The sequence below is a fragment of the Bacillus rossius genome, chromosome 5 (assembly GCF_032445375.1).
Source record: "Bacillus rossius redtenbacheri isolate Brsri chromosome 5, Brsri_v3, whole genome shotgun sequence".
Classification (NCBI taxonomy): Eukaryota; Metazoa; Arthropoda; class Insecta; order Phasmatodea; family Bacillidae; genus Bacillus; species Bacillus rossius.
The window spans coordinates 23,017,392-24,170,824 of record NC_086333.1 but is presented as its reverse complement, the minus strand read 5'-3'; the positions used below and the strand labels follow the sequence as shown (position 1 = coordinate 24,170,824).

Sequence of the window (1,153,433 nt, the reverse complement as noted above, 5' to 3'; positions counted from 1 at the left end):
ATTTAAATTGCTTTCATTTTAATCAATATTTTTAAAATTAATTTTATTAGTAATATTTATAACCAACATATAAAAAAATATATTTTCTAATGAAAATATTTTTTTAGAGATATAATATATTTCTGATACCTTTAAATTCCTAGTTTACCACACATTTTCAACACTCACAGTCATTATCAGTTACTGTATGTTTAAAAACAACTTGAACAGTAATATCAAACTGTTACCGATATCATGACAAACGGTAACTTTTGTTGTTTAATTATAAGCAAAACGTGTTTTCTATATCAAATACTGGAAGTGACTAGTGTCCCGAGAACGAGGACCCGTGACCCGTGACCTAGTTGGTCAGGGCGAGAGCCCAGTCAAATTTAGTGGAGACAAAGTTCACTGATGCGTGACCCGTGACTCGTGAACCGGATCATCCCAACCACGTGACTCCCGTCTACGCCAAGGCACACGCCGGAACGTGGTCCCAGGATACAAATCAATTGACCCGTGACCCGGTTCACAGAGAATCGTTGCTGAGACCATCAGCGAAACTCCAAGAGAACCGGATCACTGAACAGTGATCCATAAGTACGAACCTAATCCATGGGTTGTCGTTTTTAGGGATATAAGTGGGCCGTCAGTGCCATAGATCACAGTCTACAGTCTACACCTTCACTTCGCTCCAAGACTACTTGGGAACGTTACTGAATTGAGCGGCCGTCACCGCCCAGCCAACACCGACTTGATTACAAGGCCTGAGCGCTGATGAAAGTTGAATGTGTGACGTCACGCACAGTAGTCCGACCCAACACCCCTGGCCGGACCCTTAGCCCTGCTACCTGAACGAGCGAGGCAGTCATCTTGTACTTGCCTTGACGCGTTGTTGTGTGGTGATTTCTGTGGCAGTCGGCAGTTTGCGTATAGTGTTTGATCTCAAGTACACGTTGTAATGACATAGTATTTTATAATGGTGTGCAAGTGATGTGTTCCAAATTGCAGAGGAAATTATACCAACGGGCCAACAGTGCACGTTTTTAAAGTTCCTCAAGATGAAGACACTAAAAAGTAATGGCTTTTAGCTATTTAAAGGAAAAATTTGGAACAAGTCTACGGTCACGAGTAAGAATTTATCTTTATTTTCGAAAGTAAGCACTACTTTTATGTTAAATTCAGTTTTTATTTTGGAAGATAATTGGTTCTTCTGTAGATACGTAGTTCCTTTAACTTTTAAGCTCGTGCAAAATAAAATATATAACAATTTAATTCTCCCCCTTCCTTTTCAATTTTAGCTCTAACTATAAAAATAACGCATAATATTCCAATGTTTGTTTCGGTAACTCTCATTCATAGTATTACTTTACAGTGTAATCAAACGTTAACATTGGAGTATATTAAAGAAACACAAGGCGTATAATTCACATAAATAACATTCCGAAACATAAACATTAGTTTTTTAATTATTTAAGCTCACACATGTTTTTAAGTTTTAAAATGTAGATATTTCCTGGTAAACCTGTGATCCAAAATTTTACATTCCGCTAAAATATAATATTTGCTGCTTAATGTTGTGGTTAGGCACTACAATTTATAATAATAACAGTATTGTTAAAAATTACTAGCACTATTACACTTCGTACATGGTACTAAGAATTGTTTTTCAATGGTGAAAACGCACTGCGGTTAATACATATATAGTCAGTCAGCATTTATTAATACGTACATTTAGATAAAATTTATTAAAAGTAAAATTAATTTATTCAAGTCTCTGCTTCTCCAATTAGATGCTTTTATGTTTAAAACTAAATTGATGTTATAAATTTTTTTGCTATGAAATGCATAACATGATATTAACTGTTCATGGTTAAAATCTGATGATTAAATTTACATTTTCATACGAATAATAAAAATGTTGAGAAAGATATTTGCAATAGTCTGAAATATTTTAATTTACAACCATTGTAAGAACGTTACTTATTATCAATAATTCAATTGATATAATCATTCGAATACAGAAATATAAGTTTGAAATGTGTTTACAGTCATTTAGGGAAATATCAAATTAAGTTTTTTGAAGAAAAAAAGTATTTTAGCCTACGGTTAGTTCCATAATATTTGCGAACTGTCATTTAATGCGGAATTAAGTTGCTGTGTTTGTAAACAACAATTAAAGATACAATATTTTTTTGCATTAACCTATACCTTCTTGAAGACGGACACATTTTGTGCGTAAATGCTTACCTCGTTTAAAACTTATTAAATATTAATTTGACTATTAAAACTTTTCAGAAAATATAAAATAACCCCAATTATACATATACCTATCTTAAATATGAAATGTCATCCAAATTATTTGGTAAAAATAAAATTTATTGGGCACAGGTACATGAACTGGCTTAATTTTGGTCAGGAGATACGATAATTTAAAATTTGTGTTTGCATTATGTTTTCCTAGTGTTATGAATACATAAAAAATAACCATGACACTTGTTGGACTTTCATGTTAAATCATCATTGATATCGTTGATCGAATAAACACACTTGATATTCAGTTGATATATTAGTGTATGCATTTTTTTCTACTAGTTCAATGGAAGCCATTAAAATTATACTTAGATATTACAGGGATTTGGACCCAAGATTTTATATCTTTATTATTTTATTAAATTCTAAGGACTCAAAGTAAAGTATTTTTTTTAAGTTAGCAATTGCATTCGTTCTTTGAATTATTCTTGCAGTGGGGAATATTGATTAAAAACGTTTTAATGGACATACGCCAAGCCAGCAATGGCGTAATCCTTTAAACATGTTATAAGTACGATTGCATTGTTGTATACATTTACAGTATCTTCACACCATTCTACGTATTTGGAAAAGTATTTTTTATTGTCGCTAACAACCCTTTTTTTACCACATTAGCACTGCCAGGTGATTATGTTGCAACTGTCAAAGTTCAATGTTACATTATTTTTAAAGACATGGTGTCTTACCTCATCTACCATATACTTAAAGCATTGTGGTCAAAAAGTATTCTGATTTTAATTTAAAATATGGCTTTTGTTGTGTTTATGAAGTAATTTTGATGTTGTGAATAATGGTAGAAAAAGTGTTAATGTGTAATATTGAAATGAATTAAAAATTTTAAATTAAATACTGGCGAGCTTTCAGCGCGGTGGGCAGGGGAAAGAGAGGATGCAGGACAACAGGAGAATTAGGGTTTGAAGAGGAAGGTAGTGTAATGCATGTGGGGATTTCGTCTCCCTTCAGGCTTTACTAACCGTTTGAAGTATATTAGCAGGAGTGTGTGACGAGTAAAAGAGCCGAATATAAAGCGTAGGAAAAGTAATAAACTGATTCACAGTAAAGAGAGAGAAATAATTAGTAAAGTAATATCAATCTGTGTTCAAGAAGCTCGTGAAAAATGCCTTTCAATCCCTATTCACAAAGCAGCAGAATGTGCTGCAAATCATACAGATGTAAGAAAAGCAACAGTGATGTGTATTCGGAAGAAACAAATTGTGATGCCAAATGAACCGCATACAACAATAGGAAAAATGAAGTAAGCCATACATTTAATACATATGTAATGTGTAAATGTGATGTTAAAAAAACTAATTATCATTGGTTATGTTAGTGTACGAAATATAATATACCTGCATATTTTTATTTTTTTAATATTAAAATCGCTTCAGCTTAATTTTTTTATGTGCAGACAACGAAAAAAAATACGCATGTTTGAGATTGACAGCTTCGATAAACGTGTTGTAAGAGACACAATTCAGGAATTCTATGCTGTTAAAAAAGTTGTTCCTACAATACGCAAACTGATTCCCGTATTAAATGAAAAGATAGGTTGGCAGTGAAGTCCTTCGTCGCTCAAGAGATTACTGCGAAGTATGGGCTTCGTCTGGAAACGTTGCGAAGTCAGGCAGCGTTTGTTAATCGAAAGAGCAAATATAGTGGCATGGTGCTCCAAGTACCTCACACAAATAAGACAGTGTAGGTCTGAAGGTTTACCTTGATTAGTCGTGGGTGGATACTGATCTCACATTCCAGAAATGCTGGCAACGCAAAAATGACGTAACGGGAGTAACTAAAGGAAATGCAACCAAGAGGCTAATAAAGGTTCCAGATGTGGATTTCTCCCTGGGGAATTATTGATTTACAAGTCAGTTACGATATTCGGGGATTATTACGAGTAAATGAATTCTACTGATTTCGAAAAATGGCTGACCGAAAGTGTTCTACCAAACTTGCCGCCATCTTCTGTTGTAGTAATGGAGAATGTGCCATATCACTCCAAACTAGGCGATAAGCCTACTTCGAAATACAATCCAAAAATGATTAAATCGCTTAAATGCAGAAGTGTAGAGTCTGATGAAAAAAAAATTTAGAAATGTATGTTTATGAAACTAGTAGAAAAAACACAAAACAAGGAGAAAATCTTTCCTGTTGATTAACTTTTAAAAATTCAGGACATTATAGCATTCGACTCCCACCATACAACGCTACTGAATTAGTGTAAGCAATGATAAAGAAGTGCATTCGGTAATGTAATAACGTGGGAGAGTTTTCCGCGCAAGCACTTCAGACGCACACACTGGATGATGTTAACTCCGTAAAAAAGGATGACTGGGTAGGCTACTTAAATTATGAAGAAAAATTAGAAGATGAATACTGGAAGAGGGATTGCATAATAGTCATGGCAATGGAACAATTCTTAATAAATTAACATGACAGTGACGATGACGAATTCCTTTAATCAACAAGTTACAGAGTAACGGACAACAGTGATGAAAATAGTGATACTGACAGTGCTAGCTACATTGTGTTTCGCTCAACCTTTGTAAGAACTGGTATTTTTTCTTTGACTTACCGAGATTTGGTAATATTTTGTGTTTCCATATCGCCTCGTTTCGTATGACTGAGAGGTGCCATGTGTTCAGTGTAACAACATGCCTTTATTCCTATTTTTATGTTTTCACAATTACACAATTAAATGTTGCGTTTTCATTACTGCGCTGTATATTTTTAGAACGCATAATATTTTTCTTGAGAAAGAATGGTAGACAACACGAGAAGAATTAATTACTGTGTTAAAAATTCAATACGCAATATGCTAAGATGTGTTCGTTGTAGCAAGTCGTTTACGTGAAGAGAGAGCTTATAAAGACATGATAAAACTTGTAACGCTAAGCCTGCTTACAAGCTGAAGGACAATGATGGATCTACTAATCTAAATAAGAGTGTTCTGCATTACATCAATAATTTTTCTTGTCTTGAACGAGATTATGTTCATGGCTCTTCCGATCTCGACAAAGAACTTAAATTGAAGGGTATGGATGATTTATGGAATAATGATGTCAACGGAAGAATCCTTAACATGAAAAGTGAGGATACATTCAAGCCGAATTCAAGTAGAACCTCCATACTTTGTAAAAATGGTGGACTCTTAAAAAAGGAACCGTGACAACGTTAAAGAAGCTTTGACATCTAGGTTTTCGAATTCTTACAGTAATCTGAAAGATGATGACTTCTATGATGATGGCGATAGTGACTCTGACATAAGCAAGGACTCTGTAATGAAGCACCTGAAGCTGGCAAAGATCGAAAGCTGTGGTGAAACCCTGAAAACAAAACTTTTGAAACATCGTACTAAAATAAATCATTCTGATCAGGCTTAAGATGAACAATAGGATGAAAGTGATATTAGGAATTTTAATAACATTCATTACAGGAAGATCACGATAGCAGAAGAAATTTATTATATGTCATGGGAAGATCCTAACATATTAGTTGGTCGCCTGAGACTGTTGGTGGCAACGGTTCGTAGAGGAAACTATTCGCATATCGACGAAGTAGCGTCCATACTTAAAAAACCTGTGGGAGGCTACCCACACACAGTAATAATTTTTTTTACCTTGACGTGTATAATTTTGAGAAATAAAATATATAATTTTTAGTTCCACATATGATGTTATATTTTTGTATTCTGATTTCTACCTAAGAATTGGTTATCTTAATACAGCTTCCTTTTATTCATTATGCTTCCAAATGTGTTCCCTTTCCGATGATTGCGCTTTCGTTTGTGCTTCGGTTTAGTTGATTGTGCTTCTAAATGTGCTTTCTTTTCTTTCATTGGGCTTCCAAATGTGCTTCCTTTTTGTTAATTGTACTTCCAAATGTGCTTATTTTTCTTTAATCATACATTTAATTGTGCTTCCTTTTTAGATTGTTAATCGTTAAGTCTGTACTCTGGACATGATTGACTTCATGGTTCAGAGGCGACTGGTATATTGTCGTGAAATTGAACATGGCCTGTTTGAAAGGATGGTCGTATATGGGTGAATGAAACCTCTTGGTTCAAAGACACTTGGCCTATGCATATGATTTTTTTTTACTTAAACTGTTATAATTGTGCCGTTTCAGTGCCACTTTCAGGCAAAAATGTACCATTTTAAATATAATTTGTACCTTTTAAAGAAGGAAACCAAATAATAAATTTGTATTTTTTAATTTAATTTAATTTTGTTTACATAACTGTACACTCCGAGGTAATCTTGTGCAACCCAGTGCACCTGCGCTTGTTCGCAAGCTTCAATTAGATACTGTTTGCTGACGATTTGTGATCGCAGCATCTCGGCCGCGGTTCGCGTCATGTTTTCTCCATGTAACAGAATGACTTTCGTGTTAGCGAACGATACCCCAAGCCCACTGCTAGCAACTTTCATTTCTCGGAGACAAGCATATACGTAAGGGCTTTGCCAGCACGTACTGGACTAAGTTACAGCCAGCGGCGAAGCCTCGGGACGGTCCACATGACGCCTTTCCCAGGCGATTTAGCAAATTTAAACCCCCCTCCCCTCATCGCCTCATCAAACACCTGTGGCTTCACGGGAACTCCAACCCGGAGCATCGACCCCCAGTGAACCCAGGCGGGGACATTGTCTCTTTAAGGACTTTCGCCCTTGTCAAACAGAGCCCTCAGCGAAGTCTAGCGGCGGGAAAAATCCCTAACCTTGCTCTGAGTGCTGGTCGCGAGCGCGCCCACTGCACTCTATCGGACGTTTCTGTGACCCTCCAGGCAGGTTCTCGTCTTGCCCGCCAGAGTGCACTACTCATCCCTCCCATAAGAGACAGCTTGTCACAATCGACCTTGGCAGCAGTTGTAGTGCGATTGCGATCTTAGTTCGCCGGTGACTCGCGTGAGAGCACGGCGAACATTTTGCAGTCTGCTTCGCCCCTTCGGGCGTTCCCGGACACCTTCGGGCAATCATCTTTGGCTGGAGGCAGTTGCTTCCTTTAGTTAGGTGCCCCGACGCCTTTTTTTGGTGATTCGGCGGGCAGCATCTGGTCTGTGCGGACCACGCGTCGCGATTCGCGAGAGTTAATCTCCGTTGTTCGTCCCAGAATCGACACTACGTCATGTAATCACCAACGTCATGGCATAGAGGCCTCAATTTTCTTATTTTTAAATTTTGCTGCCCGCAATAGTTTTTTGCTAATCTAAATTATTTCATTATCTCTCAACATGACTACCGCGACCTTCCGTGCCGCGAGCTGCCTTCTCTGCTCCTGCAGCCAGCCTACATGACTTCACCCCGCTGTTTTGGGTAAGTGGTCGCCATCCCTCCCCCCCCCCCTTTTTTTTGCCATTCCCTGGGCATAGTCTTGCCCAGGCTTAGCCGCCTGTTAACCAGTCTAAGTTATTTGGGACTTTGGTTGCAGGCGGGGTCCAAAATCAGCCTTGAAGTTTATCTCCAAAATCAGCCTCGAGGTTTAGCTTCAAGTTAACTACAAAATTAGCTCCAAAATTAGCTCCAAGTTCAGCTTTGAAGTTTATCTCCAAAATTAGCTGCAAGTTTATCTCCAAGTTTATCTCCAAGTTTACACAAAATTATTCCTTCTGGACTTTAATCGACCTAAACCTCCGGTGGCAGGACACAGGATATAATTAAATTTCAATGTAATTGTTTCTTTCTTTTGAGCCTGCGAGCTCACTTAAAACCAGTATTAAGTTCAAGATGTATTATGGTGTTACTTTTATATGTATTTTGTTGCCCCGGGGCATTTTGTAATCAATATGTTTTAATACCAGTGTACTTAAAATATAAAAAAGGAAATTATTTAAGTAAAAAGGCACTTATATTAATCAAACCACCAGTCTTGTTATTTCATTATTATTCATCCCCGATCCACATATCCTACTAGAGTTGCTAGGAGGTTATAAATATAATTCTTTTGTACGACGTCTGGGCACCTCTGTGATTATTGTTGTTATTTGTTTGTTTTCTGGGCTCATGCTTCCAAGGCCTTAATTTAATTATTCATTTTTGTGTGTAGACCTGCAGCCCAGCGTTCGTTATATAATCTTTCGTCGAGTATCGTCGAAAAAATTACCACTTGACTGGTGATTGCATGTGTTTGACCACCTACTGGATGCACTTGACTACCAACTAGTTATGACTTACCACATAATGATATTTGGTACCTGAACGCTGAATAGACATTCCTGGCTACCGACTGGACGCATATTGTCACCTACTGGACGTGCCTGAATGTGCTTAACCAACGGCTGGATGTGCCTAGCTGATTACTGGTCATAATGGCACGTGGCCTTCGAATACATGCCTGGCTATTGAATAAATATGCCTGGTTAATCAACTGTCATACATAACTGATTCTAAAACATATGTCAGGGCATGTGAAGGACTTGCTTGACCTTCTAAGAAAACTTAGTAGGGGAGACCGGGGATGGTTGTAACACGAGGTAGGTTGTAACAGACGACATAGTTCGTTCAGGTCTCAACAGAGCGCAGCTGTCTCTACATCAACCGACGTGCCTGTTCGTGAGTCAGTTTATACGTGACTGTCAACGCCCTACGCCGGAGAATACGTTCGCCACATCAAATTATTTGATTTTCTTAAAGGTAAGTGAATTACATCCTTCATCGAACTTACGTTCCTGTCTCTTGTGTAATGCAGCAATGATGATGTTTAAAATACGTTGTCGGATAACGTAATTGTGCTTTACAAATACCTGGCTCTATCTTCCTAATGTTTTGAAAAGTTCTGTTCACACAGGGTTTTTTCGGTAATGCTGTCGTGTGGGGCAGGTTGTAACAATGAATTATCTTTGTTACAACGCAACACACATGATGTTGTTTTTTCGTTGTTTAAAGTTAATTTTAATTTATTTTAGTGAATATTTTTTTCAAACAGCATATTGGAAATAAATGTGTGGGAATAAATCAGTTAGAATGTTTAAAATGTGTGAATTATTTTTTTTTTCTATTTGTAGATGAGAAATCCCAAGAGGAAAACTGATCGCGGCAAGGCCACGATTGAAACACACAGGCTGCCCAAGCTAATGTGTCTTTGTTGCCTAATCCAGAGATGAACACTTCAGTTGACGGGTATTCTAGGCCAATGGCCACTTCACCTAGGTCTACTTCAGTTATTGTGTCTTCTTTGCCGTCAACACCAGTAAATCAGTCTACATCATCTGGTTCTGAAGTGATAAATCAAAACGTAAATTTTCTCCTGAAATAGTGCTACCATTTCCTAAATCGGGAACAAGGAAAACAACAAGGAAGAGGATTGAGCGTAAGAGTGCTGTGTTAACAGATACTCCTGAGAAGCAAGCTATCGAAAATTAATACAAGAAAAGAAAAATTTCCAAGAACGAACACATAGAAAAGAAAAAGTAATTTACTGCAAGAGCACACTTGAAAAAAATAATAACGAAGGATATTCATATAACTTCATCTGAAGAGGAAGAATATGACGAAGCTTGTTTGTGTTTAGTCTGCATAGAACAATTTTCAAAAAGCAAACCTAGGGAGGAGTGGGTACAATGTTTGGACTGCAAGCAATGGGCTCATTTTCAATGTGCGAAGAAGTCCAAGCGGTATATATGTCTCAACTGCATGTCAGATGGAATATCCGAGTAAGAAGTGCCTAGTAAAATTTTTGCAGAAGCATTATTATTTAATTTATTTCTTTGTTTTCAATGTAATATTTTATTTAGCTATATTTGTATTTTCTTTCATTTATTTAAAGTGAATACCATGAGTTCATAATTGAAATATACTTTGCGTATTATTAATATATATGCATCAGACAGAGAAAGTGTTTCTCTGACGAATTATGTAAATATTAAAATTCTGTTTTATAGGGTAGGCCTAAATTTGAAATGTTTTTGTTAAATACGGATTTTTTAAATGTATTTTAAGCAAATATTTCCTTGATGTGTATTTTGAACATTATCCTTTTGTTTAGATACTATCCATGTTACTTTTAATGTAGTCTACAGCCTTTATTGATTAAAATTCATTGTCTTAATGTGCTGTTACAACCAACCCCAAGTACTGTTACAATCAACCCCGCCATGGGGATGGTTGTAACATTCTGCATCCACATAGTTTTCACAAATTTTTGTAAGTTGTATCACTTAAGATACTTTTTTATCTGCTATCAATCGTATATAACATTACCTGCTTTCTATTTCCATGACATGTTTGACTAAAACTCAAAAAACTTTGTAGTTATTTGTCATCAAAGTTGAAATGTTACAACCATCCCCGGTCTCCCCTAATCGAGAAACGCTAATAGTTGACAGGTTTTTATTTGTATAATTTATGTCATGTATTGTTAATTTGAATTTTTTGTTGCATTATTTCTCGAACCTGTTACATTTATGATAATTTTAATGAAATTAGTATGCTTTTAAATACAATTTATATTTTATATAGTTTAAGGATCTAACCAAGGACAAGAATCAATAAAATCAATTTATATATTAATAAGTGATTGTTTTGATGAATTTTGGAATTTTTCCCGGTTTCCTAGCTGTATAATTAAAGATTTCCAAGATGGTGAACGAAAATACTTAATGAAGGCTGGTTTATGTGGAAATAAGGCTACTGATATGATTTTCAACATTATTTACTAAATAAGTATTTTTGCATCAAATTAAAATATTTTCATCGGTCAATGATCATACTAAGAACAGGAACTAATCGAGTAAATCGGTATATAATTGCAAATTTATTTAATGAATTTCGGAATCCTTCCAGAATTTCTAGCTAAATAATTACAAATTCCCAAGATGGCACCCAAATTTCAAGATGGTGGGTGCCAAAAAATTATTAAAGAATACTGTACTCTAGTGGACAAAAATAAAATTAACATGTTAGTATAACACACTAGCAGACAAAAATAAGATGGTGGACATGTCATACCGGTATATTTACCTTGGCATTAGTGGTGGGAGGTCAGTCGGTCAGTGCTTCTGTGGAGGAAGGATCTAACGTCATTTAATTTATTTCTGATCTCACCGGGTTCGAACCAAGGATGAAAATGCAAATATAATTTTATTAAAATTTGATTAACTTTTTTTAATTTAAAATATTGTTTTAAATTTATAGCTTATGAATTACGGATTTTCAAGTTAGTGTGCGTAACGAAAAATGCAATAATCTAGAATCCAAGATGGTGTTCAACGAAATGCGCCACGATTATGCCATACATGTACAAGATGGCGGACATAACAAACTGTGCAACATTTATAGAATCCAAGATGTTGACCGTAACGAAATCTGCAATTGTGTTTCTAAATATTTTTATTAAAACTTGTTAATTATTTTTTTTATAAATTTAGTAATTTTTCCGATTAAAATCCAATAATAATTGCGGATTTTCAATATGGCAGTCGTATCGAAAATTTCAACGGTGACGTCATAATACATGATTTCTTCAGAGGCTTAGGGAGGCTTGTAGATGCGTAATTTAAGCTTTATTACGGACTTTTCAAGCCGTAGACATTTTTAAGGACAAAAACGGGAAATGTTATTTCATAACGGTTTTTTTCCTCGAGAACGGAAATTTTTAGGAATTTTGAGTTTTTTGAGTAATTTTGAGTCATTTTTGAGTCCATAATGGCCGCCGTGACGTCAGATGGCGGTCAGCACCAAGCACCACACCCGGAACCCAGTGCCCGGACCGGCTATCCTACACTACTATTACAAAAAAATACTAAAGAAAACTAGCACTGGAGACACAAATTCCCTGATACGACCTTTTACATACGTAGATATTATCAGCAACCATCACAAACAAGAAACAGATGTTACTTTAAAACAAAATTTAAAAAAAATGATGATGCGCTAAATGATTTGCTTTTGTGAAGGATGGTATCCAGCACTGTTAGCACAACTAATGAACCTAGAATAAAAACTCAAGACCATGCCAGGTCGCTGTTACCGCTGCACCATGTTACGTCGGAATTAACATTACATCACAAGTTAGCAACTCAGTGGAAGCTGAAGATTCCACAAGTCCTAACGATCGAATAAGGAAAAAAGACTAAATAGGTCATTCCACGCGGGTCACTGACACATATAGCATAGCCATTTCACAACTGCGCAAGAGCACAGAGGGGGAGTAAAAGTAGGAAAGCACATTACTAAAAGATGGGGGTGTAAGAAAAAGAGAGGGGGACCAAGAGAGTGAAGGGTGGTCGGCGAACGCGTGGAGTTTGAACGGTGGCAGCAACCACTGCAGCAGCTATTGGCTTTGCTCCAGGGGGATGGCTGCATTACTGCGTCGTAAGTAAAATTTTTGCTTAATCACTTGAAGATCATAAGAGTTATAACTGTAATAAATAAAATAAAGAAATTTTACTTTTGAAAATAGTATATTTTACTGCAAATCGCATTACTTAAATTAATTAATGAAATATTAAACGTATTTGTATATAAAGCTACAGTTTAGACGTAGTGACAGGGATATTTTACGGATATTTCACACATATTAGTTGCGACATGTTTACACAATGCGTAAACTTACCGCGGAATTTTAATTTGTACTATTTATTACCAAATAATAGATTCTTAATGGTGAAATAACTATTAAAATGTTTCTGTTCAACAAGTTAACTTAAATTTATATTCAAAAGATAAAATGCACACATTAGTAGCTTTTACAAGATTATAGTTTTATGAGGTCCTGCACTATAAGATGGTGAAGAGCTATTAAATATTATTTTGTAATCGGTACGCCTTATTATTCTTCTGTTTTTTTAATTATCTTTCTAAATAAAAAACACAGTTTAATTGGTGTCTGATATTTGTATTAAAATGTAGCATTGATTATTTTATGTTATCAACCAGAAAACATTTGTTTCGGTAATTAGTTTAGTTAAAAAACATCTTTATTTTTAATCCTGATCCATTTTAAGGTTCAAGTAGAACCTCTTCATATAATGCTCAAGGCCAGTTCAAGTACATACAGGGGGGTTGTAAGTGGTCTCTCTCATCTCTGGAAAAAAAATGCTAACAATTATTTACCAGTACTTACAAGAAAAAATTGTTAAAAATAATAATTTTAGAAATAAGTAGTTATAAAATACACATGACAGTTTAAATGACGTGGTTTGCGCATGCAAATTTTGAAAAACACTTATAAATATTTATTTTATTCTACTGAAAATCTTTATTAAATATATAAATGGTTAACACCGCTAATTTTTCAAAAGCATCAAAATTTTTTAATCCAATAATTAGACATCGTTAAAAGTAAAGTTGAATTGGAATTCTCTTAAAATTAAACAAACAATACTTGTAAGAAATTCGTATCTGTTAAAAGTGGTCTTGAGTGTATTATAATGGAAATAACCGTTTTTTTAGCTAGATGTAATATTATGAGATTTAAGTGCAAAACAAAATAAAAATATCACAATATGTGATATAATACAAGAGAAAATTTAATGTCCCTAAATTTTATTCCAGTACATTATATTATCACGTAATTTTTTAAATGCGAAAGACAAAATATAATCCCACTAATATTATAAATGTGAAAGTTTGGATGGATGGATGGATGGACGGATGGATGTTTGTTACTCAATCACGCCAGAACGGCTGAACGGATATGGATGAAATTTCGCCTACAGCGAGCTCATAACCTGGATTAACACATAGACCACTTATTAATATTAAATTCCATCCCTAAGGGAGCGAAAAAGTGATAATTTCATTTTACAACAGAAAAAATCATAGGTCATAGACATAAAAGTAGTGATTGAGTGTCATTCCTCTTTGTTTGCCACAAAATCATACACATAGTAAGGTCTGGCAAATTCATTTTTTTCTCCTTGGTGAGACCAGCCCGCTTGGTGGAGCTCACAGCGGCTAGCAAAATAAAGACGCTAATAACAGTTTTGTTCTTAACTTCGTCAATACATAGAGTTGCCTTGAATTTTAAACGCACCATCGTTTGATGCATTTGTCAAGTCTTTAATTTTCGTTTGTTTGTGCCGTATGCGTTCCTATACCATTCATCCGATTGCCATGAAATTTTTTTGAGTTGTTATGCGCAAGACCGTGAAGGTTTCTGAGATGGTATAACTATTTTGCAATATTTGGAGCACGAATCGTTTCAAAAAAAGTGTTTATTTCATATTATATAGAGGCACTTCGTCTTTTTTTGTCGTATAAGTGCGCACGCATGACACAATTTATTTCAATATAAAAGAGAGACAGAGTTAGTGAGATAGAGAGAAACAGAGAGATAAGTTGAGATAGAGCGAGGTATAGATAATGTAATGGGTTAGATAAAGAGATATACCTATAGATGTACAGAGCTATATAGAGATTTATATATAGAAGAGATAGAGATAGTGGGAGGTATATATATATAAAGAGATAAATAGATATATATATATATATATATATATATATATATATATGTAGATAGAGATAAATTTATAATTATAGAAATGGATAGAAGATTTGTATATGTGTAACTACTTCAAATATATTACCAAACAAAACTGAATAAGGCATTGCAATGCATGCCGAGTATTAGCTAGATAATGAAATCTTTTCAATATTAGTAATCTATTATTTTTCAGCTTTTTTCTATAGTGATTTATAGAGTCTATATTTCATAAAGACCACCAATTTTTTTAGATATATACAGATAAATAACTATACACTGGCAGAACAACGTCTGTCGGGATCTGAAAGTGATAAGTATAAATTATTTTACACGCTTGACGTTCAAATTAAGAAGACAATTACTAATTACATCTGATTTCGAAAAAAGTGTCTTTCACCCTGTGTTCAGCCCAGGCAACGCCGGGTACTGCATCTAGTCTGGATATGTGTATCACGCCAATAGGGCTGAGCGAAGTTAAGTAAAATTTTGCACAATTCATGCAACAATTTAGTCCCTCAACCATAAAAACATACCAAATCAATTACTCACGAAGAATTTGGACGGAGGAATAAATCTTAAGACATTAATGTATTTAACATACGTAAATTTTTGATCAATTTCCGAAAAAAATATAAACTAATAACTTAAATTTTTTAAAGGTTTCAACTTAATTCCTTTTACAACCAGTTTGCTTTCTGTAAGAAACGCGACTTATTTTATGGTAAATTGGAGAAAATTACACATACAAAGTTATGTTTGCGAACAAAGCACATTTTTCTTTGTTTTGGTTCTAAAGCGATCCCTCTCCCCTTTTTTTCCAAAGCTCACGCCAAGAAGGTGTGGGTGCAGGCGGATCTACAGTCCGGCATGGCCCAAGCCATCCAGTGAATGCATTGGCACTTTTCTATTTATTGATGTGAGCAGGTTCTCTTCAGTCTTTTAGGTATATTTCGAAGTGATACTACCTATTGCAGCCATTACCATGGTGTGACTTCCGGAAAATTCTTATATAGTTGTTCGTTTCATGGCCCATGACCCCGAAACCATCGTCAACTTAAAAGTTGATACTTACGTATGAAAGTTTCATGGTATTTTTAAAAAAAATCACTCCCAAACTGATACATATAATATAAACATGGGAAATCTCATTCGAGTTCGTTAATGGGCAATATCCCACCAAAGTGGTAGAAATGGGGAAGGATTTTTGAAAAACATTAAAATCGCTAAAACTCCCGTGATATTAAAATCACATCCGTTTGAAAGTATTATAACTCGTAAGAGTAATTCCAATATTTTTTGTTTAAAATCATTTTTGATACAACCAACCATAACAGCAAGGGGTGGATAAACAAGAGTTGAAAGAAAAAAATTTAACTCTGTTCGTAGGCACGCCATAAAATCTGTTCAATGGGTTTGTAAATATAACAATTTTTATCTAAAGCATTTGTCTAAAACAATTATTTATAAGATTAGTATGTAAATGTAATTCCGGAAGAAAGTGTAGGAGTCTGGTGCTGAGAGCCGACCGCCATATTAGTTTGTGACACCACAGGGACCATCGTCGATGACATTGTCGACCTTTGAACATGACCTCGGTGGTCATTTTGGATCCGCAACGTTGTATCCGCCATTTAGGATTCCGCCATTTGGAATTATGATGTCGCATCCTTTATTTTGTTTTCTAGAACATTCCGACATTTTGAATTATGAAGTCATCGTTGCAATTTTCGTTGATAATATGTAATTATAATGCTGTAAAAATAGAATTTTTTAATTTATCAAAAATTTATTATTAAACTTTAAAGAAATATTACCCACCATCTTGGATTATAACATTAAAGACGCCATATTAAAAATCCGAAATTACTACAAGAAAATTCTGAAAAAAAAAATTACCTACATAAAAGAATTATTTTAAAATAAATTTTAAATGGCACTGATATCATTGAGTCTTTGGAGAGGACAAAATAAAAAATGGCGATGGATCGTTCCTCTAAAGAAGCCAATGACTGATTGACCTCCCACCACCAATGCCAAGGTAGATATATCGCCCTTTAGAATGATGTCACGTCCGAAATCTTGTTTTCATCTGCTGGAGACCTCCTACTTGGATCCGACATATTGTATTCGTCCGCTAGAGTGCACTACTGTCATGTTATTTTAAATAATATCTGCTAGAGTACAGTTATTATTAATTGCCTGGACAACCACCATCTTGTCGGCTGTTTTGGCTGCAAACTTCGATATCTGCATTTATTCAGCTGGAAGTTCGGAAATGAATCCAAAATTCATTAAAAAATATCAATTTACTTTTTATTTATTAATTATATCAATTGCAGTGCTTGTTTCGATAATTGCTCGATTAAAAAAGTAGTTTAAGGTAAAAAAATATTCAATCAATATGGTGCAAATACCTAAATAAGGCTTAAATTACTGCGCTAAATTCGCTCTACCCGCTGGCTCTATCCAGCCGTCCCGGTGCGTCATACTGTAGCCGCATGGGACAACAACGGCTTAAGTGATTACATGCAAATACGAACAAATACATTATATTTCTGAAGTTTTTTCCCAACTTTAACCGTTGGTAACAACAGGGATGGTACATATAAACCTTCCTACAAGAATCTGCTAGCAATTAAAAATATTGGAAGGTCAACTCCCGTATTGGTTGCACAAGGGCCTCTGAGGACCTCCAATGTGTGGTATTCAAGGTATCTATCTCAAAAATTAATTGTTTTGAAAAAACTTTGGCCGTTTCTAACGATAGAGCTGATACACAAGGGCATTACTACAAGTATCTTCTAGCAATAAAAAATTAAATTGGAAGGGAAACTCCCGTATGGGTTGCACAAGGGCCTCTGAGGCCCTACAAAGTGTGGTATTCAAGGTATCTAACTCAAACATTAATTAGATACCTTGAATACCACACATTGGAAGCCCTCAGAGGCCCTTATGCAACCCATACGGGAATTGCCCTTCCAATTTTATTTTTCATTTTTAGCAGATACTTGTAGAAAGGTCCCTGTGTATCAGCTTATATGTTACAAACGGCCAAAGTGATTCAAAAAAATTAATGTTTGAGATAGATAACTTGAATACCACACATTAGAGGCCCTCAGAGGCCCTTGTGCAACCTATACGGGAGTTTCCCTTCCACTTTCATTTTATATTGCTAGAAAAAACTTGTATAAAGGTCCCATTGGATCAGCTCTGTCGTTACAAATGGCCAAAGTGGTTCAAAAAATAAATGTTTGAGATATATACCTTGAATACCACAATTTGGAGGCCCTCAGAGGCCCTTGTGCAACCCATACGGATGTTGCCCTTTAATTTCATTTTTGATTGCTTGAAGATGCTTGTAGAAAGGTCTCTGTGTATCAGCTGTATCGATACGAACAGCCGAAGTGGTTCAATAAAATTAATGTTTGAGATAGATACCTTTAATACCACACATTAGTGGCCCTCAGAGGCCCTTGTGCAACCCATACGGGAGTTGCCCTTCAAAATTCATTTTTATTGCTAGCAGATACTTTTAGAAACATCCCTGTGAATCAGCTCTATAGTTACAATGGCCAAAGTGGTTCAAAAAATTAATGTTGAGATAAATACCTTGAATACCTCTCATTGGAGGCCCTCAGAGTCAATTGTGCAAACCATACGAGAGTTGCCATTCCAATTTAATTTATTATTGCTTGCAGATACTGGTAGAAAGGTCCCTGTGTATCAGCTGTATCGTTACAAACGGCCAAAGTTTTTTCAAAAAATTTAATGCTTGAGATAGATACCTTGAATACCACTCATTGGAGGCCCTCAGAGTCACTTGTGCAAACCATACGGGAGTTGCCATTCCAATTTAATTTTTTATTGCTAGAAGAAACTTGTTGAAAGGTCCCTGTGTATCAGCTCTATCGTTACAAAAGGCCAAAGTGGTTCAAAAAATTAATGTTTGAGATATTTACCTTGAATACCACACTTTGGAAGCCCTCAGAGGCCCTTATGCAACCCATACGGGAGTTGCCCTTCCAATATTATTTTTTATTGGTAGCAGATACTTGTAGGAAGGCCCCTGTGTATCAGCTCTATCGTTACAATCCGCCAAAGTTGTTAAAAAAAAATAATGTTTGAGATAGATACCTTGAATACCACACAATGGAGGCCTTTGTGCAACCCATACGGGAGTTGCCCTTCCAAATTAATTTTTTATTGCCAGCAGATACTTGTTTGAAGGTCCCTGTGTATCAGTTGTATCGTTACGAAGTGCCGAAGTTGTTCAATAAAATTAATGTTTTAGATAGATACTTTGAATACCACACTTTAGAGGCCTTCAGATACCCCTGTGCAACCCATACGGGAGTTGCCCTTCCAATATTATTTGTTATTGCTAGCAGATACTTGTAGGAAGGTTTATATGTACCATCCCAGTTGTTACCAACGGCTTAAGTGGGGATAAATCTTCAGAAATATAATGTAGTTGTTCGTATTTGCGTGTAACGACTTAGGCCGTTGTTGTCCCAAACGCTCTGCAGTATTACGCACCCGGACGGCTGGATAGAGCCAGCGGATAGAGCGAACTTCAGCGCAGTCTTAAATTCCTCTATCACCAGCCTCTAGTAAGCCGATGATGACATATGAGCAACAATCTTGGAAATTCATCATTATTAACTTATAAATAAAATACAAATGTTTTTAAGAAAATATTTTTTATACGAGCTACCATGACGGCAAGGTTTGGAATAAAAATGGTTTGAATGACAAACATTTTTATAACTCCCTTTGTAGGCACACTATCAATTCCATTCATATTGATTGTTAATCTTGCGATTTTTATCTAAAAACCTTTTCTCAAACCATTCTTGATAAAACAAATTATTATTTCAAGGGGTTGAAAAAAACTGGGATTGGAATAATAAAATAAATTTAAAAAAACTGCCATGTACACTATCGAATACATTAAATTTTTTTTTAAACTTTGTTTGTAAAACTATTGTTAAGTAAAATAATTTTTTATCTAACCAACCATTTGCTGCAAGGGGTTGAAGTAACAAGGTTTGAAGGTAAAAATAATAAAAATAATTTAGTAGATTTAATATCAGATCCATTATAACTTTGGTTTGAATACTTAATATCTAAAACTTTGAGTGGAACAATTTTTCATAAAATGACTTATCACCGTAAAACAGATGTTAAAATAAAAAATATATAATTTTCTTAGTATAAGATTCGTTCGAATTTATTTTAAACCATCTTAATATTATCTCAAAGATTTGTGCAAAGTAAATTTTTTTACGGCCAAGTTATTAGTGCAAGAGATGAAAAAAAAAGTGTTCAAATGTCAAATAATGTAAATAGTTATCTGAGTTGTCATATACCTAATATGAAATTCGTTCTAATCTATTAAATGCTGGATACTTTTTGTTAAAAGTACTCGTAATATTTTCGCTGCAAGGAAAATGAGCAAATACTTAATCAATCATTTTGTAATATTGGATTGCATAAATATGCTATGTACAGTAAGTTCTTAAAATGTTCCACAAGTTTATAGAAGTTCCTACTTCAAAATCTACATACGCTTGTTGGCTATGCCCAAAGGGATTTTGTAGTTTAGTTATATATTCGTTTTTCCTATTCTTAGATATATCACACAAAGTTTATCTGAAAAGGGGATCGAAAAAAATAGGAGCAAACAAAATTTTTTATTTTTTTAATATTATGCACTAGTAATCTGTAAAATCTATGAGATATGGGTTTCCTCTTTGATTAATTAATTTTCTGTATAAATATATTTCTCTCTTTGCTTCGCGTACCACTTTCGTTTATCTTTAAGCAGTCGTGATTATACTTTATTATTCATGTTGCTCAACAATGAATGTATTTGACTATATTGTATGACTACGATTTTAAAAAGTTCGACTTATGTGAGTTATTGCATGATATCGCTTAGTGACCTTATGTTCAAAAAGACGGAGTGCAACGGCCACCTTTAACAGTTCAGTTGTAAATAAATTTAGAAATACGATAAAAAAACTGAATTTTAAATTTTCTGTGCATAGCAAAATGAAATATAGTCGCCCGCTTCAAATATGTTTATGTTAAGGTTATAAGGGTTGTATATTTGTGTAGAAGGTTTCAGCATAGTGGCCTCCAAGAATGCCCCTTTGATGGTTTGCTTGCTATGTTAAAGCACGCTCTGTGCTAGCGCGCAAACCCGCCAGGAGGTGTGTTGCTGTTATCTAAAAGCGAAGCAAAGAGGACGGGAATAGAGTTCCCGGGTTGGCGGACCGGCTACCTGGCCGCGGTGCTCCTGCAGGTATGCCTCGCTGTGGGCTCTCCTATTTCTGCACCGTCTATTGTTGGTCGGTGCTCTTTGGACACTCTTCCCACTGTACACTTAGGTTTGGCTTCTTCTCGCCGCAGACCATTACAGTCGATAGAATAACCAAATATGTGTACCTGCTGAAACATATATATGGCGACTCTAGAAGATTTACATTTGTGAAGTATTTAAAGTTTTTTTACAGTTGATATTAAGTGACCAGTTTTATGAAAAAATGTATTCAAAAAATATAATTGTAATATTTTTATTTTGTGTCTTATAAATTTATAATCTGCTTATTATATTATCAAAAGTTTTTGATGTGAACATAGAGATAACTTATTTTAAAAGCATTTCGATACTATTTTGAAAATAGGACTGAATGTTATTTCAAGTATATTAATAGAAAAATTAGCTTTCTATAATTCATCATATTTTAGCTGGTAGCCCATAATTAATCACAACAATTTTTTTTTATTTCCGCTTAAAAATGTAATATTAACAAGTATATTTGAGATTGTTATGAAAAATTTATTCATTACTTACGAGACCATTATTACCTATGTTTATGTTAATTATAGAATATTTTAATTAAAATATTTAGACCATGTGTTTGGCATAGTCTGCATTTATTTATATTTTTAAAATAGTTTATAAACTATAGAACAAATCAAAATTAGTGATTCTAAAATGGCTGCGATTTAATTAATATTGTGAATGTCTTTTTAGTTTCTCTACTGGCTCAAAGTCTCCAAAAAAACTGTATATTCCTTAAAATACATTCTAATATCTACCCAAAGCTTAAAGAATATTACTTTCTTTAACTTCTTTTAGATATTACTTAAAAATTTAAAATATTCAGCAATATTTCACGAAATGTTTACATTAGATATTTATTTGTGTGTAGTTGTTTGATTCAAATTCAATGCTCAATTAATAACTAAAATTTCTTGGAATTTTGAGATATTTCCTACCTAAATTATACCTAAACAGTTTGGCATCACTAATAATTCTGAAGGGCGTTTTTCGGGACAAGCACGGCTCAAAAGATACCATCACCAAATTTTTGTCTACAGAAAAGTAAGTTTTTTGACTATCTTAACGACATTTACAAACAATTTTACTCGATAAACACTATTTTATTATAACTTCTCGATAAATTCTTATAGTAAGTTCTTTGTTCTTAATCTATCAATAAAATTAAGACTAAACAAAATACTTTTTAATTGTGTGAACGGTTGGTAAGGCTATGTAAAATTTACGTTAAAATATTCTATAATTAACAATTAATTTGGTTAGGTTAGGTTATTAACATTTAAATTTCAATAAATTTAGGTGTTTGGTAAGTATGGTTAGTGTAGCAAAATTAAAATTATAGCGTTGAAAGTATATTCCGTGTATGAAAAACAAATTGTTCTTATATTTGTGTACGCGCGTTAGATTTCATTTTATTAAATATTTTATACTATTTTGAAACTAAAATTTACTACATGTTATTTCAATTTAGGTCAAAAACATTTTGACCGAAAATATTTTACAGTAAAAAGGATACAGAGTTGTTTATAGTTATGTATACATATATTCTGGAGTGCCCGGTTTTGCACGGCCTGAACGCATCCTGTCACCTCAGGAACTAGGCTGGTCACCCGAGTACCTCCATCTTCTTAGCATGCAAACACTTTGGGAGCAGCACCGTGACGTCAGCGTTTATCGTATCAGGACATTTAGATACTAAAATTAAGGTAAATTTTACTACTTACATGAAACTTTTTTTTGCTAAGGCAATTAAACAATTTTATTCAATAACAGAAGAAAGTAAGGAACTTTTATTATGAAAAATGCATAAAAGATAGAGCAACGTTTGTAGTGTTAAAGAGAACCCAAACATATCAATACTTCACATTATGTATTCCAAGATAGTCTCACTATCATAACGTTTATTCGGTACACCAATACACTTAGTACTTAGTAGTGTGTTCACGAACGCCAACATGTGTGGCCACACGTGGGCCCACCATCTTGACGACTTCATCTCGTTTGTATAGCAGAAACGCGATGGCACGTTAGACTTTTCAAAATCATAAAATTAAACCATTCCGTTCCATACCATTATTTAACCCTCAGTGCGCCTGAAGAAGTATTACTTCAAAAATTACTATGTAATGTTTCATTTTCCCTTTATGTTGTTTCCTTGGTCAAAATACTTTCAAAAATTGCAAAATTAAAAAATAAAACCCTGGAAGGCATTTATAAATTTTTTACCATTTAATTTTGCATACTAATATTTCACACATGCTTTAATTCTGTTCTACTGTGACACTAGAATATAGATATTAACTGATAAAAATTTTAATTGTATTTATTTATTTGTATAGGTTTTGGGTGATCTAAATGTTTGTAGGTGTAAACATACCTTATAGCTTATAGCTTGCATCTGTAAATAACTATAAAGCTTTAATGAATGTTAATAAATATATTTGGTTTTTAAGCAATAGAGAGTTTTTATATTATTAATTTAAAAACACTTATTTATTCAATTTCAATAGTATCAGGAGGACACACAGAAAATGGTTTCCTTTAAAAATTCACTTAGTAAAGCATATTCCATTTCTAGGTTTAGAAGATAAAAGTTAAATTCATTATAGTTAGCTGAGTAAAAAAATAATTTTAAACATCTTATTTAAACAATGGGAGTATAAGTGTCACAATAATAAAATCGTTTTGATTGTGAGCATTCTTTTTAAGTAATGATTTTTCTGACCTTTCGAAATTACTTTCTTGAAACTGTTTTAAAGAAAACTAGTGTTGGGTTGATTCAAATTTTTCTTAAATACGAATCTTTTTTCTATTCTCATAAGAATGCTTCAAATAAGAAAAAAAAGTCAAAGAGTTTGGACTAAAATAATCTATGATCATAAATATTTAAAAAAACACAAATAACATTTAGTTGAATCTTTTTAATTGAAAAAATTATTTTAAGAAAAAAATGAGTTTATGTTACAAATGTTCCCTTAAGTGCCAAGAAAACATTTTGAGGGCACTTTATTGGTGGCAAATCTTACATTTATTTGATAGTTTCTGTAGAGTAAACTAATTTATTACTTTTAAAAAAACATAGTTGCTAGATTAAATTCATCAGATTTTTTCTCCAAATACTTTTCCTTGAATCTGTTTCCTCAAAAATATTACTTTTTGCTAAATATTTCACGGTATTTAGTTTTGATTGATTGACTAGTGAGTTCCCATATACTTTAGAATTATTTTTTTTATTACCCTCCTTTAGTGTTACTTGTTACTATGTCTCACTATATCGCCAATTATTCTATTTCCTAAAAATTACTGTGTAACTTCTTTTTCAGTCTTTACCCCTTCGCAAAAAAAGAAGTATTAAAAACAAACTTTTCTTTTTCTACTAAAACCAATGTAACAAATATTTCTGAATAACATAATTCCTTTACATCCATAAAAATATAACATTATTTCAAATATGTCATAACTCTCCTTATCTGTGCGTCTATTAAATCGTTTTATGAAAAACTCACTATATATTCTTTTGGGTACCCAGAAATCTTGCTAGCTCTTACACTGTATCATTGCTCTACAATGTTAAAATTCGAGGAATTTGCTGTTTAAAATTTTCTCCCAAACAAACATTATTTCCATTCCCTGGTGATTTTACAATGTCTGTAGAATACGTTTCTTTTTTTTAATAATTTATATCTCTTAATTGGTTTATTAAAATTTTTAATTAATTACATTAATACCTATTTTAAAATCTTGAAATCTTAAACTGTGCAAAATTCCTTAGCATAAAGCAATTTAAAATTTTCTTACACAATATTTCACTATTCCAACATTCAGGTAGATGAATGACTTCGTATTAAAGTCATTTTAATGGTCTGACTGCCGTAAAATGTCATCCTAATTTTTTGTTTCATCGTCATTTAAAATATTATGTTTGTATACATATAATTGTAACTTGATAATAAAGTAATGTTATTGAAATAACTTCAAGATTTAAACATAAATAAAATAAAATAAATTCCGTCAATATCTTTCAGTGGGTAGAATCGGAATGGGAAAGTATAAATGAGGAAAGTTAATTAAAAAACAAAAAGTTATGTTATTTTTCCATTTTAGAAGTGTTCCAAAACTTTTCTTTAAAATGTTTTTTAAACAATTTCTTATAGCTAAAGTAGTGGTAAAAGAAGGGTTTAATGGATTAAACTATAAATTTATTAGAATTTACAGTGTCAATCCGTTCAAACGTATTGTAAACATTCATAACCTTATATAAAAACGATATTTGAAACCACTTTTATTTGACCAACCCATACAGAATTGGGTAGCGAAAATAAGGTCTCAGCATTAGTAAATACTATGAAGCTTATTTAAAACCTTGATCTTCTATATTTTACCGAAGTGTTTTTTTTTCTGAAACACAATCCATAATTTATGCCAGTAAAAGGGTGCATTATTTTCATAAGAGTTTTCACAAGAAGCACAGCACAGAACCTACCTACCAATTACCTACCTGACTGTACCGGTTCAAAGTAAACATGCACGTGTAATTCTAATCATAGATTTAAAACATTTGAAAAAATTTCTGGGTGATAAAAATAAAAAAGAAGAATTTTTTGGTTGCAATGAATTTTGCAAAAATTTGGATAAATCGTGGGATGCTGTTACCTACTGAGGTTATTACAATTTCTTCTGCCTTTTAATACTCTCCCCTGAGACGTACACTATAATGCAAAGGAGATTTTTCAACCTCTACCTGAGACTGGCCAGCAAACTATTACCTGCAATTTGGGATACACTGGAAAGAATCACAGCACAACGAGCCTTCAAAACCTTATGCCATTCCACAGATGACACTGCAAAAAGGTCTCGGAGCTTCACAAAAAGGAAAACACACTTTTCTTTTGGACAAAATCCGAGTTGTTGTCAACCTCTCAAACAAACATATAGATGCAGCATGTATTTCAATTTTAGCTAAAAGCATGTAATTCGCAATTACACCAAAGAAAATACCCACAGAAGATATTGTCTTTAGAAGAAGATGCCAACAGTCGCTTACATCCAACCACAGGAAACGAAATACGCTCGGAGACGAGAGATCTTCGCAAGGCCAAGCTTCCCCAACACATCAGCAGGGAAGAAATAAGGGCGCCGAAAGAACTCCGCAGTGACAGAGATGTTGTGATTCTCATTGCAGACAAAGGAAATGCGACAGTAGTCATGAATAACTTTGAATATGAAACAAAGATCTACAACCTTCTCGCTGTGATACGCCCCTCGTGCCCTAAAATTATATTATTTTTAGTTTAGTAAAAAAAGACCTAGGAAACAGCTGGGCAAAATTATAAAGAAAAAAATACAAGTAGGCCTATTACCAGAGGGGGCACGAGGTGGTGAACAAGAAAAATTCATACTCCCTGCACACAGGCAACTTGGGAGCTAGTGGATCGTTGAAATAGAATAAGGTTTATGATAAATTAATAAACACTACATAAGTAGATTGGTCTATAGGTTCCCTGTTTTATTTTTAAAAAAATAAATTAAATAATTCTGTTTTCCTTTTGTTTTGGTTTCACAATAACATGCTATTAATAAGTTGCAAAAAGGAGGGCCGGCCCGATATGATTAAAACAAGTCATACTATACTTGTAACGACTGAATAATCACAGAAACAGAAATTTGAAGTATCTCTCCTGACATATTATAATTATTATAACTTTACATATTCTTATTGGTTAAGTTCTTTATGTCACTGCTCGCTGGTCTTCGTTTAAATAATATGTTTCGTTGGCGGTAGGGAGAAGTTATATTTTACGATATCACCCGAAGCTTCAAGTTGGACATCTGGCCGGGAGGAAGCTCTTCTTAGAGGGAAATGCAGCTGGAGGTCCTGGACAACATGATGGGTGCAATTTCGGTGCACAAATGTTGGACCCTGTCTGAAACACAATCCAAATTACAAAAGAATTAGACCTGCTTCCAGACAGTCAATCACAGTCGGTGCGAAAAGGCCAACAAACGGGAATTCGGGGAGGAAAAATAGACCGAAGAAACTCACCAAACAGGGTGTAGCTCCAGGGCTTAGGAGATGTCTCGCGCCGTCATCAGAAAGGCGCGGACCGAGAATTACGCGGATGACGCAGCAGAAATAAACATTTAGTAAAATAAAAAAAAATTAATAAAATTTAAACTAAGACATGACTTGTGTTCTAATTGTTATTACTGACTGGCTACTACAGAAATTTTAAGCTGGGATCACATCCCTTAAGACAGCTGACTACATTCCTGATTCGAACGAGTTCATCGTTGCCGCGAAAAGCCTCTTAACACAGAGGACGCCGAGTAAGTAGCCAAAGTCAGAGTGATAAGTGCCGCGATGGCGGACAAAGCTCCTAATTAAAATGGGCGGTCGGCCCTAGGGAAAAAGAGGGGGAAGGTTCGACTCTGGGCCGGAAATTTCCGGAGATAACAGAATGATCGTAGCCACGACTTCAGTGGTTTGCGCCGAAGGGCGACTGCTGTGGTCTCTACCGGTAGGCATAGAAAGCAACATACAATCGACTATTACAGGCCGCAAGGAGGAAGCATAGGGCCTTATAGCCAGCCGGTGCTACACTCTGCTGTCCTAAAGGGAAAGAAAGAGGGGGGGAGGGTTAGCAAGTTCGCCAACATGTGTTGCGGGCGTCAGCTCCACAAGCTGGCGACAAGAGAAGTTCTTGTTTCTGCCGCTAGATGTCGTGGGTGGTCCATCCTTGCACATATTTTTTCTTATGGCAAATTGACCTTGAATTCGGCCAACGTTTGGCGGGGTTCACGTCCGGTCAATGGTCCTGGGCTAAATTCTTAGAATCAAGGGGGGGTGGAGTTGGACTAAGGGGGGGCAGAAAACGAAACCAGGCTGGGAACGAGCCTCCTAACATGACTATCGAGGAGAGAACCTAAGACGTATGCGTGACGGTAAAAGCTATGGTAAGCTCGTCTCTGAGAAATAGAACTTGCAGGCCAAGAGCTGCTCTATGTGATTTTAGTCATGCAAAGAAATAATGTTACAGGCCGGGGATGTGACTGTAAGCGGGAGAAATGTCAAACGGGCTGATAACATCTACATTAGACTTGCAAAATATCAGATAGGTCCCTGAGAAAAGGTGCTTCGATCCACTGGCACAAATTTTAACTAGGTTCAGTACACCAGCCTAACAAAGTGTAAATCACCCTTTTGTGACTAAATTATATAGAAAATAAAATTTCCAAAAATAATTTAAAATTATAATAAAAATTTAAAATTAAAACCTGCCGAAATACCTAATTTCCGGCACAGCTGAACCTACATATGCGTCAGTAAGGAAAAATCCAATAAAATGAACAGGAACAGCCACAAATAAATTGGTTGCTGAGTCAGCCCTATATGGAGACACTAAAAACATCTAATCGTCAAAGATGCTCGAACCCTTCATTTCTATGGACTGCCAAGTATACATAAAAAAGACATTGCTCTTCATCTCATTGCTAGTGCAATTGGCTCTCCTACCCATGCACTAGCCAGATACTTAAATAGAATTATCCTACCTTTAGTTTCCACTCCAGCCTATCATGTCATAAATTCTGCACATTTCATTTCGATTTTCAAGCAACTATCTCTTCAACTAACAGATCTCCTGGTCAGCTTTTATTTTGTATCGCTCTTCACCAAAGTGCCTGTCTCAGAAGCCCTTCAAATTTTCTTAACACACCAGGGAGAAGACAAATTGAGTACAGACATACTGAAGCTCACAGAACATTGTGTTTCTTCCACCTTATTCTCATTCAAGAGACAGATATACAAGCAACACGAAGGCACCTCCATGGGCTCACCACTCTCTTCACTCTTAGCCAAAATTTCCAATGAAGAATTTGAATAGAAGACAATGAAGTGCTGGTACAGGTATGCAGATGACACCTTTATGATATGGAGCCATGGCATACAGAAGCTGCAAGACTGCTAACACCTGAACAGCATCCATACGAACATACAATTCACCATGGAGGTGGAAGCAGAAGGAAAATTGCCTTTTCTGGATGCTTTGGTCATAATAGGTGAGGATAAACACATTGGCCACAGAGTTCAAAGAAAACAAACCCACACAGACCGGTACCCACAGGTGAGTTTACACCACCCACTATCTCAGAAGAGAAATGTTATTTCCACCTTCGCCAACAGATCAAGAGCCATTTACGAAGAAGACAATTTTTAGGAAGAGCCTAAACATATAACAACTGCTCTTTAAGAAAATGGCTACTCAAAATCATATATTAAGAAAACAATAAGCCACCTCAAGAGAAAAACAATGAGCATCTTCCTAACAAAGATTTATTCCTTACATCAAAGAAATTTCAAACCAAGTGGCCAGGATTCTCAGAAAGCACGAAATACACACAGTTCTCAAATCTATAAACAAGATTGTGGGATCCCTGACATCAGTGAAAGATTTCAATCAAACTGATAATCTAGCCAGTGTGTACAAGATTCCATGTTCATACGGAAACGTATATACATGACTAACTGGCAGGCGAATAATCAAAAGGGTTTACAGAAGAATTTAAACATGAAAACCTACGATCAGCTATAGAGGAAACTCTTAGGAAATCAGGCACAGCATTGAATTCGACAAGTTCCACACTATAGCCAACATCCCACAATAATAAGAAAAGATACATTCGAGAATTAATTTAAATATTAAACACCCATCGAACATAAATAGAGAGGATGGATACAAATTAAGCGAGAAAAATTTCCCATTTTCAAATAAATTTTTTTCGTTTCAGCCCTTGAAAATGTCAATGGCTTCAAAATTTCTAAATGTGGCTTATGAGTCCCAAAAGCAAGCCGCCATAAGCCTCTGAGGTCATTACCTTGACAATTAGGATGATTTGGCAGCCTTTTTAAATAGATACCTATCCATTGCAATTTTCGTTATGACCGCCATCTTGAAAATCTGTTTTCTATGCCAGAAAATCAGGAAAAATTTGGAAATTCATAACGATTTCATAATAAAATTTTAATAAAAAATACCAGCATTTTGAATTAAGATATCACCATTGCAAATTTCGTTATGCTCACCATCTTAAATTCTAGAAATATTGCATTTTCGTTACACCTGCAATCTTGGTTGTGTTTGACATAATCGATTCAAGTTTCGTTACGGCCGCCATCTTGGATTATAACATCACTGCTCCATCTTGAAAGTTTCTATTTTTTATGTTAGAAATTAGAAGAAAGAATTAGAAAATTTATACAAAAAATAACTAAAACAGATTTTAATAAAAACTTTCCACTATCTTAAATTACGATTTCACGACTGCCGTATTGAAAATCCGTAATTAATATTAGATATTAAAAGGAACAGATTTAAAACTTATAAAAAATTAAATAATAAAATTTTAGTATAATTTTAATTAAAACCATAATTACATCATGGAGTTTGAGTCATCAGTTCGAACCCGGCGAGGGCAAAATAAACATGTCATCAGATACTTCCTCCACAGAAGTCACCGAATACTGACCTCCCACCACTAATACCAATGCACATATATCGCCAGCTAGTTTTTCATCATGTCCGCCATCTTGATTTCGTTTGCTGGATGCCGCCATCTTGTTTTTGTCTGCTAGAGGCCGCCATATTTTTTAAGTTTGCTGGAGGCAATCATTTTGTTTTCTTCAGCTAGAGTGGGCTAACACCATGTTAGTTTATTTTTTACCCACTAGATAGCAGTAATAATTTATTGCTGTATTGCCATTCATTTTGTAAAATAATTGCATATCCTTTAATGAATTATGAGATTTTTTAAGAATTTATAGTTAAGTACTTACGAATTTCCAAAATGGCACAAAAATGTCAAGATGGCACCCAAATATCAAAGTGGGTTTTTTTATTGTTCAATTATAATGTCTTATAAAATAACAGTTATTGTAATGTTTCTGTAAATATTTAATGGTATGAAAATAAAGGAAAATACTATTTTCAAGATGTTCATATTTGAATTTTGTGATCTTCTTTAAATGTTCAGATTCCCAAATGTTTATTATATTAAAACCTGAAATAAGAACTTTATGGCGCAATTTGTTGTATTTCCAGTCCATGCTGGACCCTCACTGCACGGAAGTGCATCTGCAACAGCCCGGCGCGGTGCTCCGATGGCGAGATCACTGCTTGTGGGCTGGGGAGGCGCCAAACGCCTGTCAGCCGCTCGCGTCGCCAGAGCGAGGTTAATCCTCTCACAAATCAGCTTGACTTGTGATTGCACGCTCCTGCCCAACAAATTACATTGCGCAAGGAAACTTTACGCACCATTGTTTTATACAAACACTTGCGTGAACGGCATATGACATTCAAAAATGCTTCAGTTTACATTTTTTTTTGAGGAGGAAAAACAAACTTCAACTATTTCCCTAGCAAGGAACCAAAATGCAGATTGTATAATAATTTATATGCTTTAATAAACAAGTTAATAATTTTTCATACAGTAAATCATAGAATGGATTAATGTTTTAATATTTTATTATATATATATTATATTTACTTTTATGAAATTAAAATAACCCCGTGTGGTTTTAACTACACTTAAAAGTCTAACTGCTTAAAACATTAAAAAAAAATATATATATTAACTTCTACGATAAACAATTTCACACAAAAATTTTGTCACTTTTTCAATTTTTTTCTTAAGCCCATTTAACTCACTGCGAACAAACAGTTAAATTTATCTTTTGTAACAGAACTATTTGATGAAATATTTAGCTTATAACTTAGGTCTCCTTCATCCATATAATCATCTATATGAAAAAGTTTTCTGCAAATTTTTACTGTATTCTGATTGAAAAGAAAATAAATGAGGTAATATGACGAAACAGCAATGTACACAATCACTCACACACATACGTACACACACACATGGTGTGTAGATTGCTTTTTATTAAATCCTAAAGATAATTCATTTTTAATTAAAATATATTGTTAATCTTTAAATTTTCAATATATTTTGAAATTTTGAAATTTTTTTATTACATTTTGTATAATAATTTTAACCTAATTTAAAAATTAATATCTTGAAATTAATTAATATACCCCAAAATGTCCGCAAATAATTTACATAAAAGAGAGTGAACTCGAATTCAATAAGGTGAAAGAAAATTCTGGAATGAAAAAATAACTTCAATGTTTGTTTGATGTCAAATATGATAAAAGCATACAAACAAAACTATGAACACTCTGAAAGTCAGCCAAAACGTATTTACTATAATGTGATGGGGCCTTCAGAATTCTCTCTCTCTTTCTCTCTCTCTGTGTGGTAAGGATAGGTACATAAATGTGGCTGTTTTTCATTAAAACTGTAAACGATTTATCGCTGTGACTGCTTTCAGGGATATGTAATGCTACTTACCTAATTCATATCAAAATATAGGAATATAAATTAATGGCAAAGGCATTTATATTTCATTTTAGCATGTCAAAAACTAAGGTTTTCCTGCAATTGAAATTCCTTTTAACTTTCTTTTCTATTATTTAAAACCTTTTTAAAATTCCCTTAAACCTTTATGACTAGCCGCATTTTGTTTGTTATGTAAAATACTTTCCGACCTCGTATAGTTCTTTCGACCATTTTTTAACAAGTTGATGTGGAAAAAATACATTTTTTATTTTCCTAGACTTGTTGTATTTAGTAAATATTTTTTTTCAATAACGTATTTGCATCAATCATAACATTATTTAAGTGTAATAAAATTTGGAATATATTTTATGTAATAGCTACGCATAATTTTAACAGAATTGTAGCTAAGGTTTTAGTTTTCTAAACTGGTTTCCGTTTCAAAGAAATCGGCTTAAGAAAATGGCTTTAGTTCGATGATTTGGTGTCGTAACTGTGAACAATAGTTGAGCAGTTGGCCTGATGGTTGCGAAGCTATCACTCTGTTCTCCCGTCATGCCAGTCAACCTTTCTTCGCTACCGCGAACTGCTACCGCAAAACCCTCACACTCTGTCAAGTATTTGTCTCCAACCATGTTTGACAGCATATTTGGAGGGGCAATATTGGATAAAAATGGCTTCCAGTTTTCTTCATCAAATACATTTGAATAAATAACCACAAACATGTTTTAAATTATGTCAAAGTTTATTTTGGCCTGTGCTATCAAAACATTTGTAATTTGAATCTTATTTGGAATTCTTGAAGTTATTATGCTACTAGTGGATTTTTAAATTTTTTGTGCAAATATAAATTTAACTAACAATATTATTCGTCACAAGTAGTATATATTGGTTCCTTCTGGCTGTCGAGCTGGAGCGTGGTGCCGATGTTCACCATAAAGGATTGGGACTACACGAGGGTCATATTGGATGACCTTGACCTTAAACATTCAAACTTTAATTTTCGAACAAAAAATTCCCAAAAATTAAAAAAAAGCTGATTTCTAATTTTTTGCCGTTGTCATCTTCGATTCTAGAACGTTACATTTTTCGTTACGCCCGCCATCTTGGATTCTAGAACGTTGCAATTTACTATACGCCTGGAATCTTGGATGTGTATAACATCATGGTTGTAAATTTCGTTACGGCCGCCATCATATAAAACCGGATTATTATGCAAATTTAAAGGGAAAATTTTGTAATTTATAAAAATAATAAGTTAATTTTCAAATCACGCCATTTGTAAAATCGTCATCATGAAAATCCGTGATTGTCGACAGATTTTAAAGGGAAAAAATTAAAAAAATAATAAAAATAAACATTTGACTAAATTTTAATAAAAATTTACTTACCCTAATGAAGTCCTTGGTTCTAACTCCGTGAGTGCAAAATTAAAATGGAGACATCCTTCCTCAACGGAAGCCACTGACAGACTGACATCCCGAAAATAATGCCAAGTAAGATATTACGCCAACCAGTATCACGTCCTGGCAGTCATCCTGGGTCCGCCATTTTGTTGTAGTCTGGTGGAGGTCGCCATTTCATTTTCGTCTGCCAGAGGATGCTGTCACCATCTTTATATATATATTTCTTGTGTGCGTGTGTATGTCACTGAACTCCTCCTAGACGGCTGGACCGATTTTGATGAAATTTTGTGTGTGAGTTCACGGGGATTCGAGGATGGTTTAGATTCACAATTGGATATTTTATCTCGATTCTGAGTTAAGAAAAACTAAAAAAACACGCTTTGAAAGCAAAAATTGCAACGCATTATTAGAAGCCATTAAGTTTTGCTATTGTAAGGAACTAAGTAGAGAGTAAGAAAAAAATAAAGATCCTGACAGTTTATAGTGTCGCCATATTTGTTTCAATTTTCATTACCCTTTTTGTATATTACAATTTAAATTGCAGAAAAAAATCATGTTTCATAGCCACACAAATAGTGAGGATGGTTTGGATTCACTATTGGATATTTTATCTCGATTCTGAGTTAAGAAAAACTAAAAAAACACGCTTTAAAAGCAAAAATTGCAACGCATTATTAGAAGCCATTAAGTTTTGCTATTGTAAGGAACTAAGTAGAGAGTAAGAAAAAAATAAAGATCCTGACAGTTTATAGTGTCGCCATATTTGTTTCAATTTTCAATACCCTTTTTGTATATTACATTTTAAATTGCAGAAAAAAATCATGTTTCATAGCCACACAAATAGAGAGTGTGTGTCATTTCTCTATGTCCACGAGGTCTCGCCGCGTCAATTTTCTCCTTGGAGCGAACCCGTCCGCTTAATTAAATAAACAGCTTTTATCGTTGAATGATTTAATGATTTATTTAATGAAAATATGCTCTCATAAAAAAAATTAGTTAGATAGACATTCAATAGGTGTCTTTCTCTCACTCTCTCTCTCTCTGAAATGTATGTAGCTTGCTCGCGGGTCAGTAATGCAGACAATCTTTACATTCTAGCTCAAAACGGAAAAAACAGTAAATGTGGTTTACAAAGACATTTTATGAAGTGTCTTCCCGTCATTACATTTGAAAGTAGAAACATATTTACTCAAAATTTAGGTAGTAACATATTTTTATTGCAAAGACTAAAATAGAGGTGAGAAAAATTATCATTTTTGAACATAAGAAAACTACTACAACTGTATCAACTGTTATGTTATAATGTTTAAATTTCTAAATGGTGCAAGATAATACAAAATTCCATGCGGAAAAAGTCGTGGGTAGCAGAAACATATAGTTATAGGTGTGGGGCTATGCATGCTGATTTTTCATATACTGCATGGATGCGAACATGTAAGAATAATCTATCTATCTTACTATAATAAAACAGTACTTTTACTGTCTGTCTGTTTGTACGCGATTTTGATGAAATTTTGTGTGTGAGTTCACGGGGATTCGAGGATGGTTTAGATTCACAATTGGATATTTTATCTCGATTCTGAGTTAAGAAAAACTAATAAAACACGCATTAAAAGCAAAAAAACTAAGCATTGTTGATAATTAGCCTCCATGGCAACGGGATTTTGCATTGTTGTTGCCTTCTGCGTAACCATGGGAAAGGTTTTTGGTAACGGCAGTGGCGTGCCCAAGAGGAGGGCATAATGAGAAGATACAAAATGTCCAGCGTAGAAATACTTACCGCCATATCCATATCTCAGAAAAAGTACATTTGGGCAGGACAATGTCTGTCGGGTCCGCTAGAAAGATATATAGAGAGATAGAGATATAAATAGAAAGATAGAGAGAGTTATAGAGATATAAATAGAGAGATAGAGAATTAGAGAGATAAAGAGAGATGCTTAGTATACGTTTAAAAAATTACAGAAAAAATTGATTGAGGCATTGCAACGCATGCCGGGCATTATCTAGTAGTAGTATAAATTTTGCTCCATAGAGTGCAGTAGTATTTATTATCGTGGCATGCGCTATCTAATCAGCCGTCTTGGCCGACATCTTGAAATTCTGTAAATTTTACACTGGAATTAAGAGAAAAAAATTAAAAAAAATTCCTTTTTAAAATAATGATTGATTGGATCCATATGCGTCCTTTGTTTGATCCTTGCTTAAAGCAATATAACAAAATTTAATTAAGGTACCAAAAAGACTGGTTTGAGAACAAAACAACAAACATACAAATATAACATTTATTAGAGAAATGATAAAAGTATACAAAAAAAGGTTCTCGATGTCTACAATTTTCTTAGAAAGCAAAGCGAAAGCTTTGCATGCTTTTACATGTCGTTTCAGGAAAACTCCACATGATAGTCGATTAACCAGCCACGTCCAGTCGGTGGCCAGGTACTCCAGTGGTTGGTCAGGCTATCATGTCAAGTTGTTGGCAAGGTACACCCAGTCAGTACCCAGGCGCGTCTATTCAGTGGTCAGGAACGTATGTCCAGTAGGTGGCCTAGCCACATCCAGTTGGTAGCCAGACGTTAGACAAAAAGTATTTTTCGTCGATACTCGGAAAATATTTTAAACTGTTCATATTAAAAATCATGCGCATAGGCCAAGAGTCTCCGAAACAATATGCCAGGTCATGTACAACGTTAGGTGTGGAGGTAAAACGTCTTCTACGTTATTCGTCAATACGCAACCAACATTTTAATCAGGTTATGTTAAATGTCAGGTGTATTGACCAGTCGTCACTGAACCTCAATGCTAATAATATCCCGAGTAAAGTTTTATTGATGCACTTTTAAAAAAAAACTTATCACATTCAGAAAAAGAAAGTACATTCATCAGATGGAAGCACATTTATAAGAACATTCGACAAAAATGAAGCACATTTAACGAAAAGGATGCTATTTGGACGAAAATTCATCTCAGTCGTACATGATCTTACCACAGGGATAAGATCTCATCGCAGAGATAAGATCTATTCGACGGAAAACGGCACAGGGATACTTTCTGGTCACTGAGATACGACCTCATCACAGGGATACGGCACAGAGGTACGATCTGACCACAGAGTTACGATCTGTTAAGAAGGAAACAATCTCGTCACAGGGTTACAGAAATCACCTCCTCCAATGTATGACTGCTGACAGTCACTATATTCCTGATGTGATCTTCAGAAATGGATAGTAAATATAGTTTAAAAAACTAAAGAAACATGCTTTTAAAGATTATCAAACTAAAAAGTAAAAAAATAATTTTAAAATTTAATTTATGACAATAGTATATAAGCAATACTAGTATAAATGAGAAAAAAGCTTGATGCGCTTTGTGCCATATTTTTTGTATATTAAGCGCCCCATGCTTTTTTCTCATTTATACTAGTATTGCTTATATACTATTGTCATAAATTAAATTTTAAAATTATTTTTTACTTTTTAGTTTGATAATCTTTAAAAGCATGTTTCTTTAGTTTTTTAAACTATATTTATTTTTAACTTTTTAGTTTGATATTCTTTAAAAGCATGTTTTTTTTAGTTTTTTAAACTATATTTATTTTTTACTTTTTAGTTTGATATTCTTTAAAAGCATGTTTTTTTAGTTTTTTAAACTATATTTATGTATAATTATCATAGGGAAATGAGTTACCGACACTACCTATTACCATCTGAGATAACTATTTGGAGTTGCAACGTCACAAAGAAATGGTAAAGTCTCTCCGAATCATTTACAGTTAAATGTATGGATATAATCTTAGAATTTACCGGAAAAAAAAACACCCTTGTTTTTTTTCGGCGTGGCCGGGAGTAGAACCAACGATCGCTGAATCCGAAAGCTCACGTCACAGAAGTCGCGCGCCTTAGACCGCTCGGCTAACGAACGTAATGAAATTAGTGAACATTTTACAGTGATCACTCACTCTTAGTCGAAAGAGTTACAGACGGACAGACAAACATACAGGTGAAGCTAATATAAAGCATGTAAAAATTGGGGATGTATATTAATTCCTATAAAATAAACCTCATTTCTGTAAGTTGCTCCGTTTTTTTTTAATAGCCTTTCAAAACGATGCACACATTTTTCCCATTCTGTTTATCCATAATGGGGGAACAGAGCGACAAACCTGTGAGTGTGACGCACCCCACACATTCGAATCCAGCGGTGAATGTTAAGATATACAATTGACAATACAACTACGACTGCACGGATGAACACACACTGTGACAAAAGAAACTACCGTGTTCATCTGTGCTATCGTCATTGTACTGCCATATTATATTTAAAGTTTCGTCAGTAGTTTGGTCTTTGCGTTAAAGTTCTGTCGTTTCCCCCAGATTTTCAGTTTGTTTTTATTGTAAATTATTTCATCTAGCTCCTATTTTGTATGTGGTTGGCCTGCAATAATAAAATGTTTATAAAACAGCGTATTGTTGTCAACAGCAGTTAACAAATTTACACTGCCGTGCATCGCTGTGATGTCCGTGGTTGTTCTTCTGTTTTTACTGTTCTTTTTGTGACGGCATCTTTGCTGTCAGCCAACCATGTTTGTGTGTGATTTAAATTCTATGAATAAATTCCTACCATGAAATTATCTGTGCTGTATAAACATGTAATATTTGACGTAGGCTGATATTGGCTTTTGATCCTTGTGTTCGTGTATTTTTCTCTGTTGTTAATTATTGAGTTTTTACTATGATAATCACTGAAAACCATTATGCACATGTTAAAACATTTTTTTCAAATCTAACTTTCTCATTGCAGCAATCATTTTTAAAGAACGTATAAATATGTTGTGTTGGCTAATACAGCTGTAAAATGTAAATTTGTAGCACCGGGTGCTGTGCGGCCTCACATGGACTTCAGCTCGCGGCGGTGTGGCACTAAGAAGTGCTGTGTGTCTCCCACAGGAGCCCTGGGCGGCCTTGAGCAAGAGCGACGAGGGCGGGCGGCTGGCACTGCGCTGCGAGACTTCGAACTGCTTGTTGGAGCGCTGCCGACGGGAGAGGAATCCCACCACCCGGCGATACAACAATAGATGGCCCGGGCGCCCAGCCCTGGTCCGAGCTACCTAGCCGCCACTCGTGGCTCCTTGGCGCTGGTCGGCGGGACGGCGGCTGTAAGCGGCGCAGGTCTGGAGGTGTAGCTGGAGAAGGGGAGGGTGACAGACACGGGTCTGGAGGTCTAGCTGGAGTAGGGGAGCTAGTAAGACAGAGAGAGAGGTCTGGAGGTGTAGCTGGGGAAAGGGGAGGGTGACAGACAGAGGTCTGGAGGTGTAGCTGGAGAAGGGGAGGGTGACAGACACAGGTCTGGAGTTCTAGCTGGAGTAGGGGAGGTAGTAAGACAGAGAGAGGTCTGGAGGTGTAGCTGGGGAAAGGGGAGGGTGACAGACAGAGGTCTGGAGGTGTAGCTGGAGTAGGGGAGGGCGACAGAGGTGTGGAGGTGTAGCTTAAGGGGAGGACGACAGAACAGTGTCGCGAGGGGGTGAACACGGAACGGCAGCGCGCGTGGCTGCTGGCAGCCGGGGATGACCGGTGGGGCGGTGTAGTTCCGCACGGAGGCAGGAAGTGCTGTTGCGCGCCAAGGAGGGGCAGGTGTGTCGGCTGCAGCCATGGACCCCGAGGAGGAGGAACGCAAGAAGAAGGAACTGCAGAAGGAACTGTTGTTCGAGCGCCGAGTGTTGTTCGCGTGCACGTGCATGGTGGGTCTGGCCGCAGTGCTGTGGGTGGCAGCGATCAGCACCAACTACTGGTTCGTCGTGGACGGCGGTGCCAAAGGTATCTACGTGAATGCCACGCGCCGCTTCTTCCTCATGAGCCACTCGGGCTTGTGGAGGATCTGCCGCAAGTCCATGTTCCTGGGAGTGCCGGCGCCCGGCAGGCAGCCTGTCGACTCCAGCACCGTCACCGTCATTGGAAATGTCACTTTGCACAGTGAGTTACAATACGTAGTAAAATATTGACTTAAAAAACTTACTGGTTCAGTAACAATCCATTAATTTTTACCATTAAGCACTAATAAATTATAAAATTCTCAAGAACTATCTAAAGTAAAGCTCTAACCTACGTATCTTATGAAACTTTAATACATTTTAAAGTCAAAATTAAATTATATATATATTACAAAGTAATATAAAGTTATCATAACTATTTTAAGCTTTTTTTAATAGCGTTATTAAAAGACAAAAAATTTACACAGTTCTCTCAGGTATTAAATTAATTGTCCGAACAGGTTTAGAACAATTCTGAGCATTTCTTACTCTTGACATATACTTAATGGCTACCAAAGATTTAAAAAAAATGTTAAGTTTTTTTACTTGTTACCTAAAAAATTTTAAGCTTTTGAATTAATGTCTTAAAATATTTTTAGTTAATTAGTTTTGTAGCTGTTTTATTTTATATTGAAAATATTTACAAATTAGGTTGTTATGGGTTTAATTTTTTGATATATTAATATTCGTAACACTTACAATAACACAATATTTATTTACTTTGCTGAATAAATGTTTATAAAAAAATCATTTTAGCAAAGTGTTAAAATTATTTTATAAATGTTTCTTATATGGTTATAATTTTAGACTTTGTTTACAGTTATTTTTTAAATGTTTAGGAAAAATTACCTGACAATCTTAAAATTCGTTTCTTATTTAAGCCATGAATCAGTCGCATTAAAAATTTTTTTTTACCTTATTTATGTACTAATTTTGGTTTTTAAGAGTACTAACATTATCTTTATTGAAGATTACTTTTAAAAAATAATAAAACATTTTAGAACATTCCACATCATTTTAATAATTTAATTCTAATGTAATTTAAATAAATAATAATGCTGGTATAAATTATTAATAAACATAAATACATTATTCATGGTACCTAAAATCTAAATCCCTTTGAATTTTAATTACTTAAATGTATGCGTTTTCATTAATATAGCAGCAAAATAATATCTAAGTGTTGACCTGGTAAGTTGCCTTTCCCAATATATTCTTCTTAAGTTATTTCAGTCTATTTATATTCGATGTCATATTTTATCACTTTATAAAAATAATAATAACATTTTCCAAAGTTTTATTTTTCCTAAGAATCTTTCTAGCATTGCTTTATTTTAACTATTTTCAAAAAAATGAAGTAAGTATAAATATATTAAAGATTTTTTTGAAATTTATTTATGAATGAATGTTTCTTGATTATGCAGGATGTCGCAAAAAAAAATTCTAATTCTAAATCCAATAAATTTTGATAATGTAGTTTAATACTTATTTTTTAGTTATTGTTAATTTAGGAATTATTTATATGGTTTACTGTTAAGAATATAGACATTTAAAATTGAAAACAATGCTAAGTAAATATTTTATATATTTATAATGTATTGATTAGAATAGTTTTAATTATTAAATTAGTTAAATGTTACAGCTGTTGAAATAATATTTATATTGTGTTTTTTAAACATAACAAGGACATATTTATATAATTTTGTAAAGAAGATTATACTGAGATCAAATGCAGTCATGAATTAAGTGCCTGAAATAATAATTTTATTTATTTTTTTACCTAATTTTCACCGAAATGCATTTTGGTTCATAAAATATTTTTAAATATTAAACAATTAATTGTTTCTGATATTTTGGTAAATAGTTTTCCAAATACATATGAAACATTTAGGTTCAAATATTAAAAATTAACTTTTACACACATGTAGAAAAAAGTGGATGTTTTATTATTTGATTTGAATTTTATGCGATTTTTTTAATTTTTTTCTACATCTTCGAATAAATTGATTATACCTTGTTGAGTTAGTAAGTTGTTAGCGTGGTTTAACAAATTTTACAAAAATAATTAAGTACAAAAGCTTATCAAAATATATTATATTTTAAAATCAGGGCTCGATTTTAGCGCCTGTCCGCCTGCCCGGGACAGGCAAAATCTCGTCCGGGCAGGCAAAATAAAAAAGGCAACTGTCCGGTGGACAGGTGCAACTTGTGACGCCGAGGTTATTCGCATGCACTAATTCAGCAGAGGTGATAAATAACATTTATGCGACCACGGCCGCAAATAAAACGTCTTTGACAATATCTATAAATAAACAATAATGGCTGCTCTTTTGTGACGGACGACTCTGGTTATTGTATACCACGGGATAAAAAAGTAGGTTATGTACAAACCGTGCTGAAATCTTCTGAATCATAATTCTTAAAATCTTACGTTCACGTCATGATTCACGTAACATAGTCGTATTCGTATGCTAGAGATGCAAAATGTCTCACACCGATGATGTTTGTTTTTGTTGCCATGTATTAATATTAATTTCGTTGCAGTGCAGCCAACAATTACGTAATTTACCGTTGTATACTTTCAAAATATAATTTTTTTTAAATATTGTCTTTATAAATCGTGACTTTACTAATTCCTTGCTCTACTTTAACATAGTTTGTTAACAGAAAAGCGTTTTCGCGTGGTTAACATTTCACGGCGTACTCCAGATACAGCTGACAGTGGCCGCAGTGACTGCGACTGCTTTAAAATTCGCCTGTCAACTGTTGCATCAAAAAATAAACATTACTTGTTTACAGAGGACACGGTAATCTTTTACAGTTTATCTTGTCACGGCGATTGTTTAAGTATTTAATTAACTGCGTTACACAATGTGTAAATTCATTACTGGTGCTTCAAAACCACCAGAAAAGAAAAGAAAAACGGACGAGGACAAGTCAGAATATAATGTTAGATATGACAAAATCGCCAGGTCCCGTACCTTTTTAACGTCTTGGTGTTCCGAGTTTCTTTGGCTTCGTTACGACACAGAAACAAAACAAATGTTTTGCAAAGTCTGCGAAACGCATTCAAAATCATCTGGATCAGTTTTTGTTACGGGCTGCTCAAGTATGTGAAGACTGAAGTCTATAAAGACAGACTGGCGAAACTGTCTAAATGATGATACACTGTCTGCCCTCATGCGTGTTCAAATACAGTCACCTTCTGAAAGTGAGTTTGATCCAGCACCAGCAATAAATCTCTGGTATCATAATGTTCAGAGAAAACTTCGACCCTTTCAGCCTCCTTATCGAAGATGTTAAAGAGAGAATCAGCAAAGTAATTCGTGCAGTGACTCAGACAGAGACTCGTCTGAAAATGATGATTAAATAAGGATGTTAAGTGTGTGATAAAAATAGGTGCAAAATATAGCAAAAATCCTTTTTTCTCACTTTTTCAGCGACTTTGAATTTTTTTTTATTTGGGTAAAACAGCGGACAGGCAAATTGGATGGCGGACAGGCAAATTTTCGATTACACCTGTCCGTTGGGCAGGTTAAAATATTCCTTAAAATCTAGCCCTGTTTAAAATTAATTATAATGAATGAATACATATTTAATTTCTACATAAATAATATTTACACAACGTGAAACAGAGTGCGGCTGTTAAACGTCAGTAGTAGGTTAATAACGTTAAAATAAGTTTAAAAGAATTGTATGACTTATGGTCTCAAGGGCTTTCCATGACTGGTATACGCCTTCGAAGTTGCAGTTGAAATAGGCGTGCATTGAATATAATAAAATAGGTTATTTTCATGGGATACCAAGCATCAAGATAGTGTATAATTTAAATAAAATCCTACAAACACTGCAAATCTTGTCACCGAAGTAAAGTTATTTAATTGAAATAATTTAATATTAAGACATATTTCCATGAATTGTTTTGACGAGAAGAATTAATGTTGTTATTGAAGATTGATAAATAATCTACATGTTAATAGTAACAAAAAATCTTATTGTTGTATTACTATTTACGTCACCATTTTAGAAAAAAACAAACAAGAATCACATTTAGATAGAAATATTTTGACGCCTGGAAGTTACGCAACTCATACAGCACTCAAATTTAAACCGCTGCCTAAAATTTGGGGTACCAATTGGTTAGTGAGCTAAACGCCAATAAAGCTCTTTCGAATAAAATATTCAAATGATAATTAACTTACAGAACTGTAAGTGTATCTTTAAGCAAACAATTGTGAATGCTGAACAAATTGTACAAAGTATGCACACTATACGTTTTATCAAACATCCCAGGAGAAAAGAGTTTTGGCGCTTTAATTGTGAGAAATTATATTCTCATAAAATATGCATTTATAATAAAATGAAGCTTTACGTTACGCACAGCAGTGAGGCGGAAGCAGGGTCGTTGGACATTATGATATGAACGTCACGGCTATCCTCTTAGAGCTTGTCCGCCGAAGAGATGATTCCCCTTATTTTCCCCCTCCGCGAGTGCTTCTTCTTTGCTAGAGCTGCGTAGCGAGCATTGGCCATTTGTCGTTGTCAGTACTTCATGGGGGCAACATGTTCCAAGTTCTATTGTAGTTAAGTTTAAGTTCAAATTATTCCCTTTAACTGAAATGTCTGGTTTGGGAATTTTGGCACCGCTCTTACAAATTTGCCTTCAGGTAAAATTTGTTGTTGAGAAATTGTATTTCAGTTAGTGTTCTGATGTGTTATTACTACGTGGTACACGTCCGGGGGTACCTCTGATTTGTGTTGCGTATTGCGTTACGGGAATGCACGTAAGATATAAATCGTTGATATCGTTACATGTAATTCAACGGGTTTTCTGTATCCGGACTGTAAGCCCTAATAAGGCTTGATATGCGAGTAGGCTGATGCCCGTTAACTGACGCTATTAGGTTTCATGTCTAAGAGAGCAAAGGTGAACGAGGTTACAATCACTGGCCACATGAATGAACTAGTCAAACCGCAGGCACTTTCATTAATGGGCAGAGCCTTGCAACTGGGAGCTTGTAAAATGACACTCTGGTTGTAAAGAGCGCCCGTGGCTTGTGGGTAGTGTTAGATAATACCACGACACGGCAGGCAGGCGGGAAACCCGACAACACTCACACCTACCGCCTACTCACAATGTGCCTTTCAGAATCACACCCCAGGACGCTCCATGCGAGAGACGACTCTTCCCCGTGGGATATTGGAACCTGGATGATTAAGAAAAAGAAATAGTAAGCTTGGTAAAAGTTTAACATTTTATAGACATTTATAAAATAAATTGCCGACCTAATTTGTTCCCTGATCCGTTTCCGTTTTTAAAACACAGAATAAAAAAATGATTCGAAAATAAAATTAAAAATAATCTAGAAATAATTATAATTTTTCATTTGATAGGCGTGTGTGTGAATATTATAGTTACTGGACTGATGCCAATGATGAAATGATGCACACATGATTGAAAAAAATAATACAAAAAATGGGGGTTATTATTTATTTCCATTTTAAACGCAAATCAACCGAAAATTCTTCCTTGGCGAAATGGAGGAGTAAAAAGTAACAGGAAGCACGATGCGTTGCTGGAGAGAAGCAGTAGTGTCTGTGGAGCACGGAAACCTGTGCTGGGCCGGCAGAAGCGAGCAGTAGGCGTGACGACACACCCCCGGCCGGCGGTACATGCGCTCAGAGTGAGTCTCGGCTGTGCTGGCGGCCTCTCATGTACACTCCGAACTCTGCCATCTAGTCAGAGGCGAATAAGTTAAGTAAGGAACAGGTTGTTTTAAGGAATACTTTTTTGTATTAATAATAATTTTGTTTTGTTTTAAACTGTTTGCTAAAGTGATAAATAAGTGCTTGTACTTATAACTGTTTTATCGATCAATTTTTAAACTGGTTTAAAACGTTTTATCTTTTTTTTAATATCGGAACAAACATTTTCTATGAGACAGTTGTTTGAACGTATAGCTACCGAAATTTAGCACTGCATTTTAGCATTCCATTCATACTTCATTGCTCTTAAGTAAATTTAATAATTTTCAAGAGCTAAACAGGCGGAAATCGAATGTTCCGTACATTATAATTGGAGATTCGTCCACGGATCAAGAGCATCGTGTGAACACAGAACTCTGCTCTTGCCAAGAAGTGATCTATGCTCCGAGCTTCTGTAAACTTCCCGCAGTTTACGTGGCCCACCACCTCCCGTCTAAACACACTTTCACAGCTAATAGAAACTCAAACAACGTGTCATGTGGTTTCTAAGTTTTCTTCACCTCGCTGTTTATCGACACTTTAGCTTTAAAGAACGTGATCAGACTTTACAAATAGAACCTACGTTGTATAATGTTCGGGAACATTTTTTTTTGTTTCAATAACCAAATAGGCGTTCTTAATTAATTTTACTATTATTTTTTAGAAAGCTAATTATGTCGTGGTTTTGAATTGTCATAATTTTTACTCAGAGAAAAAGCCATAAATTACAAGGTAAAATTTCTTATTATTTTTTTAATATGCGTTAATTCTTTTTCTGTCTTAAGCAATTAAATTTTTACTTAATTTAAAATTGTAATTGAAGTAGTATATGAATGATCGTCCAGCTAATAGTTCCGGTGCGAGGATCAGGAGCTGACGTAAGCCATCATCAATTCTGACGTAATGGAGGAAATATTGTATGACCTTTACCTTGACTCCAGCCACCAGATTTTTTTAGCCATTTTGAATTATGACGTCACAACAGCCATTTTGTTTTTACGCCAGCTTGGGTTCTATAAACGTTGCAATTTTCGTTACGGCAATTATCTTGGATTTGATAACGTTGAAATTTTCGTTACGGTCGCGATATTGGGTTCTAGAAACTTTGCACTTACCGTTACGGCCACCACTTTGGATTCTAGAAACGTTGAAATTTTCGTTACTGCTGCAATCACGAAAAGCCGTAATTTTTAATCTAGAAAATTAGAAATAAAAAATAAAAAAAAATAATATTCTGTTAAAAAACAATTATATCTTAGATTAATTGGTTCAAACCGGGCTAAGGCATTCGATTAAAAATGGCGACAGATCATTTCTTAATGGAAGCCACCGACAAATTGAACCCCCACCACAAATTTCAAGGAATAAATTGCGTTAGCCAGTTTGACGTCACTGCGTCATCTTGTTTTCGTCTGCTAGAGCGCGTTATCACCATGCTAGTTTAATTTTAACTTGCTAGAGTGCAGTATTATTTATTAACCCAGGCCACTGTCACGATATCCGCCATTCTGTTGGCCATTTTGACAGCCATCTTGGAAATCTGTAATTTTTTAACTAGAAATTCGGGAAGAATTCCAAACATAATACAAAAAATTAATCATTAAAATAATTAACATGTCCAGGGTGAGTGAGGCTGGGGATGCTGTTATATGTTAACACGCAAAATACGATTGTTAACAGTTGGGTTCGAACCACATATTGTGGACTGTTGTGTCCAAACAAGATAAATACAAATGTTTACGTGTAGCAAAATTAAACCACGGGCAAGCTTAAAGCAGGTATGTTAGCAGTTACACGAAAATAAATAACGCGATATAATTGATAGAACATTGCATAACTACCAAAGGAAAAAAAGGTAATATTGCAGTTCAACTTACGATATTGTTATAACACACACAATCAAACTCAAGAGAAGTTCGCTCACAACAACGGTACTAGTTCCAACTGGCATTCCAATACCACGCCATACCTCCACCCCTCCCTCAACCAGACGAACCGGTCAGTGATATGAATCTCCTTTTATTATGTATTATATTTATATCGCGGGTTGTCCTTCGACCACTTACAGTCATGCGATGCCAGGCAGGTAATGACTTTCACTTTCTTGAGAGAACATAATACATTCAATGTCAGATAGGCACATACCTGAACTCTGTGGTTGCTAATTTTAAATATGAAATCATTATTGCAAGATTGAACTATAATTTTTTTTTCAAATGTTATTCAATCGAAAATCACTCATATGTCTGCGAGGCCACATACCCAAAACTCGGATGTGTACTTTCTTAAACAAAATAGATAATCATTACACAAATATACCACTGAAAATATTTCTTAGTTACAAAACCTGGTACAATAATAAAAATGGAATAACGATTAACCACACACACGCACGCGTGTGTGTTGCATGTGCACAGCAAATTAATTAAAAAATTTGAATAAAAATTTGTTTGACAAAATCTTATGTCAAAGATTTTTCAGTTCTCTGTTAGATTCCTAATGAATAAAACACATCCTTACTCAATGATGCCCAGAAGCAGACTTACCTATACCACAAATGTTTACCAGAAATGTTTGCTGTGCGCTGAACCTTCTGCACACTTGCCCTATATTTGCTGGAGCTGCGATAGTGGTCGGATCACTCGTCTCCCCCAAGGCGGTGGGGTTAGGGTTCAGGTGAGGTAATATCGTTATATTTTTACAAAATCTTTATTACATATTTATGAAGATAAATTAGTTTTTCTTTAATGAATGAGAACAATATTTGATCCTTTTGGAAAGTCTACAGAAAATAATATTACTATGGTGACTGGATTAATATTGAAATATAATTTATATCATTACAACATAGACAGGTAACTAATTCGGTGAAACTGTAGTTACTAATGTTATAATATGTATTTAATATCCTGACAAAAACAATCCCAAGATTTCGCAGACTTATCACTTTCACTAAATGATTCCTATTCAGAACAATTATCACACATGTATACATGGTCATCAGTTGAACATTGTATGGGTGACACAAAAAGAACACTGAATTCAAGCAGCACCTGTAAATTGGTTTACATCTGCAGAGTACTTTCCATGGCCATGTCCACACACCCAGTCTTTACTATAATTGTCCTTATTTGTGGTTTAGAGCCCAGCTACTGGCTCTTCAGATGGTGCAAGACATTTTGCTGAAGAATCGCCTTTCCTCACCTTCCGTGCTGGGCTTGTCTGAGCTACCGGGGTCTTCAGAAGGCTCTTTCCTCACTGAGACATCTCTGACGGTGGAGAGTTTATTTAAGAAGACGTCATAACTACTTGAGATGAAGATTCTGGGACCTCAAGTCTTGTGTCTGTTAATTTATAAGGCGCATAAGCTTCTTTTGAAACAGTCTCATAGTTAAGGGGACGTGCTCTCGTTTTTTTTTCAGTGCTTCTTAAATTGAGACCACCAACATTTTCCAGCAACTCCTTTTTCAAAATTGAAGTTTTTTTCTCGTCCAGTGGCTTTGGCTAAGCCATATGCAAATTTTCTTACTTGCGAAACTGTAAGACCAAACCATTATTCTTGCATCTCAGTTCCATAACAGTAAACATGTTGCTCTATTTTAGCAGTCAGGGCAAAAGTGCGCCTCAGTTTAGGTGTATTAGAATACTGCAGATTACCATTTTAGGGCATAAAAGTGTTCTGAGTTGACCAAGGAAACTCAAATTCTTTGGAAGCTTTATATAAAGTAGTAATTTGCTCCCTTAACTTAGTGCAGCAGCAAACAAATTTAATAGTAATTTATTTTCTTTTTCCCCTTTTCAATGGGTCTCTTGCCTTTGATACTAAGTTGTTTCTTTTCAAAATCCTTTCTTCTCATCTATGGGGTAGCCACACTTCAAAATAAAACTGAAAAAAAAAAAACATAATATGTTTGAATATAACTCATGTTTGCAGCTAAATATATTTTTTAAAGCTATGAATAGGTAATATTGAGATTTAAAAAAATATTTAATAGGTAATATCGTGATAACTTAAATTAAGTTTTGAAATAGTATAGTTGTGTACAAAGTAAACATTATAACTATACTGCTTCTAAACTACTATAGTTTTAATGATATTTCTAAATATAAGACATGAAATAGCTTTTGCTGATTCAACTTGAAAGCTCTCTGTACAATATTGAAATTCATATTTTTTTCTCTCTCGAATTTGCTAGTGTTCTACCATGCAACCATTAAATGGAAAAACATTATTTGAAAAAGTAAAATTGTTTACAACTTTAAGTAATTAAATATATTATAATAACATCTTAACATTATACCTACATACGTTGTGCAAGCTGTAGAAATGCCGCATGAAATCATATTGATTACAAATTGTTGTTTCAAAACTTTCCACAGCGTTCCTTTGTTGCAGTTTATATTTCAGTTGTAGAGACGGATTCTTGTGCTATATATACACTTATAAACCCCACTATGTTTGGTGGGAAATCAAATGCACTGTGGTTGCCTGAGTATTTATCACGATAATAACTAAATAACGATAATACCCTACTTTACCTAATGGGAAATCCCGGTCCCGAAAGTACTGAGAATTCCCAGTACTTTTGATATAGTATAGGAACCGGGAATTTAAATTCCATTCCCGGTTTTTTCTGTAATTTCGGGAATAAACATCGACAGCATAACATTTCGTTTTAATTGCACGCTAAGGTTACTTGCATTCGATGCTCTCCTCTAGTGAGGCGATCAATGCAAGCTTGGTGAGGGGAGTGAGTGCTGCGGCGGGCGCTCCTCAATCGGCAGTCGGTGGTCGACTGTGTGTGGCTGTGGTTGTCAAGCCAATTCTCTTTAAACAACGATAGTTTTTCTTTGGATTTTGTTACGGTAAGAATAAACTTTATTTTAAGATAATAATTATTCGATTTTGCATGCATTAAAATGATTTATTGTTTAAATGCTTTCTTTCCAAAGTTAAAGATTCATAATTAAGATTGAGAATTAAGTGGTTTGGTCACGTAAGTAAATACTTTTTGCAATAAAAATTTGTAACACAAGTGTTTATTTTTAATATTTTTCTCTAGAAGTTATTTAATCGTTCAAAAACTATTAATTTCTTTTTCAATTACTGAAAGTTGCAACATTAATAAAAATAAAACTACCTAGTACTGAAAGTACCGGGAATTTTCATTTTCGTAGAAGATAAGAACCGAAATTCCCGGTTCTGAAAATTGATTGAGGTTCCGGATACCCTAGTCTGGGTTGAATTGCCGGAAGGGTTAAACCCGTACTTTTCGCCGTTGTGAGACTCTGTGGTTTTCTCGGCACACTCCCATTCGCCCCAATCATCCAACATGCTCTTGTCACCTGGACGGTTTCTAATGGCGCCGATGTTGCAGTGTCGGAGTCCACCGGGTGTGAGCGCCGCGACGCTGGGCTGGCGCGAGCCCAGCGGTCCTGGCCGGGCGCCAGGCGCCGGCGGCCGCCGTAACTGCCGCGTCCTGACGCCTGTCGCAGGGTCGCCCTTCTCTACTCCATGACTGTCGGCCGAGCTCGCGACTATCTGCCACAGTGCAGTCCTGTCCCGGCGTCAGCAGTGGCACACTTCATTCCTTAATGGGTCTGCGCCCGGCGACCATAAACAAGCACCAGTTACTAACAAGTAACACATCAACAGAGGAAGGATTGCCCTTAGTTTATTTCTGCGCTTAGAGAAATCGAAAGGCAACTTCACTAAAACTCCGTTTACCCTTAATGTGTTTTTCCGAAAATTCGTTTGATTAAACTTTGTTTGCTTGAACTTCGTTTGCTTCAACAGTTTGCCCAAAGTCGTTTGTCCTAAAGGCATTCCGTATTTTTTAGTATATATTTTATTTGAAGTTTATTATTAGTTCGACTATCTTTTTGAAATGCTAACCAAGTAATTTTCTTATTAAATTTTTTTTGAAAAAAAAAATAATCAAACACCAATTATTATTTGGTAATATGTTAAAATTTAATTTTAAATTTTTATAGTGTAATAAATTAACAATAAGTAATATTTAATGTTTTTAACCTATCATTAAATAATATTTTTAAATTATATTAACATTTCCGTCATATTTGTCTAGAAACATTGTAATTTTCGTTACGACCGCCATATTAAAATTTCATATATTTAATGTTAGAAAATCTGGATTACTTTAAATTGTAAAAAATGTATTATATTAAATTGTAATAGAAACGCATTTATATTATGGAGCTCGGAGTCTTCGGTTTAAACCCAGCGGGGGGAAAATAAAAATTAAGATGAATCCTTACTCCATGGAAGCCACTAGCAGACTGACCACCCACCATTAATAACAAGGCAGATATTACGTCATGGCGGCCATTTGGTTTTAGGTCTACTGGAGGCAGCCATCTAGATCCGACATATTGTTTTCGTCTGCCGTCATATTTATATAATTTTTACTCTCCAGAGTACAGTATTCATTTATTACCGTGGTGTCCACCATGTTTAAAATCTGTAATTATTAAGCTAGAAATTCGGGAAAAGTCAAAAAATCATTAAAAAAAGCTTTTTAAAATAATATTTTATTCGATCACCTTAGTTCGGTCCTTAGATAAAGCAAAAATATATAATTTAATTAAAATCAAAAAAGTAACATGCTTGAGAATTAAAACAACTAATGTACACTTAAAAATTTATAACTTTATTTATACAAGTAAAATAAAAGAACAAATTAATAACCTTTCTAGATTCATGCGTCTTGCTACCCACGATTTAAATCGAGGTAGGACGCCCCACCACTTGACGTATGATCATATATTTCTTCGTTTGAGAGCCTTCTCTACCAAGTACGTATCAGGATAGGATACATCGTGGTCTGAATCTCTTCGGCATAAAGAGAGGCCACCACGAATCGGCTTGAGTTTCAAATTTTTGAGGTAGTAAGTCCTAGGCTCCGACGCCTCAACGTAGGTCACATGGTTAAGTTCGGGACACCAATTCGCAGTGAAACCATTATCGAAGTCACCTTTCTGCTTGGAAATACACACAATGTTACCGACGTTAGATTTAGGCTTTCGTGGCTCTTTATTCTTCGTGTTGGAAAACACTGTTCAAAGCAAGTGATCGTACTTTTCCCTACGGTTAAATTTCATGGTAGAATGCACCGTACAATTGTATTCGCTTATTAGATTCTGCATGATATCCAGTCACTTGTGAATTCTGTTAGCCGTGAACAAACGCCACATCTCGGTGCGCAAAGTTTTGAAATACCGTTCGACCACAGAGGCTTTGGCATTACTAAATCTAGGGTAGTGTTTGATGCCATACTTCATCAAGGCCTTGAAGATTGCATTGCAGAATTCTTTGCCGAGATCTGTGTGCAAGTGCAATTAAATGTCTATTACGCAAAATGTCTCTGAAAGCCTTGGCTACATCAGTTTCAGTCTTTAATCTCACAATTATGGGCCTAGCATACTTGCTACACACAAAGTGGCTGTCAACATGTACTTGAAACCTTTATTCAATCGGATATATGGTATCATCTCAACAAGGTCCACCTGGAATAAATCATTAAGACCACGCTCTATGACTTTGCTCTGAAGGTATTTCCATCTTGCAGGAGTGTAAAATTCGCGAGCGATTCTTGTTCGACTCATTGCATGTAGCGGCTTCCCTCAGTTCTTCGTGAATTGAGACTATTTAATTGATTTGCGAATAGTTTCCTGCACTAAATGACCTGTCGACTAATTCATTTTGGTCGTCCCAATGCATATAGTCAAAGTTCTGACCACTTAATAGCTTATTTAAACCCTCACCATGAAGTTATAGTTCACTGAAGAGATTGGTGGAAATGTTGATTTTATTATGGTCTTCGTATTTATAGGTATTTAAAACTTTCTGTATTGTTAACGCGTGAATGTGTATGAGTTAGTTGTAGAAGGTTTTTTTACTCTTGAAAATCTTCATGGGAATAGCATTTAGGTTCCCCACTAAACAACAATTCGTACAGACCTGGAGTTCCATGTGTTTTATATTCTTCTACACAAATGATATTTCCTGTTGAAAAGGTATATTTCTTAAGCACCGAATAACCACCTATTATGTTTTCTCTACACTCCGTAGGCAGTGTCATAATTCTGACTCGTGAAAGATTTAAAGTATGGCCGGACCATTGGTTTAACTTGGTGTCCACATTTCCGTAATTTTTTTTCTTATGCATAGACTCTGTACTTCTAAAGTCCTCTTCTTTTAAAGACGGTTCTTATTTTCTCTTCTTTGCAGTAGGTATCTAAATATTAACTTCTGTCTTCAAATTGATGGTTGGTTCTTCCTTAATTTAAGTTCGTCGAGAAAACTAGTGATTGGTTTTAATATGTCTTTATTTTAAACTGCATGTGAAAGTATGTCTCTTCTAGCAAATATATAATTTTACGAACCGACACAGGCCAGATACGACATTGTACTGGCTGAAAAATATTGCAAGACTTCCTTTTATTCTTTTTATTCGTTCACAGAAAGGCCTGCATTGTGGTTAGCCAGTTCTGTTTATGTTGACGAGTGAGTTAGTGCTGCATACAGATTTGAAAAGCCCTCATATATAGCCATGACTTTGCGCATTCGATACTTCGTTCATGTCGCGAATTCAAGAATCCGTGGCCTTTTTCGTAATTTATAATTATTGAGCCAGTAGAGAAATGTAATTCCGGATATCGGCATCGCGAGCCTCGAGAAAGAATGCAATTTGGTAGTGCGACTGCAAAGACAGAATTTTTAAATGCTGATTATTTCTGAAAAATCATTCTCTTGATGAAAAACTTTTTACTGAATGAGATATGCAAATTTTATTCAGAGTTACATTTAATTAATTAATTTCTGTTACTAAATACGCGATTACAATATTTATGTAGAATTCAAACAAAAATTCATTACACAGTAAAATTATATGGCTTAAGACGACTGAGGATCACTACCATGCTAGACGAACTTCCATCTCCTTGGAGTCCAGCAAAACTCTTCTCTTGTGATCTTGAGTGAGCATCCCGCATCCCACATGAAAGATCGATTGTCTGCACAAAATATCAAACGAAGAGATAAACATGCAAGAACATTAACATTCGAGTCCAATTTCCTTCTCCTTGATGTCTAAAAAAAACCTACTTTTATTGCTATTGTGGCCATTTGGCCATTTTGGCGCTATTTATTTTTGGCTGATAACTTCATACAAGTTTACGACACGGGAAAACGAAACTGTCTGCGACACATAACGGACGCAAGGTGTGGGCCGGCGGCTTGTGAGGATGGCAACTTTGCGGGTGGTGCACTGTACAGCACCGTGGAACCCCGGCTACGTGAAACAAGGTAAAGAGAAATTTTTAAATGTTTTGGCCAGTAAGACCCAATACTGAATTGGACATTTCCCAGCTAATGCAGTGCGGGTGAATTAACTTTGCTATCGCTATGTGTGGTATTGAAAAAGACAATTTTGTTTCCTCACCTGCTGTCAAACATACAGCCGAATTCCGAAACATTTGCTTCGAGACAACGCGAACATAGTAGTACGGGACTTGATAGTCATTCCAACCGACTGATCTTGCGAGTCTGACCAATCGACTGAAATGCCTGGTCACCAACTTGATTTAAATATCATACATCAAGATGCGGCTGGTCGCAGACGGGATGTACCTGACCACCTAGTAGACGTGCCTGGTTAGTCGACTGTCGTGTGTAGATAGCCTGAAAACACACATGCGAAGAAATCGCTTCGCCTTCTAAGAAGACTGTAGTATTTGAGAAATGGTTGATTTTCTTGGTTTATTTTTGTTCTCGTTGAATTTACGCATTAAACGTTTTTATTTTTAATTTTGTTGTTTATGTTTGAACCTGAATTTTTTATCATAATTTTTTTGCATCGATAAAAGATCGAGCAATGAATGGATATAGATCAAATCAGTCGGTACATTGAAAGTGATTATTTTATATGAATTTTGTAATTTGGCCAGAATTACTAGCGAAATTATATTGATTTTGCAAGATGACGGCCAAGATGTCTGACAAGATGGCGGGTTTCCTGGCAACAATTGAGTCCTGCATTATAAAGGGTAAAAATTTAAACTAACATGGTGGCAATGCCAATTCATTTTAGCAGACGAAAACAATATGTCTAATCCAAGATGGTGGCCTCCAGCTGGCGAAACATTATGGCTGTCATGACGTAATACTGTTTGGGTAATATCAACCTTGGCATTAGTAGTGGGAAGTCATTCTGCCGGGTGGCTTCTGTGGAGGATGGATCCGTTGCCATTTTTATTTTGCCCTCGCCGTGTTCACACCAAGAATTCCATGTCTTAGGTGCTTTTTTTAATAAAAATTGTGCCAAAATTTTTTTTTATGGCTTTAAATATTTTCCCCTGATTTTCTAGCGTTATAATTACGGATTTTCAAGTTGGTGGGTTTGATGTAAACGATTTTTTACTAAACTTTATTTAAATTGTAATTAAGAATATTTCTGAATTTTTGTACTAAAATATAATTTTTACTCTCGCCAGGAATTTAACTAAGGACATATATTAATTTAAGCTTCAATTAAAAAATAATGATTTTTTTATAAATTTGAGATTTTCTCCGAATTTCTAGCTAAATAATTACAGAGTTTCAAAAATTGGAGATTCCAAGGTGGCGGATTTGGAGTCATCTAAAATGGCCACTAAGGTATTTATCATAGTCAATCAGCGGCGGACACGCCCGAACATTTCCGATTTCTCACGAATGGTAAGCCACAACCGAGAGGTCACCAAGCCACAGGCCCATAAGAATAACATTGCGCCAGACTCGGCCATTACATATTTACTACTATAGTTACTCTTGTATGACACTTAAAATGCATTCGTCCCACATGCATTGCCAATATGTTGAATAACAGGAAACTTCATAACCGTCCACAGTATTGCAATAGCTGATGAAGTCCCCGCACATGCCCGGCGACCGTTACTCAGTTCGCCCGCGATACTTCCTCGCGCGCGCAGGCCTAGCCGCCCGCACGCTCACAGCTGCCCGCCCGAATCCAGCACCCCGGGGCACTGAACGGACACCTTGTCCGCGCCCGATGCCAATTGTTTTTTTTTTTATTATTAGGCCTCACGATCACCATCTGTCGGGTCACGGCTGAATTACTTGACCACAGTCCGACACTAGCGTTTCACTAACAGCACTGTAAACTGATACTAATTAGTTTCCCTTGCGCAAGTAACAAACCACAAGGAAGTTATAAACTAAATAATTAAATGCTTTCAAACTTATGAGTCTGCCGCGTACACAAAATAGTTAACCTGCCTTTTTGAGCTGCTGTAAATAAATAATAATACTAAATATAAAACTAACTACAGACTAAAATACATTGAGTAATATAAACTAAAATAGGATTAGCACCTGCACCGAGTGTTGAAGTCGTACGTGATGGCAGGCGGAGAAAATCAAAAAAGCTGCTACCGGCTGTGTATCGCAGTGGACCGACTGCCTTATGCTTAAAAAATAATGGCCTCAATAGATTAAAAACAATAAAATTATATGTGAGCCCCTGAACCGTGATCAAAAGTACAAATAAAAACATGATATTTTGCAGAAAAAATCACTAAACTAACCGTATTGGTTACATACGTAAAAAAAATTGAAACAAATTCCTTATTTAAAACTTTAGATAATTTGCGTTTGGTAATGAAAATAAGGTGAAAATTTGTTAGCCAAATATTTGCAGTAGGCCACTTTCCTCAAAGCTGAGCGCGCACGGACTGCTGGATCTCTGACCACAAGGCGCCCACCCCTTCGATGCACAGTCGGAGAGGGGTGTGCGTTATTTAGGACTCGAGGATTCTCGCACGGTCAGTCACCGAACTCTACACGTATCATGCTATCAAGTAAAATATGAGCTCCTAACTACTCTGCTACAGTGATAACTATTGGGCTAACATACTGTTCCGGTTTACTTTACCATACAATCATCTTCAAAAGTGGGTACCAGTACCATTTTATAGTACAATTTTTCAGATATCTTAGTCCACACGCAGTATCTACTCTTATAGTTATCATTATGTTATTTGCAAAATATGAAAATATTTTTCTATCCAAAAAATATATTAATTATCACATGTGCACGGGCTGTTACTATATAAGATGATGTAAAAATGGTCTGTATCAAACCTTATCTACTCAGAAGTTATTAGGCCTAAGTACATTGGACAGCTAGCCCACTGCAACCAATCTTCCCATTGGCCACATGTTAATCCTTGAACTCGTTCCTTGCTTCCAGATTTGCCCGAAAAGCAAGATTAGAGTATCAGTAAAATCATAGAATTTTTGGTTTCCAAAAAATTATTAATTTAACACTTGATTTACATTTGAACTATTGTCATTATTCAACTAAGACCAGTGTTATTTTTGTCTTCAGTTTATGAATTGTTTCCAGTTTGCGATTAAAATCTGGAATAATTTACTATTTTTCAGAGATTTGGATGTGAGCTGTTCTCACAACAAAATTTTATTACCTATATGTTTCACACACAGAAATATGTTAACCGACTATACTTTATATTTTTGCTTATACTTCAAACACAGAATAGCTTACGTGTTTTTTTGTGTGTGTTACAGTAACTAGTGATGGTCTTAGTACGCCAATATTGAGATACGTTCCCTAATTTTTATTTGTGTTTCAGTTGAAAATTTTATTTTGGGTTTTTAATTTAGCTATTTATTTTATTTTAATTTCCACATCTCCATTTATTATAATATGAATAACGAAACTTTTCAATAAAAATAATTTTTCAAACTGAAGGCATAAAAATATTATCAATACATCCTTTTTTTTTAGTTACACTAAATATTTTTTTTACAAAAGTACTAAATAATCTTTTAAATATCTGTCAAAGAACCAATTTTTTCATGAGATTTTTTTTACATTCATAAGTTTTTAGTAAGCTCTATATGTATTGAAAAATGTTATTGCTCTTTGAGTTTCAAGGTTATCTGAATTCTACAAAATTAAACATTCTTCTTCATTTAGAACATTAAAAAAATACATATAAATATATTTTTTTAAATTATTTTATTTTATTGCCAGGTTTACAACCATGCTATGAGATATAAGGTACAAAAGCATTTTTTTCCTGATTTTGTTGTGATAATTTTTTTGTAACCAGCCATTTGATTACATATAGTACATAAGTACTAAACAAAACATCAAGACTAGGAAGTATTTGTGGCAGTCATTAGAGATTACCAAAAATGCGATATGCTTAAAATTGAGGAAATTTTTAACTCAAATAAGGAATGTTAAATAAGTATCCAAGTTCTATTTAACACATGTCTAATGTTTTTACATAGTGAAACTATATAATTTTTATCTTTTTGTTTGAGTGAAACATTTTTATTTGCTCGGCTCACTTTTCTTGTTTTATTTTTTTGTTTCCAGCAAACTGCAAGAATCACGAAATGTTTCCTACGGACCAGAAACTGAAGATGGATCCGTCACTTGACAAAACAATTCTCAGTGAGTATAAATTACCTGTTATTTACAATAACTTACAAACTGCTTTATATGAAATTATGTTTCATGTACTCCTCTAATAAAAATGTATAGGATGTTAGGAGAATTGTGAATGGTGATGAACTATCAAACATTTAGGCGTAATTTAGTTTGTGCTCCAGTTTCTTTTTCCGACTGTAACCCGGCTCTCTTAAGGTTTTTGTGGCAACGCTGATAGTTCAGTGCATCTTGGTCAGACATGAATGCCTTGAGGTATCATGAGATCTAATTATCGGCAGTGAATAAGTTACTATTTAAGCGATATTTTGATTCCATCCAAGTTTTTTTTTTTTCTGCTGGAAAACTTAAATTGTTTTCACTAACAAATAAAACAAAAAAAACCAATTCAATATAATAATTACGAATAACTATTAGTTTTTCCTGGTCACGTTAAGTATACCACAACAACGAAAAAAGTTTAGCTGCACAGAATTTAAAAAAAAAATGTAAATATATATAAAATTAATTTTTGAACAGTAAGAAAAGTGACAATATTTATTAAAAGCTAATAAAGTTAATTGAAAATAAAATTACAGCTTCTAAATATATATAACAAGCAATAATAAAACAAAATAATGTTAAATATAAATACATTAAAATTTATTTTTCTAAACTTATTTAATTGATTATTTCACATTTTAATACAATAAAAAAGTCCATAATATTCTTACTTGCATCTTTATTTTTAATATAGGTTACATATATAAATTAGTTATTTCTTATATCGCTTATTAGTTTATTAACAGACTTGTTTAGACTTAATAAAATCAAACTTCTGAAGTCTTCAAATTTTCCCAAGGGTGAAATATATTAAATTTTGTAAAATCTCATATATTTCCTCTATTGTGGTTTCAGCAATAACCTTTATCTTACTATCACTGAAATAATCCCCTTCTCACATTTTATATAAAATTTAAAAGCTTTTATAATAAATGTTTACCTTCTGTTTTTTTGTGGCTAAAGATATGTGTCTACAATATGTGACACCAAAAAACACTCTTTGTAACCACCCTTTATGGTGAAAAACAAAAGTATTTTTATAAGGGAATAATTGCGGCACCCACCAAGGATTAAAATAAAAGGTTCATAAATTGTCAAGTATACAAATAAATACGCGACAGAAATATTTACTATTCTCCCTACCAGAGTACCGCCTAAACAATGAAAATTAACAGCAAAGAGAAAAAAACTGTAGACGAAGTACAGTGTTTCTATAACCTAAAATTTCTATAAGCCAACTTTTTACAAACATAAATCGAAATAACTTGGATATAATGTTTAAATAAAATATTGTTCTCAACCAAACATTTACACGAGCCCAAATTTTTAAACCACTTATACGAACACCGTGCTTTTAGACGATCAGCTAGAACGATGATAAACCTATAAGTGCTTAAAACAATAAACAAATTTTATTTACAAAAAAATTGTTACGTAGGTTTTTATAAACAACTAGCTGAAGTGCCCGGCGTTGCCCGGGCTGAACAATGGAGGAAACAAATTTTTTTTCTCGAAATCAGATGTTGAAAGTAACTATTTACTTAATTTGGACCTCAAGTGTGTAAAATTTTAACAACTGCCCAAAATTCTGATTTAAAAGTTAGAAAAGGGTGACGAAGAACGGAGGGGAGCGTAGGGAGTGTGTTGACCCCGGGTAGGGGAAACAAGGGAGTTAGTTAGAGCGACACAAGAAAACTGTGTTGTGAGAGTAGCAAATTTTACTAACATGAAATAACGCAAGAGAACAATAAACATGTTAATACGATACACTGAAGTTGTCTTCTAATATTATTGTTCTTTATTTGACTTATACCGCTTGAATATACCTTCAAGCTGTGAACACAAAAATAAAACAAATCTCAACAAATGGTATTACGCATAACATGACGGCATACTTATTTGTTACAAAATAATAGAAAATCTCTCTTAAGTTATTAAGTTCGCTTTCCTCTAAGAAAACAATAGCGAGTCACAAAGTACATTATATATATATATATATATATATATATATATATATATATATATATATACATAGAAGAAAAATAACAAATTTGTTTCCCAAAATATTATTTTGTTAAAAGTCTTAAGTTCAAAGCCACCTTATGGCTTGCATTAAAATGTAGGTACATGTAATAGAACCCTCGTGCTACCGGGTCCAATACGGCCGGACACTCTCCTCAACACTCGTTGGGTCGTCCAGTCCCGGGCGTCGCTCGGTGAGTCGCCACTGTAGGTAGCACCGGCCATCCAGCACCCTGCTTCCCTTACGCCATGGATGGACTTCGTTGGTGAACTGCTGTCCCGGAACCTGAAGTTCTCCTGACGACAGCGTAGAGTGTTTCGAAGGACAGGCCACGAATCCCCTTGGCTGGGTTGTCTCGATTTCCGCACCTCACACAATCACTCTAGTGTCTCGTAACTTCCAAATGCACACTCCTACATGGTGTGCGTGTCAATACTGGTTTACTAGAGTCTAAATCAGTGTTTTCACACGCTGCCCTTGGTTTACCTGCCTCTGTCTGAACACACTATCACTTACATGCACTTGCCCGTATCGTTGCCCACTGTTATTGTTCGAATCTGTCTCAGGAAACACGCGGATCCAAAGTGCCCTCCTCAACAAGTTTCCCAAGTATCTTGGTCGTCTCACACAGTCGACACTTTACTCGTTGTTGAATACCTTGGCACTTAGTCGCAGAGTATCTCGTTGCGCTCCGGCGTTTCTCTTTACGAATTGGGCTAAGTCCGACTGACGGCGAAAAATAACTAAGTCCAGCTTACCCTTCACAGAGGATAAGTCCCATACCGGAGTTAAGTGTTCGTTCGGGCAGAGTGGCGGTCTTCTTGGTGGCTTAGGCAGGACGGCGGCAGGTCTTGTTAAGGCGGTGCAGCACTTCCGCTGTTCGCCGATGTTCTGCTGATGGTCTGCTCGAGGTCGGGGGTTTATATATACCTCGGGTCGCCTTCCCTTATGTTCACCGACCACCCAGAACCTCGTGGTTACTCCTACTTCGCTCTGGACAGACGGAGGGGAGGGAGGTTATGTGATCGGTCACGTGACCGCTCCTGTCACATGGTTACCCCCTCCACTACGCGGCTCTGGTTGGGGCGCGAGCGCGCTTATATGAAAATCATGTAGACACCACATTTTCTCCTCTTTTGAACGTTAACTGTGAAATATGTTATTTAGTTGTACCAGTACTATACTTTAATTAGTAGATAAGATAAATGGGAGTGTTTTTTAGAATTCCAAAAAAATAGTTTCATTGGGGTGAATTTTAATTAAATGTAGACAGTTAATTTATCTTCACTTGAACGTTGAAGTTGCAATATTTTATCAAGCAGTACTATAATAATAAGGTGCGAATGGATTGGTTTTTTAGAAATCTCATGTAGACAGGAGGATAAAAGATATTTTTTTAAATCAGACATAGTTATTTTCCTCCTAATGTTTATCGCCAAATATAAAAATTTCATAAATTAATTCCAATATCCTTGGGAAATGGGGTATTGGTGTTTTATGAAACCTCATGTGGACAGAAAGATAGGGTTGGTTATTTTTAAATCAGATGAAGCAGTAAATTACCTGTTTATGTTAAAAATTAAAAATGCTAAACTTATTTATACGTAATAACATAATCCTTACTAATATTATAAATGCGAAAGGAACTCTGTCTGTCTGTCTGTCTGTCTGTTTGTTACCTTTTCCCGGCTGAACGGCTGAACGGATCGTAATGAAATTTGGCAAGGAGATAGATTATATCCTGGGGATGGACATAGGCTATCTTTTGTCTAAAAAAAAAAAATAAATTTTAAACGGGTTAAAAAAATATAACTTAATTTTATGTAACGTGTGTCATAGATATACAAACTGTTAAGTGTCATTCCTCTATGTCTGCCGAGCAATAGATTCAAGCCATTACGTTACGTTTTGCTATTGTAAGGAACTAAGTAGAGAGTAAGAAAAAAATAAAGATCTTGACAGTTTGTAGTGTCGCCATATTTGTTTCATTTTTCAATACCGTTTTTGTATATTACAATTTAAATTATTTTTTTTACAGTACCTACTTATAACTTATTTGCAAGGAGTTTAGTTTAGTGTTTATAATTAATTTGCTGAGCGTCAAGAGTCTTAGGGCTACTGAGACCGAAGACCAGAAATATTTATCAATTATGTAATATATTGTTGAAAAATTTGAATTTTACTATTTCAGGTAGGTCGATTTTATTCATTAATTAGAATAGTTACGTGTAATAGCCATCTTCCTTTATTTCATATTAAACATTATGTTTGGTTGAGTGTGAGATAATTTTATTTATGTATGTTTTAATTTCATTTATTTTCTTATATATATATATATATATATATATATATATATATATATATATTCTTATCTACCTACTTCTATTAAATTTCAGGTGGATGTTAACATTGTCATTCCAGTTGAATAAATTTTTTTGACTAATTAGTTGTTATTTATACTTTTTGTTTCATTTTGGACTATGTTTTTTTTTTACTTAATTAAAAGATTTGTGGTGTGCACAGGGAGTGATATCTCTATTAATTTCTATACTCCTTTGGATAAGCGGAATATGGCCACCACAGTTTTACATATCAACAAATCCTACAAATGTTTTAAACATTATGACAAATAAAAAATAGTTTCACAAACATCCTTAGTTTTTTTTTGGTGTGTATAGTTTGAAGTTTAATATTATGTATGTACGTAAATTTTTAAACATAGAGTTATTTATTAATTTATTTAGAAAATTATTCATAGGTAGGTAACAAGTTTTCCTTTATATCTCTTTCGATTTGGAGTGTTTCCGAGCCATTCGGGGTCCTCAACATCACCCCCCCCCCCCCCCCCCCTGGTGAATAAAGCCCCAAAATTTCGAAAGTTTAAAATTTTTATAAATTTTTCTCTTTCGATTTTAAGCGTTTTCGAGCCATTCTGGGTTCTAGAACCCCCCGCCCCTCTCTGGGAAAAAGCCCCAAAATTTCGATAATTTTAGGAATTTCAAATATCTATTCTTTCGAGATGGAGTGTTCCGAAACATTCGAGGTCCTGAACCTCCACCCCCCCCCCCCCTCCCTTTTCTCAAAAGTGAAAGCCACAAAATTTCGAAAAATTGGAGAAAATTGTATTAAAATTAAAATAAGGGAGGGGGAGTGCAAAACTCCAAAATTACGAAATATTTCAAAAAATTCTTAAATTTAAGTATACTTATTTACTATTTGGAGTGTTTCCGAGCCATTCGGGGTCTTCAACATCACCACCTCAGGGGTCAAAGCCCCAAAATTTAAAAAATTTCAAGATCATTCTCTTTCGATTTTTAGTGTTTCCCTGCCATTCAGGGTCCTCAAATAACCCCTCCCCCTCTGGGGACAAAGCCCCAAAATCTCGAAAATTTCAGGATTTTCAAATATTTTTTTCTTTCGAGATGGAGTGTTCCGAACCATTCGAGGTCCTGAACGTCCGCCCCCCCCCCTCCCTTTTCACAAAAGGGAAAGCCACAAAATTTCGAAAAATTGGAGGAAATTGTATTAAAATTAAGTCATTACTAACTAAAGTGTCCGGGGGATGGCGGAACGTTTACCCAAAGACGTGTTCTCCAACAAATTTATGGTAAGGGGATTGGGGGAATGCAAAACCCCAAAATTTCGAAACATTTCTTAAATTTAAGAATACTTTTTTTACTATTTGTAGTGTTTCCGAGCCATTCGGGGTCCTCAAACTACCCTCCCCCCACAAGGAATCAAAGACCAAATAATTAAAAAAAATCCCCAAAATTTCCAAAAACCTATTCTTTTTCGATTTGGAGTGTTTACGAGTCATTCGGGGTCCTCAACATCACCCCCCCCCCCCCCCTAAGGGGTCAAAACCCCAAAATTTAAAAAATTTCAAATATCATTCTCTTTCGATTTTTATTGTTTCCCAGCCATTCAAGGTCCTCAAAATCAACCCTTCCCCTCTGGGGACAAAGCCCCAAAATTTCGACGATTTCAGGAATTTCAAATATCATTTCTTTCGAGATGAAATGTTCCAAACCATTCGAGGTCCTGAACATCCACTTTTCGCAAAAGTGAAAGCCCCAAAATTTCGAAATATAAGAATATATATAATTGGATTTTGGTATGTATGACGTCGATAAACTCTTACACCGTTTGACCGATCGCCATGAAAGTTGGCACATCGAAATTTTTTTATCATGAAGAAGGTTTTTATGCTATCCATTTATTTTGTAACTCGCCGCTAGATGGCGCTGTAGCGCATCAACTTCTAAACCTTTCAACCGATCGCCCTGGGTAAACAGAAAATCATAGGTCACAGATACACAAACAGTAATTATGTGTCATTTCTTAATGTCCAACACACTGGACATATCGCTATCCATTTTGCTGTAACTCGCGGACAATATATCACCCGGTGTTCAGCCCGGGCAAAGCCGGGTACTGCAGCTAGTTCTTTATATTTGATAAAGACGGGTTGAATGATTTTTGAAAGTCTCATATAGGTAGTGACATAACACTTAATCATAAATTATGTGTTGAACAGTAGTTTTCGTCTTATTTCAAACGTTATTTGTGCAAATTTCCATCACGTACCAAATTTCTGTCATAAAGTGTGGAAAAGAGGATGGGGTGGTTTTTCGAAATTCTTATTTTTTTTTTCAATGTCATTTACAGAGAGTTATATCCCTCTTTATTCAAACGGAAAAGTGTGCTAAATTTAATAAAAAAGTACAAATTTCCTGTTTTAGGTGGTGGGAAAAGGGGATACTTTTTATTTAATGTAGACAGTTCCTCGGCTCTTTTTTTTAAATCAACGATATACAGAAATTTTACCCTCATTTTGAATTCAAAGTGAACAAAATTTCAGTATGTTATGTTGAAGTTCTGGCTTAATGGGTGAGAACGGAGGATGAGCGTAGTTTTTCGACAACTCTTGTAGACAGTGACCTTCCTCGTATTTCGAAGGTCAAGTGCGCAAAGTTTCAACTCTGTCGGTCAATGGTTTAGGGACGCGTACGGGACAAATGATCCTTAAGGCTAAGATCCTTAGTTTTGCAGCCTCCAAGAAAATTATTTCTCCCATGAATATCGTAGTAGATAAAAAATACATACTAGACAGAATTGTAAATAAAACTTTGAATTTTGTAAATATGACGATAAAATTTTTTTCAAAAAATGCTTTCTTATTTAATTTTAATTTTAAAATTTTCAAAACTAAATATTAGGTATATATTTTAACGGTACACGGCTGTTACTTTGCACACATCTTAAAGGAGGTACAATAAACAATTCTGTCTAGTAATTTTTTTAATACAACGTAGAGAATTTAAATAATCTGAGTATTAAATACTGTGATTTAACTGTCACTTGCCGCTGATGAAAGGAACGAGTTCAACAGTTTGCCGCTAGAGCTCCGATTAGTTCCGAGTTTACTCACTAGATGGCTCTAATATCGCAGGAGTTCAGGCGGGAATATTATCGCTTCGAAACGGTCAAAACACAACACTAGTATCAGCAATAGTAATCAATGAATTGAAAACCGTCTCACGTTGTCGACAATTTCTATAGATATATTTGTCAGCTTTTCAGTGATGTAAATTATTATTAATATGCTTCACTTGTCGAGACAAATTTATTCATAGAATATTTTTTATTTAAAATCATCTAACTACAATTACTGAATTGTTTTAGTAGATAGAGATTTATTATAATAGTTGGGCGTCTTAAAAAAAAACTTATTTTGGAAATACTAAAGTGCTAAATATGATTATAATATCTAACCTGTTCGTTTACGGGCATCTACGTGAACGTCGCACATTACATTTTATTACAACATTATTTCACATATTATCTTAGTGACTTCATTATGTATTTTGATATGACTCTTTACCTTAACACATGAATGAATCCTGCAATCACGGTGTATTAAAATAATAGCAAAATGGTTTCATTTAATAATATAACTTCCAAAATCAATTTAAATTATTAAATTATTATTTATACTTCTATTCAAGAATCGTACATTCAATACAAATAAATAATGTTTAAGATTTTATTAGAATATTTCAATTATTGTTAAAAAAAATTATTTGCAAAATGAGAATGATTTTCTATAAATTTATTTAATTATATTTCTTTAGTTATATTTATTTAATTGTGTTTCTTTAATTATATTTGTACCTCGACTTAAGCTCTGGTAGAATGGGCTATACCTCTGGGTGTAATGTTACATAAATGAGTTATGATCAAAATATTAATAGTTACTATTGCAACTCTATAGAGATGTTTAAAAAAAAAATAGTAACTGAAGGACCAGCCGCCTATGGCAACTTCCTCCCGTAATGATTTAGTTATGTATATAACGATACAAAAATAAGGGCCAATCTCTCGATGCTTTCGTTGAACAATGGTTAACTAAAAGTCGTTTAAAATTACCTTTGGTTTTTAACAATAGATTTTTCACTACCCAAGCATTTATTGTATCACTAACCTTGAGCAGTTAAACATTTTCGTTAGTTACACAAGTTCGTTAGAAACACAATTACATAAAGCAGTGGCGATTCTTTTTTTTTAATTTTTCTTCTGGGGTCATGTAAAATTATGTTTGTAAACAAATATTGGCCAGAAAGAATTATATATTTTTCAATTTAACTTCCGCTACATTATTTGCAACTATAAATGATCAAAGAAACATAAGTTCCAAGTGCGCGCATACACGCACGCATATGTATACATGTAAATACTTTTGAACAAGTGAAATGAGGAGTTTTAGCAAATAAACATTCAGGTAATTTTCCAAAATACAATTTTAAAGACCTTTATATTGTGTTCTTACATTTTCAGTTAGATTTATTTAAATTATTTGGCAAATATTACAATCTAAAAACTTTTGTAAGTATGTCCAATAATTTTTTTAGGTAATTTTATTTGTGTTACAAGAAACCGAAGACCTTGCTGAAGTAAAATTATTATGTATATAAAATGTGTTTAAATGAGTGTGTTATACTTAGATGAAATTGATCTAGAATTATATGAAATAAAATTATATTGTTTTACCAGCCTTTGAGCTTTCTAGCTTACGTGAAATTGTTATAATTAAACTTTATTGCCTAAGATTTGAATTGCTCGAATATGCAAAAAGTAATTCACTCGCTCACACACTGGCCTATAAAAATTCCAACCCACTACAGAGAACCACCAAATATATTGCGTAAGTGTTTCTGAAATGGAGTTAAACTTTAAAATTGCCTTTATTATTTCAAAAAAATAATTGAAAACTCCAAGCAAATGTAAGAACACGTCTTCTAGATATAATGGAAGATTATAATGCCGTGTCAGAATTCGCCTGAAGAATATACTTGTAGATACTTTGGAAGTGACTTCGCAAGGCTGTCAGAAATGGACGTGAAGTATGCAATACGCAAGTAAATGAATCTGTGTAATTCTCGCGTACTTCCAGTTGAAAATACGTCTTCATTTGAAAAAAATTTGGTCATATTTTATATATCATTTAAATAATTTAAGAGGTCGTAAAATAAATATCATTTATTTTGTATTTTACTGGTATCAATAAATAAATTGACAAAATTAATTTATGGATGTTTAAAACGAAGTTTCAACAAACACATGTATATATTTAGCCTACCGATCGTTACTACAAAACAAAAGTACAATAATAATGTAAGATGCCTTAAATTCACGTGACAGCGATGAAGTGTTAAAAGAAAGGACTAATTTCACATGTGTTTAAAAATAAAATCCAAACATCCTTTTCGGCTGGCTAAACATTGAAAATATCCGGATTCGTCAAAGGCAAGTGAAGTACGCAAGGTTGTAAACATGTAACTGCATTACTTTCTGATTAATTTTAATAAAATTATGCATACCTACCTCCAAAAAATGTTCAGTTAAAATTAGTATTGTATTGGTGTTTGTATTAAAATATAATGTATACCGGGTATATTTTTATTGTGTTTTAAGGTTTGTTGACTTTTGTACCTCATGTACTTTTGGTGAAAAGTGAAAATGTAATTATGTAGGTATTATTTATTATCAGGGCCCAAAGCATAACTTTATGTTCGTTGGCCGAAAATGAATTGAAGTTATACTTGTATATCTAAGAAAAATATTTGTATTTTGTATTAATGTAAGTATTTTATTATGTAAATTTTTATTACTTACAAATATTTTGTACTCATAATATCTATTTACTATTTGTCTTAAGACATAATCAAATTATACACTCAGCAAAAAATATTTATTGGTTCGCAATTTTTTATTGTTACAATATTTTAAAATGTAAATTTGCTATTCAGCAATATCAAATTCTAAAACGTGAGTAAAAATTATCATTAAATTATATCAATGGCATATTTATTGGATTAGTATTCCTTGCTCCTAATCACTTACTCTGGTTGATTACCTTCTGTATAACCTCAGTCAGTGATCGTAATTTATGTACACCTTTTCCCCACTAAGACGATTCAGGTGCAGATTCTGGAGCAGTGTTTTTTTATGTACGGATGTGTCAATAAATCCGTCAGTTTGTGGGTGGTGTTGGGGGGGGGGGGGGAATTACTACTCTTAAAATATCACTTTATCTGTATGCACAATAAAATATCCTTTGGTTAGCTCCCTCCGAAATATTCTTATACAACCTATGACGTGTAGCCTACTCCTTAGATATTTTACTTCCAACACGTTTGATTGCGTAGAGAAGGCGATTCTTCGTGTATGTGGCCCTTTCAGAATTAAATTATTATTATTAGTTACAACTGATGTTTATTTCGAGCCTCCTTGACTTCCAGTTCATACATAAAAGACGAACTACCAGTGATGCTTGACGTCACCAGTAGGGATAGCGTGAAGGAGCTCCTCATTTCGCCAGATGCGACTGGCATACACACGTATTTATATTGCAATAATAAATTACTAAATGATAGCTTATTTTTCGAAAATATGATTATGTTTTTTTTACAATAAGTACGAATGCCAGGACATTTACAAATAACATCGTTTTTAAACATCACATATAAAAAAAGGAAGTGTAATCAAAAGCCATAAGCTGCAGGTCAGCTAAAAACGGAAACAAAACATTTTTCTAGCTCTAGCCTCATGTATACATGCTTAAAAACATAATACATTTAAAACACTAAAATTAATGCAATAACCTGCAATATTTTGAAGACAGATATTCAGCTACAAAATATTCTCCGATAGTATAAAAAGTTCACCTGTATATATAGTTGCAAAGAAAAATACAGTCCTAATGAGATATCAAATATAGCAAATAATACCGCTTTGCAACATAACGTCATGCTATTAGATGGTCAACGTTCAACTGTTTGTGTAATACACATACGCACACACCTGTGACAAAATGTGTAAAGAAATAAAATTTGTAGGAGCGCAAAACCTTTGTAGTACACAGTTAAAAATTATTATTATATTTTTTACGGGGGCAGGAAAACTACATTACTGGCCAACTTATTTGAATGTAGCGGTTAGTTGTGAACGAGCGTTCTTGGAAAAGAGACCAAATCTTGATAGTTTTGGCCACATAATCACCGCAGTAAAACATACAATTTGTATATCGTATATGTGTAGTGCACCAAATTAATATTTATTATAATTACCTTGGGTTGCACTCGGTTACGTACGGGTTTCTAACTGAAATGTACCAAAAATAGTAATATTTATTCTCTTGCGCTTTGTTGAGGATCGAGTAGTCTTGGATGGGTGTATGGGAAAGGGACAGATAGGCAAAGGGATTGGAAATCTAATGCTAGCCGAGGAAGAGTACACCCTTCCCCACCCCCCCTCTCCCAAACCTGTCATAAACATGACACCCCGCTGGGCGATAAGAATTCTGAGAACAGCGTCCTCTTGCCCACCCCCCTCCTTTTTCCGCTCGTCGCTACATCGTTCAACAGTACTGCTAATGCGCTCTGTTGAGGACAAAGATAACTACGCGTGTCTTTGCCCGCTCGCGAGAAACTCAGGATCTTAGCCTTAACGTATGTATTTCTATATATATATATATATACCTTGTTGCAATAAGTCACAAAACATTTAAGAATTAGTTACAAAAATTGCAAAGTAACATTGTTTCCACAAAAATTTAAATCGTAGATTTTGCTTGAGATTCATAAAACTTTATCTAAAAGCTTTTACCTTTATAAGTGTAAGTAATCAGGACGGTCCTCATATTATCTTGCTTACGGCCAACAGTTATTTTAAAAGTTTAATCGCCTCTATAAACACCTATGCAAAATTATTTCTGCATGTGTAAACATTTTCGTGAATAAAAATATGCTAAAAATGTTGAGTACTAGGCGTTGAAACGTAATAAGTAGTGTTTATTGGTTTAAATAATTATTCAGCCTCGCTTACTTTAAAGTGTTAGAGTAAGAAAGTAATTGATAATGGTAGCTCTCAGATCGCCAATTATCACAACGAACATGCAGTGTACAAAGTTTGTGTTAGCCAGTACACTTAACAAAGAGTTTTAATGGTCTTGAAAACAACTGCCACCGTTCTTGTTTAAAAGAGCCGAGAGATGGTACACTAAACGAATGCTTAACAGAATTTCGTCAAACATGACGCCTGCAGAACTCGCAGAAAATTTTTATTGAATTTAAATTCACACTGAATTCTTTGTACGTTCAGCAAATACGAAAATTTTAACTCTTTGAGTCAAATGTATGATTCCAAAGGCCTTAACAAATATGCATATTACAAAGTTAAAGTTAGGGTAAGAAGAAGCACACTAAATTTTCTTCAAAATGTCGGGTACAAAAAATACTACGGTATAAATGGTTTTATCTTTTTCGTCATTGCGCCGATGCTATTTAAGCGTAGTTGAAGCTTACAGCTCACTTGTATTGAAGAATGAGCCTAAAGTATCTAAGTTATAATTTTTTTATTTAAACAATTCATTCTTAATTTCTTCTTTAGAGAAATATAACTATTTTAATAACATAAATATAAGTTTGCGGTTTTTGTAAGTATATTATTATTCAAGACCAAAATTTTAAAATCAACTGTATTATTTTCTAAGTTATTTTATTGTATAAAACCTAACTACCTATACACCCTTCCTTTGAAATAATATTTACAAAATTATTACTTAGAATTAATAATACAATTCGTTATTCTTCATATTGTTTTATGTCCAGTTATAAAAATCTCATTGATTATTCACAGGATTCATATGTAACAATAAAACAAAGTCACATGTTTTTCACATACTTATTGTTATGAAAGTTTTGAATTTTAATTAAACTGTAATAATTTACATTTTTGGGTATTATTTTTGCTAAAAAACATATTCTATTTTATATTCCAAAAAATGTTTATTGGATATTCGAAAAATGATCACACTAATAAACTCTTGATCTACGTTATTAGTGTTCAGTATCCTAAAGCCGTTCAAGTAAATGAAAAGTTAAAACGTTTTCTTAGTAAAAATCTACCTAACCCTACTAAGGGTTGCAATTTCAGTAAACCGTAAAAAGATTGAATGATATTATTACAAAACAAACAAAATATCTTAACTTTCACGTGAATAAAATCCCAGATATGAACATTTATTCGCAAAAAATTACCTTCTTAGATTCTTACGGGTGAAATAGCCTAGATATCCTTTTACCAAAATGAGATTCAGCGATTAACGTTTTGAAATTTTAAGGTGAAGCGGTAAGGAACAAACAAACAATAGTTCAAAAATAATATTTTCATTTCTCTATAAGTGAAAATTTTCCTTTATTACTATCTCTAGCCCATTTGCCAAACGAAAAGAAGTTTTTCTTTTCATTCCGTGTATCTTTGTATGTATGCATGTGTGTTGATGTGTTTGTGAATGTGAATAATTGTGTTAATTTTTCTTCCTCTCACCTGATTTAAAAATAAAAAAACTTGTTCAGCAGCTCATTTTACTTAGGACTATCTCATATAATATTATTGCAAAATATTAGGAATTAGCTGAAACCCAAATAGCTCTACAACATAATAAAAAACTAAATATGCATCGCAACAAAAAAGTCTAACGTCAATCGTGTTTCTTGTTTGAATGCTATTTCAAGATAATAATTTATATTCAGCGATAATATAAACTTTTTTCTCCTTCGCGATAGCAAATAGCAACTTCGCACGCACAAATTTCAGGAGAGTGCTGATATTGTACCCACATTGTAAGAACCGTATATGATCAATTACAAAGGTCATTTACTAAAGCGAAAGACACAATAAAATATCTTGATCAATAATAAATAATTTCATAAGATCACCATTCTGATTTAGGATTTCCAAAGTTTAATGCTAATGCCTGTCCATATTTTATAATTTTTACTTGTGCTGATTTTATGCATCACTAAAATAAGCATATAAGATCATAAATTTAAAACAGATGAATCACTTTTACAACTAAACATTTTAGTGTACAGTAATTATTTTATTGCAAACTTTGCCAGCGTTCTCATATTAACTTTCATTAAAATAATATATGTATGATGGCCAAGCAGTTCATTGGAATTATTTTATTTATTATTGTTTAACTATTTGAGGTTAATAGTTAAACCAAAATATTACAACTTTGAAACTTTAAAAGTTACAACTTTTACTTATGTATCACTTTTATTCAGTAGTGGCACTGGACTTTGCGGGGCGCTGGGTGATAAACTATTATGAAGACCTTCCCCCGAAAAATTTTAAAACTGTAGTTATTCAGACAACATTATTAAACCAACCTGGAACTTAATTTTGACGTTGGTTTTGCTTATTTATTATAAAATATTTTGATATTATATACTAATAAATTATCCCCAGATCAGATTTATAAATGCTTAAGTTCAAATCCGATACAATCGCGTCATTATACGTGCCATACAATCTTTGAATTTTTTTTAATACGAAATAATGAATTGAAAAAGTTTTTGACCAGCCCATTAAGTTACAAGATAATAAAAAAAATATTTTCCTATTCCTATGAAGGTTCTTATTTGTATTCGAACACTAGACGATCTAAAAAATGTTAAGAAGTTTTTTCTTTTATCATCTACCCTATCCTTCCTGTAATTTTTTTGAGTTCATTTTAACCTTCTCTACCTAATCAGAAACTATTAATTTTAGCTGAGCCCACCCCCGTCACAATATAATAGGATATTGTTACAATATCATTTGTTTGTCCGGACAATGTAATCGTTTACCAAGCTATTAAGGGACTGACAGATGGGAATTTGCGAGCCATCATAATGCTGCTTTACAAGTGTTTTACGGATGGATGCGTTGGGCTATTGTAGTTCTTTCATCTTCCACTTTAATCAAAAAACTGGTTCTACCTGCCTACTTTGTACAAATCTGTACCTGCATCGTCAATGTAGAAAGTGGCCACCAGACTGGAAATAGAAGGCGTGGGCCTCGAAGGAACTAAAGAGGGTACACAAAAGTTCATATGTATCATTCTATAGATTACCCAACTGATCCAAAATTGTGTTTTAAAATTTTAAGAAGTCCTAAACTTTATGTAATTTTATGAGAGTCTGCCTTTTTGACTCATTCCGGGCATAACACTGTGCGACGCAAACAGAACATTCATACTTATTAAAACTCATTTATGTATAAAACCGCTCTATTTATAGGAGTAAAGCACAATTATCGATGTGATAATTTTTTTTTGTAATCTTGAAATAATTGTGTTTGTATTAAGTAGGAACTTGATAGTTACATACGTGAATGCCTCACACCTACAATCCTCCAGCAGAAGCAGGTGACTGATGTGTGTGTCACGGTGTTGTGGATAGCAGGATGCGAGTGTTTTGGCTGCGGAGGACGCGTCTGAGCGATGAACGGCCGTGGCCTGTTGCCAGACGTCCTGCGACAGCCGCGCCCCACTGCCATCAGTCCTCGCCCTCGCGGTCAAGGTCAGGAGGCCCGCGCGTCTGCGGCCCGGTTTACAACCTCCCACTTAAATTAAAAACTACCACGGTGTTTACACACCTCGCCAAACACATGCTACGTAAACCGTTTGAGATGATAAATTTTCGCCTTCACTTATTTACGTAGTAACAGGTTTATTAACACAAACGTTTAATCTGTATTGCTCTTTTATTTCACTTGCAAGCTAATAACTTCAGAATATGGCTTATATCTTACCATTGTAAGAAAAGAATACCTTACATTCTAAACATTTTAACAAATCTTTTCCTTCACTTTGTTTGCTGAAAGATATGCACAGAAAAATTAAAATCAAACTCAACCTGTTTCACCTACATAATTTTAAAATATTTGAAAAAAAAATGTTTTTGTGTATAGAATACTGGCATAAAATTTCTTAAGTTAGTGCATTAGTACACCTAGTAACTCTTAGAGTAACCGAAAAAAAACACCAAACATTTTCACACCTATCCTCTTTCCCCACAGGGATGCCTATGTGAAAAATTTGAAATATATACATAGATAGTACATACAGAGATGTTCGTTAACAAAATAGAACCAAACTTGTTAATTTATTAGTTTACTACTTCATGCGTAAAACCCCCATATATATGTGTAGGCTATGTGTGTAAAGTATATGAAAGGGGTTCCGAACTCAGATTCCAGTATGATGAGCTTGGTGCCGACTGCCATTTTTGTTTCTGACGTCACGGCGGCCATATTTGATGACCTTAACTTTTGACTTTGCTCTTGACCTTGATCTTTGACCTAAGTCACCTTCTGGAATTCAACCATCTTGAAATCGAGCGTCCCAAACACCGAATGTTCCAATTTTCATTACGGTCACCATCTTGAATCTGACATCACTGTCACTTTTTCGTTTCTTACAGCAATTCCGCAATCTAGTTGTCGTCTACTGGAGGTTGCCTTCTTAGATGATGTCACAATCGCCATCTTGGTTTTTGTTCTGCTGGAGACCACCATCTTGGATAGCGCCATTTTTGTTCTTGCTGTTTCTTCCTAGAGAGCACCAGCAAGGCTCTTTTGCATGTACGTAAAGTTGATGTTCCGTTAACTACCAATGTAATTGAGGTCCTTATAAACGAATTAAATTTAATATTTTAAACAATATACATTAGAACAGAAGTGATTCAACCCATTAGAGCTCGGACCTGTGGGTTGGAAAACATACACCTTTGACCGCATTGCCTTCGAGACATTTATCAGACTGAGAATTAAATAAGGTATATAAAAATTATACACATATTCGGATTTGTAAATAAATTCTTTAATTTGAAGGAGTAATATAATTACCTGCTAGAGGGCTCTGCCACGATCTTGTATACGACAGATGTTTTTCGTCTTCGAGAGGGTTATGTCGCCAAATTAATTAAATGTTTCCCCGTTAGAGTGCAGTATTTTTTATTACCTTGACATCCTCAATCTTGTTAACCGTCTTGGCCGTCATCGAGATAATTAATTATTAACCTAGAAATATTCAATAATTAATTAAATTCGTTCATTAAAATAATAATTTATTTGATCGATTCCTGTCTTCGGTTCGATCCATGGACGAAGTTAAAAGATTATTTTAGGTGAAAAACCATTATTTAATACAATTTGGTCGATATATTAAAAGGGAATTTCATTTCTCATACACTAGCCTCCACTAAGATAGCATTGACATAATAGCCACCATCTTAGAAGTTTGTAATTATTAACCTATAAATTCACAAAAAAATTCAAAATTCACCAAAAAAGCTTATTAAAATAATTATTGAGTTCTACCCACCGTTTGATACGCGGCATTACAGGGTTTATTAAATTGATTAATTATATATTTAACAGTCCAAGGTCAGGGATACATCAAATAAAAAACATCAGTTTCACATGAAAAAGGCAGCACAGAGGATAAATAAGCTATCACACACCAAGTGCTGGTCACTCATGTGGTAAGAGCCACGTGTGCGAAACCCACCTCAGGCAAAGAACCAATTTTTTTTTTGCATATGTAGAAAATTTTTTCTAATACATGTGAAGTTAAAAGTATTCACCTATGACTAGCCAAAAAAAACCTTAATTTAAGCTCACTACCCAGTAAGATTCAAAACATTCTCAAGGAGGAGGCAGAGGATAACGACCAAGACTTGTCTGCCGGCTCGTGCAGAAAGACATTGACCCCTGCGCGTGGGGCGAGATTTGTAAGTTTGCAGAAACGTCGGGGAAGCTAGCTGGATTCAAGACACGTAACGCGCCGCTCCCAGGCTGTCTCGCTAACAGTAATATTTTCGTTTGAATCATAACCCACTACATAAAACATACTTATTGGAATTGCTTTAAAGAATGAAAAACGGAACGAGAGTAGAAAACAAGCCTAACAAAGTAATGTTTGGGCCCCGAAAAAATTGTAGTGCATTTGATCTTACTCATTGTCGAACCCATGTCATATGCCACAAAAAAGACATCACCATGAATAGTTAGAAACTAAATATCGTCATACATTCCAAGCATATTTGAACCAAGAGGTATTTTTTTCCGATATTCCGCGAACATTTTACATAGGTCATGTTCAGCGTTCTTGAACAACGAGGCCAAACATGACCTGACTATAGTCTTGACAAAGTACATTTGATGAAACTGCAAACATTCAACAAAACAAAATGTCACGCAATGCACATGCAATAGTCATGCAATAGACAAATAATGTACATTCAGTGGTCATGCAATATATACAAACTGGCACCCTAGACACATAATATTCACAATGGACACATAATAGAGACGTAAAGACAGATAATGCAAACAATAGACACGAAATGCACAATCTGGACATTCAAAGGTCACTTAACGCACCCATTGAACACTAATTTGACAGAAATGCTCACACTGGACACGCAATGCATGCATTGGACATCAATGCACACATTAGACACGAAATAGACACGCAATGGAAATTAAATGCAGACACTACACATACAATGCACATGCAATGCAGACACTGGACATAAAATGCACACATTGAACATGCAATGGTAATGCACTGGACACATATTGCACACACTTGACAATTAATGGACATGAATTTGACAAATAGGAGACATCGGTGACACACAGTCAAGAGAACTCAGTCTTAGATGTTAATCAGATTTCAAGAAAAAAATATTTTTTTGGAATCCAAAATATATTTATTTTTTAATCTTATATAAATGCAGGTAAACAGGTTATTAAATAATGTAGCCTGATATTCTTAGTTAATGGATTATGGTGGCTACTTCGTTGAGATGCGAATATTTGGCTCCACTAATCGATGCCAGTAGCACTCTTAACTTATCGCCTTATATGTCAGGATCCTGCCATGATATATAATTAATGTCTTCTGCACCATCATCTTCTTGTTATGTTATTAATATATCGAAGATCACTATCGTCCCTGTGATCATCGTAAGCTTGATCAGAATAATATATTTCACTACGTCATTTCCATCATTTTGGTCACAGAGCTTCATCACAATCTTCGATCTAATCAGCTTTAGGTACTTCAACACAGTCTTTGGTATTGTCACCAACTTCAGAGTAACTGTCGCCATCATCGTAGAAGTAAGTATCTTCACATGGATTACTGTAAGAATACGAAATCGTTGACGTCGAAGTTTCTTCATCGTATTCGAGCTTTTTTTTTTAAGAGTCCATCATTTGTCCGAAGCACAATGAATATATTTGAATTCTGCTTAAATATATTGTCACTTTTCATGGTAATAATACTTCAGTTGGTTTAACTCTTCCTTAAACCATCAGCAACCTAAAATTAGGTTCTTTGTCGAGATCAGGAAATCTATGTACATAATCACATTGAAGACAATGGAGATTATTTACATCATGCAGCACACTTTTCTTTAGAATAGTAGTTATATTGTTGTCATGTTTCTTGTAAGTAAGCTTAGCTTCACAAGTTCTGCTATGTCTTTTTAATGTATCAATTTGTGGAAAAAATAAAATTCTACACCGATTACAACTTAACTTTTGCTGACTGTGTTTTAACCCCATCAATCTTCTCGTGACAGTAGTGTATATTTGCTAGTTTTGGCCCTGGAATTAGAGTGGGGATTGAGGATTTATGTTCAAAGACCGACACCATGAGTCATGGCAGCCATCTTGGTGTCAAATTTCCTCAAAATTCCAAAAAGGGACTCTAAATTTCCTGAATACCCTCAAAATTTCCCTATTTCTAAAGGAAAATTTCCTGTTATTATGGAACTTTTCCTGGTTTATTCCTCAAAAATTAAAAAATTCGAAATTCAAAATGCTTTAAAATATAAATTTAAAAAAAAAAGAAAATTCCCAAAAAGATCTTAAGACTCATAAAAGCTAGCCGCCAAAAACCAAAGACAGTTGGAGCCAAAATCTTATTGAGCCAAAGATATTTTGAGCAAAAGATTTTTGGAGTCAAAGACCGTTGGAGCAAAAGACTCTTGGGGTTAAAGACTGTTTATTCCGATTGTATCATACTGATGGATCGTATTCTACTGATTCAAGTGTATGTGCAAATGTACGTTCTGTTTGTTAAATATACTTAATTATTATAATTGTTTCCAAATGTTATTCCTTCTTTAAATATGCTTTCAAATGTGCTCCCTTTTTGTCAAATGTACTTCCTTTTTTTAAAATTTGCAGACAGTAACTTACTCATTCCGTGGCAACTCAGAAACATAAAATCTAATTAAGAAAAACCTTAGAATTAATAAGAGAAATTTTATTCTTTCCGGGGAATACAGATACTTAATTTATATTAAGGCTTTGACAACTTTTCTTTCCTTTAATTAATGTACTATATTTCATATCCTCCTAGTAAAAGATTCATATGAATCTTAACATATATTTTCTTTCTTTCCTTATGTTAATTTTTTTCAATGGGTATTCCTTGATTTAAACGTGAAAATTTAGTTAAGCCTTAAAACGTTCACTGATTTATATATATTCAAAATAATACAGCGCACGGAGAAAGTAAAATAAAGTTACTTTTTTACATGTAAAATAACATTAAAATTTGTCAAACATTTACGAAATTTAAATAAACAAATGTCTTCAAACAATTTTATTATTTTTAATAAATTTGTACGTTTATCTTTATTAAAATGAATCCAAAAAACAAATTGGTTGACAAAAGTTTTCTACCAAAAGAATGAATAAAACAAGATTTAATCACATGAAGGAAGTGAAAGCGTTGGAGTAAATTAGGCTTATTAATAATTAAAGCAAATACTTGTTTTTATTGTAACCCCATAAAGTTACTAACCTACAATCATACCGAAAGTATTAAATTAATATATTTTCTATAAATAAATGATAAATAACGTAATTTTTTCATACTAAACCATGTTATCCACATACACGATGCCTGATCGTTAGGAGAAGCCATTACGTGGAGGATATAAAACTACATTCAAACCTAGAATTTGGATTTCTTGGTTACTGTACAAAATAGTCATGAAAATGTTAGGAAATTTACGTATTATTAAAAACTTTGTTTTTAATTTATGTATTTATTTTTTAAGAATATTTACAAATTTCTAAAGATCGTAATTATATCACCTTTATATCGCCTTCATTTAATTAAATTTACTAAGGTTTACATGTTGCAGTTGTAATTTTTTCGCTGTGACAATGTGCTGTGCAGATTACAGCCGAACTGAAGTGTCTTTCGCCATCATTAGTCTGCTGCTAATGTTTATGGGGCTTATCTTCTCGGTGTACACCTTCAGGAACCCTCGCTACATGTTCAAGAGACTAGCAGGAGGAATACATTTCCTAGCATGTGAGTATTGCAGTTATATCTACTAACTACAAACCAATATGCATGAATGTAGTATAATATTAAACATCTATTTGAGTAGTTAAATTTTTGCTAATTTTTTGCTTTACTTTTAGTTTTCTTTACGTGTATTACCTACCAACGAAATTAAAAAATAATTTTCACGTTCAATTTTTTTTCTTTGAGCTACAATAAAAAGTTGTTAAGATATAATATTGGGTCATAAAAAAGAAGAATCTTTTACAAGAGGACATTTCGGTCACTGAACTTGAACTCGAACTATTAATTACAAACTGAGCTGCTATAAAATAAGACAGGAATCATTCCAGGCTGGTGCCGGCACAGCCCTTGAAAACACGACGGAATAGTGTCTTATCTTGCTTAGATACCAAGGACACATCAGTACAAATAAGTTGGTTCATCAAGTACTATGATATTTACAATATGAAATAAACACGGATATTCTTGGGTTTCTCTGCATCTCCACAGTCTTTCTCCGCAGCTCATCACATTGCAACCTGACAGCGGCAATGCCAGACTCAAATAAAGCATAGGCAAGCCACACTCGGTGAAGCGATGTCACAACACAATGTCAAAAACACTGTTTGAGCCCATTATGTTAATACTTAATCCTGTACTTAAAAAGTAAAAACATAATAATTTATATTGAATGGACATGGGTAAGAATATCTGAAAATATCTTGACTTTAGTTTGTATGGTTTCATAAAATTATTTCAGAAACAATCTTATTTGCTTTTTACGCCATAACTTAACTTTGAAAATTCATTTACTTATTTTTTATTACATTCGATGATCATGAATGATCTATAATAACCTTGTAGTCAACAAAAACTTATAATAATATATGTAAAAAAATCTTTATTCTTACATTTACTAATATACTTACTAAGTTATTTGCCTGGCACTACGTGTAAAAATAAAGGTACTGTAAATCCTTTCAATTTCATTCTTTATCATTTATCTAATTCTAATTTTGATTCCATACTTAAAACATGGGAAGCAGTTAGAAATTAAATCGTATTTTTAGTATAACGTAATTGAATTTTTATTACTTTTTCTTTAATGTTAAATACGTAGCTTCTTTTCACAAGAGATTTATTTATATATTTAGTTTGTTTTCAATAATATTAAGTAGAGTGAATTTATAGTCTATTAACAATCCCCTGTTATTTAAAACGTGAATATACCTCATGAATAAAATCCAACAAAACTCAAACCGGTTAATTTCAAACCTAAAGGTCTACGTTGTCAAATTATTCATAAATCACATTTAATTATAAAGATCAACCGACTTCTCTTACTCGAAGTCACTTACACACGGAATTAACAATTCTTAAGGTAAATTATTAACATCATTTTTCTAAATTAACTTTCCTGTAAAATTAACATGATAGTAAACACATTTTACAATTTGATATGAGCCTTCGACGATTATAGGGTCAGAACTTAGTGACATAATGCTCTAAAACAATAATAATGGTGTACTCTTCCCGCTTATAGCCTACGTGTTGGTACTCCTTTACATCACTAATAGGCCCTACAGTATTTTCCATGATTTTTAATTGATATTTAACTAAAACATTGTTTGTTATAATTTTAATCTTTAAAATAACATTAAGGACTTAGTTGGGTTCATAAGTATATGTACACATATTACAAGAGTTTAGAAACGTAACGACCTTTGCTACTCTTAGGTATGTACCTAAGAAAATGTGTAAGAAATTTCAAATTTACACAATTAACACGATAATGAGTATTTTATTAGCTACGAAGCTGCTAGTGATCTGAATGCTCCCTGGTGGCTTCGGGAGTTGAGAAACCATTACACATGAGGCAATGATCCTGGGTTTATGTCCCGCTTCCCATCATTACAATACTTAATAAACAGTGAAGCAGTGAACCAGTACACACAGCCCACTATTTCATGGAATTTAGTCATCTTGTCACATCTTGTGATACATATGTACCTATTAATTATTAAATTGCTGAAATTTTTTCTGGCCTAGCTTTTGACCTTGTTAAAGTTATTACTGGTGGCTCTTTTGTCAACTTCAGTCATTCACGTTTAATTTTTACTTTTCTTCCGCCTACTGTCACATGTTAAATCCTGTTCATAATTTCATAACTATAACAATAAAATCTAGCTAAAAACACATTTGTGATGCAAATTAATGCTAATATTCAAAACAAATATTACAAAATTAAAGTTCGTATGAAAGTGGAAAGCAAAGACGGAAAAATTATGAGTTGAAATGCCCTGAGACTGGTAGACATATTTAGCCATCACCATGGGGAGGTGGCATTTATGTGACTGAGGCCTGCTAGGTTTTGCGGCCTACTAGATACTGCGGCCTACTAGGTACTGAGGCCTGCTAGGTACTGCGGTCTGCTAGGTACTGTGGGTTACCAGGTACTAAGGTTCTTTGCCATTGCCATCCGCAGTACGGTGGTAAAGGAGCCACACAAAACCCGCTCGTGAACCCAGGTCCCAGGGAGTATTATTTCGAATCTAATAATTCTTCAACACGGCCGGAACTCGAATAAAAGACCAAATTCAAACTGCGAGTAGGTGGTAGGCGTGAGTGTTGTCGTTTTTCCCATCTGTGGGGCGTGTCATGGCATTCTTAAATACTAACAAGTCACGGGCGCTCTCTACAACCTATGTGTCATTTTACAATCTTCCAGTTTCGAGGTTATTCCCATTAATGACATTGTCTGAGGTTTGACTAGTTCATTCATGTGGCCAGTGATTGTAGTCTCGTGCACAGGAACTTGGGAATTGACAAACTGTTGTAATGAGCGACGAGCTGCGGTCGAACACCCGCCTGTGGCTTGTCAGTATTTGAGAACACCACAAAGAGGCCCACAGACGGGAAAACCTGTCATCGCTATTGCCGAACCGAAGTCAACATGGCGGAACCACGTGTTGCAGCACAAACCTATATATATTCCAATTCGTGAACATTGGTGGACAAACCATTTGGATTGGTGTGCTAAATGATAATTCGTATTAGCAAAACAGTTCTCGAATACATGTGGGAATTTAAATAGCTATAGCAATAATTAATCACAATTTTTGAAATACACTAGAAAACGTTCATTATTATACAGATTAAAGAAAATCTGTTTAACATTTTTTACGTGCTTCTAAGGTGCAGTGACAGAGCGTGCGCTTTCAAATTCTATGCAGTTCTTTTATGGTTCAAGTCCGGTACTGGAAAAAAAAATTAAATAAATTTATATTGTAGTATAAAAATTTTACTTCAAGCAAAAACCATTTTTTGTGTATCTAATTGCTTTAAATCTTTAAATACATAGTCAGTCAGTTGATTTAATACCTATTACTACGTTGTCTTAATTTATTACTTATAGTAAAAATTAACAATATAAGTACAATTGCCTTTGAACAAAAAAGTCTATTACAAGCCTACGTTTGTAAGTCAAAATGTTTCCGTATATTAGTCATGGAAAAGCAAATAATTTAAATGAACTGCACTCTTGTTAACTAAAAAAATTAACTTGTTTCGTTTCACAAAACATTTTTTTTAATGATGGAGATTACTATATTTTTAAAATATGCTTATTGCTTTGTCTAAATTTATAAAATAATTTTAACCATTTTTCAAAATCAGTTAAGACGTAAGTTATTTACCAAAAATAAAAATAAATAAATAAACTCGGTTGCATTTTGAACTCTTGACGTTAAATGGGCACTATTATTACTATGAATTATCGCTATAATATGGATAATTGCATGTAATTGTATGGTTATAACATAAAAACATACATTAAATCAAACCCCAATTCCCTTTTATCCTAAATTTCCGCTTAAATTTTCAGAAAAATTTATTTTCATTAAGTCACAAACCGCACAGAGTATGTTTATATTATTAAGACAAGTTTGTTGTATTTTTTACAAGTGAAGTATAGAAAATATAATAACATTTTTTTTTTAAATATAAAAACAAGCTTCCTATGATGTGTGAACTAAAAATTAAAAAAAAAACTTTAAATTTATGAAATTTTTTCAAAAGCGAAAGAATTAATTACAACTCTATATAAAGTAATTTTTAATAAGCTTAATATAAGAATCAGTATTAAAACACAATTAACAAATTAAAAAAGCATGGGTGCTCTCTTCCATCATTTTCATAGTGACTCTGTCCTAAATAATAGCCATTTTTGATAGAAAATGGAAGACACCTCATATGAATCGTGCGTTGCTCTCTTCTTTCATTTTCTTTATGATTATATCCTTACAAATATACATTAATATTAGATATCAGCACCCCACGCCTTTTTTTAAATATGTTTTATTGTTTATTGCTTGAGTCTTATTGTAAGCTTATTAAAAAAAATTGTAGTTAATTCTTTCGATTATGAACAAATTTTTTTAAATTTAAATATTAACTTTTAATTTTAGTTCACACAATATTAAAAGCGTATTTTATAGTATTTGAAAACACATTTTATTTTTCACTTCTTAGTTCATATTTAATTAATTTTTTTATAAATTCCTCGATATGCGACACTGGATCAATTCATATCAGCAGAAGCATGGATATAAGTTTAAATTACCAAGAGCATGCTAATTATCATACATTAATCATTCTTTTATGAAAAACTATATTATTTTATTATAAAACTGAAAGTAAATATTATATAAATTTTGTGATGATATATGGGCATCACAGAAGATATAGCGGAAATCAAAAATCGTGTAAGGCGGGCTTAGTAAAACCTAATTTTTTAATGCTGCTTGTTAAGTCACAAAATTTATTTAATTACAAATATTATTTTGAAAACTCTATTTATCAAATATGGTCGGTATTTATTTTTATTAGACTAAATTTACTTCGTGTAGCTTATTTTTTTATACCTGGCATTAGCACGGAATAAATAAATTACATAATTATGAATCTATTAAAATTAATTTTTTTTTATTTCGTAGAGTTTATTTTATCTCTAATGATCTTAAAATCATGAAGGCATCGATGCTAAAGTGTCCACGACAACATTCATCGGTTTTGTATCAGGTATAGAGCTTCATAAAAATAAAGCTTTTTAACACCTGTTTTATATAAAACATTATTAATACACAACAATAATTATTTTACTTTCACAAGCAAATAATATGAAACCATATCCAAAGCAAGCAAATTTATATTGAAGTTTGTATAAATTTTTATTTTTTCCTTGTTAAATTGGTGGTTTGTATAACAGCTGGGTAAATATAAACACGTTGCTGTCAATTTCACCAAATACTGAAAATATATAAAATGTGTCAAACTGTTATTCTTAAATAATTTCACCTACAAAATTTAATTAATTTTTTTTCTTAATTTCTCTAACAAAAAAATATGCAACTGAAGTGCCGTCCATTAAAAAAAAAAAAACATTCTGTCCAACTCTCGACTGAATGAGATGAAGTTTCATGTGTTGATTTAGAAATGCTGTGAAACAATATTATTTTATGACTTATGTAAGAGAATTTACGTTTCATTTACCATGGGATACTTTTAATGTATATCTTATCGTAAAATATCTTACATTTAATTCATCGAGATAGTCCCGTCCACAGTAATAAATTTGATCATATTAATTATTCCAAAATCCAATGTGTCATATATTGATACTAAACAAATGTTTTTAAGGTCATGGCAAGAAAAAAACATGGTTTATAAGTAAATTCCCCATCTTAAATTAAAATCCTTTAAGTAAGAAAACCACACCCCTTTTTGTTTAACAGGTTTGAAGTTTCTTTTAATTGATCTTTTAAATACTAATAACTGTAGCCAAGAATTTATGAAGCTATAAAAAAGCTAATTTTGTCATAAGAAATAGTCAATTTCATATTTATCGTCATTAAAAATTAAAACACATGTAATAATAAGTACATTATAATCAGAGTTACATTGATAATCTTCTTCAACAAATTTAAAGACATTTAAAATTTTTACATATTATTATGCTGATGACAGTTAGTTAATAAAACTGCAAATAAAATTATAAATTATCCAGAACATTTAGTCTGCTATGTAAAAAGCCGACAAATCTGTATATTTTTCATTTCATTTGATTTATCGCTGTGGGCATTTAACCAAGTCTGTATGGTATCAGCTAGAGATTAATTTTATTTAAATTGAAATTACTATACACGGAAACTATTTTTTTATTAATTCATTACATTTCAGCTATTTCAATAAAAGCCGAACTGAATATTTGTGGAATGAATTCCATATTTTAATAACCAAAATGAGATAATTGAAGTGAATTTTGCTGCATGTATATGAATTTTAAATTAATATGTATATATTGTTTATTTAAAATAAAATTTAAAAACAATATCGGTAGTCCATCTAGTATCAAAGAACCGAAAAAACGGGCACAAATATTAATTAAATGTTATTACAGCAATTATAAAAATAAAAACAATCAATAAAAATGTTTTGCATTAGGTACAGTATATAGGTACAGCCTGCACTTTACCATTGTGTTACACTCACAACCCCAATCTTTAAAACGTTACCTCATACATGTATTATTTCTATTTCAATCACAAATTAATAAATTTGTAAATATTTTCTTTTTAAAAATTATTTATGTTTTTAAAAATACATTCTAGGGTAGTTTCAGAATGAAAAATTTTCATTTGAAACACCAATATTTTTGGTACACTTCCCGACGTTCACAAAAGCAATATATATGGGTGCGTGCTTCAGCTCGTGGGCAAGGCAAATAAAAATGCTATTTCCCAGCATCAAACAGTTGTCATATCTCTTAAAACAGCAGTGTTCAGAGACTACATTATGTACGCGGGGGACTTTATGTCGCCTACCAGTACTTTTGCAATTAGATATTACATACTGATATAAGAGAATACTGATATAAAGGAATACTGATGTTAAAGAATACTGATAATATGAAATTTTTTATATAAGGGAATAGAGATATCATGGGATGGCATATATAAGAGAATACTGACATTAAGAAAATACTGATAATAGAGAATACTGTAAATAGGAAATAATGATGTTAGAGTAAACTAATATTAGGGAATACTGATATTATGAAATACTGTTATTATAAAATACTGATATTAGGGAAAACTGTTATCAGAAAATACCGATTCTAGAGAATATTGATAGTAAAGAATATTGATATAATAGAATAGGTACTGATATTAGAAAATACTGATATAAGAGAATACTGATATTTGGATTAAAAATATAAGGGAATACTGATATTCGTGAAAACTTACATTAGCGTATAAATCTTATTAAAGAAAACTGATATTACATAATACTGATATGAAAAAATACTGATATTAGGGACAGGCGTGTAGTCGTGAGCGGCTGTCACGACAAGACAAGACTAGTGCATTTCAGACTCGAGCCCCTGGAGACATGACTACAGAGGCACTGGCACTGGCGTGTTGCAGGCGCCTCCGTGCTCGCCGTCATAGAGGTGCTCATCAACTCCGTAGACTACGAGCGCAAGAACCTGCCGTTCGTGTTCCCGGCAGGCGCCACGCATCGCTGGGGCTACTCCATCGTGCTGGCCTGGCTCGTGTTCATCCTGCTGCTGGTGGCCGGGGCCGCCTTCATGCTCTTCTCGCGCAAGCGCAAGGGCTCGCGCGCACCCACCGAGGAGATCGCCATGGCCGACGAGCCCACCATCATCGGCCGGTGAGGCCCGGCCTGGGCCCGCCCGTGTGTCTGTTACAGCCTGACACTTGGACTACATTCACGGGACTATCCTCTCTTAACATCAGCTGATGAGGCCTGTCCTGGGCCCCGCCATTGGGAAAAGTGTCTGTTACCGCCCGACACTTGGACTACATTCACGGGACTATCCTCTCTTAACATCAGCTGATGAGGCCTGTCCTGGGCCCCGCCATTGGGAAAAGTGTCTGTTACCGCCCGACACTTGGACTACAGTCACGGGACTATCCCCTCTTAACATCATCAGTTGATGAGGCCTGTCCTGGGCCCCGCCATTGGGAAAAGTGTCTGTTACCGCCCGACACTTGGACTACAGTCACGGGACTATCCCCTCTTAACATCATCAGTTGATGAGGCCTGTCCTGGGCCCCGCCATTGGGAACAGTGTCTGTTACCGCCCGACACTTGGACTACATTCACGGGACTATCCTCTCTTAACATCAGCTGATGAGGCCTGTCCTGGGCCCCGCCATTGGGAAAAGTGTCTGTTACCGCCCGACACTTGGACTACAGTCACGGGACTATCCCCTCTTAACATCATCAGTTGATGAGGCCTGTCCTGGGCCCCGCCATTGGGAACAGTGTCTGTTACTGCCCGACACTTGGACTACAGTCACGGGACTATCCCCTCTTAACATCACCAGCTGATGAGGCCCGACCTGAACCCGCCCGTGTGGAACAGCGTCTGTTACAGCCTGACACTTGGACTACAGTCACGGGACCATCCCCGCTCAACATCACCAGCTGATGAGGCCCGACCTGAACCCGCCCGTGTGGAACAGCGTCTGTTACAGCCTGACACTTGGACTACAGTCACGGGACCATCCCCGCTCAACATCACCAGCTTATGAGGCCCGGCCTGGGCCCGCCTGTGGGAACAGTGCCTGTTACCGCCCGACACTTGGACCACAGTCGCATGACAATCCCCGCTCAACATCACCAGCTTATGAGGCCCGGCCTGGGCCCGCCTGTGGGAACAGTGCCTGTTACCGCCCGACACTTGGACCACAGTCGCGGGACCATCCCCGCTCAGCATCACCAGCTGATGAGGCCCCGGCCTGGGCTCGTCCGTGTGACACAATATTTTCTGCCGCCCTACACTCGGACCACATTCGCTGGTCCGTCCCCGCCAACGTACTTCGCCGTGTGGGCACGTCACTAACTAACTTATTTAGTCAAGCAGGAAATGGTTGTAGGTTGGCGAAATTGTGATTTCCACCGACAGTGCGGGTTTTTATCCAAATGTTTGTATTATTGGAATAATTAAATATCTTTTTAAGTGTATAATGAAAGGATCCCTGAGAGAAAGATCTTTTTTGTAAACATTTTTAGGTATCAAGATATTTTTTTTTTTGCTATAACAAGATATATATTTAGACCAAAAAATATGTATTTGTTTTTTAATTATGATTATTCTTTTTCTTAGTTAAATATTAATTTTAATTTACTTAATCATTTATTTCAAGAATATTGTTTCCTACTATAAAATGTTTTGTAAAGACTTAAAATCACTCTCTTAGTCAGTTTATTAAAATTGTTTGTAAGAAGCTGGCAAAATAGAGAATTCAGTCACAATTTTATACTTTTTCCATATCCAAGCAACCTTTGTAATAGTGGCCTTTGTCAAGTCCACTGGTCTGCCAGTGTGTGATTTTTCTTGTGATTTTAATATTCATACTCGCATTGTTTTGATAATTTAAAATTTAATGCACGAGTAAAACTATTTTTGGGAAATGTATGTTATCTTGGGTTGGAAAAACAGCGCATTTTTTACTTTGAGAATGCACTTAGATTATACATAAAATAAAGGTTTCTCAGATATAATTTGAGTAAATACTTTCAGTGTTTTAATTCTAGTAAAAGAGAATTTTAGTGTTCATAAATATAAAAAGTCATAATTTTTTTCAATACAGTAATCATTCTAACTAAATGCTAATCGGAAAATTATCAAAACATTTACTGTGGTTGTATAGTCATAGATGTTAAGAAAGTTATTTATCTCTCATTTGAAAGTATTAGAGTTTTATACGGAATCTGTTTGATTATTTATAAATTTACAACATTTTCAGAAAACGTCAAGGGAAAAATACATATTTTTTTTATTAAGTCAATATATTTGATTCCTGTTTTTTGTAAACAATTAGAAAACAATATACCTTATACCGTAATACCGCACGACTTTTGTAAATGTAATATTTCTCTTAATAAATTAAAAACCTTTGAAATTAATGCATAGTGTCAACCTCGTATAGGTATAGATATCGTATTCATTTAATTACTTAATACTTCAAATGTTTGGTAGCATAGGTATGTGTCTTTACTGCAGAAGTCTGAACCCAATGTAAGGTTGTAGGCAATCAAATTAAAATATATTGTTTAAATAATATACAAAATTTTGTATATAATATCGCTTTTCCTTACAAATTTTCAATCAAACATTAAAGTTGTTTTTTTACATTCTGTAATTTCAAAAGTCTAAATTTATTTTGGTATATTTTAATGATCTGGCCATTTAGTATTCCGTTTTTGAAATCTCCAGTAGACGGGAGATGGAGAATTTTTTTTAAAGTCAGACATAGATAATTTTCTTCCTCTTAAATACATAGAACGCCAAGTGTGCAAAATACAATATCCTGTTTAAAGTAAATGAAAGAGAGACAGGGTGGTTTCTGATACATTATGTGGACAGGTAACTGAGGTTGGCTATTTTTAAATCAGATAAAGCAATTCAAATAGTATAGATTGGTTAATCCTACACTAGGTTTCAGGGTGAGGTGCCAGGTACAACTCTGCCATATTGCATTGTGTTTTCATGGCGGTCATCTTGAATAACCTTAATTTTGACTTTTGAAGATGACCTAGACCTTCTAAGTTTTGCAAACATTTGCAAAAAATTCCTTAATATTTGTCAAAATCTTCCCAAAATCCATAAAAATGTCATGTATTTTTTGGAGAAAAAAATCTACCATATCAATTCAAAAAACTGAAATATAAAAAATTTATCTATTTCAAGGAAAAATTCCCAGTTTTGAGTGAAAGTTTCCTGTTATGTATCACAAAAGCCAATTGTTTGAAAATTTCGAAAAATGGTTAAATTCTCCGGCGACAAGCCGCTCAAAGCCGTCGAGGTCATGACCTTGGCCACTAGAAAATCATGGCCACCATCTTGAATTATGACGTAACCGTTTCCATTTTCGTTAAGTCAACAATCTTGAAAATCTATATTTTTTAAACTGCAAAATCGGGAAATTATTCAAAAATTAAAAAAACAAATTAACTAAGAAAGATCAAAATTAAAACCTCTGCGTCATCTTGTGTTATATCATAGCTTCCGTCATATTTAAAATACGTAATATTATCATATTTTAATGGGAAATATTTAAAATTTGTAAAAAAATATTATTTTTTAATTTTAATAAAAACGCAATTAAATGATGGCGTATTCAATTCGAACTCAGTGAAGGCAAAATAAAAAATAAAAAAATAAAAACCTATTATTCCTTCACGGAACCGACCGAAAGACTGACCTCCTTCAACTAATGCCAAGGTAGATATATCGTCAGCTAGTATGACACCGTGCCCGCCATCTTGTTTTCGTCTGCTGAATGCCGAAATCTTGTATTCGGCTCCCGGAGGCCGCCAACTTTTTTTTGTCTGCTGAAAGCCGCCACCAATTATTTTCCTGGAGGCTGCCATCTTGTTTTCGTCTGCTATGGGGTTCTACCACTTAGTTTATTTTTTTACCTGCTAGAGTTTAGTAATTATTTATTTCCAGAGCATTCACAATCTTTAAATTTGCCCGCCATCTTGAATATATGTACCTAATTGTTTAGCTATAAATTTGGCAAAAAAATTAATTTAAAAAATCTGGAATTAATATATTGATTGATCCGATCGATATCTGTTCTTGGTTATATTCTTGATCGATGCAAAAAAAAAGATAATTTTATGAAAACAATAAAAATTTCAAAAAGAAAGGTGAAAATTACTAAATGAAGCTTAAATTCCACTACAACAAGCCTCTAGCAAATTGAACATAGCATATTAAGTACCATTTTGAAATTTTGTAAAAAGTAACCTAGACATTCAGGAAAATTTTCAAAATTATCAAAAAAATTATCATTAATTTACTAATTGAATCCACCGATTCCTCTACACGATTCAATTCTTGATCGGTGCAAAAATTTATTAAAATAAAAACAAGAAATAAATACATTTCTAAGGAAAAAAAGATAAAATAAACGAAAAATATATAATATAAATCCTACACTACAACAGGATAACTTGTTAAAGTTAGCAATCTAGTAATCTTTTAGTTCTGCAATAGCTTGAACTGACTTACTCCCAGTAACAAACGGTTTACCGAAGAAAGAGACCAGCCATATATATTTCCTACATAGTCCTCTTCTCCCTGACTGAGTTTCTAGATACTGTGTTTAACAGACTTATTTACATTGTCGGAATTGTAAATGGGATTATTCACTGTCTTGAATGCACACGTCTTCAAATTTTCCTCAAACTGACATGGTAAAAAAATACACAGTCAAACCACAACATATGTTTTAAAGGCCCGTACGTTAATACTTCATCAGTAAGCTGATTTATAATGTTTGCTTGATATTGTCAAGAAAAGTACACATTTTTTGGCCTCCAACTGTCCTTATATGAAACAGTTAAAACCCGCCTTCCGGTCAAATTGGAAGGGGGGTCCCGTCCCCGACTCACCCTGGGTAACTATCAATACAAAAAACAGGGAAAACCAAAAAAAGGTAAATCGCTCCAAAAGTTGCAGCCGGGCGGTCGAGCTATGAAAGGCAGAATAATTACGAACGTATACAGCAAGACTGGCTCATTTCAAAAATCAAACAGATTAAGGCTACTCAAAATTTTATTATTATATCATTTTCAAAAGATTCATAGACAAAAAAATTAAATTTTTATAAATAGCAATTACCTGAACCAAAATACTTATATAATCAGAAAATACAAATACTATAAAAATACTATATAATAAAAACAATTAATTATAAATGTTCCAAAAAGAGTCTTACTGGGAGCCGGATTTATACACGTGCACGACCATGAATATTTGCACGTCTTGCTTCCAAGAATCAAACAGCTGATAACCGTGACCTTCACAAAATGCGTTAATATAGTTCAGTCAAATGTGCCATGGAAAATATCACTCAATCAGAACGGGGCGGCTGCACTAAAAATGTTTTAGTTCTGAGGGCAAATCTCGCAGGTAAACACAATTTAAATAATAAATCTCTTCAGGGCATAACGGCAATTTCTACACTCCACATTTATCAAAGTCCAGCAAAGTAGCATTCACCCATTTTAATAACGGGAGGGTCTAATCAATAAGCTTGGACAATTATACGCAGTTCATATAAAAGTTCGCCTCGCAAAACTATGCTTCTTTTTAATAATATATCTTCATCCACAACCCGCTACTGCCAAAGCTATGTGTCGCCGCTTTACCTTAGCGTAAATTTCGAATATCTTACCGCTCTAGACGCCTCCGGGTAAGGCAAGGCCCCATCTCAGCAGGCCCCGGCGAGGACTGGCCGGTGCTGAGTCGAAAAGCCGTGTTCCCTGCCTCGCGACACACGTCCGGTCGCGGCGACTCCCAAAACCAACAGACCGCGGCCCACAGTTCACTCCGGCCCCGCCGGCACTCGGGTGCTCATGACGTCATCGGTGAATCGAACCCGTGCTCCCAGTAGCCGGCCATGAAAACACAATCGATATATATATTGAATAACAATAAAACTAGAACGAAACCAAATTAGAATATAACTATAAAAGGAAATAATCACAATAATTAAATAATTAACCAAAAAAACATTAAATAAGATTTTACAAAAAGGAAATCATTTAAAATGGAAATAATTCGTAAAATCAATAACAACTAAAATAAATAAATAATATAAACGAGGCCTGGGGGCCACACAGTTTTAGCTACAACTGCCTTCGGCATCATCAGTCTTTAGCTCCAACTGTCTTTGGCTCCAACAGTCTTTAGCTCTAAATGTATTTGGCTTTAAAAGTATTAAGCTCCAACTGAAATTTGCACCAACAGTGATTAGCGCCAAAACGCAATGCTCTAACAAAACAACTGCTCAAAGAGCTGCAAGTGCTCCAAAGCTCCAACTATCCCAAGACCTCCAATCCTTCAAATGTTCCAATTGGTCTATATCTTCAAGTGCTCAAAATCTCTAATTGCTCCAAAAGCTCCAACTATTAAAATTACTCCAAGGGCTCCAAATGCTCTAAGTGTTACAACAGCTCCAAGTTCTCCAGAGCTTCAAGTGCTCTTATGCTCCAATTGCTCAAAATGCTCTAATATTTCGATTGCTCTAATTGGCCAACAGCTCCAAGTGCTCCAAAGCTCCAATTGCTCCAACAGCTCCAACTGCTTCAATTGCTCCAAGGGCTCCAATTGATCTAAGCGCTCCTACAACTCCAAGATTTCGAAGCTCCAAGTGCTTAATTGCTCCAATTACTCCGAATACTCCTACAGTTCCAACTGCTCCTATTATTTCAAGTACTCCGATATACTGTCAACAGTTTACTAGATGCTGGTAGTAGAGGAATTTAAGCCGCGTATTAGACTTTTCGCCATATTTATTGAAATTAATATTTTTTTAAATTCCTTTTTGCATCGATTAAGTTTCGAATTGCTGTTATCAATTTAAACAATCGATTTATTATTCGGAATTTTTTTTCATGATATCTAGAATTTTTTCCGAATTTATAGCTAAACAATTATTACGAATTCATAAGATGTCGGACAAATTTCAAAATGGTGGACACCCTGGAAATAAATTATAACTATATTCTAGTAGGTAAAAAAAAACTAACATGTTGGTAGTGCACTTAAACAGTCAAAAACAAGATGGCAGCCTTCTTGACGGAAACAAGATGGCAGTACAAGCGTCATAATAGCTGGCGACATATCTTTCTTGTCATCAGTGGTGGGTCAGTCCTTCGGTGGCTTTTGTAGAGGAAGGATATGTCATCTTTTTTTTCATTTTTCCCAAATACTCCACGACAAGTGTGCGTTTTAATTCAAAATTTAATTAATTAATTTTTTTATTTAAATGTTTTCCCATTTAAATGTATTATAATTACGGATTTTCAATATGTTGGTCGTGACGATATAATACAATATAGCCTAGGGTTTTTATCTAAAATTATTTTTAAAAAAAAATTTGTATCAATTGTAAAATTTTTCCCGATGTTCTTGCACAAACTAAACAGATTTTCAATATGGTGGCAGTAAAGATAATAGAAACAGTCATAATTCAAGATGGCAGCTGTGACTTCCTTATTTTAAAGGTCATGACCTCGATGGCTTAAAACATCTATTTGCTGGGGAATTTAATCCTTCCGAGGGAATTTCGCTTCTTTCTAAAACAAAAGTCTTTTGGTGATTTTCAAAGTACGAATTTTTTAATTTTTGGGGACTAAATCGGCAAGGTTCTCGTCTAAATAGAAGAAAAAAAACTTATTTTGGAAAATTTTGGACAGTTTTTTTTGTAAATTTTGAATCAAGGCCGCCATGGCCTCACAATTCAAGATGACGAACCGGCACCTGGCACCTTAGACTGAAGCTTGGCGCAGGAGGAATTTAACTATACTACTCATGAAATTTCCTCTTGCTTTTAACATTTATTGCGCTTACTTTCATTTATTTTTAACAACATAATGCTTTAAGGTAAGAAATACGTTATGAGGTGGTTTTTCAAAATCTTATTTGTGCAGTGACCTCTTTCAAAGATCAAGGGTGCAAAATTTTAACTCAATCGGATGAAATATGAGCGAACGCTAAGAAGACAAACACAATAGAAGACAATAGCACAAACATTTAATTATATATATATAATTAAATGTTTGTGCTACTTATATATATAAGTAGTTATAATAGAGTCTCCGAGCCCAGGCGTTAAGGCTTTGAGCCGAATAGCTGACCGACATCTTGGATTGTGACGTCAGGATGGATGGCCATCTTGTACTCAAATATTACTCAAAATGAATCAATATTTAAAAAAAAAAGGATCTATTTCGAGGGAAAAATTCCAGTTTTGATAGAACATTTCCCGTTTTATTCCTCAAAAATTCAAAAATTCGGAAATTGATAAAACTAAAATGGCATTTGCCTTAGAAAGAACACAAATTCCTTAAATTGCCTTCAGACTCTTAAAATCAAGCCACCAAGAGCCGCTGATTTCAGGACTTTGACCTTGACATTGACCATAAAATTAAAATTCCTTAAATTTAACCTATAAATTTAAAAAATTAAAATTAAAATTTTGAAAAAATTGCTAACCTCAAATGTTTAGTTACTTAATCGATTTATGTCCTCGGTTCGATTCAAGGCGGGAGTAAACGAATAATTTATTAATAATATATTAAAAAATTCTTAGTAAAAAAATGTATTAAAATTTCTTACGTCACACCCACCATATTGAAATAAGAAGTAATCAATGTTATTTTCGTTATGACCGCCATCTTGAAAATTTGTAATTTCTATGCTAGAATTTGGTAAAAAGGTCTAAAAATTATAAAAAAATTAATTCATCAAATTTTAATCTTTTTTTATTCAAAAAACACACTTACGTCCTCGGTTAGAACACAGTGAGGGCAAAATAAAAACCTGATGATAGATCCTTCCTCCATAGGAGCCAATGACGGACTGACCGTCCAACACTTATGCCAAGTTATATATCAACAGCTTGTATTACATCATGTCCGGCATATTGTTTTCGTCTGCTAGAGATAGCCATCTTATATTCATCTTATAAGTGCATTACCACAACAATAGTTTCATTTTTACCCACTTAAGTGTGGTTATCATTTATTATTACTGACGCGCCCACTTTCTTTAAATTTGGACGCTATCTTGGAAATTCGTAATTATTTAGCAATAAATTCGGGAGAAAATTCTAAAATTAGTTAAAAAAATATTTCAACTAATGTACTGGATTCGATTAGTTCCTGTCCTTGGTTCGAGCCCTAGGCGATGCAAAAGATTTAATTTTATGTAAAAAAATAATTTTAATCAATAAATCATGTTCAAAGTCCTAAAAAAACTTAAGTTCATTATATAACAGCCTCCTATACAAGCCGTTGTAACCACCATCTTGGAAATTTGTATTTATAGGCCTATACTTAGAAATTCGGAAAGAATATTGCCAAAAATCATCAAAAAAACACTTAATAAAATAATAATCGACACGATAAATTTACGTCAATGGTTTGATTCTCGTACAGTGATAAGGATAAACAATGTTAAAAATAAATTCTTAATTCTGTTACCTGTGGAGTTTTTTAATCATTCACTGTACGAAAAAAAACACTTAACAAGATACTTGCCTGAAGAAATAAATACGTTGTCGCGCTACCTAACATGGAAGTCTAATTTATCGATGCTTACAATAGCTTTGAAACTGTTCATGTACAGTGCTATTTGTACAGACCAAACGTCTTCCGACCATGAGATCATTTCATGAACATTGTCAGATATATAGACCAGATGTCTGCGAACCACAATATCGTTGTCGCTAGCTAATATAAGATATTTCAAGCAGTCAAGATAAAGTCTTCGAACTGTCAGAACTAAAGTATCGTTAAAATCAATTACAAGCATTAAACCAATGGAACATGTTTTCACAGTATACACACTAGACGCACAGTACACACAGTACACAATGAACACACAATTAAAACACAGGAACACACGTTTAACGAAAAGGACGCACGTTTGGAAGCACAATCAACGGAAAGAAAGCAAATAAAAAAAATAAGCACATTTGGAAGCACAATAAAAAAAGGAAGCCATATTACAAGGACTAAGTCTTTCTTAGAAATCAGATTTCAAGAAACAAAACATTAAATTATTTTAATTAAATTAATATATTTATTTGTCAGTATTATACAAATGCAAGTTAAACAAGTGATTATTGTATGTATGTAGCCAGCCTCCCTCAGTTCTTTAAGTAATGAGGCTACTTTGTCGATGTTCGAGTAGTTTTCTCTACGAACCGATACCACCAACAGTCACATGCGACCATCCAATAAGTAAGGATCTTCCCATGACATAGAATCAATTTCTTTTGCTGTCGTCACTTCTTGGAATATATGTTATTAATTTTTTTAAGATCACTATCGTCCCAGTGTTCATCATAAGCTTGGTCAGAATTATTTATTTTCACTCGCTGTTTCCATCGTTTCGGTCTGTCAACTTCATCACAGCTTTTGATCTTCCCAGCTTTAGGTGCTTCATCATAGTCTTTGCTTTTGTCACAAGCCACAGAGTCACTGTCACCTCACCATCATCGTATAAATCATCGTCTTCACCTAGATTACTGCAAGAATTAGAAATTATTTACGTCGAAGCTCCTTCCTCTTCTTCAAGCTTCCTTTTAAATAGTCCATCATTTTTACAAAATAAGGAGTATCTACGTGTATTCAGCTCAAATGTATTCTCACTTTTCCTGTTAAGGATTCTTCCATTGATTTCATTCTTAAATAAATCAACGTCCTTCAATTTATGTACTTTGTCAAGATCGGAAGAGCTCTGAACAGAATCTCGTTCAAGACAAGGAAAATTATTGACATAATGAAGAAAACTCTTCTTTAGATTAATAGATCCATCGTTATCCGCTAGCTTGTAAGCAGGCTTGGCGTTGACAAGTTCTGTCGTGTCTTTTTAAGCTCTCTCTTCGCGTAAACGAGTAATGTACGATAGTATTTCTTGGCCCCGGGTACAGGATGTGTTCCAGGTGACGGGATCCGCCATCTAGGATTTTGACGTCAAGGCGGCCATTTTGGACTCAAAAAGGACTCAAGAATAACTCAAAATTTCCCAAACAATTCCCAATTTAGAAGGGAAAATTCCCGTTTTGGGGGAATATTTCCCGTTTTATTTTTCGAGAGTTACAAATTTCGGAATTCGAAAAAACTCAAATGACTTTTGCCATAGAAAGAACACATTTTCCTAAAAATTACTTAAGTCTCCAAAAAGCAAGCCGCCATAAGCCGCTGATATCAGGACCTTGATCTTGAACTTGAACGTAAAATTCAAATTCTTTAATATTTGAGCAAATAATTAAGGACAAATTCTTAAAGAATTTTTAAAAAATTCTTTAGTTCAAATGCTTAGGTACACAATAGATATCGGTCCTTCGTGCGATTCACGGTGAGAGTAAACATGTAATTTATTAATTAATTTTAAAAAAATTTAAGAAAATACGAAAAATAATGAAAACCTCTTAAGCCACACCCACCAATTTTAATTATGACTTCGCCATTGAATATTTCATTACGACCACCATTTGAAAAATAGTAATTTTTGTGCTAGAATTTATTAAAAACATTAAAACTTAATAACAATTATTAAATAATCAAAATTTAATACAAAATTATTTTAAAAAAACTGTTGCGCATATCGTTACGGTTGCCATCTTGGATTCTAGAAACGTTGCATGTTTCGTTAAGCCTGTCATCTTGGATTTTTATTATTTAATTGAAGCACTTTTATTTACACCAGCCATCTGGATTAGGAACGTTTCAATTATTGCTTGTGTCACCATCTTGAAAAACCATTATTTATGCTATAAAATCGGGAAAAATTATAGATCCCAAAAAAAATTAATTAATAAAAATTTCATAAAATAATATTTAACACACAATTACCTTCTTGATCCGAACCTGGTGAGGGCAAGAAAAAAAATCGATAGATCCTTACTCCACAGAAGGCACTGATATACTGACCTCCCACCAGTAATGACAGGGTACATAGTATCAAAAGCAGATATAAAGTCTAGTCAACCATCTTGTTTTCATCTGCTGGAGGCCAAAATACTTTTTTTTCATGTGCTAGAGTGCAATACCTTCATGTTAGCATAAATTTTTATGCGCTAGAGTAATCATTAATTTTACCGTGGCGCCTAATATCTTAAAATTTGGACGCCATATTGTAATTTCGTATTTATCAAGATGTTCGGGGAAAATTCCAATATTTATCAAAAAAATTACACATTAATTTAATGATTGAATCGATACTTGAGTAGTAGCTATAGAAAAGGGGCTCCGGGCACAGGGTTCGGGGTGAGGAGTGAGTGTACGGTGGCCATCTTGGGTTTGTGACGTCACGGCGGCCATATTAGATGACCTTGACCTTGAACTTTGACCTTCACCTTTAACCTTCAAAATAGGCCTAAATTTGCCAAAATTTGCCCAATATTCATCAAAATTACCCAAATTTTCCATTTTATTGAAAAAAAAAAATTCCTCCAAAAAACTTAAAAAAACCAACAATTCGAATAATAAGATTTCGAAAACCTCAAAATACTTTTTGCCTTAGAAAGAACACAATGTCCTAAAAATGGCTTAATAATCCATGTCTAAAGCCTCCGATTAGCTGTTTCTAGGTTTTAGAAAGCCATGACCGACATCTTGGATTATGTCGTAAACGTTGCATTTTACGTTACGGCTGGCATCTTGAAAATCCATAAATTTTAGGTTATAAAATCGGGAAAATTTTTTAAATTCATAAAAAATTAATAATACAAATTTAATAATACAAATTTAATAAAAAAATTAAAAATTATATGTAACTTACACTTATGCCATTGAGTTCGGAGTCCTCGGTTCACACCCAACGAGGTCAAAAATTAAAAAAATCAGGTCAGATCCTTCCTCCACGGAAGCCACCGACAGACTGACCTCCCACCACTTATGTCAAGATATATATCGTCATCTAGTATGACGTCATGTTAGCCATCTTGAAAATCCCTAATTCTTATGCTAGAAAACCAGGAAAATTTTTAAAAGTTATAAAAATATGTATTAATTAAAATTTAATAAAATATTACTTAATCATTACAGTTGCATGTTTCGTTGCGACCCCCATCTTGGTTGAGTACGATGTCATCGTTACACTTTTCGTTACGACCGCCATATTGGATTCTATTAATGTTGCATGTTTCGTTACGGCCGCAATTATGAAAATCCACAATTTTAATGCTAGAAAAAAAAATTAAAAATTGCCTATATCAAATGTTTAGTTACTTAAACGATTTGCTCCTCGGTTAGATTCCCGGCGAGAGTAAACCAGTTATTTATTAATATATTTAAAAAATTCTCAATAAAATGTAATAAAAATGTCTTACGACACCCGACATATTTAATTATGACACCACTTGTATCAATTATAGTTAAAGGCGAAATTTTGAAAATATTTATTTATCATACGATTTTAATAAAAAATGTTTATATTCACCAAAAAAATTACTTATTAATTTACTGATTGATTAGGCTGATTCCCGTCCTTGGTTCGAAACCGGTAAGAGCAAAAAATAAAAATAACGACGGATCCTTCCTCCACAGAAGCCACCTACAGACTGACCTACCACCACCAAAACAAGGTATATATCGTCAGCTGGTATGATGTCATGTCCGCCATCTTGTCTTCGTTCGCTGGAGGCCTCCATCTTGTTTTCATCTGCTAGAGTGTGCTGATGCCATGTTAGTATAATTTTCTGTTCACCATACATTTGACCTCGACTGTTGGCATTGAACTGTGACCTTGAACTTAAACTTTGACCTTGAACATTTATTTTGAACTTTCACCTTGAACTTTGACCTTGACCTTGAACTTTGACCTTTGCATTGAGTACATAACCCAGCAATGACCAGACAGTCGCACTTGGCACATCATTCGTAAAACAAGTCCTTAATTATCAACACACAAAAATATAAACAAAGATGAACTACGCATATGAAGCCTAAATCAATTGTTATTATTCTGATTACTGTTGGTTTATCAGTTTTTTCATTCGTAAAGAACTGCGATAACGTTAGTCGATTCTTAAAGTAAACAACTTTTGAAAAATAATATAACAAGATCTTATATAAAGAAAATACACTTTATTTCGATGTTTTGCAGAAAAACTACAAAATTCAGTGCATACAGCTCTAATTCCAAAAAAAAAATTTTAGTATTTCATTGTCATGCGATTCTCTGCTCGTGCAACTGTGCGCCACATAAGAAATTGGCCTTTTCTTATAGTTTTCCCCATAATTAAAAACTTAAAAACTTTATCTATTCATTTATTCCGTCAAATTTCTTCAATTCGCCTTTTTAGTAGTGTTATCTGTTCGAGGCTGCCTCTTTTATGCTTGCAAGGGTTGCTATTAAACATTGTGAAGGGTACTTGTTGCAGATCAGCAAATAACCTCCAATCCACGCATGGATAAACTATAAAAACTACCCTCACAAAATAAGTACCTAAAAATAAATGAAAAAGTCCTAAGCTGGATTAGGAATGGCTACTAGAGGTGTGTTATTGTTGGTACAAGCAAAGTTAAATTTTATCTTTACGTCTCCTTTAATTTCTATCCTTTCAACTGTAAATAGGTACATTATAAATAGATACAAATAGTTTCTTTTACAAAATACATAGTTGAATAATTCGCATATAATACTGATAATACTGTATAATACTGATCCCTGTAACTGTAAAATTCATTATTTGTACAAAATTATAAGCATAACATTATCAAGTCCCACAATCGGACTCTCGCAAAGCAAAGCTAGCCAGCTGTGAATGTCAAATAGAGAAAGAGTCAAATAGATACAGCACATCATGCCACAAACGGCTTAACTTGTTAACGTAGACCAGACAACGATACAGAACTGGCAAAGCAAGGTACAGTTACAAGCAACAAAAAAAAGAGAAAAGAATTTAAAAATTAATTAACCACAAAACCGTTCCTAGCACGAGACAACTTGACATGGTAACCCTATTGCAAACTTCCAAACGTAATTTACATGTGGCAAGCCGAAAAACATTATTTAGAAGAAATTTCATAAAGCTATATAACGATCACATGACGTTAAGAACAGGGCCACAACCTGTTTGTGCCCATGTACACAAACCCAAGTTCCGCGAAGAAGCTTACAATGTCGAGAGGTCGCCAGCACCGTACCCCTAACTGACTTAAAGAGTTACAAAAGGAACTACATGCTGCTCAAATGAAAAGTGACCCGACACTGTCGGTAGCTACAGCTAAACAGCCCTCGAGACCAACGAGCATTACTCCTACGGAAAGAGTGGTAACTTCCATGTTAAATGCGTGTCACAATAAGCAGACTGCTATGGAGCGACCGCAGCGATACCATGTGTGTCGTGGCAAAACCTGAACTAACAAGCGTGCGGCGCATGCTCATTAGGAGCCTTTTTTTAGCTGCCACGTGCTTGCTTTTCCCGCCATACAGAAAATTAACGATTTGTTTGTAAACAAAGATGCAGAGAAGCAAAACATTCTTCACAAAGGATGTTACTTTATATTATTTTCTAAACTAAATTGGTCAATTACTTTGATATTGCCTTATAAAACACTTGTAATGAATTTTCTCGGCAATCATTATGTACTAAATCGAAACAGGCGTAACTCGGACCTATTGCATCTCTGCATGTTTATTTCTAAAAGTTACACTCGTTAAATACTTAACCTTCTTTAAGTTTTAAATTGCAAAGAAAGGCTAATAGTCTTGTTAAGGTGCCTGATATTATCTAGTTTGTACCATATGAAACCCCGGCATCTGTCATGTTAACCATAATAAATATATTGCCAGAATGGAATCACTTTCGTGAGCATTTTGTTTGGTTTAAGTTACCATGCGCATGTATAAAACGTACCTATATTTTAAAAACATACAGGCTTCTAACCCAGGTGTGAATACATTTAATTACACTTTTTAACACATAGGTCAGGAATGTTCTGTTATGAAATGAATCTAGTTATCATGTTCGTTACTAAAGTTTTTTTTCTCCTGTAGGCCTGACTAAATCCTACTTTGTTACCATTAAAACCAATTTTACCCCAACTGGTTTTACAGTTTCAACCCCCCCCCCCCCCCTTCAGTGGTTTTATACACAGTTAAACATTAATAACATATTACCTCAAAATGCTGAATTACATGGTACACAAATAGGCCAAAATTGCATTTTGTAATAGATTCTCACTTATAGAATGGGCCTTAAATGTTGGCCAGCGCATACAGCTCGCTTCACAAGTAGGTGGGAGGGAGAGTTTCACCACAAACTATGTGGCATTCCTACAGACCATGACATCTTTCTGCACACTGCAAGCCCAACCAAACCCCTGCTTGGCAGGTCCTCACAAGGCAGCAGTAGCTAGGTAGGTAAACTATCTTTCAGGCGGAGCAGCAGTATAGCCATACAGACTATACATTAACATATTGAGAAGCGAGAACATGTTTATACTTTACTAACTACTCAGTGAAATTGCGCTGTTGCACTGCACTGCCAGTCGCCACTTCTCAGAATATTTTTTTGCAGAATAAGAAGCATGTTGAAGGTTGGGATATAATGTAGGCTAACTTTGACCCATAATCAACACTGTTAATATTTGTTGAACTATTCAGGTTTTTAATCAGAATATATAAAACTAAAGCAGAATAATTAAATATAGCAGTTTTTGCCTAAGTCATGAGCATACATTTATCCAGACGGATCAATAATGCTGTGTACTCTGTTTTGCAAAAATCTGGCTTCTGGGAGCCCTAGTAGATCAAGCTGTCAAAACAACTGTCCAAAAGTTGGCAAAAACAGTTAACCATGATCACTCTGATGTTTGATATGAAACCTATTTCAATGAATGAATTAATGAATGTCTTATTTATGTGCCATACTTTCTGAAAAAAGGAAAGAGGAAATTGAATTTGCTGTAAATAAAAAAATGTACCTTCAGACATGTTATACCAATATATTTAAATTTCATTCAAGATAACAAATTAAAAGGTTCACTGTGCACAAGACACAAAACCTAAACCCATGTTTACTGGTGCCAATAAAATTTGTAAATATAGTTGTCTTGTTTTCCTATATTTACAAAATTAATGTTAAAATTATATTTCAACAATCAAAAACAACACTGTTACAACAAATTAATGCTGTATAATAGTGTAAATATGTACCAAGGTAATTTTTCCAGTTGTTAGGGTTTCACCCACTCACTTTTGTGGTGCTGTAGTGCCATAACTGTCACAGGGTATACTGAAAGCTCCAAAGTCAGGGTATGACCTACTTGGGCCAGATTATTTTGAAATGCAGAATATATTTCATGCAAAGGTAACCTGAATAGGCTATTTATATGTATTACTAGTTTACCTTAGTCAAACAACATAATTTACTCTACTAATTAGTTTATTACATCCGCCAGATCATTTCAGAGTACAATTTTATACAAATATATTGGACAAGTGAATTTTATACATTAAATATCATGATGAGCAAAAAATCAACCAATATATGAAGAAATGTTTACACTCTTCAGCAGCGAGAAGAAAAAAAGTTATTATTTTATTTATTTATTTTTTAAAATGTCCAAGTCGACTACAAAAATATACAATTATATTGTACATGTAGTATAGGACTCGTCAAGAATATTAAACATTATGAATACACATTTAAGTACAATCATATACACATAAACGTAAATAATTAAATAGTAAAAAACAAATAATGTACATTATATAATAATAATAATACATTTTTTGCATAGTTTTGCTTCCATAATATAATTAATAGAATAAAATCTGAACTCCAACAGCAAATCTTTCAGTATTTTTTTTTTTTAATACACAAAGTTGGTTTTCTGATTAAAAATGTGGTGGAAGTTTATTATAAAAACATATAGCAGAGTATCTCGGACTATTTGCAAAACATTTTGTACGATGTTGTAATATATGAAAATTATTTTTTGATCTAGTCGAATAATTATGTAAATTGAAATTCTGCAGTTCATTCAATTGTGAATTAGCAAATATATGTAATTCATAAATGTATAAAAATGGTAATGTTAAGACACCTAAGCTTTTGAAAAGTTGTCTGCATGAGGTACGATTATTTACATGCATTATTATACGTACAAATATTTTATGTATTTGAACAATTTTAGATGAGTCCGTGGAATTACCCAAAAATATTATTCCATATCGTGAGGTTCAACATAACCAAAGTAAATAATTTTTAAAGCATTTAGATTAGTCCATTTTGAAAATGTTCTCATAGCAAATAATATTGAGCTCATTTTTTTAGTTAAATGAGCAATATGAGATTTCCAATTAGGGTTCTTCTCAATATATTTACCTAGTATTTTGGTTGAATTTGATTGAGATATATTATAACCATTAATCGATACAGTTGGGTCTTGCAAATTGTAAAAGTTATTAAGTTTAAAATGCAGCCACGTTTTTGTGTTATTAAGAATTAATTCATTAGCCTTAAACCAATCTATGATGTCCCTAGTTAAAATTTTAATATTTGCAATTAAACTTAAAGGGTTATCTCCATGTATAGATATATTAGTGTCGTCAGCATATAATACAACATTTTTAGGCAAATCGTTAACGTATATAAGAAAAAGCAAAGGTCCTAGTACAGAACCCTGAGGAACACCAACAGATATTTTTTGCCTATCTGAATGAACATTATATTTTATGTTGGTTAAGGGATCTATATGTTGTACTACGACTACTAGTGAACGCTGAGACAAGTAAGATGTTAACCAATTAAGCACTGTATCTCTTACACCATATGTGCTTAACTTTTTAATTAATATTTTATGGTTAACACTATCACAAGCCTTACTTAGGTCACAAAATAGCCCAACAGGATGATTCCTTCTGTGTAGGTCCATAGTTATAATGCTGATAAATTCATAAAGTGCAGTTATCGTCGATTTACAACGCCTGAATCCATGTTGACTGCCCTCTAAAATTATATTTTTCTCAAAAAATGACATTAATCTATTAAACATTAAAATTCTAATATCTTTGAGAATGAGGACAGAAGAGATATTGGACTGTAATTCTGACAGGTGTCACAAAGACCTTTTTTATGCAAGGGAATAACTTTTGAACACTTCCATAAGGTAGAAAAATAACCTTGCATAAAAGATTCATTATAAAGATATAACAATGGGTCAACTATATAATCAATACCAGTCTTTAATAATAAAATCAGGTACAGAATCTAAACCTGATGAACGTTAACCTTTTGATTTATGAACTACTGACAATAACTCAATTTTAGTTACAGGAAATATGAAAATAGAAGACGATGTATAGGTTGTGCCAGAAATGGAGGCTGTATTGTACACATTATTATTAATAATCTGATGAACACGGAGTTGGTTATGCACTATTTTATAAAAATATTCACTAAACTCATTAGAAACAAATCTTTGCTCTTCTGGTTTTGAACAACAGTATCTTACTGCACATTTTCGCTCATAGGCATATCGTCCAGACATTTTTATCTTTTCACGTTTTCTTGCTAACCAAATATTTTAAAATGATTTCTAATTTACCAGATGCAAGTTGTTGTTTACCACTAAACACAACATGGCGCCAGCAAGTCAACCCTTGCGAGTCAAATAAATATCCTACTTATTTTAGCGGAGTATTTTCAAAGCAAATTATTTTTATTATAATACTGAATAATTTTAAAAATTGATGTAGAAACTTCGTTACAACTACAAGTAGCTATGCTATACTTGTTGAAGTCTTTAGTGTGATTGTGTGATATTGCATTTAGCGCGGTCACCTGTATCATGGCGAATGACGAACTAACAAAAAAAAGGGTCCATCATAAAAAAAAAGCCTGTGCAACGATTTCCTATTCCAGTTTCCTCCCCATGCTCGAGACCCAGCGCCGAAAATCCTCGAAACCAGCGCCCCAGAAGGGGAACAGCGCAAGCGCCGAAAACCTGAAGGGTGGGGGTTCAATTACCAATTGGAAGGAGAAGGAATCGTGACGTATCTAAAGGGGAAATGAGGGGGAATGGTTAGGAGGGGTGACAAATACGCCACGAAGAACTCAAAGTACATGACGTTGTCATTACAATTGTTTTGCCTACAAAACTGTCAAACATCGTCATCAACGTGGCTGGCGGGGATGGTTAAATTTGTATCAAAGATGGCTTCCCACTAGCTTTCTAAATATCCCTATGTCGTTGATTTACACAGAATGTAATTGTATTTGCTGAAGTTAACGCGAGCGACGATGATGTAGTCCCAGCATGTGTTGACATAACGTTGAGAGGAATTAGCTTATATCATTGGATCGTCGATCGAGTGACTTAAAGTTGGAACTAGCCATTAGTGCAACTTGAAACTGTAACTTATTTTTTTCATCTGCAATCTTCCAGACGATTATCTGCTAAAGAATTTTATTTTATTTCAGACGTTAATAGCGATCAATATTTTGGAAATTAATAGTTTATGCTTTGTCATGTCCATACAACTATATATATATATATATATATATATATATGTGTGTGTGTGTGTGTGTGTGTGTATATATATACTATATATATATATATATATATATATATATATATATCTGTGTGTGTGTAACTACATAAAAAATGTACACAAAAATTCAACTGCTGTTTCCGTTTCTAGTCCATTGAGTGCGGGACAGAATGCGCTAGTGCGCTTCGAAAATTGGCGAAGACTGTGGGCTATCGATTTAGTATTTACGTTCCTGCGCGCACTCTGTGAAATACCTACTACCTCAACCTGAAGATGCCAGCTAGCGCTGTGAACACAATACATGATTTTAATACGAACATTTAATAATTGTAAACAATAATATATATAAGAATAATTAATTTTTTAAGGTAGTATTTTTAATCGTAATAATAAATGAAACATATGATTACCTAGAAATAAAGTATTTGTTAAAAATAATGTCAAGATTATGTCCGTCCCAGCAGAAAATAAAAATGGTGTGTGTACTTATTAACACGTGTTTGAAATTATTCTTCTTTTTAATTTAAGACAATGAACTATTTTGAAATTTACTGTAACAAAATTTTATTTATAATACTGAGTTTTTACTAAAAATTTAATTTGTACATTAAATTATTTATTAAACTATTGAAAATAAATTATATTTAATAATAAAAATAAATCAAAATAATAATTCTTATTTTTATTATTTATAAAATAATACATAACTTAATAATTTGTAATGGAAATAAGTTATACATACTGTACAGGGTTGTTAGACGTACCATTTTCATGGTACTTGTACCATAATTGGACCTAGTGTACCATGTACCATGGCGAGGTCGTCATGGTACGCAAATGTACCATAATCTTACTATCCATCAGGTTTCTGGCGATTTTTGTTGTATATTACATTCGCCATATAGGCTTCCTTGTAGATAAAATGTGCCCAGTGTATATTCTAATTTCGTAGTGTCGCCTGTTCACACGCCTGCTTACTTATCTGTAATATAATAGGTACTCCAACTGGGCTGCCGGGACTGTCAGATCATATGACGGCAGTTCCCGCGTTGCTCAAATCTTAAAGCATTGAATATATATAATGTATAGAAGTCGCGAGCCCAGGTTAAATTTTCTGTCCGGTTTCTCAGAAGAATTGTTGTAGTTCCAAGCTCCGCCGCTGCGATCGCTTTCATCGCTGGGTATCGGCCGTATACGCCCCTGGTGGTATTTGGCAGAACTAGGTTAACCAGCCCAGTCGTGACATCATCCTTCACCCCCCCCCCCCCCCCCCACAGTCCTCCTTCGAAAATCCAAGACCAACGATTCAAATTACCCGGCAGGTCTTATCAGCATCTTAGGCGACCTTGAAGAGGAGCTTCCTTTACCGTCGTTTGAGAATGATGAAATACCAAAAGAAGCTAGCCACGGGAATCACTGAATTATGGGATTCTGTACCCGAGTGAAGTGAAAATTAGCTATTAAAACTTTGTATTGGGTCAATAGTCAGTGTTCCGTTCAAAATATGGTTTTATTTTAAAAGTAAAATACTTATTTAAACTATATTTCGCGTTTGTACAAATTTACTTTTAGATATTGGCAAGGAAAATCAACATACCTTAAACAACCTTCTCTTATTCAACGTTATCTATTAAGTAGTAAAAGGGGTAGATATTATTTTAAAAAATTAAAATAAAAATGGAACCCACTAAATCAGTATTGGCAAGATATATATACATTCAATAATAAAATACGCATATTAAAATTTTTTGTATTTAACTTTTTGCGGTAATAAAAATTCAGGATGATTTTAGTTTAATTGGTTTACGTATATTGCTATATTTTCTAAATCACATAGAAAAGGGAAAAGAGTACATCAGTGAAAATTCAAAAATTTAGTTTAAGTAATACTAGCCATACCAAAAAATCAATATGAGAGATAAGAAATTTGGTAACTGCTCTACATTTCAAATAAAAATGCATTGGTTTCATGAATACTGAAATGTATGCGTAATAAGGCGTATTATGTTATTATCCTAAGCATGACTATAACTAAAAAAATTACAGTAATTTAAAACGATGGCAGTCTTAACATACAATAAGTGCGCGAGTCTTAGTTTACATTTTAATTGGCTTCTTCGTCAGATGGAAAAGAGTTAAGATTTCATCAAGGAAAAATATATCCTCAAAGTCACTAAACCGGGAGATAGAAAATAAGGTAGGTACTTAATTTTAAATAAAAGTTAAAATAGGCTTCCGCTAAACCAATTAAAAATAAGTCGTAAAAATATTTTTATTTATTAAATATGTTCTATACTTGACAGTTCTTTGTGTATAATTCTTCAAAAATCTTTGGAATTTAATACATACTTTTCTTAAAATGGTAGAATATCAGCAATACCCGGAAATTACGTGAGCAAAGCCACGGGTTATTAGATATACTTTTACTATAAAATAAAAACTATACATTTGTAGTTCACGAATGTGATATTTTGTTTATTGCTTCACAACATTCATTTGCCAATCACAAATTTCATCGTACAACTTGTCAGAAATGTCACCAAAAATGAGAGATAAATTTTTTTTGACGAATTTCAATTACGAGGAAACCTTTCGCAAGATTTTTTCCTTCGCAGTAGTCACTGGGACACCATTAATTTAAATTCACTAAGATAATAAAATTGTATGTATAATGATTTGTTTTTGTATATTTATATAACTTCCCAACCAATTTTTAATGATTTTCATGTGAATAAAAACTTGTAAAGCAATTTAATTAACTGTGTCATAATTCTTCTGATTAGATGGAAATACAAACTTTTCATCCGTAATATACGATGATAAAATATATTTATTATTGCAAAATAATATTCACTGTTCATAATAATTTTTAGTATACAATCCTTTTTTCTCTTGTGTTAAAATGGGTTGATAAAATGAGGAATTATAAATATATCACTTACTAAGTCCGTGCACAGATTTACACAAAACAGCAATGTAGATAATCTTTTTTGGTAGTTTCTAATTTTATGCCCTGAATAACATGAATGTGGTTGAATTCATACCAAAGTGAATTTTTTGAACAACTTAAATTGATGTCATAAATAAATATTTATTTTATATTAAAAATCCACAAACTGTTTTTAAAATATAATATTTATCACGCCAGATGGAATAATAAACAAAAAATAGCTCTTATATGTTGTCTGTGTTTAAATAATTGTATTATATTTCATGGAAATATTATTTACCTTTCGGTTATTAAAAGAAAATATATTTGTATTCAAAATACTTGCGCATCGTTTTTACGAGCATAACTTGTGTATCTAACCTCAAAGCAAGGAATGTAAAGAGTGGCAACTCAATGCTATAACAAAAACTCTTATTTTCTTTGGAGATCCGGGAAATGTGCGTTATTTATAAGCAACTTAACATAGTAAATCGTTAACTTTTCAGATCTATGTTGCCAAAATTGATTTTTTTAGTGGTCATTCGTTACTGGGAATATTCACCATATAACGTTTAAGATTATTTATTTTGAATTACGAAACAACCAAAACATTATGTAAAAATGCTTCATCTTATGTTAAAAAAAATTATAAACTGCATAGCCACAAAGTATGACATCATACCATTAGTTTCAGTTACTAATAACATTACGTGCACGCGTTTGAACAGTCATCGCAGACATAGTTGTTTCATAGCTACCAAAATCATTCAACGTTGTCAAGAATTATTCCAAATTATGTTTTGCCATTTTACTCAATGAGCCACTCCGTTAACACAACATTTTATAAATTCTGAACTACGAATGTCAGTATTTTTTTTTAAGTTATTACGTTTAAGAAATTTCTGTAGTTTTCTTATAATTAAAACTTAAATTATGATGTTGGCATCTTTTAACCGCACTTTTTTTTTTCGGTGGCCGTACTCCTCCAATTCAGTTGCGCCCGCCCGTATCTAAGCGCTCGGATTTCAACAAAAGACACCGCCTCTCGATAGAGTGAGACAGAGAATTACGCGCATGACCTTGAAAAAAGCGACGCTACAGCGCTCTGGCGTGGAAGCTGGTAACTACGAGCACCCTCTTGTGGAAAGAAGAGCTGTCTAGCGGCGGAGCTAACAACTACCACAGTTTTGGATCCGAAAATTGGAATAATAAATCCTATCCCCTCGCGACTTCTATAAGTTATATATATTCAATGCTTAAAGAGAAGGGGGAAGGAAACGCGGGAAAGCTTATCACACTGAACATGAAACGAATTACAATACATTGTTGATTTTTTTCAGTAGTTAGTTACCTCGCCTCACCGGTGGAGTGATATCTGTTCCGTAATAATATTTTATAAAGTCGGAATCATCGGAATTATACATCAAAAGTTTATATTGCTAGCTGCCTTTTTAGTGTTGTTTTTAGAGATTAGAGATAGTGTGTGCTAACATAATGAGTTCATGCGGAGAAGATAGTGATGATCCTGGGGTACATTCTCCTGTTAAGAAAAAATGTGCTCTCAAAAGTGATAAAAAAAAAAGTTTTCAGAAATATCGTCGGGAATGGGAAAAATTGGATGATATGAAATTATGTGTGAGTGCAGTCCTGGGAGAATGTTTTAAAGCAAAATGTAAAATTTGTAATGTTGTAATGAAAGCTGACATATCTGTTTTAAAACTGCATGGAAACTCGGGCAAACATTCAATATCTATGAAGGATGCGAACATGAAATCAGTAAACTGTATGAGTTTTTTCTTAAACCAGAGTAAATCTGTTACACCTCATCAAAACCAGGTAAAAAAAGCAGAAATAAGGATTGCAGCATATTTTGCTGCTCACAATATTCCTTTTTCTGCAATGGATCATTTAGTAGAAGTTATGAAACTGAATTTCCCTGACTCTAAAATAGTCCAAGGCATGGTCATGAAAAGAAATAAAGCTACTGCTGTCGTGAAAAATGTTATTGGTGCTACACATAAACACGAACTTTCAGAAAAGTTAAAGCTGGTAAAGTTTTCTATTTTGACAGACGAATCAACTGATATAGGTAGGTGCTACAAAAACTTCATGTGTTGTGGTGCGTTTTTATGATTCGTTTATTGGGCGAGTGGTAAGCCAGTTTTGGGATCTCGCAGAAGTGTTTCCATTTTGTGATGCAGCCTCTGCTGAGCAAGGAGCAACAGGAGCACATCTGTACGAGATCATAATGAAATCGTTTTCTGAGTATTGCATTCCAAATGAAAATATAATCGGTTTTGGATCAGATTCTGCTTCAACAATGGTTGGCGAACATAATTCGGTGGCATGTCGTTTGAAAAAATCTTGTCCAGGGATCATTGTAATGAAATGTGTTTGCCACTTTCTTCATCGGTGTGCAAGTGAAGCATGTGAATGTCTGCCACGTAGATGTGAAGATCACGCAAGGAATATATACAACTACATGAAATGCAGTGCAAAACGGCAATCTCAACTTTCAGAGTTCCAAAAATTTATGGAAATCAAGGTGCACAAGTTATTAGACCCTGCACAAACTGGATGGCTGTCTTTGTTTGTTGTAGTGGAGAGGGTAATAGAACAATGGGAGGCATTGCTTTTATTTTTCTCAGATATGTGGCAAGAAGACCGTACCATTGCTGCCGAAGAAATATTCAATTCTCTCCGGGACCCATTCATGAAATTGTTTTATCTTTTTCTAAAGTGGGTACTTCCAAAGTTTGTTTCAGTGAATAAGTACTTCCAGTCTGAAAAAGTACTACTTACTGTTCTAAAAGAGAAAATGGCAAGTTCCTACCGGGAATTAATTTGTGCATATATGGAACAAGACTATGGGCACACACACCTCTGTGGTCTATCTGTCCGGAGTCTGAACAGCATTTTTTGCAACTTAAAAACATATATCTTGGTGTAGGTGTGATGACAGTAATAAATAAGCAAAGTGTTCAAGATAGGCCCGATCTGATCGAAAACTTACGGACGAAATGTCGAGACTTCCTCATAAAAGGGTGTCAAGGAATAAAACGACGATTTGATTTTGCAGATCCCATGCATGATTCTATTTCTGTATTGCATCCAAAGAAAGCTTTGTCGCAGAAGGAACGCATTACAACTCCATCTCTTCTGGATCTTGCAAACCAAATAAAGAGAGCAAAGCCTGTGGAGATGTGCGAAATGCAACAAATTGATGATGAATGGAGGCGCCTACCATTCGAAACTTTAGCAGATGATATCGCTAAAGAGGAAGAACCTGACAAGTTCTGGGATAAGTTGCTGAAATTCAAGAATGAAGATGAGAATGTTTTGTATACAGCATTGCTTAATTTTTCTCTCACAGTATTATCTCTTCCCACTCTAATGCTGATTGAGAGCGCATATTTAGTAAGATAAATCTCATCAATACCAAGACCAGGAATCGACTTGTAACAGAGACTGTTAATGGAATTGTGCTAGCATCACGGTGTGTGAAAGAAAAAACTGGTGCTTGCTGCAGTATTTTCCAGCCATCTGACGAGATGTTGAAGAGGATGACAGCAACACACCTGTATCCCGAATCTGATTCCAAGGAACATCCTACATACGATAACAAACCAACTGTCACAGACATATTTTCCTTTAATTCTGATAGTGAATAATCATTGTGCCAGTCAAGTGTTTCAGTGCCAAACGTTCGTAATTTTGTGATTTTAAAAGCATGAGCTAATATATATATTTATACCATTTATATGTTTTTTATATCATTAGTGCAAAATTCAATGATGTGTTGAGCAATGAAAACTCAACATTTTGATTTTAGACATTTTTTTATGTACCATATTTTTTACCAATGTACTTTAATTTTGAATGCGCAGTACCATTACAGAAGCACTGTATATCTAATATCACAGATACTGGAACATAACATAAATAATATAAATACACTTAGAAAAATATATAGGTAAACACAAATTCTATTACTACCATCCAAAATAAATCAAGGTTTTTAATTATAGGTACGCACCAGTATTTAAAATAAATTACTAAATTTCTGAACGCGACTCACATGTAGTTCCGCACCCGCCGATATAATTTGCTACATCGACTATTGAATTTGCTACATCGAATATTGAATTTGCTACATCGACTATTAAATCCTTCGATTTGCAAAGCTAAAAGGTAAACTATAAGTATGATTAAATTTTTCCGATAAAAACATAAAAGACTTGAAAAAAATACTAACCCCGGCTGTTACCTAATTATTGACAAGTATTTTTATTATAATACTGCCCACGTTTTAAATCTATTCAAATGATAATACTACATATTTATTTTTCGCACATGTTAGCTGACTTTTAAATTCTTAAGTAGGTATTAAATGATATTTGTATTATTATAAAGTTTATTTTTTATTACTAACATTAATTTATGGAATTTCGTTTCCTAACAAATATAAATGATTTAATATTACTTTAAGTAAAAATATATAATTTATGTCTACCTTGTATGAAATAATCAATCCAATGGACTGACTGTGTAATTAATAATATAATAGCAAAACGATAATCAGAAAATTTGTATTTGTGTAAATTTGCTTACAGAAAAATTTATACCATCCTGTAATCCGTAATTTAGAAAAGTAAAAAAAAATTCCTGCAGTTCAGTTTTCAACCTTTTTCGTTTATGCCATTAACCCATCACTATAATCTGTGCGCTACGAAGTCTACGAAAAGGTAATATAGTATAAATTTATAATCACGTATTCTTACGTTTTTTTTAACTTTAAATATATCTTTAATATAAAAATTTATTTTACCATATACATTACATGGTAGTTTCACTACCATAAAGCTTTATTTGGCACGCCAACCCGTTTGGTATGTCCCCTATTTTTTATGAAAGTGACTATATATGCGTTAAGTAGTATACGAATTTATTTCCGAGATCAGGCCTCAGGCGGTGGTGCGTGGTGCCGAGCCACATCTCTGACGTCACGTCCATCTCTGACGTCACGGCGGCCATCTTGGATGGTTGTGACCTTGAAATTTGACCTTGAACTTAAATTTGACCTTGACCTTGAAATTTGACCTTGAAATTTGACCTTGACCTTGAAATTTGACCTTGACCTTGAAATTTGACCCTGACCTTGAAATTTGACCTTGACCTTGAAATTAGACTTTGTCCTTGAAATTTGACTTTGTCCTTGTCGACCATCATGGATCCGAAATTTTATGTTCAGTACAGGCTACCAGGAGCTACCACCTGCTGGAGTACGCCATCTTGTGTGTGTGTACTTGTATTATAGAGTACATTTCCATCTGGATACTTTTATTCTAACCCGCTACAGTGCAGTAATCATTTATTACGGAGGTGCCCCCCCGCCATCTTGAAATTCGGCCGCCATCTTGAAATCATGTAATAATGTAGCTAGAAAAGCGGGAAAAATTCCAAAATTCATTAAATAAATCACTCATTAACTTACATATCGATTCGATCCGCTCCAGTCCTTGGTTCGATCCTCGATCGATGCAATAATGTTTAATTTTATGAAAAAATAATAATTCCAATAAACCATGTTCAACATTCTTAAAGAGACTTTAAATCATCTACTACCATCATCCTATCAGACATCAAGACCGCCATATTGGAAATTCGTAATTGTAATGCTAGAGATTCGGGAAAAAGTTAAAAATTCATTAATAAAATTTGTAATCCATATAATGATTGATTGGATCGACTAACGTCCTTGGTTCGATCCCTGGCCGATACAAAACAACTTTAATATTTTAAAAAAAGTACCACTAAAGTGGCAGGTTTGAGAAAATAAAATACACCACAAGTTCCTTTAAAAAAACTTTTATTACATACATACAACACTACTACAAGAACAAAAAAATACACAGACAAATTACTAAAGCCTTTTGGATTCCTCGATTCAAACAGTCTTCTTATTGTACGGACTAAGCCTTTTACATGACTTTAAATGTCTATCCGATCCGGTCATCACCGCAGACAGAGACGGACTGAAGTTCATATCACTTATATAGTCTCATTAGCCGGCACAACACATAAGTCAAATCAATAACCATGTTCATTATAGGTCTCGGAGCATTTTTTATAATGGCGATGTAAGCTATCGAGACGTGAAATTAGTTTATTGCACTTATTGCACTGAAATTGTATTCTTTGAACATTATTAGAACAACCGCTTCTTTCATGTCTGCGAGCATTTGAGGTGATAGTAAATGATGCACCACAGTATTTGCACTGATGCGAAGTACGCTCTTCATTAATTGAAGTATTCAATGCTGATGAAACTTCAGCTGATGGTGGAACAGCACATATCGAAGTCTCCTTTAGTGTTGTCAGAGGCGTTGCCAACGGGATCTGCTCCAACATCGTCGGCGCTGACGTCATGGTTCCCGTAGTCGATTCTACATCCTCCATCGAGTTCGACGTTAAAGTCGGTAAAGATGCCATCGCAGTCTCAAGAACAGGCAATTACACGACTTATGCACCAGAAGAAACAAACTAGGTGATCCGTACACCGTCGACGGCAGTAACAAACTGAGCGTCCTGCTGTCTAGGACTCGTTTATATACATTAACCGGTTTGAATAATACGCTAGTCAAATCAAGAACAATTTACTAAAATACTAGAGTCAAAACAACATTAAAAAAATAGAAGCACCATCAAAAAAGGAAGCACATTTGGAAGCATCATCAAAAAAGAAAAAACAATAGGAAGCACCGCCAACGAAAAGGCAGCACATTTGGAAGCACCGTCATCGAAAAGGCAGCACATTTGGAAGCACCAACTACGAAAAGCAGCACATTTGGAAGCACCGACAACGAAAAGGCAGCACATTTGGAAGCACCGACAACGAAAAGGCAGCACATTTGGAAGCACCGACAACGAAAAGGCAGCACATTTGGAAGCACCGACTACGAAAAGGCAGCACATTTGGCAGCACCGACAACGAAAAGGCAGCACAATTGGAAGCACCGACTACGAAAAGGCAGCACATTTGGAAGCACCGACAACGAAAAGGCAGCACATTTGGAAGCACCGACAACGAAAAGGCAGCACATTTGGAAGCACCATCATCGAAAAGGCAGCACATTTGGAAGCTCCATCAACAAAAAAAGGCTAAAAGGAAGCACAAGTTACGAGATCTAAGTCTTAGTTAGAAATCAGAATACAAAAATAAAAACATTAAATTCTTATAATTTAAATTATTTATTTTATTGCTTTACATTATACAAATGCAAGTAAAAAAAGCCATTATTGTATGTAGCCAGCATTCCTCAGTTCCTTGAGTATGAAGGATATTTCTTTGATGCACGAATAGTTTCCTGCACAAAGCGAACCATGTAGAAGTCTTAGCCGGTCAACCAATATGTTTGGATCTTTCCATGAAGTGTAATCATTCTCTTCTACCACCATCTTCCTTGCACCTTTATAATAAATATTATGATCTCTGGTGTCTTCCGTTTTACCACCAACCTCAGGGTAACTTTCATGTTTGAGATGGTGATCATCACAAGCTTGATCAGATTTATTTAATATATCACGTCGTTTCCATCGTTTCGGTCTCAGGACACCGCCACATTCTTCGATCTTGGCAGCTTTAGGTGCTTCATCATAGTCTATGTCTTTGTCAACAGCCTCAGAGTCACTGTAACAATCACCGTAGAAGGAATCGTCTTCACCCAATTTACCGTAATAATTCGATGTTGATGATGTTGAAGTGTCTTCATCGTCTTCATGCTTCCTTTTTAGGAGTCCATCATTTTTACAAAGTAGGAAAGATCTACTTGAATTCGGCTGGAATATATTCTCACTTTTCACGTTAAGGATTCTTCCATTGTCTTCATTCTTCCGTAAATCATCAACCTTCTTCAATTTAAGTTCTTTGTCGAGATCGGAAGAGCCAAGAAAATTATTGTCGTAATGCAGATCACTCTTCCTTAGGCTAGTAGATTCATCGTTGTCCTCTAGCTTGTACGCAGGCTTGGCGCTACAAGTTCTGCCATGTCTTTTTAGGCTCTCTCTCCGCGTAAACGACTTGCTACATCGAACACAACTTATCATATTGCGCAGTGGATTTTTAACACAGTCATTCTTCTCGTGTTGTCTTTTATTCTTTCTCAAGATAAACTCTTTACTGCAAAACTTACACCTATGTTCTTTCGATACTTCGTCAGATCCCAAATCGGAATTCATATTAGTTACTGAGACTAATGCCAGATACCAATTGAGTGTTTTAAATTAGATTCCATACTTAAATAGAAATTTTTTCATATTTCATCAGCGAGAATTAATATATCTCATGCAAAAGTACTTTATGCATGTAGTTCTGCTTTTCAACAACAGATGTCGCCATATGTTGCTTGCAGGTAAATAATATTTAGTTCTTTTATGCGGGATGCGGGATGCTCACTAACGATCGCAAAAGAAGGATGGCTTCGCTAGACTCCAAGGAAAAGGAAGTTCGTCTTGCATGTTGGTGCTCCACAGATGTCTCATGGCGTAATATTAATTTGACTGAGTAATGATATTTGTTAATTCCACCTGATAAAAATATTGCAAGTTTTGATTTAGTAGCAGAAATTATCGAATAAAATGTAACTCCAAATAAAATTACATGTCTCATTAGACCAAAAAAAATCCATGCAGAGAGCGGTTTCTCAGAATAGTCAGAAACACTTGAAGAAACCACAGGAATGATTGCAAGATCACGGGAAAAACCATCAAAATATTGTCAAGAATAATCAGGAGCACACTGAGAAAACCACCATAATATTAACAATAATAATCGGAAGCACACGGAGAAAACCATCATAATATTGACCAGATTAATCGGAAGCACACAGAGAAAACCACCACATGTTTTCTTTGATATCATAAAATTACAAGAAAAAATATTTAAAAGTAAAAATAAATTAATAAAAAAATTAAAAAATAAAAAAAAATGCATAAATTTCTGGCTTGTGAGCATCCCGCATCCCGCATAAAAGAACTAAATATTATTTACCTGCAAGCAACATGTGGCGACATCTGTTGTTGAAAAGCAGAACTACATGCATAAAGTACTTTTGCATGAGATATATTAATTCTCGCTGATGAAATATGAAAAAATTTATATTTAAGTATTGAATATAATTTAAAACACTCAATTGGTATCTGGCATTAGTCTCAGTAACTAATATGAATTCCGATTTGGGATCTGACGCTGTATCATAAGAAAATAGGTGTAAGTTTTGCAGTAAAGAGTTTATCTTGAGAAAGAATAAAAGACAACACGAGAAGAATGACTGTGTTAAAAATCCACTGCGCAATATGATAAGTTGTGTTCGATGTAGCAAGTCGTTTACGCGGAGAGAGAGCCTAAAAAGACATGGCAGAACTTGTAGCGCCAAGCCTGCGTACAAGCTAGAGGACAACGATGAATCTACTAGCCTAAGGAAGAGTGATCTGCATTACGACAATAATTTTCTTGGCTCTTCCGATCTCGACAAAGAACTTAAATTGAAGAAGGTTGATGATTTACGGAAGAATGAAGACAATGGAAGAATCCTTAACGTGAAAAGTGAGAATATATTCCAGCCGAATTCAAGTAGATCTTTCCTAATTTGTAAAAATGATGGACTCCTAAAAAGGAAGCATGAAGACGATGAAGACACTTCAACATCATCAACATCGAATTATTACGGTAAATTGGGTGAAGACGATTCCTTCTACGGTGATTGTTACAGTGACTCTGAGGCTGTTGACAAAGACATAGACTATGATGAAACACCTAAAGCTGCCAAGATCGAAGAATGTGGCGGTGTCCTGAGACCGAAACGATGGAAACGACGTGATATATTAAATAAATCTGATCAAGCTTGTGATGATCACCATCTCAAACATGAAAGTTACCCTGAGGTTGGTGGTAAAACGGAAGACACCAGAGATCATAATATTTATTATAAAGGTGCAAGGAAGATGGTGGTAGAAGAGAATGATTACACTTCATGGAAAGATCCAAACATATTGGTTGACCGGCTAAGACTTCTACATGGTTCGCTTTGTGCAGGAAACTATTCGTGCATCAAAGAAATATCCTTCATACTCAAGGAACTGAGGAATGCTGGCTACATACAATAATGGCTTTTTTTACTTGCATTTGTATAATGTAAAGCAATAAAATAAATAATTTAAATTATAAGAATTTAATGTTTTTATTTTTGTATTCTGATTTCTAACTAAGACTTAGATCTCGTAACTTGTGCTTCCTTTTAGCCTTTTTTTGTTGATGGAGCTTCCAAATGTGCTGCCTTTTCGATGATGGTGCTTCCAAATGTGCTGCCTTTTCGTTGTCGGTGCTTCCAAATGTGCTGCCTTTTCGTTGTCGGTGCTTCCAAATGTGCTGCCTTTTCGTAGTCGGTGCTTCCAAATGTGCTGCCTTTTCGTTGTCGGTGCTGCCAAATGTGCTGCCTTTTCGTAGTCGGTTCTTCCAAATGTGCTGCCTTTTCGTTGTCGGTGCTTCCAAATGTGCTGCCTTTTCGTTGTCGGTGCTTCCAAATGTGCTGCCTTTTCGTTGTCGGTGCTTCCAAATGTGCTGCTTTTCGTAGTTGGTGCTTCCAAATGTGCTGCCTTTTCGATGACGGTGCTTCCAAATGTGCTGCCTTTTCGTTGGTGGTGCTTCCTATTGTTTTTCCTTTTTTGATGATGCTTCCAAATGTGCTTCCTTTTTTGATGGTGCTTCTATTTTTTTAATGTTGTTTTGACTCTAGTATTTTAGTAAATTGTTCTTGATTTGACTAGCGTATTATTCAAACCGGTTAATGTATATAAACGAGTCCTAGACAGCAGGACGCTCAGTTTGTTACTGCCGTCGACGGTGTACGGATCACCTAGTTTGTTTCTTCTGGTGCATAAGTCGTGTAATTGCCTGTTCTTGAGACTTCGATGGCATCTTTACCGACTTTAACGTCGAACACGATGGAGGATGTAGAATCGACTACGGGAACCATGACGTCAGCGCCGACGATGTTGGAGCAGATCCCGTTGGCAACGCCTCTGACAACACTAAAGGAGACTTCGATATGTGCTGTTCCACCATCAGCTGAAGTTTCATCAGCATTGAATACTTCAATTAATGAAGAGCGTACTTCGCATCAGTGCAAATACTGTGGTGCATCATTTACTATCACCTCAAATGCTCGCAGACATGAAAGAAGCGGTTGTTCTAATAATGTTCAAAGAATACAATTTCAGTGCAATAAGTGCAATAAACTAATTTCACGTCTCGATAGCTTACATCGCCATTATAAAAAATGCTCCGAGACCTATAATGAACATGGTTATTGATTTGACTCATGTGTTGTACCGGCTAATGAGACTATATAAGTGATATGAACTTCAGTCCGTCTCTGTCTGCGGTGATGACCGGATCGGATAGACATTTAAAGTCATGTAAAAGGCTTAGTCCGTACAATAAGAAGACTGTTTAAATCGAGGAATCCAAAAGGCTTTAGTAATTTGTCTGTGTATTTTTTTGTTCTTGTAGTAGTGTTGTATGTATGTAATAAAAGTTTTTTTAAAGGAACTTGTGGTGTATTTTATTTTCTCAAACCTGCCACTTTAGTGGTACTTTTTTTAAAATATTAAAGTTGTTTTGTATCGGCCAGGGATCTAACCAAGGACGTTAGTCGATCCAATCATTAATTATATGGATTACAAATTTTATTAATGAATTTTTAACTTTTTCCCGAATCTCTAGCATTACAATTACGAATTTCCAATATGGCGGTCTTGATGTCTGATAGGATGATGGTAGTAGATGATTTAAAGTCTCTTTAAGAATGTTGAACATGGTTTATTGGAATTATTATTTTTTCATAAAATTAAACATTATTGCATCGATCGAGGATCGAACCAAGGACTGGAGCGGATCGAATCGATATGTAAGTTAATGAGTGATTTATTTAATGAATTTTGGAATTTTTCCCGCTTTTCTAGCTACATTATTACATGATTTCAAGATGGCGGCCGAATTTCAAGATGGCGGGGGGGCACCTCTGTAATAAATGATTACTGCACTGTAGCGGGTTAGAATAAAAGTATCCAGATGGAAATGTACTCTATAATACAAGTACACACACACAAGATGGCGTACTCCAGCAGGTGGTAGCTCCTGGTAGCCTGTACTGAACATAAAATTTCGGATCCATGATGGTCAACAAGGACAAAGTCAAATTTCAAGGACAAAGTCTAATTTCAAGGTCAAGGTCAAATTTCAAGGTCAGGGTCAAATTTCAAGGTCAAGGTCAAATTTCAAGGTCAAATTTCAAGGTCAAGGTCAAATTTAAGGTCAAGGTCAAATTTAAGGTCAAGGTCAAATTTCAAGGTCAAGGTCTCAATTTCAAGGTCAAGGTCAAATTTCAAGGTCAAGGTCAAAGTTCTAGGTCAAGGTCAAAGTTCAAGGTCAAGGTCAATGTTCAATGTCAAGGTGTAAGGTGTGGTGACCAGATAATTATACTTACATGGTATCAGCACACTCTAGCAGACGAAAATAAGATGGTGATCTCCAGCGGACTAAGAAAAGATGGCGGACATGTCGTCATACTAGGTGATGATATATATGCTTTGAAAAAAAAGTGGTAGGAGTCAGTCTGCCTGCATCCACCATTGAGGAAGGAGCCTGTCGCCATTTTTAGTTTTTTTTGCACTCACCGGGTTCGAACCGAGGACGATGATCGATATAATCAATCAGAATTCGAATAAGTTAATTTTTTGATGAATTTTGGAATTTTTTTCATTAAAATCGGATAATAATTAAAGATTTTCAAGATGGCGTCCAAATTTCAAGATGGCGACTGTAACAAAAATTGCAGCATTAATAGGATCCAATATGTCGGAAAACACAACGTCGGAATGTTCGAGAACACACACAATGAAGTCATCCAAAATGGCAGATCCAAGATGGCGGATCCAAAATGGCCGCCGTGATCTACTTGCCCCGTTACGTTATGTCGCGTTACGCTGTGTCCCGTTACGCTTATCCAAGATGACCGTCGTGACGTCACAATCCAAGATGGCCGCCGTGACGTCCGAATCCAAGATGGCGGATAACACAATGCTGGAATGTTCGAGAAAACGAAATGTTGTCATCCAAAATGGTGGATCCAAGATGGCCGTCGGGGTCAAGGTCAAAGGTCAAGGTCACATCCTGATAGAGGCTTAACTGAGGCTTGAGTTAAGGATGCTTAAGCCTCTATCAGGACATTTCTAGCCACTGGGATTTTTAAGGACTAAAACGAGAAATTTTCCCTCGAAACGGGAATTTTTCCCTCGAAAACGGGAAATTTTTTCTTAAAACGGGAAATTTTGAGTCATTTTGAGGCATTTTTGAGGAATTTTGAGGAATTTTTGCCGCTGTGACGTCACAAATCCAAGATGGCGGAGCCGGCTCTCGGCTCCACGCGCCAGCGCCAGATCTAGTTCCGGCTATTATATACTACTGCGTTATGTTCATACACATACCATCATCCTCTTTAAATTTCGTTGCATGGTGCGCGCCTCGTAAAAATTCACTCGCATTAAATCTTACATAAAATATCTTACCTGAGTCATTTTTAAGCAGCCCTTTTAATAATTTTTGTCATTTTTCTAGCTGCTTTTGTTAAATGTTTTCATACAAACTATGAGCAAAACTGCATAAAAGTAATATTTTCAATGCTGAGCAATGATGTAAGTAGTTTGGCTTTCCCTGTTTTCGTATGGGCTTTAATTTTATAGTAGTAGAATTTTTTGTGATATATTATCTTTGTAATACCCACTAATTATGCCCTCTTTAATAATTTGCAGAATTTTTCATCACTATCCGAGGATCAAACTTTTAGCAGAGCCTCTGGTTTATTTTTATGTTTTAACAAAAAGTTTCTTGTTACGGTCGCTTTATAGACACAGCTCTGTCGCTGAAAGGGGTTTCAGATGAAACTGCGTCAGTGAATGTGGCTTACCAGGCCACGCTAGCAGCCTTACTGATGTGTTGGTGTTACGAGGGATAAAATTTTTATTGTCAGTTTTAGTTTACTACATATCTACTTCACATAATAACATAATCGCCAATCAGTTCCAAGCACTTTTCGTAACGTTGCACCAGTTTGGTTAAACCCTCCGCATAGAAGTACGTCGCCCAGGTACTAAACCATTTGAAAATAATATTTTTGTATTTTTGCTGTTATTTTTGTCTCAGTTTTATTAAGTCACCCAAAATGACGCTCTTTGCGTTCCAAACAACCGATTGCCATAATTTTTCGACTCATGTTTCCTATGTTACGCTACAATAAATGTTCTTTATTGTCTACTGGACCCACTCTATTTTTATTTACCCTGCACGCTTCGCCACATATAAAACGTATTGGCGTGCCAGATAAAACTTTATGATAAGAATGTATTTGGTAAACAAAATTAGTCATAGTAAAAGTAATCTGAAGTTTTAAAATACCCTAGAAACCTGGCATTGAAATAAATATAATACGTTCTCTCCTTGTCACATGACGACTGTCTCGGTAGCACAGTGGCTTTTGGTAGATTAAGTATATAATAATGTTCAATAAGCTCACTAAGTTTATGGTTTGTTTGAAGGAATCATTTAAAGACTGATTCAGAAGTTCTGTGCTCACGATCGACTGAAACAGTTCTCTGCCCTGCTCCCGATCAACATTTTAACCAATTCTCAGTTATTTGACAACTATCAGAAAATAGCAGTTATTCATTATTTTCTAATTAACATTATTTCCTATTTCAACATATTAACAGTTTAAGGTTTTTTAAGGTTTGAGTCAATACCTAGTCTAAAATCTCTACACGTCCAAATTAAGTGGAATATGAGCTTAATTTTATAAAATGTGGTATTCATTCAGTCAGTATAAAATCCTTCGTTATAATGCAAATAATTTAGGTTCTTGGATTAAATAATAAATATTTACACATGCAACTGCGGGAAAATATTCTTTAATTATTTTTAAAAAAAAGGAACAATTACGCCATAATTTAATGTCTGTAATGATTTTTTAATCGCTTTTTGCAATTGGAATAGTAAATGGTTGCAAAGAGACCTTCATGCCCAATAAATGATAACCTTAACCATATTAATAACCAGATATTCATTCTGAACCATAACTGCCATAACTAGAATTGGAAAATTACCACTTCGCTCAACCCTAGGTACTATCTTTGAATATATATACCGTATAGAAGTCGCGAGTGGATAGGATTTACTCTACGTTTTTCAGAAGCGTATGATGAGCAGCTTGGGAACTTCACCGCTGCAGTGCGCTGCCGTAACGCCCTGTATCGTCTTAAGGCTCGTACACACTGCGCTGACGTTTCGTGTTAACACGTGTTTACACGTGTCATCACATCATGTCAGATTGCGACATAACACGACATAACACGGCAAAGTGTGCTCATTGTTCTGATACTGTCAGATGACGTGTTGATACGGAACAGGGTGCACGGTTATGTGAAAGGTACCTAATTGAAATGGCTGAAATCACTATACTTATGGATTAACTTGAAGAAGAAGATTGTGCAGTAGCAGTATGCATCATGTTAACTCAAAAAAAGGAAAGATAGTGGGTGCATCCTATAAACGCAGACAGGCCAATTGTTGGCGAATTTCATCATTTGATGCCTCAACTACTGGACGATGAGGAGAGGTTCTTAATGTACTACCGCATGACGAAAAATGGGTTTTATAAGCTACTAAATTAATGAAAACGTACAACCACTCGTACGTACGCACAAGTTCTATCAGTTGCTCCTCCATACTCGCGTCTGACGCATAACACGTCTGACGAAAATCTGGGAGCCTAGATATTGTTGTGACGCGTGTAATGTCGTGTTATGACGCGCTCCGCGTCAGCTTACGCAATAACACATCATAACACGTCACATCACAACAATGTGCGCACTCCCATATAAAAGTCATGACGACTTTTTTCTGCAACACGTGTTAACATGTGTTTACTCGTGTTAATGCGTGTTAACACGAAACGTCAGCGCAGTGTGTACGAGCCTTTAGTTGTTATTTACACGTTAGAGCGCAGCACTGTCACCCGCTGTAATTCCCCGCACCACCCACCTATCATTCACTGCAGCTCAAGGTCGTTCAGCGGGGAGGGGGGGGGGAAGGAGTGTTTGAAGAGTTCGACACTTCTCCACTAGGGACCACCACAAGTCGATGCCCTAGAGATGGTGGCGATTGCGGCGGTGAATTAACCAACTACCTCAAAACCGTATTATAAATTTTAACCTGGGCTGGCAACTTCTATACAGTATATATATATTCAAAGGTACTATCTGCGTTGAATGGTGACAAGCAACGATTACTATTCAGGCAGTGTGTGTGTGAGATTCGCACCCACAAATATTGGTACCGTCAACCGGGGATAGTTTGGTACATGTGGGGTTTCTTTGATCCAGCACGAAAAATAAGTTATTAGTTTTTCTCCTGATTAAAAAGTACTAGGTAAATTAGAGTTTTTGGGCTTGAAAAATATTTTTTATCATGTTTGAGGGTAATTCCACGTATTTTAACATCCTTGTTGTTGGCAACACTGGAGTTTTTGTAAATATTTTTTTGAATGTGAATAATTTTATCTTCCAAACTTTTTCCTGTGAGGCAATTTTAAAGAGTTAAAAACAAAGTTATTTTCAAAATATTACCTTAAGTAACTTGTTAAAAATGCTTGATCACCATTTTTATGATTTTTTTGTTTTAAAAGTAAATTTTAGTTTTCATAAACATAACATTAAAACTAAGTTTTCGTACTTTGTTCCAGACCTAGATTGGATAAAAGTAGCACCAACTACTTATATATACCATTTTAACTAAAAAAAAAAACATGTTTTATTAACTTTTTTCAAATGTTACTGTTGTCATAGAACCAAAAGTGTTTGGTTTGATAAGAGGCTATTTGATGATTTGTTTATCTTAACCCTGCTTCCTCGGTTGAAAAAGATCCCCAGAGACAAGGTTGTGGTAGGAGATTATTTAATCTCCATATCAATGTAGAAGTTGAAAAAGAATATGAGGAACAATAAAATATTTATGTGCCTACCACCAAATTATACTCACCTAACACAGCCATTGGATGTTACTTACTATGTTCCTATTAACAGAGAGTGGCATAAAAAATTGACTTTGTGGAAAGAAAAAAATACAAGCCAATGACAAACTTGCACTAGGTTCAGTTTCCGAAACTCAAAAAACAGCTCGTTGATTATAAGTATGAAGAGAAGAATAAAAACATAATTTCTGGATTCAAACAAACATATATACCTCTTGACAAAACACAAAGTTCTTGAGCATTTGCCTCAAAATGACATAATTATTCCTGTAAAAAAGACTGGTTGGAGACTCTTTCTACCAAAACCTTGCACAAAAAAGGCAGGAAGCCCTTTACTATACTACTCCTATTTTGTCTAACTAATATTTTTAAAGGAGTTTATAAACTAACTATTAATAGTATTTTTTTAGCAACTCTTTTCCCATTTTACATTTTTATATAATGACCTAAATCTCACACGAAACTTGTTAGACCCAGAACATACACAATCGCCAACAAATAAGAGTGAAATACAATATGTTGATTTTATTAGCATGTTATCTCAAAAAATGTTTTATAAAATATGTGTATTGTAAATCTTAATGAAAAACTGATTTAGTGAAGACGTTTTTGAAAAATTATCTTTAGTCAAGCTTTCTAACATCATTCCTCACTGTATTCCAAGGCATTAAAATTATTGAGCATATCGTAAAAGATTTAATAGACTTATTCGAGTTTTAATTTCTTGCCTTTAGTACCCTCCTATAACAGAATTTTAGTATGTTTTGTATCGAATTCCCTAACATAGAAAACAACTTTTTTTTTTGGAAGAAAGAAGACCATATTTTTCTTATTCAAATAGCAATGATTATTTTAATGTCGTCTGCAATTGTCTCGTTGTTAAAGATATGTATAGAACCATATTTAACTGACCGATAGCTCTAATTATTGAACCAATGAGGAGCTACAGTCTTCACAATGTAGTTTACAAGTGTTTGTTTAGGAAATTAACCAGTTTGCACATGTCGGATGGCAGTACTAACTGAGAAATTCCGTGTCTTTTACAGCCAGATCTGGAACACATTTTCATGTCTGAATTTCTGAATATGATGTTTATTTTTGCAAGGGTCGGTAAGATCTACATTGATTTCATTTAATTTAATTGTTCGAAAATTAAAAACAAAAAAAAATTATGTCATTTCTCATAATCAGGTAATTCTTGCCGATTTCCGTGGAGGATATCGCGAATTAAAGCTATTTTAAGTTAAGTAAGTAAATGAACCTTGGCGTGAGTTCTGAATTTTAACCTGTACGTAGTACGTAAATCTATTTTACAACCTGTGTTTGTTAATGTGCCATCACAACCAATTGTTTGTAGTTCATTAATTTCATCATTCTTATGATCCAGACTCTATCGTAATTTCTGTAAAATAAAACTTTCCTGAGCCGAAGTTTTTAAATCAAACATCCCATACCCAAACAGTTAAATTTACGTCTAACTTATCACACAGTCGGCAGAAAAAGTGCGCGAACATGAAACTGAAACGGCTACAGGCTACATTGTTATTAAGATTCCAAATGCCTATATTTGATTCAAATAAACGAATATCAGACAAGGTTCTTGATTAAATCAATATTATTTATCACCCGTAACTGGAAAAATTGTTGGATATGGCGTGGGTGGAACGCGAATCCTAGCCACGTTATTGTGGTGAGCTCTAATACATTTGATTACAAATTGTGAAACGGACAAAGAGTTTCAAAACGATATATAGCCATCAAAATTGATTTTTTATAATCACTCAGCATTACCAATATATAAAATTTTTTTTTATAAATTATAACTGTCAACGATAGGTATCACAGCTATTGCTCTATACAGTGTTAGATCTGGAGTTATTCAAGTATAAGTATAAGAACCAATGAGTCAGTTTGTATAATGGTAAAAACCTTGATTTATTTTTCACCAAAATTATCAAACGTTTGTCTCTAATGCGTAAACTGAAAATGAAACGCATTGTTTATTTAAATATTTTTTCTTTCGTTAGGCAAATAAAATTAAGTAGTTTTTATATTATTAAAAGCTAAAACATAAGATGTATATTATATGATTAAATTTTATTTCGTGTTAACGTTTTTCCAAGCTTCTGGCCATTTGCGTGAACTGGTGATAGTTTGTATTATTCTGAATGATTTGTTGATCAGCAAAGAAAAAAAGGGAACTTTTAGACCTCTTAGAAATCAATATTCGAAAAATTAATTGATTTTTTCTATGCAACCTAAAACACTTAGGATGCGATATAGTACTATTTGTAATCAATGCGGAAAAAACCACCTATTTAACTGATTTCTTGGCTTATGCTATACTGAACTTTCATTAAAAATGTGAAATTATTGATGTTTAAATTATTGTTACTAAATCACATCAGTAGTATATATAAGGCCGGTCCGGGGACACAGAGTCGGGATGTGGGGGTTGTGCTGATGTACGCTATCATGGATTGTGACGTCACGACAGCCATCTTGGACACAAAATTCCTAAAATTTCCTTCAAAAAAGACTAAAAAATCTGAAATTACCAAGATATTTCCCGGTTTGGAGATAAATATTTCCGTTTTTAGGGAAAATTTTCCCGTTTGATTCCTCAAAAACTCAAAATTACGAAAAAGAACCAACATTTCCCATAAAGGCTGGAATTCCCCATGAGCAAGTCTCCAATTAACCTCTGATGAGTACCTTTGACTTTGACCTTGACCTTGACCGTAAACATGGAATTTTTAATTCTGAACTAAAAAATTGTAAAAGAAACATCTTTTCTGACTTTCTTATACGCACGCACGCACGCTTGCACGTATGGATGGACGCACGCACTCACGGACGCTTGCACGTATGGATGGACGCACGCACTCACGCACGCACGCACATACGCACGCACGCTGCAGCTCATGAACTTCTTAACCCTTCAACCGATCACCATGGAAATTGGTTTACATAAATATTTGAACATGGAGAATATTTTTGCGATTAATATTTTGTTATAAATCTTCACTAGATGATGCCCCAGCGCATCAACTTCTAAACCGTTCAAATGATCGCCATAATAAACAGAAAATCATTGGTCATGGACATACAAACAGTAATTGTGCTTCGCTATACATCAAGAAGAAGGACGTTTGTCTTGCATGATAGTGTTTCTCAGTTGTTTTAAGACAAAGCAATCATCTGGTAATGGATGTTTTTTGCTCTAATTCCACAAAATATAAAATGTTTAATGTAAGTGCTGATTTGGTAACCGGAATTAACTAAGTAAACAGAACTCTGAATAAAATTGCTTATTTCAAAAGCAAAAAAAAAAAATTACATGGAGTATTTGTTTTCTCAGGAATAACCAGAAACACTAGGAGAATATTAGCTGAAGTCTCGCCATGACTAATCAGGAGCACACGGGAACACCAACGACAATATTGTCAGAATTATCCTTGAGCAGACGGAGTAAACCAAAAAATGTACTGACAGGAATATTTAGGAGCCCAAGGAGAAAACTAGCACACATTTTCCTAAATCAAGATCAACTTAAAAAAAATATTTTAAAAAATACTTAAATTTAAAAATAAAAAATTACAGAAAAAACGAAACAAATAAAAAAAAGTACAGCTTTCATAAGCTTGGGAACTTCTCCTTTTGTTCAGGAAGGATATAGTTCTTCCACAAGCCAAGCTGTTGGAGCAATTGCAGCTTTCGAGCTCTTAGAGCAATTGGAGCAATTGGAGTACTTAGAGCTTTAAAGCACTTGAAGCTGTTGGAGAACTTGGAGCACTGGAGCATTGACTTTTGGATCTGTTTGATTAATCGGACCATTTGGAGCTTTGGAGCACTTGGAACTGATAGCCAATTGGAGTAATTAGAGGGTTGGAGCTCTTGGAGCACACAGACAATTTGGAGCACTTGGAGCTAAGGTCTGTTGGAGCCAATTACTTTTGTAACCAATGACATTTGATGCCAAAGACCATTGGAGACAATGACTTTTCGAGCTAAAAAAGTTGGTGTAAAGACTGTTGGAGCCAAAGTGATTTAAGGGAAGAGAAAATGGCGACTGTTAGAGCCAAAGACAGTTTAAGGGAAAAAAAGACTTTTGGTGTCATTGTATCATTCTGCATCTTGCGACCAATTGTATCCTACTGTTGATTCTGGATCGGTTTGTCCGTAGTCAGGTCAATTGGCCTTTTGGTTCAGAGACATCTGGTCTATAACCTGATATTGTACATGGCATGGCCTTTTGGTCCGAAGACACTTGGTCTATACGTCGAACATTGTACAAAACGTGGTTTGAAGGTAGTCCAATTATCGAAAAAATAGACTTCCATGCAAGGAATAGCACCAAAATATTTATTTCCTTAGACAAGTATCTTGTTAAGAGTAGTTTTCCATAGAGAGAATGATTACTAAATTTCATAAAAGGTTATGGAAAACAGAATTTTTAACTTATTATAGTTTTAGTTATTTTTATATCTAACTTTCAATCGAACTAAATAAGTACGGGAATAGATTGAATTAATTATTATTTCAATGAATAATTGTTCAAAAGTAGTATAGGAATGGGGCGCCGAGGACTGGGTTCTGGGTGTGGTGCCGGTGCCGGTGTCCGCCATCTTGGATTTGTGACGTCACGGCGGCAAAAATTCCTCAAAATTCCTCAAAAATGACTCAAAATGACTCAAAAATTCCCGTTTTAAGAAAAAATTTCCCGTTTTCGAGGGAAAAATTCCCATTTCGAGGGAAAATTTCCCGTTTTATTCCTCAAAAATCCCAACGGCTAGAAATGTCCTGATAGAGGCTTAAGCATCCTTAACTCAAGCCTCAGTTAAGCCTCTATCAGGATGTGACCTTGACCTTTGACCTTGACCCCGACGGCCATCTTGGATCCACCATCTTGGATGACATCATTTCGTTTTCTCGAACATTCCGGCATTGTGTTATCCGCCATTTTGAATTATGACGTCACCGTTGCAATTTCCGTTACGGCCGCCATCTTTAACTTTTTTATTCATTATCCGATTTTAACGAAATTTTTTTTTAAAATTATAAAAAAATTTAAATAATAAAATTTTAATAAAATTTTTTTAAAAATCATACATTAACGACACGGAGTTTGGAGTCCTCGGTTCGAACCCGGTGAGGGCAAAGAAAAATTAAAAATGGCGACCGATCCTTCCCCTACGGTGGACGCAGGCATACTGACTCCCTCCACTTTTTTTTTCAAAGCATAAATATATCGTCAGGTAGTATGACGTCATGTCCGCCATCTTGTCCTCGTCTGCTGGAAGCCATCATCAGTGTATCGTCGGCGAGAGTGCGCTGACGCCATGTTAGTTTAATTCTTATCCGCTAGAGTGCAGTAATCATTTATTATTGCTGTGACACCCGACATCTTGTCATTTGGCTGCCATCTTGAAAATCCATAATTATTTAGCTAGAAATTCGGGAAAAATTCCAAAATGCATTAAATAAATTTGTAATCTATATACTGATCGATTAGGTCGACTAAGGTCCTTGGTACGATCTAGGACGATACAAAAAAAATAAATATAACATCAATTTAACATAATAGTAACAGGTTCGAGGAATTAAACACCACAAGTTCTTTTACAAACATAATATTTATTACATAATGTCTATTCTACTACAGGATCATTTGCGAAAGCCAGCAATCTTATAATCATTTAGTTCCGCAGCGGTGTGAAATGACTAATTCTTAGCTCCAATCGGTTTATACTAGACAGAGTCCAGCCAGAACCTTTACAGACATAGTCCACCTCTTCTTGACAGAGTTTCTGGATACCGTTTTTAACAGTTTGCTTCACATCGTTAGAACTGTAAATTACTGCAGCCGATGTCTTGAATGCACACTTCTTCACTTTGTCATCGAACGGATATGGCTTTCCATATATACAGTCCAACCACAAGTTATATTTCAAAGGTCCGTTTGTTGCTACATCATCAGTAAGCTGATTGATTATCTTCTGTCTGATATCGTCAAGAAAATTACAAATGTCTTTCGACTCACCTAACGTATTTAAATAATAGTAGTCCTTCAATATTCCACGAAATGCAGACTGCGCCAAGTAGAAACCATTATCGTTCACTTGTAATGTGCCGAACACAGTCTTAGGTTTATTTTCCTGTTCAGACGTCATACCAATCGGTTGCTGCACATCGGTTTTCTTGCTTGTACGCTCACGAGCCTTCAACCTAAACCGAGGAGTCGAAATTTCTGCAGGTAGTTCAGCAGTAGGCACACGGACTTCACCTTTACAGTTTTTCGCATGTCGACGCAAATTATCAATTCTAGTAAACCATTCATGACACTCATCACATCGAAACTTCATGCTAGATGGATTCTTCGTGCATTTGCTCCGCTCATGTCTTCGTGCATCATGGGAAAATGCGAACGACGTATCACAGTAGCTGCAAGGATACCGTGGTGATGAAGACGATCCTTTCAGACCCGATCCAGATACAGACGTTGCAACAGTAGTACCATTTCCAGGCATCCTCTTATGCACATCGATGCATCGTTGTTGCGACGAAACCTTTACTTTCTGCCGCACAGCAGGACCTTTGCATGCCTTCATGTGCGTTTTCATATTATCTTTTCTGGCAAACTGCTTATGACATTTCTCACAAACAAACATTTTACGATATAGGTTCTTGGCACATTCGCTCCTCTCGTGTCATCGAGCATTGCTGCTGTTTGAGAAAATCTTGTCACAGTAACAACACCGATGTTCGTTAGTTGTTGTCGATTCGGCATCCATTGAAGCCTCCATCGAGGGCGAAACGAAGTTCGTCGAGTTTTCCTGCACAGCCAGCACTACCGGCATTAAAGTCTCTTCTGCTGGTGGTATCGCGTCTGATGAAGTCTCCTCCAGTGTTGTCGCCGTGGTTGTCAACGGAATCTGCTCCTTCTCCGTCGTAGATGTCGTCAAGGTTCCCGTAGTCGACGGTACAACCTCCATCGAGTTCGACGTTAAAGACGGTAAAGACGCCATCGAGGTCTCAAGAACAGATAATTGACACGACTTATGCACCAGAAGAAACAAACTAGACGATCCTTACACCGCCGACGTCAGTAACAAACTGAGCGATCTACTGTCTAGGACTCGCTTATATACATGCACCGTATGGAATAATACGCTAGTCAAATCAAGAACCATGTACAATAATACTAGAGTCAAATCTACAAAATTAAAAAAGAGGATCATTTGATCGAAAAAAAATTCGATCTCTCCAATATACGCCAGGCTCCAAGAGCTACAATTCACGTCATCAGATCCATCTACATTTTGCTCCTATGCTTCAATTGACCATTAGCTGCAAGTTCTCCAACAGCTCCATCAGCTCCAACACGTAATGTACGTAATGTACGCGCAATACATGCAATTTACGTACAATAAATGTAATGATTACACAGTACACACAGGAAACGGAACGTACACACAGTACACACAGGAAACGGAAACGTACACACAGTACACACACAGGAAACTGAACGTACACACAGTACACACAGGAAACAGAACGTACACACAGTACACACAGGAAACGGAATGTACACACAGTACACACAGGAAACGGAACGTACACGCAATTTACGCAAAGTACACACAATGTACCCAATGTACGCAATGTACACAATATATATGCAATGTACACACAATGACTACGCTTCGTTCGCGCAGGACAAGCATTTAATGAAAACGAAGCACGTTTGGACGGAAATTCTATAAAACGAAAGCTCATTTAACGAAAAGGAGGCACATTCTCTCGTTCATTCAACTTGGTAGGATACGATCGTAAATGATAAGTTAGGATAGAATCTCTCCAACAGTCTATGAATCCAACAGTTTATATTTCCATTAGCCATCGACTCCAACAGTCATTGACTCCAACAGTCATTGGCTCCAACAATCATTGCCTCCAACAGTCATTGGCTCCAACGGCCTTTTGGTTCATCAGCTCCAATGATATTTGGTTAGAATGCTACGACTCTAAGAGACTATGAGACTACAATTCTACGAGTGTACAAGACTCCTCCAACTACCTTCAAGTGTACAAAGCTCCAACTACTTCAGCAGCATTATGTTATAAGATTACATGACTGCTTGTTTACATAGCTACAAGTCAACGAGGTTACTTGGCTACGTAGCTACAAGTATACGAGGCTCCAAGTTATCATGACTACGCGACTACGAGCCATGAGGTAACGAGACTACGTGACTACGGGTATTCAAGCTTACGAGACTGCGAGGCTACAGAGATACGAAGCTTCTAGAACATACGTTTACGAGACTGCGAGAATACAGGACTACAAGTGTACACGAGTACTTGACTACTTCTTAGCTTCATCAGCTCCAAATGGCTCCAACAGGTCCAACAGCCTCCAAATGGCTCCAACAGCTCCAACAGCCTCCAAATGCTTAACACAGCTCCAAATGGCTCCAAATGCTCCAAACGACCTCCAAATGCTTGACAGCTCCAAATGTCTCCAAATGCTTAACACAGCTCCAAATGGCTCCAAATGCTCCAAACGGCCTCCAAATGGCTCCAACAGCTCCAACAGCCTCCAAATGCTTAACACAGCTCCAAATGGCTCCAAATGCTCCAAACGGCCTCCAAATGCTTGACAGCTCCAACAGCCTCCAAATGCTTAACACAGCTCCAAATGGCTCCAAATGCTCCAAACGGCCTCCAAATGCTTGACAGCTCCAAAAGGCTCCAAATGCTTCAAAAGGCTCCAATTATCGCATCTGTCTTCGTCGGCATTTTCTCTTTTGCTCACACTGCTCCAACAGCATTATGTTATATGATTCCATGGATACTTTGTTACGTAGCTACAGGTCTACGAGGTTCCAATGCATCATGTTTACGAAGCTTCCAGAACACAGGGTTACGAGACTGCGAGGCTACAGGACTACGAAGCTTCCAGGACACGAGGCTACATGGCTACGAGACTACATGACTCTAACTGATTACAATAGCACCACTCAGTGGTGAGAGTTAGGTTATCTAATGCAAAGCAAATTGATGGAAGTAGTTCTGGCTGTCATCAACAGATGTAGCCACGTGTTGCTTGCAGGTGAATATTAATTAGTTATTTTATGTGGGATGCGGGATGCTCACTAACGATCGCAAAAGAAGGAAGGCTTCGCTAGACACCAAGGAGAAGGAAGTTCGTCCATCCTGTTAGTGCTTCTTAGATTTCTCAGAGATTATTTGAATGAATAATTATATATTTTTTTTAAATTTCCACCTGATAAAAATTTACAAGTGCTGATTTATTGGCAGAATTTCAATAATTAAATGCAACCTTGAATAAAAAATGACATGACTCATTAAGTAAAAAATTCTTCATGCAGAGATCAATTCCTCATCAGTAACCAGAAGCACTCGGAGAAAACCATCAGATGTCTAGTCAGGAATAATCAGGAGGACACGGAGAAAACCATCATAAAATTAGCAAGAATAATCAGCAGCACACGGAGAAAACCAACAAAATATTGACAAGAATAATCAGGAGCACACGGAGAAAACCACCAAAATATTGACAAGAATAATCAGGAGCACACGGAGAAAACCGCCGCAAGTTTTCTTTGATATCATAAAATTTCAGGAAAAAATAGTAATAAAAAATTAAAAAAAATAAAATAAAAAAAATACATAAAATTCTGGCTTGTACTAGAACTCTATCTTTGTTCAACAATGAGAAGTTCACAAGCTAGCAGAATCTGTTTATGTATTTTTTTTATTTTATTTTTTTTTAATTTTTTATTACTATTTTTTCCTGAAATTTTATGATATCAAAGAAAACTTGCGGCGGTTTTCTCCGTGTGCTCCTGATTATTCTTGTCAATATTTTGGTGGTTTTCTCCGTGTGCTCCTGATTATTCTTGTCAATATTTTGTTGGTTTTCTCCGTGTGCTGCTGATTATTCTTGCTAATTTTATGATGGTTTTCTCCGTGTCCTCCTGATTATTCCTGACTAGACATCTGATGGTTTTCTCCGAGTGCTTCTGGTTACTGATGAGGAATTGATCTCTGCATGAAGAATTTTTTACTTAATGAGTCATGTCATTTTTTATTCAAGGTTGCATTTAATTATTGAAATTCTGCCAATAAATCAGCACTTGTAAATTTTTATCAGGTGGAAATTTAAAAAAAATATATAATTATTCATTCAAATAATCTCTGAGAAATCTAAGAAGCACTAACAGGATGGACGAACTTCCTTCTCCTTGGTGTCTAGCGAAGCCTTCCTTCTTTTGCGATCGTTAGTGAGCATCCCGCATCCCACATAAAATAACTAATTAATATTCACCTGCAAGCAACACGTGGCTACATCTGTTGATGACAGCCAGAACTACTTGCATCAATTTGCTTTGCATTAGATAACATAACTCTCACCACTGAGTGGTGCTATTGTAATCAGTTAGAGTCATGTAGTCTCGTAGCCATGTAGCCTCGTGTCCTGGAAGCTTCGTAGTCCTGTAGCCTCGCAGTCTCGTAACCCTGTGTTCTGGAAGCTTCGTAAACATGATGCATTGGAACCTCGTAGACCTGTAGCTACGTAACAAAGTATCCATGGAATCATATAACATAATGCTGTTGGAGCAGTGTGAGCAAAAGAGAAAATGCCGACGAAGACAGATGCGATAATTGGAGCCTTTTGAAGCATTTGGAGCCTTTTGGAGCTGTCAAGCATTTGGAGGCCGTTTGGAGCATTTGGAGCCATTTGGAGCTGTGTTAAGCATTTGGAGGCTGTTGGAGCTGTCAAGCATTTGGAGGCCGTTTGGAGCATTTGGAGCCATTTGGAGCTGTGTTAAGTATTTGGAGGCTGTTGGAGCTGTTGGAGCCATTTGGAGGCCGTTTGGAGCATTTGGAGCCATTTGGAGCTGTGTTAAGCATTTGGAGACATTTGGAGCTGTCAAGCATTTGGAGGTCGTTTGGAGCATTTGGAGCCATTTGGAGCTGTGTTAAGCATTTGGAGGCTGTTGGAGCTGTTGGAGCCATTTGGAGGCTGTTGGACCTGTTGGAGCCATTTGGAGCTGATGAAGCTAAGAAGTAGTCAAGTACTCGTGTACACTTGTAGTCCTGTATTCTCGCAGTCTCGTAAACGTATGTTCTAGAAGCTTCGTATCTCTGTAGCCTCGCAGTCTCGTAAGCTTGAATACCCGTAGTCACGTAGTCTCGTTACCTCATGGCTCGTAGTCGCGTAGTCATGATAACTTGGAGCCTCGTATACTTGTAGCTACGTAGCCAAGTAACCTCGTTGACTTGTAGCTATGTAAACAAGCAGTCATGTAATCTTATAACATAATGCTGCTGAAGTAGTTGGAGCTTTGTACACTTGAAGGTAGTTGGAGGAGTCTTGTACACTCGTAGAATTGTAGTCTCATAGTCTCTTAGAGTCGTAGCATTCTAACCAAATATCATTGGAGCTGATGAACCAAAAGGCCGTTGGAGCCAATGACTGTTGGAGGCAATGATTGTTGGAGCCAATGACTGTTGGAGTCAATGACTGTTGGAGTCGATGGCTAATGGAAATATAAACTGTTGGATTCATAGACTGTTGGAGAGATTATATCCTAACTTATCATTGACGATCGTATCCTACCAAGTTGAATGAACGAGAGAATGTGCCTCCTTTTCGTTAAATGAGCTTTCGTTTTATAGAATTTCCGTCCAAACGTGCTTCGTTTTCATTAAATGCTTGTCCTGCGCGAACGAAGCGTAGTCATTGTGTGTACATTGCATATATATTGTGTACATTGCGTACATTGGGTACATTGCGTGTACTTTGCGTAAATTGCGTGTACGTTCCGTTTCCTGTGTGTACTGTGTGTACATTCCGTTTCCTGTGTGTACTGTGTGTACGTTCTGTTTCCTGTGTGTACTGTGTGTACGTTTAGTTTCCTGTGTGTGTACTGTGTGTACGTTTCCGTTTCCTGTGTGTACTGTGTGTACGTTCCGTTTCCTGTGTGTACTGTGTAATCATTACATTTATTGTACGTAAATTGCATGTATTGCGCGTACATTACGTACATTACGTGTTGGAGCTGATGGAGCTGTTGGAGAACTTGCAGCTAATGGTCAATTGAAGCATAGGAGCAAAATGTAGATGGATCTGATGACGTGAATTGTAGGCTTTGGAGCCTGGCGTATATTGGAGAGATCGAATTTTTTTTCGATCAAATGATCCTCTTTTTTAATTTTGTAGATTTGACTCTAGTATTATTGTACATGGTTCTTGATTTGACTAGCGTATTATTCCATACGGTGCATGTATATAAGCGAGTCCTAGACAGTAGATCGCTCAGTTTGTTACTGACGTCGGCGGTGTAAGGATCGTCTAGTTTGTTTCTTCTGGTGCATAAGTCGTGTCAATTATCTGTTCTTGAGACCTCGATGGCGTCTTTACCGTCTTTAACGTCGAACTCGATGGAGGTTGTACCGTCGACTACGGGAACCTTGACGACATCTACGACGGAGAAGGAGCAGATTCCGTTGACAACCACGGCGACAACACTGGAGGAGACTTCATCAGACGCGATACCACCAGCAGAAGAGACTTTAATGCCGGTAGTGCTGGCTGTGCAGGAAAACTCGACGAACTTCGTTTCGCCCTCGATGGAGGCTTCAATGGATGCCGAATCGACAACAACTAACGAACATCGGTGTTGTTACTGTGACAAGATTTTCTCAAACAGCAGCAATGCTCGACGACACGAGAGGAGCGAATGTGCCAAGAACCTATATCGTAAAATGTTTGTTTGTGAGAAATGTCATAAGCAGTTTGCCAGAAAAGATAATATGAAAACGCACATGAAGGCATGCAAAGGTCCTGCTGTGCGGCAGAAAGTAAAGGTTTCGTCGCAACAACGATGCATCGATGTGCATAAGAGGATGCCTGGAAATGGTACTACTGTTGCAACGTCTGTATCTGGATCGGGTCTGAAAGGATCGTCTTCATCACCACGGTATCCTTGCAGCTACTGTGATACGTCGTTCGCATTTTCCCATGATGCACGAAGACATGAGCGGAGCAAATGCACGAAGAATCCATCTCGCATGAAGTTTCGATGTGATGAGTGTCATGAATGGTTTACTAGAATTGATAATTTGCGTCGACATGCGAAAAACTGTAAAGGTGAAGTCCGTGTGCCTACTGCTGAACTACCTGCAGATATTTCGACTCCTCGGTTTAGGTTGAAGGCTCGTGAGCGTACAAGCAAGAAAACCGATGTGCAGCAACCGATTGGTATGACGTCTGAACAGGAAAATAAACCTAAGACTGTGTTCGGCGCATTACAAGTGAACGATAATGGTTTCTACTTGGCGCAGTCTGCATTTCGTGGAACATTGAAGGACTACTATTATTTAAATACGTTAGGTGAGTCGAAAGACATTTGTAATTTTCTTGACGATATCAGACAGAAGATAATCAATCAGCTTACTGATGATGTAGCAACAAACGGACCTTTGAAATATAACTTGTGGTTGGACTGTATATATGGAAAGCCATATCCGTTCGATGACAAAGTGAAGAAGTGTGCATTCAAGACATCGGCTGCAGTAATTTACAGTTCTAACGATGTGAAGCAAACTGTTAAAAACGGTATCCAGAAACTCTGTCAAGAAGAGGTGGACTATGTCTGTAAAGGTTCTGGCTGGACTCTGTCTAGTATAAACCGATTGGAGCTAAGAATTAGTCATTTCACACCGCTGCGGAACTAAATGATTATAAGATTGCTGGCTTTCGCAAATGATCCTGTAGTAGAATAGACATTATGTAATAAATATTATGTTTGTAAAAGAACTTGTGGTGTTTAATTCCTCGAACCTGTTACTATTATGTTAAATTGATGTTATATTTATTTTTTTTGCATCTTCCTAGATCGTACCAAGGACCTTAGTCGACCTAATCGATCAGTATATAGATTACAAATTTATTTAATGCATTTTGGAATTTTTCCCGAATTTCTAGCTAAATAATTATGGATTTTCAAGATGGCAGCCAAATGACAAGATGTCGGGTGTCACTGCAATAATAAATGATTACTGCACTCTAGCGGATAAGAATTAAACTAACATGGCGTCAGCGCACTCTCGCCGACGATACACTGATGATGGCTTCCAGCAGACGAGGACAAGATGGCGGACATGACGTCATACTACCTGACGATATATTTATGCTTTGAAAAAAAAAGTGGAGGGAGTCAGTATGCCTGCGTCCACCGTAGGGGAAGGATCGGTCGCCATTTTTAATTTTTCTTTGCCCTCACCGGGTTCGAACCGAGGACTCCAAACTCCGTGTCGTTTATGTATGATTTTTAAAAAAAATTTATTAAAATTTTATTATTTAAATTTTTTTATAATTTTAAAAAAAAATTTCGTTAAAATCGGATAATGAATAAAAAAGTTAAAGATGGCGGCCGTAACGGAAATTGCAACGGTGACGTCATAATTCAAAATGGCGGATAACACAATGCCGGAATGTTCGAGAAAACGAAATGATGTCATCCAAGATGGTGGATCCAAGATGGCCGTCGGGGTCAAGGTCAAAGGTCAAGGTCACATCCTGATAGAGGCTTAACTGAGGCTTGAGTTAAGGATGCTTAAGCCTCTATCAGGACATTTCTAGCCGTTGGGATTTTTGAGGAATAAAACGGGAAATTTTCCCTCGAAATGGGAATTTTTCCCTCGAAAACGGGAAATTTTTTCTTAAAACGGGAATTTTTGAGTCATTTTGAGTCATTTTTGAGGAATTTTGAGGAATTTTTGCCGCCGTGACGTCACAAATCCAAGATGGCGGACACCGGCACCGGCACCGGCACCACACCCAGAACCCAGTCCTCGGCGCCCCATTCCTATACTACTTTCAAATAATTTTGAAATATTTCCTGAATTTCTTGCTGAATTATTTCATAATTTATATATGACAGTCAATATGCCGTAATTGGATTACTGTAGACTGGTAGAAAATGAATTTAATTTTCTTGAACGTCCTTCTACCAAATTTATTTAATTATTATATTTTTTTCCATAAAATTAAAATTTTGTATCTGTCACGTATCGAATCAAGGACAAGAATCGATCGGATCAATCAATATATTAATAAGGATTTTTTTATACATTTTGAAATCGTTTCCGTTTATAGCTAAATAATTACGACTATCCAAGATGACGCCCAAATGTCATTATGGCAGGCATCACAGTATGCATTACTGCACTCAAGAGGGTAAAAATTAAACTAATATGGCGGCAGTGCACTCTAGCAGACGAAAACAAGATGGTGGCCTAGAGCAGACGAATAACATTATGGTGGCATCCAGAAGACGAAAACAAGATGGTGGCCTCCAGAAAACGAAAACAAGATGGCGGATGTGAGGACATACTAGCATTTTACCTTGGCATTAGTGGTGGGAGTTCAGTCTGCCGGTGGCTTCCATGGAAGAAGGATCTGCCAGTATTTTTAATCATCTGACTTCGTCGGATTCTAACCGGTCTCCATTATGATTTTTTGATTAATTACTATTAATTAATTTATATTATAAATTTTTATATTTTCCTCATTAAAATCGTAAATTACTTAGGGATTTTTAATATAGTAGAAAATATTCAAAACGGTGTAGGTTTTTATATAAAAATTTAATTAATTGATTTTCATAATTTTTTTCAAATTATTCCTGATTTAATGACATAAAAATTACGGATTTTACAAAATAGTGCCCGTAACGAAAATGTCAATGTTCACGAATGGTTTCTGCAAGTATTAATAAGAAAATTAACCTGGACGTAATGAAATGGGATTAGTGCAGATATTTATATTGTTGTAGAAACAAGGAGTCTTTGAAAATTGATAAAATATTTAGCTTTAAAAAATTGTAAAAATGTTTTGTTTTTTGTGCATGATGCTTTTTGGAAATAATTGTTTCACATTAAGTTTAGAGGAGAAAAACATAATTGGATTAATTTGTTATTGGGAAACTTGCATTATGAGGTTAGGCAGGGATATAGATTTATTTATAAGCCAGAAAATTTGAATGATGTTAACGAGTAGGCAAATCAGTTGGACAATATTTTTCTTGCTGATTCTCAGTGTGAATAAGAATATGGACCAAAGGATATACTAGTTCTAATTAAGCAAAATTAATTAAAAGGACTAGAACTGATTCTGAATGGTTTTGGAGGAAAAAATATTTGTAAGGAAGAGTAAGCAGCATATGGAACAGACGATGCGTTTGATAAATGGTTGAAAACTGTGTCCAAAAGGTAATTGGGAAAGCAGCAAGACTTTAATACATGTTGAATGTATTATTACATTGTGGTAAACTGTCCATGTGAAGCGAAGAAGAAAAATTAAAAAAATAATGAAAGTATCTTGTGTGTTTTCTATGGCAAAAAGTGTCACTTGTCTGGCAGATATCAGTTGCATTTAAATAACAAACATTGCTTAGTGGAAATAAAATAATAGGTACTTTTTGTGTAGGGGTCAAACAGCATAACTTGTATATTATTAGATATCTTGGTGAACACTGGAGCAAGTAAAAGTTCATGAAAGTTTCTTAAGTGATTTAGTGCAGCAATGGTTGGACCTCAATAGTTGATTTAGCACAAATACTGGTTTTAGAATATATATTAAAATTGGAAATTATTCATGGACTAGATAATTCTGCATGATCACAAACATAATGTTTAAATGATTTTACTTTGAATTTTTTAGGTACTCGCGTGTGATTGTGTAAAGCAATAATGGTCAAATTGTATTTGCACTTGAATAAAAAAGTAAAATCGATTTGCGGAAAACCGAAAGGTAAAGAAAAAGTACACTGCGGAGGTTTGGAGGGTTTAGAGGGTCACTTTTCACCTAACCAAAGGGAGGATATCTTGTATATTAGTTCTTGGTTTGATGATGCTTCATGTCGAATGTGGGTTACGTACAGGATGATACATTATAAAATTGAAGTTGTGGAAAATCATCCAATTCAGTGTTTTGCCTATCAATGTGAACCCCTTAAACAATAAAATATTTTGGCATATCATTGACGACCTAAAAACAAGACATCATAGAGGTATAGAATTCTGCTACAACCTCTCCTGCATTACTAGTATGTATGAAAATCCCAGGAAAGCATAGATTGGATCTGGGTTATAGAATGTTTAATCAACACATTAAATTGTATGCCCTACCATTACCAAAGATTGAGATGATTATGCAAAATTTTTTAAGAATCCCAGTGTTTTAATATATTAGATCTTAATGTGGCCTTTCACCGGTGTGTCTTGGACGCATATATTAAAAAGTACACTGTTAGAGTGACTCCTTGGGGGCACTACAAGTAGAAATGTGTCCATTTTTGTGTTGATTTCAGCTTGCTGTGTTTGTCCGGAATTTTAAGTCATATCAAACTGATTTTCATTTTAAATGTGTCATTTGTTTCTTTGATGACATATGAATGTAGTCCAAGTCTTTTGAGGAACATCTTGAACATATAGAAAATGTCTTCAAAAAAGCTTTGTGCTGCAGGATTAATTATTGACCAGAGAAGGTTTTGTTGTGCACACAAGAAAAAAAATTAGGACATTTCACAGGCAAAATATAACTGGTAATTTATTAGAATACAGTTTGAACCATTTTCAACTTTACTCGACCCAGAAATATAAAAAAAATAATATGGTTTTTAGTAAATAACAGTTATTTCAGTTGGTTTATTGAAAATTATGCTACAATAGGTGCGCACACTGAATTACTTTAAAAAAGAGGTGAATATTCGTTGAGGAAGCAATAAGAGGACTTTTTCAAAAGCTAAAATTCATTGTAAACCCTCTCGTCTAAACTGTTGCAGATTTACTGTGATGCTTTGTTATGCAAGTTAATATATCAAATGTGTTCCTGGGAGTGGTGCTCTTACAGGAATTGGGAAGGGGAATACAACCCATCATGTATGCGGGAAGTGAACTCTCAATAGACAGGAGCAAAATGAAAGTACTTACAAAAATGATTTCCTCACATGCATTAAAGCCACGGAATGTTTCGAAAACAAATTGAAGCATGCATTATTTGACTTATACACTGATAATCAAGCACTAACTTGGTTAGTCTCTTATCCCTGACAATTAGGAGAAATTGGTAGGTGGGTGATGAGGTTAGCCCCTTATAAATTAAAGATTATTCATGTTTAGCGAATGGATAAATTTGTATCTGATACTCTAAAAGGATGTTTAAAGAAGTATATATGGGAGAAGCTAACGGAGTAGTGAATGAAGGTGGAAATTGTGGATTGCTATGCCTACAGCCTGAATTATTCAATAAAATTAAAAAATGCATGGAAGTGGAAAAAAGTGTTCTGTTGCTCATACACGAAGTGCAACAAGGAAAAAATAATACTTTTGAATTAATAATTGAAATATATATTATGTTCTGCGAGGTAAAGATAAGGGTGATTTGTACCAGGAACAATATGTCCTATGCTCTTGAAATAGTACTACGACAGCATCTTTGGAGAACATGGTAGATCTGATTAAACCTTCAGAAATTAATGTTCCACCATGTATTAGGAAGACATTAAAAATAAGATAAGAGTATTTAAAATCCTGTGTGGAATGGCAATAACTAAGCAGGCTCAAAATCATTTTTGTGCAGTTATAGATGTGTTTGGATTTTTACCACAGGTGTGCAATAGAAATATATGTCTACTTATAATTGTGGATGGAGTAAGTAAATTTAATTGTTTAATCCTCTCGATATATTTCAAGGCAAGAAGAGTTCCAGAAGCCTTATCACGAACATTTTTGCATGATTCTGGAGACCGCGAAGCCATAGTTTTCGATAAAGTTTTGTATTTTAATAGTTATCTTTTTAGAGACATGTGTTTCAAATGGGGATGCAACACATTAACACTTGCTCTTATTAACTGGCACCTAATTAAGTAGAATGTGTTTGTAATAATATAAAGACTGTGTTAATAATACCATCAAAATGACCATTGATGGGTTAATGAAAAAATTTATCGTTACTTAATTGGGGTTCAAAATGACACAAAATGTGGCCATAAATTTCATGCCGTAATGCGGTTTCTGAAGCGTTTAATGCTGCATCATCTCCTAATCGCTTGGGGAATTGATTGAGATTTACTTGAGAGTAGTTGTATATGAATTAAAAAAAATAGGAAGAAGCAATACAGAATCTCTAGAAAATTAAAGTATGGTTTCCAAGCATTTCAATAAAAGGCGATTGGATGACTTGTTCTCTGTGAGCGAATAAGTCCTTTGAAAATATTTCTGCTTAGTTTTAAGGTTCTATATAAAATAGAAAAATTTTAGTATTAAGAACATTTTTGCATTTAAAAATGATTAGGGGAAGTTAATGCACTTCTACAAAGAGCAGAGAAAGATATGTTGATGCGCAAATCCCACATCAGCCACCTAAAAATATTACTGATCTACAATTTGATTGAGCCATAGTTGTGTCTAAGTTAGGCCTAACACCTAGGAGAGTATATATTTTATATCCACTTAACAGAAAGGTGGGAATGGTTTACTTAATGTTGAGATAGCTTATTTGTTTATATGCTCCTGTTTATACACTCGTTTTATATTGCATCTTTTTTCTGCTGTGTGCCTTTTTTCTTCTTTGCTTCTGGTGAGTCTTGGTTGTGAAGATTTTGTAACTTTTCCCAGGTTCTTCCCTACATTAATACTCTGTAGAAATTTTATTAATAAATTTTAGGGATGTACTTAAATTTTTAAAATCTTTTTTAATATAAATATATAGGCATGACTTTATCTTAATATTTTCTTTTTTAAATGAAATAAAAAAATTTTCTTTATTATCTTTCACTATTGTACTTTAAATATTTTTCTCTCCATTTTTATGCTACTGCTTATTCAAGTTACGATTTTCTTAATAGTAGCGTTTGTTAGTTAATTCCCCTCTGTACCGGAATTATCTGACCTCTTTAATTTGTTCTCTGGGCGCTGTGCGGCGCACCGTCGCGCTGGTGTCTGCCTGGTGGCGAGAGACTCTGGGTGACTCTGGGCCTGGCAAACTACAGTGCTGGTCACACCTGAGCAAGGCTTACCTTACGACCATTTTATCTCTCGACCTACATGAATCAACTTCACTAGAAACACTTTACGCTTTGCAGTTGTCTTCGTATAGCTTTAATTAGAGCAATGACAACTGATATTTTTTAAGAACAAGAGAAAAATGTATAACTTGCTATGGTTGTCGGAAATAGGTAAGGTTTATTTGAAACACAAACACAGGATAGTTATGCAGCTGCAGTTTACTGTCTCAGGCGGTACAGCAGAGCACGCCGGCTGGTCTAGGACCGGCAGTGGCACACGCCGTCCCGGCAGCGGCCGCCTCGGTAGCCGCGGCGCATGGCGAGGCAGTGCGCGGCGCAGGCCGCGTGGTTCAGCGAGCCGATGGGCGTGCTTATGCTCAGCAGGTCGCAGGTCGCGCGCCGCAGTCGCACTCCGGCTGCGCACACAACACCCTCCTGCCATTAGCGTTTCATTTACAAGCATTTACCATTTAAAATATCGTGTGCACGTATTATCAGTTATTGGTTTTCTGGTGTTTAAAAATCTTAGCTCTCGGTATAGTATGGCATCTGGTAAGAGGAATTCATATAAAATATAGAACTGAACTCTATGAGCGAAAATGTGACCAAAGATGGCGCATATATGTGTAGCAGCATAAACAAATTTATAGTCACTTTCATATATATATTAGGGTACATATCAAAATAGTTGGTGTGCCAAATGAAACTTTATGATAGTGAAACTTCTCTGGATGGTATTTGGTGAAAATTAATAGTCGTAGTAATTGTTGAGAAATGATTTCAAATACGTAAAAAAAAAAAAAAAACTTGCATTAGAATGTTGCGAATACAAAGACTCCTCTCAAACCTCAGAGCTGTGATGTGAATTGCGGTTGATTAAACGTAAGGTAGGTATATAATTAGCCTACCTGGTTCAAATTACATTCCTGTAAATAATATTTTTGAATTTTTTAATAACCTACTACTGTATTATACAAATTGTGCTTGAAGCAAACATAAATGATTTAAATTGATTTAGAAATATTATTGCGAAAACATTATTAAATACATAGCTCTGTGTAATGGAATAATTTTACATAACAAGCAGGCCTATTTCCTATAGTTTAAATAAAATATAAAAATTTTAAGCGTATATTAGGAACTTAATGTTCACGAATCCTAATACTTATTAAATATTAAAGAATAGAAATAGTGTGAATCAACATTCTCTTTTATCTTTTATTTAATTAATTTGTTTAAATTTTGGTCCTTATTTTACACTATTGTCCTTTGAACCTGTTGGTTGCCATCATTATTGTATCGCTCCCTTAAGGTTTGATTGTTGTTATTGCAGTTTTTGTAGTTAATTCGCCCGTGTACCGGAATCATCGCGCCTCCCTGAGTGGTTCCCAGGGCGCTGTGTGGCGCCACCATCGCGCCTGGCAGGCTGCCGCTCTGGTCGCACCTAGCAAGGCCTCCTCGCGACCGTCTCAGCTCTCTAACTACGTCGAACGTCCTGGTAGGACACCTCCCACGGCAGCAGTCATCGTATTATCAAGAAAGATGTCAGCGCAAAAACACCGGCTATGAATATGGCCGGTAATTTAAGGAACCAATTTCTTGGGTTGGCGCTATAAGCCTGATTCGATAAGTCATTGGTCATTACCGTGCATTTTGAATGTGAAGTGTTACATTAACACAAGGAAGGAACTTTTTGATAAAGATATTTCTATTTAATTTAGTGAATGCAATTAGGTTTATGCGCTTGATTACTGGGTTAAGTATTTTTGAACTGAAGTTTTGTTACAAACATAGTGGGTAGTGCACTTTTTAGATTGCTGTGATTATTCGTTCTGCATGTGCGTCACATATCTCTCGGTTGCGTGTGGCAGTTGCAACGAACAAACTGTAGCTTGAACCAATTATTTTTTCCCTAGTCTGCAAGTAAGACTGTTTATTGGACATTTAAAATGCAGTGTTAGTAAAATAAACATTATCTTTACCACAATATTTTGCTTAAAACATTGCATACGGATATTGGGGGATTTGTATGACCTTTAGCATCATAAGTGTGCGAGAAAACGCAATGTAAAGAGGTCACAGATTATACGTACCTTTTTCACTACTTTTTTGGATGTGTTCAACAGAGGTGTCCACACATGGCATTCGTAATTTGTGCTGATTGTTTTGAGACAAGCAAACTGTCACTTTATGTGCCAGATGATAGCCAATTTTACTGGCTCTTCTTATGTAATTTAAACATTTTTATATTATGCATGTTATTTTAGCGTTGTTACACTAAGAGTGGTACGCCATTCATTTTACATGAACTTCGTCTGTACAAAGCCATATACGCGCCCCTGTTACTTTTGTGGGGAAATTCAGTAAATTTCACATCTTGCTTAGGACTTAGTATTTTCTTTGCTTTACCTCTTTGGTTGTCTTGGAGGTGCCTGCGCCTTAATTTTTAATTTTAGGTAATTGACTCTGGGCTTTTTAATTATGACATGCGACGTTCTATATTTTGTTATATTCATCTATCAAGTGCGGAAACTTTAAAGTAATAAATTTTTTTTTTAACTAGATTATGAATATCAGGTCCAAAGGCAGGGATTTTTCAATTGTTTTTCGCTGTTATCATCGCAGTTTTTAATAATGTTTTCAGTTTTCCTTATGTTTTGTGCTCTTTCGTGCGGCAATCTTCTCGTGATGTTGGGAATCGACATTTACGACTTAGTCATAGTAGTTTAGCAAATATTTATCACGCCTGGCTTTGGAAAGCGCGACTCCATGATATATGTGTTTTATAAGGCCAAGGCCAGGTTTATAAACTATGAAAGAAACGCGATTACGCAAGATAAGCATATTATAATTTTATTTTCAACATAATAATACATTAATTTGCTTGTTACTGAGTTTAGGTACTTACACATAACAGGCAAGTACTGAAAGCCTCGCTAAATGTTTGGTTTTTAAAAACAGATAAAAGTCATTGCCGCGTTAAAAATGTTTTAAAAGATCAATATAATGTTAAATATCTTGGACGCCATTTTTGAAAAGATACAATTTTCTTAGCTAGTAAATTGTAGATGTTTTTGAAGAGTCGATTATGTCTTGAGTTAACTAATCAAAATTGCAGAGTGTATTCCAGGATGATATTAATATCATAAATCTTTTTTTTTTTGCACGCCAGTACGTTTATTAAGGGTTAATGTTGTCAAAAAACCAGGACGAAGGTTTTTAGCTCGTGGATATAGCATTGAACTGTCAACTTGTTTAATTTCCGTTGTGTAATTCGCGTATCATTGCATTTCTGTTGTATACATAAGTTTCATCCTCAAGTGCCTAAACGAGTACATGCCAATCATTTACAAACATTCTTAGCAAGCATTAATAAGGAAACTTTTTAATTTTGTTTGATAGGTCTGCATAAAGAGAAAACCAAAATTTTTTTTTTCAGTTTTTATGATTCATGTATAATAATAATACAATTGTCTATATCGTTTTGAGTATGCCAGATCTATCTCATTGTACTCCATACCTTTGTAACATGAATTTTTCCCACTTCAGTCTAATAAATATGCATTTTTAAACAGTTATTTCTAGTTTTTACATAACCTTAGAAAAAGAATATAGGGGAAGGCGGGGCAAGATGGGGATATGGGGTAAGACGGGGTAGTGGCACTTCCAAACCTGCCAGCTGTTGCAATCTAGCGGTGACAGTTGGAACTAAATCAAAGTAATCGTAGAGAGCAATACCAGCGTTGGAGCCATTTTCTCTTCAGTTGTTCATGACACACATACAAGTTTGCATTATTCGCCGACGTTGATGTAATTTTCAGCATTTTACTATCATCCAACGGTAAGTTGCTTTAATATATCTAAATAAAATTTATCATACCATCAATAGTGCTCCTTTTATGGATTTAAATGCAGTATTTACTATAATTTTATCGTTCGTTGGTACTAATCTAAGTCGGTATAACCTATAAGGCGTGGTTTGGGGCAAGACGGGGACGAATGCCCGGGGTAAGATGGGGAGGTACCCCGTCTTACCCCAGTATTGACCTACATAAATAAAAAATTAATCCTGAAGGTAAATTTTGTTTGTGAACATTGCGCGTGACACTAAATGGATCACTCTTGTAAATGAAACTTTATTAATATGAAAATGAGGGTTTTTATTACAAACTGTTGTTCTTTTATAATGTTTAGGTATATTTGAAATTTTAATTGTTCATTGGTTTCTAAATTTATAATTTTAAAATCCATGCAAGCATTTTTTTTATGTTTTTAGTCTTCCGACAATTTATGTAATTACATATCGTAACTGATTATTGTGTTTTAAATTTAATTATTACATGTAAATCATCCAAAATTCAAAAGTAGATTAATAAGATATGTATCTCTTTAAATGTTCATAGTTCTGTTTATAAACTCGGATTTTTCCAGTGAATTGAATGTATTTATTTTTATTTTCCAGAAATGGTTCGCTGTTATAAACGGACCAGTAACAGAGGAGCTTGGTCAGATGATTCTATGATGAAAGCAGTGAATGAAGTTCTGAGCGGAAGAATGGGTTACTACAAGGCTGCTTCAATATTCGATGTTCCACAAACCACACTGGAACGTAAGGTACGAAAACATCGAACAGAAAATGAGCAGAATGAGATGACAGATGTGGAAAGCGTGAGAGAAAAGTTAGGTCCCATGACCACCGTATTTACCATGGACGAAGAAAAGGAGCTGGCAGCTTATGTAAAGCACATGGAAAGTCGGCTATTTGGTCTCAGAACAAATGATTTGAAAAAATTGGCTTTTCAGCTAGCTGAAAAAAATAATAAGAAACATAATTTTAATAAAGAAAAGCAGGAAGCAGGTGCAGATTGGCTGGCCGGTTTTTTGAGAAGGAATCCTGATCTGTCGATTCGGAAGCCCGAGCCTACATCGATAGCTCGTGCTACAGCATTCAACAAAGAAAATATTTCGCAGTTTTATAAGTTGCTGGGAGAACTTTATGACAGCTACAGCTTTACACCAGACCGAATTTACAATTGTGACGAGACTGGAATTTCAGCTGTTCCCAAATCGACATCTAAAATTATTGCTACTAGAGGAAAAACGCAGGTTGGAGCATTGACTTCAGCTGACAGAGGGAAAACAGTTTCTGTTGAATTATGCATGAATGCTGCCGGCACATTTATGCCACCCATGCTGGTGTACCCAAGGCAAAGGATGAAGTCCGAACTGCTAAACGGTTGCTCTCCTGGAATGTGGGCGCAGTGCCACATTTCTGGCTGGATGCAGAAAGATATTTTTGAAAGTTGGTTTGAGAGTTTTGTGCAGTTTTCAGGTGCATCAAAGGAACGTCCAGTTCTCCTCCTGCTGGATGGGCATTCAACTCATGTTCAAAACTTAAACATTCTCGATAAAGCCAGAGAATGTGGGGTGGTTATAATGTGTTTTCCACCTCACTGCACCCACAGACTACAACCCCTTGATGTTGGAGTTATGAAACCTCTTAGCACATATTATGACCAAGAGACAACAAACTGGTTAAGATCGCACCCAGGAAAGGCGGTCACTATGTTTCAGATTGCTGAGATTCAAGGAAAAGCCTTCATTAGAGCTGCAACAATGAGCAATGCCATAAACAGCTTCAAGGCGACAGGAATTTATCCTTTTGATTCAGATATTTTTCCTGACTCAGCTTTTCATGCATCAAACCCTACTGACCACACCTATCCTACTGTCAGTAATGAATGTGCACTCAGCGAGGCAACAACAGCTGACCCTGGTACGTCTCAAGTCAACAACGAACCTGGATGTTCACATCATCTTGTGCCTTCGAGCCACCAAGACGACTCCATCCTCAGTGACTCAGGGAAGATGAGTGTTTTCACCACTTCTCCAGATCGAATATTGCCCATTCCTCATGTAGGAAAAAGAAACGTTAGGAAGGTAGCATGTCGAAAAGGCAAAACAGCGATAATTACAAGTTCTCCTTATAAAAGAGAACTCGAAGACAAACTTTCAGGGAAGGGCAAACTGCAAAATGAGACAGTACAGAAGAAAACACTATCTGACAAAAAACTGAAGAAAAATTTGCCAAAAAAGTGTAAGGGGATTAAGGCCAAGAGAAGAGCAGGAAAAATAAAATCTAAAAATGTTTCATCAGAAAAGGATGTGGATAGCTCAGACAGTGAAGGAAATTGTGATACAGAATGTTTGTACTGCGGCTACTTTTATACTCAGTCTAATGAAGGATGGGTGTCATGTAGACACTGCTACAGATGGGCACACTGCTCATGTGCCGGAGAGGAAGATGAAGATGATGAAGTCAGTTTTGTCTGTGAACATTGTAAGCAAAACTAAATGGTTCACTTTAGTAAAATCTAAACTTTATTAGCAAGAAAATGAAAATCTTTCTTATAAGCGTGTGTTTAATGGCAATGGTTTGTTTCAAAACTTTATTGCTTTAAGGTTTCAAACTTAATAGGTACTTTTAAAGTTCTTGTGAGCGATAATACCTAATGTTTTTATGTAATTATGTATAATAACTCATTATTATGTTGAAACTTTAATTATTACATGTAAACCTTTCACATTTAAAACTTTTTACTCATACCCCATCTTACCCCAACAACCACCCCATCTTACCCCGGGGGTCGGGGTAAGATGGGGCATTTGCCACTCTCTGAGAAAACGAAATTTTTTCGTTAATGTAAAAAGTTATAAGCATTTTGACCAATGTGTTTGAAAGAAAACAAGACAATGTTAACATGTATACATAATAAAACATATTCTGCTAAATAATTTATTAAATATATTACGAAATCCCTTAACCACCCCATCTTGCCCCGCCTTCCCCTAAGTAAGTCTATTTAGAAGCAAACAAAAAAATATAAAAAGGTTTTTAATTTAGTGCATAGGCCCTATGAGCTTTAAGCACTTGTAATTATAATATATTTTATTATTTACTGCAAAGTTTTATTATTTTTAACTGCAAACAATGCACTATTCGAGTGAAACTAATTTTTATTACGATATTCTTATTGCAATGAACTTGTAACTTAAAATTTATGCTTTTAATTATATTTCAGGCAATAGATTTGTGAGTAATACGAATAATGTGCAGGACTACTATATTAAGTAAAGGCCGTCCAGATAGTGAACGTACAATTCAAATAAAAAAATCACTACAGTGTGTATAAAATTAAGTGTGTTTTTACAAAAAAACTAAGATATAATTTTTTTACAAAAAATAACGTTACATTTGATTAGACTGAAAACACAGTTTCGTGATATTGCATCTCAAATATTAAGTTTGATTATCATCTATCAGTTACGAGCGTACTGGACACAACTTGTTTCTCAATTTCACACCAAAATTATTCCACAATAATAACTAGGATAAAATTATTTCGTGGCGCTAAGTTAACCAATAACAAGAAAGAACAAGCTCAAATTTAGTAAAGTCTTTTAAATGCTGTTCAAAAATTAATGCACATTGTCACAAACAAAGCGTAACAACAAACACACACACACATATATATAATGTTACAGAGTACGTAATACATCAAGATTGAATTTTTCACGACAGCAGGTTTAACCAGTTTACAGGTCTAAATTACTATGTATCCAAATGACCTCCATTTCAATTATCAATAAAGAATAAAAATAGTAGTTTTAACGTGAATGTTTTAACTGCATCAACTAAGGTATTCAAAGTCAATACTAAAACAGATACTGTAACCACAACGATTTCCAAGTTTTTAAACTGTACCTAAACTAAGAATAATCGTTTCAGAACATAACTTACAGTTTGGATACATGTAATGAAACTATCAGGCACAAGGTACGTCTCGCAAAGCCACTAATTTATTTAAAGCATTTGTTAATACGTTTTCTTAACAAGTATACACATATATTAGATTGTATAAACATTAACATTGATTTTATAGTGTCGGCGGTCGAAAACACATTTTAACAAGACGTAATTTCGAAAGACGGTCATGGTAAATAAAGGCTACTGCAGTGGCAGAGGTGTAAGAGTGTCAACACTGCCCCCTCCTTTCTACATTAGTAAATGTTCTGGGTTCAAGTTACGTGCAAGCCATTGATGCTTGCGTCGTTCTGAGACTGCATTAATAGATGTTATCAAGTCGATCATGAACCCTCGCCATTAGATAATCGAGATCAGTGGGGATGTTAGTAAACATAACTAGATAAACAGTTGGTAATATTGATGTGAACTTGTTCACAGCCGGTAGTGTAAGTTGAGAGATGACGTCATCATAGAGTAACGGAAGAAAGTACAGCGTAGGCCCGTTCTGTAATGGCACGGAATCGAAAACGAATCACGTAAACGGAGACGGATTTTCCCAAACCACGAAATACAAATTCATTAAAAAATATATATTATGCTTCAAGACCATAGCCCGGGCAGAATTTTTCATACATAATACAAATAGTCCGCAATGTCAAAATAGAATACTATACAATTTGCAACGAATTTAGCACATTAAGATACAGGGATATCACCGCAGCCACATACTTGGCTTATATTGTTCACACGGAGCAAAGTTAACGGAAGATCTCAGCATCGCTGATTTAATCCGTACGGGTCCGTCTCTGTCTGCGTGCTATTGTATAAATTCTGTTCCGTGAGATATGTCGTTTCCGTGTCATTGTAGACGGGCGATATATGGAGGAAATGAAGGTAATATTTAAGGTCATGAAATTATCCTAAAATACATTTTGTAAACTTGAACTTTCAAAACAATATAAGTAGTAGGTAAAGGTTCCTACGAGGACACAGAGTCGGAGTGAGGTTTAAGGATTGGGTCCGCAATCTTGGGTTGTAAAGGCACATTGGCTATCTTTCATGGCCTTGACCTTTGACCTTGATCTTCAAAATTTGTCAAATATTGCAAAAAATTAATCAAAATTGGTCAAAAAATTGGCAAAATTAGTTTAAACAAATCCAGTTTTTTTAGAAAGAAATATTCCGCAAAAAATCTAAAAAAAAAAATTATTTTTCGAGGGAGAAATTCCCGTTTTGAGAGAAAATTTTCCGTTTTAGTCCTCAAAATTGCCAGTGCTTGAAAAGTCCGCAAAGCAGCTTAAAGTCCGCATCTACAAGCCGCTATAAGACGCTAAGGTCATGCATGACCTTGACCATTAATATGGCATGATCACAATTTTGAATTCATACGTAACCATTGAAATTTTCTTTAAGGCCGCCATCTTAAAATTCCGTAATTTTTATCTGAATTAAATGGGAAATTTTTTTAAATTTAAATAATTATGAATGAAAAACATTCCGGCACATTGGATTATGATGTCACTTCTGCCATATTTAAATTATATAATTATTTAGCTAGAAAATCTGGAAAAGATTGAAAATTTATAAAAAATTTCATAATCAAATTTTAATAACATTTTAATTAATTAAAAACGCACTAACATCATGGTGCCCACGGTTCGAACCCGGTAAGGGAAAAAATAAAAATGGTGACGGATTCTTGCCCAGCAGACTGACCTCCCACCACTAATGCCAAGATTGATTCCAGCTAGTATGACGTCACATCCGCCATCTTGTTTTCGTCTGCTGGAGGCTGTCATCTAGGATCCAACATATAGTTTCCGTTCCACTCACATAATCGCCTATCTACCAAATACCGTACACATTAAACATGTTACAGTGCGAGAACGCTACCTTCTGGCTGTTGCGGTCCCGTGGGTGAAGCCGTGCAAGCAGCCAGCAAGACCACTGCCAGTAGAGCCAGCGAGAGCTTCATAGCGTGGAGTCCGGAGAGCAGAGTGCAGAGTGCTGAGTGCTGAGTGCTGAGCGCAGTGTACAGTGTCCACCCCCTTCTCGATGGGCTGGGTTTTATAGCCCTCGCGGCTCTCTCGAGGTCACGTCGACGCGCGACGGCGGCGGTTAATCCCCGGCTGCACCGAGACCTCGCTGGCAGCCGTCGCTCCGGGAGTTCCCTGTCCGACCGGCATCACTCGCGTCCCCAGATGCGCGTGAGGTCACTGTTTCAACCACTCCAGCAGCCATCTCGCCATGGTTTCGTTTCCGATGGAGCGAATAAATGTTTATTCTTTACGTGATCCACTCTCACATAACTTTTACATAAATCATACATATTTTATAAAACAGTTATTATTTATTAATAATATAGTAAATTGTAATAATTAAAAATATAAGTTATGTATGATAAATATTTAATTACAATTTTTTAAATAAAAAGACACGTCATATACCTTGGAGTACTGGGTTCCATTTATTTTTTAGGTCATTCGATTCTATTTATATTAAAATGGATGAATTTGTAATCATCGGGCTAATTGCTTTAGGATCATATTTAGTTGAAAAAACCCACAAAATATATCATACAAAATTATAAAAAAAATATACAACCCTTTAGTCTTTACAAGCATCTCTGTCATTCCTACAAATAAAGGGTTTTATTTCTGTTTGAGTTTTAACTTGTTTCAGTGCACTATGGGCTATATCTCAGTATATAAGTACAAAAATAAATTGTTTTCATGTATGGGTGTTTGGTAGCGCTACCATTATCACCACCACACCAGTAAGTTTACAGTCTACTTCAATGTCCGCTGGCATTTCTTGGTAACAATTTTAAAGGTTTTGTTGGTAATCTGGTTTTATGATTCTGGTTTTACTGACCGAGAATCAAACAAAAGACGGAAATCCATTTTGTCAATTATAATTTTAATTTTAGATTTTTTTGATTAATTTTGGAATTTTTTACGAATTTCTAGGTCAATAATTACGAATTTAAAAGATGGTACCCAAATTTCAAGACGGCGGTTGCCACAGTAATAATAAAAGATTACTGCACTCCAGTGGCTAATAATTAACTAATATGACCGCTACATACTCTAGCAAATGACATGTTTAGTACGTGACACTAGCTCTCCTAGTAACAAGTATTGAATACAACGAACGTAGCGAATAATGTAATTTATCTTTCTTATTATACATTATTGTAAATGTGTGACGTGAACTTACGACGGGACATGGTACAAGTTTGTTATATCATAGGGCTGTGGCCTATTTATTTCAAAAATCTTGCGTCTGGCCAGCCGTCATTTAGCTTCCTTTAGTATTATTGTTAAATGGTTACTTTTGGGCCCTTTCGAAACATATTGCGTCGTGAGATTTCACGGTCGCTAGTGTTTGCGGTGATCCGTTATTATTTAAAGAATTTTCTGAGAAATTTAAATTACAATGAATCGTTTTGATTGTTCTTTTCCGTTAGGTACTAAATCGTTACACTGAGTGTGTATCTGAGTTCACTTTCAGATTTGTTTCCGCTGCGTTAAATTTCGCGTTGCAATAATTTTCTATAAACACGAAGTCGACCTGTATTTGTATTGGCCTTGCATTGTTCTGGCATGGGATCTTTTATACGCTTAAACTGTAGTCAACTGCGTTGTGGTTAGAAGGCACCCCTTTTGCTTCTTCATGTACTTAGGAATGCTTGAATTGTGTAGGAAATGTTTATAGGGCATGTTTCTCTGAAAGAAATACTTAATTAGAATTACAGGTCAGGACACCATTATATTGTACAGTCTTTTCAATACTTTTGTTCCGTCACGCAAATAATTATAAAGCATGAAGGCCATCCGCCTTTGTGTGTGTATTATATCATATTAACGTATTATATTGATGTTAAAATATATAGGTGTGATCTATAAAGTATTTAATCATTAAGTTTCTTCAGTCTGAAAACGTGTTGGACACATATATCGTACCTGAGCCACGTATAAGAATTATTGTTCATTGTTTTTTTATTTGTTAATTTCATGTTTTCTTTGAAATCAGTTTAAAATAAATAACCAATGATTTATTATGATTCTGAATCAAGCGTTAATGATTATTTTTGTGTAACATGGTTAAACGTGAGTCATAGTGGGGTGTGTAAATATTGATAAATATTCTTTTTTTTTTTAGCAGTCCTGGTGTTTATGTGAGACATCCCGGCCATGGGTCATTAATTTACACTTTTATGGAATAATGACTGAGTCTTTAACCTTCTCGAACAGCTTCGGAGTGCCACAAATAAGTAAGGTAAGTTTCCAGGTAAGTTCTCCAATCATTTTATTTCTTCCTTCTTACCATGCAGCAAGTTTTGCATTAGTTTTACTTCTTTGGTACTCCACCCGGCCATCTCATCACCGGTATGCAAATCAAAATAGTAAATATAAATGATAATGAAGCTTGATTAAAAACAAGTAAAAAATATTGGTGTATTACATGATCTCATAAGTAAATTATGTAACTACTGTGTAAATACTATAAAAATGATTATTTTTTAAGTTATTTAATTGCATATTCTAATTAATTTCGTGGGCCCCCGAAAAGGTTAATAAATTGTGTTAAAGTTACAGTGCAACAAAAAAATGTTCAGAAATGAATTAACGTTTTTTGTGATATCCTGTTCTAAGAAATAAATATAAGTTTGACCTACGAATTTGGTTTGTGTAAATTGCTTTCAATTTTTTAGACCTAAATGTTCTTTTTAAGTGTTTCCCCTATTGTATTAGGTTTTTTTGCACCTACTCAATTGGCAACATGGTGAGCCAGTCGGTGCAGTTTACCTTTTCACTGATATATCCTCTTCACTTCAAGTTTGTAGTGTCATCGAGCCTAAGATTCGTGGATCTTTCAATTTCAAACGATTCCTTTCTGGCCAAACTAACCTAGGAGGGATATTTGGCAGAATTTGTAAGGAAAGAAGACTTAAAGTTTTAAAATAAAACTTGGTATAAAACCAAACCTTTCAATTTATTTGTATAAATATCTTTCAATCTAATACGATGTATTTTTTTTCAAATCGAACACTAAAGACGTGTTTCGCCCAGTCCATACACAGGGGCCTCCGAGATAGGTTACAGAAGATGCTGGTCCTTGTCCTCAGGCGCTCGCTTCCACAGCTGGCTGGCATAAGGAGTGGGAAGATGCGTTTGTTTGGGGTGGGGGAAAACTGCAATATAAGGTGTCACAGCTAATCTCCCGTCCTAGCCGAGATCTTTAGCGCCATAGGGGCCTCATAGCAGACAAGCAGTGCTATGAGTTTTACAGTAATAACAATTATTTTAAATTGCACCTAAAATTTTATTTACATATTATTACACAAATTTAATGTTTCAAAATATCTATTTCTTCAGTCTACGAATCTAATTTAGGCCCATGGAAGAGCCAACGACTTAAAGCTTTTCCTTTCTTGCGTTTCAACACTTTTTTCGCGAGAAAAATGTCTGGAAATTTAGTTTTCTTCTATTCTTCTTAGTAAAATACGCCTGAGATTATTTTTCCGTTTAAATTTTACAGAAAAAATGTTCGGGGTACTATTTTTCATTCGATAAGCACGAAATAATTCACCAATCAAATTTAATTTATAATGCCTATGAAATAATCCTCAATTTTTTTTGAGATTCGTACAATGTCACCATCGTTGGCCTTGTTTTCTCTCGGATACAGTTTCATGGTAATACAGTACACTGTTTGTAGCAGACGATTGTCCTTTACGTCCTTTGGCTTAATTTTTGTGTTAGAATGCATTGTATTAATGTACTCAATAATTTCGACTAGCTATCTAACCAATTATAGTTTCCGTTCACTGTAAAATGTCTGAAGAGTTTATTTTTATTAGTGTGAATCGCACGATCGTTTATCGATACCTTTACGCTGCTAAACGCAGAGAAGTGACTGATGCAGTTTTTCATCAATGCCTTGAATGATGCATTAAAATATTCTTTCCTGTCATCCATCTGCAATAATAACGACCTATGTTTTTGCAGAAATATAGCAGCCATCACATTCCTAACCTTAGCGGCAGTCCTTTGTTTCAAGGGCCAAATCAAAATAAATTTGGAATAAGTGTCAATTACAAGAAGAATTTACCTGTAGCCTTTGTTTACACTCACATATCCGAGCATTTCAATCAAAACAGACTGCCAATTGTCGTACAGACCTCTTTTTATTATTTTTCGGCATTGATAATTACGTCTTTGGGTTTTTGCAACTCGCCTGCTATGGCATACTTTGTCATGATTATTATTCGATGTAGCTTACTTCCCGTAATTCTTCGACAATGGACACAATTTCTTTCGTGTGAAATAGTTCCCCACGCTTTGTGAAGCCATCAGAAGTCTAAGTCTTGAAACTAAGTCATTTGGGTCTTCCTAGAAATTAAAGTTTTTTGTAGTCCAGCGCCACGACTTCCTAAAAAAAGATTGGCTATAATTGGATATTTTTCAAGATCATAGTCCTTAAATCTTCGTGACCTCGTGTCGTTGTTTGCGTAAACTGCATGTGTCGCTCAAAGTAGTTTATGATATTTTCGTAAGTCCTCCTCCAAATGCCTTCGTTTTTTTTGTTTCGAAACAACAATTCGCACAGGCCGCGATTTAGTTTAATAATATCTTTGCCACAATGTATGTTATCGGTAGGCAGTAAATTTACATCCTTGGAATCAAGCAGTTATTTATTCCTGCGTTAATGCACACCATAAGTCCTGTAGCTGGTTACAGACGCATAAGAGGCGAAGTATTTATTCACAAGCGGTCCGAGTTCAGGCCTCTCGTCACGATCTTTATTCTTGAGGAATCTGCCATGTTTTGTTTCGTCCCCGCTAGAAGCCGTGCTGGTATCTTCCTTTTTTTCGAGACTTCGCTTATATTTCGCCGCGGGCATAATCTGTGACTATTCCTCTTTGATTTTGATTTTAACAGGTCTTCCTGCTTGTCATCGTCCCTCCTGGCTCTAAAACTATCCTGTCGTGCACTGAAGGGTTTCGATTCCTCTTCCCTAAGAACCTCATCGGCTAAACCATGCTGTTTGGCGAGCAAGTACTTTGCACGAATGGCCTAAATCACCTCGTGCATCTGTTTAGATAAATCAGTTTTTTTTTACCCATTTACTGAGATACTCTTTTTTTCACCAGATGCGAAATAAGTTTGGTAAAAAACCAATTTAGGTCATCGAAATCTTTGAGCATTTATTACTTCGATTTGTACTGAATTCGAGAATCCGAGGCTTCCATGCGCTGGTCTATGGCTAGCAGGTACTCTAGTGATCAGTTTTTCGACTTTCAACCTTTTAACTTTATGAGCCAGTGGTGAAAAGTATTTCCGGATATCGGCGTCGTGAACCTCGAGAACACTACGTATCTCATATTTGCTACAGCCTCATTCCGAAATGCTATGCCTACTGTTTGATAATAAACTGATCGAAACCATGTATGTACGTGTCCTTATAAAGAGGCTAGTACTTAACTATAACTAGGAACCCGTGCTCGTTATCAAGCACAAGCAACACATGTCGCTTAATTGCTGGAAAGTCATGTCGGTGTTTACGTGATCGTCATAAGCTTGATATAAATTAAATTAATCCATGATAAAAAGTACTATTATGTTCGCTTTGTCATTTAGGAGATGTTTTGGTATACGGCAGTACGTCTGACATAGGTAAATACAGTCTAATTTGGCTTGTCTACCCTTGGAAAGGTACTCTTGTATTATGCCTTGCTTCTCGCACACGACATCGTCAAAAATTATTATGGAATTGGCTTTTTTTTCACTATGAGGGAGCAAATACGTATTATCGGTAAAAGGAAAATACTCCAGATCATCCACCGATCGTAGAATCGTAGCTATGCACTGGTATTTTGGCTGTTGTAGGAACTTGTACTAAAGGTACACATTTTCAAACCTAAGGCAGTTTGGTTCCACCAACAAACTTAGTAGAACGCACGTTTTGACGCAGTTGGACGGGCAAGCCATAATGCAGCTTATGGTAGAAAGCAACAGTATGGTATGTCACAATTCGCGCACATTGGCTTAATCGTCTTGCGTGATGAAGACGAGCAAACACACTTCTTGCTTGACGACTTGCATTGTACTGACGAAATTGTATAAAATTAATGCATTTTTTTAGCTATTATTTGCGAGAAAGACCCGAGATGGGCTCGTAAACTCACTGATAAATAGTATGCATTTTGAGCTACACATTTCCGGCTACAGGTTCTGTGGTCCAGGCATGAAACTGACAAAAAAACTGGCTTGAGGAGATAAGCGCAACAATTCTCTCAATGAAAAGTGCAAGCAGCACAATATTGCCTTTTCCTTCAGTAAGGATCTGGAATCAAGGCTTAGGAAAGACAATATATTGGCACCGGGGGTCGAAGAAATCATGACATTATAGTGACATTAAGGTGTCAAAAAAATGTTTGACATCTTTCCTGTAGTTTTATCCTAGGTGCTTAAATATATATTCTGTTACTTCAGCCATGCATTTATATATGTGTTGACAATTTTTAATATTACATTTTTTATAAAACTACCTTCCAGCCCAGATTTTTGTTTTGTTTTTATTATGTAATGTTTTGATAAAAAACATTCATTGCATAAGTAATGGTAAAAAAGTTCCATAATTTAAATAAATTAAAAAAAATCCTTAAATAAATATAAACTTACACACATCACTTTACAACATATTTGGCAAAAAAAAATACAAATCTGAGGAGAATTTTTAAATTATTAATATATATTTTTGGACAGTCAGTTTTGTTCAAACTAAGTATTTCCTTTAGTTGTTATCAGTTTTAACTGAATGAAAAAATCCTACGAACATGAAACATTATTAATTAATGTATGCTTAAATTTGCCTTGATAAGAATAAATTATGATTATTTTAGCATATTTGCAGTGTCTAAATACTTTGATTTAGTTTTCTAGTAATTGCTGTGACATAATGATAATGTTTTGGACTCGTATCTTTGTTGTTATAAGACTGGGTAAAATCATGTTTTTTCTATAAATAAGCAAAAAAAATAAACAATTCGGTTTTATTAATGAGACTTAACGCTTAGTACGATCGAAGAAAATTTAATCATTCCATATAAAATTTTACATAAAATGTCTAGGAGTTCAAAGATTTATTAAATCAGATATTTTCTGTAAACCAGTGATAAATTTCCTGGAAACTTAAAAATAATTTACGTACTAATGAGTTTTAAGTATGAGGATTTGTTTATAAGTATTTAATTTACGATTAAAATAATTGCATGGTGTTAAGTCAGCAGCTTGCGGTTGACTTCAACAACAACACGCGGAGAATGAATGAGGAGAAATATTGTCCGTGAAGCATGAAGTCGCAGCAAGCACAGCGCCGCCGCAGTAGCCACAGCCACGTGACCCCGCGCTGCACGGGTTTCTCCTTGGCGCGGGGGAGCCCGGAAGATAAGCAGGTCGCTGTGTCAGAGTTTACTGCCGCGGGCGGCGGGTAAAACCCTATCTACTCTCTCAGTGTGCCAGTGCCTGCGCACGAGTTAACACACGCCCTGTGTCAACACCCGTCCTGCTAGTTTATCGAAAACGTGTCCATCACAGACACGGCGCAGACAGGGATATATTGTGGTCACAAACAATCTCAGCACTGTCCTGAAAACCATAATTTTCTTCACCAAACTCGGGTTTGAACTCGGGCTGTCAAAAATGAGAGCTCAGTGTCTTTATATTGCGCACCGGCTGGTTCTATAACAGCATTGAATATATACATTATATATATTCAATGATAACAGTCACTGTAGTGTACATCATGACTAGCATTTTTACTGTAATGCCATTAAGCTATCAACGAAGCTCTTGATAAAAAAAAGCACAATGTTTTTAAAGCTAAGTTATATATAATTGGATTTCTGAAGAAGTCATAAATTGATTAAGGTTCATACCAGAGGCGCAACAACTACATTTCCAAAGGGGGGCAATATACCTTTTTATAAATAATCGTCGATCCCCTCTATTGAAGCGGGGGGTGGGGGTTCCTCCCCCGGGAAAAATTTGTATTTCCAGGTGGAAAATGGTGCTATTTAAGCAGTTTTATCATCTAAAAATTGATTACACGGCACTTTCTTTGCCCCCGTTTGCCCCCAATTCAAGGTTTCAGAGGGGGGGCAAAATACCCTTGCCCCCCCCCCCTGTTGTTGCGCCCCTGGCTCATACACACTTTTGTTCGATAATATACGTACCTTTGCATAGAGTGAGGCAGGAACTTGCATATACAGGCAACGCTAGGAAGTGGCATGCAACAGTGTATTATTACTGAGAGAAACACTTAAACGGATAGTTAATAAAAATTATAATAATTATAAGATGCCAAAAACGATATTTTTTTTTATCCTAAATTGCTAACACATTTATTAAGTAAAGAGGCATAATTGTTATTTAAGCAGGGTTTGGTCCGTCACGGTGGAAAGTTTACTAACATACTTTATGTGTCATGCATAGTTACAACCAGAATAAAACTATATTTAGGAAATATATATATTTTTGTGTTTTACTAATTTTAAATTTAATATTTTGATGGAAAAATTAACGAATCGTTTATTTTATTCTTTTCTAAATAACTTGGACACGTATATATATATATATATATGTATCAATTTAAGTAGGTCGTCAGGAAAACAGACAAATAGAGCTCAATTTATAATCAACATACAACATAATAAAAGAAAAGTGAACGGTGAAACAACGAAATAATAACTACATATGCATTTGTGTGGAAATTCTCCAAAAACAAAAAACCGTATTGTTACCTTTTTCCACGAGAGAATAGTAGAAAACGTACTGTTTGACAACCTGGAAGAATGAAAGAAGACCAAATATCTTGATGCGATCAAGTGATTGGACCACTCAACCATTCTGGCCAAAAGGATACAGTTATTTTTATTTTATTTTATACTAAAGCTCGTTCTTTTAGTCGATAATTTGCTATACTTAATGCATTAAGGTGTTTTTAGTTGAGCCTTTAATTACTCCGTATAAGCCAAAAATTTTGTGTTAAGTATTTTTGATGCATAAATACTTCAGCACACCGTTATTTATTTAAGCTTTTGGTTTAAACAATTCATAAAAGAAGAAATGTTTCACAATATTGGGACTTTGTCTTGTCTGCTTGAAATATGTCACATTTTTTTGAAAGCAATATCTGGTATCGTCCAATAAGGCCTCTCGGTTCGGATACTCTTGGTCTATATGCCTAAAAATTTACATGGTCTTACCTCGTGGTTCAGACACAATCTACCTGCCCTGGCTTCGTGGTTTGGGAACATTTATACTATATGCTTGTTGTTGGAATTATAGTTCTTTTAAAACGTGCACCAAATACAGCTTTTATTGTATGCTAGTGATATCGAGTAACGTATTTATTTACCCGTTAGGGGTCCTTGTTTGCAGTGAGAATTATTAACTAAATAAATATTTACGTCCATTCATTATTTTTGGTACTGATCAATAAATAATTGGCGTATTAACGCATTGGTATAAGTGTGGGGATGTCAGTCTCTCGATGGCTAGTATGGAGGAAGGAACCATCGCCAATTTTTCTCTCACCGGGATCGAACCGCAGACTCCATGAAGTATGTGCTTCTTTATTTAAATTTTAATAAGCAAATGTATTGCCTTTAGGCAGCCGACATATCCCATGCTCCATGGCACTCAGCGCACATCGGAGTGTTCGGCCCCCTGGCCAGGTTCGGTAAGGGTAACATCTGTTTGCTAATCGTCATAGACATATTCACCAAGTTCGTGTTCCTGTAGCCATGAGAAATATAAAAGCTCTGGCGATGTCGGTGTGGAAGTTGTTTGGTGCCCTGCCGTTGAGTCCGACCATACTTTTGATCAACGGCGTTACGAAATATGTGTTTTGAGTGGGCAATGAGACCCATTTACAGTTTCCCCTATTTTCCTAAGGGAAACATGTTGGATAGGTTCAACAGAATTTTGAAGTCGTTCCTAACCATTTTCATCTATCACAGAGACCACACGAGATTGGATGAGGACTTGGACCATATAAATATAGGCTTTAATCTCGCTGAGCACGAGGCCACTGGGTTTCCTCCCTCTGTGCTCTTCCTGGGTCGACACTTCACTCATTTTCTGTTGAATGAATCCGCTCACCAATCAACCCGCGAGGCGCGGTACGAGACAGTGGTGGGTAATGTGAGAGAGGCTCAGAAGGTTGTAGCCAAGCGACACGATTGTTCGCGCACGGAACACAGATTTCGTACGGGTGACATAGTGCTACGTAAAAATATGTCACTACGCTCAACCGCTGTCAATGTGGGCAGTAAATTCTTAGCGCGGTTTGTGGGTTCCTTTTGTGATAATAAAAATGTCAGGACTCAACACTTTTCTTTTAGTTGACTCGCAGCATGGTAACTATTTTCGTAAGTCTAGCGTGAGCCAGGTCAAACCTTTTTGTACAGTAATGGCCTCATACAAGTTGACATGTGCATGTGTGTACTTATAATTTTGCACATGGCTCTGTTTATTGATTCCTTTCAGTGTGCCTTATCTTCTGGATAGCAGAATATAATAACTTTCCTTGTTTCCTGGAATTTTGTTTATGCTTAATGTTGATGCCTTGTCACTTGTGGCGTCTGATGCGTCGCGGGCGGGCATGGCAGCTTAGGCAGAAAAGGAAGATCCTCGAGACATCTAAACACTGACAGCCTTAAGTTCCGACTACGAAATGTAAATCTGCGGTCCCTTCGGCGGGTTCCCCAAGTTTTCGACTCAAGAGGACGTACTCGTATGCGTCTGAGGCCAGCGAACAACATCGCGCGGGCCCTGCGTGCCTGCAGAGCGAGCGCCTGGACGACCCTCTCCCGCATGACACCGCGTGTGGCGGGTGGTCTACACCCGCGGCGCTCTGTGTCACGCTAGGCTCCTGGTGATGCGAGACTGCTTCTTCGGAGCTGAGCCTACTTCTCTTCCTTATCTGTTCGCTCTCTGCCGAGCACTAGCGCCTCTTCTCCACTGCTTCGCTCATTTAATCTGATCGTCGAGAAACATGGACTGAATGCAACGACAGGGATTGAGGTGAAGTCCAAGGTGCGAAAAGAATACGTCCTTATTCGTTCACTCTGACACTGAACATGGTTGCTTGGAGGAGGGGTTAATCGGCGTTAGAGTCGCCGGTGACGGACATTTGAACTTCGCGCCTTTACTTACTATTAGGATTCGTGGACATTCAGTTTTGACAGGCGGGGTCGAAAGGAAATTTAGGAAATTAAAAATTACTACAAAGTTCTGAGACGACTTACATCTGGCACGCCACCCTCTAGCGAAGACACAGCAAAAATAAATTATCTTAACAGATGTACATTTTGCCAGCTCGGAGGCAAGACAGTGAACAAGGCTCGATACTCGCCAATGCCATAAGTTTGCCCAAAAGCGACTACTGCGCAGGCTCAGGGAAAAGCAAAGGATGGGAAAAGGGATGGGTAGAGGGTAAAATGAGTGTTCTAGCCTTTTTTCTAAGTGTTGAATGCATGAACTGTAGTTACTATGATTTTTTTATAGTTTTAGAGACGTGGGACCATTGATCAAACATAACAAATCAGAATTATAAAAAACACAGACTCTTTAATGTTTTGACAGGCGGGGTCGAAAGGAAATTTAGGAAATCAAAAATTACTACAAAGTTCTGAGACGACTTACATCTGGCACGCCACCTTCTAGCGAAGACACAGCAAAAATAAATTATCTTAACAGATGTACATTTTGCCAGCTCGGAGGCAAGACAGCGAACAAGGCTCGATACTCGCCAATGCCATAAGTTTGCCCAAAAGCGACTACTGCGCAGGCTCAGGGAAAAGCAAAGGATGGGAAAAGGGATGGGTAGAGGGTAAAATGAGTGTTCTAGCCTTTTTTCTAAGTGTTGAATGCATGAACTGTAGTTACTAGAATTTTTTTTATAGTTTTAGAGACGTGGGACCATTGATCAAACATAACAAATCAGAATTATAAAAAACACAGACTCTTTAATGTTTTTTTGACGTGATAAAGTCTTATAAATCGATGAACGCCGGCTGCACGCACGAAAAAGCATGACTCATTGTCACGTTCCACCTGAGCCGAGCATGCAAGCGAGAGCACGGAACAAGCGATAGAGAGGCACGATTGGCCTAAGCGTTCGGCTTGTGACGCATCTATCTCTCTTCCACTCCATCGGCCGATGCGTCCGAGTAGAAGAGAGACAGCGGCAGCACACAACCTACACGTGAACTGTTTTGTCAACTGTTTATAAAGTGAAGTGAAAAGTTAATGTGGTTTCCTTTGTTTACTACAACAACAATTGCGGCATAAAAGGTAATTAATTCTTGCATTTTAAGAATTTTATTAGCGATATAATCTCATATATTTGATATGTGATTATTAAAAAAAAAAGTAGCATCGGTCAGTGAGTGCAGTAATAATAGGTTATGTTACAATTTTGACTAAAAAAATTATTTCATATAAACGATCGTATAAAAAGTCAACTGCTTTTATTTAGTATTCAATGAAAAATTGATCGTGCGTAGCTATTAATGTAAGATTAAAAATTAATGTTTCTCCTCACACATGTCATAACAATGTGTCTAAAATGACATGTTGAACCGGAAACCACCGTGCGAGAAACTCTTATATAATATCAAACAGGTTAAGGCGGGCTTTTCAAAAGCAGTAACTTAAAAATTTGATTTATTTGTCAAATTTCGTCATTTATAATTAACAATTTATTGAAATTGATTTGATTTCAGTTTATTTCTATAACTAATTGCTCGTGATTATATTTAAACAAATTATATAAATTAAATTTGCAATAACTGTAATTAATATTTGAAACTTAAAAAGTATGCAATTTTTCATCAATGTTTTCTTATGACATTATCAAGTAAAATTATCGTCCGTAAACTGACTTTACAGACAACCCCCTTTTTTAAGAAAAGCAACGCAAATCTCTTGCACATGAAATGTTGTATGTAGACCCGCAGGCAGAACAGTTTTTAAAATATTTTACTATTTTAGGACTGGTGAAAATTCTGTTCTCATCTATCAAGAACTTATTTAAAAATTAATAAATGGTCTGAATATGAGAATAACATAGGACAATATTAAATTCGATGGCAAATATTTTACTAAATCAACTTACAATATTGAATTAATATTCGCACAAAACAGGTTATAGTAAAAGTGCTTCTTCAATAATTAAAATAACTTGTACCTTCTTAACGACTCAAAACAACATGATTATTAGTTGAAAAACTTTAAAGAAAAACTAGACAATGCATAACGTGCCAAAGTTACAGTTGTACATGTTAACATACTTTACAATTTACATTGTTACATAAGCTACTTATAAACGGAGCGCCTTCGAGTTAAAATAATACCATAACTAGATAAGTTTGTCACGAGTTGGTGCGTCAGGCTACACTCAGCAGTGGATAGAGCTTCAGGTTGACCAAGGTCGGTTAGAGAAATTATCCAGTCCTTTATCGCAAGGCCCTAGTCTCAACTTTTACGTATTCTTCGGCTACGGTAATGTGTGTGTGTACTGTGGGATTCGAGGTATGGGAGGAAAGGGGCCGTTGGTGCGAGAGAAAATTTTAAATTATATTTATTAAAAAGATAACTTAAGTTACATGAACTGCTAACATACATGTCTGTAGTGCGCTGGTATTTTGTAGTACAATTGTAAAACAATTGATTGTTCACTGCCCTTTCCTCTGATAAAGCATATTTCAAATTTATTTCCGCCAGTCCGTAACAATTTGTTTGCGAACTGGCATAGCCTCCACACGTGTGCACACGCCCGGGGCCGTCGGGCGACTGAGCTCCGCTCTGCGAGCGCAACGAGTTTTGTTAAAGTGTGGTCGCGAGCAGCGCACTGTGATTGGCCGGCAGACTGCTCAGCCAATCACGCGACACTATGGCGGACGATGTGCCAGAAGGGATTTCGGGCGTTTGTACCACTGTTCCACGTCTGGGTTGTAAATCCTGAGAGAGGAAACAGGAGGGTATAAGCTATTTGCGCATTTATCATAGAAAATGTGTGTAGTCCTGACGCAGAAGTCTTGCAATGTTTCAGAATTAGTTTTTCAATGCAATGCTTCTGTTGGGCAGTATACTGGGGCGTCTGTAGTGATCTGAATGCATTTATTTTTTATTCGCTGCAGCTTTATTAAGAGTGCATTGGTTGAAGTGGTCCAGTCAGGGGCTGCATACGTAATGATTGGGCGTATGGGGGCTTTGTAGAGCAGTAAGACAGTTTTAACCCTGCTGCCACATCGCCTACCTATAACTGAAACGGAAGTACAACAAATATAGTTTATCAACAAGCATTACAACGAAGGAATTAAAAACACCAACAAATGATTATCAAAACAATGAATTCCAATTTTTTTTTATCAATTCGTTAAATTCATTTATTTAGTTTTTATTTCAAAACATTTTGAGATAAGATTTGGCTAGTTCAAACACTTGTAGATGAACTGGCTGAATATACCTATAGGATAAAAGAGGTATTGCAACGCATGTCAGGCATGAGCTTATATATATATATATATTTTAAATCTAATTTTTTTTCTGTCACAAACTTTTTTTTTTCATTTTTTGTATCTTATTGAAGTGTGATAACACTACGGTATCTTTGTAACTACACTTCCACTTTAGGGTATTTATAATTTTGTGAGTTCAACTTTATTTTAAGTGTTTTTATCACAATCTCAATATTAATATGGACAACGAACTGTTAAAATTCAAAATTGCAATGAAAACTTGAGGATAATTAATTTAAGTTATGTTATTTTCGAAATGTTATCATAGCTCTTAGGGCAGAATTAAATTTATTTTGTAAATACTCTCTTCCAGATCGATTACACAGGCCAACAAGAAAAAAAGATTTGGTGCCTGGGATATTGGAACTGATTTTAGCTATTTTTGGGGCGCTGAATCTAAATATGAAATTAGATTTTTTCTGTCAGCTCTACTTTGTGATAAAGGTGTGAAATAATAAGTAAATCGCCTGCTTGACTCAAGCCACTTCATATGGCACCATAGCTTTGGTCTTGGGGAAGGTAAGGTAATGTGAACATCAATGGGTGATTTGCGTGGACTTAAAAATGGTAAACTTTCTCCTCGGTCAGCAAAGTGGCAACATTAAATATCCTGGTTTCTTGTGCCTCTAGGAAAGCAGAATCATAACACGTTACGACTGCGTTAGACAAGAGTGGCCTAAGAGAGAAGACATAGTCGTTGGAAGAAAAGGTTATTAACGAACCCTTAGTTGAACGAGAGAAAATCATCTTTCCTCCACTGAATATCAGTCTGGGCTTTATGAAGCAGTTTTTAAAGGCTCTTGACAATGACGGATCATACTTTGAACTTGAGCAAGTAAAAAATTTAAGCAGGAATATTTAACGGCCCAGAAATAAGAAAATTCATTAAGAACCAAGCCTTCGTAAATTCCGTGAATGAGGCTGAGTGAAAATCAGGCACTTCATTTGTTGCAGTTTCGGAAATTTTCTGGGACAACTAAAAGCAGAAAACTATTTTGAACTGTTAAACGATATGCTTAAACACTTCAAATCCCTTGGATGCAACATGAGTATAAAAGTTCACTATTTACACAGCCACCTGAACCATCTTCCTAAAAATTTAGGAGACAGCAGTAAGGAGCAAAGTGAATGATTTCATCAAGATATTAAAATTATGGAGGACCACTATCAAGGAAAATGGGATATGCAGATGATGAAAGATTATTGCTGGAGTTTAAAAATGGTCTGTTCCAAGATATATTCAAGAAGTTCACGAAAAATGAGATCCCGAAATTTTGAGTGACTAGCTGGTTCCATCGATGACTTGGTACTATCTTTGTGTATGTATGAATATTAGTACCTATACACAAACAATATTTGTAAAATATAATGATATTTGTATAAGAACGTGATAGTTAAATAATAATATTTTGTAATTTAACAATCATTTCATATTTAATTTGTAGATTTGATTCATGGATTTAAACTAAAATAACATAAAACGTACATTTAACTGAAATGTTGTATCTTAGAAATTTGACCTCATTGGCCAAAACTAATGATGTATTTAAATTTAGGGCACCAAATTTATACGAAAGCAAGTCTTAATACCCCGGCACCAAAAATATTGTTGACCTGTGTTATCTTTATCCTTCTTTGTTCACTGCCAGTTCAGAACGGTTGCATTTTTCTGTTACCACTCCATGATGTGAATTCGATAAATTTTTTTCGTAAATTTTAGCATAAACAACCTTTATGCAGTGTTTTAAGGCAACAAGTGGTAAGTTATTATTGTATATTCATCGAGGAATATCTGATAAAATTTGTAACCCCAGAAATATCATCTTAATGTTTAATGTTTACTTCTCAGCGATTGTGCGATACGAGCCGCGCGGTTCACTAACTTTGTCTGGAATATAAGGAGTCTCCTCATTTTCCTAATAGCCATGGAGTGATCGGAACGATTTTGGCATGATAAAATTGATCTTTGTTCCTGAAAACAAAAATATTTATCACGTGGTCTATTCTGGACAGTATTCTTCCAAAAAATGACCTAAACTATATATTCTACGCTGGCAAAGTTATTTTGCCGCTGAACTGGCTGCGTCTTGACAGCAGATGTAGGCTACGGAGATCGTACTGTTATTTGTAAGCTGGGCGGGTCGCGGGTTTGAACCTGACATCCAAGGAATTCTTCTTCGTATGATTTGGTTGCGATTTTTTCCTAGTGGAATGAGGTGGTGGTGAGAAATGCTAATTTAACTCGGTCATGGGAATGAGACAAAACGACACAAGCTACCATCAATCACCAACTTGTCTGAGAGCGCGCAATTTCCTCTTCATTTCCTGCGGGAGGCTCGGGGAAATGACGAGGCCCCTCCGTCGCTTCCGGCGCTAGCGGTCTGCGCCTGGTCGCAGGCAACGAGACGGTTGCCAGCGGGAATCACACTCGCATTCCGCAGCTCGCTCTCCAAGCACGCGGCCTGCTCCTGGTAGAAGGTTGCGAGACATATGGCAGCGGGAGTTACCCTCGCAACCTCCCGCGTGATCTCGCCCTTCGCAGTATCCTCCTGGTCGCAGGCCGCGAGACACGTGGCAGCAGGAGCTACCCTCGCGTTCTGCTCCTGCTAGCACATTGCGAAACACATAGCAGTGGGTGTTACCCTGATGTGCTGCAGAGCGCACTAGTTGCTTGCAGTCTGGTCCTGGGCGCCACCATCCCATATGTGCCGCTGTTCCAACTGGTTGCTTGTATCCGAGGTATGAGTATTGCTTATGTTTCCTTGAGGATTCAGAGATATCTGATGATAACCAACATGTATATATTTCTTCACTATATTTGCTTTTGTAAATTCAATTAAAAATTGGATTTCGAAATAAACGGCCTCATTAGTAAATTTAAGGAAAGTATTTAACTGGATAATTTTTAAGGATTGTTTTTGTAAAAGATTTTGAAAACGAAATATTGTATAAATGTTTTAATATTACATTCAATTTGAGTATTTTGTTATCACAAATTTTGTGTTAATATATGTTTTAGAGTAAGATGGAGTTTTTTTTTAACAAGTCCTAATTATTTTTTGTCAAGATTTGTAAATAAATGTTGTGACTATTTACTGTAATTACTTTCCTTTCATATCAGCACTTTATTCAGAATTACAATTTTTTTTTAATGAATAATTTTTTTATATTTTATCTTAATGCTGTTACGGTTTATAATGTGGGGAGAACTGGGTTCGTATGGGATATCGGATTAAAGTTTTTTCACAATTTTATTGATTACTAATATTTACATCAATAATAAACCATTGTTCTTAAATATGTCTGTCTCAAATCACGGGCAGTTAAAAATGTTTATCCTCAAGTCACTCAATGTATGTAAAGTTCCGCAGTTCGCATTCCTGTCCACACAATCAGTCTCGCACCAACCAGTTACCACAATTTTACGGTCTAGTCAAACTACGAGTCACGCCATTCTTTTGGAGAGAGGGCGGTGGTCTCTCACCCTCTTCGCCGATGTTGCACTTCCGTTTGCTCGAAACCCGTTTGGAATTGCCGAAGAGTCCGGCTTCGCTCCGTAAGTAGTGTTTGGCGCAATTTTAGGAACGAATTCTCTGTGCGGTGGAAAACGTTTCATGTGGCATTGGCCAATCGATATTAGTGAGTGTCAGCCTCTAAGGCAATGGTTGCACCGACGTGTCTAACAACGCATTGTTCTGAGAGTTTGACACCAGTAACACTAATTTTTGTCGAACGTTAACTAAAACATGTTTATAATCTTCGAAAAATCCCATGAGATGACTCAAAGGCACGCATATTTCAAACTCACCGTTTGCATTAATGGGTGCACTGTAGTCGTCAGACAAGCCCCATACCGTCTGTTTGGTAACGGCATTTCGTTTGGGGTGAGCGAAAGATAGTTTTTCACAGTGCTCACTAATCCAACATCACGACATTCATCTATCTGTAAGTTATTGACCTCGTATGCTATTCTGTTAAACATATGCAAAATTCTATTTCTAATAATATTTGCGTACGTTGCATCCTGCCCGTCTGGCTTAACGAATTGACCGTGAATTCGCCGTAAAATTTTGCAGGGAAAACAGTAAATTTCGGAATTTTGGATTGCTATACACCTATCCCTCACTTAGCATGACTAATTCGTTCATAAAAATGCTCGTGTTATTCGTAAACGCGTATTCTGAAGCATTAGTTTCCATATATAGCAAGGCTAATTTATTTAATGTGTTCAAAAATTGTGTAGGAAAATATGCTTTACGTAATATAAATGCGTTGAATAACACTCAACTATAAATATGTCACACTATTTATCTTTATATGCCGCCCATCACATTTGTATGACAAATACGACACCGCGTAACGGGAGATATGTGGTTATGTACTTTATCATCAGTCGGGTGGCTGACTTGCCCGCCCGGGCGTGAACTTCAACACACATCGCGTACCTTTCCAAGCCATCCTTTACTGACAGTCAAACCGATATTACTGTCCGGATAGTTACATTTTAATTTTTCAAAAATTAAAGTGCTTATTCACGTACCATCCCCAGGTTCACACCAATCCTGTCAGGCCAATGATTACTTTTTTCATTCCAACCTTCATTTAACAACCTTTCCGCGTGAATAATCTGTTCATTTCTGTTCCGGAATCTAATGCCAATTATATTCCCGCTAGTACATATAACTGTATCATATTTATATAAACTTTTGGTAAGAGTCCTTATTTCGTATGATTGTGCGCATAGTTGACTTGCGTAAAACTAAAGTGCGACCAAGCGATGCCTTCATGACAATCGGCGCACCGTAATACTTATAGTTTTGTCTCAAATACTTGAACACGCTGCACTATGAGTGATCAAGCACGTAAAGTTACCGGCAGCTGAATGGGCAGACGTTGCTTTTGTTTGAGTTAATTCCCTGCCACTGGCTGTGGCTAGACTGATTTCATGGCCCGGTTTGTGGCCAGGTGACAACGGTACGGCACGGCGGCATACGCGCGGACGTAAAAACATTTGGTCCTTTACACAACCATAGCCGCAATTTAACTTGCCATAGCTGATGTTTGTACAACAGCCGATAGCGTAGACAGACCTGCGCGCGTATCTCTTCCCCCCTTGTTCGGCTAACTGTATCCCACGGTACATCTGTTGTTTACAGAAGTTGAAACTGACTTCGTGGCGTCGTGCTCGATTTTTTTTTGCCTGCCGAGATTTCGTGCTAACTGAAATTTATAGAAATGATTTTCAAGACTGGGGCAGTAAAATTAACATCGCGCTGAATGAATTAACGCAATCTGAAGACGTGCTAAGTGAGGGATAGGTGTACGTATTTCAGAGCTTAAATCATATGGTCCAGAGATAAAAGGTCTATAACTGCGAACTTCCGTTTTCGTTATATCATTTTCAAACTGCACCGGCTGATAGACTTGAAGAATGCTCGAATCTATTTTGATACACCTTGAAACCTAGCTTCTTGATAAAACGTATATTTTCATGTGTTAACCGCTTGGGGTCTCGCTGGAAACTGGGTCTAGCTTCGAACCCGCCTGAACCTTTATGGCTGCCAAAGTATTTCACTCCCATATTTTTTTAATGCAAACGTAAGTCATCTCTTCGATCCTAAAGTTAATCAAGTCCCCGTTTTGATCAACGATCCTCACCAACAACCCATGTTTATGGTTCACGATGACTGGAACATATATGACCGATTTCGGTATATCTATCACTTTAAAACATGGGGGAACGAACGCTCGGGTAAAATTTGGAATTGTTGCGCTTGGTTTTTCATTTAAATAGATGGAACCTACTACATTTGTATCTACCCTTGCGACGGACACAGGAAATATATTTACTGCTTGTGCTGACTTGTGAATACGATCTGCCTCGTATATCTTGGCTTCAAATACGAGAATTTTTCCCAGAGTATCGTTTTCTCTAAAATAAATGTCATAATTAGTATGAAAAACATACGGTAGAGTATTCGGATTTCCTCTCAAATTGAAGGTTGCATACACCGGTAATTTCTGTCTGATGTTACTTTCCAGATCCGAGATTTCGTAACTTCCGATCGGAAGAATTATTTGAGTCCTCGGTGCATCTTTTCTACCAAAACGAAACTTACGGTTTTTTCCGTCAACGTTAGGTTGCACACTAATGTAGAATAAGCAGTTCAGGGTAGCTTGCAAACTAGTATTGAATGAACTTGCCAATGGTTAATGTAGCTGTGAAGCATAATAAAATAATTTTTGCTCTTTATATACAGAAACTAGAAAGTTTAAACACAGGTGACCACAGTTTGACGAATTTATTGATTTTTGCCTGTCATAATTTTAACTTAACACTGTACCTTTAAGATATTTGCTTACATCTGGAGGCGGTTTAAGATTTCCGAAAGTGCCGCAGTACAGGGCTGAAAGACCTACCTTTTTATACGCTACCTAGTGGGTGTCTTCTCCGGAAAATAAGTCTAAATTAATAATTATACACTCATAAGGTTTTCGTTTTAAAGGCAAGTTATCTCTCATGAAGACACATCGGAAATTTTTCATTTTCAATTTGACTGCAGCTTTTTCTAAATCTGTTGTCGTGAGCAGTCTATGTGGCAGGGCTACAATCAAACCTCCCTCCTACCACAATGAAAAATTTATTATCTGCTAGATATTATGTGATGACTGATGAGTTGAATGAAAAAATTATAGAAGTAAAGGATATCGTCACCACATCACGTGACATGCAAAGAGGTTTTGTCAGTTACCTACGACAAGCTCATAACGACACGCGTAAATCTTTCGCCAAGATTCTAGAGTCGTTGGCGTCTCAGTCTACTGATGGAAGCACTTAATGAAAGTAAAGGATATTTTTATGTCCAAACTTAGTGATGTTTTGCACTCGCAAAGGCGTGACTGATGCACTGAAAAATGCTTTCATCACTGCACGTGATGATAATGCTAAATTTATCAAGGACTCTATGGCCAATATAGAAACTAGGGTGGAGTCTCTCGTCAGTGTCTGTAATTCATATTCCCAGCTCCCGCATGCAATTAATCGCACCTTAAACGCCGTGAAGGCTTGTTTAGAACTACTAACTGTATAGTCTTGTGGGAAGGAAACCGACAGCCATAGCTGTGGACCCGCTGGCGAACACAGCATCAGTAACACTTCCAGGTATAAGAAAGTCTTCGGAGCAGCTGCCCAGCATAAGGACACTCGTACCACTCCCAACTTTAACAGGATCGTCGGTGACTCTTCCTACTAAAACGAGTTCCACTTCAGTTAGTTCACGTTCCTGTAATGTATAAAAAGCATCTGATTACATTTTCAAGATTCAGACATGATCCTAGAAGCGAGTGAGCTTAATCGTGTTATAAAAATGTGCGTGGAAAGTATTTTCTGTCGAAACGCACGCGCCTAGCGCGGGATGCAGTTAATGGACAAATTTTCAAACCTATTACTTCGCGTCTAGATACTAGTGATCGCCATGTGGACACTTCCTCAGCTGATGTGAAAAACGAACCCGGGATATCAACTTTGAAACGTAAAATTAAAGAAACATCGAGTGAAAGCAGCGATGATGGATCTCTCCCACTAACGCTCCGTTCTAGTAAACGAGTCGCTGCATCACTTGAGCCGTTGAGTGAAGAGGTGCAGTCCTACTTAGCCGGGTTCAACTCCAGGGAAAATGATACGATCTATGGAATTAACAAACGCAATCACCGATGGTATCTGGGAAATAAGGAGGGTTTTTTCTTTATAATAATATTATCCGCATAGATGATGAAATAATCCATCCTGTTCCTGGCTTGTACGAACTATTGTTTTTGAAAAAACCTAAGTTGTATTCAGAAGCTGCATTGCATCAATACAAATGCTTGCTGGAGTCTACGATTGCATGATTTAAAAGGAACGATCCTGCCTTCAATCATTATAAAACCATTTACCATGCAATGTTAGGCATCATTAAAAATCTTTGTCTGGACATTGGTATACAGCGAGGCAGTGGCATGCTTAAATAATTAGATTGATATCGAGAGAGAATTTATTTTTTTGGAATTCAGTTAATTTATTGACATCACATTAGAGATTATTGTTGGCGTCGTAAGAAGCCAGGAATACATCTGACACAAATTAAGTATTGTCCATTATTGAAGAATTGACTGAATCGGGGTATATAATAAAAGTAGTAAAATAAATGACCAGATGACGTAGGATTTTACTTGAACTTCACAAAGGCGCATGAAGAGTATTTCCTCGTAGAAGGGTAATCACTCGTAGCCTTGGCGATGATTTACAAATAGATCTAGTTGAAACGCAACCTTATTATCGCGTGAATAAAGGTTTCAGATATATTTTGACTTCTATAGATGTATACTCGAAGCATGCTTATGGTATCCCAGCGAAGAAGAGTCTCGTAACTCAAGAAATGAAACGTATTTTGAAGGCTTCAGGCGCGTTCAGACACGTACAGTCAGAAAAAGGTACTGAATTTTACAACAAGCCATCTCAGAGCATTAAAACAAAACAAGAAATAAATTTTTTTTGGCCAACAGCGAACTTAAAGCATCGATTGTCGAACATTTCATAAGAAGTTTTAAATCTCTCTTGTTTACAGAGATTTCAGCTCAGGGAAATTACAAGTTACTAGGCCTAATGCTTTTGCCTAAAGCTATTAAAATATATAATAGTCGATTACATAGAACCATTGGCATAAGCCCTGACCAGATCAAGGGCAATTATCTTCTTACAACCGTTTACAGTGATGTGAAAAAAGTTGTTCCCAGGTGGCTGAAAGCTGAGGTAGGCCATCATATACGGATCTCAAGTAATAATAATTTATTTTCAAAAGGTTATTCCATAAATTGGTCCCACGTGATTTTTAAAGTCATGAAAATACGCAACATTTATCCTAGAACCTACTTCTTGTCTGACCCGGATAATAATGAAGTTTAAAGCGGTTTTTATTCTGAAGAAATTCAAGTGACGAAGTATCCAGACACCTATTTAATTAATAAACCCCCAAAGCGACTTCCTACACGCCTTCTAGTCAGTTGGATTGGCTTCCCAGATTAAAAAAAAAAAAACATGGATATCCAGAACCGCTGTCAAAGACTAATAGAATGGTTTTGACGTGAATTAGCCTTAGCTAACACTAACCGCGGCTGTCTGGAGACCCTTGGAATGGGGTGTGACAAGTGGTGGGTGGTAGACCCCTAGATGTTTTTGTGAGAGGGGAGGGGGGTGCAACACGGGTCACCCAGCCACTCTAAGGGTTGTTTTAAGAGATGTTGTGGTGAGAGCAGACTTGCGGCAGGCTAGTGTCGCGTGTAGTGCGAGGCTTGGTTAAAAGTTTTAAAACACTTTGACTGTTATAACACGTAGGAGTGTTACAACTGAATAATAATGCTAGTAGGGACTGTTATTAACACATATAACATTATATATTATAACAGAAGTAGAGCGAAACTTATTTCAAAAATATTTTTTATCAACTAACACCGAATTACTGAATATATCTACCACTATATCAATACAAAACAAATATTAAAAACTATCTACCACTATAAAAAACCTATTAATTTAAAAATGTAATTTTTTATAAGGAAATAATGGTATGTTATACTCATTCTTTTAAATGTGACGCTAATACTACAAAACATTTTGGCCGACAGCGAAAAGCTGGGTGGCACTCTATGGTATTTTTAATTTAATGGTCTTTGGACGTAATGTCATCGTCTAGTTCTATAAAAACAAGACGGTGGTCTGTCTCTCTTTGAACTTAACTGACCTAGTACTATAAATTATTATTTAAATCTGCCAAACTTTTACTATATAAAAATATGGTCTCTCCTTGAACTTAATTGTAACCTAGTACTATAAAAAAGATGGCAGTCTATTCATTTACACAAGTACTATATAATGATGTTCTTTGTGTGACCTACTACTGTAGCGGTCCTACATATGATTTTTTTAATACATAAAACATTTTATTTAAATACATTTTTACTATATGAATGTATATACCATTATGGTATTTTAAGTGACATCATTAAAATAACACTCTCTGAACTAGTACTATAAATTGGCATGGGGGAATTATTGGAGCGCACTGTGCATGGAGTCCCAGCAGACAACTGGATGATGATTCACTATGGCGCACTTTCTTTGGCGCGATCTCTGTGGACAGAGTTGATATTAAAGATGGCGGGCGCTCTCTCTGGCACACTCTGGTGGCGAGAGATAGTATTAACTATGGCGGCTTATATCATAGCTAGTACTTGGAGGTGGCGCCCTCTGTGAGTGTATGACAGCTTATATTATACCTAGTACTGTAGCTTATGTTCGTTATTTCTTTCTTTACTCTACAACTAACCTCCTAGTGTGGTGGCTAAGGTCTCAACTCTCTTACCTCGACGTGCTCTTATCCCCCGGATGAAATCCCAGCCTCCGCCTCAACATTTTTATTATTAGTAAAAATAACTTCAGCGCTACACAGCAACGCCTCCTAGCTCCTAAAGAATGAACCACAGCAGACGCTGCCCAACAGACGATGCTCCTCGCCAAAGATAACTCCACGCGGCGACACACCCACCTGCCATGCCCACCCCAAGCAACAACCTGTTGCTAAGAAACAAAATGGCCGCCTCTATTCCGAGAAGAACAAGGCCTCTTACCCCCTCCACCCTCTTGGGGGTTGGGGGCCTTCCCTGGGATAGGAATAGCATAGCCTCTTCCTCTACCCCCCTATAAGAGGCCTATATTTAATACAGTGATCTTATCGGGGCGGTAACCCCCCCCCCCCCCCCGTAGATGCCACTGTCATGGGAGATTTTAGGTCCCACTACTATAGCCAATTCTTCTAAAAGATTTATTATATTATATTTTCTTAGCGAATTTCCGTAAATATATAAAAATCTGGTACCTAATATACACAAAATTATTATTTTTGCTCTTTAATAATGCGGTTTACTGATGTATAATTTGGTAATTGTTTCCATTTTTAATAGAAATATTAGGATGAAGACAACCATATAAAAAGTAGTAGCACCTACCGTACTGACTAAACTTTGATTTGGCACATGCCGTAACTTAAATTATAAATATGAAATCAGTAACTAGCACGTAACTCCAACGAAACTGAATTGCAATGGAAACGAGTTCGGCTGAGTCAAGTATCCGCCATAAACATGCACCATTTTCCCACACGCCACTACGGGCCAAACCAATGTCGCCGTGGTGAGAGCTAAGAATGGTCACAGCAGGGCTAACACTTGATAATGCTGAAAATTTCTTTCTTTTTAAGCACAATGCTGTTATTGCCCTATGGTTAGAAACCATGTTGCATCTTAGATTGTCTTTGCGAGGTGATTCTGCTGTGGTCTTCTTGTGGCTTCCTGTGGCGTTGCGGTAACGGAAAGTATGAAACCCAGTTTCTAACTTTGACAAAGAATTTTTTTAGACCGAAAACACGACCCTTGACTTTCGGCCTTTCAGTTTGATTCAATGCCATTGAAAAATTGGCTGGATTATATATTACTATCGTCACTTATCTAATCCTGCATCTCGCAGGCACTTAAACTAAGGAAAACTTTCAAAATAATACTTTCAAAGGCAAGAGCTTGCTTTAGCAATCCCGCGAGTGGTAAGGTCTAGAAGCGTAGAAGCTCTAAGTGCGACATTGGCTTGGTTCACGCTAAGCATAATGTTAAATAGCATATAACTTTATGTTGACTAAACACATAGTAGACGGAATTTTAAACGGTGTCCCTATAGTTTTTATACATACTAAGGAACGCTGCAATCTCTGGGGCTTCCACGATCTTAAACTGCAAAGTTCTTACTTCAAAATGGTAACAACAGTTCATGTATTTTTTTATTCCAAAAAAAATTTACATAAAATTCTCCTGTATAATGCGAAAACAAAACTTAACCAACAACATCAGATATTTCATGGAGGCATTTCGTGATGACGCACCACTCGGAGATCTCGGGCGGCTTCAGACAGTCGGCAGGCAGAGCAGTGCTGAGCCGACACAGCAAGTGACTGCAGGGGGTGTCACTGATTGAACCCACCTGCTCCGAAGTCCCTGTGCGCCAACTCAGTGCCCATAGATGCGAGTCACATTGCAGTGTTGTTCCGAACCCCTGATTCTCGCCCCACAAGCGTCACGCCTTAGCGATCACGGTCTCCGAGGATCCTAGCGACGCTACAGTGGCTTGTTGAAGGGGGGGGGGGGCAATGGGGAGGTGTCCCGCTCCTGAGGAGACAGAAATAAGTTTAAGCCATATTTATTTTTAATCTTTACAAGTGTACTTAGACATAATTGGAGTTTAGATCTTGAGGTACATCCAGTACACAAAATTAACACTCCGCCGATCGGCCATATGCAAAAATTTGTATAGTACAATTAATACAGTTACTTTCTTTCAATAAACATGATTATATATTTGCATAACTGTTCATAAAAGTTCAATAGTGAAATAACTTTTATATATTTCACTTATAACGGGGCTTTAATAAATATAATCTGAAAGAAAAATATAGCTTTCATATTGTTACCCTACACTGTAAATGGATAACCTCTTTAGAAAAAGACTAGTACTTAAGAGAGTTATAAAGTGTTCAAAGTCAATGTTATCTGAGCGCAGTACTCAGCAATTAATGTAATAACTGAGCAAAATCTCATTTGAAAAATACATGTATTTTTAACTAAAAATTAATTCTTGACATCAAACTCATTTTGCATTGATTTGTTAAAAACAAGTATAGCAAGGTTAGGATAATAGTTTTGGGAGACCGTGGCTAATTAACGATGTTAACAGTTGAAAAATTTTCCATAAATTCATTTTCTAAGTAATTAATTTTCTTGGCGTACATAAATAGAATTGTATTTTATTGTATTGTAACAGGATGGACCATTTTTGTATGAATATAAAAATTATTATTCCCTCAATTTTTATAATGCAGGAACTAAGACGGAAAGATTACTTTGTGTCTACGGGGCAAGATGAAAATCTTCATTAAATTTGAATTTTTAAATTCTACACAAAATAATATTTATAAAATGAATAATATATTGTTTTATAATTATAGTGTTAACAATCTTATTTAATAATAAATGAATACATCTGAGTGTTGTGAGAGTTGCACATCTACCAGCTGTCGAAGCATTTCGTTCTTAATTTAATAAGAGATTATTAAAAAAAAAACAATGTGTCAGTGGCAGTACAGCAAGAAAACCTTTCGATGTGTAAAATTTGAGCTCTGAGTTTACGGAATTTTTGAGAGTTTTTAAGTGAATGTGACGGAAGTGTGTAACAGGAAGTAAGATGAAGCACGCACCATTCAAAGTTTTGGTGCGGCCTACAGTTGGCACTTGTGCTGCAGCGTATCAGCGAGCGCAAATTTCCATTGAAAAGAGAGAGAGAAAGAAGACACAGCTGTTCACCATTCATTCCACTATTAGTAATAGCTTTGCCATACGGCTTTTCTAATACGTTGTGAAATAATGATATATAACTTAAATTCTTTACTTTTAAATTGTTTTATCAAAATATGTTTTGTGTTAATACATAGTTTGTAGTACAAATTAATTTTTGGAAGTTAGGTGTATGAAATGAATACTAACAAATAAGTTCTGTAATTGACATTGTTAAAGAGATAAAACTGGTGAAAACCAACTTAATTTTACGTTTTCGCAATTTTCTCTCTTGCAAGACTACCTTTTATACTGGTTTTAGTTGTTATAATTAATTTACATTAGTATCTAAATGATGTGCCACAATCGTCTATATAAACAAAGTATTAAAGAAGTTAAGAGCAATTTAGCATCCAAAAACGCTTTTCAGGCCAGGAGTGTCTTACTGCCTCTTAAAAAAACTCAAAATTGAATTTTATAAAAACTTTATGTGATACAAGAAAAAAAATCATATTAGACTTCAGCATACAAAATACTTCTAAAATCACCTTACATTCTCAAAACATCGTTCCAAAGTTTCAAAACGTCTTAAAGTGTTATTTCTGTCATTGTTTTAAATGTAATTCAGAAGAAACTCAATTTATAAAAATGCTTTAGTTCTGGCGATTCGAGATGGACTGTTGAGAATTGACAGGAAATATGACAGAAAAATGTTAGCTATCCATTTTAGTAAGTTCCAACTAAAAACCATTCATATTCTGCTAACTTGTGTGCGTTATATTTCCATTATTTTTATTGCGGCAAAACAGCAACTTCGAACCTGTTTACTTGTTTCAGTCAGTAGCTGTTGGAAGATTCAAATCTTGTTTGTTTGAGTTACATACATTAATTAAAATGTTTCTTAGCGAAAACGAGTTAAATAATAAACCACAGAAGAAAACGTTTGAGTAGTATCTTATGACTTTGAGTACAAAACATAAAAAATATAATCATTATGTTATCAAGCATAGAGAATGACAAACTGCATATTGTACTTGAATATAATTGCACCAAGTTGTTTGATACTGTAAGCAACTGACTGTGCTGTTGTTAGCCGCAGACAGCACAGTAACGCTGATATACGTCGCTAATAGATATGGAGTCTGACTATTTTACAACATAAAATAAACAAGCACACATTCTCAACAAGGTGCGCGTATTAATTTTATAAATCAAAAGCGAAGTACCTATATCAACAGTTCCTCAATGTACAAAAAGTAACTATTATTGTTTTTATAAATTGAAGTTTATTCGTGTTAAAGTAATTACAATTTGATGCTATCAATCTAAAACAATATTACTTCAAAGGTCAGTAAATTTTTACTGCAGTTTTAAAATAAGAAGTGATATCTTTTATTAACTTAAAAAGTTTGAGAAAATATCACTGTTCCAGCTTTATGTAAAATATTGCATAGGGTTCGCGTCTAAATATTGAAACAAAAAAAAAGTTTAAAAGTCAAACATTTTTAATTGAAATTTATTTTTTCATACCATATTAATAATAAGCCTAAAAAAAGCAGACGCAAATTTATGTTTAAAATACACATGTCGTACTTAGCAAAATACGTAGGGGAAAGTCTTGGAAGTCCGGACAGCACCTAGCGTTGGACATCCATACTATATCGCCAAGTCACAACGCATTCGATTCAAAAACGTTTGAAAGAGGCGTGGGGGAAAGTAGTGATAAAGGGTCGGGGGACTGCGGTTTGCCAGTGACGCAAAAGGCCACGGCAGGAGCTGTCTTTTGCTGTTTTTGGCAGGAAAATCTTCGTCTCATAGATCCAGGAGAATGTTAACTGATAAGATTTTGTTGTTAAGTGTTTATATTAATTGTTAGTAAAGGTAATGTATCATTATTATTCGTAGACTGTGAAGGTTTTTGATGATTTCCAAAAACGTTTTGGTATAGAACACCTAATTTTGACGATTCCCTTTCCATTAGTTCCGGACACAAATTTTTCCTTTACACCGGACAGTGAACCATTGGTTTATTCTCGTAAGTATTAATACTTATTATAAAAATAATAGTGGGGTTTGAGAAAAGAAGAAAGGAGAGAGATCGAAATGAAAGAAACGAAATGGAAAGGAAGAAGAGGGCATGTTTCCGTGTGTTCCACTGATTTGGTCTTTGCTGGTAGCTCATCTACGACCTACGATGCAGAACTGTCAAATAATTTGGACTCAGAAGAATCCACGGACCAACATTGAGCAGTCTCAAGCTGTCGACGAGCTTTGATCCAGATGTTGTCCAGATCGTCCATAACTTATCGTCAATGCCAGATACTGTCAAAAAATGATCAGCAGCTCGGAAAAGAAAAAGTAAAATTGAAATTTTAACATCACCACCATACTAAATTTGCTGTTGAAGAAAAAGAGAATGAAAACGTCGTTAAGAAGAAAAAGAAAATAATGAGATATACGGTCAAAGCAGCAATAGAAGAGAAGGGAGAAAAAACCCAAAGGGGTGAAGGCCAAAGGAAAATTGGAGATAAAGCTAAGAAAATAGAACAATTAATTTAAATATCTGACAGGAAGAACTACTTGCGTAGTGTGCTCAGAGGACCACTAGGGAGACTGGACACAGTGCTCCAGCTGCCATGGATGGGCTCATAAAGCCTGTGCAAACATTCCTGTATCTGCAGATGCCTACATGTGTGATGCAGGATGTTTTGAAAAGGTTCGGAGCTTGGGGTTGATAGCTCTGTCCATGCGGTACTAGGTGTCAATTGCAGTGATTGCATTTTTTTAATCAAAATTTAATTAACTTTTTTGCAGAAGTTGCATTTTGTGCATTTATTTTGGGTTTAATTTTTTTTTAACAAAACTAATTTATAATTATTGTAAAATTTGTCAATGTATTTTTTTTTTTTCTGAAAACATTCGGGGTCCACCCCTAGGGAACTTCCCCTTACTTTTTTTCTACAGTAGGCTTACTGATACTAACCCGAAGCTTAATCCCTGCGTTTCTCTTAAAAAACATTCGTAGTTGATGACGTCACTTTTTATTGCGCATGTGTAGATACACTAAAATAGTCAAAAAGTATACTAAGAAATAATTCATTACATTATAACGTATGAAAGTTGCAACAAATAGACAGGAAGTAACTATTTCCATGGTAATTGGAAAATTATAATAACGATTGATGTGGGAAATCACATGGGAAAATGCAGTTCATATACATATAATCTACAAAACCTGTGTGTTATTTACACTATCACATGTTTGTACCTTCCGCTACTTAAATTGTATAGTAACTTTTCTATCAGGAACAATGAACCAAATAGGGTTTGATTTACAGAAAACTTTTATGTTTTATTCATTTGTATTTTTAGGACACGAAAGAAGTGTTCTCACATACAAGTAACGTTTTTTTTTTCGTTTAAAACAATAATAAGACCAAATTGGAGTAAAACAATTTTAAAATTTAAAATTTTCGTCTCTTTAGTGCGGTTTACACTTTTATTTATATTTTTGCCCACTCACTGATATATTACGGTACTATTTAATAAACACATTGATTAAATTATTTCAGCTGTGCGATTAAAAACATCACATCAAGTTATTTTCAAAATAGGAAATATATATTGTAAAATGTAAATATATCAAGGAATGTCAAAATCTGCTATTCAAATAAGTTCACTATCTCAAAAAAATTATAGCATCAATTTCATATTTAAATTTGAGTATTCAAATGTTAGTTTTACTTCACACACATATTCCATGAAATAATGAAATTATAAAGAAAATCAGAAACAAAAATGTTTTATTCTGTTATAATCTGAAACATTTTAAAGATACAATGTTTTGCCATTAACATTTTTCTACGTATAAATTTACTAACTTGTGAAAGTGATTGACACGGGTATTACTACCCATTCAAACCGGTTAAATTTAAATACGCATTTCGATTTTATTTGCTCTGTAAAAAACATGATTTACAAATAGTCACTTGCATTCAACTGTTTTCACAGAATTTTTATTTTATCAACTTTTTTATTCATTCATTTAAACTTTATTAAAAATATTCTTGTCATTAAATCAAACAATTTTAGAAGTGTTTATTATTTTAGGAACATTTTCAAAATAATAAAAAAAATTAGCTAATCTATTGCAAGGATTTTGGCACGAAAAAACATCAAGGTATGTCAAAATGTAACATATACATGTTTTAATACTACCAAAACATGTTTTGGTTCATATTATTATCATTGAAAATGTAAGCGGATTGTCAGTCAACATATTTTAAATCACATTTCTATTATGGAACAGGACTTCTTATACACAAACACGAACAAAGTCTTCCACAACAGCATAGTAAGAACGTTCTTGTACAATCAGAACACGTGTTTTCTTTGTAATTAAAATTCCATTTTTTTTCCACCACAATAATAACGTAGTGTTCGAAACAGGAGTCAAAAGTTAAATTTGGCCACATAATTAAACACGGTAGATTACCACCAGCGTAGTTGTATAATACATAACAAGTGTTTCACTACATCGTTTGAGGAAGAGGGGCACGTAAGACTATGGCACTCAAATATTCTCTTTAGCAACAACATAGAGTACATATTTCTCAATTAAACTGGACCATACGTAATAAATTAAAGTATTTTAAAGACATAATATATTTCGCTCATTAAATTTAATAAAATATTTTTTAAAAGTGTTTTCAGAAATAACAGTTATTGGAAAACGGAAAGTTTTAACAGAAACATTTATATGGAAAGAAAATAAATGAAGTATAATGTTGTTAATTTCTGTCAGCGTTAACTAAACATATTAGGTTTTGCAATTACGGTAAAAAATCTTTTAAGCCAATATCGCTTTAAAAAATGTAATATTTGTTCACAAATAATAACATATCAATATTATGTTTAATTTACATCAATTCGATCTAAATATAACTACCTTGAATTAAGTAAATGAAATAAAGATGTATGTAACTTTTGTGTTCAGGTTCTTATTTATAAAAAAAAACTAATAAATATAAGTAGTATAGTAAAGTATGTTCTGCTACTATTACCGGTGCGAGAATTAAGGATGGAATCCGCCGTCTAGGATTCGGACGTCATAATGGCCATATTTGATGAACTTGACCTTCAAAATTCCTCAAAAATAACTAAAAATGACTTTAAAATACAAACAAATTCCCTATTTAATAGAAATATTCCATTATTTAAAGAAAATTTCCCTTTTAACTACTCAAATATTCAAAAATTCAATGCTCGAAATGCCACAAATTACATTTATCTTTGAAAGAACCAAAATTCCTAAAAACGCCTTAAGATTCCTAAAAACTAGACACACTAATGGGCCGAAAACTTGACCTTGACGGCCGTAGACTTGAAATTCTTAATATTTTGACCAAAAAATTCCGAAAAAATTTCAAAAATATATAAAAAAATGGTTTACACTAAATGTTTAGTTACTTAATCGACTTTAGTTCTTGTTTCGATTCCCGGTGAGAGTAAAAATTTAATTTATGAATAAAAAATTTAAAAAATCCCAAATTACAATTTTATTTAAATAAGAAAAAAAATCCTTCCTTACGTCAAACCCGACAGTGTATTCTAGAACGTTGCACGTTGTCATCTTGAAAATCGTTAAATATTAACCAAAATGTAATGGCAATATTTTAACACTTATAAAAGAATTTAATAAATAATTTTAATAATAAAATTTATAAAAACATACTGTATTTCAACCAGTTGAGGATTATTCAATTAAAAATAACGATACATAATACATCCACGGAAACCACTGGCAGACTGACCTACCACCACTACTAATGCCACGGAATAATTACATCAGCCAGTATGACCCAATGACAGCCATATTTATTTCGTCTGCTGGAGAACGCTATTTCATCCGACATATTGTTTTGTCAGCTGGAGGGCACTGCCACCATTTTAGTTTAATTTTAACCCGCTAGAGTAGAGGAATTATTTATTACTGATGCGTCCGCGATATTTAAATCTGACAGGACACACAGTACACAAATAATGAACAAACAGTACACACACACCTACACATGCAATGAACAAAATGTATACACACTGGAGATACAATACACACACGGGACTCACAATGGACACACAGCACACACACTGGACTCACAGCACACACACTGGGCACGCAATGAACAAACCGTACACACGAAATAAATACACAGTACACACTGACATGCAATGCACACACAGGACACATATTGGACACACAGCACACTCACTGGACATGCAATAAACACACAGTCCACATGCAATGAACACACAGTACACACACTGGACACACACTAAGCACACAGGACACATAGTACTCAAGTAATCAACACACACGCAGGACACGCAGTATATTTAAAGAAGAACAATCAAAAACCCAATCAAAATTAAGCACATTAGTAAGCACAATCAAAAAAAGGAAGCACGTTTGGAAGCACAACCAAAAAAAGGAAACAATAGGACGAAAATTCAATTTGGAATGATATGATATCATCAAAGGAATACGAACTCATCATAGGGATACGATCTCATCAGAGTGATAAGATATCATCACAGGCATACGCTCTTGTCAGACGGATACGATACTCTCATTAGGATACGAATCCATCAGTAGGATATCATACTACAGACTTCAAGGAAGTAAATTTATACGAAAATTAAACTAATTATTTTATCTACACGTCAGTAGGATACGATAGGTCTCAGGATGCGATAGGAAACAGCTCCAACAGCTCAAGCGTCATTTGGTTACAAGGTCATGAGACTACAGGGCTACAAGTTACAAATCTACGAGTTTACGAGGCTACAATGTTACGAGTATATGAGTCTAAAAGATTGCAACTGGTTACAATAGCTTCATTCAGTAGCAAGAGTTTATTTTTCTAATGCAAATAACTTGAAGCAAGAAGTCCCGATTCTTGCAACAGTTGGCGCTACATACTGTGTTGTACAGGCAGTCGCTCTTTCATGTGTGATGCAGGATGCTTACGATCGCAAGAGAAAGAAGGCTTCGCTAGTCACCACGGAGTAGGAAATTCGTCTTGCATGATAATGATTCTTAGCCGTCTTAAGACATTTTAGTTTACGGATTAATGTTTTTTGTTTGAAATCCAATTTATAAAATTATTGCAAGTACTAATTTAGTAACAGAAATTCAGTAATTATATGTAGCTCTGAATAAAATTGCATGTATCATTAGGCAAATAACGTTTCAGGCAGAGATTATATCCTCAAAAATTACCAGATTCACTCAAGAACATCAGCAGAAGTCCATTTAGGAATGACCAGGAGCACACGGCGAAAATGATCAAAATATTTATTGGCAGGAATAATAAGGAGCACACGGAGAAAACAAACAGAGAAAATAATCAAATATTGGCAGAAAAAAAGGAGCACACGGATAAAACGAACGCACGTTTTTCTAAATCAAAATCACTGAATCACTAAAAAAATAAAATAAGAAAAGAAAAAAAGAAATACAACTACGAAGAATTTTGGCTTTTGCTTCAACTCTATCCTTGCTCAAGAAAGGAGAAGTTCCCATGCTGGCAAAACCTTTTGTATGTAATTTTTTTTTGTAAAAAATATATATTATTGAAATTTTTAATTTTTTAACACTGATCTTGAATTAGGGAAAATACATTTAATGAGTAAAAAGACATTGTAACTTTCCTGGACTATATCAAGCACAAAATTATAAATCAGCTTACAGATGAAGTAGCAAAATAGTGACTTTTAGAATATAACTTATGGCTAAACTGCATACATGGTAAACCGTATCTGTTAGAGGATGAAGAGAAGAAGTGTGCTTTTAAGTCATCGGTCACTACCATTTACACTTCTGACGATGTGAAGCATTCTGTTAAACATGTTATTGTGAAATACTGTCGAAAAAAAAGACTACTTTGGAAAATTATCTGACTGGTCTCTGTCTTTAGTAAACCGTTTAGAGCTGAAAATTATTTGAATCTAGCGAATGCATAACAAAATGTTTATTAGATTGGTTTTTTTTTAGATTGCTAAATTTTGCAAGTGTTCATGTAGTAGTGTTGAATTTATGTAATACATTTTTTTTAAAAAATTCAAGTGGATGTTTTATTTTTAAACGTGTAACTTTTTGCTTATTTTAACTAAATTATAATATTTACCTAAAAGTAACGTTTTTGCAATGATTAAGGATCGAACTGAGGTGATCGAACTGAAGTGCTCGAACTGAGGATATCGAATTAATCATTATTTCAATGAGAATATTTTTTATGATTTTTGAATTTTTACTGAATATTTAGCGTGAAAATTCGGATTTTCAAGATAATGGCCTTATTTAAAGATGGTGGACGTCTTAATAATAAATATTTACTGCACCCTCGTGGGATAAAATTAAACTAAAAGGGTGGCAGTCCCATTTAGCAGACGAATACAAAATGTCGGATAAAATATGGCGGCCTCCAGCGGACGAAAACAATATGGCTGCAATGACGTCATGTTGGCTGATGTAATATATTCCTTGGCATTATTGGTGGTAGGTCAGTCTGCAAGGTGTTTTCCGCGGGTGAACGATCCATCGTTATTTTTAATTGATTGACTTCACCGGGTTCTAACCCAGTACATTTTTATAAATGTTATTATTATAATGTTTTATTGAAATTTTTATAAATTATAACATTTATCCATTAAATTCGGTTAGTAAATACTGATTTTAAATGGCAACCATAAATAAAAGTACAACCTTCTAGAATACACGATGTCGGTTTTGACGTAAGCAAGGATTTTTTAAATAATTTTAATAAAATTATTATTAAGGATTTTTCAATTTTTTTAATAAATTAAAATGTTTACTCTTGCTGTGAATCGAACCTAGAAGCAAAATCGATTAAGTAACAAAAGAGTAAAAGTGAGCAATTTTTATATATATATATATTTTAATTTGTCGGAATTTTCTTGTCAAAATTACAGCATTTCAAGTTTACTATCTATGTTAAGTTCATGACCTCGGCAACTGTGGCTAACTTTTAGGAGTCTTAAGCTGTTTTTATAAATTTGGGTTCTTTAAAATACAAATGTATATTGAGTCATTTCGAACTTTGAATTTTTGAATTTTTGAGGAATAAAACGTGAAAATATCAAAATGTTTCCCTCGAAATAGAGAATGTTTTTGTAATTTTGAGTGATTTTTGAGGAATTTTGAAGGTCAATGTTATCCAAGATGGCCGCTGTGACGTTTTTATCCAAGATGTCGGACCCCGTCCTTAATTGTCGCACCGGCACCAGCAGAAGAACATACATTCCTATCTACTGATATACAAAAATCAACATCATAACTATCACATAAATCTCTATCTAACATATCTCGCCAACAACAACAAAATTGCTATAATACTTTATACAAGCAACTGGGGAACATGCAAAATATTTCATCTTAGCTCATAACATACAATGGTCATTTATAAACTACACCTACGATATCACTAAAAAGTAAGAGTGAATTTAGGACAGTTTAAATGTTTATATAACTGTGGTACAATATAAATAAACTCGCAGCTGTTGGATGTTTTTCTCCCAAATTGGTTATTTCCCCTTATTGAGGCAAATATTTGTGCAGGGCCTCAATATTTTAAACTCTACCTTCTTTGTAATATATAACAGTTAAACTTTTCAACATGGTGTGGTTAGCCAAGTGGTTTGATACCAAATTTCTTCAGTTCTTGTGACTACTCCTCTTTTGATACTAATATTTTGTGTTTAGTTGTATGAGCCAAGCTATAACTATTAGCAGTTTAAATACTATCTCAGCTCTATAACCTATATTTCTGTACCTCTAATTTTCAGTTACCTTGATAGATGTTTCAATATAACAAGTAGAAAGCATAAGTTCATGAAGAAACTTCCCCGCTTTAATTTTTTCGTGTATTCTGTAAGTGTGAAGTTTTGATGATTCTGTGGTGTTTTTAATGCCAAAAACTTATTTTCAAACAATTGAATGAACTAATTATTTTGTTAAAATCAATTTACGAAACTGTACTTTTATAAATCAACTGTTTCCACTTTTAACTTGTTTGTGGGAATACATATATAAAATTTTAAGAAAAAAATGATAACAATTAAAGTTTGAATGCACTTTACAATATGAAAAAACCGGGAATTTTCTCCTTACTGTCAAAATCATTAGCGATAATCTATATATATATATATATGTGTGTGTGTGTGTGTATGTGTGTTTATGTATGTATGTTTCCTGTGGACTACAAAATGGCTAGACAGATTTTGGTGAAATTTTCAATCAATCTTAAGATTAGCCCACCGGGTGATCCTTTGAAGTTTGGTAGAGATCGTATGAACAGATTTTATTTTAATATATTTTGTGTCATATTTTCAATACAAATAATTACAAAATTATATTTTTCTATCTTTTTGTTAAATATTTGAACATTTACAGTTAAAAGCGATATTAGGGTTCGATGATTTCGTTTTATTTAATAAAAATTTAATGAAGGTATTTCCAGAAGAATATGTAATGTGATAGGTATGAAACATAGCTTACAAGCGACATCGTGGTAAAAACAGCAATAATTGCAAGATTTTATTGGCAATTGTACTAGTATCTAGCTCATACGACTCACGTTCCACCTTAAAATCTTCTTTAAGGGTGTGTATTATCGTAATCTCTCTTAGATAACGACCTTTCTCGTGTTTCGAAGGTCAAGTGTGCGAAATTTTATCCAGATCAAATCATTAGTTTAGGAGTGCATAAAGAACAAAGGTACTAACTTTAGGAATGTATAGAAATAAATATACATTAATTTTATTTGTATAGATAGATGCATGCATTTGTCCGCTATATAGTTTTGATTTGTCAATGTACGTTAGTTTTTTCATTCGATTGTCAGTGTTTTATTCGCGCGCAAATAACATTAAAACCGGTAAATCGGCGAACTACAAGGCTGATTTGTTATCATTTGTGCGTGTAAATTCGCATTTTCATTTTTCATCATTGTTTCTTTGCACGGTACCGTTTATAAAAATGCCACCAAAAAAGGCAGCCATTGGGAAAAAAAAACACACCAAATCGAAGATGAAGGAAGGAAGAGCATCTGAAATAGATGACGGACACAAATAACGTCTTCGGGAAAATCGCGGCACGGCATCTATGTCAAAAGTAGCAGAAACGGAAGGATAACGCGAATTGCGGCTTCAGCAAATGCGTGACTGTGCATCTTCATCAAGAGCTGCAGAGACAAACCAAGAGCAAATTGAAAGACTTGATGCCAATCGTTCACAAATGGCTCGATCAAGAGAAAGAACCAATTTAAAGTTGGTGGAATTTTATTACAATAAGGATGATGGCTACCGGAATCACGAAGACGTAGTGATTGGCACAATGGATAAGGTTTGCATACATTGTCGTGTTTTGAAGTTCGCTAAGGAATCCCATAGAATGTGCTGTTTGAACGATAAAGTTCTTTTCCACTACTGATTGAGCCGTCTGAGACGCTACTTAGTTAAATTTCTGGCGCCATTCCGATTTCCAAGCACTTCCTTCAAACATACGAAAGTACATCTCATGCTTTCAAATGACGTCCTTCGGAGCAACTAACGTCGTAAACGACGCCAGTTACATTCCCCCCTTCAAAGCCCAAGACCAAATCTACCACAGAATTGGATCGTTGCTCCTGGTACCCGATGAAGATGCCAAGTTCGTCTAAAATTATTTCACTGGCAATGAAGCAACAGAAGTCAAGCAGGATTGCGCAATCAGTACTGAAGTAAGGCGGGAAAATCGTTTCGAGTCTTCAAGCTATGCTACACGAACACAACAGCTCATCCGTCTATTCAACACAGCCCTAGACCAGATGCCGTCAGATGATTATACGGTTGTGATAAGAGCCGATAAGACATGGCTGGGCAGCACGAGCGGCACTTCAATGCAAGGGTGATAGGCGACGTCGCAGTTGTTATGGTCTTCACAGTTTTTGAGCTTCACGATATCATCATCCACCACCAAAATGATAGTGTTTAATGCGTTGTGGAATCTCATCGAACGTATGCTGCACTATAATATCCATTGCGGTTTCTGCGTGGCGAGAATAGGTATCATTTCAAAGAAATGCAAATGAACCCCAACACAAATGAAGAGTCGACAAAAAAGGTTTCCTGCATTCACTATCATGCCTATTGTCTTATGACCTGGCCAAATGTATCAAATTATTTGTTGAAATGCCACGAATTTTAAAATCAATTCATTGTCGACATGTACGGGAAAATTGAAAGTGAATGTGAGTCTTCATTCGGTTCAATAAACAAAAGCTGCGAGTCGAGGAATATGTCCACTTGCGTTATGCAGTCGCCAATTAATGGAAACGCTGCGAATATCGCCCAAATGGTGATCTTTCCAGTGACATACACCGGTAGTCCATGACACATGTATGAGTACGCTCAAGATGCTATGACATACGTGCGCAAGTATGGAAGACCAGACCTCTTCATTACTTTTACTTGCAATCGAGCATGGAAAGACATCACCGACCTGTTATTCACCAGCCAAAGTTCAACACATAGAAACGATCTCCTCGTACGAGTATTCAAACAAAACTTGACGAGGCTGATGAAATTCATCACAAAAAACTACATATTTGGCGAAACTCAATGCTGGATGTGCTCAGTTTAATGGCAAAAGCGAGGCCTGCCACATGCTCATATTTTATTTGGCTAAAACAAAAAGTCATGCCAACGCAAATCGATGAACGTTGGTTTCCGCAAACTCACCAATCCCACAGGAAATCCGGTTCTAGTTGAATCAATCCGAAAATATATGATCCACGGTCCTTGCTGTGAACTGAACACAAATTCACCATGCATGAAAAAAGGCAAGTGTATAAAGTCCTATTAACGTGAGCTGATCCAAGAAACTCAAACAGGAGGCGATGTATATCCTCTGTATAGGCGAAGAAAGGCGGATGATGGTGGATACACAACTACAATAAAAATCCGCAATGTAGATGTTGAAGTCAACATTAGATGGATTGTGCCCTACTCACCGCTGCTTCTAAATTGTTTGATGCCCACATCAATGTTGAGTACTGCAATTCGGTGAAGTCGATCAAATAGATTTACAAATAAGTCAACAAAGGCAGTGACTTCGTAGTATTCGGACTGGTCAATCTAACTGACGAAATTACGCAAATACATATGGAACACTACATTTGCAGCAATGAAGCGGTTTGGCGCATATTTTCATTAAACATCCACGAGCGATATCCAACAGTTCAACATCTTGCTGTTCACTTGGAAAATTGCAAGCGTGTTTACTTCACCGAAAAAAGTGCATGAAATAGAGCCGAGCAGCTGCCACACACCACTCTCACAGAATAATGCTAAATGTTATTTTTTGCGATTATTATTGAATATGAACATAGGTCCAACATCAATCGCGGCATTGAAAACCATCGATAGAGATGAATGCCAGACTTATCGAGAAGCTTGTTTCAGATTGGGGATGCTTAAAAGTGTTCAGCATAGGAACACTAACAAAGGCATCCCTCACGTGTCACCCAAAACAAATACGCACTTTGTTGCAACAATTTTAACAACATGCGCACCATAGTATCCACGAGAGCTGTGGAAAACGCATCGTGAAAGCCTCAGAGAAGACATTATCAGGCAATCACGCGCAGCTGATCCTAACCAGAAGTATTCGGACGAGATTTTCAACCAAGCTCTACTGCTGTTTGAGGATATGTGCATATCCACCAACAACAAAGTCCTTATTCAACTTGGAATGCCGGCTTCGATACAGGATGGAAACAGTGTCCAAGAAAGAGACCTGGTGTGAGAACATCAATTCGATGTGAACCAGCAACAATAATATGTGGAAACTCACCCAAGACGGTTGCTGATAAAATAAATGCTTACGACAAAGTCATGCAATGTGTAACAAACGAAAATGGTGGACATTTTTCTTCAATACACCATGAGGAACAGGCAAAACATTCCTCATAAATTTGATATTGTCATCGGTCCGAATGCAGAATTGGATTGCACTCGTAGTGGCATCATCAGGAATTGCTTCAATGCTGTTGGACGGCGGACTCACTGCGCAGATGAGCTTAAAGCTTACTTGAAATCATCATATCTTTGGAACCGAGTCGATAAAATCACGCTTTCGATGAAATGTGCGTGCATTTTCTGCAAGACCCGTCTGCCCGAACATTCTCAAAACAACTTTTGGACATCGATAAATGGCAAAATTCCAATTTATCGCACCACGAATAAGATTTCGTTCCCGCCGAATTTCTGTCAAATGCAACTGAATATTCAAGCCGTTGTTAACAAGGTATTGTCAAGACTAACAACCAACTACAAAAATCCGGATTGGCTGTGCGAACGTGCAATTTTGGCACCAAAACATTATGTCAACAAGCTCAATGAACAAATTCAATTGAAACTACCAAACGAAACAGTCAGATACAAATCGATAGACTCAGTAATGGACGAAAAACAAGCCATCAATTATCCAACTGAATTTTCGAAATTTATTTTAACCACCCGGAATGCCACTGCAATTATTAACATTGAAGTTTGGATCACCGGTGATGCTTATTCGCCACTTAAACGTACCAATGTTGAGCAAAGTAACCAGCTTTACCATCAAAAATTTGTCACCAAATTTAATCGAGACAGCAATCATCAGTGCCAAATTCAAAACCGAAGACATACTGATTCCACGCATACCTATCATTTCCCACTATTTAAAATTCGAACTCAAGTGGCTAGTATTGAAAATATTTAAAAGTATTTAAGTATAATCATAAGTATTTAAAAACAAAAAGTTTCATAAAATTTATCCAGTAGTTTTTTGTGTGATGCTCGAAGAAACAACGATGTGCCGGACGCACCATTAGATAGCTTGTATCAAAATCAAGGCAACGCCATCTATTGAGAAAATTTATATTAAAAAAGCTGTTATTAGCGCCGTTAGTTGGCTAGCCACCACAAGCTTCACTAAGCGGACCGGTCTTGCCATGATGTATAAAAGAATTTTGGTTTTATTGTTGTATCTCCGGCTCCTGTCATTATAGATAAATAAAATGTGTATCTGTTATTAAGTCTAATTGTAAGCTTTAAAACACAAAGATATTCATAAAAATAGGCCCAGTGGTATATGCGTGATGATCGAACAACAAACAGACAAAGTTTTACAATGGTATAGAAGTGTAAATAATTAAACCATATTTAATTTCAGCTGAATTCACAACACATACAATATACTATCTAGACACATAAGAAATTTAATATTGATGAAATCATTCTATATCTGCTACATTTTTTTCGGTTTTTATTGGGGATAAAATTTATATGCCAAAATATAAAATTAAATTTTAATACCTATTTAAATTTATCACAGTGATGCATATTCCCCAGTGCATTCAATTTGTAAATTAAATACATACGAAAATATATTTACATAAAGAGTATGACTAAATTAAACCTTATTGTATTATTAATGTGATATGGTTGGTTGACCGTTTCTGTAATTTTAAGGAAAAAAAATTGTTGTAAATATTTTTTGTAATTCTTGCGTTGGATGTTACCACGAACAGTCCTTTACAATGTTATCCATGAAGTTAGAATTTATGTTATTATTTCAGCCTTATAGCAATTTCATGATTATGCACTAAGAAAGGCTTGATGAGTGTCCAAGAACAAGCACTATGTCGGCATCATATGCTAGTAGGCGTCCAGTCCGAACTCCTTGCGGCGGAGCGCGTCCTCGACCAGAGGCCTCGCCGGCAGCGGCGCCTTAACCACGCAGTCCTACACGGGGAGCGCCTCGAACGCTCGGTGGCACTCGGGGACTAGACCGGCATGGTGCGGCGCAGGGCGTCCAGTCCGATCTCCTTGAGGCGGAGCGCGTCCTCGACCAGAGGCCTGGCCAGCAGCGGTGCCTTAACCACGCAGTCCTACACGGGGAGCGCCTCGAACGCTCGGTGGTACTCGGGGACTAGACCGGCGTGGTGCGGCGCAGGGCGTCCAGGCCGAACTCCTTGCGGCGGAGCGCGTCCTCGACCAGAGGCCTCGCCGGCAGCGGCGCCTTAACCACGCAGTCCTACACGGGGAGCGCCTCGAACGCTCGGTGGCACTCGGGGACTAGACCGGCGTAGTGCGGCGCAGGGCGTCCAGGCCGAACTCCTTGCGGCGGAGCGCGTCCTCGACCAGAGGCCTGGCCGGCAGCGGTGCCTTAACCACGCAGTCCTACACGGGGAGCGCCTCGAACGCTCGGTGGTACTCGGGGACTAGACCGGCGTGGTGCGGCGCAGGGCGTCCAGGCCGAACTCCTTGCGGCGGAGCGTGTCCTCGACCAGGGGCCTGGCCGGCAGCGGCGCCTTAACCACGCAGTCCTACACGGGGAGCGCCTCGAACGCTCGGTGGCACTCGGGGACTAGACCGGCGTGGTGCGGCGCAGGGCGTCCAGTCCGATCTCCTTGAGGCGGAGCGCGTCCTCGACCAGAGGCCTGGCCGGCAGCGGTGCCTTAACCACGCAGTCCTACACGGGGAGCGCCTCGAACGCTCGGTGGTACTCGGGGACTAGACCGGCGTGGTGCGGCGCAGGGCGTCCAGGCCGAACTCCTTGCGGCGGAGCGCGTCCTCGACCAGGGGCCTGGCCGGCAGCGGTGGCACCGCCGGCTGGTCGTCCATGTCGAACGTCACGAACTCGTTCTCGTGCTGCAGCGACGGCGAGTACTCGCCGTCCTCGTCGTCGAGCGCGCCCTCGCCGCCGCAGGAGTTAATGTCGGCCGTGGTGGACACGGTGTTGGTGGTGGCGTCGCGCGGGAACGACACCGCGGAGCCGTGGCGGCACGGGGGGCGCGCCGGCGACCCCAGGGCTGGGGGCAGCCCGCACAGCTCCTCTGCCGCGAGGCGCGGGTAGTAGTGCGGGCAGGCGGCGCCGGCGGGCGGCAAGTGGTACAGGGACGACGACAGGCTGATGTCGCACAGCGAGCCGGCCACCGCGGCGATGGGCAGGTGCGAGCGAGCTGGACAAGGCGAGCTGTCTACGCTCACGGCGTCGCCCGCGCGCTCGAGGTAGTACCTGCGCACCAACACATTGTTACACCCACACCTCACTTCGATACACACTTCATCAATACATGTTTTAACATACACAGCATAGCTTTGAATGTAGGCCAGTTCATGTACAGTGTTAGGCGTATAGCCCAAGCTTCTCGGAACCAAGAGGTATTATACGTCAATTCGCGACAAAAAAATATATAAGTCATGTTCAGTGTCATGCGTATAGAACTGTCGTCCCCGAACCACGAGGCCAATCATGTCCTAAGTAAAGACTTACCAATATACATTAAAAATGGAAAACATTAAAAGAAAGGATATTTTTTAAAAAGGAAGCACATTGACACGCACTTTGGATAAAAAGGAAGCACATTGCACGAAAAGGAAGCAGTTTGAGACAAAAATTAAACTCAGTAGGATACGATCTCGTCGCAGGGATAAGGTACAGATATACGATCTCGTAACAAAGATACGATCTGGTCACAATGAATCGATTTCGTAGCAGCAATACGATCTTATCAATAGGATACGATAATACAGTCTTGTATATGAACATTTAACGAAAAGGATGTACATTTCTACAAAAATTCAACTCAGTAGGATTCGATCATCAATTTTGGAACGTTACAATTTTTCCAGCTGTCTTTCAATCCAACTGTATTTTATTCCAAAAGTCATCGGCTGCAACAGTCATCGGGTCCGAAAGTCATCAGCTCCACGTTTTTCGCATCAACATTATTATTCTCCAAATGTCACTGTCTCCAAAAGTCTTTGGCTAATACTATCCTTGACTCCAAATATCATTGCCTACAATTTTTTTTTGGCAGCACCATTGTTTCGCTCCAAAAATCATTGGCTCCAAATGTCACTGTCTACAAAATTCTTGGGCTCAAACTGTATTGACTCCAAATTTTAGTGTCTTCAAATTTCAATGTCTCTAAAGATTTTTCTCTCCAAAAGTCATTGGCTCCAACAGTAATAGGCCTTACTGCTTTAGAAACATTTAGCTACAATGAACTTGGCCACGAAGCTACAAGACTACAGGATAACAAGACTACAAAACTAAAATACTACAGGACTACATTACTATGAGGTAACAGGATTATAATACTAAAAGTATACGAGGCTCCAAATAGTTACGAGACTATGAGGCTTCGAAGCTACGAGACTAAAAGACAACGAAACTACGAGAATACGAGGCTACATGGCAACAGGCTATGAGGCTAAATGACAACAAAAGCTACGAGACTACGAGGTTACAGGACTACAAGACTATGGGGCAACAGATCTATGAGACTTCAAGTCTACGATGCTCCAATTAGGTACACTATTAGGCTACAAAGCAACGAGACTAAGAGGCTACAGGATTACAAAATTAAAAGGTCACGAGGCTACAAGGTTAAGAGACTACAAGGTAGAGGTGGGTTGCAGAGTATCAATCGGCTACTTTGTAACTGATACACGCCTGTATCAAGTACTGCAAACGAGTACAATTTTCAAGTATCAAAAACTTTAGTATCAGTTAAGAATTCACCTGGAACAACACCATGGCCAATATGCGCAGAACCCGATCGCAGATGACGGTCAATTGGGCGAAGCTTGTGAAAGGGGAGGGAGCGGCACGACGAATAAGGGATAAAGAAGGGAAAGAATGTAGAGGAGGGGGAAGCCTAAGTTATGCATCAAGTTCTGTCCTTGCCCGAACACGCCCGAATTTTCACATTCGACCAACCTCGGGTTTATTTATAAATATTTATATTTCTCTCTTTATTTTAATGTAGCTATACTAACCTAACTAACTGTCCATAGTGTTCTGAAGTGTTTTAATGTTGCTAACCTAACCGACAACTTTTAATATTTGAATTCATTTTTCCTGCGAAAAAATAAAACAAATCCCGAGGTTGGCCGAAGGTGAATATTCGGGCGTGTTCGGGCAGGGACAGAGCTTGATGTACATCTTAGGCTTCTCATCTAAGTACGCTCAGTGCGCAGTACGTACTCCTTGCAAAGATTGAAGACTCCGATTACGAAAGGTGCGGTAAGAGAACACCGATACCTTTTTTCGACTGCGAAGAATGTAGAATTAGAAAACTGATACCTTTTTACGACTACGAAGAATGTAGAATGAGAAAACTGATACCTTTTTACGAATAACGTGGAAAGAGAAAACTGATACCTTTTTACGGTGGTGATGACGGCACGGAGGATGTGTAACCTGTAACGAGAATGCTGATACCTTGTTGCTTCCAGGGACCGCTACTGCTGTAGCTGATACAGAAGTATCAGCTACTTGTAACCAGTACATTACTGTATCAGTAATTGGTTAGAACAGACACCGAAAATTGCTGTAACAACCAACCTCTACTACAAGGTACCAAATGGCTACGAGGTTACAAAGTTACGAGGCTAAAAGACTACAGTACTACGAAGCTACGAGACTCCAGCTTGCTATGGGGCTACATGACTATGAGGATACAAGGCTACAAGGTTGAGAGGCTTCTAGGCTACGAGTATACAAGGCTTCAACTTGCTACAATAGCTCAAATCAGGAGCGAGAGTTAATTTATCTCATGAAAATAACTTGTTGCATGTAGTCCCAATTCTTGAAAACGTTTGCACCTCATACTGTGTTGTATAGGCAGTCGCTCTTTCATATGAGATTCGGGATGCTCACTAACGCAAGCAAAAGAAGGAGGGCTTCACTAGATTTCAAGGGGAAGGGAATTCTTTTGAGATGTCAATGTTTCTCAGCTGTCTAAAGTCATAGTAATGGTCTAATTAATGAATCTCTACGTTTGTCGTGTTGTACTGGCAGTCGCTCTTTCATGTGAGATGCGGGATGCTTACTCACGAACGGAGAGAGGAGGGCTTCGCTAGACATCAAGAAGAAGGAAATTCGTCTCAGATTTTAATATTTCTCAGCTTTCTCAAATCATAGTAATCATCTAATTGTGCTAAAACTCTACCCTTGCTGAACAAAGAAGTTTTCAAGCTGGTAGAAACTGGTTTTTTATTTTATATTTTTATATTTTTCCTTTATATTTTTTAGAGATTCACTGATCTTGATTTAGGAAAACTTGTATTTCTTTTTTTCGTGTGCTCCTGATTATTATTGCTAATATTAATATAAATTACTCCGTGTGATCCTCATTATTCATTTAAATAAATTGATGGTTTTTCACATGTGCTCCTGAATATTCCTGTCAATATTTGTTGGATTCGCCAAGTTCCTTTGGTCATTCATGGCGATGGTTCTAATGGTTTTCTCCATGTGGTGTTGGATATTCCTAGCGAGACCTGCTGATGTTTTCCAAGCGCTTCTGGATATTTCTAAGAAATCCATCTCTGCATGGAAAAACATTTTACGTAATGAGGCATGCAACTTTTTTCACGTTAATATTTAATTAGTGAATTTCTGTTGCTCAATCAACACAATAAAACTAACAAAGATAGAATTCAAATAAAAAAAATCATTTTTTAGTCAAATATTGTGCGTTAAGACAGCGAGATTATCATGCAAAACGAACTTTCTTCTTCTTGATGTATAGTGAGCCCTCCTCTCTCCCTTCGTGAGTGAGCATCCCGCATCCCACATTAAAGAGCGACTGCCTGTACAACACAGCAAGTGGTGCCAACTGTTTAAAGAATCGGGACTACATGTAAAAAGTTTGTTTTAATGAGATAAATTAACTCACGCTTCTGATTTGAGCAATTGTAGCAAGTTGAAACCTTGCATACTCGTAGCTTAGAAACCTCTTAACCTTGTAGCCATGTATCCTCATAGTCATGTAGCCCCATAGCTAGTTGTAGCCTTGTAGACTCATAGTACTGTCGCTCCATAACCATGTAGCCTTTTAGCCTCGTAACTTCGTAACCTCGTAGTCATTTGGTAACTTGTATTCTCTTAGCCTTGTAGCCTCGAAGCCTTTTAGTCTTATAGTCATGTAGCCTTTTAGTCTCGTAGCTTTGTAGCCTAATAGTATAGCTAGTTGGAGCCTCGTAGACTTAAAGTCTCATAGGCCTGTAGCCCAATAGTCTTGCAGTCCTGTAGCCTCGTACTCTCGTAGTATCGTATCCTTGTATTCTCATATCTACGTAGCATTGTTATCTTGTAGCTTCGTAGTTTTTCTGGTACGTAGCTACTTGGAGCTCCGTTACTCGTCTCATAGTCAGGTTACCTTGTGGTTTTGTAGTCCTGTAGCATCGTAGTCTCGTAGTCTCGTAGTGCCGTAGTCTTGTAACTTAGTAGCCAAGTCGCTTTGTAACGAAAGGTTCCTGGAGAAGTTGGACTAAGGCTGTTGGAGCCAATGTATTTGGAGCCAAAGACTCTTGGAGCCAAAGACTTTTGGAGCCGATACATTTTTGAGTTGATGACATTTGGAACCATTAACTTTCGGAGCCGATGACTTTTGGATTCAATGGCATTTGGGGCCAATAATTTTTGGAGCTAAAGACTGTTGGAACCAAAAATTTGGGAGTCAATGACATTTGAAGGTAAAGACTGCTGGAGCCAAAGACTTTTGGAGTCGATGACTTTGGAGCCAACGACTTTTGGAGTCAATGACTTTTAGAGCCAAAGACAGGCATTTGGAAGCATTTTTGCTTCCCGTAAATTGGCGATGGCATCCTACTGAGTTGAATGTTAGTGCAAAAGTAAATCCTTTACTTTTAATGTACGCAGTTAAGCCTGTTATATCGTCTCCTACTAATGAGATCGTATCCCTGTAACGAGATCGTATCCCTGTGACAAAGTCATATAGCTGTGACCAGATCGTGTACCTGTACCGTATCACACCGATGATATCGTATACCTACGATGAGATCGTATTTAACTGAGTTGAATTTTCACCCAATGATGCGTCTTTTTCGTTAAATGTTCTTACTTTTTGTCGACTGTGCTTTCTTTTGTAAAATGTGCTTCCTTTTTGAATGTGTTTTATTTTATGTTCTTCGATAAGTATTAATTCAGGACATCATTGACGTCACCGTTCGAAGACGACTGATCTATACGCCTGACATTGAACTAGAACTGGTTGGAAAGTGTTCCATTTATGAAAAAATTGTACTTCCATAGTAAGCACAGAGACAACGACAATTTATTTCATTTGTCGGACATTTTTCTTGCTCGAGTCTTTTACATAGTATATTTAATAAACTCCAAATAATATAATAGGACACATAATTTTATTTAAATTTAATCTTAATTTACTCATATCACTGGCCGAGTAGTTAACCAAGTGCAGTATCTATCGAATCAATAATTATTTTAACAAGATTTTGTTTTTGAATTTTGGATATATTTACGATTTTCTAGGTCAATAAATACGAACTTCATAGATAGTGGCCGTTTCGGCTTACTGGAGGCTGGTAAATAAGTAACTTAAGTCCCGTTTTAGGATTTGAACATGATTTAATAAATGAGTGGTTTTTTCCTATAATGAGCATTTTTGCATCAGTCAGGGATCGAAGCAAGTTCTGTAATTGATCGAGTCAATCAGTAAATTAATAAATTTTTTAAATTGTTTTTAGAATTTTACCCGAAAATCTAGGTTAATAATTAGAATTTCCAATATGGCGGCCAAGATGGAATTGGCAGGTTACTAGCGGCTAGTGTATAAAGAATTTAAGTTGCTTTTAGGTTTATTTACGACCCTTTTGTTTAAATAAGTGTGTATTTTTACGTAAATTTACATTTTTGTACTAAGCAAGGATCGAACCTAGGACAAGAATCGATCAACTAGAGGATGTAGATGAAGAATTTATACCGCTTTAAGGATTTCCGCCATATTTATTAAGTATTGTTTTTGCATTGAGCCAGGATCGAACCAAGGACAGAAATAAATCGAATAAATATTTTTTTGAATAAGACAATTTTTTTGATGATTTGTGAATTTTTTTCCAGAATTCTCGCAAAATAACTACAGATTGTCAAAAATTGTGGATTACAAGATGGCAGATGTGGCGTCGTAAAAAAATGGTTAACGAGGTCCTGATCAGAGGCAACGAGCGGCGTACACTCCCAAACATTGCCGTATCTTTCCGATTGGCAAGCCACAACTTAGTAAGCCACCAAGCCATAGTCCCATAAGAACAACATTGTGCCGGATGCCCATTTATATGCTACTCATACTTATTCCATGAGTACCACTCATTCCGACCGATACAGCATTCGAGTTCAAATGGCTTCAATTTACAATACGCCTTGCGTTCGCTATGACTATCAATAAATACAAAGGGCAACATTTGCAAGTTTGCTAATTAAATTAAAAAAAAAGAATGCTTCTCTCATGGGAAATAATACGTCGCGTGCTCAAGAGTCGGTATACAATATTATCACTATGTTTATACCATAAAAAGGACAAACAAAAAGTGTATTCCTCTACTTTAAAAATTATAAATGAATTGATGTAAAAATAAATTCTTCCTTTCCTTTTTTTCACAGAATCATCACAGCTACGCAAAGCATTATATTAAATTTAAATATGTGTTAACTCGGGGAATATTTATGTTCGGTAGAAAACTTTGATTGACTTTCTTATACATTTCATTTCACACTGAGCCACAGTGAAGCGAGGCGAGAGCTGTGTTTATATAGTGTTTATATAAAAATAAACACATATTCTTACTTGTATTTTATTTTTTTAGAAGCAACTGTAAGAGAACGAACCACTATCTTTGTTTTCAGTAGTTGTTACTATAAGTGCTAGTTTCACTAATTGTATACATCGTCTGCTAAAGTGCGCTGCCACCATGTTGGATAAATTTATACCGACTAGAATGCAGTAATGTTATGATAGTCTTGTAACCACCATAATTTCGTGTGTCTTGGCTGCCATATGATCATAATTAATCCAAAAATTCATTAAAAAAATTACTTATTAATATCTTAATATATGCGATAAATTTGTATCCTTAGTTTGATTCTTTGCATTTGCAAAATGGTAACTAAGGAGAAAAAATTATAATTTAATCAAATATTACATAGTTAAATATTACACTTAAAGTGAATGTTCAAGGTTCAAGAAAAAAATTATAATTTAACAAACATTATTTATTAAATAGATTTCACTTTTTGAGGCCGGTCCCTGCTGGTCCCAAACACTCACTGTAAGCACAAACTCTTACCAAGTAACAAGGTAAACACTTGCTTGTCCAGATGGGGCCTAAACTCCATATTAAATGAAAAACATAGAAGGAAATAAACTAAATGATGAACACTTTAGAAGGTAGCAGAACATTAATAAAACAATACAAATAAATTATATTAAAAGTATTCAATTGCGGAGTGCTAAATTATTTCCAATTCTATGAAACAAATATGGACATCAGTAAACAGCACAGAAGGTGCAGAAAGTGAAAACAAGTGCAGCGAGAAAACAGACTATTATTAAAAAAACTAAAAATTAACATTTACCTAAACTTTACCAGGTGCATCATACACAAAACTGTCCAAGGAAAACAGTTTCAGAAACATGAGTTAAAAATACAAGTATCATTGTACAGCTGTAGATATTCTGGCATAGATAAATTACTGGCCATTAAAGAAAATAAACACAAGACTTATACATAGCTCTCTAATAACCTCCACACTCTCGTGCCCATCTCTCTATCTCTCTCTGTCTCTTTCTCTGATTTCATCGATTCAATGGTAGCATCGTCCTTGCTGCTCCATCCTAAACTACCGAAACCCCGACTATTTATACCCCAAATCCTCCCCCCATACCTACTATAGCATCCTTACTTCTCTGGGATTAGTAGAAATTCTGGGACGGTTACAGAAAGTTCTAGAAAGTTCTTCACTGTAGCCCAAACAATCTATACATATGCGAGTCTTTCTGTTGTATTCTCCTTCTTGCTAAGCTCTCGGTGGGTACCCCTAGGTTTAAAGTTGTTTTGGAAGGATCCCTGATTGTTTTGCTTAAAGGGTACAGTCTTTAACAGCACACAGTAGAAGCCTATATATGACTTGTAAAGTCACAAGATGATGATTCCACGTGGTAAACTGGTAATGTTATGTTTTTAATGTATAATATTGAAACGAAACATTTCGTGACCAAACACACAGTCACATCTTCTATGTGTACAAAAATGCATCTACATTATTGTCTTCGGTTCTACATGATTGTATATCTAGTTTTCGAAGAGATAAGAGTTATTTCGGCAGTAGTATTCTGGATGCTTACAATTAATGCAATGTGTTACAGTCTTATTGCAGTATATGCTACGATTGCCAATCGTAGATTATGATTGCATAACAGTTTTGTAACGCCCCTCGTTCCCAAACACTATATTATTTTTAATTAATTAAAAACACCTTGGAAACAGCTGGGCAAAATATTAAGAAAAATTAAAGTTAATTACCAGAGGGGACACGAGGCAGTGAACAAGACCAAATTTACACTCCCTGCACACTGGTAACTTGGGAGTTCGTGGATCGTTATGTAGAAGAAGGTATATGATAAATAAAAATGCTATATAAATAGCTTAGTCTATAGGTTTTCCTGGTTTATTATTAAGGAATTTTGTTTTAGCATAATTTCGACATGATAATAAATATCTTAGTAATTAACAAAGTTAAGGGGGCGCCCCTACATAATTTAAAACAATACACATTACACCTTAACAAACAAATGATTACATTAACAAATTTTCAAGTATAGCACCAAAATTTGATTCCCCCAACGATTACATATATATGAGTTTCCTTGATTTTACATGTTCTTGAGGATTACGTTCTTAAAACACTGCTCGCTGGTATCTTATTAATGAATTTAGTTCCTTCTATGCAAGTGGAGTATATATATAGCTCATATAACCCGAGTCTTCCCAGGATGACGTCGGACCGAGAGGAAAACTCTTCTAAAGGGGAAATCAGCTGGAGGTCCCGAAGATCATGCGGCGAGCGATTTCTCTCCCCGGAAACTTTGACCCTGTCTGAAACACAAGCCAAATTAAAAACGAATTAGACCTGCGTCCAGACAGTCATACACAGTCGGCGCGAAAGGCCAACAAACAGGAATTTGTGGAGAAAAAAAACAGATTATTCACCAAACAGGGTGTGGAAACAGGGCTCGCGGGGTGTCTCGCGCCGACATCACCATGGCGCGTACCGAGAATTCGCGGATGTGCGGAAGAAACTAAATTTTTAATAAAGTAAAAAAAAAATAAAAATTTAACTACACATGATTTTTTCTAAAAACTACATCTGCCTGGCTACTGTACAAATGGGATCACATCCCTTAAGCAACTGACTACATATTTTATGCAACCGAAAATCGCCGTTCCCGCGAAAAGCCTCTTAGCACAGAGGACGCCGAGGAGACGTGGTCAGCAGCCGAGGTCAGAGTACTGAGACCGTGATAGCGGACACAGCTTCTAATTAACACGGGCGCTAAAGCCCTAGGGAGGTGGGGGAAGGTTCGGTTCTAAGCTGAAAACATGCGGAGGTGCCCGAGGCGGGCGTGACAAGAACATGACATGCGCGCTCTCTACCGGCCAGAACAGAAGGCAACAAACAATCGACTTCTACAGGCCGCGAGAAGAAAGCATAGTGCCTTATGGCGCCACGGCGCTGCTTTCTAGCGGCGTAAGGGAGAACTAACTGAGGCGGTGTGCTTACTTGCCACCAAGTGTCACGAGGGTGTGCTCTGCATGCTGGCGACCAGGCCCGCGGTTACTTTTTTCGCTGCTAGATGTCGTGAACGTCTCTGTCGGACCAGGGAGAAGGTCCTTGAATTAGGCCATCGTCTTGGCTAAGTTCACGTCAGGTCACTGCTCCCGACTTGATTTCTCAGAACTAAGGTGAGGTGGAGAGAGAGAGAGAGAGAGAAATGGGGGACATAAATAGCCACTAAGGTGGGAACGCAGGTCCACTGGAGACCCATTCGTGACGAAACTTGCTATTCTCGGCAAGCCTGTAAGAAGTAGCAGCTTGCAGCCCACAAGCTGCTCTATGCAATTTTGGTCATGAAGAAAAATAATATTACAAACTAATTTCCGGCACAGTTTGGTAGTTATGGAATAAGTAGACGTTTATATCGTTACTGGAACTCCTGCTGAAGAAACTGTGTATGTTTATTTTTCCTGTAAAGTTGGATGAAGAGTAATGTTGTAACTCCTATAGTACATACAAGATGATTCCATCACTCTAGCTGCCATCAAAATCCTTGTTGATGATGGCGGTGACATTATATTTGTTGTTGTAGGTGATAGGTGAGGCTGAACCGAATAACCTTCATTTTATGATGGTAAATATTTCATCGAGATCTTCGTCGTTTATTCTTCTACAGCCATTGACGATGATAATATTTATAAAGGATTGGTACCTTAAAAGAACTGTCAGAGCCTGTCTTCGATCTTTCGCAGTCAAAAGAAAAACTGCCAGTCATACCCAAAGAAATCCAGTTATATATCCATGCCCGAAAATAACGTGTAATTGTGAAGAATATATAATTTCGTTTCACAACTTTACAGTTTTAGGAATGGACAGGCGATTAGTCATGATATCGATGTATAAAGTCACACCATTCGCATTGTGACGAAAATTGTTTGTTCATTAGACAGATCCATTTTAAAAGGTGTCTAGCATAGTATACTAGTATAAAGGTACAACCAAAAAGTTTTACTAACACGTTCTTGCTTGAACTAAGTTGCATCTGCAGATTTTATCATGTTGCTTTGAAATCATGGCTTTAAAATTTTTAACATTTTTTTTTGCTTTGATACTGTCTTACTTGTACTCAATTCAGACACCCACATCTATAATTTTAACGAGCATTTGAAGTTTTGGTGAAATCTCTATCACAGTTTTGGCACAGTTAACCAGGATATTTCGAGGACAAGGTAGTTTGAGTAGGCACTGTCAACCACTCCCGAAGACACTGCACACGTTTAAGTCACGTGAGCTGACGAAACATAATTTATCGATGTTTCGTCTACTGACGAATCCGCGTCCAGTGAAGTCAGCATAATTATTGATGGTGATTCAGTGCCAAGGATATCCGTTGTCATTGACAGCACTGCCAACAGTATCCTCAACGACGATTGTAAACTTTACACTCATTTCTCTGAATTTGTCGGCATCATCACCATCTATATTTTCACTGGTGATAATGCACCATCAATCGAACTCGACATTGGAAATAACAAAACCTACTAAATCTTAGTATATGTACTGAAGAGAGCTGATCCGTACTCCACCACATCTAAAGTTAGGTCAATGGTCCCAATGTCTGGGTCTCACTTATGTACCCACAGTCCCTGGTATATTATGTGAGTAAAAACATTAAACATTAAATTATAATAAATGGTTTGAATTTATTTGCATGTATCTTAAAACTCAAGAAATAAAACACGCAATATTAAAACAACCACATTTATTTTAAAAAAAATCGCACACAAATCACACAAACAGTTTAGTTTTTAGTTTAAGGCATTAAGTATTTCAGTAAGCTAAGTCTTTAAGAGCACTGACTGCCTCGTCGACTCAAGTGTCTCCAGTTTCAACTGGTTTGCTAGGCTCAGTCACAGTAACAGAGGTATCTGACTGTTTATCCTTAGTATTGTTCACTGCGATGACTACCTCAGTTAGATAAGTCAATGACGTCTGCGACCAGGGCTGCGATTGTGCTTTCCCTCTGTGCTTTTTGGGTTACTGCTGATCTGATGTGTATCTTCTTCAGATGCACGGAAACTGTCAGAGCTACGATGTTATGTGAATGTTCTCTGTCATTTTTACATCCGTGTAGATGCATCACAGCTCACGACAGGTTGCAAAAAGTCTAGACTTTGTTTCACATGCAGACGAAGCGACTACTTATTCGATGATGGTTGGATGTATCGTATGCTTCTTCATATGATAGACGGCACAGTTTCGAGGATCGCATCAATCTAGCAGCTAAGACTGAGGAAAGAGTGAAAACTGCCAGTGATGAGTGCCTCCATCGCAGGTCTCTGTATATGTGTGTAAATATCCAGCATTCCAGTAGCTGTACTCGACACTGCTGAAGCTATTTCTTACGCTCACATACACATTGACAGGATGGTACGAAAACATCGTCCTATAGGTTGGACGACAACTGAAAGTACTTTATATATGCAGGCACAAACAAGTCTACTCACACTTGGAGAAACATTTCCGCATTAACTATGAATTGCGCCTGGCACAGGTTCATTCATGTTTGATCTTGTCCCAAGACAGAAGCTGCATGCCATTTATTGCACTAAGCTTGCGCACAGAATGACAACTTTAGTCGGTCATCACAGAGACGATTTCAGCATCCCGTTGCACTACTTGCTCGGCCTGATTTTTTTCTCTTTGGGCCAAGCAACATTAATTAAATATGCGGTTTCAGAACTAGTAAATCGTCAAGAGAGATTTTCATTTGGTGTTACGGAATTTTTATTTTGTCTAATTTAAGACGAGGCTAATATTTGAGTAACCATTATTTAAACTCAAGCCTTTTTCGTCCAAATGTTTACAAGGATATGTAGGCTGGAAGTTGCGGGATTGAGTCCTGTGATGGCCATTTTGTTGTGCCAAAATCCGTAACGGAATTTTCATAATATTTTTTTTCCATAATTCTAGTATGCAAGTCGATCGTGACATTTCTTACATACAACACAATTGTTTGGTAAAGTATTTCCACTACTTTTTATCTTGTTTCTGTAGTCCACGATGTATGAATTTGTTCGATTGTATTGTCTGTAAATGTAAAAATAACAGTACAGGAGCTTTGTTCTTTAAACTGTCGCGACTCAGTATTGGCCACTGTTCGCGATAATAATATGCTTGTAGGAAATTAGCATAAATTTTATATGCCAGAAGAAAATTTAATTTTCTAAATCCATGTTAATCTCCAGGTAAGGGCAGCTTACGCGAATTAAACCAAATATTTTTAAGTTATATATTTGGCAGTTATCGAATACTGAAGAGCTCCCTTCTACATTGAGCTGTGTTTATGTCTGGAGACTGATGATGATGTATCTTTGGTTTTTCCGTAGTAAAGCTGAACATTATTATTCACTTGATAGATTATTTTAAGAGAAACTAAGAGATGTTTCCAAGCTTCAGGATGAGAATTGTACATAAAAATTCTTGCTTTTTTCTATGTTATTCAACATCTAAATGTTAGACTATGCTCACTGTACATGAGGCAGCATCTACTTGATTGACTATAGTGTTAGCATAACATTCTGTGTATTATCTACATCAGTACGAGATCTTGTTTCGAGTTAATGTTTATATGCATGTAGTGTTCTGCGATTCCAAGAAGCATGGAGAGAGGAACACAAACTTCAAACTTCTTTTTGTCCTCTTGGGCCCAACCTCCCATATTTTTAGAAGACAATTCATTTGGCGTGAGCGAAAGGTAATTTTGATAGTGAATTTTATGCCCTCATATCTCGTCTGGTCTGTATCGACATCATTATGATGATTACTTCGTGTGTGCTCATCAGGACGACTGGAATGTAAATATGTCATACGGCACTTCCAACATTTTAAACTGATGGAACCATGAGCTATAACATGTAAAGTATGTTGTTTTTTCTTTCCCTGAGATATTTTAAACCTGTAAAATTTTGTTTAGTTCATTTCAAATTTGCGGGGAAAATGTTTACTATTCGCGTAGATTCCTACACTTATACAGAAGCATTAATCTTCATTTTAAATACTAGTATCGTACCTATGGAAAATAGTTTCAAAAATATGACAGTTTTACTGCATGTTAGAATGCTTTTGGCGTTTTTTTGGATTTCCCCTCAGTTGAAAGTCTACACTCGGGAAAATTTTTCCATTATGTATGTAATTTGCAATGTCATCGATTTCGTAAAAATGAACATGTTACTAAATGTCTTGAGCGGTCCCATTACTTTTCTGGAAGACGATCAGTTATATTCATCAATATCATTTATAGCAATATATGTTTGAAATGTTCTAGTTCAATACACCATTGTCCTTCCCATTCTAGACGTGGAACATAAACCACCCGCAGCCCTGAACTATGATGACGTGTCGTGTTTAGTTTTATAGACATAGATTAATTATCATAACTGAACATTCATAAATACAAAAAAAAATATTGTATTATCCGATTTTAGTGATTTTTTTTTTTGTTAAAAATCCACGGAAAAGTGACCAAACTTTTGTTGATCATGTGAATGTTTAGTTTCGTAACTGTAATACTGCATAGTCGTGTGTAGTTCTGGAGGTGGTCTAAAAATACCTACCTTCTTCGTAGTTCTTGGCCTTAGAGGAACTGCAAGACTACAAAAATCTCTTCAAAATTACTCATGCAAATTTCCACGATAACAATCCATTATGTGTTATATGTATAGTGAAAGATAAAAATTATAACTTCTCGCTAATCTCTTCAGTAATATTCCAGAACATGGAAAATGTTAAAAAATATAGAAAGACATCAGAGCTTGGACTATGTGTATTGGTATAATACAATCGAAATGTTTGATCATCTGAGATTTCTAGTGCCTTCACTTAGTGCAGGAAACTATTCGCACACCACCGAAATAGTCTCCATACTCGGAGAACAAAAGAAAGAAAGCTACATACTATGAGTTGAAACATAATCGTTTCTGAACTTATTGCTCCTGCACACGGAAATAACTGTTGCGAAGTTGTAGTGCTTAATCCTTTTGATTTATTCCAGGCGGACATTTTTTAGACTATACCATATAACTGAGTGATCAAGGGCTATGGCAAGGCCATGGAAGATATTTTGCGCGATGGACATGTCTATTCCAACCTGCAGACAGATCTCGGCCAAAATTCTACAATACGATCTTCAAGGTTTTGATGAAAGTTGTATAGTTTGGTTCCTCTGGGTACAGGCGCCAGGCGCGTGGTAGTGGTGGGGTCAATGGCCGACCGACCTCTGACGTCACGGCAAACATCTTGGACTCAAAAATTCCTCAAAATTCCTCAAAAATGACTCAAATTGACAAAAAAATTTCCGTTTTGAGGAAACATTTCTCGTTTTTCTTCCACGAAAATTCAAAAATTAGGATTTCAAAAAACTTCAATAGTCTTTTGCCTTTGAAAGAACTCGTAATCCTAAAAGCGGCTTAAAAGTCCTAAGAGCTAGCCGCTCTTAGCCACTGACGTCATCTAGGAGTATGATGTAAACGTTGCAATTTTCGTTACGGCCGCCATCTTCAATTTTTTTATCCGATATTAATGAAAAAAACTTCAAAATTAAAAAACTAATTAATTAAAGAAATTAAAAAATAATAATAAACATACACCTACGACATGGAGCTCAGAGTCCTCGGTTCGAACCCAACGAGCACAAAATAAAAATGGCACTCGATCCTTCCTACACGGAAGACCCTGGCAGATTGACCTCCCACCACTTATGGCAAGGTATATATATCATCAGTTAGTATGACATCATGTACGCGATTTAAAAATCTGTAATTTTAATGTTAGACAATCGGGAAAATTTTTAAAAAATTTAAAAAAAAATTAATAATTATATTTTAATAAAAATTCTTTTAAAACTCCGTTGCACTTTTCGTTACGGCCGCCATCTTGGAAAACCGTAATTTTTATTGTAGAAATTTGAAAAAATTGAAAAATATGATAAAATTTTAATAATGACATTTTAATAAAATACTATTTAAACACGCACATACAACTTAAAATCCTTTGTTCGAACCTGCTAAGTGCAAAAATAAAAAAAAATCCTGATATGTAATTTTTTTTAAATTTGAAGTAATAAAAGCTTCAACTGATCGAGACAGAACCGTCATCTTGTATTAAGCCGTAACTGTTGTAATTATAGTTACGGGCGCCATCTTGAAAATCTTAATTTATTATCCGATTTTAATGAAAAAAATTCAAAATTCATTTAAAATATAACTTATTAATATACTGATTGATTAGATCGATTCCCGCCCATTTTCGAAACCGATAAGAGCAAAAAATAAAAAAAAACTACAGATACTTCCTCCACAGAATCCATTTACAGACAGACCTCCCACCCCCAATACCAAGGTATATATCATCAGCTGGTAAGACGTCATTTCCTCCAACTTGTCTTCTTAACTAGAATGTCAAGTGTGCAAAATAATTTATATCCCTTTCAGATCCCGGCGTTGTTCAGCCAGTGTATAGTTATTTACCTGTATATACTTACAAAGTTGGTGGTCTGTATGTAATCTAGACTCTAAAAAGCACCATAGAAAAAAGCTAAAAAATAAGAGTTATTAATATTGAAAAGATTCCATTATCTAGCTAATGCTCGGCATGCATTGAAATGCCTCATTCAGTTTTGTTTTGTAATATTTATGATATAGTTACTCATATACAAATCATTTATTCATCTCTCTAAATATATATATTTATCACTATCTACATCTATATATATGTCTCTATCTCTATTTATCTTTTTATATATACATATATACATATATACATATATACCTACCACTATCTCTATATCTTCTATATATAAATCTCGATATAGCTCTATAAATCTATATATCTCTTTTCATCTAACCCATTTCATTCTCTATAACTTCTCTAGCTCAACTTATCTCTCTGTCTCTCTCTATCTCACTCTATATGTATATATCACTCTATCTCTGTATTTCTTTTACATTTAAATAAATTGTCTCATGCGTGCGCACTTAAACCACAAAAACAGAGGAAGTACCGCTATATAATATGAAATAAACACATTTTTTTAACGATTCGTACTCCAACTATTGCAAAATAGTTATACCGTCTCAAAAACCTTTACGGGCATGCGCATAACAAATCAACAAAATTTCATCGGAATCGGTTGAATAAAATAGGAACGCATACGGCACAAACAAACGAAAATTAAAAAGACATGACAAACGCATCAAACGATGGTGCGTTTAAAATTCAAGGCAACTTTATCTATTGACGAAGTTAAGAAAAAAAACTGTTATAAGGGCCTTTATTTTGCTAGCCGCTGCGAGCTCCACTAAGCGGGCAGGTCACACCAAGAAGAAAAATATGAATTCGCCAAACCTTACTATGTGTATGATCCTGTGGCAGATATAGAGAAATGACACTCACTCACTATTTGCATGTCTATGACCTATGATTTTTTCTGTTACAAAATGAAATTATCTCTTTTTCACTCCCTTACAGATGGAATTTAATATTAATATGTGGTATATGTGTTAATCCAGGTTATGAGCTCGCTGTAGGCTAAATTTCATCCAGATCCGTTCAGCCGTTCTGGCGCGATTGAGTTACAAACATCCATCCGTTCATCCATCCAAATTTCACATATATAATATTAGTGGTATTTATGTTATTAAATAACTTAAGTATTTTTATATGTGTTTAAGACTAAATTACTCTTTTTGATTGATCAAGGATCGTGAACAAGAGTTCGGATGCTAAGATAGTTGAGTGTCTGGTAAATGATGTTATTGTGCTTCAGCGGATAATTAAAAATCCAATTGGTGACAAACAAACCTAGCAAACATAAACAACGTGACGTATCTAAGATGGCTGTCATGGCAATTTAATTTCGCAATAGTATAAACCTTAGTACTAGTGGTATGGTTCAGTTTGTTTTTATTATCCATGGAGGAAGGGCTTGAAGTAATTTTAAATCTATTGACCTAGCCAGGATTTGAAGGAAGGAGTCAGATTTTGATGATCTAAGTACCTTTATTACAATAAAATAAAAGTACTTATAATGATATTTCTTCATAGATATATTTTTAAAATTTTAAATAATATTATAGATTTTCAAAACTGGGGACATGATGTCATATTTTAGAATAGCGGAAAAATGTAGAAAAAAAGCGGAATCCACAATGCCGGAAAGTTCAAGAATTTAATATGGCATAAATTTTCAAGTAAAGATGGTGGAATCTTAGCTGAAAGAATCCAAGACCAAAAAGGCGGTTAAAGTCAAAGTAAAATGTCATGGTAAAGGTCATTATAAATGACCACTGTGATGTTACAACCCCAGATGGCGGCTGGATGTATGGATGTACAAAACTTTATCCTGTGCCCAGACCTCCAAAACAAACAATTTATAATCAAATTAAGCCTTGTTTATTTTCACTTGATGACATTATTACATGCATAACAAATGAGATATCCATAAATGAAGCCGTAGATTGCTAAAACTTGGTACAATGTTTGCCTAATCAAGACACAATTGCAAGTACAACGACAAAAAATAAGGAAAAAATGTTATTAGATACTTATCTCACTAAACTTTATACTTGAAAAACCCTTAATGTCAGCATTTTGGACAAATTACTCTGACCAACAAAGAAAATCTTTGGGAATAATGGCAATTCTAAAGATAAAACGTCTCAAAACCACATGTTCTTCTGTAGAATAAAAAAAAACCTTTTACGGACTAAATATATTCGTATTATTATACTATAATACAGTGATTTTACTGAGTGCACTTAAAACCCAATATTGTACCAACACAGAGAAAAAATATGTGTTTTTCGACACATACGGCCTTCTTGAAGACTACACGTGGTACTTTATGTCAAAATACAGAATTAGTCCGAATAAAGCCAAAAACTTCGGCTGCAGGTTGATCACTAACGCGCTCTACATTCTGTGCAAGGAGGGCGAGGTGTGCGCGAAGGCCTGGATAACTAAGCAATGTTTGAAACTGGTTGGTTGGCAACACCTGACAGTACCTCCTGTGCAGGGAGGGCGAGGTGTGCGCGAAGGCCTAGATGACTAAACAATGTCTGGAACTGGTTGGTTGGCAACACCTGACAGTACCTCCTGTGCAGGGAGGGCGAGGTGTGCGCGAAGGCCTGGATGACTAAACAATGTCTGGAACTGGTTGGTTGGCAACACCTGACAGTACCGCCTGTGCAGGGAGGGCGAGGTGTGCGCGAAGTCCTGGATGACTAAAGAATGTCCGATACTGGTTGTTTGGCAACACCTGTCAGTATCTCCTGTGCAGGGAGGGCGAGGTGTGCGCGAAGGCCTGGATGACTAAACAATGTCTGAAACTGGTTGGTTGGTAACACCGGTCAGTTTTTTTTTGTGCAGGGAGGGCGAGGTGAGCGCGAAGGCCTGGATGACTAAACAATGTCTGAAACTGGTTGGTTGGTAACACCGGTCAGTTTTTTTTTGTGCAGGGAGGGCGAGGTGAGCGCGAAGGCCTGGATGACTAAACAATGTCTGAAACTGGTTGGTTGGTAACACCGGTCAGTATTTCCTGTGCAGGGAGGGCGAGGTGTGCGCGAAGGCCTGGATGACTAATCAATATCTGGAACTGGTTGGTTGGCAACACCTGACAGTACCTCCTGTGCAGGGAGGGCGAGGCATGCATGCATGGCCTGAAGGTTGGCGCTGGGGGCGGCGGGTGGCGGCGGCAGGCCGGAGGGTAGGAGGCGTGCTGGTCCAGCAGCACACACGAGGCAGGTATCTTGTGGCGACCCTGGCGGCCCCACTCCAGCTGGTGCCAGTAGATGTAGAGGAAGATGGCGCACGTGCCAGCCACCTCGGTGGACATGAAGCCGGACACCACCAGCAGGAAGCTGAAGCCATAGCGGTACGTGAATAGCGGCGGCTGCAACTGGGAGCGCGGCCTCAGCTTGCTGCCGATCTCTGCCTTGAAGATGGAGATGTACATCACGAGGCCGATCAGCATCAATAGGCCTGTGCAAACCCCATTCACTTTCAGCATGATGGTGTGACAGAAATATTTTAAGTTGTTTCTCTTGTAGTGCTATTTTTACTGTTAAATGATTATATTGATTAATTGTAATAAATACTTTCTTACTCATTTATTATAATATATATAATATTTGTAATATTAAATTACGTGTATATTAAAAAGCAAAACTTTATTTAAATTTGAAAATTTTTCTCGAAAATTCCATGATTATTTATGTTTTTTTATTAAACTTATGTTATATAATTAGTCGATTAAGATAATTTTTACAAATACTGTTATAATTTTTTCAGATAAAAAAAATTAATTACAAAAATATAATTGTAAACACGTAATACAGTAAGTAATAATAAGCATCAGCAAATTTAAACAATTTTAATAATAATGTAATCATATTTTAATAACTGGTACTTAAATACCAATTTAAGAATGGTGCACGAAAATACACTTTACAGATTTATCCATTAAAGTTGTTGTAGTGTCAACGTTCCACACTGCTGAAATCAGTTACAGACACACATGTTTGCACGAAGCGCTGACCCTGTCGTGCCCCATCCCTATGAGGTTAGGTAGCCCGTACAAGACACAGCCGCATCCCTGACAGGTCAGCAATCCGCCGGAGAAGGTCCACATTGCGTTTTTTATTGCAACATTCTAATTGGCCTGGTATCACATTGTCATAACCGCCTGCTCCAGCAAGGCATAAATTGGCCGACAGCTGTCAGCAGCCAGTAGTCCGCAGTAGCAAAGACCGAGTGACGCGCGTCATTCACAAGTGTGCGCTCCGCCGCCTAGTGGCTGCCCGCCAACGTCATGGTGTCCAGCCCTGAGATGATTGTAATAGGTATCAAGTTAAGCATACCTAGAAGCTAAAGAATTGTAAGTTATGGTAAGTCAATAACAGGCTACGTAAGTCAGTAAGGGACTAGTCGTGAGGCAGTGAGTGTACATTGGACGACAAGATACCAGTCATAAGAGGGACATAGGACTTAAAAAAGTGTGGCAGCCAACGGGTGGTGTATTAGCGGGACTTATGATGACATTGAAACATACCAGACTAGACCCAACGCCGTGCTAACGGGAAGACAACAGAGGAGTCTATGTGTAACGCGTCACATATTTGTAGCCGGAGTCGATGATAGCGGCGTGAAACATTAAAGTCCTGCAATCCCTGAGCAGCAGCTGTCCCTGAAGTGCCAGCTCGTTCCGGGGTCAGGAGCTGGAGGACGTGTGGCCAGGGTCTTCTACTGAAGCAGCATTGCCAGCTTCGGGGACAACGCGCCGGGATTCATTAGTCAACTTGTACAACAGAATGACCGAAGGCGGGTCCAAAAGCATCCACGAGAGGCCGTCACTTTGCACCCTCCATCACATCACTTCAGGAAGGGTCCCGGAGGTGACAACTCGTGCGGGATATCTCCAGCCAAGGCCTTCTCACTAGGACTACTGACAACTCCAGCCAAGGCCTCCTCACTAGGACTACTGACAACTCCAGCCAAGGCCTCCTTAAGATGACTACTGACAAATCCAGCCAAGGTCTCCTCACTAGGACTACTGACAACTCCAGCTAAGGCCTCCTCACTAGGACTACTGACAACTCCAGCCAAGGCCTTCTCACTAGGACTTCTGACAACTCCAGCTAAGGCCTCCTTAAGATGACTACTGACAACTTCAGCCAAGGCCTCCTCACTAGGACTACTGACAACTTCAGCCAAGGCCTCCTCACTAGGACTACTGACAACTCCAGCCAAGCCCTCCTCACTAGGACTACTGACAACTCCAGCCAAGGCCTCCTCACTAGGACTACTGACAACTCCAGCCAAGGCCTCCTCACTAGGACTACTGACAACTCCAGCCAAGGCCTCCTCACTAGGACTACTGACAACTCCAGCCGAGGCCTCATCACTAGGACTACTGACAACTCCAGCACTCCAGCTGAGGCCTCCTACTAGGACTACTGACAACTCTATCTGAGGCCTCCTTACTAGCACTACTTACAACTCTAGCCGAGGCCTCCTCACTAGGACTACTGACAACTTCAGCCGAAGCCTCCTCATTTGGACTACTGACAACTCCAGGCGAGGAAACCTCACAAGGACTTCTAAAAACTCCAGGCGGGGCCTCCTCACTAGGAATACTGACAACTCTAGCTTAGTCCTCCTCGCTAGGACGATTACTGGAATCTGAGGCAAATAACGTCATGATTATAGGCACAATTATCGGCGATGTTACTCCCAGGCATGGCCAAATATTGATTATGGATTTTTAGGGACAGGAGCTTAGCTTTTCTAGTCAGTTAAATAACTACCGTAAAACTGATATATGTAACTTCGTTGGTGTGACCAAAGAGCATAGTCTTAATAAAATTCCCTTGTAAGCATTGTAAAAAGGATATTTTATGTAAATATATGTCAAGTAAAACATGTAAATATTGTTTTAAAAATGTTTAAAATAATTTTTGTAATGGACTTGCTCGTTTTACGTTGTGTAATTACAAATATAATAATTTTATTCCAGTCAGTAAAGTCCTACAATATTTGTAAAACTTTTATTTTTAATATATTAAATAAGTATAATGTGTCCATTTGCAAATTATGGCGAGAAAGCCGCAATATGTTCGAACACAAAATTTGTTTTATGTTTACAGAGAAAGGTAACTTAGGTCAGAACCTAGAAGACTTTACTTGTGAGAGAGTTGCGTTACTATTTTTTCTTAGGCTTTTACGCCTGGGTATTTTATGTACAACAATTTACTTTGCAACATTTAGAAAGCTTCATCATTCTGTCTTCCTTTCAAGAAGCACATGTGAAAGATGCTCCACACTCTCTTGCCAGGTAGTCATGCAGCTTAGGACGTTGTGGTTTGCTGGTTCATAGAGCAAATGTTTTAAGAAGGGTTTATATATTATTGTAACCCAATTTGGAGATCGTGTATCTTGTCAATACGTCTTGACGTCCTGCAATGCTAATCTTGTCGTTTAAAATATTGTAGCCAGTGAAATAATAAAACATAATTTTATGTTTAATATCTTAAAATAAAACAAATCTCTTTTTTATACGAACCCAAAACTTCCTAGCATTGCGGCCACCTTGATGTTACTATAAATATGTTACTTGATATAACAATGACTACCATGGAGGCCGTAATTGGCGCACCTCTTTATTACTGAAGTACCAACTGCAAACATAAAGAACATGGGTCACCTATCCATGAGATCTTTGTAATTACTAAGTATTCAATATATCAAAGTAAATACACATAAAAAGGATACAGAACAAGGTCAGAACGAGGTCGTTTTTTTGATCCTTGAAATAACTTTCAACCAGGTCATGTTTCGTTTAAGGTGTATTGACCAAGTGTCTCCGATCCATGGGGCCGTCATATTAAATACATTTATACCTTTCAAACAATTATGATATGTTTAAAGCAGTGAAAAAAGTCTCCGAACTTTCAAACCTACAGTATGGATATAATAACTACAAGAAAAGAGACCAACTAAATAAGCATGTTTTACACTTAAATAGGACAAAGAATCCCTGAAAAATGGTTTTTGCTTACTACTAGACCAAGATATTATTAACCGTAAAGTATTCAGTTATGACTACAGACTTGACTACATACATTTAACGAAAAGGATGCATATTTCAAAGAACATTCAACTCGTTAGGATACGATCCCTAGAATATTTCGCTAGAATACTAATGTATACGATAGAATCCGACTCTATTTAACAAAAATGGCTCCAGCTGCATCTGGCTACATTGGATTCATATGCATTTGCCTCCACCCAGCTACAATGACTCCATCTGCTCCAAAGGATTACATTTGCTCGAACTCAATTTAGCTCCGTCTGCTACAACAGGCTATATTTAGCTCCAACTGCTCCAATTTTTCCAACAGCATTTAACTCCAGGTGCTTCAATTGCTGCAATGACATTTGGCTCCAACTGCACCCATTTCTGCAACTACATTTGTTTCCTATTGCTCCAATTGCTCCTACTGCACTTGGCTCCAACTACTTTAATTTTTTCAAATGCATTTGGCTCCAAAGGTGTTAATTCAGCGGTCTTCTGCTGATAAATCATTGCTTTGGCCAAATTGAAGTGGAATTTTTTAATCATTTCACTTGGACAACTAAATCACCGACACCGAAAGTGAATAAGATTTTCGCATAGAAATATTGGAAACAAGATATCGTACTAACGATGTAAATGTTGACAATTTTCCTACGATGAGGCATGAGGAATTGACCTTCCTACAAAATTCACTAACGGATTTTATGTTATGCAATTTGAATTAATTAATATTATTACTGGAATCCATGACAATAACAGCTGTACAGAAAATAACAATGCAGAAAGATTTAAAGATATGAAAAAAAGTGGAAACGATGTAATAATGTAAATGTAAGACGTGGTGATGATGATGATACTGATAGCTACAATAATGACGATAGTGACTTTCAGGCTGGTGATAGAACATAGGACTGAAGAGATTTACTAAATATTGACAATAAATATGTATAGAAGAAGGAAGCAACAACATAAGAGATATAGTACACATCAAAAGTCCATACACATGGTATTCTTGAGAAATTTTGATTGCTCATCTATGAAGAGGAGACTATTCTTTTTAAGATATATATCATCTCTGCTTGAAGTACTCTAAGAAGCGGGATAAATATAATACAATCTTGAATTTATTTTGTCTGTTGAACATATTTGTATAAAACTTAATATTACATTATACGATATAATATTTATTACATTTTGATTGCATTATTACCTACATATCTACATTAAAGATTTTTATGCGTAAAACATGCATGGAGTATATGAAACAAAAGCATACCTGGTTATCCAAGTTAACATATATAATTTTAATTTAACCTCAAAGTTGCCAAAGTCAATTTTCTAAAAAAACAAAAAAAAACAAGTTGTAGCTAGATCATAAACTGTCAATTGTATCCAAACATATAGTGTCAATCTTATACTTTCGTATTCAGATATTCATATCCTACCTTATCCTTTCATATTATATCAATCATAATAAGTGTGTATATATATATATATATATATATATATATATATATATATATATATATTAGCGGAATCTGGGACAGGCTTAAGGCTAAGGTGCGAGATGCTGGTCAATGACCTCGACTACCATCTTAGATTGTGACATCACGGTTGATTGACATCATGGCGTCAACTTACCTAAAAATCATTAAAAAAAAGTCCCTCTGTCAAAGGATTTTTTTTTTTTTCATTTTCAGGGCAAATAACTCATTTTTCTCCTCAAATATCTGAAGCGACCGAAATTACTCGAAGAGGGACATTTTGTCCTCGAGCAGACACTATTACTCAGACAGGGGCATTGTCCTTAGAAGCCCCATCATAGGTCATGCTTGACCGCGGCCGCCATTTTGGATTCGGCCATCTCAGAGTCCGTAAGCTTAGATTCCGCCATTTTGAATTATTTCACGTATGCCATTTTGTTATCTGCCATTTTAGATTCTAGAACTTTTTGCCAGTTAACATTATGACATCATAGTTGTAGCTTAAATTATGGCTGACATCTTCAAAATCAGTAAATATTTTCATCAAAAATTTAAAAAAAAATTAAAACTTTATAAAATTATTATATAGTAGAATTTTGGTAAAATCTTTCTGCCTTTTTAAATTAAGACATCACCGTTGGAAATTTCTTAATGACTGCCATTTTAAAAATCAGTAATAATTTTCCTAGAAAATTGGAAAGAAATTTTAATTTGATAACAAATTATTTAAATACAATTTTAATAAAATTTAAATTATAAAACACACTTACTAATGGAGCTAGGCGTCATCCGTTCGAACCAGGTGAGAGCAAAATAAAATGGCCGTGGATCCTTCCTCTCAGAGGTCACCGGTAGATTGACCTCCGACCACTAATACCAGTTCATAATATACATCATCCTGTATGATGTCATGGCGTCTATCTTAGATCCGCGATGTTGTTTGTCGTTTGCCGGATTGCACTGCCACTATACTAGTTTAATATTAACCCGCTAGAGTGCTGTATTATTTATTACCTTGAATCCGCCATTTTGTCGACCATCTTGGCCGCCATCTTGGAAATTCCAAAAAATTAGCCTAGAAATACCCTAAAAGTACAAAAATTATATTAAAATATTTATTCGATTTAGTATTACATAAATTAAATATCTTACTGTAGTATTTATACCATGGTGGCATCCATCACAAACTTGTCGGCCATCTTGACCGACATATTGAAAATCTCCAATTATTAACCTAGAAATTCGGTAAAAAATTCCAAAAATCATCCAAAAATCGATTATTTAAAAATTGTCTGATGATTCGATCGATTAAGTGCTTAGTTCAATCCTTGGTCAATACAAAAATTTAATTTTATTAAATATCGTACCAACTTAACAAAAAGACAGGTTCAAGGAAAAAAACCAAAATACAAATAAACAAAATAATTATGTAAATTCAACAAGTACAAAAAATTATCAAATTAGAAAAGTTTCTCAATTCCTATAGTCATATTAGAAGACGAAGTGTGTCCTTTACAAGCCTTGACATGTGTTTTTAGGACACTCTACATTACAGTCGATTAACCAGGCACGTCCAGTTGTATAGTCGGGATAACACGTCTACGAAAGTACAAGACTACAATGCTACAAGACAACTAGGCTACGAGGCAACGAGGCTAAGGACTACGAAGCTACAATGATTAAAACACTACGAGGCTACGAGGCTACATGTTTCCAACTGGCTACAATAGCTCAATTAAGCTGCGAGTGTTAATATATCTCTTGCAAAAAAAAGTTGCAAGTAGTTCCTATTATTGTCAACAGTCGTCGACGCGTGCTGTGTTGTACGGGCAGTCACTGTTTTATGTGGGATGCGGGATGTTTACTCTCAATCGCAAGAAAAGGATGATTTCGCTAGAACTCAAGGTCGCATTTTAGTGTATCTCAGCTCTTTTAAGGCGTAGTAAACGACTGTGTAGTGAATATTCTTCCCTGTGTAGTCAAACATGTTACTGACATATATGTTTACAATTGTTTTTGTATGAAGAGTATGTAAATAAAACTATTTAAAAAAATGTTCAGAGACGCGTTTCCGCTCTGCAGCACTCAGGTTGTTGGCTCAAACCCACACGTTTCAAAATATTTTTTACTGGTATAAAACTTTTAAGGCATCATAATAACGACAAATATAAAGTAATTTTTACAATTGTAGTAGACAAAACCGAAATAAATACAAAATGTGGCGGCCAGCAATAGCAGTTCACCTCACAGGTGAAACAAGCACACTCTAGTTCGCAACCAGTAAAGCAGGGTGCAGGATTTCGGATACAGACGATGAACGTGACCTATCATGGTCTACATGCACCCGAGCGAAGAACACTCCCGAACATGGTCGAATCCTTACGTTTGGAAAGCTTCAAATGAGCGAGACAACAATTTGAATTCCCTTAAGAAATAAATCGTCCTCATATTGGCTTTTAATACACTTCTTGTAGTCTGCATTTACAATGCATGTTTAAATTTACCACTAAAGACAATTAATGTAACTTTAATATTAAATGTATGTAACTTTAATATGTAGTACATCGTAATGATAAAGAAGTAAATAGTTCTTTAGAAAAGTGCTTCTTTATAGCTACCCATAACCTAAGCTGTGAACCTAAATGCAATTTTGAATCTTTATTATGAAAAGAATACACATTATTTACTTTTAACTAGGCGAACAGGCAGGGTTCTAACTCGTAACCTTTTTATTGCTAATCTAACATATGGACGTCCCGACCACTGTATACACTGGAAGTAATAAACTTAAAAGAATTGCACGTGGATATCCAAACTGTCTTACATCAATAATAAGAATATTTTTATGAATAATAGTTTGTAATTATACTATTTAAATTGTATATTCGCAGTTATTTGTATGTTATGAATCTGATGTGAAGAAAATTAACACTTTTCAAATGACATATGTGTTTAAAAACACTAATAGTGTAGTATTTAAATATATTAATTAATTCAATTTTTTATATACATCCTGTGCTAGAAACCCCGATAAGCGTTACTTTTAATTATGAAATTTTTTAGCCTGTATGAGAATTCGGAATGTTTCTTTCGTGAAGTAGAGCACCACCTACTTGGATTCGCTCCTTCTGTAGAGCCGACCTTCCTCTGATCAGTTTTTAGTACAGTAGCGGCTAGAACTTCGTGTCTGTAAGATATTTCATTTAGATTCACGTGTTTAAGAGGCCATGTATAATTAATGATAGATAGTGTATTTGCTGCATGGATTGTTATTTCATTTCATTTATAAATGCAAAATTCTGTGCTTGTAATATGTATAACAAATCGTAAACATGTTGTTAGCTTTACAATTTATAACCCAATTCTAACATTTTATAACACAAAATATAAGACATGAAGCTATAAAAATATACATATTTAACCATATATTTCTAATGTTTTAAAGACTTCTATTTAAATTAATGACATTATGTAAATGATTCAAACAATAATGCATTTTCATTTAATTCAGTTTATGACGTGAAAACGTCTAATAAAACGATGAACGCCGGCTGCAAGCACAAAAAAGTGACCCGTTACGCACATTTTCCCGTTGCACTGTGCCCCATTACGTTCATTGTACGCTGGCGCCGCATCAATCTCTCTTCCACTCGATTGGAACAACCATCGATTTGACTTTTTCGAGGTACATTAAACTTGAAACACTCCCATTCGTTTCCTACTTTTCCTATCATCGTCCTATCCTTAACAGAATAACACAGATTGGAAGAAGTTAAATAGCATACATGTATAAAAGTTATAGTTAAAATAATCTCTTAGTTAAAGAAATAAACATATTTGAATTAATGAGTGCAAATAAAAGTAAATTTAACTATTAAATTGTACATTTTATTCACTCCTTTGTATCCATACAAAATAGTGATAGTTCAATAAAAATGATTCAATTTTATTCATAAAAGTATGCAATCCTTTCATGAATGTTTTGTTATGATGTTGTCACGTTAAACTATCGTCCGTAAACCGACTTTACAGACAACCTATTTTTTTGTATATACCCCATTTTCGGAATTTTTCCATGACAAAAAAGTGCAAAACTGCAATGTCCTATTTCTAAAAATGTGCATTAAATAAAAATTACTGTCTTGGTAAAGAACTATGTTAATTTTTTTTCAGTGCAGTAATCATCTTTGGCTTTGGTATGGTCTATATAAGAGCTACAAATAACCCTAAAGGAAGTTATATTTTTTAATGTTGAGTTTGTCAAGTCCGTGGCACAGCAACACACACTGAGGGCCAACTAAGGCCCAGCACGTGGTGATGATCCAAGCCACGCGCAGGGAGGGTGTCTCACCTGACACGATGCACAGCACGCCTGATATGAAAGTGAAGAGCCGCCTGTGGCGCGCCAAGTGGCCGAACAGGCAGCAGAACTCGGCCGCGAACAGTATCACCGTCGCCAGGAAGAAGAACACTGCCGACTTGGTGACGGCGTCTGCAACAGAACAGCAAGTCTCATCAGCTTGTTTTATGTTGGGGGGAGAGGCGAGGGTGGCACTCGAGGTGTAAATAAATAATGTATCTAATCTAATACTATTAAAAGAAAAATTCATTTATATATATATATTAGGATCTCAGAAATGGATTTAACGATTTGGATGAAATGTTGTAGTTTGGTTAAGTTTCGCTTTTTCAGTTTATGTTTGTAGCTGTTTTTCCTGTATAAATGCGATTTTACAAAAAATAATTTCTAAAATTTCCCCTTAGAACGGACCGAACGGACCGAACACGGCATCGAATGAATGTAAGTAGGCTAACAGTTTCCTGTCTCTCTACTGATTGACCATCGCTGCGCTATCTCTAATTTATTTTTAAATTATTTAACACTAGGACTCCCAGAGTTTGTTACACCCTAGAACTCCCACGAAGGGTCAATTTGACTGAATTTTAAAAATACTGTTTATGATATATATTTTTGGATTGATTTTAACACAGAATATAACATTTACTTTAAGATCATTTTATGAGAGATAAAATAAATAAAATTTTATTTATAAAAGATTTTATTTAGATAATATAGACATTCGTACACAATTTTTTAACATATATTTTGTAATATTGCAAAAATATTTTATTTCAAAATATTATTTAAAAATTGAATATAATTATCATATTTTTTAAAATTGAAAATGAATGTGACCCTTCCTTTTTTTGCATACTTCAAAACACATAAAATTGTACATTTGATATAATGTATACAATTCAACTTTCTATTTTTCATACATTTACTTTTACATTACATACTAAGCACACAGTTTTTTTGACGACTTTCCCTGTGCATTTGCCACAAACATATTTAGCACATACAGTACAAACTTCGATAGTCTTGTTTCCATTGCACTTGGAAATCTGGCATTGACGGCGCTTACGATTTTCATGTGGAACTGTGTCAAGATTGTTGTCCTCTAAGTTTTCCCTTTGATTTCTCACATGGCCCTCTCGAAGTTGCTCTGCTAGTTTCATGATGAAATATCTTCGGCTGATACTAGAACCTGTAGCTTCTTTGTACAGTACCCATGAATTAATTCCAGCAAAATCAAGTATGTTGTAAAATACTTGGAGTGGCCAGCGCCGGGATGCGGCTTTAGTTGAGTATTGTCGAGCCATTTGATCTGCTATATCGACCCCATATTTAGTAGCATTGTAATAACTGACAGTTTCTGGAAGTCTTTTCTTATCTACGCCAATAGAAACAGATGTATGCATGGTACTAAGTACAAGTACATTTTTGTTTACTTTTCCTTGGTACACAGTAAGAGTGCAGTCATTCTGCTTTAGTATGAATGAATCCTGCAATGGAAGATTTGCATTCTTGAGTTCTGCTCGAATGTCTCTTCTAGCCCTGTTCACTGTACCAACAACACTTGTACCCCTAGCCATCAATTTTTCTGCCAAAGCGACTGAAGTGAAGAAGTTGTCCATGGTAATATTACGGCCAGTGTCGAGATAAGGACTAACCAATCGAAGAACTACATTTTCAGAGAGAGACTGGTCAGCAGTCATTTGGAAGCACAATAAAAAAAAGCTGTATTATGAGAACTAAGTCTTATGAAGAAATCAAAGTACAAAAGAAACATAATTTTTTTTAAATTTAAATTACTTCTTTTATTTAAAAAAATACACGTTAAGTAAATCAAGTGATTATTGTATGTAGGCAGCCTCCCTCAGTTCTTTAAGTATGAAGGCTACTTTGTCGATGTGCGAGTAGTTTCCTTTACGAACCGATGCCACCAACAGTCTCAGGTGACCAACTAATATGTTAGTATCTTCTAGAGGTGGGTTGCAGAGTATTAATCTGCTACACGCCTGTATCAAGTACTGCAAACGAGTACACTATTCAAGTATCAAGTACTTTAGTATCAGTTTAGAATTCACCTAGAAAAACCCAACGGCCAATGTGCGCAGAACCCAATCGCAGATGACGGTCACTTGGGCGAAGATTGTGAAAGGGGAGGGAGCGGCACGACGAATAAGGGATAAAGAAGGGAAATAATGTAGGGGAGGGGGAAGCCTAAGATGTACATCAAGTTATTGCCTGCCCGAACACGCCCGAATATTCACCTTCGGCCAACCTTGAGTTTATTTATATATATTTATATTTCTCTGTTTATTTTAATTTAGCTATACTAACCTAACTAACCGTCCATAGTGTTATAAAGTGTTTTAATGTAGCTTACTTAACCGACCACTTTTAATATTTGAATTAATTTTTCCTGCGCAAAAATAAAACAAATCCCGAGGTTGGCCGAAGGTGAATATTCGGGAGTGTTCGAGCAGGGACAAAACTTGATGGACTCTCATCAAAGTATGCTCAGTGCGCAGTGCGTGCTCCTTGAAAAGATAGAAGACTCCGATTACGAAAGGCATGGAAAGAGAACACCAATACCTTTTTTTGACTACGAAGAATGTAGAATGAGAAAACGGATACCTTTTTACGACTACGAAGAATGTAGAATGAGAAAACTGATACCTTTTTACGATGAACGTGGAAAGAGAAAACTGATACCTTTTTACGCTGGTGATGACGGCATGGTTGATGTGTAACGTGTAACGAGAATTCTGATACGTTGTTGCTTCCTGGGACCGCTACGGCTGTAGCTGATACAGAAATATCAGCTACTTGTAACCAGTACATTACTGTATCAGTAACTGGATGGAACAGATACCGAAAATTGCTGTAACAACCCACCTCTAGTATCTTCCCATGACATATAATTAATTTCTTCTGCTATCGTTATCTTCCTGGATTGTATGTTATTAAAAATTTTAAGATCGCTTTCATCACAGTGTTCATCATAAGCCTGATCAAAATTATTTATTTTAACACGATGTTTCCATCGTTTCAGTTTCAGGGCTTCATCACAGGTTTCGATCTTGCCAGCTTTAGGTGCTTCATCACAGTCCTTGCTTTTGTCACCAGCCTCAGAGTCACTGTCGCCATCATCATAGAAAACATCTTCTTCCAAATTACTGTAAGAAATCGAAATCATTGATGTCGAAGCGTCTTCATCGTCGTCAAGCTTCCTTTTTAAGAGTCCGCCATTTTCACAAAGTACGGAGCATCTACTTGAATTTGGCTTGAATTGATTCACATTTTTCTTGTTGAGGATTCTTCCATTGTCATCATTATTCCATAAATCATAAACGTCCATCAATTTAAGTTCTTTGTCGAGATCGGAAAAGTCATAATCATAATCTCGTTCAAGACAAGGAAAGTTATTGATGTAATGCAGAACACTCTTCTTTAGATTAGTATATCCATCTTTGTCCTCTTACTTAAAATCTAGCATAGCGTTAAAGTTTTATCATGTCTTTTTAAGCTCTCTCTTCACGTAAACCACTTGTTGCAAAGAACACATCTTAATATATTGCGTAGTGAATGTCATTCTTCTCTTGTTATCTACCATTCTTTCTCAAGAAAAATTCCTTGCTAAAAAAGATAAACCTGTATTCTTTGGATACAGTGGCAGACACCGAACAAGGATCCATATTAGTTACTGAGACTAAGAGTTTTAAATTAGAACCATTACTTAAATAAAAATATTTAATCAGTGGCGGTTAATTTATTTCATGCAAAAGAACTAGTTGCAAGTAGTACCGATTCTTGCCAACAGATAAAGTCTCATGTTGTATTGAGGTAAATATATTTTTATCTTTATATGGAATGCGGGATGCTAACTAACGATAGTAGGAGAAGGATGAACCATGGAGAAGGAAGTTCGTCTTGTATGCTAGTACTTCTCTGCTGTCTCAAGCAAATTATTTGACTGAGGAATGGATGTTCCTTTTTTGAATTCCAACTGATAAAAAAATAGATATACAGGATGTATCAAAATTCATGTTACAATGCTTGAGGGTAGAAATCTCTTATTATTTGCAACAATTTTTGCCGATAAACATGTTGCCGGAAACGCGTAGTTAAGCCCCTGTAGCCCCAGAAAGAGTCAGCGTAGGCAACCCGTTGAGCTTTGTGCGAGACAGACGATGCTGTGGTGAATTACGTGTTTACGACGCCGGGCAGCGCTCGAGAGGACTGTACGATGTCGAATGCTGACCCCCGCCCCTTTTTACTTCCGTTGGTGGCGCCCTCACCTCTTTTCTTCCGTTCGTGCCATGCCATAGCACTGCGCAGCCTGACATCGCAGTGTCGCAGTGTGTTTTGATATCACTGGTGGTCTGTCGTTGACTGTTCTGTCGTACAAGCAAACTCGTGGTGTCATTTCTTTCGCTGTGGTTCTGAAAAGGGCGACGTTTTAGTGGAGCTCAATGGAGCACATGTTTAGTAAGTACACGGACATGCTGCTTGTTTACGGGGAAGCTAGACAAAATGGACGAGCCGCCCGTCGTCTGTACGAAGAACGATATCCGGGTCGTAGGATTCCAGCTCACACCATGTTTGCAAGACTTATTTAGCGAATGCGTGATACTGGTACATGTGCCGTCACAAGACCAAATGCTGGTGTTCCACACAGGGTTCGTACTCCCAGTTATGAAGAAGATGTACTTCTGAGATTTGAGGAGAGTTCGGATACAAGCACAAGGGCAGAAGGTTCCGATATGGACGCTGACAAAATGGCTATTTGGCAATTTCTTCATGAGCCACTCTTGTACCCGTACCACCTTCAAAAAGTGCAACACATTGGTCCGGCGGACTATCCTCTTCGCATGACCTTTTCTCGTTGGTAGCTACATTCGAAGAGTATTGAGGAACCCCGAGTTAGCGGTTTTATTCAGCAATGATGGCAAGTTCACTCAAGACGCTATTCTCAATTCGCACAACAGTCATGTTTGGAATGATGTCAATCCGCATGCCACGTGCGTTAAAGCTCGCCAGGAACATTTTTCAGTTAATGTGTGGGCCGGTATTTTTGACGGCGTACTCATCGGGCCTTTTTTTCTTCTGCTACGACTTACCGGCGCCCGATACCTCCACTTCCTTCAGAAAGAACTACCAGGTCTTCTTGAAGAGGTTCCATTGCATGTCCGACGTGTGATGTGGTACCAACATAACGGGGCACCACCTCATTTTTCCCTGCAAGTTCGAGAGTATTTAAACCAAACATTAACAAACCGATGGATTGGACGAGCGGGCCCTGTCGCATGGCGGCCAAGATCACCGGACCTAACCCCGTTAGATTTCTTTCTGTGGGGTTAGGTATAAGGGCTTATCTACGCTACGCCAGTAGAAACGGCAGAAGAGCTTACACAGCGAATCATTGAAGCGTTCGCAATCATTAGGTCGACTCCACACATGCTCCAGCGTATCCGTGAAAACATGATTCGCTGTTGCCACCTCTGTGTCGCTCAAGGTGGACGTGTTTTTGAGCCGTTGCTTTAGTCTGTCACGTTGTTAAAACGTATGCAACAACTTCAATGTTGTGAAACAAAGCCGAAGCTGTGATTGATTTCAGAATGAAATTAAAATTTGTGCCACGATTAAAAAGGTTATTTCTCTACTCGAACGCCCGCACATCCACAACATAACACTCTACAATGGGTTGCCTACGCTGACTTTCTGGTGCTACAGCGGCTTAACAATGCGTTTCCGGCAACATGTTTATTGGCAAAAATTGTTGCAAATAATAAGAAGTTTCTACCCTCAAGCGTTGTAACATGAATTTTGATACATCCTGTATAGTTAGGGAATTTGGTAGTAGAAATTCAAAATTTAAATGCTACATAAAAATTAAATTGCATGCCTTACTAAAAAAAAACATTTTACATGCAGAGATCGATTTCTCAGAAACCGCAGGAATAATCAGGAACTCACGGAGAAAATTAAGTAAGGTTTTTCTTAATATAAAAAATTTCAGAAAAAATTAGTAAAAAATAACGAAAGTAGTAAAAAATTAATTTAAAATCTAAAAAATGAATAATAAATTACAAAAACAGCTCTGCCAGCTTGTGAACTTCTCTTCTGTTGAGCAAGGATAGAGTTCTATAAATAACCAGATTGTTGTAATTTTTCATTGTTTGTTTTTATTTTTTATTTATATCTCAATTATCTTTATTAATTTTTATCATTATTGGAAAATTTTCAAGTTCGAGGTCGAGGTCAAGGTCAAAGTTCAAGGTGTAGGTCATACAAGATGGCCATCGTGACGTCACAATCCAATATGGCAGTCGGCTCCTTACCTTAATCATTGTATATTTCTGAGTACTATATATTCCAATATGATTCTTTAACGTTTATAGTAAGGTAAAAATTAATATTTTGTATCATTGGTATGACCTGTAAAACACCTTTTTCTGAAAACACTTAGGCCCAACCCGATACTATTAAAACCATGACAAATCTAAACTAATAAAATTGAGAATATTAGTATTATAAAATATCATTCTAAATAACAATCTTAAACAACGTTGATCGAACATAAGTTTTCATATTTAGGATTGTAATCAATATATTTTCAAAAGTAATGGTATCTAAGTTCTAATATTATAATTTGTTTATAGCGTATCAAATGTATTTGTCTTGGTAATGTTTATGTCATATCTTTGATAGTATATTTTATGATTTATATAAAAAATAAGAAAAATTTACGTTAACCTTTTGCCAATGATGAAATCTATATTCGTACACAGATAGTATTAATGTATTATTTGCCTTTGACGAGGTAGTAGCTACAATTTACGTATCAGAATACACGATAGAGTGTTTTATCAGCTACATAAAAGTATATTGTATTTTAAATAAAAAATTCGTGAAGGATATAAATACTCTTAGTAATTAATATAAAAACGATTTATCACCAACAAATTAATTTTTATGATACGAATTTAATTTTAATAAAATTTCTCCCTTATTTTGAACTGAAAACTTACGAATAACAATATGTTTTACTTTAGTTTATTCACATTTTCTACAGCAATAAATCACTTCTAAAGTAATTATGGGTTACTTAAAAATATATGAGATTATTTGAATATAATTAGCTGTGCTTTCTTTATCTTCCCCTGGGAAAAATTACTAATAAATAATAAATTATCAAATTAATCTAGAATAAAACCCATATTTATAATTTAATAAACATTATTTTAAATTGTGATAACAGAACTCAATTTTTTTGCGTTATTGACTTTACATAGTTTAGACATAAAGAAAGAAAATCACGTTACATTGTACTTGTAACATGAAGGTTGTATTCCCTTACAAATCCTACTAATATTATAAACGCGAAAGTTTGTAAGTATGGATGTTTGTTACTCTTTCACGTAAAAACTACTGAATGGATTTGAATGAAATTTAGCCTACAGCTAGCTTATAACCTGGATTAAAATATAGAACCCATATTAATATAAAATTCCATCACTAAGGAAGTGAAAAAGTGATAATTTCATTTTATAACAGAAAAAATCATAGGTCATAGACATACCAGGAGTGAGTAAGTGTCATTTCTCATACACATAGTAAGGTCTGGCAATTAATATTTTTCTCCTTGGTAAGACCAGTCCGCTTAGTGAAGCTCACAGCGGCTAGCAAAATAAAGGCACTAATAACAGTTTTGTTCTTAACTTCGTCAATTGATAGAGTTGCCTTGAATTTTAAAAGCACCATCGTTTGATGCGTTTGTCATGTCTTTAATTTTCTATTGTTTGTGGTGTATGCGTTCCTATACCATTCATCCGATTGCGATGAAATTTTGGTGATTTGTTATGCGCATGCCTATGAAGGTTACTGATATGGTAAACAATTTTTCAATATTTGGAGCACGAATCGTGTCAAAAAATGTGTTTATTTCATTTTATATAGCGGCACTTCGTCTGTTTTTGTTGTATAAGTGCGCAGGCATGACACAATTTATTTCAATATAAAAGAGAGACAGAGATAGAGATATATATATATATATAGAGTGAGATAGAGACGGAGGGATAAGTTTAGATAGAGCCAGGTATAGAGAATGAAATGGGTTAGATGAAGAGATATACCTATATATGTATAGATATATATAGAGACTTATATGTAGAAGATATAGAGATAGTGGGAAGTATATATGTAGATATAAAGAGATAAATAGAGATAGAGAGATACATAAATGTTTTTAGATGTAGATAGAGATAAATATAGAGAGATGGATAGATGATTGTGTATGTGGAACAACTTCAAACATATTACAAAACAAAACTGAATGAGGCATTGCAATGCAGGCCAAGCATTAGCTAGATAATGGAATCTTTTCAATATTAGTAAAATCTTATTTTTCAGCTTTTTTCTATATTGCTTTATAAAGTCTAAATTACATACAGACCGGGTAAATAACTATAACCTGGCAGAACAACGTCTGTCGGGATCTGAAAATGATATAAATTAATTTTCACACTTGGCATTCAAATTAAGAAGACAATTACTAACTACACCCTGTGTTCTGCCCGGGCAACGCCGGGTATTGCAGCTAGTCAATAATATTTTTACAAATAATTCTTAGTTGGCATGGAAATAAAACATAAACAGAAAAAAAATTAAGAGCTAAAAATATCGTGTTACTAGGCTAATTTTGTGTAGAATACATACAAATGCAAAGCATTTGTGGATTGGGAATATAAAAAAAATATACTCAACATCACGAGATGTGACTTTTGAGTCGAGATCGACTTGTCAATATTTTTATGTTGACGTGAAGTGGCAGCTCACTATAAGAAACGGAATGTCGTCACCGTGTACATATAGTTAGGTAGTCTAATTTAATCTTCCGTAGATGTCTATTACCTACTTATTGTTTTAGTGGAAATACGTCAACTTCATCACACTAGAAGGGATTGCGTGAACGATGTTGCGTCACCGGCCTTGGTGCTAAGGTGCCTTCATAATAGCAGGAGCACCAGCTGTAGAGTTGGCAACACCGCCCACAAGAGCTGACTGAGCACACGCGCGACCGGCTTAAAGTGCAGCCCGACATTCATGGAAGTGTACTCAGAGCTCTGTGGTGGGAGTGAGCAGACAGACCGCTCCACCTATAGTTTGTCCCACGCTTAGATTGCAGCAGAGCCAATGTCCCCTACTGGTTCCAGATCTATATTTCCCACATTCTTAATATTAAAGATTAAATTTTATATATCATGAATAATTTTAATTGGTTTTAATTTTTTTCAGTTTTATTAACTATCGGTTTTTTTACCATAAAGTATTACAAATGTATACATTCTAAAAGAAAAAAAAAATGGTTGTCTGTAAAGTCGGTTTACGGACGATAGTTTAACGAGACAACGTTATAACAAAATATTGATAAAATGATTGCATACTTTTATAAATAAAATTGAATCATTTTTATTTTAATTTGAAAATAATAAATACTTTAATTTATACTAGTAATCAGTTTTTTAAAATTCAAGAATAATTAACCTTTATTGCCGAAATTATTGTTGTAATAAGCAACGAAAACCACATTAACTTTTCACTTCACTTTATAAACAGTTCACGTGTAGATGACTTGTAATTAATTTTAAAAACTGGCATTTAGTTATAAACTTTAAATATAATAATAAACAAGAGTAGTACTTATGTTTTGGTTCCTCCTGCGCCAGGGTCCATGGTGTGGTGCCTGTGGTGCCGACCGCCATATTGGATTGTGACGTCACGGCGGCCATCTTGGATATTGTGACCTTGAATTTGACCTTGACCTTGACCTTTGACCCTCAAAAAATGCCAAAATTGGGCAAAATTTGCCCAAAATTCCTCAAAAATCGTCAAAATTTCAATTTTTTTGAAAATAAATTCCGCCAAAAATTCTCAAAAAATTCCACAATTCAAAAATTAGGATTTCGAAAATCCTCAAAAGTCATTTTACCTTAGAAACCGCTAAAATTCCTAAAAGCGGCTTAAAAGTCCTAAGAGCTAGCAGCTTTAAGCCGCCGATGTCATGACCTTGAAAATTAGAATGCCATGCCACCCATCTTGGATTATGACGTCATGGTTGCAAATTTTGCTACGGTCGCCATCTTTAAAATCTTTATTTATTATCCGATTTTATTGAAAAAAAATTTAACAATTATAAAACATTCAATCAATAAAATTTTAATAACAAAATATTTAGAAAACAAACATTTACGACACGGAGCTCGAAGTCCTCGGTTCTAACCCGATGAGTGCAAAAAATAAAAACGGCGATCGATCCATCCCCCGTGGTGGCTGCAGGCAGACTGAATCCCACCACTTTTTTCAAAGCATATATATCGTCACCTAGCATGACGTCATGTCCGCCATTTTGTCTTCGATGCTGGAAGCCACCATTGTATCGTCGGCGAGAGTGCGCTGACACAACGTTAGTTTAATTCTTACCCGCTAGAGTGCAGTAATCATTTATTATTGCTGTGAAACCCGCCATCTTGTCATTTGGGCGCCATCTTGAAATCATGTAATTATTTAGCTAGAAATGCAGGAAAAATTTCAAAATTCATTAAATAAATTGGCAATAAATATACTGATTGATTCGATCAAATCCCGTACTTGGTTCGATCCCTAGACGATGCAAACAATATAATTTAATGTAAAAAAAATAATAATTTTAATAAATAAAGACCAAAGTCCTAAAAGAAGCAATTTCTAAATCAACCATTATCCTATAAGCCAGTACGACCATCATCTTGGATATTTGTATTTATAATCCAATTATAATGAGAAAAAAAATTTAAAATTAATTAAATAATTCACTCATTAATTAACATATTGATTCGATCGATTCCTGTCCTTGGTTCGAACACTGGCCGATACAAAAAATAATATATTTAAAAATACATCAAAAATTACAGGTTCGATATAAAACACTGTAAGTTCTTTTACAAACATAATATTTATTACATAATTTCTGTTCTACTACAGGATCAGTTGTGAAAGGCAGCAATCTTATAATCATTAGTTCCGCATCGGTGTGAAATGACTAATTCTTAGCTCCAATCGGTTTATACTAGACAGAGACCAACCATAACCTTAACTGACATAGTCCTCCTCTTCTTGACAGAGTTTCTGGATACCGTGTTTAACAGTTTGCTTTACATCGTCAGAACTGTAAATTACTGCAGTCGAAGTCTTGAATGAACACTTCTTCTCTTTGTCATCTAACGGATATGGCTTTCCATATATACAGTCCAACCACAAGTTATATTTCAAAGATCCGTTTGTTGCTACGTCATCAGTAAGCTGATTGATTATGTTCTGTCTAATATCGTCAAGAAAATTACAAATGTCTTTTGACTCACTTAATGTATTTAGATAATAGTAGTCCTTCAATGTTCCACGAAATGCAGACTGCGCCAAGTAAAAGCCATTCTCATTTACCTTTAGAGCACCGAAAACTGTCTTAGGTTTAGTTCCATGTCCAGACGCCATACCAATCGGTTGCTGCTCGTCCGTTTTTTTGCCTGTACGTTCACGAGCCTTCAACCTAAACCGAGGAGTCGAAATTTCTGCAGGTAGTTCAGCAGTAGGCGCACGGACTTTACCGTTGCATTTTTTCGAATATCGTCGCAAACTATCAATTCGAGTAAACCATTCATGGCACTCATCGCAGCGAAACTTTATACGAGAAGGATTCTTCTTGCATTTGCTCCGCTCATGTCTTCGTGCATCATGGGAAAATGCGAACGACATATCACAGTAGCTGCAAGGATACCGTGGTGATGAAGACGAACCTTTTAGTCCCGAACCAGATGACGATGTTACTGCAATTCTACTATTTCCAGTCATACTCTTATGCACATCAATCATTCGTTGTTGCACCGAAACCTTTACTTTCTGCCGTACAGCTGGTCCTTTGCATGTCTTCATGTGCGTTTTCATATTATCTTTTCTGGCAAACTGCTTATGACATTTCTCACAAACAAACATTTTACGATATAGGTTCTTGGCACATTCGCTCTTCTCGTGTCGTCGAGAATTGCTGTTGTTTGAGAAAATTTTGTCGCAGTAACGACACCGATGTTCGTTAGTTGTTGACGATTCTCCGTCCATTGAAGTCTCCATCGAGGGCAAAACATCGTTCATCGAGGTTTCCTGCATAGCCAGCACTACCGGCATTAAAGTCTCTTCTGCTGGTGTTATCACGTCTGATGAATTTTCCTCCAGTGTTGTCGTCGTCGTTGCCAACGGAATCTGCTCCTTCTCCGTCGTAGCTGTCGTCAAGGTTCCCGTAGTCGATGGTACAACCTCCATGGAGTTTCACGTTAAAGTCGGTAAAGATGCCATCGAGTTCGCAAGAACAGGTAATTACTTGATTAATGCACCAGAAGAAACAATTTAGGTGAACCGTACACCGTCGTCGTCAGTTACAAACTGAGCGATCTGCTGTCTAGGACTCGCTTATATACATGCACCGGATGGAATAATACGCTAGTCACATCAAGAACAAATTATTATAACACTAGAGTCAAAACAACATTAAAAATAGAAGCACCATCAACAAAAAGGAAGCACATTCTGGAAGCACAATAAAAAGGTAGGACATTTGGAAGCACCGTCAACGAAAAGGAAGCACACTTTGGAAGCACCGACAACGAAAAGGCAGCTCATTTGGAAGCACCGACAACGAAAATACAGCACATTTGGAAGCACCGACAATGAAAAGGCAGAACATTTGGAAGCAAGGACAACGAAAAGGCAGCACCGTAAACGAAAAGGCAGCACATTTGGAAGCACCGCCAACGAAAATGCAACACCGTCAACGAAAAGGAAGCACATTTGGAAGCACCGACAACGAAAAGGCAGCACATTTGGAAGCACCGACAACGAAAAGGCAGTACATTTGGAAGCACCGACAAAGAAAAGGCAGCTCATTTGGAAGCACCGACAACGAAAAGGCAGCACATTTGGAAGCACCGCCAACGCAAAGGCCGCACATTTGGAAGTACCGCCAACGAAAAAGCTGCACATTTGAAAGCACCGACAACGAAAAGGCAGCACACATCATCGAAAAGGCCGCACATTTGTTATTGCCTCCATTATTCATTGGCTCAAATATTTATTGGCTCCAATATTCATTGGCTCCAATATTAATTGGCTCCAATATTTATGGGCTCCAATATTTATTGGCTCCAATATTCATTGGCTCCAGTATTCATTAGCTCCAATATTCATTGGCTCCATCAGTCTATTGATTCTATCAGTCTAGTGACTCCATCAGTAATTGGCTCCTACAGTCATTGGCTCCAACTGTCTTTTGTCTCATCAACTTTAAATATATTTGGCTAGAATTCTACGAGTCTAAGAGACTATGAGGCCACAAGGCTACGAGCCTTAAAGAATCAAGCTGGTTAGGAGTTATACATGGCTACGAGACTGCATTGCCAAAAGACCACGTGGCTACGAAACTACATGTCTTTGAAGCTACATGAATACAAGTTTTCTCGGCTCCAACTACTCCAGAAGCATTATGTTATTATATTGCATGACTCCTTGGTTACGTAGCTACAATTCCATGAGGTTCCAAGACATCATGACTACGCGACTACGAGCCATGATGTTACGAGACTACACGACTATGAATCTTCAAGTTTACGAGAATGCAAGGCTACAGAGCTACTTAGCTTCTAGAATACAAGTTTATGTGACTGCGAGGATAGAGGACTTCAAGTCTGCATGAGTTCTTGACTACGATGCTACTCGTCTACAAGGCTCCAATTACTGTATCTTTCTTCGACGGAATTTTCTCTTTTGCTCCAACTGCACCATCAGCATTATGTTATAAGATTACAAGGCTACTTGCTTACGTAGCTTCAAGTCTACGAGGCTCCAATGCATCATGACTGCAAGACTACGAGACTATACGATTTCAAATCTTCAAGGTTACGTGATCTCGAGGCTATAGGACTATGAAGCTTACAGAACGCATGGTTACGAGACTGCCTGACTAATTGGCCACGTGGCTACGAAACTTCATGTCTCTAACTGACTAAAATAGCACCATTCAGTGGTGAGAGTTAATTTATCTCATGCAAAGGTACTTGTTGCAAGTAGTTCCGCTTTTCAACAACAGATAACGCCACGTGTTGCTTGCAGGTAAATAATATTTATTTATTTTATGCAGGATGCTCACTAACGCCCGCAAAAGAAGCGTCGCTTCGCAAGACACCAAGGAAAAGGAAGTTCGTCTTGTACGTTAGTGCTTCACAGATGTCTCATGGTATATTACTAGACTGAGTAATAATATTTTTTTTTCCACCTCATAAAAATATTATAAGTGTCGATTTAGTAGCCGAAAATCACTAATTAAATGTAACTTTCAATAAAATGACGTGTCTCATTAAGAGTAAAACTCCTTCGTGGAGAGATCGGTTTCTCAGAAATAACCAGAAGCACTTGGTGAAACCACAGGAATGATCGTAAGCATACGGAAGACACCATCATAATATTGACAAGAATAATCAGGAGCACACGGAGAAAAACCATCATTATTTTGATAAGAATAAACAGGAGTACACGGAGAAAAATCATCATTATTTTGATAAGAATAAACAGGAGCACACGGAGAAAAACCATCATAATATTGACAAGTACAATCAGAAGCACCCGGAGAAAACCGACATAATATTGACAAGAATTATCGGGAGCACACGGAGAAAACCACCACACATTTTCTTTGATAAAATAACATTTAAAAAAATTTAAAATTTAAAAAAGAAAATTACAAAAATAATTCAAAAACTGATTTTGGCTTGATCTAGAACTCTCAACAAGGATATGTTCACAAGCTATCAGAATCAGCCTTGTAGACGAGTAGCTTCGTAGTCAAGAACTCATGCAGACTTGAAGTCCTGTAACCTCGCAGTCACATAAACTTGTGTTCTCGAAGCTTCGTAGCTCTGTAGCCTTGCAGTCTCGTAAACTTAAAGATTCGTAGTCGTGTAGTCTCGTAACTTCATGGCTCGTAGTCGCGTAGTCATGATGTCTTGGGACCTCATAGAATTGTAGCTACGTAACCAAGTAGTCATGCAATAAAATAACATAATGATTCTGGAGTAGTTGGAGCCGAGTAGACTTGTATTCATGTAGCTTCAAAGACATGTAGTTTCGTAGCCACGCGGTCTTTTAGCCATGCAGTCTCGTAGCCATGTATAACTCCTAACCAGCTAGATCCTTTAAGACTCGTAGCCTTGTGGCCTGATAGTCTTTTAGACTCGTAGAATTCTAGCCAAATATATTTGGAATTAATGAGACAAAAGACAGTTGGAGCCAATGACTGTAGGACCCAATGACTGTAGGAGCCAATGACTGATGGAGTCACTAGACTGATAGAATCAATAGACTGATGGAGTCAATGCATATTGGAGCCAATGAATACTGGAGCCAATGAAAATTGGAGCCAATGAATATTGGAGCCAATGAATATTGGAGCCAATGAATATTGGAGCCAATGAATATTGGAACCAATGAAGATTGGAGCCAATGAAGATTGGAGCCAATGAATATTGGAGCCAATGACAAATGTGCGGCCTTTTCGATGATGGTGCTGCCTTTTCGTTGTCGGTGCTTCCAAATGTGCTTCTTTTTCGTTGTCGGTGCTTCCAAATGTGCGGCCTTTTCGTTGGTGGTGCTTCCAAATGTGCTGCCTTTTCGTTGTCGGTGCTTCCAAATGTGCTGCCTTTTCGTTGTCGGTGCTTCCAAATGTGCTGCCTTTTCGTTGTCGGTGCTTCCAAATGTGCTTCCTTTTCGTTGACGGTGTTGCATTTTCGTTGGCGGTGCTTCCAAATGTGCTGCCTTTTCGTTTACGGTGCTGCCTTTTCGTTGACGGTGCTTCCAAATGTTCTGCCTTTTCGTTGTCGGTGCTTCCAAATGTGCTGTATTTTCGTTGTCGGTGCTTCCAAATGAGCTGCATTTTCGTTGTCGGTGCTTCCAAAGTGTGATTCCTTTTCGTTGACGGTGCTTACAATGTCCTGCTTTTTTATTGTGCATCCAGAATGTGCTTCCTTTTTGTTGATGGTGCTTCTATTTTTAATGTTGTTTTGACTCTAGTGTTATAATAATTTGTTCTTGATTTGACTAGCGTATTATTCCATCCGGTGCATGTATATAAGCGAGTCCTAGACAGCAGATCGCTCAGTTTGTAACTGACGACGACGGTGTACGGTTCACCTAGTTTGTTTCTTCTGGTGCATTAATAACGTATTTACCTGTTCTTGCGAACTCGATGGCATCTTTACCGACTTTAACGTGAAACTCCATGGAGGTTGTACTACGGGAACCTTGACGACAGCTACGACGGAGAAGGAGCAGATTCCGTTGGCAACGACGACGACAACACTGGATGAAAATTCATCAGACGTGATAACACCAGCAGAAGAGACTTTAATGCCGGTAGTGCTGGCTATGCAGGAAACCTCGATGAACGATGTTTTGCCCTCGATGGAGACTTCAATGGACGGAGAATCGTCAACAACTAACGAACATCGGTGTCGTTACTGCGACAAAATTTTCTCAAACTACAGCAATGCTCGACGACATGAGAAGAGCGAATGTGCCAAGAACCTATATCGTAAAATGTTTGTTTGTGAGAAATGTCATAAGCAGTTTGCCAGAAAAGATAATATGAAAACGCACATGAAGACATGCAAAGGACCAGCTGTGCGGCAGAAAGTAAAGGTTTCGGTGCAACAACGAATGATTGATGTGCATAAGAGTATGACTGGAAATAGTAGAATTGCAGTAACATCATCATCTGGTTCGGGTCTGGAAGGTTCGTCTTCATCACCACGGTATCCTTGCAGCTACTGTGATATGTCGTTCGCATTTTCCCATGATGCACGAAGACATGAGCGAAGCAAATGCAAGAAGAATCCTTCTCGTATAAAGTTTCGCTGCGATGAGTGTCATGAATGGTTTACTCGAATTGATAGTTTGCGACGATATTCGAAAAAAAATGCAATGGTAAAGTCCGTGCGCCTACTGCTGAACTACCTGCAGAAATTTCGACTCCTTGGTTTAGATTTTAGGCTCGTGAACGTACAGGCAAAAAAACGGACGAGCAGCAACCGATTGGTATGGCGTCTGGACATGGAACTAAACCTAAGACTGATATCGGTCTCTACAGGTCAATGATAATGGATTCTACTTGGCGCAGTCTACATTTAGTGGAACATTGAAGGACTACTATTATCTAAATACATTAAGTGAGTCGAAAGACATTTGTAATTTTCTTGACGATATTAGACAGAACATAATCAATCAGCTTACTTATGACGTAGCAACAAACGGACCTTTGAAATATAACTTGTGGTTGGACTGTATATATGGAAAGCCATATCCATTCTATGACAAAGTGAAGAAGTGTGAATTTAAGACATCGGCTGCAGTAATTTACAGTTCTGACGATGTAAAGCAAACTGTTAAACACGGTATCCAGAATCTCTGTCAAGAAGAGGAGGACTATGTCAGTAAAGGTTCTGGTTGGTCTCTGTCTAGTATAAACCGATTGGAGCTAAGAATTAGTCATTTCACACCAATGCGGAACTAATGATTATAAGATTGCTGATTCACAACTGATCCTGTAGTATAATAGAAATTATGTAATAAATATTATGTTTGTAAAAGAACTTAGAGTGTTTTATTTTCGAACCTTTAATTTTTGATGTATTTTTAAATATATTATTTTTTGTATCGGCCAGAGATCGAACCAAGGACAGGAATCGATCGAATCAATATGTTCATTAATGAGTGAATTATTTAATTAATTTTAAATTTTTTTTCTCATTAAAATTGGATTATAAATAGAAATATCCAAGATGACGGTCGTACTGGCTTATAGGATGATTATTGATTTGGAAACTTTGCTTCTTTTAGGACTTTAGTAATTATATATTAAAATTATTATTTTTTTTACATAAAATTAAATGTTTTGCTTCGTCTAGGGATCGAACCAAGGACGGGATTTGATTGAATCAATCAGTATATTTATTGCCAATTTGTTAATGAATTTTGAAATTTTTCCGCATTTCTAGCTAAATAATTACATGATTTCAAGATGGCGCCCAAATGACAATATGGCGGGTGTCACAGCAATAATAAATGATTACTGCACTCTAGCGGGTAAGAATTAAACTAACGTTGTGTCAGCGCACTCTCGCCGATGATACAATGATGATGGCTTCCAGCATCGAAGACAAGATGGCGGACATGACTTCATGCTAGGTGACGATATATATGCTTTGAAAAAAGTGGTGGGAGTCAGACTGCCTGCAGCCACCACGTGGGATGGATTGATGGCCATTTTTATTTTTTTTGCACTCGGCGGGTTCGAACCGAGGACTTCGAGCTCCGTGTCGTAAATGTTTGTTTTTTAAATAAATTTTTATTAAAATTTTATTGATTGAATTTTTTATTATTTTTAATTTTTTTTATTAAAATTGGATATTAAATAAAGATTTTAAAAATGGCGGCCGTAACAAAATTTGCAACGATGACGTCATAATCCAAGATGGGTGGCATGGCATCCAAATTTTCAAGGTCATGACATCGGCGGCTTAAAGCGGCTAGCTCTTAGGACTTTTAAGCCGCTTTTAGGAATTTTAGCGGTTTCTAAGGTAAAACGACTTTTGAGGATTTTCGAAATCCTGATTTTTGAATTGTGGAATTTTTTGAGAATTTTTTGCGGGATTTTTTTCCAAATAAATGGAAAATTTGACGATTTTTGAGGAATTTTGGGCAAATTTTGCCCAATTTTGGCAACTTTTGAGAGTAAAAGTTTAAGGTCAATGTCAAATTCAAGGTCACAACCATCCAAGATGGCCGCCGTGACGTCACAATCCAATATGGCGGTCGGCACCACAGGCACCACACCCTGGACCCTGGCGCAGGAGGAACCAAAACATACTACTAACAAGTTTTCATATAAATAAACTGTAATCAAATATCTTTCATCAATTATATAAATCACCATAATTTTTTAGTCAATTGTAACATAACCTATTATTACTTCACTCGCCGACAGCGTAACGGAACACAGCGTAACGTAACAATGAGCGTAATGGGACATAGCGTAACGGTACAATGAGCGTAACTGGTCACAGTGTAACGAAACAATGTGCGTAACGGGACTCTTTTTCGTGCGTGGAGCTGGCTTTCATCGATTTATTAGACGTTGTCACGTCAAAAATAAGAAATAATTTATAAAATCAAAATAAAATAATGAATTCAAAAATTAGCTGTTTGCTTCCAGTTTCGGCCATTCATCGCTTTACTCTGTGTGTGTCATTTGGTTATGAAAAACGACGCATGCAAAACCACACATGATCTTGCATAGTAACTGTGTGTCTTGATATTTGTTATAGAACTTGAATTTTGGTAATATTAGAGGAGAAGGTGGTAATATAGATCCCGCTGATTTTGTGGACCCCCTCAAACATAGTTTTGCTCCACTCTATCCATCATTGCATGAACTATCTATTTATGAAGCGCCAACAGCAGGTATATGTCGCAGCAGTCCAGTAGTGTCGCATTATATGAACAGCGAGGCAAGGAAAGTTTCGAACATTGTGAAAACATTTGCAAGGTATGTTGAAAATGATTCAAATTTAAGTATAATATGTATAACAAGAAATGTTGTTATTTAACCATATAGGGCAATATTGAGGCTGTAACAGTACATTATCTGATGTTCGATATATTCTGTTTTTGTAAATACTATTAAATTCCAAATCTAACATGGCACTGTCGGTATTATGGACCCCCTGTCTGTAATATGGACCCGCGGTCCTTATTACATGCATTTTAGCATGTCTGTTTCTTAAAAAAAAATTTAAAACTATAAACTTGTCTCATTGTATTTAATGTCCGCGAGTCCTGCATTATTTCTTAACTCCAGAAAATGAAATGTTACAAGTTATAGACCAAATACAAAATTCATAATGCCATTGTTTACGAAAGTAAGTTTTTATCTTATTCATAAAATATGTAGACAAGTAGATTATTGATTTTAACACACGTATAAATATAAATGGATATAGGATTATTAAAAGCTCTATTTTTTTCGTAGATTTTTAACAGAGTATTAGCTAGCTCTTTGAAGAAGAATTGATATTTTTTGTAAGAAGAATAAAAAAACTAAACTTGAATTAGTATGACTTTTCTTGATTTTAAAATGGTTGATTAAAATTCCCCCCCCCCCTTTTTGGATCGTTTTGTTTTCAGGGTTTGTTTAAGACCTCTAATGTAAGAAATCATATTAAAAATGCGTGTATTATTTCCTCCCATTTTGCCCATGTTGTATTTACAGAGCCCAGAAATTCATTGGACCATAAACCTAAGGCATGCCGAAAAACATGGAATAAGGAGACGATGGCAGCTGTTGTGAGAATTGTACGAGAAAAGAAGAAGGCAGTAAAAAAGCCATCGTAACATTATGGTGTCCAAAAACAACTTTGCAAAGGCTTTCTTCTGAAGTTATGAGTGATACCGTAATTTTCGCAATGAAAAAAGTGGGGAGTAAACCAGTGCTTTCTGAGAATATGGAAAAAGAGCGGTTAGAGTATGTACTGGATATGGAATCCATATTATTTGGTGTTACAAGACAGGATGTGAGAATAATGGCATTCCAATTGGCTTTACGCAACAATATACAACATTCCTTTCATGATGATCATGCAGGAAGAGCATGGCCTGATCATTTCCTTCATAGGTACAAGGAAATTTTGTCACTAAGGAAACTCATTAACACATCATATACTCGAGCAGAAGGTTTTACTCAAGAGCAAGTAAGTATCTTCATTCTTTGACTTGCTTGGACATGAGCAAACTACACAATTTGACTACTGAAAGAGTGTGGAATGTGGATGAGACTGGATTAAGTGTTGAGCTAAGCAAAACTCCTAAAGTCATTGAGTCGAAAGGAAACGTCAGGTTGGCGCACTCAGTACTGTTGAGCGTGGTTCACTTTTTACTGTGATATTCTCCATGATTGTGGATGGATAATTTGTTCCACCAATGCTCATTTTTCCTCGGAATAACATGAGCGATGTGCTGATGAGGGGTGCTCCACCTGGTGCCATAGGAAGAACTCACCCTTCAGGATGGGTTCAGGGAAATCTGTTTACTCAATTACTTCAACATTTCATTGACAAAACGAAACGCACAAAGGAAAACCCAGTTCTCCTAATCTTGGATGGGCATTACACACAAAAACCTGGACGTAATCAGTTTAGCACGGGACAATCATGATCGCATCCTATTTTTGCCAGCCTACACTACGCACAAACGCCAAACTCTAGGCAGGACAATAAAGTGAGTTCATACAAGAGCTATTCCATGGGGAGAAATGTATGGGACAATTTGACATTGCAGGTCTGTTCGGAAAGGTCTACTTAGAACGCACAAGGGGATCTATTGCAGTGAACATATTCCGAGTGACTGGTATCTGGCCATTTAACTCGCTGCACAACAAGCTGCTGAAATTCTTAATGCACATAGCCAAGCTTCCAGTACCTCCACAGTGTCCAACAATCCACCATCCTTAATCTCCATACCTATGCAGTCTTCACCGACTGCAATGACCACTGCCATTAGCCCTACTTCTCAAGTTGGCTACAAGCCTTCTCTTATTTCACCTAAGAATATTCAGCCTCTTCCTGGACCCAAACATAAATAAAAACGTATAAGGAAACCATCATCCGCAAAGGTTATTACTGTGTCCGCATACAAAACTGCTTCAAAAATGGAAATTCAAGAAAAAGAAGCAAAACAGTCGAGAACAGCACGAGGAAGATATGTATGTGTCACTCTACGTCAATATACAACACCTGGACTGACTTCCACTCAATCATCTACGTCTAGTCTTAGATTTCAGTACAGAAAACTGTAATGCATCAGAAGAAAAGGAGACTGGCATTTGAAGGATCAAGTTCTGATGGTGACTTATCCATCGTGTGCCTTAGATGATGCTATGCCAGAGTAAACCCTTGAACTCCCAGTGGGAGGAAAAGCTCCAGATACAGAAAATGCTTTCTGCATGTTTTGTGAAGGGGCATTCACTAATGACTGCAGGAGGGAATTGTGGGTAAGGTGCGAGATGTGCGACCAATGGGCACACAGTGAAAGTGCTGGGGCTGCAAAGGATAGTTCCTATATGTGTGACTTTTGTTGCTAAACATTTTATTTATGTTGAATTAAAATTTTTTATATAGGTATTTTGTTAATTATTAACCTTAACATGACTAATGTGCAAAATATTTGAACTTCCATGGTCTGTGTTGTATTAAAGCAATTAAAATCTTATGTAGATGGTAAGGCGTCCATATTACCAGCATATGTTATATGGGTGAGTAGGTATTTTCGGATTTTACGAAAGAACTCATGTCAGACCGTTTAGATGTCAAATTAAATTCAGTGAATGCAAGGAATGTGTGTTTGATAAGTTAGTGAAGTTATCCGCGCATCAAATAATAGATCGAAGCCATAAAGTGACAATTAAATTTAAAAAAACGAAATGGGCAGTGGCGTCTCGTCAGGGCAAGCAAGGCAAGCAGTGCTTGCCCAGGCAGTTTGCAGACAATGAATTTTTTAAATAAATATTTTATTCAGAATAGTATTTTACTTTGGCTCGTGCAGTTAGGTGTACGTATTTTTTACATTATCTTCTTGGGACCCAATACTGTGCGCTGTGCGCTATAAGAAAAGAACTCGTCGACACACAAAACATGCTGTTTTAGAAGCGTTGCTAGGTTTAGAAGCGCTGGTAGGACCGCTTTCAGCAGGAAGGCTGCCGCAGTAGTTTCCTTTCGGAAGGGGGGTGGCATGGTACAAAGGTTCGAGGAGGGGATTGGCTGTAAAAACACGTGGTAGAAGCTACGAAGGTAGCGCTTTCTTGCCGAACTCAAGCGAACATGGCCGAAGCAGACGGTGGAATTCTTCCGCCGACTGCTTCGGCTATGTCCGCTAAAGTTCGGCAGGGCAGGTGGCGAGGTCGCGTTTCAGTCGGCGGTCGTCTCTCAGGGCGCGCGCATCTCTCTCGCGGGCTGTTGGCTGGGAGTTCCCTGCGCCCTATTGGGTAACCAAAGGCTGGCAGTGCGTGGGGGATTTGTGGGCGTACGGGAGGCGGCCTAGCAGTGCCAACTGCTACCGACCGCGTCCCGCGGGTGGCGGATACGGGAGCCCAGCTCGAGAGTTGCAATCTCGCTGGAGTGACTGTGAATAACCACGTACCAGTTTACAGAGTTTATGATCACGTATGAAGATAGTTTATTTTGTGTTGGTACAAAAAATACCAACATTTAATTTTTACTATTCTAGTACATTTTTATGAGCTTCTTCTCTTTATTTTAAGTACTTACTTTGCCATGTGTTGTCTGTTTATATATTTTGTACCAGATATCGATGATACTACAATCCCACTTAGTATATAAATAATGTAGAGTAGGTATTTTATTATCAGAATAATGTATGCCAAACATTATTATTTTTCAAAAATAGTTTATAATTTTAAAAAAATGTCAATTTTTCTACCTATGGAATAGTCAATAGTTAAGAAAACTACTTAAATAGCACCCTTTTGTACCTTTAAATCCATATTTTCCCGGGGGAGGGCCCCCGGACCACTCCCCCCCCCCCTCCCGCCAACCGTGTTTTGGGGTGAACGGAGTTGTTGCTTTCCCTCATGTAAACCTCACGCCTCGCCACTGGAAATGGGGGTCCGTATAACCACCCTTTCCTCTACAAAAAGTAATGACTGCGACAATGGTATGAGTTAGCTTCACTTTCCTGGTGCATAACAATTGATCAGTTGCTCGACGTTACTGCCGTTCGCTGATATGTCGTCGTACAGATATATAGCAGTAGCCGTTAGCTGGTTCTTAGCGGCAGCCCAATATATCAGCTCATCTATGAATCTAGATATCGCTAGCAAACAGGCTGTTCAGAGGGGCGTAAATACTGTCATTTGCTTGCATAGCGGTACTTACCCCGAGCATCGATGCACACAGGTACGTCTGCGTATTCGTGTATGCATTCTTATGTCGCTGTGATACCATTTACTTAGTATAGAAGGTCTGATAATACCATAGATACAAAAAATACACGAATCAGCTTGTTACTAATTATAGTCAATGCTCTCATATTCCATTTAAATGAATAATCTTACATCATGAGGAAAAAAATAGAGTTAAACGCTAAAAAAATAAAAATAAAATTTCATACATATATCTACTGTCTAATCAAAAGCCGTCAAAATAACTAAAGAAGAACTGCATGATTGATGTTAAGAATAAACTAAATAATGGCAAATTTCTAAACTTATATCAAATATTCCGAATGCTTACCATGAAAAATTCAATTCGAATGAAACACTCGGAACACAATTATTTATAACCTTAAATTTATAATTCCTGTCTAGTGTATATATTATTATTTTTTTGTATTTTATGTATATGAAGAAACCATGCAAATTTTTTTACTATGAGAGTTATTTACATTTTTATACATTTTATCTTTACATTATTGGGAAAGAAATGTCAAATGGTTTTCCACAGAGACTAGTGAATTGTTTTTCAAGCAATATTTGTTTGGTAAATATTTAAAAAATTGCTGCCCAAATTTTTTTGACATTTTATGTTGTAAAAAAAAAGTGGTTTTAAAAACTTCTTGAGAGAAAAATAATTATGTCTCGAGCAAAACAATTGATCTAATAACTATAACTCTTAACAATAAAATATATTCAATTATCAAATTAAATAGAAATAATTACTTAAATAAAGGTTCTATTAAAATAAATAAGCTAACTTTTATCTTAAATCTTGCTTTTATAATTGAATACCTAGAGTACGTTAAAGGGTAACCTTTGGAGCTGTTAAGAGTGTTGATGTAGAGCAAATAGAGTTATGAAATTAAACATAACAAGAATAAATATTTAATAAAAATTAAAAACCTACAATTAACCATAAATTTAACAAAATATTGTAACACATATTATTTTTAACCTTTTTTATTTAAGTTGTAATTCTTATTTAAGGTTAGGTTATACTTAAATAACACGATTTTAGTTCCAAGTGTTTTGATTTTTCCTCAGTGTGCTGTTTCAGTAAAACTTCTAATCTTATAGGAAGTTGTTTCTGCACCCCTTGTTCGTGATATGAGATTTTCTTAGGTTTACTTCTTGTGGTCCTGCCAACCTGCGCGGTGCAGTTGGTAAAACTTCGGTGTGAATAGATATAGATCGACTCACGGGTAAGTCTTGAAGGAGTCTGGTATTTTAAAATAAAACTTTGGTCATGTTAGCTCCTAATAAATTTATTTAATATGAACCAGCTGAAATAAAAGCGTAGGCGTTAAAAACCCAAATCAATTTAAAATGAAACAAAACTTGTCCAAATGTCATTATGCAGTTTTCTTGGCCAACATTCTCTTGCAACTAGATTTTTTCAAAACAAAATCTAAATATTTTTTTTTCATAGTAAAATTTGTAAAACATTGCTTCCTGATGTAATCACTGGAATATGTTTCTGAGGTATGTTATAGGTTTGAGAACATTTGTTATTGAAAAGTAATTCTTACTTCCTAATTTTTATTGGGAGATGTGTACTGGGTCTTCCATGAATTAACTCATAAACAAATGTTTAAAACATTCCATATATATCGATTGTTTAATGCAATACTCTAAAAATCGTTGTTCTCTAAGTTAGGAATGAATAACGTTTTTTTACAATAATTATTCAGAATAAAAACAGATTTGACAATGATCTGAAATACTTATTTAATTTAGAAAATGAACCTAAAATAAACCTGACATTGTTAATGCAAAAACTGTTTATGAAATATTTAACAATTTGTATTATTTTATAAAATATAAAACCATAACATTACTTTTATTTTAACATTGTTTTATAAATATTTGTGTTGTTTATCACGGCAAAATTTTCAGAGATAAATTCACTAAACATAAACTTTCATAGACTTATGAAGGAAAAAGCCATGGCCTACAATAATGATGATTAAGTACCAGCATATTCCTAACAATAATTTTGAGATACTTAAAAATTTAATTGTCCATGATTTTAATATCTGTCCTTAAAATGTGATTTCAGTGTATTACCACTCTCTCCCCCCACTCTTTATAATGCAAAGAGATGGAACACAGTTAAAATAATACCACAATATACATAAATATATATATAATAACTAAATAAAACATAAGTGAATTACATCATGCACTAAGGTACCTGTAGGTATACAATCAATAAAACATGCATATATGTAGACAGAAAAAAGAAAAGTAGTTTAAAAGTTTAATGTCCGATTCCGTAGCAAAGGACTTGCTGACAAGTTAAAAATGATGACTAATTGTTACGGTTGTAAATGCTTTTATCCAATATGTAGTGATAAATTATCTACAAGCAGTTATTACCCAAATTACAATTACGTTGCCACCTTTTTAAAACAAATTTAATTTTTTATTTCCCAATACAACCACTAAACTTTTCTCAATTTTGGTTTTTTCTTAATATTTCTATATGTTGTGATTCATATGACGTTGAAAATATGTCGTGATTGATCAATCATCTCTTGGAAATTAAATCCCATAATGAAAAGTTTAATTTTCTGCAAACTTATCAAAAAAATTACGTTTATATTCATACTTTATATCACATGAAGTTATTAATTTTAATTTAACTTAATGTGAAGGAATGTAAAGTAAATTAATGGGTCATGCACGCAAAAATTAAATTTTTTGTATGTGCTATATTATATAGGGCCAGGTAATAACATAGTAAGTGATAAATTTAGCTTAAAAGTTAATATATTTAAAAAATTTAAAATTTTTATATAAAAATATGGTAACATAAAATATAAAATTGTAAATGTTCCACGTATATAAAAAACTAGTGATTGGTAAAACTTTTTCTTGCAACAAAAAAAAATATTCAATAATGCAAAATTGTATATAAACCTCTGCAAGAACTAACCACTGTGGCCAACTCCCCTTATACCGGGGTAGTTGCACACGTCCGCCCTCACCACGCCAGTCCCGCGTACGCGTCACCACTGACATACTGATAGTGAGAGTGTAAAGAAATTAAGTTTAACACGCGCGCATCGACTGGTCTAACATTTGGCAAGTGCGCAAAAAAAAATATTAGCATACTAAATTTACCGACGGACCTGGAAACACTATCGTGATAGGTATAATAATGAATTACCAACCCAAAGATGCTCAAACTTAAATAGCGTAAAAAGGCAAAGGGACTTAAAAGGTAAATTCTAGGTATCATTTAAATTGGTATAATCACATTCATAGTGTAACGACATTGTTTTACAGACCCTCTTGCAGTATAATTGATTCTAATCCAAAGTCCCAAAAAAGTTTATTACGGTGGAGGGGGGGGGGGAACAGAAATTATGACTTATTTAGTCTATATAATCCAACCACTAAATCCCGTCGCCGCACACTGTTTTCACTACACATCTTCTGTAAATCGAACCAGCCGGGAAAATAAAGTACTAAAATCCAGTTCTCACACTTACTTGGTACTGAAGCATACCTCTGAAGCCGGAGACTCCCGGGGTAGGGCGTAAACCCCACTCATTATTTGCACCTCTAGCAGCGCAATGCTTCTGTGGCCCGTGCACTAGCCCCACACCATCGCGCGCTCGTGTACCACCCCGTTTTTCGCTTCACCAAACGTGCCATGGCATTACCGTCATATTGCCGTTAATTCTTGTTCACGTAACGTAACACAACTTCCCCATGGCTGGGATGCGATTCCTACATTCACGAGCAGTTCCGCGGCCGGCGCTCAAAAACACACTCCTCGCCAAACAGCTGGCAGCCGCCTCCCACTCGTCACGTCAGCTAACGTCACCCCCCTCCTCTGCTACCACCCCTCACTCCGCTAGATCATTCTCGTTACTTCTCGTACGTCCCACTACAGAGTAAGATAACTTAACGTAAAATAAATCAAGTATACTATTATAAAGTTACAACAAATAAATATTAAAATACACCATTAAATAATATAAGGCCATAAATAGTGTTATAAAAAATTAAATCATTTTAGAATAAACTTTACGCAAAATAAAAATAAAAATAATATCCAAGACGACTGAGGCCGCCACAAGTGGCCTCAACCACCCCGACAAAAAAAAATATGTAACTTCCTTGAGCCCTTTAACTATCAGGTCCGCGACACGTAAAGCCACCCAAAGAAACACGTACAAGAGAAGAAAAAAACGCCAAAAGACTAAGAGAGAAAACTAAAAACAAACTCGTAAATAACAGTAAGTATACTCGAAAGCACAAAAAAGGGCAAAAGGCACGACCTATAGCCAAAGTCTCAAAAAAGTTTTACATCACCCAAAAAAAACTAAATTGAGTATGAAATTTAAACGAGAAAAATATTAAATCAACTGTTTATTACAGAATAATAACTTACAGTTTATAAAATCTGGAATTACATTAAATGCTTTAAAGCTACGATCCTAAAGGGTACTAACTTCTAAAAAATCCGTTCGGAAAACAAACCCTTTTAAACAAGTGCTGTAGCAATCCAAAAAATCTTATCCAAAATATACGTATATAAAATGGCTAATACAAATATAAATGCAAAAGGCAAAACGTATCCTAAAAATTACATACAAAAATCTAAAATTCTAAAACACCAAAAAAGGATAACAATAAGTTTATAACACACAGTTCCTTAACTTATCAGACCAAACATTACAATGTAGATCATTATTTAACAATTGAAGACACACCCAAACTCAATTAACCATCTAAAAGTAGTTAAGTGAGATTGTCAAGAAACGTGGTCAAAATTAAGCTGTTCAACACAAGTTCATCATAATTCCTCTGGTACGTTCCTTTTCCTATCCGCCTTTGCCTTATAGCAAAACTTTTCTACGTGGCCTTTTTTTTTCACAATAATTATACTTAAACATACTATTGCCGCTATTCGGACAATTTACCTTATAATGCCCTTCCAAGCCACATTTAAAACAAATCCTTTTATTACCCCCAGGGCCATTCGATTTACCCCACACCCTTTCTACAAGTTCCCTGAATCCCGCCGGGCTTGCCACACATTATCCACTTCTATAGCCCAGGTAAACAAATCCCCTACTTTTGTAGGCCTCTGTACAAATGAGCATTCCCTTTTTTTGCTGGCATACATATTTTCAAGAATTATTTCTATTAATTCTTTATCAGTAAGGCCGGTCCCAAATACTCTATTAATGGATAATATACTTTCAACAAATACCCCTGTGTTTTCTTCCCCTCCTTGAAAACGGTACACTTTCTCTTTAATCAGTTTTTCACCTAATCTACGAGGGGAAAGATTCTCCCACAAACTGGACTTAGTGTGCTCCCAATCCATACAATTTTCCAAACAACGAACCATTATCTGTCTAGCTACGCCTCCACAATTTCCTACTAAACACCTTAACAAGTCCTTATCATGGTCAAAAATACCCAATTACCTCAGTTTTTCAGTTTCTACACAAAACTCAATCAACTCCCCAACGTCTCCTCTTATAATTTTCGGGATATTGTTTACATGAGTAGTCCAGTTCCAAAACTCGCCTTGTCCTCTTTCACTGGAACAGAGCAAATCGAGAAAAACTGATATGCAAAGAGGTTGTGACATAGCCAACACACAGTAGGTATGAATCATTTCAAAAATTAAATTGAAATATGTTTCTTGAGGTCTTTGAAATGTAACAGTATACACAAATATTAAAACTGTTAAAATAAATTGGACAAGATGAGTTTTGGAACAATAATTTGGACAAGGTGAATTTTGGAACAGTATATAATACAAAATGAATTTTTTGTAAGGAAAACCAGTAACCAACTCTTTGATTACATCTCGTATTTTAATAATGATACAAAATACATTTTTTAACAAAAAATAATATATTTTTTAGTGCATATTAAGATCCTACACTGACTGAAGTTTCTCCTTATTTTCTCAATATTATCAACTAAAAAATATGTTGAACTATTTCAAAACATCATACTCTCAAATCTTCATCCACCATAGGTTCATCATCATCCTCTTCATGCACAGTTGTGTATTGTCTGGCAATAACATCTCTATAAAATGCCAAACTTGCATTCTCCTTCCATTCAGGCCCATAGTGCTTCGACAGTAGCTTATTCACATCATTGGCTTTGGCAGCATTTGGGTGGAGTCCTATTGGAACTATTACTGGGTTAATTTGTTGGAAACACTTGCCACGTCTGCAAATACCTTTACTTTCCATAAGGTCAGTTCGGTAATTGGGTTCCCCTCGAACAAGTACTTTACTTTCTTTTGATTTCTTCAAAATGAACCGCTTCGTGTTACAAAATTTGAAGTGCCATGAACTGGTAGGTCGCATAACTTCTGCAATAGCTGATTTACAATCGTAGAAAGCAAAACCAGCATTGCCAGGCTTTATTACAGTTCCGAACTCTCCAAATATATAAAAATATTATTGGGGTGACACTATCACTTCCTTTGCTTTAACCCGCTTTTCAATACGACCAAAAACACGGTCTGCTGGCAGGAATGAGTGTCCAGGTACGGGGAAAATGATATGTAGGTACTTCCTTGATGTGTTGTGGTGCTTCACACTTTAACCATTTTGATACCATACCTACCATCATACTATTTTTATTTTGGCCTCCGCAGCCGTCAGCAAAAAGCCTTATAGTTGTTATTGTGAAATCTATTCCAGTATTCTGCAAGCAGTGGTAAACACATGATGAAATTTCATTAGAGCCTTTGTGTGCATCAAGTTCTGTCCATGTGTAAATAAACGCGTTTGTTCTGTTTTAGACTATACTTGACAAACAGTAAAATTATACACATAGAATTGTCTGCTAAAATAGGCACTTTGATCTGGTACCTTTGGTAGTACCATATTTTTTTGGCAATCAAAAGAAAATGTGATGGTATTATCATGATTTTCTTTTAGCATATCATAGAAAGCTTTCGAACGGAGTTTGTGAACCCTAAATTCGACTCTCAACCATTGTTTCACATGCTCATTGTTTTCAGTTTTTATTTTACCTTCAAGTTCAATGCAACGAGAGCACTTATCTGTAGCTGGACTACGAAAGCTGACATTGTAATCATTGTCAAAAATTGTTTACAACAATTAATAAATACTTATATACAGTTATACCAAAATATGAATATGTTTATTTGATTATAAAAAAAACAGTTTTTACCTTCTAAAACAATGTTACATTAGACTTTATATTATGTGGACATAACCATTTTTGATTAATGCAGTTAGTTTGTCCATGGCTGCTTATAGGACAAGGCGACTTTTGAAACAATTTTTATATATATGGACAAGGAGAGTTTTGTAACACAAAACCTTGTGGACAAGAAGCGTTTTGGAACAGTGCCTGGTTTTAAAATTGTGTCTGTTATTAGGCATGGGGAGTTGGGGAACGTGTTATAATGCTATCTTTTGCGCACTTATAAAAGCTGCACAAAACTTTAAATAACTCAATTTTCCTTGGTGATGGACAAGGCGAGTTTTGGAACTGGACTACTCACATATTCTACCAGTTGATTTTTCTCAATTTGATTCACCCAACCAATTTTCTCACTGGTCGACCCACTAATCCCCATTACATCCTCCTCCCGACCTTTGGGAAGTTCCACGCGTAATTTGCTTTTCAAATGGGTTGAAAAAATTTTCCTGAGCCCGTCAATGTCCAGGTCCTCGGCCGCTACTAAACCTGCCGCTCGAATATTAGCCAACAACTCAGCTTTCCCTAAATTATATAACCAGCTTACGGCCATAGCTAGGCTGATCGTTTCAAGGATACTCAGAAGCACTATCACAGTAAAGCCCACCCCACACGATGCCCATTTTCTGCTATAACTTCTGTTATACCCATGGGTATAAAAATTTTCATAAAAATTTGTATAGCAGAACCGCAGAAAGATTTCTTAACTCCATACACACGATACCTAGAATGCTAACAGAAAACCAGCCAACGCAGTTGCCGACCAAAGCAAACATATCAGGGGAGGATAAACCTGTCGTAGTCAACTTATCAAAATACTGAAAAAAAAGTGAAAGTTACACCTGTTTGTGTTAAAAATTATGTAACTTGCGGAAATAGTATTTGATATTTTATCTTATATTTTTCATTTGCAAATAAATAACAAAATTGGTTTAGTATTTAAAACCAAATTAAGAGCAATTTTGGAATTACAAATATATTTTTAAGTTGTAGGTTAATTTCAAAATCTAAAAATATATAAATTTAAATGATACAAGGGACATTGGGTTTACTAAATGTAGTTTATGTACGGTTTAAATTCTAATATTAATTTAATTATACAGTTAATCAAGCTAATTTCATTGTAATAGTAAAAAAATGCTACCGATTCATATATGTTATATATAAGATTTATTGATTACTTATATATTTAACTACATAATTAGAGGAATTGTAACTAATATTTTTTGTAACCCAGTGGGACAAATAAACACGCACATATCGCGTAATAAATTTAAATCTTAGGTGAAGAAAAACATTTTGCATGTTTGTTTTTACCCTCACAGGTGTGTCGCTATGAAGTATCAGTTTATTCATTATTAATTTATGGACACTCGTTCCTTAATAAACGTTGGCGTTTAAATTATAAATTTAACTTTTGGTTTAAATTATTTGTGAACATGTGATTTTACTTTACTTTTTTAAAAGTAAAAATAAATCTAGGTACGTAGTACTATGAATAAAATCAATGGACTGAGACACCTAAATGTAGTTAATAATATTATATCATAAATTAATTCTAATAATTTATATTTGCAGAAAGCACAGTATGCACAATTTAATTATCTGTTATTTAAAAAAAAATTTAAAAAAAAAATTTAAAAAAAAATTTGAACTGATGAGGATTCGAACCACATTCAAAACCACCCTTCTACCGCTGCCATCGTGCCCTTCGCTACTACGCTACCGCAACTTCTACGAAAGTGATAGGAGATAATGGGTAATATAGTATGAAACGTATTTTCATAACGTATCTTAAAATTTCCGATTACTTCTTTCTGTGGCAATTTCAGCTTAACAAATATATTCCATAGTAGTTTTACTATTTTAAAGTTTCATTTGGCATACCATTACATTTGTTACGTCCCTTAATGTTGACAATACAGACTATATACGGGGTTATATTGCAACACGTGGGTCCGCCATCTTGACGGCTCCAGCTCGTGGGTATAGCAGAAAAATAGAACACGTTCTATTACGGTTTTGGCTAAGACTTCGGTTATGAAAACTTTTATACCCAGAGCCAGACCCCTTGGAAGGGTGCCGAAATGTTACCCACAAGGGAGCAGGCGCGCTAGCATAAAAATTACATGAAAACTGCTAAGGAAATGGGTGTCGTGTGGGGTAGGCTTAAGGACCAACAACAAGACTGCCGTAGCAGAGTGGCGCACTTGTGGCCAACTCCCCTTATACCGGGGTAGCTGCACACGTCCGCACTCACCACGCCAGTCCGGTGTACGCGTCACCACTGACATACTGATACTGAGAATGTAAAGAAATTAAGTTTAACAGACGCGCATCGACTGGTCTAACATTTGGCAAGTGCGCAAAAAAAAATATTAGCATACTAAATTTACCAATAGACCTGGAAACTCTATCGTGATAGGTATAATAATGAATTACCAACCCAAAGATGCTCAAACTTAAATAGCGTAAAAAGGCAAAGGGACTTAAAAGGTAAATTCTAGGTATCATTTAAATTGGTATAATCACATTCAAAGTGTAACGACATTGTTTTACAGACCCTCTTGCAGTATAATTAATTCTAATCCAAAGTCCCAAAAAAGTCTATTACGTGAAGGGGGGGGGGGGGACAGAAATTATGACGTTCTTTAGTCTATATAATCCAACCACTAAATCCCGTCGCCGCACTCTGTTTTCACTACACATCTTCTGTAAATCGAACCAGCCGGGAAAATAAAGTACTAAAATCCAGTTCTCACACTTACTTGGTACTGAAGCATACCTCTGAAGCCGGAGACTCCCGGGGTAGGGCGTAAACCCCACTCATTATTTGCGCCTCTAGCAGCGCAATGCTTCTGTGGTCCGTGCACTAGCCCCACACCATCGCGCGCTCGTGTACCACCCCGTTTTTCGCTTCACCAAACGTGCCATGGCATTACCGTCATATTGCCGTTAATTCTTGTTCACGTAACGTAACACAACTTCCCCATGGCTGGGATGCGATTCCTACATTCACGAGCAGTTCCGCGGCCGGCGCTCAAAAACACACTCCTCGCCAAACAGCTGGCAGCCGCCTCCCACTCGTCACGTCAGCTAACGTCACCCCCCTCCTCTGCTACCACCCCTCACTCCGCTAGATCATTCTCGTTACTTCTCGTACGTCCCACTACAGAGTAAGAGAACTTAACGTAAAATAAACCAAGTGTACTATTAAAAAGTTACAATAAATAAATCTTAAAATGCACCATTAAATAATACAAGGACATAAATAGTGTTATAAAATATTAAATCATCTTAGAATAAACTTTACGCAAAATAAAAATAATAAAAATATCCAAGACGACTGAGGCCGCCACAAGTGGCCTCACCACACATAAATTATTGAACATTAGATTGTGTTATTATTTCAGACTTAATTTAGCTTATATAGTGTGAGCCAAATACTATGTGAAAATTAGTAATTAAAATTATAAATAAACGATAAATATTTTTTTAAATATTTCCATAGGATATTCCATTAGAAAATTAAGAACTTTTCAATTTACTAACTTAACTTTACTAGATTAGTAAACAACAATCTTTTTAGCACACCATTGTTTCCAAGTGTTTTAAATGTTACTTAAAATCTAGAAGTTATCTAAATTTTCCAACTTTTTCCAGACTAAAAGAAACTATTCGACGAGACCTTTAGAAATATATTGGTCACGTGGTATTACGTGATAAGGTTTTTTTCTGATGACCAGATAAGTAGTACCTTTATAGTTTGGTCGGTCCGAATGCAGGATTCAGGCTAAGGGACCAAGGAGCCGTCCGCCATATTGGGTTATTACTTCACGGTAGATATTTTGGCATAAAAATTTCCCTTGAAGTCCTCAAAAACTACTGAAGATTCTTTAAAGTAACTAAAAAAATTTCCCTGATTCAAGGGTAAAAATCTTTTAAAATTTTCCAATTTTTTCCTTTAACGAAATCCAGAGGGGCCAATTATCCTCAAAAAGGGACAATAATATTCCTCAGCTAGGCTTAAATTTCCTCAGAGTGGGGGAATATTCCTCAAAATAGGGCCTGTATCTTTAAAAAAAAAACCTAAATAAAGTCATGAACTCGATCTTGTTCACTGGTAGCCACAAAAAAGCAGAACATTTGTTTTAATTCAATTATTTATTTAAATAAAAAATGAATGTATGCTATGAAACATCGGAAGTACTGAATTTGATTTCAGATGCATGCACTTGCAACAATTTGACGACACGTCCTTCGTCATTTATGTACTCAATGAGAATAACCCCCACTACTACTTCCAACACAAATATTACTTCTGTAAGTGTAACGTCACGACAGCCATCGTGTATCAGCCATGTTGTTTTCTTCTGATAGAGTATGCTACCACAATTTTGGAGTATGAATTGTCCGCTAGAGCACAGTAACGTCAAATGCCAGTCTGTCATATATCGTAGCGTCTGCTATCATCTTAGCCATTCGGCCGCCATCTTGAAAAATCGTAATAATTAATTAAAATACGGAAAAATCTCCAAAATTATTTAATTATGTACATTTTATGTATTAATTAGTTCGATCAATTTACGTCCCTGGTCGATGAAAAATGTAAGTTTAACCACAAAAATATTTATTTAATACAAAATAACTTCTATTTAATACTTTATCATAAAATTCTAACTTAAATTTATCAGAAAAAACCAACGCATTTTCACAAAAAAAAAATTAATATACATGTTTTACTCTACTAAAAGTATTACATAGAAAATTAAAAAGAGCCTTTGCTTTTCTTAATTTCCGCTTTGGCTATCCACGATTTGGAGCGAGGTGGGAAGCCCCATTACTTGACGAAGGATCGTCCGTTTCTTCGTTTGAGAATCTTCTCCACCAAATACGTATTGGGATCGATAGTATGATGGATCTCTTCGACTTAGAAACCACCGCGAATAAGTATTGTTCCAAATATTCCAAATATTAGGTCCTAGGTTCCGATTTGCAAACGTGTGTCACACAGAACATTTTTGGACTCCAATTCGCAGTGAAAACTTTCTCGAAGAAATATTTCTGCTTGGAGATCTGTACAATTTCCCCGACGTTAGCTTTACGCTTTCGTATATATATATTTCTTTAGTGTTGGGAAATACTGTTCAAAGAACGTGATTTTTTTTATTATGATTTTGGGATTTATATTTATGATTTAATAAATTGTGGGTTTCTATTCGCTTATAATGTTTAGCAAGATATCCAGCCACTATAAATTCCATTAGCTGTGAACTGACGCCACGTCTTGGTGCACAAATTTCTGTTAAACCTCTTGACTACGGATACTTAAAAGATGTATATAAATGTGTGTCTGGCGCCAGGACTCATCAGAAGGTGCCTGAAGTGCTGATTTACGTTTTTGATTTTGTCGTCAGAGTGGCCATATTGGATTACTTTGTCTGTGACATTTAACTTTGACCTTCAAATGTTTCTCAAATTACTCAAAATCCGCCAATAATTGACCAATAATAGCCAAAATACCATAAATTTACAGTTTTTAGAAAATATTTCTCTCAAAACATCTTAAAAAAAATTTATCAAAAAATCAAAGAGTTCCCTGTTTCGAGGGAAAAATTTCTGACTCGATGAAACATTTCCCTATTTGTTCTTAAAAGATTCTTGAGGTTATATTTTCCTCTCTAAAGCTAAATTTTCCACAGCGAGATTAAAATTTCTTAAAATATTGACCTTGACTGCAGTCGCCATCTTGTACTCAACCATTTTTAATATGACATTAAAACTGTCATTTTGTTTCTTCAAATTTCTGCCTTCTTGAAATATGCCATTTTTAATTATGACAACCCATCTGCTATCTTGTATTATAGAAATTGCTGCTTTTGTTATATTCCTTCATTTTTTTCTATAAACTTCGAAAAATGTTATTTTTAGAACATTCTGCCATATTGAATTATGACAGTACGACCAATATATTGAATATCCGTCACTTTCATACAAAAATTCGGAATAAATTAAAACTTTATAGAATAAATAATTAATTTACAAATTTAAAAAATATATTAATAAAAAACACACATCATGGACATTGGAGTTCTCGGTTCTAACAGGTTAAGGACAAAAATATTGAAAGGGTCCTTCCCGCAGAGAGGCTAACCGCTGACAAAATGTTCCCCCCCCCCCCCTTCCCAAAAAAAAATGAAAGCAATTTACATTACGCCAGCCAATATTATGTCATTACGGCCATCTGTGATCCATCATTTAGTTTTCGTTGTATAGAGCTCGTTACCTATATTGGTTAAATTTTCACCCACTTTAGTGCTGTAGTGTCAATCACCATTTGGTCAGCTGACTTAGCATCCGCCATATTGTTGGCTATTTTGGCCACCATATCAAAAATCTGAAATTATTAAAATCAAAATTTAAAAAATCTGGAAAGTAAAATATTTTTTTTTTACCTATTAATGGAAATATTGTTTCCATAGATTACTGTCTTTGTTAAGGCCCTTAGCTGATGCAAAAATATTAATTTTAGCATAAAAAATACTTGGTTACTGAAATAGTATGAAAACTTAAATTTCTCATCTACCAAACATCAGGAAGCCTCTGATGTCATATTGGCAGTCACATAGAAAATAAATTTATTAACCCAAAAATATGGATAAAAAATCTAAAATTAATAATTTTTTAACTATTTTTATATTTGTTCATTCTATTGATTTCCGTGTTTAGTTAGATAGTTTGCCAAAGCTAGGAGTAATTTGAGTTCAAAGTTATTATTTCAACAATTTTCTCCATTATGTTTCGTAAAGTTTATTTATCATCCTTCCTACGAAAAACGACCTTATGCAAGACAACTGTACAACTAAACCATTATGTAATGAAATATCGCTATGCTCACCATGGAGGCTGTATTTGATGCACCCGAAGATTACTAGAGTGCGAACCACAAGTCTTTAGGCATAGTGTCTTCAAACCACGAGGTCCTTTCTTTGAATACGTACTTAGTATGCATTACTATGCTTCTTCTAACCACGAGGCCTTCTATTTCGACACTTGGCATACCTTTCGGCAAGTTTATTTACAATGTCAGGCCTATAGGCCAAGTTTATCCGATCAACGATACCTTGTATTTCGATACTTGTCATTACTACCAAACAAGCAATGACCTGTTTCAAGTATACATGACAAGAATGTCTGAACTACCAGACCTACAGTATGTACAATACTTATTACAAGCATATTGACCAACTAACGATGAATGTTTTAGGTGTACTGTGGGACAAATCATTCCTGAATTGTTTTACTCTTCAAGATTGAGCAGTTCTCAAATATAAAATCTTCAGTTCTGACTACAGATTTGACGACGCTCATTTAAAGAAAGTGACCCATATTGGACACATATTCAAGAAAAAGGCCACATATTTGGATGAAAATTTAACTCGGTAGAATAAGATCGACAGAATACGATGGAACACTATCAGCAGAATACAATATGATACGATCTATGGATACGGAAGGATAATATAAGATCCGACTCCATCTGTCTACAATAGCTACAATTGCACCAATTTGGCTAAAATTGCAAAAACTAGCTAAAACTGATATAAATTGCTACAATTGCTTCAACTGGTTATAATTGCGCCAAATGGCTACGATTTCTCAAATGGCAGTTTCCTCCAGCTAGCTACAATGGCTCAAAATGCTCCAACTGTCTCAAATGCGCCCAATTGCTTCAGCTGGCTAAATAACTACATTGGCTCCAACTGCATTTGGTTCTATTTGCTAGAATTTCTGCAACTGCATTTGACTCCAACTGATCAAATTGCGCCACCTGCATTTGGCTCCAGTTATTCCAATTTCTCCAAATTCATTTGGCTCAACTGCTCCAATGGCCACAATCGGTCCAATTTCTCCACTCGCTCACACTAGCTCCAATTGCCTCAATGCCTCCAATTGTTCAACTGACTAAATTTGACATCATCTACTCCAACTGCCTACATTTGGCTCCATCTGCTCCAACTGTTCCAATTGCTCTAGCAGACTATATTTGGCTAAATGTGTTTCAACTTCTCCAATAGTTCCATTTTTTTCAATGCTCAAACTAGTTCCAATAGCTCCAATGGCTTTAACTATTAATTACATTTGGCAGCAATTTAAATTGTTAAATCTCTAAAGTCTTTTGTTTTAGTGCCAGCTTCATAGTCATAAAAATGATCATCATTCCAATTTTCAAGCCGTTTTCTTTTCATAGTTTATGTCTCAGAGCTTCGTTACAGTATTTGATATTGTCAGTTTCAGGTGACTATATTTTGTTTTCAATTTAACGGAGGCGACTAGAATTTAGTGAAAATGTTATTTAATTTCCTATAAAGGAGTTACTTTCTTCCGAGCTTTTTTTTCAAAATTACTAGCGATACCTGTGATAGTGATGTTAGCATCAGAATTTCACATTCTTCGAGATCATAATATCGTGAAATATGTTGCCTTCATTCCGTTCCCTTGGTGTCGTAGACACGTCCACATTATCATTAATTAGCAGGGCCACCGAGAGAATTTATGGGCAAAACACTACTGCCTATTCCATACATAAATATGTGAATAATGTTGAAACAAAGCTTCTTTCAATAGAAATGGCTAATAATTTAGTTATTACAAAAAAATAGAGCATTTGTAAGTATTATTTCAGTAAATGTTACACTGTTAATTCCATCACACTTCAAAGAAAAAAATAATTTTTATATATAATGCTATAATCACAAATATTCTTAAACGATAATATGAAATTATATCCCTTCATGAGTGCTTAAAAAATACATAAGTGTTCACTATAATTTAAACTTTACTAATTTTTTGGAATATTATTATTAAAATACTTTAAAGTAATATAAAATGTTATTACTTCGAAAACATCGAAAAACATAGAAACATATTCAATATCATCCAATAAATTGTAATAAATATTAATTATTTACACAAATTAATTTTCTATGTCTTATTTGATGAAAAATCATAATCGGCATGAATTTAAGAATAAGTATTTTTTTACTTTCTTCTAAAACACTTATTCGTATAACATCAATTTCAAAGGCCATAGACTATATACAAATGCCTTAATATAGAAGAACTTCAAATTGTTCCACAAAACTACATTAATTATCAAAACTAAATAACAACATTCAGAATAATCATACTCATTCACCTTATCATATATTTAAAACTTTTAATTAAAACTACATAAAAAGGATTATACTAAGCAATAACATTGTTTTACAAACTATTTAGTAGTTCAAAAGAAATCACTACAAATCTGTCTTCCGCGCCTATTTTTAAGCAAAATCGTTGATTACATCTTCGTAATTGAATGACCGAGCAAGATCAGACTCTCACTAATCATTTCATGAGACATTGTTTATCGGTGTACATTTTTTATTTCCTTCATTTTGCTGAAGGACCTTTCAGCTTCCGCAACTGTAACTGGAATTGTGTAGAACACTCGAACAGCGATACAAACGTTTGGAAATAAACTATCCAATATTAGTTCCAGCAGTTTGTTCCTAAACTGGAGTCGTTCAATTGGCTTGGACCTATATTCGAAACATGAATTGATGTTAGATGTTTCAATTCATCAGAAATCTTGATATTTATATCCTCAAAATATTTTTCACGCGGCATCATGCAGATATTATCAATGTCATTGTCATTCACATCCCGGTAGAGCCACAAACATTTAAACACACTGCTAACTTCCCTGGTGACAGTGAATCGTTCAATCAGTCCACAGAGATAAAAAGTTTGTAAAAAAATATTCACTCTGAATTCCCGTTCTTCAAGTGTCTGTCATTCATTAGAGACATTTACCCATCTTCTTTGTTTCATCATGGAAAAATTTTCTTTTCATCGTTCTTCTTCTTACCTTTGCTTTGGCTAGAAGACCCTTCCATTTATCACGAAGCTGCTTTATTTGTTCTGTCAAACTACTGATATTTGCGACATCTACATCGAGAATTGATCTCGAGCTTGTAGAACTCAATTGCTACGAGAATTTCCAACCAAATTGTAGCCATTAAAATACATCTGAAGGACTTGAGATATTGTGAAATTCACATAAGTTACGTTTTGCATTTTGATGATAAATGCATATCTTTGCATCTATATAGTCCACGCTCGATAAGGGGCAAATGTTTAGCAAATGTTTGAAACTCGAGCAGACCATATTGTGTTAGAAAGGCTGTGCAAGGAACAACCAACTTCTTTATGCAGTATTTCCATCGCTGTGGGCTGCGATAAAATAAATTATAAAGTTTTTGTACCATTCAAAAATTAATAACTTCTTTACAACACTCAGCAGCATTCATGCCACACAAATTTGGGGTTTGTGCCCCACAGTTTGAAAATATGGCAAACTTATTCAGTTCTAAAATGATAGCCTGTGCACCATTGTATATGTCAGACATGTTGGCCTGTTGTCGTATCCCTGTCTCCTGCAGTCAGCGAAACGAATTTATGTTTTCCAGCTCACCAATGATCAGATTTGCATGTCCCGTCCTGTTTTTTTATTTGAAAGACACAAAACTCAATATATCTCCACTTTCCTAACTAATGAACCACGATCTAACACATATCTTAATAAAGAAAGTTGTCTACTCAGTATGAGCTGCATCTTGCGTCGCATCTACTATTAGTAACGCAAAATATTGTCGCGGATCGAAAGTTTACAGGGTTTTTGAAATCAAATTTTGGGACTTTACTGACGGGTCTCTGGGCTGGCTGCTCTGTTCACTCGTCAGCGCAAGTGGCGTGACCATGTAATTGGGGCACGGGGCCGGCACGGCGCGCTGCGGGCTTGCAGATTTTTGTTTTTTGCTTGTTCGGCCGCCGGCGGGCGCAGCCACGGGCCGCAGTTACTGGGGCGCGCTGTCGTAACAAGCCGCGCGGTGTGGCCTGCACGTCGGTGTAGAGGGGGGTAGCCTTCCCAGATGTTCTAGTTAGTTGTTTAGTAAATTTGGCTTCAATAACGAGCGTTTGTTATGCTAGGCGCGGCGGTGCGCGTGAATTTAAGCGCAAGTGAGTGGTAGCTCTGGGCTCACTCTGGCGGAAGCTATGGCCATCGCCATAGGAAACGAGTCGTTTAGGTCGTAATGTAGTTTAAGTTAGTTATAATGTAACCGTCTTTAAGTTCACTCTGGCGGGAGCTAGGTCTCTCGTCAGAGGTCACGAGTTAGTCAGAGTTTTTAAGAATGTAATGTTCGTTCGGGTTTTAAGGGCAGGAGAGGCCCCTACGTTAGTTTTTTTTTTAAGTAATCGTTCAAGAAAGGCTTCTTGGAAAATGTGAGTATGGAATTATCTTTGTTTTAATTTTAAGTATAAATTATGATTTAATGTATTCGGAAGGATTAGGGAAGAGTTTAGTGAAGTTCTCTCTTTCTCTCTTGTAAGGTCGTTCAGTAGTTAAGGAAGTAATGAAGAGATTGTTGTTGTACATTTTAATCCCGCTTTGTAAATGTTCGTAAAAACTGATTTTGATTAGTTGACTTTAAGAATAAACTCATTTTAATTTAGTATTATGTTATTTTGCTAAATCTTCTTAGTTAAGCTCTCTCCCCAGACATCATGTACGGGATGACGAACCTATTAACTTCGATCCAAGGTGCATTAAAGTATTTTATGAAGTTAAGAGTAATTGTGATTTATGCCTTTTGCAAAGAATGAAGCCAGCAAGCGAGTGGTTTTATGTAAAGAGCTACGATTCTTCCCCCCCCCCCCCCCTGAAAGTGAGACGTGACAGACATGGTGTGGCACCGACAAGGTGCGCCGTGACAATATTTCAATTTATCTCTCTCTCTCTATCTCTCTCTCTGCAAGTATTGCTTGAAAACCCATTGCACTACAAGCCTCAATGAATTAATTCTGTGATTCAGGAGAAAAATAGTGAGTTTGTAGACTTTGGCCATCTCGTTGAGCTTTCTGTATTTTGGTTACATACTCTATTTGCAGTGGTTCGTACTAAGCTAACAATTCAGTAACTACTAAATGTTTCCATTTTTGGAATTCCAAATATTGCTATAAGTGCCCCTAAATGCAAGGACTCCATAACCAAGAAACAGAACTAAGGACAATACCCTGTGATACTAATAGATACCTCCAATGTTATACTTTCAAACCAATTTCAGTATCCAATTGAGCATGTATGTCAATTCCTTGGTTGAGTCGGTTTTCTATTTTCCTCCATTTAATATAGCATTGCTTATGGCAAGCACTTCATTACTACACAAAACAGATTACCGAGATTCAGGGACATCAGCTGCAACTAAATAATTTAAAAGGAAAACAAAATAGTGACTTGTTCATTTCACTCCACACAAGCAGATTTGGATCATTTTTTCCCCATTCTTATGATTATAAAATATTACGGTTCTAGGAAATTTTTTTTTAACAGTACTTGCATTTAATTAACGACTCTTTAATTTTCCAAGGTCGGAAGAAACTTACCAATCTGATATTGTCGACAATGTTTCAGGCAACTCAATATTATTTTCACATTCTGAAGAAGATGAATCAAATGACAATCTTACTTCTTTCAAAACATTACTCTCAGGAACAACAATATTCTTTTCACATTCTGTCTGCCTGCCTGCACTACCTACTTCTTCGGAAACAATTATTTCATGAACAAACTCTTCTTTTTCAGAAAAATCTGTGAATTCAATTCAGCACCAATATCAAACAAGGTTCTACTTCCCCTTTAACTAACCTCTAATTTCTTCCCTCTTTCCTTGCGCTTTTGAATCTCCCATTTGTGATTGTATTGTTCCATAGCAGAACCTCGCAAACACAACTAAGAAAGAAGGCCTTTCTCGTAACATCTAGTACTTGTTACGTTTTTACAGCCGACCGATGATGAAATAATAAGTGAAAAGTTAGATCTTCACACATTAAGAACATTTTTTTTCCACATAATATCTTCAAGTAGAGCATCGTAGAGAAAAATGTGTTGAACGAAAATTGTTTCAAATTTATTTAAAACATAAAAATCTGTCATTAAACCATTCTCACACTGCACTTTATGTACACTCAATGGTTTTACACGCTACACATTTTGCGTCTAAACTGCTGTGGTGTACTGCTTCCTGGACCTCGGAAAGGCGTGAAAAAAGAGGCGTGGAAAGAATATATATAAATTACATAAATATTTTAGGACAAAGGACATATAGCTGACAAGATGTCGAATGCTTATATTGCTGACAATTTGGCGATTGAACATACTGCACTCTAGCTGGCCAAAAAAAAAAAAAAAAAAAAAAAAAAAAAAAATAGGCAGAAGTGTACTCTAGCAGACGATATGTGCTCTTTGTGACACTAGTGATTCTAGTAGTAAGTTAAAAAAAAAAAGATGGTGGAAGAGCCCTCTAGCAACACAAGAGCTACTTGTTTCACTATCGAATACACGAACTGTGGCTTGGTCTCCAAAATGTGCTTCTATTCTTCTTTCTTAAAAAATTATAAGTCAGAATATGTGTTATTTTTGTATACACATTATCAAAGTCTCAGTCAGGTAAATTTCTCGATAGTGATGTGGTCAAATATATATCTATTTCATATCAGAGGTCCGAGGTGCAATATTTTCGAATCACCTAGCTTCCAATGTATTTTGTATAAAATATTTAATTTAATATGTCTATAATGGTCGTAATAACACTGGTAGACAATGGCAAAACGGACTTACGTTTATAAGACAGAGTGAAACTGACGCACACTAGGAACAAACTACAGGAAAAAAAACAATGGTAAGAATTGTCATCTAATATGGTGACTCCCAGCAGAAAAAACAAGATGGCAGGTCTGGTTTCATTATCCAAGATGGCAGATGTAAGATAGAAATCCAAGATGGTGGCTGTGACATAAGAATCTAAGATGTCAACCTCCAGCAGACTTAAACAATATGGTGCTTTTTACATCGGAAAAAAATGGCCAAATGGATGAAATGATTATAAAATGATGAAATCCTAAGTGGCATAAATTTATAAAAAAGAAAAAAGGTGGTATACAAGATGGCGGCTGAGGATGTCACCTAATACGGCCATCGGGGCCAAGTTCATGGTAATGGTCATCCAATATGGCCGCCATGACTTTACAATACCAATCCTAATTCCGAATACAGGGCTCGGATGGGCCAATACATACTACTACCCTTAATTTTTGCGCGATAATTATCTTGTTATGAAGAAAAGGTTTTCGCTTTTTACATGCTTTATATTAGCTTCACCTGTATGTTTGTCTGTCCGTATCACTGTAAAATGTCCCACAGATTTCATTACGTTCATTAGCCGGGCGGTCTAAGGCGCGCTACTTCTGTGACGTCAGGTTTCGGATTCAGCGGTCGTGGATTCTACTCCCGGCCACGCCGAATAAAATTTTTTTTCCGGTAAATTATAATATTATATCCATACATCTAACTGTAAATGATTCGGAGAGACTTTACCATTTCTTTGTGACGTTGCAACTCCAAATAGTTATCTCAGATGGTAATAGGTAGTGTCGGTAACTCATTTCCTTATGATAATTATACATAAATATAGTTTAAAAAACCAAAAAAAATATGCATTTAAAGAATATCAAACTAAAAAGTTAAAAATAAATATAGTTTAAAAAACTAAAAAAACATGCTTTTAAATAATATCAAACTAAAAAGTTAAAAATAAATATAGTTTAAAAAACTAAAGAAACATGCTTTTAAAGATTATCAAACTAAAAAGTAAAAAAATAATTTTAAAAGTTAATTTATGACAATAGTATATAAGCAATACTAGTATAAATGAGAAAAAAGCATGGGGCGCTTAATATAAAAAAAATATGGCACAAAGCGCCTCAAGCTTTTTTCTCATTTATACTAGTATTGCTTATATACTATTGTCATAAATTAAATTTTAAAATTATTTTTTTACTTTTTAGTTTGATAATCTTTAAAAGCATGTTTCTTTAGTTTTTTAAACTATATTTATTTTTAACTTTTTAGTTTGATATTCTTTAAATGCATATTTTTTTTAGTTTTTTAAACTATATTTATGTATAATTATTGATTATCGTTTGTGCTGCCGTGTCTAATCTGGTGTAGGTGTGTTTCCTTATTAACTAAAGGTAACCCACATCATATTTTAATACAATTATGTATTTTAAGGTTTTCCATTTTAAATATTCTTTGTAAATGTATAATGAAAATGGGTTTGCCAAAATTAGATAATAACTTAGGCAATAAACAACTGATTTCTCAAAAGTTTGGAAAAGTTACAGTGCTGACGTCACCCGTCAGTGCTCTTCTCGTCGCACAGGCCGTTATGCATCACCAACACCTGCCCAGAAGCGTGTGCGACGAACGCGCCCGTGCGGAGTGCGGAGTGCGGAGTGCCGATGTGAGCAGCGCGCGAACACTACGAAGATAGCGCCGCTACCGGCCACGTTGGAAATATCACTCCGCCGGGCGTGGCAAGGTGCTTCCTCCAAACTACGAAAAAGGGCTCATGTATTTATTTCCAGGGACAGACTTAAACTTGTAACTGATTTAAATTGCTTTTGCCATAAACATAGATTGTTCAACGTGAGACTATGTCGTAAAACTGGCCGCTTCTGTTTTCCCGCGCTCTGCGCTTTTTGGCGGGAGTTAGCGTCCCCTTCCAGACCGGTGCTGGGTAGGGAGTCTGTCGCCGCCGCGAGCTGACACGGGCCGGCAGATTCTCAACTACCCGGGAGCAGCTTCTTCGCCCGCGAACGAGCATGCCGACATAGTATTGCTCATCGTGCACACGGGCAGAAGGACGACTACGGTGTCATAAGTATATTGTCGGAGTGCGTCAGTGACTTCGTGCCATGCGGGAACGTCTGCCGCGTCACTCGTCGGTAAGGGACCTCCACGAGCAACGGAATCGGTGCCGCCACTGGAAGGGGCCGCGTTCGTGCGGATATGGAAATCCGAAAACGGAAACGGCCAGGAGTGCGACAGCACCGTGTACCTCGTGCCATTGAGAATAAACCTCTGTAAGTTGTCGTGTATTCATTTTTTTTAATTTAATACACTTTCCAGGGTAGCCCATTATGTAAAGAAGAGGAGGTGAAACCGTCCGGCCGCCCAAACTCGTCCTCCGCTGCGCACTACGTCACCTTGGTCGCACCGCCCGGTCTACACGCAGCGCGCTTACGGGAATACCACGCAGAAAGTTCATTTACAATCGTTTGAATAGTAAGAGTGACTACGAAGCGTAAATATATTTTGATATGTGCATTGTATAGCATGCATTTAGAACATACAGTTTAAATAAATGTATTAGCATCCAAACACGGGGTTTATATTAATAATAAAATCAACGAAGCAGTATTTTTCTGCTGTTTCATCACTTCAAAATGTTGATTGGGTCTTGTAAACACAGAATGTTACTGGGAATTGGAATGAATATACTTCGAAAATATTTATTATGAATATTAATAAAATAGATATAATAAACATTCAGGATGCAGGCGACAAATAATAATACAAACATATTACAAAAAAAAGCATCTGACACAAAGCAAAGTGTCTATAAATACGTATTTGTAATTTACATAAACATAAGCGCTTTTGATTTATTTACTAATTTAAATTTTATTTAGTTACAAACAATAAACAAAAGGGTAAATAATGATAGAAAGTATAGGTATTTAAAAAATATATTTAAAACATATTATTAAACCAAATAGCTCTACAATATTCAGCAAAAAACTGCTTGCAGGCATTACAAAATTTTTTTTCACGGCAAAGAAAACGAAAAGGTTGAATTTATTATATTGGAGAGGAAAAACCTAATAGTTTTCAAATCCCCCAAGCACATTGTGCGTTAAAACAGGGCACATAATTGTTGGTTGATTACTAAAAATAACTCCATTGCAAAAAAACTCGCCGTAAATATTTCACAAATCCCGTATGCCTTCTACACTACATTTTATTAAAGCCAAAATCTATTCATAATGGCTTGAATAGCTCCCGTCCCTCATAGGTATTGGAATGTAATTTTAACGCGTGTATCTTGGCTATAGGTGTTTCTTTCTCCATTTTTATAACGTTAACTTCTGAAAACTCAAAAATGGTGCTTTCTATAATTTTGATTACTGATAATTCCATGTTATAACAAAATAACTATTATTTTACCTCCTGTACATTGTGCATTTGCAGGCACTCGCATAATTTGATAAGACAATTGAAGAGAGTCACGGCCTTTCAATGGAAAAAAAATTACAAAATAAATATCTAAGTTCATCTAATTCCCCTTAAAATTTGCGTTTCAAAATTCCTCCTGGATTCTGTAATACTAAAATGATTTGAAGGCAATAAATTCAAGGAAAATGGTGTGATGAAACCATTAAAAACATAAAAATATTGAACTATAATAAAATCATTGTAATCGTTGAAACATTAAAATCGGAAATACCATTTTTCCCACTTATATCTTGTTTTACGGAAAAGCCGCTTCCCTCAATAATTACTATTCCAAGGCCGCGCTTCAAATGTCCACATGTACAATTTTCAATACATAGCTGTGTTTTTATATATCTCATGAGCTTTATAGTTATAGAATCTAGAAAAATGAATACCTACAAACATGCAAACTTATGTGCTACACTGTTTTTAATTATAGACTAGTTGTTTTAGTGTTAGGATTGTAGACACAGCAGGGGGCGGATCCAGGAAATGATTAGGGGGGGGGGGGGCGTGTGTCTGGGCCTAGTATGATACCTGTTTATTACTGCAAAAGTCATTACTAATCAATGTATAATTTACCCTTAGATGGGTGGAAGGGCACGTGCCCCTGTGCCCCCCCCCCCCCCCTCTGGATTCACCTATGGAGCACACACGCACGTGCGCTGAGAATGTACTGAGCTATGGTCCCTGCAAACCTTATTTTTAAGTATTTAAACCGTCAGTTTTTTTAGCGCATTAAATTCTATTTAAGGCGTAAACACAAACTCTTACATGGAGAGACGAAACAAAATAGTACCATTATCTAAACGCTTGAATAGAAAAATTGGCAAAGACAACATTAGATAAAAATGAATTCATTTACGTTAATTTTCATTATTGTGTGTAAACCAACAACATAACACAAGACGAGCAGATTGTAATGCTGAAATCTTAAGATACCTTTAAGTAACTTACATATTATTAAAATCAGTATCATCACATGTAACTAGAAAAGTAATTCATTTTTACGCACCGCATTTTGAGCGGTATTTTGCATTAACATTATTAATTATTTAAATACATATCGTAATTCAATAAAAATTAACTTCTTCCAAAGCCTAAACGAATTCATTTAAAACAAACATATTAGACCTCGAATTTCAAAAGTGGTTGTATGTAAGGCTGTTTCTTTTTTGTATATTTTATAATTCTTATCTCACGTTTTTGCGTGTATAATTAAATATACTTAAACGTAATGATATATTTCCTCCCCACTCCATTAAAGAAAACATTTTGAACAATAGAAAAAATGCGCATGTTACTTTTTGATGTATAGGGGGTTCACATTCCTACTTTCATTCGATTTGTTTACATGCATTGATGAAATATCCCCCCCCCCCTTTTATTAATACTACACAACCTAGTGTTTAGGTTAGTTCTATAACAAACAAGAAAAAAAGTTAAATTGAAATAAATTTTGTAGTTCTCGCTGATGCCGAACACACAAGCATTTTAAAAACAATTGATTAGAGTTTTTATTAATACGTTGAAATTTCATTTTTAATAAATTAATTCAATAAATAACCTTTTTTACAGTGAAAGACTTTATTATAATAGATAATAACTCAGTATTTTGCACGAAATATATTCCTTGACCTAATATTAACCTACAGTTAATCAAATAAAAAAATTAAAAATAAATACTCGTATTATAAAACAAGTGACATTTCTACTTAAAATCACGTTTGTTTAAACTTACCTCTGCTAACACAGAATGTGTCCTTCCTTTTCCATACGTTCACCCACTTATTGCAAAGATCTTCATTTTTTGGAAAAGAAAATTTTTTATGCCAGAATCTACAGTCTTTTTGAAATGATTGTGACATCCGAACACTGCACAATTTTACATTTCAACTACATAAAACTACGTTGGCACGAGACGCAGATGAAATGTATGGGAAGCGCCTGCAAGAGCGCTGGCTACAACCAAGGTGACGTAGCAAGGGAGCGCGTGGAGGGGGAAAACCCGCGCACGGTTTCACCTCCTCTTCTTTACATCATGGGGTAGCCCTAACAACCCAGGGAGAATTACAGTCGGCACGCCTCTGCCTCCGGTCACGTGGCCGAACCGATCCTTGAGACCGACATATTTTCTTAAGGACTTAATTACTACAGGGAGGCAGACGGAGCGGTGTCAGTGCAAAAAAGGAATCATTCAAAGTAAATAGAATTTTGTTTTGTATTCGAATCATATTTTAAATATTTTAGAAATTGAAAGTTTTGTTTTCCTTAGAAACAATTTTAAAATAAAAATATTATATTTGTCATTAAAAAATATATTTTGAATTAAAAAAAAAACATTTTGGTAGAAATTAGTTTCAAAACAAGTACTTTTAACTTATATGACAAGTAAATTATTTGGATGAAATAAACCACATCACCAAATCTAATGTGACCTAATGTAAAAACATTTTGTCATTTTTATCTCAACCTAAATTACTTAATAACTAATTTACTAATTTTTTTTCCTGTAAGACATGTGTCTTTAATATTAACAGTTTTTAATAAATAATTTTTATGTAATTAAATGTCTGTACTTTATTTTAAAAACTGTTATTATTAATCATGAAAAAAAAACATTATTTAAACAAATATACGATCAAAAATTTTAAGCATACCCTAATATTGAATATTAACTTTAATTAATCATCGAGATTGAAATATTTTATCGTATGTTGATAGCATTTAACTTAATTTCCGCAAATATATATTGACTACATGCAAAAGTATATTGACAAATTCTGAAATTAATTAACAAAAATATTGCTACAGCTATGAAAGCGATTAAAAAGAGTCCTGGTAGATATTTGCATTTTTAATTACGTTTTGGGTAAATTATATTGAAAGTATGCTTAACTTGATTTTTTTTGTAGAATGTTATGTATATTTTATTTAAGCAAAACTTGCATTATGTAACTAATTGAGGGCTCTTTCATTTTTGCAATACATCATAAGTTTCGGTTGTAAAATCTAACGTTATTTGGGTAGTACTTAGTTGATAAGTAATAAACCTTTATTAATATCAATTAAAGTATTATGGCAAATGATAAGTGTTGAGTCAACAGTGTGACTTAATTGTGTTACAATGTCATTGGTTTGTGGAGGTTTGTGGAGGTTTGTAAGCTAAGCCGGGATTTTTTCGGAGGTCTGTTGCCCTGAGAGCACGAGTAGTTTGCGGCGCTGACGCCAGAATGCAGCACTTATCAGAGTGGTCCGGGAGCGAGGCGCGCTCGCAGTTGTTTTTATCGCCGCTAGGGGCGTTAGCTGTCGAGCAGCGACCACTTCCATATCGATAAGTCTAGCAATTCACCTTTCTCCGTCGAGTGAAGCTCGCGGCGGCGTGCGAACTAGCAAAGTTAGTAGTAGTTGAACACGTATTTAAAATTGGATTAAATTAATTTTTCGTATAAAATAAGATATTATTTCTAATTCAATCACAACTTTTTTTAGTTTTTTCCTGTTTACTATTTTTTTTTATTCGTTTGGGTTCTTGATAAATATCTAATCTGTACCAATCCCAATGCCAATGCAGAGTATTTAAAATAGTGTAAAAAATATTTGAATTATTTTTTTAGGTAAGATTTTGTGGGCTTATCAAAGAATTATAGTTGTAAAATATAAAAAATTCAAATTTTTTCCATGTAATGGATTTCACTTTAGAATATTACTTTCATGCCAGAATACTCAAAACCTTTAAGAGCCCTAGCTACCCCTTGCGTTATTAAGGAATTGGTCCATTTAGACACTAGAATTGTAATTACAAACTTGTCAGTGTGTTTTTCAAATATGGAGACCAAAACAATTTACTCTTATTTAATTATCCTAGATATCCCTTATGTGGAAAAACAAAAATAACAAAAGGATGCCAATTTATAACATATTAGCTTTTATACAGCTACTTACCAGTTGACTTCAAGTCCAGAACAGACACCATTCCATGGATTAATAATTCTACGATTTTTCTGTAAATTGAAATGCCTTTGTAAATGACCCATTTTGGCATTAAATAACAATTAAAGTATAATATAAACCCAAAAATCTTATATAACAATATTGGTTATATCGCTACATGCATCTCATGCCTCCAGAACCGCTTGAGATCACTTTTCCTCGGATTTTCGACAACGTTCCTATACTAACCAATCACAACATTTTACCATAGGCTATCCTTGAATCACGATCTTATATATAGGTATGGAAACTTCCTCTCCTTTTCCTTGGCTTGACCCGTCCGCTTAGTGAAGTTCGTAGCGACTCGCGAACTAACGGCAAATGTTTTAGTAGGTTAAAATAGTAAAAGTACTGTACAAATGTATTTCCGGTGCCTGGTTTCTGGCTGTGGATGAGGATGGGGTCAATGACCGACCGACCTCTGACGTCACTCAAAATGACTAAAAATGTCTCAAAAATTACTAAAAATGACTTAACATTCCTAACAATTTCCCAATGTCGCGGGAAAAATTCCCGTTTTAATCCTGACAAATTCAAAAATTAGGAATTCGAAAAATCCCAAAAGACTTTTGCCTTAGAAAGAAAACATGTTCCTTATTGAGGCTTAAGCATCGATGTCATACAGCCTGCGATAAGCCTCTGACGTCATCTAGGATTATGAAGTAACCGTTGCACTTTTCGTTATGGGCGCCATCTTGAAAATCGTTATTTACTATCCGATTTAATTAAAAAAAAAAAAAATTCATAAAAAAATTAACAAATAATTTTTCTGAAAAAATATTACTTAAAAATACCGTTTCACAGATCGTTACGGCCACCATCTTGGATTCTATAAATGTTGCATGTTTCGTTATGCCCACCATCTTGGATGACTATGACATTATCGTTACACTTTACGTTATGTTCATCATATTGAATTCTAGATCATTGCATTTTTTGTTACGGATGTCATCTTGAAAATCTGTAATTCTTATGCTAGAAATTCGGGAAAAATAATAAAAATTATAAAAAAAAATGAATCAAATCTTAATAAAAAAAAAATTGAAAACACAATTACACATTGGAGTCCTCCGTTCGAACCTGGTAAGGTCCGAAAAAATTCCGACAGATCCTTCCTCCACAGAAGCTGTCTTTATACTGACCTCCCACCACTAATGCCAAGGTATATATCATCAGCAAGTACGACGTGACGTCTGCCATCTTGTTTTCGTCTGCTGGAAGCAGACATTTTGTTTACATCTCCTAGAGTACGTAGACGCCATGTTAGTTTAATTTTTTGTTCACTATACCTATGACCTCGACTGTTGGCATTGAACTTTGACATTGACCTTGACCTTTAACTTGACATTTGACCTTGAATTTTGACCTAGACCTTTGACCTTGAACTTTACCTTGTCCATGGTAATTATATTGTATCCTCCATCTTGATTTCAGTACTCGCTACCAGGAGCGATAGATAACATACATCGCCTGCTAGAGGACATTTCTACCATCTTGTTTTCAGTAATTGATACAAGAAGGACTAGTGTCACGTAGTACACATGCTATCTGCTGGAGTATGTTACCATCATGTTAGTTTAAGTTTTACCTGCTAGAGTGCAGTAATCATTTATTATTACTGTGGCACCCACCATCTTGACATTTTGATGCCATCTTGAAATTGTGTAATTATTTAGCTAGTAATTCGGGAAAAATTGAAAAATTCATCAAATAAATCTGCAATTAATAAGATAGCTGATTTGATGGTTTCCAGTCCTTGGTTTGATTATGGACCAGTGACAAGTGTAACTAAATGTTAAATTAATTTTATATTCAGTTGCCCATTATGTTTCGGGGAGTTTATTAATAATTAACTCTAAGAAAAACAACACTAGACATATACCTGTCCAACGAATTAAATATGTTGTCTCTTTACCTAACATGGAAGTCTTATTTTTCAATACACAGACTAACTTCTAAACAGTTCATGCACAATGCTATACATATAGACCAAGCATCTTCGGACCACGAGAAAGGGTCATGAAAAATACCAGATGTATAGACCAGACATTTCCGAACTTCATAATCTTCTTCGTCGTCAGCTAATATAACATATTTCGACCAGTCAAGACCAAGTATTCAAACTGTCAGACCTAATGTATCATAAAATTAATTACAATAAATTATACCAACATAACATATTTTATGCATACTAAAGGACTAAGAGACCTAGAAAAATACTTTATAAAGACCAAGAGGTTTTGAACTAGTAAATATCCAGAGTCACTACAGATAATAATACGCACAGTCATCGAAAAGGAAGCACAATCGGAAGCTCAATCAACAAAAAGGAAGCACAATCATCGAAAGGAAGCACAACCAACGTAAAGGAAGCACAATCAAAAGCTTATTCATCAAAAAGGAAGCACAATCGGAAGCACAATTGGAAGCACAATCGAAAGCTAAATCATCGAAATGAAGCACAATCGGAAGCACAACCAACGTAAGGAAGTTCCAACATCAAGTCTTCAAACTAAGTAAACCGTTTGATTACATATGCAAATTGTTATAATTACGTTTTATCTTAACTCCATCTCTTATAACTTAGATATACAACCCCCATGTGGGGGTTGTATATCTATTTTTAAACACTTGTATATCTATTTATATACACTTGGATTGTGTGTAATAATTTTTACCAAGCTGAGACATTGGGCTGAGTAAAACTTATGAGAGGGTTATCATGGTATTACCGGATATTTTATAAACAATTTTTTGCCTTATATTTTATCTGACACATTACCTAGACTATAAAAGATGTATGGTTGGTTATAGGAATAGTGCATGATATGTAATTTTTTAGAGGTTGAATCCAGTCCATGTGATATTAAATGAGGGTTTGAGTATGTAGGTCTGTTGAGGAATATAAAAGACCCCGAATAATTAGTTTAGGTAGTCATTGTGGCAAATGATTGGTTGAAATTCTAAAAATGTTTTATTAATTTATTATCTAGTACTCTTTGATAGTTGTGATATCTTTGTAATAAGCAAGTTGATGGTATACATATAAGTAAGTGTATAATTCAACATACTGTTACGATCGTGCTTGGCTGCAGTGCATGGCATCGCCGCGCTCGTTCGGCCGATCTGCGCCCCCTTCCACCCGCATCCTATCCCTGGTATCTCGTGTCATACTGTCTCGCAACATCCTGACCGTCGCAGCGCGCACCTTACTTAAAAGAGGCCGCACTGCGGAATAAAAGGACTCAGACATGTTTATCGGCGCGTTTTGTGGGAACCCGATGCTTGTTGCGTTTATCGGCGTTCTTTGAGCAGCCGCCGCTTCCTTCGACAGGACTCACGACGCGTTTCTGGACATTTCGACGGCGAAGGTCGCGCGATATCTCGGATACATGCCCGATTGTTCTGGACGGGAACCCAAGGGCTATATAAGGAGGTTGGGCCGACCTTCGAGTCAGTCTGAGTCGGAGACTGAGTGAGTTCTCCCGCGGCGGATATCCGGGCGATAGTGCCACGGGTGCGGCAGAGTGTCGAAGTCCTTGGACGAAGGTTCCAGGGCAGGGAGTGAAAGAGTTGTGGAGTCGGGAGTGTTCCCGCGGCGGAGTTTCTGGGCGATAGAGTCGCGGGCGCGGCGGAGCCCCGAACGAAGTTGCGAGCGAGGAGTCGAGTGGGATCTCGGTGAAGAGGAAGTAAGTCTTGGCGGCGGCGGAGTGTGGCGACGGAGTCCCGCGGCGGAGACCCACGAGGGGTGCTGCGGCGAGAGTTGCGCCAGAGGTGCGGCCCAGCGAGGTGTGTGGAACGAGTGACTGGGGAATAGACATTTCTTTAAGTGTAGTTAATTATTTGCCATCTTAGAAGATTAATTGTAAGTGACAAGTAGTGGTAATAAATAAAACTGTGTGTTTGATAAAAATCTTTAATTGGGCTATCCTTTACGAACCCATGGTAAATCGCAACCTTTTGGTGTCAGAAGTGGGATAGCCCTAATTAATAGATTTAGGATTCAGTTTTATTATAAGAATTGTTAAGAAATAGAATTTAGTTTACGAGAATATAGTTAGTGTTTAGAACTTTAGTTGATTTGAAATTTCTATAGTTAGTTTGAGTATACTGTAGTCAGTGTTAGTTTTGAATGTAATAGAGTTATTGTTAGTTTAATTAGAAGGTTCGGCTAGGTCATTTAAAATTAAGATCAGTATTAGAAAAAATTATTCAGGTTGTTTAATTAGTAAATCCTTTAGAGAGAGATGGCTGCTGAAGAGTTAAGTGTAGAAGATATCGGGAAGATAATGGTTGCCCTAGAAGAGATCAATAATTAAATGGAAGAAATGGAGGCCAGTGTGAAGAAATATAACAAAGAAATGTTAGCGAGTATGAAGAACTTTACAGAAGAAATGAAGAGTGAAGGGAAGGAAAGTAAGAACCACCACGAAGAAGAAAAGAAGAGTGAGTCAAATAATAGCCTAGAGGAAATGAAGAAGGTACAGTAGGAAATAAAGGGTCAGGATGAAATGAAGAATGGCCAGGAAGAAGTAAATAATGAAATGAAGACCGAAGTGAAAATAAGCCTAGAAGAGAAGAACAGCGAAGAGAAGAACAGCGAAGAGAAGAACAGCGAAGATAAGAACAGAGAAGAGAAGAACAGAGAAGAGACGACCAGCGAAGAGAAGACCAGCGAAGAGAAGACCAGCCAAGAGGAGATCAGCCAAGAGGAGACCAGCCAAGGGAAGACCACCCAAGAGGAGATCAGCCAAGGGAAGACCACCCAAGAGGAGACTAGCCAAGAGATGACTAGCCAAGAGGGGACTAGCCAAGAAGAGAACAGCGAAGAGAACAGCGAAGAGAACAGTGAAGAGAACAGCGAGGAAAACAACCAGGACATGAATATGAAAGAAGAGATGAAGAAAAGCACAGAAGTAGTGAAGATAGGTTACAAAATGTGGAATAATACACAAGAAGAAATTAAGATTAACCAAAGAGAGAGGGGAAAATGCCAAAAAGAACTGAAGAAGAGCCGAGAAGAGATGAACATGAGTAAAGAAGAAATAGAGAAACTCAAAGAAGAAACGAAGAAAGACCAAGAAGAGATGCAGCAAGACCAAGAAGAGGTGAAGAAAGACCAAGAAGAGGGGAAGAAATACAGAGAAGAAAAAATGAGAACACAAGGGGTCATAAAGAGGGTACAAGGAGAAACTAAGTGCAGTCCAGGCTAGACTCAGAAGAACCAAGAGAGCACGAGTAACCAAGAAGAGACGAAGAGGAGCCGGGATGAAATGCTGTGCGAACAAGTAGCTGCGAGAGAAGAAATGGAGAGAAAAAGGGAAGACACAGGGAAACCGTTGGAAGGCAGAAAGCAATGCACTCAAGAGTATCGGGTCTGTCCAAGGCAACGGTCAGCTTGTCTCGGGCAGCTAGCTGAACGACATGGGGCATCTGCGACGCAGAAGTGTCGCCGGGTGACAAGAGAAGCTACATCTAATGAGAGAGAGGGTTATCTGGTGAGACTGTACAGCCCGCGATGGAGGAAAGGCAGGAGGCCTAAACATCGAGTAGCATGGGGACCTCCAGGAGGAGATGCATAACCTGTTCGGGACGAACAGGTTTAAGGAGGGGGCAATGTTACGATCGCGCTTGGCTGCAGTGCATGGTATCGCCGCGCTCGTTTGGCCTGTCTGCGCCCCCTTCCACCCGCATCCTATCCCTGGTATCTCGTGTCATACTATCTCGCGACATCCTGACCGTCGCAGCGCACACCTTCCTCAGATCGAGTTACTTAAAAGAGGCCGCACTGCGGAATAAAAGGACTCAGATATGTTTATCGGCGCGTTTTGTGGGAACCCGATGCTTGTTGCGTTTATCGGCGTTCTTTGAGCAGCCGCCGCTTCCTTCGACAGGACTCACGACGCGTTTCTGGACATTTCGACGGCGAAGGTCGCGCGATATCTCGGATACATGCCCGATTGTTCTGGACGGGAACCCAAGGGCTATATAAGGAGGTTGGGCCGACCTTCGAGTCAGTCTGAGTCGGAGACTGAGTGAGTTCTCCCGCGGCGGATATCCGGGCGATAGTGCCGCGGGTGCGGCAGAGTGTCGAAGTCCTTGGACGAAGGTTCCAGAGCAGGGAGTGAGTGAGTTGTGGAGTCGGGAGTTTTCCCGCGGCGGAGTTTCTGGGCGATAGAGTCGCGGGCGCGGCGGAGCCCCGAACGAAGTTGCGAGCGAGGAGTCGAGTGGGATCTCGGTGAAGAGGAAGTAAGTCTCGGCGGCGGCGGAGTGTGGCGACGGAGTCCCGCGGCGGAGACCCACGAGGGGTGCTGCGGCGAGAGTTGCGCCAGAGGTGCGGCCCAGCGAGGTGTGTGGAACGAGTGACTGGGGAATATACATTTCTTTAAGTGTAGTTAATTATTTGCCATCTTAGAAGATTAATTGTAAGTGACAAGTAGTGGTAATAAATAAAACTGTGTGTTTGATAAAAATCTTTAATTGGGCTATCCTTTACGAACCCAAGGTAAATCGCAACAATACGTATATTTATACGTATACACAGCCTAGTTATGTATATTTTATTGGCGGAGATAAACTTCAGTGCTGGCAGGTCTGCCATTAAGCTAATTTGAAGGTGGAACGATATGAAGTGTGTTTTTGTTGGGGTTGGTACCTCATATACGTTTTTACGTTCCCAGTGCCAGTGGTGAGCCTGTACCCACTATGTACTACTTTGTGTGCTTACTGGGTTAGCATTCCGTGTAATTGAGTGGTTGGTGACACACAAACAATGTTACAATAAAAGAAAGCTTATATCATCCCTTGATTATGATTTCTCTGCAATCCTTTCTTTGAAAAACAGCTTACTTTCGTCACCTAGTCTTTAAAATTTACCTTATCTTTTATCTGCATGTGGGCTTTTCCATCTAAACTTTCTTCCCCAGGTAGATGATACAACAGTATAGTTATGTTATTTTATGTTAGGCCATTAATTTTGCCATAATATTACCGCAAATTAGAAAAAAAATTCATTATAATTATTACAAAAATTTAATAAATGTTCAGAGTTTTTTTTTTAGGTAAACCCAGAATTAAACCATTTTATTTATATGATTGTATTTGCTATAAATTTTTTTATATTTAGTGACCAGAGAAAACATTAAAAAATCTAAGTTCTCACTGCCTTTTCTGTAGCGACCAAATTTGCGCAAGGAGGTGTGGATGGATATAAGAAATAAAAATGTATCATGCTGCGCCTGATGAAGAGGCAAAAGTTGTTACAGCCAAGTATCGCACACGGCTGCCGTATCGCGAGTGACGGGAGGGGATACATGGCAGCAGTTGCTCGGATGTTGTGCTGCGTGCTCCCAGCAGTCACGAACAGGCTGGAGGTCGCTGGTTATCATTCTGGCCCACTGTATAGAATGCAGTAATAAACCTAGAAGCGCTATTCTGGTGCACTGTAGTGTACTGTGGTGCAAAGTAGTGAGCTATTGTGCCTTGTGATGTACTATGAAGCATTGTGGTGGATGATGGTAAGCTGAAGTGTACTGCAGTTTAATGTGGTTCACTTTGCTGCAATGTGGTTTATAGTATTTTGCTGCAGTGGTCTATGGTACACTACAGTGTACTGCAGTTGCACCATGGTAGATTGTGATTCCCTTTTGTGTATTGTCGTGTACTGTGGTGTTCTTTGATTCACTGTAGTAACCATTTTTAAATATTATTCATTGTGGTGTACTGTGGTGCACTTTGGTGTAATGTGGTGTATTGTAGTGTGATATAATACACCGTAAGTCACTTTGGTTCACTGAACTACACTTTGGTTTACTTAAGTATACTGTTGTTATCTATGGTGCACTGCTGCACTTTCTGGTGAAATGTGGGGTACTGTTGTGCATTGTGGCATACCTTTGTGTATTGTGGTGTCTTTAAGTGCACTTTAGTAAGGTGTGGTGAAATTACATGCAATGTGGCACACTGAAATTGATTGCGATTTACTTTAGTGAAATGTGGTAAACTCAAGTGCACTGTGGTAAAATATTATACACTGGGGTGAAATATTGTGCACTGTATGCATAAATGGGTCTGTGGTGTGCTGTTGTGCACCGTTATTTATTACGGTGAAATGTATATACTGTAGTGCAATTTGGACAGCTTTGATATAATTTGGTGCCATTTATTACTTATTGTTTTCTTAAGCGCAATACCTTGTTCCTTATTTAACTTCATTTTATTTCAGTTTACTGTAGTAAGCTAATGTGTACCATGATGCCAGAGGGTGCATTCTGGTAGTTCCGTTTTTGTGCAGTACACTAATGTTTACGTGGTTTCTGGAAACAATGCTTGTTTTTGGGCAAAAAAAATATTTTAGCATTTTTAAGAATATTCATTGTACTATGTGATATTTTTACATTATTCGGTGAAATTTAATACATAAATTCGTAATTGACAAAAATTAATTGTACCTGTGAACGTGAAAAACAAAAAAATATATATTAGGCACATTTATTTATAGCACTGCTGTCAGTTCTTGTTACTTTTTCTACAAATGGCAGTGTATAAAATGATAATTGTTTTACACTGTGTTAAATGACATACTTTTATCACGGTTTGTATATTCCTTACAGTCATTGTAAACTTCCGACTATCGTTAAAGTAACTCATCTCCTTCTATGTTCATTCCTCGGTGATATTGGAATGCAGTGCTGGAGTCGGGGAAAGCCGCAAGGGAGAAATACCTGCGTGGATAGTTGAGAGGCCTGGCGCACTCCCTCTTGCCGTCTTCCCAGCCCGCTGCGCGCAGTGTAAACATTCCAGCCACGCTCCCTCCCGCGGGAGATATTGTTTGAGCGCTCAAAGGCAGATCACACGGTGCAGACGTGCGTAACCTGCCCTCTGCGGTGCCGTCTGATTACCACGTGCCGCCCCCCCCCCTCAAGCAGTCCTTATCACCTTCTGCTCCCATCCTCCTTCTGTCTCTCCTCCCCCTCCCCCTATTGCTTCGCCTCATTCCTCTCCCCACCTCCTGTGTGACTCCTTCCCCTACTGATGTGCCACCTTCCTCTCCTGCTGTGCCACCTTCCTCTCCTGCTGTGCCACCTTCCTCTCCTGCTAAGCCACCTTCCCCTACTGATGTGCCACCTACCTCTTCTGCTGTGCCACCTTCCTCTTCTGCTGTGCCACCTTCCTCTCCTGCTGTGCCACCTTCCTCTCCTGCTGTGCCACCTTCCCCTACTGATGTGCCACCTTCCTCTTCTGCTGTGCTACCTTCCTCTTCTGCTGTGCCACCTTCCCCTACTGATGTGTCACCTTCCTCTTCTGCTGTGCCACCTTCCCCTACTGATGTGCCACCTTCCTCTCCTGCTGTGCCACCTTCCCCTACTGATGTGCCACCTTCCTCTCCTGCTTTGCCACCTTCCCCTACTGATGTGTCACCTTTCTCTCCTACTGTGCCACCTTCCTCTCCTGCTGTGCAACATTCCTCGTCTGCTGTGCCACCTTCCTCCCCTGCTGTGCCACCTCCCTCTCCTGCTGTACCACCTTCCTCTCCTGCTGTGCCACCTTCCCGTACTGATGTGCCACCTCCCTCTCCTACTGTGCCACCTTCCTATTTAGCTGTGACACCTCCCTCTCCTGCAGTGCCACCTTCCTCTCCTGCTGTGCCACCTTCCCTTACTGATGTGCCACCTTCCTCTCCTGCTGTGCCACCTTCCCTTACTGATGTGCCACCTTCCTCTCCTGCTGTGCCACCTTCCTCTCCGGCTGTGCCACCTTCCTCTCCTGCTTTGCTACCTCCCTCACCTGCTGTGCCACCTTCCTCTCCTGCTGTGCCACCTTCCTCTTCTGCTGTGCCACCTTCCTCTCCTGCTGTGCCACCTTCCTCTCCGGCTGTGCCACCTCCCTCTCCTGCTGTGCCACCTTCCTCTTCTGCTGTGCCGCCTTCCTCTTCTGCTGTGCCACCTCCCTCTCCTGCTGTGCCACCTTCCTCTCCTGCTGTGCCACCATCTTTCTCCTGCAGTGCCACCTTCCCCTACTGATGTGCCACCTCCTTCTCTTGCTGTGCCACCTTCCTCTTCAGCTGTGACACCTCCGTCTCCTGCAGTGCCACCTTCCTCTTCTGCTGTGCCACCTTCCCCTACTGATGTGCCACCTTCCTCTCCTGCTGTGTCACCTTCCTCTCCGGCTGTGCCACCTTCCCCTACTGATGTGCCACCTTCCTCTCCTGCTGTGCCACCTTCCCCTACTGATGTGCCACCTTGCTCTCCTGCTGTGCCACCTTCCTCTCCTGCTGTGCCACCTTCCTCTCCTGCAGTGCCACCTCCTTCTCTTGCTGTGCCACCTTCCTCTTCAGCTGTGACACCTCCGTCTCCTGCAGTGCCACCTTCCTCTTCTTCTGTGCCACCTTCCCCTACTGATGTGCCACCTTCCTCTCCTGCTGTGCCACCTTCCCCTACTGATGTGCCACCTTGCTCTCCTGCTGTGCCACCTTCCTCTCCGGCTGTGCCAACTTCCCCTACTGATGTGCCACCTTCCTCTCCTGCTGTGCCACCTTCCCCTACTGACGTGACACCTCCCTCTCCTGCAGTGCCACCTTCCTCTCCTGCTGTGCCACCTTCCCTTACTGATGTGCCACCTTCCTCTCCTGCTGTGCCACCTTCCCTTACTGATGTGCCACCTTCCTCTCCTGCTGTGCCACCTTCCTCTCCGGCTGTGCCACCTTCCTCTCCTGCTTTGCTACCTCCCTCACCTGCTGTGCCACCTTCCTCTCCTGCTGTGCCACCTTCCTCTTCTGCTGTGCCACCTTCCTCTCCTGCTGTGCCACCTTCCTCTCCTGCTGTGCCACCTTCCTCTCCGGCTGTGCCACCTCCCTCTCCTGCTGTGCCACCTTCCTCTTCTGCTGTGCCGCCTTCCTCTTCTGCTGTGCCACCTCCCTCTCCTGCTGTGCCACCTTCCTCTCCTGCTGTGCCACCTTCCTCTCCTGCAGTGCCACCTTCCCCTACTGATGTGCCACCTCCTTCTCTTGCTGTGCCACCTTCCTCTTCAGCTGTGACACCTCCGTCTCCTGCAGTGCCACCTTCCTCTGCTGCTGTGCCACCTTCCCCTACTGATGTGCCACCTTCCTCTCCTGCTGTGCCACCTTCCTCTCCTGCTGTGCCACCTACCTCTCCGGCTGTGCCACCTTCCCCTACTGATGTGCCACCTTCCTCTCCTGCTGTGCCACCTTCCCCTACTGATGTGCCACCTTGCTCTCCTGCTGTGCCACCTTCCTCTCCTGCTGTGCCACCTTCCCCTACTGATGTGCCACCTCCTTCTCTTGCTGTGCCACCTTCCTCTTCAGCTGTGACACCTCCGTCTCCTGCAGTGCCACCTTCCTCTTCTGCTGTGCCACCTTCCCCTACTGATGTGCCACCTTCCTCTCCTGCTGTGCCACCTTCCTCTCCGGCTGTGCCACCTTCCCCTACTGATGTGCCACCTTCCTCTCCTGCTGTGCCACCTTCCCCTACTGATGTGCCACCTTGCTCTCCTGCTGTGCCACCTTCCTCTCCACTGTGCCACCTTCCTCTCCTGCAGTGCCACCTTCCCCTACTGATGTGCCACCTCCCTCTCCTGCTGTGCCACCTTCCTCTTCAGCTGTGACACCTCCCTCTCCTGCAGTGCCACCTTTCTCTCCTGCTGTGCCACCTTCCTCTCCTGCTGTGCCACCTTCCCCTACTGATGTGCCACCTTCCTCTCCTGCTTTCTACCTTCCTCTCCGGCTGTGCCACCTTCCTCTCCGGCTGTGCTACTTCCCTCTCCTGCTGTGCCACCTTCCTCTCCTGCTGTGCCACCTTCCTCTCCTGCTGTGCCACCTTCCTCTCCGGCTGTGCCACCTTCCTCTTCTGCTGTGCCACCTTCCTCTTCTGCTGTGCCGCCTTCCTCTTCTGCTGTGCCACCTCCCTCTCCTGCTGTGCCACCTTCCTCTCCTGCTGTGCCACCTTCCTCTCCTGCAGTGCCACCTTCCCCTACTGATGTGCCACCTCCTCCTGCTGTGCCACCTTCCTCTTCAGCTGTGACACCTCCGTCTCCTGCAGTGCCACCTTCCTCTCCTGCTGTGCCACCTTCCCCTACTGATGTGCCACCTTCCTCTCCTGCTGTGCCACCTTCCTCTCCGGCTGTGCCACCTTCCCCTACTGATGTGCCACCTTCCTCTTCTGCTGTGCCACCTTCCTCTCCTGCTGTGCCACCTTTCTCTCCTGCTGTGCCACCTTCCTCTCCTGCTGTGCCACCTTCCTCTTCTGCTATGGCGCCTCCCTCTCCTGCTGTGCCACCTTCCTCTCCTGCTGTGCCACCTTCCTCTCCTGCTGTGCCACCTTCCTCTTCTGCTATGGCGCCTCCCTCTCCTGCTGTGCCACCTTCCTCTCCTGCTGTGCCACCTTCCTCTCCGGCTGTGCCACCTTCCCCTACTGATGTGCCACCTTCCCCTACTGATGTGCCACCTTCCTCTTCTGCTGTGCCACCTTCCTCTCCTGCTGTGCCACCTTTCTCTCCTGCTGTGCCACCTTCCTCTCCTGCTGTGCCACCTTCCTCTTCTGCTATGTCGCCTCCCTCTCCTGCTGAGCCACCTTCCTCTTCTGCTATGGCGCCTCCCTCTCCTGCTGTGCCACCTACCTCTCCTGCTGTGCCACCTTCCTCTCCTGCTGTGCCACCTTCCTCTCCTGCTGTGCCACCTTCCTCTCCTGCTGTGCCACCTTCCTCTCCTGCTGTGCCACCTTCCTCTTCTGCTATGGCGCCTCCCTCTCCTGCTGTGCCACCTTCCTCTCCTGCTGTGCCACATTCCTCTCCTGCTGTGCCACCTTCCTCTTCTGCTATGGCGCCTCCCTCTCCTGCTGTGCCACCTTCCTCTCCTGCTGTGCCACCTTCCTCTTCTGCTATGGCGCCTCCCTCTCCTGCTGTGCCACCTTCCTCTCCTGCTGTGCCACCTTCCTCTTCTGCTGTGCCGCCTTCCTCTTCTGCTATGGCGCCTCCCTCTCCTGCTGTGCCACCTTCCTCTCCTGCTGTGCCACCTTCCTCTCCTGCTGTGCCACCTTCCTCTCCTGCTGTGCCACCTTCCTCTCCTGCTGTGCCACCTTCCTCTCCTGCTGTGCCACCTTCCTCTTCTGCTATGGCGCCTCCCTCTCCTGCTGTGCCACCTTCCTCTCCTGCTGTGCCACCTTCCTCTCCTGCTGTGCCACCTTCCTCTTCTGCTATGGCGCCTCCCTCTCCTGCTGTGCCACCTTCCTCTCCTGCTGTGCCACCTTCCTCTCCTGCTGTGCCACCTTCCTCTTCTGCTATGGCGCCTCCCTCTCCTGCTGTGCCACCTTCCTCTCCTGCTGTGCCACCTTCCTCTCCTGCTGTGCCACCTTCCTCTTCTGCTATGGCGCCTCCCTCTCCTGCTGTGCCACCTTCCTCTCCTGCTGTGCCACCTTCCTCTTCTGCTGTGCCGCCTTCCTCTTCTGCTATGGCGCCTCCCTCTCCTGCTGTGCCACCTTCCTCTCCTGCTGTGCCACCTTCCTCTCCTGCTGTGCCACCTTCCTCTCCTGCTGTGCCACCTTCCTCTCCTGCTGTGCCACCTTCCTCTTCTGCTATGGCGCCTCCCTCTCCTGCTGTGCCACCTTCCTCTCCTGCTGTGCCACCTTCCTCTCTTGCTGTGCCACCTTCCTCTTCTGCTATGGCGCCTCCCTCTCCTGCTGTGCCACCTTCCTCTCCTGCTGTGCCACCTTCCTCTCCTGCTGTGCCACCTTCCTCTTCTGCTATGGCGCCTCCCTCTCCTGCTGTGCCACCTTCCTCTCCTGCTGTGCCACCTTCCTCTTCTGCTGTGCCGCCTTCCTCTTCTGCTATGGCGCCTCCCTCTCCTGCTGTGCCACCTTCCTCTCCTGCTGTGCCACCTTCCTCTCCTGCTGTGCCACCTTCCTCTTCTGCTATGGCGCCTCCCTCTCCTGCTGTGCCACCTTCCTCTCCTGCTGTGCCACCTTCCTCTCCTGCTGTGCCACCTTCCTCTCCTGCTGTGCCACCTTCCTCTCCTGCTGTGCCACCTTCCTATTCTGCTATGGCGCCTCCCTCTCCTGCTGAGCCACCTTCCTCCGGTTCGAGCCGCCAATCACAGGCCAAACAATAGCTACATCGCAAGTATTACCACATATCTCAGCCTAAGGTGAATTTTGAAGAAATCGATTCATTATGAATTGTTGTCATATGTTTAAAAAATATTAAAACAAAATTTAATTAATACTTTTAGATGACAGAACGTGTGAAGTTTAATTTGAACTTATATAAAATAATATTCGTCCAAATTTTCAAAATATATATTACTTTGAAAATCTATTTATTGCATGCATGGAAAACTTAATTAAATTCAGTTAGAAAAAAAAGTTTCGGTATTATATTTAAGTAATTTGCCTAAGTATTTAAATACTTTAGGGTTTTGACAATAGTTAATTATAATAGAAACATTTGAAATGTGTTCTAGTCGTTTATAAACTGACGTCGACACAAGTGCTCCTCCAGTCGCTTAGAACGTAGTTGCACATTGCCACCTGTTTGCCTCGATGGCACCACCAGTGCACATGTGGGGAAACTGTAGTCGCACGGGGAAAGTGGGGAGTGTGGGGAGGGCAGAACTAATCTTGCGGGCTGCCCAGTCGTGTTGTGGTAGTATCACGCGAGTCGCAGAAGCCTTCATGTCTCGAGGAGCTCGCAGCTGCCGGAGGAATGGAGTGGTAGGGTTGCTGTTGGCAGCGGAGACGTCGGACGCGCAGGAGGCGCGTGTTCGCGGACGGACGCCTTGGCCGACGCGGGACGCAACCACGGCGAGGAACCTTCTCAGGTTCGTCATCTCGTTCCACGACAAGAACCTCTGGTACTCTCCTGGACAGTTCCTGAGCGGGAGTGCGACACACCTGTGCTAGGCTAGATTCCCCAGGCCGCGAGGCTCGAACCCTCTCTATCACCTATCTGAAAAGCCGGGATTTTGACCACACCAAACGGGATCAGCCCCAGTGACATCAAAACAATGCTTTATATATATATTTATGCCGACCAATATATTAATTTATATAATGTATAGAAGTCGCGAGCCCAGGTTACATTTTTTGGCCAGTTTCACAGAATAATTGCCGTAGTAGCATGCTTCGTCCCAGCGATCGCTTCAGTCACTGGGTTTCGGTAGTGCACACCCCTGGCGGTCTTTGGCCGTACCTTTGAATATATATACTGTATAGAAGTCGCGAGTGGATAGGATTTACTCTACGTTTTTCAGAAGCGTATGATGAGCAGCTTGGGAACTTCACCGCTGCAGTGCGCTGCCGTAACGCCCTGTATCGTCTTAGTTGTTATTTACACGTTAGAGCGTAGCACTGTCACCCACTGTCCTTCCCCGCCCTCCCCCATCTATCATTCACTGCAGCTCAAGGTTGTTCAGCGGGAGGGGGGAGGGGTGTTTGAAGAGTTCGACACTTGTCCGCTAGGGACCACCACAAGTCGATGCCCTAGAGATGGTGGCGATTGCGGCGGTGAATTAACCAACTACCTCAAAACCGTATTAGAAATTTTAACCTGGGCTGGCGACTTCTATACAGTATGTATATTCAAAGGCCGTACTAGGTTAAACAGCCCAGTCATGCAACCACCCTCCTCCCCTCTCCCAAGTCTGCTGGATCTAATATCTCGGCAGTTGTTATGAGCACCGTAAGACGACCTTGAATAGAAGCTTTCCTTACCTCTGCCTTGAGAACGATGTAACCTCAAGAGAAGCCAGCCACTGAGATGTTGAGTGGAGGAATTTTTTTACCCGATTAACGTGAAAATTAGCTCCTACAAACTTTGTATCGAGCCTACAGTCAGTCTTGCTTTAAGTTATGGTTGTGAACATTTGTCTTGTACAAAAATAAAAAATTAAAACTTAGTGAAGCTACCACCTCAGTAAGTATTATTACTTTTTAATTAAAGTAGATTTAATATTTAAAAATACATTTAGTACTGGTTTTGTTTACCTGTATTCATAAACGATTTTTCTTTATGATAAAAAATATTCAACTTTGAATCTAAAACAAAATTAAAACGGAAGACTAAAACTTATATTGGGATTCTAAACAGTAGATTCTAAACACGAACTATTGTTAGTTTGAAAGCTTTCAACAAATGTTTCTGGTAAATTAATTTAGTCCTAACATTTGACGGTAGATAATGTCTTTACGTTTTACACGATCATATTTATACATATTTCACACATGCTAAAACAACACTTACATTTTTGAACGGGTCACTTGTTTGTAAACCTCTCTCTACATGTCAGTAAATCATGTGTATCTGTTGTTTGTTTAAGTTTGAAAATTGAATATTTCACAATAGTTAATGTTAAAAAAAGAGTACCTAATAAAAAGAATGATTTTACTTCACGTATAAAATACCTTAGTATAAACAAATATGTTTTCAATGCAATATTCTAAAATTTTTGGTAATTAAGTTTATATTTAATTTCGTTAACAAAACATTTTGCAAGGCAACACTGTCCTGTGTGTGTAAAAATTAAAATGAAAAGTTGTATTTGGCACAAGCAGATTACATTTTAAGAAAAATGTTTTCTCATTTTAGATGTCTCAAATTTATTTTGTGGAGTGGAAGCGACAAGCATTTGGAAATTTCAATTAGTTCATAAATACATTATGTAATATGTGCTGATCATTTTAAAACCAAAAATTTAAAATGTATTGAAGAACTGTTAGAAATATTTTGCAATTCCGAATATGCACAGTAGGTACTAGTACAAAGGAAAACTTTTAAAATCAAGAAAAAGCCAAGATTCCTGAATGTGACGACGCCACACACAAACTTAGCTCTTCTTAAGGTCATAAATCAGAAATGGTCGAATGATTCCGAAATAAGTTACACTTATCTCAGCAACAAGGAAGTATCAGCATCGCTTCGTAGTAATAGTAGGACTAATGAGCCTACCACATTGACAAATACTGATTATACTCTATGGAAAATATGACATATGTTTAACCATCGTAAGAAAGAATTGTTGCTTAAAAGTAATTTATAAATGTTCATCCGGAAATAGGTTCCAGGTTCTGGATGATGTGGCTGGGTTTAATGACCGACCGCCCAGATGTCATGGCGGTCATCTTGGATAATCTTTACCTTGACCTTAACCTTGGACCTTGACCCTGAATTCAGTCACCATCTTGAATTCTGCCATTTTTAAATCTAACGACCCATTCCCCAAACGTTGAAATTTTGGGTATAATTGCCATATTGACATCGAGAGCTCCAATCTCCTCAAGTTGCACTTTTCCCTACGGCCATACGCTAATATCATGCCCGCCATCTTGAATCTCACATCATAGCCACTTTTTTTTTCGATTCTGACGACACAGACGCCATCTTGTTGTCTGCTGGAGGCAGCCATCTTGGATGACATCACGACCGCCAAACTGTTTTTTTCTGTTCTGCTGGATACCAACATTTATTTTTTGTTGTTTGTTCCTAGAGAGCACCAGTATCGCACTGTGTCATGCAGGTAAGGTCGATGTTTCATTACGTGTTAATATAACTGTGGTATCGAAATATTAAAATTATTTTTTATACAATATACATTGGAACCGAGGTAATTCGGACAATGCCAGATCGAACCTCTGGGTTGGAAAACATACGCTTTTGACCACATGGCCATTGAGGCATTTACCAGACCGAGAATTAAAAAGGTATTAAAAAATAATACAAACATTCGGATTTGTAAATTTTTTTAGTTTGAAGGAATAATAGCATGACCTACAAGAGTGCGTTGCCATCATATTAGTTTCAGTTTTACCCTTTAGAGTGCAGTATGTTTTATTACATTAAAAAACACAATTTTGTCGACCGTTTTGGGCATCATATTTTCGACCGTCTTGGCCGCTATCTTGAAATTCTGTAATTATTAAACTATAAATACTGGAAAATGTCCAAAATTCATTAAAACACCACTTATTTTTTTACTGATTGATTTTAACGATAACAATGTTTGGTTCGATCCTTGATCAATATTAATAAAAATAACTTAACTAAAATTTCCATAAAAGTGACATGTACGAGGATAAACCAAAAAAAAAAATAGGAAATAATTTTTTTTATGTAATTTCTGGTCTACTACAAAAATAAAAACCAATTACTAGTGTTTCTCGATTTCTACATCTGCTACCCACAAATTAAAGCGAGGTGGTAAGCACCACCACTTGACGTACGGTAGTCCAATTGTTCGTTTGAGAATCTTCTCCCCCAAGTACATATCGGGATACATCATAGACAGAATTACTTCAGCATAAATGTTGCCACGAATAGGCTTGTGGTCCAAATCTTCAAGGTAGTAGGTCATATGCTCCGATTCACGAACGTGGGTCACACGGAAATATTCGGGACTCCAATTCGCAGTGAAACCTTTCTCGAAGACGCCTTTTTGCTTAAAAAATTGCACAATGTCACCGATGTTAGCTTTAGGCTTTCGTGGATCTTTTTTCTTTGTGTTGGGAAACACTGTTGGAAGCAAGTGATCATCTTTTAGGTCTTTACGCTTCATTTTCTTGATAGAATGCACCGTGGAATTGAATTCGCTTACTAGTTTTGGGAGGATATCCAACCACTTTTAATTTATGTGGAACACTGTAGAGATTCTGTAGCGTACTTTTTATCTAGGTAAACAACAAAAATGTACTTGAAAAATTCAGTTGCACAACTTGTGAAAGTGTGTTAACGGAATATAAGTACAAAGGTAAGTCTAAAGAGGAAAGCCTATTAAATATTATAAGAACTACATCTGCAAAGTAAAATGTCCACCACCGAACACCAAATCAATTCAATCAACTTGAATTTTTTTTTGTAAATTTTTAATAAAATGTGACCTTATTGATGAAGAATTTTATAAAAGAAGGCACCGTTACTATCGTCAAACGTGTTGTGACAAGTGTCGTAAATACAAAGAATTTTTTATTGCGGACCTTAGTGCAATGTCATTTATTAGAACGGAAAGTTTATATCCAGCCAAAAACCTGTCACCAAACGAAAAAGAAGAAGCACGAAAAAAAAAATTCAAACTAAAGAAGTTTTAATACCAAATATGATTTTAACTCTATCACGACAAGTTCAACCCTTTAGATCACAGTTGAATTCGATTTACCTCATCTCTAAGATTCTTGCAAACGTTCTTCAAATCAATAGTTTAAGGTGTAAAAACTATGCATCGTTCTTCAAAACATGATCACAATTGTTTTTTAAAGTAGTTTTTTTATTTCCTCAAAGTTTAATAAATAGGTTGACCTTACCACGAAATAAATTTAGTAATATTTTCTCGTAGTGTTATTATTTCTGCAAAAGAAAATTTTATTTGTATGTATTCAGAAAATTGTTTTACATTTCATTTGTTTTCTTCACACGTTTAAATTTTTAAATAGTTATCTGAGTTGTCTACTTGGTCCATTTTTTAATTTCGTTTTTACGAAGTGTCACTGACGTTCGTTATATCAATTTAACAGTACTGTATTGATCTATAAGCTCTTAAATCCCAATATGTTTAAACATATTCAATTGAGGGCGTGTTGAATACTTAAATCTTTTAAAGATTTGAACTTATTTAATTAATTAAGATATTCAATAAAATAGTTAACTTAAATGTCACTAGATTGCACCGTGCATGTTTTAAATCGGTAAGAATGTGCCAAGGCAGAGTCTTGTACGGAAGTAATAAGTTACCTACTTCTGTAAGTTATGAAAGATTTTACACACAAATATTTAGAATGAAATTATTCATTGAAATTTATTTTGTACTTTGTTTTCTCTAATTTTGAAAATTTGTGATTTGATTTTTTTAAAGTAAAGTGATATTGAAATTTATTTGTTTTTGTGCATATAATAAAATTTAAATACAGTTGTAATAAATAGAAAAAAAATCACACTGACAACATTCTGACATTAAATGTTTGCTCAAAATTACTGGGCCATATTTAACTCAGTTCACTTAAAGTGGCAATTATTTACAATTATAATATAAACAATATAAACGTTATTTAAGACTTTGAAAATTAAATTAATATATCTATATGTGATTAGCTAGTCTTGTACAACACAAATATGGTTTTTTATTTTTTTATTTTTTTTATTTTTTTTTTTTAGTTTATTGCTTGACAATTTCCACCTGCCAAAGACTCCAATTTCGATGAAACACCTGTCAAAAACGTTACCCAATATGATACGTTGATTATATGTTAATGACAATGAAATTTTTCGTACATGTAAATAAACTAATTAAACAGGTATATAATACAGACAAAACTTTTGCAAGGATTTTTATGTAACAACTTTACTCAAAATTCGAGGCACTCATTAATTGAAATTCGTAAAGTTATTAAAATAGTGGGTATAATGTTTAGTTTATAGTATTTTTAGATAACAACACACATTTTTAAAATGATTTTTATCTGACTGAAAACGTTTGATACAATTTAATGTATTGTATTGTATAATGTTCATGATGAGAAGAATTTACAAATATTACATCGGTAAAGTATAGCTGGTAAATATGTCTGAAATTTTATTTAAACGTTTTATGGATATAGCTGTGGTAGTAAAATATCAATCTATTATTGCAAAATAAATTTCACTGCTGCTATGCAAACTTAAATCATATGTACATAAATGTTTTCTGCCTTATTATTTGATTAACGCACAATTTTTTCCCTCAAATGAAAACAAGTGTTTTTTCTATTATAATAGTTTGCTAAAATTATTATGACTGTATCGCTTATCAAGTCTACGCACAGATGTACACAGAACAGCAATGTAACTATCTGTATTAAGTATTTTCTAGTTTATTGCTTTGAATAACTTAATATTTTTTTAAATTCACAAAAGATGATTCATTGGGTAACTTAAATTCATTTCATAAAGAATATATTTTAATTTTATAAAATGCAAGTAGTATACAAATGGGCATACTGGGACATGGCGCTGGCGCGTGGTGCCGGTGCCGGTGTCCGCCATATTGGATTGTGACGTCACGGCGGCCATCTTGGATGGTTGTGACCTTGACCTTTGACCTTTACCTTGAATTTGATCCTCAAAAATCGCCAAAATCCTCCAAAATTGGGCAAAATTTGCCCAAAATTCCTCAAAAATCGCCAAAATTTCCATTTATGTGGAAAAAAGTTCCGCCAAAAATTCGCAAAAAACTCCTCAATTCGAAAATCAGGATTTCGAAAATCCTCAAAAGTCGTTTTGCCCTAGAAAGAACCCTAATTCCTAAAACTGGCTTAAAACTCCTAAGAGATAACCGCTTATAAGCCATTTCTAGGAATAAGGATACCATGATCGCCATCTTGGATTATGTCGTCACCGATGCATTTTTCGTTACGGCCGCCATCTTTAACTTTTTTATTTATTATCCGATTTTAATAAAATATTTTTTAAAAATTATAAAAAAAATTAAATAATAAAATTTTAATAAAACATTTATAAAAAACAAACATTAACGACACGGAGTTCGGAGTCCTCGGTTCGAACCCGGTGAGGGCAAAAAAAATTAAAAATGGCGACAGGCTCCTTCCTTAATGGTGGCTGCAGGCAGACTGACTCCCACCACTTTTCTTAAAGCAGATATATCGTCACCTAGTATGACGTCATGTCCGCCATCTTGTCTTCGTTGCTGGAGACCACCATCTTGTTTTCGTCGGCGAGAGTGCGCTGACGCCATGTTAGTTTAGTTCTTATCCGCTAGAGTGCAGTAATCATTTATTATAGAGGTGCCCCCCGCCATTTTGAAATACGGCCGCCATCTTTAAATCATGTAATAATGTAGCTAGAAAAGCGGAAAAAAAATCCAAAATTCATTAAATAAATCACTCATTAACTTACATATTGATTCGATCGATTCCTGTCCTCGGTTCGATACCCGATCGATGCAATAATGTTTAATATTATGTGAAAAATAATAATTTCAATAAACCATGTTCAACATACGTAAAGAGACTCTAAATCCTCTACAACCATCATCCTATCAGACATCAAGACCAACATATTGGTAATTCATAATTTTAATGCTAGAAATTCGGGAAAAAATCCAAAATTCATTAAATAACTTTGAAATCCATATAATGATTGATTGGATCGACTAAGGTCCTTGGTTCGATCCCTAGCCGATACAAAACAACTTTAATTAAAAAAATACTAAAAAAGTGTTAGGTTTGAGAAAATAAAAACACCACAAGTTCTTTTAAAAAAATTTTATTACATAAATTCAATACACTACTACAAGTACAAAAAAACACTGACAAATTAGCAAAGCCTTTTGGATTCCTCGATTCAAACAGTCTTCTTATTGTACGGACTAAGCCTTTTACATGACTTTAAATGTCTATCCGATCCGGTCATCACCACAGCCACAGACGGACTGAAGTCCATATCACCAGGGTCTCACTTATATAGACTCATCAGCCGGTACAACACAAGAGTCAAAACAATAACCATGTTCATTATACGCGCACTTAAATTTCTCGGAGCATTTTTTATAATGAAGATGTAAGCTATCAAGACGTGAAATTAGTTTTTTGCACTTATTGCACTGAAATTGTATTCTTTTAACATTACTAGAAAAACTGCTTCTTTCATGTCTGCGAGCATTTGAGGTGATAGTAAATGATGCGTCACAGTATTTGCACTGACGCAATGTACGCTCTTCATTAGTTGAAGAATCCATTGCTGATGATGAAACTTCGGATGATGGTGGAACAGCACATATCGAAGTCTCCTCCAGTGTTGTCAGAGGCGTTGCCAACGGGATCTGCTCCAACATCGTCGGCGCTGGCGTCATGGTTCCCGTAGTCGATGGTACATCCTCCATCGAGTTCGACGTTAAAGTCGGTAAAGATGCCATCGAAGTCTCAAGAACAGGCAATTACACGACTTATGCACCAGAAGAAACAAACTAGGTGATCCGTACACCGTCGACGGCAGTAACAAACTGAGCGTCCTGCTGTCTAGGACTCGCTTATATACATGCACCGGATGGAATAATACGCTAGTCAAATCAAGAACAATTTATTATAATACTAGAGTCAAAACAACATTAAAAAAATAGAAGCACCATCAACAAAAAAAAGGCAGCACATTTGGAAGCACCGACAACGAAAAAGGCAGCACCATCATCGTAAAGGCCGCACATTTGTCATTGGCTCCAATATTCATTGGTTCCATCAGTCTATTGATTCTATCAGTCTAGTGACTCCAACAGTCATTGACACCAACAGCCTTTTTCCTCATCAGCTCCAATGATATTTGGCTAGAATGCTACGAGTCTAAGAGACTATGAGGCTACAATTCTACGAGTGTACAAGACTCCTCCAACTACCTTCAAGTGTATAAAGCTCCAAATGCTCCAACAGCTCCAACACGCAATGTACGCAATGTACGCGCAATGCACACAGTACACACACAGGAAACGGAACGTACACACAGTACACACAGGAAACGGAACGTACACACAGTACACACAGGAAACGGAACGTACACACAGTACACACAGGAAACGGAACGTACACACAGTACACACAGGAAACGAAATGTACACACAGTACACACAGGAAACAGAACGTACACACAGTACACACAGGAAACGGAACGTACACACAATGACTACACTTCGTTCGCGCAGTATAAGCATTTAATGAGAACGAAGCACGTTTGGACGGAAATTCTATAAAACGAAAGCTCATTTAACGAAAAGGAGGCGCATTCTCTCGTTCATTCAACTTGGTAGGATGCAATCGTCAATGATAAGTTAGGATATAATCTCTCCAACAGTCTATGAATCTAACAGTTTATATTTCCATTAGCCATCGACTCCAACAGTCATTGACTCCAACAGTCATTGGCTCCAACAGTCATTGCCTCCAACAGCTCCAAATGGCTCCAACAGCTCCAAATGGATCCAAATGCTCCAAACGACCTCCAAATGCTTGACAGCTCCAAATGGCTCCAAATGCTCCAAACGGCCTCCAAATGGCTCCAACAGCCTCCAAATGCTTAACACATCTCCAAATGGCTCCAAATGCTCCAAACGGCCTCCAAATGCTTGACAGCTCCAAATGTCTCCTGCAGCTCCAAATGCTCCAAATGGCTCCAACAGCTCCAACAGCTCCAAATGGCTCCAACAGCTCAAAATGCTCCAAACGGTCTCCAAATGGCTCCAACAGCTCCAACAGCCTCCAAATGCTTAACTCAGCTCCAAATGGCTCCAACAGCTCCAACAGCCTCCAAATGCTTAACTCAGCTCCAAATGGCTCCAAATGTTCCAAACGGCCTTCAAATGCTTGACAGCTCCAAATGCTCCAAATGGCTCCAACAGCTCCGAAAGGCTCCAAATGCTTCAAAAGACTCCAAATGCTCCAACAGCCTCCAAATGCTTAACACAGCGCCAGATGCTTCAAAAGGCTCCAATTATCGCATCTGTCTTCGTCGGCATTTTCTCTTTTGCTCCCACTGCTCCAACAGCATTTCGTTATATGATTCCATGGATACTTTGTTACGTAGCTACAGGTCTACGAGGTTCCAATGCATCATGTTTACGAAGCTTCCAGGACACGAGGCTACATGGCTACGAGACTACATGACTCTAACTGATTACATAAAATTCTGGCTTGTAAAAGAACTCTATCTTTGCTCATCAATGAGAAGTTCACAAGCTAGCAGAATCTTATGTATTTTTTGTTTTTATTTTAAATTTTTTATTAATTTATTTTTTCCTCTAATTTTATGATAACAAGAAAACGTGTGGTGGTTTTCTCCGTGTGCTCCCGATTATTCTTGTTATTATGTTTTCTCCGTGTGCTCCTGATTATTCTTGTCATTACGTTTTCTCCGTGTGCTCCTGATTATTCTTGTTAATAATTTGATGGTTTTCTCCAAGTGCTTCTGGTTATTCCTGGCTAGACATCTAATGATTTTCTCTGAGTGCTGCTGATTATTTGTGTGAAATCGATCTCTGCATGAAGGATATTTACCTAATGAGTCATGTCATTTTATTCAGAGCTACATTTAATTAGTGAATTTCTGCTAATAAATTGACACTTGCAATAATTTTACCAGGTGGAATTAAAGAAATAAACAACCATTACTCAGTCAAATAATATGCCATGAGACATCAGCGAAGCATTAACATGTAAGACGAACTTCCTTCTCCTTGGTGTCTAGCGAAGCCCTCCTTCTTTTGCGATCGTTAGTGAGCATCCCGCATCCCACATAAAATAACTAATTAATATTTACCTGCAAGCAACACGTGGCTACATCTGTTGATGACAGTCAGAACTACTTACATCAATTTGCTTTGCATTAGATAACCTAACTCTCACCACTGAGTGGAGCTATTGTAATCAGTTAGAGTCATGTAGTCTCGTAGCCATGTAGCCTCGTGTCCTGGAAGCTTCGTAAACATGATGCATTGGAACCTCGTAGACCTGTAGCTACGTAACAAAGTATCCATGGAATCATATAACGTAATGCTGTTGGAGCAGTGGGAGCAAAAGAGAAAATGCCGACGAAGACAGATGCGATAATTGGAGCCTTTTGAAGCATCTGGCGCTGTGTTAAGCATTTGGAGGCTGTTGGAGCATTTGGAGTCTTTTGAAGCATTTGGAGCCTTTCGGAGCTGTTGGAGCCATTTGGAGCATTTGGAGCTGTCAAGCATTTGAAGGCCGTTTGGAACATTTGGAGCCATTTGGAGCTGAGTTAAGCATTTGGAGGCTGTTGGAGCTGTTGGAGCCATTTGGAGACCGTTTGGAGCATTTTGAGCTGTTGGAGCCATTTGGAGCTGTTGGAGCTGTTGGAGCCATTTGGAGCATTTGGAGCTGCTGGAGACATTTGGAGATGTCAAGCATTTGGAGGCCGTTTGGAGCATTTGGAGCCATTTGGAGATGTGTTAAGCATTTGGAGGCTGTTGGAGCCATTTGGAGGCCGTTTGGAGCATTTGGAGCCATTTGGAGCTGTCAAGCATTTGGAGGTCGTTTGGAGCATTTGGATCCATTTGGAGCTGTTGGAGCCATTTGGAGCTGTTGGAGGCAATGACTGTTGGAGCCAATGACTGTTGGAGTCAATGACTGTTGGAGTCGATGGCTAATGGAAATATAAACTGTTGGATTCATAGACTGTTGGAGAGATTATATCCTAACTTATCATTGACGATTGCATCCTACCAAGTTGAATGAACGAGAGAATGCGCCTCCTTTTCGTTAAATGAGCTTTCGTTTTATAGAATTTCCGTCCAAACGTGCTTCGTTCTCATTAAATGCTTATACTGCGCGAACGAAGTGTAGTCATTGTGTGTACGTTCCGTTTCCTGTGTGTACTGTGTGTACGTTCTGTTTCCTGTGTGTACTGTGTGTACATTTCGTTTCCTGTGTGTACTGTGTGTACGTTCCGTTTCCTGTGTGTACTGTGTGTACGTTCCGTTTCCTGTGTGTACTGTGTGTACGTTCCGTTTCCTGTGTGTACTGTGTGTACGTTCCGTTTCCTGTGTGTACTGTGTGTACGTTCCGTTTCCTGTGTGTACTGTGTATACGTTCCGTTTCCTGTGTGTACTGTGTGTACGTTCCGTTTCCTGTGTGTGTACTGTGTGTATTGCGCGTACATTGCGTACATTGCGTGTTGGAGCTGTTGGAGCATTTGGAGCTTTATACACTTGAAGGTAGTTGGAGGAGTCTTGTACACTCGTAGAATTGTAGCCTCATAGTCTCTTAGACTCGTAGCATTCTAGCCAAATATCATTGGAGCTGATGAGGAAAAAGGCTGTTGGTGTCAATGACTGTTGGAGTCACTAGACTGATAGAATCAATAGACTGATGGAACCAATGAATATTGGAGCCAATGACAAATGTGCGGCCTTTACGATGATGGTGCTGCCTTTTTCGTTGTCGGTGCTTCCAAATGTGCTGCCTTTTTTTTGTTGATGGTGCTTCTATTTTTTTAATGTTGTTTTGACTCTAGTATTATAATAAATTGTTCTTGATTTGACTAGCGTATTATTCCATCCGGTGCATGTATATAAGCGAGTCCTAGACAGCAGGACGCTCAGTTTGTTACTGCCGTCGACGGTGTACGGATCACCTAGTTTGTTTCTTCTGGTGCATAAGTCGTGTAATTGCCTGTTCTTGAGACTTCGATGGCATCTTTACCGACTTTAACGTCGAACTCGATGGAGGATGTACCATCGACTACGGGAACCATGACGCCAGCGCCGACGATGTTGGAGCAGATCCCGTTGGCAACGCCTCTGACAACACTGGAGGAGACTTCGATATGTGCTGTTCCACCATCATCCGAAGTTTCATCATCAGCAATGGATTCTTCAACTAATGAAGAGCGTACATTGCGTCAGTGCAAATACTGTGACGCATCATTTACTATCACCTCAAATGCTCGCAGACATGAAAGAAGCAGTTTTTCTAGTAATGTTAAAAGAATACAATTTCAGTGCAATAAGTGCAAAAAACTAATTTCACGTCTTGATAGCTTACATCTTCATTATAAAAAATGCTCCGAGAAAATTAAGTGCGCGTATAATGAACATGGTTATTGTTTTGACTCTTGTGTTGTACCGGCTGATGAGTCTATATAAGTGAGACCCTGGTGATATGGACTTCAGTCCGTCTGTGGCTGTGGTGATGACCGGATCGGATAGACATTTAAAGTCATGTAAAAGGCTTAGTCCGTACAATAAGAAGACTGTTTGAATCGAGGAATCCAAAAGGCTTGCTAATTTGTCAGTGTTTTTTTGTACTTGTAGTAGTGTATTGAATTTATGTAATAAAATTTTTTTAAAAGAACTTGTGGTGTTTTTATTTTCTCAAACCTAACACTTTTTTAGTATTTTTTTAATTAAAGTTGTTTTGTATCGGCTAGGGATCGAACCAAGGACCTTAGTCGATCCAACCAATCATTATATGGATTTTAAAGTTATTTAATGAATTTTGGATTTTTTCCCGAATTTCTAGCATTAAAATTATGAATTACCAATATGTTGGTCTTGATGTCTGATAGGATGATGGTTGTAGAGGATTTAGAATCTCTTTACGTATGTTGAACATGGTTTATTGAAATTATTATTTTTTACATAATATTAAACATTATTGCATCGATCGGGTATCGAACCGAGGACAGGAATCGATCGAATCAATATGTAAGTTAATGAGTGATTTATTTAATGAATTTTAATTTTTTCCCGCTTTTCTAGCTACATTATTACATGATTTCAAGATGGCGGCCGTATTTCAAGATGGCGGGGGGCACCTCTATAATAAATGATTACTGCACTCTAGCGGATAAGAACTAAACTAACATGGCGTCAGCGCACTCTCGCCGACGAAAACAAGATGGTGGTCTCCAGCAACGAAGACAAGATGGCGGACATGACTTCATACTAGGTGACGATATATCTGCTTTAAGAAAAGTGGTGGGAGTCAGTCTGCCTGCAGCCACCATTAAGGAAGGAGCCTGTCGCCATTTTTAATTTTTTTTGCCCTCACCGGGTTCGAACCGAGGACTCCGAACTCCGTGTCGTTAATGTTTGTTTTTTATAAATGTTTTATTAAAATTTTATTATTTAATTTTTTTTATAATTTTTAAAAAATATTTTATTAAAATCGGATAATAAATAAAAAAGTTAAAGATGGCGGCCGTAACGAAAAATGCATCGGTGACGACATAATCCAATATGGCGGTCATGGTATCCTTATTCCTAGAAATGGCTTATAAGCGGTTATCTCTTAGGAGTTTTAAGCCAGTTTTAGGAATTAGGGTTCTTTCTAGGGCAAAACGACTTTTGAGGATTTTCTAAATCCTGATTTTCGAATTGAGGAATTTTTTGCGAATTTTTGGCGGAACTTTTTTCCACAGAAATGGAAATTTTGGCGATTTTTGAGGAATTTTGGGCAAATTTTGCCCAATTTTGGAGGATTTTGGCGATTTTTGAGGATCAAATTCAAGGTCAAGGTCAAAGGTCAAGGTCACAACCATCCAAGATGGCCGCCGTGACGTCACAATACAATATGGCGGACACCGGCACCGGCACCACGCGCCAGCGCCATGTCCTAGTATGCCCATTTGTATACTACTAATGCACCAATTTTTATTAAAATACGTAATATTATCACACCAGCTAGAATCATGTACCAATGAATAACTTGCATAGGTTGGATGTTTTTAAATAAGTGTGTGGCAATTTTTACCTTTCGGTTAATTAAAGACTATCTGTTTGTGTTTTGAAGGTTAGCGCATTAATTTGACTAAAATATCTTGTAAACTAGCCGCCCGCCTTTCATGGAACTGCCCCTTCACTCAGCAACGGAAACAAAATCCAAACGAATGAGAGAGAGAAAGAATACAATGTGTGACCTTGAGACAAGCGATACTATAGCACTTTCGCGTGGGAGTTTGGAACCACGAGTACCTTCTTTTTGAAAGAAGAGCCTTCTAGCGGGGGAGCCTGAAACTACTTCAGTTTTAGATCCGAAAATTGGCAGAATAAATCATATCCCCTCGCGACGTCTATCAATACTAATATTATAAATGCGAAAGTAACTGTCTGTCTGTCTGTATGTATGTCTGTTTGTTTGTTACCTTTTCCCGGCTGAACGAATCGTAATGAAATTTGGCAAGGAGATAGATTATATCCTGGGGATGGACATAGGCTATCGTTTGTCTAAAAAAAAAAATTTTAAACGGGTTAAAAAATATATCTTAATTTTATGTAATGTGTGTCATAGAGATATACAAACTGTTAGTGTCATTCCTCTATGTCTGCCGAGCAATAGCTTTCAAGCCATTACGTCTCGATTGCTATTCGCACATTCAGGCAAAGTGGCTGACATCTGGTGGTTTGATTTTGAATCACCGAAGACGGTATAAACAAAGGGAGCGTATGCTTGGTTTCAAGGAGCGTTAAAGGATGGCAAGATGTTTTGGATTCGTGGTTTGAGTAAATTTTTTTGAATTAAGCAGTGTATGAGATATGTTTTAAGTTCGGAAGATACAAGAAATTTGTGTAATGTATTGCTCATTTCCGGACTGTAGAGTTTATTCAGGAAAAAATGTTTCAATGCATCGTTTTCCTAAGGACGCGAAGTTGAGAAGACGATGGGCGCATGTTTTAAGAATAGGCAAACCAGTAACCAACTATATGTATGTATGTCAACATCATTTTACGAAAGAGGATATCTTTTATAGAGGTAGGTAATTGTTGTTTTTCTTCTTACTTACTAGGCTCTTATCAATAGTGGGTACTATAAACAGCAATTTCACCAAAATGGTAAGGAATTCCTTATCTCCGCCTTTTTCAATAAATTCAGAAAGGTTTATATTAATAACTAAAATTTTTACAGAATTTTTTACTTTTGTTTTAAAGAAGAGGGGCAAAACTAAATAATTACCATACTACAGCTCGTAACCTATAATTCATACTCAAATCATAAAAATGAGATATTTAACTTTAATATAGGTACATATATAAAATAGAAAGTAGTTTTTTAATGATAATATCATCTAATCCAGGCCACCATAAAATGGCTATACATTTAAAAACTGTAAGCATTCATGACATTTTAAATATATTTTTTTAAAGACTCGTATAAAAGCGAACTTAAAACACTTAAGAATAATCTATATAGGAAATTTAATACTAAAGATGTTTATTTATTTTTAATTATTTTAATTTTTTGTAGGAACATGTTTTATTCTCAAGTATCTTCTCATTTCTCACAGGATACTAATAATTCTGTATTTTGAACTCCTTTTGCACTACATTGTAACCTGTTTTCCCAGCAAATCATTTTTCACACCAACACCACCTTCTACTGCGCTCTATTAGCACTTATCATAAGTCTTAAGGAAAAATATAAAATATAACCATTTCTGTTAAATCTTAAGTCATCATGTGGTTTGCACACGACCCGTCAAAATTCCTACACAAAAATCATAAACCATTCCACTACCATGCATTGAGTCATATTAAGTACACAACTAATTACGATTCATAATTCATAATTCTTAATTTTCAATTATAAACCCAGCTTGAGTACATAGTTCATGATTTCTGCATTTCAACTACGGGTTCAAACATTTTATAATTATCACCTACAGACACACGATAACACAAATATCCATTACAAATCAACAATCTCAATGCCGTCTTTGCCCTCCATTTTGTTATATGCAGTGCTGCGCTCTAGAAGTGCTAAATCCGCGAATTGTAAGGAATTTAGTAGAGAGTAAGAAAAATTAAAGCTCTGCATCGTAGTACCTCAATACACCAGTAGATGTCACTGTTTTTTTTAAAATGGTTTTATAGTTTGCACATCCTAACTAATATTATAAAAGCGAGTGTTTGTTTGCTACGCCAAGAAATTTTGCATAGAGATAATTTATGGGCTGGAGAGTGACATAGGCTCATTTTTATGTACGGTTCCAGTGAAATTAGTAAATTCCTATAAAAATACGTATTTTTAAATTGTTACATTTTGTTTGGTTGATCGCAAGGTACATTTATTTGTAGCCTCTCGTGTTAAACACTCGAGGGGAACAAGGAGTAGGAATGGAACAGAGTGTGGCGAAAAGTCATCTAAAGCTATTACAACTGTATGGTAACAACACATTTATTATTGATTATACATGAAATTATTCATTACAACTTCATTAATGACAAAAACGTAAACAGTTGATATTTGCGGCGTGGCTCTGATTCAAAAGTCTGCGAACAGAAACGTTTAAGAATTATTGCAACATGAGACACGTGAATGCAGCTTAACAAATCCACTTCACAATTGCCCGTGCTCTCATACTTGGCACGCCGCTTGGCGCTGGGTACACCGTCAAAAGAAAGCTAAGTTACAAACAATTAACGTACATTAATTCCCAGAGTGCAAATGAAAATAACTAATAAAACCCCTCGACTTATGGAATATTATTGACCTCTGTCAATGAACAAGTTAGCAAACATAATTAACTAAAATACTACTATTTATACACAAGATGACTAATACATAAAGCATGTACGCAGACTTCTAATAATTAATATAACAGGTCGTCGCCTTCGATTACTCTTGTCGACACGTGTTTCTGCGGGCAAGTTCTTATTCCTCGATGCAGGGGTTACCATTGACTATCTCCCCAAACTATCATAGCGGGATCAATGCTCGTCGGTGTGGGCACTGGCATTATTCTTCAGGTGTCACTGCCGGGTTTCGCACCTAAGTGTTGTATGTCCAGTCAGTTGTCAAGTATTTCCTCGGCACTCATGAGCTCACACCGCCGTCTCCAAGCCTTGCCTCCGTCACCACTGCCCCTCTTCTCAGTCTAAGTTTTCTACCCACTCGGTCTATAAGTGTGTACGACGAAACAGTACATTACCAAGTGGTAGCTTCTTCCAACGGGCAGCGTGACGGCAGGCCGGCGAGACGTGTTGACGGTGTAGCTTCCTTCGGCAGGGAAGGCCAGAAGGTTTATTTATTTTTTTTTTTTTAAAGGTTTGACAAGTCAAGTATCACCTATTGAGCAAGGTACTCACTCGTGTAAATTACACGATCCCACCACCTACAGTTGGGTTCAAATGCTCCAGCTCTTGGAGCTCTTTCGTAAACACTGCTACGAGCGGGGGAAATAAAGCAAAGAATGAAAATGAGGTATTACCAGCAAAGGTATAAGATGCTGGGAAAAATTGGAAAACCCAGCCCGCAGCCATGGTGGAGGGGCAGCAAAAAGAAACAAAATGACATGTCGCCAACAAAAGAAAGAAAGTGGCACGGGGCAAAAGAAAAACCGATGCTGATGAACAGGTAGGGCGGTCAGCAAGAAGTCACGAGGAAAAGAATCTTCACGTTAGAAGGGAGCAGGCAAAGTCATGCCAATGTGAGGACAGGCCATGGTTCGTCACTAAGGTCAAGTGGGATCTTGCAGCAGAAAATCACGAATGCGGCGATGAGCATGTGGTGCCGCGACGTCATAATCGCCGATGGCCGCAATCACCGGGTTGGTATGCCGGCGGATCTTCCGGAAGAAAGAGGCAGCAATCATTCTAACCCGCTCCTGCGGGGAGGGCACATTCCCCAGTCGGTAGAGAAGGCGGATGGCAGTACGGAGCGGCCAGCCGAGGACGGTGCGGAGTCCGCGGTTGTAGCCGGAGTAAACGGGCCGCTTACAGTACTCCGGCACGTACGCCCAGACAACAGCGCCGTACATCAAGATGGGCAGGATGAGTGATGCCCACAGCCGGAGACTGGTATCTTGGTCCAGAGGGCAAGCGGGCACAAGGAGAGGGCACACCGAACGGAGAGCAGAACGGGCCTTGGCGGCCATGGTGGCAAGATGATGGGTCCACAACAGCGTGGAGTCCAAGTGGACTCCCAGGTACTTGATACGTGGCTGCCATGCCAGTGGGTGGCCGAGCAGAGTCGGCGGTGCAGGGGGACGCCGGCGACGTTTGGTCAGGAACATGACGGAGGTCTTCGCTGCGTTGGGCAATACGCCCCACCGCTGAAAGTATGTGCTCAGAGAACGAAGGCAGCACTGCGTACGGGCCTGAAGCTCCAGAGCATTCTCCCCGACCAGGTGGACAGCAGTGTCGTCAGCATACTGGTACACCGTGGCGCCCGGCAGACGTGGGAGATCGGCCACGTAGAGGGTAAACAGCAACGGGCTAAGGAGCGAGTCCTGTGGCACGCCAGCGGCAACAGGCTGCGGCCGGGAGAGGGCGTCGGCCACTCGAACCTGGAATCGGCGTCCGCGAAGGAAAATACATAGCAGTGACAAGAGGCGTTCGGGAAATTGGCGCAACTGAAGCTTGCAGAGAAGACCATCATGATGTACAGAATCGAATGCCCGGGACAAATCGAGTGAAATGAGTGAGGAGTGCTGGTGCAAGCAAAACCCCTCCGTCACTTTGTCAATAAGGGCCGCGACGGCATGCATGGCAGAGTGGCGACGGCGAAAACCGAACTGGTGGTCGGGCAGGAGTTCCAAGACATCAGCAGCAAGGACGAGGCGACCCAAGATGATACGTTCCGACACTTTGGCCAAGATGTTGATCAAGGAGATGGGCCGATAGGACGTCAACAGATGCGGCGGGCCGCCAGGCTTGGGCACTGGCACAACGATGGCCAATTTCCAGGCCGACGGGAAGTACGACTGGAGGAGCATGCCATTAATTAAGTTCGCCAGGAAAATCACAGCCTTGCGCGAAAAAGAGCGAATGAGGCATGCCGGAATCCGGTCCACACCAGGTGACTTGTGGATGGATAGCTTGTCAATCGCACGGGCCACTTCCCTGGGTGAAGTCAGATAGCTGTACGGTAGGTCCGAGTCAGCTGCTGGCGAAAAATGCGTGGAACCTAGCTCGGCCCCCACGGCACCAACAGGAGAAATGACAGAGTGGAACGTAGCTTCAAACCGTGCGGCGAGAGCTTCGGCCTTGTCTTGGGGATCCTCGAGGACCGCCGTGGCATCGTGCAGGGGGGGGACGCCCCGAGGGTGGGCTCGCATGCTGCGTACGTGGCGCCACACCGAGCCCGACGAGATGGACAGCGAGCAGAGGCGTGCAAGTTGGACAGCCGCCTGCCATTGAGAGACCGCCCAGTTGGTAGCACGGCGGGCCCTGCGGTAATCATCCAGTCCGGCCTCCGTGCGCAACAACTGCCAGCGGGAGCGAGCACGATCCCGGTGGCGAATCAGGTCTTTGATGGCGCGCGGGAAAGGCATCCCAGCGTTCCGCGGCCGGCATTAAGGAATAGCCAGGTCCGCAGCACGGAAGACGGCAGCTGAGAGCACCTGGACAGCGGCGTCGATAGCGGCCGGCGAGCGAGGCGAAGCGGCAGGATTGAGCTGCCTGTCCAAAGAACGCCTGTACGAAGGCCAGTCGGCACGGTGGAAGTCCCAATGGAGAGTGGCGTCCGAGAGGTCAAACGTAGCCTGGAGCTCGGCCACTACAGGCAGGTGGTCAGAGGCAAGGCCGAAATGAGTGCGAACGGCATATAGGGCAACACCAGGCGTGGTCAAAAACAAGTCCAGCGTGGAAGGTCGCTGGTCGCGACGCACGGGCACATAAGTGGCAGATGGCGGAGCGAGTATGCGGAGACCATCAGCCGTAGCGACACGGAGTAGGCCTCGCCCCCGATAGTCCGTGGCGGCACAGTACCAGCGGATATGTCGGCTGTTGAAATCACCAGCGATAATGACAGCTGCATCCAATTGAACCAGCAGCGAAATTCCCGCAGAAGGAAACGGCCCATGAGGCGGGAGGTAGGCCGCCACGTGAAAGGACGTGCCGTGAAAGGACGTGCCGTGCCAGTGATGCGAACAGCAACGGCCTCAAAAGGCAAGACTTGAGGCAGTACACGTCGATAATGGCGCACATCCCGGCGAACGAAAAGCGACCCCGCCGCGCATCGCATCCAAGCTGTCAGCACGGTGGATGACATAGCCAGCCGGGGAGAAAGAGATCCGGGGTGTGAACCAGGTCTCGGTGATGCCAGCGACCAGAGGGCGATAGGTGTCCAGCAAAAGCGAGAATTCTGCGCGGCGACAGGCCAGCGAACGGGCATTCCACAACAGGAGATTGTCAGGCATGGCGACTGGCAACATCATCGGACGATGGAGGAGCATCGCCGCACCCATCGAACAGCGAGGACAGGGCAATGAGGACCACGTCACATTTGTCCGCCAGAGAGCGTGCCGCTCGAAAAGAAGCCAGCAGATGTCGGAGACGACCGAGCCACGCACAAAGGTCCAGCTGACGGAAGAAGGCGAAGAGCTCCCGTAACGATTCCATAATCGGCACGTCTTCGGTCGAAGCAGATGCCGCAGGACCCCGGAGTCCGGAAGACCAGGGGAGACCAGCAGCGGCCGCAGCAAAGGAGCGTGTTGGGTCATGCCAAGCGGGAGCAGAAATCTGCGCAGGAGCTCGTACTGCCTGGGCCTGCTGACGGCGGGCCTTCCGCTGAGTCAATTCATGACGCTTGGGGCAGCCGGCATAATTGGCTGGGTGGTCACCACCGCAGAGACAACAGGTGGGCTTTCCAGTCAGAGGCCGAGGGCATTCCTTCGCCATGTGGCCTCCTGCACAACGCACACACTGAACAGGCTCGTTACAGTTGTGGGATGTATGTCCCAAGGACTGGCAACGGTAACATTGGACCAGCCGGCCACCACCCCGAAACAGCTCTATCTTCACCGCCACGTGGCCGAGGTGGGACAATTTCAGCACCTCCTGAAGTTGGTCGGTGCCTTCCAAGATGACCAGGAACAGAGGATATGGTTCGCGATACGACCCCAACTTCTCAAGGCGCAGAACGCGGGAGTGCCGAATGCCTGCCTCGCGGAGACTGTCCGAGATATCATCCGTCGGCGTCTCTATATGTAGCTTCCGAATGACCACACGTGCATTCCTATCTTCGGGGCAAGTCCACGTATGATAAGGAATGCCGCGCTGCCGAAGGAGGTCCGTCATCTTGACATGGTCGGCCTTGTTGGCCATCTGGAAGGTAGAGGAATCATTGTAGTGCGCAGCAACGAAATCGGCACCAAACTCGGCGCGCAAGGCAGACATTTCCTTTATGGCAGTAGGTGGTAAGCCACCACGACAGACAATAAGAGGTGGCCGGCGCGACCGCGCCAAGCGTTCGTCCGCGGGCGGTGCGCGTGGCTGTTGAGACGGAGCAACCCGACGGGAGGCAGAAGAGGACACACCGGATGCATGGACGGCGGGAGAACGTCCAGGAAGAGTACCAGAGGGAGAAGGGCACGAGCCAACAGGGGCAGAAGGATAGACAGCACGACCCCTTGCGTGCAGGTCGGGAGCATGGGCAGACGTGGAACGGGCCCCAGCAGGACTGGCCGAAGGTTGGCGAGAAGCAGGAGAATCGGAACGCGCCGGCGTGACATCACGGCTTCCGGCCCCAGGGGCCCCAGCAGACGAACGAGCAGATGCCCGAGCTGCTCAGGAAGACTTGGCACGTTGGTGCTTGGGTTGAGAGGCAGTCTAGTCGTCGGAGTCGTCACACCAAGCTGTCGGGCCTGGGCGTTTGCCAAGCCGCCCTTCGGCCACATCCATGTGGTCAGGATCAGGCAGCTGGACCAATGAGTTGGTGTAGCGGTAAGCAGGTGGCGCGGGTGGGCCCATAACAGCGTTAGCCTGTTGCGTAGGTGGCAGTGGCAATGGAGAGAGCGCCGCAGCAGAGGAGAGGTCAGGCAGCGAAGACATCGTAGTCGATGCTGCCTCAGGTCGGGGCAGTACAACACCAAGCGGCGCAGCAGCCGGAACAGCAAGACCAGCAGGCAAGGCAGAGACAAAATCCTCTAAAGGTGACGAGGGCAGAAGGAAAGGGGCGGCCGACTGGCATGGGTAAGAGAGACTCGGGTCAGGGAGGCCGTGCGACTCGGAAGAAGGGTGCGGAGCAGTCACCGAGAGCGACACAGACGTCTGCGACAGGAAAGGAGACTGATCGGAAACAGTAGAGGACCTTGTGGACGGCTGAGAGAGAGACGCAGCAGCAGACATGCGCGTGGAGCAGACAGTGGTCGTGTAAGTGCTCGTTGTCAGTGTAGTCGTGGGCGACGAGGCTGGCACTAGCAGGTCCCCCGCTGCAGATGATGGCAACACGGAGACGTGATGCGGGCCAGGGGCAGCACTCCTTGCCCCCTGGGAAAGGGCAGCACCATCCGATTCATCCAGGGACGACGAGGAAGCTGCACGGGAAAATTCGGGCGAGCTGCACGACGTGCGGCTGGAGTGAGACCGCGACGGCGGCTGCAGCGATACCGGGCGAGTGGGGACGCGGCCATAGCCAGCCGCATCGAACTGGTCGGAGGTGGAGGGCGCCTGAGGACGCCTGTGTCCTCTCCCACGGCGCGCAGCGGCGGACTTCGCAGACCCAGCATCGGAGCCTTGACTGGCAGCATCGTCAGCAAGCGCCGCAAATTGATTGCTTGTGGGCAGAAAAAAGGTCGGCGCAGAGTCCGGGATGGACTCGGCCGGATGAGCAGCATGCGGTTGCCTCCGAAATGGGCGATCAACCATAATGGAAGTACAAAACACAGCCGCAAATAGCGAACAGCAATAGGTGGCACAGACAGCAGGCGACAGAAAACGCAATCAGCAACAGACACAATAGAGCAAAAAACAACAGGAGACTACAACAGGATCCAGCGCAGAACAGACAGCAAAAACAAGAGCACGAAACAAAAGCAGCGAACAGCAGAACAGAAAAATTATACGAATTCGCAACATAAGCAAAGCACAGGCAGCACAATGCACAGCAAAAGAAAAGAAACCATACGGCGCTAAGCAACAAGGGACTGTACAAGTGAGGCGAAAGCAAGCAGCACTTGGATAGTAACATACATAACACACTAACTCGCATGTAGAAGTAGCAGCAGGAGGAGAATAACATCAGCGACGAATAATCGGAGTCAAAGCGGAAAACCAACAAAAACGAAAAGACGAAGCGCAAGTGACATCGCAAACAGCAAAAGGACTGACCCACCACACAGACAAACAGCGAAAACAGCGAGAAGCAGGGACGACCAGCAGAGGAACAGCAAAACAGCAGTCGTAGATCCCGGATGCCAGCGAGGGTGAAGCAGTTGAGCAGCAGCACGATAGGCGGCAGCACGGCGCGCGGCCGATGCTGCCACCCAGTGGAGACGACGTGAGCTCGACGGAGACGGCGATAGGAGTTTGCTTCCGGCGACACCCTACTACAGCTATATGCACAAGTTCCCTAATTACGCTACGACGTTCACGAATGCGGCGCTCGGTGTCGGAGCAGCGAGGCAGCCTGCTGGCTGGATATCCCTGGTGGTCGCGACGAGTCTCCTCCTTCAGCGCAAATTGGGCCCCCTTTTATACTCTGCGAACTGCTCGTATCAAACATGGCAGATTGTTCTCGGTCGGGGCAACCGGAACCACCCCCTTCGGCGATGTCCGGTTGGCAGCCCGCCAAAACGAGCCTCACGAGGGCTCCCGAGCGGCTCCGAACGTCATGCGCGCAGCGCGCGAACACTTGGCTTGTGCTGGTTGCATCGGCGCGCGGTTAGGCGCCGCGCGACATATCTTGATGTGCGTATGCGGAGCACACGCAACATATTTATGTATGATTTTTTTTTAATTTCTTCTATATATATTTTCTCCCTACCTAGGGCACTCATAATTCTTTAAATTTCACATGTATGTTTTCAATGTCATTCGAGTTGTACAATTTTTTTTGTCAAATTGGTGATTATTTATACTTTGTTTCATATTTATGTATGTTTTAATTTCATTTAATTTCTTATACATATATATATATTCTTATCTACCTACTTCTATTAAATTTCAGGAGGATGTTAACATTGTCATTCCAGTTGTATAATTTTTTTTGTCAAATTAGTTGTTATTTATACTTTTCTTTCTTTTTGGACTATGTTTTTTTTTTTTTTTTTTTACTTAATTCAACGATTTGTGGTGTGTACAGAAGTAATATCTCTTTTAATTTCTTTACTACTTTGGATAAGCGGAATATGGCCACCACAGTTTTACATATATAAACAAATCCTACAAATATTTTAAACATTGTGACTTAATAAAAAATTGTTTCACAAACATCCTTAGATTTTTTTTTTGGTGTGTATAGTTTGAAGTTTAATATGATGTATGTACGTAAATTCTTAAACATAGAATTATTTATTAATTTATTTAGAAAATTATTCATAGGTAGGTAATAAGATTTCTATTTGTCAATATTGTTATTATGGTAGATAGGAGTACAGTAAATGCCTACATTCTTATATTCCTTTAAATCTCTTTCGATTTGGAGTGTTTCCAAGCCATTCGGGGTCTCATCACCCCCCCCCCCTTCCGCCCACAGATGGTCAAAGCCCCAAAATTTCGAAAGTTTAAAATTTTTTAAAAATCTTTTTCTTTCAATTTTAAGTGTTTTCGAGCCATTCAGGGTCCTCGAAACCCCGCCCCCCTCTGGGAACAAAGCCCCAAAATTTCGACAATTTCAGGAATTTCAAATATCTATTCTTTCGAGATGGAGTGTTCCGAAACATTCCAGGTACTTAAAAACCAATTCCTCCCCCCCCCCCCTTTCTAAAAAGTGAAAGCCGCAAAAGTTCGAAAAATTCGATGAAATTTTAATAAAATTAAGTCATTACGAACTAAAGTGTCCGGGGCATGGTGGAACTATTACTCAAAATCGACTACCCCATCAAATCTTGTGGGAAGGGGGGGAAGGGAATGCAAAACCCCAAAATTTCGAAAAATTTAATATGTAAGTATACTTTTTTACTATTTGAAGTGTTTCCGAGCCATTCGGGGTCCTCGAACTACCCTCCCCCCACAAGGAGTCAAAGACCCAATAGTTAAAAAATTTCCCAATATTTCGAAAATCTATTTTATTTCGATTTTGGGTGTTTGCGAGCCATTCGGATTCCTCAACATCACCCCCACCCCCTTTCAGGGGTCAAGAACCCTAAATTTAGAAAATTTCAAAAATAATTCTCTTTTGATTTTTAGTGTTTCCCTGCCATTCGGGGTCCTCAAAATTAACCCTTCCCCATCTGGGGACATAGCCCCAAAATCTCGAAAATTTCAGGAATTTCAAATATAATTTCTTTCGAGATGGAGTGTTCCGAACCATTCGAGATCCTGAACCTTAACCACCCCCCCCCCCCCCCCCTTCCCTTTCAAAAAGTGAAAGCTGCAAAATTTCGAAAAATTGGAGGAAATTGTATTAAAATTAAGTCATTACGAACTAAAGTGTCCGGGGGATGGTGGAACTTTCAACCAAAGTCGACTTCCCACACAATTTTGAGGGAGGGGGGGAATGCAAAACCCCAAAATTACGAAAATTTCTTAAATTTAAGAATACTTTTTTACTATTTGCAGTGTTTCCGAGGCATTCGGGGTCCTCAAACTACCCTCCCCCCACAAGGAGTCAAAGACCCAATAATTAAAAAATCTCCCAAAATTTTAAAAATCTATTTTCTTTCGATTTGGAATGTTCACGAGCAATTCGGGGTCCTCATCATCAGCCCCCTCCCCCCACCTCTCAGGGGTCAAAACCCCAAAATTTTAAAAATTTAAAAATTCATTCTTTTTCGATTTTTAGTGTTTCCCTGCCATTCAGGCCCCAAAATTTCGAAAATTTCAGGAATTTCAAATATTTCTTTTAAGATGGAGTGTTCCAAACCATTCGAGGTCCTGAACCTCCATACCCGCCACCCCCTTCTTCCTCAAAAGTGAAAGCTCCAAAATTTCGAAATATAAGAATATATATAATTGGATATTGGCATGTATGACGTCTATAAACTCTTACACTGTTTGACCGATCGCCATGAAAGTTGGCACAGCGAAGTGTTTTTATCATGGAGAAGGTTTTTATGCTATACATTTTTTTTGTAACTCGCCGCTAGATGGCGCTGTAGCGCAACAACTTCTAAACCTTTCAACCGATTGCCATGGGTAAACAGAAAATCATAGGTTACAGATACACAAACAGAAATCGTGTGTCATTTCTTAATGTCCACCACACTGGACATATCGCTATCCATTTTGCTGTAGCTCGAGGAATATATATCACCTGGTGTTCAGCCCGGGCAAAGCCGGGTACTGCAGCTAGTATATCATATATATTCAATGCCGACAAAGACAAGTCGCGAGAGACCAGTAGTTCGGACGGCGGTACAGCGTAGACTCCCCCCTGTTGAGATGTATTCCACATAATTAAAGGGATTAAACGTTTTCTTTATGAAATAAAATTTTATTGTTCCTGACTATTTTATTATGTCCATTTATTAAAAATGTTTGCAATTAATCACACACCTATCTACTAGTTTAACGAAAATTATAGTTTCATAAAATAAAACACCACAATATATTTAAAAAAAATATCACTTAAATTGTGCTCCATTAGAATAACAATTGCAGAAGTTAGCAATCTAATACATATTAAATTCTGCATTGGCTTGATCTGACTAATTCTCAGCTCCAATCGGTTAACTGAAGCCATGGTCCAACCAGATCCTTTGCTGACATAGTCTTCCTCTTTCCGAAAGAGTTGTCGATGCTGTGTTAAGAGACTCTCCTAACAATGTTCATAGTCTTAAAAGCGAACTTCTTCACTTGGCCCTGGAGGTATATGATTTACAATATGCAGAGTCCAACCACACAATATATTTTAAAGGTCCGTGACTTGTTACTTAATAAGTAAAATAATTATAATATTTTCTGCTTGATATCGTCAAGAAAAGTACAATTATATTTTTACTCGTTATAGGTGTTTAGATGTAGTAGTCTTTTATCATTTCTAGAAATTTAGATTTAGCAAGAAATAATTTACGCTTACTTCAAGACCAAGGTTTTTTTATCCATTATATATGCAGTACCGACTACAGTTTTGATTAAGCGCATTCAACGAAAATAACTCACATCTGAACATACATTCGTCATCTAGGACACAAATTTGGACACAAATGGTTCATCTAGGTGACAAGTTAGCTACACAGTCAACCAAAATGACAAACATTTGACACACATTCAATTAGAAGGGCTCAAGGACAAATATTCATCTCAGTAGGATTTAATCACCAATATACCATAATATACGGAAACCTCAGGCTCCAACTGCTTCAATTGCTCCCACTGCACATGGATTTAACTACATTTGACTCCAACTGCTCCAATCGCTCTAACTTCATGTGGCTCCAAATGCACACGACTCTAACTGAGTTTGTTTCCAAATGCTCCAATTGCTTCAACTATACGTGTCTCCAACTGCTCCCGTAGCTTAAAATAAATTTTGCTCCAACTGCTCTAAATTTCTCAAACTGCACATAGATCTAACTGCTCTAGGCTCCAATTGAATTTGGTTCAATCTGCTCCCATTTCTACAATTGAATTGGGCTCCATTTGATCCTACTATACCTGACTCGAAATGAACGTGGCTCCAATTGCACATGGCTTCAATTAAATTTTGCATCAAATTCTCCAACTGCGTGAAGCTCCAACAGCTCATGTATCAATCTGCACGTGGCTCCAACTGCTCCAGTTGCTCCAAATGAATTTTCATCAATTTCACTAATCGCATGTGACTCTAACTGCTCCAATTGCTCCAACTGTATGTGGCTCCAACTGCTCCAATTGCTTTCGGATACAGCGGTATTCAGTTACATATAACTCCTAAAACATTTGACTACAACAGATTTGGTTACAACAGAATTTGGCTCTATCTGACTACAACGGTTTTTGGTTACATCTGGCTACAACGGCATTTGGTTACATCTGGCTACAACGGCATTTTGTAACATCTGGCTACAACGACATTTGGAAACATTGGGCTATAATTGCTACATCTGCAACTGCCACCAACTGGCAACAATAGATAATAATTTTTCATTTTGAAAAAAAAAATTCTTTTTTTTTTTACATAAGGATGTCGTATTATGTTAACACATGTAGAGGTTTCGTGCTTTTGAAAGAAAAGAAATATCTGAATCCACCTAAAATATTTGACTTTGATAATAATACAAGTATGAAACATTTATAATTCGTTATGTTGTAACATTAGTCATAGTTTTATGTGGGATGCAGGTATTCTCTCTCACAGTCGCAAAAGAAGGGTGGGTTTACTAAACTTAAAGGGGAAGAGAAATATTCGTGAAATAGGTATAGTGTTTCTGAACAGTTTTAAGGCATAGTAATCGGCTGAGAAAACACATCATTTTGTTTCAAATCCAGCTGATTAATAAATCCCTAGTTTTAAATTGGTAACAGGAACTCAACAAAAAGAAACTTAATTCTGAATACAATTGCATATCTTCAATCGAAAGAAAAATTTCATGTAGCTATGATTTTCTATGGAATAACCTGGAGCATATGGAAAACATCAACAAAATATTGAAGTTGCATCAAATTCCACCCAGCATCGATGTCGCCACTGTGGAAAGATGTTCTCGAACAACAGTACTACCTGTCGAGACGAGAAGAGAGAAAGTTCTAAGTATACTCCTTACAAAATTTTTAGCTGTGAGAAATACCATTAGCAGTTTCTCATTCTCGCTGAACTAACAATACATGGTGAAGGTTTAAAAAAAGCGAGAAAGTGGTCAAAACTTTGACTATGTGTTTTGGGACGATCCCAATGAATTAGTTGATCGCCTTAAACTTCTACACGCTTCGCTTGGTGCAGGAAACTATTCACACATCAACGAAATAGTCTCCATACTGGAAGAACTGAGGGATGCTGGATACGTACAATGAGTATAACCGGAATCGCTCACGAACTTCATGCTCCTGCTAGACGAAAATACCTTCGTCGCAAAGTCATAGTTCACGAAACTGATGATTTATTCCAGGTGGACCTTGTTGAGATGAAATCATATTCCCAATTGAATAAAGGTTTCAAACACATGTTCACACTCATCGATGTTTATAGCAAGTTCGCTTTGGCTTGACCTGTACAATGCAACCTTCTAGGCTTTGATGAAGAAATATGGAATCAAACACTACTTTACATTTAGTAATATCAAAGCCTTCGTTGTCGAAAGGTTTAACAGAACTTTACGTCCCAAGATGTGGCGACAGTTCATGGTGAGTATAATTCAACAGCTCATTCTACAACAAAAATGAAGCCAAAGGACGTAATGAACAGTCGTCTGCTTTGAACAGTATTTTCCAACACAAAGAAGAAAGATACACGAAAGCTTTAAGCTAACGTCGGTGACATTGTGCGAATCTCCAAGCAGAAAGGCATCTTCCAGAAAGGTTTCAATGCGAACTGGAGTCCTGGATTTTCCGTGTGACACATGTTCGTGAATCTGAGCCTAGGACCTACTACCTCGAAGATTTGGACCATAATCCTATTTGTGGCGGCTTCTATGCCGAAGAGATTTAGCCTACGCTGTATCCCGATACGTACTTGGTGGAGAAGATTATAAAACGAACATATGTTAGATCCTACGTCAAGTGGTGGGGCTTTCCACCATGCTTTAATTCGTGGGTAGCGGATGCAGAAATCGAGAAAACCTTAAGATTTTAGTAATTTGTCTGTTTTTTTATTTTTGTAGGTATTAGTATAGAATATATGTACCGTAATGAAATTTTTGTATTTTAAAAGAACTTGTGGTGTTTTCTTTCTTGAACCTGTCGCTTTTGTGGTATTTTAAATTAAAATACTTCATTTTGTGCATTGCCCAAACATCGATTCAATCTGTTATTTAATGAGTTTTTTTTCCGATGAATATTAGAATTCATTCAAAATTTATGGGTCAGAAATACAAATTTCCAAGATGGTGGTCCTAACAGCTTACTGAAGTCTGGTAGTAGAGGATTTTAAGTCTCTTTTAAGATTTTGAACATTATTTATTGAAATTATTATTTACATAAAACTAAACATTATTGCATCGATCAAGTATCGTACCAAGGACAGGAACTGATCGAATCATTTTGTAAATAGAATGTAATTTTTTTTTGGTGTTTTTTGGAATTTTTTCCGAATTTCTAGCTAAATAATTCCAAAATTCCAAAATGGTGTCCAAATGACAAGTTGGCGGGTGTCACATTAATAATAAATGATTACTGCACACTAGCGGGTAAGAATTAAACTTACATGGCTTCAGCGCACTCTAGTATACGAAAACAATATTGTGGCCTCCAGCGGACGAAGACAAGATGGCGGTTGTGACGTCATACCAGCTGACGATATATACCTTGGTATTAGTGGTGGGAGGTTAGTCTGCCGACGGCTACCGTCAAGAAAGGATCGGTCGATGATTTTTTTTATTTTTGACCTCGCCGTGTTTGAACCGAGGACTCCGAGCTCCATGGCGTAAGTGTTAATTTTTTTTAAATATTTTAAATTTAATTTTTATTATTAAGTTCGATTATTTAATTTTTTTATAAATTTAAATTTTTTCCCGATTTTATAACATAAAAATTACGGATTTTCAATATGGCGGCCGTAACGGAAATTGCAAAGTTGACGTCACCATTCAATATGGCAGTCATAATCCTAGATGACGTCAGAGGCTTATCATAGGCTATAGACATGGATGCTTAAGCCTCTTTTAGGAATTTGGGTTCTTTATAAGGCAAAAAGTAATTTGAGGTTTTCGAAATCCTAATTTTTGAAGTGTGGAATTTTTCGAGATTTTTTTTTTGGGGGGGGGGGGGGGAGGGGGGTACTTTTCCAAAAAATTGAAATTATGGCTATTTTTGGGAAATTTTGGGCAAATTTTGGCATATTTTTATGTTCAAGGTCAAATTTCAAGGTCAAGATCATCGAAGATGGCCTCCGTGACGTTATCGGAGATGTATATTCCAAGGCAGCAGAAGCCGCAATACACCACATCCAGAACCCAGTGCCACTTTGCCCTATTCTATACTTTAATGACAAATATTCCAATATTTTACTTCTTTACATTACAGTCCATACTAAAATATATTTCTTTCATAATTTTGTATAAATTTTATTACATATCACAAGTATTGGGGCTGGCGTATGTGTTCCAGAATGTTAAAGGGTTTTCAAGCATACAAACTTAATTACAGTAGAAGGTAAAGTGATTAGTTAATTTATAATTAAATAGCTTTTTACTGGCTCTTAAGTCATCCTCTTTGCGGTTGAAATACTCGGTGAAATGGTCTCCGATGGAAATTGTTTCTTCAGTTCCTCGGCTAAAGGCATAAAAAAATCTTCAAACGTATTAATGTTATGTTTTTATGAAAATTTTAAGCTTGATATTTTCCTAACATAATTGGTAAGTATGTCTACAATAAACCGTCAAATGAGTTCCTCTATCAAGGAAATGGTCACATCCATAGGCCAGTGCAAAAATTACCTACTAAATATACCAAAGTAGCATTCTATTAACCTGCGTTCGGTGCAATGTCGGAAGTTGTACTCTTTGAAGTGAAACTTCTTTGCTAAGGAGCTACAATTTTTTAGCGTAACGAAAATTCCGATCGCATTTGGGGAATAGTTAGGTACGTGGTGGGGGAACGGTAAAGGAGGAGGAGGAGAGTGCGTCAGCGGCAGTCCACTCCAATGCCTGCATTAGCGATCGTATCGTAAGATGACAAAAAAAGGGGAGGAAGGGAGATAAGTACGTAACGTAGCATGAAATATGCTAGTTGTAGCGGCAGGAAGAGCATTCGGCATGTGAGAGGTAGAAATGACGCCGAGCTGATGCTACGTATTTATCGTAAAGCTGCTTGTTTCGTAAGGGCTAACGATTTACACTACCATTATCCTTTTGTTTCATTAACCGTATCTATTATTTATTTATTTGGGTTGAAAAAGGTAATTTTTTTCGCAATCAACTTTATATGTATCATTCATTTTAATATGAATAGTGTGACTCAAAAAGTAAATAAGACGTGTAGACTATAAGAGGTTAGTTTTGTAAGTGTAATTTTTTTTTTTGTATGAGAACTCTGTGATTTAAAATTTCAAAAGGATAAATAGACATGTACGATTGACTTTTTTAAGTGTAATTTATATTTAAATGGAGTTTTTGTTTCTTAATTTTATTCAGTTGGAAATCGTTATTTAACATTATTCCTAAACATAGTAAAAAAAAGGCTGCAGCATATAAGAGATATTATCAAAGGCAACGTGGTAAAATCTACCAAAATTCAGTAATAGGATTGCGAGAGTTCAGGGTGTGGAATAAAGGCATTTTTTCACATTAAATCATACCCACATCCTTACTATTTTCAATTAGAAAATTTGTAAGGCACCTAAGGTTCCCGTTGAAAAATAATGAATACAACAAACATTTTAATCTGTTCTATAACCCGTAAATTTTAGCTGCGATAAATTAAGTGACCGCAGGAGAAAAATATAACATGAAAATTCAAAAGGACGTATCTACAAAAATAAAATTTGCCAAAATCAGCTATCGGGTATACAAAAACATATAGGTATACATAAAATACAGAAATATCAAAAAAAAAATTATAATAAAATTATAAACCAAAAAGATATAAACACATTAACAAATGAAAAAAAAAAAAGAATTTCTAAAGGGCATAAGAAAAAATTCAAAACTTCAATAAAATATTCCCAGTGACTCAAACTGAAATATTCTAATACGGGACAATTTTCTCCGTTTTTCATTTAGAGCTAAGTTTTCTGAGATGTAAACCTTTTTAGTAATTTTTAGCATAACTATTCGCCCATTGAAAAATGATGAATGTAAAACAATTCAATTTAATAACTAGGACGTGTTCCACTTATTTAACTGTGTTTAAAATGTTACTCTTATGTTACACTTCCATTTTCTATTTTATATACATCTCTGCAGAGTATGCCAATATTTGAACTTGATGATACAATTGTCTCTTTGGAGTTACAGAGTCAGTGAATCAGTGATGAGCTTAACTATATATAGAGTTAATATAAATCCGTGTATAAAATTAATTATTAAATGTAGTTAAATAATCGAGATAAATATTTATTATTAATGAAAATCAATAAGCACACTAAATTAAAATAATAATGCAATAATTTATCATTTCAAATGCAAAAAATATCCTTACGGGAACATGATCTCACATATATGAATACACTTAAAAATACACATGAAACAAAATTTAGAAAAACAATTTATTTTACTAATATTCACAATAAAATGTTTTAATTATATGGACCAGTATTCAATATCATTCACTAAATTAGGTATATGATTTAAAAGTGTGTTGAATTTTTTATGTGTATTTAGCCCCATTTCATCTTATCAACTATTCGTTGCATGCTGCGTGCGGATCGTATAAATTCACAGTCATTATTTTTTTCATAATCTGTGTTAATATATATTTCATAACCTTACTTTTGTATATTTTGTATATAGGCTGTTTTCATCCTGTCAAATTTTTTTTGCATGCTGCGCGCGCATCATAAAAATTCACTCTTCATTTTTCCATAACGTGTTTCAATAATTGTAACCTCAAAAAAATAAACATTTCATAGAATTTGAATTTAATATTTAATTCCTTACATTATTCAAAAAAATATGAATTTAACAAATAATTTAATTTAATATGCACAAAATATTTATTAAAATTATTTTTTTAATATATCGCAAGAGCATTAATTGTCTTTGATGATTCAATAATCTTCCATGTTGTTGATTCATTCAATATACACTTTAATTTCACTTGAAACATACAGTTGGTCGTGTGAAGATATAGTGAACAATAAAATACATAGTTCATATTTCATTAAATTTAAATGTGATACCAACAAAAAAAGGGAAGACCATTAATATACTTTATAACATTAATCAATAAAACACATAATTAAATAAGGGAAGATAATAAGCATAGATATGGAAAGTTAATGACCATGTACATGGGAAGATAATGGTCAATTCCATAATCATTCATACACAGAATTATACAAATCAACTATCACACGGAATCATACATTTAAGATAACTATCTCACCGATAATTTGCAGGAAAATGGCTTACCCAACACCAATATGTAGTCAAAATATTATCTTTGCGCCACGGACTCGCCAGCAATGCTAGGAAGTACTGATTAGCAAAGAGAAAAAAATTGTATAGCCAATAGCGTTACGCAATCATTAAGTGATTAGCGTAACTAGTGTAGCTATATTTAGGATTGTTATCTCTTTAATAAAAAGTACAAATAATTTATCTCTCTCTATAAATAATAATCCAGAAGTTTCACTTCTGTCGCGCGTGGACTCCATGCACACATTTTTGAAGTGAAACATCTTTTCTAAGGCGGTAACAATTTTCAACCATTACGGAAATTCCGATCGTTTGAGGGGAAATAGCTAGGTTTATGGTAGGGGCTACGGCAGAGGAGGAGAAAATTAGGTATGTGCTGGGGGAACCGGTTGAGGAGACGGCATAGCACACACTTTTAAACACAATTTAACACAGCATTTAACACTCACTTTTACACACACTTTTATACAGTTTTTAAAAAAACCTTAAAAACGCACTTTTCACAAACATTTTACAAAATTTACAATCACTTTTAAATATTTTACACGCTCTTGCACACTTTTGTATACTCTTGCACACTTAGGTACTCGCACACTTTCACGTATACTTTCTTGCCACCTTGCGCACTCGCGCACTCGACCATTCGCGCTCTCGCACACTCGCACACTCGTGCACTCGTATATGCGCGGTTGTTTCTTCCCCACTAGGGCTGTTGGTGCGGTCGGTGGTGTCTGGAGCAGTCTCGGGCGGGCCACACGTGGTGGCAATGCCTCAGGTTTAACCATGCAATGTTGTAGGCATAGGCGGGTCGCGGCGGTAGGGACCCACCTGCGCCTGACGCCACCCCAACTTACGGGAGTACTCTGGCAGAGGCCAACACAACAGGGTTTGAGCTCATTGTTGTGCACCAAGTCACTGTCTATCTTCGCAAAAAAAATTGTTCTTTCATGAAAGTATTATTATTTAAATTCCTTGTATAAATCAGTAATATTGAGCAGTATTAAGTGAGTATTTTTTTCATTATTTGATATTGTATCCGCATTGTAAATATTCTCAATGATTATTTTTTGCTTAAGAAAAATATATAAATAATAAATCTCTATTCATACCTAATAAGTAACAAGTTTCACTTCTGTCGCGTGTGTACTCTACGCACACATTTTTTTTTGTTTCATATTTTAAACTCTTCTTATAGAGAGAGGTGTCTCAAATGACCAAAAAGAGCAAAGGCCTCATGAGCTACTATTACGTAAACAGCTATGTAGAGTAAGTATCTTTATCATTATTTAGAGGTATGGCTTCTAGTAGCTTTATTAGGTTTCTGTAACTGATACATTTACAGCACAATGTGAACACACATAATTTAAAATTAATTCCGCAGTCATAAAGAGTTTTGATTTTCTACGTCTAAGTATGCGCATGCAAAATGGGATGCGTCAGCAGAAATGAAGAATATATCCTTGTTTATGTAAAAAGGTAGTCGTCAGAACCTCTTCAAATATCTTTAAATACTTCACAATACAATTAACCACGCTCTACTCTCGAAACTACCGGAATGAACTGTTCTCACATAATTATAAGTAATTTATTTTGATTTAAGCACGCCGTGGAGCCGCTGTGGGCAATGTAAAGGACGTGTCAGTCGAGTCATTAACAGAAAAATTTCCTGGTTCTGAGTGCCACTAGAGCATAAAATAATAAAAAAAATATATATATAATAATATGGTATAGTAAGATTATGGTTTTATAAAAGGTTACACATAATTTACTCATGTAAATTTCTGAAATAATGTATGCACTGTAAAATAGCAGTGAACACGATAATTAGGAAATAGGAACAAAAAGTTTAAAACTCAAGTTAACTCTACTCCGACTGTTGAGTCCTCAGATGGCAAGGATCGTTTGCGTGAGCCTGCCGCGGCCGCACTTAGGCCCGTTACGACGCCGTATCTTGCGCCCCGACACGTGGGTGTGATGCTCGCTCCCGGGCCGCGGAAGGGGTGTAGGCGCCTGTTCGGCCCGCCGCCACGCACAACTCCTGCTCTGGAGCACGTGTCTGGGCGCGCGAAGGAGGGCGCCGAAGAGGCCGTGAAATCGAACATGTAACGACGTGTGGAGCGGCGAGGCGGGTTGTTCGCTGTCTCCCGTCTGAGCCTGTTCCCTCGCCCCTGCAGCCGCGCGAGCTTACCGGCCTGACGTACAGCGAGGCCACGCGCCTTCCAGCTCAACACGTTCCTCCATGCAACAAACATTCGTATCAGTGAGGAACAAGGGTTTCGTCACGTAAACACTAAGTTGGCAATCTGGCAGGTTTTATTCAGTTAATTTCACATTTTGGGTAAACTGAATTCCACACATATAAAGTGCATGACTGGAACTCAAAACTCAGGGATAAAATTCTGCAATGAGAAAATTTTTTTTTAGTTTATGAAGATAAAATCTTATTTTAAAAGCCAGCATAAAGCATACACATTTCCTACCACATAATTTGATTTGATTTGATTATATACGAATTGCAAAATACAATCTAAATTACAAATAAATTAAGATAAATTTAAACAAGGTTAAAATAAACGAATGTAGCTATGTTCCGAAGAAGTTCCAAATATATTTTTAAAATTTTTCTATACATTTGGTTGCAAAACATATTTGTCATAATACCGAAAAGTTACTTTAATGCACCTGGTTTTTATTGAAAACCATTTAATACAAGCAAATTTAAAGTTACTTTAAGTTTCCTTAAAAATTTGATATAAAAAAATTTATTTTGATCTCCTAAGAAAACAGTGTCAATGTTTTTAAAATTCCAATATCGTGAATTCTAAGCAATTATTTGTGAGAAATAAAGTTTATGAATTAAATTAAATTAGACATTTAATAACGTTTTTCAATATTTAAAGAGGTTTTTTGAAAGTTTATGAAAACATCATATACTTTATTTTCCTCTCTGAGTAATATGTTATTATTAAATTAATTTAATCGATTAATACGGCATGTTATAGTTTATAATTTTAAAAAATATTTTATTTTTTTATTTTTAAAAATGGTTGCATCTGATAACAAAAAACAGGCGTATTTTAAAACTTTTTATGACATTTTATTATTTAACTAGCGATTAACCAGCGGCTGGACTCACAAAATTTCAAAGTCTTGCTTAAATCTTACTGACAAAAGAATAGTATGTATTTCTGAATATTTTTATTAAATAAATTGACTAAGTTTATCAAGTATTTATTTCATAAAATACTTTTAAGAATTATATTAAGTGTTATACTCAAGCCATTTTTTTTTAATTTTTACTAGGCTTACGGATTAAGTTTATGATTTTCCAAATTTCTTTGCATTTAATGAAACAACAATTATAAAATTGGTTAAATACGCAATTATTTAGCTTAAACTTAGTTTTTGCCATAGTTTGCTTTGTTCAAATCTTTGCGTAGAATGATATTAAATAATTTGACCTTATTACAAATACCTTCTATTTTTAAGGATATTTGATACATTTGTAAACTTATTTGAAATACATATATTAAATTTCTTATCAAACGTATTTATTAATTCATAGTTTTCTTTGTTATGCTTAAACCAAATCCCCAAAACATTTGCCCCTCTACTCTTTTCCCACACGGAAGCCAAGGTAAAAGTTCAAAACTAAGTAAATATGGCAATATCCGATAAATAAACAAAAACCAAACTCATCCTTTTTTCTTTTTTACTACAGATGCGAACTCTGAACTTATCATATATTTACATTCAGTTAAAAGGCTTTTGACAATGCAAGTGGTATGTAAATGTTCCTCTGGCGCCTAGTGCCGTTTGTGGTGGTGATGGTGTCGACCACCATCTTGGATTGTGTCATTACGGCGGCCAACTTTGATGACCTTGGCCTTCACCATAACTTGAACTTGATCTTCAAAATGTGCCAAAACTTCCTCCAAATTTTCCTAAAAATTCGCCAAAAAACGCCCAAAACTCCCACGTTTTAAAAAAAAAAAAAACATTTTACCAAATAAACCCCAAACTTTTGAAAAATAATAAATCTCCCAATCTCGAGATAAAAATTACCGTTTTGGGGGGAAATTACCCGTTTTAGTCCTCAAAAATGCTAACGACTTAAAAATTCCTCAATGTGGCTTACACTCCCCGGCGACAAGCCTCTCTTAAGCCGCCGATGTCATTACCTCGACCATTGTAATGTCACGGCTACCTTATTGAGTTATTATATAACTGTTGGAATATCGTTACAGCCGCCATCTTGGAAATCCGTAATTTTTTATGCTAGAAAATAGGGCAAAATGATAAAATCTATAAAATGAATCAATTCAATTTTAATAAAATTTTAATTAAAAAACCCACTTACGTCATGGCGTCTACAGTTCGAACCCAGTGAGGACAAAAAAAATTACGACACATCTTTCCTTCATGGAAGCCACCGACAGATTAACCTCCTACCACTAATTAAATATAAGGTTTATTTATACACCGGCTAGTAAGACGTCACGTACAACATATTGTTTTGTATTTAATGTATTTTGTTTCTGCTCATTTTCTTACATGAAACATAATTATCTTGATTTACTATTACCAAAATGAACTTACCCCGCTTTACCACCAATAGGCTCGAATTACTAACATCTGTAAAATTAGTCTATGTAACTTATATATGAATTATTTGTGCCTAGTTTCTTACTTATCGCTAGAATTTCTATGGATATAATTATTTTTAAGTTATTTAATTTTGCAGTCGAACCTTGCAAAGAAATTTTACATTTTTTAAGGTATTCGTAGCTGTGTGATATTCGTGTTCAGCTTATAATATTAAGATTGATTTGCTTTGGAGATAAGAATTTTTAAAATTGAAAAAAAAACTTACCCAATTTTCGTCTACTTAAAGGTTGAAAAAAATTAAAAAAAAAATCATAAATTTATATTTTTGTTTTTAAATTTAATTTTCTTTATCTCCAGATCTAATAGGTTCAGAAGTAGGTATGCATTATTTCATTAAATATAAACTTGGCTCTTGTATGATCCATGAAAGTGGAATCTCGCCGAGTAAAAAAAAGTTATTTGTAATTTATTAACTTAATTTCTCTTACCAAATATTACTTTATAAGTTTCAAATATTCGATTTTTAAACAAATTAAAAAATTACCCCGTTTCACTCCTTAAAGGACAAATCTCGCTAATTACGAGTAGATAGAAATAAAAGTATTTCTACATACATGTTGTTCTTACTTAGGTTTTTACCTCTGGTTAAAATATATTCGAAAAGTGTTCTTTTTTATTTTCAAAACCACACGTAATTAAACCTTTTTCATCCCTATGGGGTGAATTTCGATAAATGTTTAAATTGTAGTTACTAGCTTTGGTGTGTTTATAATTCATATACTATTTATATATTATATAGCATTAAAATATAATTAATCGCCATAAATTCATATTTACCCTTTTTCACTTATTTAGAAGTAGAGTTCATCAAAAGCCATCAATCGTTGTTTGATTAATGCCGGAACTAACAAACAAAAATTCAAATATATTTAAATATTCAATTCTTGTTACAAGGAAGGTAAATAGCGGTTTTCCTTATATATTTAATCACTAAATTTATTATGCTGACATGTACAGTAGTATAAAAATTATAAAAATGTATGTCCGAAACCTGAAGCCAGAGCGAAGAGCTGGAGCTGGTCCACCATTTTGGATTGTAACGTAACGACGGCCATATTGGTTTACCTTGACGACCTTAGAACTTCTTCTCCAAAATTGTCCGAATATTGCCAAAAATTGTCGAAATCAGCCAAAATATCCAGTTATTTTTGGAAGAAACCACCAAAAAATATAAAAAATTCTGAAAATGACAAAATTATATTTTTGAGAGAAAAAACCATAAAAAGTTAAAAACAATCGAAATTAAAATACCCTAAACTATTTTAACCTTTAAAAGAAAATAAATTCTCTAAAGTGGCTCAAATTCCCCAACGTCAAGCAGCCATTTAGATTCTGAGTTTATCAAGCCCAGCCGCAATCTTGTTTGATGTCACTTCCACCTTATTGGTATCCACAGACTTAACTTAAATCCCGCAATTTTAAACTATGTCACAGCCACCATTAATTCTAGAACATTCCGCAATCTTGGATTCCGCAATATTGAATTGTGACTTTACCTTTGGAATCATCGTTAAGGTCGTCTTATTGGAAATCCGTAATTATTAACATAGCATATTGCTCCAAAAATAAAAATCGTAAAAAAAATATTTAAATACATTTAAATACAATTTTAATACAAAATATCTTAGAGACCTCGGGTCTAACGTGGTGAGAGCAAAAAATTGATAACGCATCCTTCCTCCGCGGATTTGTTAGCATGCCCACCACCAAATTCAAGGAATATATTACAAAATCATGTCTGCCATCTTAAATAAACCATCTCGGATTCGTTATATAGAATCTGTCAGCTGGTTTTCGTCTGCTGGAGATCGCTATCTTTGATTATAAATTCACAGCTGCCATCTTGTTTATGACGTATGGTGGCCACAATCATTATTCTCAGTTATTTTACCTAGGAGGGCTAGTGTCATGTAGTGCACACATCGTCTGCTTGAGGGCGCTGTCACCGTTTTTTTTTTCAATAATCGTTACTAGTAGCACTAGTGTTACGTACTTCATGCATCATATTCTTGAGTCCGCCGCCGCCGTATAAGTATGCCTACTTTTAATCTGACAGATTTCCAATCACGAGACCATCTTAGCCACCATCTTGAAAATACATAATTATTAAGCTAAAGCATTAGACAACTTACCAAAAATCATTTTAAAAAATTCACTCGTTATTTTAATGATTGATTCGTTTTAAATGTCATAAATATTTTATTTAATTAATGCAAAAAAAAATTAAATGTCACATCAAATTAAAAAGAGTGCAGGTTCAATAAATAAAACACCAAAATAAATTTACAAATAAAAAGTTTTATTTCATAAATTCTACAGAACTACTAGATCACTTGCTAAAGTAAGCAATCTAATAAACATTTAATATTGCATTTTTATCTCCAAACAGTTTACTGAAGACAGAGATCAACCTGATCATTTTCCTACATAGTATTTTTCTTCCTGACAGAGTTTCTCGATTATAATGATTAACAGACTGATTCACGTCGTCAAAATTATAAAACGATGTATTCACGTTTTTAGATGCGCACTTCTTCACTTTGTCCTCGAACGGATATGGTTTGCCATATACACAGTCCAGCCACAAATTATATTTTAAAATTCAATGAGTAGCTGTCACCAATGAGCTGATAATGTTCCGCTTGATATCATGAAACAAGTACAAATGTCTTTTGGCTCACTAAATGTATTAAGATAATAGAAGTCTTTCAAATTCCACAAAATGCAGATTTAGCCAGTGGAATCCGTTATGAATTACCTGTAATGCACCAAGCACAGTCTTAAGTTCATGTCCACGTGTAATTCCAATCGGTTGCTGAACATCTGTTTTTGTGCTAGTATGCAAACGAGTCTCCATTTTAAACCGAGGAGTCGAAATATCTGTAGTAGTTCCACAATAATCAAACGTATTTTACGTTATGATTTTTTCGCATGTTTTAAACTGTCCATACAAGTCAACCAAACTTGGACTTTATCTATGCAGAACTACACATGAGAATTATTTTTTTTTTCATGTCTTGGTGCATGATTGGAAAATGCGAACGACATATCTCAGCTGCTTCAAGGATGCAAATTTCATGAAAACGAAACTTTCAGGATCGAAACAGATGCTGATGCAACTGCTGTAGTACTAATTCCTGGCGTACACTTCAGCGCATCAAAAATCGCTGTTGTGGCAAAAACTTTACTTTATATCGTGTAGCATAACCTTTGCATGTCTTCAAGTATATTTTCATCTAATCTTGGTGAAACAATTTATACTTAAAATTTGGCGAGCAAATATTTTAACAGAATGTCTCTTTTCATGTCGTTAAGCATTACTGTTCTACGAGAATATCTTGTCGCAGTGACATCATCGATGCTGATAGTTTTTGACGAATCACCTGTCATTGAAGTTTTTACATGGTTGGCATCACTGTCATTGATATCTACGTTAGTAGTGTGTAAATGGGGCTCCGAGCCCTGGGTTTCCGGAGAGAAGCTAAGGAGCTGATCTCCATCTTGGTTTGTGATGTCACGGCGGCCATCTTGAACTCAAAAATAACTCAAAAATGACTCAAAGTTACTCAAAATTACTAAAAAATTACCGATTTCACGGGAAAAATTCCCTGTTTGTCTTCCAAAATGACAATGGCTTGAAATTTCCATAAAGAGGCTTAAGAATCCTTATATACGACCTCCGATAAGCCTCTGATGACATCCATTCCAATTTCCGTTACGACTGCCATCTTGAAAATACGTAATTATCAGCTTTTAATGAAAAAAATTTAAATAAATGAAACAATTAATTAATCAACTTTAATGAAAAAAATGTTTTAAAAAACGCACTTACGTCATAGATCTAGGAGTCCTCGGTTAAAACACGGCAAGAGCAAAAAATAAATAAAAAATGACGTCACATATTTTCTCCACAGGAGCCGGCAGACTGACCTCCCACTATGAATTTCAAATGTGTGTGTATATATATATATATATATATATATATATATATATATATATATCGACAGCTAGTATGACGCCATGTCCGCCTTCTTAAAAATTGGTACTTATTATGCTATAAAATCGGGAAAAATTTTATTTTTAATAAAACAAAAATAATACAATTTCCACAAAAACACTCCGCAATCTTGGATTATGGCATCGCGGTCGCCAACTAGAAAATCGGTAATCATTTACAGAGTTTTTAATTGAAACAAATTTAAAATTTATAAAACAATAATTAATCTAATTTTAATAAAATTTAATTTAAAATGTGCACTTGTATCCTAGTTTAAATCCATTGTGGGCAAAAAAATGACGACAAATCCTTCTCCACGGAAGCCGCAGGCAGACTGACCTCCCATCATATATGTCAAGGTATATATATCGACAGCTAGTATGACGTAAAGTCCGCCATCTTGTTATAGTCAGCTCGAGGCCAACTTATTGTTTTAGTCTGCTAGAGTGCACTGCCAACATTTTAATTGTGATTACACTATTTGTTCTGGTCGCTGGAAATGTAGGTAATAACCCCATGGATTTCAATGTGTTCATACAGCTGATAATAATGAAGCTGGAAGCACAGGGCAAAGATATGAAAACATTGAGTACACAGAAGGAAGCGCAAAGGAGTGGTATACAGGTGCAGTTTAAACCATTAGATACTAGGTTAAATAATATGTTGGAGGAGAACGAAACTCGGATCACAACATTTATCAAACAGAATTTCGTGAGCAGGGTGAAGAGTTAACGAAAGTGCAGGATAAATGTAGTTCGCTAAATAACTGTCTGAACGAACACGACCTAAATACAGTCACACAATTGCGGGAGGTAACAAATGAGGTTCATGAAGTTGGTAAAGAATGTAATGAGAATAACAAAAAAAATTCTGGAAGATTTAAATAAAAATTTTGATGGGATAACTACACATATGAAAGCGATATCGACCAGCGTGAACGCAATTGAAGTTAGCCTAGTCCAAGTTCAATCAAACTGCAAGACCATGGCTAGTGAGGTTATCAATGAAAAGGTACGAGAAATTAGGGAACAGGTAGCTGAAAAGAGTGATACTAACACGGACAGATAAAGGTTTTTTAGGAACACGTCATGTCCGTTGACAGGAGGGTAGGCAAGCTGGAGAAGAAAATTCAGGCACTCAACTTACAAGATACATCATGAACGGATGGCGAGGATGTGACGAGTAATGTTTCCGCATGGAAGGTGACCACCAACCATAACATAACCTCAAATGTACCAGTTACCTCACACCTAAATTTCACAAATACTACTCCACAAGTTATTATAGTAATGGAACACTTCACATTGATTTACCACACAGCCAGATATTGGGCTGAGGCGATACCCATGTTTTCGGCATCTTCATACGAAAATCCAGTAAGATTCCTGAAGCAGTGCTATGAATATGTAAAAATGTTTAACCTCACTGAGCAAGACAAATTTATATATTTAATTTCTTGTTTAAAACACAGTGTATTTTATTGGTGGGAGGTAGTACAATCCACGATCACTGATTTTGCTTCATTCTGGTGTATTTTTTACAGCAATACTGGAACATGAAAACCCTGGGGAATTTGAGAGCACTTATTCATACCGAACAATACGAACTGCGAAAGAACTAAAAGCTCGATTCTCATTTGAGTACCATGTTCGAAAAGATTAGGTATTTAGATTGACCAGCGGGTGATGATGAATTTGAAGCCATAATTTTGTCGCAACTACCAATTCGTTATCAGGTGCTCATGTCGGGATGAAACTGCAATAGCACCACCGAATTGAGAGAAAAACTACTCTCCTTCAATCTTTTAGATCGTATAAGTAAGAAGACAACATTTCAGGAGCCTGTTGAACATACAAACCAGTTGAGGAATCAATCACTTTACAATAACCAACCTATAAATTAACAGTCTTACCAGACCTTACATTCGAGAATCAGTAGAAATATTAAAACACCCCGCAAACATTTATAGAGAAGATGGCTACAAATTAAGCTAAATATGGAACCCACTGTCTAGAAATCCTCAAAACATAGCTCCACATCCAACTTCAGACAGATCGCCCCTGATTCGCAAAACAGCCTAGCCAACAAGAAGAAAGGAAGGCTTTGATAAGCCCACAGCTGCAATTTAAATGCCTACAAAAGGAAATGGCAAGAAAAAGGGAGGTTCTATGGGAAAAAAACAGAAGACAAGACCAGCAGAATTATGGACAGCACCAAGAGCTCTTTAATAGCAGACAATATAGTAAATCAAAGGCATGGTGGGGTAAGAAGCGACTTGATGAGGATAGCAATTTGGACTAACATGGAAGAAGAAATTATGTATGACAAAGGCCACCCAGATCTTCGTCTTTCGAAAATCGTCAGCCACCCCAAATGAAAACCTCTAGTAAACATCAAGGTGCCTGCCCACCACACAACGCAACCTTTAATACTAACAACCTACCCACTTCACACTTTAATCAGCAATCATTATTCTCAGCATAAACAGAAGGGTACTTCACGCATCGGGAACCGTTAAACTCGATAGCACCCATTTATTCACCAAAAGAGAACCAAGGAACACTATGAGAAATTTGACATGGTAAAGACCCTTCTTTTTGAGTTAGTGTACAGGAACCCCAGGACAGTGACAGTGGAGAGTAAAATGAGGTGGAAAACGAAGTCGCTCCTCTCTGTCACCCATGCCGCGGGAGGTGTTTGCCCGCCCGCTACTCTTGTGAGGAGTTTGACCGCGCAGTCCACCATCCAGAAGTGAGTGATGACACACCTGACATGGGGACATTATCTTTTCATTCCCCGACAGGTAGCGAACTCCCAAGTAAATAACCTAGAAACAGGAGGGGACATGAACCCCGCGCCAGTGAGGCACGGCCATACAAATGCCTACCGAAGAGGCTAGAGGACTATTTTTGGGCCAAGTCGCGGCAGACATTTCCTGAAAATAGGGGAGTGGTGGAGCCATCGAAAGAGTAAGTTCCCTGCTCTCGGACTTGGGTGAGGGCCAGGAAACCATTACGAGCATGGCAGCAGGTCAGCACTTCGTCTACTGGCATGAGGGCTGGTGTGGTTTCCCATTTTGCATCCCAAAGCAACTACTGTAACAGGGTGGTCCGGACATTGGGACTCTCAGCAGCATGTGAGTGTGGTGAAATGCAGGACCTCAAGAACTGTCAACCAGTATGGTTTAGTTGACGATCTCTATGGTGGCCTTCGGAAGGGGGCATATGATGTGCAACGCCGTTGCTCTCCTGACATTTGATACATCCATGGAGCATCGCCACCCAATGTTTTATGTCTGTAGTAGGATAAAGGAACACAAACTATAGTATTTAAGTGTGTAACTGTATATGTGTAAGTTAATAAGGGCATTTGTATAGTTATAAATGTATTTGTATTATGAAGCACTGTATATAGAGAGAGCGATGCCCGAATTAGGCTTCGGGAAGATTCGCACGCTACCAGCGACGGCGTGGTGCAGGTGAGCAGAGAAGTAGCGGCTAGTCAGTAGGCAGCGAACCTCGGTGCCGTGGTGATGGAGCTCGGCACTGAAGTGGTGAGATTGCGAGATTAGGCTGGCCGGCAGCTCTACAGTGTAGCTAACCTGCTGTCACATGCTGACATTTGAACTCAAGTAGCATTATTGATAATGGGCAGTCACGCAGTGCTTTTAACAAGTATTCGTTGTAGTTTTGATAGTGGGGTCGTTAGTAATAAAGTGTTTAAGAGTCTCTGCGTGTGTGTTATTTGTAAGTGTGGCTTTCCGGTGGCCAGAACAGCCGGAGTTAACCCGTCGTGCATCGTACCTCAGAACACTCTAACTTGGCCTTTAGGTGTTGAACCCCTCACTCTAAGTTGTCTCGTGTCCCGACTGTGTGCTGGACCACAGTCAGTTGTATATTATTTTCCAGCTGTTTTGCCCTGTAAATGGTAACTTAGCTTTAGGAACTGTAAAAACTTTATGGGAGGTATCAACAAATTCTTAGAGAAATAGGTAATTTGTTTGTTTCTCTATGCCATTGATTAGTTTTATTTTTAAGTGTCTCAGAGTTATGATTGGTTGCTCTATGTCGGACATTCAGTTGGTTACTAGGGACAACAAATGGAAAGGAATCTACCTTTGGCTGTGCCATATAATATGCCATATTATGAAAAGTTAAAAGTTAAAAATTTGGTTTTATGACAAGTATATAGTCCTAGCAGTTTATATGCTATCTGAAAGCGGGAAAAGAGAATTATTGCTAGTGACACTAATTTTCAACTGACGGTAATATGAAGATTAGCGTGAAATATATAGGATAAGTGTTCAAAATGTATTGTAATATTGACCTACGACATTGTTTATGAAGAATCTTAGTCAAAATAATTATTGTTGTTTATACTGAGAATTAAATAGGTACCTTTAATGCATAATGATATGAGTGATGTATTCTTCCAAGGCACTTTTAATTGGAAATATCAATAAATAATTTGTGTTTATCAGAAATCTTCAAATAACTTTAGATGAACAGTGGTCCTAATAAATGGTTTCTGAAGACTGAGGTAGACTAGGGGCCAAAATCTATTCATGTGTATTATCGGTGTCGATATTTGAAATATTTTATACATCTTCAACGAAACTTTGTTAATACAAGTAACTAATAATTTGCTACAAGTATATGGCAACACTGTTGCGTGAAAACTACTAGTATTATTTCTGGTTACTAATTACTACACGAAGAATGCAATGCTATGGTTTCTCATCTTATTTACCTGATTTAAAGTTTCACTTTATCAAACGTACCTAATGTTTTTAAATTAACTTTAGAAACTAAGTATACATGTTTCCTATTTTTTCAAGCAAGCTATGTACTTTAAATTTTACAAAAGTGAAAAAGAAAATAATTGTTTCTTAATTTTTCATAATGTCAGCAATTTTATATTGATGTATGAGTTGATGTGTGAGTTGTACTTTATTATATACATATAAGAGATAGAAAAACAACTTAACAGCAAAAACTGCGTTGATGTCACAGTTAGTTTACTCGCACTGTCACAACCCCTGACACGGGCCGGTGGGGTACAGAGCGTTCTCTTGACAATGGTGCTTAGCTCAGCTGGGTTAAGGTATTTTCACTATAGAAATACAGCAATGGTAGTAGTATACAAATGTATTTCCTGAAACAGGGTCCAGGGTGTGGTGCCTGTGGTGCCGACCGAGCACTGACGTCACGCCCATCTCGGACGTCACGGCGGCCATCTTGGATGAGTGTAACGGTACACAACGTAACGGGACAAGTAGGACCTTGACCTTTGACCTTGACCCCGGCGGCCATCTTGCATCCGCCATTTTGGATGTCGTCATTTTGTTTTCTCGAACTTTCCAGCATTGTGTTTTCCGCCATTTTGAATTATGACGTCACCGTTGCAATTATCGTTACGATCGCTTACTTTAAAATCTTTATTTACTATCCAATTTTAATGGAAAAAATTTAAAATAATAAAATAAAACATTTAATAAGATTTTAATAAAATTTTTTTAAAAAATAAACTTTAACGACACAGAGCTCGGAGTCCTCGGTTCGACCCTGACGAGTGCTGAAAATAAATAAAAATGGCGACCGATCCTTCCCTCGTGGTGGGTGCTGGCAGACTGACTGCCACCACTTTTTTTATCAAAACATATATATCGCCAGTAAGCATGACGTCATGTCCACCATCTTGTCCTCGTCTGCTGGAGGACACCATCTTGTGTGTGTGTACACGTCTTACCATCATGCTATTTTTATTCTTATCCGCTAGAGTGCAGTAATCATTTATTATTATTGCTGTGACACCCGCCATCTTGTCATTTGATCGCCATCTTAAAAATCCGTAATTTTAATGGTTGAAAATTGGGAAAAAATCCAAAATTCATTAAATAAATCACTTATTAATTAACATATTGATTCGATTGATTCCTATGCTCGTTTCGATACCCGATCGATGCAATAATGTTTAATTTTATGTAAAAAATAATAATTTCAATAAAATGTTTAACATTCGTAAAGAGACTTTAAATCCTCTACTACCATCATCCTATCAGACATCAAGACCACAATATTGGAAATCCGTCATTTTAATGCTAGAGGTACGAGAAAAAGTTCAAAATTCAATAAATAAATTGGAAATAAATAAAATGATTGATTAGATCGACTAAGTTCCTTCGTTAGAAACAAGTTAGAGCAAAAAAAAAAAAAACAGATCCTCCACAGAAGCCACCTACAGACTGATCTACCAAGGTACATATATCGTCAGCTGGTATGACGACATGTCCACCACCTTGTCTTCATCCGCTGGAGACCACCATCTTGTTTGCGTCCACCAGAGTGTGCCGATACCATGTTAGCATAATTATGTGGTCACCATACCCTTGTCCTCAACTGCTGGCATTGAACTTTGACATTGACTTTTTACTTTGACCTTGACCTTAAACTTTGACCTTAACCTTGTACTTTGACCTTGACCTTGAAATTTGATCTTGACCTTAAAAATTTTACTTTGTCCTTGTCGACCATCATGGATCCAACATTTAATGTTCAGTACATGCTACCAGGCGCTACCACCTGCTGGAGCACACCATCTTGTGTGTACTCGTCTTAAAGAGTACATTTCCATCTGGATAATTTTATTCAACCCGCTACAGTGTAGTAATCATTTATTACCGAGGTGCCCCCGCCATCTTGAAATTTGGGCGCCATCAAGAAATCGTGTAATTATTTAACTAGAAACTCGGGAAAAAAACCAAAATTCATCAAAAAAATCACTCATTAATTTACATATTGAATCGCTGGATTACTGCCCTCGATGCGATACTTGAACAGTGACAAGTGTAACTAAATATTAAATAAATTTAATATTCTGTTTTTACATTACCTTTCGCGGAGTTTATAAATCATTCTCTCTTCAAAAATAAAAAACACAAGTCAATGTACGACAATGTTCGACGAATTAAATACGTTGATGATAAGCCTAACATGAAAGTCTAGTTTTTCGATAATCTGAATAACCTCTAAACCATTCATGTACAAAGCCATACATACATATAGACCAAGCGTCATCGGACCGAGAGACCGGGTCATAATCAATGTCAGACGTATAGACCAGTTATTTCCGAACCTCACGACCTTCCTCATCGTCAGCTAATTATATTCAATTGAACGAACGGACCATGTTTTTTACTCTTTCAAGAGGAGCAAGAATCCAATCAAAAAGGCAGCACCATTAACAAAAAGGAAGCACATTTGGAAGCACTATCAACAAAAAGGCAGCACATTTGGAAGCACCATCAAAAAAGGAAGCACAATTGGAAGCACCATCAACAAAAAGGCAGCACATTTGGAAGCACCATAATCAAAAAGGCAGCACAATTGGAAGCATCATAATCAAAAAGGCAGCGCATTTGGAGCACCATCAAAAAAGGAAGCACAATTGGAAGCACCATAATCAAAAAGGCAGCACATTTGGAAGCACTATCAAAAAAGGAAGCACAATTGGAAGCAACATCAACAAAAAGGCAAACTTATCATTGTTGAGCAAAGATAGAGTTCTTGTCCAAGCCAGAATCAGTTTTTGAATTTTTTGTAATTTTTTTATTAATTTTTTATTAAATTTTTTCTGCTATTTTATGAATACAAAGGAAACTTGTGGCGGTTTTCTCCGTGTGCTTCCGATTATTCTTGTTAATATTAAGGCGTTTTTCTCCGTGTACTCCTGATTATTCTTGTCAAATATTATGGTGGTTTTCTCCGTGTGCTCTCCATTATTCTTGACAATATTATGGTGGTTTTCTCCGTGTGCTCCTGAATATTCTTGTCAATATTTTGATGGTTTTCTACGTGTGCTCCTGATTATACTTGACAATATTTTGATGGTTTTCTGCAAGTGCTTCTGGTTACAGATGAGCAATTGTGCTCTGCATGAAGGATTTTTTTTATTTAATAAGTCATGTAAATTAATTTAAGGTTTCATTTAATTAGTGAATTTCTGCTACTTAATCTACACTTGTAATATTTTTAAAAGGTGTAAATTAAAAAAATATCATTTCTCAGTCAATAATAATCTCTGAGAAATCTAAGAAGCACTAACAGGAAGGACGGACTTCCTTCTCCTTGGAGTCTAGCGAAGCCATCCTTGTTTTGCGATCGTTAGTGAGCATCCCGAATCCCGCATAAAATAATTAAATATTATTTACCTGCAAGCATGATGTGGCGATATCTGTTGTTGAAAGCAGAACTACATGCATCAAGTACCTTTGCATGAGATATATTAATTCTCGCTGATGAAATATGAAAAAAATTATATTTAATTATATATCTAATTTAAATCACTCAATTGGTATCTGGCATTAGTCTCAGTAACTAATATGAATTCCGATTTGGGATCTGACGCTGTATCGAAAGAACATAAATGTAAGTTTTGCAGCAAAGAGTTTATCTTGAGAAAGAATAAAAGGCAACACGAGAAGAAAGACTGTGTTAAAAATCCACTACGCAATATGATAAGTTGTGTTCGATGTAGCAAGTCGTTTACGCGGAGAGAGGGCTTAAAAAGACATGGCAGTACTTGTAACGCCAAGCCTGCGTACAAGCTAGAGGACAACGACGATTCTACTAGACTAAGGAAGAGTGATCTGCATTACGACAATAATTTTCCTGGCTCTTCCGATCTCGACAAAGAACTTAAATTGAAGGAGGTTGATGATTTACGAAAGAATAAAGACAATGAAAGAATCCTTAACGTGAAAAGTGAGAATATATTCCAGCCGAATTCAAGAAGATATTCCATACTTTGTAAAAATAATGGACTCCTAAAGAGGAAGCATGAAAACGATGAAGTCACTTCGACATCATCAACATCAAATACTTACGGTAATCTATGTGAAGACGATGCCTTCTACGGTGATTGTTACAGTGACTCTGAGGCTGTTTACAAAGACATAGACTATGATGAAGCACTTAACGCTGACAAGATCGAAGAATGTGGTGGTGTCCTGAGACCGAAACGATGGAAACGACGTGATATATTAAATAAATCTGATCAAGCTTGTGATGATCACTGTCTCAAAAATTAGGGTTACCCTGAGGTTGGTGGTAAATTGGAAGACACCAGAGATCATAATATTTATTATAAACGTGCAACGAAGATGGCGGTAGAAGAGAATGATTACACATCATGGAAAGATCCAAACATATTGGTTGACTGGCTAAGACTTCTACATGGTTCGCTTTGTGCAGGAAACTATTCGTGCATCAAAGAAATATCCTTTTTACTCAAAGAACTGAGGGAAGATGGCTACATACAATAATGGCTTGTTTTACTTGCATTTGTATAATGTAAAGATATAAAATAAATAATTTAAATTATAAAAATTTAATGTTTTTAATTCTTGTATTCTGATTTCTAACTAAGACTTAGTTCTCGTAACTTGTACTTCATTTTTGCCTTTTCGTTGATGGTGCTTCCAAAATGTGCTTCCTATTTTATTATGGTGCTTCCAAATGTGCTGCCTTTTTGTTGATGGTGCTTCTAATTGTGCTTCCTTTTTTGATGGTGCTTCCAAATGTGCTGCCTTTTTGTTGATGGTGCTTCCAAATATGCTTCCTTTGTGTTAATGGTGCTGCCTTTTTGATTGGATTCTTGGTCTTCTTGGAAGCGTTAAAAAAAGGGTCCGTTGGTTCAATTGAATATAATTAGCTGACGATGAGGAAGGACGTGAGGTTCGGAAATAACTGGTCTATACGTCTGACATTGATTATGACCCGGTCTCTCGGTCCGATGACGCTTGGTCTATATGTATGTATGGCTTTGTACATGAATGGTTTAGAGGTTATTCAGATTATCGAAAAACTAGACTTTCATGTTAGGCTTATCATCAACGTATTTAATTCGTCGAACATTGTCGTACTTTGACTTGTGTTTTTATTTTTGAAGAGAGAATGATTAATTAACTCTGCGAAAGGTAATGGAAAAACAGAATATTAAATTTATTTAATATTTAGTTACACTTGTCACTGTTCAAGTATCGCATCGAGGGCAGGAATCCAGCGATTCAATATGTAAATTAATGAGTGTTTTTTTTTGATGAATTTTGGATTTTTTCCCGAATTTCTAGTTAAATAATTACACGATTTCAAGATGAAGCCCAAAATTCAAGATGGCGGGGGCACCTCGGTAATAAATGATTACTACACTGTAGCGGGTTGAATAAAATTATCCAGATGGAAATGTACTCTATAAGAAGAGTACACACAAAATGGTGTACTCCAGCAGGTGGTAGCTCCTGGTAGCATGTACTGAACATTAAATGTTGGATCCATGATGGTCGACAAGGATAAAGTCAAATTTCAAGGTCAAGGTTAAAATTTTAAGGTCAAGGTCAAAGTTGAAGGTCAAGGTCAAAGTTTAATTTCATGGTCATAGTTCAAGGTCAAGGTTAAATTTTAAGGTCAAGGTCAAAGTTCAAGGTCAAAGTTCAAGGTCAAGGTCAAAGTTCAAGGTCAATGTCAAAGTTCAATGCCAGGAGTTGAGGACAAGGGTATGGTGACCACATAATTATACTAACATGGTATCGGCACACTCTGGCGGACGCAAACAAGATGGTGGTCTCTAGCGGATGAAGACAAGATGGTGGACATGTCGTCAAACCAGCTGAAGATATATGTACCTTGGTAGATCAGTCTGTAGGTGGCTTCTGTGGAGGATCTGCTTTTTTTTATTTTTTGCTCTTACTGGTTTCGAACGAAGGAACTTAGTCGATCTAATCAATCATTTTATTTATTGCCAATTTATTTAATGAATTTTGAACTTTTTCTCGTACTTCTAGCATTAAAATGACGGATTTATAATATGGTGGTCTTGATGTCTGATAGGATGATGGTAGTAGAGGATTTAAAGTCTCTTTACGAGTGTTGAACATGGTTTATTGAAATTATTATTGTTTACATAAAATTAAACATTATTGCATCGATCGGGTATCGAACCGAGCATAGGAATCAATCGAATCAATATTTAAATTAATAAGTGATTTATTTAATGAATTTTGGATTTTTTCCCAATTTTCTACCATTAAAATTACGGATTTTCAAGAAGGCGACCAAATGACAAGATGGCGGGTGTCACAGCAATAATAATAAATGATTACTGCACTCTAGCGGATAAGAATAAAAATAGCATGATGGTAAGACGTGTACACACAACACAAGATGGTGTCCTCCAGCAGATGAGGACAAGATGGTGGACATGATGTCATGCTTACTGGCGATATATATGTTTTGATAAAAAAAGTGGTGGCAGTCAGTCTGCCAGCACCCACCACGGGGGAAGGATCGGTCGCCATTTTTATTTATTTTCAGCACTCGTCAGGGTCGAACTGAGGACTCCGAGCTCTGTGTCGTTAAAGTTTATTTTTTAAAAAATTTTTATTAAAATTTTATGACATGTTTTTTTTTATAAATTTTAAATTTTTTTCCATTAAAATCGGATAGTAAATAAAGATTTTAAAGTTGGCGATCGTAACGATAATTGCAACGGTGACGTCATAATTCAAAATGACGGAAAACACAATGCTGGAAAGTTCGAGAAAACAAAATGACGACATCCAAAATGGCGGATCCAAGATGGCCGCCAGGGTCAAGGTTAAAGGTCAAGTTCCTACTTGTCCATTACGCGGTGTCCCGTTACACTAATCCAAGATGGCCGCCGTGACGTCCGAGATGGGCGTGACGTCAGAGCTCGGTCGGCACCACAGGCACCACACCCTGGACCCTGTTTCAGGAAATACATTTGTATACTACTAATGGTATAGCAAATGTGTAGCCTATGTGTTAAATGTATATTGTGACATGTTTAACTTAAGTTAAAAATTTTACTAGCACACTATTTCTTTCTTTATCAAACTTGTCAAGGTAAAGTTAAAAACTTACGAGAACATGACTAATAATAAAATAAGCACATAAAAAATGCATAACTATGCTACGTTGACAAACACATACAAAATTGTTAGCATAAACTTGAAATTAAAATATTAGCCAGGGTTTAGAAGCTAAATAAATGTTTTATGTAAAGCTTGAAATATTAAAGTTAGTTACTTTGTTAAAAGCAATAAATTATTGAAAAATTTTTTATTGTCTTATTTATATTACTAATAAACATATTGATACAATAAAGGTTTGTCACATAGTTTACTTATATTCTCAGAATGTTACATTCAATGAGGTTTTATGATATGAGAACTTGTTACTGTAATGTTGAAGACTAAAACTAAATGAGTAATGATAATTAATTGTAACTTACTTTACAAAACCTATAGATGGGAATCATGAACTTCCAACAATTTAGGAAAAATATTTGCTTGAACAAAAATAGTATGCCTGAAAAAAAATTAGCTTATAATTCGGGTTATAAGATTTAGAATGAAATAAAAATATATTGCAAGAAAGAAAATAGTTGTTGTAATAAGGAAACCGAAGACGTATTTCATAATGAAACACTCGAGAATTAAAAAATTATAAACGTGAAAATGGAACACAGAGAAAGAGAACATTACTGCAAACTACTGAATCGATTTTGCCACACAGCGAATTTGTGCGATTGAAGACTGCCTTTGCATTAATCGAGCTGAAACACAAATTGAAGTTTTTTTTTAGCACAAAGCGATAGTGTTCTTAATGGTATATACCAGTGCTAAGCGAATATTTAAGATCATACACGACATCTGAGTACCAAATGTGTGCGTGAGTAGTGAAAATAAATGTAAAAATATGTCATACTTACAGGGTATGGCCATTGTAGAGTCATTCGGGTCCGGACTGTACTCTTCTCGAGGGAAGTAATCGATATGATAACACTGCATATCTCGTTCCCCAGCTGGAAGCAAAACAGAAACACTAACTTAAGAGTTGTTATATTGATTTCAATAATATATATTATCAATAGGCACTTATCATATACAGTAATAATATGAATGAAAGTTTAAACATATTTTCAAAAAATTACACTAAAATATAATCATTTTCGGTGTGTAATATTTCTTGACTTAACATTACAATGAAACACAGTTAAAAAACTGGTAGGTTTGTAAAAACTGTTTAATTTAAATAAATATTTAGAGTTTTTCGGTCTCTAAACACTTATTCTAATTTAACTTTACTTGGTATAGAATAAAACAAAAATCCGAAATTATAAATTTTCTTTAGGTATTGTACGAACGGAAATTACTTTAATTCAATCGTTTTTGAAAGGTTTTTGAAATGATATCCTGGAACAAGCATGTCAGCTGCTCATCACGGTACAGAATTGGGATAGTGGAAAAAGGTAAGAAACGTTTTTCGATACGAAGACTGAATGCTTAACATTCTCTTTATTTTTTCTCACTGACTATCCCCCCTCTCTCACACACAAAAACACAAACACACACACACATTGAATGATGTCCAGGGTCAAGAGATCTTTCGCGCACTGGATACCTTCGTAACAAAAAAAAACAGCTAATATTTTAACTCGAAGTATAGTATTCAATTATATTTCCGTAATAAAATATAACTGCCAGTTGTAATGTTCAATAGAAATATATATATATATATATATATACATATACATATCTTTATATATATATTTCTTGTGTGCGTGTGTATGTCACTGAACTCCTCCTAGACGGCTGGACCGATTTTGATGAAATTTTGTGTGTGAGTTCACGGGGATTCGAGGATGGTTTTGATTCACAATTGGATATTTTATCTCGATTCTGAGGTAAGAAAAACTAAAAAAAAAAACACGCTTTAAAAGCAAAAATTGCAACGCATTATTAGAAGCCATTAAGTTTTGCTATAAGGAACTAAGTAGAGAGTAAGAAAAAAATAAAGATCCTGACAGTTTATAGTGTCGCCATATTTATTTCAATTTTCAATACCCTTTTTGTATATTACAATTTAAATTGCAGAAAAAAATCATGTTTCATATCCACACAAATAGTGAGTGTGTGTCATTTCTCTATGTCCACGAGGTCTCGCCGCGTCAATTTTCTCCTTGGAGCGAACCCGTCCGCTTAGTTAAATAAACAGCTTTTATCGTTGAATGATTTCATGATTTATTTAATGAAAATATGCTCTCATAAAAAAATTAGTTAGATAGACATTCAATAGGTGTCTTTCTCTCACTCTCTCTCTGAAATGTATGTAGCTTGCTCGCGGGTCAGTAATGCAGACAATCTTTACATTCTAGCTCGAGACGGAAAAAACAGTAAATGTGGTTTACAAAGACATTTTATGAAGTGTCTTCCCGTCATTACATTTGAAAGTAGAAACATATTTACTCAAAATTTAGGTAGTAACATATTTTTATTGCAAAGACTGAAATAAAGGTGAGAAAAATTATCATTTGTGAACATAAGAAAACTACTACAACTGTATCTACTGTTATGTTATAATGTTTAAATTTCTAAATGGTGCAAGATAATACAAAATTCCATGCGGAAAAAGTCGTGGGCAGCAGATACGTATAGTTATAGGTGTGGGGCTATGCATGCTGATTTTTCATATACTGCATGGATGTGAACATGTAAGAATAATCTATCTATCTTACTATAATAAAACAGTACTTTTTCTGTCTGTCTGTTTGTACGCGATTTTTATGAAATTTTGTGTGTGAGTTCACGGGGATTCGAGGATGGTTTAGATTCACAATTGGATATTTTATCTCGATTCTGAGTTAAGAAAAACTAAAAATACACGCTTTAAAAGCAAATAAACTAAGCATTGTTGATAATTAGCCTCCATGGCAACGGGCTTTTGCATTGTTGTTGCCTCCTGCGTAACCATGGGAAAGGTTTTTGGTAACGGCAGTGGCGTGCCCAAGAGGAGGGGTATGTATAATGAGAAGATACAAAATGTCCAGCGTAGAAATACTTACCGCCATATCCATATCTCACAAAAAGTACCTTTGGGCAGGACAATGTCTGTCGGGTCCGCTAGAAAGATATGTAGAGAGATAGAGATATAAATAGAAAGATAGAGAGAGTTATAGTGATATACATAGAGAGAAAGAGAATTAGAGATATAAAGAGAGATGCTTAGTATACGTTTAAAAAATTACAAAAAAAATTGATTGAGGCATTGCAACGCATGCCGGGCATTATCTAGTATATATATAATATTCTTGTACATTCACTTTAAAGCCAACCGTATTATTACTCATTATCAAACAAAAATTAATGTAAGGCAACGAAAAACAGCCTAAAAATACAGATCAGTGGCTAATACTATTTTAGAAGAGACAACATTATAGTCCTTTCGTGCATAGCCCTATCTATTACCATTACTGGACAATGTTATGTAAACTGTCAATCAATGTTAAGCAAAAATTATTTACCTAACATTGCATGTTACTGTGTCATAGAAACCAAACTTTCAAACAACTTAACTCATACAGAACATTGTGTGCTATCTGGAGTTCAATTTACTTAGTCCTGAATATTTGTGATTTTATCCCATTTTTACAAAACACCATCCAACTGAAAATGTAAAAACTGGTTAGAAAAACAGTGTTTTTAAAGAAATGTTTTAAGAACACTCCTAAGTGTAAGACCAAAGATTAACTAACACGTTAGTAGTGTGTTATAGCCGGTCCTGAAACAGGCTTCAGGCTGTGGTGTGTGTGTCGGTGTCCGCCATCTTGGATTGTGACGTCACGGTGGCCATTTTTGACTCAAAATTCCTCAAAATTATTTAAACTTGACTCAAAATGACTCAAAATTACCCTATTTCGTGGTAAAATTTCCCGTTTTTGAGGAAAAAATTCCCGTTTAGAGGGAAAATTAGGATTTCGAAAAACCTCAAAAGTCGATTTGCCTTAAAAACCACGAAACTCCTGATATAGGCTTAAGCATCCATGTCTACAGCCTCCAATAAGCCTCTTTAAGGATTATGACGTCACCGTTGCAATTTTCGTTACGCCCGCCATCTTGAAAATCCGCAATTTTTAAGTTAGAAAATCGGGAAAAATTTTAAAAATCATTAAAAAAATTATTTGATCGAATTTAATAAAAATCTTAAAAACCACTTTTGCAGTTATCGTTACAGTTGCCATCTTGGATTATATAAATGTTGCATATTACATTACACCTGCCATCTTGGTTGAGTACCATGTCATTCTTACACTTGACTTTACGACCACCATATTGGATCCTATTAATGTTGCAACTATCGTTATGGTCGCCATCTTGAAATTTAGACGCCATCTTGGAAATCCGTATTTTTTATGTTATAAAATCGGTTATAACTCCAAAATTCATTAAAAAATTAACCTAATAGAATTCTGATTGATTAAAACGATTCACGTCCTTGGTTCGAAACTGGTGAGGGCAAAAAATAAAAAATAAAAACGATCAGATCCTTCCTCCACAGAAGCCACCTACAGACTGACCTACCACCACCAATAACAAGGTATATATCGTCAGCTAGTATGACGTCATGTCCGCCATCTTGTCTTTGTCCGCTGGAGACCGTTATATTGTTTTCGTCTGCTAGAGTGTGCTGGCGAAATGATAATATAATTTTCTGTTCACCATACCTTTAACCTCGACCTTGAACTTAAACCTTGACATTGAACTTTGACCTTGACCTTAAAATATGCCCTTGACCTTGAACTTTGACCTTGACATTGCACTTTGACTTTGACCTTGAACTTTGAACTTGACCTTGAATATGGACCTTGACCTTGACATTGCACTTTGACTTTGACCTTGAACCTTGACCTTGACCTTGAACCTTAACCTTGAACTTTGACCTTGACCTTGAAATATGTCCTTGACCTTAAACTTTGACCTAAACATTGCACTTTAACTTTGACCTTGAACTTTGAACTTGACCTTGAAATTGTACCTTGACCTTGACATTGCACTTTGACCTTGACCTTGAAATTTGACCTAGACCTTGAAATTTGACTTTGACATTGATCTTTGACTTTGAACTTGATGTCCATCACGGATCCGTCATTTTATGTTCAGTACATGCTACCAGGAGCTACCACATGCTAGTGGTCATTGCCACCTTCATGTTTTCGTCTGCTGGAGGACACCATATTGTGTGTACTCGTCTTACCATCATGCTAGTTTTATTCTAACATGCTACAGTGCAGTAATCATTTATTATAACTGAGGTGCCCACCATCTTGAAATTTGACAGCCATCTTGAAATCATGTAATTATTTAGCTAGAAATTCGGGAAAAATTTCAATAGTCTCCAAAAAAATCAATTATTAATTTTCAAATTGAATCGATGGATCCCTGTCCACGGTTCGACTCTTAACCAGAGACAGTTGTAACTAATTATTAAATAAATGTAAGGTTCTGTTTTCCATTTCTTTCGCGGAGTTTATTAATCATTAACTCTACGAAAAACAGCTCAAGTCAATATACCTGACCAACGAATTAATATAGTGCCAATTAGCCTATTATGAAAGTCTAATTTTTCAATAATCTGAATAACATATATGCCGTTCATGTACAAGGCCACACATATGGATCAATTGTCTTCAGTCCATGAGACCGAGTCATGTCATTATCAGACGTATAGGCTAGTCATATCAGGACCGCATGTCCTTCGTCGTTAGCTAATTATATTCAATTAATCCTTCGTGACATTTTTATACATTCTAAAGGACCAAGCAAACTTAAAAAATATTTAAGTAACACCAAGAGGTGTTAAACTAGTAAATATTCAATCACTACATTTTGTACTACGCGCAATCAACAAAAAGGAAGCACCAACAACAAAAGACAACACCACCAACGAAAAGGCGCCACATTTGGAAGCACCGTCAACGAAAAGGCAGCACCGCCAACGAAAAGGCAGCTCATTTGTAAGAACCGCCAACGAAAAGGCAGCTCATTTGGAAGCACCGACATCAAAAAGGCAGCACCGCCAATGAAAATAGAGCACATTTGGAAGCACCGACAACGAAAAGACAGCACCGACAACGAAAAGACAGAACATTTGGAAGCGCCGACAACGAAATGGCACCACATTTGGAAGCACCGTCAACGAAAAGGCAGCACCGCCAACGAAAAGGCAGCTCATTTGGAAGCACCGCCATGGAAAAGGCAGCACATTTGGAAGCACCGTCAACCAAAAGGCACGGACCGCAAGACCGGGTCATGTCAATATCAGATATATAGACCATGAACTCAGTACACACAGGAAAAAGGAATGTACACGCAGGAAAACGGAACTTACACGCAGGAAAACAGAATGTACACGCAGGAAAACGGAACGTACATACAGTAAAACAGAATGTACACGCAGGAAAACGGAATATACACACAGGAAAACGGAATGTACACGCAGGATAACGGAATGTATACGCAGGAAAACGGAACATACACGCAAAAAACGAAACGTACACGCAGGATAAACGGAATGTACACGCAGGAAACCAGAATGTACAAGCAGGAAAACGTAACGTACACGCAGGAAAACTATATGTACACGCAGAAAAACGGAACGTACACGAAGGAAAACGGAATGTACAAGCAGAAAAACGGAACGTACACGTAGGAAAACGGAATGTTAACGCAGGAAAACGGAATGTAAACGCAGGAAAATGGAATTTACACACAAAAAAACATAACGTACACGCAGGAAAACGGAACGTACACGCAGGAAAACGGAACGTACACGCAGGAAAACGGAACGTACACACAGGAAACGGAACGTAAACGCAGGAATAGGAATGATCACAGGCTCTAATATTCATTGGCTCCAATATTTATTGACTCCAATATTCATTGGCTCCAATATTCATTGACTCTAATATACATTGACTCCAATATTCATTGTCTTCAATATTCATTGCCTCCATCAGTCATTGTCACCAACAGTCTTTTAGTTCCAAAAGTCTTTTGGCTCTTAATATATTTGGCTAGAATTCTTCGAGTCTAAGAGACTATGAGGCAACATGGCTACGAGTCTAAAATGAGCTAGCTGATTACGAGTTATACATGGCTTGCGAGGCTAGAGCTACGAAGCTTTTAGTACACAAGTTTGCGTGACTGCGAGGATACAGTACTAAAAGTCTGCATGAGTACTTGACTACGAGGCTACTTGTCTACAAGGCTCCAGTTGCCGTATCTGTCTTCGACAGTATTTTATCTTTTGTTCCAACTACTTCATCAGCATTATGTTATAAGATTACAAGGCTACTTGCTTACGTAGCTTCAAGTCTACGAGGCTCCATTACATCATGTCTACGCGACTACGAGCCATGAGGTTATGAGACTACGTGACTACGAATCTTCAAGTTGACGAGACTGCGTGGCTACAGAGCTACGAAGCCTCTAGAAAACGAGTTTACGTGACTGCGTGTATAGAGGTCATCAAGTCTACATGAGTACTTTACTACGAAGCTACTCAACTACAAGGCTTCAATTGCAGCATCTGTCTTCGTCAGAATTTTCTCTTTTGCTCCAACTGCACCACCAGCATTATGTTATAAGATTACATGGATACTTACTTATGTAGCTTCAAGTCAACGAGGCTCCAATGCATCATGTCTACGCGACTTCGAGAAATGAGGTTACGAGATTACGTGACTACGAGGCTACAGAGCTACGAAGCCTATAGAAAAGAGTTTATGTGTCTGCATGGATACAGGAATACAAGTCTGCATGAGTTCTTGACTACGAAGCTACTCCTCTACAAGGCTCCAATTACCACATTTGTCTTCGACGGAATTTTCTCTTTTGCTACATCTGCACCATCAGCATTATGTTATAAGATTACAAGGCTACTTGCTTACGTAGCTTCAAGTCTATGAGGCTCCAATGCATTATGACAACGAGACTACGTACCATGAGGTTACAAGACTATGCGATTGCAGGTCTTCAAGGTTACGTAATCGCGAGGGTATAGGACTACCAAGCTTCCAGAACGCATGGTTACGAGACTGCATGACTTATTGGCGGCGCGGCTACGAAAATCCATGTCTCTAACTGACTAAAATAGCACTATTCATTGGTTACAGTTAATTTATCTCATGCAAAGGTACTTGCTGCTAGTAGTTCCGCTTTTCAACATCATATGACGTCACGTGTTGCTTGCAGGTAAATCATATTTATTTCTTATATGCGGGATGCTCACTATCGATCGCATAAGAAGGATCGCTTCGTTAGTCTCCAAGGAAGAAGGAAGTTCGTCCTTACTGCTAGTGCTTCTCAGATTTCTCACGGTTCACCATCTTTGATTGCGATGTTACGGTGACCATTTTTGATGGGTGTGACCTTGACCTTTGACCGAAACGGCAGGAATGATCGCAAGCACACGGATTAATCATCAAAATATTGATAAGAATAATCAGGAGCACATGGAGAAAACCATCATAATATTGATAAGAATAATCAGTAGCACACTGAGAAAAACGACACATGTTTTCTTTGATATAAAATTACAGGGAAAAAAAAAAATTTAAAAATAAAAATAAAAATAAATTAATAAAATTTTTTAAAAAATACATACAATTCTGGCTTGTACTAAAACTCTATTTTTGCTCAACAATGATAAGTTTACAAGCTAGCAGAATCAGTTTATGTATTTTTTTAATTTTTTGCATGAGATAAATTAACTTTCACCACTGAATAGTGCTATTGTAGTCAGTTAGAGACATGGATTTTCGTAGCCGCGCCGCTAATTAGTCATGCAGTCTCGTAACCATGCGTTCTGGAAGCTTCGTAGTCCTATAGACTCGCGATCACGTAACCTTGAAGACTTGCAATCGCATAGTCTCGTAACCTCATGGTACGTAGTCTCGTAGTCATGATGCATTGGAGCCTCGTAGACTAGAAGCTACGTAAGCAAGTAGCCTTGTAATCTTATAACATAATGCTGATGGTGCAGATGTAGCAAAAGAGAAAATTCCGTCGTAGACAAATGTGGTAATTGGAGCCTTGTAGACGAGTAGCTTCGTATTCAAGAACTCATGCAGACTTGTATTCCTATATCCATGCAGACACATAAACTCGTTTTCTATAGGCTTCGTAGCTCTGTAGCTTCGCAGTCTCGTAAACTTGAAGATTCGTATTCACGTTGTCTCGTAACCTCATTGCTCGAAGTCGCGTAGTCATGATGCATTGGAGCCTCGTAGACTTGAAGCTACGTAAGCAAGTATCCATGGAATCTTATAACATAATGCTGGTGGTGCAGTTGGAGCAAAAGAGAAAATTCTGACGAAGACAGATGCTGCAATTGAAGCCTTGTAGTTGAGTAGCTACGTAGTAAAGTACTCATGCAGACTTGTAGTCCTGTATCCTCGCAGTCACGTAAACTTGTGTACTAGAAGCTTCGTAGCTCTAGCTTTGCAAGCCATGTATAACTCGTAATCAGCTAGATCATTTTAGACTCGTAGCCATGTTGCCTAATAGTCTCTTAGACTAGAAGAATTCTAGCCAAATATATTTAGAGCCAAGATACTTTTGGAACCAAAAGACTGTTGGTGACAATGACTGATGGAGGCAATGAATATTGAAGCCAATGAATATTGGAGTCAATGTATATTAGAGTCAATGAATATTGGAGCCAATGAATATTGGAGTCAATGAATATTGGAGCCAATGAATATTGGAGCCTGTGATCATTCCTATTCCTGCGTGTACGTTCCGTTTCCTGTGTGTACGTTCCATTTTCCTGTCAGTAAATTCCGTTTTCCTGCGTGTACATTCCGTTTTCCTGCGTGTACATTCCGTTTTCCTGCGTGTAAATTCCTTTTTCCTGCGTTAACATTCCGTTTTCCTACGTGTACGTTCCGTTTTACTGCTTGTACATTCCGTTTTCCTGCCTGTACGTTCCGTTTTTCTGCGTGTACATATAGTTTTCCTGCGTGTACGTTCCGTTTTCCTGCTTGTACATTCTGTTTTCCTGCGTGTACATTCCGTTTATCCTGCGTATACGTTCCGTTTACCTGCGTATACATTACGTTTTCCTGCGTGTACATTCCGTTTTCCTGTGTGTATATTCCGTTTTCCTGCGTGTACATTCCGTTTTACTGTATGTACGTTCCGTTTTCCTGCTTATACATTCCATTTTCCTGCGTGTACGTTCCGTTTTCCTGCGTGTACATTCCTTTTTCCTGTGTGTACTGAGTTCATGGTCTATATATCTGATATTGACATGACCCGTTCTTGCGGTCCGTGCCTTTTCATTGACGGTGCTTCCAAATGTGGTGCCATTTCGTTGTCGGCGCTTCCAAATGTTCTGTCTTTTCGTTGTCGGTGCTGTCTTTTCGTTGTCGGTGCTGTCTTTTCGTTGTCGGTGCTTCCAAATGTGTTCTATTTTCGTTGGCGGTGCTGCCTTTTTGATGTCGGTGCTTCCAAATGAGCTGCCTTTTCGTTGGCGGTGCTTACAAATGAGCTGCCTTTTCGTTGGCGGTGCTGCCTTTTCGTTGACGGTGCTTCCAAATGTGGTGCCTTTTCGTTGGTGGTGTTGTCTTTTCGTTGTTGGTGCTTCCTTTTTGTTGATTGCGCGTAGTACAAAATGTAGTGATTGAATATTTACTAGTTTAACACCTCTTGGTGTTACTAAAATATTTTTTAAGTTTGCTTGGTCCTTTAGAATGTATAAGAATGTCACGAAGGATTAATTGAATATAATTAGCTAACGACGAAGGACATGCGGTCCTGATATGACTAGCCTATACGTCTGATAATGACATGACTCGGTCTCATGGACTGAAGACAATTGATCCATATGTGTGGCCTTGTACATGAACGGCTTATATGTTATTCAGATTATTGAAAAATTAGACTTTCATAATAGGCTAATTGGCACTGTATTAATTCGTTGGTCAGATATATTGACTTGAGTTGTTTTTCGTAGAGTTAATGATTAATAAACTCCGCGAAAGAAATGGAAAACAGAACCTTACATTTATTTAATAATTAGTTACAACTGTCTCTGGTTAAGAGTCGAACCGTGGACAGGGATCCATCGATTCAATTTGTAAATTAATAATTGATTTTTTTGGAGATTATTGGAATTTTTCCCGAATTTCTAGCTAAATAATTACATGATTTCAAGATGGCTGTCAAATTTCAAGATGGTGGGCACCTCAGTAATAATAAATGATTACTGCTTTGTAGCATGTTAGAATAAAACTAGCATGATGGTAAGACGAGTACACACAATATGGTGTCCTCCAGCAGACGAAAACATAAAGGTGGCAATGACCACTAGCATGTGGTAGCTCCTGGTAGCATGTACTGAACATAATATGACGGATCCGTGATGGACATCAAGGTCAAAGTCAAAGATCAATGTCAAGGTCAAATTTTAAAATCAAGGTCTAGGTCAAGGTCAAAGTTCAAGGTCAAGGTCAAAGTATAATATCAAGGTCAAAGTTCAAGATCAAGGTTCAAGGTCAAGGTCAAGGTTCAAGGTCAACGTCAAAGTTCAAGTTCAAGGTAAATGTTCAAGTTCAAGGTGAAAGTTCAAGGTCGAGGTTAAAGGTATGGTAAACAGAAAATTATATTAACATGACGCCAGCACACTCTAGCAGACGAAAACAATATAACGGTCTCCAGCGGACAAAGACAAGATGGCGGACATGACGTCATACTAGCTGACGATATATACCTTGTTATTGGTGGTGGTAGGTCAGTCTGTAGGTGGCTTCTGTGGAGGATGGATCTGATCGTTTTTATTTTTTATTTTTTGCCCTCACCGGTTTCGAACCAAGGACGTGAATCGTATTAATTAATCAGAATTATATTAGGTTAATTTTTTGATGAATTTTGGAGTTTTTACCGATTTTCTAACATAAAAAATACGGATTTCCAAGATGGCGTCTAAATTTCAAGATGGCGACCATAATGATAATTGCTACATTAATAGGATCCAATATGGTGGTCGTAAAGTAAAGTGTAATAAATGACATGGTACTCAACCAAGATGGTGGGTGTAACGAAATATGCAACATTTATATAATCCATGATGGCAACCGTAACGATAACTGCAAAAGTGGTTTTTAAGATTTTTATTTAATTCGATGAAATAATTTTTTTAATGATTTTTAAAATTTCCCGATTTTCTAACTTAAAAATTGCGGATTTTCAAGATGGCGGGCGTAACGAAAATTGCAACGGTGACGTCATAATCCTAAAAGAGGCTTATTGGAGGCTGTAGACATGGATGCTTAAGCCTATATCAGGAGTTTCGTGGTTTTAAGGCAAATCGACTTTTGTGGTTTTTCGAAATCCTAATTTTCCCTCTAAACGGGAATTTTTCCTCAAAAACGGGAAATTTTCCCACGAAAACGGGAAATCTTGAGTCATTTTGAGTCAAGTTTGAGGAATTTTGAGGAATTTTGAGTCTAAAATGGCCGCCGTGACGTCACAAAGAAAAGTACAAATGTCTTTCGACTCACTTAAATATTTAGATAATAGTAATCTCAATGTTCCACGAAATGCAGACTGCGGCAATTATCATTCACCTGTAAAGCACCAAACACAGTCTTTGATTTCGTTTCATGTCCAGATGTCATAGCAATCGGTTGCTGCACGGTTTTTTTTTTTTTAATTTTGGCTTGTACGCTCACTAGTCTCCAACCTAAACCGAGGAGTTGAAAAGTCTGCCGGTAGTTCAACCGTAGGCACACGGACTTCACCTTTACATTTTTTCCCATTTCGTCGTAAATTATGAATTCGAGTAAATCAAACATGTTATTTATCGTAGCGAAACTTCATGTGAGAATGATTTTTCGTACATTTACTCCTCTCGTGTCTCCGTACATCATGAGAAATTGCAAACGTCATATCGCAGTAGCCACAAAGATGTCTAGTCATTGAAGACGAACTCGAACCAGATGATAATGTTACTGCAGTTGTACCAATTCCTGGTGTTCTCTTATACACAACAATCATTCTCTGCCGCGCCGCATGTCTTTAAGTGATGTTTCAAATTAAAATTTCTTGTAAATGGATTGCGATACTTTTCGCAGCCAAACATTTTACGAGAAAGATTCTTAGCACAATCTCTCTTCTCGTGTCATCCAGCATTTCTGTTGTTTGAGAAAATCTTGTCACAGTAACGGCATCAATGCTCGTTAGTTGTTGTCGAATCAACAGCCATTGAAGTCTCCATCGAGAGCGAAAGGACGTTCATCGTGGTTTCCAGAAGTCATTAATATGTCTTCTGCTGACGGTACCACGGCTGTTGAAGTCTCCTCTAGTGTTGACGTCTACGTTGCCAACTGGATCTGCGCCACCATCATCGTCGCTGACGTCAGGGTTCCCGTAGCCGATTGTATAACTTCCATCGAGTTTGACGTTAAAGACGATTAAAATGCCACCGAGTTCTCCAGAACAGAGGACTTATACACCAGACTAGTCGGATGTTCGTGCGTGCGGCGATGTCTGGTAGTCGCACAGCACAATATGATTGTTTACCTTGCACGAAAGAATTGTGATAAGTGAAAAAAAATACCTTTATGTCGCTACTTTGAAATTTATGGTTCCACATGCTTCCAAAAATGCTGCAGGTTCATGTTTGCTAAATTAAAAAAAAGTTACTCAGTAAACATGTTCGCAATGCAAGTTCATTATTTCAAATTGCACACGCGTCTGATACTGAGTCCGTCTCTGACCAACTTGCGTGTGAGTTGGGGCGGATGTTTATAGGATGTTTGCGGCAGTTGTAATCGATGTGCTCCGCTGTCGTACAGCGTGGGTGGTCGGTAGACCCATTTTCGATCGTGGCCAGCCTCGTCGACCACACCTCTGAGCACCCCGCTCTGCTGAGATGTCACCGCCAACTCTTCGTAGAACCTTTGAATATATATACTGTATAGAAGTCGCGAGTGGATAGGATTTACTCTACGTCTTTCAAAAGCGTATGATGAGCAGCTTGGGAACTTCACCGCTGCAGTGCGCTGCCGTAACGCCCTGTATCGTCTTAGTTGTTATTTACACGTTAGAGCGCAGCGCTGTCGCCCGCTGTCATTCCCCGCACCCCCCCCCCGCCCAATCCATCATTCACTGCAGCTCAAGGTCGTTCAACGTGAGGGGGAAGGGGTGTTTGAAGAGTTCGACACTTGTCCGCTAGGGACCACCACAAGTCGATGCCCTAGAGATGGTGGCGATTGCGGCGGTGAATTAACCAACTACCTCAAAACCGTATTAGAAATTTTAACCTGGGCTGGCGACTTCTATACAGTATATATATTCAAAGGTAGAACTCTCGCGCTGCCGCGGCCTCAGTCTCTACCTCGGCCCATCGCCCCTGCGCGCGTTAGTGTAACGTACCGACATTCATACACATTAGACCTCTAAAAGTTGGTACACCAGTACACCGTTTTGGTACGCTATAAATTCGGGCCCCTTGTAACTTGCGTGGTACACCTCCGCTTCGGTTTGAAGTTTACAGTTTTGCAGTTAACAATTTTAAAAAAAAATACTTGACTACTAAGCTACTCACACACAAAATATTTCTCTTAATGTTATAACGAAAAATATAAAAAAAATGTCCAAAACGATAAAAAAATTAAATTTACAAAATATTAATAAAATATTTTTTTTAAAAACGCCGTTGAAAATTATCGTTACGGCCGCCATTAGAAATATCCATATTTTACATGCTATAAAGTCGTAAAAAATTTAAAAATTTACATTCCGCCATCTTCGATTAAGGCATCACCGTTGCACATATCGTTACAGTGGCAATCTTGGATTATAGAATCGTTGCACATTTCGTTTCGCCAGCCATCTTGGATATGTATAAAGTCATCATAAAACGTTTAGTTACCGACGCCATCTTGGATCAGATATCGTTGCAATTTTCATTACGGCAGCCATCTTGAAAATCCCTAATTATCATCAGAAAAATGTGTAGAAAAATCTAAAATTTATAAAAAATAATTAAAATTTTCATAATAACACTCCGTCATCTTGTATTATGACGTCAGGACAACCACCATGAAATTCCGGAATTATTATGAGATTTTAATGAAAAAAATAAAAAATAAATAAAAAATTTAATTAAAATTTTTTTATATGTTATTATTTTAAAACCACACTTACAACCTAGGTTTAAACCTGGCATTGGCAAAATAATAAAAATGACAACAGATCCTTCCTCCATGAAAGCCGCAGGCAGACTGACATCCAACCACTAATATTAAGGTATATATATCGCCAGCTAGTATGACGTCATGTCCACCATCTTGTTTTTGTCTGCTGGAGGCCGCTATATTATTTTCGCCTGTTAGAGTGACCTGCTGCCATGTTGGTTAATTTTTACCCGCTAGAGTGCAGCAATAATTTATTATTATTGTTGCACCCAGACATTTTGACATCTTGGAAATCCATAATTATTTAGCTAGGAATTCAGGAAAAATTCCATAGTTCATCAAAAAAATCTACAATTAATATACTGATTAAATCGATCGATTCCTGTACTTTGTTCGATACTAGGCCGATGCAAAAAATAATAATTTTATATAAAATCATAATTTAAATAAATATGAGGGCAAGTCTTAAAAGAAGTGTAAATGACTTACCTACCAGGCTCCAGTAAGCAGATAATAACAATTTGACCACCATATTAAAAATTCAAAATAATGAATATATAAAATCAGGAAAAATGTCAAAATTCATCTAAAAATACTCATTAATATAATTAATGTATCGATCGATACCTATCATTGGTTAGATAATTTATATATATATGCAAAAATAATTTAGACAACAAATACTTATTTAATAAATCGTGTTTAAAATCCTAAAAGCAGCTTAAGTTCCTCATTTACCAGCTTACTCTGAGCTGATAAACCACCATCTTGGAAAATTTGTATTTATTGACCTAGAAATTCGGAAAAAATTCCAAAATTAAAAAACAACATTATTTGTTAAAATAATGATTCACGTGATTGATTTCCGTGTTCATTTGATTCTCGGGCAGTGATTAAGACAAATAAAACTACCAATAAATTTTAAATTTTGTTTCCTGTTACTTTTCATGGAATTTATTAATCATTTACTCTACGAAGAACAACTCTAGACAATACACCTGTCTGACGAATTAAATGTGTTGTCGCGCTGCCTAACTCGGAAGTCTATTTTTTTTTCGATGCATGAAATACGTTCCAACAAGTGCATGTACAACGCTATATGTATAGAACAAGTGTCTACGGACCACGAGACCAGGTCAGGGGCGTAGCCAGGGGGGGGGGGGGATTTAGGGGTTTGAACCCCCCCCCCCCCCCCTTAGCATCAAATCTTTAATTAATTTCTTATTCATCACTCAAACAAATTTCATATTAAAATTAATAAAAATTTTACCATTACAATATTTAAATAAAAGTACCGAAAACTGCTAAATTAGGACTATTTTACAACTTAAAATCCTAATTTTCCCGGGGGAGGATCCCCGGACCCCCCGCTTTAGTACGGGGGGTGGGGGCATGCTTTTTAACACCCCCCATACACAAATCCTGGCTGCGCCACTGGACCACGTCATGAACAATGTCAGTCGTACAGACCAGACATTTCCGAACCGCAGGGCCTTCATCGTCGACAGCTAATATAACATATTTCAAGCAGTCAAGACAATGTTTTTGAACTTTCAGACCTTAAGTATCGATAATATCAATTACAATCATTTAGACCAACGGAACATGTTTTACACTTACAAAAGGAGCAAGAATACCTGAAAAATGTTTTATCAAGACCAACAGTTTTTGAACCAGTAAATATTCAGAGCTACTACAGGTTTGACTATGCGCATTTAACGAAACAAGACACATTCAACAAAATAAAATAACACACAGTTCACACACTGGACGAACAGTACAGCCACAGGACACACAGTACACACACAGGACACACACAGGACACACAGGACACACACAGGACACACAGGACACACACAGGACACACAGGACACACACAGAATACACACTGGACACACAGTACACAGGACACGCAGTATACACATAGTACACATACATTGAACTCATTGGTCACACAATACACACACATTGAACACACTGGTCACACAGTTAACACGCACTGTACACACACAGGAAATTCAATGTACAAAGCACTCAATACACATACACCGAACACGCAATGAACACGTAATTTACATACCGAACTCGGAATGTACACACAGGACACGTATTTGACTAATGAAGTACATTTGGATGGAAATTGAAGTTAATGTTAAACGATATCATTGAGTAGGAGATGTTCTTATCAGTAGCATACAATAATACAGACTTGACTACGGACTTTTAACGAAAAGGAAGTACATTTTCACGAACATTCAATTCAGTAGGATGCGATTGCCAATTGACCATAGGATATAATGCCTCAACAGTCTTTTGGCTCCATTAGTCATTGGCTACAACAGTCTTTGGCTCCAACAGTCTTTGACTCCAAAAACATATTAGTAGTATATAATAGGGGAGTCTGGGACAGGCGCCAGGCGCTGGAGCCGAGAGCCGGTCCGCCATCTTGGATTGTGACGTCACGGCGGCCATCTTGGATGAGTGTAACGGGACATAGCGTAACGGGACAAGTTTGACCTTGACCTTTGACCCTCAAAATCCGCCAAAATTGGGCAAAAATTGCCCAAAATTCCACAAAATTCGTCAAAATTTACATTTCTGTGAAAAAAATTCCGCCAAAAATTCTCAAAAAATTCCACAATTTAAAAATCAGGATTTCGAAAATCCTCAAAAGTCGTTTTGTCCTAGAAAGAACCCAAATTCCTAAAAGCGGCTTAAAACTCCTAAGAGCTAGCCGCTCTAAGCTGCAGAGGTCATGACCTTGAAAATTAGGATGCCATGACAGCCATTTTGAATGATGACGTCACCGTTACAATTTCCGTTACGGCCGCCATCTTTAACTTTTTTATTTATTATCCGATTTAAACGAATTTTTTTTTAAAATTTATAAAAAAATTCACTTAATAAAAATTTAATAAAATATTAATAAAAAAATTACTTTTACGACACGGAGATCGGAGCCCTCGGTTCGAACCCGGTGAGGGCAAAAAAATAAAAATGGCGACCGATCCTTCCCCCCGTGGTGACTTTTGGCAGACTGACTCCCACCACTTTTTTTCAAAGCATATATATCGTCACCTAGTATGACATCATGTCCGCCATCTTGTCTTCGTTGCTGGAGACCACCATCTTGTTTTCGTCGGCGAGAGTGCACTGACGCCATGTTAGTTTAGTTCTTATCCGCTAGAGTGCAGTAATCATTTAGTACTGTGACACCCACCATCTTGAAATTTGGCCGCCATCTTGGAATCGTGTAATTATTTAGCTAGAAATTCGGGAAAAGTTCCAAAATTCATTAAATAAATCACTCATTAACTTACATATTGATTCGATCGATTCCTGTCCTCGGTTCGATACCCGATCGATGCAATAATGTTTAATTTTATGTAAAAAATAATAATTTCAACAAACCATGTTCAACATTCGTAAAGAGACTTTAAATCATCTACTACCATCATCCTATCAGACAACAAGACCACCATATTGGAAATTCGTAATTGTAATGCTAGAGATTCGGGAAAATGTTCAAAAATCATTAAATAAATTTGTAATCCATATAATGATTGATTGGATCGACTTAGGTCCTTGGTTCAATCCCTGGCCGATACAAAACAACTTTAATTTAAAAAAATACTAAAAAAGTGTTAGGTTTGAGAAAATAAAAACACCACAAGTTCTTTTAAAAAAATTTTATTACATAAATTCAATACACTACTACAAGTACAAAAAAAAACACTGACAAATTACTAAAGCCTTTTGGATTCCTCGATTCAAACAGTCTTCTTATTGTACGGACTAAGCCTTTTACATGACTTTAAATGTCTATCCGATCCGGTCATCACCGCAGCCAGAGACGGACTGAAGTTCATATCACTTATATAGTCTCATTAGCCGGTACAACACATGAGTCAAATCAATAACCATGTTCATTATACGTCTCGGAGCATTTTTTATAATGACGATGTAAGCTATCGAGACGTGAAATTAGTTTATTGCACTTATTGCACTGAAATTGTATTCTTTGAACATTATAAGAACAACCGCTTCTTTCATGTCTGCGAGCATTTGAGGTGATAGTAAATGATACACCACAGTATTTGCACTGATGCGAAGTACGCTCTTCATTAATTGAAGTATTCAATTTTGATGAAACTTCAGCTAATGGTGGAACAGCACATATCGAAGTCTCCTCCAGTGTTGTCAGAGGCGTTTCCAACGGGATCTGCTCCAACATCGTCGGCGCCAACGTCATGGTTCCCGTAGTCGATGGTACATCCTCCATCGAGTACGACGTTAAAGTCGGCAAAGATGCCATCGAAGTCTCAAGAACAAGCAATTACACGTCTTATGCACCAGAAGAAACAAACTAGGTGATCCGTACACCGTCGACGTCAGTAACAAAACTGAGCGTCCTGCTGTCTAGGACTCGCTTATATACATGCACCGTATGGAATAATACGCTAGTCAAACCAAGAACATTTTACTAAAATACTAGAGTCAAAACAACATTAAAAAAATAGAAGCACCATCAAAAAAAAAAAGGAAGCACACTTGGAAGCACCTTCAAAAAAGGAAAAAAAAATTGGAAGCACAATCAAAAAAAGGAAGCACACTTGGAAGCACCTTCAAAAAAGGAAAAAAAATTGGAAGCACCGACTACGAAAAGGCAGCACATTTGGAAGCACCGACTACTTAAAGGCAGCACATTTGGCAGCACCGACAACGAAAAGGCAGCACATTTGGCAGCACCGACAACGAAAAGACAGCCCATTTGGCAGCACCGACAACGAAAAGGCAGCACATTTGGAAGCACCGACAACGCAAAGGCAGCACATTTGGAAGCACCGACTACGAAAAGGCAGCACATTTGGAAGCACCGCCTACGAAAAGGCAGCACATTTGGAAGCACCGACAACGAAAAGGCAGCACATTTGGAAGCACCGACAACGAAAAGGCAGCACATTTGGAAGCACCGACTACGAAAAGGCAGCACATTTGGAAGCACCGACAACGAAAAGGCAGCACATTTGGAAGCACCGACAACGAAAAGGCAGCACATTTGGAAGCACCATCATCGAAAAGGCAGCACATTTGGAAGCACCGACTACGAAAAGGCAGCACATTTGGAAGCACCGACTACGAAAAAACAGCACATTTGGAAGCACCGACAACGAAAAGGCAGCACATTTGGAAGCACCGACAACGAAAAGGCAGCACATTTGGAAGCACCATCATCGAAAAGGCAGCACATTTGGAAGCTCCATCAACAAAAAAAAAAAGGCAACAAGGAAGCACAAGTTACGGGATCTAAGTCTTAGAAATCAGAATACAAGAAATAAAAACATTAAATTCTTATAATTTAAATTGTTTATTTTATTGCTTTACATTATACAAATGCAAGTAAAACAAGCCATTATTGTTTGTAGCCAGCATTCCTCAGTTCCTTGAGTATGAAGGATATTTCTTTGATGCACGAATTGTTTCCTGCACAAAGCGAACCATGTAGAAGTCTTAACCGGTCAACCAATATGTTTGGATCTTTCCATGATGTGTAATCAATCTCTTCTACCACCATCTTCCTTGCACCTTTATAAATATTATGATCTCTGGTGTCTTCCGTTTTACCACCAACCTCAGGGTAACTTTCATGTTTGAGACGGTGATAATCACAAGCTTGATCAGATTTATTTATTATATCACGTCGATTCCACCGTTTCGGTCTCAGGACACCGCCACATTCTTCGATCTTGGAAGCTTTAGGTGCTTCATCATAGTCTATGTCTTTGTCAACAACCTCAGAGTCACTGTAACAATCACCGTAGAAGGAATCGTCTTCACCCAATTTTCCGTAATATTTCGATGTTGATGATGTTGAAGCGTCTTCATCGTCTTCATGCTTCCTTTTTAAGAGTCCATCATTTTTACAAAGTAGGAAAGATCTACTTGAATTCGGCTGGAATATATTCTCACTTTTCACGTTAAGGATTCTTCCATTGTCTTCATTCTTCCGTAAATCATCAACCTCCTTCAATTTAAGTTCTTTGTCGAGATCGGAAGAGCCAAGAAAATTATTGTGGTAATGCAGATCACTCTTCCTTAGGATGGTAGATTCATCGTTGTCCTCTAGCTTGTACGCAGGCTTGGCGCTACAAGTTCTTCCATGTCTTTTTAGGCTCTCTCTCCGCGTAAACGACTTGCTACATCGAACACAACTTATCATATTGCGCAGTGGATTTTTAACACAGTCATTCTTCTCGTGTTGTCTTTTATTCTTTCTCAAGATAAAATCTTTACTGCAAAACTTACACCTATGTTCTTTCGATACAGCGTCAGATCCCAAATCAGAATTCATATTAGTTACTGAGACTAATACCAGATACCAATTGAGTGTTTTAAATTAGATTCAATACTTAAATAGAATTTTTTTCATATTTCATCAGCGAGAATTAATATATCTCCTGCAAAAGTACTTTATGCATGTAGTTCTGCTTTTCAACAACAGATGTCGCCACATGTTGCTTGCAGGTAAATAATATTTAGTTATTTTATGCGGGATGCGGGATGCTCACTAACGATCGCAAAAGAAGGATGGCTTCGCTAGACTCCAAGGAAAAGGAAGTTCGTCTTGCATGTTGGTGCTCCACAGATGTCTCATGGCATAATATTAATTTGACTGAGTAATGATATGTGTTAATTCCACCTTATAAAAATATTGCAAGTTTTGATTTAGTAGCAGAAATTATCGAATTAAATGTAACTCCAAATAAAATGACATGTCTCATTAGACAAAAAAAATCCATGCAGAGAGCGGTTTCTCAGAATAGTCAGAAACACTTGAAGAAACCACAGGAATGATTGCAAGAACACGAGAAAACCATCAAAATATTGACAAGAATATTCAGGAGCACTGTTTTTTTATTTTTGATTTTTTTCTGTAATTTTATGATAACAAAGAAAACTTGTGGCGGTTTTCTCCGTGTGCTTCCGATTATTCTTGTCAATATTATGGTGGTTTTCTCCGTGTGCTCCTGAATATTCTTGTCAATATTTTGATGGTTTTCTCGTGTTCTTGCAATCATTCCTGTGGTTTCTTCAAGTGTTTCTGACTATTCTGAGAAACCTCTCTCTGCATGGATTTTTTTTTGTCTAATGAGACATGTCATTTAATTTGGAGTTACATTTAATTCGATAATTTCTGCTACTAAATCAAAACTTGCAATATTTTTATAAGGTGGAATTAACACATATCATTACTCAGTCGAATTAATATTATGCCATGAGACATCTGTGGAGCACCAACATGCAAGACGAACTTCCTTTTCCTTGGAGTCTAGCGAAGCCATCCTTCTTTTGCGATCGTTAGTGAGCATCCCGCATCCCGCATAAAATAACTAAATATTATTTACCTGCAAGCAACATGTGGCGACATCTGTTGTTGAAAAGCAGAACTACATGCATAAAGTACTTTTGCAGGATATATATTAATTCTCGCTGATGAAATATGAAAAAATTTCTATTTAAGTATTGAATCTAATTTAAAACACTTAATTGGTATCTGGTATTAGTCTCAGTAACTAATATGAATTCTGATTTGGGATCTGACACTGTATCGAAAGAACATAGGTGTAAGTTTTGCAGTAAAGATTTTATCTTGAGAAAGAATAAAAGACAACACGAGAAGAATGACTGTGTTAAAAATCCACTGCGCAATATGATAAGTTGTGTACGATGTAGCAAGTCGTTTACGCGGAGAGAGAGCCTAAAAAGACATGGAAGAACTTGTAGCGCCAAGCCTGCGTACAAGCTAGAGGACAACGATGAATCTACCATCCTAAGGAAGAGTAATCTGCATTACCACAATAATTTTCTTGGCTCTTCCGATCTCGACAAAGAACTTAAATTGAATGAGGTTGATGATTTACGGAAGAATGAAGACAATGGAAGAATCCTTAACGTGAAAAATGAGAATATATTCCTGCCGAATTCAAGTAGATCTTTCCTACTTTGTAAAAATGATGGACTCTTAAAAAGGAAGCATGAAGACGATGAAGACGCTTCAACATCATCAACATCGAAATATTACGGAAAATTGGGTGAAGACGATTCCTTCTACGGTGATTGTTACAGTGACTCTGAGGTTGTTGACAAAGACATAGACTATGATGAAGCACCTAAAGCTGCCAAGATCGAAGAATGTGGCGGTGTCCTGAGACCGAAACGGTGGAAACGACGTGATATAATAAATAAATCTGATCAAGCTTGTGATGATCACCGTCTCAAACATGAAAGTTACCCTGAGGTTGGTGGTAAAACGGAAGACACCAGAGATCATAATATTTATAAAGGTGCAAGGAAGATGGTGGTAGAAGAGATTGATTACACATCATGGAAAGATCCAAACATATTGGTTGACCGGTTAAGACTTCTACATGGTTCGCTTTGTGCAGGAAACTATTCGTGCATCAAAGAAATATCCTTCCTACTCAAGGAACTGAGGAATGCTGGCTACATACAATAATGGCTTGTTTTACTTGCATTTGTATAATGTAAAGCAATAAAATAAACAATTTAAATTATAAGAATTTAATGTTTTTATTTCTTGTATTCTGATTTCTAAGACTTAGATCTCGTAACTTGTGCTTCCTTGTTGCCTTTTTTTTTGTTGATGGAGCTTCCAAATGTGCTGCCTTTTCGATGATGGTGCTTCCAAATGTGCTGCCTTTTCGTTGTCGGTGCTTCCAAATGTGCTGCCTTTTCGTTGTCGGTGCTTCCAAATGTGCTGTCTTTTCGTAGTCGGTGCTTCCAAATGTGCTGCCTTTTCGTAGTCGGTGCTTCCAAATGTGCTGCCTTTTCGTTGTCGGTGCTTCCAAATGTGCTGCCTTTTCGTTGTCGGTGCTTCCAAATGTGCTGCCTTTTCGTAGTCGGTGCTTCCAAATGTGCTGCCTTTTCGTTGTCGGTGCTTCCAAATGTGCTGCCTTTTCGTTGTCGGTGCTTCCAAATGTGCTGCCTTTTCGTAGGCGGTGCTTCCAAATGTGCTGCCTTTTCGTAGTCGGTGCTTCCAAATGTGCTGCCTTTGCGTTGTCGGTGCTTCCAAGTGTGCTGCCTTTTCGTTGTCGGTGCTGCCAAATGGGCTGTCTTTTCGTTGTCGGTGCTGCCAAATGTGCTGCCTTTTCGTTGTCGGTGCTTCCAAATGTGCTGCCTTTTCGTAGGCGGTGCTTCCAAATGTGCTGCCTTTTCGTAGTCGGTGCTTCCAAATGTGCTGCCTTTGCGTTGTCGGTGCTTCCAAATGTGCTGCCTTTTCGTTGTCGGTGCTGCCAAATGTGCTGCCTTTTCGTTGTCGGTGCTGCCAAATGTGCTGCCTTTAAGTAGTCGGTGCTTCCAAATGTGCTGCCTTTTCGTAGTCGGTGCTTCCAATTTTTTTTTCCTTTTTTGAAGGTGCTTCCAAGTGTGCTTCCTTTTTTTGATTGTGCTTCCAATTTTTTTTTCCTTTTTTGAAGGTGCTTCCAAGTGTGCTTCCTTTTTTTTTTTGATGGTGCTTCTATTTTTTTAATGTTGTTTTGACTCTAGTATTTTAGTAAAATGTTCTTGGTTTGACTAGCGTATTATTCCATACGGTGCATGTATATAAGCGAGTCCTAGACAGCAGGACGCTCAGTTTTGTTACTGACGTCGACGGTGTACGGATCACCTAGTTTGTTTCTTCTGGTGCATAAGACGTGTAATTGCTTGTTCTTGAGACTTCGATGGCATCTTTGCCGACTTTAACGTCGTACTCGATGGAGGATGTACCATCGACTACGGGAACCATGACGTTGGCGCCGACGATGTTGGAGCAGATCCCGTTGGAAACGCCTCTGACAACACTGGAGGAGACTTCGATATGTGCTGTTCCACCATTAGCTGAAGTTTCATCAAAATTGAATACTTCAATTAATGAAGAGCGTACTTCGCATCAGTGCAAATACTGTGGTGTATCATTTACTATCACCTCAAATGCTCGCAGACATGAAAGAAGCGGTTGTTCTTATAATGTTCAAAGAATACAATTTCAGTGCAATAAGTGCAATAAACTAATTTCACGTCTCGATAGCTTACATCGTCATTATAAAAAATGCTCCGAGACGTATAATGAACATGGTTATTGATTTGACTCATGTGTTGTACCGGCTAATGAGACTATATAAGTGATATGAACTTCAGTCCGTCTCTGGCTGCGGTGATGACCGGATCGGATAGACATTTAAAGTCATGTAAAAGGCTTAGTCCGTACAATAAGAAGACTGTTTGAATCGAGGAATCCAAAAGGCTTTAGTAATTTGTCAGTGTTTTTTTTTGTACTTGTAGTAGTGTATTGAATTTATGTAATAAAATTTTTTTAAAAGAACTTGTGGTGTTTTTATTTTCTCAAACCTAACACTTTTTTAGTATTTTTTTAAATTAAAGTTGTTTTGTATCGGCCAGGGATTGAACCAAGGACCTAAGTCGATCCAATCAATCATTATATGGATTACAAATTTATTTAATGATTTTTGAACATTTTCCCGAATCTCTAGCATTACAATTACGAATTTCCAATATGGTGGTCTTGTTGTCTGATAGGATGATGGTAGTAGATGATTTAAAGTCTCTTTACGAATGTTGAACATGGTTTGTTGAAATTATTATTTTTTACATAAAATTAAACATTATTGCATCGATCGGGTATCGAACCGAGGACAGGAATCGATCGAATCAATATGTAAGTTAATGAGTGATTTATTTAATGAATTTTGGAACTTTTCCCGAATTTCTAGCTAAATAATTACACGATTCCAAGATGGCGGCCAAATTTCAAGATGGTGGGTGTCACAGTACTAAATGATTACTGCACTCTAGCGGATAAGAACTAAACTAACATGGCGTCAGTGCACTCTCGCCGACGAAAACAAGATGGTGGTCTCCAGCAACGAAGACAAGATGGCGGACATGATGTCATACTAGGTGACGATATATATGCTTTGAAAAAAAGTGGTGGGAGTCAGTCTGCCAAAAGTCACCACGGGGGGAAGGATCGGTCGCCATTTTTATTTTTTTGCCCTCACCGGGTTCGAACCGAGGGCTCCGATCTCCGTGTCGTAAAAGTAATTTTTTTATTAATATTTTATTAAATTTTTATTAAGTGAATTTTTTTATAAATTTTAAAAAAAAATTCGTTTAAATCGGATAATAAATAAAAAAGTTAAAGATGGCGGCCGTAACGGAAATTGTAACGGTGACGTCATCATTCAAAATGGCTGTCATGGCATCCTAATTTTCAAGGTCATGACCTCTGCAGCTTAGAGCGGCTAGCTCTTAGGAGTTTTAAGCCGCTTTTAGGAATTTGGGTTCTTTCTAGGACAAAACGACTTTTGAGGATTTTCGAAATCCTAATTTTTAAATTGTGGAATTTTTTGAGAATTTTTGGCGGAATTTTTTTCACAGAAATGTAAATTTTGACGAATTTTGTGGAATTTTGGGCAATTTTTGCCCAATTTTGGCGGATTTTGAGGGTCAAAGGTCAAGGTCAAACTTGTCCCGTTACGCTATGTCCCGTTACACTCATCCAAGATGGCCGCCGTGACGTCACAATCCAAGATGGCGGACCGGCTCTCGGCTCCAGCGCCTGGCGCCTGTCCCAGACTCCCCTATTATATACTACTCATATTTGACTCCAACAGTCGTTCAATCCAAAAGTCAATGGCTCTAAAAGTATTTAGCTCCAAAAAAATTATTTTGTCTCTAACATTCATTGACTCCAAAATTATTTGGCTCCAGCTGTCTTAGGCCCATGTGCTATTTGGCTACGATAATAGTGTATAAATGGGCATATTGGGACTGGCTTCTGGCTGTGGTACTTGGTGCGGGTCAATGACCGATTGCTTTGAAGTCACGGCAGCAATCATTAATTGTGACGTCACGGCGGCCATCTTGGATAACCTTTACATTGATATTTGACCTTAAATTTCACTCCGGTGGCCATTATGGATACGCCAACTTGAATCCACCATATTGGATACACCATTCTGTTTCTCAAATTTCTGCTTTTTTAATTCCGCCATTTCGTTTTCAAGAACTTTCCACTATTTTGAATTGACATCGCCATTTTCGTTACGGCTACTATCTTAAAAATCCCTATTTTCTATGCTAGAGATCTGGAAAAAAAATTCAAATTTATAAAAAAATATCAATTAATCAAATTTTAATAAAAATAATTTAATAACACACTTATGTCATGGAATCCTCGGTTTGAACCAGGTGAGGGCAAAATTAAAAAAAATGGCAACCAATACTTTCTCACTGGAAGCCAAAGGCAGACTGGCCTCCCACCACTTATGCCAAGGTAGGTATATATACCATCTTAAAAACTGTAATTATCATCCGATTTTAATAAAAAAATTCCTAAATTATAAAAAAAATTCTTAATCATAATTTCATAAAATATTATATTAAAACACTGTTCCACATTTAGTAAGGGTCACCATCTTGAAAATCGGTAATTATTATCCGATTTTAATTAGAATAATTATTAAATTTATAAAAATATCATTAATTAATAATTAATAAAATATCATTTAATGTACGGCCTTAGTTCTTTGGTTCAAATCCAGCGAGGGCAAAAAAATTAAAAACTACGACAGATGCTTCTTCCACGGAAGCCACCGGCAGACTGACCTGCCACCATTAGTGCCATGAGATATATCGACAGCTAGTATGATATCACAACCGCCATCTGGTTTTAGCCTATGGAGGCCACCATATTGTTTTCGTCTGCTGGAGAGCACTACCATAATGTTAGTTTAATTTTCGTTCACAAGACCTTTAACCTTGACCTTGAATTTTTACCAAGAACTTGAACTTTGACCTTGACATTTGACCTTGTAATTAGACCTTCAACTTTGACCTTGACCTTGAACTTTGACCGCGACCTTAAACTTTATCTTTTACATGAACTTTGACCTTGCCATGGAACTTTGACCTTGACATGAAACTTTGACTTTAACATGGAACACTGACTTTAACATTGAACTTTAAACATGACATGGAACTTTGAACTTGACCTTCAACTTTGAACTTTACCTTGACCTTCATCTTTGAACTTGACCTTGACCTTTTGAAGTTGACATTTTGAACTTGACATTGACCTTCATCATTGAACTTGACCTTGACCTTCACCTTTGAACTTGACCTTTACCTTAAACATTGTCCTTTGATCTTGACCATGGACAATTGTAGTCGGACATGACGTCATACCAGTTGACGATATATACCTTGATATTGGTGGTGTGAGGTCAGTCTGTAGGTGGCTTCTGTGGAGAAAGGATCAGTAGTTTTTTTATTTTTTGCTCTTACCGGTTTCGAACCAAGGATGGGAATCGATCTAATCAATCAGTATTCTAATAAGTTAAAATTTTGATGAATTTTGAACTTTTTATCATTAAAAACGGAAATAAATAAAGATTTTCAAGATGTCGTCCGTAACGATAATTGATACAGTGGTGACATAATTAAAAACGACAGGTGTGGCGTAAGACATTTTTATTGCTTTTTATTGAGAATTTTTTAAATACATTAATAAATTACTGTTTTACTTTCACCGGAAATCGAACTGAGGTCCGAAATCGTTTAAATAACTAAACATGTGAAGTAAGCTATTTTTCAAATATTATTTGAATTCTTTCGGAATTTATAGCATTGAAATTACGGATTTTCAAGATGGTGGCCGTAACTAAGCATGCAACATTAAAAGGATCCAACATGGTAGTCGTAACGTAAAGTGTAACGATGACATCGTACTCAACCAAGATGGTGGACGTAACGAAACATGTAACATTTATATAATCCAAGTTGGTGACCATAATGATGAGTGCAACAGTGGTTTTTAAGTAATATTTTATTAATTTTTTTTATTTAATTCGATTGATTAATTTTTTTTCTAATTTTTAAAATCTTTCCCGAATTTAAAGCATTAAAATTACGGATTTTCAAGATGGCGGACATGACATCATACTAGATGACGATATATACACTTTGACATAAGTGGTGGGAGGAGTCAGTCTGCCAGCGGCTTCCTTGGAGGAAGGATCAGTCGCCATTTTTATATATTTTTTGTTCTCGCTGGGTTCGAACCGAGAACTCGTAAAAGTATGATTTTTTAAAATATTTTTATTAAAATTTTATTACTTAAATTTTTTTATTTTTTTTATTTTTTTCCATTAAAATTGGGTAGTAAATAAAGATTTTCAAGATGGCGGTCTTAAGGGAAATTGCAACGGTAACGTCATAATCCTATAAAAGGCTTATCGGAGGCTGTAGACATGGATGCTTAAGCCTCTTTTAGGAATTTGTGTTCTTTCTTAGGCAAAAGTATTTTGAGGTTTTTCGAAATCCTAATTTTTGAATTTTTGTGGTAGAAAACGAGAAATGTTTCCTCAAAACGGGAATTTTTGAGTCATTTTGAGTCATTTTTGAGGAATTTTGAGGAATTTTGAGGAATGATGGCCGCCGTGACGTCAGAGCAATCGGTCATTGACCCCGGCACCGGCATCACGCGCCTGCGCCTGTGCCAGGAGGAACATTCATTTACTACTATTATGGCAGCGCACTCTTACAGAAAGAAGGTGTACTACATGACACTACTGCTCCTTGTATCGATTACTGAAAACAAGATGTCGACAGTGCTCTATAGTGGGTGCAATGTGGGTTAATTAATGCTGCCGGTAGCGAATACTGAATTTAAGATGGTGTATCCAAGATGGTCACCAATGTCTAGAACAAAGGTCCAGATTTAAGGTCAAGTACATATTCAAAGGTGATGGTCAAGGTCAAAGTCCTTGTCAAGGTGAAAGTTCCATGTCAAGTTCAAAGTTCAACTCAATATTAAAGTTAAAGGTTAAAGTTAATGGTCAAGGTAAAGTTCAAAGTTTAAGGTCAAGGTCAAAGTTCAAAGTCAAATGACAAGGTCAAGGACTAATGTCAAGATCATGGTCAAGTTTCAAGGTCAAGGTCAAGGTTAAAGGTCTTGTGAACGAAAATTAAACAAAAATAATGGTAGTGCATTCTAGCAGACGAAAACAAGATGGCGGATGTGACGTCATACTAGCTGTAGATATATACCTTGGCATTAGTGTTGGCAGGTTAGTCTGCCGGTGGCTTCCGTGGAGGAAGTATCTGTCGTCTTTTTTTTTTTATTTTTTTGTCCTCGCTAGGTTTGAACCAAAGATGTGAGTCTGTGTTTTGAATAATATATTATGAATATTTAATTAATTATACTTTTTTATAAATTTAAAAATTTTCCCATTAAAATCGGACAGTTAATACTGATTGTCAAGATAACGAAGGTAACAAAATATGGAAAGCTGTTTTTAGATAATATTTTATAAAATGTTGATTAACAAATATTGTTTTAAATTTTATAATTTTTTCATTAAAATCGGATAATATTTACAGATTTTTAAGATGGCGGACAAAGAGAAATACTAACTGACGATATATAATATACCTTGGCATAAGTGGCGGGGGGCCAGTCTGTCTACGGCATCTGTAGAGGAATGTTTAGTCGCAATTTTTTAAATGCCCTCACCGGGTTCGAACCGATGACTTCATAATATAAGTGTGTTAAGCTTATATTTTTATTAAAATTTGATTGATTAATATTTTATATAAATTTATTTATTTTTATAAATTTTTGGCATAGAAATTACGGATTTTCAAGATGGTGGCCGTAACAAAAATTGCAACGGTGTCGTCATAATTAAAAATGGCATACAATTTTAAAAAACCAATTGGCGTAATTTAAAATGGCATTTTCAAGATGGCGGATCCAAAATAGCCACCTGGGTTCAGTTCAAGGTCAATGTTTAAGGTCATGGACATCCAAGATGGCCACGTGACGTCAGAATCCATGATGGCCATCGTGACATCAAAGCAATCAGTCATTGACCCGCACCAAGGAGTAACAGGCGATTTGCCTAACGGCGGTTTACCTAAACATGAATTAGTTACGGCGATTTGCCTAAAGTCATTTCGCCTAAAGGCGTTTTGCCTAACGGCGATTTGCCTAACGGCGATTTGCCTAACAGGATTTTCCCTAACGGAGTTCTGCCTGACGGCGATTTGCCTAACTGCGTTTTTCCTAACAGCGTTTTTCCTAACTCCGATTTGCTTAATGGCGTTTTGCCTAAAGGCGATTTTCCTAACGGCATTTTGCCTAGAATGTTACTATGATGACAGAACCTCGTTTTGCCTAACGGCGAATTGCCTAACACCATTTTGCTAATGGCGATTTGCCTAACAGCATTTTGCCTAACCTAACCTAACCTAAACTAAGCTAACCTAACCTTACCTAACCTAATGGCGTTTTGCCTATCATCGGTTTGCCTAACGGCGATTTGCCTAACGGCGTTTTTCCTAACGGAGTTCTGCCTGACGGCGATTTGCCTAACGGCTATTTGCCTAACGGCGTTTTGTCTAACGGCGATTTTCCTAATGGTGTTTTGCCTAGAATGTTACTATGATGACAAAACCTTGTTTAGCCTAACGGCGAATTGCCTAACGCCATTTTGCTAATGGCGATTTGCCTAACAGCATTTTGCCTAACCTAACCTAACCTAACATAACATAGCCTAGCCTAACCTAACCTAACCTAAGTTAACCTAACCTAAACTAAGCTAACCTAACCTAAGCTAACTTAACCTAAGCAAACCTAAGCTAACCTAACCTTACCTAACCTAACGGCGTTTTGCCTATCAGCGGTTTTCCTAACGGCGATTTGCCTAACGGCGATTTGCCTAACGGCGATTTGCCTAACGGCGTTTTGCCTAACAGCAATTTGCCTAACGGCGTTTTGCCTAAACGGCGTTTTGCCTATAATTAGGCAAAACGCCTTTAGGCAAAACGACATATGCCCGCACCAAGCACCACAGCTAGAATTCAGTCCCAGTATGCCCATTTATACACTACTTACGAGACTAGGTTGCTACGAAGCTATAAGACTACGGAACAACAAGACTACAAGACTTAAAATTTATAAGGATACAAAACTACCACGCTACAAGTGTAAAAGGTTACTAGACTACATGGTTACATGGCTACAAGTCTACGAGGCTACGAGTCTACTTGGCTCTAACTGTCTTTGATTCCATTCAGATGCGATGATTAATAAATTTATCCAATGGAAAATGACTTTTTCTATGTAGTCCTGATTCTTGCCAACAAATGTTGACACGTGTTGTGTTGATGTAAAAATTATTTATTTTTGTTATTTGGGTTGCGGAATACTCACTAACAATCGCAAGAGAAGGAAGGCTTCGCTAGAAATTAAGGAGAATGAAGTTCGTCTTGCATATTTTTAGTGATAATTTGGTAGGAAAAACTCTCAGTTTAAGTGTTACTCTAAGTAAAATTGCGTTACTCATTATGTAAAAAACATTTTTTGTGCAGAGATAGAATACTCAGAAATAATCAGAAGCGCTTGGAGAATATCAGCAGAAGTCTCGGCAGAAATAATGAGCACACGAAGAACACCATAAAATTATTGTCCGGAATAATCAAGAGCACACGGAGAAAACTAACGCACGTTTTTCTTAATATCAGAAACTCACAGCATTAAAAATAAGATTTTCAAGATGGCATCCGTAACCATAATAATTGCAACAATGATCTTTGAAAAAATATTTAATAATAATTTTATTAATTATTATATTTATTAATTTCAAAATTTTTTCCCGTATTTCTAGCAAAAAAATAAGGGATTTTCAAGATGGCGGACGTAACGATAATAACAACGGTTACGCAAATATTCCATATGGCGGTCATGCCATCCTTATTGACATTGTCATTACCTTGATGGCTTAGAGCGGCTATTGCGGGTGAATTTAAGCCACTTAGGAGAATTTTGAAGCCATGGACATTTTTGAGAACTAAAACGTGAAATTTTCAATCAAAACGGGAATTTTTCTCTCGAATTAGAGAAATGTTTTAATAATTTTGAAATTTTTGGGTGGAAATTTTTCCAAAAACTGGAATTTTTGGCGGATTTTGACGAATTGTTGGCCAATTTAGTCAAATTTTGAAGGTAAAGTTTAAGGTCAAAGGTCTATGTCAAGGTCATACAAGTTGGCCGATATGACGTCAAAATACAAGATTGCGGTCGACTCTGGCTCCACCTGTCTGAAGCCTGGGCCAGATAATACTTTTCTATACTACTGTGTCTGTAACTGATCCCAAAAATTTGGTTATCTTAAATGGGCCTGCCTAGGCATATTCAAATTTTCCGGTCTTGAAATACAGTTTTTTTACATAGTATAAACTGCTAAGAAAGTTTATTGTATTGTTTTGTCCCTTTGCTTTTGGACTTTTTCATATTTAGAAGTGTTTCCTCCCGCGTTTCTTTTTTTACATGCTTTATATTAGCTTCACCTGAATGTTTGTCTGTCCGTCTGTAACTCTGTCTGTCCGTCTGTAACTCTTTCGACTAAGAGTGAGCGACTCATCACTGTAAAATGAAAAAATTTTTTTTTTTTTCCCGGTAAATTCTAATATTATATCCATACATCAACTGCAAATGATTCGTAGAGACTTTACCATTTCTTTGTGACGTTGCAACTCCAAATAGTTATCTCACATGGTAATAGGTAGTGTCGGTAACTCATTTCCCTATGATAATTATACATAAATATAGTTTAAAAAACTAAAAAAACATGCTTTTAAAGAATATCAAACTAAAAAGTTAAAAATAAATATAGTTTAAAAAACTAAAAAACATGCTTTTAAAGAATATCAAACTAAAAAGTTAAAAATAAATATAGTTTAAAAAACTAAAGAAACATGTTTTTAAAGATTATCAAACTAAAAAGTAAGAAATAATTTTAAAATTAAATTTATGACAATAGTATATAAGCAATACTAGTATAAATGAGAAAAAAGCATGGGGCGCTTAGTATTCAAAAAATATGGCACAAAGCACCTCAAGCTTTTTTCTCATTTATACTAGTATTGCGTATATACTATTGTCATAAATTTAATTTTAAAATTATTTTTTACTTTTTAGTTTGATAATCTTTAAAAGCATGTTTCTTTAGTTACGCTGATAATAAAGGTGAAGACAGTCTTGACCGTCTTTTTTAACCTCTCTACAAGGTTGGGGGTCGCATAATAGGGAATTTTTATGTTTACAATATTATTTTTTATTTTAATTTAAAGATAAGTAATAAATCTTGTATGCCTACCGAGCGTAAAAAACCAAGCTAACGGACTGAGCAACGTAATAAATGTTATTATAACTTTTAGTTGAACAAATAAGTAATTACATTTATCAAAGTACAATAATTATGTAAAAGAGAAAAATAAAAAATTATCCTTTGAGGGGAATCGAAATTATGAAACAGTTTTCCGAAAATACGCAAGAAATCGTTCAGCTAAATACACCCGACAAAATTCAGCCATAATGGTAGATTTCTCATTAATGTAATACAACGATTTAGCATATTTAAAATTTTGTGATTATCTATTATTGTAACTATAAATAGTTATCAATTTTTTAGAATAATTTTTACTATAAGAAATGTATTGGGCACACCGGTACATTTGATACGACCCTCTAAGTTCAAGTAAGCTAATATTTACTGTTTAATGCTGGTATACGGATCGGCACTTGCATAAAGCAGAAATGCGCATGCGTTCTAGTCTTCATGTTAAACTTCCTTCCAAGATGTGCACGCACTTCATTTGCACTTCTGCTGCCTACTAAAATTGCACCCTCAAAATGCCTAAACAATATAACTTCAATAATTTGTAATAATAAAAATATATTAATTTTATGAAACAATTAAGAGAGACCGGGGCTAATTGTCTTAAATTTTACATTATATTTTTTTCTCATGACTTGTTAAATTTTCACAAATATGGTTACTAAAAGACTTACTAGACATTATTTATATTATTTAAGTTTATTAAAAATAAGTAGCTTATAGTTTAAGTATTTATTTTCACTACCAAAAGCCAGTCAGCAACTGTGACAACTTACTTAACCCAATGTTGGGGCAAGTTGTCACTTATCAAGATGTTTGTTGTCAGAAAGTAGATTTATTAGTAGGGAACAATAAAATATATTGTATAATAATTTGTTAAGTCAAAAATTTATCATAAAACAGTCTTTAGTTCAGAAATTGTCTGTGTTAAAATTTAAGAAACGCTTTATTACAATTCAGCTAACCACTTTTTTTCTGAGGAATTAGATTTACAATATTGGCACACAAAATAGAAAAGTTGTGAGTTACTCTTGTGTGTACACTTTTCGGGAGACCACATTGGACAGCGAATAAACTGAACCCACTCTCCTCGCGAAACAATTTGTCTGAAAGGTTCTTCAAACACTAAACAAAATGTATCTGTATCTTAAGACGATTCAGCTGCATGAGTGGAGCTCTCATGATTTCCTTGATTTCGAAGAGTTTAATTTACTATGTAGATCTAATAAAGGTAATTTGTCTATATACTAATTCCCGTTTCTTTTTCTGCATTGAATACATATTTTACCGGAGTGTCAGTCAGGGTAGCTGATTTTGTTTTCTTAAGGGGCAGTTGGTTTTCTTTCTCCAGCCTTTGTAAATATTCTAACATGTTTCTGTGAGAATAAAGTTTAAGAATTTGTAGATAAATCAGGAGACATTGAAGTATCCAGCCCTGAATATTAACGGTACTAGAAGAAGGGAGAAATAATTCCCTGTATTTGGTTCTGTAGTAGATCCGGTTGTATTTGTTCTTCCCGTGGCACAACTAGGAAGGAAGTCTACAGCAGAAAGCGGATTGATGGAAAGATCCTCGTCTTTTTGAAACTTGATAATATATTGCTTGGAGTGATAACTTGCAGAAGTGTTGTGGAAATAATCAATGACATATCATATTTGTAAATACTTAGATATGATCTAGGATTGTTTATTAACTACGAATCTCAAGCAGTGCTAAGCAACTTTATCAGCGTTCCCAACACACTTCGTTCAAGAGGGTGAAGTTTGTGAAAACATTGGGGTGGAAAAGATAGCATAACGATGTGGTTTTCTTTAGCATAATCCAGAGTTGAGATATAAAGATGAGAACCATGATTATTGAGTAATATGAGGTTGGTATTTAGTTTTGTACACTTACCATTTGCAACAAAATGATAAATGAAATCCAGAAGTTTTAATTTTTTTCATTCAACCACATTGATTTCCTGTTGAACCATTTCTAATGAAATGCTATTTAAAATTAATACGCGAGGTACGCTATTTTCGAAAAAAAAATATTTCTGTATGTCTTGTTGCAAAAGAACTTAAAATAAATATTAATTACCTGACTTAATAGTAGTATATAATAGCCGACTGGTTTCTGGCTGTAGTGCTTGGTGATGACCACCATCTTATATTGTGATGTCACAGCGGCCATCTTGGATGACCTTGAATTTGACCCCGGCGGCCGTTTTGGAACCACCATCTTGGATCCGCCATCTTGGATGACGTCAACACCGCCATTTTGTTTTCGCGAACTTTTGCTAATATAAATTCCACCATTTTGTTTTCTAGAACTTTCCGCCATTTTGAATTCCTCCATTTTGTTTTCTAGAACTTTCCGACATATTGAATTATGTCACCATCGCAATTTTCGTTACGGCCGCCACCATAAAAACTTTATTATCCAATTATAATAAAAATATTTTTTCAATTATAAAAAATTAAGTAATCAAATTTTAATAATTACTTTTTAAAACCATGTTTGACATATCGTTACAGTCGCCATATTGAAATTCCGTATTTATTATGCTAGAAATCTGTAAGAAAATTAAAATTCATAACAAAATAATAAATCAAAATTTTAATAAAATTTTATTTAAAACATGCACTTATATTCTTGGCTTGAATTTAGTAAGATCAAAAAAATATAAATATGATAGATCCTTCCTCCACGGAAGCCACTGACCAACTGACCTTCCACCACTAATGCCAAGGTATATACATCGCCAGCTAGTATGACATGACATCATTTCCGCCATCTTGTATTCGTTCGCTGGAGGCCACCAACTTGTTTTCGTCTGCCTGAGTGCTATACCACCATGTTTGTTTAATTTTTACCTGCCAGAGTGCAGTAATCATTTATTATTATCCTGGTGCCCGCCATCTTGAAATTGGGTGTCACCTTGGAAATTCGTAATGTTTTACCTAGAAAGTCGGGAAAACTTTCCTAATTCATCGAAAAAATCACTTACTAGTTTACTGATTGAACCGATACTTTGTTTCATACTTAGTCAATGCAAAATAAAAGGTAATTTAATCAAAAATAATACAAAAGTATAAGATTCTAGAAATAAAACACCATAATTTCCTTTACAAACATAAAATTTATTACATAAATTCTACATTACTACAACAACAAAAAAACACAAGCAAATTAATAAAGTCTTGAGTATTTCTCGATTTCTGCATCTGCTACCCACGAATTTAAGCGAGTCCTTTACATATCTTTAAATGTTTTTTTCAGTGTAACAGGTTGACTCATTCGTACACCACAATGTTCACATAGAGAAGAATTATCGATTTGATTAAAAGGACAGTGGTAAATTTCATGACGTTTTGCACTTGGAATATTTTCCAATGTGTTGCCACAGTAGATACAGCTTGAATCTGATGAATGTTCAACCCGTCCTTTGCAAAACCACATGTGCCTTTTCAATTTTCCAAAGCATATTATCTGGCTACAACACCTGTTACACTGATACTTAATGCGTTCAGAGTTATTATTACAATTGTGTATTACATAATCATTTAATTTTAAGTTTTTGATGTTTTCACATTACGCACAGTTAGGCGATGAGTAGTGTATAATAAGGGCTACTAGGACAGGCTTTAAGGAAAGGTGCTAGAGGAGCCGACAGCCATCTTGGATTGTAACGTCTCGGCGGCCATTTCGGACTCAAAAATGACTCAAAATTACTTAAATAACTCAAAATTCCTAAACATTTCCTATTTCCACGGGAAAAATTTCTGTTTTAAGGGAAAAATTATCGTTTTGTCCTTGAAAATGCCAGCCGCTTGAAATGTCCATATTGAGGGCTAAGCATCAATTTCTACAGCCCCAGATAAGCCTCTGACGACTATGTAGTCACCGTTGCAATTTCCGTTACGGCTGCCATCTTGAAAATCTTTATTTATCATCCGTTTTAATAAAAAAATTATAAGTGCGCTTTTTATATTTTTTATTAATATTTTATTAATTATATTTTATGAATTTTAAAATTTGTTGTAAATTTCTGGCATAATAATTATGGAATTTCAAGATGGCGGCCGGAACATTATGTGCAGCAGTGTTTTAAAATATTTTTATTAAAATTTAATTTTTTTTTCATTTAAATCGGATAATATATAAAGATTTTCAAGATTGGGGCTGTAACGAAAATTGCAACGGTGATGTCATAAATAAAATTGGCGAAATGTTCTAGATAATAAAATGGCGGAATTCCGAATATACAACGTTCGAGAAAACAAAATGGCAGCGATGACATTTTCCAAGATGGCGGATACAAGATGACGGTTCCGAAATGGCCACGGGGTTCATACTCAAGGCCATTTTTTAAGTTCAAGGTCATCCAAGATGGTCACCATAATGTCACAATCCAAGATGGCGGTCAGCACCAAGCACCACAGCCAGAAGCCAGTCCCAGGACTGGCTATTATATAGCTACTTCTCTTATTGTTTGGTGAGTTCATAAAATTTCATGTAATCTTATTGTTAAATTGAATGGTTTATTTTTATATTATTATTTTAAAAAAGCCCCTGAGATAAGTTCTTGGCCACTGTCATGAGCCAAATTATTAAATATAGTTTGATACTTATCCCTAACACAGGCACAGGAAGTGTAGACGAGGACACACAAGCCGAGACTCTGTCGAGCTGTACCACACAAATATAATACATGGTTTAATAAATAGTTTAACATTTATATATACGATGAATTTTAGGTTAAAATTAGTTTCAATGTACCAAAAAAACATCGTGTCTCTATGAGTGATTTAAAAGACATAACAAATATGTTAAATTAAACATCGAACACGATATCAGTCATTTAAAAAAGTGATAATATTATATGAAAGTGTCCAAAAATAATTTAATAAGAGAACACTGGAACAATTTAAAGTATTGTTTAAACTTACAAATAATGCTTTTAACTCAAAAATGTGAACAAGTTAGTTCCAGCAAGAAATAATAAAATGTATTTGGATGTTTTATTTTAAAACATTTAACTAGTTTGACCAAACTATAATTTTAATACATTGTTGGTTTAAGTGTAACTTATTCTTGTAAGAATTTTGGCTTTATTCTCCAATTGCTGTGGAAACAGTAGTTTTATTACATTTTAGGTTTAAGTGTAACGTATTCTTGTAAGAATATTGGCTTTATTCTCCAATTTATTGCTGTGGAAAGTAAATAAGCGGCTTGACTCTGACAAGATTGCGTGGCCGCTCTTGCAATTGCTGAGAATGCCAGCAAAAATACATTTTTATCTTTAAATGCAGTTGCTATTTGAGGGTCAAAAAAAGCGATGAAAGTTTTCTCAATTTTGACTTGGGTAAAAAGTACCTGCTCCTTACCTCATTTGGTTATTACGACCGTGGAAAGGAGAAGTGAAATGTGGAGAGGGGTGAAGGGAGTTGGAGTTCAAGTCGAAGTGGAACAAGGCGGCTGAGTGAAGGAATGAAAAATCGCGAGACAGTAAAAGTTAAATTGCCAAGTGTAAAGGACCTCATTCCCTGGCGGCGGCAATAAACGAGGGAACGGAGGAACGGAGCCGACACAAGAGGTTTGGGGGAAGGGCGATAAAAAATGATGCAAACACAACTTTACTTTCTACCAATTCCCCTTCTCTTATTCTCCTTGACTGTGCAAAACTTTAGTACTTATTTTAACTAACTTCAATATACCGCAACCAGTAATATTTCGCAGGATATTCATTTTTTTTTTTGTGAAAGTTTTTGTTGCGTGTACTCGCTTCCACCGGGAGACAAGGTACTTCGCGACATAGTTTTCAAGGAAAGAAATTTCCCAAGTAATGATGAACGTCATTAGATTATGAGTTATAAACTGCACTTGCGTATCCAAAAATATTATTTATTTTGGATTTTAACAAAGCCTCGAATTTTTTAAGTTAATTTAATATTTATAGCTCACTTATTATTTTCTATAATTAGTTCTTTCAAATAATAAGTAAAATGATTAAAACATATTGTTAGTTTAATATATATTTTAAAAAACTCGAATAAATTATGTTTATTTTTCTTGTGTTTATACATTAAATAGTATCAATATCTGGTAACATTGTTTTTGAGGGTATGCTATTACAGTTATCTAATGCAAATAATTTTATATTGTTGAATGAAGAAAATCTTACTAGCGTTTATGGAATATTAAAGGCACGATATTATTTGTTACGTGCAAGGTGATTTTTTATTTTAAATTGTAAGAACGTAGCAATAAAGTACAGATTAAGCCACTGTGGTGTATATTGTTCTTTCACCAGTATTCTGGAACTGAGTTAGCTATTAAAGTGTGCTCTTAACGTTTATCTAACATTTTGTGTTAATTATGTATTTATTTAGAGAAACTGTTCACTTGCCCTGCAGAAGTATAAAATAACTTAAAAAATCAAATTTAACATTTAAAATATTATATTTATTTTACTTCTAGTAAGTATAAAAAGTTTTGTTTTGCCTTAATCACTTGACAGAACGTTTTGTTTTTCGAAAAGATAAGCATCATTTACGTACCCATATTGTTTCTGCTTGTTATGGGAAAATTACTGTATCTAAAACGTAATTATCACGTTTAAAATTTTAATTTCAAGATTAAAAACAGGAATTATATTTAAAAACTTAAATCGTACGTAACAAAACAATTTAAAGTAAAATGTAATGTTGCAATAAATACTAAATATTTTGACTAATTTATAACATGTAAAGTTATTATTATTTTTAAAAAGTATTTTATTAAGTATGTAAGTTTTTAAATGTCTGACAGTTTAGCAGTTTTATAAGAGACAATTTAAGTCTAATCAAACACATAACAAATAATATAGTAGATGTTGGTGTGGAACGTAATAATAACTAATTGACTGAAAAAGAAAGAAATAAGGTAAGTCGTTGCCGCTATAACTACAATTGGGTCTTCTTCCTACGATTCAGATAGTTTTTTGCACTATTCCACTGAGTTTACCATCCGATTCAAATTTAATTTCATTTTTCTTTTTCCAAATTTCAAAAATACCTTTTAACAACATCTAACGTTGGAGCGTGAAAGTAAAGAACTTATATATATATATATATATATTGGTTTACTACAGAATCATTTTAACGGTTATGTACTTGACCCAAGTAACATTTTTGTTGAGACTAACCAATTGAAATATTGTAGTTTGTATACAACTTTTAAATGCACACGATATAAATGCTTTAAATGCATTGTAAAGAGAATGAACTCTGTCATTATCAACAAACCTTCTGCCCATGATTCCAAAACTTTTAGATCAAAAACAAACACTTACATAATTTAACTGGAGAGTAATAATTTAAGGCGTGATTTATTTTCAGCACAATAAGTTTGTTCTATAAAGATTTTAAAAGTAAACGTTTTTAATGTGCTTTAATACAAACAAGATACACACAAAACTTGGAAATTCTTTTTAAGTGCATACAATTACAAATTTCCAAAGTATGGTTTAATAATCAAGTGTATGTTGAATTACATTTTCTCCATTCATTATTAAGCGTGTGAAAGGGGGTGGGTGACTATATACTAAAAAGAAGAGTATCTCCTTAACTAGTCAAGTAAAACGTAATAAATTAGTAAGAATAATAATAAGAATAAACCACAATTTCTTACCACTTATCAAAAAAAAAAAAGGGTAATTTTGATTTTTAAAAAAAGACCATAATTTTTAATCAGTTTTATCTAAATGTAATAAACTTGGAATGAACATCAAGCATAAAGAGTAAATAATTGTATTTTTTTTTTTTTTTTTGGAAATTGGCCTTTCAGGAGTTGAAAATGAGCTCAGTTTGTTGGAACTTCAAAAATCATACATCCAAAGCAAATCAAACCAGAATTATATATATATATAAATAAAGCACGAATAACCTATGTGTGCTACATTGCATGATTTTAATGTTTTCTCGCAATTCGGCTACAAAGGGAATATTAAATATATATATATATTTTAGAAAATTAAGCAAGAGTTGTAAATATAACTTAGCATTGATAGCTTAAATTATTAGTTTCCTATGCATTTTTTTCAAGAAATTTGACAAAACTGATAGTGAAAGGGCGTAATTATTTATAGTAATTAATCGTATATTAAACGGGAAACTAAGCGGGAGATAAGAAACTAAGGATTAATCATGAAAATGATGTTACTTCATAACAGGTTTTAAACGTTACTTTTAATCTATATTTGGTCACAAAAGGGGTGAACAATTTCCCATATTTTACATTTTTTTAATTTTTTGGGAAAGTTAACGTCACATATGCATATCATGGAAACGTTATCCTACTCATATGGCTCACGGATGTTTGAATACCATAATTTGATACGTCTGGTTGAATGCAAAAATAAAATTGTACCAAGGGCGTATCCCGTGAGGGGGCATAGGGCGGAGCGCCTCCTCCTTTTCCGGTATGAAGATATACAAGAACAATGAGGTGTAGTTAGAGAAGCTGTAGTGAAAGAAAATATTTAACTTATCTTTACAAACTATTGTTCACAAATATTTTTTATAAATTGTATTGTTCCTTTTTTATTATTAATAATTGTGTCGCACTACGGACAATTCTTCAAAAAGAAAGGCATTGGATTACAAAAATTGCCACCACTTGCCGAATAGCAAAACATTTCCCCCCCCCCCCTCCCCTGGAATTTCGTTTTGCTTTATATATGCCCTTGTCTAGATCTGCTTAACGGCCTTGGAACTAGCTTACGAGTAAACGGTAACCATTAGACATTTATTTGAGTTGATTTTTCAGGTCGCAGTTTGACAGATTGGCAGATAAGAGAACAAATAAATAAAATACATTTACCAAAACTATAGTTTTAAAGTTGTTTACAAATGTTTATAGGTTTGGCAGCTGCTGTTAAAACGCAGGATGACATTTAATGCATTTTATATAATCAAAATAATGTATTTATTCTTGATTAAAACACAAAAAATGTTTAAGCCATAAAGGGGCTATATTCTGAACTTTAATCATATACAAATAATATCATTTTACATACTTACATATAATAATATTTTCAAAACTCTCAAAATTTTCTTCTTCCAGTTAGATCATGACGCAGGGAAAAAAAACCGAATAATTTTTTTTATTTTAATTGTACATAATCAAGAAACATTTTTTTAATTTCAAAATTTACATAACATTTAATGTCTTTAACGAAATTATTGATACTTCGTAAACACAGCATTTTGTCAGAAAAATATTTGAATATGAAAGCATTTTTGACAATTATAAAATAATTATATATTTATTTTATTATAACTTGTAGTAAGTTTTTGTACACATTCAATATACGTTTTTGTCAATGTTCACTCCTATTATAAAATAATAAATTTACTTCATTACTAATCTAGACCTATCGAGATTAGTTGGGAAAGCCACACAGAATAGATTCTCGTTGAGCTTGATGTAACAGCATATCGTGCCAAATTGTTAATATTGTTTTCTGAGTTTTTAGAGATTATTTACAATTATAATTAAAAAAATAAACAATAACTAAAAATTGTTTTAGAAAATAGCATCATTAATGCTAAAGCCGAGCGCGAAAAGGAAAAAAAAACACGACACGCATAGTTCCCTACATCCTCAAACCACAAGTATGATAATTATTATTTACTCTGTGCATATTTACATTCACACACAAACAAATATCAACGATATTACACGTATACGATAATCATATTTTACATTTTACCGCGGTGGGTTGGGGGCTAAAAACTCTCACCTTTTGTTTCTTTTGCAAGGTACGCAAAATAAAGTTTCTAGTTATTTTTTAACCTATTCAACTAGTTTGGCGTGCTTGCACTAAATAGGTTCATGTAGGAGATGACAACAGTATTCTCGTATACAGCTGATCACGATATCAATGATGTTGGCCAGTAATGCTTTTCCTGCCCGTGTTGAAAAAAAAAGTCTTTTAAAAATGCTTTGTGCTTCTACAGGTTGCTTTACCAATTTTGTCACCGCTATAAAGTTGAACATGGTTGTAAAGCGGTGTTTTTTGATAAATTATTAGGATTAATAGTTTTCTGTGAAAAATAATTTCCCCTGTGGCTGCAAAACTATGAATCTTGGCCTTAATAAAAATTTTAAATCTTTCCTTTATACTATTAATAAAAAATGTTGAAGAAAACAAAATTTGTTCGGTGAACGAATTTAAAATGGTGAAAAAAATTGGAGACGGCATTTTGGATTATTAGGAACACTAATATTCTTTTATACTTTTTTTTTTGTTTTCGTTTTAAGTCTATTGGTCAGTTTATGTTTGTTTGTATGTTTTCTAGCCTTACCCATAACTATTGGATCTATTTACATGAAACATTTTTTTTTGTTTTCTTAGGAATTCGCTCAATTAAGCAAAATTATATAATTACGAAATTTTAATTCAAAGGGGTAAAAATTTGTTAATATGATAAAAAAATATTCCAAAAAATTTAACATACCTAGTATGAATTTAAAAAACTATCAATACTCTTAAACAGTTTTTCCGAAATTTTTGCTTTAAATGGCGTAAAATTGTTAAGGTTATTTACTTTAAAATTAATTTATATCTTCGTATCAACTTTAGCTTAAGGTTCAAAGCTCGGTACGATAAACCTACAAAGTATTTTCGTGGTATTTTTTTCTTATAATTTTCCAAGAACGGACAAGGGCGAGAAAAAAACCTTAAATTTAATTAAGAAAATATGTCTATGAAACAATTCAAGCGAGAGGTTAGAATAACGTGAATTATAAATAAAGCGTTCTTTTTTAAATATTTTTCTGAATTCATCAGGAGAAATGTTTTGAAAATTGGGTAAAGTTAGTTTAATTTATTTTAAATCATATATTCGAATTAATCAACAAAAATGTAGGGTTATGGGTTCATAAAATAATTTTAGTTATTCTATTAGCTTACCTTATTCACAATCCGAAAACATTCCTGTAGGGCAATAAAGCAGGGAGACATAATGATTATAAGTAAAAAAATGTTTATCACCTTCACTTATCAGAATGCAAAGTTCTTGCAAAGAATAATAATATACTAAACCTACTTTAATATGTACTTATAATTTTTTACTATTTAAATTTTTAAAGGATACGGAAAGCATAATTTCAGAAATATATATTTATATTATCTATTATACTGAAGGGGAAAGTATAAATTAAAGTAAAATAAAATATATTATGGTGTCGAAATAGGGAATATTATTTAGTGTTTGAATAAAAAATTATATCGGTTCGTCTTATATACATTTGTAAGTGTAATTTGATAGTGGGAAGAAAGACTAACGTTTCGAAGAATAAATATCAAACAATTATGATATATTTTGTACCATTTAAGAAAACTTTAATCTTATATATTAAAACATCTCTTTAAGTTTTAAATATATATTATATATATCTGAATTAACTCAAACTGATGAAAAACACTTACACAAATAATAAACATAAAAATTTACAAATTTTTTGTTTCAATCAAAAATCAAATATGTAAATTATCTGAATAGCAGGTAAATTATTCATCCAAAATAATTTAGCCAAAACTAATAAAGCAGTCGTAAAATATGAGGTTTTTAAAAATATTTAAATTCGTTAAATCAAAAACCTATCTTAAGCATTTAAGTAAATTTAAGACTTACGGAGATAAAAATTATGATTAATTAAATTTGTAATTGTACTCCACTCAACTAGCTCAGCCATTTATTCTGCTCGGGTCCAGAAACGTAAATTCTTTCGTTTTTCGGTGCTAAGTCGTCGATCGTGTTGTTTACTTGGTGGTACTGAACTTTCCCTTCGTCCCACTATAGGCCGTGGTAGTATTCGCATAGCCATTCATTAGAATTTTTTGCTTTTTTCGTCCAGTAATTTCAAGTGATATAGAGGCTGGAAGCTAAGGGTTCTAGTCTCACAGTCGGAGGTGTTGGAAATTTTCTTGAGCTCGAATCTTTTTTAGCTCAGGAAACCTGGTAGGTTGAAGTATATCTTAAAATTGAATGGTTTTTGGATGCAAGATGCTGCTGTATTTATAGCTTAGCTCAATATTATCCCATAACCTAAAAACGAGTAGTGACTTACAGCTCTATCGTGGAGTACCAGGAAGTACGCAGCAGTGTTTGGCGGAACATTAACTTTTGTAGAAATGTCCAACTTACAGTCGATCATGGAATTGCGTAGAGACTCGTGTGCCATTGTGAAGTTTGGTGGCACTTGCTCAACTTACTTACTTATTATTATTTTATTTTATTTTAATGGCGAACTGGTTTCCACACGTTTTCATTATTCAAATTGGTATTTGTTAATTTTAATATGTCATTTAAATATTTAAAGTTTATTTCTGAACAAAATTCTAATTTATTGTTTATAATAATTATAATTGTGTAACTTACATGTTTGAACACATCAAGTTTGTAATTGTGCCAATGTATTTTTAAATTTATTATGAATAATGTTTTTACAATGTAATTATTTTAGTGAATATGTAAAGGTATATTGCAGGAATTATAAGTCAATCTTTTTTGTGATAAAATATATGGTCCAGTAATAATCGATTCATATGGTATTTCAAAAAGTACTCTCTAAGAGTACCATGTTCAATGTTCTTCTTCGTCTTGCCGTTAGCAAGAACGAACGGCCCTTTCCAGCACCTTGACACCATGTTTACTTAAGGCAAAATTAATTCTTGTGGGAGTTTGTGATTTTCAACAAGCGTTAAGCATCGTTAAACCGCACTAAGTGGTAAGTTTTGTAGAACTATTTATTAAGAACGTCTGGTAATGTTTGTAGCGCCAGGCGTGTTAATATTCTTGGTTTATTGTGTGTTGTATTAGCGGTCCACGTTACCGGCCATGCGGTTTGCTTGATCCACCTTGTGCTGTGGTGTTGAGGCCTGTCCTCATCGGCCCTGAAGCAATGAATTGACCGCATCGTATCAGGAAATCCGGCAGCTTATTCTTTTTTGGCATGATTTACTAACGTGAAAATATATTTTTTTTTGGACTTGAATCTCGTCGGACTTTTTGTGAACAACGTTTTCTTTTTTAAATTAATTCTTTTGAAACAACGAAACAACGTAACGACTTGGACTGAAATATTTTGATATTTATATATAAATAAATATAATGTAACAAGCAATTTATAAAAGCAATCATGTAACCAATTAAAACCTTTTTTTGTTTCTAAATGTCTGTCTGTTAATAAGTAGTAACAAAATTTGTCAGCGGGGCCCCAGCTAAAATGTAAAAGAAAATAAATATAATATATAAGTATGTCTAAACAACTATGTTAAAATGTTAACAACAAAACAAGGAATGAGGTTTAACTTTTGATATTATTGGATATTAAGTAAATAGTCAAGGTGTGAAAAAACTTAAATAATTTATTAGTCAAATAAATTGTTTATCTGAAATGTTTTTTGATTGTTAATTAATACCCCATTTGTGTATTGTAAGTGTGCATGACCAGTCAGCCTTATTTACTCTCAACTAACCTCAGAAACATCAAAACACTTCATGAAATTAGGTCCACGAGCTTTCAACATCCCTCCTACCTCTTCCTTATAACCTAACTTGAGTTATAGAGGGAGGTAGAGAGTGGTGCACTCGACTTATTTGCTCAAATCAAATACAAGCAACGGAGCTGTTAACTAGTAGGTACGTTTATGGACTCAGGACCGGGTAATGTTCATGGCCGTAGACCGAAGATTGAAACTGCGTGTAAATGAAAAAAGGCAGGGAAATGACACAATTTTGAAAATTTATGATGATTTCTAAGTACATGTAGCTTTTGCTCTTCAAAAACACTTCAACGTTTTCCAGAAAACAGTGGTCTAAAACAGATCTGTCGGCCTTGGCATTCATTTGCCTGTCTATTTGTTGTAATACCCCAAGTGTCTTAAAGAATAGTTAAAAGTAATTAGATAAAAAGATTTGGAAACTCTGAATACTGGGGCCCTCAATTAATAGCTATCAAAGTCAACATCAGAGGCGACACTAGGAGTAAACAAAGAAAATTTAGAGACTCCCTACGAACACTTGGGAGGAAAAGTATCGTTATTATATATTAAATAAATAAAAACAACTGTTACGTCTAGAGACTTCCTTATTTTATTAAACATTGTTCTTTCTTTTTTTTTATAGATTAAATTTTCCTTAGTAACATCTGTTTTTCATTGATAAGTGATCATACTTAAATTCCTCACAATTACTCTTATTATATTATATTCTTTGAACTTATTTACTATCGGGCCGGCCCTGAATGTTTACCAAAAAAACAATACTTAAGAACATTAATGAAATCAACATTGGTAACTTTAAGGGTTGTACATATAGTCCTTGTAAAACATAATATAAATTTCTTCTCCTCGACTTGCTTTTACTGTCCGCTGTCTTAACTGGGTTACACTATTTTTTTTGAGTTCGTGAATAGAATAATAGAATTATGCGGGTATCACCCGGGGCTGTAGGTAGACGGTGATCGAGGTAGTAGGTCTAAAGATGGTGGATTATGCTCAGGAACCGACTCCAGTGGGTCCTGGCAGACGATTTTGTCTGCCCCAAACTTGGAACCCTGTCTGAAACAGAGGTCCAAATTCCAAAGAATTAGACCTGTTTCCAGACAGTATACTTAAATGGTGCAAAAGGCCAATAGAAGGAAAATTAAAGGGGGGGATGACGTCAAGACTTACCAAAACAGGGTGTTGGTCCTGGCGCTCAGGAGAGGGCGTCTCGTCTCCGAAAACCCGAACCACGATGCGCGGTAGACACGGAAGTCATCATGAGTTTAAAAATATGTAATATATATAATTTAAAAAAACCAAGATACTTTCAACTAAACTACTGACTGGTTAATATTAATTTTAGATAGGGACTTCATCCCTCTAGTCTGAGAAGACTACATAATATACGATGCGATGTCGATGATTCGCCGAAGATCGCAGTTACAAACGGTACCAGTCAGTCAGGAGGCGCGCACTGAAGTAAGTTCAGAGCGGGATATCACCAGAATATCATAAGCGCGGGGTCTCTATAAAATGGGAGGGGGGGGGGTAGGCTCTGAGCCGAAAATTACCGAGTCCACCCGAAGGTGTCCGGCATAAAAAAAATTAGATCTTACTGGAGTGACTGCGCGACTGAGGCGCTATCTTTTGGTGGCGAGAATAAGTACTAATAAATCGACTAGTGACCGACGAGAGTGTCAAGCTAGGGGGTAATGGAGTAACCAGTGGTGCCACCTAGCGGCCTGAGACATAAGGGGGAGAGAGGTTGTCGTTACCTCCGCGCGAGCGCTGGTGTCGGCGCTGCCGACGCCCACAAGTGGCGTTAGTGACCACAGCCGTCGCTAGATGTCGTTAAAGTCCAGAATCGTAACTGCGGCTGTCAAGCCTGAGATGGCCTTGACTTCGGTTAAAGTACCCGAGCGGTCGTCGCTCCTAGCTTCACTTCTGTGAAGAAAGGGTGGGTGAGCAGGAGGGGGATGGCTTCAAAAAACAAATGGTCTGTGGGACGCAAGGCCCACGGGATCCTCCTGTCGTGTCTTGCTGCTAGTGAACCTTATACCGATTCATGACAGAGTTAGCAGGGCTCAGCACTGCTTCACAAGCTGCTCTAGGCAAAAGTAGACACGCGAAGAAATAAAGTTACCAGTCCCCGACGTGCCTGGAGGCGGGAGAAATATTAGCCAGAATGCTAGCCTAGCATGAGGCTGGGAAAGAAAATCAGCTCGCCTCTGAGAACAGAGGCTGAGGGCCCGGCCGTAAGGAAATAAGATGAGTAAAAAAAAAAAAAAAATTTCCAAAAATTTTTAAGATTACAAAATTTTAAATAAAACGTGCCTAAATCCCTAATTTACGGCACATTATAGTACTGAAAATTATGAAACTTGGTTTTTCAAATCTCGAAAATGTTTTTGACAACCAGTGGTTCCTTCGATTTTGGGCTAGTAAGGGGCACGTTACCAATTTCCAACTGCGAAACGCAAAATTTACCGGTTTTTACTTCTTGACAAAATTAGAAATTCTCACCATCTGTTTTGTACTGACGGTTAATGTGCGGTAGAAACCACCCCGTGCTCGTAATGGTGACTGCGATGGGCTGAGGGTCGTTTCCAACGATGGCAGTTAGGTGTGAAGTTGCGAGAGTAAGCAGGGGTATTGATAAAGCTTGAATTAATACTTTTTATTATCTTCAGTGAAGCCAAGAAACATTAAAAGTGGCATGATGACTTTGAATTCTCCATCTTCGTAAATAGTTACCTTGAAATCATTGTCCATTCTAAACCCTGTGATTTTTGGCGAACTCTGGTTATTTGGTGTTAGAGGCAGGTAATATTTTATAGTTTAGGTGACACCAGGATCTCGTGTTTCGTTTTTAGAAATACTCTTGAACTAAACTTGACTCGTTTAAATAAATTCAAAGTTCTATTTCGAACGAAAGAAGCCGTGGCCAGATGCGAGCCATCCAAAATTTATCACCATTCTGTACCTCTAATACGCAGAAACGACTGAGATGTTAATTTGGAGACATATTGTCGCATTATTGAAATATGAACTTATTCGTGCGAATATGGTCATTGGAAATATGGGTAATAGCAGTGGTACTCGAATTTAATGAACAAGTCGCTAAATACTGTTTTTTCCTCAATGTTTAGAATATTGTCTGCCATGCTTGTGCACTTTGCCACCTATACCAAAGAGATGTTAAGGAGATCCAAAGATATGTTAAAGTGCCGAGGCCTTGCAGCAGACTGATCCTGAGTTTGTGTCACTTCTTTGCTTTAGAATCTCGAAAATCAGACCCACACTTCAAGTTTGGACGAAGTTTAATTTCTTGGTTACGAAAATTTACATGTTTATCACTGTGATCGACTATGGACACGACTATTTCGTGAACTGTCTTGGCAATAACTGGGCAATAATGCTTTGCGATACTTGTATGAGTTTATATACTGATGGTTCGGTGGTTAAAGAGTTGTAGATGCGACTTCTTGTTTGACCGTTTATGTATACACTGTCTGCTAAATTACAGTATATTCTTATGACGTTTGTCGACAAAATATTTACCGGCCAATTAGACGCATGCAAAGTTTTGGCCACGTATATAATCGGTTCAAATCCGAGCATAGAATCTATTGTCCCTGGTTTAGAAAAATCGACTTGTTGGCTACACAAAAGTTAGCACTGTAATGTATTGGAATTATCTCGTAATTCAAATATGATGTTTGGAGACTGGGCCTAACCAATGAAACTTACAACATCACTCAATTCGTACACTACAGTGGGCATTTTTATTTCTTGAACGGCCCCATCACTCAACAAGAAACATATTTTGCAGTTATTTTTGTCTATATTCGGTATGGCATTACATGTTTAAATTTCCACGACCCCCATAAACCTTTCTCCTTCAAACTCTAAAGGTGCGTAGAACATTGCTCAAAGCTGTGAGCTACGTCCCGACCACATAAGTGTTATCGACATGACTGATAAATTTTCATACTTTTACAGTTATTTTAAAAGCAAAAAAAAAATTGTTAGCTTATTAACTAATTTTTTTTAGTTATGAAGCAAAGGCACAAGTGTCCACAGTTTCTTTGGTTTCGGAAATGTAATGCCATGTAGTAGTCTGACCCAGGTATCGTTTAAGTTCTGGAGGAGATCCCAAATTACCGAAACTGTCAAAGTACTCCGTCTTTATTCCAGACTTTAAGTATGTCACCCAGCGTGTGCCATGACCTGTATACACAGTCTAAATTAATAATTATATACTCAAGAGTCTTAGACTGGCTAGGTAAAGTGTCTAGAATAAACAGGCCTCGGAAATGTTATATTTTTAGTTTCCAAGCATACTTGATTAAATCTATATTGCTGATTGGACATTTGGGCAGGACACTTAGGATTTTTTCATCGATTCTTTCTCATTCCTCAACTTGCTTCGCGGGGATGTAAGTTAAGACCTGTCCCTTTTTTTTTTTTTACCCTTTGCAATGGCTTTCATTTTGGCATTGTGTCATTGTGCTTCCTCTAATATTGTTTCTACTTCTTCTTGGAAATGTTGACTGCTCTAGCTATGTTTGCCGTGGCTGGTGCAACTCCTCCCAGTGTTCGAAGGGCAGGTAAAATCAGTGTTAGAAAACCCCCTTCTTCTTGAACTTTTGAAGACTAGGTTTTCTCTTGGTCTTCCGTAACTTGGTTTGATGTATACTCATTCCTAATTTGTTTTTTTCATTTTTTCCTTTTATGATTTCGGATATGCCCCACACCACGATTCTTTCTCCTAATCCTGAGTTCAATGATTTATTTATACCTCTAGGGAATAGTAAATATCGTGTTGCTTCTACTTCTCTTCGAGAGATATAGCAACAACACTCCAGGCTAGAAGTTTGGCTATTTTTGTTCCTGGACCACAAAATCTGTGGCCTGGAATTTCCCGCTTGGGATTTAGATTATTTATCAGTGAGTTTACGAGTCCTTGGCCAGACTTTCTCGTGAAACTCGTCACAGAATACTGAGCTAAAAACTATAAAAACACTTCTTTTATACAATTTCATAAGTACAATGCAAGTCGTCAAGCAAGAAGTGTGTTTTCCCATGCACATAAGACAAGACGACGTAGTTTGTGCGCGTGAATTACGTCATGGCTCGTTATTGTCATCTACTGAATTATTAATTATAGTAGGCCCATCGTACTGTGGCAAAACGTGCGTTCTACTAAGTTTGTTGGAGGAACCAAACGGAGTTAGGTACCAATGACTAGTTACGATTCTATGATCGGTGGAAGGCCTGGAGTATTTTCCTTTTACTGATAATTCAGATGTGCTGCCTCTTAGCAATGCAAGAGCAAATTCTGTAATGGTTTTTGACGATGTCGTGTGCGAGAAGCAAGACGTAATACAAAGAATACTTTTTCATGGGTATACATGCAAAAGTAGACTGCATTTACCTGTGTCAATCTGGCTTGTACTAGAACTCTATCTTGGCTCATCAATGAGAAGTTCACAAGCTAGCAAAATCTCTATATGTATTTTTTGTAATTTTTTTAAATTTTTTATTATTTATTTTGTATTTATCAAATTTTTTCTGTTATTTTTTGATATCAAAGAAAAGTGTGAAGGTTTTCTCCGTGTGCTCCCGATTATTCTAGTCAATATGATGATGGTTTTCTCTGTGTGCTCCTGATTATTCTTGTGGTTTCTTCAAGTGCTTCTGTCTATTCTGAGAAACCGCTCTCTGCATGAAGGATTTTTTACCTAATGAGACATTACATTTTATTTGGAGTTAAATTTAATTAGTGAATTTCTGCTACTAAATCAGCACTTGCAATTTTTTTTACCAGACTGGATTCAAAAAATAACAACCATTACTCAGTCAAATAATATACCATGAGACATCTGTGAAGCACTAACATGCAAGACGAACTTCCTTCTTTTTGGTGTCTAGCGAAGCCATACTTCTTTTGCGATCGTTAGTGAGCATTCCGCATCCCACATAAAATAACTAAATAATATTTGCCTGTAAGCAACATGTGGTGTCAACTCTTGACAATAATCGACACTACTTTAAACAGATTATTTTGCATGTGATAAATTAACTCTCACCACTGAATGGTGCTATTGTAGTCAGTTAGTCATGTAGTCTCGTAGCCATGTAGCCTCGTGTCCTGGAAGCTACGCAGTCCTGTAGCCTCGCAGTCTCGTAACCTTGTGTTCTGGAAGTTTCATAGTCATGATGCCTTGGAGCCTCGTAGACTTGTAGCTACGTAACCAAGTAGCCTTGAAATCACGTAATCTTGTGTTCTGGAAGTTTTGTACTCCTGTAGCCTCGTAATCACGTAACGTTGTGTTCTGGAAGCTTCGTAGTCTTCTAGCCTCGCGATCACGTAACCATGTGGACACGCAATCGAATAGTCTCGTAACCACATGGCTCGTAGGCACGTAGTCATGATGTCTTGGAGCCTCATAGACTTGTAGCTACGTAACCAAGTAGCCTTTTAATCTCATAACATAATGCTGTTTGATCAGTTGGAGCAAAAGAGAAAATTCAGTCGAAGACAGATGCGGCAATTGCGGCCTCGTAGACGTGTAGCTTTGTAGGCAAGTACTCATGTATACATGGAATTCTGTAGTATCGTAGCTTCGTAGCCTCTTTAGCTCAGGCATTTTAGGGGAAAAATTGAGCAAACCTAAAAAAAAATAATGTAGTTTTGAAATTGGGCACAGACATTCCTTTGGGTGTTAAAAATTGATCCCAAATAGTCCCCATCTCTCAGATGCCGGCTTCATACTTTTTTTTGGGCAATGAGGGCGTAAGTGCCGAAATATGCATATCACGACTGTTGCGCGAAAAATATTCATTCTAATATATCAAAATTTGGTCAAAATTTTAAAGTTAAGGGCCCATAGTCCTTAATCATTCGTTTTTATTATTTTAAACACCACAAAAAATATCTTATAACCTAATTTATTCTCAACTAATAGAAGAAAAATGTATCACTGCTCTATACAATCACCAGTTACATCAAATCCACCACAGATAGGCAAAAATAGACCCCTATAAAGGTTTTTCGTTTTTTATTAGCTTTAAATTGGTGGGTCACACATGTGTATGCGATAATAATTGACTAACATATTAAGTATTACAAGGAACTACTGCACAACAATTGGTTTTTGACCAATTTAGGTTAATATTGACTATAGCATTTTACCAGAAATAAAAATAATGTCAAGGGCTTTGAAAGTGAGAGAAGATTAATCCCAGTGAACCCGCAGCAACTTTTCATGCGTATCATTTGTGTAATGAAGAATGAGAGTGACTTCACGAAATATTTTAAATATGAGTTGGCTCCAAAACCGCCAGCTCTATTTGACGAAATATCAATTAATAAAACAGCAAAATCATCGCTCGCAAAGATCTTAAAATCGTTTGAGGTATACAATGAGAGCATTAGTGCAAACTGCAAAGTAGTTATCGATGGAGGATACCTCTTGCATGTGCTTGTGTGGCCAAGACCTGCTACATTTGATAAAATATGTGAGGCTTCTGTTATATTCGTCCAAAAACATTTTTCTCTGACAGCAACTGTAGTGTTTGATGGTTATGACAAGTTAACCACTAAAGAGGAAGAGCGAAGGCGGCGTTCTGCAGGGAGGTCTTCCACCGATATTTCAATAGCTGCTAACAATGTTGTTACATTGACACAAATGGACTTTTTGAGGAATGGCCATAACAAAAATGTACTCATCAAATTATTAGTATCTTATTTTCGAGCTTCATGTCATCACGCAATTCAGTGCTCAGGAGATGTTGATACTACTATAGCAGCTATTGCTCTTCAGTATTCAACAAGCTGTTGTGTAAAAGTAATAGCTACTGATACAGACATCCTTGCGATGTTGACTGCGAGGTCAGAAGAAGATGCATACATTGAAATTGTTCATCCACCCTCAAGCAAGACAACAGGAAAGATTTACAGTATATAAGCTATTTAGCAGGTCATTGGTGAAATGAAAAACTATATTTTGTTTTGTCATGCTATGACCGGATCAGATACAACCAGTGCTTACTCGTTAAGGGAAAGAAGCAAGCATGGAACATCATCAAGAACGATGTTTCCTTTCGGAGAACAGAACATGTTTTTACATGTCCACATGCGGACAAGAAGATCGTTATTGCAGCTGGAGAAAAGTTTGCAATTTCAATGTTTCAGGGACATGATAACAATTCCACTTTGGATGAAATGAGAGTATATATGTATACCTGCAAGATAGCAAAGATGCCTGTTAGTGCTTCTTTCCAGCTAGCCTCTCTTCCACCAACCAGTGCCGCATGTGAACAGCATTCTCTTCGGGTATACCTACAGGTGCAAGAGTGGCTGGGACATTCATTAGATCCTGTTGAATAGGGATGGAAAAGTGTGAGTTACACACTTGTTCCTATAAAAACATCTCTTCCTCCAGCTCCAGAACAGCTCCTGAATTTGATATCATGTAACTGTAAAAGTGAATGCAGCTACAAATGCGAATGTGTGCGGGCTGGACTGCAGTGTGGTATTATGTGTGCCAAATGTCGTGGAGCAACATGCACTAATGTTGTTATCAATGATGGTTATGATGAAGAGAACCTTTAATGGACTGTTTAATTTTTTTATTGTGCACTTCCATTAATTGATTTTAGATCAGGTTTAATTTTTTTTGCTATGTATTATGAAACAATAATGGATGTTAAATCACTAAGTGCCTTTTACTTCACATCTTATACAAGTTACGACACAACTGAATGAATATTTTTCGCGCAACAGTCGTGATATGCAATTACGGCACTTCCGCCCTTATTTCCTTAAAAAAAGTATGAAGGCAGCATCTGAGGAAAGGGAAAATTTTAGGATTAATTTTTAACACCCAAAGGAACGACTGTGCCAAATTTAAAACCTACATTATTTTTATTTCTGGTAAAATGCTATAGTTAATATTAACCTAAATTGTTTAAAAACACATTGTTGTGCAGTAGTTCCTTGTAATCCTTAATATGTCAGTAAATTATTCTTCGCATACACAAGTTTGACCTATCAATATAAAGATAATAAATTAACGGAAAACTTTTATAAAGGTATATATTTGCCTATCAGTGGTGGATTTGATGTAACTGGTGATTATATAGAGCAGTGATACATTTTACTTCCATTAGTTAAGTATAAATTGGGTTATAAGATAAATTTTGCGGTGTATAAAGTAATAAAAACGAATGATTAAGGACTAGGGGCCCTTAACTTTAAAATTTTGACCAAATTTTGATATATTAGAATAAATATTTTTCGCGCAACAGTCGTGATGTGCATACTTAGGCATTTACGCCTTTATTGCCTTAAAAAAGGATGAAGCTGGTATATGAGAGATGTGGACTTTTAAGGATCAATTTTTAACACCCAAAGGAACGTCTGTGCCAAATCTCAAAACTACATTTTTTTTCCACGTAAAATACCAAAATTCCTGGTCTACTTGGTCTTGTAGTCAAATTGCACAAGGCCTAAGACTATTTGGAGTAAAATACTTTTGACATTATTGATTGTTGGAGCCGGAGACAGTTGGAGCATTTGTAGCTGGTGGAACTTTGGAGCTTTGGAGCTGATGGAGCTTTGGAGCATTTGGAGCTGTTGGAGCATTTGGAGCATTTGTAGCTGGTGGAACTTTGGAGCTTTGGAGCTGATGGAGCTTTGGAGCATTTGGAGCTGTTGGTGTATTTGGAGCTGTTGGTGTATTTGGAGCTGTTGGAGCATTTGGAGAATTTGGAGCTGTTGGATAATTGAAGCTTTTAGAGCATTTGGAGCTGTTGCAGCCTTGGAGCATTTGGAGCTATTGGAGCTATTGGCACATTTGGAGCTTTTGGAGCTTTGGAACTATTTGAAGCTGTTGGAGCTATGAACCTTTGGAGCATTAGGAGCATTTGGAGCTGATGTAACATTCATGCTTTTGGGGCATTTGGAGTATTTGGAGCATTTGGAGCTGTTGGAGCATTTCGGATTATTTGGAGCTGTTGCAGTATTGAAGCTTTTGGAGCATTTGGAGCTGTTGGAGTATTTGGAGCATTTGGAGCTGTTGGAGCATTTCGGATTATTTGGAGCTGTTGCAGTATTGAAGCTTTTGGAGCATTTGGAGCTGTTGGAGCATTTGGAGCTGTTGGAGCATTTGGAGTATTTGAAGCATTTGGTGCTGATGGAGCATTGAAGCTTTTGGAGCCATTGCAGCTGATGTAGCATTTGGAACTCTTGGAGTTTTTGAGCATTTGGAGCGGTGGAGCTGATGGTGTCCATGACTGATGGAGCCAATGACTTATGGAACTAAAAATTGATGTATTCATAGACTGATGGAGACATTATAATATAACTTAACATTGACGATGACATCCAACCGAGTTGAATGTACGTGAGAATGTACCTCCTTTTCGTTAAATGAGCTTTTATTTAGAAGAATGTTCTTCCTTTTGATTTTAGGTGCATCAAAAATGGCTTCCTCTTTGTTGATTGTGCTTTCAAACGTGCTGCCTTTTAAATTGTGCTTCCAAAATGTGCTGCCTTTTTGTTCATGGTGCTTATTAAATGTGCTACCTTTTTGTTGATGGTGCTTCCAAAATGTGCTGCCTTTTTGATGGGATTCTTGGTCCTCTTGTAAGCGTAAAGTAATGATACGTTGGATTAATTGAATATAGTTAGCTGACGATGTAGAATGTAGTGAGGTGAGGAAAAAACTGGTCTATATGTCTGACATTGTTTATGAGCTGGCCTCGCGGTCCGAAGACGATTGGTCTATATGTATGGATGGCTTTGTATCAAAAATTAGACTTCATGTTAGGCTTAGGGGTCGTCCATTAATCACGTGATGTTTTTTTTAGCAAATTTTTAACCCCCCCTCCCCCCTAGTGATTTGTGGTGAGGTTTCACAATTAACCCCCCCCCCCCCCCCAATAAATCACGTGTATTTTTTTGGTACAAAATATTTTTCAAAAATTCAGAATAATATGTTCTTCCTAGTGTTTTAAAATTAAGCACAGTGATAAAAATGTCCAGAACACATTAAGGTTGCAGGTTTATCCTCACTAGCATAAAAATAATAAAGGAAAGGCTTATATGTGATTTACGCATGTATTCGGCGCCAAAATCACAGTCTTACTGGCGACTGGAAAGCCGAGCCGGGTGGTTCATGTTGCGGTGGGCGGGGATATTGTTGCCTGGCTACGGCGAGTCAAGGTCACGCGTCGCTTTTCGGTTTAGTAGAAATCGCGCGAAAAAATAAATACACGTGATATCTCTCTACACCCCCCCTCCCCCATTGTGATATTTCGTGATTTTTCCCGACACCCCCCTCCCCCCCCCCTTTCCGATCCTCACGTGATTAATGGACGATCCCTTAACGGCAACATATTTAATTCGTCGAACATTTTCGTAGATTGTCTTGAGTGGTTTTTTCGTAGAGTGAATGATTCATGAACTCCTCGAAAGGTAATGTAAACCAAAATATTAAATTTATTTAATATTTAGTTACACTTGACACTGGTCAAGAAGCAAACCGACGACAGAATCCATCGATTCAATATGTAAATTAATGTTATTTTTTCAGTGAATTTTGGAATTTTTCCTGAATTTATAAGTCAATTAATACAAATATCCAAGATGGCAGTCGTAATGGCTTATAGTATGATGAAAGTAGTAGATTTGAAGCCTCTTTTAGGATTTTTAACATGATTAAGAGAAATTATTATTTTTTATATAAAATTACAATATTCTGCATCATCCAGGAATCGAACCAAGGAGAGTAATCGATAGAATCAATAAGTATATTAATTGTAAATTTATTTAATGAATTTTGATTTCTTTTCCCGAATTTCTAGCAAAATAATTACACATTTCCATGATGGCGCCCAAATTTATTGATAGTGGGGCTCCTTAGTAATAATAAATTATTACTACACTCTAGCGGGTTAGATAAAACTAGCATAATGGTAATGATGGTAAGACAAGTACTACACACACAAGATGGTGTCTTCCAGCAGACGAGAACAAGATGGTGACATTGTCCTCTAGCAAGTGGTAGCTCCTGGTAGCGAGTACTGAACATAAAATGTCGGATCCTAGATGGTCGACATAGTCAAAGTCAAATTCCAAGGTCAAGGTCAAAATTCTATGTCAAGGTCAAAATTCAATGTCAAGGTCATATTTGAAGGTCAAGGTCAATTTCGAGGTCAAAGTCAAATTTCGAGTTCAAGGTCAAATTGCAAGGTCAAGGTCAAATTTCAAGGACAAATATCAAGGTCAAGGTCAAAGTTCAATGCTAACAGTCGAGTTCAATGGTATGGTGAACAGACAATCACACTAACGATGGTGGCACACTCTAGCAGACGAAAACAAGATGGTGGTCTCCAGCGGACGAAGACAAGATGGCGGACATGATATCATACCAGCTGACGATATATACCTTGTTATTGGTTGAGGGAGGTCAGTCTGTAGGTGGCTTCTGTGGAGTAAGAATCTGACTTTTTTTATTTTTTGCTCTTACCTGTTTCGAACCCAGGACGGGAATCGATCTAATCAATCGGTATTCTAATAAGTTAATTATTTGATGAATTTTGAACTTTTTTCATTAAAATCGGATTATGAATAAAGTTTTTCAAGATGGCGTCTGTAACGATACTTGATACAGTGGTGACATAATTCAGAATGACGTGTGTAGTGTATAAAATTTTTATAACTTTTTATTTTGAATTTTTTTAGATATATTAATGATTACTGGTTTACTCTCGTCGGGAATCTAACCGAAGACCGAAAACTATTAGTGACTAAACATTTGTAGTATGCAATTTTCAAAATATTTGTTTGGAATTTTTTCGGAAATTCTACCATTGAAATTACGGATTTTCAAGATGGCGGCTGTAACATAACATGCAACATTTAAATAATCCAAGATGGCGACCGAAACGAAGAGTGCAACGGTGTTTTTTAATTAATATTTAATTAAAATTTTATTATTCAATTCGATTAATTAATTTTTAAATAATTTTTTAAAATAATCTTCCCTGTTTTCTAACATGAAAATCACGGACTTTCAAGATGGCGCACATGACGTCATGCTAGGTGACGATATATATACTTTGACATAAGTGGTGGGGGGGGAGTCAATCTGCCAGCGGCTTCCTTGGAAGAAGGATCGGTCGACATTTGAATTTTTTTTGCCCTCACCACGTTCGAACCGAGGACTCCGAGCTCCATGTCTTAAATGTATGTTTTTTTAAGTATTTATATTTAAATGTTATAAATTAAATTTTTTGTGTATTTTAAAATTATTTTTATTAAAATCGGATAATAAATAAAAAATAAAAGATGTCGGGCGTAACGGAAATTGCATCGGCGACGTCATTATCATAGATGATGTCAGAGGCTTAAAGCGTCTAGCTCTTAGGACTTTTAAGCCTCTTTTAGGATTTTGTGTTCTTTCTAAGGCAAAACGACTTTTGAGGTTTTTCAAAATCCTAATTTTTGAATTAACAAATGTTTTGAGATTTTTGGCGGAATTGTTTTCCAAAAAATGTATATTTTTGCGAATTTTGAGGAATTTTGGGTAAATTTTGGAAAATTTTGGAAAATTTGGGTAAATTTTGATGGTCAAAGATCAAGGTTAAGGTTAAGTTCAAGGTCAAGGACTTCTAAGATGGCCACCGTGACATCACAATCCAAGATGGCGTACCGACAATCACACTCCACAGCCTGAAGTCTGGGCTCGGATGCCCTATTACATACTACTACTAGACGTCACGAGAAGCATGATTGTGTTAAAAACCCACTATGCAAAACGTTAAACTGTGATTGGTGTAGCGGGTTGTTTGCACGAATTGATAGCTTTAAAAGACGCAACAGAACTTGTAAAGCCAAGTCAGCTTACAAGATACAGGACAATTATGGAGCTACTATTATAAAGGAGAGTGTGCTGCATGATGTAAGTAACAATAGCCAACAGTGAAAATGTAACAAGAACAAAGTGAGTGTTTCCGTACTAAATCGGAATTGTTGATCACGAAAACGACCTTAAAAATCCCCGATTAGCTCTAGTTTACGATCAATGAGGGGGCTATCAGTTAATAATAAAGTATTTCCTTTGAGCCTCCCCGATATTGCCTTCAATTTTCCGCGGATAGTAAACAACACGACATTATTATTCCCTTCCAAAAACATATTTGGAGTATATTTGAGTGTAGTCTATTTTTATATTGATTGGGATGAGGAAAATGGGAGGGGAATGGAGTGGCGGAGTGTGTGGTGGAAGGTGAACTTTTTGCGTTGAGGCACAGTTTCAAACCATTTTCCGTTTGTACCAGTAATTTTATTTGCATATTCTGAAAAGACGTTATATAAACGTGTCATAATAGTGATTCAATTCATTTTAATTTGTGTGTGTGATGCAAAATGTCGGTGACGATGATACACATTCCATCGGAATCTGCATGGTTGCTGACAAGATTTACGCAGTAGATGGTACACCTGCCATCAAGGCCTGCGTTGCTGTCATCAACGATGCCAATGGGATCTGCGTCGTCGTCGTTGCTGCCATCAGGGTCTCCAACATCAATGTTACAACTTCTATCGAGTTCAACATTAAAGATGGTACCTAAAGTTCTCAAGAATAGTATCAGCCGTGTCAAACTTGATTATCCTTACACTGTTGTAGCCAGTAAAAAACTGAGAGTAGTACCGTCCAGTCCATACTTATATACCTGCGGCTGCTGGATTAATATGTGCGTCAAAACAAGAACCATTTACATTAATATGAAAAAAAATCCAAAAAGGAACGCATATTTGGATGCACATTCGTTAAAAAGGAAGCAGATTAAAAATTAAATAAGAAAGAACATTCAGTAAAAGGACAACACATTCGACAAAAAGGACGCACTGTCCACACTGGACACACTTTGGACATACACTATACATATTGGACACATACTGGACACACATTTGACAAAAAGTACACAAACACTGGACACACTGCACACACATTGGACATACACTAGACACACTGGACATACAATGGACATGCAATTTAAACCCACTGGACACACGGGACACATTTTCAACTAAAAGACACACCCTGGACACGCAGTCGAGAGAACTCAGTCTTAGTTAGAGAAATGAGTTAAAAAAATAAAACCGTAATTTTGGTAAACCAAAAATAATTAATATTTTTATTAATATAGGATCATTACAAAACAGGTAGGTGATGGAAAATATACCTTACGTCCATAGGACAAAACAATGCTTGTGAACTCTAGGGGGGAAAAACAGAAGAAACAAACATACTGGCATTTGGCAGAAAAAAATCAAAATGGCGGTATAGATCAAATGAAAAAAAGAGGGCAGTCTTCATCAGATAAAAAAAAGATGCTGACATCCAGAAGACGAAACAAGTTGGTGGAATATTCTAGATTTCCATATGGCAGCCGGGGACAAGGTCATCTGTGATGGCGTTCGGGGTCCAGGTCAAATAATATGCCAGTCGTAACTTCACAATCCAAGATGGTGGTCCGTTACTCACCATAAAACTTTCCGCTGGACCAGCCAATACATCTACTTACATAAACACTACCTAAAACTTGCAGCCTCGTTCGTGCAATTTCAGGATAATGCTGATACCATACCATTGAAAGAAAATTATGTGAATATTTATTTAATAAATGTTAGCAATTTGTGCGGCAAGTTTGAGGAATAGGTACGGACTGCCGTCTTGGATTGTGATGACACCACTGGCATATAATAAGACCTGGACCCCTAATGCCATCACATATGACTGTGTCCCCAGCTGCCATATTGATATCTAGAATATTCCACCAACTTGTTTTGTCTTCTGGATGCTACTATCTTTTTTTTATTTGATGAAGACTGCCATCGTATATTCGTTTGATCCATACCGCCATTTTATTTTATTTACCAAACGCCATTATCTTTGTTTCTTACATTTTTTTCCCCTAGAGTTCACAAGCGTTAATTTTTCCTATGGACGTAAAGTCGATGTTCCATTACCTACTGGTTTTGTTATTATCCTATAAAAATATAAAAAATAATTATTTTATACAAAATTCATTGCAAGCTTGGTGATTTGAACCATGACAGGCCAGAACCATGGTGTGAAATATTATGACTTTGAACAAACTACCACATTAAATATAAGTTAATAATTATATAAAAATAATATATATACGATACATAATTTTTTAAAATATGGACGAATTTTAGCAGCATCTTCCTGATACCAAACCACCATAATATTTTTAAATACATACTACTTGAAGCCCTAGTTTTGAATATTGAACACGTCGTCTGCTAGTTGTGTGTAAATGTATGTAAGAGTATATGAAAAAAATATATATATTAAAACTTATTTGAAAGTTTCAGATGAGATGTCTTGAAAATTTGTTAAATGTATGGTAAACCAAGAAAAAATTTGTAATATATGGGGAACATTAATGCACTATTCAAATTTTACAAAAGGAAGAAAAAGTGTAGAATCGTTTGCAAAAGTATTGAAAACTACGTAAAAGTCTGGACAAGTATTCAAAGATTTGAAAAAGTATGCCAACGTACGTAAAGTGGGGAATAGTGTGCAAGCGATTGGAAAATCACGCAAACGTATGGCAAACGTGTGAGAATATTTTAAAAGTATGAAAAGTGTTTGAAAGTACTTAAAAGTGTAGAAAAAATAATGCGACAGAAGAGAACGCCAGCCAAAGTGCCAACAGAGACAGAGCGTGACGGAGCGCACTCAGGGCTGTAGCGCTCAGCAGCGGGGTGTGCCGTGCTAGCGACCAGCCGAGGCGATAGCCAGCGAGCAGGTAATGGCGAGTGTCAGGGCGCCGTGCGAACCTCTCACACGCCCGCACCAAATACATTTATTTTTCCATTAAGCGACGGGTGGGGCGTGGCCCGGCGAGCAGGAGCGGCCGGGAGATTCTCGGCGCGCCCGCCTGGTCCACTTGTGACGATGGCCTTCCAGTGACTCCAACTGGCCGTGACACCGCCTGCTGGAGCTCGACAGCTTCTGCACAGAGCGACCTTCTCTGGTAGCTGTGGCTGGGGGAGAGGTGGTCACTTCCGTCAACATTTCGTATTTTAGTAGGAATGTTTGGGAAAGATAAGGCATATTTTAAAACCAACCAACAATTTTAAGGTATTTAACCCTCGTGTTGTAATTACTCACCGGCCCACGTGCATGTAAATCATGTCATTAATTTAATTATCCTCAATAACATCAATATATCCAATATTATTTTAGGTATAAAAAAAACCTAAGTCATGAGGCATTAAAGGAAAAAAATAAACAGCACTAAGTGAACGCATATAAGGCTATTTCATTAAAAGTTTGTACTTGTCCAGATTGGTTAAATCCAGTTACATGAATACAAATTATAAATCCTAAATTAATAAAACTTAAATTAAAATAAAAAAATTACATTGTCATATCATTTAGTTTGCAAAAATATTTTCGAAATTGGCTTTCTAAGGAGGTAACATGCAGTAAATTTCGTAATATAGTTTTTTAATCGCATCTCCAAAGCAAATACACCGGGTGGTGAGAAACTGTGTAAACAAAACATACTTAGAAAGATACGCATCGACAATTCCATTTTCCAAAACTGTACTCGTAAGCTGGCTGTTAAATACAAATATAATGTCCCCAATTTGAATTAAGCAGGATGTACGAAACTAAAGAATATAATTTTAGTGATTTTTTGATTTTTTCATTTAGTTTATTAAAAATAAGGTAATGAAATTGGGTGAATCAGTTTTCATATTATAATAGACTACTATAAGTAGCTCCAAAGATAAACAAACCGATGTTCAGAGATTAAGGTTTAAATGATAAATATACAAAATTACAGAATGATTTTCAATTGTCCTTACATTCCACGCTGATGGGGTCAAGAGAGGTTAATCTTGTTTCATAAAAAAAAATGGGCGCGTGTACTTATGTACGAGCGTGAGAATTGATACTTCTTTGGCATCATTAAAAACAGTTTTTAATTGCATGCAAATAATTAATTACAATAAAATAATAAAAGGGCTGGATAAAGATAGTCAACACAGTCAATAAAGTTCAGTTTAAATTTGAAAAATTAAATAAATAAATTCAGAGAATAATATATATGTATGAAATAATTTGTACTTATTATTATAGCATTCTTAATATTAAATATTTATTATTATTATTTAATATTTTAAAAGAAAATAAAAATATTAATAATAAATCCAAAAAATTAATTTACGTTTTTTTAATTTTTAAATATTTATAATTTACTTAATTTAATATTCACTTTTAATTTTTATCAAACAGTTTTCATTAAATTTGTTCATATATTTTTATAAATATTTATTATTTATTCAATTTAATAATAAATATAAAATATTAATATTTTTATTTGATGATCGATTTGAATTTTTATCACAAATTTTTTATTAAATGTTTTATTAAATTTATTTCTTTATTTTGTAAAATTTAATAACCAATAATAAATATTGAAGAACACCTAATAATTTAATTATATTTAGTATTAATTATATTAAGTATATATTTTAATTTATATCAATAAATAATACATACGGATAGTTAAACTCAATTATATTGGAGCACTTGAAAAAGTATAATGTGACAATTTTTTTACTAATATTTATTCAATTAAAATCACTACTGAATATATTTTATTATATTTCGCACTTGTATGAAACTAAAACACGTGTTGTGAGTGTAGAAACTAGAAACATGTGGATAAATATTATAAATATGAAAACAGTGATCAGAGGCGACGAGCGTGCCAACATGTACGAGACTAATAGAGGTTCTTTTTCTATTTTTTTGGTAGCTTTTTTCGAGACTTAAAGAGCTATTTAGCGGGCAGCTTTAACCTGTTAATTTTGTGTAACAGTGATGCGCGCGCATCTTAAAATTTCACTCTTATCGTTTTTTCATAATGCGCCTAAAGAAGTATAACTTAAAAAAAGGTAAAATATATACCTACCGCCGAGTTTTGAACCACGGTCCTTCAGCATATTGACCGCGCAGTATAACCACTGCTCTGACAGAAGATTACGAGGATAATGTGTATTATATTTGATGTAATACCAAAATAATGTGTTTGTTTTTACCTTGGAATTTACTCTTTACTATGACTATTTTAGTTTACCAAAATAAATTCCATGGTAATTTCACTATCATAAAGTTTCATTTGGCACACCAATACGTTTGATATGTCCCCTAAGTGGGTTTATGTTCATACACGTGGGTCCGCCAAATTCCTATGAAAATGTCGTTACATGGTGTGCGCGCAGCTTCAACCTGTTAATTTTGTGTTACAGTGATGCGCGCGCATCTTAAAATTTCACTTTCATCATTTTTTTATAACGCGCCTAAAGAAGTATATCTTCAAAAAACTTTTTAAAAAAATTTAAAAAAAATATGAAAAATAAAAATACATATGTATTATATATAACAAAAATGTAATCTGTAAAATCAAGTAACTTAGTTATTTTTATTTTTGGAAATTCAATTGTTAATTTTATGGGAACACTATATCTGTGGTTTTATAATGAAAGTATTCAGTTAACGTGCTTTAGTTAAGCTGATTTTGCGATATAAGTTTTAAAAAATAAAATAGCTAATTAACAAACTTGGCTTTACCATTTTCTCCAATTAAAATCCTAACGAATAAAATGAATAAGGTATACTTTTATGAATAAAAAATATCTTAGAATCTTATCAAATAGAATTTTTTATCTAAACGTGCATTACATAAATCACAAATTTACTATCTGTGAGTTTCAAATTGTTTGAAACATGGTTTAATAAAGCCAAAATTATAATTATAACCATTATTACCAAATCTATAAATACAAACCTGGCAAAGACCAACAAACAAACAAATTTACCTTTCATAACTTTTACTTATTTTGAATTTTAATTTCGCCGAAAGTGGTAGGTATTTGACATTTTACAAGTAAGAGTTTTGCTCGATAAACATTGTAAGCCACGCAGACAGGACCGAAACGCGCGCCAGATTCTGACCTGGCTGTCAGCCCCGCACGGCCACTGACGTCACGTACTGTCCACTGACGTAAGGCATGCCACGTGTGCCTGGCCGGATTACGAAGGTCCTAGTTACCGCCTCCCCTCTTACGAGCGGCCTTTTAGCGGTCTGTGATTTCCACGGGTATCCCGAGGCCACCGCGCAGAGTGGCACAAAATAAACACCAACATTCTGGACTTTTCGGGCGTCGGATCGGCCCAAAGTGACGCGACACTCCCAACCACCCCAATCGGTTCCAGAAAGTCTGCCAAGGGTATAAAAGCATCGACGCCGGTCTCTGCGAGAGTTCCGAGCGATGAGCGAAGAGCGGAGCAGCGGAGAGTCTCCCCCTCGGGGAGTGATACTGGCGGTACCCGTGCGATCAGCGAGAGGTGAAGAGGACAAGCGGCCCTTGTGTGAGCGAACCGGACCTATCGGAAGGCTATACCTGCGAGTGAAGGTCCGACCAGCCAGTCGGCTGCGACGAGCGATAGTTGGGGACTGTGCTGCGGCGCGGTTTGGGCGAGTGTGCGAAGGAAGCGAACAGATGCGGACAGAAGATCGCGCCAATGTTGAGACAAGTTCTGGTGGAAAAGGTTAATGTTTCAATGACCACTGTAAGACTAATTGTTTTCGACAGAGATCTTGATTGCGTTAATTAAATATATGGTGTATACATTAGTAATAAATAAAACTGAACCAATTAACTGGGGTATACCTTTCGAACCCACCTTTTTCCCCACATTATACCTACTCGTAACAATTTTTATTTTGCCCCTAGCATATATAATTGATATTCACTATAGTTATTTTAAAATGGCAAAAATTGTGTATCACAGAATCACAACAAGTCTCAATGAATTAACAAAACTGGGAGGTGTAAATAATTACATAAATATGTTATATTCAGAATAAAATTAAAAAAAATTAAAATTCAAACATCTTAAAAAATTAAAGAATTCAGAAGTTGGTTGGCTTATTTTAATAATATTAATAATGTAAACAAAATGAATTTTAAAAAATACAAAATATATTTGATAACATTAAATATGTATATATTAGTAATAATATATGACGCAGTAAACCAATTTTTAAGTTTTTTATTTTTTCACTAGTTGAAAAGGTATTTCTTTTAATTATATGGTGATAAATAGTATGTAAATTTACCTAGTGGCCCAGGGTTTAGGGTGAAATGTTGGGGTTGCTGTCAGCCATACTGGATTGTCACATCACGGCGGCCATCTTGTATGAACTTGACCTTTGACATTGACCTTTAAGTTTGCCAAAATATTCCAAAAATTACTCAAAATTGGTCTAAATTCATCCAAAATTCGTCAACATTTGCAAATAATTCTACTTTTTTGGGGGGAAAGTTCCGCCAAAAATATGAAAAAAAAAAAAATCTCTAGTTCGAGGGAAAAAAACCTATTTTGAGGTATAACTTCCCGTTTAAGTCCTTAAAATTGCCAATGGCTTTAAAAGTCCGCAAAGCGGCTTAAGGTCCTCATCTACAAGTAGCCATAAGCCGCTAAGGTCATGACCTGGACAATTAGGATGTTATGGCCGCCATTTTAAATTGTAACATAACAGTTGTAATTTTCGGTACGACCGGCATCTTTAAAATCGATAATTATTATCCGATTTCAATGAAATAATAAAAATAAATAAATAACAAAAATTTTAATGAAAACATTCTGTAATTTTTGACTATAATGTCATGGATGTTACTTGAAAATCTGTAATTATTTAGCTAGAAAAAAGAAAAATAATTAAATTTATGAATATTTAACCATACAAATTTTTAATAAAATTTTAGTTTTAAAATGCACTAACATCTTGGTGTATTCGGTTAAAACCCGGTAATGGCACAAATATAAATGGTGATGAATCCTACCTCTACGGAAGCCACCGGAAGACTGATCTTCAACCAATAATGCCAAGTATATATATCGCCAGCTAGTATGACTTAAATCTATCATCTTGTCTACGTCTGTTGGAGGCAGTTATTTTGGTTTCAACGTATTATTTTCGTCTGCTAGAGAATGCTGCCACCATATTAGTTTAATTTTTATTCGCTAAGGTGCAGTAATCATTTATTACAGTGCCGCCCTCACACATTAAATTTGGGTGCCATCTTGAAAATTCGTATTTATTTAGCTACAAATTCATGACAAATTCCAAAATTGATTTTTAAACATCTGCTATCTATAAACGGAATAAATCGATCAGTTCCGGTCATTGGTTTGATAATGGACGATACAAAAATTGCAATGTAACAAAAAAACTTTATTTTAAAAAATTAGCTTTGGTTCCTAGTCTACTAGCCTCCAATATGCCGATGATGCGGTATTTAGTACCATTTTGGAAATTGGTATTTATTGACCTTGATATTCAGAAAAAAATTCCAAAATCCAACAAAAAATCACTTATCAAAATAATGATTACTTTGGTGGATTTCCGTTCTTGGTTTAATAATCGGTTAGTGGTAAGATAAACTAAAGCTTAAAATAAAAATAAACAATTTTAATTTGGTTTACAATTATTTTCGTGGAATTATTAATTATTCTATCTACGAAAAACGACTCTATACAAGATAACCGTCAGTCAAAATAAATATGTTGTCACTGTGCCTACCATGAAAGTCTAATTATTCAATAATTGGAATATCTTCCAACAAGGACTTGTAGGCTACTATATAAGGCACATAATCCAAGTTACTTCGTAACACGAAAGCAGGCCATGTACAATGTCAGGCTAAAGACCAGAATTCTCTCTACTGCAATGCATTCTTCGTCAATAACAAATATAACATATTCCAAGTAGTAAAGATAAGTTACCAAAGTATCGGATATAAATTATCGATAAAATCGATCACAAGCAATTAGACTAAAGACTAAATGACCAAGAATCTCTGAAAAATGTTTTATCAAGACCAGAGGTTTTGAACCAGTAAATATTCAGAGCTACTACAGATTCAAACACGCTCATTTAACGAAACGACACACATTGACAATAGAAAAGAACACACAACACACAATTTACACACAGTACTCACACAATAAACACAATACACACACTGTACACATACAGTACACACACCAAAACCCCCAGAACATACACAGTACACGCAATGGACACACAGAACATACTCAGGACACACAATTGACACACAGTTTACACAATGGACACACAATGAACAAACAGTACACACAATGAACAAACAGTACACACAATGAACATACTGTACACTCAGGTCACACAATGAACAGGTCACACAGTACATCCAGTACACACACTGGATAAGCAGTGAACACACAGTACACTCACAGTACACACAATGGACACATAATTATCACATTGAACATGCAGTCGCCAGAACTCAGGCTCGGTTGGAAATCAATTTTATTGAAGTAAAAAAAACCACTCTTACAATCCCGAAATAATATTTTAATTTAATTTATACAATTGCAGGTAAAACAATTCATATTTTTATGTAGCCAGTTTTCATAAGTTCATTCAATATGAAGACGAATTCTTTGTTTCATTCACAAAGCGAAGCATGTAGAAGTCTGAACCTGTCAACTAATGTGATAGGATATTCCCATGATGCGTAATCAATATCTTCTGCTGTCAACATTTTGCGTGTTAGTTATAAATATTTTTAGTAAGACTTTTGACCCAGTGATCATTGTAACCTTTATCAGAATAATAAATTTTTTCATGAAAATTTCCATCGATGTGATTTCAGGGTTTCATCACAGTCTTAAGATATTGCATGCTAGGTGCTTCAACATAGTCTTCGATCACGTCACCAGCTTCAGAGTCACTGTCACCATCACCATAGAAGCCAGCGTCTTCACCTGGATAACTCTAAGATCTCGAAATCGTTGACGTCAAAGCTGAAAAGGTCCCTGGGCCAGCTGTCGGAATTTATAGCATAAACCGATGGTGAGGGGTGAGAAGTAGAGCAACAAAAAAATGACATTACAGCTTTAAGAAATGTCATAGCACTTAAGGAGGTGGGGAACCAAATGTTAGTAAGCATAGGAGAGTGGCGACTAAAGGCTTTGCAATCAGTAAATTGGGGAGCAAAGAAAGGGAAGAGCCAATGAAATGAAACCTGGATGGATGAGAAACGAGTAATTTCCTTTAAAAAGGGGTGGTGTATTTTCTGGGAAAGAGGGAGAGTTGTCAGTTCACATATGACAAGGTAAAAAGTGGCGGGGGTCAGTATGCCATCTACCACCCCAGAGAATGGAATGCCCTCACCAGGTTCGAACCGAGGAATCCGAGCTCCATGACAATTTTTAAAATGAAAATTAAATTAAATAAATTATTTTTAAATGTTCATATTTTTTTATTAAAATTTGATAATATTTATGGATTTTCAAGATGGCGAGCAATGTAAAAAATGGCCGCAATATTAAATATAAAAAAATTAATAAATACAGTTTTTATAAATTTTAAGAATTTTACGAAATATCTAAGAAAAAAATTACTATATTATATTATGGCAGCCGTAACGAAAAGTACAACGCTAGGGAGGGGGACGTTATGTGGCAAAATGTTCTAGAATTCAAAATGGTAGAATTCAAAATAGCGGAGAAAATATGGCAGATCTAAGATGGTGGATCCAAGTTGGCTTCTGGGGTTAAGGTCAAAGTCAAAGGTCAAGGTCAAGGCCATCCAAGATGACCGCCGTGACATCACAATCCAATATGGCGTCGACAATCCTCAATCCTCAGCTTGAAGGCTGTTAAAGAATACCCCAATATTAAAAAGTAATGAATATAAAAATAAAAATAAAAAATAATATAATTACAAAAAACTCTGGCTCATACTAAAACTATATCCTTGCTCAACAAAGGAGAATTTCACAAGCTGGCAAAGTTTTCTTTCTGTATTTTTCATTATTTTTTAATTTATTTTTTAATTTTATTATAATATTCATTTTAGTTTTTATAATTTTGATGGTTCACTGATCATGGTTAAGGAAATCGTGCGTTATTTTCCTCAGTTTGCTCCTATTTATTCTTACACTAGCTGCCCGACCCGGCTTCGCATGGCTATACTAATGGAAAAAAAAATAGCCACATCTCCTATTTACAGTAATGGTAAATGAAAAAAATTCAGTGAAAATTTATTACAATGCTGTATAATGTACCGGAGAGAAAATGAATAGCACCGATGGTTTCCCGACTCGTGCACGCAACATACAACTGATGTACCCGTACTTCGCTACGGCAGTCTACAGACAGATCACTCTTGCGCCGCTCATTATACATGCCCCTCCTTGTGGGTACGCCACTGCCGCGCGATGCCCGTTGCCATGGAGACGCAGAAGGCATGAACAATGCAAAATCCTGTTCTTATGCAGACGAAGTATCCACTGTTGCCTGGTTTTAACCACCCATGAGATATAATTTTCGTAAAATGTCATCCTGCGTAACATAAGGAACATTACTGTGAAGTTTCAAGTCTGTAAAATATATATACTTGATAAAAAGGGCAATTTTTGATATTTAAAGTACCCGCAAAATTTCAACGGTGGTGAGGACTGCACTAACAATGAAATAGTCGTTGCTATAGAGACGAATAAAGCATCAACAAAGCAACAGCCGTTGACATGGTGAATTCCTACCAAAAACTGAAAATTTTGATGTATTACGCCCCCGAAACTCCCCTCGGGATCGGATTTCCGCAGAATCCTTTCTTAGTGAGCGTCTACATCACAAAATGAGTAACTATGCTACATTTCAAGTAAATCGGGTGTATAGTTTTAGATATCTCGTGATGAGTGAGTCAGTGAGTGGTATTTCGCTTAATAAACTTCTAGCGCCTGCAACACTCACTTCGTACGTGTACTGCATGTTGTATCTTACCCCCTCCAACGCATTTGATTGTAAATTGGACTTTTAGTAAGGATCCCTAATGTTATTGATAATATAATATAGCCTATGGCCTTCCTCGATAAATGTACTATCCAACACTGAAAGAATGTTTTAAATCGGACCAGTGGTTCCTGAGATTAGCGTGTTCAAACAAACAAACTCTTCAGCTTTATAATATTAGTATAGATTAATTTTTTTTTGTTTTTTCCATGTGTCATTATTTCAGTCAATATTTTCTTGGCTTCTCCAAGTTCGTCTGGTCATTCATGGTGACGCTTCTGTTGGTTTTTCTCCGTGTGTCCCTTGTTATTCCTGGCGAAACTTCTGCTGATGTTCTCAAAGTGCTTTGGTTATTTCTGATGAATCAAACTTTTCATAAAAAATTAATTACATAATGAGCATGCCATTTTAATCAGAGTTTTTATATAAATTGCTGAATAAGTGTTACTAAATCTGCACTTAATATATTTAAATCATGTGGAATCCAAACAAAATATATAAATTACTCACTCGAATACTTTGCCTTTATAAAGCTGAGAAACACTATCATGCAAGATGCACTTCCTTCTTCTTGATGACTAGCGAATCCCTCTTATTCTTGCGACCGTGAGAGAGCATACTGCATAAAAAAATATATTTATTTACCTCAACACAACATGTGGTGCCAACTGTTCGCAGGAATAGGAACAACTTGCCACAAGTTATTTAATGGGATAAATTAACTCTAAATGACGAAATATAAAAAAAAATTAAAAATTGATTCAGTTTAAAACTTTCAGTAACAATTTGGCTTTAGTCACAGAAGCTGATATGGATCTCGGTTTGTTGCCTGAAGCTTAATCAGATGGACCCGCTGTAGATACGGAAGCACGAAATTTGTTCTGAGAAGGAATGCTAGACTTCACGAGAAAAACTGTATTGAAAATCCGCTACGAAAAATGTTAAGTTAAAATCGGTTTGGCTGATTGATTACACGAATTGATTGTATAAAAAGACACGGCTGAATTTGTTAAACAAAATATACTTACAAAGTAGAGGAAATCAATAAAGCCACTACATTATGGAAGCGTGTGCTGCATGATGTAAATAATTTTCCTTTTCTTTATTGTGATTAAGTTCATACCTCTCCTTATCTTGACAAAGAACTTAAATTGTATAATGATGACGGTTTAAGGAAGACTGAAACCAATGGAAGTATCATCACATTTAATATTGAGAGTAAGTTCTAACCTGTAAAAACTAGATCCTTCATAATTTTAAATAATGATAGATGCTTAAAAATGGAACTCTTATACAATGAAGCAGCTTCAACGTCAACATTTTCGAGTTCTTACAGTAATACACATGAAGAAGTAAACTTCTATGGTGATGATGACAATTTTTTTTTTTTAAGTTGGTGACGTGAATGAAGACTGTGCTGAAGCCAAATTGAAGATTGTGATGAAACCCTTGGACTAAAAAAAATTGAAACGTCATGTGAAATTAATTATTTTGATAAATCTTACAATGATAAATGAGTAGATAGTGATATTAACAATATTTTAAATAAAAAGCAAGGAAGATGACAGCAGAAGCGATTTATTATACATCTAGGAAAATCTTATATATTAATCGACAGGTTAAAGCTTCTACATACTTTACTTTGTTCAGGAAACTAATCGCACATAAAAGAATTAGCCTTCAAATTCAAATTACTGCGGGAAACTGGCTACACAAAAATATGACTGGTTTTATGTACATGCAGTTCTTTAAATTAAAAAAAATATATATTTGTATATTTATATTGATTCTTATTTATTTCACGAAATATGATTTCCACCTAAGCCTGATCTTCCACGACTTCTTGTACAATATGTGCATGACTTGTCAATAGCGTGTCTTGTGCGTGTGTATTGTGTTTTCATTATGTGTCCTGTGTGTGTACTCTGAGTCCATTGCATGTACTATGTGTCTACTGTGTGTTTATTGTGAATTCACTGTGTGTGTAGTGTGTGTTTATTCTTCATTTTGTGTGTGGTGGGTGTTCATTACGTGTCCAGTGTGTGTTCTGTGTGTTAAGTGTGTTTACTGTGTGTTCATTGCGTGTACGGTGTGTCCATTGTATTTACCTTGTGTGTAATATGTGTTCATTGTGTGTATTGTGTGTGTACTGTGTGTCCATTGTGTGTGTATCGTGTGTTCTTTTATTTTGTTGAATGTATGTCGGTTCATTAAATGTGCGCAGTCCAATCTGTAGTAACTCTGAATATTTACACGTTCAAACCTCTTGGTCTTGTAAAAATCTTTTTCAGTTATTCTTGGTGTTTTAGTAAACGTAAAACATGTTCCATTGGTCTAATTGCTTGAAATTGATTTTATCGATACTTATGTCTGACACTTCGGAGACTTTTTCTTTACTGCTTGAAATATGTCATATTTGTTTATGATGAAGAAGGCATTGTTTAACGGAGACCACTGGTCTATACGCCTGACGTTGTACATGGCCGGTCCTCGTGGTCCGAAGACACTTGGACTATACGCATAACATAGTACTAGACCTGGTTGGGAGGTATTCCAATTGTGGAAAAATTACGCTTCCATGATAGGCACAGTGACAAAATATTTATTTCGATGGACAGTTATCTTGTATACAGTCGTTTTTCGTAGAGAGAATGATCAATAAACTACACAAAAAATATTTGAAAACGGAATTTAAAATATATTTTAAGCTTAGTTTCTCTTACCACTGGCCGAGAATCAAACCAAGGACAGAAAACCATCGTGTCATTAATTAATTTAATAAGTAATTTTCTGTTGAATTTTGAATTTTTTTTTTCGAATATCTGGGTCAATAAAAACACATTTCCAAAATGTTGAAAAATATGTCGTCATCGGCAATTTGGAGGCTGGTAGACTTTAAACCAAAGATGATTGTTTTTAGTAAAAAAAATTATGTTACATTTGTTTCATAGATCAATTATCGAACCAAGGACAGGAACTGATCCAATTATTCAGTATATTAATTGCAAAATTTTTAATATGAATTTTGGAACTTGCTCCGAATTTGTAGATAAAAAATTACGAATTTACAAAATGACACCAAAATTTCAAAACAGCGGGCGCCACAGTATTAAATGATTACTGCACCTTAGCGGGTAAAAATTAAACTAATATGGTGGCAGCATCCTCTAGCAGATCTAAACAATATGATTGATCAAACTTGACGGCTTCCAGCAGACCAAGATGGTGGATTTCATAATAGCTGGCGATAAATATACCTCGGTATTATTGTTGGGAGGTCAGTCTACCGGTGGCTTCTGTGGAGGAAGTAACCATAGCAATTTTTATTTTTGCTCTCAGTGGGTTCGAATCGAGGATACCATGAGGTAAGTTTGTTTTTAAAATAAAATTTTATTAAAATGTGAATTTATTTTTTTTATTAATTTTAAATTGTTCTCTTTTTTATATTAATAATTAAGGATTTTCAAGATGGTGGCCGTGTCATCATAAACAAATATGCTGGAATATTTTGATTACAATTTTGATTATTTAATTTTTTTTATTTTCCCAATAAAATCACGTTATAATTACGGAATTTTAAGTTGGCGGCCTTGTCGAAAATTGCAACTGTTATGAACAATTTAAAATGGCGGCCATCGGATGCTAAATGTCAATGTCTTGACCTCAGCAACTTATGGCAGCTTGTAAATGCAGACTTTAACTCACATTGCTGATTTTTCAAGCCACTGAAAATTTTGAGGACTAAGGCGGTATATTTTTCCTTGAAATACGGAAATATTTATTTTTCAGACTTTTGGTTGAATTTAATTCCAAAAAAATTTGAAGTTTTCACGAATTTTAACGAATTATTGACTAATTGTGAATATTGAGTAATATTTGGCAAATTTTGAAATATTTTGAAGGTCAAGGTCAAAGGTAAAGGTCAAGGTCTTATAAGATGGGCGCCGTGACGTCACAATTCAAGATGGCGGACACCGACGCCGATAATACACCCTAAACCTTTAGCCAGTAAGAACATTGTGATAGCAATTTGATAAAGTAGGAAGGAGTTAAATGCTATTTTATTAAGATTTAATATATCTCTGAATACACAAAAACGGTAGACAAGTAATCGTCACATGTTATTTGCATTTAAAATATACAGACTTATAACACGTTTGGAAATCCCAGCAGAATAAAAGTTAAATTTATGAGAATAATTAATATATATATATATATATAAATGACGTAGCATTTTTCTTGGGTATATCTGGTGAGAAATTATAGTTTTACATTTTTTAAGAAAATTAATAATTGGTTAAAAATTGTATTAATTCATTTTTTCATCGGGTTAGTTAAAATAAAGTTATTTTTCTACATAATAACTGTTGTTTTTAACATCGTCAAATTGTAGATCATAACTTCCTTTAATATAGTCAATATAAAACGGGAAGAATTTCAATCAGTAGCGTAGCCAGGATTTGTTAATTTGGGGGGGGGGGGGAATGGAGAAGCACGGTTCCCCCCCCCCCTATTAAAATGGGGGGTCCGTGGGTCCTCCCCTGGAAAAATTAGGATATTACGGTGTAAAATAGTGGTATTTTTAGCAGTTTTCGGCACTTAATTTTAAATATTGTAATGGTAAAAAAATTAATTTTTTACTAAAAAAATTGTTTGAGTGATGCATTAACAAATTAATTAAAGATAGTGTAATCAATCCAAGTGCCTTGTCCACGTCCCACTCAAAATCATAAATCATGCTCGAATCTCGACAATACAAAAAAAAAAAAAAAAGAAATATAAATGGTTGGGTTTCGGCAGAACTGGCCTATTCCTGGAAACAATTAGCTTTAGCTTAAAGAGTTACCCAGTCACCACCTGCTTATAGTTACCGCGCTGGTTAAATACAATAGGTGTAAGATATTTGAAAGCTTGGGACCTGTCACGGCATCACAACTTTATAGCTACTGCTCGTGACAAGGGTAGGGGAAGGGAAGGAGAATCGGTAGGGCTCGCTTACTCTTCCCCTACAGTGCAGTGACCGGTGATAGCAGTAAGACACCCAGGCTTTTAGCTTACCTGCTTTCAGATAAGAAAAAAAATTATGGTTGGGGGGGGGGGGGGGGGGTTAAAACCACTAAACCCCCCCCCCCCAAGCTACGCCACTGATTTCAATACTATGTAATAATAGATTATTTTAAGTAAATGGTTCGCATAAAAGTAGTATGTAAATGTTCCTCCTGAAACAGGATGCAGGATGTGGATTGTGATTGTCGGTCCGCCATCTTAGATTGTGACGTCACGGCGGCCATCTTGGATGAGCGTAACGGGACACAACGTAACGGGACACAGCGTAACGGGACAAGTAGATCACAGCAGCCATCTTGGATCCGCCATCTTGGATCCGCCATAATGGATGACGTCATTTTGTTTTCTCGAACTTTCCGCCATTTTATTTTCAGCCATTTTGAATTATGACGTCACCGTTGCAATTTCCGTTACGTCCGCCATCTTTAACTTTTTTATTTATTATCCGATTTTAATGGAAAATTTTTTAAAATTTATGAAAAAATTCAATTAATAAAATTTTAATATATTTTTTTTAAAAAACGTACTTTTTAGACACGGAGTTCGGAGTCCTCGGTTCGAACCCGACGAGGTCAAAAAAAAATTAAAAATGACGACAGGCTCCATCCTCAATGGTGGCTGCTGGCAGACTTACCCCCACCACTTTTTACCATTCATATATACTTTCAGGTAGTATGACGTCATGTCAGCCATCTTGTCTTTGTTTGCTGGAAGCCATCATCATTGTATCATCGGCTAGAGTGTGCTGATGCCATGTTAGTTAAATTCCTATCCGCTAGAGTGCAGTAATCATTTATTACCGAGGTGCCCCGCCATTTTGAAATTCAGTCGCCATCTTGAAAATCCGTAATTCCAATGCTAGAGATTCGGGAAAAAGTTCAAAATTCATCAAAAAATTAACTCATTAAGGAAATTATTGATTCCTGACCTTGGTTCGATCCCTGACCAATACCAAACAACTTTAATTTTAAAAAATACCACTAAAGTGTTAGGTTTGAGAAAATAAAAACACCACAAGTTCTTTTAAAAAAACTTTAAATACATACATACTACACTACTACAAGTACAAAAAAATACACAGACAAATTACTAAAGTTTTGTGGCTTCCTCGACGTCTGCATCTGCCACCCACGAATTAAAGCGAGGTGGAAAGCCCCACCACTTGACGTAGGACAGTCCATTTCTTCGTTTTATAATCTTCTCCACCAAGTACGTATCGGGATACAACGTAGGCTGAATCTCTTCGGCATAGAAGCCGCCACGGATAGGTTTGCGGTCCAAATCTTCGAGGTAGTAGGTCCTAGGCTCTGATTCACGTACATGTGTCACACGGAAAAGTTCGGGACTCCAGTTTGCAGTGAAACCTTTCTCGAAGATACCTTTCTGCTTGGAGATTCGCACAATGTCACCGACGTTAGCTTTACGCTTTCGTGGATCTTTCTTCTTCGTGTTGGAAAACACTGTTTGAAGCATGCGATTGTCCGTTACGTCCTTTGGCTTCATTTTCGTGGTAGAATGCACCGTGGAATTATACTCGCTTATTAGTTTCGGCAAGATCAAGCCACTTGTAATTTCCGTTAGCCGTGAACTGTCGCCACATCTTGGAACGCAAAGTTCTATTAAACCTTTCGACAACGGAGGCTATGACGTTACTAAATGTAGAGTAGTGTTTGATGCCATACTTCTTCATCAAAGCCTTTAAGGTAGCACTGTAGAATTCTTTCCCGAGGTCCGTTTGCAGGTGCGACGGTACACGTCCATCACGCAAAATATTGTTCATGGCCTTGGCTACTTCAGTTGCAGTCTTTGATTTGACAGGTCTAGCCCAAGCGAACTTGCTATAAACATCGATGACTGTCAACATGTACTTGAAACCTTTATTCAATCGGGAATACGGTATCATCTCAACAAGGTCCGCCTGGAATAAATCATCAATTCCACGAACTATGACTTTGCGACGAAGGTATTTTCGTCTAGCAGGAGCATGAAGTTCGCGAGCGATTCTGGTTAGACTCATTGTATGTAGCCGGCTTCCCTCAGTTCTTCAAGTATGGAGACTATTTCGTTGATGTGCGAATAGTTTCCTACACTAAGCGAAGCATGTAGAATTCTAAGGCGATCAACTAATTCATTGGGATCATCCCAATATACATAGTCAAATATCTGACCACTTTCTAGCTTTTTTAAACCTTCGCCATGTATTGTTAGTTCACTGAAGATATTAGCAAGAATGTCCATTTTTTCATGATCTTCATCTTTATATACACCACTATCTGGATTGTTATCGCGAAAATGTGCATTGGTTAGCTCTAGCAGTTTTTTGTACTCTTGTAAGTCGTTGTGAGAATATCCTTTAGGTTCCCTGTGAAACAGCAATTCGTACAGACCCGGAGTCCCGCGCGTTTTGAACTCTGCTACGCGCACGATATTTCCTGGTAGAAAGTCTATTTCTTTAGCACCGAGGAACCATTTTTTATGTTTTCTGTACACTCCGTAGGTCGTGTCATTATTCCGGCTCGTAAACTATATCAGGTATGGTCGGACCATTGCATTAACTTGATGTCCCTTTTTCGGTATTTTTTTCTTGTGCATGGACTCTGTACTTGTTAAGTCCTCTTCTTCTTGATCTGGTTCATACTTTCTCTTCTTTACAGTTGGCATTTCATCTTCAACTTCTGTCTTCACAATGATGGCCGTTTCTTCCTTGTTTTTAAGTTCGTCGAGACGACTAGTGATTGGTTTAAATATCTCCTCATTTGCCATCTCACGTGCAAGTCTGGTTCGTCTAGCAAGTAGATATTTTTCACGAACAGACTGTATAGCTCGATGAAGGTCACTGGCCAGGTCCGACATTGTACTGGCTGAAAACTTATTGCAAGACCTCCTTTTATACTTTTTTATTCGTTCGCAGAAACTTCTTTCTTGTGTTTGGCTGAATCTGAATTTGTCGACAAGTGAGATAGTGATGCTTTCAGACTACTATGAAAAGTCCTCATATCGTCCCATCTTTGTGCATTCGATACTTTGATCATGTCGCGAATGCGAGAATCCGAGGCTTCCACACGCTGGTCGATGGCAACGAGATACTCTAGTAATTCCTTTTTCACACTGTCTACTTTTTGAGCCAGTAGCGAAATGTATTTGCGGATATCGCCGTTATGAGACTTGAGAGCAGTACGTAAGTCTCGACTGCTACGACCAAATTTTGAAATGCTATGACTCATGTTTGGCAATAAACTGATCGAAACCTCGTCTGTACCTGCCTTTATATAGAGGCCAGTCTTTGACTATGACTAGGAATCCGTGTTCTTCTTTCCAACACAAGGAACACATGTCTTTGAATTCCTGGAATGTCATGTCGGTGTTTACGTGATCGTCGTAGGCGTGACGTAAATTAAGTTCGTCCATGCGAAACAAAACTATGACATTCGCATTGTCTCGTAGGAGATGTTTGGGTATTCTACTGTACGTCTGACACAGGTAAACGCAGTCTACCTTGGCGTGTCTGCCCATGGAAAAGTACTCTTGTATAATACCCTGCTTCTCGCACATTACATCGTCGAACACAAACACGGAATTAGGCTTTGCTTCGTTTGGAGGTACAACATCGGTATTATCGCTAAACGGAAAATACTCCAGCCCATCCACCGAGCGTAGAACAGTTGCTAGGCGCCGGTACTTTGGCTGTTGCAACGACTTGGAATACAAGTAGACGTTCTCGAACCGAAGACCATTTGGCTCCTCCAGTAAACTCAGTAAAACACACGTTTTACCGCAGTTGGACGGACCCGCCATTATGCATCGTACGGCAGAAGGCAACAATAAGCCATGTCGTGATTCACGCGCACTAAATACATCGTCTTGCGTAATGCGCACGGGCAAACACACGTCTTGCTTGACTACCTGCATTGTACTAAAGTAATTGTATAAAAGAAGCGTATTTATACTTTCTGGTCAGTTTTGCATAATGACTCGAAGAGGTAAGAACAAAAAACACATCGGTGCGGGATTCGTAAACTCGCTGATAAACAACCTACCATTCGAGCTACACATTCCCGGCTACAGATTTTGCGGCCCCGGGACTAAACTAGCGAAAAGGTTAGCTCGAGGTGACGTGGGCATTAATTCTCTGGACGAAAAGTGCAAGCAGCACGATATCGCATATTCATTAAGCAAGGATCTGGAATCTAGGCACAGAGCAGATCAGATATTGGCACAGGAAGCCGAAGATATAAGTAAATCGTCGAACGCGGGACTAGGAGAGAAAATCGCAGCGTGGGGCGTTTCCAAAATCATGAAGGCAAAGACTAAATTAGGACTGGGCGCTCAACGAGCCAGCTCCATCAAGTCAAAGACTAACTCACGCAAGACCAAACGCAAGACTGGTGCAGGCGTGCAAAAAGCCAAGCAAAAATTACAGACTCTCGACAAGAAGATTATAGGAGGATTTCTTCCTTTGCTTTTGCCTGCATTGGGTGCTCTCGGCGGCCTCATCGGTGCAACGAGCGGTATAGTGCGGGCAGTCAACACTTCGAAGAATGAACGCAAGCAGTTAAAAGAAGCACAGCGACACAATGCCAGCATGGAAGCCATTGCCATCGGTAAAAAAAACGGCGCAGGACTGTACTTACGACCTCACAAGGCAGGCCGAGGCATGAAAAAGAAACGAATGAAAAAATCCTAAGTTCCCTACCGAAACGTCCGCTCACCAACGTAGATTTAATAAAGTACGCACGCAAACTTAAAATACCAAACTTCCGTGGCGTGTTTATGCGAGACACTTTACCCAGCAAGCCAAACACACGTGAGTGTGCCATAATTAATTTAGACACGTCGGCGGGTCGCGGCACGCACTGAGTGGCGTACATAAAGTCTGGAAAAATGGCCGAGTACTACGATAGTTTTGGAAATTTACGGCCTCCGCCAGAACTGCGACAGTACCTGGGCCGGTCCACTACGTTGTTTTACAATTACGAAACGGAACAGAGGCCTAATCAAACAAACTGCGGACACTTGTGTCTTCGCTTTTTAACAAACAAAAATAGCTGACAAATAAAAATTGCTACTTAAAGGTTGTGCAGTGACGATAATTTATTAGTCATGTCGATAACACTTACATTGACAGGTCACGCATCTGAGCTGCGGGCGGTTCATTTCCCGCCTCTGGATTTAGACGGAGAATGGTGTATCGGACTCGTATATTTTTAAATGTATAATGCCATACCGAACATAAAAAAAAAATTGCATAATCTGCTTCCTGAAAAGCGATGGGTCCGCTCATGAAATACAGTTACCTGTTGGCTCTTACGAAATTGATGACATTGCAAAGTACATCAGGGATATGTTACCACAGGATGTAGACTTTCAACTGCGTGGAAATCCAAACACTCAAAAAAGTATTCTAACATGCAGTGAAAATGTCGACTTTACGAAACCTGGCACCATAGGTACGATGCTCGGATTCGAATCAAAGGTGTATGATACAGGAAGAACGTACGAATCTACGCGCGCAGTAAACATTTTGCCTGTGAATGTCATAAGAATAAACTGTAATTTGGCAAGTGGAACGTATCTCAACGGAAGACTAAGCAACATGCTGCACGAGTTTTCACCGATGGTCCCGCCAGGATATAAACTGGTAGAAGTACCGCAAAGTATCATTTACGTTCCAGTCGACGTGAAGTGCGCACACGAAGTCGTCGTCAGAATCGTTGACCAGCGAGGACGATTGGTGAATTTTCAAGACGAAGAAATTACATTACGTCTGCACTTGAAGCGATGGGCATAAAGTTCGTAACACCGAACAGTTATAAAAGAAATCGTATTGTCGTGAATAAGAACAGTTCTCTACCAGACATCGGTGCATTAACACCTGACAGCATAAAGTATCTTCTCAGTATTGGACAAGTGCCGAGTAAATATGGAAGACGAAATCCTCAACGTGGAAGATCCGGTCATTTTTGATGACAGCATTACGAAAATGGAATTGCACGAGTACCAGCCTTTCCTGCTCGGACCGTACGCACTTCCATCGGAAGTACGCATTGCTGTACAGCACCAAGATATTTGTACTTAACCTTCACAGTCATTTCTACGTATAAGAGGCACGCTGACAAAAGCGGATGGTACGCATCCGACAACAACGTCAATATCCTGCAATGGTATTCTTCACCTCATCGAGCGCATTACTTATGTACTCAATGGTGTCGAAGTATACCAGACGCGAGATGTAGGCATATCATCTGCTATGAAAAATTACCTTTCGCTCACGCCAAATGAACTGTCTGCTGCAAAGATGGCCGGTTGGGCTCTCGAGGATGAATACAAGCTTCCGGTTTATGCCGAAGGAAAGTTCGAAGTTTGTGTTCCTCTGTCCATGCTTCTTGGATTCGCTGAGGACTACAAGCATATAATCTTAATTCGAAACAAGAGCTCGTACTGCTTCTAGCCAACACGCACATTAATGCAATTGTCGTCGCTGCAGAAAACCATCAAGATGTCTCGCCAACACTACAGTCTATCGAGTGGATGCTGCCCCACATCCAAGTGAGCACCGTTGAACGAGTCAAGATGTTGAAGAACATAGAAAATGGCAAGAACTTCGATGTGCCATTCCGATCCTGGAGCCTGGAAACTTATCCTGGCTTGCCTCATAGTCAGCGTATCGATTGGATAGTAAAGTCCAGCTTCGCTACGGAAAAACCAAGATACATCATCGTCGGGCTTCAGACCGGAAGACAGCTAGCTCAATGCAGGAGTAAGTCGTTCCTTATTCGATAACTGTCAATTACGTAATGTAAAAATATTTTTAAACAGCGAAAGTTATCCGTACGTTAATATGAACATGGACTTTGAAAGTGGAAGATTTCTTCTCGCATATCAAATGTATGCCAAGTTTCAGCAAGCTTACTATGGGCGGAGACAGTCACCGATACTGAGTCCCGACAGTTTCAAGAACAAGGCTCCGTTAATGGTGTTTGACGTTTCCAAACAGGATGATCGATTAAATTCAAACATCATCGACTGTAGGATCGAGATAACCACTAGCGGAAATATTCCACCAAACACCTATGCTTTTTGTCTGATACTTCACGATCGGCTTGCATCGTACAATTGGCGAGACAAACTTGTGAAAATTCTGACTTAAATACTGTTTCGTTTGCGATAATAATTCAGTTACGATCAAGCATTGCTAACGACAAGATGTACTGCAACCTGCAAGGTTTCCAGAGCCAAAATGGCTTTGTTCTCAAAGAAATTGCCGTCACCTCCGGAGACAAGACTCGAACCCACACCTTCCGACCCCCGTATCCGTGGAAACTACTAGACGAAAAAAGTAAACGCTCGAATGAATGGCTATGTAAATATTATCATGGACTAGAGTGGGACGAAGGAAAAATCCCATACCACCAAGTGAAAAACACACTTCAAGATTTACTTGTCCAAAACGAAACAATATACGTTGCCGGACCCGAACAGAAGAAATGGCTACGAGATCTATGTGACGACGAAGCAGCTGTAATTGTAGATATACAGACCGACTATGGCTGTCCTTCCCTGCGCAAGCTTAGTGCAATATACGATGATCAGCCAAGTGACAAGTTTGAACGTGTCTGTGCCTGTACAAACTCGCAGTTAATGCAGAAATGGCACGCACAGTGTTAGTAGGAGCCTGCATATATATATAAATGGCGTACCTACGTACGTGCCTTCAGTTGACGTTCTACCCGCAAGAAGATGTTTACGTTTCATCCTGCTAACGTGTACGTGAGCGCAAGACCTAGCTTCAGCAGTGTCGAGTACAGCTACTGGGATTCCGGGTATCTACGTACATATACAGAAACCTGTGATGGAGACGCTCAGCATTGGCGGTTTTCGCACTTTCCTGTGTCCTACGAACCGACTCAGCAGCTATTAGATTGTTGCGAACCTGGAAACTGTGCCGTCTATCACATGAGACCGCACACAATCCTTCCTGCTAGCATCGCTGAGGTAGTTGCCTCGTCTGCACATGTAACACCAAACATGAGCGTGTTGCAACCTGTTGCGACCTGTGATGCTTCTACGCAGATGTCCAAACGACGTTCGTCTCGTCGTCGAAGTTCAGGCAGTGAATCTGTCCCAACTAGCACTGCAGTAGAGCCAAGGCGCAGACGTGGTCACAGACGTCATCGACCATGTCTCGCTCGAGATGACGACATCGCAGAAGATGACTAGCCGGAAACCTCTGTTCCTGATCCCGTGACCTGCGAACCAGTTGGAACCGGAGTCGAAGAGGCAGTTCGTGTAGCATTAAAGACTTTGCTTACGAAAATGCTTAATTCCTTAACCTAATATGTATTTGTGTAATTTTTATAAATAAATGTGTAAAACCTGAACTTATGTTTGTTTTTTATTTCTACAATTTTTAGGTGCCTAATAAAAATTAATTTTAAATACAGACAATATTTTGACTCATGTAGTATTCCAGTAGACCGCGGGTATATAAGCGAGGTTCAGACGAGTGGACCCTCAGTTCACCACTGGCCGCGGTGCAGTACGGTCCTACTCTCTTCAGTAAGTTTCACGAGATTTAGTTACTGCTCCAATGTCGACCGGGATAGACCGTTTACCGTCAGCGGTGGTGACCTCGATGACAGCAACGATGGTGCAGTCGGAGATTCCGATACCGGCTGCAGAGGAGACCACGACAGCGGAGAGCTCAATGGCTGCGGTGCCGACAGCTGCGGAGATCCCGATACCGACTGCAGAGGAGACTTCAATTAATGAAGAGCATTCATTGCGTCAGTGCAAATACTGTGGCGCATCATTTACTAACACTTCAAGCGCGCGCAGACATGAAAGAAGCAGGTGTCCGAATAATATACTGAAACGAATACAATTTCAGTGCAATAAGTGTAATAAACAAATTTCACGCCTCGACAGCTTACATCGACATTATATAAAATGTTCCGAGACAGTTTAGTGAAAGTATTATGAACATGGTTATTGTTTTGACTCATGTGTTGAACAAGCTAATGAGAATATATAAGTGAGACCCTGGTGATATGAACTTTAGTCCGTTTCTGGCTGCGGTGATGAACGCATCGGGTAGTCAGACTTGAATAATAGACCAGTATCTAGCTGTTCTTGAGACATCGATGGTGTCTTTACCAGTATCAACCCCGACCTGGATCGAAGGTCTACCATCATCAGTGCAGACCACGATGACTATGTCGTCTACAGCTACACCTGCTCTCTCAGCACAACAGGGGATTTCGACGCGAGCAACATATTCCGCAGAACAGACCTCAAAGGCTTCCGAAGTTAACATGTCAGAAGTGTTACAATGGTTGTCAACAGTTCCAGTGTCATTGATAAAGGAAGGAGCATCCAACGGTGTTCCATCGCCCAACTGTACGTACTGTGAGAAGATCAAAAACTTGAAATTACGTGATTATGTAATACACAATTGTAATAATAACTCTGAACGCATTAAATATCAGTGCAACAGGTGTTTAAGCAAGTTTAAACGTTATGGAAGATTAAAACGTCACCTCAGGAATTGTGATAGACTGTCTGTACATTCATCAGACTCAGGCTGTATATTTTGTAACAAATCATTAGCAACTATTCAAATTGCAAAACGACATGAAATATATCACTGTCCTTTTAATGAAGTTGATAATTCGGTTTTGTGTGAAAATTGTGGTGTACCATTATGTCGACCTGATAGATTGAATAGACATTTACGAACATGTAAAGGACTTAGACCATACAATAAGAAGACTGTTTGAATCGAGAAATCCACAAGACTATGGTTCTTTGTCTGTGTATTATCTTTTGTTTTTGTAGTAGTGTAGTATGTATGTAATATAAGTTTTTTTAAAAGAACTTGTGGTGTTTTTATTTTCTCAATCCTAACACTTTAGTGGTATATTTTAAAATTAAAGTTGTTTGGTATCGGTCAGGGATCGAACCAAGGTCAGGAATCAATAATTTCCTTAATGAGTTAATTTTTTGATGAATTTTGAACTTTTTCCCGAATCTCTAGCATTGGAATTACGGATTTTCAAGATGGCGACTGAATTTCAAAATGGCGGGGCACCTCGGTAATAAATGATTACTGCACTCTAGCGGATAGGAATTTAACTAACATGGCATCAGCACACTCTAGCCGATGATACAATGATGATGGCTTCCAGCAAACAAAGACAAGATGGCTGACATGACGTCATACTACCTGAAAGTATATATGAATGGTAAAAAGTGGTGGGTGTAAGTCTGCCAGCAGCCACCATTGAGGATGGAGCCTGTCGTCATTTTTAATTTTTTTTGACCTCGTCGGGTTCGAACCGAGGACTCCGAACTCCGTGTCTAAAAAGTACGTTTTTTTAAAAAAATATATTAAAATTTTATTAATTGAATTTTTTTATAAATTTTAAATTTTTTTTCATTAAAATCGGATAATAAATAAAAAAGTTAAAGATGGCGGACATAACGGAAATTGCAACGGTGACGTCATAATTCAAAATGGCTGAAAACAAAATGGCGGAAAGTTCGAGAAAACAAAATGACGTCATCCAAAATGGCGGATCCAAGATGGTGGATCCAAGATGGCTGCCGTGATCTACTTGTCCCGTTACGCTGCGTCCCGTTATGATGTGTCCCTTTCGCTTTGTCCCGTTACGCTCATCCAAGATGGCCGCCGTGACGTCACAATCCAAGATGGCGGACCGACAATCACAATCCACATCCTGCATCCTGTTTCAGGAGGAACATTTACATACTACTCATAATCTTTAAGAATTTTAAAAGAGTTCCATTAACGGTACTTGGTTATATGAAGGTTGCGGTATACAATGCGAGACCGATTTGCTAGATGTTAAAGTGTTCTGCACTGAGTGTTCACTCAAAGAACGACATTTGGACAATTTTTATTATTTTGGAATATTTTAAAATAATTTACTTAAACTTCTTATTAAATATGTGTGTTTTTGAATTCAATCATTAAAACATTATTTAAAATGAAGTTGTATTTTAAAAATTATGAATTCTGTTTATAAAATATTCCTTAGTAATGCACAAATTAAATTTTAGATAAATATATATACCCTGGTACTTTTTAAATACGTTATTCAGACTACAGTTTCAAGTAGTTACGAAAATGCACATAATCATCTTAATGTTTAATGTACTATAATGAATAAATAAAAAAAAAATACATAGGTATATATTTCTACGACTCGTATTAAGATATGCATTTATATCAAGAATGGATGTTTTAATGTGTAGTTATTAAACGATTTAAATTGAAACATACATGCAAGAATTGTTACTGAAAACAAGTTTTATATTTCCTTAGAATCTACGTTTTACAAAAGTTACCACTTATTCATTGTTAATTGGACGTGACAGTGGTGAAACGTATCAATACAAAGAAGCGAAAATATACGCTTAACCATAATTAATTTAAAGACATGCAATTAGTTATTACAATTCGGAAAAGGTTTTTTTTTTTATATTTTAATAAATTTTTAGAACATTTATTACATGGCAGGTGATATTTTTTTTTCCCCCTTTTTCAAAATTCACACAGAATTGCATCGAAAGATAGGAAGTTTTAGTGTGTCTCCTCCTTTTTCCCCAGCGTATGACTCCTGTTTCTCAACCCGCGTGTTCATTATTAATGCTCCCGAGATGAGGAAGTACATTGGACTGCATTTCAGACTGGCGTGTATGCAACTCGCTGAAATTGTGTTTCTGTTTGAAATGGCCGTGTCACTCAAGCTCCCGCGGGAAATGTCGCGCGAGCGAGTGCAGAGCAGGTATCGGCGCGGCGCAGGGCGTAGAGTAGCTTCCAGCAGGAGACTCATGGCACCACTCTTGGAGGACGGAAGAGTGGTTGTCATCTCAGGGAAGTGTGCCTCTGTCCCGCAGCGTGTTTCGCCTCTCCTCCCAGGCACGCTCAGCCAATCAGAGACCCGCGCGAAGTCACACGCGCCGCGCCAACGCCTGGCCCAAGCACACAAGCCTTTCTCTTCAATTCAAAAACCCCGGACAGTCCATGCCAGCCTGATATCCGTTTGTACTGAACATCAAATTGATTACAAGCTTCGGAAATATTTTTAAATTCAAGTAAATTATGGCAGGACTCTAAATTAGTAGGTATTTAAACTATAAAAAAAAAGAAACTATAAAAACGTTTAACATGCACTGAACACGTCTAATGACCGTGGCAGGCGATAGAGCACAGCTCAGTCAGAGGAAAACTGACTAAATAATAAATATATATATATATATATATATATATATATATATATATATTCTAAAGAAATTTAAACTGTAATGGGATATTATTTTGAAAATTTTTAAATATATATTGAGTCCCCAGAAATCCTGGAATAGGAATAAAACATGTAAATTTATTTTTAAAATTACAATTATGGTTGTTCACCTGCTTCAAATATTTAAACATACTAAGATGACTCTACTTCTGGCTAGACAAATCAGGTGAGTCCACAGATAAACCGGCAGTATAGGAATTCGTTATACCAACGAATATATTATCATTAGCTTACGATTTTCATTTGATATCTAATTCTTTCTTTAATGACTTGATTTATTAGTATCCATATGACCTTAAATAATACTTCACTGTCATTGACTGCCAGTGCTATATATATAGCGAAACTTAGTCGGTATATAAATTTATATGTGAAGGGCGCCTTGAAACTACTGACTTAAAATCATACAAACCGAAAAGGATTCATTCGTACCATTAGGATTTAATCTCGTTTACTCATCACAGTAATCACCATATAGTAGAAACTATCATTTATATTTCCATTAATTTTTAATATGACCGTGGGAGTCATAACTTCCTTTAGTACGTAAGAGTAAAGCCTTTCCTTAATAATAGTATTTACACAACTGTAGTTTGGGTTTAGTAGTGTCTAAAATCACTTCAGCAGTTTACAGACTAAACTAGTGTCTCGGAGAGCATGAGTGATGAAGGACTCCTGGGTTTTTCCTGGATTTGGGTAGACACTGGATTCGAACTGAAAAGAGGGTTCAAAACTACGGCGAATACGTCGTCCCGTACTTCCGCGACTGGACGTCCTTCTGGCTCTGGAAAGTGGTTAAATCAGAAACGGATGGACCTCACCAACAGTCTGTTCACTGAAGAAACTGCAGTCACATCTGTAGACAGCGGGATGTCGTCCCGGCAAAGACTCGTCCATCGGATGTTCGGGATCGGAATCGCCAAACGCTAGGAACGCCTGGTGGTTTTCCTCTGGAGCTCTTCCAAAGATTTTAAATGTCTTTCTCGTGCATAATCCCCAACAAACGAAACAACCGACGCGGTTGTGTAGTTTACTTGAAGTTCGGAAATTTCCCTAATTCCGTCACTAAAAGTGCAGAAGTTTCTATTCACTCGTCGTTGTCAGCTAAAAAACGAACTCCGCGGTTGTCACGGATAAATTTATAGATAGTATAACGGGTGAAAATAGTGATTCGACCCGAATACGTGTCTGTTCCCTTCGTAGATCTTTTCTACCAAAGCCTCGAATCCCTCTAACATTCTAAAACAACCGCCAAATTATTTTGACAACCATCGACGTTAAAACTTGCATTAAACAAAACCAGTAAGGAAAATAATAAGATAACAGCGCTAAATTTGAAATATCAAAATTTATAAATTCCATAGAAGACATAAATGACTAATCAATACTACCAAAACTGTTTTTCCTCCTTAAACCATAAAATAAATTAAATGTAGGCTTCACTCGCACGTCTTCCAGAACTATAACTCCCTTACATAATTTGTTGCATTAATTATATCAAGTTAGTTATCTATAAACCAATTGAGCGTTTATACATGCGTCTCTATAATTTTATACGTATCAAAACCAGAACCTTAACTCCATATAACATAATATCTCATCCCTAACAAAATTATATTTCATTTTAAGTGTTTACAAAATTTTGCAAAATTAAAAAAATTGTAGTCCGGTGGGCGGAGTGCATTAGCTAGCTTGTTCCACAGCACAGGACAATCTAATTTCAAAGTCTGGTTAAACGTAACGGAAAACTCTTTTTTTTTAATGCGCATGTAAACTGTATCAAACCCTTAAATTCATTGGCATCTTACGGTTACGGTGTTTCAAACACATAAGCTAGTTTCTCCTATTTGTGCTCAGCTGATCCAAAATTTAAATAGGTGGATGTCTCACAGCTGTGCTTGAAAACTTGGGGCAGGGGACCAACACAATAACACGGGTCGACGACATTAACTTGCATAGCTGTGGATCTGGATGAAACCTCCGTCGTGCACGCCACTTGTTTAGCGTGCTGCAAGTCGCTGCACGCCAGAGTTACACGGCCGCGCGGAGTTCTTTCGCGCGACACGGTTCGCGCACTGTTTCCTCGCCGCGCTCGTAAACTCGGCTCTTCAAATCATGGCCTCCAAAATTTACACGCACTTCACACATCCCTTTTACGTACTTGCCGAACCTAGGGCATACATTCTCCTAGCCAATCACAGGCCCGCGGAATGTCCAGCGCGTCGTCCCGCGACTCGAGATCAAGTCTCGTCGAAACGCTCCGCCCGGACAGTCGCGCGCCCTAGTCCGCGCGCAAGAAAGTAGATCCGCACTCGGAAACGCCTACACGTGTACGTATATACATATACATATATATATACGGGCGGAGCTTTTTGACGATATATATGTATACATATATATAGTTTTGTTAAAAACTGGTGACAATAAATATACCCAATAATATAAATAAGGGCTACATTAATATACGTTTAACAAATAATAAAACTTTTAAATACAATAAATGATAAAAAAATATTATAAGAAAAGTCTCCACTGCTCTAAAAGTAAGTGCTGCTAACTTTAACGCCATTTTACCACACCATCTTAGCAACGCCGCCCAGGGAAAACTTAGAAGAAAAAAACGTTACAAAATGTAACCAATAATAAGATAAAAAATCAGTTGGCTTCAAAAATATTATCTGCATACACCAAGTATTTTTTTTTTTTAAAGAAAGTCCAACTTCTTTGTAACCAGTGGTTACAATGTGGAAAGGCAAAAACGCGTCCCAGCAGCATGAGGAATATCGCTGGGTCGGCTTACCTTTAACCACATCCCTTGCACCCACAAACCCCCACCCCAGCAGCAATAATCCCCCTCCCCTGCAGAAACACACTACCTATCCAGCGACAACCCACTCCCACCCCAGCGGCAACACACCCTCACCCCTGCAGCAAAACACTGCCACCCACTAGGCAACACACCCCTTCCCACCCTCGGCAGTAAACCTCCACCCCACCAGGACGCACCGGCGCCGGTCAGGAAATGCCTTGTTAGCCCCGGGCTTCGGAACACGCCGGAATAAGAGCTGGATTGCAGTCTGTTCCATGCCTCGGAGCGGTGCGCCACCTCATAGAACAAGGAGGGCGATATAAAAGTGCGACTCCTACTGAGAAAAATAAAGTGATTTTTCTCACGACATAAATGAACGCTATATGTTGGTTGGGCCCATAACTACAAGCAAAAATAAATTAAATAAAATTCTTGGTGGGCTTATTTTGGACTACAGCCGCCACGGAAATCTTTCATGAATATCCATTCTGCTGAATGGGAAGATTTTTTTATGAAATAAATAAAATTATTTAAGAAAATTGATATTGTTTTATTTTTTTATGTGAATTCGATGAAGGTCTTACTTGACGGTCTGGTGTCACACTAGAAATTGCGACACCAAAACGCGAAAAACCTTTCCCATCATTAATAACCACTAATTCAACTGAATCCTTAACAATATCAGAAACATCAGAGAGCAATCCATGTCAATTGCCTAACAGTTTTATGCATTCCCTGCCGCTTCTCGCAAGGTAGACGAATGAGGCTCGGTCAAGAGCAAATTTTGCGCCTCGTTCGGGGGCTCGTCTTTCCCCACTGATTATTTCTCTCGGCTACTTTTTGTCTCGTTCGATATCTTGGACACATTTCTGCAATTTTTTATTACTTCAGCTCTTTCTTTTCTCTCACAAACCCGTTTTCGCTTAAGCATTTTGCTTAGGCCTCTAAATAAAATTAGGAAATTTATAGTTATTTCACTAACTAGCACAATAATGTATAATAGCCGGTCCTGCGCCAGGCTTCTGGCTGTGGAACAGAAGCCGATGTCCGCCATTTTGGATTGTGACATCACTGCAGCAATCTTGGATGACCTTGTCCTTGACCCCAGCAGCCATCATATATCCGCCATATTGTATTCCGCCATTTTGTTTTCTAGGACTTTCTGCCATTTCAATGCAGCTATTTATTTTTCTATAACTTTTTGACATTTTCAATTATGACTCCAGCATTTAAATTTTCGTTAACCCACCATCTTGAAATTCCATAATTTTTATGCTAGATAGCCTTGATTTTTTTAAAAATTCATAAAATTTTTAATTAAAAGTTTCGCCAGTTTGAATTAAGACATTACCGTTGCACGTTTAGTTTGGCCACCATCTTAGATTCTTGAATGTTTAAATTTTTGTAATGGCCGCCATATTGTAAACCATTATATTTATGCTAGGAAATCGAGAAAAATTTTAAATTTATATTTAAATTAATAAAATTTTTAGTATGAAACATTCTGCTATCTTAGATTATGATGTCATAGTCATCCTAATAATTGTCCGGAGTATTATTCAAAAATATTAAAAAAATATTATAAAAAAATAAACAAACCAACTTTATATATTATTTTTAAAAATCAATTACATTATTAAGTCCTCGATTTGAACCCGGCGAGGTCATTCGATTAAACACGCCGACCGTTCTTTCCTCCACTGAAGCCACTGGCAGACTGTCCTCCCACCACAAATGACAAGGTAGGTATATATCGCCAAGGTATATATCGCCAAGGTATATATCGCCAATTTATGTATCACCAAGGTATAGGTATATCGCCAGATAGTATGGTGTCACATCCGCCATCTGGTTTTTGTCATTTGGAAGCTGACATCTTGTTTTCGCCTGCTAGATAGCACTGCTGCCATGTAGGCTACGTTCAATTTTTACCCGCTAGAGTGCAGAAATCATTTTTTATTACTATGGAACCCACCATCTTAAAATTTAAATGCCACATTCGAAATTCATAATTATTTAGCTATAAATTCGGAAATAATTCCAAAATTATTTAAAAATCTGCATCTATATACTGATTAATTCGATAGATTACTGTCCTTGCTTCAATTCTTGGTCAATACAAAAAAAAAGTAATTTAATTATGTATCTACATATGTAAGAGGTTTGAGAAATTAAACACAAGTGTTTTACAAACATAAATTATATTACATAAAATCTACACTACTACAAGTACCAAAAACCAGCTAATTACTAAAGTTTTGGTGTTTCTCGATTTCTGCAGCTGCTACCCACGAATTGAAGTGAATTGGGAAGCCCTATCACTCTACGTAGGATCTAACATATGGTCGTTTTATAATCTTCTCCACCAAGTACGTATCAGGATACATAGTTGGCTGAATCTCTTTGGCATAGAAGCCGCCGCAAATAGGCTTGTGTTCCAAATCTTAGTTGTAGTAGGTCCTAGGCTACGATTCACGAACATGTGTCACACGGAAAAGATCAGGGCAGTGAAACGTTTCTCGAGGATGCCTTTCTGCTTGAAGATTCGCACAATGTCACCAACGTCAGCTTTACACTTTCATGGATCTTTCTTTTATGTGCTGAAAAACACTATTTCAAGCATGTGATCATCCTTTACGTCTTTAGGCTTCATTTTCGTGTTATAATGTACAAGATATCAAACAACATGTAATTTCCGTAAGCTGTGAACTGTCGCCACATCTTGGTGTGCAGAGTTCTGTTATACCTTTCGACAATGGAGGCTTTGATTTTACTAAATGAAGAGTAGTTTTTGATAGCATACATCTACATAAAATCATTGGAGGTCGCATTGTATAATTCTTCACTGAGATCAGGTTGCAGGTGTGACAGTACACAACAATCATGCAAAATATTGACCATGGCCTTGGCTACGTCTCTTGCAGTCTTCAATTTTACAGGTCTGGCGCAAGCGAACTTTCTATACACATCGATGACTGTCAACATGTACTTGAAACCTTTAACCAAACGGGAATATTGTATCATTTTAACAAGGTCCACCTGAAATAAATCATCAATTCCACGAACTATGACTTAATGACGAAGGTTTTCCTTTCGTCTTACAGGAGCATGAAGTTTGTGAGCGATTCCGGTTTGACTCATTGTATGTAGCCGACTTTCCTCAGTTCTTTGAGTATAGAGACTATATCGTTGATGCGCGAATAGTTTCCTTCACTAAGCGAAGCATTTATAAGTCTAAAACGATGAACTAACTCACTGGAGTCGTCCCAATACGCATAGTCAATGTTCTGATCAATTTCTAGCTTTTTTAAACCTTCTCCATGTACTGCTAGTTCACTAAATAAATTAGCTTAAATGTGGATTTTTTCATTATTTTCGTCTTTATATATGCCTATTTCCGGATCGTTATTGCGAAAATGTGCATAGGTTAGCTCTAGCAGTTTTTTGTACTCTTGTAAATCTTCGTGAGAATAGCCTTTAGGCTCCCTGCGAAACAGCAAATCGTACAGATCCGGAGTCCCGTACGTTTTGAACTTTTCTACGCGCTTATTATGTTTTCTGTACACTCCATAGGTCGTGTCATTCCGACCCGTGTAAGATATCAAGTATGGCTGGACAATTGCATAAACTTGGTGTCTTCTTTTCCGTAATTATTTATTGTGCAAGGACTCTGTTCTTGTAAAGACCTCTTCTTCTCAAACTGGTTTTTATTCCATCTTCCATACATTTGGCATTTCGTCATCAACGTCTGTCTTTACAGTGATGGTTAATTCTTACTAATTTTTAAGTTCGTCGAGACGAACAGTAACTGGTTTAATTACCTCTTCATTTTCCCTCTCACATGCAAGTCTTGCTCTTCTAGCAGGTATATTTTTTTCACGATCAGACTGTATAGCTCGATGAAGGTCCCTGGCTAAGTCAGACATTGTACTGGCTGATAACATGATGCAAGACTTCCTTTTATACTTCTTTATTCGTCCGCAGAAACTTATTTCTTGTGTTTGGCAATATCTGATTTTGTTGCCAAGTGAGTTCGTGATGCATTCAGACTACTTTGGAAAGTCCTCAGATCATCACGTCTTTGTGCATTCGATACTTTGATCATGTCGCGAATTCGAGAATCCGAGGCTTTCATGCGCTGGTCGATGGCAAAGCGATAATTCGTTTTTCACACTTTCTACTATTTGAGCCAGTAGTAAAGTGTATTTGCGGGTATCGGCGTCGTGTGACATGAGAGCAGTACGTAAGTCTCGACTGCTACAACCGAATTTCAAAATGCTATTTCTCATATTTGATGATAAACTGATCAAAACCTTGTCTGTACCTGCCGTTATATATATATATATATATATATATATATATATATATATATATATATATATGCCAGTCCTTGACTTTACTAGGTATCCATGCTCGTTTTTCCAACACAAGGAGCACATATTTCTGAATTCTTGGAAAGTCATGTCGGTGTTTAAGTGATCGTCAAAAGCATGACATAGATTAAGTTCGTCCAGTAAAAAAAGTATCATGAGATTCCCGTGGTCTAGCAGGAGAAGTTTGGTATACGACTGTACGTTTGACAAAGTTAAATGGAGTTACTTTGGCGTGTCTGCCCATGGAAAAGTACACTTGTATTATGCCTTGCTTCTCACACATTACATCGTCGAAAAGACACACTGAATGGGATCTCGTTTCGCTAGGAGGCACCACATCTGCGTTATCATTGAGTAATACTCCAGACCATCCACTGATGGTAGAACCATATCAAAACTCTGGTACTTTGGCTGTAGCAAATATTTGGAATAGTGATACACATTTTCGAACCTAATGCTGTTTGGTTCTTCCAGAATAGTCAGTAAAACACACGTTTTGCTACAGTTGGATGGGCCTGCCATTATGCATCGTACATTAGAAGGCAACAGTAAGTTATGATGCAATTTACCTGCACAAAATACGTCATCTTGCGTAATGCCCATGGGAAAACACACTTCTTTCTTGACTATTTGCATTGTAATGGTGAAATTATATACAAGCAAACACATTTATACTTTCTGGTCAGTTGTGTGTAATAACTCGAAGAGGTAAGAACAAAAAACACATCGGTGCAGGACTTGTGAACTCGCTGATAAGCAATCTGCCTTTATAGCTACACATCCCCGGCTACAGGTTCTGTGGTCCAGGAACGAAACTAGCCAAACGACTAGCTCGCGGTGACGTGGGAATTAATTCTCCTGACGAGAAGTGAAGGCAGCACGATTTTGCCTATTCACTCAGTAAGGATCTGGAATGAAGGCACCGAACTGACTAGATACTGACACAGGAAGCCGAAGATATAAGTAAATCACCAGACGCAGGACTAGGAGAAAAAATCGAGGCGTGGGGCGTATCCCAAATTATGACCACCAAGACTAAATTAGGAATGGGTGCATGTTGAGCCAGCTCCGACAAGTAATAAAAATAATAATATATTTCCCCCTTTTATTACACTTTGTTTACAATATTCACATAATTAACCAGGAAATTTAGCACTTACGATAGCAAGTTTGTATGTGAGTGCATCAAGTCTCTTCAAATTACATGCGGTATTTTTACGAATGTAAACACTTATAAATGTATTATAACTGAGAAATTTATGTATAAAATATAACCTAAAAATATTAGATTAGTATTTTTTAAAGATGAAAGTTACAAGAGTAATTTATTAAAATTCATAATAATATATTAACAAAAAACGTATGAATTATATCATTGTTACATGAATAAATAAAAATATAATTCAATAAAAATTAGTTATTAAAGTAAAGTACAAGTACAAAGTTATAACAATATATAAAACTTACTTAAATACTAAAGATATCACTTCATTTGTTAAATTATCTAGAAAATATTAATATGTTTTTAATGTGAAAATCATTTTTAGTTTTTAATTTTCCAGGAATAATAACAATATTTTTTGGAAGCAAAAATACTAAAGATCTCTAAGATATTGTTTTATGAAATAGAGGGATTGGTAAATTTATGTTCTGTCTATGCCGTGTAGGATAGTTATGATATACATAATTTAACTGATTTTCCCTGTGATACATAATTATTATTGCAGATCCAATAAACAATATTTTAATATCAAATACATTTAATTGTTTAAAAATTTCCTTCAATGGATACATGTTTTTTTTTTTAACTCTTAAAATAAATTGTTGAATTGTTATAAGTGGCTTAATTCATGTTCTGATCATCCCTCCCCAAGCCAGAATGCCATACTGCTTAACAGACTAATAAATAGCAAAGTAAACCATTCTAATACCTTCAATATATAATATTGTTCATAGTTCAACGAATTTATACGCCATTTTTTTGCATTTTGTTTCTAAGATAAGAAACATGTTTATCCTATTTTAGAAAAGAGTCGAGCACTATACCTAAGTCTTTTATATCCTGTACTCTTTCTATGACACTACATTTTTCACAGTTAATGTTTATTTCGTTACATATATTAATTTTTAGTTCATGTTCGATAGGTTGACCCATAATGTTGGCAGAGAAAGTAATATATTTTGTTTTTTTTTATGTTTAGGGAAAGAAAACTATCATCTAATATTTCATTATTTTTTTTTCAGTTCGTTGTTTACCGTTTCAAAAACCGAAGGCCAATTGTCGGATGAATATAAAATTCCAGTATCATCTGTAAAATAAACTATCTGCCCCGTTATGTCTAAGTTACATAAATCACTTATATATATCAGAATCAAAATTTGCCCAAGAACACTGCCTTGTGGGTCTCCTATATTTAAATATACGGTGTCTACTAATTTATTATTTACTTTGACTCTCTTAGACCTACCCTCCAAATAACTTTTAAAAGAACTATTTTCCAAACCTCTTATTCATACTTTATACAATTTATCTAAAAGTATTTTATTTGAGACTGTATCAAAAGCCTTAGCTAGATCCAACATTACACCAACACATTTTTTATCTTGATTTATGACTTTTTGCACAAAGTTTGTAACTTTAATTAAAGCATCATTTGTACTTAAGCCTTTTCTGAACCCAAATTGGTTTACAGACAGTATTTTGTTGTTATCCAAAATTACATTAATTGTTTTTTAACACATTTATCTAAAATTTTTGAATTTTGCTTAATATAAAGATTGGTCTAAAATTTGAGGATGCAAAGCTGCCACCTTTATGCAATGGTATGACAATCGTTTCCTTGAGACGTCTAGGAAATTTCCCTAAACTTGCTAGAGGTTTGCACAATTTATATCTGTATTCTTTTTATGTGTTTAAATTCATCTTATCGGAACCCACGCATTTCAGTTTTTAATTTCAGAAAAAATTTATTGTATATAATATTCTGACTCAGACTAATTCATGGAAAACGAAGAGCCCGATTGGTGCATCCGTGCAATAACTTAAGCAAAAAATACAGACTCTCGACAGGAAGATTATTGGAGGATTTCTTCCTTCGCTTTTGCCTGCTTTAGCCTCATTGTTGTGACTACCAGTTAAGTGCGTGCAGCCAACACTTCGAAGAATGAGCGCAAGCAGTTAAAGGAAGCACAAAGACAAAATGCCAGCATGGATGCCATTGACATGGGCAAATAAACGGTGCTGGACTCTACTTACAACCTCACAAATAATTTCGAGTCATGAGAAAGAAACGAGTGAAAAAATCTTAAGTTATCTGCCAAAACGTCCACTCAATAATATAAAATTAATCAAGTACGGTATAAAACTGAAAATACAAAGTTTCCGAGATACATTACCTAGAAAACCAAAGACTCGTCAGTGTACCATTATTACTTTCGTTTTTTCAACAGGCCGTGGCGCGAACTGGGTAGCGTACATAAAGACTGGAAAAAGAGCCGAGCACTACAACAGTTTTAATAGTCTAAGAACTCCGCCAGATTTTAGGCGGTTCCTGGGCCAGACAAATATATTTTTTGTACAATTACGAGACCGAACAGTTGCCTAACCAAATAAATTGCGGTCACTTGTGCTTTCGCTTTTTAACCAAAAATAATTGTAGCTAAAAAAACATTTTTTGCTTATAAACTAACTTTACAAAAATGAAAACTAATCAGTCATGTCGATAACTCTTATGTTAACAGGTCATGCATTCGAGCTGCAGGAATTATATTTCCCGCCTCTGGATTTAGATGGCGAATGCTGTATTGGACTCGTATATTTTCAAATGTATAATGAAATACCGATTATCGAAGAAGAAAATTACAATATCTGCTTCCTGAAAAGTGACAGGATCACTCGATAAATACATTTTACTGTTGGCTATTACGAAATTGACGACAATGTAAAGTTATCACGGCGCGATAATATAAAAACATAAAAAGGCATTTTAATATGCAGTGAAAATATCGACTTTACGAAATCTGGGACCATAGGTACGATGCTCGGATTCGAACCAAAGGTGTATGATGCAGGAAGAACGTACGAATCAGCGTGTTCAATGAACATATTGCCTATGAATGTCATAAGAATAAAACCTAATTTGGCAAGTGGAACGTATCTCAACGGAAGACTAAACATGTTGCACGAGTTTTCGCCAATGGCCCCACCAGGATATAAACTGGTCGAAGTACCGCACATTATCAGTTACGTTCCAGTCACCGTGAAGTGCGAACACGAAGTCGTTTTTAGAATCGTTGGCCAGCGAGGACGTTTGATGAATTTTCAAGACGAAGAAATTAAAAAACGTCTGCACTTAAAGCGATGGGCATAAAGTTTGTGACACCAAACAGTTATAAAAGAAATCGTATTGGCGTGAATAAGAACAGTTCTCTACCAGACATCGATGCATTAACACCTGACAGCATAAAGTATCTTCTTAGTATTGGAAAAGTGCCGAATAAATATGGAATACGAAATCCTCAACGTGGACGATCCGGTCATTTTTAATGACAGCATTACGAAAATGGAATTGCACGAGTGTCAGCCTTTCCTGCTCGGGCCGTACACACAACCTTCAGAATTACGCATTGCTGTACAGCACCAAGATATTTGAACTTTAACTTTACAGTCATTTCTACGTATAAGAGGCACGTTGAAAAATCAGATGACACGCATCAAACAACGACGACAATATCATGCACAATATTCTTCACCTTGTGCCGTTAATTAATAAATTCGACACGATATATTTTAAATTTTTATTATGATTTTAAATTTTTTTTGTGTGGAAATTTTCTTTGCTCTACTATAGTGTAATTTAAATTTGTTAGTCTGGTGTACTCCTCTGAGTTAAACTTTGTCTCAGTGCTCTGAAGCTCCTTTCCCATCGGCGTATCGGATATTTTGCTGGCCTAATCCCTGACTGGCAGACAGTTTACCATTCCCCCCGCCTTCAGTCACGCCTCAAGCCTGTAATATCATTTCTCTTCGTGACCCTAACTGCATAGAGCAGCTTCTGGGCTGCAAGCCGCGACTTCTCAGAGAGCTGCTGTGAGAAGTAAGTCTGGTCACGAATACGTATTAGGTTCTCTCCTCGAAAAGCACGTCAGGGACGCTTGTTCTCAGCGTCGATGCACTTTCCCCCCCCCCCCTCTCTCTCGGTTCTAAGAATTCGCCTAAGGCCAATGACAGGTCAGAAACCCCAGCAGACAGCGACCGTCTCCCAGGATGCCTTGCATAAAAAAATGTGTGTGCCAGGATGGACCACCCCGCGACACCTAGCGGCAAACTCGCTAACCACCCAGCCAACTTGCCCTGTAGGCCGCCAGAGTGTAGCACTAGACTGCGCCCTTTAACCCTTGGTTTAAGCAGATGCCTTGGGCGAGTCGATTCTTTTTTATTTCAGACAGCCCCCAACAGGTAGCGCTAAAGTCGACGCAATGCTACCAGCTTCGAGACTTCAATCAGAGTTTTTTTTATGGCCCTCACTCGGGGAACTTCGGGACCTTTCGGTCCGGACTCCCAGTCCTCCCCTCCACTATTGATTCAAGTTTTACTTTTAATTACGAGACTCGTTTCTCCGCGGGACACTTCGCGCCGCGACTGCAGACGGACCGTTTGATTATCGGCGAGTCGACGAGACTTTGCAAAACTTCCATCCGGCCGCAACCGACTATGTAGTCGCCTAATTGAGGGATGCTATCCCTATAATCTTTTTCAAGTAGGTTAGTCCGTCTGCAATGTAATAGTTATTTTTTTTTAGCTTTTAATTTTTTTTTGAAATGAAGAAATCATCCGCGTCCTGCCGCGCAATTCGCGAGCTCCAGACCCTGGCTGACTCCACGACTACACCGTGCTGGGCAACTCCCCTGTTTTGACAGGGTCGATGACGGGGAGAGATTGATTGCTCCCATCTCGTGGCCCCACCCCCCCCCCCCCTTTTCTGTTCCGTGGGTCACATTAGAAGAAACGTTTCGACTACCCGACGTGATCGTTTGAAGACCCCGGGTGGTAATGTAAATTCAACATTTCCCCTTCACCTAGCTACGAACTATCTTAAGCGGATGACCAATCCACCAGCGACCAGTGTTTTTCTCAAGAAAATGTAGAACGAATAGAACTAATTATCAATGTAATCATCGGATCCTTCCAATTTTGAGTGTGAAACTTATAATGCAAATGTTTATATTTCAAACTAAGAATGTAAATTGTTTTAAATAATCGCGGGCTAGCCCACTTTCGTTTGTCTTTTTGTTAATCTTTGAAACTTGTTAAAACCTTTTGTGTGTAAAATAATGGAAACAAAATACTTCATCAGGGCAAATAAAACAGGGAAACTATAGATCAAGTTAATCGTGTAGTTTTTATTTATTGATTTTAACGATCCACCCACTTCCTCCTTGCTTGTTACAGGAAGTTCCTAAATTTTGTTTGTTCCCCACCTCGTGTCGCCTCTGGTAATTCAATTTATTTAACTTTTTTTATCCAGCAAGTTTCCAAGGCTCCTTTTAAAATAATTCAATTTTGAGGCACGAGGGGTGTTACAACCTAATTGAGCTAATTACATACGTACTCAATGGCGTCGGTGTATACCCGACGAGAGATTTCTATGAAAAATTACCTTTCCCTCACATCATACAAACTGTCTGATTCAAAAATGACTGGTTGGGCGTCAAAGATGAATATAAGCTTTATGTTTATGGCAAAGAAAAGTTAGAAGTTTGTGTTTCTCTGTCCATGCTTCTTGGATTCGCTGAAGACTATAAGAATATAATCATTAAATTAAAACAAGTCCCCATAACGCTTCTAGCCAACATGCACATTCATGTTGGAAGCGGATAACGATAAGACAGTACCCAGAGTCTACATGGTAGTCTGTGCAGTAATAAAGACATTGCTTACTTAAATGCTTAATGCCTTAACCTTAAATGATTTTGTGTAATTTTCTAAATAAATGTGTGAAATTTAAACTTGTGTGTTTTTATTTCTAGATTGTTAAGGTATCTAAATGTTAACGTAATATTTTTTAAATAGTCACTACATTGAGTTATGTAGTATACCAGTAGGCCACGGGTATATAAGTGAGTTCCAGGCGACAAGATCCTCAGTCTAACTCTGGCCGCAGTGCAGTACGGATCGACTCTCTTCACTAAATTTCGTGAGATTTAGTTTCTGTTCCAATGTTGATCTTGATGGACGATCGACAATCGACATCAGGGACCCAGATGGCACCAGCGACAACGGCAGCGACGCCGACGGCAGTGGAGACCTTAAAGGCAGGGGTGCCGGCAGCCGCGGAGATCCCAACATCATCGGTACCACCACCCGCAGTCATTTATATGCAATCTGTGATACTGGCATCGAATTGTGCTATTCCATCTGTTGAAGTTTCGCCAGCAACTTCAGAGACTTCAATGTACAATGGACTGTCATCACGCCAGTGCAAATAATGTGGTACGTCATTTACTACCACTTCAAGTGCGCGCAGACATGAAAAGAGCAGATGTCCAAATATTGAATAAATAATACTGTTTTAGTGCATAAAATTTAAAAAAAATTATTTCACATCCTGATAACCTAAATCGTCATTATGAAAAATGCTCCAGAAAAGTCAATTGCAGGCGTAATGAAAATGGTTGTTGTTTTGACTCATTTATTGTTCCAGCCAATGGGAGTATATAAGTGAGGCCTAGACGATGAGACTCAGACCACGACTGCCTGCAATGCTGTGCGTATCAGATATAAAGTTTTGTCTAACACAATATACCAGTGTCGGGGTATTCTTGTAAACTCGATGGCACCTTTACCACTATTAACATCGACATGGATGGAAAGCCTACCTTCAGCAGTAGAGAGCCCGATGGCAACGGTACCAAACGATACACCTACTCTCCCAGATAAGAATGAGATTACAATGCTTGCAATTTCTTCAGCAGAGCAGACATTTAAGACTTCCGGAGTTAACATTTCAGCGGTGCTACAATGGTTGTAAACAGTGCCAGTGACATCAATACAGGAAGCATACTGTGACATGAAAAACTTGAAAATTTGTAAGTATGTAGTAATACACAATCGTAATAATAACTCTGAACGCGTTAAATATCAGTGCAACAGGTGTTGTAGCCTGTTTAGACACTTTGGGAAATTGAAAAGGCACACGTGTTTTTGCAAAGGACTGGTTAGAAATTCATCAGAATCAAACTGTATTTTCTGTGGCAAAACATTAGCAAATATTCCAAGTGCAAAAAATTATAAAAAATACCACTGTAGTTTTAATTAAATCGATAATTCTTTTTTGTATGAAAAATGTGATGGACCAATGAGTCGGCCTAATGAACTGAAATACATATAATAACATGTAAATAACTCGGTTCAATTCGTAGGTACCAGATGCAGAAATTGATAAACACTAAAGACTTTAGTAATTTGTTTGTTTTTTTATTTTGTACTTGCAATAGTGTAGAATTTATGTAAAAAAAATTGTTTGCAATAGTAGGTACTAGTGGTGTTTTATTTCTCGAAACTGTCACTTTTGTGGTATTTTTAATTAAATTACTACATTTGCATTGACCAAGGATCGAAATGAGAAAGGGTTTCGATCAAATAAAAAAGATCATTTATGAATGATTTTTTATGAATGTTTCAATTTTTCCCGAATTGCTATGTTAATTATTATGAATTTCCATTTTGCCGGTCAAAACATAATCATCGGCTTACTAGAAGCTGGTACTACAAAAATTTAAGTTTCTTTTAGGACTTTCCATCATATTTTTTCAAATTATTATATAATTTTACGAAAATTACAAATTATTTGGCAGTTATTATATTATATTATTGAAAATACAATTGTTTACAATAGTTTGTCAAAAAAATAATGAATTATTTTTATGTATTACTATTCAATCGACGTCTAAAACAAAAAATATATATATTTACTGTGCAAGCAAAGATGTTTTTTATAATGAGGAGTTTGTTTTTAAAAAATGAACCAATTTATTTCCTTTTCATAGCACGAAACTAGATTAAGTTCATACGTATGTGAACTATGCAATACGTAGTAACGTTGCCTGTCTGTTGCTCTAGCGTAAGCATTGTGTTTGAAATGTATTAAGGGAGCAGCAAAACAGTGGCCTGACAACACTTTAAGATACAATCGTATCTGAATGTTGCTGGCGCCGCGGTCGCATAGAAAGGACGAACCTGTCAGTGAAGCAACAAAAGCCGGCCTTCCCCCGGTATCTCGCTCGCGCCCCACACAGCTCGGAGTACATGTCCCTCGCTGTCTCCCTCTGCCTCTGCAGTGGGAACAAAGCCGCTTACACGGCTCTGCAGCGGGATTAATCGGCGCGGTGCGGCGCGGGGTGTTTCCAGCCTCGTAGTGTGCTGTGCTGTGCTGATGGAGCTTCAGGCACAGCTCCTGATAGGCGGGGCAAGTGATTACAAAACGGCACTTAAGCGGGGATTGTTTTTCCCGCGCGCTCTTCAAATTTAAATAACTCTCGCTATGTGACGCTTTATAGACAAAAAAAAAACACGTTCAGAGAAAAGTGCTGAGAAACGGAGGGAATTTTTTTCTCCTCGCTCTGCATTATAAATCTAAATTTAACGTACCAATCTATCTTATGTAAAAAATAAAAAAAAAACTAGTTTCATTAATCCCTACCAAAATTCTTACATTCTAATTTTTTTTTTACAGATATTAGGTTTCATATTTGTGGAAGATAAAAAATAACAAAATACAAATTATCCAACTGTATTTACTTTTCTCAACATTGAAGTACTATCAGCGTTTTTAACCCTTTTTAATATAGAAATTTTTTTACACCTAACTGAAAGCGATACTAAAGCGAAATTGTGAAAAATTTTAACTCTACTTTTACAATAGTGTATAGCAACAATCCGTTTCTTGAAATTGTGGAATTCTTAGGTTTAGCTTTAAAAGGTTGTATTTGTAATTTAAATATAATTTAGTTAAAAATTTTATGAAATCACCAATTTTAATATATTATTAAAATTATTGCGGAATTTTATTTTATTTTAGTAACAATTTACTTTGCATCACTTTTCAGGAAGCAGATTTACAGTTATTGTAATTTGTTACTGAAAACAATTATTTATCAAAAACAAAAATAATTTTGACACTGAAATAATAAAATAAACTTACACTATAAAAACTGAAAAAAAAAGTTAAAAATAAAGAAATAAAATTTTAAATTATTTTTTTGCCCAACGGCCAAATAATGCAGAACAACTCTGTGAAACTAAAAGCTTGGAGTGCTTTATATAATTTTTCTTAAATTTTCTATCAGAAATAACAATATTATGTGTACAAAATTTTCTATTACAAATTTCAGGATATAGTCATACATAAATTTAAGGATAAAGTAATTACGAAAATTTTAGGATACAGTCATAGCGAAAATGACTATATGAACATAATAACAATAATGAACTTAATACATATTAGTAATGGGGTGCTGGATATCATTTGTCTTAAATTTTTATCACTAATTTTAGGATATAGTCTTTACGAACTGGAAAGAGAGAGCGCCCCACGCTTTTCGTTATACGGAGTTTTTGGTGCATAATTTGAGTGTTGGACAAACAACTTAAATTAGAATATTATTTCTCAAGTTCAAGTTCATTCAACAATAATATAAATATATATATATTTTTTTACATTTTCAAAGTATAATTTTTTTTACAGAGATGGATTACATTCGTTCCAGGATATATGTACATTCATAAAATGCCCAAGCTCATAACAGAACATTAAAGCTAAATTTTTGTGCATCCTAAAGTGACGGCTTGAAGAAAAGATCGTCTCTATCCACTGTGGTAATAAAAAACATTAAACAAGATCTTATTTATAAGAATTTATTGTATGTACCGCGTACCTTAGTCTTCGTTTTAGTAAGTCATAAGAGCATTTTTTTTTTGCATTCGTATTTATTTACTGTTTGAAAAGAGAGATAAAAAAATATTGATTTTTAGATAAATTTCTGTTTTGCTTTCCATGGGTTAAGTTTTGTATGAATAGACATTTTTGACATAATTCTAAATAATATGTAGTAATTTAAGAGAATTGCTACATTTTTCGCATTGGGAAAGTGTCTGCAGAAACTACAATTATAGACAGATCTTTTTTATTTAAATCATGACGCACTTATATCTTAACATGTATGCCAATATTTGTAATCTTAAAACCTATTTTTAACTTATAATTGTGAATAAGATCCTATCTTTAACAAAAAACATGTAAAGCTTATCTATTAAATATTATATTATATTTTTTTTCCTTTCGACATATTTGACACTATGTGACTTCGTAGAAATATTAAATATATTTTAATTTACTAATAAAATAAAGTTTTTGTAATAGCTAATTGTTTAAGTAAAATGTGTTACGTTTGTAAAAATATTTAAGCGTGATGCAGAAATATATAATTATTTTTAATTATTTTTGGAAAGAAACGTTTTTGCCATAAGTTATAAAATTTAGGTTTTCTTGTGTAAAGAAAATGTCACCAAACGAGCAACATTTTAAAAAAATTATCTTATTCTTCTCATGGTTATTTTAAATGTGACAGTTAAATGAGAAAACGTTTCTAATAGTTCACAAAAAAGTGGCATTTATGGGTAACATACAAAAATGGCTACGTAGGGGTGACCAGAGCAGGTTTACATGGATTATGTAAATTACTTTCAAAGTTTTTCTTATTTTTTCACCTTAAAGTGAGTAGTTCCGTGGGCTTTTATAGAATAATTTTTAATTTTCTGAATATCAAATTAAATATTGTAATAAAAAATGCATGCATATGTTGGGTGTGTACACATGTACCTATCTGAAAATGTTAAAATCATACGCCCAATCCCTTTTCAAAAGCAAACTTGCGTGCTAGTCATTGGATAAAACATTAGAACTATTCAGCTCCTTTTGTGCTACTATGGATTATTACTTTACCTCCAAAATATAATTATATGTAGTAAATAAAAAATTAAACTAAGGTCTCTTTTCACCCCCTCTCCATGTCCGAACCCCTAAGAAAGGCACTTTACAAATTCGTATTCTATCAAAAATTAATTGTTGGATCCAATAATAATAAGTTATTATATGAGGATTCCGTTAAAAAATACGCCTCATTGTTTATTGTTGTCAGTAAAAGGTAATAAATAAAAAACTGTATCTCCAGAAAATTTTCGTTCACTCCCTCACAGAAAATGTCTGGTGGTATAGCTTGGAGGGGATTACGGTTCAATGGCTGGGGATAAAAGGTACAATAGTGTGGAGCCCCTTGTATTGTTCTAGACCACCAGCTAGACGCTCAGTCGCTTGCTTCGGTTCTGCAGAGGTCGTTGTAGAGAAACAGGGCTGTGGTCTAAAAAGAAGGTGAGTTTTAAATGAATTATTTTACTGAACTGTCATTTGTTGATGAGAAATGCTAAATGCTTTCTTATTTCATGATCTTTTTCATTTTTAGTTGAGGAAGTGAAGTATGAGTGAATGTAAACCTTCAAAATTTCTCTCCCTCATACTTCACTACCTCATGTTTTCTTAAAATGTTCAATAATGAGGGAGTGAATAACTCTATTCTTTTTATGAAAAGACTTTGGCTCTTCGTTTTTATGGAATGGAGACTGTTTATAAATAGAATATTATTGGAATGAAAGATAAGTATGTACCTAACGTATTGGCTGGTGTATTTTTCGATAAAAATTGGGTCCAAAATTGGTGAAAGATCAGATTAGGTCTTTTAAAGATTGTAGTCATGATTTTTTTCTAATTCTTACCAGAGCTTGCTAAAGTCTTGCCTTGCTGTTGGATAAATAGTAAAAATAAAAAAAAACATGATTTTGTGGTTTTAGCACATTGAGTGCTGTGGATGTAATGTTACATCTCCCGATGTCTTTCGAGAATGTCTACGAATGTGCTGGTACGTCCATGATCTAATTTTACTTTCCTTTGGCGGGACGTAGTATTATTACGTGCTCTGCATTACCAGGAAAAGTTATTTATTAGTTGAAGTTTGGAATTTTCCCACTAGACTGCATAGTAATCAAAACAGTGGTGTGGCACAATTGTTTATTTAGCTTCTGGCCACCAAACAGTTATTTCTACGAAAACTAGGTGGCAGTGTTTTTCTTAACTTCGTGACAATGTTGATAATAAACCTTTCTGTCACAGCTTTGTGGACTATACACTCTGGATTACACATGCACGATAATTTATTGCTATACACAATCATACCGTTTAGTTTTCTGATGAGTAGGCATTTTTGTAAGGACGGTTGGTTATAGGCAAGGAACAAAAATCCTAAACAATTTTTAATTTAGAATTTTACTGTGTAAATAAAATAATTTACTTACACGATATAATTCTTTACGTCCGACTCTTAAAATGTTTTGAAGTGGAGAACAATGAAATTCAACAGACACATTTTATATAGAGTAAAAATATATTTCTGTTATTTTTTTCCCCTTCAAAGAAGGGTTATATTCAAACCTATTTACTAAAACAGAAAACAATCAATATGAATAGTAACGTATATCATTTTGTAGAGGAAGTTACGAACTTTCAAAAAATAGCTACGAAATATTATTTGAATAGATTAAAAATATAGATTTTAATTGATGCTAAAATGACTAGTTTTTCTTTTTTTTTTTAGAGAGATTTCATTATATAGCCCAAAACACTAAGTGTTAATACGTTAGGTACCTACCTGCATTGCCTAACTATTTGTACACAACTTTCTCTAAATTAAGTTGATTCTTGTATTTGACAGGGTTAGCCATAATACGAGATATTTGCAACTGAAACAATGGTTTCCAAGCCTAAGAAAAAATAGACAAAAATCAAAAAGACAATAAAAAACAATATGATAAACTTTGCCCCTAAATTATGAAACCTTATTCCCAGAAAGCTCTAGAAATTCAATTGAAAGAGCAAGATAAGTATAAAAGGAAGAAATAAAATGGCCAGTTGAAGCTAGTTCAAGACATGTCTGAGCGAGAGAAGATAGCTGAAAGGAAAAAGTGACGAGAAAGAAGCCTTGCTTATTTGAAAAACAGAGAAAAACAGCAGGAAGATATGCCCTGTACAAATAAAAATACATCGCCTTCCACCATTGCATTTACTTCTGCCCCCATCCAGAATAAACATGGTAAAAAGAGAGTAAAGTGGGCCCAAACTCAAATAGCTTGAGAAAACCAAAGATTGGGAAATGAGAACCTAAGGCCACGGCGAAAAAATTAGGCTGTGTTGAAGAGGTTGAAAATAATACAGACCGTTTAGGAGAAAAGTACAGCTCCTACCTCACCAAGAAAAGTGGTGAGAAATGTGATGGAGAGTAAGGAAAAATTAGAGATTCTAAAACAATTACTTAAAGGTGAAGTGTTGGCTAGACTGTTAAATAAGAATTTCAAGAGGGTGGAATACAAAAATAGCCAAACGATTTATTGCAAAAGTGATGTTACAGGAGATACATTTGCTGAAAAGTTATGTGCTCCTCACCAAGTACAATTTTCTCTCATCCAGAATTTTTGAGGGAAAAAAAAGTCATTTATTCAGCAACAATCAAAGTTACATGATTTACCTAAAAATAACTCAAACAGTTAAGTCTGACGTTGAGAAATTCTTTGAGGATGATGAAAACAGCCGATTTTTAGCAGGCAAAATATTGTATCACACTGAAGAAAGTTAAAAAACAAAAAATAATTTTGCTTGCTGACTTGTATGTGCTACAGAATATGAAAATATTTTGAGAGACAACCAATAAATAAAAAAAAAATCAGTTACAAATCATTTTGCAGGCTTAGGCCTTTCTGGGTTGTAAAACTTGACATTTAAAAAAAACTTGTAAATGTCATAAATGTAAAAACTTTGAGTTAATGCTAATAGCACTCCATCACAACGAAGTACTAGAGAGTCCTGCCTTTCAAAGATGTGTTGAACAGTCATGCTGCATTCCAAATACTTCAAATTGCCTTAATCGAAAATGTGGTCTTTCCAAAGATTAAAAAAAGTCTTTCAATAATTTTGATAAGACACAAATTGTGACTTTTCAGCAGTGGGGTACGACCAAAGTCCGATATAAAGATCATAAGACTGAAAGCCTCAATGAAACCACGCATCTTGTGAAGCCACTGAAAGATCTATTTGGAAAATTGGGGAAAAAGGACCAATTCATTTTTCGAACACCAAGGACAAATTTTACACCAATATAGTACCATAAAACAATTAAAAATGACTCTTGCCAAGGGAGGTGTGCTCATTCACTGAGATTTAAGTGAAAACTATTGCACTAAATATGCTAGCAAGGTTCAAGCTATCCATTTTGGAGGCAACCACTCTCAAATGTCTCTCCTCACTGTAGTGATTTACTACAGAACAGAGGAATTCAGTCCTAAGTCACACACATTGTTTTGTACAACATCTCAAAATGTGGATTATGGGCTAGCAGCTGTGTGAGCCCATCTGCAACCCATTTTCAGCTATATTAACCAGGACTTCCACCCAGTTTCAAGCATTCACATTCATTCTGAAAACTCTTACAGCCAATATAAAAACAAATTTATATTTTATTTATTTCAACAAAAACTGGGGGAAGAATTTCCTTAACTGAAGTTTGTCACATGATATCTTCATGAAAGAGGCCACGAAAAAAGAGCGCCGGATTGCATTGGAGCTACTGTGAAAAGAACTGCTCACAGAGCAGTTGCCCAAGGAAAGGACATCAGTGATGTTGACTTTTTGGTTAAAGTTCTCTCTGACAAGATCCGGACTTCTAGTGCTTAATAGTGCTTCCACCGAGAATGTGACATGATCCATACCAATGAAACTGTCACCATTCAAAGGAACTATGGAGCTCCATCGTGTTGTTTGGATTAAGGGAAAAACTGATCTACATATGAACAAATTTATGCTGTTTCTCGTGTTCACGTAACTGCAAAAAAAAAAAAATTCTTGGAACCCATACATCATTGAGACCGAATGAAGATAAAGCCCATTCCAAAAGATTATCTGTCCAGGTATGTTCCGCCCTCTAAATTTTCAGGCATGTCAAGTACCTATCTTGGAATTTCCTATTTGCAGTAGTTAGTTAAGTGCATTTATCATTTTTTGGATGATTTTTGTTCACAGACAACTTCTGAAAATTCACGAGAGCCCTTGGGGATTTAACTTCCTGAAACCTCACCGGCTGTAAATTACAACAAAAAAAATCAAACACTTAAGTCTGGATGGAAATTCACCCCATTCTAAATCAGAAGCCTATTCCAAAATTAAAACCAGACTGCCTTGCTTCCCCAATCCAAAACCTGAATAGCTGTGAGGTAGCGGCAATTATTTTTTCTATGACTTGGAGTGCATTTTTTTTAATTTCTTGATTTTTTTCTTTAAGTGACATTGATTTTATTATATTTTATTATTGTGCGATTCTACCCATATATTTTAGCTACACAGTTGTTATGTTACCTGTTTCACGATAATATTAAACTGTTTTGATTTGTAATAGATTGTTTTTTTCTTTTAAAAAAAAACTATTACCTTCACTTCCCAAAAATAAAGTTTTCACTCCATAATTCTCACATTTTTCACTCCCTCATCCATCCTTCACTCCCTCATGCTTACATTTTTCACTCTCTAACCCATCCTTCACTCTTTAACACATTTTTCACTCCCTCATTATAAAATTTTTCTCACTACAATTTCTCTCCATAATTAAAGGTACTCCTGTGTGTCGACTACGTGGAAAATGGATGTAATACGCCACTAAGTATGTATGAATTTTTGGAGCTAGAAATTATGACTATTATTGCTATTTTAGGAAGTGAAAGCTGCGCAAATTCAGATAATGATCCTAATGGCTATTACAATTTGATGTTTTCCCCCAAATATTTGTAGCAGAAGTTCCCTTACATAGGGAGAGCACTACTTGGGAAATTCACTTCAGAATTAAACACGGTGTATTAAAAATATTTCTTTAGGGTGTTCATCTTTTAAAATACTAAAGCGCACTGCCCAGCCAAATTGCAAAGCCTCTGATAACCAAGCACAGTTAAAATACTAATCAAGTTCCATTATAACCAACGGCAAAGCGGCAACTGTGTTTAGGTACTTGCTTGTAGACACGACGCTTGGGTTTGCATTCTTGCTGATGTCACACATTTTTTAATATTTCAAATTTTTTTAATAAAATTTTTTTTGAACAAATTAAGTATCTTGAATATAAATTGTTTTACTTTATTTACCTAAAAATATATTATTTAGAGAGCCTTGCTTTATTTTTAAATTACAGTGACAATCAATGTTCCAAATATAAATATTTATTTGTAACTATAATAATAGTAAAAATAGTTCTCATAATGAAAATGTAGATTTTTATTAATATATTTTAATTATATTTTTGGTTTTACAAACAAGAACCTGGATAAAAATTATCATAAAAACATTGGAAACAAATAATATTTTTGGTATCTTGCACAGTTAATAAAAGATGATTGCGTAGGTACATAAACAACGTTGTTGAAGTAGATCTGTTGGAAAATATACTTTGTTTATTAATTTAAGAATTACTGGGCACGTTTGTTCAGATTTTGCAGAGAAAAGGAAATGAAGAAACTTTATAAAAATATAATATATATATTGATGCCATTACTGTATAATATACTAACGGCGTAATATCGAGTTATATGTATATATATATATATATGGACTCGTTATAACAAGTGACACGGACGACTCCTTGCGTCGCGAACCTAGGCACACAGCACTGTGTCGCTATTTGCACGAGCGGCATACCCAGTCTTCATGTCCCGGTGTTACTATTACCTACCATACAATAGACGTCTGATGAACTGCCCTACTTATTTCCTCGTCAATGCTTTGATAAGTCAATATATATATTATATCGCACGATAGAATTAAAGTCTCCAAGATTTTATCACTCAGTTTATCATGTGCATGTAGACGAACTATACCCACTTCTGCACTTGAGCCCCTATTCTAAGTAACTATGGTTGGAGTATTTTCATAAATCCCTAACAATAATATCTATATGTATATATGGACATTTGACTCATTTATATATCTATATATGTATAATAATATAGTGTCCGGATGGAGCGTAACTCATCTGATAGTAGCGATGAGCAGGCATCCGACCACCCTGATGTTGGTGTGTCAGAACCTTTTTCACTGGAACGGACTGTTCCAACTGATCATTTGATAGCTACTGAGCCACAACAGTCTGTGGAACAGGTTGTACCACCACAAATACAACCTTATGTAGCTTCCGCCACCACAACGGATACCAGCTCGGTGAATATCGAAGTTAATAAACGTATTGCACTTAAATGAGTCAATATATATGTATATATAATTATATATACAAATAAACATATATATACATATAATATATATAGATGTATCCATATCCACATATCTGTCATATATCTATAAATATACATATATATAGTTGTTTTTTTTTTTAAGCAAAAGAAGTTACTTCATTATCTTTTTCAATAGAAACGGATAGAAACGGAACTGCTCAGGCCAGGTCAAAACCGGTTTCAATCAAATATTATGCAACGGTTTGGATGATTTTTTTTTAACTTTTGATTGCATTTTTATCAAAAGAATCATTAAACATATTATACATATATTTATTATTTTACCTTTATTATTTTATATTTTAAAAATTGAATTTTTACGTTATATAAATATCAGTTAATATGTAGAAAAAATTAGAAATAAAATGAAATAATTTTTGTGTAAATTAATACTGTGACCACCAGCGAGAATGGAAACCCGAGCGTCTGGTCGACAATCGAGAACACCACCAAGGCCGCTGCGCCGTTGACCCCAGATTGAAAACGAAATGTCTTAAATTTTCAAAGGTATTTTTCTCGGGATTGTTTGGCCAGAGCGCTATATAATTTAAAGGGTTGAAAACCTTAAGTTATAGGCCTAATACTAGCATACCAATTTTCATCCCGAAGTAAATTTCCCAAGTTGTGCACTCTAGTCAACCTTTGTACAGTTGTAATGCCAGTTTCATCCTCTTTTTATATAGACAGAACCGAAATTCATTATTTTAACGACAGACGTAAAATATTCTCAAAATACGCTTGCAAATCTGAACGATTGAATTTTTTAGCTCGAGTTAAAAATGTAGCCTGAGAGGACCTTTTTGGAAAACAGCTTACCAGTCACAACCGTCCATTGTATTTTCTTCCTTGTACAGGAAACCGCAAGCTGTAAGGTAACAGCCTTACTTATTTGGGTGTAAGACGGATAAAGTGAAATTCTTATATGACAATTTGTTCAAGGATTTCCTTATCATCCCGTAAAACACAACAAAATAAGACATCTGTATTTTTATATAGTATTTTTTATAAATAGTACAAGAGAAAATTTTGGGCAAGTACTCTAATTAATATGTTTAAAAGTGCACCGTCGTCAGGTTTATGAAATTACTATTATTACAAAATAATTTAGAAATAAAAATTAGCATACAAGCATTACAATTTACAGATAAATAACTTCTCGTTTTTGAATTTAAAATTGACATAACTTTTTAAAATTGGTTTTACAATAAAAGTACTAACATTAATTTACTTACTTGGGAAAAAATATGGATTCGTCATTCTGAAACAAAGTCGCAATATGCCATAGCATTACAAATGTTATATTGCTAGAGTTGCCGATTACAAGGTCTCCTGCCTTTTAACACTTGCGCCTGAGAGGAAAATGTGTTTTCCGATTGGCTGCAGCTGTATGCCAATCAGAGTCTTCCTTTATCCATGTTGACCGGTTTGTTTGGCCAATCAAAGCTGGGCTTCTGTGATTGGCTGGGAGTGCTGGCTAATCTGTGGCCTCTTCTCTTCTGATTGGATAGGATATTTGGCCAAACCAGAGGCGATCCGTCTGTTGTTGGATGCAGAGCTAGGTTTTGAGGATTTCTGAAGAGTGGGTCCCATATTTTGCTTAATTTGTATTCATCCTCTCTATTTATGTTCGATGGGTGTTTTAATATTTCATTTTATTCTCGAATGTATCTTTTCTTGTATTGTGGGATGTTGGCTATGGTGTGGAACTGGTCGAAGACAATGCTGCGTCTGGTATTCAAAGAGTGCTCTGCTGTAGCAGATCGTGGGCTATCATATATATAGTGGCTGATAAATTCTCGAACCCTTGTGAGTTGAATGTATTTTAATATTCCAACCTATTCGATATATCGATGGCATTACAATATTGACAATCATTAGTTCACATTGAAATGTAGAGACAGCGCAGATAGTTACACAACAAATTGGTAGCCCACATATATTCAAAGCGATGTTAATTAAAATAATTTCATGATGAAATTTTTACTGTTAAATCATTATTGTTGCATCATCGAAATAAGGTTAGGATTTGTTGGTAGTAAGTAATTACAGACTGATTACTTTTGTTTAAGCTAGAATATTTAGAACAATTACATACACTTAAAATTATAATATGTGTTTTTAAATGTTTCAACTTAGTTTTATTTTAATGTATCTATTGAAATGCAACTTAATTTTTAAAAAGTACTTAAAAGAGAGCGCCACATTCGTAACTCTTTAGAAAACCAACAAAATGTGAAATATATTTGAAGCCATGTTTGTTCCAACACAATTTTCGTGGCTAATCAATTATAGGTATTTTTAAAGTTCCACTATATTGCTATGACTATTCCAGTTAAATAAAATGAATTCCATTATAGTATCACTACTATAAAGTTCACTTTGGCACACCAATACGCTCAGTACATTCCCCGATGTTTGCAAAAGTTAATATGTACGGGTTGTTATGATTCAACCTTAAGATGATCTCAATTATTTACTATTCTAAGACAGGGTGATAGGGGGCTCAATACTAACAATGAAAGACAGTTCAATATAGAGACTTGATTTAATGTCACGTACTATTATAGAGTTAGCGGTCACCAAATTAGACAATTATCGGGGAGCCTCGCTACCACACCTCGGCAGGTTCCTTACCCACGCTGTGCTGGGTCGCGCTCGCGGCAGGAATTCGACGACGGACTGCGGCGGCCGAGGACACGGCGCTCCGTGGTTCCGGCGTCACGACTTCAGCCGTCCAGTCGCTGGTGACCAGAAGAAGCCCCTCCTCGACGGTGGCTGTCGTTTTTATTCTTCCGTCCGCGTCCGTGTTGATGTTCCGTGTTGTCCTCTTTTCTCTCACAGCGGCGGTCGGCCTTCGGCGACTCGCGTCGCTGTTTCGCTGGCGGTGTTGAAACTGCTGACACCTCGTGTTTGACTCAGGGCGAGCCTCGAAGCCGCTTGCCAGAGTGCTCAGAGCGAGTCATAACACTCTCCCCTTGGTTGGATTAAGAGGCTGTCCTCAGCCTAGTTCAAGAGGACACTGGAACTGCATCTTGGAGCGGGAACGTAGGTGTCTTGATGCATCGGCCGCGGACCCGATCTTCCTGTAGGTGCCTTCACGCTCGGAGCGCCGCGTGTCCTTTCTTCTCTCGCGGTCGGTTACGCGGATCGACTCGCATTCCTGACGTGGTGTGACAGCGAGACTTTCTATAGTTGTTATAACATTTCTATTTAGTATTCTGAGGGTACCGATTTGTGATTACATTGAATTTTTTTTTTTACAACCGATATAACATAACAAAACACAAATTAATATAATCAACGTGTTAACAACTTGATACATGTTAGTTGTATTATAAATATATCAATACAATTCATATGAACATACTCTGACTATATGTGTGGTAACCAGATTTTTTTTTTCTTTTTTTTTCTTTTTTTTTTTTTCGTAATTTTACTCTATCATTGATTTATTTATTTATCCAATGTTACATTCACAGCAACACTCAAAGTGAGTCTAAACGTTGTGCACGACATACAAGACAACTACTACATACAAAATATATAAAATAAGGTGAAATAAATTATAAATACAAAAACAAAATTAAGACAAACTTATAACAAAATATACAAAATACAATACAAACCACTTTGGACAACAAAAACATACAGACACATTGATAAAGGAATGATAATAATTATATCATCTAAAAGGAACATGTGTGGATCGGTTTGTCTGTTGTCAGTTCGATTTTTATGTGATAATTTTTAGTTTCTGTGATATCTTGTATTTTAAATGCAAAGCGATCTTCGTTTTCTTTAATAAGTCGTCGTAACTTTGCTTGTTCCTGCTGAGATAACTTTTTATTTATTCCTTCATATGGTGACTTCGCTTGTTCGTCCTGCATTTCCTCTACTTTACGAGTACATTCTTGAATCGAACCTGCATATGTTTGGAAGTTTTCATTTATCATTTCTATTTTAATCATTTTCTGGGATTTTGCTGTTTCCATGACAATTATACCTTCTTTCATAAATGGGACCACGTTGTAATTTTGTAGAAAGTCACACCCAAGTATTATATCTAAACTTAAATGTTCGATTACCAGGAATGTATGTGTGTATGAATATCCTTGTATACTAAATTTTAATTTCACCTGGTGTGTCGGAGTCGGGAGTGATTCTGTGGCTCCCACAAGTGTGATTTTTTCCTTCAATGGTTCTAGTGGTTGGTTGGTGACGATAGTAGACGCAATGCAACTGCGCGTACTTCCTGTGTCTATTAATGCAATTCTAGTGGCCTCTCCTATCTTGACAGCGACCTTGGGCGTTCTTCGTGTCTTGTTATTTTTTTCCCGCATGTGGTCAGCTGATTCTCTTCCTTCCTCGTCACGACCTTGTTTGTCAGCGACGCCACCACCCTGCTTACTCTGCATTTGTAGCGGTGCACGCGCGCCTGCTGTCGCCGCGTCATCAAGTTTGCTGCGACACTTCCTGTGTGTATTGTTCTCTCTCCAAGGCAAGTTGGGTTGTTTATTTTGCAAACCAAACTTACGTTGAAATTCCTTCAACCTTTCTGACACATTTGTGTGCCACTCAAAATCTTGATTGGTAAATAATGGGCATTTATCTAAATGATGTCCTGTGTAAAAACACATTGCGCATGTATCCTGGAATTTGTTTGGTCCTCTTACCTGTGCTACTTTCTTAAATCTGTCGTTCTCTGTTACATTTATTCCGACTTCTTGTTCTGTGTCTCGGTTATAAGATCCTATTTGCGCTTGACCATTAATTTCTTGACCTTCCTTATCCTTTGACTTTCTCCTTGTTGCACGTTCACAGTGTTGTTTCTCTTGTGCTATTGACGTTCTTGAAATTTTTATTTCACACCTTGGCTCTTCGTGTTCTTTTCTTTTAGGCATCTTTTTAATAATTGCTCTATATTGGTTTCTATACAGCGAAATGCATTTATTATCAGGCATAGCATTTCGCTTGCTAACTTCGGCGTAACTACTTTTTATTCTTGATTGATTTCCGTTTATTTTTTTCTGCTTTGGGAGCGCGGGAATCACTGTTTTCACTCCCTGCAATATTCGTTTTTTGAATGTTGCTCATACGACCTGTTCTTATTTCTGTATTGCCAGTTATCCCTGTTTATGTCTCTGCTCTTGCTCCTATCATCTTCATTGTTATTCCTCCATTGTCTGTCTTCGTACTGTCTTCGTTCATTGAACGTTCTCCCATTCAAACCTTCATGTCTCTTTTCAGTTCTTCGTATATTCTCAGCTTTGTCATAATTCGCACGCTGCTCTCTTCTATGACTGTTATTTTGGCTCGGCGACTGCCTGTAATGTGTCTGTCGCATAAAGTTTTGAGCATGCTGACACTGTGCGCAACTATTACTAAGAGCATACTGTGGAGGTTTGCTTCTATATCCCGATCTATTGTTTATAAATGTTCTGTCCCTGTATCTTACTTCCCTTGGCCTGTACTGTGGTTTTCTTGTTTTTTCGTGGGTGTCTTGTTGCTGTATGTTTTGTTTCGTGCTAGCGTTGTTGACTGTTAGACTACGTATTTCTTCTTTTAAATAACTTATTTCCTTTTCTAATGATTCTGTATTAAGTGTTGTGTTTTCAATGTTGGCTTTGTACCTACTATTTCCTATTTCTATTTTTCTCAAGCATGATTTCATGTCATCTAACGTATGAATGTTTTGCAAAATCAACTTGTCCACGACAGATGGTAAAAGTGACTTCCACAAAATGTCCAAAATCTCTTCATCCTTCATATCTGCCTTATAGCGTTTTGCTAGGTACACTATATTTTCTACATGCAAGAGACTGCTTTCGTCTGTCTGTTGTCTTCGAGAGAGCAATTCTTGTCTGCGTCTATTAATTTTGTCTGGCGGCGTAAACAAGTCTTTTAATCTTTCGACCGTCTGTTGCCACGTCCTGTTTGAGTCCTGTACTGTCTGTAAGTTTGCATACGCCCTCTTGGCTGTACCTCGTAGATATAGTCCTAACCGCTGTAGTCGGTCCTGGTCTGTCCATCCGTTGATTTCTCCAATTGTATTGTAATTGTGTAGGAACTCTTCTATATCTTCGAACGCTTTGCCTTCGAATGTACTTATAGGTATTTGTGACTCTAGGAAAACTTTAATTGGTTGCTGTGCCATGTTATTATCGTATGTGTGTGTTTCCATGTGTTTGTCCTTTATGTCTACAGCGATCCTACCGTTGTCTTCCTCAGTTAACTTTCCTGAATCTATCTGGTTAAGAACGTCGTCATACTCTATGTCAGTGTTTTGTGTTGGTTCTACTCCTTGTGAAACAAGTTTACTGAGGAATGCTCGAGTAATACGTCTCCCTGTGTGATCCAACTGTTGTACCACCTCTGGATTAGTGGTAACAAGCTGCTGTGCTCGTGCGACTAACGAGTTAAAATCCTGTGTGGCATTTGTGTTTGTATCCTGACTCAGCCGTACTTGCGAGGCGCTAGCCTTGGAGCCGGGGCTTGCTGACAGTGTTTCAAACAATCGCTTGGCTGCACTTTTAATAGGTCGTGGTCCCTCGTCATTCGCCATATATTAACATTACTAACAAATTACACTCTTAATACTAGAGTTAGTATAAGCAAAGCAGCATAAAAGAGGTTAGTTTGCATGCAAATTTTATATAAGCACTATGTCTATTTAATAGGTGTGATAGGTCTGGCTACACCCGAAAAACAAAATATGACAGAAAAGGGTGGGTGGTGGGGTGATAAACTCGTAGCTCGCAGCAAGAGGTGGGAAACTTAAGGCGCCTCCACCATTGTTATGATTCAACCTTAAGATGATCTCAATTATTTACTATTCTAAGACAGGGTGATAGGGGGCTCAATACTAACAATGAAAGACAGTTCAATATAGAGACTTGATTTAATGTCACGTACTATTATAGAGTTAGCGGTCACCAAATTAGACAATTATCGGGGAGCCTCGCTACCACACCTCGGCAGGTTCCTTACCCACGCTGTGCTGGGTCGCGCTCGCGGCAGGAATTCGACGACGGACTGCGGCGGCCGAGGACACGGCGCTCCGTGGTTCCGGCGTCACGACTTCAGCCGTCCAGTCGCCGGTGACCAGAAGAAGCCCCTCCTCGACGGTGGCTGTCGTTTTTATTCTTCCGTCCGCGTCCGTGTTGATGTTCCGTGTTGTCCTCTTTTCTCTCACAGCGGCGGTCGGCCTTCGGCGACTCGCGTCGCTGTTTCGCTGGCGGTGTTGAAACTGCTGACACCTCGTGTTTGACTCAGGGCGAGCCTCGAAGCCGCTTGCCAGAGTGCTCAGAGCGAGTCATAACAGGGTGCATGTAGCTACACGTGAGTCTGCACATCTTAACGACATCAACATCGGCTCGTTGTAAAATCAGTTTCTGTATGCAACCGCATTGCACTTTCAACATGTTAAATTACCGTTGTGTAATGCACGATTTTTTAATGCATTTCTGTTGAGAAATAAAATTTCATACTCAACGTGCCTAAAGAAGTATAACCTCATAAAACGCAGGCGAGGATAACTTCGGTCTATGGGAAAAGGTCACATGTTTAGCATTGAGTCATTTATAGGCGACGCGTTAGGTACTACTGTTATTCGGCTAGCTCTGAGATTTTAATAGTACCATCTTTTTGAATATAATTATAGTTGGTTTTTTGAAAGGTTAAACCATTATTAGCGTATTTTCACTTAAAATTAAAGCTGTCCTTATATTTATCTCGTTCGGCATTATTTTTAAGAATTCTAAATTAAATTTCGTGTTCGAGTTTCGTATTATTTGTTTATAGTTAAATGATTCCGCTAAATGAATAATGAAAAAAAAAATACCAACACAGTATGCTTTCTTCAAGCATTGTTGTACATTTGGAAAAAAATTGCTCTTTTTGTCATGAGCTTTGCACAAAAAAATTTAAAACTTGCTCTTAGTAGTGGACATTTTTATCTCGTTTGACAAGTGATGATGGTCGAAGCTTTTATAACATTCCGGATATTTAAAAGAAAATGATTCACTTTAAACTAAAGCAAACAGATACTTTACTTAAGCGTCATGAAAATAAAATAAACCAATTTTAGTTACATTTTGATTACATACCTATTGTTAATGGCTATGTACATTGAACTAAAGTCTGCAGAAGGAGAAGGCTGCCAAAAGTCTAAGCGAGATTTAGCGCGGAAGTACGACGCGGCAGTTAATAACGTCGCTCACAGGAGCATGAACGCGACCTCTAATGGAGTTGCCGACCTCCGGCAGGGAGTGCGTGTGTAAGCCCCGCAGCGGGGCTGGTGCGGAGAGCGGCCGCGGTAATGGAACCACACGAGGCGCGACGGAGGCGGCACGGAGCCTCCAATGAAAGAAGCTGAAGGCGGCGGGGAAAGGTCTTCTTCAACCCTGAAGAGGGGCGGCTAGGGGAGGCGAGGCAGTTTTAAAGACGGCATGGTCGCAGCGCGAGTTGAGTAATTGAGGCGCGGAAAACTCGGCGGAAAGTGAGAGGGAGTTTTGAGTGAGAGTGAGAGAGCGAGACGGGGGTTGAACAAGGCGCGGGTGGGCAAGGAGAAAAGGATCTTTGCGCAAAAGTTTCTCCCGGGGTCGGCTGTTTGCAAATCTGGCACTCCCCCTGCTCATCTACAAACCCCCCCCCCCCCCCTCCTAAACCCCTCACTCGACGGCACAAAATAACGTCAGTGGCTGGAATGAAGAACGGCATCGTGATTTGAATACATTAGAAATCGTTCGCCAAGTGCAAGATCCGACTATCCGATGCTGATGTCTCTATTCTCTCTCTTAGCTGCCCACACGAAACCCAAGCAACCTAGTTGTTTGTTCGCAAACGCCTTTGTTTGAAATAATTAAATGTCTTCTTCCTTGAACTAATGGGGCATCTCCTGTTATGAGAAACATTATGTTTTCTGACACAATAAGAAATTAATAAACATTTATGGAGAGTTAAAAAAAGACCATTAATTTACTGAAACTCAGACCAATATTTCTTAAAAGGAATTTTATCTCTAAACTTTCCCATAATGGATGGTTCTGTAATTATTTTAACTCATGTAAACAAGGACAAAAATTTTCGAACATACACAAATTATCCCTGCAACAGTACAGCTTCCAGAACGTTTTTAGGATACAATGCACAAATATTATAAAAAAAGTTAAAATTTTATTAAAAATCTTTTATAAACAACAAATAAATAAATAAATAAACCATTTCAAAATAATTTGTTTAATTCGCGGATAATATTATTTTCTAATATTCGGGGAAATATTGTTTTTATGTCTTTGAACTAACGGGATTTTATTTTATTTCCTGTGCAAATGTTTAATAATTATTAAAATAAGAAACATTATTTCAACTAAACATATATCATTTAAATAAATTAAAGTTAATATATTTGATAAATAATTATCTGGATGTAATTCTTGCTTCATATTAAATTTACCTTATGCTTATTAAAATCAAATAGCAATTTCGACCAAACCTTTTTCTTTTACTAATAAGTCGTATCAAATTGAGTTTTTGTTTTTCTCTATAAGATAAAAAAATAGAAATACAAGATAAAATTTTCAATTTATAAATCCACTAATAACATTTTAGGCAAAATTGGATACTTATCTTAAAAAGGTTTTTTTTTTCGTGACTGGCGTTTTTTTTTTATTTAGAGTAACAAATTTGTTATCACTTATGAAAGAAAATGTTATATTACATTAACTTATTTTTTAATGATTTTTTTTAAATATGGTATGCACAAAATGTAATAACATTGTAATAATTTCACTAGTTATACATCAAGTGAAGTGCTTTTTAAAGTAGGTTTGGTAAACATACTTAAAATAAAATGATTTAAAATATTTAATGTTTTAAAACCGTTTCATTGTTATTGTGGGTGGTATTCATAAACAGAACAGAAAACGGGGACATCAAGTGAAGAAACATTTTGAGCGGACGTGTATATGTATGGAGAGTCGGGCACAGGGTACTAGGGTGAGGATTGAATATGGGGTTAAAAACCTTCTTAGATTTATAACTTCACGGTGGCTTATTTCTTCCTCAAAATTCCTTAAAACGATTCAAATATTTTCATATTCTATAAAAAAAAATTCCTATTACGTAGGGAAAAAAAACACACGTTTCGGGGGAAAATTTCACGTTTAACTCTCCAAAATTTCGGAGGTTTAAAAGTCCTAAAAGAGGCTTACTGTTCACAGAAAAAATAAATTTAAGAATCTAAGGTCACGATCGTAGTCTTGACCTTTCACCAATTCCTTGAAATGTTGCCCCTATAGTGTAATTTGCCACCTGAAATCCAAATTTACCTAAGAACTAATAAATGCGTATTTATTTAAATGTTAAATTTATTAAAAAATATTGTAATAAAGAATGGTACTTGTAACATCCAGTCCTCTGTCCTCATTTCGACTAACATTGTGAAAAAAAATTTAAATTCTCATATTTTCTCCAAATTTTTACCAGGCAGCTGACTCCCACTACTAATACCAAGAAATATATTATTTAAGCATTATGACATCATGGCAGCCATCTTGGACCCGCCATAATGTATTTTCATATCGTCTTATATTTGTTATTAATTATTCATTAAGAGAGCACATACATCAATTACCTGATCATAGCATCCACCATTGTGTTGCCATATTTCCTGTCGTATTGATAATTCATAAATTTCAACATAAAAATTCACGAAAAACGAATATTCATAAACATAAACGTAATATTATCTACTTGATTCTATCAATTCACACCCTTGGGTTCTCATTGTTCCATGAACAAAATACTTAGTACAATTTTGAACCTTAACCTTAAAACCCCAGGTTTAATTCTACACGATAAGACATTAAATAAAACAACATATTCTCAAAAACATTATTTATCATGTAAATTATAATCTACTACATGTATACCTGCAAAACATAATAACGTAAAACAATTTGGGCATACATTTTTGTATTGGGATGAAATTAATAATCTTCTGCTCTAGTCAGCGTCCAGCTAGATCCTTATCCTATGTTGTATTTTTATTCTCCATACAGGTTCTCAATACTTTGTTTTACAGACTGCTCTGCTTCCTCACAATTGTCAATTGCTGCATTCATATACTCAAAAACTTGTGTTCTCACTGGCCCTTATGTGGCTCAGGTTTGCCATATAAACTGTCCAAATATAAGTTATATTTTAAAGCTCCATCCGTCGCTTCTTCATCTTTTAGCTGATATATTCTGCTCGGTATTGCCAAGATAAGTACATATTTATTTTAATCCACCTGAGTTATTTGAATATTATTTTTTCGACATTCAAGGAAATGCTGGTTCAGCTAGATATAATCAATTATTTTACTGTCACGCACCAAGTACGATATTAGATTTGGATTCATGTCTGTGTATCATCGCAATCGAATACTTTGTATCTACTTTACTACCAGAGCTTTCATTCATGCATAGCTATATTCAACCTAACCTTAGAAGTTGAAATATCCGCAGGAGTTCCACAGAAGAACAACGAACTTCATATGTACAGTTTTTTTTTGGGTTGTCTTATGAAATTTTTAATACGCTTAAAACCACTGATGACACTTACCACACCAAAACTTCACATGAGAGGAATATTTCACATTTACTCTGCTCATGTCTTCATGAATCATGAGCAAATGCAAACGACATCACAGTAGCTGCAATAATATCAATTTGAAAACAAAAACAAAAAACTTGTCAGGATCGAGCCAGATTCTGATGTTACTGCATCGCAGTTGATGCGATAACTTTACTTTCTGCCAGAGCATGGTCTTTGCATGTTTTAAAAATATTTTTAAGTTAACAGTTATAGCACTTTAGTTTTAAAAATTTCACAGCTTAATTTCTTGCATTATGAATTCTTCGAACATTTCCCCGTCTCATATCGACAAAGAATATGTACTGTTGTTTGAAAACTTCTTTCCATATTGACAAAATCGGTATTCGGAAGAAGTCGCAAAGCATTCAGTGGTCATCACTGATGCCAGTAGTACTGCAGTCATCGAAGTTTTATGAGCTGACGACACTGTACTAATTAAAGTATCTTCTGCTGGTGGAACACCCTGTTGAAATTACTTGTAGAGTTTTCTGTGATGATTGTGAAGTTACCATTGAGATCACAGTGATAGTCGTCAGTGTCGCTTCCATTTGGATCTCTGCTTACAATGGTAAATTTTCCATTGAAGTCATTATTGGAAATTACGGACACAAACTAAATCCTAGAAAACTTTTGGAAGAGAGCTGATTCACGTCCTATCATAATGCTCCTGGTAATCACTTTATATACTCGTGAACACTGGTGAAATACAAAAGTCAAAATATCGACCATCTTATATATTATTTCTCTAGCCTGTTTTTTTTGTCGGTCCGCGAGATATTCCTTATTCCTTTAACAAATTCCGTGATAATTGTTATACCACGGTAATTATTCCTCGAATTGTATTCACTCCATCTGATCCGACTATGCCATTTAAACTGTTCATGAAACAATTTCCTATGAAGATAGCCTTTGCCATGTCCATTAATAAGGCACAAGGTCAGACGCTCACAAAAGCAGGATTGTATTTGCACAACCCGTTTTTTCACATGGAAAATTATATGTAGCTTTTTCACGAGTAAGAACTTCTATTGATATTCATGTTTGTTTTGAAGATACGTACAACCAAAAAGTGAACGATGGTCACATTATCACTTCCAACATGGTTTTTAAAGAGGTTTTGTAAACGCGTATATTATTGGTATGTTTGAATGTAATACTTCTGTAAAAAAAAATGTGTAACAGCTATTTGGACTGATGTGTTCAATTAAATGCCTTTTTTTGTACCAACGCCCGTTTACTTTTTTCTATTCTTCTTCAAAATTTCATTTCTCCCAAATTTTTAAAGAATGCAATGCCACGCATAACGATTTGGTGCGCACTACGAAATTCCGCAATGGTTGACTAGTTTTCATTAATATGTGAGCCAATACTACAACCATTTTCATTAATAGATGAATCAAAACTACAACCATTTTCATTTATTTAAATATATATATTTTATTTTGATAATAGATAGACCATTCAGTTTCTAACAGCGATTCACATAGTGATCATACTCAAATTACCCTATTCATGCTACAAAGCTTCCCAGAAATATGTTTTACTCTTACTAGAAGGCAAAGAGACCCTAAAACCAGAAATCTTTATTCCTGGCTAAAAACTTGACTACATGCAATCCTAAAGAATTATGTTGGATACATACTAAACAAAAATGATGGACATTCATCAAAATGGACACACATTCGTAATCTAGAAGGCACATTGTGATGAACAGTCAAGAAAAAGTATGGACACTAGGAAGCGTATTCGTCATCTAGACACAAATTGGGACGCACATTTTAAAACATCGAAACACAATTTACGCACATTCTCAAATCATCGAAAAACAATTTCATGCACATTTTAAGTGATAAATAGGCAAAAATTATCAATCATTGATGTACAATTCAACACACATTCTCCATCATCAACCCTCAATTATACATTCACTTGGATGCATATTAATATTCACATTCATAAAAGAGAACACAAATTCATAAAAGAGAACACACATTCGTTATCTATAATGACCATTAGAATGCACAGTAAAAAAAAGGATGCATAGTGGAAGCATATTCAATATTTAAATTTGACATTGAACACACTTAAAAAAATATACATATTATGATGCATTTTCATAAAAATATTATCCACATTTGTCATCTAGTTCACACATTGGGACGCATATTCATCATATAAAACGAACATTGTGAAGCACATAAAACGAAAAATATGCATATCAGAACACACATTTATCAAAAAGGATACACATTTGTCGTCTATGATGCACAATTTGACGCACATACCACGAAAAAGACGCACATTTGGGCATTTATTTTCCATTATCATTTCTCATATTCATAATAATATTTACATCCAAAAAAATATCACGAATTCAATTTAAATATTTGTAATTTTTCGCAATAAATAATGTTTACATTTCAAAATATTCCAAATCATCGTAATACATTTGAGTATAAACAAAATACTTTAATTTTCTCATCATGATGGATTAACATGCATACAGGTAAATCTTCGCAATAATCTTCATTTAGTGCTCATGGATTGCAATATAGTTTTTTTTGCAAAGAATATTTGTTTTATTTGTTATGTCAGATAATAGTTGCTTGCAAATATCCAATTATGTTTTTGTAATCAATTGCACCATATGGTTCCAGCTGGCATCATGTGGTGGTAGGATACGATAGTTTACGATCGAGATGATACGATCAGCAGGATACGATCGGCAGGATATGATAGGATACGATTATCACGATATATAGGGATCCATCTGCAAATGGTAAAAAACATTTATGTTTGGTTATGTTGTAAAAACAGTCATTGTTCTATGTAATTTACTGGATGCTCACTGAGGAAGCAACAGAAGTAGGGATTCGCTAGACCTCAACTGGACTGAGCATGGATCATTATGTTCGAGGGAGACTTGATTAAAGTAAAGAAAGTGCTGTTTTTGTAATAGGAATTATGAAATATAAGACTATTTCTCTCTATATCTAAAATCCAATGGAGGATTCTTTTATCATGAATAATTAACACATAGAAAAAAATCAAGAGAATTATTGCCAGAAAAATCAAGATGAACATAGAGAAAACCAACAGAAGTCTTGTGAAATCATAATCAGAAAATAAACATTTATACTTGTGCTTGCATATATGTTTTAGACTTTGAATTATATATATATACGCATATTGTTAAAATAAGTATGTTTAGCAAATATCTTCATGGAATTTTTATAATTGATTAAAATATGCTAAGCATATATAGGTATTGTGCTGAAACATGACTGTCCTACGCACAGAAAGTGTTTTGTTTAATTTAAATAACACTTTTTAATTTATTATTATTATTATTTATTGACATTTTATGTTTTTGTTCTGTGTTCACGTCTTTGGACGTATCTGCAACTACCATTCTCTATGGTGTAATATAAGTGACGCCGAAGCTCAATTAACAAGACCCCTCTAGGGAACATTGGACCTAAAACGGCAAATTGAACCTTTTATTTAATAATTACATAAGAGAATTACCATTGTTGTAAAATCCTATTTTAAATTTAAGGAATTTTGATGTATTAATTTGTTTTGTTAATTGTCTGTGAGTGATTTTGAACGTGTAATTAAGTCAACAATCTTAGTGATTTAGCCAATCAGCGACGTTGTTACTTAAGATAAGCGTCACTACAGAATTAACGGAGACGAGTCTGAAATTAACGGCGATGATGGCTGCATAGGCCGGGTTGAAATTCCCTTAAAAATCAATGAAGATTAATAGCTGGATAGGTCATCCTACAACCAGGATGTTTTGAAACGTCGTTTAAGCCTAAAGTATACGTTATTTAATTAGGGCACGTCATAACTGACGTGTACTGAGGTGTGTTTTACCGTGAGTAACCAGCGACTCATGATGCCATGCTATTTTAACTGCTCACTACCTACATACATCGTGATTTTTGCCGACGGACTTTCAAATAATTCGTTTCATTGTTGAGCTAGTCTAAGATCATATTGAGATAAACATTTTTATTAAAACAATCACGCATCCTGTTTTCCATACTTGACTTTTGTTCAATCACCCAGAGGTGAACTGAGACAGATGTCTCGAGATGCTCTACCGCAAATATTTAATGAGTTCAGCCGTGGAAAATAGAAACCAACTTTAATAACGAACATTTTAAATAAATATTATTTTCTCACGTAAATAATTTATTATAAATCGAGATTTTCAACAAACATTATTACTTTGAACCATATGAACTTTTGCTTCATGTTACTATGTGTGCAACCTAACTCCTGTAATTTTATCAAATATGAACGACATACCACTGGATAGACTAGAAACAAATACTTTTATTTGATTAAAGAATATTTATATTAATCGTATGTTTATATGTGTTGTCATTTTACAGTGTATGTGTATGTGTCCTTCATAATTCCAATTGGTTTGTTGTCTATTCTCATGTCTTATGAAGGTTCTTATAGTGTGAGAATATTTAATATTTCCCTTGTGTATCATACTACATGATCTTTAAACTATTAAGGAATTTAAGTAGTGCGTAAGGGTGGCGCCCATGTATGAATTTTGAAAATTAATTAAAGAATACATTTATTTTGCGGAGCCATAAACATCCATAGATAATTATTTATTATTTAAACTTTAATATCTAAATGACAACCACATTTTGTTTTTTCCTTAATAATAACACACACTGATTCTGTTACCTATCATAGTACAGTATTTTGAAACTCTACATTTTATATGTAGTTTAAATTAATATTCACAGAGTATGATTTTGCAAGACTTTTTATGGTTTTCTCTGTGTGCTCCTCTTTACTTCTAGTATGATGTCTCTTGGTAATCTCAGTGTGCTAGTTATTTACGAGACATCAAACTTCGATTGAATATTTTTAAATCGGACTTCAGATTTATTGAAAGACAAAATAATACCACGCGACTTTGCTCACATGATTTCCGAATATTTCTAAAATATTACAACTGAAAGAAAATAATTGGATTATAAACAAACAATTTTCGTTAAATAAATAAACACAATAGATAATCACGTGCTTAATATATTGTTTTATAACAAAACAGTTTCAGAATAGTTTTTTTTCATTGTTGTTATGGATAGGCCTTTTAAATTTTATTATTAAGTATCTGATTTTATATCTTCTGTTTTCGAGTGTTCGAAGATATATCAATTATTTACTTGACGAAATCACACTTAATTCCTTTTCATTTCATGGGTTGGACAGTTAAAAAAAAAAGTTAAACACACATCTTTTCCATTTTAACTAAAATTATGCCATCGTTTCGTTTATACTATCATTTAGTATGATAAAAACTCTGATTATAATAGTTTAATACTTTCAACTTATTACAAATACCTCCCATTATTCAAGACTAGTTGATACAATCGTATCTTTATTTGAAATATACTTTTCCAAATAATTAGTTGAATCTAAGTTTGTTAAGTATTACTTAAAACTAAAACCTTAAATTTTCCAATTCTCTCCTCTCTTCCCACACGGATATCGATGTTAAAAAACAGAACAAAATAAATATTGTAAAATCCTTTAACCAAACAAAACCATACTTATCTAGTTTTTTTACATTTATAGCAGACGTGAGCACCAAAATAATTATAGTAAACTAATATTAATGTTGATTTTAAATTATTTTACCAAATCTGATACAATAGAATAAAAAACTTATTTAATTATATTACCCCTGTTACACATTAAGAGGTGATATTTCGGAGAACGTTGTATAAGAGAAGTAGATTAAGGAATGTTTATTTATCATTTCTTATAAGTAAATAAAGTTTAATTTGATCATAAGATATTATTTTTTATGTTAATATCATGTTTATAATACTTCATTTTTAAACAGTTAAACTTCACCATGTTGTAAAAATTTGGTGGATTTTACATGAGAAGAATATAATCATATTTCCGGCTACTGGATTCGGAGTGATGTGCCTAGTTACGGTCCAACATCTTGGCTTTTGACGTCACGGTGGCCATCTTGGGATTACCATGACCTTGGACTTTGACCATGATCTTCAATATCTGCCAAAATTTCCCAAAATGCCTTAAAATTTGTCAAACATTCTCCGAAATTCGCCAAATTTCCAGTTTCTAGGAAAACATTTCCACGAAAAATATAAAAACAAATATGAAAAAATTCCAATTTGCGAGGTAAAAATATGTTTAAAAATTAAAAATGTAACATTCGATGTGCCTCAAAATATTTTTGCCTTTAGAAGAACCAAGTTTCCCCAAATAGCGTAAATTTCCAATTCACAAGCCTGCAAAAAGCCGGTGAGGACAACATATTTGATGACGTAAAGAAAACCATCTAGGATTATGATAAAAATACCATTTTAATAAATCAATAATAAAAAACGCACTAACTTCATTGAGTCCTCGGTTCGTATCCAGTGAAGTCATTCGAAAAAAAAATGGTGACAGACCCTTCCTTCCACCACTAATGCCAAGAAATATAATACGTCAGCCAGCATGACATCATGGCGGCCATTTAAGATCCGTTAGTATCTTTTTATTGGCTAGAGGGCGCTGCCGCCATATTTGTTTAATTTTTACCTGCTAGAGTCACGTAGTATTTACTATCGTGGCATCCGCCATATTGTCAGCCGTCTTGGCCACCATATTGAAAATATGTTTTATAAAACTAGAAATTCAAGAAAAGTTCCAAAATTCATAAAAAAAATCACTCTTTAATTAACTGATTTATTTGATCGATTCATGTCCTGGGTTAGATCCTAACACGATACAAAAATATTTTATCTAAATAAAAACATGTTACTAATCTAATGAGCCGCTCAAATAACTTATCTACCTTCCTCCGATGATGACATATTGTTGGCCATATTGAATATTCGTAATAAATTACTTAGAAACACGGGAATAATTATAAAAATTGTAAACAAAATCACATAATAATGTAATAATTAATTATATTCAATTCAGTAGTTGGTTATATTCTTGCTGAGTGCTAAGAGTTCTTAAATTTTAAAATAACTTTGGTCGTCTCCGAATCACGGATATATACCATGTACAATGTAAGGTGTATAGACCAAGAGAATCTGGAAACGAAACCATTTTGGTCGGAACCTGTTATATCTTTCAAACAAATATGTTCTATTTGAAGCAGATAAGAGAAGTGTCTTCGAAATGTCAGACCTACAGTATGAAATTAATCTATTGTAAGCAAATATACTAACTAATGAAGCTTATTTTTTTAATACTATAGAAACAATAATTCCTGAAAAATGTTTTATGCTTAAAACATGATAAAATGGTGCTGGAACTTTAAGACATCAGTCCTGAGTACAGAAATGACTACGCAGATTCAAAAACGGAAACACATTCAACAAAAAGGAAGAGCAATCAACAAAATGAAAGCAAATTTGGAAGCACATTAACAAAAATGAAGCACAATTTGAAGCACATTCACAAAATGGAAGCACATTTGGAAGCACATTCAACGAAAAGAGAGAACAGGAAGAGCATTCAACGAAAAGAAAGGCCATTTGGAAGCACATTCAATAAAGGAAGCATATTTGGAAGCACATTTGACAGTTAAGGAAGAATATTTGGAAGCAAATTCGACCGAAAGGAAGCATTTTTGTAAGCACATTCAAAAAATTAAGCACATTTGATATCAAATTAAAAAAATATATAAAAACATTAATAATAATATTTGACGAAAAGAAGAACAATTGGAATGACATTCACAAACAGAAAGTACTTTTTGAAGCACACTAACCAAAAGGAAGCACAAGCACGTTTGGAAGCACATTCAACGAAAAATAGCACATACGGAATCAGATTCAAATAATAGGAAACCAGTGGAAAAAAGAAAAGTAATTGAAAGCACATTCGACAAATAATAAGTACATTTGGAAGTAGATACATTCAGAAAATGAAGCACATCTGTAGGCAAATTTACACAAATTAAATGCACATGGAAGTACATTCAACGAAAATATAGCACATTCGGAAGCATTTATTCAAAAGAGGAAGCTCATTTGGAATCACAGTCGACAAAAAGGAAGCACATTTTGAAGCACATTTCGAAGAACATTAAAAAGAAGCACATTCGACCAAACAAAATACATTTCGAAGAACATTCACAAAAAGGTAAAACATTTGGATACTAATGAAAAAAAAACACATTTGGAAGCAATTACAAAAGGAAGCATATTTAAAAGCATATTCGACATTATGGAAGCTCATTAAAAAAATTCATTTTGGCACAGCCTACACGAGTAGGTAGATTTTGAGATAAATATTTTGATACAGGAAATCTTTGGAAACATTTTCAAAATCTTGGAACATTTTCATATCTATATGTACATAACAACCTTTATGTTCGCCAATATTCAAAAAAGTTCCATTAAATATTTTCTCATATTCCAAGCAGCAAAATTATTGTGAATGTTTTTAACTTAATGCAACCAGCATAAAATGTCTAAACGAATTTCATAAAATGTCTAAACGAATTTCATATTTTGCCTACTAAGGTAGATATTCAACTATTTTTGTCTCAATTCGACTGTAATTTTTTTTTATGTTTCTTACCTCAGAACTTTCGACTGGGTGAATCGATTTTGATAATTCTTTTTGTATTTGAAAGCTGGTGCTTCCCGTGCGATCCCATTTCAATTTGGTCCAGTTTTGACAATATAATCCATGAGAAAACCATATAATTCTTAAATTTGAATTATGCATGTTCGCAACAAATGGACGAATAACTCAATATCACGCCAAACCGATTTCGATGATTCTTTTTTTATTGGAAAGGATGTACTTCAAGGGTAGTTTGATTAGAGTTTGGTTAGGTTCTGATTATGGGATCCATGACAAAGTAACGGAACTCTGATATTCTTAGGAAAATTATTCTAATATTATTGTAACAGCCAGTGCAGGTAGTAATTGTACTTAAAGTAATCAGTTCTTTAGGTAATAGCGTACAATACAAACCTGCTCGTAAATTGGAACGCTGTTATGGATAAAGCGTTATTTTGCAAACGGCACACGGTACATCAGCGAAAATATTAATAGCCGCTTCAAAATATTGTTCATTTGCGATATCCCTACAAACATGACTTACTTGTCGCATTCTACTACGTCGAAGTGAACGAGTTTCGGGTGTTTCGTTTGATAAGTGATCGTGAATCAATCCGGGTCGGTGGGCACGTTACTCCTCCGACTCATTAGATAGACGATCGTGGATTAAACCTAGACGGTGGGCACGTTGCTCCTCCGTCTCATCCGATAGACGATCGTTGATCAAGCTGAGACGGTGACTACGTTTTCCGATTTTTTTCCTGTTCAAAAATTTTTCATGTAAAGCCGCATTTTCGAAAGTCTATTTTTGCGCTCTTCGCAAGTCTCTTTTGAAATTGTCCTCGAGGTAGATTTCCTCTGTTGAGATAGGCTATTCTCCCTGACTTCGTTTGTTTCATTTAAACGGCGCTGTCTCATATGAGCAGTACGTTCAGTAGGTCTACCCATATTCAGATAAATTAGTTAGTGTATTTCAGATTCACTAAAAATCAAAAAATAAACAAAAATTTTAACAAAAAACATTGACTTCAAAAAAAATATTCTAAAACAAATTAATATGCACTAAATATTAAAGAAATGGCGTATTCTTTTACAACTTAATAATCGACTTACTTTTTATACTTATCAATATGTAGGTACGATCTATGTGTTTACCACGCAAGAAGGTAGGTAGGTACCTACCCATTTCAAACCTAACTCAACACATACCTATGAATATCAAACAATAATCAAAATATTTTTTAGATTTCTCCTAAATAAAATGAAATGAAAAATATAAGACTACTTAAAAGTCAATCAAATTATTACGATGATATAATGTAGTCACTATTATTGTTATTTTTGGAGTCGGTGTTAGCCGAGAATACACTATAATTTCTGTATTGACAGACACGGCAGTCATCAAGTGCCTACAGTGTTTGCGGGTATATAATTGGTGACAGCCGCAGAACGCTGGCCGGAGGGACAGCAGGGTGCTCGACCGGGGAGGCTGGGAGGCTGGGAGGCTGGGAGGCTGGCAGGCTGGGAGGCTGGGAGGCTGGGAGGCTGGGAGGCTGGGAGGCTGGGAGGCTGGCAGGCTGGGAGGCTGGGAGGCTGGGAGGCTGGGAGGCTGGCAGGCTGGGAGGCTGGCCCCGCCCAGGGAGGAGCTAGAGCTAGTGAATTATTCCCGACCGGTGAGGCTCCCGGTCACGTCCAGACTCCGCCGGCGTGATAATTGTTTCCGTGTCGGAGCCGGTGGCGCAGCGCATATACTGCACACCTGCAATCCGGCGGATTGCCCAGCCAGAGACATTAGTCACCGCAAGAGTTACTCCTTCCATTGAAAATAAATGACACGAAGGAAACGTATTTCGTAATCTACGTCTTGTTCTTTATGGACAAAACATTTATATATATATATATATAAACTAATGGTTTTAAGGGTTCACATACTCAAGTTATTACTGGTATTTATGTATTTCACACATTTAAGTCACAATTATTGATGTCACTACAGTCACAATTAAGTGAAATTCGTCTTATTTTCGCAGGACAAACCTTGCAATTTTATTGATTATCATTTTCCTTTCGTAAATCCAAGAAAATTCCACACACAAATAAAAATTTCATCGGAATATTAATATGATTACAATCCGTAAATTTAGCTATTATAGACGTTTGACGTTATTTACGTCATTCGATAGCATAAATGACGGTAATGATATATGCTTTGCGTGTAAAACTGACACGGCGCTGAATCCCGGCAGCAGAGGATCGCAGAGGAGTCTGCCTGGAGGCCGAGTCCTGCCTTGGCCGCTGCTTGCCTGGAGGGACTGCCGAGACCTGTACCTGGATTCTTCAAGTAGTTTTGGGCACATCCGCTACATAGTAGCATGCATAACATATCACCTACATATCTATAATGGGAGAAGAGTAGTATAGGAATGTATGTCCGGGGACAGGGTCCAGGGTGTGGATTGAAGATTGTTTACATTCTGACGTCACGGCGGCCATCTTGGATGAGCTTGACCTTGACCTTTGACCTTGACATTTGACCTTCAAAATGTGCCAAAATTGGCCAAAATGGGGCAAAAATTGCCCAAAATTCCTCAAAATTCACCAAAATTTCCATTTCTGTGGAAAAAATTCAGCCAAAAAATCTCAAAAAATTCCATAATTCAAAAATTAGGATTTCTTATGTTCTCTAACCCTGGATTTTTCAACCTATTGCAGTTATGGTTGGTTGTATCAAAACCCTTTTTCAGAGAAAATATTTAGGAATTAGGCTACTCCTAAGAGTTAGGCCTATAAAACGTTCAAACAGGTGAGATATTTTCCATATTATGGGAGCTATAGCAATTTTTCTGTTTTTCAAAAAACCTTCCCCATTTCTACCCCTTTATTCAGATATTGCCCATTAACGAGCTATACACAAGACTTTACACATCTAGAAATTATGTATCAGATTGAAAGTTATTTGTGAAAGTTTTGCTACAGTTATCGTGTCCACAAAAAAGTGATGTACACATATAAAAACTTTTGAGTAAAAGATGGTTTAGGGATAAAGGGACCATGAAACTATAAACTAAATAATTGTTTTCCAAAGTCGCACTGTGATAATGGCTATATAGTATTTCTTTGAAATCTATTTTCCCCGCAAAATTTTGTAGAACTTATTGTTGAAATGCGTGAAATTATTTTTAACGCTCCCGCAACCCTTTATGATTGATGATTTTTGGAAAACCATGTTCTCAGTTGCTGGCTGTGTAATATAAGGAACCTCAATGCTGAATTTTGTTGTGTTTGGAATATATACTTATAAAGGGGAAATTTGATCTTTAACGCCCCCATAAACCCGCCTTGGAGGCTGATTTTAGGGAAACACAGTGCTCAGTTCATGTGTATGTATTATAAAGCACATCTCTGCTGAGCTTAAAGTATGAAGGAAATATACTGAAAACGCGAAAAATATTTTATCTTTAACGGTTTAACGTTTAAACAATGCAACATATCTTCCAAATATCAAATCTTCAGGGCCACAGGTGCAGGCTGTGCGTTGTCTGTCAGTCTCGCATTCACTGTGTATTTTTTTAGGAATAGAAGATCATTTTAAAAATCTATTTACCCATTTTCACATACATACATATTTACAACACAAAATAACAAAAAATTTCTCAACTATATATAATAATACTAAATCAAAACAAATCTAAACGAAAGAAAATGACTAAACATAAATATTAACATGTACCGAAAATATTTTTTTAAATTAGTATAAAAATATTATGTAGTTTACTTCAATACTTGCACACATTAACAAAACGTAACCTACAGAAATTTTCTCAAATGCCAGAACAAAAAATGTGAATAAATCTGAAAACAAACATACGTATATCTAAGCTACTTAATATTGAAATAAGGATACTTATTTCTTATTACTTTATTGCAAAAATTCATTTTAAATTAAATACCTCTGAATATCTATCTTCACCATCATTTTCTATGTGTGTTTCACACATTAATTTTTAGGTCTATCCATGACATTTCCCTTTGGATATATAAACCCTTAAATCAGTCAAAACGTAATTTCCAGTTTGGTACTTACTTTTGAAGTTCTTACAAGCCTAAATACCAAATTACGATTTTCTATTCCATAAATTTAAATATAATTAAGCGCAATGCTATCTAATTACTAAGTGCTAAACTAAACTGTAGAACTAATGAGCTGCAGTTCTGTGCTCATGTGCTGCGGTAATTCATTTTAATGGTAACAATAAACAATCAAATACAAAATGGGTATGAACAATTAATTGTATCAAACATGTTCACGAAATACGGCCAAGTGCTTCTATTTTTCTTACTCTCTACTTTTTTTGTTACAATAGCAGTATATAGCTTCACGGCGATTGCTTGGCGGACATAGATAAATGACACTCACAGTTTGTATGTCTGTTACTTTAAATGTCTAAGATAAATATATAAATACAAACATACACAATTTCATACCCAATTTAACCCTCTTAGGGGATGAATGTTAAAAACCCCTTCTAAGTACGCACCCACTTTGTATATGAAACCCCTGTACAAAATCACGCCTCTAGACCTACCGGTTTAAGCTGTGCCTTGTCTGTCCGTGAGTATCAAGATATATATATATATATATATAAGTATATAATTAAATGCAAACGTCAATATAACAGTTACAATTACTGCTCATTACCATATAAATTGTGCAGTTAAATTAACAGTTTTTAGTTACCTTGGAATAAGCAATTGTTTATTTTTAATTAACCTGCAGTCAAGTGGGGGCAGATGCGTAATTTCAGCTTATAACTGGTGTGGCAAGGCGTACAGGGGTCAGGGGATATGAATTGCCCCTACCTGAAAGGGAGTCCTAGGGTTCTCCCCAAGCAAAATTAACAAAAGAAATAGCATTACATTTGTGATTTATTTTTTAGTTTTTTTCCAGACTATTTTCACCATAAATTAAAAATATTTTCTGAAATTATTTATTTATCCTGAAAGATTCATTGTTTAATAATTTAATTAATAGCCAAACCGTTTGTAAAGTAGATACCATTTACACACAACTCAAGAGTAAGCCCACCTTTAATTGATTGAGGGTCCTGCCTGACTTTTTACTATGTAAGTTGGTAAATTATTGTTATTTTCTTCAAAATAGGAAGGCTAAAAATGGGTTCGATAATTTTGGTGTGGCAACTGCCTCCCCCCCCCCCCCTTTTGCACTCAAGATTTGTCCATGAGTGGGGGTATCCAGTCAGTTTGCCAGGTACTGCCCAGGCCCTGACGGTCAAGAGTGTCACCACTGCATGGGGAAGAGGCCAGGATGCTTGCTGTACGGTCTCCGCAGGACCAGCCATAAGCTCACACGGCGTGCGGCCTACGACAAGCAAACTGCAAACACTTCCCCTTCCCCCACCAACACCCGCCACACCCCCTGCCAACATCCCCCAGAACCAGCAATTAATATTCCGTTCGTCGGCCGGGGTCGCCCGGCGCGTGATACAATTACCCGCAGACGTGTAAAGGCGAGGCACGTGGAGAAAATAACTGGCGAGCGGGCCTTAGTGTCGCCTCCTCCCCCCCCACCCACCAGCAACCAGGATAACCGCAGCGCAGTCATCAAACACAAACACCCCTAGCTGCCCCCCCCCCCCCCCCAGCAATAGCCGGAGGGCTCAGGAGTGTTGGATGTGACGGAGGTGTCCTGGCAGCTCGTCTTCTAGCATTGCCTACCCCGTGTAGCAAAAATGTAATTCAATTTCACTTAAATGTATACTTTTTTTTATATACTTGGCATTTATACTAATTATTTGTCTCATTTACAATCAAGTGCTTATTCGAAACCCACATCTTGAACTGTGAAATTTTGTTCTGTTTTGAAAGTTAAACTTAAACTAAAGTTGTTGCAAATATGCTATTTTTATTTAAGTTTTACAAATAGGGAATAATTAATTATTTTAATAACTATGCCATTGATTAAAAACATTGTTATAAAATTATATCAATCTTTATTTGAATTGTTATACTAAAGCCCCTTAAAAACATATGTACATTAAAAATATTTGATAGTAGATTATTTGATATAAGAAATATCAAAATTCAGGAAAAAGAATAAACATTACATATTTGGGGGGGAAATATTTGAAAAATGTAACGCAATTATGAAAATCGATCGCGCAATTTAAAATGATGTAACAAATATGTATAAAAGTAAAAAAAAGAACCATTTAACAAATAAAAAATGTATCAAATTTTTGCCAAACGAATTCAGATTTCGAACATTGTACTCAAAATATTAAAAATAAAAAAAATAACCAACCAAATTGAATGAAAGCACAATGGCGTTAACTGCATTCATTCACATTAAAGAGTGATTCTATATTGTACGTACGATAAAAATTCCAAAAATTGAAAAAATTAATTCGAAACAAAATAAACAAAAAAATATATAACTTTGAAGTAAAAAGGAAATTATTTTAACAATGAGTAGTAGCAGATGTGAACAGGTAAAACATAATCCAGCTTATAAATAATAACGCACTGTGGTCCGGATGAAGTCCGACTTTAAACGAATGTGCTTAATATATTTACTCGCATCTAAAGAAGAAAAAAGATGAATTATAACCAATCTTAGAACTCAAATTAGAAAACTCCGTTTAAAACCTCGTAAACTTTAAATTAATTCATTCATAAAATTTTTCCAACCTGATAATAACTTACGTATGTCCAAAATACCTAAATATGAATGCGAAACAGCACATCAGATGATGTTGAGGTATTTTGGAGGTTCGTGCAGGGGAATATTAGGGTTGGATTGTTGAAGGGGGAAAGGTATCTGGTTATCCGAGCCGAGATTAGCGCCCACGAAGACCGAGTAAAATTCCGCAGTTACTTCCTCGGGTTCATTTGACTGCTCCCGTCTTTGCTTCAGGGCAAAGGCGATACAATTACACCGGCGCTGCTTCGTCCCTGCGACCGGCGAGACCTCTGCCGGCGCAAAACGCAATTATTAAGAGAACTTGCTCCGCCTCGGCGACTATGGCGACGGCACTACCCCTCCCCTCCCCTCCCCAACCCCCTCCCCTTCCCGGGGGACTCTTGATTAGTTTTATTAAAATTCCGTCCTGGAGTGTGGAGGACTCAGGTGCACAATAATGGAAGCGCGCGCGTTAATACTATTCCCGGGCGAAAGGCGTGAACGAAGACAAATTGAGATTACAGGCGACATCTCTTCCCCGAACCAACTCTCTCTCTCTTCTCCGCAACCTGCCCCCCTCCTCTTCAACACTTTCCCATGCTATGCTTGAAGTGCTTGGGAGTCGCAGCGGGTAACTCGATAAGACTATCCCACGGGCGGAGCTTCACGCGAGTGTCTAGGAAGGGGGGGAGGGGGGGCGGAGCATCTGCTAAAGCATTTACGGTTGGCACGGGAATGTAGGGCATTTGATTATTGTACCAGCAGGCAAGGCGAGTTGCATCAAGTTATGTGATCACATATGCATGCACGTACAACGTACTTCAAAGAAAACTTGAGCTACATTAAAGAGCTACATCGCATCACAATGAAACAATGTTATGTTTTCAAGAAATCAATAATTTTTGACTAGACAGTTTCTTAAACTACAATAATTTTACACGCGTCACAGTTTTTTTTTTAAGTGAAACGTGTTTTCAGCCGTAATGAAAGTTGAGCGATGACGTCATCGCAGATTAACGGAAGTATGTTACAGAGGTGATGAAGGTAACATATATTGATCGATGCCACGGGGTTTGAAAAGGTTTTAGAGTATTTTTTTGTGTAGTGTGTACAGAAAAATGGGGGGGGGGGGGGGGGGGGGGGTGGTAGGAAAAAACAAATAAAGTAGATCTAAAGAAAAATCTATAACTCTTTTAATGTTTTTTGTCGCCATGTCTGTGAAAATTGTGATAAACATGAATTTTTCTTTTTACTGATAGACTAGCCACGCAGTTCTATGGTAATGCTGATATATAACCATTGTAAGAAAAGAATCTCATTAATTCTATACGTTTTAACTTACGAAATAGACACCATAAAATGTCAGAATTATGTAGGATTTAATTCATAGCGAAACCATGTTTGATATTTTAAAGGTGATGAATCCTAAGTTTGTTCATTTTTTAATATCGATTAAGTAACTCATTTATTTAAAAAAAAGTTTTATTGTTTACGTAGATACATGTTTTATCTTAATGAAATCACACATTTCAGAAGGTAGAACGTTTAAAAATTAACAAACATGTGGCTATTATATTTAGTATAAGTTAATGGTATAGTTTACACATACAATTTAATTTATATTGGTCATAGATATGCTCAGAATAATTTAATATTATTAAATTTTTTACAAATATTTGTTTAATTTAGAATTTTTTAACAATAACATCTGTATTTGGAATGCAGATTAAAATTATTAAATTATTATCTTACCTATTATTTCATTAGTATGTATGCTTATTATTAATAAAAAATTTCCCAATATTTTCACCCATTGTATTTTTTTAATTTTTCCTCAGTGGCGACCATGTGAAAATTCAGAACTAAGTATTTAGTAAAATGGCGATGCCCGTTAATAAACTAAAACTTAACTCATCCAGTTTTACAACCACGGGTTTTCAATCCAAATATTTAAATTAAACCGAAAATTATAGTGAACTTAAGTTTATCTTCCCAAAAGTAAATCATAGCCTAATTTTTAAGTGAATATTATAATATTTTAGGATAAATAATTCCCACCTATGTTATGACTTAAAATGCGATATTTCTGAAAACAAAGTATACGAGAGTGTAGCTTAAGACATGTTTATTTTTAATTGCCAGTAATTTAATTAAATATATTTAAATTATATATTTAAAAATTTAAATTTTAAAACTATATTTAATACTGGTCGGTTTTTTGGGTGCTAGAATAACAGAAAAATTAGCAAAATATTTTCGATAGATTTTTATGTTTATTATTCAAACCGTGTATGTTAACCGCTATTTGATTAAATTCAGAGATATGAGTTTAATAATTAAACTATACTAAACATATTTTCTTTCGCACCTTTTGTAGTTGAATCCCAGAAAATTTTACCTAATAATTTACTATGAAATCGTAAAGTGTTAGTTTTATTTACTTAGCTGTTTACATCCCGCATATGATGTATCATAACAAAAATATCTTAAACTATTTTCATTGCCTTTGGTGTAATTTCGAAAAACTATGAAAGTATATAACGTAACTTATTGTTTTAATAATTAAGCTTCAGTTTCTTACCTTTTTTTTTTTGTGATATGTAGGTTAATATTTAACTGAAAACCGTAACTATCAAATTTGTACCCCATTTCTGTCCAATCCCACGAGAATTGAAAAAAAAATTATATTTTTATGTAATCACATCAAAAGTTGTATTTCTTTTTGATTAAAGACACTGAAATATTTGAAATTTACTGTTACCAAAATTAATGAAATAAATGAGAATTATTGATCATTAATACAAGTATGTACAAAAAATAAATTATTAATTTAGTAAAGTTATAGAGATAAATTTTTGTTAATAATAAAAATATAATTATATGCATTATTTTTATTCTAAGATATTTTTTAATAATAAGTAGAATTGTAATATTTAAAAATATATATACATATGGGAACATAAAAACCTTTATATATACTTTAAAATCTCATTATAAGGTATATAAACACAATTTATAAAACAAATATTTACAAAAATAAAAGTTATAAATTATATGCACGATTGTTCAACATAATTCACTAAACTTTGGGCGCTTCTTACACGTACAACCGCAACCGCCGGTAGTACTCGCTACCGGAGCAGCTACGTCCACTATTAAATCATTCGATTTGCAGAGCGAAAGTTAAAACAATATAATAACATGTCACCGATAAAAACTAAAAAGAATTTTAAAAATACTAAACCCCAGCTTGGACCTGATTTTTGACATGGACTTCTATTAAAGTACAGTAGAACATCTCATATCCAACCATGACGGGACCGGATATCCGTAGGAGCAAAAACGCCTTTCCCAGCTATACAGTATGTACAGTAATACATATTTATTTGTAAAAACGTTGCTGTATACATTTCAAACATTTACTGTTGTTAAATTATAAATGAGAAGATGAATACAATGTAAGCATTCCTTATTTAAAGAATTCAGTAATGGATTTTCGTTTCAGTTGTGTCAATATTGATTTGCGGAAGTGTCCCTCCACTTTTTTGCCCACAATACATTAATTGGGGTTGCTTCTGGATGTTGCTCGATGTATTCCAGCGCCACTTCAAAGGCGTCCTTAGCAGCAGAATAAGTCACTACGTAGTCACTGGCTGTTTCGTCTTCATCCGAGTCAATTTCTTCGTCGGCTTTGTTCTGCTCATGATTTGGTCGTCGTTGAGATCTTCATTGGTAACTTCCGAAACATCAGCCTCAACAAGCCACTCTTCTACATCTGTCATCTGGAGATCACGCTGAAACACTTATGTATGTACGTAATGTTTCTGTTGTGTCTGTCTCAACTTCTGTTTCTGTTTCTGTCGGCTCATAACCAGTCTCAGGTTCTTCTTTATTTCAATGATGGCCGAATTTTTTTCAAAGTCTTCTGAAGGGTGGTTTGATTAATTTCGTCCCAAGCTGCAACAACGGTGTAGATAGCGTCTTTGCTGTTTAAACTTTTCATTGCATCAAAAAGGTTGCATCCTTCTCCTGTTTTGTCCAAAAGAGAGCTGACATATTTTCTTCTGTATCTTCTCTTTAACCACACAATTATGTCCTGAAACATGATTTGTATTAAAGTTGTCACATGTGGCGGTAAAAATATAGCCTTGATGTTTCCTTTCTTCAGTTCACATTCAGAGGGGTGACTGGGAGCGTTATCTAAGAACAAAACAGCACGAGCAAGTAAGTTTTTAGACTTTCAGTGTTTTTTTTTACTGAAGGGACAAATTCATCGAAAAACCACTCCTTAAACAATGCAGCATCTATTCAAGCAGATGATGATTCCAATAGTAAACCTGAAGTGTTGCCATGTTTAGATTTTTAAATGCTCTTGGCTTCTTGGATTTTCCTATGATGAAAAACGGCATTTTGTGGCATCCGTTGGCATTGCAACAAGTTGCAATTGTGAGTCTGTCTTTAGCAAGCTTTGTTTCTAACACAGGTTCATTTTTAGTAGCAAGAGTGGTTTTTTGAAGCATTTTGTTATTTACGCCCGTTTCGTCTGCATTGTAGACTTGTTTAGTTACAAGATTTTGTTGTGTAACCAACTGCTAAAATTTTTGTACAAATTCTTCAGCAGCATAATTATCAACTGAGAGTTCCCCCCCCCCCCTCAATTATAACATGTCGTATGCCATGACGCAACTTCAGTTTATGAAGCTACCCTTCGCTAGCGCAAAACCTTTCTAGATCACCTCCCAACTTTTCATATAATTTTATTGCTTTTTCCTTTACTATGGGGCCTGACAAAGGCGTTCCCTTGCGCCTTTCCTGACAAAACCAAACCCATAACGCTTCATTCATAAGTTCAAGTTTTGGTTTTTTCAACAATTTTCTACTTTTTAACGCATGATCTGTATTAACTGTCATTGAGTATGCTTCCAAATCTTTACGGTTCTTTTTCCAATATTTTACCGTAGTCATCCCTACACCCAACTCAGAAGCTAGCTTAATAACAGACTCACCTTGGTCAATCTTTGTAACACCTCAAGTTTTTGCAGAGAAACACAAACACGTTTACGTTTTTGAGTTGCCATTGACAAACGCGTAAACCCACAATAAAGCTATGCGTAGTCGTGAATACACACAGACAGCATTGACGTTTAAAAAAACATAGAATAGTACAAGATTATAGTATGAGCATATTCTACACCAACAATCACGGCTGAACTGACAGTTTACGGCACGAAAACATGTAGATGCGTCACTGTTTAAAGTCTGAACAGGCTCGCCAACCACGGAGATTAGGTCGGATATCCAGAGGAGTCGGTTGTGGGAAGGTTTATGTACTAGTTGACCTGACAGACGTTGTCCTGTCCAAATTTCAATAAAAGTGTTGGTTATATTTTTGTGAATTTATGAAAAGCTATTGATAATGTGTAAACAAAATAAAAATTAGAAGAAAAAAAATTGTATTTAGAGATCATTGTATTTATTAATGACGGTGGCCATGGATATTCAATTTAAGGAGGAGTACATACAGAAGTACGCTAATTCGTAAATTTCGCATGCGAGATGAATTCTATTGGCAGTACCTAAACCGTTGAAATTCTGTAAATGTGTGATGTGCCTGGAATGTATTCGTCTTGGAACCATGTGTTTTTTTAAATTTAAGTTATAATTGAAAGTAAACAATAAAATAAATTAAATAATTTGATTCATTAGTTTGCTGTGTCATCACCATTTCTTTCACAGCAATGCTTTATAGTAGTATGTAATAGGGGCTACTGGGACAGGATGCAGGTAGTGGATTGTGATTGTCGGTCCGCCATCTTGAATTGTGACGTCACGGCGGCCATCTTGGATGAGTGTAACGGGACACATCGTAACGGGACAAGTAGAACATTGACCTTTGACCCTCAAAATTGGGCAAAAATTGCCCAAAATTCCTCAAAAATCGCCAAAATTTCCATTTCTTAGGGAAAAAAATCCGCCAAAAAAATCTCAAAAAAATTCCTCAATTCAAAAATTAGGATTTCGAAAATCCTCAAATGTTAATTTGTCTTAGAAAGCACCCAAATGCCTGAAAGCGGCTTAAAACTCCTAAGAGCTAGCCGCTTTAAGCCGCCAACCTTGAAAATAAGGATGTCACGGCAGCCATTTTGAAATATGACGTCAATGTTGCAATTTCCGTTACGGCCACCATCTTTAACTTTTTTTTATTTTTTATCCGATTTTAATGAAAAAAACATTTTAAATTTATAAAAAAATTTCAATTTATAAATTTTAATAAATTATTTATAAAAAATTGTACTTTTACGACACGGAGCTCGGAGTCCTCGGTTCGAACCCGACGAGTGCAAAAAAAAATAAAAATGGCGACCGAGCCTTCCCCCAATGGTGGCTGCTGGCAGACTGACCACCACCACTTTTTTTTTCAAAGCATATATTTCGCTAGTGAGCATGACATCATGTCCGCCATCTTGTCTTCGATGCTGGAAGCCATCATCATTGTATCTTCAGCGAGAGTGCGCTGACGCCATGTTAGTTTAATTATTATCCGCTAGAGTGCAGTATTCATTTATTACTGTGACACCCGCCATCTTGAAATTTGGATGCCATCATGAAAATCCATAATTATTAAGCTAGAAATTTGAGAAAAGTTCCAAAATTCATTAAATAAATCACTCATTAATTTAAATATTGATTCGATCCGCTCCTGTCCTCGGTTCGATACCCGATCGATGCAATAATGTTTAATTTTATGTAAAAAATAATAATTTCAATAAACCATGTTCAACTTTCTTAAAGAGACTTTAAATCCTATACTACCATCATCCTATCAGACATCAAGACCAACATATTGGTAATTCATAATTAAAATGTTAGAGATTCGAAAAAACTTCCAAAATTCACCGATAAAATCACACCTTTACATATTGAATCTATACTTGGTTCGATCTTGGACGATGCTATAAACAAATTTAATTTAAATACCAGAATAGTGTCAGGTTCAAGGAATTAAACACCACAAGTTCTTTTACAAACATAATATTTATTACATAATTTCTATTCTACTACAGGATCACTTGCGAAAGCCAACAATCTTATAATCATTAAGTCACGCATTGGTGTGAAATGACTAATTTTTAGCTCCAATCGTTTTATACTAGACATAGACCAACCAGAACCTTTGCTGACATAGTCCTCCTCTTCTTGGCAGAGTTTCTTGATTCCATATTCAACAGTTTGCTTCACATCGTCAGAACTGTAAATTACTGCAGCCGAAGTCTTGAATGCACACTTCTTCACTTTGTCATCTAACGGATACGGCTTTCCATATATACAGTCCAACCACAAGTTATATTTTAATGGTTCGTTTGTTGCTACGTCATAAGTAAGCTGATTGATTATGTTCTGTCTGATATCATCAAGAAAGGTACAAATGTCTTTCGACTCACCAAACGTATTTTGATAATAGTAGTCTTTCAACGTTCCACGAAATGCAGACTGCGCCAAGTAGAAGCCATTATCGTTCACTTGTAATGCTCCGAACACAGTCTTAGGTTTAGTTCCATGTTCAGACGTCATGACAATCGGTTGCTGCGCATCTGTTTTTTTTTATTGTACGAGCCCGGGTCTCCAATCTAAAGCGAGGAGTCTTAATGTCTGCAGGTAGTTCAGCAGTAGGCACATGGACTTCACCTTTACATATTTTCGCATGTCGTCACAAACTATCAATTCGAGTAAACGATTCATCACAATCATCACATCGAAACTTTATACGAGAAGGATTCTTTTTGCATATGCTCCGCTCATGTCTTCGTGCATTATGGGGAAGTGTGAACGACATATCACAGTAGCTGCAAGAATACCGTGCTGATATAGACGAACCTTTCAGACCCGATCCAGATATGGACGTTGCAACAGGCATACTCTTATGAACATCGATGCATCGCTGTTGCACCGAAACCTTTACTTTCTGCCGCACAACAGGACCTTTACATGTCTTCATGTGCGTTTTCATATTATCTTTTCTGGCAATCTGCTTATGACATTTCTCACAAACAAACATTTTACGATATAGGTTCTTGGCACATTCTCTCTTCTCATGCCGTCGAGCATTGCTGCTGTTTAAGAAAATCTTGTCACAGTAACAGCACCGATGTTCGTTAGTTGTTGTCGATTCAGCAACCATTGAAGTCTCCATCGAGGGCGAAACGAAGTTCATCGAGTTTTCCTGCACAGCCAGCACTACCGGTATTAAAGTCTCTTCTGCTGGTGGTATCGCATCTGATGAAGTCTCCTCCAGTGTTGTCGCCGTGGTTGTCAACGGAATCTGCTCCTTCTCCGTCGTAGCTGTCGTCAAGGTTCCCGTAGACGATGGTACAACCTCCATCGAGTTAGACGTTAAAGTCGGTAAAGATGCCATCGAGATCGCAAGAACAGGTAATTAAGTGATTAATGAACCAGAAGAAACAAACTAGGTGATCCGTACACCGTCGTCGTCAGTTACAAACTGAGCGACCTGCTGTCTAGGACTCTCTTATATACATGCACCGGATGGAATAATACGCTAGTCAAATCAAGAACAATTTATTACAATACTAGAGTCAAAACAACATTAAAAATAGAAGCACCATCAACAAAAAGGAAGCACATACTGGAAGCACAATAAAAAAAGGTAGCACATTTGGAAGCACCGACAACAAAAAGGCAGCACATTTGGAAGCACCGACAACGAAAAGGCAGCACATTTGGAAGCACTGTCATCTAAAAGGCAGCACTAATGGAAGCACCGCCAACGAAAAGGCAGCACATTTGGAAGCACCGACAATGAAAAGGCAGCACATTTGCAAGCACAGACATTGAAAAGGCAGCACATTTGGAAGCACCGACAACGAAAAGGCTGCACATTTGGAAGCACAGACAACGAAAAGGCAGCACATTTGGAAGCACCGACAACGAAAAGGCAGCACATTTAGAAGCACCGACAACGAAAAAGCAGCACATTTGGAAGCACCTACAACGAAAAAGCAGCACATTTGGAAGCACCGACAACGAAAAGGTAGCACCATAAACGAAAATTCAGCACACTTGTCATTGACTCCAATATTCATTGGCTCCAATATTCATTGGCTCCATAAATTCGCTCGCTCCAATATTCATTGGCTACAATATTCATCGGCTCCAATATTCATGGGCTCCAATATTCATTGGCTCCATCAGTCATTGACACCAACAGTCTTTTGGTTCCAAAAGTCTTTTGGCTGAACATTTATTTGGCTAGAATTCTTCGAGTCTAAGAGACTATGAGGCCACATGGCTACGAGTCTTAAATGATCTAGCTGGTTACGAGTTATACATGGCTTGCGAGACTACAGAGCTACAAAGCTTCTAGTACACAAGTTTACGTGACTGCGAGGATACAGGACTACAAGTCTGCATGAGTACTTGACTACGAAGCTACTCGTCTACAAGGCTCCAGTTGCCGCATCTGTCTTCGACGGAATTTTCTTTTTGTTCCAACTGCTCCATCAGCATCATGTTATAAGATAACAAGGTTGCTTGCTTACGTAGCTTCAAGTCTACGAGGCTCCAATGCATAATGACTACGAGACTACGAGCCATGAGGTTACGAGTCTATGTGATTGCGAGTCTTCAAGGTTACGTGATTGCGAGGCTATAGGACTACGAACCTTCCAGAACGCATGGTTATGAGACTTCGAGGCTACAATTCAACGAGGTCCCAATACATCATATCTACACGACTACGGGCCAAGAGGTTACGAGACTACGTGAATGCGAATCTTCAAGTTTACGAGACTGCGATGCTACAGAGCTACGAAGCCTCTAGAAAACGAGTTTATGTGACTGCGAGGATAGAGGTCTACAAGTCTGCATGAGTTCTTGACTACGAAGCTACTCGTCTACAAGGCTCCAATTGCCACATCTGTCTTCGTCGGAATTTTCTATTTTGCTACATCTGCATCAGCATTATGTTATAAGATTACATGGCTACTTGCTTACGTAGCTTCAAGTCTATGAGGCTCCAATGCATAATAACTACGAGACTACGAGCAATGATGTTACGAGACTATGCGATTGCAAGTCTTCAAGGTTACGTGATCGCGAGGCTATAGGACTACGAAGCTTCAAGAACGCATGGTTACGAGACTGCATGACTAATTGACCGCGTGGCTACAAAACTTCATGTCTCTAACTGACTACAATAGCACTATTCAGTGGTGAGAGTTATCTCATGCAAAGGTACTTGCTGCAAGTAGTTCCGCTTTTCAACATCAGATGACGTCACGTGTTGCTTGCAGGAAAATAATATTTATTTATTTTATGCGGGATGCGGGATGCTCACTATCGAACGCATTAGAAGGATGGCTTCGATAGTCTCCAAGGAGAAAAAAAATCCTCCTTCCTGCTAGTGCTTCTCAGATTTCTCACGGTCCGCCATCTTGGATTGCGACGTCACGGTAGCCATCTTGGATGGGTGTGACCTTGACCTTTGACCAAAACCGCAGGAATGATCGCAAGCACACGGATTAACCATCAAAATATTGATAAGAATAATCAGGAGCACACGGAGAAAACCATCATAATATTGGCAAGAATAATCAGGATCACACGGAGAAAACCACCATAATATTGACAAGAATAATCAGAAGCACACGGAGAAAAACGACTAACGTTTTCTTTGATATCATAAAATTACAGGGAAAAAAATATTTAAAAATAAAAATAATAAAAAATTAAAAAATACATAAAATTCTGGCTTGTACTAAAACTCTTTCATTGCACAACAATGATAAGTTTACAAGCTAGCAGAATCTGTTAATGTTTTTTTTTATTTTTTTCATTGGAATGGCCAAAATTTAGGGGGGGGGGGGGGGGGGGAGAGATTTCATACCGCCAGTCAAAATGTCAATGGTGATTTCGCCATTGCCAATGTCCAATAATTGTTTTAAAAATACTTCTTCAGATTGGTCGTTCTGCAACTCGACACGCATCTTCATACTTAGATTGAGTCTCTTGAGATGTTTTCAATAACAAAGGAATTTTAAAATGTATTACGTTCATCGGCTGGCATTGACCGTGGAGTTACTGGATATTTTTGGCGCACCACCAAACCTGTATTGATTATTTCATAGATCTTGCATCATTCTGTCTAATGCCGCCAAAGAATTTTTATTTGCCATCGAACATTGCAAAAGGTAACCCTCAAGACTAAAAAAAGATCCATTAGAAATACATTGTACCAATACCACCATAATTACACTACTCATAGGCTTCAGTCGGATTGTGACGGATTTAAAATGCGAATGCTGCACTTTGGTTCGGTTTCTTAGATTTAAAGGCTTGAAAAGTTGATTCTCAAGACATTGTCGTATTTAGAGATCTTTCACTGACTGTAGGTGTACAGCCTACAACTGGATGTGTCTGGTCACCGATGAAATATGCCTGGCTACCAACTGAACGTTTTAATCAAACCATTAACAGTAAGTGCCTAAACATAGACTGGACGTGACTGGTAAATCGATTGTGAGTCTGAAAACACATGTCAAATCAAGTAAAGTTCTCGCTTTTCCTACTAAGAAGCCTGTATAATTCCTTAAATGCTTGTAATTTTTTTTTGTTCTTGTATTAGATTAGTAATTTTAGAATAAATATTTTGTTTTAATTAATTGTTTTATTTCTCGAACCTGTGACCAATGTGGTATTATAATTGAATCATATTTTCCATAATGATAAAGAATCAAACCGAGGACGGATATCGATCGAATCTATTATTGTTTTTACAAGCGTTGTTTGATGATTTTTTTTATGTGTCCGTATGTCTACCTTAATAATTAGAGAATTTCAAAATGGTGTCCAAATTTCAAGATGATTCCTGCACTACAGCGGCTAAAAATTTAAACTAATAGGTTGGTAACACACTCTAGTAGATGTAAAAATATGTCAGATCCAAGATGGCTGCGTCCAGAAGGAGAAAACACGATTTATGTCATGACATCACACTGTTCGGCATAATATCTACCTGGAAATTAGTGGTGGGAAGTCAGTTTGCCGGTGGCTTCCGTGCAGGAAGGTTCCATCGACATTTTTTTCCTTATGAAGTAATAACCAAGGACTCCATAAGGTAAGTACAATTTTATAATGCAATTGTATAAAGTAATTTTTTATTAATATTAACATTTTTACTTTAAAATCGGATCATATTACGGATTTACAAGATAGTAGGTGTAACAAAAATTGCAACGTTCTAGAATCCAAGATGGCGGCCAAATGATATGTGCAACGATGACATCATACACATCCAAGATAGTGGGCGTAACGAAATGTTTAACGTTTCTAGAATCCAAGATGGCGACCATAACGAAAAATATTTTGTCATTTTAATTCAAGGTGGCGGAAGTTAATTTTGTTCTAAATTTTTAAAATTTTCTCGTTAAAATTGGATAGTATTTATAAATTTCCAAAATGGCGGTCCTAACAAATATTACAACATTCTAAAATCCAAGATGGCGGGTCAGTCGTAAGCAAAATCTATGTTACAATTTTATTAAAACTTTAATAAGGAAAGTTTTAATTTTTTTATTAATGAGTTACATGTTTAATCTCGCCAGGAATCAAACCGAGGTATGTGATGGACTAAGTGAGTAGTATATGATAGCCGGTCCGGAAACAGGATGCAGGATGTGGATTGATGATTGTCGGTCCGCCATCTTGGATTGTGACGTCACGGCGGCCATCTTGGACGAGCGTAACGTGACAATATGCGTAACGTGACACTTTATCGTGCATGCAGCCGGCGTAACGGGACACAGCGTAACGGGACATAACGTAACGGGACAAGTATATCACGGCGGCCATCTTGGATCCGCCATCTTGGATGACGTCATTTTGTTTTCTCGAACTTTCCACCATTTTGTTTTCCGCCATATTGGATGATGACGTCACCGTTGCAATTTCCGTTACGGCCGCCATCTTTAACTTTTTTATTTATTATCCGATTTTAAAGAAATCTTTTTAAAAATTATAAAAAAATTTAAATAATATAAATTTAATAAAATATTTATAAAAAACAAACATTATCGATACGGAGCACGGAGTCCTCGGTTCGAACCCGACGAGGTCAAAAAATTAATAATGGCGACCGATCCTTCCCCCTGTGGTGGCTGCTGACAGACTGCCCCCCCACCACTTTTTTCAAAGCATATATATCGACAGTGAGCATGACGTCATGTCCGCCATCTTGAAATCTGGACGCCATCTTGAAAATCTTTATTTATTATCCGATTTTAATGAAACAAATTCCAAAATTCATCAAAAAATTAACGTATTTGAATTCTGTTTGATTATATCGATGTACGTCCTTGGTTCGATTCCCGGCGAGAGTAAACGATCAATCCTTCCTCCATGAAAGCTACCTAGACTGATCTACCACCAACAATACCAAGGTTTATATCATCAACTGGTATGACATCATGTCCGCCATCTTGTCTTCATCCGCTGGAGTCCACCATCTTGTTTTCGTCTGCTAGAGTGTGCCGATACCATGTAGTATAATTATCTGGTCACCATACTTTTGTCCTCAACTGTTGTCATTGACCTTGGCCTTTGACCTTGACCTTGGCCTTTGACCTTGACCTTGAAATTTGACCTTGACCTTGAAATTTGACCTTGACCTTGAAATTTGACCTTGACCTTGAAATTTGACCTTGACCTTGAAATTTGACCTTGACATTGAAATTTGACTGTGTCCTCGAAATTTGACTTTGTCCTTGTTGACCATTATGGATCCGACATTTTATGTTCAGTAGATGCTACCAGGAGCTACCACCTGCTGGAGTAAGCCATCTTGTGTGTGTGTACTCGTATTATAGAGTTCATTTCCATCTGGATAATTTTATTCTAACCCGCTACAGTACAGTAATCAATTACTACTGTGACACACGCCATCTTGAAATTTGGACGCCATCTTGAAAATCCGTAATTTTAATGCTAGAGATTCGGGAAAAAGTTCAAAATTCATTAAATAAATTTGTAATCTATATACTGATTGATTGGATCGACTAAGGTCCTTGGTTCGACCCCTGACCGATACCAATCAACTTTAATTTTAAAAAATACCACAAAAGCGACAGGTTTGAGAAAATAAAAAACACCACAAGTTCTTTTAAAAACTTTTATTACATACATTCTAATCTACTACAAGTACATAATAAACACAGACAAAGTACTAAAGTCTTGTGGATTCCTCGATTCAAACAGTCTTCTTATTGTACGGACAAAGCCTTTTACATGACTTTAAATGTCTATACGATCCGTTCATCACCGCAGCCAGAGACGGACTGAAGTTCATATCACCAGGGTCCCACTTATATATTCTCATTTGCTGGTACAACACACGAGTCAAAACAATAACCATGTTCATTATACTTCTCGGAGCATTTTTTATAATGAAGATGTAAGCTATCAAGACGTGAAATTAGTTTTTTGCACTTATTGCACTGAAATTGTATTCTTTTAACATTATTAGAACAACTGCTTCTTTCATGTCTGCGAGCATTTGAGGTAATAGTAAATGATGCGTCACAGTATTTGCACCGACGCAATGTATGCTTTTCATTAGTGGAAGAATCCATTGCTGACGATGAAACTTCGGATGATGGTGGTATCACATCTGTTGAAATCTCCTCCAATGTTGACGTCGTCGTTGCCAACGGGATCTGCACCTTCTCCATCGTAGCTGTCGTCAAGGTTCCCGTAGACGATGGTACAACCTCCGAGTTCGACGTTAAAGACGGTAAAGATGCCATCGAGGTCTCAAGAACAGCTAATTGACACGTCTTATGCACCAGAAGAAACAAACTAGGTGATCCTTACACCGCCGACGTCAGTAACTAACTGAGCGTCCTGCTGTCTAGGACTCGCTTATATACATGCACCGGATGGAATAATAATACGCTAGTCAAATCAAGAACCATTTACAATAATACTAGAGTCAAATCTACAAATTAAAAAAGAGGATCATTTGATCGAAAAAAAATTCGATCTCTCCAATATACGCCAGGCTCCAAGAGCTACAATTCACGTCATCAGATACATCTAAATTTTGCTCCTATGCTTCAATTGACCATTAGCTGCAAGTGCTCCAACAGATCCATCAGCTCCAACACGTAATGTACGCAATGTACGCACAATACATGCAATTTACATGCAATAAATGTAATGATCACTCAGTACACACAGGAAACGGAACGTACACACAGTACACACAGGAAACGGAACGTACACACAATACACACAGGAAACGAAACGTACACACAGTACACACAGGAAACGAAACGTACACACAGTACACACAGGAAACGGAACGTACACACAGTACACACAGGAAACGAAACGTACACACAGTACACACAGGAAACGAAACGTACACACAGTACACACAGGAAGCGGAACGTACACACAGTACACACAGGAAACGGAACGTACACACAGTACACACAGGAAACGGAACGTACACACAATACACACAGGAAACGGAACGTACACACAGTACACACAGGAAACGGAACGTACACACAGGAAACGAAACGTACACACAATACACACAGGAAACGAAACGTACACACAGTACACACAGGAAAAGGAACGTACACACAGTACACACAGGAAACGGAACGTACACACAGTACACACAGGAAACGGATCGTATACACAGTACACACAGGAAACAGAACGTACACACAGGAAACGAAACGTACACACAGTACACACAGAAAACGGATCGTACACACAGTACACACAGAAAACGGAACGTACACACAGGAAACGAAACGTACACACAGTACACACAGAAAACGGAACGTACACACAGTAAACACAGAAAACGGAACGTACACACAGGAAACGAAACGTACACACAGTACACACAGGAAAGGAAACGTATACACACATTACACACATGAAACGGAATGATCACACATACATTAGCGGAAACACACAGGCTTAGTTGGAAATCAGAATACAAGAAATAAAAACATTAAATTTTTACTTTCAATATTTAATTACTTCTCAACATTACACAAATACAAGTAAAAGAAACCATTATTGTATGTAGCCAGCTTTCCTCAGTTCTTTGAGTATGAAGGATATTTCTTTGATGCACGAATAGTTTCCTGCACAAAGCGAGTCATGTAGAAGTCTTAGTCAGTCAACCAATATGTTTGGATCTTTCCATGATGTGTAATCAATCTCTTCTACCACCATCTTACTTGCTTGTTTATTATAAATACTGTTAATATCACAATCGTCCCAGTGATCATAATAAGCATTATCAGATTTATTTTTTATAACACGACGTTTCCATCGTTTCGGTCTCAGGACTTCGCCACATTCTTCGATCTTGTCAGCTCTAGGTGCTTCATCACAGTCTATGCCTTTGTCAACAGCCTCAGAGTCACTGTAACAATCACTGTAGAAGACATCCTCTTCACCCATATTACCGTATGAATTCGCTATCGATGATGTCGAAGTGTCTTCATCGTCTTCATGCTTCCTTTTTAGGAGTCCATCATTTTTACAAAGAATGGAGGATCTACTGAATATAGGCTTGAATGTATTCTAATTTTTCACGGTGTTGATACTTCCATTAGTTTCAGTCTTCCCGAAGCCATTAGCATCCTTCAATTTATGTTCTTCCTCACAATCGGGTGAGCTAATACCATCACGCTCAGGACAAGGAAAATTATTGTCGTAATGCAGATCACTCTTCTTTAGTCTAGTGGATCCATCGGTGTCCTCTATGCCGTAAGTAGTCTTGACTTTACATGTTCTACCATGTCTTTTTAAGCTGTCAATTCGTGTTAACAACCTGCTACAACGATTACAGCTTAACATGTTGCGTACTGGGTTTCTAGCACAATCATTCTTCTCATGACGTCTAGCATTCCTTCTCATTGCAAAATACTTGCCACAGTATCTACAGCGGCTTCCTTCCGATTCAGCTGCAGATAACAAACCACGATCCATGGTAGCTTCTGTGACTAATGTTAGATACAAACTGTCAGTTTTCTCCAATTGGAACCATTTCTTAAATAGAGTTTTTGAAATGTTTCATCAGCGAGAGTTAAGTTATATAATGCAAAGAAAATTGATGCAAGTAGTTCTGGCTGTCGTCAACAGATGTCGCTACGTGTTGCTTGTAGGTAAATAATATCTATTTCATTAATGTGGGATGCGTAACGCTCACTATCGATCGCAAAGGGAGGTTGGCTTCGATAGTATCCAAGGAGAAAAAAAGTTCGTCCTTCCTGCTAGTGCTTCTCAGATTTCTCACGGTCCGCCATCTTGGATTGTGACGTCACGGCTGCCATCTTGGATGGGTGTGACCTTGACCTTTGACCGAAACATCAGGAATGATCGCAAGCACACGGATTAACCATCAAAATATTGATAAGAATAATCAGGAGCACACGGAGAAAACCGTCACAAGTTTTCTTTGATATCATAAAAATATTTAAAAAAAATTAATAAAAAAATAAAAATAAAAACGAAAAAAAAAATCAAACATTCTGGCTTGTACTAGAACTCTATCTTTGCTCAACAATGAGAAGTTCACAAGCTAGCAGAATGTTTGATTTTTTTTTTTGGTTTTTATTTTTATTTTTTTATTAATTTTTTTTAATATTTTTATGATATCAAAGAAAACTTGTGACGGTTTTCTCCGTGTGCTCCTGATTATTCTTATCAATATTTTGATGGTTAATCCGTGTGCTTGCGATCATTCCTGATGTTTCGGTCAAAGGTCAAGGTCACACCCATCCAAGATGGCAGCCGTGACGTCACAATCCAAGATGGCGGACCGTGAGAAATCTGAGAAGCACTAGCAGGAAGGACGAACTTTTTTTCTCCTTGGATACTATCGAAGCCAACCTCCCTTTGCGATCGATAGTGAGCGTTACGCATCCCACATTAATGAAATAGATATTATTTACCTACAAGCAACACGTAGCGACATCTGTTGACGACAGCCAGAACTACTTGCATCAATTTTCTTTGCATTATATAACTTAACTCTCGCTGATGAAACATTTCAAAAACTCTATTTAAGAAATGGTTCCAATTGGAGAAAACTGACAGTTTGTATCTAACATTAGTCACAGAAGCTACCATGGATCGTGGTTTGTTATCTGCAGCTGAATCGGAAGGAAGCCGCTGTAGATACTGTGGCAAGTATTTTGCAATGAGAAGGAATGCTAGACGTCATGAGAAGAATGATTGTGCTAGAAACCCAGTACGCAACATGTTAAGCTGTAATCGTTGTAGCAGGTTGTTAACACGAATTGACAGCTTAAAAAGACATGGTAGAACATGTAAAGTCAAGACTACTTACGGCATAGAGGACACCGATGGATCCACTAGACTAAAGAAGAGTGATCTGCATTACGACAATAATTTTCCTTGTCCTGAGCGTGATGGTATTAGCTCACCCGATTGTGAGGAAGAACATAAATTGAAGGATGCTAATGGCTTCGGGAAGACTGAAACTAATGGAAGTATCAACACCGTGAAAAGTGAGAATACATTCAAGCCTATATTCAGTAGATCCTCCATTCTTTGTAAAAATGATGGACTCCTAAAAAGGAAGCATGAAGACGATGAAGACACTTCGACATCATCGATAGCGAATTCATACGGTAATATGGGTGAAGAGGATGTCTTCTACAGTGATTGTTACAGTGACTCTGAGGCTGTTGACAAAGGCATAGACTGTGATGAAGCACCTAGAGCTGACAAGATCGAAGAATGTGGCGAAGTCCTGAGACCGAAACGATGGAAACGTCGTGTTATAAAAAATAAATCTGATAATGCTTATTATGATCACTGGGACGATTGTGATATTAACAGTATTTATAATAAACAAGCAAGTAAGATGGTGGTAGAAGAGATTGATTACACATCATGGAAAGATCCAAACATATTGGTTGACTGACTAAGACTTCTACATGACTCGCTTTGTGCAGGAAACTATTCGTGCATCAAAGAAATATCCTTCATACTCAAAGAACTGAGGAAAGCTGGCTACATACAATAATGGTTTCTTTTACTTGTATTTGTGTAATGTTGAGAAGTAATTAAATATTGAAAGTAAAAATTTAATGTTTTTATTTCTTGTATTCTGATTTCCAACTAAGCCTGTGTGTTTCCGCTAATGTATGTGTGATCATTCCGTTTCATGTGTGTAATGTGTGTATACGTTTACTTTCCAGTGTGTACTGTGTGTACGTTTCGTTTCCTGTGTGTACGTTCCGTTTTCTGTGTTTACTGTGTGTACGTTCCGTTTTCTGTGAGTACTGTGTGTACGTTTCGTTTCCTGTGTGTACGTTCCGTTTTCTGTGTGTACTGTGTGTACGATCCGTTTTCTGTGTGTACTGTGTGTACGTTTCGTTTCCTGTGTGTACGTTCTGTTTCCTGTGTGTACTGTGTATACGATCCGTTTCCTGTGTGTACTGTGTGTACGTTCCGTTTCCTGTGTGTACTGTGTGTACGTTCCTTTTCCTGTGTGTACTGTGTGTACGTTTCGTTTCCTGTGTGTATTGTGTGTACGTTTCGTTTCCTGTGTGTACGTTCCGTTTCCTGTGTGTACTGTGTGTACGTTCCGTTTCCTGTGTGTATTGTGTGTACGTTCCGTTTCCTGTGTGTACTGTGTGTACGTTCCGTTTCCTGTGTGTACTGTGTGTACGTTCCGCTTCCTGTGTGTACTGTGTGTACGTTTCGTTTCCTGTGTGTATTGTGTGTACGTTCCGTTTCCTGTGTGTACTGTGTGTACGTTCCGTTTCCTGTGTGTACTGTGTGTACGTTCCGCTTCCTGTGTGTACTGTGTGTACGTTTCGTTTCCTGTGTGTACTGTGTGTACGTTTCGTTTCCTGTGTGTACTGTGTGTACGTTCCGTTTCCTGTGTGTACTGTGTGTACGTTTCGTTTCCTGTGTGTACTGTGTGTACGTTTCGTTTCCTGTGTGTATTGTGTGTACGTTCCGTTTCCTGTGTGTACTGTGTGTACGTTCCGTTTCCTGTGTGTACTGAGTGATCATTACATTTATTGCATGTAAATTGCATGTATTGTGCGTACATTGCGTACATTACGTGTTGGAGCTGATGGATCTGTTGGAGCACTTGCAGCTAATGGTCAATTGAAGCATAGGAGCAAAATTTAGATGTATCTGATGACGTGAATTGTAGCTCTTGGAGCCTGGCGTATATTGGAGAGATCGAATTTTTTTTCGATCAAATGATCCTCTTTTTTAATTTGTAGATTTGACTCTAGTATTATTGTAAATGGTTCTTGATTTGACTAGCGTATTATTATTCCATCCGGTGCATGTATATAAGCGAGTCCTAGACAGCAGGACGCTCAGTTAGTTACTGACGTCGGCGGTGTAAGGATCACCTAGTTTGTTTCTTCTGGTGCATAAGACGTGTCAATTAGCTGTTCTTGAGACCTCGATGGCATCTTTACCGTCTTTAACGTCGAACTCGGAGGTTGTACCATCGTCTACGGGAACCTTGACGACAGCTACGATGGAGAAGGTGCAGATCCCGTTGGCAACGACGACGTCAACATTGGAGGAGATTTCAACAGATGTGATACCACCATCATCCGAAGTTTCATCGTCAGCAATGGATTCTTCCACTAATGAAAAGCATACATTGCGTCGGTGCAAATACTGTGACGCATCATTTACTATTACCTCAAATGCTCGCAGACATGAAAGAAGCAGTTGTTCTAATAATGTTAAAAGAATACAATTTCAGTGCAATAAGTGCAAAAAACTAATTTCACGTCTTGATAGCTTACATCTTCATTATAAAAAATGCTCCGAGAAGTATAATGAACATGGTTATTGTTTTGACTCGTGTGTTGTACCAGCAAATGAGAATATATAAGTGGGACCTTGGTGATATGAACTTCAGTCCGTCTCTGGCTGCGGTGATGAACGGATCGTATAGACATTTAAAGTCATGTAAAAGGCTTTGTCCGTACAATAAGAAGACTGTTTGAATCGAGGAATCCACAAGACTTTAGTACTTTGTCTGTGTTTATTATGTACTTGTAGTAGATTAGAATGTATGTAATAAAAGTTTTTAAAAGAACTTGTGGTGTTTTTTATTTTCTAAAACCTGTCGCTTTTGTGGTATTTTTTAAAATTAAAGTTGATTGGTATCGGTCAGGGGTCGAACCAAGGACCTTAGTCGATCCAATCAATCAGTATATAGATTACAAATTTATTTAATGAATTTTGAACTTTTTCCCGAATCTCTAGCATTAAAATTACGGATTTTCAAGATGGCATTCAAATTTCAAGATGGCGTGTGTCACAGTAGTAATTGATTACTGTACTGTAGCGGGTTAGAATAAAATTATCCAGATGGAAATGAACTCTATAATACGAGTACACACACACAAGATGGCTTACTCCAGCAGGTGGTAGCTCCTGGTAGCATCTACTGAACATAAAATGTCGGATCCATAATGGTCAACAAGGACAAAGTCAAATTTCGAGGACAAAGTCAAATTTCAATGTCAAGGTCAAATTTCAAGGTCAAGGTCAAATTTCAATGTCAAGGTCAAGGTCAAATTTCAAGGTCAAGGTCAAATTTCAAGGTCAAGGTCAAGGTCAAATTTCAAGGTCAAGGTCAAATTTCAAGGTCAAGGTCAAAGGCCAATGTAAAGGTCAAAGGCCAAGGTCAATGACAACAGTTGAGGACAAAAGTATGGTGACCAGATAATTATACTACATGGTATCGGCACACTCTAGCAGACGAAAACAAGATGGTGGACTCCAGCGGATGAAGACAAGATGGCGGACATGATGTCATACCAGTTGATGATATAAACCTTGGTATTGTTGGTGGTAGATCAGTCTAGGTAGCTTTCATGGAGGAAGGATTGATCGTTTACTCTCGCCGGGAATCGAACCAAGGACGTACATCGATATAATCAAACAGAATTCAAATACGTTAATTTTTTGATGAATTTTGGAATTTGTTTCATTAAAATCGGATAATAAATAAAGATTTTCAAGATGGCGTCCAGATTTCAAGATGGCGGACATGACGTCATGCTCACTGTCGATATATATGCTTTGAAAAAAGTGGTGGGGGGGCAGTCTGTCAGCAGCCACCACAGGGGGAAGGATCGGTCGCCATTATTAATTTTTTGACCTCGTCGGGTTCGAACCGAGGACTCCGTGCTCCGTATCGATAATGTTTGTTTTTTATAAATATTTTATTAAATTTATATTATTTAAATTTTTTTATAATTTTTAAAAAAAATTTCATTAAAATCGGATAATAAATAAAAAAGTTAAAGATGGCGGCCGTAACGGAAATTGCAACGGTGACGTCATCATCCAATATGGCGGAAAACAAAATGGTGGAAAGTTCGAGAAAACAAAATGACGTCATCCAAGATGGCGGATCCAAGATGGCCGCCGTGATATACTTGTCCCGTTACGTTATGTCCCGTTACGCTGTGTCCCGTTACGCCGGCTGCATGCACGAAAAAGTGTCACGTTACGCATATTGTCACGTTACGCTCGTCCAAGATGGCCGCCGTGACGTCACAATCCAAGATGGCGGACCGACAATCATCAATCCACATCCTGCATCCTGTTTCCGGACCGGCTATCATATACTACTTAAGTGGCTAAACATTTGAAGAAAGCACTTCTTTAATTTTAATTTTTTAGAACTTTTTTTGGAATTTTTCTGTTGAAAATTAAATAATTTCAAGTTTACGGTCAAGGTCAAGCTCGGCGGCTTAGGGAGTCTAGTCAATGGGGAATTTATTCCAGTTTTTTTTTAGGAATTAGGGTCTTTCAATGGCGAAAGTATTTTTAAGCATTTCCGAATTTTAATTTTTGAGGGGGGAAATGTGAAATTTTCCCTAAAAGCGTAAATTTTTACTTTACTCCTAAAGTTATATATTATGGCTCTGTTTGAAAAAAAAATGTTAATTTGTGGTATAATATTTGAAATTACAAATTTTATATTTATTTTTTCATGTGATGAAATCACACTATTATTAAAATATATACATATGCCAATATGTAGAATCCGGTAGTACGTTTAGACTGTAGCCCAGCAAATTCAAAACTTACAATCAATTTGTGGACATTAACGTTGCACAAAGCTTCACAGTATTATTAATTTAAAAACAGATTTTTAGCCCATTTTCTCACACGCAATATGTTTCATATTTTACTTCTTGTTGACTACAAGACGAGACACAAGTAATAATGATATTATAATGTCAAAATTACCCCAAGTGCACTTTCTATGACTGTGAACGCATTAATCATATTGTATTTTACTGTTCCAAGAAGAAAATGAGATTATTTGCGTTGGTCAATACTTGAATATAAACACAAATTTTAACCAAAAAAAACCGACTTAAAAAAAAAACTATTCCAAAACAAATTAATATGCACTAAAAAGTAAAAAAAAAATTAATTGCGTATTCTTCGACAACTTAATATAAAACTTACTTTTTCTAATCATAAATATGTAGGTACTATCTGTGTGTTTACCACGAAATAAGGTAGGTATAATGTAGTTAAAATTATTGTTATTTTTGGAGTCGGTGTCACACTTCACATATAACTCAACACATACCTACACCGTCCTTCTTACGGTAAGTCCGAGTGTTTAATATTGGTTATATTTTCGTATCACCGTTTGCTACATTATGTCTCAGAATAGTGTCGTATTAAAGTTCGTTTTTTTGGTTTAATTAGGTATTATTTATGTCGTTTCAAGGTTGCAGATATTGTCACAGTATATTGTCGTATAAAAGTTAATTTGTATATGGGTTTAATTAGGTATTGGTATTCTGTCACAGTAATCACAGTATATTATCGTTCGTATAAAAGTTAATATGTAAAAAAAAGTATTTATAAAGTATTCTCGTATTATTATTGTTAGGTATATTGTAGTGTTTACTTGGCTAACACCGACTCCAAAAATAACAATAATTTTAACTACATTATATATACCTAACTTCTTGCGTGGTAAACACATAGGTCGTACCTACATATTGATGAGTAGGAAAAGTAAGTTCATTATTTAGTTGAAGAAGAACACGGTTTCTTTTTACTTTTTAGTGCATATTAATTTGTTTTCGAATAGTTTTTTTTAGTCAGTGTTTTTTGTTAAAATTTTTGTTTCTTTTTTGATTTATAGTGAATCTGAAGTACACTGTCAGCATATGGGTATACCTACTAAACGTGCTGCTCATATGAAACAGCGCCGTTTAAATGAAACAAACGAAGTCAGGGAGAAACGCCTATCTCAACAGAGGAAATCTACCTCGAGGACAATTTCAAAAGAGACTTGTGAAGAGCTAAAAATAGACTTTCATTAAATGCGGCTTTACATAATAAAAGTTTTGAACAGGGAAATATCGAAAAACGTAATCACCGTCTCGGCTTGATCAACGAATCGCCTATCAGATGAGACGGAGGAGTAACGTTCCCACCGACTCAGCGTGATACACGATCGTCTATCCAAAGAGACAGAAGAGCAACGTGCAAGCCGTCTCAGCTTGATCCACGTTACGGTAGGTGACAAAAATATCCTAATAGCCTACAAAAGATTCGGCTGAGTATCGTTAATTTGCTTCTAAGAATTGAATAGTTCCGTTTTTTTTGTCATGGATCCCATAATCAGAACTTAACCAAACTTTCATCAAACTACCCTTGAAGTACATCCTTTCCAATAAAAAAAAAGAATCATCGAAATCGGTTTGGCGTGATATTGAGTTATTCGTCCATTTGTCGCACGCATACTTAATGCAAATCTAAGACTTATATGGTTTTATAATGGATGCCGTTGTCAGAACTGGACAAAATTAAAATGGGACGACACGGGAAGCACCATCTTTCAAATAAAAAAAAATGGCTGTCTGTAAAGTCGGTTTACGGACGATTGTTTAACGTGACAACGTCATAACAAAGCATTGATGAAAATATTGCACAATTTTATGAATAAAATTGAATCATTTTTATTGAATTATCAATATTTTATATGGATACAAAGAAGGAGTGAATGAAATCTACAATTTAATTGATAAGTTTATTTTATTTGCAATCATTAATTCAAATTTGTTTATTACTTTAACGAAGAGATTATTTTAACTATAACTTTTTTACATGTTTGCTATTTAACTTCAAGATCGTCGAGAATGTTTTGCGCTTTTTCGCAATTACACATTTAACGACGAAGTTTGTTCGTCGTGAAATTAATTGTAGAATTTAATAAAAATTCCCTTGCAGTTAATAAAATAAATATTAGTATGTTTAATAAAGAATTTCGGCTTTAATCTCCAACCCAGACGCTCGTGGTGCGCTGGGGCCGAGATTAAAATTCGTCGAGAATATTTTACGTTTTTATGTCTTCCAGTGCTCAAAATGATATGCAATTGTGGCCCCAGGCACGAAATTTTATTTATAATTCTTTAATAATAACGCCCCTCGCGATAAACAAAGAAAAATATGTATTAACGAGTGCCTGGTTGTCGCGGAAGCGGGTAGATTGCGCGATTCGTTCGGTTCGCGTCCGTCACCGTAGATAGCAGCACCGTAGGGGAATAATATTATTTCGTTTTTATAATACGATTTTATAACAAATACGCATCCCAAATACACCAAACTTATTTATAATATATTAAATTTTTTTTTGAAACATTGTGCAAAAGATCCCGGGTGTAATTTGAATTATTATGTGTAACTGTAAAACACCATTGTTCGTACAAAAACGTATTTGAAAATTCAACATTACTTTTAAATAACCGTACCGAATGTGCTGAAAATCGGTGGACGATCGTAAAATTACATAATATTAATAATTCAATCGACGAAAATATGATTGAAAATTCAAATCGATGGTTGTTCCAATCGAGTGGAAGAGAGATGCGGCGCAAGCGTACAATGAGCGTAACGGGACACATCGTAGTGGGACAATGTGCGTTACGGGACACTTTTTCGTGCGTGCAGCCGGCGTTCTTCGATTTATTAGATGTTGTCACGTCAAAATAAGAATCATCAAAATCAGTTTACCCAGTCGAAAGTTCTGAGGTAACAAACATAAAAAATAAATAAAGAACTGATGAATTGAGAACCTCCTCCTTTTTTGAAGTCGGTTGAAAATAGCCTGTATGGTCTCATAAGTCATAAAACAGTGTGTCATGACTTAATACCAGATTGAATAGGCGTCGAAAATAAGGCAAACAGATAGATATTCATGGATTTCAAACCAAAATAAGACATAACTCTAAACAAACGAGTAAACTTACCACGCGTGTTCAAACGAGACAAGAATTACTTGGTGGTCAGGATTACTATTACTTTTTTCAATCAGTTAGAATGTATCTTAGCTTATATCACACTAATGCCCTTCCCTTCTGAATCGCTCAGCAGGACTCATTGTTAAAAAGAAGACATCGAAGTGGAAACTAAAGTTGCTTCTTTTGACGTAATTGTACTATTCGTTCCACCGACTATTGGTTTTACAACTGTTTTAATTGCCACGTTTCACAGTTTTTCATAATACAGCTTCGAGAGATAGAAACTTTTATTTCCGGTATGTTTGCTTATGTAATGGTTTTTGCAAAATTTATTTAAAAATTACTCTTGGAGGATTTATCTATTCGAGTAATATGTTCATGTTCGTCCGTAAGCAGAGCAGCGTAAAGTAATGTGACATTTTGAAACGTGCACATGCTTGACATTTTTAATTCTAACCGTGCGCATTTCATGATCGTGTTGCGAACCATTTTCTGCGTAACTGGATAATCCACCCATAGATGGAAATGTGACTGCTGGCGGAAAAATGCTCGCTGATTTCTGTGTGTGAAACAATGCGCGCAATTACATAGTCAGCAGTCACCATTCTGACATCGCGTCCTTACCCCTCCTTTCACTGTCGGCACGTCGCTAATACGACAAAGCACCTATTCGTATGCGTAATACACGAACCCTATCTGGAACGCAGACTACTTCAATATTTAAAAAAATAATTCCATAAAATTTTTTTTAAATAAGGGTGAGTTATAATTTGTAATAACATGTAATGAAGAAACGTTTTTAATGAAACCACTTACATGAAACGTGAAACATATGTTTAATCAAAACATTTAATATAAAAACAAATTTATATGGAGTTTCATAAAAAAAACAAATTTCACCAACTTACGTAGCCAAATTTTAATGAAACTTGTGATTTTGGATTCACACAACATAATTCAGTCCGTTTGAGGAAGGTTCAATTTCCAATCAAGGTTGAGGTATAGTAACAGCGATAATGACCAACTTATTTAAGAAAATGTAATGCATTAGGTCAAACCCACAGCTTAGTACATAAAATAAAACATGAACATTATTTACGTTCATATTAATTTTTGTAATATAAATTGTTCACTAAAATTAATAATATTAAACTTAACGTATTACAAAAATAGGTTTATCTCTTTAGTAACTGAATGAAACATACTTTCATTTTATGTATTATTATTTACTGTAATAAAATATTTTTGTATTGGGGTAGAGGGAAATTAATTAAAATAGAATTTAAAACTTACTGTTTGCAGATCTATAATTACTCCTGTTATAGTATTAAAATCTGAATTAAAAATAAAATCAGTAGCCAAATCATTGCATGGTGGAATGGGATAATCAAGGTGCACAAATCAATCCTTAACTTGACAAATACCACTTTATTGGTTTCTGTTTTTGATCAGATACTGTAAATATTTCAGATTTTTTTTATATATTCTAATATGAGGGTAAATGTTGACTTTACGAAAACTGGGACCATGGGCTGATGCTTTGATTTGAGCCAAAGATTTGCGATGCAGGAAGAACGTACGGATCTACGGGATCAGTAAACAAATTGCCCGTGAATGTCATACGAATAAACTTCAATTTGGGAAACTGGAACTTATCTTAATGGAAGACTAAAACAACTTGCTACATGGGTTATATCCAATGGTCCCAGAAGGATATAAAAAGGTTGGAGTGCCTCAAATTTTTATTTATGTTCCAGTCGTTGTGAAGTACGCACACGAAGTCGTCGTCAAAATCGTTGACCAGCAAGGACTCTTGGTTAATTTTCAAGATGAAGAAATAACATTACATCTGCACTTGAAGCGATGGGCATAAAGCTTGTGTCATCGAGCAGTTATAAAAGAAATCTCATTGGCTTGCCAAATATCAATTCTCTACCAGATGTCAGTGCATTAACACCTACTAGCATAAAGTTTCTTCTCAATATTGGACAAATGCTGAATAAATATGGAAGACGAAACTATCAACCTGGAAGACCTGGTAATTTTTGATAAAAGCATTATGAAAATGGAACCCTACGCGTTACCTTCCGAAGTACGCATAGCTGTATAGCACCAAGATATCTGTACCTTACCTTCGCAGTCATTTATATGTATAAGCAGTACGCTGACAAAGGCAGATGTTATGCCTCCGACTACGAATACAATATCTAGTAATGGTAATATTCAACTAATCAAGCGCATTGCTTATGTACTCAATGGCGTCGAAGTAGAACAGACAAGAGATGAAGGCACAACTTCTGCTATGAAATCTACCTTTCGCTAATGCCGAAGGAACTGTCTGCCGCAAAGATAGTACAATGGGGCCTCGAGAATGAATACAAGCTACCTTTTAATGTGGAAGGAAAATTAGAAGTTTGTATTTCTCTGCCCATTGTTCTCTGTCTCGCTGAACAATCATATAAACATTAATTGAATACTGATTCTAGCCAACGCACATTAATACAATTGTTGCTGCTGCAGAAAACCCACAGAATTTTCTCGCTAACACTACAGTTTATCGAGTGGATGCTACCCCACATCCAAGTAAGCACGTTCGAACGTATCAAGATGCTAAAGAATGTAGAAAATGGCAAGAACATTGACGTACCATTTATATCATGGAGCCAGGAAACATATCCAGACTTGCCTCAAATTCCGCATATCAATTGGCTAGTGAAGTCCAACTTCGCTACAGAAAACCGAGATAGGGGCTACATATCTGTAAGGCTTCAGTCAGGTAGACGGCTCAGTGTAGGAGTTAACAACTTCGTGTTCACTAACTGCCAAGTACCTAATGTAAAAATATTATTAAACAGCAAATCGGTACGTATGTCAACATAAACATGGATTTTGAAAATTTAATATTTTTTCTACGATACTGAGTCCTGCCAGTTTAAAGAACAAGGCTTCGATAATGGTTTTAGTAATTTTCAAACAGTTCTGTCGAATAAATTCAAACATCATCGACTGTAGATTTAAGATATCGCCGAGTGGAAATATTCCAACAAACGAACAAACACCTAAGCTTTTGGTCTGATACTTAACGATCAGCTTGCATGGTATAGTTGCCGAGATAAGTTTGTGAAAATTCATTCATAAATACTGTTTTGTTTGCGATATTAATTTAGTTACGGCGAGCATTCCTGGGGACTAGATGTTCGACTAGATGATCTGCAACCTGCAAGGTTTTTAGAGCCAAAATGGATTCGTGCTGGAGGAGATTGGAGTTACCAGCGAGGATGACGGCAGAACTCGAACCGTCACCTTCCAACCTCCATATCCCTGGAAATTATTGGACGAAAAAAGTAAATACTCGAATGAATGGCTATGCAAATAGTACCATGGTCTGGAGTAGGACAAAGGTAAATTTCCATACCACCAATGAAAAACACTATAGACTATTTGCTTGTTTTGCAGAATCCTAATGGAATCATTTATTTCGCTGGACCTGAGTATAAGAAATGGGCAAGTTGTATGAGGTTGAAATTGTAGATCTGCAGAGTGACTAAGGCTGTCCTTCAGCACAAGTTTAGTGCAATGTATGGCGGGCAGCAAACAACAAGTTTGAATGATTATGTGCCTATACAAACTCTCAGCTTCCAGCCAGCATCGAAGAACTATTCGTTCGTCTGCACGTACAAAACCATAATTGGTCATGTTGTAACCTGTTGTCACCTGCGAATCATCTACGCAGACATCCAAACGACATGTATCTAGTTGTAGCCGTTTCAGTGATCCTGTCTCAACAAGCACTGAGGCAAAGCTTAGGTGCAGCCATGGTCGCATACGTCGTCATCCATGTCTCATCGAGGCAGTCGTCACCGAAGAATATTACCAGTCTGATACCTGTGTTCCTGAACCCGAAATGGTTCCTGTACCCAAAACTAGTTTAAACGGGAATCGTAGATGCAGTTCGTGCAGCGTTAAAGATTTTGCTTACAAAAAATGCTTTATGCCTGAACCTGATACATATTTCTGTATTTTTTTAAATACATTTGCAAATCTTGAACTGTTGTGTTTTTATTTCTAGAGTTTTAAGATACCTGTATTTTAAACTGTTGAAAAAAATAATTTTAAGTCATTATTTTGATTCACATAGTATACCAGCAGCCACATGTAGGTATATATGTGATGACCAGATGACAGGACTCTCAGTCTCCTCTGACAATCGTGCAGTAAGGATTAGCTAGTTTGATTAGTTTGATGCATAAGTCACCTAATTACCCAGTCCTTTGAAATAGACATCATTAGCTTAGTAATATTTATCTGGTTGGAAGGCCTGTCATCAACAGTGCAGACCTCATTAACAGCAGATCAATCAGCTGCAGCGATCCCGATGGGTGGTTTACCATCAACATAGGAGTTTCTGATGACAGCGACAGAGACATCGATGTCAGTGACGCCGGCAGCAGAGAAGACCCTATTGAAAACAGCATCGCCTGCTGTTCTAGCACTGACGGAGACATGTGCACCACCAACTACAGAGGAGACTTCCACGACTGAAGTTTCGCCATCGATTTCGGAGACTTCAATGGTCGGTGGAATTTCATCGCGTCAGTGCAGTTACTGATGTATGTCTTTCACTACAACTTCAAGTGCGCACAGACATTAAAGGAGTAGATGCCCGAATAATGAACAAAGGGTCTACTGTTTCAGTGCGACAAGTGTAATAAACCATTTGTACGCCATTATAACTTGAAAAGGCATCTTAGAAACCTGTAGTAAATATCTGACAATGTCTCGGAATACATATAAGTGTGGCAAATGCGATAAGGTTTTTTCACATTGTAATTCTCTGGGTAGTCACCAGAAGATTTGCACAGGAAATAAAATAAGTGCTAGTGTGCCTCAATACCATCAGGCATCGTCATTTATTGCTCTGCCTGAGTCGATCGTCAACAAAAGAGCAGTAGTGAATTATCTAAATAAGAACGATCAGTTTTGTTTAAACTGTGTATTTTGGCACGATTTGTTGAGGGAAGTCACCAAAGTCGTGTTGATAAGAGCTAGGTATTATGCTTTAGAGAATAAGTACGACTTTATTGGTTTGGACTATCCACCACCATTAAAACAGATAAAATGTTTTGAGAAAAACAATCCTGAAGTGTCGTTAATGTATATTTGCCCAATTAGGATAATAAGGTGAGCCCAGTTCGTGTAACTAAACAAGAATGAAAAAATAATTTCGTTTTTTTTTGCTTATGACAAATGAAAGCAATACTGCACACTATTGTTACATCAAAAAGTTTCCCCACTTATGAGACATCAGGTCACAAAACATCAGCATAAGATTTATGTGTGTAAGATGTGCTTTAAGTATTGCGCTGATCAACTTCGAAAATCGGGGCTTACAGCTATTCAGTGTCTTGAACTGCACAAAATGAAATGTGGAATTAAATGTTTAACAGAGTTTGTTTCCTTGTTTTTTGAGATTGTATAAATTATGTCATAAATATTTTTATTTGTAATTTTGTTATTTTATTTCTCGAACCTTACATTTCTACCTAATACTGAGTTTTTGTGGTTGCGCATCTAATGTGTGAATTGCATGTTCAGTGTGCGTATTGTGTGTTTATCGTGTGTCCAATGTGTATAGTTTGTGTGTATAACATGTGTATTGCATGTCATTTACATGCATTGCATGTTTTCTTTTGTTGAATGTGTGTCGTTTCGTTAAATGTGCGTAGTCAAGATTGTTGTCAGTTAATGTTTGGCTTAGTGGTTCAGAAATGCTTGGGCTATACATATAGCATTGTACATGAACTGGTTGGAAAGTATTTCATGCATCGAAAAAATTAGACTTCCATGGTAGTCACAGTGACAACATTATTATTTCGTCGTACATGTATCTTGTAACGAATTGGTTTATCGTAGAGAGAATGATTAATAAACTCCACGAAATATAATGGGAAAACACATGTAATTTTAAGCTTTAGTTACGTTTATCACTGGTCGAGAATCGAACTAACGTGATCGAATCAATCATTATTTGAATGAGATTTTTCGAACACTTTCCGAATTTCTAGCTAAATAATTACAAGTAGTATGTGAATGTATGTCCGAGATCAGGATGCAGGTAGTGGAGCCGAGAGCCGAGCCACATCTCTGATGTCACGGCGGCCATCTTGAATTGTGACGTCACGGCGGCCATCTTGGACGAGCGTAACGTGACAATGTGCGTAACGTGACACTTTTTCGTGCGTGCAGCCGGCGTAACAGGACACAGCATAACGGGACACATCGCAACGGGACATAACGTAACGGGACAAGTACTATATCACGGCAGCCATTTTGGATCCGCCATTTTTATGACGTCATTGTGTTCTCGAAAATTCCGGCGATGTGTATTCCGCCATTTTGAATGATGACGTCACCGTTGCAATTTTCGTTATGGCCGCCATCTTTAACTTTTTTATTTATTATCCGATTTTAACGAAATTTTTTTAAAATTTATAAAAAAATTAAATTAATAAAATTTTAATAAATTATAAATAAAAAATTACAAAAACGACACGGAGTTCGGAGTCCTCGGTTCGAACCCGGTGAGGGCAAAAAAATAAAAATGGCGACCGATCCTTCCCCTGTGGCGGGGTGCTGGCAGACTGACCCCCACCACTTATGTCAATGCACATATACCATCAGGTAGTATGACGTCATGTTCGCCATCTTGATATTTGGACGTCATCTTGAAAATCTTTATTTATTATCCGATTTTAATGAAAAAAATTCCAAAATTCATCAAAAAATTAACGTATATGAATTCTGTTTGATTATATCGATGTACGTCCTTGGTTCGATTCCCGACGAGAGTAAACGGTCGATCCTTCCTCCATGAAAGCTACCTAGACTGATCTAATACCACCAATACCAAGGTATATATCGTCAACTAGTATGACATCATGTCCGCCATCTTGTCTTCATCCACTGGAGACCACCATCTTGTTTTCGTCTGCTAGAGTGTGCCGATATCATGTAGTATAATTATCTGGTCACCACACCTTTGACCTTGAACTTTGACCTTGACCTTGAAATTAGACCTTGACCTTGAAATTAGACCTTGACCTTGAAATTTGACCTTGACATTGAACTTTGACCTTGACCTTGAACTTTGACATTGACCTTGAACTTTGACCTTGACCTTGAAATTTGACCTTGTCCTTGAACTTTGACCTTGACCTTGAAATTTGACATTGACCTTGAACTTTGACCTTGAAATTTGACCTTGACCTTGAACTTTGACCTTGAAATTTGACCTTGACCTTGAACTTTGACCTTGACCTTGAAATTTGACCTTGACCTTGAAATTTTACCTTGACCTTGAAATTTTACTTTGACCTTGAAATTTTACTTTGTCCTTGAAATTTGACTTTGTCCTAGTCGACCATCATGGATCCGACATTTTATGTTCAGTACATGCTACCAGGAGCGACCACCTGCTGGAGTACACCATCTTGTGCGTGTACTCGTATTATAGAGTACATTTCCATCTGGTTAATTTTATTCTAACCCGCTACATTGCAGTAATCATTTATTACCGAGGTGCCCCCGCCATCTTGAAATTCGGACGCCATCTTGAAATCATGTAATTATTTAGCTAGAAATGCGGGAAAAATTCCAATAGTCTCCGAAAAAAAAAATCAATTAATTTACAAATTGAATCGATGGATCTCTGTCCACGGTTCGATTCTTGACCAGAGACAGTTGTAACTAATTATTAAATAAATGTTAGGTTCTGTTTTCCATTACCTTTCGCGGAGTTTATTAATCATTCACTCTACGAAAATCAACTCAAGTCATTATACCGGACCAACGAATTAAATCAGTGCCGATTAGCCTATTATGATAGTCTAATTTTTCAATAATCTGAATAACATATAAGCCGTTTATGTACAAAGCCACACATATAGATCAATTGCCTTCAATCCATGAGACCGAGTCATGTCATTATCAGACGTATCTAGGCTAGTCATTTCAGGACCACATGACCTTCGTAATCCATCGTGACATTTTTATACATTCTAAAGGACCAAGTAACCTTGTAAAATATTTTAGTAACACCAAGAGGTGATAAACTAGTAAATATTCAATCACTACATTTTGTACTACGTGCAATCAACAAAAAAGGAAGCACCAACAACGAAAAGGCAGAACCGTCATCGTAAAGGCACGGACCGCAAGACCGGGTCATGTCAATATCAGACATATAGACCATGAACTCAGTACACACAGGAAAAAGGAATGTACACGCAGGAAAACGGAACGTACACGCTGGAAAACGGAATTTACACTCAGGAAAACGGAATGTACACGTAGGAAAACGGAATATACACACAGGAAAACGGAATTTACACTCAGGAAAACGGAACGTTCACGCAGGAAAACGGAATGTACATGCAGGAAAACGGAATTTACACGCAGGAAAGCGGAACGTACACGCAGGAAAAACGGAACGTACACGCAGGAAAAACGGAACGTACACGCAGGAAAACAAAAGGTACACGCAGGAAAACGGAACGTACACGCAGGAAAACGGAACGTAAACGCAGGAAAACGGAATGTACACGCAGGAAAACGGAACGTACACGCAGGAAAACGGAACGTACACGCAGGAAAAGGGAATGTACATGCAGAAAAACGGATTTTACACGCAGAAAAACGGAATTTACACGCAGGAAAACGGAACGTAAACGCAGGAAAAACGGAACGTACACGCAGGAAAACGGAATGTACACGCAGGAAAACGGAACGTACACGCAGGAAAACGGAACGTACACGCAGGAAAACGGAACGTACACGCAGGAAAACGGAATGTACACGCAGGAAAACGGAACGTACACGCAGGAAAACGGAACGTACACGCAGGAAAACGAAACGTACACGCAGGAAAACGGAATTTACACACAGGAAAACAGAAAGTACACGCAGGAAAACGGAATGTACACACAGGAAAACAGAAAGTACACGCAGGAAAATGGAACGTACACGAGGAAAACGGAATGTACACGCAGGAAAAACGAAACGTACACACAGGAAACGGAACGTACACGCAGGAAACGGAATGATCACAGGCTCCAAAATTCATTGGCTCCAATATTCATTTACTCCAATATACATTGACTCCAATATTCATTGGCTTCAATATTCATTGGCTCCATCAGTCATTGTCACCAACAGTCTTTTGGTTCCAAAATCTTTTGGCTCTAAATATATTTGGCTAGAATTCTTCGAGTCTATGAGACTATGAGGCCACATGGCTACGAGTCTAAAATGATCTAGATATTTACGAGTTATACACGGCTTGCGAGGCTAGAGCTACGAAGCTTCTAGTTCACAAGTTTACGTGACTGCGAGGATACAGGACTACTAGTCTACATGAGTATATGACTACGAAGCTACTCGTCTACAAGGCTCCAATTGCAGCATCTGTCTTCGTCAAAATTTTCTCTCTTTCTCCAACTGCACCACCACCATTATGTTATAAGATTACATGGATACTTGCTTACGTAGCTTCAAGTCTACGTGGCTCCAATGTATCATGACTACGCGACTTCAAGCAATGAGGTTACGAGACTACGTGAATACAAATCTTCAAGTTTACGAGACTGCGAGGCTACAGAGCTACGAAGCCTCTAGAAAAAGAGTTTACGTGACTGCGAGGATAGAGTTCATCAAGTCTACATGAGTACTTGACTACGAAGCTACTCATCTACAAGGCTCCAGTTGCCGTATTTGTCTTCGACGGAATTTTCTCTTTTGTTCCATCTGCACCACCAGCATTATGTTATAAGATTACAAAGCTACTTGCCTACGTAGCTTCAAGTCTACGAGGCTCCATCACATCATGTCTACGCGACTACGAGCCATGAGGTTACGAGACTACGTGACTACGAATCTTCAAGTTGACGAGACTGCGAGGCTACAGATCTACGAAGCCTCTAGAAAACGAGTTTACGTGTCTGCATGGATACAGGAATACAAGTCTACAAGGCTACAATTACTACATTTGCTTCGACGGAATTTTCTCTTTTACTACATCTGCTCCATCACTATTATATTATAAGATTACAAGGCTACTTGCTTACGTAGCTTCAAGTCTACGAGGCTCCAATGCATCATGACTACGAGACTACGAGCCATGAGGTTACGAGACTATGCGATTGCAAGTCTTCAAGGTTACGTGACCCCGAGGCTATAGGACTACCAAGCTTCCAGAACGTATGGTTACGAGACTGCATGACTAATTGGCGGCGCGGCTACGAAACGTCATGCCTCTAACTGACTACAATAGCACTATTCAGTGGTGAGAGTTAATTTATCTCATGCAAAGGTACTTGCTGCAAGTAGTTCCGCTTTTCAACATCAGATGACGTCACGTGTTGCTTGCAGGTAAATAATATTTATTTCTTATATGCGGGATGCTCACTATCGATCGCATAAGAAGGATGGCTTCGTTAGTCTCCAAGGAGAAGGAAGTTCGTCCTTCCTGCTAGTGCTTCTCAGATTTCTCACGGTCCACCATCTTGGATTGCGACGTTACGGCGACCATCTTTGATGGGTGTGACCTTGACCTTTGACCGAAACCGCAGGAATGATCGCAAGCACTCGGATTAATCATCAAAATATTGATAAGAATAATCAGGAGCACACGGAGAAAACCATCACAATATTGATAAGAATAATCAGAAGCACACGGAGAAAAACGACACATGTTTTCTTTGATATCATAAAATTACAGGAAAAAAAATTTAAAAATAAAAATAAATTAATAAAAAAATTAAAAAATACATAAACTGATTCTGCTAGCTTGTAAACTTGTCATTGTTGAGCAAAGATAGAGTTTTAGTACAAGCCTGAATTTTATGCATTTTTTATTTTTTTAATTTTTTTATTAATTTATTTTTATTTTTAAATTTTTTTCCTGTAATTTTAAGATATCAAAGAAAACATGTGTCGTTTTTCTCCGTGTGCTTCTGATTATTCTTATCAATATTGTGATGGTTTTCTCCGTGTGCTCCTGATTATTCTTAACAATATTTTGATGATTAATCCGAGTGCTTGCGATCATTCCTGCGGTTTCGGTCAAAGGTCAAGGTCACACCCATCAAAGATGGTCGCCGTAACGTCGCAATCCAAGATGGTGGACCGTGAGAAATCTGAGAAGCACTAGCAGGAAGGACGAACTTCCTTCTCCTTGGAGACTAACGAAACCATCCTTCTTATGCGATCGATAGTGAGCATCCCGCATATAAGAAATAATTATTATATACCTGCAAGCATAACATGACGTCATCTGATGTTGAAAAGCGGAACTACTTGCAGCAAGTACCTTTGCATGAGATAAATTAACTCTCACCACTGAATAGTTCTATTGTAGTCAGTTAGAGGCATGAAGTTTCGTAGCCGCGCCGCCAATTAGTCATGCAGTCTCGTAACCATACGTTCTGGAAGCTTGGTAGTCCTATAGCCTCGGGGTCACGTAACCTTGAAGACTTGCAATCGCATAGTCTCGTAACCTCATGGCACGTAGTCTCGTAGTCATGATGCATTGGAGCCTCGTAGACTTGAAGCTACGTAAGCAAGTAGCTCTGTAATCTTATAACATAATGGTGATGGAGCAGATGTAGTAAAAGAGAAAATTCCGTCGAAGACAAATGTAGTAATTGTAGACTTGTAGACTTGTATTCCTGTATCCATGCAGACACATAAACTCGTTTTCTAGAGGCATCGTAGATCTGTAGCCTCGCAGTCTCGTCAACTTGAAGATTCGTAGTCACGTAGTCTCGTAACCTCATGGCTCGTAGTCGCGTAGACATGATGTAATGGAGCCTCGTAGACTTGAAGCTACGTAGGCAAGTAGCTTTGTAATCTTATAACATAATGCTGGTGGTGCAGATGGAACAAAAGAGAAAATTCCGTCGAAGACAAATACGGCAACTGGAGCCTTGTAGATGAGTAGCTTCGTAGTCAAGTACTCATGTAGACTTGATGACCTCTATCCTCGCAGTCACGTAAACTCTTTTTCTAGAGGCTTCGTAGCTCTGTAGCCTCGCAGTCTCGTAAACTTGAAGATTTGTATTCACGTAGTCTCGTAACCTCATTGCTTTAAGTCGCGTAGTCATGATACATTGGAGCCACGTAGACTTGAAGCTACGTAAGCAAGTATCCACGATTTCTTATAACATAATGGTGGTGGTGCAGTTAGAGCAAGAGAGAAAATTCTGACGAAGACAGATGCTGCAATTGGAGCCTTGTAGACGAGTAGCTTCGTAGTCAAGTACTCATGTAGACTAGTAGTCCTGTATCCTCGCAGTCACGTAAACTTGTGAACTAGAAGCTTCGTAGCTCTAGCCTCGCAAGCCGTGTATAACTCGTAAATATCTAGATCATTTTAGACTCGTAGCCATGTGGCCTCATTGTCTCTTAGACTCGAAGAATTCTAGCCAAATATATTAAGAACCAAAAGACTTTTGGAACCAAAAGACTGTTGGTGACAATGACTGATGGAGCCAATGAATATTGAAGACAATGAATATTGGAGTCAATGTATATTGGAGTAAATGAATATTGGAGCCAATGAATTTTGGAGCCTGTGATCATTCCGTTTTCCTGCGTGTACTTACTGTTTTCCTGTGTGTAAATTCCGTTTTCCTGCGTGTACGTTCCGTTTTCCTGCGTGTACGTTCCGTTTTCCTGCGTGTACTTACTGTTTTCCTGTGTGTAAATTCCGTTTTCCTGCGTGTACGTTCCGTTTTCCTGCGTGTACGTTCCGTTTTCCTGCGTGTACATTCCGTTTTCCTGTGTGTACATTCCGTTTTCCTGCGTGTAAATTCCCTTTTCCTGCGTGTACGTTCCGTTTTCCTGCGTGTAAATTCCCTTTTCCTGCGTGTACGTTCCGTTTTCCTGCGTGTACATTCCGTTTTCCTGCGTGTACGTTCCGTTTTCCTGCGTGTACCTTCCGTTTTCTGCGTGTACGTTCCGTTTTTCCTGCGTGTACGTTCCGTTTTTCCTGCGTGTACGTTCCGCTTTCCTGCATGTATATTCCGTTTTCCTACGTGTACATTCCGTTTTCCTGAGTGTAAATTCCGTTTTCCAGCGTGTACGTTCCGTTTTCCTGCGTGTACATTCCTTTTTCCTGTGTGTACTGAGTTCATGGTCTATATGTCTGATATTGACATGACCCGGTCTTGCGGTCCGTGCCTTTACGATGACGGTGCTGCCTTTTCGTTGTTGGTGCTTCCTTTTTTGTTGATTGCGCGTAGTACAAAATGTAGTGATTGAATATTTACTAGTTTATCACCTCTTGGTGTTACTAAAATATTTTACAAGGTTACTTGGTCCTTTAGAATGTATAAAAATGTCACGATGGATTACGAAGGTCATGTGGTCCTGAAATGACTAGCCTATACGTCTGATAATGACATGACTCGGTCTCATGGACTGAAGGCAATTGATCTATATGTGTGGCTTTGTACATGAACGGCTTATATGTTATTCAGATTATTGAAAAATTAGACTTTCATAATAGGCTAATCGGCACTGATTTAATTCGTTGGTCCGGTATAATGACTTGAGTTGATTTTCGTAGAGTGAATGATTAATAAACTCCGCGAAAGGTAATGGAAAACAGAACCTGACATTTATTTAATAATTAGTTACAACTGTCTCTGGTCAAGAATCGAACCGTGGACAGGGATCCATCGATTCAATTTGTAAATTAATTGATTTTTTTGGAGACCATTGGAATTTTTCTCGCATTTCTAGATAAATAATTACATGATTTCAAGATGGCTTCCGAATTTCAAGATGGCGGGGGCACCTCGGTAATAAATGATTACTGCAATGTAGCGGGTTAGAATAAAATTAACCAGATGGAATGTACTCTATAATACGAGTACACGCACAAGATAGTGTACTCCAGCAGGTGATCGCTCCTGGTAGCATGTACTGAACATAAAATGTCGGATCCATGATGGTCGACTAGGACAAAGTCAAATTTCAAGGACAAAGTAAAATTTCTAGGTCAAAGTCAAATTTCAAGGTCAAGGTAAAATTTCAAGGTCAAGGTCAAAGTTCAAGGTCAAAGTCAAAGTTCAAGGTCAAGGTCAAAGTTCAAGTTCAAGGTTTAATTTCAAGGTCAAGGTCAAATTTCAAGGTCAAGGTCAAATTTCAAGTTCAAGGTCAAATTTCAAGGTCAATGTCAAAGTTCAAGGTCAAGGTCAAATTTCAAGGTCAAGGTCAAAGTTCAAGGTGAAGATCAAAGTTCAAGGTCAAGGTTAAAGTTGAAGGTCATATTTCAAGGTCAAGGTCAAGGCAAAGTTTCAAGGTCAAGGTCAAATTTCAAGGTCAATGTCAAAGTTCAAGGTCAAGTTCAAAGGTGTGGTGACCAGATAATTATACTACATGATATCGGCACACTCTAGCAGACGAAAACAAGATGGTGGTCTCCAGTGGATGAAGACAAGATGGCGGACATGATGTCATACTAGTTGACGATATATACCTTGGTATTGGTGGTGATAGATCAGTCTAGGTAGCTTTCATGGAGGAAGGATCGACCGTTTACTCTCGTCGGAAATCGAACCAAGGACGTACATCGATATAATCAAACAGAATTCAAATACGTTAATTTTTTGATGAATTTTGGAATTTTTTTCATTAAAATCGGATAATAAATAAAGATTTTCAAGATGACGTCCAATTTTCAAGATGGCGAACATGACGTCATACTACCTGATGGTTTATGTGCATTGACATAAGTGGTGGGGGTCAGTCTGCCAGCACCCCGCCACAGGGGAAGGATCGGTCGCCATTTTTATTTTTTTGCCCTCACCGGGTTCGAACCGAGGACTCCGAACTCCGTGTCGTTTTTGTAATTTTTTATTTATAATTTATTAAAATTTTATTAATTTAATTTTTTTATAAATTTTAAAAAAATTTCGTTAAAATCGGATAATAAATAAAAAAGTTAAAGATGGCGGCCGTAACGAAAATTTCAACGGTGATGTCATCATTCAAAATGGCGGTAAACACATCGCCGGAATTTTCGAGAACACAATGACGTCATAAAAATGGCGGATCCAAAATGGCCGCCGAGATATACTTGTCCCGTTACGTTATGTCCCGTTACGATGTGTCCCGTTACGCTGTGTCCTGTTACGCCGGCTGCACGCACGAAAAAGTGTCACATTACGCTCGTACAAGATGGCCGCCGTGACGTCACAATTCAAGTTGGCCGCCGTGACGTCAGAGATGTGGCTCGGCTCTCGGCTCCACTACCTGCATCCTGATCTCGGACATACATTCACATACTACTATTACAGATTTGTAAAATATCGGCATAATGTCAAAATGGCGGACGCCACGGTTATATATAAATAACTGCACTCTAGCTAGTATATATTCAACTAATATGGCGGTGGCACAATCTAGCAGACGAAAACTATATGTCGGATCCAAGTTGGTGGCTTCCAGCAGACGAAAAAAAAATGGCTGCTATGAAGTTATGATGGATGATCTTATTACTACCTCAGCATTAGTGGTGGGAAGTCAGTCTGCAGTATTACTTCCTGGAGAATGTATCCATCGCCATTTTTGTTTTGCCCTCTCTGGGTTCGAACCAAGGACTCCAAGCTTCATGTAGTAGGTGCGTAATATAATTAAAATGTTATTATAATGTTTCACAAATTTAAAAATTTTCCCCATATTTCTAAGTTAAATTTACGGAATTATAATATAACGGACAATTTTATATTGGCGGAAGTTGTTAAAATTAAAAAAAATATTATTTTATAGTTTTATAAATTAAAAAAAAAAAATCCACTACAATTGTATACAAAGTATGGATTTTCAAGATAACGGCCATTACAATAAATTCAATGCTTGGAAGTGGGGTCTTAGGTGGCGGAAAATTCTAGAATTCAAATTGGCGGAATGTTCTAGAACACAGAATGGCGATATTTCCTAATAGCTGGTTCAAGATTGCGGATCAAAGATGGCTGATTCAAAATGGCCGTCGGGGTCAAGGTTAATGTCAAAGTTCAAGGCCAACCAAGATTGCCACCGTGACGTCAAAATCCAATATGGTGGTCAACACCATAGGCACCAGAGCTTGAAACCTGCCGTAGAGTCGACATTCATATACTACTACTGTTGCAAATTAATATTTTAAGAAAAATGTTACAAAGAACATAATAATAATGTAAGTGTTTAATTTGCTTTTTTTTTACATGATAATTTCAGGTAACCTACAATTTTTAAAGTGTTAATAAAATGCCTCATAGATTTCAAAGATATAATATATAAAAATATTTATTAAATGTTGTATGAATTATTATTATTGGAATTTACATGAACTATGTTTGTAGTGGTTTGTACCGAACTGTATGTAAATGACACGACACAAGCACAAGCCTTGCTGATGGTGGTACAACTGATATGGGTGGTGCAAGGACTTGAACCAGTAGCCCTCGGAGCCCTTGTTGCACGATGATCCAGTACTTGTAGTACATGTCTGTCCGGCGACGGGCGCCCCACCCTGTGCCATAAGGGGTGTGGGCTTGTCCTCGGCTGGGATCGATGTTCTCTTCCTTCAGGACGGGACCCTTACATCCTCCTCCCCTGCAACACTCACACAGCCCCGGGCTGCGCCGGAGAGGTGCGTACCTCGTGGCAAGCGCTCTGCAAAATGTATTTGTTGCCCCCAAAAATTGTCCTTCTTAAATACAGCATAGCTAGTTACAGCTTGGTGTGGCCTCAAAAAGGTTTCTGAGTTGTAATAAAACCATTTATTAGGACCAACTCTTTTCTATCACTAATTAGCCAGTTCATGGACCTTTAAATATTATCTCTCAAACACAAAATATTAGGTAAATCTACATTAAAGGTTTTTTTTCCCATTGGATCCTGTCCACCTTAAAAAAAAATTATGTTTACCCAATTATGCTATTAGTGACTGGTATTGATTTTTGATACGACTTCTACTGTAATGGTATTGTCAATAGATAGCTACTATGAAATGGTTATTTGAAAACATTTTGATGTTCTGTTTTTTTAGAATATTAACAAGTCTTAAATGACAAAACATTTTTTCGACGACAGTAAACGAACTAGCAAGACATTGTCACTTGTCTAATAAATCTAAATAATATAAATTAATGTTATCGCTGGTAATCAAACATATATTGCAAAGCGCATGAAAATTTTTAAAACACTATATAACCGATCTAAAACATACCCATTCACGAAAAATAAATATTTATATATGTTTTGTAAATTAAAGTTATAATATTTACTGTGGTGTTGAAATAAACAAGAAAACTTTGTATGGGCAACTTTTAATTTTATATAGGTTGTAAATGGTGTCGGAATTCAGATTATCATATTTCTAACAAGTCTTTAGTGACCGATGTAGGCTTAATATTATGTGAACATGGGAATCAATATAAATGAGAATTTTTAACAATAATATAACCTCTTTAAGTTTTCAGGATTCAGGATTCTGGTGGATCCTACAATATTACTAGCGCACAGAAAAATGGGTACAAAGTAAATAATTCCAATATTAATGCATGACAATGTGCATTAGAAATTAGTACAGTGGTAAACGTATACTGATAATTTATTTATAGAAATAAAAATTTTAACTTATATTTAAGGAAATTTTTAGGCAGTCTTTTATTTTTATATTTTTGGTGCTCTGATCACTGACATTCCTCAAGTTTCTACCTTTTGTAGAAATGCGAAAGTCTATGACACTCAAAATGAAACTTCTAGAATTAAGTTATTAGCTCTTTTCTTTGTGTCGTATTAAAGTTCAAATAAACCAGCCAAAGATAAATCATGAAATAAGAGATACTGAAAAATCTGCCGGATTTACATTTACGAATAACCATTTTTTTAATATCTGAAATTGTATAATTTTTTTAATGAAAATTTGAAACTGTAAATTTTAATGGGTTGATTAAATATAAAAGTTATTTAAATAATTATTGTTTGTTATGAAATTGTATTTAAATATTATAAACAATTTATTAAAACATATATAATTTACAATTTGAAAAAAGTCTAAACATAATAAATAATATCCTTATTATATGTTAGGAAGTGATAAATTCTGACTGAACGGGTTAATGAAATGAGTTCCTCAAAGCTGTTCACTACTAGCACACTGTTATGTGAGTAGCTCAAGCCAGGTACGTTCTGAGTCTCGTGTTTTCGCTATCTTAGTTTTAACAATAATTAAATAAATACCCGTTACCTAGGGCCGAGTGAGATGTATGTGTGTGCGTGTGTGCCGAAAGTAGTCTCTTATGTGCACAAACATTTAAAAAACTCTCTAGAGAGCTCATACAAAATTATCTTTTCTTTTAAAAGAAACATTTACCTGACGACAAATCACAGATTTTGCAGTAATCTTTTCATTTGTCAGAAGAAAACAAATTCTCGCTTATAGCAGAACAGATGTAAAGCTGCAGTTACACTCTGAGGCGGGAAAGAGATGGTCTTTTTGAAAAAGGAAGGGGAGGGGGGACTGCGGTCGTGACTCACTAGGCAGGGAACCACTGATGGGAGGTACCTACAGTCGCTGTGCGGGGAGATTGGCGCGGTGCGTCTCGGAGCGGCGTACTGCAGCGCGCCCCGCCTCGCTCTAGCAGTACCCACATCCCGCACCGATGGAGCGGCGTGGTGTGTACCGCTGGCGTATGCTCATCGCAGTACTCAACGGATATCAATGATGTTGGAAAGAAACTAGCTTTTGAGCGCTTACAATTATCCTTAAACGTACGATTGCCAAATATTAATGACATTTTTAACTGTAAATATTTTACTTTTTTCTTCATCACTATGTCAGACCAATGAACCTTTCCCTTTACATTTTTTTAGTTGACAACGTTCTTGCTATATATATATACACACACACACACACACACACACGCACACAAAATCCCAACAGTTTATTATCAATCTGCGCACTTCTTTTAGAATCTTAAATACTTATTGAACGGTCCAAGTTAACATTATCTGAGCCGTGGGCAATAATATGTGCATAAAAAATGTAAAAAAATGTCCAAAGGAAACATTAAAGCGGAGTTTAAAAATAGTTTTAAGAGTTAGTGTTGTTACTTTGGCTTCTGGATGTACATAATTCAAATGTCATTATATTGCTAGATATTTATGCCCGGTTTTCTTTAATACAAATACTTATCCTTTATCCCTCAAGAAGAAAATACTCGAGAGATAGCATTAATATCGAAAGAAACATAGTTTAAAGCTTAGACATTCTCTTTGTCATTGCTTTGATATTTTAAAGTTTGTTTATCTATCAAACATTATATAACGGTATAAAATAGCAAAAAAAAGTTTTATTAAAAGATACAAGCGTAGGTACATTTATAAGTACCTATTTCTTCTAGAAACGTCCTGTAATCTTTTATAAACATCTGGAATACTTTAATAACTTAATCTACAAAACATTTCACGTGTTTTCCCATAATCCAAAATGATTTATAAAATAATATTTTTTCTCATAATCCATTCAGCATAAAATGTTTCGAATGTTTTTAACTTAATGTATTTAGCATTAACTACCTTAGAACGAATTTCATATTATGCTTCTTAGATAGTTATGCATTTGACTGACTTTTTAAAACTCTTTTTGATCCCTTGCATTAATATGTGATTGTATTAAACCTTTAATTGTATCAAGGTTCAATATAATATAATGATGGTTTAAAATAGATTTGAAAGAATTTTATATTAAGTATAATACATATTCTTTATTTTAAAAAAACTGTTTTAACGGTAATAGTTCGTTTCATAAAAAAGTTGTTCCAGCTAATGGTTTAAGATAATTTAAAGAATTTTTATAATAAATAAAAATGAATTTTATATTATATTTTCTAAACCAGATATGAAATTGTTTGTTCTTTCAAACCTTTTTATTTCCAACCCTTACTGTAGGTAATAGTTGGTAACATAATAATTTACTTAACACAACAGTTTTTGACAATATTGATAGAGTTTGAACTAACGGATTTGATATTTTACATAATAGAGAAGTTTTTATATATTTTTTTTAAATTCCAACCCTTTGATTTATTCAATCCCTTACAACAATAGTTCGCCTTATCAAAAATTGTTTCAGACCATTTTCTTGGATATTTTTTAGAATATACTATAAGGATTTAATTATTACAGGCTTTATATTTTACATAATAAGGGAGTTAATTTTTTGTCCAATAACCATTGTTTATATTACTCTTATCAGCATGTTTGGTTGTATCAAATGTTGTTTTAGATCATACTAATAAGGTTTACAAACATTTTTAACCGATTGGATAGTGTGCTATATGAAAGAGACTTAATTATATGTCTTTCAACCCCTGTTATGTTCCACCTCTTCCAGTTAAAATAATATTTTAATTGCATTATGGTTATGCTTGGTGAAACCTATTCCAAAAACACATTTTATTATCAAACAAAATTAATTACAATGCATCGAAGTGATAAGCACATTTATATTATAAAAGCAGACTATTTATAATAAAACATATTTTACGAGATTTCTTTTCATGTCGTGAAATTTGATTTCACTAGAATTCCGAGACTAAATTTAAATGTGGTTTTCATAGTGGTAAATTACCAACGAAAACCTAACAAATACATTTTCTAAATGAAAGAAAATTATCGTTGTAAATTTTTTTATCGGGTTGAAGTACATATGTGGTATCTGCGTAAATAAACGTTCTATATGAAAACAAAGTAACATTTTTACATAAAATTATTTAAATTTTAGCAACTAATTTTTATAAAATTAAATATATTTGTGAAGAAACGAAATATTACATATGATTTAAATGTTTAAGGAAATAAAAATTGCAGCGTGTTACAAATAAGTTAACTTCTTTAAAAAAAATTTTTTATTTTTCTCAAATAAAAAAATATTCTTTTAAGTTTTTGACGATTTTTTTTTTTAAAAAGTTCGAAATTATTATATTTTAACGTTTCAGTTTAATTTTCCTGAGTTTCAGCAGTCCCGGTGCATGAAAGTATATTTAGTAATAAATACATTTATAATATACGAATTAAATATAATACAATAAAATGTGAATTATTTTACAAAAGCATTTTTTTAAATTTAAATCATAATTTAATAATTATGATTTAAAATATTTTTGTATCGGGTAAATGGGGCAGAAATAAAAAACATAAAATTTCTTCACAACTTCAAGTTGTTTTAACCTTATTATGTCAAAATTATCCAAACCAACATTCAGGGATAATTGAAATATACATTTTTTTTACAAAAAAAGTCATTTTTAGAAGTTATTATAGTAATATGTATTTGATGAAAATTATTATTTACTTCTATAATTTCTAAATTCTTCGTTTCAAACAAAATGTATTTCTTCAGTGTTTAAAATACAGTCGAAATAATTATTAATTTCGTTTGTATACAACATTAATTTTATAAGAATAAATCTTATGTTTAATGACAAAAATAAAGGACGTTTAAAAATGACTTCAAAAATGGATTGACAGCTACAAATTAAAAGTACCTACGTCTTAATTTCGATATTTTATAATAAATAATGTAGTCAGCGCTCATAAAAGAATCTTAAATTGCAAATTAATTATTAATTCATTATTTAAGGATTTGAAGATTGAATAGTGTTTAATTTTAAGAGGAGATTTATAACTTTTTCCGTTTTTATTATTGCCTAATTATGTGGAAAATTTTTGATAGTAAAACAAATTTTAAATATTAAAAAAAGGCTTATATAAAAACACTCGTTTACGGTTTTTTTTGGTAACATATAATACTACAAATAGTCCCTAAATGTTGGCGAAACAGCAGGGTTGGGAAATGTTGCGATACGTGGAGGGTGCGATTGGGAGGGATTGTTGAGGGGGGTGGGGGGAGTGGCGGCGCTGCACGACACCCCACCGTGCAGGGATCTGTCTTGTTGGCCGCGGCCCGCAGCTCTGGTTTGTAACTTTCCTAATTACCACTTTCATTAGAGCGGCGCAGACAAACGACCCCCACGCCTCCCTCGACAGTACCGCTGCAGGGATGCGGCGGAGTTGGCGCCAACTGCCGCGGCCGCCTCGCTGGCACTTGCCGCCGGGCGGCGACCGCAGCGCGCGAACTGAAACCACCCGGCAGCCGCTCGTAATGCACGTGTACAGAGCGCCGTGGAACTGCACGGCACGTTTGCTTCCGTGCCTGCCTCGAACTGAGCCTCGGCGTGATCTGCGGCAAGTCAAATATTTATTTACAATCCTATATATAGTTAGGCTCATCAATCACTGATTCTGTCACGCCAAAGAAATGTATATAACTGGGAGACAAGCCTACTATGAAACACCATAGAGATGCGAATAAAAAAGAAAATGGAAGTGTAACAATAGTGTAACATTTTAAATACAGCTACGAAAGTGTAATGCGTCTTAATTATTAAAATAAGGTGTTTGTTATATTTATCTTTAGACGCCTTACGAATAACTATGCTTATAATTACTAAAATGGCTTATATATAAGGAATTTTAGCTCAAAACGAAAAACTTTAAAAAATAATTGCTCTCTTCCTGGAAATCTTTTGATATTTTTAATTTTGTACAAAACCTTTCGAAAAACATTTTTTTAAAAATATAGGCTTATATCTTTGTAGTTTATGGTTTGATTAAAAAAAAAAACCTTAGTATTTTTGTCTTCTTTATATATATACATATATATATACATATGTGTGTGTGTGTGTGTGTGTGTTTGTATGCCCGAATGTATTTCTGGCAGATTTTCTTTATTGTAGTTGCGCCCTTTTGAATTTTTATACTAAATGTGTACTTTTTTATAGCCACTTAATTTAGTGCTGCTAAAATTATCGGTTAATAGAGCAAATTAAAGAGTTTGTATTATTCATCGTTTTTCGACGGCGCCTTAGTCGTTCTACAACTAATCATGCTTATAAACCGTAAAAAGGCTTATAACTCAGAATTTTTACTCTAAACGAACTCTGTAAAAAAAATTCCCTACTTTGAAATATAAAATTACATCACTGAGAATCTTTTGGCGATATTTAAAATGTTATGGCTATGCCCCTTTAGAAATCGGTTTTTTTTTTTTTAATTTTTGATATACTTTAATCTTTGAAGTTCATTATGTTATAAAATGCTTCTTGGTATTATTCTATTTTATTTATGTTTGTATACACGAAAGGTTTTTTATTTCAGATTTTCTTTTTGTACTTACGCCCTTTAGAATTTTTATTTTATATTCTTATTTTGTGGTCACTTTATTTGTATCTGCAAAAAATCATCGGTCAATAGCACAGATGCACATTTTATGTAATTTTTATTATTTAATAAAACTATATAAGTTTCAGAAATAATATTCATTGCACATTAAAATATAAAATATATAAATATATAAAAAAACATTTCACTATTGTATATATTATGTGATCATGGTCGCCTTCTTAAAAGTATACTTCTATAAAGTATAAGTATATAGTTTAAAAATTCGCAAAAAATTTAAATTAATAAAAATTATTCCAATACATTTTTATTAAAAAATTAATTTAAAAACGTACTTACATCATGGAGTACTCGATTCGAACCCGGTAAGTTCAAAACAAAAAATACAAAAACCAATTCCGGCTTGTGCTACAACTCTATCCTTGCTGAAAAAAGAAGTTCACAAGCTGACGGAAGTTGTTTTGCAAATTTTAATTTTTGGATTTTTTATTTTGGATTTATTTTTTAATTTTTATTAACTCTTTTTTCATTTATTTTTTGATATTTTTTTCCATTATTATTTTTTATATTTTTTTATTGGTTTAGTGATCTTGATACAGGAAATCGTGCGTTAGTTTTCTCTGTGTTCTCCTTATTATTGTCATTATTTTAAAGGTTTTTCCTCTGCTTGCTCCTGATTATTCCTAGTGAGATTTCTTTTGGTTTTATCCATGTGCACTTGGTTAATTCTGACAATATTGTATTGGTTTTCTCTGTGTGGACCTGGATATTCCTTTTAAAATTTCTTTTTGGATTTTACCTTGTGCTCCTTGTTATTCTCTGGTGGTATTTATGCTGATATTCTCCTAGTGTTTCTGGTCATTCCTTGAAAACAATATTTGCATGTAATATATTTGTCCTGAGACAAGAAATTTTTTTCAGAGTCTCGTTTGATTAGTGAATATCTGTTAGGTACTAAATCAACTCTTACAATATTTTTATCAGGTGTAAATCAAACAAAAATAATCCATTACTCAGTTAATTTATATGCAATGAGACAGCTGAGAGGACTATAATGCAAAACGAATTTACTTCTTCTTGATATCTAGCAAAGGCTTCATTCTCTTGTGACCAAAATTCAGCATATCTCATTCTGCATAACTAATTAATAATACTAACCTTAACACAACACGTGATGTCATCTATTGGCAGTACGATTTTTTGCATGAGATAAATTAACTCTCGCTGATGAAATATGGAAAATTCTATTTAAGTAATTGTTCCAATTTTAAATTCTTAGTAAAGATCTGCTATTAGTCTAATACGGATCCCTGTTCGATGTCTGCAGCGGTATTAAAAGGACACAGGTGTATGTTCTGTAGCAAGAAATCTATCTTGAGAAAGAATGGTAAAATAACAATGTTAAAAATATGATACGCAAAATTATATGTTGCATTCGTTGTAGCAAATAGTTTACGCGAAGCAAAAGCTTAAAAAAACGGCAGAACTTGTAAAGCCAAGCCTAGTTACAAGATAGAGGACAACGATAGATCTACCTACTATTCTACAGAAAAATTTTCTGAATCATTTTTAATAATTTTCCTTGTCTTGAACGATATTAAGTTTAAAACTCTCCTGATCTCGACAAAGGACTTCATTTGAAGGATGTTGATAATTTATGGAAGACTGAAGACATTGGAAATATCATTACCACGAAATTGAGATTACATTCAAGCCGAATTCAGGTAGATCCTCTGAACTTTGTATAAAATGATGGACTCTTAAAAAGGAAGCTTGATGACGACGAAGAAGCTTCGACGTCAACAATTTATAATTCTTACAGTAGTCTGGGTGAAGATGCTAACTTCTACTATGATGGTGAAGGTGACTCTGAGGCTGGTGACAAAATCAAAAACTGTGATGAAGCACCAAAAGCTGGCAATATCAAAAGCTGCGATGAATCCCTGATACCGAAACGATGGTAACTGCGTGATAACATAAATTATAAATTATTCTGATCAAGCTTACGATGAACACTGAGACGACAGTAATCTCAAAAATATTAATAACAGACATTGCAGGAAGAAGACGACAGCAGAAGAGATTAATTATGCAACATGCGAAGATCCTAACATACTGGTTGATCGCATGAGACTGTTGGTGGCATCGGTTCGTGGAGAAAACTGCTTGCACATCGGCGAAGTAGCCTCCATACATTAAAACTGGGGGAAGCTGGCTACATACAATTATCACTAGTTTAACTTGATGTATAGAATATTGAAAAATAAATATTTATTCAGATTTCAAAAAATTTTCTTTTTTGTTTATTGTAATATTATTTCTAAATAATACTGAGTTTTCGTACTACAGATGCTTTTTTTTTATTGTGCTTCCGAATTTTCTATACTTTTGTCGATTGTGTTTCCAATTGTGCTTCCTTTTCGTCGATTGTGCTTCCGATTGTGCTTCCTTCTCGTTGATTGTTCTTCCAAATGTGCTACCTTTCCATTGATTGTGTACCTATTATTAGGTCTGTATTCAGGACACGATTTGTCTCATGTTTCGGAGATGCCTGTTATAAATGCCTAACGTTGGACATCGCCTGATTAAAATATTTTTCGAGTACCATCAAAAAATAACTCTTGGTTCGAAGACGCTTGGTATATACGCCAAACATTGATCAATAACTGGTTTGTACTTATTCAAAGTATCAAAAAATTAGACTTTCACAGTTGGTTCAGCAATAACGTATTTACTTCGTCGGACAGGTATCTTGTAAAGAGTATTTTTTTCGTAGAGTTAACGATTAAAAATATCCACGAAATGTAATGGGAAGCAGAATCTAAAAATTATTTTTAGCTTTATTTATTCTTATCACTGGCCGAGAATCAAACCAAGCAATGAAATCTTTTTGGTCAATCTTATATAAATAGACTTTTCTGAATGATTTTTAGATTTTTTCCCTATTTTCTAGGTTAATTATTCAGAAATTCCAATATGGCAGCGAATATGTCATTAACGGTTTACTAAAGGCTAGTTGACTGGGAACCTAAGCTTATTTTAGGGCTTTCAATCATATTTATTGAAATTTATATTTTTGGCATAATTATTATTTTTTTTGCATCGATCAAGTATCAAACCAATAACAGTATTCGATCGAATCAATCAGTTTATTAATTGCAGATATTTTTAATGAATTTCGGAACTTTTCCAGAATTTATAGCTCAATAATAACGAATTTCCAATATGGCGTCCAATATGGCTGACAAGAGGGTGAGCGACCCGGCATTAATTAATAAATGCACTCTAACAAAATGAAAATTAAACTAATATGGTATTAGTGGCCTCTAGCAGACCAAATAATATGTCGGATAAGACGGCGGCCTCCAGCAGACAAAAACAAGATCGCGGACGTGACATCATTATAGATAACTAAATATACCTTGGCATTAGTGTTGGGAGGCCAGTCTGTTGTTGGCTTCCATTGAGGAAGATTTACTCGCCATTTTTGTTTGGCTCTCTAACCAGGTTCGAACCGAGGACACTATGATTTAAGAACATTTTCAAATTGAAATTTTAATGAAAAATTTCATAATTTTTGACGTGATGTGTAATAAATCCATGAACGCCGGCTGCTCGCACAAAAAAGTGTCCCGTTACGCAAATTGTCCCGTTTCGCTGTGTCCCGTAATGCTCTTTGCTAACCTGAACCTCCTAGCATTATGACCGAGTCCGTGGCGTAATTCTGTTTTCATGCATTTCAATGTAACATTTCCATCGCTCTTTGCTAACCCGTTCCTCCTAAGATTGCTGCAGAGTTCGTGGCGCAAATATCTCTCTTCCACTCGATTGGAACAACCATCGATTTGACTTTTTCGAGGCACATTAAACTTGAAACACTCCCATTCGTTTCCTACTTTTCCTATAATCGTCCTATCCTTAAGAGAATAACACAGATTGGAAGAAGTTAAATAGAAAACATATATAAAAGTTATAGTTAAAATAATCTCTTCGTTAAAGTATTAAACATATTTCAATTAATGAGTGCAAATAAAAGTAAATTTATCAATTAAACTGTTGATTTCAATAGTATACGAATGAATTTCCTGCGCCTGGCTTCTGGCTGTGGATTGGGATTGTAGGTGTCGAGCCACATCTCTGATTCTGACGTCACAGCGGCCATCTTGGATGAACGTAACAAACACAGCGTAACGTGACAGTTGTAGCGTGACCTTGACATTGACCCCGACGGTCATATTGGATCCGCCATCTTGGATACCGTCGACTTTGTTTCTGTTGTTTGTTCCTAGATAGCGAAAGCGTCGCTCTTGATTTTTTTCTGTACCACTAGAGGCTGCAATCTTGGATACTGTCGTCTTTGTTTCTGTTGTTTGTTCCTAGATAGCACCAGCGTCGCTCTTGATTTTTTTTCTATTCCACTGGATGTCGCAATATTGGATACCGGCGACTTTGTTTCTGTTGTTTGTTCCTAGATAGCGCCAGCGTCTTTCTGTCTCATCACATAAGGTCGATGTTCCATTACCTAACATAGCTATTATGATACTTATCGACATATTAAATTATTTTTTTTATGTAAAATACATTGGAAGCGCTGTGATTCGAACCAGTGCAGCACTGATAGCTAGTTTGGAAAAAATACGCCTTTAACCGCTCGGCCATCGAGACATTTACCAGACTGAGAATTAAAAAAGGTATATAAGCAATATCATGTATATCGTGACTTGAAATTTTTTTTTAATTTTAAGTGATAATAGTACTACCTGTTCTAAACAGAACCACCATCTTGTATTAAGTCGTAACTGTTGCAATTATCGTTACGCCCGCAATCATTAAAATCCGCAATTTTTATGTTAGAAAATCGGGGAAAATTGTAAAAATCATAAAAAAATTAAATAAACGAATTAAATAATCAAAATCTTAAAAACCACTGTTGCAGTTATGGTTACGGTCGACATCTTGGATTATATAAATGTTGCATGTTTCGTTACGCCCGCCATCTTGGTTGAGTACTATGCCATCGTTACACTTTATGTTACGACCGCCATATTGGATCCCATTAATGTTGCAATTACCGTTATGGTCATCATCTTGAAATTTAGACGTCATCTAGGAAATCCGTAATTTTTATGTTAGAAAATCGGGAAAAATTCTAAAATTCATAAAAATATTAACTTAATATAATTCTGATTACATCTATTCCCGTCCTTGGTTCGAAACTGGTGAGGGCAAAAAACATCAGATCCTTCCTCAACAGAAGCCACCTACACACTGACCTACCTCCACCAATAACAAGGTATTTACCATCAGCTGGTATGACGTAATCTCCGCCATCTTGTCTTCGTCAGCTGGAGACCACCATCATGTTTTCGTCTGCTAGAGTGTGCTAGCGACATGTTAGTATAATTTTCTGTTCACCATACCTTTAACCTCGTCTGTTGGCATTGAACTTTGACCTTGACCTTAACCTTGAACATTGAACTTGACCTTGACCTTTGACCTTGACCTTTGACCTTGACCTTTGACCTTGACCTTTGACCTTGACCTTAAACTTTGACCTTGACCTTGAACTTTGAACTTGACCTTGATCTTTTACTTTAACCTTGACGGTCATCATGGATCCGTCATTTTATGTTCAGTACATGCTACCAGGAGCTACCACATGTTAGTGGTCATTGCCACCTTCATGTTTTCGTCTGCTGGAGGACACCATATTGTGTGTACTCGTCTTTCCATCATGCTAGTTTTATTCTAACCTGCTACTGTGCAGTAATCATTTATTATTACTGAAGTGCCCGCCATCTTGAAATTTGGCCGCAATCTAGAAATCATGTAATTATTTAGCAAAAAATGCGAGAAATATTCCAAAAGTCTCCGAAAAAATCAATGATTAATTTACCAATTGAATCGATGGATTTCTGTCCACGGTTCGATTCTTGGCCAGTGACAGATGTAACTAATTATTATATAAATTTTAGATTCTGTTTTCCATTACCTTTCGAGGAGTTTATTAATCATTCACTCTACGAAATACAACTCAAGTCAATATACCTGACCAACGAATTAAATACAGTGCCGATTAGCCTTTTATGAAAGTATAATTTTTCAATTATCTGAATAAACTATAAACCGTTAATGTACAAAGACACACATACAGGCCAATTGTCTTCAGACCATGAGACCGAGTCATGTCATTATCAGACGTAAAGGACGTTCAGGACCGCATTACCTTCGTCTTTAGCTAATTATAAGGTCACTGATGGTAATATGGCCATGTTAAGCTTTGTTTAATTTTATTTTATCTAGTTTTCGGGAAATCCCCAAAAGTGTTTGATGGACATAATATCTAGGGTTTTTCTTGTCAAAAACCATTAACAAAACATTTTTTAATACATGTCATTATAAAATAACTGCAAAATAATAAATACATGTATTTGGGCCATATTAAAAGCATGTGATGTTAATATGGCCAATGATTTATAGGAAGCTGAAAATTAAGATTTATTAGCACAAATCATAAATAAATTGTATTTCTGATGAATATTTACTAATATTTACTTATACATACATAAGAATAAACAGCAAATATATTTTTTAAAACATATAAAAATACAGTTTTATTATTTTTTGATAATGAAAGTCTGATTGTAGATAAAATATGATATTAACAAGTAACATATTGGTCTCTTTCAAAATATTTACACTATAATAAACATTTCGGGCAAATAAAAAACTCTTTGTCATCTTTGGTGAGGCCAACACATTCTTCATGGACATATATTTCACAAACTCCGCACAGTCTCATATCCTTCACTTCATCATTGCAACAAATTGCACAGTACCAACTCTCAGACTTCTTTGAAGCAGTTATCTGGCGAACAGACTTTGTATTATATTTTTTGCTGTTTCCACTGTTCTTGCTGCTATCTAACTTTACATCCTTGTTATCTTCAAATAAAGATTTATTCAGTACAACACCCCTGTTGTTTATAGCAGGTTTCATAACCCGTGTGGTTTTCCGTTTTTTCTTTGGTGTAGGTAGCATTTCTCCAATGGAACCACGCCTGGACAGATTTGCAGTACTTTCGGGAATATGCAAACTATCAGAGTAATCTGAAGAACTTGAAGGTTGTGCCAAGTCTCCTGTGATATCTGAATCAGATGATGAACTGGTGCTGTGTCTAGAACCAAGCTGGCTAACATTTGTCTGTAGACCAGACGGACCTGCCAATGAATGGTCGTCATTGGAATTATGTTGTTCCTGCAACGCATAAGCGGTTACAGTTTCGTCTGCCATTTTTGTGTTAGGTGGTGGAAGCTCAGTAGCTATGCTGGGTGCAAAGGCCTCTTCTGGAATCACGAACGGATTGAAGGGGAAAATGCCAGTAGCCTTAAATCCACTTTTCATGTTTGCTTGTGTCATGGACTTTTCCCATGTTGGTGTAAAAACATCAGCAAAGTTCAATTTAGAAATGTCTTGCTGTTCTTTGTGCATATTAAAATAAAGGAGTGTGTGCTGATCCCAAAAAATCTCAAAACTTCGGAAACAACCTTTGTCTAAAGGCTGTAACTCATGAGTCGTGTTTGACGGAAGACAGTACAAAATAATTTCATTCTGTTCTGCAACTTCACATATGCTGTAGTCTAAATGTGACTTAGCCCCATCAAAAATCAGAAGACAAGGCCCACTTGGCTTGAACCTAGAGAAGTGATTCAGGAAGGACACAAAAGATTCGGTTGTCATGCTACCTTTTCGAGTCATTATTGTTGTTGAACCTGTAGGTAAATTTTTTTCCCAAGCTGGATTTTTTCTTAATCCAGGGAATAGGATCATTGGGGGAATGACATTTCCAGTAGCATTACCACAGGCTACAACAGTAACACTCTCGCCACGTTCCTTTGCAACAATGTGGACGCGCTTTGACCCCTTTTTCGCCAAAACCTCTGGATCTTTGTGCAGTTGTAACCTACAACCCTTCTCATCCATGTTGAATATTTTTTCAGGGAAGTTTAAAAACTTGTTCTCAGCAAGGACATTCTGTAATTTTTCAAAATGGTCTCCAACTATGAATTTGTTAAGCTTTTGAGCTCGGGCAGGATTTAGCCTTTGAGCTTTTCGTTTGCTAATTTCAGGATTTCTGGCCAAAAAGTTATTCAACCAGTAGCGACCTGCAGTTTCTTTAGTGAACCGGTGAGTTATCCCATTTTCACGGCAGTATTTAAAAACATTTAACTTGAGCATCTTTGATGTGAGTGGATAACCAACATTTGCTAGACGAATTATTCTCCTGCTAAGTTCCCTCTCTTCCTCAGTTTTGAGTGTGGCCTTACAACCCAATTTTGATTTAACATCTTGGTTATTGGAAAGATAACGGCGAAGGGTTCGCCTAGGCACGACATACCTTTTACTTGCTGCATTAACAGATAGGTTGCCAAGTCTTACAGCATCTACTGCCTTGCTGAGTCCATCTTGTGTCCAACTACCCCGCTTCTTTTGTGGATTGAAGGGATTCATTTCTGAAACAAAAAACAAAGAATTAACATTAGTTACAATTTAATTATAAGTTATTATTTTTGGCGCTATAATTAATGTATCGGGATTTTTTTATGTAATTTAATTAATTTTTATATAGAATTATTGAAAATATAATATCCAGTATGCTCTTTCAATAAATATTTTCCTGCAAAAAAAGTTTCATGATATTTTCACTTCATTACATTTTTACATATTATTCTTAAAAATATATTTTCCATTGTGCACTTTAATAAATATTTTCCCGCAAAAATGCACCAGACAAAAACAATTTAAATATACCCAGTGATGGCATCTAAGGAGTTTTTTTAAGTTGTCATTTTAGGTAGGTATCCTGTGTGAGGTACACATTTTTCTGTAATTTTTATTACTTGTCTCTGTAAAGGTATATATTAATTACAGTTATAAATAAACTCGTAATAAATAATAAAATCACATACACTAATAACAATTTACCTACGAGGGGCCATACAGTATGTATAAACCATTTCATTCACAAAATGTTGCTAATATGGCCAACTGCAGCTAATATGGCCACATGGTTGGCCATATTAACAACCTGGGTGACATTTCAAAAAGTCGATTATAGTTTTTAAATGGTTGAAGGTAATAAATCTTTTTAAAATACATTTAAATAAGTATAGAAATCTACGCACTGAGACATCAAATTTCTGACAATATCTAGTAGTACACTATTAAAATAAAATATAAACTTACCGGAGTAAAATAAGAAGAGTTCTCTGCTCGCAGCAAAAACCCATGAAAATGGCGTCTCCCAGGTGGTGTGCGTGCTGCCCGGACTCGGAAACTCTGTGAGCTCTCGACAATGGTGTTCCGAAGAACATGCCAGCACATTCTATCGGTATCCGCGCGAACTAAGTCAATGGCAGCCAAATGGCCATATTACCAACATGGCCATATTACCATCAGGGACCTTATTCAATAATCCATCTTGACATTTTTATACATACTTAAGGACCAAGTGACCTTGAAAAATATTTTAGCTACGCCAAGAGGTTTTAAACTATATAAAATTTAATCACTACATTTTGTACTATGCGCAATCAACAAAAAGGAACCACCGACAACGAAAAGGCAGCAACTCCAACGAAAATGCAGCACATTTATAAGTTCAGACAACGAAAAAGCAGCACCGCCAACGAAAAGGCAGCACATTTGAGAGCACCAACAACGAAATGGCAGTACCACCAACGAAAAGGCAGCATATTTGAGAGAACCGACAACGAAAAGGCAGCACATTTAAAGCACCGACATCGAAAAGGCAGCAACGCCAACGAAAAGGCAGCACATTTGGAAGCACGGATAACGAAAAGGCAGCACCGCCAACGAAAAGGCAGCACATTTGAGAGCACCGAAAACGAAAAGTCAGTACCGCCAACGAAAAGGCAGCTCTTTTGGAAGGACTGACAACAAAAAGCAGTACCGCCAACGAAAAGGCAGCTCATTTTGAAGCAGCGACAACGAAAAGGCAGCACCGGCAACGAAAAGGCAGCACATTTGGAAGCACCGCCATCGAAAAGGCGCCACAATTGGAAGCACCGACAAAGAAAAGGCAGCTCCATCAACGAAAAGGCAGTACATTTGTCATTGATTGCAATATTCCTTGCCTCCAATAATTCGCTCGCTCCAATATTCATTTGCTCCAATATTCATTGTCTCTAATATTCATTGGCTCCAATATTCAACGGCTCCAATATTCATGGGCTCCAATATCAATTGGCTCAAATTGCTCCAAATGCTCCACAGTCTTTTGGCTCCTATAGTCATTGGCTCCAATATTCATTTGCTCCAATATTAATTGCCTCCAATATTCATTGGCTCCAATATTAATTGCCTCCAATATTCATTGGCTCCAATATTCATGTGCTCCAATATCAATTGGCTCCAATTGCTCCAAAATGATCCATCAGTCTTTTGGCTCCGATAGTCATTGGCTCCAATAGTCATTGGCTTCAATATTCATTGGCTAAAATATTCATTGGCTCCAATATTCATTAGCTCCAATATTCATTGGCTATAATTTTCATTGCCTCCATCAGTCATTGACACCAACAGTCTGTTGGTTCCAAAAGTCTTTTGGCCCAAATATATTTGGCTAGAATTCTTCGAGTCTAAGAGACTATTAGGCCACATGGCTACGAGTCTAAAATGATCTAGCTGGTTACGAGTTATACTTGGCTTGCGAGGCTACAGAGCTACGAAGCTTCTAGTACATACGTTTACGTGACTGCAAGGATACAGGACTACAAGTCTGCATGAGTACTTGACTACGAAGGTACTCGTCTACAAGGCTCCAGTTGCCGCATTTGTCTTCGACAGAATATTCTCTTTTGCTCCAATTGCTCCATCAGCATTATGTTATAAGATTACAAGGCTGCTTGCTTACGTAGCTTCAAGTCTACGAGGCTCCAATGCATCATGACTACGAGACTACGAGCCATGAGGTTACGAATTTATGCTATTGCGAGTTTCAAGGTTACGTGATCGCGAGGCTATAGAAATAGGAAGCTTCCAGAACGCATGGTTACGAGACTGCGAGGCTACAATTCTACGAGGTCCCATGACTTCATGACTACGCGACTTCGAGACATGAGGTTACAAGATTACTTGACTACGAATCTTCAAGTTTACGAGACTGCAAGTTTACAGAGCTACGAAGCTTCTAGAACACAAGTTTACGTGACTGCGTGGATACAGGAATACAAGTCTGTATGAGTTCTTGACTACGAAGCTACTCGTCTACAAGGCTCAAATCGCCACATCTGTTTTCGACGGCATTTTCTCTTTTGCTACATCCACACCATCAGTATTATGTAATAAGATTACAGGGCTACTTGCTTACGTAGCTTCAAGTCTACGAGGCTCCAACGAGCCATGAGGTTACAAGACTATGCGATTGCAAGTCTTCAAGGTTACGTAATCGCGAGGCTAAGGACTACGAGGCTTCCATAACGCATGGTTACAAGACTGCATGACTAATTGGCCGCTTGGCTACGAAGCTTCATGTCTCTAACTGACTACAATAGCACTATTCAGTGGTGAAAGTTAATTTATCTCATGCAAAGGTACTTGCTGCAAGTAGTTCCGCTTTTCAACATCAGATGACGTCACGTTTTGCTTGCAGGTAAATAATATTTATTTATTTTGTGCGGGATGCGGGATGCTCACTATCGATCGCATAAGAAGGATGACTTCGATAGTCTCCAAGGAGAAGGAAGTTCGTCCTTCCTGCTAGTGATTCTCAGATTTCTCACGATCCGCCATCTTGGAATGCGACGTCACGGCGGCCATCTTGGATGGGTGTGACCATGACCTTTGACCGAAACCGCAGGAATGATCGGAAGCACACGGATTAACCATTAAAATATTGATAAGAATAATCAGGAGCACACGGAGAAAACCAACTTAATATTGACAAGAATAATCAGAAGTACACGGAGAAAAACTACACATATTTTCTTTGATATCATAAAATTATAGGGAAAGAAAATATTTATAAATAAAAATAATGAAATTAAAATTTAAAATAAAATAAAAAAAATACATAAAATTCTGGCTTGTACTAGAACTCTATATTTGCTTAACAATGATAAGTTTACAAGCTAGCAGTATCTGTTTATCTATTTTTTTATTTTATTTTAAATTTTTAATTCATTTATTTTTATTAATAAATATTTTTTTCCCTGTTATTTTATGATATCAACGAAAATATGTTTCGTTTTTCTCCGTGTGCTTCTGATTATTCATGTAAATATTATGGTGGTTTTCTCCGTGTGCTCCTGATTATTCATGCCAATATTATGATGGTTTTCTACGTGTGCTCCTGATTATTCTTATCAATATTTTGATGATTAATTCGTGTGCTAGCGATCATTCCTGCAGTTTCGGTCAAAGGTCAAGGTCACACCCATCCAAGATGGCCGTCGTGACGTCACATTCCAAGATGGTGGACCGTGAGAAATCTGAGAATCACTAGTAGGAAGGACGAATTTCCCTCCCCTTGGAGACTATCTAAGCCATCCTTCTTATGCGATCGATAGTGAACATCCCGCATCCCGCACAAAATAAATAAATATTATTTACCTGCAAGCAACACGTGACGTCATCTGATGTTGAAAAACGGAACTACTTGCAGCAAGTTCCTTTGCATGAGATAAATTAACTCTCACCACTGAATAGTGCTATTGTAGTCAGTTAGAGACATGAAGTTTCGTAGCCACGCGGCCAATTAGTCATGCAGTCTCGTAACCATGCGTTATGAAAGCTTTGTAGTCCTATAGCCTCGCGATCACGTAACCTTGAAGACTTGCAATCGCATAGTCTTGTAACCTCATGGCTCGTAGTCTCGTAGTCATTATGCATTGGAGCCTCGTAGACTTGAAGCTAAATAAGCAAGCAGCCTTGTAATCTTATAACATAATGCTGATGGAGCAGTTGGAGCAAAAGAGAAAATTCTGTCGAAGACAAATGCGGCAACTGGAGCCCTGTAGACGAGTACCTTCGTAGTCAAGTACTCATGCAGACTTGTAGTCCTGTATCCTTGCAGTCACGTAAACGTATGTACTAGAAGCTTCGTAGCTCTGTAGCCTCGCAAGCTATATATAACTCGTAACCAGCTAGATTATTTTAGACTCGTAGCCATGTGGCCTCAAGTATCATAGTCTCGAAGAATTCAAGGCAAATATATTTGGAGCCAAAAGACTTTTGGAACCAACAGACTGTTGGTGTCAATGACTGATGGAGCAAATGAATATTGTAGCCAATGAATATTGGAGCCAATGAATATTGTAGCCAATGAATATTGTAGCCAATAAATATTTCAGTCAATGACTATTGGAGCCAATGACTATCGGAGCCAAAAGACTGATGGATCATTTTGGAGCAATTGGAGCCAATTGATATTGGAGCACATGAATATTGGAGCCAATGAATATTGGAGCCAATGACTATAGTAGCCAAAAGACTGTTGGAGTATTTGGAGCAATTGGAGCCTCTTGATATTCGAGTCCATGAATATTGGAGCCGATTAATATTGGAGCTAATGAATATTAGAGTCAATGAATATTGGATCCAATGAATTTTGGAGCGAGAGAATTAATGCAGACAACGAATATTGGAGTCAATGCCAAATGTGCTGCCTTTTCGTTAATGGTGCTGCCTTTTCTTTGTCGGTGCTTCCAAATGTGGCGCCTTTTCGATGGCGGTGCTTCCAAATATGCTGCCTTTTCGTTGGCGGTACTGCCTTTTCGTTGTCGGTGCTTCCAAAAAGCTGCCTTTTCATTGGCGGTACTGCCTTTTCGTTGTCGGTGCTTCCAAATGTGCTACCTTTTCGTTGGCGGTGCTGCCTTTTCGTTGTCGGTGCTTCCAAATGAGCTGCATTTCGTTAGCGGTTCTGCCATTTTGTTTTCGGTGCTTCCAAATGTGCTGCAATTTCGTTGTCGGTACTTCCAAATGAGCTGCCTATTCGTTGTCGGTGCTTCCAAATGTGCTGCCTTTTGGTTGGTGGTGCTGCCTTTTCGTTGTCTGAGCTTCCAAATGTGCTGCATTTTCGTTGGCGGTTTTGCTTTTTCGTTGTCGGTGGTTCCTTTTTGTTGATTGCACATAGTACAAAATGTAGTGATTGAATATTTACTAGTTTAAAACCTCTTGGCGTTACTAAAATATTTTTCAAGGTCACTTGGTCCTTAAGTATGTATAAAAAATGTCACGATGGATTTATTAAATATAATTAGCTAACCTCGAAGGTCATGCGGTCCTGAAATTACTAGCCTATACGTCTGATAATGACAAGACTCGGTCTCATGGTCTGAAGACAATTGGCCTGTATGTGTGGCTTTGTACATGAACGGTTTTAGGTTATTCAGATTATTGAAAAGTTGGACTTTCTTAAAAGGCTAACCGGCACTGTATTTAATTCGTTGGTCAGGTATATTGACTTGAGTTGTTTTTCGTAGAGTAAATTATTAATAAACTCCTCGAAAGGTAATGGAAAACAGAATCTAAAATTTATATAATAATTAGTTACATCTGTCACTGGCCAAGAATCGAACCGTGGACAGAAATCCATCGATTCAATTGGTAAATTAATCATTGATTTTTTCGGAGACTTTTGGAATATTTCTCGCATTTTTTGCTAAATAATTACATGATTTCTAGATTGCGGCCAAATTTCAAGATGGCGGGCACTTCAGTAATAATAAATGATTACTGCACAGTAGCAGGTTAGAATAAAACTAGCATGATGGAAAGACGAGTACACACAATATGGTGTCCTCCAGCAGACCAAAACATGAAGGTGGCAATGACCACTAACATGTGGTAGCTCCTGGTAGCATGTACTGAACATAAAATGACGGATCCATGATGACCGTCAAGGTTAAAGTCAAAGATCAAGGTCATGTTCAAAGTTTATGGGCAAGGTCAAAGTTAAAGGTCAAATTTCAAGGTCAAGGTCAAAGTTCAATGCTAACATACGAGGTTAAAGGTATGGTGAACAGAAAATTATACTAACATGTCGCTAGCACACTCTAGCAGACGAAAACATGATGGTGGTCTCCAGCCGACGAAGACAAGTTGGCGGAGATGACGTCATACCAGATGATGGTAAATACCTTGTTATTTATGGAGGTAGGTCAGTCTGTAGGTGGCTTCTGTTGAGGAAGGATCTGATGTTTTTTTGCCCTCACCAGTTTCGAACCAAGGACGGGAATCGATATAATCAGAATTATATTAAGTTAATTTTTTTATGAATTTTGGAATTTTTCCCGATTTTCTAAGATACAAATTACGGATTTCCTAGATGACGACTAAGTTTCAAGATGATGACCATAACGGTAATTGCAACATTAATAGGATCCAATATGACGGTCGTAACATAAAGTGTAACGATGGCATAGTACTCAACCAAGATGGCGGGCGTAACGAAACATGCAACATTTATATAATCCAAGATGTCGACCGTAACCATAACTGCAACAGTTGTTTTTAAGATTTTTATTATTTAATTCGATTATTTAATTTTTTTATGATTTTTACAATTTTCCCCGATTTTCTAACATAAAAATTGCGGATTTTAATGATTGCGGGTGTAACGATAATTGCAACAGTTACGACTTAATACAAGATGGTGGTTCTGTCTCGAACAGGTAGTACTATTATTACTTAAAATAAAAAAAAATTCAAGTCACGATATACATGATATTGCTTATATACCTTTTTTAATTCTCAGTCTGGTAAATGTCTCGATGGCCGAGGGGTTAAAGGCATATGTTTCCACCCTGACTGGGCAGTTCTCAAGAATCTTAACATCGGTCAAGAAGATCAGTGCAGTGCAACGGACGCCCACCTCAGTGCCGGTGCGACGCACTACCAATGAACGCCGCCCATAGCGACATTGCCAGAAATTAAGTGTATATATATTAAGTTATCTATCTACCTGTATGCTTTTATCTTTTCCTCCCTTTTCTCAAATTTAATTAATGTGTATAGTGTATATGAGTGAAGAATAACTTCCATACCCCAAACATAGAGCCCCGGGGCTCCAGACAAAACCAAAGGTTTTAAACTTTTCCTTTGTATATACCGCTTATATTTTTCTGTTAACCTCTGTGAATTTTGTATATACCAGCAAAGTTTAACTTGTATTTAATAATAATGTATTTTTAGGCAAAAGAGCACTGTGTGCTGGCGTGTCTTGTAAACCATTGTCAAATAACTGTGAAGTGTAAAAATGTATAATAAAAATCTTTTGAATTGAATTGAATTTTCCAACCTAGCGATCAGAGCTGCGCTGGTTCGAATCACAGCGCTTCCAATTTATTTTGCATAAAAAATTTAATTTAATATGTCGATAAGTATCGTAATATCTATGTTAGGTAATGGAACATTGACATTATGTGATGAGACAGAGCGACGCTGGCGCTATCTAGGAACAAACAACAGAAACAAAGTCGCCGTTATCCAAGATTGCGGCCTCCAGTGGAACAGAAAAAAAAAATCAAGAGCGACGCTGGAGCTATCTAGGAACAAACAACAGAAACAAAGTCGACGGTATCGAAGATGGCGGCCTCCAGTGGAACAGAAAAATTCAAGAGCGACGCTGGCACTATCTAGGAACAAACAACAGAAACAAAGTCGACGGTATCGAAGATGGCGGCCTCCAGCATAACAGAAAAAAATCAAGAGCGACGCTGGCGCTATCTAGGAACAACAACAGAAACAAAGATGACGGTATCCAAGATGGCAGCCTCCAGTGGAACAGAAAAAAATCAAGACTGACGCTGTCGCTATCTAGGAACAAACAACAGGAACAAAGTCGACGGTATCAAAGATGGCGGATCCAATATGTCCGCCGGGGTCAAGGTCAAGGTCAGGGTACAACTTGTCCCGTTACGCTGTGTCCCGTTAGGCTCATCCAAGATGGCGTCCGTGACGTCAGAATCAGAGATGTGGTTCGACACCGACAATCCCAATCCACAGCCAAAAGCCAGGCGCAGGAAATACATTCGTATACTACTGATTTCATTTCACTCCTTCTTTGTATCCATACTAAATAGTGACATTTCAATAAAAATTATACAATTTTATTCTTAAAAGTATGCAATCATTTCATCAATGTTTTGTTATAACGTTGTCACGTTAAACTATCGACCGTAAACCGACTTTACAGACAACATTTTTTTTATTTTATATATTTAATTTTTTTAAATAATATTAACAGAATATTTATATGGTTGCCGTGACATAATTTATAAATAGCGGAACATTTTTAATAAAATTTTAATAATTTTTTTTATTGTGTCCATTTTTGCATAATAATTACGGATATTTAAAATAGCGGCCGTAAAAAAATTGCCACGGGGACGTCATAGTTCGAAATGGCGTCCATAACATCATAATTGTCATAGCTATGAGCTAAGAGGAGTCGGGCGGCATTCTTTTAGGAATCTTAAGTCGCTTTTAGGATAATTCATGCCACTGGCATTTTTGTGGACTAATACGGGAAATTTTCCCTCAAAACGGAAAATGTTTCCCTGTAATTAGAGAAATTTTTCTGATATTTTCCCCCCAAAACCGGGCATTTTGAGTGTTTTTTTGGCGAATTTTTAGAATATTTGAGTATTGTTGGCAAATTTGAATAATTTTAAAGGTCAAGGTCAAAGGTCAAAATCAACCAATATGGCCGCCTAGACGTCACCCTACACGAAGGCGGACACCGACACCTACACTACACTAAGAACCCAGCCGCCGTACCTAAATTTATATGCTACTGGCTATTTATAATTTAGCTCCCTTTTTTATACTTAATATAAATGTTTGTTATTATAAATTTCATTTAAATGACGCTTCTGTTGATTTTAATACCAGTACATTTTATTTAATTAAAAAATTGTTTTCAAAACAGTAATTCTAAATAGTGTACCTAATGTGACAATAAAATTTAAATATATAAGTGAAAGCAATCACGTGTTTACAAACACATTTTTAGCCAGCAAGAGTTCCTAAGAGGTTTTTATTTTTCTTTAATTCTGCATATTTCGTGAACTATGCCATAAATAATAGTGTCATATATTTGCTAATCTAAACTAATCAATCATTGCAATCAATTGGTATTATTTGAAATTAATTTAAAACACCCTTGCCTAAATAAAACACTCATTCACACCATTAACCTTATTTTTAATAAACCTTATCGTACCTTTCCAACCGGTCACATGATTCGCCATATTTTTTATTCCTTAAGAAATAACTTAAACATTATTTTAGTCTTTAAGAAATGACTGTGTAAAGGTGTGGAATTGTTCAAGACTAACAGACAAGCAAAGTAGCCTACCGACTTTTAATCAACGTAAAAATTAGGTAATGGATTTTTAAATTGCAGTACTCCATATATATATATATATATATATATATAATGTTGAGAACATAACCTATCTAACGACCCATAAAAATATACAAAATATTTTAATGTTAGCAAAACTTACCCTAACCAAACCAATTATGCACCCATTTACACAATATCTGAAATATAGTGAACCTAACCAACAGTTTAAATAGTAAACTACCAGTATACTAGTGGTTATCAACTTTGAATGCTTTATTAAATTTTTTAGAATCAATAAACAGAATGAAAGGAACGCAAAGATATAATGTTAGGACTTTTAAATTTTTAACAGAAGAGCAGATTTTTTAAAAAAAAATTACCTTTATATTATTTTAATGGCTATTTAAATAGTAGTTGATTTTAAAAATTGGTTAAATGTTTACTTTATCACCTTATATTGCGTTAAATAAATTTTTCAATTAATTATCACTGTGACCGAGCAGCACCTGGCTGCTGGTCCCTCGCAACACCGCTGGATGTTGCCGTTACGGAAGCATTTTTATTTTCCCCGAGTCGCCAGTGAGTTCTCGCAAGCAGGGAAACTTCTCGGGCGACGCTGACCACGTGGTTGTCTACAAGCCTAGAGTGGCAGCAGCACTCTGGCAACCATGGCTCGGCCACTACAGGTTCTGACGGTAGCGTCGCCCCTCCCACTTAGTCCCAGTTGAACTTACACCGAGAACTATCAAAGGAAAGTCCGGTTGAGCTCGTTGGTAATAATAACTGTCTTGGCTGTGTCGCCATTCAACCACCAGGAACATAATTCTGCGACATAAGTTTTTTTACGACCACCCCTCGAATAATTTTTTAAGAAATAATTCTTAAGGTGCGTTCAGTGTGAAACTGTGGTATGCAACGAAAAGCGCACGCACCGGGCAATGGAAAAATCAAAAGAATTAAGTACAGTGCGCGTCTTGACCAGTTATGTTCAAACACTGTATAGGTATGTAATGTAGTGTGTGGTTTGTTTTAACAGAAATGAAACATATATTCAGCAACAATCATCATTCAAAAAAATTGTCTTAAATGAATGGAATTTGAAACCTTAAGCTACAACGAGTAATTATTATTTTTTGTAATGCTTAAACCAGCGAATAATGATTCATTTATTTGATTTTCTTTTAAGTTTGCATATAATTTATTGGCTAGAATATTTTGTTAGCGCATAAATATGTTTAATATTCTGCACTTTGTTGGTTCATATTTAATATGACGACTGTTGTGAGATATCTTTCTTCATATGTTAGCTACCGTGTTAGATTATATGAAAGGAGAGTAACTTCAAATACGCATAAGTATACAAACAATATTTTTTAATTAAGGAGTTCATAGATATTAAACATTTAAAAAAAATAATTAAATTATAAATAAATACTGTTATTTTTGGATTGTTCAAAATCAATGCAATGTTGTAAAATTTTCAATATGAATAACAAAAAAGAAAATACTTATGTTATAACAAAATATAGTTTTTAGCTGCACGAATATTTTATTCGGTCAGTTTTAAATTATTCTCTCATAAAATTCAACAAATATGTAGCTACTACGAAGTCAGTTACTATGAATATAAGATTCATTTTACAGAGATTTCTACAAAACCAAAAGTTAAAATTTTTACGGTTAGATTTAAAATGACAGTTATATTTTAATAAAAAGGGAAACAAATCTTTGTATTTAACACTCAAATATTAATTCAACTAATAAATTCATCTAATATAGTAAAATTAAAAGCTACTTGTGCAATTTCATACAAATGTCTAAAAGTATTTAAAAAAAATTTGGTTTTGTTAATAGAAAGCTCCGAAGGTAACTTTTAATGGTTTCATGTTCGTTGATTTTTGAAATATATGTTTCAAATTATGTTAGCGAAGCAGCGCAATTTAATTACTGTTGTCTGTTATAAAATGACCGACCAGCGACTGCCGACTGATATACGACAATGCGGACGGCACGCCGGCAGAGCGCACTGCTGGACAGGGAGGGGGAAGGGGTGTGATGCTGCCGCACGGGCGGCCCGGCGCTGCCACGCCTGAAACACTAAAAATACCGGCGAGCGGGCGGAGTGAGCCGCGCTCAAAGGAAGCGGGGCGACCGCCCGCACAGGCGCGCTTGTTACACTCGCCCGCCCGCCGGTATTTATAACCGCGCAGCCCCTGGCGGCCGCAGCGGCAACTAGCCGGCCGGAGAGCTACACGGCCCGCCAGCTGGCTGCAAGTGTTCAGTCCAGGCATTTCAGAACGGTAGGGCACGCAGGTTCCACTATCTTCAATCAACAAAGGCCTTTTGCACAAACGACACAAATAATTAACATATTCGTAACTGTTACGACTTATTAGTTTTTATAATGTAACGAAGAAATTCTTTGTATTATATTTTCAACAATCTGCCAAAATACCGATAACTTTGTTCCACAGAAACGTACTATAGGTACGTTGTTCACTATTTTATTTGTAGGACTAACAAAAAAAATATCATTTGGTCTTCAGTTTCTAAAGAAACACCTTTTAAAACGTATTATTTTTTACTATTTTATGTAATTTAAAATAAATGGATGTCAGTGGGTTGTACAAAATCTTTAATAATACATACCCAAACGTCAATCCTAAATCTGAGTTCAGACATTTCTGTTCTCGAGTAACAAAAACATTTTATAAAAGAAATAAAATTAAAAAAAAAAAGTTTGTTGATAGAACAACGTTTTCAGGTGCTAATTATTTTTTAATTCACTGCTTGAAATTTACTTAAATTATATTTAAGATAGTAAATTATTTCATTAGATTTAAAAAATCAAGCTTAATGAAATAATAGCTTATTAGATTTTTCAAATAAAACTTTGGAAGCAGTATTAATATGATCTTCTAGGTCATTGTACCAGTTCATACAAGTTTTCTCTCATAACATGTAAACATAACATGTTACCTAATAAATTAAAAGTTTGTTAAATTGGTTTTTATAAATAACCTTAAAAATCAATCATTGGAAAAAGTTACAAAATATTCAATGCACAACGGTCGGCCTAAATAACTTACCTCAAACGTTTTCGGTCTCCGCCTCGGGGTTTAAAATTTGGTAGAATCTAGAACTAAAAACCAACATCCTTAATAATTATTCCCAACAATTTACGGTTTTATTGTATTGCATTTTATGGGGTATGTGGCACAGATGTGAGGCTAAACGGTAAACTCACATTCCATATGACATGGGTTCAAATCCATCTCTGGCCATTCTGATTTAGTTTTACTGTGGTTCTATGAAATCACTAGAGGTAAGTGAAGATATTATTCCTTACAATATGACATGACCGAGCTCTTCCCGAATATTAATATAAAGGGAAATTGTTTAATAAGTTGCGCCGAACTCGTGTTCATCACAGTGAGCCATCGGCTGCCTTCGGCCTTCGTCGACGTTAGTGTCGTGTTCCCACCCCCTTCCCTCTCCACATCCCGCTTAAACCCTCCTGACCAACCCAGTTTTCTGGTAACCCTTCCTCCTTCCCCTTCTTAGGAACTATTTTCTTTGCATGTGGCTTTATATCCCACTTAAGTTATATAAGCTCGTGCCCACATGCCTCTCGGCTGATTTCGCCTTAGTTTCTTGGACGAGCTTGTTGTCTTGTTGTCACGGCCGGTCGATCATGGGTAAGTGTCGTAATTCAAGTTCGCGATGTGGCTTAGTGGCATATTGACTCGTGGTAGTTATTGTATACTGTTTAAATTTTGTTTCGTTGCCACGTTATAAATTGAGGTTTTGTTTCAGGAGCCCTTTAGCTTGGGTTTACCTGGTTGTTTTACCCATGGTCGGCACCTGGATGACACGCTTCGCATAGTATTGCCTTGTTTAGTAGAACTATAATATTAGGGTGTGTAGAAACATTCATTATTGTTTGTACCTTGCACACGTAATTTCGAACAATGTTTATTCTCAATTACTTTCCACACGAAAAATACATTGAACGTCATACGTCACTTACCTGCGACTCATAACGTGTGTATTATGTGTATCCACGTATACTGCTATTGTACCTTAGTGGAGTATAATTTATTTTTCTAAATGTTTATTATGAATAAATTTGCCTTGCCTTTGAAGTGGTTCTCCTTAATTAAATGTTGAAACACATAGGGGAACTAACGCTTTTCACATTGTTCCTACCTGAAGGGACATATCGGTACATCTGTTTGTATTTTATCCCCGTCGCCAGCTGGAGCTTCCTTTAACGGTGGTGCGACGTCAGTGTACGCTTCAGAGTTTAAAACGACCTCGTTTTGACATTTTTTTAAGCCCATTTAATATTAATGATATAGCATTATTGATAATGCGAGAATAAAATTTTAAATAGGTCGTTTTTGCGTTATTTAATGTTTTATTTTGTAAAAATATTAAATATGTTTTTTAACAAGGAGTGCATATTTGTGTAAATCATTAACCATTAAAAAATACTTCTGTAAAACGGAGACAAAAGTAAAAAAAATTGGTTATCTTTAAAGTTGGTTTACGGACGATAGTTTAACGTGACAACGTCATAACAAAACATTGATGAAATGATTGATCCAGAAGAAAAGGAAATATCATATTCGGCCTGAGACTGAGCCGTAATAGGTTTTTGCAACCAAACAAGTTAGGCATTAAAAATATTATATTCTTTGAGGAAACTTTTTTTTTAATTTTTTTTATCTTTTGTATGATAAAATCTACCTCTGCATACTTTTATGAATAAAATTGAATCATTTTTATTGAATTAGGGTAGACCGGGGGAAATCGGGTCACGGGGTAAACCGGGTCATCGTAACAAGATCTGCTGTCTTGTGGCGAAAGAATGAACTGGAGTCTACGGAACCTACCAAAGAGTGCTGTTATCTGTCTATACAACCGTCCACTACAAGGCGAACATATTCTGTAACATCATTCTGGTAGTCTGTGCGACATGAACCCGAACCTGTGTAGTCCTGAAGTGGAAAATTCTTAACAATGTAAGTTTTATTCTGTTTCAAATAAGCCTTTACGTTCGCATTTCGAAATAGTATTGTAGTTTAAGTAATGGAGTACGAAAATATGTACCCAATTAACATTCTTCTGCATTACTGAAGCTCTATATGTTTGACAGAATTTATAATATTTTTATTTTCTTAAAAGTGCGAAATGGGGTAACTCGGGTCGCTGCCGTTGGGGTAAAACGAGTCACTGCATACAGTGGGGAAATCGGGTCGCTTCATATATTTGCTATATATTGTGAAGCACTTTATTCTTCTTTCTCAATTTTTAAATTAAGACCTATTCTAAATAAGTGGAAAAAATGAATTTAAGGCACATGACTTCAACTTTAGTTAAAATTTGTAAGTACTAATAATAATATTGAAGTTAAGGACATGTTAAAATAATGAAAATATTATCCATGTAAATATAGAATTACGAGTTCACTGCCAAAGATATAAGTGGAAGGAGCACCACAGAAGAAGTGAGATGCCTGTTACCAACACCGGAAAAATTAACACCAAAAAGAATAGGTGAACGAAAAACTGTTGCTTCTCTAAGGCTACTGTCAAAAGAGAATCGCACATTGTTGGAATCCAGGAAATTGAAAAGCAAGAAGCAGGTGTTAAATTAAGTTCAAAGCAAAGCTAAATTGAACCTCTGAAGACGAAGAAGCGAACAAAAACTAAAAACACATCCGAGTTGGAAATTTTGGAAGAAGGCCAGGATGATGAGGAAGATGTTCTCTGCAACATGTGCAAAATTGCATACAAAGACATCAGAAGCTGCACTGCTGGAGACTGAATTCAGTGCCAGTCTTGTAAAATGTGGTACCATGAGCGCTGTGTCAATGCTTTTCAGTGTAAACAGTTTTTATGCGGAATGTGTCTGTCAAAACAGTAAAGAAAATCTGTTGATCCGATTTACCCCACTTCTGTCCAAATCGGGTCAAAACATTTCATTTTCCTTTTATCAAGTTTAATGTCAATTCGTAAGCAAGATTGGCTAATGTTTGTATGTAAATATGTACATAAATGAATGACTGATATTACTGTATATTATTTTATGGTAAATTAATATTGGTTTTATACTTATTCAGGAATTTCAAAAAATTGACCCGATTTCCCCCGGTCTACCCTATCACTGTTTTGTATGGATACAAAGGAGTGAAATGAAATGTACAATTTAATTAATAAATTTACTTTTAATTGCATTCATTAATTCAAATATATTTATTACTTTTGAATTGTTGCATGCGCCGTATTTATTTTTACAAGTACAAAAAAAAATTCGCAGCTGCCGGGATACGAACCATCAACTTTTAAAATGGAATTCAGCGGTGCTACCGCACGGACACGAAGCCATACTTGAGATTTAATCGTTTTAGATGTTATGTACATATGTATAAAAATTTTGTTCACGGTAGGGGAATAATATTATTTAGTTTTTATAACACGATTTTATAACAATAACGCATCCCAAATACACCAAACTTATTTATAATGTGTTACAATATTTTTTAAAACATTGTGCAAAAGATCCCAGGTGTAATTTGAATTATTATGTGTAACTGTAAAACACCATTGTTGGTTCAAAACGTATTTGAATAATCAACATTAGATACTTTTAATTAACCGTACCGATTGTGCTGAAAATCGGTGGACGATCGTTAAATTTCATAATATTAATAATTGAAACGACGAAAATATGATTGAAAAGTCAAATCTATGGTTGTTCCAATCGAGTGGAAGAGAGAAGTCACGCATGCGTACAATGAGTATGAAGAGAGATGCCACGCATGCGTACAATGAGCAAACAGGACACATCCATAGTGGGACATCCGTAGTGGGACACTTTTTCGTGCGTGCAGCCGGCGTTCATTGATTTATTAGACGTTGTCAAATCAAAAATTAATTTACAAAATGGCCGATTAGCATAAAATATACACAAATACGAAAACTTATCCATGACAACGAATAAACAAACCACTTAAATGTTAGGATTAAATAATTTTGACTTAGTACTTAATACATTTTTGACGTGACGTCTAAAAAATCGATGAACGCTGGCTGCACGCACGAAAAATTGTCCCACTACGGATGTCCCACTACGGGTGTCCCACTACGGATGTGTCCTGTTTACGCATGCGCGGCGTCTCTCTGGTATGATGCGGACGGTACAGAGAACTCGGCCGGCACGTGGTGGCGTACTGCTCAGGTTTCACCCCGCCATGTTGCAGGGATAGGCGGGTCGCACCGGTTGGATCACGCCTGCGCATGTCGCCACACACGGTTTGGGGCAGACGACAACATAGCGGGTTTCGAGGTTATTGTTTTGCACCACACCACGGCAGTATATTCGCAAGGAAATGGCGTTCTTACAAGTACGTATAATTTAATTACTAGTGTAAATCAGTATACTTAAACAGTGTTGAATGAGTATTGTTTTAGCTGTGTAACTAAATATTTATTGCTGGTATGATACTTTTCACGCTTTAGTTTGACGTTGGTAATTATTTGTCATGAGTTATTATTTGATTAACTAAATCACACACCGTATTATAGTTATGAGCCCACGAGCGTGCAAATATTTTGAGTCCAAAAGAGAATATGCTAGTTAAAAGAAATTCAAACAAATATTGTGCGTGGAATTTAATTATTATTTAAAATCTGAAACAATTGTTTCCAATATGGCCTCGTGGCTGTGTGGTGAGCATCACTGACAACAAACCGACAGGTTTATTGTGGTGTTTTGATTGTTTCGGGACGTTTTTCGGTTTTTTGGTGGTTAAATTTGGATTCCTGGTATTCTTTTGCGCTTGGGGAAGTGTTTGTGAGTGTTTTCCTGCGAGAAATTGCCTCCACTCTGCATTTTGCGAAGTTCGTCCAAAGGTAAACAATGTGTTGGTTTTCTATGTTCAACCTTCCATTCAAGATCGGGTAGATGGCTGATTCACCTGTCATGGCCTTTTTGCTGTTGGCTTGGTCAAGTTATGTTCTGTTCCCTTTACTGATGCTAATTTTCCTCGTGCATTATTCTGCTTTTTCTGTTGTTTTTGTTCTGGGCGTTGTCAATATTGCTGTTTCTTTTTTCTACGAGTGTTTTTATTGTTTTTTTTTGTCGCCTGCTTTTGCGATCTGTTACTTGTGTTGTATTTTGGTGTTTATTTGTTTCTCTTGCTTGCTGGGTGTTGTTGGGATGGTGTTTTGCCTTCTATATTGATTGTTTTTTTCCTGTTTGCTGGTCTTTTTGCCATTTTGTGCTTTTTACTATGGCTGATTCTGATCCAGTTTCTGGGCTTGGTGATGATTCTCGAAGTGATTATCCTCCTGTTGCGCTGCACGAGGATGGGTTGGGGCGCCCCCCGACCCTACCTGCTTGTCTCTCTCGGCGGCGGCGTCCCGGGCCTCGCTCTACTGTGCGGCGGTCTGGGAGTGCATCCCAGCGTTCTGTTTCTTCTTCCTCTTGCAGTCCCGAGCGCGGTGGTGGTTCCTCGTCGCAGTTAGTGGATTGGTGTCGTGTCGTCCCCTCTACCAGCTGCCTCCAGGCCAAATTGACGACTTCTACTGTGACCACGGTGACGTGTTCGAGTCCTCTCTCATCTGCTGTTGTCTCTTCTCCGGTTGCTGTCTCTGTTCCTACTGCTCAACCACCACCACCACCAGCTACATCGCTAGCTGGGCCGCCTCCTTCGCCGCCTGCGCCCGAGCATGGCTTTCCGTCGCCGGGTTTGACGCCGTTGCAGTTCGCTGGCCAGGCGCCTCCCGGGCCACCTTCGGGTGCTTCGTCTGCCAGCGTGGTTGCTTTTGATTCTTATGCACCTTCTTATTGTGTGTCTTTTGCTGGTTCTCAGCATGTTGGTGCTGCTGTTCCAAGTCTTCCATCTGCTGGGCCTGGCCTTCCCGCATCGTGCCAGCCATGTTCCATGTTTGGTGTTTTTCCTGGTGCTTCATCGCCTGCCGCCTCATCTTCGCCTGCCGCTGCTTCAGCCCCTGGTGGGCTTTGGGCGAATTTGCCATCTGTAGCCCTCGCGCCTCCCCAGGGTTTTGATTTTCGGCCTACTTCCTCTTTTCCGTCCGTATCACGGCCATCTGTTGCGGTGCCTGCCGCCTTCAGGAATCCGCCGCCCACCTTTGGCTTTGGGGATAGTGGCACTTGTGTATCTGCCGCCAATGTCACCTCGCAGACGGTGCCCAGGGATGTGCTGGAGGGTCGCCTGGGGAAGCGTTCCTTTGGTGATGGTGTGGTTCACGATTGGGCTGCTGACCTTGATGAGTGGATGGACGGTGCATTTGCTCTGCGTCCTGCAGCTTCCACGAGTGGAAATGATGCAGTGCTGCCACCTACGCAGCAACATCCGCGGCGTAGGGCTATTGCCCAGTTTCCTGCCTTGCCTCAGCCGACTACTGGTTCCTCTCACACTGCTGCCGGTGTGCTTCATGGGAGGGCTGCTGCATCTGAGGCTGCATTCCGTGGCGGGCGTCATTATCCATCTGCTGCCCGTACTGCTTCTGATGCCTTGGCTGCTCCGCTGCCTGAGTCTGGGCAGACTCCTTTGCGCTCCAAGAAGCCCCTTCTGATTGTCTGTCGTGGCGGGCTGACACCGACTGCCATTAAGGACTTGGCTGCTCTCGACAAGCAATTTTCATATGGTTTTGTTGCTAAGCAGTACCCTTCTTCGTCGAATTACCGGATGGCTTCTCGTGATGACCATTTGAAGATGATGGAGCTGCTTCGGGCTCGGGGTGTGCGCTTTCATTCTTGGACGTGCCCGGAGGATCGGAATGCTCGGGTGGTTATTCGAAACCTCCATATTGATACTCCAGTGAGTGACATTTCCGACAGTCTGACCGAGATCGGCATTCGGCACATCCGAATGTTGCGCATGTCGTCTGGTGGTCGTGCTCCTGAGCCCTACCCGTTGTTTTTGGTGGTTTTGGAGGGGGCGAGTTAGCTCCATCAGGCTCTGAAGATCACTCGTCTCGGCCATGTGGGCTGTCTTGTTGTGGTGTTTCGGGGGAATCGGCGGGCTGTGCAATGCTTTCGTTGTCAGGGCATCGGGCACACGTCGCATAATTGCAATGAGGATGTGGTTTGTGTGCGCTGCGGGGAAGGTCATGCCTCTGATGACTGTCCTTCTCCTCCATCTGAGAAGCCTACCTGCTGCTTTTGCAAGGGTGACCACACAGCGAATTACTCTGGCTGTCCCGAGAGGCTGAATATGATCACCTCCTGGGCGGAGCGGCAAAAGGCGAAGGCAGCTTCGGCGGAGCTGGCTTCCCAGCAACGCTCCCCACCTGCGACTGAATGGCAGATTCCTGGCAGATCTTTTTCCAGTGTTGTTTCTGGTCGTCGCTTGGATGAGCCTCTTCCCCCGGCTGCTTCGGCTGGGGGCCCCGATTCTGCTTCTACTCTGGATTCGCTGCGCGATATCGTCGATATGTTTCGCCGTCTGGATGTGTGTTCTTGGCTGGTGCGTTTCCGGCGGGCCTTGGGCGGCTTCGGCAGTGCCGCCACATTGGCTGACAAGTGCGAGGCTCTCCTTGCTGGCCTGGGTTTCCTTCTTGAGGTGCTCGACTCCTTCTCTGCTATTTTTCCTTTGGCTCCTACCTCGCCCTCATGAGTGCAACGCTTCTCTTGTGGAATTGCCGCTCTCTCCTGTACCATCTTGCCGAGTTCCTGGCCAGGTTAGATGAATTTCAGCCGAATTTCGTTTGCCTCACCGAAACGTGGCTAAGGCCCTGCAGTCCCCTTTGTGTGCCCGGTTACACACTGCACCGCTGCGATCGTGCCGATGGGGCCCATGGTGGGGTCGCCATCTTCCTTCGTGCTGGTGTATGCCATTATCACCGTCTTCTTCCGTGGGGTGTGTCCCTCGAGGCGCTGGTGGTCCGGGTCACCGGTGTCGGTCGCACTTTCACACTTCTGGTCCTCTACTTGCCGCCGAATCGGGCTTTCCCTTCTGCCGATCTTACTCTCCAGGTTCAGCTTGATTCATCTCTCGTTTTGGCCGGGGACTACAACAGCAAACATACCACCTGGGGGTGCGCTGTCACTGACTACCGGGGGTGTGGCCTGGCTCGTTTTGCTGTTGCGAACGACTTGCGTATTTTTGCGCCGGCGACTTTCACCTTTGTTCCACCTTGCGCAAACCAGCGTGCTTCCGTTCTCGATCTGGTTTTGACCACTCCCGGAATTGACGTGTCTCATATCTTGGCATATGACCGTCTGGACTCTGACCACTTACCTGTCATTGGTTGCCTTCAGGTTGGTCCTGTGAGCTTTGCCGAGGGTGCGCAGTGGGATTTCTACCGGGCCGACTGGTGGCGGTTTCGTGCTGATCTGGATTCCCGCCTCGATCTTTCTGTTGTGCCTCGCTCTCCCCAGGCGCTTGATGCTGCTGTGTCGTCTTTTACTGCGGCTATTCTTGCGACAGCGGATACTGCTGTGCCCTGGCGTTGCCGGGTGCGTTCCGGCGCGCCCTTTCCACCGCACATTATGAACTTGATCAGGTTGCGCGATCGGTCCCGCACCCGGTGGCAGCATTCCCATCTGCCTATGGACCTGGACCTGTTTCACGCGTGCCGCCGTAGGACGTGGTGGGCAATTTCTGTCTGGCGTGCGCAACTGCAGCTGCAGAAACTCCGTGGGCTCACTTTGGAGAAAGGTAGAGTTTGGAAGTTTGTTTGTCGCCTACGTGCTGCCCCGAGGGATCTTCCTGTGCTGACTTCTGGCGGGGCCTCCCTGGAGGATCCTGCGGCGAAGGCCGTTGCGCTGTCGGAGGTATTTTGCGCCACGTTCCAGCTGGTGGCGGTGCCCCCGGGTGCCCCTGGTGCTGACCTGGGCTCTCTCCACTTTCGCCCTGCCGAGGCGCCTGAGATTCCACATCACCTGCTGACCACTCCGCGGGAGGTGTCCCGGGCTTTGGGTCGCCTGAAGTTGGGGAAGGCTGCTGGTGCTGACCTCTTGCCTGCCCAGCTGCTTCGTTCTCTCTCTCGCAAAGGTCTCGTCTTTCTAATGCAAATTATCAACGGCATTTTCCTTATCATGCATTTCCCTCAGCCCAGGAAACTTGCGGTGGTTGTGCCTGTATTGCGGCGTGATGCTCCGCCTGCCTTGCTTTCTTCCTACCGACCTATTTCGCTGCTTTCTCTGTTGTCCAAGGTTGCTAAGCGGATTCTGCTGTCCCGGCTGATGCTGTTCACCGATTTTCTCGGAGTCCTACCTGACACTCAGTTTGGCTTTCGGCGCAGACATTCGGCTCTCCACGCTGTTGCTTCAGTGGTGGACTCCGTCACCGCGGGTTTCTGCGCGCATCAGCACTCCGCCCTGGACTTTTTTTATTTGTCCCGTGCCTTCGACACGGTCCACCATGCCGCTCTTCTCAGCTAGTTGCGCCATTTTCAGTTTCCTGAGAGGCTGATCTCGGTCTTCCACAGCTTTCTCACCGACCGGTCCTTTCAGGTCCGTGTCTCTGGGGTTCTGTCGCCGCCACTGCCGATTGAGGCTGGGGTCCCTCAGGGGTTCCTGTTGAGCCCTCTTTTGTTCTCCATATATGTGGCCGACATTCTGTTGCTGCCGAATGCCCGAACGCTGCAGTACGCAGATGATACCATTCTTCTTCTCTCTGGTGAAACTGCCTTTACCCTCCAAGCCCGCGTCCAGTGCTCCGTTCGGACGATAAGTACTTACTTTCAGCGATGGGGTGTTCGTCCCAACCCCGAGAAGACCGCCTTGATGTTTCTGACAAAGTGCCGCAAGCGCCCGCCTGCGCCCATTGTTCTTCTGGGCCGCACTTTGGTTTGGCGACCGGTGGTGCGGTATCTGGGTGTCATGCTCGACTCTACCCTCACCTGGCACTCACATATTCGAGTCATGTCTGCCACGGCCCGGACTTCCTTGCGTTCTGTGCGTCCCGTTTTGATCCCCGCTTGTCCCCTGGCGGAAGAGCTGCGTGTCCGTCTATGGCAGTCACTGGTTCTTCCGATCCTACTGTATGAGGCTGCTGTCTGGGCGTACGCATCGGTCTCCTGTCAGCAGCCCATCCTGACTGGCTATCACTTCGGTCTCCGAACGGTCCTGGGCCTGCCGCTGTCCACTGCCGTCGCTCAGCTCTACCACCTCGCCGGTGTCCTGTCGCCTTCCGAGCTTATCCACCGCATTGTGACCCGGTTCTTCATGCGTGCTGCTCGCCACCCCAACCCAGTCATCGCTGGAATCGGCGCCTACGACGTGTTCGGCCCGCACGTGCCTCGTCGTATCAAGGACTTTGCGCTTCGAGATCCCCCCTAGTGTAGTGGACCTTCTTGTGCTGCTGTGTCCCATGCCCGTGCATGGTTTGTGTAGTGTTACGTGCCCGTGCTTGGCTTGAGCTGTATTCCATGCCCGTGCATGGTCTGTGCAGTGTTTCATGCCCGTGCATAGTTTGTGTCGTATTTCATGCCTATGCATGGTTTGTGCTGTGTTTCATGCCCGTGCATGGTTTTTTGTTTATGTACTGCTACGGTGTGTTTTTGTTCTTGCCTTGTGCTTATTAAGTGCTTTGTTGTATATGTTTTGCATTAAATGCCTTGTTACTTGTTCCTCCCACTAGCGGCCCCAAATTGGGTGCCTCTCCCTCACCGTGTACTTACTTTTTCCATCTGGAAGCAAGATGGCGGCCTGGTTTTTCAAATTTTCTTTCCGACCCTCCCTGATTCTTTAAGTTATTTCGGGTCGTCTTTTGTTATATTCTGTTCCCTTTTGTTTGCTGTACTCTGGGTTTTTTGTACTTTTTCCTAGAACTTTTAGTGGTGATATTTTGTACGATAGTGTTGTGTTTTTATTGTAATATGTATTTCTTTAAGCACGAAAGAGCTGAGTTAGCTGGAGCGTGCTCTTTTATTTGCTGTAATGTTCGTTTGTAATGTGTATTTATGTGTTGAATAGAAATCAATATAAATCGAAAATCGAAAACAAAAAAAAATCTGACTGCCAATCCACACGATGACGGTTCGTATCCCGGCCGAAGAGAAATTTTTTTGTACTTTTATAAATAAATACGACGCGCCCGACACTTCAAAAGTAATAAATATATTTGAATTAATGAATGCAAATAAAAGTAAATTTATTAATTAAATTGAACATTTCTTTTCACTCCTTCTTTGTGTCCATAAAATAGTTATAATTGAATAAAAATGATTCAATTTTATTCATAAAAGTATGCAGAGGTAGATTTTATCATACAAAAGATAGAAAAATTAAAAAAATATTCTTCCTTAAAGAATATAATATTTTTAATGCCTAAATGGTTTGGTTTTAAAAACCTTTTACGGCTCAGTCTCAGGCCGAATATGATATTTCCTTTTCTTCTGGATCAAACATTTCATCAATGTTTTGTTATGACGCTGTCACGTTAAACAATCGTCCGTAAACCGACTTTACAGACAACCAATTTTTTAAATTGAATCTAAAAATTTAATGATGTGGGAAAAGACACTGTCTCACACACAATTTATCTTTTATTTTAATTCCTTGTTATATAAGGGCCATTTAAAAAACCAGGATACCTTCGGTCTGTTTGCTGTAACGGGACAATTTACATCTTTTTTTTTTTACTTTCAGTGAATATCTATTGATAATATTAGCATCAGAACAACAAATGAAAGAAAGCTATAGGTAATTTTTTTTAGAAATATTCCTTAAATAATAGTAAGAACAATAAAATCATATTAAAATTAAATGGCGTACTACTCCAAGCCTTAATGGAGTTCATTTGTTATATTCATAATTAATTATTGCACATTCTAAATATGTGTCAATTAATTTAATGTTTTCAAACATTTTACTCTGTATATTGGTTTTAACGATATGTATACAGAGAGAAAAATATACGACAGCGTAAAATAAGTAATAATATTTTATAAACTATTTTAGTTTTCCAGCAAAACGCAACGACCATTTTTTTTGTACGATTCATAAATTATATATATTTTTATTTGTTTTGGATATATAAACGTTTTTTGTCTAAAGATGTGTTTTATGTGTATATATATATATATATACACTCACATGAATATCATTTAAAATAGTGCACTAAATTGAATGCTCATATAAATATTTGGACATAGATAATCCTACAATATTTATTAAATGACCTTATATTTGTACAAAACTAAATAAAATATTTACAGAAATGTATTTTAAAGAATATTTTATTTGGACTTTAAAACGATATCTTGATTTTAACAACAATCAGTATGTTTCAAAAATATTTAATATAAGGTGGGGTTTGACAGTTTCCATAAATAAAAAAAATACATTGAGGACTCATTTATATTCCTGAAATGAAAAAAAAAATTAAATTAAGTCACTTTTTTTCTTCTTATTTCTGAGACTTTGCTTTTTGAAAATTAATCAATAATTTTAAATCTGTTATAAAAGTATAAAATTCAGATAGCCTACCAAGTAATAATTCAAAATCGTTATCTTAAATTTTAAATGCCTAGTGATTTTATTGGATACCATTACAAATATATTTCCATTTTATAGATTCCTTGCATCGGTTTATTGCTGTTTGGAATCATGTAATTTTAAATGTAACATTTATTTCTGTAGATAGATTTTAATCACTCTCGAAAGAGAGTTATTATTTCAAGCTTTGAAAAACATCGTAATTGGTTATTGTCATCAGTTTGTGACTGCAGTAATGCATGCAGGCTATCCAGTTGAAATGTGTTGTGTTTAAAGTGAGCTTCTCTCGTTAGAAAGTGGCTGCTCGTGGCGAATAAACCCGCACTGGAAAGAAGTGTGTGGCAAGGCAAACAACGTCAGTACGAGGGCAAGAAAGAGAACAGTGTGAATGCTAGAAGCGATGAATAACTTGCCACGCCGGACGAGTCTGGGAGCTAAGTGCAGAGTGTGATGAATTCTGATCACAAACGAGCATTTGAGCACTTACCGCTGTTCTCCTTCGCCTTTCACTGAATATTTAATGTAGGCCAGTGAAAGAGGCAACATTTCAAGCGAATCAACCGCAAATGTTAAACCTACATTTGCTTTCGAACCTATTATTCTCCCCCAAACAAGAGAATGCCAAAATTATTTACTGGCGAAGAAGTGAAGAGATTTTCATTATAATTACGCGTGGCAAACAAAAATGGAGCATTATTTTAAAGTTAAAAATTAAATATTTTTCCAGGAAAAGTAAGTGTTTCAAAGTCAAGGCAAAAAATAACATCAGAAGTAATTATTTGGCATTAGAAAGTTTTTAGTTACCAATACAGCATAGTGAAAATATTTCAGGTTAGGTCATTTTAAGTAAAGATTAGTATATATGTGATATTATTTCATATTATTTCATTCACTGTAAAGTTTTTCTAATGAAATGTAGAAATTACCGTAATAATTATAATTACGTTTTACTGAAAATGATTGTAAATTTATGTTTATAAACAACTTTCACTAACTACTATTGCTAAAGAAACGCAGAAATAATGAAAAAATAACAAACTTATGCTATCCAAGGATATTTTTATAATTTTCCTGCAAATTTAATTATAAATTTTTGTTTCAACTCCAACATTTCTTAACCTCAAAACATATTCTAAGCTAACAGTAGAGACAGTTGTATTATATTTCTTATGTTCACAAATGATAAACTGCTCTCCTCGTTTTCAATATTTGCCATTATAATAGGTTACTACGGAACATTTGTACGAATATACTTCTACTTTCAACCGCAATAAACCACGAAAACACTTCAAACACAACAAAATATTTATTTCAAATAATCTCTTTATATACTACATTGGCAGTTTTTTTTCTATTTTTAGCTAGTATAAACAGGTTGTCTGCATTACTGACCCGCGAGCATGCCACATATAGTTGGCGAGGGGAGAACAATCAGACCTTAATTCGATGCCAGCAGCCTTAAGGATCTGACCCTGAGACTTTTTGATAGTCATTGCGAAGCAAACGGCTACTGGAAATTGTGTGCGCTTGAACTGGAATGGGAAGTTATTAGAGATGAGTGGCATACGTGGTATAAAAACCGTTTCACCTGATCCACATCCAGCGAGAATCTGTGCTTTGATTATATTTTGTTGTGGAGCAGTTACTTTAAGTCGCATTCCATTGCACAATTTTGGAGGTGTAAGGTTCCACAGAATATTGGAACGCCGACTTTAAGAAAGAATTTATGCGCAGGAAAACCACTTGCAGTAAGTGAACTCAAAATCTCAACTGGATAGTTAGCGGCGTCGTCCTGATTAAGGACGCTGTTATAAGATTTATAAACCACTTCATTCCCAATAACTTCGGTTACAATTTATTCATTGACTGTAGTGGCTTGGTCATTTCTGGGAGTATGGATCGTTCACATAACCAAGAATTTTTTTGATATGGTTTCTTTGAAAGGTCTTCGAATACCAAACTTATGAGTTCGTCTGTCGAGGAAACGACTTTGCCAAGTATTTCTGAAAGCATCACCTTACCGGATATCTCAGGGAGAGTTCCTTCTCCAACTTTTAACAGAACATCCGAAAATTCTTGGACATGTGAATTACCAACCAGATGTGCTGTTATGTTAATTGTTATTGTAGTTTTTTTATTAGAGGCCAGAGGTAGGAACGCTTCAGTGAAGCATTGATTTCATTGGCTCTAGTCCCTCGACTTACAACCGGCAGTCTTTGCCAAAAATCCCCAGTAAAGAAAAGTGTGACGTTCCCCATTGGTATCGGCATGCATATTTCGCGAAAAGATTCAAAGACTAACTGAAAGCTAAAACACTGTAGCATCGCCTGCGTGTCGTGATTGGGCGAGTTTCTTTAAGGTCCACGTCGATGGTTACAACACCAATCACAGTAATTCAGTGCGGAAGCAATGCGTCCTGAGTGGACCCGGCCAAATAAGGCAACGACGTCTCTCGCAGACGGCCGTCAATCACAAGGAAGAAACCGCTGGTGTGGGTATACCTTGTTGCAATCTATTAGGCGTTCAGGTTTATTTGCGAAAAATGCCTGCCTTTACCCATTGGTCTTTAATTGTGCAGAATGTCCCGCAGTGTCCTGTCTACAGCTTCGATGGCTTTTTTGTTTGCCATTGTGCATTCCATTTAAACGATTAGACAGCAATCTTGTAACACTTTTGACTTATCACATCTTGGTAATTCATTACGGGCTAAATCGATTAGGATGATCACGATCAGCGCTCAGTCGAGATTCCCTTTCATCGTTACTTTCTTGAGATCTAATTGTTCTCATTCTTTTCGCTGCTCTAGTGTTAGAGGACAGATTAGACATTTTCCAAGTCATTTTTTTTTTACAAATCTGAAAATAAAGCATGAAAAAGTATAAATTTTTAATAAGATAAGTAACATGACAAAATATTTAACAAAAAAAACTTAAAACGCAACATGAGAATTTTATTCTTCGATCAAGATAATAAGCAATTTCTGTAGACTTACTGCAAGTAGGTAATGGTGGATTTTAAACCGTTAACGTCATTGTTAATCATAATAAAAAAAATTTTGTTCAAACTGTGGAGGAATTAATTGTAAAGATATAACCCGATATTAGTATCATAACCATAACAACAAAGAGCTATACTATGAAATGCACGCAACAATTGTAACCAACAAAGAACATTAGAATGTACGTGTAATAGTCAAATATAGACAACGCGCGATGAGTACACTCGCTTTGAAAGTCAGTTTACTATAGGGAAACTCAGCTAAAAATTAAACTAATGGGCCCAGTTGATATATTCAGCAATCATCGTCATAGCTGATAATAACTTGCTAAGCTGGGTTTGTGTTCTCTTGTAGTTGCGATAACCGCCGTTGAAGGGTTAGTAATAAAAAAAAGTAATGGTTTGGTGGCCGTAGAAGAAATTTCACTCACAGGTTGTTTGCATGCCAGGCGACTTTGTCTGATTTCAATAATATAAAAAAATATATGAAAAAGTGAAAAATCACTTTTGGCACAGCCTTCAGGCGTAGGTAGATTTCGAAGTAGCCTTACCTATTTCTTCCGGAAACGTTGTAGACACTTCTATCAACTTCTGGAACAATTTAAGCATTTAATGTACATTATTTCCCATATGTTGTATGACATTCCAAAATGGTTGATAAAACATTTTCTAATATTTCATACCCCAAATTTTTTTAAAATATTTTTAACTCATTTCATCCATAATTTAATAGCTTAAAACAAATTTCATATTATGAATTCTAAGGTAGCTTTGAATTTTGACTTTCAAGCACTATTTGTATCCCTTTCAATAATACGTAGTCATATAATTAACTAATTTGGATAAAAGTTTAAACAATATTAAAAAGTTTTATAAATGTTTTCAGACGAATTTAAAGGTAAATAAGTTTTGTATTATTATTTCAACCCGTGTTTTTTCGATAATATTTATTTTCATAAAATTTGATTCAGCCAATTGTTTTAACATAATGCTCAAAGTTTTTACAATAAATTATAACGGTTTTGATAGGTAAACCTACTGAACCAGAAATGAATTTTTTTATCTATCAACCTACCCTTATTATTTCTACCCCTTTCTGTAATGTTTGGGTACATAAAAATTTCCTTAAGACATATAAATTGGAAAATATTTAGAAAGTATAAATAAATAAAATCTAATAAAATAATGTTTAAGGTATGAAAATTTTATTTATATTTTAATCCAACCCCTGTTTTTTTTAACTCTTAGTAATGGTTTGCCTGGTAAATATTTTTTCAGATCGAAGTTTAAGATAATTATTAATGGATTTACAATTTATTATTTTCATATTTTACTGCTTACCTTATAAACGCGTTAGATATTTTTGTGTCCTTTAAGCCATGTTTATTTCACCCATAACAGTCAAAGTTGGTTGTATCAAAAATAATTTCAGACAAATATTTTAGATAGAATTTATATGTTTTAAAAAGAGTTGGATTTTATTTGACAGTGTACTTACTAAATGATTTCTTACTCATTTTTTCTTTCAACCACTTTATTTTCCACCCCTTGCAGTTATGGTTGGTTGTATGAAAAATTATTTCTTACGAAAGTTGTTAACCATATTTTTAGGTTTCACAATAAATGAGAACGTAATTAATAACTAATATGGTACGGGAATTATTTTTATTTCCATTCCTGTTTTTTTAACTTCCCGTAGGAAGGGTCTGTCTTAAAAAAATTGCCTTTAACAAAATTTTTGATAAATATTACAAACAATTTTATAACAGATTTAATAGTGTTCTTACAAAGGGAATTATGAATTTTTTTGTCCTCCACCCATGTTTTTCCATCCCTCGCAGCTATATTTGATTGTATGAAATATGTATTTAAACTAACATTTTTGGTAAAACTTTTAAAGATTTAATATTTTCAAAAATAAGTTTTATTTGTTATATTATGGTAGTTAAAGTATTTTTTTTAAACCTTCCCACATTTCTAACATTTTAGTCAAATTTTTTCCTTTAACGAACTGGTCCGAGATTTTCCAATAATATATTTGATGTATCAGTTTGGAAGCTATTTGTGAAAAATTACGGCAGTTACCGTGTCCATAAAAATATTATTTTTTAGTATATGTACACATACATGCAAATAAACTTTTGAGTTGACGATAGTTTTGGGGTATATTTACCATTAAACCATTAAATATATAAAAATTTCTGAAAGTCGCACCATATTAAAGGCTACACTAGAAAGTGTTGCTTAGAAATCTAATTAAAAGAATAAATTTAAATGTTAGGTAATTAACAAGCGCGGCCATGACGTCATCCAATAAGTTGGGCGGCTTGTATTGTCTCCCTATTAGGAACCCGACCTACCAAAACTACCACAAACTTATTAAACCAAAAATATATTAATAAAATTTTACATTGTTGTGTGAGTTCAAAAAAAAACTCTTTGTTAGTGGCACTGCATGTTTTTGCATTACAGACCTTGGTAGCCGTGACCTCTAAGTCATGACGTTCACGTGGCAAGAAGTAAGGCCTGATGTAATTTAGAACACTCCTACGACATCGCCAAAAAATTGACCTTCATTTCATAAATCGTTCAACATTTTGGAAACTCTTAACATTTTTGACGTGCTAGTGTCTTTTGATTCTCCATGTTTTTAACTGAGGGACGTCACACCAAAACATAACCGTAAAAATTCTCATGTAAAAAAAAATTTTAATGTAAGTTTGTTCAGAATCTTAAATCACCAAAAGTTCTACATCGATTGCTTTGAAATTTTGATAAAACGTTGAATTCGAATACGCGCGTGTTTTTAAATACCTATGTCACACCTGTGAGAGTTGAAACAATAGATTAAAATATACATAGGTAAACACATAGACTTGCATTGCTACAGGGTGACATAGAGATATAGATATATATAGATATAGGTGTAAAGAGATGAGATATATAGAGAGAGATGGTGAGTGAAAAAGAGTTAGAAGAGGTAAATACATATAGATAGAGAGATAGAGAATTATGCATACATAGATAGAGAATTAGAGAGAGGGATAGTATATCTGTACCTACTTAAAACAAATTACTAATATATATATATATATATATACATATATACATATATATATATGTATATATATGTATATATATTATAAAGTTATTTAGACATTGCAAGGCATGCCGGGCTTGAGCTAGCGGACAATAAAAACTAATAAGTAATGTGCACGGTGATGAGCCAGAAGGCTTGTTTGACCCTCACGCCCGGGAAATGTCACTCGACAGCCGCGCGGACACCAGGAACCGAAACATCGCCGCGGTGTCGACAGGAGAGGGAGAGGCAGGGGAAATGATGGCCAGTTCCTTTCCTGCGCAGCTCAACTGTCACACATCGGTACTACAATCATATTCCACCTTCAGTTTTATCATGCATACAATAGTTAAGTTTTCTGAACTGGTCTTTACACAAGCATTAATTTATATGTAGTAAATTACACCATTTTAAAACTAGCACAAGAATTTAAAATAATAGACTGATTTATAGACACCCATTTATTCAACACGTAAGAAATATTTAAAAGTGTTCAGGCAATTATTTTTAATAATTTTATCGTAATTTCTTTTTGAAAAAACGAAACATGCATGTTCAACATTAAGCAGCGGTTTTTATTGTTTTTTTTTTCTTTCAATTTTATAACTATCCAATAAGGGTTAATACAAAATGCATTAAACAACGACATTAAATTTAAAAAAATGTATGTTATGTACTCAACATAATCGTAATAATTGCGGAGTCCATGAATATTCTTAAATAATACTTAAAGGTAAATGTATAAATATATATGAATATTAACCACCACTAACTTAAAAAAAATACTTAAATTAAATTTTAAGAATCATACCGCTATTTCACCATATTTAAAGTTGCTTTATATTTTTAACGCATTAAAGTGTTTTTATCATTGTTTTCTCTGTAATTCTTGCCATTACAGTTCTTTAATAAACACTGAAATAAGAACAGCTCTACCTACTAAAGTAAAGAATTAAGTTTTATAGTCTTGTGGTCGTAAATTCTCATCTAAACCTTCGCGTTAATTAGTCCCGTTGTTTATTGGGTTTCCTGACTTGAAAATGAAATTAAAACGTTTTATACGAGTTGTTATATTCGCATTTTCCAGCAATTAAATTCTTTATGTTGCTGCAACAGATCTACTGATCGTAACATTTCTTCTCGTACTCCTGTTATTTTTTCTTTCAGAATACGAATTAAACACTTATGATTTTTACGTCATGTTTGCTTAATGTTCTAGTATCGTGTTATTTTCTCAAGTCGAAAATAAAATTATGACTTTTTTTATCATAATTTTTAACAGATTACAACAAAAATTTATTAATTTTCCTCTATGTAACCGTCTTCATTTAAGAAACTCGATAAATAAATATAATATGATAATGGTGAGATGTATAAAATTATTTAAAACCGAAACAGGTTGTAAGAAATGAAAATAAGTGAAATTTACAGCATATCAGTATAATATGCAGAGGCAATAAATTTTGATGGTATTAGAGTATTTTACATTGCAGTCAGGTATTTATTTTATTAAGATTGCAAAGCTGGTCTATTTATTGTTAGGTTTTAATTATTTACAAGTTTTTGCAAATAACCATTTTTTTAGAGATTGACCCATATGGAGATGTATTTGTGCCAAAAGTATAGTTAGTGAATATTAACAGAAATTGGACATTTATGTAATATTATATTTTTGTAACATTTCTTTGAAAAGCTGCGGGCAATTTCTATGTGGTGTAACTTCGGTAAGATTATTGGACTTAGCAATTATTTATAATTTTGTTTTGCAACTTTAACGGACCATATGTTTTTTTTTAGTGAGGTTATGTTTTGCACCACTCAGTGAGATCAGTATCAACCTTATTAAATTGAAAACCTATACCTGTATCGATGTAATTCAGTTTGTTGAGCTGATTTATTGAGGGATTATTCTATGATATATATTTATACAACGGGCATTTTTGTGTAGCAGTAATCTTTACAATTTAATAATATGATTTGATAGAACTGTAACTGAGTTAAGTGTTTGTGGTGGAGTATATAAGGCATATTATGCATTCATCGATCTGATTGCCCGATGTCGACATACCCCCTGTACCTTAAAATAATTTAATCAAAGAGAGGATTTAAATTATGTGTGTTGAAACCTGTACATAGAAGTACTATTTAAATGTTGAAAACATTTGTAACTTACTTCTTTGTAGTCCCTTTTCTTATACCACTTTCCTGCTCTGGTAAAGCTGTCCCTGGGAAGAGGTGGTTACAGGCTGCACCACTCTGCTGGCTAGACTATGTTTTGTTAGTAAGCATTTATAAGTCTTACTTCTATAAGAGTGCTGTTGCCCGTCCTTGATCAACATGTCTACCACATGGTTTCAAAAACTCACAAAGGCCGAAATTAAAGTTAACTTGGCAGCCGCGGGGATAGCAGTAGAGGAAACAGATTCCATCGACTTACTTGGAAAGCATCTTTTGGCCTTTTTAAAAGGGGAAAAGGGGAGTACTGCTGAGAATAAGAGTGAGGGAAAAAGGTTTAGTTAATAATGAGGTTTTAAATATTTATTTTGTTAACAAATTCATTACTTTATCTTAAGAGTCCCAACTAAGTGCTTATTTTGACATGGAAAATAATTAAATCTCACACGAATGCTAGCTTTAAAATACATTGTACGAAATGAAATAAAAACAAATGCCCAAGTGCGGTACTACCTTAACTGTAATTGATTAATTCCTAGAAAGATAATGTCTAATGTGTAAGTGCACGTACAGCAGGCACAAACAAGCAGCCACGAGCTCGCAGCCCCCGCGGGCCGGCCGGGGCGAGGAGACAAGTCGCCAAGGGCGCGGCCAGCTGTGGCATCGCGGCGCGCGGCGCCGACTATCGGTCGCGTGCGGCGCTGCAGTGCGGGACACATAAATCTCCCCGCGGGAAGCAGGAGGGGGGCGCGGTATCTGGAGCCCTGTAAATCCCGCGCGCCACTCGCTCCGCCGGCCAACTGGCGGCAACTTGGGCCGCGCCAAACTTGCGCCCCTCGGGAGCCCTTCCCGGCAGTATCGAAAGCCGCCTAGCGCCTCGGCTTCGTTGCACACGTGTCTGCTCAACGCAACCGACTGTTCACTTATGGTAGATTTAACACCGTCTAAAGCATACTTTATTTGTCCGATTACATTTTAAATGTACCTATTTGCTTTTAGCCCACTAATTCACACCGATTCCCATAATATCAATTTTGTTTATTAAAATATTGATTCTCAACATTTCACTATTGCATACTCACCTAAACCAACTGAGCATCACAATCTAAAATATATATATATATATATATATATATATATATATATATATATATATACACACACATATAACGACGATTTGTTCAGCTGGCAAACTAAATTATACCTCGGCCAAAAAAAAAATCCACGACGTGACTAGGGTGAACTAGACGAGATGAAACTGCATTGGTCCACCATTTAATTTCGCTGCTTGAAGTCAATTGCCAACACAATACATTATCCTTGAACCAGGGGTAGTTGGGGGGGTGGGGGGGAGTGTAATTCCGGAAACTAAACATTCGCTTCCCAGCCAGAAAGTAAACCACAAATCTTTCTGTCACTAGCGAGTAGATCTAACTACTGTGCCAAAATGTTGTATATAAAATATTAAGGGGGACTAAAATACATAATACTGACGTAAAACATTTCTAATATCATGCCTAATAATACCTCAGTAACAAAGAAACGAAATTTTTATAAATATTATAAAAAAGTAATTAATATATAATTTATTTTAGGTAAATTAATTTTTAGTATTTATAATTTTTTGTAAATTATCAATGCATATATTTTTTGCATATAAATTGCAAATAAATTATGTTGCAAATATTTAAAATTTGGTTAAGGCCTTAAGTAAAATGCTAATGTTTTTAACACCAATTGATTCAAAATGTTTGTGTATGTTAAGAACACATTCCGAATTATTTTAAATTATTTCCATTAACAAACGATTACGAAGGATTAAAAACTTAACATCCCGAAAAATGTATGGGTGGTTTTAAACTTAGCTTTAAATTTTTTCGTGAGAGAAAATTTAATATACCTACATTTTTATGATAAAAATATTTTTGTAGCTATGAAAAAAAAACAACAAATGAAATTTTCTAATATTGGAGTTCAAACAAAATACTGGTTTTATAATTAACCATACCTATATAAAGAGTTCTTCTGGTATTTAATTACAATTGTAAACATTTGGTTTTTAATGATTTTAGTTTCAAATAATAATTACGAATATTTCCTGAATAATTTATCTAGGAAATTATTTATAAATATTTTTAAACAAATTTTTAACATGTAGGTATACAAAGTCTAACAAAAAAAAAACATAAATAAAATATTTCTCTCAAACCTGTTTAGCAACAGATTTAATATAAAGTTATTTGATTGGTTTAGGTTGTTTGAATCCTCGCTAAATCTCAATAATAAAAAAAATTATACACACAGCCTGATTAAAAAATTTTCGTTTGGATTTTTTGAGATTTATTAAGAATTTTTTTTTACAAATGTTAGGAAGGTTATACTATTGTCAAATATATCTTGACCAAATAAGTAGTATATAATAGCCGGTCCGAGATCTGGCTTCTGGCTGAGGTGCCGAGGTGCCGGTCCGCCATATTGGATTGTGACGTCACGGCGGCCATCTTGGATGGTTGTGACCTTGACCTTTGACCTTGACCTTGAATTTGATCCTCAAAATGTGTCAAAATCCGCCAAAATTGGGCAAAATTTGCCCAAAATTCCTCAAAAATCGCCAAAATTTCAATTTCTGTGAAAAAAAATTCCGCCAAAAAATCTCAAAAAATTCCACAATTCAAAAATTCCCGTTTTCGAGAGAAAAATTCCCGTTTCGAGGGAAAATTTCCCGTTTTTAGTCCTTAAAAATCCCAGCGGCTAGAAATGTCCATATGTAGGCTTAAGCATCCATGTCTACAGCCTACGATAAGCCTCTGACGTCATCATGGATTATGACGTCACCGTTGTAATTTCCGTTACGGCCGCCATCTTTAACTTTTTTATTTATTATCCGATTTTAATGAAATTTTTTTTTAAATTATAAAAATATTCATTTAATAAAATTTCAATAAAATTTTTTTAAAAATCATACATTAACGACACGGAGCTCGGAGTCCTCGGTTCAAACCCGACGAATGCAAAAAAAAAATAAAAATGGCGACCGATCCTTCCCCCCCGCGGTGGCTGCAGGCATACTGACTCCCACCACTTTTTTTCAAAGCATATATATCGTCAGGTAGTATGACGTCATGTTCGCCATCTTGTCCTCGTCTGCTGGAAGCCATCATCAGTGTATCGTCGGCGAGAGTGCGCTGACGCCATGTTAGTTTAGTTCTTATCCGCTAGAGTGCAGTAATCATTTATTATTGCTGTGACACCCGACGTCTTGTCATTTGGCCGCCAACTTGAAAATCCGTAATTATTTAGCTAGAAATTCGGGAAAAATTCCAAAATTCATTAAATAAATTTGTAATCTATATACTGATTGATTAGGTCGACTAAGGTCCTTGGTACGATCTAGGACGATGCAAAAAAAAGGAAATATAACATCAATTTAACATAATAGTAACAGGTTCGAAAATAAAAACACTGCAAGTTCTTTTACAAACATAATATTTATTACATAATTTCTATTTTACTACAGGATCACCTGCGAAGGTTAGCAATCTTACAAACATTTAGGTCCGCATAGGCGTGAAATGACTAATTCTTAGCTCCAATCGGTTTATACAAGACAGAGTCCAGCCAGATCCTTTACAGACATAGTCCTCCTCTTCTTGACAGAGTTTCTGGATACCTTGTTTAACAGTTTGCTTGATATCGTTAGAACTGTAAATTACTGCAGCCGATGTCTTGAATGCACACTTCTTCACTTTGTCATCGAACGGATAAGGCTTTCCATATATACAGTCCAACCACAAGTTATATTTCAAAGGTCCGTTTGTTGCTACGTCATCAGTAAGCTGATTGATTATGTCCTGTCTGATATCATCAAGAAAAGTACAAATGTCCTTTGACTCACTTAACGTACTTGGATAATAGTAATCTTTCAATGTTCCACGAAATGCAGACTGCGCCAAGTAGAAGCCATTATCGTTCACTTGTAATGCTCCGACCACAGTCTTATGTTTATTTTCATGTTCAGATGCCACAGCAATCGGTTGCTGCACATCAGTTTTTTTACTTGTACGCTCACGAGTCACCAATCTAAACTCAGGAGTCGTAATTGCTGCAGGTAGTTCAGCAGTAGGCGCACTGACTTCACCTTTACAGTTTATCGAATGTTGGCGCAAATTATCAATTCGAGTAAACCATTTATGACACTCGTCACAGCGAAACTTCATGCGAGAAGGATTCTTCGTACATTTACTCCTCTCATGTCTCCGTACATCATGTGCAAATGCAAACGTCATGTCGCAGTAGCCACAAGGATGCCTAGTTGAAGACAAACCCGAACCAGATGTCGCTGTTACTGCAACTGAATCATTTCCAGGCATACTCTTATGCACATCAATGCATCGCTGTTGTATAGAAACCTTTACTTTCTGCCGCACTGCAGGTCCTTTACATGTCTCCAAGTGATGCTTCAAATTAGCATTTCTTGTAAATTGCTTGCGACACTTAATACAACCAAACATTTTACGATAAGGGTTCTTGGCACATTCTCTCTTCTCGTGTCGACGAGCATTGCTGATGTTTGAGAAAATCTTGTCACAGTAACGACATCGATGTTCGTTAGTTGACGATTCGCCATCCATTGAAGTCTCCATCGAGGGCGAAACAGCGTTCGTCGAGGTTTCCTGTACAGTCAGCACTACCGGCATTAAAGTCTCTTCTGCTGGTGGTATCACATCTGTTGAAATCCCCTCCAATGTTGACGTCATCGTTACCAACGGGATCTGCTCCTTCTCCGTCGTAGCTGTCGATAAGGTTCCCGTAGTCGATGGTACAACCTCCGAGTTCAACGTTAAAGACGGTAAAGATGCCATCGAGTTCGCAAGAACAGGTAATTACGCGATTTATGCACCAGATTAAACAATCTAGGTGATCCTTACACCGCCGTCGTCAGAAACAAACTGAGCGTCCTGCTGTCTAGGACTCGCTTATATACATGCACCGGATGGAATAATACGCTAGTCAAATCAAGAACAATTTATTATAATACTAGAGTCAAAACAACATTAAAAAAATAGAAGCACCATCAAAAAAAAAAAGGAAGCACACTTGGAAGCACCGACAACGAAAAGGCAGCACATTTGGAAGCACCGACAACGAAAAGGCAGCACATTTGGAAGCACCGACAACGAAAAAGGCAGCACCATCATCGAAAAGGCCGCACATTTGTCATTGGCTCCAATATTCATTGGCTCCAATATTCATTGGCTCCAATATTCATTGGTTCCATCAGTCTATTGATTCTATCAGTCTAGTGACTCCAACAGTCATTGACACCAACGGCCTTTTTCTTCATCAGCTCCAATGATATTTGGCTAGAATGCTATGAGTCTAAGAGACCATGAGACTACAATTCTACGAGTGTACAAGACTCCTCCAACTACCTTCAAGTGTATAAAGCTCCAAATGCTCCAACAGCTCCAACACGCAATGTACGCGCAATACATGCAATTTACACGCAATAAATGTAATGATTACACAGTACACACACACACACAGGAAACGGAACGTACACACAGTACACACAGGAAACGGAACGTACACACAGTACACACAGGAAACGGAACGTACACACAGTACACACAGGAAACGGAATGTACACACAGTACACACAGGAAATGGAACGTACACACAGTACACACACAGGGAACGGAACGTACACACAGTACACACAGGAAACGGAACGTACACACAGTACACACAGGGAACGGAACGTACACACAGTACACACAGGAAACGGAACGTACACACTGTACACACAGGAAACGGAACGTACACACAGTACACACAGGAAACGGAACGAACACGTAATATTCACGCAATTGACACACAGTACACGCAGATTACACGCAATTTACGCAAAGTACACCCAATGTACGCAATGTACGCAATATATATGTAATGTACACACAATGACTACGCTTCGTTCGCGCAGGACAAGCATTTAATGAAAACGAAGCACGTTTGGACGGAAATTCTATAAAACGAAAGCTCATTTAACGAAAAGGAGGCGCATTCTCTCGTTCATTCAACTTGGTAGGATACGATCTTCAATGATAAGTTAGGATATAATCTCTCCAACAGTCTATGAATCCAACAGTTTATATTTCCATTAGCCATCGACTCCAACAGTCATTGGCTCCAACAGTCATTGCCTCCAACAGACATTGTCTCCAACGGCCTTTTGGTTCATCAGCTCCAATGATATTTGGTTAGAATACTACGACTCTAAGAGACTATGAGACTACAATTCTACGAGTGTACAAGACTCCTCCAACTACCTTCAAGCGTACAAAGCTCCAACTACTTCAGCAGCATTATGTTATAATAGTACAAGGCTACTTGACTACGAAGCTACAAGTCTACATGGCTCCAATTACGGCATCTGTCTTCGGCTGAATTTTCTCTTTGGCTTTAACTGCTACAGCAGCATTATGTTATAATAGTACAAGGCTACTTGACTACGAAGCTACACATCTACAAGGCTCCAATTATCACATCTGTCTTCGTCAGCATTTTCTCTTTTGCTCCCACTGCTCCAACAGCATTATGTTATATGATTCCATGGATACTTTGTTACATAGCTACAGGTCTACGAGGTTCCAATGCATCATGTTTACGAAGCTTCCAGAACACAGGGTTACGAGACTGCGAGGCTACAGGACTACGAAGCTTCCAGGACACGAGGCTACATGGCTACGAGACTACATGACTCTAACTGATTACAATAGCACCACTCAGTGGTGAGAGTTAGGTTATCTCATGCAAAAGTACTTTATGCATGTAGTTCTGCTTTTCAACAACAGATGTCGCCACATGTTGCTTGCAGGTAAATAATATTTAGTTCTTTTATGCGGGATGCGGGATGCTCACTAACGGTCGCAAAAGAAGGATGGCTTCGCTAGACTCCAAGGAAAAGGAAGTTCGTCTTACATGTTGGTGCTCCACAGATGTCTCATGGCGTAATATTAATTTGACTGAGTAATGATATTTGTCAATTCCACCTGATAAAAATATTGCAAGTTTTGATTTAGTAGCAGAAATTATCGAATTAAATGTAACTCCAATTAAAATGACATGTCTCAATAGACAAAAAAAAATCCATGCAGAGAGTGGTTCCTCAGAATAGTCAGAAACACTTGAAGAAACCACAGGAATGATTGCAAGAACACGGGAAAAACCATCAAATTATTGACATTAATAATCAGGAGCATACGGAGCAAACCATCATAATATTGGCAAGAATAATCAGGAGCACACGGAGAAAACCATCATAATATTGACCAGATTAATCAGAAGTACTCGGAGAAAACCACCACATGTTTTCCTTGATATCATAAAATTACAGGAAAAAATATTTAAAAAAAATAAAAATAAATTAATAAAAAAATAAAAAAAATAAAAAAATGCATAAATTTCTGGCTTGTACAAGAACTCTATCTTTGCTCAACAATGATAAGTTTACAAGCTAGCAGAAACTGTTTATGCATTTTTTTATTTTTTTTATTTTTTTATTAATTTATTTTTATTTTTTTTAAATATTTTTTCCTGTAATTTTATGATATCAAGGAAAACATGTGGTGGTTTTCTCCGAGTACTTCTGATTAATCTGGTCAATATTATGATGGTTTTCTCCGTGTGCTCCTGATTATTCTTGCCAATATTATGATGGTTTTCTCCGTGTGCTCCTGATTATTAATGTCAATAATTTGATGGTTTTTCCCGTGTTCTTGCAATCATTCCTGTGGTTTCTTCAAGTGTTTCTGACTATTCTGAGGAACCACTCTCTGCATGGATTTTTTTTTGTCTATTGAGACATGTCATTTTAATTGGAGTTACATTTAATTCGATAATTTCTGCTACTAAATCAAAACTTGCAATATTTTTATCAGGTGGAATTGACAAATATCATTACTCAGTCAAATTAATATTACGCCATGAGACATCTGTGGAGCACCAACATGTAAGACGAACTTCCTTTTCCTTGGAGTCTAGCGAAGCCATCCTTCTTTTGCGATCGTTAGTGAGCATCCCGCATCCCGCATAAAAGAACTAAATATTATTTACCTGCAAGCAACATGTGGCGACATCTGTTGTTGAAAAGCAGAACTACATGCATAAAGTACTTTTGCATGAGATAACCTAACTCTCACCACTGAGTGGTGCTATTGTAATCAGTTAGAGTCATGTAGTCTCGTAGCCATGTAGCCTCGTGTCCTGGAAGCTTCGTAGTCCTGTAGCCTCGCAGTCTCGTAACCCTGTGTTCTGGAAGCTTCGTAAACATGATGCATTGGAACCTCGTAGACCTGTAGCTATGTAACAAAGTATCCATGGAATCATATAACATAATGCTGTTGGAGCAGTGGGAGCAAAAGAGAAAATGCTGACGAAGACAGATGTGATAATTGGAGCCTTGTAGATGTGTAGCTTCGTAGTCAAGTAGCCTTGTACTATTATAACATAATGCTGCTGTAGCAGTTAAAGCCAAAGAGAAAATTCAGCCGAAGACAGATGCCGTAATTGGAGCCATGTAGACTTGTAGCTTCGTAGTCAAGTAGCCTTGTACTATTATAACATAATGCTGCTGAAGTAGTTGGAGCTTTGTACGCTTGAAGGTAGTTGGAGGAGTCTTGTACACTCGTAGAATTGTAGTCTCATAGTCTCTTAGAGTCGTAGTATTCTAACCAAATATCATTGGAGCTGATGAACCAAAAGGCCGTTGGAGACAATGTCTGTTGGAGGCAATGACTGTTGGAGCCAATGACTGTTGGAGTCGATGGCTAATGGAAATATAAACTGTTGGATTCATAGACTGTTGGAGAGATTATATCCTAACTTATCATTGAAGATCGTATCCTACCAAGTTGAATGAACGAGAGAATGCGCCTCCTTTTCGTTAAATGAGCTTTCGTTTTATAGAATTTCCGTCCAAACGTGCTTCGTTTTCATTAAATGCTTGTCCTGCGCGAACGAAGCGTAGTCATTGTGTGTACATTACATATATATTGCGTACATTGCGTACATTGGGTGTACTTTGCGTAAATTGCGTGTACTCTGCGTGTACTGTGTGTCAATTGCGTGAATATTACGTGTTCGTTCCGTTTCCTGTGTGTACTGTGTGTACGTTCCGTTTCCTGTGTGTACAGTGTGTACGTTCCGTTTCCTGTGTGTACTGTGTGTACGTTCCGTTCCCTGTGTGTACTGTGTGTACGTTCCGTTTCCTGTGTGTACTGTGTGTACGTTCCGTTCCCTGTGTGTGTACTGTGTGTACGTTCCATTTCCTGTGTGTACTGTGTGTACATTCCGTTTCCTGTGTGTACTGTGTGTACGTTCCGTTTCCTGTGTGTACTGTGTGTACGTTCCGTTTCCTGTGTGTACTGTGTGTACGTTCCGTTTCCTGTGTGTGTGTGTGTACTGTGTAATCATTACATTTATTGCGTGTAAATTGCATGTATTGCGCGTACATTGCGTGTTGGAGCTGTTGGAGCATTTGGAGCTTTATACACTTGAAGGTAGTTGGAGGAGTCTTGTACACTCGTAGAATTGTAGTCTCATGGTCTCTTAGACTCATAGCATTCTAGCCAAATATCATTGGAGCTGATGAAGAAAAAGGCCGTTGGTGTCAATGACTGTTGGAGTCACTAGACTGATAGAATCAATAGACTGATGGAACCAATGAATATTGGAGCCAATGAATATTGGAGCCAATGAATATTGGAGCCAATGACAAATGTGCGGCCTTTTCGATGATGGTGCTGCCTTTTTCGTTGTCGGTGCTTCCAAATGTGCTGCCTTTTCGTTGTCGGTGCTTCCAAATGTGCTGCCTTTTCGTTGTCGGTGCTTCCAAGTGTGCTTCCTTTTTTTTTTTTGATGGTGCTTCTATTTTTTTAATGTTGTTTTGACTCTAGTATTATAATAAATTGTTCTTGATTTGACTAGCGTATTATTCCATCCGGTGCATGTATATAAGCGAGTCCTAGACAGCAGGACGCTCAGTTTGTTTCTGACGACGGCGGTGTAAGGATCACCTAGATTGTTTAACCTGGTGCATAAATCGCGTAATTACCTGTTCTTGCGAACTCGATGGCATCTTTACCGTCTTTAACGTTGAACTCGGAGGTTGTACCATCGACTACGGGAACCTTATCGACAGCTACGACGGAGAAGGAGCAGATCCCGTTGGTAACGATGACGTCAACATTGGAGGGGATTTCAACAGATGTGATACCACCAGCAGAAGAGACTTTAATGCCGGTAGTGCTGACTGTACAGGAAACCTCGACGAACGCTGTTTCGCCCTCGATGGAGACTTCAATGGATGGCGAATCGTCAACTAACGAACATCGATGTCGTTACTGTGACAAGATTTTCTCAAACATCAGCAATGCTCGTCGACACGAGAAGAGAGAATGTGCCAAGAACCCTTATCGTAAAATGTTTGGTTGTATTAAGTGTCGCAAGCAATTTACAAGAAATGCTAATTTGAAGCATCACTTGGAGACATGTAAAGGACCTGCAGTGCGGCAGAAAGTAAAGGTTTCTATACAACAGCGATGCATTGATGTGCATAAGAGTATGCCTGGAAATGATTCAGTTGCAGTAACAGCGACATCTGGTTCGGGTTTGTCTTCAACTAGGCATCCTTGTGGCTACTGCGACATGACGTTTGCATTTGCACATGATGTACGGAGACATGAGAGGAGTAAATGTACGAAGAATCCTTCTCGCATGAAGTTTCGCTGTGACGAGTGTCATAAATGGTTTACTCGAATTGATAATTTGCGCCAACATTCGATAAACTGTAAAGGTGAAGTCAGTGCGCCTACTGCTGAACTACCTGCAGCAATTACGACTCCTGAGTTGAGATTGGTGACTCGTGAGCGTACAAGTAAAAAAACTGATGTGCAGCAACCGATTGCTGTGGCATCTGAACATGAAAATAAACATAAGACTGTGGTCGGAGCATTACAAGTGAACGATAATGGCTTCTACTTGGCGCAGTCTGCATTTCGTGGAACATTGAAAGATTACTATTATCCAAGTACGTTAAGTGAGTCAAAGGACATTTGTACTTTTCTTGATGATATCAGACAGGACATAATCAATCAGCTTACTGATGACGTAGCAACAAACGGACCTTTGAAATATAACTTGTGGTTGGACTGTATATATGGAAAGCCTTATCCGTTCGATGACAAAGTGAAGAAGTGTGCATTCAAGACATCGGCTGCAGTAATTTACAGTTCTAACGATATCAAGCAAACTGTTAAACAAGGTATCCAGAAACTCTGTCAAGAAGAGGAGGACTATGTCTGTAAAGGATCTGGCTGGACTCTGTCTTGTATAAACCGATTGGAGCTAAGAATTAGTCATTTCACGCCTATGCGGACCTAAATGTTTGTAAGATTGCTAACCTTCGCAGGTGATCCTGTAGTAAAATAGAAATTATGTAATAAATATTATGTTTGTAAAAGAACTTGCAGTGTTTTTATTTTCGAACCTGTTACTATTATGTTAAATTGATGTTATATTTCCTTTTTTTTGCATCGTCCTAGATCGTACCAAGGACCTTAGTCGACCTAATCAATCAGTATATAGATTACAAATTTATTTAATGAATTTTGGAATTTTTCCCGAATTTCTAGCTGAATAATTACGGATTTTCAAGATGGCGGCCAAATGACAAGACGTCGGGTGTCACAGCAATAATAAATGATTACTGCACTCTAGCGGATAAGAACTAAACTAACATGGCGTCAGCGCACTCTCGCCGACGATACACTGATGATGGCTTCCAGCAGACGAGGACAAGATGGCGAACATGACGTCATACTACCTGACGATATATGCTTTGAAAAAAAGTGGTGGGAGTCAGTATGCCTGCAGCCACCGCGGGGGGGAAGGATCGGTCGCCATTTTTATTTTTTTTGCACTCGTCGGGTTTGAACCGAGGACTCCGAGCTCCGTGTCGTTAATGTATGATTTTTAAAAAAATTTTATTGAAATTTTATTAAATGAATATTTTTATAATTTAAAAAAAAAATTTCATTAAAATCGGATAATAAATAAAAAAGTTAAAGATGGCGGCCGTAACGGAAATTACAACGGTGACGTCATAATCCATGATGACGTCAGAGGCTTATCGTAGGCTGTAGACATGGATGCTTAAGCCTACATATGGACATTTCTAGCCGCTGGGATTTTTAAGGACTAAAAACGGGAAATTTTCCCTCGAAACGGGAATTTTTCTCTCGAAAACGGGAATTTTTGAATTGTGGAATTTTTTGAGATTTTTTGGCGGAATTTTTTTTCACAGAAATTGAAATTTTGGCGATTTTTGAGGAATTTTGGGCAAATTTTGCCCAATTTTGGCGGATTTTGACACATTTTGAGGATCAAATTCAAGGTCAAGGTCAAAGGTCAAGGTCACAACCATCCAAGATGGCCGCCGTGACGTCACGATCCAATATGGCGGACCGGCACCTCGGCACCTCAGCCAGAAGCCAGATCTCGGACCGGCTATTATATACTACTCAAATAATTGGAAGCTACATGAAAAATTCATCGTTATAAAATTTTAATAAATACTTTTAATTTTAAAATGAAAAACACAATATTTTACCTGCATGCGAAACAATGTTTACATCGTCCAAAAATATATAATACCCTTACATAAAATTTTGTTAGAAATATTTTTTTTTCTTGTGGGATGGATAGCTTGTACATTGCGTACTGTTTTTATCTTTAACCTACTGATTGCAAACTTACACTGAAAAATGGAATTGACTATAAATCGAAAAATGTTCAGTGGGAAAAAGTTACTTTAGCATACACACAAACGCACACGCACACACCAACACACACTGTCAGGAAGGTAATTTCAAATAATATATTTTTTGCGAAAAATATGCCAACAGTGTATTTCCTTGCTATGTCTCTGCAGCGCACCAGCTGAGAAAGACTCTGTCGCGAGCTGCTGGCTCTGGAACGTAGAGAAAGCTACGTGCGTGGTAGAAGTTCAATATGACGGTAGATAAGATGGCGCATAATGTATGCGTTAGAACAGCTACATCATAAAGTTGAACGTGGAATATTAATGTCACACTGTCCAAATTGAAAGGTTGAACCCACTGCACAAAATATCCAAGCAATATAAGCACAAACAATACATAATAACAAAAGCACCAAAAGAAAAATCTCGAAGTGGTTAGCGGGTAAATAAAGGTTGGTTGGTAAACCTTACCACACACAGTTGGTCGGTAGGAAGTCAAGTTGTGAAAATCTGAGGTAAAAATTAACTAAACTACAGTACTATGCTTAACAACTTCACCTTGTCAAATTATAACAGAATATAAATCAAACTTACTTTTAATCATGTCAAGTTGATCCATAATACCTATAATACCATACTTGAAAGACGTATATTTTATTTGTTACATAAGGAAAAAATACACCAAACTTAATTACAAATTATATAAACCAATGTGCTTCCTTTTTTAAAAGTTGTTTTCACTTGTTTATTAATGTAAAAGATTTTTAACTCGCCTATCACTTCAGTCCCCAGAATAACGGATCTTAGATACTTTACTCGAATTTTAATATGCGTTTCTAGAAACGAAAGTTGGCAATATCTATGATACGTTTAAATGTCTAAAATCAATAAGAAGAATAAGAACACATATGTTAGCAACACGTGATGCCCAATTAAATTAAGTAAATCGGGTTTCACAAAGACTATTTTAGTCATCGTATCTAGCTAGAACCAACCACTAACAAGCATCAATTATAAAAAAACTTCGAAATAAATTCTTAAGAGGATAGTTACTATGCTTGAAACTTTACCCGCTCTGATGGAATTTTCAAATTCGTTTTTAAGTATCTGTTTCTAAATAAAAATCTCAATTTGTATGTTTCATTAGTCACAGAAGCTAACTTGGATCCTTGATTGTTGTCTGGAGGTTAATCGGAAGGACGCCGCTGTAGATACTGCAGCAAGGCTTTTGACCTGAGAAAATGTTACCTCATGATAGGGGAAACCAGGGATTTAGTTATAGCGCACAAGAAAAATGTGTTGTAAGAGTAACACGATTTATTAACTTTAAATAATGAAATAAAAACAATAAACATGTCCGTGTCCTGTGTGTAATGTGAGTCCATTGTAAGTCCAGTGTGTGTACTGTGTGTTACTGTTGTGTACTGTGTGTCAAGTGTGGGTACCGTGTGTACTGTGGGTCCATTGCGTGTACTGTGTGTCCAGTGTGTTCAGTGTGTGTACTGTGTGTACTGTGCTTCCAGTGTGTGAATGTGTGTTCCTTTTTTAATGTGTGTATTGTGCGTCTTGTGTGTGTCATGTGTGTTGCTTTTTTGAATGTGTGTATTGTGCGTCCAGTGTGTGCACTGTGTGTTGCTTTTTTGAATGTGTGTATTGTGCGTCCAGTGTGTGCACTGTGTGTTCTTTTGTTGAATGTGTGTTTTAGTCAAATATGTGTAGTCAAAATCTGTAGTAGCTCTGAATATTTAATGGTTCAAAACATCTTGGTCTTTATAAAACATGTTAGGGATTCTTAGTCCTTTATTAAGCTTAAACATGTTCCGTTAGTCTAAATGCTTGTAATTGATTTTGTCTATATTTAGGTATAACATTTCGAAGAATTTGTCTTGACTGGTTGAAATATGTTATATTAGCTATCGACGAAGAATGTATTGTGGTTTGAAAAGGTCTGGTCTATACATCAGACATCATTATCCATGACCTGGTATCGTGGTTCGAGGAAACTTGGCCTATACATATAGCATTGCACATGAACTAGTTGGAATGTATATAATGCATAAATTAAAAAAATAGACTTCCATGTTTTGCAGCGCGTGACAACAGAGTATTTTGTCGGACACGTAACTTATCTAGTGTTATTTTTTGTAAAGAGAATGATTAACTCCATAAAACGTAATAAGAACCAAAATCATAATTTATTTGAAGCTTAAGTAATCCTTATCACTGGTCAAAAATTTAACCAAAGACACTAGACGGAAAGGCACTAGACCGAAAGTCACTAGACCGAAATGCACTAGAACGAAAGGCACTAGACCGAAATGCACTAGAACGAAAGACACTAGACCGAAAGTCATTAAACCGAAATTTCGGTCAAATGACTTTCGGTCTAGTGACTGTTACTCAACTCCCCAAAGTAATTACAGTATTAACATCTGTTGTGCATTAGGAGGGCCACATGTTTGTTTTTATAACGTTTCCACTAAAAAAAGCGAGCGTTGTACGCCTAAACTGTGACTTCAAGTAATTTGCAGCAGGAACATTGATTTAATTGATTTATTTGCTCTGTGGTTACAGATGGAATCAAATATTATTTTTCATCGGAAGGTGCTATTGGTTTAAACAATGAAAGATTACCTACTACCCCTTGTCATTAGGATGACGTTAGTAGCGTAAACAACTCTATATTATCATCAAAAAAATTTATATATTCGTGATAAATATTATAAATTTTTTGGTTTTTTTGCACATTATGTCACGACCCATAAATATTGTCATTGGTAAATAAAACCTGACGAACTAAGATAGCTCAAAGTAAAAATACTCATTTCTTATTTAAAAAAAAAAATCATCATATAAATAGTCCATGTAGGTATGTGAACTACGTGGAAAGAATTTCAAATAATGGAGTGAAAAGGGGGAGGGGTTGGGGTTGTGGTATTGCTGCGAGCACCCAGGAGCTACACGTGCTCCTACAACCTCAGGGGAACTGGGAAGACCACACGGGGTGGTGGGAGAGGAAACGTGGTAGCTGAGGAGTAGTTCTGAGCAGTGTGTAATTAGTCGATCCCTCGTTGTTCCTATTTATCAGATCCCGGCGAGCGCTTCTACTCCACGTTACGGCGCTCCGCTCCGTGCTTGGCATTCAGATGCATGCAAAGCAGTTACCTCCGGTGCGCGCGGCGATATATCCTTGATTCTTCCAGCGCACCGTGGCGCCTCGTTGCGGGAGGGCGTCGAAAAGAATGATCCCTGTCGAACGAAAGATGCTTCTAACTCAAGTGTTTCCGCCGGTCATGCACTTTGCGAGATCACTTGGAACACATACAATCAAACACTTTGGTTGAAAATCGTCTTTAGGGGGAAAAAAACACCTAAATGGTGATGAAGTGAAGTGTTTTATAAAAGTTGGTCTTGTAAACCGTACATTGGATAAGTGAAGAAAATAAGAGCCAACACCTATTATACACTCAAAATAAATTAAGTCTATATTTAATTTAAAACTTACATAACTGATATTTATAACACCATTACACGAGATGAAATTATAAGTACATCGAAGAGGTTAACAATTGAACTTAAAAAAAGATAAAACATTCATTCATAACATTCTGTATTAGTAGACAAGGAATGAACACACACAGTTGCAAGAACACAGGCTTAGTTAGAAATCATAATACAAAAAATTAAACATGAAATTTAATAATTGAAGTTATTTATTTTATTTCGCAACATTATAAAAATGCAGGTAAAATAAGTCATTATTGTATGTAGCCAGCCTCCTTCAGTTCCTTGAGTATGGAGGATATTTCTTTGATGCACGAATAGTTTCCTGCACAAAAAGAGGGATTGTATAAGTCTTAGCCGGTCAACCAATATGTTTGGATCTTCCGATAATGTGTAACCAATCTCTTCTTCTACCATCTTACTTGTATCTTTATTACAAATACTTTTAATATCACTTTCTCCCCAGTGATCATAAAAAGCTTTATCAGATTTATCTATTATAACATGATGTTACCATCGTTTTGGTCTCAGGGCTTCATCACAGTTTTCGATTTTGCCAGCTTTAGCTGCTTCAACACAGTATTCGATCACTTCACCAGCTCCAGAGTCGCTATCATCATCACCATAGAAGTCAGCATCTTCACCCGAATTAATGTAAGAACTCGAAATCGATGATGTTGGAGCTTCTTAATTGTCTAAAATCTTCCTTTTTAATTGTCCATCATTATTACAAAGTATGGAGGATCTAATGAATATGGGCTTGAATGTATTCTTACTTTTAACGATGTTGTTACTTCCATTAGTTTTAGTCTTCCCAAAGCCATCAGCATCCTTCAATTTATGTTCTTCGTCACGATCGGGTAAGCTAATACCATCACGCTCAGGACAAGGAATATTATTTACATCAACCAGCACACTCTTCCTTTGTGTAGTGTCTGTATCGATGTCCTCTATACCGTAAGGGTGCTTGGCATTACATGTTCTAACATGTCTTATTTTTATCTGTCAATTCGTGTTAACAACCTGCTACACCGATTACAGGTTAAAATTTAGCGTAGTGCGTTTTTAACACAATCATTCTTCTCATGACGTCTAGCATTCCTTCTCATGACAAAATCCTTGCTGCAATATATACAGCGGCTTCCTTCCGATTCAGCAGCAGATATCAAACCATGATCCATGGTAGCTTCTGTGACTTTTGTTAGATGCAAACTGACAATTTTAAAATTGGAACAATTACTTAAATATAATTTTTTTTAATATTTCACCTGATAGAGTTTAGTTATTCATGCAAAGCAACTGGTTGGTAGTAGTTCTCCTTTTCAACAAAAGATGAAGCCACATTTTGCTTGCATGTAAATATTATTTATTTTATGTGGGATTCGGGATGCTCACTAACGATCGCAAAAAAGGGAGGCTTCGCTAGACAACAAGGAGAAGGAAGTTCGCCTTGCATTTTAGTGCTTCTCAGATGTTTCAGGGCATATTATTTGACTGAGTAATTGTTGTTTCTTGTTTTAATTGCAAATGATAAAAATATTGTAAGACACAAAACAAGGCTACAAGCCTTTGAATATATATGGCTCCAACTGGCTACAATAGCTCCATTCAGCACCGAGAATTAATTTATCTCATGTAAAAGAACTTGTTGCAAGTAGACCATCTTATTGACTTCATATGTCCTCACGTGTTGTTTTGAATGAAAATATTTTTCGTTATTTTTTGTGGGATACAGTATGCTCACTAACGATCGAAAAAGAAGAAAGGCTTCGCTAGACACCAAAAACAAGGAAGTTCGTCCTCCATGACAGTGTTTATCACCCATCTTACAGCATATTATTGGACTAAGTAAGGTTTTTTTTAATCCACCTGATAAAAATATTGTAAGTGCTGATTCAGTAGCAGAAATTCACAATTTAATTGCATTTCTGGACAAAATGGCATTACCCATTAAGTAAAAAATCCTTCATGCAGAGATCCATTTTTCTCACAACTAATCAGGAGCACTCGGAGAAACTACAGGATTTATCAGGAGCACAAGGAGATAACCTTCAAAATCTTGTCAATATTATGATGGTTTCTCCGTGGGTTCCCGATTATTCTTGACAACATTTTGATGGTTTTCACCGTGTGCTCCTGATGAATTGTGAGGAATCTATCTCTGCATGAATGATTTTTTACTTAATGAGAGATATTCATAGTTACATGTAATTAGTGAATTTCTGCTACTAAATCAACACTTACAATATTTTACCATGTGGAATTAAAAAAATAATCATTACTCGGTTAAATAGTAAGCTCTGATACATCTGAGAAACACTAACATGCTAGACAAACTTCCTTGTCCTTGGTGTTTAGCGAAGCCTTCCTTCTTTTGCGATTATTAGTGAACATCCTGCATCCCACATAATATAAAAAAATAAATTTTGACTCCGCACAACACGTGGCGTCATCTGTCGTTGAAATTTAGAACTACTTACAACAATTTCGTATGCATAAAATAACTTAACTCACGCAGATGAAATATTTAAAATATTCTATTTAAGTAATGGTTTCAATATGAAAAATCTCAGTTTGCATCTAAGATTAGTCACAGAGGTTACCATGGATCCTGGTTTGTTATCTGCAGCTGAATCGGAAGGAAGCCGCTGTAGATACTGTAGCAAGGATTTTGACACGAGAAGGAATGCTAGACGTCATGAGAAGAATAAGTGTGTTAAAAACCCACTACGCAAAATGCTAAGCTGTAATAGGTGTAGCAGGTTGTTAACACGAATTGACAGATAAAAATAAGACATGGTAGAACATGGAAAGCCAAGTTTACTTACGGTATAGAGGACATCGATACAGACACTACACAAAGGAAGAGTGTGCTGGTTGATGTAAATAATATTCCTTGTCCTGAGCGTGATGGTATTAGCTCACCCGATCGTGATGAAGAACATAAATTGAAGGATGCTGATGGCTTTGGGAAGACTGAAACTAATAGAAGTATCAAAACCATGGAAAGTGAGAATCCATTCAAGCCCATATTTAGTAGATCCTCCATGCTTTGGAATAATGATGGAAACTTAAAATGTAATAATTAGACGTTAAAGAAGCTCCAATATCATAAACGATTTTAAGTTCTTACAGTAGTTCAGGTGAAGAAGCTGACTTCTATGGTGATGTCGATAGCGACTCTGAAGCTGGTGACGTGATCGAAGACTGTGATGAAGTACCTAAAGCTGGCAAAATCGAAAGCTGTGATGGAACCCTGAGACCGAAACGATGGAAACGTCGTGGTATGATAAATAAATAAATCTGAGAAAGCTTATTATTATCACTGGTACGATATTGATATTAAAAGTATTTATAATAAACATACAAGTAAGATGGTAGCAGAAGAGATTGATTACACATCATAGGAAGATCCAAACTTATTGGTTGACCGGGTAAGACTTCTACATGCCTCTCTTTGTGCAGGAAACTATTCGTCCATCAAAGAAATATCCTTAATACTCAAAGAACTGAAGGAGGCTGGCTACATGCAATAATGACTTGTTTTACCTGCATTTGTATAATGTTGAGGAATAAAATAAATTATTCAAATTACAAAAATTTAATGTTTCATTTATTGTATTCTGATTTCGTACTAAGCCTGTGTTCCCGCTACTGTGTGTACTATGTGTTCGTTCCCATTCCGATTCCTGTGTGTACTGTGTGTTCATTCCATTTTTTGTGTGTATCGTGTGTTCGTTCCGTTTCCTGTGTTTACTGCGTGTACTGTGTTTTCGTTCCGTTTCCTGTGTGTACTGTGTGTTCATTCCGTTTCCTGTCTGTACTGTTTGTACTATGTGTTAATTTTGTTTCCTGTGTGTACTGTGTGTACTGTATGTTCAGTGTGTTCTTTTGTTGAATGTGTGACGTTTTGTTGAATGCACATATTCAAATCTGTAGTATCTCTGAATGTTAACTAGTCCAAAACCTCTTTTTCTTGATAAATATCTTTTCAGGGATTCTTGGTCTTCTTGTAAGCATAAAACATGTTACGTTGGTTTAATTGAATATAATTAGCTGACATCGAGGAAAGTCATGAGGTTCGAATGAGACTGGTTTATATGTTTGCCATTGTTTATGACCCGGTATTTCAGTACGAAGACGCTTGGTCTATTTGTATGGATGGCTTTGTACATGAACGATTTAGAGGTTATTATAAGTATCGAAAAACTAGACTTTCATGTTAGGGTTATCGACAATGTATTTAATATGTCGGAAAGGTAATTTGTCTTGATTTTTTTTTTTTTGTGGAGTGAATGATTATTAAACTCCGCGAATGGTAATGGAAAACAGAATAAAAAAAAATTGTTTAATATTTAGTTTCACTTGTCACTGGTCAAGAATCGTACCGAGGACAGGAATCCATAGATTCAATATGTAAATTGATGAGTGATTTTGACGTGACAACGTCTAATAAATAGATGAACGCTGGCTGTACGCACGAAAAATTGTCCCACTACGAAAGTCCCACAACGGATGTCCCACTACGGATGTGTCCTGTTTACGCATGCGTGGCATCTCTCTGGTATGTTCCGGACGGTACAGAGAACTCGGCCAGCACACGTGGCGGCGTACTGCTCAGGTTTCACCCCGCCATGCTGCAGGGATAGACGGGTCGCACCGGTTGGATCACGCCTGCGCATGTCGCCACACACGGCTTGGGGAAGACGACAACATAGCGGGGTTCGAGGTTATTGATGTGCACCGCGCCAGGGGAGTATATTCGCAAGAAAATGGCGTTCTTACAAGTACGTATTATTATAATTATTACTAGTGTAAATCAGTATATTTAAACAGTGTTGTATGAGTATTGTTTTAGCTGTGTAACTAAATATTTATTGCTGGTATGATACTTTTCACGCGTTAGTTTGACATTGGTAATTATTTTTCATGAGTTATTATTTGATCAACTAAATCACACACCGTGTTATAGTTATGAGCCCACGAGCGTGTAAATATTTTGGGTCCAACTGAGAATATGCTAGTGAAATGAAATTCAAACAAATACCGTGCGTGGAATATTATTATTTTATAACATCAGAAACAATAGTTTCCAATATGGCCTCGTGGCTGTGTGGTTAGCATAGCTGACTGCCAATCCATTGGATGACAGTTGGAATTTCCTGCCGAAGTGAATTTTTTTTTGATCTTGTAAAAATAAATACGACGCGCCCGACACTTCAAAAGTAATAAATATATTTGAATTAACGAAAAAATAAAAGTAGTCTAATGTTTTAAATTAAATTGTAGATTTTATTTTACTCCTTTGTATCCATACAAAATAGTGATTATTCAATAAAAATGATTCAATTTTATTTATGAAATTATGCAGAGGTAGATTTTATCATACAAAAGATAGTAAAATTTAAAAAAAAACAATTTCTTTCTCAAAGAATATAATATTTTTAATGCCTAAATGGTTTGGTTGCAAAAACCTATTACGGCTCAGTCTTAGGCAGAACATGATATTTCATTTTCTTCTGGATCAATAATTTCATCAATGTTTTATGACGTTGTCACGTTAAACTATCGTCCGTAAACCGGCTTTACAGACAACAATTTTTTTATTAAATTCTACGTTTAATTTCACGAGGAACAATCTTCGTCGTTAAATGTGTAATTGCGAAAAAGCGTAAACATTCTCGACGATCTTGAAGTTAAATAGCACACATGTATGAAAGTTATAGTTAGAATAATCTCTTTGTTAAAGTAATAAACATATTTGAATTAATGAGTGCAAATAAAAGTAAATTTATTAATTAAATTATAGATTTCATTTCAATCCTTCTCTGTATCCATACAAAATAGTGATAATTCAATAAAAATGATTCAATTTTATTCATAAAATTATGCAATTATTTCATCAATGTTTTTCGGTGACTTTTGGTATTTTTCACGAATTTTTAGGTTAATAAATACAAACTTCAAAAGTTACTGGTCATAATTGTTTACTGGAGGCTGGTGGTAGAGGATTTTAATACTCTTTTAGGATTTTGAACATGATTCATTGAAATTATTAATTTATAAATAAAAATAAATATTATTTAATGGATCAAGTATCGAACCAAGGACAGGAATCGAATCATATCAATGAGTATATAAATTATTTTTTTCTTTAATGAATTTTGAAAATTTTTCTAGAATTTCTAGCTGAATAAATCCACAATTCCCAGATGGTGCCCAAATATCAAGATTGCGGGCGCCTCGGTAATAGAAAATGATTACTGCACTCTAGCAGGTAAGAATCAAACAACTATTGCACTCTATCAGACAAGTACACACATAAGATGGCGACCTCCGGCAGATGAAAACAAGATGGTGGTAATGTCCTCTAGCGGGTGATATATATTAACTATCGTTCCTGGTAGCGAGTACTTAACACAAAATGGCGGATCTCAGATGGTCGGCAAGGCCAAGGTCAAACTTCAAAGTCAAGGTCAAAGTTCAAGTTGAAGTACAACGTTCAAGGTCAAAGTCAAATTTCATTGTTATGGTCAAATTTCAAGGTCAAGGTCAAAGTTGAAGGTCAAGGTCAAAGTTCAATGCTAAAATTCAAGGTCAAAAGTATAGTGAACAGAAAATTATACTTACATGGCATCAGCACAACCCTCGCAGACGAAAAAGATAATGGTCTCCAGCAGACGAAGACAAGATGGCAGACATGATGTCATACCAGCTGACGATATATACCTTGGTACTGGTGGAGGGAGGTCAGTCTGTAGGTGGCATGCGTGGAGGAAGTATCTGTAGACGATTTTTTTAGTTTTGCTCTTAAAGAGTTCGAACAAAGGACAACAGTAGTATAGGAATGTATGTTCTGAAACAGGATTCAAGATGTGGATTGTGATTGTCAGTCCGCCATCTTGGATTGTGACGTCACGGCGGCCATCTTGGATGACCTTGACCTTGAATTTGATCCACAAAACTTGCCAAATTTGGGCAAAAATTGCCCAAAATTCCTCAAAAATCGCCAAAATTACCATTTCTGTGAAAAAAAATTCCACCAAAAAATCTCAAAAAAATCCACAAAATAAAAATTTCTCTTTTCAAGGGAAAAATTTCCCGTTTCGAGGGAAAAATTCCCGTTTTTAATCCTTAAAAATCCCAGCGACAAGAAATTCCTAAAAGCGGCTTAAAACTCCTAAGAGCTAGCCTCTCTAAGCCGTCGAAGTCATGACCTTGAAAACTAGGATTATGACCGCCATTTTGAAAGATGACGTCACCGTTTCAATTTCCGTTACGGTCGCCATATTTTAAATCTTTATTTACTATCCGATTTTAACGGAAAAAATTAAAATTTATAAAAAAAATCAAATAATAAAAATTTAATAAAAAATAATAAAAAACAAACATTTACGACACGGAGTTCGGAGTCCTCGGTTCGAACCCGGTGAGGGCAAAAAAATTCAAAATGCAAAAGGCTTCTTCCTCAATGGTGGCTGCAGTCAGACTGACTTACCCCCACCCCTTTTTTTTATTTTCTTCATAGCACATATATCGTCAGGTATCATGACGTCACGTCCGCCATCTTGTCCTCGTCTGCTGGAAGCCATCATCATCATATCATCGGCTAGAGTGCGCTGATACCATGTTAGTTTAATTCTTATCCGCTAGAGTGCAGTAATAATCTATTACTGTGACACCCGCCATCTTGTCATTTCGACGCCATCTTGAAAATCCGTAATTTCAATGCTAGAGATGCGGAAAAATTTCAAAATTCATTAAATAAATTTGTAATCTATATACTGATTGATTGGATCGACTAAGGTCCTTGGTTCGATCCCTGGCCGATACAATGTTTAATTTTATGTAAAAAAAAATAATTTCATTATGTCATGTTCAACATTCTTAAAGAGACTTTAAACCCTCTACTACCATCATCCTATAAGCCATCAAGACCACCATATTGGAAATACATAATTATATTGCTAGAAATTCGGGAAAAAGTTCAGAAATCATTAAATAAATTTCCGATTAATATACTGATTAATTAGATCGACTTAAGTCCTTGGTACGATCTAGGATGTTGCAAAAAAAATTAAATATAACATCAATTTAACATAATAGTAACAGGTTCGTGGAATTAAACACCGCAAGTTCTTTTACAAACATAATATTTATTACATAATTTATATTCTACTACAGGATCACTTACGAAAGCTAGCAAATTTATAATCAATCATTTTAGTTCCGCATCGGTGTGAAATGACTAATTCTTAGCTACAATCGGTTTATACTAGACAGAGTCCAACCAGAACCTTTAGTGACATAGTTCTCCTCTTCTTGACAGAGTTTCTGGATACCGTTTTTAACAGTTTGCTTCACATCGTCAGAACTGTATATTACTGCAGCCGATGTCTTGAATGCACACTTCTTCACTTTGTCATCTAACGGATATGGCTTTCCATATAGACAGTCCAACCACAAGTTATATTTTAATGGTCCGTTTGTTGCTACGTCATCAGTAAGCTGATTGATTATGTCCTGTCTGATATCATCAAGACAAGTACAAATGTCCTTCGACTCTCCGAACGTATTTAGATAATAGTAGTCTTTCAAAGTTCCGCGAAATGCAGACTGCGCCAAGTAGAAGCCATTATCGTTTACTTGTAATGCACCGAACACAGTCTTAGGTTTATTTTCATGTTCAGACGTCATAGCAATCGGTTTCTGCACATCTGTTTTTTTGATTGTACGCTCACGAGCCTTAAATCTAAAGCGAGGAGTCGAAATGTCTGCAGGTAGTTCAACAGTAGGCACACGGACTTCACCTTTACATATTTTCACATGTCGTTGCAAACTATCAATTCGAGTAAACCATTCATGACAATCATCACATCGAAACTTTATACGAGAAGGATTCTTTTTGCATTTGCTCCACTCATGTCTTCGTGCATCATGAGAGAATGCGAACGACGTATCACAGTAGCTGCAAGGATACCGTGGTGATGAAGACGAACCTTTCAGACCCGATCCAGATATGGTCGTTGCAACTGTAGTAGTACCAGTTCCAGGCATACTCTTATGAACATCGATGCATCGCTGATGCACCGAAACCTTTACTTTCTGCCGCACAGCCGGACCTTTACATGTCTTCATGTGCGTTTTCATATTATCATTTCTGGCAAACCGCTTATGACATTTCTCACAAACAAACATTTTACGATATAGGTTCTTGGCACATTCTCTCTTCTCATGCCGTCGAGCATTGCTGCTGTTTGAGAAAATCTTGTCACAGTAACAGCACCGATGTTCGTTAGTTGTTGTCGATTCGGCATCCATTGAAGTCTCCATCGAGGGCGAAACGAAGTTCGTCGAGTTTTCCTGCACAGCCAGCACTACCGGCATTAAAGTCTCTTCTGCTGGTGGTATCACGTCTGATGAAGTCTCCTCCAATGTTGACATCCTCGTTGTCAACGGGATCTGCTCCATCATATTCGTCGCTGACGTCAAGGTTCCCGTAGTCGATAGTACAACATCCATCGAGTTCGACTTTAAAGTTGGTAAAGATGCCATCGAGTTCGCAAGAACAGGTAATTACGTGATTTATGCACCAGATTAAACAAACTAGGTGATCCTTACACCGCCGTCGTCAGTAACAAACTGAGCGTCCTGCTGTCTAGGACTCGCTTATATACATGCACCGTATGGAATATTACGATAGTCAAATATAGAACCATCTTCAATAATACTGGAGTCAAAACAACATTAAAAATATAAGGACCATCAACGAAAAGGCAGCACATTTGGAAGCACCGTCAACGAAAAGGCAGCACCATCGACGAAAAGGAAGCACATTTGTCATTGACCACAATATTCATTGGCTCCAATAATTTGATCGCTCCAATATTCATTGGCTCCAATATTCATTGGCTCCAATATTCATTGGCTCCAATATTCATTGGCTCCAATAATCGATCGCTCCAATATTCATTGGCTCCAATATTCGATCGCTCCAATATTCATTGGCTCCAATATTCATTGGCTCCAATATTCACGGCTCCAATATACATGGGCTCCAATATCAATTGGCTCCAATTGCTCCAAATGCTCCAACAGTCTTTTGGCTCCTATAGTCATTGGCTCCAATATTCATTGGCTCCAATATTCATTGGCTCCAATATTCATTGGCTCCAATATTCATTGACTTCAATATTCATGAGCTCCAATATCAATTGGCTCGATTGCTACATAAGGATCCACCAGTCTTTTGGCTCCAACAGTCTTTTGGCTCCGCTAGTCATTGGCTCCAATAGTCATTGGCTACAATATTCATTGCCTACAAAAATCATTGTCTTCAATATTCATTGGCTACAATATTCATTGGCTTCATTATTCAATGACTCCAATATTCATTGGCTCCAATATTCATTGGCTCCATCAGTCATTGACACCTACAGTATTTTGGTTCCAAAAGTCTTTTGGCTCCAAATATATTAGGCTAGAATTCTTCGAGTCTAAGAGACTATGAGACCACATGGCTACGAGTATAATATGATCTAGCTGGTTACGAGTTATTCATGGCTTGCGAGGCTACAGAGCTACGATGTTTCTAGTACACAGGTTTACGTGACTGCGAGGATACAGGACTACAAGTCTGCAAGAGTACTTGACTACGAAGCTACTCGTCTACAAGGCTCCAATTGACACATCTGTCTTCGATGGAATTTTCTCTTTTGCTACATCTGCACCATCAGCATTATGTTATAAGATTACAAGGCTACTTGCTTACGTAGCTTCAAGTCTACGAGGCTCCAATACATCATGACTACGAGACTTCGAGCCATGAGGTTACGAGAATATTCAAGTGCAAGTTTTCAAGGTTACGTCATCGCGAGGCTATAGGACTACGAAGCTTCTAGAACGCATGGTTACGAAACTGCATGACTAATTGGCCGCATGGCTACGAAACTTTATGTCTCTAACTGACTACAATAGCACTATTCAATTGTGAGAGTTAATTTATCTCATGCAAAGGTACTTGCTGCAAGCAGTTCCGCTTTTCAACATCAGATGACGTCACGTTTTGCTTGCAGGTAAAATAATATTTATTTATTTTATGTAGGATGCGGGATGCTCACTATCGATCGCATAAGAAGGATGGCATCGTTAGTCTCCAAGGGGAAGGAAGTTCGTCCTTCCTGCTAGTGCTTCACAGATTTCTCACGGTCCGTCATCTTGGATTGTGACGTCACGGCGGCCATCTTGTATGGGTGTGACTATGACCTTTGACCGAAACCGCAGGAATGATCGCAAGCACACGGAGAAAACCACCATATATATTGACAAGAATAATCAGGAGCACACGGAGAAAAAAGACACATGTTTTCTTTGATATCATAAAATTTAAAATAAAAATAAATTAATAAAAAAATTTAAAATAAAAACAAAAAATACATAAACAGATTCTGCTAGCTTGTAAACTTATCATTGTTGAGCAAAGATAGAGTTCTAGCACAAGCCAGAATTTCATGATTTTTTGTTTTTATTTAACATTTTTTTATTAATTTATTTTTATTTTAAAATATTTTTTTCTGTAATTTAATGATATCAAAGAAAACGTGTCTTTTTTCTCCGTGTGCTCCTGATTATTCTTGTCATTATATATGGTGGCTTTCTCCGTGTGTTTGCGATCATTCCTGCGGTTTCGGTCAAAGGTCAAAGTCACACCCATCCAAGATGGCCGCCGTGACGTCGCAATCCAAGATGACGGAACGTGAGAAATCTGTGAAGCACTAGCAGGAAGGACGAACTTCCTTCTCCTTGGAGACTAACGATGTCATCCTTCTTATGCGATCGATAGTGAGCATCCCGCATCCCGCATAAAATAAATAAATATTATTTTACCTGCAAGCAAAACGTGACATCATCTGATGTTGAAAAGCGGAACTGCTTGCAGCAAGTACCTTTGCATGAGATAAATTAACTCTCACCACTGAATAGTGCTATTGTAGTCAGTTAGAGACATAAAGTTTCGTAGTCATGCGGCCATTAGTCATGCAGTCTCGTAACCATGCGTTCTAGAAGCTTCGTAGTCCTATAGCCTCGCGATGACGTAACCTTGAAAACTTGCAATCGCATAGTCTCGTAGTCATGATGTATTGGAGCCTCGTAGACTTGAAGCTACGTAAGCAAGTAGCCTTGTAATCTTATAACATAATGCTGATGGTGCAGATGTAGCAAAAGAGAAAATTCCATCGAAGACAGATGTGTCAATTGGAGCCTTGTAGACGAGTAGCTTCGTAGTCAAGTACTCTTGCAGACTTGTAGTCCTGTATCCTCGCAGTCACGTAAACCTGTGTACTAGAAACATCGTAGCTCTGTAGCCTCGCAAGCCATAAATAACTCGTAACCAGCTAGATCATTTTATACTCGTAGCCATGTGGTCTCATAGTCTCTTAGACTCGAAGAATTCTAGCCTAATATATTTGGAGCCAAAAGACTTTTGGAACCAAAATACTGTAGGTGTCAATGACTGATGGAGCCAATGAATATTGGAGCCAATGAATATTGGAGTCATTGAATAATGAAGCCAATGAATATTGTAGCCAATGAATATTGAAGTCAATGATTTTTGGAGCCAATGAATATTGTAGCCAATGACTATTGGAGCCAATGACTAGCGGAGCCAAAAGACTGTTGGAGCCAAAAGACTGGTGGATTCTTTTGTAGCAATCGAGCCAATTGATATTGGAGCTCATGAATATTGAAGTCAATGAATATTGGAGCCAATGAATATTGGAGCCAATGAATATTGGAGCCAATGACTATAGGAGCCAAAAAACTGTTGGAGCATTTGGAGCAATTGGAGCCAATTGATATTAGAGCCCATGTATATTGGAGCCGTGAATATTGGAGCCAATGAATATTGGAGCCAATGAATATTGGAGCGATCGAATATTGGAGCCAATGAATATTGGAGCGATCGAATATTGGAGCCAATGAATATTGGAGCGATCGAATATTGGAGCCAATGAATATTGGAGCCAATGAATATTGGAGCGATCGAATTATTGGAGCCAATGAATATTGGAGCGATCGAATTATTGGACCCAATGAATATTGGAGTCAATGACAAATGTGCTTCCTTTTCGTCGATGGTGCTGCCTTTTCGTTGACGGTGCTTCCAAATGTGCTGCCTTTTCGTTGATGGTCCTTCTATTTTTAATGTTGTTTTGACTCTAGTATTATTGAAGATGGTCTTGATTTGACTATCGTATTATTCCATACGGTGCATGTATATAAGCGAGTCCTAGACAGCAGGACGCTCAGTTTGTTACTGACGATGGTGGTGTAAGGATCACCTAGTTTGTTTAATCTGGTGCATAAATCACGTAATTACCTGTTCTTGCGAACTCGATGGCATCTTTACCAACTTTAACGTCGAACTCGATGGATGTTGTACCATCGACTACGGGAACCTTGACGTCAGCGACGAATATGATGGAGTAGATCCCGTTGACAACGAGGATGTCAACATTGGAGGAGACTTCATCAGACGTGATACCACCAGCAGAAGAGACTTTAATATCGGTAGTGCTGGCTGTGCAGGAAAACTCGACGAACTTCGTTTCGCCCTCGATGGAGACTTTAATGGATGCCGAATCGACAACAACTAACGAACATCGGTGCTGTTACTGTGACAAGATTTTCTCAAACAGCAGCAATGCTCGACGGCATGAGAAGAGAGAATGTGCCAAGAACCTATATCGTAAAATGTTTGTTTGTGAGAAATGTCATAAGCGGTTTGCCAGAAAAGATAATATGAAAACGCACATGAAGACATGTAAAGGTCCTGCTGTGCGGCAAAAAGTAAAGGTTTCGGTGCAACAGCGATGCATCGATGTTCATAAAAGTATGCCTGGAACTGGTACTACTTCTGTTGCAACGACCATATCTGGATCGGGTCTGAAAGGTTCGTCTTCATCACCACGGTATCCTTGCAGCTACTGTGATACGTCGTTCTCATTCTCTCATGATGCACGTAGACATGAGCGGAGCAAATGCAAAAAGAATCCTTCTCGTATAAAGTTTCGATGTGATGATTGTCATGAATGGTTTACTCGAATTGATAGTTTGCAACGACATGTGAAAATATGTAAAGGTGAAGTCCGTGTGCCTACTGTTGAACTACCTGCAGACATTTCGACTCCTCGCTTTAGATTTAAGGCTCGTGAGCGTACAATCAAAAAAACAGATGTGCAGAAACCGATTGCTATGACGTCTGAACATGAAAATAATCCTAAGACTGTGTTCGGTGCATTACAAGTAAACGATAATGGCTTCTACTTGGCGCAGTCTGCATTTCGCGGAACTTTGAAAGACTACTATTATCTAAATACGTTCGGAGAGTCGAAGGACATTTGTACTTTTCTTGATGATATCAGACAGGACATAATCAATCAGCTTACGGATGACGTAGCAACAAACGGACCATTAAAATATAACTTGTGGTTGGACTGTCTATATTGTCACGTCTCACTTTCAGAGGGGGGGTTCAATTCTTCAAAAATGTAGCTCTGAACATAAGAAACTCAAAACATTAACTAGCCATAGAGCATCTCACTGAGGATTGAATCTTAGTAGGTGTATTCTTATACAAGAATAGAAAATCAGGATACTGAGAAAAAAATAAGAGTAACCTAAAAACAATAGAACAATCACATTTATTTATAACAATTAAATAAAGCTGACAAATAATGAGGCACCTTCCATGTCCGCTACCAGCCTTATAGATATTCCGACAGAAAAACAATAAACCATATATAAGATTTTCTTAGTAGTACTAACACATTAACATAATCGTAATAATTTCCTCCAGGCCACCCAGTGATACCAAGCTTCATTAGCTCTTCCACAACTTCATTTTTAAAATTTATTAAGAACATCCACTACCTCGAAACGGATTTTAGAAATTATTTAGTTTAAGTTTATAACGTCATCATTTACATGAAAAGACAAGGATCGTGATGCAAACAAATTACCGAGTTATACTTGAAAATAAAAAGGGAACTGTAGTGCTCAACGTATTACACGTTAAAACCACTAAGTTTCTAAGGACAAATTATTTATAAGAGCAAATAATACACCAAACGAGAATTTTTAAAGTTAACTACGAAGAAACACTGAAGGCTAAGAGTCCGGCATCACTCAGGCGCCATTTCCGATAGCATTCACCTAACCATTACCAAGTCGCCGCGCGGCCGGGCAGCATGACAGCCTTCCACAGGATTACCGCCCCGCGAAAACATTTTACATCTCTTTTAAGCTATTTTCTTGGCCGCAAAACTCCTACGGGGAAAACATCCTGACGGGAAGTTTTCCTGTGTTTTACAAACACGTAAATTTATTACAACAAGCCGGCCGCGCGGTCGGCCGCGCCAGGTTGCCCACGTAGTCAGAAAACCGGCCGCTAGATTGCGACACTCGCCTGCGCACGGCGACTGCGCACAATCTGCGCTCTCAGCTGGCCTCAAAAAAAAACGACAAACAAGTCTGCGCCGCGTTTCTCTGGAACTGCAGCAAACAACGTGTCAGCTGGCCTGGCTGAAACGCGGTCACGCCTGCGTTCCCAGACAAAGACGTGCAAGACTCGCACTCTTCCAGCCCCCCCGAAAACCCAAATCCAACAAAGGTGTTACCCCATCTTAGCGTGAGGGAAACCAAGTCCCGAACTAGCGAAAAGAATTTAAAATTGTATTTTCAACAAATAAACGAACAAACCCAACGGCTATACACATAACCGGCGCCTAACACCAAATGTGACGGTGTGAAAAAAAAAATAGATGAAATGAAATGATAAAATGGTGATGAAATGTGGGTGTGTGAAAATGATAATGAAATGTGATGAAATGAAATGAATGAAAGGGAGTGATACGAGATGAGATGACTGCGTCTTACTCTAACTCACAAAACGACAATAAATACACTATTAAAGCCTCCACCACCCTGAGATTGCGTGATAACATCACCAGGCATCAGGGAAGCCTGCACAATAAAAACCAAGGGACGTAAACTAGAGCTGTACCGGGGATCTTTCAGAACTGTGGATTACAAGGAAAGCCTCTAATTAAAAGACACCTCCAATATCTGACTAAGAACCTTTATAACAAATTACTTGATAAACTTAGACGATAGCCTGGGGAAGGAAATTAAGATTAAAATAAGAACTTAAAACTGCAAGTTGAGGACTACATTTATGTTTATTCAAAATAAAGGCTTTCAACGAATCTTTTAAAATCTTTCACAGTCTTTCGCACAAACGTCCGACAAATGGTCTCACGTAGGATGGACTGATTTACTGAGGCCTGCTAACCCCTTAAAATTGATTTCTAAAGCGATTACTGGCAAATGAATTTACAATTAAAGTTACAATCTGAAATGCAATTTTAAGTCAGGCCTCTAGCCATTACTCCTAAAAATGAACCAGTATACTTAAACGTAAAATTGACGGTAGAATATCTAGTCACGGTGGTCACAACTACCAACTTACAGATAAAAAGTCTACAACTACATGATAAAAATGAAGATTACTTAACTGGAAAAACTACATCTTGGTGACCAGTTCGAGGGTCCTCCTCCCTCGCCACCAGTCACGTCCTTCCAGCTCGAGCTCCCGTCGACGACCCCCCAAAACTCCTACTCCCGTCCGTACAGGACGTAGCCCCCACGCGAAGGAGGACGCGCTACGCCAGCAACTCCCGCTTCCGCCACTCCCCGCGCCTACCAACATTCCCGCGGGCGCAGCAGAAGCGAGCCTGGCCAGCGCCACCGTATGCCCCGCGCCTGGCAACCAGCGGTCGCAACGCCGACCAGGCTGCACCCGCAGCACACCCCGGTCACGTGATAGCCGCGTGAAGCACAGCGGGCAATGCCCCGCGCATCCCACTCCCGGGCGGCCACTACCTGAACGCAACAGCCCTAACACAAAATTTAACAAACCATCCCAAATTACTGCCAAAACCTTCTATCTAACTGAAGTGAAAAATCTAAAACGTCAAATAAAACAACCGCGAAAAAACGCGCCGTGACAATATGGAAAGCCATATCCGTTAGATGACAAAGTGAAGAAGTGTGCATTCAAAACATCGGCTGCAGTAATTTACCGTTCTGACGATGTGAAGCAAACTGTTAAAAACGGTATCCAGAAACTCTGTCAAGAAGAGGAGTACTATGTCAGTAAAGGTTCTGGTTGGACTCTGTCGAGTATAAACCGATTGGAGCTAAGAATTAGTCATTTCACACCGATGAGGAACTAAAATGATTGATTATAAATTTGCTAGCTTTCGTAAGTGATCCTGTAGTAGAATATAAGTTATGTAATAAATATTATGTTTGTAAAAGAACTTGCGGTGTTTAATTCCTCGAACCTGTTACTATTATGTTAAATTGATGTTAAATTTTTTATTTTTTTGCAACATCCTAGATCGTACCAAGGACTTTAGTCGATCTAATTAATCAGTATATTGATCGGAAATTTATTTAATGATTTCTGAACTTTTTCCCGAATCTCTACCAATATAATTACGCATTTCCAATATGGTGGTCTTGATGGCTTATAGGATGATGGTAGTAGAGGTTTTAAAGTCTCTTTAAGAATGTTGAACATGACATAATGAAATTATTTTTTTTACATAAAATTAAACATTGTATCGGCCAGGGATCGAACCAAGAACCTTAGTCGATCCAATCAATCAGTATATAGATTACAAATTTATTTAATGAATTTTGAACTTTTTCTCGTATCTCTAGCATTGAAATTACGGATTTTCAAGATGGCGTTGAAATGACAAGATGTAGGGTGTCACAGTAATAGATGATTGCTGCACTCTAGCGGATAAGAATTAAACTAACATGGTATCAGCGCACTCTAGCCGATGATACAATGATGATGGCTTCCAGCAGACGAGGACAAGATGGCGGACGTGACGTCATGATACCTGACGATATATGTGCTATGAAAAAAAAATAAAAAATAAAAAGTGGTAGGGGTAAGTCAGTCTGACTGCAGCCACCATTGAGGAAGGAGCCTTTTGCATTTTTAATTTTTTTGCCCTCACCGGGTACGAACCGAGGACTCCGAACTCCGTGTCGTAAATGTTTGTTTTTTATTATTTTTTATTAAATTTTTATTATTTGATTTTTTTTTATAAATTTTAATTTTTTTCCGTTAAAATCAGATAATAAATAAAGATTTTAAATATGGCGACCGTAACGGAAATTGCAACGGTGACGTCATCTTTCAAAATGGCGGTCATAATCCTAGTTTTCAAGGTCATGACCTCGACGGCTTAGAGCGGCTAGCTCTTAGGAGTTTTAAGCCGCTTTTAGGAATTTCTTGTCGCTGGGATTTTTAAGGATTAAAAACGGGAATTTTTCCCTCGAAACGGGAAATTTTTCCCTTGAAAAGAGAAATTTTTAATTTGTGGAATTTTTTGAGATTTTTTGGTGGAATTTTGTTTCACAGAAATGGGAATTTTGGCGATTTTTGAGGAATTTTGGGCAATTTTTGCCCAAATTTGGCAAGTTTTGAGGATCAAATTCAAGGTAAAGGTCAAAGGTCAAGGTCAAGGTAATCCAAGATGGCCGCCGTGACGTCACAATCCAAGATGGCGGACCGACAATCACAATCCACATCCTGAATCCTGTTTCAGAACATACATTCCTATACTACTGACAAGACATCAGTATGTTTTTAAATCATGTTTTTTTAAAATTGACTAATTAAATTATTTTATTAATATACATTTTTTTCCTGATTTTCTAACATAGTAATTATAGATTTTCAAGATGGCGGCTGTAACGAAAATTGCAACGATCTAGAATCCAAGATGGTGTCCGTTACGAAATATGTCACGATTGTCATACACATCCAAGATGGCGGACGTAAAAAATTTGCAACATTTCTAGAACCTAAGATGATCGTAACGATATGTGCAACAGTGGTTTTTAATGATCTTTTATTTAATTAAATTATTTTTTATGAATTTTGAACTTTTTCATTAAAATCGTATAACAAAGATTTTCAATATGGCGTCCGTAACGATAATTGATACTGTGGTGACATAATACAAAATGTCGGGTGTGGCATAAGAAGTTTTGATTAATTTTTATTTAGAATTGTTTAAATATATTAATTAATTACTGGTTCACTCTCGCCGGGAATCCAACCGAGGACCGAAACCGCTTATGTAACTAAACATTTGAAGTAGGCAATTATTAAAATTTTTATTTTTTTTATTTTTTTCGGAATTTATAGCATTAAAATTATGGATTTTCAAGATGGCGGCCGTAATGAAACTTGCAACATTTATAGAATCTAAGATGGTGTGCGTAACGAAATGTGAAACGATGACAAAATACTCAACCAAGATAGTGGGTGTTACGAAACATTCAACATTTATATAATCCAATATGGCGACCGTAACGATATGTGCAACGGTAGTTTGAAAAAAATACTTTAATTAATTTTAAATAAAAAGTTTTTATAAATTTAAATTTTTTTTAAATCGGATAATAATTACTGATTTTCAAGATGGTGGCCATGACGTCATACTATTTGACGATATATATACATTGGCATAAGTGGTGGGAGGTCAGTCTACCGGTGACTTCCGTGGAGTAAGGACCTTACATAATTATTTTTTTTTTTGCCCTCGCTGGGTTTGATCGGAGGTTTCCGAGCTTCATGGCGGAAATATATGTTTTTTTAATATTTGTTATTAAAATTTTATTAATTGAATTTTTTTTAAATTTTAAAAATTTTGCATTAAAATTGGGAAATAGATAAAGATTTTCAAAATGGAGGCCGTAACGGAAATTGCAACGTTCTCGTCATAATCTAAGATAGCGGCCACAACGGAAATTGCAACGTTGACGTCATAATCATGATGACGTCAAAGGCTAATCGGAGGCTATAGAAATGGACGCTTAAGCCTCGATATGGAATACGTGTTATTACTAAAGCAAAATGACTTTTGAGGTTTTGAGGTTTATCAAAATTCTAGTTCTCAAATTGTCGAATATTTTGAAATTTTTTGGTGGATTTTTTTTCCCAAAAAAACTGTATATTTTGGCGAATTTTGGGTAACTTTTGGCAAAGCTTGAAGGTCAATGTCAAAAGTCAAGGGCCAAGGCCATCCAAGATGGCCGCCGTGACGTCACAAATCCTTGATGGCCGCCGTAAACTCGCTCCTCGCGCTTGCGCTTGTGCCAGTATGCGTATTTGTATACTACTATTATACTTCCTAGTTATTTAGATTGTATTCGAAAAATAACGATGGTAGAGTAAAATCTATTGATGACCAAAATTGTAGAGAATTTAATTCCCTACTAGTTAGTAAATATAATTTTAAGACAAATTTTGAGTATGTCCGACTTAATGTACAAACATTATTACCTCTGAAATTAAATATACCAGCGAACTGAATGGCAGAATATGTTGCCATTATTTAAGGTACAAAAAATATATTAAGGAAGGTTTCGTATATTCAGTATATTTTTACAACTTGACAAGGCTAATGGTGTAAATTGTATTTGGTTTAATATATATTTTTTGTTTTAAATAACTTAAATGTTCTATCCACGCACTTTGCTAAGACAAAATAATATTTGCGGACATATATGACTCTTTTACTGTTTTAAGTCACGTCACGACGCGTTTTCGACGAAAACCTCCTTGACTTGTTACGAACTATTTTGCTCGTAGAGCTAAAAGGCATTATATTCGCAATTCAAATTTTCTCTTAGCTTTCCAAAACCAGTAAAGATTGAACACTTAACAAGTAAACATTTAACACTTTTCTATGCAGTTGCGTTATAAATAAATACACTAAATAAAATCCAGAGAGACGTTGGCAAATGAAATGAAAGGAAATAACGAAGGCGACTGCTTCTAGAGCTCCCTGATTTTCCCTCGTCTTCCAGAAGAAGAGGCGAGGATGCGGGCTGGAATGAACGGCAGCGCTCCACCTCTGATGCGCGGCAATCGGAGGCAATATAGCGGCTTGCGCAGTTGTCACTCCCAGCGTGTATCAGCGCCCCTGATAGGCCGACTTCACGCCAGGCAGCACTGCGTAGCTGGTGGCGTGACAGGCATCCTGATATCGAGCAGGCGCCGACGTCTACAGGCGCGCGTCGATTTGCACGTCCTTCACCGCCCGAGAGAGGCGTCCCGACGCTTCCGTCCCTGCACAGCGTGTTCCAGGAAGAACTGGCGAGCACATGTCAGTGATAGAGGCCGCGATAAACAAGGAAGCTAGCTCGCAGCTCGCAGATATCATGCTCCGATTCAGTCACTCTAAAGAGCAAAAACATACAAAACAACACTGCAAAAAAATCTTTAAGGAAATAAAATGTCTTTGTATTTAAATTCATAAACCTTAGCACAATAAAGCTCAATTTGACATTACTTTAGGATTATTTAAGTGCGCGAAGCATTTTCATAGACATTTTCATCACTGCCCTATATCGCCAACCGTGAAGATATTACTGAATGTGTGAGAACAACTGTACAATGACATATTTTCATATTAAACTGTATTACAATCCTACAATGAAACAGTTTAGTTCCGTTAGTAAAATTGGATCTTTTCGTAGTTATTTATTATTTATTATTTCACTCATTGTTAGAAATAACACAAATTATGAAAAAAATTATTAGGAGACGTGATTTGATTGTTATGAAATATTTTTTAGGACAGATATTATAAATAAACTGAATAAATATTTTATAAAACATTAGTTAACTTATTTTAAACACTTATGAATTATACAAAAGTTGAGGATAGTTAAATTTTATTAATCCATCAAAATGTTCATGAAATTCAGATGCAAATTAAAATTTTTACGTAAAATAAAACTATCATAAATTTTGTATGAGTACTTGAAACCATTTTAAAAGCATATTAAAAAGAAATATCACGTTTTATTTATTTAACATTATATTATAAATATTTTTTTTGTTTTTATAAAATTTTATTCAGAGATAATAATTTAATACTAGTACGAAAATTACGCTTAAACACAATAAAATAAGAAATCATTTCAGAAATTTATGTTGTTAAACCATTATGAAAATTCACGCCAAAAGTAAGCTAAATTCCTTCGTTAAAATTAAGAGAAAATAATGAGGCGTTTTTTTTACATTTCTTAGTAAAATAATAAATTTTAAAAGATGAAGACATAAAAAATAGTAGTTCTTATGCCATTTATACTTCAAGAGCACTTGATAAAGTGAGTATTATTTCATAAAACAGAATTATTTTGTGGGTGATATAAATTTATCCAAACTGTTTCATGTATATTTTTTGCCGAATTTCTAGATTAATTATTACGAATTTTCAAAATGGCTGACATACCTACTTACTGGAGGCTGGTTGGCAAGGAGCATATGATGCTTTTAGGACGTTTTATTATATTTACTGAAATAATTAATTTTTAGATAAAACTATTTTTTTCAGACTCCGGGATCGAACCAAGGACAGGAACCGATAGAATCAATCAGTATATTAATTTCAGATTTTTAAAATAAATTTTGGAATTTTTTTTCCGAATTACGGGGTGAATAATTACACATATCCAAGATGGTGCTTAAATTTCTAGAAATAATAAGTAAAGAATGCACTCTAGTGGACAAAAATTTAAATAACGTGGTGGTAGCACACTCTAGCCGACGAAAACAAGATGGCGGACATAACGTCATGCTAACTGGCGGTATTTACTTTGGCATTAGGTAGTGGTGGGAGGACAGCCCGGTCAGTGGCTTCCGTGGAGGAAGGAGATATCGGCTTTTTTTTTTTACCTCACTGGGTTTCATATAAGCACGTAAGTGTTTAAATAATATTATATTAAAATTTGATTATTTATTTCTTTATGACTTTAAAATTTTTTTCCCAATTTTCAAGCATAACAATTATGGAATGACAAGATTGTGGTCGTAATGGAAATTGTAACATTCTAATCCAAGATGGTGTCCGTAACGAAACGTGCAACGATTATGTCATACAGTCCAAGAGGTTGGAGTAACGAAATGTGCAACATTTGTGGAATCTAAGATGGTGACCGAAACGATATATGCGTAACAGTGTTTTTGTATATATTTGGATTATTAATTTTTTTATTAAATTAATTGTTTTTTATTTTCGAGCAAAATAATTACAGATTTTCAAGATTGCGGATATGACATCAAACTAGCAGTCGATATATACCTTTGCATAAGTGGTGGAATGTCAGTACACCGGCGGATTCATAGGGCGAAGGACCTGACGTAATTTTTTTATTTCTGCTCTCATTGAAATCAATACGTGAACTTCATGATGTAAGTGTTGTTTTTATTAATATTTTATATGAATGTGATTAATAATTTTTACATAAATTTTAGATTTTTATTGTAATTCGATAATAAATAAATATTTTCAAAGACGGCGGCCGTAACTGAAATTTCAACGGTAACGTCCTAATCCAAGATGATTTCAAAGGCTTATCGAAGGCTGTAGATATGGATGCTTAAACCTCAACGTGGAGATTTCAAGCCGCTTGTATTTTTAAGGACTAAAAACCGGAAGTTGTTTCTCGAAACGGGAATTTTTCCCCTCGAAATGAGAATTTTTTAATTGTCATATTATTTGTGATTTTTGATAATGAAAGCATAATAAGAACAAATTTTGGCAAATTTTTTAGTCAAGGTCATGGTCCATTTCAAAGGTCAAGGTTATCCAAGATGGCCTGCGTGACGTCTTATCCAAGATGGCGGTCAGCACCTCAGCCCTTACTCTGAACCCTGGTGCAGGACATACTATATATAATATACTACTTGTGATACTAAATAACAAAGAATTTGTTTCAGTTATTCATAAATTGTTCTAAAAAATATATTGTAAAATAGATTTACAAATACATAAATAATATATTTTTATATAGTCTTTATATTTTGTATTATTAACCAATCGTTGATGTATTAATTTACAATAATAACTCATGGTTTAAAAACGTAACCACATCATACTCATGCATTTTAAATATGTTATTATAATTGCTGTGTGTACTTATGTATTAAAAACACTTTTTAATTTTTTATGTTGAATTAATTATACTTCAAAGGGAGTGCATGAAAACTCATGTGTTTTAAATGCCCACAACTATACAACCTCAAAAACCATGATTAAGCATGGACAAACACGAAGAACACACCTACCGACGTAAAAAGTATTTCCGTGCTTTCTTCTTATTTCGCTCTTGAGAGGATGTCATTATTTACAGAGGCCATGTAGAAGTGCAAAGATTTTTCTCCTCTGGCGTTAACAACCAATTTGCCCGAAATATTTATTTGTATATATATTGTGTGATTAAATACCTATTATTTATTGAAAAAATATAATAAAATACCAATTTAAAACACACATTCCGAAATAGGGTTTATTATGGATTATTGCATTACATTTATACCATTAAGTCACTTAGATGTATCTAAAAACTAAACTATTCATTACCATCACTTAATTTTTGGCTGATTGGTTACTTAAGCACATAACTTAAGAGCCTAAAACAGTTTTTTTTTATTTTATGCCTATGGTCTACCTTAGCTATAAAGAGCGAGAACAGTTGTTCTTTGAAAACAAGCCCAGACATCAAGCAAATTTAACAACTCATGAAACAACTGTATCGGGAAAAACGAATACAAAAGCGGGTGAAAAAGTTCTAAAGGAGAAGAAGCAATACAATAATCACACCACTCGAACAAACATGTACCATCTTTACACTTACTGATATTATAAAAATTAAGACAGGTTACAAAAAGTTTTGGCCAATTTTTAGGCGAGAGCTTCGCGCTGTTAAATTATAATTTAGATATGTAAGTGCAGACATAAAGGCTGACTTCTGAATGGCAATAGCAGCTGATCTGAGCAGCACGAACGGAAAGACTGACAGTATGTAGTGGCCGGCACGCACCTGCACTGCGGGACGAGTTGCCCCGTGGCTGCACGGCTGGTCCAGTGTCGCTGGCATCTGGCGAGGGTTCTGTTGGGGGGGGGGGGAGAGAGGGGAGGTGAACACGAGTGCAAAATAACTGGCGTAATTTGCAGGGCAAGCTGCGCGCGGTACCGCCCGTGTGAGAGGCTTGTTTTGCGCACACAAGAGGGTCAGATGTGTCCTCATGAATATTAACTCGGCAGCGGCGCGCAGACACGCTCCGGTCCTCTCCCGAGCCTCGCTGCGAGGCACAGTGTCTCCCGGCCAGAGCTTTCGGCTCGAGGTCACGTGTCTTGCCTCGCTCTGGTGTCTGCCTGTCAGTTGCTTCGAGCAGTTGAAAGTTTCCAATCCAACTTCACCATGGCAAAATGTGTGCTTATATAAACATATTTGTAGGCAAAGCAATTTGCTACAAATTATGTCTGTATAAATGTTTTGTAGGACGCATAGTTTCCGAGATTTCGTGTTTGCACCCCTTTTTCCAAGATGGCGGCCGGGGGACAAGGGTGGTGACCCCACAAACTTGAGGTTAATCTTCTATTTAACCCCCAAACATGTCCCAAAAATAAAATAGCGTCCCCTAAAAAATGCAATATTCGGTCCTTAATTTGTAACATTTCAATGGACTATTATTTGACCAATACGTTTGTGGCGCTGGATAACTGCCTGAAATTATTCTTACAGGAATTTACTAACGATATAACAACAGAAGATGCTTTTTTTAATATTTCTCGTGGGTACGTTATGGTTTAATAGACCTTTTATTAAAGCAAACAAAACATGAAATGTTAGATATAACACTTTTCTTGTACAAACATTCGCTGATTTGAAACATGCACATTTTAACGCTACGTATCTTCTTCATATCCTGTGTTTTTAAGTAAACCTTAGCACGATTACAATTGTAAATATTCATTTTGATTACTTGTGTAAAAGGTATTTAAAGTCAAATAAACTAATAAAAACTGTTATTACTAAGAAATAATAGTGAATTATTTTGTGAATAATTTAATTTTTATTTCCAGCTCACTTGAATAATGATTTTAAAAATAAAAGTTTGACACGTTACAAAGAAGTAATGATACAAACACGAAAAAATTTGACGAATTTAGTAAAAAAATTATTTATACAGTGGATTACTTATCTGTAATTACCTTCATACTTAAAACTAGTTTGGGCAAAAACTTCTTTATTCAATAAATTAATAAATTTAAATAAAATTACAAATATTAATTTGAGCGATTTTTATTTAATCGTTTGTAAAGACTTAATACAAAATGTATTCAAGAAATGTGATATTTTAATAATAGAAAAAATTTTAAAGTTTTCAGAAAAAATTAAATGTACTTTGAGCAAACATAGCCTTTTACTAATTTAAATATGTTGGAATTTTTTAAATATTTTATTACAATAAAAAATATATAATATCGACTTATATAAATACATCATTGGCCAATTCTGAAAACATTGGCGTATCTGGTTCACGCTAATCTCTTGCTCTCAATAATGGATAAAAATGTTACCCTATTGGGCGATTTAAGTAGTTACTTGCGAGGTGTTGCTGAGTCACGTAGTTATCTGTGTATTTTCAGAAAAATAAAATTCTGATAAATAGAAAAGATGAATGGAATTTGGTTATTTTTATTTCTATTTGGTATTTCAATTTTTATTTATTTTTTAACTAAAAATAACAATACAGGGACAGTAAAAGTTGTTATAAATTTTTAGTAAATAAAAAAATTAAAAAATACTGAGGTGCTGATACGAGGGACAACATTGATGATATGTTTGCATAGTTTAACCATTGTTGTATATTTTCATTAAAAATATACATCTCTTTTTTCACACAAATATAAATTTATTTAATAATTCAACCAGTGGTTTTTTTATAACCTAGTGTGTCGTTAACAAATTTGGAATATTTTCCAAACTTAAAACTTTTGGTTAGCATTGAAACATTGGAATGTCATATTTTAGAGTTTCACATTCGGAAAAACAGAATTTATCTAATTGCCTTTGAGCTTTATCCAAAATTAGGTTTATTTTGTTCGTAGTTAAATTTGAATGCGCTCTTGACACACGAGTCCCAAGTACTGAAATCCTTCAGGCGGATGGGTCTGAAATTCTCAAGAAGGCTATCTAACAAAGTTTAGGGCTTGTTTGCTTAGTTAAAAAAAAAGGGTTAGCATCTTCTTTAATTCTTAATTAATTTTCTATGGGGTGCCACGCTGGATGAAGGCGTACTTGTAATTCAGTATATAATATTTTTATCCTTATATCTCGCCCTTAAATAACAATACCGTAAATAATAAAATAATCATTAATTAAAAAACAAATTATAAAATGAATGCCAAAACGATTGTATAATTTCATCATAACAATAAACGGTAAAATATATAAAAAGTCCCCGTTCCTATGCACGTGCACTATAAGTTAGGATACTTCATTTCGATGTAATTACTTAACTATATTGATATTGATAGTTTCAAAAATTATCAAAATTTGCATATGTAAAAATTTTATGCTTTAATAGGTATATATATAATTATATGTGTAGAGATAAATATATCCCTATAAGCTAATTTACCCTGTGTTGCATTGGCTTATCTCCTTTCTTTGAAGAAAGTTAATCAGAAATTCAAACTACTGGTGGACGGAGGACGGGAATAATGTTTGATTTTAAACAACATCTGATCTCTCGTTATACGACATTTGGTACGAGTAAGTTCGTGAATAGAATAGAAGATAAGTAACAGAAATGGTTAGTCACGGTGTTGAAATTTGTGGAAGTTTCAGAAATGTCGAAAAGATGGTAGAATTACGTGATTCATAAGTATATATTTCATTCTTGAACAATTAAATATTAGTACCGCGGTGAGGTATAAAAAATAAAACTCTTTAATAGTGCAACTAACATTTAACACTTAATATTATATATTATAGTGATAAAATTAAAAAATGACAAATTTCAAAATATTTATAATACGGTTATTCCAATTTGGACCACCTTTAGGTAACCTTAAAATGAAGAGACAGCGTAGCGTACATCATACTGCACAGACACATATACTTATTGCCTGCATATATTCGACACGATTAAAAATAAAAGAATTTCGTAAATAAACTTTTTATGTTTAGTACAAAATCTTGATTATGCTCGTGAAGCCAAAGGTTTCTTTGAAGAAAATATTTACAGTCTGATTGATGTTGTTTAAGCAAGAAACAAATGTAAGTAGATAAGCTTAGTGTTCAAATGTGTGTTTTAAAATGTTTCAGGTTAAAATTTTAGTAATGCTATAAAATCATACATGCCAACACGTGAACCTAAACACACGCTCCTTTTTTTAAGAAATTAATAGTATAAATTTGATCAATATAATTATAATTATTTTTTAAAAAGGTGTTAAAATTGCTACCGGAGTAGTAGGGTTTGGCCGAGATTGGCACAGGTTCCAGGGTTGGGAATGGGGGAGCAGGTAAATTACCGACCATTATAGCATCACGGTGGCCATATTGGATGACCTTTACCTTTGACCTTGACCTTGACACTGACGGCCATATTAGGTTATACCAGCTTGGATTCCGCCATTTTTAATTCTGTCATTTGGTTTTCTAGAGCATTCTGCCATCTTTGAACTGATCTCCCCACTCTTAATGTTTCAATTTTCGTTACGGCTGTCATATTGAAAATATATATTTTTGATGTTGGGATATCGAAAATAATTATAAAATTTATTAAAAATTATTTTAAAAAATTTTAATAAAATGCATGTAAATTTTAGAGTTTACAGTTTGAACCCAGTGAGGGCAAAATAATTATCCTACCTCTGTAGTAACAGTTGGCAGACTGACCCCCACCACATATGACAAGGAAGATACGTAATACATCAGCCACTGTGATGTAATGGCGTCCCTCTTATATCTGCCATTTTCTTTTACTCTGCAATAGGATAATTGCCATTTAAGTATAATTTCTAAACAGATAGAGTGAAGTAATTATTTTTTAACAGATAGTCAATGGTCATGATACCTTCCATCTTGTCGGCCGTCTTATAAATATTGGAAATCAGTAATTTCATAACTAAAAATTCGGGAAAAATTAAAAAAAATTCCGTATAGTTTTTTTTACTAAAATAATGATTGACGTAATCGATTAAAATGCTGGGTTCGATCCTTGATCAATAATAAAAATCATTTCATTAAAAATAAAATAAAAGTGGCAGGTCCGAGAAATAAAATCCATAATTAGAAATAAAATTGTATGATATTATATAATTTCTACGATAACAAACACAAGCAAATTACTAGCATTTATCAATTCCTACATCAAAACCCACGAATTAAGAGGAGGTGGAAAGCCACTTGACATACGATTGTCTATTTATACGATTGAGAATATTCTCCACCAATAACATGTCAGGATAAATCGTAGCGTGAAACCTTTTGACATAGAAGCAACTACGAATAGGCTTGTGGTCCAAATCTTCGAGGTAGTAGATCCTTAGCTCCGATTCGTCAACGTGCTGCAGGTATCAAACTAAAATCCATATTAGCTTCTGTTTACATGATCAGATGCATGCTGAAATTTTGATTTCCAAATAAAATACTTGAACAGTAATTTCAATAATCTATTAGCGAAATTTAATTTTTCTTTTTGAAAGATACATAATCAAGTAATTTGATTTGGCACCAACAGATGTTGCCACATGTTGGGTTGAGATAAATACAATTATTTTTATGTTGGTTGCGGGATGCACCCTAACGGTCGCAAAAGAAAGATGGCTTTGCTATATATAAAGGGTAATCTAAATCGTCTTTAATGATAGTGTTTATAAGCTGTTTAAAGATATATTAATAATTCTACTCAGTATTAAATTCGTTTGTTTGAATTCCAAATGATGAAATAATTGTATTTGCTAAATTTGTAACATAAATTTGCCTATTAAATGAAACTCTGAATACAATTTCTTGTCTTATTTCGAGAAAATAAAGTGCATGCAGGTATTGTTTTCTCATAAATAACCAGACGCACACGAAGAACACAAACTAATGTCTTGCCAGGATCAAACCAGAGCACACAGAGAAAACTAACAAAATATTGCTAGAAACAATCAAAAGTACACGGAGAAAACTAACATAATTCTCACAAAATACAACTCAGTTATTGTAAAATTAAGAAGATTTATCTCTATATCTATACGTGCTATGAATAATACATTAAAAAATATGCTTGGCATATATGTCTGTTATAAATATGTTTGTGATTAAACCTTTAACATATATGCTCTAATATTATTATAATTAATATGCAAACATATGTACGTAGTTAAGACTCTAGCATCAAAAAATATCACCGAATACGTCCTCACTGTAGGCATAGTGATTACGAGTAACATTTATTTCATTGGCCTTTTGTTGTATACAAAGTAACTTTTGTAATTGGAAAGAATATTTTTAAAACATATTTTAGGTCATAAATTGCTTTTTGTATCGACAAATGATTGATCCAAGGATATGAATCGGTCGAGATAATCATTATATTCACGGGTGATTTTTTGAGGGTTTTTAGATTTCATTCCGATTTTTTTATAATAATCAAGAATTTTCAATATGGTGGTTTAAATGGAATCAGCAGCTTCATGGAGATTAGCAGATACGAAATTAAAGATTGTCTAAGAATGTTTTACTATATTTAATTAAATAAGTAATTTTAACCTAAAATAATCTTTTTGCATCTACCTAGGGGATTATTCGCACCAATCATAATATTATTTATTGTTAAATAATTTTTGGATTTTAAAAATTTGAGATTAATAATTACAAAAATTCAAGTTGGTGGCCTACTTGACCGACAAGGTGGAAAAAATAAAAATTACTGCACTATATCGGGTACAAATTAGATTAAAATTGTGGCATGTTATCTAGCAGATGATGTGTGTACTAAGTGACACTAGCTCTCCTAGTATCAAGTATTAAAAACAAGGTGGATGCGGTGCCCTCTAGCATAAATTTTGTGTACTATGTGACACTAGCGCTCCTAGTAATATGTATTGTAAACATTGTAGAGGCAACGTCCTCTAGCAGGTGTTGTTAATCTTTATTCAAACTTGAAACATTTGTTAGCTGTAATGGGTGTATAATTTGTACAATGCTCTCTTTAATTCTCAGTCGTGTAGATGACTCGGTGGCCGTGTAGTCAAATGCGTATGTTTACCAACCCAGAGATCCGAGCTGTATTGGTTCGAATCTCCTTTCTTCCAATGTATTTTTGCATAAAAAATGATATTTAATTTTTGATAAGGGCCTTAAAATATTGGTTGCTAAAGGGAACATAGACCTTACAAACGTTATCAGAGCGATGCTGGCGCTCTCTAGGAACCAACAACCTAAACAATAAAGCTGACATAATGTCATCCAAGATTCCGACCTCTATCAGAACAAAAAAATTATGGCGACGATAACATAATCCAAGATGGCGACTTCCAGCAAAAAACAATATGGTGAAACTATGGTCATCTATGATGGCAGCCTCTAGCAGACCAAAACAATATGGCAGACGTGATGTCAGAATTCAAAATGGCGGAAGGTTCAAATGTAACGAAAACTGCAATATAAGTGAGTGGACCACTGGGTTTCAAGATAGCGTAATTCTATATGGGTGTCGTGATGAAGGTCAAAGTCAATAAAATGGTCAAAGGTCAAATACAAAGGTCAATGGTAAAGGTGAAAATCAGCCAAAATGGCCGCCGTGATGTCACAATCCAAGGTGCTCGACATAGGCAATAAGCATTACAGTCTTAAACTAGCCGCTGCAGGCCCATTTATATACTACTGTTGTGTTATTTAAACTTGTAAAAGTCATACAAATGCAAAATATATTTTTTTCTTTTTGTATACACATATAACAGATTCGTGTCAAAGTTCTGTGCGATTCACATGCGGTTTAGGGCAAAGCTCTGCAATGACAGAGTTAACACAGATTCAAATCCACCAACTCCAATGTACTTTTAAAGTATTTAAATATTTTAATGATCTTCATATGAACAAAAATAAAGCGTTATTGACGATAGTTATAGCCAATAACGAAATAAATATATTTAAAATTTGGGGACCGGTAACAATAGAGTTCCTCACAGGTGACACTAGTACAATTAGCGAACCATCGGGCAGGCTTGCGGATATAGAAGAAGGTGTCCGATCATGGTCGACGAGCTCCAGATCATATGTAGGGATCAAGCGGCGGAAGTGGTCTAATCCTTACAAATGGCAAGCCTCATAGTTCCGTAAGGACATAGTGCGAGAGAACCCACGAAGAACTACTACTAGTAACTGGTTTAAAATGTATTTCTTTTGCAAAAAAATTGTTCATTTATATCACAGTAATTTCTTTGCAAGAATCACTTTCTTAGATCTTCAAGATCACGAACCATCGGTTTAAAAACAAAATATTCTAAGTCACTTGAAAACTCTTTGAAAGAAAATGTTTAAGATTTTCCTCAAACTTGTTACCCGATATTATGCTCTAAACGCAGAAAAAAGCTGTTAGGATATAAAAAGAGATAAAAAGACTTGGCAAATAAAATTATGAAAGTTTATCTAAGACGGTTAACAGGAGCCCGCATCAGACCGTATAAACTTGTTTTCTGGTGAAAATACTTCATAGCTGTCATAAAATTGAAAATATGTATGTATCTTAAATTTCATACGTTACGGAGAAAGAATATTGATTTGTTAACTAATTTGATAAGCCAAATTAACACAATTTTAATGCTTATATATTTGCTAAAAAATATTTAAAATATTTAAACTTTTAATTTTATAACGGTCCTGCTTTCTTCTATATCTTTTTCTATTATCGAATTAAAATTTATGTATGTAGCTTTAAACTCCTGAGATCATAATGATCGACGAATGTTTGGTGGCAAGCAAGCAAATACACCGGCTAACAAGAAGACTAACTGACACTCTGCTCTGATAAGCCACTTGCTCAGACTGGAATCAAGCTTAGTGTGGCAATAATAACAAAGGAACGCAATTCAGAAGATATAGGTTATTACCCCTGTCCAGCATTTTTTAATACTGGTTTCCATTATTCTTTGAAATCAATAAAGCTGGGATGTTTCCTTTACATTTAAAATGGATAAATTGTTTAAAAATTTCGTTGGTATGTGTCGTTGAGTGCTACCATCTGTATTGATAAAGTTACCCGAAAGGAAAAAAAAAAAATTCTTGTGTTCAAACACTCGAAAATTCCACACAACACTGGAGTGCATGGTTTCAGTCAATTTCTTTATATTTGTTTGTATTTTATCTAGTATATAAAGTTCCTAGTGTACACTAAAGTTTTTTTTTGTAAGGTAATGTTTACTATTACTTAAACATACATATATATAGGCCTATATATGTTATTTTTTTTCAAATCAGAAACGTGAAAAATAGAAAAAAAAATGGATATAATATATCGATGGCTTTTACATATTTCCATGAAAAAATATTTTTATTTTTCAATGCATTATTTTGTGGGTAAGTTCTAATGTATTTCATAAGAAAAGTGTGAATTTAACTGTTAAAGTGATTTAGAAAAATGGAACAAGTGGAAATTTATTTAGATCATGGCCTTAGTGTTTACTTACCATTTTGTTTAATTCAAATATATTTAATTGAATGTAAATATATTATTTTTTTAAGTTTTCAATGAATATCTATCAACTGTTAACCACTGTATTGTATACAGTAATTATGTTATTGATTTCAAAATTATGAGTTACTTTTGCAGATTTACAAGACTTGCAGAAGTAATATTGATAAAATGTTTAATATGTTTGGTAATTCATCAACTGACACTGATAATGGTTTATAAAGCTAAATATTAAAAACGTTATAACACATTGAAGTAAAATCTATACTGATGATACATTGTTAAAAGCTTTACTTTTTTATCGATATGACGCACCAGAATAAAACGAAAATGATATAACGGTTTTTAAATGAGCCAACACTACCAACAAAAAATTATTAGCACACCATTCCAAGTTAATAAAAATATTTAATGAAATTTTATTTCATTTGCTTTTAAACTTTAAACAAGCAACACTCTCTTAATAAATGAAACATATGCTGAAAGCGGTGTAAAAATTCGTGTGATAACAAAATCCACAATTTTAACTGAAATCCTGAAGTATAATAATGGTTCAGAGTTAAAACTTTAAAAGTTAAGTTTTTTTCATATTTTTGATAGATTTTAAGTAAATGTACCCTTTAGTATACAAAAAAAATTTTAAAAAATATAGCTATTTAGTATTAAGTGTCACTTAAAGATCTTAAGCAATAATAGAGGAAAATGAGAGTAAATCTTCAAACCTAAAGTTTAAAATAAAACTTTCAATAACGCCATTTGACATTTTATATCAAACTACTAATACCGGGCCCCAGAGGAGAGGAGTATATTAAAGCTATAGGTTTCCATAGTATTTCTAAGCAGTAAGAATCAAACGTAGGTTCAAACGTGCATTAAAGATAATGTTTATATTTTATTTTGAAACTTTATAAGAAGGGTTTGAGAAAAAAACAGACGTAATAGACGCAAGAAACGTCCGAGCTTGACGTTAATTAGATTAAACTTTAAAAATAACATTAAAGTCTGGAATTTCGAAAGAACGATGTCGAAGACTTTTTTAATTTTGATTAATTGTGCCCATAAATTTGTAGTGTTTTAAAAATATAAAGTAACAGGTTTGTACAAAACATTTTATGAACATTCGCAAAATTTCAAGAATAATACATATGCTTACAACTTAACATAGTATTTGTTGATCAAATCGTTAGTCTTCTGCTATTCCAATCTGTTTATGAGCTATTTATGTGCTTGTTTATCGATAGGCAAAGTCGTATGTCAGGCCATGATTATTGGGATCAAATCTCTAACTGTTTACTCTATTTATTAGAAGTGTACAATTATTTTACTGTCATAAAATGAAAATTATATAAACATGAATAAAAATTAAAATATCGGTGGAAGAAAATTATTTTCATATTAGTAGTTTGTGTAATTTTGGGTGAAATATATATTTTAAGACTAAGTTAATTAATTTAGTGGTGAGTTTACACAAGCACTGCAAATAAAGTTTCTATACCACTTCACACATATGCCAAAATTTATGCAAAGTTACAAAATAATATGTATTTTAGCACTTTTGTGTACTTCATATGAATTTTTGTTAAAAATTTTTTTATAAAGGGTAATTTTTTCAGTGTAAAAATACAATGACGTTAGTATAAACACAGGTGCCTCATGCATAATTAACAAAAAAAACTGACGAGCACACAGACGCCCTCCATGATGGAGTCATACCCTAAGTGTCCGTACCGAAGCTTTGGGAACAGAAGAAGAAAGGAAACTAAGTGAAGTGGTATGGGATACCTCCCTCCCGCGGGTCCTTGTTTACTGTAGTTGCTGGGAGGCTGCAAGAAGCGGCTCGATTGGATCAAGCCGATAGCTCGCGGGCGGGGACCAGGGAGCCATATAGCGGGCAGATGCGGCGGGATGAGGATATTGCTCTCCGAAGGGTTGGCTGCCCTGGCGCCGCCGCCAAAAAAGTGCGCGCGCGCCTCGCCTTGCCCCCTGCCCATCCTCGCCCCATGCGAACTTATCTTCCAGGCGGCTGATGTATGTGGATGGTGTATATCTATACGTCCATCCTCGAGATAACTTCTGTAGCTCGGCGGCCGCACGCACAATAAACCAAGTTCGTAGCACACCCTCAGGGCTCGCCGGCGATCAGTGAGAAGGGCCCTTCGTGCGTGACTTGGAACCCGCCTCGTTTTCCTACTTATACGTGCGCATGCGCCGTCTCAACTAGACGGCACGGCGGCTTACAAGCACCCAGTTCCATAGCCTTTTAACAATCCAGGCTACAATGCATGACAAACAACTTTCAAATTGAGTGGTTTAAACGACACATTGGCTACTTATTGTTAGTAACGACCACAGTTACTGACCCTTGTAGTGCTCTTACTGACTTGAATAATTTAGTTAAAATGAGTTTGTGAAATTTATTTTATTTTTATCCGCCTAGAACCTCCTGAAATGATTAAACACCTACAACAGGCGTTTAAACGTCCTTTTATAAGACTTGTAGACCACGGTAGACAGACGGTGCTATAGTCTTAAAATCTTTCATACTACACAGCAAAAAGTTCCCTATTTTTAAAGCAAGTAGAATTAATATTAATAACTCGATAATGTAACTAACGTTCTTATTTGGTACTATTATTAAACAAATAAGTTAAATTCTCTAAATTTGTAAAGATAATCAAGCAGAGAATGAGGACGTGTGCCTTATAGTATGCATAGCCATAGCGTATACTACTTATAAAATGCTCGTTATGTTTTATTATAAGCTTTCTCCTTAAATTTTTGTAGATAAAAAACAACGTATAACTGATTTATACGTTAAATGTTATTACATATATTAAATAAAATGACCTTTGTAACGTAAGGATAAGAGAGCTGGTCGTCCATACATTATACGAAAATTATATTTTCATTAAAGTTTATAATTTATATTATTTTCATTCTTTATACACTTAAGTGCTGCTATAAATATTTTTTAATATAAAAAAATGAAATTTACTTTTACCAATTACTTTTTTGTTTAGGCTATTTTTTCGCTAATTTGTGTAATTTTTTAATTTTTAAAAAGCCAAATCTGACATTAGTGCCCAAATAATTAATGAATCTATTTAAAAAATGTTTAATATTTTCACATCATTCTTATCCAAATGAGCTAGAGAACCAATTTTTTACATAGTTTATAAATTAATTTATCTTTAATTTATGAAATAATATTTTACTCTGGCACACAGGACATAATATTTTAAATATTATAATTAATAAAAACCAAATTTAAATTAAGATGAAAAATTCTAAATTACAGTTGACCAAAATTTTCCACAATGTTTTGAAAATATTAGTGTCATAATATAAGCATTAGGCTTAATTTGATAATAAGAAAGAACATTTTGTTTTAATAAGACACGCAAATATTTTATTCAATTATGAAAGTTTAAAATTTTGAAATTACACTAAAATGTCTTATAAGCAAAGTAACAATATTTTTTTATTGAAACAAGTTAGTTTTTTAAGAGAAACAATGGATTTTTTGAATTAAAGAGCATAAAATTATTTCTTACCATGTGATAAAAACATGTTTTTAAAGCTTTATTGTCAGTTAACTGTGTTAATATTTGACATAGTACCGTGTTTTTTAATGTAGTATTTTACTTTAATATTCATGAGAAAATATTTAGGCTTTAAAGTTACATCAATATTTTGATGTAAAAATTATTTATAGTAGAAATGTGTTATTGAGTAAACAAGCAAAAAAATTATAAAATCTGGGAAAATAAGGTTCACTATTTATTAAAGTAGTACTTAATCTAATATTAAAAAACAATTTGGAAACGTTAATTAAAATAAAAGTGTATTGAAAAACTCACTTTAGTAAATTTAACATGAATGGAAGTGTTCACCATAGTTTAATTACTAGTAATATGAAGCAGCCAAATCCTTAATTTACGTAGTTTTCAAGCAAGGAGCTGTCAAAATATTTAAAATATACAATACATAATATATATATTTTTAAATTTTAAATGTTTAATACATACGCTATAAATTACAAATAATAAACAATTATATATATTTTTTTATTTCTTAATGTTTGTTTATAGGTATATATGGTGCTAATAAAAATTCACAGAAGGAAACCAATTGCTTATACACACTCAAAAATACTCAATCATTCTCGTAAATAAAACCTAATATTTTAATTGCTCTCTAAATCAACGTATGAAATAAATAAATAAATAATTTTGTACTGCATTTTTTTGTAAAAAGTTTTATTCTATTAAATCTTTATTTTTTTCAAGCATACCAGGTAAGTTTTATGTTTCATTGTACAAGAATGCTGTACGCACAGTAATGGTATTGAATTTTCATTGATGTTGTAAACTAGTAAAAATTCATCCGTGAACAACGTCGTTCATTAGTTGCCTAATATCACTGTGTGACTGACTCTCTTACAGCCTACGGGTTCCTTCTTTTATATCAAAGTACATCCTTAGGATTAAATTCAATAGCTTTTATTATCATAACTATTAAATTGTTTATTCTAGTCATAGTGTCTATTACAAACAATATTTCACATTAGCTTTCATAATAAAATATCAGGTAAAAAATCTATCAACGATTGCGGGTAAACAATTGGCAGAGAGGATAAGAAATGGTCCTACGAATAAATGAAACAGTAATTTTTCAATGTAGAGTGCCTTGTGGACAAGTACAAAACTTGCAAGCCTGTCTGTGCGTCTGGAAGGCGGCGAGAGAGAGCCGGCGCGCCGAGAACCGGCATGCATTATTAAGAAGGCCATGGAGTCTCCGGACACAGGCCAGTGTACACAAACATGATGAAGATCTCCGCTGGCCTTCCCCGCTCTGCATGACACACGTCCTCATATTAAATTCGCACATCTTCATATCGCCACCTCACTCTACAGCTATCGTGACCTCACTATGCAGGTATCAGCTACTCACTCCACAGCTATCGTGTCCTATCTCTGCAGATATCGCCCACACACTCTACAGTTATTGCCTCCTGTCAACGCATGAATAGTCTTCTCACTCAGCATGTATTTCTTCCCTACTCTGCAGGTAGCGCTTTCACTGTGTGGGTGTCGCCTTCTCTCTCTGTTAGTATATTGTTTTCACTCAGCAGGCAGCATCAGCACTTAGCAGGTATTGCCGGCCAACATAATGCAGTTCGATGCACCCTGGCATTCCGCGCGAGGGGCTCCGAGTTCAAGTTGTGGGTAGGGAATTAGACTGAAATTGTTTTCTTCCTTATTATTTACAGGTCTTTCGCAGTCAGTAAAGTGTCGTTAATTTTTTTTTTCAAAAATAATAGTATAGAAGGGGAAATGTTAGTGAAAAATTAAAAACGACAAACTATTTGTAATACAAATATCTAAAGCATTTGTCTTGACCAATAAGAACCAGAGTTACCACGAAAACATTGACTGCCAATCACTATCTTCGCTCATAGACCTATGTATGTAGTGCATTGTGATAGGCCGAGCGAACGGCCAATCACGGTGCACTGAGGATTTTTGCTGGACCTCAGCCTCGCCGTTGAGGAAGGGTGAGTAAACTTTCTCCACACAGTTGTTGTGCTCTAAATTTTACTTCATTATAATGGAATCACGTCTGAACAAATTACTTGCTAATTCAAAATTATCTCAAGCACGCAGGTGTAAGTTTGAGTCCCTTAGGATTTCACTGCCTGTTGTGTTAGGCCTGACGCCTCATGTCTAATAGGCATGACTCACCTGGATTTCCTTACCTCCAATGATGGTTGCGTTTCTGGAATCCATGGGATTTTTAATTCCATTAAAAACAAATTTTGTAATAAGATAACCTGGTAGTTTTACTCCTATAATTTATAGTGCAATTTATAAATGTCAAACCAAAACAGGACAGCCTGTAAAATAAAGGCAGATATAAGTATTACCAATTGAAAAAAAGGTGACCTATAGGGAACCGAACTGTGATTTGGCATATTAGTGTAAGTAATGTACATAGCATAGAAAAATTCTGTTAAAAAATGCTCTCTCAAAAGCAAAAATAATTTCAAAGGAAAAAATAACTCCGAGTGGTCACTGGCCAAGGAGGTGGCCTTGCATGGCATCTCACCGAGGCAAAGAAATAGTTAGGCATATTATCATCTAATATTCTCAAAGACTAGAAAAATACATAAGCATGTATACAAAAGTAAAAAAAAATAAAGAAAAATTCAAATTATAGACTTTCGTTTTAAACTATTTAATAATTTTAAGAGATGCACGAACTTTAAAAAATAATAGACGAAACGAAATTTAAAACAAGGAGGTACCTCTGAAGGTCGTACTCATTGTGTAACATGTTGGCTTTTTATAAAGTGCCTAGTTTGTAAGTTGTGGTTTTTCTTCCATCTTAGTTGTGGGGGCTGCTGGGAGCAGGGTGGGTGGTGAGTGTAACCACCCATCAACACCAGGGTCGCTGGATGCGGTTAAAACATGGAGGCGGAAATAGCGTCCAAGTTACCCAACCCCCGAATGGTTAACTCATTCCTACTCCGACCAATTCTTTATGCAGTCCACACTCAGTCTCCTATATTCTTGTACACCTATTCCATGAAAATTGTATCTCACGTGTCTGTGCTAACGGTTTTTACTTTCACAGTGATTGTAATGGTTTTACTTAGGCCCAACTAAACATAGATTAAAACTAAATTTAAGACAGGGGAGTTAGTCATGGCATAAACTGCTGCCATCGCTGGCCAATCCCCGCACAAAGCACACGATGCATATGTCCTCTTTGAATGGCTAATCCCCAGCATGACTAGGCGTATATTTAGGCTTCGGCCTGAGACGCACCTAGGTCACTCCCTAATCCGAACGACTACTAAAACACAGTCAGTTATATTTAGGTAAGGAAAAAAATGTTTCCACATTCCAAAATACCTGGTTGAAATCCTGTGTTTGCCTTCCGCATTTCGATTTTTCATATTTACCAGAAATATTTCCAGGAAATTGTTGGAATGCTTTCTTTCTATAGGCCACAGCGGATTCCTTCTACAGATTCCTTTTTACTTCACTGCACTGTTGAGGTTATTCGTTTCTAATCACCTAGTATCTCCTTCCATAATGAACACTGTCGTAATTTCAATTGAAGTTTTCATAATTAGTTAAATTATGATATTGTTTGAACATGAATAATAAATAATTTTTATTTGTTTATTTGTTATTAATATAGTAAAAGACACTTCAAACATAATAGTAATGCCAGTATGCGTATTTTTACAGCTATTAATAACTTTTTTTTTTGCGTAGTTGCTTACTTAACCAATATTATATCTAAGTTATTGAACGTTTACCTTAAATATATATAATTAAATTTTTTATTGCATTTTTAAGGAATATTTATTACGTTGCCATTATTATTTTTACTTAATATCAGGCTTACACATGAATGTTTGAGAGCCATAACTGTTTCGTCCATCCGTTTTAAAACACCGCTGCCGTTCAAAAGGCACACAAAGCTGAAGCGTGTATTGTTTTCCGTGCAGCTCCCGTGTGGCGCCGGATCACTGCATACAGCCGAGCCGAAGCCCACTTCCAGCCTCCCCCCGTTTCATTTACGGCGAGGAGTCGACAGATAACCGACCGGTGAACGATATGTCCGGCATTCAATAAGCCTTGCATTTCCACTGGCGATTCGCGGGGCATCACAAAGTGTTCTTTTTTTTTTTCAAATCCGCGCGGGACCAGGCGCATTCTCACTGCTCTTTGCCTTCGAGCGCACTGTTGATAACATTCCAATTGGAAGTGACAGCGGACGGCAAGCACACTGAATTTACAGGATATTTTCGGAGGCTTAGTGTTATTCGACGCAGTATGTAACCATTAAGTTTTCCTCCCGACAACAACATTTATCAATTCGTTTAATCCAGTCAAACAAGATATTGTTACAAATTAAATTGACGAAACATGTCAAAAGTTAAGTTATTAATGCTTGCGTTACAAGCCAGTGATGTTTATTTAGAACGGCAAAAATTATTTTAGCATTCAATTTTATTTTATTTCATACATTTTATACTTAGCCATCTAGGAATATAGATGATTCGTAATTTTTTAGATATATTTTAAAATCATACAAAATAATTAAAAATAACTCGGCTTAAAAAATTATGTTAGAACGATGTGAGTGTTCGGGATTTATTTTATTTGCAAAACCTTTAAAAATAAAATGTTTCAAGTGTTTCAGAAAAATTAAATTCTCTAAACGTATCGGGAAAGTTTCTGTAAGTTTATTCATTAAAATTAATAAAATATTTGAAAGAGTGAATTATGTGATGTTATAATAATGTATTGGCATTTATATTTAAAATCTTTATATACATATAAATGAACCACTATTTTTCATGGTCATACTATAACTTGAGAATGACTTTAACGATTTCATTGATCTTTTTTTTTAATGTTTTCGAATACTTCTAAGAAAGTTATTACATTAAAAAGAATTAATAAAATTGCGCAAAAACTTAGAAAATTTAAGAAAACTTAAAGACTACCTTTATTATAAACTTTTTTTATGTAACCTTAGCCCCAGCGTTATATACTCTTTGCTAAGCACGTTTGAAATAACTGTCAGTTGATTCAGTGAGATCGCAATTCGCCAATAACGTTTACAAAGATAAGATCGCATAGTTCTGGCGTAGCGTTATATTCTCTTTGCGTTAGTTATTTGTATCGGTCGGAATCAAGGACTTCATTGTGGTAATCCATGGTCGGCATTAAAAACGAATTATAACCCTTACCCAGCTCCCTGGTCAGAATTTTATCTTTGACGAGGTAAAATCAAATCATTTTGCTTTGATTTTGCATATTGTTAATGAATTATGGTTTTCATTCCTTAGGGCATACTGCACAGTCGATTTAATCGGAAAATTTATGGAGTTTTATGTTTGTTCGTTTATAATTCGGGCGTTAGAACTTTACTTTTTATTATTTAGAATTCTTTTCAAAACTTTAACAAAAGGTGATAACAAAAACAATTTATATAAATAACTGCACGCCACATTTGCCACATTCACCACTAAAACTAACAGTTTTGCAAATACAAACATGCTAATGGCTAATACTTTTATATAGATCTCCTAAGATCACCTCATGCCACATTCACCACTAAAACTAACAGTTTTGCAGATTGCAAACATGCTAATGGGTAATACATTCATATAAATTTTCTAAGATCACCTCATGTGACATTCGCCACTAAAACTAACAGTTTTGCAGATTGCAAACATGCTAATGGGTAATACATTCATATAAATTTTCTAAGATCACCTCATGCGACATTCACCACTAAAACTAATGGTTTTGCAGATTACAAACATGCTAATGGCAAATACATTTATGTAAATTTTCTAAGATCACCTCATGCGACATTCGCCACTAAAACTAACGGTTTTTGCAGATTACAATAATGCAGGTGGCTAATACACTCACATAAATGTCTAAATATTTCTATAAAATTTTATATTATTATCAACCAAGTTAACATAAAAATTTATGTATTTACAAATATATAAATATATATCAAAGGCGGAATTAAGTACTTACTTCTGTAAACCTATTTCGATTATATAGTTTCAGTAGAAAAACAATACCCACAATAATTCTTCAAAAGTCACGCCGCACTTAAGTTTTGCTTTTTTTATTATGATTGTGCAGTAATCAGGCCGTTATCCAATATAAACTAAAATCTATTCCAACCTGGGGCACCGATGATATCTGCCCCTCCTCGAAAAACAGGCAAACTCCAGGAAAATGGCTGCTTGCGGCACGGAGAAATGGTACAATTCCATCTCAGGAGTTCAGCTATCGGAGGAAACGGGACAATTCCAACACAGGAATTGGCCGCCATCGGAGAAACGGGACACTTCCACCTCAGCAATTTTCTGTCATCGGAGAAACGTGACAATACCACCTCAGGAATTGCTGCCATCGTAGATCAAAACGACACAATAATATTATAGCTCACTGCTATGCTATTCGCGCACCGCCAATCCACATCCTCTGATGTGCGTCGTACAACTCTCGTCAATCCCCATTTCCCTTGTCGATCCCAACACTCTTCCTAGAAGTGACCCGTTAAAGTCTCGTCTACAACACTCCCCGAAAACAAATTAATAAAAGCTCCACTGTTTCTTCGAGCTTGTCCCACCTCGTTCCGTTGCCACCTCAACAATCCGCCTCAAAAAAAAATTCTCTCCCCTCCTATGTTTCATGCAGCTCAACACCACGACAACAAAAGAACAACGCAACCGCCAACCTTACAAACCAAAATTTCCCACGTCACACTCACCAAAATAAAAATGGGGCGCTGCCAGCACACAGCTAGCAGAGACGCCTTACGGTTAAAAGGTCACTACATCACCCGGACGAAGAATAGAAACAAACAGGTGACGGCCAAACCCGTCACAAAATTTTGATATCAAAAAGGCCAAAAAGTAGACGGACAAACATTGGTCGCAGAACTCGCAATGCCGCAAGTCAAAAGTATTTAAGAGCATGTCAAACTAATGAGCAATTCGAAGAGCGAAATGAAGTTGAACGGAATCGATATCAAGAACATAGAAACGTTGCATTTTATCCATATCGAGCTGCATTCAATTATAACGTCGCAATCGATTACAAATTAATAGCAAATCGTTGCTATTGGACCTATGAACGTTGTATGTTCACATTGCAAGGCATTGTAGTTCAAAAATGAAGCCCCTGGATTGGGTTCCGCCAGCGGCAAGGTCAAATTGATGCCATTGGAAGCGTCATCAGACCCACTACATTTTATGGTTTCTGGAATTGGGCCAGATTACAAACTTTTTTTGACTTATATCCAGCAATACAATCATTGCTTTCAAATGACCTCATTTAGTGGAACAAAAATTATTCTAGATAATGTTATGCCCACTTTCAAGATTCTGGTTCAAATATAACATCAAACAGGTTCCTCATTGCCAACGCCAGACAGTTACAACAATTTTTTGCAAATTTATTTTATGGGCGATTCAGCAAGAAAATTTGATCAGCATTGTGCACAAAATAATTCAGTGAAAAGACCAATTGTGGAACAACTCCAAATAATTTTCCATCAACACAACGAATTGGTTGCATTATTCAAGACCGCATTAGATCGCATGCCATCTGATAACCACAAAATTATCATCAGAGCCGATAAGACGCCTGTAGGAAATCACGCAAGACTTTTTAATGCACCAACAATTAATGAAGTCGCTGTTGTCGTCGTGGGTGAAAATTTAGAAAATAGAGATATTTTTTTACATCGGTGGAACGATCAACTGCAGCGTGTCTCCGAAACACATCGATCATATGATGCGTTACAATATACTATCTTATTTTGACAAGGTGAAGATGGGTATAATTTTTCAATGAAGATGATAAATCCAATTACTGGCGCCGTAACTAACAAAAAAGTTATTTCAATGAATTATTATTCATACCGACTGATGATTCGGGAAAATGAGGACAACCACATCTTAAAATGTTGGCGTCTATTTCACCAATATGCTGTGCATATGTATGTGAAAGTTGAGACTGAGCGATTGACATATATCAGATTGAACCAGACAAAACTCCGTTCCGAGGAATGCGTTCATCTGTGGGATGCAATTAATGCTGACGGAAATGCACAGAATGTTGGCAGATCAACTATTCTCCCAGCAATGTACGTCGGAAGTCCTCGGCATATGCACGAATACGCTCAAGATGCTATGTCGTATGTACATCATTATAACACACGAGATTTGTTTATCACGTTCACATGCAATCCACAGTGGACAAAAATTCGATAAGAATATTATTACCTGGCCATCCACCCATCGATTGCCATGACATCACTGCAAGGGTGTTTAAAAGAAAATTAAAATCACTTATGTATTTTATTGTCAAGCATCGCGTGTTCGGAGAGACGCGTTGTTGTATGTATTCAGTCAAGTGGCAAAAGCGCGGATTGCCACATGCGCATATCCTCATTTGGTTGGTTGAGAGGATAAGACCGAATGAAACCGATGATATAATATCAGCATAAATTCCCGATAGTGATGAAGATCCACTGTTACATTAGGTGATTACAAAAGATATTTGTGTAATATTTAATTCTATTTCTCCGTGTATGGTTAAAGGGAAATGTTCAGAATGCTACCCAAGAAAATTATTAGCAGAAACAATTACTAGAAATGATGGTTATCCACTATATCGACGCAGATCTACAGATGACAATGGAAGGTCAACAATAGTCAAAGTGAAACAACAGGACATTGAAGATGATAATCGTTTGGTTGTTTTTTTCGCCGTAACACTCAAAGACATTTAAAGCATACATATACGTCGAATTTTGCCAGTCTGTGAAATATATTAAGTATATTTGCAAGTACGTGAACAAAGGTAGTGACATGGCTGTGTTCGGAGTTGCTGTCGAAAATTAAAACGATGAAGTCACTGAATTTCAAATGGGCCACTATGTTAGCAGTAAGGAAGCAATGTGGCGTATTTTTTCATTTGCAATACATGAAAGACACCCCACAGTTGTTTACTTGTCCGTACATTTGGAAAATGGTCAGAGAGTGTATTTTACGACGGAGAATGTATTACAACGAGTTGACAGGCCGCCATAAACAACATTGACCAGCTTCTTTGAAATGTGCCAGAATGATGTCTTGCCAGAATGCTGCTTTACTCTAAAATGCTAAGATATTATACCTGGAACCAAACGTTAAAGAAATTTCAACGATGGAAACTAGGGCAGCCAGTTCCAGGTTACCCACAATTATTTTTCAACGATGCACAAGGACGTCTTTACACAGTCCATCCCAGTCAAGACGAGTGTTTTTATTTGCGTTTACTGTTAGTCAATATTTGTGGCCCAACATCATTCCAAATCCGCGAAAAGTTAATGGTGTATTGTGCGGCACATACAGAGAAGCCTGCCAACATTTGGGATTGCTAGAGAATGACGCTCATTGGGCCACACACTCGAAGCTGCTGCAATGTCGTCAAATGCTAAACAAGTACGAAAATTGTTTGCTTTAATTTTGTGCACATGCTTCCCAACCACACCGATTGATATATGGATCAAATATAAAGATCATATGGCCAAAGATATATTGCATCAGATGCATCTTAGAACATTGAATGCAGATTTGCAAATGAACGAAGTAATTCAGAATGAAGCATTAATTTTAATTGAGGACATGTGCTTGATGCTTACCAACATAAGATTATTACAATTAGGAATGACAACGCCCAATCGCCCAATGCACGACACATTTAATCAAGAGTTGAGACACAAAACCCAATACGATTGCGAAACATTAAGAGAAACCGTTCAAATACACGTACCCCTTCTAAATTAGCAACAAAAATATGCCTACGATACACTCATGCAAGTAGTGAAGAATGGAACTGGCGGAATTTTTTTCTCAGATGAGCCCGGTGGAACTGGAAGAACATTCTTGATATCATTGATTTAGGCAAAGATTCGATCACAAAACGGTATTGCACTTGTACTTGCATCATCCGGTATTGCAGCAACGTTGTTGGAAGGCGGTCCAACAGCTTATTCACCACTCAAATTGCTGTTGAACATGCAAGTTAATGAAACTCCAACTTGCAACCTTTCGAGGAATTCTGCGATGGCCAAAGTGTTGCAGCAAAGAAGATTAATCGTTTGGGATGAATGCACGATGTCACACAAAAAAATCTTTGAAGGCATTAGACCGCACAATGAAATATTTATGAAACAACCAAAACCGGTTTGGTGGAGCGATGATTCTATTGGCAGGTGATTTTCGACCAACGTTGCCGGTAATGCCTCGATCAACGCCAGCCGACGAACTTAATGCAAGTTCGATGTCGTCCATTTTATGGAAATACGTCAAGACACTAAAATTAAATATGAATAAGCAAGTCGTATTGCAAAATGGCGAATCTGGTGAAGTATTTTCCAAACATTTGCTCGATATTGGTGAGGGAAAAATTGATTTTGACACATCGTCTGGATACATTACATTCCCTGCAAATTTTTGTCACTTTATTGAATCAAAGACCGAACTCATCGAGATGGTTTTCCCAAACATTGCTGAAAATTACAAAAATCATGTTTGGTTAAGTGAACGTGTTATATCGGCTGCAAGAAAACGTTGAAGTCAACGAAATGAATTTTCAAATTCAAAGTAAGATTGCTGGCGAATTGATGACAGACAAAACGGTTGATTCCGTTACTAACCAAGATGATGTCAGCTATCCAACGGAATATTTAATTTCCCTGGAATTGCCAGGATTACTACCTCATAATCTGCAACTAAATATCGGATCGGTAATCATAATGTTACGAAACATAAACCAGCCACGTCTTTGTAATGACACCCGGCTTGCCGTGAATAAATTAATGAACAACGTCATCGAAGAAGCAATTTTAAAAGTATAGTATAAAGGCGAAGACGTTTTCATTCCACGCATCCCTATGATTCCGAACGACATGCCATTCGACTTTAAACGGTTACATTTTCCAGTGCGGCTTGCATTTGCAATGTCAATAAATAAATCGCAAGGGCAGTCGTTAAGTGTTCGTGGCATTAGTCTTTAATATCCATGTTTTTCACTTGGCCAACTGTATGTCGCCTGTTCCCGTGTCAAAAAACCCTCAGCATTATTTATTTACACGCCAAATAAAACTATCAATGTTGTGTATCAACAAGCAATACAGTAAACAAAATGTTATAGAGATAATAAAAATTATAAACATATACATGCAATATCAAAATATACAACAATAGAAATAATTAGGTATTATTAGTTTAGTATTCCAGTTTGAATTAAATGACAGGACAACGTCTGTCGGGTCAGCTTGTAATAAATAAAAAAAAATCAAAGCTTTTGTAGTTCGTTGAGAAAATATCAAGCTCCAGATAAATAAAACAGTAATATTAATTTTAACTTACATAAAAATGTGAACAGACTAATACAATTTGAATGTCCTAAAGTATTTCTCATGGTAAGGTCCATACTTGTATTGCTTTAGGCAAGTTGAGGGCGAAATTTTGTAAGCAACGGAAATAGAACTATGAAGTACGCACCCACAATGGACATAAGTTAAACGTGACAGGTGTATCTTCTAAAATAAAAAGCTAATAACCCGCGGCTTCCCTCGCGCAATTTCAGGTATAACTGATATCTTACCGTTGAAAGAAAAGTAGGTATGTTACTAGTATAGTAATGTAAATCCGAGCACTGGTTCCTGGTTGTAAAGCCTGTGCAGCAGACCGCAATCTTGAATTCTGACGTAACGGCGGCTATCTTGAATGATTACTACACTGTTGCACTTTTCGTTACGTTCACCATCATGAATTCTTATGTCACTATCTGACATCACAGTTTTTTTTCGTTTCTGACATCATATCCACTGTATTGTTGTTGTATGCTGGAGTACGCCATCTTGAATTCCACCATAATTTTTTTTCTGTTCTGCTGAAGGCCGCCATCTTGGATAACGACATTTTTGTTTCTGCTGTTTGGTTATAGAGAGCGCCATAAATGCTTTGTCTCATGCACATATGGTCGATGTTCCATTACCTACCAATGAAATTGTGGTCTTTATCAACATATTGTATTTATTTATTTATTTATTTATTTTTTTACAAAATACATGGACCCATGATGGTTCGAACCATAACACCTCGGAACTCTGGGTTGAAAAACATAACACCTATGACAACATGACCATCGAGAAATTTGCCAAAACAAGAATTAAATATGCTACCAAATAATTAACACACTTAGTAAGACTTGTAAATTTTTTAATAGCAGCTTAAGTTTTAATATAATTTAATTTATATAATTTATAATTTTGTGACACTCCAAATGGTTGGAGTGCCACATATTTTTTTTTTTGTGGTTGATTTATTCTGGGTTTGCGTTGTGTTGCTGCGAGCGTGTCGAGATAGTTAGGGTAAGTTCGGTGGTGGTCGGGATTTTCGAGGATGCTTTTAGTTTTTCTGGAGTTGGTAGCAGTGTGTCTGGAGGATTTGGTGCTAACTAGCGACGTCTGTCGGAGTCGTATATTGGTGGTGTTTGTATTGAGTCGTTCAAACAAAATGATGGGGGGTGCAATGAGAAAGTATGTGGAATTAATTATTTCTTGGGTGAGAAATAATCACTCCGTCTTCTGATGCTGATCGACGGCCATCGACTTTGGGATTTTGAGTCAAATGGCGAGTCCTCGGCCGAAGCGGGTGGGAAGAGATTCGTAGGGAATGCTGTGGCAACAAGTACGAAACAGCATTTCATATTCGTACATACTTCGTATTATTTCTTTGGTGAGAAAAAATATAGTTTTATTCAGACGCTTTGACCGATTGATGACGACTCGGTACCGGGTTTGCGCTCAAATGCCGACTACTGCATCCAAGAGGCGATCCCCGTTTTCCGCCGCTGAGACTGCTTGAATGGGGCTGTCATGATGGTGCGCAGTTAAAAAGGAAGAATGTGAACCAAGTATCCTTCGTATTTTTAAATTGCCAAGAGGGGCAACTTCTAGTTATCTCTACGAGTCAGCAAAAAACTTTAAGTGTTGACGTTAGATTTTCTAACCCGTACTTCTGTTTATAAAAGTTCTTAGTGAAAGTGAAAGAGGTCTTCTTGAGCGTGATTACTTTCTTCTTTTGTCTTATTGTTAATTGGATTTAATGATCAGTGTATATAAATATATACATATAATATTTTTTTACGTGGGGTAGCAATGCAGGAATGCAACAGCAATGCAGTTTAACGCCTTTTCAAATGTTGTAGAAAATGAAAAGGTCAATATATAAGTAAGTGAAGTTACAATTAAATTGAAGTAATCCTTTGGAAAACTGTGTTACTTTGTGTATGATGCTAAATTTGATACGTATGTGTTAGAGATACTTAAAGAATTTTGAAATTGCGGGAACGACATTCTTACTGACTCAGAGGAAATGAATAAAATATTTTTTTTGTGTGGATTGAATCTAGTGAGAAAAAGCAGAGTTTCTTTAAACTCGCTGTGGTAGTGTATTGGTAGAGGTTTATACATACAAGCAGTATTGATTGCACGATGTTCCTTAAAAATGGCTGTATTACCTAGTATTTTAAGCATAATATTTTTCTGTGATATTTTATATAAATATATTTGTTATACAAATATGATCATTGTGATTATGATATTAGTTTTTTTTATTAAGGTGTTGATCTCTAAGAAAAATATATGTATTGCTGTTATGAACAGATTGTGGTATAGACTGGGTTGTCAATGGATCCCCTTGTGCACCAAGTCAGGAAGTTGTAGTGTCCTATAGCATGTTAGTGATTTTTTTTAGTATAGTTATGCACGTGAATGATGCAAAACGGAGTTGTACAGTCTGAGCTACCCTGATGCGTTGTGAATATAACCTTTGTTTTATAGTTCTTTATTCTGATATTTTGGAAGTGAGTTACCTTTTATGAAGTGTTCTTAGTTGAGAGTATTTTACCTTTTTATGCAAAGTTGTTGCCATTTTGTAAGAATTGTTTTGAATACATTACTTAACCACTGCTCTATTATTTCTTTCTAAGTAACTGCCTTCAGCTTAGTCTTTTTTTTTGAGTGTGAAGAAAGGTCAAGCAGGGGGTAGTTCCAATTTATTTAATATAATATTAGCAATATTTTATAATAATGGCATTACTTGCTACAGGGCACTGCGACGATTTTTTTTCAATAATTTCTACCGGCAGCTTTAGTACACATCAGCTGCTAGGGGACACTGCCGCCATCTTGGTTTCAGTAATCGATACAAGAAGCGCTTGTGTCATGTAGTATATATGCCATCTGTTAGAGTGTGCTGCTATCACATTAGTTTAATTTTTAACCGCTGGAGTGGAGTAAATATGTATTGACAGTGCACCCGCCATCTTGTCGGTCGTCTTGGCTACCATATGAAAATTTTTTAATGAATTTAGTAGAGATCGGCAGGACGGACAGGTGTGGTTGGCATGACGGACAGGTGATGTCGGCAGGATGGACAGGTGAGGTCGGCAATACGGACTGGTTTTTTCAGCATGTCAGACATATGTGGTCGGCATGATGGATAGGTGTGGTCAGCAGGACAGACAGATGTGTTCGGCAGGATGGACAGGTAAGTTCGGCAGGACGGAGAGTTGAGTTTGGAAGAACTGATAGTTGAGTTTAGTAGTACGGACCGGTTAGTTCGGCAAGTCGGACGCCCGCCCTTTCACCCTTTCTTGCTCTTGATGGTCCTGACACAACTTGATTAAAAAAATAAATAATGGGACCACACCATACCCTACCCGGTATCAAGAAGTAAATGCTTGTGACCTTAGCAATGACCTACGAACATCGATGAGGTGTAAGGCGGCAGCATTCACTAGCTCAGGGCGATAACACCAGAGTAATTTTATACTCCCTATGCGCGGATATTTCTTTTAGGGGGTGGTGTGAATTTTTAGTTTTTATACTTTATTTTTTAATTAAATTTAAAAACCAATGTTCAACAAATACATTTTATTTTAATTAATTAACTTACGTCGTTTTATTTTATAAAATTTCAAAACACTTTAAAATTGGAATGCGCATCAATGTCCACGTGTTCAAACGCAATATATTAGATAAAATATTTTTTTCAATAATTAAAAATAATTCATATAAAAATTATATTAAACATATTTAATATACAACTAAAAATAAAAACTAGTATTTATTATTTTTACTGCTAAAAAGGGCGAAAACAAATTCTGCAATTAGGTTCATTTTAAACTATCTTATAACTTAAAAGCTGATACATTCATAAAGGAACAGCCAAGCCAGGATCTAAAAGGCGCTCCAGGTCTCTGGGCAAGGGACGCAGGTGCAGGCCCGAGACCTGCTACACGGCGATTGGTCGAGGGAGCTTTTGCGTGCCAAAAACTTCTGTAATAAAAAATAAGTGGGCCATAGAAGGCGCCAGGGGGAACCGTGAGGTGTTCATAACTCCTCGACCAGCGGGAAGGGAGGAAACAAATGAGGCGGTTACGAGGGAAAATTACAATTTATCCGTGGCTCGCGCGTGTTCGTCGGCCCATTTTACGAGCTGCTAAACCGTGAATTGTGTGCGACGGCGCGGCGCAGCGTCGTGACGGCTCGGTGAAGCAGTTTCCGAGGCTCTGCATTTCGCGCAATGCAATCTTAGCAAAGTGCTCGTTCTTTGGCCACTTCATCTGGAGCGTGTGCTATTTTTTCACATTATATCGAGGCTATTTTTGAAATATGTATTCGTGTTTCTTATAAAAACAATTAATACCATTATAATAAATATTTAACCACCGCTGAATAAATAGAAACAGTAACATTTTTATTTGTTTTAAAAACTCTCTTAACTGTCTTCAACAAAATAAAATATAAGGTACTATCGTGTGCTGAAATTTTTAAAAACATTACGTTTTAGTGATAGAGCCATCACACAAGAGCAAAGAAAGTCAGAAACTGTTTTAGAATTTATTGATAATAAGTTAACATTCTATCTAAATAACCTTATTTTTATGCATATGTTCACCCTCTTATAACTTAATTTTTTTACATTTAATTTTCGTGCACGCTACAAAAATGTTCTTTCGTGAGGTATGAAATGAATTCTGTAAATCATTCATTCGAAAAGTCACTTAAGAAGTTACGGAGAATAATATGGAATTGGTAATGTTAAAAATACAAAAACTAAAGCAGCTCAGTGTAAAAAATTCCGGGTGGTACGGGTTTGAATCAGTATGTGTTTTAATACCCGTTGAACAATTTTAATTGTTTTAGTTACTATTGGGTCGAGTAATCTTTCTAAAAAAACCGATTGTCTGATTTTTTTCCCTTTAAAACTTACATAGACGATTTGTGTGCATATATATGTATGTAGGGGAGGACGGGGCAAGTTGACAGTTGACGAGCGGGGCAAGACGACGAATGACTTAGTTCCACGTCATGTTATTAGATAGCACCTCCTAACAGACACTACTAGCGCTCCACACTGGTGGGCACTAAAGAATCGCACAGTGAAGCCGCTGCCACCATTTAGTTGTTTGTTAGATGATGTTCGTACATTTAGTCTGACGTATTGTAATTTCCAAGAACTTCGAAGTAATATCTCATGGACAAACAGGTAAGATATTTGGTTATTCAATGCCACACATTATTACCTTAGACAATATACTTTTCTTAACCACTATATATTGTTAACCTTTTATATTTTTTCCTAGCGAAAAAATCCAATACTAATAACATTGCTGATCGGGGCAAGTTGACTGGGGCAAGATGACGACTAGTCATCTTGCCCCAAGTGCTTTTTTACAGTTGTTTTTTAATTGTTCATGCCCTACAGGCTTTCATTAAACAAAAATTCTAATTTAAAAGTATTTAGCCTACCTAATTGTATTTTCTTCCTAGGAAATGCCTATTCATGGTGAAATATTTCGAGAAGTTTTCACTGAAGAGCAGCTAGAATATTTAAGGAACTACTCGACAGCAATGGATAACATGTTTTTTGGGATGACAAAGCAGCAATGTAGAAAACTTGTGTTTTACTTTGCAGAATATAGTGGAATTTCGCATCCGTTCAATGTGGAGACCAGGATGGCAGGTGAGGATTGGTTGGCTAGTTTTATGAAAAATTGTAAGTTCAGTGACCAGAGGAAACATCCATTGCCAGAGCAATGGGCTTTAACAAGCCAAATGTTGACAAGCTTTTCTTAATTTTGAAATAAGTGCGGGAAAAACATAGATTTCCAGCTTCTGCCATTTACAATGCAAATGAATCTGCACTTTCCACTGTATCTAATAGGCTAACAACGGTTATTTCATCCACAGGAAGTAAGAGTGTTTCCAAGATAGTTTCGGCCGAGAGAGGAGGAAATGTTACTATTATTTGTTGCATTAATGCTTGCGGATATTACCTGCCCCCTTTTTTGGTTTTCGCAAGAAAACGGATGCGACCTGAACTTGTGGAAAGAGCCCCTCCGGGAACCGTTGGACATTGCAGTGATAATGGTTGGAGCAATGGAGAAATATTTGTGTGGTTTTTGAAACATTTCGAACTACATGTGAAACCAACCAGTGAATTTCACGTGCTGTTGCTTGTTGACAACCATAAAACACACGTAACACTGGAGGCTATAAACTTTTGCCGGGAAAATCACATCGTTATGGTCGGATTTCCACCCCACACTACCCATCGTCTTCAAATGCTGGATGTTTCCTTTTTTGGGCCATTAAAAACCTATTACAGTCAAGCTTGTGACCACTTAATGGTCACTAATCCAGGGCAAACCATAACTGACAAAAAAAAATTGGTGAGCTACTAAGCACTGCTTATTTAAAAGCAGCTACAGTCGGTAATGCAGTCAATGGGTTCCGAGAATGTGGAATCGAGCCTTATGATCCCCTTGTGTTTACTGAGCATGATTTAGCTGCAGCGAACCCCACCGATCATGATCTTGCTATGGAAAAAGCAGTTAATGAACATCAGGCAGTGAAAGCTGAAGAACCAGGACCTTCAAGAAATGTTACTTCCATTGAGCCAGGACCATTAAGAAATGCTACTCCCATTGAGCCAGGATCTTCAAGAAATGACATTTCCATTAAACCAGGATCTTCAAGAAATATTTCTCCGATTGAGCCAGGACCTTCAAGAAATTCTACTCCCGTTGAGCCAGGACTTTCAAGAAATGCTACTCTCATTAAGACAGGGCCTATAAGAAATGCTACTCCTGTTGAGCCAAAACTGTGCCGAAGTGTTTTCGATTTCAAACCATTGCCTAAAGAAAGATCATATGTGAGAAAAAGGATAAGTCATAAGCAATGTGCAATTGTCATCACAAGCTCACCCATGAAAGCGATGCTGGTTCAGAGAAAAGCTCAGAGGATAGAACAAGAACGTTTGAAGCAATAAAGACATGAGTCTCGAGATGCATAAAAAGGAACTGTTACTAAGAAACTGAAGTTCGATTCTCGAGAAAAATCCAAGAAGCTCCAACTTTCGCCAGGCATGACTTCAGCTCAAATATCCGAAGTGCAGTGTCTTGTTTGTGATGAGATTTATGTCGACCCTCCATCAGAAGATTGGATCGAGTGTTGCAAATGCCACATATGGTGGCATGAGGACTGCTCGAACTTTGAAGGAGGTAAATTTGTTTGCGATTATTGTTTATAAAAACACCAACTCTGAATTAGTTATGTAAGTTAACTATTAATTGTAATTTTCAACAAACCAAGCCTTTAATAATATGCCATATATGTAAAAAAAAAGCATGTAACAATGTTAAATTAGTTAATTTACATTAGTTTACATTCTAAGAATAAATATGTTTAAACTTGTGCAGAAATGTCATCTTACCCCGTAGTCAAAGTCATCTTGCCCCGGTAACGGGGCAAGATGGCACATTTGCATTATATTTTTAAAAGGGCAGAATTTTGGAGATAATATAGAAATATAGATTTTTCCATGTAGTTACACCACGACAAAAGACTATTCTAATCGTGTGTGGAAAGAAGGAAATCGTATTTCCAAAATTAAAATTATAAAAAATGACGAACACTTAACATCGCCAACTTGCCCCGTCCTCCCCTATATATATATATATATATATATATATATATATATATATATGTATTTGGTCTCGTCTTTAAAAATACTTTGCCTTCAAAAACATGTCCAGTAGCTAAAAACAATACCTCTTTGCAACTATGTTCTTTACATTGTCTAGTACCTACTTAAGTTAAGTAGTTGCTGTTGGGTTACACAACACATAACAAATCAAATATTACCGTAGTGTCAGTTAATGCAATTAATATCTAGCATTTTGATGCTAAAAGCTATTTTATTTGAACTTAACATAGTTGAATAATAGACCATATAACTTTATATTTTGAATGGTTAATCTAAGAGCATATTCCAGATGATGTTGGTACAGTAGACTTTAAGGTAGTATTTTAAATAAACGTCTCATATAGGTTGCTGCTACAGTAATTGACATATAAGTTATAGTAAGGTAGGCAGAAAAACGCACAAAAATGTTTTTCAAGAAAAAATTCATTTCAGATGGCAGAGTAGGGGAGACCGGGGATGGTTGTAACACGAGGTAGGTTGTAACAGACGACACAGTTCGTTCAGGTCTCAACAGAGCACAGCTGTCTCTACATCAAGCGATGTGCCTGTTCATGAGTCAGTTTATACGTGACTGTCAACGCCCTACGCCGGAGAATACGTTCGCCACATCAAATTATTTGATTTTTTTAAAGGTAAGTGAATTACATCCTTCATCGAACTTACGTTCCCGTCTCTTTTGTAATGCAGCAATGATGATGTTTAAAATACGTTGTCGGATATCGTAATTGTGTTTACAAATACCTGGCTCCATCTTCCAAATGTTTTGAAAAGTTCTGTTCACACAGGGTTTTTTCGGTAATGGTGTCGTGTGGGGCAGGTTGTAACAATGAGTTATCTTTGTTACAACCTGCCCCGGCCCCTCTGGTGTAACAATGCAACACACATGATGTTGTTTTTTCGTTGTTTAAAGTTAATTTTAATACATTTTAGTGAATATATTTTTTTAAACAGTATATTAGAAATAAATGTGTGGAAATAAATCAGTTATATTCTATGTTTAAAATATCTGAATGATTTTTTTTTCTATTTGTAGATGAGAAATCCCAAGAGGAAAACTGATCGCGGCAAGGCCACGATTGAAACACTTACATAGGCTGCCCAAGCTAATGTGTCTTTGTTGCCTAATCCAGAGATGAACACTTCAGTTGACGGGTATTCTAGGCCAATGGCCACTTCACCTAGGTCTACTTCAGTTATTGTGTCTTCTTTGCCGTCAACACCAGTAAAGCAGTCTACATTAATCTGGTTCTGAAGTTATACCATCAAAACGTAAATTTTCTCCTGAAATAGTGCTACCATTTCCTAAATCGGGAACAAGGAAAACAACAAGGAAGAGGATTGAGCGTAAGAGTGCTGTGTTAACAGGTACTCCTGAGAAGCAAGATATCGAAAATTAATACAAGAAAATAAAAATTTCCAAGAACGAACACATAGAAAAGAAGAAGAAAGTTACTGCAAGAGCACACTTGAAAAAAAGAATAACGAAGGATATTCAAATAACTTCATTTGAAGAAAAAGATTATGACGAAGCTTGTTTATTTTTAGTCTGCATATAATCATTTTCAGAAATCAAACCTGGGGAGAAATGGGTACAATGTTTGGACTGCAAGCAATGGGCTCATTTTCAATGTGCGAAGAAGTCCAAGCGGTATATATGTCTCAACTGCATGTCAGATGGAATATCCGAGTAAGAAGTGCCTAGTAAAATTTTTGCAGAAGCATTATTATTTAATTTTTTTCTTTGTTTAATTGTAATATTTTATTTAGCTATATTTGTATTTCTTTGATTTATTTAAAGTGAAATCCCATGAGTTTATAATTGAAATATACTTTGTGTATTATTAATATATATATATGCATCACACAGAGAAAGTGTTTTTCTGACGAATTATGTAAATATTAAAATTCTGTTTTATAGGGTAGGCCTAAATTTGAAGAGTTTTTGTTAAATACGGATTTTTTAAATGTATTTTAAGCAAATATTTCCTTGATGTGTGTTTTGAACATTATCCTTTTGTTAAGATACTATCCATGTTACTTTTCATGTAGTCTACAGCCTTTATTGATTAAAATTCATTGTCTTAATGTGCTGTTACAACCAACCCCATGTACTGTTACAATCAACCCCGCCGTGGGGATGGTTGTAACATTCTGCCTCCACATAGTTTTCACAAATTTTTGTCAGTTGTATCACTTAAGATACTTTTTTATCTGCTATCAATCGTATATAACATTACCGGCTTTCTATTTCCATGACATGTTTAACTAAAACTCAAAAAACTTTGTAGTTATTTGTCATCAAAGTTGATATGTTACAACCATCCCCGGTCTCCCGTAGGTCAAGACAACGATGTCATTAAATTTAATGAAGTGTCCGTAACGGAAATACTAAGTAAATTATTTGGCGAAAAAAAACAGAGAGCAGCAGCTGCGCGAGACAAAACAGGCAATGAAAGAAGAAAGGAATCTGTGTGGACTCGTTTCTCGGAAAATAAACAGGAATTGAACATGATTTTCAAGAAGAGATTTCATTAAAATAGAGATGACTAGTTATTTAAGGATGATGAAGATAAACTATATTTGCATTATTAAATTAAACTTATAATTGACGTAATAAAGAAGGCCTAGTGCAGCATCTTTATACTGAAGAGAACCAACAATGTGTAAATTATCATCGACACATTGTCCCATTATAATTTTATCGGCTAATAAATGATAAGTAAATCTGAAGTAAAACAAATTGCATAAAAAGTGTACACAGGTTTCAGTTTAAATATATATATATATATATTCTAGTAGTTTAACTTTTCGTTATTCAATTAGTGTAAAAATAGGCTACTGCGCCAGGTTTAAGGCTGAGGCGCTGAGTAACCGTCCGCTATCTTGGATATTGATGTCACGGTGGCTATCTAGGATAACCTTGAATTTTGACCTTGACCTCGGCAGCCATATTGGATCTGATATTTTGTTTTCCACCATTTCTTATTCAATAATATTCCGCGATATTAGAATAGAATGCCCCACTCTCAAACGTTGCACATATCGTTACGGCCACCGTCTTGAAAATCTATAATTTTCATCAAAAAATCAAGAAAAATTTCAAAATTTAGAAAAAATGTATTTATAAAAATTTTAATTTTAAAGAACTTGTGCCCTTATAAAAATCGTCCGCTATCTTGAAAATCCATATTTATTATCCGATTTTAATGAAAAAAATTTTATATTTATAAAAATTCTGATTAAACAAATTTTAATAAAAAATAATTTAAAAAATGCACTATGTCACTAAATCGGAGTTCTCGGTGCTAACTCGGTAATGGCCAAAAAAAATGGCGATGGATCCTTCCCCCCTGGCAGCTGCTGGGAGACTGACCCCCAATACTAATACCAATGCATATATAAACACCCTCCCCCCACTTCCAATGTCTCTCCTTCCCGTCCAACCCTTTCAGAAAAAAAATTAATAATTTTTCTTGGAATTTTCCCCTTTCACCCATTCCCCAACACCCACAATATTTTCTTATCGCAATTACTCCTCCCTTCACAAAAAAAAATTCTTGCAATAAACCATCAAATAAAATCCCTACTACTTTTTCCAAAAAAATGTCACCCCCTCCCCTTCCCACACTTTCCGACATTCCTACACAAATTTTCTCACCTCCCTACACCCTCACCCTCCTTTAGGCTATAAAAACCGACCCATGACCCAGCAGCCTTCAGTTTGACGCAGTTCCTCGCCGGCGCCAGTCGTCTACCGAGGAGTCAATGTTTGCTTGTGCGAGCGGGGCAAAGATCATATCGGCGATCGTGACGTATGACAAAGTCCGTACGTTAGCAGCTCTGGACAAAGAGACAGAGTTAGATTACCTGCCAAAAAAATTTCTGCTTGTTTACGCCCCGCACGAAATTAGATACATCTACAAATCTGTGCCAGCGAACAAAGAGCAGAATGAGGACATTCAAGACTGCTTGGCATGCATCGTGCCATAGGTATGTCTTCTGTGCCCAGCACACCGCACATGAGGTCGAGCCCAAAGATGATACTCACTCCTGGATTTCGATGCTCGAAGATCTTAATTTGCCTCAGGGGTCGAAAACTCAAGTTGGCCGAAATCGAACTTTTGCTTCACTGTCTCGTAGCACTGGTCGACACAGTACACATGATTACCCTCCTCATACATGGCTAGTATGCTCCACTTGAAGCATTCGTGGTCATCAAATTTATGAGGATTTATGACAGCCTTGTAGTTGTTAATGGTGCAGGCAGATCGATGTAGGAGGTGGCTGCCAGGGGTTCCAGCTTGTTCACACATAGCTGGAGCTGCTTTACAGCAACCAGCATCCACCGTGAGCCCTATTTCATGTAGGTCTCCTCCTCACAGATCTTCCTGATACTACGGTCCACCAACTCATATATGCCGCTTGCCTCATTCCACATCTTGGAGTCTCACTTGTCGCCCCCCTCTTTGAGTGGAGAGGGCTGCCCGTAATCACACTCCGCTACATTTATTTCACGAAAAAAACGATTTAAAATGTAAAAGATTACACACAACCGCACGGAATGAATAACAGTCATGCATGGCGCAGCTCTTATTCCTCGAGTCTCGCTGAAACACATTTAATGAATTTGTGGTTATGTCTAAACCTGCAAAGACAATTTAACTTAATAGAATAGCTGATCAAAAATAATGTTCGCAAAATTTAATCAAAGAAGCTTTACCAAAATTATTACTCAAAATCCACTATATTTCTTTATCGAAAAAAAACATTTTAAATGTAATAGATTTCACACAACCGCACGGAATAAAAACTACCTACAGGAAAAACAGTTATGCATCGCGCAGCTGTCAAACTAAAGGACCGCCACGTACGCCATCAATTGAATGTAATCGGAGGCTGCAAATCCCATACAAAATTACCAATTTCCATTTTTTCTTTATTTCGGCTGTTTCTTGGGGTTTTTCCTAATGTAATTTTTTTTCCTAAACCACACCAGTATTGAAGTTAAAAAAAGATTAATTATTCAAACCGGTCGAGCCTTTTCGAGTTTTTGCGAGACTAATGCACTGCTATTGATTTTTATATAGAGAGACTAACTAATGCCCGGTATGCGCTGCAATGCATATTTATTTTTTTTCCAAATATTTTAAAGTAGGTATACATAAACAAGTGTGTGTGTCTCTATCCCTCGCTATATCTATAACTCTCTATATCTCTCTATATGTATAGCTCTCTATATATATCCCTCTCCCTCCCAAAACTCCTTTTTCACTCTCTCCCACCCTCTCCCACCCTCTGCCCCACCCTCTCTCCCACCATTACTATTCAAACTTTAGAAAAGAGGAAATACTATAAAATACTTACAGGTAGCTATCCATACGACTCGCGCGCCACCTTAAATTCTGCTTTAAGGGTTGGTGTTATCGTAATCTCACCAGGACAGTGACCCTTCTCGTGTTTCGAAGGTCAAGTGTGCAAAATTTTATCGAGATCAGATTTGTGGTTTAGAAACGCATAGAGTACAAACATAGAAACGAACAAACGTAATACAAAGTGGAAATTACCATACAAGATTACCTAATTCGATTTTTTATTTTATTTTTCGACTGTTCATTTGGGTTTTTCCTTATGTCTTTTCCTAAACTATCCCAATAATGAGGTAAACCAAATAAAAAATCATTCAAAATTGGTCTAGCTGTTATCTAGTTTTAGCGAGACTAACGCACGGCAATTGATTTATATATATATATATATATATATATATATATATATATATATATATATATAGAGAGAGAGAGAGAGAGAGAGAGAGATATTCACCCTTCAGAAAAGCGTTTCTTTTTAGTGGTGGAGAAGACAAGTTGCGAATGATTCTCAGAGCTGATTTTAAAATTAATTTTGTCTAAAAGCATTTTGGTTTTATTTTACAATATTAAAATCATTCTATGGGATTCATGACACGACATTATACCACGAATAATGCTATACTCACGCGATATCTCGCAAAAAAACATATTCGAAAACCTTTGTGTTTTACTTATGTTATTACAACCCTATTTAAACGCATGTACCGATTCAGTTATCTGTTGAAGAAGACACGGAAGTAGCTGTATTTAATAGTAACTATACTTAATCAAGTTTGCACAAAAAAAGCGCAAGGTAATGTTTTTTACCATGAATCTATGTCTTTAAGGATTAAATAATTTAAGATGAACTCTCAGCAGTTTTTTTTCAGTCCTATTATTTTGAAGTAAAGATATCTGGGTTGATTGGCAAATAATAATTCCGAATCATGTCATGGGTTAGGCACGCAACGTGTGTTCTTTATTGACATATAAAATGTTTTATTTCAAAATGTTTACATGAATATGTAGAAAATTGAGAAAGTTTAATTTACAATATTTTTAAAACAATTTAGTTAATAGATTTAGTTACAACTTAAAAAATTTTTGTAGCCTAACAATTTGTCATTGGTTAATAAACTGATATGTTATTTAACCAGTATTATTACAGCGCTATTTATTGTATACTAACTAAATTACTTTTTTCGAAACAGATGCACACAAGGACGCGTAGGAAGTTTTCACCTTAAATTTCCCTATGTGATCATCATTTTCAGTCTGAAAATTTTCGTAATGAATGATTTTATCCACCACTGAAAAAGCTGGCAAAGATCATTGCGTGGAAATCTTATTTGCGTTGATTTAAAAGGCCAGGGAGAGTTGGGAGAGGGCAGGCCTTATTAAGAGAGCGATCATTCATCGTTATCCGGCGAGCGGCTGTCTGGAGCAGTGGTGATGGATATAGTTCCTTGCGGATGGAGCGAGGTTTTGCCCGGCGTGGGGGGAGGGGGGTAGTGACCAGGGAAGAAGGTACTCCAGTCTCGCCCACGCAGCTCGCTCTCCTTTCATAAGGCCCTCCATATTCGTGTTTGCGTCGCGGATTATTAAAGAGAGGTGGAGCGAGCCGTAGTGCACGCGCAGCAAGGGCCTCGGAGCTGTTGCGGCCGGGCAATAAAGCCGAGTGGATGTGCGGGTAAGTGAAAAACCCGCAAAAAAGTATTTTGGAGCGCATAATAGGGAACTCATTGAAAAATGCTCCGTTAATTTTGGAATTTCCTCGCAAAGTTCTCCCTGTTTTAACGAGTGCTTCCCAAGCAAAATAAAAATCTCGCGATCGTAATTTAAGGATTGCAGGTTCATGTTCTCCCCAGAATTCTGTGCATTTCTCACAAATTTAATCCATATTAGGAGAAAATGAATTACGTTGGCTTGTTGTTAGATAAATTTGGTACGACATACTTACGTGGAAAATAAATTCAAACTTTTAAAACGGACCTTATGCTTTTGAAGGGATACTTGAATAGAATAATGAATGGCAACCCTATGTGCCATCAGGAATAATGGAATATGTTGGCCTTAATGGTGTTTGTGGTCAGCCACAACCCTTACACGGTGATCTTCTATGGTCCTGTTGAACCTTTCCACCACACCATCGGATTGAGGACGTAGGGATGTGGTTTTGGTTTTCTTTATCCCCAATAACCGATACACAACCTTAAATATATTCGAATAAAAATTGCGGCCTTGTTCTGAGTGCAGTTTTATGGGAACCCTGAATTTTCCAGATGGGTAGTTAACTAGAGCGTCCGTCAGAGTCGGGGCATCATTGATAAAAAAAAGCATAAGCCTGTGGCCACTTACTGAAATAATGAATTATCACCAGTATATACTTATTACCATATTTAGTATTGGTATACAGCCCAGCAATGTCAAAATGGGTCTAAAATGGCGCTCCAACTTTGTAGATCCTAATTTTTCAAAGACTACGGTTATGTGGACCTTTTATGTTTGAACATGTTTCACATTATTTACACCAAGCCTTCATCCTGAAGGCATCTCAACGATAAGTAGCACTGATGGATCTTGACTATATTTTTATTTATTCCAAGATTATCACCCAAAGTCCCATCATGGATTCTGTTCGGCATTTTTGGTACTAGGCTTGTCGGAAGGAGTAACTGTATGGTAATCACTTTCCATTTGGAATCTATCATGCCCTTTTTAAGAACCCATCCACCATACTTAAGAAATTACATTGTTTTCAATTAACTTTCATAGCCCTTAAGTCACTAAATATTTCATGCCACGATGGATGTTATTTACACCTCACTAAGAAGCCAATAATAATATCTAAGTCAGAATCTTATCGCCGTGATATTTTTAGTTTGAAATGGTCTCGTTATCCTCGCTGTTATTAATAGTCGTATGCTTTATGTCAACGAAGCTTTGTTTTGCTATACCCTTTTGCAATGGTTGCAGTCTACATTGCATGGTTGGTGAGAAAGAGGGTCAGCTTGAGTTCAGGCCTTGCTGTGTTTGATTTGGTAATCGTACTGCGGAAGTGCATTATAGTCAGTGCAATGCAATTTAGTCAAAGCAATTTCTCCTATATAAATATTTGCGAAAAAGCTGCAGAGACTTAACTTTTCTTGGGATGCAATAGTTGCATTTTGGCTTTTAAAAAGGTTTGTTTTAGTACACAATAACTCGTTCGTTTCCATAAAATACTTTCTCTAGAACGAGTGTGCATTTTGTGGTGGGCATGCAGTAGAAGTAATGGTAAAAAGTGCCAGCATTACACATTTAAATTTAGTACTTAAAATGTCACCGTCTAACTCACCTTTCAAAGTTTTGTGGAATTTCAACACTCAAATAAAACAAACCCTGTTTGAAATTTCTAGTGGCAAACCAACACGAAGTAGTAAAATAAAATAATTGTTTTTACGTCGTAGATTTTATCACATTTTTAATCAAAAGTGGTTTAACTTTTTGTACTAAAAAACATTAAAAAAGCGAGGAAATATAGAACGATATTCAAATGAAACTTATTCGTTATTTTTAAATGTAAATTATTATATTTTTAATATATTTTTGTTATTCGTTCACTTTTAAAAACAAAAAATCTAAACACAAAATAATGTATTTAGCACAAAGGTAAAAATATAAATGGTGCAATTTCGTAGTTTATTGAAGAGAAGCAGACAGTTGGAGAGGAAGAAGGGTGCGATGCACGGGAGGTGAGTGATGTAACGGACACATTACGACGCCTGCTCGCAAGGCAGCGCTCTGGGGCTTGTAGGCGCCCGGGGTGAGGGGTCAGGTACACGAGCCGCCAGAGGGAAGTGAGTGGCACCCTGGCCGCGGCTCTGTCCTTGTCCTGGATCCTGCTTTCCATAGCAAACACTAGAACCTCGCCTCACTTGCTGTGCCCAGGTTTCGTGTCTTTTAGATTTATATCAAGCAATACCAAGATGTTGTGCATGCGCCACTCAGGAATGGAAAAATCTAGAATCCAATTGCCGGATGGATTTTTTTTTTTATTAAACGCCTGGTTTTCTAATATGAGATATCATGTCTGAGGTACAAAATTCTTTACCTAACACATTTAGGTAAAGTAATTTATAAATAAGTTTTCAGATTTTTTACATTTTTAATTATTGCTTAAATAAGTTCTATGTTGAATGTACTTGCCAAGTTAGCATAGATTTATTATTTTCACAGTACGAATAGTCTACTTTACCCAATAAAATCCTTTTTCACAAATGTCTAAATTAATTCTCAAAAGTAAAGTTTAATATTTTTTTAAAATTTTTTGTTTAAAGAAAGTTATTCGAAATTATTTAAAGTAAAATATTTATATATGTAAATTTATAGTCACAAGCTCTAATACTTTGGCATCAATACAGAATTATAAAACTTAAAATAAACTTAAAGTCCTATATTAAAACATTCGTAGAAATTGTCTTAAAAATAAAATATTTATAAAAAAATGCAAAACTGTCAACAATTTGGCCGATGAAGCCTAGTTAACCCTGCTGTTGTGTTCGAGTCCATTTAGACCCAAAACAAATTTAATTCCTTTACAAAAGTTAAAATAATGTTGGTATCACACTGTATCTCAGTGACTGTTTTTTTCGTTGTATTTTATCGATTTCACGTAATTATAATTTTTTTATAAAAATTTGGCTAGGAAACAAAAATTTCATAAATACTGTGTTCGGGTCTTTTTGTACCCTATAGTAAAAAATTATAAAAAAATGCAATTATCAGAAGAATCATTGATGCTATTTTTTACTAAAAAGTGAAAGATTATTTCAATCGAACCATCATGAAATGTTATGTTTTTTTTTTCAAGGTACTCTGATTTTCGTAAATTTTAGTACTTTCTGCTACTGTGTTCGGATTCATTTAGACCCAAAACTAATTTAATTCCTTTACAAAAGTTAAAATAATGATGGGATCATACTGTAGCTTAGTGAATTTGTATTTTTCGTTGTATTTAATCGATTTCACGTAATTATATTTTTTTTATAAAAATTTGGTTAGGAATGAAAAATTTCATAAATACCGTGTTCGGGTCTTTTTGGACCCTATAGTGAAAAAATATATAAAAATTCAGTTATCAGAAGAATTATCGATGCTAATTTTTCCTAAAAAGTGAAAGAATAGTTCAATCCAATCATCAAGAAATGTTATGTTTTTTTCTCAAGCTACTCTTATTTTCGTAAATTTTAGTACTTTCTGCTACTGTGTTTGGGTACATTTGTGACCAAAATTATTCTTTCTCCCCTACCCCGTCTAAAATGAATGATGATATACGTTTGCAGCTTAGTTGGATTGTTTCTTTTTCTGTTTTCTGTAAATATAAATTTGTATTATAACTTTTTGACATAAATGTTGTTCGGAATGAAAATATTTCTATAAATACTATGTTCAGGTCCTTTTAGACCATTCCTATAAAAAATTTCGAAAATGCAGAATCACTATCATCAATGCTATTTTTTTATAAAAGAAGAAAAGTGTAAATTTTATCGATGCATGTATTCAAAAATATATCCTATTTGTTTTTTCAAACTACCCTAATTTTTTAATGTTGTTATATCCTACGTATACAAATAACAATTATGAAGGTATGAGCATATCCTAGGCAGCCCTAAAGTTCCAGTAAGTGATACTGATTACTTGTTGGGAATATCCCGCATTGAAATTCACAGGCATTCTCCTTTCGAAGGGGCTTGAAAAATATTCTCCCTTTCAGTGGTAATTCCTCTTTCCACAGGGGCATTGGCAGGGCTTACTTTTTCGATGGGGTTTCCCCTATCACTGAGGCCTTCTCTTTTCACTAGTGAATTTATGATAAACATTGGAAAATATGTGAATATTAAGTAATTCACTTTTGAAATCTTTGAATAGGCCTATGCCATATTCATTGATTTCTTGTAGTCATTTTCACTAATTAAATTAGTTCAAACTTCTTCATGAATCACTGAACAATCTGTGAACATTCACTTATTCAGATTTAGAATGTAAGTAGACATTTTCTGGTTAATTAACACAAATATTTATCTTGGGTACATTTGGACCCGAACACGAGTGAGTGTTAAATGTGAACACAGCAGCAGGGTTGAGTAGGTATCATTATGGTAAATAGCGCATATTAATTATATTTAAGATAACATGATGTTTCCCTGTAAGAAGCCATCTTTTCAAAATTTCTAACACTTAATGAAAAAAAAAAATCATGGCAGTCAAACATTTGTAGTCCTATTCGAAAGGATTGGGCTTTTAACGTGGTTCAGAAAATCCTAACACCGGATATTTATGGTTAAATAATATCACTGTTGGCAAATGCATAGTACGATGTTTAATTCATTACTTTGGCCAAAAACTGATTTAAAAAAATAGAAAGTCAGTCTTTCAGTACTCGCCATAGATTTGTAACATCCAACCTATTATATCACAAACAATGTATTAACACGACACGTGTGTTAATAAAACACTTATAAAATTCTTGGGGAACTCTAGGGAACTCAAAAAAAATACTAGCAAGGGTGTGCTTTTGCAGTGAAAGTGGTAATTATTCAACATATAATTTACATGGGGCTGAACGAGCAGAACGAAATATTCCACTTCAATATTCTGTTAAGACCTCTACGATGGCTCACTTCTGCTGGAAGGCCGACTCCCTAGTTGATACCTAGTGGGAAGCTGAGAACAACAATATGAAACTTTTAGCAAATAATATGGGAAACAATTTCTAAAAACCTACTTTAAAAAGTGAGCTATTTAAATGCCCAGCGCTCAAAATAATGTAGCACAATCCCCATATAAACAATCAGAGTCCAAATTACAAACTAAATTGTTGTCATTAAAAATTGCTTATAAGACTTAATAGTTTCCATTTATCAAGCGATTAAAAATTGCACATTTCATTTAATTAATCCATTAAAAATTGGTTGTCTGTAAAGTCGGTTTACGGACGATAGTTTAACGTGACGTCATAACAGAACATTGATGAAATATTTGATCCAGAAGAAAATGAAATATCATATTCGGCCTGAGACTGAGCCGTAATAGGTTTTTGCAACCAAACCATTTAAGCATTAAAAAAATTATATTCTTTGAGGAAGAATTTTTTTTTTTTAATTTTTCTATATTTTGTATGATAAAATCTACCTCTGCATACTTTTATGAATAAAATTAAATCATTTTTATTGAATTATCACTATTTTGTATGGATACAAAGAAGGAGTGAAATTAAATGTACAATTTAATTAAAAAATGTACTTTTATTTGCATTCATTAATTCAAATATATTAATTACTTTTGAAATGTTGCGTGCGCCGTATTTATTTTTACAAGTACAAAAAAAAAAATTCGAAGCTGCCGGGATTTGAACCAAAAACCTTTCATTTGGAAGTCAGCCATGCTACCGGACGGCCACGAGGTCATTTAAAAAAATGAGTGTTTCAGATGTTATAAATTAATAATATTCCACGCACGATATTTATTTGAATTTCTTTTAACTAGCATATTCTCTGTTGGACTCGAAATATTTACACGCTCGTGGGCTCATAACTATAATACGGTGTGTGATTTAGCTGATCAAATAATAACTAATGACAAATAATTACCAATGTCAAACTAAAGCGTGAAAAGTATCATACCAGCAATAAATATTGTTACGATTTGCCTCCGGGGGTTCGTAAAGGATAGCCCAATTAATAGATTTAATTTCACACACACAGTTTTATTTATTATCACTACTTGTCACTTACAAATAATCTTCTAAATTGGCAAATAATTAACTACACTTAAGGAAATGCCAATTCCCCAGTCACTCGTTTCACACACCTCGCTGGGCCGCACTTCCGGCGCAACTCTGACCGCAGCACCCCTCGTGGGTCTCCGCCGCGGGACTCCATCGCCGCACTCCGCCGCCGCCGTCAAACCCTTCGCCGAGATCCCACACGACGCCTCACTCGGAACTTCACTCGGCTCCGCCGCGCCCGCGACTCTATCGCCCGGAAAATCCGCCGCGGGAAAACTCCCGACTCCACTGAACTTACTCACTCCCTGCCCTGGAACCTTCGTCCAAGGACTTCGCCACTCTGCCGCACCTGCGGCACTATCGCCCGGAAACTCCGCCGCGGGAGAACTCACTCAGTCACCGACTGACTGACTGACTCGAAGGTCGGCCCAACCTCCTTAAATAGCCCTTAGGTTCCCATCCAGAACAATCGGGCATGTCTCCGAGATATCTCGCGACCTTCGCCGTCGAAATGCCCAGAAACGCGTCGTGAGTCCTCGAAGGACGCGGTGGCTGCTCTAAGAACGCCGATAAAGGCGTCTGAGTCCTTTTATTCCGCAGTGCGGCCTCTTTTAAGTAACCCGATCTGAGGCAGGTGCGCGCTGCGACGGTCAGGATGTCGCGCGATAGTATGACACGATATACCAGGGAGAGGATGCAGGTGGAAGGGGGCGCAGACAGGCCGAACGAGCGTGGCGACGCCAGCACTGCAGCCAAGCGCGATCGTAACATTATTTATTTACACAGCTAAAACAATCCTCATACAACACTGTTTAAATAATCTGATTTACACTAATAATTAAAATAATACGTACTTGTAAGAACGCCATTTCCTTGCGAATATACTCCCGTGGCGCGGTGCACAACAATAACCTCGAACCCCGGCCGAGTTCTCTGTACCGTCCGCAACATACCAGAGAGATGCCACGCATGCGTAAACACGAAAAATGGTCGGTGGTCGTCTCTCGGGGCGTGCGCATCTCTCTCGCGGGCTGTTGGCTGGGAGTTCCCTGCGACCTATTGGGTATACCGAAGGCTGGCAGTTCGTGTGGGGTTTGTGTGCGTGCTGGGGGCGGCCTAGCAGCGCCAACTGCTACCGACCGCGTCCCGCGGGTGGCGGATACGGGAGCCCAGCTCGAGAGTTGCAATCTCGCTGGGGTGGCTGTGAATAACCAATAGCAGTCCGCGGACCAATGGCCGGCCTGCGGAGTCGTTATTACGGCTGTCGGTGTGAAAGGTAGCCTGAATGCAGCTCGGCGCGTGGCAGGAAGCAGCTTCGTCGGCGAAGGCCCGCAGGGGAGCTCGATGTGCTGCAAAAATGCGAAGTGTAGACGAACTGCGGGCTGGAACTTGCGGAGCTGTGAACTACTGCGCGCGCAACGGAATTGAAATGCATCGGAACTCTGAAGGAAGACATCAGGAACCTTCAGCTGGGGCTGCTGTAGGTGTGGCAGCAGTAGCCTCGAGCGGCGCGACCTTCAACCGTCTCGGGGATTTTGGGTGGCGAGGTTGGTTCCCTCCCCCCACCCTGGCTTGAAAAGTACTGCTGTTGACCTGAAAAGGAAGATGAAGATGGCGCAACGTCAGGCTGCCTTTCGCACCGAGAGCCAGCAGTTCGAGCCGGTTTACTGGCTCGTCTGCCCGCTTCTGTCTTAACTGTGGCTGCCTGGGCAGCTGTGGCTGGGCTGACGTGAAGTCGCCCGCCCCTGGGGGCGCATGCGCCCCTGGCTAATAATAACCCAGGAGCTCCCAACTTAAATGCGGGCCGCAAGGCCCAAGCACCCAACTCCACCAAGGTTGATTTTTCAGCCCCTCCAACTCTTCTTACCTGGACCCTTCTTCCTCTTGTCCAGTAGTTACCTGCTTGCTTAATGCATGTTAATTGATCCCCGCATGAAGCGGCCCAGGGTTTTCCCTGTGTCTATGCAGGTTTTACCTGGGCCACACTTAGCTAGCTTTTAAGCTAGGCGACCAATGGGGCGTCAGTCATGGCGCCAATTGCAGCCATGGCTGGCCAATAAACCCCAATAAGCACATGATGCACGCGCCCTTGTCCTGCATGGTTAAAAACCCGCATGGTAGAGTGTATAGGCTTCGGCCTGAGACACACTTAGGTCCTCCCCTAACCTGGACCCTCCCCTACACACTTAGAATTAACTTAGGCTAGGAAAAAAAAAAAAAAAAAAAAAAAAAACACGAAAAATGCAGATTGGGTTAGCTTTAAAAATTTTTTGTCATTACATCTTTCAGAACTCGACGAAATAAATAATAGTGATAATCTAGAAAACGCTATAACCACTTTTACCGCGAAAATTCAAGACGGAATTAGCCAGTGCATCCCAGAAAAGGAGGTTAAGTTAGTGCATGACGAGCTGCCAGCATACATTTGCGATATGATATCGCAAAAGAACAGACTGCGCCGCGAATACACACGGCGACGCACGCACATTATCAAACGCAGAATCAACGAGCTTCAAACTGCTATATCAGATGAACTCTCGTTGTGGCGTAGCAGCCAGTGGGAAGCCAAAATCGCGAAGCTCAATGTACAGGACGGGAGTACCTGGGCAATGACTAAGCGAATTTTGAATAAATTTGATAAAATTCCACCCCTCCAAACAAATAATGGACTCGCATTTCTTCCCCAGGACAAGGCGCAAGCTTTCGCAAGCACTTTAGAAACAGCATTCCAGCCCAATTTGCAGCCTTGTGACAGGCCATTCACTGCACAAATTTACCGCGAACTCCGCGCTAAACTGCACCAGCCCACTATCTCTGAGCCTCTCCCCACCCAGGCCCAAGAAATTAAGCGCGCTATCAAGAATATGAAGCCGCGAAAAGCCCCTGGGAACGACGGCATACAAGCAGTTGTTCTCAAACAGCTTCCAGACGAAGCCTTAGAATATCTGGCTGAATGCATTAATGCAATGCTCAGACTGAATATTTTTCCCTCCCAGTGGAAGGAAGCTAAAGTAATAGTCTTCCACAAGCCGGGCAAGGACAAAACACTGCCCCAAAATTACAGGCCAATAAGCCTCTTAAGTACTGTGTCTAAAGTTGCGGAGCGCATAATTTTACACAGACTCAAAGTACACATACACGAACACAACTTGCTGCCAAATGAGCAATTTGGCTTTCGCAGTGCTCATTCGACTACCCACCAACTGGTCCGTCTTACTGAAGAGATAACCAGCGCATTCAACGTCCAAGACTACGTAGTTGCTACGTTTCTCGACGTAGAAAAGGCCTTTGATAGAGTTTTTCATGCAGGGCTCATACATAAAATGTATGCAGCAAACTTCCCGGATTGCTACACTAAACTCATAGCATCCTATCTAGCAGGCAGAACCTTTAGAGTGTCATCTGAAGGGGCAACGTCTGACCTAAAATTAATTAAAGCCGGAGTGCCGCAGGGCAGCATCCTGGGCCCTGTACTATTTAATATATATGTACGTGACATGCCTCGCCCCGCACACAGACTAGTCAAGCTAGGCTGCTATGCAGACGACACTGTACTGTATAGCAGATCTCATAACCTACAGCTAGCCACTACCAGGCTCCAGACTGCGCTCACTGAAATTGAACAGTGGTGTACAGCCTGGCGCATAAAAGTAAACACGACCAAGTCTGAGGCGATTGTGTTTACACGCAAAAACCTCCCGCCAGCCGACAACAGGCCGCAACTACGCCTATTTGATGAGCCAATCCCTCACAAGGACGTAGTTAAATACCTAGGAGTCCACATGGATAGGAAACTCCTGTGGAGACAGCACATTGACATTAAAAAAACCCAAGCTCAGGTTAGAATGCGCGCATTATATCCTGTAATGAGCAGGCGATGTGGCAGCACAGTCAAAAATGGATTACTGCTCTACAAAGCTCTCATACGCCCGATAATCACGTATGCAGCCCCAGTCTGGGCTACTGCAGCATACTGCCATCTAATAAAACTGCAGCGAGTTCAGAATAGATGCATTCGAATCGCTGCAGACGCCCCGATATACTGTCCAGTAGAGAACTTGCACAGTGAAACTAACACTTTACAACCCAAAATTTTTACGATAAATGCGTAAATAATTTAAATCCACATATTTCCTCCCTTGGAAACTATGATCCAAATAATACACAGAAGTATAAGCTTCCGAAATCAATCCTGGCGCACCGCCCGCCGTAGCTGCGGGCGAGGCGCCCCCTGATTGGCCGAGCCTGAAAGCCAATCAGCGCACGACCCCCTCCAAACAAAACCAGTCGCCGGCGCTCGGAGCAGCTCAGTCGCAGACGACGGCCCACTTTCAGTTCCGACCTAGCTTCGTTCGGAGATGATGTAGTCCTGCTGCTCATCCTGAAAGTAGTCAGAATAGTCCAGAATTCCGCCCCCAGTTTTGAACGACCGCGTCGTGCGACGGATAGGTTTAAATTGAGTGTGTGACACCCAGAGGCGCACCGTCTCGCTGCCTAGCCGCGGCCCTGGCTAACTCAGTCCCAGGGTCGTAGGTCAGTGGGTGCTCCACTCCCTTCCTTTGCTAGGCGCTCGTAATAAATCCTGTAGGAATATTTACTATTGTTATTATTTAATTAGCTAACATGGCGACCTCGGGCGACGTAGAATTCCGCGAAACCTCTTCTCTTGAACAAGGTGTTCTCAAGAGAAAGAGTAGCGACGAACACATCAGAGTCACAAAAATTCAGTCCCTGAATCACCATGTCACAGATGATGTGACAACAGGCAGCCAGACACCAGGCAGCTCGCCTACATGCAGTCAGATACCGCCGGGCGTGGCGCAGGATCACCCAGCCGTGACAGACACCACACCTGCACAACAGGGCGCGAATCCCTTTCGCACTGCCCCAATCACAGTCACCCACACAGCCGCGCTGCCATATGAGCGGCTGTACGACCAGTTCAACAGGCTAGGATTAATTTTCTCAGCGAAAAACACCAACAGGGGGACACTGTACTATTTCACCAATGTACAGCAGTATCATGCAGCCATTAAAGTACTTGATGAAATAAAGGCCGAGTATTTTATTACACGCGTGCAGGCAGACAAACCGTTGAAATATGTGCTTAAGGACATCCCAGGGGGAACTAGCACTGCCAGAATCACCCAGGACCTACTGGCTCAAAACATACCAGTACTATCAGTCTACCAAATGTACGACTGGACTCGTCGTCCAATAAACATGTACCAACTAGATGTACCGCAGGGCAGCGAGTCATTAATGAGTACATTGACCACTGTCATTGGACTCAGAGTGAGGCTGGTGGACTACCGATATAAAAATACACCACTCCAGTGTACGAATTGCTGTCTTCTTGGGCATATAGCAAAACAATGCCGCAAACAGCCAGTGTGCCCGCAATGTGCCGGCCCACACAAACTACAGGAGGACTGTCCCCGCCCGCCACACTGTGCCAGATGTAACATGGCACATAATGCCAGATACATGGGCTGCCCCGACTACCAACGGGAGCTGCAGAGGCGCCGTCCTAGGGGGCAGCAGCACCAGCAGCAGCACCAACAGTGGACCCGGCGTCCAAATAGACGCCCTCAGTGGCAGACACAACATGCCGAGGACCGTGCACCTACCTACCAGCAAACGGAGTCACAAACCCAACCCGCCAACGTGGCTCATGAGCCAGGGTGGAATGTGGTCACATCACGGCGTAAACAAAACCCGCAATACAACACCCGACCACAAGGAGGGCAAACCTCTGGCTACAGAGACGACTGGGACCCTCGCAGCGATAACAGGTACCAGGCCCTGAAACAGGACTTCCCGGAATTATGGGAGCCAACACAGTGGGAGCGTCGCAAGGCAGCTCGCCAAAGTCAACAGGCTGGTACACCCCGCAGTACAGGAAACCAGCATACCCAGCGCCAGCCACGTCAGGCCAGACCAGTTGCCCAACCATCAAGCCAGGCAGGAAGGCTGCGCCACCGCTCTGCTCCAGCAGAAAATAATGTACAACAACCAATGCAACAGGCTTGCGTGCAGTCACCAGTTATTTCCACACCGGCTCCTAAGGTGCCTGTCACCCACAACGAACCAGCTACAACTGTCGTGGTGCAGCCAACTCCAGCAGCAATCAGGCCAGCAGCCCCCATTGTGGCACGCAGCATGCCATTGCCACAACCTCCAGTACACATCACACCAGAGAGGATAGCCACAAATTATCGAGACTGCCAAGTCCTTCAAGGCACTCTCACGAAAGTAACAGGTGCACACCCTGCTGTCATGGAAATTGCGCAAAAACTTTGCAACCTACTAACGGCCTGGCTTGACACTTCAGTCGCGGCGGACCGCAGAATTCACCTCGCCGTTGACCTAATTATGGCTATGGCACCAGTCGCGCCTGCTCCTCAAGATGGAGCACAATAATAAATTAACATTAAAGACGATCGCCACCTGGAATGCACGCAGTGTGCGAAACAAAACGCCTGAACTTCAGGAATTTCTGCGAGAGCATGATGTCCAGATTCTAGCACTAACAGAAACTCATCTTTCGTCAACTGATAAATTATTCCTACCTGGGTACATCATCCACAGAAAGGACAGGGACAACCAGGGTGGAGGGGTTGCCTTGGCTGTCCGCACCAATCTAATACACCATGAAGTACAACTTCCTGACTTAGGCCGCATAGAGGCAGTAGCAATCTCTATATCACTTAAAGGCAAGAAATGTACTATCATTTCAGCGTATGCTCCCCCAGGACGCTCAATCACATCTGAAAACCTCCAAATCCTAGCCACTTGCACCTCTTCCTTCCTCCTACTAGGTGATTTAAATGCAAAATACCCTGCGTGGAACTGCGCCCGAACTACAAGTAATGGCAGAGTGCTGTTTGCACACCAGCAGCTACACCAATACATGGTCTGCGCTCCCTACCATCCTACCCGTTATCCTGAAAATCCCAGGCAATATCCTGATATCCTAGATTTCACCATTTATTATAACACAAATTTCATCTACGAACTTGAAGTAATCCACGAGCTGCACTCAGACCATCTACCAGTCATCGCTACACTTGAAGATGTTTACACAAAAACCGCCCAAACCAAACGCACCTATAATTTCCGCAAAGCAGACTGGCCGCGACTCAACTCCTTTATAGAAAATAACCTATTCCCTGTTCCTACCATTACAGTGGCTGCGGACTTGCAGCATTACTCTGCCAAATTATCTAGGACCCTATCCCAAGCAATAAATACTTTCATTCCAACCACGAAAAAGAAAGTAGATGCTACTGCCCTCCCCCCGCAACTAAAACAGCTAATCACAGCCAAAAACCAGGCGAAGCGCCGATGGCAACGCAACAGATGCCCAGCGCTCAAGAAGGTATACACCGACCTGTACAATGAATTTCAAGCCAAACTTAGCGTACATCGAGCCACTCAATGGGATGCGAAAGTGCAACAGCTCTCTACAGCCAACAACACACTCTGGAAAGTGGCGAAAAACCTGTCCTCCAAGCCCACAATTATCCCGCCTATCCAACTTCCTACTGGAAACATGGCTTTCTCGCCTAAAGATAAAGCTACAGTACTTGCTGACTGCCAAGAACAGGCCTTCCAACCCAACATCCTACCAAACAATCCCCCCCACTCCCTCCTAATAACGGAGCAAGTAGCGGCCATGCGACTCACACCTGCAACCTCAGAACCCCTTCTAACGACAGAAGCGGAAGTCAGAAGAATCATAAAATCTCTGAAGACTAATAAAGCTCCAGGAACAGATAAAATCCCTTCCCTTGTCCTAAAACACCTCAAAATCCCAGCTCTTCAAGCAATAGCAGCCTGCATAAATGGCATCCTTCTCACCAACTCCTGGCCTAACAATTGGAAGGAGGCAAAAATCATTCTGCTTCCCAAGCCTGGTAAAAATCCGCAACTCCCGTCCAGCTACCGACCAATAAGTCTGCTCAACACCATCTCGAAAGTAGCTGAGAAAATAATAGCACGCCGCATCCAATTACACCTGGAAGAGCAACAAGTGCTCCCAGACTATCAATTTGGCTTTAGAGCTCGCCACTCCACCACTCAACAGCTCGTTAGAATAGTTGAGCATATAACACAGGCCTTTGACTGGCGCCACTACACCGCGGCAGTCTTCCTCGATATTGAAAAGGCCTTCGATCGTGTCTGGCATGACGGACTTTTATACAAACTCCAAGCCATAAAACTCCCAGATACGTATATAAAAACCTTGGACGCATACCTAAGTAAACGATCTTTTCGTGCAAGCATCCCAGGAGCCACATCTACTCCACGTAAAATATTAGCTGGTGTACCACAAGGCAGTGTACTTGGCCCCATGCTCTTCAATATATATGTCTCTGACTTACCGAAACTGCCCAGAGCCAACATCGCGTGCTTTGCGGATGACACCATGTTGTATGCTAGTTCAACTCAATCGCAACAAGCAGTCAGGCGCCTACAAGAATCACTGAATCTGTTAGAATCGTGGTTCACAGATTGGAGAACAGCTATCAATGTCGACAAATGTGAGGCGATCGTCTTTACACGCCGGAAGGTACCGGCAAACCTACCTCAGCTACGCCTCTTTAACAACAATATACACTACAAAACCTGTGTCAAATACCTGGGAGTCCACATGGATAAGAGCCTAACTTGGAGCAAACAGGTATCGAATAAACAAGCACTCGCGAATGCAAGACTGGCAACTTTATATCCTCTCTTAAACCACAAGGGAAGTCTAAGCATTAAAAATAGCAAATTACTGTACACAGCCTGCGTGAAACCCATCATGACCTATGCGGCTCCAGCGTGGGGCTACGCAGCGAAAACGCACTTAAATAAACTGCAGGTGGTGCAGAATAAGGCTCTTAGAAAAATCGCGCATGTGCCTAACTATGCTCCCATGAAGAGAGTACACACAGAGATTCGCATAGACACCATGCATGAACAGTTTATTAAACAAGCTGTAGCCTTTTATAAAACAGTGGAATCACACACAAATCCCCTAATAAACAGGCTAGGTCGTTATCAACCAGAAGATGTACGAAAATACAAAAGGCCAAAGCATATTCTATGCGAGAAACCGCCCTGAACGAGTCGAAAAATCACCGTGGTCCGCACCAGCACTGATTGGCTGGCCGCGCGCAGAGGGCGTGGCCTCGGGGTAGCTGTAGCTTGTTGCGGACTGTTCAGAAAACTTCAGGAACCAAAAACTTGTCACACATCGATTCACTAAAATGTAAATAACTTCTGAAATATTCAACACAGAAACAAATGAAAAACACCAACATAATCAGCAGAAAACACTCGTGCCGTCATAGTACATAACTGCGCCCGGCGCATTGCAAACACTATAAGATAAACTGTTAAAAACTCAGCGGCATCGCTCAGCGTTAAATTCTAAGAAATTTTTCCCTCTTTCATTATTAGTGTTATTCGTATTTTAGTTCTAACTTTACAACGTAATTTCTCTCCCTATACCCTGACATCTTTACCACCAGGTAGTGCTTCGTTCCCCCCCCCCCTGCACCGCCAGGGGAGCTCACAGAGACGCCGCCCACAGTGCCTGTCAGCAGGGGAGATGGCACCAAGATCCTGCCATGGCTCCCGCAGCCACATAGTGCAACAGCCACGTTACCACGCCCTCCCAATTTATTTTATTTTAGTGCTTCACTCTTTCGCATCCTAACATCCCCCCCATAGTGTATATCAACATCTCCCTAGTAGTTGTAATAATAATAATAGTCTACCATCGTAAAAATTCATTCCCATTTTCTCAATTATTGCACAGTGACGCCAACCACAGCACCAGTGCTTCAGTGCTTCATAGATGCTGCATTGGCATGCCAATGCCAACCCAGCATCCCCCCCCCTCCTACTAATTATAGAGTGTTGTATATATGTGTTTCTACTTTTAGTTGCAGGTCGCGCCAGGAGTTCCTGCCGCCCTCGGTGACACCGAGGCAATTGTCAAATTCGCACAAACCTGCTGTGTACTTGCTCGGAGAGCTCCAACATAGCTTTTCCAGGAAACCCACCTGGAAAGGTTATAGCCTACTAAACCCTCTTCCGCGTCCATATTTTCCCATCGGTCACGCTAGTTTTCAGATTACAGGTAACAGGTTTCCTCCAGTGCGTCGCTGGTTTACTGTTGCCTAACCCTTTGCTACACCCCATAGGCTGTAGGAGTGCTAAGTTCGCACTGCTACAGGCTTTATCGCGCCAGACGCACGTCGCCATGACTCCTCCCCCTCCCTCCCAGGAGCGGGAGGAGTCAATGGCAGTTTTATAATTGTCTACTTAAGCGTATAGGTCCCACCTGGCACGCATCAATTCCCTCAAGTCAAATCATTCCCATTTGGTTAGCAGGGCTCACAAACACTTCGGCTGTGTGAGACTGACTTCAGCGTGGAGGGGCTGTGGTCTAATAAAAAAAAAAAAAAAGGAGCAGCTCAGTACCTCCCGCGCCGGCCTTCCACGGACTCGTGGCAGGCTGGCAAAACAAATCTGCCTATGCTTCCGCATAATTAAGGGCAGTGTGTGCATGACAAATGAAACAAAGCTCGCGCACAATACACATGTGTGCTGGCAGCTCTTATATAATTAAATAATAGGTAAATGTTATTTCATATAAATTTAATGTTTCACCCCCTTAGTATAAGTTAATAAATTAAGAACATAAGCGCCCTAATTATCATACATGACAATTAATTATGTGATTATGTAATAACCAAACATGATTATAATAATTCAAAATGGTCCGAAGCACGCAGGTGTATGTACTAACCTGCCTCAGGGTTCACTGCCTGTGTTGTTAGGGCTGACTCTTTATGCCTGATGGGCATGGCCCGCCTGGCAGGCCTCACCTCCAGCGCCGGTCGTGTTTCTGATGGCATGAGATTTTGAATTACACCTAAATAAACACACAGATGGCTGTAATACATGTGATAACCAAACATGATGCTTATTCAAAATGGTCCGAAGCACGCAGGTGTATGTTCTAACCTGCCTCAGGGTTCACTGCCTGTGTTGTTAGGGCTGACTCTTTATGCCTGATGGGCATGGCTCGCCTGGCAGGCCTCACCTCCAGTGCCGGTCGTGTTTCTGATGGCATGAGATTTTGAATACCAGCTACCATTACAACTAGTGTGACATCGCACACACACAACATGCATACCAAACGATATGTATGCGTGTGTATATATATGTATATATGCCTGAGCGTGTATATATATATATATATACATAACACAAATTTTTTTTCCCCTTCTCAAACACCAGGCTGGCTGGCAGCCTGGGGGAAACGACTAAAGTCGCCCCGAAACAACCAGTGCCACCAAACTAAATGCGGACAAAATGTCCAAGCTCCCGCCCATTTGCTTAGTAGTCTTTCTACTCTGTCCAACTCTTCTTCCAGAACCATCCTTCTGTTTCCTGTAACCAACCTGCTTGTAATTAATGCATGAAATTTTGCATCCCGCATGTCAGTGCCCAGGGTTTTCCCTGTGTCTATGCAGGTTTTACCTGGGCCCAACTTATCTAGTTTTTAACTTAGAATAGTCAGTGAGGGGAGTTAGTCATGGCTAAAACGTTGCCATGGCTGGCCAATCCCCTCCTAGCACATGATGCATGCTTCCTCTCCTGCATGGTTCATAACCTGCATGCTTAGAGCGTATAGGCTTCGGCCTGAGACGCACTTAGAGTCTTCCCTACCCAGACCCCTCCCAAATACACTTAGTTATAAGTTAGGTTAGGAAAAAAAAAAAAAACACGACCAACCAGTTTGAATGATAATTCAAAATGGTCCGTCGGTGGTCGTCTCTCGGGGCGTGCGCATCTCTCTCGCGGGCTGTTGGCTGGGAGTTCCCTGCGCCCTATTGGGTAACCGAAGGCTGGCAGTGCGTGTTGGTTTTGTGTGCGTGCTGGGGGCGGCCTAGCAGCGCCAACTGCTACCGACCGCGTCCCGCGGGTGGCGGATACGGGAGCCCAGCCCGAGAGTTGCAATCTCGCTGGGGTGGCTGTGAATAACCAATAGCAGTCCGCGGACCAATGGCCGGCCTGTGGAGTCGTTATCACGGCTGTCGGGGAGAAAGGTAGCCTGAATGTAGCTCGGCGCGCGGCAGAAAGCATCTTCGTCGGCGAAGGCACCGCAGGGGAGCTCGATGTGCCTTAGTAGCGAAGTGTAGACGAACTGCGGGCTGGAACTTGCGGAGCTGTGGACTGCCGCGCGCGCAACGGAACTGAACAGCATCGGAATTCTGAAGGAAGAGATGGCGGCGCCTTCAAGTTGGGGCCCTGTTGGAGCCAGTGGTAGCCTGGGCGGCGCGACCTTCAACCGACCCGGGAATTTGGGGGGCAAGAGGGTCCGACTCGCAAGATACTTCATTCGCCTGAACGACTTACCCCCACCCTGGCTTGAAAGGTCGTTGGCTGTTGACTGGAAGAAGGAAGATGAAGATGGTGCAATGTCAGGCTGCCTTTCGCTCCGAGAGCCAGCAGTTCGAGCCGGTTTACTGGCTCGTCTGCCCACTTCTGTTTTAACTGTGGCTGCCTGGGCAGCTGTGGCTGGGCTGACGAGTGAAGTCGCCCGCCCCTGGGGGCGCTTGCGCCCCTGGTTAATAATAACCCAGGAGTTCCCAACCTTTAAATGCGGGCCGCAAGGCCCAAGCACCCAACTCCAGCATGGTTGATTTTTCAGCCCCTCCAACTCTTCTTACCTGGACCCTTCTTCCTCTTGTCCAGTAGTTACCTGCTTGCTTAATGCATGTTAATTGATCCCCGCATGAACCGGCCCAGGGTTTTCCCTGTGTCTATGCAGGTTTTACCTGGGTCACATTAGCTAGCTTTTAAGCTAGGCGACCAATGGGGCGTCAGTCATGGCGCCAATTGCAGCCATGGCTGGCCAGTAAACCCCAATAGCACACGATGCACGCGCCCTTGTCCTGCATGGTTAAAAACCCGCATGGTAGAGTGTATAGGCTTCGGCCTGAGACACACTTAGGTCCTCCCCTAACCTGGACCCTCCCCTACACACTTAGAATTAACTTAGGCTAGGAAAAAAAAAAAAAAAAAATCAAAATGGTCCGAAGCATGCGGGTGGTGGTTCGGCTCCCAGGAGTTCACTGCCTGACATGTTAGGGCTGACTCTCTATGACTGATGGGCATGGCCGGCCTGGTTGGTTTCACCCCCAGTGCTGGTTGTGTTTCTGAAAGACATGAGATTTTGAATTAACGACTACTGCTTTCGCATAGGCATTTAACCTGCAAGGCTTCACTTCAACTCATAGCTTATTTAAATAATTTAATTATTTAAACCCACACAAGGCAGCTCGAAACTTAGATTAAAATTTATTTAAATACTCGGAGGCTGAGTAATTTAAATAATAGTAAATTAGATGCTACTCTGCTGTGCCACCAGCTGTCAGTGCAAATAAACACCGTTGAAGCTGACCTTGCCAACGAGTGGAATGCTGCAGCAAATGGTGGGTGCAGTAGGGTGGTATATTATATTATATTATATTATATTACATTCTATTTTAAGTATAATATTAAGTATTAATTAATAGGATTCCGACCGTGTGCCTGACCACGTCCTGCGGTGCAAATATGCAACATTGGACTAGCCAATGATTGACATGCCCAGGCTGGCAGCATCATGTGTCGGAATTAAGGCCCCCACACCCCCACTACACTCGTTGCGCCGATCGCTGAACCAGTCGCGTTTTTGACCCAGCGGGGTTCTAATGAAACCAGTCGCGTTTTTGGCCCATCGGGGCCCTAATGAACTACACACATATGTCCTGACTGTCCCTTAGATTAAAATATATTTAGTGAACATAATAGGTGTCTGACCATGTGCCTGACCACGTCCTGCGGTGCAAATATGCAACATTGGCCTAGCCGATGATTGACATGCCCAGGCTGGCAGCACAATGTGTCGGGCATGCATGACCGTGGCAGCTGGGGCAACCTGGGAGCTGCGGTCATATATATACAGCTGCAATATGTACTTCTTTTTCAGCTAACCTGGCTGGCTGGCAGCCTGGCGGGAAACGACTAAAGTCGCCCCCTAAAAACCAGTCCTACCAAACTAAAATGCGGACAGAAATGTCCAAGTGCCCGCCCTTGCTTAGTAGACATTTTCTACTCTTCCAACTCTTCTTCCTGAGCCATCCTTCTACTCCCGTAACCAACCAGCATGAAATTAATGCATGAATTTTTGCATCCCGCATGTCAGTGCCCAGGGTTTTCCCTGTGTCTATGCAGGTTTTACCTGGGCCCAACTTATCTAGTATAGTCTAGAATAGTCAAGTGAGGGGAGTTAGTCATGGCGCCAATTGCTGCCATGGCTGGCCAATCCCCCTCCTTAGCACATATGCATGTTCCCTTTCTGCATGGTACCCCCTGCATGATTAGAGCGTATAGGCTTCGGCCTGAGACGCACTTAGAGTCTCTCCCTAACCCGGACCCCTCCCAGTACACTTAGTTTTAAACTTAGGTTAGGAAAAAAAAAAAAATTGCAGGACACGGAGTTTGCCTTGAGCCCTGGCCGAGGACGGACGCGTGAAGAGGAGTTCCACTACTGAAGCTGTGTGTAGCACTTTTCAGTGCTACCCAGTGAATTTATTGAAAGGTAGCCTGTGCACCCAGAGTGCGCAGGCGGTACAGGTGTTAGCAAATAGAGTGAGCGCACTAATCGCCCGGGGAGTAGCTGCCCCTACAGCCTAGCCGCAAACCCGGACTAGTCCGGGTTTTGTTGGTCAGTGGGTGAGAAGTGCTGCTGCAGGATGCCAGACCACGAGAAAAGGGACGCAGAACAGGAGCACATGAATGTGCCTCTGCCCAGTGAAGATGAGGCGGAGATGTCTAGCGACGACGGCTTCACTGTCGTCGCTAACAAAAAAACGAAAACAGGGGAAACAAGCAGGATTCGCCCCCCTCTCACGAACCCGGCTTACAACAAGCAGGGCGCGCGCGCGCGTAAAACCCCGGCACGCCGGACTCAAGACCCGGAGAGCCAGCCGGCCCCCAGCACGAGTGCAGGTTCGAGCCCTGCCTCAGCAGAACCAGCCCCTCAGGCACCCAAAAAGATGCAGGTTAAACCCCTGTTTGTTTTTGTCGACCAGGCACATAGCTACCCGGTCATAAAAGCTGCATTAGATGCAGCCCTGCTAGAAAAGTGGTCGTGCATAAGTAGAGGGCACGACCAGCTAATGGTACACACCGCCACAGTCACAGAGTACCACAGGGCAGTGAAGGCCCTAGAAGCGGCCGGAGTGCAGCACTCCGTGCTACTACAGCGGGACGAGATCCCAAATAAATTCGTTTTCTGCCGCGTCCACAGCAGCATGGACAAGGCTTTCATTCAGGGGGAGTTCCAAAGAATGGGACTCCCAGTACAAAATTTTTGGTTCCTGACCAATAGGCAGACCAGGCAACCAATAAATAAATTAGTGGTTGAACTCCCGAAGGCCATTAACACAGACAAGGTCTACGCCATCAAGTCCTTCGGTGGCCTCAACATCAGAGTTGAGGACTACAGGCACCCTAAGGGCCCACTACAATGTGGGAACTGTCAGCGATTTGGCCACTCTGGCAAAGGCTGCAGAGCCTCCCCTGTGTGTCGCTGGTGTAGCCAGGGCCACAAAACTGAGGTGTGCCCCCAGGGAGGGGACAAAAAACAGATGAAGTGCGCGCGCTGCGACGGCCCGCACTCTGCGAACTATAGAGGCTGCATGGCCTTTAAGAGAGAAAACTGGCGTCACCTCCCGCAGCAAGAAAGGAATGAACGCGAGCTACAATCTAAGCGCGCAATGCGCGACAATAGGCGAGCTGCAGCAGCAGCTCCAGTCCCCCTCCCCCGCAACACGCGGGCCCCTCTGGGTACCAGCCCCAGCCCCCCAGACAGGCGTGGAGAGCCCCCAGCTACCCCGCCCCGCAACAGTACAATCAGTACACAGTTTTGGCCGACAGGTATGAAACTGAGTACCCAGTCGTTGCCAACCCGTGGAGGCCTAGAGGCCAGCCCCAAACACAAAGACCCCCGAAGAAAAACCTAACGGGGCACAAGAATGGCAAAGGGAGACAGCCCCCAGTGGAACAGCCGGCCCCGAGGCAGGAACAGCCCGCGACACGGCCCCCTCCCCCCCCCCCTCCTAAGGCTCCAGAGCAGCCAATCACGCGGGCAGCGCCCGCAGCCACCGACATGCAGGTAGAGCAGGCACAAACAGTGCAGCCAACTGCTCCACTGCAGCCGAGCCCCGTAAAAAAGCCAGCCCCTGGCCCTAGTGAATTCCTGAAGGTTGTCCAGCAATCCAAAACCTTCGCCCAGGATCCGAACCTGGCCCAGGTCCTAGAGCCGATGTGCCAACTGATGGCCATCTGGTGCAACCCGGCCATGTCCCTTCAGGACAAAGTACAAGCCACCATGGGCTTCGTGACTACCCTAGCGGCCAGCTTCAATGGCCAACAATTGTAATTTAGGCCCTGTCGTTGACTCCAACCCCGACGACAATAGACTAAGCACCATCCTTTACTGGAACGCACGAGGAATCAAAAATAAAATAATAGAGTTTACAGACCACTTGATTAAAAACAATATTAAAATCGCGGCCATCAATGAAACTCATTTAAAACCAACCGATCGCCTTACGATATTAAACTATATTATATATAGGCGCGACCGCGATACTAGAGGCGGTGGGGTTGCCTTAGTGGTCCACAGAAGCATACAGCACTCAGAATTTCAATTACCTGTATTTAATGAACTGGAAGCAGTAGCCATAAAGCTAAAAATAAATAATCAAAATATAATACTAATTTCTATGTATGCAAAACCGGGCAGGACACTGACAGAATTAGACTTCGATATCTTATATCAATCAGCTCCTTCGTTTCTAGCAGTTGGAGACATTAATGCTAAGCATAGCGACTGGAACTGCCGACGCAACACGGCCAATGGTTTCGTGTTGCGAAGGCACGAGTCAAGTAAAAATTACCAAATATATGCTCCCTCAGAGCCAACACATGATAGTGGAGCAATAAGGCAAACCCGCGACATATTAGACATAGTACTAAACAAGCGAGTTCACACGGGTTTCGAACTCAAAGTCGTTCACGAAATGTCGTCTGATCACTTCCCAGTTCACTTAATATTCGATGAAGCGGATACTGACATCAATCCGCCGAGAACAGTCAGAGACTATAAAAAAGCAGACTGGAGAGGCTTTCAGACCAGACTAATTGACAATTTACCTGCAGCCGATGCTGCCAACTTCGAAACTAAAGAAAATATAGATTCAGCAGTAATTGAACTTACAGAACAAATACAGCTTGCAATAAACTCGTGCATTCCAGAAAAGGAGGTTAATTTTAAGCAGGACGAACTGCCGGCGTATATTCGCAACTTAATTTCTCAGAAAAATAGACTAAGGCGAGAGTTTAGCAGGCGTCGACAACGAGATACCAAACGGCGCATTAATGAACTACAAAGAGTAATTTCCGAGGAAATTACTCTATGGAGGAGTAGCCAATGGGACGACAAAGTCTCGAAACTCCAGGTGCAAGATAATAGCACCTGGAATATGACAAAGCGGTTTCTCAACAAAATAGAAAAAATTCCTCCACTGCAGACCCCCACTGGTGTTGCCTTCACCCCGATAGATAAAGCTCAAGCATTCGCGAATACACTCGAACAAGCTTTCACCCCGAATCTCGAGCCCTGCGACCCGCGATTTACTGCCGAAATCTATAGGGAAATTAGATTAAAATTAAAACAACCCCTAACCACAGAGCCTTATTTAACTCAGTCGCAGGAAGTTAAACAAGCCATTAAGCGCATGAAACCTCGTAAGGCCCCTGGAAATGATGGCATCCAGGCCATTGTACTTAAGCAGCTGCCAGAAGAAATTATTGAGTATCTGGCAGCCCTAATAAATGCTATATTTCATTTACAATACTTCCCTTCGCAATGGAAAGAAGCGAACGTAATTGTTTTTCAAAAACCTGGTAAAGATAAAACGCTCCCACAAAACTATAGACCTATTAGTTTACTAAATATACTATCAAAGGTGGCTGAGTATATTATCCTTCAGAGACTCAACACCCACATTAAAAATAATAATGTACTACCTGATGAGCAATTTGGTTTCCGTAGCGAGCATTCCACAACACATCAACTAGTGCGAATGACTGAACAAATAGTTGATACATTCACTTGGAATCAATTCAGTATAGCAACATTTATAGATGTAGAAAAAGCATTTGATAAAGTATTTCATGCAGGATTAATATATAAACTTTATCAAACAGGCTTTCCCGACTGTTATATAAAACTACTAGCCTCGTATTTAAGCGGTAGATCATTTAGAGTCACGACTGAAGGGGCTCAGTCAGACGTCAAACAAATCAAAGCAGGAGTCCCGCAAGGCAGTATCCTAGGACCTGTATTATTCAATATTTTCATTTACGACATGCCTAGACCTGAACATAGATATGTCCAATTAGGACTCTATGCTGATGACACAGTTCTGTTTAGTAGGTCTAGGAACTTAAATTTGGCTGCCGAAAGGTTGCGAACTGCATTAAATCTGTTTGAAAACTGGTGCACAAAATGGCGAATTAAAGTAAATCCGACAAAGTCAGAAGCCATAGTGTTCACGCGCAAACATCTACCGGACTTAGAAAATAGACAACGCCTCACACTCTTTGACGCAATAATACCACATAAAAACGTAGTTAAATATCTAGGAGTACACATGGATAGAAAACTCCTATGGCGTGATCACATAGAATTCAAAAGAAAGGCAGCTTTCGCAAGACTCATGACACTCTATCCAGTCATGAGCAGACGACTCGGGAGCTCTGTTAAAAATGGCTTAATAATATATAACGCGCTCATTAAGCCCATCATAACATATGCAGCACCAGTGTGGGCAACTGCGGCTGAGAGCCATTTAAAAAAGTTGCAGCGAATACAGAACAAGAGAATTCGTATCGCGACAGATGCGCCTGTGTACTGCCCCGTCAGGGCTATGCACAGGGAGCTTAAACTCGAACTCTTGAAAGACTATTATGTCAGGACTGCACAGAAATTCTATGATAAAAGTCACCTTAGCGCAAATATGTATATTTCCTCTCTCGGAGATCGCGACCCGGAATTTTATCGCAAATACAAAATGCCTATCTCAATCCTGGCGCACAGGCCGCCCTAGCTGCTCTGTGATTGGCAGGCCCGCTGGCCAATCACGTCGCGCACAGGCTCAGGCGCACGGAACCCAGCCCTGTCTGCACGGAAAAATTTTCTACGCGAGTAACACTTATTATTTAATTTATAAATACTAAATAACCAAACAGGCTGCATATAAAACATCACTTAATAAAAATTAAATACGAATTCTCCTTCACCATTCGCCTTAAACCCATACGCCGACAGTTCTTCCACTATAACTAGTGAATAGATGTAAGTATAAAATATTAGCCTATATTATGTTGCAATATATATATATATGTTGTGTTGCATAATATATGTTAAAAAAATAAAATAAAATAATAATAAAAAAAATATATTAAAAAAAAAACTAGTTTTAGTTATGCTTAGTAACACATCACAGTTAATACTACACGCACACAACTTCGTAGATAATTAAAGCGTAGAAGTTGGGGCTAAAGAGCTCGCGATGAAGGAATTGGGTAGTTTCTCTAACCGACCGACTGCCCTTACTGGCGACAGGCGATATGAGCTGTGCCCTCTTCCTGAGTGATTCCTGAAGCGCCAACTCGCGGATACACTGTTTAAATTAATTATTCGTAGCTCTGGATGCGTAGATGCTGTGATAATGGGTTAAGCAATGACGGACGAACTAATTTCTCTAAGTGCCGACAGCCATTGACAGGCGACAGGCGACCTGAAGCTATAGTTTCTCCGGAGTAAAGCCCATGTCACAGCTCGCGGATACTTAACGTAAATAAAACATTTAATGCCCACACATGCGTTACACCACACATCAAGGCATGTTAGCCCGCGCAACATGCATTTACTAAAAATAGTCTAGTCTGTAGGATGTTTAATTTTCTCTATTTTAGTTATAGGTGCTGCTGTCTGGAGCGGATGTGAGTGGTTAGTGTTACCCTCACCACCAGGGGCCCCTGCGTCCCTGGCCAGCGAATTCCAGTCCTGGACAAAATCAAAAACCAAGGCGGACATCGAGTCCAAGTGCCCAACCCCCGCATGGTAGACTCTTTCTACTCTGGCCAACTCTTCATCCAGACCATCCTCTGTCTCCTGTACTCTCCTACACTAATGCATGCAAACTTGCATCCTGCATGAAAGTGCCCAGGGTTTTCCCTGTGTCTATGCAGGTTTTACCTGGGCCCAACTTAACTAGTAGCTTAGACTAGAGATAAGAGTGAGGGGAGTTAGTGATGGCAACAATCGCTGCCATGGCTGGCCAATCCCCTCCTAGCACACGATGCATGTGACCCTCTCCCTGCATGGCTATTTCCAGCATGACTAAGGCGTGATAGGCTTCGGCCTGAGACGCACTTAGGTCCCTCCCTAACCCGGACCCCTCCCAAACACACTTAGTTTTTAGTTAGGTAAAAAAAAAAAAAAAAAAAGGACACAGAGAGTTCTAGCTGCGCCCTGGTAGAGGACGGACGTGTCCCGGAGCAGCTCCAGCGGTCTTGCTTGCACAGTTGTTGATAGCACTTCTTAGTGCTATCGCGGCTGACAGCAGACGATCTTGAAAGGTGCCTGTGTGCCTAGTGCGCACAGGCGTTAACAGTTGTGCTGTACAGATTAAGTAAGTAAGGTATAGACGACCGACGAGCTCTGAGACACCCGGGGAGTTAGATCCCCTTCAGCCTAGCCTGAACCCGGCTAACTTAGTCCCGGGGGACGGTCAGTGGGTGCTCACGAGTGTGAGGTACTGACGTGAACTTTCATCATGGCGGACATGGAAGCGGCAATGCCCTCCCCTCAGGAGGACGAGACACAAGGCGACTGGCAGACAGTCGCCACAAAAAAGGTGAAGAGGTCGCACCACGAGATGGCGACCTCTCCCGCGACCGAGCAGGCGGGCCCCGCCCCTCCCCCCACTCAACAGCCACCCGCGGCAGCACCCAAGGCCCCGCGCGTGAAACCGCTGTTCGTGTTCTTAGACCAGGGACACCAATACCCGCGAGTCTACCACACGCTGAAGAACGCACTCACTGAGCATTTCACCTGCTCAAACCGCGGGAAGGACCAAATACTGGTTCACACAGCCACCATCCAGGAGTACTCGCGAGCGATCAAGGCCCTTCAGGCCATAGGCGCGCAGCACTCGGTACTGCTCCAGCACCACGAAGTACCGAAAAAATTCGTGCTGCGAGGTGTGCACCGCCACACGCCCTCGGACTTCCTCCAAGAGGAGTTCGCCGCCCTCAACCTCCCAGTCCAGAACCACTGGTTCCTGGAAAACAGGCAGAGACGCGAGAAGTGCGACGCACTCGTTATCGAGGTGCCGCAATCGTTTGACAGTGAAATAATTCAGTCTCTGCGCGAATTTGCTGGTATGCAAATCCGCGTAGATGACTACCGCCGCCCAAAGGGACCAGCCCAATGCAGTAGGTGCCAACGCTTCAACCATGTGGGGAAAGGCTGCTGCGCAGAGGTTGTGTGCAGGTGGTGCAGTGGCCCACACAGCGCAACCGACTGCCCTACTGGCGGACAGCAGGAGCACAAGAAGTGCGCCAACTGCAAGGAGCCACACTGCAGCAACTACAAAGGCTGCAGGGCCTACAAAACTGAGAGTCGTAGGCACCTCCCCCCCCCCCCCCAGGTCCGCCAGCAGCGCGAAAAACAATCCCGCCGCGACATGCGACAGAACCAGAGGGCTGCTGAACAGCCCCCCCCCCCCCCTCATCGGCGAGCACCACAGGGCCACCGTGGCCCTCCGAGACCCAACCCCTGGGGCCCTCAGCCCCCGACCTTTGGCCAGTATCTGGCCCAGGCCAGCGGGAGCAGGTTCGAACCCCTGCAGCACCACTGGGAGCCCAGCTACAATGAGCTGGACTACCCAGTCCTCGCAAACAACCCGTGGCAGCGCGAAAAGAGACAGCCCCAGACCAGAACGTTCAAAAAGAACGCCACTGGTCACAAAAACGGCAAGGTCAAATACCCCCAGCCCGCGGAGGACAGGCCCCACCAGCCTGCCCAGGACAAACTGCTGGCAGCCAAGACTGCCCCAGCAGCCCCGACAAGGCACACGCCCGCGCCCGCACAGCCACAGGCAGCTCCTGCGCCTGTGGAAACCATGGCGGTTGAAGAGGCCCCAGTGCAGCCAACTGCCCCGCCCGCGCCCCGCGAACAGCTGGCCCCGCAATTAGGTCTCGCGGACTTCATGAAAGTCCTGGAGCAATCCAAGACTTTCACCACCGACTCAAGCCTTGCAGCGACCATAATACCCATGTGTCAGCTCATGGTAATCTGGTGCGACCAATCTGTCCCTCTTGCGGACAAAATACAAGCCACAATGGGCTTCGTCCAAACCCTTGCTGCCAAGCTCAATGGCAGTAACTAATCTGGACCCGAGCTGTCACACAACTCTGGCCAATAGTCTAAAGTTACATTCCCTCCTATTCTGGAATGCACGCGGCATTAAAAATAAAATACCGGAACTAATAAACCATCTGGATAAATATAAAATAAAAATAGCTGCGATAAATGAAACGCACCTAACGCCGACAGATAGGCTGACTATACTGAATTATGTAATTCACAGGCGCGACCGCGATGCACGAGGCGGTGGAGTGGCTCTTGCTGTCCACACAAGTGTACAACACTCTGCTTGCCAGCTCCCCGACTTCCAACACCTCGAGGCAGTAGGAATCAATCTAAACATAAATAGACAACCGATTAAATTAGTCTCTATGTATGCTCCACCAGGTAGGTCCCTCGGCGAGGCGGATCTGGACGCTCTGTATGGGGCGGCCCCGAGCCTCCTCGCTGTAGGTGACATCAACGCAAAACACATTGAGTGGAACTGCAGGAGCACTACAGCGAACGGCAGACTACTCTACACCCACCAACTTAATAGAAATTACCATGTACATGCTCCCTCCGAGCCCACACATGACTCCGGCAGACTGAATGACATGCCTGATATTTTAGATATCGCCCTGAACAAACGTGTCAACACGGGATTCGAACTCGAGGTTGTACACGACATGTCATCGGATCATTTTCCAGTTCATTTGATATTCGATGGCGCCAACGTAAATTCCAACCCACCACGAAAAATCAGGGATTACAGAAATGCGGACTGGCAAGGATTTCAAAACTACCTTACAATAAATCTCCCTGATGCGACCGAAATAAACATTGAAAATGGCGATAATTTAAATTCCGCGATTCTAGAGTTAACAAACAAAATCCAGGATGGTATAAGCCAGTGCATCCCGGAAAAGGAGGTTAGGTTAGCACACGACGAGCTGCCAGAATACATCCGCAGCTTGATTTCACAAAAAAATCGACTGCGGCGTGAATACACACGGCGTCACACACAGCAGACGAAACGCCGAATAAATGAATTACAAACAGTCATTTCCGATGAAATTTCACTCTGGCGAAGCAGCCAGTGGGAAACAAAAATCGCAAGACTCGACACCCAGGACGGAAGCGCCTGGACAATGACAAAGCGAATTTTAAACAAATCTGATAAAATCCCGCCCCTCCAAACAAACAATGGCATAGTCTTCCAGCCACGTGACAAGGCACAAGCTTTCGCTGACACACTGGAAACAGCATTCCAGCCCAACATGCAGCCTTGCGACAGGCTATTCAAAGCGCAAATTTACCGCGAAATCCGTGTTAAATTGCGACAACCCACAATCTCTGCGCCTCTGCTCACACAGGCGCAAGAAATAAAGCGTGCTATCAAGAAAATGAAGCCGCGAAAAGCTCCCGGGAATGACGGCATTCAGGCTGTTGTTCTCAAACAACTCCCGAACGAAACACTAGAATATCTAGCCGAATGCATAAATGCAATGTTTAGGTTACATATTTTCCCCTCGCAGTGGAAAGAGGCTAGAGTTATAGTCTTCCACAAGCCAGGCAAAAACAAAACACTGCCACAGAATTACAGACCTATTAGTCTGCTAAGCACTGTGTCTAAAGTCGTGGAGAGTATTATACTACACAGACTGAAAGTACACATTCACGAGAATGACATACTGCCGAATGAACAGTTCGGCTTTCGCAGTACACATTCGACAGTGCATCAGCTAGTGCGCCTGACTGAGGAAATCACAAGCGCATTTAACGTACAAGACTACGTAGTTGCTACGTTCATAGATGTAGAAAAAGCCTTCGACAGAGTATTCCATGCGGGGCTAATCTACAAACTTTACCAAACAGGATTCCCGGACTGCTACATCAAGCTAGTCGCGTCATACTTAGCAGGCAGAACCTTTAGAGTATTTACTGAAGGAGCTCTATCTGACTTAAAACAAATAAGAGCAGGTGTTCCACAGGGAAGCATCTTAGGCCCTGTGCTATTTAATGTATATGTCAGTGACATGCCACGCCCCGCACACCGACTAGTAAAGCTGGGCTGTTATGCAGATGACACAGTGCTGTATAGCAGGTCCCACAACCTCCAGCTAGCTACCAATAGACTGCAAGTCGCGCTCACTGAGTTCGAACAATGGTGCACGACTTGGCGTATAAAAGTAAATACAACGAAATCAGAGATTATTGTATTTACTCGAAAAAATCTCCCGCCTGTAGAACACAGGCCGCAAATACGTTTGTTTGACGAACAAATACCGCATAAGGATGTAGTGAAATATCTAGGTGTTCACATGGATAGGAAACTACTCTGGCGCAATCACATTGACACTAGGAGAGCACAAGCGCAGGCTAGGATCAGTGCACTATATCCAGTAATGAGTAGACGATGCGGCAGTAAGGTTAAAACCGGCCTACTGCTGTACAAAGCTCTAATTCGCCCAATAATCACATATGCAGCCCCAGTCTGGGCAACAGCTGCCCCTACACACTTACTCAAACTACAGCGAATACAGAACAGGTGCATTCGAATCGCCACAGACGCCCCACGATACTGCCCTGTAGAAGCATTGCATCGTGAAACAGAGTCAGAGACTTTGCAAGACTTTTACACTCGTACAACACAAACTTTTTACGATAAATGCGTAAATAGTTTAAATCCACATATTTCCTCACTCGGAAATTATGATCCCGACGAAACACAAAAATACAAACGCCCGAAATCCATCCTGGCGCATCGACCACCGTAGTGGCCTGTGATTGGCTGGAGGCTCCGGCCAATCACAGCGCACCTGCGCTCCGCCGAGGCCCGACCCCAACAGCGCGGTTGCGGACTGGCGAGAAAATTCTGCTTAAGAATCGCGCAGTTTTACACTCGTATTTCTGGCAGCTCCAGACTTAGTATTAAGTATTTTAATTTTTTAAGACATAACTTCAAGTCCTAATATTAGCATTAAGTAATAAAATTCTGAACATGTGCCTGACCACGTCCTGGAGTGCAAATATGCAACATTGGACTAGCCAATGATTGACATGCTCAGGCTGGCAGCACATTGCGACTGAATTAAATCCCCCCCCCCCCCGCACCTGGCGACAACATGCTTTTTGGCCCATCGGGGCCCTAATGAATTTTTTGGCCCAGCGGGGCCCTAATTGATTTTTGGCCCATCGGGGTCCTAATGAATACACCAACACACAAATTCCCCACTCTCATAGGAATGTTTATTTTTTTTTTATTATTAAGTGAGCAGACTCACTATCGAAGAATAGGTGCCCGACCATGTGCCTGACCACGTCCTGCGGTGCAAATAATCAACATTGGACTAGCCAATGATTGACATGCCCAGGCTGGCAGCACAATGTGTCGGGCATACATGGCCGTGGTAACTGGGGCAACCTGGGTGCTGCGGCCATATAAATTATAGTTGTAAGATGTACCTTTCTTTTCTTTCAGCTAACCTGGCTGGCTGGCAGCCTGGCGGGAAACGACGAAGTCGCCCCCTAAAAACCAGTCATGACCAACACCCAAATGCGGACAAAAATGTCCAAGTGCCCGCCATTGCTTAGTAGATATTTTCTACTCTTCCAACTCTTCTTCCTGAGCCATCCTTCTATTCCTGTAGCCAACCCGCATGTAATTAATGCATGAAATTTTGCATCCCGCATGAAAGTGCCCAGGGTTTTCCCTGTGTCTATGCGGGTTTTACCTGGGCCCAACTTATCTAGTATTAGTCTAGAATAGTCAGTGAGGGGAGTTAGTCATGGCGCCAATTGCTGCCATGGCTGGCCAATCCCCTCCTAGCACACGATGCATGCACCCTCTCCCGCATGGCTAACCCCTGCATGATTAGAGCGTATAGGCTTCGGCCTGAGACGCACTTAGAGTCTGTCCCTAATCCAGACCCCTCCCAAAACACACTTAGTTTTAATTTAGGTTAGGAAAAATGAAAAAAAAAAAAACAGGACACATCCGTAGTGGGACATCTGTAGTGGGACATCCGTAGTGGGACAATTTCGTGCGTGCAGCCAGCGTTTATCGATTTATTAGACGTTGTCACGTCAAAAACCACTTCTGAATATTCGCTCTATGCCGATAGAAATGTCTTATATTTACTTCAAGTGCAAACAAATAAACAATATGAAATAACAGTAATGTCTACTGATTTCAACATAAATATTTACATTTATACTATTTACAAGTTCCTACTCGGAAGTGAATTTCCTCCAGTTGGATGGACGTTAGATATGTACCTAACTCCACTCGGCTTATCAGTTTTAGTAGTTCAGCTGGTTGCCCTCGGATGACCCTATAAAGACGGTGGGCATTGGCTGCCCGGTGTCCGTCTAAAGATGCGCGGAAACTGCGATAGCTCCAACACCTCGTGCCGACCTCTAACACCAGGTCCGGTAACGTCTGCACCGTGTTTAAGCTGCAGGTCCTGTGTGGTGGATCGGGGCAGCATATTACATATGGTGATTCGGAAACGTCCGCTCCGCCTTTATTTATTTCCTACAATTTTTCTCAAAGTCGGTGCATTACAAGCCATTCGGGTAGTTTAGGAACTGTTATGATGGAGGTATGATGATTTGAATTCATTCATTATACTGTAAGCAATTATCATGTCCACTTATGGATTTCATTCTTATTTTCAGTAATTTACTGTTTATCATAAATGATGACCAACCGAAAAATGATATTTAAAAATTACATAATATATTTTAACCAATTTGGCAACTTTTGGTTTCGTTTTTAAAACCCGGTGTTTGTATCGTTTCGAATGTCACGCGTTTGGCAACATTCATAATTGTTTCCTCGTGAATTTCGTTGTCAAACATAACCGAAATAATAGTAAAGATTTAAATTTCGTGAAATATTAAAATAAATAAATTTAAAATACGTTTGATCACAATGAATACTTTATTTTATCATAGTTGTATTTTTAATATCGCTTAGGAATCAGCATTGATTTAAGTTTCACAGATAAGTGTTATGGGGGTTTTGTGATATATTTGTGGGTTGTGCGTCCAATAAATGTGCACAGTTTCGATTTGTTAAGTGAAGTAGATGGTGATGGCATACAAAGTTTTCATGATATAAAAAATTAGTTAGCTAAAGGTTTTTATTTTTTAAAAAAATGTTCTGTGGTATAACCCCGAAAGGAAAAACTATTTTCCGAAGTTGGGTTATGGTCTCTTTCCCGACTCTTATCCCGAGTTTCGGAATCCTGTCCACCTGTTTATATATTATCGTGGTCCTGGACTATGGTGGTCGTTGGTACTGCTTGAGCTCAGCTAGGGTGCTGGCCGTCATGGCAGGGGTGGCAATGTTTCCCAATAAGAAGACTGGGTTTGTTACGAGAGCGCACAACAGCTCATACGAGCCCAGACCGTCACGGCTCCAGTGCCGGGACACGGCCCGACGCACTTGGACGCGTGACTGGAGACACGAAGTTGGACACATTCGCTAGCAGCAGTTCGCTCCCGCGGGAGGAACGTTAGGCTACACAATGTCTGACCTGCATGTTCCCGCCGTGGTTCCGCGACCACCCGGGTAAGGACAAGGAGCACTCCGTAGTGCGTTAGTGAGCGCACAGATGGCGCCTTGACGCCGTGTTACGCGTTAAGGGCTCTAGGGACGGATACATGGGCCCGGCCACCAGGGGCGCAGCCAGGGGGGGGGGGGGGTTAGGGGTTCAACCCCCCCCCCCCCCCTTAGCACCAAATCTTTAATTAATTTCTTATTCATCACTCAAACAAATTTCATAAAAAAATAATTAAAATTTTTACCATTACAATATTTAAATTTAAGTACCAAAAACTGCTAAAATAGCACTATGTTACACCTTAAAATCCAAATTTTCCCGGGGGAGGCCCCCGGACCGCCCGCTTTAATACTGGTGGGGGGGGGCATACATCTTAACACCCCCCATACACAAATCCTGGTTACGCCACTGCCGGCCACGACCTTGGTACCACAGTGTTACCCGAGCGGAAGTTCTGCTGGTTCAGGTTTGTTACGATATGCACTATGAATTACACTGGTATTAACAAACAGTTGGTGCCTACTATTTGCACTGGGCCCTGCACACAGAGAGGCCCGCTGTGCACAGTCTCTCCTAGGATCCACCTGTGGCGCTGCGATGGCATGCCGGGAGATGGCTGCAGAAGGATGATGCTGCACGCATGCTCACTGGGAGCCAGAGCTCCGGGGTCGGCTGTGAGGCTGGCACTACTCGCGAGCAGAGCTGCGGCGGGACACGTGGAGCTGCTGGCTGCTGCCTGGCCGCGGCCCGCGCCCAGCCCGAGGCTACGATCCGCGCGCGCAAATGCGGCGAGCCTGGGAAACGAGCCGAACTGCGCTCTGACTTATGGTCTTCCAATCATATGTCAGCATGCTTTACATTAATAAAATACGTAATGCAATTGAAATACTTATAAACAAATATCTAATAGAGTCAGGGCCGGCGCGTCCATATAGGCGAACTAGGCAACCGCCTAGGGCGACAAGTAGCTGGTGGCGGCGCAGAACGACACATAACTGCTGATATAATATGTTTAACGGTTATTGAAACTAGATGAAAATGGACTTTTGTAACAGTTTGGAATGTTTATATTGATATAAGAAATTTTTTAAAGTCCACGGTGACCTGTTTATAATTTGTAATAAGTAAAACTATAAATAAAACACAAGCTTGCTTACATTTGATTGTTGACAAAATCTTAGGCTTACGTGATGTATTTTGAGGAAAGGAAATTTATTTTTTGGGGTGTCCGGCCTAGGGCGCCAATTTACCTTGCACTGGCCCTGAATAGAGTATATATATTCATATTTTAGTATCTGTCTTCGGCGGATGGATGCATAGCACAATATTGACAGTTGCGCGGACAGCTATTGGGACAGCCATATTTTCGAAGTTTCTGAGACTATGCGCATCTCCGCTCCTTTCACGAAACCACTCATCCCAAATCAGTGGCGGATTCATAGGGTGGCGCAGGGGGCGCCCCCCCCCCCCCCCTTGACCAGGGCAGCCCAGCACCAAGCATGGTTCTTGGCAAGGGGAGGGCGTGCACCCGGCCGCCGATGTTATACAATACACATTCATACACTTACCTTTAACGACTTCATGTCTTGGAAACAGCTTGAACAAAGTTTTATTAAGCTTTGCATGTGACTAGAATCTTTAGATTTTCTGTAGTGATTTTGACATTTAGATACTACACAATTGGCCATTTTAACTACATATAGCACACACTTATGCACTAACAACAGCAAATATTCGGGCGAGACGTAAATGAAACGGATAGAGCTTGGAAAAACATCTCTGGCTGCATCCAAGCAACCAAGGTGACGTAACAAGGGAGTGTGTGGAAGAGGTAGACCTGCCCCCCCCCCCCCCTTGAGATTTTTCTGTATCCGCCACTGTCCCAAATGCTGTGTACCAAAAATAATTAAAAATGTGTTTTTTGAATGGATTTGTTGTTGTCGGAACGTTTGAGAAAGATAACCTGAACTGCAGTTACCCTGGGGAGACATGATCTCCCTGTGACGGGAAAGTGCGTGTTGTAAACACGCAGGTACAGCGGAGCGACGATCACCGCGCGGGTCCTGTGCGTGGAGCGCGGCCCGCGCCAGCGGCTCCGGTAATTCAATCACGCCATGCAAATGTCACGAGGTTTAAACAGCTCGCTACCCGCACATCACCCACCCTCTGCCATTCTGCCATTCTGCCATTCTGCCATTCCCGAGCCAGTGTCCCGCTCAGGCAGGCAGGCTGGTAGCAACACCCACGCGCTCCTTCGCGAGCAGGATTCCTCCACTAGTCTTGAGGCTTGTGCACCGCGTGTTGGCACCTATACTGAGACCTGCTTCCCACCAATGGCAATCAAAAGAAAGAAAATTTTCCGGGCTTTATGGCTAAGTTAAAACAGTTTGCCTAAATGTTTTTAATTGAGTTTTATAACTCATTTAGCACCTATAATTAACAAAATCAAAACCTTAAGTGTTTAAGATAATGTAATATTTATAAATAAACCTAGCTGTATGGTTTATATATATTTTTAATCACATCAAGATTGTAGAGTAATTTTACACAAAAGTTAAATGAATTTTAATTTAATCGTGAGCATACAATAAATAATAAAAATTTAAATTTTGTGTATTCTATGCTACTATTAAATAAATGTGAATAATTGGATTTTTGTTCTGAAGTGATGTGTTTAATATAGAACAAATTTGGATAAAATTTGAAAAACGGCTAGCTCATATCCTGCATTAACACGTAGGCTACATATATTTACGAAATTTACTCCACAGGAATTTGAAAAGGGTAAATGTTGTTTAGGAATATAAAATTATAGGAGGTTAATCATAAGACATAAATAATAAATAATACAGTTAGTACCACTAATCTGTGTCTACCAAGAAATGTTAGCAAAACTATGAAATAAGAGAACTGTAATACTCACTGTAAGTTTTCGTCGCAATTTTTTTTAATAATTGTGAACATCCACTGTGTACTTATAGTTAAATTTCATCGTTAAAGGGAGGTACCACACACTGCACACACTTAATTTTGCACTTTTACTCTTGTTAATTTACTACATGCCATTTCTTTGAAACTTACACACACCTGTGTTTACTTTTGTAAAATTTTAAAAAGTTTTTAAAAAATTTTAAATTTTAAAATATTTTTTAATACTTTTTAAACTTTCGCTAACATATCTTTACTTTTACACTTTTAATTAGTTTTACAACTTTTCCTTGAATATCCAGGATTTTACACTTACGTGCACTTTTGCACACAGTTGCACACTTCTGCATACTCTCTCAGTTTGTAGCATATTTTCGCAAACATCAGCACCATTTTGCACAGTTTTTTCTTTTGCAAACTTTTGCCCTCTTTCACAAATTTTGCATTATTTTGATTTTAATGTATACTTTTCGAAATTTTTGGGGTCTTTTCAATACGATGGAATAATTAGAATACTTTCTGCAAATGTTTGAGCACTTTCACTCATTTTCAAACACTTTGCTTCATTTAATTACATTATTGACAAATTTGGCATACATATCCATACTATTGCTTAATGTCGCAAAATTACTCAAACATTCCATAGGCTCTCATACTTGTCCATAATTTTAAATTATTTCGCATGCTTAAGAATATTTTTGCTTAGGGATGCTTAGTTTTTCCATGTTTTAGCAAACTTTGCATACTTTTCATAAATTTTGCACCATTTGTACACATTTAGAAAACTATTACATAAAAATATATATATATATTTTTTGCCAATTTTTACATACATGCGTATGCGTACATTCAACATTTTAACACACTTTTTAAATTTAAATTTTTTTAAAAAAATTATTTCATTTTTTACAAGCGTTTCCATTATTTTCTATACTTTTTGTCCTTCCTGTTACTTTTACGTTCTTGCACATACTACGCACAATTTGCAATTCTTCCTTATAGGTAGATTTCAAAGAAATACTACCTATTGTAGCCGTTATCATGGTGCGAATTTGGGAATTTTTTTATGGTCCACAGACCTCAAAACCATCGTCAACTCAAAAGTTTATATAAATATATATTTATATATCTATATTTATCACAAAATATTTTAACACGATAACTGTCACAATTTTCTACATATCCCTTCCAAACTGATACATAAAATATATTAGTGAAAATTTCGGTCGATTTTGTTAATGGGCAATATCCAACCAAAGGGGTAGAAAACAAAAGGTTTTTTTTTAAACAGGAAAATCGCTATAACATTTTATAGTTAAACTCACATCTTTTTGAACGTATTATAACTCGTCGGAGAAATGCCAAAATCTTTTGTCTGAATAAGTTAATGATGCGACCAACCATAACTGCAAGAGGTTGCAAAAACAAGGGTTAGAGGGGAAAAAATCCTAACTTCCTTCGTAGGCGTAACATTGAATTTGTTGGAAATTTATATTAATTTTATTATTTTAATACAAAACTTTTATCTATAACAATTTTTGATTAGACTAACTATCGACCCCTTGCAGCATGTAAGGTGTTAAAAAATGAGGGGTATAATTTTAAAAAGCATACCAAACTTGGTAGGTTCACTATCAAATCCTATTGAATTATTTTAATTCTTATGATTTTTACCTAAATCTTTTGTTTGAAACAATTTTTGATACAAAAAAACCATAACTGCAAGGGAGGGAAGTAACAAGGATAGAAATACAAAATGTCATTACTTTTTTTAATAGATCTACTTTCAAATACTTTATAATTTATTTTTAAACCCCTAAACGTTGGCTAAAAAATTTTTTGATGAAACGAACTATCGCCGTAATAACAGGAGTTGAAATTTAATATATATATATATACTTTCTTAGTATTAAAATCTTCGGAATTTATTAATAACCATGTTAATGTTACCTTAAACATATGTCCAAAAATTTTTTATAAACACGCATAAGTAAAAAGGGATTAAAAATAGTGTTTGAAATAAAAAATAATTTCATAACTACGGTAGGAGGCATAATATGAAATTCGTTAAGACATTCAATTCTGGATGTAATAAGTTAAAACTTTGAAAATATTTTCGCTGCATGGAACATGAGAAAATGTTAAATCGATCTTTTTTTTAATTATGGCGAACATATAAGATGGTATGTACACAAAATTAGTTCTTAAAATGTTCCGCGAGTTTTTAAAAGTTTCCAAAATATTTCCAGAGGAAATAGGTAATTCGAAACCGAACTAATCCTGTAGGCTGTAACGAAATATTTTTTTTGTAATACTGTAGTTTAATTTATATATTTACATACTTTTTTATACCATCGCATATTTTGCATAACATTTGTACAACTTAGGATTTTTTGCGTAATTTTGCACTTTTTGCTCTTATTAATATTTTAACATAATGATTTTTTTTTTCAGTGCGCAGTTTAAATCCTAACATGTATTCGTAATTGAAGCCATTTTTGTTTTGTTTTACCACATTCATTTAATATAACTATTCAAAATTCTTCGTTTATATTATGTGAATTGATCGTTGTAAAGACATTAAATTATCTTTAATTTAAAACAATTAATGACACAAATAGTATATTTTGTTTCCTCCTACAAATGGGTACTGGGTAGTGCCTAAGTGCCTGGGACCGCCATCTTCGATTGTGGCGTCACGGCCGACATCTATGATAATTTTGACCAGCATAATTTATAATTTTTCCTACTAATATTTTTAAAATCATAAAATTCCTTTTTTACTATTTAGAGGATAGAATTCCCATTTTGAAGGAAAATTTCGTTTTAAGTTTCCTCAACAAATCTGAAGAGGCCAATTTTCTCAAAATTTTCCTTAAATTTAAGCTAGTAATCTTAAAACGCCATGTCTGACCATGACCACTTACATGTAAATATACAAATTTCGGCCAAATAAATAAATATATATACATAGGTATACATATAAAACAATTATTTCCAATATTTAAATTCTTTCTTTATTGATTGCAGTCTTTAGTTCGATTCCCATCAAATTCACAGATAATTTTCGTATAAATAGTGTTTATTCCACGCCGGTGTCTAAACGATCTTATATAATATCAAGGAATACGTTTAGCTAACATTTTATTGAGAGAATTTAAAAAAACAATTTAGTTACAATAATCATAATGATATTTAATAACGCTGGCAATACTGGGGTTTACGCTCACTTGCTTCGACTGTAAAGAGACAAATCGTTACAATATTACTGTAAAAACTGCTAAAGGCTTAACATAAATATTTTGTAAAAGTCTTTTAAGAGCTTAATATAAAAACCAGTGAGCTGTGTTCATTATCTCAAAGTCATACACTCACACTCCCACCACTCGTCCAACCGGATGCTTCTCAATATCTTATCAGCCTTTGACAATCCGCCGCCAAGCGATAACTAAGCAGTTTCTTCTCCTACTCATTTGAGGTGAAACTAATTATCACACAGATACAATTTTTTTGTCTCTCCTTGCAGTATGTTATCGAAACATTCGTCAAGATGGACTCGTTATGTAAAAGATACCATGACCATGACTGCAAATGTGATCTGTGCGTATAGAGAAATTTAAGGTTTCCAGAAGTGTAATTTTCGTCCTACTATCAGCATGGACTAAGGCACGATAAAAGTCTCAATGGAGCGATTATTTTCCTAGACAAAGTTTATCTAAAAGCATGCGGGAAGGTTCCAGGTTAGGTGAGGACCTAAGCGTGTCTCAGGCTTGAAGTCAATAGACATGCGATAATTGCCATGATTGGTCGCCCTATACCTAAAAGATAGCTAAAAATGGCTGGTTAAAACCTGCATACACACAGGGAAAACTCTTGGGTGGGTCATGCGGTGATCAAATTACATACATTAAAGCAAGCAGCTTAAGAGTTGGGTGGGGCAGAAAGATTCAACCATGTGGAGGTTGAGAACTTCGGCCTTTCGGCCCGCATAAATTTTGTTGAGCATTCCTGGATTGCTTTAATAGAGGCGCATGCACCCCTGGGGGCAGGCGACTACTGCCGTCAGCCCGCTGGGATGCAAGTCAGCTGCCTGCAAAAATAAATTGGCTACTGCAAATATTCCTTTCCCCTAGCGCCGGAGCCGCGGGTAGGCCTGCGGGAATTCCTTGGCTCAGGTAAAAATTACAGCAGCAAACGGTAGCAAGGCAAGCCCTGCAAGCTACTAGTTCCTGGGACGATGGCCGAGGGAACACGTGCTCTCGACGGTGGGCAGACGAGCCAGTAAACTGGCTCGAGCTTCGGCGCACGGGGTTACAGGCAGCCCCGAGTTCCAAAATTCCCGGGACGGTTGAAGTACGCGCCGCTCCGTGCTGCCACTGGCAGCCTTGCATTGGCCCCGGCCGAAGTCCCCAGCTGTCTTTCTTCCGAGCTCCGAAGCAGTTCAGTCCCGTTGCACGGCTCCGCAAGTTCCAGACCGCTTCGCATCCAGGGCCGACGAAGCTGCTTCCTGGTGCGCGCCCATCTTCATCCGGGTTGCCTTTAACCGCCGATAGCCATTATGACTCCACCAGGCCGGCCAGCAGTCCACGGGCTGCTATTGGTTATCCACAGTCACCCCAGCGAGGTCGCTACTCTCGAGCTGGGATTCCCGTATCAGCCACCCGCAGTATGTGGTCGCTAGCTGATGGCACACCCTCGGTTAGCTTGCAAACCACCCACGCACTACCAGCCCTCGGTAACCGAGAAGGACGCAGGGCACATACAAGCCCACGGCCCGCGGAAGAGAGGCTTACACCCGAGAGACGACAGCGGCGCCCCTCTAATGCCAGGGTCACGGGGATTTTGGCTCCTTTCTTGAAACCCCCACCCCCAAATGCCCAATCCCCTCGACAACCTTGTAAATAATCAGCACATTTCTTTACTTCGACAATATTCGCATTCAAACGTCGGCCTCTTGAAAATATTTAATTCAAGATGGTCCTTCATGAATAAATTATTAAACATCAAAATCAATAGCCTATGTCTTGTACAATGGAGGGTGTTTGATCTTTGTGTGAGTATGATTTAAGAGAATCCATTGAGATGCCCTGACGAAGAATGCCATTTCGGCGTGCTTTGTCCCACAGGCCCTTGTCGCCGCGAGGGGTCTTGTGGGTCGACCTCTCGTTAGGTGCGCGGTCGCTCAGGGGACAATGTCGCCTCTCCAAGTATCGGCGCCGCTCTGGGCGCGAGGTACGCCGTCCGCCGGGAATCAATAGCCCGCCACTGTGTTCGCCGCCTCGCTCGCACGCAGTCGAGACACACGGAGAAGCCTGTTGGCTTCCTGGGCGTCTAGTGAGAGAAACTTCATTTCATTTGACTGTTTCTGACGACACTTAAATGGTCAAAGATAGTTCCTTCGGGCAATATGTTGTTCTTATAGGACTACGATTTTGGTGGTGGTAGGTTGACAATCGTAAGATTTGGCCATCTTGGACTCAAAATTCCTCTAAATTCCTCTCAAATGATTTCAAGTGACTCAAAATGCCTATAAATGTTTCTATTAGGAGGTATAATTTCCCGTTTTATTCCTCAAATATAAAAAAAATTCGTAATTGGAATACCTCAAAACTCTTTTTCCTTTGAAAGAACCCAATTTTCGAAAAGCGGCTTAAATTCCACATCTACAATATATCATAAGCCGCCGAGCAATGACCTTGACCTGACCAATAAATAGAAATTTTTTTAATGTTGACCAAAATATTAGAAAAAAAATAAAATATTGCTTACTTAAAATGTTTGAATACGCAATCCATCCCAGTACTCGGTAAAAGAACAGGTAAGAGTAAACATGTAATTTAATGTATAAAAAATAAAAAATACAGTATAACAACAATTTTCAAAACAATAAAAATTGTTTACGTCACTACCGCCGTCTTGGATTCTAGAAACGTTGCACTTTTCGTTAAGGCTGCCATCCTGGAAATACGATATTGTTATGCTAGTAAATAAAAAAAAATTAATAAATAAAAAATTATCAATCAATATACTGATTGATTCGATCAGTTCCTGTCCATGGTTCGACACTTTATGGATACAAAATTATGAAATAAAAAAATTATTCAATAAAAGCAGCATTTATTCTTGTATACTAGCCTCCAGTAAAACGATGATTACACACTGTCCATCATCTTGGAAGTTTGTATTTATTTAGCTAGTAATTCGGGAAATATTCCAAAAATCATAAAAAAAAAATCTGCTATTGATATAAGATTGTCTTAATAGATTTCCATTCTTGGTTTGATTCTCGGCCAGTGATATGAGTAACTAAAACTTAAAATACATTTTAATTTCTGTTTCTCATTACTTTTCATAAAGTTTATTTTCAGTCAGGTCAAGGCTAAGGTCAAGGTCAAGGTCATCCAAGATGGCCGCCCTGACGTCAGAGATGGACGTGACGTCAGAGCTCGGTCGGCGCCTGTGCCCGGAGGAACCAATACATAATACTTATCAGCAACAACGATGTTCGCCAAGACGACTGTCTGCAGCATAAGTAGTGAAGCGCACTATGTAAAATAAGCGCGGTTGCTCGTACACCTCAACTTAACGCTTTTCTGCTTATGCCACGTTTTTAATTAGACACTTGTTTCAACAGAAACATGTCCTGCCACAAAATCACGTTAAAATGTTTCCATAAGTTACTACTTTAAATAATACGTGATTATAAGTAATCACCGGCATGACAAATCACAAATGGTCATTATGTTGTCGGGACTTTAGTTTATTACTGACCATATTTCAATCAACTACTCCAAAACTCGTAGCCAGTCATTGCAAGGTACCCAGCTGAAAATACGTGAATCTACTAAACCAGGCGAGTATTAAAAGGTTACGCATCTGTCAATACCACTCGTACGCATGGCAGAGATAGATACACTGGCACTGCACAGGCTAGTCTCAACCAGTGGGATCTTACTGTAAAAAGATTCTCAGATGTTCTCTTTACCTAGTTTCGCGTGACTGAGAGTTCCGCAGTGCTGTCCAGTGCACCGCTCGTGAGGTCGCCATGCCTCGCCGATCGCCGGCCCTCACGTCCGTCTTCTATCAGCCGCAGCCCTGCTCTCTCTCTCTCTCTCTCTCTCTGTCTGTCTGTCTCTCTGTCTTTCTTTCCTCACGGCGAACCACTCGCGGCACTGTCGCGCGTGACGTCACTCGCCACGACGGTCGCGCTTCCAAGCGGCAGTTGCATGAAACAACGAACTCGCTAACGTAAAATACTAAAACTTAAAAATTAGACTTTCAATAAAACCAAAAAAAATTAAAAAAAAATGAATTAGTACACAAAATGGCAGCACAGGGTAAAAGAAGGCTTTTGTTAAGGTTTAAAAAAACTGGGGTTTGTGTAGGAGAAACACGAATAGAAATACGGAGGTGCGACTGTTTAACTTTAGCCTGGCCTTGGTGATCACCAAACTGTTTAGCCATGGGCGACGATATCCGCGACAACGGCTGCGACAGGGTTGCAATATGAGCCATATTACTGACATCGCATGCTCCTCCTGTCGATGCAGGAACAGTATATCAATGACGACATGCTTGTGTCATTTTACGTTTGATCGTCTTGCAAAGTACTTCACAGATCGTAACAGGTGTGAAAAAGTATTGCCACATCAAGTTAGGTGCATGGATCAACTGCGTAAGTAGATGAAGAGACTATTAATTAGATGATGGCTGAGAATACTTAATGCGTATCACCATTTGTACAACATAATCTTTAAATATATTACAATATTTCGGACTCTAAACATCCCTTTTTTAGCAAAACATATTTATTTTTGCGTGTTACCCTATATAGGCTCTAGTTACGCCTATCACTGTCTCACTGACTCTGTAACGCTAAAAAGATATGTATACCTTTGAGACAGGCGTATCATAAAGTACAAATATTAGCCTACACTACAGAGTGGTGTATAAAAAAAATGGAGGTGTAACATTAGAGTTACATTTGAAATACAACTATATAAGCAGAACACGCCTTAATTAAAAATAAAGTGTTTGTTATATTCATCATTTTTCAATGGGCGCCTTAGGTGGCTTACAAATAACTATTTTAAAAATTAATAAAAAGACATATCACAGAAAGTTTAGCTCTAAACGAAACACGGTTAAAATTTTAACATTTTTGCAAATCTGAGTTTGAGTCTATGGGAATATTTTGATTAAATTTTGAATTTTGTACTTGTGCCCTTTTGAAAATCTATGATTTTATTTTTAAATTATGTTCATATAATTAAACTTTATAATTTCATTCAAAATCGTCGGTAATTCAGTTTTTAATGTGTATATACATATATGTTTGAATGACCGAAAATATTTTTGACAGATTTGCTTTTTTGTAGTTACGCCCTTTTGAAATTTAATATGTTATTCTTCTGTGGTCACTTAATTTCTTGCTGTTAAAATTATCGGTAAATAGCACAAATACATATATGTATATAAATAATTTTAAGTTACACTATATTAAAAAATATATCATTTTTAAACATAGTACGTGCATATAAAATTAAAGTGTTCTTGTTAGTCATAATTTTTCAATGAGCGCCCCAGGCGCCTTACAGCTTCCTAGTATAAATACAAGTTTTGAATTTATAATTCCCCTAATATATTGATAAATCTTACCGAACGGAAATGATCGACTACAGGCTCTATGGATATTTGGATTCAGTCTCCTGCGTCATTGTGGTCGTGGAGAAACTTTTTCGCATAGCAGTTGAGAGACCTGTTTTAGTAAACAGAAATGTCGACGTCCGTCAATCACGATTCTCCTGATTGTTCTTCGTGTTGAACCGCATGTTCGACGTGGTCTAGTGGCAGGTAACTTGCCTGCGACTCGCGCGCGGAGCAATGACGACGCTACCCCCGCGCGACGCGCCTGCAACCTCCCGGCGACCGGCCCGGCGGCCCAGCTGAAACGAAGGAACCCGAGGCAGGACGCGCCCGCACGATGAAGGGAAGCCTATGATGCACATAAAGTTCTGCCATTCCCGATTACACCCGAAGAATTCACCTTCGGCCAACCTCGGGTCTATTTATATATATATATTTATATTTCTCTTTTTTTTTAATGTAGCTATACTAACCTAACTAACCGTCCACAGTGTTTTAATGTAGCTAACCTAACCGACCACTTTTAACATTTGGATTCATTTTTCCTGCGCAAAAATGAAACAATTCCCGAAGTTGGCCGAAGGTGAATTGTTCGGGTGTAATCGGGAATGGCAGAACTTTATGTGCATCTTAGGTCTCCCCACGATGAAACTTTGTCGCCGAGCTTGCACTGGTCCGAGGGTCCGAGGCGGCGTCGCAGATTTACGGCGCGGGCATGCGTCACGGGTAACGGCCGCAGATGCCCCGCGGCCTCGCGGCCCAGGGAAGAACGGGCGGGCTGGTAACTAATGTGCCGAGGAAGAGATGAAAAGAAGAGGTGGCGGCTTTATGCGGCCGTGACCGGCGGCAGGGGCGCAGGCGCTAAATCACGCAGGGCCGCTCGGCAATGCAGAAAGATCTGCTGACACCAGGCGTGTAGCGGGGGGGCAGGGGGTCAGCTCGCCAGACGCCACGCGTCCACTCGGCCGGGCCCGCGCAGCCGCGAGGAACAAGTACAATGGCCTGCGGAGGCCGCGGGAGGTTAGCCGAGGGAGGGGGAAATGAATGTCTGCGGTGGAGACGTGCCGTGGCTAACGAGAGAGCGCGTTAGCCCGGTCGTCCTGGTCGCAAACTTGGCGCTCACACGCATTCTTCTTTTCTTTTATTTTTGCTGCCGCTGTCAAGACTGTTTAGTTCAGCGGGCACGAACGAAAATGTGCTCGCGAAGAAAGAAAAGTTTTGCTTGGAATAATGTTTGTTAAAATAAAATTGCAGAAAATTATGTAGATAAAGTAGCATGGCAGCTGAAACCAAATATTATTTCAGCATGACAGGAAAACATTAAAAAAAGGGGAATGTGAAATAATAAATTTTCTCCAAAATAGGTTAGACTTTAAATCGTCAGATGTAAAGCAACTAAATAAAAATATGTTAATTTATATTAAATAATCATACATTGGAAAAGATACACGAACTCGATCTCTTTGTTTTCAGCAATTGCTTAATAGAAATGTACTAATTTATGTACAAAAATAAACAAATCTTTAAATGATTCTCTTCTCAAGAATTCACAAAAAATTATTATTAATAATAATTAATACGTATAAAAACCTAGAAGTCCAGCTTTAAAAATTACTGAATTATTTGTTAACATATTATAAATGCTAATTTTATAAAAAAAAGAATATTATATTAGTTGGAAGTTTTAAAGTTGTAAGAGATTTGTATTGGTTCCATAAAACCTTGTTCAAATTTATCCAAACTCAATATATCATTTTTCTGTATTTTTATGAGATATGCTGTAGATGAACAAAATGTTATCTGTGTTCTGAAAGCTATTTCTTGGGCACTAGAATCCTCCGTGACTTTGATCGCTTACGCGAAAAGTTTATTAGGAAAGAGTCGTGGGTTCGACTTCAACCCCCCGAGACTCTAAGATTTGTGAACAAAATGTAATATCCAGGTGCTTTGGAGCCTACCGTAGTCTAGAAGTTTTCAAAACAAAGAGTAACCATTGAATAATTACGTAGTTCTAGGAAGTCAACACAAACGTAAGGTTAGTTTTATAATATCTCCAATCTTAAGCTTTAAATAATCTTTATCTTTATATATATATTTCTTGTATGCGTGTGTATGTCACTGAACTCCTCCTAGACGGCTGGACCGATTTTGATGAAATTTTTTGTGTGAGTTCACGGGGATTCGAGGATGGTTTAGATTCACAATTGGATATTTTATCTCGATTCTGAGTTAAGAAAAAACTAAAAAAAAACACGCTTTAAAAGCAAAAAAACTAAGCATTGTTGATAATTAGCCTCCATGGCAACGGGCTTTTGTATTGTTGTTGCCTTCTGCGTAAACATGAGAAAGGTTTTTGGTAACGGCAGTGGCGTGCCCAAGAGGAGGGGTATGTATAATGAGAAGATACAAAATGTCCAGCGTAGAAATACTTACCGCCATATGTACATTTGGGCAGGACAATGTCTGTCGGGTCCGCTAGAAAGATATATAGATATATATGTAGAAAGATATATAGAGATAGAGATATAAATAGAAAGATAGAGAGAGTTATAGAGATATACATAGAGGGATAAAGAATTAGAGAGATGAAGAGAGATGCTTAGTATACGTTTAAAAAATTGATTGAAGCATTGCAACGCATGCCGGGCATTATCTAGTATATCTTTATATATATATTTCTTGTGTGCGTGTGTATGTCACTGAACTCATCCTAGATGGCTAGACCGATTTTGATGAAATTTTTTGTGTGAGTTCACGGGGATTCGAGGATGGTTTAGATTCATAATTGGATATTTTATCTCGATTCTGAGTTAAAAAAAAAATTAAAATTGAAATGTGTGTCATAGATATACAAAGTGTTAGTGTCATTCCTCTATGTCTGCCGAGCAATAGCTTTCAAGCCATTACGTTACGTTTTGCTATTGTAAGGAACTAAGTAGAGAGTAAGAAAAAAATAGCTCTTGACAGTTTGTAGTGTCGCCATATTTGTTTCAATTTTCAATACCGTTTTTGTATATTACAATTTAAATTGCAGAAAAAAATCATGTTTCATAGACACATAAATAGTGAGTTGTCATTTCTCTATGTCCACGAGGTCTCGCCGCGTTATTTTCTCCTTGGGGCGAACCCGTCCGCTTGATTAAATAAACAGGTTTTATCGTTGAACGTTTTCATGATATATTTCATGAAAATCTGCTCTTATAAAAAAGTTAGTTTTATAGACATTGAATAGGTGTCCTCTCTCTCTCTCTCTCTCTCTCTCTCTCTCTCTCTCTCTCTCTCTCTCTGAAGATCAATCTATGAATCGTTACAAATTTATTTCCTTTATTTATTTAGTTTGATTTGATACAATATGATTTCACTAAAAATCAATTTCTACCCCTTCCTATTTTCATTTCCACATTACGAAGTGTCACTTCTTCCACGCGGAGGGACTCCACGCAATATTTTTGCATGCGATTAAAAACTATTTTTTAATGATGCCAAAGAAGTATAACTTCACATGCGCGTACCTAAGTACACGCACCCATTTTTTAAATTTAATTTCTTCTATATATATTTTACCTCCCTACCTAGGGCACTCATAATTCTTTGAAATTTCACGTGTATGTTTTCAATGTCATTCGAGTTGTACAATTATTTTTTTGTCAAATTGGTCATTATTTATACTTTGTTTCATTTTGGAAACATACGTATTTGAGGTATTATGACAAATAAAAAAAATTAGTTTCACTAACATTCTTAGGTTTTTATTGTGTGGATAGTTTAAAGTTTAATATTATGTAGGTACATAAATTCTTAAACTTATAAATTTCTTCGAAATTTATTCATAGGTAGGTAGGGCCTACTAATATTTTGTATTAGTCAATATTGTTATTTTTTTTACATTACCTACTTATTTGCAATGAGTTTGTTTTAGTGTTTATAATTTATCTGCTGAGCGTCAAGAGTCTTAGGGCTGCTGAGACCGAAGACCAGAAATATTTATCAATTATGTAATATATTGTTGAAAAATTTGAATTTAACTATTTCAGGAAAAATGATTTTTTTTATTAATTAGTATAGTTACCTGTAATTGCCATCTTCCTTTATTTCATAATAAACATTATGTTTGGTTAAGTGTGAGATAATTTTATTTATGTATGTTTTAATTTCATTTAATATATTAAATATATATATATTCTTACCTACCTACTTCTATTAAATTTCAGGCGGATGTTAATATTGTCATTCCAGTTGTATAAATTTCAGGAAAGTTGATTTTTTTATTAATTAGAATAGTTATGTGTAATTGCCATCTTCCTTTACTTCATATTAAACATTATGTTTGGTTGAGTGTGAGATAATTTTATTTATGTATGTTTTAATTGCATTTCATTTCTTATATATATATATATATATATATATTCTTACCTACCTACTTCTATTAAATTTCAGGCGGATGTTAACATTGTCATTTCAGTTGTATAATTTTTTTGTCAAATTAGTTGTTATTTATACTTTTTGTTTCATTTTGGACTATGTTTTTTTTATACTTAATTCAAAGATTTGTGGTGTGTACAGGGAGTGATGTCTCTATTGATTTCTATACTCCTTTGGATAAGCGGAATATTGCCACCACAGTTTTACATATAAAGAAATCCTACAAATGTTTTAAACATTATGACAAATAAATATAGTTTCACAAATATCCTTAGTTTTTTTTTGGTGTGTATAGTTTGAAGTTTAATATTATGTATGTACGTAAATTCTTAAACATAGAGTTTTTTATTAATTTATTTAGATAATTATTAATAGGTAGGTAATGAGCTTTCTATTTGTCAATATTGTTATTATGGTAGATAGGAGTACAGTAAATGCCTACATTCTTATATTCCTCTATATCTCTTTCGATTTGGAGTGTTTCCGAGCCATTCGGGGTCCTCAACGTCAACCCTCCCCCCCCCCCCCCAAGGTGGTTAAAGCCCCAAAATTACGAAAGTTTAAAAAATTTCAAAAATCTATCTCTTTCGATTTTAAGTGTTTTCGAGCTATTCAGGGTCCTCGAACCCCCCGCCCCCCTCTGGGAACAAAGCCCCAAAATTTCGACAGTTTCAGGAATTTTAAATATCTATTCTTTCGAGATGGAGTGTTCCAAACCATTCGAGGTCCTGAACATCCACTTTCCGCAAAAGTGAAAGCCCCAAAATTTCGAAAATAAGAATAAATATAAATTGGATGTTGGCATGTATGTCGTCGATAAACTCTTACACAGTTTGACCGATCGCCATGAAAGTTGGCATATCGAGGTGTTTTTTATCATGGAGAAGGTTTTTATGCCAACAATTTTTTTTGTAACTCGCCGCTAGATGGCGCTGTAGCGCATCAACTTCTAAACCTTTCAACCGATCGCCCTGGGTAAATAGAAAACCATAGGTCACAGATAAACAAACAGTAATTATGTGTCATTTCTTAATGTCCACCACACTGGACATATCGCTATCCATTTTGCTGTAACTCGCGGACAATATATCACCGGGTGTTCAGCCCGGGCAAAGCCAGGTACTGCAGCTAGTATATATATATATTTATTGTGTGCGTGTGTATGTCACTGAACTTCTCCTAGACGGCTGGACCGATTTTGATGAAATTTTTTGTGTGAGTTCACGGGGATTCGAAGATGGTTTAGATTCACAATTGGATATTTTATCTCGATTCTGAGTTAAGAAAAAAATAAAAAAAACACGCTTTAAAAGCAAAAAAACTAAGCATTGTTGATAATTAGCCTCTATGGCAACGGGCTTTTGCATTGTTGTTGCCTTCTGCGTAACCATGGGAAAGGTTTTTGGTAACGGCAGTGGCGTGCCCAAGAGGAGGGGTATGTATAATGAGAAGATACAAAATGTCCAGCGTAGAAATACTTACTGCCATATGTACATTTGGGCAGGACAATGTCTGTCGGGTCCGCTAGAAAGATATATAGAGATATATGTAGAAAGATATATAGAGATAGAGATATAAATAGAAAGATAGAGAGAGTTATAGAGATATACATAGAGAGATATAGAATTATAGAGATAAAGAGATGCTTAGTATACGTTTAAAAAATTACAAAAAAAAATGATTGAGGCATTGCAACGCATGCCAGGCATTATCTAGTATATGTATAGTTTTCTTAAGAAAATAATTGTAGTTACAAGAGATTCCGAAGTCAGCGCAGTAAGCAATATTTGTCATATTTGTATAATGTGCTAAGCTATTGATTATTTTGATAATGAAGTTATGTGGAAAATAACCAGTTTGTATAATAACGTAAATGTAAATGTACATAGCTTGATATTAAAATTATAAAATACTATTTAGACAACAATCAAAATTTATCTCCCTGTTATTTTACTAAGCAGTTTACAAAATTACTTCAATATAATAAACAATTTGGAAATAATGTTTAATATGGCGGGAACCTAATTTATGTCCTGCATTTTAATTTAGTCAGGTATGTATTTAAAAACTAAAATTACTGTGTGGAATCAGTTTTCTTTAAACTATACATTATTTATAAACTATCTTCAAGAGAGGTCACGGTAAATGTGGGAAAACAACAACGTATTTTGTGATCAACGTTTCGACAAAAGCATATAAATAAATATTTAATAAATTTCATTCCATCCTTTTGGTAGTATATTGTATCTAGAATTAGCACGTACAAATCTATTTACAGAAGCGGAGCGATATTATGGTGTGCAAAACCATGGGGTTGTATTCTGGAGAAAATGTTTTCAAATCATGTCTCATTGAAGAATTAATTTAATTTTAAGGTTATTTGGAAGGCTCCTTTCCAAAGTCGTGGCATTGCACGTGTGTATGTGATGTCGTAGCTGTCTACAATAGGTTAGTTCTAATAAAATTATACTTGGTTGCTTTCTTTTTGAATGGCTCTTGCAGCCAGCGTCATTGCGCCACATCCTTCTAGACATGTTTTGTGAATATCAAGTACAAGAGGAGGATATACAAGAGTGATAATAGAAGGCATATATTTCGTGGGGTATTGTCTCTGATTTCTGGATTTTAAACTGCCACGCAGACTTTTAGCCATGTGTTAAAAATTCGAAGAAACGTTTAATAAACAACCAACCGACATTTTACCAGTCAGATAACGTTAATATATACAGGATGTATCAAAAATCATGTTACAACACTTGATGGTAGAGAGCTCATATTACTTGCAACCATTTTTTCCAATAAACATGTTGCCGGAAACACGTAGTTAAGCCCCTGTAGTCCCAGAAAGAGTCAGCGTAGACAACCCGTTGTAGAGTGTTATGTTGTGGATGTGCGGGCGTTCGAGTAGAGAAATAACCTTTTTAATCGTGGCACAGATTTTAATTTCACTCTGAAATCAATCACAGCTTCGGCTTTGTTTCACAACATTTAAATTGTTGCATACATTTTAACAACGTGACAGTCTAAAGCAACGGCTCAAAAACACGCCCACCTTGAGTAACACAGAGGTGGCAACGGCGAATCATGTTTTCACGGATACGCTGGAGCATGTGTGGAGTCGACCTTATGATTTCGAACGCTTCAATGATTCGCTGTGTAAGCTCTTCTACCGTTTCTACTGGCATAGCGTAGATAAGCCCTTTTACGTAACCCCACAGAAAGAAATCTAACGGGGTTAGGTCCGGTGACCTTGGCAGCCATGCGACAGGGCCCGCTCGTCCAATCCATCGGTTTGGAAATGTTTGGTTTAAATACTCCAACACTTGCAGGAAAAAATGAGGTGGTGCCCCGCCATGTTGGCACCACATCACACGTCGGACATGCAATGGAACCTCTTCAAGAAGACCTGGTAGTTCGTTCTAAAGGAAGTGGAGGTATCCGGCGCCGGTAAGTCTTGGCGGAAGAAAAAAAGGCCCAATGAGTACGCCGTCAACAATACCGGCCCACACATTAACTGAAAAACGTTTTTGGCAAGCTGTACCACACGTTGCATGCGGATTGACATCATTCCAAACATGACTGTTGTGCGAATTAAGAATAGCGTCTTCAGTGGACTTGGCTTCATCGCTGAATAAAACCGCTAACTCGGGGTTTCTCAATACTCTTCGAATGTACCAAAGAGAAAAGGTCATGCGAAGAGGATAGTCCGCCGGACCCATGTGTTGCACTTTTTGAAGGTGGTACTGGTACAAGAGTTGCTCATGAAGAACTCGCCATACAGCCATTTTGTCAGCGTCCTTATCGGAACCTTCTGCCCTTGTGCTTGTATCCGCAATCTCCTCAAATCTCTGAAGTACATCTTCTTCAAAACTGGGAGTACGAACCCTGCGTGGAGCACCAGCATTTGGTCTTGTGACGGCACATGTACCAGTATCACGCATTCGCTGAGCAAGTCTTGCAAACATGGTGTGAGCTGGAATCCTTCGACCCGGATATCGTTCTTCGTACAGACGACGGGCGGCTCCTCCATTTTGTCTAGCTTCCCCGTAAACAAGCAGCATGTCCGTGTACTCACTAAACGTGTACTCCATTGAGCTCCACTAAAACGTCGCCCTTTTCAGAACCACAGCGAAAGAAATGACACCACGAGTTTGCTTGTACGACAGAACAGTCAACGACAGACCACCAGTGATATCAAAACACACTGCGACACTGCGATGTCAGGCTGCGCAGTGCTATGGCATGGCACGAACGGAAGAAAAGAGGTGAGGGCGCCACCAACGGAAGTAAAAAGGGGCGGGGGTCAGCATTCGACATCGTACAGTCCTCTCAAGCGCTACCCGTCGTCGTAAACACGTAATTCACCACAGCATCGTCTGTCTCGCACAAAGCTCAACGGGTTGCCTACGCTGACTCTTTCTGGGTCTACAGGGGCTTAACTACGCGTTTCCGGCAACATGTTTATTGGAAAAAATGGTTGCAAGTAATAAGAGCTTTCTACCCTCAAGCGTTGTAACATGAATTTTGATACAGCCTGTATATATAAATAAATATATAAATATATTTTACTATTTGATTTTCATACATGATTGATTACTTTTGTCGTTTTCTGAATGTAATTCTATCTTTTTTATTAATAAATAATTTGCGTTCTATTATTTTTGTAATGTTTGATAATTAACTAAAAAATCTTACGTTTTTTTTGTGGGCGACTTTTGTAAAATAATATCATATTTAGTTTTCCTTTCTTTTTTTATAATTTTCGTGTCTATTTAACAGAAATATTAATTTTTAGGTATTGTTTTGGCTTGCATATTATTATTTATCTGTGTTTTCCTGATTTTGTTGAGGGAAATGAAGTGTTTCACTATCAGAAATCTATTTCACAATGATAATAATATCTAAATTTTGTAATTTGTATTAAAAATTTATAAAGAGCACTTTGCTAAAAACATTGATTGTTTACATAAATATGTTTAAAGTGCTGTAATAGGAACTAAGTTCTCACCAGTTAAATGTGCGACTAGTTTTCAATAAATTTGAAAACTTTTATTTAATATTGAATTGGATTTAAATATAATATTTGTAGTAAGTAAAGGCAAATTTCAATTTGCATTTGTTAATTATTCGAAAATAATTACATTTAAAAACCATGTAAGTCATACGTGCACTAAATGCGAATGGAAATATGTAACGAAGAAGGAGACGAGTTTTGAAGAAATTTTACTTAAGTTATTAAGTTGAGGGAAAAGTTATTAATAGAATTATAAGTTTTGATAACTGTATAAAATTTTTATCGTATTTTATACTGAAAAAGAAATAATTTACTAAGTTTGTGTGTTTGTCAAATGTATTTTTTGTTCGCAAACGAATCGTTTCTAGCTAGAATCTTTGAATCAAATATGCATTTTATCGTACCCCTCGAGGTGAGCATTTATAATAGTGTTAATTTTTTAGTCTACGCAAGATAATTTATCATTAATTATTGAATAATGAAAAGTTAGGAAAAAAATGTACGGAAACAGATTACCTATATTATGTTTTTGTAAACAAAATCTTAGGTGTCCAAACATTCACGTAAGCACTTTTAATTTGATTCCATTAAAACTTCATATTAAATTCTTAAAACTCACAGAAGTTTTACATTGAATGAGCAAAGCTTAAAAGAAATATAAGTGCACCATTTTCCACATATTAGAAAAGAAACGGGCTTTATCAATTGTGAAAAGATTATGATGTTAATGAATTCATCTTAGATAGCTCATAATATATTTATGATTGAATCTCATTCCAATAGGTGTAAATAAATGGTGAAAAAATATTGTCTATAAATTATCACAGAAAATTTTATAGTAATTAAAATATTATTAATATAAATAAATACAATGGAGTTGTGTAGTTTTCCGCAATTGTAAAAAAATTTAACAATTGATTGTTACACTTTTTGGTTCTTTCCTGATGCATACTAAATTTAATGAGTAAACCACCAGATAGAGGCGTGACTTTGTTTATTGAGACCAAATCAGACACACAGGTTCCACAAAACTGCATAACCAAGTAGGCCTACATAACTGCCATCCACATGTTGCACTGCGTTGACGATGATAATAAAACAATGTCACACACGACTTCCGTAGATAATGGCCAACACTGTTAAAATTAAAATTGCTACATTCTTTAAATTATTCATGCAATGAGTAATTTTGATTTAATGCAGTTTTTGAACAAACGCCATTGCAGTTTGGCACTGTTTGTCATGGAAAAAATTTAAAAAAAAATGATTTGAGAATTTTTGCATGACAAACAGTGAAAAACTGCAATGGCGTATGTAAAAAAAACACATTAATTTAAATATGTTTTAAATAATGTTTTAAATTGAACAATCATGGCGACGGTAAACCAGCATAGAGTCAAACTGCTGTTTATCTACTTTAATAATTGCAATATATATATAGTAGGGCTAAAGTATATAAATATGTATATTTGTGTGTGTAAAAAATAAAATAAATAAAAACGAGTTTTAGTAAAAAAGTGCTCTGAGTTTCAAACTATCGTCCCCTAAATAATCTGTGTACCAAACGTCACGCTCTAGACCTCTCCATCTCTAAGCTAAAGACAAACACTCTCCTTTATTATGAAGAAGATAATACCAACATGTAGATCGTTAGATTCATTATTACCAAGAATATTTTTATATAATACTACTTAAGATTTGAAGCTTTATATTTTGCAATATTTAAACCACTTTTCGTAATTTGAAAAAAAAAAAAAAAAAAAAAAAGAGTTATACGAGATCTGCAAGTTCTTTGTCATAGTTGTAGTTTTAAAATTATACTAGTCGACCCGTGCGGAATTCCGCAGTGCGCAAGAAATCGTTTTTTTGTGGCATTCCATTCTTTAAAAGTTTGGACTAAATAACATTTTGAAGAAGAATAGAAAAAGGTAAACGGTTGTTGGTACAAAATAAGACATGTAATTGAAAACATCAGTACAAATAGCTGTTACACATTTTTTACCGAAATATTATATTCAAACATACCAATAATAAACGCATTTACAAAACCTTTTTAAATACAATTTTGGAAGTGATGATGTGATCATCGTTCACTTTTTGGTTGTACGTATCTTCAACACTAACTGATGCTATGATAAGCATGTAAGAGGTTATGTTTGTAGGTTATGTTTGTGATGTAAAATATCGACAGTAATTTCAAAAGTACTTACTTATAAGAAAAGTCTGACGTGCCAGAAGTTTTGGTTAAGTGGTTTTTTTGGTGTTTTTTTTTTCTTGTTAAGTTGAAGGATCCTCTAAGATTTCTATATTATAAGTTCGGTTTATTACGACGTAAGTGCAGTTTAGAAAAGAAATATGTAAACGCTGAAGTTTAAAGTGGATATCTGATTCGATATCTATCAAATACGATTCGATATCTATCGAAAAATCGTCGCATCCATTAAAGGATCTCTTTTAAAATTATTTTAAATCTGAAATTTAAGAGAAGCGGTACATTTTTAGACCAAGGGTCTAATTTTCGTCATTAGCCGGCACGATAATCTTTTAAATGAGGAGTAAATAATGGAATTTGATAAAGGAATAAGGAAGATCTCGCGGACTGACAGAAAACCCGGCTAGAGGAATAATATTTAAGGTAAATGCATTGAAAGTTTTTCTGAAAATCAATACATTATACCAAATTACACCGAAATTTCATAACATATACAGTATGCCCATAAATGAATGTCCCAGTAATTAATTTTAGTAGTATTATCGGTAAGCGTTGTTGAGTTTTTGTTCAAGAGTAACTCAGTTTTATACAAGCAAATGCGCACGCTAAATGGTGACTCCTGGGCGTAAAGCGTTTTGTGTTCTGTAGTTTGCAAAGAGCGAGTTTGTAATTTTATTTCAACGTGCGTTTCGTTTAAAGTTCAGACCGGTTAAAGGTGCTGCATGACTGTTGGATTGGTCGTGATGGTCGAGACGACAGAGCTCTTTCTCCCTGGCCTCCGCGTTTACCTGACATAACGCCTTACGATTTCTTTTTCCTTTGGGACTTTCAAAAGATCGTGTCTACATTACCTAATGATTTGCCAGAGCTGAGACATATACAAAATTGAAAAGGCTATTGCTTCCATTACTCCGGACGTGCTAACCAAAGTGTAGGAAGAATTGTACTTTAGGTTGGATGTGTGCTGTATAATTAAAGCTGCACATATTGAACACTTGTTAGAAAATATGTGCTAGTTTACCTACAATTTAATGTATGAGTTGATGTAAATAGTCTAAATAAAACTTGTATATTATACCATTGAAACTGAGACATTCTTTTAAGCGTATCCTGTATTTATTTCACTCGTTCTAATTTTTTTTACTAAAAAAAGATTTACAATATTTAAAACAGCCATTTTTTAAGTAAATGTAAACTGTATTTGTAAATCAGTTGTATAGAAAATCTAACGAATCATTTAAATAATAATAATAATAATAAAATTTCCACGCTATGAAATTTTGTAATAAATATTACTTTGCAAAAATATCATTAATTATTTAAAACAAACATAAAGTTTTTGGTTGTGGTATTTTTGAAAGATTAACTGTTTATGAAAACATGTTTATGAATTAATGTTACAATTTTCACCTGTTTGCAAAGTAATTATTTACATTTTAATTTAACATTAAAAAGTTATTTAAAAAAATTACTGTGTATTATAGTGGCACTGTTCTAGCTATAAAGGTGGAAACCCGATGGCAAACCCCATCACTTCGTAACTCAGTTAGCGGTTATTCACGTAGACTGCTTCTTCTGTGTTCGCTGGATGATTTACTTAACTTGGGACGTCGCGGCTGATAATTTATAGCGCTCCAGCTTGCGGAAGTGCGTAAATTTTCTCCGCGAATGTAAAAAAAAAAGGCCATCCATCTTGGCGCGTGGCTGCGTGCGTGCGGTGGCCTTCCTGTTGTGCCGAACTGCGACTTGGTGCCAGCTATCCCCTCCCCCCCCCCCCTTCTTGTCATGGTGCCCTCAAGCAGAGGAGGGGCAGGTCTCAACTTGCCGCCCGGGCGCTCCAAGGAACTGCATGGGAATGGGAGGTGGAAAAACTAATGTGGCGGAAGTTTGGAAAACTTTGCGTGATTTATGCGAAATACCGGCGTAGGTAAGCATCGCCGCATCTTCCGCGAGAGTGTCTGCTCGCGATCAATTATACTTCTTATCACGCTTTAACATTCTCGTTTCTTGTGCGGCGACAACAGGTAATTGTTGTACATCCTTTATGTGCATCACGTTGAAAACACAACTGTTTGGGCAAGTTGTTACTTGAGTTACGTTGGTTTGTGTGTTTTAGAACTCTAGGTTGCGAAATTAATGCAGGAATTTTTGAATAACATAAAAAATAGTGTAATGTTAAAATTTGTTATTTATAATAAATTTAAAAAAAAATTAAATATTTTTAGGCAACAAATATAATTTTAAAATAAATATCTGTATATAGACCGGATTTAATGTGAATCATTTAATAAGAACGAAAAGGTGAGGAATTTACTATCACAAATAATTAAATTAAAACAATTGGAAACTTAATTTTGTCTTATATTGTCACGGTCTGAAAATTTCATTACTTTTTTTTCTTAAATTTTATTTTACTTTTGTTTATCGTCAGGTTTACGTGTTGGTGTACGTGCACGTTTCCAGGCTCGGCCGGTTGATTTCGACACGCGGGTTTTGGAATATAGGTTGCTGCGATAGAAGTTTGCAAGCGCCGCGGGCTTTTGCGAGGCTGCGTGGGTTGCTAATTCTCGTGGGTCGCTGGCCAGGGCCTGCTGAGAGGTTGCAACACGCCGTTCCAGAAAAACCCGCTGCGCTACGCTTGTCTCTTGTTTGTCGTTCTTTGTGTTCTGCAACGCGAGGCCTTTGTGTTCGCGTTTCGAGGACTCTGTCCTGATTAGTGATGCCATCTTGCGTCCGAGTTTGGAAACGTAGACGGAAAATTAACAATCGAGCAGCGCAAGAGGGAGAGGGGGAAACTCGCTCGCGCCTGCGCAGAAGGAATAGCTGACTTCATTTGTTTTCCAATTTTTCCTTGTGGGAAGGGAGGGGACCGCGAGTTGCCCTGTGGATAAGTTTCCCCGGTGTTCGTGTTTTATTTTTTTCCGGCTTGGCCCAGTTTTGTAGTTAAAACCTCCTTCCAGGGAGGGGCCGAGGCTTTTTGCCTGGGGACCTCTCTGGGAGCCGGGTCCACGTCGGTTTAAACAACTTTGCTTCGCCTCAAGTCAGTAGGGTAAGTGGTTGGCCATGGCTCGTTCGCAACAATCATTTCTTGGACGATCTTCGTCTAAATCTTTTAAGTAATAATGTAGTATTGTTCCACCTCTATTATTTATTATTTGGTTTTGGGAAAAATTGACGTCTGGTTATAAGCATGCAGGTAGTGGTAACTGGGAAGTATACTATTCTTCCGCGGAGCTGCGACGACGAGAGAACCGCCATGTTGTAGTGATAATTGTTTGCCGGCGGACGTCACTTTAATATGTATTTAAGGTATTTATTTATTCGTGAATCCACGTGATAAATTATTATTTATGAATTCTTCTGTTAACCTTTTTTTTTTTTGTTTTAATTTCTCAGAGTTTGTTTATTGTGCTTCTCATATTTGGATTAGTAAATAAAACCTGTGCTTGAATGAACTAATCACGTTTCTTTTCAGTACATAAATAATACCCTACACTTCCTGTATAGGGAGAAGACTTGATCTCGAGTACCATGCTTACCCACAGCTACCACCCCCCAAATGTTATAGGTTATTTATTGTTATGTGTATAGGTGTACGCGGGACGTCTGACGGAGTCACGTCACAAGCTCCCCAGATGAATTTCTCATTTTTCTTTAATAAAGAGGACAAAGGTTTCGCAACTTGAGAGAAATTTGGAATGAATTTACGATAAAACGAGGCAAGTCCTAAGAAACTCCTAATTCCTCGTTGATCCCTAGGTTGGGGAAAATCCCTGACTGCACAAATCTTTCCAGGGTGGGGCTTTATGCCTTCACTGTTTACTACATGTCCCAGGACCTCAGTTTCAAAGTACCCGAATGTACATTTAGATGGTTTCAAAGTTAGGTTGGCATCTTGCATTCTTTTTAACACTAATTCAAGTCTGCCTAAATGTTGGTCAAATGAATTTCCCACCACAAGGATGTCATCAAGATAAACTAAACATGAACCCCACTTTAATCCGGCTAAAGTTTTATCCATGTATCTCTGAAAAATAGAAGGGGCTGTTTTCAGACCGAAGGGCAAAGTTTCAAAACAGTAAGTCCCATCGGAAGTTACAAAAGCAGTTTTTTCTTTATCCTTTTCGGCTACTTTCAACTGATGATACCCAGCATTCATGTCCAGGTGAGTGAAATATCGGGCCCCCGTAAGGTGGCTCAAGAAATCATCTATCCTGGGTAGGGGATATTTATCGTCTTTAAGCACTACATTTAACCGACGATAATCAACGCACATGCGAAAGTCATTATCTTTCTTTCGTACTAACACAACTGGAGAACACCAGCTGGTGTCACATGGCCGAACTATCTTGTTATCTATGTGCTCTTGCACAATTTTATTAATAATTTCGCATTTTCCTGGAGACACGCGATAAGGCACAGAAGAAATAGGAGGGCTATCTCCTGTGTCAAGGAAGACAACCTCCTCGTGGGTGCGTCCTATTTGTGTGGGGTTCCAACTAAAACAGCCCTTGTACTTGTAAAGCAGTTGTGTTAACTTCTCGCGTTGGTCAGGAGGTAACTTAGGATTAATATTCAATTGGGTCAGATCAAATTGGTTTTCCTCTTTAGCTTGTAAGATGGTACTTACTTCCTCAGAAGGGGAGGGGGCAGTACCTTCAAATTCATGTAGGTACCCCAATTTCATCCCTGGATGTAAGACCACTGGGTGGGGTGCGGTGTTGGTGATCCATATGTGGTTATGTTGTTTTTGATTTACGATGCTACGAGGGACTAACACAGAAAATCTACTATAAACATCCTCTTTAGGCTCAAGCAAAACCTCATCGGGTAGATCACCTCCCTGTAAGTAAACAGGTATCAGCTGGTGTGTTCGAGCATCTATACGCAAGTGTTCGGCTACTGCCACATAACCTATCTTCACCATCCCTTCTGGTTGAATTTGGGTTAAATTGGGTTGCTCTGTCGGAACAGCTGACTGGTTGTCCTTACCAATTGTAGGGAAAGGATTTATTTGTTTTTGTTCAGTCTGTTTACATTTCGCACGATGACTGTTTTTGGCTTCCCTCACCTCTGAGCATCTAGTGGGGATACTTAAATCAGGATGGTTTAAAGTCAGAGACAAACTCCTATCTCCTATACATGTAATGACAGCCCCATATTTGCTCAAAAAGTCACACCCTAAAATAAGCCCTTTTATTGGTGTCTCCACAAGTCCCACAGGGTGAGAATATCGAAAACTACCGAGTCTAAAGTGTAGGCGACTCATGTGTTTCAACTGGTGAATTTGGCCAGACACTCCCGAGAACACTCTGGGTTCAGCGGGTTTCCAGTAGTTCTTTGGCATCAACCGATTCTCTAGTAGTGAAACAGCTGCCCCACTATCAATAAACACGGGGATTTCTGTCCCAAAAATTTTAGTTGTTAAACTCAACACCCCATCGCGCTTACAAAGGGACATTTTGTTTTCCCAGGACGAGTGCACACCCCGAATGTACCCCGCCCAGGCTAGTTTCCCTGTTTCTGGTTGTTGTGCAGAGATGGACACCCCCTTCTCATATGTCCGGGCTTATTACAGTTGAAATAGATGGGTCGTCCATCAGACGTCCGCTGAGGCCTATTAAGAGGTCTAGGACCCGAGCCTGGTGTTGTGTTCCTAAACGGGTTACCTCTAAACTGATTGTTTGGTGGATACAAATTGTTGGCCACACCCTGTCTTCTATATTCCTCCCTTGGCTTAAAACTCCTTTGTGGTGTTGATTGAACACGCAGTGTTTTCATGTCCTCACGTAATTGATTTAACTGTTTCCCAAATTCAAATAAGGTGCTTTCAAGTGTAGCATTGGTGTTGTTCGTATCCCTAATGTTCCTAATGGGAACGTGTTCTGGTTTCCCGATGCTTCCTTGTATCCTGTCATGGCTCTTTGCGTAGTATAGTCCTGCCTCAATGTTCCTGAGGTTCCCTAACAGTTGCTCAACTGTATTGTTTGGAAATAGCATAACCTTTTCAACAATATCCGACCTTAGTCCTCTTAGTAAGTACCTAACCTTGTTGGCTTCAGACATTTTTGAATCGAGTCTATTGCACAAATGTAAAACATCATAAACAAAAGCTTCGAAGGGCTCATCCCTATCCTGTATCCTTGACTGAAGTCTTAATTCCAAATCTTCTACTTGCCCTACTCGTGTGAATGCTGCTTTCAATGCAGTGGTTAGCTCCTCAAATGTGGTTAGGTTTTCTAAAGTTTTTTCGAAACTATCGTACCAACGCCCAGCAGGTCCCCTAAGGAAAGTTGGTAGATAAGAAATACATTTTTGTTCGTTCCACCCATTAACCTTGGCTGCTCTCCTGAACTGCTTCAAAAACTCTTCCACATCCTCACACTGTTTTCCCCAAAAATGACCTGGGTCTACATAGAATTTTCCTGCCTCCATGTTTTCGGAGTCTCCGCAAGAATTCGCTAGTTGCAGTAATCTAATTCTATCTTGTAAGTTCACTAAAGGTTCTTCATCAGAGCTACTATTCCCTATTACGTCCTGTATTCCTGATTTATCATCCTCACATAAGCTTATGGTGAACCTCTGTGACATACCTCAACCCTTAAAATAATTTAAGCTTAAATTAACTCAGAGCCGATAATGTTTACTTTATGTGAGAGAGGAGAAAAAAAAATATTATTTTAAGAAAATACATATAACTGTCTGTGACACCCGAAAGATAAGTAGTGAATCAGTGATCATTCATCCTAACAAAACAATAATAAACAGACTGGCGATAAAAAAAAATAAAAAAAAATTCTCGCTATTAATTAAAGTGAACAAGTCAAATATAACTTAAATAGCATGGTAGTTTATCTCAGTGCTTGATTAAAACAAATGCTTCGTGATTTAACCTAAATAATTGCAACTTATATAACATAGCTTAAATTTAAAAAAAAATAATTTAAATGTACTTAATTGATAACATAGTAATTAAATAGGTAGTTTGCTTATCCTAACAACAACAACAAAAAAAAAAATTGCTCTTATTTTAATCTCAGACCTCCTAACACAGGCTGCTGTAAGAGAAAAAAAAAATTAACTTAAGTATTTTAAAGTCTGAAAAACAACACATGTATTATTAACAGAAATCAAACGTAACTAATAAAACAATAGGTGCACTGGCCTTTCTTCTCTTTCCATCCTGAAATAAAGAAATGTTATTAATTTGAAAACAACACAAAATACCCTAAAACAGACTTTTAATCGGCGCCTCACACCACTTGTGACGTGACTCCGTCAGACGTCCCGCGTACACCTATACACATAACAATAAATAACCTATAACATTTGGGGGGTGCTAGCTGTGGGTAAGCATGGTACTCGAGATCAAGTCTTCTCCCTATACAGGAAGTGTAGGGTATTATTTATGTACTGAAAAGAAACGTGATTAGTTCATTCAAGCACAGGTTTTATTTACTAATCCAAATATGAGAAGCACAGTAAACAAACTCTGAGAAATTAAAACAAAAAAAAAAGGTTAACAGAAGAATTCATAAATAATAATTTATCACGTGGATTCACGAATAAATAAATACCTTAAATACATATTAAAGTGACGTCCGCCGGCAAACAATTATCACTACAACATGGCGGTTCTCTCGTCGTCGCAGCTCCGCGGAAGAATAGTATACTTCCCAGTTACCACTACCTGCATGCTTATAACCAGACGTCAATTTTTCCCAAAACCAAATAATAAATAATAGAGGTGGAACAATACTACATTATTACTTAAAAGATTTAGACGAAGATCGTCCAAGAAATGATTGTTGCGAACGAGCCATGGCCAACCACTTACCCTACTGACTTGAGGCGAAGCAAAGTTGTTTAAACCGACGTGGACCCGGCTCCCAGAGAGGTCCCCAGGCAAAAAGCCTCGGCCCCTCCCTGGAAGGAGGTTTTAACTACAAAACTGGGCCAAGCCGGAAAAAAAAAAAAACACGAACACCGGGGAAACTTATCCACAGGGCAACTCGCGGTCCCCTCCCTTCCCACAAGGAAAAATTGGAAAACAAATGAAGTCAGCTATTCCTTCTGCGCAGGCGCGAGCGAGTTTCCCCCTCTCCCTCTTGCGCTGCTCGATTGTTAATTTTCCGTCTACGTTTCCAAACTCGGACGCAAGATGGCATCACTAATCAGGACAGAGTCCTCGAAACGCGAACACAAAGGCCTCGCGTTGCAGAACACAAAGAACGACAAACAAGAGACAAGCGTAGCGCAGCGGGTTTTTCTGGAACGGCGTGTTGCAACCTCTCAGCAGGCCCTGGCCAGCGACCCACGAGAATTAGCAACCCACGCAGCCTCGCAAAAGCCCGTGGCGCTTGCAAACTTCTATCGCAGCAACCTATATTCCAAAACCCGCGTGTCGAAATCAACCGGCCGAGCCTGGAAACGTGCACGTACACCAACACGTAAACCTGACGAGAAACAAAAGTAAAATAAAATTTAAGAAAAAAAAGTAATGAAATTTTCAGACCGTGACAATATTGTAGTTCTCACGGCCAGTCATTGGGCGAAATGGTTTTAAAAATGTACTCGCATTCAGTTGGAATCAAAATCGATTTCTAATCTGGCAACACTGATTACGTTTATTCATGTTTTCCAAAGATCACTCCATACAAATTATGTAATGATGGCTTTTCCATGGCTGATTTCATCCACCTAAAATTTACTTGCATTATATTCATAAATAAGTAAAGACCAATAGTATTCTACGCACACGTAAATGTATATTTAAAAAAAAAGAGGTGTATTTGTTGAATTGCACGAAATGTTTCAAAGTATTTACCACACATATTATATATATATATATATAATTGTTAAGAACGTGAGCAAGGCTGGGACACGTGCAGGTGCAGAGCTGGCTGGCGGGATTTCTGCCGTTGGGTCGGCGCAGAATGACCCGACTGGACGCGCTCGTGAATTCTATAAATGGCGGCTGATATATAAAACGAGGACGCCGGCATCAGAGTAGAGTTGGAGAGTTCAGGCGGGAGCTTTCCCACGGCGGAGTTTCCGGGGCGATAGTGCCACGGGTGCGGCAGAGTGGCGAAGTCCTTGGACGAAGGTTCCAGGGCAGGGAGTGAGTGAGTTCAGTGGATTCGGGAGTTTTCCCGCGGCGGATTATCCGTGCCATAGATAAGTGAAGTCCCTGGACGAAGGTTCCAGGGCGAAGAGTTCAGTTCCGGGCGATAATGTCGCGGGCGCGGCGTTGTCCCGAGCGAAGTTCCGAGCGAGGCGTTGAGCGGATCCTCGGCGAAGGCAAGTGCGTCGGCGGCGGCGGAGTGCGTCCACGGCGTCCCGGGGCGGAGACCCACGAGGGGCGCTGCGGCGAGAGTTGCGCCAGAGGTGCGGCCCAGCAAGGTGTGTGGTGTGTGAAAACGAGTGACTGGGGAAGCAACATTTGTTTTAAGTGCAATTGATTATTTGCCATTTTAGAAGATCATGTGTAAGTGACATAAGTAGTGGCCATCAATTAAACTGTACGTGTAATAACATCTTTAATTGGGCTATCCTTTACAAACCCGCGATTCGTAACTATATATAGTATGTATATAGGTATACACACAAACATACAATTTATATATATATACACAGACTAGCTGAAGTACCAGACGTTGCGCAGGTTTATTGCAGGGTGAAGATAATATTTTTGAAACTGGTTGTAGACAAAAGTGTTTTTTCCCCCCTTATTTTAAATGACAAGTGTGCAAAATTACATTAAGTAGTACCAACATTATAAAGTAAGTTTTGAGAAATGAGTTTATAGGGTTCTTTTCTGAATTAGATGAAGACAGAAAATAGAACACGATTGGTTTGCATTTTTTGAAGTTCTAGTTATTTTAAGTCAAATTGTACAGTGTAGTCTACACGTAGAAAGTGCGGACAGGAAGTTAGAATTAAAAAAAAAAAACTTCTTTGCATACCACGTTTGTGGTTCTGTTATGTTACTAATCAGTCCTCACTCTATAAGAGTTTTTTGAAGTTATAGTTATTTTCAATCAAAGAGTACAGTGTAGTCTACACGTATAAAGTGCGGACAAGAAGTTAGAATTTAATAAATAACTTCTTTGCATACCATATTTGTTATTATGTTACGGTGCTAATCAGACCTCACTCTAGAATAGGCCACGTAGACCTTACTGCCCATAAGAAAAGCAATCCTTACTAAGGTCCATGCCTGCCACATTTAATGAATGGCCTTGTGATTTATTTATGGTATTACAAAGCAGATATTAATGGGGAATTGCAGTCACTTGAATGCAAAAGCTTAGTAATAGTATACAAGCTGTATTAGCGTTATGAATACCGATTCTTCCTAAGTACATCGGGTAATCACGTTTATGTGATTTGCTGTCACTTGCAGTCTAGTCCCGTTACACAGCTTAGGCGACTTAATGTTGCGTAATAGCACTGCAGGTGTTCCGAACTTTAGGATGAATTAGTGCAGAGGAAAACTAAGTGGTTTAAGACTTTTAAGGATAGTGGATTGCTTTATTTGAGCGACACTGAATCGACAGACATACATACAAGTTCTGATCTTTCAAAACACTTCAGTTTATTGCCATTAATGGCAGCAGTGCAGTTGTTCTTAGGGGGTTAGTATGCCACCTTCACACAGCCAGTCTGTAAACTCAGAAATATTAGAATATATTCTTGTTGTTTGGTCTTATATCGTTGTTATTATTATGGCGGGCAGTCGGAAATGTATTATTTTCCTTCGAACTAAGGATAATCTCCGTTCTCCAATTTCATAAGAAGCTCAGAAAACTTTCCAGCAGAAATGTCACCTCTTCAAGGCAACCTCAGTTTTTTTTCTTAAAATGATGTTTTTAATGTAAGTCCACCGATGTGAGGATTTTATGCACGCCTTAGATTCGTCAGCTTGAGTTCCTGTAGGTTAAAAGGAAGAGTCTGTCTAAAGTTTCCAGCCAACAGCACAGTAACACCTCCATCAGTCTAACATTGTCCCTGATGAATTTAATATTTCTGTTTAGTGCTTCAAATCCACCCTTATGTGCCACGCATATATAGCGCTGTTCTCAATTATAAAAATTAATGTTATGATTGTACTGAGTTGCTATAGCATGCAACAACGGCGACGTGTGCCTTCGCGCGTGTGGCCGTTTGGGGAGTCGACCTGCGATGTTACCTTCGTAATGATTCGTAAAGATTCGTAAATTCTCGGGAGGACTGGGTAGTGCCATCTTTTTTCTGTTTTAGTTTCTTAGTTTTTTAGGTGCTGACTGGCGGCGGAGTGAGTGGTCAGTGCAACCACTCACCACCAGGGGCGCTTGCGTCCCTGGTCACTAAATCCAGTACTGGACAACTGGAAAAGCGGACCACGAGTCCAAGTGCCCAACCCCCGCATGGTAGACTCTTTTCTACTCTGTCCAACACTTCATCCAGACCATCCTCTGTCTCCTGTAAATTCCTACACGTAATGCATGCCAATTGGCATCCCGCATGAATGTGCCCAGGGTTTTCCCTGTGTCTATGCAGGTTTTACCTGGGCCCAACCTATCTCTAGTTATATTCTAGATTTAAGAGTGAGGGGAGTTAGTCATGGCGCCAATCGCTGCCATGTCTGGCCAATCCCTTCCTAGCACATGATGCATGCGACCCTCTCCTTGCATGGCTAATCCCAGCATGACTAGGCGTATAGGCTTCGGCCTGAGACGCACCTAGGTCCCTCCCTAACCCGGAACCCTCCAAAATACACTTAGTTTTAGTTAGGTTAGGAAAAAAAAAATCGTCTTGCGGTGAGCAGTGTGGGGGATGTGTTCCGTGCTACCGAGTTTCAAACCTTCAATGAATAAACTATATTGCTTTGGGTTGAGTATATATAAAAATTGGTAAAGTAAATGAGCATTTACAATCGGGATATTTTTTCTACCATCGACCCCTGAACAGTAAATGTCTCACTGAGCAAGATGGTTTGTGTCATCTGGGGATACTGTTAGCGTTTGCGATGGAAATACAGTTACTGCTTGTGCGCAATACCAATTGTGTGTACCAAATAACTAATGTCCTGATTGTATTTTTTTTGCTGTTCCGTTATTTTAGATTGGTATAGTCACTTCTTAATCATCACAACAAACTAGTGGTTCAACAACATTTGGCTGAGCCACGATACAGCTACACGACACAGGTGTTCTCCAGTAAAGGGTGGGGAGAACATTGCCATACCTTGGGCGTCAAGTTTAGTATCTTCAAGACATCTTGTTCTGTCATGAAGAAAAGTTCCCTTAAAATGGCATCCAAAACACACAATGCCGTTGATTCGTCACACGAAAATATTCTGGCCAGCGTGGAGAGAAATGTTCCACACAGTTTAAGTGCGTATTTATGGTTTGGGGTTCTGTAAGATCAGGTATTCAAGCCGTTCGCCTTTCAAGTACTCTCTGCAGTACCTACATGTTCATTTGTATTTTTAACGGGGCATATGACTACCATTTTTAGAAAATTTCAATCGGGAACACAGCAACAAATGTACTTGCATCATGGCTGTGTACCACCTCATTTTACTACGCTGCCAGGATACTTTATTAAAAATTTACCTTGGATATAGGGGTTATTGGATCTATCTCGCTTACGATTTTGAGATTTGGGGTTGGATGAAATATCTTGAGTAGGAGGAGAAAATGCATTGAAGACCCCAAATACGTTTTACATCGGTAATGACTCAGGCTAACTAAAAAAAACGTGCTTATTTTAGACGCGAGCAGTTACAAATGCGCGTGGTGAATCACATTGGCGCCGAAGTTGGAGAATTGAACACTACTATAAAGGCTGGTAACCATAAAAATAAAGTGACTTATCAGCATCCGTTATATCTCCTTCGTCCCCAATCAAACGTTGATACAGAAACATAGAAGAAAAGTAACCAAGAAATTAAATCATTGTATTAAATTTAATTTTTCATTTTAAAGGCTCCACTTACCATAGCTAACATACTGAAACAGAGATTCAGATGAACCAACGCAATTCACTCACTGTTACTGATCAAAAAAAGCTATTTCTAAGTTTAATATCGTAGTACTGTTTCCGGATATTGATTTCCAACTTTATACTTTGGATTGCAATTAGTTTTAAGTGGTGCATTTAAAATAAGCTTTGGTATGAAACTCCCTGTGGAGATTCTGGATGTAAACTATGAAATATTTCTCATGTTTCTCGTTTACTAAGAAACTCAAAATTATAATTACAAATTATTTTTTATCTAAGTGCTTCTTGAATATAGTGAGAAATATTTCTCACATTTATGCGGAATTTTTAAACTTTCTTCATAGTTAATCCAAGGTGCATATTTGCATAATTTCTTATTCACAAAAATTTAAATTATCGTAAAGTTAAAATACTACAAGAGAAGGAAAAAAAGAGATTGATAAGAAAGAAAGTTGTACATCAGAGCACTGATGTACATGTCGGAACACAAGTGCAAGCTCAGTGCAAGGAAGCAGACTCACGGTTGCTGAAGCACAGCGTCCACAGGCCGGACACTGTGACCTTGGACAGGTAGTCCTTCTCGCCGGTGCCGTTGTAGCCGGGGTTGGGCATCTTCTCCTCGGTGTGCAGCCACTGGTTGGTCGTCATGGCGACGCAGACGCTGACGAGCGACAGCGTGGCCGTGAGCGGAGTCAGCAGCCACAGGCAGGCGACGGCGCACTCGAGGTGTGGGGGCTGGTCGTGCGGTCGGCGCATGCTGCCCCGGGAGCCGCGCCGTCAGTCCGCGGCGGCGGCATGGCGCCGCATGCTCCGGTAGGCGGGCGTCGCTCTGGGTCGCTGCGCGCGGTCAGCTGAGCCACCGCGGCCGCCTCTGCTGCGCCGCCAGCCGCGCCTACATCCCGCACGCGCCCCTCGCACGCGCCGTCTCGCGCTCACCGCCAGCACACCCGGCAACCACGCTCGCGCTTACTTCTCTCTGTAGCACTCTTCCCCACAGGCTTTGTAGTGCAGACTCAAATTCCTCGATCATCTCGGTTAGCAATAAGTTTTTAAACTGTAATTTAAGACACGCATGAAACTCGCGCACATGCTCCGGCCGGCCTGGGACCCGGAGGCAGGCGAGGCTGGGTCGGCCGCCGGCGCGCTACTGGCCGCCTCCTGGTGCAGCCGGCGCAACCCCGCCCCCGAGACTCGCCGGGCGCTCCCCGCACCGGAAATGGAAATGCGGCAAGGGGACTCGCGACGAGGGTCGTGATGTCATCATGTCGCCAGCGCGCTGCAACATCACAAGAAGCAAGCTATGCTTTAGTCAAACTCTAGAAACCTCTTGTAAGGTCATGCTGAACATTTGGTTAAATTTACTCTGATCACTCATTTAAATATAATCTGTTGTTTGACTCGTATCTGATGTTTTTCTAAATAGGGTATACTATGCCTGTATTTTACAATAAAGCATAAAAATTGTCAAAATTATTATCACACTTTCACTTCGGACGATTCTGAAAAAAATTTAAGATAATTTAAAATTAAGAACCATAATTTTCACATCTCCCGTACAAAAAAAAAGATTAAGACTTCTAATCCTTAGAACATACAACCTGTATTCAGTGAAAATTTCGATTTTCTTAAAAAATCTATTATAAATTACTTTTTGTTTCTACATTATCTTCTATGATTTACATTAAGACGTGCAATATCATCAATCTGTATGCATTGGGGTTTTCAAATTCATGTACTTTTCCTCTGCTCCTATGGTTTTGTATCACATATCTGCTAATAAATTTAAATTTTTCGCATCTTAATATTTACTTCTACATACTTAAAAAAATTTTAAAATGTGCATGTAATTATGTACACGCATACATATTTTTATTCTTTATTTTGATACATTACACTAAATAATTTGTTAAAAAATATTTATAAAAAATATCAAAGTTTCGTAACAAAACATTTTTAATGAAATAAAAAAGTTTCACAGCACATTGGATGTAGAGTTTTATATATTTAAGTTCAGCCTACTTATGTTTTTGCTCGCCAAACTATAAGAGTATTCGATCGATTCACTAGAAAATTTTACACAACGCTGCGTTACAAATACGCAGTGTTATAACAGTAAATTTTTCCCAAAAAAAAGATCAGATATTTTCCGGAAAGACGGCCATTTTATAAGTAAGAAGAACCAAAATTTTGTTATTGTGGTGTTCGTTTGGAAATAAATTTATGCGGGTCTGAGCGTTTTTTAAGAAGAAAAGTTATATACGTTGTTAACAGAATTTTTATACGTTTTATCCACATTCTGCTAATGTGAAGTTTAGAAGCTAATTATCTGTGGAAGGTCCAGCGAGGATGGAGATTATAATCTTTGCGAAATGAATATATTCTCTTTGGAATGTGCCTGCAGAAAAAAAAAGAGAAAAGAAAGATGAATGACCTTTATCACCGTCTTATGTTTTTGCTTGCCATAGTAGGCGTTTTACGACTTGCCTCACAATAAGACATTGGAAACCTTAAGGGGATTGGTGCAGGACAAAAAACAGTCATTCGTCAGAATTTGTTGGAAATGAGCTTAAGTGTTTTATAAATGCTTGTTTATTACTACTGTACGGCCAGCCAGCACGTATATAAGCTAGCGGGTGAGATTTGGCAAGTTAGTGGCGAGAAAGCTTCTGTGAGGGGAGGTTGTCGAATGTTGCAGCTCTGAGGCCTGCCATCTAGCGGGAATCTTTCGAAGGTCTTCCACAATATCGCCTTTCTCTCTCTCTCTCTCTCTCCAACACGGACACCCAACCAGCTCTTATCTTCGCTTCCCATCTCGCACTATCCTTCTTTCTCGGATCAGGTAGCCGCCCTTCCCCGCGTAGACTTTCGTGTTACTCCAGGAAACCAAGACAACCTGTGAAAAATTTGTCCAAAGCTGAATTTTTGTACTGTGGTAGAGTTGACTATGCTTAATAACATACCGAAAGTTTACCGCTGAAGACCTTGTGCGTTATCACCGAAAATTTGCATTTAAGTCCTAGGTGACAGCAACTTGCATCAGTCCATTAAAATGCTACCCATTTATACAGTTTTTAATTTTGGCTGTCCGTAAACTTACCAAAATAATCTAGAAACTGTAATACGCCCATTAATGTTAGAAAAAATTTAAATTTTTAATATTTAAGATATGTTATAAAGCGATTAATTCACGACATATATTTATTTTATCTTTGCCACCCAGATAAAAATACGATTTACACCGATTTGAAGAGCCCAATAAGAAAAAATGTCTAAATAAATGTTTTTAATTATACTTTTAGCTTTAAGATAGTATATTTATAAAGAGTCTAGCATAATTAGTTGCCTCATTAAAGCTGCCCGAGCGTTGCAGTGTACTGCGGCCGTACTGATCTTTCACGGCCGGCGGGCTTTGAAACACGCTGCGTACTGCGACACTCAATAAACTTGGTCTTATTTAGGAATTACTTAAAATATATTTAATGCATATGATAGGGTGTATTCATGTTACATCTATTGAGATATACATATTCTTTTTTCTTATATGAATGATTTTTGATACAATAAAATTAACAATAAACAATTTCTGCTTGGAACTTGTAAATCAAAATTCTAGAGGACCTCTGGTTTTATATATGTGTGTTCGTATTTTGTTACAAAAATTTTATTATTAAAAAATATTTTAATACCAAAAAATATAATTATTTTTTATTTCTAATACATTATATTATTTTAAATCAGAACTGTGCAAAATTTTAATGTAGCCTATATTATAAAATATATATATTTAATTATATGAAATTAGTTTACTACATAACAATTGAAGAAAACGATACACCGTAAATGTGCTTATTGAGTTTTGTCACTTTTATAACATAATTCGTATGATAATATTATTTTTTTCCAGAAAATAAATAAAACATAAGTTGTGTTGTAAAATGTATTGATAGAATTACATATTTAGTATTTTTTTTTCTAAGTTAATTCATTGGAGTGCTGCGCCTAGCTTACTTCGTTGAATTGCTAGTGGCAAAGAGCGGTGGTGGATGTTTTTGCAAGAGTTTGACCGTATTTTATGACCCTACCTGTGAGAGGGTGTTCGTACCAGAAATCCTAACGGTCAAGGAAAATAGCCTTTCTCTGGCTGTAGTCACGTACGGGTCTGCTACTCGCGTAATATCGTCAGTTTATCACAACTTTCCGGGAAGTTCTATTGTTATTTATTTATAATTTAGAAATTAAAGAGTCGATCATACTAACATTTTTAACTAAGCAAATCGCATCCTGGAAGATTTTTATCTACGTAAGCAGCAAAAATCACTTGCAGTTAGGAAACTTTTATTCTTTCAGAGTAAAATTCAGTCTGGAATTACCATACATTAAAAACCTTAGTTTTCTGGAGCAAAAAAAGTCCCAGCACGAGTGACTAACACTGCTGCACACACACTACGCATCTTGAAATACATCAGTGGTCAGACTATTGTACCAGACACTCAAAATATACACATTTAAACCTTTAAAAAAAAAAACACACAGACAATATTTATGAAGTGATTTTGACGCTACACTCAACATATTTATGTAGCATGTAGTCAAATTTCTATAAAAAATATATTTTTCTTACCTTTTATGATTAAAATTACCAATTTAATAATAGGACGTTTAAACATTGAGGTGTTTATCACAGTTTCCATGTAGGACATTCTTTTATATTACTTTGGTGCCATAATGAGAACCGGCTTAAAAAAGTATTAAAGTTATTAAATTTACGAAACATTTTTGTGGATCATTGTAGAAATTATCATTAAGGACTCAACTGCTCATTATTGGTGTGATCACCAATGTTACTAAGAAATGTTCATTCTACTACTGTACAAAATTTTTGCTTTGGGATAATTTTCCATGTATTAAAAATTTTTGTTTCTTAACAGCGAAATTCGTCCCGACCCGAGCCTACTTCGACAACCTCGCAGTAGTATACACTACGCGGCTCGGATCGCTTTAATGGTCAAACTAATTGTATGAGACACTTAAAAAATATACCAATTTAAAGATGAATAAATATGCAACAACGTTTAATTCAAGCGATTTCCACGTTGGGCTCTTTAAGTTTATGTAAGATGTATTTATATTTCCTTAAAATTGAATGAAAGTGAATTCGTTAACTTTCATGATTTAAAAGGTATATTTTATAGGAACATGTTAAAACTTTGTGCTTTTTATCACTATCCTCAGATAGGGCAATGTTTCTAGATTATTTTGGGTTCCATACTGACGGTCTACTCCATAAAGTGCATTTGCAATATCCATTATTGTGGATCGTTGCAAAAAATTGTCATTTTGGACTTAACTGCCCGTTTTTGGTGTGACGCACAAGGTTTGCGGCAGTACTTAAACTTTTGACGTGTTACTAAGAAATTTTCATTCTACTACTGTACAAATTTTCGGCTTTGGGATAATTTTTCATGTATTAAAAACCTTTGTTTCTTCACAGCGAAATTTGTCCCGACCCGAGCCTACTTCGGCAACCTCGCAGTAGTATACACTACGCGGCTCGGATCGCTTTAGTGGTCAGACACATTGTACCAGGCTCTCAACAAATAAACTAATTTAAAATTTAAGAACTAAATCATGATCGTAAAATGGCCGCCATGGTGATTTGCGAATTTATGGAGAAATAAAAGCAGTTAAAATCTTATGTAGTTTCCAAGAGACATTATTACATCACCAATCATCTAAAGTAACAGGTTTACAAAATTTCAACATATTCAGTAACTAGTCAGTTTTTTTTTCAAATGTGTTAGTATTAACAATCTGGACCATATCTAGTCTGTGAGGTCTGTATTGTTCAGAATATCTGTATTCCGGTATTTGGATTTTGAAGCTACTTAATGATTCGCTTTCAATGTCTATTAAAATATACCTAATGCTAATTGCAGGAATATTTCTACTCGATTTCAAAATTATAATTCCTGAACATTTGTAGCGGACACATTTCAATGTAACACTTACTGATTTTCGAGTTGTGTTGAGGTTTCACATGCGTGGCCCCTGCTCTGGTAACAATGAGTCATCACAACCGGTGCCGTCTGTACGAGCGTCTTCACAAGTTATCCTGAAATATGTTCTTAAATATTAATTCAAGTGAATTCTTAAAATCCTACACACCTTATCTTAAGTGTCGTAAATTAATCGTTATATTTTATAAATCCATATAATATAGGAGCCATAATGGCGCGAAGCAATGGACGCGATACAAATAATATTTTTTTTTTTTTTTTTTTTTTTTTTTACCAACCACTACATCAGTAAATATTTTTGGTTTCCATTCGCTATGAATTCAAGCATGTAACATGTGTACTGCTTCTTCAATTCGGCCACAGTTAAATGGGAGGCTCTGAATCACTGAAAATTCCTCAACAAAATCAACGATGAATCACAGGCATTACAACAAACAGTTGTCACAAGTCAAGTAGCCAATGAGCAGGTGACATTTTTCGAGTTCTTAGAGGATTGTTGAGACTATCCTACAGGTCAATGGCAACGCGCCCTTACGCGCATGGTTAATACCCCGCATGAGTAGAGTGTAAAGGCGTAAGCCTGAGACACATCTAGGTCCTCATCTAACCGCGCACACTTAGATTTAACTCAGGATAGGGTGAAAAATATTTACTAATTTTGCAGTCCTAACAGTCACCAACGAATAGCCAGCATAATAAATAAATAAGCTCACGAATATTGTTCGTGAATGAAGGCGAAGCTGATACTTTGGAAACGTTACCAGCAGATATTAAATAATTTTTAACTATTATTTACGTAGCTTACTTCTTAAAACTGCATTCATGTAAATTGATTTTGTGTGATACTATGTTGAGTGTTTTCTGCTACACGTAGTTTTCTGAAAAAAGTCTATTGTGGCTTAATAAACTTGTTAACATTGGTGCCTGTCATAAAAAAAAACTCAAACGTAATTATACGGATACATGTTGAGTATAGTTAATGAATGGTTCACGCATTGCTGAAAAAAAAAAAAAAAACATGTTTAAAATTTTACACATCTTTTTGTTGTCGCATCGCGTCCATCGCGTTGTACATACGCAACTCTGAAAAATAAATATATGGTAAAAAAAGCTATAATAAAATAATCTCGTATCTTTCTTTATTCTTTTTTCTAAGCGCTCTAATGGCTTTCGATAGCTTTGTTCTTTTGTGTACGCTGCTTGGTGGAGGTTTCTTCTGCATTTTATTCCTGAATAAATCTCACGCTTACAACAAAAAACATCTAGCTAAATCACTGTGCTAAATAATAACAGAGAATAACCATTCAATTATACGCCGAGCTATACCAAACACGTTATCTTATCTACTGAAAATGAGTACGTTGACCTTCATATCAGTTTCCCGCGAAATCCCGTCTCCCCTTCGTAAACAGCAGACAGCTGTGGCTGGGTGGGAACGAGCTGCAAAAAGTTTGGAAAACTGTCGCAAGGTGTCACTACTGTCCAGCGCGCTCCATAATTCCTCGTATCCGAGCTTGCACGCTGCTCAAATTTCTACAGCTACATTTTTACTTTAGGTCCGACTGCAATAAGCTAAAGACTAAAATAAAGTCAATCATTCAGCCGACATATATGTAGGCGTTTGAATTACAAATGAAAACGCGAATGTTATTAAATTCGCAAATGAATATCACGTAATTTCGTAGCAGCTTATTTATTAAAATTCAAATTGTAGATACGTTAAATTAATAATGATTACAGATAAAATAATGGTCACAGTCATATCTCCCGTGTCTGAAAATTTATCTGCGAATGTTTTACCACTGAATTCTTTATAGTTTTTTAATAAAGCTCGAATTTAAAAAAATTCCCGAAAATCAGCAATAACTTAATTAAAATAAAAAAATAAAAAAATAAATTTTACACCAGAATGGTTCAAATCTTCTCTAGCAGCTGAATCATTAACAAATATATTGTTTTTTTTAATACGATGCTGGTGCACCAATCCCCTTAAACGATGCATTGGTGTTAATATCTCGTGACTTCAATAAAACACTTCCGGTTTTACCTCGCTCAACATCAGTTCATGAATTCAATGACTGTTTGAAATATTCAACTTTTTAGATCACAATCAAAAAATGCATTTAACAAAAAGTATGAGAGTTAAATTGTATAGGTTGAGGGCTTATGCGCCTTGTTCCTGGTTGAGGTGAAAGGTTTCGTGTTTCTGTTGCCTTGGAACCTACATCTCCAATTACGTCATAGCAGCCATCTTGAATGACCGTGGCCTTGACCTCGACCTTTGACTTTGGCATTGGCATTAACCCTTGGCCTTTACTTTGACCTCAGTCGCCAACTTGAATTACAACATCTTTAAATCGAACGTCCCACTCCCCAAACGTAGCAATTTTCGAGACGGCTGCCAACCTGACATCGAGCTCCCCAATCCCCGAACGTTTCAATTTTCGTTGCGGTATAAATCTTAAATTCTAACGTAATGTCGTATATAAAATCACACTCCTAGGACATGTAATTATTTATAAATTAAAGGAATAATATCATCACTTGCTAGAGAGCATTGCCACAATTTTTTAAATACTTGCTACTAGGTGAGCTATTTAATACACATCATCTGCTAGAGAGCGCCAAACGCTATCTTGTTTCCAGTAATCGATATAAGGAGACCTACTGTCATGTAGTAGGCCTACACATGTCGTCTGGTAGAGTGTGCTGCTCTCATTTTAGGTTAATTTTTATCTGATAGAGTAGAGATAGTATTTATTACCGTGGTGTCAGCCATCTTGTTGGCGATCTTGGCCGCCATCTTGAAAATCTGTAATTATATAGCTATAAATGTGAGTAAATCCTAAAATCATAATAAATTCACCTATTAAAATAATGATTTACTTGAATGATTACAGTGCTTGGTTCAGTCCTTGACTTATGCAAAAAAAAGTTAACTTAATTGATATTATCAAAAAAAAATTGACATTTTCGAGAAAAAAACAAAAAAATTACAAATAAAATAACTGTTACATAATTTCTAATGTACTACAAGGAAGTTATGATCATTTATACATTCATACAGTCTTCTTAGAGTACAAAGAAAGTTCTTAACATGTCTTGACATGACTTTTCAGTGCAGTTCCACATGACAGTTGATTACCACATTTTTTACACAGAACAGATATCGCAGTTTCGTTAAAATGTCAGTGATATATTTAATGATGCCTTGCATGATTTATGCCGGAAAATTGTTTGGTGCAGAAGATACATTTTGGTCCCGATGAATGCGCAACCAGTCTCTCGCAATTCTGATCTTTCTTTTTAATGTTACGTAGTGTATAAACTGGCTACAACACCTGTTCCACTGATATTGAATGCGTTCAGAGTTATTATAACATTCGTGTATTATGTAATCGCGATTTTTTAAGTTTTTTATGTTGTCACTTTACATTCAGTTAGATGATGTAACACCGTTAGTTGCTGCGTACTTAATCTATGTCACTGGCACTGCTGACAACCATTTAAACACTGTTGTAACGTCAGCTACTGGCGTCTTCCAGGCCTGCTCTGCTGGAACTGTAGGTGCAACTGTTGACGCTCTTAACAACAGGATCTGCGTCGTCTCGCAGTTGTCATCACTATCGGGACCTCTGGAGCTTTCAACAGTGTTGCTATCAGAGTCTGCGCTGTTGTTGGTAGACCTCCCATCCAGGTCAACGTTAATGATGGTAATGATGCCATCGAGTTCTTAAGATTAGTCAGATACTGGAATTATGTGTGAGACGAGTCAAACAATTCGTTTCCCACTGCACCAGAGCCAGAGGTGGACTCAGTCACATCCTTCATTCCTCACTTATATACTCGCATTGAGACGAGAATCAAAACCACAGTCACCATCATTTTTACAAAAAAGGTTCTTGCTTGCACTTAACCGACTCAGTGCAGATTTAATAATGTCGAATTAGACTATCTAGTTGTAAAATTAGTTTATTACATTTGATGCACCGAAACAGTATTCTACATCCGACTCTGTTATGCCTGCGAGCATTTGAAGTAGTAGTAAAAGACGTACCACAGTACTTGCACGGGCGCGATTAATGTTCGTTGTTCACTGAAGTCTCCGAGGGGTGTATACCATTTGTCCAAGTGTCCACTTCTCCAAGCGACCACTTCTCCAAGCTCCGTTTGTTCGAAGGACCATTTGTCCAAGTGACCATTTGTCCAACCGACCATCTCTCCAAGTTTTGAGGGGTGGATGTGTCTCCCACTTGCCTTCCCATGCACCGCCTTTTCCCCTCTCTTGGAGCCAATGAACACAGGGAAGTCTAACAGCGAATCAGCGCTAGCAATTATTTTATTTTTACGGCGAGATAATCGAAAACAATACCATGTCGCCTCCGTACATAAAGTAGCTAAGTGCTGATGTGTAAAAAAGGTTACCGCACTTTAAAAAACGAGAGCTGTGTTCAGGGTCCCGACGAGCGCCAGTAATCGCGCTATCACAGACGTATCGTTTTTCCGGGCGCAGTTTATGTCTGGTGTAGAGAAAGAGGGACACATATGATACGCGGCGTTGCATTGCGTTATCCACATGTGACGCTCGCAGCTAGGATTACAGATCCATTACTCCACGTGGAGCTCCGATCTCGTGGGCCGGGTCGTGTCTGGCGTCCTGGGCTACCAAAGGCCGCGAGTTCCGTGGCTGCTTTCAGATTTATCAGAGGGCAGCCAAGTAGTGCTCTGCAACCGAGCGCATCCTGCTGGGTTTTCCGTGAATATATTGAATAGAAGCGGTGTTGACCATCTGGCCGGCTGGTGTTTCTGGCAATAAATTCAGCAAAATTTCTAAAAAATTTCCATCTCCGAGGGAAAACTTCCCGTTTTGAGAGAAAATTTCCCGTTTTAGTCCGCGAAAATACCAAAAGCCACAAATGTCCAGGAAAAGGCTTAAGCATCCATGAAGCAAGCCTCCCAAGCCTGTTACCAAATATGGACTTGACTTCGTCCGCTATCCTGGAATGTTGCACTTTTTGTTGCGCCTGCCATCTTGGATATTTTTTTTTTCTTATCCGATTTTTATACGAAAAAATAAAATTAATAACAAAATAAATAATAAATATTTTATTAAAATGTACCCAGACATCTTGAGGTATGACGTCATGGCCGTTGCTCTTTCCTTTATGCCCTCCGCCATCTTAGGTTATTAATAAAAAAAAATATAAAAATTATTTAAATTAAGAAAATTTAATAAAATATTATTTGATAAAATATACTTAAATAAAAAACGCACTTACGTCAAAAGGTCTTCGGTTCGAACCCGGTGAGGTAAAATAAAGAGGGCGACAGATCCTTTCTCCACAGAAGCTTCCAGCATATTGACCTCCCACCACTAACGCCAACGTATATATTACATCAGCCGGTATGACGTCATGGTAGCCATCTTTCATTTTTTCTGCTGGAGGCTACCATCTTAATTTTTTGTCGTACTGGTGGGAGCCATCTTCGATGACTTCTTGTTAGTTTATTTTTCCCCTATAATACAATATTAATTAATTGCCTGGGCGTCCGCACATTTTGTAACTTGACTGCCATCTTGTTACTTGGTCAAGTTCTTGAAAATCCGCAATTTTAGTGCTAGAGAGTCGGGAAAATTTTTAAAATAACAAAAAAATACAATTATTAAAATACTAACATAAAATCGGTCCACAATCTAGATGTTCTTCCACCCTTTAGGAAAATTTGTAAACATTAAGCTATAAATTCGGGAAAAGGTCCAAAATTAAAAAAAATCGTATATTTAAACAAAAAAATTAAAGTTCTAAAAATAAAACACCACAAATAAAAAAGGAAGCACCTTACACACAGCACACACAGACGACACAGTACTCACAAAACACACAACACCACACATTACACACAAACAGCACAGTACATACAGTCAACACAAATGACACACACAGAAAACACAAATGACACACACAGTTCAAACAAATGACACGCAGTACACAATGTACACACTGTTAACACAGTACAAACATTCCACACAAATGACACACAGTACCACTGATGGCACAAAGTATACACCGTACATGCAAAAGGCAACACAGGTAGCACAAATGTCACCACAGGCAGCACAAATGACAGCACAGGCAGCACAAAGCACACTCAGGTACACTCCAAACATACTCAATGGACACTCAGGAACACTTAAAGTTGGTACACTCAAAGTACGCTCAGTTACATTCCAAGTATATTCAACAGACGCTCAGAGTATGCTCAAACGGACGCTCAGGAACACTAAAAGAACGATCAACGGATGCTCAGGACCACTAAAATTACGCCCAAAGAATGCTCAGGTACACTTAAAGTACACTCAAACATTGCTCAGGAACACTCAAAGTAAGCTCAAATGATGCCTGGTACACTCCAAGTACACTCAACGGACGCTCAGGTACATTCAAAGTATGTCCAGGACACTCAAAGTACACTCAAAGGATGGTCAGGTACACTCAGGGATGCTCAGGTACACTCAAAGGATGCTCAGGTACACTCCAAGCATACTTAACGGTCGCTCAGAGAACACTCAAAGTACGCTCAGGAGCACTCAAAGTACACTCAAGAAATGATAAGGAACACTCAAAGTACACTCAAAGGATTCCCAGTAACAAGCAAATTACACGTACAGGTCACGCAAAGGACACGCAGCTTCAATAGCTTCAATAGGTCTCTAACTGCTGAAGTACTCCAACTGCCCAAGTGCTACAACAGCTACCACATAATTTGACTACAAAATTATGCAAATTCGAGACATAGCACCACGTTGATACGCGACTTCGAACTTAGCTTCACGAAAAGTCGTGACTAAGAGACATATGATCACGAAGCTACGCGACTATAAGATGTAGGTTCACGATGCTCCCTGGCTTATGGCCACGAAACTTCGATGCTGCAAGACTACGAGTCTTGTAGCCAGGGATACAGTGACACAAAGCTACTTGATTAGGTGGATATTTGGCTACATGGATACATGGTTACCAAGCTCCGTGATAACGAGACTAAAGATAAATAAGTTACGCGACTACGAGACTTAGATTCACGAAATTACGAGAAGAAGGTTCACAAGGCTATTCGGCTACGAGACTAAGGATTACGAAACTGCGAGAATCCAGACTGTGGCCTGTCATATCCAGTAGGTGGTCAAGCACACACGTCCAGTTAGTTGGTTAGGATATCACACACAGTTGATGGTAAGTAACGCATAGTACGTAGTTGCGTAGCTTGGTAGCCAAGTATCCATGTAGCATAGAAGCTTCGTAGCAGAGTATGCACGTAATCAAGTAGCATTGTGTCTTTGTTGCCAAGTATCCAGTTGGAGCCTTGTAGAATCGAAGTATTGCAAATTCGAAGTCCTATAGTCTCTTTGGTTCGTGATCATCAAATCTCGTAGTCGTGTAGTTTCCCGATTCAATGTTTCATAATAACGTAGTTTCGCAATCCTGATGTCTTGTTGTCGTGTAGTTTCGCGACTATACGCCTCAAAATCACATAGTTATATGAACCTATGTCTCTTAGTGTCGCGAAGTTATGTAATCCTATGTTTCGTAGCCGCAAAGATTCGTGAACCTAAGTCTTGTAGTCAGCTAAGATCGTGAACCTAAGTCTCGTAGTCACTTAGCTTCGTTATCCTAAGTCTTATAATCACGTAGCTAGGTAGCCAAGTAACCACGTAGCCAAGAAATTTCGTAGCCATGTATACACCTAATCATGTAGCCTTGTGTACCTGTAGACCTGGCTCCAGTCGGAGCCTTGCAGACTCGTAGTCTTGCAGCGTCGAAGTTTCGTGGCCATATAGTTTCTAAATTTCGTAGCCAGGTAGCAGCGAGATCCTATACATCTCATAGTCGCGTAGCTTCGTGATCGTAAATCTCGTTGTCACGGCATTACGTGGAAATAAGCCTCGAAGTCGCGTATCTTCGTGGTGCTGTCTCGAAATTGCATAATTTGGTAGTCAAATTATGTCGTAGCAGTTAGAGCACTTGGGCAGTTAGACCTATTCAAGCTATTGGAGATTTTGCGTGTCCTTTGTGTGTCCTTTATGTGTACTTTGTGTGTACCTGTGCGTCCTTTGAGTGTACTATGGGTGTTCCTGAGCATCCGTTGAGTGCACTTTGGGTGTTCCTGAGCATACTTTGAGTGTTCTCTAACGTCCGTTAAGTGTGCTTGCAGTGTAGGTACCTGAGCGTCCGTTGAGTGTGCTTGGAGTGTACCTGAGTATCTTGTAAGCATACTTTGAGCGTTTCTGAGAACTCATTGAGTGTGCTTGGAGTGAACGTGAACGTCCTTTCAGCGTACTTTGAGTGTTCCTGAGCGCCCGTTGAAGTTGCTTGGAGTGTACCTGTGCATCCTTTAAGCGTACTTTGAGTACTCCTGAACATCCATTGAGTGTCCTCTGACCGTACTTTGAGTGTACCTGAGCGTCCTTTGAGTGTACCTGAGCGTCCTTTGAGTGTACCTGAGCGTCCTTTGAGTGTGCTCTGAGTGAACTTTGAACATTCATTGAGAGTGCTAGTAGTGAACCTGAACGTCCATTGATCATCCTTGGGGACCTTGGGGTGTACCTGAGCGTTCGTTGAGTGTGCTCTGAGCATACTTTAAGTGAACTGAGAGTCCTTTAGTGTGCTCGGAGTGAACATTCAGCGTCCGTTGAGTGTGCTAGTAGTGTACATGAGCGTCCTTTGAGCGTAATTTGAGTGTACCTGAGCGTCCTTTGAGTGTTCCTGAGCGTCGGTTTAGTGTACTTTGAGTGTACCTGAGCATTATATGTACGTATTTTAAGTGTTCCTGAGCATACTTTGAGTGTTCCTGAGGGTCATTAGAGTATACCTGAACATCCTTTCAGTGTACTTTGAGTGTCCGTTTCAGTGTCCGTTGAGTGTTCTTGGAATGTACCTGAGCGTCCTTTGAGCGTAATTGAGTGTTCCTGAGCAACAGTTGAGCGCACTTTGAGTGTACCTGAGAGTCCTTTGAGTGTACTTTGAGTGTTCCTGAACGTCAGTTGAGTTTGCTCTGAGTGTACTTTGAGTGTACCTGAGCGTACTTTGAGTGTACTTTGAGTGTTCCTGAGCATCCGTTGAGTTTGCCTGGAGTGTACCTGAGCGTTCTTTGTGCTGCCTGTGCTGCCGGTTGTGCTGTGTGTGTAGCCGTTTGTGCTGAAGTTTATTCTACCTGTGCTGCCTTTTGTGCTGCCTGTGCTATCTTTTATACGGTCTGTTCTGCCTGGGCTGGCTTTTATACTGCCTGTGCTACCTTTTGCATGTACTGTGTGTACTGTGTGCAATTTGAGTGTACTGTGTGTCATTTGTATGTACTGTTTGTTCTATGTTAACAGTTTGTCCTGTGTGTTCTGTGTGTGTTTGTGTGGACTATTTGTAGTGAGCTTTCTGTGTGTAATGTGTGTTGTTGTGTATACTGTATGTCTGTTTTGTAATTGTGGTGTTTTATTTTTTCGAACCTGTCATTTTTTATTAAAATATACGAATTATTTGATTAATTTTGGCCCTTTTCCCTAATTTCTAGCTTAATATTTACAAATTTTCCAATATGATGTACGAACAACAGATGCCAGATTGATTTTATGCTAGTATTTTATTAATTTAAATATTTTTGTAATTTTAAAATTTTTGCCAGCTCTCTAGCACTAAAATTAAGGATTTTCAAGTATTTGACCAAGTAACAAGGTGACGGCCAAGTAACAAAATGGCGGACGTCCAGGCAAATAATTAATACTGTACTCTAGCGGAAAAAAAATAAAATAACCTGAATTCATCCAAGAAGGCGTCCTCTAGCCGAAAAAATGCAAGATGGCTACCATGATATCATACCGGCTAACGTAATATATACGTTAGCATTAGTGGTGGGAGGTCAGTCTGCTGGAAGCCTCCGTGGAGGAAGTTCCTGTCGCCATCTTTACTTTACCTCACCGGGTTCGAACCGAGGACTTTTTGTCGTAGGTCCGTTATTTATTTTAGTATATTTTTTATAAAATTTTCTTAATAAATATTCCTAAATGAAATCATTTTTATTCAATTTTCTTACATTAAATAATATGTATTATTATTTTGATTAAAATACCTAAGTTGGTGGAGGGCGTTACGAACAGTGCAACGGACGTGACATCATACCTTAAGATAGCGGCTACATTTTAATTAAATATCAGTTTCAATAATTTTAATTTTTTTCATAAAAATCGGATGATAAATAAAAGTATCCATGATGGCGGGCGTAACTAAAAGTGCAACATTTCGAAATGGCGGGCGAAGTCAAACTCTTATTTGGTAACAGAGTATTGGGAGGCTAGCTTCATGGATAAGCCTCTTCCTGGACTTTAGTGGCTTCTGATATTTTTGTGGACTAAAACGGAAAATTTTCTCTCGAAACGGAATTTTTCCCTCGATAATGGAAAATTTTAGAAATTTTGCGGAATTTTTGAGGAATTATGAGGTAATTTGACACCAAAAATGGCCGCCTTGACGTCAAAATCCAAGATGGCGGACATTGGCTCCGGCTCCACACTCCGACTCCAGTTCCCGGACCGGCCAAGCTATCCTACTTATATCTCATAACAACAAATTCTTTTTTTTTTTTAATATATATTTACTCCCGCTGACGAAATATAAACAAACATAAATAAAAAAATATTGATGTAATTGTTCTAATTCAAAACTGTAAATTTGCATCTGGTATTCGTTGCAGAAACTAACATGGATTCTGGTTCGAAGCCTGCAGCTGCATCGAAAGGACACCGCTGTAGATCCTGCAGCAAGACGTTTACCTTGAGAAAAAATGCTGAAAATTATGAGAAAAGCGAGTGTATTTTTGATCCTTACAAAAAAAACCTTTTAGTTGCAGTCAGTGTCAGAAATCCTTCGTCAGAGTTATTTCTTGGATAAACCTCGTAAGATTTGTATTACTCAGCCGACTAGCGATATAGTGGATACAACACCGAGGAAGATGAATGATTGCGAGTAATGTGAAAATACCCATGTTAGCACTAAAATCTCACATCTCTCATATGATTTAAAATTGAAAACTTAGATGAAAGTAACATTCTCATAGGAAATGAAAAGATGATTACCTACTCCAAATTCAAGTTCGTCTTCACGAAATAATGAAGAACAGAGAACGAGATGAAGTTGGCAAGATCGAAGACTGTAATGAAGCATCTGAGGCTGACGTGATAGAATACTGTGACATCACTGAGGCTGACATGATCGAAAATAATATAGTTATTTAACTTTATCTAATTTTTTTCATTTCCCGAATCTGCTTCCTTGTTTTAACGTGCTTCCATGTGCTTCCTGTGCTTCCTGTGCTTCCTTGTGCTGCCTAGTGTGCTTTCTTGTGCTGTCTAGTGCTGCCAAATGTGCTGCTAGTGCTGCCAAAATGTGCTGCCAGTGCTGCCTGATGTGCTGCCAGTGCTGCCAAAATGTGCTGCCTGATGTGCTGCCGGTGCTGCCAAATGTGCTGTTGGTGCTGGTAGTGCTGCCTGATGTGCTGCCAAATGTGCTGCCTGATGTGCTGCTAAATATACTGCCGGTGCTGCCTTGTGCTACCTAGTGTGCTTCCTGTGCTTCCTGTGCTTCTGGATCTTTCATTATGTGGTCGGTTGACTGTTAGTTATTATCAGTTTGTTTCATGGCTTGGCGTGTACATTGGTTCTTTACGCCTACATGAATCGAATTTTTTTTTTGATAAATAAGAATTGCCTACATCGTGGTCGTATCGGCTTATTGTCGGTTGGTAGACGATGGACTTTGGCTGGTTGGATAGTTTATTAAAAAAAAAGTATATTTGCGTGGTCAAGGAATCATCGGAGACGTTCGTGTCGGTCGTTAAATAAAAAAACGAATTTTTTGACGAATTTTGGAATTTTTTTCGAATTTCTAGCTTAAAAATTACGGATTTACCAGATAGCAACAGTTTAACGAGATGGTGGATTGTATGTGGATAATTAAATAAACTGCACTCTAGCGGTAAGATATAAAACTAACAAGGTGACGGTCTCCAGCAGGCGAAACAAATGACTGCTGTAAACAATATGGCCTCCTCCAGTGAAACATTAAAAAAAAACAAGATGGCGGCGATGACGTCATGTCGGATGACGTAATATATGCCTTGATCCTAGTCAGTGGTGGGAGGTCAGTCAGCCGGTGACTTCCGTGGAGGAAGGATCTATAGCCATTTTTTATTTTGGTCTCGTCGGGTTCGAACCCAGGACTATAAGACGCAAGTATGATTTGTTATTAAAATTTAATTATAATTTTTTATTATTTTTTTAAATTTTATTACTTAATTTTTTAAAATTTATTTCATTAAAATCAGATAATAAAAACATACAATATGGTGGTCGTAACAAAGAGTGCAGCGCTATGGAGTGGGGCGTTAGATGTCAAGATGGCGGCCCTATTTGACTAAATTTATTAAATTATTTTTAATTTTAAATTTTTTCCGCGATTTTTCTAAGTTAAAAATTACGTAATTCCAAGATCGCGGCCTAAATTTAATATGGCGGAACGATTTTTTATTTAAATTTTATTAATTGATTTTTTTATAATTTTTAGGACTTTTTCCGTTGAAATCCGATAAAAATTACAGATTTTCGAATTTTTGGGCGTAACGAAAAGTGCAACGGTAAATATCGAGGTCAAGGTCTAATTCCTGAAAGTGGCTTACGAGTGGCTTGTCTTCAGGACTCTTAAGTCAATTTTAGGAAGAGTCAAATTTTGGAATTTTTTTAAATTAAAACGGGAATTTTTCCCTCAAAACGGGACATTTTGAGTCTTTTTGAGGCTTTTTTGCGGAAATTTGACACCAAAATGACGTCAGAGTGGTCGGTCGGTGACCCCATCCTCAATCCTCGCTTCCACTCCTGCGCTCGGAGCCCCATTTATATACTAATTTATTTTATTTAATTGGTTTGTTTTACTATGTTACCTTGTTCTCCCCCCTCCACCAATCGATATGGTCATATGTTATCAAAATATTGTGTTGTCTGTGATTCTTTATGTGTACACAAAATTTCAAAACATTCTGATGGCAAAAATTAGAAAACATTTGAATGGAAAGATTTTATTACGTTGTCCACACGTATATAACTAGTCCTACATAATTCAGATCAAGCTAATAAACTACCATCTAAATAAAAATATATACACTTTTCTGAAATTTTTTAATTTTAAGGGCATTACACCCTAACATGGATTCAGTTTTAGGTATTTTATAATAGCAATTTAATTTATATATATTGAATTATAATTGGGAAAAAAATGAACCCCAGCCCCATGTTCAACCATAACAGCACGACCTCAGAAACACTCTAAATCGGAAAGAATATATTTTTAAATGTTCACAATATAGAGGCGTTACACTTCCTTCATTACCTGAGCAGATTTTCCACCTAAACCTTACCATTTGGATCAAAACATACAAAATATAAAAGTCACTATGTTTTAAAATTTTCAGAACTTTGTGCCTTTAAGCCCACATCACAGTCGACCCTGGGGAAAATTCCCACCATGCTCCGGTACTCATGAATAAAAAAAAACTGGTTGATATGGTTGTCTGTAAAGTTGGTTTACAGACGATAATTTTAATTCATAACGTCGTAAGAAAACATTGACGAAGAAGAACAAATATATGAGATTATATCGCTGATCAAATGCTTAAAATGCAAGAATTAATTACTTTTTTTCCGCAATTGTTGTTGTAATAAACAATGGAAAAACTACATAAACTTTTCACTTCACTTTATAAACAGTTGACAAAACAGTTCGCATGTAGGTTGTACGCTGCCACTGTCTCTCTTCTACTAGGACGCATCGGCCGATGGAGTGGAAGAGAGATTGATGCGTCACAAGCCGCGCTCTCACTTGCACTCTCAGCTCAGGTGGAACGTGACACTTTTTCGTGCGTGCAGCCGGCGTTCATAGATTTATAAGATGATATCACGTCACAAACGGTTTATTACCTGTAACTTCAAAATAGTGTTTTTTTTTCTTTCCCATAAACCCAACCCCTACTTCTTATTTCTAAGGTCTTAAGTCATGAAAATATTGAATTGTCAACGGTAGCTACTTAAAACTTGTGAAAATTTTAATTTCTGTCAGAGACATACAGTTAGCGAAATTCGTGGTGGATTATTCCTTTACATTGATACATACAGGTAAAGCCAATAAAAGTGTGTTAAGAAGAATACATTTACAAAAATTGTTATATTTAGAGGATTTTACCGCCCCCCCCCCCCCCCCCTCTCACTAGATGAAGAAAACTGATCACCGTGCACATTTTCCACCATAACCTCAACTCGGAAATAGCCTAGGGGGAGGTAAGAAGGGTGGTCAGCAGTTCAAACCACAATCAACCGATTTTCACCATGATAATCATTGCGGTGTGAAATGGTGCGTTGTCTCGGTGAAAAAAAAAATTTTTGCAGCAAATATTGTTGTTTTCTGCAATTTCCGCCTTCAGCTTAACAAGTTATTTTGTGCAGTATGCTCCTGTCACGGTTTATATTTTTCCAATATAATCTATTAAATAGCTTTATGAATATCCTTGAAAGTATTCACAGTCACTTTCCCACCCAAAAGAACAGCATTTGCCTTTTTTGTAGCTGATTCCCATTTGCAATCAACTATTTGGTGTTAATCTAGTTTGACCCCTCTACCGTAAAAAAATAAATCCGAAACTTTTTTTATTTAGTGCTACAAACATTCCTCTATTTATAGTAAAAGGCGTACATAATAAATTACAACCAGTATGGAAAAATTACCTTTGATATGAAAGTTTACAGTAGCTACCTGTTCGGTAAGGCGCCAGCGGACATTAATTGCTGTTTCTAAATCCGTGAGTGTGATTTTGAGTACTTTTCAATTAAGTATCTGACGTTCCATATTTTTTTACAACTTACATGTGTTGCAACATTTTTTCTTCTTAAAATACGTAACGAATCTTAGACACTAACATCTGTGTATTTTCATAGGTATAGCATTTATTTTACCATTTCTTTTTATTGGAGAATTCAAACGTTGTACTATTTTGTAGTGTGGGAGGTAATCTTTCAAATGAATCCATACACTGTTAATTTTCATTGTTGAAAACTATTGTTTACTTCTTGCATGAATTGTTTCAGTCGTTCAAGTCAATTCGTCGATCAATGCCGCAAAAAATTGTGTCTTGAATATGGCTGGTTCTTCGAGGACTTTTGGTTGGAAACTATGCGACGAATTCCGCACGTCGTCGGGTACTTTGTGGAATGTATGTTCCGTCGGAGGTATCCCGACGAACGTGAACGATTTCGCGAAGAAACTGTACCCGCCTCCAACATAGGTGAGTTTAGAACGTTTAACATTTCATGTTGAATCCATTCCATTCATCCTAATGGCATGATCTTGCACACCTGATCCTGTGGTACATGATACTTATTTATTTTTTAGCAGTGGTGAGGCGCATAGCGCCAACGCTTTTTGCGTGATAGCGCGGAACCTGACGTAAAAATATAAAAATTACGTAATAATAATAAATTACGTAGAAAATAATAAATTACGTAAAATATGAACTATAAAATACATAAATTTGGTACAAAATAAATTACTTTCTACGTGCCTTCTCAAAGCAAAAAAAAAATCATGTAGGCTACCACAGGATCAAATGCACAGGATCAAGTGCACAGGACCATGTTATGAGCTTTAAAATGATATAAAAAAAAACGAACAATGCGATACAAATAAACGTAAACAAATAACATTGCGGCTACAGCAACAATGCTCAGGCTTTATAGTGTAAACAATAAACGGTAATTTATATGAAACGAGTAGGAATTTCGTATGTCCGCCTGTTGCTTTAAATAGAGAAATATTTGTAGCACTAAGTAAAATTGTTTTGGGATTTTTATTTTAGTATTCAATTTTTTTTAAGGAAGAGAGACCAAACTAGAAAAATTTCCACTGTTTTGAATGTGCTTTTGTTTCCGCATTGTAATGGTGAATTCAAGTTTCATCCAAGGTGATTAATCTGCGCAAAAACTATGCTTTATTGTGCCTCAACTGTGCCAGGTTATTACCCATAGCTCTTAATAAATCGTTTTTAACCCTATGACCCCCTCCACCCTTTAATTTTAAGGTTTTTAGTTATCAAAATCTCATATTGTCGCCAGCCCTTGACAAGTGTGCAAATTTTAAGTTAATAAAATGTCTTTAATTGAATGAAAATAACGTCGAAATTATCTTATCCGTTACATTGATAGATACATACAGGTGAAGCTAATAAAAGCATGTGTAGAGTAAGCTCAATGATCTCCGTAAGATAGTTGAACGGCTCTTAGTGCGAAGGGTATAGGAGATCGAGACAAGGATTAGGTTCGAGTATAAATTTGTATTTGTCTTATTTAGTCACAACTCTATAGTTAAACCAATCAAAATTCATGATATAATTAAATTATAACTTTGTATATGTGTCATTAAACATTTAAACATTAAATATATATTTTCAAATCTCACTTGAAAATCATGTCTTGAAACAGGACTGAGTTTCTCATCTCTGGGCGTCTAGGGCCGTGCCTGCCCGACATAGTCGCTTTATGCACGTAATTGTAAGAGCGGTTTAAGTTTCAGTAGCTCCCTCGCAGTGTGAGAACTGACGTCGCCGATTGGCGGCTTATCTGCCGTGCTGGGATTAGGTGTCGCGAGGAGGCAGGGCGGAGCAAGATTGCGCGGGTGGGAGACGCCACCCGCCCCTCAAAACTTGGAGAGATGGTCTGTTGGACAAGTGGTCACTTGGACAAATGGTCCTTCGAACAAATGGAGCTTGGAGAAGTGGTTAGTTGGACAAGTGGACAGTTGGACAAATGGTGGGCCCCCGTCTCCGAGTTTCTGGAGAAACTTGAACCTATGAAACAGCGCCCGCTGAGTTCTCTGCAGCTGTTATCGCAGATGTCATCGGGATCTGCGTCGCCATCCGCGTCGCTGCCATCGAGGACTCTGATGTCATCGGCGTCGCTGCCACTAGGTTCTGCACTAATGATGGTAAACCGTCCATCAAGGTCATCATTCAAAGTAGTATACGAATGTATGTTCTGGCACTGGCTTCTGGCTGTGGATGGTGCGGATTGTGAATGTCGGTCCGCCATCTTGGATTGTGACGTCACGGCGGCCATCTTGGACGAGCGTAACGGGACACAGCATAACGGGACATAACGTAACGGGACAAGTAGATCACGGCAGCCATCTTGGATCCGCCATCTTGGATCCGCCATCTTGGATCCGCCATTTTGGATGACGTCATTTTGTTTTCTAGAAAATTCCGGCATTGTGTTGTCCGCCATATTGGATGAAGACGTCACCGTTGCAATTTCCGTTACGGCCGCCATCTTTAACTTTTTTATTTATTATCCGATTTTAACGAAATTTTTTTTAAAAATTATAAAAAAATTCAATTAATAAAATTTTTATATATTTTTTTTTAAAAATTGTACTTTTTAGACACGGAGTTCGGAGTCCTCGGTTCGAACCTGACGGGTGCAAAAAAAAATTTAAAAATGGCGACCGATCCTTCCCCCTGTGGTGGCTGCTGACAGACTGCCCCCCACCACTTTTTTCAAAGCATATATATCGACAGTGAGCATGACGTCATGTCCGCCATCTTGAAATCTGGACGCCATCTTGAAAATCTTTATTTATTATCCGATTTTAATGAAAAAAATTCCAAAATTCATCAAAAAATTAATGTATTTGAATTCTGTTTGATTATATCGATGTACGTCCTTGGCTCGATTCCCGACGAGAGTAAACGGTCGATCCTTCCTCCATGAAAGCTTCCTAGACTGATCTACCACCACCAGTACCAAGGTTTATATCATCAACTGGTATGACATCATGTCCGCCATCTTGTCTTCATCCGCTGGAGTCCACCATCTTGTTTTCGTCTGCTAGAGTGTGCCGATACCATGTAGTATAATTATCTGGTCACCATACTTTTGTCCTCAACTGTTGACATTGATCATTGACCTTGGCCTTGAACTTTGACTTTGACCTTGAAATTTGACCTTGACCTTGAAATTTGACCTTGACCTTCAACTTTGACCTTGACCTTGAAATTTGACCTTGACCTTGAAATTTGACCTTGACATTGAAATTTGACCTTGACCTTGAAATTTGACCTTGACATTGAAATTTGACTTTGTCCTCGAAATTTGACTTTGTCCTTGTCGACCATCATGGATCCAACATTTTATGTTCAGTAGATGTTACCAGGAGCTACCACCTGCTGGAGTATGCCATCTTGTGTGTGTGTACTCGTATTATAGAGTACATTTCCATCTGGATAAATTTATTCTAACCCGCTACAGTGCAGTAATCATTTATTACTGTGACACCCGCCATCTTGAAATTTGGACGCCATCTTGAAAATCCGTAATTTTAATGCTAGAGATTCGGGGAAAAGTTCAAAATTTATGAAATAAATTTGTAATCTATATACTGATTGATTGGATCGACTAAGGTCCTTGGTTCGATCACTGACCGAAAAAAAAAACTCTAATATTTTAAAAAGATCCACTAAAGTGACAGGTTTGAGAAAATAAAAAACACCACAAGTTCTATTAAAAAAAATTTATTACATAAATTCAATACACTACTACAAGTACATAAAAAAACACTGACAAATTACTAAAGCCTTTTTGGATTCCTCGATTCAAACAGTCTTCTTATTGTACGGACTAAGCCTTTTACATGTCTTTAAATGTCTATCCGATCAGGTCATCACCGCAGCCAGAGACGGACTGAAGTTCATATCACTTATATTATCTCATTAGACGGTACAACACATGAGTCAAATCAATAACCATGTTCATTATATGTCTCGGAGCATTTTTTATAATGACGATGTAAGCTATCGAGACGCGAAATTAGTTTATTGCACTTATTGCACTGAAATTGTATTCTTTGATCATTATTAGAACAACCGCTTCTTTCATGTCTGCGAGCATTTGAGGTGATAGTAAATGATGCTCCACAGTATTTGCACTGATGCGAAGTACGCTCTTCATTAATTGAAGAATCCATTGCTGATGATGAAACTTCAGCTGATGGTGGAACAGCACATATCGGTTCGCAAGAACAGGTAATTACGCGACTTATGCACCAGAAGAAACAAACTAGGCGATCCTTACACCACCGACGTCAGTAACAAACCGAGCGTCCTGCTGTCTAGGACTCGCTTATATACATGCACCGTATGGAATAATACGATAGTCAAATCAATATCAATTTAATAAAATACTAGAGTCAAAACAACATTAAAAAATAGAAGCACCATCAACAAAAAAGGAAGCAAATTTGGACGCACCTACAAAAAAGGAAAAACAAAAGGAAGCACCGACAACGAAAAGGAAGCACCGCCAACGAAAAGGAAGCACATTTGGAAGCACCGACAACGAAAAGACAGCACCGACATCGAAATGGAAGCACATTTGGAAGCACCGACAACGAAAAGGCAGCACCGACAACGAAAAGGAAGCACATTTGGAAGCACCGACAACGAAAAGACAGCACCGACATCGAAAAGGCAGCACATTTGGAAGCACCGACAACGAAAAGGCAGCACCGACAACGAAAAGGAAGCACATTTGGAAGCACCGACAACGAAAAGACAGCACCGACATCGAAAAGGCAGCACATTTGGAAGCACCGACAACGAAAAGGCAGCACCGACAACGAAAAGGCAGCACCGGCATCGAAAAGGAAGCACATTTGGAAGCACCGACAACGAAAAGGCAGCACCGGCATCGAAAAGGAAGCACATTTGGAAGCACCGACAACGAAAAGGCAGCACCGGCATCGAAAAGGAAGCACATTTGGAAGCACCGACAACGAAAAGGCAGCACCGGCATCGAAAAGGAAGCACATTTGGAAGCACCGACAAAGAAAAGGCAGCACCGACAACGAAAAAGAAGCACATTTGGAAGCACTGACAACGAAAAGACAGCACCGCCATCGAAAAGGAAGCACATTTGGAAGCACTGACAACGAAAAGGTAGCACCGACAACGAAAAGGAAGCACATTTGGAAGTACTGACAACGAAAAGGCAGCACATTTGGAAGCACTGACAACGAAAAGGTAGCACCGACAACAAAAAGGAAGCACATTTGGAAGCACTGACAACGAAAAGGCAGCACCGACAACGAAAAGGAAGCACATTTGGAAGTACTGACAACGAAAAGGCAGCACAATGGAAGCACTGACAACGAAAAGACAGCACCGACAACGAAAAGGAAGCACATTTGGAAGCACTGACAACGAAAAGGCAGCACCGAAAACGAAAAGGAAGCACATTTGGAAGCACTGACAACGAAAAGGCAGCACCGTCAACGAAAAGGAAGCACATTTGGAAGCACTGACAACGAAAAGACAGCACCGCCATCGAAAAGGAAGCACATTTGGAAGCACTGACAACGAAAAGGTAGCACCGACAACGAAAAGGAAGCACATTTGGAAGTACTGACAACGAAAAGGCAGCACATTTGGAAGCACTGACAACGAAAAGGTAGCACCGACAACAAAAAGGAAGCACATTTGGAAGCACTGACAACGAAAAGGCAGCACCGACAACGAAAAGGAAGCACATTTGGAAGTACTGACAACGAAAAGGCAGCACATTTGGAAGCACTGACAACGAAAAGACAGCACCGACAACGAAAAGGAAGCACATTTGGAAGCACTGACAACGAAAAGGCAGCACCGAAAACGAAAAGGAAGCACATTTGGAAGCACTGACAACGAAAAGGCAGCACCGTCAACGAAAAGGAAGCACATTTGGAAGCACTGACAACGAAAAGACAGCACCGACAACGAAAAGACAGCACCGACAACGAAAAGGAAGCACATTTGGAAGCACTGACAACGAAAAGGCAGCACCGCCAACGAAAATGCAGCTCATTTGGAAGCACCGACATCGAAAAGGAAGCACCATCAACGAAAAGGCCGCACCATCAACGAAAAGGAAGCACATTTGGAAGCACAAGTTACGAGAACTTAGTCTTAGTTAGAAATCTGAATACAAGAAAAAAAAAACATTAAATTTTTATAATTGCAATTATTTATTTCTTTACATTATACAAATACAAGTAAAACAAGCCATTATTATATGTAGCCAGCTTTCCTCAGTTCTTTGAGTATGATTGATATTTCTTTGATGCACGAATAGTTTCCTGCACAAAGCGAGTCATGTAGAAGTCTTAGCCGGTCAACCAATATGTTTGGATCGTTCCATGAAGTGTAATCAGTCTCTTCTACCACCATCTTCATTGCTTGATTATTATAAATATTATTTTCTCTGGTGTCTTCCGTTTTAACACCATCCTCAGGGTTACTTTCATCATCTAGCCAGCGATCATCACAAGCTTGATCCGATTTATTTAATATATCACGTTGTTTCCATCGTTTCGGTCTCAGGACACCACCACAGTCTTCGATCTTGCCTGCTTTAGTTGCTTCATCACAGTCTATACCTTTGTCAACAGCCGCAGAGTCGCTGTAGCAATCACCGTAGAAGGCAACATCTTCACCTAGATTACCGTAAGAATTCGATGTCGATGATGTCGAAGCGTCTTCATCGTCTTCATGCTTCCTTTTTAGGAGTCCATCATTTTTACAAAGTAGGAAAGATCTACTTGAATTCGGCTGGAATGTATTCTCACTTTTTACGTTAAAGATTCTTCCATTGTCTTCATTCTTCCATAAATCATAATTGTCCTTCAATTTAAGTTCTTTGTCGAGATCGGAAGAACCGCGATCATAATCTCTCCCAAGACAAGGAAAATTATTGTCGTAATGCAGATCACTCTTCCTTAGTCTAGTAGAGCCATCGTTGTCCTCTAGCTTGTACACAGGCTTGACGTTACAAGTTCTGTCATGTCTTTTTAAGCTCTCTCTCCGCGTAAACGACTTGCTACATCGAACACAACTTATCATATTACGTAGTGGATTTTTATCACAGTCATTCTTCTCGTGTTGTCTTCCATTCTTTCTCAAGATAAATTCTTTGCTGCAAAACTTACACCTGTGTCCTTTCGTTACAGCAACAGTCACCGAATCAGGATTCATATTAGTTACTGAGACTATGGTCAGATGCAAACTGAATTAATTAAATTAGATACATTACTTAAATATAATTTTTAATATTTCATCTGCAAGAATTAAGTTACATCATACAAAAGAAATTGTTACATGTGGTCTCGATTATTAGCATGTGATGTCGCCACGTGTTGTGTTGAGTCATAATTTATTTAGTTGTTTTATGTGGTATGCGGGAAGCTCACTAACGATCGCAAAACAAGGATGGCTTCGCTAGACATCAAGGAGAAGGAAGTTCGTCTTACATGTTAGTGCTCCACGGATGTCTCATGACATATTATTTGACTGAGTAATGGTTGCTTAATTTTTATTTCCACCTGGTAAAAAAATTACAAGTGCTGATTTAGTAACAGATATTCTCGAATTAAATGTAACTCTAAATAACACGTCATGACTCATTAGGTAAAAAATCCGTCATGCAGAGAGCGGTTTCTCATAATAGACAGAAACACTTGAAGAAACCACAGGAATAATCAGGAGTTCATGGAGAAATCCATCATAATATTGAAAAAATAATAGGGAGCACACGGAGAAAACCATCTCACGTTTCTTTGTTATCATATAAATACAGAAAAAATATTTAATATTAAAATAAATTAATAAAAAAATTTAAATTGAAAACAAATTAAATTGAAAGCAGGAAATAATCAGCAGCACACGGAGAAAACCATCATATTATTGACATGGATAATCAGATGCACTCGGAGAAAACCACCACACGTTTTCTTTGAAATCATAAAATTACAGGGAAAATTTTTTTTAAAAATAAATAAAAAAAATTCAAAAAAGGAAAAAATTACCAAAATACATAAATAGATTCTGCTAGCTTGTGAACTTCTCATTGTGTAACAAAGATAGAGTTCTAGTACAAGCCAGAATTTTATGTATTTTGGTAATTTTTTCCTTTTTTGAATTTTTTTTATTTATTTTTAAAAAAAAATTTCCCTGTAATTTTATGATTTCAAAGAAAACGTGTGGTGGTTTTCGCCGAGTGCATCTGATTATCCATGTCAATAATATGATGGTTTTCTCCGTGTGCTCCTGATTATTTCCTGCTTTCAATTTAATTTGTTTTCAATTTAAATTTTTTTATTAATTTATTTTAATATTAAATATTTTTTCTGTATTTATATGATAACAAAGAAACGTGAAATGGTTTTCTCCGTGTGATCCCTATTATTTTTTCAATATTATGATGGATTTCTCCATGAACTCCTGATTATTCCTGTGGTTTCTTCAAGTGTTTCTGTCTATTATGAGAAACCGCTCTCTGCATGACGGATTTTTTACCTAATGAGTCATGACGTGTTATTTAGAGTTACATTTAATTCGAGAATATCTGTTACTAAATCAGCACTTGTAATTTTTTTACCAGGTGGAAATAAAAATTAAGCAACCATTACTCAGTCAAATAATATGTCATGAGACATCCGTGGAGCACTAACATGTAAGACGAACTTCCTTCTCCTTGATGTCTAGCGAAGCCATCCTTGTTTTGCGATCGTTAGTGAGCTTCCCGCATACCACATAAAACAACTAAATAAATTATGACTCAACACAACACGTGGCGACATCACATGCTAATAATCGAGACCACATGTAACAATTTCTTTTGTATGATGTAACTTAATTCTTGCAGATGAAATATTAAAAATTATATTTAAGTAATGTATCTAATTTAATTAATTCAGTTTGCATCTGACCATAGTCTCAGTAACTAATATGAATCCTGATTCGGTGACTGTTGCTGTAACGAAAGGACACAGGTGTAAGTTTTGCAGCAAAGAATTTATCTTGAGAAAGAATGGAAGACAACACGAGAAGAATGACTGTGATAAAAATCCACTACGTAATATGATAAGTTGTGTTCGATGTAGCAAGTCGTTTACGCGGAGAGAGAGCTTAAAAAGACATGACAGAACTTGTAACGTCAAGCCTGTGTACAAGCTAGAGGACAACGATGGCTCTACTAGACTAAGGAAGAGTGATCTGCATTACGACAATAATTTTCCTTGTCTTGGGAGAGATTATGATCGCGGTTCTTCCGATCTCGACAAAGAACTTAAATTGAAGGACAATTATGATTTATGGAAGAATGAAGACAATGGAAGAATCTTTAACGTAAAAAGTGAGAATACATTCCAGCCGAATTCAAGTAGATCTTTCCTACTTTGTAAAAATGATGGACTCCTAAAAAGGAAGCATGAAGACGATGAAGACGCTTCGACATCATCGACATCGAATTCTTACGGTAATCTAGGTGAAGATGTTGCCTTCTACGGTGATTGCTACAGCGACTCTGCGGCTGTTGACAAAGGTATAGACTGTGATGAAGCAACTAAAGCAGGCAAGATCGAAGACTGTGGTGGTGTCCTGAGACCGAAACGATGGAAACAACGTGATATATTAAATAAATCGGATCAAGCTTGTGATGATCGCTGGCTAGATGATGAAAGTAACCCTGAGGATGGTGTTAAAACGGAAGACACCAGAGAAAATAATATTTATAATAATCAAGCAATGAAGATGGTGGTAGAAGAGACTGATTACACTTCATGGAACGATCCAAACATATTGGTTGACCGGCTAAGACTTCTACATGACTCGCTTTGTGCAGGAAACTATTCGTGCATCAAAGAAATATCAATCATACTCAAAGAACTGAGGAAAGCTGGCTACATATAATAATGGCTTGTTTTACTTGTATTTGTATAATGTAAAGAAATAAATAATTGCAATTATAAAAATTTAATGTTTTTTTTTTCTTGTATTCAGATTTCTAACTAAGACTAAGTTCTCGTAACTTGTGCTTCCAAATGTGCTTCCTTTTCGTTGATGGTGCGGCCTTTTCGTTGATGGTGCTTCCTTTTCGATGTCGGTGCTTCCAAATGAGCTGCATTTTCGTTGGCGGTGCTGCCTTTTCGTTGTCAGTGCTTCCAAATGTGCTTCCTTTTCGTTGTCGGTGCTGTCTTTTCGTTGTCAGTGCTTCCAAATGTGCTTCCTTTTCGTTGACGGTGCTGCCTTTTCGTTGTCAGTGCTTCCAAATGTGCTTCCTTTTCGTTTTCGGTGCTGCCTTTTCGTTGTCAGTGCTTCCAAATGTGCTTCCTTTTCGTTGTCGGTGCTGTCTTTTCGTTGTCAGTGCTTCCAAATGTGCTGCCTTTTCGTTGTCAGTACTTCCAAATGTGCTTCCTTTTCGTTGTCGGTGCTGCCTTTTCGTTGTCAGTGCTTCCAAATGTGCTTCCTTTTTGTTGTCGGTGCTACCTTTTCGTTGTCAGTGCTTCCAAATGTGCTGCATTTTCGTTGTCAGTACTTCCAAATGTGCTTCCTTTTCGTTGTCGGTGCTACCTTTTCGTTGTCAGTGCTTCCAAATGTGCTTCCTTTTCGATGGCGGTGCTGTCTTTTCGTTGTCAGTGCTTCCAAATGTGCTTCCTTTTCGATGTCGGTGCTGCCTTTTCTTTGTCGGTGCTTCCAAATGTGCTTCCTTTTCGATGCCGGTGCTGCCTTTTCGTTGTCGGTGCTTCCAAATGTGCTTCCTTTTCGATGCCGGTGCTGCCTTTTCGTTGTCGGTGCTTCCAAATGTGCTTCCTTTTCGATGCCGGTGCTGCCTTTTCGTTGTCGGTGCTTCCAAATGTGCTTCCTTTTCGATGCCGGTGCTGCCTTTTCGTTGTCGGTGCTGCCTTTTCGTTGTCGGTGCTTCCAAATGTGCTGCCTTTTCGATGTCGGTGCTGTCTTTTCGTTGTCGGTGCTTCCAAATGTGCTTCCTTTTCGTTGTCGGTGCTGCCTTTTCGTTGTCGGTGCTTCCAAATGTGCTGCCTTTTCGATGTCGGTGCTGTCTTTTCGTTGTCGGTGCTTCCAAATGTGCTTCCTTTTCGTTGTCGGTGCTGCCTTTTCGTTGTCGGTGCTTCCAAATGTGCTTCCATTTCGATGTCGGTGCTGTCTTTTCGTTGTCGGTGCTTCCAAATGTGCTTCCTTTTCGTTGGCGGTGCTTCCTTTTCGTTGTCGGTGCTTCCTTTTGTTTTTCCTTTTTTGTAGGTGCGTCCAAATTTGCTTCCTTTTTTGTTGATGGTGCTTCTATTTTTTAATGTTGTTTTGACTCTAGTATTTTAGTAAATTGATATTGATTTGACTATCGTATTATTCCATACGGTGCATGTATATAAGCGAGTCCTAGACAGCAGGACGCTCGGTTTGTTACTGACGTCGGTGGTGTAAGGATCGCCTAGTTTGTTTCTTCTGGTGCATAAGTCGCGTAATTACCTGTTCTTGCGAACCGATATGTGCTGTTCCACCATCAGCTGAAGTTTCATCATCAGCAATGGATTCTTCAATTAATGAAGAGCGTACTTCGCATCAGTGCAAATACTGTGGAGCATCATTTACTATCACCTCAAATGCTCGCAGACATGAAAGAAGCGGTTGTTCTAATAATGATCAAAGAATACAATTTCAGTGCAATAAGTGCAATAAACTAATTTCGCGTCTCGATAGCTTACATCGTCATTATAAAAAATGCTCCGAGACATATAATGAACATGGTTATTGATTTGACTCATGTGTTGTACCGTCTAATGAGATAATATAAGTGATATGAACTTCAGTCCGTCTCTGGCTGCGGTGATGACCTGATCGGATAGACATTTAAAGACATGTAAAAGGCTTAGTCCGTACAATAAGAAGACTGTTTGAATCGAGGAATCCAAAAAGGCTTTAGTAATTTGTCAGTGTTTTTTTATGTACTTGTAGTAGTGTATTGAATTTATGTAATAAATTTTTTTTAATAGAACTTGTGGTGTTTTTTATTTTCTCAAACCTGTCACTTTAGTGGATCTTTTTAAAATATTAGAGTTTTTTTTTATCGGTCAGTGATCGAACCAAGGACCTTAGTCGATCCAATCAATCAGTATATAGATTAAAAATTTATTTCATAAATTTTGAACTTTTCCCCGAATCTCTAGCATTAAAATTACGGATTTTCAAGATGGCGTCCAAATTTCAAGATGGCGGGTGTCACAGTAATAAATGATTACTGCACTGTAGCGGGTTAGAATAAATTTATCCAGATGGAAATGTACTCTATAATACGAGTACACACACACAAGATGGCATACTCCAGCAGGTGGTAGCTCCTGGTAACATCTACTGAACATAAAATGTTGGATCCATGATGGTCGACAAGGACAAAGTCAAATTTCGAGGACAAAGTCAAATTTCAATGTCAAGGTCAAATTTCAAGGTCAAGGTCAAATTTCAATGTCAAGGTCAAATTTCAAGGTCAAGGTCAAATTACAAGGTCAAGGTCAAAGTTGAAGGTCAAGGTCAAATTTCAAGGTCAAGGTCAAATTTCAAGGTCAAAGTCAAAGTTCAAGGCCAAGGTCAATGATCAATGTCAACAGTTGAGGACAAAAGTATGGTGACCAGATAATTATACTACATGGTATCGGCACACTCTAGCAGACGAAAACAAGATGGTGGACTCCAGCGGATGAAGACAAGATGGCGGACATGATGTCATACCAGTTGATGATATAAACCTTGGTACTGGTGGTGGTAGATCAGTCTAGGAAGCTTTCATGGAGGAAGGATCGACCGTTTACTCTCGTCGGGAATCGAGCCAAGGACGTACATCGATATAATCAAACAGAATTCAAATACATTAATTTTTTGATGAATTTTGGAATTTTTTTCATTAAAATCGGATAATAAATAAAGATTTTCAAAATGGCGTCCAGATTTCAAGATGGCGGACATGACGTCATGCTCACTGTCGATATATATGCTTTGAAAAAAGTGGTGGGGGGCAGTCTGTCAGCAGCCACCACAGGGGGAAGGATCGGTCGCCATTTTTAAATTTTTTTTTGCACCCGTCAGGTTCGAACCGAGGACTCCGAACTCCGTGTCTAAAAAGTACAATTTTTAAAAAAAATATATAAAAATTTTATTAATTGAATTTTTTTATAATTTTTAAAAAAAATTTCGTTAAAATCGGATAATAAATAAAAAAGTTAAAGATGGCGGCCGTAACGGAAATTGCAACGGTGACGTCATCATCCAATATGGCGGACAACACAATGCCGGAATTTTCTAGAAAACAAAATGACGTCATCCAAAATGGCGGATCCAAGATGGCGGATCCAAGATGGCTGCCGTGATCTACTTGTCCCGTTACGTTATGTCCCGTTATGCTGTGTCCCGTTACGCTCGTCCAAGATGGCCGCCGTGACGTCACAATCCAAGATGGCGGACCGACAATCACAATCCGCACCATCCACAGCCAGAAGCCAGTGCCAGAACATACATTCGTATACTACTATTCAAACACAAACTAAAGGTCAGGAAACGTACTGAAGCGTGTCAATCCGCACTGCACCGCGGTAAGAGGAGGACTGAGGGTAGCGTCGACTGGACATAACATAAACACTCACAGTGACAAGTATAAGACGGGAGTCAAAACAACAATCATTTTCCAATTAATACATGACAGCTCAGGAGCGACAAAAGCTGTTAGGTATACTTACGAGGTACAGCCAAATGGGCCTATGAAAACATACAAGCAGAACAGGAGAGAAAAAAAAACGTGGCAACTGAAAGTAGCAAATTTAAAGCATTGTTTACGCCACCAGATAAAAAAATTAACAATATAAACACGGTCTAAAGAACTTAGATGTAACATGCAGTAATGTAAACCAGAACAAAAAATGCAGTATCTAACCTAAATTTATTATTTACTTCACAATCCCATCCATGTGAGATACTTTCACCATATTGAGGATGCTACAAACCCAACACATTTCCATACTTTCGAGAATATGTCAAAAATATATGTCCATCGTGCACACAAGGTTTAGGTCAGCCACTTAAAATAACTATTGGAGAGTGTTATGACGGATTTTTGGCAAAATATTGCTACTGAACTCAATCAGGTTCGTTGCTCTTTCTACAGTTCTTTATGAGTGATGGTTCCGCTCCCCCGTAAGTAATAATATTTATGTATCTTAATTGTATAATGTGTATAACATTATAAATGTAAATTAGAGATTCCAATTCATAAAAATATTAAATATTAAATATATGTCGTGCTTCAATTAACAAACATAACCTCTCATAATTATAATACTCAAAATATAAAAAAATAGATTTATTTATGAAAATATAATAAGCCTCAACATCTTAGGAACCACTTTGGACCATATTTAATAATGCATGTTTTCAATATATTTTAACGTGATGAACCTCCTGCAGAAGATTGTCGGCCGAATACAGACTTACCTTATATATTGTTATACGAATCTAGGATATGAGACTTACTGTCACTTGGAAAGCTTTGTAGCACTTCAAAGAAGTATCGATATAAAGGGAAGTTGAATGGAAATCATCTGATCGCACGTAAGAGCGCGAAGCTGCTCGATACACGAGTGCAGAATCCCGGACGAGAGCGCGCGACCTGCGGCAGATATGCCTGCTCGATGCTCAATGCAGTGGAAACGGCAGTCGGAGCCCCGAGTGAAGCTAAGAAGCAGCGAGGGAGAACTCGAAGGCGAGCCCGGAATGGGTAAGTTGGCGGAGCGACACGCGTGCAGGAAGTGTGGGAGCAGAGGGCAGGGAGCGGCTGCCACGGCTCAGAGCGGCTCACGGAATGGCTTAGTGAGGGAGCGACGCATGCGAGATGCGACTGAGCCGTCGACAGCTGCCTTGGCGCCGACTGCCCGCGCGTGATAGCGACACAGCGCAGTCCTGGCCGGCCTGAAGGTGGCGTGCCTCCTTAAGCATTGTGATGTGCTTTGGCAAGTGTTTTAAAAATTATTTTACTTTCAAATATATTAACAAAACTTATATTTTAACAAATACATTAAAATATCTAAAAAAAATGCTGCATGAAAATAATTATATTACTAAGCAAGAAAATATAATCTATTTAAATTTCTCACCGAACGACTTCGGTGGTGAAAACATTGTACTTTAAAGAAAATGATTAAACAAATAAATGTGTGTTCCTCACATGTTTTAATTCATTACGTAACAATTTGGCGGGCTATAATTTTAATATTAGCTTAAAACCCGCGGCTTCGCTGGCGCAATTTCACTGCTAAAGTCTCACCATTGAAAGAAGAGTAGGTAATTAATCCAAACATTTTTAATAAATAATTATACATAAAAATTGGTCAGATACATAACATTTTTATTTTAAAACAAAACCCTTCAATGAGAATTTTTTTAAGTAGACACGCGTGGATCTTGTTAATTTTTTGTAAAGATTAAGTATTAAGTATTATAACTGCTCTTTTAATGTGTTCGAGATTTCATTGTACCTTGATTTAAACAAACTTAGCTTAGTTTGTATTAAAATTGTTAAACACGCATATATCTCATTTTAACAGTGATTATGGCATCGTTCACACTAACACTTAAATTTAATATGGTTATAAATATTTTTAAAATAATTAAATAATTTAATTTTATTACATATACCTCCCTTTATTTAAGTTTTTTTGATACAATCGCATTTTTATTTTAAATTTAGAGTATAGATATGAAACTAATGATCCAAAGTATCAGTTGATTCTCAGTTTACCTAGAATAACTGAAATAAAATCCTCAAATGTTATTCCCCTCTCCGCTTTTCACACTCACATGCCTGTATAAAAATTCCGAACTAATTAAATGTAGCAATATGAGTAGACCAAAATATAACCAAATTCATCTTTTTTCATCTTACTGCGAAATCGAATTTAAAAATAGTTATAATAAGCTTATATTTATATTAAATCAAAATTTATCTTGCCAATACAGATTTAAAGAATTTCAAAACTATTGATTTTTTTAATAATATGAATTATGTTACAACTTGAGAGGTTATATTACGGAGAACGTAAAATAATAAATGGTAGCTGAATATATGTTGATATATTATTTTCAATATCTTAAATAAATTTGATTGGATGTGATAATATTTGTAATGTTTCAAACATATTTCACTTTTTGAAAAGAATAATTTCACCAAATTGTAAAAACGAGTTGGTAGATTTTGCCTGTTTATATATCCTACCACATTACTTACATTCTGGTTGATTTGCTACAGAGATTCGACTTTTATAATAAAAAAAAACACATTTTCACCTCTTTTCCGATCAAATATATAAAACATGGTTATTATTGCTCAGTTTATTACTATATTATTTATTACTCTAAAATTAACCTGCCCCCGTTTCACTGCTTTTGGCGTCAAATATCAAAAAAATGGTAGAATAATCTACGTAATTAATATTTAAATAATTCGAATAATTACGTTATAAATGCAAATTTACTTACACCCTTGTTTAGTTGCTATGGAGATAGATAAAAAAAATTGCTCCTTTTTCATACCCTTAAAAGATATTATCCAGGAAACGAAATAATAATAATATTTATGTAACTCTAAATGCTGAATGTTCAATCTTAATTTCAAAATTTTAGATGTAGTAGATTCAGAAATATGCATTTTCCCCCTTAAACCTAACTTAAACCCTTTATCAACCTAAGGGGCGGAATCTTGCAAATATGTTAAAAACTAATTTTACAGTTTTTACCATGTATTTACGTCTTACTTGATTAGTTTTGGAGATAGTTTTTTTTTAATTAATGAAGATATATATATTTTTCACCCGAATAAAAGGAAAATTTTAATAAAGCAAAAAATAAGAAATACATAACTCTGGATGCAAGTATTTTAGTTTATAACATCTTACTCTTATTGAATTTCAAGTGTTATCATTTGTTTTAAAATATTTCTAGCACTTTTTAATATCCTTAGGGTTTGAATGACGCAAACTGGTCAAATTTTAAATTGTAACTTTTTATTTTATATTATTTGTATACAAAATATGTTCCTATGCTTAATTTAATTAGTATATTTATATTAATTTATATTATAACAATACATGCATATTTTAACATCTTAGTGGGTGGATTCCGCCAAATGTAAAAGTTTTGGTCTGTAATTTTCATACGTTTATAATTGGTTTTAATTTTTCATGATGATTAATTAAATTCTAAGTTAATTTTTTTATCGTTAAAACACTTAGGGCTGAAATTTTACTAAATGGAAAAATTCTGGTTGGTAGATTTTGGTGTGTTAGGCAGATTTCAAAGAAATACTATCCGTTACCACGGTGCCCCTTTCGGAAAATGTTTATGTATTAACTTGTTTCATGGTCCATAGACCCCAAACCATCGTCAACTCAAAAATTTATATATATATATAACTTTTTGAGGACACGATGACTGTCACAAGTTTTTTACAAATCACTTCCAAACTAATACATACAATTTAGCAGTGGAAAATCACAGTCGAATTTCCCTTCACTTGCGGAACTCTCGGAACTCTTAGAAGTCCCGCGGTGGCCGGCGTCGTCCTTTTATACTAGTCGGCCGTCTTTACAGAACCAACGAGAGCGGCTGTGACAAGTCGCGTCATCCCGGGCCGACCCAACGCCCGAACAGTCCAGAAGGGCAGCGTCCATTCACGCCACTCCGCTCGGCGGTCAACGGAATTCCCAGGCCGCTAAAGGTGACAATATCCCGAGGCGGGATGATGCGTGGGGATCAGAAGGAGGAGAGAGGTAGCGATGACACTTGTAATCTGGCCAGGCACGTGTGGCATGCCTTACGTCAGTGGAAAGCACATGACACGACACGTGACACCCGTTGTCGTGCAGAGCCGCCAGGTAGCTCCGAACCTGGTGCGTGTCGCGGTCCTGTCTGCGTTCGTAACAATATGGAAAATATCACATCCGTTTGAACGTATTATAACACATAGGAGTACCTAATACCAAAATCTTTTGTCTTAATAAGTTTCTGATACAATCAACAATAACTGCAAGGGGTTGAAAAAACAAGACTTGAAGGACAAAGAAAATCATAACGCCCTTCATAAGAACATCATCGAATTCCTGAAAATTTGCATAATTTTATAATTTTTATCTAAAGCTTTTGTCTGAAACAATTTTTAATTAGACGAACCATTTCTGTAAGTGGTTAAAAAAATAATGGGTAGAATCAGAAACAATTCATAACTCCCTTCGTAAGTACACAATCAATTCCGTTCAAAATGTTAGAAAATCTTATAACTTTTATCTAAAACTTTTGTCTGAAACAATTTTTGATAACACTAACCATTATTGCAGGGGGTTAAAAATACAAAGGGGTAGAATTTTAAGAATTGTATAATTAACTTATCATGTACACTAATAAATCCGACCTGTTTTATTGCAAAACCTTAAATTATTAACTAATACTTTCTTTCTACTGCAACGGGGTAGAATAAACAAGGGAAGGAGGAAAATAAATCATGATTTCCATCGTAGGCACAACATCTAATTCTTACAAATGTTGTATTAATATTATAATATTTACCTGAAACTTTAACCTGAAACAATTTTCGATTAAACGAACCATTGCTGCAAAGAGTAGAAAAAATTAAAGCTAATTAAACAAAAAATCACAATTCCATTAGTACGGACACTATCAAATCCATTTGAATAGTTTGTAAATCTTATAATTTTAATCTAAAATTTTGTCTGAAACCATTTTTGATAAGACAAGTTTTAAAAAAAGTGTAAAATAAAAATAAAAATATAAAAGCCGTTCCTTTTACACAATTAAATCAATTCATTTTTATTGTTAAACCTAAAAAAAAAATATTATTTAAATCTTTCCTTACAAATTTTTTTATATGAACAAACATTACTTCAAGAGTTCGAAAATAACAAGGGTTGAACACAAAAAAATTCATAACTCTCTTAATATGCACACTAGTAAAACCGTTAGAATTGTTTGTAAAGCTTATAAATATTGTTAGGAACGCGAGAGACAAGACCGCGATGCCAGGTTCGTAGCTGGTTGGCAGTCCCGCACGATCACTGACGTCACGCGCCATCCATTGACGTAAGACATGCCATGCGTGCCTTCCCGAATTATAAGGGTCGTCGCTACCTCTCCCCCTCCACCCCACCGCACCCACGTGACGCCTTGCCTCGTGCGAGCGGCCGATGCCCTTCTCGACGCTTCGGGCGTCGGGTCGGCACGGGATGACGCGACTGGCCCCAGCCGCACTCGTCACTTATATATATATATATATATATATATATATATATAAAACTCTTCTTAAGGGTTGAATTTTACATAATGGAAAAATTGTGGATGATAGTTTTCTTATGTGTATAATTAGTACCAAAAATAGGTATTATGTTGTAATTTATTACCATATGTACCTAATTATTAAGCTTAAAGCCATATTTATCTTATTGAAACTGAAAAGGTTACATTTCGAAAAATATAAAATTGGGGGTTGATAGTTTTCCTATTGTTTCTTTGGTACCCAAAATTTCTTACTACGCTTAGTTAAATTCGGAGATATAATTATTAACCTTAAAAATATAATAACTGTGCCCGGCAGTTATCTTGGCGTCTCTCAGCCCGCGGGTGCGGGGACAGCGGGACTGGAGAAAGAAGAGGGGGTAGGCAGGCGACACGTAGCCGAGAGCCGTGTAGTGGCTGTTAGGAAAATATCGCCCTTCAGTGTATACCCGAAAATGGAAAGCGAAGGTGGCAGCTCGCAGAGGCGCGGTAAATTGATACAAATCGGAGAGCGGGAAATAATAAAAACAGCGATGCAGTGTTGTGATGAAGAAGCGAAAAATAAATGTCGGCTCAATCAATTATCATGGAAAGAGAATTTCACACTTACATTAAACTAATCATATAATATATATGAGGTTTTGAAGGTTATAATATGCATTCTAAAGTGAAAGTACAATGCAAATTGTATTTACATTTATAATAAATAATCGATTAAAGGTGCAATAAAATATAAAGCCACACAACATACACAAGCATTTTTTTAAATACCATTAACGCTGGTAGTCAGGTGTTTCCTAAACGACTGACATGAAGTTAATGCAGCAAATATAACATAACAAACTCTATGTTTACTTAAATGTAAATCCAGCGTTAAATGGCACGTTTTACGTACGAAAATCGGAGAACGATAAGGGCTAGACTCGCTTCTGCGTCATCAACTGTTAGAGAGATTTCACGCGGAGAGCTACAACTGCGTAATGTTTTGGTCGTTTGCTTTTTCTTGTGAGACTTTTTTTAAAAATAACTTTGAGAACACAATGAATTGAGAAGCATAGTTTTAAATTTATTTTACATACTTATTGACCTAGTTTTCCAAAATAAATCGTGTCTGGTTTTCGCTAGTTACTGAGTTAACAACATTTAATTAATTTTGTTTAGCATAATAATTAGCAGACACCGTAAGTATATTTGATGGTACAAAGTAAAACGTTGCAGGTTTAGATAATAGTTTGTTACTTTTCCTGACAGATGAGTACAAATATTCGACCACAACCACTGTAATTTACACAATGTTGCACTTATGTAGTACAAGTACAATCATAGGATTTCTCACTTTTGGTTTGGCAACCCAGCGCTCTTAGCCAAAAGGCCTTACCGCCCTGGGGCCCCCACGGGCGTGGATACAGACTTACGTAGTGTAGGAAGTCACGCGCCGAATGTTTTCTGTTCTGCTAGTACAAACCTGGCCGCTGACCTTGACAATAGGGTATCGCTTTCCTTTCTCCCTCCCCTCTACCAGAGACGGGACTAGGGAGCTCAGACGCCAAGTTATCTGCCGGGCACAGTACTCCCTTTTCAACCCTTAGGGTTGGAATTTCGGAAAATATGGAAATACATATGGAACTTGTTATTTTTAGTTTTCGTATTTTAATTATTGCTACCCAATATCAATTATTACGCTTAATTAAATTCTGTGATATAATAATTAATACTAAAAACATACCTACCTATTTTCTACCCCTCAGGGTTCGATTGTCGCTAAATATAAAAATTTCGTTGCTAGGATTTTTATGTTTATAATTGGAACATTAATACCATTTAAAACACATAACATCGTAGATAATACTATAATTATTAAAAACATACTTACTCCTTTCCAACCCTTTAGGGGTGAATCTCGCAAAATATTATAAATATATTTTTTTTGTTTGTATTTGTATGTTTGATTTTGGTACCCAGTACCATTTACCAGGCGTAAATAAAAACGGAAATATTACTGAAATCTGAAAAAAAAATTTCCCCTTTTGACACCTTAGAATTTGAATTTAAATTTTGATTCGTAGATATATAAGTATTTATCTTGCAAACCCACTTACCCCTTTCTTACGTATGAGGGGTTGGTTTTCGCAAAATTAATTTTTTGTATGCTATTTATTGGTACCTTATATATTTACGTTAGCTGAATTACGTTCAGATAAAAAGATTATCTAAAAACCATATTTACACCTTTTTTTACCCTCTTAGGTGTGGTATACTGTAATAATATATAACCTAGTTTTTAAGTTAGCCAAATACCTTTAAAATAAAATGTTCATGAATATCCGTAAAGTAGTTGTCGATTGATGCTTGAAAAAAAAACATACAAACAGACAAACGGATAAACATACGATCCAGCAAATATTTTAAAAACTATATTTTTGAGTTTACGATTGTGTTAATACCCATTGTCAATAGTTGTTTCCTTCGTTTCATCCAATGTACAGAATTTTTGCCTCAAACAGTTTTATTATTAGTATATATTTATGTTACATGTACCAATTTCTTATTTTTATGTTTTAATTCATTCAAAGTTTTTGTCACTTTATATTTAAATATATACGATAATTTAATTTTATAATAAAATAATAACCATACCACCCGTCAAATTTTTCAATACTGCTCTTCTACAAAAATTATTTCATTAAGTGGTGATTCAGATAGTAGACATTCTACAGTCATCGAATGACGACCTGTGGAAATGGACGTATGTGCAAGTGTCACGGAGCCACGACGGTAACTCGCGGCAGTTCTGAAGCCTGCTTTGTTGACATGATATCGGCCATGACCGGAGGCCATAGAGTCTAGCAAGAATTGCAAATATTACAAATTTCGAAAAGCAAATTAGCTTAACTAGTACATTTTCGGATAGGCAGTCGGCTGCATACGTTACGCTTGGATAATTTAAAATAACCTTTAAGAATTTTTGCCTTGTAACTCGCATGTTTAAGTAGGAAACAGAATAACACATAGTTGAGAGGACTGTGTTTTTCAGCGGACAACTGGTTTTACTATTGTTGTTGCATTTTTGAAGTCATACTTATTAAGGCGCATTTTGGATGAATTTTTACTTAGAAACGGAAATAGAATGAAGTGGTACGTATCAAAAACGGAATTTAAGCACACAGGTGTTACTGCAATACCCAGGTGCCACAGACATGCCTTAATATATGTTTAAAAGTCGATGTGTAGAATTAAGAGACATAAAAAACAAGAAGGAATTTTTTTTACTTTACATTATTTGTAGAGACTACATAATTTAAATTGTGTGGATGGTGTAATTTGTTTCCAACGAGTAAAAGGACTTTATTAGAGACACCGATTCGTTCTAAGTTATATCATCTTAAAGAAGGAGGCCATAGAATAGGTTAAACTTATTTGCCCCATTTACATTTATATTTTTTTTAATAACTGGGTGTTTGGTTCTCAGTGAAATTTTAGAGCTTTACTAACAAATTTCTGTTTTTTTTTTTAATTTATTTGCATTTTTTTTATGTAAATGGAAACTTAATTTTTTCACTAATTTTGTTTAATGGATGGTAAATAATAGGTTATTTAAATACAACATACATATTAGGCGCGATCATATCCAAAATAACAAATGTTCGAAAACTTTTTAAAGTGACAAAGGTAGAGCTATTTGACAAAGCCACTCACTTAAAAAACAGTTCCCTCATTAAAAGTAAAATATCGTTTAGTTTATTCTAACATTTTTTTAAATTTTTTAAACAGTTATAAATGGTTTAGTAATATTTTTATTTAAAAATTGCGATATTAAATTGTTAAAAATGGATGACGAATGTCTAACAAGGAGATTTTATTTTGCAGTTCAAACGCAATAAGCCGCAGCAGCAAAGTAAAGACGTCTGAAAGCTTAGCTTCAGACATCATCAAACACGACCGGCACGAAAGCGGGCCTCTGATGAGGTTTGCCACCGAGCCAGGGTCTAAGAGGAATCCTCTCTGAGCTCTAAGCTCGGAGACGTCTCAAGCGGACACGGCACCCGAGCGGCTCGATGCTCGGATTGTCCGCTGCCACAACAAAGAGGTCACTTGCCTCCGTCTTTTGTGTTCAGAGCCGCGCGGCGTCAGAACCAATAAGTCGTGAAAGCCCCGTGCGTTTCGAACTCAAATTGCTTCGCTATATTTTATCCTTCTTTTGTGCCTTAGTGTACCGTGTGCTACGCTGTTGACAAAAGTTTCATTCCAATATATTTCAAATATATTTTCGGAAAAGCTGTAGCGTTCCGTTTTTAGAAAAAAAATATTACATTTTTATACCAGTCCTTACAGAATATTTTGAATGATTTGAGATTTTATCTTTTACGATTGTAAGAAATTAATAATAAACATTTATATATTTTGAAATTTCTTAATACTGCAAATATATTTTAGGTATTATAATCTTATGCTAAGTAAAATGTTGCAGATGTAACTTGGTTATAAAATTCAAACTTACCACAAATGCAAATCCTAATTAGGTGACGCAATAATTAAAATTAAATTTAAATACTTACATAAACAATTGTTCAGTAGTAGGACAATGCTGGGTTATGGAACATGGCGCTAAAGTGTGGAGTCAATATGAAAATAAGCAATAGAAAGAAATCGTCTTAATGGCCACCCAAACAGCAAATGAACAGTCTAAAAAAAACTGTTTAATCCTCGCGAGGGCGGCGGGCGCGAGTCATGTAAGTTTATTTACGGACGTTAAGGGGATTGGTGCAGGACAAAAAACAGTCATTCGTCAGAATTTGTTGGAAATGAGCTTAAGTGTTTTATAAATGCTTGTTTATTACTACTGTACGGCCAGCCAGCACGTATATAAGCTAGCGGGTGAGATTTGGCAAGTTAGTGGCGAGAAAGCTTCTGTGAGGGGAGGTTGTCGAATGTTGCAGCTCTGAGGCCTGCCATCTAGCGGGAATCTTTCGAAGGTCTTCCACAATATCGCCTTTCTCTCTCTCTCTCTCTCTCCAACACGGACACCCAACCAGCTCTTATCTTCGCTTCCCATCTCGCACTATCCTTCTTTCTCGGATCAGGTAGCCGCCCTTCCCCGCGTAGACTTTCGTGTTACTCCAGGAAACCAAGACAACCTGTGAAAAATTTGTCCAAAGCTGAATTTTTGTACTGTGGTAGAGTTGACTATGCTTAATAACATACCGAAAGTTTACCGCTGAAGACCTTGTGCGTTATCACCGAAAATTTGCATTTAAGTCCTAGGTGACAGCAACTTGCATCAGTCCATTAAAATGCTACCCATTTATACAGTTTTTAATTTTGGCTGTCCGTAAACTTACCAAAATAATCTAGAAACTGTAATACGCCCATTAATGTTAGAAAAAATTTAAATTTTTAATATTTAAGATATGTTATAAAGCGATTAATTCACGACATATATTTATTTTATCTTTGCCACCCAGATAAAAATACGATTTACACCGATTTGAAGAGCCCAATAAGAAAAAAATGTCTAAATAAATGTTTTTAATTATACTTTTAGCTTTAAGATAGTATATTTATAAAGAGTCTAGCATAATTAGTTGCCTCATTAAAGCTGCCCGAGCGTTGCAGTGTACTGCGGCCGTACTGATCTTTCACGGCCGGCGGGCTTTGAAACACGCTGCGTACTGCGACACTCAATAAACTTGGTCTTATTTAGGAATTACTTAAAATATATTTAATGCATATGATAGGGTGTATTCATGTTACATCTATTGAGATATACATATTCTTTTTTCTTATATGAATGATTTTTGATACAATAAAATTAACAATAAACAATTTCTGCTTGGAACTTGTAAATCAAAATTCTAGAGGACCTCTGGTTTTATATATGTGTGTTCGTATTTTGTTACAAAAATTTTATTATTAAAAAATATTTTAATACCAAAAAATATAATTATTTTTTATTTCTAATACATTATATTATTTTAAATCAGAACTGTGCAAAATTTTAATGTAGCCTATATTATAAAATATATATATTTAATTATATGAAATTAGTTTACTACATAACAATTGAAGAAAACGATACACCGTAAATGTGCTTATTGAGTTTTGTCACTTTTATAACATAATTCGTATGATAATATTATTTTTTTCCAGAAAATAAATAAAACATAAGTTGTGTTGTAAAATGTATTGATAGAATTACATATTTAGTATTTTTTTTTCTAAGTTAATTCATTGGAGTGCTGCGCCTAGCTTACTTCGTTGAATTGCTAGTGGCAAAGAGCGGTGGTGGATGTTTTTGCAAGAGTTTGACCGTATTTTATGACCCTACCTGTGAGAGGGTGTTCGTACCAGAAATCCTAACGGTCAAGGAAAATAGCCTTTCTCTGGCTGTAGTCACGTACGGGTCTGCTACTCGCGTAATATCGTCAGTTTATCACAACTTTCCGGGAAGTTCTATTGTTATTTATTTATAATTTAGAAATTAAAGAGTCGATCATACTAACATTTTTAACTAAGCAAATCGCATCCTGGAAGATTTTTATCTACGTAAGCAGCAAAAATCACTTGCAGTTAGGAAACTTTTATTCTTTCAGAGTAAAATTCAGTCTGGAATTACCATACATTAAAAACCTTAGTTTTCTGGAGCAAAAAAAGTCCCAGCACGAGTGACTAACACTGCTGCACACACACTACGCATCTTGAAATACATCAGTGGTCAGACTATTGTACCAGACACTCAAAATATACACATTTAAACCTTTAAAAAAAAAAACACACAGACAATATTTATGAAGTGATTTTGACGCTACACTCAACATATTTATGTAGCATGTAGTCAAATTTCTATAAAAAATATATTTTTCTTACCTTTTATGATTAAAATTACCAATTTAATAATAGGACGTTTAAACATTGAGGTGTTTATCACAGTTTCCATGTAGGACATTCTTTTATATTACTTTGGTGCCATAATGAGAACCGGCTTAAAAAAGTATTAAAGTTATTAAATTTACGAAACATTTTTGTGGATCATTGTAGAAATTATCATTAAGGACTCAACTGCTCATTATTGGTGTGATCACCAATGTTACTAAGAAATGTTCATTCTACTACTGTACAAAATTTTTGCTTTGGGATAATTTTCCATGTATTAAAAATTTTTGTTTCTTAACAGCGAAATTCGTCCCGACCCGAGCCTACTTCGACAACCTCGCAGTAGTATACACTACGCGGCTCGGATCGCTTTAATGGTCAAACTAATTGTATGAGACACTTAAAAAATATACCAATTTAAAGATGAATAAATATGCAACAACGTTTAATTCAAGCGATTTCCACGTTGGGCTCTTTAAGTTTATGTAAGATGTATTTATATTTCCTTAAAATTGAATGAAAGTGAATTCGTTAACTTTCATGATTTAAAAGGTATATTTTATAGGAACATGTTAAAACTTTGTGCTTTTTATCACTATCCTCAGATAGGGCAATGTTTCTAGATTATTTTGGGTTCCATACTGACGGTCTACTCCATAAAGTGCATTTGCAATATCCATTATTGTGGATCGTTGCAAAAAATTGTCATTTTGGACTTAACTGCCCGTTTTTGGTGTGACGCACAAGGTTTGCGGCAGTACTTAAACTTTTGACGTGTTACTAAGAAATTTTCATTCTACTACTGTACAAATTTTCGGCTTTGGGATAATTTTTCATGTATTAAAAACCTTTGTTTCTTCACAGCGAAATTTGTCCCGACCCGAGCCTACTTCGGCAACCTCGCAGTAGTATACACTACGCGGCTCGGATCGCTTTAGTGGTCAGACACATTGTACCAGGCTCTCAACAAATAAACTAATTTAAAATTTAAGAACTAAATCATGATCGTAAAATGGCCGCCATGGTGATTTGCGAATTTATGGAGAAATAAAAGCAGTTAAAATCTTATGTAGTTTCCAAGAGACATTATTACATCACCAATCATCTAAAGTAACAGGTTTACAAAATTTCAACATATTCAGTAACTAGTCAGTTTTTTTTTCAAATGTGTTAGTATTAACAATCTGGACCATATCTAGTCTGTGAGGTCTGTATTGTTCAGAATATCTGTATTCCGGTATTTGGATTTTGAAGCTACTTAATGATTCGCTTTCAATGTCTATTAAAATATACCTAATGCTAATTGCAGGAATATTTCTACTCGATTTCAAAATTATAATTCCTGAACATTTGTAGCGGACACATTTCAATGTAACACTTACTGATTTTCGAGTTGTGTTGAGGTTTCACATGCGTGGCCCCTGCTCTGGTAACAATGAGTCATCACAACCGGTGCCGTCTGTACGAGCGTCTTCACAAGTTATCCTGAAATATGTTCTTAAATATTAATTCAAGTGAATTCTTAAAATCCTACACACCTTATCTTAAGTGTCGTAAATTAATCGTTATATTTTATAAATCCATATAATATAGGAGCCATAATGGCGCGAAGCAATGGACGCGATACAAATAATATTTTTTTTTTTTTTTTTTTTTTTTTTTTTACCAACCACTACATCAGTAAATATTTTTGGTTTCCATTCGCTATGAATTCAAGCATGTAACATGTGTACTGCTTCTTCAATTCGGCCACAGTTAAATGGGAGGCTCTGAATCACTGAAAATTCCTCAACAAAATCAACGATGAATCACAGGCATTACAACAAACAGTTGTCACAAGTCAAGTAGCCAATGAGCAGGTGACATTTTTCGAGTTCTTAGAGGATTGTTGAGACTATCCTACAGGTCAATGGCAACGCGCCCTTACGCGCATGGTTAATACCCCGCATGAGTAGAGTGTAAAGGCGTAAGCCTGAGACACATCTAGGTCCTCATCTAACCGCGCACACTTAGATTTAACTCAGGATAGGGTGAAAAATATTTACTAATTTTGCAGTCCTAACAGTCACCAACGAATAGCCAGCATAATAAATAAATAAGCTCACGAATATTGTTCGTGAATGAAGGCGAAGCTGATACTTTGGAAACGTTACCAGCAGATATTAAATAATTTTTAACTATTATTTACGTAGCTTACATCTTAAAACTGCATTCATGTAAATTGATTTTGTGTGATACTATGTTGAGTGTTTTCTGCTACACGTAGTTTTCTGAAAAAAGTCTATTGTGGCTTAATAAACTTGTTAACATTGGTGCCTGTCATAAAAAAAAACTCAAACGTAATTATACGGATACATGTTGAGTATAGTTAATGAATGGTTCACGCATTGCTGAAAAAAAAAAAAAAAAAACATGTTTAAAATTTTACACATCTTTTTGTTGTCGCATCGCGTCCATCGCGTTGTACATACGCAACTCTGAAAAATAAATATATGGTAAAAAAAGCTATAATAAAATAATCTCGTATCTTTCTTTATTCTTTTTTCTAAGCGCTCTAATGGCTTTCGATAGCTTTGTTCTTTTGTGTACGCTGCTTGGTGGAGGTTTCTTCTGCATTTTATTCCTGAATAAATCTCACGCTTACAACAAAAAACATCTAGCTAAATCACTGTGCTAAATAATAACAGAGAATAACCATTCAATTATACGCCGAGCTATACCAAACACGTTATCTTATCTACTGAAAATGAGTACGTTGACCTTCATATCAGTTTCCCGCGAAATCCCGTCTCCCCTTCGTAAACAGCAGACAGCTGTGGCTGGGTGGGAACGAGCTGCAAAAAGTTTGGAAAACTGTCGCAAGGTGTCACTACTGTCCAGCGCGCTCCATAATTCCTCGTATCCGAGCTTGCACGCTGCTCAAATTTCTACAGCTACATTTTTACTTTAGGTCCGACTGCAATAAGCTAAAGACTAAAATAAAGTCAATCATTCAGCCGACATATATGTAGGCGTTTGAATTACAAATGAAAACGCGAATGTTATTAAATTCGCAAATGAATATCACGTAATTTCGTAGCAGCTTATTTATTAAAATTCAAATTGTAGATACGTTAAATTAATAATGATTACAGATAAAATAATGGTCACAGTCATATCTCCCGTGTCTGAAAATTTATCTGCGAATGTTTTACCACTGAATTCTTTATAGTTTTTTAATAAAGCTCGAATTTAAAAAAATTCCCGAAAATCAGCAATAACTTAATTAAAATAAAAAAATAAAAAAATAAATTTTACACCAGAATGGTTCAAATCTTCTCTAGCAGCTGAATCATTAACAAATATATTGTTTTTTTTAATACGATGCTGGTGCACCAATCCCCTTAATATGTAACCGTATTCTGTATTCTGTTTCGGCCCCGCCCTGGATAAAATTCTTTTGCTACCTTACATTATCTTGTCTTGTCTAACCTTGCTCGTTCGTAGGTTTGCTTTTATTTGTTATCGGAACTTTTATATCGTGAAGCGACTGTGGACAGGTCTCTTGGCGAGACAAGTGGTTTGTTGATACTCGTGGGTGGTAGATAATCGTGTTAGTTCATGCATTGTATTGTTTTGGTTGGTGTTTATGTTTGGCCGAGTTGGGTCCGTTTAACTGTTTGCCTCGAGCGTTCTCTGTTTTTTATGTTTAAGTCTCGTGGTTTTTGCGTTTGTACAGTTAAACATTTTTCTGACGAAGTCGCCTTGTTTTAGAGTCATACAGTGGCTCCTGTATTGTGGGATTCTTCGTAGCCTATATGTAGTAATTGAAACATTGTATCCCATGTTTAGAGTCATCTACTAATTTTTGATATTTGGGAATAGTATTTTCGTTCTAGGATGTGCGACGTCGCTATGTGTGATGAGTGTACATGGGTCTAAGGGAGAGAAAGTCCCGTTGCGTGCCGTCTCTTGGCGCACTTTGAACTTTACTGTTATTTATAAATTATTGTTATGGTATACATTGATATGATATCATTGCGACGATATTTAGGGATGCTAACATTGTTGTTTCTTTCGTGCCGAGCCATTGTATTTACATATTCATTAAAATAATGCTTGGTGCAGTTAATCTGAATGGTCGTACCTATTTATAATCTTTTTGTTTCCATAATTGTAATATATTTTAATGCACATGTCTTGGACCACATGATTAGTCCTTTGTCTTGTTAACCCACTAACGAATTTGTGCCACGGGGTTTTTGGGAATTACTAAGTGGCAGTCCAGATATATCTCGTACAGCGACAAGTGGAAGTGATTTAGTTTGTGTATTTCCCCAAGGGCGGAGTAAATTTTCTGCGCAACTCTGCTAGGCGTGTGTATACATCAGTTCGTTTTCGTACTTCACTTCTTGAACGACGCGGGGCTTCCAAGGACGCAGAGACACTGCAGGAGTTTTGTCGGAAGACGGTACAGTTTCTGCGGTCGAGTTCGTGACCGCGCATTCACCTGCGCCAGGGATCTCGTCCCATTCCTCTGAAAGTCTGACTTCACATATAAAATCACTCGGTCGTTGTGGTAACTGTCTGCGGCGGAGCCGTGTGCCGTTCTCAGCTTTATCGTTATGGCTGGGAAATTGCTTTATCTTGAACTTAGTGAGTGAAACTGACTTTGTTCAATCGTCAGTTCCTTAATTCGAGGAGGAGTTTTCGCGCATTTTGGGAGATGTGATTAAGGCAAATGGAACTTTAAAATATTTTTTCAAAGGTCGTGCTTGAATATGCTTGTCGATCTTGTAAGCGTTAAAAATGTAAAATGGATCTGGTGTATAGGTTCCAAGCTCCTCAGGAGCCTATGATCAGCTTTGTAAATTATGTTATTGAGTATGAGAATTTCTTGGTTTTCGGATTGGTTGAGTAAAACTATAGTGGTAATCATCCTTGGCAATTTGTCGCCTATATCAAAGCACTAGTGTTTGTTTGTGTAAGCTTCTAAGTCAGTGTCAGGATTGTGAACACTCGTGGGTGAGGTAGAGAATAAGCTACTAACCACGCGCGAATATTTAGCCTCATTTTCTGTGATTGAAGGGAGTTCGCCTTCAAAACTAGCTACCTCGGTTAGGATGTTTTTGCGTCCGAAGGCATTTACCAAGACTATAGGTACATTTTTAGTTGAAATGCATGGAATGCATGAGGATACGGGGGCCATTGCGAAGCCTTTAGCTCAGGGGTTGAGCATGTATAAAGCTCTTTGAGTGCAGTGCGCTAATTGTTGCCAGGATGGGCCCTTAGTTGTTACTGTTCTCAGCCTAGGCTCCCTTATTTGGAACTTCAGTGCTTTCGCTGCAGGGCCATTGAACATGATCGTGCTTCGTCCCCTGAAAATGGATCGGCAACGCGCTCGTGGGTGGTTTGTGTGGCCGAAGAGGAAAAAATCAACTGAGAATTTGTTAAGTAAGGTTGCTCTGTAAGGGGTTGTGTTACCTGCCCTTGTTGATACTGGGGCCACTCGGATAATGATCAGCCAAATGTTGTTTGAAAGGATTGTTCGTATTAATCCAACTCTGTCGCGCTGTTTTCCGCGTGTTTCAACGCTGCGCGTGTGTGTCGCTAATGGCGATATCTTGAACACAGATATGTCGATATTATGTCATCTTTAAAGTATACTTAGGATATTTTTGTATGTAAATTATTGTTACTGTAAATATTTTCTTTAGATTGATTAGTTTCCGAAGTATAACTAATAATCCTAAAACCATATTTACCCCTTTTTTATTCCCTTGAAGGTTGAATTCCGTAATTATGTATAACCGAGTTTTTAAGTTAACCAAAGACGTTTCTAATAAAAAAAAGTCCATCAAAATCCGTCAAGTAGTTTTCAAATGATTCTTGAACAAACAGACGAAGAGGCAAAAATTTAAGAAACTATATTTTTGAGTTTTCAATACCTAATATAATTAAACAATTTGCAATAGTTTTTTTCCCTTCACTTCCTCTAATGTATAGACATTTTGTACATTTGTACATTTGTCAATTTTTTTTTACTTTTCCGGTATTATTTAAATTGGCCTAATGCTAGGAATAATTAAAACTTACCCTCTTCCTTTTTTTCAATGTTAGAGACTTTTTAAAAATAGTAATCAACGTATATTTTGGAAATCAAAATGTAGAATTATGGTATAAAAATTCATACCTGCGAATTACTAAGCTTACGTTACTACAATTAGTTTAAATTAAAAATGTATTATGAACTTCTACCCTCCACTTCTTTTACCCGAAAATTAAATATAATAAATGCCATCCTCTAATTGTAATTCATTGCGATACATACATGGAAATACACAAAATCAAAGCATTAATAATAATAAAAGAATTTATTTATTTCGTAATTGGACAAGTTGTTGGTTCAAAAACAAGTTGTCCTGTTGTATTACATGTTAGTATACATTGCTTATAGACATTGACATCGTCGCTAGTGTAAGTAATTGTATGGATATAGCTTTTCAACAAACATCAAATTAAGTTTGGGGTCGGGATTTCAGCATGAAAAATCCATGTTCTAAGGCAAATCGTAAATGAATTTAGCCTTAATGCGCTTACTAAAATAACCTATTCGGGTAGGGCATCGATTATTCCAGTAAGAGACACGGCAGTGTCTATCTGAGTCTGCGGGGTGGCTATTGTTGTGACGTCACAAAGGTGCGGAGGGAGCGCCGCTGCGTTATCGCCGAGGCACTGACGTCAGCAGGCGGGAGACACGTCACCAGCAGCCGCGACCTAGTTGCCGCAGACACCGGCAGATAGCGCGGCTGTCAGCCGGCCGCTTCCTGCGCGCACGCGCGGCGCAAGATAGCTCGCAGTAGGCCGGCCGCTCTGCAGGCGACATGCCAGACGCGAAGTCGCCGGATCCAGCGGTCTCGGTATAAACTATCTTACCGTTGCTGCCGCGCTGTGGGAGTCGGAAACCATTTCCATCGCATTCTCACGTATTCACGCGTTAATCTCTGCCTGTGCTACTGCACTGCGTACGTGTTTTCAACTTCCATTGCCATCTTGCAATCCTTACAATATTCATACGTACTGCAGCGCGAAGAAGGCGCAACTTCCTTTGTGAAATTTAATAACTGCGGCTCAGTTTAGTTACCAGACCATATGAACAAACATATTCTCAAGCTGCCTGAATTTATCTTTCTTTACTCTGGTCACACAAACACTAAAATAAACAAAAAAACGTTGGGCTCAATAGCCTGAAAGCAAGAAAAGGTCGTAGGTATACGACAGACAATAGTCAGAGAATTAATAAGGTTGTAACACTTGTTACACTAACAGATTTTACTGGGTCATTCCACAATCATGCAAAGTAGCATTAGTCTTTGCGTGATGTTCAAACTGCTATAAGAGAGGAGAACAGAAAAAAAATTTCAAAGCTATATACATATTTAAGATGGAAATTATTTTAAAAAGGTTTTTTAACATTGATTATACTATAATAACATTTTAAAGGAATATAAAATTTATTGGGTAGGTATACATATTTAATTTATTCAATGCACCAAATAATTTTTGTTCACACAAGTTTGATTGACTGAAGAAATAGTGCATTTTATAAAAGAATTATAATTACCATCATCACCAGTTTTTTGTGTTTGAATTAAAGAAAAATGGTTTAAAAAGCCCGTAACATTTAAGCCTATTGTTCATGCTTATTTTCTTACTTAATTCTATAAAAGTTCCTGAGATATTTAACTTATCCTTAGTGCTCGTAAATTATATTCTGACAACTGTAAGTTCGCGCCAAAAAGGCAGTGTTTCAATGAAAAGTACAAATACGATCTATGGTGATTTGTTAAGTTTATGAAAATTACAGTCATACATATTTTAGAAAAAAATAAGGTGAATTTAGAACACGTGGTTTTTTAAAGGGTAGGTTTTATTTTAATTTAATAAAAATCATTTCCGTAAAACTGATAAGCTTATGCACAACTGAAGACTTTCAACTCCTTTGTACCATTTTGCGAAATTTCATCCCTAAGGTATGTATAAAGATTTTTTTGTTTTTTATAAGAATAATTCATATTTTGGATTCTTTTATAGAGGAAAGTGAAACTTTTTACTTGAAAAAAAAAATGTATATTAACAATACAAAATAATACATAAAAATGAATTTGGGTAATTTTTGTTTTAGGGAATTTAAGGGATCAGTAATTAATATATTCTGTAGCTCTTTCATTTTCCGGATATTTTAACTAATTGCAAAGAAATGAATTAAGTTTTAAAAACAGCTAAGAATATATCCCAGGTTTGTTATGCGGAAGAGAGGATATTGTGTTTAAATAATAACAAAATAAATAAATACATCTAAATTTTTTTATTCATTCGAAATGTAGTTTTAAAATGTTCTAAAAGGGAGAAAAATAGTTATATCTTGAAAAAGTTTATCTCTTTATCCCATCACGCAGAAATTCAGATGTTTTGTAAGAATAATTTTAAGTAAATACCTACCATTTCTTTTTAAGCTGAAGTTTAAGTTTTATGAAACATAATGAAATCATTTAAAATTTCTGGGTGAAAAATGTGAATGAAAAATTTGCTTTGTAAACTGTTGGGGCATGTGCTACCTGCCTCTCAGTATTATCTATTATTTATTTATTTTTATACTGGTATGTATTTTCTGAAACGTCAACCAGCTTTTTTATTGTATTTTCTCCAACTATTCTTTCAGATTTTTTTTGTTATTCTTTTTTTTATATTTGACTAAAAAATTATCTTTATTTATTGTTCTTGTATAAAGTTTTTACTTTATTTAAATTTGAACGAGCTTGTTCGATATTTTTCATCGTCTAGCAAGTTACTTTACAGTTTAAAGGCTTATCGATTGACGGAGAGTTTTCTTTCAGCGCTCGGAACGCATTGTTTATTCTGTTGTTTTGGACATGAAAAACGAGATAGCAGCACGTGCGGGCACGGTTTTTGCTGCATCGTACTCTACAAAGGGACCTTCTGCTGTCCATCCGACTTGAAAACATACGTGCTGTGAAATGATAACACAACTTGTGGCTGAGGAGATCAAAGCAGAAGCAACTACGAGAATCTACTTCACATGCACGACTTAACACGAATACTTCGACACCGATTATCATCTGATTTTGTCCGTCTTACTTGTTTACTCCTTTCTACATAGGCACGATTGTGCGTTACCAACTGCTGGAGAAATGCATTGATTGTTTTGAGTACTACTATGAGTTATTACCTACTGAGAGATTCTTTCCACCTGATCAGATTCTTGAAATATTTTATATTAAACTGTGTATGATATGGGATGTAGATGGGAAAGTGTTGCATGTCATTTTGTGACAAGAATTTCTGAATATATCTGTAGCAAAATGACTTCATGATTAAAGAATCATATAAATGTTTATATTTTTAGTAAGTGGCAACCTTTTTATAACTATTTACGACGTTTGTGTTTTACAGCGAGTGTTTTATTTTGCTCTAAATTATTTGATCACTTGTATAAACTAATTTTTTTAACGCCACTTTGAACAGAGGCTTTTGAATCAACTAGTGATAACATCCAAGAAAAGCACATAGAACTATTCAATGTAAGAAAATAACACAAGTTTTAATGACGTGTTCAATAATTTTGGAAAGTGCTGAAGTTTTATCATAATAGGGTGTTTCTTAGCACATTAGACACAACGGATCTTTTAATTGTAGAATACCACTTATACTTTTCGGCGCCTTTGATATTTTACTATGTCCATATTTGTGAATTAATAAGTGATGCTTTCACATTGCATTTTCTTACGCCTGTTTAATTAGAGCATTTATGTTAAGAAGACGTGCTTTATTCAAAGTATGTTTCTTTCAGTGCCCATTTTTAATATATTGTTTTATAATATAATAATGGCTTTTATTTACCTGTTGCAAAGGACTTGGAAAGAAAATGTTTACAATATATTGCTATTTTAACTCAATTTTACGTTCCACTATATTTATCTAACCAAATTGGTCATCTGTTGTTTTATACAATTTTTATTTAGCGGGAATATTAATGTTTTTCGTGATTCTTTTGTACTTTTGATTATTTTGCGGTTTTATGTGTTTTAAATATTGTTTTAATACTTGCCTACCCCCAAAGGTATCCCCAAAGGCATGTGATTCTTTTTGATAAAATGAGACTTTACGCTTTTTTTTGTATTCTTTCACTTCATCATTTTATTAAAGGCTTGTTTATATAATATTGTCTTCCAGAACCTTTAAGTTATTCTGAATAGTATTTGTTCTGCGTCTTCCTGGATTACTCGGCACCCACAACTGCTCAATCGGTCCTGAACCCAGCAGACACTCACATAATCAACAATGAAACCATTGGAGTGGAAGGGTATTTTGTGCTTAACGATTAGAAAATCACAATTAGGAGTTTTGACGATTGTTGATATCATTAATGTTATCCCAGAAATAAATTAAAATTATTTGAGTTTTTATTATTGATATCACAACTGAAATTTTTTAAGATAACATACAGATTTTATTTCCATAAAAAATTAAGCACGTAATAAACGTATTTGTATACACGCGCATACTCAACATAAACTTGTTAATAAAAAAATTACTTAAATTAATTCCGGTATATGTGGCAGTAATTAAAGTATATGCACATTAACACAGTACTCTTCAGAGCGGCATTTGAAGATCGAATAACGGAGACGGGAACACGATTATATATATATTTTTAAATAATCGCAGAACCAATAAGGAAATTCTCCCAAGGATTAATGTAAGCAAATAAGCAGACATTAGAGGACAACATCTTGAGTTCGACTGAAAAGGCATTTTGAATCACGTACCGATGGACGCGCCAGGCTCGTGGCAACTTACGAGCCAACATAGCAGAGGAGTTTAGGCTTGAAGATCACCAAAGCAAGTGAAATCAAACTTGAGTCTTGAAGGTGAACGATAAAAACCAAATTTAGAACAGAAGGCTTGAATCTACTCCGCAAGGACAAACCTTATAACAGGATCAGGCAATGATAGTAACGAAGCAAGACACTAGGATTAAGCATGATTTAGTTTAATGCACTCAGATATAGAAAACAAGACTTTCTCATAGGATAAAGCTATAAGCAAAAAGGTACAATATAAATTGTTCAAGTAACAAACAGATAACAAGGTAAAACTCCTTTGGTAAGGGGCAGGAGTCACTTCTCTCAACATTTTACTAATAGGCAAAAAAAAATCTGCAAAATGTAAATGCTTTGTAAGTTACAGTCTGGGTCACTCTCAGGTCTCCCATGGTTTACCCTCAGAAATAAACATTTTGTCGATGCACTTTTAAGTATAGAATCTACTATCGTAAGCAGTTCTGCAGGTGGAACACCAACTAACCTCAGACAAGAATTATCACATTTAGTAATACACACAATACCTATCACCTCTTTTGATGAAATATATATATATATATATATATATATATATTATACTGATATACAAAACAGGCACATGAGTAGTATATAATAGAGCATCCTGGCACTGGGTTCAGGGTGTGGTGAGTGGTGACAGTCCGCCATCTTGGTTTATGACTTCATGGCGGCCATCTTAGATGACTTTGACCTTGACCTTTGACCTTCAAAATTAGCCTAAATTTCCAGTTTTTTGGGGAAAAAATCCCACAAAAAAATAAAAAATATTCGACGATTTAATAATTAGGACTTCGACAAATCTCAAAAAACTTTTTGCCTTAGAAAGAAAACGTATTCCGTATAGAGGCTTAAGCATCCATGTTTACAACCTTCGATAAGCCTCTGACTTGATCATGGATTATGATGTGACATTGAAAATTTCCTTTACGGCCGCCATCTTAAAAATCTATATATATTATCCGATTTTAATGAAAAAAATTCTAAAATATATAAAAAATAATTAATCAAATTTTTACTAAAAAATTTAATAAAAAATTATAAAAAAATAAAATTTTCACATATGCCATGGAGCTCGGAGTCCTCGGAGCAAACCCAGCGATGTCAAAAAAAAATTACCTCTTGTCCTTCCTCCACGGAAGCCACCGGCAAACTGACCTCCCACCACCTATGCCAAGGTATATATATCGTCAGATAGTATGATGTCATGTCCGCCATATTGAAAATCAGTCATTATTATCCGATTTTAATAAAACAAATTTAAAATGTATAACAAATTAATTAAAATTTAATAAAATTTAATTTAAAAACCACCGTTGCACATATCGTTACGGTCACCATCTTGGATTATATCGATGTTGCATGTTTCGTTTCGCCTTCCATTTTGGTTGAGTATTTTGCCATCGTTACACTTGACGTTACGCCAACCATATTGGATTCTATAAATGTTGCACGTTTCGTTACGCCCGCCATCTTGAAAATCCGGGTTTTTTATTGCTTCCTATTCATTAAATGCATGAGCTGCGTGAATGTTGTGTAGTGATTACGTGTACATTGCGTACATTACGTGTATTGCGTGTACATTGCGTGACATTAAGTGTATATTGCGTAAACATTGCGTGTTTGAGCAAATGGAGCTGATGGAGCTCTTGGAGAAATTGACGCAAATGGGCAATTGGACTATTGGAGCCAAATGTAGATGGATCTGATGGCGTGAATTGAAGCTTTTGGTGCCTAGCGTATATTGGTGAGATCGAATTTCTGAGACGAGAACAAATCACACCGCAGCGAATTTTTTCCATCATAGGAGCTTGTATTTTTAACTTTATTTTGACTCGTGTATTATGGTAAATTGTTCTTGATTTAACTATCATATTATTCCATCGGGTGCATGTTATATAAGTGAGTATTAGACAGCAGGTCGCTCAGTTTGTTACTGAAGTCCACGGTGTAAGGATCACCTAGTTTGTTTCATCTGGTGCATACGTCGCGTAATTACCTGTTCTTGTGAACTCGATGGCATATTTACCGTCTTTAACGGCGAACTCGATGGAGGTTGTACCATCGACTAAGGCCATCCTGACGTCAGCGACGACGATAATGGAGCAGATCTCGTTGGCAATGACGACGTCAACACTGGAAGAAACTTCAACAGTCGTGGTACCATCAGCAGAAGAGAGCGTAATGACTTCAGTACTGGCTGCACAGGAAACCTCGAGAACGCTGTTTCGCCCTTTATGGAGACTTCAATGGATTGTGATTCGTCAATAACTAACGAACATCGATGTTGTTACTGTAACAAGATTTTCTCAAACATCAGCAATGCTCGTCAAAACGAGAAGAGAGGATGTGCAAAAAACCTCTCTCGTAAAATGTTTGGCAGAAAAAGTGTCGTAAGCAATTTACAAGAAATACTAATTTGAAGCAACACTTGGAGACATGAAAAAGTCCTGCTGTGTGGCAGAAAGTAAAGGTTTCTATACAACAGCGAATTATTGATGTGCATAAGAATATGCCTGGAAATTGTACAACGGCAGTAACATCGCTATCTAGTTCGGGTTCGTCTTCATCAACTAGACATCCTTGTGGCTACTGCAATATGACGTTTGCATTTGCACATGATGCACGGAGACATGAGAGGAGTAAATGTACAAAAAATCCTTCTCGCATGAAGTTTCGCTGCGATAAGTGGTTTACACGCATTAATAGTTTGCGACATCATGCGAAAAACTGTAAAGGTGATGGCCGTGTGCCTACCGTGCAACTACCTGCAGAAATTTCGACTCCACGATTTAGATTGGAGACTCGTGAGCATACAAGCAAAAAACGGATGTACAGCCACCGATTGCTTTTATGTATGGACATGAAACTAAACCCAAGACCATGTTCGATGCATTACAGGAGAATGATAATGGCTTCTGCATGGCGCAGTCTGCATTTCGTTGAATATTGAAAGACTACTATTATTTAAATACGTTTAGTGAGTTACAAGACATCTGCACTTTTCTTGACGATATCAGGCAGAATATAATCAATAAGCTTACTGATGACGTAGCAACCAACGGTCCTTTAAAATATAACTTGTGGTTGGACTGTGTATAGGGAAAACCATATCAGTTCGATGACAAAGTGAAGAAGTGTGCTTTCAAAATATCGGCTGCAGTAATTTAGTATTCTGACGATGTGAAGTAAACTGTTAACCACGGTATCCAGAAACTCTGTCAAGAAGAGGAGGACTATGTCAGTAAAGGTTCTGGCTGGTCTCTGTCTAGTATAAACCGATTGGAGCTAAGAATTAATCATTTCACGCCTATGCAGGCCTAAATGTTTATAACATTGCTGGCTTTCGCAAGTGATCCTTTAGTAGAATAGAAATTATGAAATAAATATTACGTTTGTAAAAGAATTTGTGGTGTTTTATTTCTCGAACTTGTCACTTTTGTGGAAATATACATAAAATATTTTTTTTTGCATTGCCGAGGGATTGAACCAAAGACAGGAGCTGATCGAATCAATCAGTATATTAATAAGTCATTTATTTCATGAATTTTGAACTTTTTCCCGAATTTCTAGCTAAGTAATTACACAATTCCAAGATGGCACCCAAATTTCAAGATGGCGGCCCCTCAGAAATAATAAATGATAACTGCACTCAAGCGGGTAAAACTTAAACTTTATGATGAAAATTCATTTTATCAGACAAGTACACACAAGATGGCATCCTCCAGCAGATGAAAACAAGAAGGTGGTAATGTCCTCTAGCGGATAATACACGTTAACTATCGCACCTGGTAGCGAGTACAGAACCCTAAATGGCGGATTGAAGGTGGTCGTTAAGGTCAAAGGACAAGGTCAAGGTCAAAATTCAAGGTCAAGGTCATATTTTCAGGTCAAGGTCATGGTAAAAGTTCAAGGTTAGTTGAAGGTCAACAGTCGAGGTCAAAGTCAAGTTTAACGTCAATGTCAAAGTTTAAGATCAAAGTTTATTTCAAGGTTAAAGTTCAAGGTCAAAGTTTAAGGTCAAAATAAAAGTTAAAAGTCAACAGTCGAGGTCAAATTCAAAGTTCAAGGTGAACAGTCAAGGTCAAAGTTCAAGGTCAACCATCGAGGTCAATGGTATGGTGTAAAAAAATACACAAACATGGTGTCAGCACTCTCTAGCCGACGGAAACAAGATGGTGGCCTCCAGAAGACGAAGACAAGATGGTGGACATTATGTCCTACCTTCTGACGATATATACCTTGGTATTGGTGGTGGGAGGTCAGTATACAGATGGCTTCCGTGGGGGAAGGATTTGTCGCATTTTATTTTTTCCTCTTACCGGGTTTGAACCAAGGACGGGACTCGATATAATCAATCAGCATATTAATAAGTTATTTTTAATGAATTTTAAAATTTTTTCAATAAAATGGGATAATAAATAAAGATTTTCAGTATAGCATCCATAACGATGAATGATACAGTGGGGTAATAATTTAAAATGTCGGGTGTGATGTAAGACAATTTTATCACATTTTATTGTGAATTTTTTACATATATTAATAAATTACTGGTTTACTCTTGTCGGGAAACTAACCGAGTACTGAAATAGTTTAAGTTATAAAAATTTGTAGTAGGCAAAAAAAAATTTTCGGATTTCCTAGCTTTAAAATTACGAATTTTCAAGATGGCGGGCGTAACTAAACATGCAACATTTATAGAATCCAATATCGTGGGCGGAACGAAAAGTGTAACGATGACAACATACTGAACCAAAATGGTAGGAGTAACGAAACATGCAACATTTATAGAATCCAATATCGAGGGCGTAACGAAAAGTGTAACGATGAAAACATACTGAACCAAAATGGTAGGAGTAACGAAACATGCAACATTGATATAATACAAGATGGCGACCGTAACAATATGTGCAACGGTGGTTTTTAAGTAATAGTTTATTATATTTGAATTAATTAATTTGTTATAAATTTTAAAATTGTTTTTATTAAAATCGGATAATAATTACTGATTTTCAAGATGGCGGACATGAAATAATACTATCTGACGATATATACCTTGGCATAAGTGGTGGAAGGTCAGTTTGCCGATGGCTTCCATGGAGGAAGGACCTGAGATAATTTTTTATGTATATCGCTGGTTTTGCACCGAGGACTCCGAGCTCCATGGCGTAAGTTCACATTTATTTTTTTATTATTTTTTTATTAAATTTTTAGTCAAAATTTGAGAATTTAATTTTTTATAGATTTGGATTTTTTTTCATTAAAATCGGATAGTAAATATAGATTTTCAAGATGGCGGCCATAACGGAAATCACAACGGTGACTTAATAATCCAATATGGCGACCATAATGGTAATTGCAGCGGTGACGTCATAATCCTTGATGACGTCAGAGGCTTATCGGAGGCTGTAAACATGGATGCTTAAGCCTCTATGTGGAATATGTGTCCTTTCTAATGCTAAAATATTTTGAGCCTTTTCGAAATCCTAATTTTTTTAACTTGTCGAACTGTTTGGAATTTTTTTTTACAAAAAAAGTGTAAATTTTGCCGAATGTTGGGTAAATTTTGGCAAATTTTGAAGGTCAAAGTTCGAGGTCATTCATGATTTTTGCCGTGACGTCAGAATCCAAGATGGCGGACTTTAACCACTCACCACACCCTGAACCCTGTGCCAGGTTTCCCTATTCTATGCTACTCACATGTACTCTTTGGCAAACATAAAATCACAATATAAATAGAGACCTGTATAATATTTACAAGTTATGACAAATCTCAACATTAAGATTCATTTACATCAAACGCCTTCGATGAGAACTTGACTCGAGAGACCACAGTCTATATATTGCAATATCATACTATCCCCTGAGAACCACATTGCTTGTTCTCGAAAAAATTCATTCGTGTGTACTTTCGAGCGTCAGACAAGACAAGACAATACAATTCTTCATTTTCAACTCACAACACTCTTCACTTTCACCTGGACATAACTACCAATATCATAAACCGAAAATCCCTGCGCTTTTAGCCGAGCATCGGCGAAGCCTACAGATCAAACCTGACGACACAGAGGGTATGTTGCGCTCCACTTTACAACATTGCTAAACCACACGCATGCTCAGCTTGTGGCGCGGTGTAAACGCACCAACACCACTTGCGTACCCACGACACTCACAAATGACGTTAAATGACTCGCACGAGGCGGAATCCCTACGCAATAGCGAAACATATCCAAAACAAATGTGAGACTTCAAAGGGAGTGTCACACTGGAAACAAAGACCAGCCTAATTATTCAGTACACCTTGCGCATCATAAATAGTAGTTTGTTTTAAAAAATAGTGAAAAGTTTTAAGTTTCTTGTGTAAAGTAAAATCAATCATATTGCCAAAACAAGACAATACGAGAGGTAAGATATTGTGAAAGAAAAACTAAACACCAAACTCTACTAATACTTACTTTTTATCTATGAGGGTCAAAAAAGTTTATCACCGAAATAAACTTATAGAAAACCAGTTATTGGATAGTATAAATAAACAAAACGTACTGCTTATATTTTTTTTAATTCCAACACAGATTATGTGAAATTTTATAATTAAATATTTTTGTAATTAAAAATCAATACAACCGAAAATTACAAAGCAGAACTTAAGCTATTTGTATAAATAATATATGCAATAAAATATCGATGAAAAGTTTTTTAATATTATTAATAAATTTTAATATTTTACTTGTGTATTCAACATGGTATGAATGTAGACAATAAATGATTCAACGAAAAATAATGTTAAATAAACCATTTATGATTATAATTTTCGAATTCTATAAAGTGAAGTTAAAATGGGGTAAATTTGTAAAGTAAAATAAAAGGAATAACTCTATATTCACTAAAGTGAAAGGTTATTAACTGACAATGATCTCGACATTAATCGACGTTAACATTCATTGTTTTATATGCTATAAGTTAAATGGGTAGTATACTTTTATAATTAACGATTGCCTGAACTGATAATACTTATACATATTATTTTCCTGATTTGCACTATGCTAAGTTTTTCATGTACAAAGTATTTTATTTTGTTATAGCAAAAGTTATAAGAGAATGTTAATATAGGAATTTACCCATGCTCTTTCCCATAGATTAAAAACAATGACTATACGTGTTAAATTTCGGGATGACATATATTTATCTTTTTTTAAATAAGTAATAAAATATAACTCTTTGAATTATATCAATTTAGTTTATTATATTTGTATATTATTTATTTGAATAATGGGTATTTATTTAATTATTAAATTGCCAAGACTTCTACACCATGTTAAGAAAATAATGAGATAATATTTTACGCATGTAATGTTACCAAGAATCTTAAAAAAGAGCGAGGGTAACTCAGAACACGTGATAGAAGTGAAACTTCTGTAGCAATTCAAACCTCGACTAAAACTATATTGTAAAGGGTAAAACGGCACAGAGAGAGAGAGAGAGAGAGAAAAAAGACAATTTTAAATTAACAAAAATTAACAAAAATAATAATCACTTCAAATAACTGCTCAGATAATCAATAATTATTGAGCAAATAAAAATTAATTAACAATTAATATTACCCACAGTTGACATAATCACACCATAAAACGTTTTGTTAATATTTTCAGCACACCAACTATAGAATGAAAACTATCTTAATTTCAATTTATACACATTTTAAAAAGAATATTAACTTCAATAAATTTTATTCTCAACCTCATTTATGATATTACTAAGTAACACTCACCAAACCATGTATACAAATTAATAACATGATAACACAGCGTGGTTTCTTTTTGGATTTCATTTTATTTTTAGGTATTTAAGAACTATTAACTTTTAATTTAATTAAAAATTTGATGAAAAAAATAAATAAATAAACACAAATTAACAAATTTATTACTCACATCATAATATCAATAACCTACACCATATAATTTTTTTTAGAAAATATCAAACCTATGATTGAGAAAAATAAACTAATTTTTATTTTAATTTTATATTATGTGAAGGTTCGATGTGATCGAGCATTATAAAAGACTGATTTTGTAGTTATGGTAATATCACCTTATCATCGACTTAAAGAGTAGAACAAATTCTGCCAACAGGCTAATTAGATATACTGCAATGCATTCATAGGCATTGATATGTTCCGCCATCGAATGAATTAACAATGAGTAGGTAACATGTCCGCCACTCCGCGACGCGAAAAATAACAGCATAAAATGATAATTCGTGACAAATAATTACCCTGCCAAACTTAAGCGTGAAAAGTATTGTGCCAGCAAAATATTTTTAGTTACAAATTTAAAACAATATTCACATAAAACTGTTTAAAAATACTGACTTACACAAGTAATTAAAATAATACATACTATAAAGAACGCTATTTTATTGCGAATATAGCCCTTGACGCGGTGCACAACAATAAGCTTAAACCCTGTTGTGTTGCCCTCTGACCAAATACTCGCTCACTAGATTCCAGCTAGTCGGATGGCGTCAGGTCCCTACCGCCGCGACCCGCCTATCCCTGCAGCACGGCAGCGTTCAACATGAGCCGCACGCCGCCACGTGGAGCCCGCTCAATGGAACAAGTTCTCTGCACCGTCCGTAAACTATTCCCCGGACTTTTTAACGGCAAAAATATGTCACATCAATAATTCACGATAACGTTGCATTAAAATTCGGCATTTAAATTTTACTCCCATCGGGCTTAAAAAGGGTTTCACTTAAAAAAATATTCTTTAATAAATAAAGAAATTTATTTGAAAACTGCATTTAATGTATAAATTGATACGTCCTAGTTATATGATTTATTTTTAGATTGAGTCAAAACAGTTCTTTGGTTTTGTCTAAACCTACTGCATGACATCTGTTTGCCGCAGCAGCCGGCACGCAGCGCGCGAGGACCCACTGCGACGCGCGCCACGCTCCACGCGCCACGCGCCACGCTCAATGCCCGAGCTCAGGACGATGAGCGAGCCTGGGTCGGGCGGGTAGCGCGACCCACCTCGGGGGTCTGCGGGTCGCGCGCCAAGAGCTGCTCGCGGTCCTGTCGCCATGGCAACTGAAAGCCTCTCAGTTCACTTCCTGCCGAGAGCACGCCTCCAGACTTCCATTATCACCAATATCGCCATTACCGGGCCTCACCCCGTCGTCTGCGCCTCGCTCAGTTTAACATGAAAATCATTGGGAGAGTGTGGAGTGTTTTATGAGCAGGCTCTGTCCCAGTTAGGAAGCTTGTAGATTAGTGAAAATATTTTTAAGATGTTACATTATTTTTATATATTTAAGTTTTTTTTTAGTAAATTATCTAGTCTTTATTTGGAAACTTTTTTTAAGAAAATATTTACGTACTAATGTTATAAGCAAAGGTTCGCAAGTATTTAATAAAATTTATAAACACGTAGGTATTGAAGAAAAATTGTAATATAAGGGGGCGTTCAAGTATTACGTAACGCAATTTGGAGAGAGGGTGGTCTTGTAAAATGTTACGATGCGTTACAATGAATTGCGGGGGGGGGGGGGGGGGGGGTGTTCGAACAACCAATAACGAAACATTGTTTTTTTTATTTCAATAAAAAAATAGGCAATTAAAATTTACCAAGTTGGCAACTCTTTTTGTTTAAGTTTTACGGGTAATCCCTCGACTGTATTGTACGTCATTTGTATTTTGCTTTCGTTCTCAATATTTTTTAGTGTGTACGCAGAAGTACATTGCTGTAGTCAGTGTTGTTAAAAAGATGTCCTCAAAAGAGGGAGATTTGCATCATCAGCTGTTCTTGGCTTATAAAAGCTCTCATGCTGACTTGCCGGCGCAACTTTGCCAAAAAATGGTCACTTTGGTGTTACGTAACTTTTATGGAGGGGGAGGGGGATATTGAAAAATGTTACAGCGCGTTACATGGGGGGGGGGGGGGGATGATCAAAAATCTTCATAAATGGTGATACGTAATACTTGAACGCCCTCTAATTACTGACATTCACAAAAAATATATATTATCGCTGGTAAATAAAAAAAACTACAAGTAAATGGTGATTACGAATATGTCCATTGTTTCGAGTTCCTGCAAATTTAGTACAAATCACTGCAAAATCAGTCAAATAATCACATAACAATTTTTTGAAAATTAATCACTGTAACTGTTGAGTTATCAGTAAATATGCTGCACCAATTTAAGTAATTTTAATCATGTTTCTGTGATGGAGCAGTCTTCACTCTTTCAGAGTTTAAATATAAACATTTATTATAACAATATATAATTGTAATATCGGTTAAATGTATTAATCGCTTCTTTATCGTTTGAAAACAAAGTAAAAAATCTTAATTTTGTGTTCTTATCATAAAAAAAAATGTGTGTGTGGAGTCCAAGCACGACAATGTGAAACTTCTTGCATATCAGTTATAAATAGAGATAAATTCCTATTTTTTAATAGAACAAGAGATAATATATGAGAATAGTAAGGACGCGGGTATGATCTAAAATGAAATAACTATTTTCCAAATGAATCAATAAATTGTATATTAAAAGAAAAAATTTTCTCGTACATTCATAACATTAGATTTTAAATAATTCTTAAACTTGAAGCTTTCCGAAAAATAGGTAGTTTATGCAGCATAACTAATTTTTCAAATGGACGTGTGTAGTCTGAAGTAGGTATCTGGCATGGGAAAGTGACAACGTGGCATACGAATAGGGCCTAGCTCAATGCTACTTTGTTGAGCCACAGCCACCAACAGTGACACTCCGATAGAGAAATATTCACGCCTCTTAGTTGTACTTATCATATTTTTACATTCGTGGGCTCGTAACTATAATATGGTATGTGATATAGTTAATTAAATAATAATCCATGAAAAATAATCACCCATTTCAAACAAAAGCATGAAAATAATTATACCAGCAGAAATATTTAGTTAAACAACTAAAACAATACTCACGTAACACTGTTTAACAAAACTGATTTACACAAATAATTAAATTAACAATACATTTTTTTTTCATCGAATATGGCCCATGGCACGGAGCACAAAAAAATGCTTAAACCCCGTTTGTTGTTCTCTGCCCAAATACTCCCTAAAGTCGTGGTGGCGTCAGGAGCAGGCGGGTCCCTACAGCCGCGAACCGCCTATCTCTGCAACATTGTATAGTTCAACCTGAGCCGCTGCCACAACATGCAGCCTGCTCAAGGCTGCTCCAGCGATCTCCGACAGCGCCAACAGCCCTGGAGTGGGGATAGTGCAACCACCACCCCCAAGAAACAACCGCGCACATGACGCAAGTGCGCAAGTGCGCAAGTGCTGAAGTGCGCAAGAGTGCAAGAGCGCAAGAGTGCCAGAGAGCAATGGAGTAAGACAGCAAGAGCACAAGTATGCTGCGTCATTTCTACCTTTCCCTGCCGTCTCCTCTATCAGTTCCCAGTGTACCTAACTATACCACTCTGCTCCCGGTACTCCCATCACGTACATACCTAGCTATTTCCCCTCGTGCGATCGGAATGTTTTTAACGCTCGAAAATTGTTACCCCATCCACAAAGATATTTTACTTCCATAGATTATATTATTTTTAAAATTATGTAAAATACTTCATTATTATAAAGCTTAGTCTGTTTAATGGTCTAGTGATCTTCTACTTTAAAAAAATAATAATCTTAGGTTCTATACAAAAATTTGATCATTTAATAAGAGAAAATATATAATTAAAACTTACAACCTAATAAAAATAATTCAAACAAAATTGTTTCGACATTCTAAAAGATTGTTATTTTTTGCACCATATTTGCCCTTAGCTAAATTCTGAAGAAACAAAATCCTGCAAACATTTTTGTGCATCTATCTCACTGGTTTCAGTGTGTCGAACATTTAGATGCAGTCATCACATAAAATTAATATTTGGCAGTCGTGCAACAATTAAGTGGGAAATTCCAGATTAATTTATTTCTGTAAATTTGTTATAACCTACTGGATGATAAAGTTTGGACAATTTATTACATTTTTGTCATTGTAAAATAATTAATATTGTTTTACTATCTTACAAACAATGGTTTAAACCGTACCACTTGTGTCTTTTTTCAAGTCTGAGCCTTAAAATTTCTAATAATAATTGTCATTTTGATTATGACACTGTGTCAAAGTTAAACATCGAAATATTTATATTTATAATGAATAAAAATTATTAAAAAAAGCGTACATTTATTTTTCACATCAAACATAGTTTAAAATGTGAGCCACACGCTGCATGTCGGCCTTAGGGCGCTGGAAATTCAATATTATTTTTGCGGTATATTTATGACAGTTGATTTTTTTGTATGGATTTGTTTGGTTCCAATAATTTTAATTAAATGTTTATGTTTGTGACGTATGGTTAAGTTAATAACTTACTGGATATCTACGCACATATATACGAAAACCTGCAGCACTGGCCGTTTTCGCACTTTTCTCTCCCCTGTGAACCGACTCAGCTGCTGCTAGATTGGTGTGTACTTGGAAACTGTACCGTGCATCACATGAGACGGCATATGAGCCTTCCAGCCAGCATCGAAGAAGAATTCGTTTAATCTGTATGTGCAACACCAAATTTACTGGTTAATACCTGTTGAAATCTGTAACGACATGCAATGCATCTACGCAGACGTCCGAATGATAGAGGAAATATGTCTTATCATTGCTCTGACAGTGTTACGTGGAACAGAAACTTTTAAATTGTACTATTCTACCCTTTTTTTATCGTACCATTGCTACAATGGTTCGTTTTATCACAAATTATGTCAGAAGGTTTTTTAGATAAATATTATAGAATTTAGAAAACATTCAATCGGATTTGATAGAGTGCATACTAAGGGATTTATAAATTTTTTGCCCCTTTTTCTTTTATGTACCCAATGCAGTTAGGGTTGGTCGCATCAAAAATGTTTTTTTTTTAAAACAAAATTGTTTGAAATTACAAATAAGAGTTATAATACGTTCAAACAGATGCAATATTTGTCATATTATGAGCGTTATAGCGATTATTTAATTTTTTAAAGACAAAAATACTTCCCCATATCTAACTCCTTGGTCGAATCCAGCCCATTTATGAATTTCCATTACTATATTTTATGCACCAGCTTGAAAGTTATTTCTGAAAACTTACGACTGTTAACGTGTTCATAAAAACGTAATATTTATATATAAGTTTATAGATGACGAAGATTTTTGTGTCTATGGGCCATGAACCAAATAAATATATTAAAAAATTCCGGAAGTCGCCACATGGTAACGGCTACGAAAGGTAGTCTATCTCAACAATTTTCCTAATACCAATAAAAATCACTTCGAAAGTTATAAAATTGGGCTTTGTAATAATATTTTTAAGCAGTTTAGTGATTTGTGGCAGTATAATCTGTGTAGGCCGACTGAAACTTATGGTGAATTTTCCAGCTCGCATTCTGGAGGCGATGGGTTGGGATCCGGCTTTCTGCAGTAGGACGCTCTCCTCCAGCTCACGCAAGGACAGAGCCGGTGCATGCCTTCCCTCCACGGAGCCGCTCAGTACTCAGCGCTCAGCTGCTGCCAGCACTCACAGGACCATTCAACCAAAATGCCAGATAAACAAGCATCACGCATTTTACACAGGTGTCAAGAAGCCCGTCACTAACGTGATTTCATACATGCCCAATATGATTTCCTGCACTTGACAGGTAGTTTGAACTTTTACACATCTGAAGCCCAACTCAAGAAATAAAATGAGTTATACGACAGAAACGATATTGCGTGGCTGAAGACATCCTTGGTCGTTTTTCGGGTGCGCAGGCCTGCAGGATCGACACTATTCGTCTGATTGGCCGCTCCATTCATTGTTTGTTCGAGCACTTGGCAAGTGTGCTCCGGGTAATGATTGGCAGAAAGTGGTTGACCGTATTGCTGGCCAGCTCGGCTGCGTTGTTCGCTGTGCGGGTAAAGTTTGAGATTAACCGGGCCATTTAGCTCATAAACGTCTGGACCTCCGGTAAAGCTACATGAACGGGGTCCTGAAGAGGGTCTATCCCATTAAAGACCCTCAAGGTTGGTAACACCCAAATTTTGGCCAATTGACTTTTGCTGATGGGAGTTTCTGTGTAAATAATTCTTTTATTTTCCACACCAAAGAATTTCTTTGCTGCTCCACAACACTGTAGAATCCTTTACACGTCTCTAATAACCTCACGTTTACGAGTCGTTAAAATGCATAATTCAATAAGCTATTTTATCTGTCCTCATTTTTGGCCTTGGACTGCCCTTCTTACATTGCTAATGGCTTCCTGGCTAGACCCGGCATGCGACAGGCAGTGCTTCAGTGTGAAGCACAGAAAGGAAAGTGCATAGGTACATGGAACTCAGTTTCCTTATTAGTATCAATATTAGTTCTTTTTAATCTGTGTAGGTAACTTTGATTGATAATTGACTAGAATTTTATGAGGTCTCTTTGAATTGTAACTTTTGTTTCAGGTAATTATTTTGCCTTGGACATAAAAATCATTTCATTTTGTGCTTTTTTGTAATATCCAATTACTAATCAAAATTTTATGTACTAGGTACAAAAATATTGTATTATAATATAATTAAGGGGGTTATACAAGTGGTATTACTTTTTGGCATCTAGTATATCACATGTTTATTTTTATTTTTATTATGAACGAAAGAACTTTAGCTGCAATTATTAATGATGTTTTATACTTCAGCGGCTGCTGCTACTGTTTCAAACGTGCGCGCGTTTGCCAACCTCCCGTCCGTCATAGGTCCCCTTCCCATTTCCTCCCCTCCTTCCTGATGTGCCCTTTCTTCCCCTACCTCGCCGGGGCGCTTGCGCAGTGGCGTAGGCAGGAGACTTTATAGTGTTGGTCCGCGGTCGGACGAGGGTCTTCTTCGTCCTCAGTCCGTCGCAGCATTAGGGTTTTGTGATTTAGCTACTGCTGAATATTTTATCTGCGATGTGATAGGTTTGCCGTAATTAATCGCACGAGATCACGAACCGTCATGGTTTTGCAACGCCTGCGGTGTTAGAATGGTCTATGTAGCGCAAGGGTAGCCGCGTTTTTAACGTATTTATAAATTCTTCGTGTACCTTCTTTCTTTTTTTTAAATTCAAATTCCTGTGTTTAGCTACTTTTAATTGGTTTGATGTTAGTGCGTGATGGGCGCGGTGCTTCCACATCGAGCGTTGCAAAGCCATGTCTGGTAAGTGTGTTTCTCAAGTGCCTTCTCTTTTATTTATGTGTTACGATTCCGTAATTAAATTTTTGTAGTGATCAGTACTCTCTTAAATTCTTATCTGATATGTTTTCTGTTCTGTGTTGAGTCTCGCCCCGTCTGGGATATGAAATAAATTTATCTTTATATAGCTTGTTCTCGCGCCTACGAAGATGCTTGTACGTGCGTTCGCCCCGTTAGATTTCAGAATTGCGGACGTTTCCATGTTTGTGAAATATGCCTTCTCACATGGGTTATTAGTCTTTTGCTTCCCCTTTTGACCATGTATATGCATTTGTTCAGCGTGCTGCGGCATTAATCTCCGTATTTCGTTAAAGTCATGTTATTTATTGTACGTTATTGTGCTGTTTTCATATTTAACCACATATTTGCATTTTGAGGTTTGTCTTAATATAAAAATTTTGTAACCTTTTGTCACCTTATTTGGAAAATAAATAAGAAAAACGTCTATAGGTAATACAATTATGCTTGTTCTCTTGTTTAAGATCACTCAGCTATTATGTTCAGAACACCCAACTTTGGCTGCTTAAACCATATTGGGCATTGTATTTGTGTGTCTTTCAGCATGGAAGTTAGGCTACTGGGACCTAGGGATCCCAGGAGGCTGCAATACAATTTAATTTGTTCCTCAGACTAGCTTATATGACATATTTTAACGTGCCTAAGTGTTTTATTTGAATTTTATACTAACGGTCACTCTGTATTTCTGTTCTGACAGTGTTCTAAAGCGCAAATTACATTGCAGTCAGCTAAAAATTGGCGGTTTTTATATGGTGAGCAGCTTCAATCCTGCAAAAGAGCTTACTATAAATTGATTAAGATCCACGAAAAATGCCTCCAAGGTTTATCAAGACATTAAAATTTTGAAAACCTTAAATGTGCATTGTAAATCTGTCAATTCATTATAAAGTTTTTCTTTTAACGGCTAAAATCTGTAAATTTTTCTTTTATCTCTATTTAGTAGGTGTATTTGGTTCATCCTGTGGCAAGGGAGGAGGGAGGGGGATCCGGGGATCCGCGGCAGCTACCTTAAGGCTTCGCTTCATCAGCCATGTTGGATTACGTCACTTCCGCCGGCCATGCACTCACGAAAAAGTGTCCCGTTACGTTCATCAGCCATGTACGCACAAAAAAATGTCCCGTTACGTAACGAACGAACGGAGGAGGACAGACAGACAAGCTCGCCAAGACGTCTCGCTATGAAAAGTATTAGGCGGTAATAAACAGCCAGGAGGTAACGAATATAAGCCTACTTCTACACGTGTTATGAACGCCGGATACATACGGCCAGGCAACCGTGTGTTTTGGCGCGCTCTACTTCCACGACGCGCAACGGCACCGGCAAGTTTTTATTACTACCTCCTCTCAAGTTCTGATCTCCTAATACTTCACAGCAGAGAAGCGCTGTTGGTCGGAGCCCGTAGGTACTTCCTTCGCACGCCTAACCTAACCTAACCTAACCTAAACTAACCTCACCTAACCTAATCCATATGCTAATCTATGCTAACCTAACCTAACCTAAACTAAACTAAACTAAACTAAACTAACCACACCTAACCTAATCCATATGCTAATCTATGCTAACCTAACCTAACCTAACCTAACCTAACCTAACCTAACCTAACCTAAACTAACCTAACCTAATCCATATGCTAATATATGCTAACCTAACCTAACCTAACCTAAACTAAACTAAAATAAACTAAACTAAACTAAACTAAACTAAACTAAACCTAACCTAACCTAACCTAACCTAACCTAATCCATATGCTAATCTATGCTAACCTAACCTAACCTAACCTAACCTAACCTAATCCATATGCTAATCTATGCAAACCTAACCTAACCTAACCTAAACTAAACTAACCTAACCTAACCTAACCTAATCCATATGCTAATCTATGCAAACCTAACCTAACCTAACCTAAACTAAACTAAACTAAACTAACCTAACCTAACATAATCCATATGCTAATCTATGCTAACCTAACCTAACCTAACCTAAACTAAACTAAACTAAACTAAACCTAACCTAACCTAACCTAACCTAACCTAACCTAACCTAACCTAACCTAACCTAACCTAACCTAAACTAAACTAAACTAAACTAAACTAAACTAACCTAACCTAACCTAATCCATATGCTAATCTATGCTAACCTAACCTAACCTAACCTAACCTAAACTAAACTAAACCTAACCTAACCTAACCTAACCTACCCTACCCAAACCTAACCTAACCTTACCTAACCTAACCTAACCTAATCCATATGCTAATCTATGCTAACCTAACCTAATCCATGCCAATCTATGCTAATCCATATGCTAATCTATGCTAACCTAACCTAATCCATATGCTAATCTATGCTAACCTAACCTAATCCATATGCTAATCTATGCTAACCTAACCTAATCCATGCCAATCTATGCTAATCCATGTCAATCTATGCCAATCCGTATGCCAATCTATGCTAATCCGTATACCAATCTATGCTAACCTGTATGCCAATCTATGCTAATCTGTATGCCAATCTATGCTAATCCATATGTTAATCCATGCTAATCCATTTGCCATTTTGTATTTCTAGTAATTTCCACCAATTTCGAATCGTGACGTCACCGTTGCAATTTTCGTTACAGTCGCCATCTTGAAAATCCGCAATTTTTTATGTTAGAAAATCGGGAAAATTTTTAAAAATCATTAAAAAAATTAAATAATCGAATTAAATAAAAATCTTAAAAACCACTGTTGCAGTTATTGTTACGGTCGACATCTTGGATTATATAAATGTTGCATATTTCGTTACACCCGCCATCTTGGTTGAGTACCATATCATTCTTACACTTTTCGTTAAGACCGCCATATTGGGTCCTATTAATGTTACAATTATCGTTATGGTCGCCATCTTTAAATTTAGACGCCATCTGGAAAATCTTTATTTATTATCCGATTTTAATGAAAAAAAAGTTCAAAATTCATCAAAAAATTAACTTAATAGAATTCTGTTTATATCGATTCCCGTCCTTGATTCGAAACCGGCGAGGGCAAAAAATATAAAATCAACAGATCCTTCCTCCACAGAAGCCACCTTCAGACTGACCTACCTCCACCAATAACAAGGTATTTACCATCAGCTGGTATGACGTCACCACACCTTTGACCTTGACCTTTGACCTTAACCTTGAAATTTGACCTTGACCTTGAAATTTGACCTTGACCTTGAAATTTAACCTTAACCTTGAAATTTGACCTCGACATTGATCTTTGACTTTGACCTTGATGTCCATCACGGATCAGTCATTTTATGTTCAGTACATGCTAGTGGTCATTGCCACCATCATGTTTTCGTCTGCTGGAGGTCACCATATTGTGTGTACTTGTCTTACCATCATGCAAATTCTATTCTAACAAGCTACAGTGCAGTAATAATTTATTATTGCTGAGGTGCCCACCATCTTGAAATTTGACCGCCATGTTGAAATCATGTAATTATTTAGTTAGAAATGCGGGAAAAATTCCAATAGTCTCCGAAAAAATCAATTATTAATTTACAAATTGAATCGATGGATCCATGTCCACGGTTCGATTCTTGACCAGTGACAGTTGTAACTAATTATTAAATAAATTTTAAATTCTTTTTTCCGTTACCTTTCGCGGAGTTTATTAATCATAAGTCAATATACCTAACCAAAGAATTAATACAGTGACGATAAGCCTATCATGAAAGTCTAATTTTTGAATAATCTGAATAACCTATAAGCCGTTCATGTACAAAACCGCACATAAAGAACAATTGTCTTCAGTCCATGAGACCGAGTCATGTCATTATCAGACGTATAGGCTAGTCATTTCAGGACCACATGACCTTCGTCGTTAGCTAATTATATTCAATTAATCCATCGTGACATTTTTATACATTCTAAAGGAGCAAGTAACCTTGAAAAATATTTTAGTAACACCAAGAGGTGATAAACTAGTAAATATTCAATCACTACATTTTGTACTACGCGCAATCAACAAAAAGGAAGCACCATCAACGAAAAGACAGCACCACCAACGAAAAGGCAGCTCCGCCAACGAAAAGGCAGCACATTTGGAAGCAACGACAACGAAAAGGCAGCACAGCCAACGAAAATACAGCACATTTGGAAGCACCGACAACGAAAAGACAGCAGCGACAACGAAACGACAGAACATTTGGAAGCACCGACAACGAAAAGCACCACATTTTGGAAGCACCGACCACGAAAAGTCAGCACCGCCAACGAAAAGGCAGCTCATTTGGAAGCACCGCTTTCGAAAAGACAGCACATTTGGAAGCACCGTCAACGAAAAGGCACGGACCGCAACACCGGGCCATGAACAATGTCAGTCATATAGTCCATGAACACAGTACACACAGAAAAACGAAATGTACACCCAGTACACACAGGAAAACGTAATTTACACACAGGAAAACGGAATATACACACAGTACACACAGGAAAACGGAATGAACACACAGTACACACAGGAAAACGGAATGTACACACAGTAAACACAAGAAAACGGAATGTACACACAGTAAACAATAGAAAACGGAATGTACACACAGTACACACAGAAAACGGAACGTACACACAGTACACACAGGAAACGGTACGTACACACAGTACACACAAGAAACGGAACGTACACACAGTACACACAGGAAACGGAACGTATACACACAGTACACACAGGAAACGGAACGTACACACAGTACACACAGGAAACGGAACGTACACACAGTACACACAGGAAACGGAACGTATACACACAGTACACACAGGAAACGGAACGTACACACAGTACACACAGGAAACGGAACGTACACACAGTACACACAGGAAACTAAACGTACACACAGTACACACAGGAAACGGAACGTATACACACAGTACACACAGGAAACGGAACGTACACACAGTACACACAGGAAACGGAACGTACACACAGTACACACAGGAAACGAAACGTATACACAGTACACACAGGAAACGGAACGTACACACAGTACACACAGGAAACGAAACGTATACACAGTACACACAGGAAACGGAACGTACACACAGTACACACAGGAAACAGAACGTACACACAGTACACACAGGAAACAGAACGTACACACAGTACACACAGGAAACGAAACGTACACACAGTACACACTGGAAACGTATACACACAGTACACACAGGAAACGGAATGATCACACATACAGTAGCGGAAACACACAGGCTTAGTTGGAAATCAGAATACAAGAAATAAAAACATTAATTTTTTACTTTCAATATTTAATTACTTCTCAACATTACACAAATACAAGTAAAAGAAGCCATTATTGTATGTAGCCTGCTTTCCTCAGTTCTTTGAGTATGAAGGATATTTCTTTGATGCACGAATAGTTTCCTTCACAAAGCGAGCCATGTAGAAGTCTTAGCCGGTCAACCATTATGTTTGGATCTTTCCATGATGTGTAATCAATATCTTCTACCACCATCTTACTTGCTTGTTTATTATAAATACTGTCAATATCACAATCATCCCAGTGATCATAATAAGCATTATCAGATTTATTTATTATAACACGACGTTTCCAACGTTTCGGTCTCAGGACATCGCCACATTCTTCGATCTTGTCAGCTCTAGGTGCTTCATCACAGTCTATACCTTTGTCAACAGCCTCAGAGTCACTGTAACAATCACTGTAGAAGACATCCTCTTCACCCAGATTACCGTATGAATTCGCTATCGATGATGTCGAAGTGTCTTCATCGTCTTCATGCTTCCTTTTTAGGAGTCCATCATTTTTACAAAGAATGGAGGATCTACTGAATATAGGCTTGAATGTATTCTCACTTTTCACGGTGTTGATACTGCCATTAGTTTCAGTCTTCCCGAAGCCATTAGCATCCTTCAATTTATGTTCTTTCTCACGATCGGGTGAGCTAATACCATCACGCTCAGGACAAGGAAAATTATTGTCGTAATGCAGATCACTCTTCTTTAGTCTAGTGGATCCATCAGTGTCCTCTATGCCGTAAGTAGTCTTGACTTTACATGTTCTACCATGTCTTTTTAAGCTGTCAATTCGTGTTAACAACCTGCTACAACGATTACAGCTTAACATGTTGCGTAGTGGGTTTCTAGCACAATCATTCTTCCCATGACGTCTAGCATTCCTTCTCATGGCAAAATCCTTGCCACAGAAACTACAGCGGCTTCCTTCCGATTCAGCTGCAGATAACAAACCACGATCCATGGTAGCTTCTGTGACTAATGCCAGATGCAAACTAAGAGTTTTAAATTAGATCCAATACTTAAATAGAAATTTTTTCATATTTCATCAGCGAGAGTTAATTTATCTCATACAAAAGTACTTGCTGCAACTAGTTCTGCTTTTCAACAACTGATGACGTCACGTATTGCTTGCAGGTAAATAATATTTAGTTCTTTAATGCAGGATGCGGGATGCTCACTAACGATCGCAAAAGAAAGATGGCTTCGCTAGACTCCAAGGAAAAGGAAGTTCGTCTTGCATGTTGGTGCTCCACAGATGTCTCATGGAGTAATATTAATTTGACTGAGTAATGATATTTTTTAATTCCACCTGATAAAAATATTGCAAGTTTTGATTTAGTAGCAGAAATTATCGAATTAAATGTAACTCCAAATAAAATGACATGTCTCATTAAGAGTAAAACTCCTTCATGGAGAGATCGGTTTCTCAGAATAGTCAGATACACTTGAAGAAACCACAGGAATGATTGCAAGAACACGGGAAAGACCATCAAAATATTGATAAGAATAATCAGGAGCACACGGAGAAAAACCATCATAATATTGACAAGAATTATCGGGAGCACACGGAGAAAAACCATCATAATATTGACAAGAATTATCGGGAGCACACGGAGAAAACCGACATAATATTGAAAAAATTATCGGGAGCACACGGAGAAAACCACCACACATTTTCTTGGATATCATTAAATTTAAAAAAAAATTAAAAATAAAAATAAATTAATAAAAAATTTAAAACAAAAAAAAATCTACAAAAAAATACACAAAATTCTGGCTTGTACTAAAACTCTATCTTTGCTCATCAATGATAGAGTTTTAGTACAAGCCAGAATTTTGTGTATTTTTTTTGTAGATTTTTTTTGTTTTAAATTTTTTATTAATTTATTTTTATTTTTAATTTTTTTTTAAATTTAATGATATCCAAGAAAATGTGTGGTGGTTTTCTCCGTGTGCTCCCGATAATTTTTTCAATATTATGTCGGTTTTCTCCGTGTGCTCCCGATAATTCTTGTCAATATTATGATGGTTTTTCTCCGTGTGCTCCCGATAATTCTTGTCAATATTATGATGGTTTTTCTCCGTGTGCTCCTGATTATTCTTATCAATATTTTGATGGTTTTTCCCGTGTTCTTGCAATCATTCCTGTGGTTTCTTCAAGTGTATCTGACTATTCTGAGAAACCGATCTCTCCATGAAGGAGTTTTACTCTTAATGAGACATGTCATTTTATTTGGAGTTACATTTAATTCGATAATTTCTGCTACTAAATCAAAACTTGCAATATTTTTATCAGGTGGAATTAAAAAATATCATTACTCAGTCAAATTAATATTACTCCATGAGACATCTGTGGAGCACCAACATGCAAGACGAACTTCCTTTTCCTTGGAGTCTAGCGAAGCCATCTTTCTTTTGCGATCGTTAGTGAGCATCCCGCATCCTGCATTAAAGAACTAAATATTATTTACCTGCAAGCAATACGTGACGTCATCAGTTGTTGAAAAGCAGAACTAGTTGCAGCAAGTACTTTTGTATGAGATAAATTAACTCTCGCTGATGAAATATGAAAACATTTCTATTTAAGTATTGGATCTAATTTAAAACTCTTAGTTTGCATCTGGCATTAGTCACAGAAGCTACCATGGATCGTGGTTTGTTATCTGCAGCTGAATCGGAAGGAAGCCGCTGTAGTTTCTGTGGCAAGGATTTTGCCATGAGAAGGAATGCTAGACGTCATGGAGAGAATGATTGTGCTAGAAACCCACTACGCAACATGTTAAGCTGTAATCGTTGTAGCAGGTTGTTAACACGAATTGACAGCTTAAAAAGACATGGTAGAACATGTAAAGTCAAGACTACTTACGGCATAGAGGACACTGATGGATCCACTAGACTAAAGAAGAGTGATCTGCATTACGACAATAATTTTCCTTGTCCTGAGCGTGATGGTATTAGCTCACCCGATCGTGAGAAAGAACATAAATTGAAGGATGCTAATGGCTTCGGGAAGACTGAAACTAATGGCAGTATCAACACCGTGAAAAGTGAGAATACATTCAAGCCTATATTCAGTAGATCCTCCATTCTTTGTAAAAATGATGGACTCCTAAAAAGGAAGCATGAAGACGATGAAGACACTCCGACATCATCGATAGCGAATTCATACGGTAATCTGGGTTAAGAGGATGTCTTCTACAGTGATTGTTACAGTGACTCTGAGGCTGTTGACAAAGGTATAGACTGTGATGAAGCACCTAGAGCTGACAAGATCGAAGAATGTGGCGATGTCCTGAGACCGAAACGTTGGAAACGTCGTGTTATAATAAATAAATCTGATAATGCTTATTATGATCACTGGGATGATTGTGATATTGACAGTATTTATAAAAAACAAGCAAGTAAGATGGTGGTAGAAGAGATTGATTACACATCATGGAAAGATCCAAACATAATGGTTGACCGGCTAAGACTTCTACATGGCTCGCTTTGTGAAGGAAACTATTCGTGCATCAAAGAAATATCCTTCATACTCAAAGAACTGAGGAAAGCAGGCTACATACAATAATGGCTTCTTTTACTTGTATTTGTGTAATGTTGAGAAGTAATTAAATATTGAAAGTAAAAAATTAATGTTTTTATTTCTTGTATTCTGATTTCCAACTAAGCCTGTGTGTTTCCGCTACTGTATGTGTGATCATTCCGTTTCCTGTGTGTACTGTGTGTATACGTTTCCAGTGTGTACTGTGTGTACGTTTCGTTTACTGTGTGTACTGTGTGTACGTTCTGTTTCCTGTGTGTACTGTGTGTACGTTCCGTTTCCTGTGTGTACTGTGTATACGTTTCGTTTCCTGTGTGTACTGTGTGTACGTTCCGTTTCCTGTGTGTACTGTGTATACGTTTCGTTTCCTGTGTGTACTGTGTGTACGTTTAGTTTCCTGTGTGTACTGTGTGTACGTTCCGTTTCCTGTGTGTACTGTGTGTACGTTCCGTTTCCTGTGTGTACTGTGTGTATACGTTCCGTTTCCTGTGTGTACTGTGTGTACGTTTAGTTTCCTGTGTGTACTGTGTGTACGTTCCGTTTCCTGTGTGTACTGTGTGTACGTTCCGTTTCCTGTGTGTACTGTGTGTATACGTTCCGTTTCCTGTGTGTACTGTGTGTACGTTCCGTTTCCTGTGTGTACTGTGTGTACGTTCCGTTTCCTGTGTGTACTGTGTGTATACGTTCCGTTTCCTGTGTGTACTGTGTGTACGTTCCGTTTCTTGTGTGTACTGTGTGTACGTACCGTTTCCTGTGTGTACTGTGTGTACGTTCCGTTTTCTGTGTGTACTGTGTGTACATTCCGTTTTCTTGTGTTTACTGTGTGTACATTCCGTTTTCTTGTGTTTACTGTGTGTACATTCCGTTTTCCTGTGTGTACTGTGTGTTCATTCCGTTTTCCTGTGTGTACTGTGTGTATATTCCGTTTTCCTGTGTGTAAATTACGTTTTCCTGTGTGTACTGGGTGTACATTTCGTTTTTCTGTGTGTACTGTGTTCATGGACTATATGACTGACATTGTTCATGGCCCGGTGTTGCGGTCCGTGCCTTTTCGTTGACGGTGCTTCCAAATGTGCTGTCTTTTCGAAAGCGGTGCTTCCAAATGAGCTGCCTTTTCGTTGGCGGTGCTGACTTTTCGTGGTCGGTGCTTCCAAAATGTGGTGCCTTTTCGTTGTCGGTGCTTCCAAATGTTCTGTCGTTTCGTTGTCGCTGCTGTCTTTTCGTTGTCGGTGCTTCCAAATGTGCTGTATTTTCGTTGGCTGTGCTGCCTTTTCGTTGTCGTTGCTTCCAAATGTGCTGCCTTTTCGTTGGCGGAGCTGCCTTTTCGTTGGTGGTGCTGTCTTTTCGTTGATGGTGCTTCCTTTTTGTTGATTGCGCGTAGTACAAAATGTAGTGATTGAATATTTACTAGTTTATCACCTCTTGGTGTTACTAAAATATTTTTCAAGGTTACTTGCTCCTTTAGAATGTATAAAAATGTCACGATGGATTAATTGAATATAATTAGCTAACGACGAAGGTCATGTGGTCCTGAAATGACTAGCCTATACGTCTGATAATGACATGACTCGGTCTCATGGACTGAAGACAATTGTTCTTTATGTGCGGTTTTGTACATGAACGGCTTATAGGTGGTTCAGATTATTCAAAAATTAGACTTTCATGATAGGCTTATCGTCACTGTATTAATTCTTTGGTTAGGTATATTGACTTATGATTAATAAACTCCGCGAAAGGTAACGGAAAAAAGAATTTAAAATTTATTTAATAATTAGTTACAACTGTCACTGGTCAAGAATCGAACCGTGGACATGGATCCATCGATTCAATTTGTAAATTAATAATTGATTTTTTCGGAGACTATTGGAATTTTTCCCGCATTTCTAACTAAATAATTACATGATTTCAACATGGCGGTCAAATTTCAAGATGGTGGGCACCTCAGCAATAATAAATTATTACTGCACTGTAGCATGTTAGAATAGAATTTGCATGATGGTAAGACAAGTACACACAATATGGTGACCTCCAGCAGACGAAAACATGATGGTGGCAATGACCACTAGCATGTACTGAACATAAAATGACTGATCCGTGATGGACATCAAGGTCAAAGTCAAAGATCAATGTCGAGGTCAAATTTCAAGGTTAAGGTTAAATTTCAAGGTCAAGGTCAAATTTCAAGGTCAAGGTCAAATTTCAAGGTTAAGGTCAAAGGTCAAGGTCAAAGGTGTGGTGACGTCATACCAGCTGATGGTAAATACCTTGTTATTGGTGGAGGTAGGTCAGTCTGAAGGTGGCTTCTGTGGAGGAAGGATCTGTTGATTTTATATTTTTTGCCCTCGCCGGTTTCGAATCAAGGACGGGAATCGATATAAACAGAATTCTATTAAGTTAATTTTTTGATGAATTTTGAACTTTTTTTTCATTAAAATCGGATAATAAATAAAGATTTTCAAGATGGCGTCTAAATTTAAAGATGGCGACCATAACGATAATTGTAACATTAATAGGACCCAATATGGCGGTCTTAACGAAAAGTGTAAGAATGATATGGTACTCAACCAAGATGGCGGGTGTAACGAAATATGCAACATTTATATAATCCAAGATGTCGACCGTAACAATAACTGCAACAGTGGTTTTTAAGATTTTTATTTAATTCGATTATTTAATTTTTTTAATGATTTTTAAAAATTTTCCCGATTTTCTAACATAAAAAATTGCGGATTTTCAAGATGGCGACTGTAACGAAAATTGCAACAGTGACGTCACGATTCGAAGTTGGTGGAAATTACTAGAAATACAAAATGGCAAATGGATTAGCATGGATTAACATATGGATTAGCATAGATTGGCATACAGATTAGCATAGATTGGCATACAGGTTAGCATAGATTGGTATACGGATTAGCATAGATTGGCATACGGATTGGCATAGATTGACATGGATTAGCATAGATTGGCATGGATTAGGTTAGGTTAGCATAGATTAGCATATGGATTAGGTTAGGTTAGCATAGATTAGCATATGGATTAGCATAGATTGGCATGGATTAGGTTAGGTTAGCATAGATTAGCATATGGATTAGGTTAGGTTAGGTTAGGTTAGCATAGATTAGCATATGGATTAGGTTAGGTTAGGTTAGGTTAGGTTAGGTTAGGTTTGGGTAGGGTAGGTTAGGTTAGGTTAGGTTAGATTTAGTTTAGTTTAGTTTAGGTTAGGTTAGGTTAGGTTAGCATAGATTAGCATATGGATTAGGTTAGGTTAGGTTAGTTTAGTTTAGTTTAGTTTAGTTTAGGTTAGGTTAGGTTAGGTTAGGTTAGGTTAGGTTAGGTTAGGTTTAGTTTAGTTTAGTTTAGTTTAGTTTAGGTTAGGTTAGGTTAGGTTAGCATAGATTAGCATATGGATTAGGTTAGGTTAGGTTAGTTTAGTTTAGTTTAGTTTAGGTTAGGTTAGGTTAGGTTTGCATAGATTAGCATATGGATTAGGTTAGGTTAGGTTAGGTTAGTTTAGTTTAGGTTAGGTTAGGTTAGGTTTGCATATATTAGCATATGGATTAGGTTAGGTTAGGTTAGGTTAGGTAAGGTTAGCATAGATTAGCATATGGATTAGGTTAGGTTAGGTTAGGTTAGGTTAGGTTTAGTTTAGTTTAGTTTAGTTTAGTTTATTTTAGTTTAGTTTAGGTTAGGTTAGGTTAGGTTAGCATATATTAGCATATGGATTAGGTTAGGTTAGTTTAGGTTAGGTTAGGTTAGGTTAGGTTATGTTAGGTTAGGTTAGGTTAGCATAGATTAGCATATGGATTAGGTTAGGTGTGGTTAGTTTAGTTTAGTTTAGTTTAGTTTAGGTTAGGTTAGGTTAGCATAGATTAGCATATGGATTAGGTTAGGTTAGGTTAGTTTAGTTTAGTTTAGTTTAGGTTAGGTTAGGTTAGGTTTGCATAGATTAGCATATGGATTAGGTTAGGTTAGGTTAGGTTAGTTTAGTTTAGGTTAGGTTAGGTTAGGTTAGGCGTGCGAAGGAAGTACCTACGGGCTCCGACCAACAGCGCTTCTCTGCTGTGAAGTATTAGGAGATCAGAACTTGAGAGGAGGTAGTAATAAAAACTTGCCGGTGCCGTTGCGCGTCGTGGAAGTAGAGCGCGCCAAAACACACGGTTGCCTGGCCGTATGTATCCGGCGTTCATAACACGTGTAGAAGTAGGCTTATATTCGTTACCTCCTGGCTGTTTATTACCGCCTAATACTTTTCATAGCGAGACGTCCTGGCGAGCTGGTCTGTCCGTCCTCCTCCGTTCGTTCGTTACGTAACGGGACATTTTTTCGTGCGTACATGGCTGATGAACGTAATGGGACACTTTTTCGTGAGTGCATGGCCGGCGGAAGTGACGTAATCCAACATGGCTGATTTAGCGAAGCCTTAAGGTAGCTGCCGCGGATCCCCGGATCCCCCTCCCTCCTCCCCTGCCCCAGGATGAACCAAATACACCTACTCTATTTGGTGAATCAGTTACGAAAGCAATCAATAGTCATAATGTATTGTTGAAAAATTTCCAGAAATGCACTAAAAGAAAAAAAAAAGGATTAACTAACTTACAAAAATAACGCCGTCTCACATATAAGGGTCGACGTGCTCGGTAAGAAAGAATAAAACGCTTCTTGGGCAAAAAAAAAAAAAGATTGCAAAAAGATCCAGCGCAAAGTTTCTTCCGCCTCCCCCAATGGCGCCCATTCATCTGGCGGCCAGGAGACCCTGCCCGCGGGTTGGGAAACATTCCAAGCGATCAGCCGGCGATAGAGGGGAAGCGCCGGCCATGATTCCAGCCTCCGGAACCTTCGACGAGCCGACCTCCTCTCCGCCCCTCTCCACCCGAGAGTCACCGTCTCGCCATTAGGTAAGTTATGTCTTCTTAGCGGGCGCTCTCGTCTGCCGCTCCGACTCGCCGTCCCTTTACTGCCCGTAAAGATGCTGCCGCCTCGGCGCAGACTAATGCTTATGTGCACGCCAGTTCTCAGACCGCCTCGTGGCGTTCCGCTGTCCCTACATGACGAGCTGTAAGAGTACTTGCCGGTTCGCCTAGGCTTGGTTACTATCAGGAGCTCTCCCTCTTGGAGCGGATTCAGATACTTACATTTCATCAAAATAAGTAATATTTACCCTCATACCTGAAATTCCTTAAATCATTATTACGATTATCGTATATTTTATAACAACGCTCTGGTCGTTTATTTAAACGGTATGCTACAAAATAATTTGAAGTGAAAAGAGAAGAAAAGAACTAACATTTCCTATGCTCAAACTTATAAATATTATAAATGTGAAAGTTTGGATGGATGGATGGATGTATGGATGTATGGATGGATGGATGGATGGATGGATGTTTGTTACTCAATCACGTCAGAACGGCTGAAAGTATCTGGATGAAATTTGACCTACATCCAGCTCATAAACCTGGATTAACACATTAACCACATATTAATATGATATTATATCCCTAAGGGAGTGAAAAAGTGATAATTTCCTTTTATAACAGAAAAAAATCATAGGTCATAGACATACGAGTAGTGAGTGACTGTCATTTCTCTATGTCTGCCACACGATCATACACAAAGTAAGTTCTGGCAAATTCATATTTTTCTCCTTGGTGAGACCAGCCCGCTTAGTGGAGCTCGCAGCGGCTAGCAAAATAAAGGCGCTAATAACAGTTCTGTTCTAAACTTCGTCAATAGCTGGAGTTTCCTTGAATTTTAAACGAACCATCGTTTGATGCGTTCGTCATGTCTTTAATTTTCGTTTGTTTGTGCCGTATGCGTTCGTTTAGCATTCATCCGATTACGATGAAATTTTGGTGATTTGTTATGCGCATGCTCGTGAAGGTTTCTGGGAAGGTATAACTATTTTGCAATAGTTGGAGCACGAATCGTTTCAAAAAATGTGTTTATTTCATATTATATAGCGGCACTTCGTCTGTTTTTGTTGTATAAGTGAAAACGCTTCACACAATTTATCCCACTAATATAATAAATGATATTTTGCTTCGGTAGTGGTAGTTTAGGGTTCAGAAAATAACATGGGCTAATTTTTATCCCGGAAAAATGCACTTTTCCTATGGGATAGCATACAGGAACCGTGTATTTTAAAGGGTTTTGTAAAAGTTCGTGAAATAGATTTTTTAGCGCATTTTTCTCAAGAAGGCTTGATTAATTTACACTGTAACGATAAAAAGTCTCAAAAAAGTTAAAACAAAAAAAATGGTTGTCTGTAAAGTCGGTTTACGGACGATAGTTTAACGTGACAACGTCATGACAAAACATTGATGAAATGATTGATCCAGAAGAAAATTAAATATCATATTCGGCCTGAGACTAAGCCGTAATAGGTTTTTGCAACCAAACCATTTAGGGATTAAAATTTTAATATATTCTCTGAGGAAGAATTTTTTTTTCATTTTTCTATCTTTTGTGTAATAAAATCTACCTCTGCATACATTTATGAATAAAATTGAATCATTTTTATTGAATTATCACTATTTTGTACGGATACAAAGAAGGAGTGAAATGAAATCTACAATTTAATTGATAAATTTACTTTTATTTGTATTCATTAATTCAAATATATTTATTACTTTTGAAGTGTCGCGCGCGCTTTTTTTATTTTTACAAGTACAAAAATGATGGATTTGCAGCGGCCGGGATTCGATCCGTCGACATTAGGATTAGTAGTCAGCGCACAGCCACGAGGCCATATTGGAAACAATTGTTTCAGATGTTATTTTATACAAATTTTGTTTTCTGTTGTGGAAGTTTTAAAAACGTATGTAGTCCGCCATGTTTATATCTTATAGTGGTAGGCGGGAAATTTATAACCGTACTGATTGTGCTGAAAATCGGTGGACGATAGTTAAATTACATAATTTTAATAATTCAAATGACGTTAATATGATTGAAAAGTCAAATCGATGGTTGTTCCAATCGAGTGGAAGAGAGATGCTACGCATGCGTACAATGAGCATAACAGGACACATCCGTAGTGGGAGATCCGTAGTGGGACAATGTGCGTTATGGGACACTTTTTCGTGCGTGCTCCCGGCGTTCATCGATTTATTAGACATTGTCACGTCAAAAAAATTAAAATCCCCCGACTTAAAATAGACACTGTTTACATGATTCCGATAACGTTTGTTCCTTCTGCGTATACAGAAATAATTTGGTTCTAACGCTCTTACACTAGATGGCGCGTTATGGCGAGCAATATAAGTTTTCTGAATCATGCTATTAAGATTGTCTTGAGAAGAATGTGATCTTCCAAGCAGTTATTGTTCCTTTTGTATTATAAAAAATATAAATACGGACTTGATTTTGAATTATTTGTTTGCTGTTTTATTTTTAACCAACTTCGAAAAGGAGGTTATTGATCAAGTACATACTGTAAATTATAAATTAGTTGTATAGTTTAGTTGTGTGCTTTTGTAATTAAATTATTTTAAGGTAAGGTAAATTTTCTGTGCCTACAGATTGTTCAAAGGTTAGTTATAATTTGTGTGATTAGTTTATTGTTAAGTAGTTTTTCGAAATAACCTTCGCTCAGCTCCTTTATCTTTAAAAGTCTCTATCGATAAGTACGGACTTGATTTAGATTTATTGCTTTGCTGTTTTGTTTTAGCTGTCATAGTCTTTCGAAATGCCCCGAAAACGGAAATCTAATCTTTCGCATAGGAGTAATAAAGCTCGGGCTATGAAAGTAGCTAGAATTCTAGAGACGACTCCTCAAGCGGAGCTTAGAAGAAATGAGCAAGTTGAGTGACAGGCTGCTTCTAAATCAGACGGAGCAGTCAGAAATGAGGCTTATACAGCACCCCGAATATTTGGAAAGTCAAGGTGCTGCTGAAACTACTGAGCAAACACAACAACGGCGACTACAATACGCCAAATATTTGACAAGCAACATGCTTCTGAAACTCCTGAGCAAACATAACAACGGTGACTACAGCACGCCGAATATTTGGCAAGTCAACGTGCTGCTGAAACTCCGGAGCAGTAAAACTGAGACGGCTACAGCAAGCACAATATTTGGCATCGGTACGTGCTAATGAATCTATTGAAGAGGCAGAAAATCGTCGACAAGCCATTGCTGACCAGATGGCACAGCGACGGCAAAAGTACGCAAGAAACACGTTGTCCGTATTTGATAAAGAAGCGTTTGAGTATGATTCAACTCTTGGCTATACCAGACATAGGCTTATAAAAATGGAGCCGGTATATAGTGCAGATTTTGCAGGGCACTTAAATGGAAGGAAGAAACTGCAGTAATGTGTTGATCTGGAGGAAAAGTTTCTATTCCTTCAATAGAGGAGCCCAGTACAGCCTTTGGAACAGCTATTTTCTTACGAGACTGAGGAATCACGACGTTTCTTGAATAATATTAGAAAATATAATTCATACTTCCATATGACATCTATTGGTGCTGACCGAGTGATTGCGATGCCAGGATTTTCACCGACTATTACCGTTCAAGGTCAAGTGTATTATAGAATTGGTTCTCTACTTCCTACCTCCAACATGCAACCACAGTTCTTACAGGTGTACTTCATGGGTGACGAGGAATCTGAAATTGAGCAACGGTCTAAGCTTATTCAAGTGGTCGATGGAGAGACGGTCTGTAAAATACAACAAATACTGCACAGCAATAACACCTTTGTCAGGGAATTCAAAATGGCACTTGAGAACATACCCGATATAAAGCTGTAAGGTAGTATTCCACCCCGACTGTGTGTCACGCGGACAACAGGAGCGATGCTACAATGCTCCAACGAGCGACGAAATAGCTGTCGTGATTGCAGGCAGCGAGGAGACCACAACTCGAGACATTGTTCTACGAGCACGCGACAGCACACTCTCCAGAATCGCCGACACGCACCGGTTCTACGATGCTTTAGAATACCCACTCATGTTTTGGAAAGGGCAGGAGGGGTATCACTTTGACATCCAATTAATTAATCTAGCTACTAGCCGTCCAATACCAAACAAAAAGGTATCCTGCATGGACTTTTACGTGTTCCACATGATTTTCCGGCAAAATGGTTTTAATTTACTGCTGTGGTGTAGGCAAATTTGACTTCAATTCCTGGTGGACATATCAAAATAGAGAGTGAGCGCTTGAGTTACATAGTGCTTAATCAGACCAGGCTGCGAGCAAAGAGCTATATAAATTTGCAGGATGCCATAAGAACCGATGGTAACGTCGACCCCAACAATTTAGGACAATGGTAATCCTGCCCTCATAATTTGTAACTAGCCCAAGGTACCTCCACGAGTACACACAGGACGCATTCGCGCACATGTGCAACTATGGGCGACCAGACCTGTTCATTATGTTTACGTGCAAACCTGCCTGGACAGAAATAACTGAAGCCATCATGGCTGGCCAGAAAGCAAACGACAGACACGATCTCATAGCTAGAGTGTTCAAAATAAAGGTCCAAAATTAGTCGCTCTACATACTAAAGGCCAAATATTTGGGGAGGTAGGGGAAGGTTCCATAAGATGGGACGCTTCCAAAGACGGGACAGTCGCAGTAACGGCCAGGATACTGAACGCTAGTGCTATCTGTCGGCAGTGTCTAGAAGCTACTATTGAAAGGTGTCGGTGTAGCAGTCACGCCGCATCAACGTCTTTCGGTTTCGATTTTATGTTAATGTATACACTTACTAAAATGTTTAAAGATTGCATTTTTGTTTTTTTGTATAGATTGTATTTATTCTAAAAAAATTATCAATTGCGGGATGATAGCAACACGTTCGCTCTGTATTGTACTGTGCTTGTGTTCACCTAAACCATAATGGCTGCCTGTTAGAAGAGTTTATTCTTATAGTGGCACTGTTTCCAAAGATGGGACGCTGGTGTCCTATCTTATGAAACAATGTCCCATCTTACGAAACTGTATCGAATGCGTAAAGTAATATTTTTGTGAAATGTTCGGAATATAGTTTGCTTATAAGCGCTGTGCGAGTGAAAAATAAAACACAAAGCTTATAAATTTACCATATTTAAAAATATCAATCATACAAAATGTTTCATAAGCCTAATTTATTTTCTACCTGGTCATGTAACTAATAAATACAGTAAAGATCTACAGTAAGTAGCCTACGTATATCATTGTTCTCAGTAGGTACTAGGCTACATATTTCGCAGCTACAGGTTACAATTATTGTAAACTGGTACATTTGTTGGAAGGGCTTACAAAAGTGCTCACATTACTGTGTGCTGATGAATTACGGTTTTACAAAATTAATTTTTATCTGAATTTTAGTAGGCATATTAATAAAAAGGATTCAAATCATCTGTTTTGGTTTTACAAATAATTTATTTTTCAGTTTCAAATGCCTGCTACACATTCAAAACACGTTTATTATGATAGGAAAACAGCGCGAACAGGTTGGCAAGAACAAGATATGCTGTTAGCAATCGCTGCGTGTGAAACAATGTCGGTGCGGGACGCGGAAAGAAAATATAATGTTCCTAAATCAACATTAGACAGGCGGCGACGAGGAAAAAACAAAATTGCTGTTGGAAGCAAAAAAACATTTGGGAAGGTTCGAAACAACATTCTGTGCCGAATTCGAAAAGTAACTTTGCTGTTATATTTTGAAACTTGAAGAAATGCTTTTCGGTTTGTCATGCAGTGACCTGAGGAAACTGGCATATGAATTAGCCGAGAAGAAAAATATTTCACATAGGTTCAACCAGGAAACCAAAATGGCTGGGAAAAAAATGGCTGTATTCATTTCTCGATCGCAATCCAAACGTGTCTCTTCGGTCACCAGAGCCGACATCATTTGGACGTGCGGTTGGTTTTAAACAACCAAGGTTAATGCTGTTTTTTTTTTTATTTGCTTGAAGAGGTGTGTAAAAATCGTGGGCTAAATGCAATTTTGATTTTCACTGCTGATGAAAGCGGAATGTAAACAGTCCACAAACCATCTAAGATATTGGGAAAGAAAGGGAAAAAACAGATTTGTGCTCTGACAAGTGCAGAAAGGGGCAAGAATGTTACTGTTTTATGCGCTGTTAATGTCTGCTTTCATCTTTGCCAGAAAAAGGGAAAAGCTTGATTTGATAGATGGTGCTCCTGAAGGATCAATATTATCGTTTGGATCTAGTGGCAGTGGTTGGGTTACAGCAGAACTGTTTTTGGCATACATAAAGCATTTTGTTAAGTATTTTAGACCATCGAAAGAAAACCCAGTGCTTCTGATTGTGGATGGCCAAACTGCTCATACAAAGAGCATTGAATTACTTGACTACTGTTCTGAAAATAGTGCAATTCTGCTTAGCTTACCTCCGCACACCACGCAAAAATTACAGCCATTGGACGTCAGCATATTTGGACTTATTGAAATTTATTACAACCAAGCTATACAGCAATAGCTGAAGAAACATCCAGGCAGAACATTTGGAGAATATCAGGTAGCTTCTGCTTTTAGCCAGGCATATGGAAAAGCTGCAACAGTGGCTAATGCAAGCAGTGGATTCAGGTGAACTAGAACCTGGCCTATCAATAGGAACATATTTCAAGAATACGAATTTTCACCTTCCTCAGTCACTGACAGAACTCTTCCAGTTCATGCAGCCTCACATGAAACCAACAATGAGCCTACATCTGGAGAAGCAACACCCACTAATACAAGAGAAATCACTGACAAATCGGCCGGAAACGAGCTTTCAACACCACCAGAAATTTCATCTCCTAATCCATCTGTAATTGTAAATTCAACAGCAGCCTCCCTCACAGTTGAAGACATCAGTCCTCTTTCAGCTGCTACAATAAAAGGACCAAGGAAATCAGTAGGAGCAACTATACTGACAGGAACGCCATACAAAGCTGAATTAAGAGAACACATAGAAAGACAAGCAACATACGCCAAACTCAAAAGAACAGTATAACGTAAGATTTTCAACGAACAAGAAAAACGTGCTTCTGTCCCAGGTACCAGTGCTGTCCCAGGCACCAGTGCTGCTCCAGGTACCACTGCTGAAAATCTACCCAGAAAATCAAGAAAGGTTGCGCCTTCGAAAAAAAAGAATGGCACTGCATTGTATGTTACCTTCCATATTCAACATCAAAATAAGATTGGCTTATGTGTGTTGAGTGTAGTGACTGGGCTCATGAATCATGTGCAAATGTCAATGTTCATGGACTGTTTATATGTGAACAGTGTGAAAATAATTGAAGTGTCAATGTACTGTTAAAATTTACTTTCAAACTGTATGCCCCTCGTTATGTCCCAACTTAGGCACAATAGTGTCCCGTCTTATGACACCTAAAGCCTAAGATGGGACAAGTTTTGACTTTTTTTAAAGAATTTTTTTATCTGCAAATATATTCTATGTCATGATATATGTTTTATTATGAAAGTAATATGTCAGAATGGTATGTAAATTTTTTTTATGAATTCCTAATTTTAACATGTTCATAATAACATGTTTTTTTTAAACGTCCCATCTTATGGAACCTTCCCCTACAATGCTTTTTGTACTCGATTGAGTGGAAGAAATGTTGATTGCCCCACGTTCATTTAACCTGTGGCTGAAAGAAAAAATATGTCCCAATCAAATTGACGACATTTTAAGTGCCGAGATTCCTGACCCGAATACAGACAAAAACTTGCATGATATAATTGTGAAAAACATGATTCACGTACCCTGCGGTGTACAAAACCTATCGTCTCCTTGCATGAAGGACGGAAAGTGCACTAAAAAGTATCCCCGGGCACTATTGAAGGATAAGCAGACAAATAACAATGGATAACCCCAATACAGGCGGAGAGCCCCCGAGAATGGTGCTAGGATTACTAATATTAGAATTCGTGACGGACCTGTAGAATTTGAAATGGACAACAGCTGGATTGTGCCTTATTCGCCCCTATTGTCTAAACTATTTAACGCACATTTAAATGTTGAATTCCGCAGTTCTGTTCAAGCAGTTAAATACATTTGTAAATATATTTGCAAAGGAAATGACCAAGATGTTTTCAGTGGCCAACAAGGAAACGCCGGTATTAACGCCAGAGATGAAGTGCAAACATATAGGACAGGTAGATACGTCAGCAGCAACGAGGCAGCGTAGAGGATCTTGGGCTAACCTCTGCACGAGAGACACCCCACAGTCACCCACCTGGCAGTCCACTTACCCAATGGCGAGCGAGTGTACTTCCACTTCGCAGAATTTCCGAGATTGAGTGGCGACGCCACCAAAAACAACACAGACTGCATTTTACCAACTGTGTGAAAATGACAATTTTGCAAAAACTCTGCTCTTTTCTATAGTATCACGATAATATACATGGAATACAAGTAGGAAGGAATGGAAGCATCGTGTACAGGGAACACCGGTTGAAAACTGGCCAGGTGTGAAGGCAGGGGAAGCATTGGGTCAGATATATACTGTACACGTCAGCAACTTTGAATGTTATTGCTTTAGAATGTTGCTTAATGAGTTTTGGGGCGCATCAAGTTTCCAGATTCTTAAAACTATAGATGGTCAAGAGCAAGTAACTTTCAGGGAAGCATGTGAGGCCCGTGGGGTATTAGAAAACGACAACCACTGGAATGCGACTATGGCGGAAGACGCCCTTTGTCGCTCAGCGACCAAAGTAAGGGACCTGTTCGCAATTTTAGTGAGCACTTGCGGATTATCCAATCCCCTCCAGCTGTGGGATAAATACAAGGAAGCTTTATCAGAAGATATCGCGCATAGGCTGGATGGCACTCACAATTACTTAATCATTAAAGAAGCTTTTACACACGGCACAATAATTTTTATATGTTTTGTTGTCTAGACTCTATCATGTACTGTTTATCGCTAGCAAGTTGTTTAATATACCAAATAATTTGGTGTTTAGGATTGTTTGCTTTGTTCTTTTCTATTATAAATAGCACAAATACTGTTACCTATGTTTTCAGGCTAGTTCGTCTGCTGGATCTAAGAAAATAATAGGAGCCACAAAAACTATCGACAGTTTGTTTTGGCCCTCTTAGCCTAAGAAACCACTTGGTCCATCGGTTCTACCACCAGAATCAGCTACAAACTTTAAATGCTTCGTTGACGATGCTGAAGCTACCAATCCTCTAAAGCTATCAGATGTATCTACAGAGCCTTTTATTTAATCTAGTATTCTCGAAGTCGAAGGCACCGATAGTTCTGACTGCTGCCCAACTTCATATCCTGTTCCCAGTGAAAGTTTTCCTAAATCTATTTATTGTACATCTGTACCTACAGGAAGCAAAATAGATGATGGCATGGGAAACTATGAGATTGGTATTTACGTTGGTATTAAAATTGATGACTTTAAGACACCTCCCAAAAGTTAAATTTTTCCGTTCTCGGAGCACAACAAAATGGGCGAACTTCAGAGAAGATTTGCAGGGCAAAAACACCTCGACAACAATCCCTGGCTTGTATTTTCTGATGTCCAAAAATGTTATTACTGCAAATTTTGTCATTTGTTTATCACGATCAATGTAGGTGGCTTCGACAAAACTGTTCAATTAAAAACCATGGTATTTCTGCCTCTTAAGAACTTTGCCAAAATCTTAGGAAAGAATGGTGTTCTGGAGTCCCAGAAAAGAAATGAATACCACAGTTTAGCTGTTGAGTCTGGAAAGCAATTCCTCCAGTGTATGGAAAATCCTGAAAAAAATGTGGCAAATCAGATGAACAGTCACCGACTAAAAAAAAATTGACGAAAACCGTTGTAGATTAATACTTATAATTGACACTATTATCTTTCTTGGAAGGCAAAATATTGCATTCAGAGGACATCATGATGACAGTTTACTAACAGAGAGTATTACTGCAAATTAAGGTAACTTCCGCGCCCTTCTTCGATACCGTATCCAGTGTGATGACAATGAACTAAAAGACCATCTACAAAGAGCATCATCTAGAGCAACTTTTATCAGCAAAACCATGCAGAATGAGTTGATTGGTAGTTGTGGGGAAGAGATTATTTCACAAATTATCAAACATGTGCAGGATTCCAAATTTTATAGCATCATGTTCGACGAAACTACTGATGCTTCACATGAGTCCCAGTTAACACTTGTTTTGAGGTATGTACACAAAGATTCAGTGCACGAAGATTTTTACAATTTTTAAATGTTCAACCATTTGTGAACAGTGAAAACAAGGACCAAGATGAAGTAAATGAATCCACTGTAAGTTGGCAAAGATATTGGGCAAGTAGTACTTTCTGCTCTAAAGCATCACTGTCTTGACCTAAGCCATTGTGTTGGCATATCCACAGAAGGGTGCAATGTCATGGTGTCAGAAATTCGTGGTGCTGTGGCTGAAGTCAGGCGAGAAGCTGTGAATGCTGTTCTTTGTCCATGTCACAATCATGCTCTTAATTTGGCCATATCAAAATCTTCCAGCGTCCAAGCAGTTCTAAATAATATTGCAACAATGAAAACGATAATCTCGTTCTTCACTGCATCAACAAAACGCTCAGCTTTACTCAAGAAAGTTTTATGTCACCAACTCTCTGGACTGTGTGAAACTCGTAAGATCGAAAGACACGATGCGTTTTGCAGTTGCGAACATCTTTTCTGAAAGTAGCTCAGGCTTTAGAGTGTGTCGCATCTTGGAAAGAAGCTGAAAGTGCTGCAAAAGCAAAGACTATTTGACTGCACTTTGTGAGAGTGAATTTATTGTCACGGTCATATGCTTATCTGATATGCTGGGAGACACTCTTTCTTTGAGTACACTATATCAGAAGACTTCCATATACCTTAAGGTTGCCCAAGATATTCAGGCAGATACTCTTTCTGTTATAAATATAAAACGTACACAGTGCGAAGAGCTATTTTCTCAACTTTTCAACGAAGCTGATGGTCTTGCTCAGGAGCTTGGTGTACATTTAACTATACCTCGACTTGTGAAAAGGCAAACACACAGACAAAATTACCCATCAACGAACCCTGTTGAATATTTCCGAAGAGCTGTATCCATTCCCAGTCTGGAGCACATTGTCGAAGATATAAAACATCGGTTTTCGGAAGAAACGCAATATCTTCATAGCCTGTCAGCTTTGTTACCAACTTCCTCTTCTAGTCAAGTAAATGTCAAAAAAAATTCTACAAAGAATGGCTCTCTCCTTGGAGTGAATGGGCTAGAATATGTGGAAAGACAGCTTAATGCCGAGGTTCGATCATGGGAGGCGAAGTGGACCCGTGAGAAAGAAATTAACACTACAATACCCTCCACAGCTCTTGATGTTCTCGCTTCGTGTGACGAGGAGCTGTATCCAGGCATCTACATTCTCCTGAAAATCTTAGTCACCTTACCCGTAAGTGTCACATTAATAGAGAGAACATTATCGACATTGAGAAGACTTAAGACGTCGTTAATATCTACCACAAAGGAAGACAGACTGACCAGACTTGCATTATTGCATATCCATTATGGCTGCGAGATTGATAAAGAATAAGTCATTGATCGCTTTGCAAGCAAGAGAACCCGCAGGATGAAATTCATTCTATGATGGAGAAAAACTGTTGTTTTACAACTTTTAGTAATGCACAATCATTATATGTACAAGACATTTTAATTTTAGTTATTACTACTAATGTTATGCCCATTCTTTAATTATAGTATTTTATTTATTATTTTCTGATAACTTTATCATTTACCAAAACTCATTTTCTGTGGAAAAATTTACCGTCTATACCAAAAGTGTATTTGACATTTAAAGCACAAAGAAACACCATTTTGCATGCGAAAATCTATAATTTTTCCGTGGGGTGGACCCCCGGACTCTCCCATTTTAAATACTTTTGAAACCTACATTCACCCCCCCCCCCCCCCTTGACAACAAATGCTGTATCCGCCCCTGCCTGCAGGACATCCGCGGCAACCAGGCGCTAACGGGTGGCGTTGTCGTTTTGCTCGCAGGTTATTTTAGACAGACACTGCATGTCTCAAGGCGTCGCCACTGTGAGCCAGGATCGAAAAGCTCCATCTTACAGGCAACATGCGCGTCCACCTGACAACAGCCACGAATGAGGTGTCTTTGCGAATAAGCTGCTGCAAATTGGAGAGGGTCGTCTAGAATCGGACTTAGATGGGGAAATTCAATTTTCCGAAGAATTTTCCATCCAGTGGCTGCGGAGGATGAACTTATCATGCATGTTTTTCCCAATTTGGAGGTAATATAAATAACGAAGAGTGGTTGTGTGAGAGGGCAGTGCTGTCGCAAAAGAACGATTTGGTGAATAAAATAAACAAAATATTTTAAACATGATCGTCGGCGACTCAAAAGTATACTCATCTATAGACACTGTGGTGGCTAATGACGATATTACTGCCTACCCCATAGAATTTCTCAACTCCCTGGGGTTAACGGGCGTGCTGTCCCATAAGCTGAAGCTTAAAGTTGGTGTTCCAGTTCTGCTGAAGCGAAACCTTGATGCACCAAGACTATGCAATGGCACCAGACTTCGTATCACAGAGCTGGGCAGTAATTTTATAAAAGCCATCATTATGACAGGAGCTGCTAAAAAAAGATAGTGTTTTAATTCCCTGCATACCCATGATTCCAAATAACTTGCCGTTTCAATTTAAGAGGTTGCAATTTCCCTTAAAATTGGCTTTTACAATGACTATCAACAAATACCCGGGCCAAACCATAAACGTAACAGGCATTCATTTAGGCACTCCATGCTTCTCACATGGTTAATTATATGTTGGTTGTTCATGTGTTTCAAGTGCCCGAAACTTGCACGTGCTTGCGGAAAATAATAAGTCATTTAATGTTGTTTACAGGACGGTATTGGAATCCTAATCCTAACTTCGTAACTCTTTTTTTTTATTTTAATTTTTTTACAATAAATAAAAAAAAATGCAAAATTTAAATTCGACAGTGAGTTTGTTTGTTTCTTTGTAATGCTTTCACACCCTAACTACTCAACCGATCATCATGAAATTTTACATACAAGATGTACAGAAAAGGATATAAAGAAAAAGGACAAACTTTTAAATCTTTGGTAATACCGCGGGGTGCAGCTAGTATTTATTTATATGTTTATAAGCCGTTTAAGGATACCTATTGTAGTTTCTCAAATATCTGTACCAAATCTGCCAACAAAATCTTTTGCATGTTTTAGATGACACTGAGAAAGGTGGTACTATTATACAATTTAAACTTGTACCAGACAGAATTCCTATTTACGATATCTTATATTCTCCGAGACCAAAGCTATGGTGCTATATGTTTCTTTCAATGTAGTTGTGTGTGGAATTGTTATTGAACCATATTTGTTCCCATTGTGCAGAATATCACATTTAAAGCTTTGCTTTGAGATATCAATAAATAGACGCCAATTCTCTGGAAAATATTTAGGAAGACTAAGTTTTTTCAAGAGTCTTCTAATATCGTGACAAAATATAAGGCTTTCTTCTTGAAAGAAGAATGGTAGCAGACCCTTTTCTCTTGTATGATAAAAAGTAATTTTGGTTCGTTGTTCCAGTAAAGCTTTTTCCTTCACCCTGGAAGCCAGTAATTCAGAGCCTCTTATTTTGATAGGTTAAGATCTCTGACGCGGTCATTTATCTCATCGTGGTTGAAACGTTGGGAAATTGTTGACATCCCCTCATAATCACTGTCACCTTCATTAGTATCAGAAGAGTGGTTATGACAGCACTCGCTCTCAGAAAGCTTGGGAAGCTGGTGAAATCCTGGGATCGGTACTACCTCTGAGTGAGGGACCAGGCGTCTTGCAACGACTAAATCAGGATAAGTTCAACTTGCTACGGATGTTTCGATTGATTCCAGTAATAATGACTAGACAGAAATAACAGTCATCGATGTGGTGTTTGGGTGCTCTCCAAACCATCGGTACGCCAAATTCCAAACTTTCCCTTTTTCCGATAGTCAAATGACGTAAATGTTCTTAACAAGTTTTACAAACCTTATGCGGTGCCCAGAATTTATCCGGATCACCGAGCTGAACACCAAAATATCCATGTTAAGCTCTCCTTACAAGGTCACTAACAGTTTTTCTGTTATCTTTTAATGGAAATTTTCTGCATATGTAGCAAAACACCTCAGGATGATTTACACAACTTATTCTACTGGAACTAATTTTTTATCCATTTTGATCTATCCTGCACGGCTAAAACTCACAAACTTACCTCAAATTTAGTTGAAGCGTTGAAATGAGGGATGGGATTCCTATTCTGGTGTTTCTCAGTGATGAAGAGGGATTGTCAGTCTGATGTATTCCTGTGACGTAGTGGCTTTAATCAAACAGGCGGTTTTACTTCTTTTTTCACCCATATCTCAAAAAGTAGAGGTAATAGAAATAAAAACTAAATTCATATTCAGATTCAGCGACCCAAATATAGCTTATACCAGTTCCAAATCTCAGGCATAAAATTGTTTTATTATTTCTTGTTGGTCTTCTTTGTAATATATATAATTAATATAATATAATTAATATGTTTTTAGAACAATATGTATTATTTGAGAATTGTAAAGATATCGGTATGATTTTTTGTTAAAAAACTCTTTTCCAAATGAACAAATTAAGTGCAGATTCTTTAATAAAATACGTACTAAACTTTTTCAGGTACATTTAATACCAAACATGTGCAAAGAATAATTAAATATGTTTTTAAATAATTCTTAAACTAAAATTTTGTTAATAATTACGTAGTTTATGCAGCTTAACTAATTGTCCATAAGGACGTGTAGTGTTTGAGATAGGTATCTGTCACATTAAAGTGAAAGCTTGGCATACGAACCGGATCTAGCTCAATGACTGCTCTGTTGAGCTACAGTCCCTAAAATGAGTTCAAGTAGCATTCGTAATTAGAAGTTGTTATGGTAGGAAAATCCTACCTAACGAGAATTCCCCAAAAGGCAGGACAACTGCAATACACGGGAGTCTAAGAGGTTGCATAACTCCTAGACCCCAGGAAACCCGAGACTCTCAAGCGACCGAGCCCTTAGCAACAGCGCAGTGAGCGCTGATTGGCTCTAGATGATGTCACTTCAAGTCTGTGCTGATTGGCACTTGATGATGTCATGCTAGGTTCGCCTGGTATAAATACGGGTTTGTTAGCAAGCAGCAGGCAGAAGGTGCCTGGCTGTCAGCCAGAGGCTTCGGCTTACCACATCGCTCCGAAGAAGACAGCAGATCGTCACGCTGCCGCCTTCGCCCATGACGCCCGGAACTTCGCTACACCACGTGGCTGCCAACATCCGCACCAGGGGCAGAAGGGAATCGCTGCTCCGTCACGAGAGACAGACACCAACCAGACTCTGCCTGTGGCGGCCGCGCCGTGACCTCCGGAGTCTATCACCTCCATCAGCAGCTGAGGTGGGACTTAGCCAAATTTCAACAAGCAGTAAGTGGAACTTTAACTTTTCACACTGGACCGGGACTTAGCCGCAGACGAAATAATAAGAAGAAACGGACTAAACCTCAGACGCCACGACTAGCCACCAATACTCGCCAGGAGCGAGTAGCAACTCGCTCGGCGAGTAATTTTGTGAAAAGCTGCTAGTCAAATTTGAAGTCCTCAGGGGTGGGCGAATACCCCCTGAAGGAAAATAGTGATGGGAGCAGACTTTTGATTAGGGACACTCGCTCAGTGAGTGGAGAAGAAGCGAGCCGGCGCAACGAGAGTGGTAGTCGACATCGACGTCGTCCGCATACGGCGAAGAGGGGTTAATAGGAATTGACTTTGTAAATAGAGTAAGGAATTGATAGAGACAGGACTGAGACGCCGGATAACCGGAAATAGAAAGACGACGAGTTGGCCGCACCTCAATAGTGTGTAGGCGAAAGCGCCACTAAGGATCTGACTTAAATGGTAAATATAATAAAAATGGAGGGCGGACCCAAACTCGTGGCGTTGGTCTAAGTATTAGTCATGTGTATGTTTTGAATTGTGTGTCAGATAAATATTGTGTATAATTGAGTAAAGTTAAGTATAGTTTGGAATTTTGGAAGTAACAGTAAATTAATTCAAAGAATATTGAATACCAAAAATTACATATTTTGTTGCCATAGCTAACATAATCGCTAAATGTCAGGATTATTATTTGTTGTTATTACGAGATTATTGCATCAAATTCAAAGTCAGTAATTTGTGTTCACAGAGATCGTCAGCCATTTGCAGTTAACCTGTTTCAGCTATTAAAGCAAACGGCGATGTATCAGTTCCAAGTTTGCATGTTTGTCGTGTGCTATGTCATAACCAATAAAAGTGTATTGTACACAAAACTGTTTAAGTTTCTTCGCAAGATAAAAACCCACCCTATCTCCGTTGGCAACTCTGTTCGAGTCGCTGCAAGAGATAACAAAGTATCCAACAGTAAACTAGTATGGTTTTACGTTTACTAATTCACTTATTTTATTAAAGAGTGAACGAATGTGGATTTTCGCAGATAAATTTAATCACGATATATCATGATATATCAGCGTTATACTGCTGACTATAATTACAATGCTAATTTTTAGAGCTACTCTCTGATCGAGAAATATTGACGCCTTTTAGTTGGACTTAAAATATTGTTACGATAATTAAAAACAATTAATAAATAATAATATTCGTGGGAAAACTACTGGGTTCGTAAACGGATTGGCCAATTAAAGATTTTACTACACAGTTTTATTGATTGCCAATATTTACATCACTAACAAATAATCTTCTAAAAATGCCTAATAATCAGTTACACTTAAAAATGTTTATTCCCCAGTCGCTTGGTTTTTACACACCGCACACTTCGCTGAGCCGCACCTCTGGCGCAAATCTCCCCACAGCACCCCTACTGGACCTCCGTCGCAGGACTCCTTCGCCGCACTCCACCGCCGCCGTCGTACTTCCCTTCGCCGAGATTCCTCTCGACGCTTCAGGACTCTCACTGCACCCGTGGCACTCTCGCCACCCAAATATCGCCGAGAAACTCGCTCGCCAAGGAATTCCTCGCCCAGGAACTCCGCCGCATCCGTGGCACTATCGCCCAGATTATCGCCCCGGAACTGAACTTTCAACTGAACTCTGAGGCCAGCGTCCTGGGCTTATAAAGGCCCAGGCGCCAATAATAGAATTCGCGAGCGCAACTGGGGCCAGTCACGTCATTTCGCACCGACCCGACGTCAGAATTATCGAGACACACGTCGGCAGCTCGCGTGGTGACCCGCGGAGCTCCCCAGCTGCAAGGGGTCAGGTTAACGGTTGGAAGGAGGGGGGAAGCGGCAATCCTTGTAATCCACCAGGCGCGCGCGGCACGTCTCACGTTGCGGTGGCCACGCGATGCCAGTGGCCGTGCTGGGCCGCCAGCCAGCTCAGAACCTGCGCGCGCCGCGGGCCTGCTCACGTTCGTAACAATAATTACAAGTTTTTGGGCCCGTAACTATAATGCGGTGTGTGATATAATAAATCAAAAAATAATTTGTGAGGAATAATTTCCAAGGTCAATCTAAAGCCTTAAATATTATAACAGCAACAATATTTAGGTACATACATACCATTATCATATAACGCTGATTAACAATACTGATTTACACAAATACCTATTAATAAACAATACATACATGAAAGAACAATATTTTCTTGCGAATATATCCCGTGCACGGTGCACAACAAAATCCTAAACTCCGTTTGGTTGTCATCTGCCCAAATACTCACTAAAGTCGCGGTGGCGTCAGGCGTAGGCGGGTCCCTATCCCGAGACCTGCTTATCCCTGCAGTATGGCAGAGTTCAATCTGAGCCGAACGCCACCACGTAAAGTCTGCTCAAGGCTGCTCCAGCGATCACCAATTGCACTAACGGCCCCAGAGTGGGGATAACTCGACGCACCACCCCTTAGAAAGAACGGCGCATATGCAAGTACGCGAGTGCGCGAGTGTGCAAGTATGCAAGTGTGAAAGTGTGAAAGAGTGCGCAATTTTGCAAGTGTGCTAGTTACTGTTCACTATCCCCTGTGGTGATAAAGGGCAGTGACAGTTCCCACTATTTGCTAGGAGCAGTCAGCTATAAAACGGCATTAAAAACATTGCAAAAAAAATAATTTAATTAATCTTAGCCCACCGCATTTATGAAAGTTATTCATAATAATAAAGTCTTGATCCCAAAACAAATCAAAAGCAGAGAAAAGTTTCAACAAAACTACGGACGGCCAAGTTGTAAATGTTAGCTAGCATAAATAAAAGGAAATATTGTCGTTAACTTGTTCGCACTCTTAATGCAAACCAAATTCCAAATCCAAAAAATTAGGTGCACATAGCTGTTCGTGGCTGCATTTCCTAGTTTTTATCAGCTTTAAATAATGTTACAACTTAATTATACTCTACAGTAAAATTAAATACCTAAAAAAATAATATGTCTAACATAAATAACATGAAATGTTAAACGACCGTGCAAGGCCTTTCAAGAAATATGAGAAAGATACTATATTTTACTAAACAAACCTGTTAAACTTAACACTATAGTAATTAACATAAAAAGGCAATCCCTATTTAAAACAATAAAATAGTTCACAAAGTTTGTACGACGTAACTTTTTTTGAGCTCAAGAAGAATCATAAATTCAAAATTATCAGTGTGAGCTGCATTTAAAATTTTGCTCGCTAGCTCAACATAAAAAGAAAAGTAAAAATTTTGTTTCGTTCTTCGCAGTTTACTGGGGTCGGCTACGCAGTTAATAACACTCCAAAACGAATTAGTGTGGTACAATACGTCTTCGTAGCAATTCACACTAACTACAGGACGTAAATGCAATCTTGCAAATAATCTTGCTAAATCCTTATCAGGACCTACATGCGTTTCCGAAATGCTGGGTGGCATTCATCCATCCAGCGGGGCCGTGAAATAGCTCCACGCAGTTTTAACTGCAGACTTGCCAGGCACCTGCTTAGCACCAGGCTACTAACAGCAAAAACAGTAGACGTTACAATCGAACTAGCGATTCGTCTAGTTCCACGCCTGTGGACAAAATACTTCATGCAATCGTAAATTTATCGTTTCGATTTAAGCTATAAGCACTTGAAAACACAGGCACCCCGATAGTTGCATTACACTCCCGGCACATTGCTGGTACATTTTCGGGCCGACTTATTCACATAATTCTCATCACTGCGGCTGTGAGGCTGTGAGACACGCCCACCGACGACTCACTGCGGCTGTGAGGCACGCCCGCCGGCGACTCACTGCGGCTGTGAGGCACGCCCGCCGGCGACTCACTGCGGCTGTGAGGCACGCCCAACCGGCGACTCACTGCGGCTGTGAGGCACGCCCAACCGGCGACTCACTGCGGCTGTGAGGCACGCCCGCCGGCGACTCACTGCGGCTGTGAGGCACGCCCGCCGGCGACTCACTGCGGCTGTGAGGCACGCCCGCCGGCGACTCACTGCGGCTGTGAGGCACGCCCGCCGGCGACTCACTGCGGCTGTGAGGCACGCCCGCCGGCGACTCACTGCGGCTGTGAGGCACGCCCGCCGGCGACTCACTGCGGCTGTGAGGCACGCCCGCCGGCGACTCACTGCGGCTGTGAGGCACGCCCGCCGGCGACTCACTGCGGCTGTGAGGCACGCCCGCCGGCGACTCACTGCGGCTGTGAGGCACGCCCGCCGGCGACTCACTGCGGCTGTGAGGCACGCCCGCCGGCGACTCACTGCGGCTGTGAGGCACGCCCGCCAGCGACTCACTGCGGCTGTGAGGCACGCCCGCCGGCGACTCACTGCGGCTGTGAGGCACGCCCGCCGGCGACTCACTGCGGCTGTGAGGCACGCCCGCCGGCGACTCACTGCGGCTGTGAGGCACGCCCGCCGGCGGCTCACTGCGGCTGTGAGGCACGCCCGCCGGCGACTCACTGCGGCTGTGAGGCACGCCCGCCGGCGACTCACTGCGGCTGTGAGGCACGCCCGCCGGCGACTCACTGCGGCTGTGAGGCACGCCCGCCGGCGACTCACTGCGGCTGTGAGGCACGCCCGCCGGCGACTCACTGCGGCTGTGAGGCACGCCCGCCGGCGACTCACTGCGGCTGTGAGGCACGCCCGCCGGCGACTCACTGCGGCTGTGAGGCACGCCCGCCGGCGACTCACTGCGGCTGTGAGGCACGCCCGCCGGCGACTCACTGCGGCTGTGAGGCACGCCCGCCGGCGACTCACTGCGGCTGTGAGGCACGCCCGCCGGCGACTCACTGCGGCTGTGAGGCACGCCCGCCGGCGACTCACTGCGGCTGTGAGGCACGCCCGCCGGCGACTCACTGCGGCTGTGAGGCACGCCCGCCGGCGACTCACTGCGGCTGTGAGGCACGCCCGCCGGCGACTCACTGCGGCTGTGAGGCACGCCCGCCGGCGACTCACTGCGGCTGTGAGGCACGCCCGCCGGCGACTCACTGCGGCTGTGAGGCACGCCCGCCGGCGACTCACTGCGGCTGTGAGGCACGCCCGCCGGCGACTCACTGCGGCTGTGAGGCACGCCCGCCGGCGACTCACTGCGGCTGTGAGGCACGCCCGCCGGCGACTCACTGCGGCTGTGAGGCACGCCCGCCGGCGACTCACTGCGGCTGTGAGGCACGCCCGCCGGCGACTCACTGCGGCTGTGAGGCACGCCCGCCGGCGACTCACTGCGGCTGTGAGGCACGCCCGCCGGCGACTCACTGCGGCTGTGAGGCACGCCCGCCGGCGACTCACTGCGGCTGTGAGGCACGCCCGCCGGCGACTCACTGCGGCTGTGAGGCACGCCCGCCGGCGACTCACTGCGGCTGTGAGGCACGCCCGACGGCGACTCACTGCGGCTGTGAGGCACGCCCGCCGGCGACTCACTGCGGCTGTGAGGCACGCCCGCCGGCGACTCACTGCGGCTGTGAGGCACGCCCGCCGGCGACTCACTGCGGCTGTGAGGCACGCCCGCCGGCGACTCACTGCGGCTGTGAGGCACGCCCGCCGGCGACTCACTGCGGCTGTGAGGCACGCCCGCCGGCGACTCACTGCGGCTGTGAGCTACACCCACCCAGCGGTTTCACTTAAAATAAAAGATTAAAATACTTAAAACTTAGAAAAGTAAATAGAACTTAAATTTAAAATAAAATTAAATGTTAAAGTTTCAACGTTTATGGTATGTTCTGGAATTATACATTCATGATGACAGCCCTACAGGTACTTACGAGAAAATTTAGCAATTTTGTAAAGTGAATATCTAAATAAATAAATTAAAATATACAATGAAATACAATTATAAAATGCATGAAGGAAACATTAGAAAAATCAAATTATATAATATACTGCAAAAATTTTAATAAAATAAAGAAATGAAAAGTTAACTAGTAAATAGCATGCGTTTGCAAGTGCGCAAATAATCAAGATATTAAAAGAGCAAGTGTGCAAGTTCAATTGTGCAAGTGTGCCAAAGGGCAAGCGCATGCGATCGGAATTTCCGTAACGATCGAAAACTGTTTCCCCCTCAGGAAAGAAGTTTCAATTCAAAAGAATCATAGAAAATATTTATTGGAATAGTATCCAAATTATTATTTAGTTGATGAATTAATAAATATTATTTTTAATGTTTACTGACATTAAGAAATTTTTACATTTAAAAGAGCAGACCGTTAAAATCTGGGAACATTTTTTTTTGCTGTAATGTGTTTTTTTATAGTGCATATTACCAGGCAGCAGTAACAAAACGGGGTGATTTCTGAGAGCCCGTGACAGAAGCTGTAAAAAAGTTTGAAGTGAATTTATGACCAGTGGTTTTTATGGCAGGGGGGCAGAGGCCATGAGGCCGGTATAGGCCTCGTGTGTCGTGCTGGGGCAGCGGGGAAGGAGAGCCGGACCGTGTAACGAAACACAAATAATGATCTGACAAAAACATTCCTCCCGTATTTCTCGTGGCCAGCTTCCATGCAATTATGTTTCCAACCCTCGCCTGCGCGTGCCGGCGCAGCTCTAGCTTCCGCTAGCCTCCACCAGGTCGCTCCAGCTCCGCTGCCAGCGTTGCGGTCATGGCTCGCCGCAAATTACACATTCCAAACACCGAATTAGTTTATTACGCCCTAGTTATAACACGGGGATTCGCTTGGAATTTCATAGTATTGATAAAAGCTTACAATTGAAAGAAATGTATGTGGTTAAAGCCAAACATTTTTAGTAAATTAATTGACACAATAAGTTTTCAGATGTATAAAGTATTAAAACTTTTAAGAATGATAATTTTTAAGTGGTTAAACGCATGCCTTGTTATATTTTAGTACAATTTTAAATTGTGATTTTAAATATGCTGTTTTAGAGTTTTCGAGAATATAATATAAAATCTTTGATTAAAATCACTCTTAACACTTTTTTATTCCATGATATAGACAAACTAGCTGTGCCCGCAACTACGTCCGCGTGGAAAAGTGTCTTTGGGTAGCATTATTAATTATTTAGGATAATTATTTTACATATAAGACACATACGTATAAATAATTTAATGAGCTATTTGCATTGTTTCATTGCATATAGCTTATTAAATTATTTAAGTATATAAGTACATAAGGTATAAAGTAAAATACTAATATGAGCTGCGTCATGCCCAATGATTAACAATAATAATAATGACAAAAAATAATGACGTAATAACATCTAACTAAATTCGAAAGTAGTCTACTTTTGACGAATGAAATAAACAATACAATGACCCTAGTTAAGAAAAAAATTATTTAATAACCCAACCCCAAAACTTAAAGTTATTTGTATTTCACGATGGACATTAATTAAATAAACAAAAAATCGTGTAAGCAAATCGAATGATATTAAATTTGCAGTAAATAATAATGAATTTGCAGCCGTAAAAATCAGTATTCGCATGCGTGTGGCACAGTCGTCTGCCCTCACCACATTGACCCATGTTAGATTAATTTTCACCCGCTAGAGTGCAGTATTTATTTATTGTCAGAATGCTCTCCATCTTGTCAGTCATCTTGGCTGCCACTTATAAATACCTATTTATTTAGCTTGAAATTATAGAAATAATCGGAAATTCATCCAAAAAAAATCAGCACTTAATTAATTGATCGATTCGATCCATTACAATGCTGAGTTTGATCTTTGCTCGATCCAAAAAAGTAATTTTGGGTTAAAAAACTTTTATTTTTTATAATATAAAGGAAAGTCCTAAAAACAACATAGTTTATTAGTCTATTAGCTTCCAGTATGCTGATGATAACATATTTGGCCACCATGTTGGAAATCCATAATATTTGACAAGTAATTTGGAAGAGAATGATTATGCATCATGGAATGTTCATAACTAATTAGTCGATCGTCTAAGACTACTGATGGTATCGATTAGTGGAGGAAACTATTTGCACCTCAACGAAGTAGCCTTCCTACTCAAAAGAACTGAGGAAAGCTGGCTAAATTTAATAATCACCTTTTAACTTTCATGTGTATAAAACGAACAAATTAAACAATATTTTGAATTTCGAAAGTGTTTGTTTTATTTCTTGAAATTTGATTTCTATGTAATACTTATTCTTGTATTACAAATTCATTTTTTTTGTCAATGTGCTCCCAAATGTGCTTCCTTTTTTGATTGTTAATCGTTTCGTCTATGATTATTATTGGCATCGTGGATAGGAAATGCTTGAACTTGTACATAGCAAGTTTGAAAGCCATTCCAATTATCGAAAAATGAGACCTCTTTGCTACTGACTGGATGTTCCTGGCCAGTAGTATGTAAATGGGTGTCCTGAACCTGGCTTCTGCCTTTGAATTGGGGATTGTTGACGCCATCTTGGATTGTAACTTCATAGCGGCTATATTCAATTACCTTGAACTTGACCTTGAGATTTGACCTTGAACATAAAAACTGGCCAAAATTGGCCAGCTGAAATTTGCTTAACAAATTCGTTAAATTTCGCCAAAATTGTCCGTTTTTAGGCAAAAAATTAAAACAAAAATGGGAAAACAAAAAAATTTGTCTATTGCGAGCGTAAAATTCCCGGTTTGGGGGAAAAATTCTCATTTTATTCCTCAAAAATTAAAAATTCGTAATTCGAAAAAACTCAAATGACTTTTGCCTTAGAAAGAACCAAATTCCGCAAAGAGGCTTAAAATCCGCATCTACAAGCCTCTAATAAGCCTCTGGTGGCAATCTTGGATGACCTTGACCTTGACCATAAAATTTAAATCATTAATATCCAAACAAAAATTTCGAAAAAAATTATTTAAAAATTGGGAAACCAATATAATATTTTTTTCCAATTTTATACAAATGCAAGTAATACAAGTCATAATTGCATGTAGCCAGCTTCCCTCAGTTATTTTAGTATGAGGGATACTTCTTAGATGTGCGAATAATTTCCTGCATAAAGCGAAGAATGTAGAAGTCTTAGCTAGTCGACCAATTTGTAAATATCTTCCGATGATACATAATCTTATTTTTAAGCTGCTATCATCTTCATTGCATGTTTATAACAATTACTATAAGACCCCTGGTGTCTTCCTTTTTAACACCAGCCTCATGATAACTTTCGTCATTGACCCAGTGATCATAGCAAAGCTTGATCAGAATAAATTATCTTAACACCTCATTTCTAATGTTTTGGTCTCATCGCTTCATCGCAGTCTTCGATCTTGTGAGCTTCAGGTACGTCATCACAGTCTTCGATAATATAATCTCAGATGTTTCTTTATAGTCTTTAATCATGTTAGCTTCAGATCGTTCTCCGTTGTTCGCATTTTCATGCAGGCGACTAGAATTTGGTGTAAATATCTTTTCATTTACCACGAAGTTGCTACTTTCTTCTTGAGTTTTAAATTTTAAAGTATTATCATGATCTAGAATAGGATTTTCACATTTATTTAATAATTATAGTCGTCTAATATTTTGCCTTCATTCCTTTTCTTTTGTGTTGTAGACCAGTCTTTATCAACTTAAGTCCGCTTAGTTGTACAGGTCCTTCAATGTCTAGTCTTGAAATATTTTCGACCAAAGGATCTGACAATGACTGCAACTATTTAGCTTTTGGCAAGGACCCAAAATACACTCGCATCTCTCGTTACATTTAGCATTTTTTCTCAAGGTAAATTTCTTGCCGCAGTATCTACAGCGATGTCATTTGGATACAGCTACAGGCAACGTACCAGTATACATATTAGTTTCTGTGACTAATACCAGATGCAAATTGAGAATTTTCAATTGCTACAATAACTTGAATGTATGTTTTTTAATCTTTCATCAGCGAGAATTATTTATCTCATAAAAGAAACTTATCGCAAGTAGTTCTGCTTTTCAACAGATGACGCTACGTTTTGCTTGGTGGGAAATATATTTTTTTTAATGTGGGATGGTCTCTCTCCATCGCCAGAGAAGGAGGGTTCGCTAGACATTAAGGAGAAGAGAGTTTTTCTTGCATTAGGAAGTTTCTCAGCCATCTTAATACATATTATTGGAATGAGTATTGATATTTTTGTTTGAATTATACTTGATAAAAATATTGTAAGTGCTGATTAGTAACAGAAATTCAATAATTATTTTTAAGTCTGGATGAAATTGCATGACTAAGTTAAAATGTTTTCATGCAGATTAAAATTTCTCAATAATAACAAGACATACTAGGGAAATATCAACATATGTCTAGCCAGGAATAATCAGGAGCACTCAGAGAAAACCAACAATATATTGGCAGAAATAATCAAGAGCACATGTTGAAAACTAACGCATCGACGGTTGATTCGAGGTATCGACGAGCGGAAATATTCCACCAAACAAAAGGGCTATCTGTCTGATATTCAGAATCGACTCTTATCGTACGACTGTTTAGACAAGTTTGTAAAAATCATCTAATTAATACTGATGTGTTTGCGAGTTAAATTTAGTTACAAATGAACTTCGCTAGTATCAAGTTGTACTGCAAACTTCAATTATTACAGACCAAAAACAGATTTGTGCACAAGGAAATTGCAGTCACCTAGGAAGACGAAGGCAGTACACGTAAACGCACCTTCTGTTCTCTGTATCGTTGGAAACTACTGCCAGAAAAAAGTAAACAGACACATGATTAGTTAACCAAATATTACCATTGCCTTGATTTTGAAGAAGGTAAAATTATTTACCACCAAGTCAAAAAAAAACTATTCAAGATTTGCTACTGCAGATCCCGCGAGGCATCACTTTCATCATCTGTCGTGAGCAGAAGAACGGGCTGATCAAGTTTTGCAAAAATTTTGGGACTGTAGAATACGTTTTTCTGTCATTTCCTAGACAAGCTTAATACAACGTTTTGCTAGCAGTCACATTTTTACAACATGTTGAAACGTGTATGTGCCTGGCGCAACTTGAAGTTAATGTACAAATGGTTCTCCACTAGCGAATATACCTGCCTGATCATGAATATATAAAATTTGTGCAACTGTTGTAGCCTTCAGTTGTTCAAACTGAAAGAACATATTTTTTCGTTTCGTCTTGCTAACGTGTATGTGAGCATAATACCTATTTTCAACAGGGTCAAGTACAACTACAAATATACTTCATACCTACGCACATATACGGAAACATGTGATGGAGGCGCTCAGCACTGGTGATTTTCACACTTTCCCCAGTCATATCAAACGACTATGACATTTATCACATGCGACTGCATACAATCCTTCCAGCCACCATCGATGAAGTATTTATTTTGTTTGCTTGTGGAACACCAAACAGTGAAGGTCGAGACGTGTTGCAACCTGTTACGACCTGCGATGCATTTACGCAGACGCCCAAACGACAAAGTCTCATTGTTGCTCTGATAGTGTTCCTGTCTTAACATGCGCCGAGTTAAAGTCATGTCGAAGATGTGGTCGCAGGTGTCGTCCTCCGTGTCTCACTGAAGTAGTCGTCACCCAAAAGAATTGCCGAAAAAGACCCGTCGAATACCTATTTTCCTTAGCCCGAAACCAGTGAACCTGTGGGAACTTGAAGCGAAGAGGGAGTAAACAGAGTCGCTGAGGCAGTAGCTGGATTCGACGAGGCAGTCGGTGCAGCTTCAAGGAATTTGCATGCGAAAATGTTTAATGGCCTAACCTAATATATATTTGTGAATTTTTTTTTAAAGTGCGTATTATTTGAACTTTGTGTTATTATTTTATATATGATTTTAATATACCCATGCTTCAACTTATTAAAAAAGGTTTTACAAAAAAATATTGTTTAAAATCACACATTATACCAGCAGCCATGGGTGTATACGTGAGACCCAGACTGCAGTACCCTCAGTCCCCTTCTAGCTGTGCTGCAGTGCGGATCGACACTCTTCAGTATGTTTCGTTGGTTGTCCAATGTCGACTTCGATGAAATGCTTACCATCGACGATGCAGATCCTGATTGCAGCAATGCCAGTGGCAGCAGAATTCCTATTGGCATTGGCATCAACAGCTGCACCTACTGCAGGAGATTTCGACGGATGCAGCATCGCCAACAGAGCAGACCTCGAATATTTTCACAGATGAAGTTTCTCCAGTTTTGCTACCAACCTCTGAGACTTAAACCCTGTATATTCGCCAACAACTGCCCAGCATCGATGTCGTTATCGCGAAAGGATTTTCTCATATGGTGATAATGTTCGGCGACATCAGACAGAATGTGCTAATAATCTGCCTTGCCCAAAGCTTAAGTGTGAGATGTGTGGATAAGAGTTTCAAGAAACGATAATTTAAAAGGACATGACCTAACCTACAAAAATTGCTTCTCTCGCAAAACGACAAAGATTGTCATTGCAGAACACTTGTGTTAATGCATTACTGAGTAAGAATACATCGATGAACATAAACAATTTACATTACGGTATATTCTGTAAAAATACATTTGCCTATCCTCAAGGTGTATAGAGGCATGAGAAATGAGAACGTGTGAAGAAAACTGTACGCTTGGCATTTCGTTGTGATAAGTGTTATACATAGTTTATCGGTATTGAAAATTTGAGAAGGTATATGTAAAACTGTAGAGGTGAGATTCGTTTACTTACTGTGGACCAGCTAGAGTTGCACAAGTCAAGACCGTGACTCGTAGGTTTAATACCTGTAACAGCAAAACGGATCCACAACAAGTAGCTGCAAAATGGACCCAGCATGCAACACAGCCTACGACTGTTCTAGGTGCGTTCAGACCAAATGAGAAATTTATTTCATCTGGTGAAATCAGTTTGCTGTGTAATGTTGAAATTTTTATTACCTGAATGGCCTCTTTTGCCAAGAAATGTTTTTAGCTTTCTTTCTGATGCCAAGAATGATATAGTGAATAGCTTTAAAAAATATTTGAAAACAATTACTCTTTGAAGAAAACCTTTGTGGCTGGAATGTATTCGCGGTAAACCAGAGCGATTTCAAGACCAGACTTGTAAAAGACCATTTAAGACTATGAATACAGCTCTTTACCTACTATACGATGTAGAAGATTCTGTATTTGAAGGTATTGAAAACATCGGCCGCCAAGAAGAAGCATACCAGGGAAAATGTAGCGGATTAACACTTAGCCATGTGGATTGTTTGCAAATGAGAGGAAGCAGAGACTTCTCACTGAAGGAATTACATTTATTTTTTTCTTATGTTTTTTCTTGTGAAAGAATATAAATTATGTTATAACGTTTGTAAAAAAAAATTTGTTTTATTTCTTGAACCTCTCAATTTTATGGCATAGTATTAAAATGGGCTGTTGAATAATTAAATAAATATTTTTTATAAAAATCACCCATTTTGCAACGATGAAATATCGAACCGAGGAGTGAAATTTATAGAAACTGTTATTTTATAAACAGGTGATTTTTTAAAATGAATGTGGCCAACAAGATTACGGATGCCATAGTGGTCTGCTATTAAATAATACTACACTCTAGTGGGAAAAAATAAAAATAATATATGGTAAAACACTTTAGCATACAATATATGGTGGATCCAATATGGCGGATGTCTTAATAATCAAGAAGTAATCAATGCCTTGATAGTAAAAGGGGGGGGGATCCATTTGCCATTAGCCAATGTGGAAAAATTATCCATCGCCGTTTTTATTTTGCTGTGGCCAGTTTCGAACTAAGGTCTCCAAGCACCATGATTTTAGAGAGTTTTTAATAAAATCATATTAAAATTGTTATTATATAATTAATTTTAATTTTTTCTTATTTTTTGGGGGGTAGTTGCGGTTTTTCAATATGGCCGGCGTGAAATCATAATTCAAAAGCGGAATTCAAAATAACGGAAAGTATCACAAATGAAAATCACAGAGATAACGTCATAATTAATGTCAGACACGATGTCATAATCCGAAACCGAAGAATGTTCTAGAATTTAAGATGGCGGATGTGGCATCATAAATCAAAATGGTGGGTGGGATGAAGTTCAATGTCATGATCACTAATAGGGCTTCTGAGGAAATTGCCCCACTAAGAGGAAGATGATGCCTCTCTGCGGAATATTACCCGTCTCCAAGTCAATGACCTGTCTCTGACGAAAATGGCTCCTCTCTGAAGAACCTGGCTGATTCAGAGTTCATGTGATTTTATTCGCCGGAAATGTTTTTTTAAACATTGGAAAATGTAGACATTTAAGCCAACTTTGGGTTTTTTGAAATCAATTTTTGAGATTTTTGACAAATATTGAAGGTGAAGATCTAAGTCAAATATCTAGGTTATCCGTGTTAGCAGCCGTGAACGTCAAGGTAATTAAGAATAATTTTGATCAATTGTTTGCTAGCTGCAATTAGTTAAGACAAATTATAAATTAAAAAAAAATAATTTTATGTCCCTACTTTAACTCATGAGTTCAAGGAGTAATTTTCACAAATATTTCGTCTTAATTTGGCGTGATATCTACGTAATTTTCACAAATATTTCGTCTTAATTTGGCGTAATATCTATATATTTACTTGCCGGTAGTTGCAAGAGTTGTGAGAAAACCTTAATTTTTTTCTTTACTTTTGTGTGTGCAGCCTTTATTATCCTAATATTGGAACGGGAAAGTGAAATTAAATAAAAAAAATAAATTATGTTTTTCTGTTTTTAAATTAATGTTATTATTATTTTGGGTAGCCTGATATTTCTGAAACAAATAAAAAAAAAACCTACGGTAAAGTATCATTGTGTAAAAAAATTCTGATACAAACAAACATGTTTCTGTCAAATATTTTTGTTTACATCGTTGCTTTGAAATGCGGACATTGAATCTTGGTTTGTTCCTGTTTATTTTTGACGTGACAACGTCTAATAAATCGATGAACGCCGGCTGCACGCACGAAAAAGTGTCCCGTAACGCACATTTTCCCACTACGATTTGTCCCGTTACGCTCATTGTACGCTTGCGCCGCATCTCTCTTCCACTCGATTGGAACAACCATCGATTTGACTTTTCAATCATGTTTTCGTCGTTTGAATTATTAATATTATGTAATTTAACGATCGTCCACCGATTTTAAGCACAATCGGTTTTGTTATTCAAAAGTAATGTTGAATTTTTAAATACGTTTTTGACGGACAATGGTGTTTTACAGTTACACATAATAATTCAAATTACACCCGGGATCTTTTGCACAATGTTTTAAAAAATATTATAACACATTATAAATAAGTTTGGTGTATTTGGGATGCGTATTTGTTATAAAATCATATTATAAAAACGAAATAATATTATTCCCCGTGCTGTCATCTACGGTGACGGACGCTAACCGAACAAATTGCGTTATCTATCCGCTGTTTATAAAGTGAAGTGAAAAGTTAATGTGGTTTTCATTGCTAATTACAACATAAATTTCGGCAATAAAGTGTTAATTATTCTTGCATTTTAAAAATCTGATTACTAGTATAATTTCAAGTATTTATTCTTTTATTATTAAAAAAAGTAGCATCTGTCGGTGAGTGCAGTAATAATAGGTTATGTTAGATACTTGATGACAGTTATTTATATGAAAACTTGTTCATAATTATATTTAAACGAAAAGTTAATGTGGTTTTCATTGCTTATTAAAACAATTTCGTCAATGAAGGTTTATTATTCTTGCATTATAAAAATTTGATTACTAGTATAATTTCAAGTATTTATTCTTTTATTATTAAAATAAATAATTTTCAATTTTATTCATAAAAGTATGCAATCATTTCATCAATGTTTTGTTATGACGTTGTCACGTTAAACTATCGTCCGTAAACCGACTTTACAGACAACCAATTTTTTAAATGAGAATAAGACTAAACGAAGCAAAACTCTGCCCATGCCTTGCACAGAGCTCAGCCGGAGAAGCGCAAAGCGAGGCGGATTGTTCGGAGCAGGCGTGGAGGCACGTGATTGGCTGCGCGCGACGGCACGGGCTGCGCTGGAAGTCAGGGACGATGATCGCCTCGGCGCTGATGTAACACGTGTTCCTCCAGTTGCCGGCCAGCTCGGCGGGCAGGCTGCTGCCACAGGGGCGGCCTTGCCCAACCATTTTCCGTTATTTTGTTTGTTTTCTTTGTTTCTCCAGCTTTATGAGATAAGCTATTGGCATAAATGGGAAATGTGGCATTAAATTGACTTTAATACATTATTCAAAGTGATGTTGGTTTCATTTCAATTTCACTTAATTTTTCACGATTTTGTATTGGAAAAAAGGTTCAAAGATTGTACTGCCTCATGTAATGATGGGATTTCACCGATTTTGACTTTTTGTATTTATAGAAATTACTCGTATTCTTATTTATCAAGATATATCTAAAAAAAAAAAAAAATCCTAAACGAAATTTTCGTCGGAATTAAAGTGCTTTAAAACATTGCTTTAAAAATTTTAGGCCTCATTTTTCCATTTTTCCGGGCGAGGCCCCGCTAACCCCACGTTTCTTTGGGGTCTATTGCCTAACCCTAGCCCGCCCCCTCCCCCCCCCCCCCAAGTAAGAGCCTCTCCAGAATGTTTAGGCACCCAGAGGTAAGTGGCCCAGTGCCCCGCAAGGCGTAGCGCCACCACTATGTGGCCTTGAGCGAGACAGCTGCACTTGCGAGTGTGCTGGGGCTCTGCGTCCCGGCCGCACTGCTGCTAGTGTAGTCAGAACCGTAACCAATTGTCAAAAACCGTAAATTTCTGTTCAGATTTTCAACGGAACGGAAAATTTCCGGTAATTTCGGTAAATGGTGTTAATATTTTTTATTTAATGGTGCATTAATCGACTATTGAAGTAGTAATAGTATTTTCGAACGATTAAACAAGTTTTTGTAACCAAAAGTTTGAAGATAAAAATATGTGTTACAAATTTGTATAGCAAAATTTATTTACTTGCGTATATAAATCCCTATATTCTCAGCCTTACTCTCAATCTTTTACTTTAAAAAAAATTAAACGAATAACCTTTCTAACGCCTGTAAAATCACAGAATTATTCATTTTAAATTACATTTTTTAAAACAAAATATATATATATAAATTAAAGAATATTGGCTGGACAACCACAGGCCCACACACATCAGTCGTAACACCGATTGCCGACTCAGGAGCCCATATTCACTCCCCTCGTCCTTACCGCAACGATTACCTCGCCGGAGGAGAGTATCGAAGGTAAGTAACCTTAGCGCATCTGTCGATGTCCAGTCCCGAAAGTACCGAAAGAACCGGGAATCGAATTTAAATTCCCGGTTCTCTTTTTCTTGAAAAGTACCGGGAATTCTCGGTACGTTCGGGACGGGTATTGCCCGGATCTGTACCCTGAGGGCGGCTGAGCCGAGCGCTGCAGCCGGGTCCGGCGCCGGTGGCGGGAGGGGCGGCGGTCGGCCGTCGATACCGCCCCCGCCCCCGTACCCGCACGGAGACCCCGCCCCCCGCCTCACGACAAACCCCGCGGGAAACATCCACTGCTCGGACCAACATAAAACACGCGGCCGCCTTTCAGCCTCCAATAATTCCACCCGGCCGCTGCGCGTGCAGCCCGTGTGTCTCTGTACGGCCGTGAATCACGGGCCAATGTGTAACCTGGTCGACGCACTGTGATTTGTGGCAGAGTTCGAGCATGTGGCATTTGGGAGGCTTCAATGAATGTGCTCTAATTGTTACATTTCAATATAAAATGTTTCTTGTTTGCTTTTCTTTGCAGTGTTGCTCGCGTAACAATGTAAATTTTGACCTTTTAAAATGTAAATGACACCTGATTAAAAAATAAAAATTATTAACTTTGATTTAATTTAAATGAAACCCAATCGAACATTTGATTTCAATGAGTTTGTAGCTAATTAATAAATAAACAAAATAATAACCAATAAAAAATAATATATTTATATTGTAGTAATAATGTAGTGATATTTTGTACTTTAATTCACGAATAAGCTATAACTATTATTCACATTAAGTAAAGTTAAAACTAAACATATGAAATAACATATTGCCAAAATAATATGATATTTTTGATTCACAGTAGCATCACATCAGTAAAACTTAATGTGTACTATAAACATAAAATTCAATAAAAAACTTTCTAGATGTAAAAAAAATTAATTAATTGAACCATTTATACAAGACGTTGAAGCTTTACTTTTCTCTTCGGAACTTTAAGAATCGTTAAGTTTTTGTAATATTAAAAACGGAATTAATAATACTATAAAGTTTTTTTAATGGTTTTGGGTTAGGTTTATTACATATGAAACCAAAATGTAATAGCTTTGCTAGAATTTAATGTGATTTTATAGTTCACAATTACACACTTCCTTTTAAATTGAAAACCCGATGACATTTAGTTTCAATTTATGGTGGATTAATAATTACTATTTAAAAATTATTTAATATTATTGGCCTTCTTATATAATATACATGCATGATAAAAAACCGAATGTTTTAGTATTTTTTTGTTTTTAAAATGTAATGTAAAACGCTACGTATGATGAAACAACGATACCTGCTTATATGTTTTACGTTAAGCTGAATTTAAATAATGTGATGTATATTTACTTAAAATAATTTTATAATATAAATAAAATTCTTAGGAGGCAACTGGTTAAAAAACGGCCGCTAAGATGAATAAAATTATTCACCCAAAATATAAATTAGTGTTACTTTAATAATATTTGTTATTTCACTATTTTAATTCGTACCTATATCTATATGTTTTTAATTTTTTGAAAGACTAAAGGTAAAGTATGGCCTACTGGCACCATTTGACTGTGTAGCTGGCCCACATGTGACTACAATGACGTTTGTAAAGAAACAAGCGTCAGTCTGAAGTTCTTAGCTAATGGTTTGCTGTAAGACTCATTTCCCAAACACTGTACAGTTCCTTGGTATCAATACCCGTGAAAAAATCACCATATTTAAAAGAAAAAAAGCAACGCAAGGAACAATGACCATCGTTTACGTCTAAATGGGAAACGTCTAATAATTTGTGTCGAATACAAAGCTTACTATTTTGAAGCCAAGTTTTTATTCACACCGCTACATTTAAATTTACCTAAAACCTGTCGACGTTTATTCAGTAATATTTAACTTTTAATTTTCTAGGTCAATATCACCCAATTACTACCACGGAGCGCAGCAATGCATTTTAATTAGGTTGATAATATTTTTGTTAACTATAGTACACAAACATTTATCTGGAAAAATTATAACAATAATGTCAAGATGGCAGCCAAGACGACCATCAAGATGGCAGACGCCACAGTAATAAATGTTACTGCACTCTGGCGGATAAAAATTAAATCAATATGGCGGCAGTGCACTCTAGCAAATGGCATGTTTACTATGTGTTACTTACTAGCACTCCTTGTATCAGAGGTCGTTCGGTCACTGACCACTTCACGCTTTACGAAACCGAACCAATGGCAGGAGTAACTGTTATAGGCCATAATACTGACTTAGCTGTAATATTGGGTAGGCGCTTGAAGCATTAGAGCTGTAACCGAATTTTTGGAATGTATTTCTTTTGAAATGCTTGTTCATCAGTAATCAAAGTTGAAAGGAAAGTCCAATTTACTGCCGTTTGTATGGAAAATCTTAGTTTCCTTAAACCACCATGAACTTTATTCATTTTCACACCTGCAAATCAAATTAATTTGTTTATGTTCAGAACAATTAAAACGAAAATATTTATTTATGTTCTTGTTCATAAAAATAATTTATGCGATTACATTTTATTATTTTAAGGATACAAATTTGCCGATCACTGATTCGATCGTTGAGACATTGCACTGCAATTTTTGCATCCTTTGTACAAAGGCAACACGAGGTGGTATTATAATAGTTTTATTGTGAAATTCAACTTATATAATACAATATCTTTACAACGTTATGTATATAATTTTTACGTCTTAAATCGATGCCCATAATACCCCAGTTAATACAAGCAGTTCGGGTAACACACGATTCAACATTTAGTGTAATATGATGACACCCGCCGTACTTAATTAAATCTTCATATTCGCAAAACCATCCCCGCCATGCTCAGAGTAAAGAAGTTAGTTAGACAAGTTCATTGAATGATTCTTACAATTGGAAATATTTATTGTTTTTTTTAAATTGAAGATATGAGCTATTGCTGGTTTTTTCTGTAGGTTATAATGAACAGAAAACAATCCCAAATTTGCCGCTGTAAATAGGTAATGGCATACAGCACAGAGAATTCCATCGAAAGAATTAGCTAGATGAACACAGTAGGCTTCATAAGACAAAACAGCCGCGACATAAGGCAAACAAAATATTTATGAAAAGTTTTAATTATTGCCATTTAAAACATTTTATGGTTTTTGGTTAGCTATATTTCTATGAATTAATAACGGTAGAGAAGCTGTTTTTACACTAAGAATAATATTCATAATTTATTTTTTATACTATGATAATGCATGTGAACAAATTAGTTTAAGAAAAGTACTTGCAATAGCTCTCTGAATTGAAGAAACTCCCGTAAAATTTTTTGTAAAAGTTTGCAACCTCATTTACTCACTGAATAGTTTAAAATTTTAAATAATAGAACAGGCAACGCATGTCAAAAGTTCTGAGTATGATTTTTTTGCGAAAAATCTTAGTAATGCTTGTCATAGAAATTAAATGTTATTAGATATTTCAAAATACAATATTTAAAAAGGGGTACGTAATGAACTGAATGCAAAATTTTATGTTAGATTTTTTTGCAAACATAGAAGTTCCATCCATAAATTCCCACAAACACTTACTGCCCACTGTAAGCTGTAGTTCTCACATAAAACCATTAAGTTAGCATTTTTTGTGCCAGAATCGAACAACGTGGCGAGAAGGACGCGACGGGATGAATGTTTTTATAATCAATGAAATAATGAGACATCTCTGACATCAGTACTTAAAAAATGGACCTCAAATTTCCTTCGTTACACTTTGTTACGCATTGTGATTGCTGGTGCCATTACCTTTAAAGTAAATTAAGCGACGCCTAAAGTCATAAACGAAAACCAAAATAAAGTAATTTATTTTGCTATGTTATGACATAAAAATTTTTAAAAACTGGACCTGATATTGGCCATATATATAATATAAGTACACGACAGAGAAAACATAATAGTTGCTTAATAATTAATTCATTTTAATACCTTTTATCACCACTATCCCCTGGTAACTTTTATACGACAGTTGGTAATTTTCTTTCCTAAACGTTTTTAATTTTAAAATAAATTGTGTTTTGTTTTGAAAATTTCTTTAATTATTAATTTTAATGCTTAATTTTCTTTCACAAATTAAGTTCGTTTTAATATTAGTCTGAGAAGCTTGCCAACGCTGGTACTCGGGTGTTTTCGGCGCAGAGATCGAGGCCTGCCGAGCGCAGTGATGACGTCAGGAAAACAGCTGAAGAGCGCCGTGTGACCCAGACTTACGAGGGGTTGATAGGCGTGGCTTGGAAGCATCGGGACGCACTTCTGGGCTCGTGGCGAGCCAATGCTCCAATGGCACACTGAAGACTATATTTTTTTGTAAAGGGCATGTACCTTGATGTTAGAAGCGCGCAAGAAAAAGCACGAACTCGTAAAATTTAATTTGATTAGCAGTAGCGACAGTCCCTGATGACAAACTTTTTGTTTAAAGTATTTTCAAGTTGTTTGGAAACTTCGTGGGATATTAAAACTTTACGTGTTCCTGCGGAATTACGGTGTCACGTAAATCCTTTACTTTTAGAACTACTCGAGTCAGATGGAGACCTTTATAGAAACGATTAACCTATTTATTTTGCCTAAGCCTTTTAATGTTATCAGATTGTTTTTGAACTGTTTAGAGAAAATGCATTTGGTACAAGAAAGTAATACAATTACATATTTTGGCAAGCACTGAGCGTTTTAGAAAGATCCGGATCATTAGGGAGACATGCTTGAACTTACATTTGTTTTGTGCAAGCTATTATAAACTGATAACAGAACATTTCAATTTTAAACATATTCCAATTATTAAATTTAAAGTAATATTTAAACCTTTGTTTTCAATTTTTTTGAGTATATATACTTTCACCTGGCTAAAGTTGTAGTTTGTATGTAATTATAAGTATCATATTTTAATTATTTGTAATAATACTACCTGAAGTACCCGGCGTTTCCCGGGCTAAACACAATATAAAGAAAATCACTACCAAATTGAAAATCTGTAGGACATATTCTTAAAAAACAGCAAAATTTTATTTTAAGTCCCATTTGATTGCACAATCTCGGGGCATTAAGGCTACGCATCAGCAAAACTGGGACACGAATATTCAGCTTCATTGGGAAGGCAGGGAACCCCTAGGCAAGACGTGATGGACGCACCAAACTACAGCACTTAGCAAATTAAAGGCAACACCATCTATTGACGAAATTCTAAACTAAGCTGTTTGTTATTAGAACCTTTAGTTCGCTAGAAACCGCGAGCTACACTGAGGGAAAGGGATTTTCCAAGCAGAAGTTGGAAGTTGCCAGCCCTTAGCATATGATCGTGTGGCAGACATAAATAAATGATACAAACTCACTGTGTGTCTATGACCTAATTATTTTATATTATAAAACTGAATTTACCCCTTTTCACTCCCTTAGGGATGGACATTCATAATTATATATGTAGTCTTTGTCACTCCTCGGCAAATAAACTATCTACATACGCAAAATATAATGTCGGTCAGTTGCTTCGTTGTTACGTGAAAGAAGGACAAACAGAAAAATTCACTTTATCATTTATAATATTAATACGGATCATTACACGCGGTCGTATTGATATTGTTATAGTATTCCTTTTTAATGAGCTCAATTCAAATGTAAATTCTATAGATGTGATAAACTAAGGTAAATTCTCCAGCTATTGTAAACTTTTTTTATTATCATATTTTACGAAATGCGCTTGACAAGGCAAATAAATAATACGTTGTTGTTTTTGATAAAAGTATTTTTTTAAATAGGGGCCTACTTCTTATTTGAGTAAATTTCCCCTTTGTCAACTAATTATTTTTATAGTTCTACTTGTTGCGCAATAGATGTGTTTGCTATCAACCTCTACCAGGGAGAGAAAAAGTTTTAAACGATTTTTTGACATATTTCACGTATATTCTGACCAGGTTTTCTTGTAGATTTCACCCTTTCAGTGGATTGTCGCCCTTGACCTTGGTTTTGATCAGCGTAGTGACATTTTATCAAGAGACGTTTCATGCTAAAGCATGATACGCATTTTCATCTTTTAAATTTTTTTGCCGTTTTTGAAGTTGATAAAATAAATGTTAAAAAAATACTTGTCTCTTTTAAACAGAAATATTGAAATATTTTTTTTATTTAAAGCAAATTTTTATGTTCGAAGAATATTTTAATTATTTTTTGTTTCAAATGAAAAGACTTAAATGTTTACAGTGTCATTAAAATATTCTGCAAAAATAAAAAAAAAGTAGAAAAATGTCTGGCTAGTTAACAAAATACAAGTTTTAAAAAAACACGTTTAATTAAGTACATTCGAAAGTAAATATACGAGTTCATTTATCTGTAGCTTTGAATTCAACCCAAAACAAAGCAATGGCACTTGTTTCCAGCTGGATTGATAAACGGCGCCCATAAATACCACACCATACGTTCTAAACAGGTTAAAATCACATAGAACAGCTGTTTGACGTTGTTACGAGAGCATGAAATATTTAACTTAATCCATGATATGTTACGAACAAACAACGTTAACCAGTTCGCATAGAGCAGAAATGACCGTGTTAAATCCTCATGAAATGCGGAACGATGCAAGTCTAGGTAAGGTCTGGAAGGGAATAATTGTTTGGGAACTGTGTTGACAATAGGCTGCACGAGCAAATAGTTTCCCTAATTCACCAGCTACTGCTAATTAGTTAGCGTGCCCGTCCCGCCGGCGCAGGCCACACGTGATCGCGCTCAATCGGCCTAATGGACCGGGAGGGTGAGAGTCGAGCTAATCGGGCTAGTGCAGTCGCCGAGCGCGCGACGCAGGGCGGTAATGGCGCCTCTCCGCGGGGCACATCTCTCGAGACCTGTGGAGTGGCCGCGGCGCGCCCCACAGGCTGTTAAGGCGATTTGTGCCGCAGTAGCTTTAATAGCGGGGAGGGGGCTTGTGGTCCGACATCCCTTCTTTCAAGGGGCCCAGCTCTCCAAGCTCCCGTGTTGAATGATGGCCTTGGCTTACAGGCATTTCGAGTAGCCAGGGGAACAGCGCTCGAGATAATCCAGGCGCCGCCTGCCACACTAAAGTTTCCAGTTTAAACAGGTCAAAGTTGAGGTACCAACTACCTGAGTCAAAACAACGAAATATGTATTACTTAGTCAATGAAAAGTTTAAACGTTAAATAATATATATTTCATTATTTTAATTCATAGTGTAATTACACAAATAACTGTACAAAGATGGTTTCATAATGTCTTGGTATTTTTTTTTTACTTGAATAAATGTGTAATGCCGTTAAACATAAACATAACTAATAATAATTTCGGTCATGGTAGTATAAATATAGGGCTACGAAAACAGGCTTCAGGACGTGGAGCCGTGAACGGTCCGCCATCTTAGATTGTGACTTCACGGTGGTTCTTTATGGTGTCAACATTTACTCAAAAATTCTCATAAACGACTCAAAAATACTCTGAATGACTAAAACGTTTCCTATTTTGAGGGAAAATTCTAATTATTAGGACAATTTGCCCTTGAAAATATCCAGAGGGGCCATATTTCCTCAGAAAGACTTAATAAAGGCTTAATTTTCCCCGCCGTTGCTTGGATTTCTAAAAATATATAATTCTCAATCTTTTGGGCCTTGACCTTTACAATGAACTGGAAAATTTAACAATCAAGCAAACAAATCCGAAAAAAATATAATATATATATTTTTGAATTATTAACTACTTAATCGATTGCGATCCTCGGTTAATTCCCAGTGGATGCACTTGCAAAATATTATGGTGACAGGTCCTTCCTCATTGATGTCGTTAATCAGACCGATTCCCCATCACTACTATCAAGGCAGATATTTCGCCAACCAGTATGACGTTATGATGGCCATCTCGTATCCGCCATTTTGTTTTCGTCTGCTGGAATGTGCATTTCCACAATAGTAGTATGTATTGGTGGATACTGGCACAATCTGCAGGCTGTGATGCCGTGGTTCCAACCGCTATCTTGGATTGTAACGTCATGTTTGCATCGTTATGATCATTAACCTTGACCTTGACCTTGCAACTTAACGTTCAAAATATACTGAAAAATGTCAAAATTAACTAAAAATTTGCCAAACACCAATAATTCGCTAAAATTCACCATAATTTCCAGATATTAGAAAATAAATTCCGCTAATAAAATTAAAATATTCATAAAAATAAATATTTCCCTATTTAAATGGAAAAATCGTCATTCTGAGAGAGAATTTTATTTTTTTCCCCTAAAAAATATCAGATGCTTGAAATGTCTCCCAACAGACTTAAATTCCCCATTGACAAGCCGCCCAAAGACCTCTGTGGTTATTACCTCGACCATTACGATTTCATGGCTGCCATTTTACCTTATGACGTCATCATTACTATCATAGCTACGGTCACCATCTTGAAAATCTGTAATTATTGTCAGAACAAATGGAACATTTTTTAAATTAATAAAAAAATCATTAACTATTGTTTTTATAAAAAAGAATGTATGTCATTGAGCTCGGAGCCGTCTGTTCATACCCGGTGAGAGCAATCAATTAAAAATGGCGTCCGATCCCAGGAAGCCACAGACAGACACACCTTCCCGCCACTAATGCCAAGGAATACATTACGTTAGTCAGTATGACGTTATGGCGACCATCTCGGATCCACCATATTATTTTCGTCTGCTAGTGAGCGCTTTTTCTGTGGCGGTTAAATTTTTAACCGCTAGAGTGCAATATTTTCAGACAGTCAACTGTTGTAAAATCCGTCATATTGTCGGCCGCCTTGACAGCCATATTGAAAATCTATTATTATTAAGGTAGAAATTCGAAAATAAAAAAAACCAAAGTTCATCAAAAATATCACTCATAAGGTAATAATTATTTAACTCGATTCATGTACTTGGTTAAATTCTTTCTCGACCCAAACATATTTATTATAGTTAAAAAAACACTTATTCAATAAAATTAAGTGAAAAATACTTTAAGCGTCTTAATACCTCATCTACAAGCCGCTGAAGAAATATTGACCGCTATCTTAAAAATTCTGAATAATTAACTTAGAAATTTATAAAAACTCTAAATATCATCAAAAATATTACCGGTTAATGTAATGATTTATTCGATAATTTCAGTAATTTTTCGGTCCTAGGTCGATAGAAAAAATAATTTATGCTCTTAATATATTAATTAATTAATCATCCTCACTGCAAGCAATCTCCTACCGGCTGAATAAATATGTTACTTGATATCATTACGCCTACAATGAAAGCTGAATTCAGAGCACATTTTTTTAAAAATATACTGCCAATTACCAGTATATAGGCTACGTGTCTCCGAACCACGATCCCAGGTCATGTAAAATTTTAGGCATATAGAACAAACGAATCCTAACCACGAGGCTTTCTAAGATGATACCTGTTACATATTTCAAACAAATATGACATAATTCAAGAAGAAAGACAATGCACACACTTAACACACAATAAATACGCAGTGAAAACACTGGACACAGTCGAAATAATGTAAGAAATCTGATTGCATATTTCATGTTGGTTTTCTCCGTGTGCTCTTGATTGCACATAAGAAGACTGCTGTTGGTGTTCTCCGCTTGCTCCTGGTTATTTCTGGCAATAATACTGTAGGTGCTCTCCATGTGCTCCTGGTTATTTCTGAGAAAACTATCGTTGTATGTAGGTATATTTATTTCTCGAGATGATACATGCAACTGTAATCATAGTTTCGTTTAAATGCTGAATCGAATAAATGATTTACTATTGAGTCGATTACAATGCCTTGTAACCTCTGAGAAACACTGACATGCGAGACGAATTTCCTTTTTCTTGATGTCTAACAAAGCACTCCTCTTGCGACTGTGAGTGAGCAACCCGCTACTCACCTAAAAAAATAATAATATTTACCTTAAAACAACACATGATGAAATCTGTTCGTAGTAATAGAAACTACTTGCGACGAGTTTCTTGTATGAGACAAATTTACTCTCGCTGACGAAATATTAAAAATTCCATTTAAGTAGTTTTTAGAATTTATAACTCTCAGTTTGCATCTTATATTAGTCTCAAAAGCTAACATGCGGCTGTATCGAAATGACACGGATGTAATTTCTGCAGCAAGGAATTTATCCTGATAAATAATACTAGACGTCACAAGAAGAATGATTGCGATAAAAAAACACTACGAAAAATGGTATTCTGTGATCGGTGGAGCAGGTCGTTTACACTAATTGTTAACCTAAAATGGCATGGCAGGACTTGCAAAGCACAGCCCACTTTCAAGGTAGACAGGATATAGGACTTCAATAAAGCCACTACACTAAAAATAGTGTGCTGCATGACGACAATAATTTTTCGTGTCTTGAACGTGATTATATCCATAGCTCTCCAGATCTTGACCAATAACTTAAAATGAAGGACGTTAAATATTTAAGGAGGACTGAAGACAATGTAAGTATTATTAATATGAAAAGTGAGAATATATTAACCCTATCTCAAGTTGATCTGCGGTACTTTAAGAAAATGGCAACTATAAAAGGAAGCATGTAGATGATAAAGATGCTTCGACCGACGTCAACGATTTCGAATTCTGACACTAATTCAGGGGAAGATGCTGACTGTGTGATGAGGATGACAATGACTTTAAAGCTGGCGACAAGACCAAATACTGTGATAAAGCACCAAAAGATGGTAAGATCAAAGACTGTGATGAAGCCCTGTGATCAAAAAATGGACACGATGTGATAGATAAATTATTATGATAAAGATTGGGATGATCACTTGGGCGATAATTACTATAATGAGGTGTTAAAACAAAATACTACAGAAATCTTAAAATATTATTAACAAACGTGTCAGGAAGTAGTCAACAGTAGTAGAATAAATTGATTACAATATCATGGAAAGATCCTAAAATATTGGTTAATCATATTAGACTGCTGCTAGCATAGATAAGTGCAGAAAAATATTTGCATATCAATGAAGTAGCCTTCATACTTAAAAAACTAGGGGAAGCTGGCTACATGTAATAATGTCTTGTTTTTAAAGGTCTTTTAAATTAGAAAATAAATATTATTTTTGGATTTCAAAAGTGATAATTTTTTTCTCCAAATTTGATTTCTATCTAAGACTGATTTCTCTCGACTGTGTGCAGTGTGTGCATTGTGTGTCAATTGTGTGTTCAGTGTGTAAATTGCATATCCAGTGTGTACATTGGATTTTTATTTTGTGTCCAGTGTGTACTTTGCTTTACCATAGTGTGTTCAATGTAGACATTTTATAGTTATGGTGTCCATTCTGAGTCCATTGTGTGACCATTGTGAACATACATTTTTTATTGTGTGTCCATTGTGTGCATTGCTTTTTCATTTTGTGTCCAGTCACTGCATTAAGTGTCCATTGCATGACAGGTGTGTGCATTGTATTTAGATTGTGTGTTCAGTGTGTAGATTAAATTTTCAGTGTGACCATTAGTAGGCTTATTTAGTATGAATGGGAGCAGGGGCTGGGGGCTGGGAAGCAGGGGAGCCACGGTGGCCAGCTTGAATTACGTCACTTCAGGCAGCCATTTTGGATTAAGTTAATTCTGCAGCCATCTTGGATAACTTTGACCATGACATTTGATCCTGGTGGGCATCTTGTATAATTTCCTTCCAGCAACAAACTTGGATTCAGCCATTTTGTTTTCTAGAACATTCCAACACTTTTGGAATATGACACCACATCCATCATTAGGTTTTCTAGAACATTCCGTTATTTTCCAATCGAATGCCACAGTCCTGTGCGTTGCACATTTCGTTACTTTGACATCCTCATAGAACGCCCCAATTCTGCACCTTAGACTTTTCATTACGATGACATCATTATCGAAACACCACTCCTGTGCGTTTCACTTTTCTTTACAATCACCATCTTAAAAAATTATTATTTTCGATGATAATAATAAAAATAAATAAATTTTAATTAAATTATACTGCTGTCGCCTGCCAGAGGCAGCCATCTTGTTTTATTGTGTTGGATAACGCAATCTTGAATTCATCTGATGGATATCACCAATGAGTGTCAATTCCTAAAGTGCATGAGTGCATGAAGGTCGTGTTTCTATTTCCTACCAGTGTTATTATGAACCTGTATAGACCAAAAATATATAGTCATTTGTTTATGACCACAATATTTTTCTTAAAGACATAATATATAGTGTTTATATGCATAGTCTGATATATACGTTATCATATATCAAAAATCGTTCATTGTTGCAGATTCAAAGTTTATAGTTATAATACTAAATAACTTGTCTTCCAAAAGTATTAATTTATTTACTCCATCAAAGTTTTCACAGAAACAAGAAATTTTTCAGAGTCATAACCCAAAAGTACGTATCTCTTATAAGTAGGACTATGTTTGTGTATTCGTTTTTAAAATATTTTAATGTTTGCGTAAAATTATTTATATTTCCACTTCTAAGCAGGAACATGTTTCCGTACTCGTGTTTAAAAAGCTGCATGGAAGCAGATATATTAATTTTTTGTCTATATATTAATTTTCCTAAATTTTTAATGAAAGAAAAAATGAATACACCCTTAATCGTGCACAATAATACTATGCTACAAACAAAATTGACGAATCGCATTTGCAGGGTATAAGATGTGTTTCGCTTCCAAGAGAGAGGCCATATCTAACACATAACATTTCACGTTTCAACTTAACGTGTGATCGCTCTAGTGTATATGATGCCGTTACAACACTCACCTGAGCCATTAATGCCTCTGCGAGATGCACTTCATATCACATGAAAAAATAACATTTTTAAAAGTCGTGATATAAATTTGAAATAAATATAAAAAAAAAATCATCTATATATTTTTTTAAATTAATTTCATTTTCTACAGACACACCAATTTAAAAAATAATATTAACCCCAAATCACTCTTAGACATAATAATACAATGTTATTTTGTTCTATTCAACATCCTTGCCAAATATACTTCTACCTCACCCTACTTAACCACAATAATATATTCAGCCCATACGGCTACCCATTCACACAAGTCTCTAGTCGACAACTCTGTAAACATTGTCAGCAGCCAACCTACACTCACATTCACATTCTCCTCCGCCGCCACATCAATGTAGCTCCCCTCGCCCACGAACACCTCTTCAATCCCGTAGCTCGACACCTCCTCTTCGACTACCACGTTCTCAGGATCTTCCATATTATCGCTCGTCCCCTCCATATCGTCTTCCTACCCCTCCCAAATCGCATAGGACTCCTCCTCAAAAATCTCTTCATAGGTGGCACGACTCATCTCACTAGCTAGCTCTGTTGATATCTACGAATGATACGTCCTAAGAGTAGAATGGTTTAAATGTCCCCCATACCTTTTCCCTTTCTATTCTAGTCCTGTCCATGCGTGCCAAGCGCACGCAACTCTGACGCACGACCTTTGAGGTCAGCAGACCTACCCTCCATCCCTCACACTGACCCTTCCCAGCCCTAATAGATGTGTCATATAGTCATTTCTCCATATGTCCGCAGCCTCCTAATACCATTTTAAGCATCTTCGACGAGCATCCCGACTTCGAAACTAGTGAAAAGTTTCAAACAATACAAAAATAAATAGAAACAATTATTTAAATTTTGAATTTAATAACCTACAAATTTACAAAAAAGAACACTGCATAAAAAGTACAACTCTTCGCAATACATAAAAATTCACAACATAGAACTTTCTTTTAATCTATATAAAATTAATAGTTTTTATCTAACTTTTTTCGGATATATCGAATCCTAGCCACTTCAGAAACAAGCGATTATATTTCCAACGTATCACTTTTTATACCAAATTATCATTCGGTTACTTGGTAGGCTGAATTTCTTCCCGATAGATTGCACCACGTATCCCCGAACATTATAAATTTTGAAATAATACAATATCGGGCAGTAATTACGTATTTTACTCACACGGAATATTTCTGTCGACCATTTATAAACTTGTACATATTCTTCAATTTATGCATTAAGTTTTCTTACGCCTAGTTTATTTGCATTAGAATAAACAGCTTTCAGGAGTGAGTTATCTTTTACATTAACAGGCACCATGCCAATTATTTTGTGTTTTATATAGCATATCAATCAACTTATAGCTCCCTTTTTCTGTGAACTCCCTTTACATGGCTTCTTTATCCTTTTATTTTGGTGAACATAGAATAATTAATTATTTTGAACATGGCAACAAGGGTAAATGAGTACAATGATACATCAACCACATATTAAAGTTCTTCGTATAAAAATACCAACACAGCAAATTTAATCCTTAGTGTAGAGCCTAAACCTGCCTGAAATATGTATTTATGATTACTACAAGACCAAAGGGTTTATAACCATTAAATATTCTGCCCTGGCTACAGACTTGACTACAATAATTTAATTAAACTGACACACATTTGGAAAAAAAAACATTCAACTCGGTAGGACACGAACACTAGGATACATTCCCTAAAAATCGAAAGGAAACTATAGGATAAAGCTCAACCTGGCTGCAATGTCTTCATTCAAATTTGGCTCCAAATGATTTACGTTACAATGTTGCACGAATTCATTACGATTGCTGGATAAAGTTTATTATTGCACACCAATTGTTAGTCATTGATTACGATTATTAAATCTTTAAGCTAGAATGTGCTACGAGAATCCATTCTTAGCTAGAAATTAGATAACATTAAATATAACAATCTTCTTTCATCCAAAATATAAATTAGTATTTCACTTTTATACACATGCAGACAAAACATGTTATTAATCTATGTAGCACGCAATTCTTATTTTACGAATTATATTTTCCCCTCAAAATGGGAATTTTTTTTATCAAAAAGGAAATGATACATTAAAAATTTTTTGCAGGATTTTTTTAAAAGTGGGAATTTTAGGAAATATTTGGATCACTAAGCCAAATTTTCATTCTTGGTGGCAGTTTAGTCAAATTTTGAAGGTCAAGGTCAAAGGTCAAGGTCATCTAAGATGACCGCCGTGACGTCACATACAAGATAACGGACACTGGAAAACACACCACTCTCTGAACCCTGCCGTCGGACATACTAACATCCTACAACCAATAATTGTATTAATAAATTACACACTCTGTTAGGAAAACTACATAAAAAAATATTTAAATTTTTTGAAACGTTCAGCTTCCTTATTGTATATTTTAAAATATCCAGAAAGGCATCATCATTCGTGTGTTAAGAAAGTAAACAAATTAACTTTATTGAATCCTTCTGGTGACCATCAATTCTACATCGCTGAATAGAAGCTGCTGTTCAAACAGTTGCACTTGTTCAAACTAGGTTCATCCTTGTCATATGAACGTGGAGTATAAAAAGGCCAGCCTGTTAAGTTGCCATCTCCTTTGACACAAGTAAGGAAACATGACATTAAAAAAATTCTCTCTAGCATGCAGCGTCTGCCTCCTGCTGCAGGTAAGTTGTACTACAAGCGAGTACATTGGAATTTTGCACTTAAAAAATTTTATTAAGCGAGAAAAAATAGAACTTAAGTTAAATAAATGCAAACGATACATACTAATTTTAATATATTTTAATCTATATGTACACATTATAAAAATGTGAACATATATTTACGTGAAAACTAATTGCAAACACATAATTTTAATATGTACATGTAGCTACATATTCTAAGTAATTAAACAAAAGCAGTAAAATTAACACCAATTTATTTACAAGAATGATAAATGTTGTGCATCGATTCGACGAAATCGAATAAATCGAAATTTGTGTGACATGGAACGTCAATAAATGGCCTATTTAATTGATTTGCTCAATAATTTCAGAGTGTATTTATATTAATATTTGTTATTTGCTTAAAATGGAAGAAAAAAATAGTAGCTGAATTGTTATACTGTATATAGGGCCAATATACAACAAATAACATATAAGGTCCAAATAACTTAACATTTATTTTAAACAGAGAGTATGCAATCTCGTTTTTAATATTTATCAAAATTTTCCAGAAAATTATTTTAAAATAATTTTGTAGAATAAAGATTAAAAATATAAACAATAAAAAATAAAAAACCGAAAATATAGACGAAATTTTTATATGATGCCACTGTGGTATAAACATAACCGCATATTACGTAAATGTTGACTGAAATAGACATATAACACATGGAAAACTTTTGCAATAAGAAAAAAACCAAATTTCATCCGATTGCCGACGCCGGCGAGTGATCAAACCTACAGCGCTGACAAGGAGTCCATAGAGACGGCCACACAAGCCGTGGTGCCGGTGCGAGGTGGCAGATAGCGCTCTTAATGACCTCGAAACCTCAACCTTGTTGGCCGTGTTGTACAACCTGTAGTGTTGTCTTCATATCTGCACTTACCTTTGTTTACGAGTATTTGATCTATTTTATTGTTCTATGTTTACCATATTGGATCAGCCATTGTGTATCCGACTCATTTATTGAACCAATCGCTTACCATTTGGTTTCCATATAAATTATTATTTATTTATAAACTTTTTTTAAATTTATTTAGGTAGTATAACTGTAGTACTCCTTTATAAACATATAAATAAATAAAATATTTGTACTAAATATTTCGTTAAAATATGGAAATATTAAAAAAGAAATAATTACTTAAAATAATTTTTCCATGCAAATTTTGTTCCTGAGCTCCAAACCGACAAGAATATTTATCTACGATGACACCAAGCAGTTGGAATTTAATCGCAAGTAACTCGGAATACACACGCGTTGCCATCCCTCACGACATACAATATATTTCATGCCAATTTTGTTTCTCTCTTTGCTTTCCAGATCGTGCTGGTATTAGGTGTTATATTCTTTAATTGTCTTTGTGATTACGTTAGAGTAAAAATCACCATATTTTTAAATTGCACTTACCACATCCATCCCCCATTCGGCCATTTTTATCGCCAAATTAAAAGCCATATTTTGAACATATTTAAATCCTGAATTCATCAAACAAAAATTAGAGAAATCTGAAAAATTAATGTATATTATATATATTTTTTAATTTGATTACTGTACTTGGTGCAATAATTTGAATGAGTAAATTTTCGTTTTTGAAAGCATGTTTCTTGAAATTATTATTTTTTTAATGTAAACATGTTTGGTAATTAAAATTTTACATACATCACTAAAGTTAAAATCCTGTCTAAACTTACAGATACCATTCAGTATATTAAACAAAATTAACAACTTCCTCTCTCATGTTGATAGACACGAGGCACCAAAAGCTTTAGAAATAATTCAACCACTTAAGGACTTCTGATTCAATACTTGGCATATTTTACTCATAATTTAAGACAATAAATTTTACAATTTCTTTTACAACAATGCCAAATACAAGCATAGGAACGATGTTAAAATATTTTAGCCAACTTACTGCCATTATGTGGGCTATATATTCACGACTAACCTAAAATATCGCTTAGAGATTTTACACAGACGAACGAGCTCTAGTTTAGTGGTTACCAAATATATGTAATTTTTTATGTGTTCACTTTAATTGTCCTACAATTGTTGTGTTGTGTAAGTTTCATTATGTATTTAGTATAAATTAAGTGGCATATCACAATGTAATAATAAAAAAGGTTAAAATGTTACGCAAACAAAACGCTGTGTTTAGATTTTTAATAGTAGTTAATTTGAAAAATGATCGGTTTTATCATGTAGTGATCGTGTACAACTTTTTGAAAGCTTTCAGTGTGTAATATGTACTATCAATTTCCATATTTATGTGAAGTTTGTTATTTCATTTTTATTACTTTTTAAAGAATATTATTTTGGTGGCATTGGAACTACAGGAAAATTAAGACAATAAAGACATTTAAAAAAATATATATTCTAACGACGAAGATGAAAATATTCTTATTTTGGAATTGTATGGAACAAAACGACTATTTTTTATCATCAGAATAGTGGTTATTTGAATCCCTCCATTTTTGCAAGGAAGAGATTTTTTGTCAAAAACTTTAAAAACAATTATTAATATCATTATATTCTATAACTTCCTGATATTTAAAGCCGTTCATATTTTAAATATTGTTCTACTCTATAAACAATATATTTTAAGTAATTTAATCAAATTGCAGGATTAAAAAATATATTTTGATATTTTATAATGCATCTAACATTGATTAAATTCCATAGCAATAATTTTATGTGGACATGTAGCCTTAAGTAAAGAATATTAAACTGTTAAATTTCAATAAAAGATTTTAAATTTAATTTTATCGTGTAATTGTTTACAGAAAATATATGTGATTACAATGCCTACTTTAAATTTTATTTTGTAAATACATAGTTAAATAATAAACTTAAGTTTTGTGATTTCTAGGAAAACTTTATGCTAAAAATATTAAAGCACGTAATATTTTACTGAGCATTTCATTAAAAATTCCCCATAAAGATCTTATGTGTTTCTTTAAGTGAGTTTTCGTTTCCAATGAACATATGTAAGCTCACCGCACAAAAAAACTAGTCACTCAAGTGTTCACACACAGATGGATCGTTAAGCCTGTGCAGATGACGCAGCGACATTCCCGTGCTCTACCGCACGCGCGCTGCCTCTACGTGAGCACGAGGCAGTATCCGTGTCTACAAGCAGTGGTGCACCACACGTGGCCACGCGACACGTCAGAATTGTGGTCGGAAAAAAGATCCCGACTGAGCGGGACCGGAGACGCGTTTCACGGCTTATGAATCAAATTCGCCTCCAAACCTGACATGAATTGCTGCAGTGAGTGAATGAAGGTACATCCAGTCATGTTAGCGAAAGAACACTGCGAAGGGAAATGCATGCAATGAGCATTTGGAGTCGTTCACCTCGCAAGAAACCCGCACATAAAGCTGCGAGTCTTCAGTGGGCTGGAAATGATTGTATGTGAACAGCAGCTGACTAGCGGAACGTAATGTGGTCTAACGAATCGCATGTTGGCCTGTATTCCAATGACGCACGTTGACGAATGCCCTGAAGGCCAAATGAAGCATTTCATAATGGATGTGTGCAAGTTCAGGTTCAAGACAGAGGTGGGTCTGTGATGATTTGGGGATGTTTTTCATATCATGGATTTGTCCCGTTCATTGCTGTGACCACTAAAATTAACTACCATGTTTATTTAAACATTCTTTATGATTAGGTGTTGCATTTCAGTTATTATCTGCATGGTTTTTATAACCCTATTTTTTTAATATGAAAACAGCAAAGCCCATCGGGCTGGACGCATATTGACTGGTTTTATAAACACTCCCCCACTCTATTACATCTCGTTTGGCCTGTCAAATCACCCGAATTAAGCTCCATTGAAAATCCGTTGAAACAACGAGTGAAACATCAGTATCCCCGCATTTTGGTGGGATTGCCGATCAAATCATGAGTGAGTGAACCTGGATGCGACATACCAGCACAACCTTGTGGACCGAATCCAGGTGGTTATCAAGTCCAGAGGTGGAGTTACACGGTATTAAATGATGGTTGTAATGGTTTCTCCAGGGATTACTAATGTTTGGTTCGGTGAGCTTATAATTATGGCAAATTTAACTTTGGCAATTGATAGTACTTGATTATACATTATAATAATAGTACTTTATAATTTATAATCTTCTACAACCCTCATAACGATCCTTATCATCACTATTACAAATCTATAAGAACATAGTAAGATTTAAACTAATAATATGATATGCCTAGCATTTATCTCTAATTAGTACGTATTACGGCTACTGAAACAGAAAGAACTCTAAGGAAGAACGGATTCTGATCCACAAGATGGAATACAGAAGTAATAACTACTATAAATAAAAATCGTTACCGATCTTTACATCTACAGTACTTCAAGAGCTTTTAACATTTACTTTGCTCCTTTACAATATGTCAACGACTGTAACATAGCATATGTAAAACATATTTTTCTACAGAAACAGCAAGCAATTTACTTCAGCCTTAACTTAAAACGTTATTGCAGACTGGTAATCGTACTTTTAAGTAAAAATATTGCGAGACAAATACACGGGAAAATAGACTCTTCTCTACAAACGTCGATTAAATATGACATGCACATAAGCAAAATACAAAAATCATTAACCTTTGATACACACATCGATATATTTCTACACACAAGAAATCACCACACTTACACCCATATCTTGGACAAAATTCGACAAACACTAACACTTAAACATCACACAAATACACAAACCATCACTAGTCACACATCGGTACACAAAAGACTCACAGTGTGTACAAATTGACACACATAGACTACCTACACACAAATCGATCTCAGTTCGTCACACATCGATACACACACTGACAATATTGCTAAATATCACATGTTTACACAAAGTGACACATACAAATATAGGCACATGGCCAACTCTCAAAATGCCGACATTCATTTAAAAAAAAATGGCTATAAGTTAACTAAAACTCAGCTACATTTAATCGCTTCCACTCTCTTACTACTAGACATTCAATATTTCACCACTATCTTTACAATGCGCATAACTATATGCATTGGTATGTTTAATATAATCCGTCTACCCACAAGATTAAAATTAAAAAAAAATTTTTTTGGTTTGTAGTATGTTGTAATATTTTACTACTAGACGTAAGATACTCTCTCTAAGGTCGTAATAGAATGAGTGCTTTAATAGGTACCTATCAAGAAGAAGGGAACAAAATATTAATAGTTTTCGTTTTAAAACATGTAATTGAGCTGTTGACAGGTATTAAAAATTCTAGGTGGTATATTTTTATCTGTTGTTAAACTGTTAGAATAACTTTCTCTGTTTTAATTTACTTATATAAAACTTCATCGCTATAAAATACTTAAACTTAAATATAAATATTCAATTAATTTTAATAATGTTTTTTTAACACGAGATAGAACAGCTCAAAAATCTCAGTCAGATTACATAAAACCATGTCTATAAAATACTATTGGTGACTATATTATTGGCTAATCAATGCATGGAAATACTAAAAAACACAGTAACATTTTTAGTAGGTTTATTACTAATTTTGTAACAGGATTGAACTTGTTTTAGGATATATGTTTTTAAAGGCTAGATGTATCTATATTTATGTACCAACTACATTATATAGGCATGAGATTGGTAACAACCTTTTTTATTAACATTGTATTAATATTTTTAATGAGTATGCATGTATCTAACATACAAAACGTTTAAATGTATCATTTGAATAACAAGTTTTTATTCCACTGTACCCAAAATAATGATTTAAGTTATATTTAAAGAAAATTCTAAGGACTTTTTAAAGTTTAATATGGTGTAGGTAATGAAATATTTTTATGGCAGTCCGCTGCACTGGCTTTCTATGATTTAGAAGAATAAACACAGTCTACATAATATCAAGACTTATATTTGTAAGAGCGAATAGTATCTACTTATATTGTTTAAATGCTTAAATACGTGTCTTAAAATATAACTTAACATGGACATTATTGTTTACCTTTCTTGAAAATTTATAATTAATTTCCACTACACCTCAGAAATTATTTTATGAATGTTTTTGTAGTAATCGATGATTTGGACATTTAACAAAGAACATTATTTCACATTATAAATATATATTTCGCATAGTAAAGAAAACACAATTTTTAATAGCATTAAAATATAAGATAATTAATTAGTTATAAAATATACTAAAATTCATAAATTAAAGGAAAAAAGTCTTAATTCCTTCAGATTCGTTAAACATTTATTTTTATTTTAAGCCTTCACAATATATAACTTGTGAAATTGTGCAAAAATAGAAAATTTTTTTACATTTTACAAACTTTTCAGGTGTTATCAGGAGTTGACGCCGCTCCACGAGAGAAAAGATTCCTTTTCTTTTCAGAAACAATTAATGCCATTGGTAACGCAGCTTCGGATGTAATAAATGTAAGTATTTACTCTTTAGAAATAACCAGAAAAGTGTTTAGGGAACTAGTGTTACATTTGATGTAATTTTATTTCAGTTTGTAAATTTTTCCTGTAGCATTAAGACTTAAAATAATTTTATTTATACTTGAACGACATATTGAATAAACCACATTCAAAACTTGCAGAAAAATATAATATTAAAAAAAAACATATTGTTTGTGTCGTTGGTGGCCGCCATTGCTTTTGCTCATTCACGTGGCAAGGGCCTCGGTCTCGCAGGCAACACTCTGGCCCTGCTCTGAACATGACCGCTTTGTCGTATCCCTAATGGTCCTGAGCCTAGTACAGTCCAGATGGTCCCGTTTACATTGAGCCTTTGTGGATAACAGTGCATGCAGTATCGCATCAAATCAAATAAATAATCTAAAAATGTGTGGAATCTTATAACAATAACTATAATTAAAAACCTACAATACTCTTTTACAAACAAATATTTTTTACAAAACAGAGAAAATTATTTGTTATAAAAATTATGCACATAATATAAAAATCATCAACGAAATAATTTGCTATTAATTAAAATGATTATTTATGGTTTACACTACGAAGTATAGAATAAATCAAGGTAACGCATGTGGTCACTAAACATATTAAATTTTTTGCTCGTGCATAAAGAGGCCTTGTTTCCAACAAAACTAAAAATAAATAAAAATTGAGTTAATTAGACATTCACGTTCATTGAAATTCAATCAAAGAAATAAAGCTATCAATGTCAATATGTCAAATATTTTACTTTATAATGTCAACTACTGATTGGAATAAATACGTTGTATTTAAAAACGTCATTGAAAGGGTATGTAGTATATAATAGTATGTCCGGGCCCTGGGTTTCTCGAGAGGTGTTGGGTTGGGTTGAAGTGACGTCCCCCATCTTGGATTGTAACATCATGGTGACCATCTTTGATGACCTTGTCGTTCACTTCGTTGGCCATATGGTATGATGTCATGTCCGCCATATTATTTTCCGTCATTTTAAATTTTGACATCACCATTGCAATTCTCACTATGTCCATCATCTTGATAATCCGTTATTATTACCCCAAAAATTGGAGAACATAAAAAAATTTATAATTAATAAAATTTGAAATTAAATAATAAATAGTGGAATGTACTATAATTAAAAATGGTTGACGTGAAATCATAATTCATAACGGTGGCATCAAATATGGCGTGTGTGACGTTATCCAAAATGACCACCGAGGTCAAGGTAAAGGTTATCCAAGATGGCCGCCGTGACGTCACAATCCAAAATTGTGGAGATGGAACCTTAACCCAAACCATTACCTTTCGAGAAACCCAGGTGTCGGACCTTATAGTATATACTAATTTTTGTACCTCTATTAAAATAAGGCCTTCATATTGGAATCATGTCAGAAATTTTTTACAAAATATATAAAAAATTGCTATTTCGGTAATAAACAAAGTTGCCAGACATATTTTTTATCACTTTTACTTTTAAACAATCCGTTGATACAAAACGATTTGCGCCGGAAAACATTGTGGGCGCAACGTACTCCTTAAGTTTGTTGGAACCATTATCTAATCTTTTCTTATTTTCATAACATTCATTTCTTGCATTTTGGAGAAATGAGTACGACATTTAAAATTAAAAAATTCAACAATTCAATTACTACTCAGAGCCATGACCTTAATACAGCTCTCACGTGTGGCCGGATTTTTAATAGCCAATATTTTAGGCAAAATAAATTTTACACCAATGTATTACCATCTACTTATGTCAGTGACTTAGCACTATGTGGTCTTCTGGCTTGGTTGATTCAGTGGTAAATTCAAACTGTGGGGACAATAAACTTTATTGCTGCAGCGTTTTTAAACACACTGATGACGTCATATCTATACTGAGTCGTTTAAGAACCGCAAAACCAAATAAAACATTTTTGTCGATCGCTGTGAATATGTTCAAAGATGCACAAAGATGTAGGAAGATTTATGAAAAAGTACTGTGATTTATGTAGATGCTTAGCCATGAGTTCAAAATCGATCGTTATTTTCCGTCGATAGAGGTGAATGAGCGTCACTTCGTGGGTCGATGATGGTTAATGTGCGTCGTATTGTACGTCGACGATTGTGAATGAGCGGTTAGATGTGGATCGATGATGGTGAAAGTACATCGAAATATGTGTCAATATTTGTAAATGTGTAATTGATTATTTAGCCATGTGTAGCTAAATGCATAACAAACTATGAAGTCATGTGCAGCAGAATGTTTAGCCATAAGTCTCTATGTGAAGTCAATTGTAGCAGAATATGTAGCGAAATCCTATAGGTAAAGCAATATTTAACGAAATTCATAGGTTAATGTGTAGTCTTTCAGAGTTGTTTGTATCCAAGAACAGTAAATGTGTATAGACAGATACATCTAATGAAACTATATAATAAATAAATAAATAATTTGGAGGTATTGGATGGCGTTTGAGTCATTAGCCAATTTTTTTTTAGTTCAGCTATAAATAACTGGAGGAGAACTCAACTGTAGGAGTCATAGAAAACCAGGTGAAGCCATGTAAGCTAAATGTAGCAACATGTACATGTATGTTTCTATGTTTAGCCATATGTAACCATATGTAGTCGTTTGTAATTAAATAATTATCCCGATGTGTAATCATTGGCAGCCAAGGGTAGATGTATGTAGACATATATTGTCAAATGTTGGAGTTATTTGGAGCCTTCTGTAGTCGTTTGGAGCCGTGCGTAGCAGGGCTATGTTGGTATTATGATTAGGTGAGTCTTGGATATGTGGGGAATGTAAATAAACTTAAGTATGCTCTCTGTAGGCCTCTTTGTTTGAATATTATTCATATTTTTTTTAAATAAAATTTTACTGTACAAACTGTAGATAAAAAGTATAAATGAATAAAAGTGGGATTTTTCTTTGCTTAAATAATTTTGTATTCACCGAGTATGCAAGCAGGGACCAGGAGATAAGACACCTAGTTCGCATGCTTCGGTAGAGTGCGGAACAGTTCTCTTCGCTAAATCCCCTTAGATTTAGTTGTTGTTTGAGCATTTCCAATGTATAACTCGATAAAAGCGTAGATTCGGTTAGTCAGCGACGCCAACGTCTGCAGAGTTACCCAAGGAAGTTGGGACACTTTTCGTTGTCGGTGATGAAGAAAGACGTGAAGATCCCAGTGATAGCTGCACCAGGGTCACCTTCACTAATGTCACAGAAAATTAGATGTGCTCGGAGACAACAAGAGTCCTTCGCAAGGTCAAGATTACCCCACAAAAATCAGCAGCGAAGTAAAGAGGGCATTGAACTAACTTTGCAGTGACAGAGATGCAAGTAACTGAGCAATAAATACTTAAATAATTAATTACGTACGGGTCTTTAACCAATTTTCAAAATTAAACCCCAAAGGCAAATTTTCTGTTGTACGTGAATTTAAATATAATTAAACCTTTTTCCAAGTAAATCAAAGCTAGAGGTAAGAAACTTGTCACGTATAATGTACCTTATAGTTTTTCATGGCAAGCCTTTTTACATTTTAAATTTTTATACATTCCTACACAAAAATGCGAAAAGTAGTTAAGTTTGGTTTTTCTGTAAAAGTAATATCTCTGAAACTATTAAAGTGGGATGGAATTTATTCAATATGATTTATAAACATATATTATCTAACTATGTTTTACTTTTTCCTGAAATTATACATCTTATGAGGTGAAAGATAGTAAATATTGTTTTAACATTATTAATTATCATCTTGTGATCAAAACAAATGTAATTTAATATATTTTCATTTAATAATAATCATATCTTAAACTACATTTTCTTATTCAAAGCTCTCCGAACAATACCTCTTCAGTTGTAAAAAAAGGAGATTATTTTTAAAAAAAATAATGGAACACACTATATCCGTATTGGTAAGATAAACTTAAATTAAGTAAAAATGTATGTTTATTATAAATATTTTGGATTTCACAGATGTGGTTAATAAAATAGTACGAGTATGTTTCTATTAGTTTTAGGGATCCATATTTACTAAATCTGTAGTTTTAAAATTTCGCAGAGATTTCCACTTGGGAAAGGAGAAGAGGGGTGAAAAATATAGATGTAATATTAAGCATAACTTAAATTCACCTAATATGCTGTATAATAAATTTGATATCTCTACTCTACATTTAAAAGACCGATGGGATTGTTTAAAAAATGTAAAAATTGTGTTGGTAACTGTAATACCACGAAATAAAACTAATTATTCTAAGCAATGCTATAACCAAAATAAATAAAATTGCATGTGTAAACAATCGCATAGTATCAAATAAAAAAATAGGCGTGTGTTTCATTTTTTTTTAATTGGCTACCTCATCAAATATAAATGAGGTAAGTAAGGTAAAACATATCAATGAACTCAATTTATCTAGATTTACCAAATCAGGAAATTAAAAATTAAAAAAAAAAAAAAACTTAAGAAACTACACTTTATAAAATACCATTCGTAAACGGTTTACACCTAAATATGTATTGGGTGTATTACTTTAAAAAAAATATATTTGCAATTAATTTTATACATTTCATAAAATTGTGCATTATCATTAATAATCAAGAAACGTAAGGGCAAAGCCAAAGGTTATTAAAAAGTAAAAAAAAAGGTAAAAAAGCTAATTTGCGGAAACATTTTTGGTGAAATAATGAAAGTTTAAACAGTTCTGCCAAGCTTGTATTACAGACAACTACGACCAATTGGGAAACGCATCTTGGTGGCACTGGTATGCGTGCACCGAACAGCCAACTCGGCGAGATGAGTCCGCAGGCGAGCGCGCGCGGCGAAATGGACCTCGATTGATACGTAGAACGGAGGTGTACAGACTGCACAGCACGCCACGAGACTTACTGTATTGATTTTATTCAGTTTTCGTTGACACCTCAGTAACTGTTTAATCTATGCAACATTATACTGCGTTTTAGTGTTGTCACACATTATTTAATAAACAAATATACGTTCTTCAGTGAACCACGAAGAGACTACGATGGATTTATAACTGCGAGTATTTTTTGAAGATTTCGTGGATTAGTGAATTTGTTTGTGTTGGACATAGAATCGCTCAAGTTGTTTCTTAATTATTGCGCACCTGCAGTTTACCTAAGTAACGGACTTTAAATTGGAGAGCCTTCTAGTTCACGAATGGGTTTCTGCGCCAAAATAGCTTCTGCCCACTTTTTTTGCGCCAATTTCAGATTTATATTTTTTGTAGATAGACAAATTAACACTACGGTGGCAGAGAGTACTTTCCCGAAAGCTTATAAATGATTGAAATATTGATTTTCGTACGGTTTAAATTCATGTTCACGAGAGAGAGAAAAAAACGACACAGACTGACGACGACCCTTTATGAGGTATAAGAGTACAAGAAAAAGAAGGACATGTTAGAATTTACTGCATTTAACACGACGTGTCGTCAATGACGTCGAACTTGCATGTGCTGGAGAGTTGGAAGTAACAGCTTCTGGGTGCAGAAAGTTTCGAGAGGACATCACTACTGTGTCCACCTCATATTTCTATAGGGTGTGTAATTTGGTAGATATAACATTTCTGGCGAGAAAAACCTTTTTTTTATGAGGTCTAGGGCGAGTGTTTTCGCTTCGTTCTGGTGCCACCTTCGAAAAGTTTTTTTTTTTTTACTTCAATAAAGCAAATATAATAAAAATCATTAAGATACTTGTGGCACCCAGTAAAACAGACCGTCAGTATTTGGATTTTACATGGGTTCTAGTATAACACTTATTGTACACATTTTTGAATGAAATCAACGCTAAGTGAAAACGTCAGTTGTGTTTATATTATTGGGCTAATTTGTGCTAATTTTCTATTTATAAATGAACTTAAAGTGGTAAGTCAAATTATTGTTAAAGATTTTTCTTTGCATTGTATTTATTTTGCACTTGCTGCAGCACGTGGGTTTGCGCAGTTATCATTTAATCTGTAAAAAATATTTGTTTTTAATGAGCCTTTTTCAGTAAAAAATATTTTTTCTAGGTTTTGCCATTAATAAAGTTAAGTTTCAGTGCGAAACATATTTTTACTACCAATTATTATTCAAGGGGTATCCTTTTCACCTTAAGTAAAATAAGTTTAAACAAACGACAGCACTTCAGTTGGCTAACCAAAATATTTCTGAGAATTTTGACATGAAAATAATATTTGGGTAAATGAGTTTTTGCGAGGTCCCAGCAAGGGTGTAGGATTGCGGTGTCTCCAGTTAAGTTTGCGCTCTGACCTGCCCTTGGTTGTGTTCCTAATTTTCTTCAAGCAGAAGTGACCCCAAAAGCTGGGCGTTTCTTCTACAGAATTCTCAGGCTCAGCGAGTATCCTCCCACTCTCCCTCCAGGCCTGTCGTGTCTTTTAAACCTTCTCCCACAAATTGCTAGCCACCAACACCTGGACGAAAGCTAAGCGTAATGTAGCTTCCTCAACGACAACATGCCTAATCACCTTGTCGAAAAGCCATCCGATTTTCGTCAGAGACTGACCCTCTATAAAATGGGTAAGGACGCAGACGTCATCACCTGCAGAAGTCATTGGGCGCGTCCCGCGGAACCAAGCCAACACTGCAACTGGGGTCTCTACAATTCCATTTATTCTGTATTCAAATATAGAAAAGTAAACTTGTAGCAAGGGTCAGGCGATAACGGCGTCCGGTAAATGGTCAGTAGTATAGTTTGGGGGCTCCGGGGACAAGGGTCCAGGGTGAGGAGAATAGTGTATGGCAGCCATCTTGGATTGTGACGTCATGGCGGCCATCTTGGATGTGCGTAACGGGACACAGCGTAATGGGACAAGTAGTACCGTGACCTTGACCCCGGTGGCCATTTTGGATACGCCTTTTTGGATTCACCATTTTGGATGACGTCAATTTGCTCTCTCAAACATTCAGGCATTGTGTTTTCCGTCATTTTGAATTATGACATCACCGTTGCAACTATCGTTACGCTCGCCATCTTTAACTTTTTATTATTATCCTATTTTAATGAAAAAAAATAAAAAAATTAAATTAATAAAATTTTTAATAATAAATATTTAAAAAAACATACATTTACGACATGGAGCTTGGAGTCCTCGGTTCGAACCCGACGAGTGTAAAAAAATTAAAATGGCGGCCTATCCTTCCCCGTGGTGGGTGCTGGCAGACTGACCCCCACTACTTATGTCAAAGTATATATATCGTCAGGTAACATTACATCATGTCCGCCATCTTGTCTTCGTTTGCTGGAAGCCATCATCATTGTATCGTTGGCTAGAGTGCGCTGACGCCATGTTAGTTTAATTCTTACCTGCTAGAGTGCAGTAATAATTTATTATTACTGTGACACCCGTCATCTTGTCATTTGGACACCATCTGGGAATTGTGTAATTATTTAGATAGAAATTCGGGAAAAGTTCCAAAATTCATTAAATAAATCACTCATTAATTTACATATTGATTCGATCGATTCCAGTCCTTGGTTTGATTCCCTATCGATGCAATAATGTTTAATTTTGATGTAAAAAGAAAAAAATTTAATAAACCATGTTCAACATTCTTAAACAGACTTTTAATCCTCTACTAACATCATCCTATAAGACATCAAGACCATCATATTGGAAGTTCGTAATTTTAATGCTAGAGATTCGGGAAAAAGTTCAAAATTCATTAAATAAATTTGTAATCTATGTAATGATTGATTCGATCGATTATTGTCCTTGGTTTGATCCCTGGCTGATAGAAAACAAATTTAATTTAAAAAATACCACAAAAGTGACAGGTTTGAGAAAATAAAAACACCATAAGTTCTTTTAAAAAATGTATTATATATATTCTACACTACTACAAGTACAAACAAAACACAGACAAAATATTAACGTTTTGTGGATTTCTCGATTTCTGCATCTGCCACCCACGAATTAAAGCGAGGTGGAAAGCCCCAACACTTGACATAGGACCGTCCATTTCTTCGTTTTATAATCTTCTCCAACAAGTACATATCAGGATACAACGTAGGCTGAATTTCTTCGGCATAGAAGCCGCCATGGATAGGTTTGTGGTCCAAATCTTCGAGGTAGTAGGACCTAGGCTCTGATTCACGAACATGTGTCACACGGAAAAGTTCGGGACTCCAGTTCGCAGTGAATCCTTTCTCGAAGTTACCTTTCTGTTTGGAGATTCGCACAATGTCACCGACATTAGCTTTAAACTTTCGTGGATCATTCTTCTTCGTGTTGGAAAACACTGTTTGAAGCAGGCGATTGCCCGTTACGTCCTTTGGCTTTATTTTCGTGGTAGAATGCACTGTGGAATTATACTCGCTTATAAGTTTCGGCAAGATGTCAAGCCACTTGTAATTTCCGTTAGCTGTGAACTGTCGCCACATCTTGGAACGCAATGTTCTGTTAAACCTTTCGACAATGGAGACTTTGACGTTACTAAATTAAGAGTAGTGTTTGATGCCATACTTCTTCATCAAAACCTTGAAGGTTGCATTGTAGAATTCTAAGGCGATCAACTAATTCACTGGGTCGTCCCAATATAAATAGTCAAATATCTGATCATTTTCTATCTTTTTTAAACCTTCACCATGTATTGTTAATTCACTGAGGTGATTAGCGAGAATGTCGATTTGTTCATTATCTTCGTCTATATATACACCACTATCTGGATCGTTATCGCGATAATATGCATTAGTTAGCTCTAGCAGTTTTTTGTATTGTTGTAAGTCTTTGTGAGAATATCCTTTAAGCTCCCTGCGAAACAGCAATTCGTACAGACACGGAGTCCCGCGCGTTTGGAACGCTTCTACGCGCACGATATTTCCTGGTAGAAAGTCTTTTTCTTTAGCACCGAGGAACCACGTATTATGTTTTCTGTACACTCCGTAGGTCGTGTCATTATTCCAACTCGTAAACGATATCAGTTATGGCCGGATCAATGAATTAACTTGGTGCCCCTTTTTCGGTATTTTTTTCTTATGCATGGACTTTGTACTCGTTAAGTCCTCTTCTTCTCGATCTGGTTCATACTTTCTCTTCTTTACAGTTGGCATTTCATCTTCAACTTCTGTCTTCACAATTATGGCTGGTTCTTCCTTGTTTTTAAGTTCGTCGTGGCTACTAGTGATTGGTTTAAATATATACTCATTTTCCATCTCACGTGCAAGTCTGGTTCGTCTAGCAAGTAGATATTTTTCACGAACAAACTGTATAACTCGATGAAAGTCAATGGCCAGGTCCGACATTGTACTGGCTGAAAACATATTGCAAGAACTCCTTTTATACTGTTTTATTCGTTCGCAGAAACTTCTTTCTTGTGTGTGGCTAAATCTGAATTTGTTGGCAAGTGAGATAGTGATGCATTCAGACTATTTGTAAAGTCCTCAAATCATCACGTCTCTGTGCATTCGATACTTCAATCATTTCGCGAATGCGATAATCCGAAGCTTCCACGCGCTGGTCGTTGGCAACGAGATACTCTGGTAATTCTTTTTTCACACTTTCTACCTTTTGAGCCAGTATTATAATGTATTTGAAGATATCGTCGTCATGAGACTTGAGAGCAGTATGTAAGTATCGTCTGCTACGACCGAATTTCGAAATGTTTGACGATAAACTAATCGAAACCTCGTCTGTACCTGCCCTTATATAGAGGCCCGTCTTTGACTATAACTAGGAATCCGTGTTTTTATTCCAACGCAAGGAGCACATGTCTTTAAATTCCTGGAATGTCATGTCGGTGTTTACGTGATCGTCATAAGCTTGACGTAAATTAAGTTCGTCCATGCGAAAAAGCACTATGACATTCGCGTTGTCTCGTAGGAGATGTTTGGGAATACGACTGTACATCTGACACAGGTAAACGCAGTCTACCTTGGCGTGTCTGCCCATGGAAAAGTACTCTTGTATTATGCCTTGCTTCTCGAACATTACATCGTCGATAACAAACACGGAATTGGCTTTTGTTTCGCTTGGAGGTACCACATCCGCATTATCATTAAACGGGAAATACTCTTTACCATTCACCGATTGTAGAACTGTAGCTAGTCGCTGGTACTTTGTCTGTTGTAACGATTTGGAATAGAGGTACACGTTTTCGAACCTAAGACCGTTTGGTTCCTCTAATAAACTCAGCAGAACGCATGTTTTACCGCAGTTGGACGGTTAATTTAAAGGGAGTATAACGGAAGGTAAAATGTAAACATTTACAACATTTTGCAACTAGTACTTTTACTGTTTTGCACCCAAAATTTGAAAAAAGGAAATTCAGAAGTTTTCTTCGAAAAAATACATTTGATAAAACTTTTTAATTCACTTTTAACTACTTCATTTTCATTAAAAAAATTTAAATAATAACCTTAAAATAACTAATTTTTCATTAAAAATATTCTTTAACGAAAATATTGATTTTTTATGAAATTTTTATTGTAAATATAATTTACAGTAAGGGAAATATTCTTTAGACATATTATAAGGAATTCTTGTGTCAATGCGAGATTGTACATTTGCATTATCAGCTCTGTATTAGTCGCTCCGGAGACCAGTAATTTGCCACACTTTGGGTGTATTGTCATTCAGCACTTGGTTGCTATTGTCACAGGAAGCGCTGACTTTCAACCCGTGCGAGACCTGAGCGAATGGGTTGGATCTTTGGGGGGGGGGGGGGGGAGGGGGGGTGTCATTTTTGCTGGAGTGGACAGTTAGAAAATTATGAAAAAAAGACGAGGGCAGAAAGTGTGTCTAACCGAACAAGCATGGAGTAGGCAATTCTTAACATATAGTTGAAAATATACAGAATCCCACCTAATACGATCCCGAACTTCCGTCTTCCTAATCACCTCTCCTTCTCTCATCCCTTTCCATCAGAATTAAATCTGTGAAGTGTCAGAAACAATAGTGACACCCATAAAGCCAAAAAATCATCGTTACGGTATTTTATATGTTTCCTAATTTTATTATATTAAGATAATCTAATTAAATTCACCTAGATGAGCTCTACCTAACATCATAAAAGTTGCAATTATGAACTTAAATGTTTTAAATTGAAGGTGAAAAACAATTTTACCAAACTCTTCTTTTAAATTGAGGTTTAAATTATTTACTGTATATTTAAAACCATGAAAAAATTAGTATAAATTTATTGAATATTTGACTAACATTAAAATAATATTTATACTCTTTAATCAAGTACAAGTTTAAAAATTACAAATATTTTGGCAATATATTTGCAGGATCTAAAATACATAAAAACTTCAATCATTTTTGTTATCATATTTAAATTCAGTTATTTTTTAGTGGACTTTTCCATCTATGAAGACGTCGGGCACACGTCTAAATACCTCCTTTCCCCCTTTCATTCCCCTTATTAGTTGACGTCACTTTTTTCTCTTGTACTTGTGGTTTCCCTTCTTGTGCCTATGAACAGACGAAGTTTGTGCCTCCGCAGTGTATAATTACTGTTTTATCTCCAGTCACGGCCTTAGTCTGGTCTCGTCTGTTATTAAGGTGTTATTAGTGAAGATGGTCCGTTGGTCCGTGTGAGAATTGCTTGTTTTTAGCTTGTCAGGTGCATAGCGGCGGTACCAGTAACGTAACTATGTAACTTAATTTTGTCCTTATTTTCTACATTTGTTTTGGTTTGCCACTTTCCAATATTACGTTTAAATTATAAGCCCGTGGTTTATGTTAACTGTTATTCGTTGCTTAGGATAATGATAGGCCATGTTAAGCTGCGGCGCATTGATGTCGCATGAACTTTAAAGTATGATAATGCTGTGTATTTTCCCACATTTAAGGGCTGGCCACCTTAATAAATCTTAAAATTTAACTATTGTGACAAAGCCCCTATGCTTGCGGGTTCATGTTGCATTAAGGGTAATGCAGACGTTTTTCCTTATAACGAGTCATTATTTACCTTATGGCAATTAAATTTTTTTTTTTGGATTAACTGTTTTTTTTCCCTGAGTTGTTTCAATGTCTGTATGAAAACGTGTTAATGTAATGTCTGGTTAGGCTAAATTTTAAGGACTAGTTATGCCCCCTTTGTAATACTTTGATTAGGTATTTATATTATGCTGTATTCATTTATTCATAAAGATAGTTTGATAAATGTGTCAACGTCCCATACTCACTTAATCTATTGACATGCTTTGCTTAGCATTTTCTTTTCTTTTTGAATAATCAAGAATTTCCCAGCAAATGTTTGCTTAATTTTTTCAGTAACATTTATAAAGGGTTTAAATATGCAGAATGTTTCCTTGCATGTCAATAATTACGCTTTGTTATCCGTCTTGAGACCTGTTTCGGCTGGATTAATCTTGGAAAAGTTTACAGCATTACCAACACTATTAAAACCATGTTTTTTAATTCCCTTTAAACCTTAACAACGTGCGGGTTACAGTATTAGCTTTGATATGTGTATAACTTCATGAGACAATATTTTTTCTTGCATTTGATTTAAATAACAGCATGCCATTTTAACTATGTACCTATTATGTAAGCCATAATCTTGTTTTTTTTATTCTTGAATACTATCATTTTGCAAATTACAATTCGTAGCCACTGGGCTTTGACGTTATGCTTCCTTTATATATATATACATATATATATATATATATATATATATATATATATATATATATATATTTATAAACACACACAAATGAAAGTCTTAGAAAATATTTATTACTTGGAATATTGTGTAAACTTTCATTTATCTGTACTTCCTCTTCTTTTATCTCTTACCACACACGCATTTACACTTTTCTGATCCGTAACAGAACGGATCTTTTGTTTTCTTGTGCCGTTTCGCCTTCCTTTCCTACGCAGATTTAAAGGCAGCTCTGAACCTTGTTTATAATAGGTTTAAATTTAAAAAAGTTATAATAGGATGAAAAAATAAATTTGGACATATACCATTGCAATGGCGTATGTCACAACGCATCCCCTACATCAAATATTAATAAAGTAAAAATCAATTTAAAAATTATTTAATTGGCTTTAACGCACAAATTATCTAAATAATGTTAATATAAATTAGAATTAATTTAGAACAAAAATATAAAAGTCTATTTTCAATCCTTTAAATATTACTAAATTATATTTTAATTTATTAATAATCAAAAACTAAGCCATTGGTAGTAAAATTAAAAGGAACCAAAAGTAAAAATTTTTAAAATATATGGTAATTAAAAACAAGAAGTAAATAAAAATATGTTTTTATTAAAAATAAATTCCAAAAAAAAATGTATATCTATATATATAAATGTACACTGTTGAATTTTATTTTACAGGTACTGACTGGAGGAAGCAGTTCCAAAACGACAACAACTACAACCACGGAGGCGGAAACCACTTCAACCGTTACAACCACTCAAGTAACAACTTCACAAGCAACAGAAACATCCACAACAGAATCAAAAACAGAAACAAACTCATCATCCACCACACCATCTAGTAAAACCAATAATTCAACCACAATATCTAACGATGCAACTACTGCATCCACTGTAACTTCAAACACAACTGACTTAGATTCTTCAACCACCGCTAATACATCAGCTACTACAAAAACTCCATCTACCAGTACAGCAAAGAGTACAAGTGATTCTGATGCAAACGAAACATCAACAACAAATGCAAGTTCTAGTAATACATCGTCTACTACCACTGCAAATGAAACAAATACTTCAACCACAATATCTAACGATGCAACTACTGCATCCACTGTAACTTCAAACACAACTGACTTAGATTCTTCAACCACCGCTATTACATCAGCTACTACAAAAACTCCATCTACCAGTACAGCAAAGAGTACAAGTGATTCTGATGCAAACGAAACATCAACAACAAATGCAAGTTCTAGTAATACATCGTCTACTACCACTGCTAGTGAAACAAATACTTCAACCACAATATCTAACAATGCAACTACTGCATCCACTGTAACTTCAAACACAACTGACTTAGATTCTTCAACCACCGCTAATACATCAGCTACTACAATAACTGAATCTGCCAGTACAGCAAAGAGTACAAGTGATTCTGATGCAAACGAAACATCAACAACAAATGCAAGTTCTAGTAATACATCGTCTACTACCATTGCTAGTGAAACAAATACTTCAACCACAATATCTAACGATGCAACTACTGCATCCACTGTAACTTCAAACACAACTGACTTAGATTCTTCAACCACCGCTAATACATCAGCTACTACAAAAACTCCATCTACCAGTACAGCAGAGAGTACAAGTGATTCTGATGCAAACGAAACATCAACAACAAATGCAAGTTCTAGTAATACATCGTCTACTACCATTGCTAGTGAAACAAATACTTCAACCACAATATCTAACGATGCAACTACTGCATCCACTGTAACTTCAAACACAACTGACTTAGATTCTTCAACCACCGCTAATACATCAGCTACTACAAAAACTCCATCTACCAGTACAGCAAAGAGTACAAGTGATTCTGATGCAAACGAAACATCAACAACAAATGCAAGTTCTAGTAATACATCGTCTACTACCACTGCAAGTGAAACAAATACTTCAACCACAATATCAAACGATTCAACTATTTCATCCACCGTAACTTCAAACACAACTGACTTAGATTCTTCAACCACCGCTAATACATCAGCTACTACAATAACTGAATCTAGCAGTACAGCAGAGAGTACAAGTGATTCTGATGCAAACGAAACATCAACAACAAATGCAAGTTCTAGTAATACATCGTCTACTACCATTGCTAGTGAAACAAATACTTCAACCACAATATCTAACGATGCAACTACTGCATCCACTGTAACTTCAAACACAACTGACTTAGATTCTTCAACCACCGCTAATACATCAGCTACTACAAAAACTCCATCTACCAGTACAGCAAAGAGTACAAGTGATTCTGATGCAAACGAAACATCAACAACAAATGCAAGTTCTAGTAATACATCGTCTACTACCATTGCAAGTGAAACAAATACTTCAACCACAATATCAAACGATTCAAATATTTCATCCACCGTAACTTCAAACACAACTGACTTAGATTCTTCAACCACCGCTAATACATCAGCTACTACAAAAACTCCATCTACCAGTACAGCAAAAAGTACAAGTGATTCTGATGCAAACGAAACATCAACAACAAATGCAAGTTCTAGTAATACATCGTCTACTACCACTGCTAGTGAAACAAATACTTCAACCACAATATCTAACGATGCAACTACTGCATCCACTGTAACTTCAAACACAAACGACTTAGATTCTTCAACCACCGCTAATACATCAGCTACTACAATAACTGAATCTAGCAGTACAGCAGAGAGTAAAAGTGATTCTGATGCAAACGAAACATCAACAACAAATGCAAGTTCTAGTAATACATCGTCTACTACCATTGCTAGTGAAACAAATACTTCAACCACATTATCTAACGATGCAACTACTGCATCCACTGTAACTTCAAACACAACTGACTTAGATTCTTCAACCACAGCTAATACATCAGCTACTACAAAAACTCCATCTACCAGTACAGCAAAGAGTACAAGTGATTCTGATGCAAACGAAACATCAACAACAAATGCAAGTTCTAGTAATACATCGTCTACTACCACTGCTAGTGAAACAAATACTTCAACCACAATATCTAACGATGCAACTACTGCATCCACTGTAACTTCAAACACAACCGACTTAGATTCTTCAACCACCGCTAATACATCAGCTACTACAATAACTGAATCTAGCAGTACAGCAGAGAGTACAAGTGATTCTGATGCAAACGAAACATCAACAACAATTGCAAGTTCTACTACCACTGCAAGTGAAACAAATACTTCAACCACTATATCTAACGATGCAACTACTGAATCGAATGTGACTTCAAACACAACTGACTTAGATTCTTCAACCACCGCTAATACATCAGCTACTACAAAAACTCCATCTACCAGTACAGCAGAGAGTACAAGTGATTCTGATGCAAACGAATCATCAACAACAATTTCAAGCTCCAATAATACATCAACAACTACTAATACAGATGTGACAACTGAATCGAGCCCAATTACACTGACATCTTCGGTTGTGAATGGAATTGTTTCGTCCATAAATAGTGTTGTTTCAGGTTTGCAAAATATTCTTAGCATTTTTGGTTAAAACAATTAAATTTTTTTGGCTTATAACCCTTTTCTTGCTAGCTTTACATATAAAACAATACGAAATATGTTTGAAATATTTAGTAGTTTATTTTTAGTTTGTTTTATATAGTTTATATTCTTATGTGCATTAAGTTTCATACTATTATTCTTCTGTTGTTTATTTTGAATCTTATTTTCCTTATAACCTTACCATAAGATTTTTTCAGGTGTTAAAATATGGTTACATTAAGAATTAATGTATTTCTTAAAATGTTAAAAGCTCTTTATATATAAATTATTAATATATATTTTAGTGTAAAATGCCTTTTTTATATTCATAGCCCTTGAATTATTTAAATTATTTTAAATTTAATGATCTGTATCTGATTTTTAAAGTGATCCTTTTATATTTGTAAACCTAGAACTTTCTTTTGCATAAGGCGTTATTTATGCCTGCTGAATTGTGAATATATATAGAAGCATTGAAAAATAGATAAGTCTGTGACACTATTAAATCGCTTGGAATAAATATACTTTGGATGTCATAACGTTATCCGCAATTTTTTACATTTCTTCTCATGTATTTTTTGTCATAAACAAACCTTCGGCTTACATTTTGTCACCTCAAAACTTTAAATATTTTTGACATAAAGCATTATTAATTATTATAGTTTATTTTAACCTAGATTATTTAATAAAATATAACCTTATAGATCATAGCTGTAACATTTAAAAATGATCAAAGCATAAAATATATTTCAATCTATACACAATGTAACATAATAATTTAACACAAAAAAAGTTTTAATTTTAAACGAAGTATTACATTGGTAAATGCGCCTGTATTTATCCACATTGTGAATTTTTTTATGTTAAACAAGTAGTATTTTATTATTATTTCCATTTAGTTAACAAAGAATGAACTTAACATCACTTCAGAAAAATAAAACTATAACAATCCTTCTTAGATAACATATACAATATACAATTAAACTAGATAATGCCCGGCATGCGTTGTAATGCCACAATCAATTTTTTTTTGTAATTTTTTAAACGTATACTAAGCATCTCTCTTTATCTCTCTAATTCTCTATCTCTCTATGTATATCTCTATAACTCTCTCTATCTTTCTATTTATATCTCTATCTCTCTATATAACTTTCTAGCGGACCCGACAGACATTATCCTGCCCAAATGTACTTTTTGTGAGATATGGATATGGCGGTAAGTATTTCTACGCTGGACATTTTGTATCTTCTCATTATACATACCCCTCCTCTTGGGCACGCCACTGCCGTTACCAAAAACCTTTCCCATGGTTATGCAGGAGGCAACAACAATGCAAAAGCCCGTTGCCATGGAGGCTAATTATCAACAATGCTTAGTTTTTTTGCTTTTAAAGCGTGTATTTTTAGTTTTTCTTAACTCAGAATCGAGATAAAATATCCAATTGTGAATCTAAACCATCCTCGAATCCTCGTGAACTCACACACAAAATTTCATCAAAATCGCGTACAAACAGACAAACAGAAAAAGTACTGTTTTATTATAGTAAGATAGATAGATTATTCTTACATGTTCGCATCCATGCAGTATATGAAAAATCAGCATGCATAGCCCCACACCTATAATTATACGTATCTGCTGCCCACGACTTTTTCCGCATGGAATTTTGTATTAACTTGCACCATTGAGAAATTTAAACATTATAACATAACAGTTGATACAGTTGTAGTAGTTTTCTTATGTTCACAAATGATAATTTTTCTCACCTCTATTTCAGTCTTTGCAATAAAAATATGTTACTACCTAAATTTTGAGTAAATATGTTTCTACTTTCAAATGTAATGACGGGAAGACACTTCATAAAATGTCTTTGTAAACCACATTTACTGTTTTTTTCCGTCTCGAGCTAGAATGTAAAGATTGTCTGCATTACTGACCCGCGAGCAAGCTACATACATTTCAGAGAGAGAGAGAGAGTGAGAGAAAGACACCTATTGAATGTCTATCTAACTAATTTTTTATGAGAGCATATTTTCATTAAATAAATCATGAAATCATTCAACGATAAAAGCTGTTTATTTAATTAAGCGGACGGGTTCGCTCCAAGGACAAAATTGACGCGGCGAGACCTCGTGGACATAGAGAAATGACACACACTCACTATTTGTGTGGCTATGAAACATGATTTTTTTTCTGCAATTTAAATTGTAACATACAAAAAGGGTATTGAAAATTGAAACAAATATGGCGACACTATAAACTGTCAGGATCTTAATTTTTTTCTTACTCTCTACTTAGTTCCTTACAATAGCAAAACTTAATGGCTTCTAATAATGCGTTGCAATTTTTGCTTTTAAAGAGTGTTTTTTTAGTTTTTATTAACTCAGAATCCAGATAAAATATCCAATTGTGAATCTAAACCATTCTCGAATGCCCGTGAACTCACACACAAAATTTCATCAAAATCGGTCCAGCCGTCTAGGAGGAGTTCAGTGACATACACACGCACACAAGAAATATATATATAAAGATAAACACGGAAGTAAGTTTCTACGGTTTTATTTTTATTTAATTTACTAAGCATTGTCACTTCCTCGAAGTTCTGATGTTTGCCATGAAACTTATAACATTTTATTCTGAAAAGGAAAAGCTGTTCTTATTTGAAATTTATTTTATTTCATTAAATATTTAAAGTATTATGTAATGGGTGACTCTGGCACTGGGTGGTAGTGTGGTGTCGGTGTCCACAATATTGGGTTGTGACGTCACGGCAACCATCTTGGAACAAATTGACCTTCAAAACCCTCACAAATAACTCAAAATTTCTCAAATTCATATAAATATCCCTATTTCGAGGGAGAATTTCCTGTTTTTAGGGCGAGTTTCCCATTTTTTCCCGCAAAAAACCAGCGGGGCAAAATTTATTTTGCGAGGGGCCAAATTTCCATCGAGTAGGACAATATTCCATCGCGAGGAGAAATATTCTATCGAGAGGGGCAATTTCCAATGAAAGCACCATCAAAGGTCTTGAACTATACCTTTGACCTTGAACTTAAACATTAAGCTCCACCTTGACCTTTATTTTTTACTTTGTCCTAGAACTTTAACCCAGAACATTAACCTTTGACTTTGAAAATATTGACCTTGAACTTTGACTTTAAACTCTGACCTTGACCTTAAAATTTGATCTTGAACTTTGAATTCAGTCGGTAATTGGATTCCGCCAACTTGACATTTAGCACCCCAATCCCGGTATGTTGCAATTTTCGTTATGGTTGCCATGTACAATTCTTATAACATGTCCATCACCTTGAATCTGATGTCACAGCCATGTTTTTAGATTCTGACGACACAGCTACCATCTTGGAATCGAATTCTCTACTCCTAACATTGTAATTTTCGTTGCGCCTATCAATCTGCAAAATATGTTTTCATGATCTGCTTTTTACAGGAACAATTTTAAAATTTATAAAGTAATAATTAATAAAATTTTAATAAAAAACGTACTCACACCATAGAGTCCTCGGTTCAAATCTGACATGGTCATTCGATTAAATAAAGAAGAGTTTAAAAAAACTAAAAATCACGCTTTTATAGAATATCCAACTAAAAAATAGGAAATAAATTTTAATAAATTTAATTTTAAAATAGTGTAAAATAAAAAAAAAGTTTTTTATTTAAAAAAAACCGTGGGGTGTATGGTGTCAATAGTTATAATTATTTTACTGACAGATATTAGTAGAAGAATTATCATTTTGATAATATCTTAACAAGCACCCCACGCTTTTTTGAAATAAAATATATTTTATTTTATTTTATACTATTTTTAAATTAAATTTATTAAAATTTATTTTCTATTTTTTAGTTGGATTTTCTAGAAAAGCGTGTTTTTTGGTTATTTTAACTCTTATTTATTTTTAAATTTTTAGTTTTGTTTATTTATAAAAGCATGTTTTTTAAATTTTTTTATAAACTGTTATTTGTTCTAATCTACTATTAATTCCGTGATAACTTTAAGTAACTGTAATTATTTTACAAATTATTAATGTGTACAGCTTTATTGATAGTCAAATCTCGATTTTAGAAGCCATTCAAAAATTTTAACGTTATCAATATATACAGTGAGACTTAATGGTATAAGGTTATTGACGAACAAGTGATATCGACCAGTCTTACATACTGTACGAAATTAATGCTGTGAAGCAGGAAAGGATGAGAGTTACGGATTAATTATTACGTGAAGCGTTCCACATTTACGTAGGTAACAGGAATTTTGGGAATGGATAACGATTGATAAAGGATGAGGGAAGGACCTGCTCAATGAGAGTGTTTACAATATGTGAGAAAAATTCGGAAAGACCGGACTGGGATTCGAACCCAGAGCCTTCCGATGACATGTCGGCTGCTCTACCATCGGGCGCTCGATGTACGATAAATATGGACCAAAGCGCCCCATGCCTTTTTCACAATAATACTAGTATTTTTCATTCATTATTGTTTTAGGCTTATTTTAAAAATTATTTCCTCAATTTCTTCCAGGTAAAAATACTTAAACAGTAAGTTTTGCTCTCTATCCAAATATGTTTTTGATATATCATTTGTCAAACTTATCCATATTTTCCGTGTTTGATGTCTTTTATTTAATGAGTTACTGACCTTGGCATAGTTTGGAGTATTTGTAACTGCTTGGTGTAGATTTGCAGGTTGGTGTTCAAGTGGAATTTCAAAAATCTGCCAATGAGGTGTAGCTATTGAGGTTATGCATGATGGTTTTTGATTTCCCATCTGCTGTTGATTTCACAGCAAAATCAAACTTCAATTTTTCCATGTTTCGTGAAATATTTGCAGAAAATGTTGTTTTATAATAATGTTTCACTATTGGTTTATTGGTAATATGAAACAAAGACGTAATTGTGTTTCTCTATTTAACGAAAGAAACAACTTTTAAAGCCCTTATTTCAGGTTTTCTTCTTCATATTTTTACAAATATAGATAATATTCTCTTCAAGAAAGTATATTGCTCACAATAAACATAACCCATTCTCACTTTTTATTTAATTAAATGTCACAATACTTAGTAGGTTTTGTTTATATCGCGCCAAAGACAAACCGAAAGAAAAGAAATCGCACATTGTAAAGAAAACCATTTTGCTCATGTGCGAACTCTTTCTTGTGAAACTATGTAAGTTGACAAAAATCTTATTTTGAAAATTGATTAATGGAATAATCTTATTAAATTAGTGTATTGTCATCGGTCCTCGATAAATCTACAAAGTTTGAATGAAATCTTGCCGTTTAAAGTGGGTCAAAATCGCACCCAAAGGAGTCGGTTACAAACATACAAAAAAACATACAAACAAACAAACATACAGGTGAAGCTAATATAAAGCGTGTAAAAATGGGACGGATCCTTCTTCCACAGAAGCCACCGGCAGACTGACATCCCACCACTAATGCCAAGGCAGATATTACTCCAGTTAGTATGATGTCATGGCAGCCATCTTGGGTCCTCCATTTTGGTGTTGTCTGTTGGACGTCACCATTTAATTTTCGTATCCTAGAGGGCGCTGCCAACCACATTAGTTTAAAATTTGTCCGAAAGAGTGCAGTAGTACCAAACTATTAAAGATCGACATATCGCCTTTACATAAAATATTCAACTTTGTTTGCCTCTTCATTTGAAGTCAAAAATCGAAGGTCTGAAGTATCTGATGAAGAACCCTCAGCTTTTCTCAGCTGTATTAGAGATATGTTAATGCCCCCTTCTACTATTGATACATAAAAAAATCGACTGTCATTGCAAAAATCCAGCGTAGTGTGACACATCTATTAATTTAAACTAGCCTATTGCTTTCCACTGCTGGGCGAATGCCTTCCCTTCTGCTTTTAATACGCATATAAATAAAATTAAAGGAAAACTCTGGATAAGACTAGACTGGCTTTTATACTTATACTTACAAGTTTACAAGAAGAAATAGTCGAACGATTAACTTTATTCTACTCAAACATTACACAGATTAAATAAACAAATTACACTAAATTATTAAATAATTTCGCTCAAAATTTGTTCAAAATATAAGTCATTGGACTAAGAGTGGCGGTGATACCCGCACACGTCGCTAGATGGATCTGACTGTATTTTAAAACGCGCTTACGTTTGTTTTTCCGATAACCTTATATTGCGAAGTGGCAACCGGCCGCGTTACAGTCGTTTACGACATTCTTCTACTGCGCTTGAAAACGTTTGTTAGGGATTAGAAGGGTTTATTTGCATTTCGTTGATTTCGCTTATTATTTCGTGAGGTTTAGACGTAAATACCGTGCCGATCTTTCAGAAATTAAACCGTCTAAACCGTCAAAAAGAATAAATAATGAACTTGAATGGGCAATACGAAAAACTGTTGCTACTGTACAAGGATCAGAACCGGAAAAAAAGAAAAGAATGATTTGTAATAATAAAAAAATTCTCTTAAAAAGAAAAAAATATGTGTCAAATAAGAAAATCTAATAAAATAAATCAATATGCCCACGTTTCTACAAAAAGAAGTGAAATCCCACCAAAAACATTCTGTAAAAAAATTAGCCATGTCTCGATGGAGCTGCTTGTTTAGCTCTAAAAAGTAATTAAATCTAGACAAAGTCGTGTCAAGTCTAAGGTTCCTTACTGAGGTTTTTGTATTATTATAGTTAATGTTGTGTGACTTGGCCGTTGAAGGGTACACAAGGATACAAAACCAGGTGCTCCATGACACAATTGCACAAATCTGTCGCCAGAACCGCTACCCATTGACGATGGAAATTTGCCACTTGAAAAAAGTTGATTCAATAACCAATCAATTGTAGGCTTGATAAAGCTGCGTATTTCAATAATACTTATGTGTAGGCGAGCCTGAAACAAACAGTATAAAAAATTATTTCCAGTACAGACGGACTTCTAATCATTGATAGAAATCCGTCTGTACGTCTATTTTATGTTATATCGGTGGTCGATTTGACGCTCCAAAAGAAGAGAGCAGAAGTCAGCATTGTCAATGCTGAATGCTTGTGTTGCACAGTCAACAACAGCCTAAAATGATACACTAGCGTCCAATTACCAATACCAGTATGGGCTATTATCTCGCTTAACAAACATATATAACATTACGTGTAAACAAAATTGACCCACATACATATAAAGAATGTTCAATGGCCAAGTCACACAACATTAACTATAATAATAAAGAATCTCAGTAAGAAACCTTAGACTTGGCACGACTTTGTCTAGATTTCATTACTTTTTAGAGATAAACCTTTCGAGAAAAAAAAACAATATTACAAAACACACTTTATTACAGAATTTATACAAGTACAAAAATCAAGCCAATTACAAGCGTTTCTCGATGTCTACAATCTTCTTTAAAGGGGAAGTGAGTCCTTTGCTTGCCTTGACATTTGTTTTCACGGCATCTCCGCATGACAGTTGATTAACCAGCCACGTCAATTCAGTGGCTAGGAACGTACGTCCAGTAGGTGACAAGGTATATCGATTTGGTGGTCAAACATGTCTATTCAGTGGCCAGGCACATAATTGGTGACCAGCTACGTCTTGATGTAAGCTATGTTAGTCGGTTGGCCAGGAACGTAAGTCCACTCGGTTGGTAAGGCTAACACGCCAAGTCGTTGGCCAGACAAGTCCATGCAGTAACCAGGAATGCATGTATAGAAGGTGGCCAGACCACCTCCAATTGGTAGCCAAGTGCATCCTGTAGGTGGTCAGAAACATCGTGTCTATATCCATGAGGTATTTTTCGACAATATTTAGCGAACATTTTAAACAGTTAAAGTATAAAATCATATCCATAGGCCAAGCATCTCCGAACCAAGAGATAATTTAAGTCGATACTCGACCAACATTTTAAACAGGTCATGTTCAATATAAGGCGTTTAGACCAGGCTTCTCCGAACCACAATGTCAATTATGGCCCAACTACAAACTTATCGATGGACATTCAAAAAGAAGGAATCACATTTAAATCGGAAGGACAATCAACGAAAAGGAAGCACAATCGCAAGCACAATCAACGAAAAGGAAGTACAAATGCAAGCTTAATAGACAAAATAAAACGACACAAAATACACACAACACGCACTGGCCACACAGTACACACACAGGACACGCAATGGACAAGGACACGCCAAATTGATACGATATCATCGCAGGGATACGTCCTCATCAGAAGGATAGGCTCCAATCGGAGGGATACGAATTCATCAGATGGATAAATTCGGAGAGATATGCTCTCGTCAGAGGAATGCGCTCTTCTGAGAGGAATACATTCTTGTAAGAGGCAAACATTATCATCAGAGGGATACTATTTAAACAGTTAGATACGACACTACCTACTTGACTATGCACATTTAACTAAATTGACGCACATTTTCACGAACATTAAATTCGATAGGATGCTTTCGCCAATTTACGTTAGGCTACAATGCCTCCCACTGGCTTTGACTCCACTCGTCTTTGACTCCAGCTGTCTTAGGCCTAACTGTTTCAGTGACAGTTGGCTACAAGTCGACTTGGTTATGAAGCTACAAGACTACGAGACTTCATGACTACAAGGCTGCAAGGCTACGAGGCTACATGGTAACAAAGGCTACTTGGCTAAGAAACTACATGGCAGTAACTGTCTTTTACTCCTTTCAGCTGCGAGTGTTAATTTATCTCATGCAAAATAACTTTTTGCAAGTAGTCCCGATTCTTGCCAACATGTCGTCAAGTGTTGTGTTAAGGTAAAAATAATATATATTTTTATGTCGGATGCGGATGCTCATTCATGATCACAAGAGAAGGAGGGATCGCTAGGTATCATGGAGATGGAAGTTCGTCTTGAATGTGTTTCTCAGCTGTCTCAAAGCAAAGTAATAGACTAAGTAATAAATATCTTTGTTCAAATTTCAACTGATAAATAAATATTATATTCTATGACTTTCTAGCAAAAATTAACTAATTGAAACAAATATTCGAATAAATTTTGCTAGGTTAGTTGTTTTATAAAAAAATACATGCATGGATATTTTTCTAAGGAATAACCAGAAACACTATGAGAATATCAGCAAAATTCACACCAGAAATAACCAAGACCACATGAAGGAATCAAAAAAATGTATATATATATATGTATATATATATATATATATAGGCCTATATATCCTTACTAATATTATAAATGCGAAAGTAACTATGTCTGTCTGTCTGTTCGTCTGTTTGTTTGTTACCTTTTACCGGCTGAACGGCTGAACGGATCGTAATAAAATTTGGCAAGGAGATAGATTATATCCTGGGGATGGACATAGGCTATCTTTTGTCTAAAAAAATTAATTTTAAACGTGTTAAAAAATATATCTTAATTTTATGTAATGTCTGTCATATATATACAAACTGTTAGTGTCATTTCTCTATGTCTGCCGAGCGATAGCTTTGAAGCCATTACGTTACGTTTTGCTATTGTAAGGAACTAAGTAGAAAGTAAGAAAAAAATAAAGATCTTGACAGTTTGTACTGTCGCCATATTTGTTTCAATTATCAATACCGTTTTTTTAAATTGCAGAAAAAAAATCATGTTTCATAGACACATAAATAGTGAGTGTGTGTCATTTCTCTATGTCCACGAGGTCTCGCCACGTCAATTATCTCCTTGGGGCGAACCCGTCTGCTTAATTAAATAAACAGCTTTTATCGTTGAATGATTTCATGATTTATTTATTGAAAATCTGCTCTCATAAAAAAGTCAGTTTTATAGACATTCAATAGGTGTCTCTCTCTCTCTGAAGATCAATCTATGAATCGTTACAAATTTATTTCCTTTATTTTTTTTAGATTGATTTGATACAATATGATTTCACTAAAAATTATTTTCTACCCCTTCCTATTTTCATTTCCACATTACGAAGTTTCACTTCTTCCGCGCGGAAGGACTCCACGCAATATTTTTGCATGCAATTAAAGAGTAGCAGTCACTAGGCCGAAAGTCATTTGGCCGAAATTTCGGCCTAGTGCCTTTCGGCCTAGTGCCTGTCGGCCTAGTGCCTGTCGGCCTAGTGCCTTTCGGCCTAGTGCCTGTCGGCCTAGTGCCTTTCGGCCTAGTGCCTGTCGGCCTAGTGCGAATTGCCAGAGTTAAGACATATTCCCAATGATATAAATTTTCGAATTTTAGGCCTACTGCCTTTCGGCCTAGTGCCTGTCGGCCTAGTGCCTGTTGCCAGAGTTAAGACATATTTCCAGCGAAATAAATTTTCAATTTTTCGGCCTAGTGCCTGTCGGCCTACTGCTTGTCGGCCTAATGCCTGTCGGCCTACTGCCTGTCGGCCTACTGCCTGTCGGCCTACTGCCTGTCGGCCTAGTGCCAGTCGGCCTAGTGCCTGTCGGCCAAGTGCCTGTCGGCCTACTGCCTGTCGGCCTAGTGCCTGTCGGCCTAGTGCCAGTCGGCCTAGTGCCTGTCGGCCTAGTGCCTGTCGGCCTACTGCCTGTCGGCCTACTGCCTGTCGGCCTAATGCCTGTCGGCCTACTGCCTGTCGGCCTACTGCCTGTCGGCCTACTGCCTGTCGGCCTACTGCCTGTCGGCCTAGTGCCTGTCGGTTTAGTGCCTTTTGGCCTAGTGCCTGTCGGCCTACTGCATGTCGGCCTAGTGCCTGTTGCGTATTTTGAAGTGAAACAAAAGTAATTTATTTTGTTTTTCTTCTTCATTTGGTCACACTCACATGGAGCTAGTGCAGCTTCTAAGTGGGGTACAACTTGTTTCGAAAACACTGTCTCTGGAGGGTAATTCAAATTAATGCCTTGAAACTATAACGCAATTTTAATCCTACTATGGTAAGGTTAATTTATTTACCTTTTTTTACTTAAGTAGTTTTTCAGTAGCAAATTACAGTTTAACTGGTTGTTTTAAGAAAATCAATTACGTGTTTGTTATATTCATATATATAAGACCTTTGCATTATTTGACCAAGATTTTAGTTAGAAAAGGAGCAAGGAAAAATACAAAAAATAATTATTTCTATAAATAATTTTATTTCTTTTTTAATACACCTTTTTGTGGTTGTTGAGGGATGCAAAAATGTATTTCAGTGTTATTTTTGTGATTAATATAGGTTCCTTTACTGATATGATAATATTAAGATTAAGTTTTGAGTGTAGTAAGGTGAGGTCTAAGCTATGGCTACGGTGGAGAAATGTTATGGTCTGAGTCAAAGCAGAGTGCGGTTCAGCTAGAACTTTCCGTGCGTTGTGTATGCTTCAGGCTTAGAGGATTACAGGAAAATGTGATCAATTTCCTCCCCTTCCTCATTTATTTCAGTCAAGTGAGTTTCAGTTTAAGATAATGGACCGTGTAGGTTTTATGTCCGATTTTCTTAGTAGAAAAAAGGAAATTTCTTGATAATGTGCTGAGCAGAGTAAAATGTAACTGAAATCTTGAAATAATTTGAAGGCTTTTAAATTTTTTTTTAAAATAGTAGTATATAATAGAGCAACCAGGCACTGGGTCCTGGGTGTTTTGACTGTGGTGCCGACTGTAATATTGGATTGTGACGTCACGGCGATCATCTTGGATGACCGTGACCTTGACCTTTGACCTTGACCCAGCGGACATTATGGATCCGCCATATTGGATCCGCCATCTTTAAATGGAGTGCCCCACTAACTCATGACGGAATTTTCGTCACGGTCGCCATATCGATTTTTTTTTTGTGTTCTGCCGGAGGCCGTCATCTTGGATGTCGTAGACTTTGTTTCTGTTGTTTGTTCCTAGAGAGCACCAGCATCGCTCATGATTTTTTTCTTGTTCCACTGGAGGCTGCCATCTTGGATACCGTCGTCTTTGTTTCTTCTGTTTGTTCCTAGAGAGTGCCAGCGTCGCTCTGTCACATCACATAAGGTCTATTTTCCATTACCTACCAGAGCTATTATGTTCTTTATCGACATATTAAATTTAATTTTTTATGCAAAATATATTGGAAGTGCTGTGATTCGAACCATCAGAGCTCTGATCTCTAGGTTGGAAAACATACACCTTAAACCGCACGGCCATCGCGACATTTACCAGACTGAAAATTAAATAAGGTTTATATAAAAATGCCATGCATAATTGGACTTGTATTTTTTTTTTTATTTTAAGTAATAATAGCACCACAATTTCGAGACAGAACCACCATCTAGTATTAAGACATAACTGTTGCAATTATCGTTACGGTTGCCATCTTGAAAATCCTTAATTTTTATGCTAGAAATAACAAAAAAAATTCCAAATTTTTTTTTAAAAATCGTCTACTCAAATGTTTAGTTATTTTAACTATTTCGGTCTTCGGTTCGATTTCCGGCGAGAGTAAACTAGTAATTTATGATTATATTTAAAAAATTCTCAATAAAAGGTAATAAAAATGTCTTACGCCACGCGCGATATTCTGAATTATGTCACCACTTGTACAATTTCCGTTATGGTCGCCATATATAATTTTTTTATTTATTATCCGATTTTAATAAAGAAAGTTCAAAATTCATTAAAAAATACCTTATTCATATACTGATTGATTATATCGTTTCTTGTCCATGGTTCCATCCCTGGTCGATACAAAACAACTTTAATTGCAAAAATGACACAAAAGTAACAGGTTTGAGAAAATAAAAACTCCACAAGTTGTTTTGAAAAACAAAAATTATATTAAATAAATTCTACACTACTACAAGTAAAAAAAACACGGAAAATATACTTAAGTCTTGGTTATGATTTATTTTCACATTTAATTATGTGCCATTCAAGATACTGTATAGCAGTTACACCTGTTTTCCGAGGTCGATTAGCGAAACACTTAAAGCACATCTTACACACTCATTCTTATATTGATGTTTTGTAACCTGAGGTCTCACAAGTCGGAAGAAACTTTTGATGTAGCAGTAGTGTGCAGCACCGCTTTCATTTGTTACAAGCAACAAATCGAAATGATTTTTTTTCTTTTTTTTTTTTTTTTTGGTTATCCGAATCGGACACACCTTATTATCCTCATTTAGCGCATACACATTAACTGAACTTAAGGGTTATTTCTCTCAAAATTTTTTAATCTTATTTAATGGTGGCGGATAGTACAGACCATCAAAGTTGTACTTATTCTCCAAAGCATAATACCTCTTATCAACACGGTTTTGATGACTTCCCTCGACAAATTGTGACGTATATCATAATTTTTTGGGCACAATTTTGAAATGCCCCTCGTGCCTCAAAATTATATCATTTTAACTTGATAATAAAAACCTTGGAAACTGCTGGGCAAAATATTAAGAAAATTAAAGTTATTTACCAGAGGGGGCACGAGGTGGAGAACAAGACAAATTTAGACTTCCTGCTCACAAGCAACTTGGGAGCTTGTGGATCGTCAAATAGAATAAGGTATATAACAAATAAATAAACACTACACAAGTAACTTGGTCTGTAGGTTCCCTGTTTTATTTAAAAATGTAACTTATTAATTCGGTTTTCCATTTATTTTGGCATTTGTAAGTTTCCCATTGAAGGGTATTAACAATATATTTAAGTTATTTGAGAATGGGCCGGCCCGATATTATTAAAACAACACATATTCAACTTTAACAAACAAACGATTACATAAACAAAAATTTGAAGTATCACACCAAAATTTGATTCGTCCGATGATTACATAGATAATTAGTTTCCTTGATTCTACATGTTCTTGAGGATTAAGTTTCTTAAGTCACTGCTCGCTGGTAGGCTATTTATTCGGTTAATGTAGTTCGTAGATAGAAAGGGGGAGATGTTTATTTTACATTATCACCGGGGTCTTCAAGGTAAGACGTCGGGCCGGGAAAGATATCTTCTAAAGGGACTCGGAGCTCGAGGTCCAGGACAACAAGCTGGGAGCAATTTCGTCTCCCCAGCACTTGGACCCTGTCTGAAACACAAGTCAAATTCAAAACGAATTAGACCTGCTTCCAGACAGTCAAACACAGTCGGCGCGATGGCCAACAAATGGGAATTCGGGAAGGAAAAAAGCTGAATTACTCACCAAACAGGGTGTAGAACCAACGCTCAGGAGACATCTCGCGCCGACATCCAAATGGCACGAACCGAGGAATCCGCGGATGACGCGAAAGAAACCATGATTTAGGAAGATACAAAAATTAACAAAATGTAAACTAAAACATTATTCGTTGCCGAAATGCCGCGACTAACAGGCTACTGCTACATTAGATTCTGGGATCACATCCCTAAACACAGCTGAATACATCTTGATTCGAACGAGTACATCGTTGCCGAAAAGCCTCTTAGCGCAGACGATGCCAAGAAGACGTGGTCAGTAACCGAGGTCGGAGTTCTAAGTCCCCGCGATGGCAGACACAGCTCCCAATTAAAACGGACGCTAAGGCCCTAGGGGAATGGAGGGGGAAGGTTCGGTTCTAGGCCGAAAATTTCCGAAGGAGTCCGAGGCGGGCGTGACAACAACACAACATGTGCGCACTCTCTACCGGTGGTAACAGGAAGCTACAAAGAATCGACTTTAACAGGACGCGACTAGAAAGCATAGTGCCTTATGGCATAGCTGGTGGTGCACTCTGGTGGCCTAAAGGGGAACTAACGGGGGTGGTGAACTGACCCACCGCCAGGTGTCACTGGCGTTGTCTCTGCTCGCTGGCCACCAGGGCCAAAGTTACTGTTTCTGCCACTAGATGTCGTGGAGGTCTCTGTAGGACAAGGGAGGATGTCCTTGGAGTAGGCCATCGTCTCGGCGAGGTTCACGTCAGGTCACCGCTCCTAGCGTAATTTCTTAGAACAAAGGGGGTGGAGAGAGAGGGGAGGGTGGACAGAAAAGCGCAACGATTCTGGGAACGAGCATCTACGGGAGACTCGTTCGTGCCGAGACTCGCTACTCTCAGCAGACCTATAATAAGCAGCCGCTTGCAGGCCAGAAGCTGCTCTATGCGATTTTAGTCATAGAGGGAATTAATATTACAAACCCGGGATGTGACTGCAGGCGAGAGAAATTTCAACCGGGCTGCCGACGACCACATTAGACTAGCAAAATATCAGATAGGTCCCTGAGAAAGGTGCTTCAGTCCACAGGCACAAAGTTTAACTACATGGTGTACACCAGCCTAACAAAGTGTAATTCGCCCTATTGTAACCAAATAAATTGAAAAAATAAAATTTCAAAAATTAATTCAAAATTATAATGAAAATTTAAAAAGGTTTCAAAATGCCTAATTTCCGGCACAAGTTTTGAATTTTAAGTTTAATTTTTTTATTTTTAAAGAAATAAACAAAAAATAGTTGTATTTTTAATTTAATTTAATTTTTATTCTATTACTGTACTCTCCGACGTAATCTTGTGTAACCCATTGCACCTGCGCTTGTTCGCAGGCCCAATTAGATACTTTTGCCAACGATTGGTTATCGCAACATCTCGGCCGCAGTTTGCATCACGTTTTCTCCCTGTAACAGTATGATTATTTGTGCTAGCGAACACTACCCCAAGCCCCGTGCTAGCATCTTTCATTTCTCGGAGGCAAACATAGGTAAGCTGTTTGCCAGCACGTCGAGTTGCATATTACAGTCCCCGGCGACGCCTCGGAACAGTCCACACAACCCGTTTCCCAGACGACTTAGCAAGTTTTGACTCCCATTCCCTCATCTCCCACCTGTGGGTTCTCGGGAACTTCAACCCGGAGCATCGACCTCCAGTGAACCCACGCAGAGTACATGGTCTCTCCAAGGACATATTCCCTTGTCCAACAGAGCCCTCAGTGAAGCCTAGCGGCGGCAAAAATCCCTAACATTGCTCTGTCCGCTGGTGGCAAGTGCGCCCAGTGCACTCTAGCGGATGTCTCTGTGACCCTCCAGACAGTTTCTCATCTTGGCTGCCAGAGTGCTCTACTCATCCCTCCCATAAGAGACAGCTTGTCATAATCAACTTAGGAAGCAGTCGCCGTGCGATTGCGACCTTAGTCCGCCCGCGACCCTGGTGAGAGCGCGGCGAGCGCTTTTGCAGTCTGCTTCGTTCCTTCGGGCATTTTCGGATACCTTCAGGTCACCACCACCCCCCTTCTTCTTGGATCGTGGCTGTAACTTAGTTAATTAGGTGCACCGATGCCATTTTTGAAGATTCTAAGGGCAGCTTCTGGACAGTATGCGCCAAACGTCGCGATTTGCGAGAGTCCACCTCAGTATTACTTCTAAGACTTGACACTACGTTATGTAGTCACGAATGTCAAGACTTAAATGCTTTATTTTTCTTTTTTTAAATTGGCTGCTCGTAATATTTTTTTTAATCTAAATTATTTCTTCACTTTTCTCGTCATAGCTACTGCGGACTTCCGCGCCGGAAGTTAACTACTCTACTCCTGGAGCCAGCGAACGTCACTTCACCCCTCTGTTATGTGTAAGTGGTCGTCATATCTCCCCTCTTCTTTTTTGCCTTTCCCATGGCGTAGTCTTGCCCAGCCTTAGCTGCCTGTTAATCAGTCTAAGCAATTTGGGACTTTGGTTACAGGCGGGGTTCAAGATTTGGATACAAGAATTAGAATGGAACTTCTCTGCCAAAATTAGCAGTCCATGATTGGTCTCATTTTGTCACAAGTTTTCTCCCCACACCGGTCGACATATCAGTTTCTTCATAAATCGAAATCTTCTGGACTTTAATCTACAGAAACCTCCGGTGCCAGGACCGCCAGTTTTCAGGACACAGGATTTGGTTAGATTCATTTCAAAAGCAAATTAAAAACAAATTGTAATTGTCTTTCTTTTGAGCCTGCGAGCTCACGTAAAATCAGGGTCAAGTTTAATAGATATGGTTGTTTTACTTTTGTATGTGTTTTGTTGCCCCGGGGCTCCCTTCTGTTTATAATTAATGTATTTTAAGACATGTGTACTTAAAAAATGAAGATAAAAGAAAATAAAAGCTAAGTAAATCATTTTAGTAAACAGGCAGTTATATAAATCAAACCAGCATTATTGTTATTTCATTATTACTCATCCTTGATCCACATAGCCTCTTAGAGCTTCTAGTAGGTTATAAGTAAATTCCTTTGTACAATGTCTGGGCACCTCTGTGATAAAAATTGTTTTTTTTTTGTTTGTGGGCTGAAGCTTCCAGGGCATTTTTTTTTTTTACTTATTCATGTTTTGAGTGTTTATCTGAAGCCCAGCGTATGTTACAAAATCTTGCCAAAACACTCCATTTAATACAAAACTGATCCTTCAAGTTTTGGCAATTGACTACTGCTATTTTGTTGACTATTTTCTCAGGTAAAGCAATAAATGAGGATGTCTGATGGTATGGAAGCATACAAGCACTTGATTATTTTCCTATGCACCTAATCTTGTGACTATCCATACTGTTACAATGCGAAAAAACCTTATCGCATTTGTCGCACTTATATGTTTATCGAGAGATTGTCGGAGACCTACTGCAGGTTATTAGATGTCTTTTATAATTATATTGTCGTACAAATTGTTTGCCACACTTGTTACATTGAAACTCTGTTCTTTTCAGTAAATTATTTTGACACCTGCTTTTTGAATATCTGCGAGCATTTGAAGTTCTATTAAATGATGCACCACAATATTTGCATTGACGGCGATGTACGCTCTTCATTAATTGAAGTCTGGAATGCAGATGATGAAACTTCAGCTGATGATGGAACAGCACGTATAATTTCTCCTCTGCAGTCGGTATCGGGATCTCCACAGCTGTCGACACCGCAGCCATTGAGCTCTCCGGTTAATGTGGTCTCCTCTGCAGCTGGTATCGGGATCTCCGACACACCATCATTGTTGCTCTAATCGAGGTCCCCGCTGCTGACGGTAAACAGTCTAGCCCGGTCGACATTGAAGCAGTAACTAAATCTCGTGAAATTTACTGAATAGAGAAGGTCCATACTGTACCACAGCCAGAGGTGGACTGAGGGTCCACTCGTCTGAACCTCGCTTGTATACCCGCGGTCTACTGCAATACTACATGAGTCAAAATATTGTCTGTTTTTAAAATTATTTTTTTATTAGTTACCTAAATATTATAGAAATAAAAACACACAAGTTCAAGTTTTATTTATAAAATTTACACAAATACATATTCGGTTAAGGAATTAAGCATTTTCACAAAAAATGTCTTTAATGATGCATGAACTGCCTCGTCGACTCTGGTTACAACTGGTGCGTCGACTCCGGTTCCAACTGGTTCGTAGGTCACGGGATCAGGTGCACATGTTTCCAGCTGGTCATCTTCTGCGACGTCGACATCTCTAGCGAGACATGGTCGGTGACATCTGTGACCACGTCTGCGCCTGGGCTTTGGCTCAGTGCTAGTTGGGACAGATTCACTGCCTGAACTTCGATGACGAGACAAAAGTCGCTTGGACATCTGCGTAGAAGCATCACAAGCCGCAACAGGTTGCAACACACTCATGTTTGGTGTTGCACGTGCAGACGAGGCGACTACCTCAGCGATGCTAGCAAGAAGGATTGTGTGCTGTCTCATGTGATAAACGGTGCAGTTTCCAGGTTCGCAACAATCTAATAGCTGCTGAGTCGGTTTGTAGGACACAGGAAAGTGCGCAAACCACCAATGCTGAGCGCCTCCATCACAGGTTTCTGTATATGTACGTAGATACCCGGAATCCCAGTAGCTGTACTCGAAACTAATGAAGCTAGGTCTTACGCTCACGTACACGTTATCAGGATGAAACGTAAACATCTTCTTGCAGGTCAAACGACAACTGAAGGCACGTACGAATGTACGCCTTTTACATATGAAGGGTCCTACTAACACCATGTGTGCCATTTCTGCATTAACTGCGAGTTTGTACCAGCACATACTCGTTCAAACTTGTCACATGACTGCACGTCATAAATTGCACTAAGCTTGCGCAGGAAAGGACAACCATAGTCGGTCTGTAGGTCTACAATTTCAACAGGAGCTTCACACAACTTAATTTTTTTCTGTTCAGGTCCAGCAACGAAAATTATTTGGTTTTGAAATAATAAATCTTCAATGGTGTTTTTGACTTGGTGGTACAGCATTTTTCCTTTGTCCCACTCTAGTCTGTGATAATATTTACGTAGCCAATCATTCGACGAATTGCTTTTTTCGTCTAGTAGTTTCCAAGGATACTGAGGTCGGAACGTGCGAGTTCGAATCATGTCTCCAGAGGTGACGGTAATTTTCTTGAGCACGAATCCATTTTGACTCTGGAAACCTTACAGGTTGCAGTTCATCTTGTCGCTAGCAATGCTCGGTCATAATTAAATTATTATCGATCACTATATTGTATTTATGTCAGAATTTTCACAAGTTTGTCTCGACAATTAATTGAACAGTGCAAGCCGATCTTGAAGTATCAGACAAAAAGCATAGGTGTTTGGTGGAATATTTTCGCTAGTCGTTATCTCGATCCTACAGTCGATGATGTTTAAATTTATTCTCTCATCCTGTTTGGAAACGTCAAACACCATTAACGGAGCCTTGTTCTTGGAACTGTCGGGACTCAGTATCGGTGACTGTCTCTGCTCATAGTAAGCTTGCTGAAATTTGGCGTACATTTGATATGCGACAAGAAATCTTCCACTTTCAAACTCCATGTTCATCGAATAAGGAGCGACTTACTCCTGCATTGAGCTGTCTTCCAGTCTGAAGCCCGACGATGATGTATCTTGGTTTTTCCGTAGCGAAGCTGGACTTTACTATCCAATTGATATGCTGACTATGAGGCAAGCCAGGATAAACTTCCAGGCTCCAGGATCGGAATGACACATCGAAGTTCTTGCCATTTTCTATGTTCTTCAACATCTCTACTCGTTCAACGGTGCTCACTTGAATGTGGGGCAGCATTTACTCGATAGACTGTAGTGTTAGCGAGACATCTTGAGGGTTTTCTGCAGCGGCGACAATTGCATTAATGTGCGTGTTGGCTAGAAGCAGTACGAGCTCTTGTTTCGAATTAATGATTATATGCTTGTAGTCCTCAGCGAATCCAAGAAGCATGGGCAGAGGAACACAAACTTCGAACTTCCCTTCGGCATAAACCAAAAGCTTATATTCATCCTCGAGAGCCCAACCGGCCATCTTTGAGCAGATAGTTCATTTGGCGTGAGCTAAAGGTAATTTTTCGTAACAGATGTTATGCATACATCTCTCGTCTGGTCTACCTCGACACCATTGAGTACATATGTAACACGCTCGATTAGTTGAAGAATACCATTGCAGGATATTGACGTCGTTGTCGGATGCGTACCATCCGCTTTTGTCAGCGTGCCTCTTATACATAGAAATGACTGCGAAGGTAGAGTACAGATATCTTGGTGCTGTACAGCAATGCGTACTTCTGATGGTAGTGCCTATGGTCCGAGAAGGAAGACTGGTACTCGTACAATTCCATTTTCGTAATGCTGTCTTCAAAAATGACCGGATCTTCCACGTTGAGGATTTCGTCTTCCATATTTATTCAGCACTTGTCCAATACTAAGAAGATACTTTATGCTGTCAGGTGTTAATGCACCGATGTATGGTAGAGAACTGTTCTTATTCACCCCAATGCGATTTCTTTTATATCTGTTCGGTGTTATGAACTTTATGCCCATCGCTTCAAGTGCAGACGTAATGTAATTTCTTCGTCTTGAAAATTCACCAATCGTCCTCGCTGGTCAACGATTCTGACGACGACTTCGTGTGCGCACTTCACGACGACTGGAATGTAAATGATACTTTGCGGTAGCTCGACCAGTTTATATCCTGGCGGGACCAAAGGCGAAAACTCGTGAAGCATGTTGCTTAGTTTTCCATTGATATATGTTCCACTTGCCAAATTACAATTTATTCTTATGACATTCACAGGCAAAATGTTTACTGCACACATGGATTCGTACGTTGTTCCTGTATCATACATCATTGATTAGAATCTGAGCATCGTACCTATGGCCCCGGATTTTGTAAAGTCGACATTTTCACTGCATGTTAGAATGCTTTTTTGAGTGTTTGGATTTCCACGCAGTTGAAAGTCTACATCCTGTGGTAACATTTCCCTGATGTAATTTTCAATGTCGTCAATTTCGTAAGAGCCAACAGGTAACTGTACTTCATGAGCGGTCCCTTCGCTTTTCAGGAAGCAGATCTTGCAATTTTCCTCGTCGATATTTTGTATGGCATTATACGTTTGAAAATCTACGAGTCCGATACACCATTCTCCGTCTAAATCCAGAGGCGGGAAATTAACTGCCCGCCGCTCAGATGCGTGACCTGTCAAGGTAAGTGTTATCGACATGACTACTAAATTATAATCACTGCACAACCTTTAAGTAGCAATTGCTTTTGTCAGCTAATTTTTTTTAGTTATAAAGTGGACACAAGTGTCCGCAGTTTGTTTGATTAGGTGACTGGTTTTGTAATTGTAGAACAATGTAGTGGTCCTGCCCAGGTCCTGCCTAAGTTCTGGCGCAAGCCGTAAATTTCCAAAACTATCGTAGTACTCTACAATTTTTCCAGACTTTATGTACGCCACTCAGTTTGTGCCACGACCCGACAATGTATCTCAATTAATTATGGCGCGCTCATATGTCTTTGGCTTGCTGGGTAATGTGTCTCGCATAAAGACGCCTCGGAAATTTGGTATTTTCTTTTTGCGTGCATACTTGATTAAATCTTTATTGGTGAGCGGACTTTTCGGCAAAGAACTTAGGATTATTCATTCCTTTCTTTCTCATGCCTCGACCTGATTCGTGAGGTCGTAAGTAGAGTCCACTGTTTTTTTTTACCAATGGCTATGGCTTCCTTGCTGGCGTTGTGTCGTTGTGCTTCTTTTAACTGCTTACGCTCATTCTTCGAAGTGTTTACTGCCCGCATTATACCGCTTTTTATACCGATGAGACCGCCGAGAGCACCCAATGCAGGCAAAAGCAAAGGCAGAAATCCTCCTATAATCTTCTTGTCGAGAGTCTTAATTTTTGCTTGTCTTTTTGCACGCCTTCACCAGTCTTGCGTTTTGTCTTGCATGAGTTAGTCTTTGTCTTGATGTAGCTGGCTCGACGAGCACCTAGTCCTAATTTGGTCTTTGCCTTCAAGAATTTGGAAAAGCCCCAAGCCGCGATTTTCTCTCCTAGTCCCGCGTTCGTCGATTTACTTATATCTTCGGCTTCCTGTGCCAATATCTCGTCGGCCCGGTGTCTGGATTCCAGATCCTTGCTTAATGAATATGTAATATCGTGCTGCTTGCAGTTTTCGTCGAGAGAATTAATGCCCACCTCACCGCGAGCTAACCTTTTCGCTAGTTCAGTGCCGGGGCCGCAGAATCAGTAGCCGGGTATGTGTACCTGGAATGGCAGATTGTTTATCAGCAGGTTCACGAGTCCTGCACCGATGTGTTTTTTGTTCTTACCTCTTTCAGTAATTGCGCACAACTGACCAGAAAGTATAAATATTCCTCTTTCAATAAATTTTTTGTCAGTACAATGCAAGTCGTCAAGCAAGAAGTGTGTTTGCCCGTGCGCATTACGTAAGACGATGTATTTAGTGCACGTAAAACACGACATGGGTTACTGTTGCCTTCTGCCGAACAATGACTAATGGTGGGTTCGTCCAACTGCGGTAAAACGTGCGTTCTACTGAGTTTATTAGAGTAACCAAACTGTCTTAGGTTCGAAAATGTTTACCTCTATTCCAAATCGTTACAACAGCCAAAGTACCAGCGACTAGCTAAAGTTATACAATCGGTGGATGGTCTGGAGTATTTCCCGTTTAATGATAATGCGGATGTGGTACCTCCAAGCGAAACAAAAGCCAATTCCGAGTTTGTTTTCGACGATGAAATGTGCGAGAAGCAAGGCATAATACAAGAGTACTTTTCCATGGGCAGACACGCCAAGGTAGACTACGTTTACCTGTGTCAGACGTACAGTCGTATTCCAAATCATCTCCCACGAGACAACGCAAATGTCATAGTGCTATTTCGCATGACGAACTTAATTTATGTCATGCTTATGACGATCACGTAAACACCAACATAACATTCCAGGAATTCAAAGACATGTGCTCCTTGTGTTGGAAAGACGAATATGGATTCCTAGTTATAGCCAAAGACTGGCCTCTATGTAAGGGCGGATAAAGACGAGGTTTCGATCAGTTTATCGTCAAACATGAGTCATAGCATTTCAAGATTCGCTCGTAGCATTCTAGACTTATGTATTGCTCTCAAGTCTCATGACGACATTATCCGCAAATACATTGCTCTACTGGCTCAAAAGTAGAAAGTGTGAAAAACGAATTACTAGAGTATCGCGTTGCCATCGACCAGCGTGTGGAAGCTTCGGATTCTCGAATTCGCGACATGATAGAAGCATAGAATGCACAAAGACGTGACGATTTGAGGACTTTTCAAAGTAGTCTGATAGCATCACTAACTCACTTGTCAACAAATTCAGATTTAGTGAAACACAAGAAAGAAGTTTCTGCAAACGAAGAAAAAAGTATAAAAGGAGGTCTTGCAATATGTTTCCAGCCAGTACAATGTCGGACCTGGCCAGTGACCTTCATCGAGCTATACAGTCCGTTCGTAAAAAATATCTACTTGCTAGACGAACCAGACTTGTACGTGAGATGGAAAATTAAGGGATATTTAAACCAATCTCTAGTCGCCTTGACGAACATATAAAAAAAATGAAGAACCAGTCATCAATGTGAAAACAGAAGTTGAAGAAGAAATGCCAACTGTAAAGAAGAGAATGTATGAACTAGATCGTGAAGAAGAGGAATAAACGAGTACAGAGTCCATGCACTGTAGCCTGCTACCCCGTGCCGCAGCGTGCAGCCCACGTCCGTCCCTACCAGGACAGCCAGTTACAATCATTCTGTTTGAACTCCGCTGACTTTAAATTTACCATGGCAAGTCGCGTAGACACGGTAGGGATGCAAAAACTAAAATAAAATGCTTGCTTATGCGTTGAGTAGATTATTGCATCATTCGTAAATTTATTCTGACACATAAAAAAAGATAAATTATAATACATGGACTACTTACAAGTGGCATAAAATACATAAAAGATATAAAAAATTACAATCCTGACGTGATGCCCGGCCTTAGCGATCACGTTACCTACAACACCAAGGCTTTGCCTTCGCATAAGTCTAAGACCGTACTCGAAACACGCGGGGGCGAGGGGAAGTCCACACCAAAGCTTGCCTACCGTCCCAAACCAACTTCTTCTTCCACCAATAACAAATTAAAGTTTTACTTACAGTAATTCTCACCGTGTAGTAGGGATTTACCAAAACTGTAGCGCCTCCGGGTACCCGGGCTGTAGACTCGGCATAGGTGACACATGTAGCACTGTCAAATTGCAGCGGTCTTCGCACTTCGGGACGAGGTGCGTTAACACTCGCGTTTCACCAAAAGGTTAAAATCGCTTACAGTAAATACGTTGCCGTTCCTGCCAAATTATAAATAAAAATCAGCTGATGCAGGCCGCGGCCACGATAGTTCCGCATAGCAGTCTCCAGGGTTAACAGCTAACAACGGCCGTGTGGGTTGCGTCCATACTCCCGTGCACGGAGCTACACCGAGACCCCATATTCATGGAACTATCAGCTGTTCCGTCGTCGGTCAAAGCCCGCGAGCCACTGTCTTCGCCAGAGTCCAACCAGTCTCTCCCCCGCAATCGTCACACACCCGTGACGTCATCCACCTCCCTCCGCTAATTCCCCCTCTTTCATACGTGGACAAGTCCATTCAACAGAGGTAAATGGCCGCACGGAAAACCAAAGTTTTTGATTAATTTTAACTGAGACTTTTGAATACATAAATAAAAATAAATATGAAAGCATTAACTAAAAAATTAAGTTAACATTAAAATTAAACATAGTTAAACATTAAACATAATAACATGAGACACCAAAAGTGTCTCAGCACAAGAAAAAAATACCGAAAAAGGGACACCAAGTTAATGTAATGGTCCGACAATACCTGATATCGTTTACGAGTCGGAATAAAGACATGACCTATGGAGTGTACAGTAAACATAATAAGTGGAACCTCGGTGCTAAAGAAATAGACTTTCTACCAGGAAATATCGTGCACATAGAAGAGTTCAAAACGCAAGGGACTCCGCGTTTGTACGAATTGCTGTTTCGCAGGGAGCCTAAAGGATATTATCACAAAGGCTTACAAGAGTACAAAAAACTGCTAGAGCTAACCAATGCACATTTTCGCGATAACGATCCAGATAGTGGTGTATATAAAGACGAATATCATGAAAAGATCGACATTCTCGCTAATCTCTTCAGTGAACTAACAATACATGGTGAAGGTTTAAAAAAGCTAGAAAGTGGTCAGATATTTGACTATGTATATTGGGACGACCCCAATGAATTAGTTGATCGCCTTAGAATTCTACATGCTTCGCTTAGTGTAGGAAACTATTCGCATATCAAATAAATAGTCTCCATACTTGAAGAACTGAGGGAAGCCCGCTACATACAGTGAGTCGAACCGGAATCGCTCACCAACTTCATGCTCCTGCTAGACGAAAATAACTTCGTCGCAAAGTCATCATTCGCGGAATTGATGATTTATTCCAGGCGGACATTGTTCAGATGATTCCATATTCCCGATTGAATAAAGGTTTCAAGTGCATGTTGACAGTCATCAATGTTTATAGCAAGTTCGCTTGGGCTATACCTTTAAAATCAAAGTCTGCAACTGAAGTAGACAAGGCCATGGATAATATTGTGCGGGATGGTTGTGTACCGTCGCACCTGCAAACGGACCTCGGGAAAGAATTCTACAATGCAACCTTCAAGGCTTTGATGAAGAAGAATGACATCAAACACTTTTCTACATTTAGAAATGTCAAAGCCTCCGTTGTCGAACGGTTTAACAGAACTTTGCGTTCCAAGATGTGGCGACAGTTCACGGCTAATGGAAATTACAAGTGGCTTGACATCTTGCCAAAACTAATAAGCGAGTTTAATTCCACGGTCCATTCTACCACGAAAATGAAGCAAAAGGACGTAAAGGACAATCGCCTGCTTCGAACAGTGTTTTCCAACACGAAGAAGAAAGATCCACGATAGCTTAAAGCTAACGTCGGTGACATTGTGCGAATCTCCAAGCAGAAAGGTATCTTCGAGAAAGGTTTCACTGCGAACTGGAGTCCCGAACTTTTCCGTGTGACACATGTAGGTGAATCAGAGCCTAGGACCTACTACCTCGAAGATTTGGACCACAAACCTATCAGTGGTGGCTTCTATGCCGAAGAGATTAAGCCTACGTTGTATCCCGATACGTACTTGGTGGAGAAGATTATAAAACGAAAAAATGGACGGTCATACGTCAAGTGGTGGGGCTTTCCACCTCGCTTTAATTCGTGGGTGGCAGATGCAGAAATCGATAAATCCTCAAGACTTTAGTAATTTTTCTGTGTTTTTTTGTACTTGTAGTAGTGTAGAATTTATGTAATATATTTTTTTTAATATAACTTGTGGTGTTTTTATTTTCTCAAACATAACACTTTTTAGTATTTTTTTAAAATTAAAGTTGTTTTATATCATCCTGGGATCGAACCAAGGACAGGAATCGATCGAATCAATCAGTATATTAAAGAGTTATTTTTTAATGAATTTATATCTTTTTTCCATTAAAATCGGATAATGAATAAAGATTTTCAAGATGGCGTTCGTAACGATCTTTGATACAGTGGTGACATAATTCAAAATGTCGGGTGTGGTGTAAGATGTTTTTTATTACTTTTTATTGAGAATTTTTAAAATATATTAATAAATTACTGGTTTACTCTCGCCGGAAATCGAACCAAAGACCGAAAACAATTAGGTAACTAAAATTTTGAAGTAGGCAATTTTTAAAATTTTTTTTTGGTTTTTTTGAAATTATAGCATTAAAATTACAGATTTTCAAGATGGCGGCCGTTATCCATAATTGCAACAGTTACATCTTAATACAAGATGGTGGTTCTGTCTCGAACAGGTGGTGCTATTATTACTTAAAATTTAAAAAACTTACAAGTTCGAATATGCATGTAATTTATATATATACCTTATTTAATTCTCAGTTTGGTAAATGTCTCGATGTTCGTGCAGTTAAAGGCGTATGTTTTTCAACCTAGAGATCAGAGCTGCGATGGTTCGATTCACAGCTCTTCCAATGTATTTTGCATAAAAAAAATTTAATTTGATATGTCGATAAGGACCATAATAGCTCTGGTAGGTAATGGAACATCGACCTTATGTGATGAGACAGAGCGATGCTGGTGCTCTTTAGGAACAAACAGTGAAAACAAATTCGACTGTATCCAAGATGGCGGCCTCCAGTGGAAAATAAAAAAAAATCGATATAGTGGCCGTGACAAAAATTCCATCATGAATGAGAGGGGCGCTCGATTTAAAGATGGCGGATCCAATATGGCGAATCCAATATGGCGGATCCAATATGGCCCCGGGGTCAAAGTCAAAGGTCAAGGTCTCGGGCATCCAAGATTGCCGCCGTGATGTCACAATCCAATATGGTGGTTGGCACCACAGTCACCACACCCTGGAACCTTGTCCCTGGAGCCCCCAAACTATACTACTTAGATTTTTTTTTCAAATAACATATACTAAACACATCAAAACTCCCCTCACTGCTTGTCGGGAAATTGACAGTATGAACGATTACACACTAAACGATTTTACTTTGAGTGCTTTAAGACCGAACGGTATTAGGCCAACATTTTCATACTGAGTTATTTTAAGTATAAAGGTTTAGCTGAGTTTATTTTCGACTAAATTGATTTTGGCTCAAAGATTGTAGGTTTTATGAATTAGGTTTGGTGTGTTAGTATAAAAGGGCAGGTATGTAAGTTAAAGTACAGTTAACTTTCCTATGGCTAAAAATATAGTGTTTGTAAAACATAAAGAGTTTAAGGGCCAGTTATATGAACCTTGGCTAAGCCTATGGCTACAATTAAACTGGAGGATACCTCTTATTTTCGTTTTACGACCCCTAGTTAGCGCCTAACTCCGAGATAACCCTTCGGCTAACATATCCCGTGGATGAACCGATGGCTAGCTAGTTAACCTGAGAGCAAGCAAGTACCAGGAAAGAAAATGGCGAGATATAAGGCGGGGTTATTGTTGACAGTGATAGTGAGGATAACTATTTCCGAAATTCCAGTATAATTTAATGCAAACTTCGATAACTGATTTAATGTTGCACACAAAATGCTTCTTTGCCGCGACATTTGATTACAAATTATGTAATGTGATAATTTAGTCAGGTCTATCGGTGAGTCATATATTCTATTTTTCTTTAATTAAATACATGTAGACCTATTGCTGTGTCGTATTGTGCGGTAACAAGATTTCCCACACATTAATTAGGTTTATTATTGTTTATTTTAATTAAGAGTATTGAATTATGTTATGTTTATTTTCTACCTTTGATGTTTACAGCTGCAGACTATATTTTACAAACACTTATTTTCTCAGTCCAACGATATAATAACAGTTGAATATATTTTCGAACATTAACTTATAATATTGTTTGTTATTTTCTTTGTTTTCAGCACGGACTTTTTTATATGTTTGTAATCTCTTTGGTTCAAGTTTGTTGTTAAATTTAATTATTTTTCTTTTAAATTGTATTATATCTTACCTGATTCTTTGCCGCGGGTTGTTGTCTGGGGTAGCAGTCACTAACCCGAAAGTCATTTGGCCGAAATTTCGGCCTAGTGCCTTTCGGCCTAGTGCCTGTCGGCCAAGTGCTTTTTGGCCTAGTGCCTGTCGGCCTAGTGCCTGTTGCCAGAGTTAAGACATATTCCCAGTGATATAAATATTAGAATTTTCGGCCTACTGCCTGTCGGCCTAGTGCCTGTCGGCCTAGTGCCTGTCGGCCTAGTGCCTGTTGCCAGAGTTAAGACATATTCCCAGTGATATAAATATTAGAATTTTCGGCCTACTGCCTTTCGGCCTACTGCCTGTCGGCCTAGTGCCTTTCGGCCTAGTGCCTGTCGGCCTAGTGCCTTTCGGCCGAGTGCCTTCGGCCTAGTGCCTTTCGGCCTAGTGATTTTCGGCCTACTGCCGCGGCCCCAATATAAATATTAGAATTTTCGGCCTACTGCCTGTCGGCCTAGTGCCTGTCGGCCTAGTGCCTTTTGCCAGAGTTAAGACATATTTCCAGCGAGATAAATTTTTAATTTTTCGGCCTAGTGCCTGTCGTCATAGTGCCTGTCGGCCTAGTGCCTTTCGGCCTACTGCCTTTCGGCCTACTGCCTTTCGGCCTACTGCCTGTCGGCCTAGTGCCTGTCGGCCTAGTGCCTGTCGGCCTAGTGCCTTTCGGCCGAGTGCCTTCGGCCTAGTGCCTTTCGGCCTAGTGATTTTCGGCCTACTGCCGCGGCCCCCAATTAAAAACTAATTTTTAATGATGCCAAAGAAGTATAACTTCTCATGCGCGTACTTAAGTACACGCAAACATTTTTTAAATTTAATTTCTTATATATATAATTTTTCTCCCTACCTAGGGCACTCATAATTCTTTTAAATTTCCCGTGTATGTTTTTAATGTCATTCGAGTTGTACAATTTTTTTTATCAAATTGGTCATTATTTATACTTTGTTTCATTTTGGAAACATACGTATTTAAGTATTATGACAAATAAAAAAAATTAGGATCACTAACATTTTTAGGTTTTTATTGTGTTGATAGTTTGTAGTTTAATATTATGTAGGTACATAAATTCTTTAACTTATAAATTTCTTCGAAATTTATTCATAGGTTTTTTGGTGTGTATAGTTTGCAGTTTAATATTATGTATGTACGTAAATTATTAAGCATACAGTTATTTATTAATTTATTTAGATAATTATTCATAGGTAGGTAATAAGCTTTCTATTTGTCAATATTGTTATTATGGTAGATATGAGTATACAGTAAATGCCTACATTCTTAAATTCCTTTATATCTTTTTCGATTTGGAGTGTTCCCGAGCCATTTTGGGGTCCTCAACATCACCCCCCCCCCCTCCAAGGTGCTTAAAGCCCCAAAATTTCGAAAGTTTTAAATTTTTTTTAAATCTATCTCTTTCGATTTTAAGTGTTTTCGAGCCATTCAGGGTCCTCGACTCGAACCCCCCGCCCCCTTCTGGGAACAAACCCCCAAAATTTTGACAATTTCAGGAATTTCAAATATCTATTCTTTCAAGATGGAGTGTTCCAAACCATTCGAGGTCCTGAACATCCACTTTCCGCAAAAGTTAAAGCCCTTAAATTTCGAAATATAAGAATATTTATAATTGGATGTTGGCATGTATGACGTCGATAAACTCTTAAACCGTTTTACCGATCGCCATGAAAGTTGGCATATCGAAGTGTTTTTATCATGGAGAAGGTTTTTATGCTAACCATTTTTTTGTTACTCGCCGCTGGATGGCGCTGTAGCGCATCAACTTCTAAACCTTTCAACCGATCGCCATGGGTAAACAGATAACCATAGGTCACAGATACACAAATAGTAATTATGTGTCATTTCTTAATGTCCACCACACTGGACATATCGCTATCCATTTTGCTGTAACTCGCGGACAATATATCACCCGGTGTTCAGCCCGGGCAAAACCGGGTACTGCAGCTAGTATCTTATATATAAAATTCTCGTGTCACAGTGTTAGTTATCATACTCCTCCGAAACTGCTTGACCGATTTTGATCAAATTTTGTATGCATATTCAGTAGGTCTAAGAATCGGCTACTATCTATTTTTCATACCCCTAAGTGATAAGGGTTGTCCACCCCAAACATTTTTTTAAACATTTTGGACAAATTTTTTTTATTTTTTATTTTTTCATAATGTGGCATTAAAAAATACATACAACCCTAAATTTTCACCATTCTATCACCTACCCTTAATTTTTATTAGAATTTTATATTTTTAAACCCCGGTCGATAGCTGATCAATTAACAAATGATCATTCTTCCCCGCCTACAGCGAGCTCATTAACTGGATTAACACATAGACCACATATTAATATTAAATTCCATCCCTAAGGGAGTGAAAAATGGATAATTTAATTTTATAACAGAAACAATCATAGGTCATAGACATACAAATAGTGAGTGAGTGTCATTTCTTTATGTCTACCACACAATCATACACATAGTAAGGTCTGGCAAATTCATATTTTTCTCCTTGGTGAGACCAGCCCGCTTAGTCGAGCTCGCAACGGCTAGCAAAATAAAGGCGCTCATAACAGTTTTGTTTTTAACTTCGTCAATAGATAGAGTTAGTTGCCATGAATTTTAAACGTACCATCGTTTGATGCGTTTGTCATGTCTTTAATTTTCGTTTGTTTGTGCCGTATGCGTTTCTATACCACTCATCCAATTGCGATGAAATTTTGGTGAGTTGTTATGCGCATAACCGTGAATGTTTCTGAGACGGTATAACTATTTTGCAATATTTGGAGCACAAATAGTTTCAAAAATGTGTTTATTTCATATTATATAGCGGCACTTCGTCTGTTTTTGTTGTATAAGTGCGCACGCATGACACAATTTATTTAAATATAAAAGAGAGTCAGAGAAAGCGTGATATATATAGAGTGAGATAGAGAGAGACAAAGAGATAAGTTGAGATAGAGCGAGGTATAGAGAATGAAATAGGTTATATAAAGAGATATATAGATGTATAGAGCTATATAGAGATTTATATATAGAAGAGATAGAGATAGTGTGAGGTATATATGTAAATATGTAGATATAAAGAGATAAATAGCGATAGAGAGATACATTGATATATAAATATGTAGATAGAGATAAATATATGTTTATAGAGATGGATAGATGACTTGTATATGTATAACTACTTCAAACATATTACAAAACAAAACTGAATGAGGCATTGTAATGCATGCCGAGCATTAGCTAGATAATGGAATCTTTTCAATATTAGTAATCTCTTATTTTTAGTTTTTCTATAGTGCTTTATAGAGTCTAGACTACATACAGACCACCAATTTTAAGATGTATACATGTAAATAACTATACACTGGCAGAACGTCTGTCGGGATCTGAAAGTGATATAAATTATTTTGCACACTTTACATTCAAATTAAGAAGACATTTACTAACTACAACTGATTTCGAAAAAGGTACCCTTCACCGTGTGTTCAGCCGGGGCAACGCCGGATACTGCAGCTATAAATTCCCTAGAAATAATTTATATAGCAAAACAACGTTTGCCGGGTCAGCTTGTGTATATATATATATATATATATATATATATATATATATATATATATATATATATGGCCACGAATATTCAAGCGTACATGGAGAAAACCAACAGAAGTCTCGTCAGGAATGACCTGAAGCACTTGGAGAAACAAACAAAATATTGACAGCAATAATCAGAAGCACATGGAGAAAAAAAATTATTGACAGAAATAACAGAAATATTCAGGAGCACACGATGAAAACTGACGCATGTTTTTTCCTAATCAAGAGTCGTGAATAAAAAAAATTAAGTAAAAAAAATACAAACAAATTCCGGGTTGTGCTAGAACTATATCCTTGCTGAAAGAAGAGAAAATCAGAAATTAAATTTTTCCAAACGTTTTTCAAAATTATATATATAATGTTTTATATAAAAAGGGGAAAAATATGGAAATACTCCGGCGCTTCAAGTTGTTAGACATGTCCACTAGATGCAGTACAGTACCTGTTGCTCGCAGCTTCCTCGAAGGCAAGCTTTCTGACAAGTAAATAAGGAATTATGCTGTGTCTTGGCCAGCTTATCAGCATATTCTGAACCCCATTAATATATGTTTTCGTGGCACTTTCGAAGAAAGGAGTGAAGTTCGTGATAAATATCTCAGTTGAATGTGACATCATTTTGTCCGGGTGGAACATAACATCTTGTAGCGTTATATTTAGATCCTAACTGGGGAAAGTGTTTTACAACATAATTTATAAGCTGTGGTTTTAGTAGTTCACCTGTCTTGCTCGTAGTACATATTATCGTATGACTAGTACACAAATATGTAAAACATTGGATTTAAAAATGTATAATGTATCTCAAAGAAATAAAAATATTGTAGTTTATTTCATGTAAAATAAATTATTACCTTATTCGGATACTAATTCAAGAATTTTGCGACTATAAGGACCACATTTGAGACTTCAAGAAATTTACAACATATGTATTTTTTTCAGAAGGAATTCCCAAAATACAGTATTAATATAAAATCATTTATTTTATATTTATACAATTGTAAGTAAGAAAATTTTCTTTACGAAATTTAATGTTTTGTTTAAAATAGTTATATATGTATACTCACTTTATTCCAAAGCGTTAGAAATACCGGTAATTAAAAATATTAGAAATAAAGTTCTTTTTAAGGCTATATTCCAATAATCTTTGCACGTGAAACAAATGTTATTTCTACATAAATATTTTCATTTTAGAACATTAGCAATAACCCTAACATATAATATATTTGATACACAATAATAAACTGTTTGAATTTTTTCATAAGTACTTTTTCAAATATTTTCTTTAAAACAAGTTTCATAAACAATAATTATCAAAAACTAAAAAATATATTTAGTCTTCTGTTTAAAATCTAGATGAAATGTTTCCAAAAAATAAAATTTATTTTTAATTTTTGATACCCTTGTGATTTTTTGTTCCCTTTATGAGAAAAATAAGGTTATAATTGTTAAAAAGTTAAAGGTATTATTTAATTTTTATTAAACATTATCTAGCATAAAAAATTATTAATTACTACTTTTTTTCTTTTAGCAGTATAATACAATACATTTATATGTTAAAAAATCTTTCAACTGACATTTATTTAAAACCGACAAAATAAACAAGATATTAAGGCATATTTAACAATCAAATTTAAAAGAAAATTTTCTAATAAATACATTTAAATTTTCCAATAACCTAAATAAGATGCCATTCATGCATTAATACAGTTATAAGTGCAAGTTATGACCATTTTTGTAACCAACAACTAATAAACTCTAAAATTTAATTACAAAATTAGATTGAGTGAAGATTCTTTGTAATAATTAAAAAATTTTGTTAGTTAAATTTTGCTATATATACGATATAACATATTTCCAATTTTAATACAAATATTGTTTCTAAAAGTTTAAGGATGTGCTTCATTTTGTTTTTCTGAATTTACCTAAATCAAGATGTGTCTTTAGTTGTCATTGAAAAAAATATTTTTATACAAAAAGATAAATTATTATATATTTAAAGAAGTTTAAACATTATAAAACGCATGGATTACATGTTTAGGCAGAAATTTTTGAAACATGCACAATGATATTTTTCTTTAATATACGATATTTTGTATACATAACTTTATTCTCAATAACTTTTCTTGATGTTTGTAAAGTGTGATACAATAATTTTTGAACCAAACCATTTTCATTAAAACACATCATTTAAATGAACGGTTTTCGAATAAATATATCAAAAATTTTAGTAATTGATTGTAATAACTATAATAATGTAATTTTTTTTTAAATTTGAGATATTTGCCATTATTGATTCTATGGACAAAGTTCTAAGAACTTTGTATTAAGTGTTGAGTAACATGCACTTAAAAATGTGTAGGAAATCTTCTCTAAAATTAATATTTATTATAGAATTACAAATAAATTAATAAAAAATATATATTTTTAAATATTTGATGAAAGCATAACTGTTATTTTCAACCCAAAAAGTCTTTGTAAATAAAATCAACAAAATATGTGTTAGCAAAAATCTTCATACATAGAATCGTTATCGTTTTATTTATTCAACGGATGATGATTATTGTTCGAGTAAAATTATTTTGTATAAACTCAGTTAAATATCTTGATTTTATTAAAGAATAAAAGGTTTGTTATAAATGAGAGAAGAAAATATAGCATTTACAGTAAATAATCCTCACTCATTTAGGGAAATTACAGTGTGAAATGTAAGATTATATAAATGACAGAAGATAGGCAACATAATAAAAAAAAAACAAAGTTTGAATAAAAAAATTCCCACTTGTATTTTAAGGAAATATTTTGCAATTTTAATGAATGCAATGTTTTAAATATTTTGCTGAATTAATACAAAATTAAATATTATTTAGAGTCTAAATGTAATTGTAGTTGTTGATTACGTTGTTTTCACTCTCCCCTGCGATGATAGAAGGCAGTGACAGTCCCCACGACTTGCTACGAGCAGTCTCATTTAAACGCGTCAGCCATAACATTGCAAGCTTAATTCGCTAGAAACAACTGCTCTTAAAACACCGCGATTATCACGACAGCTGCTCATATTTTCCATTTTAGTGAGAATAATACATAAACAATATACTGATAAAATTTAAAGAGGACCACGTAATGAGTGCTAGAAAAAAACCGTTTTCATTGTTTTTGTCTTTAATAAGCTCGAAAATCAAACTCATAACAATAAGAAATAACATTATTACTTCATACTTCGTCGAATGCGACTGCCTCCAATTTGTTACAACTTAATAATTTTAGGATGATTTTAAAAAATAAATATTTAAAAAATAATAATAAATGATTTTTTTAATACTAATAACATTCAAAGTATAGATTATTATTAACTCATATAAATACATATTAAAACCTATGTCGATTAAAATCATATTAATAATCATATACAGCACAATATGTATAGGCCTATATCTAATTATCCAAATCTTTAATAAACTTATCACTTTCAGATAGTTTTTGTCCAAAGTTTATGAATTTACTTTCATCTGTATATGCAGCCTGTTTAAATCTACGAAAACATTGGACAATGTAAAAAAATTCCATTCAAGAAAACATGACTTCAAGTTCCGTAATTTAATGCGGCCGAAAACCAATAGCTAAGTTCGCTGCGGCAAAATGTCACTATTAAATTACTTGAAAATACGTATCCGAACAAACAACGATTACTTCGACACGTAAATTCACTGCTTGGTGACGTTGTGCTAAATGTTTTACCGGAACTGGCCAGTTACTTGCTTGAGAATGTACTGGGAAGGGCGCCGGCGATCATGTAGCAAATTGTAAAATTGCTTCCCACAGTTTCACTTGTTGCCGTGCCCGACACAGCCTTGCCGGACACATGAAGGACGTATCTTGTGGCCGAAGTCCACAGCTGAAGGTTGACGAAGAACACATGTGGAACCTGAAGACGAATAACGAACCACCAAATTGCCAATTATGTAGTATCATGTCACGCTCTATCACCACACGCCCTTCACTTCCGTAAAATTATCTTTACGTCTTAAAACAGTTACGCTTTCATAAACTTCAAAGCCATCCTCAGGCCTATCACGCCCGCTGAATTTCCCAGCACAGCCACGGACCGGCTAAAGAACGTCATGTTTCGCGAGAAATCCGCGCGCGAGGTGTCGACGCAAAGATGGCCGCCCGTCGACTGGCGACTGTCCGCACCTCACGGCTCGGCCGCCGCACGACGCTGTATTCGTGCGCCAAACATAGTACCCCCGTTTCTGCATTACTTAACAACACGCCAATTATTTAAGGCATGTCCAGAATTGCGTTTTAGTTTGCTCATTAAAAAATAAAAAAGTAAAAATATTCTAAAAAAATAACACAATTAAAATACTTAACATAAACTAAAATTTATAATTTAGATTTGAATATCTATAGAATGTTCTGTTTATGTTTTTTAATATCGTGAAGACATCCTAAGCAATATCTTAAAACTAAATAAACCAGAATAAAAACCCACAAGAAACTGTAACTAAAAAATAGCCAGCAAAAATATTAATACAAAAAGGGAAATAAAGTGTTTTCCAAAAGTGGCACGGGACATATTGTGTTTCCTTCAACATTACTTCTCTCGCGCTGGCGTGTTTTATAATTTTTTAAAAATTTCCAAACGACTTAACAAAAAATTCACTCTTTTAAATAAAATACTATTTTATGTATTGTTTCTATTTAAAATAGAAAAAAACATTACCAATTTATGCAAAGACAAAAATTCAATATATAAAGTCATGGAAATACGAAAGGAAATGTAATACAATTTGCATAATTGCCATATAATAAGAAAAAAAACGTGATTTTAATGTTGTGACCAGTACATAGGCTTAAATAATTCTTCCGTACATTTGGAAAAAATTTACATGAAGTTAAGTTCATTTCAAAAAAGTTTTATAACCAGCGTAACAATTGTAATTTGTATGTGTGCACTGAAACTAAACGAATAGCTGGAGGAGTTAAAGAAACCGTCCATTTTACCGTCGTTTCATTCGTAAAAACTGAAGTCATGCAGCATTAGGTAACGCAGCTATCTTTGTGCGGATTTCTTAAAGAAACAGCAGGAGCTGCCGCAACGCGTGCGTCGCTGCTGCATGCGGTAGTGCGATGCACGAAGCAGCGGGAGGTCGCCGGCGTCAAGGGTGTATCTGTGTTTGTGAGGCGGGATGGTAAGTGCGACGCTCGCTGGTATTAGCGTGGCATCACCTCTAAGCGCAAGGCTCTGAACTGGCGCGCAGTCTTCTCTCCGTGCTTAGAACAACTATGAAATTTGAGCGATGACCATAACATTATACAGCGGAGAAATGAAGATAAAGATGTTACTCAAGTTCATTAAGTGTTTTCACCACTGCAATAGGAATGTTGTCCAAATATTCGAGCTAGTAGGTCCTAGGCATTTATTCGCAAATGTGGGTCACATGGAAATGTTCGGGACTCAAATTCTCTCTCTGCCTTTCTGTTTGGAGATCCGCATAGTTTTGACAATATTAGCTTTTCCTTTTCGTGAATAATTCTTCGTCTTAATTGTTGGGAAAGATGGTTCGAAACAGGTGCTCAACATTTATATCTTTAGGCTTCATTTTCGTAGTAGAACACACCATGGAATTGTATTCACTTATTTGTCTCGGCAAGATATCCCACCACTTGTAAGTTCCATTAGCTATGAACTGGTGCCACAGCTTGGTGCACAAAGTTCTGTTAAACCTCTTGACTATGGAAGCTTGACATTACTAAATGTTGTGAATGTTTGATGTCCAACTTCTTCATCAAAGCATTGAAGGAGGTCATTGTAGAACTCAAAGCCGAGATCCATTTGCAAGTGCGACGGTACAAAACCATCGCGCAAAATGTCTGCCATTGCTTTGGTTACATCGGTCGCCTTCTCAATTTCACATCTCTGGCAAAAGCAAACTTGCTAGGCACATCGTTGAACATCAATATTTACTTGAAACCTTTATTAATTTTGGAATACGGTATCATCTTAACACAGTCCACCTGCGATGTATCACCAAATCCATGCCCTAAAACTTTGCATAGAAGGTATTTCTTTCTTACAGGAATGTGAAGTTTGAATGCGATTTCAGTTTGATTCATTGTATGTAGCCAGATTTCCTCAGTTATTTGAGTAAGAAGAATATTTCGTTGGTGTGTGAATGATTCCCTTCACTTAAAGAAGCCAGACGCAGTCTAAGACAATCGATCAGTAAGTTCGGGTCGGTCCATTACATATAGTCAAAGTTTAGCTACTTTTTAGTTTGTTTAAACTAACGCAATAGCCTATGCAGTAAGTTCACTGAAGAGATTAGAGAGAAGTTTGATTATAACTTGATCTTTATCTTTATATATACCACATTCTGAATTTTATCATGAAAAATTCATGAGTTAGCTTTGTCAGTTTTTGGTACTTTAGCAAATTTTGTTGGGAATAGCTTTAAGGTTCCTTGCGAAACATAAATTCGTTCAAACCTGGAGTCCCATGCATTTTATAATCCTCACCACACATGTTATTTCATGGCATCAAGTTTTTCTTTTGTGCTGCAGAATAATTGATTATGTATTCTGTCTATTCCATAATTCTGGTCATTATTCCGACTTTGAAAAATATTAAGTTTTTTCACAAAAGTGCATTTTCTTGGTGTGGATGTTATCATTTTTTCTAATGCAGAAACTCGGTATTCATAAAGTCCTCTTCTTCTCAATCTAGTTCATATTTCGTCTTTTTTTAATATTTGGTACCTCGTCATAAACTTTTGTCTTCACCATGATGGGCAGTTCTTCCTTACTTTTAAGTTTTTAAAGTTGAATAGTGATTGGTTTGAATGCTCTTTGTTTTCCATTTCACCTTAAAGTCTGACTATTCCGGAAATTAAGTTTTTAACACGAACAGAATGTATGGCATGATGATAGTAACTGGCTACGTCCAACATTCTGCTAGCTAAAACAAAATTAGAAATTATTTGTACTTTTAATTAATCTCCATTATCTTTATTGGTTTCTTCCATACACAAATCAATTTCAATATTATTTTATTCAACTAGATTTTTTGGTTACGAGTTACATAACAATAAATTCCGGTTAGTTTGAAAAGCCTTTAAATCGTCATTACTTTGTGCATTTGATAAATCGATCATCTCACTAAATAAAAAATGTGAGGCCTTCACATCCTGGTCGATGGCAACCAATACTGCAGTAATTGATTATTTTTACTTTATTCTTTTTGGTCAAGTAGCGGAAATTATTTCAGTATATCAGTGCCGTGAGACTTGAGGACAATATGCAGATCTTTTTCAATACTTGGAGCGTGACTGCTACGACCGAATTTAAAAATGCTATGACTCATGTTTTTCTATTACAGTATTAACTTATCAAAACATTTTCAGTAACTGCCCTTATAGAGAGCAGTCCTTAATGTCATAAAGAATGAGTATATGTTCAATTTTCCAGCAAAAGGAACAAATGTCTTTAAATTCTTGAAACAACGTGTCGGTTTTTATGTGATCGTAATGAGCGTGACATAAATTTAGTTCATCCATGTGTAAAAACACGGTGTTACATACACATTGTTCCGCAGCAAATTCTCAGTTATTTTGCCGTACATTTGACACAGATAAGGAAGTCTAATTTTGGATGTCTTTCCATGGAAAAGTTCTATTGTATAATGCCTGTTTTCTCGCACGCAGGCTCTTGCTTCGAAAAGTGGCACTACATCTACATAATAATTAAATGGAAAATATTTCAAACCTTTCACCAATTGTAAAATCGTAGCCATGCGCTGGTACTTTGGCTGTTGGAGATACTTTGAATATATGTATACGTTCTTGAATCTAAGACTGTTTTGTTCCTCCAGCGAACTTAAAATAACACTTGTTTTAACGCAGTTTGGCGGACCTGTGACTATGCATGTTATGGAAGTGGAAATAACTATTCATGTCGCGATTCGCATGATAAACAAATGAATGAACTTGTTGGAAATATAGGCTGACAGTATTTACTTAACTCTTCGAAGATGGCTCCAGGCTTAAGCTGCGAACAGAGAATATAAAACTTTAGAGAAATGTCACAGACATCGAACATTAATAAAAGCAACATTAAAACTAGGCGGAGCCCAAAATTGAAAGAGCATAAGCCACATATAAACAATAAGCGCACTTGTTTACATTATTTATCAAGTTATTTTAAGTTGATATTTTCTTAAAAAAATAATTGGGTATTAGTATGTTTATCCACAAAGTAGCCTACTATATGCATGTTATACAATCAGGCATAAACAACCACCACTATTTATTTTTAAACTTACCCATATTAAAAGCACAATGGTCATAAATTTTCTTTAGTTACAAACAACAAATAAACCATCAGAAAAATATTAGTGGTCAATTGTCAGAATCTAAACGATCAGTTTGGTCTTTAATTGTTAATTATGGCAAAATTTATCGAGGTTAGTCATCGAGTGGTATTATACTTGGGAGAATATTTACGATTCAGTAGTCTGGACTATCCACCACCGATACACAAAATAAAAATTTTTTGGGAAAAAAACATACCCGAAGTGTCAGAGTGGAAATGAATGTAAAAAAAGGTGATGCAGTGGAAAAATGATTTAAAGAAATTGAAAGGTTTGAAAGAATGCAGTTTATTAAAATTGATGAATAATATACGAAAGTTAAAGCACTCATGATTTTATTCATTCACTCTTCCTGCATAAAAACGTACACTAGAAAGGTCTCTATAACATCAGTCCAAAAAGCATAAAGATCCATTAACATCAGGAGTTCAATCGGCCTTTCAAAGTCAAGTCAATATGCAAATGTAATTACTTACATTTCATTACATTACTAATGTAAAACTATCAACATTTAGTTTTAATGCAAAACAACAAAAGAGAATCACAGAAGTGACATCATGTCTACAATGTACAAACCATAGAAACGAAAGGCCACATGATTGAAGCAGGGGATCGTAAGGGTTATCAGAAGGTGACAGAAGTGAAGTTACATTTAGCTGACTCAAACGATTTAGTAGTCTGAAAGTTAAATAATCACCAATAATGCTACCTCTCATTTTTACACATATAACCCCAGGAAAATCTAGAAAAATAGTTGACTTTCATCTCTTTAGGAGAACAGTAATGACTGTCAAATCTCACTTGCTGATATGATAAATGAAATTAAAGATGATTGATTAAATGAGCAAAGTGTGAAGTCAAATTTAAAGGAAAAATTTAGGGATGGTTTAACCATCACTGAAACTCAAAATCGAACTGAAGCAATGCTGTTCATGGAACGAGGGATAACATAAGGATTCGTCTACCTGCTTCAGTTACGAGTTGTTTATTTTTTATGACTATTCAAGGAAAACAACTAAACCTTTTTTTCTACGATGTTTTCACTCCTTTAAAAACAACAGTAACTTGTTTCAGAGCATTGTGGCACTTAACGGAGTTTTCTTACTACATATTGTAAAACTGACAGCTACAGTTTATGCCGCTTTTTACGATTGACCTCAAGAAAAACTCTAGAAACAGGTGCTGTGTTGTGTTTAATTGTTGCGAAAACTGCGGAATAAAATAGAAGAGCACCACTTAAACGTGCTCTAGACTCCAAAACAGAAAAAAACTTCCCTCTTACTCTAAAACTGGATCCATTCCTATCGAATGCAAAGAATAAAGCAAGCCTGATTGCATCCTTTGTTACTAATATTGGTCAAAGTGTATTAAAGGTTTGTGGAGTGATGATTCGATGTTCTGTTTGTTTAAAACATACTATGAAAAATTTTAAACTTTCAGTACTTCGTTGTGCTGGGGGAGGAATCGGACCTCTTGGGTTGCTAGTTACTGTGACTCTAATTGTAAAAAAAAATCAGTTTTATAAACATGATAAATTTAAAGGGGAACTAAAATCTTTCTCCTCGAAACAACAGCCCTCCTTTCTTAAATAAAGCTTTTTTTTCTGCATGCTTTCAGTGGCTACGCTAATACATCGGCTATGTACAATTTACATTCCACCAGTGTTAAAATATAAACATAGTTGAATAAATTCAAAAATAAGTAATTATAAATCACATTCTTACAGCTGTACCAAACAAAGCGAGGATAGAGAAAAAAGAATACAAATTGTTCAGTCTGTGTCAGAAACAACGTTAAACGGAAAAAAAAGAATCAATGTATATATATATATATATATATATATATATATATATAGCAGAAAATATTTAGACACTATTCCAAGGTAAAAAACTCTATAAATATCTAAGCCCAATACAAACTTACTCTAAATTCTAATCGAAAGCGGATGAAGCCATTGCGTGAAACAACTGAATGTGTGGCAGTATATTAAACATTCTTGGGGGGGGGGGGGGGGGAGACTGGGAATGCTATGACGTGAGCTATTATAAAATTGTAAATATATTATTTTATTTTTAATGAATTTAATTTTATTATGATCGGTACTAGAATAGCTTTAGTAACATTTAATGTTTATATGAATAATCCTGAAGAGGGTATTGAATAATTGGCCTTTGCCTAACAATTTTGATTTATTATGCAATAGTAAACTTAATATTTAATTTTATTCTTGAATGAAAAATTTTGTTTTTTAATAATTTAGGTATTTAAACTTTGTATAGTAAGATTAATGACATAAAATTGTAATCAAAAAACGCCCAAATTAATGTAAGACGAATATCAATTTTTTATTTAATCAAAAGATTACAAATATTTTATATTACAATGCAGTATTTTTATAATTAAATAATCATACAATAAATTTAAATAATATATTAAACTGTAATATTTTATAACTTTAGTCTGTCACGTGTAATTAATTCACGTTGATCAAAAAAAAAATTTAAAGCAAGGCTTCCTTCTAATTTTCTGAAGCACTTCAAACTGCCCGAAAAAAGTGTTCTTTTACCTGAAGTTGCAGGTAAAATGACGCATTCTAGTAAGTGTAGTTTTTGCACATCAACTGCAGAACATTTCGTAAACTGCGTACCAATTTTGTATTTAAAAAATATCTATAAATTGTAGAGTGCACAACTGTAATTACAGCTTAAAGTGTAGTTTTTTTTAAACAAATTTTAGGCTTTTATTTTAGGGTACGTCATATTCTCCCAAAATACCATTATGTTTATCGTCCTGATATAAGCTTGAAAGTGTTAAAACAAGCAAAATAGTATATAAACTTAGTTATATATGTATAACGTTATCTTTATAGTTTGTTGAATATCATGTGGATTATGAAATGCTGTACCACTTTAATAGTGTTTGTTCCTTTGTTTATACTTATAACCATCGTACCTCGTATAGCAACCTGACACTTATTTGAAAATAACTTTTTTGGTGAATTTTAACTTATAACGTGTGTTCATGCATTTAAATACTTGGAATATTTGATAGAATTTTTTTTTTAATTTTCGAATATTATTCCAACGATATTAATTTGGTACAACTGTTATACACAGAGATTTTTATATCCTTAATTACCATTCTAAAATTATGATATTAAAATTATTAATCGAGGAATATTCAGTGAATTTAGAGAGTAAATTAATATTTATTTTTATTACTTTTTAAGGCGTTGATTTATAATTTTTCAAATTGAAAATGTGAAATTTTATGATTTTTTTTATCTACAGTAAAATAAATAGAAAGAGGAAAGCAACTTTTTAGCATTGATGGTGACTTCCTTTTGTAAAAATGTTTGTCTTAGGTAAATCTAGGTTATTCATTCAGACCTGTAGGGAAACAAAGTAAAAAAATTAAATTTGTTTAAACTCTTACGATAAATAACATTAATCTTTAATGCGAAGATTTTTTATTCTGACAAAAAAGTTGATGAATAATAAGATAATTTCGTTATACTATGTGCAGAAGTCTGAATTCAACACAATCTATTAAAAAAATAATACAAGTAAGGACTATAGAGGATATACAAATAAATAAAAATAAAAACCTACTTTTTACTTACAGAATATGTAATAATTTGTAAATCAACATAACATTTTTAATTATTTTAAATGGAAAAATTGTTCCATTGCGTACACGCATGTAAGTGTAAATCACTCAATTTTTACAGAAAATGTCAAATTTCTTATCTGAACTGTTTTAAAAAAAATAGTAGAGGAAATTTTAGATTACATTAAACAACTATTATCAAACAAATTTGTGTTGGTTTAAATGCCTAAATGTTAAATATATGTTTTATGTCAGTGCTCGTACAGATAAAGCCAGCCCCACACAACACCTAATTCCTTAGCAGTTTCCCCACCTATTTTCTGTTAGTGCACCTGCTCCTGAGTGGGGAACATTTCAGCACTATTTCAAGGAGTCTGGCTCTGGGTAAAACGTTTTTATACAAGACGTCTTAGCTAAAACTGTACTAGAACGTGATTTATTTTTCTGCTATACACACAAGCCAATGTCGTCAAGATGGCTGACTCACGTATAGAGCTATATAAACCCGCATAAAGCCAATTTCGTAAACATGGGTGACATAACGAAGATATTGATTTGACAAATGAAACTTTATGGTAGTGAAACTACCCTGAATAAATTCGGTAACCTAACAGAAAAAAGTAATGAACATTTATAAAACGCATAATATAACATTGATAATACTTAGTCCCGTCCAAATGTTCGATATGTATAGAAAATATAGTGGTAGGGTGCGTGACTGAAACGTATAAGGTTCGTGTATCAAACCTTTCCACTGGCAAAACTTTTTACTTTTTTATTTATAAATAACTGGATCTTACAAATAGTGCCTTAAACAGATATGCATGATGTATTAACATTGTGCTGCTTTCATTGCTATAATATTATTACATGCATAGCTCAATACATTGGTTTGATTATTTCATGCAAGGTAGACCAACACAATTTATTTTTACTTAAAATATAATAAATACATATATTCACAAGAAATGAAAACAAAATTTTTTCTGTAATTAAAACTCCTACGTTTATCAGGAAATGGCTGTCCATAAATTACTTATGAATACACTAACACCTCATAGAAACCCCACACCTGTTAGTCTAAACGAAAATGCGAGATGGTTTTCCTTCACTTTGCATTAAAGTTTGCCATAGGATCTACTACTTACTTAAACTGTGCGTATTTCTTAGTCTCACTTGGTAAAAAAATATTTTGTTGGAAGTTTAAAGTAGTATAATAATTAAGTAATCAACTAAATTGTATAAAATACGTCAATCGGTAGCATTTTTAAATATTAAAATAAAATTAGAAAAAATAATGATGTGAATTATCTATATCATGCCTGATAAATGAAATATAATAAATATATCATACTTAAATTACATTTAATCAAATACAAATTCTTTTGTATCCTGTATATTTCAGTTTACCTGATTGTAAAATTATTTTACCAATGAAAATTTAATCTCGTGAACAGAAAAATTGCCCTGTATTTTTTTTAAAAAATAATAAATCAACGTTGTTGTATTTTTGTGAATGAAATATAGAAGATAAAATATTAAAAACAAATCTCTAAGTCACATCAATTTTAAAATAAACTGCTGTTTTGTATTGGACAGCAACATTTAACTCGTGTATGGAACAATCAAACTAAATATAGACATTTTCCCCGATATGCTTGCTTTGGTCGGAAACTGCCTTGGCTTGTTTTCTGGTAGCATTATAAGTATCGTATGAATGGGATATTGAACCATTTCTTTTCTTCAGCTGTACAAACTAATATTCCTACTTTTATACCCATGGGTATAACAGAAGGTATAGAAGAAATTGGGCTTAGTGGCTAGACACGACAGGGCAGCCAGGCTAACTGTGGTCTTTGAATCCAAAATATTTGACACTGTAACACCTCAACTTGACTTGAAGTACGTGAACAAATCCTTTGTTTCTTAACAGTTACAATGTAGAGGAGAACACTTCATGGCAGGAGCTCCTGGGAGACCATGTCTCTGTTCGTGTGTCTTTTTGAATATTACATCAAGAGCACCCCTCCCCCTCCCCGCTTGACTCTTATTATTGTTCGTCTCGCTCGACGGCAAGCCGGTAATGACATCAAGTTTCCCGGGGCGCCCTCTCGGAACACTGTCTTCGAGAGATGTTCTTCGGCGTGGATTATCCCTTCATCCCGGCGCTCTGCCGGCCCGCCTCTCGGTTAATAACCGCCGCAGCGCGGAGCGGCCTCTGCGGGGCGAAGTGCGGGTTGCGGGCAGGTTATCCCTCCCAGGTGGCCGGACTGGTGCGTGGAGAGGCTGAGGCCCTGGGGTGTGAGCCGGGGATGCTGCGTGCGCGGAGTTCATCCAGAGCCTCACTTCACCAGCGGTTACGTCGCTTTCCTTGCTCAAGCTATTTTATACTTTATCAACATAGCTCACTTACTTATTTAATATGTAAATGATAAAGTGGTTATTATAACATATCGTTCATATACGTATGTTAATATACGAAGGTAAGAAATTTATTGAGTTAAATTTCTTACAAATTTTTATAATGACAATAGGTTGTTAATACTTTCCACACATTAAAAAGTTAAATTTTTTTTTTTGCATTCAGTATCCCGCCTGATTATGAAAACAGAATTCAACCCTGAAATGTCCCAAATGTGTTGTGTTGTCTTATGTGCTGTCTTAAGTCGTGATTTGCTTCCATTGTGTTATCTTCGCTTCGATTTTATTGTTACGAAAGTTTTGTTTTATTAAGAAATTTTAAAAATTTTTCTTCTCTATCACTATTTTCTAAGCTATTTGTCATTTTTTTTTTCATTTTTCTGTAAATTTATATTTTAAATCTCCAATTATTGGCTTGCATTTAGTTTTTGTATTATTTTATTCCTTTCTGTTATTTGATCGATGAATGTTTGAACGCTAATGTCTGTGAAAACGGTTACAAAACTCAACTAAAACCAGTTTGTAATAACATTATAGAAAGTAATATGAAAAAATTTAAGACGTTTATGGCCTTACTAAAATTCCTTTGCAATGGTTATGACATCCAATATGGCGGTCATCGGCTTCGGCCCAACGACCTATAACCAGTTCCAGGAGCCCCTTTTATATAATACTACAGTATAAATTAAATCAATTTAATATTAAAAAAAATATATTGTTCGTTATTTCAAAAATCAAGCGTTAAAAATTATTTATTTATTATAGTAAAATAATTGAAATGATTTGTAGGTAATAATTAAAATTAATAAATTTGCATAGAACTTATTCTAATTTATGAATTTTAAATATTAATTAAAAAATATTGTTTTAATTTAAATTTCATATAAATTATAAATACGAGAACATAAAAACACCAATGTAAAACATTTTTAAAATTAAAAATGAAATTTTTTGCTAATAGTTGCAATAAATAAATGTTTTTACTATACGAATCACTTTTCTATATCAATCACTAAATTAGAGTATTTGAATGAACATAATATGTTATATTGTTTTTAAAATTTATTTACTCTTTTTTCGTCCGATGAAAGTACCGTTGCCTGGCGCGTAGGCATCGTAAAAATTCACTTATAATTTTTTCATAACGCGCCTAAATAATTATAACTACAATAAAAAAAATATCTTTGATTTGTACCACTCCACAGCAGTTGTGGGTCATTTTCACGTCTGCTTGAATTGTAGTTATTATTATTATTTTTGTTTGCTAGCAGGTAACCATACCATTTATTGTAAGTGTTCTGTAATCTCTCATTTTCTTAAAATTTTATTTAAATACAGAATACTAAATAAAATTCTTACTTAATCCTCAATAATTATTCTTAAATATTTTATTTATGTAAGGGCAATTTTTCAAACTTTCATTTTCCAGAAGTGGATGAACTATTTAAAAATATCTTCCAAAAGAATATTTACAACTGAAGTCTTAAATACCATTTAAATAATATCGACTACAGACACAAAATAGTCTGTATGCTGTCTCCCATTCATCAGTTACTACGTGTGATCAACAAATACCTTATTGAGGATGTTAATGCGACGAAGACTGTAAGCCGCTTACGATAAACAAGTCTTTAAGAAATAACAATGTAGTTTGTGATCCAGGGTATTGATAGCGACGGGAATCTACCCTGTAACAACTAAGGACATCTTAGAGATGACAGTGAATTAGTGCCCACATCAGATGAGAATATTTTCTAGGAGGAACGTATATTACTTCGAGATTGTTACTGATAATGTAACAGAGCTGCATAATGGTATGTTTTCAGTGTTTAAATATTGTTACAAATAGCTTACTTGATTGTAATTGGTTCATGTAAGTGACAATATCAAGTTAAAATGACGTCGTTTTTACCCGACTACGGCGAAGCCAAAAGGTGGGGTTATGATTTTAGCAGTCTATGTATTTATGTATGTATGCATGTTTGTATTTACGTATGTTCATCCGTAGTGCCTAAAATATTCATCCTATTTTGATGAGTAAGGTGTCAATCGATTCGTTATTATGGCCCGGGTAACACAGGTTACATTTAAACAGACTTCAACAATAATAGGAGTCGATTTTACCTTGTGAAACCCGAATTTAACCGACTTCATTACTTTTTTTTTTGACGTTGGAAAACGTATTTTTGCAAAGGGCTGAGTTTACGTTGCATTAAGTAGGGTACGAACATTAGAATGTTTAATTATTAGCGATCTGGACCCGCGGAAACTGTGATGCAACCCTCATGATTCAGCGTCTTTGATGGAGTTGGAGAGACTGAGAAGTATTGACTCTGCTCAATAATATGTTAAAACCCAGTTACCTTCTTGTATCTATTTTTGTAATTTATAGTCATCTGTTAATGTATAGTAAAGTATAATAAAAAAATTTAAATTATGTACAGCGAGATTTCATACATGTTATCTACACAACACACACACACACACACACGCACCTCCCTCTCATCCTCTCATTTTCTTACAAACTTTCACCTTTAACACTAAGATTACATTTCACACATACTCATATTAACTACGCCTATGCTGTATCTCGCAGCGTTGCCGGTACGCGCGGATAAAGAAGGTGGTTAACTTTATTTTATTCCGTATACTGATCAATTGTTTTATCATGAATGCCCTGGTCTGTAATTTTTAATTATTATGCTATTATATAACTCGTCTTTTTGTTTTCGCATCAAAAGTTAAAACGGAAAATTTTTAAATAAAAAAGTTAAAAAAACTGTAACTCGACTACAGAAAAAAACACTAAAAGTTATGAAACAAGGTAGGTGCTGTTGGATATCATCGTCTTATTGAGTAAAACGTCATTTGATATGTTCGATATTCCTATATATTTAGTTCTATTGAAATCCTCTGTCACTTCCACATTAATAACATTTAAATTAATTCAAATGCCGTAGTCGTGCGGTGTCAACTACAGAAATGTTTTTTTTTTTTTTTAAACTGTAACCCGACTACGGGAAAAACACCAAAAGGTAAGAAACAAGTAAGGTGTTGATTACTATTATAGTCTTATTAAGAAAGATCAATTTTTATAATTAAAATCTTCTATCAGTTTGATATAATAAAATTAAAATTAAATTTACCATTCTTGTATTTTAAACTAAAAAGCTTGCTTGTGTATCAAATTAAAATACTTGCTTTTTGCAGTTGACAACGCATGACTACGGAATTTGAATGTAATTATAATGTTATTAATGTGGAAGTGACAGAGTATTTCAATAGAACTAAATAAATAGGAATATCTAACATATCAAATTACTTGTTTTACTTAATAAGACGATGATATCAAACAGCACCTTCCTTGTTTCTTACCCTTTAGTGTTTTTTTGCGTAGTCGGGTTACAGTTTTTAAAACTTTTTTTATTGGTAAATACATTTTTGTCATGTTTATTACTTACTCAGTGGTTTATTGAGATTATTATAAGAGTTTCTGGTCTCAATCCTTAGCTAATAATTGAATAATTAAAAAAATTCATTCATATTATATTGATTTCAATATTGATACATAAAAGTTAAATCTTTATTTGCATGTGTTTTTGCAAGTATTTGCAAAAATATTTGACATTGATGACTATTTTTTCTCTGCAATTGAAATAATGCCCTATGAATGAAACCAATTTTAGATATTCTTTTTTTATGAGTTTTGATAGTGTAACTGAACCAATAATTGTATAGAACCTTTATTTTCATGGTAAATTATATGAAAAGATAGTTCAATGTCAACACTATTTATACATCATGATTAAAATGCATTATTCAATTAATATATTGGCTGACAACAATTATAATAGATGATTACACTCTTAGAAATTTCATTTTTACTACATTAAAGTTAACATTATTAATTTAAATATTGTTCAGTTCATAACTATTTCAATACTACATGTTGATCTCGCAATTAGCACTTATTATAGATGCATAGCGAAATTAAGTCAGAGTTAGAGAGAAAAGTAGTTTTTCTATGTACACACTATCGTGTCCTGCGATATTTACTACTAATCATAACTTACTGAACGTATCCTATAATTTATTGTGATCGTAACCTTATGATTCTAAGAACTGATCGTATCCTACCGAGTTAAATGTTCGTGCAAGTGCGTGTCATTTTCGTTGAATTTGCGTAGTCAATTCAGTATTCAGGACTTAATATTTAATGATTCAAAATGTCTTCGTCTTGTAGTAAGCGTAAAATACACATTCTAGTGATGTTTTGGTTCTATATTTAGAAAAAACTGCTAAGTTGAAGTTTAATGAAATGTTTTTAAAATTATTTATGGTTTGTTGTACCACTTAGCTTTGTCGACATGTAGTTTTGTAGCCTTGTATCCTTGTACCCATATTCGAATCTGATTGGGTAAACTTAAATTTATACACAGTAAAATTATTACATCCAATAATATTATTAAAAAGTTTGTTGTTTTGACATATGTATAACTGAAAATGTGTATTGTTTTGATTTAAATATTACATCAGCAACCGCGAGTAAATAGGCATGGCCCATATCTTGGTGGTACTTAATTTGTTTCTGGCTACGGTGGTGTAAGGATCGTCTAGTTATATAGTCTTACATAAAATACTAGTAAACGTCTATTATTGTAAACTCGATGGTGTATTTACCATATTTAACGCAGAACTCGATCACTTTGGGGACCTTGGTGGCAGCGACCGCGATGCTGGCGCTGATCCCGAGTGAAGGTGTAGCATCGTCACCGATGACACTAAAGGAGACTTTAACGGGTACAGAGAATACAGCTAAGGAAAAAATATGTCACCTGCATAACCAACTAGTTCGACTATGGTGAACTTAATCAACAATGACTACTGGAGGTACAGCAGCTTCTTCTGAGCACTGATGCCACCAATGTAGAAATATTTTCTCCAACAACATTTGTGCTAGTCGACACGTGAAGAGAGAATGTGCTAAGAATCTTTCTTGCAAAACTTTTGGCTTTAAATAATGTTGCAAGCAATTTGCAAGAAATTATTAGTTAAAATACACTTGAAAACATGCAAAGGCCCTGATTCTGAAAAGATCGTTGACAAGCAAAAGCCATCCTTGCAGCTAATGTGATATGTCTTTCGTATTTTTTCCACAATGCACGAAGACACTAGAGGAGCTTATCAGTGAGGGATCCTTCTCATGCAAAGTTTCATTGGGATAATTTCCACGTTTGGTTAACTCTAAATGATAATTTGAGAAGACATGCAAAAAAAAACTTTAAAGATGGAGTTCGTGTGTCTACTGTGGAACTAACTGCAGACATTTCGACTCCTCAGTTAAGGTTGGAGTCTCATATACGTACAAGGACACAAGCAGGTGTTCAGCAACCGATTGTGTTGATGCCTGGTCATGAATGAAAACCTAAGACTATGCTCGGTGCATTACGGGTAAATGATAATGTATTGTACCTACGTACATCCACTTTTCCTGGAAATTTTATTGTTCGAATACCCTTAGTTATTCAAAACATTTGTACTTTACTGGGCGATAACAAGCAGAACATAATCAATTATCTTACAGATGACACAGTAAAGCATAGATCTTTAAAATATAACTTGTGTTTGGACTGCGTGTATGGTGAACCATGTTTTTTCGTGAACAAAGTGTAAAAAGTGTGCTTTCAAGACCATTAATGCCGCTCTTTGCCTGTCACATGACGTAGAAAAGACTGTTGAACAACGTATCGAGAAACTCTGTTGGCAAGAGGGAGACTACGTCAGCCTGGAATCAGGTAGGACCTTGTCTTCAGTTATCCGATTGCAGCTGAGTATTAGTCCATTAAATTAAATTCAGTTTTAAAGTGTATTTGATTCATAACTCTTGCATGTATTCAGGTAGTAGGGTAGAATCGACCAAATAGATAATGCTTGTAAATGTATCAATTTATTTCTCACAACGGAAACCTAGAATTCATAGTAAAACCTTTAATTGAAGTAATTTTAATGAAATAAATATTTATCAAAAAAAAATCTTTTTCCATCGATCAAAGAATGAAACAAGGAAATATATCAATCGAATATATAAATATATTATTAGGGGTTTATATGATTTTGATTATTTTTAATTTCTAACTAAATTATTATTGGTTTTTAAATATGGCGGTCAAGATGGTGGAAGTGACAATATTTGACAGTATTGTAAAATAGGGGCTAGGGGCCCGATGTACTTTTTATAGTTTGGTGGCTTACTCAGTTGTGGCATAACAATCGTGAGGAATCGACAATGTTCGGACGTTTACGTCGCTGTATGTATATAACGACTCCACAAATAAAGCTACAGAGAATTCAGAATAAGAGTATTCGTATTGCGACAGATGCGCCTGTGTATTGCCCCGTAAGGGCTATGCACAGAGAGCTCAAACACGAACTTTTAAAACATTATTATTTCCGAACTGCGCAAAAATTCTATGATAAATGTGCCATAAGCAGAAACCCATATATTTCATCACTGGGCGAACAAGATCCAGAGTTGCGTGGAAAATATAAAATGCCAAATTCAATCTTGGCTCACAGACCTCCGTAGTGTGCTGTGGCTGGCTGAGCGATCGGCCAATCAGTCTCCCGCGAGTTGAAACTTAAATTATAGACATTAATGAATAATTAGCTAATTCAAAATGGTCCGAAGCACGCAGGTGTAGGTTTGGCTCCCAGGAGTTCCACTGCCTGTGCTGTTAGGGCTGACTCCCTATGTCCGATGGGCATGGCCCGCCTGGCAGGCTTCACCTCCAGTGCCGGTTGTGTTTCTGACAGACATGGGATTTTGAATTATAAGCTTGCAACAAATGCCAGAATGCGAATAGGTCTTGACTTAATTCACCTGTAACTTTATACACCGACAGTTCCTCTATATTTAACTAGTAGTATAGTAGTAGATATTAGAGATTTGTAAATTAGTAATAAGTCCTAGATACTAAGTAATAGTCATCAAAAATATATATTTATAAAATAATAATAAAAAAACTAAAAATAAAAATAAAAAAAATTAAAAAAATATATTTTTAGTTCTTATTTTAGTTTAATCTTAAGCACTGCACGTCCATCCCTGAGTTGGGTGTTTGCATATTTCGTAACGAAATGCCTAGTTTGTAAGTCATTTATCTTTTTTCTCTTTTAGTTTCTTAATTTTTTAGGTGCTGACTGGTGGCGGAGTGAGTGGTCAGTGCAACCACTCACCACCAGGGGCGCTTGCGTCCCTGGTCACTAAATCCAGTACTGGACAACTAGAAAAGCGGACCACGAGTCCAAGTGCCCAACCCCCGCATGGTATACTCTTTTCTACTCTGTCCAACACTTCATCCAGACCATCCTCTATCTCCTGTAAATTCCTACACGTAATGCATGCCAATTTGCATCCCGCATGAATGTGCCCAGGGTTTTCCCTGTGTCTATGCAGGTTTTACCTGGGCCAAACCTATCTCTAGTTATAGTCTAGATTTAAGAGTGAGGGGAGTTAGTCATGGCGCCAATCGCTGCCATGGCTAACCAATCCCCTCCTAGCACATGATGCATGCGACCCTCTCCTTGCATGGCTAATCCCAGCATGACTAGGCGTATAGGCTTCGGCCTGAGACGCACCTAGGTCCCTCCCTAACCCGGACCCCTCCAAATACATTTAGTTTTAGTTAGGTTAGGAAAAAAAAATCAATCGACTCCACATCCGCCATTTTGGAATCCACAGTTATTGAAAATCAGTAATTATTAAGCTATAAATTAAAAAAAAAACTACATAATTCATCAAAAATTTCGCTTTTTAAAATTTTTATTGGCTCCATTGATTTGCATTTTTTTTCGATCCCTGCTAGGTGCCAAAATTGTAATTCCAGTTTAAAATTATTTATTTAATAAACTATGGTAAAAAACATTTTAAATGTTATAAATTCCTCATCTACCAGCCTCCGAATGATTCAATTGACTCCTGACTTTGGTTCGAAGGTTGCTCGCTGCAAAAAAATATTTTATACAACAAACATACTTATTGAATAAAACATGGTTAAAAATTCAAAAAACTACTTAAATTCCTTGTCTACCAGCCGCAATAATGCAACTGATGCCTTCTTGGTCACCATCTAGGAAATTCGAATTTATTTACCTAGAAATTCGGAAAAAATTCCAAAAATCATCAATAAACTAAACATTTCATTTACTGACTGATCCGGATGATACATTCGAACCTTGACCTAAGCAAAAATATATAATTATAGTTAAAAAAATACATTCACATTTATTTAACTTTGAAGTGACAGTTAAAAAAAATTACAAATAAAAGTATTTTTAAATGAATTCGATAAGTACCATAAATAAAACTACTATAATTTATCGATTCCTACAGTCTTCTTAGAACGTGAAGCCAGTCCTCTGCATCTCGGCCAAGAAAGCCATTTTGTTTTTAAGTTAGTCGGCTGCCATCTTTCGTGTCCACGTACACTACCAGGCCATCACTACTGTCTCATTACTATCTACACTGTAATTTACCCTACGAGCTAACCTTCTCCTCTAATAAAAACTCTCACTAATTTGACTACTTCTACATTCAAAACTGACTATATTCCTAAACTAAGGAAATTCTATATTGACTTAATTTGTAAAAATGTTTTATATTTATATTTTAGTTAAAAAAACTATACACTAAATATATAAATTAGAGTATCCTACTTATGACACCAAAATGTTAAGGAGAACTGCATTCGTAAGGGATAGCCCAATTAAGTTTTATTACAGTTATATTAATTACTAATATTTACATAACTAATAAATTAATGTAATTAAAATTAAATTATCACCAATCACTCACACTTAAAAATGTTTATTCGCAATTTACTTAATGTCTGTCAAGTTCCACAGCCCACACTCCTCACTGGAGCTAGGCTTGACAGTGATTCACCCCTTACCACCCGCCTGTCCTCACACACAGTCTCGCGCCACTCAGTCGCACTCTCACGGTCCCGTTGCTCCTCGTCGCGCCGCTCTCAGGGGTTCTCTCAGCCTCTTCGCCCATGTCACACTTCCCTTCTCTCGCGGAACTCTCGGAACTCTCGGGACTGCCGCGAGAGCCGGTTCGCTGCTTATATACCCTGGCATCATTGGAACGGACGAGAGTGGCTGTGACGAGTCGCGTGATTCCGGGCCGACCCGACGCCCGAAACATCGAGAGTGGCCCCAAGTCATGTTCTCCCAGCACGGTGGCATCCTCTGGACAGCAGAATTCCAGGGCCACTAAAAGTGTCCGTGTGGCGAGAAGTTGAGTGGGGAGCGGAGGGCGGTGGTTGGCCAGACCCTTGTAATCCGGTGGGGCATGCATGGCATGTGACGTCAGCGCCAATTTCGCGCGGCTGGGGGTTGGGGGTTTGGATGCAACATCGCTCTTAAAAACATCGATATCACGAACATCGATGTTCAAACGAAAAAGCATCGATGTCAAAAATCATCGTTCTGGCAACCGATACATCGTTGTTTTAACCGATGTTTTTAAATATCAGGAAAAACATGCCGACATGATTTAAAATATAGTATGTAGCCAAAAACCATACCTACTACAGGTTCCTGACCACAATATCCACAAGATAGCTGTGAAAGTTGACAGTGACCGTAACATTATATAGCGGAGAAATGAAGATAAAGGTGTACTGCACTGCCCTTAAGTGGTCTCAAGATTCTGTATCGGTTGTTTTATGCCTACAAATTACTCCGAAACACGCTTTTAGCCATTTTCACTCTACTAAAAACACAATTTAAAAACTTAATCCGAATTCAAAAGTACCTTTTGGCATTCAGTGAACACTTAAATGCTTTTCGTAAACATCTTGAGTAGTTTTCAAATGACGTAGTTTTTCCTGAAGCTCTGCGCACCATATGTGTGCCCGGGCAGACTGCAGCCTTAAGACACAGGCTTACTTAAAACAAAATTACCCTTATTTTTTATGTTTTTAGTTATCATTTCACGAATTTATTGTAAATAGTACATATCATGAGAGATCTTTATACCCAAAAACCATTGTGATACGACATTTAGTGTTGAAGAAACCCTTTTTTTTAAATTTATCGATACTTAAAAAACTTACATTTTTAAGTATAAATAAATGTTGTAAATGCTAAACCAGTTTGGTTGGTATCCTTATAATTTTTTGCCAGTATTAAAAACTAAATTTAATACCGTAATGTTTTTTATATATTCCATAAATATTCATGAAATGATAGCCAAAATATTATAACAAACTAGAGTTATTTTAATAAGGAACGATGTCCATGTTTTGCGACTTTTTCGTCGATGCATCGGTGATGTATCGCTCTTCAAAACATCGATGCTAACATCGATGTTTCATGAACGATGCATCGATGTTTTGAAAACATCGATGTATCGTTTGCATTCCTAGTTGGGGGTCGCTGGCCAGACTCTCGCTGGAAGGCCCGCTCAGGTACCTGGCAAGCGTCGCGACCTTATCTCCTAGCACGCATGTAACAATATTTATGTTTATGCTGCAACACGTGAGTCCACCATGTTGACGACTTCGGTTCGGTGGTAGCGATGAAAAGTTGTGTTTTCTCTGTATTACTCTCGATTCACCGACAAAAACATTTACATCCGTTTCGTGCAAAGGTGGCTTGAGTGGAGTCTCTCATACCGCCCAATATTGACTATTGTGATTTGGTGGATAGTAATTTGGAAAATCCGGCATCTACAAATTATCTAGATTACATGTTTAAGGTTGATTTTTACCTTGAAGTCTAGAGATCATCTGTCTGAGTATTATGACTAGCTCTGTTGTCTATGTAGACTTCATGAAAGATGGATTTTAAATCGTTTAAAACTAGTTTAAATTTTTTTGTAAGTTCCAGCCTAGATTAAAAACTGACTGGTCTAGTTAAGTGATACGCTCAGTTTTAATACACGCTCGAAATCGGACCTCAAACTTTGTATCTCCGCCCACAAGACGCAGCACTATTCGGACTCCTTCACTGTCTCTGCCGTGCGCGCCTGGAACAGGCTCCCTGCAGAGTTGCCAGGCTCAGAAACACTCTCAAAGATCCAACGTGAGGTTGCGAAATACGTCGTTCAATGTCTCCAATGATTTCTCAACCTCAGCCGTTTATGTGTATGTAACCACATAATCGCTCTATGTTTATAACCACATAAATGTTGTATTACTGTCTTAAGTACTTTTAATTTTTAATGTAAATTACTTATGTTTGCTCATGTTCGTTAGTAGTGAAAAATTTCTTAATTTTGTTTCTCAAGCTTTTATGATGGGTTGGATTAGTATTATAAATTCATTAGTATGATTTTTGTGTACTTGTTTAGTACTGTGGATAAGTGTAAGTGGAGGCTAATATATTTAACTTCACCATTAAGTCAATAAATAGAATAAATACTTAATACGAAGCGACATATTTATTATAATAATTGAAATTTAGTGTATGAATTCAAAATTACGCTAGACTCTTTATAAAGGTATCGTCTTTTAGCTGAAAAAATGAGAAAAAAACATTTATTTACATAGATGTTATTTTACGATAGGCTCCTTAGTTAATATAAACCGTATTTTAAGTTCCGTAATTAAACTTTAAATTCCCTATTCGAGATAAAAAAATTTATTTCTTATATTCAACGATGCATATTTTACTTTTATTTCATTTAATTTCATGAAATTTTTTAATAAATGTTTGTAGGCTTTAAGTTATTGTCGGTTATTGTCAGTAAAATCTGCGTTTACATGAATTATTAGAATGAACTACCGTCAACCCATCTAGGAGTTAATTACATTATCTTGGTGTGACTTTCAATATCTACGGCAGTAATTTTTTAAAACGTTTAAGCGTGGTTGTCTCTACCACCTAGCAAAAACTTCACATTTGAATCAGTTATTTCCAGACTACTTCATTACTTCCTCTACTATCACTCGTAGATATCCAAGTGTCCATAACAGCTGACACACCCCACAGCTTAGATGACCTGCCATTACACTCGTGCAGGGCGAGCAGCAAACAGCACTGTCAAGGTCTTAAAAGCAGGCCTCGTGGTTAGGGATCATGCAGAGCTCCAAGCCACGGGCTTAAATAACTATAAAAATTGATCATTCCTACCAACAAAAGGAAAGAAATTGAGAGCGTAACAGAGAACAAAGTTGTTCTCTGCCCCGGGCCATAGAGTGTCGCCCCACACACCCAGTGTGAGAAGTAGAAAATTATATGATATTTGCAGTTAAAAAATTTATGATCAAATAACTATAACATAAATTTTGAAAATAATTTGTAGGTGGATCAAACAACGTTTGCTTTCCGCAACAAAGAAAAATCTCTTTTGGTAAAGCCTACAGGCGTAGGTAGATTTCGAAGTACCTACTTATTCTGGAAACTTCTATAAACTTTTGGAACATTTAAATAACTTAATGAACATAGAATCATATTTGTTATACAATAGCCAATATTCAAAAATGATCGATATAACATTTTTATATTTCATGCAGAGAAAATGTTTCGAATGTTTTAAACTCAATACATCCACCATTGATTAGCTTAGAATGTTTTTATTTTTTATTTTATGCCTACTAATGTAGCAGTGAACTGTTTGTCTTTCAAACGATATTTTTATCCTTTGAACTTATACGTGGGTGTATAAAGATTGGGTTAGAACCAAGGCTTAAAATGATATTAACATGGTTAAAAATAAAATTCGAACAAATTTGGTAGTCAAGAAGTATGAATATTTTAATTATAACTACTGCTACTGCTATAGTTCATCTCATCAAAAATTGTTTCAGCCAAAGGTTTTAGATAATGTTTATGATTTTTACAATTATTTTTAACAGTTTTGATAGCATAACTACTAAATATAAATTTTTTCAATATTTTTATTTCCACCCCTTGCAGTAATGGTTGGTTACATAAACATTTTTACATTAGACAAAAGTTTTAGAAAAAAATTAAGACATTAAAATAAATTAGAATATATTCAATAGTAGACATGGTACGGACATTTATTATTATTTTTTTTAAATTTTAACCACTTGGCTTTTCAACCCTTTGCAATAATAGCTCGTCTGATAAAAAATGGTTTCAGACCAAAAAATTAGATAATTGTTTAGCATTTACTAGCAATTGTTTAGATAAAACCAAATAAGGGATTCATGAATTTTTTTGTTAACCCCTGTTTAACCCACCGTTGGTAGAAATGGTTGGTTGTTTAAAAAAATCATTTATAAATGTTTTTGATAATACTTTTATGACATACAAAAAATTTGAACCAATTTGTTTTCCACCCGTTGCTGTAATTGTTGATTTGTTTCGGATGAAAGTAGTAGATAATATTTAAAAATTTAAAAATAAATAAGCTCGAATTTAATAGTTTACTTGGTATGGGAATCATGATTTTTTAATCTTAATCCTGTTATATTTATATCTTTGCGGCAATGAAAAATTAATTCGGACAAAATTTTACAATTGACATATATTCGGAATGGATTCGATAGTGTTCTTACTAATGGAGTTTTTAATTTTTTCCTCTAACCCTTGTTTTTTTCCACACCTTGCAATTATGGTTGGTGGAATCAAAAATGTATTTAGATAACATTATTGGTATTATTCCTTAAAGTTATAATAGGTTCATATTATGAGAGCTATAGTGATTTTTCTGGTTCTCGAAAAACATTCCCCAATTCAACCCCTTTTGTCGAATCTTGCCCATTAACGAACTCAAATGAGATTTACCAATATTATTTTTTATGAGTAAGATTGGAAGTATTTAGTGAAAAGTTACGGCAGTGGTAGTGACAATGAAAATGTGATATGTATATAAACATTTGAGTTGATTATTTTGGGGTCTATGGACCATAAAACAGAAAAAATTATATATTAAAAATTTTCTGGAAGTTGTACTATGGTAACGGCTACAATAGGTAATATTAATTTGAAATGTATCTAAAACTGGAAATTATAACTTTGCTGGTCAATATTTTTTTTCAAACAAATAAAGTCGTTTGTCCTAAAGTTGCTTGTCCTAAAACTGAGCATAACAATTTGTTGACCTTATAACATCGTTTGTACTAATTTCGTTTGACCTAAAGCCATTTGTAATAAAAGCTTTTTCCTAAAAGCGTTTGTCCTATTATGGTTTGTTCTAAAATAGTTTGACCTAGTTGTTAGGATAAACACTTAAGGACAAATGCTTAAGGACAAAATATATTAGGACAAACGCCATACACCCGGCTCCAACAGCTCCAAAAACATTTTGCTACAAAGTTACGGGATCAAAAGGCTACGAGGCTACGAGTCTACAAGACTACAACTGGAAACAACAGCTCTATTCAGCAGCGAGAGTTTATTTATATAATGCAAAAGTACTTGTTGCAAGTAATCCCGATTCTTGCCAACAGATGTCGTCACATATTCGGTTTAGGTAAATATTATTATTATTATTATTAATATTATTAGGTGGTATGCGGGATGCTCACTCACGATGTCAAGAGGAGGGCTTCGCTAGACATCAAGGAGAAGGAAGTTATTCTTTCATTATAGCGTTTCTCAGCTGTCTCAAGGAATAGTAATCTTCTGAGTAATACATTTTTCCCTTTAAGTCCGCCTGATAAAGATATATTATAAGAGCTGAACAGGAATGCTCTAAGTAAGCGAAACTCTAAAAAAAAAAATTGCTTGTCTCATTACGAAAATAAATTATATTCAGAATGGTTTATCAGGAATAACCGAACACACTCGGAGAATATCAGCAGAAGTCTCGGCAGGAATAACCAGGAGTACACAGAGAAAACCAACAGAAGACAAGCAATTAACGGCCAGTAGCACTTGCAGATAACAACACAATATTTGCAGGAATAATCAGGAGAACACAGAGAATACTTACGCACATTTTCCTAAATCAAAATCAGCGAATCACAAAAAAAAAAATTACCGTCAGCATGTGCTAGAATTATATTTCGGGTGTACTGTCGGGAGATGTATTGTCTGTCATCTGCTACGAGATTCAGGCGGTGACTGCACCAAGGTTCATATATATATATATATATATATATATATATATATATATATATATATATATATATAACGTTATCAATGACGTTGGCGTTCCCCTCAAATAAATTTGTTTAAATGCTATGTTGGTAAAAAATTAGGTTTGTACTTTTAAATTAATAATTGAAATATCAACTCAGTAACATATAAAATATAATTTATTACAGCTGATTACATCTTATCTTGAAAAAAAGTACAAATAAAAATATTCACTTACTATCTAATCACAGCAGTATATAATAATATAATTTTCCCGAACAAGGACACTTTCTTCGTTATTTGTTCGCCAAAGTTGAAATAACTGCTAAGAAAATGGTGATCTGGTCCACAAAAACATGCATTGTACCTATAGCAAGAAAGATGAAAAAATGCGCAATTCAAAAGTGAGCAAAAGACGAGGTTTCTCGGAGACTATTCGACGGAGATTGTCCGCACTGTCCGCCAGAGGCGCTGCGCGTGCCTCGAGGGCTTCTAAAGAATGCCAGGCGGAGGGAGGGCACCCAGGCACTACATTATCTGCGCAGCCGGCGTGCGCCGGGTAATTGTAATAGTGTAGCGGAAGCTTACAGCTGGGTTCTCGGGCCGAAGGCACACGGCGGCGGGAGGTGGCTGCGAGGTAATGTACCGCCACTGCACTACCGCGCATGCATCATCGTTACGTAAAGGCGGAGAGGCGCGGGGCTGGGCGATAACCTGCGAGCAAAGGCTGCCGGAGCTGCGGCCAGCTCGTTTGCAGCGAGCCGTGGCATGACGCACCCTGAGTCGCACCGTACTCTTCCTCACCTTACACATTCAAAAACTTCAAACTTTGCGATTAAAAATTCCAAAATAAAAATTGATTGAGCCTTTAAACACATATTTCCGTTAACAATAAATAAAAGAAATATTTGCGTATTCTTGCGTGTGTATGTTAGAATTTATACTTTTTTCGTGTTGTATAGGGGCTACAGTTTTCTTATTTTAAACTCTTAGGTAAAAATTATACGCATTTTATTGACATAACTTAAAAATATATATTATTTTAGCACACGGATATGGAGTTAGTTATATTTATATAAATATTTAATCTATTACTAGATATTTACAAGTTCTTAAGAAATTTTATATTAATTGTAAAACATGTTTCATTTTAGAAAATTTTGGTACCTACTGTTTGATGAGGTTGGTGAGTTTATTTAATTAAGTTATAAAGAGTAATATTTTTCTTATATGCTAGTTAATATAAATTGTTAAAATTTCATGAAGAATTAACGAAATTTCATTTTCAAAGGGTAGGCATAATGGATGGGTAAAGTGATATTTAGAATCTTATGTGGACGGTTCATGTTCCTTACTGTTAATATAAGATGTAGATAAATTTTATAAGTGTGTAAATTTCACCAAGAAGATATAAAATTCAGCTTTAAAGGGGTGGAAAAGGGATATCAATAGTTTTATTAAATTTATGTGGAGAATAATTTTTGTCGTTTTTCTTAATCAATTGTAGACAGTAACTTTGATCAAGTGTAGAAAATTTAATCAATAGGTATTAAAAATTCACTTACTGTTGGGAAAAGGAAAAGAGGTAGTATTTTTCAAATCTCATATTTAATTTTTTTTCGAAACAGTTTCAGACAGTAATTTTAATTTTATATTATTCATCAATTTGGAAAAAATTAATCCAGAATAACCTAGATTTCGCTTTTAAGTGCTGTAAATTGTTACAAAAATCTTATGTATACAGTGACATTCCTCTCGTTTTGAAGGTAGTGTGCAAAATTTCACTACATTAAAAAAATAAAATCAGTATTTGTATAAAAAGACAAACAACTTATAATGCAAAAAACATACATAAACCTTTTTATATGTATCTGTATAAACTTTATTTTCATATTCCTTATTAATTATTTTGTCTGTGTTTATAATATATTTTTATATTAAAACAAAAAAATATATTTCATGTCCACATATTTTAAATAAAAAAAACTATGGACTTGAATTAAACATTTTGTCAATTAACAAAAAGTATTGATAACAATTTCTTAAAATAAAAAGTTAACATGAAATTAAGTAATTTAATAAGAAGTAGCCTCAATCGGCTTTATAAGGCATAGTACATTGATGTATGAAACCAGGCAGTTTATTGATCATCAAAATAAGTTTAGGCCTATTAATTTTTTCGTGTGCGGTTATCAATGTTGTATTGCAAGGATCAAAACGTAATAAGTTATAAATTTTGTGCCAATATTATTGGTGACTTTTTAAGACTACAAAATATATTTAATCCAGAATAATTTTTCTACTTAAGTAAATAATTTGAAAAATAAATACGCTCAGGACGTACCCCGATGTTCACGAAAGAATAAATATATATATATATATACACACATGTTAATGCCGCCACACGCAGTCGGCTATCATGACTAATCCGGCCCGTGGGTATGGCAGATACGCAGATACGCCCAAGTGCTTTAGAATTAATCTTTTTCAACTACCGTCCATGGTGATCATCCACTTAACTGTATTTCTTACTAGAAATTTATAGAAGAGTATCTATAAAACAGAAAAAGAGATTTTTTTGAGAATCTCAGCTTTTCTCTTATAACGACTATAGTAAGTCACTTGTTTTCTTAATGTGAGAAAGAAAAATGTATTTATTAAAAGCAACAAGACATGGTTACATGTAAAAAATAAAACAATATTTTTTATTAAAAAATACCTGTCAATAATATAAAGCTAATATATTTTAAAACAAGTAGTATATAATATTATGTCCGAGCCCAATGATCAGGGTGTGGTGTCGGTGGTGCTGGCCACCATCTTGGATTCTGACATCATGGCGTCCATACGGGATGACCTTGACATTGACACTGGAAATTGACCTTGACACCGGTGGACATCTTGGATCTGTCATCTTGGATCCACCATCTTGGATTCCATTATCTTCTATACTGCCATTTTGTTTTCCGCCATTTTGTTATCTAGAACTTTCTATAATTTTTAATTATAATGTCAAGATTGCAATTTTACTTACAGCCATCATTTTGAACATCCATAATTATTAGCCGATTTTTATGGAAAAATTGTTCAAAATTATAATAATTTAACTCATAAAGTTATAATAAAATATCAATCAAATCATACTCACCTCATGACTTCCTCGGTTCAAAAAACAGTGAGGGCAAAATAATTGCGACAGATCCTTCCTCCACGGAGGTCACTGACAAACTGACATCCCACCACTTATGCCAATGTATATATTACATAAATTAATGTGACATGTCCGCCATTTTGTTTTCGGCTGCTGGAGGCAACTATCTTGGATTATGACATAATAGCCACCATCTGGTTTTCATCTGCTGGAGGCAGCCAACTTGTATTATGTCATAATATCCACCATCTTGTTTTGGTCTGCTGGAGGCAGCCATCTTTATTTTCAGTACTTGTTAGAAGGAGAACTAGTATCAGGTCGTCTGCAAGAGTGCACTACCGCCATATTTGTATAATTTTTATCTGCGAGAGTGCAGTAATCATTTATTGCCAGGGCGCCCGCCATCTTGTCGGTCGTTTTGACCACAACTTTAAATGCTATAATTATTTAGCTAGAAGATCGGGAAAAATTCCAAAATTCATTAAACTATCATTCATTAATTTACTGATTCATTCCTGTAATTGGTTCAGTAATTGATCGCTGCAAAAAAATTTATATTATAAAAAATATTACTTTAAATAAATATGGTAGAGTGTCCTTAAAGAGGTTTCAATCAATCATCTACCAACCTACAGTAAGCGACAATGAGATGATGACCACTATCTTGGAAATTTTTAATTATTTATCTAGGCATTCGGGAGAAAATTCAAAAATCACCAACAAAAATCTTATTAATTAGTTTGTTCGGTCATTGCTCAATGCAAAAAAGATAATTTATTAAAAAATAACAGAAAATGACAGGTTCAAGAAATAAAACACCCCGAGTTCTTTTACAAACAAAAAAAATGTTACATAAATTCTTCACTACTACAAAACAAGCAAGCAAGTTACTAAAGTCTTTAGCATTTCCCAATTTCTGCATAGGCTACACACAAATTAAATCAAGGTGGGAAGCCCAACTTCTTGATGTATGATAGTTCATTTCTATGTTTGAGAATCTTCACAACCAAGTACGTATCGGAAACAGCATAGGCTGAATCTCTTTGGCATAGAAGTCGCAAAGAAAAGGCTTGCGGTCTAACTCTTTGAGGTAATAGGTCCTAGGCTCTAATTCACGAATATGCGTCACAGGGAAAAGTTCGGAACTCCAATCCACAGTATAACCTTTCTCGAAGATGCCTTTCTGCTTGGAGATTCGCACAATATCACCAATGATAGCTATACTCTTTCGTGGATCTTTCTTCTTTGTGTTGGAAAACACTGTTTAAAGATTGTGATCATCATTTACATCTTTAGGCTTAATTTTCGTGGAACTATTCACAGAGTAATTGTATTCGCTTACTAGTTTTGGCAAGATATCAAGTCACTTGTAATTTCTGTTAGCCATGTACTATCGTTACATCTTTGTGAGCAATGTTCTGTTAAGCCTTTCGACAGTGGAGGATTTGACATTACAAAATGTAGAGTAGTGTTAAATGCCATATTTCTTCGTCAAAACCTTGAAGTTCGCATTGAAGAATTCTTGGCCGAGATCCGTTTGCCGGTGTCACGGAATACGTCCATCATGCAAAATGTCTCTTATAGTCTTGGTTACATCAGTTGCATTCTTCGATTTCACAGGTCTGACACAAGCGAACTTGCTATGCACATCGATTACCGTCAAATTTTTCACGAAACCTCTATTCATTCGGGAATGTATTATCATCTAAGCAAGGTAAGCTTGGAATAAATCATCAAGTCCGCAAACTACGTCTCTGCGACGAAGACATTTTTGTCTTGCAGGAGCATGAATTTCATGTGAGATTCCAGTTTGACTCATTTTATGAAGCCAGATTAACTCAGTTAATCGAGTATGGATACTATTCAGTTGATGTGCGAATATTTTGTTGCACTAAGCAAAGCACGTAGTAATCTAAGACGATCAACTAATGCATTGGGGTCGTTCCAATACACATGGACAATGTTCCGACCACTTCCTAGCTTTCTTAAACTTTCACCGTGTACTGCTACGCTAGATCACTGAAGAGGTCAGCGAAATTGTAGATTTTTTTATGATCTTCATCTTTATACATGCTGTTTTCCGGATATTCATTTTAAAAATATGCATGTTTTAGTTCTATAAGTTTCTTGTACTCTTGCAAATCTTCGTGAAAATAGCCTTTAGGTTGCCTGCGAAACAGCAATTCATTCAGACCTAGAGTCCCATATGTTTTGTACTCTATAAGATATACAATATTTCCTGGTAAAAGGTCTATTTCTTTAGCACCAAGAACCACTTATTATGTTTTATCTGCAATCCATATATCACGTCGTTATTGCGACTCTTGAAATATCCCAGGTATGGCCTGACCATTGCATTAACTTGGTGTCTGCATTTCCGTAATTTTTTTCAGTTGAATTCGCTCTGTACTCGCAATACCCTTCTGGAGACGACTAGTACTAGGAATAAATATAACTACACTTTCGATTTCATTTGCAAGTCTGGTTCTTCTTGCATACAATATTTTTCACGAACAGACTGCATAGCACGATGAAGGTCACTGACTACTTTTGAATTTGTATTGGCTAAAAACATATTGCAAAATGTCCTTTTATACTTTCCATTCGTCCACAAAACTTTTTCCCTCTGGTTAGCAAGAGCTGTTTTCGTTGTCAAGCATCGAGTGATGCATCCAGGCTACTTTTAAATGCCCTCAACAAATGGACACATCTTTGGGCGTTTGATGCTTCCATCGTGTCACGATTACGAGAATCCGAGTTGTCCACGTGCTTGCCGATATGTAGCCGGTACTATAGAAATAAATTTTCCACACTTTCTACTTTTTGAGCAAGTAGCGATACGTATTTCCGGATATCAGCGTCGTGCGACTCGGGGACATTGTGCAGTTCAGTAGAGCGACTGCTACGACGGTATTTCATAATTCTATGACTCATGTTTGACGATAAATTGATCAAATTATTTTTGTTCCTGTCCTTATATTGAGGCCTGTCTTTGACTTTAAATAGGAATCCATGCTCATTTTTTCAGCACATGAAGCACATGTCTTTGAATCCCTGGAAAGTCAATTCGGTGTTGACGTGATCGGTGTAAGCGTGACGTAAATCATGTTCATCCATGCATAAAAGTACTATGATATTCGCATTCTCTGGTAGGAGATGTTTAAAGTATACGACTGTACATCTGACACAAGTAAATGCATGGGATGTCTGCCCATGGAAATGTACTCTTGTATCATTTCTTGTTTCTCGCACACGACGTCGTTGAAAACAAACTCAGAATATGGGTTTCGTTTGCTTGAAGACACAACATATGCATTATTGCTAAATGGTAAATACTCCAAGCCACCCACCGATCATGTAATCGTAACCAGTCCCTTATACTTTGCAGAGACTTCAAATACAAGTACACATTTTCGAACCTAAGACCATTTGGTTCTTCCAGAAAACTCAGTAGAACGCAAGATTTCCCACAGTCAGATGGGCCTGTTATTATGCATCGTACAGTAGAAGGCAATAACGAGCAATGTCGCGATTCGCGTGCACTGGCTTCAACGTCTCGTGTGATGCGCACAAGGGAATCATACTTCTTGCTTGAAGAATTGCATTGTACTGGCAAAATTGTATAAAGCAATCACATTTAAGCTTTCGACTCAGTTGCGCGTAATAACTCGAAGAGGTAAGAACAAAAAACACATCGGTGCAGTACTGGTAAACTCGGTGAATATTTGCCTTTCGAGCTACACATTCCTGGCTACAGGTTCTGTGCTCCAGGAACGAAACTATCCGAAGGACTAGCTCGCGATATTGTATCTTTCCTCAGCACATATATGGAATCAAGACACCGAGCCGACAGGATATTGGCACAGGAAGACAAATCCATAAATATTTTGTCAAACACAGGACTAGGAGAAAAAATCGCTCTGTGGTGTGTTTCATAAATTAAGAAGACCAAGAATAAATTAGGAATGGGAGTTCGTCAAGCCAGATTCCGCAGGACCAATCGCAAGACTGGAGCAGGCATGCAAGAAGCCAAGCAAAAAATACACAATCTCGGAAGAAGATTATTCGAGGATTTATTCCTTTGCCTTTCCCTGCTTTGGGTGCTCAAGGTGACATCATCGGTGCAACGACCGGTATAGTGCGGGCAGTCAACACTTCCAAGAACGATTGCAAGCAGTTAAAGAAAGCACAAAGACATAATGCCAGCATAAATATCATTGCAATGGGTAAAAAAAAGCAGTGGACTCTAGTTGTAGCCTCACAAATTAGGTCAAGGCATAAAAAAAAAGTGAAAAAAAAATTTCAGTTCTTTGCTGAAACATTTGGTCACCAAAATATATTTTATAATGTATTCTCCCAAACTGAAAATACCAAATTTCAGAGGAGTATTCATGCGAGATTATTTACCTAGCAGACAAAAGACTCGTGATTGGGCCATTAATAATTTAGATGCGTTGACAGGTCATGGCACGCACTGGGTAGCATACATAAAGTCTAAAAAAAAGGCCGAGTAGGTACTAAGATAAATTCAGTAATTTGAGACTTCCGCCAGAACTACGACAGTACTTGTGTGGGACAAAGAGCTGCTTCAAATACGAAAGAAAACATTTGCCTAACCAATTAAATTTTGGTCGCTTTTTAACTAAATTAACTCTATGTCGATAACACTTACATTGACAGGTCACGCATCAGATATGCGGGCAGTCCATTTACCGCCTCTGGATTTAGATGGTGAAAGGTGTATTTGACTCGCAGATTTTGTAACGTATAATGCCATACCGAATATTGATGAAGAAAAATCAAGATCTGATTCCTGAGACAGCTCAATATATACAGTTACATGTTGACTTCTACGAAATTAATAACTTTGCAAATTATATCAAGCAAAAGTTACCACAGGATGTAGACACAACTGTGTGGAAATCCAAAAATAATAAAAAAAGGTTTTTTACATTAAGTGGAAATTATGACTTAACGAAACCTGGAACCATAGGTAAGATGCTAGGATTTGAAACAAAGTTGTAAAATGCCGAATAACGTACGAATCTACGCGTGCAGTAAACCCGTTGCCCGTGAATGCCGTACGAATAAACTGAAATTTGGCAAGTGGAACATATCTGAATAGAAGACTTAAAAACATACTATACGAATTTTTGTTATTTGTAAATTGATTGAATTGCAGCAAAGTATAATTTACATTCGAGTCATCGTTAAGAACGCATACTAAGTCATCGTCAGAATCGTTGACCAGAGATGATGCTTGGTGAAATATAGTAAAGAAGACATAAAACTTCATCTACACTTGAAGTGATGGGCATAAAGTTTCTGACACCGAATAGTTATAAAAGATGTCGCATTAGCATGCAAAAGACCTGTTCTCTATCAGACATCGGTGCATTAACACATGACAGCGTAAAGTGTGTCCTTAGTATTGAACAAGTGCCGAATAAATATTGAAGACGAAATTCTAAACATGGAAGACACGGTAATTATTGATGACATTACGAAAATGGAACTTCACAAGTACCAGACTTTCGTGCTCGGGTAATACGCTCTACATTCGTAACTAATAATTCCTGTACAACAACTGAATATCTGTGCTTTACCTTCGCAGTCATTTCTACATATGAAGCATACTGACAACGGCAGATGGCATGCATCTGAAACTGATAACAATAACCTACAACAGTATTCTTCACCTAATCGAGCTCATTACATATGTACTCAATGACATCGAGGTAGACCAGAAAAGAGATGTAGGCATGAAATATGCAATGAAAATTTACCTTAGCTCACGCTAAACTAACTGTCTGCTGCAAAGATGGCCGGCTGAGCCCTTGAGAATAAATATAAGCTTCAATTTTAAGCTGAAGGAAAGTTCGAAGTTTGTGTTCCTCTGTACATGCTTCTTGGATTCGTTCAAGACTACAATCATATAATCGTTATTTGAAACAAGAGATTGAACTGCTTCTAGCCAACACTCACAATAAACGCAATTGTCGCAGATGCAGAAGACCTACAGATTGTTACGCTAACACTCTATTTTATCGATGCTACCACAAAACGAAGTGAGCACGGTTGAACGTATCAAGATTCTGAAGAGCAGCATTGAAAATGGCAAGAACATTTGACGTACCATTCCGATCTTGGAGCCTGGAATCTTATCCTGGTTTGCCTCAATGTCAGCGTATCAATTTTTCAGTAATTTCCAGCTTCGCTATGGAAAAAACCAAGATACATTATCTTCGGTCTTCAGGCTGGAAGACAGCTCAATGCAGGAGTGAACTGCTCTGTATTCGATAAATGCCAAATACATGATGTGAAAATATTTTAAACAGCGAAAGCTACTTGTTAGTTGATATGAAAATGGACTTTGAAAATTGACGATTTTTTCTCGTATATCAAATGTATGCCATGTTTCCGCAAGCATACTATGGTCGCGGACAGTCACCGATACTGAGTCCCGACAGTTTCAAGTACAAGGCTCCGTTAATGTTTTTTGATGTTTTGAAACACAGTGATGGGAAAAATGTAAACATAATCTAGTGTAGGATAATGATATATATGAGGATATATATATTCCACCAAGAACTCGTGCATTTTGTCTGATATTTTACGATCGGCTTGCATCGTATATTTGCCGAAACATCCTTTGAAAATTCTGTCATAAATACAGTTTTGTTTGCGATATTAATTTAGTTACGACCGAGCTTTGCCAGCGGCAAGATGTACTGCAACCTGCAAGGTTTATATAGCCAAAATGTATTCGTGCGCAAGGATATTAGCGTTACCTGCAAGGACGACGACAAGACTCGAACCCGCACCTTCCGCCCTCCATATTCTGGAAATAAATGAACGATAAAAGTAAATTGTCAAACGAATGGCTATGTAAATACTACCATGACCTAAAGTGGCATGAGTGTGAAATTAAATTACACCAAGTTAAATACCCTCTAGTTGATTGTCTACTGCAAAATCCGCATTGTCTCATTTATGTCGCCGGACCTGATCAGAAGAAATGGCTGTGCGTGTTGTGTGAAGCACCAGTTGAAATAGTCTAACTGCAGACTGACTACGGCTGTCCTTCACTTGGCAAACTTAGTGAAATGTATGGTTTGCAGCCACACGACAAGTTTGAAAGAGTATGTGCCTATGCAAACTCGTAGCTAATGTAGAAATGTCACTCGTAATATAAGTAGGAGCCTGCATATTATTAAGGTTTAGTAATAATGTGGGGAAGAACTGTGTTCGTAAGGAATAGTCCAAAATAAGTTTTATTAAACAGTTATATTGATTACTTATATTTGTATAAATATTGCTTAAAATTGCCTAATCACCAATTACTTCTTCTTAAAAATGTTTATTCTTAAGTCACTCAGTGTCGGTCAAGTTCTTACAGACTGCACATTTCACTGGGCTACACTTCTCGTGGAACTCCGTCGCCAAACTCCGTCGCCGAACTCTTCGTTGCACTTGGGGCACTCTCGCTACCAAAACTGCCGCGGGACTCTACTCGCCCCAAGAACTCACGCGCTCCCAAATTGTCTCGGAGGCCGGCGTCCCAGCTAAAATAGTCTCTAGCGCCCTTCTAGAAATGACGAGCGTAGCTGGGGGTAGTCGCGTCATCCCGCACAGACCCGACGCCTGAAGTGTCAAGAATAACTTCGTCACTCACTCACGCCGTGGCCCGCGGAATTCCCAGGGCCGTTCAGCGACGGATAACGGCGCCGTGCCAGGACGATGCCCGATGAGCGGAGGGGGAAGGCGGTAGCGATGACCCTTGTAATCCGGCCAGGCACCCATGGCATGTCTTACGTCAGTGGCGGCCACGTGTTACGCGCAGGGCTGCCAGCTAGCTCCGCACCTGATATCGCGATCTGGTATCTCGCGTTCGTAACAATATATAAAAGGCGTGCAATAGTTCGTGGCTTCAGTTGTCATCAAAACTTGAAAGAAGATGTTTACGTTTCATCCCGCAAACGTGTACGTAAGCGTTAGACCTAGCTTCAGCAGTGTCGAGTACAGCAACTGGGATGCCGGGTATCTGCGTACATATATATAAACCTGTGATGGAGGCGCTCAGCACTGGTGGTTTTCACACCTACCTGTGTCCTTCGAACCGACTCAGCAGCTACTATATTGTGCGAACCTGGAAACTGTGCCGGCTAACACATGAGACCACACAAAATGCTTCCAGCCCGCATCGACGTGGTAGTCACCGCGTCTGTACGTGCAACACCAAACTGGGACTTGTTTCAAACTTTTGCGACCTTCAATGCCCAAGCGATTTGCGTCTTGTCGTAATTCTGTCAGTTATCGTGTCTACCAAGCACCGAGGCATATATAAGTCGCAGCCGTGGTCGCAAAAGTCATCCATGTCTCAAAGAAAAAGTCGCTACCCAAGAATATGACCAGTCGGATACTTGTGTTCCTGAGCCCGAGACCTGCGAACCAGTCGCAACCGGAATTGACGAACCAGTTGAACCGGAGTCGACGAGACAGCACACACATTCGACGTGGCAGTTCGTGCAGCGTTAAAGACTTTGCTTACGGAAATGCTTAATGCCTTAACCTTATATGTATTTGTGTAATTTTTAAAAAATAATGATTGAAACTTGAAGTTGGTGTGCTTCTTTTTATATAGTTTTAGGTTACCTGCATTTTAACCTAATAAAAAATTAATTTTTATATAAAGTCATTGTTTTGACTCACGTATTATAGCAGCATCCATGGGTATATAGGCAAGTTCCAAATGAGAGGTTCCTCAGTCCACCTTTGACCGCGGTGCATTGCGGATCGGATCTCTTCTGTAATTTTCGTTAAATTTAGTTGCTGTTACAATGTTGACCTTGATGGTCAGTTTACCATCAGCAGCGGAGACCACAATGGCCGCAACGTTGATGGAGTCAGAGATCCCGATACCACCTGCAGAGGAGCAATGACAGGTGCTGTTCCATCGGCTGAAGTATCGCCAGCAACATTTGAAACTTCAAAGAAAAACGAACATTCATTGAAACAGTGCCAAAACTGTAATCCATTATTCATCACAACTTAAAATGCAAGTCTGCATGAAAGATGTGAATGCTCGAATAGTGCTCAAAGAATACCGTTTCAGTGCATAAAATGTAATAAACCAATACGTGTCTCAATAACCTAAATTGACATTATGAAATATGCTCTGGGAAAGTTAATTAAAAACTATTACAATGAAATTAATATTGGGCATACTTTAGGAGTTGTGAATTTTGTTGTCCGTCAATAAATGTTTTTTTCTTCCTATTTCAGTAATGTTTTTTCATACGAAAAATAATTGCATACGAATTTTGTAAAATTTTTTTAAAGGTTTTCAATAAACAAGAAAGTATTTCAAAGTGTATATGGTATGGAAATTATGACTTTATATAATTCAATACTACCCTTTTTCAAACCCTTGCAGCCATGGTTCGACTAATAAAAAATGTTTTCAGACAAAAGTTTTAAACAAAAATTATAACATTTGCAAACTATCGGAACGGATTTGACGGTGTACGTACCAATGGAAATATGAATTTAGTTTGTCTCCAAACATTGTTTTCATCGCCCCTGGTATTTATGTTTGGACATATCAACATTTTTTTTAGGCCTAAGTTTTGTTATTACTTCTACGAGTTACGTTGAAACGTTTGAGATATTTGTCATATAATGGAATTTATACCAATTTTTCAGTTTTATAACATTTATACAAGATTTCAACCAAACATTTTCATAACACTATAATTAATTTAACTGTTAGAAAGTTATTTGTGCACTTATCGTGTCTATAAATATTTTCTCTCTATATGCATGTATATATATACACACATACATACTTGCGAGAGTTGTTCCTTAAAAATAAGGTCCGTGTGTTCATTAAAAAGATAAACACGTGAGAGAAATTTTATAATAACAGATTTAGTTTAAATTATATATTTTATACACGTTATGTTTCCCCATTATTACTATTCAGTTCTAAGAACTTTCCATAACTCTGAACAAATTTTTTTTAACACCTCTGCATAGAATTCCGTCGACTGGGAAATTAACCAGTTGACAATGGCAGTCTTTGAGTTCCTCGTCTTCATCTTGACGATGGACCGTTTGCACTCACCAAAAAAGTGGCTGCGGCTGAATCTTCAAAGTCACTCCAGCAAACAGCAGAGCAACAGCAACAGCAACAAAACTCTCGGATCGCCGAAGCAAGCAGGCGAGTAAGCGCGAGGAAGCGCAGCTACTCGCAGTACAGGCGTGTAAAGCGGGAAGTCTGCAAACAGGGGCAGTTATCGTTGCATCCCAGAACCCGCAACTAACATTTGCAGGGCATGTTCGCTACTCACATGCCTGGCAGGCATGGTTACACGCCGGCAATGAGAGCGAGATCAGACGTGTGAGGATACGCGTTTAGATTCCATTTATGTGTGCAGTAGTATCTTTGCCTGCCTCTGAGCAATGTCATAAGCAATTATCCTAAACTTATGTTTTAATTTATAAAATAGTAAGAAAACCAAAAACAAAATCACACCTCAAAGATAATATTACAGTTAAAAGGTTAGATCGTCCAAAAGGTTTTATTTAATTAAAGAATTTTAAATGTATAATATATAGTTTTTTCTTACACTATGATAGGCTTCACATTCAAGCAAAGCCGAATCGTCTTAAAATATCACTTTTAATTGTTTGAGCGACTTAATAATGTTTACTTTTAATGGCTAGCTATACGTTGGATATTGAAGATTTATTTGGAGGACCAAACAAATAATGCATTACAAAAATATAACTGTGAATAAAATACAAAATGTTCTTATTTCCCGCCAAAAAATTAAACTTAAAATCTTTTAGTAAAATTATAATAAATTAAAAAAGTATCAAGTGCAGTCTTAACTTATTTTCTTTACTATCTAAAAGTACATACAAAAATATTTTTGATATAAAGTTATTGATTAAACCTACCTGAAATCTTAGCAAACATTTTATTTTTTTGCAAATATTAATGGACTGGTTCAGTTAAAACCAAAAGAAGGTTAATTATGAAATGACTTTAGTTATTTTTTTCAGATAAAAACATTGTTTTATAATATCTTAAATATAAGTTATATTAATGTTAGTAATTTCAAAGTAACATTTGCAGTTCTTTTCGGATAAGAGAAAAATACATCTGCATATTTAAAAGCAGGGATGAATAATTTTTTTGTTGATAAAACAATACATAGGTTGGTATTATTGAAAATACATAAATATATTTCTTTATGAGAAGATATTAACAATTTTAAAATACCTGTTAATTAATTGTGAATAAATTAATCTATTAAAAATTAATACCTATATAACGTATACATTCAGAAGCGAATTTTTGCAACAATAAATGATTTTGTTAAGTAACCATGTGAATAATAGGCCCATTTGGCAAAACAAATTTACCTTATAATCCGTATGTACAAATTTAACAAAAAAATCAATCATATTACAAACTTATTTTCTTATTCAAATAAATTTAGATATTTACGAAGCCTAAACCATAGACGATTACTTTTAAATTTCAAGACCAAAGTTTACTGTTTTAATTTCAACATTAACATTTATATGTTCACTAGTTATAAGTTTGTACGTTATTATAAAATGAAAACTGGGCTTGTTTTACTCCAAAGGAAAATTATATTTTTCTTGTTTTTGTGTGAGCTTATATAATTTTACCCGAAATACCAAGTGCCAGTAACTGACTATGATAAAATTTAAATCCTCATTAGTGTTATAAATATATATAAAAAAATATGCATTCAAACCAGTCTTCGTTTTAGCATCCTGCAGAATTATTTTTAAGGCATAAATATCCAAATAAGTAATTTAATATTTTTTTTAAGTTTATTATATACGTTACAACAAATGCTAATAATGCATTTAAAATCTGTACTAATTTAATGTAGAATGGAAAACAATAAAATTAATTTTTCGTTTGAAAATTTCGTAGTTTAAAGTTCAAAAACCATTTTGTTATTTTTTTGTTTTCTAAATGTAATAACATTTAAAATAAAAGTTCTACCACTCACCTCACACCGTCTTGCAGACCCTTACCACGAGAGCAATAGAAGGTTGAAGTAATTGGTTCTCGGAACCTCGCCAACCACCATCCAATCGCCCTCCCACGACCTCACACGACCTCACACGACATCACACGTTCTCACACGACCTTACACGACACTGTAACTACCACCCTTTCGGGTGAGTTCCTCTGGCAAGTGTCTAGCTGCTGTTGAACAGCCTTGTCCCTTCGGTCGAAGCACGGGGTCGCACAGCCGACACACTTTCCCGACCAATCACCTATGATTTTATTTCATTTCATACTTAACGTATAAATTTATTTTAAATTTTATATATCATAGATTTATTTATACTGCAGTAAAAATATTCTTGTGGAAAAAAAAATATTCATATTTGTTCTAAAATGTGTAGTTTTTCTATGTCAGGAATTTGGTTTTAAATTTTAAACATAAAAGGTAATAAGTTCATGCATTTTATATATTTTTTAATATTTTGAAATATTTTATATATATTTATTTAATTTTACATTTATTTCAGTATTATGTAATTTATTTTGTATTTGTATCTAAATATTTGTTTGCCTTTATCAAATAAATTAGATCACTAAAGTATTACATGAGTGTTTAATCGGTGGTTTTTAAAATAACTAACTATACCTCCTATAGTATTGTTTTAGTTGCAAATAAAAAATTTACATTTGGTACAACTTAATTCAAAGGACAGTTACTGATTATCAGATAAATATAATTGGAAAACCTTTTGAACGGAACCTTTTAAAATCCGTTTTGAGATAGTTAACTGTATTCCAGTTAAATTCCATTTATTTACGTTAGCTTAAGTAAGTTTATAATATGAAATGTGGCCATAATGAATGCTGCAAGGAGTCAAAAGTGTGTATTGTTTGGAAATTTTCTTTACGTTTATAAAAACCTTTAAATCCGTCCATTATCTTCAGTTTGTACTTGCGAAGATTTTTATTTTAATGTTACGAAAATAAACTTATTAAAATTAGTCAATTTAATTAGTTCTTTTAGGATTATTTAACTTTTTCGCTTATTGTTCCAAGTAGTGGTAAAGCGTAATATTCCAGGAAGTGGATGATAAAGAATCTTTTAAGTTTATTTGCTAAGAGAAAAATAACTTAAAAATCCCTTTCGAAATCTACCTACGCCTGTAGGTAGATTAAAAAATAAAAATTTCTTCTGGAAATATTTTGAAAACTTCTATAAACTCGTGGGAATTTTTAAGAACTTAAAATAGCCTACATGACATCCTATATGTTTGCCGATATTCAAAATAGATCGATCAAAAATGTTCTCATATTCCATGTAGCGAAAATAATTGTTATTAACTTACTGCATCCAGAATTGAATATCTTAACGAATTTCATATTATGCCTACTATGGAAGGTATACATTTTTTTATCTTCAAATGCTATTTTTCATCCCTTGTACTAATACTTGGTCGTATAAATATTTTCTGTACAAAGTTTTAAGGTAAAATTATGATAGTTATTATAAAACCGACGAATTTTATACTGAAATGTGTTAATTGTGTTTTAATTTTCTAAACCCGTTTTACGGTAATAGTTCGTTTTATTAAAATTGTTTCAACCAAAGGTTTTAGTTGAAATTTATGCATTTTACAATAAATAAAATGGCTTTGATCGTATATCAATTACAAAAGTAATGACATTTTGTCATATATAAGATTTACAAACAATTTGAGCGGATTTGATAGTTTACCTGCTAAGGGAGTTATGATATTTTTTTTCAATTCTACACTTCATTATTAAAAACCCCCCTGTAACAATGGTTCGTCTTATCAAAAATTATTTCAGACAAAAATTTAGATAAAAATTATAAAATTAATACACAATTTTTTCGAATTCGATTTTGTGCTTACAAAGGGAGTTGCGATTTCTTTGTCCTTCAAACCTTGTTTATTCTACCCCTTGCAGTTATCGCTGATCATATAAAAATAATTTCCAACTAAAGTTGTATATAACTATTTAAGTTTTTACAGTAAAACAAAACGGATTCAACAGTGTATATGATACATATATTATGTTAATTTTTTAATTCTATCCCCTGTTTTTTCAAACCTTTCCAGATACGGTTATTCGAATCACAAACGTATTCAGACAAACGATTTCGGTATTACTCCTATGAGTTATAATACGTTCAAATGGATGTGATATTTTCATGTTATTGGAGTTACATTAAGTTTTCTGTTTTTCAAAACACCTTCACCAGTTAAGTATACACCTGTGGTCGGATATTGCCCATTAATGAACTCGACCGAGATTTTCTACCAATTGATTGGATGCATCAGTTTGAAAATGATTGGAGAAAACTGCGACAGTTATCATATCCACCAAATTGTAATATATATATATATATATATATATCACCTTTTGTGTTGACGATGGTTTTGAGTTCTATGGACCTTGAAACGAAAAACTATATAACAATTTTCCGAAAGTCGCACCATGGTAACTGCTACAATAGATAGTATTTATTTGAAATCTACCTATTTAAGTATATTTTTTACTGTCTGTTAAACATGATTGAATTTGTTTACCATATAAATGTAATAATTTGGTTAGGATAATGATTGATTTGCTAACTCGAAACACAAATATCCTTGTATTTTATATTATATTGCTAACTTTAAATAACAAGTTTAATAATGTATTGTTAAGCTATTTTATACCTTACCTACAACCAGAATTTCTCTGTGGGATGCAAGAGTTTAATGGCACCGCCTAGTCAAAGGTATATTTGTCAGTGAGGCAGAATGATTAGCGCAACGCTCGCTGGTGCTTCTAGCGCGGTGTCGCCTCTAAGCACAAAGCTATGATTTGGCGATCAGATTTCTCGTCAGGCTTAGGACCACTATGAAATCTGAGGAGGTAGTGGGGTTTACCGTAACATTATATTGAAATAAATTAAAGGTGTAATGCAAGTCTCTTTAAGTGCTTTCAAGTGTCTGTATCAATTGTTTAATGCATAGAAATTACTCTGAAATTACTCCTTTTAGCCAGTTTTACACTTATAAAAATATTTCAAAAACATTCATCTGCTTATCAACCATTGGCGAATTCCTAAATGTTTTTTTAAACAGACCTCACATAAATATCTTGAGTATTTTTCAAATCGCGTTTGTTTTTCTGAAACTCTGCACACCGAATGTTGTGTGCCCAGGTAGGTGGAACCCTTAATCACCGATTCCGTTTATGCTGGGTATTTCAAATAAAGAAATGTAATAGAATAACATAATAGTAGTAGTATGGTTTGGGGGCTACTGGATCAGGCTTCAGGCTGTGGAGCCAGGAGCCGGTGTCCGCCATCTTGGATTCTGACGTCACGGCGGCCATCTTGGATTGTGACGTCACAGCGGCCATCTTGGACGAGCGTAACGTGACAATGTGCGTAACGTGACACTTTTTCGTGCATGCAGCCGGCGTAACAGGACACAGCGTAACGGGACACATCGTAACGGGACAATTATATCACAGCGGCCATCTTGGATCCGCCATCTTGGATCCGCCATTTTGGATGACGTCATTGTGTGTTCTAGAAAATTCTGGTGATGTGTTTTCCGCCATTTTGAATGATGACGTCACCATTGCAATTTTCGTTACGGCCGCCATCTTTAACTTTTTTATTTATTATCCGATTTAAATGAATTTTTTTTTAAATTTAAAAAAAATTTAAATAATATAAATTTAATAAAATATTTATAAAAAATATACATTTACGACACGGAGTTTGAGTCCTCGGTTCGAACCCGACGAATGCAAAAAAATAAAAATGGCGACCGATCCTTCCCCTGTGGCGGGGTGCTGGCAGACTGACCCCCACCACTTATGTCAATGCACATATACCATCAGGTAGTATGACGTCATGTCCGCCATCTTGAAATTTGGACGCCATCTTGAAAATCCGTAATTTTTATGCTAGAGATGCGGGAAAAAATTTAAAAATCATTAAAAAAATTAATCAACATAATTAAATAATAAAAAAATCCTTAAAACCACCGTTGCACCTTTCGTGACGGTCGCCATCTTGTCTTCGTCCGCTGGAGATCACCATCTTTTTTTCGTCCGCTAGAGTGTGCTGTTACCATGTTAGAATAATTTTCTGTTCACCATACCTTTGTCCTCAACTGTTGACCTTGAACTTTACCTTGACCTTGTAATTTTACCTTGACCTTGAACTTTGACCTTGACCTTGAACTTTGACCTTGACCTTGAACTTTGACCTTGACCTTGAACTTTGACCTTGACCGTGAAATTTGACATTGACCTTGAAATTTGGCATTGACCTTGAACTTTGACCTTGACCTTGAAATTTGACCTTGACCTTGAACTTTGACCTTGACCTTGAAATTTTACCTTGACCTTGAAATTTGACTTTGACCTTGAAATTTGACTTTGTCCTTGTCGACCATCATGGATCCGACATTTTATGTTCAGTACATGCTACCAGGAGCGACCACCTGCTGGAGTACACCATCTTGTGAGTGTACTCGTATTATAGAGTACATTTCCATCTGGTTAATTTTATTCTAACCCGCTACAGTGCAGTAATCATTTATTACTGTGACACACGCCATCTTGAAATTTGGACGCCATCTTGAATATCTGTAATTTTAATGCTAGAGATTCGGGAAAAAGTTCAAAATTCATTAAATAATTCACTCATTAAAGTAATGATTGATTAGATCGATTCCCGTCCTTGGTTCGACCCCTGACCGATACCAAACAACTTTAATTTTAAAAAATACCACAAAAGCGACAGGTTTGAGAGAATAAAAACACAGCAAGTTCTTTTAAAAAATACTTTTATTACATACATACTACACTACTACAAGTACATAAAAAACACAAAGTACTAAAGTCTTGTGGATTCCTCGATTCAAACAGTCTTCTTATTGTACGGACTAAGCCTTTTACATGACTTTAAATGTCTATCCGATCCGTTCATCACCGCAGCCAGAGACGGACTGAAGGTCATATCACCAGGGTCCCACTTATATATTCTCATTTGCTGGTACAGCACACGAGTCAAAACAATAACCATGTTCATTATACTTCTCGGAGCATTTTTTATAATGAATATGTAAGCTATCAAGATGTGAAATTAGTTTTTTTGCATTTATTGCACTGAAATTGTATTCTATTAACATTATTAGAACAACTGCTTCTTTCATGTCTGCGAGCATTTGAGGTAATAGTAAATGATGCGTCACAGTATTTGCACCAACGCAATGTACGCTTTTCATTAGTGGAAGAATCCATTGATGACGATGAAACTTCGGATGATGGTGATCACATCTGTTGAAACCTCCTCCAATGTTGACGTCGTCGTTGCCAACGGGATCTGCACCTTCTCCATCGTAGCTGTCGTCAAGGTCCCCGTAGACGATGGTACAACCTCCGAGTTCGACGTTAAAGACAGTAAAGATGCCATCGAGGTCTCAAGACGGTAAAGATGCCATGAGGTCTCAAGAACAGCTAATTGGCACGACTTATGCACCAGAAGAAACAAACTAGGTGATCCTTACACCGCCGACGTCAGTAACAAACTGAGCGTCCTGCTGTCTAGGACTCGCTTATATACATGTACCGTATGGAATAATACGCTAGTCAAATCAAGAACCATTTACAATAATACTAGAGTCAAATCTACAAATTAAAAAAAGAGGTTCATTTGATCGAAAAAAAAATTCGATCTCTCCAATATACGCCAGGCTCCAAGAGCTACAATTCACGTCATCAGATCCATCTACATTTTGCTCCTATGCTTCAATTGACCATTAGCTGCAAGTGCTCCAACAGCTCCATCAGCTCCAACACGTAATGTACGCAATGTACGCACAATACATGCAATTTACATGCAATAAATGTAATGATCACACAGTACACACAGGAAACGAAACGTACACACAGTACACACAGGAAACGGAACGTACACACACAGTACACACAGGAAACGAAACGTACACACAGTACACACAGGAAACGAAACTTACACACAGTACACACAGGAAACGGAACGTATACACACAGTACACACAGGAAACGGAACGTACACACAGTACACACAGGAAAAGGAACGTACACACAGTACACACAGGAAACGGAACGTACACACAGTACACACACAGGAAACGGAACGTATACACACAGTACACACAGGAAACGGAACGTACACACAGTACACACAGGAAACGGAACGTACACACAGTACACACAGGAAACTGAACGTACACACAGGAAACGAAACATACACACAGTACACACAGGAAAAGGAACGTACACACAGTACACACAGGAAACGGAACGTACACACAGTACACACAGGAAACGGAACGTATACACACAGTACACACAGGAAACGGAACGTACACACAGTACACACAGGAAACGGAACGTACACACAGTACACACAGGAAACAGAACGTACACACAGGAAACGAAACGTACACACAGTACACACAGGAAACGGAATGATCACACATACATTAGCGGAAACACACAGGCTTAGTTGGAAATCAGAATACAAGAAATAAAAACATTAAATTTTTACTTTCAATATTTGATTACTTCTCAACATTACACAAAATACAAGTAAAAGAAGCCATTATTGTATGTAGCCAGCTTTCCTCAGTTCTTTGAGTATGAAGGATATTTCTTGGATGCACGAATAGTTTCCTGCACAAAGCGAGCCATGTAGAAGTCTTAGCCGGTCAACCAATATGTTTGGATCTTTCCATGATGTGTAATCAATCTCTTCTACCACCATCTTACTTGCTTGTTTATTATAAATACTGTTAATATCACAATCGCCCCAGTGATCATAATAAGCATTATCATATTTATTTATTATAACACGACGTTTCCATCGTTTCGGTCTCAGGACATCGCCACATTCTTCGATCTTGTCAGCTCTAGGTGCTTCATCACAGTCTATGCCTTTGTAAACAGCCTCAGAGTCACTGTAACAATCACTGTAGAAGACATCCTCTTCACCCAGATTACCGTATGAATTCGCTATCGATGATGTCGCAGTGTCTTCATCGTCTTCACGCTTCCTTTTTAGGAGTCCATCATTTTTACAAAGAATGGAGGATCTACTGAATATAGGCTTGAATGTATTCTCACTTTTCACGGTGTTGTTACTGCCATTAGTTTCAGTCTCCCCGAAGCCATTAGCATCCTTCAATTTATGTTCTTCCTCACGATCGGGTGAGCTAATACAATCACGCTCAGAACAAGGAAAATTATTGTCGTAATGCAGATCACTCTTTTTTAGTCTAGTGGATCCATCGGTGTCCTCTTTGCCGTAAGTAGTCTTGACTTTACATGTTCTACCATGTCTTTTTAAGCTGTCAATTCGTGTTAACAACCTGCTACAACGATTACAGCTTAACATGTTGCGTAGTGGGTTTCTAGCACAATCATTCTTCTCATGACGTCTAGCATTCCTCCTCATGGCAAAATCCTTGCCACAGTATCTACAGCGGCTTCCTTCCGATTCAGCTGCAGATAACAAACCACGATCCATGGTAGCTTCTGTGACTAATGTTAGATACAAACGGTCAGTTTTCTCCAATTGGAACCATTTCTTAAATAGAGTTTTTGAAATATTTCATCAGCGAGAGTTAAGTTATCTAATGCAAAGCAAATTGATGCAAGTAGTTCTGGCTGTCGTCAACAGATGTCGCCACGTGTTGCTTGCAGGTAAATAATATCTATTTCATTAATGTGGGATGCGGAACGCTCACTATCGATCGCAAAGGGAGGTTGGCTTCGATAGTATCCAAGGAGAAAAAAGTTCGTCCTTCCTGCTAGTGCTTCTCAGATTTCTCACGGTCCGCCATCTTGGATTACGATATCACGGAGGCCATCTTGGATGGGTGTGACCTTGACCTTTGACCGAAACCGCAGGAATGATCGCAAGCACATGGATTAACCATCAAAATATTGATAAGAATAATCTGGAGCACACGGAGAAAACCGCCACAAGTTTTCTTTGATATCATAAAAATACAAAAAAAAATTAATAAAAAATTAAAAATAAAAACGAAAAAAAAAATTTCAAACATTCTGGCTTGTACTAGAACTCTATCTTTGCTCAAAAATGAGAAGTTCACAAGCTAGCACTCATTAAATAATATTAAATTAATAATAACAACGTATTTATTTTACTCGCCCTTGAAGTGCAGGAAATTTGCTTACCCAACACCAAAATGTAGTCAAAATATTATTTCAGCACCACGAACTCGGCAGTAATTCTAGGAGGAACACGTTAGCAAAAATCTATTAATATGTTTCACTGTAAGAGCGTAAAAACAGAATTCATATGGCACTACAGATTCAGTTAGTTAGTGATGAGCGAATTTATATTTAAGATGTCCACATATAAGACAAAATGACTAAAGATAATTTTAATAAAATTAAAAACTTAAAAGATATAAACGTATTAAAATTTTTTGTTGTGAGGATATCAGTAACAAATTCAAAATATAATCGAAAGTTTCCCAGTAATTTAAAAAGAGGGAAAATATTTCACCGTTTTTCATTTAGAGATAAACTTTCTGACCTATAAGTATTTCTAGTAATTATAAGCATAGTTAGTCTGAGGCGCTTAATGATGAATATAACAATCACTGTAATTTAACAACCAAGGCGTTTTCCACTGTATTTCAAATGTTACTTTATATTTAACTTCCATTTTCTATTTTATACACATCTCTATGGAGTTTCCTAATATTTGTGCTTCATGATACACTTGTCCCCAAGGTAAACCTATATCTTTGGCGTTACAGAGTCAATAAATGAGTGATGAGGATAACTATGTAAAGGATAGTTTATAACATTTAGTTTACTACATCTGAGGTTAGAAAATGAGCATGATTCCCGTGTATTTTCTTAAGGACACGCCTAACTGGTCACACGCGGTGTGCAGTGCTTCAGAATAAACCACGCTTCTTCAAAACAGCTCAAGTTATCCAAGTGGTACTGTATTTCGGAAAAGTATTTCAATTCATGCTAAGGACAATGAGTAGTTATTTTTCGGTATTGCGTTTTTTAAACTATATTTTAATAAGCGTGAAAATGGCTAGAACGTGTGATTTTAGAATAATAATAATTTAAGACATGAAACATTCATTACAGATACTTGAAAGCACTCTTCATTTCTAAGCCATTTTATTAATGGTTACCGCTCAGATATAGTTTCCGTATGCATGACTAGAAGACTGCGCGCTATTTCTGAGCCTTGTTCTTAAAGGCGATAACGCGCTAGAAACACCAGCGAGCGTCGCATTTATCATTCCGCCTCACTTACATAAATATAACCCTGACTAGACAGGCCCATTAAAATGTACTGATGTGTAGTGCTTCAAATGAATTATTAGTTTTTAATTTCTAACACTATGTTTTAAAACGGAGTAAGATATTTTAATTAAAACTCTACTTTGTTTTAATTATTTGTTCTGGTATTGGTTGTTATAATCAAAGTAATAATCAAAATTGCTAAAGATATTTTTTAAAACATTAGTTATTAATCTATTCATTTTTATATACAAGCCAAAAGTTTTTTTTTTTTAAATTTTCCTTTAATATATAGAGAATAATTTTATTTTATTTGTTTTACAATTACTTTTGTATCTTACTCTTTTTATGGCATAGCTTTTTAATGCTTTACTTAAACAATTCAGTGCCTCCTTTTCACTGATGTATTACTCTTCTGCACCTAATGGTAAAATTTAATGTCCGTCATGAAAACGTAGTATTCTTTTGGCATTTTTATGGATACGACACCATTTTTTGACATTAAAATTACCAGCTACACTGTTTTTAACACTTTTTTATATTGCTTTTATTTATATAAATAATGAAAACGTGATTAAATTAACTAAATTTTTTAACATAAATTTTAGGCAGGAAATTCAAATAACCTACATTATAACAAATTCTTTTTTATTATAACATGAACGTATAAAAATCTCAGTGACTTAAGTTTGAGGTGGTGAAAATATAAACAGTTGTACGTTATTGGTATACTTTAGACCTGCTGAAGAGAAGAATCGTAATATAAGCCATCACTTTGCAAAAAAAAACTGACGCAAAGGGTAACGATTACGTGTCCATTGGAAATATGAAATCATTTGCGATTATTTATATATATATATATGTATGTATATATATATATACATATATATAAATAAACCCAAACACCCTCCCTCTAAGCGTGGTTTATAAAGATTACTTACTACCGGTTCCAAGGTGCAGAATCAGTTTTGTTTTAATCTTCAAGCATGGACGGAGTCTCGCGCCACTTCGTTAGCGCGACAGTGGTGCGGCGGCGGCCGGCTCGCCAACTAATCACGCCACGTGATTGAAGCGAGGCTTATCGGCCCGCCACGCCGCCTGCGCCTCTTGTTCCTAGTGATTGCCCGCTCCGGGTGCGCGCCTAGCCGGGGGAGATATGTGCTTCGCAGCTTTGTTTCAATCAACTGTGCTGTTGAAATAATTTTTTGAAGTTGCGTATTTCAAAATTTCTTTTTTTTGTTTAAAATTAGAATCTTTTTATGAGGTCGTAAATCACTAATATGTAGCTGTAATAGTTCTTATAAAATACCTAAAATTTGTAATTAAGATAATTCAAAATAAAGTATACATTATGTAATTAATTAAATTAAATATAACAAAAGTTTATTTCCAATTATAAAAAATTACGACTTTTATGGAATATGTATGCTTCCGTCAAACAACATTTCATTAGAGTATATGTGTCCGCTTTTGCATCCGTATCTCACTACAAATGCAAAAGTTTGAAGGAAAACATACTTAAAAAAATTAATGCCACGAGTTTTAAGCATTTATAATAAAATGAACTTTACAAAACTGAACTCCCAATGAAATAATATCCATACCATAGACTGTAGCATTTAGAATCTCATGTTAAAAGTCAGTAAGAATAAGTCATTTTTATACCCTGTGTTACGTACACGTTGATCAAAAAACAAAGCGTTAAGGTCTGGATAGAAAGCGGGAAATTACATTTGATGTATTGATAAGCTTTTTGTGTCTCTTTCTCCTTTCCCTTTTGACATCAAAGAGGGTGAGCATGCCACAACTGATCAGTACAAAAATTACTCTACTTTTTTGTTTTGAAAACAGTTCCCAGATAAGCAATGAATATTACATGAAAATAAATGCTTTCTTCTAAATTATTTTGATGGAAATATATATTTTTTAATATCACGCTGCCCTTTTTATTACAATCCTTGAGATCATTTACCAGGTGCTGTACGCATTCTGTAAGCATAACTTCTACCAATGCACTAAGAAAAGTTGTACTAAGTCAGCTCTGTTGGCTCACTGGTTAATGCTCCTGCCTGGTCGATTTAAAGTCCCGGGTTGGATGCTTAGGTGGACCAAAGGATATATTATTGTGACTGGTTGTTGTGTTGTCTTCACATGCATCTGCGGAGGGCATAGAGAACCACAGGAGAGTCACCCTGCTATGGTCAGCTCTGTTGTACCAAGGCTTCACCACTGCGGTGTCAACGGGGGCTCGATTATGAAATGCACGAACCTCGTCTTGTCGTGACTCCCGCTCACGACAACCCGTCTTCCGCCAGTATCCGTATTCTCAAATTACAAAAACACGGGTAGGCAAATAAAGACTCCCGCCTATTTGTCATACCCTCCGAGGCTACTACGCGGTACCACTAGTGTTGAATGCCTAAGTAATTTGCTTTATCTTTCCTGATACTCTCATGAGACGATTCTGTATGGATGGCGGACTCACGCGTTTGGCAGCACGCAACCGCATATGTTCGCGTTTCTGCACATCGAGAAACATAACAGAAATATTGGTTTGGCAAAGGAATATAATTTTTTAGCTTAAATAATTTTGAAGTGAAATAAACAAGACTTAGATGAATACATTTATAAATTAACCCATCAAGGATGAAAAAAAAACATAACATTTATTCCAGAGCTAAACCGAATTTTTTTTAAAATCGATGAGACATAAGTTAGATAATTTATTTCAAGAGACATTTAGAAGAAAAATTAAAAAAAAAAGCTCTGATAAAATTCTTCTAGCGTTAATGGCGTAAAATTTTCCAGTATTTTCAGTATTTGCTTAGAGTTAGAGCAATTTATACACAGATTTAGAGTCACTATACAACGTTTAAATTTACTAACGATAAAATTAAAATTATATAAATTTAATCAATACTTTTCTCACTTTGGCTTTGGATGCATAATAAATTCCTTGTGTAAGTTAACTTATTATTACTGTGTCAAAAGTGTGGTTTTATGTAAAAAGAGGTTAAAACAAACCTGATCCTCTATTAGTGGTACAACATTAATGAATTAAATATTGCAGTGAATAATTCAGCAGCGATGTATTCAAAGTTATAGGAACATAAAAGCTCATATAAAACCTTACCTAATACCATATTTTGAAATTTAATATTTTTACTTTTTTTATTTCACAAATTAGTTGTATTGTGTTTTACTACCTATGAAACAATTAAATAAATTTAAAAAAGAAATTACCGACCATATTCCATAAGCACAGTTTACAGAATATTATTTGTATTCAAACAAATTTTGTGATATATATTGACCAGCAAAGACACTTGAGGTTGCGTTTAACGATGTTTAATTTCTGCCATATCGTCTGTCAACCCCAACGTAATAAAAATGGGCATGAAAAATTGCGTATCAGTAAAGAATAATGAATTCGGTTTCTCACACATACACTATACATCATGTGCCAACAGAAAACAGCCTCCATAGTTGCCGACCAAAGCAGCCACACATATGAGTATAAATAAACACATTGCTATAATTTGACCAAATACTGAAAGGATAAGAACATTTGAGCAGTGGAATATAAAATTATGTAACCTGGGGAATGTAACTATTTTTTTTTTCTGTACCTAATTTTCCTATAATTCAACAAAGGTGTCTTGTTATATAGTATATTAAAATATTCTAAGCAATTTTTTACTTAATAGAAATTGAATTTTCCTGCGATGCTATTGTGAAAATAAGTTACATTAAGTAAAAAAAAATAATCTAATGGAAAAAGGATACAATTTAATGTAGGTTTTTATGATATAACTATAACATTACATGCAATTTATCACTTCATTGAGATAGTTCAAGAAATAAATTAATTGCTCATTTATCTTTACGTGTTTAAAATTCTACCGAAATATTTATTTAAAAATACTAATAATTGTTAAACTTATTAAACTAGTTTGAAATTTATTTTAAAAATTATCTTACCAACTGAGACAAAAGAACAATCACATTTTCACTTAATAGTAATGCCCATCATTCTTAAATTCGTAGTGAAATAAAACGATTTAACAGGGATGCAGTACCTATAAATAATTCTTTTATCCATAAATAATATATGAAATTTTACTAACCCTCATACGTATTTGTTCAAGTATAATTCATTTTTATGGAGGTTGTTGTGCTTATATATATATTACTTAAAGTAACAAATAAAGGCTACGTAGTACGAAATAACTTAACCAATAGACCTAGTTACGTATTAAAAGTTATTACATCAATTATATACAGAAAAATATTACTAAATCATTTTTGCTTACAGTACATTTTGTATAGTGTAATATTCATGGATATAAAAACTTTTGATCTGGTAATGGGATTTTAACTCAATATAAGTTATGCAGCTATGATTCGGAGGCACATGCTTCGCCAATGCGCTATCAAAGCAAAACATATTAATTAAGAAATTGTTTGTAATCCAATTAGTAATGCCAAATTTCTAACGTCCTCTTAATGTTGCGAATACTCTTTTCTATGACTTTTTAAGTTCACAATTTGTATTCGATAGAATATTTCCTAATACAATTTTTTATTAGGCCACCAATACGATTGGTGCGTCGCCCAATGTGTACGAATGGAGACAAATAAATAAATATTTATGTTTATGCTGCTACACATGGTTCCGCCATGTTGATTACTTCGGTTCGGCGGTAGCGGTGACGGGTTCTCCCGTCTGTGGGCCTCTTTGTGGTGTTCTCAAATACTGACAAGCCACAGGCGGGTGGTCGACCGCAGCTCGTCGCTCACGACAGTTCGTCAATTCCCCAAGCTCCTGTGCACGAGGCTACAATCACTGGTCACACGAATGAACCAGTCAAACCGAAGGAAATAGCCTCGCAACTGGGGAGCTTGTAAAATGACACTCTGGTTGTAGAGAGCGCCCGTGGCTTGTGGTTAGTGTTAGATAATACCACGACACGGCCCGCAGGCAGGACACTCAATACTCACTCCTACCGCCTACTCGCCTTGCGCCTTTTAGAATTGAGTTTCTGGCTTCACCGTGATAAGACAGACTTCAAATAATCTGACTTTGTAATTTTTAAAGCATATAAAGTGTTTTTTAAACCTTTGTTTAGTTAATATTTGTTACTTTAGTTCTAACTTTTTAACTACATATACCATAGTACAAGAGATAATGAGGAAAAATTATTAATATTTGATACTTATGGCACCCGCTGATCCATCAAAATTACATCCGGTGCAAGTTTATATACCTCAATATGTACGCTATATTCCAGATGCACTTCATACTCTTGGCTAATCATTTGGATCGCATTGAGGGTGCGTGTTCCGTGCATAATCAACCTCACATGCCTATTGGGCGCTTGTGTGGATAGCCTGTTGAGAGCTTAGCTTATATTGCGTATTGGTGTTCGACGGAGAGAAAGCTCCTAATTAGCGTGTGGTAATTGTCGTGTTGGCGAGCACTGAATGCTTGTAATCGCCCTGTATGCGAGTGACTAGTTAAACTAGATTGTGGCATGTAGTGTAACGCTTTGCTAGCCCATTATAAAAAACTCACGTTGATACTTGATTCAGCTTATCACTGTAAGTGAGGCCTATCGCTCAACAAAGCCTTATGTATAGTTATTAATACCACTGAACGCTAAGAAAAATTAAGTGGCAAGAAACAACAGCTAGGCTGCGTTCACAATTATAAAACATACGCGAGTGCACAGCAGGCCATTCTAGCTAATGAAATTTCGCAATGTATCCGACATCTATTGGCATTGTTAGTAAGTAACTATATGACCTACGAAATTATCACCACGTGACATCTGACCAGCGTTTGGTGAATACAGTTTTTCAACACATAAATAATTGTTATATAAAATATTACCTCACTATTCAAACTGCGAAATATTTTTCATTTACATTTTTTGCTAGTGACTTATAGGTAACAGCATTTATTAATTTTTAAAACTGGAATTACACATGCATGTTATAATATTTCGACAATTTGATGCTAAAATATGATTAACAAATAAAAACAGTTCTCCAGTCCCGCCAAAATTATTTCTTTCTCTACTCATTGGTTGTTGAGCCATGTGTCCGTAGCAGAAATAAAACATATTAATATGCCTTCTATGTGCACAACCTGTCTCCCATACACAGGACCGTCCTATACGCTGTTGTGACATACTATTACTGTTATTTTGTAATACTGCCAGCCACCCGTGAACACTGTTTTTTTTTTTTTTTTTCAGAACTGAAAAACGAACACTGTGGAAGAAAAAAAAATTTCATTCGGGGAAGTCCAAACATTATTAATAATTTTTAAAAGATAAATTTGCAAAATTTACACCCTCAGCACCAATATAGGTAAGAATAGTGGCGTAAAATACCTTTTAAAAACGAATAATTTTGAATGTTATCTAAACTGCAAAAAAACTGCGAATGTTTGCATTTAAATTTGTATAAAACATTGTTCTTTTTCAAGCTGTAAGCGAATAGCATATGGTGTTATTAGGAGTGATAGGCTGACATTTTTTTTTTCATTTAATTCGAAATCTAGGCCATTTTATGAGTAAAATTATAATTGTTAAGAGGACTAGCATAATAAAAAAAATAGGACATTTGTGTTAAGTCTACTTCATTTCAATAAATATATAATCCAATTAAAAATGTTTGAACTATTTCGCCAATATTATGTTTATAAGAATAAATATTTGTGTCTTATAAATACTGTAAAATCACTATAAAATATTTTTTATACATTGCAGTAATTTTCTTGGAATATATTTTCAATAATATTGTATAAAGTAAAAGAAGTAGCTCCTTTCTACCTTGCATTCATTTTTCATATTATTTCAAATATCCTTACGAATTTCTTGGTGTGTACCATATTAGCTTTCGATATACGGCATTTGGTGGAAATAATTTCATGAATGTGACGGAAATGTGTAACAAGAAGTGTAGAGTAACACGCGCTATTAAATTTATTATAATATAATTTTTTGGTGGGGCCTACACAGATGTTCACCGTACTTTCCGCTAACAATAGTATTAAACATTGAGACGCATTGCTATGTGTCTTTTCTAATACGTTATAAATACTTAGTGAATAATAATTTATAATTGATAATATAATTTAAGAAATTTTTATGCGTTGCACTAAAATATTCCCAGGGTCTGGGTACCCATTGGTCGTTGAAACGCTTCCATCTAACTCAACAATTAGAATCGAACCATCCCTGCTAAAAGAAAACCTATTCCTCATACGCCTGCTGGTGCCATGACCCTCCACAAGTCACAGAGTGGAACAATTAATTATATTGTTTACTCTTATGAAAAAATACATCCCCAAAGACTTGTTTACGTCTCTCTATCACGAGTTACGAGCCTTGAAGATCTTTTTCAAAGTTAAATTTTACACATCACTAGCGAGTACTGAATGACTTGCTCCATTTTTTACTATAATTTTTACTGGCAATCTACTGACCACCACTCAATACGAAATGCTACAATCAAAATACGGTATGTTTGGTAATTATTGGTAAATAATTAAATGGGCGACAGGAAATGCTGAAAAAGTTATTTATTCTCGGGATGAAATATCTGGAAATGAAACACGCAAAGTGGCGCCAATTAGTATTTCGTGCACACAGGCGCCACTCCATTGGAGAGAGGACGCGAGGTCGCAGCGCCGGGTCCTCGCAGTACTCCAATGAACACAGCTGGAGAGAGGGGAGACATGTTTAGAGACAGCCATACACACAACTAGCTGCCTGTGTACAAAGCAATACATGGTAGGTTTTGGTACGTTTACACGTTTGTCTTTGAACTATGAGCGGGTTGTTGACGGTGTAATGAGTACGGTGCTGCGTCTACAAACTTTACGAAGAAAATTCGAACTTGGTGAACGCGCAGGTGACAAGTATTGCAGTAGATGGATGGCGCATTTCCGAAGATCTATGCCAACAGGTGTGTACCGAAAAGGAAGAACTTCTCAAAGCGGGCCATAAATGTAGGATTCTGACTTGAGTCCGGCTCCGTAAAAGGAAACTCGCAGTGTGTGCTGTGACGAGCCAGGCTCGGTCCTGGCTCAGCATTGGCTCGCTTGTGGTTGGGGTAGTGCGAGTAGGGCTCGAGTCGCAACACGCCAGGCTCAGCATTCTGCCTGACTCAGTAAGCAAGGTGCCATCTCAAATGCATTATTGTAGGCGTTCATGAGCCCTGACTTTTTGATTAAATTTATATACCTGTTTCGTCATCGTCGTCTACATCTTGTCCTTCCTTCCCACGACACAGCACAGTTTATATTAGTACATGAACAGAAAATTTAAGGTTAAAAGGATTGTGCTACCAAGCAAAATAATTAATTTTTGAATAAGAATATTTAAAAAAGAATCTTTTTATTATTATTATTTAATCGTAGTAAATATTACTGTACAAATTTGGTTATTGTAATGGTAATTTTCGTCGTTGAACTAGATCAGGGTAAACATATAGCAATATAGTCAATCAAATGAATAAATTCATGTAGTTTAACGCAGCATACTAACGTTAAAAGATCTATGAAAACTGAAAAAAATATAACCTAATAATTAAGGTAAATATGAAAAACGAAAATATAGGGCTGGGAAAAGGGCAGAAATACTGACCAAATAATTAATAACAGCCATTAACGTGTAAATTCATACGAATTAAAACATGCCAACCACGCATTTAAATTATGCGTTGAACAAATACTTGTGTTACGTGCTAGTTTGCTACAAAATAATTTTCTCAACTTAAAATACTCCGCTTTGAGAGATGAGTAGTTTGCTTTGCAGGTTTCGGAAATAATTTTCCCAATGCTTGAGCTGATATTATGGTCGTTAGTAGTATAGAATAGTTGGTCCGATCCCTGGGTGCTGGGTGTGTGACTGTGACGATGTCCGCCATCTTGGATTGTGACGTCACGGTGGGCATCTTGAACTTAAAATTTCTCAAAACTGACTCAAAATTCCTAAAAAAAAATCCCTATTTCCAGGGGGAAATTCCCGTTTTTAAGGAAAATTCCCCGTTGTATTCTTCAAAAATGCAAAAATTCGAAATAAAAAAAAATTTTCCCCATAGAAACAAAAAAAAATTTCCATTAAGGCTTAAATTACCTATGAGCAAGTCTTCAATAAGCCTTGATGGATAGTTTTTACGGTGACGACCGTAAACTTGAAATTTTTAATTTTCAACCAAATAATTCCGAAAAAATTAATAATATATAAAAAATTAGTCAACTTCAAATGTTTAATTACTTAATAGATTTAGTTTCTCTGGTCCATTCCCGGCGAGGGTAAACATGTAAATTACTAATAACATTTTTAAAAAGTCTTAGTTGCAATTAAATTAAAAATTTAAAAAATATCGTAGTGGTCGCTATATTAGCACTTCTGAAGCTATTTGGACAATTTTACAATAATGTATTCATAAAACTTTCCAGCAGCGGTTCATTTTCAATATGGACAAAAAATTTATTTTTATGATAAAAACCTTCAAGATCGCATTAATAATCATTGTGCATTGACTCTCACTGAATTTTTCTAGCTATGCAGAAACGACAATTTTGCAAAAACTCTGTTATACCATAAAGTGCCCCAATATTACACCTGGAAAAGAAACACATTTTCTAGAAGAAAACGTGGCCAAATTGTTGATGGTTACCCTAGTTAAAAAAAAAAAAAATTGGTTGTCTGTAAAGTCTGTTTACGGACGATAGTTTGTGACGTCATTACAAAACATTGATGAATTGATTGCATACTTTTATGAATAAAATTGAATCATTTTTATTCAATTATCACTATTTTATATGGATACAAAGAAGGAGTGAAATGAAATCTACAATTTAATTGATTAATTTACTTTTATTTGCATTCATTAATTAAAATTTGTTTATTACTTTAACAAAGAGATTATTTTAACTATAATTTTAATATACATGTTTGCTATTTAACTTCAAGATCGTCGAGAATGTTTTACGCTTTTTCGCAATTACACATTTAACGACGAAGTTTGTTCGTTATGAAATTAAACGTAGAATTGAATAAAAATGCCCTTGCAGTTAATAAATAAAGTATTAGTAAGTTTTAGAAAGAATGTCGGCTTTAATCTACAACCCAGACGCTCGTGGTGCACTGGGGCCGAGATTAAAATTCGTCGAGAATATTTTATGTTTTTATGTCTTCCAGTGCTCAAAATGATATGTAATTGTGGCCCCGGGCACGAAAATTTATTTATAATTCATAAATAATAACGCCACTTGCGATAAACAAAGGAAAATATGTATTAACGAGTGTCTGGTTGCCGCGGAAAAAGATAGATTGCCCGATTCGTTCGGTTCACGTCCGTCACCGTAGATGACAGCACCGTAGGGGAATAATATTCATTCGTTTTTATAATACGATTTTATAACAAATACGCATCCCAAATACACCAAACTTATTTATAATGTGTTACAATATTTTCTAAAACATTGTGGAAAAGATCCCGGGTATAATTTGAATTATTATGTGTAACTGTAAAAAACCATTGTTCGTACAAAAAGGTATTTGAAAATTCAACATTTCTTTTAAATAACCGCACCGATCGTGCTGAAAATCGGTGGACGATCGTTAAATTACATAATATTAATAATTCAAACGACGAAAACATGATTGAAAAGTCAAATCGATGGTTGTTCCAATCGAGTGGAAGAGAGAAGCGGCGCAAGCGTACAATGAGCGTAACGGGACACATCGTAGTGGGACAATGTGCGTTACGGGACACTTTTTCGTGCGTGCAGCCGGCGTTCATCGATTTATTAGACGTTGTCACGTCAAAACGTTATTGCTTAGATCACACCCGCCTTCTTTTAAAATGAAATGTTGCCCTTTTCGTTATTGCCACCGCCTTGAAAAACCTTAATTATTAGGTTATAATTTCGGGAAAAATTTTTTATTAAATAAATGTATTAAATAAACATTTCAATAAAAAAATATTTCATAAATTTGGATTAATACTACATGATCGATATCTTAAAAAACCTGTTTTTCTATGATAGGAAATTAGGTAATTATGGAAATCTATAAAAAATAAGGAAAATTTAATTTATAAACAATTTGTCAAAGATCAAGGTAATTAAAGATGGCAGCCATGACGTCATTATTCAAGAGGGTGGACACCATCCAGCACCTCATCCAGACCCCTGGGCTCGGACATACATATTGTCCTTGCGACCAATGGATTAATGCCAAATGCTCGGAAATCTGAAACTTGAGCGCTACTGTTTGTGCCTGTAACTTTACAGGGTTTCGTTTTCAGACATTTCTTTCTTAACAGGTTTTTTTGTCAAACATCTTAACTCTTGGTACTTATATGGGATTTAGTATAAGTAATTTCGAGAAACTGGAACGTAAGTCGATGAACACAAATGTGACCATAAATTGCGTAAACACGGGTAGCGACATAAACCGGTATTTAGTCTTTTTCGTTAACAATAGGGTACAAACCAAACGTTTGCCAAAACTACCTGAGAATATTTTTTGTAAACAAAAATAGTCAAATTAAAAAGTAATCTCAAGTTTGAAAATATGTAAGTAAACTGGCATTATATTCAATAAAATAATATTCTTACCAAATATTCTAAAAAATTTGGTAGTTGCCAACCTTCATTGCGTAGTCGGATGTACGCCGGCTTAAGGTGTGATCGATTCAAGGTTTGGGTTTTGAGTAAGACATGGGTGTAATATTTTTAAATTAATTAAAAAAATTGTTTATAGAGGGTTATTCATATGCCGCTTGGACTAGATTATATACCTATTATTTGAAAACAATTGGTTATCTGTGAAGTCGGTTTACGGACGATAGTTTAACGGGACAACGTCATAACAAAACATTGATGACATGATTGCATACTTTTATGAATAAAATTGAATAATTTTTATTGAATTATCACTATTTTGTTTAGATACAAAGAAGGAGTGAAATGAAATCTACAATTTAATTTATAATTTTTTTCCACTCATTAATTCAAATATGTTTATTAATTTAACGAAGAGATTATTTAACTATATTTTTATATATGTTTGCTATTTAACTTCTTCCAATCTGTGTTATTCTGTTAAGGATAGGACGATGATAGGGAAAAAAAACTAATGGGAGTGTTTCAAGGATGATGTAAAGGAAAATGGCTTACCCGACACCAAAATGCAGTCAAAAATAATATATTTTCGCCACGGACTCTGCAGCAATGCTATGAGTAGCGGGTTAGCAAAGAGCAATGAAAATGTTACATTGAACTGCATGAAAAAAAAATTACCCCACGGACTCGGTCGCAATGCTAGGAGGTTCAGGTTTTCAAAGAGCAATATAAAATGAGCGTAACGGGACACAGTGAAACGAGACAATGTGCGTAGCGGGACACTTTTTTCGTGCGTGCAGCCGGCGTTAATCGTTTTATTAGACGTTGTCACGTTAAAAGTAATTAATTTAAATCATATTTAAAATAATGTTTTAAATGAAAATAATTTAAATTTACTAATTTCAAAAAGGTAGAACAGGGTTGAGCGCAAACTTATAAAAATTAAAGGGCGAATGTGGTTTAAACTGCGTCACTAGAAATATTATGTTTACTTAAAAAAAATAAAAGTTGTGTTATAATACAATTTAATCAGCTCGATAAGGGTAGTGTGTGTATTTGATGTGTATTTACAGAATGATTTCAGTCGTTTAGTCAAAAACATATACCTAGTGTTATAATGTGTGATTTAATATGATTCAGTTTAGTATTTTATTTGTGCCATTGAATTAAATCTACTTAAATGTATGAAAACATTATTTAATTAACATTTTATTGAATTTTACCAAAATGGATAGTATTTTAATAGTAGTATAGGATAGGGCATACTGGCGCACGGCTTCTGGCTGAGGAGCGAGGAGACGGTCCACCATCTTGGATTGTGACGTCACGGCGGCAAAAATTCCTCAAAATTCCTCAAAAATGACTCAAAATGACTCAAAAATTCCCGTATTAAGAAAAAATTTCCCGTTTTCGAGGGAAAAATTCCCGTTTCGAGGGAAAATTTCCCGTTTTAGTCCGTAAAAATCCCAGCGGCTAGAAATGTCCTTAACGAGGCTTAAGCATCCTTAACTCAAGCCTCAGTTAAGCCTCTATCAGGACTTGACCTTGACTGTTGACCTTGACCTTGACCTCGGCGGCCATTTTGGATCTGCCATTTCGGATGACGTCACTGTGTTCTCGAACATTCCGGCATTGTGATTTCCGCCATTTTTAATGATGACGTCACCGTTACAATTTTCGTTACGGCCGCCATCTTTAAAATATTCTTTTATTATCCGATTTTGACGAAAAAAATTTAAAATTTATAAAAAAAATTTAAATAATAAAATTTTAATAAATTATTTATAAAAATTACATTTATGACACGGAGCTCGGAGTCCTCGGTTCGAACCCGGTGAGGGCAAAAAAATTAAAAATGGCGACCGATCCTTCCCCCGCGGTGGCTGCAGGCAGACTGACTCCCGCCACTTTTTTTTTCAAAGCATATATATCGTCACCTAGTATGACGTCATGTCCGCCATCTTGTCTTCGATGCTGGAAGCCATCAATATGGTATCGTCGGCGAGAGTGCGCTGATGACATGTTAGTTTAATTCTTATCCGCTAGAGTGCAGTAATCATTTATTATTGCTGTGACACCCGGCATCTTGTCATTTGGCCGACATCTTGAAAATCCGTAATTATTTAGCTAGGAATTCGGGAAAAGTTCCAAAATTCATTAAATAAATCACTCATTAATTTGCATATTGATTCGATCCGCTCCTGTCCTCGGTTCGATACCCAATCGATGCAATAATGTTTAATTTTACGTAAAAAATAATAATTTCAATAAACCATGTTCAACATCCGTAAAGAGACTCTAAATCCTCTACGACCATCATCCTATCAGACATCAAGACCACCATATTGGAAATGCGTAATTTTAATGCTAGAGATTCGGGAAAAAGTTCAAAATTCATTAAATAAATTTGTAATCTATATACTGATTGATTAGATCGTATTAGGTCCTTGGTTCGATCCCTGGCCGATATAAAACAACTTTAATTTTAAAAAAGTATCAGAAAAGTGTAAGGTTCGAGAAATAAAACACCACAAAGTCTTTTACAAACATAATATTTATTACACAATTTCTATCCTACTACAGAATCACTTGCGAAAGCCAGCAATCTAATAACATTTAGCCCTGCATAGACGTGCAACGAGTACTTCTTAGCTCCAACAGCTCCAAATGCTCCAAATGGCTTCAACAGCTCTAAATGCTTGACAGCTCCAAATGCTTGACAGCTCCAAATGTCTACAAATGCTTAACACAGCTCCAAATGGCTCCAAATGCTCCAAACGGCCTCCAAATGCTTGACAGCTCCAAATGGCTCCAAATGCTTAACACAGCTCCAAATGGCTCCAAATGCTCCAAACGGCCTCCAAATGCTTGTCAGCTCCAAATGTCTCCAGCAGCTCCAAATGTCTCCAGCAGCTCCAAGTGCTCCAAATGTTTGACAGCTCCAAATGCTTCAAAAGGCTCCAAATGCTCCAAATGACTCCAAAAGGCTCAAAATGCTCCAAACGGCCTCCAAATGGCTCCAACAGCTCCAACAGCCTCCAAATGTTTAACACAGCTCCAAATGCTCCAAATGGCTCCAACAGCTCCAAACGGCCTCCAAATGGTTCCAACAGCCTCCAAATGCTTAACACAGCTCCAAATGGCTCCAAATGCTCCAAACGGCCTCCAAATGTCTCCAACAGCTCCAAACAGCCTCCAAATGGCTTCAACAGCTCCAACAGCCTCCAAATGGCTCCAACAGCTCCAACAGCCTCCAAATGCTTAACACAGAGCTCCAAATGGCTCCAAATTCTTTAAACGGCCTCCAAACGCTTGACAGCTCCAAAAGCTTCAAAAGGCTCCAAATGCTCCAAAAAAGGCTCCAAATGCTCCAACAGCCTCCAAATGCTTAACACAGCTCCAAATGCTTCAAAAGGCTCCAAATGGCTCCAAATGCTCCAAACGGTCTCCAAATGCTCCAAACGGCCTCCAAATGCTCCAAATGGCCTCCAAATGCCTGACAGCTCCATCTTCAATTGGTTCCAACTGATTCCAATTACTTTTCTTATCGAACTTGGCATGATTACTAACATGTATTTATTAGTATACATTTTGACTGGCAGTGGTAACGTATTTTGCACCTTTAAGTTATAAGTTTTATTTAGAAATCAGATTTCGATCAATGGTAGATACCATTTGGAAAGAAAATATATTAATTTATCTTCAAGTTTATACACATACATTTAATTTAAGCCATTATTGTATGTAGCCAGCTTCCCTCAGTTCTTCGAGTATGAAGGATATTTCTTTAATGTTCGAATAGTTTCCTGCACAAAGCGATCCATGTAGTTGTCGTAGCCTGTCAACCAATATGTTAGGATCTTCCCATGAGGTATAATCAATCTCTTCTGCTGCGTTCATCATCATCCTTGCATGTTTATAATAAATATTATTATCTCTGGTGTCTATCGTTTTAACACCAACCACAAGGTCACTTTCGTCATCGTGCCAGTGATTATCACAAGCTTGATCAGGATAATTTATTTTATTACGACGTTTCCATCGTTTTGGTCTCAAACCACCATCACAGTCTTCACTCTTGCATGCTTTTGGTGCTTCAGCACAGTACTCAATCATGTCAGCCTTAGATGTGTCAGCACAGTCTTCGTTCATGCCAGCTTCTGATGTGTCACCACAGTCTTCAATCATGTCAGCATCACAAACTTGATCAGGATAATTTATTTTATTACGTCGTTTCCATCGTTTTGGTCTCAGATCGCCATCACAGTCTTCGATCTTGCCTGCTTTAGGTGCTTCAGTACAGTACTCAATCATGTCAGCCTCAGATATGTCACCACAATCTTCAATCATGCCAGCTTCAGATGATTCATCAAATTCTTCGACGTTGTAAGCTTCAGGTGGTTCTCCATCTTTCACATTTTCATGGAGACGTCTAGATGTTGGAGTAAATATATTTTCATTTCTAATGTGGTTACAACTTCCTTCGTTTGTTTTAAATTTTAAATTATTATCTTGCTCTAGATCAGTAATTTTAGCATTAGCTTTTTCGCTTTCGTTCCTCTTCCGCGATGTTGTAGCCCAGTCTTCGTTATCTTTATTCATCTTAATTGTACAGGTCTTGTAATGTCTATCCAAGTAATATCTTCTACCAAAGGATTTCTGACACTGACTGCAATGGAATGGTTTTTGACAAGGACCCAAATTACACTCGCTTCTCTCATGTCGTTTAGCATTCTTTCTCAAGGTAAACACCTTGCTACAGTATCTACAGTGATGTCGTTTTGATACAGCAACTAATCCCGAATCAGGATTCATATTAGGTACTGAGACTAATGCCAGACGCAAACTAAGAGTTTTAAATTAGATATATTACTTAAATAGAATTTTTTAATTATTTCATCAGCGAGAATAAATTTATCTCATTCAAAGGTACTTGTTGCAAGTAGTTCTGCTTTTCAACAACAGATGTCGCCACATGTTACTTGCAGGTAAATAATATTTAGTTCTTTGATGCGGGATGCTCACTAACGATCGCAAAAGAAGGATGGCTTCGCTAGACTCCAAGGAGAAGGAAGTTCGTCCTTCCTGTTAGTGCTTCTTAGATTTCTCAGAGATTATTTGACTGAGTAATGATATTTTTTTAATTTCCACCTGATAAAAATATTACAAGTGTTGATTAAGTAGCGAAAATTCACTAATTACATGTAACCTTGAAAAAAAAATGACATGCCTCATTAAGTAAAAAAAATCCTTCATGCAGAGATCAATTTCTCATCTGTAACCAGAAGCACTCGGAGAAAACCATCAGATGTCTAGTCAGGAATAACCATAAGCACCCAGAGAAAACCATCATAATATTGTCAAGAATAATCAGGAGCACACGGAGAAAACCATCATAATACTGTCAAGAATAATCAGGAGCACACGGAGAAAACCGCCATAATATTGTCAAGAATAATCGGAAGCACACGGAGAAAACCGCCACAATTTTCTTTGATATTATAAAATTACAAAAAAATTAATAAAAAATTAAAAATAAAAACGAAAAAAATTCAAACATTCTGCTAGCTTGTAAACTTGTCTTTGATGTGCAAAGTTAGAGTTCTAATACAAGCCAGAATGTTTGAATTTTTTTCGTTTTTATTTTTAATTTTTTATTAATTTTTTTGTAATTTTATAATATCAAAGAAAATTGTGGCGGTTTTCTCCGTGTGCTTCCGATTATTCTTGACAATATTATGGCGGTTTTCTCCGTGTGCTCCTGATTAATCTTGACAGTATTATGATGGTTTTCTCCGTGTGCTCCTGATTATTCTTGACAATATTATGATGGTTTTCTCTGGGTGCTTATGGTTATTCCTGACTAGACATCTGATGGTTTTCTCCGAGTGCTTCTGGTTACAGATGAGAAATTGATCTCTGCATGAAGGATTTTTTTTACTTAATGAGGCATGTCATTTTTTTTTCAAGGTTACATGTAATTAGTGAATTTTCGCTACTTAATCAACACTTGTAATATTTTTATCAGGTGGAAATTAAAAAAATATCATTACTCAGTCAAATAATCTCTGAGAAATCTAAGAAGCACTAACAGGAAGGACGAACTTCCTTCTCCTTGGAGTCTAGCGAAGCCATCCTTCTTTTGCGATCGTTAGTGAGCATCCCGCATCAAAGAACTAAATATTATTTACCTGCAAGTAACATGTGGCGACATCTGTTGTTGAAAAGCAGAACTACTTGCAACAAGTACCTTTGAATGAGATAAATTTATTCTCGCTGATGAAATAATTAAAAAATTCTATTTAAGTAATATATCTAATTTAAAACTCTTAGTTTGCGTCTGGCATTAGTCTCAGTACCTAATATGAATCCTGATTCGGGATTAGTTGCTGTATCAAAACGACATCACTGTAGATACTGTAGCAAGGTGTTTACCTTGAGAAAGAATGCTAAACGACATGAGAGAAGCGAGTGTAATTTGGGTCCTTGTCAAAAACCATTCCATTGCAGTCAGTGTCAGAAATCCTTTGGTAGAAGATATTACTTGGATAGACATTACAAGACCTGTACAATTAAGATGAATAAAGATAACGAAGACTGGGCTACAACATCGCGGAAGAGGAACGAAAGCGAAAAAGCTAATGCTAAAATTACTGATCTAGAGCAAGATAATAATTTAAAATTTAAAACAAACGAAGGAAGTTGTAACCACATTAGAAATGAAAATATATTTACTCCAACATCTAGACGTCTCCATGAAAATGTGAAAGATGGAGAACCACCTGAAGCTTACAACGTCGAAGAATTTGATGAATCATCTGAAGCTGGCATGATTGAAGATTGTGGTGACATATCTGAGGCTGACATGATTGAGTACTGTACTGAAGCACCTAAAGCAGGCAAGATCGAAGACTGTGATGGCGATCTGAGACCAAAACGATGGAAACGACGTAATAAAATAAATTATCCTGATCAAGTTTGTGATGCTGACATGATTGAAGACTGTGGTGACACATCAGAAGCTGGCATGAACGAAGACTGTGCTGACACATCTAAGGCTGACATGATTGAGTACTGTGCTGAAGCACCAAAAGCATGCAAGAGTGAAGACTGTGATGGTGGTTTGAGACCAAAACGATGGAAACGTCGTAATAAAATAAATTATCCTGATCAAGCTTGTGATAATCACTGGCACGATGACGAAAGTGACCTTGTGGTTGGTGTTAAAACGATAGACACCAGAGATAATAATATTTATTATAAACATGCAAGGATGATGATGAACGCAGCAGAAGAGATTGATTATACCTCATGGGAAGATCCTAACATATTGGTTGACAGGCTACGACAACTACATGGATCGCTTTGTGCAGGAAACTATTCGAACATTAAAGAAATATCCTTCATACTCGAAGAACTGAGGGAAGCTGGCTACATACAATAATGGCTTAAATTAAATGTATGTGTATAAACTTGAAGATAAATTAATATATTTTCTTTCCAAATGGTATCTACCATTGATCGAAATCTGATTTCTAAATAAAACTTATAACTTAAAGGTGCAAAATACGTTACCACTGCCAGTCAAAATGTATACTAATAAATACATGTTAGTAATCATGCCAAGTTCGATAAGAAAAGTAATTGGAATCAGTTGGAACCAATTGAAGATGGAGCTGTCAGGCATTTGGAGGCCATTTGGAGCATTTGGAGGCCGTTTGGAGCATTTGGAGACCGTTTGGAGCATTTGGAGCCATTTGGAGCCTTTTGAAGCATTTGGAGCTGTGTTAAGCATTTGGAGGCTGTTGGAGCATTTGGAGCCTTTTTTGGAGCATTTGGAGCCTTTTGAAGCTTTTGGAGCTGTCAAGCGTTTGGAGGCCGTTTAAAGAATTTGGAGCCATTTGGAGCTCTGTGTTAAGCATTTGGAGGCTGTTGGAGCTGTTGGAGCCATTTGGAGGCTGTTGGAGCTGTTGAAGCCATTTGGAGGCTGTTTGGAGCTGTTGGAGACATTTGGAGGCCGTTTGGAGCATTTGGAGCCATTTGGAGCTGTGTTAAGCATTTGGAGGCTGTTGGAACCATTTGGAGGCCGTTTGGAGCTGTTGGAGCCATTTGGAGCATTTGGAGCTGTGTTAAACATTTGGAGGCTGTTGGAGCTGTTGGAGCCATTTGGAGGCCGTTTGGAGCATTTTGAGCCTTTTGGAGTCATTTGGAGCATTTGGAGCCTTTTGAAGCATTTGGAGCTGTCAAACATTTGGAGCACTTGGAGCTGCTGGAGACATTTGGAGCTGCTGGAGACATTTGGAGCTGACAAGCATTTGGAGGCCGTTTGGAGCATTTGGAGCCATTTGGAGCTGTGTTAAGCATTTGGAGCCATTTGGAGCTGTCAAGCATTTGGAGGCCGTTTGGAGCATTTGGAGCTATTTGGAGCTGTGTTAAGCATTTGTAGACATTTGGAGCTGTCAAGCATTTGGAGCTGTCAAGCATTTAGAGCTGTTGAAGCCATTTGGAGCATTTGGAGCTGTTGGAGCTAAGAAGTACTCGTTTCACGTCTATGCAGGGCTAAATGTTATTAGATTGCTGGCTTTCGCAAGTGATTCTGTAGTAGGATAGAAATTGTGTAATAAATATTATGTTTGTAAAAGACTTTGTGGTGTTTTATTTCTCGAACCTTACACTTTTCTGATACTTTTTTAAAATTAAAGTTGTTTTATATCGGCCAGGGATCGAACCAAGGACCTAATACGATCTAATCAATCAGTATATAGATTACAAATTTATTTAATGAATTTTGAACTTTTTCCCGAATCTCTAGCATTAAAATTACGCATTTCCAATATGGTGGTCTTGATGTCTGATAGGATGATGGTCGTAGAGGATTTAGAGTCTCTTTACGGATGTTGAACATGGTTTATTGAAATTATTATTTTTTACGTAAAATTAAACATTATTGCATCGATCGGGTATCGAACCGAGGACAGGAGCGGATCGAATCAATATGCAAATTAATGAGTGATTTATTTAATGAATTTTGGAACTTTTCCCGAATTCCTAGCTAAATAATTACGGATTTTCAAGATGTCGGCCAAATGACAAGATGCCGGGTGTCACAGCAATAATAAATGATTACTGCACTCTAGCGGATAAGAATTAAACTAACATGTCATCAGCGCACTCTCGCCGACGATACAATATTGATGGCTTCCAGCATCGAAGACAAGATGGCGGACATGACGTCATACTAGGTGACGATATATATGCTTTGAAAAAAAAAGTGGCGGGAGTCAGTCTGCCTGCAGCCACCGCGGGGGAAGGATCGGTCGCCATTTTTAATTTTTTTGCCCTCACCGGGTTCGAACCGAGGACTCCGAGCTCCGTGTCATAAATGTAATTTTTATAAATAATTTATTAAAATTTTATTATTTAAATTTTTTTTATAAATTTTTAATTTTTTTCGTTAAAATCGGATAATAAAAGAATATTTTAAAGATGGCGGCCGTAACGAAAATTGTAACGGTGACGTCATCATTCAAAATGGCGGAAATCACAATGCCGGAATGTTCGAGAACACAGTGACGTCATCCGAAATGGCAGATCCAAAATGGCCGCCGAGGTCAAGGTCAAGGTCAACAGTCAAGGTCAAGTCCTGATAGAGGCTTAACTGAGGCTTGAGTTAAGGATGCTTAAGCCTCGTTAAGGACATTTCTAGCCGCTGGGATTTTTACGGACTAAAACGGGAAATTTTCCCTCGAAACGGGAATTTTTCCCTCGAAAACGGGAAATTTTTTCTTAAAACGGGAATTTTTGAGTCATTTTGAGTCATTTTTGAGGAATTTTGAGGAATTTTTGCCGCCGTGACGTCACAATCCAAGATGGTGGACCGTCTCCTCGCTCCTCAGCCAGAATCCGTGCGCCAGTATGCCCTATCCTATACTACTTTTAATAAAATTCTGATTTTAATATCAGATCCAAGTCAGGATTTAGGATTTTTTGATTTTTTTTAAGTCTTTTTCGCTTTAAACGGAGCTCTAATAATTAAAAATTTTTGTTTGTTGTGCTTCTTTCTGCGTATTATGGTGGCAAGCAACGTTTAAGATTCAGGCAGCCAATTTTAGAAACGGGCGCAGAAAGTAAGTTGTAACTCGCGTCTTGTAATCATGGTATGTATTGAATAACAAATAATTTATTGATTCGAATATTTATCACGCTCGGAACTATTTTAAAAAATACTGCTTCAATTTTTTGTCTAACTTTGGTATTATAAGTTTGTTTGCTACATGAATAACATGAGAATACACAAATACTAAAGGACTCGCTTACATTCTTTTTTGTCATTCCCTTCCATTTCTTTTATTTATCCCTATGATTTTCTCTTACTACCTGGAAGTAAATAAACACTTAAATAAATTTATTTCCTGTTAAACATTATCAATTAATAAACTAGTATAATTTTGCTAACCACTGCACATTAAACTATTTAATACTATATAAAAATAATTTATCAAACGCATTGGTATGAATACATGTACAAAAATATGTAGGCCTAAAAACTAAACACTATGTTCTAATAGTTATTAAAATGTTATTGTAACAATTTTGATAAGTTTTGTAGGATGATCGGTTCAATTCTAAAGTTTTTTTCATGGTTATTTCCTGGTACGCAATTGTTCTCTAAACCCTCGTTTCGGCGCTGCGTCCACACCTGTGCACGCGCCGACTGCAGGCAGCTGTTGATTTGTGCGTGCAGTTATGAGCCGGGTCACTGCCGTGCCATGGACCGGGCAGAGCTGTTAGTCAGAGTTAGCGCGGCAGTGGGTTAGAGCGTTCTGAAGTCCGGCGCCCAGAGATCCGAGACAACTCCTAGCGCTGGCCCCGAGCTGGTATCAGCCGCGACCTGCACACTAGTGCTGGCACGTGATCACATATGCCCACAGAAGAGGATGCTGGTGAGTTAATGCAAGATTCAGGTACATGAATAGATGATAGTATGGTAGAACCTTCATTTATGTTAGTGTTGATTCAGGCATATATTATTTTTCTTTGTCATTAAAAATTATGAATAGTTTCATCGTTAAAACGCACAAAATAAGCACAAAAAATTAATTTACATATTGACATTTGCAATTACGATATAAAAAAGTATTTTAGAGAATTTTTAATTCCAAACATACAATAATAAATATGTAAGGCAGCAGGCACCACGCACCGGCACTGCTCCCAGGAAATTATTTTATGTACATAATATTATAAGTAATCTTGTCGTATACTTTAGCGTTGTATAGTATTTAACAAAGGTGTAAAAAAGATACTGTGTTCCCTTTCGTAGTAGTCTCATGCTAATATGTCAATGTGAAAGTACGTCTAGCCACAGGCAGGGAGACGTCAGCGGTGGATCTGCAAACGGCTCGCGTCAGTGAAGCACAAGCCTGCCGCGGCGTGGCTGCGAGTGACGGTATCAGCAGGCACCTTGGCCCCGTATCTGCCGGCTGCGCTGACGTCACACGACTGCGGGGGGGAGGGCGGGGCGCTCTCCAGTTCTCTGTGTCTGTGCCGCAGCCCGCGGCGCCGTCTGTGCGCCGCCCGCCTGTTTCAATGCATTTCATTACCGCCGTGATGAATGTCTCGTCCGGACCCATCAAGGCCCGAGTGCGACTGCTGATTCGCGCCCTGCCCCCCCGGGGAAACCTGCCCCGCCCACAGATGGAGACCTAACTACAGGCACGAGTTACTGACGCACCGATGTTGATAGCCGACAAGCGCATCCATCCGGCGCTCTAGGTCAGTCATTGTCGGAGCACCTAATTCGATGCTCGAACGCCATATTTAAATAAAAGGGGATTAGGCACATACATCTTGTAATTTTAAATGTTTTGATACTACTAGCAAAAAAGCTTTCGTGAAATTTTATTTTGTATTGTTTGACTTGGCATAAGACTTAGCTATGGCTAATTGTTGAAGACAAAACACATGATTTGGTTTGGTTATCATGAACAGTGTTTTCCTCGCGGTGCTTACCTTTGGAACTGGTCAGTAAATATGTGGTTGCAAAAAGGTAGGAGTTCTGGGAGATATGACTTATGTATTGACATGCCAAATATTTGGATAAATATTTATAAATTAGAAATATAGCAAAAAAAAAATAGAAAAATCACAGATCCCAAGCCCTTAACCCCACTTGAGGGGCCCGCGTAGTCAGGTGTGTGTTAGTGAGTCTAGATGATAAGTGTGACGCTCGCTGGTGCTTCTAGCGTCGTATTGCTTTTAATCGCAAAGTTCTGAACTGGCTTGCAGTCTTCTTGCCGTGCATAAGAAACTATGAGATTTATGTGGTAACAGCCTCCGCGAGCTTGTTACTTCTCCTTTGTTGAGCTACAAGCCAGACGTTTTTTGTAATTTTTTATTCACTTTTTGTTATTTATTTTTTATTGTTCTAATTCTTTTATTTATTTATTTTTTAAGATTTTCTGATATTGAGGAAAAAGTGCCTTAGTTTTCTCCGCGTGCTCTCAATTTTTCCTGGCAATATTTTGATGGTGTTCTTCGTATGCATTTTATTATTTCTGTCAAGACTTCCACATATATTCAGTGAGAGCTTTTGGTAATTCTAAGAAATCTATCACTGCACGAAAAATGTTTTACTTTATGAGTCGAGTAATTTTATTATGTATTACATATAAATTGTGAATTTCTGCAACCAAATTATTACAAAAAATATTTTGTATCAGTTGGAATTCAAACCAAAAGAACCAATACTCAGTCACATAATATGCTTCGATACAGCTGAGAAACACTATCATGAAGGACTCACTAACATCCTTCTCCTTGGTGTCTAGAGAATTACTCCTTCTCTAACGTTCAATAGTGAACATTCCGATCCCACGTAAATTAAATAAATAATATTTACCTCAACGCAACACATGACAAATTATGTTGGCAAGAATCGGGACTACTTGTAAAACAACGTTATTTGCATGAGATAAAGTAACTCTCGCTGCTGAACGGAGCCAAAGAAAGTTAAGAGCCACGTAGCTTCGTATAATTGTAGCTACGTAGACTTTGTAGCTATATATTCTCGTAGCCTCGTAGATTTGTAGCTATATAGTATCGTCGCCTCGTAGACTTGTAGCCTCGTAGCCTATTGAAACAAAGTAGTCGTGTAGTCTCGTAGATTCGTAGACTTGTAGCCTCGAAGCCAGTTGAAGCCTATTAGCCAGTTGAAGCCTAGTAGTCTTGTAGTCCTATATTCTCGTAGCTTCATAGCCTCCTAGTCTAGTAGCCAAATAGAAGCAAGGCCGAATACGTTTTTGAGCCAAATACTTTCAGCGGCATTGACTTTTGGAGCGAAAGACTGTTGGTGTCAAAGAATGCTGGAGCTAAATACTTTCAGAGCCCTTTACGTTTGGATCGAAATATTTTTTGGAGTCAATGACCTTTTTTTTTGAGTCAAAGACTGTTGAAGCCAAAGTCTGTTGGAGCTAATGACTGATGGACCCAACAGACTGTTGGAGGCATTATATCCTATCGTAAATTGACGATTGCATCCTACTGAGTTGAATGTTCGTGAAATGTGTGTCCTTTTCGTTAAATGTCCGTAGTCAATTCTGTATTAACATATGCTACTGATGAGATCGTATCTAAATGATGAGATCGTTTTACACTAAGTTGAATTTTTGTACAAAAGTACTTCCTTTTAATCAAATGCGGGTAGTGTGCACATTGTGTGTATATTACGTGTTCAGTGTGTGTATTGAATGTTTCTTCATTGCATGTTCTGTGTTTACTATTTGTTCATTGTGTATACGGTGTGTTCAGTGTATGTACTGTGCGTACAGCGTGTGTACTGTGTGTACTGTGTGTCCTTTTTTTGTTGAATGTGTGTCGTTTCGTTAAGGGCTCCGCCTACCTGGGCGCACACACGGTGCGCAGAGCTTCAGGAAAAACAACGCGATTTCAAAACTACTCAAGATATGCGAGCTGGGTCTGCTTATGAAAAACATTTAAGATTTCTTTGTGGGCCGAAAAGTACTTTTGATTTCGGATTAAGTTTTTAAACTGTATTTTTAGATGAGTTAAATTGCTAAAACGCATGTTTCAGAGTAATTTTTAGGCGTAAATAACCAGTACAGATATTTAAAGCACTTAAAGGACTTGCATTACACTTTTGTTTTCATTTCTCAGCTTTATAACGTTACGGTCCTCTCTAAAATTTCAGAGTTACCCTGTGACGACGAGAATACTGTGCGTCAGTTTAAAGCCTTGCGCTTAAAGTTTATACCGCACTAGAAATACCATCGAGCGTCGCGCTTATCTTTCCGCCTCACTAACGCACATACACCCCTGACGAGGCGGGCCCCTTAAATGTGCGTAGTCAAATCTGTAGTAGGTCTTAATATTTACTGGTTCACAACCTTTTGGTCTTGATACCTATAACTTTTTTCGGGGATTCTTGGTCCTTTAGTAAACGAAAAAAAATGTTCCGTTGGTCTAAATTTTGTAATTGATTTTATCGATACTTTAGGTCTGACAGTTCGAAGACTTTGATTTGACAGCATAAAATATGTTATATTATCTATCGACTAAGAAGGTTGTGGTTCGGAAATGTCTGACATTGTTCATGACCTGGTCTATTGGTTTTAAGACACATGGTCTATATGTGTAAGATTATTCATGAACTGTTTGGAATATATTTCATTAATAAAGTAATAAACCTCCAATTGTATGCAGTGCGATACATATTTAATTCGTCGGACAGGTATCTTGTTTTGTGTTATTTTTCGCAGAGTAAATGTTTAATAAACTCCACAGAAAACAGAATTTTATATTTTATTTTAAGATTATATATACTCATCATTGGCCGAGAATCAAATCAAAGACGGAAATATATCTCATCAATTACTATTTTAATAAATAATTTTTTTTTATGAATTGTGGATTTTGTTCCGAATTTATAAGTTAATTATAGTGATTTCCAAGATGGCGGACATATCAACTTGCTAGAGGCTGGTTGGCTAGGAAACTAAGCTACTTTTAGTATTTTGAACATGATTTATTACATAAGTATTTTTTAATAACATTAATAGATTTTTGGTTCAATTTAGTACCGAACAAAGGACAAGAATCCATTGATTCAATCAGTAAATTATTAAGTGATTTTTTGATGAATTTTGGAATTTTCCTCGATTTTATAGCTAAATAATTACTAATTTCCAAGATGGCCTTTCAAAATCGCGGAGCACCACAGTAATAATAAATTATTAATGCACTTTAGTGTGTAAAACTAAACTCATATGGTTGAAGTGCACTCTATAAGACGAATACAAGATGGTTTCCATTAGCAGACGAAAACAAGATGGCGGAAATGATGTAATACAAGTCTGTGATATATATTGACATTAGTGGTGGAAGGTCAGTCTGTCGGTGGCTTCCGTGGAGGAAGAATTTGTCTTGGTTTTTTTTTTTTTTTTTTTTTTAATTTTTGCCTTTACCAGGTTTGTACCGAGGGCTCCATGATCTTAGTGCGTTTTTAAAATAATAATTAAACTAAAATTTGATTAAGTAATTTTTATAAGGTTTTAATTTTTTCCCATTCCAATCTGACATTTATTAAGGATTTTCAGGATGGCGACAGTGACTTCATAATACAAGATAGCTAAGTTTTTTTTATTAAAATTTCATTATTTTTATAAATTTTACATTTTTTCTGATTCACTAGCATAAAAAACAGATTTTCAAGATGACGCTTTTAACGATAATAGCATCATTCTAAATACATTATTGTGGCCATAACGAAACACGCAAGGATGATTTCATACGCATCCAAGATGGCGACAGTAACAAAATATGTGACAGTGTTTTTAAATAATATTTTTTTCAAATTTGATTATTTTTTAATAAATTTAAAATTTTTTTCTTATTTTCTAGCATAATAATTACGAATTTTCAATATGGTGGCCGTAAGGAAATATCAAAATTAGGGAGAGGGGCATTCGGTTCCTATATGGTGGAAAGTTCTAGAAAAAATGGCGGAATTCAAAATGGTGGAAAGTTCTAGAAAACAAAATGGCGGATACCTACAAGATGGCCGTTGGAGTCGAAGTAAAAGTTCAAGGTCAAATGTCAAGGTGTAATGTTATCCAAGATGGCCACCGTGACGTCAAAGCACTCGGTCATTGACCCCATCCGAATCCACAGCCAGAAGCTTGGCACTAAATGAACTATTATATACGTTTTTACTTTTCATGACGATAACAAGCAAAACATTACAAATAATCTTACTGATAAAGTATCAATGTACGGGCCTTTAAAATATAACTTGTGGCTGGACTGCGTGTATGGTAAACTGTATCCGTTACAGGAAAAAGTTAATAAGTGCGCATTTAAGATAGTGAATACTCTAATTTACAATTCCGATGATGTGAAGCAGTATGTTAAACAAAGTATCGAGAAACTGTCTCGCATTGATCAAGGATTGAAGCAAGGACAAGAATCCTTCGATTCACTCAGTAAATTAATGAGTGATTATTTGATGACGTTTTTGGAATGTTTCTCTAATTTCTAAGTTATTTATTACGAAATTCCAAGATGGTAGTTAATGCTTCATCATCGGCTTACTAGAGGCTGGTTGTAAAGGAATTTAGGCCCTAAGCTTCTTTTAAAACTGTCTACCATATTTATTGAAATTAATATTTTTTCATAAATTAATTTTTGTATCACTCAAGTATTGAAAAAAAGGACAGGAATCGATCGAATAAATCTGTATATTAATGAGTGTTTTTCTTAAGAATTTTTATATTTTCCCGAATTTCTAGGTAAATAACTGTGAATATGAGTCATTTGCAAAAAAACATAAGCATATTTTAGTTTCCGTAGCGTATAAACTAGCTACAACACCTGTTGCAATGATATTTAATGCTTTAAGAGTTATTATTACAATTGTGAATTTCATGATCACAATTTTCAATTTTTTTTATGCCTCACTACTTACAGTCAGGTGATAAATCACCGTCAGATGCTGCTTCCTTCAGCTTTGTCACTGGCACAGTTAAAAACATTTGCAACACTGGTGAAATGTCAGACATTGTAGTCTTCAAGGTCTGCTATGTTGTTGACTCTGCATATGTCTAAATATCCTGCATTAAACATTAATCAGAACCAGACTGCATATTAAGTGGAAAAGCATTAGCAAATTTTCCAAGTGCAAAACATCATGAAATAAACCACAGTTATTTTAATGAATTGGAAAATTTTCTGTGTGAAAAATGTGGTGTCCCAATTAGTTGACCTGATAAACTGAAAGGACATGACAAGTTTAAAAAGTACTCTCTTCAAACTCTAAGAAGACTGTAGAAATCGAGAATTGCTTGTGATTTATAATTGCAGTAGAAATTACGTAATAATTTTTTTTATTTTAAATGTTGTTGGTTTATTTCGTAAACTGGCCACTTTCCTTGCATTATAAATTAAAATATATTTTTTGTGGTGATCAAGGTTCGAACCAAGGATGTTCATCCATCGAATCTATTATTATTTATTAAGGGACGTTTTTGATGAATTTTGGAAGTTTTCCGAATTTATAGATAAATAAATAGGGTAGCCCGGGGCTATTTCAAACATGGGGCTATTTCGAACACACCAAGTATTTTGTCACACTGCGCACATATCTTGCCCATTGGCTTCGCCATTTTGTGTACAGTTGTTAGGTAAGGGTCGCGGAAGAAGTTTATTGTAATGTGTCTGCGATTGCTACTTAGATTCGGCTGCGACGTTGGATTTATTCGGTGAAGGTATGTACAACAACTGAATAATTAAGCCAAGTTAAACTTTTTAGCTATACAAATTAAGGCATAACTCTTAAATTACATAATTTTTCGCCGTAGGTTAATCAGGTGTCTTTACTTGCAAGACTTACGTTTTATCGTACATTTCAGTTTTGTCATAATTCTGAGTGGTTGTAGTGTGGCTAATTTATTCGAATTTGGTTACATTCGGGGCTATTTCAATCACTGATACTGAGGCTAGGCTAATCACTTGATTATACTTATTAATTGGAAAAATCTTAGAATTATGACATAAATCATATGAAGTCAATAAAAATGTGTTAAGTAAACAGAAAAAACTTATAAAATCTGTTGGAAAATTAAGTTTTGCCTTTAATGTTTGTTAAAGTAATGCAACATGATCTATTTTTGTTTCTATTTTGCTTAATAATTGCTTTCTTTAAACAAATGTGTTCATATTAACATTTAATGTTAATGGAGTAACAGTTGTTTCGGTGGTGAAATGGTATTATGCTCGGCTCGGAATCTCGCATTCGTTAATTAGGCTACTTTTTAAAAATGTTAATGTAATTTTGTTTGAAACAAATTTTTTATTGCCTACCTGAATTAAGGTCTCTTTGAATGTTTTATGTCATTTTATTGTTCCAGATGGTTCGTAACTACATACGCAAAGGAAATCGCATGAAGTGGTCGGAAGGTGATATGAGCAGGGCTTTTTCAAGTGTTCTTAAAGGTGACCTTGGGATCCGTGCTGCTGCAGATAATTTTAACATCCCTCTAACGAAACTACAGAACAGGGTTTAAACCTGACGACTGAAGCGAATGGATGACCTACTACAAGAGAGTGAACCGCAGGTCCACAAGTCTGTTGGACACCCGACTGTTTTCTCGGAAGGAGAAGAAAAGGAGCTTGCAGCAAGGTTAAAGGACTTGGCTAATAGAGGTTTTGGTTGTACACCTTTACAAGTGAGAAAAGCAGCATTAGCCTATGCAGACCAAAGGATTATTTCTAACCCCCGGGGAAATTCAAAACAAGCTGGTGCTGACTGGTTTGCTGGTTTCATGAAAAGAAACCCGTACCTTTCGTTGAGAAAACCTGAAGGTCTGTCCAAGGCGAGGGCTTCAAGACTGACCAAAGAGGCTGTGCAGGGTTTCTTTAATTTGTGCATCCGAATTGCAATCGACCTGAGTTTACTGAACAATCCACAGTTGATTTATAACGTTGATGTGTCTGGTTTTCCTCTGATCAATAACCTCTCAAAAATAATAGCAGAGAAAGGCAAAAGGAAAGTTATTAAAATTACAAACGTAGAAAGAGGTAAAAAAGTTTACAGTAGTGGTCTGTTGCAGTGCCAGTGGCGTGTTCACAACCCCATTTGTCATTTTTAAAGGAAAGCGGTTTAAAAATGTGTACAGAAAAGACTTGCCATCAGGCTCTTCTGTAGAGATGACAGAGTCAGGCAACATAAATGAGGAAGTATTTTTACTGTGGCTACACCATTTTCAGAAAAAAAGGGTTCAAGGGATATGCATCCTAATTCTAGATGGACATGTCTCACATTGTTCATTGCAGTGCCTACAGTTTTGCAGGGAAAATGGAATCGAACTATTGTGCCTCCCTCCCCACACGACACATGCTATTCAGCCCCTGGATAGAGCTGTGTTCAAGCCAATGAAAACGTTCTACCACCAGGCTGCTACTAACTACCTGCATAATCACCCAGATGGTTGCATTACCAAGTTTGTATTTGGCCACATATTTACAGAAGCTTGGATAAGAAGTGCAACTCATGCTTATGCCACGAAAGGGTTCGAGTGTACTGAGATCTTTCCTCGTAATCCAAATGCTATTCCCGAGGACAGATTCTTACCATCCTTGCACTTTACTGTGGAGCATTCTCAGCATGGTTCTACTTCTGACGCTGGGCCCTCTGGAGCTGCAACACAACACTCAATTCCACATAACCCAGAAACCTCAAATGAATCCATTCAAACAATGTCTTCTGCTGGAAAACATGAGTCACCCTTTGAAGAAGTAATGCCAACCCCTCATAAATGTGAGACTAGGAAACAGACAAGAAAGAAACTTGGACCACGCCACCTAACATATGACGAAGGAGTCAAACAGGCAGTTGAAAAAAAGAAAAAGAAGTTTTCAAGAGAGAAAAGTACACCTACAGCCAGTATTTCATCTAGGCCAAAAAAGAAGAAGGTCATCAAAAAAGTATTCTCTACCAGTGATGAAGAATCATCTATTGAGATCTCGGACGAGGACGAGGAAAATGATCCCTGTGACTTCTGTGGTTTAAGATATCTTCCAAACAGAGTGCATCAAAAGGTGACTGGATACGGTGCCAGACATGCAAAAAGTGGTTTCACGAGATTTGTGTAGGTGCTGCTGGTAAAAAAAAAACAATTTTATCTGTGGAACTATGATCGGAATTACCCCGAACATGTGAAAAATTTTGTACTTTACACACATTAAGTTTTAAATTTTTATTTCCCTTTAGGATTGCTTTGGAAACTCCTTAAAGTATATTAATGTGTAGCTAAGATATCTGTGTGTCATGTCATTTAATATAAAAATAACATATATAAGTAGTTTAACAGAATTTCGGGTTTGAATCTGAAATGATCGATATAGCCCCGGGCTACCCTACAGAATTTCCAGGTAGCAGCCAAGACGGTTGACAAGATGTCACATGTCAAGGTAATAAATAAAACTGCACTCTAGCGATTAAAAAAGAAACTCACATGGTGGCAGCATCCTCTAGTGGGTAATTATATTATTCTTTCAAAATAAATATTATTCTGCGTCCGAATATGTGTGTTATATATGTATGTACTTAATAAATTCTCGGCTTGGTAAATGTCTCGATGAGCTTGCGGTCCAAGGCGTTTTTTTTTTCTCCAAGAACGAGGTCCGACTGTTATTGTTCGAATCACGGCGGTTCCAAAATGTTTTGTTTAAAATTAAAATTTAATATGCCGTTAAGGACCACAATAAAATTCGCAGGTAATGGAACATTGAACTTACGTGCCTGAGAGAGAGAGAGAGCGTTATTGGCGTTCTCAAGGAAAAAAACAGCAGAAACATAATTGTCGGTATCCAAGATGATGGCCCCCAGCGGAACAGAAAAAAAAACAAGATGGCATTCGCGACATCATCCAAAATGGTGGGCTCCAGAAGATGACAAAAATATGGCAGACATGATATAAGAATCGAAAAACAGTTGTGTTGATAACAGATCCACGATAGCAGATGTGACATTATAATTTAAGATTACAGGTGTAATATAAATTACAAAATTCCAGGATTGGGGTGCTCGATGTCAATATGGAGGCCGTAATGTGAATTGCCACGTTCCGGGGTGGGGCGGAATGGCGGGCAACACAAGGTGCCCATATCGAAGTTTGTTGATACATGAAAAAAAAAATCTTAAGATGTTGGTCTTTATTTTGCCGCAAACAGCACATCCCTAACTGCAATGCTCTTTTTGTGTTATGATTTTTTTTAATCGCACAAAGACTTTATGGCCATGCTGTATATATGTATAATTATAATCAGTAATGTTCGCGAGCTGAGCCCACGAGGGCCGCGGTGTGTTCGCGACGACCCAGGCCCTGGCTGTCGCCTCGGAGGCCCCGCCATCTCGCTGGACCGCCGCCAGTTCGCCGGGGGCGGTGGCGGGGGCGGGGCTGGGAGCCGCCGCGCTGTTCCGGGAGACGGCGCCGCAAGCCAGCTGGACCGAGAAATCCGGCGCGCATTAAAAACACATCTCATTTGTTTTCTGCGGAGGACGAGTGGAGCGCCTTCACTTCCACGCGATCCTCGTAAAATATCCATCGCTTGGAGCGAGGGACCCCGGTTTCGTTCCATTTTCTCACATTCCGTGATTTTTTACGCGACAAAGTGTGCCCTGTAATCACCTCTCACAATAAATTTGGTAAACTAAAAAAAAAGCACTAGTTATCTAGAGTTATGTGAAGAAATTTCTGTCGTTTATTAAAGATGATAAAAATTTATTTCCTATTAACTTACTATATCTTTTTTTTCCATCGCATATTACAATTTTACAACCATATATTCTAATATCATCGGAAGCCTGTCAGTTCAAGTACAAATAAAACCCGTCAAGTTGTTACTCATGTATTCTTTAAAACAATGCAAAGAAAAATGTATAGGCTGACTACAGGCCTGTCAGTTTTTTATTATTGTAGGAGTTCGGCTACACTGATTTTGGGGATTCCTCAATTTTACATTATTCCTAATATTTACTGGATAATAACAAAAAGTTTAGGCAATTATTTCAAGAGTTATCATGATTTATATGATTATTGGTGTGTATAGTTTATATTATGATTGACTTCGGTGAGCAAAGTTTACAACTAAATATAATAAATACTACGCTTTATTTTTTTTTCATGTAGACAGAAAATCAATTTGTTTAGTGATATGCTTTTAATAAATAATTAAAACAAAAAGGTTTTAAATATTTATTTAAAAATATATATATTTAAACAATGAAACTTCTTAATCTATATATATAAAAATTTAGCTTCCGTATGTATTTGGCCGCAACTTAGTTGTGACCACGCTCGACGCTGCTGTACCATATTGTCGAAGTTCAAGCACATCAGGCTACTCGACCATTGTGCCTTGACGACTATAATTTACACAAATATGTATATATATATATATATATATATATATATATATTTCAAGAAAGAATAAAAAACTTTATTTAATTTGAAAGTATATTCTTTCGACTCTATTGATAAAAATACGTTTAAATTAAAAAATACATTTCGTACAATACATTTGAAAATTAAATAATTCTTATCTTATAGCTTATATCTTATATATTGCTATTATAATTTGTTATAATCACGTACGTTGTTATGATAATTGTTGATATATCAAACCGGTTGTCATATCAACCCTGTTGTCATAGCAAAATGTGTTTGTTGATTTTTCCAACAATAATCTTTTAACACTTTTGTTTTGTTTTCTAATAAGCCAAATATTTATTAAGCACAAAATGTGTCACTGTGACCAGTTTATGTGTATGGTATCATTTATAAATGTTTAATTAAAGAATGTAATTGGTTGGATTTCATCTGTAAAGTGAGTAAACTTATGTTTTATAAAAAAATTGTGATTTAATGAAACACTATTTTCAGAATTTTGAATTCATATAGTTTTTTTATCTTGGAAATAATTTAACTTTATTTTTTCACTGGAAATATGAATTATGTAGGCTACTATCATTAAACCTTATGGTGCCAAAGTATGAAAAATCGTGTTTTCTGTGTTGTGCGAAAATTGTCAAGGCCGAAAAATCCTCTTAAAGTATATATATTAACTAAGACACGTTTTTCGACACTTAACCACATTCTATCGTTGTGAGTTGAGCTACCCTTTTATTAGCTGCTTTTTCTCATAAAATATTGCAGAAGTTTTATGTTTCTGGGCATCGCACAGCATGTGACACTAAAAATGTGTTTTTCATATTTATTTGTTTACAATAAAAACTTCACATTTTAATTAATTTAATTACATGTTTTAAAAGTATACATTTGTTTATTTTGAGTTTATTTTGGTTAATTATAAATTTTTATTCGCTTTTAAAACTTATATTTTTTTATATATTTCTTAGTAATTTTATCAATGAAACAGTCAGTATAACTTTCATAGAAGATTTTATATAAATTGACTTAATTTTTTTTCAATACATTCTGTGTAAACAATTATGAACGGAACAATAATTACAGAACTAATATTTCATTGTATAAAGAAAAAATTTAAGATTTAAAAAATAAAATCCATGAATATTATTTTATAACTACGTCCACTCCTCATTTTGTACATAAAAATATAAATTTTAATTACAATATTAAAAATATTAACGTAAAGATGGGATAAAAATTGTATATTTTTACTTAAGAAATGCCAAAAAATTAGAGTTTATTTATTAGCGTTAAAAATTATGAATATCTAATGAATGAGTTATAAAATAATTGTTATGGTTAATTTATATTGTCATTTTTTACAGTTCATCACCGTTCGTGTGATGCCTCGCCCACGTTCAAACATTGGCCGCCATACTCGACGTGCAAACGCAGAGCGTCAGAGATTATCAAATCACACTGATCAACAACGTTTAGAATATAATGAACATCTTAGAGAACGAAGTATTCAAAGGCGAGCAGAAGAATTGGCCGATCAAAGGGAATAGAGACTTCAACTCTTACGAGAAGAAGCGAGAAGAAGAAGAGCAGCATATTCGTCTCAACAACGCCAAGAAGAAATAGATCAACGGCGAAGACGAATGCAGTTACAACATCTAAATAACCAAGCTTCATACCACCGAATGGCTTTTTCATATGAACCGGATATACAATACAATACCTCATGTACATTTGTTCAAATCGGAAAAATGGATAAAGTTTGTCCTCATTGCAGAGCAATTAAATTCAAAGGAGAAACTCCAGGAATGTGTTGTGCAAGCGGTAAAGTGAAGCTACCTGAACTTGAACAGCCAAAAGAACCACTGAAAAATTTGTTAAATGGAATTACTGATGATTCTAAACATTTTCTCCAAAATATTAGAAAATATAATTCATGTTTTCAGATGACTTCATTTGGCGCTAACATTATAACGGAGCATTATATGCTGACATTTAAAGTTCAGGGTCAAATTTACCACAAAGCTGGTTCTTTACTACCTTTCCACAATAATCACCATAAATTTCTACAAATATATTTCATGGGAGATCAAAGTGCTCAGTTGAATGCACGATGTCAAATCTACGCTGGAGTAAGAAGGGACATTGTTGAGTCGTTGCAACAGTTGTTACATGACGATAATAGTTTGATTCGATTGTTCAAAAATGCGATTGATCTTATGCCATCAGACAGTCATAGAATTGTTATTCATGCTGATTATACACCAGCAAGTGAGCATGTCAGACGATATAATGCGCCAACAATTGATGAGGTAGCAATTGTCATGGTTGGAGAAGAATTTCATCATCGCGATATCGTTTTGCAGTGCAGAAATGAGCAACTACAACGAATTGCTGACACTCATAGGTGCTACGATCCATTGCAATATCCAATTATGTTTCCAAGTGGTCAAGACGGTTATCATTTTAACATTAAAATGATAAACACAGTCACAGGCGAATACACTGACAAAAAAGTTAGTTCTATGAATTATTATTCCTATAGAATTATGTTACGTGAAAATGAAGAAAACCATATTCTGAAATGCCGTCTGCTCTTCCACCAGTACATCGTCGACATGTACGCGAAAATAGAGTCGAAACGACTACTATTCATTAGGCTCAATCAAACAAAGCTGAGATCAGAAGAATATGTACATTCGAGAGATGCTGTTATAAATGATGGTGATATAAGTAACATAGGCAAGATGACAATATTGCCTGCAACATATACTGGTAGTCCACGACATATGCACGAATATGCGCAGGACGCTCTTACATATGTGCGAAAATATGGTCGTCCTGATCTTTTCATTACATTTACATGTAATCTAGCATGGGATGAAATAAAAGAGTTACTTTTCCCTGGACAATCTCCTGCTGATCGCCACGACATATCAGCACGTGTTTTCAAACAAAAGCTAAAGATGTTAATTAATTTCATCACTTCACTGCACGTTTTCGGAGAAACACAATGCTGGATGTACTCTGTGGAGTGGCAAAAAAGAGGACTGCCACATGCACACATTTTAATATGGCTTACTATGAAGATCATTCCTAATGAAATCGATAAAGTCATATCCGCTGAAATACCAGATACTACAACTGACAATGAGTTGTATGATGTTGTGACCAAGAACATGATACATGGACCATGTGGGTCAATAAATACAAATTCACCATGTATGATAGATGGAAAATGCTCTAAACGTTATCCTCGAGAGTTTTTAAAAGATACAATCACTGGCAGTGATGGTTACCCACTATATCGACGAAGAAGTACAGAATACAATGGGAAAGCAATTGTTATGAAAGTGAGAGGAAATGACATTGAAGTTGATAATCGTTGAGTTGTTCCATATTCGCCACTTTTATCAAAAACGTTTAAAGCACATATCAATGTGGAGTATTGCAATTCTGTGAAATCCATAAAATACATCTGTAAATACGTCAACAAAGGCAGCGACATGGCCATGTTTGGAGTTTCATCAACAAGTAACTTAGATGAGATCTCACAATACCAAATCGGCAGATATATTAGCAGCAATGAAGCTGTATGGCGCATTTTAGGATTTCAAATCCATGAGAGGGATCCAACTGTCATTCACATTGCTGTTCATCTCGAAAACGGACAAAGGGTATATTTCACAGAGAAAAACCTACAAGACATTGCAATAAATCCACCGAACACAACATTAACAGCATTTTTTCATTTATGTCAAACATATGATTTTGCAAAATCTTTGAGGTATGCAGATGTTCCAACTTATTTTACTTGGAATGTGACCAAAAAGAATTTTGAAAAAAGAAAGAGAGGGAAGGCAGTAACTGGACAACCTGGAATATTTTCATCAAATGCTTTAGGAAAGATATACACTGTACATCCGAACAATGCAGAATGCTTTTATTTACGTTTGCTTCTAATTACATGTCGTGGTCCAACATCATTTATGCACTTGCGAACAGTGAATGGAATAGTACATACTACGTATCGGAGTGCGTGCGAGGCACTTAATTTGTTGGAAAACGACGATCATTGGGACAAGTCAATTGAAGATTCATGTGCTACTTCTCATCCATCTCAAATACGTATGCTGTTCGCAACTATTTTGTCCGCATGTTTCCCATCACAACCAGCGCAATTGTGGGAGAAATACTAAGACTACATGGCTGAAGATATTCTGTACAAAATTCGCCAAGAAACAAATAATCATGACTTGGATTTCACAGAAGAAGTATACAATGAAGCGCTGATATTCATTGAGGATCTTTGTCTGACAATATGTGGTAAGTCGTTGACTCAATTGGGAGTGACGGCACCGAACCGGTCCATCAATGCGACATTTGACAGAGAACTACTTAGAGAACAATCATACAACAGAAATGACTTACAGCTGTTCGTCCAGGAAAATACACCGAGACTCCTTCAAGAACAAAATATAGTATATAATACTATCATACAAGCTGTGGCCAACCAATCCGGTGGATTGTACTTTTTGGATGCTCCAGGTGGAACTGGAAAAACATTCTTAATTTCCTTAATCCTTGCTACGATCCGTTCAAATGGCCATATTGCATTAGCTCTTGCTTCCTCGGGTATTGCTGCAACATTAATGGAAGGAGATAGAACAGCGCATTCAGCTCTTAAACTATCACTAAACATGCAATGCACAGAAAGTCCAACATGTAACATTTCAAAAACATCAGGAATGGGAAAAGTTCTTCAGACGTGCTAAATCATTGTATGGGATAAGTGTACAATGGCTCACAAAAAGTCATTGGAAGCATTAGACCATACACTGAAATATTTGCGAAATAATCCAGATCCATTTGGGGGAGTGTTGGTGTTACTATCCGGTGATTTCAGGCAAACGCTCCCAGTGATACCTCGCTCAACACCTGCTGATGAATTGCATGCCTGCTTAAAATATTCAAATTTTTGTAGCACAGTAAAAAAAATGCATTTAACCACGAATATGCGAGTTAAACTTCAGAACGATCCAACAGCAGTCATATTTTCAAGACAATTATTTGAATTTGGTAACGGCACTGTACCTACAAATCCAGAAACAGGAAAAATCAGCTTATCATCTGATTTATGCAACATCGTAGATTCAAAAGAGGAATTAGTAGACAAGGTATTCCAAAACATCGAAACAAAATTCAAAAATCATGCATGGTTGAGCGAAAGAGCCATTCTAGCGGCTAAAAATGTTGACGTACACGATATGAACAATAGTATTATAAACAGAATCGAAGGTGAAACAATGACATACAAATCTATTGATTCAGTAGTGCACCAAAATGAAGCAGTGAACTTTCCAACGGAATTTCTCAATTCACTCGATGTTCCAGGATTACCACCACATATTTTGAATTTGAAAATTGGTGTGCCAATTATATTACTTCGAAATATCTGTCAGCCTAAATTATGTAATGGTACATGATTAGTAGTTAAAAAATTAATGGATAATCTTATTGAAGCAACAATTTTGATTGGACTTCATAAAGGTGAAGACGTATTACTTCCACGAATGCCACTTATTCCGACAGATATGGCGTTCGAGTTCAAACGACTTCAATTTCCAATACGCCTTGCGTTCGCTATGACCATCAATAAAGCACAAGGACAATCTTTGCAAGTGTGCGGTTTTAATTTAGAAAATGAATGCTTCTCTCATGGACAGTTATATGTCGGATGCTCCAGAGTCGGTAAACCATCTGATCTATATGTTTATGCAAAAAATGGGAAAACAAGGAATGTAGTCCTTCCATTAGCTTTACAATAAAAATATTTAAGCTAAACACATTTTTATTTCTTCTATTACATTCCACAGCCATGCACAGTAAAATATTAAATTAAACAATGAATTAATATTAAACTGTGCCACAGCAAAGCGTGGCCGGGTTTAGCTAGTGAATTATATTTTAACACATAGCATAAAAGAATTACATTAAACTATTATTCAATATTAAATTATTTGTTCATTGGTGATAATATTCTTACAATGGAAATATTCAAGAAATTTTCCGATGTTTACTCTGTCCAGTCACTGGCTATGGTCGTCTGTTAGTTTGCCTGGACAGTTATGCACCGGGGTTGCATGCGAGGCTGCTCGGAGGCCGCTCCATCACTAGCTGCGGAGAGGGAGGGCATCCGGGCTAGCGCGCCGGCTGCTGCAGCACTAGCTTATAGCGCGCTTGACTCTTCAGCACATCCAACGGAGTGGGAAGACCTACTTGGATTAGTTTTGAGAGCTGTATGTAGTAATCATAGGTTGTTTTGTTGAAAATTTTTAACGGGATGGTCACCTACAATTATGTGTCCGTAAGTATTGATCAATCAGGGCCAGCCATCATGTTAGCTATTAGCTGATCTTTCTTCTCTATAGGAATTGTCCTGTAAGAAATTTACTTAACTATCGGAAGTATAAAAATATTTTTGACGTTTAAACTTCTTAGATCTCAGTATACGGCACTTGGTAGGATTAATTTCGTGAAAATTATACGGAAATGCGTGTCAACAGTGCTGCGTCTACGCAGAAGTCTCAGAAAACTCGAAAAGGTATTGGACACAAGCGTAGCAAAATAAACCCGTATATTGTCACTTAGGTAAATTTTAGGGTATGTACCAATCGAATTAGTGTGCCAAATGAAACCTTATGAATGTAAAAATACCCCGGAATATATTTTATAAACTAAAATAGTAATGGTAAAAATTAATCCCAAGTTTTAAATAACCAAAAAATAACATTAAATATAATACATATTCTCCTTAATGTCTTTCAATGGTTTTGGTAGCATTGTGGTAAGATGTGTGCATCATGAAATATGCGTAGCTATCGTAGGTTCAAATATCATGGGAAATCTTTTTTTAAATTTATAATAATATTGGATTAGCTCAATTATGTGAAGGATTAATTGTTGGCAGTAATATAGGCTGATTTCAGTAATTTAAGCAAAAAATACACATACATATATTCAGTATTATGTATTTAAAATGTTTCTGGTCAATATTTTCATTTGGTAAATTTATAGTATCAACAATTTTTATGAGTTTCAACAACATGGGGTAAAGGTTTATATAATTCCTAGTCAAAAGTTGTGGCCAAATCCGGTATAAATTGGTCTGTAACATTTAGTTTTAATAATACTTTAATGATAGCGCCATGTAAGTAATATGTACTTCATAAAACCAACCAAAACTTAAATATTTGTCACCATGTTCATCCCAACACCATTTTCCTAAATTAATAAAACCCGTGGGTCCACCATCTTGACTTCGGCTCATGGCTTCAGCAGTTTCTACATGCATGCGCATTAGTCTTTCAACCTGTCAGATTTCCGCTGAGTAATTAATGCGCGCTTTTTTCATTGTATTTTGGTGCATGCTAAAATTTTACTCTCACCACTCACCGCGCTTAAGAAATATAACATCAAAAAACGATAGTATCATATTACTATAAAGAATAACACTAAGGTTTTAAAAAGGAGAAAATATTTTACGATTTTTCCTTAAAATATAAACTCTTCATATATTTATCACTCTCAGCATTGTTTTTAGGAATTCTACGTTAAATTTGGTGTCCGGTTTTTGTATTATAGCTTATTTGCACAATTAAAACATATAAATTGGCCTATTACCAAGGTGACATGTGAGCACATCACTGGCGATTACTGAAAGACTCCCTCACAAATTTTATAAGGTTTGAATTATAATTTCTAGTTTAAGAGCCATAAGCGGAGGTCAATGTTTTTTTTTTTTTGTAATTTTTCTGAATGTTTTCTTACTAAGTGAAGGGTGCCGTTCCTTTACTTAAATAACCATGCAGTGTCGTTAAAGAGCAAGCTCACTCCTTTCCTCATCTCGTTATTCAATCAAGGAAATATAATCGTTTCAAGAACGAACACTAACACGAGTTAAGTTACATTTTCGTAACTTTTAAGAGCCAATAATTAAATGTATTTTGGTAAGCCTACGTTTGTGTTATGATTATAAATGATAACATCAGCTAAGGTTTTCAATTTATAGAGATTAGGTATTCATAATTTTTAATTGTAATGCATTACAAACATATAAAATAATTTTCAGACTGTGTTTTGTTTATACTCAACAGCTTGCATGAACTCTAAAATAATTTCTTTTGAGAAAATTTGGTATTTAATTCTCTTACCTCAAATTATTTTTGACACATATTTTAGTAATTTTAGTTTTTAAAAAAATTCGGTAAAATTTTTATCACTTAGAACGTTAGAACACTATTCTTCGGAAAATTAATTTGCTTAGTTACTCCAAGGTGTGATGGTCAATAAATTGTCTCGAAAGGGTTTTATTTGAATAAAATGTAAATATTACTTATTATTGGTCGCGTTAGTTACAAGACATCTTCATAGTACCGAAAGATAAAACAAGAAAACACAAAACAATACTGGTGTTATAGGTTTGTTGAAAACATGTTTTCAAAATATTAACATTTGATTTTAATAAGCCAATCATACTGAAGTTATTTTACAAATTAAGATGTTCCTTTCATGTTTACCTTTTTTCTTCGGAAACTGCAAAAGCCGGTTTGTTAGAGTGGACCAAGAATCCACCCAAAAAGAAATTTAAAAAAAAACATCGTTATCATTTTTATTTATGTAGCTTCTGTGCAAGAGATTCAAAAATCACCTGCAATATTTAGCATTAATAATCTTTATTATAAACATCTTACAATTTTTTTTGTACTATCACATCAAAAAGCAGTGTGACGGAGAGTTCCTAATAAAATCTTAATTTTGGTAATAAAATTTATGAAAATTCTCTTAAGGAAAATGTTATAATTTTATAACCGGTAAACCTTTTATATAATTGAAGAATTATATTTATGTACATATATATGTAAAACTAAAGAATAACCTTTTAATACTTACTTTAACACAATACCATCATGTCTATGTACATAAATCAATCATAAATATTTTTTAAAATACTTTATTTGTTCCATTTAATTCTCCTAAAGTTACATATGCTCAGTTTTTATTACATATTTTCCTATCCCAGGATTCTACTTATATTTCTCATGTTACAATTTTAAATAAAGATTTATGTTTATAATATTTACATATTTCCGTTTATTCGTATCTAAACGTTCCTTATGGAGAATTATGTGTTATAAAGAATTGTTTTACTTATTCAATTACCCTTACATAAAAAGTAAACACATTAATATATAGTTACTGATAGGTATTCCATAGAGCCAGTTATATATAATTAATTATATATTCATTATTAAATATTCGTATTCACATTATAATTTATTAAACTTCTTATTAGATACGTAGATAATTAGTACTGAATACAGCATTAAGTAATAAAGATCGAAAATGTTTAAATTCTTCTTTATCTTTCATTTAATTATTAGCAATTCCGCCAAATAGGGTTATGCTCTTCATTTAACTCCTGTACGACAAAAACCACTCTGTGCCTAAAAAATCTATTTAAAAACATTTACAAATTGATAAACTAGGTTTATTAGTTATTACCCAATTATAATTTGTTCTGTCTGAGGAAATAAAATTTACACAGGTAATACTTATGCAAATATTGCAAAATAATAACGTAATTATAAACAATACCATTTATGTGGTAACTACTCTAATCTTTACATTGCTATCCAAATTCTCACTATATTTAATAAACTGTAATTATTAATATATATAAATATTTATGTAACAATTAAATTTATTACTCAAAGTTTTGTAATGGGATGAAGTTTCTTATTCACTTTTACGAAAATCAACAGGTTTGTGCATGGTTTTGCAGAATACTTGAAGCGTCAGTTGCAAATGGCAGATAACATTAGAACGAAGCTTAAAATAAATTAATCATCTTAAAGTGAACATTAATTAGCCTTATTGAATAACAGCGAAAAGAAAAATACATATAAGTCTTGATTACTCACTTGCGTGCGTTAAAGTAAAAAAAGAATTGTTCGTTTCGCAATTTAGAGGAAATAATATGTGTTGCACATGTTGCTTAATGTGTCAGGCGTATGAGGAATTTTGCAATTACGACTTCATTAAAATGTGTTTTGTCCGCAAGAAACACGTCAGCGGCCTTCACTCTGCCGTCGCTTCCCTCGCTGCCTGCTCCCCGCTGAGACCTACCGGCAGTTCCCAGCTCGCGAGACCTCTCTTCCTGCCGCCGCGGGCATAAATATCCACCCCGCGGGGCCTAAACCTCCGCCCTCCCAGCAGCCTCCGGCCGGAGCCCCAGCTCGAGGTGACTTATCCCGCCTCTTGTAAAAGTGCCGCTGCGACTAATAGCGCCATAATTCACGCAGCGCCGTCATGGATGCGGTCCGCGGCTCGGCCGCACGCTCTGGTCGCGGCGCTAAGCCGGCCGCGTAATGCCGTGTCTCCTGATCCCCGCCGGTCTCCCGCCGGTCTCCCGCCACGCGGGTCGGCGCCGTCTGCAGTCCGCACCTGCGTTCCTTCGGCCTCGCAACTTGCCACACGTGACTAACAAGCAAAACAATATTTCATAATTTTTTTGTCTTTAATTGTTTTAACAATATAAAATTTTATATATATATCGATCCGCTTTTGAGCATAATAATTTATTAGATAGAAAACATTGTTTTAAAAAATCTTGGTTGGTTCAAGTTTTAATGTAATAAGATCTTAAAATTTATTTCAAATTGTAAGACAGTTACTTTCATAATCGTATTATTTTGAAGGAAAAAAAAATCGTATACTGTTTAAAGTGGCAAAAAGTAAAATAAACAATATTACTTAAATACCCACATTTTATGCTGCAAAAATTTAAAATTCGTTATTATACAGAATCCACTCAAATACAATTATTTAAGACGTAAACCAATTTGATATTTAAAGATTTATTAGTTGCTAATTTTTTTCCTTATGTTTCAGATACATTGTAAAAGATTTGTATTAAGTTTTAAAAAATATATTGTTGCAACTTGTTTATACTTAGGTTAGTAATTTTAAGGCACAATTTTTCATGTGTTTTTTGTAACTGCTTTTAGGTAAAATTATTTAATTAATTTAGAGAAGAAGGTTTTACAATGATTTTCACCATTTTATAACTATTTTTACTCCGTGCAATGTACATGTATTTTTTGCTAAGAAATGCATTTAAGGTTTATTTCAAATTTAAAAACAATAAAAATGTTATTGTATGTATACAACCATTTAATCTGCATTATACTTATATACATGAAGGAGCTTACAGCTTCTTTATTTAAAGCGTTTTAATTCATTTTTACATTTTTAATGATAACAGTAATGTTTTTTAACCTACTGTGATGACATATTTCCCTGACTTGTAGTGATCCAGTCCCTTACTAAGGAACTCAATGTCAGCGAGATTTTAGACCAAAACATACCTAGGCCTTGTTATTATTGCTTCTTTATTTGCAGATGGGTTGACTGTAAGACTTATTTGTTTATTTTCATGTTTCAACTGTTATTTTACGATTTAGATATTACTTGTAGCAGTAAAAATTTAAATAAAACTAGCTATACAAAAACAAAAAAACAAAATTTAGCCGCATACTTTACATTTCCAACATCCTGAAGTGATTAGATGGTTTTATTAAAAGATAACATGCTTAAACCGCTTTGGTAGGATTCAGTTCCGGCATCCTGTGGATCATCATCCTTGCAGTGTGCACTAAAGGCCTACCACATTCACGCAGTCATGTCTGTCTTAACATAGCTGATGGTCAGATGTGGATGTATCACTTGTTTGTTTTACGTGAAATGTGACTTAAGGTGCTGTTGGTGCAGAGCGTGCAGGGTATCGGTTTGACCGCAGAGAGAGACATTTTATACTTTCAAGGTCAAACAGTTAACACTGCTTCATTTACATCTGACGTCATGAGCGTTCTTTCTCTATGGGAATCATGATAAGTAAAAACGAATGTTAAGTCTTGCAAAAAAAAAAATTCCTCAATAAAATTAATTTTAGGTTTAGTTCCTTTAAATAAAAAAATTGTATGAATTAGGAACTGTAAAATGAAATAAATAATAATAAAGGTGTTTGTATTCATGCAAGTATTTTTGAAAATATATATATTTGGCAAAGATTTAATTAAGTAAGAGATAGCGCAGCGTACCTGAAATTAAAAAGACCAAAGAATAGCTAAATATTGTCACCGTTATGTTTGTTAATGCACAGTTCTGTCGGCTACTACGTTATAAGTAAACCTGAAGAAAACCCATTCTTTATAAATTGTGTCGGCTGGATTCAGAATTAAAACATATCGTCAAGAAATTGTTGTTGTGCTGAAAGATCAAATAAAAAAATTCATTTGAGCACATGTTTTTCAATTAATTTCCCACATGATCTATTTTTCTTTCGTTTTAAAATAATGCCAGCTATCTCTAATTTATATGAATCCACATGTATTCTTTTTAATTATTTATTAAATGAAATAGGCCTACTTAAATTACTTTCTCTTCTTCTGTTTCAGAGATTTTAATTTTAATATATTTTTTTAATGAAACCTGCATAAATTAAAAATAAACTTCTGTTTGAAAACAACACGACACGAAGTAACAAGCACACACATCGGATTTAACAATGTTAAATTTCCGTTGTATGTGCGCGCGCATTTCGTTTACAGACTAAAATTATACCCTCAGCTTCAACTAAATCATTTTGATACTTTAGAGAAGTTGCACGCCACATATCTGCGAGCTTGAAATTCAGAGGAATTATATTTGTCGCCTCCAAGTGTTTTATGCTGGAGAATGTGTGCTGGTATATAAAAGGCTTCTTTTCACCCTTTCCCTCCTAAAAAAAAACACATTTGTTCTTGCATTCGGCAGCGTAACGTCCTTTCATTGTTGCGCTCAGGCTCGCAGTTATGTGGCGTGTAGCTAAGTTAGGCCGACACCTACTAGGAGGTTTCCGCCAGTGGCGCAGCGGAGTAGGGCACATCCAAGGTAAGTCCCACCCATTCCTCTAAATTTAACCAAAAGTGGTTTTTCCGCTTCTTTGGGGGGTGGACCAGCCCAGCTGAATGTTACCGACTCAAGGTTGGTGCTACTATTTTTAAATGATGCCACTCGTATTGCAGACTTTCACCTGTTATGCGACGACGACTTCTTAAATCTCTCGTTAGTATGTGTAATGTCACCTTAGTGCCCGTGACTTACAGAGGATTTTGCTGAAAGATTTACATTCCTTCAGTTCAGAAAACGAGCTTTAAGCTGTGAGTATTCATAGTTGTTTGTTTATCGGGTTTCGAGAACAAATATCCAGGCTGTGGGCTATAGGTTGTGCTTTTGTGTGAATGACCAAACACCAATAAATAACCTTGTGGGTAGGGGGAGTGGAATGACTTTGGAGCCATTTTTCAGTAGGAATTATAGTTATGGTAAACCTTGAATGAACAGTGGTATTATTTCTGCAACTGGTGAGAAATTTGGTCTAAATATTGGTATGTTGGTTTTTATAGACCACCATACCAGAAATTGGTTTATCGTCTGCAGTGTACCGCCATTTTGATTTTGCCTGCTATCCGTGGCCATCTTAGTTCTGATTTGGAGGTATGTTTTACCAGTGTTGCTGATAAATTTTTTTAACAACAATTCTTGAGTGCATTGGTTTGGGATCTAGCCGAGGGATGCCAACATGTTGAGGTTTAAAGGCAGAGAACATAGCCACTAGTCTGAGAGATCAGTTGATTACTTTTATAAAGTACACATGCTTTTAATATATGTTTTAGAAATGATATAGTACTAGTGATATTTGGTAGGGGTGTAAAATATAAATTAAACTATTGGTTTCCTGAATTGTGCAAACGTTTATTCTAGACATTGATACTAAAGGGCAACACATTTAAAATTAAAAAATGTATTTGAAACATACCACCACTATCAGCCATCTGACAACCCCTGCCGTACTGTATTCAGTACCATGTGATTTTGGATAAATAAGTGTTGGCAAGGTGAACCTATGAATCCATCCATATGATGCATTGAGCGCACAGGAAATTTTTCAATGTGCTATATCACCCACCATCTTCAATTCAGAACCAGTCATTTTAAGTGGGGAAGTTTGGTCACGGTGCACCTAATACTTGTTTCTTATCGTGCATAAAGTAAATCAAGAAAATCTTTAATGCACTACATCAAAAACCATTTTTAGTATCAGAAAAAGGTGCCATCTTCAATGGAGCGGTGTAGTTGATTTCCTGGATCATCCATAGAAGGCACAAGAAATCTTTCTATGTGCTACATCCCTAAAATCTTGGATTAAAAAAATGCCATCTGGAATGGAGAGGTGTAGGCATAAAGCAGACATTAAAATCATTTTATATAGGGAATTAAATTGAAGTATGAGGCACACAATAAAAAATTCCATGTTTTATCTGGTTAAAGTGTACTGTTACTTTTTAAGATTAATTATTATTAATATAAGTTATAGTTCAAGCTATCTTTAATCATTCCCAATTAGTTGTATTAGGTGTAAATTATTCATCTAAAGTGTAACATAACTATTATGTGTACCGAAAAATGGCCCCAGAATCAGTCCGCTCTCCATCCTGATGAGGTCATTTAGCGGTAGTCTGGTCATTGACCTACTCCATAGCCCGCATCCTATAGGCTGAAGTCTTGTATTCAAAGCCTCATTAACACACTACTGTCTTCCCAGAGTACTTAACCAATGTGAAAGAGATTCCCTTCTTCGATTTTAGAAACCGAATGTATCGGTTCTGGAATTCGTAAATTCTGTTGTGGCTTTCGCCTAGGTGCTAGAGTTAGGGATGAGTAAGACCACTCTAGTGCAGTATGTTTTTCGACAATGTTGTCAAAAGTAGTCCGGCAAGTAGTCCGGCCAGTGTAACTTCCCGCGCGGTGCTAGTGCGCCCAGGGTTCAGCTGGGTAGGCAGGCCAGATGTGCCAACTGTTGCATGTCTGGGCATGCGTCATCGGCCTCAGACGTTAACAGCCGCATGTGTTTCCGACGTGGGCTGCCGGGCCACTGGCCGGGAAACAAGCCACGGCCGCAGCGATCAGCAGTCGCGGCTTTCGCAAGTTACGAAAATTAACCTGCGTTGAATTATATGTTTTTGTTAAATTTAATTTGTATGGTGACGTATACCAGGAGAGAAATTTTTCTGGAGCTACACACAAATTTTTTAGCATTAAGTTTTTCACGCAGCTTATTGAGACGTAACCACATCTGCACTTGTGAGGCGATAGAGAAAAGGCTTTGCCAGTCTGTGTGTGACCAATTACGAAGCTTTTAAATCACTCAAAACTTTAGTTTTACACTTAAGAATCAGATTTTTTCGTGGAAGTGGTGGTTTCCGGTAGTGCCTAAACTCGCTTTCAGTGTTGTTTTAAGTTTAGACTTTAAAGGCGGGATATGTTTCATCTTAGATGTAAGCAGTTACTAGCTACTGTGACCAGAGAGCAATGGCGCCTGTAATAAGGAGTTTATTAATCATTTAAATTAATTTCGCAAATTATTTTCGTAAAGAAAATTCATTGATTTTTAATAACAATTTTATAAATATTATTTACAATTAGTAAATTTGAAAGTATTAAATTTAATTCTTTGTTATTAACGTTACTTGGCTTTTATATTTTTAATTTGTTTATATGGTATGGGATTTTCTTTGGCCAAAAATGTATTTATTTGAAATGGCTTAGTTTAAAATTTAATTTATATGTTAAAAAGCTCAGTTTTAAGTTAATTTGGTATTTAGCTGAGCTGAGAGTAAACCTGGCTTTTGCGTGGTTGTGTTTCGGGAATCGACGAGCTGCCGGTGACGTCACGAGGACCAGCTGTTCGGGCCGACTCGGCGCGCCGGGAGCTGGACCGGACTGTGTTCGGATCGGCGAGTTGCGTGGCTTCGCGCGGCGTCAGCGGATTCTGCGAGGACCTGAACGTCTGCCATGAAGCTTCCCTCGCATGATTTATCCGACTGCAGGCCAAGCTCAGGCGATGACACAGCAGCATTGGGACTGCAAGTACGTGATCTAGACTGCATGCCCGATTAGACCCCGCGGCCAGTGACTTTGCTTAAGAATCTTAGTTAATTGTTAACGACTTATGTACATTTGTAGCGAAACCCCGGTAGTACTTTCTTTAAGCTCAGGGAAAGCAAATTTTATAACTGCATCGTCAGATGGGAAAGAAAAACAAAATAATATTGACGTTCCACCTGATTCAAACTTGGATAATCGTGCCTTTAAGGAAGTGTAGATCATAACTGTGGTCTTAAATTACATACTGAAGAGGAAAATTTAAGGTTTTTAATTTATATTCATTATTTTAGTAACCGGTACTGATAATTTTTAATATCACTGGTTGTATATACATTACTGTTTGCATAAGATGTTGTGAAAGCCATTTTTGATATTTTAAAGGAAGTAGTCTATATATTGGTATAAAATCATCTGCATTGTGTTGTAGCCCAATTTGCTTGCCCACCAACTATTTCAACCTGCAATTTTATTTAGATTTCTTCACAAATATTTTTGGGGGTTTTGTTAATTGACCTATTTGGGTCGATTTTATTATTTTAAATTTAATTATTTTAAGTTTGGATACCCCTCAGACTAGGGCTCAGCTTGTGGCACGCCTATGTTTCTGGTGGACTAGGAAAATGTTTATGAGTTTCGTATGGTCCAAGATTATAGTGGACAGATTTTCTCTTCCCAACATAGAAATTGTAATGCAGCACTAAAAGACCTAAACTCAATCTTCCATCTATGTATGATGTTTGAAAACTGTCATCAAGCATACTTACGTTTCGACACCTGGAGGCAGTATTAAGTTCAATTGTTTGGGGTTGAAGGTCAGTTTGGCATACAAGCACTAAGTCGTGTCTTGTATCATGTTCTAAATGATCTAAAATTTTTATATGATTTTAATTATGTATATGACATAATATTTAAAGTAGGTATCTCTTTTAATGAGCACTTAGTACATTTATAAGAGTATTTTATATGTCTTAAGAGGGATTCATTTGAATGTAAAATCAAACAAGATTGTATTGAGAAAAACTGTCAAAAGGTTTTTAGGCTGTTTTATCGTGATACGAGCTACAAATGAAGCTGGATATGATAAATCCAATTGTACATTTTCAACACTCCCAAAAGTCCAGTATGTATAGCGCTTTCTGGGGTTTATGGGCTAATACGTATACTTCACACACGGTTTCAGGGAGTTATATAAATACAAAATTTAAAAATGGTATTTAATTTTTAGTTCACTAAATGTCATAAATATATTTTTTCTTAAAAATGCAATGCCTGTGTTTACAAAATCACTAAAAAGTTTCAGAATCTATATCTTATAAAAATAATTTAATTAATTATACTCCTAAAATGGTATGACAATTTTAATTTTTAAAAAAATGTTTAGTAATTGTGTTAGAATACCTTCTTATAATATATACATACACACACAACAAATACGGATCGTAGGGTAACTAACAAAGTGTGTTTATATTGATAGGTATGTGAATAACATTCTAAGGAATGGCTGTAACCCCAGGACAGAGACGCCAGGCTCGTGTTGACGCGTGTCCCCCTCGCGAGGCAAGTGCCCCACGCGACCAGGCAAGTGCCCCACGCGGCCAGGCAAGTGCCTCACGCGGCCAGGTAAGTGCCCCACGCGGCCAGGATATTGGGAATCTGGTGGCGTGTCGGGAGCCACTCCATCCTCGCCGGCACTCGGGCCGGCTGCCCGCTTTCCAGGTGCCGCTGACAGGCCGCACTCCCGCACCCCGCTGTCTCTCGCCACACGAGGGCCATGTCGCGGCATGCTCTTGTAATCACCGGGCACAATATTAACAATTAAATATACCAACACTTACAACTAAAACTAATAGTTTTTAACGAGAATTTTTTAATGTCTCATCGATTATAAGTTTACAGTGTTACACAAAAATTAATACTTATCATTATGGAATCAAAACAAAGTTCTGTGTTATTTTTTGAGCAATATGATCAGTCACGTTGATGGAAGAAGATTGATTTGGCCGGCATCAGGTTTGTGTGTCGTGTTAGTTTACTAAATTCATTGTGATTTACTGTGTTTAATTTTAGACAACTCTGAACTCTTAGATTTTCTATCATTTATGCATACTACAAAATTTATTAATGATTTGCAACCAGTGATTTTCGTAAATATCAAAGTAGAAAATATCGAACATATTTCAAAACAATGGTATTAAGTGACAAGCTTAAATATTGGCAAATTGTTAATCTTTTGAAAACTTTATCATAATAAATTAATTGTTTTTACTACGTATCAGTTGCAATTAAAGGGATATTATATATTTTTTCAAATACAGAGAAAACATCTGGAATTTAAACTAAAGTCAATGTTATAGCCGTCTGGTGATGTACCAAAACAATTAAAACATTTCCTATATCATCAAACTTTCAAAAATAATTTTGGAACCCGATATTCCATAAAAAACTAAAAACGTTAATTAAGTTTTCTATCGAAAAAATTCAGTAAATTTTAACCTAATTACCTTGAATACGCGACGAAATTACTTCAATTTTACGATAAAAGCCAAAAACTACAATCCAACATTAATTTTATAGATAATTAAAAAATCGTAGCCTAACAAAAGCAAATTTTTTAAAAACTTAAACAATTGAATAATAAGACCAAATTTTATGATCATGTTAAAATAAATAAATTTTGTGGGTTGTAATAAGGTCTTTAAATAAGTACTTTTTGTGGTGGTGAGAAAGTGTAAATAAAAATGTTATCGTTCCAAAATATTTCCTAACTAAATGTTAAACAGCATATAAACTTATCTCAAATACAAAAGTATTACTTAAAAAATTTATCTTTATTATCTAGGTAACTGTGATGGGTAAAAAAATTTCATACTTTCTGTTGGATTAAAAATTCCAATTTTTAACTCGGTTACAAACGTTATTGCGGTTTTCATAGAGAAAAATAAAAATTTATAAAATTAAAAATCTACTCGTCGTAACGTATATTGAATAGTTGGGAAAAAATAAGTTGTTATGATGGTAATATATATATATGTATATATTTTTAAAATTAAACCACCCACTATTGTCTTTTATTTTGTAAATTTCAGATTAGTGCTGATAAATGTTCTTTATTCGTTCGGATGATATGTTATAAATCCTAAAACCTTTTAACTCAAAATTAATACAATGAAACAAAAGCTATTAATTTTTACTTAATGGGAAAAAGATTTCTTATACATGAAAAAAAACCGTACTGATTTCATATCTCTAGTTTTGAATGATTCAAAGTCATTTTTAATTATATAAAATCACTTCAAATTACCTACTTTTCTATTCAATGTTTGACTTTTTTTCAGTGAATTACTTCCCTTTTAATTTTTAATATATATTTTCTCATATATATTATTTAATTTTTCATAAATTATTGTCATTTGTCACAATTAACTAAATTAAATATTTTTCCACGTTAAAGTTAAGAAATTTTGTTAATTTTTTTTTGGAATATTTTCTAAACTATCTAATATTAAATAAGTAATAATTTTGTTTCTTTTATTATAGGTCTAAATAAAATAATTCATAACATATTTTTTAAATTTAATTTATTTTGTACCAACTAAGAGTGAAATAAAAAAAATTTGCGCCTTTTAGTTTTTAATTATAAATAATTATTGAAAATCCAAAAAAAAATTAATACGAGTCCCTATTTAATAAATATACCAATTTGTAATAACTAACATAACAAAACATACCCGTTTTAGAAAATCTGAACTAAATTAAATATTATTAAAATATTTAGTATCGAATTATATTTTAATCAAATATATATAATTGTAATATATAATTCAGTTATATTTTATATTGAATAACCATTACACACAAATTTATTGTTTAGTCTAACTCTTCATTTATATTGCATTACAAAAAATTTAAAATTGTGAAAAACATAATATAAGTACTTGACTATGTTTCTTATACACAGTTTACACTTTTTGCTTTTATTAATTACGTTTTATAATTTTTTGTGCAAACATAATTTTTAGATTTTCGAGTTAATTTGAGGTTGAATTCAATAGATGAAAAATATAAAAAACATACAAAAGTTAAAATAATAATATGCGGCTTTTCATGCCATGGTTCTTATTTTCTGCAGTCTTAAAATCTATTGACATTTTTATGTAATATTATTTAACTTGTATTTTAATTCAACTCAAAACCGATAGCGTTTGGACAAAAATCTAAAATTAACATAAATTCACAAATGTTTTACATGTGTATTGTTTAATATTATAAAAAAGTAAATAGGAAGGTTTATTTTAGTTTTCAAATGATAACATAGTATACCAAGCGATTAAAAGTCTGTTAAATAAGCTTGGTAGAAATTTATTTTTTTATAAGTACCTAATTAGTTTTATCGTTGTCAATTATTGAATTTTTTTAATTTAATAATTAGAGGTATTCATGTAATGAAAAAAATATTCGTGTATATTAAATTGATTCTTCCTAAGTAATGTATTATTATTTTGATCAAAATATGATAAACTGATAAACTGATAAACGTTCATGAGGGATAAATTTTCAATAAAAATGAGAAAAAGGTTCGTTATATATATTTTTTAATATTCTTAAGTAATACCTATCATTCTGCATAACATAATATTTTTAATTTTTTTTTAATTTTAATATTTTTAGTTTCACCTCGGTACCATTTGCATTTTAAAATATTATATACACAGGTATTTTAAAAGATTGTTTGCCTAATATTTTATTTTTGGTTTCAAAACTATGTAATATATATATATTTTTATTTGGAAGCATGCGTAAATACTGTAATTAGTGGCAATAAAATTATAGTTTTACTACAAAAGTTGTGCCTGGGAAGTATCCTAAAGTCAAATTAAATAGCCTCTTTATCGATTTTGCAGTTGGATTTAAAAAAACTGTGTGAATCTCCTGTTATGTATTATTTATGAAGATCTTCTACGCTCAAAATGAAGTAGATAAAAATAATTTTTTATCGAACAAGTGTCACTGGTTTTTAACAATTTATGAGTGGAATATCAAAATATAGTTAAAAGAGTCTTTTTTACAATGTTAAGTGTGCACATCCAACTAACTGAGCCTAATTTATTAATTAATTTCAATGATATTTATGTTTCTTTGAAATATTTTTAGCACTTTTTATCCCTTTATTGCAGGATTTTCGCAATATTTTCTAGCCTAGTGTAAGAACTTAGAAACATTTTTTATCAAAATCCGTTCCAAAGTATTGACGTGTCACGGTAACAAACAGATAAATATATAAAAAACATACAAATATAGGAGTAGTATGATTTGGAGACATCTGGGACAACGTATTTCTTATTTATCTACGATTTTGTGGTGGCTAGCCGAACGTGAGGATTTGGCCATCTTCGGACGTTTCCGTCGCTCTTTGCTTATGATCGGGACTTCATCAACCATTTTCTGTAACATTCGACTGTTTTATCTGCAATCCTGCCCGATGGTTCACTTGTTGTGCTGGTCTGGCCGTCGAGGAGCACTGCCGCCGTTTACAATAATTTTTTTTTTCTCGGTATTGGGTACTTCCACTGTACAAATTGTTTTATGTTAGTACTTGTGGTGGTTCCTTAAAATATTTAATTAATTTAAAATTATTTCGTAGGTGGGCGGATTTGAAACCATGACCTTTGCATCACCAGCACAGGGCCTTAGACCTCAGAGCTACCCATTCAAGCTCAAAGTAAGGTGTTTTATATATGGATACTAGACGTGATATTCTTTAACAAATGGTAAATATTTATTGCGAGGAAGTCTGCCTTGGAAGTCCGAGGCGCGTGGACGTGTGTACACGTGTGCGTGTGAGTGCGTTTTGACATACGTAGGTATGTTCGTGCTGTGCGATTAAAGACTGTTTGAGCTAGGCTCTGCCTGTATACATCTACCTACACAACAAACACCGCCATATTAGCCTGTTAATATGGATGTGCATACACCTACAAAACGCATCAACACACTTCGTGTGAAGTGTCAAAATAAGCCACTGGCCATAGATCTACACAACTGGACGGACGAAACACTTGACATGCAAGAAGACGAACTGGTGGCTTTCAAGATGGACGTTCACCGACGATGCGTCTTTATCAAGCTGACTTTAATGACACAATGCGAGAGGGCCATGCGAACGACTGGCGGGACATCTCAAATTCTAAATGCAGGGGAAGCGTCCATTTTGGCCTACATTGCATTTGCCATAGACAATCTCAAAGCAGAGTGTGTGATCAACCTGTCTGTTGAAGTTAAAAATGGAAAAATTTATACAGCTCTGTAACTGTACGGTAAAGTTTTGTCTTTAACTGCCAATATCTGCCGGGGGGGGGGGGGGGGGAATTACAAATAAAAAGTGAAAACCGGGTACACATAGTCAAGATTGAGCTAGACAAATACTTCCCGTAAGTAATGAAAGTTGAAGGTCACACAGGCGTTGCCGTGCCACAAACATGCAGTCTGTGCCACGCGCCGGGACATGCGCGGTGACCTGCCCCATTGCACCGCGCCGCGACACGCACGTCGTGGCCGGGTGCTCGTGGGTAGAGTGCGTGACCCGGGTCCGGGCAAGAGTGATACAAGAGATAACGCAGTGCCGCGGGAAGGTAGTGCCCTTCTTCGGAGAACACCGGTACAAACCCCGACAGGTGACCACACGGCCGAGAGTTCAGGACAGATAGTTCCCCTTGAGCGTGCACTGTCAAACATGTAGCCCTTGATGTAGCAAATTATGGGGGAGGTAATCACTCACAATGACAAGGAATGGATTGCAGGAACCGTAGACGCATGTATGGGTAAGTGGAACAAAATGATGATGAGATATCAGAAGGCGTTACTGGGATAGGTGAAGACAAACATAATGCAAGGAGAAAAGGAAGTACCGAGAATTTGCACAGTGTGGGTCGTAAATAGAAAACATTTCGTCACAACAGTCGTAGCTTCCGATGAAATAAAATTGTCCCTGACAGCCCTCAATCACAGAGAGCTCACTCACTGGCCGTGAACACTGTAAGGAGGCCTAGCATGGCTCGCCATCAGTGCAAAATCATTAACTGTGGAAAACGAGCCGAGTGTCATTGCCAGTGGTCTGGCAGTAGCAACAGTGAATTTCTATGCCATGGATATGTCAAACAAATATCGTACATTATACAATCTACCGTATGTTCATACCATTGATGTTATTTTCACACAAGAATTAAAAGGAAATGAGATCCCGCACTTTAAAAACTGCATTGTTTATAAAAATGTTGGAATGTAAATAAGAGGGCCGGGCATCATTACACGTAATAGTTATCACCTCATAAATATTAGGACACATTTTTCAGGATCGATCATATCGGGAACACTTGTCATGCCTTCGCCAATGCCGTACAGTCACTTAGTGAAGTTATGTGTGAATGTGTACGTACCTTCGGGCACACAAAACAGGCAAACCAGGACAGCCTTTTACAGACACAAAATATTACCATTCTTAGAAGGTGAACAGAACAAGATAATATTTGGCTATGATTTTAATTGTGTGTTGAATGCCATTGACAATCATGGTACAGCATATCTGACTAACACATCATTATAAGACATAGTCACTGCCATACAAGTTGAAGATGTTGATCTATCAAAAGTCCCTCGCCCACACTATACATACCATGGCCATGCTTTCAGCCTGAGACTATACCGATTTTACTTTTCAAAATATAACCTCAATTCAGTCAGAAGCTATAATGTCATCCCAGCAGCCTTCACAGATCATTCCATTGTCCTCTGTACTCTATCCTACCCCATACTAAACCCACTTCAAGGACGAAACTACTGGAGCCTGCAGACCCGATTATTGGGACAATTGAAGGTTTATAGGTAATTTCCATTAACGATGGACTATATGGACTCGGCCAAAACAATGATATGATGATGTAGTGGAATGGTGGGAAAATTGTGTAAAATTGGGCATCTGGTGCCTCTTTAAATACCATGGAGCACGTGTGTAACGAGAGCAGGTCTCACTCCTGTACCTATACGAGCGAGCTCTCCGAGACCTCAGCACTGCGCCGCCAACAGTGACAAACATCAGGGACAAAGAGCGTTCGTCAAAGCAAAAATTATGGCTATCCATAAAAAATATATGGGAGAAAGGCTTTACATTATTAACACCAATAACACCTTTCAAAAAGAAAGGGTCAGCATGTATTCTTTCACGAACGAACTGAAAATAAAAACAAAATGACAGATTAACGCATTAAAAACTCTTTATGGCATTACTCAACGAAACACATCAGCAATCATGACCGCCTTCCAAATACACTGTATGGAACAGTGAAGCTGGAACGCCCTTCATACAAATTGTTGCAGCTCGTCTGAGCGAATATGCGTGGCTTATCCTAGACAGGGAGATCAACGACAAGGAAATAACAAAAATAGTTCAAGATACTCCAAAGAGAATATCACTGGGGAAGGATGGGATCCCATACGAATTTTACCAAACATAATGACCCATAATAAAAACAGTTTTTTGTGCAATGGTATGTACAGTGGTTCAACGATGATATCTATGCAAATTACTTTAAAAAACTTTATTATTGTACTAATTCTTAAGAAAAATAAACCGGAAAAAAATGTGGATTATAGACCTTTCACTCTCCTTTGTGAGGACTATAAAATTATAGCACTTACGTTATCAAATATAATAAAACAAGTCCTGCCAGAAATAATTGGACCAGAACAATGTTGCGTGGTTTCGAAGAAATATTTTATACAGAAGATTGCAGTACTACGTGACACACAGTTACCTGCCAAATCTATGACTGAACCAGTAGCACACCTCATCACTGACCTCGATAAAGCCTTTGACAGAGTTCACTGGGGCTTTTTTAACAGACTCCTGACACACAAAGTATTTCGGGAACCTACGATCAATATATAAAACATGCAGCGAACAAACACCAAAACGTAGATATCTCTGAATGGGATACTGAGCGAAGAATTTAATATCGTGTCCTCTGTGTGCTAAGAATGCCGGTTGTCCATGGTACTTTTTGTACTATATATAGTACCACTGATCAGAACATTCCTTACGACGTTAATAGGAATAAGCATTGAATACCATCGGATTACCTGCATTGTCTATGCCGATTATATCACTTGTGTAATACAGAGAGATGAAGAAAAACCCACTACAGAAATCAAGCCCAAGTCAACCCAGTAAAAACGAATATGCTAGAACTCACTATGGAACCTAACAACTGCGTCAGGTGAGATCCTACACTAGAAAGGAATTGCTCCGCACATTAGGGACAATATTCATGCAAAATACAAGAAAGATGGACAAGTTTAACTGGGCTCCGTGGTGAACAATTTAAGAGGAAGCCTTGTAGCAGCACGACTTCAAAATGAAAACATTGTATAGCGAATGCATCTTATTAATATGTACATGCTCTCTAAACTATGGTATGTAGTACTGCTGATACAACTGTCAAGTGGAACTGAGGCAAACATATGACAATATGTAGGTTTTTCTTTGGCATAGATTTATCTTCCCGGCCAGTCGAAACCAGATATAACATAAACCTGAGCATGGTGGATAGGGCTGATTGACTGTAAACGTAAAGCCAAGGCCCTGTTTGAAAAAGTTATTGTTCAACGATGGATATATCGCAGCATTATATAATGCAGTATGGACAAACGAGAAAATTCTCCCATAAAATTATGTACTAGTGGTACAAGAGTTCCGTCGGACAGTAAGTGAATTGCCCGATGGGGTGCATATATCTACCCGGCTGTTGTATAACAAATATTTCCAAACAGTCAACATTACTCCAAGAATGCAAATCAATTGTAGATACTTCATCTGGACACATATGTATATGGAAGAAAATAGTGGACGTCGATTTTATGTCAAATCTCCAAATGTCTGCATATGCATTCATCAACAATCTTTTTCCTACAAGAATTAGAAGACATAACATTTCATTGGAAAATGATAATCACTGTGAAATCTGTGGATGTTGTGATACAGAACTTCACCAAGTCACAAACTGTGTATATACCGAACCCCTTTGTGGCTGGTGAATAAGACGTTTTGCAACACAACTCGCTGTCCCGATCCATTACATTAATGTAGAGAAAACATGTTATGTTTATTTTTCAGTGTTTCCCACCGTAAAACTTCGTGCGTTGATATAGCTCATAGTAAACCTGATTGACTTTACCTCGAACACCAAAACACCTTATTTAGTACGTGACATTATAGAAAACCTTCGTAGGGCCTGATGGACTATTGTAAAAACCGAACTCTTTAACCAAAGTTTGTCCTTACCACTTTTCATTTTGATTTGTAAATAAAAAAGTACATTAATGGCCTTGTGAATGTAAATTGTGAAACATTTGGGTATGCGCACTTGAGCCTCTGCCCACAAATGTACCAATGGAAATGTAACATTTGTCAACTTACTAAACAATTTGTCAATAAAAACAAATGAAAAAAGTCGAATGAAAGAAAAGTGTTTTTCATTTGGAAACTCTTAAAAAAACGGTAAATATTCGTTGGACGCTCGTAAATGTTTAACAAACCCAAAATAAAAAGACAGAGTGTCATTTCAGACATTTTTTATTTTTATTTTACAAACTTGGATATCATTATCAGATGCCTCAACATTAAGTATTTTTAATGATTTAGGTCTTTAGTTGTCTATGCACCAAGCTTTCAACTAATATATCACCATATTTTAGGCTTAGCTAATATGTCACTTGTTGGATATTATTGATTACAAATTTGCATTTTTTAACTGTCGACAATCTTCGGGCAAATTTGTCTTTTTTTATCAGCAATTCTGCACCGTTATTCACAATTGTGCTAGTGTCAACTAAAGCTCAATACTGTCGTTGATAGTCATATATATATTTTTTTCTCGGTGTTGACTACTTCGATTTTAAAAAAAGTTTTATGTTATTTCTTATGGTGGTTCCTTAAAATATTGAATGATATGAATGATTATTTCGGAGGAAGTTGGACTCTAACACACGACATTCAGGTCACCGACTACTGAGTCGATTTTATCTAAAAGTAGATTATAATGTATACTAACAGTAATTTAGAATTTTGATAGCTTGGACCTCTAGATTGGAAAACACACTCTTTTGACGGCTCAGCCCACGAGAAATTTACCAGACCTAGAATTAAATATGGTATATAAAAAATTACAGACATATTCGGACATGTATTGTTTATTTGAAGAATAATAGCATCACCTGCTAAAGGGCGTTGTCACCATCTTGTTTACAGTAATCGATGCAAATAGTGCTAGTGTCACGTAGTACATATAACATTTTCTAGATTGTGCTGCAGTCATATTAGTTTAATTTATAGTTGCTAGAGTATCAATCAACAGACCATCATGTAATCCGCCATCTTGTCGACCATCTTAGCCGCCATCTTGACATTATGTCATTATTAAGCTAGAAAGTAGAAAAAAATCCGAAATTCATCAAAAAAGTCTTTCTTAAAAAAAGATTGATCCGATCGTTATTATTTCTCGGTTAGATTCTTACTTGATGCAAAATTTAATTAAAATTACCATATAAGTGACAGGTTAGAGAAATACAACAAAAATTCAAGTAAAACCTGTATTACATAAATTCTCCAAGTAAAAATCGGGAAATTATTAGCGTTTATCGATTTATTCAGTATTCTTAGAAGGAAGCGAGTCCTTTGAATGATTTCATATATGATTTCAGATTATATATGGTTGAATATATGATTTCATATTTAATATATGATTTCATATTATACATAACAGTCGAATAACCAGACATGTATATTCAGTAGCCAGGCACATAATCGGTGGTCAGGCACATCCAGTCGGTGGTTAGGCACATTCAGTTCGTGGCCAGGCATGTATTCGATAGTCAGGCACGTCTAGTAGATGGCAAGATGAGTCCAGTCGGTGGCCAGACATGTATGTTCAGTGGTCAGGCATATATTTAGCATACAGCCACATTCAGTTTGTTAGCTATAAATGTCTAGTTAATAGTTAGGCAATTCGAATTTGTGGACATGCTAGCACGATCAGTTGATGGTCAGATACATCCAGTCGGTGGCCAGGCATATCCAGTAGTTGTTGGCTGGACACCTCCAGTCAATGACCAGGCACATATATTCAGTGGCAAGAAGACACGTCCAGTAGGTGGCAGGACGCATCCAGTTTGTAGCTAGGCATATCTATTCAGTAGTCAGGCACATAATAGGCGGCAAGGTACATTCATTTTGCGGCTGATATGTACTGTTATCAGCTAGGAATGTCCAGTCAGCGACCAGGCAAGACCAGTTGTTTGCAAGAAACATGGCGTTGGTGGCAAGGTACGTTGATTTGGTAGCCAGGTACGACAATTCAGTCGCCCAAAACGCACGTCCAATAGATGGAAAGGCTAATACAGTTGGTGGCCAAGTACGTATTAAGTCGTCAGGCATGTCCAGTAGGAGGCAAGGCGCGCCCAGTCGGTAGCCACGCATGTCTATTTAGTGTCAAAAAAGCAAGTTCAGTAGGTGACAAGACTTATCCAGTCAGTAGCCCAGAGGTATTTTTTCGTCGATACAAGACGAACATTTTAAACAAAATCATACTCATTGGAAAAGCATCTCCGAACCAAGACGGATCATTCACCGATATGTGACAAACATTTAAACGGGTGATATTCAGTTTCAGGCTAATAAACCAGTCGTCTCCGAACCACGAGGCCAATCATGTCTTGAGTACAGAATTATCGATGCTCAATCATCGTCAAAAAGGAAGCACATTCTAAAAATAAAGCAGATTTGTAACAAAAATGGAAGTACATTAAAAAAAGAAGCACATTAAAAAGGAAGCACATTTTTACAAAAATTAAAGATGTTAGGATTCAATATCATCAGTAAGATATAATCAATAGCAAGATGTGGTATAATACAATGACTCCAAAATGCATTGGCTCCAAATATCATTGGCTCCTAATGTCATTGTCTCCAATAAGATTGAGCTCCAAATGTCATTGGTTACAAAATTCATCATCTTCAAAAGATTTTGGCTCCAACAGTCTTTGAATCCAAAGGTCACTAGCTCCAAAATTCTTTGGCATCAAATGTCTTTGGCTCCAAAAGTCATTAGCTTGAAAATATTTGGCTCCAAAATTTTTCGGCTCAATTATCAGTGGTTCCAAAAGCCTTTGGCTAGAGCAGTCTTTGGGTTTAAAAGTCACAGCGTCCAAATATATTGACTCCAAAAGTCATTGGCTCCATAAGTCTTATGCTCCAAAAATTCTTTTGCTCCATCAGTCTTTAGCTCCAACAGTCTTCGGCTCCAAAAGTCATTCCCAAATGTTCTTTTGCTCCAACAGTCAACTCGGCTACGAAGCTGCAAGACCTCAAGGCTCCAAGATTACGAGTGTACGAGGCTACAGGACTACGAAGCTACAAGTCTACAAGACTACTAGACTACGAAGCTTCTAGTCTACGAGGCTCCCACTAAATACGAGACTACGAAGCTACAAGACCACGTTACTACGAGACTAAAAGTCTGCAAGGCTAAAAGGCTACATGGCAACAAAGGCTACTTGGTTACGAATCTACAAGTCTACGAGGCTAAAAAAGGCTTCAAGGCTACGAGACTACGAGTTGACATGACTACAAACCGACGAGGCTCTGAGATTACTAGACTGCATGGCTACATAACTTCAACTAGCTACGAGACTACGAGTCTACGAGACTTAATGGCTCTATCTGTCTTTGACTATATTCAACTGCGAGAGTTAATTTATCTCAGGCAAATTAACTTTTGCAAGTAGTCCCGATTCTTGCTTTCAGCTGTCGCTACGTGTAGTAATGAGGTAAATATGTAATTTATTTATTATGTGGGATGCAGAAAGCTCATTCACTATCGTAAGAGAAGGAGGGCTTCGCAAGACATTAAAGATAAGGACGTTCGTCTTGCGTGTCAGTGTTTCTTATCTGTCTCAAGGCATATAAATAGACTTAGTAATAAATTATTTTGTGTAAATTCCTCCTGACGAAAAATATATTTTTAGTGATGAATGAGTTTTAGTTATGACAGAAATTCTTTTACTAAAATAAATTCTGAATAAATTTGCTTATCTCATTATGAAAACAAATGCATGCAGTAATGTTTTTCTTAGGAATTTCCAGAAAAACTAGGAGAATATCAGTAGAATTCTCGCCAGAAATAACTAGGAGGCCACAGAGAAATCCTACAAAATATTGACACGTATAGTCAAGAGCTCATGGAAAAAATCAACAAAAGTCTGGTCAGGAATGACCAGAAGCACTTGAAGAAACCAACAAAATATTGACAGAAATAATCAGAAGCACACGGAGAAAATATACACAGCAATAATCATGAGCACACCGGAGAAAACAAACAAAATATTGACTGAAATAATCAGAAGCACATGTAGATAACTATCGCACGATCAAGAACACTGAATAACTAAATATATTAAAATAATATATAAAAATACCGAAACAAATATGTTAAAAAAATAAATATAAAAAATTTCAAAGCAGTCATGAGGACTGCCTACAGAAGTGAAAACTTAAAACTATAAACAAAAGTTGTTATTTTTGGATATCCAAATTAATGTTTGCTAAATATCAGAGATTTTTACGCAATTTTTACGAAAAAAATATGATCACACTACAAATTTGTTTTATCACGTTTGTAAAATAACTCCTAAATTACTATAAAATACGCACTGCATAGTAATTCTAGGTATTAAAAAATAAATAATGTTTTTCTTAAATTTAAGGTTACATTTCTACAAATACTCCGTTTTCTTCGTTATTCAAACTATAAATCTATATGAGAATATTGATATCTTTTATACTCATTTTTTACTGCATACACACATTCGATCCACACATGCACAGCACTGATGTACAGGGACTGAAGATGCGTATTAATAAGATATATATTGGTATATGTCGTTTGCATTACTTGTCGACCTGTGTTATGTGTACTGGCTGCGCGCGCACCACTGAGTATATATATATATATTTATATTTATATTTATATTTATTCATTCACAGCTGACTTCACGTGACCATGTCGATAGCGACTTATATGAATTTACTCCCTATCCAAACCTTCCGATAGAAGTTTTCACTTCAAAAATACAAATATATATATATATATATATATATATATATATGTATATATACATTTGATTACCGTCATCTTGTGAAATTCTCCTTTGTTCAACAAGGCTAAAGGTGGGTCTACACTATATAACAAAAACATGTTATATTTGTAACATGTTATACAAGTTATACAACTTGTTTCATAACATGTTACATAACAAGTTAAATAATAAGTTATATAACAAATAATACAACTTGTTTCATAACATGTTACATGTTTTTAAATATGTATACCAGTGTGGACAAACGGCCAACATGTTATACAACAAGTTATTTAACTTCCTTTGATCTTTACCGACACTGCATGGGAAACATATAACTTGTTTTATAACACTTATTTTGTTATAAAACATGGTGTTATATAACATTTTTCTTCACGTTTTCATAACAAGTTATATAACTTTGTTGTATAACTTGTAATATAATTTTCATTCTTTTCATTTTGTAACATGTTGTATAACTTTGTAATATAACATTTTATAACTTGTTTTGTTATACAGTGTAGACCCACCTTAAGGTTCTATCATAAGCGTAGTTCAAAACATTGGACCCCTTACGTGCATCGGTCAAAAGCGAGTTTAGGTTGAAAGTTCGCTCCTCAACTGTTTCCGCAGTCAGCGTATGCACTGATGGTTCCCGGTCACGCGAATGTATTGGAGGGTAATCCTGTTATCCAGAAGACACGACGGTTACATCAGCCCGATTGCGTGAGCTGTCTTCAGACGTGTTCGGTGCGCCCCACCGGCGCGTGGCACGCGCATCTCTCCTGGAGGCTCGGGCAAGCAATGCGCTCGTGCGTAGTGGACTGGCAGTAGCTACATGTTCGCGTTTGACTCGGGTATGTAACTACACAACGATATATATCACTTGTTTCATATCATGTTTTATCATGTTTTAATTTAATTCCAACTCTAAATATGTAATAGTAAGACTACTTAAAATTTGTGCTTATTATTTTTCTTAGTCTTACCTCCCTCGTGAACTGAATTCGATCATACAAAATTTCCATTTCAATACCTTATTGAATTTTCTAAAAACAAATTAAAATCGTTTAAAATCTATCCAATTTTAATATTTTCATAATTTATTAGACATATAACTTCATTAGCTTTGGATATAAGGTTTCTAATTAATATTATTACTTTATTTCACTTTCATTATTTGTTTCGGGAAATTTCAAAGGTGTAGTATTATTCGTAAATAATTTTTACTACCAAATATATATTCTTAGCAATATTTTCTTTAGATAACTAATTTATAATTTAAAACAAAACTTACTTCCTTTCACGATTTTAATTCTATTTTTTTCCTTCTAATTATACACAGCCTACAGATATTGTGCTAAACCAGATTAAGAGCTGTCTCACACACATTTGTATTTAAAATGTATTTTTTTTTCCTTTTTTTAAACACGAACTAACAAACAACCTGATGGACAGACAAAATAAAAATTTAAAAAAATCAATATCAATATGTTGCACTTGTATCATTTTTAAACACCAAATATAAATATTTTTCTTACAGTTACCTTTTTCAGTTGTAATTTTCTTACAATTATGTAGCTAGATAACAGTAAATGGTACCTTAAAGAAGAGATTAATTAGAATCTGTGTCGAGTTTTGCTGATACTGTATATGGTGTAACGAACATTGGGGGGAAATTATGTGAATTCAGACAAAATCGAATACAAAAAATCAATTTTCATAATTTTCACGTAATTATAAATATTTTTATACGAGCTGGTTAGTGAGACCTTAAATATAAAATTTGTTAATCAGTATCAAAGCTTTTGATAATTTTCAATTATAAAATATTTCAAACATATATTATAAAATAATAGACATTAATTAAATAAGTACAATTTTAACAAATTATTTTTCCTCTACGCGAATGGAAAATGTATGCAAATATTTACATGTCACTTTAACTTTAATAACAAAAAAAAAATTCCAGCCAAAACATGAATTTTTATCACTCTCAATAACAAGATTGTATTCCTGAGCTAATACCATTATGTGTTAAATTTTTTTCTTAATTTTGATGACAATTTTTTACGTTTACATGCTTCTATGTAAATGAATTTTTTTTATTTTTGCACTATTTTTCTTAATGATTTATCTTTGCAAGTTACCTTCATACACGAAATAAGTTTCTCTTTAGTCTTTACGAAAGGTTATATTTTTTTTTCTCTTTGTCTTATTATAGAGGGAGAAACCAGAAGAGTTAAACGAATCGCGTAATTGGGTTCTCTAAAGGAAATAAAAATAAAGGAGATCCTGATGTCAGTCAGTTGGGAAATCATTTGAAGCTTATGTTGGTCTCGAATACTCGAATAATCTTATGGGTCATTATTCCACCAGCCTCTTTATTAATATCACAAACAATACGAGTAGTATATGATAGCCGGTCCTGAAACTGGCTTCTGGCTGTGGAGCGGGGAGCCGAGCCACATCTCTGACGTCACGTCCATCTCTGACGTCACGGCGGCCATCTTGGACTCAAAATTCCTCAAAATTCCTCAAAATTGACTCAAAATTCCTCAAAATTGACTCAAAATGACTCAAAATTTCCCGTTTTAAGAAAAAAAATTCCCGTTTTCGAGGGAAAAATTCCCGTTTCGATGGAAAATTAGGATTTCGAAAAACCACAAATGTCTTTTGCCTTAGAAAGAACACAAATTCCTAAAACTGGCTTAAGCATCCTTAACTCAAGCCAGCGTTAAGCCATTTATAGGATTATGACGTCACCGTTGCAATTTTCGTTACGTCCGCCATCTTGAAAATCCACAATTTTTATGTTAAATACATAAAATTCTGGCTTGTACTAGAACTATATCTTTGCTCAACAATGAGAAGTTCACAAGCTAGCAGAATCTGTTTATGTATTTTTTATTTTATTTTTTTAAATTTTTTATTAATTTATTTCTATTTTTTATTATTTTTTCCTGAAATTTTATGATATCAAAGAAAACTTGTGGCGGTTTTCTCCGTGTGCTTCCGATTATTCTTGTCAATATTATGGCGGTTTTCTCCGTGTGCTCCCGTTTATTCTTGACAGTATTATGGTGGATTTCTCCGTGTGCTCCTGATTATTCTTGACAATATTTTGATGGATTTCTCCGTGTGCTCCTGATTATTCTTGACAATATTTTGATGGTTTTCACTGGGTGCTTCTGATTATTCCTGACTATACATCTGATGGTTTTCTCCGAGTGCTTCTGGTTACTGATGAGGAATTTATCTCTGCATGAAGGATTTTTTTACTTAATGAAGCATGTCATTTTTTATTCAAGGTTGCATATAATTAGTGAACTTCTGCTACTCAATCATTACTTGTAATATTTTTATCAGGCGGAAATTAAAAAAAAAAATTATCATTACTCAGTCAAATAATTTCTGAGAAATCTAAGAAGCACTAACAGGATGGACGAACTTCCTTCTCCTTGGAGTCTAGCGAAGCCATCGTTCTATTTCGATCGTTAGTGAGCATCCCGCATCCCGCATAAAAGAACTAAATATTATTTACCTGCAAGTAACATGTGGCGACATCTGTTGTTCAAAAGCAGAACTACTTGCAAAAAGTACCTTTGAATGAGATAAATTAATTCTCGCTGATGAAATAATTAAAAAATTCTATTTAAGTAATATATCTAATTTAAAACTCTTAGTTTGCATCTGGCATTAGTCTCGGTAACTAATATGAATTCCGATTTAGGATCTGACGCTGTATCGAAACGTCATCACTGTAGATACTGTAGCAAGGTGTTTACCTTGAGAAAGAATGCTAAACGACATGAGAGAAGCGAGTGTAATTTGGGTCCTTGTCAAAAACCATTTCATTGCAGTCAGTGTCAGAAATCCTTTGGTAGAAGATATTACTTGGATAGACATTACAAGACCTGTACAATTAAGATGAATAAAGATAACGAAGACTGGGCTACAACATCGCGGAAGAGGAACGAAGGCGAAAAAGCTAATGCTAAAATTACTGATCTAGATCAAGATAATAATTTAAAATCTAAAACAAACGAAGGAAGTTGTAACCACATTAGAAATGAAAATATATTTACTCCAATATCTAGTCGTCTCCATGAAAATGAGAAAGATGGAGAACCATCTGAAGCTTACAAGGTCGAAGACTATGATGAATCATCTGAAGCGTGCATGATTGAAGATTGTGGTGACACATCTGAGGCTGACATGATTGAGTACTGTACTGAAGCACCTAAAGCAGGTAAGATCGAAGACTGTGATGGCGGTCTGAGACCAAAACGACGGAAACGACGTAATAAAATAAATTATCCTGATCAAGTTTGTGGTGCTGACATGATTGAAGACTGTGGTGACACATCAGAAGCTGGCGTGAACGAAGACTGTGCTGACACATCTAAGGCTGACATGATTGAGTACTGTACTGAAGCACCTAAAGCAGTCAAGATCGAAGACTGTGATGGCGGTCTGAGACCAAAACGATGGAAACGACGTAATAAAATAAATTATCCTGATCAAGTTTGTGGTGCTGACATGATTGAAGACTGTGGTGACACATCAGAAGCTGGCGTGAACGAAGACTGTGCTGACACATCTAAGGCTGACATGATTGAGTACTGTGCTGAAGCACCAAAAGCATGCAAGAGCGAAGACTGTGATGGTGGTTTGAGACCAAAACGATGGAAACGTCGTAATAAAATAAATTATCCTGATCAAGCTTGTGATAATCACTGTCACGATGACGAAAGTGACCTTGAGGTTGGTGTCAAAACGATAGACACCAGAGATAATAATATTTATTATAAACATGCAAGGATGATGAACGCAGCAGAAGATTTTGATTATACCTCATGGGAAGATCCTAACATATTGGTTGACAGGCTACGACTACTACATGGATCGCTTTGTGCAGGAAACTATTCGAACATTAAAGCAATATCCTTCATACTCAAAGAACTGAGGGAAGCTGGCTACATACAATAATGGCTTAAATTAAATGTGTATAAACTTGAAGATAAATTAATATATTTTCTTTCCAAATGGTATCTACCATTTATCGAAATCTGATTTCTAAATAAAACTTATAACTTAAAGGTGCAAAATACGTTACCAATGCCAGTCAAAATGTATACTAATAAAGACATGTTAGTAACCATGCCAAGTTCGATAAGAAAAGTAATTGGAATCAGTTGGAATCAATTGAAGATGGAGCTCTTGGAACAATTGGAGCCTTTTGAAGCATTTGGAGCCTTTTGGAGCTGTTGGAGCCATTTGGAGCATTTGGGGCCATTTGGAGCATTTGGGGCCATTTGGAGCATTTGGAGGCCGTTTGGAGCAATTGGAGCCTTTTGAAGCATTTGGAGCCTTTTGGAGACATTTGGAGCATTTGGAGCGTTTGGAGCCGTTTGGAGCATTTGGAGCCTTTTGGAGCATTTGGAGCCGTTTGGAGCATTTGGAGCAATTTGGAGCATTTGGAGCCGTTTGGAGCATTTGGAGCCGTTTGGAGCATTTGGAGCAATTTGGAGCATTTGGAGACATTTGGAGCATTTGGAGCCGTTTGGAGCATTTGGAGACATTTGGAGCTTTTGGAGCCGTTTGGAGCATTTGGAGCTGTTTGGAGCATTTGGTGCATTTGGAGCATTTGGCGCCGTTTGGAACATTTGGAGCAATTTGGAGCATTTGGAGCCGTTTGGAGCATTTGAAGCAATTTGGAGACATTTGGAGCATTTGGAGCCGTTTGGAGCAGTCAAGCATTTGGAGGCTGTCAAGCATTTGGATGCCGTTTGGAGCATTTGGAGCCATTTGGAGCTGTGTTAAGCATTTGGTGGTTATTGGAGCATTTGGAGCCTTTTTTTGGAGCTGTTGGAGCATTTGGAGCCTTTTGAAGCATTTGTAGCCATTTGGAGCTAAGAAGTAGTCGATGCACGTCTATGCAGGGCTAAATGTTTATAAGATTGCTGGCTTTCGCAAGTGATTCTGTAGTAGGATAGAAATTGTGTAATAAATATTATGTTTGTAAAAGACTTTGAGGTGTTTTATTTCTCGAACCTTACACTTTTATGGTACTTTTTTAAAATTAAAGTTGATTTGTATCGGCCAGGGATCGAACCAAGGACCTTAGTCGATTTAATCAATCAGTATATAGATTACAAATTTATTTAATGAATTTTGAACTTTTTCCCGAATCTCTAGCATTACAATTACGAATTTCCAATATGGTGGTCTTGATGTCTGATAGGATAATGGTAGTAGAGGTTTTAAAGTCTCTTTAAGAATGATGAACATGGTATATTGAAATTATTATTTTTTCATAAAATTAAACATTATTGCATCGATCGGGTATCGAACCAAGGACGGGAGCGGATCGAATCAATATGTAAGTTAATGAGTGATTTATTTAATGAATTTTGGATTTTTTCCCGCTTTTCTAGCTACATTATTACATGATTTCAAGATGGCGGTCGAATTTCAAGATGGCGGGGGCACCTCGGTAATAAATGATTACTGCACTGTAGCGGGTTAGAATAAAATTAACCAGATGGAAATGTACTCCATAATACAAGTACACACACAAGATGGAGTACTCTGGCAGGTGGTAGCTCCTGGTAGCATGTACTGAACATAAAATGTCGGATCCATGATGGTCGACAAGGACAAAGTCAAATTTCAAGGACAAAGTCAAATTTCAAGGTCAAGGTCAAATTTCAAGGTCAAGGTCAAATTTCAAGGTCAAGGTCAAATTTCAAGGTCAAGGTCAATTTTCAAGGTCAAGGTCAAATTTCAAGGTCAAGGTCAAAGGCCAAGGTCAATGATCAATGTCAACAGTTGAGGACAAAAGTATGGTGATCAGATAATTATACTACATGGTATCGGCACACTCTAGCAGACGAAAACAAGATGGTGGACTCCAGCGGATGAAGACAAGATGGTGGACATGATGTCATACCAGTTGATGATATAAACCTTGGTACTGGTGGTGGTAGATCAGTCTAGGTAGCTTTCATGGAGGAAGGATCGACCGTTTACTCTCGTCGGGAATCGAACCAAGGACGTACATCGATATAATCATACAGAATTTAAATACATTAATTTTTTGATGAATTTTGGAATTTTTCCCGATTTTATAACATAAAAACTACGGATTTCCAAGATGGCGTCCAAATTTAAAGATGGCGACCATAACGATAATTGCAACATTAATAGGATCCAATATGGTGGTCGTAACGTAAAGTGTAAGAATGACATGGTACTCAACCAAGATGGCGGGTGTAACGAAATATGTAACATTTATATAATCCAAGATGGCAACCGTAACGATAACTGCAACAGTGGTTTTTAATATTTTTTTAATTCGATTAAATAATTTTTTTAATGATTTTTAAAATTTTTCCCGATTTTCTAACATAAAAATTGTGGATTTTCAAGATGGCGGACGTAACGAAAATTGCAACGGTGACGTCATAATCCTATAAATGGCTTAACGCTGGCTTGAGTTAAGGATGCTTAAGCCAGTTTTAGGAATTTGTGTTCTTTCTAAGGCAAAAGACATTTGTGGTTTTTCGAAATCCTAATTTTCCATCGAAACGGGAATTTTTCCCTCGAAAACGGGAATTTTTTTTCTTAAAACGGGAAATTTTGAGTCATTTTGAGTCAATTTTGAGGAATTTTGAGTCAATTTTGAGGAATTTTGAGGAATTTTGAGTCCAAGATGGCCGCCGTGACGTCAGAGATGGACGTGACGTCAGAGATGTGGCTCGGCTCCCCGCTCCACAGCCAGAAGCCAGTTTCAGGACCGGCTATCATATACTACTAATACGTACTCATAAAACTTTTAACTAAATTCGCAAATGTTCTAAATATTTCACTACGAAAACTTATTTTATTTCTACTAGTTTATACACACAATTCACATTTAAAATAATTATTAAAAAAATGGACATAGTGGACATGAGGTAAATGAAAAACCAACTTTATTAGAATATATATTAACATAAAATCAGAGGAAAAAATATATATCTTATAATGTTTTTGATTGAAAAATAAAAAATTTCTCAATCATACCTTACAAAATACTATCAGTAAATTAATTTACAAAATTTCAAACGATGTTTGTTAAGCTTACAATTACTTCATGGATTTTATTTGTATTCCTAACGTAATTTATATGTCTGTTTTATTTCAAATGAAACAGTTAAATAAAATTTACATTTTTTAGTAACCTTTTTGTGAAGTCGATAATTACCTACAGAAAGTTAAAATTTAAGGAAACATGACGCAGATAAATGTTAATATGAAGTATATCACAATAAACACTTATATACCCTAACTTCATAAATAATGTATCAACTTATAGAATTTAAATTTATGTGACTGTAATAAACCTACTTTAATTCTAGTTAGTGTGACTTAGTGAGCTTTCAGAATTCAGGTGAAATATATATTGTTTTATGAAATAGAATATCTTAAGCAAGCTAAGAGCTATTATAATGATCATTTTATTAAAAGGGAAAGAAAGATATTGGTATGATATGGTATGTTCGGGAACAATGTCATTCTTATGGGACTATGGCTTGGTGGCTTACGCAGTTGTGGCTTATCAATCGTGAGTAATCGGCCATGTTCAGGCGTGTCCCCCAGAAGGTCGGCACCCATTTTAGATGACTCCACATCCGCCATCTTGAAATCTACTACTTTGAAGATCTGTAGTGATTTAGATATAAATTCAGAAAATATTCTAGAAATACTTTAAAAATTCGCTTATTTAAATTATAATTGATTCGATTGATTTCTGTCCTGGGTTCGATATTTGACTGATAAAAAAAAGGTTAATTTCAGGTTAATATTTTTTTTATGAAATAAGGCGTAAAATCCTATGAACTGCTTAATTTACTCATACACCAGCCGTCAGTAAGCTACCGGTGCCATATTGACCGTCATCTTGGAAATTCGTAATTGTTGACAGAGAAATTCGGGAAAATTACAGAAATTATCAATGAAATAGTTTGTTAAAATAATGATTGATTCGATTGATATCGGCTTTGATTCGATCCTTAAACGATACAAAAATTAATAATAATTCCTTAAAAAAGTAAAAGTTTCAAAATATAACACAACAAAATTACAAATAAAATTTGATTTGGTAGTCACTACATGGACCCCCCCCCCCCCTCCAAAAAAAAAAAAACCTCTCGGCTCATCCTACAGGAGTAATTAAATTTCGACGTACCTTTTTATTCTGGAAATATTTTGGAAACTTCTATAAACTTCTGTGACATTTTAAGAACTAAATGTACATTACTTATTTAAGTTCCCCAATATTACATAATGATGGATTAAATACTTGCTCAATTTTCATTCAGCGAAATATATTGCGAACAATGAGTAGCTAAGAACGAATTATATATTAAATGCCAACAAAGATAATAATTTAATTTTTTTGACCTTCAAAAACTATTTTTCATCCCTTTCACTAATAAAGAGGTGGTACAAAAATTCGCTTTTCACCAAGGTTTAAGATAATATTAAGATGGTTAAAAATAAATTCAATCGAATGAGATAGTAAAAAAGTTTTAAATTAATTTTAATTTCAACCCAGGTAATGATTCGTTTCATCAATATTGTTTCAGCAAATGTTTTCGATAAAGTTTATATTATCATACTATAAATTATAAAAATATGATAGTATTTCTTTTTTTAATAATAAAGTTTTATTTTACTTCCAAACCTTGTTATTTCCACCCATTGCAGTAATGGTTGGATAAACGAAAGTTTATTTTAACAATAGTTTTAGTCAATATTTGTATAGGTAAACAAAAATAATAATGGGTGCTATAGTGTCCCGGGTAGGGAAGTTTTAATTATTTTCTCATTCAACCTCGGGTTTTTAAATTCCTTTCAATAAAATATTTTATTATCAAAAACTGTTTTAGTCAAATATTTTAGAATAAACTTATAGGATTTACAAACAATTCTAACGAATTTGATAGTGTACCTACTAATCCAGACAGAAGTTGTAAAAAAATAATTAATTGTTTGACTATAAACTAGAAATAATTTGAAAGTGTAAATGGTAGAGAAATAATGATTTTTTTTTTGATTCTACCCTTGTTTTTTTCAACCTACTGCAGGAATGGCTAATTTTTTCACAAACTCTTTGAGACAAAAGTTTTAGATAAAAAATATAGGATATACAAACAATTTGAACGTATTCGATTGTGTCCTTACTAAGTGAGTTATAAATTTGTTTTGTCTTTCAATCTTTGTTTTTTCCACCTCTTGCAGTTGTGGTTGGTCGTATCAAAAATTATTATTAAAAGAAATTTTTAGATAAAATTTATAATCTTAACAAAATATCCAAACGAATTCCGTGTTGTGCCTTCGAAGTGAGTTCTCTCTTGTTTGTCATCCAAACCTTGTTTATTCTGCATCTTTATATTATGATTGATTATATATAAATTTATTTCAGACTAAATCGTAGTTAATAATTTAAGGATTTAAGATAAAGTAGAACGGATTTAACAATGTAATTAACATGTTACGTAAAATATGTTTTTTTTTAATTATACCGCTTAATTGTTTTAACCCACTACAACATTAATTCATCTTATCAAAAATTGTTAAGAAAATATTTTACATAAAAATTATAACATTTACAAACAATTCGAACGGATTTGATAGTGTACCTACTAAGGGAGTTGTGATTTCTCTGTTTTTTTTATCCCATATTTATTCAGCCCCTTGCAGGAATGGTTCGTCTAATCAAAAATTGTTTCAGACCAAAATTTTTAGATAAAAATTATAATATTAAAACGTAATTGGTACAAAATTCATGTTGTGCCTACAAAGGAAGTTCAGCATTTTTCCTTCCAACCCTTGTTTTTTTTACCCCTTAAATGTATGGTTGGTAGTATCAAAAACTTATTGAGACAAAAGGTTTTGGTATTATTACTAAGAGTTTTATTACGTTAAAACCGATGTGATATTTTCCTTATTACGGGAGTTACGGCGATTGTTCTTTATTTCAATAAACCTTTCCCATTTTTACCCATTTGGTCAAATTTTATCCATTAAACAATTCGACCGAATTTTTATACTACAAGAGTTTATGTATCAGTTTGAAGGTGATTTTTAAAATTACGATATATATGTATATATATTACAAACATAAATAATTAAACTTTTGATTTGCCGATGGTTTTAGGGTCTATGGTACATGAAACGAAAAACTATTTAAAAGTTTTCGAAAGTTGCACCATGGTAAGGACTACAATAGGTAGTATTAGTTTGAAATCTACCTAAAATAATCAATTTACTACTGTTTCTAAATGTCTACAATCATCTAAGTAGGCGATACAAGTCCTTTTCATACCTTGTCATGTTTTCAAGGTAGAGCTACATGACAGGTGATAACCAGGAACGTTCAATCAGTGACCAGGCCTAACCAGTCGGTGCCCTGTCACATCCAGTTGAATATATAGGAACGTCAAATAGATTGGACAGATACATTAGTTGGTTGTACAGGCTAGCAGGACCAGTTGGTGGTCATACATACAAAGTCGATGGCCAGGAACATCCAATTGTTGGTCAAACACGTCCTGTCAGTAGCCAAAAAATATTTTTCGACGATACTATGCTAAAATATTAAACAGATCATGTACAAGATCATTCACGTAGACCAAGAATATCCAAACTAAGAGTTATTATTCACCGATATGCGGCCAACTTTTTAAACAGGCCATGTTCAATGTCAGGTGTATATACCAGTCGTCTCCGAACCAGGAGGGCATTCAATTCCTGAGTATAGACCAATCGAATCTCATTCATCGTCATCATTGGAAGCACATTCTAAAAAGAATGCACATTCATTAAAAAAGCAATTACATTTTTAATAAGGAAGCACATATAAAAGGATGCACATTTAAGCATAGGACACAATTTTGTAAGAAAATTCAACATCGTAGGAAATTTATTTAATCTGTAGGATATGATCAGTCGCAAGATGTGGTATAATACAATGGCTCCAAAAGGTTTAAGCTCAATCAGTCATTGGCTCCAAATGTCTTTGGCTCCAAAAATACTTGGCACTAACAGTCTTTGGCTCCTAAAGTCTTAGGCTCCAAAATTTTTTGGTTCTAAAAGTAATTTCTTCCAAAATGTCTTAAGCCTTAATGCTCCATCAATATTTCGGTACAATGCGACTTGGCTACAAAACTACACCGCTACGAGACTACGAAGCTACAGGATTACAAGACTAAAAGGCTATAAGATAACAGAGTTAATAGCTTCTTGGCTACGAAGATACAAGTCTATGATAATACAAGACTGCAAGGCTACGAGGCTACGAGACTACATTGCTTTAACTGTCTCTCACTCTATTCAGCGGCGAGAGTTGATTTAACTCATGCAAATGAACTTTTTCAAGTAGTCCCTATTCTTCCCAAGAGATGTCGCCACGTATAATAGTGAGGTAAATATAATTTGTTTTATGTGGGATGCTGTATGCTCACTACGATTGCAAGAGGAGGGCTTCAATAGACATCAAAGAGAAGCAAGTTCGTCTTGCATGTCAGTGTTTCTCAGCTGTCTTAAGACAGTGTAATATACTGAATAAATATTATTTATTGTCCAAATTCCACCTAAAAAAAATTTCTATTGATGATCTAGTAGCAGAATTTCACTAATTAAATAATTTACGGATAAAATTGATTGTCTAATTAAGAAAAAAATACTTCCAGTGATATTTTTCTTAGGAATATTTAGAAACATTGGGAGAATATCAGCAAACGTCTCACCAGAAATAACCTTGAACACATGGAAAAAACCAACAAAATATTGACACGAATAATCAAGAGCACACGGATAAAACCACCAGAAGTCTCGTCAAAAATGACTTTATGCGCCTGGAGAAACGAACAATATATTGACAGCAATAATCAGGAGCACACAGAGAAAACCATCAAAATATTGACAGAAATAAACAGAAACTGCCAGATTGTGAACTACTCCTATGTTAAGCAAGGATAGAGTTCTAGCACAAGCTAGAATTTTTTAAATTTTTATTAAATTCATTAATATTGTTATTATATATTTTTATTATTTTTTATTTTAATATTTATTGTTACATTTTTACTGATCTAGATTTGTTTTCTTTGCGTGCTCCTGATTACTTCTGTACACATATATTGTTAGTTTTCTCCGAGTGCTGCTGATTATTCCTGACTACACATCTGTTGATGTTCTCCAAGTGCTTCTGGTTATTTATGAGAAATCTATCTCTGCATGAACATTTTTACTTAATGAGTCTTGCAATTTTATTGATAGTTTCATTTAATTAGTGAATTTCTGTTACTAAATCAGCACTTTAAATAATTTATTAGGTCGAATTCATACAAAAGTATCATTACTGTGTGAAATAATATGGATTAAAATGGCTGAGAATCACAATAATGCAAGACAAATTTCCTTCTCCTTGAGGTCAACGAAGCCCTCGTTCTCTTGCTATCGAGAGTGAACATCCCACATCCCTCATAAAAAAAATATCTACCTCAATGCAACATGTGGCCACATCTGTTGTTGATAAGCAGAACTACTTGTTACACGTTTCTTGTATGAGATAAAAAGTCTCCCTAATGAAAAATTAGCAAAAGTTTTACTCAAGTAATTGTTTCAATTTAAAACTCTCAGTGTGAATCTGGCATTAGTCGCAGAATCTAACATGTAAACTGATTCGTTACCTGTAGCTGTATCAAAAAGACATCGCTGTTGGTACTGCGGAAAGGAATAAACCTTGAGAAAAATGTTAAATTTCATGAGAGAAACGAGTGTATTTTTGGTCCTTGCCAAAAAGCATTTACTTGCAGTCATTGTCAAAAATCCTTTCGTCTTAGATATATCTTGAATAGTCATTGCAGACCGGTACAAATATGCTGGTCTACTACACCGATGAAGAGGAACGATGGCAAAATATTAGACGACTATAATGATTACGATCCTAGATTTCGATAATAATTTAAAATTTAAAACTAACGACGAAAGTAGTAAAATCATGGGAAATGAAAAGATATTAACAACAAATTCTAGTCGCTTCCATGAAAATTCGAACAATGGAGAACGACCTGAAACTGACAAGTTCGAAGACTGCGATGTAACATCTGAAGCTGACACCTTTTAGGACTATGATGACGTATCTGAGGCTGACAAGATCGAAGACTGAGATGATGTACCTGTAGCTCACAAGATCGAAGACTGTGATGAACCGTTGAGACCAAAACATGGGGAACGGGGTGTTAAAATAAATTATTCTGATCAAGCATGCATTGATCACTGGGTCGATGGCGAAAGTGACTATGAGGCTGGTGTTAAAACGGAATACCCTAGAAATATTAGCAACATTTATTATAAAAAGAGAGATTGATTACGCATCATAGGAAGATCCTAACGTTTTGGATGATAAGTTAAGTCTTCTACATGCTTCGCTTTGTGCAGGCAACTATTCGCTTATCAAATAAGTATACTTCATACTCAAGGAACTGAGGGAAGCTACATACAATAATAATTCTATTACTACCATGTGTATAAAATTGAAAAAAAAAAATTAATTTTGGATTTCAAAAGGAATTGTTTAATTTCTCGAAATCTAGCTTCTATCTAATACAAAGATTTTGTAATAAAACGTCTTACATACACATGTAAAAATCATCACCATTGACAGAAAATAGATGGTTAAATAAAGTCTAACAGCAATCAGTCCAAGTTAGATAAAAAAAATTAAATTGAAATAATTTGAAGCCGAATGTAGATGTAGCAATTGGATCACTTAGAGCAATTGGAGTACTTGGAGCAATTGAAGTTATTGGAGAAATTTGAACAATTGGAGCAGTTGGAGTACTGGGAGCTTTGGTGTACTTGGAGCACTTGGAGCTTTGGAGCACTTGGAGCTTTTGGGGCACTTGTAGCAATTTAATCATTTTGAGCTTTAGAGCACTTGGAACTGTTGGCCAATTGGAGACATTGGAATATTGGAGCTCTTGGAGCAATTGGAGATTTGGAGTGTTGGAGCAGTTGGAGCATTTGGAGCAACCGGAGCAATTAAGCTTTTGGAGCAGTTGGTGCACTTGGAGCATTTGGAGCTATTGTAGCTTTAAATCATTGTATTTTTGAGCCAATTACTGTCGGAGCCAAAGACAGATGAAGCTTAAGACTGTTGGAGCCCATAGACAGTTGGAGGCAAAGATAATTTTGTACTCTTCTTGTTGCTATCATGCGGAACTTTATAAATCATTTTACTGATAAAGCATAGACATACGGACCTTAAAAAAAATTACCTTAAGGCTGCACTGCGTGTATGGTAAACCATATCCGTTCGAGGACAAAGTGAAGAAGTGCGCATTCAAGACAGTGAATACTTCAATGTACAATTCCGACGATGTGAGGCTGTCTGTTAAACACAGTATCGAGAACATCTCTCAGAAATAAAAGGACTATGCATGAAAAGGTATGGCTGGTCTCCGTCTTCAGTAAACCGATTGGAGCTAAGAATTAGTCAGTTCATGCCGATGCAGAACTAAATGTTTATAAGATTGCAAACTTTTGCAAGTGTTCCTGTAGCAGTTTATAAATATGCAATATATTGTATTTGTAAAAAAAAATTGTTTTTTCCCCCCTTCGAATCTGTCACTTGTATGTTAAATGATGAGATATTTAATAATTTTTTCGCATCGAACAAGGATCGAACCCTTGAAGGATATCGATCAATTAAATTAATACATTAATGAGTATTTTTTGATGAATTTTGGAATGTTTTCCGAATTTATATGTTAAATATTATGGATTTCCTAGGTAGCAGCCAACATGTCCTCAAAGGCTTATGAGAGTCTTGTAATATGAGGATTTAAGTCTATTCAATCACTTTTCACTATATTTTATTAAATAAGAGTGTTTTAACCTAATTTTTTTTGCATCGAATAAGCAATGAATCGAGCACTGTGGACAATCAAATATATCAATTAATTTTTAAAAAAATATTTTCATGAATATTGAACTTTTTCCCGAAATTCTAGCTTAATAAATACAAATTTCTAAGATGGTGGCCAATGTTTTATAGTCGTCTTACTGGAGGCTGGTATATATGTAACCTAAGTTTATTTAGAACTTTCCACTATATTTATTGAAATTTTTATATTTTTAGACAAAACTAAATTTTTTACATTGAGCAAGTATCGAACCAAGGACAGGTAAAATTCGTATATTTGTATATAGATTGCAGATTTTTTTTTGTGAGTTTTGGAATTTTTACTGATTTTCTAGCTAAATAATTATGAATCTTTAAGATGGCGTCTAAATTTCAAGATCACCTGCGCCACAGTAATAAATGATTACTGCAGTCTAGCAGGTAAAAAATAAACTAACCTGGTAATAGCGCACTTTATCAGAAGAAAACCATATGATGGCCTCCAGCAGACAAAAACAAAATGGCGTTCTTGACCTCATACTAGTTGGCGATATATAGGCCTATACCCTGGCATTCGTATTTGGTCTGTTAGCTGGTGGCTTCCTTGGAGGACGTATCAGTAGCCATTTTTTTTCCTTCACCAGGTTCGAACAGAGACTCCTTGATTTAAGAGCGTTTTTTAAAATATTTTATTAAAATTTGGCTATTTAAAAAAAAAAATTAATTTTAAATCTTTTCCATTAAAATCTGATAGTAATTTTCAAGATGGCGGCTGTAAAGAAAAATGCAACGGTAGCATCATAATTCAATATGTCGGTAGAGGGAAAGTACCTAAATAAGAGATACATTTTTAAAAATATATATATAAAATTGATATTGTGTAATTTTTCATTTTTGTAAGTGTAGTTCTATTGCAAAATTACTTAACTTTAAACTATCGTCATTTTCATTTAAATAGAATGAAATTCAGTATGTGTTACCATCAAAAAAGTAATAAAATGTATAAAGTTAAATTCTCAGAATGGGTTCCAAATAAGAGATACCTTAACTTTATCTATTTTTAAACACAAAACAAAAGTAAGGTTCATTCTAATGTTTAATATAACATTTAAAAAGGTAAGGTTCACTTAATATTGGAAAAGTAATACTTTTTACACACAAAAAAAAGTCACATCGTCATCATACAAACAATACAAATGTATGCACTGTGTTGTGCTTGTTTCACTCATTAACATTTCTTGTGGCAAAAAGGACAAATAAAAGGATCATCTTCTACACCGCACTCTTCGTGTGCCCAGCGGCAACATTTAGAACACTGTGCCCACTTTTCTCCTCTCCGGTCCTCAGAGAATAGTCCGGTGCAAAATAAGCACTCAGCATCATCTTCTGCACAGACATCCGATTCACTGGAGTCAATCAGCTGCATTTTACCTTCAGACTCATCGTCACTGGATGAACTCGAACACTGTTTCTTTGTTTTAGATTTCCTCGTCTTCTTTGTTAATGGTTCTGCAAATAATTTCTTCCTGGTTGCATTTTCTCGCTTCTTTTTACTGTCCAAAGTTTTCTTTAGCTGATTTCTGTAAGGACTAGATGTTATCAGAGCTGCTTTTCCGGCCCTGGGATGTTTCTGTCCAGGTGGCTTGGACGTTGAACATGATGGTTGTGTGTCTTCAATCCTTACAGAACTTACATGGGGCTGATGTAATGTGGGGAGTGGTGAGACTTGAAGTGGTCCAACATATGTTTCTGAATTAGGAATAACAATATCTTCGCTCACACTGCCTGCATGGATAGCAAAATCGGCATCAGAAAATGTGTCCCTATTGCAAGGGAATAGACCAGTCTTTCGAAAAGCATTGATGGAATTTTGCATTGTAGCAGCTTTCTGATAGGCAAGTCCATACAGCTTAGTAAAGAAGAGCAGTGGTACAAAGGTAACAGCAGCATTCATGCATGTCACAGTAGTGATTAATGACCCTCTTTCTGCAGATGTCAAGTTCGAAATCTGTTTTTTACCTTTGGCAGCAACAACTTTCTGAAGTTTATGTTGCACCACGGTTAGGCCTGTCTCATCGACGTTATAGACTCTGTGAGCATTGCAATGAATTTTATCTAATTCCTTTTCATAAATATCAAAAAACGCATTCACATTTTCAGCATTAAATGACCTAACTCTCGCAGCAGACACATCCTGAGGAGTGCGCAAAGAAAGTTCTGGGTGCCTCTTCAAAAATAATTTGAACCATTTCTTCCCCGCAGATTCCTTTTTGGGATTGAAAGGATGACTCAGACCATTTCGAATTGCCAACTCGAAAGACATTCTTTTGACATCCGCGATGGTCAAACCGAAGTACCTCTCCTCCATTTCCATACAATATTTAACTAATAGCTTCTCGAGTTCGTATGGAAGCACTGGTTTCCGGCCAGATGACATTTCAAGAAACTGTTCAGGTGTCTTACCTTGGTTTTTGACGTATTTCTCTAATGTTCCTTTTGGAACACCATATGATTTTGAAGCACGCAAGTAACCCATTTCCCCTGCTCGAACAGCTTTGACAGCATCTCTCATCTTCTCCGGATTCCACATTTTACGCTTTCCTTTCTCACCAGACATCTGAAACAGTAAAAATTAATTGAAATAATTATAACTTATTAGTCACTTTAAGTTATCAATAATTATATAGAAACATTACGATAAATAAAATCATTAGGACTGGTATACTTAGTATATATACCTAGGCCTACATTTGGATTTCTATGGCACATCAATACAAATTTAAATATAAAATATGGTGTTAATTTGGCTGCGAAACATATTTAATTACCCAAATAAGAGATAGTGCCCTAATAAGAGACACCATCTCTTAATAGGAGCCCAATGTGTCTCTTATTAGGAGCAGGAACGCTTAAAACAAACATGGCTGCCTCAGCTCAAACATGTCATGATTATAATTTTATGACTGGTCTGTAATGTAGCTAACTTTATAAACTTCACAGTAAAATATAAGTAAATAACAAATTAACTTACCTTCACACTTGTTCAATGCCTCAAAGCTTCCCTATTGAAACATTTGAAATGACTAAAAACACTAAATTACGTGTCCGTTCCGCCGAATACTTTCTGTTGCTTTGCGACGCACGGAGATGGTGTCTGACGATCACGCGCAGCAAGTTACTGCCCTAGCCGAGAGGTGGCAGCACCTATCGGGCTGGATATTACAGTGTCTCTTTTTAGGCGCCTATCTCTTATTTGGGTACTTTCCCTATACTACTGACGAAAACTTTGAAATTTTACTTACAGTTAAGTTATTAAGTATTACACTCACTAGTTAACTAAACCGGTCTCAGCATATAATGTTCATAAGTATAAATACCTTTTGCATTTTGCATGACCTAAAAGGTCTAAATAAGCTGTTGCAGATTTGTGTTAAACAATATTTAATTTATGATCTCGTTAACCCAGCTTTTAATTAATGTGTTACAGTGTACTTGCAATTCGAAAGTGATTGCAAAATGTCAAAATGCATTCAGAAAAGGTTTGCCCGATTTATTTATGATGTCTAAAGTTAAGATTCCCCGCGTAGCAATACATTATCGTAAATAAATCTTTACAAAATACTACTCAATTGCCCTTTACTACTTAAAATAACATGAACGACATAGTCTCCTATCTGTCTTGCCAACTATTTTCAGTAGGTACCTCGATTCCTTGTAGTATATAATAGCCCGAGCTCATTCAGGAGTCAGGAGATGGTGTTGGGGTTGTAATATGACAGTTACCTCAAGGCCGCCATTTTGGTGGCTTCAATAATAAATAGCTTAAATAGATATAAAAATTGTAAAAATTTCTTCAATATTGATCAAAGTCACGAAATTTCAGAAAACAACTCAACGATTCCCCAAAAATGCTTGCGTGTTAAAAATTTCCTAAAAGATCCCTTAATAAACTTAAAATTTAATTTAAGTATCCTAAGACAAGATATTGACCCCAAACATCATCTTACATTCTAGAAAGTTATTTTATCTTGGATGCCACCATTTTGAGATCTACAAAATTCCGCCACGTCATAACATCTTCCAACACGCATGAAAGTACTAGATATAATTTAAAAGGGTGAAATTTTTTAATCAAAGATGGCGGCAAGGGTTGAGGTAATGGATTTAGAGAATTAAATTAATTTGTTTGGTTATTAAGCTGTTTTTAGGATTAATCAAGCAACATGTATTTTTGGAGAACATTTTAGTTGGAGGTTGTGTCAGTTTTAGCAAATTGTGAGTGATAGTTGGGGATTTTTGTAGCACTTTTGGCCAGCTTATGTCATTATTCAAGCTAAAGCTGAGCGGTCTGACAGCCAAGAAGTCAATACAAGTTCACGGGCTGATATATCATAAGCCCCTGACTCCTGAGACAGCTCTGGCTATTAGACACTACTATCCAGAAATGGTATATTCAGAGGAATTGTTTATTTCTTATAATTCAACAAAGGGCAGCTAAATACGTAAAAAGTTTTGTTACATTATTTGTACCAGGATTAACTATTTGAGGAATGCAGGCTTTAATATTTATTTTCTGTGTTTAGTAAAATCTAACGCTCAGGTTTAGCTGTGGTATTAGTAATGTGTAACTGAAAATAATGAATGTGTATGAATTAAAAATAAAGTATAATTATAAAATGCATTAATATGTTTTAAATTGTATTTCTTTAGTTGCTATCGAATTTTTAGTCACGAAACTTTTCGCACTAAAAAAATTAGCATCAGGTGGATTTCTATTTTCTTTTTCTTTTACGAGACACCAACAATGCCAAAGCTATTGCCGGGATACAAATAATTTTCAAACAAAGCAGTTGTTGTCATGGAGACAAAGAGACCATTTAACAGTTCAACAAGATGTTGTCATTGACGGCATCGGGAAAACTTGGTACAAAATTACTAATAACAATTATATTTAAAATAAACCAAGATGAATATAGAAAATATCTCTTCAATATGCAAATGGACACCTCTCGGACGATCTAAGTGACTAATGTCATGGTTCTATAGACCGTCTTACTCTTAGATTAGCATACACGGCTTATGGCGTGCTCTGTTTTCAAATCGCTAACACATTACGAATTTCAGGAGATTCAGGAGATTTCAGTTTCTTTGGAATCATGATTGCACCAGAAGCATTTTATGATCTAATTTCTTAATTTATAATATATCATACTATGACGCTTAAAATTTTGTAATAAATAGTCACTTTCTTAATTAGGTATACCTTAAAACAAGAAACCGATCAAACACTTTCATTGGCACGAATTCATACAATAACTTGATAAATAAATTAATAATAGCACATTCCTTTTTGTCACTATTGCTACCGCTGACCAAAGTTGTCCACAGCTTTCTTAATTCCATTGTTCACGCTCATGTTTATTTGAAAAATATTCAAACAATTTCAACACGACCTTGTGGTCCCTCCCTCGTGCCCACCAATGTAGTTTATTTTTTTGTTTTCCTTCTTCCATAGTTTATAATTTATAATACACATAATGGCATAAAGTAAATTCACATATCTGAATAAATAACCTGTCAAAAATTTAATTATAATGAGTCACCAGACACATCCTGTCGCTTGGTTGCAAGACACTCCACTGACTGGCAGGTTGGTATTCATAAATGCGTGTAGAAGGAAATAGCTGAACTAAGAGAGCCTTAATTTTTGGACTTGCTTATAGGCCAGAGTCCAAGTGCTCCTAAACCACGAAGCAGTTATTTATTACACGAGCTCTTGTGCTGGTAACACACGACTTCACATCTACACACACGAAAACTGTAGGTGCAATTTTAATGGTGTTGCTTTTAAAAAATTTCCTTTCAGTGTTAACATATTTCATACAATCAACTCCCATCTATATTTAATACTAAAAAACTTTGCCACATATTAACTTAACGTTTTATAAGACAGTTTCTGAGAAACTGCACTTAAAAAATAATATATATAAAATATATAATATAACTGCAACATGTCGCAGTTTTGTCTTGAGGTTTATTTATTGGAGTCCTTTTAGATGATTTTATTAAAACAAAAATAAATCTTATTTGAATGACCTGCAGGTTAATGTTTTGCGTGACATTATTATTATGGAATACTTCAAAACACTTCCCATTAAAAAAGTTAGGATTTTTGATTTTTTTGGTCCTTAAAATGCAATAAGTACGCAAATATAAATCACCTTAAGCGTTTTTTTTTTTAATGTTTTACCATATGGGAAAACAATTGGTCCAGAAATTAAAATTTTAAGTTCGTAAGATTTATGACAACAGCGTTAACGGCACTCGGCGTGTGTTATAAATTGATTTAAAGCGACCATTTACTTCTACACTGTAATATAAAAGTGGGACGCTCTATAGGTCTCACCGTCCCTGTGCTACGTGAAATACAAACAAACATACAATTTCTCTATTTTATTAATATTTAGATTGTCTACACAAATATTTAATAAAATTTCTTTGACCCTTCACTGACTTTCTATGACCAAATTTACTTATTTCCCTTGTTTTTTTTTTTAAATAATTCACCAATAAAACCAATTTTCTGAAAGCACTAAAGATATGCACATTTTTACCATCCCCATAGCTGACCTAGTTTCACCAGTGCCTTGAAGACTTCATATAGTAGTTTGTAAGACAAATCAAGATAAAACCATTTTGAAAAAAAAAAAAAAAACGTTTGGATGATTGCAAACTAGTGACTAACATTGTCCCCTCAAATTAATTTCATGAAGGTGTTTCCATGACTTTTTTCAGTATTTGAAGTGAATTCACGGTTTTTCTTTGACCGATTTTTGTTTATATTACTTTTACCTAAACTTTCCCTGAGTTTCCAGAATGTGGACACCTTGATATATTTTAAAGAAGATAAATAATATCTCGTATTAAGCTTATTATAATTTGGAGACATGAATGATTATTTTTGTTAATATTTTCTATATTTCGGCCACCTTAGTGGTAGAATAAGTCATTAGATTTTTAAAGCATAAATTTTAACGTAATGCAAAGTCCTTAAAAATCATCAAATTCTGTGAACTAATTTTCGATTGATGCCGTTACAAAGATATAAATAAATAGGGCAAAATACTAAATAAATATAAATTATTATATATGTTCTAAGTTATGTAAATATCAATTTCTAATAATTATTTTAACTTTGACAAATTATTTATTGTATTTTTCCTCCAAACGTTTATCATTGGCATGAATAAATAAGAATCAAATCATTTAACTGAAATAAGTCACCAAATAAAATCAAGTAAAATAATTATATTACAGATATCCATTTCGTATAAAATCTTTAAACATACACCTCAGAAATATGCGTTAATCATTGTGATTAACATAAAATAATTAATTTTAACTTAAAGCAAATGGTTTCCGCGGGTTCTTGAATCACACAGCATTGTTAAACTCAAATATAAAACATTATTTAAAAACTGTTGAGCTATATTTTTTAATTTTTCAGCGTTTTCATTTCTAAGCTCTTTACCAGTTTTTAAAACAAATATGTATTTATTTTAGTCATACGTACTATATATCCAAAAATTTCGCTTTAACAAATTTTCATAAATGTCATGTTTTTGATGCAGGAGTTTTGTTTTATATGGCTAAGAAAATAATGAAATATTTAGATTTTACAGTGCGAAATATTCTAATATTCCGTTAAAAATGATATTCATGAAAAAATGTATTACACACCTAAATAAATTAGCAACTGATTTCCATACAAATAGTCCCGATGTTTCTTGATTCAGTTAGAATTCAATATTCGTATTAGGCAAGAAATAAAAATGTAAATATTTTTTCATTAAAAGCCGTATCTGTAATTCCGTGTTCATTAAAAAAGACACACAACTTTCGTGGCTCTCGGTGGTCGCAAACGCCAGCTTGTCGCTGATGTGGCGAGGGAAGTGATTACAACACAACACACCGCAGTTACTCTCACTGTGAGATCTGATGTGTAACCATGTGACTCAGAGCCTACTGTCGTCTTGGAAGCCCATTCACCTTGAAGCCTTGCAACGTCAACCACTAAAAACCAATCAAAAAATTAAAACTAAACCGCATCCTTACTGATTATATTTTAAAATTTGTAATTGTTAGAAAAAAATAGTGAAAAATAAAACCCAAACAATATTTTTAATACAATGATATTATTAAAGATCAATTAAATTTTAAGAATTATTTAGAAAAATAATATTCCTGAACAAGTAACACAAAAGTAATACGTAGCTGTTTTAAAAAAAATTCAGGGCACATTTCTGATTTTAGTTTAGCTAGAGAGCACACTTTAAAATCTAATAAATTTTAAGGAGTGATAAAAAAATTTTATATTGATTTATTACCACACACTTTAACTTCTATAGAACCTGTGGAAAATTCTTAATTATTTTATTAAATAGTTTTAAAGGTCTTTAAAAAAACTCATTTCCGCCACTTTAAATTAAATTATTTACCAAGTAGGTATGTTTTAAAATAAGTTTATTTGTACAGAGACAATTACAGTAAAAATTTCAATTCGCAAAATTTAGTTAAACCTTTAAGTAGGTTTTTTTAGAACTAGCTTTTTGTGCCAGAGAAGATTTCTGTATTGGATTTTCTTCAAACGTAGACAAATGGTTCAGTAATGCAATACAGTTTTTCTGCACACAAAAAGAACTTACAAAATAAATGGTACGGTAAATCAAATATATTATGTTATTCATGGATGTATAATAAGGCGTTGTAGACGACAGCAACACTACGCACGTAAGCTTCTTATGTAAAAGAAAATGTTTGTTACTTTTCTCTTCCTGTAATTATTATATGGTTAAAATAGAAGTTCTGGTTAGTAGTCTCACCACAATCAACATAATTAGGGTAGAACACTACACAATGCTCATATCATATTGACACACTCGATAAAATATTTTAACCAATTTTAATCTAATAAAAATAAATTATTTAATATTTCCCTTTATATATATACACATACATAAACACACACATAATCACGTACTCACAGATTAATTCATATAGATTTGGAACAACAGGCTACAAACGGGAGAAATACACAAGTTTAACTGTCTGAATCCGAAACATTCTCTTCAAAAGTAGTTCAACTGTCAACAGTAGGTACTTTACTTAAACACATCACTATTCATTAAATGTTGAAAAATGTTTGCTCGCGTCTTTCATGTTAGGGTATATATTGCACAATGTCTTCAACCGGAACTTTGGTATGCGGAGCTGCAATTGGCTAAGATTTAAAAATTTATTAAATGTATTTTCGGGGTACACAAAGTATAAACGGTAATACACTTTAACTTACCAGTCTTTATATTGTTATAATAAAATGTTCTTTTTTTAACCAATAACATCCAAATAGCATCGAAAACTATGCGATGTAGATAGGATTTTTATTCTACTAGCAGTGAAATAAGTGATATGACTTACCTAAACCAACGATTTTTAAATTCACAAGTAACACACTTGGTAGTTAAATTTTTTATATTACCCTTTATACTAATAATTACATACGTTTCCTTTTCGGTATCGGACGTTTAATTTTAACGGATGCCTAAAAAAATTATTATTATCAGCTGTAATTGCCCAGTTACGTCATGACAAACACACACATCATAGAAGATAGCTATTAAAATCAGTAAGTTCAAACCTATTAAATTAAACTAAAGGTTTAAACACAGCTGTGCCACTTATGACGTCATACATAAATTGCCAACAGCTTCGGAATAAAACATAGATTAGTAGTAGTTTACGTATGAATCAGTTCTTAGTTTTAAAAAGAAAAATAAAGACATTAATTCTATTAAAACAGGTTTTTTTAAAATAACCATTAACATCAATTCACAAAATAATACCTGTGAAACCAAGTCAAATTACCCAATGAAAGGTTTTTATACCATTTGAAATGTAAACATTAATTGATGAAAACATAAATTTAAAATATAATTTGTATTTATGGAGGACTTGCTATGGTACTATACACACAGATCGCTTCTTCCATTAAAAATGAACGCGTGTAACTCAGTAGGTGGAAATTTTTTGGAAATTCAAAACTCGACTCGTAAGTTTATCGTAAGGGGTAAAATGGCAGAGAGAGAAAGAAAGATGACCATTTTCTAAATAACGTGAATTAAAAAAATTATTACTTACTTCAAAATTACTAGTCAGGATATTAATAATTATTCATTAAATAATAATGACTTAGAAACAATAAATATTACTCACTGTTGAAATAATCACACAATAAAATGTTTTATTGGGATTTTCTGAACCCCACCAATAGCATGAAAACAATTTTAACTAAACTTTAAACACTTTTAAAGAAGTAAATAAACTTCGATTAAATTTATTCTCAACCACATTTATAATATTAATGAGTATCTATTACTCAACAACGCCATTTTAAAAAATTTAATAATAAGGTAACACAGGGCGTAGATTTTGGCTGTCATTTATTTTTCAAGTATTTAAGCATTCTAACTTTTTGTATTCATTAGAAATTGGACTAACATTTAAATTAATAAATATAAATTAGCAAAATTATTACTTAAAAATAACAGCTCGGAATATCAGTAATTATTGATCCATCAATATTGACTAAATAACAATAAAAAAAATTAACTGTTGAAGTACACCATAAAGAAAATTTGTGTATTAAATATCAAAGCTAGAGTTGACTACAGTAAAATACTTTCTAATTTGCTTTATAATAGATATACGTTAGATGTGATCGAGCATTATAATAGACTCATTTTGTAGTTATAGACATAGCACCTTATCATTGAGTTATAGTGTAACAGATTATTCCAGTAGGCTACATAGATATACTGGAATGCATTCATAGACATTAGCAATGTTCTGCCGTCAAATCTGCGACATGAAAACTAAACGTCACGGACCTACCTCACGGTAACTATTTATATTATAACCATTTAACCACAATGTGAAAAACAAAAAAATTAATATTCCATGCACGGGATTTGTGTAAACATTTTTAAATTAACTAGCATATTCTTAGTTGGACTAAACATATTTACACGTCTGTGGGCTGATAATAATACGGTGTGTGATTTAGTTAATCAAATAATAATTCGTGACAAATATTGACCCTGTGAAACTAGAGCGTGAAAAACATTGTAACCACAAAAAATATTTTGTTATACATATTGAACAATTCTTATAAAAAAATGTTTTACAATGACGATTTACAAGAATAATAAATATAATACAAAATGAAAGAACATATTTCCTGGCAAATATGGCCCGTGATACGGTGCACTACAATAAGCTGAAACCCCGCTGTGTTGCTCTCTGTCCAAACAACCCCTAACTAGATGCCAGCAAGTCGGGTGGCGTCAGGCGCAGGCGGGTTCCTACCGCCGCGACCCGCCTATCCCTGCCGCATGGCGGGGTTCAACATAAGCCGCGCGCCACCACGTAGAGCCCGCCCAAGGGAACGGTGTCCGACAAGTATTCTGCAACGTCCGACACCTATTTGCGTTAGAAATGGTTTCATAACAATGTTTAACATCGGCTGTCTTCTCTGGCGTGTAAGCATCTCTCCCTCGGGCTGCGGGCCGGGATGTGCCCTGCGTCATTCTGGGTTACCGGAGGGTGGCAGTGCGTGTGCGGTTTGCGAGTTAACCGAGGGAAACTTAGCAGTGACATCTGCTGGCGATCGCATCCTGCGGGTGGCGGATACGGGATCCCAGCTCCTGAGTAGCGACCTCGCTGAGGTGACTGCGGATAACCAATAGCAGTCCGCGGACCACTGTCTGGCCTGGTGGTATATAGAGAAGCGGCTACTCAGAATCCGGCGCGAGCAGCACAAAATACTTCTAGCCTGGGCGGAGTTTAGCCTTGGAGGAGTGGCCTACTAGGAGCGCGTCCTGGCGAAATGATGTCGGTGGAGGGGATAGACTCGGTTTACCCTCCCTCACTCCATGGTCATTCTCTCCTCATGACGGCGCGGTACGGGTCGGGATGTCTCGACAGCATTGCTGCCTGCCTGCCTGCCTTCCCCGTACGAGCGGAGCGCCGCGCGAGCTAGTGGCTACACACAACGTTTCATTCAACTCAAATGTCAAATAACGCGAAAAGTATGTTTGTCGTAATGGTAGCATTTTTTTTACGCGTGTTTAGTAGTTCATAAGTAAAAAAAAAAAGATAAAATGGATTACTATGTTTTTGCTAAAAACACAAACTTTTACATGAAGTGGGAAAAGTGATATTACATCGTAATTTTCGAAGTCACGTGGATATTAAACGTTACATATCCTCCAAGGAACATGAAATTACCTTATTCTGCAAACAAATCTTGCCGAAGTTAAATATATTTTCCGAATCGATGTTATGTATTTTTTATAACTCGCATCTGTCAATGATAGTTGTAAAAGCTTTTCGAAATACATACATATTATGTACTATTTTTTTAAAAAAAGTGTTCGTGTTTTTATAACATGGAATAATCTCATTTGTAATTGTTTCACTTGTGTCATGGCAATGAGTTATCATGCAGGTAGCATATATTTTATTTGGACGTGGTATAAAAAGGCACTATACAAAAAATCGTTACATAATTCCACATTATAAAACATGTATTTATTTCACACGTAATTCATACATTTTGTTTCACACCAATATACAATGTTCATTATGTTATAAAAGACAAATAAATTTAAAAAGAGCACTATAAATTAAACCAACGTGGGCACGAGTTACTTCCAAGAAAGACAAATTTAAAAAAAAACTGTACGGTATAATAGACATTTTAAACACAAATATTTTTACATCACAAAAACCTTTTTCAAAACAGTTTGCAGAAAAGTCCAACAATCTTAAAAGTATGTAGATGGCCTTTAGAGAGGTATTAAAGAGAAATAAATGCTTAAATAGAAATAATTTTACAAATCCGATACAGTAAACGACAACAGATTATTTAAACAAGTTTAGTAGAATTACACACAAATTGGTTTTTACCTGTGACGCACAAAAAATGTACATAAGCTTTATATTTTTAACTAGACAGGCATTTATACTATTCGATTTAATGCACACACACTTTTAAAACAACAAAACACAGAATTTAATTCAGCTTACCACTGAAGCAAAATATTTTTATGGTCGCTATTATACATTTATTTCGTTTCTCCTTTTTGTTAGGACTTACCAGACAAGAAGTTTATGCATACCGAACACTCTTTTTATGAAATTCTCTTGTTTCTCATTTAAAAAATTTTACATAATTTCTCAATTGGCTGCCAAATGAATTAATTTCCTTCAAAAGTAACAGTTACGAACACCTCAGTATTTATTCACCTAAACAAGCAATGTCTTCTATAATTTTAAACACCATTGCTCACTTGAGCATTTAACCATTCTGGAAAGCTTAACTCAGCTTTAAAATTTACATTATAGGTAAGACATTTTATTTTTTTACATATCCAAAATAATTACGGTAATGATTCTCTAGGTAGCCACTGAACGTGACCACACGGGCTATACTTTCTTATGCACACGTAGGTGCTGGCATACTAAAAATGAAGGTTCATGAAAATGCTTGGCATGGTTAAACGTTCTAGAAACAATGAGCAAGAATAATTTCCAGTATGAAAGGTGATAGTTTATGAAGCAAAGTGAGCAGGCGACTTAGATTGATAAATCAAACAGGTCGCTATAAAATTAGTTTGAATGATTATCCAAGACCAACATTTTCTTGAAAGTTCTGCAAAAGCTTGAAAAATGTTCACGTTTAATGTAATCAGGGTGTAATATTCGGTTTTGTTTTGGACGATCTTCGTTTTCCCATGCATTTTATCTTATGACTTCTGATAGCCTCTGTTATGTGCGGCGGATCCCGAATTTCCATATTTCTTGTGTGTCTAGGATCAACTAATTCCGGAAGAACGCATTGTGTGTAAAATAAAACGAGTTTTGGTTCCATTTTTTTCTTTCCAGAATGTGTCGTCTCTGAAAATTTCCAATAGGTACTTTTAATTTATTTTGGCTCGAAGTCCAGATGCCAAACAAGCAAATATCCCTTCTGGTTATGTGAAGTTGACCCTGGACTTGGTAGAAATATTCAGGATCTTTTTTAAATGAAATGACAGTAGGACTTTCTTCAGAATATTTCAAATACTTTATTTTGCCTTCTCGCATGGCTTCATTTATGTCCATTCCATATGCCGAAGCAGGACACTATTTCTACGAGACGACCTTCGCCAACAAGGCCATCGGGTGTTGCGGCAAGAAATGGGTGTTCTTGGTCAATAAAAAGACCAGCTTTACTTATATTAATTTTTTCCTGGTCTTCTAGCTGTTTGATGACTATTTCTTCGGACTGCCTGCCATGTTGTACTGCTGGAACATTAAGTATGTCATGAGAGTATATTATGGCTCTTACTAGGTTCTAGCAGGTTGTTGTTGGCTTCAAATAGGTTCAAACGTTTTATTACAAAAATTCTAAATCAGCAATAAATGTTTGTTCTAAATACCTTTCTTTCCTGTTGAACACTGCTCATTTCATACGCCATTTTATTAAGTTTTCAACGATGTTGATGTTTTCTATGATGATGGTGTCAGACACTTCCGTGGACCAATGAAAAACACCGGCTTCCGTTTCCAGCAGTTGGATTGGTGGCTGAAGTTTGGCGTACGATTTGGTGACTGTCCTGCAAAGATCAAAACAAAATATATTTGTGACATGTTGAGTATCAAAATTCCAAAAGTAACGAAATTTCCTATTTTGGCTCTCATATTTGAGTACAATTTTATAGTTGTGTGTTCCGCTCAAAATGTTGATGAATTACTCTTTAAAGGTAGTGAAATATTCAGTTAATTCTATAATCCTGCCTATAAACTCTACCACTGTTCGCAAACTAATCAGTAAATGTGGGATATGATGTAAGAGAGTTTTATTGTACACTAATATGACAAGTCTAATTCCAGAATGTAGGTACAGCACGAGATACGGGCATACACATGCATGCACGTACAAACTTGCATACAAAGAAGTAACATTCAAAAAAAAAGGCTACGTGGAACAATAATAATTTATGTCATCATATATTTACTGAATGTTTTTTGTTTACAGGAGAGCCATATTGTATATCGTCCTTTACTAGAAAGCCTACGAGGCGAAAATTTTTCGCACTCAATATTTTTTATAAGGAAACATGGACAATCACCCAATGACGCACTTGAATATTGCAACATACAGCAGTAAGGATTCCTGGCGTTTTTCCAGCTAGCGGCTACCACAAGTAACACAATAATTTGTTGATAGTCGAACGCATTTGTAAACTGAGACACGCTCAAACAAGGGAAATGAGGTGGGGGATGAAGAAACTGTCTTTTGGAACCGAACACAGTGAGTTATCAATAGCTTGCCTTCCATTCTCGCAATTATTCCCCCACCCTCATAACTTCACCCATACTGATTAATTTAATTATCTTTCGGCTTGTTTTATAATAGCACTAGTATTTTTCACGTCACATGGACTTTTCTTGGACTGAATAAATGCCCTATTAGTTCACTTTTTAAAATTACTAATTGAAATTGATAATCGATGACGTATGTATGGTCGTCAAGCCATAATAACTTCCTATGACTTGCATACAACAGTAATACCGAGTATCTAACTTTTCTTTAATCTGTCCGTAACACTAGGCCTATATATATATTTTTCCAAGAACAAATTCATAGAAGTTCAATTACTGAACTGAAAATTATTTATATGAAAAATTTAAGCCTTTCATTAGACTCTGAACGTAATAAAATGCTAATTATAAATGTTATCGTTAAATACAGTTCGCAGTTTGTGTAGTATAAAACACTGGCTACTTACTCCTCATCAGGATTCAGAACCATATTTTCATTCCCTGCGTTGCTTGATCCTGGTAAAGAAAAATGAGCCGTCAAGTTAGCTGTTTGGGGATCAGTTATTGTGCTGTTGACTTCCTCTTGAACTGCACCATATTCTTCAACTCTTCGGATTTTTCTAAAAAATTAAATGCATTGTACAAACTAAGTTGTAAAATATGTTTCTTAAAATAGTTTTTAGCCGGTTTTGGAATTCTCCGGTGTTCTTTTACATTGATAAAAGAAAAATTAATATCGGTATCGCTATATATTACCTTTGTTTCTGGTACTCAATCAGATCCGTTGGTCTTCTTTTCTTCCGTTTCGCACTTAAATAAAGTCGCCCTAACTTACCGATTAATTTGTCTTGCTTTTTTTCCATGCGTACCGACTAACAGATAATTGCGTCTTTTTTATATTATGCGAAAGCTCACAAACAGCATTAACGAACCATTGAACGAATCAGCAGACTTAAAAATCTTTTACAATGTAGTTTGCTACCGAGTGAAGATTCTTTTCAAGCTACTCGCCAAGGAAATCGTCTGTCCCATGATAGTCCAGGAAAGATATGAAAAAAACATGGACAAATTGCAAGAAAAGGTTTTTTTTTACATCAAAATTCGCAGAAAAATTCGTAGAATAACATATCCAAAATCCACCGAAATCGACTTTCTTTTGGTAACTTTTTTCCGGGTTTTGTCCCGGAAAAAACACGAAATAAAATAATAACTCAAAAACGGTGCATGTGACGACAAAACCTGTAGAGGCAAAAATTAAAGAAGATTAACTTTTCCATAACATATCCAAAGTTCAAGAAAATCAGCTTATAAATTCTGCTTCGTTTTCCGGGATTAGTCCCGGAAAAAATATTAAAAATGAAATAAATCGCAAATTGTGCACTTTACAGCATAATGGTTTAGGAAAAAGATAAAGTAAACAATGTTTATCATAATATATGAGAATTTAACACAGATCAACATTTAATTTTTTTTTGTTTTTCAGGAAATGTCCCGGTAAAAAGTTATCGAAAGCAAAAAAAACGGAAATCGTGCACTGTACTTCAAAATAAATCGTGAATTAAATTATGGGCAAAAAAATTGCATTATATAATTGACCTTTATCAAATTGTGCTTAAAATTTGTGTACTATTGTCCTGGCTGGTATATGTAGTTACTATTTATACGATTGAATTCCCATTCCCTTGTACTGAGTGATTTTATGTATCCATGTGTTATAACTCTGCAAACGATAAAATATATAAAATTAAATTAAATATGTCATTGACGGAGGATATTTACTTCATCAGTTACCTTGGCCCCATACTGCAACATACAACGAGATCGCTCAGCTGTACGTGAGTTTCATCTTGAAAAATTATGGATTAGCAACTACTGTATTTGATGGATATGGGAAAACTCACAGTACTAAAGACACAGCACATATGAGAAGAACAAGAGGTAATGCATCACCCGTAGTTGAATTCACAGGAGAAATGCATCTATCACTCCGTAAAGATATGTTTCTTTTGAACGAGCGAAATAAAGGACAATTTGTAAGGTTATTAGCAATACATTTACGCGAAGCAGAATGTCCTGTTGTTGAAGCACCAGGTGATGCAGATATTTACATTGTCCAAGAAGCTTTAAAATGTGCAAAATAACAGTTGACAATAGTTATAGGAACAGACACAGATTTACTTGTCCTTTTACTCTACTACTTTGGCTCACAAACACATAACTGTTTGTGTTTAAAAAGTGAACAAAGGCAGAAGAAAACATATCACATTAAGGAGCTAAAGCTGAAGCTCGGTGATGAAATTTGTAGTAATATTCTTTTCTGTCATGCATTCATGGGATGTGACACATCACACATCTATGGTATAGGAAAGGGGAAAACATTGGATCTGCTCCAGAATGACAGTGCCTTCAGGCAACTTGCGAAAGTATTTCAGATAGTATTCCCAGTGTGTCAAAAGAAGACACTGTAAAATCGGCAGAACAGCTGTAGTACGCCTGTACAATGGGTCAAGAAGTGACACACTCGACACTTTGCGTTGTAAAGTGTTTAGTGAGAATGCAGCTACTAGTTCCAAATGTGTACAACCAGAACAATTACCTCCAACTAGTGCTTCAGCTCGTTTCCATTTCTTAAGGGTTTTCTATCAGATACAAGAATGGAAGGGAATTAAGATGAATCCAGAAGAATGGGGATGGAGAAAATGTGGCTACCTTCTCTTGCCAATTTCGACAGACAAGCCAACAGTTCCGGAATGCCTTTTTAAGGTAATCAGGTGCACTTGCAAGGAAGATGGTTGCGGTGCATCCAACTGCAGTTCTAGGAAACACGGCATCTCATGTTCTTCGGCTTGTGGAAACTGTCATGGATCAACCTGTAAAAACCGTGAATTACCTCCCGAGGACTGCAATTACTGTGACGGCTTTTAAGGTAGGGTGTTCCTACATATCCATGCAAATTAGCCAGTTTTCCTAACCAAATACACAGATATTTAATGCTGTGACCTTTTAATATACCATTTTGTCCAGAAAAATATAATCTTTTCCAATATAGTTACACATTTTTATTTTTCTCATCGAATAACTAGAAATTCGTCAATGAATTGCTTGTTTTTACCATTTTTTTAAATACATTTTGCGTCACGATTTCCAAAATATAAAACTATATTGGAAAAACTGCATTACGTTTCTCGTCAGATTAATACTCTGGAAGCTGTAGCTATCATAATTCTCGAGAAAATAGGCTAGTAGTGGACGCATGTATAACTGGTTTTAAAAAGGGGTATATACCACTCTTAAACAGGATGATTCTGTTAAATAACATTTCGAGCTTATATGTAGGTAATTTTCCGAATTGTTGGATCAGTTTGTTAACATTAATAGAAATATAAAAGTTAATGTTTGTTTAGGTAACCTATATTTTAAATTAAAGTACTTATGTATGTTACCTAATGCATGTTTATTCAGTATTGTGTGTTAGAGTGCATCCCAATGTGTGTATATTTTTCTATTTCTTCTCGATACAGGTCACTGGAAATCTTGTGTAAATTTAATTGTATGGTATGTTTTGTGAGAATGGACGTGTCGAATTTTTCTTTCAAACGATAAGCAGTTGAAATGAGTCTGATTTTGTTTTCTGGAATATAATTTTGGTAGATTTCAAAAACGTTTTAACACATCACTAACTGAAAAAAGGAATATAATTTAAGTGACTTTAAATATATATTATGGAAAATGAATATAGTTCGGATCTGACAATTTGACATGGGATACAATGCTTTCTGTTATTTTGCCTACATATTCAATACTTTTTCCGTGGCCGATCACAAAATAAAATCTATTTACCAGATTTCAGTGAATTTAGGATCTGGTAAAGGAAATCTTGTGTGCTTCTGTTTGTCCCACCGAAACTTTTTCAATACGATGTTCCGTTTTCGTTTTATTGAATTTTTAAAGATTTTCCAGGACGAGTCACAAAAAAAACTATACATATAAAAATATATACATTTATATATATGAGCAGATTTTGGTGAAATTAAATTATATTTAATACAAAAAAAAGTCTTTAATTTTAGTCACGACTTTCTTTGACGTACGATACGTTTTCGATTTGTCCTTTTTTTTCCAGGAAATTTTCTGGAAAACCAAAAACCTATTTTGTGTTGATTTTTGTTAATTTGTAATATATTATGAAAATCGTTGTGTACTTTAACTTTGTCCTGAAACATTTTGCTGTAAAATGCGCTATTTTCAATTTATTTCAATATTTTAGGTTTTTCCGTGACGAATTCCAGAAAACAAAATAGTAGTTATTAGTGTATTTTTGTAAATTTTTTGTATGTTATGGTAAATTTGGCTCTCTTTAATTTTAGTGTCTCTACCTTTCTTTGTAGAACGCACCGTTTTCCAGTTATTAATTTATTCCGCATTTTTCCGGGACAAATCCCGGAAAAAACGTTACCAAAATAAAGTGGATTTCGGTGGATTTTGGATATGTTATTCTACAAATTTTTCTGCAAATTTTGATATAATAAAACCTTTTCTTGCAATTTGTCCGTAAATCGACCCCTTTTTCTCATAAAATGCCTGGACTATGAATCCTTCAGAGAAATGGTGTTGCTGTGTAGCGGGAGGAGGATGAAGGGAGGAGGGAGGTTTATCACCGTTACAGATCAGTACTTCCCCTACAGCGGGCGACGTTGAGGCGTGTCAGTGTCATCCCCACCCTGCTCGTCTTCCCGGAGCTTGGCATCAACTTTCACGCCGAGCAGCACAAGGCAGACACTAAAAATGCCAAATTAGCCAGTTTTCCTAACCAAATAAACTGATATTTAATGCGGTGACCTTATACTTTTAATATACCATTTTGTTCAGAAAAATATAATCTTTTCCAATATAGATTCAAATTTTAATTTTTCTCATCGAATAACTAGAAATTCGTCAACGAATTGCTTGTTTTTACCATTTTTTTAAATATATTTTGCGTCACGATTTCCAAAATATAAAACTATATTGGAAAAACTGCATTACTTTTCTCGTCAGATTAATAATCTGGAAGCTGTAGCTATCATAATTCTCGAGAAAATAGGCTAGTAGTGGACGCATGTATAACTGGTTTTAAAAAGGGGTATATACCGCGGTTGAAGGCTGCCCTGGTGAAGATGGGCGCGCACCAGGAAGCGGTTTCGTCGCCGAAGGCCCTGCAGGGGATCTCGAGGTGCACAAGACGGAAGTGTGGCGAACTGCGGTCTGGAACTTGCGGAGCCGCGGAATGCTGCGCTCGCAACGGGACTGAACAGAGTTGGAATTGGGAAGGAAGACAGCTGGGGCCTTCGGCCGGGGCCACTGCATGTCTGCCAGTGGTAGCCACGAGCGGCGCGTACTTCAACCGTCTCGGGGAGTTTGGAAATCGAGGCAGTGTCTGGCTTCAACGTACACACTTGTTGACTGCGAATAAGGAAGACGACAATGGAGCATCGCCGGGCTGCCTGGAACCCTGTGCGCCCGCAGTTAGAGCCGGTTTCACTCGGCCATCGGTGCCCCTCGGGGCCACGCGGCACTCGTGCTGGCGCATCAGTGGGTTTACCCGCTTGCAGTGTTTGCCTTGCCGCCTTCTGTTGCTGTAAATATTGCCAGAACCGAAGCTGTCCCGCTGGCCTAGCCGCAGCTCTGGCGCTAGGGGATAGGAATTTTTTCAGTAGCCAAATTCTTTCTACAGGACTGACTGGCAGCTGAGTGGGCTGACGACAGTAGTCGCCCGCCCGCATAGGTGCATTCGTCTCTAGTAAAGCAATCCGGGATTGCTCAAAAAAATTAGTGCTGGCCGAAAGGCCGAATCCTCTCAACCTCCACATGGTTCCATTTTTACGCCCCGCCTAATTTTTTTAACCTAAACGTATTCCCTTGTGTCCAGTAGTAACCTGCTTGCTTTAATGCATGTAATTTGATACCCTCATGACCCGGCCCAGGGTTTTCCCTGTGTCTATGCAAGTCTTACCCGGGCCACTTTAGCTATCCTTAAGCTAGGGCGACCAATGAAGCGTCAGTCATGGTAACAATCGCAGCCATGGCTGGCCAATAAACCCAAGCATTACAAGATTCACAGGACCTTTTATTGCATAGTTTAAACCCAGCATGTTTTAGGTGTATATGCTTCAAGCCTGAGACCCTTCCCGCACTCTTTTAAATTAAATTTGGTTAATAAATTAAAACATTAATGTTTCATAAAAAAGTTTCATTAAAATTCGGCATAGAAATTTTATTCCCATCGCACCCAAAGAAGTTTAACTTCAAAAACCACTAAGCACAGTCGCAAAGGTATTTCTTCAGTCAGCCATTCAAGACTTAAAAAATCGAAAAAATAGATTTCCTCTGTGGAGGCAAGCAGGATGCGCGTGGAGGTTTCAGGAACACATTTTCTGCAGGCTGATGGCGACGGGTCTGGACGGCCAGTCACATTGCTGCGTGTCTTCTTATCACTGCCATCGCAGTCACAGGGCAGCTCCGACTCGTCGACGGCTTTGTCGCTGCAGCTCGCCTCAGGAACTGCAGATGTGAGGGTTTGGAGGTCACACGAGCCACTGTGAATACGCTATATTTTTATGTGCATGTGTTAGCAGGTGGGATCATAGTCTGGTGACTTCTGTGGCATCTACCCAGACACCAGAGGGATGTATCCATGTCACCTTGATGTGAACGTCTCGTGATTCCAATGGGAGGTCGTGACCCGTCCAGGTGCTCGATTCTGAAATGCGCTAGTCTCTTATTGTCGTGTCTCCCACTCACGACAACCCGCCTTCCGCCTGTATCTGTATTCCGAAACTAAATCATGAGTATGTGACATAGAGACTCCCCTATTTGTCGTAGTCTCTGATCACTGCGGACTACTAGGCGTTGCCACTAGTGGTAAATTTTGGGCAATAGAATTATTATTTTCTGATATACCCACGAGTTGAGTCTATCTAGATGGTAGACACTAGCGTGTGGTAGTATGCGCCTGTATATTAATCGGGAAACGTACCACAAATATTGATGTGTCAAATGAAAATTCGTAACCGTCAAACTACTCTAGTGACACAACTCTACATTCCTACATGTTGTTCGATAATATCTATCTTGTTATTAACTATGTGTTTGATTTGTGTATTTCAAACATAATAATGTAACAAACTTAAGTAAATGTTCCTAAGAAAACGAATAAATCAATTTCCACAATTTGCTATGAGGACTATTACACTAAGTTTCAATGTATAAGGAATGGGCGCCTTATTTTAAAGAAATCTCATATAATTAAGATGCTTAATTAGTAATTACGTTTATATATATATTTCGTGAACAACGTATTTTCCATTCAATGGTTCACAAAGCGATTTTAACAAAAAATACTAAGTATTAAGTTGTAAATAGATACAGTTTATGTCAGAAATACTAATTATTCCAAGGGTTGAACGAGTCTATCAGTACAAAAATACAATCGCAAAAAATATTCCTTCAATTTTTAATTTGAGAATATATTTACATATTCTGAAACTTGTATTCTAAAATAAATATAATTGCATGCACTGGCTTAGCTCAATGTTTGAAGAGCTGGACTTCTGAGTATAAATTACTCAAATTCATGTGAACTATTAAATTAAAATGTGTGTGATTCAATATGTAAGAATAGACTAAGGTCATCAAGTCAAATAGTTATTTGAATCATTTGGCAAAGATTTGTATAAAAATGTTTCGATTCATTCAAGAAGTTAAAAAATTACAAATTTGTTAGAATTAAGAGACATGAATTATATTTAGCTTGGACATCAGGACAGTGGTGCAATATTACCTTTGAGAAACTGACATTTCATTTAGCGTTGTGATATCGAGCAGAACTATTCAACGCTCCTGAAGAACAATCGATGTATCGAACAGCTTCCAGCGGCAATTACTGCTCGTCACGAAGCCCGATCCTATTCTGGTTCCTGCGGTTGGCTGGAGACTGCACGAACGGGGTCCTAGGTTGGATTCAGCTGTAGATGGCTCTCGGGATGGTCACATGATGGCGCTTCCTTCCTTCGATCTCTTTCTTAACTAATGGACTGAATGTATTGATGTTGTAGTTATTCTTCTAAACAGAACCACGAGTCTTAATGCTCTAGTTTTTTTGCATTTATTTCACTTGTATGATAGTATTTCTATCGTCTCTTGTTGTGAACTATCCTATCGAAGATATGTTCTGATTTTCTTACAAATTCATACGATTCAAATATTTTATAATCTTATTAAAATCCATGAAATATATTAAATTTCTTTGCGAATTATCGTTGTATTCTTCAGTATAGTATTTTAGAACATGTACTAAATAGTTCACTCATTCTTGAATACGTTTATCACAATTAATAACGACCTTGAAATATAATTCTGACCTTAGGATGGTTTCTTATAGACGGAATTACTTCTGGGACTTTTCTTGTTGATTACATATCAAACATAAGTTATAAAAAAATTATATCCTTGAAAACTCTTTTCTTTAGAATAAAATATAAATATGTATATTTATTTCACCACCTCCTAGTCATTCATAGATTTAGAAAACCATTTATATAAATATCCAAAAACAAAAACCAAACACCTGAAAGTAAAAAACATTTGACAAAATTTTTCATCTCTTATAGAGAACATATAAATAGATAGTAATTCTTACCAGCAGAAATGTTTTGTTAATTTAGCTGTTAAAATATTTAACAGAATGCTCCTTCAGAATATTTATAATTTGAAATACATTATACAATAGGAGTATTCTCAATTTCACACATTATATAAGACAAAACAATAATTATTCGTTAACAAATCTTTCAAACATTTACCTATTCGCCAAAAAAAATGTGTAATGAGTCCATGGGCTTTAGAAGTGAAAATTCTTGCTTATTAGTTATAGAGATAAAGAACTAATATTATTTAATAGAATAAAAGATTATAAAATTGAGAATATTAAGAACGTGGTTATAATCTTAAATAAAAAACTCTTTTTCACACAAATAAAGAAATTGTAGATTCTTTGAATAAAAAAATGTATGATTTTTGACGTGACAACGTCTAATATATCGATGAATGCCGGCTGCACGCACGAGAAAGTGTCCCGTAACAGACATTGTGCCACTACGATGTGTCCCGTTACGATTATTGTCTTCCGCGGTAACCAGGCACTGGTTAATAAATATTTTACTTTACTTATCGCGAGGGGCGTTATTATTAATGAATTATAAATTAAATTTCGTGCCCGGGGTTACAATTGCATATCATTTTGAGCACTGAAAAACATAAAAACGTAAAATATTCTCGACAAATTTTAATCTCGGCCCCAGCGCACACCACGAGCGTCTGGGTTTGAGATTAAAGCCGAAATACTTTCTTAAACTTACTAATACTTATTTTATTAACTGCAAGGGCATTTTTATTAAATTCTACGTTTAATTTTATGACGAACAAACTTCGTTGTTAAATGTGTAATGCGAAAAAGCGTAAAACATTTTCGACGACCTTGAAGTTAGTATAAACATGGCGGCCGACTAGCAGCCGCCTATCACTATAAGAAATAAACATGGCGGACTACAGACGTTTTTAAAACTTCCACAACACAAAACAAAATTTTTATAAGTATATATACAACATCTGAAACGATTATTTCTATTATGGCCTCGTGGCCGTGCGGTTAGCATCGCTGACTACCAATCTCGTCTGCAGGGGGATTTGAACCTATTCCACTCTTACCGCCGTCGCGCCCAACGGGCGATCTCTGTGTGGCGAGCGAATCTTCATCTGCAGAAGCTTCGGGGGCTCTCCATGTCCACTGGTACGGTCTGGAAATTTGTACGCAGCATGCGCGCTACTCCACGTGATATTCCCCCGCTGTCCTCGCCGGGGGTCGTGCTGGAGGATCCGGTGGCCAAGGCGTCTGCGCTGTCCGAATTGTTTTGCGCTACGTTTCGTCCGGTGGAAGCGCCTCCTGGGGCACCTGGTGCCGATTTGCGCTCACTTCGCTTCCAGCCAGCGACTGCGCCCGAGCTTCCCAAGGGGAGGTGTCCTCCGCGGGAGGTGTCCTGAGTTCTGGGGCGCCTGAAGTGCGGCAAAGCTGTCGGTGCTGACCTGTTGCCTGCTCGTTGCTTAGGTCTCTCTCCCGCAAGTGGGTTGTTTACCTTAACACAGCTTGTGAACTGTATCGTTCTGGTCATGTCCTTTCCTCAGTTGTGGAAGTTGGCGGTTGTTGTTCCTGTGCTCAAGCGCGATGCTCCTCCTACGCAGCTGACGTCTTACAGGCCGATATACTTGCTGTCGGTTTTGTCGAAGGTTGCTGAGCGCGTCTTGCTGTCCCGGCTGATGTTGTACACCGACCAGCTAAATGTATTACCGGACACGCAATTGGGCTTCCGCCGGCGTCATTCTGCCCTACATGCTGTTGCTTTTGTTGTTGACTCTGTCAACGCCGGGTTTTTTTGTGCGTCGTCATTCTGCTTTGGTTTTGTTGGATTTGTCCCGCGCCTTCGATTCCATCCCTCATGATGCTCTGCTCTGCAAGCTCCGCCATTTTCAGTTCCCCGAGCGTTTCATTTCCATTCTCCATAGTTTTCTCTCCCATAGAGTTTTCCAGGTGCGTGTCTCTGGCGTCCTGTCTCCGCCTTTGCCGGTAGCGGCGGGGGTACCTCAGGGTTCGCTGTTGAGCCCCCTCCTGTTCGCCATTTATGTGGCTGACTTAACTTTGCTGCCCACTGCTCGTACCTTACAGTACGCGGATGATATGTTCATTCTTCTCAGCGGTGAAACTGCTCTCCTGCTGCAAGCACGTGTTCAGTGCTCGCTTAGGTCTGTCAGCACTTACTTTCAGCGCTGGGGTGTTCGCCCGAATCCTGAAAAGACCGCAATCATGTTTCTCACCAGGCGCCGGAAGCGACCTCCCGCACCGCCTGTCCTATTGGACCGCCCCCTCTTCTGGGCGTCGGTTGTGCGGTACTTGGGTGTCCTTATCGACTCCACGTTGACTTGGCACCCCCACTGACTGCGCTGCATACTGTCTGTCCTGTTCTGATCCTGGCTTGTCCTCTGGCGGAGGCCCTGCGTGTTAAACTGTGGCAGGCTCTTGTCCTCCCCATCCTGTTGTATGGAGCTGCGCTCTTGGCCTATGCCCCTGCCTCCTGTCGCCGGCCCATTCTGTCAGGCTATCACCGTGGGCTTCGCACTATCCTGGGCATGTCACTGAACACCGTTGTTACGCTGCTGTATCGTCTTGCTGGTGTCCCGTCTCCGTCGGAGCTGATCACCCGCATCGCTTCAAGATTATTCCTTCGGGCTGCCCGCCATCACAACCCGGTTATCTCCGACATCGGCAGTTACGACGTGCTGGCGCCGCATGTGCATCGCCGCATCAAAGACTTGGCTCTCGAAGACCCCCCCCCCTTCCTAGTGAAGTGGTTCATCTTGTGCTGTGTTTCATACCCGTGCATGGTTGTGTCGTGTGTCATGCCCGTGCATGGTTGTGTAGTGTGTTATGCCCGTGCATGGTTCTTATGTACTTTTATGGTGTTTTTTAGTGTTGTTTTTGTTTATGCCTTGTGTCTGTTAAGTGCTATGTTCGTGTTTTAAATTAAACGCCTTGTTTATTGTTCCTCCCTATAACGGCCTCAATTGGGTGCCTCTCTCACTGTGTTTTCTTTTACCTTGTGTTAATTATTCTTCTGTACTCTCTAGCATGTAAGTATTTTAGGGCTCATTTTTAACTACTTGTATTTACCTTATTCTTACCTTTTCACTTTCCTTACAGGTATTAATTACCTGTTGTTGTGGGCCAATTGGTCCTTTGCTTTCATAATTTTTGATTTTTTTTTTTTTGTAATATTTAGTTTCTACTCTTTGTAAGCCGCTATTTTGGCCCCCAGAGTCAATTCTTTAATTCTCCCATCTGAAAGCAAGTTGGCGAACTGCCTTTTAATTTTGCTTTTCCGACCCTCCATCTTTCTTTCATTACTTCGGATCGTTTTTTACTTCATTACTGTTCACTATTTACTTGCTGTGCTCTGGGTTTTTTATACTTTTTCCTGTAATTTATAATGATGATATTTATTGTACTTTTGTGTTGTTTTACTTTTATCATGTATTTATTTTTAAGCACTAAATGCTGAGTCAGCTGGAGCGTTTTATTTTCTTTGCTGTTGTGTTCTTTGTAACTGTGTATTTTATTGCTGAAATAAATGAATTTAAAACTAAAAAAAACTAATCCAAAGGTTGACGGATCGAATCCAGGCCGGCGCGATACCCCCCATTTTTGTACTTGTAAAAATAGATACGGCGCGCACGACACTACAAAAGTAATAAACATATTTGAATTAATGATTGCAAATAAAAGTAAATTTATTAATTAAATTGTAGATTTCATTTCACTTCTTCTTTATATCCGTACAAAATAGTGATAATTCAATAAAAATGATTCAATTTTTCATAAAAGTATGCAGAAGTTGATTTTATCATACAAAAGATAAAAAAAATTAAAAAAAATTACTTCTTCAAAGAATAACATATTTTTAATGCCTAAATGGTTTGGTTACAAAAACCTATTACGGCTCAGTCTCAGGCCGAATTGGACATTTCATTTTCTAATAGATCAATAATTTCATCAATGTTTTGTTATGACGTCTCGTTAAACTATCGTCCGTAAACCGACTTTGCAGACAACCAATATTTTTTCTCATACATTTCATTCAATTTTTTAAAAATATTTATTCAACTTGAAGCTATCCGATAATTAGGTAGTTTATGCACCTCAACTAATGGTCCAAATGGACGTGTGTAGTCTGAGGTAGTATCTGGCATGTGAAAATGAAAAAAAAAAAAAAAAAAAAAAAATGACACGCAAATAAGATCTAGCTCAATGCTATTTGTTCAGCCACAGCCGACCACAGCTACACTCCAGTCGATAAATATTCACGCCTCTAAGTTTAACTTAACATATTAACACACTCATGGCCTCGTAACTATAATACGGCGTGTGATTTAGTTAATGAAATAATAATTTGTGAAAAATAATTACTCATTTCAAACTAAAGCCTGAAAAAAATTATTAAAAGAAAATATATTTAGTTACTCAACTAAAACAATACTCACATAACACTGTTTCACAATACTGTCTTATAAAAGTAATTACATAAATCATAAATACATGACAAAATAATATTTTCTTTCGAATATAGACCGTGCAGGGTGCACAACAATAAGCTAAACCCCGTTGTGTTGCCCTCTGCCCAAATACTCCCTAAAGTCGGGGTGGCGTCAGGTCCCTACCGCCGCGACCTGCCTATCCCTGCAGCATGGCGGGGTTCAACCTGAGTCACACGCCGCCACGTGGAGCCCGCTCAAGGCTGCTCCAGCGATCACCGACCGCTCTCAACGGCCCCGGAGAGGGGATAGCGCGACGTCCACCCTCAAGAAACCACCGCGCACATGAAAGAGGGCAAGTGCACGTGTGCGCGAGATCGCAACAGCTCAAGAACACAAGAGCGGAAGTATGCTGCGCCATTTATACCTTTACCTGCCGTCTCCTCTATCGGTTCCCCCACCACGTACCTAACTATTTTCCTCCTCACCTGGTTCCATCACCACTTACCTAGCTATTTACCCTCATGCGATTGGAATTTCCCTAACGCTCGAAAATTGTTACCCCCTCAGCAAAGAAGTTTCACTTTATAAATCATACTCTATGTTCAGCTGTGATCAACTAACAGAGTAGATTCATTATATTAATTATTTTAATACGTTGTTTGCGATTTAAAAAGTGGTTTTCAAATTGTTCTTAAACACTTAAATTAAAAAATAAATGCCATAGATGACTAAAATTAATTAAAGTTTTAACTTAATCTACACAAGACATTAGTTACAACATATCTAAGGTAAAACTTTAAGACTTAAATTGTTCATATAAAGTGATCTGTTCTTAACAACTAACTGGAGTTTTATAATGCTGTAATTGGTTAATATTTAAATGACCATTTATACTGTCATTCTCAATTTTTAATAACTGATAACAGGTTTTTTCTAATTATTTCGGTAACTTTATACAGACCATCGTACAACAAAAAGAATTTGCTGGTTCTGTTTTTTTCATCAAATCTTGCTCACAGGATTAGTACATTTTAACACCAAATTTCATTCATAGAAGTTAATTTTCCTGAACATTTTTGCTGCTTTCTGCAAAAATCTGCTGCGGCAATCATCATTGACTTATTTCTTCTTCCATTTATTTAAACATGGTTTTAACTTCTCATTGACCTTCTATTGTCAAATCACGTTCTATCTTATGTAATAATGACACAGGAATCGCAGTTGATCGCTTTCCTGTCAATATCTCGTATGGAGACATACCCATCGAACAATGTACCTTATGGTTTAAAATACACTTTATCAATGGTATTTCATTTATCCAACTCTGTTGTGCTTCTTGGCAAAACGCTCCTAACATATTTCCTAACGTCTACATTTGACGCTCCACCGGATTACACTGGAAATGTCGTACCAATGATGTTGTTGGGACATGTCCAATCTTCTCAAACCCTTTTGCCAGTGGGTACCCGTGAAATTCGTTACTCGACCGGAAAGAAACATGTGCAGTTTAACCATTTATTCTGAAAATTGTTTCACTTAGTAATACATTTACCAGAGGTTTTTACGATAGGTTAGAGTTTTTTAATCTTCGAAAAATATCAGTTAGCATGAATATAAATCTTACTCCTACCGCTGAAGTTTGTAATTGTACGAATATTTCTATTGAAATTAAATGTAAAGGTACTTTAAGGATTATGGGCTGTAATTTGACTATCACATTTCGATGGACACGTTTATTCTATTGGCACAGATCACAAGATGATGTTATAGTGGCAAACAGTTTTTAACATGTTGGGACAATAAAATTGTCTGCTCAAGGATCATGTTAGTTTCATTGCACCAATGTGACCCAAAAATTCACATGTTTCTCTCAAATTATTTGGCTTGTTATATGCTTTGGTACAATCGGTTTCCACAAATCTTTCAAATTTTATCGTGAATTACTTCGCCAAAACACGATTCCCTCGTCGGAAATATCGTACTTTCTGTACATAATGTGGATAACATCAAAATTTTGAACTTATTTATCAACCTTTGACAAAATTCGTCTTCAGTTTTTAATTTCAGAATTATTTTGATTTTTTTTTATTAAACAAATATTTTTCAGTAGTTCTGTTAAGGTATTGGCTACCAGATATTATCTTTAACGTTGTAAAATGGTACCAAATCCTTTGATAAATCCGAGACACGGCTAAGGTTGTCTGCTACTTAATTTTCCTTTCCTCTGATGTGAGATATTTCTGAACTAAATTCTTGAATTAGGAGACACCATCGGGTCAATCTGCCACCGAAAATTGTTCCAGCTTTAAGAAAAGTCGCCTGGTCAGTCAATAGTTTAATCAGCTCACCAAACAGCAAATACCTGAATTTTCGTAATAAAATTATAGCTAAAGTTTTGGTTTTTGTGACTGTATAGGTTTTTTCAGTGTTATTGAGGTCATGCTAGCCATGGCTACTGTTATTTCCACATCATATCGTCGAGTTGGTTAGTTTCGCTCCCAGAACAGGAGCGGAAGCATCGGTTTATAATAAAAATTCTCTACTTTTTACAGGGTGGTAAATAACATGTTCTTTAAGAAACACGACTTTAAGTGCTTCGAATGCCTTCTGTTCATTGTCACTCCATTTCCATACTTTATTTTTTTCAAACAGTTCGAACAATGGAATAGCTAGCTTAGCTATTTGTTGACTGAAATAATATAAAAGCCTATTAGAAAATATCTTAGTTTTATATTCTTACGGATCGGAAACTTGATAACGACTTTTAATTTTTCAGGCGCAGTCTTAATACTGGTTGGAGTTAAATGTTAGAGTTCAAATATGACCGAAGAATGGTAATTCTTGTCGACAAAATACCGATTTCTTTAGCTTTACCGTCATGCTGGCGTCTCTCACTTTAGATAAAACTATATGAATATGTACCAGGTGTTCTTTGTAAGTCTTTGATGTAATCAAAATGACGTCGACATAGGCACGTGTGAAGGTTTTACACTCAGGTCCCAGAGTTGCGTCCAAACACCTGGTAAACTCAGCGACAGCGTTGCACAATCCAAACGGCATTATTTGGAACATTTTCTGGTAATTTTTGAATAAGATTGCTGTGTATTGTTTACCATTTTCTTTCAATATCCTGCCGAAAAATCAAGATTCGTTTATAATTTGATGCCTTGATGCAATCGTAATACGTCACTAGAGGGTCGTGAACTCCATCACGTAAAGTTATTTCATTTATGTCCCGAGCATCGAAGCATATTCACACGGATCCGTCCTTACACACAAAATCGGGTTAGAATAATGGCTGGGTGCACGCTTTATTATACCACAGTCTAGCATAAAATGAAGGGAATTTTCTGCTTCTTTCAAATATTTAGAAGGAATGGCACTATGGCGAGTGCTGAAATACTAGCTCACGGATTTTTTTCTCCAAACAACTACCTTTTATAGTTAATTGAGTATTTGCCCCGTTCTAAGGAATGATTTACGAAATAACCGATTTAAAAAAAATCAGGTTTTGATGTTCTGTATGTTTCGTGGTTAATAGTCTTTGTCGTATAGTTGTCATCTTTTAAGTAAGGTAATTTTTCAGTATCGTAAGTGCAATGAATTTTTGATGATAACGAAACTTTATTCGATTATAAAGCCACTGTTTAGTACAAATGTGTGGAGCGTGGATTCATTTTCCAATGAGAAAATTTTTCAAACGATAAAAAAAATATTTACTGAATCGGCCATTTAAATTTACGTGAATCTTCAGGAGAGGTTGCTAGGAGTCGTGTGTCTACAGCGTTTGCCTGTTAAAAGGCCTGCGATTCCTTTATTGTCCTACTACAATATTTGCTAGGAGTTTTTGCACCATTAAAATTGCTCTCTCACTCGTAGCGAGGGTTACACTCCTCTACCTTATCAAAATCTTTTCTTAAATTACAACAAAAAAGTACATGAAGAGATTTTCTCTGTTAACTTAAAAAAATGTCCTTAATCAATCCCAAAACTTTGATAAATCCTTATAATAAATATTAAACTTGGAAACAACAATAATCATAATGCATTACACAAAAGTAAACTCACATTTCATAAAAATATTATAAACAAATTATTACAACACATTGCATTATATTTGCAATATATTTTAATAACCATTAAATAAATTGATAATAACCAAAATGCTAGAATCTATGTTCCTCTTTTTAACTTTGTTCGTGAGTCTTTCATTGTCACTTTTTACAGAGTTATTTTTAAATCTCAAACTTTTATTTCGCCTTCACCGCATGGCGAAACATTTCTCGCTGTAGGGTTTCTTTTGATTTCTTTCCCCTTCTTTTATAAATACGGCGAGAGAAAAAAGCAACTTTACAGCACCCTCAGAGTAATCTCTTTTATTTTTTTTGTTCGGGTTGCTGGTTTCTTTTTTCCCTTTCCACTTCAACTTTTTACAGCTGCTTCTTTGACTTGCAGGCAGGTTACTGACCTACCACAACCATACACTTTAATTTCTCCCACACACGTGACACACAGGCTAGGCTTATGTATCGCCTTTTCAGACGAAAGCCTAAAAATTCTTCACTTGTGCTTACAAACATAAACTATTTCAACAAACATGAGGTGCTTAATCTGGCACATGCTCTTAGTGTGTAGAATGATAATGCTATAGTGTGAAGGTTTATTTACCTCAGCACTATATTAAAGTTATGGACCTTCATATACATATTTTTCTTCATAGTATCTGGTTATCCTTCAGTTACCAAGGTATATTAAAATGATTGATTTGCGATAAAGTGGCTCATTTAACTATTTTGTGGTAGTTTAATACCACCATCCTTAGAAAACATCTTTCTACCCAGTGAATCAGAAAGTATGTGTTGAGCTTTAAATTTGAAGATGTTGTGGTTTAATTTATAATTTGTATAACATACATTAAGGTAAGGTCTAGCTTGAGAAGCAGGTATGTGACGTCTTAATTATCGTTATGGTTTTCTGTATCCTAGTGTATGCTGTGTCAGACTTATAAGACTGTACGTTTTTATAAACATTTCATTACACAAACACTTTCGTAAACTAGTAACTCAAAATGTTACAATAAGCCAAAGAGTAATAACTTAGGCTGTGATTGAAAAGTACTTCACACTATATTAGTAGAATCAATTACTTAGGCATTAAGTAGTAAAATTATCTTTCACAACAACATTCATCTGATCTAAAGAGTACAAAATATACGCGTGTTAACATTATATAGGTTACATTCTTGGAGATCTGTTTGCAAAAAATTGCCGCAAAAATTTTCCACTTTTGGTTTGATGTTCTAGGGAACATCCTAGCAATAAGAGCATTTGGCTAAACAAACAATTATACTAGATCATTCAGCTGAACACAAGCTGTGCAAACTTAAGGCAAAGTAGAATTTAACCGTAAATATCAACACTCAACAACTGGCATAAAGCTTTTATTGGAGCCCATGAATAGTCTGCGAATACATAATCTTTAACAACCATGTCATTGACACACCTGTAATAGCTTTAAAACTTTCGAACTGCAGAGATATCAGACTTAAATAACCTTAGGTGACTAAACCAATACATGTCATTAATAGGGGTAGCATGTTTGTTCTTCCCTACACAATGGATATGCAAATTACATAGGTTAATTAATTACTGTTATCATCTCCTTTCTTAGAATAAACTTTTTATACTCTTCTCCCCATCTCCTTCCTACCGCTTTCAACCAAGGATACTCACTTTGATTTCCCCTTTTCTCTTAACCACCATAGGCCCACAATGTTTAACATTAAAAACTATAAATTTTTATTAAATACATTGTTATGATTTACAAACCGTCTCCCCTTTGAGGGGGAGGCGCTGCAAACACATAAACCAGCTAGTAGTATTCTCGGCTTCCAACATCTCCGAACTACCGAAGACTCTGACCCTAACTAAATTCATTGCGTTTGTGGTTAGCATAAACAAAATATCAGTATTCTCCGAATGCAAAACTAACTAAGTGTGTAGGGACTGGATGTTACCCAAATAACAGTGAAAAATACCGTCCGCATCAAAATAAGCAAAGATTTATTTTTTCTGCTGACAACCATACTGATCTTACAATCCTATTAAAATTACTTTTGCTATTTGGTTAAGTGCAACAAAAATTAGGCTGCAGCCGACGTAATAAATAAGGTATAAGTAGTAAACAAACTTATTCATAGTTACAAAACTTATTTATTAAAATGTCGCCTACAATTTTGTCCTATTATAGTTTCTCGATAGTCTAGGCAGATAGCAGCTCTCAGAACACTTTGTTTATATTCAGTGCGCAGCGACACAGACGTAACAACATTATTCATAGATTCCAAGAAATATATAAATGGCCTACAAATAGAAGGTCCCTCAAAAGTCCTATCGCAGTTCCTCCACAGTGCGGGCAGATAGCGGTTCACTAACTTCTTTGATTATATTCAGTCCGCAGGGACCCAGTTAAACACGCGCGCAGCAGGCGGTAAACGCGGCACTTCCAACAGTGTACACCGTGCCACCCAAGTTTTTATCGTGGCGCACAATACCAGTCGGGACCATTATCCGCACCATTTACCGTGCTGTTCAATGGCTTCGTGGGGGCCACCACACAAACTTACTGATGAGCAACTAATCCTCAAAGTCCCGTGCGCAGTTAACTTGCCCAAAAACATAAACTTCTATGACCATGCAAATTTGTTAAGCACAGTATCTCACAGGCAGTCAATACTCGGGGGACTCTGCATACGGTGAAAACGTAATTGTATGACGGCGCTCAAACTGACTGGCTTCAAACAGACTGGCTGGCTTGGCATGTCAAACCAAATTTTTATATAAATACAATTGTTTAAAATTTTGGCAGTAATGTCAAAAATCTTTCAATGTTTCACCCGCTTCCGAATACTACTCAACTTGGGGCACACACAGCCTGCTATCTTGTAGTAGCTAAAGTTATTCCGACAGTTATTTACAGTTAATGCACCTCTCGGGGCAAGAGGGGTGCGATGGAACCGACTACATTAAAAAGTTCTTGAAAACCGCAGCACCGCCCTCTGGATGATATCTCGTGCCTTGTCTGCCTGGACGCAGTCCACTGCCGCGCATAAAGCCTTGCTCGCCAGAAACACACCAGTCACGTACACGCGTAGAAAAAAACAGGGCTGCCAAATTTTTGCACACCACTCAAAACCCGTGACACTCGCTGGCTGCTCAGCTAAAATAAACAAATAACAATTTCAGCTAGCCAACCACTATAAAATAATATTAAAAAAATATAGATTATAATGAAACTTATTACATTATGATTCATTGTGTGGATTAATTTCTGTAATTCGAAGTTGAACTCCTCACCTTTTACTCCTTACAACTACCCCTACTCCTTTTTTCTGCCTCACCCTCTATTAACCCTCACAAACAAATAAATTTTTTTTTAATTTTCATCAAACATATAGTTTACATGTTACGAGGTATGTGGCCATAGTGTGTTGTTGGCCATTTTGGATGTCACCATCTTGGGTGACATCACACGTAGTTGAGAAGTTGGGAGATATGTGTCCCTAGAGTGTGTTGTCGGCCATCTTAATATACATAGGAGGTAGTTCTAAATATCGCTACAATGTACAACCAGAGGCGCTGGATTTTATTTTAATTCTTAAATATACGGGTATGGTGGCTGGGGCTTGATCCTTGATCACAAGAGTGAACTCAAGGTTAGAAAGCGAACACCTCGTCCATCCACCCACGAACTCAACGAAGAGTAAGGAAGTAAAAAAAGAGTAAATAAAAATAGGGCTGGGGAGGTAATGGAAGGAGGAACCGAAATGAAGTAAGATAATAATGATGTTGGTGTTATAATACATCGGCGAAAGGAAAGTTAAATGAAGGTAGTATATTAAAAATCCAGTGGGGAAGCTGAAAGAATTTTTGGGAGGAGGGAAAAGGAGGTGGTGAAATAAATATGATATTAATTATGTGGACAGTCAAAATAATTGTGCGACGGAGGGGGGAAATTTAAAGGTAAGTAGAACATGAGATGTTAAAAGTGTGTACCGGAAACAGTAGTGTCGGCCACTTTAATATTAATGTTAATAGTTACAAATTTACAAAATGGAAGCGGCAACAAAGGTTGTCTGACAGGTGATCGATATTGGTACATTCAAGCAGGTATAAATAAACAGAAATGCAAGTGCACCCACTAGCAAATGGAAACTAAATAGCGGATCCAAGATGGCTGTCATGACATCAATCTGGTGTATGTAATAGACGTCTTGGTAGTAGTGGACGGGATCAGTTTGCTATCCGTCCCTATGAAGAAAAAAAAACCTTTGACATTTTTAATTAAATTATGTCATCGATATCGAACCCATTACCTCCCAATTTCATTACTTATAAAATACATTTTCGAAGTTATACTGCTTCAGGTGCGTTATGGATAAATAAAGAGAGTGCGTTTATACGATGCGTGCGCACCGTGCAACGAAATTTTTACAGAAAGATGGTGGACCAACGTGTATGAACATAAACACATAAATAGATACATTCATACAAATTAGGGGAATTACTTAATATAGGCCTAATGGTGCGCCAAATGAATATTTATGATAGTGAAACCTCTAGAACTTATTTGGAAAACTAAATTAGACATAGTAAATAGTAATTTTAAGTTAAAAAAAATTTTAAGTGTGTTGAAACAATATTAAAGTACATATTCTCCTTTTAAACTTATGTGAGTCTTCGTAGCGCAGTGGTTATAGTGCGTGGTTAATTAAGTTTGTAAAGGGAGGTTTTTCAATACTAAGTAGTGGAAAATGTTTTTACTTTTATTAAATTAAAGATTTCTGGATTTACAATTTATGCTTTAATATATATGAATACAATCTATTTTTTAATATTGCTGTAATATTATTAAATATATATAACAGTCCTTTAGATTTTTTATACTAAGTAGCCATTTTACCTCAATTTTCTGAAGGTAATTTTAAATTAATTGCGTTTGTTAGGAAAATATCTATTAAATCGCATTAGTAATAAATAATTTTAATAAATCAAACATAGTTTATTTTTATATATAGTCATGTAATGTGTACAGAAATAATATATTAAAAATATTTTAATGAATTTTAAATAATTGGACAGTTTTTTTATTAAATTCCCTTGTCAAGTTTTTTCAATCATTTTTGTTTTTATCAAAGACGTTTAATTCGATAGTTTAACCTCTGGCTCTGCAAAACGAATTATTCATTAGTCGACAGTGGCGGAACTAAGCGTGAGTCCCGTTCAGAAATGATGTGATTGATATAAAATAATGGTTCATATTATTATAAAAATCTATTCTTATTTCATATCTATATATTCTATAAAAGAAAGTCGTGTTAGTTACACCATTTATAACTCAAGAACGACTGGACCGATTTTAATGTTTTATGATTTTTTGAATTCGTCTACGCCCTGAATAGCAGAGTAACTATTAAAATATAGATACAATTAAAAAATAAATAATTTTTAAATAAATAAGGTTTGGAACTGCGCCATATTCCGCAACTGACAGCTCATTTCACGCAGGTTGGCCATAGACATACAAAGTTACAGATGTACAAACTGTGAGTGTTATTTCTCTATGTCCTTTAAGCAATTGCCGCGAAGCTATTCTAACGAATAAAGTAGAGAGAGTAAGAAAAACTAAAGCTCTATACCGTTTGTCGTCGCCATGTTTGGGAAAATAGTTTTTACCCATTTGGTGGTGTATTGTTTACTTTTATCATTAAAATTAATTACATTTCTTGAAATTTCATGAAAGTGAAAGGAAATAATTTCATGGTCGACAACAGTTGGATTATTCCACATTCGCCACTTCTTTCCAAAACGTTCAAGACACATTGCAACGTTGAGTATTGCAATTCGGTGAAGTTCATCAAATGCATCGCGAAAGGCAGCGTTATGGCGGTTTTTGGCAACCAAACATCCAATACCAACGATGAAATTACGTGCTATCAAGTTGGTCGATATGTGGACTGCAATGAGGCGATTTTGCGTAGATTTTCATTCTCTATTCAAAAACGCCATCCCACTGTTGTACATTTGGCGGTGCATCTGGAGAATGGTCAACGAGTTTATTTCACCGCGTAGAATTTTGCTCAACATGCTGAATCACCTCCAGCGACAACATTGACCAGTTTCTTTGCGATTTGCCAAAGCGATCCGTTTGCACGAACGTTGCTTTACTCGGTGATGCCACGTTATTACAATTGGAACGCTTCATCGAAGAAATTTCAACGTCTGAATCTAGAAAATGCTTGTTTTTTTCATGGTACGTGGCATGTTCACGTGTCGGCAAACCAGCCGCTTTATTTGTTCTTAAGCCTGATAACAAAACGAAAAATTTTGTATATCACAATGTGCTTCACTGAAGAGAATCAACCCGAGTGCAACCCATGCAGCAAAATACAAAGCTTCATTAAAGCAAACGTATTGCTGACACGCTATTGAAATACTTGATTTTTGTACTTTTATTGAATTTTTAGTATTAATTTTATTACATTAATAAAATCCTAAATTAAGTTTAGCCATAAGTTAACACGACATTCATTGACTGTTAGGCGGTACGAAGTTCGCCGGGTCAGCTAGTTAGTTACATAAATTGTGTTTATAAACATATTTTAAAGCATACATATACGTGAGGTTATATTCTCGTATGTATGATTTATTTGCATTTTAATTTATGAATTATAACATTACTATTTAATAAATAAATAAAATTAAAAATACAAATGTAATATGTATTTTCATTATCAATTAAAATTCTAGTAGAATATTCAACTTAATTAAATATTGAATTAAATGCATGTTTATAATAATATTGAATACTGAGTATGTATCTAATATTTGTTACAGTTAATTTTACATTAGTTCAGTGTCTTAAATAAAAAAGAAGTATATCTTTACATCTCGCGTAAATAAGTACAGACTTTTTTTATTCATTTTTTAAATAATAAATTTGTAATATTATTTTGTTTTAAGGTAAAAATATTTTCGGGGTGTCGAATTACATCAAATATATAATATTTTTCATACTTCAAGGTAATGGTAATTCAATATGACCGCTGTGACGTCATAATTCAATATGGCAGACTCCATTTCCCCCTCCACTTCCTGCACTCTGTCACCGCATATCCATTTAATATACTACTTACATTATATGCTGAATATCGCATTCGTTTGAACATTTTATAACTTAAAGGAGTAATACCAACAACTTTCGTTGAAATCAATTTTTAATGTGACCAACCATAGGTGCAAGGGGGAACAAAAGTGTTAAAGCATCAAAAAACGTTCTAAAATCTTTTAGTATCAATATTGTTTAAATTATTAAAATTTGTATTTAATTTTATAAATATTATTTAAAACTTTTGTTTGATAAATTTTTTTGATACAATCAACTATTGCTCCAAAGGTGTAAAATCTTTTCAATAAAAAGAAAAATCAAAACTCCCTCTGTAAGCCACCCACCAAATTAATTTAAATTGTTATTAAAACTTATTATTTTTATTTATAATTTTTGTGAAAAGATATTATTGATAAGAAAAAGAATTCCCGCAAGTAATCTAGGAAAAAAGGGATTAAATATTAATTTTTTCCTTAACATGTACGATATTTATTGTGAAACTATAAAATATTATCATCAATATTCATCCGAAAATTGTTTTTCATACGACCAACCATTATTGCAAGGAGTGGAAAATAACCGTGTTTTAAGGTTGAAGGATAAAAAATTAATAACTCATTTAGTAAGTTAAATCTCAAATACGTTTAAATTATTAGTTAACCTTATAGGTAATATCTTAAACACAAACAATTTTGATGCAACCAATAATTACTTCCAAAGGTGAAATAAACCGGAGTTAAAAAAAAATTCTAACTCCATCGTTAGGTAAACTGTAAAATCAATGGTGGTTAATTATAAATCTTCTAAAAATTATCGCAGAACAATGGCATGAAAATTTTTTGCTAAGGTGGACAATTACTACAAAGGGATGGAAAAACCAGGGTTTGGCATATAAATAAATAGATAAAACCTCCATACAATATACACTGTCGTATCGTATCCGTTCTTATTTATTTTAAACTTTATAAATATTGTAAAAACCTTTGTCTCAGTAAAATAATTCTGTTACCAATCATTACTGAAAGGGGTGAAAATATCAAGGGTTGAAAGACAAAAAAAAAAGTTACTATCTAGTAGATGTACCTACTGTTAATTAAAACCTTTTTAATTTTATTTTTGGAACATTTGTAAATATTATCCAAAGTCATTTGGGTGAAACAATTTTTGATAAAACGAAAAATTACCTCAAATGCCCCTTAAGTTAGGCTACCAGCCACATATTATAATTTTTTTCTTTTTGGTCGGAGGAGCGAGCTCTCTACCGCTTCCTGCAGCCAATCAGAGGACAGTTGCCCCACTTGCTAGGCTTCCGGGCCCCTAGCGCAAGTTTTAACTACATACAGCCTTGTGGATTGATTGAATCATCCTTCTGTCGTCACCGTGGTCGTTTCGTTCCGGTGCTTCTCACCCGCAACCCCTTTCGTGACGCAGTCTCGCAGCGGCTTGCCTAAGGGATGTGATCCCAGGGAGTCTGGGAGTGATCCCTAATTTATTTACTTATAGATGGATTATCGCGTGGTTCTGGTTACTAGGTACTAGGTAATCTTGTAGCATGACTCGCGCGTGGCTTCCGCGAGAGCTAGTGACTCTCCATAGAGAGTGATTTTCATCATTCCACCCCCAAAATGGTAAGTCGAAAATTCTACGCCTTTTTGCCTATATTTGGCTCTTTACTTAACTTCTGCCCTGAATTATCGATTCCTGTTGCTAGTCACCTTATATCTATTCTTGACCACTGGACCTCCTTTTAGTTTGGTTCCAGTGGGGTCCAAGAGATGGACTAAGAGTTCGGGTTTTTCTCCGGCTCAAGTCCATCGCCAAATTACGTTAAATTTACATGTTTCCTTCTTGGGTGGACGTGAATTCCAAGCTTCTCTCCATCCTTCCAATCTTTGTGTTTTTACTTCTTCTCCTCGCTTCTAGTCACCGCCAGTGAACAGTCAAAGATATCAGAAATGGTTAAATCTAAAATAGTTTCCTAAATTAAATATAGTCCCGCACTGGTTGGGCTATCAAATCTTTAACCATAAACTTTCCTAGCAAAATTATTTATGTTAGTTTTTTTTTTTTGTGAAAACTTGATTATGACATATCTTACTAGTTCAAAGGAAATTGTTAAATTTGCATTTCAAGTAAAATTAATAGTCTATTTGTAATCGATGAGTTTTGATGGCCAGGGCCTCAGTAACTTTTATCTGTGTAGTTTTGTAATTCTTGAAACTATCAAAAGAAAATAATGGAAACCATAAACAACAATAAAAAGGGCAAGCTTTAATCAAACATCTTTTTTTTTTTCATTTCTTCAAATACGAACCATTTTCCACTTCCTCTTGTGAGAAGTCCTTTTATTTTGTTTTAATGTTTCTCCCGTGTGTACCTCTGAGAACTGTAGTGCCATTCGCCCAATAATAGCAACTTCCATGGCTTATATAACAAAATAATAAGAAGCTCTCTTTAAATTCACAAAGGCCTAGTAACCCAATGTAGTTTAAAAAAAATATATAATGTGTCGAAAAGGAAACAACAATAGCAGTTAATGGAACATCGACCATATGTGTTTGAGGTAGAGCGATGTTGGTGCTCTCTAGGAACAAAGTTGTAGGTATCGAAGATGGCGGCCTCCAGCAGAACAAAAAAAAAAACCTTTATGGCGGTCGCGTCGTCATCTAAGATGGCGGCCTCCAGCAGATGAAAACAATATGGTGTTTATGACATCCAAATATAAATAAGTGGCTGTGACCTCAGATGCAATATGGAGGGCATGCAGCCCTCCCAATATGGTAATCGTATCGAAAATTTAAATATTCAGGGATTGACGCGTTCGATATAAAGAGGGCGGAATCCCAGATGGCAAAGTTCAAGGTCAAGGTCAAAGTTCAAAAGTCATGTTCACAGTCATCCAAGATGGCCACTGTGATTACAGGGTGGTTGGTCATTGACCACATCCTAAATCCTCCGCCTGAATCTGTGTCCGGAGCTTCTTTCCTATGGGTGTAGCTATGATAATGTTAGAAAAGCTGGCAAAACATTCTTAGGGTAATGACACATGAAAAAAACTGAAAAAGGAGCGGGGAAAGACAGATTTAAGTGGTGGCCGTAGCGAATTTCGTTGACATGCCTCACAATAATCTGTGGTCTTGAGATTAAACACACTAAGGTTCAGTAAATACATTGTTTTTTTTTATTATAGTTAAAATACTTCTATGTATGTTTCCCTTTTGACTACTTCAAAAGAAGATTTTTAAAATTTCCTCTTGAAACTATTAGTGTTAACGGGACGTGGAAAATACTTTTTAGGCATGTACCTACATTATTCCAACGATATTAAAAGTAAGAAATTTGCAAAACGCATGCATTTTATTTGGTTGATATAATTTTACTATTAATGTTAAATTTCACAGTTGATAATAAGCTAAGCCCGTTGAATCTCATATTTAATATTTTTATAAAAAACTGCTTCAGTCCACGTATAAAATTTTAAATCCTAATTTAAAAAGTTTTCTTTTAATTAATGTTTTTCTACATAACAAACATTTCACAATATTTGATATTATATATTTACATACCTACCACTCTTAATTGCTGGCATTTACGGACTTCTTTTTTAAGTTGGACAATGTTTTGAATAATCTTCTTTTTTTGCAAGGAATAACTTATATAAAGTTTTACACTTAATTCTGAAACATGCTGTATATTAAATATAAATTACACATTTATGCCTATGTACGGATGCCGTACTATCTCAGAATATTAAAAATTTCGAGTAAATTAGAGCAAACATTAATCGGGAAACTACTGCATGCAAAGAATTTTAGTTAATAAAAAACGACAGAGTAGGAAATCTCTTATAAAATAGTTTTATTACGATATTCATATAATGATTTCAAATATGTTTTTGTTATCTAAAAACGAAAATTTTTGCAAAGGTTTTGGAACATGAAAACCAATCTTTAACTTATATATATTTTTGATTCCATTGTTCAGTATTTTAAAAAAATAATATAATTTTACATACCTTTAGGCAATGTATCAACTTTCAAATCAGAGTTTTAATTCCACTGTGTACGCCTACCTGTAACAAAATAAATAAAATGTTAGCTACACAAATATTTCAATGAAAAATAAAACACAATTATATTTATTCAGAATTATTTAATGATTATACATTTATAATAATTTTTTTAACATATTTGTTTAAAATTAATGCCTTAATTATATTTACTTAACATTTGTTTATGATATTGTTTAAAATTAATGCTTTAAATATAATTACTTAACATTTGTTTATGATATTACATAAAATTCAAAACGTAAAAACAATAAACGAATTAAGTTACGGACAGATTGAAATACCATTTATTACGAAACCATATATCCTTCCAGGTGTTTTTAAAAACAACATTCACAATTAAAACAGACGTGTAACAACAGATTGTGACAACTACGTAATTTTACATACACACTTTAGTACCAGCAACAACAGAAATCTATAGCAAACATAAAAGTAACGCTGTGATGTGCCTAATAGAAATAAATTTTAATACGAAAAAAGACAAATAAAACATTTTTAAATAAAGAAAAGATGTGAAATTTACCATTAAACTTATGTAAAAGTTAAAAATAATACAACTTTGTAAGGTCTATATTTGCTTTCTATTGAAGAAATATGTGTACTTAACGAAGGTTGATCAAATAAATGACATGCGTTAAGCCTTCAAATGCGGTACATTGTTCCATGTACACCTCAAAGCGATGTCACACATTCGTAAATATATATTTTTGATGCTTTATGCAATTAATGAATAGTTGTTACATATCATTCCCAATTTAAAACACATTTTTGACGATCTGTAAGCTATTATGTTTACATAAATGGCATGAGCAAATTGATTTTGTTATGAATAATATACCTAAATCTACGAAATTAGAAAAAAAATAGTTAGTAGAGTAATTATTTATTGGGGATTATATGAAATATGCAAACTTAATAAACTGTGTATAATGCCATCTTTTCAAACATCTGTTGGGCTTAAATTGTATTATTGAAGAATCGAACAATATAATTGAAAAAAATATGTATCGTCTTTTTCATGCGTTAAATAACTAAACATAACACTAAACCATTTAAATAATTACTTAAATAATACTTTTGGTTGTATTTTGCATGAAATATAAAGGAACAGGGGCGTAACTTTAGGGGGCAGACGGGGCTTGTGCCCCGGGCACGGCATTTGGAAGAATGGCATCGTCATGCCACTGGCTTATTTCTTTGGTTGTTAATGCGGTTTTGTTTATTTTAATGTTGTACATTTTAATTAAAATTATTTTACCGTTAGTAATTTTTTTACCACTTTTCTTGCCCCTTTTTATTACTTCGGGTTGGTTATAGCGCCGTAAGGCGCTAAAAGATTTACATTTTGTTAATTTTATCTAGTGTGTGAGTTTGTAGCTTTTTTTTATCAGTTTTTTGTAATGTTTTTATTATTATTATTTTCTTAACTATCTTGTGTTGGTTGCAGATTACTCTTTGATTGTTTATTCCACGTGTGAGTCTTTTGACCCGAGTCTTCTTCGTGTGTCGCACGACACTAGCGCAGCGGTGGCGAGGTGGAGAACCTGGAACCGGGAGTCAAATCGCGTGCGCCGGACTGTACACATCGGCTTCCGCGCGGAGTTCGCGTGGCGCGAGTGAAACACTTGAGTGGGCGTGCCCTATTTTCATCCGCGTGATATGTTTATAAAGACTTTGGAGCTGAACAGCGGTTTATGACTTCAAAAGTTCGCGTCAGTTTATAGTGCTAGCGCGTCGGCTATTCACTGGGTGGCGTGCGTAGTCTCCTCCCATCTACTGGTATTGCAGTTGAGTGAAGGCCGAGTTTACGTCTCCATGGCTCTACTCGCAGATCATGGATCGTGAAGTGTGAGGGCGTAAGAAGAAGGGCCGTGCTATGGATCGTTAGTACGATCTTCGCCGGGGTCGCGTGGTAGTTGACGAGCCACAAGCCCAGTGTTTTGTTAGGGCGGTTTCACTAAAATAAGGGCTGTGCTAATAATTTGTTTTGTTTGTTTGTTCGCAGTTACTTTCGACTTCTGTTACGAGCCAAGGCTCTGAAATCAATTGTACTTCGTTATAATATTCTGTATTTAATCTGATGTCATTAAGGGTATGTGTTTCTGGATGAATAAATGACTAACACATTGCACACCTCTGTTTTCCATTTCATCCCTGGTGGCCCTCGCGTTAGACACGAGAGGTTAAATAATAAACGGCCCAATAGAATGTGGGGACAAGGTTTTTTTTTTTACCTTGAGAAGAACAAAATGAGGGGGGGGGGTGTGGGCAGAGTAATTTTTAGTATCGATAATAGAATACCGTAGTTTTAAAGCCCAAAGAAAAATTACAGGCAGATCAACTTAATTATTTGTGTTGGAAGATACGTTTACATATCGTCAAATATTTAAAATCTGGTATTTTTTCGCGTACTATACAAATTACGATGTGTTAAATATGAAATATTTGCAATATATATATATATATATATATATATATATATATATATATACCATCTAAGTTGAATCATAAGTATTTGGAATAGTGGAATTATTATGTTTTGGCGATATAAGGCGTTGTAAAGAAACCTTTTGGTTTGTTTGGTTTGGTTAAAAGAAGGCGGGGGGGGGGGGGGGGGGGGTTGTAATGTGCCAAGATTAGTTCCTGACTCGTGTGGAAACTAATTTAGTTACGTTCATGTATATAAATGAGTTTCGATAACAGCAAAAACCTACACAAAATATAAACTTTTTAATAACAATGAAGTTAAATAAATGAAAAGTAATATATATATATATTGAAAATATGGAGCAATGTTAAGAGTATTTTATAAGTTACAAACACATTACCTAACTTATCGGTGCATTGTACTCAAAATAATATTTTTATTAATCGTTAGAAAACTTTAAACTATAAGATGATACACTTGGAATATATATTAACTTTGTTAAACTCTAAATGCCAAATATTATAATATTTATGTAAAAAATGTTAAGGAATTTTAAATAAATACATAATTTATATCCTGCTCTTATAAAATGTATGCAAATAAATTTTGTACTTAATCCTTAACAATTAAAAAATGTTTTATTTGGAAACAATGAATAAATATCGTTAAACACAGATGAAAAATAATTTTTGTATTTAATCGTGGATATATAATATGATATTCCGTAAATAATAGGCTTATCAGTCAAAGTTATTAACTCATATGAATGCACCAACAAACAAGTAATCAAACACACTTCAAATGAAGCACAAAATACCACAAAGTATAAATAAAGAAAAAAAAAACATCATTGAAATCAAAAAGTAGTAATGTAATTGTCCCGGCGTTCGTTACGGTGTTACGGTGACCCCGGCACCTCTTGTTTGGGCTCAGGGAGCGAGTAGGCGATTACAGCGTGGAGCCTGACCCAGGGTTTGTGGGTGTCTTGAAGGCCCGGGCTGTTCAAGAACATGCTCAGACACTCGACCATGAATCAAAGAGTCCGCGCGGGCGGTATATTGAGTGAGGACTTAGTGCGCAGCTTCCTTCACTCTTCAGCCATCCACGAGTCAAGGAGCAGCCCCATGTTGGTCTGAGTCGTGGAGCTTGCTGCGTGCACATGTACAACCCATCTGTAAAGCCGTCAAGCATGTCCAAGTCCACTGTAACCATTCAGAATGTTTGCATGATGTTTTTATGTCTATTTTGCAGATACTTGTTTCTCAATATTAAATTTTAATCATTTTAGTGTTATATACTTCAGTTATCCTAGTTTTATAGCAAGCTACCCTTCATTAGGAGTGCGGGTTTACATTTATTGTCAGGTTAATTTCTCCTAGTTAGTTCTCTATAGTTATTATTTTTTAATAAAATTATTTCCTTTAGTACTGAGTCGCCACTAGGCACACATTCTTCGTGAATTTCCACTTGAACACAGTTCGCCAGGTATAAATTAGGTTATCCAATATTTCTGATAGCAATGTTTCTCTTTGCTGCCTTGCCCAGTACGTCCGAGAAGACGTCTCCTGTGAGAGTGTAGGTTCCGATTCCTGCAGGACCCCGCACAGGAAGAAAGAATACCTCGCGACGATCGTGGAATTGTTTAGTGTACTTAAACGTAAGTAAAACTTTAATACGTCTGCACTTTATCACTTCAGACGTAGGTTGTAAAGCCGAAGTGCTGTGAACTTTCGCGTCGGGCGATTCCGTCATCTCATGCTGGAAGTTTCAGCCGTGTGACCGACGACGCTCGGTACCCTGATCCTTGATATGGTCTGGGAGATTGTACCAAAATATATACAGTTTTCAGTATCACAGAGGAGCTGCGGTAGCCGAAATCCAGACATCTACTGTTGTAGTTCTAGCTAATCCTGTATTGGTATAGCTGACATTCTGGAGACTATGCTGACCACCTGGCTGTCCTGTCGACGAAAGTTTTTTTTTTTTATCGTTCTACCGATACCTGAGTTTTTTGCTGAAGTTTTATATGTTCTCTAGTGTATATACATTCAATACCAACAATGCACAAATAAATCTTGAAATATAAGAAATTATTAAAGATTATTTCATTTAAACATTATATTTTATATAAAGTGGAACTTGATTTACTTGAACACATCGTCAAAAATATATTTTTGTATAAACTGAAAGACTTTAGTACTGTGTGTAATAAATTATATTATTATTTATAGTTGAACATTCAGTTTGAATTTAGTTTAGATTGAAACTAGTAATATTCAAGAACCTACATATTACTTCCTTTATTGTAATATTTGTAATAATCAAAATGTAATTTAAATTATCTGGGTTTTGTATGTGTTCATTATGAGCTATTGAAATTCACTCTACATAAAAAAAATTTAACAAACTACAAGTCAAAATTTTATCATAATTGGGTATTCTATGGACTGGAATTGGAACACTTGACACGAGAATTTGATGCAGCCAGGGCAGTGCAATCCAGTCACGCACACAACTTCATGGGGCCAGTCACACCACCCACATTTGAGCCCACGTGTGACGTCTGCACTGCCGCTCCAAAGAGCTCGCTGTTTGTAGTTCCGGAGCACCGGGACTAGCTAGCGAGTCGACGAGTTAGAGAGCGACTAGACGCTCGGGTGAGTAAGACTCGTAAGGAATAAGTGGCGAGCAGGCTGGAGCTTGAACGAGGAGCAGTAACCTCTCTCACTATAAGTTTTCGAGCGAGTAGACGGACCGGTCAGTAGTACTGGCTGTGTCCACCCTAAAACTAGTTTTGAGAAGAGGTGATTCACTGTTGCCGCTCACACCGCGACTCGGAGAAAGAAAAGACGTGCGGGCGAGTATGACCTACTGTGTGTACCAAGAAACGAGTGGCGAGCGGACTAGAGCTTGAACGAGGTGAAGTAAATGCTCTCACCACGAGTCGGCGAGCGAGTACACGTACAAGTCAGTAGGACTCGCTTTGACCACCCGGGAACGAGTGGCGAGCGGGCTGGAGCCGAAACGAGGCGCAGTAACCGCTCTCAACACGACTCCGCGAACGAGTAGACGGACACTAGTTTAGGACTCGCTGTGCCCGCACAATGATTCATGTAATTGTGTGTAGAGTTGATATAGATCGATTAAAGCCAAAAATAGTGTATTTTGGACAACATTTTACGCAAAATTGTCAAGTAAGCCTATAAAAAGTGTTAAAATAGAACATGTCAGCCTCAGCCCGAGCAACAGTGAACTTAAAATATTGTTACGGAGGCGAGAGACTAGACCGCGATGGCAGGTTCAGAGCTGGCTGGCGGCCCTGCACAGCCACATAAGGCAGGCCACGCGCGCCCAGCCGGATTACCCCCATCTCCCCACCACTCCCCCCGCAACAAACTGCCTCGGCGCAATCATCCATCGCTGAGCGGCTTTGGGAATTCCGCGGGCCGCCGCGCGAAGTGGAGTGAACAAGCGACGCCCTTCTCGACTGTTCGGGCGTCGGGTCAGCCCGGGATGACGCGACTCGTCACAATGCTTCTCTCGTCGGTTCGAGAAGGGCGCCAACAAGCCCTCAACAAGTTCTCAAGCCGCGACGCAGGCCTCTGCTGCAGTCCCGAGCGGATCACGAGCGAAGGGAAGTGCGACATCCGCGAAAAGGGTGAGAGACACACCCTGAGAGTGGCACGACGTGGGGTTCGACTGGATCGTGAGAGTCCGGCGACTGAGTGACGCGCGACTGTGCGTGCGGACAGGTGCGTGGTAAGGGCCGAACCACTGTTCAGCCTAGCTCCAGTGAGGAGTGCGAACTGCGAAAATTGACAGACATTGAGTGACTTGAGAATAAACATTTTTAAGTGCCAGTGATTGGAGATATGACTTTTTTTTAGGTACAATTGGTATATTATTAATGTAAATATAAGTAATCAATATAAATTTAATAAAACTTAATTCGGCTATCCCTTACTGACACAGTTCTCCCCACATTATTAAATCACAACAGTATAAATCACGCCTATGGTTGTAAAGAGGAGGCAGGAACCCCGGTGTCAGGCACCGAGCGAGCGACACTGTCTCGGGCGAGTCACAAAGCTGCCACGACTCGCTATGTGAACGACGCCGACTCCGCGAGTACCTGTTCCAATGGAAACATCGAGTGAATAATGAATTCGGCCTCAACTACGTGCCCACGGAACCGGCAACACTGGGCTATACAACTATCGAGTGTATGTTCACCAGAAACATTAATGTTGATATTTTACCTAACGGATCTTATTTATTATATCACATGCCAATTTTAAACAAAATTTTCGTCAAATATGAATCGAAATCAATAGTTATGTTCCATTCTGTGTATGTTTTGTGTTTAAAGTTTTGTGGGCAGACAACATCTAGTTTTCATTTCAATCCATTGCACTAGAAGCGACTTTGTTGTCATACATGTTTCTCTTTAAACAAACGGCCGTGCGTCTCAATACAGCCCCACCCAATTTTACTGTCATTATGGTTACTTAAGGCACAATTATGTCGATTGACTCCACACGTCTCGTGCATTTGTTATTCTGTCACAATTTTATCAACGAAGTTTGGAGTGAATATCTTGTGACAAATTTTACACCAAAAAACTATTTCAAGAGAGCTATAATGATAAAATTTATTGCAATAGACCTTAAAGACATGTTAAGCCATAAGATAAACTATTAAGATTGTGTTAGAGAGAGACTAATTTTGCCAGTCTTACTGTTCTGTCTATAAAAATAGTTTTTTTTTTTTTGGCTGAATTTAAGTCAAGCAAGGACAGCAAATGTTTTTATTTATTTACGTTTTGGACTATAAATACAGATTTTTTTTAAATGTGGCGTTTTTTTTTAGTTATAAGCATTTATTAAAAGATTTTAAAATCTCCTTCCTGCATCAAATTTCAAATATTTTTCGCGGAATCATGAATTACTTACTATTAAAAATTAAATATATAATTATTTATGCTATAGGTATCTACTTTTAGTTAAATTAAAAATTATTTTCACGACATTGATATTAGAAAAAACTTAGTCTGGTAATTTTGAATATTTATACTGTAAGCAAATATACTGTTCTAACTAACAAATTATTTGCTTAAATGAACAAACATTTCTAACAATTTACTATGAAATTTTCTTCTCTTGACATTAAAATCTAATATATCTTGTGTTTTTTAATTTATAAAAATATAAATATGGTTTTAAATTGTGTCCGGTAATATTTTTTTATCTTATTCGCATCAATACTTAAAGATGCTGTTAGGTTCTACATTCGCTGCAGGACTAATGGTGGTTTCAGATACTTCTGATAATAAAAATTTGGAATAATTGATAAGGATAGTATTATTTTCCTATCCGTGAATTATATTATTTTAACACGAATACTCCATTTTATTGAACAATTCATTACACGTTGCGATATTTTGGAGAGGGTCCGTTAGTTACGCTCCTGGACTCATGTGAACGCACGGTGACACAAAGATATTAGTCGCAGAAACATCCAAAAGTTGCTAGAGAAACCATTAAACGAAACTCCGAAAATCTGGACTGGATTAAAACCCATGTAAAGCGGTTTGTCAAGTTCATCTTTTACACTGCTTCTTCTCGCTGCGTTGTAGAGAGAATGCCTAAGTTTATATTTAAGTACTTTAAAAAATGAGAAAGAACAATATTTTGGCCAGTTTGCACAGCCATGATTTAAGACAAAGAGAAGTTACTCTCCTTTTGATAATCCTGCGAGGTTTTTCTTAGAATTTACTTACCTGGCTGCAAGCTGTCTATACATTTTTAATTTAATATGTATTATTTTTAACGACTCATGTTTTTACAAAGAAAAGTTGATTTTTACACTGGTTTACTTTTGAACTATTAATGATTTCTTAAATATATCTAAGATTTTAATTCGTCATATAAAATCTTTGAAATATACTTGGTAAGTGCCGTTTTAATTTTTGTATATTCCTTTATATTTACTTTGAATAGAATAAACTTTATTTTAAATTTTATGATTTTAAAGGATAACATTGCACTTAAAAAATAAATCACAAGTTATACCTACATTTTAAACTTTGAAAGTATTCATAATATTTTTTAGTAAAACTTAACATGTTCAAAATATTTCTTAAAATGTATTTTATAATTTTTTTCTTATCTTCAGCTTTTTTAAAAACAATTCATTTGGACTTAGCTTAAATTAAATTTGCTTTATTTACATCAACTAGAAAAGACTGGTGGTAGCCCACAAATAGAAACAAGTACCTATTTTGCCACGCTAATTGAATGGAACATAATCATCTTAATTACTTCAAGTTTATCTAAAGTTTGTATCAGAGCTCTTGTTGCACAATAAGGAAGTACTTATTTGCTTCATGGACTAGGAGATTAGATTATGGTGTATCCTGTGGCGGGCGGGAACGTAAACGCTACTTGTTTTAAACTCTCCTGCTAGAAGCCAAGTCACGTAAGTTGTTTAGCACTAATGAAATGTAATTATTTTGAAGTTTTGAAACATAAATTTCCAGTTTCTTGTTTTATTTATTTAACATAATTTAAAAAAAAAAACATTGTGTCTATGTAAATAATAATTTTCCAATAACGTCTTATTGTACTACAGAGCTTTTACTTTACTCTTTAAATTTTAAATTATTTTTCAACCGTTAAATTAATTCAGAACCAATTATTGTTTGTAGTAGTTTCAAATCGGGTCAATGTAAAATGATGCTCATATATATGTTTCACAATGATGCTAGTTATCATAAACACTGTGTGAAACAAAGTTGTTTGTTTTTGTTGTTTCTAATAATTCGTATCAATGTCTTTTTTGGGCATATGGTCTGGGTTAAACTCTGGTATATGCACTACAAAAGTTTTCTGGGTGCAAACGTAACTTTGGTAAACTAGTGTTCTACTCTGGTTCAGTTTTTCGTCCTCTGAAGCCGTTTCAACAAGTACTTTTCATGGGTAAACAATGTGGGGTTGGAAATATTTGTACTTTTTTTAAAACTTATTATCCTTACTGCAATTTGAAAAAAAAGTTCAAGAAAAAAACTACTTCTACACGTTTAAATGCATGTATGCGTACCACGGTAAAACGTTACAAGGAAAACTTTAATTCTATTTAATAGGTAAAGTAATGTTTTATTTTTTAATTAACAAGCTGTTACAGTCAAAAAATAATTTTAGTGTAGAATTTTGAAATTATCTAATTCACTTAATTTAAAAACACACTGCTAGGTAATATCCGAATAAGTATTTATTTATTAATCATGTAAAATGAATATACTTTGGTGAGTAGTATGTAAATGGGTCTACTAGATCAGGCTTCAGGCTGTGGAGCCGGAGCCGGTGTCCGCCATCTTGGATTTGTGACGTCACGGCGGCAAAAATTCCTCAAAAATGACTCAAAATGACTCAAAATTTCCCGTTTTAAGAAAAAATTTCCCGTTTTCGAGGGAAAAATTCCCGTTTCGAGGGAAAATTTCCCGTTTTAGTCCTTAAAAATCCCAACGGCTAGAAATGTCCTGATAGAGGCTTAAGCATCCTAAACTCAAGCCTCAGTTAAGCCTCTATCAGGATGTGACCTTGAACTTTGACCTTGAACCCGACGGCCATCTTGGATCCACCATCTAAGATGACGTCATTTCGTTTTCTCGAACATTCCGGCATTGTGTTATCCGCCATTTTGAATTATGACGTCACCGTTGAAATTTCCGTTACGGCCGCCATCTTTAAATTTATTATCCGATTTTAATGAAAAAAATTTAAAAATTATAAAAAAATTAAATAATAAAATTTTTAATAAAATATTTAAAAAACAAACATTTACTACACGGAGCTCGGAGTCCTCGGTTCAAACCCGACGAGTGCAAAAAAAAATAAAAATAGCGACCGATCCTTCCCCCGCGGTGGCTGCAGGCATACTGACTCGCTCCACTTTTTTTTCAAAGCATATATATATCGTCAGGTAGTATGACGTCATGGCCGCCATCTTGTCTTTGATGCTGGAAGCCATCATCAATGTATCGTCGGCGAGAGTGCGCCGATGACATGTTAGTTTAATTTGTATCCGCTAGAGTGCAGTAATCATTTATTATTGCTGTGACACCCGTCATCTTGTCATTTGGCTGCCATCTTGAAAATCCGTAATTATTTAGCTAGAAATTCGGGAAAAGTTCCAAAATTCATTAAATAAATCACTAATTAATTTACATATTGATTCGATCGATTCCCGTCCTCGGTTCGATACCCGATCGTTGCAATAATGTTTAATTTTATAAAAAAAAAAAAATTTAAATAAACCATGTTCAACATTCGTAAAGAGACTCTAAATTCTCTACGACCACCATCCTATCAGACATCAAGAACACCATATTGGAAATGCGTAATTTTAATGCTAGAGATCCGGGAAAAAGTTCAGAAATCATTAAATAAATTTCCGATCAATATACTGATTAATTAGGTCGACTAAGGTCTTTGGTACGATCTAGGATGATGCAAAAAAAATTAAATATAACATCAATTTAACATAATAGTAACAGGTTCGAGGAATTAAACACCGCAAGTTCTTTTACAAACATAATATTTATTACATAATTTCTATTCTACTACAGGATCATTTGCGAAAGCCAGCAATCATATAATCATTTAGTTCCGCAGCGGTGTGAAATGACTAATTCTTAGCTCCAATCGGTTTATACTAGACAGAGTCCAGCCAGAACCTTTACAGACATAGTCCACCTCTTCTTGACAGAGTTTCTGGATACCGTTTTTAACAGTCTGCTTCACATCGTTAGAACTGTAAATTACTGCAGCCGATGTCTTGAATGCACACTTCTTCACTTTGTCATCGAACGGATATGGCTTTCCATATATACAGTTCAACCACAAGTTATATTTCAAAGGTCCGCTTGTTGCTACATCATCAGTAAGCTGATTGATTATCTTCTGTCTGATATCGTCAAGAAAATTACAAATGTCCTTCGACTCACCTAACGTATTAAAATAATAGTAGTCTTTCAACGTTCCACGAAATGCAGACTGCGCCAAGTAGAAGCCATTATCGTTCACTTGTAATGCTCCGAACACAGTCTTAGGTTTAGTTCCATGTTCAGACGTCATAACTATCGGTTGCTGGGCATCTGTTTTTTTGGTGTTACGCTTTCGTGTCTCCAATCTAAAGCGAGGAGTCGAAATGTCAGCAGGTAGTTCAGCAGTAGGAGCACAGACTCCACCTTTACATTTTTTCGCATGATGTCGCAAACTGTCAATTCGAGTAAACCATTTAAGGCACTCATCACATCGAAACTTCATGCGAGAAGGATTCTTCATGCATTTGCTCCGCTCATGTCTTCGTGCATCATGGGAAAATGCGAACGACGTATCACAGTAGCTGCAAGGATACCGTGGTGATGGAGACGATACTTTCAGACCCGATCCAGATACAGGCGTTGCAACAGTAGTACCATTTCCAGGCATTCTCTTATGCACATCGATGCATCGTTGTTGCGCCGAAACCTTTACGTTCTGCCGCACAGCAGGACCTTTGCATGCCTTCATGTGCGTTTTCATATTATCTTTTCTGGCAAACTGCTTATGACATTTCTCACAACCAAACATTTTACGATAAAGGTTCTTGGCACATTCGCTCCTCTCGTGTCGCCGAGCATTGCTGTTGTTTGAGAAAATCTTGTCACAGTAACAGCACCGATGTTCGCTAGTTGTCAAATCAGCATCCATTGAAGTCTCCATCGAGGTCGTATCGTCGATCGTCGTGGTTTCCTGCACATCCAGCTCAGTAGTCATTAAGCTATCTTCTGCTGGTGGTATCACATCTGTTGAAATCTCCTCCAATGTTGACATCGTCGTCGTTGCCAACGGGATCTGCTCCACCATTGTCGTCGCTGACGTCAAGGTTCCCGTAGACGATGGTACAACGTCCATCGAGTTCGGCGTTAAAGTTGGTAAAGATGCCATCGAGTTCGCAAGAACAGGTAATTACGTGATTGATGCACCAGAAGAAACACACTAGGTGTTCCTTACACCGACGACGTCAGTAACAAACTGAGCGTCTGTTGTCTAGGACTCGCTTATATACATGCACCGTATGGAATAATACGCTTGTCAAATCAAGAACCATTTACAATAATACTAGAGTCAAAACAACATTAAAAATAGAAGGGCCATCAACGAAAAGGCAGCACATTTGTAAGCACCGACAACGAAAAGGCAGCACATTTGGAAGCACCGACAACGAAAAGGCAGCACATTTGGAAGCACCGACAACGAAAAGGCAGCACATTTGGAAGCACCGACAACGAAAAGGCAGCACCGACAACAAAAAGGCAGCACCGACAACGAAAAGGCAGCACCGACAACAAAAAGGCAGCACCGACAACGAAAAGGCAGCACATTTGGAAGCACCGACAAAGAAAAGGCAGCACCGCCATCGAAAAGGAAGCACATTTGGAAGCACCGACAACGAAAAGGCAGCACCGCCAACGAAAAGGCAGCACATTTGGAAGCACCGACAACGAAAAGGAAGCACCATCAACGAAAAGGCCGCACCGCCAACGAAAAGGAAGCACCATCAACGAAAAGGCCGCACCGCCAACGAAAAGGAAGCACATTTGGAAGCACCGACAAAGAAAAGGCAGCACCGCCAACGAAAAGGAAGCACATTTGGAAGCACCCACAAAGAAAAGGCAGCACCGCCACTGAAAAGGAAGCACATTTGGAAGCACCCACAACGAAAAAGCAGCACCATCGACGAAAAGGAAGCACATTAATTTGTCATTGACTCCAATATTCATTGGCTCCAGTATTCATTGGCTCCAATATTCATTGGCTCCAATATTCATTGGCTCCAATATTCATTGACTCCAATATCCATGAGCTCCAATATCAATTGGCTCGAATTGCTCCAAAAGGTTCCATCAGCCTTTTGGCTCCAACAGTCTTTTGGCTCCGATAGTCATTGGCTCCAATATTCATTGGCTACAATATTCATTGGCTCCAATAATCATTGACTGCAATATTAATTGGTTCCAATATTCATTGGCTCCAATATTCATTGGCTCCAATATTCAATGGCTCCAATATTCATTGACTCCAATATTCATAGGCTCCATCAGTCATTGACAACTACAGTCTTTTGGTCCCAAAAGTCTTTTGGCTCCAAATATATTAGGCTAGAATTCTTCGAGTCTAAGAGACTATGAGACCACATGGCTACGAGTCTAAAATGATCTAGCTGGTTACGAGTTATACATGGCTTGCGAGGCTACAGAGCTACGAAGTTTCTAGTTCACAGGTTTACATGACTGCGAGGATACAGGACTACAAGTCTGCAAGAGTACTTGACTACGAAGGTACTCGTCTACATGACTCCAGTTACCGCATCTGTCTTCGATGGAATTTTCTCTTTTGCTACATCTACACCATCAGCATTATGTTATAAGATTACAAAGCTACTTGCTTACGTAGCTTCAAGTCTACGAGGCTCCAATACATCATGACTACGAGACTACGAGCCATGAGGTTACGAGACTATGCGATTGCAAGTCTTCAAGGTTACGTCATCGCGAGGCTATAGGACTACGAAGCTTCCAGAACGCATGGTTACGAGAATGCATGACTAATTGGCCGAATGGCTACGAAACTTTATGTCTCTAACTGACTACAATAGCACTATTCAGTGGTGAGAGTTAATTTATTTCATGCAAAGGTACTTGCTGCAAGCATTTCCGCTTTTCAACATCAGATGACGTCACGTTTTGCTTGCAGGTAAAATAATATTTATTTATTTTATGCGGGATGCGGGTTGTTCACTATCGATCGCATAAGAAGAATGGCATCGATAGTCTTCAAGGAGAAGGAAGTTCGTCCTTCCTGCTAGTGCTTCTCAGATTTCTCAAGCTCCGTCATCTTGGATTGCGACGTCACGGCTGCCATCTTGGATGGGTGTGATTTTGACCTTTGACCGAAACCGCAGGAATGATCGCAAGCACACGGATTAACCATCATAATATTGGCAAGAATAATTAGGAGCACACGGAGAAAAACGACACATGTTTTCTTTGATATCATAAAATTACAGAAAAATTTTTTTTAAAAAAATAAAAATAAATTAGTAAAAAAATTTAAAATAAAAATAAAAAATACATTAAATTCTGGCTTGTACTAGAACTCTATCTTTGCTCAACAATGATAAATTTACAAGCTAGCAGAATCTGTTTATGTATTTTTTATTTTTATTTTAAATTTTTTTATTAATTTATTTTTATTTTTTTAAATATTTTTTTTCTGTAATTTTATGATATCAAAGAAAACATGTGTTGTTTTTCTCCGTGTGCTCCTGATTATTCTTGCCAATATTATGATGGTTAATCCGTGTGCTTGCGATCATTCCTGCGGTTTCGGTCAAAGGTCAAAATCACACCCATCCAAGATGGCAGCCGTGACGTCGCAATCCAGGATGACGGAGCGTGATAAATCTGAGAAGCACTAGCAGGAAGGACGAACTTCCTTCTCCTTGAAGACTATCGATGCCATTCTTCTTATGCGATCGATAGTGAACAACCCGCATCCCGCATAAAATAAATTAATATTATTTTACCTGCAAGCAAAACGTGACATCATCTGATGTTAAAAAGCGGAACTGCTTGCAGCAAGTACCTTTGCATGAAATAAATTAACTCTCACCACTGAATAGTGCTATTGTAGTCAGTTAGAGACATAAAGTTTCGTAGCCATGCGGCCAATTAGTCATGCATTCTCGTAACCATGCGTTCTGGAAGCTTCGTAGTCCTATAGCCTCGCGATGACGTAACCTTGAAGACTTGCAATCGCATAGTCGCGTAACCTGATGGCTCGTAGTCTCGTAGTCATGATGTATTGGAGCCTCGTAGACTTGAAGCTACGTAAGCAAGTAGCTTTGTAATCTTATAACATAATGCTGATGGTGTAGATGTAGCAAAAGAGAAAATTCCATCGAAGACAGATGCGGTAACTGGAGTCATGTAGACGAGTACCTTCGTAGTCAAGTACTCTTGCAGCCTTGTAGTCCTGTATCCTCGCAGTCATGTAAACCTGTGTACTAGAAACTTCGTAGCTCTGTAGCCTCGCAAGCCATGTATAACTCGTAACCAGCTAGATCATTTTAGACTCGTAGCCATGTGGTCTCATAGTCTCTTAGACTTGAAGAATTCTAGCCTAATATATTTGGAGCCAAAAGACTTTTGGGACCAAAAGACTGTAGTTGTCAATGACTGATGGAGCCAATGAATATTGGAGTCAATGAATATTGGAGCCATTGAATTTTGGAGCCAATGAATATTGGAGCCAATGAATATTGGAACCAATGAATATTGCAGTCAATGATTATTGGAGCCAATGAATATTGTAGCCAAAGACTATTGCAACCAATAACTATCGGAGCCAAAAGACTGTTGGAGCCAAAAGGCTGATGGAACCTTTTGGAGCAATTCGAGCTAATTGATATTGGAGCTCATGGATATTGGAGTCAATGAATATTGGAGCCAATGAATATTGGAGCCAATGAATATTGGAGCCAATGATTATTGGAGCCAATGAATATTGGAGCCAATGAATAATGGAGCCAATGAATATTGGAGTCAATGACAAATTAATGTGCTACCATTTCGTCGATGGTGCTGCCTTTTCGTTGTCGGTGCTTCCAAATGTGCTTCCTTATCGGTGGCGGTGCTGCCTTTTCTTTGTCAGTGCTTCCAAATGTGCTTCCTTTTCGTTGGCGGTGCGGCCTTTTCGTTGATGGTGCTTCCTTTTCGTTGTCGGTGCTTCCAAATGTGCTGCCTTTTCGTTGGCGGTGCTGCCTTTTCGTTGTCGGTGCTTCCAAATGTGCTGTCTTTTCTTTGGCGGTTCTGCCTTTTCGTTGTCGGTGCTTCCAAATGTGATTCCTTTTCGTTGGCGGGGCTGCCTTTTCTTTGTCGGTGCTTCCAAATGTGCTGCCTTTTCGTTGTCGGTGCTGCCTTTTCGTTGTCGGTGCTGCCTTTTCGTTGTCGGTGCTTCCAAAAGTGCTGCCTTTTCGTTGTCGGTGCTTCCAAATGTGCTGCCTTTTCGTTGTCGGTGCTTCCAAATGTGCTGCCTTTTCGTTGTCGGTGCTTCCAAATGTGCTGCCTTTTCGTTGTCGGTTCTTCCAAATGTGCTGCCTTTACGTTGTCGGTGCTTCCAAATGTGCTGCCTATACGTTGTCGGTGCTTCCAAATGTGCTGCCTTTTCGTTGTCGATGCTTCCAAATGTGCTGCCTTTTCGTTGATGGCCCTTATATTTTCTATGTTGTTTTGACTCTAGTATTATTGTAAATGGTTCTTGATTTGACTAGCGTATTATTCCATACGGTGCATGTATATAAGCGAGTCCTAGACAACAGACGCTCAGTTTGTTACTGACGTCGTCGGTGTAAGGATCACCTAGTTTGTTTCTTCTGGTGCATTAATCACGTAATTACCTGTTCTTGCGAACTCGATGGCATCTTTACCGACTTTAACGCCGAACTCGATGGACGTTGTACCATCGTCTACGGGAACCTTGACGTCAGCGACGACAATGGTGGAGCAGATCCCGTTGGCAACGACGACGATGTCAACATTGGAGGAGATTTCAACAGATGTGATACCACCAGCAGAAGATAGCTTAATGACTACTGAGCTGGATGTGCAGGAAACCACGACGATCGACGATACGACCTCGATGGAGACTTCAATGGATGCTGATTTGACAACTAGCGAACATCGGTGCTGTTACTGTGACAAGATTTTCTCAAACAACAGCAATGCTCGGCGACACGAGAGGAGCGAATGTGCCAAGAACCTATATCGTAAAATGTTTGGTTGTGAGAAATGTTATAAGCAGTTTGCCAGAAAAGATAATATGAAAACGCACATGAAGGCATGCAAAGGTCCTGCTGTGCGGCAGAACGTAAAGGTTTCGGCGCAACAACGATGCATCGATGTGCATAAGAGAATGCCTGGAAATGGTACTACTGTTGCAACGCCTGTATCTGGATCGGGTCTGAAAGGATCGTCTCCATCACCACGGTATCCTTGCAGCTACTGTGATACGTCGTTCGCATTTTCCCATGATGCACGAAGACATGAGCGGAGCAAATGCATGAAGAATCCTTCTCGCATGAAGTTTCGATGTGATGAGTGCCTTAAATGGTTTACTCGAATTGACAGTTTGCGACATCATGCGAAAAAATGTAAAGGTGGAGTCTGTGCTCCTACTGCTGAACTACCTGCCGACATTTCGACTCCTCGCTTTAGATTGGAGACACGAAAGCGTAACACCAAAAAAACAGATGCCCAGCAACCGATAGTTATGACGTCTGAACATGGAACTAAACCTAAGACTGTGTTCGGAGCATTACAAGTGAACGATAATGGCTTCTACTTGGCGCAGTCTGCATTTCGTGGAACGTTGAAAGACTACTATTATTTTAATACGTTAGGTGAGTCGAAGGACATTTGTAATTTTCTTGACGATATCAGACAGAAGATAATCAATCAGCTTACTGATGATGTAGCAACAAGCGGACCTTTGAAATATAACTTGTGGTTGAACTGTATATATGGAAAGCCATATCCGTTCGATGACAAAGTGAAGAAGTGTGCATTCAAGACATCGGCTGCAGTAATTTACAGTTCTAACGATGTGAAGCAAACTGTTTAAAACGGTATCCAGAAACTCTGTCAAGAAGAGATGGACTATGTCTGTAAAGGTTCTGGCTGGACTCTGTCTAGTATAAACCGATTGGAGCTAAGAATTAGTCATTTCACACCGCTGCGGAACTAAATGATTATAAGATTGCTGGCTTTCGCAAATGATCCTGTAGTAGAATAGAAATTATGTAATAAATATTATGTTTGTAAAAGAACTTGCGGTGTTTAATTCCTCGAACCTGTTACTATTATGTTAAATTGATGTTATATTTAATTTTTTTTGCATCATCCTAGATCGTACCAAGGACCTTAGTCGACCTAATTAATCAGTATATTGATCGGAAATTTATTTAATGATTTCTGAACTTTTTCCCGGATCTCTAGCATTAAAATTACGCATTTCCAATATGGTGTTCTTGATGTCTGATAGGATGGTGGTCGTAGAGAATTTAGAGTCTCTTTACGAATGTTGAACATGGTTTATTAAAATTTTTTTTTTCATAAAATTAAACATTATTGCAACGATCGGTTATCGAACCGAGGACGGGAATCGATCGAATCAATATGTAAATTAATGAGTGATTTATTTAATGAATTTTGGAACTTTTCCCGAATTTCTAGCTAAATAATTACGGATTTACAAGATGGCGGCCAAATGACAAGATGACGGGTGTCACAGCAATAATAAATGATTACTGCACTCTAGCGGATACAAATTAAACTAACATGTCATCGGCGCATTCTCGCCGACGATACATTGATGATGGCTTCCAGCATCAAAGACAAGATGGCGGCCATGACGTCATACTACCTGACGATATATATATGCTTTGAAAAAAAAGTGGAGGGAGTCAGTATGCCAGCAGCCACCGCGGGGGAAGGATCGGTCGCCATTTTTATTTTTTTTGCACTCGTCGGGTTTGAACCGAGGACTCCGAGCTCCGTATCGTAAATATTTGTTTTTTAAATATTTTATTAAAAATTTTATTATTTAATTTTTTTATAATTTTTAAATTTTTTTCTTTAAAATCGGATAATAAATTTAAAGATGGCGGCCATAACGGAAATTGCAACGGTGACGTCCTAATTCAAAATGGCGGATAACACAATGCCGGAATGTTCGAGAAAACGAAATGACGTCATCCAAGATGGTGGATCCAAGATGGCCGTCGGGGTCAAGGTCAAAGGTCAAGGACACATCCTGATAGAGGCTTAACTGAAGCTTGAGTTAAGGATGCTTAAGCCTCTATCAGGACATTTCTAGCCGTTGGGATTTTTAAGGACTAAAACGGGAAATTTTCCCTCGAAACAGGAATTTTTACCTCTAAAACGGGAAATTTTTTCTTAAAACGGGAAATTTTGAGTCATTTTGAGTCATTTTTGAGGAATTTTGAGGAATTTTTGCCGCCGTGACGTCACAAATCCAAGATGGCGGACACCGGCTCCGGCTCCACAGCCTGAAGCCTGATCTAGTAGACCCATTTACATACTAATTTGGTGTAGTCAATTCGAGAAGATTCTTTTTATTTTAAGTTCAGCTCGATTCTCGTTGACAATGTGATCACTAGTAACGGAACAGCACACCAAAAGAAATTTTGCGGCTGGGTTCTGTTATGGCCTACAGTGGAATTAGCACTGAAAAATTGGCCTGAATTAGTTATAAACCCGGGTAAACATAGCCTGACACCAAACCTGCCGTTATACAAGCATGGTCACCTCGTTCCGTTAGTGGGCTCTGAAACGTGCTGACGAGAATGGACGTTATAAATATGATGCACGTGTTGAACAGAGTATCAAGGGACAGGTTAGTAATAAACATAACAGTAGAAATACGATACAACACAGGCCGGGGAATACAGCACACAACCTTTGAAGTTGGTCGAAGGGAACAGAAAGCACGAAGACGAGTTGTCTTGTGCCGTGTCCAGCAGCGAGATGTGGTCCTGTTCCACGGTGTGAGCAATCATCACAAACAATTATTACCCTAAACATTTATTTATATGCCCTAAATACGAAATACCATCCATAACTTTAACACTCAATGATTGTGAACTCCAGTTGGTAACTAACCTATGAACCTGGACGAAAGTGTGTTGGGCAGGCAGCAACAGCTTTAACTGCTTGCAATGCGGGGTTCGAATCCATGTTTCCGACTTCAGTTTACTGATATTCTCCCGAATGGTTCTTGGATGTGCACTCAGCACAGCGTGGGTTCGAGCTTGAATAGACTCAAACACACTTAATGTCACTATACATCCTTCATTGACGTCACAATCACAATGTAGTTTCTGTTTTTATACAAAGAAGTATTGGGTGGCAACTTTCCGCGGCCCGTGGGCGATGCGAGACCTGGCGCTCGGACACGAGGCCCGCAGTACAGTGCAGTTGCCTGACTGAGCCACTCTGCCTCGCGCCACTCACTGAAGTCACAGGTGCCGCTCACTCTGTGACCCTTGTGCGTCTTGTGCGGGACTGTCGCCCGGCACTCACGTGCAGCGCTGTACGTGCGCTGCCCTCATTTCTGGACCATACACAGAAACTAAGTGACATGCTTATGTTCATACGTAAATTTATATTAGTTTTGTAAATAACATTGGTTGAAAAGAAATTTACAAAATTAATTGTAACAACAAATAACCACACCACTTTTGCAAAATGCAACAAAATTCTTTTGAACAGAAAATAGAAAAAAAAATCGTAAAGGAGCTCAAACGGACAAGAAGTAAGATCGTTTGAACTTCATTTAAAAAAAAATTATTGGCTTATTAAAAACATCACCACATTAAAGGCAAAACTTGTATTCAATGTGCGTGGAGAACCGAGCCAATCAGTTGGTTCGTGCTGTTCTGCCCGGCAGTGCCCATACTGAGCAACGCAACTCAGTGGTCTAGGCTTGATTGCCACTCAGCAAAATACAGTACTCGTGAGCGTGCGAATCTTAACGGGGGATTCCTTTACCGCGACCGCGACCGTGATTGCATTCCCCTGTCACCGGTCGCCGGGGCAGATCGTTTCCTCTGAAACATTTAAGGACTGCCACTCGTCTGCACATCAAATGCGTTTCCTCTTGTGACGACAATAACAATGACACTTAAAAAAAAGCTGATTACTTCAAAAATAACTTTTGGAGGGAGAAGACGACGACGATATTATGCACCACACAATGTTTGCCAACTATCACGAAAGAATAAGTGACGAAGCTATTGCACGTACAGACGTGATGATGAAGGTTTCTTATCTGCGCTATTAAACTGACATTTGCTGAGAGATGGCGAGAAGTTCAGGCAAATTTTTCTGTATCGATGTGCCACAGTTCAACTATATCTTGTGTTAAGTGAAAGATGACTCGAAGGAAAACTCAAACAACTGTGTTCCATACGATAACATCAGACGAAAAGCTAGCTTTGATTCTCATGTAATAAATGTATCAAGATAAAAATTACAGTCAATATATTATAGTAAGGTTATTGTTAAAATCAAGGATAGAAGAAAAAGCCTGAAGGTAAATGATCGAACTTGAACCGATTGCTGAAATGACATTATTATTACTCACAATTTTGTTAGTCATTTCAGCATCTGGGTCAAGTTCGATCAACATGAAATTGAATTCAGTTTGAGCTTTGAGGCATTTAAATCTTTGTAGCACTTGGAGTTGTTGGAACTTTTGAGAAGTTAGGGCTTTGAAGCACTTTCCGTTGTTGGAAAACTTGGAGCTGTTGGAGCCAAAGACAGTTGGAGGCAAAGACCTTTAGAGTCAAGTGACATTTGGCGTCAAAGAATGTTGGAGCCAAAGTGACTTTTGAAACTAATGACTTTTGGAGTCAATGACATTTGGAGCCAATGAATTTTCCAGTTAATGACTTTTGGAAGCAAATGCTTTTGGAAGCAATGACTTTTGGAGCCAAAGACTGTTGTATGCACTAAATGTATCCTTCAACATGTTGCAACCGATCGTAACCTATTCATGCGATCGTATCCTACAAATTTAACTTTCGTATATATGTGTGTTCTTTTCTTTAAATGTGCTTACTTTATTAATGTGCTTAATTTTTTAATGTGCTTACTTTTTGACGATTCTGCTTTCTTATTAACGATGAATAAGCATCGATAGGTCTGTACTCAGCACAATATTAGCCTCGTGGTTCGGAGACGAATAGTATATAGACTGACATTGAAAAAGACATGTTTAAAATGCTTATCGCATATCGACGAATAATACCTCTTAGTTCGGAGACGCTTTGCCTATTCGCATGATTTTGTACATGAACTGATTAAATTGTTCGTCGAGTATAGACGAATAAATACCTCTTGGCTACCGACTGGATATGTTTGACCACCTACTGGATACGCCTGGCTACCTACTGGATGTGGCTGGCCGCCTACTGGACAACCATTCCTGACCACTGAATAGACTTGTCTAGCTTACACCAAGACGTGAATGGTTTCAGACTGGATGTGTTGGCCACTGACTGGGGGTGTCTAGGCAACGACTGGGTGTGTCTGCCCGCCGAATGGATTTGACTGACCATAAATTGTTTTTTCCTGACCACCGATTTCATGCCTCGCCACTGACTGTAGGTGTCTAGCCAACATGTTAATGTATCTGGTTAATCAACTGTCAAGTATAATTACCCTGAAAACACATTTTGAGGCTTGTGAGGTCTCACTTCCCTTCTAGGAAGATTTTGAAAGCGAGACACTCTTATCAATTGATTTTTTTTTTTACTTTTAGAAATTACATGTAATTTTTTGTAGGTTTATTATTATTTAAACCTGTCAGTAAAATTGTAATTTTATTTCAATTAAATTTTTTGCATTCGTCATGGATCTAACTGTGGACGAAAATATAATGTATCTTTCTGTTAATTGACGATTTAGGCTATATGATAATTTTGGGAATTGTTTCCCAATTTATAAGTCAATTATTATGAGTTTTCAAGAGGGCAGCTTTATTGGCCTACTGGAGGTTGGTCTATGAGAAATTCAAGCAGCTTTTAGTATTTTAAAAATGATTTTTTTAATATGTCGTTTTTACATATAAAAAATATATTTTTGTATTGATCAAAGATTGAACCAAGGACAGAAGCTGATTGAATAAATCTTTATTTTAACATGATTTTTGATGATTTTGGGAATTTTTTTAATTTCTAGGTAAAATTTCAAAATTATGGCCAAATATCAAGATGGCGGCAACCCTGGTAATAAATTAATACACCACTCTGGGCGTTAAAAATTAAACTAATATGGCGGCAGTACTCTCTATCAGACGAAAACAATATTTCTAATAAAATATAACGGCCTACAGTAGACGTAAACAACATGGCTGCCATGACGTCATACTGGCTGATGTGATATCTGCTCTGGCATAAATGGTGGGTGATGAGCCCGCCGATGGCTCCCGTGGAGGAAGAATCCGTCGCCATATTTAATAGATTGACCTCACCGGGGTTCGAACCTGGTACTTTTTATCAATTTTACTATCAAAATTTAATTAAGTAATTTTTCTAGGAATTTAAATTTTTTTTCTGAATTTACAGCATTTAAAAATGGGTTTTCAAGTTTGAGGAAAATTTTCAAAATGGCCAAATGATTTTTAAGACAGTGTTATAAATTACTTTTTTTATAAATTAAAAAAAAATTCTATAAAAGGGGATAAATTACGAATTTTCAATATGAAGAACGTAACCAAAATTGCAACGGCGAAGGTTGAGGTTAAGATGAATGCCAAAGCTCTCCACCAGAGGCTATTTTTAGGCTTGTAAATGGGTAATTTAAACTTAAATGAAGTATTTTCAAGTCTTTGGCATTTTTTGATAACTAAAAAGGAAAAATTTTCCTTAAAACGGGAATTATTTTCCTCGATATAGGGAAGTTTTTGTTTTCAGATTGTTTGAAACTTTCTTGGTGGAATTATTTTCCTATAAACTGGAAATTTGGGAGAATTTGGGAGAATTTGGGAAAAATGTTGGAATTTTTTTTATTCATGTAGCAATTTTAGTCTTATTTTGAAAGTAAAGGCCAAAGGTCAATGTCAAAGTCATCTAAGACGGCCACCGTGACTTCACAAAACGATATAGTGACGGCAATCATCAATCCGCACCTTGAACCCTGTGCGATACTGATCGCAATTCTTATAGTACTCATGTTAATTATATTTTGTATCACAGATAATTTTTAAATAGTGCATTGACACTCGAACAACACTCTAATGGCAAGCAAAACTCATTAAAAGTAAACCTGTTCGCATCGTAACGTTCAAGAGATGCCTATTCAAGAATAATAAATTATAAGACAGTAAAAAATATAGACTACATTTTAAAGATGACATGCTTCTCGCCTCTCAACTCACCTACACATAGATACCCACAAAAAAAGAAGCAAAGAAAAAATTAGCCATGAGTATACAAGAAAAGCTCGGAAGTAATCCCACTTAATGCAACAGGTCTGAACATTTCCCATTATTACTCGGATAAGATAAAATAAAATATGTAGCATATGAGATGCATTATGTTAAAAATATTTAAAAATTTCATTACAATGTTTATACATATATATGAGGTTATGCTGTAAAGAAAAAATTGGATAAGTAAATGAAACATTTTTAAACGATTATTGCAATGGGAGAGAATGTATTATATTTCCTCGCAGACCTTAAACAATTATTAAAATTCTTTCTCCAATATTATTTTATTAATTTATATACTGATCTCCTATCATTATTTATACGCACGATAAATAAAGTACAATTATTTTATTGCCCATTAACTACAAATTAATTGAGAAAATCATTAACTGTTTTATTACAAGCTTGCCTATTTGCAATACCTGTGTTTTTTGCAAATAAATGACGACAACAAATAAAAATTGCCCAAAGAAAAAGATTAAAAATAAAGTTACAACTTCACGGCAGCCACTTTGAAACAATGAGTTGAACTCGCTCTGTGCATTCACAGTCACTGAGCCAGTTACATCATATCAATAAGCCACAAAAGCACAAGAAACGTTTCCTGCCGTTCAGTAACTGGTAGACCCGTCCAAAATTGCAAAATTCTTAAGCAGTTTGAGGTAAAGGTCCATTTAAGTTTCATACCACATAGTCCTCTACATGATGGTATGGCCTTTATTATTGTATTTAGATCAGTACTTCTAAACCACTCAATGACCATTACTGTGATCATACATTTGAATCATGTCGGGGGTTAAATCAAGACATTGGCCCTTGCTTAACGGGAGCGACGTGTAATTGTACAGACTCAAGCATCAGGTTGCAATGTTACGTGTTATTGTTGTGTTCCTTTGAATATGGTATTGAAAGCATTACTGATTGATTTACAGATTTCAATAAAAAGAATTTAGAATTTTGGCATTCTGAGATGTTCAAAATGTTAAAAAAAAACATACAGATGACATCATAAGTAATAAGTATGGTTGTGAAGACTGTTCTGTTCTAAATGAAATATATTAATTCAACATTAATACTAAAGTAAAAAATAAATAACATTACATTTACTGGTGGACAAAGTTGACATCGGTATATGTATGCTAATGTGCGAATATACCTATATATCGATGTGCATAAGTAGAGCAACACATTAACTTTAACGTAATCTACTCTTGTTGATGCATGAATTATCTGGTTCTTAATGAAAACAACTAAATCATTCCCTGCAACATGTGTATAGTTATAGTATGCAAATGTTTCATAATATGAGCAGGTAGGTCTGAAGAGTCACGAGCTCGAGTGGTGTTCCTAACCACCCAACCATTATAAATAAAATAAATGCGTGTTGTCCTGGGAAGGTGGTGGCCAATCCATTGGCCATTTCTTCCAGTCTAATGGCCGCAAAACTTTACTCATAGCTCGCCGCACACTGAGTGACAAAACCTGAAAGAAAAGAATGTTGGGCTGCAAGAAGTCGTTCTGAGGAGAAACATATAACTACTGCATTTCCATATACAAAGACCTAGTTACAGAGGCTGCTCACATCCTCAGATCGAAACATTGAGGCTGTTAACTTCACCAGATAACTGAAAACATCACTTTTGGCAGAGTGTTTTTTTCTCTCTGTCGATTAAATCCAGCTACTCGCGAGCGAACAGATGTGGTAATAGGTGGTTGTGTGGTGTCGGCTGTGGTAACACCTGCTCCTGAGAGGCATACAGCAGCTCGTGAAAGACGCTCGGGGCATCTGCAGCTCCCTGAAAGCCTGGCGTGTTGAGCCTGAAGGACTTCAGCGAGTCCTTTAAAGACATTTCCTGTGGTGGAAACTGGCCTTTCTTCTCCACAGCCTCTCTGCGTTTGGCTGCTGCCTTATGATGCATACGCCGAAACTCCATGCACCCCTACGTGTACTAAGCTTCGAAAACCACACAACTGCGCGCGCCTTTTTCTAAGTTGACCATATCTTTGCATAAAATGACAACAGAAAATAAGTTGGAAAAGTATGGAAGGAAATCAGAACTAATTGTTTGTCAGAATTTGCAGACGAAAGGAAATTTATTCCCAAATTTTTAACATTTCTTTTAAATCAGGGCTTTTTATTGTAAACATCTTTTATATAGGGCTACATTAAAAAATCTGAGTGTATTTCAACAAAATATGAAAGTATCTACAAATGAAGGATATTTAGTTATAAAATAATTCCTACAGTAAACATTTTCAAGGTTTATATTTTAACTATTCCATTTAGATTATTTGCAGTCACTGCTGAAATTTCCAAATAACGATTTAGAAAATTTTCGAGTGGATTCATTGAATTTGACTATAACTATTGTTGTACATTTCAATCTGGACGTCTTTCAAATCTTTTGTTTCCGTTCTTCCACAGCAGAACTGATGTTTATTTTCTCTCTTTGTAAAGAAAAAAAATGCTTTTTTGACACTAGTAATCTTAAAATAGTGTAATATGATCATTTTGATTGTCATACTCATACTAGTAAATACTGGAAGGATCACAACTAAGAAATAAATTGTAGCCAGGAAGTGAGTTGGCGAAACTTTCCCTGCAGTCCGAGAAAGGAGAAAGAGAAACAAGAGTTTCCGACAACTCTCAGCATGCACTAGACACGGAGGCCTTGGTGCGTGGTGGAGGATGCTTCGTACATCTTCTGCCTTCTCTACTTCTCTACAGACCTCGTGGTCTGGACAGGCACTGAAACACCTGGCGCATTTCCTGCGCTCCTCTGCCGACACTTGTCGCCCGGCTGAACATACACTGAGTGGACGTGGATATGGAATTATGCTGCGCACCGTGACAACCGCAGTTCCCTTTTTTTCTGTTATACTGACGATGTTGAAATGAGACTTTAGGGAACTTCCCCGGCTTGTAAAACATGTTGAGTATTGATTCGGAAAGCAGTTCGAATGGCCAGGTAGAAGCTGAGCGAACGTGGGATGACGTAGGGCCCGAAAGAGCGGCCAGGAAGCAGCGGTCGCGCCTATCTGTGGTCGCAGGAAGGATCGCCGCTCCTCGGCAGAGTCTGCGCCCATGTTGCTGCCGGCGGTTCTGTGCTGCTGGGCGCTGGTCGCCGCGAGACCGCGCACCGACCCCTGCCTCGCGCTGCGCCTGAGCGTGGCTGGGCCGGGTAGCGAGGCGGGCCGCTGGAGCGCCGCGCTGGGCCGCCTGCAGGTGCGTCCCACACTCAGACACGGCTCATGGAAGTAGGCCTGAGCTTTCATCAGGCGAACATACCACTGAATAGTAATTCTCATTATTTCAATAGCCACATAATTTCAAAACTTGTTCATTGTACAGCAAACACACAAACATGTATGTTTGTCTTGGATAACACAGAACACAGAACTATAGGATCTCGGAACTCAGCGTAGTTCCATCAAAGATCCAGACATCTGGTACTACAAAGAACACTTCCGTGGCTTGAGGTAAATTAACTGTAATATATGATCGTTTGATTTGCATATCGTAGTAATGTATATAGTACATGATTTTTTTTAAAATAAAAACAGCATTAAGTGTTTCTCGCACAGTTTAAATATTTGTTATCTACTAAGCAATTATTCGTCATGCTGTCATAAACCTAACACTTTGAATTTGAACCTCCTGCTGGTAGTCATGGGCCCCACCCAACAGATAGCGTCTATATCGCGCAAAAAGTGGTTGTATTTTCCACTGTAAGAGTCGCACTTTTACATCTGCCTCCATGTTATTTTACGACAAGCACCTGGCGCTCTGAGTGTCTTGCAAAGAGAAGGCGTCATAGATTATGAAGCTATTTTGCGAGAATAAAGTACTTACCAATGTGTCTTGTAGAAGAGACAACACATAACTCAATATTTCTGTACAAACAGTCGATTGAAAAATGATGGACGGTTTGTATTCCCCGAAACGTTCCACTCAGAATCACTGAAGGTACGTCTTCCTCCGAGAGTCTTTGTCGGCGATGATCGCACCGCGATGGACTTAAGTGTCAATCACGGAAACGTTCTTCTCTAAATGTTTATTGTTACAGCATTTGTATTCGCGATGTTTTAATACAGAAGTATTTCTAGTAGTTTGTTGCTATCACGTGCTGTAGTAACAATGAATGTTTGTAGTATATGTAGGCTGAATTTTCAGGTACATACTTACCGATAAGGCTGCGAATGACGATTTATTGTTTCTAAGTGCGTCATTAAATGCAGATAGGAAACACATTTTCAGTTGTTATTTTCAGCTAGAACTAATAACGGACCCTACAAATACTTATGATGAATACGGATGTACACGGATAAAACTATAGTCATATAATTTATGCCACTAAATCCAGTAGAGTCATGATTTATGCTCAATTAAATTCAAAAATACATACAAAAAACATCGTAGAACAAACCAAAAAGAAAACTTTGCAATAATTTCCTGCGTTATATAGTATTCACCATATCTACCAATTCGTCGTCCATACTGCTCCCAGTTCAAGTCGTCCAATCTTATGTCTGTTTAAACCTTGAATGATAGTTCATGCAGGAAAGTACACTTCAACACGTCTTCAACATGTATATAGCCTTCTTTCAAACACTTGTTGAGAAAGAATACCTTGCTAGTTGAATGGTCGCTTGCCTTCCCGGTCTGAGAGCAGAAATGATGGCGGGCCAGCGACAGGAATGCAGCGCAAAGTAAACCAATGTACGGCAGTCGCGGAGCGATAACCACATGATAACCACAAGAGTCGCTTGAGGAAAGCGTGCTTCAAGGCAGCGGCGGTAAGTGGGCCGACCTCCGTAGCGCAGTTGGGTGCTCACTGGCCGAAGGCTCAAGGGGCCCTGGATTCAAGTCCCGGGCCAGGCCTGGTTGTCGGATTGTATTTGTTTCAATTTGTCACTAGTTTTCGAAGTCCATGAAACTGTCCATCTATAAGAAATTATAAGTAAATGACTGGGGGAAGGTGGTTTTAGCATCTGGCTGCCGCGCTGGCGACTCGTGTATTGATTCATACTAGTAGGAAAACTTTATTTTCATTTTAAATGTAATTTTTAACGAATATGTGAAAAAAAACACGTTCTATTATTAAAAATAAAATAAAAATAAATTAATCCAACAGCACTAATTTTATAAATTAAAAATTGTTTCATTTACCTTATTTTAAACTAAAAAAAATTTCGAAGTTCTCTGTTTGTCATTGCAATTATATTATTATTGTTAGGATGGCATAAAATATTATGTACCAGTTGAGCGCTATAAAGTTTACTATTAACATTTTGAAATATACTTGTTATGCTCCAAAACTAATAGAACCTCGAGTTACATTTGAAAATATTAACGAAAAATACTTCCTTCTGTCTTTGGTGAAAATATAATCTTCATGCAACACTATCGCATCCCTAAAATGCGCATCGTGCGGACAGAACATACGTTTTACGTGATATTATATGTTCCACGCACAAGTGTGTACTAAATGTGTAGAAAATTACTGTGACAGTGATGTCTAGATATGGTCACACTGTGGCATGTGATTGAAAAATTAATTATTTTGTTCTTTTAATAACAGCGTTTTGCTTGTTTCATAATATTTTTACCTTAGTAGTTAAACAGCTGTACAAATTAAAATCTATAAAAAGTTACAAGTACAGTTTTTAATACTGGTATCGGAATCGAGTCATCAGCGAGGTAGTCACACGCAATAACCGCTGAAACACGCTGCCTTAGCACTTATGAATGCAACGTTACGGGTAATGATAATTGTGTCTCGTTTTTTGGTCGCATATAACTCGAAACAATTAAGAGCCTGATTTTCTCTTCTACAGGGTATATTAATATCACAAAAGGACGTGAAAATAGGAGAACCAAATTTCGTGCCCTTTTCTTGTCAGTTTCAATACTTTAACTGATAGCGGTCCCGACTAGAACATCATTGCAACAACTTTTTTCAAAACAATTAAGAAAAGCACCCTTCTATGAGAGCCTTTATTAACTGTAGTAATTTTTTGGCATTCGCTTTGCCCATTTTTCTGTTTGACAAATCGTAAACTTGTGTGGGCCCTTTGCGCGGAAAAATACAACCCGGATTTATTTATTAATAGTTTACGGCAGTTGTGGTCAACTGGCAGCCGACACATAACTTCGTGCGACCCGCTTAAAGAGTTATTCAACATAGAAATATTATCACGTAAACAATCATGTTATTTGCTGCCTGTGACTACATATATGTATAATTAGTCGTCAGAATAATGTTCAAACGCAGTTTTCTCAGATATATTGAAAAATAAATGTTATAATGTTTTAAACTATGTATTTTTTCTTGGCTTTTCTTCAATTTTATTTATTGTTAATTTAATTTTAATTACGAATATTTTTATAACATGCCACATCTTGTATTTTTTTTGATTACTGTACAGAATTTAAATAAATTACAATATATTGTAAAAAAAAAATTTTTGGCCTTAAAATGAATGAAATTAGCCATACTTTTTTCTACTTCTTGATGCCTCGTATTTCACGGCTGAGATTATTATTGTATGTGTTCATTAATATATAAGTACAGCTCATCCTGATAGATGCTTTACCATGAAGCTCTCCCAAAATTTTATAAACAATTGCGGATATTTATTTTACCAAGCAAATAAATCTTTAAAATTTCCAAAGTTCTTCTGTCCGCAGTTTTTCTGCTAGGCTTCCATGGCGCTCATCACTGGACATATCTTGTCTTTGTAAAAATTCACTGAGAGTCTTTGTAAATTATTTCCATGCAGCACGGTTTGAAGTGCCTCACTTCTGTAGTGCGACCAAAACGTGACAGCCTTAAGTCCTGGCAGGAAATACTGCAAACAGACGACAAAGCAGCTGGGCTAAGCCGGTAAAGGGAATTACCGCAAACAGAGGATGAAGAAGCTTAGCTAAGTCAGTAAAGGGAAGTACTGCATCCAGAGTTCTAAGCTGTTTAGCTAAGCTGGTAAATGTAAGTACTGCAATCTGAGTTCTAAGTAGTTAAGCTAAGCCTCTAAAGGGAAGTACTGCATCCAGAGCTCTAAGCAATTGAGCTAAGCCGGTAAAGGTAAGTACTGCAACCAGATTTCGAAGCAGTTGAGCTAAGCCAGTAAAGGGAAGTACTGCATCCAGAGTTCCAAGCAGCTGAGCTAAGCCGGTAAAGGTAACTACTGCAACCAGAGGACAAAGCAGTTGAGTTAAGCAAGTAAATGAAGTAGGAGGAATGTAAGGACTCAGCTATCAGCTCACGAGCATTTGTAAAGTGTCACCTGCCTGAATATTTATATCTGGTTCCATCTGCAACTCTGTGTCAACACTCCTAACTGAAGAGGGCGTAATTAATATTACGTAAATTTATGTTATTTGTATATAGGTAATTGCTAAAAATAGGAAGTAATTGGAAGTGTCCACACTCTGATTTGTCTAAATTATTATTCCATAGTACAGGAAAATATGTCTGCAAAATGAATTGAGGGGATTTTTTCTATGAAGTCATGTAAAATCGTTTTCCTGCATAAGTTTTATAATTGGCTGAATATAATGCTATTTATGCATCATCTTGTTATATTTATATAACTGTTTTCCGGGAGCTGATATTGGCAATTTTTAACATCATGGAGAATAAAATCCACGCCCTGCCAGACAACTAACATTCTAGCTCACCTGCTGGCAAGTCCTTAGTTCACTCTGGAACCAAGGGAGATAAGAGAGAAGTTAGTATCCAAAAATATCTTTCGTTCAACTGGTTGACGAAACATTGCGTCGTTCTGCGAATGGAAGAAATTTATTTAAGAAAAAAAACTTCATTCGTAGTATTCTCATACTCTGTGCGCACTTGATTTCCCTGGGGTATGAAAGAGTGAAGTTATACTGTATTTTATAAACTGTTAACTCGAAATTTTTAAGTGCTGTATCAAAAAAAAACTATTGTCTCGAACAACATGCAAAGGAGTTTGAAGGTACTGTTGACGTTACTCGCTTATAATTGGTTCACTGCTAGAAGTCGTTAGCTAACGTTGGCAATGTGGTTTTAGCAATGGCCAATGGTGCCCTATTTTATAATATTTTTCTGGGATAAATATCGACGTGCAGCTCTGTTGGGAACCAGTCAGACTTGTTCCTCAGCCCATACATTTGGAACTTGAAAATAAATTAGGATTTTTGTTTCTTTTTACTTCTAATGTAGGTTTATTATTTTTGTTCTCCTCATTATTGTTCTTCAATAAGAATATGTTTAAAATACACATGAATATTTTATGGGTGGTTTGGATGTTGAATATAACGGCGAGGAGTTCTCGACAGGTGTCTGTGCAGCACAGCCGCGCCGGTCCTGAAGGCAGTGGCCAATGGGAGGCAGACGTGGCCTATGGCCCCGCCCTCGACTGTGAAGACATGCGAGGTGAGTGCTGCGGACTCTTGCTGACTCTGATGTGGGTTCGCTAGCCGTGCACACGCACTTGTAATAATAACTACCTAGCATTCATGAAATATTTAGCAAACCACGAAACTTTCTCTATCACATAACCTCAAATATACTCAATATTTCTGTAAGAGCATCAAAATTACCGAGCATGTTAATCATCCATTTTTATAACTTATTTAGCAGTGTTTCTGAAACAAGCAATCGAAACTAACAAAAATCATGTATAATATAGTTTCCTGAGTATATTCATTGGCCCGATTGACATAGTAGGTATATGTAAGCCTCCAAAGATAACAGGATAATGCAAATATTTAAGATGAATACTTGAGGACAGACATAAAACAATTACAGCATTGATGCAGCGTTGAGCAAAAATGGTTCGTTACATCTGTTATCTGGCACCATTCGAGCCACTAATATTCAAATTGTTCGTGTGTGTTCCAGCTTTAGCTGCACTGACAGCGTTTAGAGTTCGCTCAAAGTTCATCGTTGCTGTCAGTGGCTCCGATTTTGGTTTTAGTCTTATTCAACTGGTTTTTCACGAGCATTGGAGTTGTTTTTAAAAACCCACAACTGCTTGCAAAAACCGGCGAGAACGTTTTTGTTCTCATCACAGAAACTTACAGCTTAATTAGTATTTGTGTCAGGCAATGTTTAAATTACAGCTATGGGAAAGGTTAATCCAATGTGTACTCTAAGATGAAATCGGTTCTTCAAAATATAGGTTTGAATACAGTATACTTAAATAATTACAAATACTGGGAGTTTGATCCTCGTCAAATGAGCATGATGCCTCAAAATCACAATTATTAGGAAACTTTCATTACAACAAATTTCGTAGATTGTAACGCATGCATTTCAAAAATGTTATTATACCTTGGATTTTGATCTGAGCTATGTCTTAGTGGTAGTAGTACACATTCGTGTTTAAGGTGCAAACTATGTGGTAGGTACACACTAGGGTAATAAATACATTTTATCACTGCATCCTGATAAAATTTTCATAGAAAAGATAGTTTATCATACATCGTTCAGGAATTGTTTCTTTTTTTTTAAATGTTATTCTGTATTATAATTAAAGTGACCGTATTTTAATGTAAAATTTATATTTTTGAATTTATCGATTTGTAATTTCAAGATTATTGATTTTTTCTAAAACCATGATTTCGTTATACTCAAAATTATTTTACACTTAATTTAAAAAAAATTAAAGAAAAATTTAATATTATAAATTAAAACTGCAATATAAAATGAAAAGTATTTTTGGATTTATCAATTAATAATCATACAATTTACGCAATCACTCCAAAGATTTGTTGGTATTGGTTTTGTGTATGTTGGTCCGAAATATTTTATAAAATGTTAAGAAGGAAATTGAAAAGAATTTACAACTTCTTTAAGTCTTAAGCCTAGGATATTGTTGCTTAAAAATGGTCGAGCATATTTTAATCAAATACACAATAGATGGCGAAAATGATATTTATTGTTTTAAGTTGGAAAAATTGCATAAATTTTTTAAAATAAAGTAATTAGCTTATATACTTAGTGCTTATTGCATTTTTCAAAATTTAATAATTATAAACAAAACATAGCATACATTATGTACTGCACTTTAGTCGAGTGGTCTAAATGTTAAACAGATATTCAAAAAGTTACAATTTTGTGTATCATAATTTTATTCAATAATTACCAAAAATTATGAATATAAAAAAAATTAATAATTGACCTATGTACTAAATAAGTATATTATTTATCTCTGTCGATAAAAACTGTTAAAACGTTTTTAATAGTTTCAGGATACTGTTTATAAATAACTAAAGTAGGTACTGGGACAAAAATAAAGAATAAATGCCCGGGTAAGAATCCGTACCCAGTATTACTGTAAAAACTATTTTGTGTTTTTTATGTTGTTTTTATGTAAATGTAAAAAGTAAAAAGTACCAGTAATTTTAGATGAATCTTTCTGTTCCATTCACAAAACAAATTTACAGTGTACTTGTGTTTCAGCCGTGTCCTTACATTTTCTAAATCTATCAACTGTAAACACTTTCTTTATGATTTCTTACCGTTTAGCGGATTTAGTAAATTCTTAGCGGAGGTAGTATATAGTTATTTAAAATAGTTTAATATTAATTGTAAAATAAAACTTAAATTTTTTCTCTCATTTAATGTTTATACTATAGCTAAAAAAAAACACAAATACAAATGGTTTATTTCAAAAAAAAATTTCTCATTAGATCAATGAAAAAATTATGTAAAAAAATGGAGGACAAACGAAAGTAATTTTGTGCTGCGTACGCGTGAGAATAATTAAACAAAACTTATACATGAAATAATATCTAATTAAATTTTTTCCCGTGTTTGTATTTAAAAATTATATGTTAAATGGTGTTCTTTATAACATGTATAAATTGTTCCCAGTTTCAATTGTATAGTATAACATTTTATTTACACTATTTTAACAAATTATACATCAAATTAAAGGTCAAAATACCATAGTTATCCTTAGAAATGTTCAATACGTACACTTTTAGTTACACGGCACACATCCAACTTAAAGTACAATTCTTCCCACACTTTGGTTAACACGTCCGGAATAATGAAAGCAAAAAGCTCTTCGATTCTGGGTCTCAACTCTGGAAAATCATTAGGTAGCGGCGGAACGTAGACACTATCTTTTAAAAAGCCACAAAGGAAAAAAAAATACGCATGGCGTTAAGTCAGATGAACGTGAAGGCCAGCGAAAAAAGAGCTCTGTCGTTTCGACCATTACCGAAAGTTCAAAGGTCAGGGACTTCGACGTTCAACCACTCTCGTGCAAAGAGATTCCAATGGGAAGGGGCTCAATCATGAAATTACACATTCAGTCTTAGAAAATTGAAGAACACAAAGCACTTTACGCTCAGGAGTCGCCATTTTGCATCCGTGACACTGCAAGCGTGAAAAAAAAAAATGAACAAAGCAGTACTTGTGAACACGCTTATCTAGTACTGTTCGAGTGATTCTTCAATTGTGACCTTGAACCAAAACTCTACAAAGCTTAAATTTGATACTATTAAAATTTATACATGGGACATACATTTATTGACATTCTGCATATAATCTAGGCGTCAGGATATGCTTGAACGGGCAAATGCTCTCCACGACTCAAGGAGAGCCAGGGTTGCCCTGAGCCTGGGGGCACTCGCCGGCACGTGTGTGCTGCCCGCAGGCGCCGAGGGCTCCGGGCACGAGGGCTCCGGGCACGAGGGCTCCGGGCACGAGGGCTCCGGGCACGAGGACTCCGGGCACGAGGGCTCCGGGCACGAGGGCTCCGGGCACGAGGGCTCCGGGCACGAGGGCTCCGGGCACGAGGGCTCCGGGCACGAGGACTCCGGGCAGCACGAGGGCAGTGGCCATCAGCTGGCGGTCCTCGGGGCAGAAGGCAGCACGGCGGATTCCGACTGGACTTTCTTAGACGACGAAGACTATTCTGCTCTTAGATGAAGTTTAAGGCTCAACAATTATTTTTTATCAGTCCTTTCAAATCTTTTTGAATTCACTATGATAAATATGAATTATTGTCAGTGTATTAAGTTTTGGTCATTTGTATGATTTTACTTTAAATTTGAATGTTAAAATATATGAAACTATTTTCTTAAAAACAATATATTTTATTTAAGCGTAAATTTTATTATTTTTTAACAATGACAGCACATTTTTTAAAAAATACTATTAAAATTATTATTTTTTGTGTTAAAACAGTGGATTCTGAATTATGATGATCATTGAAATATTACATATTAGTGAAAGAAAGACATTAACAATACTTTTTCCAACGCAAAGTTATTAAATACATGTACAAAAAGTTATAATTTGTGTTTTATTATTCTTTTCTCCATTAAAATATTCTAGACTATTATTTTAATAAAGTGCGTCCTTTTTTTTTAGTGACTGACAAGTGTTTCTATGTAACATAAATACCTTCTAACAATGTGGATTTATATATTAATATACTTTTACTTTAAGTGTTATAAAATTATACATAACATGAAAATTCTCAAAATTCAGAAGGAAGTGCGTACGAAAGTTACATAAAAACTTAGTAATGCATTAATTGCTAGTAAAAGTTCATGAACAGTTCATTTTAATCTATAGTTTCATGAAAACACACATAAGAAAGAGTTATTTTGTTTTTGAAAATTATAAAATTTGTTTTAATTCTCACAAATTAAAATCAATTAAGTGACTTGTCAAATTTTTTGTAATATTGATAACCCTTTAAAACAAAGCAAGTATTATTTTGTTTATCATGAAAATATTATAAATTAGTTGTTAAAGAAAATAACAATATTAACTTTAATATTTGGTAATTTTGTATTTTAACCTAATTCCTAAACAACAAAACGGTTAATATTTTAAATATTTTATTTTGCTTTTTAACAACTTGTTTTATCAATAGAAACATTCAAAACTTAAATAACGAAATAGTCTTGAAAAAAGTTTATTATTAAAAAATTGTAAAACTGAATAGTATTTATTTCTTTTAGTTTTCTATTATCCTTGTTAAAATTATAATTATTTGTGTCTCTATTCTTCCAAACAAGTTTGAATATAAAAATACACGCACATCATACCAATATATACAACTTTCAAGGAGGTAGTTAAGATTGTCATGATATTTTCATTAAAAAACTGTAATAATACGCAAAAATATTATAGTATTAATTAGCATTAATTATAACCAAGTAAATCGATTACAATTACAAGATATTTTTAGATATCCTTCAGGAGATCATCTGAAACCCAGCATTTGTTTTATTATAGAATCTTTCATATTGCTTTGTAGCCAAAATCGAAAGCTCAAAGAATAAGGCAAAGTATAATAGTTTAGTATATAAAAATATATTTAAAGCCTCAAATGTTGTTGACAGTTATGTGATTCATCAAGTTAGGTTTAATAAACTTGATGTTTAAAAATGCTTGCATCTAAACATGCCGAAGTTCAAAATAGAATAAACAACAAAACATTGCCACCTGTTTTATTGTAAACACTAGATAACCAATCATTCTTCTAATTCTTCTCATATATAAAAATGAATGTTTGTGTGCTCGTTTTCGATACGCACTTGCATTGTTCATCCTATTGAGTTAAAACTTTGCACACTTGACAAGGGGAAGATGCTTAGAAAACGGGTTTAATTTCAATAAAACAAAACCTTAAAAGAAAATTTAATGATTCTTGATGAAATTTCGTCATTTCTTCTACATAGTACAGAATAATCACGAAATAATTCCTTTTATTAAATGTAGTTCACTCGTCACGAGAAAGAGCGCGCGCGTAGCATGAAATCGGCGATTTATTGGTATCTATATTGGAATATGCGAGCGCAGTTTATAAATTAATCAACTTGACCAATTATGAATGCGGTGCTGGTAAAGACTATTAGAATGAAAGTCTGTGAAAGAAACTTTACACTTAACCAACTTCGTATTTCTGTTAATTAAATAAGTACTCGGTAATATACTAACAAATGATGGCTTTCAACCTACATGGGAATAGAATTTCATGGTCAAAATCTTCAACTATAAAAAATTAATAATAAATCATACCTTATTACTGGTGAGAACTAAAAATTGGACCGTATTGTACGGGAAATTGTTTTAATGCCGTACTGTTTAGGTGAGAATCTGATAGAACAAATCCTTTAAGTATAATTTATTTATTCTTCATAAAACTTCGCCATTGCATTGAATACTCATCGTTCATCTGATCTCTATGAAATTTTGCACCCTTGACCTTTGAAACCATGGAGGTATTAGTCTATGGAATGGTTCTTTGTTTTGAAGTACCTGATTAGATATATAAAGGCTAATATACTATAAATTGGTTTAATAGCTCGAAAAGTAGGCTACTCACTAGGAAGAATCGTTAATATGCTATTATGTAATGAATATTGCTAAAGAAACGTAATAGCAACACATCTGCAAAAATTAGGCTTAGACTTCATTATAACCAAAAAAGGGGGTTGTCTTTAAAGTCGGTTTACGACGATAATTTTACGTGATAACGTCGTAAGAAAACATTGATGAAAAATTGCATACATTTATTAATTGAATTATTATTACCAAAATATTATTATTTTGTATAATATAAAGGAGTTAATTAAAATTACAATTTTTTTTATTTGAATACTAAATAAAAGCGGTTGACTTTTTATACGATCGTTTATATGAGATAATAATTTTTTGTCAAAATTGTAACATATCCTATTATTACTGCACTCACCGACCGATGCTACTTTTTTAATAATCAAAGAACAAATATATGAGATTATATCGCTAATCAAATTCTTAAAATGCAAGAATAAATGACCTTTTTTCAGCAATTTGTGTTGTAATAAACAATGGAAACCACATTATTTTTTCACTTCACTTTATAAACAGTTTACAAAACAGTTTAGGTTGTGTGCTGCCGCAGTCTCTCTTCTACTCGGACGCATCGGCCGATGGAGTGGAAGAGAGATAGATGCGTCACAAGCCGAACGCTTAGGCCGATCGTGCCTCTTTATCGCTTGTTCCGCGCTCTCGCTTGCACGCTCGGCTCAGGCGGAACGTGACAATGAGTCATGAATTTTCGTGCGTGCAGCCGGCGTTCATCGATTTATAAGACTTTATCACGTCAAATTTGTTTTGCTATACAGAAGAAAAAAAAAGGGGGGTTAGAGGTTGTACACATTTTGACTTCAAGTATTGAAATGGCAAATATTATTTACATAAACTCCCTTACTTCTTACCTCCATGTTTAAAACACGAGGAAGGTCACTGTTTAGGTGAGATTTCGATAATAGCAACCTTTAAAGTAAACATTAAATTTAGCTGGCGCACGAGTAATATCGTATAGTTACCAGTAAGTACTCTATGTCAGTTCCTCTTTTCTATGGTCTAAAAAATAATGGTGGCGTGCGAGTCGAGAGAGCTGGAGAGATAAAGAGAGATAGATATAGAGAAAGAGTGAGAAAGAGAGAGTGACGGAGTGAGATAGAGAGGGATCGAGATAAAGAGAGTGATAGAGAAATACTGAGTGATGTAGAGAGATATGGGTCTATAGATATAGAGCTGGGTATTTTATGTAAATAATTTTTGAGGAAAGACCAGGATTTTAAGGATATTTCTATAAGAAAATGTTGAAGGTAAAATTAATTTTTTTTTTTAAATTTAAACATTAATAACAAAAATTTTTGCGAGAAAGCTTTTGTCTAAACAACACAAATTCCCAGGTTCATGTTAAGTTTTGTTTAAATTTTTAATAAAAACCACTCTAGGAACATCTTTTTTTTCCATTTTATTTGGTCTGCAACATTAAAAAAATATTTTTTTAAAGATATTTTGGAGAATTCTTATAGGAAATAATTTCGTGTACACTGTGTAGCTTTTAATAAAAATGTTATAGTCAAGAAAATTAGCAAGTTTTTTCCTCATTTTAAAAATAATATTTAATGTTAATTATTTAACTTTTTTACTTCATACTGAAATTGTAATTCTGGAATCATTTAAGAATTAATAAAAAAACATCATATTCATATAAGAGTAATTTATAAATAAATTATTATTTTTATTTTTCAGCAAATAGTTTGGAGAGAAAGCCATAAATATCCACGTTTCTCTATTGGCAATAATAATTAGCCTACATAACGTATAAAAATAATTTTTTTGGCCACATAAATATTTTAATTGAAATAAATAAAATAATATTATTTTCATAACGTATATCTAATACAAACGAAAATAATATACAAGAAAAACATCTTTAGGTTATCTCATTATGTCAAACGTGGCTATTTCTGTAGTTATGAAGGTGGAAGCTAGTATAAATGTTTCAAAATCTGTTTTTGTTTTAATGTTTTGTCGAATAAAAGGTTGTTATTTAACAAGTTAATTTTTAATATAGTTAAATTTTTATTTTTTTTAAAGTAGACATCAAAAAAAATATTTTGTGCAAAAAACCTTGTGTGTTCATGATATTTATGATGATGCACTGAAATAAATTTTTGTATATTTTATAAGGAAAATCCTTGGAAACCCTGTTGTCAAGGATATGACTTGTAAAACTACAAGGCAGAGCATTGTACCATGTGCGATTTTGCAAGGCTCTGCCTTGTAGTTTTGCAAGAAATATCCTTGGCAACAGGGTTTCCAAGAATTTCTCTTGTAAAAGTACAAATTTTTTTTAGAGTGTGTTTGGGATGATCAGCCACTGGAAGATTACTACCGCCAGAAAGATGACCAATGAGATGTGAAGCAGTAATGGTTCTCTATTGTGTTCCGCGGTGTGGCTGGGAACTGACCACACAAAGCCCAGTCCTGGATCAGAGAAGAAAATTTTCCATAAGTGAAACAAAGGAAAATAGCCTGGAACATTTCGCTCGCCAGCCAGCAGATCTGCCCAGGCACCAGTGACATGACATGACATACATTGAAATGTTAGAATATCTAGCTAAGTAATGTTTTTCAATAAGAGGCAAAAATAAGGTTTTAAAATAAATTCAAACATTGTACACACACTTAAGTAAATTCTGGTTATTATAAACAATTCGGTCTAAATTAGGATTAATTTTAATTTTTTCAGCAGGGCTTAGCAAAAAGAATTCAGCGATCTATTCTTAATTTTTTTTACTATTTTACTATGACACTATATTTGAATACTTTATGAAGTAAAAAGTTTTAATACTTAGTGAGTTGCTTATATTTTAATATTTACCTAGTGCATCAATATGGTTAATGTTTGGAAATTATTTTTAAACAATTCGTTTATAGAGATTCAGGCATGGCATATTTGTAGATATTTAAGCGTTTTGAAGTAATTAGAATTTTAAAAAAATAAAGTTTTTTCTTCGCCTGCGTACAAGCGACTATCCTGTTTTGTCAGTAGATACCAAAATCTCATATTTGTGCGTAAAAAAGCTAATATCTTATTTTGCATGCCCGTTATATAAATTCTATTTTAGTGATATAACATTAATTTGGCCATTTTTTAAAATATAAGAAAACAAACTGTTATATAATGAATTTTTTTAACATGGATTAGCAAATGACATTGAATCTATGAATTAACCAATGACCTAACTTACGGATGGCTAATTACATTAAATTATTCCAAAACACCTAAATAATAATTAATTTCTACCAATACGTCAAAACATTTTAATCTGCGAAACTTTACAAAATGTTAATTGACATAAAATTAAATGAATACATACATAAACATAAATAAATAAATTATTCGTAATAATTTTTAATATTACCGTATGTAACAGTTTTTGTTGCATTTTAGTAGTGTAGGTAAGATAAAAATTCATAATAAAATATGAAATTGAAGTAGCTTGTCTTCTGGGTTGTAGCCGTGTACTTGGCAAATAATTCACCGACGTTTCGGTCGACATTGCAGTCGCCATCATCAGGGAGCATCACTCCCTGATGATGGCGACTGCAATGTTGACCGAAACGTCGGTGAATTATTCGCCAAGGACTCCACTACAACCCAGAAGCCAAGCTATTTTAGGCAATAGCCGTGAAAGCCTGCGAACATTATTAGTAAAGGTCTTATAGGTAAGGAATATTTCCGAAGAGAAGGCAAGTTTTTGCATGGTTTGCGTAAAACATTTTTTTTTGCAATGCCTTATGATTTCATTAACTATCAAGAAAATCATAGTTTGCCATAATGATCAGCAACCAATCAAGTAGCACAACGAAGTTCTCTTCACGTTTAAACACTTTTTCAGTAAGTTCAGCGTCAATCTTATTGAAGTTCATAGGTCGTTCAATCAGATCTTCTTCGCATTCTCTCGTTAATTTAAGAAAAAATACATTTTT

General features: G+C 36.7%; 6 protein-coding genes across 14 annotated transcripts; 3 read left to right on the top strand and 3 right to left on the bottom strand.

Annotated features, from left to right (window-relative positions):
* The first annotated feature begins 38,944 nt into the window (after positions 1–38,944).
* Positions 38,945–95,014, top strand: LOC134531648 (uncharacterized). The gene is made up of 4 exons (XM_063367417.1): positions 38,945–39,821; positions 58,834–58,911; positions 80,571–80,708; positions 88,169–95,014. Exons 1-4 carry the CDS (start codon positions 39,500–39,502, stop codon positions 88,417–88,419), a joined length of 789 nt encoding a protein of 262 aa, XP_063223487.1. The 5' UTR covers positions 38,945–39,499; the 3' UTR covers positions 88,420–95,014.
* A 54,169-nt stretch (positions 95,015–149,183) lies between these two features.
* Positions 149,184–158,854, bottom strand: LOC134531647 (holotricin-1). The gene is made up of 2 exons (XM_063367416.1): positions 158,683–158,854; positions 149,184–149,398 (listed from the first exon to the last, which is right to left on the bottom strand). Exons 1-2 carry the CDS (start codon positions 158,762–158,764, stop codon positions 149,241–149,243), a joined length of 240 nt encoding a protein of 79 aa, XP_063223486.1. The 5' UTR covers positions 158,765–158,854; the 3' UTR covers positions 149,184–149,240.
* A 43,510-nt stretch (positions 158,855–202,364) lies between these two features.
* Positions 202,365–986,600, bottom strand: LOC134531644 (uncharacterized). 9 transcript variants are annotated; one of them, XM_063367408.1, is made up of 8 exons: positions 986,449–986,600; positions 974,237–974,389; positions 970,902–973,035; positions 741,827–742,581; positions 356,521–356,613; positions 232,975–233,115; positions 223,190–223,547; positions 202,365–203,918 (listed from the first exon to the last, which is right to left on the bottom strand). In XM_063367408.1, exons 4-8 carry the CDS (start codon positions 742,059–742,061, stop codon positions 203,414–203,416), a joined length of 1,332 nt encoding a protein of 443 aa, XP_063223478.1. In that variant the 5' UTR covers positions 742,062–742,581; positions 970,902–973,035; positions 974,237–974,389; positions 986,449–986,600; the 3' UTR covers positions 202,365–203,413. The 9 variants fall into 9 exon arrangements, 6 of the variants coding, with proteins under 6 accessions (XP_063223478.1, XP_063223479.1, XP_063223480.1 ...); XM_063367409.1 differs by having other exon boundaries at positions 972,823–973,035; XM_063367410.1 differs by lacking the exon at positions 970,902–973,035.
* Positions 555,688–558,582, bottom strand: LOC134531643 (tigger transposable element-derived protein 1-like). The gene is made up of 2 exons (XM_063367407.1): positions 558,371–558,582; positions 555,688–557,637 (listed from the first exon to the last, which is right to left on the bottom strand). The coding sequence occupies exon 2, from the start codon at positions 557,633–557,635 to the stop codon at positions 555,824–555,826; it is 1,812 nt and encodes a 603-aa protein (XP_063223477.1). The 5' UTR covers positions 557,636–557,637; positions 558,371–558,582; the 3' UTR covers positions 555,688–555,823.
* Positions 897,845–899,801, top strand: LOC134532225 (serine-rich adhesin for platelets-like). Its single transcript, XM_063368646.1, has 2 exons — positions 897,845–897,864; positions 897,942–899,801. The coding sequence occupies exons 1-2, from the start codon at positions 897,845–897,847 to the stop codon at positions 899,224–899,226; spliced, it is 1,305 nt and encodes a 434-aa protein (XP_063224716.1). The 3' UTR covers positions 899,227–899,801.
* LOC134531646 (RNA polymerase-associated protein LEO1-like) lies at positions 906,407–1,147,435 on the top strand. The gene is made up of 4 exons (XM_063367415.1): positions 906,407–906,411; positions 1,138,192–1,138,366; positions 1,143,461–1,143,557; positions 1,146,793–1,147,435. Exons 2-4 carry the CDS (start codon positions 1,138,226–1,138,228, stop codon positions 1,147,065–1,147,067), a joined length of 513 nt encoding a protein of 170 aa, XP_063223485.1. The 5' UTR covers positions 906,407–906,411; positions 1,138,192–1,138,225; the 3' UTR covers positions 1,147,068–1,147,435.
* Positions 1,147,436–1,153,433: the final 5,998 nt, after the last annotated feature.

Excerpts from the sequence above, each read along its gene's own strand:
- LOC134531648 (XM_063367417.1), top strand. The coding sequence starts at position 39,500 with ATGGACCCCGAGGAGGAGGAACGCAAGAAGAAGGAACTGCAGAAGGAA. Across the intron at positions 39,822-58,833 it reads TGGAAATGTCACTTTGCACA|CAAACTGCAAGAATCACGAA; the intron begins GTGAGTTACAAT and ends TTTTGTTTCCAG. Across the intron at positions 58,912-80,570 it reads ACTTGACAAAACAATTCTCA|ATTACAGCCGAACTGAAGTG; the intron begins GTGAGTATAAAT and ends TGTGCTGTGCAG.
- LOC134531647 (XM_063367416.1), bottom strand. The coding sequence starts at position 158,764 with ATGAAGCTCTCGCTGGCTCTACTGGCAGTGGTCTTGCTGGCTGCTTGC. Across the intron at positions 149,399-158,682 it reads GGGACCGCAACAGCCAGAAG|CCGGAGTGCGACTGCGGCGC; the intron begins GTAGCGTTCTCG and ends TTGTGTGCGCAG.
- LOC134531643 (XM_063367407.1), bottom strand. The coding sequence starts at position 557,635 with ATGAATCCCTTCAATCCACAAAAGAAGCGGGGTAGTTGGACACAAGAT.
- LOC134531644 (XM_063367408.1), bottom strand. The coding sequence starts at position 742,061 with ATGCGCCGACCGCACGACCAGCCCCCACACCTCGAGTGCGCCGTCGCC. Across the intron at positions 223,548-232,974 it reads CGTGCTGTGCATCGTGTCAG|GCCTATTGATGCTGATCGGC; the intron begins GTGAGACACCCT and ends GGGTTTGCACAG. Across the intron at positions 203,919-223,189 it reads TCGCCCTCCCTGCACAGGAG|GTACTACCTCGAGCGCGCGG; the intron begins GTACTGTCAGGT and ends GTTGGTGCGCAG.
- LOC134532225 (XM_063368646.1), top strand. The coding sequence starts at position 897,845 with ATGCAACTACTGCATCCACT. Across the intron at positions 897,865-897,941 it reads ATGCAACTACTGCATCCACT|TACAGCAAAGAGTACAAGTG; the intron begins GTAACTTCAAAC and ends TCCATCTACCAG.
- LOC134531646 (XM_063367415.1), top strand. The coding sequence starts at position 1,138,226 with ATGTTGCTGCCGGCGGTTCTGTGCTGCTGGGCGCTGGTCGCCGCGAGA. Across the intron at positions 1,138,367-1,143,460 it reads CCGCGCTGGGCCGCCTGCAG|GTGTCTGTGCAGCACAGCCG; the intron begins GTGCGTCCCACA and ends AGTTCTCGACAG. Across the intron at positions 1,143,558-1,146,792 it reads CGACTGTGAAGACATGCGAG|GCGCCGAGGGCTCCGGGCAC; the intron begins GTGAGTGCTGCG and ends TGCTGCCCGCAG.